Source organism: Sus scrofa, chromosome 7 (assembly GCF_000003025.6).
Source record: "Sus scrofa isolate TJ Tabasco breed Duroc chromosome 7, Sscrofa11.1, whole genome shotgun sequence".
Classification (NCBI taxonomy): domain Eukaryota; kingdom Metazoa; phylum Chordata; class Mammalia; order Artiodactyla; family Suidae; genus Sus; species Sus scrofa.
This window is the reverse complement of record NC_010449.5, coordinates 30514203-31645228: the sequence shown is the minus strand read 5'-3', so window position 1 is coordinate 31645228 and position 1131026 is coordinate 30514203. Positions and strand designations below refer to the sequence as shown.

General features: G+C 47.2%; 20 protein-coding genes, 5 long non-coding RNA genes and 4 pseudogenes across 107 annotated transcripts; 11 read left to right on the top strand and 18 right to left on the bottom strand.

The window, feature by feature from the left end:
• LHFPL5 (lipoma HMGIC fusion partner-like 5) lies at nucleotides 2960-21179 on the bottom strand. Of its 6 annotated transcripts, none has more exons than XR_002345685.1 (5): nucleotides 20169-20611; nucleotides 12700-12936; nucleotides 6764-6969; nucleotides 6628-6654; nucleotides 4293-4888 (listed from the first exon to the last, which is right to left on the bottom strand). XR_002345685.1 is itself a non-coding variant. In XM_001927246.5 (4 exons), the coding sequence occupies exons 1-3, from the start codon at nucleotides 20578-20580 to the stop codon at nucleotides 6644-6646; spliced, it is 660 nt and encodes a 219-aa protein (XP_001927281.3). In that variant the 5' UTR covers nucleotides 20581-21179; the 3' UTR covers nucleotides 2960-4888; nucleotides 6628-6643. The 6 variants fall into 6 exon arrangements, 2 of the variants coding, with proteins under 2 accessions (XP_001927281.3, XP_020954292.1); XR_002345683.1 differs by having other exon boundaries at nucleotides 6768-6969; XR_002345684.1 differs by having other exon boundaries at nucleotides 2960-6654; nucleotides 6768-6969.
• Nucleotides 24097-26309, top strand: CLPS (colipase). The gene is made up of 3 exons (NM_214203.1): nucleotides 24097-24223; nucleotides 25351-25473; nucleotides 26063-26309. Exons 1-3 carry the CDS (start codon nucleotides 24140-24142, stop codon nucleotides 26192-26194), a joined length of 339 nt encoding a protein of 112 aa, NP_999368.1. The 5' UTR covers nucleotides 24097-24139; the 3' UTR covers nucleotides 26195-26309.
• CLPSL1 (colipase like 1) lies at nucleotides 27822-33006 on the bottom strand. Its single transcript, XM_021100033.1, is given in 4 exon segments — nucleotides 27822-27851; nucleotides 29197-29264; nucleotides 29267-29431; nucleotides 32559-33006. Coding segments are annotated over 4 exon segments (501 nt in total). The 5' UTR covers nucleotides 32797-33006.
• On the bottom strand, nucleotides 37298-39867 carry CLPSL2 (colipase like 2). Its single transcript, XM_005665918.3, has 3 exons — nucleotides 39711-39867; nucleotides 38892-39014; nucleotides 37298-37492 (listed from the first exon to the last, which is right to left on the bottom strand). Exons 1-3 carry the CDS (start codon nucleotides 39792-39794, stop codon nucleotides 37397-37399), a joined length of 303 nt encoding a protein of 100 aa, XP_005665975.1. The 5' UTR covers nucleotides 39795-39867; the 3' UTR covers nucleotides 37298-37396.
• On the bottom strand, nucleotides 43439-61685 carry ARMC12 (armadillo repeat containing 12). Its single transcript, XM_021098632.1, has 7 exons — nucleotides 60583-61685; nucleotides 54111-54360; nucleotides 52812-52957; nucleotides 52464-52598; nucleotides 45386-45559; nucleotides 45175-45246; nucleotides 43439-43785 (listed from the first exon to the last, which is right to left on the bottom strand). Exons 1-7 carry the CDS (start codon nucleotides 60715-60717, stop codon nucleotides 43456-43458), a joined length of 1242 nt encoding a protein of 413 aa, XP_020954291.1. The 5' UTR covers nucleotides 60718-61685; the 3' UTR covers nucleotides 43439-43455.
• LOC100521322 lies at nucleotides 54324-71478 on the top strand. The gene is made up of 3 exons (XR_001297829.2): nucleotides 54324-60051; nucleotides 69648-69778; nucleotides 70462-71478. It is a non-coding gene; the product is annotated as an uncharacterized LOC100521322 (long non-coding RNA).
• On the top strand, nucleotides 94525-203465 carry FKBP5 (FK506 binding protein 5). Of its 13 annotated transcripts, none has more exons than XM_013977828.2 (13): nucleotides 94546-94728; nucleotides 100635-100739; nucleotides 119368-119398; nucleotides 134312-134437; nucleotides 145715-145859; nucleotides 160989-161131; nucleotides 162053-162167; nucleotides 181855-182011; nucleotides 187430-187520; nucleotides 189977-190060; nucleotides 195953-196138; nucleotides 199857-200096; nucleotides 200859-203464. In XM_013977828.2, the coding sequence occupies exons 4-13, from the start codon at nucleotides 134333-134335 to the stop codon at nucleotides 200964-200966; spliced, it is 1374 nt and encodes a 457-aa protein (XP_013833282.2). In that variant the 5' UTR covers nucleotides 94546-94728; nucleotides 100635-100739; nucleotides 119368-119398; nucleotides 134312-134332; the 3' UTR covers nucleotides 200967-203464.
• On the bottom strand, nucleotides 138790-140450 carry LOC110261509 (annotated as a pseudogene).
• LOC110261510 lies at nucleotides 170106-181906 on the bottom strand. Its single transcript, XR_002345681.1, has 3 exons — nucleotides 181790-181906; nucleotides 177218-177275; nucleotides 170106-170295 (listed from the first exon to the last, which is right to left on the bottom strand). It is a non-coding gene; the product is annotated as an uncharacterized LOC110261510 (long non-coding RNA).
• Nucleotides 247979-261244, bottom strand: LOC110261508. Of its 2 annotated transcripts, XR_002345680.1 has the most exons (4): nucleotides 260525-261244; nucleotides 259244-259326; nucleotides 248489-248599; nucleotides 247979-248018 (listed from the first exon to the last, which is right to left on the bottom strand). It is a non-coding gene; the product is annotated as an uncharacterized LOC110261508 (long non-coding RNA). The 2 variants fall into 2 exon arrangements; XR_002345679.1 differs by lacking the exon at nucleotides 247979-248018 and having other exon boundaries at nucleotides 248042-248599.
• On the top strand, nucleotides 265281-282559 carry TULP1 (tubby like protein 1). Its single transcript, XM_021098631.1, has 13 exons — nucleotides 265281-266795; nucleotides 267115-267258; nucleotides 267918-268061; nucleotides 269737-269838; nucleotides 269916-270035; nucleotides 270947-271071; nucleotides 274587-274592; nucleotides 274694-274864; nucleotides 275042-275154; nucleotides 276937-277048; nucleotides 277123-277221; nucleotides 280500-280671; nucleotides 282222-282559. Exons 1-13 carry the CDS (start codon nucleotides 266330-266332, stop codon nucleotides 282353-282355), a joined length of 1908 nt encoding a protein of 635 aa, XP_020954290.1. The 5' UTR covers nucleotides 265281-266329; the 3' UTR covers nucleotides 282356-282559.
• TEAD3 (TEA domain transcription factor 3) lies at nucleotides 293777-307339 on the top strand. The gene is given in 13 exon segments (NM_001037966.1): nucleotides 293777-293978; nucleotides 295906-295970; nucleotides 301652-301714; nucleotides 302773-302784; nucleotides 304135-304272; nucleotides 304387-304436; nucleotides 305165-305226; nucleotides 306117-306250; nucleotides 306368-306400; nucleotides 306403-306540; nucleotides 306635-306775; nucleotides 306883-307035; nucleotides 307226-307339. Coding segments are annotated over 13 exon segments (1305 nt in total).
• Nucleotides 300422-301027, bottom strand: LOC110261507 (annotated as a pseudogene).
• Nucleotides 314605-317466, bottom strand: RPL10A (ribosomal protein L10a). 2 transcript variants are annotated; one of them, NM_001097477.2, is made up of 6 exons: nucleotides 317401-317466; nucleotides 316966-317040; nucleotides 316802-316882; nucleotides 316300-316448; nucleotides 315072-315244; nucleotides 314605-314810 (listed from the first exon to the last, which is right to left on the bottom strand). In NM_001097477.2, exons 1-6 carry the CDS (start codon nucleotides 317403-317405, stop codon nucleotides 314640-314642), a joined length of 654 nt encoding a protein of 217 aa, NP_001090946.2. In that variant the 5' UTR covers nucleotides 317406-317466; the 3' UTR covers nucleotides 314605-314639. The 2 variants fall into 2 exon arrangements, with proteins under 2 accessions (NP_001090946.2, XP_020953511.1); XM_021097852.1 differs by having other exon boundaries at nucleotides 314608-314810; nucleotides 316966-317037; nucleotides 317401-317433.
• LOC110261706 lies at nucleotides 335131-339755 on the bottom strand. Its single transcript, XR_002346170.1, has 3 exons — nucleotides 339651-339755; nucleotides 335460-335592; nucleotides 335131-335223 (listed from the first exon to the last, which is right to left on the bottom strand). It is a non-coding gene; the product is annotated as an uncharacterized LOC110261706 (long non-coding RNA).
• PPARD (peroxisome proliferator activated receptor delta) lies at nucleotides 350008-422696 on the bottom strand. 4 transcript variants are annotated; one of them, XM_005665910.3, is made up of 9 exons: nucleotides 422558-422696; nucleotides 418879-418962; nucleotides 388228-388299; nucleotides 363390-363620; nucleotides 355373-355527; nucleotides 354480-354618; nucleotides 353116-353318; nucleotides 352525-352975; nucleotides 350008-351998 (listed from the first exon to the last, which is right to left on the bottom strand). In XM_005665910.3, exons 4-9 carry the CDS (start codon nucleotides 363517-363519, stop codon nucleotides 351751-351753), a joined length of 1326 nt encoding a protein of 441 aa, XP_005665967.1. In that variant the 5' UTR covers nucleotides 363520-363620; nucleotides 388228-388299; nucleotides 418879-418962; nucleotides 422558-422696; the 3' UTR covers nucleotides 350008-351750.
• Nucleotides 428793-453441, bottom strand: DEF6 (DEF6, guanine nucleotide exchange factor). The gene is made up of 11 exons (XM_001929239.6): nucleotides 451077-453441; nucleotides 440798-440938; nucleotides 440012-440197; nucleotides 438141-438377; nucleotides 437908-438054; nucleotides 433431-433539; nucleotides 432950-433248; nucleotides 431450-431616; nucleotides 431140-431338; nucleotides 429597-429687; nucleotides 428793-429395 (listed from the first exon to the last, which is right to left on the bottom strand). Exons 1-11 carry the CDS (start codon nucleotides 451170-451172, stop codon nucleotides 429172-429174), a joined length of 1896 nt encoding a protein of 631 aa, XP_001929274.1. The 5' UTR covers nucleotides 451173-453441; the 3' UTR covers nucleotides 428793-429171.
• Nucleotides 452908-484099, bottom strand: ZNF76 (zinc finger protein 76). 3 transcript variants are annotated; one of them, XM_021098618.1, is made up of 15 exons: nucleotides 483769-483876; nucleotides 473139-473208; nucleotides 465297-465463; nucleotides 462438-462518; nucleotides 462248-462325; nucleotides 460862-461061; nucleotides 458716-458832; nucleotides 458332-458407; nucleotides 457561-457686; nucleotides 457303-457482; nucleotides 456280-456513; nucleotides 456023-456186; nucleotides 455222-455386; nucleotides 454583-454696; nucleotides 452910-453759 (listed from the first exon to the last, which is right to left on the bottom strand). In XM_021098618.1, exons 3-15 carry the CDS (start codon nucleotides 465367-465369, stop codon nucleotides 453655-453657), a joined length of 1713 nt encoding a protein of 570 aa, XP_020954277.1. In that variant the 5' UTR covers nucleotides 465370-465463; nucleotides 473139-473208; nucleotides 483769-483876; the 3' UTR covers nucleotides 452910-453654. The 3 variants fall into 3 exon arrangements, with proteins under 3 accessions (XP_020954275.1, XP_020954277.1, XP_020954276.1); XM_021098616.1 differs by lacking the exon at nucleotides 473139-473208 and having other exon boundaries at nucleotides 452908-453759; nucleotides 483769-484057; XM_021098617.1 differs by lacking the exons at nucleotides 473139-473208; nucleotides 483769-483876 and adding an exon at nucleotides 483883-484099.
• On the top strand, nucleotides 484147-637769 carry TCP11 (t-complex 11). Of its 39 annotated transcripts, XM_021098622.1 has the most exons (13): nucleotides 484147-484302; nucleotides 484450-484543; nucleotides 498993-499094; nucleotides 530495-530615; nucleotides 611878-612015; nucleotides 615078-615174; nucleotides 624615-624735; nucleotides 631960-632180; nucleotides 633431-633567; nucleotides 633813-634030; nucleotides 634129-634310; nucleotides 634902-635068; nucleotides 636000-637769. In XM_021098622.1, exons 5-13 carry the CDS (start codon nucleotides 611892-611894, stop codon nucleotides 636230-636232), a joined length of 1500 nt encoding a protein of 499 aa, XP_020954281.1. In that variant the 5' UTR covers nucleotides 484147-484302; nucleotides 484450-484543; nucleotides 498993-499094; nucleotides 530495-530615; nucleotides 611878-611891; the 3' UTR covers nucleotides 636233-637769. The 39 variants fall into 39 exon arrangements, 11 of the variants coding, with proteins under 11 accessions (XP_020954281.1, XP_020954282.1, XP_020954283.1 ...); XM_021098623.1 differs by lacking the exon at nucleotides 498993-499094; XM_021098624.1 differs by lacking the exon at nucleotides 484450-484543 and having other exon boundaries at nucleotides 484148-484302.
• SCUBE3 (signal peptide, CUB domain and EGF like domain containing 3) lies at nucleotides 492134-531633 on the bottom strand. Of its 3 annotated transcripts, XM_013977806.2 has the most exons (23): nucleotides 530864-531633; nucleotides 516176-516298; nucleotides 515079-515204; nucleotides 512102-512236; nucleotides 511056-511181; nucleotides 510751-510867; nucleotides 508615-508662; nucleotides 506200-506316; nucleotides 504385-504507; nucleotides 503768-503884; nucleotides 503148-503270; nucleotides 502747-502863; nucleotides 502506-502610; nucleotides 502095-502211; nucleotides 501603-501761; nucleotides 501157-501372; nucleotides 500663-500824; nucleotides 500288-500455; nucleotides 499630-499791; nucleotides 499035-499232; nucleotides 498417-498569; nucleotides 498224-498303; nucleotides 492134-496168 (listed from the first exon to the last, which is right to left on the bottom strand). In XM_013977806.2, exons 1-23 carry the CDS (start codon nucleotides 530946-530948, stop codon nucleotides 496019-496021), a joined length of 3027 nt encoding a protein of 1008 aa, XP_013833260.2. In that variant the 5' UTR covers nucleotides 530949-531633; the 3' UTR covers nucleotides 492134-496018. The 3 variants fall into 3 exon arrangements, with proteins under 3 accessions (XP_013833260.2, XP_020954274.1, XP_020954273.1); XM_021098615.1 differs by lacking the exon at nucleotides 500663-500824; XM_021098614.1 differs by lacking the exon at nucleotides 508615-508662.
• On the bottom strand, nucleotides 649860-832304 carry ANKS1A (ankyrin repeat and sterile alpha motif domain containing 1A). Of its 13 annotated transcripts, none has more exon segments than NM_001246264.2 (25): nucleotides 649860-652027; nucleotides 653354-653451; nucleotides 654246-654416; nucleotides 655849-655986; nucleotides 656494-656580; nucleotides 656725-656796; nucleotides 657025-657150; nucleotides 658176-658340; nucleotides 659182-659289; nucleotides 659367-659519; nucleotides 660238-660336; nucleotides 675447-675553; nucleotides 680845-680911; nucleotides 715878-716467; nucleotides 732875-732992; nucleotides 739145-739237; nucleotides 742596-742792; nucleotides 744819-744920; nucleotides 745016-745117; nucleotides 745405-745480; nucleotides 746218-746514; nucleotides 753277-753339; nucleotides 755180-755336; nucleotides 757395-757475; nucleotides 831948-832138. In NM_001246264.2, coding segments are annotated over 25 exon segments (3462 nt in total). In that variant the 3' UTR covers nucleotides 649860-652023.
• TAF11 (TATA-box binding protein associated factor 11) lies at nucleotides 833458-845237 on the top strand. Of its 2 annotated transcripts, NM_001184894.1 has the most exons (5): nucleotides 833461-833730; nucleotides 838869-839017; nucleotides 841999-842086; nucleotides 842445-842541; nucleotides 844403-845237. In NM_001184894.1, exons 1-5 carry the CDS (start codon nucleotides 833560-833562, stop codon nucleotides 844531-844533), a joined length of 636 nt encoding a protein of 211 aa, NP_001171823.1. In that variant the 5' UTR covers nucleotides 833461-833559; the 3' UTR covers nucleotides 844534-845237. The 2 variants fall into 2 exon arrangements, with proteins under 2 accessions (XP_005656280.1, NP_001171823.1); XM_005656223.3 differs by lacking the exon at nucleotides 842445-842541 and having other exon boundaries at nucleotides 833458-833730; nucleotides 844403-844459.
• UHRF1BP1 (UHRF1 binding protein 1) lies at nucleotides 845271-913763 on the bottom strand. Its single transcript, XM_021098612.1, is given in 21 exon segments — nucleotides 845271-850709; nucleotides 850836-850944; nucleotides 851376-851638; nucleotides 854911-855061; nucleotides 855145-855299; nucleotides 857185-857381; nucleotides 859271-859574; nucleotides 859577-860726; nucleotides 860940-861133; nucleotides 861386-861527; nucleotides 861930-862069; nucleotides 862483-862653; nucleotides 863757-863843; nucleotides 870101-870299; nucleotides 870961-871131; nucleotides 871564-871704; nucleotides 871992-872181; nucleotides 880176-880267; nucleotides 881454-881492; nucleotides 881594-881756; nucleotides 913477-913763. Coding segments are annotated over 21 exon segments (4341 nt in total). The 5' UTR covers nucleotides 913521-913763; the 3' UTR covers nucleotides 845271-850470.
• LOC100153663 lies at nucleotides 897985-898681 on the bottom strand (annotated as a pseudogene).
• SNRPC (small nuclear ribonucleoprotein polypeptide C) lies at nucleotides 921749-936986 on the bottom strand. 2 transcript variants are annotated; one of them, XM_005656224.3, is made up of 7 exons: nucleotides 936843-936986; nucleotides 936454-936496; nucleotides 931142-931250; nucleotides 926949-927038; nucleotides 924877-924981; nucleotides 922523-922579; nucleotides 921749-922098 (listed from the first exon to the last, which is right to left on the bottom strand). In XM_005656224.3, exons 1-7 carry the CDS (start codon nucleotides 936848-936850, stop codon nucleotides 921974-921976), a joined length of 537 nt encoding a protein of 178 aa, XP_005656281.1. In that variant the 5' UTR covers nucleotides 936851-936986; the 3' UTR covers nucleotides 921749-921973. The 2 variants fall into 2 exon arrangements, with proteins under 2 accessions (XP_005656281.1, NP_001177132.1); NM_001190203.1 differs by lacking the exon at nucleotides 922523-922579 and having other exon boundaries at nucleotides 936843-936893.
• On the top strand, nucleotides 937119-939550 carry LOC106507687. 2 transcript variants are annotated; one of them, XR_002345651.1, is made up of 3 exons: nucleotides 937119-937188; nucleotides 938065-938164; nucleotides 939359-939550. It is a non-coding gene; the product is annotated as an uncharacterized LOC106507687 (long non-coding RNA). The 2 variants fall into 2 exon arrangements; XR_001303864.2 differs by having other exon boundaries at nucleotides 937119-937199.
• Nucleotides 972557-973022, top strand: LOC100517224 (annotated as a pseudogene). Its single transcript, XR_130739.4, has one exon. The product of XR_130739.4 is annotated as a 40S ribosomal protein S25 pseudogene (transcript).
• Nucleotides 978114-1083485, top strand: C7H6orf106 (chromosome 7 open reading frame, human C6orf106). The gene is given in 6 exon segments (NM_001243026.1): nucleotides 978114-978324; nucleotides 978327-978429; nucleotides 1018077-1018231; nucleotides 1025431-1025628; nucleotides 1062839-1062942; nucleotides 1080341-1083485. Coding segments are annotated over 6 exon segments (648 nt in total). The 5' UTR covers nucleotides 978114-978272; the 3' UTR covers nucleotides 1080377-1083485.
• On the top strand, nucleotides 1107134-1129304 carry SPDEF (SAM pointed domain containing ets transcription factor). Of its 3 annotated transcripts, XM_021097998.1 has the most exons (7): nucleotides 1108789-1109586; nucleotides 1109932-1110477; nucleotides 1121013-1121477; nucleotides 1123495-1123692; nucleotides 1126401-1126448; nucleotides 1126568-1126714; nucleotides 1128672-1129304. In XM_021097998.1, exons 3-7 carry the CDS (start codon nucleotides 1121042-1121044, stop codon nucleotides 1128848-1128850), a joined length of 1008 nt encoding a protein of 335 aa, XP_020953657.1. In that variant the 5' UTR covers nucleotides 1108789-1109586; nucleotides 1109932-1110477; nucleotides 1121013-1121041; the 3' UTR covers nucleotides 1128851-1129304. The 3 variants fall into 3 exon arrangements, with proteins under 3 accessions (XP_005665952.1, XP_020953657.1, NP_001177183.1); XM_005665895.3 differs by having other exon boundaries at nucleotides 1107134-1110477; NM_001190254.1 differs by lacking the exons at nucleotides 1108789-1109586; nucleotides 1109932-1110477 and having other exon boundaries at nucleotides 1121042-1121477.

The following is a 1131026-nucleotide window of genomic DNA, read 5'->3' as shown; positions in this document are numbered from 1 at the left end:
ATTCAGTCAGGTTGTGTTATGTATTTAAAGTGTTTTTGTCATTTTTCCATCACATAGTTTTCCAGTTTTTAATTTACCTTTTATTTTTTATTTGTGGTATTTTTAATGTTACTCATAGAAAGTCCTTCCCTACCCCATAATTACATAAACTGTTTTAGTTATTTCAATTGAGCCATGCTTAAAGTGGAGGTAGTGAGTTCCTGCTGTGGTGCAGGGGGTTAAGGATCTGGCATTGCTATAGCTGTGTAGGTCACAGCTAAAGCTCAGATTCTCCCCTTGGCGTGGGAACCTTCCTATGCTTCCAAGTGCAGCCAAAAACAAAACAAAACAAAAAAACATAGGTAATGTGTTCATATTGTAGTGTAGACCAGAATGTAACCTGTTTGAAAAACAGCCCAAAAAAGTTGAATTGGAGGGATTTCCCCTTGTGGCTCATCAGAAAGGAATCCAGCTAGTATCTGTGAGGACGCAGGTTCAACCCCTGGCCTTGCTCAGTGGGTTAACGATCCGGCATTGCTGTGAGCTGTATAGGTCTCAGGCGCAACTCAGATCTGGCGTTGCTGTGGCTGTGGTGTAGGCGCTAAAAAACAAAAAAGAAAAAACAGTCATCAAACGAGTGTGTTCACCAGATTGATGAGTCTAGGCAGAAGCCTTGTGTTAAAGTATAGACCTAGAACTCAGAGTTTTGGAACACTTAGGATCTAAGGGAGCTTGTAGCTATCTCAACCATCAAACAGGTGGAATTATATACAGCCCTTAGTGTCCACAGGGAAAACCACTGCATTGTTCCAGAGGAGGCCCATACTATAAATTCATTATTGCTCATTCTTTTGAAGCCTGTATTCAATTTGGCCTTATAAGGAAAGCAATTTGCTCTTAGACTCAAAAAATTAATTTATTGATAACAGAATCTGAACTTCTGTTTATTCCAAAAATAAACATGCATGCTGTTGGTGTAGCCAAAAAAAAATGATGCCTTTGGAGTTAGCAAGGCATTGATAACTTAAAGTTAGAATTTAGTAACTAGCTGAATGATATCCATTTGTATTTTTTTTGCTTTTATTATTAAGATTTTAATTTTTTTCCATTGTAAGTTATTGTACAAATACTAATCCATACCAAGTCCTTGTAATATCAGAAGTATCTCATTTTAAAAAATGAGAAATTTGAGATCATGTCGTGTTTAGAAGTCTTAACTAAGTAAGTTTACATTAGTGCCTAATGGTTACTAACTGCACCATTCCTTGTTAAAGTGATGAGGGTTTTTAATACAGATGATCGATCTGATTTTGTATCCTCCCAAGCTTCCATTTTGTATCATCATCTCTTTTGTTCTTAATTCAGATCTACTTTTTGCCCATTTTAAGACTTGCCCTCCAACTGGCAGAACTGGACGATGTTACAGAAGTACATCAGCGGCCTGCAGTTTCAGCTGTGTTCTTAGCAATTGTGCCCTTAAAACACTGCATTGGTTGCTTTGGATTGACTAAATATAGAGGTAAGTATGGTCAGTGTTGGAGATGAGTGGACCCTACTACAAATCGTTGAGGTTAGAAGACAAAAGTGGGAAGTTCCCATCGTGGCTCAGTGGTTAACGAATCCGACTAGGAACCATGAGGTTGCAGGTTCCATCCCTGGCCTTGCTCAGTGGGTTGAGGATCTGGCGTTTCTGTGGGCTGTGGTTAGGTTGCAGACACGGCTTGGATCCCGAGTTGCAGTGGCTGTGGTGTAGGCCAGCGGCTGCAGCTCAAATTAGACCCCTAGTTTGGGAACCTCCACATGCCACTGGAGCAGCCCTAGAAATGACAAGACAAAAAAAAAAAAAAAAAAAGTGGGATAGGGCCCTTCCTCTTCAGTTTAATTTGTTAAAAATAAATGTACCCATCAGTATATAAGGTTATTAGATTCTTACCTTTGTTCCAAGAAAGTGTTCTGGTAAATACCTATCTCCGCAGGAAATTAATTAGGAAATAACTATGAAAAACCATTTTAAAGGACCCCAGTGATTCCCCCTTCCTGATGTTTTTCACACACTTGTGCAATTCCCTCACCTTGAATGTGGGCTGGACATGGTGATGGTTCTAACAGATGAAGGCAAAAGTGATAAGATGTCACCTAGTTTTGGTTACAGGACAGCCAGGGCTTCTATCTGTGCACCTTCTCTTGCTCTGTCTTAGAGCCTTGCTTTGAGTAGGCAAGCTGCCATGTAAATAGCCCTTTGGAGAGGCCCTCAGCCAGCAAGGAACTTGGGCCTTCAACAGCCTGTGAGAATTTTGAGTCCTACTGACTTCACTGAGCTTGAAGCAGATCCAACACTTTTATTGCAGCCTTGTGAGAAACCTTGAGGTGGACACACTTGGTTGAGTGTTGGTGATTCCTAACCTATAGAAACTAAAATGTTTTAAGCCACTGAGTCCTGGGGTAACTTGTTATGCAGCAGCAGGGATGTAAGATAGTGAAAGCATTTAGGAAGGACGTCTTTCTGGCTCACATTTCAAGTATAAATGACAAGGCCTTCCTCTTGACCTGCTCAGGGCTAGTCTTTGGTAAACCTTGGGCATCACAACCATCCCTATGCCCCAGTCCAAGGCAGAGGAAGGGTTACATCAGCTTGGTTAGAGTACTGATTTGATTTTCAGTATACTTTCAAGGATGAAATTTGAGGTGCCTGTAAGAATTTAAAAGCCACTTGAAAAGAGCTGATGAGCAGTTACTAAGTATTAACCAAAATCATTACTGGAGAGGTTGAATTCTGAGTTTCCTTGAAGATAAAGCAAAAGGTGAAATGCTGAATCGTATGACTCAGATTTGCAGATCTTCCCCAGTACTGGTCATTAGTAAACATCCACTCCTGCCTCAGACAACTGTTGGTGAGAGCAAGTTGTAAGCTATTGGCAGATGCACCTTGAGCCCCACCAGCCCCCGAAGCTTCCACAGACCACCAGGATTGCCATATTTTGAAGGTAGGGAGACTTTTAGAAGTTTTTATTTTGCCTTTTATAAAAAGTAAGATTATAAGAAATAACAAATCTAGCTAGAAAAGTTACTAAGCTACAGAATTAGCCAAATTCTGTCATACGCTAAGCTTGCATAAAGTAGGTGCCTGACTCTGAAATAATCTTATTAGCACAAGAAAATATGAATGTGATCATTCTTAAATCCCATTCTAATAGTTCCCATCACCAACAACTGGGACGATGCTGGATACTCATTCATAGCTCATCTGAACTGAAGAAGAAATACCACTGACAGGTTGTCAGTGCATTGAGTAAAAAGCAAACCCTGCAGCCCAGAATAAAAGGTTACTTGTCCAGGTCACTGCTCTTTGGTCAAGCAATGACAAGATCCATGACAGTTTTTTTTCAGCATTTACCCCTTTCCACCTGTGAGAACAGCATGCACATTTTCCCTTTGCTGGGAAAACAGATAAAGACTGGAAAAAAAACATTGTTATTCCAGGATCAGTCACTCCATATAATCATCAAAACCCTGTTTCTATGTACCATCCTTCAGTCAGGGAACCCTAAAGCATCAGTCTTTGTCTTGGCATCTGTAGCAGTGAGGTTATTACCTGATCTGAGTTCCCCTTTGGAGGCTGGTGAAAGATTCACCATTTAATGTACCAGATCCAAAGGTGTTGTTTACTGTTACTATAACAAATTACTTGGCCACAGGTAACATTTCTGAAGCTGTTAGCATTTTGATTGGGTCAGTGTGGGCACTACAAAGAAATGTGATTGTTAGTTCCAAAGGAGAAAAAGTCAATTTAGTCTCATAACTTTTTAGGTCCTAAAGTCACCCAATCTTCTAAGACTTTCTGATGAATTCAGGTTCCAGTGGCCTCTCCATTCTTTATGCACCTCTGAGCATCAATAAGAAAAAAAAGAAAGAAGCAGCAAAGTGAGTTGCCATTTTGGCTCAGCAGGTTAAGAACCCGACATAGTGTCCCTGATGCAGGTTTGCTCAGTGGGTTAAAGGTCCAGCATTCTCGGCGTTCCCATCGTGGTGCAGTGGTTAACGAATCCGACTAGGAACCATGAGGTTGCGGGTTCGATCCCTGGCCTTGCTCAGTGGGTTAGGGACCCAGTGTTGCCGTGAACTGTGGTGTAGGTTGCGATGCGGCTCAGATCCCATGTTGCTGTGGCTCTGGCATAGGTCTGTGGCTACAGCTCTGATTAGACCCCTGGCCTGGGAACCTCCATATACCGAGGGAGCAGCCCTAGAAAAGGCAAAAAGACCGGGAAAAACAAAAAACAAAAAAAAAAAAAGATCCACCATTCTCACAAGCTGTAGCTTAGGTCACAGATGCGGCTCAGATCCAGTGTTGCTGTGGCTGTGGTGTAGGCTGGCAGCTGCAGCTCCAAATCAACCCCAGCCTAAGAACTTCCGTATGCTGCAGATGCAGCCTAAAAAGAGAACCAAAAAAATGTTTAAAAAAAAAAAATGCAGCAAAAGATCTCTTGAACCTGAACCTGAAATGATCAGTGTGTGTATGGCCACCTCTTCTTGGGGCTGGATAGCAGTTTCTGGTGCCTTCAAATGAGTATCCTAAGTGAATTAGGCACAGGGTCCTCACCTGGGAGGCCCCACGACTCAACTCATTGTCCCATTTTATCGAGAGGGTAAAGCAGTTGGCTGGTGTGAAGGGACAGGGAGAGAATTACACACATGTCTCTGAAGGTCTTGGATGTAGTCATTGCAGTTCTGCTTGACTGGGTTTTCTGGATAGGATGAGAGAGGTCTTGTCTCAAGAGATGGTCAGGTTCTATCCTGTGATGAAAGTCTTCAGGACCTCAGGCTTAGAGCAGCAGACACAAGGCAACTTGGAACAAGTTTTTATTTCTGAAGGATTTGATTCCCATTTTCCTTTGTCAGGGAAGTAGATGAACTGTGGTATTAAGGGGGGAAAAAAAGGTGGCAAGATTATAGAATTGGACATTTTTTTAAGCCAATAAAAACACAAAACTTGCCCACATGCATGCTCACATTTTAATTCATTTCTACCTCAGACATGCAAACTTCCTCATTAGTGTACGAGATAGTTTCAGTGTCTCTCAAAAACTCATAAATGTCTTTTAAGATATAAATAAAATGTAGTGCAAGAAAAAGTAAAAAGCAGACAGCTGTAGTTACCTTTGGTTCAGTAATTCCACTCCAGAATTTATCAACAGAAGCAAAGTTATCTATGAGAGGAGTCCTAAATGGCTAACTACAGTCTGATTCAGCAATGAAATGGTACAACAGTGCTGTGGAGTTTGGCTTTGAAAGACTTTAATAATGAACCTTGCAGAAACATAAGAACATGTCTTTGCTAGTTTGCTACTCGAAGTGTAACCCCTATCCAGCAGGCCATCACTAGGGAGCTGGTTAAAAATGGCAGTGTTTGGTCCCACTTCAAATGAATCAGTCTGAATTTTAACCCCCCAGCTGACTTACCCATATTAATGTTTGAGAACCATCTAATAAATGTGGAGGAGGCAGTGCTAACTTATAATTATTCAAAAAGTATGTCGAAGTTCCCTTCTGGCTCAGCAGGTTAAGGATCCAGCATTGCCACTGCTCTAACTCTGATTATAGCTGTGGCATGGGTTCCATCCCTAAGTCTACATGGTCAAGTGTTGAAAGATTCTTAGCAAAAATTAAAATAGTTTAAATGGAGTGTAAATTGAGATAATCACTTCTACTCACACAAAGTGCCTGACCTGATATAAATCCTCAATAAATGGCAGCTGTTGGGGAGGTGATACTATTGTGAGCTAGTCCTTCTCATGCTCTTCTTTCCTCCTTTCCTCCTTCCCTTCCTCCCTTGTTCTTTATTTATTTGGCCATGCCTTCAGCGTGCAGAAGTTCCTGGGCCAGGGATCAAACCTGTGCCACAACAGCAACAACGCTTAACCCACTGAGCCACCAAGGAACCCCTCTTATATTTTATGGCTGTCATCCTCATGGACACCATGTCGGGTTCTTATCCCTCTGAGCCACAACAGGAACTCCCCTCTTTCTTTGTAAATGCTTTCCTTCATGTTCTTGTTAAATCATATTTTGGGAACTTAAAAGACAATAAAGAAATTAATATGTTGTGTTTCCTTTTTAACCAGACATTAAAACTGACTAAATCATGTTTTGCTTTTTTGCTTTGGCTGTCAGGAAGCAAGGAGCTAAATTTAATGCTCAATACACTAATTCTATTAGCCTAGCTTTCTGGAATATTTGTTTTCCTCTCTATGACTTTTATTTTCTATCATATTAGGTTTTCTAGTATGTTTCTTACAAATCACTTAAAATTCATTCTGAAAATAAGGTTCCAAATTACAATAATGACTTCTACAGTCTCTTCTTGTTTGCCAAGCTCCACAAAAAAGATGAGTTTATGAAACTACCTGCCTATTTTAAATTATTTCTTCTCTCCCTTTGCTTTTTGCACTTCTCCAGACACAAGTAAAACTAAAAGGCTCCTGTTTGCCCCTCAGTGAAGGTCTCAGATGCCAGCTAGCTGCTGCCCCCATCCCCATACCCCCAACCCTTCTCTCCCCAGGTCCTACAGCCCAGCCCCCTGAGTCATTCCACCTGCCACCTGATGATTCAAAAAGGAAACAGAGGCCACAGCCCTTCCAAAGAATTACTCACCAACACTCCAGCTGCTTCAGACTTCCTCTGCAATGATAAAGAACAGTATTTGTTTAACAACCAAGCCTTCTTTTCAGGTTTAATTCCCTAACACTATTCCCTCTCCAAACTAGTTCAATCCATTCCTCTTACTCACTCACAAGAAAGCTTTCACTTCTTGTTCACAATGTTTATCCCAGCTTGTGATTCCATATTGCATGAGCACCTCCCTTTTCAGCCTTAAGGTCCAAATGCAGGCTTTCCTTCTTCACTGAACACCCTGGGCCTAAAAGTATCGGTAGGCAACTGGAGCACAAGAGCTACTATTGGCTGAGCAGATGGATGATACAAAGAGTGTAGGTACTGGAAAGACAAGGTGGAGAGAATGAACAGGTATTCATCACCTACAATATGCAGGCATTGTTAGTGCTTTATGTACACTAGCTGATCCTCAGCACAATATTTTTTTATTGAGGTGTAATTCATTAACATAAAATTTACTTATTTAAAAATGTTCAACTCAGTGGTTTCTAGTATGTTCACTAAGTTGTGCAACCATCACCTGCTACCTAATTCTAGAACTTGTTCATCACCCCAAAACAAACCCTATGATCTTTAGTGATCACTCCCAATCCGCCCCTCTTCCCAGCCCCAGGGAACTACTAAAATCTACTCTGCGTCTCTATGGATTTGCCTATTCTGAACACTTTATATAAAAGGGATCTTTTATATGGTCTTTTGTGTAATAAGGAGGAACAATAATGAATGCTGATGCTACTTTGTCCACATGCTCATCAGCACTCATTATGGTTCATCTTTTTTATTACAGCCATCCTTGTATCTCATTGCGATTTTAATTTGCATTTTCCTAATGACCAATAATATTGAGTACCTTTTTATGTGGCCATTTGTATATCTTCTTTGAAGAAAAGTCTATTCAAATCCTTTGCCCGTTTAAAAGATTGGGTTATTTTAATTATTGTTGTTTAATTGTAGGAGTCTTTTTTTTTTTTTTTTTTTTTTTTTTTTTTAGCCCACGGCATGTGGAAGTTCCCAGACTAGGGATTGAAACAGAGCTGCAGCTGTTGGCCTACACCACAGCCACAGCAACACGGGTGTGAGCCACATCTGTGACCTACACCACAGCTCACAGCAATGCCAGATGCTTAACCCACTGAGCAGGGCCAGGGACCGAACCTGTGTCCTCATGGGTAGGAGTCAGGTTCTTAATCCACTGAGCCACAGCGGGAAGTCCTGGTTTTCACTTTTAACCACCTAACTTAAGTGTATAAATCTCTCGTCTCACCTCTAGAGACAGGCGACATGTTTCCAATTGCTTCCCTGCACAGAAGTGGGCCCCAGGCTGAGCCAGCAAAGACCTGAGCCTCTCTGCTACCACCTTTCTGGACACCTGTGGGTGGGTCTCCCTTCTGGGCTGCAGGTTCCTCTTCCGGGAAGGGTCCACGGTCATAGGTGAAAAGGGACTTTGGCTGTTCCAGTTCTGGTCCGGGGATGATATGAAGGCAATTGTGGGGAAGGAGCCAGGAGAGGTCTCTTGGGTGCAAGAGGCCCCTCATAATGGCCACCTGCTGGGAGCAGGCATCTGGGGAGTCCCAAGGATGTGAGACAGGGTTTGACCTCAGACTATGCACTGAAAAACCTATTAAGACTGGGAAGAGCTGAAAAAGCAGAAGGAGAAAGGGAGGTCAAGGGGATTCAGGTAGAGGAGGCTTCCTGAAGGGCCTCCCTGGGCCTGGGGGGTCAGCCACAAGTGACCTTTATGACTCAGGGGCAGGATGGATATACAGAGAATCCCAAGGCTACCCTAACCCAAGGGAGCTCAGGTTCCCACCATCCGTCCTCCAGGAGCTGTCACATCTGTCCCCTCACCTGCCTTTCTCCTCCTTCCCCAACAAGCCTTCCCTTCGCCTCCCCTGCTATCCCCCTCCACCAAGCAAATGCCCAAGACCCCACCTCAGCAGTTCCTGCTGTGGCACAGTGAGGTAAGAACACAACATAGTATCCATGAGGATGTGATTCAATCCCTGGCCTCACTCAGTGGGTTAAGGATCCATCATGCCAGGTTCACAAGGATGGTTCAACATATGGAAATCCATCAACATTTGACACCACATGATCATCTCAATAGATACAGAAAAAGCATTTGACAAAGTCCAACATCCATTCATGATAAAAACTCTTACCAAAGTGGATGTAGAGGGAACATACCTTAACATAATAAAAGCCATTTACGACAAACCCACAGCCCATATAATACTCAATGGAGAAAATCTGAAAGCCTTCCCACTAAAATCTGGAACAAGACAAGGTTGCCCACTCTCACTGCTGTTATTCAACATAGTATTGGAAGTCCTAGCCACAGCAATCAGACAAACAAAAGAAAGAAAAAGTATCCAGAGGAGTTCCCGTCGTGACGCAGTGGTTAACTAATCCAACTAGGAACCATGAGGTTGCAGGTTCGGTCCCTGCCCTTGCTCAGTGGGTTGACGATCTGGCGTTGCTGTGAGCTGTGGTGTAGGTTGCAGACGCGGCTCGGATCCCGCGCTGCTGTGGCTCTGGCGTAGGCTGGTGGCTACAGCTCTACAGCTCCGATTCGACCCCTAGCCTGGGAACCTCCATATGCCTAGGGAGCGGCCCAAAGAAATAGCAAAAAGACAAAAAAAAGAAAAAAGAAAAAAAGAAAGAAAAAGTATCCAGAGGTAAAAATGTCACTGAGTGCAGATGGCATGATACTATATATAGGAAACCCTAAGGACTCAACCCAAAAACTACTTGAACTGATCAACAAATTCAGCAAAGTAGCAGGATATAAGATTAACATTCAGAAATCAGTTGCATTTCTGTATACTAACAATGAAATATTAGAAAAGGAATACAAAAGTACAATAGCTTTTAAAATTGCACCCCCAAAAAATCAAATACCTGGGAATAGACCTGACCACGGAGGTGAAAGACTTAGATGCTGAGAACTATAAAATATTAATCAAGAAAATTAAAGAGGATTCAAAGAAATGGAAAGATATTCCATGCTCCTTGGTTGGAAAAATTAATATTGTAAAAATGGCCATACCACCCAAAGTAATCTACAGATTCAATGTAATCCCTATCAAATTATCCATGATATTTTTCACAAAACTAGAACAAACAATCCAAAATTTTATATGGAACCATAAAAGACCCAGATTTGCCAAAGCAATCCTGAGGAACAAAAACCAAGCAGGAGGCATAATTCTCCTAGACTTCAGGCAATATTACAAAGCTATAGTAATCAAGACAGTGTTGTACTGGTACAATAAACAGACATACAGACCAATGGAACAGAATAGAGAGCCCAGAAATAAACCCAGACACCTACGGTCAATTAATCATCAACAATGGAGGCACGAATATAAAATGGGAAAAAAAGAGTCTTTTCAGCAAGTAGTGCTGGGAAAACTGGACAGTCTCATGTAAATCAGTGACACTGGAACACACCTTCATACCATGCATAAAAATAAACTCAAAATGGCTTAAAAGCTTAAATGTAAGGAATTCCTGTCATGGTGCAGTGGAAATGAATCCAACTAGGAACCAAGAGGTTGTGGGTTTGATCCCTGGCCCCGCTCAGTGAGTTAAGGATCCGGCATTGCCATGAGCTGTGGTACAGGCCACAGATGCGGCTCGAGTCTGGCATTGCTGTGGCTGTGGCATTGGCCGGCAGCAACAGCTCCAATTAGACCCCTAGCCTGGGAACCTCCATATGCCGTTGGTGTGGCCCTAAAGGACAAAAAAACAAACAAACAAAAAAAGATTTAAATGTCAGACAAGACACCATCAAACTCCTGGAAGAGAACATAGGCAAAACATTCTCTGATGTCAACCTTACAAATGTTTTCTCAGGTCAGTCTCCCAAAGCAACTGAAATAAAAGCAAAAATAAACCAATGGGACCTAATCAAACTGACAAGCTTTTGCACAGAAAAGGAAACCATAAAAAAAAAAAAAAAAAAAAAAAGACAACTTACAGAATGGGAGAAAATAGTTTCAGATGATGCAACTGACAAGGGCTTAATCTCTAAAATATACAAACAACTTACGCAACTCAACAGCAAAAAAGCCAACAACTCAACTGAAAAAATGGGCAAAAGACCTGAACAGAAATTTCTCCAAAGAAGATATACAAGTGACCAACAAGCACATGAAAAAATGCTCAACATCATTGATTATTAGAGAAATGCAAATCAAAACTACTATGAGATACTACCTCACACCAGTCAGAATGGCCATCATTAATAAGTCCACAAGTAACAAATGCTGGAGGGGGTGTGGAGAAAAGGGAACCCTCCTGCACTGTTGGGAATGTAAACTGGTACAACTACTATGGAAAACAATATGGAGGTCCCTCAGAAAACTAAATATACAACTTACCCTATGACCCAGCAATCCCACTCTTGGGCATATATCTGGACAGAACTTTCCTTGAAAAAGACATGCACGTGTTCACTGCAGCACTACTCACAATAACCAAGACATGGAAACAGCCTAAATGTCCACTGACAGATGATTGGATTAAGATGTGGCATATATACAGAATGGAATACTATTTAGCCATAAAAAAGAATGAAACAATGCCATTTGCAGCAACATGGATGAAACTAGAGACTCTCATACTAAGTGAAATAAGTCAGAAAGAGAAAGACAAATACCATATGATATCACTTATATCTGGAATCTAATATATGGCACAACTGAACCTTTCCACAGAAAAGAAAAGAAAATGGGAGTTCCCGTCGTGGCGCAGTGGTTAACGAATCCGACTAGGAACCATGAGGTTGCGGGTTCGGTCCCTGCCCTTGCTCAGTGAGTTAACGATCTGGCGTTGCCGTGAGCTGTGGTGTAGGTTGCAGACGCGGCTCGGATCCTGCGTTGCTGTGCCTCTGGCGTAGGCCGGTGGCTACAGCTCCGATTCGACCCCTAGCCTGGGAACCTCCATATGCCGCGGGAGCGGCCCAAGAAATAGCAACAACAAGAACAACAACAACTAAAGACAAAAAGACAAAAAAAAAAAAAAAAAAAAAAAAAAGAAAGAAAAGAAAATGGACATAGAGAATAGACTTGTGGTTGCCGAGGGGGAGGGGGAGGGAGTGGGATGGATTGGAAATTTGGGGTTAATAGATGCAAATTATGCCTTTGGAATGGATAGGCAATGAGACCCTGCTGTATAGCACTGGGAACTATATCTAGTCACTTATGATGGAGCATGATAATGTGAGAAAAAGAATGTACATATGTACGTGTGACTGGGTCACTTTGCTCTACATTAGAAAGCTGACAGAACACTGTAAACCAGCTATAATGGAAAAAATAAAAGATCATTATAAAATGCAGGAAAAAATTAATTTTAAAAAAAAAGGATCCAGCGTTGCCTTAAGCTGTGGTGTAGGTCATAGACTCGGCTTGGCTCCAGCCTTGCCGTGGCTGTGGTGTAGGCCAGTGGTTACAGCTCTGATTTCACCCCTAGTCTGAGAACTTCCATGTACTGTGGGTACGGCCTTAAAAAAGATAAAAAATAGGAGTTCCCGTCGTGGTGCAGTGGTTAACGAATCCGACTAGGAACCATGAGGTTGCGGGTTCGGTCCCTGCCCTTGCTCAGTGGGTTAACGATCCGGTGTTGCTGTGAGCTGTGGTGTAGGTTGCAGACGCGGCTCGGATCCCTCGCTGCTGTGGCTCTGGCGTAGGCCAGTGGCTACAGCTCCGATTCGACCCCTGGCCTGGGAACCTCCATATGCCACAGGAGCGGCCCAAGAAATGGCAAAAAGACAAAAAAAAAAAAGATAAAAAATAAAAAGGGACCCCTACATCAGTGCTGCCCCCTTTGGGAGGGCATGTCTAGCTCCCCAGGCCGAACCAGGACTCCCAGAGACAGAGGACACCCTTCTATCATGGACATCCTCCACCACATAGGTGTCATCACCTGATCAAATGCCAGCCTGCAACCGTCCTTAGGCTTCTGGGACAAGGGCTGTGTCTGATTGGAATCCGTGTCCCCACACCCCCAAACCTCAGGCAACCTCCCTGGGAGAAAGAGAGGTACCTTTTCCGTCGGCTTTGTAGTCGTCAGGCAGCAGCTTGTCCTGCCGGTAGCCCAGCACAAAGGCCAGGAAGGAGAGGATGAGGGCGTCTCCAATGCTGAGGATGGCCAGCATGAAGGCCCAGCGGATGGTGCAGTGGCCCAGGGTGTATTTGCCCGTCTGCTCCCCACACATGCGTCGCACCTCACTTGAGTCCCAGCCGTCTGGGTAGACCAGGCAGCCGATCATCAGGCCTGTGGCTGAGGGGGCAGGAGCAGGGCAGACGCGTCAGGCTGGGGGTGCTCAGCCTGCTATCTCCCACCTGGCTCTGCTGTCACCTCGACATCTCCCTTCTTCCTGCGTTAACAGCCTTGAGAGACACGGGGGGCAGTGCCTGAGCCTTTTTGGAACAAAAGGGAGAAAGCTGAGACCCCAAGAGCTAAAGCGACTTGCCCCTGGGAGCCAGTGGTCAGGGGCAGAGGCTGGGTTTTGCCATAGCATGAGGTGCTTCTACCAAGCCCTCAGCCAGGCCCTTTGGACTGGACATGGCACTGCCTACCCTGGCTTCAGAGTCCTCGGAGAACTCATCATTCCTGAGATGTACATTTGTTCCTACTCCAACATCTCTGAAATAAGTGTAGTAACGAAGCTTTAGGCCATAATTTAATTAGAGGTATTTTTTTTTTTTTTTCACAGCACATAGAATAAGGGCGTGTCCAGAGTTCCCATGGTGGCTCAGCTGGTTAAGAACCTGACACAATGTCCATGAGGATGTGGGTTACAGGTCTGACATTGCCACAAACTGTGGTAAGGGCACAGATGCAGCCCAGATCCTGCATTGCTGTGTCTGTGGTGTAGGCCGGCAGCTGCGGTTCTGATTCAACCCCCAGCCCAGGAACTTCTATATGCCACAGGCATGGCCCTAAAAAGGAAAAAAGAACGGTGTGTCCTACAAATCAGGTATCTTAGATTCAATGAATACCGGAAGTTTTCCAGCCCCATCTCTGGCTGATTCCTTCGTGAACCTTCCATTCAAGCAAACAGGCCTCCACAGCCTTACCCACTGTGGCACAGTGCAGTTGTCCACACTTCCCTGAATGTGTTTAAAATGCTGATTCCCGAGTCAGGGTCGGGCTCAGGAAACCCTGCCTTTATTTATTTTTTATTTTTTATTTTATTTTTTTGTCTTTTCTAGGGCCGTACCTGCGGCCTATGGAGGTTCCCAGGCTAGGGGTCTAATCAGAGCTGTAGCCTCCGGCCTACACCACAGCCATAGCCATGCAGCATCTGAGCCGCGTCTGCAACCTATACCACAGCTCACAGCAACACCGGATCCTTAACCCACTGAGTGAGGCCGGGGATTGAACTGGAAATCTCATGGTTCCTAGTCAGATTCGTTAACCACTGCGCCACAACAGGAACTCCAGGAAAGCCTGTCTTTAAAAGCACTCTTTTAGGAGTCCCCTTCGTGGCTCAGTTAACAAACCTGACTGGGAACCATAAGGATGCAGGTTCGATCCCTGGCCTCGCTCCATGGGTTAAGGAACCGGTGTTGCCATGAGCTGTGGTATAGGTCAGACATGGGTTGGATTCTGAGTGCTGTGGCTATGGCGTCGGCTGGTGGCTTTAGCTTCCATCTGACCCCTGGCCCGGGAACTTCCACATGCCTCAGATATGGCCCTAAAGAAAAAAAAAAAAAAAAACTCTTTCGGGTAATTTTCTCTACAGGAAAAACTGGTAAACACTAGAGCAGGCTGCCTAGATCTCAAGCCTGGCTCTTTGCTAACTAACTGTGTGCTTTGGAGCAAACTACTTAAGCTTTTTTTTTTTTTTTACCTTAGTTTCCTCATCTGTAAAATGGGGAAATAATTATGTTTGGATTGCAATGAGGTTCAAATGAGTTAGTATTTGTTTTTGTTTTTGTTTTGTTTTTTTAGGGCCACACCTGCACCATGTAGAAGTTCCCGGGCTAGGGGTCAAGTCAGAGCTGCAGCTGCCAGCTTGCACCACAGCTCATGGTAACACCAGATCAGAGCCACATCTGTGACCTGCACCACAGTTTACAGCAATGCCAGATCTTTAACCAAACTGAGCGAGGCCAGGAATCGAACCCGAATCCTCACAGACATTGTGTCAGGTCCTAACCTGCTGAGCCACAATAGGAACCTCCAAATGAGTTACTATTGGAAAAGTGCCTGACGTATTTGGCATTTCCTGAGTGCTGGCTGTCATCCCACACTGTGCTTTTACTGATTTAGTATTTACAGCCCAAAACGTCATCTTCCCCACCTTCCATTCTCTGCTCCCATACCCTCCCACCAAACTTCCACCCCACCTTAGCTGCCTGGACAGGTACCTACTCCTGGGGTGTGACTGGGGCAACCCCAAGGACAACCGCCAGGCAGGCAGGGGGCGCCTTCCCTTTATTTGTGCCGCTTTCCCATCCCTCGTTCTCCTTTCACAGGCATGGAGGCTCTTCAGCTCCCAGGCTGTGCCCTATGCAGGAGACCCATGGAGAAGCACCTCGCTGGATACAAAGTCACTGACTGGGGCTCAGCTCATTCTTGCAAGAAAGGTCAGCAGATCAAACAAAAGCACAGCAAAGTGTAAATGTCGGGGTCCCACCTCCCCACCTAAGTGTTATCAATCCTCTTTTGTTTTTTTCTAGGAGGAGCACATTTACATACTTCCCTTCCAGACCACATTTTCTCTCAATCTTGACAACAGTTCTGTTAAGGAGACTGTGTATTAAAATCCCATTCTACAGAATAGGAAACCGAGGACTCAGAGAACCCAAGTGAACTGCCCAGTCATTTAGCTGTGGCAGGGCCAAGACCTGCACTCACAGCTCCTGACTTTCCCGACTTCAACGTTATTTCCCCCAAGATCGCAGACTGACGTCTCTCCAAGGAGCTGAAGGTATTTAGTGGTGACATGTCAGACGTAAGGACAAGTGGGAAGATGCTTGTGGGGGGAGGGGCCTTCCCCACGTGCTGTGTGGCAAGTCCTCTGCTGCCTGGCCTGGTTCCCTTCTTCTATGGCACCTCCCTGCGGGGCTTCAAGAAAGAGCCCCCCGGCCTCTGACGTGCAAACAGGTTGTTACTGTGGGTGCCACAGCCCTCTGTGAGCACCCTACCCACCCACCTGTGCACAGTGGGGGTCCACCCCATTGTGGTGTCTAAGCAAAGGCCACATGGTATTCTCAGGCAAGTTCACCTAACCGTTTCTGACTTCCATTCTCTCATCTGGAAAATAAGGATAATAATACCTGACTCATCACACTGTCATGAGGATTAAGTGTGATCACATATAGAAAATGCTTACTGCAGTATCTGGTACATTGTAAGCGGCCAATTAATATTAGCTGTTGCTATTATTATTGGCACTGAAGATAGATGGATGTGGGTGTCATTAGAGCCGTTCACCAATACTCCAGGTACATAACAGGATTATACTTCCTTGCCCCCTCCCTTGAAGTTAGGCAAGGTCATAAAAATTCCTTCAGCCAATAAAATGTGAGCGGAAATGCCGTGTGCTTTTCCAGATCAGAGCATTTAACCGCTGATGGAGACTTTCCAGAGCTCTCTTTCCCTCTGCAATGACAGCCAGATGACAGCTGATGCTCCATCAGTCTGGGGTCCAGAAAATAGTGAGAGGAGAGACCTGCGCTGATCTCCAGTGAGCCATGATCAAGAAATAAACTTTTGGGAGTTTCCGTCATGGCACAGTGGTTAACAAATCCGACTAGGAACCATGAGGTTGCAGGTTCCATCCCTGGCCTCGCTCAGTGGGTTAAGGATCTGCTGCTGTGAACTGTGGTGTAGGTCACAGACACGGCTCGGGTCTGGCGTTGCTGTGGCTCTGGTTCAGGCCGGCAGCTACAGCTCTGATTAGACCCCTAGCCTGGGAACCTCCTTGTGTCATGGGTGCAGCCCTAGAAAAGACAGGAAAAAAAAAAGAAAAAAAAAAAAAAGAAAAGAAAAAAACTTTTGTTTTAAGCCACTAAGATTCGGGACTTGTTACTGTGGCATCATCCCATCCATCCTGGCTGATAAAGTTGTTTGGTGTTTTTCACATTGACTGAGCACCTACCATGTGTCAGGCACTGTGTGATCCATCCTCCCAAGAATCCTGTGACACGGGTACTGTTGCTACCTTCCACGGATGATATTACCAAGACTATGTGAGACAAACAACCTGCCCTACTTGGGTTTCTAGGAGCTGGGACCTCATTCAGCCCCCACCTGGCATCCAGAAGCTCATTTTTTTTTTTTTTTTTTTTTTTTGTCTTTTTGCTATTTCTTTGGGCCGCTCCAGCGGCATATGGAGGTTCCCAGGCTAGGGGTCGAATCGGAGCTGTAGCCCCTGGCCTACGCCAGAGCCACAGCAATGCAGGATCCGAGCCGCGTCTGCAACCTACACCACAGCTCACGGCAACGCCACATCATTAACCCACTGAGCAAGGGCAGGGACCGAACCTGCAACCTCATGGTTCCTAGTCGGATTCGTTAACCACTGTGCCACAACGGGAACTCCCCAGAAGCTCAATTAACATTGTTAACTAAAACCCCACGCTGCCCCAGCCATCAGTCCTCTTTCTCTTCTCCTGCACCCTTCCCTGGTCCCAGGCTTCTTGGCAAGGTTAAGCTAACTGGTTTAAGACCCTTTGAGTGGATTTATCTCCCAAGTGCTGTTGGAGGGGCACACTTCCTCCTTCTGCCCCTTCCTTTGGCTCATCTTTCTGTCCCCAGTACCCAAGGATGGAACATGACACCACCTTTGCTCACTCCCAACATAAATGTTTCATAGGATGGCACCTGGCCACCTCTTCTGTCCATGTGTTTAGCTCCATGACCCAGACAGCATCTGACTCAAATGGCCTGGTGACCCCTCCCCCACCCAGGCCCTCCCAGTACCGCCTGTTCAGCAAATGGCACATGTTGCAGGAGGTCGGAGGAGTGGAAGGGTGTAGAGAATGAGGGAGGAAGGGTTATGTTTCCAGTATCCCATAACTCTGATATGTAGGGCCAGTAACAGGCCTGCCAGGGTCCATTCTACTCCTTTTTATAACAAAACTGCTAAATCTTCATTCCCCCTTCTTTTTTTCCCCACTGCCACCAAGACTTGCCTCACTGCCCCCAGACTCTCCCTCATCCTATGAAGAGACCACAGGCTTCCCTGGTGGCTCATTGGGTTAAAAATCCTGCATTGTCACTGCTGTGGTTTGGGTTCGATCCCTGGCCTGGGAACTTCCGCATGCCCTGGGGGCAGCCCAATAAATAAATAAGTAAATGAAAGAGACTACAGAAAGAGGGAGATGGCTGGGGGTGGGAGTGGGGAGGCAACTCTGGAGCCAGGTGAGTAGCCTGAGTATAAGATTTGGAGTCAAAGGTTCTGTCTCTCCCTACCTGTGTGCTAAAAGACAAGTTACGCACTAGGAGCCTTATCTATAAAATGGGAGGAAAACATACCTTCCTGGGTCATGGTGATGAGGCCTCTCTAGATGCATGTGAAAGAATTTTACAAATCTTTATATTTCTGGGAATGTCCGCCTTAATTAAATTGTCTCTGGAATACATCTAGTTCTTGGGACCCACTATCTTAATTCTCCTGCTTACTAGGTTGCCAGTTGACCTGCTACAGCCTTGGCCAGGTCTTATCTTCTCCCTCAGCCCTAGATTCCTCATCTAGAGTTGGAGGGGGGCAGCACTACAGCTCTCTGGGGTCCCTTTCAACTTTGACTGTCCTCTTTTTTGGCCGAGCCCACAACCCGCAGAAGTTCCCAAGCCAGGGATCAAACCTGAGCCACAGCAAGGACCAGACCCGCAAAAGTGACAATGCCAGATCCTTAACCACTAGGCCACCGAGGACCTCCTCAACTCTGATAGTCTTGAGTATGGGATTCTGATCCCTGTTCCCTTCTCTCTGTTAAGGATAATACTGCTTCGCTCTCGCTCTCGCTCTCTCTCTCTCTCTCTCTCTTTTTTTTTTTTTTTTTTTTTTTGGTCTTTTTGTCTTTTTGCTATTTCTTGGGCCGCTCTCTCGGCATATGGAGGTTCCCAGGCTAGGGGTCTTATAGGAGCTGTAGCCACCGCCCTACGCCAGAGCCACAGCAACACGGGATCCGAGCCGCGTCTGCGACCTACACCATAGCTCACAGCAACGCTGGATCGTTAACCCACTGAGCAAGGGCAGGGACCGAACCCGCAACCTCATGGTTCCTAGTTGGATTTGTTAACCACTGCGCCACGACGGGAACTCCTTTTTTTTTTTTTTTTTTAATCTTTTTGGGGCTGTGCCTGTGCCATATGGAGGTTCCCAGGCTAAAGGTCAAATTGGAGCTGTAGTTGCCAGCCTACACCACAGCCACAGCAACACCAGATCTGAACCACAACCTACACCACAGCTCATGGCAATGCTGGATCCTTAACCCACTGAGTGAGGCCAGAGAATCAAACCTGCCTCCTCATGGATGCTAGTCAGATTCGTTTCTGCTGAGCCATGAAGGGAACTCCAGTACTGCTTCTCATTGTAACCAATGATATCAAGATGATTTTACTCTAGTTTTCAGTCCCCAACAAGGCTCCTGGACATCTCCATAGTAAGGACAGTCTGTGTGTGGTCCTCCGGATGGGAAGGGACCAAGGGCTGCAGGACAGGTTCTTAGGCATCCCTTCCTGGGCTCTAGAGGAGAGCAGGACCGGCTGGCCCAAGGACCCAGAGGCCTGCCTGAAGCCAGAAGCAGGAAAAAGGGGCCGGGAAGGCCTTGCCTCTGAGCACCACAAGTAGCCACCTACCCTACATAGTTTTAAAATACCCCAGTCTCCTCCCCTCATCACAAAATGTCACTTCCACAAAATTTCTCTGCCTTGTGTGCTCATGCTTGCTACATCAAGTATGGAACCCTATAATTAGGGAATGGAGAACTTCACTTTACCAAAAGTGAGTTGCTCCTGGACAAGTCACTTCAACTCTTTGGACCTCAGTTCCTCATTTACAAGATGAGAGGGTGGAACGATTTTTTTTTTTTTTTTTTTTTTTTTTGGTCTTGTTAGGTCTGCACCCGTAGCATATGGAGGTTTCCAGGCTAGGGGGTCAAACTGGAGCTACAACTGCTAGCCAATGCCACAGCCACAGCAACACTGGATCTACGTGTCTGCGACCTACACCACAGCTCATGACAACGCTGGATCCTTAATCCACTGAGCAAGGCCAGGAATCAAACCCATGTCCTCATGGATGCTAGTTGGGTTCATTAACTGCTGAGCCATGACAGGAACTCCGAGAGGGTGGAACAATTTGATCTCTGAGGTCTTTTTGGTCTCAGCCATCTCGAGATTCTCAATTCCTCAGAAGAATCTGCAGAGCATTGTGTACAGCTGAGCCAAAGGGGAACACCTGAGTAGAAGACAGAGCCTCCACAGAGGGTGGGATTGTACAGCTGCCCTTGTGGTCTGGGGTGGGCCCCCGCCCTCCCACTACCCCTGCTCACCAGCAGCCAGCTGCATCCATGCACAGATCTTGTAGACAGTGGCGGTGTTGCAGACAAAGAACAGGCTAAAGCAGATGATGGAGCCAATGATGAGGAACATGGCTAAGGCCACAAAGAACATGGCGGTCTTGAAGGCTCTAGAGGGGATGGAGGAGAAGTCCAGTGGCCCACCCTTGCAGATGAGCTCCGATGACAGCACGTTGCCTACGCAGTAGGAGAAAAGGCCGAAGTAGCCTGCCTGGGGTGTGTTGACGCTGTCACCGATCCAGTAGGGCTGGATGAAGAGTGCCATGACCAGCACGGAGAAGCAGATGGTGAGCGTGCCCCACATCACGCCCACGGCCCTCGCGTTCCTCACGTAGTTGGTGTGGTAGATCTTGGCTGCCTCCTGTGCGGGCAGCAACTTCACCATGGTGAAGGCACTGGGTCCTGGGCTGGGAATTTGTGGACTAGAAGTGGCTTTACAGACTGATGGAGGAGGCCCAGAAATGGGTCACCTCTCAGCCAGGTTTGGGGAGGAGTCTGAGGTCAGGGCACAGGTGAGGCTTCCCCCCTCCCCCGCCCAAGGCAGAGGAAAGAGAATTAATAGGACAGGGAAAGATGACCTTGCCTTCTTCAGGGGAAGCTTGTCCAGGTGCCTGTGTCCGCTCTGCTCTAGCCACGCTGTCTCCCTTCTGCCTCTGCTCAAACCTTCCAGGGTCTCGGCCTGCTGGCGCCGCCCGGCCCCTCCCCCACTTGCAGCTCAGAGCATCAGAGAGCTCCGCCCCCTTCTCTGGGCCCGGCTCCTCCTCCCTCCCTCCGAGAGCACTGCTTTCAGCACCGTGGCCAGCGCCCCGGGATGCCCGGACACAGGCGTGTGCAGAGCGGCCGACCCGCCCGCTGCACATCCGCGCCACGGGGAATCAGAACACCCTTCACCCTCCCGAGCGGGAATGACAAAAATTGGAAGGGTGGAGCTGCAGCTGTCACCTTCCTCTCGCTCCACTTCCTGCCGCAAAACCGCTTCTTGAGAGCAGTCCCTGTCCCACCCCACCCTTCTCTGGCTCCCTACTTATCCTGCCAACCTCCAATTCCCCAGAGGCCCGCAAAGCCTTCTGGATCACTGGTTCCTTGCCCCTATTACTGAATCGACAATTACTAAGAGCCTTCTAGATACTTAGTCCTATGTTGGAGGCTATCTTCCCTAAGCAAGGACCACAGAGTAAAACCGACAGGGCTCCTGCCCTCAAGAACAGAGATATTTACATATACGTAAATATACATTTGCAATGCAAATGATAGTATGGTAATAGAAGCAACTACAAAGTACAGTAAAGAATGTTCCTTATAAGCCTTCTCAGACCTTAGTATATGCTTTTTATTCAATTCAAATGTCTTTCTCCTCTTGTTTATATTTTGTTGAATATTTGTCCCCTCATCTCCAAAGTATCTATACGTTTCTTGAATTTATAGGTAAATACATGATTAGTGTACATATATAGAAAAATTCAAGATTTTTACATAAACAGTTCCCGGTGGCTCAGCAGATTAAGGATCTGGTGTTGTCACTGCTGTGGCTTGGGTCCCTGCTGTGGTGCGTGTTTGACCCCTGGCCTGGGAACTTCTGCATGCAAGGGGTGTGAGCAAAAAAAAAAAAAAAAAAAAAAGATAAAATTAAATTTTTTAAAAAGAAAATTACATAAAATAATGGGAGTTCCCATCGTGACTCAGCGGTAAATAACCTGACTTGTTTCCATGAGGACTCGGGTTTGATCCCCGGCCTCGCTCAGTGGGTTATAGGTCTGGCTTGCCATGAGCTGTGGTGTAGGTTGCAGAGTGGCTTGGATCCTCCACTGGTGTGGCTGTGGGGTGGGCTGGCAGCTGTAGCTCCAATTCGACCCCTGGCCTGTGAACTTCCATATGCCACAGGTGCAGACTTAAAAAGGGAAAAAAAAAGAAAGAGCTCCTCCAGTTCCAGTTCCCTCCACGCCTCATAGTCTTCAGTGGTGAGAAGGGAACCATAATTGCCCTCCGTGTACTGGGGCTCTGCTCACAGGAGTCCTGGGGCCAGGGGTGGGGGGGGAGGAGTAGCTAGGGCAAGGATGAACTCACAGGGCAAAGTGGGGTTTTTTCTTTCCTTTTTTTTTTTTTTTTTTTTTGCCATGCCCATGGCATGCAGAAGTTCCTAGGCCAGGGATCAGACCTGAGCCAAAGCAGTGACACCTTAGCTGCTAGGCCACCAGGGAACTCCAAAAAGTGGTTTCAAAAAGTGAGGACAGTGTTCCTTTAATCAATGGCATTTCCATGTCTCTGGAATTGGGTGGGTTCCTCTCATTTCAAGGGTCTCCTAGCTGCTTCCTCCAGCTGTTCCCATATACACCACCCTCCAGTGGTACAAGAGGGTGGTTACTCGGGCTGAGGTCATGTGCAAGGCACATCCATGGGATTGCCATGCATTGTCTTATTCAATCCTGACCTTCGTCCTCCTTGGATAGATGAGGAAGAAGGCTCAGGAAGCTCGCCAGTTTAAATAACCTGTCCAGTGTTGTGGAGCTAATTATGACGAGTTCAGAAGACAGGTTCAATGTCTGGATGAAGCCAGAAGTCTGGGGCCTTCACAGTGGGGGCCTCTTTCACCTCCTGGGATTGGGGGCGGGGGTGCTTGGTTGCAGCAATCAGTCCCTTAGGGAAAGCTGCTCTGGCCCGCACCTGAGCACACTCCGGCAGCTGTGCCCTTCCCAGCCGTCAGCCCTGTGCCATCAGCGGTTCAGGAGACCTGCTATTCTCAGCCAGGACTGATAACTGTTCCTGCTCACACATGACCTTGGGTAGGGGACTGAGGGAGTGGAAGCCTTAACTAAAGCAGTGAGTGTTTAATGCTGGACTTGCAGATATTAAGTGAAGTGGAAAGAAAATGGGAGAGGATGGCTGGAGAAGCACCTCCTAAGGGCCCCTAAATCACCCCAGCAGGTGTCCCCCTGTTGGGAGGCTTCGAGGATGGTATGTCGGGCAGGAGAACCACATTCCCTGGTCAGGGGCCCAGGGACCTGGGCCTGCCCTAAACTCCCCAAGAGGGCCTGGAAGATTGAGGTGTCGGGAGGCTGGGATCACTCCTCACCTGCACCTGATACTGCCAGATACCTGGGTTTGGGTGAGGTCAAAAGAGGGCCCAGGAGTTCCTGTTATGGCTCAAGGGTTAAGAACCCGACATAGTCTCCATGAGGATACGGATTTGATCCCTGGCCTCACTCAGGGGGTTAAAGATCTGGCTTTGCTACAAACTGTGGCATAGGTCACAGACGCCGCTCAGATCTGGCATTACTACAGCTGAACATAGGCCTGCAGCTCCCATTTGACCCCTAGCTTGGGAACTTCCATATGCTGCAGGTACAGCCTTGATAAGAAAAAAAAAAGAGGGCCCAGACTGGGGTGAAAAAAGAGCGGCACCTAGGAGGCAAAATTTAAGGAGGTGCTCATACCCTAGGTGTCTCCCTTGCCTCACCCTGGAAGCTCAGGGTGCTTATATGTACTGCAATACATATAACAGCAGCTCACATGTACTGCTCACGTGTGCCAAGCCCTGTTCTAGGCCACATATGTTATGTGTATAACATATGAATTCACTAAACCCTTGCAACTCTTTTATCAGTTGACAGATAAGGTGACAGACTCAGAACAGATAACTCGCCCAGCTAATAACTTGTACAGGTAAAAGAGTCCCTGAGTCCCCACTCAACCATGCTGTGTCACCCCACCCCCAACACACACATAAGACACCAGGTGCCAGGTGGCACCCAGCTACCTTATCAGGACCCCACCCCCAGCAGAGTGGCCACAGCTGGGCCTCTGCTCACGGCAGGCCCTGTGGGGAATGGGAAGGTGGGTGGGTCATATGTGGTCCCTTTTATAGCCCCACTACCCCCTCTGGGTCTGTCTTTTGCCACCTGACCTGACCTTCCAGCTGCTACTTACACCAGCTGTGCTCATTCATCATGGAGAAGGTCCTTGCCCTTCTGCTCGTGACCCTCACGGTAGCCTATGCGGTTCCAGACCCCCGCGGAATCATTATCAACCTGGTAAGAGGGTCTTCAGGGGAGAAGTCCTCTGAACCCCCAGGTGGGGACTTTTTTTAAGCTTGGCGCTTGACCTCTGCGTGGCTCAAGTTGTCCCTAGCCCTAACCTGGGGCTGCCTGAGGGCTGGGAGGTGAGGCGCCCCTTCCCCAGAGACCCCAGAGAAGGCAGCACGGCGCATGCTCAGAGAAGTGCATCAACCTGGCTGAAGGAACTTGATAAAAATCCAGAGCCTTGGGCTCCCGCCCGGGAGACTCTAACTCAGGAGGTCCAATAGTTTAGAAAAAGCTTCCCAGTGGTTCTGGCTTCTGACCTAGAGTAGTTTCTTCTCTGTGTGCCAGACACAGTCCTAAATGCCTCAGGAAAACTTAAATATTCAGTCCTCATAAGAACCACATGAGATAGGTACTATTATTATCAGCCCTGTTTGCAACTGGAAAACTGAAATAGAGAAAGGTTAAGTCAGCTGCCTGAGGTCACACAGTGCGAAGTCTTGGGCAGGGGCAGGCGCCCTACCATCAGCTCCAGAGCCAAGCTCCCAGCACTGGCCCACACTGCCTCTCCACCAAGGGCAAAACAGGGAAGGCCCTTTGGGTTAACAACTCTGTTCAGAGGTTCTTAACTCAGGGCCACACATGGGCTTGGAGGGTCCAGGATCCTCTGAGACTATGTGTAAGAGTCTGGGGTGGGGAGGCGTTTTCCAGGGAGGTGGTCCCCAACTTTCTCAGGGTCCTCGAAGGATTGGGGGACCCAGAAAGGTTTGGAGACCTTGCTTGGGGGTTTTGGAGACCCTGAATGGGTGACCATTCCAGGTGAGAACAATTAGGCACAGGGTGGGGCAGTGACTTGCCAAGGGTCACCCCGGCAGTTGGTGGTGCAGCCAGGACTAGAACCCAGGTATCCTGTCCCCAACCCAGGCTGCCTCTCTGGCTCTGCACTGCCAGCTTCTCACATGGTGGGGGGTGAGGGGTGGGCAGAGAGGCCGCCTGCTCCAAGGTTAGATTCTTTCACAGCGCCCCTCCACCAGGGAAGGCCGGGCCAGCAAAAGTAGGTGGTGAGGTGGGGGTCTGGGTGGAGAAGGGACCAAGGGGAGGGCGGGGGTGTCTGGGTTAACTGGCTGCCCCCCTCGCAGGATGAGGGCGAGCTCTGCCTGAACAGTGCCCAGTGCAAGAGCAACTGCTGCCAGCATGACACAATCCTGAGCCTGTCCCGCTGCGCACTCAAGGCCAGAGAGAACAGCGAGTGTTCTGCCTTCGTGAGTGCCAGTGGCGGGGGCGGGGAGAGGGCTGTGAGAAGGAGAAAGAAGGTCAGCTCAGAGGGGATGGGCCCTCAAGGCTTGGGGGTGGGATCAAGGAGAGTTAGTCTGGATGTTGAATGTTTTTGTTTCTTTTTCTGGCCACGCCTGCAGCATGCAGAAGTTCCCTAGGCAGAGATCAAACCCACGCCATAGCAGCGACCCAAGCCACAGCAGTGACAATGCCAGGTCCTTAACATGCTGAGCCACCAGGGAACTCCTGGATGCTGAATGTTGAGTTGATGAAGAGAGGGAGGTCAACAGGCTTCAAAGCCCTTTCCCATCCAATCCCCTCTCTGACAGCTGACCAGTGAGCTGTGTGGGGCAGTGATGTGTCAGCTCTGTCTCATGGATGGGTAAATAGAGGCTCCCCAGAGAGATCAAGTTAATAAGAGCAAGGAGGCACAGAGTGGAGACCAGAACCCACCATGCCCCTGGGGAGACAGTCAGGAGACAAGCCATCTGAAAAGACAGAGCAGTCAGACAGGGGCAAGTGACACCCAAAGTAGCCCCTATGACCTGTGGCTCCACTGGCTCCATGTCTCTGCAGACGCTCTATGGGGTTTACTACAAGTGTCCCTGTGAACGGGGCCTGACCTGTGAGGGGGACAAGAGTCTCGTGGGCTCCATCACCAACACCAACTTTGGTATCTGCCATGATGTTGGACGCTCCAGTGACTGAGAACACACACCAGCTGGAGCACCGAGGGACGCCCCTCCTTCCACCACTACTCCCTGGCTGGCACCTCCGTCTTCTCATTGGGTTCTTGGCAATTAAAGCCCCTCTTGCAAACCTTCCCTAGGCTCCTGGATGTTCTTGCCCAGTCAGCCCCTTCCTTGATGTTTCAGCAAGTTTTGCCCCATCAGGGCAGGCGTCAATCAGGTCCGAAAAGGAGGAAAGGATCGGGGGCCAGGCAGGAAGAGGCGCCGGGCTGGAGACAAGGTTGTGACACGGACCCCGCCAGGCTGGGAACCTCTCTGGGATGCCCTTCTAGCCCCGCCACGTTCTCAGGCATACAGGCAAGCACTTATTTACACACACACACACACCCCTCTTGTCAGGAGTTGCCATGGCCCGTATTTTTTGCCCTGCATCAAAACGTAGTCCCCTGTCCTGAGCTCACCTCTCTTCCGGGCCAAACTCTCAGATGTGACACATCCGTGTGTTAAGGGGTCAGACCACTAACAGTCGGGGGCTTATTCTGTGCTAGCAAATCCTCACAATGACCTTGGGAAGGAGAATTCGTTGTCTCTATAGATAAAAGGAACTGAAGTTCAGAGAGGTTAAGTAATTCACCCAAGGTCATGTAATTAGAAAAAAATGGCCACTAAATCATCCAACTCCATCCCTTACCCTTTCTATGATTCACTGGTCTTTCCCAATCATTCATTCTCAGACAAATGGGTGGAATTATAAGGAATCTAGTTTGGGATTCATATTAAAATGTTATACCTTCTGGAACCAAAAAGCCTGGGTTTCCTTAGAGTCCTGAGCACCTGGTCACTGAGAAATGCAAGTGCAGGTTCACTGACCTCTTGGTGGACATGCAGGGAGGAGAGTCACATAAATGGGGAGGGGGGCAGTGAACTAAATGAAATTGAGATGCTCTCCCAGCCCCAGGATCCTGTATGTAGTTCTGGGATAATGAACCCTTCGAGAAGCCATTAGGTTTATGAGTTAAGACTGGATTCAGCTGTAAGTAATTGAAAAATCCAAGTAATTATGGCTTAAACAAAGGGGGCAGATATTTCTTGGGCATGAAGAAGCCTAGAGGTAGAAGTGCTGGCATTTGTTTGGGTGCTGGCAGGTCGCAGTTCTCTTCACATCCCCCAGGCTGGCTAATGCCTTCACAGCAGCTCCTAACATCACATCCTCTCACCATTTTCTTTTTTTCCATTTTTTTTTAAGGCCACACCTGTGGCATATGGAAGTTCCCAAGCTAGGGGTCAAAGTCTAAGTTAGGAAGCCTGGAGTAGAGGCTGGGTGGGGTACTGGGTGAGGGCAGAGTGCTTCTCCAGGTGCACCTTCTTTTTTTTTTTTTTTTAAATTGCATATATATTTATTTTTAATTATGGAGACAACGTGATTTATCAAACCTACCAGAAAAGTGGCTATAAATTCTTTCATTCTTTTTTTTTTTTTCTGTCTCTCTCTTTTTTTTTTTTTTTTTTTTAATTTTCCCACTGTACAGCAAGGGGGTCAGGTTATCCTTACATGTATACATTACAATTACAGTCAGGTGCACCTTCTTAATCTTGCCCTCACACCTCAAGGCTGAGCGCGCCATGTCACCATGGCTACCGCAGGGTCACCTGACCACCTTCAGCTGCAAGGGAGGCTGGGAAAGCAAGTATTGGGCAAAGGGAATGGATCACCAAGACTGGCTTAGACTAGTTATGACCCCTCTCCAGGGCTGGGCACATGACCGCCCAAACAATACTGGGATTCTATTAGCAAGGAAGGGGGCCACGGCTACCAGCAGAGAAAGCTCTTATTTCAATGATGATGTATCATCCTTCCCTTCTTGGCCCTCCCCTCTTGGGGGGCTCTGGGGCCAGGGGCAGGAACACACAACTCTGGTAGTCATGGGAGTGAGCAGAGAACTGGGTGGGGAGGCAAGGAAGAGAGAGCATTAAAAGACAGTTTTCTTAGTTGCCCTCCTTTTTTCAATTTTCTTACAATGGCTGTAGACGATTTTAAACAATTTCTAATTCTTCCGAAAAACACAAGTCAGGTCCAGCTGGCAGGGACACTTGTTATAGAGGCTGAGGAACATCTGGGAAAGGTGAGACTTTGGCCTCGACCTTGGGGACGGCTCTGCCCTCTGCCCTGAGGGGCACCCCCCACTTTCACCACACCCCCAGCTCTGGGGCCGATCTCCACACACAGCAGAAGAGCCTGCGCACAAAGACCTTCTCACCCAGCTACTCCGAGTCTGTCTCTGGTCACCTCCTCCAGGCTGGCCCCTACGGTTGCTCAGTGCCCTCCTAACTCCATCCCTGGCATCACTTTTCCCCTGTTAAACCATCTGCCAAATCTCTTTTGTTTTGGCAGAGACCCGGGGTATGTGGAAGTTCCCGGGCCAGGTATCAAACCCTCGCCACAGCAGTAACCAGAGCCACAGCAGTGACAATGCCAGGTCCTTAACCCACAGAGCCACTGGGGAACTGCCCCACCTGCCAATTGAAAGTGGATGAACATTGACAGGGGGCCACCATCTCCTCAAATCCTTTCATGGGTAAATCAATCCCCTCTCCTGAACAGTCAGATCAGCAGTTGCTTCATCCCAAACCTCCCCCCCAGGAGCATGTGGGGCCACAGCAGACCTTCTGGAGCTTGGGATGAGGGTGGTCTGAGGCAGAGGTGGAGGCAGGTTAGGGCCAGACCCATTTACAGTGCTACTTGTGGGGTTTGCTGAGGTGACCCCTGAAGAACAGAACCCATATTAGAAAGAGAAGCATCGCCACACCCCATGCCTGCCCTCCAGCCAGGATTCCAAGCCCCTGGGATGAAGACTTGCCTCGGGTCTGTCCACCCACTAACCCAGCAGAGAATTCCAGGGTCATTGCTGCCCACCTACCCTTCCTTCCTTCCCTTGGGCTCTGTGTCCGCCCTGGTTCCACCTTCCATGAGCCGCCCCCCCCATCGCCCACGCACCCCCCGCCCCCTGCACCAACACCCACATGCGTGTGGCACGCTCTGCCCTCCGACTCCTTTAGGGTGCAGTGGGACTCGCAGCTCTCCACCGACCCGTGCAGCGGCCTCTCTTGCACGTCCTGCTTCGCATGCAAATCTCCCCAGTGTTCTGCGGGGAGCCGGCCCGGCCCGGCCTGGCTGGTTCCACTGCGGCCTGTTGCCTTCCCCTCCCCCAGGGTGCCCTCACTAGCGCCCCCTCCCGCCAGGCTGGGAACACGGCGCCTGCAGGACCAGCTTTGTGCCCAGAGGAGAACGAACAGTTTTTGACGGCTTGCCCTTAGGGTCCTCAAAATAGGTTACTTTCTGGGACACACGAGGGTGAGCGAGACCTTTCCATCTGCCACTGCACAATCTCCTGCCAACTCCTACTCACCTTCAGCTGAGCTCGATTGTCACCTACGCGCCCCACCCCCAAACACATACACACACATCAATCAAGGATTCCCCAGTGCTGGAGGCACATCATCTACCACCTACCGTCCTTCTGTCAATTTCGGCAATCTTTTTTTTTTTTTTTGCTTTTTTTAGGGCCGACCCTCCCAGGCTAGGGGTCGGATTCGGGGCTACAGCTGCCAGCTTATGCCACACCCAGGGCAAGGCAAGATTCAAGCCGTGACTGCAACCTACACCCCAGCTCACGGCAACGTCTGATCTTTAACCGGCTTAGCGAGGCCGAGGCCGGGGATTGAACCTGCATCCTTAAGGATCTTAGTAGGGTTCGTTACTGCTGAGCCATGCAGGGAACTCCCTCAGTAGTCTTCCAACAAGCAAATACTGAATACCTACTGTGTTCAAGCCCTGGGAAAACAGATGGGAATAGAACCAGCAGAAATGCCTGCCCTTCTGGAGCTGACATTCCAGACAGCCCTCTAATAGAACTTTCTACAGTGATGAAAATGGGCCTCTTCTGTAAGGTCCTGTTCAATAATCACTAGCCACCTGTGGCCATTGAGCACCTGAAATGTGGTTGGCTTGACCTGGGAGCTGAATTTTAAATGTTGTTTAATTTTAATTTCAATAACCGCACATGAAAAGTGATCACATGACTGGACAAGCACAGCTTGAGGGAAGACATAATAAACTCATAAGCAAAATACAGAGGTGTCTAGGACAAAATGTTGAGCAAAAGAAGGCAGATATAGATGATTCCATTATATGACATTCAAAAACAAGCCTTCTAGGGTGCTGGAAATGCTCTGTATTTTTCCTTTTTTTTTTTTTTTTTTTGGCCATGCCTGTGGCAAGGACAAGTTCTGGGGTCAGGGGTTGAACCTGTGGTGATGACATCAGATCCTTTAGCTGCTAAGCCACAGGGAATTCCCAGTGCTCTGTATCCTGATTTGGGTGATGGTTTGAGGGTGTTTGCATAAAACTAAAACTAACTGATTTTAATGTATAAAATCAAGATCAGACATTTTATTCTATAATATATTTATGTTGGGTTTTATTAATAATTATGATTTAGATCTTATATGTATAATCCTATTTATTATGTATGATCAAGAGTAAAGCAGAGTTTCCATCGTGAAACTCAGCAGTTAGCGAACCTGACTAGCATCCATGAGGACGTGGGTTCGATCCCTGGTCTTGCTCAGTGGGTTAAGGATCTGGTGTTGCCGTGAGCTGTGGTGTAGGTTGCAGACTTGGCTCGGAGCCCGCTTTGCTGTGGCTGTGGTGTAGGCCAACAGCCGTAGCTCTGATTGGAGCCCTAGCCTGGGAAACTCCATATGCCGCAGGTGTGGCCCTAAAAGACAAAAAGAAAAAGAAAAAAAGAAAGCAGCAGAGGAGGACTAGATTGACAGGAGCCTCTTCCTGGTCTCCTTGATTCTTCTACTCTTGCCAGGAGCCATTCAGCCCACTCTACCCGCTGCAGTTCCACCTCCCCACCAGCTCCCATCTGTTCTCCCCAAAACAGCCAGAAGATATTTTTTTTGGCCACACCTGTGCCTGTGGACGTTCCCAGGCCAGTGATGGAAGCCTCACCACAGCAGTGACTGGAACCATTGCAGTGACCATTGTGAAAAACCACTGAACCTCCAGGGAACTCCTAGAGGACTTTTTTTTAAAGGTAAATCCCACATTATTATTGCCCTGCTTTAAATCCTCTCAGGACTTCCCAGGGCATCTAGATCTGGAGAGTCTATAGGACCTGCATGCCCTTTTCATTGCAGGACTGCCCGCCTGTCACTAGATCCCTTGCTGTCCCACCATCACTCCCATCACCACATGCCCTGCAGCCACCACTGGGGCCCCTCTGCCCAGCACACCCTGCTCCGGAAGCTCTGCCTGGCTGCCTCCTTCTCTGGCCTGCGGCTGCAGCCTTCCTACACATCCAGCCAGAACAGTCCCATCCCCTGGCTTTCCCATGTGCACAACACATGTGACTCTAAAATGTTTGTCTTTTTTTTTTAAGAGCCACAGCCACAGCCACAGCATATGGAGGTTCCCAGGGTCAGGGTCGAATTGGAGCCTTGGCCTATGCCACCGTCTCGGCAATGCCAGATCCGAGGCGCATCCTCGACCTACGCCACAGCTTGTGGCAACACCGGATCCTTCAACTTTTAGGGGACTCCTAAAATTATCTCCTTTATTCAGCTTTTAAAATTTTCTATCTCCCCCTCAACTCCAGAGGGCAGGGCTTTTCCTCTCTTGTTCACGGCTGCATTTCTTGGCCCATGGGTGTTGAATGCGGAATTACTGAATGATGGAGGCTGTTGTAATACTCGGTTCCTTTGATCTCTCTGACCTCATCTCCCTTCATTTCCATCCTCTCACACTGCTATGCCTTGAATATGCCGGGCAAGATCCCTCCTCTAGACTTTGCCCTGGCCGTTCCCTCCACATGAACTGCTCTTTCCGCTGCCTGCCTGGCTGCCTTTAGGAAAGACCTCACTCCCTTCAGGGCTCTGCTTAAAATTTCACATGGTTAGTCAGGTCTTCGCGGAGTATCTTCTCACACGGCTAGTCCCAAAGCCCCTTCCTTATTTTCTTTGTCCTGAGGTGCTGATCACCGGGAAGATATGAATATTTCCACTTATCTGCCTCCTGTGATAGAATGTCAGCTCTACCAGGGCACGGATTTGTGTGTCTTGTTCATAACCCTGTCTCGAGCCCATAGAAAGATAATTTATGGATAGTAGGTGCTCAATAAAATGTGTGGCATTGCAGAATGACTGTCTGTCTCTCTTACCAGATGTGAGTCTGGGGCAGGAGTGTCATGTCCTTTTGCTTCTGCAGGGCCTGCACCTGGCAGCACCCAGGCACAGCTGCCATGACATGAATGAGCCTTCTTTGTCCCCCCAGACATCCTCCATCCAACGCTCCCCACTGCCCCCCACTTCCAGCTTTCACCCACACGAACCTCTGTACCCTCCCAGCTTCTCCAACAGCATCTTAGGATGGTAGCAGACAGTGTGCTCTAGGTTCCTTATCAAACTTTTCATATCTCCCTGGAAAAATGAGCCCCCAGTGAGAAGGAAGAAAAAAGAGAGAAGGAAGAGGAGGACCAGAAGCTGCAGCTGCGGCATCATGGACCAGAGGTGAGGGCAGTGTTTCTCAGGTCCAGCTAAATACCTGGTCTCTGCCATGTGACTGAAGCCTAGAGGGTAGGTAGTGAGCTGTGAATGCCCAGCCCTGGGGTTGATGGGGAGAGGCTGGCAGCGCCAGTTCCCAGACCAAAGGGACAGAGGAACAAGCAATAGAGACAAAGCAGAAGTTTCGGGAATTCCTGTTGTGGCTCAGCGGGTTAAGAACCTAACTAGTATCCATGAGAACGTGGGTTCGATCTCTGGCCTCGCTCAGTGGGTCAGGGATCCTGAGTTGCTGTGGCTGTGGCTGTGGCGTAGGCCAGCAGATGTAGCTTCGATTTGACACTTAGCCTGGGATCGTCCATATGCCTCGAGTGCGGCCCTAAAAAGACAAAAAAAAAAAAGGAAGAAGTTTCCCAAGAACGACTGCTGCTTCCTGGACCCTTTGCTCTGCTCTTCTTGCTGCCAGCAGAAGAGCTAGTGAATTCTGGCACCAGTGAGATCTGGGTTCAGTCCCAGCTCTGCTGCCTACTGGCTGTGTGATTGTTGGGCAGACTTAACTGCTTTGAGCCTCAGTTTCTCCATCTGCAAAATGGAGCATAATAATAGTACCTCAAGGGATGAATCAATGCTTAAATTAAGTAGTGGGTATTTTGCTAGGCATAGAGTGGGTACCCAGTAAATACAGTGGAAGGATTTCAAAAGTCTCTCTCATCCAATCCCAGGATACATTTATTGTTAAACAGCACTGTGAATATTTGTTTCTCAGATGAGGCAACTAAGGCCCAGAGAAGTTGCCAAAGCTCCCCCAGGTCACAAAGCTATCAAGGAATGGAAGATTAGACTCTGGTTTTCATTGTTTCACTCCCTTCCTCCAGACACTTTCAATTAGAATCTCAGGAACTCCCTCTCTTGAGAAAATGCAGTACATCTGAACACCTTTCTGTTGGCCTTCTTGGCGGGCACAAGAGTGACAAGGCCAAGGACGCCTGAGTGGGTTGTGGTGGTGGATAATCAGAACAAAGTGACTATGTCTTGACAGTGGGAACAGGTGATAATGCTGAGGGCAGAGCTGCAAGAGACGGCTTTACGTGCATTGATCACAGTGAGCCAGGAGCTGCTGTGGGAACACACTGTCCAGGAATTACAGAGGCTCAATACAACAAAAGTGGATTTCTTGCTCATACCAAGATGGCTGTGAATCAGGACACTCTCCTGGGCCATGTCCTCCACACGGTCACCTAGCAATCCAGGCATCTTCCCCCCAGCCATGGCAGGGGAAGAGAACTGGAGGATTGCAGGTTTTCTGGGTGCCTCACGGAAGGTGAAATCAACTCCCACCCAGTATTGGTCTGGATGTTGGAACCTGATGATGCCGCATACACCAAGACGACATGGAAAGGTTTATTACTTGAATAATTGGAATTTCTGGGGACAGCAGGGCAGGTGCAAGGAGGTATGAGCGGCAAGGATGAAGGGGCAGGTGGCTTTGACTTTACTGCAGCTACAAGGTGGGGGCCGGGATAAGGGTTCCCTTGAGCAGGCTGGGCTTGAGCAGGTGGTTTGCCCTTGCCACCAGCACCAAGGGAGGGATGGGGTGCTTTTCTCATTGGCTGACCTAGATGTGGGACAAAAGGGGACTGGAGCCTTGAAAGATGTCATTGGCCAATCATCAAAACTGGAGGGAGTTCCCTTGTGGCTCAACAGGTTAAGAATCCAGCATTGTCACTGCTGTGGTGTGGGTTCAATCCCTGGCAAGGGAACTCCGCATGCCCCAGGCCCAGACAAAAAGAAAAAAAAAAAGAAAAAACCTGGAGTCTTCCTACCTGAAACCTTAAAATCCCTAGAAGAAAACACAGACAAATATTGCACTTGTTTTAGCAGTATTTTTCTGGATGCGACTCCCAAGACAAGGGAAACAAAAGCAAAAATAAACAAATGGGACCACATTGGCTAAAAAGCATCTGCCCAGCAAAGGAAACCATCGACAAAATGAAAAAACAACTTACCGAGTGGAAGAGGATATCTGCAAATGAAATATCCAATAAGGGGTTAATATCCAAAATGTGTAACGAATTCATACAAATCTGTGCGAGAGGATGGAAGGAGGTGGACATTCTCCCCCAGCAGAGCCTCCATCCAGCCTCCTTCGGCTATGGTGAGAGAGAAAGCAGCTACCTCGTTTAAGTCATCATTAGAGTAGGTTTTGCTTCTGCAGCTGTAAAGCTGTTTCCTAAAGAAGTGAGATGGTTTGGATTTGGAAATGAGGTAGGAGGTAGATGGGCCCCTGGGCTGAGAACAGCTGGGACTTACGAGGCTGAGTAAACTGGGCCTTGCGTTTCTTTGATATGTCAAGGAGAAAGTTAATTGCAGGAGCTCTGCTGGGGTAGAAAGATGACCACTTCGGTCACTCCTGGGGAGAAGGAGACCCCCCCAACTACACACCTGCAGAAAGATTTCTAGGGGTCAAAAAGGGAGGGGAGGCCAGGCCATAATAAGTCCTGATACTGTCCTACAACCCTCTGCTCTGGAATCCATCTTTGCCCAGAGATGCACATACGTACTGGGGCGGCTGTAAGAAATAAGTCAGGTGTAAGAAATAGGTCAGGTGAGGAGTTCCCATTGTGGTGCAGCGGAAAGAATCCGACTAGGAACCATGAGGTTGTGGGTTCGATCCCTGGCCTGGCTCAGTGGGTTAAGAATCCGGCGTTGTTGTGACCTGTGGTGTAGGTCACAGACGCAGCTCCCATCCCAAGTTGCTTTGGCTGTGGCTAGGCTGGCAGCTACAGCTGTGATTCGACCCCTAGCCTGGGAACCTCCATGTGCTGCAGGTGTGACCCTAAAAAGACAAGAGAACAAAAAAAAGAAAAAAAACTGGCCAAAGGAAAACAAAGACCCAGAAGAAATGTGCTCTATAAGTGATTTAACTCACCTCTCTGGGACGCTGGCACCTGCACTCCTCTTTGGGGTGTGTGTTACTTCTTTGCTTCTGACTTAAATAAATAAGCTACTGTGTGTGCTCTCCCACATGTTGTATGTGTCTCTTTGTACCTGTTTTTCCAGTCTTTGCCTCCTTGAAACATTCTTGCTTTCAACAGGGGGGCAAGAATCAGGGCTATTGTGCTTCTAGCCTATAGCTGGTCTAGTGGCTGGGATTCCTGGTTTTCATGCAGGCTGCCTAGATTCACTTCCTGAGCAGAGAATTAAGATCTCTGACTGCTGTCTCTCTGAGATCAGTCTTCTTTATTTTTTTTTTGGCCTCAGTGCCGTATTTGTAAAATAGGAGTAATTATAGTACCTACTATAACTTTGTTGTGACAATAAGCTGAGTTAATACAGATAAGAAAGTGTTTTTCACAGTGTCTGGAACATAATAAGTGCTCAATAAATCTTAGCTGTTATTATTAGGTGACACCTGGAACTCTTGCAGCTACTGGGAAGGAATCCAGCCTGAGGGCTGTGGAGCTCCTGGATTCAGCCAGACCTGAGGCTTGCCTGCTCCTGGACTTCTAGTTCTGACTGCCAATGAATTCCCTCAGCATCTAGACCAGTTTTGGTTGGATTTGGGGATACCTGCAGCAGAAAAAATCCTCAGTGATACCCAAGGTGTGATTTTGGGCAAATCGTGGTGCTCCCTGAGCCTGTTTCTTTATTTCTTTTCTTTCTTTTTTTGTCTTTTTGCCATTTTTGGGGCCGCTCCCGTAGCATATGGAGGTTCCCAGGCTAGGGGTCGAATCAGAGCTGTTGCTGCCAGCCTACATCTCAGTCACAGCAATGCAGGATGCTTAACCCACTGAGCGAGGCCAGGGATCGAACCCACAACCTCATGGTTCCTAGTCGGATACGTTAACCACTGAGCCATGACGGGAACTCCTTCTTTTCTTTCTTTTTTGCCCTCCCCGAGGCATGTGGAGTTCCTGGGTCAGGGATCAGATCCAAGCCACAGTTGAGACCTAAGCCACAGCTGCAGTAACGCCAGATCCTTAACCCACTGTGCTAGAACCTGGGTCCCAATGCCCCCAAGAGGCCGCCAATCCCATTACGCCACAGTGGGAACTCATTTTTTTTTTTTTTAGCTTCAGTTTCTTTATCCATAAAACACAGCTGATCAAATCTGAGAGAGTGGAGCTTTCCATGCAGCAGGTCCCTTTCCCACCACAAGCATGGAAGTTTTGCCTTTTATGCTTCACCCACGTTCTCATGGACACTGTCTCAAGGACCTCCACCCTTTTGCTCCCCTTGGAAAGCATTCAGAGGCCCCCTCTGAGTCCCTCCCACTGCACACCTGTCCAGGGCGCCCCCACCTCTCCAGGCACATTCTTCCACCCGCCCCTCCCCCACAGCCCTCCACTCCAAGACTTGGCCCAGCCTGGACCCAGCCTCCTCTCACCCCCATCTCACCTCCACTCCCTTCCTGCTGTTCTGCCCTGAGGCCCTGGGGGTCCAGACAGGGCCAAGCCCCGTGGGCAGCTCCGTCCTGCCTCCAGGCTCCCCTTTCAGCTGCCTCCAGACTGGAAGAAGCCCTGTCAAGTTCCCGCTCCCAGGAAATGCAGACGGAGGCCAGAGCCAGGAAGTGACTTTAATGCCCTTTGAGCAAGAGAGGGTCCCCCAAGGCCTCTGGCTCCGAGGGGCTGGGGTGGTGACCAGCCTGCAGCCTCCTCTAAATCAAACGGCACTGGCGGTTACAGTCTGGGTCCTTGTGGAAGCAAGTCAGGCCTCCTTGGCAGGGACAGACAATGTTGATGGCGCCCTTGGTCTGCGGGAAATGGGTAAGAGTTGAGAGTCACCAAGATGCAGGGAAGAAGGGGGTTTAAACTTCTTAGGGAGCAGGAGCAAGAGCACAACGATGAATGAGGCTCATTCCACAATGATGGGATGAGCCGGAGAGCTGTTCGGCTTGACAGCTAATGTGACCTTAGGCCAGCGTCTTTGTCTCAGTTTCCGTATATGTCAAATGTGGATAATAATAGTAACCCCGTCAGTTATGGCGAGGATTAAACAAAATCAAGTAGATCAAATGCTCATAATGAAAAGCCCCTCTGGCCACATCAGCCGCAGAGTTCGGCCACAGGAGGGGCCTGGCTGGTTCCCTGGGCCTTGGCAGCTCCCCAGACAGGGACACGGAGGCTGCCCATCCTCCCAGGAAGGCCTGGGCCCCGGGCCAGAGGTGAAAAGGCAAGAAAGAACAAGCAAGAACTCACGCGGACTGTGTGTTCTGCTCCCTATCTTTTCACCAGCTAATAACGACCATGCTCCCCTGCACGCATTCCTCCCAACAGCTCAGGCGGTGGGTACTTTAGCCCCATTCGACAGATGAGGAAGCTGAGGCTCAGAGAGCAGAAGTGGTCGAAGACAGGGGGTCGAAAAGCCAGAGTTTAAACTCGGGTCCAGTCCCCAAACTGTGGTCCTGCCACCGCAGCGCCATGCTCCTCTCAAGAAATTAGGTCCTCAAGAAATTAGGTCCTTGCGCCTGGGAGGCGAGGGGGTCTGGGAGGTCTTTTCCTGCCTGCTTTGCTGCAGTGACATGTTAAGACATATTCATTCAACAAACATTTGTTGAGCAACTACCATGGGCAGGGAGTAGGGGGTTCAAAGGTGAAGATGCCACAGTCCTGTCCTTGCAGAGCTCTGACCAGTGGTGGAGGCAGCCAAGGGGCAGGGCAAGTCAGGGGGACACAAGCTCTGCTGAGGGTATGAACCAAGGGTGTGGGATCGCTGAGGAGAGAAAGAAGGCTTCCCAGAGGAGGTGGCTAGACTTGTATTGCAGGACAAGTAGGAGTTTGTCTGGTGGAGAAGGGGACAAAGAGCAGGTGCAGTCATGTGGGGTTGTTTTGGTTTGGTTTTTTTTAGGGCTGCAGGTGTGGCATATGGAAGTTTCCAGGCTAGGGGGTCAAATTGGAGCTGCAGCTGCCGGCCTACACCACAGCCACAGCAACACAGGATCCGAGATCTAAGCCGCATTTGCGACCCACACCACAGCTCACGGCAACACCAGAACCTTAACCCACTGAGCGAGGCCAGGGATCGAACCCAGATCCTCACAGATACTAGTTAGGTTCTTAACCCGCCGAGCCACAGCGGGAACTCCTCGTGTGGGTTTTCATAACCGTCCCCACCCTACAAGCCAGAAGAGGCTGCCCCACCCAGAGTCTCACCTGGGGCAAGCACGTCATTGTCATTCTGGCCCTAGGGGCACAGAAGGCACCACCGAGGTCCAAGTTGATGAGACAGCAGTCACTGTAGCATTCAGAGTGGTGGGAGCACCTAGCCCCATTCGGCTGTGAGGACGAGCCCTAAGTCACCAGCCCTCTGGTGGTGGGGGGGGGGTTGGGGGAGGGCCCCTGACATTGCCAAAGCCCCAGGGGTCCAGAAAGAGAAGCCCTGAGATGGTCACTGGCATTTTCCACCCCCAGCAGCACTCAGAGGAGCAAGGGAGAGGAAGGGTGGGGGTTTAGAACTTTTCCCTCTGCCTCTCCTTTCCTGGGGGCGCCCCTCACCTCTGCGGGTCCTAGAGGGTGACCCGTGTTGGGGAAGCAAACACTCCAGATTGCAAGTTAATGGGGGGGTGTGGAGAGAGGATGGGGGGGGGTGGAAAGAAAGACGGGGAAGGAAAGAGTCATTGTGCCCAAAAAGGCAGGGAGAGGGGGACACAAGGGCAGGTAGGTAAGGTGTGGCTCCCCCCACCCCACCCCACCCCAGGAGGAGGGCTCTGGGTGGGGGTAGGGAGGGGATAGTGATGGTTATAGGGCCAATTTCTTTCACCTCCAGAGCCACCAGGGAGGTGAAGCAGGCTTTCAAGTTCTTTGGGGAACACATCAAGCTTCCAGAAAAATAAGCCCCAATTTTGGGGGGATTTCCCCCACCCCACCCCAGCCCCTACTTCTCTCTCCAAACCCAACTGGCCCCTTCTGGCTAGACTATGATGCCATCACCCTCTGCTAGAGTGGAAGATTCAAAAAGCTCTCTTGGCTCACCTTTGTAAAGCCTTTTTTAAACTGTGGGAATGAACCCCAGCAGGGGAGCAGGACACCGATGAGAAGCGCAAGGGCTGTGGCCATGGGCTTGGGTGGCTGAGGTCCCAGGAAAGGCTCTGCAAGGCGGGGATAAACCCCTTCACTGCCATGTGACCTGCCGCCCCATTCCCCGCCCTCGGCTGGGGGTGGAGGGTGAGCAAGTTTATGGTCACAGGCTGCCCTGGGGTGGTGGCAGATCAAAAGCAGCAGAAACCCTGTGGAGCCCTCAAGAGGCTCCCAGGATGGAAGGAAAGGCACCCTTTGAGAGCCTGTCTCAAGCTTGCACAGGCCAGATGATGGATTTTAGGGGCCCTACAGGCTTCCATACGTATTATCGACTGAAAAAAAAAATGCACCACGTGAGAGTTGTGAGTTAAGTTTTACTGGGGACAAAATGAGGGCTATAGTGGCGGGGGGGGGGGCAGGGAGGTGCTGGGGACAACATTTCAGAGCTCTGAGGAACTGTTCCAAAGAGGCAGTGGGGAAATCAGCATATCTGTGATTTAGTTAAGGGGGAGGTGCATGCAATCACGCACACATTTTGCAGAAGGTTGCTGCTCAGTCACAAGGAGCAGACATCACCGTGAAGGATTTTAGTGCTTTTCTAGTTACGAGATGCAGCAAGGATTGGGCTCATAATCTTCTCCTGAAAATATCTACCTGAAGACCTGTTTGCCGATTTTCCCAGAGCACAACGTGCTCCTATTTTCTTTCTTTTTTTGGCTGCCCCGCTGCATATGGAGTTCTTTTATCCCACTGTGCTGGGTGGGGATTGCACCTGGGTCCTGGAGCTGCAGTGACACCCCTGATCCTGTTGTGCTACAGCAGGAACTCCGGAGGACTGAGTGAATCATTCTCCAGAGAGAATCATCCGAGTGAGAAAGGCAAAAGCGGCAGTGCCTTTTCTGACCTAACATCAGAAGGCATACAGTATCACTTCCATCACATTCTATTTGTTAGAAGGGATTCACTCTAGGAGAAGCCAACTGCTATGTCCGGAGGATGCTCAAGCATCTCTGTGGAGATGCCCACATGCAGGGAAACTCAGGCTTCTGGCCAACTGCCAGCACCAATGTGCCAGCCACATAAGTGAGCCGTCTTGGACATCATCCTCCAGCCCCGGTCAAGTCGTGGCTGACTGCAACCTTGGCCAATGCAGCTTGACTGAAAGCATAGCTTGAATGAACCTAGGATAACAATGCTTATTGATGTTTTAAATTGCGAAGAGGAAGAGTTCCCATTGTGGTTCAGCAGCTTAAGAACCTGACATAGTCTCCTTGAGGATTCAGGTTCAATCTTGGTCTCGCTCAATGCGTTAAGTATCGGGCTCTGCCGCAGCTGCAGCTCCAATTCAACCCCTAGCCTGGGAACTTCCATATGCTGCAGGTGGGGCCGTAAAAAGAAAAAAAAAAGCTCAGAAGCATTAGGCCTGCTAGTGGCAGGCAGGATGAACAAATTGTGAAGGGCTTTTTAAATGCAAAGCTAATTCATGAGGTGCTATCATATAAAAAAGGGCTCCACAGTGGGTTAAGGATCCAGCGTTGCCATGAGCTGTGGTGTGGGTCGCAGACACGGCTCGGATCTGGCGTTGCTGTGGCTGTGGCATAGGCCGGCAGCTCCAGCTCCAGTTGAACCCTGGCCTGGGAACCTCCATACGTGGCAGGTGTAGCCCTAAAGAGACAAAAGACAATAAAAGGGGGGGCCTCCAGTGACCATATCTTCAAGGACAAAATTCAATCTGCTTTATTTTTTTGGCCATGTTCACAGCTGTGGTGCAGGCCTGCAGCTGCAGCTCCGATTAGACCCCTAGCCTGGGAACCTCCATATGGTGCAGGTACAGCTGTAAAAAGAAAAACAAAATGACAGAAATGTTCTGTTTTATCTACAAAACAGAAAGAGACTCAGACATGGAAAACAGACTTGTGGTTGCCAAGGGGGAGGGAGAGGGATGGACTAGGAATGTGGGGTTAGTGGATGCAAACTATTGCATTTAGAATGGATAAGCAATGAGGTCCTACTGTACAGCACAGGGAACTATATCCAGTCTCTTGTGATAGAACATGATGGAGGATAATATCAGAAAAAGAATGCATATATATATATGTACGTATGTCTGGGTCACTTTGCTGAACAGCAGAAATTGACACAATATGGTACATCAACTACATATATTTTTTTAAGTTTAAAAAGAGTCATAGGAGTTCCTGTTGTGGCTTAGTGGTTAATGAACCCAGCTAGTATCCATGAAGGCTCGAGAGTTCGATCCCTGGCCTTGCTCAGTGGGTTAAGCATCTGGCTTTACCTTGAGCTGTGGTATAGGTCACCGATGAGGCTCGGATCCTGAGTTGCTGCGGCTGTGGTGTGGGCCAGCGGCTACAGCTCCGATTCAGCCCCTAGCCTGGCAACCTCTATATGCTGCAGGTGCAACCCTAAGAGAACAAAAGCCAAAAAAAAAAAAGTCCTAGAGTGGGGGGTCAGTGTAGCAACGGAAATGGGAGAATTGGGCAGATGTGGGATGTTGGAAATGGCTGGTTGGTGGTGGTAGGGAGAAGTTAAGGTGATCCTCAGGACCTAGCAGGTGACATAGGAGCGTGGGGAGCTGGCTGAGGGGTGGGTAGGATGATGACGGCTTTTGACAAGTCCCACTGGGGTGACTGTGGCATATCCAAGTAGCAGGAAGGAATAGTCTGTCCCGAACTCAGACGAGAGCTGGTGACTCATACCTGCTCACTGTCCACACAGCAGGGACAAAACAAGCTTGGGGAAACAGTGGCACCAATGGCCCATCCTGATCATCAAGCCTCCACCCACCACCCACCCACTCAGCTGATGAGGTCCTGGGTCAGGAATACAGTGGGGACAAAGAGTCCAAAACTGGCCCCTGAAATCCAAAAGCATTGAGGTCTTTCTCAACTGCCACAGCTTCTGGCTTAGAACCCATGGTCCACTCCCAGGGGGCTCCAGCCAAGGAATAAGACAAAGAGCCCCGTGAAATTAGGAAGTCCTAATCCTATTTCTGCCCCACACCAGTCATGTGACTGTGGGCAAGTCACTTTTCCTGCTCCTTCACCCCCCGCCCAGCTGACCTGCCAGGAGCATGTAGTGAAAAAAACATAACTTTGGTCATTTTTTTTTTCCTTTTCCCGGTTAGGTTACACCTGCATCATATGAAAGTTCCCAAGCCAGGGATTGAATCCATGCGGCCTCTGTGACCTACGCAGCTGCGGCATCTCCAGATCCTTAACCCACAGTGCCAGGCTGGGGACTGAACCCAAAACACCATGGAGACAAGCTGGATCATTAACCCACTGTGCCACAGCGGGAACTCCTACCATGGTCATTTTTAAGCCCCTAGGATTTGGAGGTGGTAGTTACTGTGGCGGAGCTCAGCGCAGCGCTGATTACTCATTGATCCTGAGCCATTGGTGCTTCTGTCTCCTGCTGAGCATCTCTGCCTCAGTCCCCAAACCTGCCTTCTGCCTGGAAGCACTGGCTCCATGCTCAGATTTGAAAAGCAGCAAGCGAAGAAGGGAGCCTGTCCCCTAAACAGGGAAATGAGGGTGTGTTTGGGGAGATATCTGGGGAGATATACTCCTGCTTCACCCTGCTCTGGGATGGATGAAATCTACACCCAGCCCTGAAAGGCCCCAGACAGCCTCTGCCCTTCAAGCTCCTCTCCCATAGTCAGCGACGGGCTCTCATGACTTTATTCCCCAGGATTAAAGCAGGAATGACTGGGCGGACAGGAGGGCCGGACCCCCACATCCTGGGGGCACTGCAGGCTGACTATGACCTTGCAGGCCTGGATCTGCACGTCCTCCTCAGGGTGGATGACCAGGGCGAGCAGCCGGTCTGCCAGTCGTGAATCATCCCCAAAGAGAGCTTCATGCACAGACTGTTGGTTGTAATGCCACTTCACGGCGCGGTAGTGGGGTGAACTCCGGCCCTCACTCAGCCGCTCTGCAAACACCAACACCTCGAACAGCAGACTCCCAGGCTGGGTGGACTGGAACAGGTTCAGGAAGTTGGAGTGCACCTGTGACGGGGATGAAGAGAGGATGGGAACGAAACCCAAGGCAAGTCCTAAAGTTAGTCTTCCACCTTCCTATTGCCTCAGCTCGCCAACACGCCTAAGTTCCAGATTGAACCATACAGGGATTTTTTTTTCTTCTCATTTTCCTTTCATTATCATTCTCTAACATCACTTCATTGTGGTCCTAAACCCTGAGCGATAGATCATAATACTGACGCGGGAAATTGGTTGAGACATACTTTACAGTTGAGCCTGTGGTGAACTTTTAGATTCTGTGTCCTTGAGCAGAATGTGCATTTACTGGTTGTAGTGTGTTCTGGCTACGTCTAATGGCTCAAGTTTGTGTGATTCGAAGCAAGTATAACCTTAGGAGTTTTAGGTGTTTATCTATTAGTTGCTGAAAGAATAGTTAAACTCTCCCAGATCTTCCACCGTGGTGATAGATGTGTCCACTTTTCCTTATAATTATTCAGCTATGAAAAAGAAGGAAATCCTGCCAATTACAACAATATGGGTGGACCCTGAGGACATTACGCTAAGTGAGATAAACCAGACCAAGACAAATATTGCGTCATTATCACTTATATGTGGTACTTCAAAAAAAAGTCAAACTCTTAGAGTAGAAAAGCAGTTGCCAGGGGCTGGTGGGGGGGGGGGTGTCAGGGATATAGGGGGAGGTTAGGAAAAGGGGACATACTTTACCCTAAAAGATGAATGAGGTCTGAGGATCTAACGAAAAGCATGGTGACTATAGTTGATAGCACTGATTATATAATTGAAATTTGCTAACAGAGCAGAACTTAGCTGTTCTCACCAAAGATAAATAAACACGCGAGGTGATGTGTGTGTTAATGAACCAGTGATGGGAATCCTTTCACAGTGTTTACCAGCTCGCCATGACGTACGTTTTAAACACCTTACAGATTCATCTATCAATTATACCTCAATAAAACTGAAAAAAAAGAGACACGACTTCCTTATCATTCTATCGAGTTTTGCCATATATATTTTGAGATTATGTTATTATGTTCCTATAAGTTTAGGGTTGCTTTAGCCTTCCAAACTATTAATTTTTACGCAGTGACCCTGTCTATTCCTAATAATTGTTTTGGTTATAAATAATTTTTCTCTAATACTAAAATGCCTACATTAAGTTCTGTTTTGTCACCCATGCTCCTGACTCTGAGTTCAGAAAGCCCCTTGAAGGAGAATCTGATTCTGTTGGGAGGACAGAAGAGGCCATAGTTCGCAGTGTATCTAGTGCAAAGGCAGAAAGAGGAACAAAATAATCTTGTCAGGGCTGTTTGCTAAGTTTGTCTGAAGAATCCATGATGCTTCCTTTCCTGACATCTGAGCTAGCATCCGACTGCCTGTCTTCAGTTCCTTTCTCACCTGGCAGTTGAGAATATCATAGAGAAGGTCATTCTTCTGTGCTAGGTTGCTCAGCAATCGTACGGCTTGCACCTGAATAAAGGAAAGAGTCGAGCATGAGAAGGCAGGTGAGTCTGGGCCTGAGCGGGCAAGACACAAGTCTCGGCTCCTCTCTCCGCTGCTGTGCCAGGGCTGGTCAGGAGGGCAGGGCCTGGGCCCTGTCCTCAGGCACCTGTGCCAGGATATAGTCCGACTGCAGGATCTCCATCAAGGCGGGCATCACGCGTCGCAGCTGTGGATGCACGAAGTCAGGCAGTGGGAGGTTGTTGAGGAGTCTGAGGCCGGAGATGTGCAGCTCTGAGTCCCAGATGGTGGAGATCAGTTCCAGCACCTTGATGGAATGTTCCTAGGGAGGGAGAGGGGGTTTCTACTTTTGCATGGCAATCCTCCACATTATCCCAGGAGTTCCCATTGTGGCTCAGTGGGTTAAGGTTGCCAGTTCGATCCCTGGCCTCGCTCAGTGGGTTAAGGATCTGGCGTTGCTGTGAGCTGTGGTGTAGGTCGCAGACGCGGCTCAGATCTGGGGTTGCTGTGGCTCTGGCGTAGGCAATGCCAGATTAGACCCCTAGCCTGGCAACCTCCATATGCCACGGATGCAGCCCTAAAAAGACAAAAGACAAAAGCAAAACAAACAAACAAAACTTTATCCCAGCCTCTCCCTTCCCTCTTCACTGCCCCCACCCATGACAACTCAGCCGAACCCTCTCACTTTAATTCAGTGTTACTTGACCTAGCTGACCACGCCCACCTCCTTGAAATTCACTTGGCTCCTCTGTCACAGACTTTCCTGGTTCTTCTGCCCAAACTCCTCTGTCTTCATCATTTCCATGCTGATACTGTGTTAAGGACTCACCCGCAGTGTTAAAGACTATCCATATGCTAATGCCTTCCAAGTTCCTATCTCTAGCCCAGAACTCTCCCTAAAGGGTTTGGCACCACTCAGGTGCCAATTCCACTTCTCTCCCGGAAAGCTTTCTAAACCTCCGAGTTAACACATCCCCACTCATCCTCACTCATTCCACCACTTTTCCTGTCTCAGCTGTTGGTTGCCGCCTTCCTGCCTTCCTTGACTCCCTTCTTGCTCGCACACCCTTTTCCAATCCTTCGAAAATCTACCAACAATCAAGCCACTTCTCACCCACCCCTTCCTACCACCCTGTTCCAGGCCCACCAGCTCTCCACTCCCCCACCCCGGATTTCTGCAATAACCTCCCCCTCCCCCCTTCCATCCTCACCCCCCTGCATCTATTTTCAGAACAGTAGACATGTTAGACCTGTCACACCTCTGCTCTGGAGCTCCTAGTTTGCTCAGGGTAAAAGCTAAAGCCCTTAGAGCGGCTTACAGGGTCTGATATGATCTGCTCCCCTCCCCCCTTATTTATTTGACCTCGTCTCTTCTGTCCTTTGCTCCCACGGTCTCCATCACCGTGGCCTCTTAGCTGGTCCCTTGAACATGCCGGGTACACACCTATCTTGAGGCCTTTGCACAGGGTGTTCCCTCTACTTAGGAGGCTCTCCCTCCAGGTCACTCTCTCACCTCCTTCAAGACTCGGTCTTGGTGTCACCTTCTCATCGAGGCCTTCCCCTAGCGCCCTCCCATCCCTGCCTTCCTTATCCCCAGCCTTTCTCTTCCCCCCAGCACTTGTCACATGTAACATGTTTCTTGTTTGCAAACCTTTCATTTTCAAATAATTATAAATGCATGGGAAGTTGCAATAACAGTACAGAGAGGTCCCATGTGCCCTCCACCCAGTATCCTTCAATGGTTGCGTATTACATACCTATGATACAAGATCAAAACTAGGAAAAGGTATGAATACGATGTGCATGTAGCGTGCTGTGTCATTTTTCCATCAGCATCACCACAGAGCTTCCTTGTGAGACTCCCTTACTGGTCCCACTTACCCTGCCCACCAAAACCAGCCCGAAGCAGGGGCAACTGCTAATCTGTCTTCCATCTCTCTAATTTTGTCCCTTTTGAGAATGTTGTATAAATGGAATCCTACTTTGCAAACTTCTGAAATTGATTTTTTCCCTCGGTGTGATGCCCTTGGGTTCTATCCAGGTTGTTGTATCAATAGTTCCTTCCCTTTTATTGCTGAGTCATGTTTCATGGTGTGGATTACTGATAGGGAAACCATCAGCACAAGACAGGCTTGCTTCATTTAGTGGAGCCTTGAGAATTGCCTCAGGTCGTTGGGTGGGGGATGGGAGGAGGCCTGCATTCAGATTCAGACCAAGGGTGAGAGTTTGAGGACCGCCTTCTGCTGATTTGAATACACGCCTCACCGGATACCAAAGGAGGAGCTTCTACTTCCAGAAAGGAAGAGGCGGGCTTTTCCAACCCTCACGCCCCTTGGATGATAAAACTGTAGCCCATTGGATCCTCAGGGCGGAGCTTCCGTGCCAGCCCGCTAGCACCTCTCACTAGCGTCCTCTCCTAATGAATCTGTTTCTTCCCTATCACGTTGTCTCTCACTGAATTCCTTCTGCGCAGAGACACGAAGAACCTGAACCTCAGTGAGTCCAGTCACCGGGTGAGTTATTCTCATTTAAAGACTTGGGTTTAAGTCACAATCTGGATTTAGGCTGGGTTCAAGTCCTGGCACGTGGGTTCGAACCCTAATCTGGGTTTTGGCCAGATTTGAGTGCTGGCACGTGCGTTCAAGTCCCAGTCTGTGTTCTGGCTAGGTTCAGGCCGTTAGTACTGTCAGTTTCATTACCACGGTCTGTTTAATCATGTAGCTATCGAGAGACATTTTGGTGGCTTCCAGTTTTTGCTATGAAGCTGCTATGAACAATCATGTACAGGTTTTTGTACCGATGTAAGTTTTTATTTCTCCAGGATAAATGCTCATGAGTGCAGCTGCTGGTTTGTATGGTAAATGTAGAGTTATTTTAAAAGGGAAACTGCTGGAATTCCCATTGTGGCACAGTGGTTAATGAATCCGACTAGGAACCATGAGGTTGCGAGTTCGATCCCTGGCCTCGCTCAGTGGGTTAAGGATCTGGCGTTGCTGTAGCATGGCTACAGCTGCGATTAGACCCCTAGACTGGGAACCTTCATATGCCATGGGAGCGGTCCAAGAAATGGGAAAAAAAAAATTAAATAAATAAAAATAAAAAGGAAACTGCTAAGCTATTTTCTAGAGTGGCCACTGTGCCACTTTACATTCCTGCCAGCAACATACGACATCCAGTTTCTCTACATCTTCACCAGCATTTGGTATTGTCACTAATTTTAAGTCATCTAATAGGTGTATAGTAATAGCTCATTGTGGTCTTAAATTTGCATTTCTGTAAGTGGCTAGTGACGTTAAACATGTTTTCATGGGCTTATTTGTAGTTTGTATATTTGCAGGTCTTGGGCTCATTTCCTAATTTTTTTTTAACTTTTGAGTTTTGAGATCTCTTTAGATAATCTAGAGGAGTCCTTTGTCAGATATGTGGTTTGCAGTTCTTCCAAACTGCAGCTTGTCTTTTTATCCTCTTAACAGGGTCTTTCACAAAGCAAATATGTAAAATTTTTGATTAAGTCTAATTTATCAATTTTTTTCTTCTGTAGATTGTGCTTTTGGTGTCCTTTCTATGACTTTTTTTTTTTTTTTTTTTGGCCAAGCCCATGGCATGTGGAAGTTCCCAGGCCAGGGAGTGAATCTGAACCACTGCAGTGACAACACCAGTGAGCCACCAGGGAACTTCCTTGATGAACTCTTTATCAGGCCCTAGGTCCCAGAGATTTCCTCCTTTGAAACTGCAACTCTACCCCCGTGCCAGCCTTCTTTACACGCTTTGTTTTTCTCCATAGCACTCGCCTGGTGAAACACACTGTACATTTCACTCATGTGTATTGCCTGCCTCGCCCTGATAGAAAATAAGTCTCACTGGAAAAGGGATCTTTCCCATTCTGTTCACTGCTCTATCTCCAGTGCTGAACACAAACTGTTCAAGATCCATTTGTTGAATAAAGGGACCTTGGCTTCTGAGATGTGAGACGCGTGGGCCTTATTGCCAGAGGCAGGTACCTTTACAAACTGTACTTTTGTGAGCCACGTATGAAGGAAACAAGAATCCCGGAGTGGGGGGCAGGGCATTCCCCTCAGTCCCCTGCTTCTCCCTGCCCCCACCCCTCGCTGTCTCCTGCGACAGGTAGGAGTCAGCAAATCTGGGGTGGGGTCTCAGGCAGAGAGAACAGCAGGTACAAGGGCCGGAGAGGGCAAGACCATGAAACATGGAGTGGAAATGGCTGGGGTTGGGGCAAGGAAGTGGAGCTGATCCTGCGATTTCTTTTTTGGCCATGGTGTGCACGCGGGGCTTGAGGTGGGATCCCAGTTCCCAGACCAGGGGTTGAACTCAGGCCACGGCTGTGAAAGCACCAAGTCCTAACCACGAGACCACCAGGGATCTCTATGATCAAGCACTCTCTGATGAGAGTCCTGACGAAGACCTAGCAGGGGACTGATGGGATCCTATCCCTCTCAAGAGGGTGGTCTGACACAGGGAGAGGGCGAGCTCCATTTTGGACATGCTGAGTTAGAGGGCCATCTAGGTGCAGCAGCTGGCCAAAGGTCTGGAGGTCAAGGGAGCCCCCAGGCTACGGATAGAGACACAGGAGAGCACATCTAGGTGGAAGCTGAGGCCAGGGAGTGGCTGCTTTCATCCAGAGCGAAGACAATGGGGTCTGGTCCTCATGACACAGACCCTGGGGAAAGGGAACAGTGGTGCCCAGGGCACCTGCAACAGCATCTTTGGTGGGGGTGGGCGGTGGGCTTGTGAAAAACCACAGCCTCCCTGTTGAACTGGACTCTCTGGGTGTAATGCTTTTATTTATTTATCTATTATTATTATTATTACTATTATTATTATTATTATTTGCTTTTTAGGGCTGCACCCACAGCATATGGAGGTTCCCAGGCTAGGGGTCTAATCAGCTACAACTGCTGGCCTACATACACCACAGCCACAGCAACACCAGATCCGAACAGCACCTGCGACCTACACCCCGGGCTCATGGCAACACTGGATTCTTTTTTTTTTTTTTTTGTCTTTTGTCTTTTGTTGTTGTTGTTGTTGCTATTTCTTGGGCTGCTCCCGTGGCATATGGAGGTTCCCAGGCTAGGGGTCAAATCGGAGCTGTAGCCACCAGCCTACGCCAGAGCCACAGCAACGCGGGATCCGAGCCACGTCTGCAACCTACACCACAGCTCACGGCAACGCCAGATCCTTAACCCACTGAGCAAGGGCAGGGACCGAACCCGCAACGTCATGGTTCCTAGTCGGATTCATTAACCACTGCGCCACGACGGGAACTCCCGGATTCTTAACCCAATGAGCAAGGCCAGGGATTGAACCTGCAACCTCATGTTTCCTAGTTGGATTTGTTTCTGCCGCACCACATCGGGAACTCCTTAATGCCTTTATTTTTAATCGGCTTTCCAGGCAATTCTGATCTGCTTGAGAATCACAGCCTGAGAGCAACTGACAGAGCTGAGGGCTGAAGTAGAGGCAGCTGGCAAGTGGAGATCTAGACACTTTTTTCCCCAAACAAGGGTTTATTTTTCTTTTGTTTGTTTGTTTTTAATGGCTGCGCCTGAGGCGTATGGAAGTTCCTGGGCTAGGGGTGGAATTGGCCTACTCCATAGCCTCAGGAACTCGGGATCTGAGCCACATGATGCTGGATCCTTAACCCAATGGGCGAGGCCAGGGACTGAACCTGCATCCTCATGGACACTATGTTGGGATCTTAACCTGCTGAGCCACAGTGTGAACTCGTGGTGCCAAAAATTTAAAGTGTGAAAATACCAATACCAAGTGTTGGGGAGGAAACGATACTCCAGAAACACTCATGCAGGATGGGTGGAGGGCGTAAACTGATACAGCCCTTCTTGAAAAGGTGGGTATGCCTTTCACCCAGCCATTCCCCTCCATACCCTAGAGAAAGCCCCTCGTGTCCATAAGAGACATGTGTATAAGAATGTTCACGGCATAGTGTGGAAACAACTAAATGCCTACCCATGGGCAATTGGATAGATACAACGGCAGGGTATTCATGAACTAGAATAGCATGAGGAGGTGGAAAAGAAGGAAACAACAGTCCACAGCAATAAGGATGAATGTTTCAATGTTGGAGGGAAAACGCAAACCATAAAATATAAACCTCTTACTTTCAGAACCATAAAGCCTAAACCTTCCAACTGCATTTTACCTATTCGCTTATTTTTTTTCAGCTGTACCCGTGGCATGCAAAAATTCCCAGGCCAGGGACCCAGCCCACACCACAGCAGTAACCAGAACCACAGCAGTGATAATATCAGATCCTTAACCCCCTGAGCCACCAGGGAACTCCAAGCCCCTTTCCATTACCCCTGAGTTTAAGCTAAAGAGGCAACTCTAGACCAACCCCCTGGATTCCTTCTGCATGAGGCCAGAAAGACCAGGCCGTGCTTAGAGGGTTGGAACTTTCAGCAGCACACCTGACCTCTGGGGAGAAGGGAGGGGCTAGAGATTGAGTTCAATCACCAATGGTCAATGATTAATCAATTAGGCCTACTTAAGGAAACTTCCATAAATACCCCTACATGACAGGGTTTGGAGAACACACTGAAGTGCCAGGAAGGTGGTGGGTCTGGAGAAGGCAGGGAGGCCCTTGGTCTATACTTTGCCCTATGCATCTCTTCCATTCGGCTTCTCCTCAGCCTTCTCTCTCGTGGTAACTGGTAAGTGTGAGTAAGGTTTTCTCCTGAGTCCTCTGCCTTGTCCTAGTGAATTATCAAGCCTTGTCCTTGCAGGGAGGAGGCCCACGAACCTCCAAATTTACGGCTGGTCATTCAGAAGTCCTAGGACTTGCAAGTGGCATCTGCAGTGGGAGACAGCCTTCTGGGACTGAGCCCCAACCTGTGGGATCTGTACTAGCTCCAAGTAGACAGCGTCATGATTGAACTGAATTATAGGCCATCCAACTGCTGTCAAGAGTGTTGGCTGGGGTCAGAAGGAACCCCAGGGCTTTCTGCTGTTTGGGGGCTCAGAGATAGCTGCTGGTGACTAGTTCAGCTTCACCCTGAGATTCAAAGTCTTTGATGACCCTGGGATCACCATTTTCCCACGTATTTCCAAGGCAAAACACAAGTATGGGTTGTAAACTCAGACCCAAACCAACTTCAGGAACATGCCCATTCACTCACTGCCCACGAAAGGACCCATGGATGATGGGCATCCCATGGGCTCTGCCCACCACTGATCACTGGGCTCACCTGGATTTTGAGCCTGAATTTTCTGATGCCAGAGAAAGCTTTAAGCGTGTTCAGAGCTTGGATTTTGACACTGTTGTCCTTGTCATCCAGCATGGAGCCCACCAATGCAATGTCCTCATTAGTACAGGCTGAGGCCTAGCGTGTGCCAGGAGAGAGGGGAGAGGCAGGAGAAGCGGGTGTCCTGGTCCCGTGCCCTCCCCCCACCCATGTCACCAAGACCCCTCAACACAACCCCTCCCACCATCAACCAGAGAGACAGTGCCAGGACCCAGTCTGGCTAGTCAAGGGGACAGGGGGACACCCGGGGCCAGGCCAGCTCAGAGAAACCTCCTGCTTCCTCTCCCTCACCTCGGACTCCAGCAAGTACACACAGCGCGTGATACTGTGCAGGATCATGCTCTTGGCGTACTCATCCTGTTTGCACTCCAAAGAGGTGAGGAGCCTCCGGAGCTCACCTGAGTCCCGCCCGTGCCGCTCTCGCTCGATTGCCAGGCCTAGACAGCCACCGGAGCCCAGTTCAGGCTGTGGACTCACAACTGATGAAAGAATGGGGTTGGGAAGCAGGGGAGAGGGCCCCGGGGAACAAGGCAGCCTTGCCTTTTCTGAAGAGAAGCCTTCTTGCCCAAGGCAGGACCACTGCGTACAGTTGAACAGGGTGTGTACTGCACAAGGGCACCACATCTAAGGCTGTACTGTTCATATCGTAAACAAAAAAAAATTTGTTTACTAGAACAACTTTCTGGCATATGGCAATAATATGTCATGGTCACCCATATATGGCAGTGTTACTCTAGCAGATGGCAATAAAAAGTCTTACAGAAGGAATTCATTTCTTTTTTTTTTTTTTTTTTTTTTTTGTCTTTTTGCCATTTCTTGGGCCGCTCCCACGGCATATGGAGGTTCCCAGGCTAGGGGTCGAATTGGAGCCATAGCTGCCAGCCTATGCCAGAGCCACAGCCACGCAGGATCCGCGCCGCTGCAACCTACACCACAGCTCAAGGCAACACCAGATCCTTAGCCCACTGAGCAAGGCCACAGATTGAACCTACAACCACACGGTTCCCAGTCGGATTCGTTAACCACTGAGCCACGACGGGAATTCCAGAAGGGATTCATTTCTCTACTTTGCCCCAAGTTGTCATATGGGCTAGTGGAAGCACTGGGCATGTAGGTCCCTCAATTTTCCTGTGTGAAGAGCCACAGGTGCCAAGTTTCCAAGCAGTAGCATCCTGGGTTCTAGGGGGAATGTAGAATTTAGAAACCTGCCAGGGAGTTCCTGCTGTGGCACAATGGGATGGGTGGCATCTTGGAAGTACTGGGACAAAGGTTCGATCCCCAGCCTGGCACAGTGCTACAGCTGTAGCTTAGGTCAGAGGCTGTGGCTTGGATCTGATCACTGACCTGGGAACTCCATATGCCCCAGGGCAGCCAAAAAAGAAAAGAAATCTGCCAGATGACTTGCTTGAGTGCCATCCTCTATCCAGGGCCCTGAGCCAGCATCCCTAGGGTGGGTCTGGGGAAGATGGAGAAGGGAAAGAGGAGAGAGAGAGGGACTTGGAGGAGCCACCTTTGGGCCCTCCTACACCGGAGGCTTGGGGAGTAGGTACCCCCTGAGCAGAGCCCTCTCCCCAGGTCGGGGACACTTACGGGCTATGCAGATAGGCGAGGCACTGCAGAGGGGTGGTTTACACCTTATGCCGGCCCGGATGGCCTTGTAGAGCAGGTAGATGGCCCCGGCGCCCGTGGCCAGGCTCACTACACCTTTGCGGATGTCCATTTGCCTCAGGCGCTGGAGGATGCTCATGCCGGGTGGGAGCGGGCCCGAGGCACCTGGCAAAGACCTTCCAGAACCGGAACTCCAGCGGGGCCAGGAACCAAGGGGTACCAGAATCAGAACCTGGGCAACAAAGGAAACTGGGGAGATGGTGGGATGGAGGGAGGTGGCCGGAAAACAGGGAAGCCAGGGAGCTTTGGAGGCTGTAAAAAACAAAGCTCAAGACTCCAGGGGAATGAAAGGTCTGGGGGGAGGGGAGCCAGGTTGGTGGGGCCCCTGGGCGGCTCCAGAGGCCCCTTTCCTCCATTAGATGGCAGCAGAGGCCCGATTTCTGGGTTGGGCCTCTGGAAGTTGTTGGGGGGGGCGGTGTGCCCACTGGCAGCCCTCTTCCCTGGCCCCTTCCTTTGATCTTTTCATCACAGACCCACTTCTGGGCCTTGGGGTATTTCTGCAGGGAGGGTCCCCCTTCCAACGGAGGATGAAAAGGATGCGAGTGCCTTCAAAGTTTTGCAGTCTTGAGATAAATCCGTCCTCTTCCAGCATCTGCCTGCTCCCCTCTAGTGACCATCTACCTGTTGACCAAATGCGCTTCAGGGCAGTTGCCTTTGCATCTGCAACATCCAGCACAGAGTCCCGCACTTAGCAGATGCTCAAGTTATGACGTCTGTCATTCTTTGAGGACTTGAGGATAGAATGTCAGAGAATGTGGATACAGGGGCTCGGGACCCATTTAACCGTGAGACACTGGAAGAGGAGGGGACTGTCCTTGCCTGGGTCTCAGTTTCTGCATTTGTAACCTGAGGGGATCCAGATTTAGCTTTCTAAAACTCCAGGATTAAAATTGGGGTAGATCTGGGGTTCCTGTTGTGGTACAACGGGATTGGTGGTGTCTTGGGAGTGCTGGGATGCAGGTTCGATCACTGGCCCAGCATGGTGGGTTAAGGATCTGGCGTTGCCACAGTTGTGGCTTAGGTCATGACTGCGGCTCGGATCTGATCCCTGGCCTGGGAACTCCCTATGTCGTGGGGTGGCCTAAAAAGAAAACAAAATTGGGGTAATCAGTGCCATTAAACCATGAGGTCAAGATCTGGGATTACCATCCCCACCCCACTCCCAACAACATACACACAGGGGGGGTTGAGGTTTGAAAACGCTACTTCCCTGGAGGATAAGAATGAAACTTCGGAGGACTCAGTCTTCCCCACTAGGATGGAGGAGACGAGACCAGACCCTTCCTCTTGCCTCTTCCCCCAACTGCCTCCCATGTCCCCACACCCTCTGGCTTCACCTTCTGGTACAGAACAGAGAGAAGCCAGGCCAGGCTCAGGCACAGAGCCAGCAGTGAGTGTGGCTGCACCAGAATAGCGCTTCACCTGCCTGGCTTTGAGCTCCTGCTGGAAGGCTCTGGGCCCCGGGCTACTTGGGCTTGAAGGGAGTGGGGCAATAGGGAGCAGTATTCGCAAGGATGCTGCAGCCAGCCAGGTCTGGCCACTCAGAGCCTTTGTCCATCTCACCCCAGGCTGCAGGTAACACTCCCAGGGGGCCTTTCACTTTCTTCTATCCTCAGCACCCCCTCAAGTGTCATTCCTAGCACTCTATCCAGCCCCCAGGTGGATTACGCTCAGGCCATTGAAGATGGCTGCTCTCTTGCTCTTTGTACATGCCCTGACCAACCAACCAGTCCTTGTTTCACCTGCACCCTATTCACATGAATGTGTTTGCCTCCTGCCCCAGCTAGTGATTAATCTAATCCCTAGGCCAGGAGTTCCCTTGTGGTGCATCAGGTTAAGGACCCAGTAGTTACGACAGTGGCTTGTCGGGTCACTACTGTGGTTCAATTCCTGGTTGGGGAACTTCCACATGCTGCAGGGACAGCTCCCCCGCCTCCCCAAAAAAATCCCTAGGCCAGAACGGCTCTACCTGCAAGTTTATTAAAGGCAAACATCTGCCCTCGTGATGGTTGTTAATCTGAGGGGCTGTGAGGGACATGCCTCAGCTGCTGGTTTCCGTGGTAACTGATGAGCCAACCTGATGTCAGTTGCCCCTGTAAATGGTGGCCTCCTTACCACGGCCTGCCTGCCTGCCATAAATGGTGGGGTGTTGCTCCAGGGCCTTTTGCTTAAGTTCCCCTGTCCCATAAACCATGATGTCTCTGTTGCTGTCTCCAGACTCTTCCGTCTCAAGGCTGGGCAACCGCAAGGCTATTAGGAGTGCTGAGTGCAGCCCAACAATTGGCAAGCCAGCCAGGAGGCCAAAGAAACTCCAAAGAGGTCAGAAAGTAAGGATGGGGAACAGAAGGTTGCAGGGTTGACCCTGAGGTGGCCGTCCACTAGCATGTGGGCCCTGTGGCAGCTGACTACCATGAGAGATGTCTTTCTCTTCCATTACACTGATTCTCTTCCACTCTTATCCTCAGAGTCTCCTTCCAGTTTATAAGTAGCAGCCCTAGGAGTTCCTGTCGTGGCTCAGTGGTTAAAGAACCCGACTAAGCATCCATGAGGACTCAGGTTCGATCCCTGGCCTCGATCAGTGGGTTAAGGATCCAGCATTGCTGTGGGCTGTGGCATAGGCCAGTGGCTACAGCTCTGATTGGACCCCTAGCCTGAGAACCTCCATATGCTGTGGGTGCGGCCCTAAAAAGCAAAAAACTAAAAAATAAAAAAATAAAAGTAGCAGCCCTATTCTTGTGGCTCATCTAACTGCACAAGGATGGCCGGTGAATACAGACAAAAACACAAGGACCTAGATTATCTACAAAAGACAAGCACACCCCTAACTTCTCACCCCAAACAAGTATAGACACAGGTTTTAGGGGATATTAATGCAAGTACAGGTTTGCCAACTGGATGTGGCCAGTTAACTGGAAGGGTTTGAATGGGGCGTATGGCAACAACAAAATAAGAGCAATGCTGGGCTTCTGGTCCCAGCTATGGAAGGGGGCAGGGCAACGATATATAGCATGATGAACAACAGCTATATGCAGTCCAAAATGTGTTACAATAGACGGAAGATATTACTACCCAAGTCACCTAACAATGCAACAAGAAAACAACAAAAAAAAAACACCCCACTATTTGAGGCCTAGAACAGCAGTGTGTGACATAAAGGAATCCAGTTGACCAGCCATGAAGTTCAAAAATGGGCCGATAAAAATGGCACACACACTGGCATTTCCACCCGCCTTATGACCCCACTGCTGCTGGGCTAATGGAAAGAATGAATGGGCTACTTAACAACTGAGATGGAAAGCTGCTCTCTCAACATGTGGACCAGTGGCAAACTCAAGCCCTACGAACTATAACAACATCCCAGGAGCAACTGTCCCAGTGCCTAGGCCATGTTAACCCAGAGGCAATTAGTCAACACAATCCAAGATCAACTGTTACCACCGAAGGACCATTGCCAACTCTTATAGATCCGGACAACAGTCTTCTTTTTTTCAGGGCCACACCCACAGCATATGCAAGTTACCAGGCTAGGGGTCGAATTGGAGCTGCAGCTGCCAGCCTATGCCACAGCCACAACAACGCAGGATCTGAGCCGCGTCTGTGACCTACACCACAGCTCACGGCAACGCTGGATCCTTAACCCACTGAGCAAGGCCAGGGATCGAACCCACAACCTCATGGTTCCTCATCGGATTCGTTTCTGCTGTGCCACGGCAGGAACTCCCAGGACAATAACTCCTGCCCTCACCACAGGATTTACGCCTAGGGAACACATTATAAAACAGCCTTGGGACTGGCAGGTAAGTCCCAGGTGGTTCAAGGAACAGGATTGGAAAGGGATTTACAGACTTCACCTGTTTTATACCTGCCTCACCTGAGGACTACTAAAGTAATTAACCCAGCTCCCAACTGAAGAAAGGCATCATTACATTAACCCTGTGTCTGTTGTGCCACCATGAATGTCTCTGTTGCCGTCCCTGGGCTCTTTCTTCCATCTCAAGGTTGGGCAACTACAAGGCTTACAGGCCACGGACTCCCTGCAGCAAAGGATGCCAGAACCCCCCGAGGCCTCCCTACTGCCCCACAATCACCTATCCAGCTCTAGGAACTTCAGGTAGGAGATGGCTGCCTGATGGGACTATTTTAGATTCTGAGGCCACCACGGTAGATCTAAGGATGGGTCCTTCAGCCCAAAGTTCCTGTCCTTCTCTAAGCGGGGACCTGGCATGACTGGCCTCACCAGTCTGCCAGTCCGTGGAGTTGATCCTGCAACCCTCCCACTCTAAGCAAATGCAGTATTTACTGCTCTTTAAAGATCTCCCAAGAAGGAGAGTTCTTTCTTGGCTCTAACCTGACTCCTTCCTGCTACACCTAAGCCCATTTCTTTTGGTTCTGCCCTCAAATGATTCTGAAGGATCAGAAGCAGAGGAATCACCAGTATGACATTTTTGCTAGTCCACAGCACGATGATAAAAAAAAAAAAAAAAAAAAAAGTACTGTGTATTTGTTGGGGGGAAAATCAATGACTGTCCTTGCTTGGGATTAACGGCTTCTGATTCAGACGATGTCTGTTTTATTTTGAGGAGAATTAGCATGTGCTTGCTTTTGTGAAATGATGGTGGTAAAAATGATAATGGACATTCTTAGGGAGCCATAAATTAAGGCTGCAACTCTTTGTAAGAACTTGGTTTTTGTTTTTGTTTTGTCAAATCCAAACCTTCGAAATATTGGCTAGAGAGAAGTCTGAGATTCCATATACATACAGTGAACCCCAAGTTTTTACCTGTCCTCCCCAAGACAAAAGGACACAGGCTGCCCTACACACACCTCTCTGCCACGTGTACCAGGTTTCTAGCTTTTAGGCTGATGTTCCTATCATGTTAGGTGAAGGTTTATTTAGTGAATGAGAGTGTGGGTTCAACCCAGACTGCCAGGGTTCAAAACCAGCTCAGCCACTGACTTACCTCTGTGCCTCATTTTCCCTACCTGTAAAATAGGAATAATAACCACCTACTTCTTGGAGTTGAGAGGTTAAGTGCTTGGAACAGTGCCCAGCACACACAGCTCACCCAATGTGACTGTTATAACTACTATTTCAAGCAGGTTTCCCCTGGGCAAAAATGTTGGGTGTGGGAAGGCAGTGGGCACAGATGGTGGGGCTCTGTGAGCCCCTAAAGGTACATTATTCAGCCCCTTCCATTCAATCACTACCCCTGCCACCCTGGCTAATTAATCTCAACTCCTGTAGCCCATTTAATTGCTTCGAAAAAGTCTGGAACCCTCTTTGAAACCCCCCCCCCCCCCCGGCACACACATCAAATACCTACACCAGGAGCCCATTCCCCTGAGCTGCTTTATTCCTCCTGTGAAAGCCTAAGACCATCTCCTCAATCTATCAGGACTCTGATAATGGGCGTTTCAGTCTAGTTAGAGTAGCTAACCGTGCAAGCAGGCTACCACGGAGTGTGACCCCGGAGGGGCCCCGCGCCTGCGGGCACTAGAAACTAAGGGAAAATTAGCCTACTCTCTACTCCAAGGAAAAAAGCCCGCTGGAGTACGATGGGCTTGGATTTGGGCGAACTCCATAATCTGAGTCTCAGCTTCCTCCTCCGGAAAACGGGTCTATTAATACCTGCCTACCACCCGGAAGTGCGCGGTCCAAACTTAGTGAGAGAATGTGCGCTGTGACTCTCGGTGACCAGGGGACGCTGCACACGTGCGAGCCGCCCCAGCAGAAAGCCAGAAAGCGGAGAGATGAAAGTCTGGCGGGGCAGCCGGTGCCTGACGTGGATCCCACACGCTCCGAGACAGTGTCTTCCTCAGCTCGTGCTTACCCCGGGCCAGGGCCAAATTCGGGAGCCTCTCGGTAGGTAGCTCGTTACTCCGGTGAAAGGGTGGGGACCGGGAGAAACGCTGCGTAAGCCCGGGGAGTGAAGGAGGCGACGCCCCCACAAGCGGAGGACCTAGTGCTGGGCGGAGGCCGCGGCTTTCCCCGCCCCGGGCCTCCCCCCATCTTGCCCTCCCTCCCCGGACTAACCACCCCCCCCCCCCGCGCATCCGGCAGCGGGCACAGGATGTTCTTTCGCTCCGGTCCCCCCCCCCCGCCCCCGCTCTCACTTTCCCTTCGCTCCCATCCCCCACTCCCGCCGCGTCGGGCGCCGGCACCTTGTTTAACTCCTTCTCCCCCGCGCTCCGCGGCGCGGGGCGCGCCCAGGGGTCCCACCCTTCCCGCCCACACCTCCGACGCGGAGCACGCCTGAGGGCTGCCGGGGAAGAAACGGGCCTGGGCTGGGCGCTGGGCCTCAGTTCTTGGGATCCACTGGCCCATCTTGGATGAAGGGGTGAAGAGGGATCCTGGGGACTGAGGTCGTCTTTCTTCGGACCCCCGCCAGCTCACCGGTGCCGGGCGGACTGGAGGGGTTGGGTGCCGGCATCGGGTAATCTGGGTGCCCAAGGCAGGCGGCCAGGGAGCGGAGTTAGCTCCAAGTCCGGCGTGGGGCAGCACCATGGAGGACTCCAACCTCAGCCTCATCCGAGTTTGGCTTCATCCGAGGTTGGGATAAGAAGGGGCCTAGGTCTCCGGGAGAGGATGGCAAGAGGTCACGCCCCTTGCATATACGTCACTTGTTTCCAAGACAACCAGGGGCGGGGAAGAGGGCTAGGGAAGGAGGCTGCTGGAGACACTGGGACCCGGGTGGGGGTGGGAAGGCGGCGTGGGCAGCTTTTTCATTCTTTGCTTCTTCACTCGCTGGTGCTCTGAGAAACTGAAGGAAGGGCAGGTTCTGTTCGTTTCTTCACTCGACAGACTTTCCCTGAATTTAACTACGCTTGGCGCCATGTGTAGGCACTGGGTTTCGGCGGCGTTGGATCTGAACCCTGCCCTCACCGGTTATTGTGAGTTAGGGTAGGGTGGCCTTGCGTCCCGGGTTACGTCTGTGAAACCAGTGTAATTGTTAACAGTGTCCCGTTACTGGCTTGGAAGCATCCCAGTACGGAGGGAAAGGTAGTCAAAGAAGCTTGTCCCCCAATTCAAGGACGGCTCCCACATGGCAGAGAAGACGAACTACTGTCTGCTCATTATGCAATGGACACTTCGTAGTCTCTGTAATCTTTGCCCCTCATTCTGCAAGGAAAGTAGCTCTAGCATCTTTTACAGATGAAGAAACTGGCTCAGAAAGGTTAAGACACTCACCCAAGGCCAAACAGCTAAGTATTGGAGCCAGGATCCAGACCCAAATCTCTGTGGCTTCCAAAATCCAAGTGCCCTATCTCAGGCTGCCCTCTCGAAATAAATAGATGATGTTAAATAAATAAATAAATAACACGGTCCCTGCCATGAAGAAGCTTCTAATCTTTGGAGTTGAAAAGACTACAGGATATTAAGAAGCAATAAAATATAGATAAGACTGAAGGCAGCTCATAAGGCGCAGAGGGAAGTTGATGACAAAATGATCAAAGTGGGGTGGAGATTATCAGAGCCTTTAAGCTGGGTTATGAGGTGGTGATGGGGCCAGGAGCACTGGGGTGTGTGTGTGTGTGATGCGGTGCCAAGAAAGAGCACAATCAGGGGGCATCAATGAGGGGCCCAGAGCTAGGCAGGCTGGAATCTCCGATGGCAAGGTCCCTCTGCAAACCCAAAGCCACTGGTTGTACGCCCTCTCTATTCTGCCTTCCACCCTCCTTGATGGATTGTCTGTTTCTTGCTGGCGCAAAGGCTCCCGGCAGGCAGCTACACTCATTCTCCTCTGCACTCAAGGTCTTTGCAGTTGGTATTTGGCACAACCCCGGAGGTTAATTTGGATGTCTGCTTCTCTCTTCACCACCCCTCTCGGAAGATTCTGGGAACTTAAAAAAAACTGTGGCTCCTCAAAACAACAGGGCCTGCGTGAACATCGAGAAGCCAATAAGCTTAATAGGAATGGGGAGCCCAAGCCAGGAGGATGAGAAAGGGGTGCACCCGAATGGTGTGCTCACGTGAGCAACGTTCGCTGCCCTCCTCCTACACACCAGGTCCTGTGCGGGACTCTGTAGTCTGCGTACCTCATGAATGAGTCTGGGTCCCTTCATAGGGAACATATGAGTTAGCAGTGGATGTACCCAGTGTGCTTGGCTGAAGAGTCTGCAGTTGATAACATACACAATAAACAGTGTTTGAGAAAGATTATTCCAGCAGGGTGTGTAGGAGGAAGGAAGAACCTGGGTCAGAAAGGATAGTGTGGCAGCAACTGTGGAAATTTGGGCCAAAGATGGCATCTGTGAGGTTGGTGAGGAAAGTAACAATGTATCTTGCAATAAAAGCAAGAAAAGGAAGAATCTGGTAATAGGTCAGACCTAGGATAGTGAAGGAGGGAAAAGAGTTATGAATGAATCCGCCTTCATGGGGAGTTTGGGGAGGGGGAGGGTCACGGTGGGAAAGGGGGGAGGAGCTGGTATGAGGGATTTGAAGGTGAGGTTAGTCACTTCCAGGCCATGTGAGGGCAGGTGTCCTGTAGGCGACTGGCCTTGGACAGAAGGAAGTCCTAAAGGGCAGTGGGCTGCCTTGTGAGAGTGACCCTCTTACTGTGGGTGTGCAAACAGCTTCAGAACCATCACTGCCCTGGGATAGATACGGTGGCCAGATGTTACACACCAGGTAGAAGGCTGGTGTCGGCGACAGTGAATGTACCTCCTCACTAAGGGATTTGGTGAACGTTGGCTGGGTGAGCACGTGTGTGGGAAGTATGCCTGTATATGTGGGAAGACGGTTGGCACCCACCTCCTCAACTTTGGCTCCAGAGGGTGCCAGAGATGCCCGGGAGGGGGGCTGAGGCCCAAGTGAGGCACTTCAGCAGCCTGGGATCCTTCCCCCAGCCCCACCTTGGAAGGCCCTGGAGCCCAGGGCTGTGTTGACTGCCAGGGCCTTTCCTGCCTGCCCTGGCACACTCCCAGCACAGCGTGTCCCCTGGGGCACCTTGCAGACACTCCAGGAGGCTGGGGCATGGGACAGGTCCCCACCCCCTAGGAAGAGTCCTGCTCTGGACTGACATCTGAGCTCCCCGTCCTGGGACTGTCATCCATCCACACCAGACCACAGGGGACAGCAGACCCAGAGGAGGAAGGAGAAGCTTTGTGGCTGGGTGGCAGAATTCGTAGGTCTTTGTTGTGGCTTTGGGTGGGAGGGTGGGTAAGGCAGAAAAGCAGGGTCTCAGGCTTCAAAGCACCTCCCCACCTGCCTCTCCTTCCCTCTGAGGAAATCTTCAGGGGCCTAGTGGTTTTGAGGGGAGGGGACAGGAAGAGACTTTGAACTCTGGGTCAGCTGGGAGCAGAGATGGGGAAGATCTTGCTCTAAATCCCATTTCTCCCAACATCTTCCTCTGCTCCCCACTGCCCTAAAACAAATTTCTGCCTCCACCCAAGAGTTACATCCCCCACACCCAGACCTGCAGGGACCTCCCAGAGTGGTGGGGGGGATGGGACAGCATGGACCCGGCAGCTGCATGGCAGGCCACACCTGCAGGTGGGTTGGGGAGCGTGACCCTCCCACGTGGGCAGAGCCTGCTCCACTCTGGCGGGGCGCTCCGAGCCACGTTCATGGAAGGGCGAGAAGGCAGAGGGATGCGCAAAGCGGCCACGTGGAGGTCCCGAGCGACACACTGGGCGGGAGCTGGGGAGCGGGGCCCGTGTGCTCGCCCCTCCCGCTCGAGGGAGCCTCAGAGAGTCGGGTCGTCGCTGACCGCAGGCTGCAAGAGCGGTTGATCTGGTGAGCGAGCACACCCACTTACCCAGCTGCTGAGTCAGGCTGTTCTCGCTCCCCGCTCGCCCGCCCGCTCGGGACATTGTGTTCCAGCGCGCTGGCACCGGGCCCAGGCGCTCACACCAGCCTCCTCGCCCTGTTTGTGCTCGCGGCTTGCGCTCGGCGCGCAGCCTCCCCGTCGCCGCCGCAGCCTCCGAACGCGTTCTTGGGTCTGGCCAGGCGCGGCCCAGGGACGGCCGGTGCTGGGGCCTGGTGCATAACCCCGGGGACGTGCAGCCCGGCCGGGCTGGCTCCCACAGCCCTGCCGGGTCACCGGCCTTAGCGCGCCCAGACCTGTCCATCCCCCACACGAGCCCTGGTTTGGAACCCCGGCGAGTCAGGGGCCCAGAGCAGCACAGTTGCGAAGGGGTAGGGGCAGGTGTGGGAGCTCCATGCAAGAGAAGGAGCCGTCCAGGCTGCAGCCAGCGCCCCACGAGCGCTGCATCTAGCAGTCTGGAGCCGAAGACCCGGGATGCAGTCACGTGATAACGGAAGCCCACTGGAGGGGGCCGATTCCAGCCATCTCCCAAAGGAGGCTCCCTGTTTCTCCAACCCCTTCCCTGATCAATCTTTTCTTCACACAAACCTGGAGACTCCAGGGATTCCCAGGCCCCGGCCAACCAAGCCCAGCCCTTTTGGACAGCTCTTTTGGATAGCGGGAACCCCCTGGCAGGAGGCCAGGAGGAGGAAGGGCCTGGACGCTGGAGGGTGGGAGTGGGCGGCAGGGTGGAGGAAGACAACCCCCAGCCGAAGCCTGATCACCTCCCTCTGTCCAACCCATCTGCACATTTATTCAGGGCCAGGTTTTGTTTGTTGTTTGTTTGTAGGGCTGCACCCACAGCATATGGAAGTTCCCAGGCTAGGGGTAGAATCGATCAGAGCTGTAGCGTCAGGCCTATGCCAAGACCTGGCAGGATCAGAGCTGTGTCTGAGACCTACACCACAGCTCAGGCCAATGCAGGATCCTTTAACCCACTGAGCGAGGTCAGGGATGGATCCCGTGTCTTCATGGATGCTAGTCGGTTTCCTTACCGCTGAGCCACAACTGGAACTCCAGGGCCACATTTTCTCACTTGCCCTTCTGCACAAAGACATCACTGAGCCCAGGTCTTGAAGATTCCACTGTCTCTAAACCAAGGAGGGGGACAAGGGACTTCCAAACTGAGCAACAGAAGCGTATGGAAGGCTCTGTTAGGGCCTGCAGAGCATGTCATTAAAAAAAGTTTACAATACAATTCCTAAAGTCCTTCTATCTCCCTCCTTCCAACCGCCCAGGTTTAGCGTGCCATCTCCCATGCTGGTCCATGACTGCCCATCTTTCGAGCTCCAGCTCATAAAGCCTGCCTGGAATGATGCCAGCCAAATCTGATTCCTCCCCTGAAAGCCCAGCACGCTCAGTCTGTACCTTTCTCACGGCGCAGCGTGTGGCCCGTCTCATATTCTAGCGATCTGTTTACTAATCCTGTTCTTCTAACCAGATTAGAAAGTCCTTGAGGCAGAAACAAAGTTTGTTTCTTTGCGGCCTCCCCCCATGGCTTGAGCTCATCCCCCACAGGCCCAGCTTGGCACTGGGAGTGGATGTTCAATAAATGTTGGGTTTATTTCCTGCCCTTGGGCACTTTGCAGACCAGTTGAAGAGACAAACATGTGGCATGCGAGGTTAAATAGTAACCCAAGCCGGCAGGTGGTGAGTACCAAACGTGTAAGAGCTATAGGGACTGGGTGGGGAGGGGGTGGTGATATGGGAGAAAGATCCCAGGAGGTTCTAGGCCTGAGCTGTGTGTGTAAAGGAAAGAGAAGGCGTGGAGGTGACTCAGTCTAGTTGACATCACCGCAAACTGGCCTCCGTGCTAACTAGGCACGTCACAGGCACTATCTCTGATATTTAAGGAGGAGGGTAAGTTTGGGAGGAGTGGAGGGAACCGTACCCAAGTCAGACCTGCCCAGAGCTAACCAGAGCGTAGACGCAGCCTTGGATCTGGGCTCCCCACCCTCACTCCTGGGCACGGCCTGTTCCCTGGCCTGCCACTCCTGCGTACTACACCCAGGAGAGCTGCCCAGCGCTGCCCGGCTCTGGATGCACTCTGGTCCCACCCTGGTGAACAACTGGCTGTGTGACCTTGGGCAAGGCACTTCCTTCCCTGCACCTCCCGTTTCATCTCTGCCTCCACGGCAGCACTGATAGGCTGTGACTCTGTGAGTCCGTGTCCAAAGGATGCCTGCCACCTCCCCTGATGTCACCTGGGCCCCTGTGACGCTCCGCTCCCCCAGCCCCTCCCCCACTCATTGCTCCCTCCTGGGCTGGAGCTGCCTAGAGGAACACTGGGTACAGAGTGTGAGCGGGATAGTAGGTTTCCTGTGGTTGCAAAAGGAACAGCGGGACTTTCCCTGCTGTGGGAGAAGTGGGGGAGGAGCAGGCAGGGCCAACCTCGAAGGAGCCTCTGCCTGCTTCCCTCCCCTCAGTGCTCTCAGCTCTGAAAAAGACTGGTACAGTTTGTTACGCTGGGGCCGGAATGTACCGTGTGTTTCATATGGCCTCTGTCCAGTCCTACACTGGCTGCTTTATATTTATACTTCCTTCTTCAGCCGTGGCATCCTGCTGTCAGTCACCCCTGCTCTCTTGTGCCCCCCTCCCACCTGGGCCTCTCACCCACCACAGGTCAGTCCTTGGGTTCGAAACTCTTTGGGAGAGGTGAGGGTGGGGTGCAGAGAGAGCCCCAGAGGAGAGAAGTTGGACTCCAGAAGAGTGAAGGCTCCAGTCCCCCTTCTCTCTCCCATTCGCCAGCCAGAAACAGCCTCCAAGGCCATGGATGCTCCAAGTTGGGTTTGAAGGTTCTCTGGCCCTTTGACATGGGACCCCCTACTCCTCGCCACCCTTGTTTCCTGAGCACAGTATTCTTGAGCCCCACTCGACGAGTAAGCTGAAGGCTCTGTTTCAATTGCCCCTCCACCCCCAAAGCTTGGCAAACCTGTTAATCCACGATCCGCCCCCACAGACACAGAGAACAAGGCAGCTGTGGGAGCTGGGGAGGGAGATCCCCCCCCCCACATGTTCTAGTAGAAGGTGCAAAATGAAATTTGACCCTTAGTGACATCATGATTTTTGAGTTGTGACCAGTTTAATCCCAAAATTAATCCCAAAGTGGCTTTGATATTCAGAGATCAATACATTTCTGACCTGGCCTTCTTCCCCCAGGAGCACGTGATATTATTATGCTCAATAACAGCTAGTATCGATTGCCTCCTAGGACCAAGCCCTGGGCTCAGGGCTTCATGTGCATGAGCTCACTGACTCTTCCCGGCGACTCTAGGAGATGTTGTTAGCCCCCTTGCCAGTTAAGAAAACTGAGGCTCAGAGAAGTGACAGAGCCAGGCTTGGCATTTAGGTCTGTCTGACAGGAAAGCCAATACCTCTAAATGTGATTTAGATCATGCACCTAAATCACACACCCTCCATCTGTCAAGCCTCAGCGTCTCGTCCCTTCTTCCCTTCAAATGACTCTGGACCTCTGCCTCCTTAGAGCCCAGGCATGCCTTGAGGTCTAATATGACAGCTAGAAAACCATGTTCAGCCCATTTAACAGGCTGCAATGTGGAGGCCCCCGAGGCCACTTCTGCAGAGGGGAGGCCCAGTGGCTGTGAGCAGCCTCACCTGTCTCTTGGCCGGCAGGTATGCCTGTTGCTGCTCTCTCTCACCTGGGAATAAACTTTGCCATAGTGTACCCCTCTGGCACTGAACCTGGGCTCCAGGGCTCTGAACTCAGGTCTCTCTGTGGCACCTGGAAGCGGGGTGGCATGGCCTCTCTTAGGACCTATTCACAGTAGGGCTCTGGGAGAAATCACCACCACTATGTCAGTGCATGGACGGCCAGGGCGTATACATTTCACCTGTGTGAACTCACTTGGTGTGATTGTCATGTGCCTCTAAAGTAAGGAGAATAGCGCCCACTCTCCTGATGGGAAAACTGAGGCAAGAGCCACTAAGTGGCTCATCCAAGGGGAAGAAACTAGATTGGTGACTGTGATATGCAGGGTGCTTGGTTTCATCACACAGGGCCTCTCCTGAGCTAAGAGAGGAAAGAGTTTCCCAAGATGTCCCCAAAGCTGGTGACATGTGCCCTTTCATCCAGCCCTGTCACCCTGGGAAGGGCTGCAGCATGGCACTGCCCATACCACCCTTATCTACCCCCAGGCGCTGAAGCAAGGCACCAGACATCCTGTAGTTGGTCTGCCTGGCTGGCCTCTGGCTTCCTGTCCTCTGCGGCTCTCACGGGCACATTTTGTCCCCTCTGAGCCCAGTTCTTTCTTCCTCTTTTATCCTTGCTTCTCTCTTTTTCTCTCCTTGTTCACTGAGGGCCCTGCTTGTATACCTCCATCTATCCATGTTAGCTTTTTACCTTTGCTTTTTGTGTGTCCGTTCTCCTGGGAGGTTTCCTAAGGTCCCCTCTGCTTCTGCCCGCGGACACCGTCTTGTTTTCAGGGAATCATCTTCCATCCCTGCCCCCACCCCTACTCCCCACCTCACCCCCAACTTCTACTGGTGCCAGGTGGCTCCCGTTCACGTGTTCCGTGTGCACTTAATGGGTGCCTGCTGTGTGTCCCAGGAATTGTGTTAATACCTGGAAATCCAAAGTCCAAAAGCTGGGCTGAAGCATCGATTAAGTACCTACTGTGTGCATGAGCTGCTGTGCTTCTCAAAAAGTCGTCGTTCAAGAAAGCTTCCAAAGCTGGTCATTGTCCTCAAGAGACTGCTGGGCTACTTGGGAAGATGCACAAACACAGATCATGACAATGTCCTGGGAAGTTAGGGACTGGGTGTGGCTGGAGGGCTCAGGGGGGGCTCTTCCAAGGCCAGTCTTCGCATCTGAGAGGAGCTGGCCAGGCAGAGCAAGGCTGCAGAGCATGCCAGGCGGAAGGAACTGTGTATAAAGGCACAGAGGCGTGAAGCAGCCCTGGGTTCTCTGGTGGGCACTTTGAGTTATTTGGTCTGGCCTGGACTTGCAGTGCAGGTTGGGGAACCTCAGTAGATGTGGCCAGAGGCAGGCAGGCCCCGATGGTACAGAACCTCATGTTCCAGCAAAAGAGTTGACCTTTATCCTGGAGCAGCCAGAAATCCAAGCAGCCTGATGGCTCCCTACAGCCTAGGAGCCCTGGGGGCGGGGGCTGGGCCAGGCCCAAAACATTCTCTCGAGTCCCCATTAACCCACATTTATTGCCCTTTGGCTCAGCAAGGCCTGAGGGAGAGTCAGACACTTAAATATAATGCTGTTTCCAAAGCATAAGCATTCATTCATTCATAAATGCTTAGCAAGCTCTGATGTTCGCCAGGTGCTGCTCTGAGCACCAGGGATGGGTCATTGAACCTCACAGAGGTTCCAGCTCTCAAGAAACTACATCCTTGGCCATTGGGGAGAGAGGGTGGGCCAGGCCATAAACAAACAAACAAAACAAATAAAAAAGATAATTTCAGATTGTGCTAAGTGCAAAGAAAAATAAAACAGTGATGCAACTGCAAGAGATGGGATGGGCTGAGTAGTCAGTGAAGGCTGCCCTAAGGACATTTATGTTTGAGCTGAGACCTTGTTGACAAGAACAAACCCATGTGTGAACATCTGAGGACCTTGGCTTCTAGGCATAGGGAAAAACAGGTGTAAAGGCCCTGAGGCAGGACAAATCTTGGTGTTTTTCAGGTTTAGAAAAAATGCTGGAGAAGTCGCTGGCGGCCTAGTACGTTAAGGATCTGGTGGTGTCACTGCTGTGGCTTGGGTTGCTGCTATGGTGCTGGTTCAATCCCTGGCCCTGGAATTTCTGCATGCTACAGGTGTGGCCCCCAAAATGCTGGGTTCGAATTCATTATTCCCCAGCACTTCTATGCGAGGATTATTGTACCCATTTTGCAGAGGTGGAAACTGAGGCTCAGAATGGTTAAGTTCCTTGGCCCGTATCATAACTAGTAGTACAACTTTGGGCCCTAAGTCCGCTGCTCTTTTTCCTACCAAAGTATCCTATACAGCAAGCCTGTGTCCTAAATTATTTAGGAAGGTCCAGTTTTTCCAAAATTGTATCATTGCTCTCTGGCCATTCAGCCTGGACCTGGACGTTCTCTGTGTCCCAGATCATGACTCCAAGCCCTGTCTCTGTCGTATTCACAGTGGCATCCCAGGATGAGTATTTCATCACCATAAGCCTCAGTTTCATCATCTGTAAACAGGGAGAATAATAATTCCAGTGTCATGGGCTTGCTGAGAGTATTCAATGAGGTAATCCGTGGAGGGTCAGTACAGTGCCTGGAACGGGGCACACATGCAGCAGCCCATGGTGGTTCTGCTGCAGCTGCAGAGTGGTCCTGCCACCAGGTGAGGCCTCTGAGGCTTGAGGCAGGCAGGGGAGCTGTGGGAGAAGAGAGCAGGAGTGTGAGGCCAGGAGGGCCCCTTCCCTTCACGCAGCCGCTGGCTCCTCGTGCTGGGATCCCACACTGACACGTCTTGTACTTCCCGTTTCCAGGGAAATTCCTTGCCACCGGACCGCACCCGCCCTTGAGGACCTCCCCGATGTCTTTGGGCAGAGAGGAAGCCAGACGGAGCTGGGGACTGTGAAGTGACAATCCTCAGCCCTGTGTGTGCCGGGAGCCCCCCGAGGGCTGCAGAGGAAGCCTGGTGTGGGCTTGCTGGGGACAGAGCTCTTCTCAGAGGAGGCGGGGACCCGTGGAGTACGTGACTCCTGCCCTTCCAGCCTGCACGCTCCAGTTAGCAGGACAGGGACCCCTCCCCACCCATCCCCAATCTTCACAGGCTTCCTGCTCTGCCGGGAGGCCCTGTCACCACGCTCACACGTGCGCGCGCGCACACACACACACACACACACACACACACACACACACACACACTCACCCTTCCCTCCTAGGCACCCCTGAGAGGACCAGCTGCAGCTGGGGGTGGGGGTAGGGAGAGTGCTGCCAGGGTGCTCAGATCCAGCCTCTTTCTCCCACCGCTGCCTCCCCCCCAGCTGCTGAGCAGCTTCTAGGTTTAAAGCAAAACACCATGATTCCCGTCCTCTTCCTGCTGCTCTGCCGGCACAGTGCACAGGGGTTATTTTTAGCAGGGATGCAGGGAAGGCACATTGGTCCTGGACTTTCACTGGGGACATCTCGACCCCAGGCTAGACACGGCCTGGGGAGGCCGGCGCGGAAAACCCCCCTCCCAGAAAGGGGAAACGGGTGTGTTTTCTGTTCCTTCAAATCACCAGAACAGGAGTTGCAGAGTCAAGCTTGAGGTTACACTGATGGGAAGTTCTAGGCTCCAAAGTTCACAGGCTACCCTCTTCCCTGGTCTCTGTGTCCCCGTAAATCTGGGGAGCAGGAGGTGCCTGGAGTCGTGAGGCGCAGTGCGTGGGTATTGGGGTCCAAGGAGAGCTGATCGTTGACAGCCCTGTGGACCACACGCAGGCACCAGGCATTCTGGGTGGTATTTATGCCAGTACTTGCTTTATAATTCATTAAACTGACCGTGTCTGTTCTGTGTACTTCTGTGAATGTGTCTTTTATGCTGGCGGTGCTTTATTAAGGTATAATCTACGTACAGTAAAATGAATACATCTTAACTGTACAACGTGATGGATTTTGACAAATACACATACCCGTGTAGCCATCACCTAGATAAAAGCTTTGAATGTTTTTGGCACCCCTACATTCCCTCCTGCCCCCTCCCAGTCAGTCCACACTCCAGAAGTGACCAAGATCTGATTTCTTTTCCTGTCTTTTTTTTTTTTTTTTTTTTTTTTTTGCTTTTTAGGGCCATGCCCACGGCATACAGAAGTTCCCAAGCTAGCAGTTGAATCAGAGCTGCAGATGCCAGCCTACACCACAGCCACAGCAATGCCAGATCCAAGCTGCATCTGCAACCTGTGTCGCAGCTTGTGGCAAGGTCCGACCCTTAATCCGCTGAGCAAGCCCAGGGGTCAAATCCACATCGTCATGGATATTAGTTGGGTTCATAACCCGCTGAGCCACAATGGGAACTCCGCAAAATCTGATTTCTATCACCCATAGATTAGTTTTACACATGCATGCACATGTGTGTGTGTGTGTGTATTACAAAGTTAAAAAGAAATACAGCTGCTATCATAGAAGAAGGAAATGGGCAATAAAAAATTTAACGTGAAACAGAGCCTCAAAAAAAGAAGGATAATTGGAATTTGAAAAACCACCAGGGGGCTTGAGATCCTTCTCTGCAGGGAGCAGGGAGAGGCAGCGAGTGGGGAGGGGCCTCCCTGGGTGCCTCCTGAGTCCTGCTGACCCCACGTGCTGCTGGAGATCCAGGCCCTTCCTCCAGCCCCCTCACCTCAGCAGTTTCCAGCAAGGCCAAGGCTACAAGGAGGGGCACTCTGAAGAGCATCAGCCCAGAGACAGGGAGAAGCCAGGGCCTCTGTGCAGTTAGGTTATTCATCTCTCCTGCCTTCCCTTTCATGCTCTTTATGATTCTGGGCCTCCTTCACCCTAAGTCCTGCCTGGGGAGGGGAGAGACTGAGGCTGTCAGAGGAGGTGGAAGAAAAAGAGTTACAGAGTCCATCATTCCTTCTCTCCCTCATTTACAAATACTTATTTGGGGAGTTCCTGCTGTGGCTCAGCAGTAATGAACCCAACTAGAATCCATGAGGATGCAAGTTCAATCCCTGGCCTCACCGAGTGGGTTAAGGATCTGGCATTGCTGTGAGCTGTGGCGTAGGACACAGATGCAGCTTGGATCCTGCCTTGCTGTGGCTGTGGTATAGGCCGGCAGCTGCAGCTCTGATTCCACCCCTAGCCTGGGAACCTCCATATGTCGTGGGTGTAGCCCTAAAAAAATAGCAAACCCCATTTATTTGGGAGTTCCCTGGTGGCTCAGCCGGTTAATGATCCGGCATTGTCAATGCTCTGGCTCTGGTGGCTCTGGTTACTGCTATGGTCTGGGTTCAGTCCCTGGCCTGAGAACTTCTGCATGTCATGGCTGCAGCCAAAAAATAAAATAAGTAAAAGTTAACAACAACAACAACACTTATTTGGGAATTCCCTGGTGGCCTAATGGTTAAGGATCCAGTGTTGTCACTGCAGCAGCTCGGGTTGCTGCTGTGGTGCGAGTTCAGTCCCTAGCCTGGGAACTTCTATGTACCACAGGCACTGCCAAAATTAATTTGTTAATTAATAAAGAACACTTAATTGAACACCTACAGCGTGCTGTAGCTTCTGCTAGTGCTGGGGATAGGCGATGACGACTATAAATTTTAGCTCACTAGGGAGTCAAAGGTGAGGCAAGGCCTTATACCCCCTACATAATGGAGAGGCTCAGAGAGGTAAGGTGATTTGTTCAGTATCACACAGCTAGCTGCTGGCAGAGGGAGGCAGGGAGCGGGGACCCTTGCCTCAGCTTCCCTGGCTGGGGATGCGAAAGAAAGGAAGCCAAACCAGGCAGACTCGCCCACTGTCTCCTCGCAGGCTCTCTGGAGCAGCAGAAAGAGTGCTGACCTGGAAGTGGCTGGGTCCCAGAAGCACTTCCTTTTTCTGGGCCTCGGTTGAGAGGGAGGCAGCTGGAAGTTTCCTTTAGCTCTAACTCTCAGACCAACCGGGCCTTTTCCCGCCTCAGGTTTTCTCTTACTGGGGGCCCCCTTTCCCTCCTGCTTCCTTCCTCCGACAGCCTCCCTAATTCCAACGCTGCCCCTGAGGCCTCCATGGTCTCTGGGGGATCTGTTGAATGATGTCCCCTCGGTCTCCGCCACCAGAATAGAGGCTCCCTGACTTTGCACCCGTCCCATTCTAGGGCAGGGCCCCCCACGGGAGAGGTATCTGTTTTGTCAGCCACACTGGAGGAGTTGAAGTGAATTTTTGCTCCCATCCCACATTTGCCTCTGCCTCCTCTCAACCTGCAGAGTAAGAGCTCATCCTTCCTCAGGGCCGCCCAGAGATCAGGCCTTCCTGTTGGGCAGGCCAGCCAACCTGGGCATCAAAAGCTGGCCGCCTGGGGAGTTCCTGTTGTGGCTCAGCAGAAATGAATCTGACTAGTATCCATGAGGACACAGGTTCGATCCCTGGCCCCACCCAGTGGATAAAGGATCCGTCATTGCTGTGAACTGTGGTGTAGGCCAGTGGCTACAGCTCCAATTTGACCCCTAGTCTGGGAACCTCCATATGCCGTGGGTGTGGCCCTCAAAAGACCAAAAAAAAAAAAAAAAAGGTGGCTGCCCTGGGAGGTGAGCCCAGGAAGGATGAGAAGGACAGGCAGGCTCTCAGCCAGAATGCCGGCCGCCCCGCCTCACCTGTCCCAGCCTCATTCACAAACCCCTGGGCAGAAATCTTCTCGAACAGTAAACACAGGGCAGCTGCTCCCACAGCCACACCCAAACACGCCCACCCGCCTGCCCACAAACAGACCAGCAACTTTGTGAACACGCACCCCGCCTTCCTCCCCTGCCCCTCCCTCAGGCAGGCACTGCACACACAAACACGCTCGTTACAGGACTACACGTGGGCACACATAGGCAACACACACACATGGACACGAGTACATACACATGGGTGCTTCGTGGGCAGCAGTTGTGCCCTCATGCACCTGGGGGGCACACTTACACCCATGCATGCAGGCACGCCTGATTGCACACAAGGGTACACCTCAATACACACTCTTCACCGTCAGCTCTCAGGTCACACTTGGAATGAGGAGAGGGCTCTGTTGTTGGGGTCTCCCTGCCTCTGGATTTATATCAACCTGGAGTCTTGTCTTCTTGTTTGTTTGTTTTGGCCGTGCCTGAGGCATGCAGAAATTCCTGGACCTGGGTTTGAAACCACAGGACAGCAGCAACCTGAGCCACAGTGGTGACAATGCTGGATCCTTAACCCACTGAGCTGCAAGAGAACTCCTGGCCTTTCATCTTAATTTTCCCTACTGATGGCCCAATGGAAGGCAGAGAACGCCCCAGGAGCTTCGGGCTCCCTCCAAGGCTGCACCTGTTTGTATGTGTGTGTTGGGGGGGAACTGACAGGAATGGGGGCAGGGCAGAGGGTGGTGAGGGGACAAGGAGTCATTGTTTATGGGGCCAGTAAATGTGAGGGTGTTCTTTTGGCTTTCACTGTCATCTTCTTCATGCCAGTCCATCCTTTCTTGGGCCTCAGGCACTGTAGGGGGGTAGCAAGGCTTTGAAGAGGGCTCAGTCCCAAGGTTGATATGGCTACTCTGGGGCTGACAGCCGGGTCCTAAGTAGGCTGGCCTCCTCAAATGGAGCAGGTGGGGGCTTCTCTTGGACTCATCCAGGGCAGCACAGCAGTGATCCAGAGAAAGGGAGGTTTTGTTTTGTTTTTGCTTTTTTAAGGGCCGAACCTGCAGCATATGGAGGTTCCCAGGCTGGGGGTCAAATCAGAGCTACAGCTGCCAGCCACAGCCACAGCCACACCAGATCCCAGCTTCGTCTGCAACCTACACCACAGCTCACGGCAATGCCAGATCCCCCACCCTCTGAGTGAGGCCAGGGATCGAACCCACCACCTCTTGGTTACTAGTTGGATTCATTTCCACTGTGCCAACGGGAACTCCCAGAGAAAAGGAGGTGGAATATGCTTGTGTTTGTGACATAGTTACTTGATCAAATGTTGGGCGGGGAGTGAGCTTGGATTCCATTAAACTCAATTTAGCTGCAGTCACTGAACACAGAGTATGTGCCTGGCGTGGTGTTGGGTGGGTGGGGAGGGTGAGGGGGCGGATACAGAAATGAGTAAGACACAGTAACTGTCTTCTAAGAGAGCGCGCGCGCACACAGCATGGTGAGTGGGGGCCCAGGAAATACCACACAGGCAGAACAACCCCTGGGAGTAGAACTTAAACACAATGTGTGCTCCACGCTGAAGCCATCACCTCTGCCCACCCATCCCCAGAGCATCGCAGACACCACCATTGCCCAATCCTCCTGCCATATTTCTTATTTTGATTCACTAAGGCTGCATAGTGGCCCAGGGCAGCACCTTGGCTCTGCCCTCTCCCACTGCATCCAATCAGCCCCTCATCCCCTGGGTTTTCTGTTCCCATCTCTCCCATCCACTCTCTCCGTTCAGGGCTCGCTGCCTAGGCATCGCTCACCACCTCCCTCCTGGACTTCTAGTGGGGGATGGGTCCCACCTCCAGGCCTACACCATCCTCCATACGGCCGCCCAAGCCATCTGCCTCCCACACACAGGTGCTCTGTGACTTCAAGCCCTTCGCTGGCCCGCCTCGCCACCAGAACAAAAGCCAAGATGCCTGACGTGGCATAGCTGTGCCCCTGTGCAAAGCACACGGCACCCCAGCACTTTGCAGCCTGCCCCCAACTGCACACTAGGTCCTGGCCTCTAGGTTCCCCCAGTGGGCTGTGCAACTGTACACCTCTGAGCCTCTGTATGTGCCGTTCCTGTTGCCTGGAATCCCCAGCCCCTCCTTGACCTAGCGAGCACTTTCTCACCTGTCCAGACTGAGGAGCTCCTTCTTAGTCTCTATGAGAAAGCATTCTAGGATTTCCCTGGAGGCTCATCAGGTTAAGGACCCAGCATTGTCACTGCTGTGCTTGGGTCACTGCTGCGGTGTGGGTTTGATCCTAGGAACTTCCATAAGCTATAGGCATGGCCAAAAAACAAAAAAAAACAAAAAACACGTTTTATAAGAGGGCTGGCAAAATGATTTAAAAGTCACTTGTCAGGAGTTCCCATTGTGTCTCAGCAGGTTATGAACCTGATTAGTATCCATGAGGATGCGGGTTTGATCTCTGTCCTCTTTCAGTGGATTAAGGAGCCAGTGTTGCCATGAGCTGTGGTGTAGGCTGGCAGCTGCAGCTCCGATTTGACCTCTCGTGTGGAAACTTCCATATGCCATGGGTGCGGCCCTAAAAGGAAAAAAAAAATTACGTATCTATATTTTACAGATATATGCAAAGGCTCATTTAACCCTCATAACAACCTTGATAGGTGCTGTCATTATCATCTCCAGTTTTATAGATGGGAAAATTGATACACAGATTTTTTTCTTTCTTTCTAGAGCCACAACTGCGACATACAGAAGTCCCAGGTCAAATTGGAGCTGCAGCTGCTGGCCTGCCCACAGCCACAGCCACGTGGGATCCAAGCTGCATCTGCAACCGACGCAGCAGCTTGTGGCAACACAGGATCCTTAGCCCACTGAGTGAAGTCAGGGATCGAAACCACATCCTCATGGATACTAGTCAGGTTCTTAATCTGCTGAGCCACAACGGGAACTCTGAATTTAAGTGATTTATTTACCTAACATGACATGCCTAATAAGTGCTGGAGTGGAACTGACACACAGCCAGTGAGCTGCAGAGCCTACGCAGTTAAACCCTACACTTCACTGCCTCGCTCACATTTGTATTTGCCAACTTATGTAGCTTTTGAGTGATCGTAGTCAGTTAATGTCTGATGAATGAATGAATGAGTGACTCATTAACATTGAATGGAATGAAGACGCAGGGTAGGGCTTGTCTTCACTGATAAGATGAAGCTAAAGCTATTTTATTCTTGTAGAACAGAGACTACTTTAAAGAAAATAGGTTTTGGGAGTTCCTGTCGTGGCTCAGCAGAAATGAATCTGACTTGTATCCAGGAGGACTCAGGTTCGATCCCTGGCCCCACTCAGCAGGTTAAGGATCCGGCATTGCCACGAGCTGTGGTGGAGGTTGCAGACGAGTAAGATCTCATACATCAGGTTTTCACCTTATCTTCTTGCTTTTCATATAAAATTGACATGGGTCTCCAAGCCTAAATTTTTTTTGTTTTTCAGGTCAGTGAGAAGCAATGTCCTCAGGACCCTCTGATGACCTAATTACTGTGACCTGCTGGCCGCAGAGAGACAGACCCACCAAGAAGTGACGGAATGCAAAGGGAATTGTGGCTGATACTAAAAGAACATCCCTTCTCATCGCCCAGACGTGGGACAGAGTTTTCCCCACCAAGGATGTCAGTGGGGGCTTTCTAGAAAGGTGAGCTTTGGGCTGAGTCTTCAAAGATTGTGATAATTGGAGAGAAGGGGGAAGGGGAGGGAAGTCCAGGGGGTGTTTGGACCCCAGGTTTTGGTGGTAGGAAGGGCAGGGCCGGAAGACCGGAAAGAGAGGCAGAATGTGATGAAAGGTGAGACTAGGCCGGTGATAACCACACAGTAGAGCGGCAGGTGTGAAATTGCCTTCACTTCCACCCTGGGTGGCTGTACAGTTTTGGACAAGGGGCAGATTTAAAATTTTTCTGCTATCCTATGTGCAAACCGAGCATTTAAGTCCTGGGGAAAAAGCTCAAAGGAGCATCCCGAGGTCAAGAGAGATTGCTGCTGCTCCCATCTGACATACTTGGCCTGCTCCCCAACCAGCCAGCAGCTCCAGGCCCTCTCTGCTCACTTCTGAAAGGTGGTGTGGCGGAGTTCCCATTGTGGCTCAGTGGGTTAAGGGCCTGACTAGTATCCATGAGGATGTGGGTTGGATCCCTGGCCTCTCTCAGTGAGGTAAGTATCCAGTGTTGCCACAAGCTGTGATATAAGTCATAGATGTGGCTCGGATCTGGCATGGCTGTGGCTGTGGTATAGGCTCCAGCTGTAGCTCCGATTCAATAGAACTTCCATATACCACGGTGCGGCCCTAAAAAAAAAGAAAGAAAGAAAAGAGGAATGAAAAGTGGTGTGGCCTGGAGGGTAAACCATGACTCTGCTGCTTGCTGGCTTGGAAGGTCATTTAACCTCTCTGGGCCACCATCTCCTTAGGTTGGTGTTGAAGCACTTAAATCAACTGGAATATTGGAAGCATCCAGCTCCCAACAAGCACCTGGTAGACCTCAGCTAATATGGTCCTTGTAGCCAGAGGTCTTCATAATGAAGCAGAATCTCACTGGGCTGTCCTTCTTCCAGGCCCCAGGATCAGGCCTTTGCTGCCACGTCTTTCCAGTCTCAGGGTCCTCGTCACCCACCAGATGCCCCGAGTTGGTCCCTCCCCCGTTTTTCCCCAGCCCACTTAAGCCCACTGTGCTGAGACACTGGCTTCTTGGAATAAGATTAATGTTGCTTTGTGCCCACAGGGCCTGGACAGGAAAGCAAAGCTGGGAAGAAACCTGAGAAAATACCTTCTGGGAGTGCACAGGGCACATGGCCAATTTCAGTTCCAGGGTCAGCCAGGTTCTAGACATCAGAGCTAAGTCCCCCGAGAGTAGGCACTGGTGCCTTGGCGTCTCCCAGGGTGATGGCCACCTCCCAGCCCTGCAGGTAGCCAGGCTTGGGAAATACCTGCTGCTTCTTGGCTGGGTGAGAGCGGCATCCAGCTGTGAGATGACAACCCAAAGATCCTGAGAACCAGGCTGGGATGAGATACAAATCTGGCTCCTCAGTGCACAGGGGTAGGTGGAGAGGGGATTAGTTCACAGAACAGAGCCTGGGGCCCTTTTCCAGTGCCAGGTCCACAGAGGACTCCTTAGCAAACCCTGAGGGCCTGACAATTCTCTAAACTATCAGGGTCACCTTCCCCTTGTCCTGCTCTTCTTACCCACTTCTGGGCCTTCTTTCTCCTACCGCCCACCCCCCGTCCTGTAAATCTTTCTCTTAAATCCCTGAAAGCAGAGTTTCTCTTTTATTACCTTTTTTTTTTTCCCCCAAAAACAGTTTGATAATGATGTGCCTTGGTGAAGTTTCACTTGGGTTGGGGTTCATTCATCACCTTTGGACAATTTTATTTATTTTTATTTATTTATTGCCTTTTGGGGAGGGTCTTTTTAGGGCCACACTCTCATCATACGGAAGTTCCCAGGCTAGGGGTGGAACACCACAGCTACAGCAATGCAGAATCCTTAACCCACTGAGCAAGGTCAGGGATCGAACCTGTGTCCTCATGGACACTAGTCAGGTTCATTACCATTGAAGCACGACAGGAACTCCGCTATTACTTATTCTAAAGGGTTTCAGTATCCTTCTATCCCAACAACTGTGTCTCAGAGATGACCTGCTGGGACCACCTGGGAGTCTGTGACCAGTGCCCCATGCGAAGAAGAATCTCCCGGAAGCCTGGGAGTCTGTGTTTTGAACAAGTTCCTGGCTCAGTCTTAGAACCACTGAAGGGAGACCACTCTGTGGGGACCATCATGCTCCAACTGCAGGTTCTGGGTGTCACTCCTGTCTGTGTCCCCAGTCCCTGCAAGGCCTGGTGGTTGAATGGAACACTCAGCTGCAAGGGTTTCTCTTCATTCACTGAGTCAGTGAGACTGGTGCCATCTCCCTTCCCAGGCTCCTGAAGCCTGGTGCTGAAAGGATGACACTTGGCCCCGTGAATTTCAAGCACCAGCCGGCAGAGGAAAGTGATTCTCTGGGGGCTGGAAGGACACCCAACCCCACCAAGGTGGCCCCCAAGGAAAGCACTCCTGCTGACTTAACCACATGGGACCGCTGTTCTCTGTGACATCGAGAAAAGCCTTTCTGTATGGAGGGTTGAGGTGATGGAGTCAGCCTCACAAGTTAGAAATTCTGTGAGTTCCCCTTGTGGTGGAGCGGAAATGAACCCGACTAGTATCCATAAGGACGAGGGTTTGGACCCTGGCCTGGTTCAGTGGGTTAAGGATCCGGCGTTGCCGTGAGCTGTGGTGTGGGTCGCAGACGCAGCTCAGGTCCCACGTTGCTGTGAGACTTCTATATGCCGTGGGTGTGGTCCTAAAAAGACCAAAAAAAAGTTAGGAAAAAAAAGTTCGAAAAAAGTTAGAAATTCTGGGTCACAGGCTTAATTCACTGTGGGGTTAGGAGTAGAGGGAAGAAACCAAGTGAGCAGGTTCGCAGCGATTATTTGCAAGCTGCCTCCTAGAAAATACACAGAGAAGCAGACAGAGGATGTAGCAGACTAGCAAATAGGCACACACGTCAAGAGTGTTTTCCATCAACCTCACCGAGGCATCATTTACATAACAATACAACACATCAAGTGTACGGTTTGACGAGTTTTGACAAATGTGTTTGCCTGTGGAATCTCTGTCACTACACAGATCATTTCCTTCACGCTAAAAGCTTCCTTGTTCCCTTGAGCAGTCAATCCCCATCTGGCCTCATCCGCCCCTAATCTGCTTTCTGTCACTTTGGATTAAATTGGTACTTCCTAGAATTTCAAATACATGGAATCACACAGCATGCACTCTTTTGCATCTGGCTTCTTGGGCTCAGCTTCATGATTTTGAGATTTGCCCAGGTTTTTGCCTCTACTGGTTGTTTGTCCCCTTTGATGGCTGTATTCTATTCCATCACAGGGCTGTAACTCTATGGGTTTATCCCCCTTCTCTTGCTGATAGAGATTATTGTTGGTGGGAGTTTGAGGCTATTATGAAAAATTTGCTATAAAGACTATCATATAACTCTTTCTGTGAACACGAGGTTTTGTTTCCCTTGGGAGCAGAATTGCTGAGTTATATGGTGAGTGTATGTTTAACTTCGAGAGAAGCTGCCAAACCGTATTCCAAAGTGGCTGTGAGTCCCCACCAGGAAATGATGAGCGTGCCAGTTGTTCCACAGCTTTGCAGCTCTTGGTATTATTGGTCTTTGTAATCTGAGCAGTTCTGGTTAGGTGTGCGGTGGTCTCTCATTGAAGCACACACATGGCCAGCTCACCAACCTCTTCTGGAGCCACGCCCACTTCCCCCACCCCCCACCCCCACACGGCTCCCGAGCCGCTCTGACCATCTTTCTGTTTCTCCCCATGTTCTGGGCTTCTTTCCTGGAATTCTCATCCTCTCACAATTTCCATAACTGGTTCCTTCTCATGATTCTCATGATTCAGTTCTCAGCACAAGTGTCACCTCCTCAGAGGTCTTCTCTCACCACCTTATTAGTGTCCTCAATGCTTTGTATCATATTCTTCTGCAGCAGTGAGTCCCATCTGAAAGAATCTTGTTTTGTCTACTTGTTAACCCTCTGGCCCATAAGAACCTCAGCTCCAGGACTGAAGGCATTTTGTCTCTTTTGTTTACCTAAAACAGTGCCCAAGAGATCGTAGGTGTTCAATATACACAGTTGAATAGATTTGGAGTCCAAAGTGGATGTTCGGTACATTGGTCTTTGAGGTCCTGAGTGTGGTCCTGGTATGTACATCAACAAAGAAAAAAGATTTAAAGCATAAATTATTTTTATTGCCTGGAGCAATTTGATTTTGCATATGAATATGCTTAGAAACCTAAAAATATAGAAAAGTAGAAAGAGGAGGAAAATCAGGGTGTTCGCATCATGGCACAGTGGAAACAAATCCGACTAGTAGCCATGAGGATGTGGGTTTCATCCCTGGCCTCGCTCAGTGCATTAAGGATCTGGCATTGCCATGAGCCGTGGTATGGGTGGCACATGCGGTTTGAATCCGTGTTGCTGTGGCTGTGGTGTAGGCTGGCAGCTGCAGCTCATATTTGACCACTAGCCTGGGAACTTCCATATGCTGCAGGTGGAAACTCAAAAGCAAAACAAACAAAAACAAAAAACCCAGAGTTCTTCCAAATAATTGTGTTTTTAAAATGTACATCACTTAAAATTATTAACTAGGTTAAAATTTTTATTTTTAATTTTTATTTATTTATTTATTTATTTATTTTTGTCCTTTTTTTTTTTTTTTTTTTCCTTTTCTAGGGCTGCTCCTGCTGCATATGGAGGTTCCCAAGCTAGGGATCGAATCAGAGCTATAGCCAGGGGCCTATACCAGAGCCACAGCAACGCGGGATCCGAGCCAGGTCTATTACCTACACCACAGTTCACGGCAACCCCAGATCCTTAACCCTCTGAGCAAGGCCAGGGTCCGAACCTGCCACCTCATGGTTCCTAGTCAGATTAGTTAACCACTGCACCACGACAAGAACTCCTAAAATTTTGATTTTTTAAAGTTAATATTAACTTAAATAGTATTTCAACATGGAAAAAAAATTCAAACAGTATATTCTCCTGGAAAAGGCTACTCATATACAGACATGGCTATATCTACCTATCTGAATTTTTATCCAAAATAGTACCATACTATATACATTACTTTGCAATGTACTTTTTTTTCTTTTTTTTTGGCTGTGCCCATGGCCTTTGGAAATTCCCAGGTCAGGCCAGGCCAGGGATCGAACCCAGGCCACAGCAGCAACACAAACTGCTGCAGCGACAACACCAGATGGGTAACGTATTGAGCCACAAGGGAACTCCTCCTGGTCTTCTATGCCAACCCGATCATGGGCCTTCTACCTCATGATCCAATATGGCTGTCTGACCTCCAGACATTACATCTGCATCTAGCAGAAAAGGTTAAAAAAAAAAAACACAGAGAGAGAAAGATAGACTTCCTCCCATTAAGAACACTCCCTATGACCTATCCACTCTGCTCCCATTAGTCAGAACACAGGGACACACTTAACTTCAAAGGTGGCTGGGAAACATATTCTTTGTTCTAGGTAGCCATGTACCCAGTTCAAAAATCAGAGGAGATGAGGAGAATGAATATTGAGAGATGACTAACAATCTCTGCTATGGTATACATAGATTTGCCTCATTTTAAAAAATGAAGAATTTCTTCTTTTTTTTACTTTTCTTTTTTTCTTATTTTTAGGGCCACACACACCCTTGGCGTTTGGAAGTTCTCAGGCTAGGGGTCTAATCGGAGCTACAGCTGCTGGCCTACACCACAGCCACATCAATGCCAGATCTGAATTTTGCCTGTGACCTACAACACAGCTCACCACAGCACCAGATCCTTAACTCAGTGAGCAAGGCCAGGGATCAAACCTGCATCCTCCTGTATGCTAGTCAGGTTCGTTACCACTGAGCCACAATGGGAACTCTCCCAAAATGAAAAAATTTTAAGCCAACTATCCTGTGAAAAGTGGGAGCCACCTGCCAGGCCTCCTGTTCTGCACTTCCAAATTGAAGTCTCCCTTGGGTATATGATTGTAAGAACGAGGTCATGTGTCTATGATCTAGCTGCAAGGGAGGCTGGGAATTTGAGTCCTGACTTCTAGGTTGAGAGGCAGAATTCATTATAGGGCGATCTCCCCAAAATACAGAAAAGCTATTTAGGATTTGAACCATTCCTTTTATCAAAGACAACTATATATATTAGACAAATTTTTTTTTTGGTCTTTTTGTCTTTTTAGGGTCGTACCCATGGCATATGGAGGATCCCAGGCTAGGGGTCTAACCGGAGCTGTAGCTGCCAGCCTGTGCCAGAGCCACAGCAATGCCAGATCCAAGCCGCGTCTGTGACCTACACCACAGCTCACAGCAACGCTGGATCCTTAACCCACTGAGAGAGGCCAGGGACTGAACCCACAACCTCATGGTTCCCAGTCAGATTCGTTTCTGCTGCGCCACGACGGCATCTCCTCGACAAATATTTTTGAATCTTAGAAGCATCAAAAACCTTACAAAGTAGTTAGGAATCACTGGACCAAGATTCCATGAAAAGATAAGAATTTAGGGAGTTCCTGCTGTGGCCAAGTGGGTTAATGATCCAGCTTATCTCTGTGGAGGCGCTGGTTTAATCCCTCCGGCCTGCTGCAGCTGTGGCTTCGGTCTCAGGGCCAGCTTGGATTTGATCACTGGCCTGGGAACTTCCCTATACCTGGGGTGTGGTGGGAGAAGAAAAAAAAAAAAAAAAGATAGGAATCTAGAGACAATAGAGTTACCAGATAAAATATAGGACTCCCAATTAAATCTGAATTTCAAATAAACAAATTATTTTTTAGCATTGTCCATGCAATATTTAGGTCATAGTGATACTAAAAAAAAAATTTGTCATGTATTTAAAATTCAAATTTAACTTGATGTCCTGTATTTTATTTGTTAATTTATGGCAACCCTAACAGGGAGGTGAGTCTAGAACTTTTGGGGCTGGTTTTCCCAAGGGCCTTTGCTCATCTGAGTCATTAGAGAGGCTGAGCTGCGCTATTGAAGGCTTCTTAGGGCTAGGGGTACCAATGTTGGGGACCCTGATGAACCACCCTGGTGGTAGGCCACTTCTTTGATGAGCCCCAGTGAGCCATGGCTGTGGGTATCCATGTCCTGTGTCTTGATTCTGGACTGGCCCTGTGATCCTTTTTGACCAATTGAATGTGGTGGAACTTATGTTGAGTGCCAGGCCTGGTTCAAGCCTGAACAAGGCAGCTTCCACATTTTGGCTTTGCGGGAAGCCACAGCAGGTTCATTGGGTTAAAATCCAGTGTTGTCACTGCTGTGATTTGGGTTTGATCCTTGGCCCAGGAACTTCCATAAGCCATGGGTATGGCCAAAAAAAGAAGTAGGACCTAACCAAGGAATTGGTGACCTGTGCCCAACTGGACTGCAGAGTTGCCACAGACCGTAGGCTGCTATGTGTCTGCCATTTTCTCCTTTTTGAATGGAAGGATCTATTGAGATTTCCCTTTCTCTGTCTCCCCATCATTTCCTGTGGGGAGCCGATAACTTATCTCTGTGATTCAAAAGTTGTCAGATTCAGAGGAGCAGAGGCTGAGAAAACTCATCCATACCTGGACATAGTTTAGATGATGAAATGATGGACTTAGAGCTCAATCCTGGTGCAGGAATGGGGTGAGATGGGAGGGGTTTCTTAAGGGGTGGTGAATGTACTTTGCATGTGGGAGGAGGTATATCACTTGGCGACAGATCATGATGGGTTATTACGTTGGAGGCCCCCCATGAACCACCTGTCTCAGTATTCACTGTATTATTCGTTCCCGCCCCTTGAGGCTGAACTGGCCTGTGACCTGCTTTAACCAAGAGAACATGGTGGAAATAACACCATCAGTTTAAGACCTGAACATTAAGAAGGCCTGGCAGCTTCCACATTTGCCCTTTGGAAGAAGCCAGCCACCATGGTTAGAAACCCAATTATGCAACCCTGTGGTTTTAATATATTCACAGATCTGTGCAATTATCACTGCAGTCAACTTTAGAACGTTTTCATCACCTCAAAAAGAAACCCTGTACCCTTTACCTATTGTCTTCTGATCTTTTCTTCCCCTGTGCTCCCAGTTGGGAGCAATCGCTCATCTGTTTCCTAGATGCTGTCTTTCCTGTTCTGAACATTTCATATGAATGGAATCATATAGTATGCAGTCTTTTGCGACTGGCTTCTTTCCTCAGCATCATGTTTTCAAGGTTCATCCATGTTGTAACATTTAACTGTACTTCATTCTTTTTTTATGGCCAAATAATGTTCCATTGTGTGGCTATACCACATTTTGTTTATCTGCCCATCAGTAAATGGACATTTGGGTTGTTTTCACCTTTTGGCTATTATGAATAATGCTGATGTACATCCTGGCGTACAAGTATCTGTTTCAGTTCTTGTTTTCAATCTTTCTTTCTTTCTTTCTTTTTTTTTTTTTTTGCTTTTTAGGGCTGTACCCACGACACATGGAAGTTCCCAAGTTAGGAGTCACATCAGAGCTGCAGCTTCCAGCCTACACCACAGCCACAGCAACTCGGGACCCCATCTGGGTCTGCAATCTACACCACAGCTCACGGCAATGCCGGACACTTAACCCACTGAGTGGGGCCAGGGGTCAAACCTGCATCCTCATGGATACCAGTTAGGTTCATAACCCACTGAGCCACAACGGGAACCACTCAGTTCTTCTGAGTATATACTTGGGAGTGGAATTGCTGGGTCATATGATAATTCTTTGCTTAACATTTTAGGAAGTGCCAAACTACTTTCCACAGAGGTCATACTATTTTACATTCCCTCCAGCTGTGCACAATGGTTTAAATTTCTCCACATACTTACCAACACTAGAACCCTTGGAGTTCTCTTCATGGCTCAGCAGTTAACAAAACGGAATAGAATCCATGAGGATGTGGTTTCAATCCTTGGCCTCGCTCAGTGGGTTAGGGAACAGGCGTTGCTGTGAGCTGTGATGTAGGTTGCAGATTTGGGGTGCTATGGCTGTGGTATAGGCTGGTAGCTGCAGCTCTGATGCAACCCCAAGCCTGGGAACATCCTTAAGCCTAGGGTGCGGCCCTAAACAAACAAACAAACATGAGTACCCTTGTGGAAAATCAGTTGATTACAGATATATGGGTTTACTTCTGGACTCTCAATTCTATTTCATTGATCTAATATATTTCATTGTCAAGGATACATCTATCCTTGTGCCAGTACCAAGTGTTGACTCTTTTTTTTTTTTTTTTTCTTTTTAGGGCCACATCTTTGGCATATGGAAGTTCCCAGGCTCGGGGTCAAATAGGAACTGCAGCTGCCGGCCTACACCACAACCAGCCATGTCTCGACCTACACCACAGCTCTCGGCAGCACAGAATCCTTAACCCACTGAGTGGGGCCAGGGATTGAACATGCATCCTCATGGATACTAGTTGGATTCATTTCCACTGAGCCATGACAGGAACTCCTACTACTATTGCTTTGTAGTAAGTTTTGAAATCAGGAAATGTGAGTCTTCCTACTTTGTTTTTCTTTTTAAATATTGTTTTGGCTATTCCGAGTCCCTTGCAATTCCATACGATTTTTTTTTTTCTTTTCATGGCCTCCTCCATATGAATTTTAGAACCAGCTTGCCAAATTTTTTTTCTTTTTGTCTTTTCTAGGGCTGCTCCTGCGGCATATGGAGGTTCCCAGGCTAGGGGTCCAGTGGAGCTGTAGCCACCAGCCTACACCAGAGCCACAGCAACGCAGGATCTGAGCAGCATCTGCAACCTACACCACAGCTCATGGCAATGCCAGATCCTTAACCCATTGAGGGAGGCCAGGGATCGAACCCACAACCTCATGGTTAATAGTCGGATTTGTTAACCTCTGAGCCACGACGGGAACTCCTTGCTTGCCAATTTCTATAAAGAAGTCAGCTGGGACTCTGATGGGATTGAATTGAATTTATAGATCAATTTGGGGAGTATTGCCATCTTAATAACGTTAAGCCTGTGGATGCATAAGCTGTTTTTCCAGTTATCTAGGTCTTTAACTTCTTTCAACAACATTTTATAGTTTTCATAGTGTAAGTTTGGCACTGTTTTTGTTAAATTTATTCCTAGTATTTTATTTTTTTTGATGCTATTATAAATTGATTTTTTTACATTAATTTTGTTTTAGATTGTTCAGTTGCTATTTGTATTTCGGGTTCTTCATTGTTGTTGTTGTTTGGTTGGTTTATTTTGGTCACACTCTAGCCAGGGGTCAAACCCACACAACACAGCAGTGACCTGAGCCACAGCAGTGACAGTGCTGAATCCTTAACTTCTAGGCCACCAGGGAACTCCTGCAGTTTATTGCTGATCATGTATCCTGCAAACTTGCTGAATTCGTTCATTAGTTCTAATAAATTTTTGGTAGATTCCTTAGCTTAGTTTATAAACAAGATCCCATCATCTGTGAACAGAGATAGTTTCACTTTTTCCTTTCCAATCTGGATGCCTGTGTGTGTGTGTGTGTGTGTGTGTGTGTGTGCACGCGCGCATACGCACGCGCGTGCATACATGGCATATGTCTTTTATTGAAGTATAATTGATTTCTAGAAATATATTAGTTTTAGGCATACAACACACTGATTCAATATTTTTATTGATTATACTCCCTTTAAAATTATTACGAAATGATATCTATATTTTCCTGTGCTGTGAAATATATCCTTGTTGCTTACCTATTTTATATAGTCATTTGTAACTCTTTTTTTTTTTTTTTTGTCTTTTTGCCATTTTTTTGGGCCGCTCCCACGGCATATGGAGGTTCCCAGGCTAGGGGTCTAATCAGAGCTGTAGCCCCCGGCCTACGCCAGAGCCACAGCAATGCAGGATCCGAGCCGTGTCTGCAACCTACACCATAGCTCACGGCAACGCCGGATCATTAACCCACTGAGCAAGGGCAGGGACTGAACCCGCAACCTCATGGTTCCTAGTCGGATTCGTTATCCACTGCGCCACGACGGGAACTCCCATTTGTAACTCTTAATCCTAGACCCCTGTCTTGCCCTTCTTCCTTCCCTCCCCTAAGGGTTAACCACTAGTTTGTTCTCTGTATCTGTGAATCTGTTTCTGTGTGTGTGTTGTTTTGTTTTGTTTTTGTTGGCCGTATCTGCAACATGTGGAATTTCCCCTGCCAGGGATCGAACCTGGGCCACAGCAGTGATAACACAGAACCTTAACCCAATGAGCCACAAGGGAACTTCTGTGAGTCTGTTTCTGTTTTGTTGCATACATTTGCTTGTTTTATTTTTAGATTCCGTGATTGTCTCTAGGTCCATCTATGGTGTTATAAATGGTAGAATTTCAGTCTTTTCATGGCTGGGTAATATCCCATTTTATATATATGGCACATTTTCTTTATTCATCTGGAGACTTGGGTTGATGGACATTTAGGTTGCTTCTGTATCTTGGCTGCTATGAACATTGGGAGGCATGTATCTTTTTGGATTCGTGTCTCCATATTCTTCAGATATATACCCAGGAGTGGAACTGCTGGATCATACAGTAGTTCTATTTTTAGTGTTTTGAGGAACCACCATACTGTTTTCCATAGTGGCTGCACCATGGATACTTTTTCATTTCTATATCTTAACTAACTGCCCTCGTTAGGACCTGCAGCACAATATTAAATAGAAGTGGCGAGAGTGGATATCCTTGTCTTGTTCTTTATCTTGTTTCCTGGGGAAAGTATTCGGTCTCTCATCATTAGGTATGATATTAGTTGTGGGTTTTTGGTAGATGCCCTTTATCAGGTTGCGGATGCCTGCCTATCTTTATAAGTAAAGTTTTATTGTTAATAGCCAGGCCATTTATTTATGCATGGTCTGTGGCTGTTTTGTACTATAATGACAGAGTTGAGTTGTTATGACAGAGACCATATGGCCTGCAAACTTAAAATATTTACCATCTGGACTTTTATGAAAAAGTCTGCTGACATCTGCTTCAAACAGCTAAATTTTGGGAGTTCCCATCGTGGCTCAGTGGAAACAAATCTGACTAGGAACTATGAGGGTTTGGGTTCGATCGCTGGCCTCACTCAGTGGGTTAAGGATCCGGCGTTGCCATGAGCTGTGGTGTAAGTCACAGATGAGGCTCAGATCTGGTGTTGCTGTGGCTGTGGTGTAGGCCAGCAGCTGTAGCTCCAATTGATTAGACCCCTAGCCTGGGAACCTCCACATGCTGCAGGTATGGCCCTAAAAAGACAAAAGACAGGAAGAGTTCCCATCATGGCTCAGTGGAAATGAATCCGACTAGGAACTGTGAGGTTTGATCCCCGGCCTTGCTCAGTGGGTTAAGGATATCATAGTCCTTTTTGAACAACTGATGTGATCTGGCATTGCTGTGAGCTGTGGTGTAGGTCACAGACTTGGCTCGGATCCCGAGTTGCTGTGGCTCTGGCGTAGGCTGGTGGCTACAGCTCTGATTCAACCTTAGCCTGGGAACCTCCATATGCCACGGGAGTGGCCCTAGAAGTGGCAAAAAGACAAAAAAATAAACAAACAAACAAAAAAAAATTGCTAAATTTTGGGACAGTTTTCTATGAAACAATATATAACCCCGGCCTGGCACAGTGGGTTAAAAAATCCCTGATTCCCCCCCCAACCCCCCTCCCCCATCTTCAACCAGGACCTCAAAGACCTACATTGAATAAGGGGGAACCATAAGTAAACACTCCCACAAACTCTAGTCTAGCTTCAAGTCATTAGAGAGGCTTGGAAAATCAGAAGCCCTGATGGGTTAAGGGGATCCTAGCTTGCTACTGTCCCAGGATGCCTCCGGAAACAAATACCTTCCTTTCTAGAGGAAGATATTATCGTTGCTTCAAATGATTTTTCAAATACAATGTCCAAAACATAACCAGGTATACGAGGAGATAAAACAGCATGAGGAAGAACAAGGAAAGAAAAATGAAGCTTGAAAATTATAGCAGGGCACTAAGAGATATAAGAAGTGACAAAGAAGATCTGAAAAAGAAGTAAATAGAAATTTACATGCAACTGAAAAAAAAAAGGCACCAAATTTAAGAACTCACTGGATGGGTTTAAGAGAATTTTTTAAAAAGCTGAAGAGAGAATTAGTGAAGTGAAAGAGTCAGAAGAAAATTTTAGAACAAAGTATGGAAGGACAAAGGATAGAAAATTCAGGAGTTCTTGCAGTGGCACAGTGAGTTAAGAATCCAACTGCAGCATCTCAGGGCACTGCAGAGGCACAGGTTTGATCCCTGGCCTGGCACAGCAGGTTAAGAATCCGGCATTGCTACAACTGTGGTATAGGTTGCAGCTGTGGCTTGGATTTGATCCCTGGCCCAGGGAACTTCTATATGCCATGGGTGCGGTTGAAAAAGAAAAAAAGATAGAAAATACAGAAGAAGTGGATGTAGCAAGAAGGTCTAAAATGTATTTCAACTGGGGGCACAGAAGGAAAGAGGAAAAGGTACAGAAACAGTATTTAAACATACAACGGCTGAGAGTTTTTCAAAATGGATGAAAAACTATTTAAAAGGTGATAGCCTGCAACAGAACAAATGGTGGGGGGAAAAATGTAATTGTAATGTATACATGTAAGGATAACCTGACCCCCTTGCTGTACAGTGGGAAAATAAAAAAAATATAAAAAAAAATAAAAAAATAAAAGGTGATAGCCGTGAAACGACAGATATCCATTCCAGCAAGTGTCCTGACTCTTAAAATCCTTCATGCACAAATTTGCCTTTAAAAGGATTCTGAAACTAACTAAAGGTAGCTCTCTGGGGATAAAATAGGACTCAGGTGGGCTGATTCAAGTACAAACTCTGCACCTCCTAGCTGTGCCACCTGGAGAAGATTGCCAACTTCAGTTTTCTCACCTGATAGATGGGACCTACTCCTACTTCCCAGTGCAGGAGTGTCCGTTGTGGCTCAGTCATAATGAACTTGACTAGTATCCATGAGGATTCTGGTTTAATCCCTGGCCTTATTTGGTGGGTTAAGGATCTGGTGTTGCTGTGTCTGTGGTGTAGGCTGGAGGCTGTAGCTCCGATTGGACCCCTAGGCTAGGAACTTCCATATGCCGCAGGTGTAGCCCTAAAAGACCAAAAAAAAAAAAAAAAAAAAAAAGGTGATACAATGCATGTGGCCAAACCAAGTGAATGCCAAGTGCTTTTATTTATTTATTTATTTATTTATTTTTTTGTCTTTTGTCTTTTTGTTGTTGTTGTTGTTGTTGCTATTTCTTGGGCCGCTCCCGCGGCATATGGAGATTCCCAGGCTAGGGGTTGAATCGGAGCTGTAGCCACCGGCCTACGCCAGAGCCACAGCAACGCGGGATCCGAGCCGCGTATGCAACCTACACCACAGCTCACGGCAACGCCAGATCGTTAACCCACTGAGCAAGGGCAGGGACCGAACCCGCAACCTCATGGTTCCTAGTCGGATTCGTTAACCACTGCGCCACGACGGGAACTCCCCAAGTGCTTTTAAATGAGATACAGTTTGAGCAGTAGCACCAGCATTTTCCCAGGGTCATTAACAGTGACAGATAGGACTGGCAAGTAATTCGCAAGTCCCATGCCAAAATGAAAACGTGGGGCCCCTTGTTTAAAAAAAAAAAAAAAAACAACTAAGAATTTGAAGACAGTGATAGCAGAGCATGAATCCAAGCACAGGTCACAAGCCCATGAGGCCAGCCTTGGTGACAGGCCTTGCAAAGAACTGTTTTGTATGTGAGGAGAGGGTGGCTCATCCCACACCCAGGTGTCTGCAGCCATAGCCCATGTTATCTTTGAATTCTGAAGGGCAGCAATGTTTAGGGAAATTGCAAGCACTTGTGTTTCCAAATGCTGAGGAGGGCAAGTGCAGTGACCGAAGTGGTTTTCTGAGAGAGTGGGTGGGGCCAGCCAGACTGCCACTGCAACTGTGGAACTGACTGTTCCCCACAGACGCCTAGAAAAAAAAAAAAAAAGCCTGCAGCTGTATCTACAGGGCCTGTTGTTGTTTGCTGCGGTGTGTTACAACACTGCCTGGCAGCCTCCCGGGTCTTTCTGTCTTCCTTCTGGAAGAGCCTGGTCCCAGAGCATGTGACATGGCCACACAGCCCCGATTTGCCCACACTGCTCCTTGCTGTTCCCTCAGTTACTAGGCTTTTCCAGCTTTGCATTTTTTTGCTCCTGAGATTCCTCCCCCAGCCCCACCTCACCCCTACTCTGTCCTGGAAGTTCCTTTCCTTCCTCTTGCACATCCTCTGTCTGGCAAGCACCACTTTTAATACTCAGTTCTAGCCTCATCTCTTCAAGGAGGCTTCCCTGACTCTCCCAGGAAGAGCTGATTCCCCACTAATTGGAGTCCTCCACTGACCTATGCATAGCCATTCCCTCTGCAGACATCTGTCACTGTCTCTGTTACATGAGGAGCACTGACATGCAGTGTGGATGTCACTATCTCTTAAGCTGAAGTCCTTAAGGTCTGGGACAAGATCCTCTCACCTTTGTGCTCCGTACATAGCGCAAGGATGAATACTGTCTGTTAAAGAGCATAATGGGTGCTTAATCAACGCTGTATGCAGAGTAGTTTTAATCACCTTTGTCTTGGCTAATTACTGCACAAATAAACTGTTTCATTGACTCTCCCTGGCATCTGGTAAAAAGAGAGTTCCTAGGCACGGAGACAGGGCCCTTGCCCTTGAGGAGGTTTCAGTGTTGGCTCTCCTGGTCATTTCTGCAGGCACCACCTCTGGAAGGCAGAAATGCTCATTTGTAGAAGCAGCTCTTCATAAATACCTAAATGACCGAGGTGATAGAGTATAGTGAGCAGATGTGGAACTAGAAGCTGTGGCTTTTAATCTGGCTAGATGTTAGGTTGCCATATGTAATTCTTAAGTTCCAGAGCTACGGGACTAGGTTTCTGTTTCCTCAAAAACGAGGGGTATTGAGCGCGATACTCCCTAAGGTCCAGGTGCAGCTAGTTCCGACCCTCACCTGAATCCCCAGATCGCTATCTCGCTGGAGGGCCCAGAGCCCCTGCTGAAGCCGAGTTTGCTCAGTAGGCCTACCCTTTGGCAGGGGGCAGAGACCACGAACATCTTCTAAGGCCCTCTGCTGTCTCAATCCACTGGGATCTCATATTGGAAAGGTAGAAAGCCGCGGGGAAAGCATAATCTTCGCAATGACTGCAAGTCCAGAGAAAAGTGCTATGTGCGACGGTTCTCCGGGTGGGATTTTCCCACTTCTGAGAGACAACTTTGAGTTCCTGGTGGTGTTTCCTGGGGCTAACCTGGCTTGCTTACCTGACACAAACAGCCTGGCCTGCCCCTCTCCATCCACGGGGCAGGTTGGGTGGGCAGGAAGGGGGACAGAGTTTTCAGGGAGAGACCCCGTTGTTAAGTCAACAAGCTTATTTAGGCATTAATTTCCCTGGAGGCAAGGAACGGTGTGAGGGGGTGTGGGTCAGTTTCCTTCATCCCTTGCCTCCAGCCCCCACAAAGGGCAAGGGCCAGACACGTGGGCTGGCGTGGAGAGGCGGAGGTTACACCAAGGCGGAGGTGCAAATGGACGGGGGCGGGGCCTTATTTGCATGGACAGCGCGAGGCCGCCAATCCGAACAGGCAGAGCGACAGCCCGCGCGCCTTTTGGGGGCGGACTGACGGCCCCGGGGCCCTATGGAAGGCGGGTCCTACGGCCGGCGGGGGCGGGACGGCGCCGGGCGCTGCCCGGGGGATTCGGGCCGGTTCGCAGGCGCTGCCAGTCTCTGGAGGCGGCGGCGTCCGGCGCGCGGGCGGCCTGCTGGGCGGGCTGAGGGGACAGCTGCGTGCGGGTGAGGCGGGGAGAGACAGAGCAGTAGAGCAACCCCGGCGACAGGTACCGGCGCCATGGCCGCAAGGATGGGGCGGGTGGTCGTGGAGCTCCGGGAGCCGAATTCCTCCTTTGCGGTCCCGCCGCCTTCCCGCTCCGCCTCCCCGCCTCCTCATGCGGCTCCCCAGTCCGGGAACGGCGCGTCGGGGAGAGAGGGGCCGGGGAAGCCTCGAGGCGGACGCGCCGGAGGTCCCCAGCCCGCCGCGGGGCTCCTTTGCGTCCCGCCAGGCCGCGGGGCCGGGGTTCCCTCCTGGAGGCGCGGAGCCGGGCGGCCGCGAGAGCCGCTCCCCGCCCCCGCCGCGCTCCCCCTCGCGGAGGCGAGGCCGGTGGCGCCCGCTGGTCCTCACCCGGCTTTTGTTTCCCGCCCGGGGTGACAGGTCCCGGGCTCCGGCTCGTCCGAGGCCCGGCGCCGGTGACTGCGGCCGGCCGGAGCAGGCGGCGGGACTGGCGGGAGGGCCGGGCGGCGCGTGAGCAGTAGCCGCCGCGGGCGGGAGAGAAACTTCGCCTTCCGGGCCCGGGCGGCGGGAGAAGTGGAGCTGGGGTGAGCCGAGCGTCGGGACGCCGCGGGCACGATGGAGCCTCGCTCACCTGGCGGGGCCCGCGCAGGGCGAGGATAACGGAGCGTCCGGCCGCCGCGGTCCTGGCTTTCGGTTTGCGCTCCCCGGGCGGTGGGTGTGGATGTGTGTTCGCCGCCTTCACCTGCAGACCCGGGACTGGTGACTGGAACAGCATTCCCGCTCTCGGCCGCGCTTAGAGGGTGCCAGGGCCGCTCAGTTTGAACAGGTGATTATTTTAGTGCCAGGTGAAGGCCATTGAGGAGTTTTAGGGCTCCGTATTCAATTCACTCCGGGGCGTTAGAACGCATCTACCCTTAATGACTTCTAAAAAGGGGTGCTGGTTGCAGTAGAGGAGTCAAACTAGTTCAATTTTTTAAAAACTGGGCGGGGGCCGGGAGAGCGAAGGCGAAGTTTCTCTCCCGCCGGGAGAGAACCTGCTTCACACGGACGGGCGGGGAGGAACGTCGTAGTCTCAGTTTGAAAATGGGCTTCTGCAGCGGTGGCGAAAGCATGGTAAGGTACAAGTTGTAAATGGAGAATGCAGAACTCTAGATATCCCTCTGTGTGGTTCAGGACAGCGTGTACAGCCTTTGGCCGCCATTCAGTAAATTCTGCATGAAGCAGTTTGAGCTCGTGGTTTTGGATTTACTTTACAGGAGTGGAATAAGGCTGAGCATTGAATGGGAGCTTTCTTTGCTTTTCTGAGGGCACACAGGAGTGTTTATGTTCATTGTCTTCCCATTTTGTTAGATTGCGGACCAGGGCAAAGTTAAGGCATATTTTGGTTGAGTGTTTTTAATTGTCTCTGGGAATTCTCCTTCCCCCACCGTTCCACCCCTGCCCCTCAGAAGAGGTCTCCAGAGAATTAGAGTAACTTTTCCTCTTGGGCGTTTGAGTCCAAATTCAAAGATGGATGTGAAAACTTATTCTTGTGGGACGTTTTTGTTTGTCATACTTAACATTTTCTGTTTCTGCCTCTCCCATCTGACCTCTGCTTAACACTCTGCAGTTATGGCCCTGACCAATTTAGGGCACCTATAGGGAAAAAAAAGTTTTAAAATAATATGTAGTAATTACTTAAAAATATGTTATGAAGGTTACTAATGACGTATTGGATAAACAGTTGATTTAGATTTTCTTTGCTAATATGTCTTTTTGATGTCTGTGCTAGGTATGGTTTATACTTAGATGTAAGTTTAACTTAGTGATAAAGTTATACTTCTGATTTAGTATGCTACTTTATTAGTGTTTCGTTGAATAGTAATTTTAGTTATTTAGATAATTAGTGACACCTTTTAAAGGTGAACTCTAACCAATAAGCTAATTGTGACTATTGGGGATTAAAAAAAAAAGCAAAACAAAGTGGTCTTTATAAAATGTTTTATTTCTTTAGAACAACAGGCTTATATGCTGAGAGGTCCTTGTCTTTCAAACATTTAACAAAACAAGTATGTTTCTGAATCTTTAATTTTTTAGGGATGGGAATTTGGGGTGAATTTCTTTTTTAAAACAATTTTAATCAGTTCAACGTGACTATTTTAAAATATTAGATTAGACAACTAATGAAATCTTCAATTTTCTGTTTTTTCTTGGATTGAATAGGTTGTTTAGTTTCCTCAAGGCTTCTTAGCTTAGAACGAATCGGTCTAGGAAAGGAAGACCATCCTTGTATATATAGGTGTAGAAGTAATTTCTATTGAAAGCTGAGTTGCCTTTTTGATGCTTAGTGAAGGTTGAATGGTTGAACAGTGACTTGTCCAGAGTGGATTTGATTCTATATAAATAGACTTGAAGACTTTTATGAGACCCGGGCTCTCATGGTTCTGAGCGATTTATGTAATTAATTGTTCTTTAAAGTGTATGGGAATATTAGTTTAACTACTGTGTGTAATTAGTTATAAAATCTTTGTCCTGTGATGATGCTTAAATATACCACATATCATAAAGCTACATTTCATAGTTTCATTTACACAAAAGCATATTTTGGGAACTTTAACTATAAAAGTGACTTTTAATTAAAAGATTGCTTTCAGATTCAGTTTTTACACACTTTAATTGCTGATTTTTGTCCCCTTTAACTTTGTTTACTTTAACTTGTGGTAGACCATATCATAAAATTATCAGCCACATTACAGTTTCAAATTTAAGCATAAGTTGAATTATCGCATCTACACAGTTTACATTGGGAATGTTTTTGTCATTAACCCTCAGGTGTGGCTCCCTTTGAGTTTGAGGCTGGGAAAATATTTTTTAACGAGTAAAGCCACAAAAAAACCGGAACACATTAAACCAACTAAACTTGAGGATAAATCTCACAATTCAGATATTAATACTGTTTTATTTAACAGTAATATGCTTGCTGTATCTCTCATTAATAGTCTCTGTAGGCCTTTAATGTAATTTTTCACAATTCCTAATAAAAGCCTATAGTTACATAATTTGGCACACTAAATTTGTAATTATTTTATGCTGAACAGTTACATGTTCTATACATTTTATAATTCTGAAACTATTTGAACTTTTAACCTAGCTGATTAGAAATTAGATTTTTTTCATTTTACATTCTGAATTTTTTTTTTACAGTGTTTTTTAACTACTGAAATTATGTCCCCAAAAGTGTAAGGGACATTAAATGTACATTCATCAGAGATTAGGCGGCCATTGGTAGGTACATCACATGATTATTGACTTAAAAGCAATAGCCACTGAAGTGCGATTTTTTTTTTTTTTTTTTTTTTTTTTGCGACTAAGATGTTTGTTTATTGTGTAAAAGACAGGTCTGCCAAATGAGACAGGTTAAAATAATTTATAGTAGGGCCTTGTGTATATGTAGCTAACAAGTTAGTAAGGATATTTCAGTAGTATTTGAGACACTAAAATTCAAGTACTCGAAGTAATTTATATCTCATAATTTGTCATGATGAGACTTGACCTGATTCAGCTGAAACTCAAACATATGACTATAATTCTTAACCCTCCCACCCAAGAAAGACTTAACCTACTATAATCTCTAGGTGATAGAATTATAGGTAATTTTTATTCTTTATAGTCTTATTTTTTCAAAGTGCTTTATAATGATTATACTTTACTTTTACAGTTAGAAAAGATAAAAGTTGTAATTTAACCTAAGTAGAAACTATTTCCATCTACTTGGTAGAAACATCTTTTTTTCCGAATAAACTGCTGATCTGCTAATTAGCAATCAATTTTAGCTGTTCATTAAAGCTGGTTCCTTAAGGAGTTCCACCTGGCAATGCTTTAACTGCCTGGCTCAAATGGTTGCATGCTTTCATCTGTGAGAGCCTTAAGAATGTCCCTCAATTTTCCAAATTTGGGGTATGAAAAACACAGGGGAGAAAAAGTAAAAATCATCCATAATCAGTTGAGAAAAGTAAAACAACAACAAAAAACAAATAAGACTATTATTCTTAAATGGGGCATGTTCATTTTATGCTTGTTTTGTATTCTGATCTTTTGGAAAACATCTGGTTAATGAGAGTGTAGGACCACCAGAGGGAGTATGGGGTCTACCCATTTGGGATACCTCTTTTCCTAGGAAGAAAAACATTTTAAAAAATAAGAACAAAATTTTAGTTCTCTAAAACAATCAGACAAAAGATAGTGAAAGTGAGGGATTGTAGTTGTTTGGAGCTGCTGTCGTTTTTGTAACATTTAGTTAATCAGTTGTTTTTTTTTTTCTTTTTAGAAAAGTACAATTATCAGAAAAATGAAAATTTTCAGAATGAAATAATGAGTTTATAAGTAAACGATTACATATCTGAGAGTTGGGAATATCCAAATGCTAAGAATGTTTTTTTAAGATTAAAAATGTTGTACATCCGAATTGTATGGTTTTGAAAATGCTCATTTGGGGGAAGGAGGAATAAAAGATGGAGAAAGATCGAAGACTAAAAGAGGGTATTTTTTCTTTTGTAGTTGCAAACCCTTCCTAAAGCAGGCGATGGTAGATTTCTGGAACCATTTGCAGTGTTCAGCCTCAGTCTTGGCAGTTTATAGGTGATGTTCAATGGGAGCCATTTCTAGCCCCCTGAAAACAATCATCTGATTATCAAAAATAGGGCTGGGAATTTCAAATTGATTTCATCAGAAATCAGATTTGTGTATATATTTCTCAATGTTCCTATCTCTGGAAATTAAAGATCCTCTTCTACTCTTTGCTGAAAATTACACATGGAATTTGAAGGTCATACTGCCTCTGTTACAGGCTTAACACTGCAGTAAGTTGCTTTTTTTTTTTTTTTTTTTTTGCTTTTTAGGGCCGCACTTGCGGCACATGGAAGTTCCTAGGCTGGGGTCAAATCCTAGCTACAGCTGCTGGCCTAGGCCACAGCCACAGCAACGCCAGATCCTTAACCCACTGAGCAAGGCCAGGGATTGAACCCGCAACCTCATGGTTCCTAGTTAGATTCGTTTCCGCTGTGCCACAAGGGAAACTCCAGTAAGTTATTTTTTGGAATGGAGAAAACATCCTCATCTTTTTCGAAATATGCAGTATTCTAAATGAGAATGAAATGATCTTCACCCATGTTAAATACTAACTAGTGGAACTACTTCCATGTTTAACTCTTTACAAAAATAAGACAATAAAACAAAATCTTGTAATCTTAACACATATTTTGGATTTTACCGGTAGCAGAAAAATTATTATATGGTGGATGGTAACGTTTAATGTTTTAAAATTCAAGTTTGTTATGAAAAGAAGGTACTTCATCGAAGCAGAACAGGGTAACTTACATGGAGAGGAATTTGTTTCTCTTTTGAATTGTTCTTAGTAATACTTAGAAAAATTGAAATGCTGTCTTAAATTATTTTCACTGAACTTTATAAGTTCTTTTAAAATTTCTTTGTTGGTTCTAGGTGGACTTCTCAGAATCTATTTGTGTACACCCCCCCCACATATTTGCACATACACATAAACATACACACAAATCTTGCTGCACCAAGAGGAATAAAATACGCATCCACAAAAAGATTGATAAAAATGTTCATAGGTGCTTTTTCACAATAGTAATGAACTAATGATTCATACCATGACGTAGATAAGTCTCAGAAATATTATTCAGAGCAAGGGAAGCCAATACACATTATGTATTACATCTTACATAATGTATCATAACATGCCACTTATTAAATATACAAGAATGGGCAAAACTTAAGATATGGTGATAGAAATCAGGACAGTGATTTCTGGGTAAGGGCTGTGGTTGACTGGAAAGGAGCAAAAGGGAACTTTTTCAGGATGATGGGAATATTCTATAGCTTGATTTGGGTGATGGAATTAAAGTGTACACTTTTGGGGTAACTCATAATTTTCGTATTATTTTTAACTTACAGAGCATCTGCAGTACTAGAACGAGGAACTTCAGGATTCACCGATTGTTGGTGTAAACGTTTGTTCAGATCCACTGAGCTGAATACTTAAGATCTGTGCATTTTATGGTATGTAACTTTTACTTTCATAAAGAAAAAAGCTATAAAAATTGGTTGAAGATGAGAATGATCTTGTTAGCTGCAAAAAGTGAAATACCTCCAATTGAAATTAAGCAGCGCTTTTATACTGGTATAGAAAAAGAGAATCACTGATAGTCTCTTGTCTCTACACTTACATGTATATGTATGCTGCTGCTCCCTGAAGTTTCATGACAACATATTTCTGTTAGAAGAAACAGAAGCCTTTGAAAGTGATTCAGAGCAGAACTGCCAGCAAGGAAACTGTGTTTTGTTGTCCTGTGTAAGTTAGCTAGGGCATAAGACTGGTGCCTAGTGATAGCTTCCTGGGAATTGAAGGTAATGGTAGTCCCTGTTAGGGGAGTTGCAAACCTGTAGTGTGCTAGGTTTTGCGCAGACGTGTACAGTCTTTCCTGTCTTGGAACTCACAAAGAAAGGCAAACAGATCTGGTTGTCATTTTTGGGTAGTATTTATAGTAGGGAGGACAGATTGGTGCTGTAAACTATATAAATTAATCTTTTTTTTTTTTTTTTTTTTTTTTTGTCTTTTTGTTGTTGTTGTTGTTGCTATTTCTTGGGCCGCTCCCACGGCATATGGAGGTTCCCAGGCTAGGGGTTGAATCGGAGCTGTAGCCACCGGCCTACACCAGAGCCACAGCAACGCGGGATCCGAGCCGCGTCTGCGACCTACACCACAACTCACGGCAACGCCGGATCGTTAACCCACTGAGCAAGGGGCAGGGACCGAACCTGCAACCTCATGGTTCCTAGTCGGATTCGTTAACCACTGCGCCACGACGGGAACTCCTATAAATTAATCTTGATCATAGGTTAGTGGTAAATCTAAGTGATGAATTTGGTGTTCTCTGTTAGTTTTAGTTTTGCCATAGAGTCATTTGATTTAAATTAAACCTGTTTAAATCATAGCTTAAATTATGTCATCTGTTTAGGAGTTCCCGTCATGGCTCAGCAGATTAAGAACCTGACTAGTATACATAAGGATGCAGTTTCCATCCCTGGCCTTGCTCAGTGGGTTAAGGATCTGGCATTGCCCTGAGCTGTGGCGTAGGTTGCAGGTATGGCTTGGAACCCACATTGCTGTGGCTGTGGCGTAGGCTGGCAGCTGCAGTTCCTATTCGACCCCTAGCCTGGGAACTTCCGTATGCCGCAGATGCGACCCTAAAAAGACAAAAAAACAAACATGTTATTTGTTTAAAACATTCAACTCTTTTTTTTATTAAACCTTATATAATCTGAAATAATTAATAGGTATTTTTAATCAGTTTTTTTTAATCTGCATAAGAAATTTGGTTATTTACTAGAGTGGAAGATGTTTTGAAGTAACAGGACTAACAGGTTCAACAAATTAATTGGTAATAACTGGGGATAAACATGATGCTTTTACTAACCAAAACTGTACATTTATATTGTTTATATACTTCTCTATAACAGAAATAAGTTATTTGAAGAGAAAAATGACAAGTGTCCAGCTCAGCCAACAAGGATAAAAGGACTAAATTTCTCCATTTAATGAACATATTCATGTTCTTCTGAAATGGCAGGGCCCTTTCTCCCTTTCATATACCCTAAATTTCATTGGTCTCTTGAGCATGAGTAAAACATTATTCGAAGCTTTTGTCTGCCAGAATTTTGAGTCGTCAAGCCTTAACTGCAAATAGAATTTTTAAAATACCTATATGTAGCCTTTAAAAACCTTTTATTATGAAAGTTTGAAACAGACATAGAACTGGAGAGAACAGTATAGTGAACCTCAATATAGCTATTCTCTAGGTTTTTTTTTTTTTCCTGCTCAGCTCATGGCAACACCGGATCCTTAACCCACTGAGCGAGGCCAGGGATCGAACCTCAAACCTCACAGTTCCTAGTCGGATGCATTTCTACTGAACCACAATGGGAATTCCCTCCATATTTTTTAATGTACACATTTTGGTTAATGTGTCTTTAAAACTGTTAAATTCTCACAGATATTGTAAATTAGTAGTATTAGTACAAAATGACTCTTTTTTTCTCAGGTTTTTTTCAAAAGTTTTGTTGTCAGTAGAGAAACCTGAAAAGCAGTGTGTTTTAGCTCAGAGACTTAACTTTAGATAGTTGGTACTTATGAAACTATTTTTATCCTTAGTTCTTTTCTGTCAATTTATAGGCTGGAAAAGAATGATTAATTTTTAGCTTTTCATTTCTAATAAATGTCCAAATATTCTAATCTATAGAATACTGTTCACCCTGAAAGTTAGTTTATCTTCAAGGTATAGTAGCTGAGGAATGCTGTTGTCTAAATGTTTTCCTGTTAGCTTCTCTTTCTCTAAAAACTCAATCACTGCTGTGCTTTTTCAGGCCCCACATCTCTTATCTTCTATCTAAACTTGAGGCCTTTCAGTAACTGATGCTCAAAATTTCAGCCTAGGTCTTGAAACTAAATATGTTTAAATACCGTCTCTTTAGAAACTGCACCCCAATACCCCCTCTCTCCACCCCCAGTCAAAATGCTTCTCTTCCTGACTTTTCTCTTTACCTGTTTGTGACACCATTATTCTTGTTGGTCATTTCTCATTCTTCTTTTACTTCTTAAGCTCAGTGAGCCACTAAACCACTTTGTTTCTAAATTTATAATTCTTTTTATCTTTTTGTCCTTTTTGTTTCCACTCCAGTTGTCCTAATTTGGGTAACATGTTAAAGCGGAAAGTTATACCAGGGTTATAATGAACTTCATAAATAATCAAGGTATGTTCTAAAGTAAAGTAAGGCATTTTTCTTCCCTCTGGAAAAAATCTTATAAACAAACAGTTTTTAAGGCCTAGGCAATCATTATATTTAAACCAAGGTTGATATAGATGATTTCCAAATCATTCAGCTCAAATAATTGGTGCATGGTGGCCCACAGGGCCCACAGTTTATTAGGAGGTATAAGCAGTAGACTTTCTTGGACCACAAAAATGGCCCAGGATGAGTTCCTTCCAGCCCAGAATATCTGTAAGTGCTTTGCAGTGAGGGAAATACTGAGTGTATATAACACATTTTAAAGACTTCTTTTGTTTTTATGGTAAAAATAAAGATCTATGGGTTTACCTGAAATCTCTCCTGTTCCTTGTGGTGTATTTCCTGGCCAAGATAGTTCTCATCAAAAGGCCATTATGCCAAAAGGGACATGACACACTCTTTCATCACTTTCCCTTCTCTTTATAGGCTCCTAGAATTCATGTTTGTCAGAAAGGAGCCTTAAGGTAGTTGGGAGGATATAAAATGGACATGGGAAAATAAGTGACATCCGTTCTTCTTCCCACTAGGAGTTGCCCAGCATCCAGTGGTCTTGCGCCTAAGTCCTTTCCAGATGGATTGTAGCTTATCAACTTGGGTTGCTTTTATTCAGCTTATGGAGATCTTTCTTCTCTCTGCTCTTCTGGGGAATGTTTGAATTTCCTCCTGGTAGAAACCAAGACCCAATTTAAGATTACTGACTATGGAGATAAGAGAATGAAATTCTGTATTTTATATGATCCAGGGTCTCTGATTATTTTGTGGGAAGTAGAAATAACATGGAGATTCTGAGATGCTTTTGTAGAAATTAATTTAATGGTTATTAAGAGTGGAAAGTACGTTGCTGTGGCTCTGGCGTAGGCCAGCGGCTACAGCTCCGATTAGACCCCTAGCCTGGGAACCTCCATATGCCACGGAAGTGACCCCAAAAAAATAGCAAAAAGACAAAAAATAAAATAAAAAATAAAGCACCTGAAAGGAGTTCCCGTCGTGGCGCAGCGGTTAACGAATCCGACTAGGAACCATGAGGTTGCAGGTTCGGTCCCTGCCCCTGCTCAGTGGGTTAACGATCCGGCGTTGCCGTGAGCTGTGGTGTAGGTTGCAGACGTGGCTCGGATCCCGCGTTGCTGTGGCTCTGGTGTAGGCCAGCGGCTACAGCTCCGATTAGACCCCTAGCCTGGGAACCTCCATATGCCACGGAAGTGGCCCCCCAAAAAATAGCAAAAAGACAAAAAATAAAATAAAAAATAAAGAGTGGAAAGTGGAGGAGAGCAGAAAATAACACCATTTCTAGGAAGCCTGATATGGTAAGGAGTAGACATTGGCACGAGATTCAGGAGCGTTGCTGCTAAAGCTACGTGATCTTGGGCAAGTTAAAGTCACTTAACCTTTCTGAGCTTTAATTATAAAATGAATGGGTTGGATCAGATAGTGTTTTAAAGTCTTTTGACAGCTCTGAAATTCTAAAATGAGTTCCCCCCCCCAAGGGAAAAAAAACCTAATTTATATCCTGTTCTTCCTAGTTAATGATTTTTTTTTTTTCAGAGATTGTTTCACGTAGATACTTTTCTGTTTCCATTAGAAGTTAGGAAATACATAATTAAAGGACTTAGCATTCATAAAGTGACTTAGATTTTAGTATTTTCATTTATCTGCATCTCTCCACTGGACTTACTCTGGCCTCTTAGATTCACCTTCTGTTTGTATCCACTCTCCTACCTTTCTTGCTTTTTCTCATCTCCTTTACACTGTGACTTTCATGCCCCTCTTTTTACTGCTTCTCCTTGCTGCTGTTTTTTTCTAGCTGTCCATTCCCCATATTTCATTATGGACATTGAATCTCAGCTATCACTAAGTTACATTTAGACGTACTAATAGTGCTAGAATTAACGGGACCCTTCTGTTCTATAATACAGAATCTGGAGAGATGAGTCCTAGAGTAGAGGTGAGCCTGAAGGGAAAAGGAATGGTGTGGTTTCCAAGGATTATTTTGATTTAGAATATAAGTGAAAAATCTGTCTTAAGTTTTATGGATGGCGGCTCTGCCAGTGATATCAAAGCTTGGTCTTAGTGTCTTGAGGGCAGCAGCTCTGCCTCTAATTCTGAATCCTTGGTGTCTACCAAGGGCCGCAGAGTAAGTGAAAGCGGAATTGAGTTGTTTTTAGGACTAAATCTTTCTTCAAGGTGTTCTGTGGTAAGATGGAGATAAGAGTCTACTGACCCTTAAGTAAGACTGTCACCACCACTTTGTGATGTGGGATAAGATAGGCCACTTCTCTCTGAGCTTCAGTTTTCTGCATCTAAAATACTTTATCTATAATACTGCAGGCAGTATTAATATCTACCTAAAGGTCATGAGGATTAAATGAGACAAGAAGGTGCTTAGCCAAGAGCCTGGTATATGCCTTCAATAAATAATGAATGCTATTATAGTGTTATTAATAAGCACTTTTGTGTTCCAGATGTTAAGTTCTGTTAGGTTCTCAGTAGTGTTACAGAATAAATAAGACAAGATCCTGCTCTTAGGATAGAATACGTACATGAAGATAAATAAGCAACTAGGTCCTGGGGTAAGTGACAGATGAATGGTTTATTTAAGGTCTAAGAGCCAGGAATAATTCCTAAGCAGATGAGAACTTCGGGAAGGTGACAGAACTCAAGGTGAGCGTTGTAGGACTAGTTAGCAAGTTAAGAGGACAAAGTCTTTGAAACAGACTGCCTGTGTTGGAATCCTGGCTGCTACTGTGTAATTTTAAGCAAGTTACTTAACCTCCTTCCTAGGGTTGTTGAGAGAATTGGAGCTCATACAAGTCAAACCCTTTGAACGGTGCCTCAGACATGATCAGAGCATGATAAATTGTTACTGTAAATTGAGGGAAGGGAGAATGCATTTCAGATTGAACATTGAGTGACAGTCGTAGGTTTGTTTGAAATGATGAAACCAAATTGACTAAAGGGAATAACCTATTGGAAAGTAGTGGGTGATAATGTTGGGACAGAATTATGAATGATTATGGGAGTATGGCATCTTTACCATACGTATTGGGGGAACTTGGGAGGATTTCTTGGGTTATTTGTGAAGCCCCTTCAAATAATATATAGGATTTTGTTTCTTGCATATAGACAGCATGTCTAAGTCAGCATCTCTGGCATTTCTCACTATCTTTCCAGATTTCAATATACCTGAAACTACTATTCATACTAATTTTGACAACAAAGCTCTTGAGCCTCTATTTTGAACCATTATGCCTCTTTAATTTGTCCACTTCTTTTTGTAAACATGCATTTTGATCTTTCTCTTGTTCCTTGCATATTCTCATTGTTCACATAATCCTTACTGGTTTTCTCCAAAGTCGAATGGGTTTCTGCTACTGTTTTCCTCTCTGTCCTCAGATATCCTGATCTGGATCCTAACTCACCAAAATCATAAAGTAGAAAGGGCCAGGGAGAGGGAGAAAGGTAGGGAAGTATCCTCTCATCCAGGGATCTTTTACAGATGAGGATGTTGAGATCAGAGGAAGTGAAGTCCTGAGCTCAAGATCCACAGCTCATTAATTAGCAGGCCTGTACCTTTCAGGGCTAAACAAGAGCTATTTTTTATTGTCATCCTAGTGTGATTCTCAACTGTCTGGGTGGGAATTACAGTAGTATTACCAATAATCTTTCTACTAATAGCTGTTAAACACCAAGGTAAGAAATAATTTTACTACCAGAAAAAATGTGATAATAGTTCACTCTATTCTTAATGAGAAGCCTATGATTACATTATTGGACAAGCATTCCTATTCTTAGTATTTAAAACCAAGGCTACAAAATCTGCTTTAAGAAGAAAAGGATTTTAGAATTCCCTTTGTGGTGCAGCAGAAGTGAATCCTACTAGTACCCATGAGGATGTGGGTTCGATCCCTGGCCTTGCTCAGTGCGTTAAAGGAGCTGGTGTAGCCGGGAGCTGTGGTGTAGGTCACAGACGTGGCTCGGCTGCCACATTGCTGTGGTGTAGGCTGGCAGCTGTAGCTCTGATTTTACCCCTAACCTGGACACTGCCATGTGCCACAGGTGCGGCCCTAAAAAAGAAGAAAAGGATTTCAGAGTTCCTGGTGGCCCAGTGGGTTAAGGACCTGGTGTTGTTACTGCTGTGGTTTGGGTCATTGCTGTGGCACAGGTTCAACCTCTAGCCTGGGTACCTACACATGCTGCGGGTGTGGAAGAAAAAAAAAAGTTTCTTTAATTTTTAGAGCTGTTAATTGCAAATATAATAGTGCTGTAAAATATGCATTCTCAGAAAAAGTAGACTTTTTGTTTGTATCATGGTGGAACACAGGTTCTTTTACAGACTGATTGATAGAAAAGTAAGATTAGCACAAAAACTTGGGAACTCTTGTACTACCTCAGCATAGCTCCCAACCCTGTACTTCTACTGTTACAGTAGTCTCTAAGTTGACATCTTTGGTCTCTCACATTTTACCATATGCAACACATAATGGTGAAAAACTTATTTAAGCGGTATTTTCCTACCTAGATGCAATGTGATAGAATATCTTTTTATGGGAAGTTCCTGTTGTGGTTCAGTGGTTAATGAATCTGACTAGGAACCATGAGGTTGCGGGTTCGATCCCTGGCCTCGCTCAGTGGGTTAAGGAACTGGCGTTGCTGTGAGCTGTGGTGTAGGTTGCAGATGCGGCTCGGATGCCTCATTGCTGTGGCTTGGTGTAGGCCAGCCGCTACAGCTCTGATTAGACCCCTAGCCTGGGAACTTCCATGTGCCGCACCTGTGGCCCTAGAAAAGACAAAAACAAACCAAACAAAAAACTTTTATGAAGCTCTAAGCTTAGTGTCTGGATTCTCCTGTTGCTCAATAAGTACTCCCTTCTCTCTTTACAGAGCATGTAGTTTTTTCTCGTGTATAAAGAATATTAGGTCCTAATCTCTAAGTCACTGTCACACCACTTTTAACTTTAGCAAGATGCTCTCCGTGCATTTTGAAAATTTGTGTGATGTACAAATACTTTTTAGCCACTTTAAGCATAAATTTTACCATATAGTTATTTCGCAACTGGTAATCTTTTCATGTTCTATATTCTTTCCCATGATTAAAGAAAGAAAAAGTGGCACGGGTTACACAGAGATGCTCCAGACCTCAGTGCTCATCATGTCGAATCCCTTCAAAGAGAATAGGCTTCTCACTAGATTCATTTTTACTGGAATACTGATTTTTCTTTATCATTTTCAAACATTGTGAAGTTGAATTGTATAATATACAGATGTTTATACAAAAGAATTTTTCCATGTCCTCGGTGCTTTGTGTAAGATGACTGATTTGTATTTCCCATGGTTTGGTTTCTTTTTCCTGTCTTCATTTTTCTGAAGGGAGAAGGGGGGTTTTTCTCTTATAATCTCCGACTTGTCTTGTATTTGGATGATTAATCTTTATAACAAATTTTAACTTCTGTTTATGCTATTTGGAGGGAAGAGAAATACTTCAAAAATAGATTTTGGATTTTTTTTTTTTGAGGGCTGAATGTGTGTGTGTGTAGGTTTCTCTTAACCCCTTTCTTTAAATAATACATAGAATTTTGTTTCTGTTTTTAAAATGTTTTCTTATGTTGAACTGTTTTATTATTTGAAAGAAATGTTAATATATATTTGAGTGGTTACTGGCCTTTCCTTCTAAATTTATATAGTAATAGTACTAGATAAATTATATATGATCATATACTATATATAATATATTTTACATAAATAACATTTAGTATATCTTAATACTGTATACTATAGTATCTAATAATGTATAAATTATAGTAATTTATTAGTAATACTTTTTCTGTTAACTTCATCATGTTAAGTTTTTTGTAATTCAACTTTGGGTATAAGCTTTGCAATTCTCATGTTGAGAAATAAAGGAATAATTGGTTTTCATAACTTTTATGTAAATTATTTGGCTATATTGCTTCTTCCATTTATTATCTTGTTTTTTTTATTTGTGGCTTCTAAAAGTGGAGAGCCTTAATATTATGTCATGTGTTCTTATGGACTGCAGCGTTTGTTACCCAATGTGTTCATTTCTCTTTTCCAGTTTTTTTTTTTTTTTTGTCTTTTTGCTATTTCTTTGGGCTGCTCCAGCGGCATATGGAGGTTCCCAGGCTAGGGGTCGAATCGGAGCTGTAGCCACCAGCCTACGCCAGAGCCACAGCAACGCAGGATCCAATCCGCGTCTGCAACCTACACCACAGCTCACGGCAACGCCGGATCGTTAACCCACTGAACAAGGGCAGGGACTGAACCGGCAACCTCATGGTTCCTAGTCGGATTCGTTAACCACTGCGCCACGACGGGAACTCCTCTTTTCCAGTTTTAATATGACCGTTTAGTTCTTTTGGTATATTTTTGTTTAGCATTTGGCTAGATTTGTCAATTTGGTGTGTAATTTCTTTTCATCATCTTAATTGTTTTTGTTCATTTTGTTAATATCTTTTATCTACATTTAAAAAAAAACTTTTCGGTATTAGAGTATAATGAGTAGTTTTCTCTGTGTCTGTAGTTTCTAAACAAGTGTGACTTAGTTTCCCTCTTTTTAAAAGTTTCCTGGACTTTAAATATTTTTATAGTTATTGTCTATTTTGCATCCTAAATACTGATAATACTATGAGATTTTAGTTTACTTTATGTAAGTGTACTACATTAAAAAAATTTTTATGACAGCTATCTAGCTTTGGTGGGCCAATTTTGTTAGTAAATCAAAAATAGACAATTGCTAATCCTCCTAGTCTAGTGTCCCAAATTTAGTAATTCATTTTGATCTTCGTGTCATTTTATTATTCTTTTCATTTTAAAACCTGCCAGTGGCTTTTCTAAAAGTGAGTTATGAATTGTGTGAAATAGTTAACTTTAAAGGGGGAAATAAAGATACATTTTAGGACCTACATTTTATAATCAATTGGATTAACAGATTACTTGGTGCTGTGAAGAACTTTTAAATTTCTTTATAATCTATATTAATCTATTCATTGAAAAGATTGGAGTTTATAATTAGAAAAAGCAAGAACCATTAAAAACAAAGTCAGAAATCAAGCATAGGTCATTTGAGAAATAATGAGCAGGTTGAGAGGGTGGAAAGAAGTCTTTACACCAATAATCTGAGGCAAGATATTTTCTCTATTTGAACATTAAATTTAGCTCTGAGCTTCCTGGCAAGCAAAGGAAAAAAGGAAACAGGATGAATTTCATAGTTAATGTCTGATAAAGAAACCTTATCAGGTTTTCATGATGGAAACTTTTTCTAAGTTATGAAAGGAGATTGTTAGGTGAATTCTTATATAAGGAATGTAATTTATATTTCCATTTTGTAACTTGATTAATTCCTGCTATTGCTATTTTAGCTGCCGTATATCATTTATATGCACTGTAGTTATATTTGGTCATATTAAGTTCACATGCACTGTTGTCAAAAGTGGAAATACCATGGCTAGGGTGTGTTTATGTATTGCCTCTAGAATTGTAGCCATTGACGAACAGGAAACCGAAAGCTAAAAGTTCAGGAAATGTATTGTATTTAGACTGTGGAAAAAATGTATATGATACTTAACTACTGAAATTCATGGCTGTTTGAAGACTGAAAAATTTATGTATGCGTTTAGTTAGAGAATAATACTATGGGTTCTTTTAACAATGCTGTCAGATGCTTAAATATGATAATAAATACAGTATGCACATTGTGTGCCAGGAAAATTGTGCAATGCTGGAAAAAAATGCAGCGGATTATTATATGTGTTCAGCTATACTCTCAAGAAATAGAACAGCTGGCACATCAGTTGAATTTTTCAAGGATGTCTTATTTTTAGAGAATTACAGAGTTTTGGTTTTAGTTTTAGTTCCAGGGAAGGAGAGGTCCCTGTTTTACAAGATAGTTCATTTCACCCTTAGGAAGTCTAATGGTTAAGTTTTATTTTCTTATATTGCATTGAACTTTGTTTCCCTGTAATTTATTAATGTACCTCCTGTAGTTTTTGTAGTTTTGAAAAGAACGTGGTTAACTGATCAAAATTATTTAAAAAGTTAACTATATCTCAGATGTTTGGGTTTTGCTTTTTTTTTTTTTTTTTTTTTTGTATGTTTTAGGTATCATGGCAGTTTAGGTGCCTCATGAAATGCTACCTCTAGGAGTCTTTCTTTTTGAAGTTATTTAAAAGAGGACATGCGATTAACATATATGCTGTGTGACCTTATTTTATTGCTGTTTCTGTACTTAGCTGTTCTAACAGGATGTAGTTTATGTGGATTCAACATTCCTATTCTTTGAGACAGCATGAAGTTATAATAGCTTCTGAAGTGGGAATTTTCTCATATTGTATTTTTGTTTCTGTTCTCCTTCAGCAAAAGAGGTCAGTTATGACTATTTCACTGCCAGTTTTGTGATTTGCAGTTAGAGTCACAAAATATTCAGGGGCCACCTTAAATGAGAATTCCATTTATTACAGAGTTCTTTTAGGAAATTAGCTGTATTTTATGTCAGCAATTATAATCATTTTAATAGTCTCATTGAAATTAGCCTCCTTTTAGGATTGACTGGGGCTTGGATCTGTTAGGGTCATGTGTACCTTTGAGTTGGGGGTGCCAGGGGGACAGGAAGCGCCCACCTGCAGAGACTGGGAACTGGGCTCACTGCAGCGGGTGAGGAGCCCTGGTTCCAGTGGAAAGCCCCAGCATGCTGTTTGCAGCCGAAGGAAGAATGGGCCCTGGGCTGACCATAAAGGGCCTCCTGTAAAGGGATCAGGCATTGGACTTCAGTCAGTGGCCTATCTAGTTGCAACAGAGGGTTCTTTTCAAGGATAACTTTTACTTCTTACTGTGTCGCACATTATTATAGAATTTAGTAAATATATATAAATCAATGAAGAAATTAAAATTTCCTGTATTTTTTCTTTTGAATTTTCTTAGCACTTTTCCTTTAAATTTCATTAAACATCTAAGTTACTTTTTAAATTTTATTTGAAATAGTGCTTGTTGAACTTTCCACACATTGTGCTTCTAATAACTTTAAAAATCCATTCTGAAGGAAATATGAATTAACATTTAAAAGCCTTTGTTTTTGTTTATTATAATTATTCTCTTAATTTGTATCTATTTTAAGGAAAACCATAGACCCAGTAGCCATAATGAGAACACAGACTTGGAAGTCAGAGTGGTTCTTACCCGGGAAACAGGAAAAATGGAGCAGGGACTAGGTCTTCCTTGTTCACCATTGTGTCGGTATCATCAGGCACAATTCCTGACACATAGTAAGTGTTCCATAAATAGTGTTGAATGAGTGGATGAGTTTCTCATTAAGCGCTTTAAGTAGCTCCTATTTCCTGCACCCTGCATAATCAGAATCAATTATATTCATCCAAAGATGAGCCTTTGGTGTGCTCAGCCTTTTTTTTTTTTTTAATGAAAATTGAATAAACTGATTATTTTTTAAAAAATACATATGTATATGTACATGTACATCCCTTGTTTCTTTCCTGAATCCCATTCTCCGGAATTAGCTACTATTAATGGTTGGAATGTTTTTTTCTAGATATTTTCTTGCCTTTACACATGTGTATGCATTTTCTTTATACAAATAGAATAGTAACTTACACTGTTTTGTAATTTTCTCCCTCTTCATGACATTCTTAAACATCTTTCCGTATCACTTCATATACAACTTCTTCATTCTTAGTTGCTGCATAATATTCCATTGTGGAGCCATGTAATAATAGTTGATTATGGAAGTTTGAATTGTGCCCCCCCCCCTTTTTTTTTTGTCTTTTGTCTTTTTTGTTGTTGTTGCTATTTCTTGGGCCGCTCCCGCGGCATATGGAGGTTCCCAGGCTAGGGGTCCAATCGGAGCTGTAGCCACCAGCCTACGCCAGAGCCACAGCAACGCGGGATCCGAGCCGTGTCTGCGACCTACACCACAGCTCACGGCAACGCCGGATCGTTAACCCACTGAGCAAGGGCAGGGACCGAACCCGCAACCTCATGGTTCCTAGTCGGATTTGTTAACCACTGCGCCACGACGGGAACTCCCCCCCCCCTTTTTTTTTTTTTTTTTACTGTTACAACAGTGTTGTGTTTAATATCCTTCCACATGTAATTTTGCTTGCTTCTATGAGAATATCTATAGGTAATTCCCTTGGAAGTGTTCTTGCTAGGCTAAATGATGTTAGTGATATTAATGATATTATAATCTTTTTATAGAGACTAGAAAATTCATCCTTAAAAATAGTGTACTACTTTTCACTCTAAGGATATGAGATATTATTTCCTGATACATACTTTTATTTTGTGGATTAGAAGGGTTCAGCTTTTGAAAAATGAATCCTTCTTATGGATTCGAGCTGTTCAGAGATGATTAAAAGTCATAGACCCCATTGCCTGATGTAAGTGCTTGAAGTCAAGTGGAAGATGGTGGGCTGTGCTCTCTACAGGCCCATAGTGTGCATTGCACTGATCCAGATGTGGAAGATCAGGATACTAGTTTTGTAGGGTTTTGTCTCCTTTAGGATGTTTAGGATAAACATTTACAAGTGACACTCTGAGGGAGTAGAAGGCTCTGAGTGCTGGTTTGAGAAGTCTGGTTTTATTGTGCTGGCGAACTATATAAGTCCTTGAACTGGGGCCTGTACTATAAGAGAGATTTACTGGCGGTATGTCCAGAATGAATAGGAGTGAGTGGGGAGGCTGGAAGTGGACAGGTCAGCTGGAGAGCTGTGGTGGCTCAGGAAGAAAAGGAAGAAAACCCAGATAGTGAGTGAAGTACCTAGGGAATTAGGACATAAGATAGTAGGAAACAAGTGAATTGTTGTCAGGTCCTGTTGATTAAATGGAGAAAAAATGATAAAGTTGTAAACCTAGGAGGATAGCCAGATAATACAGGTAAGTAAAGAGAGAAGGGCCCTGTTTTGAAAAGTTTGATTTTCTTTAAAAAATGCAGGGATCTAAATGAGTCCTGAAATATCTATAGTCAGACAGTTAGGGAGAGGGAAACATAACTACATCTAGAAGTTATTTCAATAGAGGTAATAATTAAAGAGTGGATGAGTTCTGGTATGAAAGAGGCAAAACTGTTGATTGAAAACTACATTTTGAGAAGAGGTACTTGCAATAACAGGAGATGGGGTGAAAGAGAGTAATCAAGGAAAGGAGTAAATAATCTGAGGAGTAGGAAAAGAACCAGGAGAAACATTCCAGGGATCTCACCTTCCTTCTTTTTCTCTGCATATGATGCTGTATTTACTGGATGTTTTCCAGGCAGCTACCATGTTCTTCCTTTGGTAGTAACACCTCAGAAAATTCTGGTGTGTGTTGTATTATATTTTGGCTGTCCCACAGCATATGGAGCTCCCGGGTCAGGGATCAGATCTGAGCTGTAGCCAAGAACTAAGCCACAGCTGCAGCAACGCCAGATCCTTAACCCACTGTGCTGGGCTGGGGATCGAACCTGCGTCCCAGGGTTCCCAAGACGCCGCCGCTGATCCCGTTGCACCACAGCGGGAGCTCTTCTGATGTGTATTTTAAAGATGGAGTTAGTTTTCTCCTTGAAGTTGACTATTATACTTGAAAAAAAGGTATTAGAAAAGTAGTTTTGGTGTCATATGCTGTTTTATAAAATCTTTTCATCTTGTTTTAGTATCTGTGGGTCTAAAATAAGAAAAAGTACAGCATATTGTTGAATAGGTAAAAGTCCAGATAGCTTGTCTGTTTTAATTGATCATTTAAAAAATGTTCCCTGGCTTTTGAAACTTGGCTAATAACAAAAGATAAGAATGTATATCTTTTTAGAACACTGTGTGAATTTAGAGCAAGCTGTCTTAATGCTTGTCAGGATGGAGCCTATTCAGAGGAGATAATCTAGGTTCAAAGTCAGGGACCTGTGTCTTTGCTAGAGAGTCTGTGCAGCGGTTAGAGAGCAGGCTCAGGAGTCTTTCTGCCTAGTTCACTAGCGTTATTATTCCTCTTAACTTCACCACCTGGAAATGGGAATAACAGTTCCTATGGCAGGGCTATTGAGAGGATCCATCTGGGAACGTAACATTCTAGTAAATAGAGACAGGAAATTTACAAACCAATACATGTGCCAGGTGGTAAGTGTAGGGAAAAAGTAGGATTGATTGCTGTTCTTTCTTGCTCTTCATATTGGGTAATAGGGAAGGCCTCTGATAAGAAAGTGTTTGAACAGAAATCTGACGGAAGCAAGGGAACAAACTGTGGCTTTCTGGGGCAAGAGTTCCAGGCAGAGGGAACAGCAAGTGCAGAAGCCCTGAGCAGGGGCATGTTGAGAGTCCAGCAGGAAGGCCAGAGCCACAGAAGCAGAGTTAGTGAGGGGGAGCAGTGACCAGCCTATGGGGTTTTAAGCATAAGAAGGACTGGGCTTTATTCTGTGTGAGATGAGAAGCTGTTGGAGTATTGCCAGAGTAAAAAGAATTTAAGCCAATCTGATTGTCACTTCTTTTCTTAAAAATGCTTCAGTTCTCTATTTCCTTTGGCATAAAGTTCCAATGCTTTGTTCGGGCACACAAGGTCCTTCCCAGTCAGGCCTCTGCCTATTTATTTAGCATCATCTGCCTCCTTCCCACATGTACCCTTCACTTTAGCCAAATTGGATTATGTGCAGTTCCCAGCATGGATCATGATGATTTGTGTCTTCGTGTTTTTCTGCACACTGTTTGTCCTGGGAGAAACTCCTTTTCAGCTCACCAGGTCATTGGCTCTGTTTTAGAGGGTCCTCTTTGTGCTCCCAGAGCACCCTGTACCTTGCTCCCTCACCATTCCCTCCCTGAGCTACTTTGTGTTCAAGCCACACAGTCTTGGAATGGGCTGTGTTCTTGTACTGGCCTTGATTTTTCTCTTGCTACGCCCTTGCCAGTTATGCCCATCCTTCAAGAGCCAGCTCAAACACTGCCATCTTTGCTTTATAAACCTTTATAATCTGCTGTCTTTCTCCTACCCTCATACATATTTTATAGCTCTCTTATACTTAATCATAGTTATCTTGAATCAAAATGAATTGAATCAAAAAAATTCTTTGTTTGACCTCACACAAAGTCCTTGGCCTTACTCATTTTCAGTTTCCATTGTAGCCCCCAAAATAGGCTCTTGCACTGATTTCACATTCACTATTCATGGTACGCAGGATTTACATCAGAATTAGAAAACTATTGGGTCTCTTGCTGCTAAGGACCAGAAGCAGCAGAAATGAACAATTAAAGTGATACCTGGAGTTCCCGTCGTGGCGCAGTGGTTAACGAATCCGACTAGGAACCATGAGGTTGCGGGTTCGGTCCCTGCCCTTGCTCAGTGGGTTGACGATCCGGCGTTGCCGTGAGCTGTGGTGTAGGTTGCAGACGTGGCTTGGATCCCGAGTTGCTGTGGCTCTGGCGTAGGCCGGTGGCTACAGCTCCGATTCAACCCCTAGCCTGGGAACCTCCATATGCCGCGGGAGCGGCCCAAGAAATAGCAACAACAACAACAACAACAAAAAAAAAAATAAAGTGATACCTATTAAATTAATAAAAAAGTTTATTATAAAATAATGAAGATAGCATGATTATTCTGGTTTTCTCACATATTTACTACTAGTGCCAAAAATTAGTGCGCCCCTTTTGAAATGTAGTTTGGGAGTTCTTGTCATGGCACAGCAGAAACGAATCCGACTACGAACCATGGGGATGCAGGTTCGATCCCTGGCCTTGCTCAGTGGGTTAAGGATCTGGCGTTGCCATGAGCTGTGGTGTAGGTTGCAGACGTGGCTCAGATCCTGTGTTGCTGTGACTGTGGTGTAGTCTAGCAGTTATAGCTCCAATTGGACCCCCTAGCCTGAGACCCTCCATATGCTGTGGGTGTGGCCCTAAAAAGCAAAAAAAAAAAAAAAAAAAAGTAGTTTGGCAGACACATAAATATCCAGTTTTTGAGCTGTTATCATTTCTGTAAGTCATCCTAAGAAGATAATACAAATTCGAATGACAATTATAATAGTTCCCTCAGCTACTTATGTAGAAAGTTTATTATGTGACAGATACCATGCAAGCCCTTTACATGCATTACTTAATTATCAGAATCCCAAGAGGTACGAATACCATTAATGTCATATATGCAGAAGTTGAGACACATAAGAAGTTAACTGACTTGGCCAAGATCATACAACTGCTATCTTGTCAAGCCAGGATTTTTAGTAACAGAATTCATACCCCTAATTATATGATAATGATAAAAGTCTAGGCACAAAACTGTTCACAGCAGTGTTTATATAGAATAGATAAGTTGGAAGCAATGTATATCATGAATTATGGTCCCATCCAGTCAATAGAATAATCTTTGTAACTCTATTGAAATGAAATTCACTTAGCATAATGTTCACCCTCTTTAAAGTGTATAAGTCAGTGGTTTCCAGTATATTCAGAGTTGTACAACTGTTACCATTATCCTGCTTCAGAACACGGTTGTCCTGCTTCAGAACACTTTATCACCCCCCAAAAAAACTCATACCCATTAGCATTCACTCCCTACTTCTATTACCCTAAAGAATCACCAGTGTATTTTCTGTCTCTATAGATTTTTTTTTTTTAAACCACATCTGTGGCATGTGGAATTCCTGGGCCAGGGATTGAACCTGAGGCATGGCAGTGACAATGCTGGATCCTTAATCCACTGAGTCACACGGGAACTCCTATCTATAGATTTGCCTGTAATGGACATGTCACGTAAGTGTTGTCATATACCAAATATGGCTTTTGTGTCTGGCTTTCATTTAGCATGATGTTTCAGGGTTCCATGTTGTAGCATGTTATCAGTGCCTCACTGCTTTTCAATACTGAATAATATTCCATTGTATGGGTATACTACATTTTGCTTATCTATCCAGTAATTAATGGACATCTGGGTTGTTTCTACTCTTTGGCTCTTATGAGTAATGCTGTTATGAACATTCATGTACAAGTTTTTTTTTTTTTTTTCCTTTTTAGGACCCACACCTGTGACATATGGAGCTTCCCAGGCTAGCGGTCTAATCGGAGCTACAGCTGCCAGCCTACACCACAGCCTCAGCAATGCCGGATCCTTAACCCAATGAGTGAGGCTGGGGATTGAACCTGCAACCTCATGGTTCCTAGTTGGATTCGTTTCTGCTGAGCCACGATGGGAACTCCTTCATGTACAGGCTTTTATGTGAACATGTTTTCCTTGTTGATCAAATGATAATTGTTCAACTTTTAGAGGAACTGCCAGACTGTTTTCCAAAGCAGGTACAACATTTTACATTTGCACTAGCAATGCTTGAAGGTTCACTTGCTCAGCATCTTTGTCAATAGTTTTTATTACTTGTCTCTTTGCTAATAGCCATCCTGGTGAGTATGAAGTGGTATTTTACTGTGGCTTCAACTTGCCTTTCCCTAATGGCTAATGATGTTGAGCATCTTTTCGTGTGCTTATTGGCCATTCGTAAATCTTATTTGGACAAATATCTGTTTGAATCCATTGGCCTCCCCCTCCCTATTTTTTTTTGGCCACGCTTGCAGTATACAGAAGTTCCTGGGCCAGGGATCAAACCTGTGCCACAACAGTGACAGTGCCAGATCCTTAGACCACCAGGAAATATTTGCCCTTGCCCCTATTTAAACTGGGTTATTTTCTATTATTGAGTTAAAGGAGTTCTTAAAATATTCTAGATACAATCACATTATTAGATATATGATTTGTACAATTTCTCTCCCAGCCTATTGTGTTGTGTTTTCACTTTCTTGATGGTGTCCTTTGCAGCACAAAAGTTTTTAATTTTCATGAAATCTAAATCTAATTATCTTTTTTTTATTGCTTGTGCTTTCAGTTTCACATGAGAAAATATTGCCTAATTCAAGGTCAGTGAAGATTTATCTCTCTGTTTTCTTCTAAGAGTTTGATAGTTTTAGCTCTTACACTGAGGTTTTTGGCCCATTTTCAGTTACTTTTTTGTATATGGTGTGAGGTAGGGTGTCCAACTTTGTAATCTTTTGCATGTGGCAATCCAGTTGTCACACAACAGCATTTGTTGAAAGTGAATTGGCCACTGAATTGTCTTGGCACCTTTGTGGAGTATCAATTGACTATAAATGTAAGTTTATTTCTCAGCTCTCAGTTCTATTTCATTGATTTCATGTGTCTGTCCTTATCTGAGTACCACACAGTGTCCATTACTGTCACTTTGTAATAGGTTTTGGAACCAAGACCTGTGAGTCCTCCCAACTGTGTTCTTTTCTTGGCTATTTTACTCAGTTTTAATATAATAGCCCAAGGCTTTTTTTTTTTTTTTTTTAAGGACTCCTAAATTATAGTATTGGGATTATGTTGAATTTTTTTCTGTTTTCTTTATTTCTCAAACTTTGTGTAGTATATAACTATTTACAATTTTAAAAATTTAAGTTTTGGCTAATAGAGTAACTAAAGAGGCAACTCAAGCGTTCATTTCATGGTCCAGCAGTAATGAACCCAACTAGTATCCATGAAGACATGGGTTTGATCCCTGTCCTCAGTGGATTAAGGATCTGGTGTTGCCAGGAGCTGTGGTGTAGGTCACATATGCGGCTCCAATCTGGCGGTGTTGCTGTGGCGTAGGCCACCAGCTGCAGCTCCTATTTGACCCCTAGCCTGGGAGTGTCCACATGTCGTGACTGCGGCCCTAAAAAAAAGGCCAAAAAAAAAAAAAAAAGACAACTCAGCACTGTAGATATAAACCAGTTATCTCACTTTCCAGGAAGGATGTATGAAGGTGAAGAGCTGGGACATAAGGTTATGGTTAGAATGAGCCAGTCTCAGATTTAACACTCAGCTCCATGAATTCTGTCTTCAGTCAGTTTCTTTTGTTTCTTCTTTTTCTTTTCATTCTCCGTTAGAAGCCCCCCTCACACCCTATCTAATAAGACTTTCCTTAGAACCTGTAGGTGAAAATTTGGGCATCTGCCTAATTTGTATAATTGCCATTGATAAATGGTGATTGAGTAGCATGAGGGCAAGGAGCTAGATAATGTAGTCTGAGCTACAGAAGTCACTTTGATAGAGAGCTTCTGAGAGGGGGAAAAGCCATCCAAGCAGAGTCGGTCACTGCCTTCTCTGCCCTTGTGTTCTGTGAGTTTCTTTGCATCTGTATGTGGTGTTTTCTTATCAGATTGTATGCGGAGGGCAGAGATCTGCAGGTAGTGCTAGGGCTCATTAAAAGTTTAAACAGGGAGTTCCCGTCGTGGCGCAGTGGTTAATGAATCTGACTAGGAACCATGAGGTTGCAGGTTCGGTCCCTGGCCTTGCCCAATGGGTTGGGGACCCGGCATTGCCGTGAGCTGTGGTGTAGGTTGCATACTCGGCTTGGATCCCGCGTTGCTGTGGCTCTGGCGTAGGCCGGTGGCTACAGCTCTGATTGGACCCCTGGCCTGGGAACCTCCATATGCTGCAGGAGCGGCCCTAGAGAAGGCAAAAAGACCAAAAAATAAATAAATAAAAGTTTAAATAGGCACAGAGACACAGCCATGTGACTCTTGACAGACTGCTGTTCCTACATTGTTTGTAAATGCCTCTGCAGAGCGTGCATGCTCTAAATAGTTTAGGCGCTTTCTTTCCAGTTGAAGCACTGTTAAAATCTCAGTATATTGAAATGCTTTATAGGTTTTGCATATGATAGGTATCCATTTTGAGGTTTATTCCAAAATCTGTAAAAGCAAGATTTATAGATCTGCTAAAGATGAGTAATTCCAGTGTCAACCACAAGCCAACTTTTTGTAGTATTAATGACTCTCAAGTATTAAGATGATTTCCACTGTAATTTTTAGTTGAATTAAAAGAAGGGGAAAATTTTTTTTAACTCAGATTTTTAAAAATTGTGGTATATTAATGGATTTAGAAATGTAAAATCATAATTTTTCCATTCTTGTAAGGTTTAAACTTATCGTTGTCTTACATAAAGAAAAAAAACAAGATACCACAGCCATTCAGATTTCCAAAATACACACAAAACCATAGTTTTGACTGCTGTTTTAAAATCAAGTATCTGCCATTTTAGCAGAGAGATGTGTTACCGTCATTTATAGGCTTTGACTTTTGTATTGTCGTGGACAAACTATATCCTTCAAATTTCAGACTGTCAAAATTAGTTCTAAATAATGTTTAGTTTATAAGATACTTCCTCACCACTTGAATCTCCATTCATACTACTTGTGTCCTTTTACTGCATGTCTCCCTTCTTCTGGCTTAAAAATATACTTGTGGGCTTGTGCTTCTGGCCAAGATGGAATAACCAAGATTGGATTTACTCTCTTGGCTGTAATCACATAACAAACAAACAAAAACCTCAAAAAAATATATGAAGTTTTAAACACTGAATAACTGGCAGCACAGGACAGTGATTCCCAAGAAAGCAGAAACAAACAGATGAGCCCTACAATCATCCTGGCTTCCTGCCTGGAGAGTATCCAGGCTGTAGCGTAGGGGCAGGGCCCAGGCAGAGCCCAGCAGTCTCCCTGAGCTGAGCAGACAGAGCTCGAGTCCAGGGAGGCTACGGTTTGGAGAATAGAGAGCTGCATGAGAAGGGGACTCCAGAGGCGTACAAGGAGTCCTCCTTAGGTTTTCAGATGAGTACTGACTAGCACATGTGTTGTGTGGAAACTGCCTGAAGCCAAAAACTGCCTAAAAGGATTAGAAGGAACATTCCCAGATTTTTGAAGAATGGTTTGTGAAGTTTTCTTGTGACGCAGCAGGTTAAGGATCGGGTGTTATCACTGCTGTGGCATGGGTTTGATCCCTGCCCTGGGGATTTTTGTATGCCACAGGCACAACAGAAAGAAAGAGTAGTTTATGTTCCCACCAACCAGAGAGGAAAAAACCTCATAACTCACAGGACATTGGGTAGAGTACTCAGAGGGGTATTGTCCCAGCAATGGTGCAATTGTATCCCCTAAACTATAGACCACACTGATTCCTTCTAACAAAGCTTAAAAATAGGGTTCAAAAGGATAAAACTGTTTCTAGGTAATTCAGCAGCATCCCAGAAGCTAATAGGTATAGTTATACAAAAATATCTAGCACTCTGTCATCAAAAAGATGACAAATAACAAGTGCGGGTGAGGCTCTGAAGAAAAGGGAACCCATGGGCACTGTTGGTGGGAAGGGAAGTTGGTACAGTCACTATAGAAACAGTATGGAGAGTCTTCGAAAAATTAAAAATAGAACTGTTGTATGATCCAGCAGTTCCACTCCTGGGTGTTGATCCAAAGAAAACAAAAACACTAATTAAAAACAATATATGTACCAATATGTTTATTCCAGCATTATTTACAATAGCCAAGATATGGGAGCAACCTAGTTAACCATCAGTAGATGAATGGATAAGGAAAATGGTGGTATTTTTATACAATGGAATATTAGCCATAAAAAAAGATTGAAACCTTTCCATTTGTGACGATTTGCTTATTGTGCTAAGCGAAATAAGAGAAAGATAACTACTATATCATTTCACTTACATGTGGAATCTAAAACAAAACAAATGAACAGACATAACAAAACAGAAATAGAATTACAGATACAGAGAACAAACTGGTGGTTGCCAGGGAGGAGAAGAGGGGGGAGGAAAGAAATAGATGAGAGAGAGTGAGATACAAACCTCCAGTTGCAAAAAAGAATTGAGTCAATGGTGTGACGTACAGTGTGGGGAATATAGTCAGTAACTATGAAATATCTTTGTTTGGTGACCTGTCCTAACTAGACTTAGAGAAATGTTGTATCCATATTTTGTTTAACAGGAACTAACATAAGAGTTGTAGGTCAACTATACTTCAGAAACAAACCAATAGACTCATAGAAAAAGAGACCAGATTTATGGTTATCAGAGGTGGAGGGCCAGGTGGGGGGAGTTGGATGAAGAGAGTCAAAAGGTATAAACTCCCAGGAGTTCCTGTTGTGGCTCAGCGGTTAGCAAACCCGACTAGCATCCATGAGGAACAGGTTCGATCCCTGGCCTCGCTGAGTAGGTTAAGGATCCCGTGTTGCTGTGAGCTGTGGTGTAGGTCTTAGACGTGGCTTGGAGGCTTGGATCAGTGTGGCTGCAGCATAGGCCGGCAGCTACAGCTCCGATTGGACCCTTAGCCCGGGGACCTCCATATGCCACAGGTGTGGCCCTAAAAAAACAAAAAGACAAAAAAAAAAAAAAAAGATATAAACTCCCAGTTATAAATAAGTACTAGGGCTGTAATGTACAACATGATAAATATAATTAACACTGCTGTATGTTATATAGGAAAGTTATTGAGAGAGTAAATTCTAAGCGTTCTCATCACAAGGAAGATTTTTTTTTTCCGATTCCTTTAATTTTGTGTCTGTACGAGATGGTGGGTGTTCACTAAACTTACCGTGATGATCATCTCATGAGGTAACTCAGATCATTATGCTACACACCTTAAGCTTATACAGTGTTGTACATCAGTTACATCTCAATAAAACTGGAGGAAAAACAATATCTAGCACTCACAAAGGTCAAATTCATATTTGGCTTCTAGTCAGAAACATCGGACTTACAGTGACACAGTCCATGAGGAGGAAAATTAAAAAATAGTCCCAGAAATGACACAGATGATAGAATTGGTTAGACAAAAGTATTAAAACAGTTATGACTATATTCTGTATGTTCAAGGAAGTAGAGGAAAGATTAAGAATGTTAAATGCAGTTATAAAATATATTTAAAAGACCCAAATTGAACGTATAGAGGTGAAACCTACGTGTGAGTACGTGGGATTTACTGCAAATTAGACAGTTCAGGAGAAAAGATTAGTAAACTTGAAGCCATAGCAGTACAAACACCCCAAAATAAAACTCAGGAAATAAAGATTAGAAAAAAATGAATAGAGCATCAGTGAGCTGTGAGACAACTCTAGGTGGTCTAACATACATATAATTGTAGTTGGGGGGGGTTCAGAAAAAATTTTTTGAAGAAATAATGGTCAGAATTTACCAAATTTGACAAAAACTATAGACGTAAGGGTTTTCTCCTCCCAAAAGGGAACACAAAACAGGACAAAGAGAGGTGGCAAATAGAAAACAAATAGCAAGATGTAAGATTTACATCATACTATATAAATTGTTACATTGATATAAATCATCTAAATGATCTAGTTAAAAGAGGGAGCTTAATAGATTTGGTAAAAAAGCAGGACTCAACTGCATGTTGCCTATAAGAAACGTCTGATACATAGTAAGATACAAATAGGTTAAAAGTAAAAGATTGGAAAGGGAGATTCCATGCTAATGCTAATCCGGAAAGTTGAAATAACTATATTAATTTCAGACAAACTAGATTTTAGAAATAAAGAGGGCTGGAGTTCCATTGTGGCGCAGTGGTTAGCAAATCCGACTAGGAACCATGAGGTTGCAGGTTTGATCCCTGCCCTTGCTGTGGCTCTGGTGTAGGCCGGCAGCTACAACTCCGATTCGACCCCTAGCCTGGGAACCTCCATATGCCACGAGAGCGGCCCAAGAAATGGCAAAAAGACTAAAAAAAAAAGAGGGTAATTTCATACAGTAGAGTGGTCAGTTTATCAAGTTGAATTTAATAATTCTAAAAACACACCTAATTACAGAACCTCAAAATACATGAATCAGAAATTGATAGAACTGAAATGAAAAATCCATAATTATAGCTGGAGATTTCACTCCCTTACCACTCAATATCTGATAGAACAAGTAGACAAAAAATTAGTGATGATTTAAACAACATTATCGACCAGTTGACCTAATTGACATTTATATGACATTCTACCTGGTACAGCAGAACATACATTTTGTTCAGTTGCACACAGGGCATTTACTAATGTAGATCACATTTTGTTCCATAAAGCAATATCAATAAATTTTAAATTAAGTCATAAAAAGTACAAAAAAGACAAAAATAAAAAAATTAAGACGGGAGTTCTCATCGTGGCTCAGTGGTTCACGAACCTGACTAGCATCCATGATGATGTGGGTTCGGTCCCTGGCCTCGCTCAGGGGGTTAAGGATCCGGCGTTGTTGGGAGCTGTGGTATAGGTCACAGACATGGCTCAGAGCCCACATGGCTGTGGCGTAGGCCAGAGGCTACAGCTCCAGTTGGACCCCTAGCCTGGGAACCTCCATAAGCCGTGGGTGCAGCCCTAAAAAGACAAAAAAGACGAAAAAAAAAATTCACAAAAAGTATGTCATCTAGGAGTTCCCATCATGGCTCAGTGGTTAACGAATCCGACTAGGAACCATAAGGTTGTGGGTTGGATCCCTGGCCTTGCTCAGTGGGTTAAGGATCTGGCGTTGCCGTGAGCTGTGGTGTAGGTCGCAGACGTGGCTCAGATCTGGTGTTGCTGGAGCTGTGGAGTAGGCTGACAGCTGTAGCTCAGATTAGACCCTTAGCCTGGGAACCTCCATTTTCCATGGGTGCTGCCCTAGAAAAGGCAGGAAAAAAAAAAAGCTTGTCCCCTAACCAAAAAGGAATTAAATTTAAAATCATAACAAAGATATCTGGAAAACCCCTAAATATTAGGAACATATTTTTAAGAAACTCATGGGTCAAAGGAAGACAAAGATAAATTTAGAAAATATTTTGTACTGAATCAAAACACAACATAGTTTGTGGGATGGAGATAATGTAATGTTTAGGGGAAATTCAGTAAATGCCTATATTAGGGAAAAAGTAAGGTTGCAAATCACTGTCCTCAGCTTCTACCTTAAGAAACTAGAAAAAAAGAAGAGAAAATTAAGTAAACAGAAGAAATGAGTTAAAAGCCAAAAACAGTGAAACAGAAAGACAGTAGAGAAAGTCAGTGAAATCAAAAGCTGACTCTTTGAGAAGAGCGATAAAACTCATAAACCTCTACCCTGTTGGATCAGAAAAAAGAGACAAGTTATCAATATCTGGAATGAAAGGGTCAGCAAAACTATACTGCAGATAGTATAGTTTTTTTTTTTTTTTTTTTTTTTTTTTTTTGTCTTTTTGCTGTTTCTTTCGGCTGCTCCCACGGCATATGGAGGTTCCCAGGCTAGGGGTCGAATCAGAGCTGTAGCCACTGGCCTCCACCACAGCCACAGCAACACGGGATCCGAGCCGCATCTGAAACCTACACCACAGCTCACGGCAATGCCAGATCCTTAACCCACTGAGCAAGGGCAGGGATCGAACCCGCAACCTCATGGTTCCTAGTTGGATTCATTAACCACTGTGCCACGACGGGAACTCCTAGTTTTTAAAAGGATAAGTAAAAGAACAATATGATTTACTTCATATCAGTACATTAGACACTTAGATGAAATGGGCAAATTCCTTGAAAGATGCAAAATACCAAAGTCCACTCAAGAAATGAATAGCATGAATAATCTTATATCTATTAAATTCAGTTCTCACAAAGACTTTGAGCCCAGATGACTTCTGCCCTCCAGAACTTTAAGATAATAAGTGTATATAGTTTAAGCCATCAAGTTGGTGATATTGTTTTGGCAGCTGTAGAAAACTAATACAGTACCTAAGGGGATAAACCTCAGAATTAATGCTGGTTACTGTTGTGACATGGGTTTGACCCCTGGCCCAGGAACTTCCACATGCTACGAGTTCAGCCAAAAAAATGAAAAAGAATAGGACACATTCTGTGCCTATGTAGGGTCTACAGACCTTTTGCCATATGTTAACCTCTGCCTGTTCTTAGAAATCATCAGCAGGCTTGGAATCAAACTGGTCCTAAAGAACCATCTCAGGTTAATAATCTATCACTGTAGCATAGGTATAAATTTTTCTATCAAAATGTGAGTAGAGGCTCACTCCTACTGTATTTACCCTTACCAGAGTGTAAGTTCTATGGAGTTAGAAATTATTTATCTGTACTACAAGACCTAGTAATCAGAAGGGAGGCGGGAATGTTAAAAGTTTGAGAACCACCATTTTACTTTCTTAGTAGTAACTGTAGCTATACTTCTATCTTAATTACCTTGTAGAATCTGATAACTCAGTGGTATAGACTGTCACCCAGACTTCTCTCCAGAGGGCAGGCCTCGTCTTTGACGCCTTCTGGATATCTCACAAGCACCCCTGGTTAACCAGGTTTGCTTCCTTTATGGAGAGGCACTCCAGAATGTTTGAATTAAATTGGACAGAAAGAATAAAAAGTCCTGTTGAGTGCAACCATGAAGTCTTTTCATCTTTTTCTCCTGAACTAAAAAAAAAATCATGGAAGTAATATATGCTTAGTGTTAAAGTATTCAAGTGATACAGAATTTTAAAAGTGAAAATTCCTTCTTATCCTCCCAAATCTTATTCTCCAGAGGTCACAGTGTTTTAATAAATAAATTTGCCTATTCTAAGTACCTCATATAAGAAGAATTGTATAATAGTTGTCCTTTGGTATCTTGCTTAGCTCACCTGGCATAACGTTTTCAAGGTCATCCATATATGAGAATTTCCTATTATAGATGAATAATAATCTATATTATATAATACATATATGCACACAATATATGCTGAAGAATATTATGTAGTAATACATACCATACCATACCATATTTTGTTTATGGACACTTGGATTTCTTGCCACTCTTTGGCTTTGTGAGGACTACTGCATTTGAGTCTCTGCGTTTACTTCTTTTAGGTACATCCCTGGGAGTGGAATAGCTGAATCATACGGTAATTCTATGTTGAGTATTTTAAAGGACCATCAGACTTTTCCATAGAGGACCACCAGCAATGCATGAGGGGTCCAGTTTCTCTACATCTTCACCAACACTTGTCATTTTTCCTTTTTTGGTGATAGCCATTCTCATGGGTATGAAGTGGTACGTCATTGTGACTGATTTGCATTCACCTTAGGAATGATCATGTTGAACACCTTTTCATGTGCTTATTGGCTATTTGCGTATCTTCTTGTAGGTCTCTCTTAAAAGAGGAAGGTAGATGAGCATATATATGAGTACTGTTGGTCATCTTCCCACTCCCCCCACCTCCCCAGTGTGGAGGAAGCAGATTAACTGGGAGAAAGTAGGTGAATAAATATAGCATGCAATTTCATATAGACATGTAGTCTGTATATGTGATCTTGTTTCTTCTGCATGCATCTTTATCTCTCTTTTGTACATATGTTGTCTACAGTTAGATAACTCCTCCTGAAACTCCTGTGTTATTGGACTTGAATGTTTGAGAGGGGCCTGGGGCTGAAAGTAAACGAGGACTTTCCAGTTCATCCTTACATGAATATTTTCACAATTAAGATACGCTTATACTGCATTCATTTACAACCCTGATGTAGACCTACTTCCTTGTGTTCTCTGTCTGTCTTTTGTGTTTTAGTTTTAGGAGGCTGAAAGCCTTTATGGCGCAGACATCTATAGTACTTAGAGAGGCTGCTGCTGCTGTAATTTTCTGTACTTCTAACAAAGGAGCCAGTTCCTATATTCTTTTTTGTCGTCTTTCTGAAAACTCTTCTGTTTAAATCTGTGATACAAGATCTCTGTTTTAACAAAGAGAACAGTGAGTAATATACATAGTTAATTAGGGAATAAAGCTTTACAATAATTTTTCATTTGGGGGAATATGACAATTTAGTTATGTCGACTGAAGTTTTCAGTACCCTGTTGGTGACATTTGAAGCCTAATCTCATTTTTCTCTCGTGTCTCAGGTGTTTGCCGGCTAGCACTTTGGAGAGTGCACGCTTGTCTGGCATGTCCATAACAGAACGAACTGTGTGTTCCCTCTCAGAGGCACTAGGCAGCAGTTTCCCCCTTTGGACAGTTCAGAACAGTGAGCTTTATCATAGATTAATGTCCATAGCTACATAGTGATTTTAAATTCAAAATAAACCTGGGGTAGGGGAAAGAAGAAAATACTCTCTTATGAAAAAGTGAAAACTTTCTCAGTGTGTCTTAATACGTCTTTAGGAATTATCTGTTCTTATGGCCTTTTTTCATGTAACACTAGATCAGGGACGAAGTTTTTTCTTAATTTATTTGTATTATTTGCTTATAAAAATTATACCCCCAAATGGCATAACTGGAATTAAGAGGAAATAATTGGAAGGCTCAGTTTTTTTCTTCATTCTTCCTGATTTATCTGCCTTTAAAAATTCAACAGAGTTTTAGTGTTGTTTTTATCTTTGTGTTTTGATTTTTCTTGCTACTCGTTTTCACATGGACTGGATACTACACAGAGTCATTCTGCGATTGCAGAGATTATGTGTATCTTTACAAGTGTTAGAACCAAAAGTGAGGAACAGATTCCTTCATTAAGTGAGATTTATTAAGCTTGCAAATTATTAAGCTTGTTACAGGTTCCCTATTTATTTGAATTTTAGGGCAAGGGTTAGAACCAAAAGAAATTTTTTTTTTTTTTTTTTGTCTTTTTGCTATTTCTTGGGCCGCTCCAGTGGCATATGGAGGTTCCCAGGCTAGGGGTCGAATCGGAGCTGTAGCCACTGGCCTACGCCAGAGCCACAGCAACGCGGGATCCGAGCTGCGTCTGAAACCTACACCACAGCTCACGGCAACGCCGGATCGTTAACCCACTGAGCAGGGGCAAGGACCGAACCCGCAACCCCATGGCTCCCAGTCGGATTCGTTAACCACTGCGCCACGACGGGAACTCCAGAAAATGTTTTTTGATTGGTAATATTTTCATTTAAAAGTTTAGCTGACCCCCAAATGATGAACATTCTAAAGAAAGGCATTGTCTTTGGATCTGTTCTAGTCATGCTTTCTGAATGCCTTATTTTTAGCTTTTTGTGATATTTGTGCTCATGCATGCCATCTCTCAGATGATCTGAAAGTGGCACACGTCACTGCACCTCACCCCTAAGCACTTGAGTGTGTGTCTCCTCTAAGAAGGAGGGTATTATCCTATACAAAACCGCAATAGTCGGTCATACTCCAGAAAGCTAACATTATGATAGTAAGGTAATGTGTGATCTGTTTTTCTAAATTTTTTGAATTCTCCCCAAAATGTTCTTTTTCTTGTCACCGTAATCCAGGATCCAGCCAAGGATCACACACTGCATTTGGTTGTTGTGTCCTTTTAGTCTTTTTAAAATGAGAACAGGCCCCTATACTTTTAAAAAAATTTTTTTGTGTTTCATAACAATATTGTGAGTTTAGGCCAGTTGTCTTTTGTCCATGAGTAGTTTCAGGTTAAACATTTTTGGTAGAAATACATGTATGCTTCTCATTACATTCTGTGAAGAGGCACAATGGCATTAACAGTCTGTGTTAAGATAGAGGATACAGAGTTTGGTCATAATGCAGATGACTGTGCTGGGGGAGGTTTGTCAGATCCCTCCATTGGAAAGCCCCTTATCCTTTTTAAATAACTAATCTGTAGGTTTCATGCTTTGAGACCGTGTGGCTATCCTGTTCCCTAATAACCTTTCACTTGATGTTTTTATTGATTGATTTAATCCAGTTACCGCAGAGGTTTACTGATGGATATCGATGTATGTGCAGAGCCCCAGGAAATTTTTTTTTGTATATATATTTTTCCAGGGATATAGTCCATGGTCTCCAAAATATTTAAAAGATCTTCCCCCCCCCCCAGTTTTTTTAGGTGCCGTTTTCAAGTTTCCATGCATCAGGGAAGTCTCTTGTAAGTGCTAGGTTGCTAGAATCTGGGAACCAACCCTGCCCATCTAGTTTTCCTAATTATCTTGCCCAGCATCACATACAACAACTAGGTACTTAATTTTTGTTGTTATTTGTTTGAGAACACTTTGTTCTGGCCTTTCCCTTATCCTGAGCCAAGCATTTGGATCTTTTGTGTTTGGCATAAACTGTTCTAAAAAATAAAGCCAAGGGGCTTAGCCCTTGGTTTTTGTGTTCTCATTGAAGATTTTTTTGGGCACAGCAAAATTTGATTTGTATCTTTGTTGACAGTGAAGTGAATTTAGGTCAGTTGGAAATGAGTTAAAACAGTATCAACTATATTTAGTTTTCTAAGTATCAGTTGTATCAGTATAAGATTTTTTCACAAATGTGAAATAGCTCTTTTTAACTGAGTAGGCAAGAAGGTCCCATAGGTGACTTAGGGAGCCTTAGTCCATTATTAGCATAATATTATTTTCCCTGCTCAACCAGGGAGAGCAGCATGGAATTCATCATGGCAGCAGCCAATGACCTGTGTTTTGTTTTGTTTGTGCATCAGCCTGTTGTTACTTGTGTGAAAGTGTCTGTCATTTAGGTGACTGACAGTAATTATAAGAGCTGACATTGAAATAGTATACTTGGGAGTTCCTGTAGTGGCTCAGCGGAAACAAATCTGACTAGTATCCATGAGGACTCAGGTTCGATCCCTGGCCTCACTCAGTGGGTTCAGGATCCGGTGTTGCTGTGAGCTGTGGTGTAGGTCACAGATGCAGCTCCGATTAGACCCCTAGCCTGGGAATCTCAATATGCTACAGGTGCGGCCCTAAAAAAAAAAGACCAAAAAAGGAAAGAAATAGTATACTTTACCGCACATGTTATACCGTTTCATCCAGAAGATCACTCTATGAAAGCAGATATGACAAAAAAAAAAAAAAAAAAGGAGTTCCCGTCATAGCTCAGTGGTTAATGAATCCGACTAGGAACCATGAGGTTGTGGGTTCGATCCCTGGCCTTGCTCAGTGGGTTAAGGAACTGGTGTTGCCGTGAGGTGTGGTGTAGGTTGCAGGTGTGGCTTGGATCCTGCGTTGTTGTGGCTGTGGCGCAGGCTGGCAGCTATGGCTCCAATTCAACCCCTAGCCTGGGAACCTCCATATGCTGCGGGAGCAGCCCAAGAAATGGCAAAAAGACAAAAAAAAAAAAAAAAAAAAAAAAGAGAAGGTATTATTTTTATTAGGGAAAAAAACCTAGAGAAGTTAAACAACATCCATTGCTGTGGCTATAGCTCCAATTTAACCCGTAGCCTGGGAACCTCCATATGCTGCAGGTACAGCCCTAAAAAAATACCCCCTCCCCCAAAAAAGTAAGCAACATCAAACAGCTTACAAAGATCTCCACATTCCATGAGCTTCCTGTCTTAAGAATATGCAAGGTAGAGGTGGATTCCCTGGTGGTCTAGAGGTTGAGGATTTGGTGTTGTTACTGCTATGGTATAGGTTTGACCTCTGGGCCAGGAACTTCTGCATGACATGGGCGTGGCTAAATGAAAAAAAGGGTAGAGGTGTTCTAAGAAATCTAAATATGGACAAAGCATGGCTCTGCTCTCAAGGATCCTTTAAATCCAACAAGTGTGTCTTATGAATGTATTATAGACAACAGATGCAGGGGTATGCTAAGGAAGTGCAGAAAAGGACAGGTGACTGCAGAAGATTGAGGTTGGTATCAGGGAGGGAGCGTTTGAGTGGGAAGAAAAGGGAAGAAGAAGAGTGAACAAAAGCTTGGAAATAGATGCTAGTTGGGTTTGTTACTGCTGAGCCACGAAGGAACTCCCCAAAAGCATGGAAATGGGAAAGCATGGGGGTTGTTACGGGAGAATTGGTCTGGTTTGGCTAGAGTATGAGCTGCATGAAGAAAGTAGTTCATCCCCCCCCTCCCCCCCGCTTTTTTTGGTCTCTTTGCCTTTTCTAGGGCCGCTCCTGCGGCATGTGGAGGTTCCCAGGCTGGGGGTCTAATCGGAGCTGTGACCGCTGGCCTACACCGCAGCCACAGCAACATGGGTGTGAGCCACATCTGTGACCTACACCACAGCTCATGGCAACACCAGATCCTTAACCCACTGAGAAGGCCAGGGATTGAATCTGCCACCTCATGGTTCCTAGTCGGATTCATTGACCACTGAGCCACGACGGGAAATCCTTTTTTGGCTTTTTGAGGCCACACCTGAGGCATATGGAGGTTCCCAGGCTAGGAGGCAATTCAGAGCTGCAGCTCTGGCCTACACCACAGCCACAGCAGCAGCAATGCCAGATCCGAGCCACGTCTGTGACCTACACCACAGCTAATGGTAGTGCTGAGTTCTTTACTCACTGTGCGGAGCCAGGGATTGAACCTGCTTCTTTGTGAATACTAGTCAGATTTGTTTCTGCTGAGCCATAACAGGAACTCCTAGAAAGTAGTGCAAGATGGATATGAAAAGTTGGTTGGGATCTTGTTGTGGAGGGTCTTGAAAGCCATGGTAAGGAACAACCTCATTCTATAGGAAATTTGAGCAGGAAGTGAAAAATGTAGCTTCATAAAAGACCCAATAGTAATGATGGTAAATGTTTATATTTTAGTTATATCTCCATGCTAGTCTCTTAACATTTATCTCATTAATGCCTCACAGTAACTTTATGAACAAAATATGTCTCTTGCACGGATGTGAAACTGAGGCTCAGTGGGATTAAGTGTGCAAATGTCGAACAGATATCACTGGAGCTAGGACTTAGTCTGGGCTCTGTCATTTTCTATGGCCTGTGCTATTTACCACTGCGATGTACTGTCACTTCTTTTATCAGATCACCTGTTAAGTTCTTAATTCTCTGGTAAGAATATGACTTTTCAGAGCTCTGCAAGGACTGGTTCTCAACGTGTAGTCACGCTAAGGAATATAATCACCACCAAACCTGACTTGTGCTGCTCTCTAATCATCCCAAAGCTGGATGGGAAATTGAAGAGTTGGATGGTGTTTGATTTACATGCTTCATGACATCAATACATGCTCGTAGCAGATGTTTTTATTTTCATTTTCATTGTTTAACCTTACCAGCCCCAAAATCTCGGGTCAGGTAATGCTCAGTTCCTAGGGGCATTTTAAGATGCATGAAGAAGTGACATTTTTCCTAGCTGAAATATGTTTCTTCTCAGCAGGTTTTCTACTTGGAAGAGACCATGACTACTGATGAAGGTGCCAAGAACAATGGAGAAAGCCCAGCAGCAGCTGTTGCTGAACAGGGAGAGGATATTACCTCCAAAAAAGATAGAGGAGTTTTAAAGGTGAGGCCTCAAGGATGAATGACATGTAGGGAAATTTGCTATCTGGAAAGATTGTTAATAAAAATCTTTTTTTGCTTTTGCATTTTTGACTGGAGGTGGATGATGTTTATTGAGGCTTACTAAGTGCCAAACACTACAGCTAAATTCTCATTTCATCTTCATAACTTGAGGTTTATTTTAAATCCTGGATTATAGATGGTAAAACTGAAGGCCAGCTAGGTAAATTAACTTGCCCCAAATCACTTATCTAGGAAATGCCCATCTGTGGTTCAGGCCCAAGTTAGAGCTGACTCCAAAAGGCTGTCTCTCTCCCTTTTCTCAGTGTGTAAATGAGTTATTATTTTAATATAATACTTAAGTATGTGAAAGCTAGCTGATAACAGCTTGACTTCTTTTTTTTTTCTTTTTGGCCACCCCGAGCGATATGAAGTTCCCAGGCCAGGGATCAGATCTGAGCCACAGTTGCGACCTGTGCTGCAACTGCAGCAGTGCTGGATCCTTTAACTTACTCTGCCTGGCTAGGGATTGAACCTGCATCCTTGTGCTGCAGAGACTTTGCTGATATCATTGTGCCACACAAGAACTCTGACAACTTGCTTTTTTTTTTTTTATTGTTTTTTAAAATTAATTTAAAAAATTTTTATTAAAGTATGGTTGATTCAAAAGACTTTTTTTTTTTTTTTTTTTTTTTTTGATTGTGCTCATGACATGTGGAGGTTCCCAGGCTAGGGATGAATCCATGCCACAGCAGTGACAACACTGGAGCCTTAAAGCTCTGCTGTACCACAGGAGAACTCTTCTCGAAAGGCTTTATTTATTTATTTATTTAATTACTCAAATGATTTATCACATCTGTAGTTGTATAAAATCCAATTTTATAGCATTTCCATCCCACAACCCAAGCACATCCCTCCACCCCTCAAACTATATCCTCTGGAGACCATAAATTTCTCAATGTTTGTGAGTCAGCATCTGTTCTGCAAAGTTCAGTCTGTCCTTTTTTTAGATTCCACATGTCAGTGAAAGCATTTGATGTTGGTGTCTCATTGTATGGCTGACTTCACTTAGCATGATAATTTCTAGGTCCATCCATGTTGCTAAAAATGCTGGTATTTCATTCCTTTTAATGGCTGAGTAATATTCCATAGTGTATATGTACCACATCTTGATCCACTCCTCTGTTGATGGACATTTAGGTTGTTTCCATGTCTTGGCTATTGCAAATAGTGCTGCAATGAACATCGGAGTACATGTGTTTTTTTGAGTCATGGTTTTCTCTGGATAGATGCCCAGGAGTGGGATTGCTAGATCAAATGGTAGTTCTTTTTAGTTTTCTGAGGAATCTGCATACTGTTTTCCACAGTGGTTACACCAGTTTTCAAAAGGCTTTTTTAAAATAAAAACAAAAGCTAACTTTCAGAGTTCAAAGGATTTTGTTTTTTATGTACAGTGTTCCTGGGTGCAGCAAAGATTTTTTTTGAGGTTTCATCAGAGAATATATTTCATTTTTGAATTAGCTTTCCTTGTTAAAAACACTTTTTTCACTCTAATTATTTTCACACACGAGTTTTTTGTATCGCACAGTGGTCTATTGAGATGATCAGAGAACTTTTTTTTTTTTTTTTTTTTTTTAGGGCCACACCTGCAGCAAATGGAAGTTCCCAGGCTAGCAGTTGAATCACAGCTGCAGCTGCTGGCCTATACCACAGCCACAGCAATGCAGGATCCCAGCCATGTCTTCAACCTACACCACAGCTCAAGGCAACACCAGATCCTTGTCCTGCTGAGTAAGGCCAGGGATCGAAACTGCATCCTCATGGATACTAGTAGGATTTGTTACCCCTGAGCTACAACAGGAACTCCCACAGGGCACTTTTTGATTCTTCCTTTTATATATAGAAGATATATATGTGTGTTTTATTCCATATAAGCAAGAGAGGTTAAGGGGCTTCAGTCATATTAAGTTGTCTTTCTCATACACTGTTGTTGTATATACATTCAAGTTTTGTATCATTAATTTTTTCTCTTTTGCTGAAAAGATTCTCTTACACATTCTAAATATTACCACTCAGCTGAGTTTTAATATCTCCTTGTGTTATCAGTAGCAAATGAGAATTTTTAGTTTGTTTTGGCTAATCTTGCTTGTGTGAAAGCTTTTTTTCTGTGCCCGAATATACATGTTTTACTCTTAGGTTGCATTATGGCAGGCCAAATTTTGAAGACTTGCACCTGTAGAATAAGGACTTTATGCTATAGATGTATACATCGTGGTATCTTCATTCAGAGGGCTTCTCAGCCTTGTAGCTATAGGACTTTTCATCTCAGACTCCAGGATGCCTCTTGGGACAGTGGAAATTCTAGGGGCTGTTCTCAGCACCTCCTTGCTTCTCTTCTCTTATCTTTTCAGAGCACTGGTACAGAGAACACAGGCCCCCAACTTGCCTCAGGCCCTGCTTTGTTCCAGGGAGTAAATCTAATAAAATTTTTAGGCTTGTAAGAAACATTTTGAGACCATAAGCTCTTTAAATCTTATTATTTATCGCTGTCTAGAGCCTCAGGTTTCACCATTGGGCTTTTAGTTAAGATTAAATAGGTCTATTAACTGTGTGACCTAGGGCAATTTAGTAACCCAACTGTGATGAAGTGTCCTCATTTGTAAAATTAGAGTAATGATACTGGCTACCTCGTAGTTACTGAGATTACATGAAGTATTTAGCATGTGCCATGCCTATAGTATTCTCTTATTAACTGTTTTTTTACGACACACTTAAATTATTATTCAATGCAGTATAAAACAATATGCATAGATCTGGTACATAGTTTTTTAGTTTTTAACCTTAGGGAAAAAGATAATGAGGAAAAGATTTATAAATCTTGGAGTTCCTGTTGTGGCGCAGTGGAAATGAATCCGACTAAGAACAGTAAGGATGTGGATGCAATTCCTGGCCCCCCTCAGTGGGTTAAGGATCCAGCGTTGCCATGAGCTGTGGTGTAGGTTGCAGATGCAGCTTGGACCTGGCGTTGCTGTGGCTGCAGTGTAGGCCGGCAGCTGTAGCTCTGATTAGATCCCTAGCCCGGGAACCTCCATATGCTGCAGGTGTGGCCCTAAAAAGCAAAAAAAACAAAAACAAAAAAAAACCCAAAGATTTACAAACCTCATTTATTTTTTTGGCCTTGCCCATGGCATATGAAGTTCCCAGGCCAGGGGTCAAACCCGAGTCATAGCAGTGACAACATGAGATCCTTACCTGTTGAGCTACCAGGGAACTCCTCTATCCCTGTTATCGAAGTTGCAGCTGACATCAGCAATCCCTTCTGTGAACAGCCATCAATTCTGACCGCAACTTGAATTATACCTAGAACTTGGAATTTACCAAGATGAGGTCTGGATGCTCTTTTAAAAATGCACAATTTTGGAGTTCCTGTCATAGCCTGGTGCTTAACAAATCCAACTAGGAACCATGAGGTTGTGGGTTCGATCCCTGGCCTTGCTCAGTGGGTTAAGGATCTGGCGTTGCCGTGAGCTGTGGTGTAGGTTGCAGACGCGGCTCGGATCCCACGTTGCTGTGGCTGTGGCATAGGCCAGAGGCTACAGCTCTGATTAGACCCCTAGCCTGGGAACCTCCATATGCCGAGGGAGCAGCTCTAGAAAAGGCAAAAAGACACACACACACACAAAAAAAATGCACAATTTTACCATAAACCACTATGGCTTCTACGAAATTGGAGACACTTTTATTTATTTATTTTTGCTTTTAGGGCTGCACCTGTGGCACATGGAGGTTCCCAGGCTAGGGTTCAAATCAGAGCTGTAGCTGCTGGCCTACCCCACAGCCACAGCAATACAGGATCCAAGCCTTGTCTGCGACCTAACCTACGCTATAGCTCACAGCAACGCCAGATTCCCGACCCACTGAGTGAGGCCAGGGATTGAACCCGCATCCTTATGGATACTAGTTGGATTCATTTCCACTATGCCACAGCAAACTCCCGGGAGACACTTTTAAATGAGAAACTCCTGCTTCCATAAGATAAGGAAACAATACTCTTTCCATAGTCATCAAGTATAAAAAAACCCTTCACAGTCTGATTTACCTTTGACAAAGGTAAAATGATTCACTGCTACATTCCATGGATTATTTTGGTACTCAGTAGTTCTTAACACAAAATAAATTCTGAACTCTTAACTGGGTTTTGCAAAGCAAGACCCCAGGACAAAAATGTGTTGAACTGGCACAAGTCCATAATCTAAAGAAAAGGAATTGAATGTAAGATGTTTACCAACTTTATTCTTTCTGATTTTACGGTAGCCTCAGGTATTGAGCCCTCATTGGTTTCTTGTGTCTGTCCTTTATGAACATAACTCAGTCTCTATTTTAATACTCTTCAGGGTCATTTTTTGCTGAGTATTTCATTGAGCAACATATAAGATCGTCTTATTCAACTACAGCCATTTGTTCTTCCCAAGATTTCATTTCATTATGATAATGAATTTATCACCTAAAGTTGAATATGTACTTGCAAGTTGAATATGTACTTGCAAGTTGAATATGTACTTGCTTCTGAGAACTAGAGAGATTTTTCCAGTTTTCGCTTACAGTTTTCAGCTTTACCTGTGATGTACCTTAGCTTCTTGAAAGCATTCACCTGTAAAAATGTTAGAAACTGAGCAGGGTCTTTTTGGTTTTCCAAACATTGTTCACTCTCTCTTTTTTTTTTTTTTTTTTAATTAATGTTTCCTTTTTTTAAATGCTTCTGCATGATTTCTTTTTCCAAAGATACCATTTGACTTGGAGTGAGTTGTGCTCAGATTCTGTTTATCTCTTTGTATGCCTGCCAGTCTGCCCTATAAGCATGTTCATTTCACATATCTTTTTCTCTGAATCAAGCAGTTCCTTCCATAGCTCAGCAATTTAAAAAATTGAATGTATGAAGTCACAGGCGTCTTTGGATAACCATTCAAGTTGGATGAAAACCATCTTAGTACACACACAAAACTGAAGGGAGAGTGCAGTTAACTTCCATAACCGGCACAGAGGTCCACTCCTGACTTTTCCAGGGTACTCAGCACACCCCACACACCCCAGAGAAGAGCTATTGCACCCCCAGACAAAGCACTGACCATGGGCCCATCTTGTACAGTGCCCTGGCACATTAGAGCAACCCCCACAAGGACGACTTGAACCTGCGAGCAACCCTCAAGGGTTTGCTATCATGTCTGCCACTTGAAAGGCCCTATTTTTTTTTGTATTAACTATGAGATATATATGTGTATATGTATATTTTAAAAGACCAAGACAGATATGGGAAGTCAGAAACCAGCCCAGGAAGGTAAAATTTTGTCGAGTTTACATTTTTAAAATGAATTGAGATGAGATTGTATCCTTAAGACAATGCCAGATTTATGCACTAAATTCATCTTGTTGGGGAAATCTGATGTGATACCACAGCATCACTTGCAGATGTGAACAGCTCTCTGACTCCTTGGTGGTCATTTATTCCATATGCCCAGCTGCTGGCTTATAGTCCTAGAAATGCAGATTCCCTCTGTGGGGCTCAGGCTCCCAAAGATTGCACACAGTTCACGAACATGAGCACTTTTAGAATAACATGCGATTTCTTTTACATTTATTTTTCTCAAACTTCTTTTTCCCCCTTTGAGTTCTAAAAGGGCAGCTATGAGTTTGTTTGTTTAAATAGCTTGGTTTAACTTTTTAAACTGTATTTTTCCCAGCTTCATCGAGATATAATTAAGTTTAAGGTATGCAATGTGATGATATATTTTTAAATAATTACCATCGTAGGGTTGGCTGTTAACCCCTTCATCACTTCAGATAATTATTATTTATTTTTCATGGTGAGAACAGTTAAGATCTGTCCTCTTAGCAACTCTCAAGTATATAATGTAGTGTCATTAATTACAGTCACCATGCTGTGCATATTAGATCCTGAGAATTTATTCATCCTAAAACCTGAAGTTTGTACCTTTGACCAACATCTCCCCATTTTCCCCCATCCTCTAAGCCTCTGGCAGCCATCCTTCTCTCTGTTTCTGTGAGTTGAGCTTTTTTTAGATTCCACATCTAAAAAAGTTCACACAGTTTGTCTTTCTTTGACTGATTTATTTCATTTAGCCCTCAGTGCCCTCAAAGTACATCCAGGTTGTCACAAATGCTATGATTTCCTTCTTTCTCGTGGCTGAATATTTTTCCATTTTATATGTACACCACATCTTTATCCATTCATCCATCATTGGACACTTAGGTTGCTCCCATGGTTTGGCTGTTGGGAATAGTGCTGCAATGAACACAGGAATGCATATATCTTCTTGAGAGGGTGATTTCATTTCCTTTAGATTTATACCCAGAAGTGGGATTGCTGGATCAGATGGTAGTTTTAAGTTTTTTGAGGAAATTTCACACTGTTTTCCGTGATGGCTGTTTAATACTGGGACAAGGGCTTCTTTTTCTCCACATGCTCACCAACAGTTATTTCTTGACTTTTTTTTTTTTAGGAATGCCATTTTTATCTATCTATTTATTTATTTTAGGGCTCCACCCATGCAGGAAGTTCCTAGGCTAGGGGTCGAATTGGAGTTACAGCTGTTGGCCTACACCACAGCCATGGCAGTGTCGATCCAGGCTGGGTCTTTGACCTACACCACAGCTCATGGCAACACCAGATCCTTAACCCACTGAGCGAAACCAGGGCTTGAACCTGAATCCTCATGGATACTAGTTGGGTTCTTTACACTAAGCCATAGCAGGAACTCCTTTCTTGACTTTCTGATATTAGCCATCCTGACCCATGTGCGATGATATCTCATTGTGATTTGGGTTTGCATTTCCAGTATGATTAGTCATGTGGAGTATCTTTTCATATACCTGTTTGGCCAATTGTATGTCTCTTTTGGAAAAATATCTATTCATTTTTTGTGCCCCCCCCCCTTCTGTCTTTTGTCTTTTTCAGGCTGTACCCGTGGCATATGGAGGTTCCCAGGCTAGGGGTCTAATCTGAGCTGTAGCTGCCGGCCTTCACCACAGCCAGAGCAACAATAGATCCAAGCCTCGTCTGTGACCTACACCACAGCTCATGGCCACATCGGATCCTTAACCCCCAAGTGAGGTCAGGGATCAAACCCACAACCTCATGGTTCCTAGTCAGATTCGTTTCCACTGCACCATGACGGGAACTCCTTCTATGCCCATTTTCAATTGGTTTTTTTAAAATATAGAATTGTATGAGTTCCTTGTATATTTTGGCTGTCAGATACATGGTTTGCAGATATTTTCTCCTATTCCATAGGTTGACTTTTCATTTTGGTGATTGTCTCTTTTGCTGTGCAGAAGCTTTTTTAGTTTGATGTCCCACTTACTCATTTTTGCTTTTGTTGCTTATACTTTTGGTATCATATCCCAAAAATTGTTGCCAAGATCAATGTCAAAGAGCTTTTCCCCCTTGTTTTCTTCTAAATGGTTCATAGTTTCAGATCTTATATTTTAAGTCTAATCTATTTTGAGTTAATTTTTGTGGTGGTGTAAGATGGGGTCCAATTTTGTTGTTCTGCATAGGATTACCCAATTTCCCTGCACTGTTTATTGAAGAGTTTATCTATTCCTCATTAAGTATTCTGGTTGGCTCCCTTGTCAAATATTAGTTGACTGTCTATGCTAGGGTTTATTTCTCGGTTCTCAAATTCTATTCCATTGGTCTGTGTGCCTGTTTTTATAGCAGGACCATTTATAGTTTTGATTACTTTAGCTTTGTAATATAGTTCGAAATAAGGAAATGGGATGCCTCCAGCTTTGTTCTTTCTTAGCATTGCTTTGGCTATTTGGGGTCTTTGATAGGTTCACATGAATTTTAGCATTTTTTCCTATTTCTATGGAAAATACCATGAGAAATTTTGATATGGCTTGCATTGAATCTATAGATCTCTTTCGTAGTTTAGATGTTTTAACATTTTTAATTCTTTTGATCCATGAACATAGGATATCTTTCCATGTGTATTTGTGTCTTCTGCAGTTTCTTTCATCAGAATTTTATAGTTTGCAGGTGTACAGATCTTCACCTTCTTGGTTAAATTAGTTCCCAACTTATTTTCTAGTTTTTGATGCTATTATAAATTGGACTTTCTTAAATTGAGATGTAATTGATAATATTATATTAGTTTCAGATGTACAGCATAATGATTTGACATTTGTATATATTGTGAAGTGATGACTACAATTAGAATCTATATATAATCTATGTCACCATATATAGTTTAACATTTTTTGTGTGATGAGAACTTTTTAGATCTCTTAGCAACTTTGAAATATGCAATACAGTATTAACTGTTGCACCATCTGTACATTATATCCATGAATTAGTTATTTTATAACTGGAGGTTTGCACTTTTTGACTCTCTTTACTGGTTTCTTCCCCCCTCCCCTCAGATTCCTACTTCTGGCAACTACCGGTCTGTTTCTGTTTTCTGTTTCTATGAATTTAGTTGTTTTTTCTTTTCTTTCTTTTTCTTAGATTCCATGTATGAGTTTATATAGTATTTGACCTATTTTGCTTAACATAATGCTCTCAGGGTCCATCCATGTTGTGACAAATGGCAAGATTTTGTTCTTTTTTCAGGCTGAATTATATTCCATTGTGTACACACACACACGCACACATAAAATATGTACAGATATACATATATTTTCTTTATCCATTCATGTGTTGATAAACAGAGGTGGTTTCCATCTTGGCTGTTGTAAATAATGCTGCAGTGAACATGGGGGTACATATATCTTTTTGAGTTAGTGTTTTCATTTCTTTTGGATAAATACCCAGAGGTGGAATTACTGGATCGTATGTTACTTCTACTGTTAATTTCTTTTCTTTTTTTTTTTCTTGTCTTTTTAGGGCCGCACCTGAGGCATATGGAGGTTCCCAGGCTAGGGGTCAAATCAGAGGTATAGCTGCTGGCCTACACCACAGCAGTGCCAGATCCCAGCCGAGTCTGCGACCTACACCGCAGCTCACGGCAACACTAGTTCCTTAACGCAGTGAGCAAGGCCAAGGATCGAATCTGCGTCCTCATGGTTACTAGTCAGATTCATTTCCGTTGAACCACAGCAGGAACTCCCTTCTACCATTAATCTTTTGAAGAACCCTCCATACTGTTTTCCATAGTGGCTGTGCCAGTTCACATTCCCACCAACAGTGTGCAAGGGTTCCCTTTTCTCTGCATCCTCACCAGCACTGGTTACTTCTTGACTTTTTTTTTTTTTTTTTTTTTAGGTCTGTACCCACAGCATGTGGAAGTTCCCAAGCTAGGCATCTAATCAAGAGCCTCAGCCGCCGGCCTACACCACAGCCACAGCCACATGGAATTGAGCAGTGTCTTCAATGTATACCACAGCTTACGGCAACACCGGATCCTTAGCCCACTGAGTGAGGTCAGGGATTGAACCCACATCCTCATGGATGCTATTCAGGTTCTTAACCTGCTGAGCCACAATGGGAACTCCACTTCTTGACTTTTTGATAATAGCCATCTCCACACATGTGAGGTGGTACCTCATTGTGGTCTTGGTTTGCATTTCCAGGACTGTGTTTTTATTTTTCGTATATTTGGTTGTCAGTGTAGAAATGCAACAGGTTTCTTTATGTTGATTTTGTAATCCTGCAAGTTTACTGAATTCATTGATCAGTTCAAAAAACTTTTTTGACAGTTGCAGTAATATATATTTTTTTCTTTAGAATTTCTGGGCTTTTGAACTAAGAAAATTGTAGAATCCAAGTTCACGGTGTTTATATGCTGATATGAGGGTGGGGCAAGGAAGACGCATCTGAAAAAAATTTAGAAGCAAAGAATTGAATTCTTTAGTTAAAAAATCAGACTTCCTCAAAAAAGATGTTTATTGGACATTAGCTACCACACTCTGTTATCTAACAAAAATGATTAATTTGGCATAAGTGATTGACAGAGTAAATTACACCACACATGCCTGGATTTGATTTTCTTTTCCCAGAACTAACCCACTGCATTAGTGACTTGCTCTGCCAAGAACAAAATAAATATACTGGATTTTATGATAGTTAAATATTTTTCAACTTGGCACGTTTTCATTTCCTTTACTAGAAAACCAGTTATTTAGTATCATATCGGTACTCTGCAGTGATACTATTTTTTTTACACATTGAATATTCTTCAAATAGTAGGAAGTAAAACCTGTTATATCAGGAAATTGGGCTTTTTGAAATTAAACCAAACTAGTGGAATCTAGTCAAAAGCTAATGTTTTTAGCAAAGGAGAGAAATAAAAATCTCAGCTTTGAAATTTTGCTTCAGACTTTTTTTTTTTTTTTTTTTTAAGCTTTTTAGAACTGCGGGGACAGTACATGGAAGTTCCCAAGCTAGGGGTGGAATCAGAGCTATGGCTGCCATTCTACACCACAGCCAAAGCAATGCCAGATCTGAGCTGAGTCTGGGACCTGCACCACAGCTCACAGCAACATGAGCCTTAAATGGCCTTAACCTACTGAGTGAGGCCAGGGATGGAACTCACATCCTCATGAGTACTTGTTGGGTTCTTTACTGCTAAGCCACAATGGGAACTCCTAGACTTCTTTCGTGAATGTTTTTGGAAGTCCATTAATGTCTTTCGTCTAATTCATTTTGTACATGGGCTTGCTCTGTGTTTTGAGAGATTTTTGTGTCAAAGCATGAGGCATTATACCAACGAAACAGGAGCTATTGGTTAATTATTTTGAGAGAATAGGGCGATTAGCAGGAAAATCAAATATAGCATTAAAGATTTCGAGTGGATGGAGTTCCCGTTGTGGCCCAGTGGTTAACGAATCCGACTAGGAACCATGAGGTTGCGGGTTTGATCCCTGGCCTTGCTCAGTGGGTTAAGGATACGGTGTTGCTGTGAGCTGTGGTGTCGGTTGCAGATACGGCTTGGGTCCTGTGTTGCTGTGGCTCTGGCCTAGGCCAGTGGCTACAGCTCCGATTCAACCCCTAGCCTGGGAACCTCCATATGCTGTGGGAAGTGGCCATAGAAAAGACAAAAAGACCAAAAAAAAAAAAAAAAAAAAGATTTAGAGTGGCATAGGACACTTTTCTAACAGTGAGGATTAGTGAGAGACCAGGGAGGGAAGCGTTTATTTAGAAAGGACGGATAATTGTTTGCAAAGCTGCCTGAGTGATGTGGGATGGACTGTGTGACCTTTTTATTCTCCGATAAGAAGTAAAATGTTTCACCTCCGTTTTCTTGACATTTGTTTTTTCTAGATTGTCAAACGAGTGGGGAATAGTGAGGAAACACCAATGATTGGAGACAAAGTTTATGTCCATTATAAAGGAAAATTGTCAAATGGAAAGAAGTTTGATTCCAGTCATGACAGGAATGAACCGTTTGTCTTTAGTCTTGGCAAAGGTAAGAGGGTATTTTTTTTGGTTATATTTTGCTTAGATTTATTGCTGTTTATATAGGAGCTAGTGGAGCCTATCCTTGGCAAAAGTAAAGATATTTTAGGGCACTAGTTCTCAAAATGTTGTCCATGGATCCCTGAGGGTCCCTGATATCCTACTAGGGGGTCCATAATGTTAAAATTATTTTCATAATAATAGTAAGTTTTTTTTTTTTTTTTTTTAACTGTGTTGACACTTGGACTGATAGTACCAACCTATAGTGGTGAAAAATTGCTGGTGCCTTAGCACAAATCTAGGCAATGGCACCAAACTATACCAGTAGTGGTATATTCTTTATTGCCCTCACTCACTGTTTAAATAAATTAAAAAAAAAAAAAAAAAGGCAAGTTTCACTTAAGAATGTCCTTGTTTTAAAAAATTTTTAATTAGGAGTTCCCATCGTGGCGCAGTGGCTAACGAATCCAACTAGGAACCATGAGGTTTCGGGTTTGGTCCCTGCCCTTGCTCAGTGGGTTAACGATCCGGCATTTCCGTGAGCTGTGGTGTAGGTTGCAGACGCAGCTCGGATCCTGCGTTGCTGTGGCTCTGGCGTTGGCCAGAGACTACAGCTCGGATTCGACCCCTAGCCTGGGAACCTCCATATGCCGCGGGAGCGGTCCAAGAAATAGCAAAAAGACAAAAAAAAAATTTTTTTTTAATTAAAAATTTTATTAAATTTTAGTCTTTGAGTTTCACATTGTTTTGATATTTTGCGACATAAGGGAAGGCACATGTAAGACACTTCTGCCTACCCCAGTCATGTCATTACAAGGAAAAGCACTTGTGCACTTGCTATAGTTGAAAGCTGGACTAGCTGCAGTTTTTTCTTGAAGCACCATTCATTTTAAGGGCAAGCTATGATTATTCACTTGATTATTCCATATATGGCAGAAATTTTCTTGCACATGAAGTGAGCCTATCCCTTCAAGGGAAACAACTGACAATATTTGTTACCACTAAGTTTTCAAGTGAAAATTACAATTGTGCAAAATTTGTATCTGCTACTCAGAGCATGACAGCTTTCCAAAATTTAAAAGACTTAATATCAGTGAGTATTAATGAATGTGGTTTTTAAATATTACAAGATGAAATGTGTTAACATTTGGAAGACTGTGCGACTCGGTGAACAATATTTTCCCAGTGACCAATGCTCAATGTTACAAAATTATGCATGAGTAAAAGACTCATTTTTACACTTGCAAATTATGAAACAGTGCCACTCTTCTCATTGATTTTTTTTGGCTTTGGGAAATATAGTTATTTTCCATAAAATACATTAATATATGAGGTTATTGTTATTTTTAAATGAATTGGTAAATATTTAAAAATTTTAAACATGGTAAATACTAATACGTATAAAAACAAAAGCTCCTTAGAGTCTTCAACTTTTCAGATGTTAAGGGGGCCTAAGGGAACAAAAGTTGAGCATCGCTGTTTTCAGTTCTTAAATGTGATTTTTTTTTTTTTTTTTTTTTTGGCTATTTCTTTGGGGCTGCTCCCACCGCATATGGAGGTTCCCAGGCTAGGGGTCTAATCGGAGCTGTAGCCACCGGCCTACGCCAGAGCCACAGCAACGCGTGATCCGAGCCGCATCTGCAACCTACACCACAGTTCACGGCAACGCCGGATTGTTAACCCACTGAGCAAGGGCAGGGATTGATCCCTCAACCTCATTGTTCCTAGTCGGATTCGTTAACCACTGCGCCACGACGGAACTCCTTAAATGTGATTTTTTAAAACACGTATGCTTCTAAATGTCTTGAGTTAATTTATTATTCTTATTTTTTTTTTAATCTTGGAAGAAAAATAATAGCCCACACATCAGGTTGAACTTTGGTGGACCTTATGGCTTGTTGGAAGTTAGTGGCTGAATTATAATGTCTTTTTATTTGTATCTGTCACAGACATAACAAACTTCTAGTTTGTTCCCAGATCAAGTGTAGGAGAAAAGGGGCAATGCCCCCATTCACCACTGTAGCTCAGTGTTGACCATAGTTCCTTTCTTTTTCTGACTCTACCCCTTCGTTGAGTTGCTAACTAAGCATGAATCTGGGAAAGGAAGCAGCAAGTCCCTAAGTCACTGCCCCTGTGCCTCCCTGGTACTTAGAGGCAGGCATATGTCAGGGTGAATTCCACTTTCCGTGCAGCCGTATCCTCTCTCCAAGCTCTGGTGCTGGCTCTGCCACTGCTCCCTTCTCCTTTGGGTCCACAATGAGCTCATGGCTCACTTGAGAGAGATTAATCTTGTATTCAATAAAATAGCAATCAAAATCAAGGACAGATTTTTTTCTTTTCACATAGCAGATACTGATGATGGTTAAATTAAAATTTTCTGTTCATTTCTCTCAATGTAGGGGATGAGAGCTTCCAGGGCCACCAGCATGGCTGTGGCATCATTATTTAACTTAGATGACCTCAGAGTAAATGGCCTCATCTGACCTCTTTGTTCCCACTGCTGCCCCCCCTCCCCCCTCTTGTGCTCTACCCTTTGGATTTCTGTCTTGGAAGAGTTGGTAGGTTTAAGATAAGAGGTCTTCTCCCAACAGTTATCTTTACAAGGAGACCTAAGAATTGCTGAGAACTTAATAGCCACCTTCTTTACCCAAATTTTCTTAGGAAAACACACTATGGTGAAAGGGTGAAAGAGTCTTTCATGTTTCCTAGACTTTTGAGCAGAGAGAAGAGGCAGCTTTCAGTTGATGGGGACCTATGTATGGCACCTGTCTAGAGATAGCCTGGTCTCATGGCAGAGTGTCCAGTGTGGTGCGGGGAGCCAGGCCATCTCCTGTGTTCTTTCCTGTGGTATGTTATCACGAGAGAGCTACCTGGATCCCTGCCCTTATTAAAGAGAAGTGTCTGTAGAAGAACTTTAAGATTGATCCTAAGACTCCATTCTTGTATATTCTGTAAAGAGAACAGGAACAAAAACTGTAAAAAACTAAATAACAGAACCTTTAGAAGCCCTCTTAAGATAATAATTAGAAATACGAGACTAGAAAGGAGTTCCCTGATGATCTGGTGGTTGGGACTCCATGCTCTCACGTCGGCGGCTCGGGCTTGGTCCCTGGTCTGGGGACTAGGATCACACATTAGCCCACTGCATGCTACTCCCCCCCTACCCCCAAAAAAGAGACTAAAGCAGTATACCTCTGGTAAAACTACTGTAAATATAGTGTGTTCAGTTGCCTATAAAACAAACATTGGTTAGGCAGTTTATAGTTTTATTCTTATATGTTATGGCAGTAGCTACTTCATCATAATGAAGAAAAATTATATAAATAGATGTAGCATGAATATTGTATGTAAACTCTCTTGGTACTATACCTCTCCCAAGGGAACAAATAGAAATACTTCAATGGAAGGTCACACTAATTTTGGAATTCTCTTGTCTTCTATTGTGACTTAAGTATTTAAAATAGAATTGAAAGTTCCTTGGTGGCTCAGTAGGTTAAGGATCTGACATTGTCACTGCTGTGACTCTGGTTACAGCTGTGGCACGAGTTTGATCCCTGGTCTGGGAACTTTCTCATACCGTGGCACAGCCAAAAAAAATCTAAGAGCTTATCTGTAAAAATTGCATTAAAAATTACACATACCATATTATAAATTTGAGGTGTATCTACACATTGTATGTGTGTCTGTGGCTCTTTTTGTATCATCTTCTAAACTCTGTACTTCATTTCCCTCAAATATGAAGCAATAATAATAGTAGCATATACTGTTGTATGTTGAGGATTAATTAAGATATTATACGACATTGCTTAACACTCAGCCTAATAACATAAGAAGCCCTCAAATGCTTTATAACTGTTGTTGTTACACAATCGGGATTATTGGCTGGCTTTGCAGTGGAGTGGCAAGGAGCAGTTTCAGTCCTGACTCCTTCTGTTTACCTTGCCTGCATATAGACCTTTTGAAACAATGCTTAACCATATTTTTTAGCCCTAGGAAGTCTGGAAAAACAAACTGAATCAATCTAAGGTGACTGGTTATTACCACTACAGAGGATGTTACAAAAATTAGCATGAAGAGATGATGGTTTCCCTCATTGGATTTTCTTAAACTAAATCTTTACTGCATGTTCTGAATTCCTATAACTGTGTCCATAATTCATCTTAAAAGAAGCTGAAATATGAATGACTCACGGAGTTCCCATCATGACTCAGTGGTTAACGAATCCGACTACGAACCATGGGGATGCAGGTTCGATCCCTGGCCTTGCTCAGTGGGTTAAGGATCCGGCGTTGCCACGAGCTGTGGTATAGGTCGCAGACATGGCTCGGATCCTGTGTTGCTGTGGCGTAGGCCAGCAGCTACAGCTCCGATTAGACTCCTGACCTGGGAATCTCCATGTGCCGCATGGTTGCGGCCCTAGAAAAGACCAAAAAAAAAAGAATGATTCAGTATTTCCAAGTATATGTCCATAATAAGGGTTCTCTTCTCTTCCTCCAGCATCCCTGAAATTGGAAAGGAATAGATGTGAGGGCTGAAAGAATTATATCTACCTTTGTTCTTAGTGGTAAATCCAAGAACGCTAAAGCTTCACCCCTTCCCCACCTACCTCTGTAAAGGTCTGGCAATTTCTGATTAAAGGCTACTGCAGTGCAATTGTTTTCGATGTTCTTGGTATGTGACTAATGTGGTTGGAAATTATGAAGATAAAAATCCTCTCTCTTACATTCTTCCCCCAGATTTGAGAAGTAAGAAACTAACCCAATCATTTTGGATTTTTCGCATACCTATACTTTTCTCTTACCATTGAGATTAAACCATAATGAAGTCACAGTCAGCAGTCTGCCTTTAACATTAATCTAACCTTGTTAGGTGCATGATGACGCATGATTATTAATAAAAACACCTTTTAACTTAGACATTAACATATCAGTAAAAGGGAAAACGTGTATTTTGAGTGGTAATAGCTATTACTTTTTAAGTACTTGCAGTGCCAGGGTAAGGGCCTTATACACATTATCTCATTTAATTCTCACACCAATCCTATTTTTATTTTTTAGATTCTTTGTGTAATTTATTTAGTATAGTTTAGGTGGCAATATTAACATTTGTTTCTAAAACTCTTTGAGTCTTTTTTTGAGGGTTCAGCTTTTAAGGGTACAGTTCGGTGGTAATAGTTGTGTAACCACCACCCTGAGACCTTTTCTTATGTCCTTTTGTCACTTCCTGGACTTTGGGCCATGCAGTCGCTAATACGGTTTCTGTTACTGTAGTTCGGCCTTTTCCAGAACTTCATGTAAATGCAGCTGTATGTCATCTTTTGTATTTGACTTCTGTTACTTAGCATAATGATTTTGAGATTCATGCAGGTTGAATTGCCAAGTAGCATTTTACAGTATGAAAACACCACAGTTTCTTCATCCATTCGAACAATTGGACATTAGGGTTGTTTACAATTTGGGGCTATTATGAATAATGTAATAAACAGTCATTTACATACCTATCTTTGTGTGGGTTGGTTAGATAGATTTATTTGGGGATAAAGACCTGGGAGTAGACTTGTTGGCTATGGTGGACATAGTTTAACTTGGTCAGGTACTGCCATATGCCATACTGTTTTTTTTCAAAGTGGCTGTACCATTTTGCATTCTCACCAGCAGAGCTTGACAGTTTGTTTTTCACATCCTTGTCAACCATTAGTATTATCAGTCTTTTTTTGTTTTGTTCTTTTTTTGTTTGTTTTTGCTTATTTTTTTTTTTTAGGGCCGCACCCACAGCATATGGAGGTTCCCAGGCTGGGGCTCCAATCGGAGCTATAGCTTCCAGCCTACTCCATACTCACAGCAACGCCAGATCCGAGCTGCGTCTGTGACCTACACCACGGCTCTTTAAGCAATGCCAGATCCTTAACCCACTGAGCGAGGACAGGAATTGAACCCGCAACCTCATGGTTCCTAGTCAGATTTGTTTCTGTTGTACCATGACGGGAACTTCTGTATGTTTTCTTTTACGAAATATCTATTTAAATCTTTTGTCTGTTTTAAAAAATCACTTTATCTTTTTATTGAGCATATATTCAACAAGACAGGCACTTAATCAGATATGTCTTTTTTTTTTTTTTTTTTTTTTTTTTTTTGTCTTTTTGTCTTGTTGTTGTTGTTGTTGTTGCTGCTATTTCTTGGGCCGCTCCTGCGGCATATGGAGGTTCCCAGGCTAGGGGTCGAATCGGAGCTGTAGCCACCGGCCTACGCCAGAGCCACAGCAACGCGGGATCCGAGCTGCGTCTGCAACCTACACCACAGCTCATGGCAACGCCGGATCCTTAACCCACTGAGCAAGGCCAGGGACCGAACCCGCAACCTCATGGTTCCTAGTCGGATTCGTTAACCACTGCGCCACGACGGGAACTCCAGATATGTCTTTTTTAAGTATGTTCTTCCAGTCTATAGCTTGCCTTTTCATTTTCTTAGTCTTTCAAAGAACAAATTTTTTTTTTTTTTTTTTTTTTTGTCTTTTAAGGGCTGCCCCTATGGCACATGGAGGTTCCCAGGCTAGGGGTCTAATTGGAGCTACAGCTGCCGGCCTACGCCAGAGCCACATCAAATCCAAGCTGCCTCTGCGACCTACGCCACAGCTCACGGCAACACCAGATCTCGTAACCTTCTGAGCGAGGTCAGGGATCGAACCCACAGCCTCATGGTTCCTAGTCAGATTCGTTCCTACTGCGCCACCATGGGAACTCCAAAAGAACAAAAATGTTTAATTTTGATAAAGTCTACTTTATCAATTTTCTAAATGTTTTAGGTTCCTACTGTAACCATCTTGGTTTGGTTTTTTGTTGAGGAAGCTAAGGTATAGAAATAAGTGGCAGAGTCAGGATTCAAAGCCAGGCAGTCTCTTTCAGATTATATTAAGTCTTAAGGCTTAAACTAGCTCAGAAAGTAGGTACAGAAACAAAGTAGGTTCAGCAGAATTTACTGAGTGCCTGTTGTACACCAGACATTTCTCTTACAGAAATAATATAGTTAGGTTTATCAAAAACAAAGTTGTTGCTGTTATATGCTTGGTATTGAGATCCTGATTCCTATTTTTAAAGATTTATTTTTATTTGAAGTATATTTTTTTCATGTACTTTAAGCTGTGACATTTTACAACTAGTGAAATACTCTTACTAGTAGTGGTTAACCATGCAGCCAACTTCCTGTGGGTTGTCTGTGGTTTAGCCATGTGCTCCCTTTAAATTTCTGTTGGTACTCCTGCTCCCACATAAATATATTTTTAACATCTAATTAGCCTTTTTTAAAAATATGCAGTTTAAGAGCATTCAGGATTTGGAAGGAAGGCTTTTATGCCGAAATATTTAAATTTTCTAGCCCTCCCCAAAAGTGTGAGCCAGAACAACAGCAAACTTTTAAGAAAGTACTTTCTTTGGCTTTACCTGGTCCTTCCAGCAGAGGAAGAATGCTTCCAATTTCATTGCATTGCTGAGTGATTATTAAAAAGAGAAGCTGATTTAGGCAGGGGTAAGAGTAGACTGGAAGAAGCAAAGAAATTTCTGATTCCATTTAAATTAGATATTATAGCATGGATCATGTTCTTTTACTGAGAATAATATTGCAGTGTTAAGTTCTTTAGGAAATTTAAAAAAAAAAAAAATCAAAACATGACCCCTGCCTTCGGGTATCCAGCAGTTGAGCCTGGCAGAACTGGTCATTAAGGCTGTCCCAGGACAGGTTATTTTTTCTCCCTGTTTTTGAAATTATAAGCCATGAGGATGGGGAGAGATCAGCTTGTGATCCATTTTCTTGGTATTAAATAGAGAAATGGGCAAAAATAGACTGTAACTTAAGACATATGAACACTTTAAAAGAATCTCATAATAATTTGTTGAATTCATAATCAGATAGGGAGTAGGGATGATTATCAGAGCCCTTTTGGTCTTTTGTCTTTTTGTTGTTGTTGTTGCTATTTCTTGGGCCGCTCCCGCGGCATATGGAGGTTCCCAGGCTAGGGGTCTAGTCGGAGCTGTAGTCTCCGGCCTACGCCAGGGCCACAGCAACGCGGGATCCGAGCCACGTCTGCAACCTACACCACAGCTCACGGCAACGCCGGATTGTTAACCCACTGAGCAAGGGCAGGGACCGAACCCGCAACCTCATGGTTCCTAGTCGGATTCGTTAACCACTGCGCCACGACGGGAACTCCTCAGAGCCCTTTTATAAGACATTTAAAAGTAAGACCAGGAGTTCCCATTGTGGCTCAGCGGTTAAATGAACCCAACTAGTACCCATGAGGACAGGAGTTTGATCCCTGGCCTTGCTCAGTGGGTTAAGGATCCGGCATTGCTATGGCTGTGGTGTAGGCCTGCAGCTGTGGCTCTGATTGGACCCCTAGCCTGGGAACCTACATATGCAGCAGGTGCAGCCCTAAAAAGACAAAAAAAAAAAAAAAAATCCACAAAAAATAAAAATAAGACCAATTAGGAGTTCCCTGGTGGCATAGCAAGTTAAGGATCCAGCATTGTCACTCTGCTATGGCTTGGGTCACTGCTGAGACATGAGTTCGACCCCTGGCCCCTGAAGTTCCACATGTTGCAGGTGTTTCCAAGACAAATATACCAAATAAAATTTATAAGAGGAAAATATATACAGGAAAAACTTTGCTTTCTCTAGTATAAAAAGAAAGACAATGTCAGTATTCTCAGTGATTTCAAATGCAAACATACATCTAAAAGTTGTATAGTAAATTTTTATCAAGGATGCCAGGACCATTCATTAGGGAAAGGACAGTCTTTTCAACCACTGATGCTGGGAATACTGGATATTCAAGTGCAAAATAATGAAGTTAGACCTTTACTTTACATCATATACAAAAATTAGCTCAAAATGGATCAAAGACCTAAATATTAGAAGACCTAAAACTGTTTTCTTAGAAGGAAACTTAGAAAGCTTCATAACATTAGATTTGACAGTGATTTCTTGGATAAGACACCAAAAGCACAGGCAACAAAAGCAAAAAAATGCCTATTACCTAAATTGGACTATATCAAAATTAAAAACTTATGCATCAAAGGATATCATAACAGAGTGAAAAGGCATCCTATAGACTGGGAGGGAAATATTTACAAATCATATATCTGACAGGGTTAATATCCAGAATATATATAATGAAGCCTATAATCCAACAACAAAAAACCCCTCAAAAACCTGATGATAATTGGACAACCAAATAAATAATACACTGAATATATATAAAGAACTCCTATAATCCAACAACAAAATACTCAACCTGATTATAATTGGACAATAAATAAAAATAGACATTTCCCCAAAGAAAATGTATAAATGGCCCACGAGCATATAAAAAGATACTCTACATCACTAAATCACTAGGGAAATACAATCAAAACCACGATGAGATAGCACTCTGTACCCATCAGATACTATTAAAAAAACAAACAGAAAACTACAAGTTTTAGCAAGGTGGTGGAGAAATTAAAACCAACTGCAGACTGAAGCTCTTCATTCTGCTTTAGATACACTGAATGATACCACTGGTGTCCAGTTCTTTGGTCCTTATCACTGCCCTCCAGCCACAGACCACTAAGAACACAAGTGGACAGGTTGGGTTTACTACTCATAGGGAGGATGAGTGCACACCATGGGAAACTGGGGGTGTCTCAGGGTGGGTGTTCAAAGGACTTTATGAGTTTGGGCTTGTGTTATGTGATTGGGGGAAGAAGGATTTGCTCTGGATTGGATATTGCTGGGATGCAGGTGGTTCTTTGGGTATCTCAGTAAATCTTATCCAAGAGGAGGACTGACTCTATACCTGCAGAGAAGCAGCAGTCACTCATGTCACCAGGAGAGGGGGATGTTTGGTACTTTGTAGGTTGCAAAGGGACCTTTTTTTTGTTCATGCTCAGACATTTTTTTTTATTATTCTGCTAGTTTATTTATTTATTTTTGTCCTTTTAGGGCCGCACCCATATGGAGGTTCTCAGGCTAGGGGTCCAGTTGGAGCTGTAGCTACCAGCCTACGCCAGAGCCACAGCAACGCGCAGGATCCGAGCCACGTCAGACGACATTTTGAAGTGTTCTTGTTTTGTCTCACTTTTTCATGGTCTCAGAGTGACCTTGTCTGGTAGTGATGTTTTGTGAGATGGTTATATCTGACAGGGGAATATTCAGGTCTAGCTGTGTGCCCTGGACCAGCTTCAGAATCACCAAGGCCCAGCTGTAAGTGTCAGGCAGTTTCCAGACATTAGGGCCTGCTTTTTTCTTCCTCAGACTCTTACTAAGAATCAGTCTAAACTTGTTGATATCCATTGTTCCTTTTGTAAATTTTTTTTTTTTTTGGTCTTTTTTTGCTATTTCTTGGGCCGCTCCCGCGGCATATGGAGGTTCCCAGGCTAGGGGTCGAATCAGAGCTGTAGCCACTGGCCAACGCCAGAGCCACAGCAACGCGGGATCCGAGCCGCGTCTGCAACCTACACCACAGCTCACGGCAACGCCAGATCGTTAACCCACTGAACAAGGGCAGGGACCGAACCCACAACCTCATGGTTCCTAGTCGGATTCATTAACCACTGCGCCACGACAGGAACTCCCCTTTTGTAATTATTTAATTTCATTAGGTAGTACATAAAACACTGAAATTAGTATGATAAGAAAGGGGAATTATTTCTGTGAAAATTAGGTTGAACATCTTTGGAAAGACATTATTAAGGTGAATTTTTAAAAGCATTTTTAAATGGCTATTGAATTAGGGGTAGGTAAAAGAAAGATGAAATAAAAATACATTTTCCAGAAGGATCCTTCATACCGATTGCTTTATAAATGTCTCTTCTGGTTCTTACTCTGCTTAAGAAATCCGCATTGTAAATGGCAAATGATGTACATAAGTGTGATTTATATAGTAAAGATGATACAGAACTCTTATTACTTGTCACACACAGAGACACAGCCTTGACCTTCTAATACAAGGTTAGTGAATTAACATAATTTGATATGTTCTAAGTAAAAAATTTGAGGTCATGTATATGGTTTTTTTGGTTTTTTTGAAATGATTCCTCACTTAAAGCAACATTTGAAATTAACTTGCAACTATAGTCCTGAATGTATCAGGTTTTTACTATGCAAAAAATTTTACATAAAGATTTAGGTGTAGAGTTACTCATTGCAACTTTATAATAGTAAAAAAAAATACAATCTAAATGTTTATTAATGGGAGTAATAAAATTATGGTATATTCAAAGGATGAAATAGCATATAGCTGTTAGTCATGTTTTCAGATATTATCTTTTAAGAAGAAAAATGCTTATATAATGTGAAATGTGAAGAGTAGGGCTACAAAACCAAATGGCTGACCAGAATTTAAAATGTATCTATACATTTTAAGAATGTATAGATAATTTTTTTTTCTTTTAGAGCCGTACTCGCGGCATATGGAGGTTCCCAAGCTAGGAGCCTGATCAGAGCTACAGCTGCCAGCCTACACCACAGCCATAGCAACAACACAGGATCCAAGCCATGTCTGTGACCTTACACCACAGCTCAGGGCTGTGGATCCTTAACCCACTGAGCAAAGTCAGGGATCAAACCAGAGTCCTCTTGGATACCAGTTGGGTTAATTACCACTGAGCCACGACGGGAACTCTAGAAAATTTAATATATGTAAACAGTGTACATACACAATTGGAAGGAAATGAACCAGGAAAATGGCAGTTTACCCCAGATGCTGAAATTTCAAAAATTTTAAAACTGTATCCTCTATGCTTTTATATACTTCCCAAGTGTTCTATAATGAGTATGTATTATTTTTTTTAAATCAAGGGAGAATGCTTTTTAAGAAAAGAGCTCCAAGATTGGCAATTTTAGAAACATACTTGTGTTCATATCAGCCTGGCTCTTTACTCAGTGTGTTTCATCAGTATCTGAAGCTTAGTATAAGAGAAGCTTTAATGTTCCTGAATGAGAAGAAAACAAAGCCATGAGCATAATTATTTAGCTTGGGGCTCCTGTGGATTTAATAGGCTGATACCTCCAGCTTCTAAGGCCTAGCGTAGATGATATCTCTAAATTAAGCTTTTGCTGATTGTTCCATCCCCCACCGGAAGGCAAAAGCTCCTATTTCTACTCTATTTTAGTATTCACTACACTTTAAAAAAACAGTGCAAGTACCTTTCTGCTCCACTAGCAGTACTGCATTGCATGTTTCTTGGAAGGAAAAAGGGAACAGCAACCTTTGTATTTTTGGTTCCTAGGCAGACCTTTGCTCCTCAGTAATTGGCCAAATGTCTTGAACAGATGTACAGTAGTTCCTCCATGGTATAAAGATTTCCTGGAAGAATACATATGGTAATTGTCTTAAAATGTCGGAGTTGAGAGTTAAAAAAAAAAAAAAAAGTTCTCGATGACTCAAACTAAAGCCGTAGCCGTCTTTCAAGAGCATCCTTGACAATAAAGCATCCTATCAACAGCAGACTTTAAATTTCTTCTGATGATTCTAGACTGTTTTCACGTTGAACCATGTGTGGGCATATAAATTGACATCGTCCTTTTGGAAGGGCAGTTGGCCAATATCAAATTGAAAGTACTCATCATGGTTGCACTTCCAGGAAATTACCCTCCAAATATTCGGGCACAAAATAGGCAGAAATCCTTCTTAGAGTACTGTTGCTGATATGACTCTCAGTAGTAGAGTGACTGGAATAGTATGAAGCCACTGAGAATGAGGTAGGTGTGTATTTATGATGATGACTGTTCTTTATTAAATACATATTACATGCCAGGCACTTGACATATTTTATCTAACAATTATAACAACTGTGTGGCAGGTACTATTATTATCTACATTTTGCAGACAAGGAGAATTTGTACAAGGTCATACAAATAATACGGAACAGACCTGGTATACTTTTATTTATTTTTTTTTTCCAGACCTGGTATTCTAACTTAGGCAGTCTGAAGTTAAAGCAGGCTGCACTTCTAACCCCAAAAATATATAGCCTCCTTTCTGCTGATAAAGATGTATTTATATCTCTATCTTTATTTATAAATAAATTATAAACATTATATTTTTTCAGTTTAGAATTCCATTCTTTTTTTTTTTTTTTTTTTGGTCTTTTTAGGGCCTCACCCAGCCATATGGAAGTTCCCAGGCTAGGGGTCAGATTGGAGCTGCAGTTGCCAGCCTACACCACAGCCACAGCAACACAGGATCCAAGCCATGTCTGCGACCTACACCACAGCTCACAGCAACACCAGATCCTTAACCCACTTGAATGAGGCCAGGGATTGAACCTGCGTCCTCATGAATACTAGTCGGGTTCTTTACCACTGAGCCACAACAGGAATTCCCCCAGTTCTTTTTTTAAGTTTCACTGAAGTGTAGTTGACCTACAGTGCTATAATTTCTGCTGTTCAGCACAGTGATTCAGCTACAAACATACATTTGTTTATGTATTTATAATATATATAGTGGAAATATGTATGTTATATATAATGAAAAAACAGTTCAGAACTGAATGTATAGTATGCTGTCATTTGTGTTACAAATTTTTTTTAAAAGCACACAGTGGAAGGCTAGAAAAGAAGCATAACAGTGGCTCCTTGTAAGAAGGGAATGGATGACCTTTTATATTTCAATTATATCTTTCTCTTTTCTGTGTGTTTTAATAATAAGCATGTATACCTTATATATACTTTTAACTAAAATAAATGTATCTGATATTTTGAAAAGTTGTGATGCTTAAAACTAGGCTAAAGTCATGAGTCACAAATGCTTTGTCCACCCCTACTTATGGTCCTTATAAGGATCCCCTTATTGTAATCCCTTCCTCTAATCCTACCATCAGCTCTCAATTCAAGATAACAGCTTTCTTCAAAATTCACTCCCTTTGCAGTTTATTGCTTACCTGATCTCACTTTGAATACTTCAGTTTTTTATTGACATAGCACTTCAAATTTGTATATTATTCCTTAAAATTATGTACATCTTCTGTTGTTTCCCAAAGGATTTGAGACTGCTTATTGTTAAGATACAATTATAGAGGTTACCATAGTTCTGAATTGAGCAGTAAAGTTAACTTTTAAGAGTTTCTCAGCAGATTATAAACCTGACTAGTATCCAGGAGGATTCGGGTTCGATTCCTGGCCTTGCTCAGTGGGTTAAGGATCCAGTGTTGGCTGTGAATTGTGGTGTAGTCGGCAGATGTGGCTTGGATCTGGCATGGCTGTGGCATAGGCCTGCAGCTACAGCTCTGGCTCCAGTTTGACCCCTAGCCTGTGAACTTCCATATGCCACAGGTGCGGCCCTGAAAAGAAAAAGAAAAAAATTGTTAATTTTAGTTTTCTGGAAGTAGGCAAAAAAAAAAGAAAGAAATTCTTCTGTAGTTCTTGTGATCTGACAAAAGAGGACACATGTTTTGGAGGTTTTTTTTGTTTGTAGAAATACAAAACTCACTTTTTTTTTTACTCTAAATTTTGAGAAGAAATCTGTTTCATGGGCCTTTTTATGATACAGTTTATACTTTTCTGGTTGTTTCTTGTTTGTTATTTTTTGTCTACCCAACAAAATTATAAGCTTCCTTAGGACAAATTCCATTTTCCATACTATTTTTGTCCCATTTCTGCCTAGAAAACACGCTTATTATTATGGTTGAAATTATAAATTAAGCAACAACTGAAGCCCAGCCACATTTTAAAGATTATGTTACTGCCACTTTTCAAAGACTTAATCTTGAACAGTTTAGAAATTAATACCAAAAAGAATGGATGTGTGTATATGTATAGCTAAATTGCTTTGTCATACAGCAGAAATTATCACATTGTAAATCACCTATACGTCAATAAAACTTTAAAAACTTGTTTTGGAAACAAGTCTCTTTAAAAAAAAAAATTCAAAAGAGAAAGTAACACTACTTTTGTCCTTTTCAGCAGAGAATCTTCTCCAGTAGCCCTGAGGAAAAAAAATCACAATTTATTTCTTAGTGTGTAGCTCTTGCTGAGTTCTTTTGTAGCCCCTGCTTCCTAGCTGAGTAGTATGTAACGTATGGAATTATTGCAACTTGTGTTCCATGACAGTTACTTTTTTAAAAAATATGACTTAGAGGGTTTCAACCCCTTTTCTTTTGTCTTAGGCCAGGTTATCAAGGCATGGGATATCGGGGTGGCTACCATGAAGAAAGGAGAGATCTGCCATTTACTGTGCAAACCAGAATATGCATACGGCTCGGCTGGCAGTCTCCCCAAAATTCCCTCGAATGCAACTCTCTTTTTTGAGGCAAGTATGTGTGTGATGTTGCCTTGTTAGCATCTGCTCTGCTATAGTGCTGGCTCCAAAGCAGCAGGCAGTGGAACGAGGAGCTAAGTTTGCTGTTGAGGATCAGATCCAACTTATTTATTTTGGAGCTTGGCTTCTTGAATTGTTTCCCGCAAACCCAAGGGGTGTGTGCCAGTGCTTTCTTAGAAACGTGTCTCTGGCACAAAATGGTCATATCCAAATAAACAAAAGACACCAGGCTCAGAAATAAAGGTTGTGGTCCATAGTGTGACAGAAGACGGGATGGAAATGTGGGAAATAAACATTACAATACACCTAAACCAAGTGGGAAGGCTGTTTTCACGTTACAGTGGTTATAAATGTCACAGATCTCACTTCCTCACTAGGAAGCAGTAAGTCGAGATAAGATGTTACTCATCCTGTGTCGAATAACTCATATTTGGCCAAACTTAGTTTAAAAATCAAGAGGGAAATGCCTGAAAATTCTAACTAGGTAAAATACACCTTTGGTTGGTTGTAGTCCTGATTCATAAGATTTATTCTTACATTTTAAGAAGGGAATTCCATGAATCTGGGGTGGAAAAGTGGTGGCCTCTAGAGTCAGACACAATAGTTCTGGGCCAGCACTGTGTCACTCTGGCTTTCTGCCACAAGGCAGTTTTCCTAGTACTTCCTGTCTGTCTTTGCACTGCAGCCCCACAGGATGTAGTCCTAGACATTATCATTACATGAAGGTTCTTTCCAGGTATTGAAAACTGCAGTGTTCTTTTTTCCTACTTTTCCAATAACTAAGATGCACAGATAAATATAAAAACAGTTTTATTTTATAAAATGAAAAGAGAATTAGTCACCCTTGCCTTTAAGTGTGTTAAATTAGCTTTGTCCCATCAGTTCTCAGCCAGGTCCCTTTTTCCTTTCTAGATTGAGCTCCTTGATTTCAAAGGAGAGGATTTATTTGAAGATGGAGGCATTATCCGAAGAATCAAACGGAAAGGAGAAGGGTACTCAAATCCCAACGAAGGAGCGACCGTAGAAAGTAAGTCTTACTGCGAGAGGGAACTAATTGGTCCTTAAAAGTTGGGTTACATTTATGTGGGTGAAATGGAGGTTTCTTTTATAAAAATCTGTTTATAGAAATAAATATATTGAATATGTATCTCAAAAAGAATTTTAGAATCCAACATTTATTTAATAGTGACTCATTTAATATTCATTCAACCTGTATGTGCCAAGTACTGTACCAGCCTCTACAAACTCAAAAAAAATGAGTAAAAAGTAATCTCATCCATCAAGGAGTTCTTAGTCTATGGACTCTTTGATGTGTCAACTACTGTATTAGTTGCCTTACACATCAGTTCTGTTTAAGGTATGAGTAATTATCCCCAGGTGAGAAAAGTGAGTTCATAGAAGTTATGTAAATTGCCCGAGGTTGCAGAGTTATTAACTAGAGCCTAGATTTTAAGGCCTTTCCGGACTCTCAGACCCATTTCACTGGCTGTCATCAAGAGAAAAAACAGTATTGTAGTTTGATCGTAATTGTGTAAGAGTGTTTATTCTCTTTTGTGTCAGGAGATGTGGGTTTATTGAGTGACCTGTAGCTGTTCCATCTTTCTCACTTACTAAGTTGGGGGTCAGGATGCTGTTACGGACTGGGATAGCTGATCACCGTTTCCCCTGCCATGGTGCCCACTTTGTACCACTGTGTGCACTACTTGTCACTGGTCCTGTAATCAGCACATACCCATCCCCAGTGTGCAGTGAGTGCTGTCATCAGCAGCGCCCATTCCCCAGTGTGCAGTGAGTACTGGGGGACTGGAATCTTCCCCTTCTTGTTTCCAGCATCACTGGCAGTGCCTTACACACATTCGACGTTCAGTAGATGCTTTCTGCATGGATGAATGAATGTTTGAAAAATGCCATTTATTGCGCTGAAGTTCTTCAAAAAAGAGACTGAAAAAACATGTAGAAATACTTCGATTTAAGAAAAAAAATCAAGTCACTAAACAAGGATGGTGACATGAACTATTATTAAAGACCTAACAAAGAGTTCTTTTTTTTTTTTTAATTTTTTTAATTTTTTATTTTATGGCTGCACCTGCGGCATATGGAAGCTCCAGGGCCAGAGAGTGAACAGGCTGCAGCTGTGACCTACATTGTAGCTGCAGCAATGTCCAATCCTTTAACCCACTGTGCAGGGGAGAAAATCTGTACTTCTGCAGCCACCTGAGCCACTGCAGTGGGATTCTTAACCCACTGCACCACAACAGGAACTCCCTAAGAGTTCATTTTTAAAACATAAACTAGGTAGTTTGATTTTATCTTTAATGTTGTGTATTGAACCACAACAGTATTTTACATTCTACTTTGAACCCATATTTCATTTCCACAAGTCTGGCAGATTAGTTCAAATTTAATTTTTGTAATTGAAAACAAGTTATAGTATTACTTTTCTTTTGCAGTTACAGTGTTTAGATAGTTGTCATTCATGATAAGTTTTAGAATAAATGAAGGGATTTCCACCATGACTCAGCAGAAACAAATCTGACTAGTATCCATGAGAATGCAGGTTCGATCCCTGGCTTCACTCAGTGGGTTAAAGATCCGGCGTTGCTGTGAGCTGTGGTGTAGGTTGCAGAAGCGGCTCAGATCTGGTGTTGCTGTGGCTATAGCTCCGATTCAAACCCTAGCCTGAGAACCTCCACATGCCTCGGGTGCAGCCCTAAAAAAAGACAAAAAAATAAATAAAATAGAATAAATGAAGAGCTCAGATGTATAATGTTGGAGAAATACCTAGACCAGGAGTTGGCAGATAAGTTCCAGCTTTGGCTGACTTTTAGCTAGACCTTTCCTCTCTGTCTTTAGCTTCTTTCCTGTGCAGTGACACAGGGGTAGAGTTCTTGATTTCTAAGGTCCTACTAGCCCTAAAAATTCCATGAGAGCATTCTAAATGTTTATGAACATAATAGGAATGATAGAAAATTCTCCTCAGTATATTAGCAAGCACTTAAAAATCTTATCTATAACATCTATTTTTAAATTTCTATTATGAAAATTTTCAAACATATGCAAAAGTAGGGTTTTTTCCCCTATGCTACAGAAACTTCCAAGATTCGATAATTTATGTATATTTATATATTTTTATATGTATTTATTCTTTTTGTCTTTTTGCTTTTTCTAGGGCCGCTCCTGAGGTATATGGAGGTTCCCAGGCCAGGGGTCCAATCAGAGTTGTAGCCTCCAGCCTATGCCAGAGCCACAGCAACATAGGATCTAAGCCACGTCTGCGACCTACACCACAGCTCATGGCAATGCCAGATCCCCAACCCACTGAGCGAGGGCAGGGATTGAACTCGCAACCTCATGGTTCCTAGTCGGATTCATTAACCACTGAGCCACAACGGAACTCCATGTGTATATATTTTAAAATTGGAAGTTTTTGTCAATTAAAAGGAAAAACTTTTCCCAGTTATAAGGCAATACCATAAAACTACCGCTGTAGACTGTAGAGTTAACTTTGGAGCAGATTAGGAGTGTCCGCTGTGGTGCATTGGAAACAAATCCGACTAGGAACCATGAGGTTGTAGGTTCAATCCCTGGCCTCACTCAGTGGCTTAAGGATCCGGCGTTGCCGTGAGCTGTGGTGTAGTTCGCAGAAGTGACTCGGATCCGGTGTTGCTATGGCTATGGTGTAGGCCGGCAGCAACAGCTCTGATTAGACCCCAGCCTGGGAACCTCCATATGCCATGGGTGCGGCGCTAAAAAAAAGACAAAAAACAAACACACGAAAAAAACTTTGGAGCAGGTTAAATTAAATTAACTCAAGTCTTGCTTTTGGTAGTATTTTCAGCAGGAGTCATTTTTTTTTTAACTTTTCATTTCGATTTTTTTTGTTTGTTTGTTTGGTTTTTAGAGCCGCTCTTGTGGCTTATGGAATTTCCCAGGCTAGGGGTCCAATCGGAGCTACAGCTGCCTGCATATAGGCACAGCAATGCCAAATCCGAGCTGAGTCTGCAACCTACACCCCAGCTAACGGCAACACTGGATCCTCGGCCAGGGATCAAACCCACATCCTCCTGGATACTAGTTGGATTCGTTTCCACTGCACCAGAACAGTAACTCCTTGAGATAATTTTTGACTTACAGAACAGTTGCGAAACTAGTACAGAGAATTTCCTTATGTGCTTCACGGAGCTTCCCCTAATGCTGGCAGCTTGCATAACCACAGTACTTTTATCAAAATCAGGAAATTCGCGTTGATTCAATGCTATTTATTAACCATTCCACAGATCTTATTTGAATTTCATCAGCTGCCTCGTTGAGGCTCCTTTTCTGGTGCCCCATCAAATCCGGGTCCAACATTGTTTAAGTTGTCACGTCCCCTTAGTCTCCTCCAATCTGTGACAGTTTATCAGTCTCTCTCAGTGTTTTTCATGACTTTAGTGCTTATGAAGGTAACTGGCCAATTATTGTAGAATACCCCTCCATTTGGGCTTGTCTAATGTTTTCCCTGATTAGATTTGAGGCTATGCGTATTTGGAAAAATACCACCTAAGTCATGTTGTGCCCTTCGCAGTTCGTCATTATCAGGGGCTACATGATGTTGATGTCTCATTACCGGTGCTGTTCACTGGGGCCACTTGGTTAAGGTGAAGTCTGCCGTGTTTCTCCGTTGTAATTACCAAGTGTCTCATTGGAAGGGCGTGCTAGGAGACCATGCACATACCTTCTTTTACATCACACCTTTACACACTAATTTTAGCATCCATGAATGATTTTTGTATGCAATGATTATTACTGTGCAGTTGCTTAATGGTGGTTTTTCTGTTTCCACTGTTCCTTCCACTTTTTTTTTTTTTTTTTTGTCTTTTTGCCTTTTCTAGGTCCGCTCCCACAGCATATGGAGGTTCCCAGGCTAGGGGTCTAATCGGAGCTGTAGCCGCTGGCCTATGCCAGAGCCACAGCAACGCAGGATCCGAGCCACGTCTGTGACCTACACCACATCTCGTGGCAACGCTGGATCCTTAACCCACTGAGCAAGACCAGGGATTGAACCTTTGCCCTCATGGATACTAGTCGGATTTGTAACCCACTGTGTTACTTCCCTGTGTATTTATTCAGTTGTTTATTCATATCAGTATTGAGCCATAGAAATTATTCTGTAGCTTATTATTCATTACTGTTCTTATTTATTTTGTTGCTCAGATTGTCCTAGATTCGGACTTTGGAAGCTCCTTCAGCTAGTTGCATCCTTTCAACATTGTTTCTTGAGCATTTTATTTTTTTATTTTTGGCCATGCCCATGGCATGTGTAAATTCCTGGGCCAGGGATTGAACCTGTGCCACAGCAGTGACTTGAACTACAGTAGTGACAATGCTGGATCCTTAACCTGCTGCTCCACAAGGCAACTCCAGCACTTTCTTAGTTTTGGCACCACAAGGTGTTCTAGGCTCATTTTGTAATTTCCCTACCTCGGGTCTGCAATCAACCATTTCTCCAAGGAGCTCTGATTCCTTTTCCTGGAGGATGGCTTTTAGAACCAAGATCGGGTTTCTAGGCACCCTCATGCTATGGAATGTTACTGCTTCTAGGACCTCTTAACAGAGCTAGGAAATACACGTATCTCAACATGCACATATAAACCTATATTCTGTATCAGTCTGTGTATATATATTAAAAACTATGAAAACATAGCGACACTTTCAGTCCATCACAGATTTGTTTTAGCCTTCTCTCTTTGCTTCTTCTGCCAGTGAGAAACTTGGCTCTCATTATCCATAATATATTGTTTTCTTTGCTCAATCATTGAAATTGCTTTCTTCTGCCAGTGAGAAACTTGGCTCTCATTATCCATAATATTTGTTTTCTTTGCTCAATCATAGTATGTACAGAAAGTAGTTTCAGAATTGCTAACCCATACCCCTGTAAAAAGCAAATTTTCTAAGTAGGGAATATTTGGGTATGTTCTTTTCGTTATTAGGCTGTAGCATACACGGAAAATGCTGTTTTCCAACTTAGATTAGTTCTTTTATCCTCATTCCTATCAGTGTGATTTTATTACTCATTTGTGATGCAGTTGCTTCATTTGTTATGTTTACCCTCCATTTGGGGTCCCATCCCACACTTTGGTTGATTTTAATTTTTTGTTTTGGGGGTACATGAAACATTACCATGATCATAAACTAGGCAAAAAGAGTCAGAAATGTTTCCCCCTCATCCCTACTAACTTGTTCCCATTTCCTCATTATTTCTACGCTGTTCCTTCCTACCACCTTTAGGTAATTAGTCTCTTATTGGTTCCTGGTTTATTCTTGTATTTTTTTGTAGAAAGGAACAGATACATGTGTTTTTTTCTTATATTCTCCTTTTTTCATGAAGGATAACATACTATGAAGTGGAATTTTAATGTATTTGAATAATCCTTGATAGAATTTTTTCTTTTTTTGTCTTTTTGCCATTTTCTAGGGCTGCTCCCGCAGCATGTGGAGGTTCCCAGGCTAGGGGTCTAATCAGAGCCAAATCTGCCGGCCTACACCAGAGCCACAGCAACGCAGGATCCAAGCCACATCTGCGACCTACACCACAGCTCATGGCAATGCCGGATCCTCAGCCCACTGAGCAAGGCCAGGGATCGAACCCACAACCTCATGGTTCCTAGTCGGATTCGTTAACCACTGCTCCACGACGGGAACTCCAATCCTTCATAGAATTTTATTTTTTTCTGTTCCTAATATATTAAGAAAGGGCAGTGACTAATTTTTTGTCTCTCATCTTGTTAGATTGTACTTTCCTGGAAAATTTTAGAGTAAATGGGTTTTTACTTTTTCTCCCAAAAGCCCTTTTAGGTTTTCTGGAACACGTCAGTTTTATAAAAATGTATCGTATTGTTACATATCAAGGTTAAGGTGTCCTGCTTTCCCTCTTTGAAACCAGTTCGCTGTGTATGGGAGGAGGACGAAACGTTGACTTAAAAGTGGTCCCTGTCAGAAGCTAAGATCACCTTGTTCTTTTTGAAATTTTCTGTCTTTACCGGTTTGCTGTTTTTGTGGCATCATCTGTACGCTTTGATTCAAAATAGGTAGAAATCTTAGAACTAAAGCCACTTCTACAGCGCAGGAGAACTATAGACAGTGATCTTCCACTGTACTGTGTCATTATGGATACACAGGAGCGACCAAGTTTCTGTCACTTCTGCCATTTCTGTCAAAAGTGAGTAGGCGGGGAGGGGCACACAGGCTTTGGAAGTAACAGACGTGGGTTTCGAATATTGGAATCACTACTTGATATTTTTATGACCTTAGACAAATCACTTAATAACCTTGGGCATCTGGTTTTTTCATCTGTAAAACAGCAATAATAATCTTTTACCCCACAGAATATTGTGATAGTTAAGTGCAGAAAGGTGCCTCGTCCATGGTAGACACTTCATTTCTTTTTTCTACCTTCTATGTTATGTTTATATTGTTTGTTTTGCTTCCTATAAGTAGGTTTAAGGAGATAAATCCTTGAGTTCTTTTTCTCTTATATTCTACATCCCGTCTATCAGCAAATCCTTTCAGTTCTACCAGGGTTGACCCAGAACCCATGACCAGTTTGTCTTTAATAATAACAGTCTTCAAAATAATTTTATATCTTCTTAATAGCTGTTTTACCTAAACCGTATTTCTCCAGGATTTTTTTAAATTTATTTTTTATTGTTATTTCCCCCAACACACTTTTTTTTTCCCACTGTACAGCATGGGGACCCAGTTACATATACATGTATACATAATTTTTTCTCCCATTGTCGTGCTGCATTGTAAGTATCTAGACATAGTTCTCAGTGCTACACAGCAGGATCTCATTGTTATCCATTCCAAGAGCAATAGTTTGCCTCCATTAACCTCAAGCTCCCAATCCCTCCCACTCTCTCCCCCTTCCCCCAAGCAACCACAAGTCTATTCTCCAAGTCCATGACTTTCTTTTCTGTGGAAAGGTTCATTTGTGCTGTATATTAGATACCAGATACAAGTGATATCATATGGTATTTGTCTTTCTCTTTCTGACTTATTTCACTAAGGATGAGAGTCTCTAGTTCCATCCATGTTGCTGCAAATGGCATTATTTTCTTTTTTATGGCTGAGTAGTATTCCATTGTGTATATATACCACATCTTAATCTAATCATCTGTTAATGGACATTTGGGTTTTTTCCATGTCTTGGCTGTTGTGAATAGAGCTGCAATGAACATGTGGGTGCATGTGTCTTTTTCAAGGAAAGTTTTGTCCAAATATATGCCCAGGAGTGGGATTGCTGGATCATATGGTAGTTCTATGTATAGATTTCTAAGGTACCTCCATACTGTTCTCCATAGTGGCTGTACCAGCTTACATTCTCACCAACAGTGCAAGGGTTCCTTCTCCACCCCCCTCCAGCACTTGTTATTTGTGGACTTATTAATGATGGCCATTTTGACTGGTATGAGGTGGTATCATGGTAGTTTTGATTTGCATTTCTCTAATAATCAGGGATGTTGAGCATTTTTTCATGTGCTTGTTGGTCAAATATATATCTTCCTTGGAGAAATGTGTATTCAGGTCTTTTGCCCATTTTTCTATTGGTTTGTTGGCTTTTTTGCTGTTGAGTTGTGTAAGTTGCTTGTATATTCTAGAGATTAAGCCCTTGTCAGTTGCATCATTTGAAACTATTTTCTCCCATTCTGTAAGTTGTCTTTTTGGTTTCTTTTGCTGTGCAAAAGCTTGTCAGTTTGATTAGGTCCCATTGGTTTATTTTTGCTTTTATTTCTATTGCTTTGGGAGACTGACCTGAGAAAATATTCATAAGGTTGATGTCAGAGGATGTTTTGCCTATGTTCTCTTCCAGGAGTTTGATGGTGTCTTATCTTACATTTAAGTCTTTAAGCCATTTTGAGTTTATTTTTGTGCATGGTGTGAGGGTGTGTTCTAGTTTCACTGATTTGCATGCAGCTGTCCAGGTTTCCCAGCAATTCTTGCTGAATAGACTTTTTCCCATTTTATGTTCTGGGCTCCTTTGTCAAAGATTAATTGACCATAGGTGTCAGGTCCCCAGGATTTTTGTTGATTTGTTTTTGAAGAACAAAGTTATGGACAGAATCAAAAGGCTTTTATTGAATTGTGATCTTTTGCTTCCTTTTAATAATTTGTTTCTGTGTGGAAGAAAGAATTTACATTAGTTTGACAGAATTTATTCTTTCTCAAAGTTATTGTGATTTTTACTCCGTCAGGCTCCTGATGCTTGCAAATCAATTTTTAGATTCTGTTCCACTGTGCTTTTCGATGTCAATTAAGATGACTGTCTTGTAATTTATGTTCAGTGTTGTTCTTTTTCCATTAAAAAAAGTCACTGTGTTCTAAGGGACTCTTTTTTTTTTTTTTTTTTTTTTTTTGGTCTTTTTGCCATTTTTTGGGCCGCTCCCGCAGCATATGGAGGTTCCCAGGCTAGGGGTCTAATCGGACCTGTAGCTGCCTGCCTACGCCAGAGGCGCAGCAACGCAGGATCCGAGCCGCATCTGCGACCTACACCACAGCTCACGGCAACGCTGGATCCTTAACCCACTGAGCAAGGGCAGGGATCGAACCCGCAACCTCATGGTTCCTAGTCAGATTCGTTAACCACTGTGCCACGACAGGAACTCCCTAAGGGACTCTTAATTGACATTATCATGATGACTGGTACTTTAGTCACCATACTTTAGTTCAATTGCCAGCAGTAGCCACTATGTTGTTACTTTTAAGCTTTGCTTTCTTAGGAAATCCAATCTGACTGACAAAGGCTCTGAATAGCCACCAGCTCCTCTTCTCCCAGCTCCACATCTCTGTCTCTGATTTGTTATCTTACGAACTTAGAGCAGGCACATCAAAATGCTAGCTCTGTGCCACTCCCCTGCCTCTTGCCTCGTGGTGCTTTTCCACCACATTTGAAAGCAAACAATCAGCAGTATTTTCTTTTCTTTTTTCTTTTTTTTTTTTTTTTTTTTGGTCTTTTTCCCTTTTCTAGGGCCACTCCCTCTGCATATTCCCAGGCTAGGGGTCTGATTGGAGCTATTGCTGCTGGCCTACTCCACAGCCACAGCAACGCGGGATCCTTAACCCACTGAGCAAGGCCAGGGATCGAACCTGCTACCTCATGGTTCCTAGTCGGATTCGTTAACCACTGAGCTGCGATGGGAACTCCTCAGCAGTATTTTCAAATGTGAAAATTTCAACAGTGATCTGCGGGGATTTGAGTTGGAGTACCTTCCCTCTCACCTCCTTTTCCTCTCCAAACCCCAATGAAATGAGAGCTGAGAGGAGGGGTGGAAAATGATTTGAAAAAAGTGGAAGAAATCCCTATTAGTGGTGGAAAATAGGAAGAATACAAGAAGTGGGTCAGAGACCATGAAGAATTTCTGGAGTATGTAAAGTAGAGAAAATTGGACTGATGGAAACTAGACTCAGGAGTCCCAGCCCGTGACAGGTGTGGAGAAGACCTCTGCGGAGGTACACACTGTTCTTCCCCACACGCTCTCGGGCAGAACTCCAAGCTCTGTCAGCTGGTGCAGAGCAGGCTATGGGGCAATCATCAGGGTTGTTATAAAACAGTATGGAACAGCTGGCCAGTAAACCTCTAGTGTCCTTGTTCTCAACTTTGGCTGAATATATAATTACCTGGGGAGCTTTTAAAATCCTGATGCCCAGGTCTCAGCCCGGACCAGTGAAGTACGAATCTCAGAGGATGGAACTCCAGGCACAAGTATGTTTTTTAAACCTCCCCAGGTGACTGTAGTTTGCAGCCAAGGATTGAGAATTACTACTCGAAGGCGTGACTGTGGCTTTTGCTCCCAGGCTAAAGCCAGTAAGGCCAAGATTTCTAAAATAAAATAGGGATCTGCCTCAGAAGCCTCCACGTGTTAGGACTTGGACTACAGAATGAGAACATAATGTATCTTTGAACTTTGAAAACAGATTAAAAGGGGGAAAAGTGAAAGCAGCTCACACAACAGTAGATATGCTGAAATGTTTTGCTCCTGGAGTGAAACTTTTTCCTACATCACCAGTGGAAAAAGGTGTCCCCAGCCTTCCTGTGCACACATGCTCAGCTCTCGATAACTTCTCAATATATGTTTTTGTGGAATCTTTACCCCGAGATCTCCACAGTCATCCCATCCTTTTGGGAAAAGCCAACCATGGAAAAACTGCTTAGAAAAACTGTCAGGTAACTCAAATCATCTGATCTTTCTGAGTCTGTCATTTACAGTATGATCAAAACAATATAGAATCATCAGCAAATACCATGAAACAGAAGCACTGAGGTGGTCTAAGAAAAAATAGAGGAGAACTTTGAAACTAATTGCTGTCTTCAGATATTTACTAGGATGTTAAACTCATAAATCAAAAAACCAGGAGTTCTCTGGTGGCTCAGCGGGTTAAGGGTCCAGCATTGTCACTGCTGTGGTGCGGGTTTGATCCCTGGCCCGGGAATTTCTACATGCTATGGGCACCGCCAAAAAACAAACAAACCAGCTTCTCTGAAAAAGGAAAGAGAAGAGGTTAAGAAAGTCTCTAGAAATCAAGAATATGATTATCAAAATTGGGACTCAGAAGAAGGGCTGAAAGGCATAATGGACAGTGACAATCCCAGAATCCTGAATTAGTGATGTGAAAGATAGTCAAGAATATCTCATAACATAGAGCAACAAAAATCAGAGAGATGAAAAGTGAAAGAAAAATTAAAGGAATTTCCCCTCGTGGCGCAGTGGTTAGCAAACCTGACTAGTATCCATGAGGACATGGGTTCAATCCCTGGCCTCGCTTCAGTGGGTTAAGGATCCAGTGTTGCTATGAGCTGTGGTGTAGGTAGCAAACACAGCTCGGATCCTGAGTTGCTGTGGTGTAGGCCAGCAGCTGTACCTCCGATTAGACCCCTAGCCTGGGAACCTCCTTATGCCGTGGATACAGCCCTGAAAAGACAAAAAAGAAAGAAAAATTAGAAAACTGGGATTATAAATCAAGGATAGCAGTATGTATCTAACCAAATGTGTAATAGAAGAAAATTTGCTGAAATAGTAGAAGAATCTTAACATTGAAAGGGCCAGGAGTTCCCGTTGTGGTGCAGTGGTTAACGAATCCGACTAGGAGCCATGAGGTTGTGGGTTCGATCCCTGCCCTTGCTCAGTGGGTTAAGGATCCAGCATTGCCGTGAGCTGTGGTGTAGGTTGCAGACGCGGCTTGCATCCCACATTGCTGTGGCTGTGGTATAGGCTGGCGGCTACATCTCCGATTAGACCCCTAGCCTGGGAACTTCCATGTGCCATGGGAGTGGCCCTGGAAAAGGCAAAAAAAAAACAAAAACAAAAAAAGATTGAAAGGGCCAGTTGATAGTGGCATACAGGAGTAAGGAGTGCTTTTTCACTTAGATACATCCTGGTGAAATTTCCCTTCCTTCCCTCCTTCTTTCCCTCCTTCCTTCCTTCCTTCCCTCCTTCTTTCCCTCCTTCCTTCCTCCCTCCCTCCTTCCCTTCCTTCCAATTGAAATATAATTGACTTAAAATGTTATAGTAGTTTCAGGTATACAACCTGGTAATTCAGTCTTTTTATACGTTATGAAGTAAGTATTGTTACCATCTGGCAGCATACAAAGTTGTTACAGCATTACTGACTATATTCCTCATGCTGTATGTTACATCCCTTGACTTATTTTCTTTTTTTTAATTCAGTGATTTTTTTTTTTTTATGTTTATAGTTGTACAAGCATCATCACAGCCTAATTTTGGAACATTTCCATCCCAAACCCCTAGTTTACCCTTCCCTCCGCCCAACCTGTCCCCTTTGGTAACCATAGTTTTTCAAAGTCTGTAAGTCCGTTTCTGTTCTGCAGATAAGTTCTGTTGTATCCTTTTTTCAGATTCCACATATTATATGATATTTGTCCTTCACTGGCTAACTTCACTTAGTGTAATTTCTAGGTCCATCATGTTGCTGCAAATGCCATTATTTAATTCTTTTTTTGTGGCTGAGTAATATTCCATTGTGTGTATATATATGTATCACATGACTTAATTATTTTCTAGCAAACTTGGTACCTTTTATCTCCCTAATCTATTTCACTCATTCCCCCTGTCCCTGTCCCCTCTGGCAATCCTCTGTTTATTTCTGTATCTGTAACTTTCCTTCTGTTTTGTTATATCTGTTCATTTGTTTTGTTTTTTAGATTTCACATGTAAGTGAAATCATACAATATTTGTCTTTCTCTGTCTGACTTATTTCACTTAGCTTAATACCCTCTAAGTCAATCCATGTTGTCACAAATAGCAAGATTTCAATCTTATTATGATTGAGTAATATTCCATTGTATTTCTGGTGAAATTTCTTAATTCCATAACTTAAAATTTTGAACTCTTCCAAGAAGAAGCAAACTATACACAAAGAAATGAGAATCAGAATGACCTCAGACTTATTTGTGACAGTAAACACTAAAGACATGCACTGAGTATTGTCTATGAGTGTTTTTTTTTGTTTTCTTTTTCTGTTTTTTTTTTTTTTTTTTTTTTTTTTTTTTTTTTTTTTTGTCTTTTTGCCATTTCTTGGGCTGCTCCTGCGGCAAAAGGAGGTTCCCAGGCTAGGGGTCTAATCGGACCTGTAGCTGCCAGCCTATGCCAGAGCCACAGCAACACAGGATCCGAGCCACGTCTGCGACCTACACCACAGCTCACAGCAACGCCGGATCCTTAACCCACTGAGCAAGGGCAGGGATCGAACCCGCAACCTCATGGTTCCTAGTCAGATTCGCTAACCACTGTGCCACGACGGGAACTCCAGTCTATGAGTGTTTTGAACCTGGAATTCTGTACTCAGCCAAATTATCATTTAAGTATCAGAAAAAAAAAGTAACTGTTTAGAATATGCAGACTTGTGCCCTTTTTGAAAAAAAAAAAAAGCAGAACTATAGGATGTACTAAAACATCCCGAAAGATAAAGCCAAGAAGTGAAGACTTGAGGCATAAGAAACATTACTGGGCGTAAAATTAATTTCCAGGAGTTCCCGTCGTGGCACATTGGAAATGAATCTGATTAGGAACATGAGGTTGCGGGTTCGACCCCTGGTGTCGCTCAGTGGATTAAGGATCTGGCATTGCCATGAGCTGTGGTGTAGGTCACAGGTGCTGCTCGGATCTGGCATTGCTGTGGCTCTGGCGTAGGCTGGCAGCTACCGCTCCAATTCAACCCATATCCCAGGAACCTCCACATTTTGGGGGTGCAGCCCTTAAATGATGAAAGACAAAAAAATAAAGTAAAATTAATTTCCATAATGTGACAGTGAAGTTGGACCCCTGAAATGGTAGAACTATAGTGTTAAAAATACTAGTTTGAAGGAAAAAAAGAATACTAGTTTAACTAGTATGGAACTAGATCCCAGGTCATTTTAACAAAATGTGGTGGAGACGGAATATGAGGAGGGGAAGCAAATTTTCTGAAAGGATTTTCTTTTTTTTTTTTTTTTTTTTTGTCTTTTGTTGTTGTTGTTGTTGTTGCTATTTCTTGGGCCGCTCCCGCGGCATATGGAGGTTCCCAGGCTAGGGGTTGAATCGGAGCTGTAGCCACTGGCCTACGCCAGAGCCACAGCAACGCGGGATCCGAGCCGCGTCTGCAACCTACACCACAGCTCACGGCAACGTGAAAGGATTTTCTTATTCAAGGGGGGATAATGCTGCTTAGTTAACATTGATAAATATGAATATGTATAAATATATATATTTATCATTTGTTACTAAAAATTCAGCCAGTGGACCATTTATTTTAGAATAGTATTAAAAAACAAGAGTTCCGTATCAGTGAAGAATTTAAATAGCTCTTGGAATTTATTAAAAAGAGGAGTACTGATATATTCAAAAAGGAAAATTCCTATAAATGAATGAAAATTACTACCATTTTCCTTAATGCCCTATTTTCAGATTAATCATTAAATAAATATTTACTTTCTGGCCCTGAACCATGTGTTGGGCACTGTGAGGTACAAAAGAAACAGAAGATGTTGCTTCTGCTCGCTTTGAGTTTTATTCATACTTTGACGGCTCTCTCTGTGGAGCCATGAAGTGGTTTCTCATACCAAGTTCTAAAACATGCTTAATGTGGTATAATTTACCACTAATTGCAGGAAAATAATTGTAGCTAACATTCACTGAGTTCATCTCTGTAGCCACACGTAACACAGTGCTTTCACATAGTAGCCACCCTGACACAGAAATGAATGCCTGCCAAGTGCTAGGCTAAAAGCTTTAATTAATTCAGTACCTAATTCAATCCTCTCAATAGTTATGAGTTAGGCTAAAGTTAGTTACTCCCCCTATTCTGTATATGAAGAAACTGAGCTTCAGATAATTTAAAAGACCTTGCCCAAAGCCACAATTGTTTAGTGACAGAAGGGACTGGAATCCAGGTCTGACTGCAGTGCTATCCTGCTGCAGAGTGTGAGGGTTTGTGTTGGTGTAGTCTATTGTCCTGTGTATGCTTCCTGTCTAGACTAAGATACACAATCGTTTGCATCAGGGCTACTCTGCTCAAGTAGCCAAGTTCACGCCTGCTCTCAGTCGGCAACCATCATCCCTCGGCACCGTAAGCAGCCCTGCCGTGGCATCTGTTCATCAGAGTACAAAATGCAGAGGCGGACAGTCGCGGGGAGGGAGTGGGGGGGCGGGAATTGACCTCTGTGGCTGAGGGGAACAGTTTCTCTTCTAATCAGTGATTAATATGCCTCTTCTGACTTTAGAAATCCACCTCTGCCTCTTCATTTGCCTTTTCTAGGGGTCGGTAGGATCCCACTCACTGTCTCTTGGATGCTCCGCTCTGTTAGATAGCAGATGCAGGCAGAGAGACTCTCCCTTGGCATATGAATCAGGCAGCAGAGAAAACCGTTGCCGAGTAGGAGTAACCTGTCACAACCTGGTTTTCTCTGTTAAATGGCCAGTCTTGTCCAGTAGTAATGCCATTACAACATTCCCATTCAGATCCCCATGACCCAGTAATTGTTTTGGAAATGAGTGCAAAGCTATCAGACTACTATAATTAGAAAAGAGAAAAACAGACACTTACCAGAGTAACGTCTTTAGGCTGGAGCATTTACAGCAATTTTTTTTCTCAGTTTTGCTTCCTAAAATACACATTATACAGTTTTTTGGTTCCTGCATTCCAGTTTTGTTTTGTTTTTTTTTTTTCCCTTACTGCAGTGCACTCCCCCCCCCATCTTAATCGGAGTACAAATTGCTGTCAGCACATCGAGTTCATGTGCCAGCCACATTCAGAACAGGGTGTTCTGTGCTCTTCAAAACAAAATTGCTCTAGGGCAGTAAGAGAACAATAAGTCAGAGCTCCAGTTTAAGTGATGTTTTGCAGCAGCCTGGGTTCACTTGATGTGGTTACTCTCGGATTGCGCAGCAAAACTGGGGTAATTTGGTTTGGTTTGACTCGGTGGGGTTTGGAGGACCTCCTCCCTTTAAGTTATGTAGACTTTAAGTCAAGAGAAAATGTCCCTTTTTAACTTGTATGTTTCTTTCTGTCCCCAAAAAGCCTTAAGTAGAAGCATCCTGTATGTACTTTTATTCTCTTCGGGCACGTCATAGATCAGTTACTTCCCGTAAATCATGCTGGTTGGAATTAGCAACAGACCTCCTGAGCCCTAGAGGCCGAGCTCCCAGTGAGTCATGATGGTTATTGTTAAATATTTATTAAGTGAGTATTTGCACTAAGAGATACAAGGTCAAAAGCAACCACAGGTCTTCCACAGCCAGAGCTGCCACAGTTTTCTTTTGTGGCAACTGTTGAGACAGTTTTTTTTAAAAAGCTAGGTCTACAGGAGCTGGGCGTGTCTGCATCTGTCACCATGATGGGGGCCTGCTGTCGCAGTGGCAGTAGCAGGCATTTCTGTAGCCCCAAGGTGGGGTGTGAGTTCTTGTCAGCAGTCTTGTAGAACTTGTCACACCAGTGTTCCAAGTTTAGAAATTGGAGCCACAGCCGCTGCTGCTTGTAGGGAGATGTAAAGAATCGATGGACTGTCCACACCCTGAGCTGTGGTACCTCCTCTTGCTCGGATAATGTCAGTATTGACAGGGGGCGGTTTACATGTATAGACGGCTGTGCACCTATGTGCACATACATCTCATTACATCAATTTAAGATTTTATGGTACTGTAGGTGGTGCTTGTCCAGGTCCAGCTTAAAAGAGTTAGATTTAGTAGAAAAAAATTAAAAGATTTGTTCCTATGTAAGGTAGTAAGTATAGCCTTATTGCATGTATTTACCTTCTAGGTGGCCACAAACATTGGTTCTGTCATTTATTGTCTCTTAGACCAGCTACAGTGAACCTTTTTGCTTTGTTAATTATGACTCCATTATAATTTGGGAACTTTTTTTTTTTTTTTTTTTTTTTGCTCATGTGCTTGCCTCACTTATCTTTCCCAACATGTTTATTAGTAGCCAACCTGTTCTTTCTCTAATATGAAGGGTTATCACATGTAAAGAGAACTTGTGAAATTATTTATGTAATCTTAATATCAAGTACATGCATCGAGCTGAAAGCCAGCCTAGGAAACTGACACACAAGCAGGAATCCTTTGCAGAGTCTCTGGATTTCCTGTTTTGAAAACACACTCAAACTTGATCAACCAAAAACCACAACGAATGTACTGATAGTTTCCTCCCCCACTAAATGTACTCTCCTTCAGGGAGGAAAATGCTTCTAACAATAAACCTCACATAAAAAGATCTGTCATCTAAGTTGTGAGCTACTAGGATAATAAATCTCAATACTTGCAATATTTTACAATGTGTGGGCTGAAATTCACTTTGCTCAGCAAATCTTTTTTCATGAAAAGTGTCATCATGTTAATCTAAATTAAATTCCCTGGGCAGATTTTAAAATATATGAGAACACAAACTTTTCATAACTCACAAAATTCTTCAGAAACATGAGCATTTACTCTAGTAAAAATATCTTAAGCCTTGGATTCCCTCAGAACCTCTCTAGCATGTATTTGAAAATAATAAAGTTGAATTTTTTTTTTTTTTTTTGTCTTTTTAGGGCTGTACCCGCGCCATATGGAGGTTCCCAGGCCAGGGGTCTAATCGGAGCTGTAGCCGTCAGCCTATGCCACAGCCACAGCAATGCCAGATCTGAGCCGCGTCTGCAAGCTACACCACAGCTCACGGCAACGCCAGATCCTTAACCCACTGAGCGAGGCCAGGGTTTGAACCCTCAACCTCATGGTTCCTAGTCGGATTCATTTCCACTGTGCCACGATGGGAACTCCAGAAAATAATAAAGTTAAATTTATTTTGAAACTAATTTCCAATCAAAGGAACTCTCATTGTGCTGTGAGCTCCGTTGTGTTTTATCTAGAACATTCCCAAAGTGAATGAAATAGGGTCATCTGCATTCGTGAGCATGGTCCCTGAACAAAATTCCTGTGTGTTGGCTCCACCCTGACAGTCAGCCTAGCCCTTGGCCTGCTCAGAGCGTTTGACTCGAGAGTCAGGCCTGCTCTAGTTTGGCCCAAGCATCTTAGACTCCATCCTGGGTCTGCAGTGGGAACAATGGGATGCTATCAATTGTGATTTAGAAAAGGGTAGAGAGCTTCAAAGCATAAACGACCATGGGACATTTTGGCCCCTGGTGTCTGTGCCACTGCTGTTTACTCTTCAGGGTTTCTCTCCTTTCCCAGGCTTGGGCTAGAGGTAACGCGATCAAATGATTAACTGCAGGAATCAGCTTTGAAGCTGGTTTCTGGCCTATGTCAAGAGTTGTATCACTGGGTCATAGAGAATCATCGAATCTTAGACCTTCAAAGGACGTTTGAGATCAAGTATTTCAAAAGTAGAGTAAGTTGGAATTGAATTTGTATTTAGAAAATAATTGTCTCATGGAACAAGTGTTACAGAACAAGTAGGTTTGTTTTTGGTTTTTTTTTTTTTGCCTCTAAAACAAGTTATTAATCTAAAGTAGACCAACCAGTCCTAGAAAAGAAGCATTTTAGGAATTTGTTACATTTGAATCAAAGCCATTATATTAGAGAAGTGGGAATAAAGAATTTTCCTATGAAAGATAAATTATTATATTGCTTGTTGACTGTTCTGTTGTCATACAAGCCACCCATGTTTCTACCTGAGTCAAAGGCCTAAATGGAAAGGAATGAATATCCTTAACATTAAAGGTAGTTTGAAAGTTTCAGAGAGTGGTTTATGCCACAAGAAAAGGGCATAATATGTGTCTTTCCTATTTGGTCTTAACGTAAAAGCCCCTCATGTAATACGAAACCAGCCTGGGAATGAGCCGAGTGGGTGTGAGTGGAGTGGGAAGTAGGCCCTGAGAAACTGACTTCTTTGCTTAACGTCTCAAGAGTTGATGGGTGAGTTACAGCAGACTCTTGACTCCTTCACATTTTACATGTATTACCCCACTGAGTGATCACAGTGTGTTAGTTATTGATGATGTTGCCTTTGGGTTTTCTGTTTTTATTCAAACATATTTGTGAATGAAATTAAAAAAAAAAAAAGCTTCTGTATTCAGTTAACCCTTGAATATCACTGGGGATATAGCCATTTGGTTTTTTTCTTTCCTTTTTTTTTTTGGCGGGGGGTGCTGCCTTGCAGCATATGGCATTCCTAGGCCAGGGATCAGATCTGAGCCAAAGTTATGACCTATGCCACAGCTGTGGCAATGCCAGATCTTTAACCCACTGTGCTGGGCCAGGGATCAATCCAGCATCTTGGTGCTGCAGCGATGCTGCTGACCTCGTTGTGCCACAGCAGGAACTCCATTGTTCAGGTGTTTTTCAACCAAAGCATCTGAGTCCAAGATGCCATTATAAATGTTTAATACGGAGTTCCCGTCGTGGCGCAGTGGTTAACGAATCCGACTAGGAACCATGAGGTTGCGGGTTCGGTCCCTGCCCTTGCTCAGTGGGTTAACGATCCGGCGTTGCTGTGAGCTGTGGTGTAGGTTGCAGACGCGGCTCGGATCCTGCGTTGCTGTGGCTCTGGCATAGGCCGGTGGCTACAGCTCCGATTCAACCCCTAGCCTGGGAACCTCCATATGCCGCGGGAGCGGCCCAAGAAATAGCAACAACAACAAAAGACAAAAAAAAAAAAAAAAAAAATGTTTAATACATGATACTACCTGTTGCATCATCTAGCATTTCTTTTCTTTATTTTTACAGCTGCACCTGAGGCATATGGATGTTCCCAGGCTAGAAGTCAAATCGGACCCACAGCTGCAGGCCTGTGCCTCAGCTTGTGGCAATGCTGCATCTTTAACCCCCTGAGCGAGGCCAGGGATCAAACCCACATCCTCACGTGTCAGATTCCTAACCTGCTATGTTAGATTCCTAACCCGCTGAGCCGCATCAGGAACTCCCCATAATCTAGTATTTCTTGTTTTTGAGTTATAGTGGAGGAAACCTCTGTGCTATAGTAGATTTAAGTTAAACCTGTGTTTCCACTTTCTTGTCCTCTAAACTATCTTGATTGATAGTTATCAGTAATTATAAATTTAAACTTAAAACAGAAAAAGATATGATTGCTCCTAAATTTCCAGTCTAGGTGGACTAAGCTTTGACAGGACATTCCACGCACATCTCTAGATAAAATTAGGCAGGAGAAATAGTCACTCACCGCCTCCCTGAATTAGCCAGCCCCGAGGAGCTGCTCTGTTGACTGTCCCATCTCCTCTCTCTTAGTCCACCTGGAAGGCCGCTGTGGTGGAAGGGTGTTTGATTGCAGAGACGTGGGGTTCATCGTTGGAGAAGGAGAAGACCATGACATTCCAATTGGAATTGATAAAGCCCTGGAGAAGATGCAGCGTGAGGAACAGTGTATTTTATACCTTGGACCACGGTAAGCAGCATACCGTTTCCGTGTGTGGTGAAGTCATCCGAAGAACTGGGATACACTTGCTTTCTCAGTTGGCATTCTGCTGTTTTCAGCGAAGTTAATGCCAGCAGTGGAAATAATTAATTAAATCAGGCTACAGTTAGTCATGGAGTGAATTAATGGACCTGATAATATTGCAGACGTTTGTAAGCCCGTTCACTTGATTGATGTGTTCATGACAGGACTGACAGGTTGTGCTTTTGTTTTGCTGGTCATAGCGCCAGGACAGGATGCTATTGGCCCTTCTCGTGTGACTCCCTTGCCCCTCTCCCCTTTTCCCTAAGTTAGGCAGGAGGCAGTGAAACGTGGGGGCTGCAAGCAGAGGACGCATTTGGATGATTTATTGCCAGTTGAATCTGTGCCACCTGTTCTTATACAGAGTCCCTGAAAAAAGAGTGTTCTTCCTGGATCTAAAGGCAGCGGAGATGACTCATTTTTGCCTAAATTTTTCCCATCATAAGGATATCCATTAGCACTTCCAAGCTTAGAACTATCAGACACTAACAGTCTCTCTTGTGAAAACATGTTTGGTATTATTTTTAGATCTAAAATTATACCATGAATCCAACCCTTCTATCTTGAGAAATGGACCCTTGAGAGAAACCAGGGTGTTTTGATTCTGTTTTCGTGAAAGTGCATCTGCTTATCTTGTGCCTCCTCCCCCTCTGGTTCCTCGGGTTTCAGTCAGTAGGATTTTGAGTTACTGAGAATCTCGATGGCTTGCACTTACCAATAGATGAGGTTGTGCCTTTTGTACAATCTCTTGCCTTTGTGTCACCCCGGGAGTAACCCAGTAGCATTATTTACCTTTGCCCTAACGCCCTAGCCATAGTCCTCTTTCTCAAGTGATGTTTTACTGTTTTTTTGGTTGCAGTGTGCAGTGGCTTGATGTGGGGCCTCAGTTCCCAGACCAGGGATCAAACCCAGGCCTAAGTGGTGAAAGTGCTGAGTTCTAATCTGTAGACCGCCAGGGAACTCCCTCAAGTGATGTTTAAGTCATGCCACAGCCTGTGTGAAAATCTTCAGAAAATGCTCTGCACCTCGAACCCGATAGAGCCTCACTGAGCCACTTTTTATTTAATACCTTCTTTTTCTCGGTCCTGCTCCTTTTCCACTAATGTATTCCCGCCTCGGTGTCTTTTATTTACATCTGCTCTGCATTTGTAGTTCACTCTTAGGTGAATCAGTTTCTTTATTCCTGTAGGGAACTTTTTAAACCAGGTATTGCATAGAGAAGACCATCTCCTCCATAGCTAAGTAATACCCAGTTATTTTTAATCCATCCTTCCAAAACTACAGTAGCTCTAACCTCATAGAAAGAGAGTGGTATTTATGTCTATGTGTTTTCAGGTTTTTGTTTTTGTTTTTTTGTGTGTGTGGTCTTTTTGCCTTTTCTAGGGCTGCTCCCGCAGCACATGGAGGTTCCCAGGCTAAGGGTCTAATTGGAGCTGTAGCCACCGGCCTGTGCCACAGCCACAGCAACACAGGATCCGAGCCATGTCTGCGACCTACACCACGCCTCACGGCAATGCCGGATCCTCAACCCACTGAGCAAGGCCAGGGATCGAACCCACAACCTCATGGTTCCTAGTCAGATTCTTTAACCACTGAGCCACACGGGAACTGCTGTTTTCAGGTTTAAGTTCCTTGAGGATAAGCTCTGTGTACATTGTGAGCATATGAGAATGTGAGTATGAGAATCCATTCATTACATTGTAGCCTAGCTGACAAGCCAGTTGTGAGAACAGATGTCTCAAGTTTAATGGCAAAGAGAAACAGGAATTTCCCTACATTTACTAATGCAAATAGTTCCTTGCAGATTTATTTAAGTTGTTTGTTGTATGATTAGTGGTTTAACCACCCCCCATGCAACTTAACTGGCTGTGTGCACTTGACTCTCCTAAGCCTCAGTTTCCCTTTCTGTAAAATGGGGATAATGGTACCTGCCTCACAAAGTTATGGAGGACTACGAGGTGATGTGTGCAAAGAACATAGCAAATGCCTGACCCAACCAAACCCTCAGTGTACTAGCTATTATCGGTGTGTCCTTCTCTTCCATTTTAGCCTCACACCCCAAGAAAAAGGAAACCCTGTTTTAACGTATGGTAGATTTTTCAGATCTATTGAGACATAAAAGTAGTCGATAAGTTTTCGTAAATTTCTAGGTGTAAAAGTTTTTTCATGTTTTATGGAAATAATACAGCATTGTTAGAAAGGAACATGTTATTTTGTCTTCAGGATGTGCCTTAGTGTGTTGAGGAGTTACAGGATAGGTGCAGAGTCTGCACAGGAGACCGTCCAGCCCTGCACTGTGGGAAAGGACCCGTGTGTCTAGCCAATCCCCACGTACCAGGCATGTTGTAAGTGTGTGCAGTGCATTTGCTTGTCCACCAGATCCCCACTTAGAGACACATTGCATCTGAGTGTTGATGTAAATACAGCTATTGCAGATGTATATTCTGTGATACTCTTAGTATCATCTGTATTTCATTCCCCAAAAGATTCCCAGGACATAGAACTTCTGTGCAGTTCTGATAGACTCCTTGGCAGGATGTTTTCATAATAAGAAATTCGTAAAACACTACCCAAGAACCCATTTTTTTCTCTTCTCATGAGGACAGTGTCTTTTATATTGTTTTAAATACTGTGACTGATTGATCCTTTTCATTTTAGGTAAAGTAAGGCTAGTTTTAACTTTTTTCCTTTTTCTTCCTTTCCTTATCTTCTGTCCTGCACCAACCCCACACATAAACACAGGCTGCTGAGAGCCTCGGGATCTAATTATGAGCCAGTGTGAGTCAAAAATGGAAGAGTTTTCTGGGGACACACAGAGCCTGAATTTAAATCCGGGCTCTACCACTGCCTCTGTGTGTGACTCTCAGGAAGCACTTCTCTCCGCCTCAGTTTTTTCATTTGTAAAAAGGGAACAGTTGATAAGAACTTAGGATACCAGTGCTTCTTATATGCTCATAATGGCTTAATGCTCATTAATAGTCATTATTTGTATCTCTGCCCTCTGCAGGCAGCGGTTAATTTAAGAACATCAGTACTGGATTCCTTCTGTTACTGTAGTCCAGCTTGTCCAGTTTGGTCCTGGACAGTACTGCTGTTCCAGCTTTCCATCAGATGAATTTGTGTGCCCAGGGCCCTTCCTTGCCCCGCCTCACCTAGCGTAAGGCAGACAACGTTCTGTGTAATGGGAAGGCAGGGGAGATGCTCCCAGAGTAGTTCAGTGTGAGCTCACACTCCCCGGGATTACGTGTTGCACATACATCTTCACAGAATCCCTTCATTTGAACCCAGGAGAGATTGTAGAAACGGTATCTTTCTTTAGTCATCTTTAATCCCATTAACTTTAACTAGCGCAGTTTGGTGCCTCCCTCAATCCACACCACCGCACTGAGCCCCCAGCCATGGGACCCCTATTTATAAATAGCTCTAAGGCAGCTTTTCTCATCCTCAGCCCTGTGGACATTTGGGGCCGGGTATTTCTTGGTTGTGGGACCTGCCCTGTGCATTGGAGGTTGTTTGGTAGTGTCCCTGGTTTCTACTGACTAGGTGTCAAAGCCTCCTAGTTGTGACAAACCCCAAATCTCTAGACATTGCCAGATGTCCCTGATAGGGATAGGGGTTCAAATCATCCTGCTGAGAGTGTCAGGTCATCTGCTGGGTTTGTACCTGTGTAGCACAAGCCTCCAAATATAACATGCTGTCAGTAAACACATGCTCAGGAAGGACTCACCTGCCTACCTGATTCCCGGCAGTTAGGGAATGTTCTTCATTTATCAGCTGGCAGAAACAAAGTAGGACATATATTGGTCTAAGAGCTCAAAGTAGGACACTAGTCACCGCTTCCCACAATTGCCCACTGATAATTTCGTCCTCTTTTATTTCTTTGCTGAAATACCCTTTGCCCTGCTGTTAAACCAACCACACCCCATTCCTACCAGCTCTCGCAGGGTCTCTGTGCCTCTCTGGCTCCAGCTTCCCTCTTCCTGTAGAACAGTGGAGGTATGCGAATAAGCACTTTCTTCCTGAAAAATTCAGGCAGGGAGTAAAGAAGTGGTACAAGTAGCAAGGGGTGGGTGTTTCCACTCCATTCCTTTTGCCCCAGAGAAAAACTGAAGGTGTTGACACATCAGCCTGGTCTTGGCATCTTTGAGTCCATAGCCTGAGAATTTGGCTTTACTGAGTTTTCTGCAGTCCCATTCCATATACTAAAGAGTAGTTTGCTTGAACATAAGCAGAATATGTTCCAGTGAACGTTTCCCTGGTGTGCTGGGCATCCTCTGTGCGGGGAAAGCACCAAACCAGATGGACAGGGCTCCACCAGCGTTTCCCTCGAGCAGCTCCCTCCAACGCCTTGGATTTGTTATTAAAGATCTTAAATGGTCCAAAAAACAAATGTCTACATTCCCCAGTAATTTTCTTCAGTAAGTTTGGGCTAAGAGGTGTAGTGTTTTACAGTGTCAGAGCCAGCAAGCTATGGAACAGAGTACAGGTTGCTTCTCTTGATGAAGCTGTTCTTCTTTATGTATTTGTTTTCTCCAGTGTGCTTTCTAAAATGCCTTGAAGAGATACTGTGAGAATGTGTATTCTTCCTGAGGTGTGAGCCTTTACCCCTCCCCCCTTTATCTGACGGGACGAGGACAGCACCTGAAAGTTAGAAGCTTATTAAAACACACCTCTACCAGGAGTTCCCATTGTGGCTCAATGGTAATAAATTTGACTAGTATCCATGAGGACACAGGTTTGATCCCTGGCCTTGCTCAGTGGGTTAAGGATCTGGTGTGGCTGTGAGCTATGGTATAGGTCACAGATGCGGCTCAGATCCCGTGTTGCTGTGGCTGTAGTGTAGGCCAGCTCCTACAGCTCCGATTCAACCCCTAGCCTGGGAACTTCCATATGCCATGGGTGTGGCCCTAAAAAGACAAAAACAAAACAAACAAACAAAAAAAACCCTCTACCAAACAGCACTGAACAATTATAGTACCCGTCTTCTCTGGTCTCCAGATAAAGCTTCAGGAAACGTCCTTATAGTCAGATAATGGGTGTTTTATAAAAGAATTAGGTAAAAAATCAAGCAGAGAAAAAGGCAGTGACTTGAAATCGCATTAGGTGAGCTGTCCCAGGGAGCACAGGTGCTGCACTGCGCATGAATGTGAAGAAGAAAACTAAATGTAGCCTGGTTTCTTAAAAAAGCTGCAGCAGGGATACTTGGCACTGTGTCTTCTGATCAACATCTGGTTCGTCTTCATGGTCGCTGATGTGTGTAGTGTGCAGATGATAGCTCTATGCTAATGTGATGCCTCAGAATACCGAAGGAAGTGCCTGGAAATACACCAATTCTTTAAAGTTTTATTTTTTTACTCTCCATTTCAGATATGGTTTTGGAGAGGCAGGGAAGCCTAAATTTGGCATTGAACCTAATGCTGAGCTTATATATGAAGTTACACTTAAGAGCTTCGAAAAGGTGAGAAAATAACAACTTCTCTGAAATCATGGCAGATTTCTTCTCCATCCACTTCCAATAAAATAGTATTTTTTGTTACCAGGTGGTGTAGATTGATGGTATTTGTTTGTACATTGCTTTTCATGACCAAGTTCGTCTCCTGTCTCTGCGGTGGCTGCTAGAGCACAGGACAGCTGATACAGCACAGCTGATACACAACCAAGGAGCTCAGTGTTCTTACTTTGTTCCTATGTGTCAGCTTTTTTTTTTTTTTTTATTAACTTTTTTGGGTAGAATCCAAGACTTGTTCCCTTATTTGTTCCTAGACGTGTTCTTTTTGTACTTTTTTTCCTGGGTTGAAGACAAAAAGGTTCACATTCTGCCAAGCAGCTCCTTGGGGGAGTGGGGTGCAGTTTTCCAGGGCTGGACGGTTCGTACCCTTCACTGTGGCTCCAAGTCATTGTCCAAAATGCAAGGTTTCGTGGGCCACCAGGTTCCGACAAGGGACACAAGGAACAAACCTGCTAACCTTAGACCTTTTCTTTTCATACCTGTCCAAGTAGAGAAAAGAGAGCGCTTGCCTCGGGTTCCAGAAACGGCACGCCTCCTTGAGCATATTTCCATCTCCGACCTGCCTCTGGAGGCTTCGCAGCAGCTTCACTGGCCAGACACACAGCATGTGCCTGAGTAGGTGTGCTGTCACGCCCAGCCACGTCCCCTGCACCACCACGCCCCCCTTCCATGAGAGCCACAGGAACTGCATCTCATAGGCCTTTTTCATCCCCACGGTGCTACCTCCAGGTTCTATACTCTCGGCTTTGGACTGGAAATGTGACCGTTTATATGTCCTAGACTCAGGAGGGAAATCGCTGCCCTGTAGGCCTCTGACTGAGGGCTGAGAAAGTCAGGGGGGAACTGCTTTGGGACCTTCCCTGACGGTGAGGTCCCTAATCAACATGTGCTCTTGTCACAACCATTGCTTACTGTCAGGCAGCATCTTCTGAAACCCTGCTGGCTCAGCACTGATCCTCCAGAGCCGCCTTCATAGCACAAAGTCATGTTTACTTTTAAAGAGAGAGAAAATAATCTTCAGCATATGGTTATATAGACCTTTGGCTTTATTTCCACTTTAATAGTGTAACTCCCCCCCACCCTCCGCCCTCCTGTCACTGTGTTCTCCACAGTGGCCTGCGCTGGGTCACGGCCCCGGGCCTGTCCACGCAGCACTGCTCAGTGTGTTTGAAACCACCTAAAAGTGTGCGATGTTGGAGGCAACGTGATTTAATTTGCTGCCTTGTAATGTTAAGAATAGATTTATACGCAGTTCCCTAGTGGCTCAATGGGTTAAGGATCCCGCATTGTCACTGCTGTGGCTCAGGTTGCTGCTGTGGCGTGGGTTCAGTCCCTGGCCCAGGAACTTACACATACAGTAAGCATGGCCAGAAAGAAAGAAAAAAAGAATGGGTTTACACTCCATCACTCCATGAAGACTGAGCCCAATAAAAAAATGCAAAGGGCCCTTATTACTGGGTTTTTAAATAATAGAGCTAAATTGTCAGAAATCAACATAGGGTTGCCAGAAATACCAGTAACTTTCTTTATTCACTTTAAAGGGGTGTGGGGTTGGTGACACCAGGAATGTATCACTGTCTTGTGAATAGAGGATTTTATAGTTACCCACTCGAGGGAGCATCACGATTCCTAGGCAGTAAATAGCACCGACTGAGCCATTGTCATTTTCCCTGAAGGACCCCTCATTGTTCTCTTGACTCTTTATGATCCAGCTGGCCATAATGAAAGTGCAGTTGTTCCTGGATTCATGTCTCTAAGGGTGGAGAGTAATGAAACACACAGTACAAATTAGCAGATGATCATGAACTCATTTGTTTCCATCTTTGCATCCGCTTTGCCCTCCAATTATGTTTGGCCTGAAATTCCCCACGTATACACGTCTGCAAGTTGCTAGAGTTGGAGGCTTTAGTACTCTGGTTGTTTTCAAGCGGAGAGACAACTACATGACCTGGAATTTTTTTAATTGTGTATGAATCTGCAACTGTGACTTGACTACAGTAGTGTTCCCATTTTAGAGTTGAAAAACTGAGGCTTGAGAGAAACAACATGCCTAAATTATGATAGCAGTTTAGTGGCAAAGTTTGCAGGAGGGAAATAAGTGACCCCAGCTTTCACATGTGGCCTCACCTTGAAATTCTAGACATTCTTCGAGAGTTCACATTCCTCACGGTGTGACTACCTGTGCCTCCCTCTTGAGCAACGCGGGTTGAGCTACAGCTTTGTCATCATGGAAGATGACCCCTAGCCTGGCATCACATTGTCAAGGGCACACAGTTTTAAAAGTCAGTGTGTTTCGAGGTGTGGGTATCCTCTAAGAATGGCTCCTCTGTTGTTTGTTCTTATGGACATCAGCTGATAGCTTTTTCCTCTGTGCATCTAACCATTGTCACAAATTTATACAACAGGCCAAAGAATCCTGGGAGATGGACACCAAAGAAAAATTGGAGCAGGCTGCCATTGTCAAAGAGAAGGGGACTGTGTACTTCAAGGTGTGTGAGTCTCAGCACGGTCCTTTCCCTCTACGAATTTGCTCAAGTACCAGTGAATTGTGCTGATGTTCCCTATTCTGCATCCTGCCAACACCCTCCTGGATAAGAATAAGCCTGAACGTTTATAAGTCTGTCATTTTTAGTATAAGAAATGGTGAGACAGAATGAATTAATATGACAAAAAGAATACAGATGCCTCTTACACATTCTGCTCTCGATTGTAACCCTCCGTAAGGGCAGACCAGGTCTGGCTGGCCACCCCCGCCCCCACCACTGTGTCACTCAGGGCCTAGGGCATCTGGCTTGGTACATAGTGGGAACGAAACAAAGACTGAATAGAATAATTGTTAGCAAGTAAAAGAATTCAAAGGGGTAAATTTCATATCATTTTCCTTTCTACTGTGTTGGAGAAGTCACTTAGGCACAGGATGAAAGAAAAGAGATTGTGCGCAGGTTTCAGAGAGACCTGACAAGAGGAGAGTATTAATTGCTTCTAACAGCCAAGGGGATCCCTGCCACACTCGCTTTTGTGAGGAATCTTCAGAAATTCCTGAATGATATTTGTCATGTATTGATTCTTGAAAAACTTTTCTTCTAATCCAGGAATGTGTTATTTCCTCACTTAGATTTTAAACCCTGAGATTTTTTTGAAAGAAAAGAAAAATAGCACCTTGTTCTTCTCTAATCAGAGTGCTCTACCCGTTGTTCCTTCCCCAAATACATACCTTCTCCTCCTCGAGCACCAAGGGCTTGGTGCAGGAGAGAGAGAGAGATTGGGAGTTTTGTCCAGGGTTCTTTTTTTTTTTTTTTTGTCTTGCCACTACAATCCATGAACCAAAAAAATTTAGATGATGTTTTCGATGGTCCAAAGCATTATTGTACTTCAGCAAGTGTTTATGGAGAAGCTGCTATAAGACATATCCTTGCGTTGACAGCCTCGTCTGGAGGGAGGGGAGGCAGCGTTACCCAACATGAAACAACCAGAGAATTATATAAGCCTGTATCATCGATACCATTGTTTTCTCAACTGTGAGAGGAGCCCCATTGTTGGGTCATGAAGTCAACTTAGTGGAAGTGTATTACATTATGTAGTTAGGACAAATTTTGTTTCATAAAACTTTTGTTCAGTTGTGTGTTGAGTGGATACTAGATCATAATTTAAAACATTTCTTACTGTGGGTATAAATAATATATAATTATTTATGTAGAACTATTGTATGTACTAAGATAATGTTTGCATCACCAGAAAGCATTGAGATAGGGTGGGATGAGCTCTGAATTGGGAAAACTGGACTCTATGGCCACAAATGACTTAAAGTCAGTAGAGATCCAAAGAGGTTATTTTTTTTCATGTAAAAAGTGAGGAAATTAAATTATATGATTCCCAGGTTTCTTTCCAGCTCTAAAATTCTGTGCATTTCTAAATTCTAGAGAGCAAGCTTGGAAGGCAGCCATGCTCACCATTATACCACCAGTGTGCATTTGAGAACACGTTTGATTTTCTTTAAATTCTACTTAACTTGGTTGCTATAACTGCTCAGGATTCCAAATGAGCTGTTTGTAGACCCAAATATATAATACACTAGAATAAAATTTTCTGTAAAATCCCTTAAGACAATATGAACTATATGTAGTCTTTAAATATTTTTTTTACATTTCCCAAAATTGCTAAATAGAATATTAACACTTGGAGGTGGGGGATTGAGGCTTTTGGAATTTGACTAGAATTAAATCAACTTGGTCTAATGAAACAATTTAGCTGTTTAGAAGCTCTGATTGGTTGCTGATAACTCTGAACTTTGGGGAACACTAATGATAATGAAATAATGTTGCAAAGCCATGACCTAAAGCTATCCTGAATAGATACAGAGAGATGGCCGGAATTGGTGATTAGCAGCAAAAAGAAGGGCTCAAGTTGCTATACAATTACTTAACTTTGTTGCTTCTTAGCATCACAGCTGCAGTAGTGATTTGTGTATTTCATAATATGAACCCTCTTACAATGACTGATCTTCGGATAAAATCTGGATCAGCAGTCACACATATGGAACATATTATTTTTAACATGCAATTTGATAGACAACATCTTCCAAAACATTAGTCTATTGGGGGAAAATTAATGAAAGGTTCAAAACCACTGACCTAAGATTTTTCTCCCAGAATGTCTCTGAACATTTTGTACTACTCAAAACTTCCCTGGAGGCACCTTCATAATGATAGGTAAAAGATCCCATCTTCAGAAATGGTTGGTAGATAGGTTCCCATACCCATTCCCTTTTCAGAAGGTTTCTATCTGCTACACTGCCTTCCCGGGCCTGGGCTCTGCAGGGTGTTGCACAGGGCGCAGTGTGCACACGCAGAGTCCGGCTCTCTGTGAGCACAGAACTGGGGCACATCTCACGGCCGTCGCACGCTGGAGCTCCACCTTCATTACCTGTCAGTTTGGTTTACACCTAAGTGGGTAAATCTCTCCCCTTAGTGGGGTAGAACTGTAATAAGCTTTTAAATGGGAATGATTTTGGTGTTTAGAAACTCCCATCAACCTCTGAACACTAAAGAGAAGAAAGGTAGGCAAGGACTCTCTTCCTTTCACTCTGAAAATAACTATCAAGCACATTTAATAGCAATGACGTCCTGCCGGGACTGTGCAGGTCAGGCAGGCAGTGTTCTTCCAGGCCGAGAGCATTAATTCTCACACCTGGGCAGTGTTTCTCTTTTCCGACTTGGAGGCAGTGGTCAGAAGGCTGAGGACACCTTGGTGCTATGGGGCTCTTACGCCCCCTTGTGCTCCTTGGGGAGAAGCATTTCTAAAGCAAGCAAGTTCCGTATCTTGCAACCCACAGAACCCTTTGTAGACAAACCAGGCTTTGCTATGTTTTGAACAATCACTGCCAAACCCAGAAACCAGTGCTATGATGTAGAGACAAGTCATCCATGATGTGAGGATTTTAGGTTAAAGAAAAACCCTCAATCTCCCCCCTTTCCTCTTTCCTTCATTCTTTTAGGGCAGGATTTCTCGGCCTGAGCACAACTAACATTTGGGGCTGTATACTTCTGTTTGCTGGGAGGCTGTCCTGTGTGGTGTAGGATACCTAGCAGATTCCTGGCCCTGACCACTGGATGCCAGAAACCCACACACCCTCTCCACTTGTGACAGCTAAAAACATCTCTGAGCACTGCCTAATGTCCCTGGGGGGCAAAGTCACCCTGGTTGAGAACTCCTGTCTTTAGTATGTCAGAAGCAGAAATAGCACAAAAACTTTTGCTTTAGACATTGAGATATAAATAAAATTATGTATGCCATACATGAAAGAGCATTAAAATGCTCTAGAGGGAGTTCCTGTCGTGACAGCATTAACAAACCTGACTAGTATCCGTGAGGATACGGGTTCAATCCCTGGCCTTGCTCAGTGGGTTGCTCTCAGTGTTGCGGTGAGCTGTGATGTAGGTTGCAGACAAGGCCAGGTCCTGATTGCTGTGGCTGTGGCATAGACTGGCAGCTGCAGCTGCAGTTTGACCCCTAGCCTGGGAACATCCATATGCCACAGGTGTGGCTCTTTTAAAAAATGCTTTATAAATGTAAAGGAACATTTGTGTATTATGAAGTCTTCTTACTTTGGGAGTTTTTGTAAGAAACCATAGCATTCTACCATTCTGATATCAGAACCTACTGAAGTTTTAACACCTGGGGCCTTATCCTCCCTGGCACTTCTTTTCTTTCCCTGTGACAATATATTAGATAATCAGAAAGGAAATTGGTACGTGGAAGATGGAGGAGAGGGAAAGAGGAAGCAAGACATAACAGGGAAGTGCCTGACCTGAGTGGAATGACCCCTTTCTCATTTCCACCCGCACCTCCATTTTGCTCCCAGTGACTGAAAAACTTTTGACTCACTCCATAGTTATAGTCCTTTGACCTTAATGTTTACTCAGCAGACCTTCCTTAAGAGCCACCTTGTGTTAAACCCTGGGTATTCCAAAAGGGGTCGGACATGGTTTCTGTCCTCAAAGAGCTCACAGTCCAGCAAGAGAAAAGAGAGTGACAGAAAATGCCTCACCCTGACCCGGGGGAGCTGTGTTCTTGAGCAGTGGCCTCAGGCTGTGACGGACCGTAAGTGCAGACGGACTGAAAAGTGGTTCGAGAGGAGTTCCCGTAGTTCCCATCGTGGCACAGGGGTTAACAAATCCAACTAGGAACCGTGAGGTTTTGGGTTCAATCCCTGGCGTTGCCGTGACCTGTAGTGTAGGTCGCAGATGCGGCTCAGATCCCGCTTTGCTGTGGCTCTGGCGTCGGCTAGGGGCTACAGCTCCGATTGGACCCCTAGCCTGGGAACCTCCATATGCCACGGGTGCATAGAAAAGGCAAAAAAAAAAAAAAGGTGTGAGAGCAGCACCCCCTCAGTAGAACCCACACCTGGAATTTGGGGGTTTGCCTTCTCCTGGCCAGTGATGTGTGTGCTACCCTCTCATGACGCTGGTCAGCAGTGAGCGCAGCCCCCAGTCGGTCCTAAGACCAGGAGGGCAGACGTTCTCAGCACAGGATTCCTTACGTGGGGGAGTCAACACTTCTGGTAAAGTAGTCTTTGTGGTAAACGATGAGGATCTGCCCAGGCTTAAGGTGGGCCCGGCTAAGCTGTGCTGTGCAGTCTGTTCAGCGAGTAAATGCATTGTCAGTGCACCGTGGTGGTGCTGGGGGTGACCCCACTGTCAGCTGGGTCTGTACGGTCAGACCCAGGCCCTGCCCCAAAAGGGACATCGAGGCTTCCTTCTCCAGCTAGAGTCCTTCATAACAACATTCTCGTAGATCTGCTCCGCTTTTTCTCTTCTCAGTCATTGGGTGAGTTCTGTGTGTGCTGGGAGCATGTGCTCTGCCTTGACTGGTAACCCTGGTGAAGGGATCGTAACATGCTCGTCGGGCAGACACTGGATTTGGGTCTGGATGCAGTTCTGCCAGCTTATAGCCGCCTCCTACCGAGGAGACCCCTCACCTGTACCCCCGTCTTATTTGTGTGTTTAAGTGGCTCTCACTCCTTACATCCATCCTAAAATGGCAGTAAACACATTGTCATTTCTTGTATAGCACGTATATATAATTCACATGGATTAACTACACAGTTGTTAGTCACAATCATTAGAATTCTAATTAGGCGAGAGCTAAAATGTGACTCAGATTTTTCTCATGGAGTTGGCTGACTGACACCTATGTGGTTTATGTCTGCTGTATGTGGGACTGCTGCTCTTCATCTGTGCGTTTTCCCGTCGTCTGTAGATGAGCGGTTAGCAGACCACAGCCTGTTTTCGGGAGTGAGGCTCTACTGGGACGCAGCCACACCCACTTATTTATCAGCTGTCTATTGCTGCTTTTGTGCTACCAAGGACAGAGTTGCAACAGAGATTGTTTAGCCTGCGAGGCGTAAAATATTATCTGCTCCTTTACAGGAAGAGGTTGCCAACCTTGGGTTTCAGTAACTGCGATTTGCTGGGTTTGGGACTAGCATTTGCTCTAGGACATGATGTCTGCTGTGCAGCGCCGACCATCAGGAGAAAGGGGAAAAGTAACTTCCCTTTCCAGTAAGCTAGTGACACAGCCTAGACTCACCAGCCTCTTGGAAATCCGATGAATATTAGCACCAAAGAATGTGACCCCAAAGCCTGCTGACAGAACGGCCCCTCTGGGAGGGTGAGGCGGGCAGTTGGGGAGGAGAGCACTGCAGGGCCGGGCCTGAGCCCCGCCCGAATCACCGGCCTTCAGAAACAAGGGGAGGGGCCCGGAGGACCGAGAACCCACGGGTCCTCAGGTGGGACCAGGTGGTCATTTCTCAGGGAGGGCTGGGCTTACCCTTCCTTTGAGCCCGCACAGCACATAATTCCTAGCTTTTGTTTATCTCGTAGGGAGGCAAGTACATGCAGGCCGTCATTCAGTATGGGAAGATAGTGTCCTGGCTAGAGATGGAGTACGGCTTGTCAGAAAAGGAGTCTAAAGCTTCAGAATCCTTTCTCCTCGCCGCCTTCCTGAACCTGGCCATGTGCTACCTGAAGCTGCGAGAATACACCAAAGCCGTGGAGTGCTGTGACAAGGTAAAGTGACTGCGTGGGGAGAGATGCCAGGTGGTCTTGCCTCATGCATGGTCGGCTTCTGCTTGCTCTTCCTCGTCTCCCAGGTTTGGGATTTTTGTTTTGCTTTGTTTTGTTGGGGACTATTTGTTTCTCAGTAAGAATTGGGAAATTCCGAGTTCCCATCATGGCTGGGTGGTTAACGAATCTGACTAGCATCCATGAGGATGCAGGTTCGATTCCTGGCCTGCAGGGGGTGGATTAAGGATCTGGCGTTGTCCTGAGCTGTGGTGTAGGTCGCAGTCGCGGCTGGGATCTGGCATTACTGTGGCTGTGGTGTAGGCTGGCAGCTCCAGCTCCAATTCGACCCCTAGCCTGGGAGCCTCCATATGCCATGGTTGTGGCCCTAAAAAGCAAAAAAAAAAAAAAAAAAAAAAAAAAGAATTAGGAAACTCAGAAATTCATCATACCTTACTGATGCCTAGATTACTTATAATAATAATACACTATGAACAAAAGTTTTGATAAAATTAAACAATTTTATCTATGACCTTAAGTCTCCAGCATTTGGTACCAGATCGGATATATAACTCCACAGGTTCAATTTAATAAGGACAGATTAAACTTAAGCCTTTTAGGACTTTGACTGCTCGTGCAGGAATATGTACAAGTCCCTTTTTATTGTAATCATATTTATTCACTGACTAAGAGCACACATACCTACCTTGAAAGACCCACAAAGCGTCCGCCTCCCTTATTACTCTTATGTTGTTAACACTGTTAAGGGCACCTCAGTTCTGAAAGACCAGAACTTTACTGTCACCTGTACCTTTCTGTTGTTTTTATGTAGAGCTGGTGCTACTGTGGTAGAATGAACAGTGTATGTTATACTATGAGTAAAATCTAATAACTGCATAATTATTTTTGAGTTTGAAGATTTTGAGTTTTGGAGTTCCCGCTGTGGCACAGTGGGATCAGCGCCAGAACACAGTTTAGATCCCTGGCTGGGCAGAGTGGGTTAAAGAATCCAGTGCATAGGTCACAACTGAGGCTCGGATCTGATCCCTGGCCTGGGAACTCCATATGCTGAGGGGTGGCCAAAAAATATTTTTAGTTTTGTGGATTAACATGTTCCCTGCAATGTTACACTAAATTTCTGCCTGAGGAAAAAAAAACACTATATTTTTAAAAACTTTGTGCCTTATTATGGAAGCATAGTAAAAAGTCATTCAAAATTCAGACATTGGAGTTCCCGTCGTGGCGCAGTGGTTAACGAATCCGACTAGGAACCATGAGGTCGCGGGTTCGGTCCCTGCCCTTGCTCAGTGGGTTAATGATCTGGCATTGCCGTGAGCTGTGATGTAGGTTGCAGACGCGGCTCAGATCCCGCATTGCTGTGGCTCTGGTGTAGGCCGGCAGCTACAGCTCCGATTTGACCCCTAGCCTGGGAACCTCCATATGCCGCGGGAGTGGCCCAAGAAATAACTAAAAAGACAAAAAACAAAAACAAAAAACATTCAGACATTATAGGAGTTCCCATCATGGTGCAGTGGTTAACAAATCTGACTAGGAACCATGAGGATGCGGGTTCGATCCCTGGCCTTGCTCAGTGGGTTAAGGATCTGGCATTGCCGTGAGCTGTAGTGTAGGTTGCAGACTCGGCTCGGATCCCGTGTTGCTGTGGCTCTGGTGTAGGCCAGTGCCTACAGCTCTGATTAGACCCCTTGCCTGGGAACCTCCATATGCCGTGGGAAGCGGCCCTAGAAAAGGCAAAAAAAAAAACAAAATTCAGACATTATAGAAACCTAAGAAACAGACATTATTTATACAATTCCCCTTGAGCCTCTCTCCCAAAACCAGTCTTTCATTTCAAACACATTCCTTTTTTCTCCATAGAGTGACATATATGTGTTTTTTTAATGACAATATATAGATTTATAGCTTTATAAAATGATGTCTTTCTGTATCAGTTCATCATACAATACTTCATTCTTTTTGAGGTCTATATAGTAGCCTATGTATGAATCTATCATTGTTTATTTAACCAATCCCTTTTGGTAGATTTCCAGGTTTGTGATATTACAAATTACATAGCATCTCTTTGCATATGTGTGGGATAATTTCTCTGGGACAAAATTCCTAGAAAAATGGATATACTGAGTCAAAAGACATTATTATTTTGGAGTTCCCATTGTGGCTCAGCAGGTTACAAACCCGACTAGTATCCATAAGGATGCAGGTTTGATCCCTGACCCTGCTCACTGGGGTAAGGATCCAGCATTGTAATGAACCGTGGTGTAGGTCAGAGAGACAGCCCAGATCCAGTGTTGGTGTGGCTGTGATGTAGGCCTGCAGCTGCAGCTCTGATTTGACCACTAGCCTGGAACGTCCATGTGCTGCAGGTGCAGCCCTAAAAAGACAAACATAAATAATTTTTAGTACTTTATTTATTATTGAATATTATCAGTGGTTTATTTTCTCAGTATTGGCAACAAATTCATCTCATTTTTGTTCTTTATTACTGCTGAAGTTGCACATCTTTTCATTATTTTCATTATTTTAGCCATTTGTATTTCTTTTGAGAATTGCCTCTTCACATCCTTCTAGCAGAAAGATGATTTGTCTGCTTTCTATCGACTGAGGTAGTCTGCACGGTATCACTGTTAACCTCTTGGCTGAGAGCAGGGACCCTGTTTGTCTTTGGTGATGGTATCTTTTTCTGAAAAGAAAATTTTGATATTTATGCAAGTCTGTCACTTTCCTCCTGGATTGAAACGATTTCCCCACTCTAAGATGATAAAAACAGCCCTGTTCAGTACTTAACAAAACCTGCTCCAACTAGGTATGCTTTGTCAGCACCATGCTCTAACCAACTTGAGCTAACCAGCTACCCAGTCAACTAGGTTTTCTTTTTTAAAAATAATGGTAAATAACCCTATTACATTTTTCTGGGGGGTTTTTTTGCATGTAAAAATAGTCGGTCTAGAATTTGTTTTTGTGTTTATGAGGTAAGAACTGAACTCTTTATTTTCTACATCAATAGTCACTGGACCCTGTTTATCCTGGAGTTAATCCTTTCTCTACCTGATTTACATTCCCATCTTTGTGATTATTAAATCTTTTTATACATGTACACGAGTCTGTTTCTGAATGCTGTGTTGTGTTCCACTGACCTGTTTGTGCATGGAGTTCTAACCACTTTTTTTTAATGGCCACACCTATGGCATGTGGAAGTTCCCAAGCCAGGGATTGAATCCAAGCTGTGGCTGTGACAACACCAGATCCTTTAACCCACTGTGCCAGGCCAGGGAGCAAACTCACACCTCCGCGGCAACCTGAACCTCTGCAGTCAGTTTCTTAACCCACTGCACTGCACCACAGCGGGAACTCCTATCCACTGTTTTCATTTCAGTAGTTTAATAGTGTACCTTTTTCTCTGGTAGGTCTAGCCCTCTCATTGTTTTTGTTTTTCCAAAATTTTCTCAGCCATACTTAGGCATTTAGTTCTTCCAGTGAACTTCAAAATGAACTTCTCAAAAGCCCCCTTCCCAAGTCCCCTTAGGCTCTTTATAGAAATTGCATTAAATACAGAAATTAATTTGGATATTTGATCAGTAGTATATAATTACCTTGAGCCAGATCTTTGCAGTATGCCTTTTCTAGCTCCCTTGGCCAGAGACCTTTCTCTAAATTCCCACAAGGTATGTGCATCCTTTCTAAAACTTAGACCATCTGTCCCTAGGCCCTTGGACTGGACAGTGCCAATGAGAAGGGCTTGTACAGGAGGGGTGAAGCCCAGCTGCTCATGAACGAGTTTGAGTCAGCCAGGGGCGACTTTGAGAAGGTGTTGGAAGTAAATCCACAGAATAAGGCCGCGAGGCTGCAGATCTCCATGTGCCAGAAAAAGGCTAAGGAGCACAACGAGCGGGATCGCAGGATATATGCCAACATGTTCAAGAAGTTTGCAGAGCAGGATGCAAAGGTATGTGCAGAACCCACTTGCCTTCAGATAGATCAAGAACTGGCCTTGCCCCTTTGGCTTGTGTTCTAAGAAGGGTAACGCCTAGGACCCAGACACAGGAAGATGTCCTGACAGGCACAAGAATAGGGAAAATGCTTTCAGATCTTCCTGAGGCTGGTTTGGATCCAGAAGTAGAGTAGGGCTGTTCCACTGTATTCTTCTCACCAAAGGTACGTGGTTTTGAGGCCCAGGTAACTCTCTTGTCCATCTAAGAGATGAGGGAAATCATCCATTCCCTGAAAATGGACTAAAGCTTTACTTTTTAAAGATCAAACACATCAGGGTTGGGGGTTTTGTGTTTTTGTTTGTTTACAGATAACACTTGGCTTGTTGAGACTTCTGACTTTCCCAGGAAAGGGGCACTGGTGGGGAAGCTCCCCCGCTTTACTTTTGAGGTTCAGGAGTCAACCTCGCAGATGTAATAGGAGCTCCACAGCAAAGGTGTTTTCTGGTCCTGTGCTCACCAACCACTCAGACCCCTTTGTCACATGCACTTGACTGTTAACCAGCTGTCCCTGTGGCAAGCTAGTCATTTTAACCAAATAAAAGTAAAAGCTCCCCTCTGACAACTGGCAGCGGAGCAGTGACTGACCCAGGCAGGCAACCTGAAGTCCCAGTGACACCCTCCTGTTCTAGACCCGACAGGGTGGAGGAGCCAGGAAGTAATGGGATCTTCCATTGCTTTGTTTCTCTAACCCTCTTGATTTCTAATTTCTCCCTCAGGAAGAGGCCAGTAAAGCAATGAGCAAGAAGTCTTTAGAAGGGGTCACCAATGAAAAAGAAACAGAGAGTCAGTCCATGGAAGAGGAGAAAGCTGAAGGCCATGTATGACGCCGCGCCCGGGGGAAGAGTCCTAAGTGAACTCAGCCCCTCCTCCACGGGCTTGCACCCAACTCAGGACTGAACAGTGTTTAATGTAAGTTTGTTATAGTCTATGTGATTCTGGAAGCAAATGGCACAACCAGTAGCTTCCCCCCAAACCACCACCCTGCTGCTGCCCAGAGCTCTCACGGAGGGGGTGGCGTGGGACCACTCCAGGCGGGACAGAGCAGCCCTGTTGCTGTGGAGAGACTGAGCCAACAGTTTAAGTCCAGCTCATTTCAGTTGATGTCAACTCGCAACATCCAGTTCAGGGGCCCTTGGGATAATCCTGACAACTCGGGGCTGTCGGTTAGATTTTACATTTGATTGAACCGTAATAGCACTGCAGACACCTAGAAATAATTGCTTACGGAGTTTCTTCTTGCCCTCAGTTGGGCAGTAGAGGGGTGGGACGAGGTTTTGTTTTTCAGATGACCGAAGTGCTATGAATGCAAGCTGCTGCATTTTTAAACAACAGAACGCACTGCGGAGGGGCCAGGAACCCCCTCAGGTCCACAGCAGCATCACTTGAAAGCCAGAACCTCAGAGGCCACCCACTCCCTGACTTAGCCACCTCCCAAATCCCTCCTTAGTAAAGCAGCCTCCTGCGAGAGCGGGTTTCTGCCACGCCCAGCCTGTCCCCAGAGGAAGATTCTGTCATTCCTCAAACACTCTTCACTGATAATTAGGAGAGGGAGTTTCTGGATTAGCTTTCCCTGTTTTGGATGAAGAGAGGCTGAAATGAGAACAATCAGAATTGTGCTTTTTCTTCCCCCCTCTATTCCTTTTAGGAAATAATGTTGAATCCAGTGCTGCCTGATTGCATTGCTACCATTCAGTTTCTTGTTTCCGTTCTAACCCTTGCTATCAAGAATTTAAGACTTGTTCTTATATTACCTTTGACCTGGAGTGAATTTATTTACATATTTTTCAGGATCCTTGCAGCTTTTTTTGTTGTCTTTTTTAAATTGCTGTCTCATAAACACATGTATACCGATTTATGGAAGTTTATTTACACTCCTCTATCATGCAAAAGTATTTTTTGACTTTTTACTACTAAGTAGCTTAATTTTTAAAAACGAAATCTATAGGGTTGAAAAAATGCCGTTGCTCTCTGCATTAAGAGTTTCTCTTGTGAGTCTGATGTGCAGCAGCTTTCTTCTGTGCTGATGATGGCTGCTTTGTTCTGGTGTGAGCTGTGAAGAGTTGAAAACAGCTTCCCATGCAGGTACATCTAGCCTAAAACCTCCAGTACGTGGGCACTGAATTGGGGCAAGTCTTAAATATGTGCATGTAGTTGAGTTTTAGTCCTTACGGGTAGGCACGATTAGGCCTAGCTTTCTAGTCCCACAGCCTAAGAAATAAGAAACACTCATGGGAATGCATTTAGCAATCCAAGAAAACATTTGCTTCAACCTGGAACATCTCACTTTTTTAAATCCTAAAGAACACTGGCAATTATATTTTAGGTTAGTTTTTATTTTTCAGGTGGTTTTAACAAAATGCTTTCATTGATGGGTTAGGACCCACATTAAAACCTAAAAATAAAAAAAACCAGTTTTTGTCTCCATGGAACAAATGGAATTAAATTTAATGATAACTAAAGTCCTTTTTTAATTTCTCATTTAAATTTCTTATTTACATGTTTGTTTTTTCATGAGGTATTTCTTTTAAAAGCCCCAATCTTGCCTAGGAAATATAAAAGCAAAAGTTGATTTTGCTTATTTGCTTAAGTGTTTAGTGTTTGTAGCTCTTTTAATTAGAGCATGACTCCAGTGAGGCTAAGATTGAAATTAGATCCTTGGAGTTCCCTTTGTGGCTCAGTGGTCAATGAACCCAACTAGCATCCATGAGGACATGGATTCTATCCCTGGCCTGGCTCAGGGGGTTAAGGATCCAGTGTTGCCATGAGCTGTGGTGTAGGTCACAGACACAGCTTGGATCCTGTGCTGCTGTGGCTGTGGTGTAGGCCAGTGGCTGCAGCTCCGATTAGACCCCTAACCTGGCAACTTCCATATGCTGTGGGTACAGCTCTAAAAAGCAAAAAAAAAAAAGGGAGAAAGAAAGAAATTAGATCTTAAAAGGCCAGTTAGAGTTTGCAGGTTACAAGCAAAAAAAAACTATTCCAAAAATTAGATTATCTTAGCCCACTGTCTCCCAAGGGTAGGTCATGGGTCACAGGAACCGGCAAGAAAGAGTGGGAAGGAGAGAGGGGAAGGGTGGGCAAGTGCTTCTGAGCAAATAATTACGAGGTGCCCATCACCACTCGCGAAAAAGAAATTCACTTATATCAAATTCGGTAATCCTAAACAATTTGTCTAGAAATCAACAGATATCATTGAACCATCTCTTAGACTGCATTTGGAATGGTGAGGCAGAATATGATGAATTCAAAACAAATTTTTTTTAAAGAAAATTATTCAGATGCACTTTTTTGGTGTTCCTTAAATAAATTCAGAAAAATGTGTTTCCCATTGTTTTCTGTTTTGCTTAAATAGTCTTCAAGAAAGGTTGTTTTGGTTGGAAAACTATGGTGGGGACCAAGTTGAACAGAAAGGATAAAGGCTGAGGAGAACACAGGAGTTCAGATCATGGCTCAGTGGAAATGAATCTTACTAGCATCCATGAGGACGTGGGTCAGATCCCTGGCCTCGATCAGTGGGTTAAGGATCTGGCGTTGCTGTGAGCTGTGGTGTAGGTCACAGACATGGCTTGGACCCTGAGTTGCTGTGGTGTAGGCCAACGGCTACAGCTCTAATTCAATCCCTAGAGGGGGAACCTCCATGTGGGTGGGTGTAGCCCTGAAAAGACCAAAAAAAAAAAGTGAACAGAGCCTAAGGGACCAGTGGGACACCATCAAGTAGACCAACATACGTATCATCAGAGTCCAGAAGAAAGGCAGAGAGAATATTAGAAGACATAATGGCTGGAAAGTTCCTAAGTTTGGTGAAACATACAAATGTAAACATGCATAAAGCTCCACAAATTCCAAGTAAGATTAATTCAAAGAGACCCACACCATGACACATCATAATCATACTTTCAAAAAAACAAAGTCAAAAAGCAAATATTGAAAGCAGCAAGAGAAAGCAAATCCTCACAAATCAATAAGATTATCTGCAGTTTTGTGAGATAATTTGGAGTCCCACCAGCACACAGGCTCCAGTCCCAGGTCCTGCAGCAAGCCAGTCCAGGACCTGGCCCCACTTACCAGCCCACCCACAGTAGTCAGCCTCAACACAACAGAAGGGTCAGTGGAGCTCATATAAAGGACACCCTTAGACCGCATAGGTTTGGCATCCAGAGGGCAGGGTACTATTGTGTCCCAATGAGGACATCTACCTAAGGCCACTTCTCTAAGACTGGTAACTATAACCAACCTATCTAATACCAAAAAAAAAAAAAAAAAAAACCACAGAGAATTAGGCAAAATGAGGCAACAAAGGAATGTGCTTCAAATGCAGAAACAAGAAAAAATCCAGAAGTACAACTAAGAAGTTCCCATTGTGGCTCTCAGCAGGTTAAGAACCTGACATATTGTCCATGAGGATGTAGGTTCAGTCCCTGGCCTCACTCAGTGGGTTAGGGATCCAGCATTGCTGCAAGCTGTGGCACAGGTCACAGAAGAAAGAGGAGGAAAAGAAACGAGTAGCAACAGTGGTTCCCCGTTGTGGTGCAGTGGTTAACAAATCCGACTAGGAACCATGAGGTTGCGGGTTCTATCCCTGGCCTTGCTCAGTGGGTTAAGGATCCGGCATTGCTGAGAGCTGTGGTGTAGGCTGCAGACGTGGCTCAGATCCCTCGTTGCTGTGGCTGTGGTATAGGCCGGCATCTACAGCTCTGATTAAACCCCTAGCCTGGGAACCTCCATATGCCGTGGGAAGCAGCCATAGAAAAGGCAAAAAGACAAAAAAAAAAAAAGTAGCAACAGTAAGGAAAAACAAATAATTACATACAAAAGAACTCCTCATAAGACTGTTAGCTGAGTTTTCAACAGAAACTGCAGGCCAGAGGAGAATGGCATGATATATTCAAAGTGAGGAAAGAAAAATTCTACAACCAAGAATACACAGGAGCGCCTGCTGTGGGGCAGTGGGTTAGGAATCTGACTATGAAGGAGAAATTGAAGGGAAGACAATAATAGTAGAAGACATTAACACCCCACTCATATCAATTGACGGATCCTCTAGACAGAAAATAAGGCAACAGAGATCCTAAATGACACAATCAAAAAGTTAGACTTAATCGACATTTTCAGGATATTACATCCAAAAAATCAGAATATACACTCTTTTCAAGTGCATATGGAGCATTCTCAAGAATTGACCACATACTGGGGCACAAAAACTAACCTCAATAAATTTGAGTATAGAATTTATTTCAAGTATTTTCTCTGACCACAATGGCATAAAACTAGAAATCAACCACAGGAAAGGAAATGAGAAAACACTGACTACATGGAGACTAAACAACATGCTACTAAAATAACCAGTGGGTTAACAAGGAAATCAAAAAAGGAAATTAAAAAGTATCTTGAGACAATGAAAACACAACCATTCAAAATCTATGGGATGCCTCAAAAGCAGTTTTAGAGGGAAGTTCATAGTGATACAGGCCTTCCTAAAAAAGAAAAATCTTGGAGTTCCCATCATGGCCCAGCGGAAGCGAATCCAACTAGGCACCATGAGGTTGTGGGTTCAATCCCTGGTCTCACACAGTGGGTTAAGGATCCGGCATTGCCGTGAGCTGTGGTGTAGGTTGCAGACGTGGCTTGGATCAGGCATTGCTGTGGCTCTGGTGTAGGCTGGTGGCAACAGCTCCAATTAGACCCCTAGCCTGGGAACCTCCACATGCCGAGGGTGAGGCCCTAAAAACACACACACAAAAAAAAAAAGGAAAAAGAAAAATCTCAAATCAACAATTTAACCTACCACCTAAAAGAATTAGAAAAAGAAAAAAAAAAAAAAAAAACCTAAAATCACCAGAAGGAAGGAAAACAAAAATCAGAGAGGAAATCAATAAAAAAGAGATTCAAAAAACAATAGAAAAAAAATCAGTAAAACTTAAGAGCTGGTTCTTTGAAAGGATAAGCAAAATTGACAAACCTCTGGCCAGACTCACCAAGAGGACAGAAAGAACTCAAATAAATGAAAAAAGAGAATGCCCAATAAATAACTGCAGAAATAAAAAAACTATAGGAGAATACTATGAATAATTATATGCCAACAAATTTGACAAACTAGAAGAAATGGACAACTTTCTAGAGACGTACAGCCCACCAAAACTGAATCAAAAAGAAATAGATCAATTGAACAGACTGATTACTAGAAATGAATATGTAATAAAAACCCTCCCTATAAATAAAAGTCCAGGAGCAGATAGCTTCACAGTCGAATTCTACCAAACATACAAAGAACTTATACCCATCCTTCTTAAATTTTTCCAGAAGATTGAAGAACACTCTCAAAGACAGTTTATGAAGCCATCATCACCCTAATACCAAAACCAGACCAAAGATACTACCAAGAAAGAAAATTACAGGCCAATATTTTTGATGAATATAGATGCAAAAATTCTCAAAATTCTAGCCAACCACATCCAACAACATATAAAAAAGATCATACAACACGAGCTAGTGGGATTCATCCCAGGTTCACAAGGATGGTTCAACATAACGCAAATCAATCAACATCATACACCACATTAACAAAAGAAAAGTAAAAAACCACATGGTCATCTCAATAGATGCAAAAAAAGCATTTGACAAAATCCAACATTCATTCATGATGAAAACTCTTTCCAAAGTGGGTATAGAGGAAACATACCTTACCATAATAAGCCATTTATGACAAACCCACAGCAAATATAACTCAACAGAGAAAAGCTGAAAGCCTTCCCAATAAAATCTGGAACAAGACAAGGATGCACTCTCACCACTTTTATGCAACATAATATTGGAAGTCCTAGCCACAGCAATCAGACAAAAGAAATAAAAAGTATCCAAATTGGAAGAGAAGAGGTAAAAATTGTTCACTCTATGCAGATGACATACTATATAGAGAAAACCCTAAGGACTCCACACAAAAACTATTTAACCAATGAATTCAGCAAAGTAGCAGCATATAAGATTAGCATTCAGAAATCAGTTGCATTTCTGTATACTAACAATGAAATATTAGAAAATGAATGTAAAAATACATTACCTTTTAAAGTCGCACCCCAAAATATTAAATACCTAGGAATAAATGCAATTGAGGAGGTGAAAGAAATACACTGAGAACTATAAAACATTAATCAAGGAAGAAAAATGTGAGAAAAAGGAGTTCCCGTCGTGGTGCAGTGGTTAACGAATCTGACTAGGAACCATGAGGTTGCAGGTTTGGTCCCTGCGCTTGCTCAGTGGGTTAACAATCCAGCATCCGGCGTTGCCGTGAGCTGTGGTGTAGGTTGCAGACGCGGCTCAGATCCCGCGTTGCTGTGGCTCTGGCGTAGGCCGGTGGCTACAGCTCCGATTCGACCCCTAGCCTGGGAACCTCCATATGCCGCAGGAGCGGCCCAAGAAATAGCAACAACAACAACAACAAAAAGACAAAAAGACAAAAAAAAAAAAAGAAAAGAAAAGAAAAATGTGAGAAAAAGAATGTATATATGTATGTGTGACTGGGTCACATTCCCATAAAGTAGAAAATTGACAGAACACTGTAAACCAGCTATAATGGAAAAAAAATTTTTTCAATTAATGAAGGAAATTAAAGAGGATTCAAAGAAATGGAATGATATTCCATGCTCTTGGATTGGAAGAATATCATTAAAATGGCCATACTACACAAAACAGTCTACAGATTCAATGCAATCCCTATCAATTATCCATGACATTTTTCACAGAACTAGAACAAAGAATCCAAAAATTTATATGGAACCATAAAGACCCAGAATCACCAAAGCAATCCTGAGCAAAAAAACCAAGCAGGAGGCATCTCTCCCAGGCTTCAGACAATATTACAAAGCTACAGTAATCAAGACAGTGTGGTACTGGTGCAAAAACAGACACACAAACCAATGGAATAGAATACCAAACCCAGAAGTAATTGATTTCTCTGATTGTTGATGTCAGAGAATGCTGACATCAAATGTTTCCTTAGGTCAGTCTCCCAAGGCAACAGAAATAAAAATAAACCAAGAGACCCAATCAAACTGACAAGCTTTTGCACAGCAAAGGAAACCATTTAAAAAAAAAAAAAAAAAAAAGACAACCTATGGAATGGGAGAAAATAGTTTCAAATGAGGCAACTGACAAGGGCTTAATCTCTAAAATATACAAACAACTTATACAACAGCAAAAAAACCAACAACAAATAGACATTTTTCCAAAGAAGATATACAGATGGCCAGTAGGCACACGAAAAAACGCTCAACATCACTGATTATTAGAGAAATGAAAATCAGAACTACTATGAGGTACCACCTCACACCTGTCAGAATGGCCGTCAATAAGTCCACAAGTAACAAATGCTGGAGGGGGTGTGGAGAAAAGGGAACCCTCCTACACTGTTGGTGGGAATGTGCATTGGTACCAACCACTATGGAAAACAGTATGGAGGTGCCTCAGAAAACTAAATATAGAACCACTATATGATCCAGCAATCACACTCCTGGGCATCTATCCAGATGTCGCTTTCCTTGAAAAAGATCTGTGCACTCGTATGTTCACTGTGTCACTGTTCACAATAGCCAAGACGTGGAAACAACCTAAATGTCCACTGACAGGTGAATGGATGAAGACGACGTGGTACATTTACACAGTGAAATTCTACTCGGCCATAAAAAAGAACAAAGTAATGCCTTTTGCAGCAACAGGGATGGAACTAGAGACTCCCATACTAAGTGAAGTAAGTCAGAAAGAGAAAGACAAATACCATGTGATATCACTTATATCTGGAATCTAATATACGGCACAAGTGAACATATCTACAGGAAAGAAATAACCTCATGGGCATGGAGAACAGACTTGTGGTTGCCGAGGGGGAGGGGGAGGGAGTGGGATGGACTGGAGTTGGGTTAGTAGATGCAAACTATTGCATTTGGAGTGGATAAGCAATGAGCTCCTGCTGCGTAGCACATAGGGAACTGTATCAAATCACTTGTGATGGAACATGATGGAGAACAATGTGAGAAAAAGAATATATATACATGCATGACTGGGTCTCTTTGCTGTATAGCAGAAACTGGCAGAACATTGAAAATCAAGTATAATTTTTAAAAAATTTTTAAAATCTGACTGTGGCAGCTTGGGTCACTGTGGGGGTGCAAGTGATTCCCCAGCCCAGTGTGGTGAATTAAAGAATCTGGAGTTGCTGCACCTGTGGTGTAGGTTACAGCTGTAGCTCAATCCCTGGCCTGGGAAATTCCATATGTCACAGGTATGGCCAGAAAGAAGGAAAGAAAGATACTCTACACAGCAAAGCTAACATTCAGATTTGAAGGAGTTTTACAGACAAATGAAAACTAAAAGAGTCAAACACCACAAATCCAGCTTTGCAAGATTTTTTTTTTTTTTTTTTTTTTGGTCTTTTTGCCATTTCTTGGGCCGCTCCCTCAGCATATGGAGGTTCCCAGGCTAGGGGTTGAATTGGAGCCATAGCTGCCAGCCTACGCCAGAGCCACAGCAATGTGGGATCCGAACCACATCTGCAACCTACACCATAGCTCACAGCAACGCCAGATCCTTAACCCACAGAGCAAGGCCAGGGATCAAACCTGCAACCTCATGGTTCCTAGTCAGATTCATTAACCACTGAGCCACGATGGGAACTCCAACTTTACAAGAAATATTAAAGATACTTCTCTCTTTCTCTCTTTTTTAAATAGGCTGCACCTGTGGCATGCAGAACTTCCTGGGCCAGGGATCAAACCTGCGCCACAGCAGTGACAACACCAGATCCTTAACCACTTCATCACCAGGGAACTCCCTAAAGGGACTTCTCTAAATGGAAAGAACTAGAGAGAAAATGAAATGAGAATATGAAAACATGAGAGAAAAAAACTCACTGGTAAAGGCAAATATATAATAAAGGTAGTAGATCATCTACTTATAAAACTAGTAGGAAGGTTGAAAAACAAAGTAGAAATCTATATCCACAATAAACACTTAAGGGATACGCAAAACAAAAATGTAAAATATGATGTCAAAAACATTAAATGGGTGGGCAATAAAAATGCAGAGTTGTTAGAATGTGTTTGATCAATAGTAGATACATACATACACACAAAAAGAGTGTATACTACTAAGCACAGTAGTAAAGATAGTCATCAAATCACAAGGGAATAGAGCAAAAGAAGAGAGAAACAAAAAACTACAAAAACAATCCAAAACAAAATGGCAATAAGTACATGCCTACCAATAATTATTTATGTAGGAGATCCCGTCGTGGCTCAGCAAAAGTGAATCTGACTAGCATCCATGAGGATGCAGGTTCAATCCCTGGCCTGTCTCAGTGGGTTAAGGATCCGGTGTTGCTATGAGCTGTAGTGTAGGTTGTAGGTGCAGCTTGGATCTGCTGTTGCTGTGGCTGTGGTATAGGCCAGCGGCTAAAGCTCCAACTTGACCCCAGCCTGGGAATCTCCATATGCCACGGGTGCAACCCTAAAAAGACAAAAAAAATTATTGATGTAAATGGATTAAACATTCCAATCAAAAGATATAGAATGGCTCAATGGATTAAAAAAAAAAAAAAAGACCTGTACAAGAGACTCGTTCCAGGTCTAAAGATACACACAGACTAAAGGGGGGAGGATGGAAAAAAGTATAACATGCAAATAGAAATGAAAAAGCAGCTGGAGTAATAATAGTTATAATAGACAAGACAGGCTGTAAAACGAAGACTGCATCAAGAGGCAAAGAAGGACAGCACATGATGATAAAAAGATCAACACAATAAGATCTAACAATTGTAAATATACATGCACCCAGCACAGGCACACCTACATACAGAAATAATAACAACAAACACAAAGAAACTGACAGTAATAGTAGGCACTCTAACACTCCACTTACCTCAAAAGACAGATCAGATACACACACACACACACACACACACACACACACACACACACACACACAAACATTCCATCTAAAAGCAGCAGAATGGGAGTTTCTGTTGTGGTGCAGTGGAAACAAATCTTACTAGGAACCATGAGGTTGAGGGTTCAACCCCTGGCCTCGCTCAGTGGGTTAGGGATCCAGCATTGCTGTGAGCTGTGGTGTAGGTTGCAGACACAGCTCGGATCCCGTTGCTGAGGCTCTGGCGTAGGCTGGCAGCAATAGCTCCAATTGGACCCTTAGCCTGGGAACCTCCATATGCTGCAGGTGCGGCTCTTATAAAGACAAAAGACAAAAAATAAAAATAAAAGCAGCAGAATGCACATTCAAGTGCACACTGAACATTGTCCAGGATTGATCGTATGTGAGGCCACAAAACAAGTCTCAATAAATTTTTTTGCTTTTCTTTTTTAAGGGCCACACCTGTGGCATATAGAAGTTCCCAGGCTAGGGGTCAAATCGGAGGTGCAGCTGCCAGCCTACACCACAGCCACAGCAATGCAGGATCTGAGACACATCTACAACCTACACCACACACAGCTCACAGCAATGCTTGATCCTTAACCCACTGAGCGAGGCCAGGGATAGAACCTGCATGCTCATGGATACTAGTCAATTTAGTAACCCACTGAGCCACAATGGAAATTCCAATGTCAATAAATTTAAAAGGACTAGAATCATATCAAACACCTTTTCCAACCACAATGCTAAGAAACTAAAAGTCAACTACAAGAAAAAAACTGAAAAAAACAAAAACTCATGGAGGTTAAACAATATGCTACTAAACAACCAATTGGTCACTGAAGTAACCAAAGAAGACATCAAAATGCACCTGAAAACAAATAGAAAGTGGAAACACAATAAATAATCTAAAAATCTATGGGATGCAGCAAAAGCACTTCTAAGAGGAAACTTTACAACAATAAAAGCCCACCTTAAGAAATAAGAAAAATCTCATACAACCTAACCTTACATCTAATGGAACTAGAAAAAAAAATTACAAAATTAGTAAAAGTAATAAAGATCAGAGCAGAAATGAATGAAATAGATATTAAAAAAAGAAAAAAGACCAATAAAAAAAGCTGGTTGTTTGAAAAGATAAAATTGATAAACCAGATTCATGAAGAAAAAAAGAGAGCACGGAGTTCCCATCATGGCACAGTGGAAATGAATCCGATTAGGAACCATGAGGTTGCTAGTATATTCAAGGTGCTCACATTGAAAATAGTCAACTCAGAGTTCCTGCTGTGGGCTCAGTGGTTAACGAATCCGACTAGGAACTGTAAGCCTGTGGGTTCAATCCCTGGCCTTGCTCAGTGGGTTAAGGGACTGGCATTACTGTGAGTTGTAGTGTAGGTTGCAGATGCGGCTTGGATCTGGTGTTGCTGTGACTCTGGCATAGGCCAGTGGCTACAGCTGCAATTAGACCCCTAGCCTGGGAACCTCCAAATGCGACGGGTGCGGCCCTAAAAAGACCAAAAAAAAAAAAAAAAAAAAAAAAAGTCAAAGTCCTCTATCCAGCAAAACTGCCTTTCTTTTTTTTAAGTCCTCTTTAGTTAGTCTGTTTTTCAGTCTTTCCCTCTTACAGTGTGGTCTCTTCTCTCTGCAGGAAAACCCCTTGTTTCTTGGCAGATCAGCTTTCTCTGCTCCCCACTGTTCACAGGATATTTATTTATTTTGTCTTTTTGCTATTTCTTTGGGCCACTCCCGCGGCATATGGAGGTTCCCAGGCTAGGGGTCCAATCAGAGCTGTAGCCACCGGCCTACACCAGAGCCACAGCAACGTGGGATCCAAGCCGCGTCTGCAACCTACACCACAGCTCACGGTAATGACGGATCGTTAACCCACTGAGCAAGGGCAGGGACCGAACCCGCAACCTCATGGTTCCTAGTCGGATTCGTTAACCACTGCGCCACGACGAGAACTCCTCATTTTTCTTTTCTTCTTTTTTTTCTTTTTAGTGCTGCACCCACGTCATGTGGAAACTTTCCAGGCTAGGGGTTGAATCAGAGCTATAGCTGCTGACCTACACCACAGCCACAGCAACATGGGATCTGAGCCGCATCTGTGACCTATACCACAGCTCACAGCAACGCCAAATCCTTAACCCACTGAGCAAGGCAAGGAATTGAACCTGTGTCCTCAGGGATATTAGTCAGGTTCTTTAACCACTGGGCCATGACGGGAACTCCAAAACTGCCTTTCAAAAGTGGGGGAGAAATTAAGATATTCCCAGATAGATAAAAGCTGAAGGAGTGTGTGGAGTTCCTGTCGTGGCTCAGTGGTTAACGAATCCAACTAGTAACCATGAGGTTGGGGATTCGATCCCTGGCCTTGCTCAGTGGGTTAAGGATCTGGCATTGCAATGAGCTGTGGTGTAGTTTGCAGACATGGCTCGGATCCCGCGTGGCTGTGGCTCTGGTGTAGGCGGGCAGCAACAGCCCCAATTCGACCCCTAGCCTGGGAACCTCCATATGCCTCTGATGTGGCCCTAGAAAAGGCAGAAAGACAAAAAAAAAAAAAAAGGCTGAAGGAGTTTTTTACCACAAAGACTTATTCTGGAAGAAATGCTCAAGGGAGACCTCCAAGGTGAAATGAAAGGACTCTTGAAAGTACTCAAAGCCATTTGGAGGAATAAAGATATCAATAAAGGTAAATACATGGGTAATAATAAAAGCTAGTATTATAAAAATGATTTATAACTGTACTTTTTGTTTTCTACATGATTTAAGAAAACTAATTACATCTAAAGAAAAAACAATTATTAGTGTAAGTGCTTGGTCTGCGGTAACGAACCCAACTAGGCTCCCTGAGGACGCAGATTTGATCTCTGGCCTCACTCAGTGGGTTAAGGATCCAGTCTTGCTGTGGTATAGGCTGGCACCTGCAGTGCAGTTCCAATTCGACCCCTAGCCTGGGAATTTCCACATGCTGTAAGTGCACCCCTAAAAAGACAAAAACCAACCAAATAAATAAATAAATGGTTGTTAACAAAAAAGTGTCTGTATTACTGAAACTTTGGTTTGTAACTTCAAATCTTGTTTTGTTCTCTGCATAATTTAGGAGAGTAATTTAAAAGAATGATTACTTATGTACTGGCCACACAAGGTATAAAGATGTAATTTTATGACACTGACAACCGAAATGGTTGGAGATGGAGCTATAAAGGAGCAGTTTTTATATCTTCTGAACCTACTATAAATACAAATTAGATTATTATAATTTTATATTAAATGTAATCTCTACAGTAGCTGAAAAAATTGCTATAGATTTTTGCACAGCAAAGGAAATCCTAAACAAAATGAAAAGACAACCCACAGAATGGGAGAAAATCTTTGCAAATGAATTGACTGACAAGGGATTAATCTCCAAAATTTATAAACACCTCCTACTGCTCAATACCAAAAAAAAAAACAACTCCATCAAAAAATGTGCAGAAGATCTAAACAGACAATTCTCCAAAGAAGACATATGGATGGCCAAGAAACATATGAAAAGATGTTCAGTGTCACTCATTATTAGAGAAATGCAAATCAAAACCACGATGAGGTACCACCTTACACCAGCCAGAATGGCCATCATCCAAAAGTCTACAAACAATAAGTGCTAGAGAGGGTGTGGAGAAAAAGAAACCCTAGTACACTGTTGGTAGGATTGTAAATTGGTGCAACCACTGTGCAAAGCAGTATGGAGATTCCTCAGAAAACTAAAAAATAGCCATTTGATCCAGCAATCCCACTCCTGGGCATGTATTCAGAGAAATCCATGACTCAAAAAGACACATGTACTCCGATGTTCATTGCAGCACTCTTTGCAATAGCCAAGACATGGAAACAACCTAAATGTCCATCGACAGAGGAGTGGATCCAGAAGATGTGGTACGTATACACAATGGAATATTACTCAGCCTTTAAAAGGAACAAACCACTGCATTTTTAGCAACATGGATGGACCTAGAAATTATCATGCTAAGTGAAGTCAGCCATACAATGAGACACCAATATCAAATGCTTTCACTGACATGTGGAATCTGAAAGAAGGACAGAATGAACTTCTTTACAGAATAGATACTAACTCACGGACTTTGAAAAACTTATGATTTCCAAAGGGGACAGTTTGGGGGGTGGGGGGATGCACTGGGGCTGTGAGATGGAAATCGTACAAAATTGGACTGTGATCATTGTACAACTATAAATGTAATAAATTCATTGAGTAATAAAAAAATTGCTATAGAATATACAAAGAAGGAAATAGAAAGGAATTTAAACATTTCACTAAAAAAATCAACTAAACACAAATGAAGGCAGGAAAGCAGCAAATGAGGGATAAAAAAAGCTAGAGTATATAGAAAACAAGCATCATAACGATAGAAGTCTCTCCACATCAGTAAATACTTTGAATGTAAATGGATTACACTCTCCATTCAAAAGACAGAAATTGGCAGAATGGATGAAAACACATGATCCAAGTACATGCTGCCTACAAGAAACTACTTGAGATTTGAAACACAAACAGGAATTCCCGTCATGGCACAGTGGTTAACGAAACCTATGTTTCCACTAGGAAACATGAGGTTGCGGGTTCGATCCCTGGCCTCGCTCAGTGGGTTAAGGATCCTGCCATGAGCTGTGCTGTAGGTTTCAGACGAGGCTCAGATCCCGTGTTCCTGTGGCTCTGGCGTAGGCTAGCGGCTACAGCTTCGATTAGACCCCTAGCCTGGGAGCCTCCATATGACGAAGGAGCGGTCCAAGAAAAGGCAAAAAGACAAAAAAAAAAAAAGAAAAGAAGAAATACACTAGGTTGAAAGTGAAAAGATAAAAAAATATATATTCCACACAAACTGCAAATTGTAAGCAAAAAAGGCCAAGAGGGGCTGTAGTAATATGAAACAAAACAGACTTTTTAAAATTGTATTTTATGATTTTTATTTTTTCTATTACAGTTGATGTAGTGTTCTGTCAATTTCTACTGTACAGCAAAATGACCCAGCTATGTATGTGTGTGCATATATATATATATATATATATATATATATAGAATATGTATACTGTTTTTCTCACATTATCCTCCATCATGTTCCATCACAAGTGATTTGATACAGTTCCCTATGTGCTACGCAGCAGGAGCTCATTGCTTATCCACTCCAAATGCAATAGTTTGCATCTACTAACCCAACTCCAATCCATCCCACTCCCTCCCCCTCCCCCTTGGCAACCACAAGTCTGTTCTCCATGCCCATGAGGTTATTTCTTTCCTGTAGATATGTTCACTTGTGCCGTATATTAGATTCCAGATATAAGTGATATCACATGGTATTTGTCTTTCTCTTTCTGACTTACTTCACTTAGTATGGGAGTCTCTAGTTCCATCCCTGTTGCTGCAAAAGGCATTACTTTGTTCTTTTTTATGGCCGAGTAGAATTTCACTGTGTAAATGTACCACGTCGTCTTCATCCATTCACCTGTCAGTGGACATTTAGGTTGTTTCCACGTCTTGGCTATTGTGAACAGTGACACAGTGAACATACGAGTGCACAGATCTTTTTCAAGGAAAGCGACATCTGGATAGATGCCCAGGAGTGTGATTGCTGGATCATATAGTGGTTCTATATTTAGTTTTCTGAGGCACCTCCATACTGTTTTCCATAGTGGTTGGTACCAATGCACATTCCCACCAACAGTGTAGGAGGGTTCCCTTTTCTCCACACCCCCTCCAGCATTTGTTACTTGTGGACTTATTGACGGCCATTCTGACAGGTGTGAGGTGGTACCTCATAGTAGTTCTGATTTTCATTTCTCTAATAATCAGTGATGTTGAGCGTTTTTTCGTGTGCCTACTGGCCATCTGTATATCTTCTTTGGAAAAATGTCTATTTGTTGTTGGTTTTTTTGCTGTTGTATAAGTTGTTTGTATATTTTAGAGATTAAGCCCTTGTCAGTTGCCTCATTTGAAACTATTTTCTCCCATTCCATAGGTTGTCTTTTTTTTTTTTTTTTAATGGTTTCCTTTGCTGTGCAAAAGCTTGTCGGTTTGATTAGGATCCTTGGTTTATTTTTGTTTTTATTTCTGTTGCCCTGGGAGACTGACCTAAGGAAACATTTGTATGGTTGATGTCAGAGAATGTTTTGCCTATTAAATCAAAAAAGGTTACAAAATACAGACAGACATTATATAGTAATAAAAGTTTCAATACAGCAAGAAGATTTAATAATTACAACATGTAAGCACCTAACAACTGACCATTAAATTTCTGAAGCAGAAATGGACAGAAGTGAAGGCAGAAATCAGTATTTCTACAACAACTGTTGGCAACATCAATACCCCACTTGCAAGAACTGAATAGAACAACTAGGCAGAAGATAATTCCGGAAATAGAATACTTAAAGCAATAAAGCAGATCTAAGGGACGAAACAGAACACCACCCAACAACAGGATGTACATTCTTCTCAAGTGCACATAGGATATTTTCCAAGGTAGACCATGTGTTAGGTCACAAATTATGTCTCAATAGATTTTAAGAGATAAATGTTGGAGTTTCTGCTGTGGCATAACATGAATGGCAGTGTCTCTGCAGTGCCAGGATGCAGGTTCCATCCCCAGCCGGGATCAGTGGGTTAAAGGATCCAGTGTTGCCACAGCTGTGGTGCAGGTCGCCACTGTAGCTAGGATCTGATCCCTGGCTGAGGAACTCCATATGCCACAGGGTGGCCAAGAAAGATAAAAAAGAGAGAGAGATACAGGTCTTATAAATTATCTTCTCTGATCACAATAAGTTGGTTAGAAATTAATAAGAAAACCAGAAAGTTCACAAAATTGTGGAAATTAATACACTTCGCAAAACAAAACAAAACAAAAAAACTGGGATGAGGAGTTCCCTGGGGGCCTAGCAGTTAAGGGTCCAGCAATTGTCATTGCTATGGCTTGGATCACTGTTGAGATGCAGGTTTGATCCCTGGCCCAGGAACATCCACATGCCATGGGTGTAGCCAAAAAAAAAAAAAAACCCAAGGATCGAAAAAGAAATCACAAGACACGTTAGAAATATTTAGAGATAAATAAAAATGAAAACACAACATACCAAATCTTATGAGACACAGAAAAAGTAGTACTAAGGGGGCATTTTTAGCTATAAAAATTAACACTAAAAGGAGTTCCTGTTGTGGCACAGTGGAAACGAATCCAACTAGGAACCATGAGGTTGCAGGTTTGATCCCTGGCCTTGCTCAGTGGGTTAAGGATCCGGCATTGACGTGAGCTGTGGTGTAGGTCGCAGATGCTGCTCGGGTCTGGTGTTGCTGCAGCTGTAGTGTAGGCTGGCAGCTGTAGCTCTGATTGGACCCCCAGCCTGGGAACCTCCATATGCTATTGGTGCGGCCCTAAAAAGACAAAAAATAAAATAAACACACACTTAAAAACAAGAAAGATCACAAATCAAAAACCGAAATTTACAATTTTTTTTCTTTTTCACAGGTGCACCTGCAGCATATGGAGGTTCCTAGAGTTGGGGAGCTGCAGCTGCATATCCATGCCACAGCCATGGCAACACCAGAATGGAGTCACATCTTCAACCTACACTGCAGCTTGTGGCAATGCCAGATCCTTAACCCACTGAGTGAGGCCAGGAATAGAACCCACAGCCTCATGGACAAGTTCTTAACCTGCTGAGCCACAATGAGAATGCCCCTAAATTTATGAATTTAAACTAAAAAAAGAACTAAACCCAAAACCAGCAGAAGAAAGAAAATGATAAAGAGCAGATACAAATAAAATGGAGACTAGAAAAATACAGAAAATCAATGACATCAAATGTTAGTTTTTAAAAAAAAATATTAAGAAATTAACAAAACTTTAGCTAGGTGGACTGAAAAAGGGAGAGAAGACTCCAGTTATTAAAATCAGAAATTAAAGTGGAACATTACTACCAATTCTATAGAAATAGGAGACCACTATGAATGATCACATGCCAACAAGTTGGGCAACCGAGAAGAAATGGATACATTTCTAGAAACACACAATCTACCAAGACTGAATCAGAAGAATTAGAAAATTTGAGCAGATCCATTACTAGTAAGGAGATTGAATCCGGAATCAAAAACCTTTCCATGAAGAGAAGCCCAGGAGCCAATGCTTCACTGGTAAATTCTATCAAATCTTTAAAGACGAGTTAACACCAATCCTTCTCAAACACTTCCAGAAAAATCTAAGAGGTGGGAATACTCCCGAACTCATTGTCAAAGAAGACAAGCATACCTGCCCTCACCACTCTTATTCAACATAGTACTGCAAGTCCCATCCAGAGCAATTAGCCAAGAAAAATAAGTAAAAGGCATCAGAATCAAAAATGAAGAGAAAACATTGGCTTTATTTGTAGATAACATTTTATATACAGAAAATGCTGAAGACACTACCAAAAAACGGTTAGAACTAAGAAACAATGTCAATAAAATTACAAGATATAAGATTAACATTAAGCAATCAGCTTTTTTTTTTTTTTTTTTTTTTTGTCTTTTTAGGGCCTCACCCGTGGCACATGGAGATTCCCAGGTTAGGGGTCTAATCAGAGCTGTAAGCTGCCGGCCTACACCACAGCCACAGTAACATTAAGAAATCAGTAGTGGTCGGGAGGTTCCCATCATGACTCAAGGGAAACCAATCTTACTAGTATCCATGAGGATGCAGGTTCAATCCCCAGCCTCGCTTAATTGTCGTGTAGGTCACAGACGTGGCTCAGATCCCACATTGCTGTGGCTGTGGTATAGGCCGGCAGCTGTAGCTCCGATTTAATCCCTTGCCTGGAAATTTCCATATGCCGCAGGTGTGGCCAAAAAAAAAAAAAAGAAAAAGAAATCAGTAGTGTTTCTACACACTAACAATGAATTATCTGAAAAAGAAATTAATAATCCCATTTATAATAGCATCAAAAACAATAAATACTTAGGAATAAATTTAACCAAGTAAATGAAAAATCTCTACACTAAAAACTATAAGCCACTGATAAAAGAAATCGAAGAAGGAAGTTCCCATTGTAGCACAGCAGAAATGAATCTAACTAGTATCCATGAGGGTAAGAGTTCGATCCCTGGCCTCGCACAGTGGGTCAGGGATCCAGCGTTGCTGTGGCTGTGGTGCAGGCCAGCATCTGTAGCTCTGATTCAACCCCTAGCCTTGGAACCTCCATATGCTAAATATGTGCGGCCCTAAAAAGACCAAAAAAGAGAGAAGGAATGAAGGAAAGAAGGAAAGAAAGAAGGAAGGAAGGAAGGAAGAAAGAAAGAGAAAGAAAAGAAAGAAAAAGAAAGAAAAAGAAAAAAAGAAAAAAGAAAGAAAAAAAGATTGAAGAAGGTACAAATAAATGGAAAGGCAGGGCTCGAGATGAGTGGTGGAGTAGAAGGACTTGAGCTCACCTGCTCCCACAAAAACACCAAAATCACAACTAACGCTGAACAACTATGGACAAAAGAAAAATACCTGAAACCTACCAAAAAAGATATTCTACATCCAAAGACAAAGTCACAACGAGATGATAGGAGGGGCTCATTGACAACACAAGTAAATCCCATACCCTCCAGGTGGGTGACCCACAAACTGGAAAATAGAGGCTCTCCCACAAGAGTGAGAGTTCCCTTTTTTTTTTTTTTTTTTTTTTTTTGGTCTTCTTAGGGCCACTCCCACGGCATATGGAGGTTCCCAGGCTAGGGGACCAATCGGAGCTGTAGACACTGGCCTATGCCACAGCCACAGCAATATCAGATCCAAGCAGCATCTGCAACCTACATCACAGTCATGGCAACAATGGATCCTTAACCCATTGAGCAAGGCCAGGGATCGAACCCTGGTCTTCATGGATGCTAGTCGGGTTCGTTAACCACTGAGCCACAACAGGAACTCCAAGAGTGAGAGTTCTGAGCCCCATATCAGGCTCCCCAATCTGGGCATCTGGAATCAGCAAAAAGAGCCCCCAGAACATTTGGCTTTCAAGGACAGCAGGTTGATCACAGGAAATGCACAGGACTAGGGGCAAAAGAAACTCCATTCATGGAAGGCACACACAAGGTCCTGTGTCCACTGACAAACAAATGGATAAAGATGTAGTATATTAATACAATAGAATACTAGTCAGCCATAAAAAAGGATGGAATAATGCCATTTGCAGCAACATGGATGGAATTAGAGATTATACTAAGTGAGGTAAGTCAGAAAGATAAATAGTATATAGTATTTATATGCGGAATCTACGAGGAATCAACGAGGTCACAGGGAATTATGTTCAGTATCCTGTGATAAACCATACTGGGAAAGAATTTTTTTTTTGTCTTTTTAGAACATTTAGAACTTTCATATGCTTTTTTTCACAGCATGTGAAAGTTCCCAGTCTAGGGGTAGACTCAGAGCTACAGCCACCAGCCTACACCACTGCCACAGCAACTCGGGATCCGAGCCACATCTGCAACCTACACCACAGCTCATGGCCATGCCAGATCCTTAACCCTGAGCAAGGCCAGGGATGGTCCCTGTGTCCTCATGGATGCTAGTCAGATTTGTTTCTGCAGAGCCATGATGGGAACACCCAGAAAAGAGTATTTTTTAAAAGCATAGGAGTTTTCACTGTTGCACAGCAAGTTAAGGATCCGACATTGTCTCTGCAGCAATGCAGTTTCAATCCCCAGCCTGGCACAGTATTTAAGGATCTGGCATTAACCCAGCTGCAGTGCAGGTTGCAGCTGCAACTTGGATTCAATCTGGCCCAGGAACTTCCATATGTCATTGGCATGTGGAAAAAGAAAAAGAAATGTATCTGTATGTATAACTGAATCACTTTGCTGTTGGGAAGAAATTAATGCAACATTGTAAATGTTTGTACACTTTATACACAATGTTGTATACTTCAACTTGAAAAACCACAATGAGGAGTTCCCATAGTGGCTTAGCAGTTAAAGAACCAAACTAGTATCCATGAGGATACAGGTTCAGTCCCTGGCCTCACACAGTGGGTTGGGGATCTGGCCTTGAGCCATGGTGTACGTTGCAGATGCAGCCTGGATCCCGTGTTGCTGTAGCTGTTGGTGGCATGACCAATTGGTATGGCCCTATGGAAAAACATATGGCGATCAGCCAAAGAATTAAAAATAGAAATACCATAAGGTTCAGCAATAGTACTTCTGGGAATATATCCAAATGAAATGAAAATGCTGCATCAAAGGAGATCTGCACCCCTATGTTCAGTACAGCATCATTTGTAAGGGCCGAGACACGTATACAACCTAAGTGTTCGCCAGCAGCTGAAGAGGTAAAGAAGTAGTGGTATTTACACAACGGAATATTATTCAGCCATAAAAAGGAAGAAAATCTTGCCATTTGCAACAACATGGATAGAACTTGAGGGCATTATGCTAAGTGAAATAAGTCAGTCTGAGCAAGACAAATACTGAAATAGAGTATAATCTCGCCTATATGTGGAAAATTAAAAAAAAAAAAAAAAAAAAAAAAAACAGAGTTTCCGTCGTGGCGCAGTGGAAACAAATCTGACTAGGAACCATGTGGTTGCAGGTTCGATCCCTGGCCTTGCTCAGTGGGTTAAGGATCCAGCCTTGCCATGAGCTGTGGCATAGGTCGCAGATAAGGCTCCAATCTGGTGTTGCTATGGCTGTGGCGTAGGCTGGCGGCAACAGCTCCAATTAGACTCCTAGCCTGGCAACCTCCATGTGCCGCAGGTGTGGCCCTAAAAAACAAAAAGACAAAAAGAAAAAAAAAAAGAAAAAGAAAAAGAAAAACTCATAGGGAAAAAAGGTCAGATTTCTGGAGGTTGGGGGTTGGGAAATAAGATAAAAGTGGTGCAATGGTACAAACTTCCAGTTATAAGATAAATCAGCACTGGGGATGGGATGTACAACTTTTTTTTGGTCTCATTAGGGCCGCACCCACAGCATATGAAGTTCCCAGGCTAGAGGTCGAATCAGAGCTACAGCTGCAGGCTTACAACCACGGCCACAGCAAAGCTGGGCTCTGAGCCGCATCTGGAATCTACACCACAGCTCAAGGCAACACCAGGTCCTTAATCCACTAAACAAGGCGAGGGATCAAACTCACATCCTCATGGATACTAGTCAGGTTTATTACTGCTGAGCCACGATGGGAACTCCGTAATGTATAACCTGATGGCTGTAGTTAACACTGTTGAATGACATGTGTGATATGTGTGCTTTTCCTCTTTTTTAACATCTCTATGAGATGATAGATGTTAACTAAACTTATTGTAGGAAGTCATTTCGCAAGATGCGACAGTCAGGTCGTTACCCCATACACTTGAAACTTAGGCAGTGCTGTACGTTTATTACATTTCAGTAAAACAGAGAAAAAAGGAAAAAGTGAGAAAAAGAAAAAAAGACACTATACACAGAGTAAACAGGCATACATAGAATGGGAGAAGATATTTGTCAATCGTATGTCTGATAAGGGATTAATATCCAGAATAGAGAGAGAACTAAAACATAGCAAGGAAACCATCAATTCAAAACTGGGCAAAGAACTTGGAATAAACATTTCTACATAAATGAGAGACAGCCAAGAAACACAAAAAAAATGCTAAACATCACTAATAAGAGTTAAATGCAAACCAAAACCTGTTATTTTGGGGGTTTTTTGATGATGGCCATTCTGCCAGGTGTGAGGTGAAAGCTCACTGTGGTCTTGATTAGCGTTTCCCTGGTGATGAGTGATGCTGAGCATCTTTTCATGTGCTTGTTGACCTTTTGTGTCTCATCACTGGAGAAATGTCCAGTCAAGTTCTTTCCTATTTTTTGTTCTAGCTATTTGGGGGTTTGTTGTTAAGTAATAACAGCTTGTATTTATTTTACTCATATTATACCGTAGAAACTATGCTCAGGACCAAACTAAGACAGGCGTTCCCTAGCAGGCCAACAATTTGATGTCATTTTATTTTTCGTCTTTTTAGAGCTGCACCCATGGCATATGGAGGTTCCCAGGATAGGGGTCAAATCTGAGCTGCAGCTGCCGGCCTATACCACAGCCTGGGCAACACCAGATCCAAGCCACATCTGCAACCTACACCACAGCTTGCAGCAAGACTGGATCCTTAATCCACTGAGTGAGGCCAGGGATCAACCCATATCCTCACAGACACTATGTCAGGTTCTTAACCTGCTGAACCACACTGCGAACTCCTAATTTCCCTGTTTTTAAAACATTATTATTGGGAGTTCCTTGTGTGGCTCAGCGAGTTACAAACCCAACTAGTATCCATGAGGATGCAGGTTCAATACCTGGCCACATTCAGTGGGTTAAAGATCTGGCATTGCCAGGAGCTGCGGTGTAGGTCGCAGATGCAGCTCGGATCCCGTGTTGCTGTGTCTGTGATGTAGGCTGGCAACTGCAACTCTGATTTAACCTCTAGCCCAGGAATTTCCATGTGCCATGGGTGCAGCCCTAAAAATGCAAAAAGTAAATAAATAATTTAAAATAAAATAAAATAAAAATAAAACATTATTCACAATAGTCAAGACATGGAAACACCCTGTGTCCACTGATGAATGAACAAGATGCAGCAAATATATATTTGGTATATATATGGAATATCATTCAGCCACAAGAAAGAAAGATATTCTGCCATTTGAGACAATATAGATGGAACTTGAAGGCATTATCCCAAATGAAATAAATCAGACAGAGGAAAACAAATATTGTATAATATTACTCACACATGGAATCTAAAAAAGCCAGGATTTCCCATCGTGGCATAGCGGAAACAAATCCGACTAGGAACCATGAGGTTGCAGGTTTGATCCCTGGCCTTGCTCAATGGGCTAAGGATCTGGCGTTGCCATGAGCTGTGGTGTAGGCCAGTGGCTACAGCTCCAATTAGACCCCTAGCCTGGGAACCTCCATATGCCGAGGGTGAGGCCCTAAAAAGACAAAAAAAAAAAAAAAAAAAAAAGGCAAATCCGTAGAAATGCAGTGGTGGTTACCAGGAGGTGGGGGTGGGGCAAAAAAGAGAGATGCTATTGAAGGATACAGACTTACAACTAGAAGAGAAGTAAGTTCTGGAAATCTAACACACAGCATAATGATTATAGTCGACAATACTGTATTATAACTTCAAAGTTGCTAAGAGCCTCGATCTTAAATGTCCTCACCACAAAAAAGAATAATTACATGACAAGAAAGGTATCAGCAAAAAAAAAAAAAAAAAAAAAAAAAAAGAAAGAAAGAAAGAAAGAAAGGTATCAGCCAACTCTGACATTGACAGTGGCAATTATATTTACACTATATAAATGTATCAAATCAACATGTTATATACCTTAAACTTACACAGTATTGTAAGTCAACTATATCTCAATTTTTTTTTTTTTTGTCTTTTTGCTTTTTCTAGGGCCGCTCCCATGGCATATGGAGGTTCCCAACCTAGGGGTTAATCGGAGTTCTGGCTGCCGGCCTACGTCAGAGCCACAGCAACGCAGGATCTGAGCAATGCTGGATCCTTAACCCACTGAGCAAGGCCAGGGATTGAACCCGCAACCTCATGGTTCCTAGTCGGATTCGTTAACCATTGCTCCATGACGGAACTCCCTATATCTCAATTTAAAAATATATATATGTAGAAACAGATTCACTAATTCACTTCAACTGGCCCATTTCAGCAAAAAGATCTGGGTTTGCTTCTTTTTCTTTGTTTTTAGAAAATCTTCCCAACTTTTCTGAGACCCTTGTTCTCTCTTCAGCTTTTGTCTCTGATCTTCCAAACCAGATAACTTCTTGGGAGGGACATTCGAGGGCTTGAGTTTGACAATGAAATGAATCACTCCTTCCTGGTAAACAGCATTGAGCCAAGCATTACTCAGCCTCGCAGTTTCAGCCAAGTGTCCTGCCAACTTTCAGTTGACAGAGACTCCATCCACACAAGTGTTGGAAAACACTCACAAGATAGGTGGATGCAGGCAAGCAAAGCTTTCCATCTCCCCCTGGGGGTGTAGGTCAGTTTGCATTTCAACAATTATATAAGGAGATATCTGCAGAGACCTGAGTTGCCTGACACACACTTTTGATTTACCAAAGTGATTTTTAATTAGGAAATATTCGTAAGATACAGAGAAGTATTGAAAACAATGACGCCCATGCAGCTGCCACCAAGCGTAAATAGATGGTGGCATTTTTCATTTTTTAAAAATAAAACGTTGAGGAGTTCCCGTCGTGGCGCAGTGGTTAACGAATCTGACTAGGAACCATGAGGTCGCGGGTTCGGTCCCTGCCCTTGCTCAGTGGGTTAATGATCCGGCGTTGTCGTGAGCTGTGGTGTAGGTTGCAGACGCGGCTCGGATCCCGCGTTGCTGTGGCTCTGGTGTAGGCCGGTGGCTACAGCTCCGATTCAACCCCTAGCCTGGGAATCTCCATATGCCGCGGGAGCGGCCCAAGAAATAGCAACAACAACAACAACAACAACAACAAAAAAGACAAAAGACAAAAAATAAAAATAAAAATAAAAAAAAAATAAAACGTTGAGATACAACTGAAGTTCCATATCTTTTCTCAGACCCTCCCACCCCAGAGGTACTTATTTTCCTGCAGTTAGTGCATGTCATTCCTATGATGGATTTTGGTTTTACTGTTCGCTTATCTGCACTCAATCTAGGCTATTGCTTTGGGTGTTTTTGCTGTTGTTGCTGTTGTTTTTCTTTTAGGACCACACATGTGGCATATGGAAGTTCCCAGGCTAGGGGTCGAATCGGAGCTGCAGCTGCCAGGCTTAGCCATAGCCACGCCAGATCCTTAATCCACTGAGTGGGGTCAGGGATCAAATACACATCCTCATGGACACTAGTCAGATTCTTCCCAGTGAGCCACAACAGGAACTCCTGTTTTGAGTGTTTGTAAGTTTTCACATAAAATGACAGCTATGTGGCCATTTGTCAGTCTTTGCCTGCTTAGTGGCCGAGGCCTCTTCTCAGGAGGAGGACGAGTCCTTCTGCCGTGAGAGCCAAAAGGCCAGTGGGCTGCCCTGCCAGCCAGGAGCAGGCTTGTGACTGAGCGAGGCTCTGTAGCCAGCCCTGGCAGTGATGGCAGTGCTGACCAAAGGGCCTGGGGCTCCATTAGAGAGATACCCACAGTTTGGTCCTGGACCTTGGTTCTTTGGCTCTCCTGGTGATTCTAGGAACTACCGTTACTCTCCCAATGAATCATTTTCTGCTTAAGTTAGAAGCATTTTCTTTACTTACAATTCAGAACCTGGCTGTGAACCCAAAAGTTAGGACTCCTACCTCCAAATACTGGGTATGACTGCCAACCGCTGCTTCTGATCACCAAGACGCAGACGCAGAGGTGGGCAGCCTTTGTTGTTTCATCCCCGCCCCCCTATTGTGGCAAGCCCCTCCATCTCTGGCTCAGGTGATTTTCAGGGGGATTTAAAGGGCCAGTGCATGTCCCACCCCACTTTGCTGTTATTACTCATTCTCCTATCAAGAAGACGGATATTAAAGACTAAGACATTCAAAACCAAGTGCATCTAGGGGAAAATTATAAAGTGATCATACACGCCCAGGGAAAGGCTCATAAAAGACCTGAGAGGACAGTAAGTTTACACCTCGGATGGACCCTCAACACAGAGACAGCCTATAGCATTTAAAACATTAAATAGGGGAGTTCCCTGGTGGCCCAGCAATTAAGGATCTGGCATTGTCACTGCTGTGGCTCAGGTCACTGCTGTGACGTGGGATTGATCCCTGGCACAGGAATGTCCACGTGCTGCAGGGGCAGCCAATGAGAAAGAAATGGAAAACAACCTAACCAAATAAATATATAAATAACAAAAAATGGCAAAACTAGGAGAAGGGAGAAAATATGATTTGTCTTAATATAGTTAATACCATATTCTTAGATTGAAATGGCCAGAGTTCAACAAAAAAAAATCACAAGGCATACAAAGAAACAGGTACGCATGGCCCATTCAAAGGAAAAAATAATTCAACAGAATTTTTCCCTGAGAAGACTTCATGGCAGATATACTACCAAAAATTTAAAACAATTGTCTTAAATACGCTCAAAGAACTAAAGAAAGATATGAAGAAAGTCAGGAAAAGGACGTGAGAACAAAATGCAACTATCAAGAGAGGGTTTTTTTGGGGGGGGAGGGGTTGGTTGTCTTTCTAGGGCTGCATCCTCAGCCTATGGAAGTTCCCAAGCTAGGGGTCAAATTAGAGCTATAGCTGCCGGCCTATACCACAGACATAGCAATGCAGGATTGGAGCTGAGCCTGCAACCTACGCCACAGCTCACTGCAATACCAGATTCTTAACCCACTGAGTGAGGCCAAGGATCGGACCCTCATCCTCATGGATACTAGTCAGGTTCGTTACCACTGAGCCACAATGGGAACTCCAAGATTTTATTTTAATCTAAAGAGAAACCAAAAAGAAATTCTGGGAGTTCCCATCATGGCTCAGTGGTTAATGAATCCAACTAGGAACCATGAGGATGCGGGTTGGATCCCTGGCCTTGCTCAGTGGGTTAAGGATCCGGCGTTGCCATGAGCTGTGGTGTAGGTCGCAGACTTGGCTTGGATCCTGCATTGCTGTGGCTCTGGCGTAGGCCAGCGGCTACAGCTCCGATTCTACCCCTAGCCTGGGAACCTCCATATACCACGGGTGCGGCCCTGGAAAAAACCAAAAAAAAAAAAATCTGGATCTGAAAAGCACAATAACTGAAATGAAAAAATCCACTAGACAGGAGTTCCTGCTGTTGCTCAGTGGGTTATGATCTGGACTAGTATCCATGAGGATGTGGGTTTGATCCCTGGCCCCATTAGTGGGTTAAGGATCTGATGTTACCATGAGCTGTGGCATAGGTCTCAGATGTGGCTCAGATGTGGTGTTGCTGTGGCTGTGGTGTAGCCCAGCAGCTACAGCTTTAATTTGACCTCTAGTCCAGGAACTTACACCTGACACAGGTACATCCTTAAAAAGATTAAAAAAAAAAAAAATCCACCAGACAGATTCAAAGGCAGATTTGAGCAGGCAGAAGAAAGAATCAGGGAACCTTAACATAGAACAGTGAAAATTATTGAGATTGAAGAACAGAAAGAAAAAAAAAGATTGAAAAAAAGTAAACAGAGCCTAGAGGACCTGGGGGACATCATCAGGTGCACCAACACACACATCAGGAGGGACCGAAAGAGAGAAAGGGGCAGAGAGATTATTTGAATATTGGCGAAAAGCTTCCCAAGTTTGATGTAAGACATGAATATGAACATTCAAAAAACTCAGTGAACTCCAAGTTAGACTGACTCAGAGATCCACACCAAGACGGTTTCTAAATTACATTTTCAAAAGCCTAAGACAGTTCCCTTGTGGCAGAGCAGGATAAGGATCCAGCCTGAGCAGTGGCTCAGGTCACTGCTGTGGTGCAGATGCAATCCCTGGCCCAGGAACTTTCATATGCTGCAGGTGCAGGGGGAAAAATAAATAAATAAATAAGGCCTAAGAGAGCAAATCTTGAAAGTAGCAAGAAAAAAGTCAGCAATCACATACAAGGGCTTCTCAGCAGGATGAAGAGCAGATTTCTCAACAGAACGTTAGAGGCCAGAAGACAGTAGGTTGGCCTATTTAGTGCTAAATGGAAAAAAACTCAACCAAGATTCCTATTTCCAGCCAAATTATCCTTCAAAATCAAGGAAAAAACAAGACATTCCCAGGTAAACAAAAGTTGATTGACTTTGTAACCCGTAGACCTGCCCGGCAAGAAATGACCAGAGTTCTCCAAGGTAAAAACCAAAGGACTAGAAAGTGCCCTGAAGCAACACAGAGGTACAAAGATCTCAGTAAGAGTAAATGCATGGGCAATTGTAAAAACTAGTATTCATACGACAATGATTTTTAGTAAGTTTACAAATAACAAGTGCTAGAGAGGGTGTGGAGAAAAGGTACCCTCCTACACTATTGGTGGGAATGTAAATTGGTACAACCACTGTGGAAAACAGTATAGAGGTACCTCAGGAAACTAAATATAGAACTACCATATGATCCAGCAATCCCACTCTGGGATATATATATGGACAAAACTTTCATTGAAAAGGATACATGTACCCCTATGTTCATTGCCGCACTATTCTCAATAGCCAAGACATGGAAACAACCTAAGTGTCCATTGACAGATGAATGGATTCAGAAGATGTGCTGCATTTACACAGTGAAATTCTACTCAGCCATAAAAAGAACAAGATAATGCCATTTGCAGTAACATGGACGCAACTAGAGATTCTCATACTAAGTAAAGTAAGATTCTCATACTAAGTAAAGTTAAGATTCTCATACTAAGTAAAGTAAGGGGAAGACAAATACCATGTGATATCACTTATATCTGGAATCGAATATATGACACAAATGAACCTATCTACAGAAAATAAACAAACTCATGGACATAGAGAACAGACTTGTGGTTGCCAAGGGGGGGAGAGAGAGTGGGATGGACTGGGAATTTGTGGTTAGTGGATGCAACTCTAGCATTTGGAGTGGATAAGCAGTGAGGTCCTGCACAGGGAACGATATCTAATTTCTTGTGATGGAACATGATGGAGGATAATGTGAGAAAAAGAATGTACAGATATGTATACCTGGGTCACTTTGCTGTACAGCAGAAATTGACAGAACATTATAAATCAACTACAATTTTAAAAATTTTAAACTAGAACAATGAGTTTTAACTATACTTGGTTTTCTACATTCTACAAGACAGTAATACATTTTAAAAAATCATTACTGTAGAACAGGATAGAAAGCCGAGAATTAAACCCACGCCACCTACAGCCAACTAATCTATGACAAAGGAGGCAAGAATATACAATGGAGAAAGGACAGCTTGTTCAATTAGTGGTGCTGGGAAAACTGGACAGCCACATGGAAAAGAATGAAATTAGAACACTCCCTAACACCATACACAAAATAAACTCCAAATGGATTAAAGACCTAGATATAAGACCAGACACTATCAAACTCTTAGAGGAAAACATAAGCCAAACACTCTCTGACATAAACAACAGCAACGTCTTCTCAGATCCACCTCTTAAGAGTATTGACAATAAAAACACAAATAAACAAATGGGACCTAATCAAACTTAAAAGTTTCTGCACAGCAAAGGAAACCCTAAACAAAATGAAAAGACAACCCACAGAATGGGAGAAAATCTTTGCAAATGAATCGACTGACAAGGGATTCATCTCCAAAATTTATAAACAACTTCTGCAGCTCCATACCAAAAAAACAAACAACCCCATCCAAAAATGGGTAGAGGATCTAAACAGACAATTCTCCAAAGAAGACATACAGATGGCCGAGAAACACATGAAAAGATGTTCAGCGTCACTCATTATTAGAGAAATGCAAATCAAAACCACGATGAGGTGCCACCTTACACCAGCCAGAATGGCCATCATCCGAAAGTCTACAAACAATAAATGCTAGAGAGGGTGTGGAGAAAAAGGAACCCTAGTACACTGTTGGTGGGATTGTAAATTGGTGCAACCACTGTGGAAAGCAGTATGGAGATTAACATAGAACTACCATTTGATCCAGCAATCCCACTCCTGGGCATCTATCCAGAGAAAACCACGACTCGCAAAGACACATGTACTCCAATGTTCATTGCAGCACTATTTGCAATAGCCAAGACATGGAAACAACCTAAATGTCCATTGACAGAGGAGTGGATCCAGAAGATGTGGTACATATACACTATGGAATATTACTCAGCCATCAAAAAGAATGAAATACCAGCATTTTTAGCAACATGGATGGACCTAGAAACTACCATGCTAAGTGAAGTCAGCCATACAATGAGACACCAACATCAAATGCTTTTACTGACATGTGGAATCTGGAAAAAGGACAGACAGAACTTTGTAGAACAAATGCTGACTCACAGACATTGAAAAACTTATGGTCTCTGGAGGAGACAGTTTGGGGGTGGGGGAATGTGCTTGGGCTGTGGGATGGAAATCCTGTGAAATCAGATTGTTATGATCATTATACAACTACAGATGTGATAAATTCATTTGAGTAGTAAAAAAAAAAAAAAGAAAAATCATTAGTGTAAAAGTATTGTCATAACTTTGGCTTGTATCTCTAAATCTTATCTCCTACACATTTTAAGAAACTAATGGGAGTTCCTATCGTGGCGCAGTGGAAACAAATCCAACTTGTATCCATGAGGATATGGGTTCAATCCCTGGCCTGGCTCAATGGATCGGGGATCCAGTGTTGCTGTGAGCTGTGGTGTAGGTTGTAGACGCGGCTCAGATCCCCAGTTGTTGTGGTTGTGGTTGTGGCGCAGGCCAGCTTCTGTAGTTCTGATTCAACACCTAGCCTGGGAACTTCCATATGCCCCAGGTGTGGCCCTAAGAAGGGAAAAAAAAGGAAGAAGAAAGAAACTAATGTATTTAAAAGAATGACTAGTTTGGAGTTCCCATCGTGGCACAGCGATTAATGAATCCGACTAGGAACCATGAGGTTGCGAGTTCGATCCCTGGCCTTGCTCAGTGGGTTGAGGATCCGGTGTTGCTGTGAGCTGTAGTGTAGGTTGCAGATGGGGCTTGGATCCCGCATTGCTGTGCCTGTGGCATAGGCTGGTAGCTACAGCTCCAATTAGACCCCTAGCCTGGGAACCTCCATATGCTGTGGGAGCGGTCCTAGAAAAGACAAAAAAAAAAATTTAAAAGAATGACTAGTTTATGATTTTTGTTTACATGATATAAAAAGATGTAATTTTGTGACATCATCAATCAAGAACAGTGGGGACAGAGTTGTAAAGGAACAGAGTTTTGTATGTTATTGAAATTAAGCTGCTATAAATTCACATAGAATATTATAACTTTAGGAGTTTCCCTCATGGCTCAGTGAAAATGAATCTGACCAGTATTCATGAGGATGCAAGTTCTATCCCTGGCCTCGCTCAGTAGGTTAAGGATCCAGAGTTGCCATGAGCTGTGGTGTAGGTCACAGACGGGGCTCAGATCCCGCATTGCTTGGCTGTGGTGCAGACCAGCAGCTATGGCTCCTATTCAACCCCTAGCCTGAGAACTTCCATATGCCAAAGATGTGGCTCTAAAAAGATCAAAAAACAGAAAGAAAAAAAAAACCATTAACACTGAAAAACACTTTTTAGAAAACTGTTATCACAAAGTAGGTGAAAAATCCGATGAGATAGTTTATCTTCAATTTTAAAAGAATGACTCTTCCATGAAACCAGAAAGATATATGAGAACTGAACACAAAGGAAGCAAAATGTGAGCTGGCAAAACCCAGGAAACAAGTGAAAGAAAGAAAATTAAAGCAGCACAGAAGAGAAGATGAAATTGAAAGTATTATGGAGAAAACAGAGGCTGAGAAACACAGAAGGGAGTTTGCAAGACCGGACTTTGAAGAATGAGTGAAGAGAAATGGAAATATTTAAACAGGCTTAAAGGAAATGACACACATGGCAAATTGGCAAGAGAGCCAATATATACGTGACTGGCGTCCCTAAGGAAGCAAACTCACAGACAGACTTAAAACCAGAATCCTGACGCTGCTCCTGGCAATGCGGAAACACACAGACGTCTGGAAAGGCCGGGTCCCAGTAAAAGGGGATACAGATGGTCAATGCTTCCAATGCTGGGAAAGTGACCGCGCTTCAAAGATAATCCTTTGACTCAACAGGCAAACAGATCACATCATCTATCGGAAGAACGTGGCTGGGGAGTTCCCGTTGGGGCAGAGCGGAAACGAATCTGACTAGCAACCATGAGGTGGCGGGTTCAATCCCTGGCCTCACTCAGTGGGTTAAGGATCCAGCGTTGCTGTGAGCTGTGGTGTAGGCAGGCAGCTGGAGCTCTGATTCAACCCCTACCCTGGGAAGCTCCATATGCCATGGGTACGGCTCTAAAAAGCAAAAAAAAAAAAAAGAACGTGGCTGGGTTCACGTGTCCCCACGCCTGTGGCCAGCAAGGCTTCAAAATACAGGAAGAAGCAAACTTTACCCAAGACGTTTATACTCGGCCCAGTTTGGGACAAGCAGAGTTCCAGGAACAGTGTTCCCAGAAGCCAGCCCTTCCTGAGGAAAAGGCTTGAAGGTGAAGTTCAGCCATCCGAGAGGAAGAGTCAGGACGGAAGGTCCGGGGGACCAGATCTCCCAGGCGACCCTGCCGAGGACTCCTGCCTCAGTGTCCACTGGTCCATTTAACACCCCGAGTAGATCATTTTAACATTCCCTCCCTATTAACAAAATTACTTTCAATTAATAATGATGTTCTAGTCAGTAATAATCATTTGAAAACCAAAGAATCAACCATTAAAGAGAATAACTTCAAATTTTTAAAATATTCAATCAAGGAAAATATTTTATGTATGAAAATATGCACTGACCAAAATACACACACACACACACACCCCTTATGGTTTACACTCAATTTTGCTTTTTTGTTTTCTTTTTACAGCTGCACCTGTGGCATGTGGAAGTTCCCAGGCTAGGGGTCAATCGAAGGTACAGCTGCCGGCCTGCACCACAGCCACAGCCACGCCAGATCTGAGCCTCGTCTACTACCTACGCCACAACTTTCAGCAATGCTGGATCCTTAACCCACTTAGCGAAGCCAGGGGGCGAACCTGCATCCTCACAGACCCTATGTCAGGTTCTTAACCTGTGGTGCCACAATGGGAACTCATCAGTGTTGCCATTTCAAATTTTAAATACAAAATAAAAACTTCAACTGATTATATAGACTGACAGAATCGAAATGTGCAGTTCTGTTTCACAATTTTTACAACCACTGTGCCATCATTTTTTATTTCATATTCATTAATTGAATGCAGGAATATGCAGTGCAGCTGGGCTAGAGACACTAAATACACCTGAAATGAGCTTCAAGGATTTCAAACCTCTAGGGACTGACTTTCCTAATGAATCGACATTTATGTGTGTGTATTGGGTCAGGGGAGGTTTCCAAATGAGCTTCCATGTAGACAACGAAGGGTAAATAGTAAAATATTTTAATTTGAAATACCCAGTTTTTATTGAAATTCAACAATGACTAAAGTCACTGTAACAGAAGATGTGGGGGGAGGGTGTCATTTTACCACTGATATCATTTAGGATTGTCAGTGCAAGGTTTTGCAATGAAAAGCAGGCCAGTATTCCGTTTTATCACCATTTTAATAATTCTCAGAGTTCTCATTGGGGCCTAACAGGTTAGGAACTCAACATAGTGTCTGTGAGGATGTGGGTTTGATACCTGGCCTCACTTAGTGGGTTAAGGATCTGGTATTGCCACAAGCTGCGTCACAAGTCACAGATGCAACTCGGATCTGGCATTGCTGTGGCTGGGGCATAGGCTGGCAGCTACAGCTCTGATTCGACTCCTAGCCTGGAACTTCCATATGCTGTGGGTGCGGCCTTAAAAAAATGAAATTCTCTACATCTGTCATCTCCTCGATTTCACATTTTGCAACCTTGCTATGATCAAAGAAAGAAGTTACAGGTAGAGGAGTAAACGTGGGTAGTCATTACACAGGGAAAACAGTCCCTTTTATAGATTCGAGCTAGACCACCTCAATCGCACAAGGTCAGATTACAATGATGAAGGTCCACAGACTGTGCACTCCCCCACCTCCCGTCCAGCACTGAAATCCCCCCAATCCCCCTCCAGCCTCCTGCTCTTGGTACTCACTGCTCTGGATCCGCAGCCAGGAGGCAGACAGGGAAGGTGGGAGAGTACCCACGCTTGAAGGTACCCCCCTCTGGGTTGGGTACAGACAGACACACCTGAGATGGAGAAAGGCATCCCGCTGGCTGTTCCTAAGGTCCCAGAAGCAACAGAGCCCAGAAGACCCAGCAGAAGTGACAAGGTGCTGCCAGTAAAGGCAGGAGACCTCAAGTGGACCAGCCAGAAGGGACTCCACGTGTTAGAAGAGGCCAGCAGTTCTCCTCCGAGCTGAAGGACATCAGCGCTTCAGAATTTGGCCAAGAAACAAGACAGAAGAGCTCCCCGCCCTGACCGGCCAAAGAGAGTGCAGCTGTGTGTGATCTAGAACCCCTGTTTCCGTGCAGCACCTGGGGAGCCTTACCAGGAACTGGGGCACTTGCCGTTTTCTTCCAGGGAAATTTCCTTTCCATCAGGAGTAGAAGAGATCTAGTGACTGAAAAACCAGCTCTGCAGAAAGCATTTTCAGATGATTTATTAGTAGTAGTAGTATTTTTTTAGGGCCACACCCACGGCATATGGAGGTTCCCAGGCTAGGGGTCCAATCGGAGTTGTAGCCCCCTGTCTACGCCAAAGCCACAGCAACGCCGAATCCGAGCCGCACCTGCAACTTATACCACAGCTCACGGCAACACCGGATCCTTAGCCCACTGAGCGAGGCCAGGGATCAAACCTAAAACCTCATGGTTCCTAGTCGGATCCGTTTCTGCTGCGCCACGATGGGAACTCCAGAAATCATTTTTTTGAAATCATAAAATAGGTTAATTCAAAATGTCTGTTTATGACCCGAAGAGCAAAGCAGCTAATGATGTTTTGTAGAAAGGCGAACTCACCTGAGGAGGTGGCTGGGCTTTACAATGCACTCTTGTAGAAGGCTTGAGGATCTGGACCAAATGCAGGGGGGAATCTGCCTGTTTGGGGGCAGGACTGGGCTTGAGGGGAAGGTGGAGGAGAGAAGGGAGGACAGAATGTAAAGGCGACATGGGAAGCTTGTAACAAGGAATTTGGTAAAACTTAAAAAGGAAGAGAAAAGCCCTTAAAGAAACAAAACCAATTAGAGAGAAGATGACGACTGAATCCCATCAAATTCTAGAGAAGAAAAAATACAGGATTTAAGAAGAGCCTGGAGCCGTTACTACAGGAAGCAGTAAGATGTGCGAGCAGAATCCCAAGCCGCCTAGGACTCCAGAATACCTCGTTCAAGAGCTCCCCCAACTGGCCATACAGTGCATCACAAGGGAGTTTTAAAACTCCGGACTCTGGACCCCACTTCCAGAGATCCTCACTTAACAGGTCTCAGGTGTGGCTCCGCAGGTGATTCTAGTGGGCAGCTGGGATTGACAACCAGAAGCTCCGACTTCAAAAAGAGAAAGAAATTCAAGTTTTGGATAACTGTATTACACAGCTGACAATGATAGGATGACAATACCATCAACTTGGAAAAGGCAAAATTCTGGTTAAAAAATACTGGCAGTAGAGTTCCCGTTGTGGCTCAGCAGTTTAAGGAATAGGACTAGTATCCATGAGGATGGGGGTTCAATCCCTGGCCCCACTCAGTAGGTTAATAAGGATTGGTGCAGCTTGAATCAGGTGTTGCTGTGACTGTGGCATAGACCTTAGGAATTTCCATATGCTGCAGGTGTGGCCATATAAAAAAAAAAAAATACTGTACTTGAGCTGGAAAAACTCAAATGTTCATCAGCAGGAGAATGGATAACAAAAGTGTGATCTATCCACACACTAGGGTACCACTCAGTGATTTAAAAAAAAAAGGAACGGGAGTTCCCATCGTGGCACAGTGGTTAACGAATCTGACTAGGAACCATGAGGTTGCAGGTTCGGTCCCTGCGCTTGTTCAGTGGGTTGACGATCCAGCGTTGCCGTGAGCTGTGGTGGAGGTTGCAGACACGGCTGGGATCCCACGTTGCTGTGGCTCTGGCATAGGCCGGCGGCTACAGCTCCGATTGGACCTCTAGCCTGGGAACCTCCATATGCCGCAGGAGCGGCCCAAGAAATAGCAAAAAGACAAAAAATAAAAAATAAAAAAAAAAAGGAACGATCCTCTACAGGCACCAAGGATCATCTCAAAACCTGTTCTGAGTGAGAAAAAAATTAGACACAAAAGGGCACATTCTTTTTTCTTTTTCTTTTTACCTGCAGCATATGGAAGTTCCTGGGCCAGGGGTCAAATTGGAGCTGCAGCTGAGGCCTATACCACAGCCAGAGCAACACCAGATCCCAGCCACATCTGCAACCTATAGCAGCTTGCAGCAAAGCTGGATCCTTAACCCACTGAGGGAGGCCAGGGATGGAACCCTCGTGCTCACTGAGACATTGTGTCCTTAATCGTCGTGTCCACAACAGAAATTCCATGAGAACACATTCCCTTTGGTTCTGATTATGTGAAGTCCAAGAACAGGCAAATTTAGTCTGTGATGAGAGAAATCAGAACAGCCTCTGGGGAGCAGAGGTGGGAGTTGACCAGAAAAAGCCACAAGATGGCATGCTAACTTATTTTGAGGAGAGGCTACAGGTACACACAACTATCCAAGTTCATCCAACTTGTCTCTTAATATCACAGTATTTTTATGTGTAAATTATATTCATTTTTTGGCATAGGTTTTTAACAACCTATGTATGGCATGTTCCTGGGCCAAGGATCAAACCTGTGCCACAGCAGTGACCTGAGCTGCTGCAGTGACAACACTGGCTCCTTAACACACTGAGCCACTCAGGGAACTCCCAAGAGACCATTTCTAATCAAACTGAGGGATGAGGTGTAAGCTGGACAAGAACTGCATTCTGTCGCAGAGATGATGGAAGAGAAATGCAGAATTTTGCAGCAGAGAACAGAGACCCCTAAGTACTGCATCATCAGAGAAGGGAGCCTGGAAGGAGAAGCTGGCTTGAGAAAGAATGAATGGGAGAAAGGCACAAGCTCTTAGCTGCAGAGGAAGTAAAAACACTTCTATGCAGATAATTCAAGAGCAGGAAGGCAAATTACAGGAAGGAGAGAGATCAGTCTGATAAAACATAGATTGCTCGTCATGATCAGAAAGTTCATGAGTTCCCATTGTGGCTCAGAGGGTTAAGAAGCCAACTAGTATCCATGAAGAAGCAGGTTCAATCCCTGGCCTCAATCGGTGGGTTAAGGATCTGGCATTTCTGTGGGCTGTGGTGTAGGTTGCAGACATGGCTCAGATCTGGAGTTGCTGGGCTGGGGTGTAGGCTGGCAGCTACATTGTAGCTGATTCGACCCCTAGCCTGGGAACTTCCATATGCTGCATGTGTGGCCCTAAAAAGAAAAGATGGAAACAACCCAAATGTCCATCAACAGATGATTGGATTAAGAAGATGTGGTATATATACACAATGGAATGCTACTCAGCCATAAAAAAGAACAAAATAATGTCATTTGCAGCAACATGGATGAAACTAGAGACTCTCATACTTAGTGAAGTTAAGTCAGAAAGAGAAAGACAAATACCATGTGATATCACTTATATCTGGAATCTAATATACAGCCAAATGATCCTCAGAAAAGAAAATCATAGACTTGTGGTTGAAGAGGAGGAGAGGGAGGGAGAGGGAGTGGGGTGGATTGGGAGCTTGGGGTTAATAGATGCAGACTATTGCCTTTGGAATGGATTAGCAATGAGATCCTGCTGTGCAGCACTGGGAACTATGTCTAGTCATTTATGATGGAGCATGATAGTGGGAGAAAAAAGAATGTATACATGTATGTGTAACTGGGTCACCATGCTGTACAATAAAAAAAAATACTGTATTGGGGAAATAAAAAGAAAGAAAGAAAAGACCAGAAAAAACAATTCCATTCTTAAAAAGGATAAATTACTTAGAAGTAAATTTAACAAAAGAAGTGGAAGACTTGTTGCTGAAAACTACAAAGCATCATTGAAAGACATTAAAGACCAGGAGTTCCCATCATGGCGCAGTGGTTAACAAATCCGACTAGGAACCATGAGGTTGCGGGTTCGGTCCCTGCCCTTGTTCAGTGGGTTAACAATCCGGCGTTGCCATGAGCTGTGGTGTAGATTGCAGATGCAGCTCAGATCCCGCGTTGCTGTGGCTCTGGCGTAGGCCGGAGGCTACATCTCCAATTCGACCCCTAGCCTGGGAACCTCCATATGCCGCGGGAGGGGCCCAAAGAAATAGCAAAAAGACAAAAAAAAAAAAAAAGAAAGACATTAAAGACCTAAATACATGGAGGACCACCCTGTGTTCATGGATTGGAAGACTTGTTAAGATGTCAGTACTCCCCAATTTCATCTACAGTTCAATGAAATTCCTATCAACATGTTAACTGCCTTTTTTTTTTTTTTGTGGAAATGGACAAATCAATCCTAAAATTCATATGGAATTGCAAGGGACTCTGAATAGCCAAAACAATTACAAAAAAGAACAAAGTTGGAGGACCCATCATTCTGCTTTCAAAACTTATTACAAAGCTGTAGTAATCAAGACTGTATGTTACTAACACAAGGATAGGTATAAAGTAAAACTGAGAGCCCAGAGTTAAACCCATGCATTTACCATCACTTGATCTTTGACAAGGGTGCCAAGAGCATTCACTGAGGAAAAAATAGTATTTTCAACAGAAGGTGCTGGTTCAACCGGATATTCACATGCAAAAGAATGAAGTTGGACTTTTACCTCACATCATACATAAAAATCAACTCAAAATGGATCAGAGACCTAACCATGAGAGCTAAAACTATAAAACTAGTGGGGAAAAACTCAGGGTTAAGTCTCTATGACCTTGGATTAAGCAAGTATCACATTTATATCCATAGAATCTCAATACCTCTGGAAGATAACAAGAACCCACCAATGACAGTGACTGCATCCAAGGAAGGAAGCTGGAGAGCCGGGGAGTGGAAAGAGGGAGAGTTGCTTTCAAAAGTACATACTTTTATTTGTCTTTTTAGGGCTGAATCCACGGCACATGAAATTCCCAAGCTAGAGGTCAAATTGGAGCTATAGCTGCCAGCCTACACCACAGCCACAGCCACATCAGATCCAAGCGACATCTACGACCTACACTGCAGCTCATGGCAATGCTGGATTGTTAACCCACTGAGCAGGGCCAGGGAGGAACCCACACCCTCATGGCTATTAATCAGGTCCTTTAGCACTGAGCCACAGTGAGAACTCCTACCCATGGGTTTATTTTTGTCTTTATTGTCATTATTCTAGGAGGTGGATCAAATAAGATGTTGCTGTGATCTATGTCAAAGAGCATTCTGCCTATATTTTCCTCTAGGAGTTTTATAGTATCTAGCCTTATGTTTAGGTCTTTAATCCATTTTGAGTTTATTTTTGTGTGTAGTGTTAGGGAGTGTTCTAATTTCATTATTTTACATGCAGCGTCCAGTTTTCCCAGCACCACTAATTGAAGAGACTATCTTTCCTCCACTGTATGTTCTTGCCACCTTTGTCATAGATTAGTTGACCATAGGTGCTTGGATATATTTCTGGGCTTTTATCCTGATATATAATTGTGTTTGTGTGCCAGTACCATGCTATTGTTGCTATTGCTGTTGTCTTTTTATGGCTGTGCCTGTGCCATATGGAAGTACCCAGACTAAGGGTTGAATTGGAGCTACAGCTGCTGGCCTACACCACAGGCACGGCAACACAGGATCTGAGCCATGTCTATGACCTACAGTGCAGCTCACAGCAATGCCGGATCCTTAACCCACTGAGGGCAGGGATTGAACCCATGTCCTCATGGATACTAGTCAGATTTGTTACTGCTGAACCACAATGGGAACTCCAGTACCATACTGTTTTGATGACTATAGCTTTGTATTATAGCCTGAAATCGTGGAGCCTGATTCCTCCAGTTCTGTTTTTTCTTTTCAATATTGCTTTGCTATTTGAGGTCTTTTGTGTTTCCATACAAATTTTTAAGTATTTTGTTCTAGTTGTGTAAAGAATGTCTTTGGTAATTTGATAGGGATTGCATTGAATCTGTAGATTGCCTTAGGTAGTATAGTCATTTTGACTATATTGATTCTTTCAATCCAAGAGCATGGTATAGCTTTCCATCTATCTGTGTCATCTTTGATTTCTACCATATAAGCCAGCAATCCCACTCCTGGGCACATATCCAGACAAAACTTTCATTGAAAAAGACACATGCAGAGTTCCACTGTGGCACAGCAGAAACAAATCTGACTGCTACCCATGAGGATACAGATTCCATCGATCCCTGGCCTCGTCAGTGGGTCAGGGATCCAGCATTGCTATGAGCTGTGGTGTAGGTCACAGATACAGGTTGGATCCTGCACTGCTGTGGCTGTGGCTGTGACCAGCAGCTGTAGCTCCAGTTCAGCCCCTAGCCTGGGAATGTTCACATGCTGCAGATGCAGCCCTAAAGAGCACAAAAAAAAAAAGAGAGAGAGAGAGAGAGACACACACACATACACAAATGATCTATCTACAAAACAGAAGCGGATCATGGACATGGGAGAGCAGACTTGTGTTTGCCAGCAGGAGTGGGGAGAGGGAGGCTGATGTGGAGTTTGGGGTTGGTAGATACAGATACAGATGTTATATTTAGAATGGATGGGTGATGAGGTCCTGCTGTACAGCACAAGGAACTGTGTCCAGTCTCTTGGATTAGAACATGATGGAAAATGAAAAAAGGAAAAAAAAAAAAAGAAGAATGTGTGTGTATGGGTAGCCAGGTTACTTTGCTGTATAGCAGAAATTGAAGGAACAATCTATATTCTAACATACAGAATCAACTATGCTTTAATTAAAATTTTTTAAATAAAATTAAATTTAAAAAAAAGTTCCCAGAGTTCCCACCGTGGCGCAGTGGTTAACGAATCCGACTAGGAACCATGAGGTTGCGGGTTCGATCCTTGGCCTTGCTCACTGGTGTTGCCGTGAGCTGTGGTGTAGGTCACAGATGTGGCTCAGATCCCACGCTGCTGTGGCTGTGGTGTAGGCCGGCAACTACAGCTCCAATTAGATCCCTAGCCTGGGAACCTCCATATGCCATGGGAGCAGCCCTAGAAAAGGCAAAAAGACAAAAAAAAAAAAGTTCCCTCTGTGGTGCAACAAGACCAGCAGCATCTCTGCAGCGCCAAGATGCAGTTTCAATCCCAGGCCCCACAGAGATGGTTAAAGGATCCAGCATTGGTGCAGCTGCAGCATAGATCACTGGCGCCTGTGGCTCAGATGGAATCCTGGCCTGGGGAATTCCATATGCCTCAGGGCAGCCAAAAAAGAAAGAAAGAAAGCCATCGGCGAAACACAAGGTATGCCCCAGGCCATTAAGTGAAAGAATGAGGCCTGCATCCAGCTTGAGTCCAGCAAGATAATGATCCTTAGAACTAAAGACAGGAATGTATGGGAAGGGTGACATTCCAAAGTAAAGACCCTCGTACTAAAACCTAAGATGATTTAACATATTTTAGCATATGTTACCACCCTTCTGCTGACCAGAATAAGGGCCACAGAGACCTAGTTTGAACTTCTAAGGGTCAAACCACTCTCCTTCCTGCTGCATGTGGAGGAGGAGCTGGTGATGAAAGTCTACGCAAAGACTAAGGAAGAAGGTGGTCTTCTCCCCTCCCCACTTTCCTTTGACCGTAAGAATGTAGCCCACCTAATCCTCAGGGCAGAGCCCCCTCCCTCGCCTGCCCGCTTGGATCCTTCGCAAGCATCCTATATTAATAAATCCACTTCTTGCCCGTCACTTTGTCTCTTGCTGAATTCCTTCTGGGCTGAATCACAAAGAATCTGAGCACCAGTAAGTCCTGGGAGCAGGTGAGTGATCCTAATTAAAGGACCATGGGTTCAGGAGTTCCTGTCATGGCTCAGTGGTAATGAACCTGACTAGTTTCCATGAGGATGCAGGTTCAATCCCTGGTCTCGCTCAGTGGGTTAAGGATCCGCATTGCTGTGAGCTGTGGTGTAGGTCACAGACATGGCTCGGATCCTGTGTGGCTTAGACCAGCAGCTTTAGCTCCCATTGAACCCCTAGTCTGGGAACCTCCTATATGCTTCGGGTGCAGCCTGAAAAAAGCAAAAGACTGTGGGTTCAAATCCCAATCTGAAGTGTACAGTTTCACAAGGACAAAAGACCAAATATTATGACAAAAGATACTCCCATTGTTCTTGTGTTAAAGAAATTACCAGGGTCTTAGGAGCTCTGTGGCAGAAATAAGAGGGAGCCCAAATACATATTCTTACAAGTTACACTCCTCTAGCCCTGCCCTGAAATCGGCAGTGCGCTCTAGGCCAAATAAGTGAATCTGTTGCAGAAACAGAGACCCCTTCCAGGACCTGAGAGTGGGCTCCTGTCTAACACTCAGACGTGAGCTGTCCGAGGAGACATATGTGCTGATGAAGCAAGAGGCTTTATGGTCAAGGGGCACCCGGGCAGAGGTGAGGGAGCCCAGGAGCACTCTTCTGCCACATGGCTCATAGTCTCCGCTTTTATGGGAATGAGTTGGTTTCCGGGTTGTCTCTGGCCAATCATCTTGCTCAGTCTGTACTTGATCTACCCAGGGACCTTCTTGGTGGTGCGCACGCCTCTCAGCCAAGATGGATTCCAGCGCCAAGGATCCTGGGAGGTTGGTTGCTCCCAAATCCTCCTGGTCAGGCTTCAGGGCAGCGTCAGGCTCCTTATCAGGGCCTCCTGCTATGAGACAACTCATGCCAGCAGCTATTGCCTTGTTTGGCCAAGGTGGGCAGTTTTGGTCAATGATCTCCTAACAAATCTAGCGCCCTAGAATGTTGTAATGAGGACAGCTGCTACAACAAACAGACCCCAAAATATGCGAGGCTCATACACAATGGAAAAGTCACCACTGTGTTGTGTGTCATGTAACAGGACTGAGCAGCCAAATAGCCTTCTATGCAGTCTGTCAGGTACCCAAGCTACTGGAAGAAATTGAGGCCCCGTGGTTATGCATAGTATAACTGCAGAACCAGCTCAAACGGGCCCTACTCTTTCTCTAACAAAATACTGAGCTGCTTTTCAGAGACAAGAGAACAAAACTGCAAGTCATGCTTCAAGTGAAGCACAGGCAGAGGAGAAAAGTTTGACCTCAATTAACCTGGAACCAGTTTCTCCCTCTCACAGAACCAAAGTGACTGGAACCTGAACTCTGGAACCTTTTAGAAGCCACGGGTCATTGTCTAGGAAGATCTGGTGCTGAAACCACTTTTCCACACCTCCCTGCAAATGGCCAAGTTCCACAGCCCTCCAAAAAACCTACCCCGTCACACCTCCCCGGACCAACCCTCCTCCTCTAAGTCATCAAAGTTTGACCAAGCCCCAGCTTGGAGAGGCAGACCGGAGCTTTGCCCCCGTCTGCTAGCTTGGCCGCCCGGCCATAAAGCCTTTTCTCTCTGCAGACGACCATCGCCTCTGTGTTTGGTCTTTCTTCTGCAGAAGACAAAAAGCCTACTTGCTTGCTGACAGTAGCAGAGCAGGGGGCCAGAATATAAGCAGCCTGCTGTTTGGCCTAGAACCCAGTTTCTGAGCCACACTGAGCCCAAACACCAAGCTGCTTAGGTCTGTTTTAGTTTTATAGTTGGGTTTTTTTTTTTGTTTTGGTTTGGTTTGGTTTGGTTTTTTCGGTCTTTTGTCTTTTTAGAGCCACGCCCACTGCATATGGAAGTTCAGGCTAGAGATCCATTCTGAGCTAAAGCTGCCAGCCTATACCACGGCCACAGCCACACAGGATCCGAGCCACGTCTGTGACCTACACCACAGCTCACGGCAACGCCAGATCCTCAACCCACTAAGTGAGGCCAGGGATCGAACCCACATCCTCATGGATCCTAGTAGGGTTCGTTAACCACTGAGCCACAACAGGAACTCCTCATAGGTTTCTTATATCTTGACCCAGCATCATAAGGAACATTTTTATCAAATCAAGTACAGTGCTGGGAAAAAAATAAAGAACAGTGCTGAGGCTAGTTTAGTGTTGCTGAATTCTTTCAGCTTTTGCTTATCTGTGAAGGTTTTGATTTCTCCTTCAAATCTGAATGAGAGCCTTGCTGGGTAGAGTAATTTTTGCTGGAGGTTTTTTCCTTTTATCACATGAAGTATATCATGCCACTCCCTTCTGGCCTGCAGAGTTTCTGCTGAAAAATCTGCCAATAACCTTATTGGGGTTCCCTTGTATGTTACTTGTTTCTTTTCCCTAGCTGCTTTCAAGATGTTCCCTTTGTCTTTAATTTTGGTCAGTTTGATTAGTATGTGTCTCGGGGTGTTCCTCCTTGGGTTTATTTTATATGGTACTCGTTGTGCTTCCTGGATTTGAGTGAGTGGTTCCTTTCCCATTGTAGGGAAGTTTTCGGCTATTATCTCTTGGAATATTTGTTCTGTCCCCTTCTCTCTCTCTTCTCCTTCTGGCACCCTTGTAATATGGATGTTGCTGCGTTTAACATTGTCCCAGAGTTCTCTGAGACTCTCTTCATTTGTTTTCAATCTTTTGTCTCTTTTCTGTTCTGAATCCGTAATTTCCACTAATCTGTCCTCCACCTCACTTATTCCTTCTTCTGCCTCCTGTGTTCTGCTGTTGGTTGATTCTAGTGAATTTTTTATTTCAGTTATTGTATTTTGCATCTCTTCTTGTTTAAGTTTTATATCTTGTATCTCTTTGGTCAGGGTTTCCTGTAAGTTATCCCTCTTTGCCTCCAGTTTATTCCCAATGTCTTGCATCATCTTCAGCATCAACAGCCTAAGATCTTTTTCCTGGAGACTAAGAATCTCCTCATCGCTTAGCTGTTTTTCTGGGTTTTTTCCTTTCTCCCTCATCTGAGTTATAGTTCTCTGTCTTTTCATTTTGATAGGTTTTTGGGGTGGTTTCCTTTTTACAGATACAAGAGTTGTAGCCTCTCTTACCTCTGGTGTCTGCCCCCCTTGTGGCTGAGAGAATTCAGCAACACTAAACTAGCCTTACAACAAATACTAAAGGAACTTCTCTAGGCAGAAAAGAAAAGACAGCAACAGGAAAAAAAAAATTCCACAAATGACAAGGCTCACCAGTAAGGTATATATACAGTAAAGATATGAAATCATCCATGTACGATTATACCACCAAAATCAGAAATCATGAGAAGAGGTGGGTACAAATGCAGGACACTGGAGATGAACTTGCAATTAAGAGAACAACTTAAAACAATCTCATATACATATAGACTCATATCAAAACTTCAGAATAACTGCAAACCAAAAATCTACAATTAATACACAAACAAGGAATCTCTGGAGAAGAAATATATCTCATAGTAAATAAGTGCATAATCTACCATGAAGGGGGTCATTTGACATCATTCTTGGAATGCTGAAGTCTTCTTACATCTGATTCTGATTTCCTCTCCATCAAAGAATTTATGATAATTATAATGAAATAATACAAGTGTACAATTAAATAATATAGGTCTACAATTGTACTATTAATAACCATTTCTCTCCATGGTACAATGTAAAGTCTATAATGTCTTGTTTATCACATTACCTAGAATGGTGTAATGCCTTTATTGAAGAATCAATGAGATGTAACAAATTGTGAGGACATATTTATATAGTTACACTGTTTTTTAACCAGCTTATGCATTTTATATTTTACTTATTTTCAGAGGGTGTATTATTTTTGTTATGCTTACCAGTTAAGTTATTGTTTTTATTATGCTATATAAAATATTTAATGGTATATATGGCTTTCTTCTTTATAAATTTTAGTTGTATAATACACTCAATTTTAATATAATGCTAATTGTTAAAGAAAAATTGAAATGTAATAGATAATACTAAATAGTAAAGATGAAAGCCATACAAAATGGGATAAAATATAGAATAAATTTCCTATTTGTCTCAGCATATTTTCCATTCCACTTCTCCAGAGGGAGACACTTAATCTGTTTCTTAAGATCTATGATATAATAATATGTTTGAATGTAATTGCGTTTAAATATATGTATTTTATTTTGTAAAAAAAAATTAAAGAATAGGCATTCTTCCTAAACCATGCAAACCAATCACTAAAAAAAAAAAAAAAAAAAAGAACAGTGCTGAGGAGTTCCTGTGGCTCTAGCAGGTTAAGGATCCAGCATTGTCACTGCAGCAGCTCAGGTTGCTGCTGTGGCATGGGTTTGATCCCTGCCTGGCAACTTTCACATGTCATGGGCAAGGCTAAAACAAAACAAAACAAAAAAACAGTGCTGAGTATGTTAACTTGGTATATAGAATATTTTAAATGAGGGTAAAATTGAATGAATGGTTGAATGAAAAATGACTGCTATAATGTGACTTCAGTTCTTTCCCTCTCATTTTACATTTACTTAGAGCTCTCTTTTACTATAAGCCACCTCAAATCTTTTCAGGTAGTAGATAGGTTTTTATACGCAATAAATCAGAGCATTGAAAATAAGGGCCCTGGAGTTCCCTGGTGGCCTAGTAGTTAAGGACTTGGCATTGTCACCACTATGACTCAGGTTACTGCTCAGTCTCGGGTTTGATCCCTAGCCCAGGAATTTTTGCATGCCATGGGTGAGGCAAAAGAAAAGAAAAGCAAAGAAAAGGGGGGAGGGGAGGAGAAGGGGGAGGGAAGGAAAGAAGGAAGGAAGGGAAAATAATGGACCCAAAATAGAAAGGACACTGACCTGTCTAGTTAAGCCACAGGGAGGCGACACCAGAACTACTTTTCTTAGGAAAGTCACCTCCCACGTCAGTTTAATCCAATCCAAGATTCATGCATTCGTTTCCTGTGGCTGCTGTAACAAATTATCACAAATTTACCAGCTTAAAACAACAGAAGCGTACTCCCTTACAGTTCTGGAGGCCCTGGAGGAGAATCTGTTCCATGTGGCTTTCAGCTGCATCACTCCAATCTTACCGGCCAGCACTTAAAATCTCCCTTTGATCCATCTTCACATCACCTTTGTCTTTATCAAATCTTCTTTGCATCCCTCTTATAAGAATATTATGGGAGTTCCGTCGTGGCTCAGTGGTTAACAAATCTGACTAGGAACCATGAGGTTGCGGGTTTGATCCCTGGCCTCACTCAGTGGGTTGGGGATCCGGCTGTTGCTGTGAGCTGTGGTGTAGGTCATAGATGCGGCTTGGATCCCAAGTTGCTGTGGCTCTGGCGTGGGCCGGTGGCTATAGCTCCGATTAGACCCCTCGCCTGGGAACCTCCATATGCTGTGGGTGTGGCCCTAGAAAAGACGGAAAAAAAAAAAAAAGAATATTACGTGCGAGCACTCAGAGACCATCTGGATAATCCACGTTAATCACTCCACCTCGGAGTTACCCTCGTGGTGCAGTGGTTAATGAATCCGACTAGGAACCATGGGGTTTCGGGTTTGGTCCCTGCCCTTGCTCAGTGGGTTAACGATCCGGCATTTCCGTGAGCTGTGGTGTAGGTTGCAGACGCGGCTCGGATCCCGCGTTGCTGTGGCTCTGGCGTAGGCCAGTGGCTACAGCTCCGATTGGACCTCTAGCCTGGGAACCTCCATATGCCGCGGGAGCAGCCCAAAGAAATAGCAAAGGCAAAAAAAAAAAAAAAAAGTGGGCAGAGGCGCTGAAAAGGCAGTTTTCCAAAGAGGACATAACGACGGCCAACAGGTACATGAAAAGATGCTTGACATCACTCATCAGGGACAAGCACATCAAAACCACAATAAGCTATCACCTCCCACCTGTCAAAATGGCCATCATCAAAAAGATCCAACCTAACAAGTGGAGGACGTGGAGAAAAGGGAATTCCTCTGCACTGCTGGTGGGAATGTAAAGTGGTGCGGCCACAAAAAATTAAAAATAGAACTACGATATGAGACAGCAATTCCATGCCTGCGTATTTTTCCAAAGAAAACAAAACCACCTGTTCAAAAAGGTACATGCAGGAGTTCCTGTCATGGCTCAGCAGGTTAAGAATCTAACTAGTATCTATGAGGATGCAGGTCCAATCCCTGGCCTCGCTCAGTGGGTTAAGGATCCGGCCTTGCCACAGACTGCAGCATAGCTCACAGATGTGGCTCAGATCTGGCAATGCTGTGGCCATGGTGTAGGCCAGTAGCTATAGCTCCAATTTGACTTCTAGCCTGGGAACTTCCATATGCCAAGGGTGTGGTCATAAAAAAAAGAAAAAAAAAAAAGACACATGCAACATGCGTCCTATGTTTGTTACAGTACTATTTACAGTAGCCAAGATAGGGGAGAAACCTAAGTGCCCATCAATATCAATAGATGAATGGATAAAGATGTGGTATATATGTATGTGTGTGTATGTATACATACATATATATATATGCATAATGGAATATTACTCAGCCATAAAAAAGAACGAAACCTTGCCATTTGCAACAACATGGATGGACCTAGAGGGCATCATGCTAAGTGAAATAAGTCTAAAAAACAAAACAAACAAACATAACAGAAACAGAGTCATAGATTCAGAGAACAAATAGGTGGTAGCCAAAGGCGGTGTGGTAGGGAATGAGTGAAATAGGTAAAGGGAATTAAGAGGTACAAACTTCCAGCTCCAAAGTAAAGGAGTCACGGGGCTGAAATGTACAGTGTGGGGAATACAGTCGATAATTATGTAACACCTTTGTATGGCGACAGGTGGGGAGCATTCTGTAATGCATAGACATACTGAATCACTATGTTGTACACCAGGAACTCATACAGTGTCACTCAATTATACTTCAAAAAAAATTATGACGGGGCGTTCCTTTGTGGCACAGCAGGTTAAGTATCCGACATTGTCACCGCAGCAGCTTGGGTTCAATCCCGGCCTCAGAAACTTCTACCTGCCTCAGGTGTGCCCAAAACAAACAAATAATATATATATATATATATGATTGGAGTGGAAGGGCAGTGAATTAGGTGCTAAACCCTAAACACTTCAAGGATTCAGGAGTAACCAGGGGTGGGTGGATATCTGCAGCAACAGTTCCACTACACAGCAGGAGATTTAGAGCTGGGGTGGGGGAAGAGGGAAGAGTCTGGAAGCACAGCAAGGAGATCACCGACCCCACCCCCTGCCCAGGGGCAGGAGGAGGGATCGACAGAAGACAGTCACCATTTGAGCTAGGGGTAGGGAAAGCAGTGTCCCCAGGGAGATCCAGTTTTCCAGAAGAGCTAGAAGGTGAAGGAACTGTCCACAGAAGACAAATCCTAGGGCCCTGCCCAGGCCTGTGTTTGGAGGGGCTCGGTGGAGGGTTTTAGCATCAGGGGGTGGGAGACAGGATGGGAGAAGCAGAAGTGGGGCCAGATGGGGATTAGATGCAGGGAGACGGCTGACCAGGGACCATAAACAGGGATAAAGGGTGTAATGAGATTAGTCCTGGCCTCTGCAGCAGAACCTGGTGGGGCTAAGGGGCTGGTGAGGCTGTCAGGGAGAAGAGCAGAGTGCAGAGAAATGTATTAAACATACAATGCAGAAACAATCCTGCATTGGGGGGAGGTATCTTGCCAGCTGCTTATAGTAAACATTTCAAATCTGACCAAAGACGTGGGGGAGATGGACTTTTCCAGAACTCTGACTCCTACCAAGAATGGTCAAGAAAATGAACAATTCGGTGAAAAAGAAGAGAGCACAACAACAGATCCCAATACAGATTTGATTTCACATATAACAATAGTGGAGGAGTTCCCTGGTGGCTCAGTGGGTTAAGTATCTGGCATTGTCACTTCTGTGGCTCAGGTTCAATCCCTGGCCGAGGAACTTCCACAGGCCACAGTTACAGGAAAAAACAAGCAAACAATGGTAAAATTTCAATTCAGTGAGGAAAGAATGGTACTTTATGTAATAAATGATGCTGGATCAACTGGAATCCCACCAGGAAGAAAATGAGATAGAACCCTTACCTCTCGCCATAATCAAATAAAAAATAAATTTCCAATGGTTTAAATGCATATATGAAAACAATATTCAGATTAAATAAAATATATATTCCCAAAAATATTTTAAACCAGACCAGAAAGCCAGAAACTACAGGAAAAAAAGGGAGACACACTTAATTACAAAGAAAAAAAAAAACTGTGACTCGTTCAAGGCAAAAGATACCTCAGCCAAGATCAAAGGGAATTAATAGAATAAGAAATCGTTTGAAATTCATGTGCGAGATAAGTTAACATCTATATTGTACAAAGAGCCCCTACTACAAACTGACAAGAAAAAGACAATCCACTAGAAAAAAAGGAAAAAGAGAAAGCTCATGGAAGAGCATGCCAAGCATCTAATAAGCATATGACAAGATGCTGAGTCTCACTGGTTGTCAGGAAAATGTAAATTAAGGTAATAGGGTGCTAACACTTGCTACACTTAGATCAACCAAAAAAGAAAAACACAAACGATACCTGATGTCCGTGGGAATATGGGAGAAAGGCGTCTACTCTCATTCATTCCTGATGAAAATGTGTTGTATTACAGCCTTTTATGGAAAATAATCTGGAAATATCGATTGAAACTGAAACATACACACCCTTTAACCTAGCAATTCACACCTGGGTGTCAACCCACTTAAAAATAAAAGCAATAAAAGCAAGAGCATACAAGGCCGGATATGTGCCATAAAGAACATTTATGGTCGAACTAACGGTGAAAACAAAACAAGACAAAGCTGAAAAACAGAGGGAAAGCAGTAAGTGAATGAATGGTGGGGCATCCACGCTATGGGATATTACAGCCGTTGAAAAGGATGAATTAGGAGTTTCTGTTGTGATGCAGTGGGAACAAATCTGACTAGGAACCATGAGGATGCAGGTTCGATCCCTGGCCTTGCTCAGTGGGTTAAGGATCCAGCGTTGCCGTGAACTGTGGTGTAGGTCCCAGATGAGGCTCAGATCTGGCGTTGCTGTGGCTCTGGCGAAGGCTGTCAGCTGTAGCTCTGATTCTACCTCTAGTCTGGGAACCTCCATATGCTGCAGATGTGGCCCTAAAAAGAAAAAATAAGGATGAATTAATCACTTTAAATGGAATATAACCCATAAAAATTCTGAATCACTGTTTTACAACTAAAACTAATCTAATGCTATAAATCAACTATATCTCAATTTTAAGAAAGGATGAATTAGAACTATGCTAATTGGTGTGAAGAATTAAGTTAAATAAGCAAGTAAAAGAGATGTGGGAATTCCCATTGCGGCTCAGCAGGTTAAGAACTTGACTAGTATCCACAAGGAGGCAGGTTCGATCCCTGGCCTCACTCAGTGGGTTAAGAGTCTGGTGTTGCCATGAGCTGTGGTGTAGGTCGCAGACACAGCTCAGATCTGGCATTGCTGTGGTCTAAGCCAGCAGCTGTAGCTCCGATTCAACCCCTAGCCTGGAAACTTCCACCTACCACAGGTGTGGCCCTAAAAAGACCAAAAAAAAAAAAAAAAAAAAAAAGTGTATATAACATGGTCATATTTTTATATTTGAATAGTGACAAGATAATCCTATTTTCAGCTCCAGTTTCAGTGATTTTGGGGGGTTTTTTGGGTTTTTTTGTCTTTTGTCCTTTTCAGGACCACATCTGTGGTATATGGAGGTTCCCAGGCTAAGGGTCTAATCAGAGCTGTAGCTGCCGGCCTACACCAGAGCCACAGCAACACGGGATCTGAGCCATGTCTTCGGCCTACACCACAGCTCATGGTAATGCCAGATCCTTAACCCACTGATCAAGGCCTGGGATCGAACCTGCAACCTCATGGTTCCTAGTCAGATTCATTTCCATTGCACCACGACGGGAACTCCCAGTTTCGGTGTTTTTACATGTGATTCTATCAATAAGTAGCGAGTCTGGAAGGACATGTACCAGAGTGTAAACACTGGTTTTCTGGGGAAAGAAAATGAAAAGAAGCAAGCAAGTTAAAAATGTGTAAGCAGGAGTTCCCATCGTGGCTCAGTGGTTAGCAAATCCAACTAGCAACCATGAAGTTGCGGGTTCGATCCCTGGCCTCACTCAGTGGGTTAAGGATCCTGCCGTGAGCTGTAATGTAGGTCGCAGACTCGGCTCAGATCCCGCATTGCTGTGGCTCTGGCGTAGGTCAGCGGCTACAGGTCCGATTAGACCCCTAGCCGTGGGTGTGGCCCTAGAAAAGGCAAAAAGACAAAAAAGAAAAAGAAAAAAGTGTGAGCAGTGGAGTTCCCTTCGTGGCTCAGTGGAAATGAATCTATGAGAACGCAGGTTCAAGCCCTGACCTTGCTCAGTGGGTTAAGGAGCCAGAGTTGCTGTGAACTGTGGTGTAGGTCAAAGACACGGCTCAGATCTGGCGTTGCTGTGGCTGTGGTGTAGGCTGGAAGCTGTAGCTCTGATTTGACCCTTGGTCTGGAAACCTCCATATGCCACCAGTGCAGCCCTCAAAAGACAAAAAAAAAAAAAAAAAAAGTGTAAGCAGTGATGTGATGGGCACCCAGCAAGAAAGCAGATAAAGGGAGGGAGTGCCAAGATCTTCAAATGCCACAGAGAAGGCAGGTAAGACAAAGACTGAAACTGTCACCAAAATTTAGTGACAGGGATGTCTACATGCTTTGAGTAGAGCAGTTTTAGTAACACACAGGCATCTGAAGCTACCTGGCAGAGTGCAGGGGAGCATAAATGGGCTAAGAGAAGAGCCCGTCTGGTAGATGCACGGGTGGGTAAGGATGGTTTGAATACGATGTCAACATGAAACCATGTGAAGGGCTACATGGTTTTTCAAATTTACGTATGCATAGGCAAGCATAAAAAGTTGAAATCAGGAGTTCCCGTTGTGGCTCAGCAGTTATCGAACCTGACTAATATCGATGAGGATGCAGTTTCAATCCCTGGCCTTGCTCAGGTTAAGGATCCGGCGTTGCCATGAGCTGTGGTGTAGGTCAGAGACGCAGCTCAGATCTGGCGTTGCTGTGGCTGTGGTATAGGCGGGAGCTACAGCTCCAATCTGACCCCTAGCCTGGGAACCTCCGTATGCCCCAGGTATGGCCCTAAAAGGACAAAAAAAAAAATTTTTTTTTTTTTAAATCAACGAGTTCCCACTGTGCCCAGCAGGTTAAGAACCTGACATAGTGTCCATGAGGATTCGGGTTCGATCCCTGGCCTTGTTCAGTGTGTTAAGGATCTGGCGTTGCCACAAGCTGCAGTGTAGGTTGCAGATGTGGCTCAGATCTGGCATGGCTGTGGCTGTGGTATAGGCCGGCAGCTGCAGCTCTGATTCGACCCCAAGCCTGGGAACTTACATATGCCAAGGCAGCAGCAGCAGCCCAAAGAAATAGCAAAAAGACAAAAAAAAAAAAAAAAGAAAGAAAGAATAATAAGGAGTTCCTGTCGTAGCTCAGTGGTTAACGAACTCAACTAATATTCTCGAGGACTCAGATTCGATCCCTGGCCTTGCTCAGTGGGTTAAGGATCCAGCGTTGTTGTGAGCTGTGATGTAGGTCGCAGACATGGCTCAGATCCTGCTTTGCTGTGGCTTCAGTGTAGGCTGGTGGCTACAGCTCCACTGGACTCCTAGCCTGGGAACCTCCATATGCTATGGGTGCAGCCCTAAAAAAGACAAAAGACCAAAAAAAAAAAAAAAAAAAAGGAATAATAAAGAGTTTCCTTGTGGCTTAGTGGGTTAAAGACCTGGCTTGTTGCTGCTGTGGCGTGGGTTCCATCACTGGCCTGAGAAGTTCGGCATGCCACAGGCTCAGCCAAAAAGGAAAAAAAAAGAGACTGATAAATAATTGCATTTGTACAACACTCTAAAACAGGCAAGATGATACCACTGTGTTTAGGAAAGCCTACTCAGGCTGAAAATGATCAAGGGAAGCCATGACTTGACTGCACAGAAGTCAGGGCGGTGGTTCCATGAAGAGGAGGAAGGGATGGGGCTTTGAGACTCTAACAGTGTTCTATTTCCTGATCTTATAAGGTTATATGGGAGCTGACTTTGTAATAATACAATAACTTGTACATTTATGTTGTATGCTTTTTTCCTCTGTGTTCACATAAAGATTTTTTTTTTTTTTTTGGAGTTCCAGTCGTGGCTCAGCAGAAACGAATCTGACTAGCATCCATGAGGACGAAGGTTCAATCCCTGGCCTTGCTCAGTGGGTTAAGGATCTGGTGTTGCCATGAGCTGTGGTGTAGGTCGCAGATGCGGCTCACATCTGGCGTTGCTGTGGATGTGGCGTAGGCCAGCAGCTATAGCTCCAATTTGATCCCTAGCCTGAGAACCTCCATATGCCCTGGTTGTGGTCCTAAGAAGATTTTTAAAAGGGGGGGTGAGGGTGGGGTTTTTTAGGGCCACACCCAAGGCATATGGAGGTTCCCAGGCTAGGGGTCAAATCAGAGCTACAGCTGCCGGCCACAGCCATAGCAATGCCAGATCTGAGCCACATCTGTGACCTATACCACCACTTATAGCAATGCCAGATCCTTAACTCACTGAGCGAGGCCAGGGTTCGAACCTGAGTCCTCATGGATGCTAGTCAGATTCGTTTCCGCTGAGCTACAATGGAAACTCCTCACATAAAGATTTTAAGGAGTTCCCTAGTGGCCTAGCAGTTAAGGATCCAGCACTGTCACTGCTGTGGCTCGGGTTGGATCTCTGGCCCAGGAACTTCTTTCTGCCTGATATGGACGTGGCCAAAAAGAAAAAAGATTTTAGGGAAAATAACATCCTGTGTATTCTGATGAGCAACCACATAAGTCTCCCCTCATCTAGAGCCTCAGAGAAGCAGAAGTGTCATAGCCGTGTCTGTTTCGGGTAACAGAATCCAACCTTGACTCGAGGATCTCATATCCACTCACAGTTTCAGGAATGGCTGGCTCCAGACACTCCAACAAGATTATTAGGAACCTCCCCCCTTTGTTCAGCTTTTCACTATTCTGCAGGCTCTCGACCCCAGGACAGTCCCTGACAAGTCCAGGCTATGTCCTGCCAGGTGAGCCGCATGAGCAGAAAGAAAAGGTCCCCTTTTTCAGAGTCTCAGCCACAGTGCTGCACTGACTCTCCTTGGACTGGCCAGGGTCACATCCTGCCCTGACCAGTTGCTGTAGCCAAGGGTCTGAAATATGATCGCCCAGAGGTGAGCCTCACCCGAATCATATTCTCCATATGGGGGGAAATTAATTTTCATCCAAGGAAAAGGTAGGTGTCATTACCAACAGAAAAGGGAAGAGATGCTTAAGCGGAACAGTGGGCATCAAGGGGCCAGAAGCCCCAGGGAGGTCCGAGGAGAGATGTGGTGCAACAAAGCGGGCACGGGGTCAGGGGAAGGGACTGTCACTAGAAAGTGGGATGTCTGAACTGTCATTGCAGAGGTGGAGCAGTTTCTGGTGATGACAGGGTCTGAGGTGTGGCCTTGGCGGTGGGTGGCAGGGCTGTCAAGGAGCCAAGACACCAGGGTGCTGGAGGCACCAGAGCCCATGCCCAAGTCCCCATTAGCAAGGGTGGAACCCTAATAAAATGTGGTCACACGTGATCACTCTCAGAAGGGTATCTAACAGGAGACACAACCCAACAGCAAAGTAATTAACAAGAAATTTCATTCTTTAGTCACAGCTCTCAAGGGACTGAGAGGAAATCATATACACAGTTCACAGCCACACTAATTAAAATCCCCTTTCCTGGAACCCTCCTACACTGCTGGTGGGGATTAAACTGGTACAACCACTATGGAAAAACAGTACAGAGATTCCTCAGAAAACTAAAAATAGAACTACCAGCAATCTCCCTCCTGGGCATCTATCCAGACAAAACTGTAATTCAAAAAGATACATGCAGGAGTTCCCATCGTGGCGCAGTGGTTAACGAATCCGACTAGGAACCATGAGGTTGCAGGGTCGATCCCTGGCCTTGCTCAGTGGGTTAAGGATCCGGCGTTGCCGTGAGCTGTGGTGTAGGTTGCAGACGCGGCTCGGATCCCGAGTTGCTGTGGCTCTGGTGTAGGCCGGTGGCTAAAGCTCCGATTAGACCCCTAGCCTGGGAACCTCCATATGCCGCAGGAAGCAGCCCTAGAAAAGGCAGAAAGACCAAAAAAAAAAAAGATACATGCAGGGAGCTCCCATTGTGGCCCAACAGAAACGAATCTGACTAGTATCCATGAGGATGTGGGTTCAATCTCTGACCTTTCTCAGTGGGTTAAGGATCCAGTGTTGCCCTGAGCTGTGGTATAGGCTGGCAGCTGTAGCTCCAATTCAACCCCTAGCCTGGGAACTTCTATGTGCTGCAGGTGCGGCCCTAAAAAGCAAAAAAAAAGCATGCAGGAGTTCCCGCTGTGGCGCAATGAGATTGGCAGTGTCTTAGGAGTGCTGGAACTCAGGTTCAAACCTTGGCCTGGCCCAGTGGGTTAATGATCTGGTGTTACCACAGCTTCAGCTTAGGTCTCAACTGTGGCCCAGATCTGATCCCTGGACCATATGCTACCGGGCAGCCCACAAAAAAAAAAAAAAAGATACATGCACCCATGTGTTCCTAGCAGCACTGTTCACAACAGCCAAGACAAGGAAACAACCTAAATGTCCATCAACAGATGAATGGATTAAGAAGATGTGGGGCGTTCCCGTCGTGGCGCAGTGGTTAACGAATCCGACTAGGAACCATGAGGTTGCAGGGTCGATCCCTGGCCTTGCTCAGTGGGTTAAGGATCCGGCGTTGCCGTGAGCTGTGGTGTAGGTTGCAGACGCGGCTCGGATCCCGCGTTGCTGTGGCTCTGGCGTAGGCCGGTGGCTGCAGCTCCGATTGGACCCCTAGCCTGGGAACCTCCATATGCCGCGGGAGCGGCCCAAGAAATAGCAACAACAACAACAAAAAAAACAAAAGACAAAAAAAAAAAAAAAAAAAAAAGAAGATGTGGTACTTTTGTTAACCTCACAAGTTCCCAAGCCCCTTTCCCTGAGAGATTGGTATTCAGTGCCTGACCTGAGGCCCAGGAATTTGGAATGTTCAAAAGAGCCCCAGGTGAGTTTTGGAGTTCCCATCAGGGCGCAGCAGAAACTAATCTGACTAGGAACCATGAGGTTGCGGGTTCAATCCCTGGCCTTGCTCAGTGGGTTAAGGATCCTGCATTGCCATGAGCTGTGGTGTAGGTTGCAGACGCAGCTCAGATCCTGCGTTGCTGTGGTGTAGGCTGGCAGCTGTAGCTCCAATTTGACCCCTGGTCTGGGAACTTCCATATGCTGCAGGTATGGCCCTAAAATGAAAAAAAAAAAAAAAAGAGAGAGAGCGAGAGAGAGAGCCTCAGGTGATTTTTATCCCCAAACAGATTTAGGAATCTCAGGGCCTGAGGATGTCCAAAGGACCTTGCAGCTGAGACCTATGAGGCTAATCTGAGACTCTGAAATTCCTAGTTGCCAGTTACCAAAACCACCTTACTTTCCTAAAGGAGGGTAATGGTAACCACCACAGAGCTGTTTCATTAAGTAAACGGAAGTGAAAGAAAATAAGGCTTTAGCATTTACCTAATAACATCTTTGTGTTATTCCCAGTCATCCTCTGCTTCAGCTTGGCTGGTCCTCTGGGGAGCATGTATTCCTACCGCCACCTGGTGGTGAGATTAAGTCAGTGCATGCACATAGCCATTTCCCTTTTCTGAGCCCTACCCTGCCCCAACTCCCGCCCAAACCTTTCCATCTCAGGCTCACCCTATTCAGAAGCCTCAAGTCCCTCCGTGAGAGTGGAAGATCAAGTTGGGAGGGCCTGGGTTCTGAGGGTCTCAGCAGCCCCAAGAATCCATTCCACAGCCTCAATCCAGTATGGTGAGTCACTGGCATCCATCTGCCACCCTGGCTGGTCCTGCCCAGGCCTGACCCTGCATGAGGCCTGGTCTGCCCTGGCCTCTCCTTAGCAGTAAGGATGGAGCTGAATGCCAGCTCTGTGCCAGGGGCCCTACAGACATCATCTCGTTCGGCTCTCACACAAAGTAGAAGGTCTTACACCTTTTCCATAGATGAGAAAATTGAGGCTCAGAGAAGTTAAGTGACTGGCACAAAATCACACAGCTTGCAATGGCAGAGCCAGGTCTCAACTGCACGTGGATCTTAAACCACAGCTATTTCCACTAAGATACAAGGTGTCTAAGCTAATGATTTCCCCACCTTGGCTGGACACCGAATTCACCTGGGGAGCCTTAACTACAAATGCCTGGGCTCCAGGGCAGAGATTCTGGTTAATTGGTCTAAAATGCAGCTTGAGCACTGCGGTTTTGTGAAGCTCCCCTAAGTATTCTCGTGGGCAGCCAGTAGGAACCACTGCTCTGAACCCACACATTCTGTTTTCTGTTTAAGGCTCTGCTCTCTGCTCTGAGAGTAACATCAGACTTCTCATAAGCGAACTGAGCCCAGATATTCTGCTCCCCCGGGACTCGAGGTGCAATAGAGGGCCAGAGTGCCATGGGACAGTCTCCAGCCTGGAGCAGGAGACCTGGAGAGTGGAGGGTGTGCTCCCTGGCCCATTCTGGAGCGAGGCCTGTGGATGTGAAACCCCCAGTTCTGCTGCGTCCTGGCTGTGTGGCCTTGGGCAAATGACTTCACTTTTCTGTGAAGTTGCCTCCTATGGAAAACGTATGAAAGTAGCATCAACCGCGTAAAATGGCTGTGAGCCTTAAACGAGCTAATACAGAAAAAACACTTGGAACAATGCCCGGAAGCCAGCAAGCTCCCAGTAAATGTTACAACCACTGGTGCTGCTATTACTGTTATTATTCCTGACTCTGACAATAGCTTGCCATGTAGACTACTCACCATTCTTTCCGGAGTAGCAGAAACCTTCTTTTCCTTTTTAGACCTGCTAGTCTATAGCAGCAAATACAGAGAGCTCCGCCCACAGGCAGGCACATGACTCGAGGTGGCCAATCAGAGTACCGCATCCTCTTGGCCGGAAGCCCTTCAGTCCAGGGGAAAGCAAGGGACCCAGGTGGAGCCAGGCAGGCCCCCACTTGAGGGACTTGATGAGGTCAGGGAATCATCAAAGGTTATCTTTCCCTCTAACGCAGAGGAAAGCAGAGAGGGTGAGAGACAAGAATGCCTTTCAGGCTCCTGGGTACCACCATGCCTGAGGTGGCAATGTATCTAGCTGGCCAGTTCAGGAAGTAATCTGTTCCTTTTTGAACTTATGATAGTTTTCATTTTACTGCTGTCACCTGTCATCAGCAGAGTCCTACTTGGCTTTAGATTGAGTTCATAGTCCCGGCTCACCGCCAGGGATTCAGCCGAGATGATGTCCAGGAAGTGGCTTCTTAAGTGGAGGTTGGATCCTGGAGGCAACTCTCAAATCACATTAATTGCCCATAAATGAAAATCATACACAGAAAAATTGCCCTTGACAATCCCTCAGAGATTGAGAGGACTAGAGAAATATAATAAACAGTGCAGAGTGTTTTTCTGGACCTATAAGTGTCATTACACATTTTTTTTTTTTCTGCTTTTTAGGGCCACACCTTTGGCATATGGAAGTTCCCAGGCTAGGGGTTGAATAGGAGCTACAGAGGCTGGCCTATGCCACACAGAGCAGCGCCAGATCCAAGTCGCATCTGTGACCAACACCACAGCTCAAGGCAATGCCAGATCCCCAACCTACTGAGCAAGGCCAGGGATCGAACTCACATCCTCATCGATACTAGTCGGCTTGGTTTCCATGGTGTGGCAATGGGAACTCCCCATTACACAATTTTCAAAGGCTTCTTAGCACCCACCCATGCATATGAGCATTAAACGTCATCTTCAGTAGGACCCAAACATAACTTCCCAGTTGTAAAAATTAGCATTAGTTTTAATTACAAGTAAAAGAAAATCTCCATGTTGCAGTGACCTCAGCAAGACGGGTTTGTTTTCTTTTTTTTTTTTCCCCTCCGTCTCACTCTCAAATCAAGGCTTCTAGCTACTTACTCCACAGTCACAGCTCATATTCCTGAGGTTACTCATGGTCCAAGATGGCTGCTAGAGCTCCAGCCATTAGGTCCTCTTGCCAGTCAGTGGGAAGAAAAAAGTAACCAAGAAGCGTGCACCTCTTCTGTAAAAGGACCCTTCCCGATAGCCAGAATTTGGCTATGTGGCTGCAAGGAAAGCTGGGAAATGTCTTTTTGTGTGTGTCCATATGCTCAGCTACAAATCAGGGACTTTATTATTAAGAAATAAGACATATTAGAAGACAAGCAGGTGCTTTCAGAGCATTATCTCTCCCCCTAAGAAGGACCTCAGTTTTGAATCTTATATCATCAGACTATACTATTCTTTGGAGTTCCCATTGTAGTTCAGCAAGCTAAGAACCTGACATAGTGTTTGTGAGGATGTGGGTTCAATCCCTGGCCTCGCTCAGTGGGTTAAGGATCTGCATTGCTGTGGCTTTGGCATAAGCCTGCGGCTGCAGCTCTGATTCAACCCCTGGCCTGGGGAATTCCACATGCCTTGGGTTCGGCCCTCAAAAGACAAAAAAGAAAAAAAGTAACTAATTCAACTTTTTAATTAAAATTATTTTTTGGAGTTCCCACTGTGACACAGTGGGTTGAGACTCTGACTACAGCAGTTCAGGTTGTTGTGGAGGCATGGGTTCTGTCCCTGGCCAGGGAACTTCCATGTGCTGCAGGTGCAGCCATAAAAAATAAAATAAAATGAAATAAATTTTTTAAATAAATAAAATTATTTCTCATGTAGTTTTGAAGAGTGACTTTTCTTCTAACATATTCAAAATTATGTGTTAAAATTTAAGGAGTTCCTGCTGTGGCACAGTGGAATCAGTGGCCTCTCTGGAGCTGGGACACAATTTCCATCCTGGCCAGCACAGTGGGTTAAGGATCTGGTGTTGCCACAGCTGCATAGGTCACAACTGTGGCTTGGATCTGATCCCTAGCCTGGGAACGCCATATGCCTCGGGAAGGCCAAAAAAAGAAAGAAAAAAAAATGTAAAGGCAAATATAGTTAACACTTATTAAATATCCAAATTTTAAACAAATGGCTTGAGAAATTTTCTTTTTTTTTTTTTTTATTTTATTTTCCCACTGTACAACAAGGGGGTCAGGTTATCCTTACATGTATACATTACAATTACAGTTTTTCCCCCACCATTTCTTCTGTTGCAACATGAGTATCTAGACATAGTTCTCAATTGAGAAATTTTCTGTTTTAATTTTTTGTCTTTTTAGAGCTGCACCCAAGGCATATGGAAGTTCCCAGGCTAGGGGTGGAATTAGAGCTGCCATTGCCACAGCCACAGCAACACCAGATCCGAGCCACATCTTCTACCTACACCGCAGCTTGTGGCAACACTGGATGCTTAACCCACTAAGCAAGGCCAGGAATGGAACACTCATCCTCATGGATACTAGTTGGGTTCTTAACCCGATGAGCCACCAGGGAACCCCTGGGGCTTCTTTTATCCATCTTATACTATTTTTAGAAAAACTAAACTGTTCTCAAAATAGCATCCAATATCCCACGAGTTGCCCACAAGTTTTGCTTCACGAGTTATGTCCACACCTACTTATGCACAAGTTTAAGTCATGTCAATTCTTCAATATTGTAAAGCTGCCATGTTCAACTGTTATGAAGACAGTACTGATTCATGAGAACCTTCAGAATATGAAAAAAAAGCAAGTAAAGAGAGTTCCCACTGTAGTGCAGTGGGTTAAGAATCCAGCATTGCTGCAGCTGTGACATAAACAGCAGCTTTGGCTCAGACTTGATCCCTGGCCCAGGAACTTCCATATGTAGCTGACAAAGGGGGAAAAAAGCAAGTAAACGGACATTTTGTGGAGTTCCCTGGTGACCTGTAGGTTAGAGGCCTGTCATTGTCTCTGCTCAGGTTCAATCCTTGATCTGGGAACTTCACGTGCCGCAGGCACGGCCAAAAAAAAAAGCTTCTGGAGTTCCCGTTGTGGCACAGAGGAAACGAATCCGACTAGGAACAATAAGGTTTCGGGTTCGATCGCTGGCCTCGCTCAGTGGGTTAAGGATCTGGTGTTGTCGTGAGCTGTGCTGTAAGTCGCAGATGAGGCTTGGATCTGGCGTTGCTGTGGCTGTGGTGTAGGCTGGCGGCAACAGCGCTGATTAGACCCCTAGCCTGGGAACCTCCATATGCCTTGGGTGTGGCCCTAAAAAGACATGCTTCTGCTGCTTAAATCTGCGCCCCAGTCCGAAGCAGCATTCATCTCTGATGTTGGCCGAAGCCCCACCCACACCTCTCCCAAATTCCAGTGCAGAGACTTTTGATTTTCTGAACAGTGGGCAAGAGATGTGGAGACCTGTCCCTGGGGCCTGAGCAGGGTTAGAACTCAGATGCTGCGTTTACAGCCTGCTGAGACCCAGGCGCCCTGCGGTTCTTGGCGAGGATTTTTTTGGGGTTGATGATTCTCGGGAACCCTCTGAAGGGCACTTCTTAGGCCACATTTGTCCTGGCTGATGAGGGCTGTACTGCCCCATGGTGCCCAGTTCTTTGGCTGTAACTTTTATCTGGAACATTCTCTTTCCTGGGCTTGTAAATCCCTTCAGACATCGGTTAAAATGGCTCTTTCAGACAGATCTGTCCGTCCTCTCCATCCGGACTGGCCCTCCTCTATTCTCATGGAAGCCGGTTCTTTTCCTTCTTGGCATTTATTACAGTTAATAATAATGAGATCATCCTAACTAATTTGTATTGATGGCTTTCCCATCTGTCTTCCTCGCACGACCGGAAGCTCCATGAGGGCAGGGATCACGTCTTACACCATATAACCGGTTCCGTTTGACGCAAAGTCGTGCCTAGGAAATACTTGTTGACTGACTCTCAGCCGTGAGTTTCCTCACCTTTAATATCAGGGTGTTAAGGTCTGCCTCATAAATATTATTGTAAAGGTGGAGTGAGAATGGGAACAAGAGTCTGACACACAGTAGGTGGTCAATAAATGCTGTTATGGTTATTACACATTCAGAGGCAGATGAGGGTAAGGAATCCTGGAGGTGGGGACTTGAGGGCTATTTAGAGTTGGGTGGGTTTTTGGTTTTGTTTTGCTTTTTATATGGCGGCATATAGAAGTTCCCAGGCTAGGGGTCGAATTGGAGCTGCAGCTGCTAGCCTACACCACAGCCACAGCAACGCCAGATCTGAGCCAGGTCTGTGACCTACACCACAACTCACAGCAATGCCCTATCTAACCCACTACGTGAGGCCAGGGATCAAACCCACGTCCTCATGGATGCTAGTCGGGTTCATTACCTCTGAGCTGCAAGGGGAAGTTCCTAGAGTTGGGTGGGTTTCATGGAGTAGGGAGGGCATTCTGGGAGGGAAGAGCTTGAGCGAAGTCCTAGAGGAGAGAAAATATCAAGGCAGCAAGGAAACCTATGTGGCTGGATGGAGGGCAGGGTTTGGGACAGCCCCGTAGTTAGAAAGTCAGATTGGTAAATAAATAAATAAATTTAATTAATTAAAAAAAAAAGAAGTTCCTTTGAGGCTTGATGGTTTAAGGATCTGACGTCACTGCTGTGGCACGTGTTTGATCCCTGGCCTGGGAACTTCCACATGCTTCAGGTACAGCCAACAAATAAAAAAAAAGATTAATTAAAAAAGAAAGGCAGATTGGAGCCAGACCAGGAAGCATCTTGAATGTCATCCCAGCATACTTAAACTTGATCCTGAGGCAGTTGGGACCCAGTGACAATTTTTGAGCAAAGGTGTCAACTGGAAAAATGAGTTTTGTTTTTTGTTTGTTTGTTCGCTGCAGCTGCAGCAATGCCAGATCCTTTAACCCACCATGCCGGCCAGGACTCAAACCTGTGTCCTGGCACTGCAAAGACGCCAATCCTTATCCCGCTATGCCACATTGGGAACTCACAGGCATATTTCTTTATAAAGTATTCATACATGTGAATTTCCTTTACATGGTGCAGCAGGTTAAGAATCTGGTGTTGTCACTGCAGTGGCTTGGATCATTTCTGTGGTGAGTGAGGGTTAGATCCTGGCCCAGCAACTTCCATGGGCTGCCTGTGCAACCAAAAAAATGAAAAGAGTTGTTAAAAATAAAAAAAAGAGATAAATACAGGATCTGACCTCATATTTTCTTCCCACGCCCTATTTACCACCAACAAAATACAAACCAGCATCTTTCACCCAAAGCTCAGGGTGTCGGGGACTGGGCACAGCCATGCCACCCTTGGGCTGCTGGGGATCTGAGAACCAGAGAGTTCAGCCTCTTCCCTCCCAGGGGGTTGGTTCTGGGCAGAAGCACCTCCCGCAGTGCTGCCACCATCTTGAGCCAGCCGGAGGTGGGGGGGTGGATGAGCCTGGATTATCTGTGGAAGTGGGGGGCAGGGAGGCTCTAGGGCTGCAGGGTGGCCAGAGAGAGTTCGGGGAGGTGAAGGCGCCATGCCACTGCAGGATGACACCCTCCGAGAGGTGTGGGCTTCTGACAGGTCTGGAAGCCCCCACATCATCCTACCTGAACCCTGGGGGATCCAGATGGAGGGTTTGGGGAGGGGAAGGAAACAAGGGGGCGGCAGACAGACTGATTCCTTTGTGACCCTCAGTGGGCCCGAGGAGGAAGGCCGGAGCCCGGAGGTCCAGCAGCACACCAAGCCGGTATGTCACCCCCTCTTGGGAAGCAGGTGGAGGGAGCCCCCAACTGTAAACCCAGGCAGGACAGGGGGTCTGGGAGTGGGGCGGTTCCGTCAGCACCCACTGAGGGTTGCGGCTTCCCTGGAGGTTTTTGTTTTGCTTTGTTTTGTTTTTGCAGGGAAGGGGGGGGCATAGGGTGTCGGGGGAGGAACTGGGGCTCTGGGACACTGGAGGTGGCCATGATGCATGGGAGGGGGTCATTGTTCCTCACAATTGTTCCAGGCAAGAAGGGGCCTGGCTCCCCTCGGGATAAGCCGAGGTTATTTCTGGCGGCTCAAGAGATTAGAGGGGGCTGGGCAGCCCTCGGAGCCCCCCTTTCTGTCCTCTCCCTCCTCTTGACGCCAACCCCGCAGAGACAGAAGTTGAGGAAGAAGAAGACCGAGGCCCCAGAGTCCCCCGGGCCCACAGGATCCAAGCCCCGGAGATCTGGAGGCGGGCGAGGGGCCGAGCCGCGGGGCCCCCAGGGTGAGGGTCGGGAGAGGAAAGGACCCAAGAGCGGGTGACGGTGTCCCTGAGTCCGGGAACCTTCCCTTGGGGTCAGGAGTGGGGTGGGGGGCTGGAGAAACTGGATGGGGGCGGGGTTGAGCTGGGGGGTGCAGGGACTGGAGGGAGGAATGAAAGCCGGGGGAGGGGTGTCCAAGGTGGAAACAGAGCCCAGGAGAGCCCCCAGGAGGAGGAGCCGAGAGCGAGTGGGGCGCCGTCGGAAGAGGAGGCGGCCTCCCTCCTGATCGGGCGGCGCATCTCGGCTCAGCCGGACGGAGGGGGCGGCCGCGGCCTCCCGCCGAGCCCCGGGCGCCGCGGACGGACTACACCAAGTTCCTCAGGGACCCCGAGGCCAAGAAGCGCGACCCCCGCGACACCTTCCTGGTAGCCCGCTTCCCAGACGCCGAGGAAGGTGAGAGAGGCCGGAGCGACTAAAGGGACGGCTGGCGGGGCCGGGGGAGGGGCCGGGCAGGAGCAGCAGGCGAAGAGGCGGAAAACTCTGGCCCTGAGTCTGAGCTAGAAAAACCCTTATGCTCCTGCTCTTGCTCCCATTTTCCGGATGAGGAAACCGAGGCACAGAGTAAGAGTTTTTTGCTTTAAGCTACAGAGAGGGGCCAGAGGTAGGTCAGACGGGGTCTGGCTGAAGGTCAGAAACAGTCAGACAAGGACAGGGCAGCAGGGAGTGGGAGACACAGCGCAGGTGTCTCATTCCGGGGGGATAGTGAAGGATGCCAGGAGAGGCGGGGAGGAGCTGAGGGTCCCTGAGAGAGAGGGAGGACCCGCAGAGAAGGGCGTTTTCCCGGAACAGGATTGCCAGGCCCCCAGCTTCTTCCCCCCCCCCCCCCGGCCAACTCCAGCTCCCTCTCCTGACTTGTAGATTTTGGAAAACTTTGGGGTCACCGCCTTTTTTGGGGAAGGTGCTGAAACGCCATTCTTCCTCTTGTTTCTGTTCCAGAAGGGGAGCCTCCTACCCATGGCCTCCTTCACCACCTCCCAGCAAGCTGGAGAGACGGGTCTCCCCAGATCACAGGGGCCACCCCAGCCCCCATTATGAGGAGTTTCTACCTACAGGGGATGAGGAGGAAGAGGAGGACCTTGAAGAGGAAGAGGAAGAGGAAAAGAAAGAGAAACTCCATCTGCCTTCCAAGAAGCCCCCCAAAGAGAAGGCTTCCACGGACATTAAGGAGAAGAAGGCCAAGGCCCAGGGTTCAAAGGGTAGGTGTTGAGGGCACAGAGGGGACAAAGAGACACATACAACTAGCCTTGCCCCTGAGAGGCCTGGGGTCTCATGGATACACAGGAGTTGAGACATCAAAAAGCTAACCTGGGAGTTTCCATCGTGGCTCAGCGGAAATGAATCTGACTAGCATCCCTGAGGATACAGGTTTCTTTCCTGGCTTTATACTCAGTGGCTTAAGGATCTGATGTTGCCATGAGCTGTGGTATAGATTACAGACATGGCTTGGATCTGGCATTGCTGTGGCTGTGGTGTAGGCCAGCAGCTGCAGCTCCAATTCGACTCCTAGCCTGGGAACTTCCATACGCCACAGGTGTGGCCTTAAAAAGACAAAAAAAACAAAACAAAACAAAACAAAACAAAAACAAAACTTGTCTGGACCCAAGAGTTTTTCCCTGTGGTGGTTTCTTCCCTCCAACAGTCTTTGTTTGTTTCGTTTTGTTTTGTCTTTTTAGGGCCGTGCCCGCGGCATGTGGAGGTTCCCAGGCTAGGGGTCCAATCGGAGCTGTAGCCAGCGGCCTACACCACAGCCACAGTAGCACTAGATCTGACCTATGTCTGCAACTTACACCACAGCTCACGGCAACACCAGATCCTTAACCCACTGAGCAAGGCCAGGGATTGAACCCGAAACCTCATGGTTCTTAGTCGGGTTCGTTAACCACTGAGCCATGATGGGAACTCCTGATTTTTTTTTTTTTTCCTAGTTTGTTTTTAACTCAATAGGAATTGCTGTTATAATTTTTACAAACATATCAAAGTGATTCAGGTAAAAATCAATCAATGGTAAAAGCTGTGATGTCTCCCTGGCTGGGGTACCTTGCCCTCTGGGGACACATAGCTAAATGTGGACATGTAGCTAGGACCTTGGGGCCTCTCAGGAGGGAGAGAGCATGGTCTGTAGCACTGAGCAGAGGAGGTTTTCTGGGGGAGATGGGGTGGGAGCTGGAATTCAGAGGCTCAGTTACAAGACCTAGCATACATGAATTCATTCATTCATAAATAACTACTTATTAAGTTGCTGGTGTTCCTCCAGCCCTTATTGGACTCAGGGTTAAAAACAAGATGAGCACAAACCATTACATTTAGAATGGATAAGCAGTGAGGTCCTGCTGTATAGCCCAGGGAACTCTATACAATCCCTTGTGATAGAACATGATGGAAGATAATATGAGAAAAAGAGTGGATAGGAGTTCCCGTCGTGGCTCAGCGGTTAACGAACCTGACTAGCATCCGTGAGGGTGCAGGTTTGATCCCTGGCCTCCCTCAGTGGGTTAAGGATCCGGTGTTGCCATGAGCTGTGGTGTAGGTGGCAGACGTGGCTCAGATCTTGCGTTGCTGTGGCTCTGGCATAGGCCAGTGGCTACAGCTCTGATTGGACCCCTAGCCTGGGAACCTCCATGTGCCGTGGGTGTGGCCCTAAAAAAAAAAAAAGAAAGAAAGAAAAAGAGTGTGTATGTTTATCTATGACGGGTCACTTTGCTGTACAGCAGAAGTTGACAGAACATTGTAAATCAACTATAATACAATGATTTAAAGACAAAACCAAACCAAGATGAGCAAAAGGTGCTCTGGGCCTCCCTGGGGACTGAAAGGACAATGAGTGGATTGGAAGGTGGCTCTTCTCTGTCTAACCCTGACCTCCATTTCCAGGGGACCTGGAAAGCCCTGTCCCCCCACTGAAACCTCTGCGCATTAAGAAGAAGGACGTGCCAGCGGGGGAAGGGACCAAGATGAGAAAGACGAGGAAGAAAGGTAAGCTCGGACTGTGGAGGAACAAGGGCCTCTGAGTGTGGTGGGGGTTTGTGACCCCTTCATATCCACACACACAGGGGCCGGGGAGGCTGACAAGGACCACGCAGTGAGCCCGACCAGAGCAACGAGGAAGACGCCAGCAGCCATGTTTCTGGTTGGGGGCGCTGGCCCAGCGGAGAAACCTCGCAAGAAGAAAGGTGGGTGGCAGGGGCCTCAGGTGCCGTGACATCCAGAGGCAGTTGTGGGTGTGGGGAGCAGGGGTGCAGCATGAGATAAGGAGCACGGGTTCTGAAGTCAGAAGACTTGGGGGCACCTTGACCTCCACTTTAATATCCGTGTGGCCTTGGGCAGCTAAAAGCACTTTTTTTATTTTTAAAATTTTTTTGTCTTTTGGGGGCCACACCCGCAGCATATGGAAGTTGCCAGGCTAGGGGCCAAATCAGAGCCATAGCTGCCAGCCTATGCCACAGCAACAGCAATGCCAGGTTCTTAACCCACTGAGCAGGGCCAGGGATCAAACTCCTGTCCTCATGGATACTAGTTGGGTTCGTTACAACTGAGCTACAATGGGAACTCCTAAGGGCACTTTCTGAAGCTACTACTTTCTTTAAAAAAAAAAATTATTTAAATTTTATTAGAGTACAGTTTACTTATAATGTATTAGTTTCAGGTGTACAGCAAAGTAAGTCGGTTATATATAATATATAAATGATTTACTTATATCGGATATATATCTATATCTATCTATATCTATATCTCCATTCATTTTTCCCATACGGGTTATTACAGAATACTGAGTAGATTTCCCTGTGCGGTTCAGCAGGTCCTTGTCAGTTATCTGTTCTATACGTAGTAGTGTGTATATGCCAATCCCAGTCCCCCCAGCTTATCCCTCTCCCTGTCATGGTTTCCCCTTTTGTAACCATAAATTTGATTTCAAAATGTGTGTTTGTTTCATGAGTAAGTGCTTTTGTCTCATTTTTTTTATCGTTATTACTTTCTGATCACAGTAACAGGGGGTTGCTCTCTTGTGGTTGTGAGAAGATTCCGAGTGAGGCTTCGTGCACTCCGCCAGGGTAAGGGGTTAACAGGCTTGCTCCTCCTCCAGGCCCAGGCCTTGCCAAAGGCTCGGAGGAGGAGAGGAAGGAGGAAGAGGATGAAGAGGAAGAGGCGGCGGCTGTGATGACCAAGAACAGCAATCAGAAGGGCAAAGCAAAAGGAAAAGGCAAAAAGGTTGGAGCCTAGAGGGGAGAGGGCGAGGCCCCTTCAGGCAGGGCCTGGGTCTGGGGGCCTGGAGTGCGAAACTTCTTGGGCTGGGGCTGTGGGGCCACTTGGGGCTAGAATCTTGGCTCCTTCTCTGGTGACAGGATGTGAGGAAAAGAGGACCGTCCTTGTGGGAACAGAAGAGGCACTTATGGGGTCACCAGGTGGGGACTGGCCACCTGGGGGGTCTTCTGTCATCTGCTCTGAGCCCTCTCCCCACAGCCTAACCATCAGACACAGCCCGAGGTGCTCTTGTGGTCCCCACTCAAAGAGACACATTTTCTTTCTTTCTTTCTTTTGGCACACCCATAATGTGCAGAAGTTCCCAGCCAGGAATCGAATCCGCACCACAGCAGTGACCCCACAGCAGTGACAATGCCAGATCCTTAACTCTGTGAGCCACCAGGGAACTCCAAGACACACATTTTCTACCAGGGAAGTAGAACACAGGCAGACAGACACCTGTGCACACACCCTCGAGTACACTGACAGCCAGATAAAGGAGTTTTTAAAATATTTCCACCCTGCTGCTCTGAGATTCTCCTCAGAGTGCTTTCTGCTCTCCCACCCAGGACCTCCCAACCTTCAAGCAATTAAACTCTCCAGCAACCACAGAGTCAACACTGGCCATGAAGGCCCTCCAGGGCCCTCCTCAAGACCTACTGGTGTCCATTCTGTCTGGGCATTCTCCATGGGCAGAACGTGTCGTTAAACATTTTGAATATTTTCCCTACTCACAAACAGGTCGCAAGTACCAACATGTGCAGGCTGGAGAAATCAGGAGAGAGAGGTCCAACTGGAGAGAGAAAGTGATGAAAATCTTTGAGAAACATGTTTCCGCAAGTGGAAAGATCACCCTAAGGGCAGGGCCGGGGTCTTAGCTTTGTGGGTTTATCCCTTTGTACAGGAGCAGTCAGGGCTTGGGGGACTGATTCACAGTAGCCATGGTCACCAGATACTGATGTATAAACTGAAAGGCCAGTGTATTAACTCCTAGGAGGACTGTAAGGGCAGTACAGCCTTCAATACAGTAAGTAGGCCCTTGACATTCACCACCATAGAAATGTTTCTGTGAGTTCTGGCTTTCTCCATACCACATTCCAAACATAGTCCTGAGTTTCCCAAGCTTCTTCTGAGCAGCCTAAGGTGAAGAGATGCCCACTTACCCAGAGGCAAAAGGCTCTCTTCCCAATACCAGCCTCACCCAACACACAAAACTGCCCTCAGCAAAAATGGGCAACCACAGCACATCAGGGTTTCTTAGTGGTTCCCAGATAGTGTTTAATCCTCAAGGTGGCAGTTCCTTCTCTCTCCTGCTGGGAAAGTTGGGGTTAGAGTCTTGGTTCCCCCTCTTGTGAGGGACAGAACATGAGGGCAAAGGGCACTAGGTTTGTGAGAACAGAAAGTGCAACAGTAGGGTCACCAGGCCACCCTAGGGCCTAATGCAACCAAATAGTTATTAAGAGTTTTTCAGTGAGCAAAACGGGCTTATTTATTCATTCATTGTATTGACTGTGTATTGCACTATAACAAACCAGCCCAAAACTTCGTGTCTGAAGACAACAATTTATTTTCTTAATTTCTTTTCAGAAATCTAAGAGTGGCTTAGCGAGGATAGTTCTGGTTCAGGGTCTCCCATGAGTTTTCAGTCAGGATGTCAGCTGGGGCTGTGGTCATTCTGAAAGCTTAACTGGATATGGAAGATCCATTTCTAAAATGGTTCACTGCCATGATTGTTGGCTAGAGGCCTCTCCACAGGGCTGCTTGAGTGTCCTTATGACATGGCAACCAACTTGCCCCAGAACCCAAGAGTGGCTAAGAGATATAGAGCATGGCAGAAGCCATAATATCTCTATGACTTAGCCTTTGAAGTAACCGCCTATCCGCTTATCCCTTCTGCCATATCCTATTGGTCACAAAACCCAACCCTGACGTGATAGGGGGGAACTACACAATGGCATAAGTTCCAGGAAATAGGGGTCTTTGGGGACCACCTTGGAGGTTGGTTACTACATTCTTTGAGTATTTACCATCAGCTATGATAATAGTAGTAGCTAACACTTCTGCAACACCAGATGCATCCTATACCTTCAGCCTTACCTCGGTTCACCCCCTGAGAGCTTCCATGATGGAAGGTCTTTCTAAAAGCTTGGGGTCAAAAAGGAAATTGGGCAGCCTTAGGAGCTGCGTGAACCTGGGCAAGTTATTTAACCTCTCTGAGTCTCAGTTTCTTTTTTTTCTTTTTCTTTTTCTTTTTCTTTTTCAGGCCGCACTTGCGGCACATGAAAGTTCCCAGGCTAGGGAACACAGCCCCAGCCACAGCCACGCCAGATCTGAGCTGAGTCTGCAACCTACACCACAGCTAATGGCAATGCAGGATCCCCAATCCACTGAGCGAGGCCAGGGATCGAACCTGCATCCTCATGGATGCTAGTTGGATTCGTTTCTGCAGCACCACAATGGGAACTCCCATGAGCCTCAGTTTCTTCACCTGTAAAGTAAGACACCTACCTCAATAGTTATAGATAAGAGGATTGAGTTAATATTTGGAAAGTGCTTAGAACATTGGCACACTGGGAGACTTCACATGAGCATCTGTTAAATATATAAATTAAGCAAGGTCTGTCCCAAGTATCCACCCCCACCCACATACTTCTCAGATGAAAAAATGCTGAGTTTTCAGCTATTAAGGATCCGGTTGTCACTGCTGTAGTGTGAGTTTGATCCCTGGCCCAGGAACTTCTGAATGTCACGGGCACAATCTTTTTTTGAGTCACAGTATGCTTAAAACTTAACAAACGTGGAGTTCCCGCTGTGGTGCAACAGGATCGGTGGCCTCTTGAGAGCACTGCGAGGCTGATCCCCCGCCAGACACAGTGGGGTAAGGATCCAGCACTGCCACAGCTGAGGCTTTAGTCTTAGGTCAAGACTAAGGCTGGGATCTGGTTCCTGGACCGGGAACCACATAGCCGCTGGACGGCCAAAAACAAAAAACAAACAAAAAAACTTAACAGGAGTTCCCGTCGTGGCGCAGTGGTTAACGAATCCGACTAGGAACCATGAGGTTGCGGGTTCGGTCCCTGCCCTTGCTCAGTGGGTTAACGATCTGGTGTTGCCGTGAGCTGTGGTGTAGGTCGCAGATGCGGCTCGGATCCCGCGTTGCTGTGGCTCTGGCGTAGGCTGGTATCACAGCTCCGATTAGACCCCTAGCTGGGAACCTCCATATGCCTCAGGAGCAGCCCAACAAATGGCAAAAGACAAAAAAAAACAAAAAAACTTATCAAACATGACAGGCAGTTAGTTAGTGGTGGAACCAGGATTTGAACCCAGGTTGTCTGGCTCCAGAACCTGGGCTCTTAACCACAAGCTAAACAAAATAGTAAAAAAGCACGGAGCTCGCCAGGGTCTTCTAACGTGGCCTTGGGGGCTGCTGGCTGGGGGCAGGCCGGCTGCACCCTAGCTGGCCACTGTTCTCTCCCCAACAGAAAGCGGTGAGTGGGCCTGCCGGCCTGGGGACCTGCTGGCCTGGGGACCTGCTGAGGGCGGGGGGACCTAGTACCCTGGGGCTGATACACCCCCTGTGCCGACCCAGAAGGAGGAGAGGGCCCCATCCCCACCCGTGGAAGTGGACGACCCCCAGGAGTTCGTGCTTCGGCCAGCCCCCCAGGGCCGCACGGTGCGCTGCAGGCTGACCCGGGACAAGAAGGGCATGGATCGGGGCCTGTATCCTTCCTACTTCCTGCACCTGGACACGGAGAAGAAGGTGGGTGAGAGAGAGGTACGGGGCGGGGGTGGGGGGGGGACGACCCAGGCTGAGGGAGGGTCTGGAGCGAAAATGGGGGCGGGGCCCGCGGGGCAAACGGCCCTCCCCCCCCCCCCAAAACCCGCGCCCTCGCCCTCACCGCAGCTGCCGGTTCCTCCCCGCTCTTCTTCTCCCCAGGTGTTCCTTTTGGCCGGCAGGAAACGGAAACGGAGCAAGACAGCCAATTACCTCATCTCCAGTGACCCTACCAATCTGTCCCGAGCCGGGGAGACTTTCATCGGGAAGCTGAGGTGGGGCTGGGAAGCTCAGGGCAGCGACAGGGCTGTGGCCAGTCCCCTCTGTCCTCCTCTACCTGGCAGAGCGCCCACCACATCAGACATTCTGGAACTGTCCCCTGGCCCAGGGCCTCTCACACTTAGACATGCATAGATCACGTGTTACAGTGCTTCAGTGGGTCTGGGCTGGGATCGAGACTCTATTTCTTTCTTCTTTTTATGGCCACACCTGCGGCATATGGAAGTTCCCGGGCTAGGGGTCAAATCAGAGCTGCAGCCCCTGGCCTAAGCCTCAGCCGTAGCCACACCAGATCCAAGCCACATCTGGGAACTGCACCACAGCTTGTGGCAATGCCAGATCCTTAACCCACTGAGCGAGGCCAGGGATCAAACCCTTATCCTCACAGACACTGTGTTGTGTTTGTAACCTGCTGAGCCACAATGGGAACTAAGAGATTCTGCATTCCTAGGAAGCACCCAGGGGAGTTCCTTGGTGGCTCAGTGATTAAGGATCCAGTGTTGTCACTTGTTGTGGCTCAGGTCACTGCTGTGCGCTGGTTTGATCCCTGGCCCCAGAACTTCTGCATGCCAAGGGCATGGCCAAAAAAAAAAAAAAAGAAGAAGCACCTGAGTGATGTCCACACTGCTGGTCCACGGACCTCACTTGGAGGAGGGCATTAAGTCCATGGACAGGGATTATGCCTGTCTCATTCACGGTAGAATTCCTAGCACCTAGCACATCATAGCTCCTCAATAAATATTTACTAAGCAAATGAATGAACAAATATTTAGCACCTACCCTGTGCTATGTCTCCTTATATAGCTCATGTAATTCTCACCACAAATTTGAGAAGTGAGGGGAAAATAAATCCCTGAGTCAGGGCTTATTTCTTTAATCTACATATTTAAAAAACACAAAAAGCCTACCTATGTGTCAGGCATAGTTCTAAAGAAACTTAGAATTCCCTGGTGCCCTAGTGGTTAAGTATCTGGCTTTGTCATTGCTGTAGTGTGAATTTGATCCCTGGCCCAGGAACTTCGGCAAGGCCAAAAAAACAAGTAACTTCTGGGAGTTCCCATCATGGCTCAGCAGAAACAAATCTGACTAGCATCCACGAGGACACAGGTTTGATCCCTGGCCTCACTCAGTGGGTTAAGGGTCTGGCTCGCTGTGAGCTGTGGTATAGGTTGCAGACATGGCTTGGATCTGGCATTGCTGTGGCTGTGGTGTAGGCTGGCAGCTACAGCTCTGATTCAGCCCCTAGCCTGGGAACCTCCGAGTGTGGCCCTAAAAAGCAAAAACAAACAAACAAACAGACCAAGTAACATCTAAATACGAATCCATTCAATCCTCTTATCAACCAAAAGAGGTAAATGCTGTTATTGTGCCTATTTTACAGATGGGGAAGTTGAAGCTAAGGGTTTCAGTAACTTGCCTGGGGTCACACAGCTAGTAAGAGATGAAGCTGAGATTTAAAGCTGCCCAGTCTCCTAGATCCAGCTTTTAAAAAGACCCCATGGGGGGTGTTCCCTCCTGACTCAGAAAGGTCAGGGTCTTGGGCTTGTCACTGCTGCTGCTCAGGGGGCTGCTGTGGAGCAGGTTCAATCCTGGGAACTTCCACATTAAAACAAAACAAAACAAAACAAAACAAAACAAAAGCCTCATGGGGGAAGTCAGGACAGAAAGACATAAATTGCTCTGGGTCCTAAGACACAACAGGAAGCTTTCAGAGCTGCTTGGCTGTGAGGGTCTGGGTGCAGGGGTGTGCAGTCCCCTCAGCCCCTCCCTGCTTGCAGGTCCAACCTCCTGGGGAACCGCTTTACCGTCTTTGACAACGGGAAGAACCCCCACCGTGGCGGCAGCGTCGATGTGGGGAGCCTGCGGCAGGAGCTGGCAGCTGTGATCTACGTGAGAACCCCACTGTCCCCCGGGGCAGGCCCCTCCTCTGGCAGGGGCTGGCCTGACCAGCCTCTCCCATCCAGGAAACCAACGTGCTGGGCTTCCGAGGTCCCCGGCGTATGACGGTCATCATTCCTGGCATGAACTCGGACAACGAGAGGGTCCCTATCCGGCCCCGCAATGTGAGCCCCCCACCTCCCTGATGGCCCTGCTTCCTGCGTGACCGGCTTATGAACCACCCCCTGGGAAGCTGGGGTGCGGGGGTTCGTTCAGCCTGCCCGGTACCCAACCCACTGAGCGCATCACCCCACCACCAATTCATCCTGGCAAACTTGTGGGATGAATTCTGGGTTTTTGTCACTGAATTCATGGAAACAAGCACAATAAGGGTTTTTTGTTTTTTTTTTTTTCAGTTTACATCAAATCATTCATTCATATATTCATTCAACATACACATACTGATTGTAGTGTGTTGTAGTATCAGTCTCAGCATCTGGAGACATTAGTGGACAAAACAAAGATCTGCCCTCATGAAGCCGGCTTTCCAGTGGAGGGAGACAGACAGGAGACAATAATTGTGATAAATAAGTAAATTGTGTAGTTTTTTTTATTTGTATATTTTTTAATGGCCGCACCCATGGCATAAGAAGTTCCATTGAATCCGAGCTGTACACCAGATCCTTTAACACATTGCAGGGGCTGTGGAATCGAACCCTCACTTCCACAGTGACCCAAACCACTGCAGTCTGGTTCTTTTTTTGTTTGTTTGTCTTTTAGGGCCATACCCTTGGCATATGGAGGTTCCCAGGCTAGGGGTCGAATCCAAGCCATATCTGTGACCTACACCACAGCTGGCGACAAGCCAGACCCTTAACCCACTGAGCGACGCCAGGGATCAAACCTACGTCCTCATGGATACTAGTCAGGTTTGTTTCCGCTGAGCCTTGACAGGAACTTCTGCAGTCTGTTTCTTAACCCTCTGCACCACAGTGGAAACTCATTGTGTAGCATGTTAGAAGGTGATAAGTGCTGTGGGAAAAAAAGAATAAGTTCAAAGAGGGAAGGGAGATGAGGGGTGTGTGTGTGTAGGTTTCAATATAAAATACAGTGATCAGGGAGTTCCCATCATGGCTCAGCGGAAACAAATCTGACTGGCATCCATGAGGACACAGTATTGATTCCTGGCCTTACTCAGTGGGCTAAGGGTCTGGCTCGCTGTGAGCTGTGGTGTAGGTTGCAGACACGGCTTGGATCTGGTGTTGCTGTGGCTGTGGTGTAGGCCAGCAGCTACAGCTCCCATTCAATCCCTAGCCCGGGAACTTCCATATGCCTCGGGTTCAGCCCTAAAAAGACAAAAAAACAAAAAACAAACCACAAACTGGAGTTCCTGTCATGGCTCAGTGGTTAACGAATCTGACTAAGAACCATGAGGTTGCAGGTTCGATCCCTGGCCTCGCTCAGTGGGTTAAGGACCCAGCGTTGCCATGAGCTGTGGTGTAGGTCGCAGACACGGTTCGGATCTGGCATTGCTGTGGCTCTGGTGTAGGCTGGTGGCTACAGCTCCGATTAGACCCCTAGGCTGGGTACAGCTGGCTACAGCTCTGATTAGACCTCCGTATGCCTCGGGTGCAGCCCTAGAAAAAACAGAAAGACAAAAACAAAACAAAACAAAAAAACAGTGGTCAGAGTGTGGGCCTCACTGAGAAGATGAAATTTGAAGGTGAGGAGCAAGCCTGCAAATATCTAGGAAAAGATCAGGAGGAAGAGCCAGTGCAAAGGCCCTGAGGCAGGAGAGTGCCTGGTGGGTTTGAGGAACAGCAGGGTGGCCAGTATGGCTGGAGGGAGATGAGGTCAGGGAGGTGAGAGTGAAGGGCAGATGAACCTGTATAACTGGTTTTTACTCAGAGAAACAGGAAGCCTTAGCAGGGTTTTGAGCAGAGAAGTGACACGATTTGACTTCTGTTTTGAAAAGCAAAGGTTGTTTGGTGTGTGTGTGTGTGTGAGGGGGATGAGATGGAGGGTAAGGTGGAGGGGTGACCTGGAGAGAGGTGGCTTCCTCAGCGTGTCAGCCCCCTCTGCTCCTTAGCACTCCGAGTAGGATGAGCCCGGGATTTCGCAGACAGATGACTTGCATGTCCCACACTCACAGTGATGTCACTTTACTCATTTACAATGAAAAGGAATACTCCTGTCAGCTGATCACACATCTTTCCTGGCTGGAAAGTCACACTGTAATCAGAGGGCCTGGCCAACCCATGGGGCATGAGCCCTGGAAGACTCCAGGCTTTAGGAGCCTGTGTTGCTCCCTCCATCCTGAAATACACAAATCCTCCAGAAGCAGTGCCTTCCACATGTGTTTGGGATTGGTGAGAACCTCCCGGTACGCCTTTGGGTATCTCTTCATCATTCCTACAGCTCACTCATTCTACAATCACTTATTAAAGGCAGGCACTTGAAGCTCCAAAATCAACACCACAGTTACCATCAAGACAATATCTGCTATGAATTGGGCATTTACTCTGTGCCAGGAACTGATCGAAATAACACTTTATATTTATTTGATTTTTATTAATTACTTGATCCTCAGCACCCTGCTGTGAAGGATACCAAGGCACAGTCATTAATGAAATACTTGTGCCTGCTGTTAGGGTATTTGAGTCTGTCTGTAACAGTGCAGTGGGACAACTGATGAGAGCGAGGTGTTATGGAAGCTCAGACGTCTACATCAGACATGGGGGCAGAGAGGCTTCTTGGAGGACATGATCTTGAGTGGACTCACTCCAAGCCTTGAACATGAACAGGTGACAAAGAAACTCAGGAAAGAAATTTCTCAAGAGCACCATCATACAGACACTGCTCCTTCCTTCCAGAAACTTTTCCAGGACATGCTTTTTTTTTTTTTTCGGGGGAGGGGGACATCTTTTTAGGGCTACGCCCACGGCATATGAAGGTTCCCAGGCTTATGGAGGTTCCCAGCCTATGCCACAGCCACACTAGATCCAAGCCATGTCTGCGACCTACACCACAGCTCACGGCAAAGCCAGATCCTTAACCCACTGAGCGAGGCCAGGGATCAAACCCGCGTCCTCATGGATACTAGTCGGGTTTGTTACTGCTGAGCCACGATCGGAACTCCTGGTCATTCTTTTAATAGGAGCCATCATGTGGCTGTTCCTAAGACCCTTGGGTAGAACTGACTGTGGGCCAGATGCTACTTTCCACTTTCCAGCCCTTCACTTTGGTATCCCACAGCAAAGGCCATTCTCTCAGATGTACACCTGCCCCCAGGACACCACAGAGACCACACATGCACTCAAGGATACCCTGCACAGTTGTCGATATCCAGACTGCACACACACAAGGGCATGCACAGGTCCCCAGGCCCCCACCTTATTGTCCCGATACCTAAGCCACCCCCTAACTGTCCTCTCCCTAACACCGCCCCATCCTGGCACCCCAGGCCAGTGATGGGCTGCTGGTGCGCTGGCAGAACAAGACACTGGAGAGCCTCATCGAGCTACACAACAAGCCTCCCATCTGGAATGAAGACACTGGCTCCTACACCCTCAACTTCCAAGGTCGAGTCACCCAGGCCTCGGTCAAGAATTTCCAGATTGTCCACGCAGATGACCGTGAGTATCTGAGGCCCCAAGTCAGACTGTTCCCCATCACCTCCAGGACCCCAACCCTCACTCAAGCCTTCCCACCCTCACCTCCCTCTCTCTCTCACACATACCTACATACACACTGGAGGAGCTGTCCTCTATCCCTGCAGCCAGAATATCCGGGAGGGTCATGCTTTCTGTGGGGACATTGACACTATGCTCCCAGGAGGATCATAGTCCAGCAAGTGTTTAGGACTCAGCTTTCCAGGCCCTCATTCTAGCATTGACCAGAGCCTGGAGTACATACTGAGGCAAGGCTGTGTGAAGGGCCAGTTGCACTGCTGGAGTTTAAAGACCAGACAGCCCAGTCCTTATGTGGTCGAAGAAGATGCCGAGGCTCAGAGAGGGCAGGCCTTTACCCAAAGTCTTTCAGCAACTCCGCGCAGTTACGCTCGCCCTCAAAATTTATTTGCTAAGCCTTTAAACAGTGCTTTCATTGGGCCATGCACTGTTCTCAGGACTTCACAGATACTGAATCATTAAATCTTTTCAACAATCCTGTAAGGAAGGTATTATTATTATTGCCTTTATTTGGCAGATGGGAAAACTGAGGCAGAGAGGTTGTACATACAGCTTGTAAGAGGTAGAGCTGGGATGAGGACCCAGGCAGCCCCCACTCCTAACCCCATCAAGACGGTTGCCTTCTAGGAGTAGGAAACATGCATCAGGCATTTCTGAGTGCCTTCTCTACGGTCCTCTCTCCAGTGAGGTCAAATGCCTGCCCTCATCGGAAGAGTTAGGGAGACAAGATGTACGGAGAACACAACTGAATAAAAATGTCCCCTGTTACAAGCCTGGGGTGAAGGTCCTTGCTAGGATGAAGATGTTTGGATATGAAAAGCTATATCCAGGAACTCTCTAGATTCCCAGGATTGGCTAACACTGAGCTAGTCTCCCCTGCCCCCACTCCATCCTAGGGATGTGCCCCCAGTGTCATCTGTCCAGGGGCCTTGGAAAACTGCTCTCCAGATCACATTTCTGGTGGAGCCTGGTCTGCCCAGAGGTTGGGGTATTTTTAGCAACATCCTGTCCCTATGGATGCTGGGGGAGGTGTTGGAATTGAGGCTGGGAACCTGGGCCTCATCCTGGCCATGAAGGATGAGGCTGGTGGTCTAAGACAGGACTTGGGGTAGGGGTAGGAAGAGGAAGGAACAGGGAGAAGACAAGAGAGGTTGGAAAGGAAGGATTCTGGGCTTGAGGAAGTTTGACCGGTTCTTATAAGTGGTTCCCACAAGTGTGAGCAGGTCATATGCATAGCCCTGGGCAGCAGAAGGTAAGGCAGGGTCCACGCCCTCAGGGGCTTACAGTGGTAAAGCTGCAGGCAGGCGGGGCTTGTTGGGCGAGATAAAGTGGGGAATGGCATAAAGTGGGGAATGGCGGGTGAATAACAGAAGGTGGCTAAAGACTGAGGCCCCAATGCAAGGGAGGGGGACTTCCCTCTAAGCGAGGACTACTGTCTGCCTGGACGGAGATCCCAGAAGGTCTCGGGCCACCCCCACCCCTGTCTGTGTCTACAGCCGACTACATCGTGCTGCAGTTTGGTCGCGTGGCCGAGGACGCCTTCACCCTAGACTACCGGTACCCGCTGTGCGCCCTGCAGGCCTTCGCCATTGCCCTCTCCAGTTTCGACGGGAAGCTGGCCTGCGAGTGACCCTAGCGCCCGCCAGCGTTGGGGAAGGGATTCAGTGGAGGCTTGCTGGGTCCTTTCACCAGAGCCTCCGCTGAAGACTCCTCCCTTGTCCGGGGCTGACCCCTCACTGTCTCCGGGTGACCTCCATCCACTGCCCAGCCTGGCAGAGGCTGAGGCAGGGGAGGAGCTCAGACGGCAGGTCGGACGGAGATGAAGAACATCTGGAGTTGGAGCCGCACATCTGGTCGCGGAGCTAGCCTGCGCCGTTTCACCAACACCACCCCCGCCCCGCGCCCCAGTCACTTCCTGTCCAGGAGCAGTAGTCAGTGTTGTCTTAACCCCCTCTGGGACCGTACTAGGGCTCCCAGGAGCTGGGGCGGGCTCGGAGGAGGAGGGGGCGGTGATGGGGGACGAAGACCGGGTACCTACATCCCCAATAAAGCCGCGTCCTAGGCCAAGAGGCGCAGTGCTTCTTCAGCGCGTGCGGAGAACGAGGCGGCGGGAGGGGTCCGTCGCTGGAGAGGTCCGGAGGGCTGGCTGGAGGCCTCCCTTCCCCACCTCCCCAGCCCCGCTCGGGCCCAGGCCCCCGGCGCTGCCGCGTCCCCTCCCACACGCCCGTCGCGGGTCCTACCGAAACTCGGCGGGCTCGCGGTGTCGAGACGCCCCCCGAGAGGGCCCCGGGGAGCCAGGCCGAGAGGGAGGGCCCCGGAGGCCCGGGAAGAGGGGGAAAGGGAGAAATTCGAGAAACAAGCCTCTCGGGGAGAACCAGACAAACCGGGTTCGGGCAGGGCAGGCGCAGCCTCCAGGGCGGGGCCCCGTCAGGGGCCCCGGGAGTTGGGGGGCGGGCCCACGGGCGGGAGAGGGCACTCTGCCTCGACTGCTCGGGACTCGGATGGGGGTAGGGAACCCCGAGGCCCGTGCGCCCCGGCTCTGCCGGGCTGCTAGTGACGCGGCACCCGAGCCCCGGCACCGACGGGAGTCCTGCCCCCGAGGCGGGAGCTCCGCCCTCGGCCCCGCCCAGGCCGGAGCCCCAAAGTCCAGAGGGGGACTGCGGAGTGGAGTAGGGCCCAGCGTGCAAGGCACATTGGAAGCTCTGCTCCAGCGGGTGAGGAGAGGGGTGCCCAGGCGCGGGGAGGCCGGGAGCCGCCCAGGGTCCCGAAACCTCGGGGTGGGCAGCAACTAGCGCCGGTTGGGGGCGGCCGCACGAGGCCCCGCCCCCCCAGGCCGGTGCCCGCCCCCCTGTGGGCCCCGCCTCCTCCTTCCCCGCAGCCCCCACCCCCCGCCCCGGCTCCTCAACACAAACTTTCCGTCCCGCTCGCTCCCTCCTCCGCGCCCGGCGCCTCCCGCTCCAGCCCGGCTCATTCCGCACATTCCGGCCAGCCCCCTCCCCACGACCCCCCTTCCCCGGCCCCCCTCTCCGCTCCCTCGGGCCCGGCGGAGCCGCCCGGCCGGAGCGCCCCCGCGAGATCGGACCAGGTAAGCCGGGCGGACGCCGGGAGGAGGCCGTGCTGGGAGAGGTGGTTTGGTTGGTTGGTTCTGGACTGGGGGGGGGCACTCTAGGGGGGCTGGTTCCCAAGCTATTGTCCAGCCTGAGCTGGAGCCCCGGATCTGGGTGCCGGGAAGTTTAGAGGGAAGGAGGGGGGGAGCTCTCCGGGAAGCCCCGCCCACTCCTCCCACCCCCCCCGCGACCCGGACGAGTTGATCCGGGGAGGTCGGGGAGCCGGGATCTTGGCCCCAGTGCCATCGCCTATCCCAACGTCTGCTTTTGGGGTGTTAAGTTCGTGGTCTTGGGGCCCCTACGATTTGGGGAGCCTGTCACCGGGGAGCTCACACCCGCAGCGCCCAGTCCCCGGCCCCGCCGCCCTTTGGACTCCGGCTCGCGCTCTCTCGGAGCCCGCCCGGCTCCAGCTCCACACAGGCCTCGGGCCCAGCCTCCCGGCGCTCAGGCCGGCCCCTGCGCGGGGTGCCCGCAGCCGCGCGGGATTGTGGAGGGTGCCCCGCAGCAAAACTGCTCTCCTGGGCGTGCGCCCCCTGAGAGGCCTGGGTTTAAGATCCCTCCAGTTCTGCTGCCTGTATCGGGGTGGAGGTTCGGAGTTCCAGCCCTGAGGTCTGTGAGCCTGGCTCCAAAGGGGGCTGGATTTCGGGCCTTCTCTTCACCACACTTCCTGAGAGCCCTTGCTTAGGCTTTAGAGGGTTTGAAGGCGGCCTGTCCCCTCTAACCCTGCCCCCCACCCCCACCATTGTCTGTCATGCCCTTTACTCCTGCCGGAGGAGGGAAGGCCACAAGTGCCTGACTGCATCTGGTTTCCAGCCCAGCCAGGCCCTGGGGCAGTGTCATTGAGACCCCACTGTGCCACTTTTCCAGGAGAGGGGGCCCTGATCCAGGGCTGAGAGATTCATTCTGGACCAGGGAGAATGAGGCCTTGGGGAAGGGCTTCTCAGGAGGCGCCCCCCTCCTCTGTGCCTTCCCCCTCTCCAGGTGGAGGCTGAGCCAGGTCAGGCCTGGACTTGTAGCCCAGGAGAGCAGGGGGGTAGGAGCTGGACACAACCCGGAGGGGCTGATCCACAAGGCTCTGGCCTCCGGCAGCCTGATTATGTGTACACATATTCCACCCCAGTGCAGGGGGCCAGGATGCCTCCTTGGCCAGAAGGTGGCTGGGGGCAGCCTGGGGCAAGGAAGGAAATCTAATGTCACCACAAGTTGGAGATTTGGGGGAATTAGGTCTTCCTGCCTTCCAGATTCTTGTATTTCCTTTTCCAAGACCTTACCCCCAGGAGTGCGGCCACAGGAAGGTTCTGTGGTCCTTCTGGATCCCTGCTCACCCTGTGGGCAGGCAATGGACAGATGTATTATTTTCTAGGACTAGGCTGTAGAGCAACGGTGACTTCAGGGACTCTGGATGCCCCTTCCTCAGAGAGACGCCTTGATCCAATGGGAGTCTCAACCTCTTGGGCCTCCCCCCACCCCACCCCCCAACAGTAATTAATGCTAATTATCGTATTTGGACTGGGGAATGGCTGTGTAGGATAATCAGTGATTGGCAGGACAGAGATGTGTATGTGTGGGTCCTGGGCCCTACTCCCACCCTCACCCTCGGGTTTGCAGATTCTGGTACATTCTGCCAACTGGGGAAATATTAAAATGAGAAGGAGACGTCTTAACAGAAGAGGTCAAGAAATTAAGAGATCTGGCTCCAGCTGGGCCTTTTGGGGGGTGGGGGGGCACAGTAAGCAGTGGCCAGCTTACTGTGACTGAACCCAGCCTCAGCGGTGAAAGCGCCAGAGCCCTAACCACCCTCCTCCAGCTGGGCCTTTAACAAGTCGTGTGTCGTCCTGATAGGCCTCAGTTTCCCTGCTTGGAATCAGTGACTTCTCAGGTCCCCTTTCTCTGAGATTCTCCTGGAGTTTCTGACTCTAGCCAGTTAGCCTTCCCTCTCCCTCCCATTATGGAGCCTGGGCCTGGCGGGGTCTGGAGAGGGAAATGGTTGACTGACCCAGTGGTCTAAGGAAGAAGGTCAGGGCTCATCAGGGGGTGACTGAGGGGTAGCTAAGCCAGGTGGCAGTGGCTGGAAGGGGCGCAGGCAGCATGCGGCCGGGGACAGGGAAGCCAGCACGCACTTCGGAAGTGGCGGTGGGGTCTTGTTCAGAGGCCACCCGGATGGCCATCACCCGCCTTCCAGACCCTGCTAGGGGCTTAGGTAGAAGTTCTCAGTCCTGCCCCCCAGGGTGGGCTCACCAGGAGTACAGTGAGGGAGGGAGCTGGTGGTGCCAGGCCCCATGGAGCCAAGAGGACTCTAAATGCTGCAGCCTTCTGCGGAGGTAGCCAGAGGGGGCTGTAGAAGTGGTGGGGTCCGAAGGGTGGCCTTGAGGACCCGGGTCTCCACAGACCTCTGGGGCAGCCCTGGGGCCATGGTCAGAGCTGGGGTAGAGGCCAGCAGCTCTCACTCAGCCCAGTCCCCATGGCCTCTCCCTCCCCTCCCTCCTGGTGTTGGGCCAGCCCAGGGTTGTGTGCAGGAGAGGTACCGGCCCCCCACCCACCACCCCCGCTTCCCCTGGAGGACCCTGGAGGGGAGAGGGCTCTGCCTGCCCGCCCAGGGTCCCACAGGAGGGGGGGCAGAGAATCCCATCCCTCTGCGGGTCCCAAAGCCTCAGCCCCTGAGGTTTCCTAGAGTGCTGATTGCTTCCTGTGTTCCCTGCCAGGCCCGAAAGGACAGGAAGTGATAGAGGGAAATGAGAGTGCAACTGTGCGTGACGCTGGATGTGTGTGAGAGGGAAGCCGAGTGGGACAGTGTGCAGGTGACACCGAGCGTGGGGTGGATGCGCGCAAGTGAGGGAACTGAGTGAAGGCAGTTCGTGTGTGTGGCTGCACGGGAGAGAAACTGTATGCGACATTGTGACTTTGTGACGTTCGTGTGAGAGAAGCTATGACTTTCTCAGTGGGTAACTGACACTGCAGGTACCGCAGAGTAACTGACTGATGTGCTTAGTGTGTGTGTGAGAGGCTGTACCGGTGACCCCTGTGTGTGTGTGTGTGTGTGTGTGTGTGTGTGCGCGTGCGTGTGTGTTCCTGAAAGAAGACCTGCCTGACTAGTGGCGAGAGCACACACCCGTGTCTGACACTGGGTGGGATTCTGACACTCCACGTGTGTGAGAGACGCTGCGATTGTGTGGTGCTGCGTGTGTCAAAAGCAGAAATGAGTGACATGTTTCTGTGGTGTGCCTATCTACAATGCTGTGTGTGTGTGTGTGTGTGTGTGTGTGTGAACAGCAAATGAGATGACTTTGGAGAGACTCTGATGGTCTGTGTGTGTGACTATATCTATGACAGACACCATGTATAAGAACAGTTGTGACAATGTGGTGTGCGTGTAAGGGGGAGGCCACTGTGACACGGTGGACTACCCAGTGCTACATGTGTGTTGAGAAGCCGCAGTGACAGCTGAGTGTGAAATCAGGCGTGGGGGTGAGACCGAGCTCTAGAAAGAAACTCCGTGGGGTGTGACTGAGACTGACTCTGTGGGAGGTCACGTCTGAGGTTGTTTGGGACAGTGGGACAGTGTGGGTGACATCCTTCAGGGCTACGGCAAACATGGTGTGGGATACCACATGTGAGAGTTTGGGGGCCTGTGACCCCCAGCGCACGTGGCGTCTACGTGGAGAACCAGGAAAAGGAAACCATTAAAGACAAAAGGGAATGTACTTCATGCTGCTGAGTTGTGCTCTTAAAAATGGTTGAAGTGGGAGTTCCCGTCGTGGTGCAGTGGTTAACGAATCTGACTAGGAACCATGAGGTTGCGGGTTCGGTCCCTGCCCTTGCTCAGTGGGTTAACGATCCGGCGTTGCCGTGAGCTGTGGTGTAGGTTGCAGACGCGGCTCGGATCCCGCATTGCTGTGGCTCTGACGTAGGCCGGTGGCCACAGCTCCGATTCGACCCCTAGCCTGGGAACCTCCATATGCCGCGGGAGCGGCCCAAGAAATAACAACAACAAAAAGACAAAAGGCAAAAAAAAAAAAAAAAAAATGGTTGAAGTGGTATATTTTTTATTAGGTATATTTTATCACAATAAAAAGCTTTTTTGTTTGGGTTTTTTTGTTTGTTTGTGTGTTTTTGAGTTCCCATTGTGGTTCAGCAGGAACGAACCTGACTAGTATCCATGAGGATGCGGGTTCGATTCCTGCTCTCGCTCAGTGGGTTAAGGATCTGGCGTTGCCGTGAGCTGTGGTGTGGGTCACAGATGTGGTTCGGATCCCACGTTCCTGTGGCTGTGGTGTAGGCCGGCAGCTGTAGCTCCAATTCAACCCCAAAACTTGGAACTTCTTTTGTCGCAACTGCAACCCTAAAAAAGAAAAAAAAAGAAAAAAAAAACCCAAACAAAAAAACACACCATTTTTTAAAAAAGTAACGAGAGATGCAGGTAACCCTGAATGTGCAGGACGGTGGCTATGAAGAGAATTGTGTGTGGGAGAGATCGAGCTGAGGGGCCAGAGGAGAGCCTGTGTGTTTACAGACCACATTGACATTGGGAGACTTTTGAGGGGGGAACTGACTGAGTGACCAGTGGCAGCTCAGTGGGTGACCCAGAGTCCAAGGGGCCAGAGTGCAGGCAGGTTGAGGCAGGGCCCTCCGACGGCGCGTTCACTGAGACCTGTGAAACCCAGTTTCCCAAGTTACCCATTGGCTGCATCCCCGTCCCCTCCAGCCTGGAGTGGGACAAGGTGAGCTGACAGGATAGAGTCGGGGTGCAGGGAGGTCTGGGAACTGGGCCCTTTCTCTCTGCAGGAGGTTCCCTGGCTCTGAGTCTCTTCCCTCCCTCGGACCCTGATGGGGGGTGGAGGCGGTGACAATGAAGAAGAGCTTAGGGGAAGGGGGCCTGGGGGCTACGCCAGCCCCCTCTGCTCCACCAGAAGCCTGTGCCCCAGTCGTGGATGTGGAGAGACGTGGTCCGCAAATTGGAAGCACATTAATAAGCTGAGGAGGGGGAGCCCCCCTCCACCCCCTCCTAGGGGGCCCTGCAAATTGCTTCCTCCTGTAAAAATCTTGACCCTGCTCCAGGGAGGAGGGTACTCCCTCCCCAGCCTGGCAGGGTGTGGCCGCTTGGCAGGGTCCCCCAGGGGTCCTCGGGCTGGGCTGGCGGGGAGGGGGAGGCAGACACCATCTTCAGCCCACCCGCCTCACTCTCCAGTCCCAAGCAGAGCGACCAAAGCACAAGCACTGCTACTTCTAGGGTGGGAGCCTCTGGCAGCTGGAGAACAGCTGGCCTGCTGGGGGTGGGGGGAGGGAAAGAGGGGGCGGGGAGGCTCCCTTGGCCCTCCTCTGCTGCCTGCCCCATCCTCAACCCCCTGGCTGGTCAGCTTGGCCCAGGTTTGGGGTCAGGGCACTGGGGATAAAACTGCTGGGAGTTCCCGTTGTGGCTCAGCGGAAATTAATCTGACTGGTAACCAGAGGACTCAGGTTCGATCCCTGGTGTTGCTCAGTGGGCTAAGGATCCGGCTTTGAGCTGAGATCTAGGTCACAGATGTGGCTCAGATCTGGCATTGCTGTGGCTGTGGTGTAGGCCGGCTACAGCTTGGATTTGACCCCTAGCCTGGGAACTTCCATATGCCGCGGGTGCGGCCCTAAAAAGACCAAAAAAAAAAAGAAAGAAAGAAAGAAAAAAAAAAGGCTGCTTTTACTCTAATCTTCCCATATTTTGAGTGGTCAACTGCTGGCTGCTGGGCCCGGCATGGTTCCTGGGCTCAGTTTGTCCTCTCGGTGGGGCTGGGGAGGCAGGTCACCGACCTGCCTGGACTTGCCTTGTCTGCACCCCCACCAGGCAGATGTGTTGGGGGAGCCCAAATGTCAAGTCTGTGCCTCCACCCACTTGAAAGGAGAGAGGGCTGGGTGGTCTGGGGGCTGCGGCCCTCGGGGGAGGGGGCTGAGGGCCTCCGCAGAGCCCCAGCCCCGGCCTCCCCGGAGCAGTCCAGCCAGTTATTCCAGCAGCTTTGGCCCCAGGGTGGGGAGTGGGCAGCAAGATGCCCTTATCTCCCTCAGGGCCCCCAAGCCTGCTCACCCAGCCTCCTAGCTCCCACCCTGCCACCACCCACAGGCACCTTCTGACCTCGGAAGGGCCAGGAGAAGGGAAGCTGGTGTGGCTGGTCAGATTGAGGCTAAAGGCAGAGGGAGACCACGGGAGGCCTGCAGGGTGTGGGAGGTCCTCAGAGAGGAGGGGGCAGCTGATGGGACAGGAGTGGGGATGAGCTGGACACAGCCCTGCCCTGGCTTGGCCCAGCCTGGCACTGGCTCCCCTAGTGGCTCCCTCCCTCTAGGTCTGCCCTGGCCTCTGGGTCTTTTTTGTCCTTGGTGCATGCATTCTCTCTCTCTCTCTCTCTCTCTCTGTCACTCTATCTCTCTGTCTCTGTCTTTGTCTCTCTCTGCCCCATCCCCACCTCTCAGGGTTTCCCGCCCTCGCTGCCTGACTGTGTCTGAGTTTATTGGTCTTTCCCCTTCCTGCCCCTTTGCCCCCTTCGGCTCTGTGTCTCTGTCTCCATCTTGGTCTCTGCTGGTCATGGTCCCTCTCTCCCCCCTCCCCCCAGTGTCTGTGGATCCCACTCTCTGCAGCACTCTACCTGTCTGTCTGTCTCTCTGGATTTCTGTCTGTCTCTCCCTCTAGGTCTTCCTCCAAGATTCCCTCTTTAGTTAGGTCTCTTTTTGGTCTTGCTGTTTCCTTGTCCATCTTGGTCTCTTTAACCACCTCCAGACTCCCCCACACGGTGTCCCTGGTCCCCTCCCATCTGTTTCAAGCTCCACCCTCTTTGCCCCTTGGTCTTCCTCCTGCGAGGTGGCCCAGCCCAGCAAGGCAGAGGTCCTAGACACCTGGACCAGCTGCAGGGCTGCCACCTGTCCCAGCCCCTCTCTGGAAAAGAGCAGACAAGACCTACTCTGGTCTGGGGACTGGGCTGCCCTCTCAGCCCAGGAAGCCCCTCCACCAGCCTGAGTCCCGCAGTTGCCTCCGTCCAGCCCCGCAGCTGTCTTGAGGAGCGAGTAGCCTCCCTCCTCCCCCCAGGCTGGGTCCCAGTGTTTAGGGTCTTAGGAGAGGAGGAGGCACTCTGCCCCTGTCCTGATCCCGTAACAGTAACTGTGGGCAGGCCAGAGCAGCCAGTCCAGACTCCTGGCACTGAGCCCCGCCTGAGTGATGCGGTGGGACCGAGACCCCAGCTCAGCCCCCGGCCTGGCACAGCTGCCCACCTGCCCAGGGGCGTGCCTCAGCCTGGGGGTGCAATGTTCTCTTTGGGATGTCAGCCTGGACACCCACACAGATTACCTGCACACGTGTGCTCCCGTGCATGGCTGTGTGGGGTGGGGGTCACCTGCAGGCCCCTGTGCTGGTGCCTCTGCCCCCAGGGGCGTTCCTAGAAAGTGAGTTCTGCATGTGCCTGTGGGCCAGCGGAAGGGCCGGTGGTCCTGCCTCTCTCCTTGACTCGTCCTTGCGGCCGCCCCCTGGGCTCCCCTCCCCCTCACCAGCTGCCAGCAGTCCCGGCCAGGGGCCGCCGCCCCGCCCCCCCAGTCTGTCCCAGCTCCCGGGCCCTGCTGTGTTCGCCATATTTGGCCACAGTGCTCCTGCGGGGGGCGGGGCGGGGCTGACATCACCCTGAGAAGGGGGGGCCCACTGCCTGGACGAGGGGAGGCGGGCAGAGACAAGGGGGAGGCAGGAAAGTTGCTTTGCAAAGCCTGGGGCTGCCAGGGCCCCCCATGTGCTGGGCCCCTGCTGCTCCGAGGGAGGCCTCAGGAAAGGGTCTGGGGGGGCATGGGTTGAGGACTCTTGGGAGGTGTCTTAGCTCATCATAATCCCCCTTCTGCCTCCGCTCTGACTTGAGGGGAGGCCCTGCCTCCCAACTACCTCAATGTGGGAGCCGCTGGGTCCCCCGCTTTTATTGCAAGGACTTGGCCTCAGGGCGGGGAGGGGACAGAGATGGAGACACAGCGTCCTGGGGTGAAGAGAGGAGGGCGGCCCTCTAACTGCGCTGGGGCAGAGCTCCCTCTCTCCCTGGCTGTCCTCTGGTGTGGCGGTCTTGGAGCTCTCGCAGAAAGGGCTGCAGCAGTGTGGAGGTCCTGGAAGTTGCTCCAGCTGCCTGGGCTGGGGGGGACCCCCGGGTCTGAACCCTCCTAGGCAGAGTAGGGTGGTTGCCATGACACAGCTGGGCCTCCTTTCCCTCTGCAGGTGGTGGGCTTATCACCTTGTTTAAGAGATTGAAGCTAGGAGTTCCCTCGTGTCTCAGTGGGTTAAGGATCTGGCATTGTCACGGCTGTGGCTCTGGTTTACAGCTTTGGCGTGGGTTCAATCCCTGGCCTAGGAACTTCCACATGCTACTGGTGCAGCCCCCCAAAAAATTTCTCTTCGGAGACTGAAGCTAGATTGTCCAGGTTCACAAGCCGGCTCTAGAACTTATTAGCTGCATGTCCTTGGGCAAGTTGCCTAACCTCTCTGTTTCTTGCTTTCCTCATTTGTAAAAGTGGGAATAATAATAGGATCTACCTCATAGGTTATTGTGAAGATTAAATGAGTCAATGTGTGTAAAGTCCCAGAATGGTGCCTGCCAGGTGGCAGGTGCTGTCATTCCTAATAATGTTAGGTCTAAACTCTACATCCTTCTGACATTCGGGCCCTCCCCGTCCCAGGCCACTTAGCAATCCCCTTCAAGCCCTCCAAATCAAATAGGTGGCCCCCAGAGGGAGAATCCCCACCCCATTTGGCATGACCTGGAATTTATATCTGAAGGGAAAGAATTCCCTTCCCCTGCTTACCAGGGGGTCCCCCACTCTCCACTCTGCCCCCCCCTTTCCCTGCAGTCCAGAGCCAAGTCCCAGGATCTAGCCATCTGGGGCTCTACAGCTCTTAGGACCCTGATACACACTGAGCATGCAGTTCTGAAGTCAAAGGGGGTTGGTGGGGGGTGAGCCTCAGGGCTGTGTATGTTGGGGGGACAGACTGGGTGTGGCCTCAACTAATAACCCTTTCTGGCGTGCACAGGGAGCTCAGAGTTTACAGAGCCATGGCCCATCTACGATGTGGGCCAGGGCAGGGGCGGGCGTGTGGGTGGTTTATGGGCTGCTGTGGGGCCAGGATGTGCGGGAACAGGAAGTGGGATGGAGGAGCGGGTGGAGTTGAGCAAGGCTGTTGGCCAGGCACCATCCCTGCTGCTCCTTTACCAGCCAGCCTCTCTTCTCCACTTTTAGGTTCCTTGGCAGAGGTCTTGTGAGTTACCTTTCGGGGAAGACAAAACTGTACCCTTCCTGCGTCTGGTACTCTGCTCATCCCACAGTGGGTACTTGGCCACGGTTGCATTGACGCTGGGGGCACCATGAAGGGTGGGGTCCCTGGTTAGGGATCCTGATGACAAGGAGGAGGAGCTAGCTGGCACAGCGAGAGCCAAGGAGCCCCTCTGAGAGCTATAGAAACGCTGCGCCCTGCCCCTCATGGTCCTCCTCTTTGCTCATCATGGTACCTTTGGCAGCTGCATAGCCTATGAGCCTCGGTTTTCTGCATCTGAGTAATGGGCATCACTCCTTGTCCTCCCTGCCTTAGTTTGAGGGTTGAATGAATATGAAGGTTCAAAGGCACTGTTAGCGTTGTTTTTGATCCACACCAGTCCTTTGTCTTGAGTGCTCTGGGCCAGGCATTATGGTTGGTGTTTTGTCATGGTCACATTTAATTTTAACCCTCATAACCTCAAGGGAGACCCTTTGCTTTCCAGAGGCTCAGGAAGGTTTAGTACCTCATCCAAGGTCACACAGCCCTGACTAAACATATCCTCCCGCTGCCTCCACCCCAGCCTGGAGCGCCTGCCCCTGGGCTGGGAGATTGCTGTGGTCTGGGAGGACCCTGGCCCTAATCCCTCTGCATCTGCCCCCCAGGCTCAGGCTGCCCAGTGGGCTCAGGCCCGGAGCCCAGAGCAACCAGCACAATAGCGTCCAACAGCTGGAATGCCAGCAGCAGCCCCGGGGAGGCCCGGGAGGATGGGCCCGAGGGCCTGGACAAGGGGCTGGACAACGACGCGGAGGGCGTGTGGAGCCCGGACATCGAGCAGAGCTTCCAGGAGGCCCTGGCCATCTACCCACCCTGCGGCCGCCGCAAGATCATCCTGTCGGACGAGGGCAAGATGTACGGTGCGTGCGGGGAGGCCCGGGGACCCTGGGCTGGCCGCGGGGAGGCCGCCTGGCCCGCCCCGGCCCCTCCTCCTGCTCTCTGCCCCCTCGCCGGACCGGTTTGGCGAAGTCCCGAGAGGCCGCCCTCCCTCCAGCCGTCCGCGGGCGGGCGAGTCTGGGCGTGTGAGCCTGCGTGTCTGGATCCTCCTCATAAACAGGCCAGGCCTGCCCCCTCCGCCAGAGCGCAGCCCACACGCGACACCCCCGTCTGCTCCTCCTCTCCTCGCCCCTGCCGGCCGGGAGGTTTCAGGGTGACTCAGTGGGCCCGCGAAACTGGGTCAGTCCAGTGTGTCCCGGGCTGGGCCCTGGGAGAGGGCCCCTCTCAGGAGGACGCGGGGGAGCCCCAGGGGTGGGAGTCCCCGCGTGGAGCAGGGTGTCCCACTGGCGAGTCCCCTGCAGCGTGTGGGCGGGAGGGAGGGGCTGCAGGATGGCGGGAGGCCTGCACCCACCCTGGGAAGATGGCGAGGGATACTCCCTCGCTCCTCTCACCCTCTCCCACATCTCCTGCTCTGCTGGCCCCTTGCTTTGCCACCTTGCTCACCTCCTGCCTCCAGAAGGGAGTGGCCCCCTCTGGTCCTGCCCAGAGAGGGCTCTCCCAGGGCTGCATTTTTGGGATAACTCAACCCTTCTGGGCCTGGCTTCTTGCCAGCTCCCTGCAACCCTCCCTGACGGCCTATGGCTGAGTGGGGCCGGCCCTCAGCCGGTCCCCTCCCAGCACCGTGGCGGGTGCAGGAAGGAGAACAGCTGGGCTGCCCCATGTCCCTTGCGCCATCCACTGTGCCACGGCCACCCCTAGCACCGGAGCCCCACTCCTGTCCCAGGGTGCCTTCCAGAGGGTGGGGGCCGCCTGCTACTTCCCAGATGGCTGGGGCAGCCCCACTGGAGTATTTTTAGACAGGGCGAAGGGGTGGGGTGGAGGGGGGCGGGCAGGAAGGGAGGGGCAGTGGGGCTGGTTCTGTCATGGAAGAGGAATTTGGAGAATGTGGTCATTCTGGGGAGGCTGTGGGGTTGGGGGGGCAGGGGGCCCAAATTTGGGGGTGAGAGGTGTACACCGTGAGGATGCCGACATGTGCTGCACCACCTGTCCCAAGCACCCACCTTTGTGGGCCAAGGTCCCCAGACGCTGGCCAGCCTCTGAACCTCAGAGGGTCCGTGCTGCTGAGCAGAGCCCCCCACCCCAAGGCTGACAGGCTGGGCTATCCCTCACAGGGCGGGAGAGACACTGGTAACCAGTGACATGGGGGTGACAGGCTCAAGGACACAGTGGCCCACTCACTGACACATCTTGACCCAGCCCTTCAGTGTAGGAGGCGTGTTGGAGATCATCTGGTCCTTCCTGCCCGTTTCACCAGAGAAGGGAAGGGACTTGTCCAGGGGTCAGGGACAGCTAGGACAGGAACCCAGGCCAGAGCTCTTGTAGACACAAGATGTGAGCCGAGACGCCCCCCTCCCGGGCAGGCCTCGATCACACATGCAGACTCTTACACTCAGAGGTTTGGAGCTGGTGACAGCAAAGGAGGAACTGCTGGGGGCTGGGAGCGAGGGGCCCAGCTGTCCTGCTGCCTTTAGGCCACACCTGCCCCTGTCCGTCTGGCGGAGAAACCTGTCAGGCCGCCTGACATTGTTGCACCCTCCCTCCTCCTGCCTGGCTGCCCCTCCCCCAGTGGGCAGCCCCCCCAGGTCCTGGGTGGTGGGGGGAACCCTGGGACTTCCCTTCACCCGCCCTGCTTGTGCCCCTTGGGGGCCTGGAGTGAAGAGAGTGGGGAGGGGACAGAAGAGCCGTGTGTGAAGGGGGAAGAGCCTGGTATGGTTTCTAGCTGGTGGGGGGTCTCTGGCCACCAGCTCCCCCCTTTGCCCACTCCCCATCTTTTCTCTCACCCCAATCTAGGTCGCAATGAGTTGATCGCACGCTATATTAAATTGAGGACAGGAAAGACCAGGACAAGAAAACAGGTAAGAGATGATTCATGCTGTGTCCCCCCTGCCCTCACAGGCTCTCCTCTGCCTCCTTCGGGCCCTTGCTGGCCCAGGTAACCCATGGCCCTGCCCACCTCCTCCAAGCAGCCCCCTTGCCCGGCCCGCTCCCCTCTTCTCCCAGGTGACTTCACACTCCCCCAAGCTGCCCAGTCACTCTCCCCACCACTTAGAGAAAGGGTCCCTGTCCTCCCTGACGGCGCCCCACACACCCAAGCCTTTGGTTCAGGGGCCACAGATAAGCCCCACGGGGCAGCTGTGGCAGCTGCATGGTCACTGCCCTGAGTGGCTCACTGACTGGTCAGGGAGACAGATGGACAGATGGGTGAGTGCAGGGCAGGGCAGCAAGGCTGAGATGGGGGTGTGTGCTATCAGACCAGCATCCAACCCAGACCAGGCAGGGAAAGGAAGGAGGGAGGGCTGGGAGGGCTTCCTGGAGGAGATAACACTCAAGATGCATTTTTAAAAAGGAATGGGGGGGGACTAGAATCCATGAGGATGTGGGTTCGATCCCTGGCCTCGTTCAGTGGGTTAAGGGTCCAACGTTGCCGTGAGCTGTGGTGTAGGTTGCAAACGAGGCTCGGATCCTGCCTTGCTGTGGCTGTGGCATAGGTTGGCAGCTGTAGCTCTGATTTGATCCCTAGCCTGGGAATCTCCATATGCCCCTGGTGTGGCCTTAAAAATACAAAAAAGGGAAAAAAAAAAAAAGAAGAAAAGAAGGAATAGGGGGAGGCACAGCAGGTTGAGACACTGTAGCTTGGAACACTGCTGTGGCTCAGGTTCAATCCCTGTCCCAGGAACCTCTGCATGCCATGGGCTCAGAAAAACAAAAGGAAGAAGAGAATTTCCCATTGTGGCTCAGTGGGTTAAGAACCTGACATGGTGTCCATGAGGATGAATGTTCGATCCCTGACCTCGGTCAGTGGGTTAAGGATCAGGCATACATGGCTGCAAACTCGTGGATGCAACTTGGATCTGGAGTGGCTGTGGCTGTGGCATAGGCCGGAGGCTGTGGCTCTGATTTGACTCCTAGCCTGGGAACCTCCATATGCCACAGGTGCTGCCCTTAAAAAAAAAAAAAAAAAAGAAGGAGAAGGAGGAGGAGTAGGATTGGAGTTCCCTGGTGACCTTGTGGTTAAGGATCTTGCATTGTCACTGATGTGGCTCCAGTTTGATCCCTGGCCCAGGAAACAGATGTAGCCAGGCAGGAAAAAGGAGAGGATTTACTTTATTAATTTCTTTAATCCTCATAGCAGGAGTTCCTGTCATGGCTTAGTGGTAACAGACCCGATTAGGATCCATGAGGAAGCGGGTTCGATCCCCGGCCTTGCTCAGTGGGTTAAGGATCCGTCATTGCTGTGGATGTGGTGTAGACCGGCAGCTGTAGCTTGGATTCGGCCCTTAGCCTGGGAACTTCTATCCGCCGCTGGTACAGGCCTAAAAAGACCAAAAAAAAACCACTTCCTCATAGCAACCTTACAAAATAGGCACAGTAATTATCTCCATTTTACAGATGAGGAAACCGAGGCACAGGGAAGTTAAAAACTTCCTAAGGTCACTCTGCTGGGTGGGGGATGCAGGATTCAGCCCACTGGGCAGGAACGAGCCTTCAGTTAGCCATGTGGAGTGTGGAGGGAGGGTGGGGAAAGCTGAGGCCGCTGAAAGATTTGGCCGGAGGCCTGAGGGACAGGTTTCCCCGGGGGCGGCTGGGGGCCAGGGAAGGGAATAGACCAGGGAGTGGCTGTCAAGGAATGTTGGCCCTGCAGCACCCCAGGCAAAGGATTAGAGTGAGCTAGGCCGAGGCAGGGACAGATCAGTGGTGGTGGCCTGGGCAGGGCAGTGGTGAGGGTAGCTGTGGTGAGGACGGGAGAGACTGGTGCTTTGAGAGATGATTGGGTGGCTTCCAGTCCAGGGGGAGAAGCTGAAGGGAGCCCGGGGGTTGCCTAGGAGAGAGACGGGCTGGACACCGGTACCTGGAGGATGCAGAGGGCCGCTCTGGCCCTCAGCACCCTAAACCTCCCTGTCTGAGTGAGATTTGGGCCCTGCAACCTCCCCCTGCCCCCCGAAGCCCCCACTGTGCTTATGACAAGCCTGACCCATCCCACTCCACTGTCTCAAAGGGCAGTTCTGGGTCCACCCACCCTGGTGTGGGAGCAGAAACACTCCCTCATTGATCAGCTTACTTTTTTTGCTTTTTAGGGCCGAACCCTCGGCATATGGAAGTTCCCAGGTTAGGGGTCAAATCAGAGCTGTAGTCACCAGCCTATGCCCCAGCCACAGCAGCACTTGATCTGACCTGTGTCTTCAACCTATACCATGGCTCTCGGCAACGCCGGATCCTTAACCCACTGAGTGAGGCCAGGGATTGAACCCGCAACCTCATGGTTCCTAGTTGGATTCGTTTCCCCTGCACCACCTCAGGAACTCCTGTTCAGGCCTTTCTTAACCACTCTCCCTGCGCCCTCTCATGTTCTATAGCGTGTATCCATTTAGCAAATGATTGACATACCACTGTGTTCTAGGCACAGGGGATTCAGCAGGGAACCAGACAGGCTGGGGCCGCAGAAGGAATACTGACTCGTTAGCCCTGTTCCTTGGCTGTTCAGTTAGATAATATGTACAGCAGAGCAAGCACTGTGCAAGAATTTGCCTTCACTCTTGCTATTATTACTACTGTCATTGTAAACGGAAGACCCCCCTAGGCACAGGGGAAGGATGCTCTCTCCATGCGTCCTGCTTCACCCAGAAGATGTGTTCACAGGATCCTGTTTGTCAGAGGGGGAGGGGACCAAGGAATCTTTAAGTGAGGCCCAGAGAGGGAAGCAGAGCCTCATAATTCTGGGTCAGCATCATACCTGCTCCTGGTCAGCTATCCCCAGAATGCTGGTAGTACGATGATATTTTACAAACCAGCTGTCAGCAAACTCAGGTTTTTAAAAACCTTTGGCCTTGGAGTCCTGTTATGGTTCAGCGGGTTCGACTAGTATCCACGAGGATGGGGGTTCAATCCCCAGCCTCACTCAGTGGGTTAAGGATCTGGCGTTGCCATGAGCTGTGGTGTAGGTTGCAGATGCGGCTTGGATCTGGCGTGGCTGTGTCCATGGTGTAGGCCTGAAGCTGCAGCTCCAATTTGACACCTAGCCTGGGAGCTTCCGTATGCCATGTGTGCGGCCCTAAACAAACAAACAAACAAAACCCTCTGGCCCTTTGTCATTTTGCAAGGACATTACTCCTCTAACTTAGATTTTTGTCAGTGGCATGTGGAAGTTACTGGGCCAAGGATCGAACCCACACCATAGCAGCGGCCTGATCTTTAACCTGTTGTGCCACAAGAGAACTCCATTTAACTTTATTCTTTATTAGAACTCTGACGTCTGGAGTTCCCTGGTGGCCTAGTGGTTAATGATTCAGCATTGTCACTGCTGTGGCTCAGTAGGTGCTGTGGTTCATCCCTGGCCCAGGAAAGCCTGCTTGCCGTGGGCATGGCCAGAGGGAACTGTGATGTCTAATATCTCCTTAAAGGGGGACCCTGCTCTGGTTGTGAGGATGAGGCATGTCTTTACATGTCATGCAAAAAGCAGCCAGCTGACTTGCAATGTTTTTTTGGCAGTTTGAATTTTACCCCCTTTTTTTCCCCATTTTTAAAAGTTTTATTGAAGTGTAGTTGATTTACAATGTTGTGATAATTTCTGCTGTACAACAACTTTTGGTTTTAAAAAAATGCAGTTTGGGGTTTTTTAAACGGCCACATGCAGCAATGCATAGCAAATACAATGCCTCCATATTGAAAACACAGCTAAATATTACATTAGGATTAAGTCCCATGTGACTTTCAGCTGTCACAGATTTGACTGTTTGGAAAAAGTCCTCTGGGTTAAGGGGCTATTAGCAGTGGCCAAGTGGGCTCTGGAGTCAGGCCACCTGGGTTTAGCTCTATGACCTTGGATAAGTTGCTTAACCTCTCTGTACATCATCTGTAATTTTTTCTTTTTTCTTTTTTTGGTTGCACCCACGGCATGTGGGAATTCCAGGGCCAGGAACTGAATCTGAGCCACAGCTGTGACAAGGCCGGATTCTTAACTCACTAAGCGAGGCCAGGGATTGCATCCTAAGGGAAACTATGTTGGGTTCTTAACCCGATGAGCCACATGGAAACTCTGTTTTTTGTTTTTTGTTTTTGGGTTTTTTTTTTTTATCTTTTTAGGGCTGCATCCTTGACATATGGAGGTTCCCAGGCTAGGGGTCCAATCAGAGCTGTAGCCACCGGCCTACACCACAGCCACGGCCACTTGGGATCCGAGCCACGTCTGTGACCTACACCACAGCTCATGGCAATGCCGGATCCTTAACCCACTGAGTGAGGCCAGGGATCAAACCTGCATCCTCATGGATGCTAGTTGGGTTCGTTAACCGCTGAGCCACTTAGGGAACTCCCTGGGTTTTTTTTTTTTTAAACAAATTTTTTAAAGAAAATTTAACCATTAATTTTTAAAAATTTATTGGGTATTACTTTTCAATTAGAATATGAAAGGACACAACTTAGAATAGATTTACAAGGAGATCCTGCTGAATAGCATTGAGAACTTTGTCTAGAGACTCATGTTGCAACAGAAGAAAGGGTGGGGGAAAAAATATAATTGTAATGTATACATGTAAGGATAACCTGACCCCCTTGCTGTACAGTGGGAAAATAAAAAAAAAAAAAAAAAAGAATATGAAAGGATTCAAGGGTGCTGGACAAAGGTCACAGTCAGGAACGCAGAGTGCAGCCTCCACACAGGGCCTCTTCAGTGGCACTGGCATGGCTCCTCATATTTGAACTCCTTATAGGAACAGTAGTTGAAAAGCACATAAGCTGCCAGCACCACAGAAAGCCCGGCGACACGCCCTTTCTTTACGTCAGTAGTAATGTCTTGAAATGCTCCAACAATGCCTTTAGGGGTGAGAGGGGTGAGATGCCACATCAGTATCCAGCTTGGCAACTCCCCCGTTTTGACATCCAGGAGCTTATCCTTCGGTGCTACAACCAATGCCATCTTGGATTCCCGGGTCTCTCTTCCTCCAGTGTAGGTGGACCCCTGCACCAGGGCACATAGCTTGGCCAGCAGAGCTTGGGCTAAATTTTAGCCCTCACTGAGCCAGGTACTCTTATGCGGTGAACATCTTGTGCAACCGTACATTGTGGTCCACTGTAGGCTCTTGATCAAGACAAGGCCAAGGAGTTCCTGTTGTGGCTCACCGGGTTAAGAACCGGACATATTATCCTTGAGAATTCGGATTCAATCCCTGACCTCACTCAGTGGGTTAAGGATCTGGCGTTGCCACAAGCTGCAGTTCAAGGATGCTGTGTTGCTGTGTAGCTCCGGTGTGGCCGTGGCTGTGGCGTAGGCCGGCAGCTGCCGCTCCAATTCAAGCCCCAGTCCGGGAATTTCCATATTCCTCAGCTATGGCCCTAAAAAACAAAACAAAAAAAGGCCTTGGCCAAGAAGAGAGCAGAGTTGCAGTGCTAAGGGGTGTCTGCCCACAGGGGCCCCACAGTACCCCCACTCTCATTCGGTCCCAGCGATGAGGGCTAGGATGCTCCTTGCCCGTGGCCACTCCAGGCTGTGCCTCCTCACTGTCTGTGTTTTCCTCTCTGGCCGGGCGCGGGGCGGCCCCAGGTGTCCAGCCACATACAGGTTCTAGCTCGGAAGAAGGTGCGCGAGTACCAGGTTGGCATCAAGGTACGTAGGGCGCCTGACGGGGCCACCAGCCCTTCCTCGGCTCCTCACTCCCGGCGCCTCCACTGCTGGCTGCACGGCGCAGGCTCTGCCTTGGCTGGCTCTCCAGCCCTCTGTGCCTCTTCTCTGGCTGAAGCTCTGTTCTTGCCTCTTCTGCTCTTTCTGCTCCTTTTCTTTCTTTCTCTCTCTCTCTCTACAGGTCTCTAGCCACTTACAGGTTCTAGCCAGGCGGAAATCTCGGGAGATTCAATCCAAGCTGAAGGTATGGGGTCCCCTGCCACTTGGCCTGGCCCTGCCCAGGCCTGAGGCTGCTCTCTGACCCCAGCCTGGGGCAGGAAAGGGGCTGAGGAGCTATGGCTATGGGGGGTGGCGGTTGTAGGTTGGGGGTTTGTCTCAGAAATACAAGCAGCAGAAACAGCCCAGAGGTTCTTCAGGCTACTCAGGGTCACAGCCCCTGGAGACTAAGCAGGAGCCCAAGGGGACAGCCAGCCTGCCAGTGAGGGAGAGGAAGCCCACCTGGGGGCCACTAAGGCCCACCTCTCCTCCGTTTTCTTTTTCTCCTTCCTCCTAATTGCTGCTTGCTCATTGCATGGGGTCTTCAGGTGGACAGGGAGGGAGGAGCTGCTGGTGGCGGGGGCGGGTACTGGCCGGAGGGGCTGTTATGGCAAGTCGCAATCCTGGCTGCTCTGCGGCTGAGGATCTCAGAGCCTGGGGTACCTGGCCCCACACCAGGTTGGGGTCCCTGTAGGCTGCATTTTCGTCTCCCAGCCACAGCTGCCCAGCAGACTGGGCTCCCACCCCGGCCCCCACGCCTGTAGCACAGCTCCGGCGGACATGGACAGACCCAAGGGCCCCGCCCCTCCACCCTCATCCTACCCTTTCTGAACACTGCCAGCTGGCACACCCTCCCTCTGGGTGCCAGTGGGTCTGGGGGAGGGTCCGAAGCTGCCTCTGAACTTACCTGGGCTCCCCAGGAACTGAGGGAAGTGGAAAGGTCATGCCCCCCACCCTCATGGCCCTCCTTTGTGTCTCTTCTAATCCATCCTCTTTCTCTTCCACAGGCCATGAACTTGGTAAGTAGCACTGCCCCTCCTGAGGGGGGCAGGGGGTGGGGGGCAGTGGAGGGGCACCTAATACAGGATTTTCAAATTATAAACTGTGAAATCAATGTAATAGGCTTGCAAACAGCTTCTTCTTTTTTAAATGGCCACACCTGCTGCATATGGCAGTTTCAGGCTCAGGAGCAAATTGGAGCTGTGGCTGAGACCTTACACCACAGCCATAGCAACTTGAGATCCAAGCTGCATCCGTGACTCACACCATAACTTGCTGCAATGCCAGATCCTTTTTTTTTTTTTTTTTTTTGTCTTTTGTCTTTTTAGGGCTGCACCTGTGGCATATGGAGGGTCCCAGGCTAGGGATCTAATCGGAGCTGGCCTACACCACAGCCACAGCAACTCAGGATCCAAGCTGCATCTTTGCCCTACACCGCATCTCCTGGCAACGCCGGATAGCTGACCCACTGCGTAAGGCCAGGGGATTGAACCTGAAACCTCATGGCTCCTAGTAGGATTTGTTTTCTGTTGTGCCACAATGGGAATCCATAATGCCAGATCCTTAACCCACTTTCAGGGGCCAGGGATTGAACCCCATCCTTATGGATACTAGTCGTGTTCTTAACCCACTGAGCCACAATGGGAATTCCCCAAACAGCGTTTTTTAAGAAATGGCTTATAGTGGTTCTCAGCCTTTAGCATGCGTCAGAGTCATCTGGAGAGCTTATGAAGCCAGATTTCCTGGCCTTGTCCTCAGAATTTCAGATTCAGTAGGTCTAGGCTGGGGCCTGAGAATTTGATTTCCAACAAGCTTCCAGGTGCTGTTGGTCCAGACCATGCTTTGAAAACCACCGATGAAATAGAAAATATGAGAATGTGTGACACACAAAATAAGGGGGAATATTTTGGTATATACTGGGTTATGGAATAAAATTTTATTTTACTTTTTATTTATTTATTTTGTCTTTTTGCCTTTTCTTGAGCCGCTCCCGCGGCATGTGGAAGTTCCCAGGCTAGGGGTCTAATCGGAGCTGTAGCCACCGGCCTATGTCAGAGCCACACCAACGTGGGATCTGAGCCGCGTCTGCGACCTACACCACAGCTCACGGCAGCCGGATCCTTAACCCACTGAGCAAGGGCAGGGACCGAACCTGCAACCTCATGGTTCCTTGTCGGATTCCTTAACCACTGCGCCACGACGGGAACTCCTGGAATAAAATTTTAAAATACGATTTCTTACTATGGATTGTGGTCAGAGGAGTGATGTCCCCCTAGGAGCAGGGCCTGGGAGGACGCCCCCCAGGCCAGGCTTCGTCCTGTCTCTGGCCCGGCCTGGCCTGGGCCTCATATGGCTCCTCCCCTCCCCAGGACCAGGTCTCCAAGGACAAAGCCCTCCAGAGCATGGCGTCCATGTCCTCGGCCCAGATTGTCTCCGCCAGCGTCCTACAGAACAAGTTCAGCCCACCCTCCCCTCTGCCCCAGGCCGTCTTCTCCACTTCCTCACGGGTACGGGGGTCCTGGGAAGTGGGGCTGTGGTGAGGGAGTGCCTTCAGCGCCGGCCAGGCTGGGGGTGGGAGTCCTGCATACTGAAGGGCCCTGAGCTTTGTCGCATCTCTGCAGTTCTGGAGCAGCCCCCCTCTCCTGGGACAGCAGCCTGGACCCTCTCAGGAGTGAGTATGGTGGCATGTCCTTCCCACACCCCCTTCTTCCCCTCTCCGGGGCAGCCATGCCGGACTTTCCCTCCCACTTGGGTTTCAGCAACAGCTAAGCAAGGTCCTAGTTCAAAACTAGAGGGTTGGAGTTAAGAGAGCTAAGGTGCCAGGAGTGCCCTGGTGGTCTAGGGGTTAGGAATTGGTGCTCTCACCCCTGCACCCTGGGTTCAATTCCTGGTCTAGGAACTGAGATCCCACATCAGGCCACTTTATGCCACAGCCAGAAAGAGAGAGGGGGAGAGAGAGAGGGAGGGAGAGGTGGGGGAGAGAGGGAGCTAATGCATCTGTCTGTTCATTCATGCGTTTGTTCATTCATGAACCACTTGTCATCTTTCCTTCAGTTAATTTTCACTCAGTTAATCTCTGAGTCAGTCTCTCAGTCAACAAGTCAGGGAAAGTACGCTTGGCTCCTTCAACTCTAAGATGACTTTATTCCTAAGACTCTTGCCCTCAGTTTAATAAACTGCTCAGTTTAATAAACTGTGGGGTTTGAAACGCTGCATTAAATGTGCACATCAGTTGTAAGATGCAGCAGGACTTCGTAAAAGTTAAAATGTGAAGAAAACAAAAATCTTGAGCCTCTGCAGAAAGACCTGATGGCTCCCTGTTGGGGTCCCAGATGAGACACATGTGACTGGGCTGTGGGCAAGTGGGTGACTCTGACTAGCCTGTGCTCCTGTCTGCAGCATCAAGCCCTTTGCACAGCCAGCCTACCCTGTCCAGCCACCCCTGCCGCCAACACTCAGCAGTAAGTTCCCCACACGAGGCAGCCATCACCCCCTCCCTACCTTGGCACCTGCACCTCTGCTCAGAAGACCTGGGGCCCAACTGTGTGTGTGTGTGTGTGTGCTGGGAAGAAGTGTGTGGTACCCTTAGGGAAGTGGGACAAGCCAGGAATAATCCCTCCTTACCTTTTACTATGTTAGTTCTAGAACTCTGCTACAAGTACACACCACCAAAGGTGTTACATTGATATATGTGCGTGTGCATGTGTTTATAATATATCACAAATATAATATATACATAAAGTGCATTCTAAGGAAATGCACCAAAATCTTCAGTTTTACTTTCTCTAGGTGTTGGGATTCTGGGTAATTTTTTTTAATTTTTGTCTTTTTGTCTTTCTTAGGGCCGCACTGGTGGCATATGGAGGTTCCCAGGCTATGGGTCCAATCGGAGATGTAGCCCCCAGTCTATGCCACAGTCACAGCAATGTGGGATCTGGGCCGAGTCTGCGACCTACACCACAGCTCATGGCAACGCCGGATCCTTAACCCACTGAGCGAGGCCAGGGATCGAACCCGCGTCCTCATGGATGCTAGTCGGGTTTGTTAACCACTGAGCCACGACAGGAACTCCGAGATTCTGGGTAATTTTTATTTTTCCTTTTTTGTCTGTATTTTCTGTTTGGACACACTAATAGTGACATAAGGAAAAATCCACTGATGTCCACTCCCAGGGCCACCACACACAGGGGTGCAGGTTGTGCACTGCACAGACACCTGGCAGGAGGGTCAAAATCCAGCCCGCATTCCTGTCCTCAAGGGGCGCCGTTTTTCCAACTCGCCCAGAAGCTCTGCAGGCCCGGGGAGGGGGCGCAGCTCTGTGTGTAAGCGCGCACCCGCCTCGTCCTCCCAGGTTACGAGCCCCTGGCCCCGCTCCCCTCAGCTGCTGCCTCCGCGCCCGTGTGGCAGGACCGCACCATCGCCTCCTCCAGGCTGCGGCTCCTCGAGTATTCCGCCTTCATGGAGGTGCAGCGAGACCCCGACACGGTAACGTGCGGATTGGGGGCGGGGGGTGCCGTGCGCGCGGCGGAAGTCCCCCTGCAGTGCCCGGACCCGCCCCTCGCGCGCGCGCTCGCCTGACCCTGTCCTGGGCCCTCCCCACAGTACAGCAAACACCTGTTTGTGCACATCGGCCAGACAACCCCGCCTTCTCGGACCCGCCCCTGGAGGCGGTGGATGTGCGTCAGATCTACGACAAATTCCCCGAGAAGAAGGGTGGCCTGAAGGAGCTCTACGAGAAGGGGCCCCCTAATGCCTTCTTCCTCGTCAAGTTCTGGGTGAGCTGACTCCCCCCACCCCCAAGTGTGCAGCCCGGCCCGCCCCACGGACCCCTCCCCGCGGCCGGCCCCTCATGCCCCGCTCCTCCTCCAGGCGGACCTCAACAGCACCATCCAGGAGGGCCCTGGAGCCTTCTACGGGGTCAGCTCCCAGTACAGCTCGGCCGAGAGCATGACCATCAGCGTCTCCACCAAGGTGTGCTCCTTCGGCAAGCAGGTGGTGGAGAAGGTGGAGGTGAGTGGGGGCCCTCGAGCGGCTGGGGGGAGCCCGGAGTGCCTGGGGGGGGTCGGGGGGCCGGGAGCGGCCCGGCCGAGTGACGCCCTCCCCTCGGCTCCCCGCAGACCGAGTACGCCAGGCTGGAGAACGGGCGCTTCGTGTACCGCATCCACCGCTCGCCCATGTGCGAGTACATGATCAACTTCATCCACAAGCTGAAGCACCTGCCCGAGAAGTACATGATGAACAGCGTCCTGGAGAACTTCACCATCCTGCAGGTGTGGGGACAGCGGGCCTATGGGGGTCACGGGGGTTGCGGGAGGTCCCCAGGCAGGGGGCCCTCCAAGTGGGGGTGGCCAGACCCATTCCTCGGATGAGGAGACTGAGCCCCAGAAAGGAAAAGGGTCCGTTCAGCCCCCACGCCCTGCGGCCCCTGGCCTGACCTCACAGCCTCTACCCGACCCGCAGGTGGTCACCAGCCGGGACTCCCAGGAGACCCTGCTAGTCATTGCTTTCGTCTTCGAAGTCTCCACCAGCGAGCATGGAGCCCAGCACCACGTCTACAAGCTCGTCAAAGACTAGGGCGCCCTCTGCGCCCCCCACAAATCCGGGACGAGCATCTTTTCCACACGCCTGCCTGGCCCCCCACCCAGGGGTCCAGGATCGAGGACTCGTCGGCCTGCCAGGCCTCAGGCCCAGGACCCAGGAGGCCTCCCCACCCACCCTGCACACACTCCCTGCCACTGTTCTGCGCTTTCACTGAGGGAGAAGAGGAGGGCCCAGCCGTGGGGCAGCCTGGCCAAGACGTCGTCACTGGCTCTGCCCAGCCTCCAAAGAACAGGGGGACACCTTTGGGCTCAGGCCATGGGCCCCTCAGGGGGCTCTGAGGGCAGAATGGAGATGAGGGAGCCGCCGTGCAGAGGCCCCTCAAGGAGAGGGTCAAGCTGAGGTCAGGTTGAGAAGAGAGAGGGGCCCACACTCTCTGCGCCCGCCGTGTGCCAGGCCCGGTGCAGGCCCCACGTGCCGATTGCCACCCTCAGACCCCGCGGGGCCAGCGTGGGGCTCCGTCCGAGTCTCAGCGGAGGGGCCTGGGGGGCAGGGGGGCAGAGTTGGAGTCCCCGCCTGGGCCCACCTGTCTCCGGAGCCCAGGTTCACACTACCCTCCAGGAGAGGGGGTGGGAGGGAGGGTCTGCACTGAGGGGCTGGGGGCCTGAACAGACCACCACCTCCCAGAGCCCCTGCAGCTGGCAGTCCAGCCAGGGGCTTCAGGAGTCCCGTGTGGGGACCTCTAAGCGGCCGACCCCATCCCCAGTCCCCAGCCACAGGCAGCCTCCTGCCGGGGTCGGGCTCCCAGGGATAGGCCCAGGCTCAGAAACAGGCTGGAGGGTCAGATGGGAAGATAGAGCCCCAGCCCCTGGGCAGAGCAGCGGCACGGGGACAAGGGGTGGCAGAAGCTTTGGCATTTTCTCTTGCTAAGACTTGTGTCTGGCGGACACCGGCCCCTTCTGTTTCCCCACCTCAGTCTCTGGCCTGGAGCCCAGCCCCCCGCCCGGTTCTGGGACTAAAGATTCATCTTTGCCCTGCTGCCCCCCCACCAGGCCCCTCCAGCCTTGTCCTCCAGCCGCCCCAGGGTATTTATGAATTTCCCATGAAGTACTGTGTCCCTTCCCTTCCTCGCCCTTCCGCCCTTGAGCTTCCTGAAGGTCCTCACGGTTTGCATATCGCTCAGGCCACCTCCAGACCCAAACTAGGTTTTATAATGTATATTATATATTTTTTGTGTATTTTTTAAATCCAGCTGTGATGGGTTATATCATAAATGTGGCGCAAGGTTGGGGCAGGGGCTCTTGAGGCCCAGCTCCTGCTCAAAAAAAAAAAAAAAGAAAAAAAATTAAAGTTATTTGTTTGTGGGTTAGTTCTGTGAGCAGTTGTGTAACAGACCTCTGGGTTGGGACAGCTTTGGGGCCCCCCTCCTGGATCAGGGCCTGGTGTGTCACACACACACACACACCCCTGTCCCCTGAGCACTACCCACACTCAAAACAGATATGATTCAAGGGTCCTGTGAAAACTTTGCCAACTCCAACCTTTCTCCCACCCCTCCTGTCAGGTGGCAGCGCTGGCCTGAGTGCCTTAATGCTGCGTTGTCTCTTTAAGGGACATGACTTGCCCCAGGTGACTTCAGTACGGAAGTGAGTCCCCTGTTAAGTCTCCATAGCCCACAGTGGCTGTTACTGGTCCTCACTGCCTTCTCCTCACTCTACATATGAAGAAAGAGCCTCAAAGAGGTAAGTGCTGGAGTTCCTGCTGTGGCACAGTGGGTTAAGAAGCAGACTGCAGCGGCTCGGTCTCTGTGGAGGCACTGGCTTGATCCCCAACTGGGTGCAGGGCATTAAGGATCAGGCATTGCTGCAACCATGGCTCAGATTCCATCCTGGAAACTCGCGTGAGCCGAGGGTGCGGCCATTAAAAATAAATAGTTCCCCTTGTGGCTCGGTGGTAACAAACCCGGCTGGTATCCATGAGGACATGGGTTTGATCCCTGGCCTCGTTCAGGATCTGGTGTTGCCATGAGTTGTGGTGTAGGTTGCAGATGTGACTTGGATCTGGCGTTGCTGTGACTGGTGTAGGCTGACAGCTATAGCTCTGATTCGACTCCTAGCCTGGGAACCTCCATATGCCACTAGTGTGGTCTTAAAAAAAAATTGTGGAGTTTCCGTCATGGCTCAGTGGTTAACAAACCCGACTAGTATCCATGAGGATGTGGGTTTGATTCCTGGCCTTGTTCAGGGGGTTAAGGATCCAGCCGGCGTTGCCGTGAGCTGTGGTGTGGGTCGCAGATGCAGTTTGGATCCCGCGTGGCTGTGGCTGTGATGTAGGCCGGCAGCTACAGCTCCAATTCGACCCCTCGCCTGGGAACCTCCATATGCTGTGGGGGCAGCCCTAAAACAAACAAAACAACTGTGAGTGCTGTCCTAAGTGGGTGGCTACTAGCGGGGAAAGCTAGACTCCAACCTGCTTCTGTCTGCCTGGGCAAACCTCTCCCCTCTGAGCCAGCCTGTGCTCACAGAGGGATCGCAGAGTTGGGGGTGGGTTGTGAGAGTGGTATCTTCTGTGAACTTTTGTTGTTTACCAGAAATTCAAATTTAACTGGGCATCCTGTATTTTCATTTGCTAAATTTGACAACCCTATTCTAGAATCTAGAGACTTCTAGATCATTCTGGCCCACCCCAATCTACAATTTTGCAGATGGGGAACCAGCCTGAGGTTAAATGCTCTTCTCACTCAGCTGTCAGTGGCGAACACCAGGCTTTGGACCTGATTTTCCTGATTTCAAGTGCAGGCACCTGTCATTCTATTAAGTAATCAGGTGCCCTTTGGTCTCGGTCCGCAGTATTGGAGGGACCCCAGACTGTCATTTGCAGGATGGGGAAGGCAACTGGAGCCCCAGCCAGAGGAGAAAGAATCCTGGTTTATGAAGGACCCATCACGTGCTAGGCCTAGGGCTGGATGTAAAATCCAATCTCTGCAAATAGGTGATTCCGCCTACCCGGCACTTGAATCATCATCACGTGGGTTGTTGCCTTCATCATCCTGGAGTCAACAGCCCTCAGGTAATTTCTCTTAGGATAACGAGGTCTTTCACCCAGAAAACAAGTGAAACATGGCTGTCCTTGTTGTTCGCCTCCCCCTCCACCCCGACACACAGCAGATACAGAGGCGGGCGATAACTATACAGTTTGAGGTCCCAAAGTAGGGAAGGAACTAGGATAAACAGAGGGGTCTTGTGAGCGCAAAGCCTAGAGCTTTCTCCTGGAAGTTGCCCTCCCTGCTCAGGATTCGGTAGCTCTCTTTCCTCCGCCTGTCTGTTTCTCCCCTCTGATGTCCCCAGGGAAGAGTGCCGTCATTCTGCCAGTTCTGAGGCCTGAGCACTGTCCTGGGGTTTTCATGGGGCCACTTTATTTCCTTGGGGTTCCCCAGGTATCTGAGCCCTCCATTCTAACTCAGGTGCACACTAAGCTTTAGGCTACTCATCCTAGAGGCTGGGGTTTGATTAAAATAGCTCAATCCTGGAGTTCTCTTGTGGTGCAGAGGGTTAAGGATCCCGTCTTGTCACCGCTGTGGTGAGGGTTCTATCCTGGGCCCTAGAACTTCCATTTGACACAGGCAAGGCCAAAAACAAAACAAAACAAAATCGAAAATAAAATAGCTCAACCCTCATATAATCCAATCAGTCTGCTATCACCATGTTCTCTTTTTCCCGGTTCTGCCTCCTTCCACTCCTCCCTCTTCTAGTGCTGTGGCCTCTAGAGGGCAGGCCAGCAGGAGGCGCCGAGCCTGTGTTGGTTTAATAGAGTTGGTTTTTTGGTTTTTAAGGACTCTTACCCCAGTATGCAAGGCTTAATAGATTTATAAAGTGGCATGGGTTTGATTTCAATTCAGGCAATGCAAACCAAAAATCCAGAAATCCCAAGTATTTCTGAAACATACCCATAGCATTTTTGAAACTTTTTTTTCAATGACCACACCCATTGCGTATGGAAGTTCCCAGACCAGGGATTGACTGTGATCTTCAGCTGCCACCTATGCCACAGCTGTGGCAACGCAGCATCCTTTAACCCACTGTGCCAGGTAGGGGATGGAACCCATGTTGCTGCTGCAGTCAGGTCCTTATCCCACAGCACCACAGAGGGAACTCCCTCAGAATTTTTTTTTTGGGGGGGAGGCCACACCGCTGCATATGGAGGTTCCAGGCTAGGGGTTGAATGCCAGATCCAAGCTGTGTCTGTGACCTGTACCACAGCTTTTTTTTTTTTTTTTTTTTTTTTTTGCTTTTTAGAGCCACACCCGCAGCATGTGGAGGCTCCCAGGCTAGGGGTCTAATCCGAGCTGTAGCCGCTGGCCTACGCCACAGCTACAGCAACACAGGATCCAAGCCGGGTCTGCGACCTACACCATAGCTCACAGCCATGCCGGATCCTTAACCCACTGAGCAAGGCCAGGGATTGGATCCTTAACCCACTGAGCAAGGCCAGGGATTGAACCTGCAACCTCATGCTTCCTAATCAGATTCATTAACCACAGAGCCACGATGGGAACTCCTCCCTCGGATATTTTTAAGAATTTCAATCCTTGGCTCTTTTCAAACAGGTGACTGATTCTTTAGGCAACTTGTCCTCCCCATTCAGCACCACTGATCGCATGGCTCCATTCAATCCATCCAATCTGTCTGAAAGTACCTGTGTACCAGACCTGGCACACCCATGTATGTGCTGATACCTATAACCCTCGTATTGAGTGCCTAGCACTGTGCAAAGCACATCATGCTTTTAGGTAGTACTTCTGAGTTTTCTGAAGTTATAGACTGGCTCACCAGGCTCTCATGGGTCCTAAACAGCGAAGCTAGGGTTCAAACTCAGGGAATGGGGGTCCTCAGCCCACAGGCGATCACATGGCTGGTCTTCCTACACAGTATGTACCTGGTCACGAGAAACCTACTCTGTGAAAACTTTGCTCCACTACGTTGTTCAGGAAATAGCACCAGTGCGGTGCAAACAACTGCCTCTGGCTCTTGGAACCCCTTGCTTCTATCTCATGGGCTTGTGTTCCTTGCAGCTCTCAGGATTGGCTGCAGAGGTGCTGCTAGGACCCACCTCAGCATGCACCAGAGACCTGTTTGGTCTTTGCCTGATGGATCTCACGTCTTTTCTCTGGCAGTACTCAGCTTTCTTAAGAATGTCAAAAATGTTCAGACTTGTGAACTGTCTTTTTTGGTATTATATCCCTCTAGTCATCAAATCAGTTTTCTTAAGTGGTGCCTGTGGCATGTGGAATTTCCCGGGCCAAGTATCGAACCCACACCTCAGCAGTGACAATGCTAGATCCTTAACCCACTGGGTCACGGGGAACCCCAGCCTTTTTTCTTTATAAAGATCTCAGATCACTTAATTCCTGGTTGAACATGGTTGATATTTCCCATTCTTCGTGGGAATACAATTTTCTTTCAATAAAATTGGGTCCTAACTAGTTTTTGTGTCTCAATTTTTCTTTACTTTTTAGGGCCACACCCTTGGCACAGGAGGTTCTTGGGCTAGGGGTCAAATTGGAGCCACAGCCACACCTGATCCTTAACCCACTGAACAAGGACCAGGATCAAACCTGCATCTTCACGGACACTAGTTGGGTTGTTAACCAGAGCCACAATGGGAACACCACGTGTCTAATTTTATAGTCAGCTTGTCCCCTCCTTACCAGTTGAGAACATAGTTCAACAAGCCCAGGTTACTTTTGTCTTTTAGGGCTGCACCCATGGCACACGGAGGCTCCCAGGATAGGGATTCATTTGCAACATACCACACCTCAGGGCAAAGCCAGATCCTTTAACACAAGAGTAAGGCCAGAATGGAACCCAAATCCTCAGATATTAGTTGGTTTCTGCAGTTACTAACCTGAAGGCTAAAATAAAGTTCCTGGGCCGGGATCAAACCTATACTACAGCTACTGCAGTGATACCAGATCCTTAACCCTTTCTACCAGAAGAGAATTCCAAGATGACATTCTTTTGGTGAATACCTTGTACTCTTGACCATTCAAGTACAGATAAAGCTCCTTTTGGGAAGGTTCAGCAACTTCACGCTAGGGATTAGCCTTTCAGCTCTGATTATTTTGTCTTTTTACCTTAACTAGGGCCACTCCCATGGCATATGAACGTTCCAAGCCATGTCTGTGACCTAAACCACAGCTCACAGCAACACCAGATCTTTAACCCAATGAACAAGGCCAGGGATTGAACCTGCAACCTCATGGTTCCTAGTTGGATTTGTTAACCACTGAACCATGACAGTAACTCCTGGTTCTTATTTTTACCAAAGTTAACTGAAGCAGATTTAAGTCGAAGGTTAAAATCACAGGTATTTCCCACCATACCAACACTGCACTGGAGCTGCAACCTAAGTTCTCAGGCCATAGAAGGAGGAGCCTGGAAGTTTCTATAGCTGGGGTTCCACCCATTTGCTCTACTCCCTAGAATGCATCTACAGGGCCCAGAGATCACAGTATCATCAGACCTTCACATCATAACTCATAAATCACTACTCCTAACTTCCAAAAGGGTAGTCAATTTGGGGTCAAGGAAGTTCCCACTGTGGGTCAGTGCTAACAAGCCTGACTAGTATCCAAGAAGATGTGGGTTCAATCAATGGGTTAAGGATCCAGGGTTGGCACAAGCTGTGGTGTAGGTTGCAGACAGAGCTCAGGTCCTGCGTTGCTGTGGCCTAGGCCAGCACCTGTAGCTCTAGGGATAGATTCTACCCCTATCCAGGCGACTTCCATGTGCCACCGGTGCAGCTCTAAAAAGAAAAAAAGGGGGGGTGGGGGTGTCAGGCAAGCAAATACTAAACCAACCTCTCAGGGTAGTGGACCACTCCAATCAGAAGATTTTAGGAAGCCAACTCCAAGGCCAGTAAAACACAACAGCATTTCTAACACTCCTTGGGCTCTTTACAGACCAAGACACAAAATAAATTACAGGGATCAAAAAAAACAAACCCCTCCAAACAAAGACTCCAAGAAAGGCTGGCATACAGGGAAGCAGATTAACCATGCTGCCAAGGGCCAGAGTCAAGGTCCTCAAAGTTTCCATCTCCCTTTCTACTAGAAGAAACTGGCAGCAAGAGTACAAGCTGGTGTCCCGGCCCTGGTCTGCTCCTCTCCAAGTTACTGGAAAAGCTTCATCCTGATTAACCATCCTCTAAGTGTCCAAAAGATCCCTGCCTTGTATGCAGTAACCACCCCATCACTGGGTCAGCTCACAAAGCACACCCCTCTCTGCAGCCACAGGAGACACTGATAATACTAGCATATAGTTTATTGAGTTGATCCTTAGTATAGGCGCTGGGGCTTGCCCATGGTGCTCTTAATGTACAAAGCCCGGACGTTCTGCCAATTTTTCTTGAGCAATGACACCAGGAAGTTGACAGCTAAGTGGATGTTGTACACAAGCTCATCATCTGTCATCTTCACGTGGCCAACAGCCACTGCCAGACACAGCACCTGTGAGGAGGTCAAATCAGGTTGGTGACTTGACTGAGTCTAGTATGGACAGCAAGCCCACCTACAAGCCAGATGTCCTGCCCCCCGCCCCCCAACTCCAGTGAAAACCAGAGCATCTGAAAAGCTGCAATCCTGTTAAGTGACTCACAAGCCCCAAGTATCCACAGAAGCTCAAACCAGGGCTCCCACTTAGACAAGAGGGTAAACTTCAAGGCCTTGCCAACATCACCACTGCTTATGCAACCAACCAGACCCCCTCACCTTCTTCATCTGGAACTTGATCGTGGACTTCACTTCATCAACTTTGGCCACCATGTTCTCATTGTGGGTCAGCAAGGAAGGGAATTTGCCAGCCTTATTCAGGCCAGGGCCCAGGATTCGTGGAATCTGCTTGATTAGAGATTCTGAAGCCAAAAAGGCATCATACTTCTTGGCTGGTAAAGACAAGAATCCATGGGATGCTTATTAGGACCTGGCCCCTGAAGACCCACCTCCAACAGGGCTGTGAACCAACCACAGAAGCAGCCTCTATCCAGTACTCTACCTCTTCTATTAAGTGTATCTCTACCTTCAGGACTTTTTACTGGCTCCAATCACATGAAACCCAATAGCAGAAGCCCAGGGTGACACAATCCAGGGTGCAATGGTAAATGGTCACTCCAGTTAAGACTGCCTGGCTTCAAATCCTGCCTTCCTAACTTTCTAGCTACAAACAAGAAGGGAGTGTCTCAATCTGTAAAACGCTCAAATCACAGAACAAAGATTAACCTGTCACCTTGCTTAAGAACCACTCCCTGGCCTGCTTCCCTTAAAAATAAAAATTAAGCAGAGCTTCCTTGCCTGCCCGCTTGCATCTTACAAGTGTCCTATCTTAATAAATCCATTTCTTGCGTTAAAAAAAAAAAATTAAAAAAGGGGGGGGGAGTTCCCGTTGTGGTGCAGTGGTTAATGAATCCGACTAGGAACCATGAGGTTTCGGGTTCGGTCCCTGCCCTCGCTCAGTGGGTCAAGGATCCAGCATTGCTGTGAGCTGTGGTGTAGGCTGCAGAGGCAGCTCGGATCCCGCATTGCTGTGGCTGTGGTGTAGGCCGGCGGCTACAGCTCTGATTAGACCCCTAGCCTGGGAACCTCTATGTGCTGTGGGAAGCAGCCCTACTAAAGGCAAAAAGACAAAAAAAAAAAAAAAAAATTCAGGGCTGTGGCAGGGGGTCAAGAAGCAAAATGCAGCGGCTCAAATTAAATCCCCGGCCCAGAAACTTCCATATACCATCGGTGTGACCATCAAAATGAACAGTAAACTGCCAAAAACAAGATAAGAAAAAATCACATTAGCCAACCACAGCACATCCTTTCTGTCACTGTATCTTTATGACTTTACTCCAGCACTTTGAAATCTAAGTGGCAGAAAGACCACTCATAACAAACCGCTCCCACGAGAACTGCCCCCACCCCAACACTTATACAAAAAATCACACGAGGAACCGCTCACCCAGCTTCTTGACCAGTTTCTTATTCTTGTTGAGTTTCTTCAGTGCCTCGATGTCCATGTGCGGGATATCCACAGCCTTGGCCTCATCACAATGCTGCTGGTCTCCCAGGACACACACGGAGAACTTGGGGCGGGGAGTAGACTTAAGCCTGCGTTAGGGGGACAGAACAGGTCATGCGCAGCCCGGGGTCCCACGTGCAGGTGAAGGGGTCTGGGACCGCCACAGCACTGAGCCTTACCCAGAGCGTCCACATTCACCAGCAGCTAGTCTGGCTTCTCAAACTAGCCGGCGGGTTCGGCCAAAGCCTCCCCACGCCTCCCCTCTTCTTTTAAGACCCAGGGTGGGGGTCCGTCCAGCCACGCCTGCCCGGAGCAGGGGGTCTGAACTACCCACGCACTTCAGGGCCGCACGTGCCCCGCCGCCTCGGGCTCAACAGGAGCCTGAAGGGAGGAGCCGGGCACGGGGACACTGAGGGCTGGGTGGGGTCAGAACGGTGCCAACCTGACGGTGCCCGAGAAGCGTTTGTCCTTCTGTGGGTCATAGTTCTTCAGGCTGATCTGAAGCTCCACCGTCTCCAAAAACCTTAGAGAGCGAACAAAGTTAGCCGGGGGCCGCGGCTCCCCGGCCCAGCCCAGCCCGCCCTGCCCGCGGAGGCCCGCGCTTACTTCCGGCGCTTGCGCTGGTTCCCGTGCAGGACCTCCCGCACCGCCTCGTACAGGGTGTCGCGAGAGACTTTGCTGCTGCAAGAGATAAACAAGACGAGCGCTCAGGACCCGAGAGCCATGACCACTGCCTCCGGGGGTCAGAAGCCTCATGTTTAGAGACGCGAGGAAGGTCCACGACCGACTCCTGGGGACTCCGGCCACCAAAGGGGGGCGATGTGGACCCAAGAAGCAGATGCAAACCTCGCCGAAGTGGCACCCGACTTAGGCGACCAAGCTTGGCGCGCTAAGTCGAACGCCAGGCCTGAAGGCCGAAACCTGACAACAAACGCCCTTCAGCGAAGCAAGGAGCAAGGACCTCCGATTTCGCTGTGTCTCCCTTCCCACAGGGTCACCCGGCAGAGCGGATGAGTGCGGATAGCATGGAGTAACTCTCACCTCATGGTGCCTGGCGCAGCGATAACCGGAAAAGAAAGTGACTAGCTCGCGCATGCGCTCAAATAGGACCTTGTTCTCGCGAGAGATGCTTTGTTCCCGCGGCTTCCCACCGGAGCCCTCCCTCAATCTCCCGGAGCGCCGCTGTCTGCGGCCGCACGAGGGCGCCGCTGCTGCGTGTTGCAAGGCTAGGTCTGCGAGAGGACAATCATGAGCCGCGGTGGTCCAGGGCGCACCTGAGAATGCTCCCTTTCACAGCAGCTGCTGCCAGGCCCTTAGGAAAGAGGCTAGGTCCGGGGCTGGAAGTACAGCAGTCACACTGCCGGGCACCGCACCCTGATGGCCGCTAAGAAGATGCAGCTCCTCCTGCATGTTTATCACACAAACGTGCGCCTGGTTCCACCTGCCCTCCGCATCTGCTTCTCTTCTCAAAAACAGGCTTTACTCCTGACCTCTCTCCTTCATCATCTTGCTCTAACGGGGCTCACGGTTCTGAGGAAGTTGTGAGAAAGAGTTCTGTTCCTGGACCCTCTGAGCCTGCCATGGAAAGAGCGGGAAAGGTTTTGTAATGAAATTTTTTACCTGATAGTTGATTCAATGATATCTATAGGTTAAGCGTTTACTATGAACAGCTAAGTGCTGTGGGAAAATATAGCTTAGCTTAGTACAGACATGCCCACAGTACTGTACACCCTTTCTGCCTCTTCTCTGTCCAACAGGCCCCCCATCCTCTCCGTTCACAGTAACCTCAAGAGCCCTTCAGATGCCTCCTCACATGCCATCTGCCCCGAAGACTTCCCAACTCCAGGCTGAGTGACTCGCACCCTCAAGCCCCCCTTTCCCAGGGCGGGATGCACAGCCCCACCTACTCAACCAACAGCTCTGACAGGGCTGGGATGGGTGGTACCACACATGATCCGGCCCACAGAAGGTGAATGAACTTCAAACTCAACCGCCTTCCCTTCATAGAGCATTTCACCAGGGAAAAAAGGTGCCCCCTGTCACTGGGCGTGGGGGCTCGGGGGGGGGTGTATGTTGATTGTCAACAAATGTCCAGAGATGATAGGAAAGCAGGCACTGCTTCGAATAACACATAATTGAACTTCCTGCTTTTTATTAAATACCACTGATAAATTACTTTTCAAGTCAGAAACAAGAACACAGAGGATCATAACATACACTTGGGCACAAGAGATTTGTGCTGAGCACATAGGTCCCCCAGGGCTCCTGGAGCATCATCCATCCACTTTGGGTCTGCTTTGACCCTACTGAGACCTAAGGCCTTTGCCCCCCCCCCTTCTTTTTTGGCCATGCCTGCAGCATGCAGAAGTTCCTGAGTCAGGGACTGAACCTGCGCCACAGTTACAGCCTGTGCTACAGCTGCAGCAGCACTGGATCCTTAACCCCATGCGCCACAAGGGAACTTCCCTATTGAGGCCTGTCTTAAAAGTTTCTGTCCCACAGCCTGAGGTAGAAGTGATGGGGAGGGAGCCCAGGGTCGGCAGCCCTTGGTAATACAGCTCAGCCAGCCCCAGCCCCATCCTGTTGGCTGGGAGACCCAGGCAGCCGCTCTGCAGCCGGGAACAGGGAGGCAGCTGATCCCTGGGCTGGCCAGGCAAGGGGTCAGGATGAGGTGCTGAGGGCAGAAGTGTCCTTCAGGAGCCCCAGGAGGGTGGTCTCTGGTGGACCGTCAGGGAGCCAGATGCCTCAGGGCGGCCAGCAGGGACTTCCTCAGGAAAGTGGTGTTGAGCTCTAGGGCTGTGGCCAGGCCTAGCCTCTGGGGCTCAGTGATCTGGAGAGAAGGAAGAATCGCATCAGGACTCCAGCAGCCGATCCCTTCCCTCCCCTCTGCCCCTGGGCTCTTTTTCTAGAAGAGAGGAATCCAGGACGCGGGGCAGCAGGAGATGACCCCTGAGCAATCTAACCTCCTTATCCCACCATGGTTAAGCAAGGTCTTTGGATTCAGGGAGACCTGGGCTCAGATTCTAACTGCACAGCGTGCTGTGTCAGCCACACTAACAACTGACAATTATTAGGTGCCTACCATGTGGCAGCACTTTATATGCACGACTTCATATAATCTTCACACACACCCCATTTTACAGATGAGGAAACTGAGGTTCGGAGACACTCCCCTGCCACATTTCTTCTGGGCCATTCTTTTGCTTCCCTGACCTGTTGCTACAACCTCCTGACCTGTCTCTGCCCTGTATCTTCACTCTCCAATTCCCCCTCCTTCAAAGGCCAGAGGTTCCTTATAGAAAGCAAATCTGATCAAGTCACTCCAGCTGAAGGCCCTGGGATAACTTCTGATGCCTCCCACTGAAGGAGGTCCTTCTTCCAGGATCTACACAGGGTCTCCAGAGGATCCAGAAGCCTGCTGAAATTGTGCATAACATGTGCATACTTTCATTTTTCTGGGAGATATATATATATGTATAGCTTTCACCAAATCATCAAATAGACCTGTGACTCCTGAGAAAAGGGGAAAGAGCCAAGTGAATACCTGACTTTCAAGATAAAGTCCAAGCCCCTCACCATAACCTACAGGGCCCTCCAGTAGATGCTACTGCTACTGGCAATGTGACCTAGAGCAAGTTGGGTTTTTTTTTTTTTTTTTTTTGGTCTTTTTAGGGCTGTACTCATGGCATATGGAAGTTCCCAGGCTAGAGGTTAATCAGAGCCACAGCAACACCAGATCCGAGCCAAGTCTGCGACCTACACCATAGCTCATGGCAACGCTGGGTCCTTAACCCACTGAGCGAGGCCAGGGATCGAACCCACATCCTCATAGATACTAGTCAGGTTCATTACCACTGAGCCACAGTGGGAACTCTTGATCTGGGGCAAGTTACTTTAACCTGCATCTCAATTTCCTCATCTATAAAACGGAGCTAATAGTAGTATCTTCTCATAGGGCTAACACGTGGCCTAAACTAGTGAGTTAAAGGGCCCAGAACAACACCTGGAACAGAGCAGGGGCTGTGCCAGTATCAGCTCTCTAACCTCGTCCCCGACACCATCCACTCTAGGGTGTTTAGGCCGCAGCTACAATGAACTACTGCAGATCCCCTCGGATGTTCAGTGCTCACACGCTTTCTTCTGCCTGGAGTGCCCGCTCCTCCATCTCAGCCCGACCACCACTCACCCACTCAGTCAGGAAGCCTGTCCCTGCTCCCAACCACAAACAAGGTTCAGTTGGAGCCTCTTGCTCTGTCCTCAAATGCCCTGTGCCTTTCACCTGCCTCCTACAAGATGCTACAATCATCTGTTTATCAGCTCTCTTCCCTCTCACTAGCCCGGTGCTGGGGAGGGTCAGGTCAAGCACAGGAACTAGGTTAGGGTCACTGCGGATTCCCAAATGCCCGACAGCATCTGGCCCACAGAAGTGTTGGCCGGATGAACGAACTCCCGAGCAGTCTCACTCCCCAGTCCTGGGCTTGAACGTGCGGTGTCCCTGGCTAACACTCAGGGTTTTCTCTCTGGCAATCATCTGTACACCCTCGAGGCAGGCTCAGGGCAGCAGGACCCTCCCCTGCAGCCCTATTGGGACTCACGTGGGCCTGGTACTTGGTCAACACCGTCAGTGTGAGCTTGGCATAGGCGATGGACGTGGTGGCCGCTGGCCCCTCTTTACAGAGCTTCTCCATCAACACTCTAAACTTCTCAGAGGGTATCTCCACCTGCACACATCAGGAGATGGGACAGCAACACAAGAAGGGCCCCGGATTCAATTCCCAACTCCACCACTTCCCAACCGGGTGACCCTGGGCAGGGCATGAAACTGAATTGAGCCTCAGTTTCCACATCTATAAAATGGGGTGAGTAATATCTAACTCTGAAGACTGTGAAAATGAGACAATGCACAAAAGCCTGTCACGCAGGTTTCAGAAAATGGTGCTATTGGGGCACAGGTTCAGATGAGGACCAAGGGGCGGCCAGGGACTCCTAGCCTGGCTTAGAGGTTGAAGATATAAAGGAGTGAGAGGTCCCAAGAGGTACCGCCAGCATCCTAACAGTCACTCTTCATTGTAATAATTTAACAAACACTGATTATGCATCAGGTAACATTCTGAGCACTTTACATCAATCACACCAGTTCAACCTCACCCCAGTTTTATGGGGTAGGTACCATCATCACTCCTTTTACAGATGAGGAAACTGAGGCATAATAAGGTTAAGTCAATTACCTAAGTTATAACAAATGAGGCAGTTTTAGTTACTGATATATGGAAAAACTGCCAAAATACACTATTAGATGAAAAAAGTACAGAGTACTGCGCTTGGTGTGCTACCATGTATGTGAAAAATTAGAGAAAAGTAAATTTAAATATGTGTCCTTGTATATATAAAGAATTTCTGGGTGGGTTCCCCTGCAACCAGTAACAGTGATTAGCCCTGGGGAGGGGAATGTGGGTGGCTGGGGGGGAATTTTTTCACTCTATCCTTTTAAGCTTTCAAAATTGTGACCATATGGATCTATTACCTATTCAAAAATAAATGTATACAAACACACACATATTAACAAGTCCCTCCCCAAGGCCACACAGCTAGGAGGAGGCAACTGCACAGTCAGCTCTCTGCTAGCAGCCTTTCTTTCAGTCCTCAGGGCCCTTCTGCCGTCCCGCTTGCTCTCTATCACTGAAGGGTCAGGAACCCGGGAGCCCCCGTCCACAGCCCTGCAGTGCTTCTTGTCCACTCTCCCCCAAGGCAGCCTGCCCACCTGCCGCTCCAAGAGTGACTGCAGCACCAGGAAAGTCTCCTCCTTCCAGGGCAGCTCCAGGAGCCGTCTGCAAAGCACAGGCCCCAGTGAGAAAGGCTCAGCCTCCCACCCAATACAGGGCACGGCCAGGATCCTCAGCCAACAGAGGAAGAGGTTGGAGCCCCCTGAGGTTGGCAGCCACCTAGTGGCCCCTGCTGCAGTTAGAGTTCGTACTCAGTGCTGGGAAGGCCACAGTCCACGACCACCAAGAGCCGACAGTGACGGTTGTGGCAGTGAACTGGACAAAGTTCCCCCCCAAAATAATCAGGAGTTGAGAATGCATCCTGAGTATGGAAGGTGAGGGTAACCCCGGGAAGATGCTGATGAAGATGGGTGAGATGACACACGCGGCTTCCCGAAGAGCCCAGCCCACAGTGTGGTCCATGCCAGCTGCACTTCCTGCCTCAGCTTGTTTGGAAAGGCAGCGTATCACATGGAAACAGTGTGGCTTCTTGGGTGCACAGACTTGGGTTTGATTCCAGGCTTTTTCACTTGCTGGCTGTGTGACCTTTGGCCACTTCCTCAACCTCTCTGAGCTTCAGTTTTTCCACCTCTCTCTCTCTCTTTTTTTTTTGTCTTTTTAGGGCCATACCCCCCGCATATGGAGGTACCCAGGCTAGGGGTCTAATTGGAGCTGCAGCTGCCAGCCTATGCCACAGCCACAGCAATGTGGGATCCGAGCCACGTCTGCAACCTACACCACAGCTCACGGCAATGCCGGATCATTAACCCACTGAGCAAGAGCAGGGACCGAACCCGCAACCTCATGGTTTCTAGTCGGATTCGTTAACCACTGTGCCACGACGGGAACTCTGACACCTCATTTTTAATACCCAAATTAACGCCAATTTAATAACAAGTTTTTTTTGGACCTACCCGTGGCACAGAATGAAAGTTCCCAGGCCAGGGATCAAATCTGAGCCACAGCTGCAACCTACACCACAGCTATGGCAACAGAGGATCCTTAACCCACTGTATTGTGCCAGGGATTTTTTTTGTTTGTTTTTTGGCCCTTTTGTCTTTCAGGGCCACACCCGCGGCATATGGAGGTTCCCAGGCTAGGGGTGCCATCAGAACTGTAGCTACCAGCCTTCGCCACAGCCACAGCAACATGGGATCCGAGCTGCACCTGCGACCTACACCACAGCTCACAACAATGCCAGATTCTTAACTCACTGAGAGAGGCCAGCCAGGGATCCAACCTGCATCCTCTTGGATGCTAGTTGGTTCGCTAACTGCTGAGCCACGACGGGAACTCCTGTACCAGGGATTGAACCTGCACCTCCACAGCAACCCAAGCCGATGAAGTCAGATCATTAACCCACTGCATCACAGTGGGAAAACTCTTAATAACAATTTTTGAGCACTTTGGGTGCCACATACTGTGCTGAGGCTTTTTATATGCGTTATCATATTTATTTATTTATTTTGGTCTTTGTCTTTTCTAGGGCTGTACCCACAGCATATGGAGGTTCCCAGACTAGGGGTCAAACTGGAGCTACAGCTGCCGGCCTACACCACAGCCACAGCAATGCGGGATCCATAACCCACTGAGCGAGGCCAGGGATCGAACCCACAACCTCATGGTTCCTAGTCAGATTTGCTAACCCCTGAGCCACGACAGGAACTCCCGCGTTATCATATCTAATATCTAGAAAAATCCTACAGAGAACTACAGAGTTCAAATGCAGAGACAGAGGCTCAGAGAGGAGTTCCTGTCGTGGCTTAGTGGTTAACAAACCCAACTAGGATCCATGAGTACATGGGTTCAATCCCTGGCCTTGCTCAGTGGGTTAAGGATCCAGTGTTGCCGTGAGCTGTGGTGTAGGTGGCAGACGCGGCTTGGATCCCGAATTGCTGTGGCTGTGGTGTAGGCCAGTAGCTGTAGCTCCGATTCGACCTCTGGCCTGGGAACCTCCATGTGCCACAGGTGCAGCCCTAAAAAAGACAAAAAAAAAAAAAAAAAGAACAGGAATTCCCATCGTGGCTCAGTGGTTAACCACTTGACTGGCATCCATGAGGACGAAGGTTCGATCCCTGGCCTTGCTCAATGGGTTAAGGATCTGGCGTTGCCGTGAGCTGTGGTGTAGGTCACAGACTCGGCTTGGATCCCGCGTTACTCTGGCTGTGATGTAGGCCAGCAGCTACAGCTCTGATTGGACCCCTAACCTGGAAACCTCCACATGCTGCGGGTATGGCCCTAAAATGAGTGAAAGACAAAAAAAAGAAAAAGACCAGAGGCTCAGAGAGATGAAATAACCTGTTTAAACTCACACGTTTAAATCAAAAGCAAGGTTAAGATTTGCAACCAGGTCTGTCTAACCGCAGAGCCAGTCCTTTGAGCCACTGTGCCACATTCCGACTATGCCGAGAACTCAGGAGCATGCACACCAGCCTCTCTTCTGCATTCCAGGGGCACCTGGCATGGACAGCTGGAACCCTGGGCTTGGGAAGGTACACAGGATGGCAGTGTCCAGGGGCCGAGGTGGGGAGGCTCAGGACAGTGAGGGGGGCCTCAGCTGTGCCACTGCCTGTATTTTGGGCACCAGGCCTGGTGCCAGCCAGCTCCAGCTCCAGAGTGCCAAGAGCAGGCTTGGCTGGGGGCAGAGGTGCGGGTGGGGGCAGTCCGGGGCCTGTACACTCACCCCAGCATTAGAACCTGCATGTCTGGTTCCAGGGCCTTGTCCTTCATAAGGCAACACAGTAACTCTCTTTGAGCTGGACCTGGGGAGGGGACAGCAGAGGGGAGAAGTCTGGGGGGAATGGCAGGAAATGATGGGGCTAGCAGGGAACAAAAGATGCCTGGCTCATACGGGACATCATCAGGGAAGCAACGTATCGTGTTGAACACCCAACTGCTGCCAGGGCCACCCTGGGGTGAAGGGTGCTGGGAACAGAGAGGGCACAGCCACCAGACCTGGAGGCCCGTTCCAGAGTTACCTGTTTTGGGGGCTTGAAGCACAGGTCCAAGGAGGGCTGTGCAGACGGCATAACTATACTTGGCACAGAAGGAGGTCAGGGCAGTTATGAGCAGGCGGGAGGCCGAGGAAGTCAGGGAGAGAATCTGCAGCCGGTGGAGAGGAAAATATTAATTTCTTCTTCCCTCCAATAAGTGGTGATCAGCCACAGATTTCAGATGTTCACACATTACAGAGGAAACAAAAAAAAGTCCTCTTATCTAGACTCACATGCATCTACCCACTGGAAAGGTCACATCCCTCCCCCAGCTTCCAAATCCCTGATCCCTTTGGCTTCGGAAGGATCTGGGGCCCAGGGGGAGGAGTGCCACATGGGCAGTGGCCTAAGGGGTCCATGCCCTGCCCTTGTCCCAGGCTCTGGAGACAGTTGCCTGCAAGGCTGGGAACCCCCTCTCCCAGCCTTCCGAGGCCTCAGATGTGCTTGGTCATGGTCCCTGGCCCTCCTAGTGCACCCAGGGCACCTACGCGTCCGAGGAAGAGGCTCCGGGTCAGCACAGTAGCACTGCCGAGGCTGAGATCTGGGGACAGGGCCAGCAGCCAGGTGCAAAGCTGCAGGAGACCTGTGTCTGAGAGCTGCGGGAGCTGCAGCCGGGCGCACAGCAGGTCCACCTGCCAGAAAGGAGGGAGGCACTGGGACACCCCGTCTCTGCTGGGCTTTCTCAAGCCAACTGGGAGGCAGAAGCAGTGGGTCAGGGACACTCTGGGGAAAGGACACTATGGGGCAGGGACACTCTGGGACAAGGACACTCTGGGGCAGGGACACTCTAAGGAAAGGACACTCTGGGGCAGGGATACTCTGGGGAAAGGTCACTCCAGGGAAAGGACACTCTGGGAAAAGGACACTCCGGGGCAGGTAAGGCTGGAGAGCTGCCCTAGGGGGAGGATCCAGGGGTGAAAGAAACTGCTCAGGGTGACCCCTGTGCCTGAGAGACCCCAAATCCAATCCCCCCAATTCCCACATGAGGCAGGGAAACACTAGCTTCAGTGGGAAAAGCATGGTGAGAGGAGCTGTGTCCTGAGGGCCAGGCAGGGTGGGGCCTCACCTGGCCGGGACTGCATTCATGGAGAAGCTGCAGCTCAACGGGTGGAACGCCTTCCAACCCCTCCAACCCCTGGAAGGCAAACCCCATGTCAGGCCTTGCTGAGCCCTCAGTGACGAGTCACAGAGGCCACCCCTCCACTTGGCAGAGTGGGTGGCTGAGGGCGCCCGAAGGTGCTACCGGAGGAGAGGAACTTACTGGAGTTAGCAACGTACTTGGGCCAAGAAAAGCCTTTGCAGTGACAGTCGCCAGACCCTCACCCCCCAACCCAAACAGCCTGCACCTCACTGCACCGGGGTTCCCCTGGGCATGGCTGAGGACCAGGCAGAAGTGGGTAGAAGGGCTGTGGGGAGCAGGGCAGGGCCAGTCACCTTCCCAAGGGTCTTGAGCAGCTGCTGCAGCCTGGGAACCTGGTCCTGTGGAGGAGAGCCCCGTCACTGCCAAGTCCCCACTGTGCGGCGTGGCCCATGCCCAGCCCCGTTCAATCTCTGACAAGGCCCCAGGTCAGTGGCAGTGGGTGAGCAAAGATGATTCAAGAGAGCCAGAACAGGAAGCCTAAACCTTGAAAAGAACTTAAGAACTCAAACCAGTATCTGTATACATGAGTCACTTTGCTGTACACCTGAAACTAATACAACATTGTAAATCAATTATACTCTGACAAAATTTTTAAAAAAGAGTTCCCACTGTGGCTCCTCAGGTTAAGAACCTGACTAGTATCCATGAGGATGTGGGTTTGATCCCTGGCCTCACTCAGTGAGTTAAGGATCTGGCACTGCTGTGAGCTGCAGTGTAGGTCACAGACACAGCTCAGATCTGGTGTTGTTGCGGCTGTGGTGTAGGCCAGCAGCTGCAGCTCCTATTCAACCCCTAGCCTGGGAACCTCCATGTGCCATGGGTGCGGCCCTAAAAAGAAAAACCTCAAACCAGACAAGACCCATGTAAATCCAACTGTACAGACTTATCTTCTCTGCATCATCCTAATGGGGGCAGACCCAGGCTTTGGGCTAGGAGGACAGGCTGGGTGCTGGCGCAATTCACCCCAAAGAATGGGGTGGCAGGGGTAGCTCCAGAGCCTTTCCTCTGCCCTGATACCCTTTAAACCTCACATACTTTATGTATTTATTTTGGCTGCACCCATGGCATACTGAAGTTCCCAGGCCAGGGATCAAACCTGTGCCCCAGCAGCGACCTGAGCTGCTACAGAGACAACGCCAGACCCTTAACCCGCTGAGCCACTCTTAAAAGAACTCCCCAAACCTGACATTATCCATCGGTTCACAGGTTCTCACCAGTAACAAACCCCGCCCCTACCAGGTCTGTGGTGCAAAAGTTCTACCTCTGCTCCAGGGACTCCGGTCAGCCCAGGTGAGCAAGTGTCCCCATCGGCTTTCGCCCTGCATAGACCCCCCCCACTCCTGAGGAATCACTCGAAACCAGCCTCCGCGCCCTAGTACCTGGACAGCTCTGGGCAACTCCAGACTCCCAGGCAAGCCTTCAGCTCCCTCTGGACTCTGAGCAGCTTCAGGGGGCTCAGCCCCCACCACAGGCTGGTGCTTCATGGGCAGCGCACCTCCTCCATCGGCCAGGGAGTCCAAAGATCCCTGCTCAGGTCTCTTTTCCTCATGACCTTCTTCCTCCTCCGAACACCGGAACCTTTTGGGGGCCCTCTCCCCCTCAGGATGGGCAGGCTCCTCCTCCGGCTCCTTTCTGCGTTTTCCAGGCCGCTGGGAGTCCTTGGCCTCCTCCTTCTCTTCCTCTTTGGGATCTGAAGCTCGGAGCAACTTCACCTTCCTGCCCCCTTGGCCCAGCTGCCTACACAGACCTCGGAGTTGCTTCTGGCACCTTTTAGACAGTGGGGACGCTCCCTCCAAGGAGGCTCCAACGCCCAGGTCCCTTCGTAGAAATTCCCCGAGGACCTGGAGCCAGGGATCAGGGTCAGGGCTCGGATCCTGCCCTGCAGTCTGCAGCACAGAGAGGAGACTGTGTTTGGGCAGCGAAGGCCAAACTGCCATCAGCAAGGACATGAGGTTCCTCCGGCATAAGGGGGGCAATCGCAGCAGCAGTGGTTTCCTGGGAGCAGAGGGAGAACAAGCAGCAAAGAGAATCTTGCTGAAAGGAACATGGGGCAGACTGGGTGGAGCTGGAGGCTAGACGGCACTGGACAGGGGGTGGCTGGGTGGCGGGGTGGCTGGAAGGCAGCACCTGCGAGTCAGTGGATGGAGGGGACAGCATGGAAATCCATCAACCAGTGTTCACTGAGCATCTATTACATGACACGAGGCCCTGCTCTTTGACAGCTATTTCAGCGAAAAATTCACACTGGGGAGTTCCCGCTGTGGCACAATGGGATTGATGATGTCCCTGGAGCGCTAGGACGCAGGTTTGATCCCCGGCCTGGTGCAGTAGGTTAAGGATCCAGTGTTGTTGGAGCTGCAGTGTAGGTTGCAACTGTGGCTTGGATCTGATCCCTGGCCCAGGAACTCCATATGCAGTAGAATGGCCAACAAAGGGGAAAAAAAATTCCTTGGCATTCGCATTGTGGCTCAGTGGGTTAAGGATCTGGCATTGCTATGAGCTGTGATGTAGGTTGAAGACGTGGCTCAGACCCGGCGTTGCTGTGGCTGTGGTGTAGGCTGGCAGGTGCAGCTCCGACTTGATCCCTAGACTGGGAGCTTCCATATGCCATGGGTGCAGCCTCCCCCCCCCCAAAAAAAAGAGGAAAAAAAAAAAAAAAACATGTTGGAAATTACACTATAACAGATCCATATTTTTGCATGTAAGAAAGAAAAACAAAAAGTCCTTTCCCAAACTTTATGTAAAAAGAATACTCCGGACTGCTGAGCAGGGCTTAGTTTGCAGCCCTGTCTTCTCCTGGGCAATCCCCTGGAACTCACAAGGTCACATCTGTTCAGTTCTGATGTTCCTTTCACTAAACTGAGTTCCTGAGCGGCAGAGACAGTGTCTTTCCTCTTCTGTGCCCCAGTTCCAGCACCCAGAGTAGCACCAGCCCAAACCAGGCATCTGGTGCACATTTATTAAATGAATTAAAGCTCTGAGAATAAATGTTCAGAGATTAGCAAGACTGCTGTGGACAGAGCAATGCAGCCATCTATAATGTTGCAAAGGCACAAATCCAGATGCTATGTGACCTGAGGCTTGTTGGAATGGCAAACAGGTCATGCGTGCATCTAGGCCACCACCCATCACCTCTCTATATATTTTACAGGGCTGTTTGTCATCACACACAGAGGCACTTGGGATATGTGAGAAAGGAAAGAAATCTTTTTTTCAGCCTCTTTTCTCAGGGCTCCCATACCTGGGGCCAGGGAGCCATGCTGCCCTGCACTCTGCTATCAGGTCTCAGCTCTGGGGTCTGGGGAAAGGGAGGCAGATGACAGTGCCAAGCCACAGCAGTGACAATGCCAGATCTGCCACCCCACCAAGGAACTCCTGCTCCCCTTTTATAGATGAGGAAACTGAGGCATAAAGAGGTTAGGTCAACCTATAAACAAATGAGGCAGAATTTTAGGTACAAAATATACTATTAGATGAAAACAAAGTACAGAGCACTGAGCTTTGTGTTACCATCTATGTAAAAATTCAGCAGGGGAAAGTAAATTTAAACATATGTCCTGGAGTTCCCTTGTGGTGTGGTGAGTTAAGGATCCAGTGTTGTCACTGCAGCGGCTTGGGTTGCTGCTGTGGCGTGGGTTCCATCCCTGGCCCAGGAACTTCCACATGACTCAGGCCAAAAAAAATGTTCTAAGTTCTCCTGACCATTCTCTTGAAAGAAATTCAAAATGATGGAATGTGGGAAGAAAATATTAAAACTTTTATTTCTATTTATCTAAAAAATAATAAATTAAGTATTACAAATATTTAATACATGGATTGGTCCTGCATATTCCAGTGTCCAGCTCAATTCTTAGGGAGGGTATGGGAAAGCGGCCTGATCTTCAGCCCCTAGAGGCTGAAGGTGGCACCTGACCCCCCCCTTACTTTCTGTGAATCTATGGATGCTATGTTGGTTTTTTTTTCCTTTTTTGCCCCTCCACCCTTAGCATATGGAGTCCATAACTAGGGGTCAGATCCCTGCTGCAGCTGCTGCAACCTACCCTACAGGCCAGATTCCTTAACTCACTGTGCGGGCCAGAGATTGAACCTGCCTGGCATTGCAGAAAACCATCCCGTTGTGCCACATTGGGAACTCCTGCTTTTTTTTTTTTTTTTTTTTTGTCTTTTTAGGGCTGCACTTGTGGCATATGGAGGTTCCCAGGCTAGGGTCGAATTGGAGCTGGAGCCACAGCCAGAGCAAGGCCAGATCCAAGCCTTGTCTGCAACCTGCACTGCAGCTCGAGGCAACACCAGATCTTTAACCCACTGAGGGAGGCCAGAGATCGAATCTATGTCCTCGTGGATGCTAGTCAGATTTGTTTTCCACTGAGCCAGGACGGGAACTCCCATATTGTTTTTTAACAAAACAAATCTTCACCAATTGGACACATGGCTTATAAGATGCCTGAAAAAGAAACTGACTACCAATAATGGAAGTACAACCTAATAAAAAAATGGCAGAGTGACACTTCTGCTCCTAGTGGGAATTCTTAGCTACTTAAGGGAGGAATGTTCAAAGTCACCCAAAACACTAGAAATGATCAAGATCATCCTTAAGGTAAGTGATCTTGCCCTACAATGTATATTATGTGTTAAAAATTAATATAAAACCACCACGATTAGATGTTTATTCTGTTTATTAACACGTTTTAAATTTCTATTTTGGCTCAGCACTAGAACCACACTAGTATCCATGAGGTCATGGGTTCCAATCACTGGCCCCTTTCAGTGGACCCAGCGTTGCTGTGAGCTGTGGTCTAAGTCCCATACTCAGCTCGATCCACTATTGCTGTGGCTGTGGTTTAGGCTGGCAGCTACAGCTCCAATTCAACCTCCAGCCTGGGAACTTCCATATGCTCCCGTACCCTAAAAAGACAGAAAATAAAGCTCTATTTCGGTACACTTGACAATGTACATATTTTAACACCCGTGTACACGTTATACATAACGAGTATACCTATACTGTGGGTACAGGATCATGGAAGTGTGCGATCAAAATCAACTGGAGTTCACAGACATCATTATTCATCTACACTCAACCGAGGGCATGTGTCTTCCGTCTAGGTATGTGGCACTGCACCCAGCAGGTGCTCAGTAAAGGTCTGACGGATGCCCCTCCTCACAGGGGGCGCGCCGTGGGGAAGTAATTAATCTCCCAGCGCCTCAGTCTTCTCTTCTAGAGAAGAGGGGTGGCGTTAGCCCCTGCCTCTCACGGCGGTAGAGAACGAAGGCGGCGCCCCGCGCTGCGCCAGCTGCCGCCGCAACCAGTAAGGCAGGAGGAAGGTGGGCGGACGACTTACAGCTCCAGGCGACAGTCCGGGCCCTCCACGACGGGCTCCTCCCGGCAGAGCGCCTCGAGCACGCCGCCCCAGCAGAAGGGGTCCCTGCCGCGGCCGCCCAGGTCCGCAGCACCCCCAGACCGCGCCGCGCCCCGTCGGGCCCCGCCTGCAGCGCCTGCAATAGGAGGCGGGAGGGGGCCTCCAGCTGCGCCCAGGGCGCCGGCTCCGCGCCCTCTGCCTGAGCAGGCGCCGCCTCGGGGGCCGCCATACCCCGGGCCAGGGAGCCGTGCCGCTCTGCGCCCTGGTTTCGGGCCTCAGCTCCGGGGTCTGGGGAAAGGGACGCAGACGCAGGGACAGCCCGCGAAATTAGCACCTTCTGAACAGGAAAGGAGAGGAAAGGGCAGCTGGGGCGGGGCATGAGGGCCGGCCAGGAAGGGGCGGGGCCAGGAACGCTCCTGGCCGGGAGGAGGGACTGAGTAGAGGGGCGGGGCGAAGTGCGTAGCGGCTCACGGGGCGGGGGCTAGAATGGGGCGTGGTCACAAATAGGCCTGCGGCCGGAGTTAAGCCAGGGAAAGTGGGGTGGGCGGGGCTTGATGGAGGGGCGGGTCCTGGGCTGCAACCTTAAACCGCCTCCTCCACTGCTCACTGAAGTTAAGTGCTTGAGGGAGGGAGGGGTGTGAGTGTGCAGAATAGGTATCAGGGATCCTTTGAACTTGAGGATCCAAGCATTTGATTTTAGCTGATGTCCACGATGCTTGTAGATCATGAGCTCTGCAGTAGGATTTGATCATAATTTACCACCCCACCATATAGTCACCTCTTCCATAGCTCATCATCTGCCATCATTCGCGTTTCAGTCCTCTCTAAAAATCGTTGATGTATAAATATACCTGAGAATGGAGTCTCAGTGAAACCTAACCATAGGTGTATGGCCATAGATCTTACTGTGAACTTCCTCCCCAAGACCAAGAAGAGGCCTTGCTCTGGTTGTTTGTAAGAAACCAAGAGTACCTCCACTTCCCGGGGTTTCAGTTTAAGGAAATCTGGAGGAGGCAGGCTCCCAGCAAAGGGAAGGATCATAGTAGAGGACAGGAATAAAGGGAGGGGAGAGAAGCCCCACATCACCACATAAACCCTACTTTGGGTGCCAGCTTGTACTTATCCTCCCAGCTTCTGCTACCACTTACACCTCCACTCTTTCAATAAATCTTTACTGAGCACCTAGGACTGGGGCTACAAGGAACAAAATAAAGACCCTTGCCAGAATTCCCTGGTGGCTCAGGGGGTAAAGATACAGCATTGTCACTGCTGTAGTACAGGTTCAATCCCTGGCCCCAGAACTTCCATATGCTGCAGGAACGTCCCCCCAAAAAAAGACAGTTGCCCTCATTACCTCATTGTTGCTGATACTCAAGAGAGGAGAGACAGACAACAAAATAAGTAAACAATAGAATGTTTGTGGGACGTGCTTTCAAGAAACATACCGCAGATGGAGTTCCCGTCATGGCGCAGTGGTTAACGAATCCGACTAGGAACCATGAGGTTGCGGGTTTGGTCCTGCTTGCTCAGTGGTTAAGATCAGCGTTGCGTGAGCTGTGGGTAGGTTGCAGACGTGGCTCGGATCCTGCGTTGCTGTGGCTCTGGCGTAGGCGGTGGCTACAGCTCCGATTCGACCCTAGCCTGGAACTCCATATGCGTGGAGGCCAAGAAATAGCAAAAAGACAAAAAAAAAAAAAAAAAAAAAAAAAAAAAAAAAAAAAAGAAACATACCGCAGAGAAGGAGACAGAATGAGGTAGTTTTAAATAGGTTGTCGGAGTTCCCGTCATGGCTCGGTGGTTAACGAATCTGACTAGGAACCATGAGGTTGTGGTTTCCATCCCTGGCCCCACTCAGTGGGTTAAGCTTCTGGTGTTGCCATGAGCTGTGGTATGGGTTGCAGACACGCCTTGGATCCCGTGTTGCTGTGGCTGTGGCTCAGGCCAGCTGCTGCAGCTCCAATTGGACCCATAGCCTAGGAACCTCCATATGCCATGGGTGCGTCCCTAGAAAAGACAAAAAGACCAAATAAATAAATAAATAAATAGGTTGTCAGGCAAGAGGAACCTGAAGCAGATAAGGGAGCGGGCCAGGGAGAGGTCTATGAGGAGAGCATCTCAGGCAGAGGGAACAGCAAATGCGAAGACTCTGGGCAGAAGCACGCCTGGAGCAGAATGGACTTGCTGGGCAGTCATAGAAGATGAGATCAGAGAGTTAACCAGGTCAGATCCTGTGAGGCCTTGAGGTCACAGAGAGGAATTTGCCTTTCACCCTGAATAGAATAGAAAAATAAGCCATAGGCATATTTCGAGCTGGATCTGATATCCATTAGAGCCAAAATTGTTATTTTTTCCAAAATGACTTCAAGGGAGCTAATGGAAAAGACTAAGGAGTCTTTCTTAGATAGTACCTGCTTTGCAAAGGCCAAAATAGCAGGAAAGAAGTTTCTTCCAGGCACCACTATCTCAAGTTACCAGTTCTAAGTTCATAGGAGATGTTTTTGTTTTTGTTTTGTTTTTTCTAGGGCCGCACCCGCAGCATATGGAGGTTCCCAGGCTAGGGGTCTAATCGGAGCTGTAGACACCGGCCTACGCCACAGCAACACGGGATCTGAGCCACGTCTGCAACCTACACCACAGCTCACGGCAACACCGGACCCTTAACCCACTGAGCAAGGCCAGGGATCGAACCCGCAACCTCATGGTTCCTAGTCGGATTCATTAACCACTGAGCCACGATGGGAACTCCTGTTTTTGGTTTTCAGATGATCAAATGCTGGTCTTCAAATGATGTTGGGGGTGGGGGGAGGGGTAGGGAGGAGAAGCCCTGACAAGTAGTGGGCAAGGCCACTAAACAGTCTTCAATGTCCTGCCCATCCTCAACTACCAGCTTTACCCTGTGGTGGCTCTGGTTCCTACCCACCAAGGTCTGCATTCTAGCCAACAGGAAAGAGAATAGGGAGCAAAGTTCTAAGAACTTCAAGAACCCTGGAGACCCTCTCCTAGGATCCCTGATATTAGTACTTTTAGAATACCTACGATGTTATTTCCCCTTTCCTTTCTCTTTCTCTTATGAGCATAAAGTGAAGTTTTCCAAAGTCTCGGTGATGGGTGATATTGCATCAGATTAAGTACAGAAGTAACCCTTGGTTGCAATGGGGGCGCAGGTGTGCCTGGGCTATAAGTAGACACTCTTCAGACACCAGCAGTGATGGCGTAGGTTGCATTTTATTGGCTTTCTTTCCGAATCCTTCTACAAAAGAGCCAAGTTTAAAACCAAGTCCCTGGCCAAGGGGGTGAGAACCTTTCCTCTTTCTCCAGAGCCCAATGACTCCCCATCTTCCCCAACTGTGTCACTGCTTCGGTTCATGGGGGTGGAGGGCTTGCTACTTTCATCCCCACCACGCCCCCAAAGGGAAAAGACCTACCACCAAGCAACCCCTGCCCCTCACCCCATCCCCCCCACATTGATCCTGGTTACGAGAGGCAGTGGTAAGAACTGTGGGATCCGGTAGGAGGTCTGAACCCCAGAAGGCCACAGTCAGGGCACAGTTCATGAAGAACACTTCCTCCTCTGGCTTGGTGACCCCTAGGAATGCTGTTGTGACCACCATCTGGGGGTAGAAGAGAAATCAGTGAAAGCCCATCAGCTTCAACCCCAGTTGTTCCCAGGTACAAGGAAATCATAAGGTTCGGCAGGTTGTACATAGTACAAAAGCACCACATCTAAGCAGGTACCATTCATGTCATAGACATCACACGTGGCTTTTACATTTATCACAGACATTGATCATAAGCCACGACCGGCATCCTCCCCCACCCCATATGCCAGCTGTTAGCACTTACTCACAGAGGCCAGCTGCATACTCAGGCCAGGGAGGATCTGAGGTGGGGGCCCTGTCTGGGAGCTGGTGCAGGTAAATGCAGTCAGACCTGAAGGGGCAGCAGCCATTCCCCCGCCTGAAGAACGGCATCGGATCTAGCTATGAAGGTTCACAAAGAGAGAAGACCATCACTTCAAGCCCAGTTGCCCCAGGAATAAGGGGCACTCAAGACTGACATGTAAGATTGGGTGGATTGTACACCGCACAAAGGCACCACATCCTCTGCTCCACTGGCATCATAGACAAGTGTAGATGTTATGTTTGTTACAACTATTTCCCAGCAGATGGCAGTAAAGTTAAGGGGTACCTTTCTCTTAATTTCTGAGACATTTCTTTTTGGGCCAGCAATGACTCTGGGAATCTCCTTTCCTTTCTTTCTTTCTTTTTTTTTTTTTTTTTTAAAGGTCTGCAGGTGTGACATATGGAAACTCCCAGGCTAGGGGTTGAATCAGAACTACAGCCACCAGCCTACTGAGCAGGGCCAGGGATCGGACCTGCAACCTCATGGATACTAGTCAGGTTTGCTTCCACTGAGCCACAACGGGAACTCCCTCTTTTTTTTTTTTTTTTTTTTTTTTTTGAGCTAAGTTTCCATACTGCTATCTAGCAGATAACCCTTCAATGCGTCTCTGTAACAAGTCAGACCAATGCCCTGTTCTGAGGGGTGGTCTTATAATTTGGTAATTGCTAGTTAATGAAATTAAGAAGTTTCCCACTTCAGGAGTTCCTGTTGTAGTTCAGCGGAAACAAATCCCAATAGGAACCATGAGGCTGTGGGTTCAATCCCTGGCCTTGCTCAGTGGGTTAAGGATCTGGCATTGCCTTGAGCTGTGGTGTAGGTTGTAGATGTGGCTCGGATCTGGTGTTGCTGTGGCTGTGGCCGGCAGCTGCAGCTCTGATTAGACCCCTAGCCTGGGAACCTCCATATGCCATGGGTGTGGCCTTAAAAAGACAAAAAAAAAAAAAGTTTCCCACTTCTGAGATTTCAAATTTCACTCTGCGAAAGGGCAGATACAGGAAGGGTTTGTGGGCAACCTATGATCCGCTTAAACAGGAACAGCTTTTTGTTGCCCAGAAAGACAGATGAGAGGGAGAAAAAGATAATGCGCATATTTATAGCCTTTTCACTGCATCATCCACTCTCTGCTTGACTCCAATACAGTTCAGTCTCTCCCACTTCCTGCAGTTGCAGCGTGAATGCAGGATCCCACTGACCGCCAAACTGGAAGCCTGGGAATCCCTCTAAATGGCTGTGATCTGAGACAGGCACTTGCCATCTGCCTCTGCACAGACTGAATCATGAGCCACTGCAGCTGCTGACCCTCAACACCCCCGGAAAGGAGCTTAGGCTGGAGATCAGGGGTGCGGCTCTCTGTGCTCTGGGAAAATGGGCAGAACAGTCTTCAGAGAGATATTTTCAGGAGATTGTATGAGCTATTTCTTTCATAGTAGAATTTTTCAGGATTTTATGAGACTAGTTCTTGCATCTCCTCATAGCTAGAAAAGCACTAAAATCCTTCATGGTGGCGTCTGCTCCTTGGGACTAGCAGTAACCTTCACGAGACCGGCAGCAACCTTCTGTAAAACATGTGTTGGTGGCATGTACCTGTCTCTCCAATAGTGACTTCCGAGCCAGCAACCTTCTGTAAAACGTGTGTTGGTGGCATGTATCTCCCCTGTCATCAAAATCACAGATATAGTGACCTTCCCCCTCTACTTCTCTGGAGCAGTTCCTCAGAGCCATTTGAAATGCTGCCTCCTGGGCTATAGTCCTCATTTTGTCCCCAATAAAACTTAACTCTCAACTATTAGATTGTACATATGTATTTAGGTTAGCATGGCTGTCCCTTCCTCTTCCTCCTTCTACCACTTGATCATCAGGAACCCTTCCATCCAGCCTACAAAACCTTGCACTCAACCTGTCCAAATTCTCCATCAATCTCCCTGACCCAGCTCTCACGTGACAGGACCAGTTCTGTGGCCACCTATGCTGGAAACATTAATCATCTCTTTTTTTTTTTTGCTTTTTAGGGCCGCACCTGCAGCATATGGAGGTTCCCAGGCTAGGGGTCCAATCGGAGCTACAGCTGCTGGCCTACACACAGCCATGGCAATGCAGGATCCAAGCTGCATCTGCAACCTACACCACAGCTCACGGCAATGCCAGATCCTTAACCCACTGAGCGAGGCCAGGGATCGAACCCGCAACCTTATGGTTCCTAGTCGGATTCGTTTCCACTGCATCACAATGGGAACTCCCAACATTAATCATCTTAAATTTGTCTTTCAGGAGTTGCCCTCCTGGCTCAGAGGAAGCAAATCTGACTAGTATCCATGAGGAGGTGGGTTTGATAACTGGCCTCGGTCAGTGGGTTAACGATCTGGCATTGCTGTGAGCTCGGTGTAGGTCACAGATGCAACTCGGATCCTGACTGACTGTGGCTGTGGCGTAGGCCAGTGGTTTCAGTTCCAACTGGACTCTTAGCCTTGGAACCTCCATATGCTGTGCGTGCGGCCCTAAAAAGACAAAAAAAAAAAAATTTGCCTTTCAACCTTACGGCCAACTGCCTACCCAGGTCTGGCCCTTCTTCCTCTCAGGTCATTCTATTACACACTAGGTATCAGACTGCCTGGGTTCAAACTCCACTTCATCGCTTATTCCCCATCCACCATGCGTCAGTTTCTCCTTCTGCAGTGTAAGAATAGTAAGGGTCCCTACTTTACGGAATTTGTGACCTGCAGAGTCTGTCATACATAATAAACCTTTCATGACGTTGTCTCCCATCATACTGGCACTTGGGTGCTCCCCTCCCCTTGATGACTTCTAAAGACTCCCAAGACATGCAGCTGCAGGATCTCCCCACTTTGACCTCTCTGCCCGGAGTGCTTCCTTTTTTCTCCTTTGAGGAGCCCTTATTCCTCCTCCAACACCCAGCTCAAACACTTCCCCCTCTGTGAGACTCACCCAAGTTTTTTGTTTGTTTGTTTTTTGTTTTTTTTCCAGCTGCACCTGCAGCATACAGAAGTTCCCCAGCCAGGGATCGAATCTGAGCTGCAGCCGCAGCAATGCCAGATCCTTAATCCACTGCACTGGGTCGGGGATTGAAACTGCACCACCGCAGAGACAATGCCAGATCTTTAACCTGCTGCACCACAGTGGGAACTCCTTGAGTTTTGTTTTCAGTAACTTTGTTGAGGCAACTATTAACAATTCACAGGGAAAATCCAGGTGTCCTCCCAACAATGGGGAATGTCTCCCAGATAGAGATGAGACCTTTTTATCCTACCTTTATCCAACCATACTGTGCATATGTCAAGTGTAATAAACCTTTGCAGGAGTTCTCCAGTGTTGTCACTGCTGCGGTGTGGGTTTGATCCTTGGCCTGGGAACTTCCACATGCTCCATCTGTGGCTAAAATTTTTTTTAAGTAAAAAAAATAAAATAAACCCTTTGGAAAGGCAGAATATAAGCACTTGGAATTGTAGATAATTCCAAATTTGGAGTAAAAGCTTACCTTCTCCAAGCAATTAAAACCTACTCAACTTTCCTGCTTCTCCAAGTGGCTGCCTATCAGTCTCCTCAGAGACTGAATGTTTTCAAAGATCAGTTAAGGGAGTTCCCATTGTGGATCAGTGGTTAAGAACCCTACTAGTATTCATGAGGACAAGGGTTCCATCCCAGGCCTCGCCCAGTGGGTTAAGGATCTGGCTTTGCTGGGGCTGTGGTGTAGGCCGACAGCTGCAGCTCTGATTCAACCCCTAGCCTGGGAACCTCCATACGCCGCAGGTGTGGCCCTAAAAAAAAAAAAAAAAAAAAGATCATTTAAGCAAACAACAGGTATTCATACTTATTCGCTTTCCTGCCTAAAAAATAAATCAGAAATAAAAGCCAAGCAGGGCTTCCCATCGTGCCGAAAGCTTCCCTGCATGTGTCCTGAGCCAGGCTAGGAGAGAAACTTGGCCTTGACTTTCTCAGTCACTCAATATTATTTGCTGGGCTTTGTGAAACCAAGGGAACAGCTCACACCCTCACCTGCCATCTCTATCACTCTGCACTTCCAGGATGGGGGGATCCCAGGCTGTGAACCACAGCTGACCAGGAATGCATCACAGGCTATCTTTCCTAACCCGAGTCCTGTTCCCCCTGCCAGGCTCACCTGGTCTGAGCCTTGAAGTTCCTGATGAGTTGCTCCTTCTCAGGCCCCTCGCTCACCCAGAACTTGCAGGGGATGAGGTAGCTGGAATGAACATGGCACTGGGGACAGGTCCTGCGGGGTAGGGGTGGGGTGGGAGGTGGGAGAAGAGGAGTCACAAGCCCATTGGCCTGCCTCCAAGCCCACACCTCTCTGGGGCCTTTTCCTCCCTCCCTGCGGGCAGGGACACTGACTTGATGACCTCCACAGGGAGTCCCTTCGGTTCTTCTGCCAGGTCCGCAGGCAGCCCAGGCAGCGGGCGTGACTGCAGTTGGGCAGGATGCGGAAGATCCGCTCAGCCTCGGGCTTGTCCCATACCTTGTCCATGCAGATGCCACACATGGTGTCATGACTGTCCTGCTCCCTCTGCAGCCATGGGCTGGGTCAGAGACACTCACCCCAACACACACACACTGCCACCCGACAGCCCTCCTCCCGCAGCTCTGGGCATCCCAGAGGTCCAGCATGGCATCCTCCACATCTTCCCCTCCACTCCCTGCTCCATCTCAAGGTCCAGGCTCTGAAGTGGGGTGGGGAGCTCCCGGAGAGGGACTGACTGAAGCTGAGACTTCTGGAAGTAGCTATGATCACTGTCGGCAGCTGCTGGGGAATACTGGGTCCGTTCATTCATTTAATCATTCACAGGATATCCACTGAGTGTCTGCTGCATGCAAGGCCCTGTGGGCGCATAAAGTTCTGCCCCCCCGTAGCTCAGACTCTAGTCAGAATTATGTCTCTAACACAACTATTTAGACCATTGCCATTCAACACGACACAGCCACCTGCCATGTGAGCACCTGAAATGCAGCGAGTCTGAAGGAAGATGTGTTAAGTGTAAAATGAGATTTTGAAGCTTAGTACCAAAAAGACTCTAAAATGTTTCACTGATTTTTTATATTGATTACATATTGAAATGATAGTATTAGATATGTAATTTTCAATATATTGAGTTCAATAAGATAAATCTTTGTTAAGTTTTTTACTTTTTTTTTTCATGTGGCTACTAGAGAAATTTTTTTGGCCACACGCATGGCATGTGGAAGTTTCTGGGCCGGGGACGGAACCCCGGTCACAGCAGCGAGCCAAGTCACCATGGTGACAATGCCAGATCCTTAACCCACTGCACCACAAGATAACGCCTCTGTGAATTTTTTTTTCTTTTTCTTTTTTTTTTCAAGGCTACGGGTCAAATCAGAGCTGCAGCCCACAGCCTACAGCAATGCAGGATCCAAGCCACATCTGCAACCTATGCCACAGCTTGTGGCAATGCTGGATCTTTAACCCACTAAGTGAGGCCAGGGATTGAACCCATATCCTCATGGATACTAGTTGGGTTCTTGACCTGCTGAGCCACAATGGGAACTCCCCTCCAAGAAGTTTTAATTGCATAAATGAATTGTAAAATGGCGTGACCACTTTGGAAAACAGTTTGGTGGTTCCTCAAAATATTAAGCGTAAGGTTAATATAGGATCCAGCAATTCCACTCCTAGGAATATACCCAAGAGAAATGAAAATCTAGATCTGCACAAAAACTTGTACATAAATGCTCATAACAACATTATTCATAATAGCTAAAAATCAAAAACAACCCAAGTGTCCATCAACTGGTAAAAGAATAAAACAAAATGTGGTAAACATCCATACAATGAGATACTTTCTGTCCATAAAAGGGAATGAAGTACTTACAGATTCTATAACATGGATGAACCTAGAAAATATTATACTAAGAAGCCAGACACAAAAAGGCCATATATCGTTGACTCCATTTACATGAAACGTCCAGAATAGGCAAATCCATAGAAGCAGAAAATAGATTGATGGTTGCCTGTGGTCGCGAGGGGTTATGGGTGGAGAGGCTCTTCTAAAATTAAATAGCACTAGAGTTGCCTGGTGTCTTAGTGGGTTAAGGATCCAGCATTTTCACTGCTATGGCTTGAGTTTAATACCTGGCCTGAGAACTTCTGCATGCCACAAGAGCAGCCAAAAAAAAAAAAAGTTGAAATAAAATTTAAAAATAAATAAAAATAAGAGTTCTCTTGTGATGCAGCAGGTTAAAGATCTGATGCTGTCACTGCTATGGCTTGGGCTGCTGCTGTGGTGCCGGTTCAATCCCTGGCCTGGGTGATTCTATAGGAGTGGCCATAAATAAATTAAAAAATAAGTTTAAAAATTAAATAGTGCTGGAGTAGCACAGTGGGTTAAGTAAGCATTGTTACCAGAGTGGCTTGGGTTGCTGCTGTGCCGCAGGTTTGGTCCATGGCCTGAGAACTTCCACATGCTGTGGATACCACCAAAAACAAACAAAAAAACAAAATCCCAGAAAACAAATAAATGGTGCTAATCATGTTTGTACAACTCTAAATACACTGTATTACATTGAATTGTACACTTTTATTTTTTTTTTTTTATTTTTAATTTTTATTTATTTTTTGGCTATTTCTTGGGCCGCTCCCTCGGCATATGGAGGTTCCCAGGCTAGGGGTCGAATCGGAGATGCAGCCACAGGCCTACGCCAGAGCCACAGCAACCTGGGATCCGAGCCGCGTCTGCAATCTACACCACAGCTCACAGCAACGCCGGATCGTTAACCCACTGAGCAAGGGCAGGGATCGAACCCGCAACCTCATGGTTCCTAGTCAGATTCATTAACCACTGCACCACGACGGGAACTCCTGAATTGTACACTTTTAAATTGGAGAATGTTGTGGTGTGGGAATTACATCTTCTCAACTGGTTACAATAAAGCTGTTACCAAAAGTACATGTGACATATTTCTGTTGGACAGCATTGAATTTGAGCAATAATTTAAAAAATAACTGCTAAGGTTTAGTGTTTACTCTGTGCCAAGTACTGGGCTAAGCACATCAAAGGTATGAACGCATCACACCCTCACAGGACTCTGTGAGGCGGATATTGTTGCCAGTGCCCTGTTGCAGATGAGGCAATTGAGGTCCAGGGAGGTTAAGTGACTTGGTTCAAGGTCAAACAGTTCCTAAGTGGCCAAGGCAGCATTTGAAAGTAGGTGATTTGACTCCACAGGCACCCTGGTGTCCTACTTCTAGAACACACAGAGTTAGAGCTGGAGGAAAACTCCCCTCTGGCTGGGAGTCTTCAGGATCCAGAGGCGTGGAAAGAAATACAGACAGAGTGGAAACCCTGGTCCCAGATCCCACTTGCGCCCACCTGCAGTGCCCTTGATGACTCACATGACGGCGCTGGGGACTTCCAGGAACGGCCACCAACTTCCTCAGCCTTGGTGAACAACTCCTCCAGGCCAGGCTCCTTGCCCAGGTAGGCCCCGGCCCAGCCCCATCCCACAGCCACCGTGGGCAGGTAGGTGGGCTCGGAGCCCCTGTGGGTCAGCCCCAGCCGGGGGCCTGGCGGGGTGACATGTGGCTGCGAATGGTGGCTGCCCCACTCGAGGTGGCGGGGGTGCGGCAGGTGCTGATAGCTGGAAGGTTAAAGAGGCAGGAAGGTTCCCCCCAGGGCCGGAAGCCAGCTCAGTCTAGAACTTGGAGCCCAGGCGGGAGAGGACGGGAAGAAGCACGCTGGCTCGGGGAAGCCAGCGGAGGCTCCAGGAAGACGCATGCGCAGTACAGGTGACCCTCCTGGGCCCCCACCCCTCCCCATGCGAGAAGAAGAGGTGCTTACCTGCGCAGAGCTCCATGGGAGCCGAAGCCCCATTGAAAGTATCTGCACACTTGGGACACCTTCCAGTCTTGAGCCAAGCCGCAGCTTGGGACCCGGTGACAGCCCCCTCCGTCAAAGCTCCTAAGAGATGGTCTGAATCAGACCCAGCCCCATTTCAGTTCCAGGCTGTGCGACATGAGGACACAGGCTCCAGACTTGGTCCTGTGCTCAACTCCTGGCCCCCCCTGGGTAGCCCTGGGTGGGGAACTCCGCTTCCCTAAAGCTTGGTTTCCTCACCCACAAAAGTGAGGAAAAGAATGCCTCCTGTTACCTGAGGGCCGTTGTGAGGGTTTTGTAAGAGTTGGTACAATGCACACTGTGGGGGCTCAGTAAGTCACACCTAACACGTTTCTACTATTCCTTTCTCCAACCACGGGTTCTCATGGGTTCTGGAATCAGAAATTCTGGGTTCAGGAGTTCTCTGGAGGCCCAGTAGGTTAAGGACTCATGTCACTGCTGTGATGTGGGTTTGATCCCTGGCACTGCCCAAAAAATAATTCTGGATTCAGATTCTGGCAGCGGGGCCAGCTCTACTGAGAAGCTAATTGAGAAGCTCCTGCTGGAAGTCTGAGGGCAAGTTCTTGGGGACAGAGAGCTTTGAACACATCCCTCAAAATCTTGCCTGAAGTGCCAGCCTTGGAGGAGAAAGATTCCGAAATGGTGAAAAGCATTTGATTTAGTGATGTGATTTATCCAAAAACATCTTTTAAAAAAAAAATACCTCCTGAGAGGGAGTTCCCTTCATGGCGCAGTGGTTAACGAATCCGACTAGGAACCATGAGGTTGCGGGTTTGGTCCCTGCCCTTGCTCAGTGGGTTAATGATCTGGCATTGCCGTGAGCTGTGGTGTAGGTGACAGACGCGGCTCGGATCCCAGGTTGCTGTGGCTCTGGCGTAGGCCTGTGGCTACAGCTCTGATTCAACCCCTATCCTGGGAACCTCCATATGTTGCGGGAGCGGCCCAAAGAAATAGCAAAAAGACAAAAAAAAAAAAAAAAAAAAAATCTCCTGAGAGAGGTCCCTGGTTATCAGGTTAAAGATCGGGTTTTGTCACTGCTAAAGCTTGGTTGCTGCTGTGATACAGATTCGATCCCTGGCTTGGGAACTTCCACATGCCTTAGGTGTGGCCCCTCTGAAAAAAATCTTTCTCACCTTTTTTTTTTTCATCTTTTTCAGGGCTGCACCTGTAACATATGGAGGTTCCCAGGCTAGGGGTCTAATTGGAGCTGTAGCTGCTGGCCTACACCAGAGCCACAGCAACGTGGGATTCAAGCCACATCTGCGACCTACACCACAGCTCACAGCAATGCTGGATCCCTAACCCACTGAGCGAGGCCAGGGATCAAACTTGCAACCTTGTGGTTCCTAGTCGGGTTTGTTAACCACTGAGCCACAAAGGGAACTCCAAAAAATCTCTTTTGGAATTAAGAGTAATGTAAAGTGCTTTATTTTAAAATGAGACGATGTAGAGTACTTTGGAAATTTAACCTTTGCAACCATTGATTTTATGATGAAAACCATTAGATAACTTGAAGTGTGGAGGGGATACATGTTTACTTTGCATTTCTTTTAAGTTTATAGGGGATGCCTGGCCTGGTTTGTTTCTGTGCCCAATTATAACGTGGGGAGTTGAGAGGAAGAAGCCGGGGTGGGGTAGGGATCAGATTGGTGGCAACAGCCAAAGTTAAGGAGGATGGAGGGTAGGGTGAGGGGTGGAGGGGGAAGGTGGAAATGAGAGGAAGGGGTGGGTAAGCTGAGAGGAGGAACCTCTTATCTCCTAGGGGAAAAGCCAGTAACCCTCAGAGGAAGGGATTGTAGGCCTCCTGTCCCCAGTCCCCAGAGCTCTGCTTTCCCTAAAGACCACCAGTGAGACCAGCCTCAAGGTTTGCCTGGAGAGCCCACCACACTAGCTTTTTCACAAGCTGAGGGGTCCAGCAACAGAGCCCTCCCAAGCACAGCCAGAGGGGCTCTTAGTCCATCAGAAGAGCCATGACAAAAGGGCTAGAAGCTTCGTGATCAAATTGATTTGAGAAACTCTTCCTTCTATATTTTTGTAGAGTCACGTTGTATGTTGCTAATTGTACCTGAACACATTAAAGGCCCTGATAAGTCCTGCCAAGGAAACTATTTGATTTAACAGGGCATTGCTTCAACTTGTTTTTGTTATTGGCTTTTGTTTTGTTATATGGCTCCACCGATACTGCCTCAACATAGCAATAAAACACATTTTGTTCCAGGAACTGTCAAATTAATCATTTAATCTTCAAAACAAGCCTTAAAAGCCAGGAGTCTTTTTTTTTTTTTTTTTTTTTTTTTTTTTTTTTTTGCTGTTGTTTTCAAAATCCGAGGCTCAGAGAGATTAAGTAACTGGCCTGGGACTCGGACAAGAGCTAGGACCATAACCCAGGAGTCCTCACTCAGCCCAGTACTTCTCTAGTTAACTAAGGTTGACTTGGCAGGGGTGAGGGCTGCTGGTTTTGGGGAATTTCTTTCTTTCTTTCTTTTTTTTTTTTTTTTTTTTTTTTGTTTTGTTTTTTAGGGCCACACCCTAGGGGTCGAATCAGAGCTACAGCTGCTGGCCTCTACCACAGCCACAGCCACACCGGATCCTCGACCCTCCCACTGAGCAAGGCCAGGGGTCGAACCAGCGTCCTCGTAGATCTCAGTGAGGTTCATTACTGCCAAGCCACGACAGGAACTCCTGAATTTGGGGAATTTCTTAAGCCAGCATTGGAGGCCAAGTGATGTGGACAGGACAGCCCAAGGTCATCTAGGCCTGGGGACAGAGCAAAAGCAGCTTGGTGGCTGGGGGACCGGAGCAGTGGACCTCTGAGCAGTGAGCCTGGGGAATCAGGACTGAACTGCTGGGTGAGATCCGGGGTGGGGGTGCAGGGGAGCAGGATGACTGAGGAGGGTGGGGTGGGCATGGCAAGTGGGGGGCTGCCAAATGAGCTCCCTGACCAGGATTTTTAAAACCTGTGGGCCCAAGCTGAGTCTTCCTGAGCTTTGGGTGAGAACAGGAACAACCAAAAGCCCCCTTAAAATATGTCTTTTCTTTTTTTTTTTGACTTCCTCTTACAGTGGGGCTTCCTTTCTTCCCAGCCTGGGAATATCACTTTGCACTGAGACCCTAAAATCTACAATTATCCCTCCTTTACCCAAACCTCAGTTCTCTCTGGAGAACTGATCTCTTCTAGCCGTTGGCAAAGTGAACCTGTGCTAAGGCATGAGCATCTGCTGGAAGGCCTCGTGAGCCAGCACACCCAGAAGAATGAGTCTCTAAGGCTGTAACATTCACCCTGAAGTGTTTCCACACAAGCACTGAGGAGCACCTGGCACCAGGGTACGAAGGTAACCGGGAGGCCAGATCTCACGGCAGGGAGCCATTTGGTGTTTCAGTGGAAGAGAATAAAAGGCAAGGGAACCGTGCCTTAATGGGTCAGACCCTGAGCTAACCCTGACTCAGGCCGTGCAGATCTGGTATGTCTCAGTGTCTGCTTTTTTTTGGTTTGTCTTTTGCTTTTTAGGGATGCACCTGAGGCATATGGAAGTTCTGAGGCTAAGGGGTGAATCAGAACTACAGCTGCTGGCCTACACCACAGCCACAGCAACATGGGATCTGAGCCATATCTGAGACCTACATACACCATAGCTCATGGCAATGCTGGATCCTTAACCCCCGAGGCGAGGCCAGGGATTGAACCTGCACCCTCGTGGATACTAGTTGGATGTGTTTCCGCTGCGGAAACGGGAACTCCTTAGTCTCTGCCTTTGGACTATGAGTGGGTGAGAGCTAATCTCTAGACCCTCCCAGCGTTGGGGTGGGAGCTAGGAAGTCCCTTCTCCCACCTGATACACCCCCACATTCTTAGAGACCATGTTTTCAATGGCCCCGTTGAACCCCCCCAAAATTTTCCCCCACTTCCCCTGTGTTCTCCCAAAACCCAGACCCGTACCTGCATGGCTGCTGGGAGCCGGGGCTGCTCTCCCCACTGTGGCCGCTGCCATCCGTCCCAGCAGGGTCCATCCCAGCTGTGGCCCCTAATGAGCATCAGGCAGGGCTTCCCTGGTGCTCCTTTATCCCTCCCTCTCTGCGCAGGGCCAGAGGGAGGAGGGGCTGCGCAGCCAGGTCCACCCTTCCTGTGGCCCCAGGCGGGAAGGATGGAGGCAGGACGGCTGGAAGACTCTCGTAGGTGGGAGGCTGGAGCTGCCCAGTCCAGGCTGCAGGACCTGGGTGGGGTTGGGTACCAAGGCCTTCAGGGATCCCTGGATGAATCCTGGAGGAAACTGGGGCATGGCTTAAGGACTCGAAGGGCCTTAGCAAGGGCCACCATAAGGGGTGGCCAGGAGGGGGCTTGCCTGAGGCTCTGTCTGATGGGGAACTCCACTGGAGGGTAGCACAATCAGAGCCTCTCTTGGGCGGTACAAATGGCTGGTGGGTTCATAGCCTGCATGGCGGAGACCAGTGGGCTGGGCTCGTTGATGACGGGGAGTTAAGGGAAGAGGACCACCAGCTCGAAGAGCCCTTTCAGCTCTGACCATTCCTAAAACCCCCTCACTTCCTCTCTTACTCCTCCACAGCGCTGGACCGCAATACCCCACTTAAATGAAAGGAGAGGAGTTCTTTTGTGGTGCGGTGGGTTAAGGATCCAGCATTCTTACTGCAGTGGTCCTGGTTGCTGCTGTGGTGCAGGTTTGATTCCTGGCCTAGGAACTTCCACATACTGTGGGTGTGGCCAAAGAAAAAAAAAGTTAAGGGAGAGACTTTTATTTAATGTATTTAAAATGTATATTATATTATTTTTTTAGCCACCCCTGTGGCATGTGGAAGTTCTCAGGCCAGGAATCGAATCCTCGCCACAGCAGTAACCAGAGCTACAGCAGTGACAATGCTGGATTCTCAACCCACTGAGCCATAGGAAACTCCAAAGAGAGATTTTTAAATTGAATTTAAACAACTTTCTATCAGGAAATTGAGATGCTAGTTTGGGAAACCAATAGTCTTGGGCATCTCTGTTATTTCTTTAACTTTTGCTGGATCAAAATTATCTAAAAACAGTTTTTATAGGTGCTGCTAATCTGCCCTCTGTGAAGGCTATGCCTGATTTTACTCCCACCAACAGTACGGCAGTGACTGTTTGTGGACACCTTTGCCGACCTAGTATAGTCACACTTGTTGGTGTTTGATTTGTTATGTAGAACAACAGTATCTCGTAGTTTTGATTTATATTTCTGTATGAGATTAAACGTCTTTCCATGTGTTTTAGCAGCATTTCTTTTCCTGGTCATATCCTTTGCCCATTTTTCCTTTCATGTTATTGACCTTTACTCATTGATTCGTAGGTGCTGTTTATATATTAAGGGGATTAGCCTTTGTGTTATTGTCACATATATTTATTGTTTTTTTTGTCTTTTGTCTTTTTAGGGCCGCACCCGTGGCATATGGAGGTTCCCAGACTAGGGGTCTAATCGGAGCTGTAGCCGCCAGCCCACGCCAGAGCCACAGCAATGCCAGATCCGAGGCGCATCTGTGAACCACACCACAGCTCACAGCAATGCTGGCTCCTTAACCCACTGAGCAAGGCCAGGGATCGAACCCACAACCTCATTGTTCCTAGTCAGATTCATTTCTGCGGTGCAACAATGGGAACACCTGTCATGCACATTTAAACATGGTTGATCAAAATTTTTTTCTCCATATTCCACCAACCCCCCTGCCATGGAAGAAATTTTTTAAATGTGTATATAGTAAGAGCTATTATCTTTTTATTGTATAGACTAAGTTTTGTGTATACTGCAGGAAACTTAGAAACTTTTGTGTGTTTGATAGACTTTTGAAAGGTCTCTCCATTTCAAGATTATATACAATTATCCCCATATTTCCTCTAGGTTTTTTTTTTTTTTTTTAGGGCTGCACCCACGGCATATGGAAGTTCCTAGGCCAGAGGTCGATTGGAGCTGCAGCTGCTGGCCAACACCACAGCTCATGGCAACAGTGCATCCTTAACCCACTGAGTGAGGCCAGGGATTGAACCCGCGTCCTCACGGATATTAGTTTTGTTACTGCTGAGCCGGGACGGGAACTTCTGGTCTAAATTTCTTATTCATTTGTCCTGGGCTTCTGTGAAGATGGCACCATGGGGAGTAAATCAGGAAACTCAGGTGTCAGCGACGGAGAGGAAGGCCCTGATGTCCTGTTGGGGTAACCCTGACAGCGAGTGACAGGCTTCAGCTCTGCAAGTCCTACGTGCATCTCAGGGCCCAGGGGGAGCTGCCTCCTCCAGACCCTCTGAGACCTTCCCAGACCACCTTATGCCAAGCCTGGTCTGTGCCACGGTACCACACAGCCCTCCAGAGGGTGGGTATCCTTCCCCCCTCCCACCCTAACGCTCCCCGCAGGGCGGGACAGCATCTGCTTGGTCCTCCACAGCTCCTACCGAGGGGGGTGCAGAGCAGGCAGAGGCGGCGGGGAGATGCGCAGCCCCCATGAGCCAGAACCGACCCTCCTGGCCAGCACCCCATGGTCTGACGAGCCTCACCAAGTCTCCCCTCTGAGCACTGGCTGCGGAAGGCGGGGGGCGTCCCATCAGCCCCCGAGGACAAACACTGTGAAGAACTGAGTTAGCCTAAATCAACTCTTAAATATTTAATTCCCATTTATTTAAAGTTCTGTCAGTCTGTGTACACTATTTATATTAAAAACAGGAAGCTGCTCCTAGCAAAAATATACATTTCAGTTTTGGAGATTGTTCAGACACTGAGAAGAGCTGTAGCCTCAGTACCAGACCGGGAGGGGGGGGCAAGGATGGGAAGTGGTGTGTGGCCGGGAGGGGACAATCCTGCCAGCACAGAGTACCCCCGGGAAGGAAGACCAGACAGGACCCAGGAACCTGGGCGCTAACCCCAGGTCTTCCGCCACCTTCTCAGAGACCCTAGCCAGCCCCTGGGCGCTCCAGGTCAGCTTCCTCCCTGGAAAAGTGCCCTGTCCTCCCGCTCAGACGGGGCCCCAGCTGTGCTTCAGCCCCTGCTGAGGTGAGTGCTGTCACTGGGGAGGGGGCCGGGGTGGGGCCAGGAGTGCGACTGGGCCTGGCAGGGTCCCTGGTCACCAGAAGCGGTGCAGGGAGAGCTCCAGGTGCCTGGCTGGGCCAATCACAAGGAAAGGGGAGGGCAGCAGAGCTGCTGGAACAAATGGGTGTCACAAGTGAGCGGGATCAGTTCATCCTGGGTACCTCCCCTGCGAGCAGTGCTGGGCTGGGGCAGCAGGGCTCCCCGCCCGCCCGGGGAGTCAGGGGCACAGCTCTGTGGTCCACCTGCCTCAGGAGGGAGGCCGAGGTTGTGGAACCTGCAGGTAAAGTGATTTCAGTGCTCGTGCTGCGTGTGCTGGAGGCGCTCCAGGGAGTGTGCGCTTCAGCTGGGCTGGAGCCAGTGTCGCCCGGCTGGAGAAAGAAGGGCGTGGCTGAGGCCAAGCCGGGGTGCTGCGGAGGTGGGAGGTGCGATGCTGACACAGCGTGGGCAGGGCTCAGTGGCTGCTGCAGAGGCTGGAGAGAGTGGGGTGCTGAGGGAGGACCCACCCAAGGCCTGGGGTCAGAATCAAGTCTGCTGCCCACTGCCTTCCCTACCAACTGCTCCCTTGAGGCATGCTCCTCTTCAATGGGGGTGTGGGCGCCCCCACCTGGAGGGAATCCCACCTCCATCCAGGCTGGGGGCATCCGCCAGCAGCCAGCACAGTGGCACTGGCCTGGAAGACTGGTGCAAAGAAAAACAAAAGAGGGGTGGGCGTCTGTGGGGCTGAGGCATGCTGCAGGAGCGGGGTCCGCTCAGCCATGGGGTGCCAGCCTCAGCCTCGGGTGGGCGGCCTCCCCCAGGGACCCTGTGGCTAGGGCTGCTCGGCACTCAGCCCAGGCCCTGCGTGGCTTCCCCAGTAAGCCAGGCCCGGAGAGCTTAGTGTTTCTTTGGATGGCCTGCGTGTCCTTTGAAGACTGGAGAAGGCGATGGTTGGTGCAGAGGGCAGGCCCTGCCCCCTCCTGCTCCGGGGCCGGGGAGCAGGGGACAAAGCAGCGGTCTTGTTTTGGTGCTGGTGAAATAACACAAACTGTCTCACAGGAAGAGAAAGATGGACAGACAGGATGGGGAGAGAGAAAGCGAGGCTGAGAGAGGAAGGAAAAGAAAGAGCAAAGAGATGAGAGAGAGGGGAGCTGAGGAGGGAGAGGAGGCAGGGCTATAAGGAGTGGGAGGCCGTGCGTCTGGCTGAGCCTGTGACCTGCTGCTCGGCTGAGGGCTCGGGCTGGTCAACGGAAACGTCCCGCAGGCAGTGTCTGTCCCCGCGCCGTCCACCTGCTCCGGGAGGCCTGTTGGGAGGCCCAAGGCGCACCCCTCAGTACATGTCCTTGTAGATCTCCTGGAGCAGGGGGTGCAGCGAGGTCTCGGTCTCGGTCTTCTTGATCCGCTGCATCATCTGGGCGTGCTCGGTGACCAGCTGCCGCAGGTCTGCCATCTTCTGCAGCAGCTTGGGGAAGAGGTACTGGGCGTCGGGGTGGTTGGCCTGCAGGTGGAACTCGAGGGCCCGCAGGATGGTGTCCTGGATGGCCTCCACCTGTGACACGTTCATGAGGCCTGGCCGGTCTGTGGGGACACAGGGCAGAGGTGTGGGAGCAGCAGGCATACCCGGGCTCTCAGGAGGACAGGGGACCTTGGCCACGTGGGTGACTTGGCCCACCGGGACAGATGTAAGCCCGGTGCTGTCAGCCCCACTGAGTGTCCTAGTCCCTGCCTCCCCCACCCCCCGGCCCAGACCCTGAGTAGGCAGTATAGCAGCGTGTTAAGAGACTCACTGCCTGGACTCAAATCCCTTCTCTACCATGACTAGCTATGAGGATAGAGCATGTCACTCAGCCTCTCTGGACCTGTTTCCTCATCTGCAAAATGGGGATAAGAGAAGCACCTGTCACACAGAGTTACTGTGAGGATGAGAGATACACTCTAGGAAAAGGAGCCAGAACAGAGCCTGGCGTGGAGGAAGCTCTATGCCACTGTCGACATGCTGACGTCCCCATGTTGTCAGAGCTTGGGCTCGGCACCCTGCAGGGAGGGCCCAACCGCCAGGAGGGCTGAGTGTGCGGGGCCACCCTACGGCCCCACCCTCTCTTACCTCCACACAGAATGATGGCTGCGATGAAGAGAGCCAGGTCACTATCATCGAGTTCCAGGGCATTGAACTTGACAGCGAACTCAAACTTGGGCTCAATGATGTCACTGAAGGGCTTTCGGATGCTGCGCAGGAACTCGCGGGTGACAAAACCAGTGCCGTTGGCCACCAGCAGCCCATCCTTATTGACGATGGAGGCCAGCATGGCGAAGATGGCCTCGTGCACGCCGTACTTGAGAAGGGTCACCTGGTCGTTGAGGAAGAGGTGGTCGAAGCTGGGGATGCTCTTGGCGAACTCGGTCAGCTCGCGCACCGTCTCCACCGTGGTGCACTGGCAGCGGTAGAAGACGTGCACGCTGATCTCCTTGTAGGGCGGCAGGCCATTCACCAGCTGCTTCCACACCAGGCCCTTCTCGGCCTGCCACAACGTCTCGATGTCGTGGATCACAAAGGGCTGAAAACCAGGCCCCGTTAGAGGCCAGGCCTCGGGGACCCCTGCCCGTGTGTCCCCCCTCCCCCCGCCTGTACCACAAAGTGAGGGGAGGGAGGAGGCAGGCAGCAGCGGGGACAGCCGGGCTGCGCAGGGACACTCACCGCTGTGTGGCTGGCCTTGCCGGTGAGGATGGCGCGGGCCTTCTTTTTGGTCATGTTGAAGTTTTTCAGGTAGGCGCTGTAGAGGTGCTTGGAGAAGGCCTTCAGGTCAGCCACCTGCGGGTTGTGCTGACTCCCCTCGTTTGCCGTCAGCCCAGCCACCAGCTTCCTTTTCTCTGCCTCGGGCATCCGGCCAAAGCGAATGGCTGCATAGGGAAGGGGGACAGTCATGGAGGAGCCCGGGCAGTGGCAGCACCTCTAAGGTACACGAGCAAAGACAGAGATGTGTTTTTTTCTTGGTCCTTTTTAGGCCCACACCTGCGGCACATTGCGGTTCCCAGGCTAGGGGTCGAATTGGAGTTCTAGCCGTTGGTCTACACCACAGCTCACGGCAACGCCGGATCGTTAACCCACTGAGCAAGGGCAGGGACCGAACCTGCATCCCCATGGATGCTAGTCAGGTTCATAACCTGCTGAGCCATATAGGAACTCCCCAGAGATGCATTTTTTTTTTTTTTTTTGTCTTTTTGAGGCCATACTCATGGCATATGGAGATTCCCAGGCTAGGGGTCTAATCAGAGCTATAGCCACTGGCCTACGCCAGAGCCACAGCAATGCGGGATCCGAGCTGTGTCTGCGACCTACACCGCAGCTCAGGGCAATGCTGGATCCTTAACTGACTGAGTGAGGCCAAGGACTGAACCCAAGTTCTCATGGATGCTAGTAGGGTTCGTTAACCCCTGAGCCATGATGGGAACTCCCAGAGATGCATATTTTGAGCATGGGGCCCTCAGAAGCTCTAGAACTAGCAAGGGGGATGCTGGGGAACCCTCTAGAACATAGGTTCCAGGAGGCTGGGCTCACAGTGCTGGGCACATGGGACCCTAACTCATGGTGTGACTGAGTCCCTCTGGTTGGGAGGGGGGCAGCGAGGCAGGAAGACCGTCTCTGGTGTCAAAGGCCTGCGCCTGAGCTCCATCGTGGCAGCTTGTTGGCTGTGTGACTTCAGGCAGGCTACCTCACTTTTTTCATGAGAGAGATGGGGTTAATACTTAAATCTTACTAGGCTGTCGGAATTAAACACAACTACTCCCCTGGGGAGCATTCAGAAATCCTAGTAACCAGCAGGGTCTGCAGCTGGCTTCTCTCAGAGGAGAAGTGAGAAGAGTTCAGTCAACCCTGAGGTCTGGGGAGGGGCTAACCCAGTGGCGCTGCAAATCAGGAAAAGCTTGGCAAGGCCAGTGGCCGACCTGCGTGCCCACGGTGTCGGGCACTGCTCTGAGGGCACTCCCTTCTGTCTCTGGGCTCCCGGAACCTGGCCCCGTGATGCCCGTGCCAGCTGCCCATGCGCCACCCGGCCGGCTCACCGTTGTGAGACATGCCCAGCGCCAGGCATTTCTGGAAGCGGCAGTACTGGCACTTGTTGCGGTTCTTCTTCTGGATCTTGCAGATCCGCTCACACTTCTCGTACTCCAGCTTCATGCGGATTGTCCGGCGGAAGAAGCCCTGTGGGACAGCGGATGAGGGAGGGTGAGAAAAGCCACGAAGAAGGGAGAAAGATGGTTCCTGCGCTGCCCGTGGGGCCGTGCTGGGGGCTCGACTGTGCATCAGGATGGAGCAATTCCTCAACTTGGAAGTGATGGGGGGAAGTACTTTGGGAAGGGAGAGGGAGAAGGAAAGTGAACAACTCTAAACCTTCTGAAATAATTAAAATATGATGCCATATTGATTTCAAGTGCGTTTTTGTTGGTTTGGTAACATAAAATTATATTGTGGCTAAGCTGGTTTATTCATAAATGTGGTTCTGCATCTTTCCTGGAGAGTCATTTAATAAAATAAGACGTGAAATTTTGATGGGGGTGCAGTAAGGAGGAAGAACCTACAAGCACCACTGGAAAAAGAAATACAACGTTTCCTTTTTTATCGGAGCGCCCCCTGGGGCCTTAAGGCACAGGAAACCCTGACCACAGGGCTCAAGCCCAAGACCCTCATCCTGTCCTGCCTGTCTTCTCGTGTCCAGTCCCCAGGGGGCGCCAGCAGCCCAGAGAGCCCACGTGAGAGGCTGGGTCAGCACCACGAATGGCGGGCAGGACCCAGAGCTAAGCCTGGAAGGCGCGCAAGGGCCTGGCTGCCTCCCAAGTAGGAATTCCGCCATGGGTACAGTCAGGGCCTCGCCCCGCAGCAGGGAAAGCCTTTCTGGCAGGTCTATTCAGCACGTGACCACAGCCCCGCCAGGCAGCCACCCCTCCACTGCCCGTACCTTGCACCCCTCGCAAGCGTGGACTCCGTAGTGGAAGCCTGATGCCTTGTCCCCGCACACCCGGCACTCCATGCTGAGGCCACCGCACGAGGCCCCGTCGCAGCCCATCTGCAGCTGGTCCAGCAGCGCGGGTGGAGAGCAGCTCTGGGAGAGATCTGCAGACACAGCAGGGGCAGCGGGTCACAGTCGGCCAGGCCGGGGGGGGGGGGGGGGGAGGTGGCTGGAGCCCCCAGGGCCACACAGACCTCAGGAAGAGCCGGCCTTGCCAAATCACAGCCTTGGCTCAGTCACCTAAGATCTACGTGGCCTTTCCGAGAATCAGCCTCTTTATCTAGAACACGGGCTTAATGACAGGAGGTGAGCAGTGGCCACAGCTTTGCCCCAGCCCTGACGCCCAGCAGGTGTTCCCGAAATGCCTCACTAGATAGTGTATCTGTGTAGTCAGAGCCTCCCCGCCTGCACCCACCCTCAGCGGGAGGGTGGGGGGTGGCTGTGTTTGGGGAGGGGGAGCAGAGGGAAGAAGCCTGAAGATTCTCTTTGGATCGTCCTCAGGAGGCGGCTCTCCTGGCTGAAGAGGCTCCACTGTGTGGGCTACAGGGGACCATGCATGGTGTGTTTTGTGGAGGCCACAGAGTGCAGGCCTTGGCAGGGCCCACCCCTCCTTCCCCAGAAACTGGATTCCCAGGAGTGACAGCAGGAAAGCCTCCAGCAGGACCCCTCCAGGCCGTGGGGAGGGGAGCACAGCAGCTGCTCCCCTCTTGGGCAGGGGAGGGCGACAAGAGTCCCTGGCCTGTCCCAGAGCCTTAGCCCCCAAACTTGGGTCATTCCAATGGTGTGACGGTGCCCCCCTTTCTGCTCCTTCCACCTCCTGGGCACGTGCTGTGGGGAGCCAGAAGCCTGGGAGCACAAAGCCTTCGTACTGGCTCAGTGTTGGGTGCCCCCCACCAAAAGGTAAGGGCCACAGGGCGGAACCCTGTCCACCAGGGCGCTGCTGCTGGGTACAGAGCAGCCACCCAGCGACTCCTCAAGCTGCCTGGGTGATGGGACCTCAGCACCAAGTGGTGGAGGGCCCGCCGCTCCTGGAAGCGGTGTCACAGGAGCGACAGAGCTCCCGCTACCAGACGCTGGGAGAGCGACCTAACACATCAAAACCTCTGCAGAGAGCTGAGCAGGTGCTAGGTAGGGGGTAGGGAGGGTTTCCGGCACCTCCTCCCTGATGTGTGCAGTCTGTGTGCATGTTCGCCTTCTGGCACTTCTTGAAAGCAGTGTTGTTTTTGTGGTTTGCACGTCTGCCTCCTCTGCTAGACTCTATGCACATTTCCTCTGGATCTCAATCCTCCATCGAGCCATGTCCATAGTGACCAGTCACTTCCTGGTGGCCCTTCCTTGTCACCCTCGGGGCCCTGAGGCCTGGCATATGTCTGGTCACCAGGTTGCTGTTGGCCCTGCCCCCCTCTTTCATTCAGTGGACACCTGATGGGCACCTGCTGCATGCAGGGCAGCAGTCAGACCCTGCCCTCAACTGGCCCAAGAAGGAAAGAGGTGGGGGGAAAGCAGAACACAAGGCGGCGAGGGGCAGGGCTGGCCGGGGGCAGGCGGTGCAGGGCGGGATTGCGAGGGAGCCATCACTGGGTGTGAGGCTGTCAGGCAAGGTGACTGCTCCCCTCCCTGGCTCAAAGGTCAGGGCTTTAGGTGACTCCCAGGCTGGCTTCCAGGTCCTCAGAAGCAGCAGGAAGAGGGGTGAGAATGTGACACGGGAGCTGTGGTTCTGCAGTTCCCAAGCTGTGTCCCACAAAGGCAGCGATCATGCCTCTTCTTCTGGCTGTTTGTTCCCCTTCCCGCAGCTTCACAGAAACCCAAGCCTGGGGTGGGGTCCTTTGCTCATGAGGCCTGGAGAGCCCCAAACAAGACCTGGGCTGCACTGGCCCCTGCTCAGGGGTGTCAGGACCACCGGGAAGCCTGGGAGAAGCCAAGGTACCCAAGCCCCATGGACTACCGAGGTGGTCAGAGCTCTGGATTGTAAGGAGAGACCAAGAGGGGTGCCCCAGAGGGGCCCTGGTCAGGGGGCTGCAAAGTGGACTGGGGGAAACAGGCCCAGGGCTGTTAGGGGCACCGGGGGAGGGGGGTGATTGGAAAACAGGTACAGGCTGGCAAACCTGACAGCAGTCAGGAAGGTCTGGCAGCTCAGAGTAATGGGACAAGGACACACCCTTTTTTGTTTTTTTAGGGCCACATCTGTGGCATGTGGAAGTTCCCAGTCTAGGGGTCCAATCGGAGCTACAGCTGCCGGCCTACACCACAGCCACAGCAATGAGGGATCAGAGCTGCATGTGTGACTGCAGCTCATGGTAACATCGGATCCTTAACCCATGGATCAAGGCTAGGGATCAAACCTGCAACCTCATGGTTCCTAGTTGGGTTCGTTAACTGCTAAGCCACAATGGGAACTCCTGCCTATCTGAGGGGAACAGGAGAAGAACACAAGTAACTGACACTTGAGGCAGGAAGAGGCAGGGAGATGAGGGGATGGGTGGGCAGTGTGCGTGCAGCCTCCGGGGTGGGGGTGGTGTGGGGATTTGTGTTTACTGTGGTACCCCCATCACTTGGGGGTGAATTTTCCAAAAATAAAGGTTCTGTTTCTTCCTGGTTGACCCCCTGGCTTAAGGGCTTATTCTCCAATCACAATCATATCCTACCTGAAGTAATGATGACAGAATGTTCTTCTTCTTCTTTTTTTTTTTTCCTTTTGTCTTTTTTTTAGGGCTACACCTGGGGCATACGGAGATTCCCAGGCTAGGGGTCTAATCAGAGCTATAGCCTCCAGCCTACACCAGAGCCACAGCAGCAAGGGATCCGAGCCGTGTCTGAAACTCACACCACAGCTCACGGCAATGCCAGATTCTTAACCCACTGAGCGAGGCCAGGGATCGAACCTACAACCTCATGGTTCCTAGTCGGATCCGTCTCCACTGCACCATGATGGGAATTCCCCAGAAAGTTCTTCTGAAGGTCGACCTCCCCATGACCTCCCAGAGGGAGTCCAGGCTTCCAAGAGGCCCCTCCCTGCCACATTGGGAATCTCTGCCTTGGTGACCCTCAGGCATGCTGGTGGAAGAGAGCTGGGCTTGCCTTTGAGGGCTGTCAGCCTGCGCAGCTCCTCTCACCCAGCCCAAACCGCCTCTGCTCTCTGGAGATGCCCCGCTCACTTAATGGACGTCATCTGGGCCCGATCCCGCCCCTGAACTTAGACCCTGGCCACACGCAGCCTGGCTGACCTCCCGAACACCACCTGAGGGCTTGCACTGACGGTACTGGGAGGGCAGGGGAATGAGCCAGCGTTTATCAGGCCTCTATTCTTCTGGCCACGCCCATGGCATGTGGAAGTTCCGGGTTCAGGGATCGAACCCACGCCATAGCAGCGATCTGAGCCACAACAATGACAATTCATATCCTTAACCACTAGGCCACCAGGGAACTCCCATCTTAGTATCTTTATGCTTGTTAATATCATTGCAAATAGCCTTGGAAGCCAGTAACTGCCACCTTTTTTTTGTTTTGTTTTGTTTTGGCCATGCCCACGGCACATGGAAATTTCTGGGCCAGGAATCGAACCCAGACCACAACAGTGACCCAAGGCACTGCAGTGACAATGCCAGATCCCTAACCTGCTGCACCACAAGGGAACTCCATAACTGCCCACCATTTCAAGATGAGGAACTGAGGCTGGGGTTTAACACATGGTGGGACCTGGATTTGAGCCTAAATCCGATTTCCCTGCAAAGGCTATGTGTTTGAACCAATATCACTTTTCTTCCTTAGTGCACGGCCAGGCCCTCCACTGCGTGCTTTCCACTGTTAGCCTCACATGGCCCACAAACAATCCTTCAATCCTTCTCACGCCTGTTTTACAGGTGAGGAAACAGGCTCGGAAGGTTAGTAACATGCTGACGGTGGCTCCCGTGGCACCTATGGTGCCCAGTCTTTGGTCATACAGCTGTCTACACGCTACCCTGAAGGCATTTTTCAGCTGTGATGAACACTGAAGTCATTACTCTCCACAATGTGAGGAAGCCCCAGCCAATCAGCTGAGGATCTTGAGGGAGGAAGACCAAGGCCTCCGCAAGGAAGCCAAAGCTCTGCTCCAGACGAACTCAGCTACTCCCCCAAGGGTCCCGTCTCCAGCCCACTGGCCTGCCCGCAGGCTTCTGAGTTGCCAGCCCTCACAGAGACATAAGGCGGTTCCTTAAAATAAATGTCTCTCTACACACACACACACACACACACACAAACACACACCCCATCAGTTCTGTTTCCCTAGAGAACCCTGACTAACACAGGGGCAGATGAGAATTATAACCCAGAACCACCCAGCCCTTGGGGCTGAGCTCTTAACCGCTTCCCGAGTGTTCATTACCACTGATCAATAGTTTGTGATTACGATAAAGGACGAGACACACGTCACTGCCGAGGATAACATCAGGCCGTTAATTTGCATGTTTGGACTCAGCATAAACACGAGCCCTGTCGCCCCAGGAATGAAGTCTCAGCTGCATCACCTTCGATCACAAGTTCAGCAAACAGACACTATTGACCTTCTTCACGTAAGTCCCTGACGTGTGGTCGAGAGTCCCCGCCCATCTGTCTCTATCTCTGGAGGCATGCTGCTGTCATAGCTGCGAGGGTGGCAGGGGAACAGCCCCATCTATTGACTTTGCTGGCAGAGCCCCACGGCCAGCAGCTTCCGAAGTCAGGGCCAATTCCCTGGGCTGTGGGCCGGGTCACCAAGCAGCCTCCTTATCTCTCTTGTCCTGCTGGCCTGGACTGCGAGCTCCTTGGAGCAGGTGCTCAGCCTTGCCCCGCACTGAGTGGCCAGTCCCTGCCCGGACACCCACCAAGCATGTGCTGAGTGAGAGGTGCCACCAGGGCCAGGAGGAAGACCCTTTAATCTACCTCAGCCCTGTGCTAAGACCCTGACCTCTTTCCTGGGTGGGACTGGGATGTCTGTCTGAAGCAGGGGTGGGCTGTGAGCACTGGCTCTAGCAGGGGACCCCGGTGTGGGAGTTTCCGGGTGGCTGAGCATGTCCAGGGAGGCCTGTCCCTGGCGGGGGGGGGGGGGGCGCGGGGGGGGGTGCTTGGCAGGTGCTGAGCTTGCTACAGAGACACACGGAGTCCATACAGAACCTCTGGAGGGTCAGAAGGGCAGCAGACCATATAGCCATCCTGCTGTTTTGGGGTTTGAGACTGGGCCCCATCCTCCTGCATCACTGAGGGGACTCTAGGGGCTGAAGTCACAGACTCCAGGGAAGGGGCAGGGAACCAGCAGGTGCCAAACACCTATGGTATGTGAAACGTCCTCACCTGGCTGGCCCTAGAGGTGGGCATATCTCGGGTTCTTGCCCTTGGGCGTGATCCCCAACACAAGAAGCTCTGTCTCCAGGGCCCCTGCAACTTTTTTTTTTTTTTTTTAAAGAAAATAACAGTAACTAATTTACCTCAAGCAATGCATCTTCTTTTAAAATTATGTGAAGAGTGCAGGCTTGTTGAGAAAAGCGCATGAGGGCCGCACACAGCGCCTGACTGGTGCTGCCCCCGTGATCCTGTCCCTCTGAGCAGCCCCAGTCCTGCGCAGGTAGGTACTCCCCACGATAGCTACAGATTTTTAAAAAGCTGTCAGGAACTTATTTCTCTGTGCGTACATGCACACTTACCTTGTCCTTTTTTTTTGTCTTTCTAGGGCCACATTCGGGGCATATGGAGGTTCCAAGGCTAGGGATCAAATAGGAGCTACAGCTGCCTGCCTACACCACAGCCACAGCCACTTGGGATCCACGGTGCATCTGTGACCTACACCACGGCTCACGGCAACGCCGGATCCTTAACCCACTGAGTGAGGCCAGGGATTGAACCCGTGTCCCCATGGATACTAGTCGGACTCGTCTCCACTGTACCACAACAGGAACTCCTCTACCTTGTCCTTTTTAATGACCACTCTGCCACAGTTCACAGGACCAAATCCCCACAGATGGGTACTTTCCAATTCTCTGCTATCGTGAGCAGTGCTGCCGTAAATGAGTGTGGAAACTGCTGTGCACGCTGAGTGAGTATTTACACTGGATGCCTTCCTAAATGAGGAACTGCACACTCAAGTCGTGGCCGCCCTGGCCAAGCTGCCCTTCCCCTTCGGGGGGGTGGAGGGCCATAGCCTCTTCCTCCGGCCAACACGGTCCTCTCCGCCAATCCGATAGGCTGGCGACACCTCATCTAAAGCTTCCCTCCTTGACTGTTGAGCAGATGGAAAAATGTTTCATGTTTTCTGGACATTTTTATGTGTCCTACCGTGAACTGCCTGCTTCTATTTTTCTGCTGGGTGGCTTGGCTTGCAGGATTTATGGGACCTGTTCTATAGTACGACTTTCACAGGGAGTGTGGTAAACAGCCCTCTCTCTGTTTCCAGTCTCTCTGCTGTCAATTCATGGATCTGCTGCTAAGCGGAACCTGGTCAACACCGCATCATGCACAGCACTGCGAGGCCTCAGCCATCTCCTGCCCCCGCTAAACCCACCAATAACGCGCCCCAGGAGCCTGGACCATACCTGCCTCACTCTACCCGTGCACCAGGCACCATGGTCTGGTCTGCATGTGAACAGCACAGCACGTGGGATCCGGTCCCCAAAGCGGGTGTGCGGGGGGCTGCAGGACAGGACGTCACACTGCAGGTAACTTCTGCGTGTCCAGGCCCAGATGTGGGGACAGTGGGGGCCAGGGCAGGTACTGAGGCCATAACACCGCGGCCCTCTCTCCCTTTCCCTGTCCCATGGGTCCTTGGTGACACTTCTTCCCATTCTCAGCCGCCAGTGTCTTCCCTCTGCGTCCTAAGCCTCCTCGCCCGCCTCCAGTTCAGGACAGCATGTGCTGTTAACACTGGGCGATGGCTGCCGGTCAGCCACTCCTCCCTCCCAAGAAAGGCGGGGTCAGAAAGGCCATCCCAGCCACCAGTCAAGTGACAGGGAGGTCGTTACTCTAGAGGGTGGGGGACACTTGCTCTTGGGCCCTGAAATTACACCAAGCCTACCCCACCAGGGGCCCCGAAGAGGAAGAACCTCTGCAAAATCCCAGGACTTGGCTTTGCAGGTTCAAAGCGGCGCGGTTCAAGGATTCGGGCTGTCCGTCTCCTTCCCCCACACAGACGGGGCCTGCTTCTCTGCCCTGGATGACCGCCTGTGGTCAGCATCTCCTTCAGCTGACCAGAAGCACGATCAGGATGCCCCTCCTGGCAGTACAGCCTCTAGTGGCCCTGGTGCCCTCCAAGGAAGGGGCAGGGATCAGCTGAAGGGCACTCGGGTGGAGGGAGCAGGGAGAAGCTGGGGAGGGGAGGCAGGCAGCAGGGGAAGTCAGGGGCTGAGACGTGGCATCTGGGTGCCCTTGAAGGTGGATGTAACATGATGACAAAGATGAAGACGACGACAGAACAGGACAAGGTGCCAAAGAAGTACGTGCTGCTGCTGTCAGCAGATAAAGGGGAGCCAACAAGTAAGAGAAGAGAAGCTGGAAACTGTCTACCCCAAAGTGTAATTAATCAGTCCTTCCCACTAACCGATTCGCATTCATGCCTAATCACAGTGCAGCCTGATGATGTGTGAGAGGAGGACCCATCGCCTGAGTTGTGTGTGAGTTGTGTGATCCGATTGACCACAATGATCACAGGGACAGCCGATCTTTCTGGCAGGTCGCTGATGCAGATTTGTCCTGGATCCCTTGTGGCAGCGGCAGTAGAACAATAATGACGACGACAACGTGCATCTCACACAAGTGCACTGCATATCCCCGATCCCCCGGCTGTTTTACAGGAAGGAGGGGGGCACCTTGCTCAAGACCCTGCAGCTGATGAGCGATAGAGTGACCCCGGGCTGTCTGGCCCAGTCCTTCACCACCTTGCCACTCTGACCCACAATGATGCTGCGACCCGGGCCAGGCTCCCGCCTCCGCCCCCCACCCCTGCCCGTGGTGCCCCTCGCACCTGTACAGCTGCTGGAGGGAAGCGAGTGCTCTGGTCCCCCATTGAGCTCTGGGCCTCCTTCGGCCTCTGCCACTTCCTTTTTCTTCTCCTCTTCCCGGACCTCAGGGGCTTCCTCCGGCGGCTGCTCCATGGCTGACTTCCCCTCGGCGCCACGCCTGCAGGCCCGGTCATAGCTCTGGCATCATCTGGGTCTGAGTGCAGATGGACCTCTACAGGGCAGTTCCTGTCAACCTGGACAAGGGGGAGACAGGCGGTGTAGAGGATGAGAGGGTGACGGGAGGGGACACGGTCCAGGGCTACCATCTGGGGGACAGCGTGGCAGGAGGCCTTTTCTGTGCCTGCAGTGCCGTCCCACGGTCTCCATGCCTTGCATCCGTCCCCGCCCCTCTGCCCTTTGCCCACTTGGCACTTGGTTTGGGGGGTATGGAGCCGTCTCTGTTCGCAAGGCGGGGGGTCAGAGCTCGGTGTCACCTTGCCCTGTGTCCTGTTCTCTGAGCCTCCAAGAGCCACAGGAGGAGCCACAGGAGAATGATTTGAAGGGCTTTGCCCAGCTCTCTGGGACCTTCCCGCTGGAGACGCTGATATGCATCACACCTCCCAAGGCCTGTGCTATAACCACCAGCACTCAGGCCAAGAGCCACTGCTCTCCTAAGCCCCTGGCCACGGAGAGAGAGGGTCCCCCCTTCCTGTGTCTGTGTGTGGAGGAAGCGCACAAGTGCTGCTAGGCCAGGCTCACAGCAGCCAGCAGATCTGCAGCTGGACCCTCAACGGCAGAGCATCAGGCAAGGGGGCGGCACTCTGTCCTGGAATCTTCCCTGGGGGGTCAGTGGGTGGCGAACCCAAGTCTACATCATCCAGGAGGTGGCAGTTCCAACCTGGAGCCATAGCTGCGACCTACGCCTCAGCCACAGCAACAGCAACTCGGGATCTGTGACCTATGTCTCAGCTTGTGGCAGCATGTTGGATCCTGAACTCACTGAGCAGGGCCAGGGATCAAACCTGAATCCTCATGGATACTAGTTGAGTTCTTAACCCACTGAACCACAACAAGAACTCCAGGAGTTTTAAAAAATATAGAAAAAATAAAAAATATAGATGTCTGGCTCATCCCCAGAGTCTCATTTGATTGACTGGGGAGCATCTTGGCCATCAGGATATTTATTTATTTATTTTTATGGCCACATCCACAGCATATGGAAGTTCCCAGGTCAGGGATTGAATCTGAGCCACAGCTGCAGCAATGCTGGATGCCCTGGGCTGGGGATTGAACCTGTACCTCTGCAATGATGGAAGACGCTGCAGTGGGATTCTTTTTTTTTTTGTCTTTTTTGTTGTTGTTGTTGTTGCTATTTCTTGGGCCGCTCCCGCGGCATATGGAGGTTCCCAGGCTAGGGGTCCAATCGGAGCTGTAGCCATTGGCCTACACCAGAGCCACAGCAACGCGGGATCCGAGCCGCGTCTGCAACCTACACCACAGCTCACGGCAACGCCGGATTGTTAACTCACTGAGCAAGGGCAGGGACCGAACCCGCAACCTCATGGTTCCTAGTCGGATTCGTTAACCACTGCGCCACGACGGGAACTCCTGCAGTGGGATTCTTAACCTACTGTGCCACAGCAGGAACTCCGGGATTTTAATTTTTATTTAATTTAATTAATTTATTTATTTGTCTTTTTGCCATTTCTAGGGCCGCTCCTGTGGCATATGGAAGTTCCCAGGAGAGGGGTCTAATCAGAGCTGTAGCCACCGGCCTATGCCAGAGCCACAGCAACGAGGGATCCGAGCCGCGTCTGCAACCTACACCACAGCTCACGGCAATGCCGGATCCTTAACCCACTGAGCGAGGCCAGGGATCGAACCCGCAACCTCATGGTTCCTAGTTGGATTCGTTAACCACTGAACCACAACGGGAACTCCGGGGATTTTTATTTTTAATGCCCCTGGTGACTATAATACATAGCCAAGCCTGAGAACCAGTGTGCCAAGCGAAGCAACTTCCAGCTGACAGTACATCTTTTAAAAAATTCATTCCCATTTCGTTCCTTTCCATCAGACCTTCCTCTTCTCTTGTTTGGACTGACACAATGACAATTCCTAAAGGCAGTTTGGAAAGTGCCTAGATTCTAAGTTGTGGGGGACATCTGTGTGACAGAAGAGGAAGAACAACTCCGCCTTTTATATATGAGGTACCTGACAAAATATTTCCTCACCCTTTCCTGCAGGCCCTCTAGTCCTGAGTGACTCTGGGAGACGCGACAGAGGGAGGGGTAGGAGCTGACTGGTCTCCCGCATGGCAGGCTCTGCCAGTCCTCCTGAGCCCCCTGGGCAGGTGAGGAGAGGGACACACAGCTCAGGCCCGCCAGGCCCACCGGGCGTCCCAGAGAACACGCAAGAGGCTTCGGGGGCGGGAGACCACAGGGTTCTGACATGACGGGGTCTGTGTGCGCTGGGCCACCTGATACACCTGACACTCCTGTGCCGCAGCTCCCCTCCCACATGCCTGCTGGTGGAATGTTCTTTCACCATGACCAAAGGAACTGTTCTCAGATTCTGGGCTGCCTCATGAAATCAGATGTGATTCTGGGCATTGGCTAGAGTTTGGGATTTGGACTGCTCTGATTCCGGCATGCACACACGTGTGGTATGTATGCCCACACACACAGGCCTGCCATGCACGCGGCCGTGTTCCGATACCCCCTCTTGCCGCTTCCAGGCGCTAGAGTCGGGGGCAGGGCACGACGCCAACCATTTCCCATCGGGCAGTGGACTGCATGGCGGGAGGTGGTCAGGAGCTCAACCCAGGGACCCTGAGCTCTAGAGACACCTGGTCTGGGGCCTGAAGCCTTCCCATGAAGGTGCTTTGTGAGCTTTAAAGCACTGGAGGGGTCAGTAGATGAAAACCCTTGCATTTGGAGCAGATGGGCAATGGGATCCTGCTGTATAGCACAGGAAACTATATCTAATCACTTGTGATGGAACAGGATGGAGGACAATATGAGAAAAAGAAGGTACACGTATGTACGAGTGAGTCGCTTTGCTGTACAACAGAAATTGACAGAACACTGTAAATCAATCATAAAAAAAAAAAAAAAGAGTTCCCGTCGTGGCACAGTGGTTAACGAATCCGACTGGGAACCATGAGGTTGCGGGTTCGATCCCTGCCCTTGCTCAGTGGGTTAACGATCCGGCGTTGCCGTGAGCTGTGGTGTGGGTCGCAGACGTGGCTCGGATCCCGCGTTGCTGTGGCTCTGGCGTAGGCTGGCAGCTACGGCTCCGATTGGACCCCTAGCCTGGGAACCTCCATATGCCGCGGGAGCGGCCCAAGAAATGGCAAAAAGACAAAAAAAAAAAAAAAAAAAAAAAAGAGTGCTGGAAGATGTTCAAGCCTCAAAAGAAAAGGATACGTGTAGCGGGCTTCCCCGAGCGCAGCTGCAGACTGTACGCTCTGAGTGGGGCCATCAGCCAAGGTGTGTTCTGTTAGGCCTCTCCCTGCACCAGGGTCCAAGCTGTGTTACAGCTCCAAGCCTTGGGCTCACCGCCTCCATCACAATGGTGCCAGCTTCCAAGCCTCCAAGGGCTTACTGTTCACCAAGCTGCATATATACTGACACATCTCATCCTCACAACAGCCCTAAAGTCAGGTACTACTATTATCTCCATTTAACTGATGGGGAAACTGTGGCGCAGAGAGGGAAAATAACTGACTCAAGGTCACACAGTAACTGGCTCAAGGTCACATAGTAACACAGGGGTAGGATTTGAGTCCAGGTTGGCTCAAGTCTCAATTGCTGTGCTGTGTGCCTTGAGTTCGGTGCTGGGTAAGACCGAATCAGAAGCTGGTGTGTCCCTTCCCTGCTAGATCAGGAAGCTGCTCTTAGCCTCTGTCTGGAGCCATCACTCCTGAATCCTTTGTCCAGCTGCCAAGAACTGCTTCTGTCGGCAACACCCCGGTTAAAGCCCTTCTGGATACAACCTGCCAAATGCCAAAGGCAGCCACAGGCCCTGGTCCCTGGCTCCCTCTACCAGCCTCATCCTACTTGCTCCATTATACAGCATCAATGCCTTGAGCTGGCCTCAGCCTGGAATGCCTGCCACTAGCTAAGGCCTACTGTCCTTGGAGACCTGCCTATACCTCCTCCCTCAGGAAGCTCTCCTTGGCGAGCCCCCGTCTGCTCCTTCCTACTACAGCCCTGATCCAGGCCCTCCAGAGCTGTGATTACCGCGCAAAACTGCAACGTCTGTCAGCTGCTCTGTTCTCACCACGTTACCAGTTTCCCAGCAATGTCCTCTATCCATCTTGCTGAGGCAGGTCCCTGGCATCTGGCACAGTGCCTGGCATTTAATGGGTGCTCAATATATGCTTGCAGACTGAATAAATGAACTAAAAGCATTCACCTCAGTCACAGTATCCAGTTGTAACATTTGCCACTGTGTCGGTTATTGCTGCCCTTGAAACAAGTGCCCCACCGAAGTTTATGCCACAGGCTTCTGTGTCAGGCCTGGGTTCAAACCCTGGCTTTGCAACCCCCTCTCTGTGACCCAAGGGAGACGTAAGCTCTAAAGCCGGGATGCTACCACCCAACCTGAGCGGCTGGCATGAGGATGAATCCACCACGCGGAGAATACTCAATAGCGCTGGCTTGTCTCCGGGGATGACACGGCAAGTGACAGGCCAGGTCTGAATGTGTGCTGGCCTACTGGAATTCCAGGTACCCAATAAACCCAGAATTTCCCAATTCCCTGCCTCACAATCAACTGTGAGAGGAGATCCGACGGCGCCCCACCCTGGGCACATGCTCCTTTGGGAGAGAGGGGCCCGAACCCTTCTCCACTCCGGCCCTCCCACCCCCACCCTTTGGCGACCCAGCTGCTGCATCTCCCCCCTCCCCCATGCGTCAGGCTGTCCCGCGCTCTGCCCCTCAGCCCTGATCCCAGCAGAGACCGCTCCCTCCTCCTCACTCTGACCCCTGGGCGTCCTCGGCAGCCCTAAGGGTGGCTTCTTCTTGTATTTTTGCTTCGCTCCACTCCACCAGGCTGAGGGGCTGACTCTGGGTGGAATTGGAAGAACTCCAGAACTGGCGGGGGGGCTCACTTTCTCTGGTGCCTGCACTCTCTGAACAGAACCAGCTCCCAGGCCACTCCTCAGGCTTGGCCTCAGGTGACCTGCTGAGGCGAAACCCATTCCAAGGCTGCACAGGCCTCTCATGTACCCTGAGGGGAGTGAGTGGAGTGACTGGGACTGGCGAATGAGGAGCAGAGCACCGTGGAGCTGCTGGTCTGGAAGGCCAGGGCACTGGTCAGAGCCGGGTTAATGACTGATGGGGAGGCTGGGTTACAGCGCTGTCTCTGATAGAGGCGATGCCCACATCTGAAGCCTTCGCAGACAGCAGGACGTCAAAACGGTGCACGGCACACAGACACCAGCCCGAGAGACAGGGCCCAAATCATCGGTGGTGCGCTCTTCTGAGGGGCGGAGTTGGAGCTGATTCTTACTTCCTTTTTTTTTTCTTTTTAGGACCGCACCTGAGCATATGCAAGTTCCCAGGCTAGGGGTCAAATTGGAGCTACAGCTGTGGGCCTACACCACAGCCACAGCAATGCCGGATCCTTAACTCACTGAGCGAGGCCAGAGATCAAACCTGTATCCATGAGGATGCGGGTTCAATCCCTGGCCTCGCTCAGTGGGTTAAGGATCCAGCATTGGCGTGAGCTGTGGTGTAGGTCGCAGGCGTGGCTTGGATCTGGCATTGCTGTGGCTGTGGTGTGGGCCGGCAGCAACAGCTCTGATTAGACCCCTAGCCTGGGAACCTCCATATGCCGAGGGTTCAGCCCTAAAAGGACAAAAGACAAAAACAAAAAACAAAACAAAACTCTACGATGAGTATGGGACACTTTCATGATGGGGTAAGAGAGGGAGATATGTTAGAAAGTGGTTTTTGTGTATGTGTTTTTTGTTTTTGTTGTTTGGGCCACACCCTCGACATATGGAGGTTCCCAGGCTAGGGGTCAAATCAAGCTGTAGCCACTGCCTATGCCAGAGCTACAGCAACGCGGGATCCAAGCCGAGTCTGTGACCTACACCACAGCTCATGGCAACGCTGGATCCTTAACCCACTGAGCGAGGCCAGGGACTGAACTGGCAACCTCTTGGTTCCTAGTCAGATTTGTTTCCGCTGCGACACAACAGCAACTCCTGTTAGAAAAAGTCTTGAACAAAAAAACCTGAATGATATGCTGAAAGATACACTGCGGTAAGACGGGCCCACCCAGAAGAAACCCAGACCCTGCCCACTGGGCGCCGGGAGAGGCTTCTGAGCTAAGGACGGCTGTGCCGGGGGCAGAGGGCCCCAGTGGGGGACCTTTCCAGAACCTTCTCACCCCAGGACCTCAGGTGCCTGCCTGCTGATGCTGCTGGCTGCCTTTACCCGCTTGGTTAACCACCACTTGCTGAGTACCCACATGTATGTGCCCAACACAACCCTGCCATGAGTGATGCCCAGGCCCTGAGGGACAAACACCGCGCACGGTGGCCCCATGTGGGTGGTCAGGAGGGGTTCCGGAGGCTGGCCTTTGACGGAGAGGCAGACTGGGGAGGTGACAGTGTGATTGGGGAACAGAGATGTGAAAAGGCCCCAGGGAGGCGGCAAGACGCACAGACCCTCTGAGGAGTGGCAGGAAGGCCGAGTGGCTGGAGAGCTCCTGGGGCCCTGAAGGGCAGGTTGCGGATGGGGGTGGGTATCTGAGGGCAGCAGAGCTGAGTGGGGTCAACAAGAGCACGGGCAGGGTCAGAGCAGCATTTAGAGCCCCTATGACCACTGTGGAGGACGAACTGGAAGTGACATCAGCTGAGCCCAGGTCACTTGGGACAGGAAGATCCAGGCTGGGCTGAGGGATGAGGCCCTTCCACAGAGGCGAGGGCTCTCCCGCCGCCCCCGTGCCCTCATTGAGCGAGACGTCAGGCTGGGATCAGGCCTCTCCAAGGCCCCTTTCTGCTCTGACCTGCCTTGGCTCCACCTCCCAGAGCTGTTCTGGTCTGGTGATCCCCGGCTGTGACACACATACATGTCTGGGGAGCAGATGCGGCACTTGGCACTGCTTGGCGGGAGGCCAACTCACGTAACAGCCATCACGTTCCTGGGCCTGACAATTGCATCCAGGCCCCCGAACTTCTGACCCCCGGCTCTCCCCACCAGCACACCAGCCTGCGCGTCAGTGGCGCTGCTTCGGTGTCTGTGGTCACAGGCTGTGGACTGGACCCCACCGCCCACACACTTTCCTTTTTAAACAACCAAGACGCGGACATCGGCCAGCCCTTTAAAGTTCCCAAAGTGCCTTCATATACATGCACTCCTGTCAGCACGCTCCTGTCAGCACGGAGCTGGGGATCTTTAGGGCGTTCACATTCCAGTCCGGAGGAAGGTGAGACTTGTACCTGCGACCACCACACAAAGAGAGGAAGGGAGGAGCGGGCTGAGTCCTCAAGAGGAGGAAGTGGCCTCTTGCTGGAGGCCTCAGGGAAGGGTCCAGGCCGAGGAGAGCTGGGTCATCCAGAAATGATCTTAAAAGTAAACTATGCTCATCAGAGAAAACACTTAAGGGTCCAGAGAAGAAAATAAAATCCAGGCGTTGGCAGATGAGTTTTGTTTACCCAGACTGAGGGGTAGGTGTTCTAGGGAGGGGAAAAGCAGGACCCCAGGCCCGGGAGAGTGGAGCAGGGTGGTAGGGACCAGAAAAGGCTGGGAGCCTTCACTCACCCGACAGTCCTGCTTCTCGCTTCCCTTCCTGAAGCCCTGCAATGCGAAATAGTCTCCCTTTGCTGGGGAGCGGACCCTCTGCCCGCCCGACTAACTGCAACTCCTGGTCCTGTCTGACCTCCGGTCTCCAAGTGTCAGCCGGCACCTTCCTCCTCCCCAAAGCCATCTCCTCCAGGTACTCTTATCACAGCTCTGTCACTGGACGGCTTTCCCGGCCCTCCTCCTCCGTTTATCACGCCCTCCCCCTCTGTGTAGGTCCAGAAACCCCTAGGAAGGGCTAAGTGCTGGAAGGGTGACACTTGACACTTTTGATCTCAGGAGCACATCTGCCTTTTCACTATTCTCCTAAGTCAATGAGGGTCAAAGGGTCACGGCCTCTAGTAACCTCTGCGTGAGGCAATTCAACAAACCAGAGCAGCTGTCCAGGCCCTTCGGAAATCCAGAGCCTGGCCCGAAGTGGGATACAGGAGAGAGAGCGCTAGGGCTCTGTCTTTATTGTGTATGTTCCTCTGGGCAACCTGCTCACCTCTGTGTGGCTCAGTGTCCCCATCTGTAAGATGGAACTAATATCTGCATGCTTGCCCTAACAGAAGCAGCCAGGCTCAGATGAGACTTTTTTTTTGGCTGTGCCTGTGGCGTGTGAAAGCTCCTGGGGCAGGGATCAAACCCACACCACAGCAGTGCCCCCAATCCACTGCAGGATCCTTAACCTGCTGTGCCTTAACCTGCTGAGTTCTCCAGATGAGACATGATGTATGAAAAACATTTGTATTATAAAACTTACATGCTAAAATGTTAATGATGACTATCCCTTAGGGGTAATTTTTATTTCTTCTCTTAGTGCTCATATAATTTTTCTAAGTTTTCTATAATGAATATGTGTTGTTTTTAATACCCAAAATAAAACAAAACAGGTTTAAAAAGTATGACACAAACATGAGACACTATTTCAGAGAGTAGCAAGGTAAAGCAGGAAACGCTGAAGAAGCCCATCTCATGGTGCAGCATTCCGGCCAGTGCCTATCATGGAATTCCCTGCCAATCCTGCAGGCGGCACATGTGGTGCCGCGGCAGCACGGGAGGGACACATGGCTGGGAGGAAACAGCGAGTGGTCCAACTGCACTTCTGCCTCACATCCGTTTTATCTGATTGCAGCCCAGAGCTGACACACACCTGCCCAACAGCCCAGATAACTGTGAGGGGAAACCAGTCAGGGATGGGAAGGAGGGGAGGAGGGGGGGAGGAGGGGAGGAGGGGAGGGGGCAAGAGGGAAGGGGAAGGGTGAAAGGAGGGGGAGGAAGGAGGAGGAGGGGGATGATGGGGAGAGGAAAAGCTTTTACTAGGTCGTAGTTGTAATTGTTTTGAAAATAAGCATGAATGTCTCTGGTGACGAAGCTGAGAAGAGCCAGGAGACCCCTTCAAAAACATCTTGTCTGCCCAACACAAGCCCTGGGTCTCACTTGAGTGAAACCAGCTCAGGAACTAGGGGCCAGGACTGAGAGCAGGGAGCTGCAGCTGCTGGCCACAGCCACAGCAACATGGGATCCGAGCCGTGTCTGCGACCTACACCACAGCTCACAGCAACGTTGGATCCTTAACCCACTGAGTGAGGCCAGGGACCGAACCTGTCTTCATGGGTACTAGTTAGGTTCGTTACCGCTGAGCCATGACGGGAACTCCCTCCCTTTTCAAGTGTGCACTTGTTTGGCTGCTTTCTAAGGTCTCAGATAAGGGCCTCGCTAACAAATATTTGGAAAACATTAAGTCTGCCAAAGAGGAAAGGGAGAACCAGAGGTGAGGGAGTGACAGGACAAAAAAACAAGAGTATTCAAACTTCAGGGGGCCGAGAAGGGACTTTTTAAACATCAAAGCACCTTGAAAATCAGATGGGCCCATGCCCTCACCTTCCAATTCTCATATTGTTCTGACAGCAGCTTCTGGCATTTACACCTGCATGACAGCCTGCAAGGGCTCTCAGTGAGAAATCGGGTCAAAATCCTGGAACCCCTCCCTAAGGACTCAGGAGCCAGAAGGAGGGGTGTGTGGGCGAGACGGAGAAACACTGGGATTGGGTGACTTAGTAATGACACTGGGGAATTTGTTCAGAGAACGAAGGCTCCACTTGTCATGTCATGTCAGGCTCGCAGGGAGGAGCACAGCCTCCTCCAGCAGGACAGAGGGGCCCCTCAAAAGCATCAGGTAAAGCACTGCTGCAGTTCCCCAGAGCTACTAGCACAGGACGTGGGGGTCCTCCCTCCAGGGCCCCCTCTGCCCTGGGGGGAGGCCTGGAACCCAGGGAAGAACTTCCCAGAATTCCCCTCAGGTCCTACCCGGCTCTTTGCCAGGCCGCTTTGGCCCTGGTCCTGAATCCAGGCTCTTCCCTGGAGGCCCGTGGGGATGAACAATGCAGGGAGAAGCAGCTGGAACTCGGGAAGCCGGCTCTCCTGGACTCTCAGCTCTGCGGCAACAGGAAAACATGGCCTTGACAAACCGTATCCGGATTGAGCTGGAGCCACTGTTTTCCTCAAAACAACTGCTCTGGGGAGGACACCGTGCAAGTAGGAGGACAGACACTACTCACCGGGGCTCAGTGCCATTTGTGTGGGGCACAGCCGCCAACTAGGAAGATGACAGGCTGGGGTCGAGTGGTCCTGGGGATCCTGGAGCCGCCACCAGGCCCTCCTCTCTGACTGCCTCCTCCAGAACCTCCACCCAAATCCTGGGGCGACCAGAATAAGTGTCTCCCCACCCACTGCGACCTGCCTGGCAAGGCTCTGCACACCTTTCCCCCACAGTACTTCCTGTCCCCCTCCCCCAGGAGCCCAGGCAGGCTGGGGCAACGTCTTCCTCCATCCATCTGGACCACCCTTGGGATTCCCAGGCCCACTGGGTGATCCTGGGCACTGACCCTAACATGGGCCAAGGCCAAGGCCACGAAGCTTGCATTTCTCTGTCTGGGCAGGGTGGAAGGGGCTGGATGGGCACCAGCAGCTCCCCTCTGTGACACCCACAGGAAAGCCATTTATTCCAAGAGTGGCCAAGGAGCACCCAGCAGCCAGCTCACTGGCTTGCCTGAAGTGCCTGCCTCCCTAGGGAACAATCTGCACCCCAGATCCTACAAGCACTGGCGTTCTCTTGCTTCCGAGCACTAGCGCCTGGTGCCACCCTAACAGTGACCAGTCACCTCAGAGGAGGCCGGCTGGCGTGAGGGCAAGGGCAGGGCTTTGGCCCCACCAGAACTGGGTTTGAATCTTAGCTCTGCCATTCACTAGCAGCGTGGCCTTGGGCAAATTGCTTCATCTCCCTGAGCGACTATTTCCTTATTTGTATAATCACTCAGCCCAGAGAGATAACCCGTCTGTAGTCAGGGGGAGGGATGGCTGCAGAGCTAGGTCCCAAATCCTGGCTCCCTGGCTCCCAGGGCTTTTTTGACTACACCAAGATATTTCTCAAGAGCAGGTACAACTGAAAGAGGGAGAATCTCTTTTCCGAAATGGCTGCCAGTTACTTCAAAAGACAGTGAAAAGTTCCAGGCAAAGTTCTCTGCCTTAAAACACAGTAGGAGTTCCCATAGTGGTACAGAGGAAACAGATCCGACTAGGAACCATGAGGTTGTGGGTTTGATCCCTGGCCTTGTTCAATGGGTTAAGGATCTGGCATTGCTGTGGCTGTGGTGTAGGCCAGAGGCTACAGCTCTGATTAGACCCCTATCCTGGGAACCTCCACATGCCATGGATGCCCTAAAAAGACAAAATTGTTAGAGCTCATCAATGAATTCGGCAAAGTCACAGGATACAAAATTAATACACAGAAATCGATGGCATTTCTATATACTAACAATGAAAGATCAGAAAGAGAAATTAGGGAAGCAATCCTGTTTACCATCACATCCAAAAGAATAAAATACCTAGGTAGAATAAACCTACCTAAAGAGACAAAAGACCTGTACTCTGAAAACTATAAGACACTGATGAAAGAAATCAAAGATGACACAAATAGGTGGAAAGACATACCATGCTCTTGGACTGGAAGAGTCAATATTATCAAAATGACTATACCACCCAAGGCAATCTACAGATTCAATGCAATCCCTATCAAATTACCAAGGACATTTTTCACAGAACTTGAACAAAATATTTTAAAGTTGGTTTGGAAGCACAGAAGACCCAGAATAGCCAAAGACATCCTGAAAAAGAAAAAGGGAGCTGGAGGAATCAGGCTCCCTGACATCTGACTATACTACAAAGCAACAGTCATCAAAACTGTATGGTACTGGCACAAAGACAGAACTATAGATCAGTGGAACAGGATAGAAAGCCCAGAATTAAACCCACACACCTATAGCCAACTAATCTATGACAAAGGAGGCAAGAATATACAATGGAGAAAAGACAGCTTGTTCAGTAAGTGGTGCTGGGAAAACTGGACAGCCACATGGAAAAGAATGAAATTAGAACACTTCCTAACACCATACACAAAAATCAACTCAAAATGGATTAAAGACCTAGATATAAGATCAGACACTATCAAACTCTTAGAGGAAAACATAGGCCAAACACTCTCTGACATAAACCACAGCAACATCTTCTCAGATCCACCTCTTACAGTCATGACAGTAAAAACAAAAAGAAACAACATGGGAGTTAATTAAACTTAAAAGTTTCTGCACAGCAAAGGAAACCCTAAACAAAATGAAAAGACAACCCACAGAATGGGAGAAAATCTTTGCAAATGAATCGACTGACAAGGGATTCATCTCCAAAATTTATAAACACCTCCTACTGCTCATACCAAAAAAACAAACAACCCCATCCAAAAATGGGCAGAAGATCTAAACAGACAATTTTCCAAAGATGACATACAGATGGCCAAAAAACACATGAAAAAATGTTCAACATCACTCATTATTACAGAAGTGCCAGTCAAAACCACGATGAGGTACCACCTTACACCAGCCAGAATGGCCATCATCAAAACGTCTACAAATAATAAGTGCTAGAGAGGGTGTGGAGAAAAAGGAACCCTATCACACTGCTGGGGGGATTGTAAATTGGTGCAACCACTGTGGAAAACAGTATGGAGATTCCTCAGAAAACTAAAAATAGAACTAGCATTTGACCCAGTAATCCCACTCCTGGGCATCTATCCAGAGAAAACCATGACTCAAAAGGATATGTGTACTCCAGTGTTCATTGCAGCACTCCATACAATAGCCAAGACATGGAAACAACCTAAATGTCCATTGACAGAGGAATGGATCAAGGAGATATGGTACATACACACAATGGAATATTACTCAGCCATTAAAAGGAATGAAATACTGGCATTTTTAGCAACATGGATGGACCTAGAAATTGTCATGCTAAGTGAAGTCAGTCAATGAGATACCAACATCAAATGCTATCAATGACATGTGCAATCTGAAAAAAGAACACAATGAACTTCTTTGCAGAACAGATACTCACAGACTTTGGAAAACTTATGGTTTCCAAAGGAGCCAGTTTGGGGGTGGGGGGATGTGCTGGGGGTGTGGGATGGAAATCCTATAATATTGGATTGTGATGATCATCGTACAACTAAAATATAAGTGCAATAAATTCATTGAGTAATTTAAAAAAAGAGAAAATTTCAGTTAGGAAAAAAAATTTCATTTTAAGAATAATTTTAAGTATTCAATATTTGTGGTACTAGCCTTAAATAACAAAATAATTTTTATTTGGTGTTAATTTTGTGTTAATCTTTTCTTCCTTTGACATTTTCTATTATCAAATATATCAGAGATCATTTTTACATGTTAATAAAAATACATAATCTTGTCACGATATATTATTCCTACTAATAATAAACCATGCATTTCCTAGTATATATTTTTATTTTCTTTTACACTAAAATCTCTGAAATGTTTATCTCAGAAAAATAATTCAGTTGATTATGGTCCATCACTCTTATTTAAAAACTCATAAATAAAGTCTTATGCAAGATAGTAATTTAGGATTTGGTGACTGCCCAAGAAATTCTATTCCTTGTTCCTGAATCCTGAAAGGTAGCAACTTCTGGGAACTGGGAAGCAGTAGTCTTGACCCCTTCCCAGGCAGCCTATGCTATTACGCCCGTGGAGCCCTCCCACCCGCCTCCAGCCAGGGCCCCAGTCAAGTGAAAAATTGTTTATGGGACAGATTTAGAGACTAAGGACAATAGTCCTCCAGGGGAAATGCCCCAAGGAGCGAGGCTGAGGCTGCCCTTGAAGAGGGCGAGGGTACCAACAGCTGCATGATGGAGGCCATGCAAGGCGGGGAGACTTTGGAGGAAGAGATCTTTCCAACCAGGAGGAGCAGGATGGACTGTGAAGCAGGTGTCATGGCCCTGGTTCAGCTGAACCAGAAGGCTGGGAAGGGCACTTGAGGGAGGGCCAGGGTGAGCCGGGCAGGGTGGCTGAATGCAGAGCACATCTGGGCTTGGCAAGCTGTCCCTTTCGTGGGGGCGTCCAGTCCCCTGAGGGACAGAAAGTGCCTGGACACGGTCAGCCCTAGTTACTGAGGTCAGCCTTACGTCAGGGGCATGGGGAGGGCAGAATCAGAGCTGAGAGAGACAGAGGCTCACTGGGGGGCTTCTAAAACAACACAGTGAGAGGTCCCCACTGAGATCTCTCTCTTATCCCCTCCAAACTCTACACTTGTGCATCCCAACCTCTCTAGCACACCATGCTTGCCCTGCCTCTGGGCTTGGGCACAGGCTGTTCCTTCCTCCTGGGTCATCTCACCCCCTTAACACCTCCTTGTTCTTCAAGCCTCAGCTTCTGTCACTTCCTCAGCTAAGCCTCCTGCATGGTGCTCCTAGTCTCTGGATTTCTCCAAGCAGAGCCTTTTTCATACTTTTCCTGCTACTGCGTTTTGCTTATTTATTTAATCTGGGATGCACATGTATTTATTTTCTGGCTTGCTTTCTAAGAGGGGGAGAACATGCCCCAAGTCTGCAGCTCCATGAAGCCTGACACATCCTCCACAAGACCATCGCCGGCTCACGAGAGCGAACATCTCCAACACCCAGAGGCCCTGCGTGCCCCTTCCCAGTTAATAATGCCCCCAAGTAAGAAGTAACCATTATTCCTTTTTTTTTTTTTTAAAGCTGCACCTACAGTACGTGGAAGTTCCTGGGCCATGGATTGCACCCTAGTTGCAGGTGCGACCTGTGCCATAGCTGTGGCAACACTGGCTCCTTGACCCACTGTGCTGCACAGGAACATGCAGTAACCACTATTCTCACCTATGTCACCATCAGTTAGTCATGCCCATTGTGCGCCCAGCATCTCCTGGCTAGAGTGTGAGAGCCCATGAAAGGCAGGGACCTGCTGCCCTCTGGACCCCAAAGTGGTGGGCACAGAGCAGGCGTTTAACTGTCTGCTGACTGTCTGATTGATCAGACCAGGCTGGTGGTGGAAGGAAGAGTGTCCAGGGGCTCTGAACCTCTGCCATGTTTGTGTCTCTGGGCCTCTGCCTCTGCTGCTGTCCTGCCGGAAATGCCCTCCTTTTTTCAGTGGTCTCCTCCTACACCCCCTCTCTTGAAAAGACTTGGTTCACGTTTGATCCTCTCTCAGGAAGCTGTCCCCAGGGCCTCTGCCGCCCACCACAGTCACCCCAGAGATGCTGCTTCATATGCCCTTTCTAGGGAGACTGAGATGCGTGTACCTCGCAATCCTATTCCCCACGCAACCCGAGTCTCTCAAAGGAGAAACCCTGTTCTACTCGTTTTTTTCTAAAATTTCATTTTACTCTTTTTTTTTTGCTGTACCCACGGCATGTGGAAATTCCCAGGCCAGGGACTGAACCAGAGCCACAGCAGTAACCCCAGCTGCTGCAGTGACAATGCCAGATCCTAAACCTGCTGAGCCACAAACGAACTCCAGACCCTGTTTCACTCTTCATTAAGCGAGCGCCAACCCCTCTCACCTCCTCACTGTTCAGAGTATCCTAACCCGCAAAGAAATCCTTCTGGGCTATCTTCCCCACAGAGCTAGGAGAAAGGCACCAGAAAACAGCTGTAAAGATGTTTTATGAGCCAGAGTTCACTTGACAAATCTAAGGTATTTTAATGTCTAGTTACATGAATGTTTACTGGAAAATTATTGGTCAAACTATACATACATCATCTGAACAACAACAACAACAGAAAAAGCTTTAAAAAAAAGAATGCAGTGGATCTCATGTGATGATAGGAAAAGAAAGATCCCAAGATATACTTAAGTAAAAAAAAAAAAAGAAAAAGAAAAAAAGCAAAAGCTGGGTGTCAAAACAATTCAGGGTGCTCCCGTGTGCCAGAGGAGACAGCAGGGGAGAGGACCAATGCCCGTACATCGCGAATGCGCCTAAGAAACACTGATCATCCTGCCTTCACCCCAGCGCAGCGGCTGGAGGTGCTACATCCAGTCAGTCTCTTTCAGTCACAGAACTTTCTCATCTGTTATTTTTATGTTAATAAACCTTTTAAAATAAAAATAAGCTACAATGAATTAAGCTCATCCTTAAGGGTAAAAAGAGGGTAGCCTGATGACCCCCAGAAGCCAGGCAGACACCACATGAGGCCTGGAGGCAGAATTTCAGGCCAAGTGAAATCTGGAGATGAAAACAGCCAATAAGCTCACCCAGAGCCACCCCTGGGGCCCTGCAATGAGCAGCAACTGATGAAATTTCACCTTCTGTTTGGCAGCCAAAAGCTGGGAGCATAGGGCCAAAGGGGAGCGGAGGTCCAGGCCACAGGCGGACTTCTCCCGCCTCCTGACATATACGCAAACCCAAGTTTGGGAGGAGGCGGGACTAGGGTCTCCAGGCGGCTGCTAGTCTTCCCGTTAGGAGCTCCACACAGCACAAGGCAGGGTTTCCTGGGGGCAGAAACAAGCATGTGCTGCACATGGGGGAGGAAGACTGCAGCAGCCTGAATCTCTCATTTCCAGGGCAGCCCATTCTGAAGTCTCACCCTTGACCCTGAGGAGTCACGGGACCTTCAGTGTCACTCAACAAACTCCAGCAGTCATGTTGAGAACGAGGCAGATTCCACTATCGCCCTTCTGCTTAATGCTGGGGTGGTCACTGGGTTGGGGTCTCAATCTTTTTTTTTTTTGCTTTTTAGGGCCATACCCATAGCATCTGCAAGTTCCCAGGCTAGGGGTCAAATGCAAGCTGCAGTTGCCAGCCTACGCCACAGCCACAGCAACGATAGATCCAAGCTGCCATGTCTGTGACCTACACCACAGCTCACAGCAATGCCGGATCCTTAACCCACTAATCTAGGCCAGGGATCGAACCTGAGACCTCATGGATACTAGTCAGGTTCGTTTCTGCTGAGCCACAGTGGGAATTCCTGGGGTCTCAGTCTTGAAGCTGGACTCCTTTTTTCCCCTTTCTCTTTTGGCTGCTTTGTGGTGAATGGAGTTCCTGGGCCAGGGATCAGATCTGAGGCACAGTTGTGACCTGTGCCACAGTGGCCGCAATGCAGGATCCTTTTTTTTTTTTTTTTGTCTTTTTGCCATTTCTTGGGCTGCTCCCTCGGCATATGGAGGTTCCCAGGCTAGGGGTCGAATCGGAGCTGTAGCCACTGGCCTACGCCAGAGCCACAGCAACACGGGATCCTAGCCGTGTCTGCGACCTACACCACAGCTCACGGCAACGCTGGATGGTTAACCCACTGAGCAAGGGCAGGGATCGAACCCACCACAACCTCATGGTTCCTAGTCGGATTCGTTAACCACTGCGCCATGAAGGGAACTCCCAGGATCCTTTAACCCACTGTGCCGGGCTGGGGATTGAACCTGCGTCCCAGCGCTCCAGGGACACCACTGATCCTGTTGTGTCACAGCAGGAACTCTGAAGCTAGATTCCTTGCAGCTATGCCCTCATCCCCCACTGTCCCCCCAAGATCCAAATAATCCAAGTAGCAAATGGACCAACTACCATCATCCCAGTGGCAAACACCTCCCTGACGCCCTCTCATTTCTCAGCTAAACTACTCCAACAGTCTCTAAGGGGCCCCTGCTGCCACTCTGTTCCCCTCCCCAGTCTGTACCCAGACTCATCTTTCTAGATCACAAATATGGTCACAAGTACTTCCCTGTTTATGAAACCTCAAAAGCTCCTTGCTACCCTACAACAGGCCCAAACTTCTGGTCACGGCCCTTCTTGCCCCAGGCTCTGCCTTGCTCCCCCGCCTTCTTCCTCACCTTTCCCCTGGGTCAAAGGCACCTGCTCCCACACACAGCCCCAGGCCTTGGCTATGTCCTTCCGGCCCGTCCCCTTGCTCACCTGCCCAGGCCCACGGTATCTTTGAGGAAGCCCCTCCTCTAGGAAGCCAGCCCTCCCTGGGCTTAGCTTCAGCGTCTCAGCCACGAAATGAGGCCATAGCCCCTGCCTGACGGGCTGGTGAGAGGACATGACAATGAACGTGCCTGGCAAGCTGTCAGGTATGATACAGACACAAAGTACTAGACGGCGGCCAGTGAGAAGCTGCCTTCGACTCTCAGCGGCTTCCCACCTTCTCGTGTCCACCCATCTCTAAGAGGCCCTTTGCCACTCTGGTCCTGCCTCTGTCACACACAGCGCGGGGGCACTGCCCCCACCTTGGGGAAGCCCCCTCCTCCAGGGCTCCACACTCTGCTGCTCCCTCTTACTTCCCCCGCCCTGAAGCCTCTCCTGTACACTCCTCCCAGCGTCTGCCTGTGGCCGGCTTCCCTGTTCACCGCCCAAACCACCCACGGGTGCTTTCACATTCTCACTGCATCTTCCATCTCTGGCCTGGACTTCTCTCCTACTGACTGTCTCAGCACCCCACAGAGGCCTTCCCCCAGGGCTCATGATACATCCAAGACGCAATCGGTGATCTTTGTGCCAGGCCTCAGGCATCCCTGACCCTTGTGGCCGGCAGAGTGCCTGGCAGGTGGCACGTGCTCAGTTCGTGTTTGCAGAGCTGATCACCGTGTGCCTCTTTCCGCTCCTGTCACCTTCCACCTGCAACTCCTCCAAGGCTCCTTGCCAGTGGGACACCACCCTGAGTCGCACAGGCTGAAAAGCCAGCACCACCGGTCTTTCCTCACGACCGGCTTTTCACCATCCACTGTGCACTTCCCCTGTGGCCGCTGCTGTCCTGGCTCAGGCCCTGCCGGCCCCTCACTAGACCTGCCTCCGGATACTCCCTTGCTCCAGGCCAGCCTCCCTACTCCTGCTGGTGACATTCTAAGCCCAGACATGATCTCTCACAGCCCTGCCTGCAAATCTCTGCAGCTCTCTGTGCCGAAAGCATAAAATTCCGTTCCTTGGATGTGGCAGCCAAGGCCTCCCGCCTTCTGGCCCCAACCTCCGTGGTAAAGCAGCCTGAATAACTGACATGTACCACGTGCCTCCTAATCCCCCTGATGATCAGGACTACAATTTGATAGAGGAGGAAACCAAGGACAGGAGGGTTAGGTAACTTATTCACGGTCATAGTCCAAGCTCTAGGGAGTGTACTGCGTCAGAACCAACAACCCTGTAATCCTCCAGTCTGCCCTCAAAGAGTAAATATTTAAGGAAGGGTTATGCCTTAAAAAAAAAATCTTGGGGGAGTTCCTCAAGATTTTTGTGGCTCAGTGGTTAATGAACCCAACTAGCATCCACGAGGATGCAGCTTCGGTCGATCCCTGGCCTTGCTCAGTGGGTTAAGGATCCGGCACTGCCGTGAGCTGTGGTGTAGGTCGCAGATACGGCCCGGATCCCGTGTTGCTGTGGCGTGAGCCAGCAGCTACTGCTCCGATTCCATCCCTAGCCTGGGAACCTCCACAGGCCATGGATATAGGCCTAAAAAGACAAAAGGAAAAAAAAAAAATTTGGCAGCAAACTTCCCTCAGGGAACTGAGTGAGAGGTGAAGAGGAAAGAGGGTAAGAGGTGTTCCTGAAATCGAAAGCAGACACTGTGGGCCCTATAAGTTATCCCTAAAATTCCCTTTTAGTTCCAAGAACTAAACGGTAATTAAACATTTAAGGAAATTTTATAGTAAATAGGAGCTATATTTTCTTTCTTTCTTTCTTCCTTCCTTCCTTCCTTCCTTCCTTCCTTCCCTCCCTCCCTCCCTCCCTTCTTTCTTTCTTTCTTTCTTTCTTTGCCACACGCTTGGCAGGCAGAAGTTCCTGGGTCAGGGATCGAACCTGTGCCATATGGCAGCGACCTGAGCTATAGCAGTGACCATACTGGATTCTTAACCTGCTGCCCCACTAGAGAACTCCTGTATTTTCTTTTTTTTGTTTTTTTTTTTTGTCTTTTGTCTTTTTGTTGTTGTTGTTGTTGTTGCTATTTCTTGGGCCGCTCCCGCGGCATATGGAGGTTCCCAGGCTAGGGGTCCAATCGGAGCTGTAGCCACCGGCCTACACCAGAGCCACAGCAACGCTGGATCCGAGCCGCGTCTGCAACCTACACCACAGCTCACGGCAACGCCGGATCCTTAACCCACTGAGCAAGGGCAGGGACCGAACCCGCAACCTCATGGTTCCTAGTCGGATTCGTTAACCACTGCGCCACGACGGGAACTCCTGTATTTTCTTTATATACAATTAGCTATGGCATCCTGAGATTCCTGATTAATCACTGTCCATAAGTCACTCAAACCTGTTTTACAGGACCTATTTTAAGGGAGAAGGATTTACTGCTCTAAGTTTCATTTTATGACAAGCTGCCAGGGACAGCACAGTGTAGCTGATGCCAGGGGCCGCCCAATGACGACCCCATCCCTGGAGTAGCACCTGCTGGCAGCGCCAAGGCACGTCCAGGAACAGGATGCACTCCTGCCATTGGCCTCCAGCTGCCTGCCGGTCTGGAACCTGGCTCTTCAAACAGGTGGCTCCCAGCCCAGAGGCTCCCACGGAGCGGCCAACCGCTGCCACTTCTTCAGGCTCTGGGGGCTGCGCTGGGGTCAGAACAAAGGAACACAAAGTGCCCCAAGGACAAGGATGATGATGATGATGATGACGTCAAAAGGGCGAGAGCAGAGGGGAGGGCACAGAAGACCTGAACAACAGAGAAGAGCCTGGTACGAAAAGCCCCAGGGGTAGCCCTGGTGCCCACGGGCTGTGGGTGAGGTGTGCTTCCTCCATTTTACCCCTCTTATCCTCACTCTGCACGGTACTTGTTCACTTAACTAAGTCTCCCCTCTGGAATGAGGACTCCTTGGCTGGTCCTAATAACTAGCAGACAGTAGGTGCTAAATTAATGCTCAGTGAGTAGTGGCAGATCTTGCCAACTGTTTATGCAATATCTACTTTCCTCTTTCCCCTTAGTTACAGAATCCCAATTTTATTTCAGGTGGCAGTGTGTCAGCTAAAAGGCATTTCGGCTTCCCTCGCAGCTGATGGAGGCCAGGGAGGGGAAGCAGGAGCCAGTAGGTGGGACTCCCAGCAAAGCCCCTTGAGAGGGAGACAGACAGCTAGCTCATGTCTTTTTTACTCTCCCTCAACTTCTTCCTGGAAACCTGACACGATGGCTGGAGTTCCAGCAGTCATCTTGGACCATGACGCAACCCTGGGGCTGGAAGCCATGCACTCAGAATGGAAAGCAGAGGGACTATACCTAGACTGTCTCCCCCAGATTTCTTTTAAAGACCTAACAGGGAATAAACTTCTAGTGGTTTAAGCCACTGCTATTTCTGGTCTCTGCTTACTAGCTGCCAAATGTACTTCCTAATGAATTCATGAATAAACCAGTTAAACTTGGTTTTCTTTTTTTCTTTGCTTTTTAGGGCTGTACCTGCAGCATATGGAGGTTCCCAGGTTACGGGTCCATTCGGAGCTACAGCTACTGGCCTATACCACAGCCACAGCAATGCCAGATCCGAGCTGAGTCTGCAACCCACACCACATCTCACGGCAATGCCGGATCCTTAACCCACTGAGCGGTGCCAGGGACTGAACCCGCAACCTAATGGTTCCTAGTTGGATTTGTTTTCGCTGTGCCACAATGGGAACTCCTAAACTTGGTTTTCTTAAATGACTCATTGCTGACTTGCAGTTCAAAGGCCAGTCACCACCTCTAACCTCTGGTCCTTGTCATATAATGATAACTTTCCATTAATTATGGACATCAGGAAGATAGAAGCAACACAAGGAAGAGGTAGGACAAGGTGGAAAAGCAAGAGGATGAAGGTGATGAGGGATGGCAGCAGGAGGGGAAGCAGGAAAATGCGGGGCAGAGAAGAGGGGATGTTGGGAGAAGGCAGGGTAGGAAGAGAGGACAAAGGGTGCCTGAGCAAAGGCGGGGCGGTGAGGGGCAGGTGGAGGCCATGTAGAGATGGGTGGGGAAAGAAGGGAAAGGGGATGGAGTCGAGGTGTCCTCTGGCAGCAGCCACCATCTAGAGAGCACTCGCTGTGGACCAGACCCAGTGCCCAGCACTCTGTGCCATTCTCTCTAAGCCTCATCCTCCTGAGCTAAGTATGACCGTGCCCACTTTACAAATGAAGTATCTGTGGTTCTCACATAGTAAATAACTTTCCCTGAGTCACTGAAAATGGTAGAGGCAGAAGACTTTCTTGAAGTAGCCTTAAAAGAGAGGGAAGGGGGGACAGCATCCTTTCCTCTCTCTTTCTCTGTCCTGCTGCCTGAGATGGGGGTGTGATAGCTGAATCCATGGCAGCCATTTTGGACAATGGGAATCAGAGACCCTAATGATAAAGCAGGGAATGGAAGGAGCGTGTGGCCTTTATGACCTATTAGAGCTTCCAAAACTACCTAAGAGTACAGATCACCTCGGCCACTTGGAGTCCCCATCCAGAAACCCATCCATAACTGCCTAAGATCTCAATTTGCTCTACTTTCCTTGAGTTTTCAGTAGCAGAGCCAAGACCCACTCCTGGAGAGCCTGACTCGGCAATCACTTTGAGATGCACTCTCCTAGAAAAATGGAGTCAGACTAGAAAAGGCAAAGAAATGACCCGAGAGTCCACAAGAAAAATCCGGATACCAAAACCCAGCAAGTGAACTGCCCCTGGGAAAGTCTGGAGATCAGCAAGTGACACTGTAGAGTTAACTTGTCATTATTCAAAGAAACAGAAGAAAGGAGTCCTTCAAGACGCATCCAGGGCCATTCTCAGAAACAGAAAAAGTGTCCGAGGAATCTCAGACCAGTCTATAATGGTGCCAGCAAATCATCCAAGAAAAAATAAACTGATGCTCAAACCTCAGAAAGAGAAGAGCTCCTTTTGAGCAATGGCATCAGGCTGTCGAAGGGGCAGCTGTGCACACAGCAGCATCACACGAAACGACCGTCTTACACAGCTGGCTATAGCTTCCTGAGAGCAGGCCCTCCTCGCTGAGGAGGGGACAGTGTCATTATTATTCTGGTACCTTTGGCGGCGGCAGCCAGCACAGTAGTGAACACCCAGAGTCGCCAAGAGAGAACTACAGGGAATCCTGCGTGTTGGCCCAAGCTCTCTGCCAAACCCTGGCCCCGCGCCTACCTCTTAGGTGAAGTGAATCCTGAAATCCTCGCCAAGGGGCCAGGGAGTCAGGGCTGTCATTGTGGATGCCCCCATTAGACTCCTGCCTGGCAGACACCCTCTGGGGATCTTCTAGGATCACCTTCCCTTCTCTTCTGAGATGATTCCCGTGAGAATCCCAAGAGTCCAGAGAGTTCAGGCAAAGCTGAGGAGGGGTGGTACAGGCCCTGTTTAGCTCTGCACAGGCCTGTCCAATCCATCCTTTTTTGCTGCTGAAATCCCAGTAGAGCAGAAACCTTGACGGGCTGGTTGGCTGGGCAGTCGCGGGCGTGGGTGACACTTAACTCTACATGCTGGCTACTGAACTCTCACACCCTCGTCTCCTTTAAGGCCCTTGATACACGGAACCAGCCACTTCTAAAGCAACTGTCCCTTCAGAAGTGCAGCCTTTTTCTGGAGTTCCCGTCGTGGCGCAGTGGTTAACGAATCCGACTAGGAACCATGAGGTTGCGGGTTCAGTCCCTGCCCTTGCTCAGTGGGTTAAGGATCCGGCGTTGCCGTGAGATGTGGTGTAGGTTGCAGACGCGACTCGGATCCCGTGTTGGTGTGGCTCTGGTGTAGGCCGATGTCTACAGCTCCGACTGGACCCCTAGCCTGGGAATCTCCATATGCCGCGGGAGCGGCCCAAGAAATAGCAAAAAGACAAAAAACAAAAAACAACAAAAAAAAAGAAGTGCAGCCTTTTTCTAAAATTACAGGTTCTCAGGGTCCACCAGGGATTATCACCAGTTCCTATTCCTCTGCCTGGCACTCAGAGAAGCCGAGTTTGGGGATGCAAGGTGGGGCATGCATTCTTAAGGCTGGCAACCACTTTAATTTGCACGATTTTGTGGCTTTTTCTGGCCGCTGGCTTGCGTTATGTCTCTGGCACCCTCAGCTAGACTGGGAATTGCTACCTTGTGTCCCAGCCACACTGCCATCAACTTAGCACAAAACATGCCAAAACACCAAACTTTCCTGCTCTTTCTCCCTATATCTATGTCTCGTACCACCCCCACCCCCCTGCCTCTACGCAGGCAGAGAAATTCAATGCAGCTCAACTCAACAGGCCACACTCAACAGCCGCTGGGTGACAGGGAGAATGCCAGGAGCTTCAAGCACCAAGAAAAATAAGGCCCTATTCTCAAGGAACTCGGCATCTGGGAAGGACAGGTGACACGCAGACCAGCAGTGACCTGCAGAGTGATAACTGCCAGAGCAAGAGACCTGAGCATGCAAAGGGCAAAAGCCACTCTGCTGAGAGGCTCAAGGAAGGCAGGTAGTCAAGGGGCAACAGGCACCTCCTGGGAGGGACAAGCATGGTCCTGGGAGTGTGGCCGACTGGAGGCAGCAGCCACAGAGGGAGCTCGCAGGGATGAGGTTTACTATGCATCACATGCTGCCATTTCACAGGTAAGAAAACAGGCACAGAGGGAATAAGCATCTTGTCCAAAAGCACAAGTTATGAAAGCATAAAGATAGGTTCCAAATCAAACAGCTGGACACTAAAATCCCGAGTTTTTAAACATTATAGGACATGGTGTGCAAACAAACAGTTCAATCGGCTGGAGCGTAAAGTTTATAAGCTAAGTTTACTTACTCAGGGGAGGAAGCCAGGGGCTGTATCACAAAGGGCTTCATACACTCTGCTAGGGATTTGGACTTGAACTTTCTGCAACAGAGTGGAGCAAATTCATGTAAAAGAGCTTCCCCTTCCCACCAAAGTCAAAGTCAAAGAAATACGAGATAAAACAAATGATCCTCAGACATACAGCCAGACGTGAAAGAAAAATACCCCAAGTGCCAGAAATGACAAGAAAATCTGAAACACGAACAGTGGATGGAACCGACACCAGAATGACCTGTGTACTTTCAAACCTACATATGAAGTGGTTTCAACGTCTGGCTATGGCTTTGAGGCCGGATATCAAGATGAGAGCCTCGAAGGGCTACCCAGTCCGGGAAAGCAATGAGGAGCCGGCCATTTCTCCAAGGCTCTGTGGAAGGGGAAAGGTCACCCACAATAAACTAAACTACTAGGGAGCCCCACCCATGGATCTGAATCTGATTTTATGCTAAGAGACTGGCGAAGGAGGCCCCAAACCTGAGCCAGGACCCTTAGCCCTCTGGCCCCACCAGAAGCAAACTGCTCTTAGGGATATGTTCACAGCCCAGGAAACAAAAGTTGCCCATAAGTCTCTTCCTGAAGATGAGCTCCCAACTCAAAGTTACAAACCACACAGGGAAATAAATCACCAAGAGGGACAATCATCAGACAGAGAGCTGCTGCGGTGACAACGCTGGATCATAAACCTGCTGCACCACAGGAGAACGCGCCCCCCCAATTTTTTTTAATGTGAGTGTTTGGATAGAAGTAGCACATCAAATCTGGAAATCAAGAAAATGAAAAACAAATCCATGCTTACACAATGGTTCTAAACGAAAGTAAAAGAGATAGAGAAATGCATTAACTAAATATAAGTAAAAAGAACACAGATGTTCACTCTATTTTCATGTTTTTTCCTAGTAAAAAAGGAGGGGAAAGAAAAGAGAATGTAGGAGTAAGAACAGAAATTAGATGTATAATTTTCAAATCAGTAAAGAGATTAAAGAAAATCTAATTGATCAATCTAATGGAAGGTGGGAAAGTAGAAAAAAAGGCAAAAAAGGAATGTGGAAAGTGCTAAAAAATATGGTATTTATGGCAAATCTCAAAAATGTAAATAAACTAAATCATTTAGGAGAGATTTTCAGATTTGATTTAATATTTTAAATCCAGTCACATTCCATTTATAAAAGAAACTCCTAAAACATGATGATACAGCAAGGTTAAAAATAAGAGACAAATAACAATTACAAGCTGGGGTAGTACTAGTGCCATCAGACTTTAAGACAAAAAGCATGAGAGAGATGAAGGAGGAAGAACTGATAAGAATAAGATCTGGTAATCCCTGGAGTTCCCGTCGTGGCGCAGTGGTTAACGAATCCAACTAGGAACCATGAGGTTGCGGGTTCGATTGCTGGCCTTGCTCAGTGGGTTGGGGATCTGACGTTGCCGTGGGCTGTGGTGAGGGTTGCAGACGCAGCTCAGATCTGGCACTGCTGTGGCTCTGGCGCAGGCCGGCGGCTACAGCTCTGATTCGACCCCTAGCCTGGGAACCTCCATATGCCATGGGAGCAGCCCTAGAAAAGGCAAAAAGACAAAAAAGAAAAAAAAAAAAAAAGAATAAGATCTGGTGACTGATCTTAAGTGCCTGAGAAGAAGAGGGACGTGGAGGGCAACTGTCAGGTAGCTGGGGGTTGGGGACGCGCCCATTAAGGTGGGGACTGTAGGAAGAACAGGCCTGGTGACAACTACAAGGGGTCAGTTTGGAGCATGTTGAGATTCAGGAGCTCTGGAGACCCCAGATGGAGGTGTCCGAAAAGTAGTTACAGATACAGTCACAAGGTCAATGGGTTATTTGGTTGTTTTTTTTTGGGGGGGGGTTGTTTGTTGCTTTTTAGGGCCACACCTGCAGCATGTGGAAGTTACCAGGCTGGGGGGGTGAATCAGAGCTGTAGCTGCTAACCCACACCATAGCCATAGCACCTCAAAATCTGAGCCACATCTGCAACCTAAACCACAGCTCACGGCAATGCCAGATCCTTAACTAGGAATTGAACTGTGAGGCCAGAGACTGAACATGCATCCTCATAGATCCTGGCCGGATTCGTTACCACTGAGCCACAACAGAACTCCTCAATGGGTTATTTTAGAGTTTTACAGAAAAGAATTGCTTTTTTTTTTTTCACCAGGCCCAAGGTATTTGTAAGTTCCTGGGCCAGGGATTAAACCCAAGCCACAACAGTGACCTGAGCCATAGCAGTGACAGCAGACCCCTAATCGCTAGGCCACCAGGGAACTCCTCCAGAGAATTTTCTTCCCCCCAGAGGAGAATCTTAACAACACTCAGTACTAAAGAATGTATATAATTCTGAGAATTCTCTTGTGGCTCAGTGGGTTAAGGATCCAGCGATGTCACTGCAGTGGCATGGGTTTGATCCCTGGTCCGGGAAACTTGCATGCTGCTGGTGCAGAACCTCCCCCACCCTCCACCTCCCCAAAAGAATGTACACAATTCCTGTTTCTTTCTAAACAAAAAAAAAAAAAAAATCTAAAAAGCAACCAAATCCCAAGCCCCAGCCTCAGGACTTATCATGATCTTGGCAGTAAATCCATGTTTCCCATCCGTGCCTGGCCTGTCCAAGCTCTGCTCCTGCTGGGTGGTGAGAGAGGCAGTGACTCCAAGAGCTGTCGGGCCTCAGCTTCTGGGGCCTGGTCGTCCTGTATACAGGGCGGAAGGTTTCTTAGAAGAAAGAACCCTGTATCTGTGCAGCCACAGGAGAAACAGACTCAACAGAAGCAGGGGTCAGAGACCAGAGGGTTTGCTACCAGTGTGTTGACAACTCCCACCAGTAGCATCCCAAGGTGTAATTCAAATAATCAGTAGTTACCCAGTGCCCAGTCCTGCTCTCAGGAAGTGCATGATGGAGTAAACGGTAATCACGATACAGAAAAACTGTGAGGAGGTCCCTGGTGGCTCAGTGGGTTAAGGATCTGGCATTGTCACTGTGGCAAGGATTCCATCCCTGGCCCGGGAACTTCCACATGCCACAGGTGCAGACCAAAAGAAAAGAATTAAATAAAAGTAGGTTCTAATGAAAAAAAAGAAAAGAAAAAGTGACAAGCCCCACAGGGAAATACCAAGAGCTCTGGGGCTGGAAGAACAGGAAGTTTCAGGGGAGACTTGTGAGTTCATAGACGAGGCAATACTGGAAATGTTCTTTCTCCATGTCCCCTTGTTACCTAATTCCACAGCAACTCAGGGCTTCAGTGTGCTCTCCACAGTGGAAGCTGGTCATTTCTAACAGTATTTACTAAGTGCTTACAAAGAGCCAGGCACCTGCTGAGTATTTTTTTTTTTCTTTTGTTGTTGTTGTTGTTGTTGCTATTTCTTGGGCCGCTCCCGCGGCATATGGAGGTTCCCAGGCTAGGGGTCTAATCGGAGCTGTAGCCACCGGCCTACGCCAGAGCCACAGCAACGCAGGATCCGAGCCGCATCTGCAACCTACACCACAGCTCACGGCAACGCCGGATCGTTAACCCACTGAGCAAGGGCAGGGACCGAACCCGCAACCTCATGGTTCCTAGTCGGATTCATTAACCACTGCGCCACAACGGGAACTCCCTGCTGAGTATTTTATGAGCCTTACTTAATTCTCCCAATGACCCTGCTAGATATGCACCATTGTTATTCCCATTCTATGGACGGGGAAACTGAGGCTCAGAAAGGCAAAGAAAACTCCTCCAAGGTCACTGAGGTATGGCCACCGTGCCTGAATTTGAACCCAGATTGACTCCAGAGTCCACACCTCTAACTGCCCTGCCACACCCCTTCTTTTATGGACGTGTTCTATTTACCCGCCTAGACCACTGACTCTGTGATCATTGTCACAGCCACACCACAGCCAGCACTGAGAACAGCAGAGAGATGAGGGAGCTGTGGCAGGAGAGAGAGAGGGGGGCTGGAATTGAGGCAGAGCTCCTAGGCTCGTCCAAGCGTGGGAGGCTGCACAAAGCTGAGTGAATCGCCTAATTACAAAGCAAACAGTGCCAGGCACAGTGCTGCATGCAGCGTAATCTAATCCTCAAAATGACCAGGATGTTCGCGACCCTTTTGGGCAGCCACTGTCCAACCCACTAAAAACACTGAAATCAGAACACTGGGGACAAACGCCAAGAGAATGGGAGGGGCCCCTGTGGATGGCAGAGGAGAGAGGGGCTGAAGCTGTCCCAGGGCTCTGCAAACAGGAAATGACATGTCACGAACAGAAACGGAGACCCTGGAAGAGGGGAGAAGGTGAGTTCTGCCTTCAAAGCAGAGTGCCCCAGCGGCAGTTGGACGCGTGCACCTGGCGTTGGCAGAAAAGGATCCAGGGCCAGAAGTTCAGCATCTATATCCTCAAATGGGAAAGGTCACAACCACAGGAAGAGCCAAGTTCCTACGTCAGGGGACAGGGTGAGAGAAGCAGAGAAAGAGCAGAAGCCCTGACACACTCAGCCTCAGGCAGGGGAAAGAGGAAGAGGAACCAGGGCAGCAAAGGCGCAGTGGGCGGGGGAAGTCAGCTCTCAGGGGCAGGGCCCGTCTCCTGCTGCTGCATCTTCCCCAGAGTCCCAAGGCAGGCACTTGGTAACCCCGTTAGTAAAAATAAAACACTGAACAAACACGTGAGAGCCCAAACAGGAGAGATTTCTGAGATGCAGGGAGAGAGGGCAAGGCACATGCAGCGCTGGCATCTCGAGTTACAGGAGGCACGTCTCCTGGGGGTGGGGTGGGGGGGGTGAGCGGAGAAGGCCTGGAGCAAATTCCAAGGGCACGCGATGCGAAACCCACGAGAGATAAATAAAAAGATAACCAGTCAGCAGCTGCTGGAGACTGTGAACTTCTAGCGCCTTAATCGATTCCACACAGGGACACGGCTCTCTGCTACGCACAGGGTGGCAAGCACTGCTTTGGCCACCCAGCTGTCCCTTCAGATGCCAGGTGTATACTCCGCACACGGATCCAAAAAAACAAGCAGACACCGCAGCTCGTCTTAGGAGAAAATAACTGCTGTGAGACCGCAAGCCACAGGCTGCCGCCGTGAACTAGGGGGACCTGCCCCGCGTCCCTGGCTGTTCTTGGGGTGGCTCTTTATCGTGGGCAGGCTCTCCTGGGCAGGAACCGTGTGCACAGAATCGGGGACTGTGGCCAGGGGTAACTTAGGCAGCGCTTACCAGCCGGGTGGGTGTCTACCGCCTCCAGAGGGGCGGGCCCAGCCGACTGCGTCAGGCCTCCTGGAGGCATTTCCTCACTTCTGCCTTTGAAGACACTCAACTTCCACAGTGACATCTCTCCTGATGACTTCAGAAGGCACATCAATCACCATCTGGAACCCACATCTTCTTACACACACCTGACTAACCCCACCTGACTCACTCCCCAACACCTCTGCACACCACAGGCAAAGTGGGCAGAGGACACCACGTGGGCTCACAAAGGGCTTCAGGAAATGATGCCACACCACGGAGCCACAGTGAGGACCGAGGAGGTCAGAGCTCCCAGAAGCCACCGGCTCACCCCAAAGGCAGGACTCTGGTGACCCAAGGAAAGGGGCACATAAGCCTTGGCTCCAAGCTCACTGGCTCACAGATGGGAGACTGCTGTGTTTCAAAAGATCACAGCAGAGTTCTCATGTGGCTCAGTGGGTTGAGAATATGGCATTGTCACTGCTGTCGTCTGGGTTGCTGCTGTGCCATGGGTTCAACCCTTACATGCCGTGGGCATGGCCAAAAAAAAAAAAAAAAAAGGGAAAAAAAAAAATCACAGAGTTTCTTTTATAAATGAACTCCGATTCAAGGGGACAGGGAATCAGGCACTCTCATATCCAGCAGAGGGAGGGTAAATTAGTGTGGTTGTCTAGAGTTTGGCAAAATCTATCAATATCTTTACTCTTTGATTCATTCAAAATTATACACATACACACTCTTTTCAAATCGAACACCTACCAAGTGCCAGGAACCATGCCGGGTGGTGGGATAGTTCTTGTCAAGGCAGACGAGGTGACTGCCCTCAAAGAGCTTCTGTTCCAGTCAGGGATTCAGACAATGAACCAATCAATTAACAGACAAGATGCTTTTGGAGCGCAGGAAGCAAGAGATATAACAGCAAAAGATGAGAACTAACCTAAATGTCCCATCAGCAGGAAGGACAGCTGAATAAGCTCTGATACATTCATAAGATGGAGGGAACACTGTTCTGCTTAGAAGTCCATCCTGAAAACTATATTCAAATTGCTGGTGATCGGAGTGTTTCAAAACAGCATCACAATTGTGTTCAGTAAAAGAAGCCAATCACGAAAGACCACATATTGTATGGCCCCATTTATATGAAATGTCCTGACAGGCAAATCTGTGGAAACTGAAAGTAGATGAGGGGTAGCCGAGGGCGCAGGGGGCGGGGGTGGGACTAGTGAATACTAAGGAGATGATGAAAAGGAATCTAAAACTAGACTATGGTAAAGGTTACATAACTCTGAGAATATACTAAAAACCATCAAATTGTACATTTTATTTATTTTATCTATTTGCTTTTTAAGGCTGCACCTGCAGCATGTGGAAGTTCCAGGCTAGGGGTTGAATGGGAGCCACAGCTGCTGGCCTTCACCACAGCCACAGCAATGCCAGATCCAAGCCGCATCTGCAACCTACACCACAGCTCACAGCAATGCTGGATCCTTAACCCACTGAGTGAGGCCAGGGATCGAACCTGCATCCTCATGGATAACTATTCAGGTTCGTTTCTGCTACGCCACAATGGGAACTCCAAATTGTACATTTTAAACAGGTGAACTTTATGGTATCTGAATTATACTCCAACAGAGCTGCTAAACAACAGTATCACAACATGACTTAAATTTGGTTTTCAAAAAGAGGGTGTGTGGGGAGTTCCCTGGTAGCACAGTGGGTTAGGGACCCAGCATGGTCACTGCAGTGGCTTGGGTCGCTGCTGTGGTACGGGTTCAAGCCCTGACCCAGGAACCTCTTCCAGAAAGAAAAAAAAAAAAAAAAAGAGGGTGTGAGAAGGGGTGTATTATGAGACAGAGAGAGAGACATGAAAGAATAGCCATAAAAAAATTTAACTGTGGTGATTCTCTGGGGAAGGTTCTAGGTAATTTTTATTTTCTTCTATATTTCCCTACATTTTCCAAATATTTTAAAACATAGACATTAGTTTATTTAACTGACAAAAGAAATCAGCCTGGGTTTTCAAACCAAACTTTAAAGCAGGTCCAAGGCACAGAACCGGAAAGGTCCAACTGTGGTGCTAACTTGGATGTATCTAGGGTTGTCATAATCTTTGCAACAAAGAGAAGCAGGGAGTTAAGCAAAGGATTGTATATTCCAGATAAATGAGACCAAGTAGGCCCTGGTTAAGAAGGGTCTGTTGAGGAGTTCCCGTGATGGCTCAGTGGTTAACGAATCCAACTAGGAACCATGAGGTTGCGTGTTCGATCCCTGGCCTTACTCAATGGGTTAAGGATCCAGCGTTGCCGTGAGCTGTGATGTAGGTCGAAGACGTGGCTCGGATCCCTCGTTGCTGTGGCTCTGGCATAGGCCGGCGGCTACAGCTCTGATGAGGCCACTAGCCCGGGAACCTCCATATGCCACGGGAGCAGCCCTAGAAAAGGCAAAAAGACCAAAAAAAATAAATAGATAAATAAATAAGAAGGGTCTGTTGACTACTGGCAGAGCTGGCTCCCTTCGGCAAACACTTTAAAAGAAAACCAGCAGTCACCACAAAGCTCAGAAACTATTCAAAGAAAGCAAAAGAGCATCATTTGAGCAGATACAGTCAGAAACCTGGAGGCTGTCAGAAGTCACTTCCTGGTTGTGAAGTGTGAGGCCCTCACAACAATCGTCCTCAGGTCCCGTGGGAACTCTGATCAGTGACTTCAAAAGCACCTTTCTGAGAAGTCGTGGTTCCCCAACCAGGCTGGCCCTTTAAGTCATTGGGGAGCTTTAAAATGCAGAGTCCTGGACTTTATTCCTGTAAATTCTAATTCCAGAGGCCTGAGACAAGGCCCAGGAAACGACAGTTTTTCCAAAACTCCCTGGTGAATCTGCCAGCTGAGCCCTGCCTGGAAATCACTAGACTAGACACCATCTGGGACAACTGGCAACGGCACCAGCCTGCACATCTGGCTGCAACAGTGCTGAGATCCAAGAAGGCCAGCGCTGTGGACCAAAAGGCTACTAAGTGCAGAAAGGGAAACTCCATGGGAAAATTCCAGTTCAAAATCAGTGCTGAAAAGCCTGGTGGACAGCCAGCAGAGCCCAAGGACAAAGCCAAGGGACCCTGGGAAGGTTCTCTCAGGTACATTGATCTTTGGATGCTAACCTGTGAAAAAGGTGACGACTCCAAGTTTGACTCTGGGAAGCCAAAATAAAATGTAGTTCCCTCCAACAACACAAGTGAGCCAGCAAGCTGTGCAGGCCCCTAGGATTCAGAAGCAGAAGGAATGCAGTGTGGAGAGGCAGAAAGAGCCCCGGGGCTGAGTCACTCCAGTCTGGGTTCAAATCCCTGCCTTCCATCACTGGCTGTCAGTGGGCTAAAGATGGTTACGCCCGATACTCTTCCTTCCTTGAACCTGGGCTGCCGCAGGGGCTATTTTGACCAGCAGAATGTGGCAGAGGCCCCAGTCAGACTGCTGCGGGAACACGTAAACCCCATGCTCAAACAAACAACCTCCTCACAGAAGCCTCTGACCAAGAAGCTCCCACTCTGGAGCCCCTTTTTGGCCAAGGGCACATCTTCATATACAAAGTCTGGGAACGGTTTATGATGCCCTATAATTGGGAGGGACCCTGCCCACAGGTACCCAGTGTTCCAGGATGAATCACCTGCCCCCACCACACGTGTCCCCTCCGGCCTCTCTTCGCCCTATTACAGAGTCATCTTTGTCCTGGCCACCGAGGTTCAAAAATCACCCTCTCAGACTCCTCCGTCTCCTTTCAGTATCCAGGGGAAGACCAAGACCTCCACAGTCATCCATCCTGCCTTTCCACTCCCCCCACAGCCATCCAAAGGCACAGTCCTCAAGGCCAGTGCCGCTCTTCTACTTGCTGTGAGCCGCATTCGAGTTTCTTAACCCCTCTGAAGTTTCCTCAGCTGCAAACAACATATAGCAATAATACCTTCTTGTGGTCGTTTCGAAGATACAAGAAAATACGGCCAAAGCACACAGTACAGAGAAGGTGCTCAACATGTAGGAACTGGACTGCAGGCCTTTTCACCTGGGTGACTAAAGCTCTCTCCTAACCTAAGTCTCTGCCTGTGAACCCTTTGGTAAAATCCTAGCACATTAACTCTGCTAGATAACAGCTATCACGTTATTCTCCTGCTCAAAGGCCTTCTGGAGCTCCCATGTTCTCTCATCAACCCAACTTCCCAGCCAGGCATGTAAGATTAGCTACCATAAGGGCCCCACCCTGCCCACGGCCTGCTCCAAGCCAATCCCAGCTGCACCACAACTTGCTATGGGAGGCGGCCTTCTAAAATGACTCACAAAGGAGTTGCCGTCCTGGCTCAGTGGAAACAAATCCAACTAGTATCCATGAGGACGCAGGTTTGATCCCTGGCCTTGCTCAGTGGGTTAAGGATTTAGTGTTGCCATGAGCTGTGGTGTAGGTCGCAGACATGGTTCAGATCTGGCGTTGCTGTGGCTGTGGTATAGGCCAGCAGCTGCAGCTCTGATTTGACCCTTAGCCTGGGAACCTCCATATGCCCCAGGTGCAGCCCTAAAAAGCAAAAAAATAAAATAAAATGACTCACAAAAATACCTGCCTCCTGGTACCCAGGCCCTTGTGTCACTGCCTCCTGACCCACAAACACTGCAAGGTCATACATGTCATTTTAAGGCACTAAGTTTTGGGGTCACCTGTCATGAAGCAATAGATCACTAATTTTTTTTTTTTTTAAGCAGAGGAGTCAATTTATTTTTCTCATTCAATGAGGCATCTGCGGCGGGGAGGTAGTGAAGACTCAGTAGCTCTAGGCTGCCATCAGGCCCAGCCTCCTCCTCTATCTCCCCTCCACATCCCCTGAGGATGTGTGGATGCCCTTGAGGTCACAAAGTGGCTGCTCCACCCTGGCCTGGGGCCCCCTTTCGGGCCAGGGAGCAGGCAGTCCAATGGGCTCCCAGAAGCCTCAGTCTCTCAGGAAATTTCCCAGTATGCCCCATAGCAATCTCTGCCCCACCTCATTGGTGGGAACTGTGTCAGTGACTCCTGCAGGGGGCGGGGACTGTATGTTTTCCCATCTCATTGGCCAGAGCTGAGATCACTAGTACCTTGATTTCCCCAATCACATCTGAGCGGCTGCTCTCTCATTCACACTTGCCCTTCCTACAATATCTCTGCCTGTTCCAAGTCCGTCCAGCCTGCAGGGCCCAGCCCACATGACAAATGCTCACCCAGAACCCTTCATAAGACTCCTTCACCAGCCTCCTCTGGAAGCCTTCCCTTCCTCCCCCATGTTCTCCACACATATCACTGCATCTGTCGCACTGTATCATCATCAATTGGCTTGTTTATCTGTGTGCAAAATGATCCATGTCAAGGTTATTCATTGCAGCGAAATACTGGAAGCCACCTGCACACGTGATCATTAAATAAGGGGGTGGCACACCCAAACAGGAGAGGACGGGGCAGTGAAAAAGAATAAGGGACCTCCTCATGTGCTGGTACACAAAGATGGACAAGACACACCAGTGACGCAAGGGGCAGACCAGTGGGTATAGCAGATGGCCATCTGCCTGGCAAGTAGGAAGGTAATAATGGAAAATATACAGGTGCATCTCCTAAATGAGATGGCTGAGAGGGCTGCCTCCAGGGGGGCTGGGCCACTGAGAGACGGAGAAGAAAGGGGAACACTTCAATTGTGTAGCACATCAAGAACTAGCAATTTGGAGTTTCCATTGTGGCTCAGCGGGTTACAAACCTGACTAGTATCTATGAGGATGAGGGCTGGGTCCCTGGCCTCGCTCAGTGGGTTAAGGATCCAGCAATGACATCAGCTGTGGTGTAGGTCGCAGATGCAGCTTGGATCCTGTGTAGCTGTGGCTGTGGCATAGAGGGGCAGCTGCAGCTCCAATTTGACTCCTAGCCTGGGAACTTCCATATGCCACAGGTGTGGCCCTAAAAAGAAAAAAAAAAAAAAAAAAAAAAAAAAAAAAAAAAAGAATTAGCAATTAAAAAATAAGAAACTCTGAAAGATGAAAGCTCTCCTCCTAAGATCGGGAACAAGGCAAGGATGTCCACTTTCACCACTTCTATTCAATTCTGCACTGGAGAGTCTACCCAGAGCAATTAGGTGAGAAAAAGAAAAGTGATCCAGATTGGAAAGGAAGAAAACTGTCTCTACTGGCAGATGCCATCATCTTATATATAGAAAATCCTGAGAAATCTACTTAAAAAAAAAAAAAGCATACAAGATCAATATATAAAAATTAATTTCCACAACTAGCAATGAAGCAGTAAGTCTGAAAGTCTAAAGTCTATCTAGTAAGAGTCCTAGAAGTAGAAGAGAGACACTGAAGGAAAATAAATTGCAGAAAATTTCCTGGAGATTCCAAAAGACTTGTCTTTGACTAATGACGGCTCTGCAGAAATCAAGAAGACAAATATATAGATACACCCTGCTGATATGTCTGAACTCCAAGAACAAAGAAAATTCTTACATCGTTCAGAGAGGGGAAAAAAACAGATTACTTATAAAGGATTTCAAACCCAACTAACTTAATTATTCATATTGAAACATGGAGCAGTCTTCAAAATTCTGATTCTATACTCAACCAAGCTATCGATCAAGAGGGAGGCATGGAGACACTGTATGCTGCTGGCAGGAATGTAAAATGGTGTGCCACAATGGTAAACAGTGTGGTAGTTCCTTAAAAAACTAAAAATAGAGGAGTTCCTGTCATGGCTCAGTGGTTAACGAATCCAACTGGGAACCATGAGGTTTTGGGTTCGATCCCTGACCTCGCTCAGTGGGTTAAGGATCTGGCGTTGCTGTGAGCTATGGTGTAGGTCGCAGACTCGGCTTGGATCCCATGTTGCTGTGGCTCTGGTGTAGGCTGGGGGATACAGCTGCAATTAGACCCCTAGCCCAGGAACCTCCATATGCCATGGGTGCAGCCCCAGAAAAGGCAAAAAGACAAACAAACAAAAAAAGAAGCCAGACACCAAAGGTACATAATATATGATTCCATTTATATGAAATGTCAAAAATAGGGAAATTCATAGAGAAGGATAGTAGATCAATGATTACCAGAAGTGGGTGGTATCAGGATGACGGTGGGTGGTATTGGGACCCACAACTAACAGGTATAGGGTTATTTTGAGGGTTGATGGAAATGTTATAGAATTAGATAGTGGAAACATAGTAAATATACCAAAAACCACTTAAGTGTATATGAATTTTACGTGAAGTGCATCTCAATTTTAAAAAGCTGGAGTTCCCACTGTGGCCCAACGGGATCAGGAGCATCTTGGGAGCACTGGGACACAGGTTCAATCCCCAGCCCAGCACAGTAGGTTAAGGATCTGGCATTGCTGCAGCTGTGGCTTAGGTCAAAACTGCAGCTTGGATCTGATGCCTGGCCCAGGAACTCCATGTGCCACAATGCGGCCAAAAAAAGAAAAAGAAAAAGAGAGGGAGAGAGAAAAACTGGTCATCCTGCCTCGTGGCTCAGTGATTCAGAATCTTGTCTGTCCGCGCCCCGTGCCCTGCAAGGCTGCCTGTCCTCCCCTGCACATCCGTGAGCACTGGCGCTCTGGCTGCTCACCACCCCCCCACCGCCCCGCTTCCCAACTTCTGCCTCACTGCACCCACGCCTTTCCTGGCGGCTCTCCACCACCCACTCAGACCTACTCTAGACTGTCCAGAGGTCAAGACACCAGCCCCCAGAGTCACCCCAGAGGAGCTGCCCAATGACCAGGACTGCGGTTACTAGCGTGTGTCAGCTGAGGGATAGGGTTTCACACAGGAGCTTAATCACAGCTCTGCAGTGGAGGAAGGGAGAGGAGCAGTTCAGGCTCTGAGGGCACGGGCAGGAAGCTACCCTGCCCTGCAGCCCAGCGGGTGTCTGCCAGGTCTCACCAGGGCTGGGACCCACAGGAAAACAAGTATGATCCAGTCAGGTCCACAGGAACGCGCAGCTCAAGGAAATCATCCTGTTTAGCGTGAATTCCCAGCTCCACCCTATGTGCAGACCAGAGAGGCCCAGAAAAAAGGCTGAGGGGCCAAGTCCCCCTCGCCCTCAGGGCTCAGAGAGGCTTCTCCTCACCTGCTGTCAGAGGCCCCATTTACGGGGTAAGAAGTAATGGGGAGGCGAGCCCATTCCTCCGGGAACAGCCCGGCTGCCTTTCCCCCCAGCTCGCAGCTGCTGTTCCAGCATGGAATCTGAGCAGGCCATTCTGAGGATGCTGGGCACACCCTCCCCAGGCCTGACTTCATGCCAGATCCCCCCCCGCCCCGCCTGCTGCCCAGGTAGGTGCTGCAGAGCAGCCGCTGGCATAATGTGTCACAGGGCACGGTGGCCGGGTGTGCCAGGCCTGCCAAACCACCTGGCCTGGGCACTGCCGTGGGGAGAGCAAAGGTTCATGCAAAGAGCAGAGCCTGGGTGGAGGAGGGTGTCTCATCAAGACATAGTTCCTTCTCCCCCATTTCTGGCCCATGTCCGGGCCCCTTATATCATCTCCAGGCCTGCTCCTGGCCATCTCGCTTGCTGTCTCGGCAAGAAGTCCCCACAGCCACCTGCTACTTGCCCCCAACATCCAGTTTCTTCTCACTGCTTCAAGACCCAGCCCCCCTCCCTGTCACTCTTCCCAAGACCCCACCCCCAGCCCAAGCACGACCCTTCCCATCCCTATTCTCTTATGTTTTCTGAGTTCCTGAGAAGTTCTCCCTAAAAGCTATGGGGAAAAAACCCTTTAGACTGGAGGCAGTATCATTTTCCAGGTTTGTAGGGAAGGAAAAAAAAGACAGAGGGTGGGTGGGGATAAACGTGGATGGGGAGAGGCAGAGCTCACCTCATGCACCACTCTGGCCTTACCCTTTAAGCAACTACACCAATGAACACCTAAATGGCTCTTCCCAAATGCCTCCCTTTGGGCAAATGCCTTTCTCTGCTCACTCACAAAGGGCAAGGAAGGTCAGGGAGCCAAAAGAGAGACACAACGAATCTACTGGCAAAATGGAAAGGGGAAGTCACAACGCTGAATGTTAAACAATACACCATTTTTAAAAAAAAAGAATAGGTATATACAGTCATAGTAAAATATCAAAGAACACTGACCCTGGCTGGTGAGAGATCGGTGCCCAGTTTTGTCACCAAAAAATAATTGATAGATGAATGAAACACAGACCAAAATTTATATCAATCATTTGTGAATGGTGTGATTATGCATGACTTTTATTATTTATTTATTTATTTATTTATGGAAGTGTAGCTGATTTGCAGTATTACAGGTATAGGGCATAGTGACTCTTTTTTTTGCAGCTTATATGCCATTATAATTTATTATAAGATAATGGCCAGAACTTCCTGTGCTTATCTGTTTTACACATAGTAGTTTGTATCTCTTAATCCCATACCCCTAATTCATCACTGCCCCTTTCCTGCTCCACTTTGGCAACCACAAATCTGTTTTCTAATCTGTGAGTCTGCTTCTGTTTTGCACACACATTCATTTGTATTATCTTTTAGATTCCACATATAAATGATGTCACACAGTGTTTGTCTTTGTCTGACTTATTCCACAAAGCATGATATGCTCTAGGTCCATCCACACTGCTGCAAATGGCAAAATTTCATTCTTTTTATGGTTAAGTAATATCCCAGTGTGTGTGTGTGTGTGTGTGTGTGTGTGTGTGCGCGTGCACGTGTGCGCGCACACACACACACTATTCTTCTTAATCTATTTGTCACTGATGGGCACCTGGGTTGCTTCCATGTCCTGGCTGTTGTAAATAGTGCTGCCATGAACACTGAGGTGCATGTATCTTTTTGAATTAGTGTTTTCATTTTTTCTGGATATAAGCCCAGGAGTGGAACTGCTAGATCATACAGTAGTCTATTTTTACTTCTGTGGTGGTTTTCTGTGTTTAGTTTTGTTTTTGGGGGGCTCCACAGCGTATGGATCAGGGATCAGATCCAAGCCACAGTTGCAACCTATGCTGCAATTGAGGCAACACCAGATACTTAACCCACTGTGCCAGGCCACGGATTGAACCTGCATCCCAGCGCTGCAGAGTTTCCGCTGATCCCATTGCGCCACAGCGGGAACCCCTATTTTTAGTTTTTTGAAGAACCTACACACTGTTTTCCACAGTGGATGCAACAATTTACACTCCCACCAGCAATGTACTAGGGTTCCTTTTTCTCCACAGCCTCGCCAACACTTGTTATTTGTGGACTTTTTGACGACAGCCATTCTGATGGTTGTGAGGTGATACCTTGATTTGTATTTCTCTAATAATTAGCAATACTGAGCATCTTTTCACGGATGTCTTCCTTCGAAAAATGTCTACTCAGGTCTTCTGCCCATTTTTTTTGGCCATGCCTGAGGCATGTGGAAGTTCCTGGGCAGGGATTGAACCCGTGTCAAGGCAGAGACCTGAGCCACAGCAGTTACAATGCTGGATCCTTAACCTGCTGAGCCACAAGGGAACACCTTTCCGTTTTTTGTTCAGGGTTTTTTTTTGGTTTTTGTTTTGATATTGAGTTATATGAACTGTTTGAATATTAACATTTATCAGTCATACCATTTGCAAATATTTTCATCCTGTCAATGGTTTCTTTTGCTGTGCAATAGTTATAGGTTTAATTAGGACCTATTTATTTTTGTTTTTATTTCTTCTGCCTTAGGAGACTAATTAAAAAAAAAATATTGCTACGATTGTTGTTAAGAGTATCCTGCCTACAGTCTCTCTTTTTTTCTTGTGTTTTTTTAGGGCCGCGGGCGGTTCCCAGGCTAGGGGTGTAATCAGAGCTACAGCTGCCAGCCTATGCCAGAGCCACCGCAACACCAGATCCGAGCCGAGTCTGCAACCCACACCACAGCTCACGGCAACACCAGATCCTTAACCCACTGAGCGAGGTCAGGGACTGAATCCACAACCTCATGGTTCCTAGTCGGATTCATTTCTGCTGCGCCACGACGGGAACTCCCTACATTCTCTTCTAGGAGTTTTGTGTTTTCAGTTCTTACATTTAGGTCTTTAAACCATTTTGAGTTTATTTTCGTATATGGTATGAGTGATGACTGTCTATCACTGTCTTACATGTGTTGTCCAGTTTTCCCAGCACCACTTGCTGAAGAGACTGTCTCTTAGCCATTGAATGTTTTTGCCTCCTTGTCACAGATTAATTGACCAAAGGTGCATGGTGTATGACTTTTCTTCTCAATTCCTATCTATATTTTCTAATGGTCTATAATGAATAACCATTATTTACATAATTAAAAAATTAAAAAATAAATTCTGGAGTTCCCGTCGCGGTGCAGTGGTTAACGAATCCGACTAGGAACCATGAGGTTGCGGGTTCGGTCCCTGCCCTTGCTCAGTGGGTTGACAATCCGGCATTACTGTGAGCTGTGGTGTGGGTCACAGATGCGGCTCAGATCCCGCGTTGCTGTGGCTCTGGCGTAGGCCAGTGGCTACAGCTCCGATTGGACCCCTAGCCTGAGAACCTCCATGTACCACGGGAGCGGCCCAAGAAATAGGAAATAGACAAAAAAATAAATAAATAAAATAAAAAATAAAAAAATAAAAATAAATTCTGGCCATTGGTAGCATCTGATTAATTCCAAAGCCCCCAAATACAAATTAGGGTTAGGGTTAGAAAAGACAAAGGTATCTTTTCTGAACAGCTTGCCACCAGCAAGCCCTCCACTAACACTCCAGGCCCAATCAGCCAGAACCACCTGCGGTGTCTGCATCTGTGGGACCCAGGCCCCAGCCCCTCCCTCCAGAGCTCACACCCAAAAGCCAGAGCCTCAGAAAGGTACAAAAGCAAGAACAGGGCTGGGGGCTACTGACACCTTCAGGCTGGACAATTCCTCACCTCACCTGGCTGCCTCTTCCAGGGCCCAGGCAGGGGCTGGTGGGTGAACTGCAGGCAGCTGCCACACATTTATCCTGCGAGGTCCCGCAGGCAACCACAGGCTGCAGTCAACACCTGCTCCAGCCAGTGCTCAGAGGCCAAGAGGAGGACAAACAGTCCAAGTTCTGTTGAGTCCAACCAACGTTTACTGACATCCAGCTAGGGTGCCGGGTGCTGAGGGGCCAGAGGTATGCTAACAAGAAACCATCGACACTCAACAAGCGTCTCTTCTGTGCCTTTATGTGTAATTTTATGAGCAGTTTTAATCCTCACGTCTCCCTGAGGGGTAGGGTCTATAAGGAAGCCTTCAAAGGACAGTGACTCGCCCAAGGCCACCAGTGGAGCCAGAACTTAGTCTCGCACAGCCTGGCTCTTAACCAGGTACCCCATTGTCTCTCAGAAACAGCCAGTGAGCTGTGCCACAGGTGACTTCCTGTTCTGCTCCAGGGGAAAGCACCCTCCCTTCTGAGAAGCCAAAGCAATGAGTGTGGCGGCCCCTCTGCCCAGGACCCCTGTGCCTACAGCTGGGCGGAGGAGAGGCCATCAGGGCAGGCCAGGGGCACAGCCCCCAGGGCCCAGCTGAGGCCACCACCGAGACCCACCTATGCCCGCCTCTTCGGATTCCCAATACCTTCCCTGCACCCCAACCCCAGCCTCCAGCCAGGCAGTGGGAACAGAAATAAATACAGCTCTCTAAAAATAAACCAGGGATGGCAAGGCACAAGAAAGGAGAAAAATGTAATGCCACTGCTGGATTGAGCCCAGTAAGTCCTGCTGGTCTAGGAAGGGCCCATGGCGCTGAGCAGGACAGGCGCCAAGCGCCCCAAATCCCCTTCCGCTTCTGCACACAGCCTACACGTGTGTACTTGTGCCCATCTGCACACGCCTGCAAAGCCCAGGTTAAGGTGACATGAGCAGAGAGAGCAGAGTCACCAGGTTCTTCTCAGTTGCCCCACTGGGGGTCTAGTAAGGCTTCCTTCCTGCACCTCTGGCTTGGCTCCAAAGGGCTCAAACCTCAGCTCCATCATTTGTCAGCTGTGTGGCTCGAGTGAGTTGATCAACTGCTCTGATCCTACACTTTCTCACCTGTTAGATGGGAATACAGATACCTACAGCTTGCAGGCTGCTGGGAGGGCGAGCCGGCTCATCCACGGTACAATGCCTGGCCCAAGGGAGAATCTGAACAAAGGCAATCCCTTCCTCCCTTTGCTCCGTATGGGCACGTGGGAGCATCTTCCGGCTCTCCTCTCCTCTCCCCTGGTGAACACCACAAGTGGGCTGATTAATCACATGGCGCGGTGGCTGTTTTTGGCTCCTGCAAGTCCCTCTCACCCTACGTGCCCGGCCCACTAGCTGGCTCATTATTTCAGACGGTTCCAGGGGGCTTGCTCACTGCCTTGGAGCGGATCCAGAGAGGAGCTAAGCACAGCCATTCTCAGGGCTTCCTCTGCCCACTGACCTGGAAGGAGACTCTGCAGGGGACCCCAAAGCCTGCCAATGCTTTGCTTCTGTTCAGTGACCAACGAGAGACTCCGCTGTGCTCGAAAGCAGGGAGTGTTCTCTGAAGCTGATAACAGTCTGGCCAGTCCAGCAGGTCCTTTCCAAACTGGGAGCATTAGATCTGGCCAGTCACCCTTCGATGGGGAGGCCCTGCTGTGTGGTGATCAAAGACACCAGCTTCAAGCACCTGGGTTCAAGTCTCAGCTCTGCCAAGTGGTATACTAACTGTGCAGCTCTAGGCGACTTTCCTAGTCAGTCTGAGCCTCTGCATTCTCATCTGCAGAAGGGGTACAGTGATTTCTTACCTCTCAGAGTTGTGTGGATTAAACAAGGTGATGCATATAAAGAAGTAGCACAGTGGATTCAACACGAGAGACAGATTTTACTCAGCTACCGGGTACCTACTGACTTCTGCAGGAGTTGGAAAGGGGATTTAGACGCAGGTTAGCCCGGCTCTTGAAGAAGTCACAGTCCAATATCAGAGGCTAGCACATGGGCAGTAACTCTACCATAACATACCGCGGCAGGTGCCAAGGCAGTAAGGTGAGTAAGAGCCTTACTAGACCCCCAGGGGAAGAAGTGGGGAGAAGGAGGCAACTAAGAAAAACTGCCAAATCCCCAAATCTCAGTTGTCTCCCCTGAGCCCCACCCAAAGGGTGGGGCAACAACTAGGAAGTGGATCCTGGAGGAAGCTGTCAGCTTCAGCATCCTTCTGTGATGGTCTGACTGTTCCCCATGAAATGACTTCCTGGGCAGGGCTCTGGTGCAGGCCAGTGCCAAGGCCACTCTGTGGGGCCATGCAGGCTGGCCATCCAGTCACCCTTCCATCCAACAAGTGCCTGGTGAGCATCTCTGCCCATCAAGGAGTTGGTTTCTGGGGAGATCTTTTTTTTTAATTTATTTTTTATTGAAGTATAGTTGATTTATAATGTGTTAATTTATGCTGGACAGCAAAGTGACTCAGTTATACACATATATAATTCTATTTTATATTCTCTTCTATTGTGGCTTACCCCAGGATTCTGAATATAGTTCCCTGTGCTCTACAGCAGGACACTATTGTTTATCCATTCTAAATATAATGGTTTGCATCTACTAACCCCAAACTCCCAATCTTTCCCTCTCTCACTCCCTCCCCCTTGGCAACCCCAAGTCTGTTCTCTATGTCTGTGAATCTGTTTCAGTTTTGTAGATAGGTTCATTTGTGCCATATTTCAGATTTGGAGAGAAGGTCTTTGATGGTGGCTAATGAACACCCATCAGGACGGGACGTGACCGTGCAAGGCAGGCTGCTCCCCTGTGACTCAACAAGCTCTGTGACTCACAGAGAACAGAGGATGGATGGACTGGTTCTGTCTCATGATGGAAGCAGAAAGGATGGCAGCATTCAGGCTGCAGTCCAGAGAGGAAGCAGCGTGTGGGCAGAAGCCCTGTGGGTGCTGGCACTAGCTCATGAGAGGCACTCTCCGGTTACCCACAGGGTGCCCAGGGTGGGGGTAAAAAAGTGAACTGAAAACACATGGCCCTGGTAGTGCAGGAGATGATGAGGCTACTCTAGGCTTGCCGGAGACAGAGGCAAGCCTCAGCCTGAGTGCAGATAAGCCTACTGGGTCAGGCAATGGGCTAGAAAACAGACAAAATGTATTTCTTTTGCTCTTTCTTCTTTTTTTTTGCTGCAACTGCAGCATGTGGAAGTTCCCAGGCCAGGGATCCAACCTGCACCACAACAGTGACAATGCTGGATCCTTAATCTGCTGTACCACAAGAGAACGCCAATAAAATATATTTCAAAAAAGTGATATACTGCAAGGATTATGAAATGCAAGTTGGAAGTAGGTACTATAAACACAGCGGGGTATTAAGATGCCAAAAGGAAAAGTCATAGGTGTCGCACACTGTAGTAGAATATAAACAGGGCTGGATTAATATAATTTTGATTAGATGCAGTCTGCAGTTTGGGAACTTACTTATCTAATGATTTTCACCTGGGCGACAAAAATTATGATCGGTCAATTTGTTTACTACAGAAGATTTTTCATGTTTCGATGACAGTCAATTTGGTGCCATTATTTAAAGCAAGTTCTGGTCAGAGTCACCTAGGATTAACCATGAAATTGGGAACACAGGCACGGCAGATTTAATCCGCAGAGACCGTCTGTGCCGGCCCCTGGATGACATCGAAGCTGACAAAATGTCCCTCTGGAAAGTTGCCAGAGCACCAGAACTGCTATGGGGTCACTATCCATCGAGCTTCCTTGAACCTTTGAAACCTGATTCTTAGAAATCCAAGCAATATCGCAAAGCCTCGAGGAGGCAGCATCCTGAGGTGTGGAGCGGCCACTCCGGCGAGTGGGAGGACCCGTGTGGCTCAGCGACGTGGGGCAGCTCACGTGCTCCGTCCTCTTGCTCCTGCAGCCCCAGCCACCTGGCGGAGCAATGGGGGAGGCAGGCCGTGGTGCAGCTCCTGGCAGCGAGGGGCAGGGAGACCAGGACGCTGCCAAGAAAGCATTTTAGGTGGGCAGCTGTGGAGGCCTCGTGGGGCAGAGGAGGAGGGTGAGGGAAGAAGTGAGGACCCCCAGACACCACACCAGAACTACCTGCTGAGAAAAGCCAACCTGCCTTGCTAGGCGCAAAGCTCCAGGCCCACAGTGACAGTGGAACTGCTTTTGCTATTCAGAAAAAGGCTGCTTTTCCCCCTCCTCTAACACTTTAAGCTGACTGTGTTTACCCACTGCTATTCCACAGGAATGATGTGACAAATACCCTACAGAGGAGAACTGAGGAACAGAGACACCAAGACAGAGAAGCGGCGAGAGGACGGAGGGCGGGCGGGCCACGGGAGGAGATTGTATAGTACTTCAGGGTCAGGGGCCATCTGACCCCTAATCTCGTCTCTGAGCTCATCTTCTACTCCCTTCCTCCCTCACTCCCCCAGCCACCTGACCCCTGACTCTTCCTCTAACACATCAGCCACGTGCCGGACCCAGGGCCTTTGCACTTGCTTTCTATCTGCCTGACAGATTCTTCCCACACATGGCTCACCTTCCTCTTTCAGCTCAAATATTACCTTCTCAGCGAGGCCTACCTTAAGCCCTCTTTGAAACTGCCATGACATCTTCCTACTTATTATTTTTCTTTTTTTGGCTTTTTTAGGGCCGCACCCACAGCATATGGAAGTTCCCAGGCCAGGGGTCAAATCGGAGCTACAGCTGCTGGCCTACATCACAACCACAGCAACAGCGGTATCCAGGCCACATCTGTGACCCACACCACAGCTTATGGCAACACCGGATCCCTGACCCACTTAGCGAGGCCAGGGATCGAACTCACATCCTCACGGATTCTAGTCGGATTTGTTTCCACTCCTACTTCATTTTTCAATATAGCATTTCTCACCATGGGACATGCTATTTACTTAATTCTGGCTCCTTCCCCTTTCCCCACAATTATTAAGAGAGCAGGAAATGTGTTTATCTGTTTTGCTCACTCCTTCATCCCCAATGCCTAGAAGAGAACCTGGCACATAGGCGGCACCCAGAAAACACCACTGCCTGACTGGAAGGAGGGGAGTGGTGGGAAGATGGACCTGGAGCATCAAGTACTCCTGATCTGAGAGAAGGTGTGGGAGGAGTTCCAAAAGCGAGGATCGGATGGCGTCTGAGGCCTTCTCTTCTGCTCCCAAGAACCCCTAAGAGGTTCCCGCAGGGAACGCACTGTCTCCAATATTAGTCTGGAAAAAGGAAGGACAGGCTTAGACTTTCAACTGCCATGAAAGGGATGCTCTAAGGCTGCCTTAAAATAAAAACGAGGATCAGCTACGCCACCACCTGTGCTTGGAGGCGGATGAACCCTGTAGTCGTTTCCTGTTGCTGCTGTAACAAACTACCACAAACTCCCTGGCTTAAAAGATTTATTCTCTTAGAATTCTGAAGGTCAAAGATCCAAAATTAGTTTCACTGGATGAAAATCAAGGTGCTGGCTGGGCCGCACGTCCTCCTATGGGCCCGGGGGAGCGCGTTTCCTCGCCTTTTCCAGCTTACAGAGCAGCTTGCCTTCCGCGGCCTCTCCCTCCATCTGCAGAGCCAGCAGGGTAGCAGCCTGCTGCAGGGACCACACTGCCCTCTCTCCTGCCTCATCTCCCATTGCCTCCTCGTCAAGGGATACTGTGATCACACCGAGCGCCTACTAGGATAATCCAGGAGAATCCCCACCTCAAGATCCTTAACTTCATCACATCGGCAAAGTCCATTTTGCCATATAAGGCAGGAGCCGGAGAGCCCAGGGGCTCTGGCCTGGATATCTTTGGGGGCCATCACCCAGCCCACCAGCACAGAAGACGGGGCTACAAGAGTTTGGAGGAAACACAGTTCAGACCTGGTCGACATGAGAGAAGAGCCGGACTGGGAGTCCTGGCAAGGCCCTGGTTCCTTCTTCTGTGGCTGCATGCCATTAGCTAGGGAGCAGGGGATTATTTTCATGCCACTGAGCCTTCTGGCCCTTGGAGGGCCTCCTTAGAAGAGAAGGGTAGTTTTGTCTTCTCCAACCTCAAGTTCCCAATGGACTGCTCAGAATGCACTCAGAGTTCCCTTGTGACACAGCGGGTTAAGGTTCCAGCACTGTCACTGCAGCAGCTCAGGAGGCTGCTGTGACATGGGTTTGATCTCTGGTCCAGGAGTTCCCACATGCTGCAGGTGCAGCCAAAAATAAAAAGAAGAGGAATGCATTTGGGACGCACATGCTGAGGATCGACGGGGGAAGCCAGCGGGATCTCAGGACTGTCCTAAAGGCGTTTTCAGGAGGGGAAGAGATGGTCTGGGCTAGAGGAACGAGCTCAGCATCCAGAACAGCAGGTGAGCTTTCCCCCATGAGACTTGCCTGGGGAGGAGGGTTCTGAGAGACCACTGGGGTCTGGGGAGAAGAGCTGCAGCGACCCCAGTGTCAGATCAGCTGCTGACGTCTGACACCAGGACGGCCAGGTGACAGTCCACGTGCTGCAGGATACCAATGCTGCCCTCCATGGCACCTCTGGGAGCTACAGCCAGGTGGCTTCTGCCCAGGCACCAAAAGACTTGGAGAAGCAAAGCAGGAGAGACACAAGCACTCTCAGAGACGGCTTTACTCTTAGGCCACGGGCCCTCTGCTGTGCACACATCATGCGGCTTCTCAGAACAATGTGAACGATTTCACTCCTCCCCAAAGCCCTCCAGGGCCCAGTGTGGTGACTGAGGAAGATAAATTCCCACTGTGAGAACTGCATGCTCATCTTACTGGTTTTACTGACACACTGGTTCACCAGTGGACCCAAATGGCTAGAAATATCTATTGGAAAATGACAGAGCTGTGGTTCTTAACCAGGGGTGGTTCTGCCCCAGAGAGGACGTGTGGCAATGTCTGGAGACATCCTAGGTTTTCTCACTGGGGGTGGGGGGGGGATGCTATTGGCATCTGGCGGGTAGAAGCCGGGCACAGTGCTCAGTGCCCTATCACACACACAGAGCCCACACATGTTACCGAGCCCAAGATGCCTGCAGCACGGGGCTGAGCCCTGTGCGAGAGGAAATGCAACAGGAGGGGACGAAAGTAATGTGAGGCTCACAAACAAGGGCTGAGGGAGGCAATGGAGAGAAACGGAGGAAAAGCGCACCCGGCTTGCTCATTTCACAGGTCCTGGCAAGTTCAAGGACAGCCTGTTTGTGAGCAGAGTGGGTCTGCAGACTGGTGTGTCCGCAGGGTGGCCTACCTGGCTCCTGCCACCCAGGCCGGGAGCGCCAAGTTGGCCTGTGCCTCCACTGGAGCAGGAGCCAATCTTGCCTCTGAGGTCACGATTCTGGATGAGGGACGTGCCAAAAGCAGGGATAAGGATCGAAGTTATAGCAGATTACCAATGAAAGCAACGAAAATCTTTAGGTGTCTAGGTACTGTTAGTATAATAACACAGAAATGCACGTAAACGTGAAGTCGCTGTCCCATAACACCTGGGAGCCTCTCCCTTCAGTATCCACCTCCGGAGAGCCCTCCTTCAAAGCTGTGTCACCATCAGCTGTGGATCACTTGGTACCCATCTCAGGAGAGTCACTGAGATGACGACAAGGCCAGGGAGAGGCGAGGCTTGGGAGATGGGACTTGAAAAGGGCACAGCACCACGCAGAACACGGGGACCCGCCCGACACCAGGTAAGACTCCCCTCCCAAATCCCGGCACCACCGCCCGTGAGTCAGGGCAGAAACCAGCTCAGGAAGGATGTTCCCGGACTCGTCACCCCAGAACCCGGCCCAGACAGACCAGCACCAACCAGCTCGTTAATCAAGTCATGACCCCACTGGCTGGGAGCTCGGAGTCATGCCCCGTCTGCCCAACACCACACGCTCCCCTGGCATCTTCACAGACAGATCGACGGAGGCAAAGCAGGGGCCCGGAGGGCTAAGCCTGGGGAGCCAGGGCCCCAGGGACCAAGGAAGGCGCCAGCTCCCTGCCCGCTCTGGAACCCACATGGCCTCTGCTCGCAGACGGAGCAGCAGCTCCTCTGGCTCATCCTTCTCATCCTCCTCCAAACTCTCTGCCGTTTCCCCCCCTGCAACCCCATTCTTCCCCTCTTTATCCCTCTACGAAGCATTCTCTACCTTGTCCCCCTTTCTTCTCACTCTTCTCGCACTTCTTCACCGTCTGTGATACTGAAACTGAAATGTATCTGAAACACCGTCAGTGGTGTTACACGGTATTTTTGTTTGTCTGTTTCTGGCCATGCCCGTGGCATGTGGAAGTTCCTGGATCAGGGACTGAACCCGCCCCACAGCAATGATCTCAGTCAGATCTTTAATGGCTGTGCCACAAGGGAACTCCTCAGTGGTGTAACATGAAGCTTTATCTTTCCTGCTTTTTATCTGATAAATTATGATTAAGTTTTTTGTTCATTTTTTGTGTGTGTCTTTTTAGGGCCATACCTGTGGCATATAGAGGTTCCCAGGCTAGAGGGTGAATAAGAGCTGCAGCTGCTGGCCTATGCCACAGCCACAGCAACACAGGATCCGAGCCACATCTGTGACCTACACCACAGTTTGTGGCAACATTGGATCCCTAAACCACTGAGCTAGGCTAGGGATCAAACCCATATCCTCACAGATACTAGTTGGGTTATTAACCCACTGAGCCACATTGGGAACATGATTAACTTTTTAATGTCTTGACAATAAAACCTAAATTAGGAGTTCCTGTCGTGGCTCAGTGGTTAATGAACCCAACTAGCATCCATGAGGATGCAGGTTCAATCCCTAGCCTCGCTCGGTAGGTTAAGGATCTGGCGTTGCCATGAGCTGTGGTGTAGGTTGCAGACACGGCCTGAATCCCTCGTTGCTGTGGCTGTGGTGTAGGCCAGCGGCTACAGCTCTGATCTGACCCCTAGCCTGGGAACCTCCATAACCTTCCGGTGCAGCCCTAAAAAGACAAAAAAAGAAAAAGAAAAAACTAAATAAAGCTGCCTTCTAACATCTGTAAGCCCTTGTAATGTCTGGTGTATCAGCATCCCTAAGTGGGGGGTGTGTGTGTGTGTGTGTGTGTGTGTGTGTGTGTGTGTGTGTGTGTGTGTGTGTGTGTGTGTGTGTGTTACTCCACCCATGCTCTGGGTACTTAATCTGTGTGGCTGAGAGTTCGAAATCAATCATTTTAGGAGTTCCCATTGTGGCGCAGCAGAAACAAATCCAACTAGGAACCATGAGGTTGTGGGTTTGATCCCTGGCCTCGCTCAGTGGGCTAAGGATCTGGCGTTAAACAGATCTGGCGTTTAAAAATAAAAGGGGGGGGAGTCATTTTAACAACAACCAGAGGAACTCAGTTTCTATATGAGGAAGAATTTCCTTACACTTAGTCCACTGCAGTAATCTCTGACTTAACCTCTTCACCTCCATTCTCTCCCCATTCATCCACCTTTTTGCAGCATTAGCATAATCACTCCTTGCTCTAAAACTGTCAATGGCTACCTACTGCCCAAAGAACAGAGGTTCACCTGCCATTTCAATGGCCTCTATCAATTAGGAATTTCCAGAGTTCCCTTTGTGGTGCAGCGGAAACAAATCCGACTAGGAACCATGAGGTTGCAGGTTCGATCCTTGGCCTCGCTCAATGGGTTAGGGATCTGGCATTGCTGTGGCTGTAGCGTAGGCTGGCAGCTGTGGCTCTGACTGGACCCCTGGACTGGGAACCACCATGTGCTGCAGGGGCGGCCCTAAAAAAAAAAGCAAAAAAAAAAAAAAAAAAACCTAGGAATTTCCTAACAGTGGTTTCCAGGAATGGAAATAGTCAGAAAATGCACCTTTGTCCTGGAAGTATCCACATAAAGGACAGGCTACCTCACATAAGAGATGCTAAAAAGAAGTATTCGCTGGTCTCCAAGGAGGCCTCTCTCCCTCCCAATGAACCATCTGACCCGGTGTTCACACCCTCTGAAGTCCTCCCCCTGGATCTGGACTGGTCCTGTGACCTAGAAAACACAGAGGAAGTGACACCGTGTGACTTCCCCAGCTAGATCATCAGAAACTTTGCTGTTTACGCCTGGATCTCTCACACACTCGCTCTGGGGGGTATGTCTGCTCAGAACAGCTGCCATGCCGTGAGAGGCACAAGGCACAGAGACAGGCCACACGCAGGCACACCAGTCAACAGCCATCACGGAGCGCAGCCGCATGAGTGGGCCAGTGCGGACGCCCAGCCCAGCCCTCGGATGACTCCTGCCTGGCCTCCACCTGCCTGCAGCAAACTGAGACCCCAGGAAAGAGCAGCCCCACTGCGCCCAGTCATCCTGCAGAACCGTGACAGACAATCAAATACCAATTTCACTTAAGACTGTCCTAGATAAGCCAATTAAAAACTAACTGTATTTGGAGTTCCCGTCATGGCGTGTCGGAGGTGAATCCAACTAGGAACCATGAGGTTTCGGGTTCAATCCCTGGCCTCGCTCAGTGGGTAGGCCGGCAGCAACAGCTCCAATTAGACCCCTAGCCTGGGAACCTCCATGTGCTGCGGGTGTGGCCTGAGAAAGACAAAATGATGAAAAAAAAAAAAAACTGTATTAAATCACGACCCTTGATAACTTTTTGTCTTTTAAATCCTTTTAAATATTCTACATAACAAAATAGAAGCTACATGACTGCTTCAAGAAAAAGCAATTGTGCCAGTGTTTCAGTTGTAAGCTAAACAGCCACTTTTCTCATGAAACATCATTTTTACTTGAAAGGAAAGAATAACAGACAAATTATCATTATTTAGACTTGGGTTTTCGACAGACTTTTTCTTGAAAATGAATGAAGAAAGAGTGCCGTTATGAAGAAGAAAACCTGACAGCATGTTACCAAAGATAAAAAGCAAGCTTTTGAAAGAAAATTCAAATTATGGAAAACGTGTACCCACTCTGGTGAGCTTCCCAGCTTCCCAATGCTTGAGGGCTTTTTCGATGAGATCAGAGGTCTTAATATGATTTACTAATATTGAAAATGAAATGTGTTAAGATCTGTATAACTAAGTGAACCAGCATTTCCCAAAGCAAAAGATCCAGCCAAAGTGCAAGATGGGCCAATGGATTTTAATGTCACCAAGAATGAAGAGTTTGTTGATAAGGTGTCAGAGTCTACATCCGACCGACCTTTAAGAACCTTCCACTTATTCAGTCTGGGTAGAGTATCAAAGAAGAATATCCACAATTACCTGTAAAAGCTATTAAAATACCCCCCTCTTTCTCAATTATGCATCTGAGTGAGGCCACATTTCCTTCATGTCCTTTAAGTAAAACAACATACTTTGAGAGACTGAACAGAGACAGTCATGAGAATCCAGCTCTCTTCTACTAAACCAAACGTTAGCAAAAACGTAAAGCGATGTCACTCCTCTCAACTTTTTGATTTTGGAAAATAGCTATTTTTCATCAAAAATGTCGTTTATGACAAATGTAACAGATTTAGTATTATTATAGTGAATGAATTTATAAATTAGTAATTTTTAAAAACTGCCTCAGTTTTAACTTCTAACATGGTAAACCAAGGTGGTTCTTGGGGTCCTTGACAATTTTTAAGAGTGTAAAGGGGTCTTGAGGTCAAAAAATTTGAGAATCGGAGTTCCCATCGTGACTCAGTGGTTAACGAATCCAACTAGGAACCATGAGGTGGCGGGTTCGATCCCTGGCCTTGCTCAGTGGGTTAAGGATCGGGCATTGCCGTGAGCTGTGGTTAGGTCACAGATGTGGCCTGGATCTGGTGTTGCTGTGGCTCTGGCGTAGGCTGGCAGCTACAGCTCCGATTGGACCCCTAGCCTGGGAACCTCCATATGCCACGGGAGCGGCCCAAGAAACGGCAAAAAGACAAAAAAAAAAAAAAAAAGTTTGAGAATCACTTTACCGTATTCTAAAGTTGACTTCAAAATAAACCAGTTTTCTTTCAAGGCCCAATCAGACACTCAGCTTCTTCGGGGACAAAGCCAATCCTCAGTGATGACCTGCTCCTCCGAATGAATATCCTTGGTCAGCACCATGTTTTTAGGACCCACTGACTCACTAATATTTAAGAAAGCTTTTTTTTGTGTGTGTCTTCTCTCACCAACTAGGTTCCATTCACTTGGGCCACAGGGACAGGCAAGGACCACATGTGGAACCATCTGTCACAGTACCTGGCCCAATGAAGTGCCTCAGATGGGAAAGACTAAGGTGACAACACCAGTTTTTGAGATTAAAAAAAAAAAAAAAAAAAAAAAAAAGCTGACGAAGTTATAGGCTCACCTTTGCCAGTGGAAACTACCAAAGAAAACTTCTAGCTGGGACTGGGAGCTCGAAACCAAGGGGTGCCCTAGACGGCTGACCCCTGACACGGACAACAGCTGCCACCGTTCATGGCTAGCTGCAGTGAAACAAGCGACAAAGCACGTCAGGTCAACCCAGCAGCTCTCCCTGCTTAGGGGAACTGTGCATCTCCTCTCCTCTCGGGGAACCTCCAGCCTCCCAAACCTGCTTCTTCCCCTCACATGGCCTTCAGAGGAAGGACTTGGGATGGCCTGGGGAACAGGAGGGGCCTCTGCCCGAGGTCTTCCTGCAAGACCCACAAACAGCCCGACCCCCACAGGCAGACAGACACAGGGGCTCAGCACCCTGTTTGGCAACAGGAAAACCCTCAGGGTGTTTAAGGCGGAGAAAGGGAAGTGAAGCTCGTAAACAGCTACTGGAACCACTGAACTTGAGAGATTAAAACAAACCAGACAGGAGCCCCCTGTTTCCCCCACCCTGGCCCACAGCCTGGCTTCCCAGACAGTTGGGACAATGAACGTCCAATTCCCCTGAGCTCCCGTCCTGAGAGTCTATAAAACCTGCCAGGTGTCTGAGAACAAACCGGGAAACAGCAATGGAACCGCGAGCACTGTTGTGACTCTGGTGAGGACCCGCTACCTCAGCGGAGACGGAGGAACAGCGCCATGTTCATGCCCAGCTCTCGTTCATATGTGTCAGCAAACCACCGACCCACGAGACGGGCAGAATCTGATTTTTTACTATCATCCTTTTCTAAGTGCTTAGGAATGTACCTGGCCTACAGCAGGCGCTCAGAAATCTTTGTTGCATAAATGAGATGATGGACACCATCTTTGTGGCCTGGCACTCACACAGGCGGAGAAGGAAGTCTGTACATGTATTTACTCAACAAGTATTTATTGAGCATCTCCTCTGTGCCAGGTACTGCCCTATACACAACGGGAAACAACACGACAGGAAACAAAATAAGTCCCCACCCTTGAGGAGTTTGTTTCAGTAAAAACCAGTAAAGGTGAAAATCTCAGCGCCACTCCCCCAAATCACGTAGGCCACAGACACTCAATAATTATTTAAGAAGTGCCCACTCTGTGCGAGTGTTGAGTACAAGTGCTAAGATAGGCCCCTGGGATCTGGGACTCAGCCCTAGTGAAATTATTTTATCTTCTAGGCAAGAATCCTAAACCTGGGATGGGTCTGCCAGTTGTCAGAGGCCCTGGGCAGGATTACCTCTTTGGTGCATCTGTCCTCATCTGTCGGTGAACAGCAGCCACTGTGTGAGTACCACGTGCATACCCAAAACACCACGCGACGCTGCAGGATAGAAAGAAACCCAACAGCTTTAGCTGAGAGGTGCTAGGGGTCAGAAAAGCAGCTCTGATATGCTGTCATTAAACATGAGGGTTCCAAGAGGGCTCCTAAGGCAGCTGGTTCCTCCTCTGTCCCTCACCCCCCGCCCCCCAAGATGCTGTGATTCTGAGCCTGAGTCAGCAGATTTTTCTCAATCCTGGAAGTAGTCTGCTCACTTCCAAGTAAGCAGACACTGCCTTTGCTGATCCTACTGGGGTGGGGCGGAAGGAGCTGGCGAGGTGAGGAAGAAGCTGGGGCCCAACAAGCCCCAGGCGTGGCAGCTCATAAATGGAGACGCCCTGATTCATGCTTGATTCCTTGACCAAAGCCCGGTGGAGACAGAACTGAAGTCACACCCCAGTCACCAGCCTCTGAGCTCAGAAGGCCAAGAATCACATGCCAGGAAGAAGATCCACATATCCGAAACCTGATGCCAGAGGCCGCTTCCTCCCTGCCAGGCCCAAGCAAGTGCAGCTCTCCTGACAGGGCAGCATGCCACTGCTCCAGGGGCTCCTTTCTCGGGACCCAAAGGCACAGAAAGAGGGCCCCAGAGTTTAGCTTCCCAGCCCGCAGGTCACAGCTAGGAGGTGAGCCTTGGTGACAGAACGGAGTTGAAGCGTTTCCAAGCAACAGGTCCAGCCCCTCCTGAGAGGCCGCCCCACCCCAGGACGTGCCAGGAGTCGCAGGCCCTGAGGACAGCTTGCACAACAGCCAGGACAGCTGCATTCTATCCAAAGAGGCTTACTAGCTTCCCAGGCCAGCATCCAACAGGGGCCGTCCTCGCCCCAGGCCCTGGGGGACGGGGTCTGAGGAACCACAGGTAGGGCTGGCAGGCTGAGTGAGGGCAATTCTTCCCCCATGGGGTGATCTATCTCACAGCAAAGGAGGAGGAAAGCAGTGGTGGAGAGGCAAGGAGAAAGGCAGCCAAACAAAAGAGCAGTTCATTAAACTAAGGAGGTGACGGGCTACACCACCTACAAGGTTAGGTCGGGGGTCTGTCTGTTCACACCTTTGAAAAAGAGAGGCAGGCTGACCCCAGCCAGCTCTGCACAGGTCACCGAATGGTAATCGATAATGATGACGACCCACACAGGTGACGACCAGGTGGACAAACTGCAAGAAGCTATCCAGCCAGGGCTGCTGGTGCCCAAGCTGCTCCCCAAGGACCAGGCCTGACTGCCTCTCAAGCCCTTCTCACCTGCCACCTCGGGGGAGGGCTCTACCCAGGGGTCCCAGACAGAGCAGCAAACTGCCCAAAAGAGTCAGGTAAGTAAAGTCCCAAGGAGCCAAAGGCTGGACAACATTACCACCAAACACACAAGCCCGACTTCATCAGAATGACTCATTAAAGCCCCAGAGGGATGTTTTCCATTGGAACGGGGGAACCCTTTTGGTCCATTCTGCCCAAATCCCCCCCCCCAAGTGCTGCTGAGCAGAGGACCCCAAGGGTCAGTGCAGAGGGGGCTGGCTCAGCCATCCACGAGCCCCTTCCTTTCACAGAAAAGGGTCTGCACACAAGAGGATTCCAAAACTTTCAAGTCTGGCCTGGCCAGTTCAGTTGGCTCTCGACCACAGCTCCTGAAGGCTGCCAATTCTGAGTCCAGTTCTGGCTCAAAGACACAGAGCATGATCCTCAAAAGAGGAGACCTAGAAACCCAGAGCCGGGGAAACAACCGGCCTTCACTTGCAAACGTGAGAGTGGGTCATGCTTTCCGAATCCTCCAAGATCAGGACTGGGCAGAAACAGAGCACACGTTATTTCCTGAAGATCTCTCCAGGGGACCAACATCAAATAAAGGAGTTCAAGCTTTCGGCCCCCCAAGAAGGTTAAACATCCAGATGCACCACGAAGGTGGTGGGTTTTTCTAGCCCCAGAGAGGACCATCTCTGTGACTGGAGGCAACTCAAATTCCTGACATGTCCAACTAATGCAGCCCCACAACCTGCCCAGACAGATATTGACCTGACACCCTATGCTACGCCTGGGCAAAGGGAACACAACTTTAGTGGCAGTCTCCTGCTTGGAGTGACAGGCTATCAAGCTCCCAAGGAAAAACGGAGGGAGGAGAACCTTCAAGAGCACCTGCTCAGGGACTGACATTAGAAGCCCCGACACATTCAGTGGGTAAGAGATGGGCAAGAAGGAAAAGTCAGCAGGTAGTCTGAACCACCAACAATAAAAGGGACAAATAGCTGCCAGCCCCAGGGCCATCAGGCTGGCAATCTATTTCAAAACTCAAACAGGAAAAAAAAAAAAAAAAAATGTTCTGGAGCCAGTACAGAGGAAAAAGGTTGAAGACCACAGGCATTCTCTGGGGCATAGCTTCTGGAGACTTCTTTTAGCTCTTGGGATGGGGTACAGGGTGGAGGGTGGGAGTGAGGGCAGAGACAGGCTGGGGTATCATGACTTAAATGTATACAGTACATCCAGAGTGTAAAGCCACAAAGCCCTGCTTCCTGGAAGGGGAAAAGGGTTGGATAAGGCCTCCAGCTACCCCTGGCACAGGTCCAATTCAGCGGCCAGTCTCTCCTCAAGGGTTCCTGGAAGTCAACAGACCCATAAAGGGGAAGTACTAGAGCTGAGATTAGAAGAATGGTCTACAAATTGGACATGATCCTTGATGCAACGCCCCAGTAAATTCTCCCACACAGACATACCTGCTATTTACCGCTGACATTCAGTCTCTTACTTCAATCGCGGGCTGAACACCCCCGCCCCCAAACCATGACTCTCTCAACTGCAGGTCAAAGGAAAGCAAAGTTGTATTTGGAACTAATGCTTCTCCCAGAAGCAGAGGCAAAGAACTGGGAGGGAAGGGAGACGGGTGTCAGGAATGCAGGGGACAGGGCTAACTGGAAGGAAATCAGAGAATGAAGCAAAAACAGGGCCTCTGGGGGCAACCTGGGTAGGAGGGGCGTAGGTTGACTGGGATTGCAGACACCGGCTGAAAAAGCCTAATACCGCGAAGAAGACGACGGGGAGCTTAACACCAGGTAAGGAAAGGATAAGGATGGGAAAAGAGAGCAGACTGAGAGAGCAAGGATGGGACGACAAAGGCAGGATAACGAGGGGTCAGAGATGATCTCCGAGGACACCCTGGGTAGAGAGGGCGACTGATTTGGGTACCAGGTAAGGGATGAAGGAAGAGCCTGGAGGCAAGGGTGGGGAGTGGGAGAGGACCTCCAACCTGAGACCCAGCTCTCAGAACACAGAAGTGGGAGGAGACGGAGTAAGAGGCCCAAAGAGGGGACACAGAGTGCGGGGTGCGGGGGGGAGGACTGGGGGGAGGCCCGCGGTTCAGGCTTAAACAGGGATGGGCGTCCAAAGCCTGGGGGCACCGGGTCAGCAGAGCGGGGCGCCTGCAGAGCAACTAACGACCGTGGACCGGCGGGGGGCCGGAGGCAACAGGAAGCAGCTGTAGCTGGGTCCAAGGACCCCTGCGGCTCCCCTACCCCACAGCCCGCCGGGCCTTGCGCTCCAGCCCCGTTGCCCGCCTCAGCTCAGGCCTGCTGCTTCCCTCCGCTGCTTGCCTATCCACTTCCCCGGATCCAGACTGACCTGACTTGGCTGCCCCCCGCGCCACCGCCACCGTCCGGCAGGCTCCGCAGGGTCCTCCGGCCCCTGCCAAAACTTTTCCCATTAATCCCAGCTCCGCGGCGGCCGTGGCGTCACACGCTGCGCGGTCCAGCCCCGCCCCCGCCAGTCGACGTCATCGCGCAGCTCGTCCCCTCCCCTTTCCCCACGCCCCCTTCCGTCCGGACCGCGGCCAATTACCGAGCTTCTGGAGACTCCCCTGAATCACCACTCCGCCCACCGCACGCTGCCCTGGGTCCGCTTAGAGCGCCCTCTGGTGCGAGCCAGTGGCGCGGCTGCTGGGGGAGGAGCCGGGGAGGAAGCTCCAAGGCTAGTAAAACAGGTGTGGCAAATATCACAAAAGGGAATTTAAAGCTGGAAGGGAATTTAGAGATTATCTCGTACCATCTCCTCATCCTTCCAGTGAAGAAACAATCCCAGAGAAGCTACGTGACTTGCAGTGAGAAGCAATGCTGAGGCTAGAACCTGGATATCCAAATTGGGTATCCAGATTCTCCTGGAGGAAACTGTGCTGCCTATAATTTTCACAAAAGGGCTTCGCTCCCTCATGAGGCTTCTGCAACTAGAAATGTATGGTTCTGGACTTCTTACCTGTCTTCCTATTTATTTAATATGCTTGCTCGCCTAAATGGGGAACATCCTCCATACTGTTGTAGAAAATTATGTCCTCGATTTGGCGGGGTGGGGTGGCAGGTACAGCATGCGAAGTTCCCAGGCTGTGGATCAAATCGGAGATGCCGGGATCGAATTCACATCCTCCTGGATACTAGTCGTGTTCGTTTCCACTTAGCCACAAGGGAGACTCGCTATTCTTGCTTCTTAACGATGGTCTTTTGTTTTGGTTTGGTTTTGGGGAAGGGTTTTTTTGGTTGCACCTGCAGCATGCAACCCGGCCAGGGATGGAACCCAATCCACAGCAAGTGACCCAGGCTGCTGCAGTGACAACACCGGATCCCTAACCCACCGCTCCGCAAAGGAATGCCTGCTTCTTTTTTTTCTTCTCTACTTTTTGAAATGAATGTACACTACTTTTGTCATTCAGATGTTAACCTCCTTGCCTTTGATATTGAAGTAATGGTTTGTAGAAGCCAAAGCCTTCCCTAAGATTTCTGCAAATTTCTGGCAGCTTTCAATTCTAAATCTCTCTGTCTCCGGGGCTCCAGCTTCTGCCAGGCTGTTGCAGTCACACGGTTCAGAAATGTCCAAATGAAACTTAGCCCTTCCCGAGAACTGCCCACACCTCTTCCCACACAAAACATTCATGGGTAGAGAGTTTAGGATGCCCCCAGCCCTGGGGCATAGTCATATGATGCACTGCAAAGTTTATTTTTATTTGTTTGTTTTTTGTTTTTTAGGGCCACACCTGCGGCATATGGAAGTTCTTAGGTGAGGGGTCAAATCAGAGCTACAGCTGCTGGCCTGCGCCACAGCAATGCTGGATCCTTAACCCACTGAACAAGGCCAGGGATTGAACCTGCATCCTCTTGGATCCTAGTCGGGCTTGTTAACCGCTGAGCCATGAAGGGAACTCCTGCAAACAGTTTAAACTCACACTCCTGACATTCTTTTAAAGTTCTTTCTGTACCCTCCTTTGAGGTTTTATGACTGGCTCTTTACCCCTTAGGGCCTGGCCTTTTCCCAAATTATTACCTCTTCTCCCTGCCCCATCCTTCTCTCCTCTATCCCATCCTCTCTGGAGAAAAAAAACCCAAATTCTTCCAGCTTCCCATTCAGGAAGAGGCATTCTAACCATTTATCTTTTTTTTTTTTTTTTTTTCCTCTTTGGCTGCCCTGAGGCATATGGAGTTCCCAGGTCAGGGATTAGATCCAAGCCACAGCTGCAACCTACATGCAGCTATGACAACACTGGATTTTTTTTTTTTTTTTTTTTTTTTTAGGGCTGTACCCATGGCTAATGGAAATTCCCAGGCAAGGAGTCGAATCGGAGCTGGCAACACCAGATCCTTAACCCACTGAGCAAGGCCAGGGATCAAACCTGTGTCCTTGTGGATAGTAGTCAGGTTACTGCTGAGCCATGATGGGAACTCCAACACTGGATCCTTTTAACCCACTGTGCTGGGCTGGATATTGAACCTGCATCCTGGCACTGCAGAGATGCCACCAATCCTTTTGTACCACAGAGAGAACTCCCTAACCATATATGTTCATCTATCTTCATCGCTAGGGTTCCTGTCAACACTCATGCCCTGAAGATCTCACTTTCTTCCTCTAAAGTCTTATTTCCCCTAATAAAGACAGTTACTTCCCTTCAAGAAATTCTAGGAGCACCATTAAATGCATTAATGCATTTTTTTTTTTTTTTGGTCTTTTTGCTATTTCTTGGGCCGCTCCCGAGGCATATGGAGGTTCCCAGGCTAGGGGTCCAATCGGAGCCGTGGCCACCGGCCTACACCAGAGCCACAGCAACGCAGGATCCGAGCCGCGTCTGCAACCTACACCACAGCTCACCGCAACGCCGGATCATTAACCCACTGAGCAAGGGCAGGGACCGAACCCGAAACCACATGGTTCCTAGTTGGATTCGTTAACCACTGCGCCACGACGGGAACTCCCATTAATGCATTTTTTAACCTCATTTCATTTTCATGTTAAAAAGAGCTATCTATCTGGAGTTCCCGTCGTGATGCAGTGGTTAATGAATCCGACTAGGAACCATGAGGTTGCAAGTTTGATCCCTGGCCTTGCTCAGTGGGTTAAGGATCCCGCATTGCCGTGAGCTGTGGTGTAGGTCGAAGACATGGCTCGGATCCTGCATTGCTGTGTCTCTGGCGTAGGCCAGTGGCTACAGCTCTGATTAGACCCCTAGCCTGGGAACTTCCACATGCCGTGGGAGCGGCCCTCAAAAGACCCCCCCCCCAAAAAAAAGAAGAGCTATCTATCTATCCTTCTTTTTTACTTAAATCGGCTTCTGTTATTTGAGTCAAAAACAGGCTGCTACAGCTTTCCCAAATCTTCATTTTGACTAGCTTTGCCCACAGGCACAGCTCATAAGGGCAAAATTTTGTCCCTGCCAAGCCCCTGCACCCCTTCTAGACCAGCCAGAGAACTCAGCTACCAAAACCTGCTCGATGCCCAATTACAATGTAACTGAAAGATAACTTACAGCATGGAACAGATCTGCTCTGCATTAAGTTCCATCTCATCCACAGCCATTGCGAGAGCCAGCCAGCAGGTGGAAGCCTCTGTAACCTCTTGAAATTGGCTTCCGACTTCCCTTCCTCCCTCATCTCACCCATGGCAAAGGCCAGAGAGGCAAATTTCAGCTGGCACCTCTTTGGCCTTGGCAGGCATTGGGCTTTAGGAAGAGGCTGGTATATCCTGGCAACTGTTTGCAACAGGCCTCTTACATTCCAGCCAGTTGCCCCACCTCCCAAACCCATAGGGGGGTCACCTGGGGCCAGTGGCTGCACTTTCTGCTGGCCCCCAGAGTTTATGGGTGTCTCTGAGGGCAGCAGAGATTGGCCATCCTTTCCTTAGTCCAGGATGCTGGTAAGGACAAAGGAGTCCTTTTCTAACCCTGGATTTAAATGACTACATAATATCTTCTCCTGCCCTCTATTAATGTCCCTTAGGACTGATAGCTTCTCATGCCAGTCCCAATGTGGGTTTGGATTCACTATCTCACACCTCCTGTGTCCCACTGTAGACTGTTCAAAATCCTGGGATGGACCCCATTTACAGATGGGGAAACTGAGGCTTAGGGATTGGCCTAAACACCACCTGCCTTCTAACAATGTCTCTAATCAGGCTTCATTCTGCCTTTCTAGCCAGGGGTCCTTCACAGTTAGTACAATCTTCAAAAATTTTGCCCCTCTAGCCCTAAAAGAATATGTACATTTTTAAGGTGATATCTAATATTCCTCTTCATTAGTTTAAAACGTAATAGTTGAAGAGGATGGATATAATTTCTATTTTATAAACATTTACATCTTAATATTAAACTACTATATTACCCTTTTAAATATATTGAATAAGACTCATATCCCATAGTGATTTGATGCTTACCATCAGCGGTCTTAAAAAATACATAAACAGGAGTTCCCGTCGTGGTGCAGTGGTTAAAGAATCCGACTAGGAACCATGAGGTCGTGGGTTCGGTTCCTGGCCTCGCTCAGTGGGTTAAGGATCTGGCGTTGCCCTGAGCTGTGGTGTAGGTCACAAATGTGGCTCGGATCCCGCGTTGCTGTGGCTTTGGCGTAGGCTGGTGGTTACAGCTCTGATTAGACCCCTAGCCTGGAAACCTCCATATGCTGCGGAAGCAGCCCCAGAAAAGGCAAAAAGTCAAAAAAAAAAAAAAAAACCATAAACAAATAGATAAACAGCAAGACTTGCTGTGTAGCACAGGAAACTATATTTAATATGTTATAATAACCTATAGTGGAAAAGAATCTGGAAAGGGATATATATATATAACTAAATCACTTTGCTGTACACCTGAAACTAACACAACATTGTATATTAACTATTAACCATTCTTCAATTTAAAAAATGATGTTTGGGAGTTCCCACTGTGGTGCAGAGGAAATAAATCCGACTAGGAACCATGAGGTTGTAGGTTCGATCCCTGGCCTCGCTCAGTGGGTTAAGGATCCGGCATTGCCATGAGCTGTGGTATAGGTCACAGATGTGGCTCCAATTAGACCCCTAGCCTGGGAATGTCTATATGTTTCAGGTGTGGCCCTAAAAAGGAAAAAAAAAAAAACGTTAATCTCACCTGAGAACACCCTACAACAAAAGCCAGAAAATACATGAGAAAAAAAAGATTAAAAAAATTTTTTTTTCTTTTCGGTTTTTTGTCTTTTGTTTTTTAGGGCTGCACCTGCGGCATATGGAGGTTTCCAGGCTAGGGGTCTAATTGGAGCTGTTGCTGCCAGCCTACGCCAGAACCACAGCAACGCCAGATCCAAGCCACGTTTGCAACCTACACCATTGCCATGGCAAAGGCCTTTGTATCCTCCACCTGTATGCTCACTTTTGACTCCTTTGCTATCTTGCCCCACATCTAATCAATCTCCACATTGGATTTCCTTGATCACTCTCAAATCCACCCCTTGGGGCCTTATCACATGAGCACCGCCTTACGCTGGCTCTAGTCATCTCCTAGCTGGACTAGAGCAGTAACCATGTCTCTTTGGTAACCCTTCTCCCCACAGCTGCCTGAATAGGTTTCTGTGGGGGGCTTTTTAGGGCTGTCCTGTAGCACATGGAAGTTCCCATTCTAGGGGTCAAATTGGAGCTGCAGCTGCTGGCCTACACTACAGCCACAGCAACGTGGGATCCTTAACCCACTGAGCAAGGCCAGGGATCAAACCTGCAACCTCCTGGTTCCTAGTCAGATTCATTTCCACTGTGCCACAAGGGGAACTCCAAAAAAAAAAAAAAAAAAAAAAAAAGATGTTAAGGCATTCCAGTCATGGTTTATCGGTAACGAACCTGAGTGAGCAGTGCTCATGTGACAAGGCCCCAAGGGGTGGATTTGAGAGTGATCAAGGAAATCCAATTTGGAGATTGATTAGATGTGGGGCGAGATGGAAAAGGAGTCAAAGGTGAGCATACAGGTGGAGGATACAAAGGCTGTCACCATGGCAATAGCCATGGGGACAGAGATGGAGGGATAGATGAGGGTGCGGAAGGAATGAAAATCTACTGGATCTAATGATGGGTTTTGCATGAAGGGATGAGAGGGAGTGAGCAAGTCATCCTAGATTCCCAGATCTCTGTTTAGATAACAAGGCGAGTCAGACAACATAGGAATAGAAGCAAGTGTGAAAGGCTTTGGGCAATTACCGGACTTCTCTGAGTCTCAATTTCCCCACATGTAAAATAAGAAGAATGATATCCACCTCTTGGCGATGCCACAAGAATTAAATAACCTGGGAAAGTGCAGGGCATAGAACAAACTCTCAATAAACACTTTGGGGTGATAGCAATAACTGTGCTTGCTTACCGGCCAAGCACTTACCCTTCATAACAACACTATCAGGTGGGTACCATTATTATCCCTATTTTACCAACATGGGCACTGAAGCACAGAGAGATGAAGAAGCTTGACCAAAGTCACCCAGTCGGGTACCTGGCAGAGTGTACTTTCCTAGCCACTGCTTTACACCTTACTCCCTCTGGGACCTACAACTGGACTTGAGGGAGGAAGAGAGAAAAAGGTAGGAGAGACGGAGAGTAGACCTGATCAATCATTTATTCCAAGACTAATTTTTATTTGGAAATGCGCCTCCAAAACTTGGTGGCAGTATGGGGACAGATGGCCCCTGGCTTGCTTGTTTACTCTCTTTCCCAGCCCAGGGTATAGGATCCTTGGGGTTAAGGCACAGGTTCAAGTTCTCGAGGGTCAACACCTCCGACAGACTCAGTGGTCTGGGGCCTGGGGCTGGTGCAAAAAAAATGAACCAAGTTCTACTCTGGACTGTTTCTCGGTCAGAGGCCCTGGGCCCTTGGTACCAGGACTGCGGCTCCTTCTGCAGCGGCTGGTGTCACCCACAGGCCAGCTGTGGCCAGGTCCTGGTAGGCACGAAGATGGGGGCCAAAGAGGCTAGCAGAGGTTAGTTTTCTGGTGCTGGGTCCCGTTTATCTTCCTGAGGGGTGGAAGCTGCGATGGGAGCCTCTTCTCCGCCATTGAGGGACTTCTGCTGCTCACTGCTGCTGGGTGAGGGGGTCCTGTTGTCACGGGACCCCCAGCGAGTCAGGCGCTTTAGGGAGGAGTCTCGGCGGGCAAGTAGAGGGTGCTGGAAGCCTGTGAAGGAGCTGCTGGTGGTGGGACGCTTGTCTGGCAGAGAAAAGGCAGGTCTCAGTAAGGAGCAAGGTGCATGCAAAGGGGAGAAGTTGAGGGACCCTGCCTCAGCCCTTGTAGGGGAGGAGAACCCCCTGGCTTCGGTTCTGTGCTGACTCTGTGGGCCTGAAGTATTCCTTCCTCCCTCCCCTCCCCCTCCCCGCTCCAGGGAAACTGCCGGGGCCTAACCCTTCTCACCTCCAGGTTCAATTGGATGCATGAGCCGGTTCATCTGGACATTCCAGTGTTTCACATTGGTACTGGCCTGGCGCAACTTGCGCTGGGCAGCCTATGAGGGCAGAACCAGTGGGGAGTGGGTCAGAGCCACTATCCAAGACAAGGCATCTTAACCTTCTCAGGTTCACTAGTCCCTTAGAGGCTGACAAATAATTTCTGGGGAAATTATTTCCCCAGAAAAACTCATGTATGTTCATAAAGAGTTATGTATATGAACAGAGTTGGTATCCAATTTCAGGGGACTAGGGGTTCCCATCGTGGCTCAGTGGTTAATGAACCCGACTAGTATCTATGAGGATTAGGGTTCGATCCCTGGACCCAGTCAGTGGGTTAAGAATCTGGCGTTGCCATGAGCTGTGGTGTAGGTCACAGACATGGCTCAGATCTGGCATTGCTGTGGCTGTGGTATAGGCCAGGAGCCTCAGTTCCGATTCAACCCCTAGCCTGGGATCCTACATATGCCATGGGTGAGGCCCTAAAAAGACAGAAATGACAAGAAAAAATTTCATGGGATTCATAGACCTTCAAAGGGTCAAAAATAATCATAATTTCCACTTAGGTTTTTCTTTCTTCCTTTTTTTTGGCTGTGACTGCAACATGCAGAAGATCCCCGGCCAGGAATCAAGCCCGGGCCACTGCAGCAACCTGAGCCATAGCAGTGATAATGCCAGGTCCTTAACCCACTGCACCACCAGGGAACTTCATAGTTTCCACTTATTAAGCAGCTAGGATGTGCTAATATCTATTTACCTATTTATTTATTTTTGCTTTTTAGGGCTGCTTCTGCAGCATATGGAAGTTCCCAGGCTAAGGGTCCAATCAGAGCTGCAGCTGCTGGCCACAGCCACAGCCATAGCCATATCTGAGTCAAGTCTAACAGACAGATTCAAAAGAAGTTAAGTGACTTGCTCAGGGACACACATGGAGCTCTAAAACACTGCATCACACCACCTCTCCAGGACCTAATGCAAAAACCTCTGCTCCGGTGCAGCCATTAGGTCGGGGGTGGGGGGGAATCACAGAGGAACTTTCCCTTTTATGATACTTATGTCTGTGTTTGAATTTTCTACAATGACCATGTATGCCAACGAAGCAAAATAAAATAATCAATATTAGTAAAAACACAACATGAAAAGTTAAAAAAAAGTCTGCTATGGAGATGTGAACTCCGAAGAGTAGAGCCAAAGTACAGGGATAGTAAAGCAGGGGCTGGGAGAGCAGGAGATTTTTCCCAGATTAAGAACAATGATTAAAAACAGCAGCTAATGTTTCTTCAGTGCTTACTACCTACAAATACCACGTCTTGTCACATTTATTCTTCATAATAAGGCTATTACCAATCCCCTTTCCTGGATGATGGCCTTGGTACTAGAGAAGTTAGGTAATTTGTCAGAGGTCACACAGCCAGGCAATGAGAGAGCCGTGGTTTGAGGGAAGGTTCCAGAGCCTGTGTGCTAAGGTGCTCACCTGTGTCCCTGCCTCTCACTCCACCCCAGGGCCTCACCTCCACGTCCTCGTCGGCCCTCTGCCGGTTCTGCCGCACCTCCTCCAGCTGTTGCTGCGCCTGCTGCAGGGAGCGGCTCTGCAGCTCCATCTCCTGCTGCAGCTCCTGCTTCTCCTGCTGCGCCTGCTCGATGTAGCGCTCCTGTTCCTCCTTCAGCTGCAGCAGCTGCTTCAGCTTCTCCTCCTCCTCCTCCAGCAGTCTGCCGGGCATGCACTGCGTCACCTCCACAGCCAAGGCACCTCTCAGGTGCTCAGCAGGAGGGCGGGTGAGGGAGTCGGGAGGGGAGCCAGAAGGGGTCCCTCAGGCCTACCTGGTCTGGGCTAGGCGCACGGCCTCCTCGTCCCGCCGGGCCTTCACCTCCAGGTGCAGGGCCTCCTGCAGCCTCTGCTGCATCTCCTCCAGCTCCTGGATGCGCTGCTGCTGCCGGGCAGCCTCCTCCTTCTTCAGCTCCATCTCAGCCTGCATGGAGGCCCGGGCCTGTTGGAGGATGTGGAGCCAGGTCAATGGGGGTGTTGGGGAGGAAGGTGGCAGGTATGCTGCCCTTTCCCCAGGGCTTTGCTGGACCAGCCCAACTAGATATCTCCGGGTGAGGCCCGGGGTTGTAGGGGGGGGGGTTCCTTCACATCAGGGTTTCCTGATCTGATCCCCTTCAGCAAGCCTGACTAGGTCAGATAATGATCAGTGAACAGATGGAACAGATGCTACATGGTGGAAAGGGTATCTAGTCATCTCCTTTTAGCACCAGCGTGAATAGTTATTATCACACATTACAGTATGTTTTATAATTATAATTAGGCTAGTGCTAGGAAGGGAGTAACTGTAATTATAATTGTTATGACAATTATAACTCATAGTGTTTCCTTAGTTGGTCCCCCCCATACCTCTGTAAGCCAGGTTCTATTGTCATCCACACGTCCCAGGTAACTGAAGCACAGAAACGCTAACTTGCCTGAGATCACAGGGTTCCTAAGAGGCAGGGCTCAACTGAATGCGTGTCTCTGACTCCAGATTTAGATCTCTTAAATCCTAAATCTGCCTCTATACTCCTGGTTTGTCTTGGCATTCATCACCCCTTCCTCTCATCCTGCGTTCCCCAAACTGGTTTCATTAAAAACTCAGATCAGGAATTCCCATTGTGGCTCAGTGGTTAACGAATCCGACTAAGAACCATGAGGTTGCGGGTTTGATCCTTGCTCAGTGGGTTAAGGCTCCGGCGTTGCCGTGAGCTGTGATGTAGATTGCAGATGCGGCTCGGATCCCGTGTTGCTGTGGCTCTGGTGAAGGCCGGCAGCCACAACTCTGATTAGACCCCTAACCTGGGAATCTCCATATGCCGCGGGTGCAGCCCTAAAAAGAAAAAAAAAAAGAAAACAAAGAGAGAGGAAAAAAAAGTTCAGATCAAGTCTAGTCCAGTTTAGGTCCAAACTTATACCCAGTCGCCTGATCCTGTCCAGGCAGCGCCTCTATTGAAGCCCCACCCCCAGCCACGGTCTTCGAACCCCGCCCGGCTCTGCACCCAGCACTCAGCTCCAGCCCTCGGGAGTCTCAGGCCCCAGCCCCGCCCCAATCCATCTCTCCTCGCAAGCCCTTCCTCGGCCAGGTTCCTTATCCTGTCCCACCCCTGGCACAGTCCCTGTCCCATACCCATCTTTCAAGCTCACTGACTCTGTCCCCCATCTTTCAATCCCCGCTGATTCTGTCCCTCATTCTGTATCCTGCCTCCACAAGCATCCCTCGTCGTGGCTCCGCCCCCAGGCGGGGTCTCACCAGGTCCATCAGCCCACCGCCTCCGCCCCGGGTGCGGCCGCACCTGCTCCGCCTCGCGCAATTGGCCCTCGAGCGCCTGCTGCAGCTCGCGGTGCTGGCTGCGGCGCCGCTCCTCCTCCTCCTGCAGCAGGCGCTCTGCCTGCCGCTGCGCCTCCTGCAGCAGCTCCAGCTCCTGCAGCTTCCGCTCCTTCTCCTCCTGTAGCTGCTGCAGCCGCAGCATCTCCTCCTCCTTGGCTGCCCGGCGCCGCTCCCGCTGCTCCCGCTGCTCGCGCCGCTTCTGCTTCAGGTCCTTGTGCAGCGACGTCTTCCCCTCTGCCTGCAGCCGAATCGCCATCTGGATGGCTGCAGAGGAAGCGAGAGGGGACCAGCTAGGGGCAGAGAGGCCTCGAGGTGGCCCCCTGCCAGGAGAGGGCTTTGGAGTCCCGCCTCGCGCTGGGCAAAGTGCTATCATCCCCCCCACACCCCTTTTCACAGATGAGACGACCGAGGCCCGGTCAGATTCAGGCCAACCGGCGAGCACCCACCAGCCGTCCACTCCTGGCGTTGGCGAGTGTCTGAAGCACTCATCTCGTACGTGCGGGAGGCCGTCTTCACGCAGAACATGCAGCGCTTCCCCTCTCGGTCGGGCAGCACCTGGGAGAGGGCAGGAGGCTCCAGACAGGCTGGCGTCACTGGGTTCAGGCCACAGCCGCCCCAGGGGGGCTCCAGCTCCAGCCCCTGCCCCTCCTGGCTGAGCCCCAGGGGAACCCCTCCCCCTCCGCCAGGAGCCTGCGTGGCCTGCTTGGGAGGTCGGGTATAGGGATGCTTGTGTCCCCACAACTTGGCTCTTTGAAGGTAGGACCGGTTTCCTCCTGCATGGAGCCTAGCACCTAGTGGCCTCCCAGTGTTCATGCAGATCACTGTCAAACATCTCCAGTGACAGTCACTACTGAGACCATCCATTTTCGCATGGCCCTGCCTGGCAAGAAAGTTCTCCATTCATTCATTCCACAGATAATTTTATCAAATCTCCTGAATGCCACTCATTGCTCTGGGCATTTGGGATACTGAGATGTGCCCAACAAACCAAATCCCTGCCTTCCCTAAGCTCACATTCTAGTGGAAAACAACAGCTACCCCATATTGAGCTTCATGGGTACTAGGGTCTGTACCAGGCAGTTTATGAAAGTGCCAATTTCTCACCAACACTTATTATTTTACATTTAAAACATTTGTTAGGTCCACTTTACAGAGAAAGAAACTGAGGCTCTAAGAGTCCAAGAACTTGCCCAATGCACACCGCCTGTTAGTGGTGGAACTGGATTTCTGCCTAAATCTGAGCTCTTTCCACAGTGACAGCTGTTTCCTTATGTGATAAAAATGGACAGGGCCTAGAAAGGCTATAATAATGTTTCAAATGTAAAACAATAAGTGTTGGTGAGAAATTGGAACTTTCATACAATGTTGGTGAGAATGTAAGATGGTATAGGCACTATGGAAAACTGTTTGGCTGTTCCTCCGAAAGGTAAACACAGAATTACCATGTGAGAGAGTTCCCCTTGTGGCTCAGTGGGTTATGAACCCAACTAGTATCCATGAGGATACGGGTTCAATCCCCAGCCTCGATCAGTGGGTTAAGGATCTGGTATTGCTGTGGCGTAGGCCAGCAGCTGCAGCTCCTGTTCAACCCTTAGCCTGGGAACTTCCATATAACACAGGTGTGGCCCTAAAATAAAAGGAAAAGAAAAAAAAATTACTATGTGATCCAGCAAGTCTACCCCTAGGTATGTACCTAGAGAAAAGAAAATACATATCCACCCAGAAACTCGCACCTGATGTCCATAATGGCATTATTCGCAATAGCAAAAAGATCGAAACTACCAAATATCCATGAATGGATGAGTAGAAAAACAAGATGTAGTATATCCTTACAGTGGAATATTATTCAGCCATAAAAAGGAATGAAGTCCTGGAGTTCCCGTTGTGGCACAGCAGAAATGAATATGAGTGGTAACCATGAGGTTGCAAGTTCAAACCCCGACCTTGCTCAGTGGGTTAAGGATCTGGCATTGCCATGAGCTGTAGTGTAGGGCTCAGATCCCATGTCGCTGTGGCTGTGGCCGGCCGGCAGCTGTGGTTCCGATTCAACCCCTAGCCTGGGAACTTCCATATGCCACAGTTGTGGCTCTAAAAAGCAAAAAAAAAAAAAAAAAAAAAAAAAAAGGAATGAAGTCCTGATTCATGCCACAACATGCTTGAAAATGTTATGCCAAGTGAAAGAAGCCAGGCACAAAAGGACAAATATTATATTATATTATTCCCTTATATGAGGCACCTGGAATAGGCAAGTTCATGGAGGCAGAAAAGCAGAATAGAGGTTATAGAGGCACTGAAAGGGAGGAAGGATGAGTTATCACTTAATAGGTGCAGAGTTTCTGTTTGACATGATAAAAAAAAAAAAGCTTTGGAAATAGATAACTGTGATGGTTACATGTGAATGTACTTAATACTACTGAATTGTAAAATGGTTAAAAAGGCAAATTACATTGTGAAGTATATGTTTATGTATTTTACTACTTTTTTTTTTTTTTTTGCTTTTTAGGCTGCACCTGCGGCATATGGGGGTTCCCAGGCTAGGGGGCGAGTAGGAACTATACCCACCAGCCTATGCCACAGCCATGGCAAGGCAGGATCTGAGCTGCGTCTTCCACCTACACCACAGCTGACAGCAACGCCAGATCCTTAACTCACTGAGCGAGGCCAGGAATTGAACCTGCATCCTCATGGATGCTAGTCAGATTTGTTAACTGCTGAGCCACGACGGGAACTCCTAATTGTTGTTTCACACCTCTAAGATAATGGGCAGGGCCCAGGGAGGAAAAGGTGTGGGAAGGAAGGAAGAATAGGGAGGTATAGAGTTGCCAAAGGGAATGGAATTTGGGTGAAGGAGAAAGATGTTTCGAGAGGATTTTTAGAAAAGTTTTGCTGGGTAATATGAGCCCTAAGCCATCTATCTCCTCTGAAATCTGGAGCAAAATCCACATTATTCACCCATGATTTTAGTATTTGATCTGTAGTTTTGGGTTTTTTTTTTTAAAGTACTGACATATGGAATCTAAAAACGAAAAACAAAACAAATGAACAGGAGTTCCTGTTGTGGCTCAGCGGTAAGGAACCCAATTAGTATCCATGAGGATGTGGGTTGATTCCTGGTCTTGCTCAGTGGGTTAAGGATCCAGCATTGCCGTGAGCTGTGGTGTAGGTTGCAGATGTGGCTCGGATCTGGTGTTCCTGTGGCTGTGGTGTAGGCCAGCAGCTGTAGGTCTGATTTGACCCCTAGCCTGGGAAACTCCATATGCCGTGGGTGTAAGCCCTAAACAGAAAAATAAATAAATAAAATTTTTAAAAATGAACAAAGCTAACAAAACATAAACAGAATTATAGATTCAGAGAATAAATAGGTGTTTGCCAGAGAGTAGGGTGGCAGGAGTGGAAAGGAAAATTGACAGAGATTCAGAGGTATGAACTTTCAGTTGCAAAAGGAGTGAGTCATGGGTATAAAATGTATAGCGTGAGGAATATAGTTAGTAATTATGATGACACAATTATCTTTGCATGGTGACATCTCATAACTAGACCTATCATGGTGATCAGGTTGAAATATATAGAAGTATTGAATCTCTATGTTGTGTAACAGGAACTAATGTAGTTATAGGTCAATTATACTTCAAAAACAAAACAAATCCGTAGAAAAACAGATCAGATTTGCAGTTGCCAAGGTGAGGGGGTGGGAGAAGGGGAACTGGATGAAGGCAGTCAAAAGGCACAGGCTTCCAGACATAAGCTAAGCAGGTACTAGGGTGCGATGTACATGATAAACATAGCACTGCTCTATGTTATATGTGAAAGTTCCTGAGAGAGTAAATCTTAAGATTACTCATCACAGGGAAAAAAATGTTCTATTTAATTTTGTACCTATATGAGAAAATGGATGTTCACTAAACTTGTACTAATCACTTTATGATGTAAGTCAAATCACTGTGCTGTACACCTTCAGCTTATAAGGGCTCTATATCAACTATATCTCAATAACGCTGGAGGAAAAAAAATAAAGTGTGTTACTTTTCCAAAAGAAAAAAAAAAAAAAGAGTGCTGACATGGCTAAGAATGGCTCTGAGGACTCAGATAGGCAATTGACCTTTGAACAATGCAGGGGCTAGGGGTGCCTCTGGCCAGGCAAAAATCCACATATCACTTTTGTTTTTTCTGCTTTTTAGGGCAGCAGCCGGGGCATATGAAAGTTCCCAGGCTAGGGGTCTAATCAAAGCCACAGCAACTCGGGATCCGAGCCTCATCTGTGACTTACACCACAGCTCATGAAAATGCTGGATCCCTGACCCACTGAGAGAGGCCAGGGATCCAACCCACGCCCTCATGGATGCTAGCTGAATTCGTTTCCACTGCGCCACAACGGGAACGCCCATGTATCACTTTAGTTAGCCCTCAATACCCCAGTTCTAGATGCAGATTCAACCAACTGCACACGGTGCAGTGCTCTTGTATGTGTTTATTGCAAAAAATCCATGTGTAAGTGGACTCATGAAGTTCCAGCCCCTGTTGTTTAAGGGTCAACTGGATTGAGGTTATACTCATCTAAGCAGAAATTTGTCACTGTGGGAATTTCCGTCGTAGCTCAGTGGAAACAAATCTGACTAGTATCCATGAGGACGCAGGTTTGATCCCTGGCCTCACTCAATGGGTTAAGGATCTGGCGTTGCTGTGGCTGTGGCTGTAGCCAGCAGCTGTAGCTCCAATTCAACTCCTATCCCGGGAAACTCCATATGCCACAGGCGCTGCCCTAAAAGACCAAAAAAAAAAAAAAAAAGAAAGAAAAGAAAAGAAAAGAAATTTGTCACTGTGGCTCTTCCCACCTGCCCTCCCCCTCACCCCCGTGCCTTCACACTACACAGGAAACCCTCTGGGCCTTGAGATGTGCTCCGCCAGTTCACCTGTCCCCCTCACCTCCACGCAGCATTGCGCATCCAGTGGGATGGTACCCCTTTTCTCCTTGCAATCTTCACTCCCAAAATAGCAGAGGCAGCTGGGCTGCAGCTGGAACCAGCGTTCTGCCCAGTTCCTCCGCAGGTGTCCTCGCTTCCACAGGTAGCCCTGCCAGCCAGAGCAAAGTCAGAGGCATGCCTGGCCCCCCTTCGCCCCTCCCTGGGGTCCTCCCCTTGTTCCCAGCTTGGCCTGACCTGCTTCAGGACGTCTTGGATGAGCTCCTGGTAGACCTCGTGGATGGCCATGCTGAGGGTGTCCCGCCCCACGCCTCGCAGACAGCGGCCCGAGTTGAAAAGCTCCAGGAACTGCCAGACGCTGAGCCCGCCGGAGCTCTGGGCTGCCTGGGCCTCCTGGGCCAGCAGCTCCTCCAGCTCCCCCAAGCCCACCTCCAAGCTCATGCTGCTGAGCACCTTCTTCAGCAGGTATTCCACCTGGAGGGTGAGGGAAGGCCTGGTGGCTGCCGCAGGCAGTGTTGCCGGTGCCAACACCAGGGGGCGCTCCAACACCAACATCAGGCTCCCAGGGCCTGGGCAGAGGTGACCAGGGACCAGGTTGAGGGAGGGGGTCAGAGGACAAAACACTGGTGGACACCTGGGTAGAGATTTGGGAGGGGGTCCTGGAACCCCACATTCAATTCAGGCATCCCCTCTCCTCCCTCAGCCCCACTCCTTCCTGCCTTGAATGAAGGGCAGGGTGAGGTGGGAGCTGAGGGCTGGGGGGCCAGGCAGAGGCAGCAAAGCATAGAAAATGTCAGAGGGGTTACAAGGGCCCCCTCATCCAACACCCTCACTTTGTAGATGGCAAAACTGAGGCTCAAAGGAGGAAGTGACTCGTTCTGAATCACACAGCAAGTTGGTAGCAGCCAGAACTCAATTCAAATCCACATCCCATTTGAGTCCTGATTCCAAGCCCCAAGCCCCAACCCTGGGGATCCTTCCCCTCCAGGAGGGCAAGGGGATTGGGGCTGGGAGTAAGCAGGGCAGGGACAGGAAACCTGTTACAGAGGAACAGGAAGTGGTGGTTGGGGTACATCCTGCTGCAGTATGTTCACACTGCATGTTGATCACAGCAGCAAGCAGCTCTCCGGCCTCCGAGAGGCCACCTCGCCCTGCCTGCCGTGGGTCTGACAAAGGTGTCCACCAGGTGTCTCAACAGATAGATACACGTCCCTCTACTGCCCCAGCAGCTTCAAGGAAACTCTCTCCAGGATTTTCACTCTGGGGGCTGCCACGTCTTGGCTGGGAGTTGCGGGGAGGGGGGGGGGGCACCCTTTGTTCTTTCCACAGACAGAAGCGAGGACATGAATCTGAGTGCAGTTAGGCCAGGACTTTGTGTGAACACAGCAGCCCCCTGGCCAGTGTACCCTGCTCTAAAGACCTAAATTTGCCCTGGTATCTTCACAGCTCCCAAGAGGGCTTAAGGGTCAGGAAAAGGCTTTTCAGGATGGGGGCAGGGGGGCGGGGGGTGAACAGAGGGAGGATGCAGGTCTACTGGAAAAGCAGCACCTGCCCTGGCTTCACCCATGAGGTGAGGAGGTAGAAGCTGGATTTGAGGCCTCTACTCCCAGGGTGCCCTCTCTGGGGCCCTGCGGTGAGTCTGTTGGGGCGCACTCCCCCCCCAGATTGGGGAAGATAGGAAGAGACGAGCTGAACCAGGGCCAGACCTGGTTGCTCCCTTGGAAAAACTGGAGCGATGTCCCCGGAAGGTCTCCATTCCCCTAACAGAGCACCCTCTCAGGCTGCCACAGTGCCTGAGGTCCTAAGTGTTTTCGTTTTGAAACGGCCAGTAATGCATCAGGCACTGACACCTCGGTGTAGACAGAATTTGCAGCCCGCTTTCCTACTGTGAGGGAAACTGGTTTTGGACCTCCTGGGAGAAGGTGGAATTGCTCGGCTGTGGGGCAGTGCTAAGCGTCTGGGGACAGCTGGGTGTGGACAGGTGCGAGCGCGGGGAGATAACAAAGAAAGGGGATGTGGGAAAGTGCCGAGGCAATTTGGCCTCCTTCATGGTTTTGCTGAGGCCTGGCCCCCAGTGATAAAGTGCCTGAGGTTGCCATCGCCCTCACCTCATCAGGAACCATGATCAGAGGGTACTTGTCCTCAGACAGGAAGTTGAAGAGACACCAGAGGCGGAAGGCATCCTGGTTGGAGAGCATGCTGTTCCCGTTGCTGTCTACCTGGTAGTTCTTCTTGGCCGTCAGGGTCCAGCACAGCTCATCAAAGTGCTCCTTAACGAAAGCCCCCTCCTCCACCTGCCACCAGACCCACATGTCAGCTGAGAAGGCTGCCCGGTCCCTGCTCTGCCACTAACCTGGCTCCAGCTGGCTTCTTAGGGTCGTCTAATCCCTGCTCCCAACCCTGACGAGTCGGGGCTCGAAATTGAGGAATCCCTGAGCTGATTATCAGGTAACTAGCTGGTTCCAATCACGCTACTGCCTCCCCCCATCCACATCCATCCAAGTCCCCGGCCAACAGAGAAACTGGCCCCTCAGCCCAGGGGAGAGAGAAGAGGAAGCCCAGAGGGGAGTGGATAGTCAAGAAGAGCCTGAGATGACAGTGACAGCTGAGAGGAGTTGGGGGATGGACAGCTGGGAGGACTGTGTCAGGTACAGGCAGAAGCCCAGCAGGGAGGGGGTGAAGGTCATGGGAAAGGTGGTGGCTAAGACAGAGATGAGACTGAGAGCCAGTTAGGAGGGGCAAGTGGCTGGCACGTGAAGGAAGGGGGTGGGACCGCAGGGATGGGCAGAGGGGACAAAAATGGGGGTTTGCAGGGGGAGGAGTTGGGGTGGCGGTGTATTGGTGTGCTGGCCAGGTTGGGAAGCAGGGAGAGCAGAGAGCTTTGAGGGCCCCACCTTGTCCAGGATGTACTTGTTGAGGTAGGGCATGTATCCTTGGCTGGACACAGGGCCATCGTCATCATCTCGGAAGTGCTCCTCCAGGGCCACGGGGTCGTGAGGGATGTGCAGGACTGTGTACAGGTTGTGGGACAGCACCTGAGACAGAGTGGCAGTTTGTCTTCCTGGACCCCAACCAAAACTGGGCCCAAGGGCTGTTCCCACCTTCCCGCTTGTCCCCTTCCATCCTGGCTAAGGCTTCTGCACATGGTATTCAGTTCAATCATAACTAAAATTCATCTGTAAAAATTATATGTGTGTGTTTATATACACCCAGGAGAATGTTATTCAGTCATAAAAAAAAAATTGAATGAAATCTTGTCATTTGCAACAACATGGGCATACCTTGAGGGCGTTACGCTAAGTGAAGTAAGTCCAACAGAGAAAGAAATACTGTACAATCTTGCTTATATGTGGATTTTTTTTTTCCTGCTTTTTTAGGGCTGCACCTGAGGCATATAGAGGTTCCCAGACTAGGGGTTGAATTGGAGCTGTAGCCACCGGCCTAAGCCACAGCCACAGCAATGTGGGATCTGAGCTGCGTCTGTGGCCTATACCACAGCTCATGGCAACGCCAGATCCTTAACCACTGACCAAGGCCAGGGATTGAACCCGCATTCTCACAGATACTAATTAGATTCTTAACCAGCTGAGCCACAACTGGAACTCCTACGTGGATTTTTTAAAATAGGGGGAAAAGAGGAGTTCACAGATACAGAGAACAGATGAGTGGTTTGAGGGGTATGGGGTGGGGAGTGAATGGGTGAAGGTGGTCAAAAAGTACAAACTCTGGGAGTTCTCTGATGGCCTAGTGGGTTGAGGCTCCTGCGTTCTCACCGCTGTGGCTCTGGTTGCTGCTATGCGGCGTAGGTTCAATCCCTGGCCCCGGAATTCCCATATAGTGCCTGTGTGGCTAAAAAAGAAAAAAAAAACCCAAAAACCAAAAAAAACCCCAAAAAACAAGAGAGAACCTGAAATAAATAAGTCATGGGGGAGTTCTTGTGTGGTGCAGTGGGTTAAGGATCCAGCATTTTCACTGGAGCAGCTCAGGTCACTGCTGTGGCTCGGGTTCAATCCCTGGCCTGCAAACTGTTGCATGTTGTGGGTGAGCCCCCCCACACACCAAAAAAAAAGAAGAATAAAAATTAAAAAAAGGAATTATGGTTCCGTCTGCTCTGCCCACAATTCCCACGGGCAACCAGGAGCCCAAAGGCACATTTGTTCCAGCGCAGCCTCCCATTCGCTCCCGCAGTGTGGGGACCCCGGGCATCCACATGCGCCCTCATGGACATTGCTTCCAATCTTTGCAGGGACAAGGTGAAGGCCAGTGAAACGGGACAATACCTGCCCTGCAGAGGGGCTGCGAGAGAAGGGTGAGATGAGTGTGCCAGAGTTAGGTCTGCACAGAGCAAATGTAAATTCTCTTCTTGTGTACAAAGTGCAATGTTTACCCAATTAACAAGATGCAAAAGACGGACACTACCAAGGACTGAGGAGGCTGTGGAGAAACGGAGGCTCAACATGCTATAGCTGAAGTGTGAAATGGGTCTTTCTGGAGGGCAAGTCTCTATCAAACATAAAATTGAGTTTGACTCCCATTTTTTTTGTTTGTTTATTTATTTCTTTTTAGGGCTGCACCCTCGGCATATGAAGATTCCCAGGCTAGGGGTCTAATTGGAGCTGCAGCTGCCGGCCTACACCACAGCCACAGCAACGCCAGATCTGAGCCTCGTCTGCGATCTACACCACAGCTCAAGGCAACGCCAGATCCCTAACCCACTGAGCAAGGCCAGGGATCGAACCTGCACCCTCAAGGTTCCTAGTCGGGTTCACTAACCACTGAGCCACAAAGGGAACTCTCACCTCCACCATTTTTAATCATTCAACCTGCAGTCACTCAAGGAAACAGGATTACCTGGACAAGAAAGCTCACTGAGACGTTGTTTAGAACAAAAGGAGCTGGATGGAGGTAGCCTGAGGCTCCTTCAACTGGGGACAGGTACACTGTGTCATCGACCCGTGGGTGGTTGAAAAATTTTACTTCTGCCTCATGTGTGCTCATGGGTAAGTGGTTTAACTTCCCTGAGACCTTAGTCTCCTCCTCTGTGAGGAAAATAAAGGGCCTGCTCCACAGGGAGTTGTGGAATGAAGAGCTTACGCACGTGGCCCATAGTGCAATCATATAAACTGCTTAATAACACTTGTAAGCTATTTATTTTTTTTGGCCACACCTGTGGCATGAGGAAGTTCCTGGGCCAGGGATGGAACCTGCACCATAGCAGTGATCTGAGCCACAGCAGTGACAACACTGGGTCCTTAACTGCTAGGCCACCAGGGAACTCCAGTTGTGAGCTATTTTTATTACTATATTTGTATGAACAGACATGGAAAGATATACATACTATACTGGCAGATTTTAAAAAAGCATGCTGTAGAATGAAATATTTGTAAGATATTATGTGTGCAGAGATTATATTGAACGGTATTAAACTGCTATTTTAGTAGGTCAAAACAATCAAATGTCAGCAATTTCATATAGTTCAAGCTAATATGCTTATTTGTACATAGACAAAATCTAGAAGACTCAGCAAACTGTTAAGCTATTATCCTACCACCCACCCACCCCTGGGGGGGGGAAGGAACTTTCACCTTTTTTTTTTTTGCCTTTTTAGGGCTATACCCGCATATGGAAGTTCACATGCTAGGGGTCAAATTGGAGCAGTAGCTGCAGCAAAGTGGGATCCGAGCTGTGTCTGTGACCTACACCAAAGCCACTACACCACAGCAACAGCCACAGCAACACAGGATCCTTAACCCACTGAGCAAGACCAGGGATCAGACCCACATCCTCATGGATACTAACTAGTTCCACAGCAGGAACTCGAACTTTCACCTTCTTTAACACTATTTTTGTCTTTGAACTTTTTATATCAGTGAAACATGTTTTATAATAAATTTCAACTTCTTTAAAATTATATTCTTCTGCACCAGAAGCATACAATATTTTCATGGCAAGAATTTTCAGCTACAGAGATGAAAAACAAAGGGTGCCATTAAGCACTGTTATTAGTGTACCATGCTATTACACTGTTCTGTAATAACATTCTTTTGCTGTTCCCTGTTTGTGTGAGCATTTCTGGGTGTTCCCTAATCCTTGAGGGCAACGAGGACTCTAACTTCCACCCTACCACAGAGCTGGGTCCAATGTGCCCCACATGCTAAGCGTTTTTGACTAACTCAAGTCTAACTTAAATGCTTCCAGGGTTTCCTGACATTCTCAGTGTAAAATCTTAAGTCCTTCCAGAGACTTTGCTCTGCACCTTCTTGACCTCATCCCTCTTGCTCACTTCTCTCCAGCCATTCTGGCCCCCTTCACATTCCTCAAAAGGGCAGGGCACACTTGCTAAGGCCTCAGGGCCTTTGCATTTGCTATTCCTTCAGTCTCCTCCCTTTGATCTTTATTTAGATGTCACCTTCTCAGGAAGGGCTTCTCTGACGACCTTATTTAAATCTTTAAATCCCATCCCCTCTACCCTCCCCACTCTCTACCCTCACTTCTGCTTTATTTTCCTCCCTGTCCTGTATCTTCTTCCATCACATCATGCATGTTTTCTTATTTTGCTTATATTTTTTTTCCTGCTTTTTAGGGCTGCAACCACGGCATATGGAGGTTCCCATGCTAGAGCTCCAATTGGAGCTGTATCTGCTGGCCTACCCCTCAGCCACAGCAAAGATCAGAGCCGAGTCTGCAACCTACACCACAGCTCATGGCAACGCTGGATCCTTAACCCACTGATCGAGGCCAGGGGTCGAACCTGCAGCCTCATGGTTCCTAGTCGGATTCGATTCTGCTGCGCCATGATGGGAACTCCTATTTTGCTTATTATCATCTGTGTTCCCTGACTAGAATGTCAGCATCATAAAGGTGAGGATTTTTATGCTTTATTTACTGCTGTATCACTGTGTCGGGCATTTAATGGATACTCAATAAATATCTGTGGAATGAACTTAACTCTTCAAGGGAGAAGTAGGAGAAAATACGAAAGTCAGAAGGACATGGGCTGAACCTTTTTGAGCACATTAAGCTCATTGGGCCCCAGTTTTCATCTCTCTAAAAATGGAGTTCGAGGACCTAATGTACAAGTCCCCTCCGGCCCAGCAGCACCAGTTACTCGAACCGTTCCTCTCCTGGGTTTGTTGGCCATGCTCTCTTTGAAGACCTTCCTCACCTGTGCCTTTTGTCCGTGGAACCTGAGGAGCCCAGGGCAGAGGCTCTGACCCCTGTGGGCCATCGGGCGGCAGGACAAAGGGGAATTAAAGGCGCCGGACACTTGGGGCGCAGAACCTCTCCAGAGAGCTCCGCGGACCTGACTGCCAGGCTTCCTGTGCCCCGGGCAGCGAGGGCGTGGCCAGAGGAGGGTCTGCGGGGGTGGAAGCCAGCCTGCGCAGGAGCTCACCTGCTGATTTCTATCAACCCTTAGCCCTGGAGGCTGGGACTCATCACCATCCTTTTACAGATGAGGAAACCAAGGCTCAGGAGAGGGCAGGGGTCTCCTTCCTTATGGTCTGCCTCCACCGCCTGCTCCAGAGGCTGTGCTGCACTGGCTCAGGTTAAGCATCAGAATCACCTGGGAAGCGGGTTGAAACTGAAATGTGCTGAGGCCCACCCAGAACTACTGACTCAGAGTTTCCAGGGGTGGGGCCCAGGTGTCTGCGTTTTCACAAGCTTCCACTGGGTTCCCCCAGAGAGGACTCTCAGTCTCCCCCACCCACCCAGGCAGCCTCTGACCTCTGGCTGGGCAGCCACAGAGAGGCTTCATTTGTTCACCCTTTTCTCTGGAGGCAGGTGGTAAAGTAGTTCTCCTTGGGGGCTTGGGAGTTCCCTAAAAACTCAGTAGTGGAGATGGGTGCCTGTGATAGGGACGGAGCAGGAGAGCTACACAGGTAGTTGTAGAAGTCCCAGTAGGGGACCACAGACAGAGGGGGAAACATAGGGAACTTTGGGAGCCCACTGTAAGTTAATCCTCACCCAGGAAAGCCATCAGAACATTAGGGAATTGAGCAGGCTTGTTTAACTATAAAACCATAAATAAAAGCATGAAATAGGCCTCAGGGCATTAAGTGAAAGATAAAATGAGGCCTGCATTCAAGTTCAGCAAGATAATGATCCTTGAGGCCAAGGATAAGAATTTAAGGGAAAAATAGCATTACAAAGTAGGAGACCCTCATTATTTGGAAACCTGAGATGATTCAACGTATTTTAGCAGATGGTACCACCCTTCTGCTGATTTGAATAAGCGCCATGACAGTCCTAGTTTGACCTCATGGGATCAAATACTCTCTTACTCTATACAAAGGAGGAGCTAGTGATAGAAGCCTGCCTGAAGAACAAGGATGAAGGCAGTTTTCCCCCCTCCCCACCTTCCTTGGATGATAAAACTGTAGCCCACCTAATCCTCGGGGCAGAGCCTCCTTGCCTGCCCGCTTGCATCTCTCACAAGCATCCTATCTTAATAAATCTACTTCTTGCGCATCACTTTGTCTTTAGCTGAATTCCTTCTGGGCTGAGACACAAAGAACCTGAGCCTCAGTGAGTTCAGACACTAGGTGAGTGATTCCAATTAAAACAATGTGGGTTCAAGTCCTAATCTGGGTTTTGGCTGGGTTTGAGTGCCAGCACGTGGGTTCAACTTCCAATCTGGGCTCTGGCTGGGTTCTAGTCAGAGGTGTTTTTGGTTTCACCAGGACCGTGGTTCTGCAGTTCTCAGACTTCAGGAGTAGATGCAGATACAGAGTTTGGGAATCCCTAAAAGTGGGAAGCACTGGCTGCAGAGAGGGTGGCTAAGCTCTCCCTCCTAGATGGCCCGACATCTCTAAATGCAGCTAGGTGCTAAGTGACTCTTTTATTTTTATTATTATTGTCTTTTTTTGTCTTTTTAGGGCCGCACCTGTGGCATATGGAGGTTCCCAGGCTAGGGGTTGAATCAGAGCTGTAGCCACCGGCCTACACCTCAGCCACAGCAACGACAGATCTGAGCCGAGTCTGCGACCTACACCACAGCTCACGGCAATGCTGGATCCTTAACCCACTGAGCAAAGTCAGGGATTGAACGTGCAACCTCATGGTTCCTAGTCGGATTCATTTCCACTGCGCCATGACGGAAACTCCTTTTTTTTTTTTTTTTAAGTGACGACTCTTTTAAATTATATAGATCTTTTTTTTTTTGCAAAGTATGACATTTATTTATTTATTTATTTGTCTTTTTGCTATTTCTTGGGCCGCTCCCGCGGCATATGGAGGTTCCCAGGCTAGGGTTCGAATCGGAGCTGTAGCCACCGGCCTACACCAGAGCCACAGCAACGCTGGATCCGAGCCGCGTCTGCAACCTACACCACAGCTCACGGCAACGCCGGATCGTTAACCCACTGAGCAAGGGCAGGGATCGAACCTGCAACCTCATGGTTCCTAGTTGGATTCGTTAACCACTGCGCCACGACGGGAACTCCGATAAAACTTATTTTCATTGGCTAACTGGATAGCTTGGTAATCCCCAGTTCAGCCCTCGGGCTTTACAGATGAGAAACCAGAGGTTCAGAGTTGGGCAGTGACTTGCATAAGGTCACCCTGTGGAGAAGAAACAGCGGTCTAAGCCTATCCAGCTCTGAGTCAAATGCTCTGCACAGCACTGGATCATCCTTCTCCACATTCTACTTTTTGTTTGTTGTTTTTTCGGCCGTACCCTTAGCATGTGAAAATTTCTAGGCCAGGGACTAAAGTGAACCACAGCAGTGACAATGCCAGGTCTCTAAGCTGCCAATCCACCAGGGAACTCCATCCTCTACATTCGAGACTAAGGAGGCCAGCAGCAGGTAGGAGTCAGAGTAAAGCTGAGGAGCCTAGTTATCAGAGTCCTGGGCTGGAGCTGCTATTAACCTCTCCTCCACCAAGGAGAAGGTTGCTGTTCTTCTCCAGAAGGGGCAGTGCCCAAAGCTCAGAGACCCTCAGTGGGTGGGCAAGAGAAACTGGGAGCCCCAGTTAGAGGTTTAGGAACTTGGGAGACCTTAAACAGGCCAGAAGGGAAGGCCCGGGTTGCCCTCTCTGCCTTCTTGGCTCCTGCCAGTCAGGGGCAATGTGGGCCTCCTAAGGCCCTCATTAATACATGCAGCTCCAACCACATGCCCAATCTCAGCCCCCCAGGCCTGGTGGTTGGGGAGTGAGGAAGCCCCGCTCTCAGCTGATCACCCAGGAGGCCTAAAACCAAAGCTGCTCCCAGAGGGAAGAAGGTGTGGCCCTTAGGAAACCCATCATCCCCCAGGCTCCCCTCCTGGCAGCCCTCTGTGGGGATAGGTACGTACTCCTAGAGGCAGTTCTAGGGACCCTGCAAAAATGCACAGTCCTGGAGATCCCCTGTGGTGCAGTGGGTTAAGGACCTGACGTTGTCACTGCAGTGGCTCTGGTTTGATTCCCTGGCCAGGAAATCCTGGGAAGATGTTCTGCTGGAGATGTGGCCAAAAGACAACAAGAAAACCAACTCACAGTCCTCGACTTCTGAGAAATTCTGTGTTCAACCTACACCCATTGTGGGCAGAAGCGCCATCCTCCACTCCTACTCATCTACTTGTGTTTTTCTCAACCCACCTGGTCAAAGGCTAGTGGACTTTCTACAAGAATTCAGAGGAGTTCCCGTTGTGGCTCAGTGGTTAATGAACCCGACTAGCAACCATGAGGTTGCAGGTTCGATCCCTGGCCTCACTCAGTGCGTTAAGGATCCTGCCGTGAGCTGTAGTGTAGGTCGCAGACTCGGCTCAGATCCTGCATTGCTGTGGCTCTGGCGTAGGTCAGCGGCTACAGCTCCAATTAGACCCCTAGCCTGGGAACCTCCATATGCCATGGGAGCGGCCCAAGAAATGGCAAAAAGACAAAAAAAAAAAAAAAAAAGGATTCAGAGAAGAAAAACTCATCTGATCTCTCCCCCAAGCCTTCTCTTGTTCAGAGAAAACAATCCTGACCCCTTGGGTGCCTCTCAGAGGACTTGCTGTTCTTCCTCCTCCTCCGGCCTCATTACATTACAGTTCTGCCAGGACAGCAGCCCTTCTACCAGCCCCACAGGGGAGAAGAGGGACCAGCTTGCACTACGCTGGTGCAGGTCTCCTGTCTCTTCCCAGCTGAGGATGCCGCGGCCAGGGACAGTTTTAGTGAGGACAGGCTGGCCCCTACCCCCAAGATCTTCTCCCTTTCCACCAAGTCTTTTAGGGGAGGGAGGGTGCTGCTGGCTCTCATCTGCTTCTCCCTCTGCCTTCTGACCACTTCTCTATTGCTCTTGCTTTTCCGGCAACCCCACCCCCAACACTATCACTACTTCCTCCCATTCCAGTCTCTACCACTAGAGGTTTGAGGGAAAATTGCCTTCCTTATTCTTCTCTCCTATGACATGGGCCCTGCCATTTCTGCCCCCGCCTCGTCCAAGACTCCCACTGCTAGCTCAGATTCCCAGAGCAAACAAGTATTCTGATGAGTGGGTTGAAATCTACACTGATCCTGTGTGACCACAGAGCCTACTGGCAGTGGGCTCAGTTTGAGCTGTGATGTGGTACAAAGACAGCGGATGGTTCAAGTGTGCAAGCTTCTCGTGTAACCGTCCTTGCAAATACTCAACCTGTGGGGGTGGGGAACAGGCATCTGCCCAGTTAGAGGCCAAGACAGGCACTCAAACTAGGAAGCCTTTCTGCCTGATGGGACCAGGAAAGGGGAACCACCTGAGTGCTGTATGTTCCGTATATGAGGGGCCGCAGGTAAAGGAGCTGCAGAAAATGAACCTTGGAGGCAACAATCCGTGGAGGTTGGGATTGTTCCTGAAGGATATTCAAGGGGCAGAGTGGAAGGTGGATGTAGGGCATGGCGTTTCTGCAAGGATGGATTTAGGATGATCTGTTTTTCTTCTATTTGTACTGAAGACCTCACTAGATTACATCACGTGCAATAAAAGGATTTAAGTAGAACGTAGGGAAGAACCTGCTTGTTGGGAGATCCTCCCAGACGATCTAAGGTGGTAGTGGACCCTCCACTTGGGGGAGCCAAGGTCATTTATTGGATGCTCACACGTCTGGCTAAGGGGACTGTGGGATAGGATCAGTCCGGGACAGCCAAGTTCATCATGTCTGAGTTCCGAAAAGCAGGGGGTTGGAATGGGGCTGGGGTACAACGTCTGTCCTGTTCCATTCATCTCTCAGGTTTCCAGGGGCCTCCCAGTGGTGAGTTAGAATGGAGGTTTCCTTGAAACTGCACTCCTCCTGGGGGAGGGGGGAGGGTGGTACAGGGAAGACACCAGGCATCTGTGGCCCAGCCACACTCAATAAATACTTGTAGTGAATGAATGAACCCCTGAGGCAGGTCCCAGAGAGCTGAGGCCTGCCCTGCTTCTGTCTCCACGTCCCGGGCTCCCAGGGCCGAGGACCTTGTTTCTTCCCCACTAACTAGGGTGAAGATAGAACTAACCCAGGACTGGAACAAGGATGGAGAGAAACTTTTCAGCCTCCCAGGAATTATCTAAGACCAGGTAATGAACTTCAAGGGCAACCAAGGATGAGGTTCTTCCTGGGCTCAGAGTGTACCCTTTCCTTCCCTACGTGAGGTCTCAAGACCTAAGGGAAGAGGGTGTGCGGGGGTGAGGGTGATGGGGAGCTGAGCGGCAGTACCACGGGTCTTCAGTCCTGTCCCTGCCCAGCGCTATCCCGCCTGGGAGGCAGGGTCCAGAGGAGCTGCTCTCCAGCCATGGGCGGTGAGACTCAACCCTCTCTCTCAGCTGGAGAGGAAGTGACTGACAAGTACTAGCTACTGTCTCTCTTCGATGCCAGGAGGAAGAAGCAGGAAGGAGCAGGGTGCGTGCCTGAGCTTGACTCTGGGGAGACGTGTGCTCATCACACGGAGTCTGGGATGCAGTTTGGCCTGTGGCCCTCAGGATCCCATAATGCCACCTCTACACCCCCGCTCCCGACAGCTGGGGGCCAGGGCCCTGGGTGATGGCTCTGCACACACCTCTCTGGGGCCTCAGGACGGTGGGCAGCAGCACCCACCAGGCCATGAGGCCCCACTTACCCAGTTCGGGCCGCCACCCCTCCTGGGCCTCTGGGTAGCTGGGCACCCCTGGGAGGAGCTGAGGCCACGCCTAGCCCCCCGGCGGCGGGGGCTGGGATGAGACCGTCTGCCCGCCTCCCCTGCGCCCCGCGCTCCCCTCACCTTGAGCTGAGACTTGGAGACCTTGCCGCTCTTCTCCACGTCCAGCGCGGTGAAAGCGTACCAGATGGACTTGAGCAGCTCCTTGCGCAGGGCCATGGCTGAGGCGCCTGCCCGGCCCAGGGGCGGCTCTGACACTGAGATCCGGTTTCAGGAAATGCAAACGGCTGCAAAGACCGCAGAAGGGCCGAGGCGCGGAGCGAGAGCTCCACCTGCCTGCTCCTTCAGGCTCCCCACGCTGGCGGGACTGGCCTGTTGCTCTGGCGGCTCAAAGCAGCCCCACTCCGGGATCCGGAACCGGGGAAAGCCCTGGAGAGCTAGAGGCCCGGTTCTACTCAGCCTGGTGCCCTGGGTGAGGCCCTTTAGGAGTCTCTCAGCCCCAGAGCCTTCTGCATCCTGCTGGGCTCCCAGAGGCAGCTTGCGGAGGGAAAAGTGGGCCTATTGTGGCTATGGGGTCAAACATCCTGCAGCACGTCCACGCTCACAGGTGGGACACTTTGGATAAGTACCTCCACCTCCCTGAGCAGTTTCTCTGGCAAAGCAGAAGTGCTCACCTGGGAGAGCTGTAAAGAGGTGCGGAGCGGATGTAAAGCAGAGAAGGCGCTGGAGACAGCACTTCTTTTAGGGGCACTAACGTTACTGTGGTGTTGGGGCCTCTTGGGTGGCATCAAACAGGCAACAACACAAACCTGAGGCGGGAACCAGGCTGGGGCACCTCCAGGTCAGGACATGGCCTGGATTCACCACCTCCCCACCCTCTGGGCTTTGGTGCTAATTGGCACCAGAGCAATGTCCACGCTGGGGCCCCTGGCCCAGATCTGGAGATTCTGAACTCACAGGGGTGAGCCCAGCCTCAGGAGGGCTGGGAGTCAGAGTGCTCCACACCGGGGCTCCCATTTCCTGAGGTCCAGCACCTGGAAGGGCTGGGGCCTCCTCCTGCCCGGATGCTGAGAGAACCTGCTCAGGGACCTGGGATACCACTCCCTGGGGACATAGCTTAGGCCCTCTGCTCCCAAGAAGCTGGTGGCAAAAGTAAAAGGGAGATTGCTGGGCACCCTAGGAGAGGAGGCCTGCACTGGGGGAGGGGGCCGATCTCCTGGGTGGCAGTATGAATACGGGCACATCCCCCACAGGGAAGGGAGGAGATGAGGCATCTCCAACTCCTGCAATGTTCTCAGGCAGGAGGGGGTCCAGCTGTCAGGTACCTTTCCCTGCCTCCTCTCCTTCCCACCAGGGGCCACTCTGGTCCTACCACATACTCTTCAGGGCACTCTGACCGTGGCTTGGGAATTCCATAGCATGGCCCCAGACACCTCGGTGCCTGGGCACCCCAGACCTGGGTACCAAAGCCAGAACTTCAGCACCAGGGCAGCAGAGGCCTCAGAGACCCTGGGTACTGTGGCACAGGTACCCTCACCCCAACCTCGTGGAGCTGCTTTGCCTGGAGCAGTGGCTTGTGTGCTGCATATGGAGGGGTGGCTGGGTCTGGAGGGGCTCTGACAATATAACACAAGCTAAGGAGGAAAAGAGAGTTCCTCCAGGCCAAACATCCTGAGGCCTAAGATGCAACCAGGATGCAGAAGCAGTGTCACACTGGTCCTGTTTGGCCCTCTGAAGCCCACTTGCTCAGCTGGAGGCAGGAAACCTCTGGCAGCAACTCAGGGCTTAGGTTACAGCAGGGCTTCCTGCCCCCAGTGCTCCTGGTGGGAGAATCCCACTGTCTGGCACTGAGACTGAGTGAGGTCTGTGCCTGGGATACAGGGCCAAGAGCCTGATTTGACCAGCCCTCCAAAAGGGCCCAAAGCTAAAAGGAGGGAGGAGGGAGGGACCCAGATGGAAACTTGGAACTTTTATTAAATACTCATTCACCCATTTGCCACCACCATCCAGAGCAGGAAAAAAAAAATTATCAAAATGGAATAAAAAAAAAAAAAAACAAATCATACCCAATCCCCAGTATGTACAAGGTCACTCCCTGCCTCTCCCACAGAGGTTGGCGAGTAGCTGGGGGTAGGGGGCTGCGCACCTTTTTTCCAGCCACAGGCCCCTGAGCATTTCTGACTGCAGTGGCAGGAAGTCCCTGCTGCCAAGTGGCCAGGCTCTTGGCTGGCCTCCAGAGAGGAGGTTATTGCTGGGAGAGGCAGGGCTGGGCCTGCTCTGCCCCTACTGGGCTGAAGAGCTGTTGTACCCTCTCCCCTGGTGGCCAGTGACCAGTCAGAGTGGAGGACTAGTCCCAAGAGCAGCCCCAATCGCCACCCGAGAAGGAGTGGACTGAAGGCAGGAAGTGTGTTTTCTAGAGAGAGGAGAGGGTGCCCAGCTGATTTGGGGGGGCGCCCAGTGCAGCCTGGTGATCAAGCTTGTCCTCCTTACTCCTGAGGATGACGTATGCCCCCGATTCCAGCTGCCTGGCCCTCCTCTTGGGCAGGGCGCCTGTACCCTTCAGGCTGTTTTCCTGCTGCCTTCTTGCCCTAGAGACCGACATGGCACCTTCCACGCATCAGCCACAGCCTGGGCCTTGGAGGCAAGGATGCCTGTGTGGCACGGTACCACTAGCATGGTGTGGGACGCAGCCTTCTTGGGCTCAGCAGCCGCTCTCTGACTCTGTGGGCTCCAGGGTCACAGCCCCCTGCTGCATGGCAGCGGTGGCCACGCTGATGGCCTCCTCTAAGGTCTGCTGCTCCTCCAGCTGTGGAAAAGAGGGTGGAGAAAGAGGCAAGAGTGAGACCCTCCCCCTAGACTCCAGTGGTAGGAGATGTGGCTACTTTTCGAATCTCCTCCACCCACCCTGTGCCACCCACCTAAGTCCTGAGTAGAGTCCAAGGCACAGGGGTTCCCTGATGGAACCCTGTAAGGCTAGGTGTGGCGAGGGGGGCCGCGCAAGAGTCCCAGGTCAGAAAGGGAAGCTTGCTCACTGAAGGGGAAGGACTAGATGGAAAGGACCTTAGTAATCACCTACTTCAGCCTTTTTATTTTCCAGATGAATAAACAGGGACATGAAGAAATTAAGAGCTTAGACCACCAGGTACTCGATCATCTGAGTTATCCTGAAGGTCAGAAGGGGCTTCATCTCCCTGCCCTAGTCAAGAAAGGGCCCGAGACAGGCGCATGGATGTAGGCAGAAAGGGATTTGTCATCTGAAATTGGCTCTTTTTGGGCCAAATGCTGTCCTCTTCAAGCGCTCTACCTAGTTCCCCTTTCCTTCTTGTTCCTCTCTCTCTCTCTCTTTTTTTTTTTTTTTTTGCTTTTTAGGGCCACAGCCATGGCACATGGAAGTTCCCAGGCTAGGGGTCGAATTGGAGCTACAGCTGTTGGCCTGTGCCTCAGCCACAGCGACGCAGGACCTGAACTGCATCTGTGACCTACACCACAACTCACAGCAAAGCCAGATCCTTAACACATTCAGCAAGGTCAGGGATCGAACCGTGTCCTCATGGATACTAGTCGGGTTCCTTACAGCTGAGCCACATTGGGAACTCCTCTTGTTCCTTTCTCTGGCCACAGTGTCCTACCTGCACTGCAATGTGAGTTCCGTTGGCTGTGGCCAACAGCGCCACCTGTTGATGATGAAGGGATGCTACACTTGAGTCCTCAGCAACCACAGTCCCAGAGGTAATGATTGTGACCTGAAATAAAGAATGAGGTTGTCCAACCCACCTACATTACTCTCCCAAACCTGGAACCCCTCCAAGAACGGTGGCTAGGAGAAACCCAGAAGGAAATGGATAAAACCATTATGGCTCAGATTAATTAACTCGGGGCTCAGAGCTAAATGGGGTTGTATTTTTCTTTAACTTACAGCCAACTTACTTTAGGAACTTCAAACCAAAGGACAGAGCTGCAAAAGACCCCAGAGATAATTTAATCCCCTCGTTTGAAAATGGACTAAAGTCTGTGAAAAAGTAACTTGCCTGTGGCAGCAAAGCAAATAAGGGGTAGATCGAGATTTAGAAACTGTCTCTTGATTCCCAGTGCAATGCTTTCAACAGGAGAGCTGCTGATGACCCAAAGGAGCTGTAGGAAGACCCTTTATGTGTGGGGATCTTGGTCCTCATAAGCAGCCTGGCCTAATTTAGCCTGCACCTTATGGCCCGTCCCACAGAAAGGAAGGACAAGAGAACAAGAAACCCAAGCAAACCGCCTGGTCATACGGGCTGCGTCTGGGTGCCATCGGCGCTGACCATGGTGACTGTATGTGTGCCAGATGTGGTAAGGTCATCATCATGACTGGGGATGGTGAGGGTGGTGCTGCCGTGCTGGGTCACCATACTGATGGCACTCCCCAGGGCCTGCAGGTCTTCTGGGGACAGGCTGACCTGCCAACAGGAAGGAAGAAGATGAGCGGGTTGTCTGAAAGCCCCTAGGCAGGTGTCTCTGCTCTCCCAGACCAGGCTGGCTAGTTGGTAAGCTAGAAGATTAGCTTCCTGTCACAGGGTGAAGAGGGTCAGGACAAGCAAGACAGGCCCTGGGTGGCAACGAGAGGCACCCTGAAAGAGTTCTGCTGACCACTCCCATTCACCGCCACTTTGCCTTGGGGGCTCTGTTCCATGCAATTCCGGCTCTCCACTTAATTTCACCCTTGTTTCACCCTGGACAGTGAGGGTGCTGACAAGGGTCAGGTTATACTGCTGGCTGGAAACCCCAGGCTTCCGGACCCCACACCATGTTCTGGCCCCTACGCCAACGTGCCTCTCTTAAGGACATCCAAGTGTCTCAATCAGATGAACAAGGCCTGTCGGCCTTCAGTTCGAGAGAGAAATGCCTAACTGTGCTCCAGAAGTCCCAGAGACTGAGCTGGAAGCAGGAGGAGGAAGAGGGGCTGTGGAAGATTTGGTACCCTGGGCCTCAGCTCTCTGAGATCCATGAGAAACTGGGTGGAGGTAGGGCTGCCCAGAGAGGATGGAGAGGATACCAGCCACAGTGGCCTGCCTGCCCCATCCCAGGGCCTGTACCTGCTGGGCGCCATCCTGAGTGATCAGAGCCACGCGGGGGGCCCCGTCCTCCTCAGTCACCATAGCCACTTGGGCTGGGGTGTCATCATCCTCTTCTTTCACCTCTGACAGGTAAGCAATTCGGGGTCGCTTGGGTGGCGGGCTCTCCTCGGCTGCAGAGGCGGCTGGCAGAAGAGAGCCCAGGCTGATACCTGCCACCCGGTGGTCTTGGGGAGGCCCGGCTCACCCCCATCTCACCTCCTGCCCATGCCCCTCACCCTCGAGCTGCTGTTGCTCATAAAGGGCCTGCTCGCTCTCCTCCGTGGCCTCCAGCTCGCCGTGGGCGCTGCGCTTGTGCATGGCCAGGGTGGAGGTCTGCCTGTAGGTCTTGCCACAGGTGCTGCAGGTGTAGGGCTTGCAGTGTGTGTGCACCACGTGGTGCTTATATAGGCTTGAGTACTCGGTGAAGCGCTTTCCGCAGCCTGGCACCGTGCAAACGTATGGCTTCTCCCCTGGGGACACTGGGCTGTGAGGGGGGTAGGAACTGGGGCTGGCAAGGGGGAAACTAAGGGGACAGGAGTGGGGGCAGGGTTGGTGAAGGGAGATCCGGGACGCTGAATGGACAGAGTAGGGGAAGGTGGCTGGTAGAAGACAGGGGATGTGAGTGTGGAACCACTGGGCCCAGAGACAAGGTGGAGAGAAAAGGGGCGATGGGGCAAGGCTGAGGCTAGTGCAGGGGCTGTGGGGGGGGGGGGCTTGTAAGGTTGAGGGTTGTGAACAGAAGAGGTGGGAGATAGAGAGGGATGACTGATGTATCAGGTACATGGAGAGTGAGGGGACACAGGCATCTGAGGGATGACGCAGAAGGCTGGGCAGGGACGTGACACTGGGGAGGGTGAGGGTACACAGGAATCACATAGACAGTGGATGAGGTGAGGAGCTGAAGATGACATTTCACTCTGCCTTGTTCCCCTCGTGTCTGACCCTGGCCTCTTTCCAGGAGCTCAGCTGCGGAGGCAGAACTTAGATGGGGGTAGAGAGGTGGCAGGGAGCTGAGGGCTGGCAATGCCTGTCAGACTGCACCTAACTGGAACCCGAGGAGCCACTCACTGCAAGTGGAAGGACGGTTCTGGGAATGTGGCCGGAACCGCAGAGCCCTGTGCCCCGCCTGCAGACCAGCCTGAGGGACCAGGAGAGAAGGGCTCTGGGCTGGGCGTCCTGAACACATCTCGGGTCAGAAGCCTGTGGGAGAGGGAGCTGGGGCCTCAGAGGGGGCGGTCCTCGCATGCCAGCTGGCCCACCTGTATGGATGCGCACGTGATTCTTGTAGTTGGTGGCGCTGGTGAAGCCTCGGCCGCAGTGGGGCTCGGGGCAGGTGTAGGGCCGCTCGCCCGTGTGGGTGCGCACATGTACCTTGCGGATGTTAGACGTGGTGAAGGAGCGGCCACAGCCCTCGAAGGGGCACCGGAACGGGCGTTCGCCTGCGGAGACGGCCCAAGTGAGGGCAGCTCAGGGAGAGGGCCCGCCGGGGTGCGGCGGGGCGGGGAGGCCTGGCCTACCGGTGTGGGTCCGGACATGCTTCTGCAGGTCCCCTGAGGTCTTGAAGGCCTTGCTGCACAACTCCTCCGGGCACTTGTATGGCTTCTCACCAGTGTGGGTGCGAACGTGGCTCTTCAACCCGTACCCTGTCCGAGTGGGGGGAAGGGTGAGAAGAGCACTGCAGGGCCTTATCTACCACCGCCTCATTTTCCTAATTCAGGGGCTCTCCATCAACCCACCCCCACCCCCACCCCCCCGCATGTGCAAGTTCCCGGGCCAGGGATCAAATGTGCGCCACAGCAGTAACGACGCCAGATCCCTCACCTGCTGAGCCCCACAGGAACTCCAGAGGCTCTCCAGGTGGGCTCTGCGAGGCTCTGGACCTCCTCTGGCACAAGAAGACTGTGTCCGCCCCTCCCCTTCCCGTCCCTGGGCAGCTAAGAGGGGCTGGAGAGGCCCACTCTGTTCTTTCCTCGCCAGGGGCAGCTGCTACTATTCCAGAACCAGTGTAAGAGGGAACCTACGGCTAAAGGTCCTTGATTCAGAGGGAAAATGCAGCCCAGAGAGAGACAAAGGCCCACCCAGCACCCCCAGCTGGTCTCTGCCATCCCCCAGGCTCCGGCGCCTCCTACTTTCCCGGCAGGGAATGTGCCTGCAGTCAGAGCGCTGGGTCAGCAGTTTCTCTGGGAAGGTAGCCTGAGGCTCTGTTCCCTGGAGGGAGAAAAGCTAATCTAGACCCCTCTGCCCTCAACTGGAAGCAGTCCACTCTGGTCTCCATCCAGGTAGGTTACCTGTGGCAAAGGCCTTTCCGCAGCTGGGGAAATCACACCTGTACGGACGGTCCCCCGTATGTGCTCTCTCATGCACCTGTGCGCACAAGCAAGCACGTAACTGAGAGGCACAAGGGTATGAATGGGCCCAGGGTGTCAGCATGGGCCCCCTCCTTTATTTTGCTTCCTCTTCAGCTGAGGTGCCACTTCCAGAGAGCCTTCCCTGATTCTCCTCCCTCCTGCACTCTCCAGGTGAGTCCTAGCCCCCTGCACAGACATTTCTCCTTTCTTGCAGGAGGCGGTGAGCACCATGAGGTCAGGGACCAGTTCCAGTCAAAGCAGGAAGGCAGCTCTGCAGGCTGCTGGGGAAGCTGGCAATCTGAAAGCTCTCTGTGGCAACCTTACCTTTAAGTGATGAGCGGTGGTATAGAGACGACCGCAGCCCTTGTAGCCACAGCGGAATGCTCTGTCCCCGACTTGCTGTCCTTTGCCGTTATGGGGAGCCTGGCTGTCATGCAGAACCTGAGGAAAGAAACCTTGGGGTCCCTATATATATTCTTAATGAAGGAAAGGAAGAGGTGGGGCACAGGGCCCAGATGGCAGCATAAGACCCAGTAAACAGGGTTAAACCTGCCAGGGGAGAAGTGCACCCTGGGTGACAGATTCAGGGTGACAGGAACAGACACTGGGGCATACTGCAGAAGAAACGGGGCTGGTGTGTGGAGTTACCACCCATCTCTAGTAGAAGGAGAGATGACTAAATGTCACAGGGCCCATGACAGCGCTGGGACAAAGGGTATCTCCTACATGGTGAGGTGAGGGGGCCACACTCATGCTGGGCTGAAAGCAGCAACCCCCAGCCGAAGAGGCTGCAACTCTGGACACGTTCCCCCTCTGATGGGAGGAGACCTGTTCTTCCCTGCAGGGAAACCTGTGTTTGGAAGGTGCGGGGACAAGGGGCTTGCTGTGGGGATGAGCTCACCTGGCTTCACCAGAAGGTGGGTGACCACAACCGACAAACTGTAGACGTACCCATGGCAGGGGCCCAGGAGTCCCACCCAAAGCCTCAGCTCTAAGCACGGCACTGAGATGACAGACAAGTCCTTCCTGCCCACCTTTCCTGGGCACACTGCTGGGACCACCCATTTCACACCAGCCCCTGGCCACATGGCACCCTTACTGTCCTTACGCTTTTCTGGGCACAGTCCTGCTGGGACGGTCCCTTAGTCTTTGTTTCTGGGACTTTGTGGCCTTCCCGGGAGCTCCTGAAACAGAACTCTGGAAGTCGTTGTGAGTAGGAGACAAAGAAGGGAGGCCAAACCCATGGCAATGTCTGTCCAGTCAGCTCCAGGTCAAGGGTCAAGCAGCTGACAAAGTTTCATGGCCACTTAAGCAGCTGGTGGATGGCAGGAGAGATCACAAGTGGCCACGTCTGCTCGGGCTAACCCACTCAGGTGTTCAGACTTCACCCCCATGTCTCAGTGGCTCTTGAAGTAACCAAGGGAAATCAAGGAACAGCAGGGCTGGAAGCAACCTCCGAGCTCATCTGGTCCCAACTCATCTCTCATCTCATTGTATGAGACAGGAACCAGCTGAGGCCCAGGTGGGAGTGACTAACCTGAGTTCTAAGAAGAGGAAGAGCCAGCACAGATCTCGGGGCTCATGATTTAAGCTCAGCTGTCTTTCCAGCAGCAGAAAGCCTCAAATTAGGCTTCTAAAATACGCCTGAGGAAAATGGGGGTGGGGGTGGGGGAGATACGGGCATAACCCAGAGCGGCCGACTACAAAGTTTTGTGCTTCAATTTGCAAAGACACGAGGATTTCCTCTTCTCCTCTCTGATACAGACCCAGCAGTTTTATTAGAAAGACAACTCCCCCCAACCTCTGGGTAAAGCGAGAGCTCCAGGAAGCCCCGCCACATCCACCAAAGCTCTGCAGTTCACTCTGGGGAGGGAGCTCACAGACCTCTGCCCCGGTTCCCCCACGGGCAGGAGCACAGCTCCAGCAGAGCACGCTCAGACTGCCTGATGTGTGGAAAGCCAAGATCCTTTTCCTTTGCAGCTGAGCTACTGTGCAGGCCTTGTGTTCCAAGAATCCCAGCTGCTCTATTACATCTGCTCTTGTCACTGCCCACTGAGGTTATTTTCCCAAATGGCTTAATGAGTCGTAGAGAAGAAATAAATACAAGATCATCTGACCTCAGCGGACTGGAAAAATAATAAAAGTCACTGGCAAGGGCCTTCTCAGACAGTACAGCCAAAGTGAAACTGGGTCTAAATTCCCACCGTATGACCATCACTGTTTCTCACAGCTGCCTTCCCTCTGCAGCGACGGCATTAACAAGGGTGAGTGCAGACAGCTGTCAGCAGCCCTGCCAGGCTGCGATGCTTCCCCTACACAGTGACGTGTAAGAGGAGTCGGGGGAGCCAGGGAGGGGCAAAGGGAGCAGCCCAGGCCAGGTCCAAGCACAGCCCAGGCCTGTCCTCTAGAGAGGTGGCAGGTCCGGCAGGGCCAACAGAACTGACAGGCAGCATGAGGCTCTGTGGCTCACCTTGCTGGCATACTGCTCCAGGGCCACCACTGTGTCCGCACTGAAGCCCTCGTCATCCTCTGCGGCCAGGTCCTCTAAGCCCACCTCTGTCTGCACGGCCAGGATGGTGCTGTCTGTCGGCATAGCCACGGGGTGGTGGATGTAGGCAGTGGAGCCATCTTCCAGCTGGACAGCCTCCAGGGCACTTGGGTCACAGCCCTCTGCAGGGAACACGCAGTCAGTCCAGGCGCTGTGCAAGGGCAAGAGACGCGGCTGGGACCTGGGCTTTACGCTAAGGAGAGGCACGTCTACCAGGGAGGGTTTCAGCATCGGGTTCCTTCTGGTCCCTCACCTTGGTGGGTCACTCTGGCTGGCCCTCTTGCTGGGGCTGCCTTTCCTAAGGATGAGGTCTCTACGGAGTTCTGACTGCGAACTCACAAGCTTCTCGTGGGGACCATCTTCATCATCTTGGCCTAGGTGACCACAACAACCTCCTAACTGGTGGCCCCTCATGCCTCTAGCTCCCTCCAGGCAGCAGGGCAGCCAAAGGGATCTTTGCAGGATGTAAATGTGATCATGTGACCTGATGCCCTCAACAGCTCAACCACGTCCCATTGGTCTCAGGATAAATCCAAAACCCCTACCCTGAAGCCCCAGTGATCTGGCCCCACCTCCCTCTATTTGGCTTCATCTCACCCACGGTGCCCACAAGCCGTTCTCAAGCTCCATTCTCTCTCCTCTCCACGTCCACTCATCTCTGGGCCATGCTTACTATTCCTTCTGATGGAGTACTGAGCCCTCCCTGCCATCCTCTTCCCTGAGCTAAGCCCACTCCACCCTTCAGCTCAGCTCAAGCGTCATTTCCTCGGAGAAGCCCTCCCTAAGCCTGAGCCCACCTTCCAGGATCAGTTCATCCTGACAATTCACTCCCAGCCTATATCCCCCACGCGCTCTGAGAGCATGGCGGGGGCAGGGGCAGAGGTCTGTCCTCTCTGCTCTCACTCTGTTCCACACCTAGTCTGATGCCTGGCTCTCAGTGACGGCTCAAGAAACTACTTGGAGAAGGAATAAATCTTCCATTATTTTTCAGTACCTTAAAAGCCTCACCCTTAAAAAAAGTTCAATTTTTAGTCCTGGTCTTGATGTCATCAGGTCCTATTTAAAGCCCTAGGACTCTGTGGCTGTGCCAGAGCCAAAGCTGCCTTCGAGGCCCACGTGACTACCCCAAGGCCCCACCTCCTGTGGTTCACACCAGGGAAGGCAGACAAGACTGTGGATCTGGGTGGGCGTGGGGATCAGAGCTCCCATGCTCTGCCCCAACCCTCAGGTGCACACACGACTCCAAGCCCAGCCTCTGCCAGCTCTGCCTCCCTTCCTCCCCACCTGTGATCATCACTGGGACCCCACCTCTGGGTGTGCGGTGTATGTAGGCCATGCTACCATCTTCCAGCTGCACGGCTTGTCCATCCTCGAAGGAAAGAGGTTCTGTAATGAGAACAAGGCCTGCCTTTCTCTGGAGCTCGGTGTCAGGCAAGGGTCCTTCCGTGGGGACTGCCGGCCTCCCTCCTGAGGCAGGTGTGTCCTGAGAGGCCCTCACCTTTCTGCACTGTCACTTGGTGAATGTATGCGGTGGTCCCATCCTCGAGCTGGATCACTTGCCCTTCAAGAAGCTTCTCTCCTGTGGAGGTAGAAATGGAGAGAAGCAGGCCAAGCCCAGAAGATAGACACCTGCCCGTCTTAGCAGAGGCCTGTCTGAGGCACAGTCTGCATGGCTAAGCACAGGGGACACTCTCCACATTCCCTTGTCCCCTGCCTCCCAGACTTGGGTCTCAGAGGGGCTGGGAGTAGAGACAGCCTGCTGTGATGGGGGGAGGGGGGCTGTGACCCCCAGCTCCAGTAGACCCCCTTCCTGTCACTTACAGGAGGAGCAACTTCATCTATGCTTCTACCCAGGCATGGCTAAGCAGGGACTTCGAAACCAGCACTAAGTTGCTGAGACTGAGCTAAATGGGGAACAAAGGATGCCCGGGAGTCTGGAAAGGCTCCAATGGATCAAAATTCAGATATGACTCAAACGAACTAAATCAAAATACATTCCCTTGCCTCCCTCTGTGGCACTATGCCAAGACCCAGACCCTCTGACAAGGTGGTATGTCTTAGAGGTTAAAAGCAATTGGCTCTGGGAGTTCCCTGGTGGCTCAGCTGGTTAAGGAGCCTGCATTGCCACTGCTGTGGCTCTAGTTACTGTTGTGGCGTGGATTTCAACCTAGAATTTCCTCCAAGAAGCAGACAACAATGGGGAGAGGCAGGTGAGGAGAATGGCTGACCGACAGGGCCCTCGCGCCCTGCTACAGAGGTGACCGTATATTCTGGTCTGCCTGGAACAGTCCCAGGGCCTTTACACAGAGCACGCTCTTCCACTCTCAAAAGTGTCGGCTTTGAACAACACATTTTATGCTCACCCTAATTACAGATAAGCCTCATAAAATTTTAGGGCTTCCAGCTGGCTAAGCTGGGCCCATCAGAGCTGCCTGCCGACAAAGATGAAAGTGCCCTGATCAAGAGCTTTGGAGAAGCTCACCGGCAAGTGAGCTGCCTTTCAGCACAACGCTCGTCTGGTTCCTGAAGGCCAGCTCTACTCTCAGAAGTGTGAAGTCTGTTGTGTGTAAGCACACACTACAGCACCATGGAGGAGACAGAGAAGAGAGGCAAGAAGAATGACAAGAGGAGATATAATCAGGGAGAAGGGGGGAGGCAGAGATACAGACATAAGAAGGAAAGATGTAAGAAAGCATGTGGCCTTCTCAAGCCAAGTGTGGACACTTTTTTTTGGGGGGGGTCTTTTTAGGGCTGCACCCATGGCATATGGAGGTTCCCAGGTTAGGGGTCAAACTGGAGCTGTAGCTGCCAGCCTATGCCACAGCCATAGCCATGTGGGATCCAAACTGTACCGGTGACCTACACCACAGCTCATGGCAATGCCAGATCCTTAACCCACTGAGCAAGGCCAGGGATTGAACCTGCGTCCTCATGGATGCTAGTTGGGTTCATTAACCACTGAGCCACTATGGGACTCCAGGACACATTTTTTTGACCATGGCTGCAGCATACAGAAGTTCCCAGACCAGGGACTGAACCTGCACCATAGCTGCCACTGGAGCCACAGCAGTGACAATGTTGGATCTTTAGGCTGCTGAGCCACCCAGGGAACTTCACCACTTGTTTTTTATTCATTCATTCATTCATTCATTCAACCATTAATTCATAACATGGGAAATAACTGGGTTCCCAGAGTAAGCACAGCCTTATCTATTTCTTACGTTCTTCCATCCCACTGAGATGCAGCAAAGTGGCAAGAACTATGATGGGAAGTCTGCAAACAGAGGGCTTCAGGCTTCAAAAGTGTTCTAGAGAAGCTCCATTCTCAAGAAAATAAAGCCAGCCAGACCCACACATCATTATATGGAAAGAGCTTATTGATGCGATGATGGGGTCTCTTTGTCGTCATCAGGAAGCAGACAATTAAAATGATATCAACAAACAATTTATCTGTAAGTGTGGGACCTGAAAAATATTTTGACACTGTGTTGAAATGAAGGAGGGTAATGTTGCAATGACAGTGCTGTCATATGGAGGCGGCACTCACAGAGTCCAGAAAGGCAAAATAAGGAGTAGGAATGAGGCAGTGTTTGGCCGGTGCTGTCCAAGAAAGATGCACATGCCATCTGGCACGGCTGGGAGCGCTGGTGAGAAAGGAGGAGCTGCGTCCTGGCCAGAAGCTTCAATAAGCTCTGTGCTCACTCCATGCCCTCCTTGACTTTAAGCTCCTTGAGAAGCTGAATTTCAGATAAACAATGAATTTTTTTCTTTGTACTTTTTTTTTTTACTGTTTTTAATATTTAATCCCACGTTTATACATGTCTTTTTCATGCAGTATTAGGGAAATATTATACTACAAAATTATTTGTTGCTTACCTGTACTTAAAATTTAACTGTATGCCCTAAATTTTTACTTTTGGTAACCCCAGCGGGGCCTAAGGCATGAGATCCATGCTTGGGTGCCCCCTCTGAACCTTGAAGAGAGTGGCAGGAGCTCAGAAGGTAGTCTGGATGCTTAAACTTGCTTGAGTTAAAGCGAACTGCTTCTAGAAAGCACTGAGGAACCGGATAGGGAGCATGTGAAAAGCAGGAAGTCACAATCAGCACTATGTACATCCATTCCAGAAATTTTTATGAACTACTCGCCACATGCAGGAAATCAGCCTTTCAGAGGTTTTGGCCCCCAGCGCCAGGTGAATCTGATTGTCTAGCTTGCCTAAGTGGCACTTTAAAGAGTTCCCTTTTCATCAATCACCTCGAGAGATGCTCATGCAGAGCAAATTGTGGCAGGAGGGCAGGGTGGTGGTGAGACCTTTGGAAGGGGACAGGGTGGGGTGCTGAGGTCCCTGAGCAATACCTTTGACAGCTTGCTGGACGTAGGCCATCGTCCCGTCACTGAGGGTCACCGTCTGCAGCCCCAAGCTCTCCATGGCAAACGCCTACTCGTGCGCTGAGACATGAAGCTGGCTTCCTCCCAGCGCCAAGAGCCGCAGCCGAGGTCAGAGTCCCTTTTGCGTCACAAACCTGAGAAAATGAATGGTGTTATATTACGAGCTGCACAGCTTCCTCCTGTCAAAAGGACACACAGGGAAAGAGTGAAGGAGGCCAGCCAAGAAGAAAAAGAGGTGAGTTCTGCAAAGCAGAGTTCAAAATATACATACTTAAGAATTCTAAAGGTTAGTGTACAAGCATGCCAGCCAAACTGGTTGCAAAGTAAGATTTTATTAATCAAAATCCACTTTTAAATTCACTTCCCTTAGAAGGGAGCCCTGTTGGAGGCAGGGGCCCCAGTGAACCCTACTGTGGCTGGCTCTCCGTGACCACGCTGACATCTCTCCTGCGCTCAGAACCATCCATTCACCAGCCTTGTAACCACCTCACAGGCATCACAAATAGAACAAGTCCCTGACGGAACTCACAATGTTCCCTCCCCAAGAACTATCCCACTCCCAGCATCTCCACGCCGGGGGTGGCATCTTCAGCCACCCAGAATCAGTGGGTCATCCTTGCTGCTTCTTTTTCCATCACAAGTCTAGGTACACCCCCATCTTACACCATGCACAAAAATCACCTCAAAATGGATTAAAGACCTGAATGTAAGACCTGAAACCATAAAACTCCTAGAAGAAAACATAGGAGGTAGCTCTCTGACATCAGTCTTGGTGATGATTTTTTGGATTTGCCACTAAAAGCAAAGGAAACAAAAGCAAAATTAAATAAGCAGGACTACATCAAGCTAAAAAGCTTCTGTGTAGCAAAAGAAACCATTGACAAATGAAAAGCAACCTACTAAATAGGAGAAAATATTTGCAAATTATATGACTTTGAGGGGCTAATTTCCAAAATATACAAAGACCTCATAGGATTCAACAGCAAAAAAGCAAATAATCCAATTAAAAGATGGGCAGAAGATCTGAACAGACATTTTTCCAAAGAAGAGATACAGATGGCCAAGAGGTATATGAAAAGGTGCTCAACATCCCTAATCATCAGCAAAATGTAAATCAAAATCACAATGAGGTATCACCTCACACCTGTCAGAATGGCTATTACCAAAAAGACAAGAAAAACAAAGTGACAGCAAGGATGTGGAAAAAAGGGAACCTCTGCGTGCTATTGGGAGGAGTGTGAAGTGATGTAGTCACTATGGAAAATAGCATGAGGTTCCTCAAAAAATTAACAACAGAACTACCATATCATCCAGCAATTCCACTACTGGGTATTTATCCAAAGAAAACAAAAACATTAATTTGAAAAGATATATGCACCTCCATGTTCACTGCAGCATTATTTACAATACCCAGGACATGGAAGCAATCTAAGTGTCCACTGATAGGTGAGTGGATAAAGAAGTTCTGAGACAGAAAGACAGACATACACACAACTCGTATTCAGCCATAAAAAAAGAATGAAATCTTGCCATTTCAACACCATGGATGTGCCTTGAGGACATTATGCCAAGTGAAAAATCAAGAAAAAACAAATACACATGATCTCACTTATATGTGGAATCTAAGGAAAAAAAAATTCTCATAGATTTATAGATACAAAGAACAGACTGGTGATTGCCAGAGACAGGGGTTGTGGGTAGGTGAGATGAGTAAAGGGAGTGAAAAGGTATGAACTCCCAGTTATAAACGAAGTCCTGGGGATGTAACATACAGCATGGCAGCTGCAGTTAATAACACTGTACAGCACATTTGAAAGTTGCTAAAAGTGTAAGTGTTAAAAGCTTTTATCACAAGAAAAAAAATTGCAACTGCTTAAAGGGCTAGATGTTAACTAGACTTACTGTGAAGATCATTTTATAATATATATAAATATTGAATCATTATGTTATACACCTGAAACGAGTATAATGTTGGACGTCACTTATACCTCAATTTAAAAAATTAAAGGAGTTCTGGAGTTCCTGCTGTGGCATAGTGGGTTAAGAACCCAACTGCAGGAGTTCCCATTGTGGCTCAGCAGGTTAAGAATTCTACTGCAGTGGCTTGGGCCACTGCAGAGGCTGGGGTTTGATCCCTGGTCCTGGAACTTCTGCATGCCATGGACAAAAAAATTAAAAAATAAAAAAAAGTCTAGGTACCTGATTTCATGTACCACCTTTCACCTCGAGTACTCTAAGCATCTCCTAACATATGTCTTCAAATAAGTTTCTGCCCATTTCCTATTCATTTTGCAATGTTGTGTCAGAGTGTCTTAAAAAAAAATGTTCATACCTAAATCTACCACTTCCTTGATCGAAACACTTCAGTGGCTTCCTATCATCCTAATGCAAGGCTGGGCCCCTTCTAAATCCCTGCAGCTCTGTACTACCTCTTCCCGACACTCGTGATCCTAGAGTCACCTACTTCAGTACTTGCCACTACCTCTGTTACACGCTGCCTACACAAGACTCGGGGCTCCAGCCTGGTTTCTGCCTCACAGTGGTTCTCTCTACCACCCCTTGGGCAGTGACATACCACATCCTGGTGCAGGAGGGTGGCACTTGCTCTGCACCTGCCAGGGGAGGAGGCAGACTGGATCTTGAGAGGCGCCCTTGTGAAGCCTCTGCTCAAGCTTCAGGGGTTAAGATTCCCTTTGCCACCTATCCTTGAAGGCTCCTGGACTTGGAGTCTGGACTGCCTACCTGATTCTCTCCACCTGCCAGCTGCTCTTCTCAATCAGCAGTGCCCAAACGGTTTTCACATTAGGGAGCCCAGAGAGAAGAATATTTGTATGGCACACTTTTTAGCTGTGCCTGTGGCATGCGGAGGTTCCCAGGCCAGGGATCAAACCAGCACCACAGCAGTGACCTGAGCTCTATAGTGACAACTCCAGATCCTTAACCCACTGAACCACCAGGGAACTCCTGTATATCACACTTTGGAAGCTGCTGCTTGAAGCCAAGAGCAACCAGCTGGGGTTTTGGCAGCAGGAAGGGCTGAGTGGATCAGTACCTTGATGTAACTACAGCCCATCTGTGACAGGCTGGTTGGGATGCTCTAGCCCAGACTTGGCATCGCCACTAGAATTCTTCATTCATTCTGTCCATAAACATTTACTGAATGGGCTAAGCTCTGGGGAATGCCAGTTCTACTTCCAGTAACAGTGAACACTGCTGGGGAGATAACCAGATACTAAGCCTTTACATATGGTAACTGGTTTAATCCTCACAACAGTCCTATAATGAAATACTATTGTTGTCCTCATTTTACAGCTGAGGGGATTGAAGTCTGAGACATTAATTTGCTCAAGACCATACGCTGAGTGGTAGAAGAGGATGTGATTCGAGGCCACCCGGTTCCTGAGTGTGCTCTTAAGAAGTCTACTCTGCTTCCTAAAGCAGAGGTTTTGTGTTTTTTTTTTTTTTTTTTTTTTTAAAGGCAGAGGATTTTAGTTGGCAGTTTATGAACCCTGAAGCCACCCGATAATGCTTTTCTGGTGTGTAAGCTTGTATATTTCTGAAGAGGGGAGAGTTCATGATGTCAGCTGCGCCTTACAGGGATTAAAGAAGGTAAAGAACCACTGGTCTAGGCGGCAATTCCAACATCTGACTCACTTCCCAGGTCTACTAGGATCCTGGCGGTGACCCCACTGCTGCCCAGAGTCCTGATAACCCCCACGTGGTCCCTGTCTCAAGAAGGCTTCAGTCCTGACCTCTCCTGGTCTGCTCCAGCATCTTGGACTTTCATTCTCATAATCAGGGAGAGAAGTTCTTTTTGTAACCAGTTTTCATATTAGCAGTGTTGTGTCAGAAATAAGAATGTGCCTGAGAGACCTAGGTCTGAAAACAAAGCAGACTGTAGGCTGAAAAGGGATTACAAAATGGCCTCAGATCTTCACAGCTGGGCCCTGTGGCTGATGAAGCAATGGCTGGTTTAATTTAGCGCATCTGTTATTCTAGTGATTTTCTGAGGAAAATCCTGTCATGGTTAAGGACATAGGCTCTTGTGTTGACAGCCTGGGTTCTAATCCAAACTACCTCTTTGGACAAGCAACTGAACCTCTCTGAACCTAAAAAAAAAAAAAAAAAAGAAGATAATAGCATTCTTCTTAACAGGTTGCTTTAGGATTAAATTAGGTCACATACGTAAGCATTCAGCACAGTGATGGCACATACAAAGTACTCTAGAAATATTGGCGCTAAGAAGGGGATGGAAGAGGAACCTAAAGATACGCTGTGGAAGCAATGCATATTTCCAAAACATAGCCAAGAGTACTGGCAACAGCCCAGGACCAGAAGTCTGCAGAAAAGCTTCGAACCCTGATTCCCTTTTTTTTTCTCCTTTTTATGGCCACACCTGTTGCGTCATGGGTCTAATCGGAACTGCAGCTGCCGGCCTACACCACAGCCACAGCAATGCCAGATCCGAGCTGCACCTGCAACCTACATTGCAGCTTGTGGCAATGTCGGATCCTTAACCCATTGAGCGAGGCCAGGGATCGAACCCAAATCCTCATGGATACTATGTCGGTTTCTTAACCCGCTGAGCCACAACAGGAACTCCTAACCCCGACTCTACCTCCTGTGACTGCCACTTAATCTGCAAAATAAAATCTTGGCCCAAATAACCCTAAAGCCCTTTCCATTGCTCATGCTAACTACATTTATCAAATATATAGCCCTTAATATGTTGCAGCTGCTGTTCAAAGCACTTTACGTATATCAACTTTTGATCTTAAAAGAAACCCCATGAGAAGTAGGTACACTAGCCCCATTTTACAGATGAGGTGACTGAGGCTTAGAGGGGGGCGTAACCTGCTAGAGTTCCCACAGCGTGTTAGTGCTGAGGTCAGGATCAAATCCAGGCTGGCTGGCCCAAGAGTCCACACCTCTCAATGTCTAGTGCGTTTCTTCCTTTTGCTAATCCACCGTGACACAACCTTAGCTGTCAAAACAGCTGGTTGTTTAACTTTCATCTTACCCACTGTAACTTAAACCCTGTTCTTCGTGACCTGACCACATGGAAATAGGGAATAGCTGGTAGCCACATTTCCCAAAATAACGCCTTTTAGACTCAAAGAAAACAAATCTCCACTCTTTTACATGCTCTCATGTCCAGGCTAAATATCCAGTTTTCCTCCTTAAGCCTCATAATATAAACCTTAAAAACAGTCCCCTCTCACTCTCTAACCTTTTCTGATCTCTGAAGCCGCCTTCCAGCAGAGCCTGGTACCAGGCACATATAAGTGTCTGACTGCCTTTTTTCTCCCTTTCTTTTGTTAAATGATGGTTACTCTGAATCCTCCTGTGCCAGTACTAAACTAACAACAGTGACAATGGCAGAGCCAAAGAGAGGCCTGTCACTGTCAGGATGGCTGGGTCTGAGCAGATCCCACCTGTACTTGACAGTTCAGATTCTTAACTCCTGGGGCCGTCTGACGAAGGGCAAGGTGGAGCAGGGGCATAAGGTTTAAAGCCCCCTAAGGGCCTGAGCTGGGTATACAGGAGAGACAGTATGGGGGAAAGGGTGGGGGAAGAAGAGCCACGACAAGGGGCAGGGGTGAAAAGGGAGCATTCCTGGCACTCCTGGAATTAGCCCTGAGCCCACTTCCTGTCTGCAGCATTTTAAAATGAACTTTGGAGTTCCCATCATGGCTCAGCGGTAACAAACCCAACTAGTATCCACGAAGACCCAGGTTCAATCCCTGGTCTCTCTCAGTGGGTTAATGGATCCGGCGTTGCCATAGCTACAGTGTAGGTCGCAGATGCAGCTTGGATCCCGGGTGGCTGTGGTTGTGGCTGGTAGCTGTAGCTCTGATTGGACCCCTAGCCTGGGAACTTCCATATGCTGTGGGTGTGGTCCTAAAAAAAAAAAAAAAAAAAGAAAAGAAAAACAAATAAAATAAATGAACTTCATCTACTGTTGGCTCTGATGCAGGAAATACTCTATGGCTTCATAATATAAAACCATGTTTCCTACGTAAACATAAATTATAACTATCAGCGAGATACCACCTAGAAAAACTGATACATCAGATCTTTAGGTCTCTCCAGTTCAGCTGATCTACAACCAAGCTAGGCTTTGCTTTGACTACAGGCACCTGTTCGCTATTCTATCATTTCTGCTAACCCGAAACCAACTCCCTGGACATTTGGAACAAGGCTTTCTGTACAGTACCTCAGCCAGTTCAGAGGGCAACTGTATTGAGAAGCCAACCAAAAAAAAAAAGAAAAAAAAAAGAAAAAGAAAAAACAAAACAGAAGAATGTTCAACTTTGGGGAAAAAAACTGTGACTTAACTTTCAATTATTTCCTCATTTGGAAATATAAAAAACTTCTCAGAGGGGACAAAGCTACATTAAGTTGGGAAGGATGAAGGCTGAGGGAGTCAAGTGGCAAACAAATTAGAACCAGATTTAGAAAAGCTGTAGTAAAATATTCAGTATTTGTTATTATAGAAAAAGACCTCAATGCATACAAAAACCCCTGGTGAAACTGGCTTGGTTCTGTGGGTTTCCAAACACTAAAGAGAAAACAGGAAATTAGTAACAGAAACACATTTAAAACATCAGCTAAACATCTCTTTCCAAAAGGCACACTGATGTTAAAAGCCCAAAGTACTTTTTAGTATCGTTCTTATTTGGCTACTACAATTTTACAAGTTTGAATTAGTCACAGAAAAGGGAGTAATTAGGCAAAGTGGATTATTTTTGCTTCCAAAACGGCAGTGAAAATGTAGACTCCTTTATACAAAACAGCATTCATTTAAACTAAAACAGATAACTTAAAAAACTAATTTTCAGCCAAATGTTTAAGTGAATTTTAACACCTTAGTTTATAAGCACCCAACATAGCAATCCATGGATGGATTTCAAACCCACCTTTAGTCCATGGAAAGAAAAGTCCAGAATAAAGGTAATTTGGAAGGTTACCCTAAGGATATCACTTTATGTCAATAAGCAAATTAACACAGAAATGATGGGATTACCTCTCAATTGTTTCTGGAATTCAGCTGGGGTCAATGCTGGGCTTTTAGAAGGACTATTTGAAAAAGAAACATTCCACCAGCATCAGGAGAGACTGGATCATCAGTTATTTAGAAACACATTATTTAAAACAATGCCCTGAGTCAAAAAGGTCAAATTTATATTAGCAGTTTAGCAAAATGGAATGATATCCAGATCTCAACCAGAAAGAGAAGGTAGTTTTGGACTTTTGAAACATCAAGTCAAAAGAAAAGTTGCCTTAAAAAAACTCTCAACATTAGGGAAAAATATTAAAGAAATAAAACCCAAGACATAATATTAAAAACACATGTAACTCAACCATACACTTAAAAATGGTTAGGATGGTAAATTTTATGATGTGTATTTCACCACAATGAAAAAAACTGGGTGGCAAAAAAAACACCCCCAAACCAAAAAAACACATGCAGACACTTACAAACCTCCGTGAACAATATCAAATTCCCACTGGACAAATAAGGGTATAATATGAGTTCACATAAGCAAAAACCACTAATATTAAATGAACAACACACAAAAAGTTCACTCTTATTAGTAATTAGGAACAAGAAAGAATCATGGTGATATTATACTTAGAGAATTAACAAAAATCAAAACAAAAGTATTTACATCCAGCAGACAATGAGATATCACTACACTCTAATTACGACAGCCAAAATCCAAAACAGTGGCAACAAAATGCTGGTGGGAATGTAAAATGGCATAGCAAAGTGGCACTCTGGAAGACAGCTTCATAGTTTCTTACCACAAGATCCAGCAACCACACCCCCAGGTATTCACCCAAATGGGCTGAAAGCTTGTGTCCACAGAAAAACCTGCATGTGGATGTTTACAGCAGCTTAATTCATAACTGCCCCAGACTGGAAGCAACCAAGAGGTCTTTCAATAAACAAACTGTGGTACATTCATACTATGAAATATTATTCAATGATAAAAAGAACTATTAAGTCACAGAAAGACATGGAGGAACTTTGAATGTATCTTGCTAAGTGAAAGAAGCCAACCTGAAAAGGCTAAATACAGTATGGTTCCGACAATATAACATTCTGAAAAAGAAAACGTAAAACAATAGAGACTGGAAAGATCAGTGGTTGCCAATGGTGCAGGGAAGGGAGGAGGGGTGAACAGGTGGAGCACAGGCCATTAAAAAAATATTTTTTTTGGCTGCACTTGCAGCACGTGGAGTTCCTGGGCCAGCAACTGAAGCCCCACCACAGCAGTGACAGCACAGGATCCTTGACCTGCTGAGCCACCAGGGAATTCCCATATGGCATTTTTCGGGCAGTGAAACTATTCTGCATAAGTCTATAATGATGGATACCTGACATTATACATTTGTCAAAACCCACAGAATGTACAACACAAAGAGTGAACCGGAATGTAAACTACAGACTTTAGTTAATAATAACACCTCAACATTGGTTCATCAATTGTAGTAAATACACCACACCAATGTAAGATGTTAACGGGGAAACTGGGAACTAGGGGGTGGTGGGTGGAGAAGAAGGGAGTATATGGGAACTCTCTGTAATTTCTGTTCAGTTTTTCTGTAAACCTCAAGAAATAAAGTCTACTATAAAAAAAAAAAAAAAAAATCCAACCATTCATGTTGGCAAGGCCAGGAAAGGCATGTATTGCTGATGGCATGATGGGGGGCCCTCAGCTTCTCCAGAGAACAATCCATCACCGTTTAAACCCACCAGGTTAACCTTTCCACCAGCAAAGGTTCAGGATCTGAGATCTAGTAATCCCACCTTCATAATTCATCCTGTGAAAAGAATGGACATAAAACAAGAGCTTCTTGCACAGGATGCTTATTTAAATGTTTTAGACAAGAACCATAAGACCCCCTGGATTAGCAGAGGTTTGACAAATCAACACTAACTGAAAAAAGACTCATACAGTTCCAACTCCTAAGCACCAAAGGATAAGAGGGTAGAAGAGGCCAAAACGAAATAGTTGTGCTAAAAGTAGGGGGTATAACCTTAAAAAACTAGAGTCACTGAAATGAAAAGACAGCAGCACTAATCTGAGAGGTAGTTCTACTGTGACCACTAAAACCATCTGCTTGGGTGCCAGCTCCCTGCTTTGGGGGGTTTTCCTTTACTTCCCCCACAGCTTCCCTATAACCTGCTCCTCACTCCTGGGTCCTGCAAGGCAGATTATCTATTCTTCCTCTAATTCATGCCAGTCTAAGTATTGAGGTAGGCAGCTTCTTTCTCTAGGACTTTTCTTCCCCTCTTTTCCTATAATCCCCCATAACTACCAGTGGTCTAGTTACCTCTTTTTCAGGTGTGTGTGTGTATTTTTCTTTTTAGGGCCACACCCGCAGCATACGGAAGTTCCCAGGCTAGGGGCTGAATCAGAGTTGCAGCTGCTGGCCTACACCACAATCACAGCAACACAGGGATCAGAGCCGTGTCTGCAACCTACACCACAGTTCAGGGCAAAACCAGATCCCCTACCCACTGAGCCAGGCTCAGGGTAGAATCTGCATCCTCATGAATACTAGTCAGATTCATTGCTGCTGCAGCACTACAGGAACTCCAGGCACATATTTATTTTTAATTGTGGTATTCTTCAAACTGAGCTATGTTGTGCTTTGTGTGTCTTGTGGAATAGTGTGTCATGGTGGGGCCCCGGATTCATGATCCTATGCTGAACTTAGGTGGTCTGTATATTCTTAACTCAAAGAATGCCCATGAGGCTGTGGAGAAACAGGCACAGTCTTGTATCATTGGTGGGAGTATACACTGGTACAAGCTCTATGTAGGGCAATTTGGCAGTTATCAATCAAAATTACAAATGTACATACCATCTGACCCAGCAACCTCAAGTCTAGTCTACAGGTACATGTGAGAAAAGTGGCACACGCTCAAGGTTATTCTTGGCATCTCTACATGTAGTGATAGCAAAAAATTCTAAACAGCATAAATGTCTATCCATATAGAACTTTCGTACTATGCAGATATAAATAAATGAAAATGTCCCTTATATACTGACATGAAAAGATTTCCAGAATATATTGAATTCAAATTTTGAGGTATAAAACAGTGCCTTTTATATGCTGCCACTGTCATAAAAAAATCTGTGGGCAGAGAGTGAAGGTTGCCTGCGGAAGGATCATGGAGTGACTGGGAACAGTGACAGAAGGGTGACTTCGCACAGTGACGGAAGGGTGACTTCTCACTGTATATCTTTTACACTTACAAAAAAAAATTTAAGCCTTATCAATGTGTACCTATGTAAAATAAATAAAAATACATGAATAAAAGAAGTCTTTTTTTTTTTTTTTGGCTTTTTAGGGCCGCATCCAAGGCATATGAAAATTCCCAGCCCAGGGGTAGAATCAGAACTGTAGCCACCAGCCTACACCACAGCTACAGCCACGCTAGATCTGAGCCGCATCTGCGACCTACACCACTGCTCATGACAATACTGGATCCCCGACCCACTGAGTGAGGCCAGGGATCCAACCCTTCTCCTCAAGGATACTAGTCAGATTCGTTTCTGATGCACCACAACAGGAACTCCAGAAGAAAGTCTAAAAGCAAGCTTTGTACTCCTTTTGTTGGCTGGAGGGATATCTACGATTCTCCACCAAAAGGGTATTGCTAGTCCAGGGCTGACAGAATAGATTCCCTATTATGAGGCTGCACTAACATAACATCTAAAAACTTAGCTTTCCATGGAGTTCTTGTGTGGCTCAACGGGTTAAGGATCTGGCTTTGTCACTGCTGATCCCTAGTCCAAAAACTTCTGCATGCCATGGGCATTCTGTTAAGTGAAAGATGCTGATGATATATCTACTCTATAAATTAATTTTGTGAGTGAACTGTTCATTGAGATGGGCTATTGCTTAGCTGCTCAGAGTCTCTTTACAATACAAACATCAACATCTAAATGACACAAGGATGAGATGGCTGTGCTTCAGATGCAGTGAAGGGATTACTCTGCCAGGTGTTTTCGTCCGACTCTTTGGGGTGAAAATAACAAACTCCTACTTTCTCTTAAATTGCTTATAGTTTAAGCTCCTGGAGAGCATGCATTTCATCTTAATTAGCACTTCACAAAAAATGTGCCCACAGATACTAAATGAATAATCCTGCTAGGTCACATAGCTGACTGAGCTCTTTAGCTCAAACGTGAATCCTAAATCAGCTCCACTTATTGTGAATTAGATCTAATCGAAACTGCTGAGGCCAGACTGGAAACCCTTCATCTGCTACACAAGCATAAGCTTCCTAAGAGGCATTCCCAGCAGCAGAGTAAATGCTGAAAGAGAGAACAGGAGGAAGGAACCGAGTCCACCACCCCAACCCTTCCGCCAGCCCAGCGAGGATGACCGCTTTCCTCACCTGGGTTACCATCTAGCCTCATTTCTGACATCCACATGCACTTTCCTCCCCGGCCAACACCACACCAGACTGGCAGACTCCAGCCCACTCCCGTGCTCTGGGCAGTGAAGCCACAGCAGGCAGCTGGCTGCTGGTGTTCTGTGAAGGCACAGATGTGTCTCTCCATACACGGCAGGCACCCATGGCTTCAGCAAAGGAAGGAAGGACTTACCACCAACAGCATTGTGCTGTGAGGCACAGCCATCTCCCACATACGCAACAGGTACAGATATGTTATCTCACTTGCTCTAAGCACAACTTTCCCCACTCTCACAATGGGAGGGGCTGAGAAGACTGCTCCTTTCTGGTCTAAAGCAGTCATTCTGCAGATAAAGATACAGAGGCCACAGCTACCAGAGGAGTCTCCAAGGGTCACATGGCTACCTGGTGGCAGAGGTGGGTGTCACAGCTGAGCTGCCAGTGTCCCTCCCACCCTACTCCTTGTCTCTTGCCCAGTAACACTGCTCTCTCAGTTCCCAGGAAAGCAGACATTTACTAATAAGTCTAACAGACTTGTACACCCAACCACTAACTCAACATCACAAGTGAATTCCTGATCTCCCCTTCTTACAACCTGTCCTTCTTCCAGGCTCCCCCATTTCAGTAAATGGGAACTCCACCCTTTAACTTCTCAGGCCAAAAATGGGGGAGCCATCCTCACCTTCTTTCATGTGCCACACCCAACCCACCAGCAAATCCTGTTGGCTCATCTTTCAGAACATATCCAGAAATCAAACACTTCAAGCTCACTGCTTTACTTTGGTTGGGTCCAAGCCATCAATTTCTCTTGCTTCGACTATTGCAGTAGTTTCCTAATCAGTTTCCTTCCACTCTTGGCCCCTACAACTTATTCTCAACACAGCAGCCAGAATAATCCTTCATGTCAGTTATGTGCCTAGAACCCTCCAATGGCTCCCATTTCATCACAGTTCATAGAAAATCCAGGGGCCTGAAAGTCAGCCTAATACTATCTATCACCAATCCACTGCCACCCCCACATCTCTTGCTACGTTTCCCCCTCAGGCTGCTTCTGCCACGCCGGCTGGTGTCCTCATGTTTGCTGAATATATGAGGCATACTCCTGCCTCAGGCCCTTTGCACTTGCTGCTCCCTCTGACTGGAATACACTTCCCTCAGATAAATGCTTGGCTCACCCCTTAACTTCCTTCAGGTTTTTACTCAAACGTCTTTTCGGTGAGACCTTCCTTGACCACTCTACTTAAAATTTAATACCCTGATTCCTGGTACTCTTTTTTTTTTTTTTTTTTTTTTTTTTTTTTTTTTTTTTTAGGGCTGAACCTGAGGCATATGGAAGTTTCCAGTCTTGGGGTTGAATTGGAACTACAGCTGCCGGCCTACACCACAGCTATAGCAATGCTGGACCCACTGGAGCAAGGCCAGGGATAGAACCTGCATCCTCATGGATACTAGCTGGGTTGGTAATCTGCTGAGCTACAACAGGAACTCCTTCCAGGCACTCTTTATCTTGTCTGCTTAATTTTCTCAATATATATTTTACCTGTTTCTACCTTAGCCACTCCCCAACAGGTAGGAACTTTATTTACTGGAACTTTATTTACTACTCTATCCTCAGGTACTAAAAAAGCACCCGGCCTTTAGCAGATATTCACCAAACATTTGTGGAATGCATGAATGAACATCCATACCTTTAGACTCCCAGTACCCTGAAGGGTTTATTTAGGCCAGAAGGAGAAGACCCTAGTTGGAACTCTAATCTCTCCCTTATTCCCTCACTGCCTCTCCTTTTTCTCAGGCCCAATTCAGCCCTTTACCACAAGAAACCACACATGGGCTGGGAAGCAGGGCAGGCCCAGGGCAACAGGTGCTTGTTTCCAGGATGGTACAATTCTGCAGGGTATTAATTTTTGTATTTAGTATCCTGATATTTCACAAACAGAAGAGGTCAAAAATAGGTTAGGACTAAACATACTACTTAACCTAGACAACAGTACTCGGTACCAGCAGCTCATTTGCTTTGAGATGTTTTCCAAGAACAGTGCTTAATTCGTACTTGTTCACCTAGCTGTCTTTTTTTTTTTTTTTTGGCTGCACCTGTGGCATGTGGAAGTTCCCAGGCCAAGGGTCGAATGTGCACCACAGCAGTGACAACACTGGATCCTTAACCCACTGAGCCACCAGGGAAGTCCCACTCCTCAAATGTTTTATTATGGATTTCAAACATACACAAAAGTAGAAAGACTAGTATGATGAACTCCGCAAACTCATTAGCCAACTTCAACAATTACCAATATTTTGCCAATTTGGTTTCTTCTATTTTTTTGTCTCTGCAACCCCTACTAAGTATTTCATTTAGCTCTTTTCTTGAGAACTGGGCTACATGGCAGGTTCTGGCCTTGTAATCACTGTATTCCAGTAACTATGTCAACCAATCTCTCTAGTCTTAACAGAAATACAGTAAAAAGCAGCACTCACACCCATTCCCCCACCCGGGAAATTGACTAAAAAAGGAAGTGTTCAAATTCCAGACTGTTTAAATCAAGGGACTTGCCCACTGTCATATCTGGAGGGATCTGGGGAGAAGAGTTGTGGCTACAAAACAGACATAGACACAAGCTGTTTTTCCTTGTTAACTGATGTAGAATTTCTTTTTTTTTTTTTTAGGGCCACACCTGTGGCATATGGAAGTTCCTAGGCTACAGGTCCAATTGGAGCTGCAGCTGCCGGCCTACACCACAGCTCATCGCAACACTGGATCCCTGACTCACTGAGTGAGGCCAGGGATTGAACCTGCATCCTCATGGATACTAGTCAGGTTCATTTCCGCTGCACCACAACGGGAACTCCCTGATGCAGAATTTCTGAATGAGTTCATTCAATCCAGTATTTATTGACTACCTGCTAAAGGTCTAAGATGACAGAAGAAAATCCAGCCTCTGTTCTTAAGGAAATCACAGTGGGGGTGGAGGGTGGCTGCTGGATGAGAGAGTATACAAATAACGAAGATCCAAGGCAAAGTACATTCTGCAGAGTAAGAAAGATTAAAAAAACCTAAGGCAAAAAGCTCCTTTAAAAAAATCAACCCACGCAAAAAGACCAAAAAAAAAAAGGAGTGCCCGTCGTGGCTCAGTGGTTAATGAATCCAACTAGGAACCATGAGGTTGCAGGTTCGATCCCTGGCCTTGCTCAGTGGGTTAAGGATTCAGCGTTGCCGTGAGCTGTGGTGTAGGTCACAGATGTGGCTCGAATCCTGAGTTGCTGTGGCTCTGGCGTAGGTCAGTGGCTGCAGCTCCAACTGGACCCCTAGCTTGGGAACCTCCGCATGCTTCGGGAGTGGCCCTAGAAAAGGCAAAAAGACCAAAAAAAAAAAAAAAAAAAAAAAAAATCAACCCACGGAGTTCCCGTCATAGCTCAGTGGTTAATGAATCTGACTAGAAACCATGAGGATGAGGGTTCGATCCCTGGCCTCACTCAGTGGGTTAAGGATCTGGCATTGCCGTGAGCTGTGGTGTAGGTCACAGATGTGGCTTGGATCTGGCGTTGCTGTGGCTCTGGCATAGGCCAGCAGCTATAGTTCTGATTAGATCTGTAGCCCGGGAAGCTCCACATGCCACGGGTGTGGCCCTAGAAAAGGGAGAAAGACCCAAAAAAAAAAAAAAAAAACCCACCAAATTAAAAATAAATAAATCAACCCACAGCATTTGTAGACCCCAAGATTTATCCCTTTAATTTTGCTCTCTGCTGAATTTATTGCTATACAGCCAAGAAGCATATTACAGGAGACGTGACTATTTGGTGACCCACAGAATAACTTTTGGAAGAGGATCTTTAATGTCACATTTTGCTACTCACCATCCAGTCTTCTGGTGGGAGAGGATTGGAAAGTCCTCCCAGGGCTTGGAAAACAAGGAGACTAGTTCCATCTGACACTCAAAGCATTCTACCCTGATAGCATATGCAGCAAGCAGCTTCATAAACAGGACAGAATAATGGAATGTGTCAAGGAGACAGGGTTAGAATGATGCAGAACGACTTCCAAGGTCTCTCTTTACTCCTTAAAGGACTGTGATCTTGGTGATCTATTATCAGAGGTTCCCAGAGAAGGCTGTAGTTCTCTAGACACATCAATGAAGTTTGCTGGCCACTGCTGAATGTGAAGGAAGGAGACCTAAGAGTGTCAGGGTCATTCATGTGGCCCTGGAGTTAGATGCACAGCAGAGTGGACAAAGGGGTAGAGTTGGGATGAGAGTAAGGTTTATGTCATAATTGATGTTACCAAGATTGGTGAGGTGAGGATGCATGGGAGAAAAATAAGAGTAAGGCAGGAAATAGGCACTGTGAGGAGGGACCCTTAGGGACACAAGAAGAAGGATAAGGTGAAAGATGATTCTGGTTTGAAAAGATCACAGATGAAAATGAGAAAGATGCCATCAGATTCAGGAATCTAAAAGGCAGGATTTCACAAGACTTTTTTTTTTTTTTTTTTTTTTTTTTTTTGCTTTTTAGGGCCACACCCACAGCATATGGAAGTTTCCAGGCTAGAGGTCAAATCAGAGGCGCAGCTGCCAACCTACACCACAACTCAGGACAACACCAGATCCTTAACCCACTGAGTGGAGGCCAGGGATTGAATCCACATCCTCATGGATACTAGTCAGGTCGGTATTCTGCTAAGCCAAAACAGGAAATCCCAGGATCTCACAAGATACTGAACAGGGTGTGAAGAGGAGGGATCTCAGAATGGGAGGATGCAAAGGTTATGAAAGATGGGTCCATGTCGGGATGGAAGGGATCATTTCACTGAAGCTGGGTGAAGAGGTCACTAGATGAAGGGCTAACTTAGATGAAGGTTTTGGGTAACAGGATGAGGCAGAGGGTGGTGGAGGGAAGGCAGCTGGAACACTAAGAGGTTGAAAAGAGAAAGAGATCATCTACTGGAGAGAGGATTTTTGAATATATGAGTTCCTGGAGGTAAGGAATGAGATTTGGGATAGAGTGCTAGTGAGGTAGGAGACACCTTAGGGTCAGTGAGAGTTCTGAGGACTCATAGGGCGAGAGGATGTTTGGACAAACCATAAAGAGAGGTATTAGGTTGTAGGGGTCTCAGAGCACAAGGGCTCAAAAGCCATGAACAGTGGGTTGAGGAAGTCACCAAGCCATAGGACAAAGGTTAACAGAAACGTTGGAGGTCATGGAATGTGTTGATGTTGGGCTTAGGAATTATCAGAAAATAAGGAACAAGGGGCTGAGGGTGGCCTGGAAAACTAAGCAGGTTTAGGGGCAAGATAAGCAATAGATTAAATAGGTTTTGAAAACTGTAGGTTCCAAGCCCAGCTCTGCTACTCATCTGTGGGAGTTTTAGGTTCTTCAACTGTTTAAAACCAAACCAAAACATACAAAGAATGGGAAATGGTGGTAGATCTAATAAGAATCACCTCTTGGGGTGGTTGAAGGGCAAACTTAATTTACACATACAAAGCCTGGCACACAGTAGGTGCTCACCAATAAGTGCCAATCATTTTTAAGGCGATGTTGGGGTAAAGAACCACAGAAGTGAGGAGTCCACAGCACAGATAAGAGGGTGGGGATTCCAAGAGCTCAGGGGAATACAGATAATGCAAGGTGTGGCCCTTTGCTCATTATCTGTTGATAGCACCCAGGACAGAGTAAGACCAATAGGAGCTTCTCAGCTTCCAATAAAGGGCTCCGGTGGGCTATGCATGGTGCCAAGTGCTTTGAGTGCATTGCCTCAGGCACTAGTATCCTCCACTAATAAAGGTGAAGACTGAGGCTAAATGGTGTGCCTAAGGTGTCACAGCTGAAGGGCCAGAGTCACACCAGAACCCAGGTCTCTTACCACATCATTGTCCCAGGCTGATGCGGCTTTGCAAACACATTAACTGATGAGGCCCAAACAAGGGAAACAGGTATGGACTCTTAAGGGGGTCATGAGAGTGAAGGAAAAAGGTTTAAGAAACAAACAAGTGGACCCTGGGGTGAGGTCCGAACAGCAAACTTCTAGGGAGGAGTACAAAAATGATTGCAAACAAGTATTATCTTGACTGAGAATTGCAGAATTCCACAGCTGGAAGCAAACTGAGATCATTTAACCCAAACTTATAATACAGATTAGAAACTGAGGTCCGGACCAAGGAAAGGATTCTCCCAGCTTCCCAAAGCAAAATTGTGGCTGAACTAGGACTTGAATTTGGAACCACACCCTCAATACAGATTCTCTGATGCCTCCAACTATGTCTACTTCATATTCATCGTGTCTTCCTGGGCACCGGTGGGTGCCAGGGCACTTGTAAGTCATGTACTGATTGACATCGGGGGGCTGGAGGTGCAGAGAGGGATGTGAGCGGAGGTGATTTGAGGATGAAGGGGGAACATGGAATGAGGATCACGAGTTAATAGGAAAAGAAAAGAAGGGATTATCAGATATCGAGGGTTATGTGGAAGTGACTGGGTGGGAAACTATTTTAGTAAGTAGGGCTTAAGAGCTACCAGGAAAGGTTTGAGGGGAGTCACCAAGTTTGTGAGGGAACACAGGGTAGACTGGAGGGATTGCCATACCAGTGAGGGCACTGAGAAGGTTTGGGGGTCACCACGGAGGGATGTGGGGATCTCGTGAGTCACTGGGTTGGGTCCCTGGGCAGTACTGGGGAAATTCCGGGGTTGGAAGTGAAGACTACCTGGCGAGGTCTTAGGGTCAGTGGGTGGGGTGTGCGGTCACAGAGGTGGAGGCGGGAGCTGCCGCGGGGTGGGCTTGGGAGTCAAGGGGGAGGAGTCGCAGGGCGGACGGAATGGAGGGGCACGGAGGGGGGCCGGGGGCCGGGACCCGGGGTGGGGGAGGGGTCAGGCCGCCATCAGGCCGCCGGGCCACGGGCCAGGGCCGGAGGAGGGTGGGCACGGCGGGCTCGGGACATTCCCGGGGCCCTGCGCCCGCCCGGCCTCCCACCTGGGCACAGTGGACCCACTCTTCCCGCAGCCACCAACCTGACAGCCCCCGAGGGTGACTCCGCCGACAGACCGCCATGCACCGGGCCCCGCCACCAGCGCCGGCCCCGCAACCCGCCTGCGCCATAGCCCGCCCGCCCGCGCGCAGCTTGCCTCCTGCGATATCCAGGTTCCAGGGCCGCCGCACTTTCCTCTCCTCTCGGCGCGCCTCTACTGGGCCCCGGAACCCGTATAGAAAATACAGGGCACGCTCCACCCCGAACCCCCAGTCGCCGCGGCCGCCGTCCTACTTATCCCGGTTCCCGGGCCGCGGGTGCCCGGGCGGCTGGGCTCTGAACGGTGCCCCTCAGAGCCCCGCCCCGCCCCCCAGCCGGGGTGACGCACCGCCCGCAAGGCCGAGCGCCCGGGGAGGGCGTGATGACGTCACGACGCCCCGGTCAGGGCCTGGGCGCGGCTCGCGAGCCGGGTCGTCTCTATAGCGATGAGGAGCTGCCAGCTGTCCTGCGGAGGCACTCGGTCCACCTGAAGCCTGAGACGGGAGCGGGGAGGAGCCCGAGGCCGCGGGGCCAGAAGGTGCGCTTCTGGAGCCAGGGAGGGCCGGAGGGGCAGATGGTGAGGGAAGCCGTTCCCGCGGGTCCCGCTGCCGGCCCCGGGGCTCCGAGCCCCCCGGCTTCCTCCTGCGCCTTAGGGTCCTGGCGCTTTGCTGCGCGCCCTCCGCAGGCACCGCCTACGACCTTCGAGCCACCCTCCGAAGAAAGCCACCGCAGGTGTTACTAGCTCCTGGTTGAAAAGGACGACGTCGAGGAGCCGTCAGGTACTGGCCTCTTAAGGGAGGGCGCCCTGACGGTCCTCTTTGGTTCTCTCACCCTCATTCCCCGTCAGCCCCACCCCCAGCCTCAAAACCTGCTACTCCCCCTTGTCGGCTCGTCTCGGGGTGAACCGGACCAACCCCTTTGTGATGGGGGAATTTTCAGACACCCAAGGGAAAAGTGAAAAGGAGTAATTAAAATGTTGGTTAAAAATTAGAAGTAAATAAAAAGCGGAGCTAGATGAGGAACTGGTAGTTTGCTTCTTAGGAGAGGAACTGGGTGCCTGGAGGAATGAGGTGAGAAACCTTCCTTTTAGACTTGACGTCCTTTCTTTTGTCGCTGCTCTCCCCCCCCGCCAATTTTTTTTAACTTAAAAATTTTTTTTAGGAGTTCTTGTCGTGGCGCAGCGGAAAAGAATCCGACTAGGAACCATGAGGTTGCAGGTTCGATCCCTGGCCTTGCTCAGTGGGTTAAGGATCTGGTTTTGTATTGAGCGGTGGTGTAGGTCACAGACGCGGCTGGGGTCTGGTGTTGCTGTGGTGTTGGCCGGCAGCTGTAGCTCTGATTTGATCCCTAGCCTGGGAGCCTCCACATGCTGCGGGTGCGGCCCTCAAAAGAAAAAAAAAGAAAAAAAATTTTAAAGCATTCCGATGTTACTTACTGTGCAGCACAGGGAACTGTGTACAGTCTCTTGGGTTAGAACCTGATGAAAGATAGTATGAAAAAATGTGTGTATATATATCTATGACTGGGTCGTTTAGGTGTACAGTGGAAATTGAAGGAACATAGTAAATCAACTATGCTTTAATAAAAAAATTTAAAAAAGGAAATGTGGGATTTAAACCCAGATCTATGAGAATAATAATAATAATAATAATAATAAAAGACAGTAGTTTGATAAACTAGAAACATTTACAAAGCAGTGTGTTTGGCATCTGTGGTAGCTAAAGATGCCATTGGAGGCATTGGGGGTTCGTCTTTTCCCCCATCTTACCTTAGCTACAAGAGCCTTCCCGTCTTATTTGTCTTGGCACAACAATTCCAGAGGTGGACCTGGAGCTACGGTGCTTATCAGGTTCTCAGTTTAGAGGGGCAGTGAGTGACAATTGATGGCCACTTCTTATGGTTAATAAATAATCCTTTCTGTACCTTTTGGTATAGAAATAACATGATCTTTAAGGTGTCTTCTTTCTGTTCTTTTTTGGTGGAAATTTGACAAGTTATTTTACGTAGATAAGAGAGAGAAAACCTAGTAGCTTGTCGTGCAACATAAACTTCTGGTTAGACAACAAGCAGGGAATAGAACTCAGGTTGTACTAGGTAGTCCCCCCACTCCCATCTTTTTCCATAATTAAAAAAAATGCCTCTTTCCTTTCTCACATTCCTTGCAGTTCCTAATCTGACTGGCTAATCACCTCTCCCATTGCACATCAAAAACTCTGGAAAGGGAGTTCCTGCTTTGGCACAGCAGGTTAAGGATCCAGCGTTGCCTCTGCAGGGGCTCAGGTCGCTGCTGAGGCACTGTTGGATCTCCCCCCCCCCCCCCCCCCCCCGCCCCGTGCAGTGGGTTAAGGATCTGGCATTGCTGCAGCTGTGGTGTCGGTCTCAGCTGCAGCTTGGATTTGATTCCTGGCTGGGGAACAAAATAAGAACAAAACCAAAACAAAACTCTGGGAAACCAGTGTCTGAGTTTGAAGTATTAAGACTCCAATGGTGGGTAATTTCAGGTGCTCAGGAGAACTGGGGAGGAAGACATTTTGGCTTTTTTTGTCTTTTGTTGTTGTTGTTGCTATTTCTTGGGCCACTCCCTCGGCATATGGAGGTTCCCAGGCTAGGGGTTGAATCGGAGCTGTAGCCACCGGCCTACGCCAGAACCACAGCAACGCAGGATCCGAGCCGCGTCTGCAACCTACACCACAGCTCACGGCAACGCTGGATCGTTAACCCACTGAGCAAGGGCAGGGACCGAACCCGCAACCTCATGGTTCCTAGTCGGATTCGTTAGCCACTGCACCACAACGGGAACTCCCCAGGAAGACATTTTGGAGTGGAGGATTGAAGATCATTTCTAGCTGATTCTGTTCTGCCTTTGAGCCCCATCCCGACAATATACCATATAGGCTAGTGGCCTTTAGACATTTTAAAAAATTGACTCCATAAAAGAATTTTAAAGTATGTATCTCCTTGTTCATTTCTAAGTTGATATCTAAATTTTCCATCATAAATTTAAATACTTGTAGAGGATATAATTTCTGACTTACTGTAAATTATGACATTTAAACTAAAACCATTATATTGTTCTTAAATGTATCTAGTAGACTCCAAATACCCTAAATATTTGATATCTACCAACATCCACTTAAAAATATATAAACCAGCTCTTTTTTTTTTTTTTTTTGGCAGTGGCATGCAGTGCCTTGATGTGGGATCTCATTCCCAGACTAGGATTGAACCCAGGCCACAGGAGTGAAAGTGCCAAATCCTAATCACTAGACTTCCAAGAACTCCCCCAACTCTTCTTTAACAGAAATCTTATGTGGTTCCCTTTGTTCCTTTTTTGTTTTTTTTGTCTTTTCTAGGGCCACACTTGCGGCATATGGAGGTTCCCAGGCTAGGGGTTCATTTGGAGCTGTAGCCACCCACCTATGCCAGAGCCACAGTAACCCTCGGGATCTGAGCCGCGTCTGTGACCTACAGCACAGCACACGGCAGGATCCTTAACCCACTGAGCGAGGCCAGGGATCGAACCCGAAAACTCATGGTTCCTAGTTGGATTCGTTAACCACTGAGCCATGACGGGAACTCCCATGTTCTTGAAGTCCTCATTCCATTCACTTCCCCTTGAGAACTTTGTCCTAACTAGTATATTTATATGCTTTGAAGTCTTTTATTGATTATGATCACCTTCTTTGCAACAAAATTGAGTATTTAAATTTATTGCTTGTGACCATAGTCTTTGTTAAAAAGTTTTTTCTGGATCAAATTGTCATTGCAGTTATTACTAATAACAATTTATTAAGCAATTTAAATATATTACACTTTTTTTTTTTTTTTTTTTTTTTTGCTATTTCTTGGGCCGCTCCCGCAGCATATGGAGGTTCCCAGGCTAGGGGTCAAATCGGAGCTGCAGCCACCGGCCTACGCCAGAGCCACAGCAACGCGGGATCCAAGCCGCATCTGCAACCTACACCACAGCTCACGCCGGATCATTAACCACTGAGCAAGGGCAGGGACCGAACCCGCAACCTCATGGTTCCTAGTCGGATTCGTTAACCACTGCGCCACGGCCACGACGGGAACTCCTATATTACACATTTTTATAACTTGTGAAACCTAAAAAGTACAATTGAAGATGCATCTCTTAATGAGAAACATGGTTTCTCCTCAATTAGTTTAGGTATTTGTGGACTAATGCTAAGTGGTAGAAGGAGATAAGGTGCAACATCAATTCTCTGCCTGTTTTTTATTTTTATAGATATGAGTGTTGAGAAACCTTGCATTGGGAAAGGAAGAAATTTGTTGAAATGATATCTCTCAAATCTTTGAACTACTTCTAAATTATATGCCAACAATCAGAAAGTGTCCTATCACCAAATACTGGTAGCAAGTACTAGCAAATACAGTCCTCCATTAATTTTGTTAAATGCAAAGAATTGGAAATCACTGATCTTGCAAAGGGATTTGTTAGTCACTTGAGTATCAGTTTCAGTCTTATAAAAATGATTATTATCTGTTGCCTTTTCATTCAGAGGCATCTAGTTAAGCACATACTAATTTTCACACTCCTTTGCCAACACATTTTTTTTGGATAAAATTTTTCTGTCATTACAAGTTTTCAGTATCTTTTTTGTTAAAATATTGAAGTGTAGGAGTTCCCGTCGTGGCGCAGTGGTTAACAAATCCGACTAGGAACCATGAGCTTGCGGGTTCGGTCCCTGCCCTTGCTCAGTGGGTTAACGATCCAGTGTTGCCGTGAGCTGTGGTGTAGGTTGCAGATGCGGCTTGGATCCCACGTTGCTGTGGCTCTGGCGTAGGCCGGTGGCTACAGCTCCGATTCGACCCCTAGCCTGGGAACCTCCATATGCCGAGGGAGCGGCCCAAGAAATGGCAAAAAGACAAAAAAAAAAAAAAAAAAATTGAAGTGTAGATTCACTTTCTTATGGAAAACACTTGTCATTTGTGGAATTAGCAAAGCCAGTCTTCATTTCAAATCAGACTTACTTTCTGTCAGGCAAAGTCTGATTTTATTCTTCAATTCAAATAAATATATTAATATTCATTTTAAAGAGTATTACAAAAACCACTGGGAAATAAATTACTGTGGCTTATTAAATATATTATTAAAAATCTGTCATGATTAAAATTATGTAGATCTAATATTAATATTATAAAAATTGTAAGAATAAGATGGGACCATTTCTCATTGTATGATTTGGAATAATGTCATGTAATGTATAGCTAAATTCATTAGTTAATTTATTAAGTGAAAAGTAGGATAGAAGGTATGTTATTCCCTAGGCAAGTACAGGTATTTGTTTGTATTGAACTTTCCTGTTTGGCCTTTAGGAACAATTAAATAAGAATTGTGCAGGAGTTCCTTTGTGGTGCAGGTTAAGGATCGGCATTGTCATTGTAGCAGCTTGGGTTGCTGCTGTGGCACGGGTTCGACCCCTGGCCCAGGAATTTCCACATGCCACGGTGTGGTCCAAAAAAAAAAAAAAAAAAAAAAATGGTTTGAGCAGTGAATAATTTCATTTTTTGCTAGCAGGGGGTAGGAAATAGGAAACATAAGCTGGAATAAGAGGACTGATTATAGTGGGAATATTTTGTCATGAAGGGAAAAAACAACCCCTTTCTCCTACTCCCCAGATTTTTACACTCTGGGCCATGCATCAAAATTCAGTGTAGGTGAGAGATATGGTTTTTTATCCTCTTTTGACTACCCCACTTCATATGGCATTCCTGGGCCAAGGATCAGATCCACCATATGTGTAGAAACACTTGATCCTTTTTCCCTTCTTGCCAGCCTGGGGATTGAGCCTATGTCCTGGTGTTAGAAATCCTTTTGTGCCACAGCAGGAACTCCTGCTTTTCTTTTGTAAAGTAGGAAAAGGACTATGGTGAAAGAGGAGTGGAGTGGAGAGGACATGAATATCCTGGCTGGCTCGCAAACAGATTAGTTTTAGGGAAGATTTCTTATGGAAGTTGAGGATCTGGAAATTTAGTCCCTTAAAACTCTCCTCAGATTGATCTCATTGCCCAGGTACCACTTGGAAAGTCTTCACATACCTTTGGGAAGAATTCCTTGGAAAAAATCCCTCACATAACCCAATTTAAAGACTGCTTGATGAAGACAGATCCATAATCCACTGGCCCTGACTATATGTTATTCTGGGACATAATTGCAAGTGTCCTAGAAAGGAGGAGGAAGAATTGGTGTTTTTGGAATAGAAAAGGGTTAAGCAAGAAGTCAGAAGATGGCCCCAAGTTGGTATATGGTTCTCAGCTTTGCAGTTCTAGAAATAATGATTCTTGTCAGTCCACACGAAGGGATTCATGTTTTGTCACACTGAGTCAAACTCACGGGAAATTAATGTATGAAACAGAGTGCCAGTGAATTAATTTATACTCACGATCACCAAGTAGACAAGGTTCTCTCTCTTGCTGGAAAATCTGTGTGGAAAGGTCAGTTGTAATCAGTCTTTTTTTGTTTTTGTTTTTGTTTGTTTTTAGGGCTGAACACGTAGCATATGGAAGTTCTCAAGCTAGGAATCGAATTGAAGCTACAGCTGCTGGCCTACACCACAGCTCACAGGGACTGAGGCCAGGGATTGAACCCACATTCTCATGGATACTAGTTGGGTTTAGTACCACTGAGCCACAACGGGAACTCCCTGCAATCAGTCTTAAAGGAGGAGTGTGGTTCTTGTGCATGGTTGTTACCAAGCTATGATAGCCTGATGCATGTTGCCTGGCACAAAACAGGAGCTCGGCAATTGTGGAATAGAATGCACTCATCTTCTTTAAAGATACCAAAGGGTAAGTTCAGGATTCTGATAGGCCGACCCAAAATGTTTTTTAATAGGTAGATTTTTCCTTGTTCCTCTTAAATGGCTATATGATGTAGCTATTAAATCTAATACATTTTCGGAGTTCCTGTCGTGGCTCAGTGGTTAACGAATCAGATTAGGAACCATGAGGTTGCGGGTTTGATCCCTGGCCTTGCTCAGTGGGTTAAAGATCCGGCGTTGCTCTGAGCTGTGGTGTAGGTTGCAGACGCGGCTCGGATCTGGTGTTGCTGTGGCTGTGGTATAGGCTGGTGGCTACAGCTCCAATTAGACCCCTAGCCTGGGAACCTCCATATGCCACAGGAGCAGCCCTAGAAATGGCAAAAAAAAAAGACAAAAAAAAAAAAATCTAATACATTTTCATGTCAGGGAAGTATATAATTGCAACAATTTTTATCCTCTCTGAGTCTAGAAAGTGAGACTGTTCCTCTATGAGAGATTAGAGATTGCTTTCCTGAAACCTGTATAGTATGGTAGCAGTGGCTGAATTATCTGTATTTCAGAATTGTCTTTGGTGGCCAGGCATATACTGCATAAAAAGAACAACTGTGGTGACTCTCAGTGCTGGTACTTTGCTAGAGATGGGACATCTTAGCTAGGGAGGTATCTGAACCATCTGTGGCCTGGCTAAATTTTGGGGATTGTACTTTGATGAGGAACAGTATCCCTAATTTCCTCCACTCCCTAGACCCCCTTTAGGGGATAATTCTTGATACTGCTTTAAAAAATAGACAAGACTTTTCAAATTCTAAAGTCATTATGAAGCCAGAAAACTAAATACAGATATGATCCAGCAAGCTTAGTTTCGGGCATAAAAACAAAACTTTCATTCAAAAAGATACATGCACCCCTATGTTCACAGCAGCACTATTCCCAATAGCCAAGCCATGGAAACAACCTAGATGTCCATCAACAGATGAATGGATTAAGATGTGGTACATATACACAATGGAATACTACTCAGCCATAAAAAGAAAAGAATAATGCCATTTGCAGTAACGTGGATGGAACTAAAGATTCTCATACTAAGTGAAGTTAAAAGAGAAAGACAAATACCATATGATATCACTTATATGTGGAATCCAAAATATGGCACAAATGAACCTATCTACAGAACAGAAATAAACTCATGGATATGGAGAGCAAACTTGTGGTTGCCAAGGAGGAGGGGGAGGGAGTGGGATGGACTGGGAGTTTGGGGTTAGTTGATGCAAACTAATACGTTTAGAATGGATAAGCAATGAGGTCCTGCTGTATAGCACAGGGAACTATATTCAATCACTTGTGATAGAACACGATGGGAGATAATATGAGAAAAAGAATGTATACATATGTGTGACTGGGTCACTTTGCTGTATAGCAGAAATTGACAACATTGTAAATCAACTATAATAAAAAATTTAAAAAAGTAGACAAGCCTTTTCAAATTCTAGTCATTAGGAAGCCAGGAGACACTGTTTCCTCAAAGCTTTTTTCCAGCTCTAGGATAAGCTATTGAGACAGAAGGAAAGATGCCAGGCTGAGGAATTTGATTTAGTATTTTAATAATAATAATAAAAAAAGACAATACAAAATCCAAACATTTCTTTTTACAAGCTCAGATACATCTTTTTCCCCCAAGTGCAAAATACTCTATGAACTGCATCATTTACTGTTTATTGTCATGTAGGAGATGCTTACTATATCAGCATCAGTGGAAGGTAGGTATAAATACAATATTTTGAGATTTCTTCTGCATTAAAAAAAAAGCCTCCCACATGGTAATGATTATTCTCTGAAACTTAAATTCAACTCTCACAGAAGAATTTTCAGTTTATCCAAACTGTTATAATCTGTGTTGTCTAGATAAGCTGATGATAGAACTGGGGGTTCTAATCCTTCTAATCATATAGTTTTGTAAAGGGCTCCTAGTCCAAATAATGGCCCAAGGACAGGTGTGCTGCCTTTGAGACAAGTCAAATTTAAAGATATCTTTGTGTTATTTGCTTTCACTTTACAGTGCTTAAGAAAGAAGCCAAGCAGGTTAGCATTATTTTCTGCTTACGATGGTCAGTTTTACTTTGTTTCCCTTCCCCTAGTTTGAGCCTGTTATATTGAGGTTAAGCAGCAAGTACAGAAGTTCTGTAACGTCTTTTGACATTGTGAGATATGGCTTCCTAATCTACTCCAGAGTCACCTCAAACATGCATATGGAGAATACTTCTTGGGTATGAAAACTTTCATTAGGGCTAAAGACCAGCACTGTTACTGAACTTTCAGCAATCAATCTGAACTCCCACCACCTCAAACTAATACAGTCCTGGGGAGGTCAGGGCAGCCATAGCTCAATGTCAGCCTCTGGGAATTTGTAGGTCTAGAGCAGGGCAGTTCAAATCTAGGCTCTGGTCAGTTTTCTCCTGACTCTGTTCCCTAAGGTTTAGGGAACAGGCTGGGTATAGTAATGCAGAAAGATGGAAGCAGAGCCGTGAGAAGAGATTGCTGTGTTGCTGAAGATATAAGTCCCTCTCTGATACGTATCACTTGGTGCTTGGAGCCCTTTCCGAGACTCAGATGAGGGTAGGTTTTGTACTAAGATGAATGAGGCCTCACAGTACAGTGATCCTATAAATACCTGATCCTGCAGAGAGGCCTTGGATAGTCATGAAGGATTCTCATTTACACCATCTCTCCACTTCCCTACACTAGTAAAAACCTCTTTTTTGGTCTGACCTGTTAAGGCCTAGAGAGCCCCTGCATGTCCACTAACACCTGATTTGATGCCCCAGGGCTGGCTTCCTCTGAAGGTTCGGGAACAACTTCGACTTAGTTCTTAACTCCCAACTTGGTCATTAGGGTGTCTTCACCTGCTCTCCAAAGATGTCTTGACATTGGTTAAGAAGCTTGGTGGTCTGAACTTTCCATTCTGTGGAAATCATTTGCAAGTCCCAGGAACCATGGAATAAATGATTAGAGAAAGTGTTTATGTGTATGTATAGGGTGACAGGAAAGGAAGAGAGCAGGAAGCCAGGTACAAATTGGGAAGCACTCTGACTGGCTTTCTAAGAGAGATGCAAAATAGTAGGAGAGAGGAATCAGAAAGTTATTGTACCTTCTGGTGGAGAATGAGGATGGTCAGAGTTGATTAAGGCAGTTTTCATGGCTTTTCCTGGGAGGTGTGGATATTTTTGTTAAATGACCATTTCCCTGCTTGGAAGCAGCCTTCTTGGATCTCTACAGCAGAGCCATCCTTGACCCAGAGAGACAAAGGCAGCCAGACACTCTGCCCTCAAGGGCCATGGTGTTGCCTGACAGATATCAGGGGGTCTAGCTGTGTAGTTGGTTACCTACTGCCTAAGGCTATTTTGGTTGATAAATGCTACTAATTGGGGGGTGTCAGGCTCCTTTATTTGGTGCTGAGCCTCCTTGGGGAGCAATAGCCTGAGACAGTCATTAGAATTGAGCCCTAGGAGTCAACTGTTAGCATTTGATTGAAAAAGACTACAGGTTTAGGGGAACTAGAAGGAGCAAATGGGAAATAGTTTTATAGGCAGCAGTGGATTGAAGGTGGAATATGTGCAGGATCTGGACTTGGGCATGGACTTGGTTCCTCTTCCTTTGGAAAAGCAGTAGTTGAGGAAGCTAGGCTTGAAGTCAGCTCCGAGAGGAAATGGCAAACAGTAGGGGGTAGGCAGAGTGGCCAAGTTCAGGCAGACAGCTTCATGCCTGGGTAACTGTCCTATTCTTGGCTCCCAAAGCCTTGTCTCTGGCCGCAGGGCCCTGAGTCAGCCTATCCCCCAGGGGTTTGTCCTGGTCCTCTTCCATGTGCACATCAGGGGAAAACAGGATGAAAGCAGGGAAAAGATGGAGGTTTTTCCTACTTGGGGTGGAGAATCACTAACCAATTTCATTGGCCTCTACAGTCTTGAGGTCCTTGCCGAATCCATAGAGGCATAGGGATGGTGGGATTGGCTTAACAAACACAAGTCCTCCCCTTCCTGCTCCATCATGTCCCCAGAATTACTGTCCTACACATCAGGTGCCTCTGGTAGGGGAGTAGAGACAGATCAGATGCTCCAGCACTTAAGGCTCATGAGATTCAAAACCTTTTTTCTTCCACTCCAAACATACAGTCTTCTCTCTTGGGCAGCTATAAATAGGGTTGTTCTAATAGAGGAAAAAGAAACAAAAACAAAAAACAAAACCAGAAAACAAAAACCCCTCCCTCTAGTCAACATAGAAAGACTCAAAATGATTGCACTTATAGATGTGGACAGGGTGGGCAGAAGGCTTGCCAAGTGCACACACTCCTCTTGCTGCCCACGGCCTGGGGCCAGAGGTAGGTGGCTCTAGGCTGGCTACAGGGTGGGGTCCTCTTTGGTGGAGCCCACAAGCCATCTGGGCTACAAGGGAAGGACAGGTCTGGTGGCAAGGCCCAGGCTGGCTTTTGGTCAGCAGCCATGTTTCCTTAAGGACAAAACTTAGCTTGGGGAGTAGGCTCCCCAGGGAAGCACTCCAGAGGGAGTGAGGGAATGGCTGGGCCAGGGAAGACAAGTAAGAAAAAGGATTAGTGTCTGAGGGTGGCTTCCAATTGTTCTGTAGTCTAGTCCTTTAGAGGACACATTTTCCTTTTTTTTTTTTTTTTTGGCGATGCTTTGAAACCTGGTTTCTGTCCTGCAGAGATAAAGTCTTTCTCTTGGGGAGCAACAGTAGCATATTCAACATGGTAATTCCTGATGCTCTTCTTCATTCAGCCAGTGTCCGCTAGCCCAGTGGTATGGGCCTTTTGTAATCCCTCATGAATTGGACCCCAGGAAGACATAGGTGAAGAAGGAGAGGAGCTGTATAGATAGGACGGCTGGCTGTGTGGGCAGTCCAGGACTCAACCCATGTGCCCCAGAGGACCAGTGCTGGCATTAAGCCTGTAAGTCAAAGGCTTCTTTGGCAGAACCCTGGGCTGTTAGATTATCCCTGGGAGGCACAGCCAGGGGACATTTTGGCTCCTGACTGGCAAGGTACAACCCTGTAACAGCAGAAGCCCCTCCGCCCCCTCCCCATTCCCCACTAGACCCACTTTCTTTATGGGCCTTTAGCACCCTTCCAAGCTGATAAGGCCAGGGATGTGAGCTGGTACAATGGACAGTGTGGCTGGGGAGGGGAGCGGATACTGTTCCTTCACCCCTTGGGGGAATAGAGCCAGCACTGAATGGCTTTTCCAGGGAGCATGTAGGAAAAGGGAAAGTAAAGAGAGAGAAAGAGCAAGGCAGAAAAAGAAAGGCAGGGAAGCTAGAGGAACAGAAAGGGAGAGTGCTTTGTCTATATAGTGATTTTTTTTTCTCCAAAAAGAGATCGGAGAGAGTCCCTCCTCTGAGGGGCTGCTGGCTCTGGGCTAAAGAGTTGGGGAGCTTCAAAACCTGGGTCTTGGGCCTACAGGCACTATTTGTAGGGCCTCAGGAAGCTGGAAACTTTGGAGCGGAGCAGCTTAATGAAGGATTTTGGCAGCATCTCCTTGTGCTTCTCTGTGTACTTGAAGTAGTTCTGGGGGTGGGCCAGCACCTCGAAGAAGGCCTTAATGAGCTTCTTGTCCTGCAGAGGATGGCAGGGGGCAGGGGCAGGGTCAGCGTTGGTGGTGGGAAAGAGGACCGCCAGCCTCCACTCAGCAGCATCCCCTCTTGATGTCTAAGAGGCATACCCAGCAGTGAACTCTGGATCCCCATCCCACCACCTGTTGCTCCTTTAGAATTCTGCAGCTCAGTGGCAGCTCCATCTTTCCACTGCTCGGTCCCAGACCCTGGAGGCATCCTTGACTCCTCTCTCTTGTTCACAAACACAGCAAATCCTAGTGATTCTACCTTTCAAATAAATCCAGGGTCCCACCACTTCTCAACATCTCCACAGCTACCACCATGTCCAAGCCACCAGCATCTCTCACTTGGCCATGGCCTCCTAATGGTCTCCGTGCTTTTCCCTACCTTCATCCTTCTACAGACTGTTCTCCCTCACAGCAGCCAGAATGACTTTTTTGGTTTTTAATTAAATCATGTCCTTTTTGTATTCAGAATACTTCTCTGGTTTCTTTTATGCCTCAGGAAAGCTGAATCCCTTGCAGGGCCCATAGGCTAAATGTGCCCTCTCTCCTCTATGCCCTCTTGACTCTTCCTTACTCTGCTGAGCCACACTGGCCTCGAGGGTCTTGAACATGCTGCACTGCTTCCATGCTCTTAAGCTTGGAGTGCTCCTCTCCTGTTCATCCAAGGAGTGGCCCTTTACCTCATTCAGGTCCCTTCTCCTCAGAGGCCTTTCCTGATCACCCTGTCTGAAACAGCAACATGATGTGTAGAGAGCCTACTGGGCACCAAGCACTGTGCATTAGGACTCAGATCATCTGGCTTCTAGGCTAGTGTTCTTTCCATTGCAGCAGCGGATGTTTAAAACAAGAGGTGGAGCTTCCAGCCTCTCATCCCCACTTTAATCAAAATAGTGCCTCTACTGTATATACTGGAGTTGCACAGCACACTTGAAATAAGGATTCAGATGCTCCGAAAATTTCTGAAAAGCATTGATGAAATTACATTTTTGTAGTCTGCAAGTTCGAGGAGATTTTTGTCATTGTGTCTCATGTTGATAATAATACAAAAATTATTTTATCATAAAGATTACTTTTTTCTTTTGCATTGATAATTCATGAAGAATACCACTGTGACTAGGACTGTAGTTTCTTCAGTAAGATTTTCTCAAACTGGGATCCACAGACCTGGATATCTAGACCATTCTTCAATGTTGGAAACATTTCTTTTCCTTTATTTTTTACTTATTTATTTTTTTTTGGCCACATCTGCGATATATGGAAGTTCCTGGGCCAGGGATGGAATCTGAGCCACAACTGCAACCTACACCACAGCCGCAGCAATGGTGAATCCTTGCTGCGCCACAGTTGGAACTCCATCTTTTCCTTTAAAAGAGGTCTATACTGAATTAACTCTAGCTCTGCTTGATCTGCTGTTTTTCTGTGGGAATGGGAAAGGGAGTAAGGGAAGGCAGCCACTTAATGCAGAAGCATCTTCCTAAACCTCATTTTCCGTATATTTCTTGGTGGAAGAGGTAGAGGACATTTTCTCTCTTCATCTTCTCTGAGGGTGTAACATAGTATAGTTATACCATAGTCAGATGGGCTTGGGCTCAGATCCCAGCTTTACCACTGGGCAAACTCTCTAATTCTCTGCGCCTCAAGTTTTCTCACCCATAAAGTGGGAATGATGAAAATACCTACTTCGTAGAGCCATTGGGTTCATCAGATACGAGTATTCACTTAAGTATATTATTGCCTGCACATTGTTACATGCTCATTAAATGTTGGCTGTGATGGGAGTTCCTGCTGTGGCTCGGTGGTAATGAACCCAACTAGTATCCATGAGGTTGCAGGTTCGATCCCTGGCCTCACTCAGTGGGTTAAGGATCTGGTGTTGCCGTGGACTGTGATGTAGGTCGCAGACATGGCTCTGATCTGGCTTTGCTGTAGCTGTGGTGTAGGCTGGTGGCTACAGCTCCAATTTGACCCCTAGCCTAGGAACTTCCATATGCTGCGGGTGTGGCCCTAAAAAGACCAGAAAAAAAAATCATTGTTGTTAAGTGTTCACTCGCCTTTAAAATCTCCTGGTGGTTTTCAGATGCATAGAGCCGGCCGTCTCGTACAATGTCTTCTACCAGCTGCTCATAGTCCTCTGCAGAGTCAACCAAGGGGAGGGGTTTAGGGGTGGAAACTTCCTGTTCCCTCCCAAGATTCATGGCCCTCTCCTTTCTCACCCACCTCCCTGGTTCTCCTGCCCTTGCTCACCATCATAGGTAACATAGGGGATCTGGAAGCCACGGGCACTGTTGGCCTCACTTGTCTTGAAGTTGATCCAGAGCTTCCTTGAGCGTGCTGTGAAGGCAATGGGGCGCTCGTAGGTCTGGCAGGTTTCATAGGTGGTGATGGAGGATGGGGAGGCTGGGAAGGCAAGCAGCAGGTCAGGAGGGGAGCAGGGCAAGCTTCCCAAGTCCTCCTAGAATGAGGAATCGGGCTGACAGAGGCCCTACCTCATGTTTGAAGCTCCTCTAACCTCCCACTGCCTCCAACACACAAATATTCTCCCTCACTGCCCTGGGCTTGTTCTGCAATTCCTCGTTGACATCCAGGCACTCACACAGTGTAAGAAATTTTAAATTTAAATGAATGGAACAGTACGAATACTAGAATAGGAAATTGACACATGTACCACGACTGGAATTCTCCTCCCAGTGCTGGCTTTCTTAACTGCTCTCCATGGAAGACAGAGCAGTCATTGCTGTTTTCCTTTGCTAGTTTTTGTCCTCTCAAGGCCCCCCTCATCAATGCCCTAATTCCAGTTTTCTCTCCCTCTCTCCCAACCAGATTTGGACTGCCCTTCCCTGGCCCAGCTCTGCAGCTACCCACAGTTCTTTCTCATGACGAGGACATCCCCACACTCGTCCTCAGACGGCAGGAAGATCTCGGGTACCACGATAAGAATCTTGCGCTTGGGTGGGGGGTTGATGTTCCAGACACATTCCACGCCGGCTGGGTAGTTGCCTGGGTAGTTTGGGGACTCGATATAGCCAGTGAACTCACCCAGCTCCCCACCACACTGGCGATCTGCAGCCAAGTCCCAGTGGACAGAGCAAAAAAGAGAAGAGAAGTCAGTGGGGAAACAGGCTGGGGAATTGAAGAGCTCTGAAGTGGAAATCAGACACATGTAGGCAGCCTCCTTCCTAGTGCATCACCTGTTCTCCAAGTTCTGGGTCTACCTTCCTTCCTGCCCACTAGGCACCTTCTTATCTCGCTTCACTTGTCTCTGCCTCCCCATAACCTGTCTTCAAGGAGAGGCCCAGCCCCGCAACTGGTCTTGAGATCAAGTGGGCTGGGGAGAGATGAAGGGGGAACTGTGCTGCCCATCCACTCCCCAGCCCCACCCCCTGTTGGTTTACTACCCCACCCATGCCCAGGCCCCAGGTCTCTCTGCCCCTTGCCCACAGCTTGGCCTGCCACCTACTCTTGCACTGGGCTACACTGGTGGAGCCATCAAAGTCAGTGCTTGTGTTTCCTGGACAGCGGGTGCAGAAGTTCTGACGGAAGTCAGGCTGATAGGAGCCCACAGCACAGCGGATACAGCGGTGGATGCTGGTGTTGTAGTAGTGCCCAGGCGAGCACTGGACTGCAGGCAGGGGGAAAGGTCGGAGTTAAGATGGCAGGCGCCTGGGAGTTGTGGGGCAGGACCCATTCATCAGGGAGAAAGAGCGTGGAAGATATCAAAGTTCCTTCCAGAGTCCCAGTCCTCCCTAGTCATGCCAGCATTTAAGCCCAGGGGAAAACGGACTTGACAGAGTGGTTGGCTACAGTGCCAAGCCTTTTCTTTCAGGCACTGAGCATAGTCCCAAACCTGTACAGACACTCATTTGTAGTATTGAGGGGAATGTGACACCAGTCCCTCAGAGCAGAGGGCTAAGTGGAACTGTTACTTATTCCCTAGTTCCCAGGCTTGGGACTGTGGAGGATCAGGATGGGTCCTGTGAGCAGGGTGGTGTGCTTGGTCATGCAGCTGGGCCTTTCCCACTTGGGGGAAGAATGTGGGACACGGTCTTTGGTCTACTCTGCAGATTTGAGAGGTTTTTTTGGAAGTAGTTGGGGTTAAGGGTGAAAAGCTCACTCACCTTTGGTGTCACAGTCTTGGAAGGAGACGGCCCCCTCATGCTTGGTGGTGAGGCCCCCGCCACATGGGAAGCACAGGGTCCGTCCTGCTTCAGGTTGGTAGGTGCCACGTGGGCATGGCTGGCAGGGCTTGAACCCATCTACAGAGTGTTGGCCAGGTGAGCACTGACCTGCAATGAACCAAGGGCCCAACTCTGATGGGGATGGTCCTGGTCATCCCCTTGGGGTCACCCAGTCTCAGGGGACAGAGGGACACACAAATAAGATGTTGACTAGGAGACTGGCCTGGAGCCTGGGCCTGCCCTTGGGAAATCCCATGCCCATGGGCGTCCCAGTGCCCACCCTACCCCACTCTGTATTGTTTGTTCCCCTGGCACCTGCACATGTGGTGATGTTGGTGGCTCCAAGAGGCCCGTGGGCATCACTCCCAGGGCAAAGGTCGCAGGAGAGCTGCCCTTCTCTCTCCTGGAAGGTGCCCGCTGGGCATGGCACACACTGCTCCGTCTGGCCGTGGTAATACGTTCCCTGCGGGCAGCTGACTGAGGGAGAGTCGGCCGCGCTAGCCACCCACCCCCCACCTGTTTCCCACCACCCAGGTCTGGGATTTCCCTTCCCTCTCCCCCAGGTTCAAGGAATAGACAGAATCCTGCTTGGGAGGATCAGGGCCAAAGCCATGTTCAGGAAGGCTGATAGACCCACATGATGTCCCTCCAGATTTCAGCCTAGGACAAGGGAGGGGGGAGTGGATGATGGGCAGGAGGGTCTTGGCTGCCTCACAATTTGAGAGATGCAACTGAGGCATCAAATGGGCCAAACCCAAGCTGGGCCTTCCCTCCTCTCCCGCTCCCCCTTTCCCAGCAAGCTCCCTTACCACACTTGGCCCCAGAGCGGTGCTGCCCGGGCCTGCAGGCCTCCACTGGTTCGGCTCGTTCCCCAGCTACCGGGCCTGGCTTGTGGGCCAGCTCATAATCAAGGCCAGCTAGGCGCAGTAGGAAGCGGTCCTGGTTAATCGATTTCCTGAGCATCTTCAGGGACCCTTTCAGCCGCCGTTCCATCCGCTGTCGGAGGCAGGGCAGCCCACAACCAGCTGGTGGTGGACGGTGGTATGAGTCAGAGAAAGAAGGAAAAGAAAGTGTGGCTGTGAGCAGGAGGGCAAGGGAGCAAAGCTAGGAGCTAGGAGGGGTGTGGCAAGAGGGACCGGCTCCTGGTCTTGGCATCAGGGTCTGCCCCTTCCCTCCCTTTGCTGCTGAGACCTACTGTTTCCCCATCTCTGCCCACCCCTCTCCACCCTCTTCCCAATAGGAAGCCCAGTCCCACCTGTGCTCTCTTCAGCTCTGACTTCTGCCTCCAGTTCCAGGGTGAGCCGAGTGACTTCCTTTCCTGGAGGGGTCCGGGCCCGCCGGCCCTTGCCCTTCCGAGAGGAGTCACACTTGAGGTGGATGAAGGTGACCTGGCAGTCAGAGCAGGGGGCACCACCTGGGGGAGAGGCCTTGTCAACCTCAGGCGGCCCCTGGAGACAGGGATTGTTCTCACTCCCTGCTCACACTTTCCTACCTCAGCTCAGATGGATCTCACCAGATCCCTGACTATAACCATCTCAGTCCTCTTCTAGTCTAGGATACAAATTAGTTGTTAGGGGCACATCCTAGAACTTCCTTGGACCCTGCACCTATAACTGCTTCTTCCCCTGCTCTGTCCAGAATTCAGGATGCCAGTGGGTTTTTGGAGCTCTTACCAAGCAGAGGAGCTAAGGGGTGGGAAGGGTTTGGTGGCCAGATAGCCCATTGCAGTAGGGTCCCCAGTCCAGACCTGGCACCAGGATCCTGCTGGCCTCCTCCGTTTTGCCCTTGTTTCGCAGGTGCAAACGGCACTTGGCGTCTTTGATCTTGAAGGAAGCCCGCTGTTTAACTGTCAGCACTGCAGCCTCTAGAGGGATGGTAGGAGCTCAGCACAGCCGGGGGGCCTTTGGGGGTGGGAGCTGCTATAGAGGATGCTGGAAGGCTGGGTAGTAAGCCAGGGGCTTGGCTGGAGGAGGGGGATTACAAAAGCCAAGGGCATGAGCTGTTAAAGGCAGAGGGAGCAAGGCTGCAGGGCTAGAGAATTACAGGGCACAGAAGGGGATCCAGGAAAAAGTATGGCCAGGAGGATTAATAAAGAGGAGAAATAGGGGTTAATAAGCAAGAGAGTAGCATGGAACAAGGCCTCTGGGCCGGTGCTCACCAAGGCAGTGGTTGGAGTTTGTGCTGTTCCCGGCGTGGCCAGCTCGGGCTGGTGCAGCCCTGGGGCTGGGGATGCCACAGCTCACGGTGAAGCCATTCTCAGACTCTGAGAGAACGGGGCTGTCACAGCTCTGACCTGCCCCCTGCCCCCCACTGGTTGGAGGAATCCAAGGGGAGTAGAGGAGCTGCCTAAACAGCCAGACTTCCTCCCTGCCAGCCCTCCAGCAACCTCCTCTATGTACCTGGCAAAAACCGGGCCCGGGAAGGGCAGGTCAGGGCACAGGTGTCCTTCTTCCCAGACCGGTTGCAGCTGAGCGTGGCTCTGGAGGCAACAGGACTACTCTGACATTTCACTGGCTCTAGGAAGGGGAGAGAAGCCTGAGGAGAGGGTCTTCCTCTCCCACCCTCTCCATCAGCTGAGTAGTTTGGAGGAAGAGAATTAGCTACATGTAGAACTGTAGTTGTAAACAGAGACTGGGGAAGGAATTATTTACCAGGAATTTCATGTCTCAGATGGCTACTTTCTCCATCCCCTACTGCCTCACACTTTCCTCAGCCAGAACTCCACGCTTTCCAGGACCCCAATTACCCTCCTACCCTGAAACTGCAGATCCAGCTTCAGCCAGCAGAGGGTGCTGCCCACCTGCGCAATCCTTCCCATTCCAGTGCAGCCGGCCCTGGCCTGGGCAGGTACACTGGTAGCTGCCAGGAGTGTTGATGCAGCCAAAGCGGCAGCCTCCCCGGTTGATGCTGCACTCATCCACATCTGGGGGAAGGAGCAGGGAGACACAGACAGACAGTGGTGGGGGAGGAGTAGGAGCCAGGGAGTGGGCAGTGAGTGAGGATTTTGGGTTAGAGTTCCAGGCACCCTAAGATAATCCCTTGCCTGAGAAGAGCTCAAACCTAAGACTTCCTTCTCTCATCTGTGTACCCAGTAAAAAGAACGACCGAGAACAGCCAAACTGACAAGCTTTTTCAAGCCTTCCACTCCTACCTACCAGTGGGGCTGTAATTTGGGAGCTCAGGATGGGAGTCAAGGGGCAGTGACGGGGACAGGAGGTAGAAATTTTGGAAACAGGATGCTATTCCCTGATACCCAGTCCCTTAGTTGTCTTAATTTCTTCAGTTTCATCATGCTGGATGTAGATATGGCCCTTGCACCTGGGGACTGCCTACAGCCACGAGCCAACTCAGGGATTGTTCAGTTGAAATGTGAGGCGGTGAGAGGGGCTGGGTGGCAAGGATCCAAATGTGCTGGCTTACCTCCACAGTGGGTGACACCATAGAGTAGGTAGCCATGATGGCAGAGGCACTGGAAGCTTCCCGGCGTGTTGACACATATGTGGTCACAGGTTCGATCAAACGAACACTCGTCTATATCTGGAAGAGCAAGGTTTTGAGCCACTGAATCTGACTTGGGGCACTTGATCCTCTGACTCCTTGCTCAGGTGAAGGGCCCAAGTGAGGGACTTTGGTGCTATCCCTTAAATTGAAAGAGTTCCTACCTCTGGCCCAGCCCAAAAATCAGCAATTCAGTAGTGCCTTCCCACCTCCTAACCCCCCCTCCCCTTGGAGTCTTTGGAGTCAGATCTGGTGCCTATGGATCAAGGCCACCTGTGTGCTTAGGCTGGTCAGATCCTGCCAAGGATATGAACTGGGGTAAAGTCCACCCCACATTCCTTGTCAGGCCATGTGCCCCAGGGCAGAGCTGGTTCACCAGGAGGAAGGAGCACATTGGCTAATTCACTACACAACACCGCCTATGGAGACTCTCCACAGTGTCTCTTGAGTTTCTCAGATCCTGGCCCTCTGGCCTCCTTGAAGCTCTCCTACCTCAAGAAACTCTCCAAAGGCCTTGCCCTTGGCCCAAGTCTGCTCACCCTGGCAGTTCCTCTCATTGATGAGAAGCTTATAGCCCTTCTTGCAGCTGCATTCAAAGCTGCCCACCGTGTTGCGGCAAATGTGGTCACAGCCACCGTTGTTCAGGCGGCACTCGTCTATGTCTGGGGACACAGGACAAAGGGGAGAGAATCAAAGGTCATGTTGGAGGCTGGGGATGATAAGGAGACAAGATCCCTCCCCTCCTGCCAGAGACATGGAAGATCAAGGACAGCCCTGGGCCTGCCTCTTCCAACTCCTTCTCTCTCCCAGCTCTCTTTTCTCCTTTGCTCATGTTATCTGTGCCCATTAGTGACACCTCTCCCAGGACTGACTCCTCTTGGAAGGGGAAAGATGGGAACCAGTGTCAGGCTCTCAGGGAATTGCTGAGAAGTCTGGGCATTTGACCTGCAGGACTAGTCTATGGCCCTCACTCTGCCATTGATGGCCCTTCGCAGAAAGGCTGGTGGTCAGGATCTATCCTTTTACTGTCCCCTACCCCTGCCTGCCAAAATAGCCCTGGGGGTGGGGAGTGGCCAAGGTGGAGATTCAGAGGGGCAGCAGGGCTTCGGGCTTCTGAGAGGAGGGGCTGGAAGAGAGGCCAGGCAGGGAGGACCTTCAGGAGAGCCAGTGAGGCTGGGCAGCCAATGGGGGAGGGGTGGGGCCAGGCAGGGGGCTGGACCGGGAGAGGTCTGGAGAGTCTCAGGCCTGAGGCAGCTTTCAGCACTAGGAAGGGAAGAGGGGGGTGGGTGAGCAGCTTCCTTCCCGAGGTCAAGTTCCCCAAGCTGGTGGCAGACAGGACCCAGGCTACTCACCCCTACTTGGGGGAGGGGGAAGGGAGGGCAGCCTTTCACTTCACTCTTAGCAGACCTGTCAGCAGTCCTTCCTAGGAGCAAACCTCTCAACTCTGGCTGTCTGACCTGCTGCCCCCAAACCCATCCCCAGCCTCTCTGCCAGCTATTGGGCCAGAAGTCACAAAGAGCAAGCCCAGGCCTTCCTACAGTCCCCATTCCTCATTACCAGGGGACACAGACCTGATGAATTGTTATTTTCTGTATGGCTACTCTTCCTTTTTTCTCTCTCTGATCCACCTTTCCCCTAGATCTGGCTAATTAAAAGGAGGGGAAAATAGAATGGACAGTGTGGGAAATTATACTATAAAAAAAGCTGAGACAAAGTGTTTACCATTTGCCAGGCACTGTTCTAAGTACTTTACATACGGTTTATATATAACTCATTTAATCCTTACAACACTCCTATGAGGCAAGCACCTCTACTATGGTGAAACTGAGGCACAGAGACACTAAGTAACTAGCCAGGATCACAGAGCTAGTAAGAGGCAGAGCTGGAATCTGAACCCAGGGAGCCGGGCTCCAGCATCAGTGTTCCCAACTGCTACCCTATTCTCCCATTGACCAGGACAGCTTTTCCACTGGGGAGGTCTGGGAGTGTGGGGAAAGAAGGTTGTGGAGCACACCTGTGACCTTGTGCATCCAGAGGGCTCAAATATCCTTTAGATGCAGGGACAAATGTGAATGGCATGGTCATTAACCAAGAGGGTTAGGGACCCATAGGGGGATAGGAATGAGAGTAAGGAAAACAAAGTGGGCTAAGGGCATGGGCACTAAGGGACTGGCTGGACTTTTGCGCCCTTTGAACTGAGATGGGAAAAGTGGGCAGGAGACCAGCCTTAGTCACAGCCTTAGTTCTTCATAATCATGACAGCTTCAGGGTGAGGAGGTCCCATAATAGATACTCTATCTTAGGTCCCAATCTCAGCCCCTTACCTTTAGCTCCTGTTCTCTGAAAACACTTACCTTTGCAGGTTTTCCTGTCTGGCTGCAGCATGAAGCCCACGGGGCAGCTGCAGTGGACACCCGTCGCTGCATCGTGGCACTTACTGTCACAGCCCCCATTGTTGACAGCGCAGGTCTCTGTTTAGGAGGGAGGTGGGGGATAGTAACCTGGTTATGGGCCTGGAGGAGTCCTAAACTTGAGGGTGGAGGAGAGTACAGAGGCCCAAGGGGAGGCCTCAGCTGCCTCCCTGTTCTTTAGAAAGAGCATTAAGCGGAGGCTCCCAGCCCCCTCCTCCCATCACTCCCAGCCCCCATCCCCTCACAAGTGCAGCCAAGCAGTCCACTTCCCTGCCCCCTACTTGATTGAAACAAGGTGGACAGCAGTGAGGCAGGTACAAGCCAGAGCTGTCAGGCAGGAATGTGCTGAGGGGTGGAGGAGGTGGAGAGGGGAGGGCCCAGGGAGGGATGGAAGCTAAGTAAGGGTGGTTCTCGCCGGCAGGGAACAAGAGGGACAACAGAGTGTCCTCCTCTTCCCAGTGACTATCTCTTTGGGGGATGGGGGCTCATGGTGGGAAAATCTTAGGAAGAGTAGGCCTGGCGATTCCTAAGAAAGCTGAGAGATGGCCATCAATTCATCTCCCCTTCCTTGCTGCTCAGCTGTCTTAAGAAAGATCCCAGTTCCAGGACTGACTGCTCATCCTCAGAGGAGCGGCTTATACTCCTCTGTCACTTCCCAGCCCCTTCCCTGCTACCTCCAGCTCCTCCAGAGCCCTTCTAGATCGGAGGGAGATAAGCTGGCTGTTCTGCTGTTTTCGTCTCCTAGTGGGGAGATGCTGTCTAGGGGAGGGGAGGGGGCAAAGGGAGAAGAATCCTGAGGGGCAGGAAGAGCATAAAAAGGAAAGTCAGAGAGTTAGAGAACCTCGGAGCTGAGTCTCTTCTATTGCCCCCTCTTGACTGGTAAGTTTTCCCTTTGCTGGAAGTCAGAGTTGGGGGAGTATGGATGGTCACCCTGTTTTCTGAACTCCGAGTGGGAGAAACAGAGGTTTAAATGCAGGTCAGGAGAGTCAGATGAGCCCAGGGAAAAAACTGGAACAGTGCTGGGCCCTGACACGGGGACTGTGAGGGGGCCTGGAACTCTCCCACTAGAGACAAAATCCTGAGGCCTCTGCTAGGGAAGAGACGAGAGTGGTTGTCAGAATTGGGGGAACTTGGTGGGAAAGGCACTGGGAAGAGAGTGCTACCGTCTTCTTGAGTCTCTGACTCCTAACACTCAGACCCAACCCTGGTCACCGAGGAGACAGCAAAGCAAAGGCTCCAGAAGAAGCCCATCTTTGCCTTAGGGTCCCTGCTCATGCCTTGGCCGCTCAAATGCCAAGGTCCCGGAGCAGCCACAGGAGCATTTCCTATGAGCCACTCCCACCTTAGTCTCTCCTGAGGTTCCTGAGGCCAGGTGAGGAAGCTTCAGGTTCCAGGCCCCACCATCCCCTCAAGAGTGCCCTTAGTATAAGAAGAGGTCCCCTAAGCCCTGGGGTGAGGGGAGGGGAAAGGAGATCCTGCACCAGGTCTAGTTGACTTGGAGGGATCCAGGACGGGGAGCAGTGGAGCTGGCACGGTGACCATGCCAGCTTGGATCAGAAAGCCGAGCATGGCTGCCTGCCCCTTCAGGGCAGTGCTCTCCAGTGTGGCCTCTCTGACTGCCTTTGCTCTTCAGGTCGTACATTAAAATCACAGTTTAATCTGTGCTTATTCTGTGTCAGGCACTTAGTAGGTGCTCTACTGTACTTTCTCCATCACTGGAGCAATACTAAGGGAAGGCTCTTGTTCTCCCTATTTTACGGAAGAGTAAACTGAGGATCAGAGAGGAAAGTAGACTGCTTAAAGTGCCACAGTTAGTGGGTGGCAGAGCCAGGATTCAAACTCAGGTCTGTCTGAACTCAAAGTCACCTTCTTAACTGTTACAGTGGGATAGAATGGTAAGTGATGCTGAGACTGAAGAACCCAAGAAAGATACCCCAAGGAGGGGATGGCATCCAACCCTACCCCACCCCGTCTCAGGTGGCACAGTGGGCACAGAGGGTAGATGGAGCTGGCCGGGTCTTTAGCTGTGCAGAAGGCAGAGAAAGGGAGGGGGCAGATGGTTGGAAAGGGGTGAGGTGTTAGAAGGTAGGTGAGGAAGAAGGTGGTACGAAGGAGCAGGAGAAGGAAGAGAGAAGGAGAGTGACAGGGTCAGAGAAAGAGAAAATCAACATGAAGGCTCCTGGGCCAGTTCATGGGGACTCAGGCTTCCTGTCACTCAGTGGGCCCAGCCAGCACCCAGGCTGCCAGGGGAGCCCCATTAGGCTGGGCCCAATGGGCATGCAGTTAGTGGAGCCCCAGCAGGTTAGCCCTTCCCCTAGCAAGCCAGTGAGAGCGAGCGGAGGGAGCAGATATATTTACCATTAGAAACGGCCTGAGGGGGGATGTGCTGCTCTAGCCGCCTTTCCCCTGTTTGACATCGTAAAAAAGCTGTTTAGATGCTAGACAGGAGCTACTGTGGCCCTCAGTGCCCCAGGCCCCTCCCACCCTCCTCCACCCTCCAGGCCCAAACCTTGGCCCCAAGTGATGAGCCCAGAGACTCCTACGCTTCATTCCCTAGCCTTGTCCTGCCCGGGACCCTCAAGCCAGGCTCCCACCAATTGACTGAAGGGAAACTGCATCTCAGAGAGGGGCAGTCATGGGCCCAGGACTACACAGCGTTCCCACGGCAGAGCCGGGATCCAAGCACAAGTCTTACTAGCTGCCAAATCCCAAGTCCCTTTGTGCTAACTGTACTGCCCTCTCAGTCTCCCCACTAGATGGAAATGTCCTGATGGCCCAAACAATGTTTCCTCCTACCAGGGCTGGGGAGAAAAATGAGATACAGATCAAGGTAAAATAAGTTCTCTTGGAGAAGAGGGAGAGGAACTTGGAAAGAACATAGCTGTGCACCTTAGAACAGCTTCGTTTGCTCTCCTCTGCCTCACTTGGCCGTGGCCCAGAAGGTGGAATGGGTCTTGCATTAGAGAAGAGCTCAAGCTTAATAGGAATATTTTCAAAAGCAGCCGTGTCCAGGACTATCTAAACAGAAGGACACCTGAGAGGGACCCAGCCTCACATCCTTGGGCTCCAGCTCTGTCCTGATACATGCAGCTTTTTGCTGGGGACAGCATGCAGGTTCTTCCAGGAGTCTCTAAGGATGTGTGAGTATTACAGGGGATGGTGGGAGTTTTGGAAAGCAGAAGAATTAGATTTATGAGGAAAAAAATGAACTGGAACAAACCAGCCTGGAGAAGGCAACACGAAGACCTGAAAATGGTCCAAGGTTATGGAGAGTTAGTTCAGAGGGAAACACGTAGCAGGAGAGATTTTAATTAAGGAACTTTAGAACTGTGTGTACAAGTCTCTGGAGCAGGCACTGAGAGAGACTTCTAAGAACATCATCTGCTCCCCAGTTCTTGCGTCTGGGGGAGGGGCAGTGCTCTCGACAGAGACGGGGTGGGATTCTGGAGTGAGATGGGATAGAGCCTGGTTCTTAAGCTGAATGTCTTGTCTCTGATAAACACACAATGTGACTGTGTTCACACCTTCCCATCCCCAGCATGCTGCAGCCCATGAGATGAAGGGCCATTCATAAATACCCGTGCCCACGGGACAAGCTTGCCCCTGCTGGCTTGGGACACAGCTCTTCCCCTGCCCAAACTCCACCCTTTCATTTCCCACTTTCCCCAGGGGACACTCTGTCCCCATCATCTTTCTCAGCACTCCGAGCACATGGTAATTGGCCTTCACCAACCAAACCTAAAGACAGAGAGTTGGGAATTAAGGAGTTGAACTCATCTACGGTACCTGAAGAGAGGTGAGGTAAGGTGTAGGAATTCAGGCAAAGGGGGCCAGATGTTAGGAAGGCCCCAGACCAGGGTGAGAGGGATGGGAGGGTGGAGTGGGGAGGAAGTGAGAGGGCTCCACTGGAATGTTGAGGAAAGCGAAGGAAGTGGGGGGCTCGGGTCAGAGGGCTGGAAAGGGGATCTACAGGAGGAGAGTAAGGAGAGAGAGAAGGACACCTGTAGTCAGGAAACCCCACTTGTCAGTGCAAGGCTGGTTGTGGCAGGAACGAGCACCCTGTCCCACCCTCGGTTCCACAGTGGGGATAGTGGGCTGTGACAGCTCCCATCTTACCACACCCGACACCCAGGACCTCTGGTCAGGATTAATCCGCAGCATTACCCCAGCCTTCTCCCCCTCCTCAGCTACACTCTGCTAATTATTCCCAATTGGCACCTTTATCCTGGACAAAGAGGATGGTGAGGCTCCCAGGGGTGGGGCAGTGGAACCATCAGGGAGGGGAGGGCAGGGAAGGAGGAAGGTCAGGTGAGCCCTTCGGTCCCTCAGAGCTGTCCCTTACTAGACCTGGCTTTGTCTGGAACTTCACCTCACCGTCACTCCGCGCTTAGCATGTGGGCCCCATGTGTCCCCACCTTCCCTGGGTCCCAAGGGCCCCACCCCCACTCCCACCCCCATCACAGGTGGACTGAGTTCTCCACTGGCCTCACCCACCGATGCACGTCTTCCCGTCGGTATGGAGCACAAACTTGACATGGCAGCCGCACCGGGGACCCTGCTCTGTGTCATCGCATGTGTGCTGGCAGCCACCATTACCATAGTTGCACGTCACTGTGCAGAGAGGGCAGGAGGCTGTCAGCTGACTTCTCCCTGGGTACCACTGTTCTCCGTAAAGCGGAAACATCCTCTAACCTGGCTGCCTCTCCCGTGTCCCTCTTCTTCCCACCTTTTGCTGCTGAGGCCCCTCCCCCTCCCCTCTGCCTCCCCTCCTCTCCCGCTGCCAACCCCAATCCACTCACATTTACAGTCCCGCTGGTTCTTGGTGAGCTCGAAGCCGGGGCGGCATTCACAGGCAATACCCCCTTTGGGTGTCTCCCGGCAGATGTGAGCGCAGCCGTGGTTCTTGTTCATGCAGTTCATTCCTTCTAAAAGGGAAGAGGAGGAAGGGCGCATGAATGTCTTGTGCTCCTGGACGCGTAGATGAAGAGAAACTAGAAATAGTTGAGGCCTAGGAACTGGGAGAAGTTCCCTGAGGTTACAACACGGAGGAGGCTGACTCCCCCTCACAGGCCCCCTGTCCTGTGCACACTGCTCGGTGCTAGTGAGCAGGGGTCAGCACTAGTCTGAATGATGGATAGGTGTTGCTACCCAGCCCCCCAACCCTGTGCAATTACCCTCTCCTTCAGCCAACAAATAGTGCCATATAGTTACCCAGCACTGTGCTGACACTGGGTGGATTTAGGAAAGATCCAGAAAAATAAGACATGATCTCTTTCCTCAAAGAGCTGATAGTCAAACTGGGAAGAAGACAAATAACATTAATAATGTGAGTGAGGAGTAATTGGTAAAGATAATTACTACATGATTTATTCATAAATATTTACTAAGCTCCTATTACAAGCAGAGCAGTATATGAGTTTCTGGGGATACAAATTTGAATCAGATGTAATCCTTGCCCTCAGGGATGTCACAGTCGGTGGAGGTGGGAGGGTGACAGTGGAGTCACAGACAGACAACACATACCGCACTATTCCTGCCTGATCCTCCCAACCCAGTTCAAGGAATAAGGCACATCAGGCCCTCAGATGGTGGCAGCTTAGAGCTCGTCCCTCTGGGTCTGGACCCAGAGGATGTCCCCATGGTAGCCTCCCCACTGACCCCCAACCCCAAATGAATTCTCTGCCATAGAGGATTTGTCCATGGAACACTTCAGATGTGAATGGGTTGAGGGACAAGAGAAGGGAGAGCTAGCAGAGGATGAGACCTGGGGTACTGAGGGAAAGCTGAGGAGATGGATGGAGGAGCTGGGAGTGCAGGGCTGGGCCCTCCCTGGTCATAGGCTGACCTTCTGGCCGCTGGATACAGGTGTGCTGGTTGTCGCTGAGGAAGAAGCCTTCCCGGCAGTGGCACTCATAGCTGCCCATCATGTTGACACAGCTCTGCTGACAGCCGCCGTTGCCCTCAGCACACTCGTCCACATCTGTGCAGGATAGGTGGTTGGCAAGCCAGGGGTGCAGGCCAGGGTCCGAGTATACCCTTGAACTTCTGCACCAAGGGCTGAAAGCAGCGCACACACACATACCCGTCCCTCCCACCCCCGAATCCAATACCCAGCTAAAAGCCAGGCAGTTCTCACCCATTCATCAGCTAATATTCCACTGATGGCAAAGAGGCCCCCCTCAGAGGGCAGAGGTGGTGAGCTATGCAGGTGGGGAGGGGACATTTGGACATGGCTCGCTTAGGTGGAGACATGGCTCCCTTTCCTGCACCTGTTGAAACTGGGTCTGAAGGTAGAGGAGATCAGGAAAGGAGTCGGACCAAGAGGAACAGAGGTGAAGACAAGGATGGGGATTGGCAGGGAGAGGACTGTGGGCAGCTGGTTGTGACAAGCAGCCAGGGAGTCAGGGCTCTGTGCAGGGAAAGCTTTGGCCACGGTGCTGAGGTTGGAGGGGCAGGGTGGGGAAAGGTGGTGAAACTCAACTCACTGCGGGGCAGGGACCATGTCTGTGGACAGGCCATGGCCCCATTCTTCCTCCCCTCCCCTCCCCCTGTGCCTGGGCTCACTGCCATATTCCATAGACTTTCTCCTATTTTGGTTTAACAAAACAAAGTCTAGAAGCTTGGCAGGGAGGGATGGGGTGAGAGCTGCCAGGCTACACCCTAATTACCACCCCAAATCACCACCCCTGGGTCCCAGAGCCAAGCTCATCTGGGGCTCCCACTTTGAAGCCTTGACTCTGACACCATCGGAGACCATCTCTGTGCTACCCTCTCAAGAAAGGCATCAGGGAGATTGGTCCCCAAGTGGACCAGTCTGGCTCGAAAGGAACCTGACTCCTAATGGCTCCATCTGTCTTCTGCCCCTCCTATCTGCTAAGCCCTGAAACCGCCCTGACCCTTCTGGTCCAGACCTAGCAGGCTCCTGCTGGAGAGGCATCTACTGGAAAAGCCAAGGAGATATACTTACTTTTGCCTTGTTCTGTCCCACCTACACCTGACTTCTTGTCCCTGGCTTCCTGCTCTTACCCCACCCTATATCCCACCTTCTATTTGTTCCCTTCTGTTCCAACCTTGAGATTTTGCTACTGTAGCCAAATTCTTTCTTCCAGTTCTCAATGGGGAAACTGAGGCCTAGGGCATGGATGACTTACTCAGTTTCCCTAAAAGCCAAGGGTTAAGACTTTGAATTCTGACCCTAGGGTTAGGGTTAAGGTTAGATAGATATTTGCTCTCCCCAACCCCTTCCATACCTACTCATTCTCTTATCCCTTGGTTGGTTCTTTCCAAAATTACTTAACGGAGACACTAGACTTAGTGAGAAATGGGGGCCTGGAAAGTTCAAAGGCAACCACAGAACTTAGGAGCTGATGTATGTAGTCCCTTAAGGCAACTCACTGTCCTGGTCCAAGTGTCACAGCTTTTCTTTCCAAAGGAGTTCCCAAAGAGGGCTTTGCAGATGACTGTGCAGGCAAAAAGTGAGGTTTTTCCCTGATAGCTCCAGTAGTAGGAAGTTGGCCAGGGCCAGGGGAAGGGCCCAGCAGGTATCAGGGTTTGGAGGCCTGAGCTGGGAGCAGAAACCTATGAGCCTGGTCCAGGGATGGAATGTGATTGGGCTCAGAGGCAGCGTTAGAGTAAGAAGGTGCTCCTACCTGGAGGTCCTAGGCCAGTGGGACCTCCAATAATTCATCTGTCTGGTCAGGTGCGGGGTTGGGGAGCAGCCTAGCTCGCTTTTCTGGGCATCCTCTTTCTTCCCTTCCTTTCCTGGTATTCTGTCTTTCCAGTCTCCTATTTCTGTTTTGGCATCAAAGAGAAAGAATTTGGGATTCTTTCCCCGGGTTCCCATCTCAAATCCTTCTCTGCTGTGGGCTTCAGTTTTTCCACTTGGGGAAGAATCTGACATGGTCCTGGTAATGTTCCAAAAGGACAGAAACCACAGCTGAGGTTAGTTCCCCAGAGAGTCTCCTATCTCTGGTACAGCTCCTGGGACAAAGATCAGGTCAGATGAGGCCTCCGAAGTGAGGAGAGGGTGAGCCTGGAAGACTGCAGGAAAAGCTGGGAAAAAGCCGCCTTTCAGGGCCAGAGGCTTCTCTGCATCATCACCATCACTATCAACGACATTTCTCCCGTTCGATGAGCACTTTCTATGAACTAAGGATGGTACAGGGCTCTTTATACATGTTCTTGCATGATAGGTCTCACATTAGAGGATCCAGCAGCCCTCTAATGGGATACTGCCATCCCACTAGCTAGTATGCAGCAGAGCTGGGGTCTGTCTGGAGTCCAATCACCTTTCCACCACGCTCCCCACCCCCATGACTAAGCCCACTATTGTCATCTCCTGGCCCTGTCCTGAGAACACTTTCTAGTGGCATCTCCTCAATGTTTTTCATCTGGCAGAAGGATTACTTCATTCTCAGCATCTGGTCTCAAACAGGAGGCTGACTTTGTGTTCTGTTTTGTGGGAATCAGCTCTTCTATTTTTTTGTCTTTTGTCCTTTTATGGCCACACCTGCAGCATGTGGAGGTTCCCAGGCTAGGGATCTAATTGGAGCTACAGCTGTCTGCCTACACCACAGCCATAGCAACGCCAGATCCGAGCCACGTCTATGACCTACACCACAGCTCACAGCAACGCTGGGTCCTTAACCCACTGACGGAGGCCAGGGATCAAACCTAGTCGGATGTGTTTCTGCTGTGCCACAGTGGGAACTCTGGAATCAGCTTTTTGATCACTTTCTACTCCTTGCCCGGGAATGGAAAATGCTGAAAACACCGCTTTCCCCACAAGCCATGCCCAGCCCACATCCCTTCACCCTGCTCACCCAGACAGTTGTGGCCATCATGCGCCAGGTGGAATCCATCATAGCAGGTGCATCGGTAATTGCCAGGGATGTTGACACAGTCATGCACACAGCCTGCATTATCCTCCCGTTCACACTCATCCACATCTGTGGGCAAACAGGAGTGAGGCAGCTGGACCCACCTGTATGCCTTCCACTGTCCACCCCGGGCTCAGGTTATGGTGTTTTTTTAAAAAATACATAACCTCTGTGTGTGTGTCTGTTTTCATGGTTACTTTCATAACCTGCAAACTATTTTGCATTTTGCTATTTTCATCTAAACTTAAGCATAAAAGTTTTTCCATGTTTCCATCCAGTCTTTCCAGTGATCATGTACATGGTTGCCGAATATCCCATAATGTTGTATATTATAACTTATTAATCCCTTTTATCTCTTGTTAGAGTCCTTCCATTTATTTTTCTATCATAAGTGATTCATCAAATAACGTCTTTTCCTGTATATTGTTTCTTTGAATTTCCTTTGAACAAGTCCCTTAACATAAAATCCCTAGGTTAAAGGGTATAAGTAACTTCAAGATTCTTGCTAGGTATGACAAAAATCACTGAAAAAAAATCACTTCAGTTTCTAATGTCACCAGGAATGACTGACTGTACCTTGTCCATTGAAGTCTTCACCAACACCGAAGCTCATAAATTTAAAATAATGTCTCAAGACTAATTTGCATTACTTTAATTATGAGGAGATATGTTGTTTACAGTATGAATTCCCCCTAGGGTAAACGGTCTGGTCTCATTCTTTTGGGGCATGGTGTAAGGGGTCTAAAGACCCTTTCAGTATCACAGAACCTCAGGTCTTAGTCCCGTGATTCTGATCCCCTGGCCAGTCAGGCTGTATGGCTGTGAGCTCTTCCTACCAGGGCCGTAGTGGCATATATGGTGTCTCTGTGCACATGAGAAAAGGGCACCCTCTCTGGGAAGAAACAGCTTTACCCCAGCCCCCTCCCCATGCCAGCAGCGAGTTCAAGCCTTAGTGTGACGCTCAGTGTGAGGTAAGAGCAGCGGCGCTGGTTTCCTCTCTCTGGCAGGTCCCTCTTTGGCACCGGCCCTCCCAGCCTCACCTTTGCAGTGTTTACCATCCCCTGTGTAGCCAGACTTGCAGATGCACTTATATGACCGTGGGGTGTTCTGACAGATGGCGTCGATGTGGCAGTTGTCAGTCCCCTCCACACACTCGTCCACATCTGGCAGGGGCAGAAGGGGCATATGAGACCCTGTCTTGGTACCTCCCAAGGGGGTGTCTTGAAGGTGGTTCCCCAGGGCGAAACCCCCTCTCTTCTAAAACAGACAGTGACCCCTCCAAGCAGGTGCCCTCCCATACCCCTCTGATTTTAGAGTGGGCTGACCCTGTAATTTCAGGAATTCAGAAAGAAGCCCCCCCCACTCCCCTCAAAAATACTTAATCCACAGTGACAGCTAAAATTCCATCATTTGAAACATTCCTCTTTGATTTAAAAACAAACAAAAACCCCTTAGACTGGGTAGCACACTTAACTTGATTAGAAACATTCAACCTGGGGTGAGTTAGTTTACCTTTCTAAGGAGCAGGCTTAGAGGGAAGGGGAAGAGAAAGGCATGGGGACAGTGGCCTCTGGGAAAGTGGCAGCATCCAGCAAGTATTGGTAATTAAAGGAGGAAGAAAGGGAGACGGGGCTTCTGAGGAATCTTCACCTGCCTCACGACTCTGCTTGAGACCAGGCCTGCTCCCACTTGCCCACCATGGCGCCAAGAATCTTGAAAGGAAAGAAGTTCCATCCTGGAAGATCTGCCCAGGCCACTGTGCTGTCAACAGCCGAGGGACTAGGAGCCAGCAGGGGCTAGCACCAGCAGCCTGGAGCCTGATAAGCACTGCCCTTCCAGCTCTCCAGCTGGCTGGCCCAGGCCATCCATCTTGCCACCCTACGTGCCTTCATCCAACCCTGGCTGCTCTACTCTCTCTTGGGCCAGGTTCTGACATGAGAGGCTACTCACAGGGCCATGCTGAAGAAGAGGCCACCCAAGATCTAGCAGAAAGGAGAATGTTCAGGAAGGACATAGTTAAGAGAATCGCTTATTGTCTTGGGCAAAAGACTCCAGCTTTGAGGGCAATGCTGTGGTGCCCATAAAGCTGAACTGAAACAGGTAAATGTTTCAGTCGAAAATGCTTTAGAAGGTATTATTTGTGAAAGGTACTATACTGAGGGCTGCAGAGGCTCAGAGGTGACTCAGCCAAAAGGAGAGAAAAAAGTAACATGAAGCAAGATGTGTCTGAGGGCCACAATGACATTAGAGACAAGGAAAGGGGGTCCTCGACCCCAGCTGCACATCAGTCAGCTCCCCTAGGAGATGCCCAAGCACCACTCGCAGAAATTCTGGTCAACTGGTTGCGGCTGAAGCCTGATCATCGATATTTTGCTAAAGCTACCCCGGTGAGTCTAATATGCAGCCAGGCTTGAGAATCTCCATTAAAGGGAGGATCAGAGGAGGAAGAGACTACTTCTGGCCATGAACTGGGAAACCCAGAATAATGTAGCAAACTGCAAGGAAAAGGAATGAGATTTGAAGTCAAGGTTGTAACTTCCAAGTGTGACCAGTGGACTGCAGAAGTGCTTGGCTTTTGTTAAAATGCAGATTCTCAGGCCTAATTGCCAACCCATTGAATCCAAATCATTCAGGTGCTTGATACATTTTTTTAATGAATGAATAAATACACCTGTAATTGCTCCAGTTTACAGCTTATGAGTTCTAGCTTGAAAAAGTTATCTGTTTTCTTTTTCAAGTACTTTGGGGGCAGGATTGAGGCCTCCAGGGGCTGAGAACCGAAATTTGCAAGCATGCCTCCAAACACCTACCTCAAATCTTCTGGCCTTCTATTTGGCTCTGCACCCTACCCTCCTACTCTCTTTGACCCCTCTGCAGCAGTCCACCATGCCATCTAACTGCTGTCTCCAGTGCTACAGTTAACTACGTCTAACTGCTGTAATGCACACTGACTCCCCACCTCGCTCAGGCCCTGCAGTCACGGGGTCTGCCTGCTGGCCCACCCTGGGAAGTCACCCAAGTGAATGGACGGAGAAGAGGGGGAACAGAAAACCAATTCATGAGACGGAGCAAGAGGGACGTCTGTAGATAGTAAGAGGCTGCATGGAGACCCAGTTTTTCTAAATGTTGAAGAGAAAGCAGTACTAAGAAACGTTCTGTCATAGAAAGAGCCTGAGCTCTGGAATCAGTCAGTCCCAGATTCAAATCCAGTCCCACTGTTCTCTAGGGAGGCTTTTCTGACTCTCATTTCTTCATCTTTAAAATTGTGCTATACTGCTCTATAGCACAGGGAACTGTATCTAGTCACTTGTGATGGAACATGATGGAGAATATTGTGAGAAAAAGAATGTATATATATGTATGATTGGATCACTTTGCTGTACAGTAGAAAATTGACAGAACACTGTAAACCAACTATAATGGAAAAAGTAAAAATCATTAAAAAATAAGATGTGGATGATAAAACTTTCTCATGAAAGTCTGTGAACAGTTAAATTGTATAAAGTACCTCATAAAGTATCTAGTAAATAGGAGGTTCCTAATGTATGGAAAGTTGAGATAGTAAGGATTCAATCACTGGGGTCAGACAACAGATGTTCTAAGACTGCTGTTTCTGTAGCCAAGGAGTTCCCTTGTGGCATGGCAGGTTAGGGATCTGGCATTGTCACTGCAATGGCTCTGGCTACTGCTGTGGTTCAGGTTCAGTCGCTGGCCTGGGAACTTCCACATGCCATTGGCACAGCCAAAAAAAAAAAAAAAAGAAAAAAGGAAACACCAAATATGGTAGCCATTAGGTTCTGTGGCTATTTAAATTTAAGATTATTTTAGGAGTTCCTGTCGTGGCTCAGTGGTTAACGAGTCCGACTGGGAACCATGAGGTTGCAGGTTTGATCCCTGGCCTTGCTCAGCGGGTTAAGGATCTGGCGTTGCCATGAGCTGTGGAGTAGGTTGCAGACATGGCTTGGATCCCGCATTGCTGTGGCTGTGGTATAGGCTGGCGGCTACAGCTCCGATTAGACCCCTAGCCTAGGAACCTCCATATGCCGTGGGTACAGCCCTAGAAAAGGCAAAAAGGCATAAATAAATAAATAAAATAAAATTATTTTAAAATGCAGTTCCTCAGTAGCCATATGTGGCTAATGGCTACCCTAGTGGGCAGCACAGATATGGAACATTTCCAACATCACAGGAAGTTCTGTTAGACAGCTCTGCTCTACGACTTCTGAATAAGGGGTGCCCTGGGCCTGGGTGGACCCCAAAAAATGCCTGGGTGGGATTCATGTTTGAGTTTTGGAGGCCCGATAAGTGTTAAGACCATTAGCAGGGGAAAGAGGAAATTTCACATGTGTTTAAATGCGTGAAGAGAGACACAGCACTCCAAGGTCCAAGTGCTTATTCTCTGTACCCATGTTACACATGCCCCCCCACCCCATGAGAGAAATATCTTTTTTTTTGTCTTTTTGCCATTTCTTGGGCCGCTCCCGTGGCATATGGAGGTTTCCAGGCTAGGGGTCCAATCGGAGCTGTAGCTGCAAGCCTACGCCAGAGCCACAGCAGCATGGGATCCGAGCCACGTCTGCAACCTACACCACAGCTCACGACAATGCCAGATTGTTAACCCACTGAGCAAGGCCAGGGATTGAACCCTCAACCTCATGGTTCCTAGTCAGATTCGTTAACCACTGTGCCACAAGGGGAACTCCCGAGAAATATCTTTTAACAACGAATTCCAATTGTTGAATGGAACCCAAAGTTTTACATGTTCTTGTTTTATACACTTTTGTTGGGTTCTCTGGTGGAGCAGGGACTGGATGATCAGCCCCTTCCCTGTGGTGACCCTTGTGAGTCTCAGCAGCAGGGACAGAGCACCAGGCAATCCCAGTGACAAGTCATCATCCTGTTGCTCCTGCTCTGGGCCCTCTCCCCTCCTGTCTCTCCACCCTTCCCCAGCCCCAGCAGGGCAGTTGGAAGCTCGTTGGGAAGCTCCTTCTCTAGGGCCATCACAGAGGTTCTTGCCTGTCTCTGCATCAGCTACCTGAGCTCCCAGTCTTCCCTGTGCCTCCAGTTCAGTGCTCACCAGTACTGGAATGGATCCTGCCACCGACTGCAGCAAACCCAGGCTTCCCAGCAGTGCCCTCACACTTCAGGCAGTTGGGCTCCTCCAGCCCTCCTACCCCCTCCCTACCTCCCTGCACACAGTGTGTATTTCTTTCCAACACCCAACCATTCCACCCCTCTCCACGCAACCACATCTCATTCTGCACATTCGAGACGAGGTCTTTTCTTTTTTCTTGTAGCTACACTGTTCCTGGCTTCTCAAATCTGGCTCAAAAGTTGTCCTCCTGAAAGCTCCTCCTGGCAGCCCTATTCCTGCTGAGTCCGGGATCCCAGGGGACTCAGATTGCCTTAGCTCACTTGCAGCCATGGCTGAGTTGCTCCGCTGATGCTTTAAGCCATTTTGGGTGGCATGTTCTGCTTTCCTCACTTGGCTGGTCACTCACTGAGCAAGGGACCCTTCAGCTATTTGGATGGAATCTTTTGAAGCAGAACAAGCCTAAAACAGAGCTCTGAAATTGGACCCCAAACTATATCCGGTGTCTCCTCTTGCCAGTTTGTTCTCTCAGAGCTCCCTCCCACCACACCTGCCCACCCACAATTTGTCCAAGCAGGATTCCCTTCAACACCCAAGGGCACAGTCTCATCTTATTTTGTTCTCTAAGGGTGCAGGTGTTTACTAGCTGGCTGGCAAAACAGTGGATGCTGCTGGGCATATGCATTGGTTTAGACCAGTGGCTGCACACGGATTCCTCAGGGACTTTTTTTTTTTTTTTTTTTGTCTTTTTGTCTTTTGTCTTTTGTTGTTGTTGTTGTTGTTGTTGCTATTTCTTGGGCCACTCCCTCGGCATATGGAGGTTCCCAGGCCAAGGGTCAAATCGGAGCTGTAGCCACCGGCCTACGCCAGAGCCACAGCAACGCGGGATCCGAGCCGCGTCTGCAACCTACACCACAGCTCATGGCAACTCCGGATCGTTAACCCACTGAGCAAGGGCAGGGACCGAACCCGCAACCTCATGGTTCCTAGTCGGATTTGTTAACCACTGCGCCATGACAGGAACTCCTTTTTTTTTTTTTTTTTTTTTGTCTTTTTGTCTTTTCTAGGGCCGCTTCCCATGGCATATGGAGGTTCCCAGGCTAGGGGTCTAATTGGAGCTGTAGACGCTGGCTTATGCCAGAGCCACAGCAACACAGGATCTGAGCTGCGTCTGCAGCCTACACCACAGCTCACTGCAACGCCGAATCCCTAACCCACTGAGCAAGGCCAGGGATCAAACCCACAACCTCATGGTTCCCAGTCAGATTCATTAACCACTGTGCCATGACAGGAACTTCTCCTCAGGGACCTTTAAAAAATGTGAATGTCAAGAGTTCTCTTGTGGTTCATCGGGTTAAGGATCTCGCATTGTCACTGCAGCAGCTCAGGTCACTGCTGTGGTGCAGGTTCGCTTCCTGACCTGGGAAAATAGGCACGGCCAAAAAAAGTGAATGTCTAGGCTCTCTCTCAGACCAGCTGCATGCGGATCTTCAGGTCTGTCTGCCTTTCCCAACTCAGGTAACATGCTAGACCATCTGCTGAATCAGGGAAGAGACCAAGGGCAACAGCATGACAGAGTGTTTGAGAAAGGGGCTCTGGAGTGATACCAGCTAAGTTCAGATGCCAGCTGCACTCATGTCTGTGTGGTCCTAGGCCAGCCTCTGAGCTTACAGCTCCTTCCTCTGTCCATGGGGCAATGATAACTGCACCTCCTCGTGGGGCTGCCACGAGCATCACTTATCAAATACTGAGCACTGCAGTGCAGGCATAGAGTTAAGGGCTCATTAAAGGTTCACCACTTCATTCCTCCTTTCTAGCTTTCTCCCCAGGATCCTTTCTGAACCCCTCTCCCCTTGCCTCTTCTTCTCAAGGCCTGGTGTGAGGAAGTGCTGCGTCAGGGGAGCAGGTGATGACAGTACAGGGAATTTGGGGGAGCCATATCCTCACAGGTGCCTGTGCCACTGCCCGCTCTGCCCATGCTGGGAACAGCCCTAGGAGGAGGGTGAAGTGGATCAGGGGCCATTGGGAAAGCTGCACTGCCCTCCACGATCCTTTATGAGGGCTGTCCTCTTGTGCCCTTACCCCTACCCCAGGCACTGGGTGGAATCAAAAGCTGAATTCGGGGAGAGTGGTGGCAGCAGAGATACCACTGATGAGCCAAGACCTCCCTGCCTCTCTCTCCTGGCATGAATGCACAGGTCTGTAACGGCAGCAGCTTTTCCCAGCACCATCTGACATTTCTTCTGGATTTGCTTCAGCACCTAGCCGAGCACTCCATAAATTCTGCTAAGGGTGGGGAGGGGGAGGGAGGGATGGGGCAGGGGATAGGAGGGTTAGAGCACAGACTAGAAAAGGTGGATTATTACAACACAGACAGTCCTAAGATTCCCTCCTGAGGAGGGGAAAGTAAGTACACCCCAAAAGGGAAGCTGGGGGACTCCCAAGGAAACACTTCATATACTTCAGCATCTCACACAGGTCTGGCACTGGAATAACACGTGGAAATGAGCAAGAACGCAGGCTGCAGATAAGCAAACGCCCATAGGTCAAGTCTACCCCACCTTTATATGAACATGGTAGTTACCTTTCTCCTCAGAGGGGGTGGGTGTAGGTGTGGGCAGATCTGCTGGGCCCAGTGAGAAGGCTGAAAGCTTGCCTGGTGTCCTAGTGCAGCCACATGGTTTGGCATCTTCTTGTCCTATTGCAGTTAGCACAGGATGTTTGCTGTATGTACCTCATTCCTCTATTTTCCGCCCCTGAAATGCCTTCAAACCTAACCCATCACTGGGGACCCAGGTGAGGTGCCATTGCTGGGAAGCTCCCTTTGCTGCACCTTCTCTTTCTCTTAACTCCGAAGGCTTTTACTGTCAGGCCCTCACACCCCCTGACCAACCACTATCTTGTGATGCCTCACGTGCTACCTTATACCATTATTTAACTTTTGGTTTCTGTGTACTATATTCCTTACTGAAGCTGGGAGCTCCCTGAGATCATGGCTTCTGAATCTTTGAAGCAAGTACAGGAGCTAGAATAGAGTTGAGCATATTCATACAACCATTCAGCAAACCGTTATTGAGCATTTGCAACAGGCCAAGCACTGTGCTAGGTGCTGGGCTTTCAACAGTGAACAAGATAAACTAATACACTGCAGGCATTTAGTGAATGTTTGCTAATCAGGTGTGTGGCTGGCTAGATGGATGGGTTGGTGGATAAGTGGATGAGGTCCCTATTGTATCATCTCTCTGTTCTGTTACTGCAGAGAAAAAGTGTTTTTTTTTTTTTTTTTTTTTTTTTTTTCTTTCTTTTTTGGCCATGCTGTGTAGTGGCTTGATGTGGGATCTCAGTTCCCAGACCAGGGATTGAACCTGAGCTGCTCCAGTAAAAGTGCCGAGTACTAACCACTAGACCACCAGGGACCTCCAAAAAGCTCGCTTCTTTACTCTCCTGTAATCCCACAACTGATCTGGAGGGAAGGCAGTCCCAAGAAATTTAGTCTTTTGGGTTTTTTTTTTCCCCTGGCCCTGCCCACAGCACATGGAAGTTCCTGGGCCAGGAATTGGACGCACACAACAGCAATGACAACGCTGAATCCTTAACCCGCTGGCCACCTGGGAACTCCAAAATATTTAGTCTTTTTTTTTTCTTTTTCTTTTTTTTTTTTTTAGGGCCACACCTGCAGCCTATGGAAGTTCCCAGGGTAGGGGTTTAATCGGAGCTGTAGCTTCCGGCCTACACCACAGCCACAGCAATGCCAGATCTGAGCCTCATCTGTGACCTCCACCATAGCTCACAGCTCAAGAGAAGGAAATATACTCACTGAAGGCATCTACTTGGTCATGCTGGGGCCAGAAGAGACTGGGGCCAACAAATCTAGGACCAGATTCCCAGGTATTCTTACGGAATCCACAGGGTCCCAGGGTTTTCAGGTGTTCTCTGGGACTGCTCGGGCATCTCTTCAGAGCATCCCCATCAGACACATGTCCCCAGCCTCAGTGCTAACTAACACCTGATGACAGGGTGCCAGGGGCCACCTGAGACCAGCATTCTATGGCTGCTCCTGGTTGGTTCCTTTACCCCTTCTTCCTCATTGCCTCCCACATCCAGGTAACCTCCAGAGAAGAACCGGCCCAGGTTTTGGCCATGACACCCCAACCTGCAGCACGTGCCCCTGCATGTACCTGCACATCTGCTCTACCTCTAGATCAACTAGGGAAACTGGTGGAGCCTGGCATCCCAGTCAGTCTCAGGCTGACTTCCCAGTTTGGAACTGGGCTTTGACCTCAGCTGGAACCTGGGCCCATCCTCACCCTGGACAAAGCCTAGGTGGGGGTGAGGAGGCTTGTAGAGAGTCCAGGAAACCACACAGATGACCCTAAGGAGAAGAGACAGAGCACTTTCTTGTTAAAAAAGTATGCTTCCCTCTTATGCCAGCTTAGCCTGCTCAACAGAAGAGCCAGGACGAGCAGTTGGTGCTTAGTGGCTACAGAAATGCAGGGCTGAACCTGACAGCCTCCTTATTTATCCCCTAATCCAGCTTCTTGCTCATTTGAATGTACCCCTAAGTGGACAAGGATTTTCTCCCTTTCAGTGTGGACTGACCCAACAACCCTGAGTCAGAGGTCTCTGGAGAACAGGCAGGGCGGAGGATGGTGGAAGTAGGGGGGAAAGAACAGAACACTGGAGAGGGAGAGGCAGCAGTGGGCAGGGGCACAGGTCTGATTATAGTCTTATCTCTCCACACTGATGGAAAAATAACAAGATAAACAGTGATGATGTCAGATGACAGATAATTCCACTAAGTATGCACAGTTATTTCACGTAGGTCATTTCATGTGGTCCTCGAACTGGAGAGGTGAGGAGCAAGCCCAGAGCCTGTATCTGGGAAAAGAAAACGGCTAGTGTGGAGCCTGGACCGAGGTTTTCTGCCTCAAGGTCTGATGAGCTCTCACCATACACTGTCCCTCTAACCTGTGAGGGAGGAGTCTGTGCCTTAGCTGTCACTGTGCCTCCCCCACCCCCACTCAGCACCTAGCCCAGCATGAAGCAAACATCTAACACATAACCATGGAATGGCCTAGAACTGACATTCGGATGGTCCTGGTAGCGGGTCAGCAGGAGGCACACGGATGCTCTGAGGCCTTGGGCAGGGGCCCTGCAGTGGCCAGGAGGGCAGGGCTGCGCATGGGCCGGGAGGAGGGCGGCTGCACTGTGCTGGGAGCAGACAGAGCAGCAGTGAGGAAGGGGCGGGAGTGAGCAGTGGGCAGGTGTCTCCTGCCCTTGGATTCACTACGCTGGGCCAAGCAGCTGGTTAGAAACAAAAACAAACACCAGGGATACAGGTTCCTGCTGTTAACAGCTTCAAACCGCCAGAGGAAAACTCCAAATAAATATAATTAGAAACTTGTAAAAACGTCCTCTCTGTAAACCTGCTCCCCAGGGTCTACCCTTTAAGCGCCCCCCCCTTCTCCCGCTCCCCCCCCCCCCATGCTCGCATATCCTGACACTCCACCCTCACCCAGGATTCCTCACTCTGGGTCTTCTCTCCAGCTCAGCAGCTCCCACCCAGCTCTGTCTTCAGCTTGTTACCATCAGGGACCTGATGCAGACAGGCCCTGGCCTGGGGCTCTGAAATGCAAACCCAGCGGCTCTCTGGGGCTGTGGTTACAGCCACAGGAGCACCGTGGGGCACAGCACCCTACTTAAGAGTCATCATTCCACCTGAAGGGCCAAATTGCAAAGTCCAATGGCAGCTGTGGAACAGTGCTTTGCTCTGACAAGGGGAGCTGTCTAGGTTGGAGCAGAATAGAGAGAGCTAGACTTGGAAGTGAGAATATATGGTGTGGGACCTGAACTGGGGCCCTGGGGCCTTGCCCAGAACCCAAACATTTCAGCTCTTCTTCCTAGTGTTGTTGGATACATACCCATTCACACACTTGTTCGGCAGGGGCTGTTTCCAGGGGGAGCGCCCCCACTTAAGGACACAGTAAGAACTACAGATATGTGCCCACATCACTGGGTGGGGAAAGGAAGAGTAGCCACATGATGTAGCCCTGGGCAGGGGACAGTGAAGCAGACCCAGGGAGGAAAGGGCCTAAGATTCCGGCCAGAGCTTGGGGAGGAGTGGGGCTTGCTATTCCACCTTCAGCAGGAAGGATTTCTAAGAGATGCTTAATCTCAGAGCTGAAAGGGATCCTATGGTTATGTGTCCATTTTATGAGTGAGAAAGAGAATTTCACTTATTTCCTCGGAGGCCCCAATCCTCAGGCTCTGCATTTACCTAAACCCACTGGTACCTGTCACACTCCCCACCCCAAGCCATCTGGGGCTGGCAGTTTGTAGCATGTAAAGAACACAGGGGCCAGTCTGGCAACAGAGGGGCCAAAAGGGGCAAGAGGAGGGTCTGTGTTCCCCATCAGGCCAGGCGACTAGCTCTTCTACCGCTCGAACATCCCTGGGTGGGCAGCGGTGTCACTTTCCCTGCAAGGACCAGCAGCCCCTCTGTTTCCATACTCCTGTCTAACAGCTGAGCCTGAAGAAGCTGTCCCCAGGTCTGGGCCTCTTGCGGGCACTGCCAGCCTCAGAGTAGCTCCGCAGTTTCCAGCCCTGACAGGGACTCTTTCTTGTTGGCGGTCATGTGCTAAGGGTACAGGACGTCAAAAGAGGCCCACACCCTGACACACGGGGACCAGAGCTGGGGGCAGGGACTGGGTTAATTCAGGCAGCAAGCTCCTTTACTTCCACCTCCTCAAGAGGGTCTGAAGCCATCCACCCCCTCCCCTCCAACTCAGCTGACTTCTTTACTTCTCCAATGAAAACAAAATGCACATGGCCGGCTTCCTTCTTCCTCTCACCGGAGCACTGCATTCACGCACGCGTGCGCGCGCGCGCGCACACACACACACACACCCTGAGTCATGCACATGCACGCTCACACGCCCCAGTGAGTGCACACCACGCATTCCCAGACTCACACCCAGGGCCAGCTCCTTTTACAACAGGTCCCAGTCACTCACATCTCAAACCGGTTCTCAAGTTCTCGGATTCCTCAAGGTTTCAGGAAACAATCTCATTTCGGGGTTGCTGAAACCTTTTTTTTCTCTCTGCCTGCAGTTATTCTGGCCTCAGTGTCTTCTCATCTCCTCTCTCTCGCTCCTGCCTGCAGAGACTCAGGAGATGAGGGGGAAGAAGAGGAGACCTCCCCTGGCCCAGGCTTTTCCCAGCCCCCCAGGGGACAGGTCACTGAGAGAAGAGAGGTCAAAGGGATTCCTGAGGAATTTCTAAGCTGTCCACCCCCCTTCTCCACCCTCTAGGAAAAATGAAGGGGGGGGGGTCAGGCTTAAAGGGAACTGACTGAAGATCATGCTGGCAAGAATGGGGACTGGCCCTGCCCCTCTCTCCCCAGAGTGACCTGGATGCGGCACGGGCAGTAGCCGCCTGCCCACGGGGCCACCCTCACCCGCTGACTCGGTTATGGTTTTCATTTCATATTTTGGAGGGAGGGGCTAGGAGGAACAGTCCCCTCACTGTAAGGGCTGGCCACAGGAGCCCAGGGAAGCGGGGAGGAGAGGAAACAGCCACATTAAAGAGGAAGAGAGCGGTGGGGGGAGAAAGAGACACACATACACCCAGACAGAGACCCGGAGAGACGCACAGAGACAGAGAGACACTGTTTGCCACCAGATGAAGGCTCTCAGTCCCAGGGATGGCGTTACTAGGAAACTCTAAATACACGACTTTATCAAAATTCTGTCCCTAATGAGGAGAGAAAACAACCAGGTAAACTAAACGGCTAGGCTGGCTCTCTCTGCCCGCCCTGGGGACAAGTTTTCCCCAGGAGGCCAGGAGACCTTTTCATTCAGCTGTAACCTGAGCCCTATGCAAGGATTAGGTCTTTTTAACCACTGCTGCACACCCCCCCCCCAAAAGCAAAGCAAATTAATGCTTTTAAGTTAACAATTATCCTGGTTATCCAGTCTGTCTACTTTAAAATACACAGACAGGCACTTGAAAAACACTCAAAACCATGTACCCTATTCTCACTGTTTCCCAGGCACACAAGCTCACCCACCCACGTATCCACACACAGTTCTCAAAGACACCTAAACATCCCTATACATGCTTAACGACTCAGTCACAACAGACAGACACCCAGCTATGTCACCTGTGGGTGAGCGTGGTAAACCACACACACGCACGCACGCACGCACACACACAAACACACACGCACACACACACACATTCACCTGCATACTCAGGGCTCCTCTCCTTGTCCCTGCCCTCTCCATTCCATACCACTTTGGTTTTCCCTGGTAAATCTCTGGAGAAAAGACACAGAGACACAGATATATCCCCAGAGGTGCAGGAAATCTTGGCAACATACTTGCCAAGGGTATTTGTATCTTAAAGACCTGCTAGAGCATCGTTTAAAAGCATGTGGCATTCAGAGCACACCTTCAGGCACTGGTGATAAGTTTGGGAGCAAGGGCCATCCACAGCACTGTCTATGGGTAAGGCTGCTCTGCCTGCTCAGAAGTTGTCCTTCCTGCAACATTGGCCTGCGGATTTGGGACCAGAGACATTCTTCTAACCCAGTAGGCTTATTATTAGGCAATCTCTGGCAGACCAGTTTGATAAATTTCCCGGCTAGTAGGGTTAAAAGTAGCTGAAGTGACAGGCTTGGAATCTATGCACACCTAGACTCAGGGATCAAGAAGGAAGGAAGATGCACAGCTAACTGCAGCCCAGTCAGAGCAAGTGTGGCTTGAATGTGAGATAAGCAGTGGGCAAAACTATAGCCTCTAAGTTCCCTGAGGGCAGGGCCTCCACTCTGGCTGCATTTCCCACAGCGCCAGCAGGATAAAGTGAAAGAGGGAGCCTGAAGTACCTTGGAGAGATTCTGAGTCCTTCTGTCCCTGAAGGACAAGTTAATCTCCCAGGCTTGAAAGCCTGGGCTTGATAGCCTGGGCTTGATGGCACCTGTCCCTTCTAGAAGTCTCCATCTGCCCCACGACCCCCCCAATACTGCTTGCTCCCCCTTTTGCCCCCAGTCTCACTAGGCCACTACAGACACTGGCTCCAACTTGAAAGAGGTCCTTATCTTGTCTCTAGATTACTGCATGAAATCTGTTCCTTCCTTCAGACTAAACTCCCTAGCTAATTCCATGTTATGAGTAAGTCAGCATGCACTACAAAAGCCAGCTTTGTTTATGAAAACACAAGCAAATCCAGCGGGGAGAGGGGCTGCTCACAGACTGGGGGTGGCAGTGGTAGTGGGCTGTCTGGAACCAAGACTAGAGAAGAGGTACTTTGGAGTTGGCAGGGGTGGGAGTGGGGTCCGGTATTTGACAGCCAAGGGTCTCTAGTGTTTGGGTCTGTTAAAGCACAGGCTGGAGGAGAAAGAGAGTAGTTGAAGAAGGAGTGCTGGGGGAGAAGAGGATGGCACTGATATGGCACCTTCCATCCAGGACACAGAGCAACTTAAGAGTCAAGTGCTCAGGCTCCAGGACACAGCGACCTGACTGCTAGAGACTCTGGCTTCCCCAACTCTCAAGTTCAACATTCCCTTCTGGCCCAGCCACCTCCACACCCCAACCTGGCTTCAAGGAGCCCCTACGACAATAGGCAGAATCATATTCTCCAGGGCAAAGCTTTACCAGGAGGAATTTTCTTTTTGTCCATATAAATCTCTTCCTGGGTGAGGACTCAATGCGGGAAGGGTGCAGCAGGAGGTCAAGGGGGAGGGGAGGCTGACCCCAGGAGAATTGTAGCCCACCAGCCTGGTGTCTGCCAGCACAGCCTTGGGACTGGCCAGGCAATGAGCCTGGGGTCAGGGAAGGGGGCGGGAGGGCCTCCCTGTCTCTCTCTAATTCCTGGAGGGATCTGTCAGGCTCCCCAGCCTGGAATTTTACTTTGTTATTTCAATGCAATTCTGACCTGGATTTAAATGGAATTGGAAACCAGAGGCCTTTAATAAATAAATATTATGATAAGAAATGAAAGCCATGAAAGAGGAAAGAGATTTCCCCCCAAAGAGGCAGAAATGCGACATTCTTGCCCAGGGCCAGAGTCGCAGTTTTCTTCTCTCCTTCAGCCCCTACCATCCAGGGAGAGACAAGTTGGTTTTTTGGTTTTCCATAAAAGATCCTATTTTTAACATTTTTTCTACCGATAAGACAACAACTTCGAAATTTCTGTCTAACTTTGAGGAGGACTGGGGACGAGGGGAAGAAATAATATGGCATGGCTGGAAAAGTTTTCATTCTTTCAGTCTCTCCAGGCCAGACCTGAAGTTTCTGGCAGTGTTTGAAAGCAGAGAAGATCCTACTTCTGGAGGACGAGAAGTCTTTCGAAGATGCTGCTGTGGCAGTGCAGTCGGGCAGAATTCTGAGGTGCGTGGTCACTTTTGACCCCCAACTTCTCACTCATCCGTGCCGCCCCGGCTTCTCCAGCCTTTCGCCTGGGGGCCCGGGGCGCAGCGCCCCGAAGTCAGGTCCCAGCCAAGGAGTGCGGGTGCCCGGTGCCCGGTCCTGACAGCCGCACGCTTCCCGGCACCTGCCCTGTCCCTCGGGAAAGGCGCCCCCGCCCTCGGGCCCTGCAGCCCCGGCAGCCCCGCGCCCGCGCGCCCCTCCTTCCTTACCTTGCACGGCTTTGCTGTGCTGGGCGGCGCGGGCGTGGACCAGCAGGACGAGCAGGCAGAGCCCGGGCACGCGCCCCGAGCCCATGGCTGGAGCTACGGGCGGCCGGGCGGCCGGGGCTGGTCTCGCAGACCCGGGAGGGCGGAAGCGGGCCGGGCCCCCGCGCGCCGGAGGGGGGAGGGGTGGGGGCGCCCCGCCGGGGCCGGGCCGGGGGCTGCGGGCGCTGGTCCCGGACCGCGGCGCCCTCGGCGGGAGGCTCGCGATGCTGCCGGCTTCTCCCGGCCCGACGCCGGGGAGAGCGAGGCGGCGACCGCGACGAGGCTGGGGACGCTCCGCGCCGCTGTCGGAGGGCGGCCCCCGCCCTCTCCAAGCCCGGCTCGGCGAGCGGCGGCGGCGGGGCTGCTCCGTACAATCCCCCCGAAGTCCCAGCTTCGCCGGGAGAGAGCTGCAGCCGGAGAGCGCGCCGAGCCCGAGCGAGGGACCTGAGAAAGGGGAGGGGAAACGCAGCGCCAGAAACACGCCCTTTCTGCTGCTCTTTCTTCCTCTCTCGCTCTTTCTCCGTCTCTCAGGCTCCGTCTCTTTTTCTTCGCCTTTCTCCTCCTCCTCCTCTTTCTCCTCCTCTCCTCGCTCCTTTTCGTTTTCTTCCTCCTCCCCCTCCTCCTGCTCCACCACCTCCTTTTTCGTGCCCTTTTTTCTTTCAAATGGGGCCTCGGCGCGGCGGCCGCTCCCCCTGCGCGCCCGGGCGCGGCAGCCCCCTCCCCAGGCTGCCGGGCCGCTGCCTGCAGGAATTTACAATCCGGCGCTGGGGGAGCGGGCCCGGTCTCCATGGAAACGGCTTCCCCGGGAGCAGGGAGGTCAGGCGCAGACCTCGCACAATCAATGGATCAATGCAAGCCCCGCTCCGCTCCAGACCAAACAGCACCGGGCTCTGGCTGGTCCGCTCTCCCAGCGTAGAGAGCGGGGAGCTTGGGTGCGCCCCCACGCTCGCACGCGAGGAGAGCTGTGCGACGCAGGTTTGCACGCACACCTTCAAGAGCAGACAAAGAACGTGAAGGGTGTCGGGGAGGTTAGGGCGGACCGGATTGCATGGGCACTCAGGCGTGCCCCCTGTCCCAGCCGGACACGCAGGACACCGCCAAACAGGACTTCGAAAAACAGAGTGGTACCGACAGCGACAGCGGGTCGAGTCACGCCCCCCCCAACTCTTCCCACACCCGCAAGACTCAATCCCCATCCTAGTGCTGAGTCCACTTTAATTGAGGACCAGGAAGAAAGTAGTCTTCCCCCAGCTGAAAGTGCCAGGTCCAGGGCAGACTCCTTTGCAGTTAAGGCCTCGGAGGTGGCGCCTCAGTATACCCTACCCCGTAGAGACCAGGGCTCCGGTGTAAAACACTCTCCTTTGCTGGGCACAGGGGCAAAAGCTAACCCGCAGAAATCTGTCTATGTGTGTAGGTAAACACAGGACTCAAAGACAGGCACGACATTCTCCTCCAAACCTGCCCTCCCACCTTCAAGATGTGGTCCCGACCAGAACATTCTTAAACTTTCATCCTTCCAACTCGAAGAAGCGGAAAAGGAAAGATAAACGGTATTTTTAAAAATAGGGGAAAGTGTGCCAGAGGAGCAGTGTCCCTGAACCATGCACAGCATGGCCGACACCTCCTGATGCTTTCACCAACTCTGCATCTTCTCTCCTTCCATCTGAGGGGAAAGAGGAAGGACCTCCTGAAAGGTGGTGAGAGCCATCTTGGAGTATGAGGCTTTGCTCAGCCTCAGACTGTCCTGCCCCAGGCAGGTACTTACAATTCAGAGCTAGTTTTCTGTAGGGAGAAGACCTTTGGGGTCCAGACTAACCTCACAGAGCCCTCAGGGTACCCAGGAGGAAGGGACAATGACCAGCATCCCCCTGAAAATAACTCAGTTCTTAGGCCCATCGATGCTGGCAGCCCACATTAGCTGGGGTGACAGGTGGGCTTTGTCAGAGGATTCCTTAACCCCCAGGAGAAACCCTGAGACTTTCCTTCCCTGGAGACTGACTGGAAAAGGAGGAGGCTGCAAACAGACTCAGGCATTTGAGGTGCTTGTCCTGCCTCTGTCCTGGGATGAAGATTACCTTTGGGCAAATCACAGCTCAGTGGGCCTCAGTGACCTCATCTAGAAAACAAGAGGGTGGATTAGCTCAGTGGTAGGAAGAAGAGTGCCCTTGGGAAGGCTGGGGGAGGAGGCCTGGAGAACCCCTGCTTGGCATGAGAATTGACGGTTGGAATGGGAGCACATAGGTCCTGGGAATGGTGTGTAGGCCACGAAAGGTTGGATTTGATGATCTCTGAGGTCCCTTCCAGCCCTGTCACTCTAGGACTCCCTCCTTCCTTCATTCCATTGGCAAACCCCTCCCCTTGAAGCAGCTTTGCCTGCTGCCACCAATTACGTGTAGGGCTGGAGAACAAGTGCAAACTTGCCATCTTCTTTGCCCCAAACAGGAGTGTGGTTTAAAAAAAAAAAAGAAGAAGAAGAAAGAAAAGGAATTGGAGGATGCCAGATGGTGCCTGATCTACATGGGGGCACAGAGAGCTGATTAGCCCCCCCAAGGCAGGGAAGGGCGATGGCATGGCGCCTTGCTCTGCCTCTGCCTTGCTTTGGACACTGGTGGGCGCTCCAGTGGGCCCCTAGGGAGGCGGGGCTCCAGCCTGCCTTTACACCACAGATGAGGTGGGCATAGAGGATTCTGTATGGCAGATTAGTAGGTCATCTCAGATCTCCTCTCCAGCTCAGCATGATTTCCTGGGCCTGGGAGTATGGATATTACCCTGGCCTGCGGGGAGGGAGAGGAGGTGGCCCCACTTTAGCCTCCATATCTCTTGCGTCTTGGTGTCTTTTATTCAAGTTTCCTTCAGAGCAGAAACAGGTCTTATATCCGTAGGGTACTGTGAATTGGGGTGCTCTGCCCTGTCTACTTCTGCAGGGACTCACAACTGGATAGCTACTTAGGAAGATAACAAGGCAGGAATAGAGAGATGTCTTTTGCAAGTGCTACTACCAAAGCAGCAGTGCAGGCTGGACCCTCCCTGGCAGGGGCAGAATGTCCCCGGCGTCCCCGGCTTCTCTGGGCTTCCCACACTCACTCTCAGGCTGCACTTTGCTTTGGGGCTTTACTTTTTTTTCAGGAATACCTCTGTCATGCGTTTCACTCTAATTTCTCCTGCAAATGTCTAGGGAGAGGATGGGGCTGGCGGGCCCAGAGCCAATACCTCTCGATTCTGATCCTGCTTCCAAGGACACCTCTGCCAGGGCTCTGCCACATTCAGGGACTCCTCCTCCCCTGCCAAGTCTCCTCCCATGAGCTTTTGGTTTTCTTTCTGCCCCTCAGCTTCCCCATCTGTAAATGAGTCCAGGGCCTCTATCTTGACAGGCAACATAGTCTAACAGAGAACAAGTGCACATGGAAACTAGGCTACCCCAAGGTCAATGTCCCGCCAAATATCTATTTTGACTGAGTTATTTCATTTCTCTGAGCCTCAGCTTCCTCATCTAGAAAGTGGGTATGTCCACACAACCTCCCAAGTGAGGCATCATCTCTCTTTAACTACACTGGCTCTAGAGGAAATAAACCTGCAGTTCAGATCTCAGCTGTGACTCAGGTAGGTTACTCAATCTCGGTGAGCTTCAGTTTTTTCTTCTGACAAAAGGAGTAAAAACACCCATCTCATAGGGTTATGGTGTTAATTAAATGAGATCATGAATGGAAAACCCCTGGCATATAGGCGTTCCATAGGTGGTGGCTCTTTGTTGGTATTTCCACTACTTCTCAAAAGGAACAAAGGCCTCAAGTGTCTTTAGGAAAGGTGTCTTAGTGCCTGGGGACAACCAGTCTTGTCCCAGGCCAGACTTTGACACAGCGAAGTGTGATGCAGCCAGCTGGGGGTGAGCCTCACCACCCTCCCATAGGTGAGAAAGTTCCCAAAATGCCAAGCATTCCAGCACACTGCCCTCATCAGCACACTGCCCTCATCAGCAGCACATTGGAATTGGAAAGTTGGAAGGACACTTACCTGCCAGGTAGAGTAGCTCCAGAATCCCCCTTTCCCTACCGCTTTGTACCTCTTTCCTGCCTCAAAAAGGCACAGACACTCTAGGGCACAAATCAGAGCTCACTGCTACCACTCACTCAGTGCTTTTCTATGTGCCAGGCCTATCCGGCAAGAATTGTTATCTTCATTTTGTTGATGGAAAAGTGAGGCTAAAGTCACTTTTCCCAGATGACTGAATAAGAAGGGACAGAGCGGAGTTCCCCTTGTGGCTCAGCGGTAATGAGCCCGCCTAGTATCCATGAGGATGGGGATCCCTGGCCTCGCTCAGTGGGATGAGGATCTGACATTGCCATGAGCTGTGGTGTAGGTTGCAGATGAAGCTCGGATCTGGTGTTGCTGTGGCTATGGCATAGGCCAGCAGCTGCAGCTCTGTTTCAGTTCCATATGCTGCAGCTGAGGCCCAGAAAGAAAGAAAGAGAGAGAGAGAGGAAGAAAGGAAGGAAGGAAGGAGAAAGAAAAGCAGAAAGTAAAAAAAAGAAAGAAAAAAAAAGAAGGAACAGAGCCAGGGCTTGGGGCCTAGGCTTGGCTCTGAAATACGTACCCTTCTCTGTTCTCTCTTCAGTCTCTGAAAACAGAGAGACCTAACACATTCTTGTTACTGTGACAGTTTAATCACTTGGGGCAGACCAGGCCCAGTGGTGTGAGGGTCATAGACCAGCCCCTTCACATTCAAGACGTTGGAGGGCAGTGCGCTTGCTCTGGAGGGTCACAGAGGAGTAGAATTTCAGGGGACTTAACCATCACCTTTGTCTGATGACGAGAGGTCACAGGGCTGCCCTGAGTCACACATGGTATTTCAGAGGCAAAGCTAGAAGCAGAACTGGGGCTCCCCTGACTTCTGACTCCCAGATCAGTGCGCCCTGGCCTGTACCCTCTGAGCTGCCAGTCCCCCCACTTCCAGTTTTCGCTTTTCCTTTTCCTGATGATGTGATCCATCAAGGAATCCTGTCAAGTGGTGTATGGTACGTCTATCCTCCATTCAATGCCCGCGGTCCTCTGCCCTCTAGAGTGTGCAAAGGAAATAGAAAATGTGGTGCCTGATCAAAGATGTGTTTCAGCACCAGGGCAGGATACAAGACCCCTTCGCATCACAAGGCCAATCCCCCTAAGGCCCTGGGTCTTACCAGGAAGGCAAGATTTGTATGTGCAAAGTAATATCTGAATGCAATGTCAAGCAATCAGACAGAGCACCAGGGCAAGTCAGAGGACACCAGAGTCAATTAGCCAGGAAGGCTGGAAGACATTAGGGGGAATTTGAGGAGACTCTTGGTGACGCTTAAACAGAAAGAGATGGATAAGATAGAAGGATAAACAAAAATCAGTACTTAGCAAATATATAGAGAAAAGGGAACAGTCACAACAAAAACAATTAAAAAAAAATAGAAGAAGGGGGGGGTTGTATTAGGTCAGTGGACAGGTTGACCCTGGTCAGTCCTTGTTTCTCACCTGCCCAGGATGGCAGGCGCCATTTGGCCATGGAAACAGAAGATTGGAAGAAACGTTCTCTCAAAGTCTGTTCCAGCCTTGGGATTCTAGGAGTAACTTGTTCCAAGGCATTTGGTCTTGTCTTTATGGTCCACTAGCAGGCCTGCCAGGACCTGGTGGGGGAGGGGGTGGCCTGGTCCGAGCCGCCCGCCCCTGTTCCAGCCCCTCCACTTGCTCAGCCTCCTTGGCCCCTCATCCCAGTGTCCTCCAAGCCCTTCCTCCCTGCCCACCCCCACACCTGAGTCAATTTGCCACCTGCTTCCTCTCCACCTGCTCCCTGGCTGCTTCCATGAAGGAAACAAAGGTCTCCACCCTGCCAGTTGGCATCAACATTGATGTGTGGTTCCAGACTTCTCCACATCACACGGCCAGTCTCCAGACTTTCCTGAGCCTTTGTCCTGTCTCCTTCTGCACAGCTGCCTTTCCCAGCTCTGGATTCCCCTCTGCCATCCTCAGCCCCCTTGCTTCTCCATTCAGCTCTCGACTTCTGTTTCACTGAAAAGCCAACAGTGATCTGGCATGAACTTCCTGTCTCCTGTGCCCGCTCCCTCCACTCCTGGGAGAGGTCCCTCCTTTGGACCAAGGCCAATCCCACATCCATGTGCCCTACAGGGAACTGGTGCTGTCAGTTATCCTCTCCTTCTCCTCCTGTAGACACAGTAGAAGCCTCAGCATCCCACAGCAGTAGCAGACTCCCCTGGACCCTGCTGCCTCCTGTCCTTTCAGTCTCCTGGACTTCTTGGCGGATTACTTCCGCTCTCTGTCTCCACTGCTTCTGTCACCACTCACCCTTGTGCTGTCTGGCCCAGCCCCCTCTAACACCCCTCTTCCGGGTCTCTACTGACTTCCACATCTGGGGCTGCTGGCCAACTCTATCTGGCCTGACCTCTCTGCATCATCAGAAGCTCTAAACGTTTTCCTTTCCCATCTTGGAGTCCTGCCTTTTCCCCAAAACCCTGCCAGCCACTCTCCCTTCCACTGGCCTCTTAAATGCTTAGAGCTTGGCTCTTTTCACTTTTCACATTATGTGGCCTCCCCTGGGACTCTAACCCGGGACAGCAAGGGTGGAGGAAAGAATATCGGCTCTGTGGTCACATGATTCTAACTTGAAACACCAGCTCCAACAATGGGTGAGTTTGAGCACATTTCTTCACCTCTCTGAGCTTCAACTTCCTCATCTAGGATAAAATTCTGACCTTGCAGGTTGTTGGAGAGCTACTGATAAGTCATGTGGAAGGTCCAGTACAAAGGAGGGGGCAGTTCATCCCACCTTGTGGGGCATTATGGTTCCAGTTGCCACCAGTGTGCCGATGACTCCCGAATCTCTCTTTCTAGCCCCATTTTCCTTTGAAGTCTAATTCTATGGGTCCGATTTTTCACATCTATGTCTCTGGCTCCCTCCTCTCTCTTCTAACTTGTCCTAAATTTTTACGTACTTGTAGATATTTCCACTGGTATTTTTCAAGATCTTAAGCTGAATCGAACCCCAGCTAAACTCACTGTTCCTCTCAACCCTCTCCCCTTTCCTGTCCTTCTGGTCTCTATCCTAGGGTTAACGGCCCCATAACCCACTCAGCAGCCCCAGCTGGATGTCTCAGAGTCTGAAAAGACTCTCTCCTCCTCCGCCATCCAACATGTCACTAGATCCTGAGGGTGAAACTTGTGAAACCTCCCTCAGTTCCAAGCTTCCCCTTGACCCCCGTTGCTGCGGCCTTGGTTCAGGCGTTCAGTGTGTCTCCCATGGACAGAGTTAAGTTTCAACCCCTCCCATGACATATGTTGTCTTCTCTACCAGTCCCAAACCCTCCTCTCCAGTGACATTTCATATTTCTCTTCTGATCTCACCCAGGCCACCAGGCCTGGCACATGCCATGTTCCTGCCAGCTGGCAAGCCACTACCACCTTCAAGATCCAGCTTAAATGTACCTTGTCTATGAAGTCTTCCTACTGCACCAGCAGGCTTGGAGCTCAGTGGTCCTTGAAACCTACCCCTGCGATGGCCTGGCCATCTGTACTGTACTGGTCTCTTTCGCTTGTCAGACATTTGAGGGTAAGACCCCAATTTGGTCACCACTGCATCCCCGGTCCTAAGCATATGCATGATGCATAGTTGTGCTCAATCAGTGTTTGCTGAATGAATGAAAGAGTGAAGGAATGGTGAGTTCATGGGAATCCCAAGGAGAGGCAGAGCATCCCTGACCTTCCTCCCTGCCTCCCATCAGCCTGAGAATGCTTGGGGTTGCCTGAAAGACTGGTGGCAGCAGAGGGGTTAGATGACTGGAGGGGCAATGTGGAAACCAGCGGCAGTGTGGAGATGCCAAGCTGAAGACAGACCCCACAGATGCAGGGGACCTAGGACAGGATTCTTTTGGCCAGGGACTCAGATTCTGGAAGACAAAGAATCAGAACTGGAACCTTCCAAGCCAGAGCCCAAGATCTCCCCCAGGGTTTGGAGAGCGGGATGATGGCAATCTGGATAAAGCAGCAGTAAGCAAGAGATGGGAGAGAAGCAGTCATCCGAGGCCGGGGACCAAGGTGGCTGAGGTGAGGTCCACAGGCAGATTCTCCATCTGAACTTTGGGGAGGCAGAACCCTCATCATCACTACCCCTTCATCAGAGATCTTTCATACTGGTGCTTCCCATCATTAAAGGATAACTCCTTTGAGCTAAACTTGTGTTCCTTGGGTCCCAAATTCAAATATCTCTGTGAGAGAAGGTGGCAGGATTAATCTTTTGTCATTTAAAACTTTAGTTATGAGTTAGGACATTCCCTTCATGGCTCAGCAGTTAACAAACCCAACTAGGATCCATGAGGTTTCAGGTTCAATCCCTGGCCTTGCTCAGTGGGTTAAGGATCCAGCATTGCCATGGGCTGTGGTGTAGGTCACAGACGTGGCTCGGATCCCGTGTTGCTGTGGCTGTGGCATAGGCCAGCAGCTACAGCTCCCATTCATCCCTTAGCCTGGGAATTTCCATGTGCTGCAGGTGCGGCCCTAAAAAGCAAAAAAAAAAAAAAAAAAAAAAAAAAGAAAAAGAAAAAGAAAACCCAAAACTTTGATTATTAGCTGAAGCCTTAACAACGATGTGGCAAAGGAGGGGCTCTAGGGACACTCAGTCAGCTTTCTAACTCTGCTGAGAGCTGGTTCAGCTTTGCTCCTCCTGTCCTGCTTCCTTATGGCTCTCCTTCCCCAGGTCCCCATTGGGGTCCCTCCCCAGAAGAAAAGATGGAAAGATAGAAGACCTCTCCATCCCAAACTGTAATTCCTCTGGCATCTGGGTTAAAGAAAGGATGGGTGAAGGTTTGGGGAGCAAGTTCAAGGTACTCATGAACCGATTCATAAAGCGAATTGCTGTAAAATAAAACTCAGTTCCCTCCATAGCTTCTGTTGTATTTTTCAAGAAGGGCCTGTATGGGACGGAGAATCCTTTTAGAAGAAGCTGAAAACCTGTAGCTAGGAAAAGGTGGGAAAGTTTGCCAGCTATGTGCTTAGGCTGAGTGTTGATACCCTTGCAAAAGCTGGCCTCTTTTATTTGGCTCTGCCTCCTTCATTCCACCACTTCTCCGTCTTAGGTGGAGCACTGTCTAGGCATCATGCTGAACTGACTTGGCGAAGCTATGGGGCATCACAGGCCTGCCTGGTGTCTCGTTCTGCAGGAGCTGCAGTGCACTGGAGGAGAACAAGCCCTGACCCCGACTCAGGCCCAAGGGACAGCCAGGAACTCAATCTGGTCCTCTCTTGCCCTCACTGGCCCCTCTACACCCCAGTCCAGTCCTGCTGGGATTGATTGAGGACTTAGGTTGCCCCTGCTTGGGGGACTCAAGCTGTAATGCTACCCTTTACCAGTAGGTGCCGCCATCTAACGTACCATTCTCCAGTTCCACAAGGAATCCAGTGCTTCAAGCAAATTTGCAAATGAAATTATTGTAAATGAGATATTCCTATATCGATGAAATTAAGATGTGGAATTAATTGTATGTATGTTTCTGTATAACCATATATTCTATTTTTAATGAGTTTGACATTCATCATGCACTTACTACGTGCCAGGATCTTAAAGGGTATGGGAATTCAAAGATGCCGGGGTTTCTCTCTCTCTCTCTCTCTCTCTTTTTTTTTTTGTCTTTTTGCCTTTTCTAGGGCCACTCACGTGGCATATGGAGGTTCCCAAGCTAGGGGTCTAATCGGAGCTGTAGCTGCCGGACTGCACCACAGCCACAGCAACACCAGATCCAAGCTGCATCTGTGACCTACACCACAGCTCAGGGCAACACTGGATCCTTAACCCACTGAGCAAGGCTAGGGATCAAACCTGCAACCTCTTGGTTCCTAGTCGGATTCATTAACCACTGCGCCATGATGGGGACTCCGCCAGGGTTTCTCTTTTTAAGTTTATAATTAGGTAAGAGAAAAATTTGCATCTAAATAATTATAATATAAGGCAGAATATGGTAAATGCCAAAATTTAATGGGGGCGCTGGAGTAAAATTCTCACAAAGATGTAAAAAAGACATTAATTCCAGCTGGAAGCTTGGAGACTCAGAGGAGGAAAGGGTTTAAAGACGACCTCAAAGAATATATAGAATTCACAAACATGGAGTTGGGTGAAGAAGGTGAGGGCTTTCCAGGCAGTGGAAATGAGGTGAGCAAGGGCTTGGAGCGGGGAGTGTCCACTGGGAATGAATAATGTAGGTCCGCCAGAGACAAGGATTGAAGGGGGCGGGGAGGGAGATCTGTAAGGTGGGATGGGCCAGACGATGAAGAGCCTATTCCCACCTTATGCCAAGGGGTTGACCTTGTTGCAGAGGCACTGGGAACCTACAGGACTTTGAAGCAAGGCAGCGGCAAAGCTGGCTCATGTCATGAATTGGCTTTCCATACTCTGGACTTGATGGACTTTGCCAGATTTCTTCAATGTTTATCGAATTGATTTCATTGTGGATGCAGGAAGAGAACCAAGAGATGAAAGGGAGAAGAGACATAAAAAGAAGTGAAAGGGAGGAAGTTCCCGTTGTGGCTCAGTGGTAACAAGGCCAACTAGTATCCATGAAGATGTGGGTTTGATCCCTGACCTCACTCAGTGGGTTAAGGATCCGGCATTGCCATGAGCTGTGGCGTAGGTTGCAGACGCAGCTCAGATCATGCCTTGCTGTGGCTGTGGTGTAGGCCAGCAGCTGTAGCTCTGATTTGACCCCTAGCTTGGGAACTTCCATATGCCGCACCTGTGGCCCTAAAAAAAAGAAAAAGAAAAAAAGGTGAAAGGGAGGGAAATAATGAACAGAAGGAAGAGAAAGATGGAGGAGAGGGAGCGAGAGGAGGCAGCAGAGGAGGAGGCAAGGCAGACCTGGTACTTGGGGGAGGCTCTGCTCTGAGGCTGTGCTCAGGGAGTTGTTGGGGCTTTTCTAGGCCAGTGGCCTCTGGCTCCAGGCCCTGGCCGACCACAGAGGACAATGTGAGGCAGGCTTGTTTGGTGATGTGTTTTCTGCTGGCCCTGTTTGTTTGTTTTCTGTTTTTCTGGCAGTGGACACGTCTGGGGTAGAGAAAAAGGAGGAGGTCAGGGGTGTGGCTGACATTGACAGTGGTCCCCAGGTCAGGGAGAGGCGGGTGGGATCCTTTAGTGGGGGCTTGTGGGCATTGGAGGTGGACTTTTGGTGTCCCTGCAAGGGGCCTCTAGGTGGGCGCCCAGAGCCAGGTGACCTGCTCAAGCCGAGATGGTTGGCCCCGAGCTCTTTGCCTGTCTTTCCCTGCCCCGATGGGGCAGGAAAGAATTAGTCCTTGAGGCCTGGGCTCCTTGCCTGTGTAGCCAGGATGTCGTGCTGGGCTGGGGAGCCTGTGTGGGTAGCAAGAACTTGGCACAGGGGTGGGGCCGAGATGGGGGGGGGTCCACTTGAGCTAGCCTGCTCCCAAGCCCTGACGATGAGCCTGGCTTGCTCCCTCCTGTCCCACAGTGCTCGGAAGCCAACCTAATGAGCACTATTAAAGTTAATGAAACGCAGCAATTCCTCCCTTTGCTCAGTTACAACTCTTTATGAGATTGCTCCCTTTTGCGGAGGAGAGTCATTTGAGCTGCCAGGGCTTGGCCTTTGTCCCGCTAATTTTTATTGGCCCATTAACGGGATCAGAGGCCGTGGGCTGACCAGGAATATCTGGTATGGGGTCCCAACAAGCCCCATTGGGTCCAGTCTCAGGTGGCCTTTTGATTCCAAATTAGCCTAAAAGCCCCTGTTTCCCTTCCACTGTCTGTTTCTTCCCCTACCTCCAAACCCAGTTTTCTCTGCAGGTACAGCCAGGAGATGGGACGATTTCTAAAGTTAGGAGATGCCTTTCCATCCCCCTTAGAGTGTGTCCAAACCCACTGACAGAGTAGGTCCCTTAGTAAGAACTCCAGTTGGCTTAAGGGCTTTACTCCTCATTAAGATGGAAACATACTGAACCTAGTTAGTCATTCACATGTTGGTGTGAATTAGTCCATAGGGTCATAGACAGGCTTCCAGAGGATCTGGGAATCTCCTGTATGATACACAAGCCTTTATCCCCAGTGTTCATTTTTTTGGAGAGAGGTTTTCTATGGCTTTCTTCAAAGTTTTCATGACACTCTTGCCCCCCCTCACACAAGGTAAAAAAAAAACCTCTGTAGAGATGGAAGGAGGATGGTTTGTAACCTGGGCGCAGAAGACAAACTCTTCTACCCATACCATCCGCCTGGCCAGCCCCACTCCTGAGGACGAACTAGTCCCCTCCTCCTTTGGAGAGATTTTCACAGCCTACCCATTGTCACCAGGGCTCAAGCATGCCTTTCCTAAATCTTAAACTAACCTCAAGTTGAGGGGTAGGGGCAAGAAGAGAGCCCTTTAACTCTGTGTTGGTTTACCTGGCAGGGCTGCAAATGATAGGTTCTCATGCTGCTGTAAATACTCATAAACTCACTGTAAGTGCTGGGCATCACATGACCCGGGTGCCCAGATCCTCTGCCGCCCCGTCCTAGCCTGGCACTCAGGAGGTCAGGGAGGAGGAGGATGCTGAGCTGGCAGCAGCTGTCATGACAAGGTCATAGCTATGGCTATGGGGGAAGAGGGCATGTTTGGAGCTGGTCTCTTTCATCCCTGTGTGGCTGTGGCTGTGGCGTAGGCCAGCAGCTGCATCTCTGATTCAACCCCTAGCCTGGAAACTTCCATATGCTGCAGATGCGGCCCTGAAAAAGCAAAAAAAAAAAAAAAAAAAAAAAAAAAGTATAAATCAAATCATGTCTCTCTCTGGTTAAAATCCTGCAATGCCTTCCCATTTCTCTGAGGATGCAATCCAGCTGCTTGGCATGGCCTTCAAGGCCCTGCATGGGCTGCCTTGCCTCCTGCTCCAGCCCATCCTGCCCTTTAGCCAAGTAAAACATTATTTCATTTACTCAAGACTTTTTATTGGAGTTCCCTTGTGGCACAGCAGATTAAGGATCTGGCATTGTCACTGCTATAGCCCAGGTCACTGCTGTGGTGTGAGTTCAGTCCCTGGCCCAGGAACTTTTATGTGCCACAGGCACAGCCAAATAAAGAAACATATATACATATATATACGTGTGTATTTATACATATATATAGTGGAGTGAAAGAAAAGCCAAAATTTCTCCTTTTATTCTTAATTTATAAATTAATCTGCAAAAGGAAGCCCCAATAAAAATTGCATAACCCAGTCTTAAGAATCAGGCAATATTTACCCATATACTTCCATTTTATATACTTTTTGTTTCTATTAAAATACTATCCTTACATAAAAATTAGACTTGACTTTTGTTTTTTTCTTTGACCCATGAAACTTTTTCATGCGCCTAGCTAAACCAAGCTATTTCTTGGACAGAACAGAAGATTGAGCAGATCAGCAAATTGGGGATATGTTTCAGAAGCCTTTTCATACACACTTACGACAGCTCATAAATATCTGACTTACCCAATACTTTTCTTTTGCTTTTCCTCTCTCCCCATCTAGAATGTCAACTCCACAAGAGCAGGGACATTGTCTGGCTCGTTCACTGTTGTTTCCTCGTTATTCCCCTGGTGGCTGCCACCCGGCTGGTCCTGAATAATGATCTGTGGAATGAATAAATGAGGGTGGCAGGAGTTCCGAGAGGGAGAGGGACTCTTCTGGAAAGTCAGGGGAAGGTTTCTTGGGCACAATGAGGCTTGAAGCTTGTTGTGTGGGAAGAGTGGTGGGTAGGAGGGAAAAATGTATCCTGGGACAGGGCTTAGGGGATGGAAGAAGCAAAAGCCCAAAGAAGGGCCAGTGGCCAGCGTGTATTGCAACTGACCCCAGGGATGTGTAGGCAGCAGAAACTTCTCAATGGCAAAAGGACAAATGTGGTGTGAATATGGTTTTTGGTTCACGTGGATCCAGGGCTGAAGTGCTTGAGTCCCTTGATGAGGAAGAGGGGAGAGAAGTCATCCAAGTTGGAGCCTAGGGAGACTGGGGACAAATCAAGGGGGATTATTTTTTTCCTTTTAGGGCCACACCTGTGGCACACGGAAGTTCCCAGGCTAGGGGCTGAGTGGCCTACACCACAGCCACAGCAACACCAGATCCAAGCTGCGTCTGTGACCTATGCTGCAGCTTCCAGGAACACCGGATCCTTAACCCACTGAGCAAAGTCAGGGATCAAACCTGCATCCTCAGGGAGACTAGTTGGGCTCTTAACCCGCTGAGCCACAACAGAAACTCCACCAGGGGGGATTTCAACTGCTAAGCCTGGACGTGGCTCAGTCTGTGAAAAGTAATGATTATTCCTTTCGTGGTAGCTAATGTTAATGACTCTCACTGCCCTGACCCCTCTGACCCTTGGAATCAGATCTGGCTCAAGGGAAGTCAAGGGATGGAGTAGACCAGTGAGTCTAGACCAGTGCAGAGAACCCTGAGGCTCAAATGGGAGAGGCCCGGGGCCTGGTTCCTTCTTCCCTCCCTCTCTTGATGTGTGGCCTTGCTCAAGGCATTGGACTGCAATGGACCTCCGTGTCCTTTTGGAAAACAGAGTTAACAATACCTGCCGCGTTCAGAGGAAAAATGAGGTCATGTTTATGCAGCGCCGTGAGCTCACTGGAGACAATGGGTGTATTCTTCTTAACAGCAACAATAATAATCATTACTGTAAATCTAACCAGTAAATATATCTCCTCAAAGCTGGAGTTGGGCCCCTCAGTAGGATAGCAATTAAAGTTAAAAAAAAAAAAATCTCCAGATGGGGGAATTTTCTGGCCCCATTTTGATCTTTGGGGTTTGCAGAATTGATATCGTTGTGGGAGGGAGAGAGGCCTATAACAATCATTCATCTCAATTCCGTTCCATTGTCCTTATTGTATCTCTCTTGTCCTTGAGTTATCCCCAGTGGGTGTTGAAACTTCCTTTTTTTTTTTTTTTTTTTTTTTTTGGCCTCCCCACGGCATATGGAGTTCCCAGGCTAGGGATCAGATTCAAGCTGTAGTTGAGACCTAAGTCGCAGCTACAGCAACGCTGGATCCTTAACCTGCTGTGCCAGGCTAGGGCTTGAAGCTCCATCCCAGCACTCCCAAGACTCTGACCACCCCCTTATCCCACAGCAGGAACTCCTAAGTGTTGTGACTTCTCACCCCTCTTCAGTCCCTTATGCCCCCATCTCCACAGACACCCAGTGTTTCTAGTCACTCAGAGATGTAGTCATTTGGCTATTAGAGATCCGGAGCATTTGGGCATTGGCCACAAACTAGCCTGCAAGGTGGGTGGCCTGTCTCAAGCCTCATTTCCACCCATCCCACTAAATAGGCTGATGATTCCCAAACTGAGCTGTGTATTCAAAGCCTTGAGGGTGCAGCCCATGGATGCTCAGGTGATTCTCATGCAGCCAGCCAGCACCTGTCTGAATTTTGGAAGCACTGGCTTAATGATGTATTAGTTGAAATGGGTCTACAAGGAGCAAAGTGATGCTTGTTCAAAAAGGCCTGGGCCAAGCTGCAAAGACCCTTTCCCCTGCCCCAATCCGCGAAAATGACAGAAAACTATGGGAAAACAAAAGGGAAAAACAAAAGGGAACTCCTAGCATATCAGAAACACCGGATACCAGAAAGATTAAGAACAAATAGCATCAAAGCTATAAAGAAATAAAACTGGAGGAAATTGGAGTTCCCATTGTGGCTCAGTGGGTTAAGAACCCGACTAGTATCCATGAGGATGCAGGTTTGATTCCCGGCCTGACTCATTAGGTTAAGGATCCAGCGTTGCCACAATCTGTAGTGTAGGTTGGAGACAAGGCTTGGTTCTGGCATTTCTGTGGCTGTGGTGTCGGCTTGCGTCTGCAGCTCCAAATCAATTCCTAGCCTGGGAACCTCCATGTGCCATGGGCGCGGCCCTAAAAAGCAAAAACAAAACAAAACAAAACAAAACTGGAGTAAATCATAGCTAATATACATGAAAGAGAAGACCACTGTGGAGGGAAGAATGGTTTGGGGTTTGAGGGGCTCTAAACCTGAGACAACAGATTCAAAATAACCAACGGAAGTCCCGGAAGTGTTCCTTGCTGCTTCCTGACGTGTGTTCAGTAGTTGGCAGCAGAGGATTTATCCCAAGGTGCCAGGTCTAAGGAGGTCCAGCAATACCCCAAGTAGCTACAGACAGTCTAAAGGGAAATGGGGAGTCCTCACCCTGAAGAAAAGCTGCTAGCAGGCCATTGCTCTCTCTCCCATCCTCAACAGCCAGAGTCACGGCTATAGTGAACACAAAACTGATATGTAGTTATTCTCAAACACAAACATAAGCAGAACATCAAAAAATCACAGCAGATTAAGGACAAATAAAACTGTGGTACAGAGCAACTCTAAGCTAATGCTGCCCAATAGAACTTTCTGTGATGGTAGAAGTGTTCTGTATTTGAGCTGTCCAATACGTAGCCACACACTACATGCGGCTAGAGACTATGTGAAATGCGGCTGCTGCAACTGAGAACTGAAATTTTAATTAAATTAAATTTAAATTTAAATAGCAAGCAGCTACTGTACTGGGTAGCATAGCTCTGAAGTTAACGTATAGAACAGTTAATACCCAAAGAAGTAGAAATAATAGGAGTTCCCACTGTAGCTCAGTGAGTTAAGAACACAATATTGCCTCCTTGAGGATGTGGGTTCGAGCCCTGGCCTGGCTCAGTGGGTTAAGGATATGGTGTTGCTGTAAGCTGTGGCATAGGTCACAGATGCAGCTCAGCTCCTGTGTTGCCATGGTTATGGCATAGGCTCCAGCTATGGCTCTGATTTTACCCCTGGCCTGGGAACTTCCATATGCCGTGGGTGCAATGTAAAAAGAAAAAAAAAAAAAAAGATAAGAAAAGAAAAAGAAATAGAGATAATAGAACAAAAAACCCCAACAAAACTACTTTAGTTGAAGAATAATTATTATCTTCAAGAGATGAAAATTAATAATAAATGTATTTTAAAAATCAACTAGATTTTGGTCTTTTTTTTTTTTTTTTTTTGCCTTTTCTAGGGCCGCTTCCGCGGCATATGGAGGTTCCCAGGCTAGGGGTCTAATTGGAGCTGTAGCCACCGGCCTACACCACAGCCACAGCAACGCGGGATCCGAGCCGCATCTGCAATCTACACTGCAGCTCACGGCAATGCCGGATCCTTTAACCCACTGATCAAGGCCAGGGACCGAACCTGCAACCTCATGAAATCAACTAGATTTTTAAAAATGATAGTTAGAATTTAAAAACAAAAAAACTAGAAATTTAAAAACAATAGTTAGAATTTGAAATTTGGTAAATGATCTGAGATGAATTTAATGATCTGGTTTTAGGAAGACTGAGCTGAAGAAGTCTCCTTAAACACAGTGAAAAGGATAGAATGATGAAATTCTGAGAGAAAAAGGTAAGAGACGTCTGTCTATAAAATGTCAGAATAGAAGAGAGAAAATGATTAAAGAACTAATAAGAGAAAATTTTCCAGTTGTTGAAAGAAATTAATCATTAGATTGAATCTTTTCAGGAAAAAAAGACCCACAACAAGACACATTGTGGGTCTTTTCTTCCTGTAAAAAAGGATCTAGAAGCTTCCAGAGAGAAAAAGCAGGTCACCAACAAAATAACATTAAATTAGCATTACACTGAATGTTAAAAGACAATAGGACACTATCTCCAAAGTTCTAAAGGGAAATGAAGAATTCAAGTGGGAGGGATAACGTAAGACATTTTTTTGTTTTACAGAGAGAAAGTTTGCCACCCTCATATTCTTTGAAGAATTCCTAGGGGAGGTGCTTCCTTTAAAGAAATGGTGAACTCAAGGAAGAGGAAGACGTGGGATTCTGAAACGGTGGTGAACAAAGACACTAGCAAAACTTGTAGTGAAGTCTGTATTATTGAGGCCTAATGTAAACATTTCAAATACAACAATTTGAAACCGTCATCTGCCCAGATGATCTCAGTCTGGGAATTGGCGCCCCAGGGAGGAAGAGGCATGTTAAAGTGTGTTAATGAGGAAAAAATTTCCTGATTAGCTCTAGACATTGACAGAGAATCATGACGTAAAGAATATAGGATTCAAATTCAGAGAATAAGCAAAGAAGATGGAGAATTGGAAAATCAACTTCCAAATCACTAGAATGAACTAAAATTAGGGGTGGGGGGAGGGGGAGCAAAAATTTAATCTAACAAAAAGCAGGAAAAAAGATTTTTAAAAGAAAGCAAGGTAAAGAGGAAACATAAAATAAGTCTAAAAATTATTCATGATACATGAAAAAAGAGACAATTTTACTTATTTAGACTTAAATCTAAAAATATCATTCATAATACATGAAAAAAGAGACAATTCTATTAAAGGGCAAAATCTGGCTATATGCTGTTTACACAGATGTATTTGAAACCAAGTAGCAAAACATTTTGAATATGAACAGATGGGAGAAATATACCAAGCAAATGATAACAAAAATAAAGCAGGTATATTAGCGTTAGACAGTATATTATTCAAAGCAGAAAGCACTAAAAACAAAACAAACAAAAAAAAACCGGAGTTCCCGTCGTAGCGCAGTGGTTAACGAATCCGACTAGGAACCATGAGGTTGCGGGTTCGGTCCCTGCCCTTGCTCAGTGGGTTAACGATCCGGCGTTGCCGTGAGCTGTGGTGTAGGTTGCAGACGCGGCTGGGATCCCGCGTTGCTGTGGCTCTGGCGTAGGCCGGTGGCTACAGCTCCGATTCAACCCCTAGCCTGGGAACCTCCATATGCCGCGGGAGCGGCCCAAGAAATAGCAACAACAACAAAAAAGACAAAAAAAAAAAAAAAAAAATCCAAAAAAAAAAAAAAACCACACACACACACACACACATACATGCAAAACCCCAAGGAGATATACTGGAAAAAGTTATAGTCTTACAAAAAATATATACTTTTTATGATTCCTTTTTTTTTTTTTTGTCTTTTTGTTTTTTTCATGGCCCCACCCAGGGCATATGCAGGTTCCCAGGCTAGGGGTGGAATCCGAGCTGTGGCCGCCAGCCTACACCACAGCCAGAACAACTTGGGATCCGAGCCTCGTCTTCAACTTACACCACAGCTCACCAAAACGCTGGATCCCCAACCCACTGAGTGAGGCCAGGAATCGAACCCACGTCCTCTTGGATATGAGTTGGGTTCGTTAACTGTTGAGCCACGATGGAAACTCCATACTTTCTCTGATTCTTAACGTCAACTTTTAAAATATATGAAGCAAACACTAGTAGAAATCAAGGAGAAAGGAACAAATCTATGGTCATGGATGAAAGCTCAAAAAGTCAAGCAGAAAAAAGTCATAATGACGTTCCCGTTGTGGCTCAGTGGTTAACAAACCCGACTAGTATCCATGAGGACGAGGGTTCAATCCTGGGCCCCACTCAGTGGGTTAAGGATCCAGTGCTGCTGTGAGCTGTGGTGTAGGTCACAGACGTGGCTCGGATCCCGTGTCTCTGTGGCTGTGGTGTAGGCTGGCAGCTACAGCTCCAATTCAACTCCTAGCCTGAGAAACTCCATGTGCCGCCAGTGCGGCCCTAGAAAGACAAAAAAAGAAAAAGAAAAAGAAAGAAGTCGTAATGAGAATAATAGAGGATTTGAGTGACACAGTTAACAAGCTTTAACTAATATATGTTATACTTACAAACCGAGAACACTTTTTTGGGGTTTGTTTTTGGCTGCACCTATGGCATACAAAAGTTCCTGGGCCAGGATTCAAACCTGTGCCACAGAGCCATGGCAGTGACAATGATGGACCCTTAACCCCCTGAGCCAGAGGGAACTCCAGAATACTCTTTTTTTTTTTTTTTTTTTTTTTTTTGCTTTTCAGGGCCGCACTCATGTCAGCTGGACGTTCCCAGGCTAGCGGTTGAATTGGAGGATCTGAGCCATGTCTGGACATACATCTGACAATGCCAGATCCCCAACCCACTGAGGCCAGGAATCAAACCCACATCCTCACAGATACTAGTTGGATTCATTTCTGCTGAGCCACAATGGGAACTCCCAAAACACTTAAAAAAAAAAAAATACATTTTTAGTAACCACATGCCACCTGCGCTGAAACTCCAGGCCCCTCCACTTTGTACCAGCCACTTTCTCTGTGCACAATACAGAAAAAAGGCAATTAACATTAAAATGATCGGGTGGGATGAGGTGGGACCTCAGAGCTACTTGGAAATGTAAATTCATTCACTGGGAATTCCTTGGAACGCAAAGCCTGGCTTATTTCTGTTGCAGCCCATCCAGATGTGAGCCTATCCAGATGTGGAAGTCCACATCTTTGTGATCCTACATCCCAGAGAGGGATCTCTGGTCCTGAGAGTAGCATCTAAATAACCTCAGCCTGGTATTCAAAGTCCTCCAGGATGAACCCTGTTTTCCTCTCTCACCTCCTCTTCTCCAGCATGCAAGAGCCACAAACTCGGAAGGCTCACCCCTCAATGAATGCGCCTTGGTCCTGGTTCCTGGGCTCATGTCCCATCACTTAATTGTCCTACCTGTGTACATCTCACCCCTTCAGCCTGACTGTATTCTCCAGCCAACTGTGGCTCAAGCCAAAGATGTGGTAAATAAAGGTTATCTTGTTTTTTTCATTTTTCTGGGATCAGCAGGTAATTTGGACTCACTCTACCCCAGTGAAAGAGCAGTGGAAATTTATGTTATTATATTTGTCTTTAAGGAAACAGCAACAAAGGAAGGTTAAGGTGTTTGTCCATGGTAGTACACTGGCAAAGTTGGAATGAGTAGGTGCCGTCTCATGATCCGGTTCCTAATTGTTGCTGTTTTTTCTTTCTCTTTGACATCTTCTTTATTTAACAGAAGTTTGTAATGTGCTTTCCATGAGTCAGGCATTCTTTCTTTTAAAGAAGTAGGGAGTTTCTGTGTGGCTTAGCAGTAATGAACCTGACTTGTGTCTATGAGGATGTGGATTCAATCCCTGGCCTTGCTCAGTGGGTTAAGGATCCCACGTTCCTGTGGCTGTGGTGTAGGCCGGCAGCTGCAGCCTCAATTTGACCTCTAGCCTGAGAACTTTCATGTGCTGCTGGTGCGACCCTTAAAAAAAAAAAAAGATACAGTTGATTTACAATATATTTCAGCCGCGTAGCAAAGTGACTCAGTTATACATATTCTTTTTCCCGTTATGGCTTATCACAGAATTTTTTTTTTTTTTTTTTTTTTTTTTTTTTTTTTTTTTTTTTTTGCCACAGCATGCAGTGGCTTGACATGGAATCTCAGTTCTCAGACCAGGGATCAAACCCAGGCCACAGCAGTGAAAGCACTGAGTCCTAACAGCTAGGCCACTAGGGAACTCCCTCTCACAGGCTATTGAATATAGTTCCCTGTGCTATATAGTCGGACCTTGTTGTTTATTCCTTCCACATTTAATAGTTTGCATCACTCACCCCAAACTCCCAGTCTCCTCAAGTCTGTCCTCTATGTCTGGGAGCCATTTCTGTTTCGTAGCCACTGGCATTCTTTAATAAATTTTCACTCAGTTGATTCTCAGCACAGTCCTAGGAGTTAGGTACTGCTGTTTTCATCCACATTGTGTAAGTGAGGCACAGAGCGATGAAGTAACTTGTGTGAGGACACAGTCTTAGTATGTATGCTATTCCTAACCACTGTCCTATACTGCCTCTCATCCTCAGATGTGACTGGCCTTTTTCCTCCATGTCAAAAACACATCAGGAGTTCCCATCGTGGCGCAGTGGCTAACGAATCCGACTAGGAACCATGAGGTTGTGGGTTCAATCCCTGGCCTTACTCAGTGGGTTAAGGATCCAGCGTTGCCGTGAGCTGTGGTGTAGGTCACAGATGCGGCTCGGATCCCACGCTGCTGTGGCTATGGTGTAGGCCGGCAGCTGCAGCTCCGATTAGACCCCTAGCCTGGGAACCTCCACACACTACGAGTGCAGCCCTAGAAAAGGCAAAAAGACCAAAAAAAAAAAAAAAAAAAATCAGATAATGCCTAATCTCCCCACACTGTGATCCATAGAGGTCCTACTCTATTAAACACTGAACCAGTCCCCAAAGAGGGTACAGATAAAGAATGTGGAGTTCACGCTGTGGCTCAGTGGTAATGAACCTGACTGGTATCCATGAGGATGACCAGTGCAGGAAACTGCAAGGATGCTCTTTGCGCCCCAAGAGGGCCCTGATGAGGGAGGTGGAGGCAGTGCTAGCAGTTGGCTGTCACCCTTGCATTAGTGGTTAGAAGGGCTTTGGAGTCTGGGTTGACTGGGGTTTGATTCCCAGCTCTGCCCCTCACTTAGCTGTGTGATTTCAGGCAGGTTCCATGCTCTCTTTCAATCTCAGTTGGTTTCTCTATAAAACCTGCCAATATGATCTGCATCTAAGGTAGTTCAAGGCTCAGCAAGATAATGCACAGAAACCATCTAGGATCTAGGAGCCCTAGTAAATGGTCATTCTTTTTCTTATTGTGGGTACTGAATCTTTTCTGGGTTGGTCTCCAATTATTATTGGCCCATTTTTCCTTCCTCCCTCCCTTCCTTTCTTCCTTCCTTCCTTTCCACACCTGCAGCATATGTAAGTTCCTGGCTAGGGGTCAAATCAGAGCTGTAGCAGCCAGCCTACACCACAGCAACCCTGGATCTGAGCTGCATCTTTGACCTACGCCACATGTTGTGGCAATGACACATCCTGAACCCACTGAGCAAGGCCAGGGAATGAACCCTCGTCCTCATGGACACTATGTCAGGTTCTTAACCCACTGAGCCACAAGGGGAATTCCTACCGGCCAGTTTCAAATGAGCCATTGCGCTCAGGTAGGCCTTCGTGGAGGCGACCACCACTGCCCCCACCCCTCTTCCCGCCCGTACCTTCTGTAGCTCCCAGGTTCCACACTGGCTCTCATCCTGTCCCACCCCCACCCCCACAGCCCCCCCTGCACATACGCTCTCCCTTACTTTGTTTTTTTTTTTTCTTTTTAATTTATTTCTTCTTTAAATTCTTTTTTAAACTTCTGGGCGCTCTCACTTTGTTTTTCAAGTCAGTATTTTTCTCTGGGAGTTCCTGTTGTGGCTCAGTGGTAATGAACCTGACTAGGATCCATGAGGATGCAAGTTCCATCCCTGGCCCCGCTCAGTGGGTTGAGGATCCAGCAATGCCATGAGCTGTGGTGAAGGTCGCAGACACTGCTTGGATCTGGCATTGCTGTGGTTGTGGCTGGCAGCTGTAGCTCCGATTTGACCCTAGCCTGGGAACTTCCGTATGCCCCGAGTGCAGCCCTAAGAAGACAACAACAACAACAGTATTGTTCTCTGGCTGTTCCTTGTGATCCCAGACACATGCCCGAACAGATCTGCCTCCACGGGGGTCAGTGAGCCTTTGAGGGCCAGTCACTTGATTTGACAGCAGTGGGCAGGGGCAGCTCTGGGCTGGGTGGACGCTCATTCCAGGGTAGCATCTTCATTCCTGGCCACACTAGATGGGTTTCCATGCCTGGTGTCCCAGGGCCTGAAATTCCTGCCACCAGAGAGGCATTCCTTTGTGACTATTCTTACTCTCAGGACATTCCTCTGTGAAAATGCAGGTAATTCCTGGGAGGAGATCACCTGTGTCCAGGTTCTTATCTGGAGTCACAGCCTCTGAAGTCTTAACCTACCAATGGTCAACAAATTCCTGGGCTGTGACAGTCCCAAATGAGATCCTGACAATGATTTCAACAATGTGAAAAGAAACACATAAGCAAGGGATTATTCTTAGTCCATGTGAAAAGGTGTTAGCAGTTATCCTCTCCATCTTATTGCAAATGGCTTTTGCAATGAGTGCCAAAGGAGTGAATCGTTAAGGGTGGAATTACGAACTACAAAATAAGTTTTAAGATATTTAAGGTGCCAGGGGCAGGTGTTTTCCCTCTCAAAGCCCACTGCCCAGGTGATCATTAACTCAGCCAAGTGGCCAGCTCTAGCCCCTGGAGTCTTGGAGGGAAGAAGCAGCTGTTGGTGCGACTGAATCATTGGTTCTAAAGCTTAGAACCAGGAAGAGTCTTGGGAGATGCAGATTGCAGATGAGGAAATAGAGGCCTAGGGAGAGAAATTTGCTCATGCATCTAAACTGGGGCAGCCTAGGACTCCCTATTGTGGCTCAGTGGATTAAGAACCTGACTAGTTTCTATGAGGATGCAGGTTCAATCCCTGGCCTCACTCAGTGGGTTAAGGATCTGACATTGCCACGAGTAAGGCGTAGGTCGAAGACGCAGCTCAAATCCTGTGTTGCTAGGGCTTGTGGTGTAGACCGGCAGCTGTACCTTTGATCTGATCCCTAGTCTGGAAACTTCCATATGCCCTTAAAAAAATAAAAATAAACTGGGGCAGCCTGAGTAGAAAAGTAAGCAGGGGCTAAAATATCTCCAGGGGTGGGAGTGGGGGCCTGGAGGGGTCAGAAGGCATAGGGAACCAAAGCCAGGTGAAGGACACTGCCCTCTAGACAGTGCTGGACCCTCTCAGGGCTTTCCCTGTGCCCATGCAGCACAGACAGATAGACAGCCCACTCAGCCCCTCACCCCACCGCTCTTCCCATGTGGAGCACAACCTTCCTTGCCTGGGGCCCCTCTGCCAAGGGGAGGCCTCCCATCCCGGCCCTTGGCCCAGGAGAGAAAGTCCGAGACAATGCCACTAAACTGAAAACATTTTTGTCTTTCTCCACAGAACAATGGCCATTAATAGCCATGGAACTGGAGCAGAAATGGAACATGAACCCCAGGGGCCTGGGAAGCCTGGAGAGTTTAGGGGGATGGGATAGCCTCTTCCCACCACTTCCTCCCATCAGCCACCTGCATCGCTTTGAGGCACTTTCAGTGGCAGGTGACTTTTCCGTTTGGGACACTGCTTGACCCCCACCCCTCAGGCTCTCATGGGGCTTTGGGGGGCCGCCCAGGCCACCCTCCCTCCCAGCCCAACAGTGTCCTGGACACACCGCACACCAGGAAGATGGGGACCTGCCACCAGGGGACAGCCTAAAGCAGCCCCCAGCACCCTGCATTGGGTAACCCCGGTTCCCTGTGAAACCCTGAAGCCCCCTGCTGGGAGTGGGCAAGGCTGGGTGGGGGGTGACCTGGAGGCCGCTGACCGTCCCCAGCTCCCTCACTGCGGAACCCCCAGCCTGGGCTCTTTTGAGGCAATGGTCCCCGCGGAGAGCGGGATGACGCATTTTTCTGCTCCCACAAGCCGCTGTTGGTGGGGCCGCCCCATCGGGGAGCAACTGAAACCTCATCCCACCCAGCACGGCTTTTGTCTGCACCACATATTTGTCTTATTTGGAAGATTTTTGTGGGTTTTCCCGTCTTTCTCCAGCGCTCACTGCCCCGAGGGGGTCGGAGGCCGTGGTGGGGCTGAGGGAAGACGATCTTGGGCCACCGGGCCTGGTGGTCTTCGGCACCCTGGGAGGTGGGGGGAAGGGTCGTGCCCCCCTGCACCCTCTGCACCCTGAGTGGGTGTCCTGGACCCGCCACGCACCCTTCCCTGTGGGACATGCCCCTCCCCTGGTCCTTCCCAGGCCAGTTTCCTCTCCGCCTCCTCGGTTCCCACTCCAGGATCCCTTTTCACTTCTTCAGGGTCCCTTCCTCCAGCCACTTGGCACCTTGTCATTTCCTACCTCCTGGCCACGGCCATACCTTTCCTCCCCCTTGGGGCTCCCCCTCCGCCTGGAGAATTCTGGAGTATCTCTCAGGGCCCGTGGCCACCTCACTTCCTCCTTGGTGCCCCCCTGGACTGCTCTGCCCCTTGGCAGGCTCTCCCGCCTCTGACCCCAAAAGCGTGTTTTGTAACTGTTGGGTGACTTCAGCGCCCCCTGCTACTAGACCTTCTGACCAGCAGCGTGGAAGACAGAGGCCCCGGCTTCCTTTCTTTGGTTCCTCCCCCAAGACGCTCATAGAAAACGATTGCTCGGTTAATATCTGTTTGTGGCTTTTCAAGGGCTGGCCCTGGACATAATTAGAGAATCTCAGTGACAGAAGAGATCAAATCTGATGACCCACTCAGCTTGAATTCCTGCTTGAAGGTATCTGGCTTCAACTCACAAGCCTCTGGTGACAGAGGTCTCACTTCTTCCTCGTGCCACTCATTCCCTCTCCTGAGAGCTCTGCCCGTAAGAAAGTTCTTTCTCGGGAGTTCCCATCATGGCTCAGCGGTAATGAACCCAACTAGTATCCATGAGGACCCAGGATCAATCCCTGGCCTTGCTCGGTGGGTCTGGGATCTGTTGTTGCCATGAGCTGTGGTGTAGCTTGCAGACCTAGCTCCGATCTGGCGTGGCTGTGGCTGTGGCTGGCAGCTACAGCTCTGATTCGATCCCTGGCCTGGGAACCTCCATATGCTGTGAGTTCGGCACTAAAAAGCAAAAAAAGAAAAGAAAAAAGAAAGTTATTTCTCTTATTGAGCTAATAGCTGCCACTTCCTGGCTTGCCCTGTCCCCCTCCCAGCTGGACCATGTAAAACTACCCCTTCCTCACTGTTTGAAGGCAACAATCTCCTGCCTCGGCAGCCTTTTCTTTTGCGGGGGAAACACCTTTTGTCTTGACCTCTGGTTCCCCTATGCTCTGATGACCATGGACTTCACCCCAAACCCTTGCTGAATTCTCCTGACAAGATTTCCCCTCTTCCTGGATCAAAACAGATGTCATAAGCTTTCAGATGGGGCTTGCCTCCGTGTGGTAGTTTGAAAAGTCCTAAAGGAAAGAGCCTCCTTCCTCACTAGATTTAAACAGAAAGGGAATCAGAGGGAGTTCCCACTGTGGCTCAGTGAATTAAGAATACAGCGTTGTCTTTGCAGCAGCATGGGTTCAATCCCCAGCCCGAGAACTTCCATATGCTGCAAGTGCAGCCAGAAAAAAAAAAAAAGGCCGGAGGAGGGGAGAAGGAATCAGAGGACACCGAGCATCTAGCAGCTGCATTTTTTTTTTTTTTTTTTATGGCCACACCTGCAGCATATGGAGGTTCCCAAGCTAGGGGTCAAATCAGAACTACACCACAGACACAGCAACACAGGATGCAAGCTGCGTCTGCCAACTACACCACAACTCATGGCAACGCTGGATCCTTAACCCATTGAGCAAGGCCAGGGATCGAACCCACGTCTTCGTGGATACTAGTCAGGTTCGTAATGCTGAGCCACAATGGGAACTCCACGAGCAGCTTCTTTGTCTATGTCCCTGTTTCTCGGAGCAGCTCTACCCGCTCCTGATGTGGTAGCCAGCAAATCTGACTGCAGATTCTACATTAGTGAAGGACTGGCTTTCCACAGCGTCTCTTAGGTCATGTACGTGTGTTTTAATACAGGTATTTTGGAGGGAATACCAACTATTTTTAACCAAAGGTGACTCATTGTGGCATTTCAGGCTGGTGAGACATCTTGGGACCAGCGACTCAGGTGGTGCCCGGCCGGCCTCTCCCCTGAGCCTCTGTGGTGATGGAGAGCCTTCAGGCCCAAGTAGATTTGCAGGAGGACCAGGCACTTCCCAGGGGTTTCCCCCTCCAGCTCCCAGTCCGCATAACCTGCACCAGCTATGGTCCTTATGCTTTGCTGCCCTATATAGTTCACTGTCTTTCGTAAGTATCTGTGTCTTGTTGCAAATAAGGACTCCTTGAGGAAAATGACAGGGATCTTGAAGTATTCTTATCAATGTTCAGTACCTTGATCATGGTGACGTTTACAAAATTATATGCATTTATTGAAACTCATCAAACCGTATACTTAAAACGGTGGCATTTTGTTGTTTGTGAATTACCCCTGAATGAAGGTGGCTTTTAAACATTGTTTTCAAGTCCCCTAAGAGTCTAGAGTGGCGGTCAGCTCACACCTGAATCCATGTGCATTTGTGGATGGATTTATTTACTCAGTTAAGCTGTACCTAGAGCTATAGCCAAGGGCCACCTTAGCTTATATATCCAACCCCTGGCTTGGTATGGCTCCTCAAGCGACGTGGATGAAGTGACCCTCTGCCTTCTCTGATCTTGCCTCCAACTCGGTCCTTCTATCCAGTGGCTCAGGCCCAAATCGAGGAGACGAACTTAATTCCAGTCACCTTGCAGGACTGCTTTAATATGACCATTGCCATCAGTAGCATTGCTAGATGGCCGTCCCTTGTACCCCCAGGTTCCTCGTACTCCAGGTCCCTCACCAGTCTTGCCAGTTGCTCACATTGAGAGGGTAAGACTCCTCCCTGAACCCTTGAATGGGGGGCACTATTACCCAAGGCTAATTCACGGGACCATGGCTGTTGCTCTGAGCTTCTCAGCCACCCTCTTCCAGAAGCCACGTGGAAGCGTCCTGCCTCATGGGCCGAGGTTCTAGTCATCTCACCCGAGTTGTGGCTTAAGGTGTCTTGCCCTTGGATGCGGGGCCCTGTTCTGCCCAAGTGCCTGAATTCTTTGTCTTGTCCTGAGCTCCTGAGTGTGTCCTGAGATGGTGGCTGACTGTGGGTCACAGTTTGGGGTGATTTCTCTTTGCCTCTTTATGGTTTCTAGTTTCTCTCATGATTCCTGCAGGAGTGAGTCTGTCTTGCCTACCAGACCACAAGCTCGCTGAGGGCAGGGTCTGCATCCTACCTCCTCACTGGCCTCAACCCCTCACTGTGTGCCTGGCACATACGTGGTGTTCAATAAATATTTATGGCCTTGGAGTTCCCATTGCGACTCAGTTTAAGAACCGGACATTGTCTCTGTAAGGATGTAGATTCAATCCATGGCCTCGCTCAGTGGGTTAAGAATCTGGCGTTGCTGTGAGCTGCAGCGTAGGTTGCAGATGTGGCTCGGATCGAGGGTTGCTGTGGCTGTAGCTGTGGCTGTGGTTTTGGTGTAGCCCAGCGGCTGCAGTGCCAATTGACCCCCTAGCATGGGAACGTCCATATGTTGCAGGTGCAGCCATAAAAAGAAAAAAAAAAGAAGAAAAAATCATGGACTGATTAATGAGTTCAATTTAATAAAAACTGTAGGGACGATGTTGTGCACCCATCGAACAGCAGCAGGTGCTGCTGAGGAGGCTCGGATGGGGAGGCCTCTGTGGGGCGTGACTCGATCCAGCCAATCTGGAGAGCTCTTTCACAACATCTCTTCAAGTGGAAACCACCCTCCGATGTCTTTATTCTTAGAAACGGTTTCTTGGAGTTCCCGTCGTGGCGCAGTGGTTAACGAATCCGACTAGGAACCATGAGGTTGCGGGTTCGGTCCCTGCCCTTGCTCAGTGGGTTAACGATCCGGCGTTGCCGTGAGCTGTGGTGTAGGTCACAGACGCGGCTCGGATCCCGCGTTGCTGTGGCTCTGGCGTAGGCCGGTGGCTACAGCTCTGATTCAACCCCTAGCCTGGGAACCTCCATATGCCGCGGGAGCGGCCCAAGAAATAGCACAAGACAAAAAGACAAAAAAAAAAAAAAAAAAAAAGAAACGGTTTCTTGCAAGTGATTAAGAGTGTTCATGGCAGTGCCATAAATAATCACAAAAAACTAGAGGTGACCTTTATGTCCATCCACAGTGGACGGGGTGGGAGTCACACAGTGGACTTGGCCCAGAATCAGTCACAGCTTCACTCATCGATGTGGATGACTCAAACACGAAGTAGATCAAAAAAGAAAACTGCAAATGGGCATGGTCAGTATCTATCTGTCTATGTATTTATTTATGGCTTTTTTTATTTGACCCATAGCGTCTGGAGGTTCCCAGGCTAGGGGTCAAATTGGAGCTGCAGCCATTGTACACCACAGCCACAGCAACGCCACAACTGAGCCACATCTGCAACCTACAGCACAGCTCACTGCAATGCAGGATCCTTAACCCACTGAGCGAGACCAGGGATCAAACCTGCATCTTCATGGATCCTAGTCAGATTTGTTTCCACTGTGCCATGATGGGAACTCCCAGGATCCGTACATTTAAGTGGACACCATTTATATGGCCTTTAAATAAATGTAAAACCATACTATATATTGCTAGTTATATACACTAGGCCTCAGGACAGGCTGAGGAGAGACTCAGGGCCCAGTTCCTCGGCAAAGGGTTTATGTAATCTGTGCAGTAAGAGAGAGAATGACAAACATCAGATTCAGGAGAGTGGGCACCTTGGTGTGGGAGGGTAGAGAGCTGTACTTGAGTCAGGTACGCAAGGGCTTTTGCCAGCACTGGCAAGTGATATTTTCCAGGTTGGGTGGTGGTGGGTACCTGGTGCTTGTGATGTGATGCTTTATTCTGTGGTTGTCATCACTGTTGTTCACCAGACATTTGTGGCCCCTTCCCTTGTAAGCACATACTAAGATTGCACTTATTGTGGTTGGGAAGGACCCCGTGACCAGTTCTGGCCAATGACTTGTGAGCTAGACCATTAAACAGCCCTTTTGAGACCCTCCAGATTTCTCTGTTGTGTCTGACAACGTTGGCAATGTTGGCTGTTCCTTCACCATGGACTCCTGAGTGACTTCAGTCAGTAGAGCCCTCTGCTCATCTTTGAAGCAGAAAGCAGAAGCGAGAGGTAGCAAGTAGCAGAAGCAGAAATGCATTGACCCCTGAGACTCTGGGGTCGTTTGTTACTACAACATCCTCTAGACTCTTCTGACTGATGCATACCTTTTAATGTGCTCAAATATTTCAACTAAAAAATAAAAAGGCATGGAGGGAAAACATCCATGCCTTTTGGGCAAGTGCCAAAAAAATGTGTTTTGAATACATAACTCTCTTTTTCCTCCCTTTTTTGGCCACACCTGTGGCATACATAAATTCCTGGGCCAAGGATTGAATCCGAGCCACATCTGCAACATACACCACACAAGAATGGATCTTTAACCCACTGCCCTGGGCCGGGGATCTAACCTGCAATGCCACAGACACAAGCTGGATCATTAACCCACTGTACCACAGTGGCAACTAGAAAGTGCCAAAATTTGGCAAGAGAAGAGCATGGAGAGAAGAAGGCCTGCAAGTCTACATTTCCATGGCTGCTTCTAAAAGGGAGGAAGGAGGAAAAAGAAAAAAAAAACCTTTCCTAACACCCTTTTGCCTCTTGAGGGGTGGCAGTGGACAAGCTCCGCCATGAGTCAGGGAGGCTTCAGGCTGGAGCACTCCTGGCAGTTTACACCTTCCTTAGAAACCCATTTAGCACCACTGGGCTTTCCCTTGGCTGGGCCTCAGCTTCAGGAAACCAGTCCAGCCGTGGGCATTAGACGCCTGCAGGGCAGACTTGGCCTGGCACGTTCTCCAGGCTTCCGAGTCCCCCCCTCCCCTAAGCTGCGGGAACATCAGCCAGAGCAGATAGATGAGATCAGAACAGACAGGATATGAGGGACTTCTTGCTGTAGGTGCCTGGCAAGACCGGAAGCCTGGGTTCCCAGGAGCTTGGGGCTGGCCGGCAACTCCGTCATCCAGTCTGGAAACCACTGACACTCAAACCTGAGCCTCCTGCCTCCTCTCCTCCGGAGGAAGTGCTCCTGGATTACCTTGACTGGAGGGGAGGGGAGAGGGAGCTGCAGGTAATACCTGGATTTCGATGGTGCTTTTCTTCCTAAAGCTTCAAAAGATTCCCCTTCTCTGATCTCCTGTGGCCTCCTCCCAAAACAGGGCAAGGAGACGAGGAGTCTCTCATTTCTCAGTCCAGGTGGGGACATGGGGGCCCAGAGAGGGTAAGTGAATGGTCTGCGGTCACAGAGCAGGACAAGGATATGATTCTGGTGGGTGAGGGTGTCTGTCTCCAGTCCCCGTATTTCCCGCTCTGGCCCTAGGCCCATCCTACTGGGCTGGCTGGTCTCTCTCTGTGGGCAGCTGCCTCCGTGCTCTCACGCTGCCCTTGCAGAGGGGGGAGCTGGTCCTGAGGGCCCCACAGGCCTGTCCTGTGGCCTGAGTACTGAGGAGGAGGAGGATCGGGGAGATGCCAACGTCAGCCCCCCTCCCACAGCGCAGTGACGCCAGATTGGCCCTGAGCCCTGCGGTCCCACCCCTGGGAGGTCAGGCCAGGGAGACTGCCAGAACCCAAGGGCTAAAGCAGGTCCAGATAACGCAACTGGGGCAGCCTCTGTGGGTGGAAATGACATTTCTTGGCTTTAAATAGCTCCATCTCCAGAGCCCCGGAGCCTCAGCAGGGCTATTAATTCCTGGACTCCCGGGGCTGCTCTGCCCTGTCATTCTGTTTGCACAAGTTGTGTAAGATCTCAGGCATTTTTCCTGCCACCCGTCTCCCCGACCTCCCTTCAGTTTCCCTGCACGATTTCAACAAGGGGTTAGTTTATTTCTGGTAGCGGGCCTGGGTTTCCAGCTGACCGCATACATAGTTTGTCCTTCTTACAAGTGACATGGCTCAAGTCAACAGCAAACGCTTGAGGGTTTTCTTTGTAACCTGGTGTCTCCATAATGAAAGGTAATGTGTACACGTGTGAAAGGCGAAAATAGAGGCCATATCTACACATGTCCACATGGGTATATCAAGTGATTTCAACAGTCGTTTGATTGTTCAACCAATATGTTTATCCCCCAGATATTTGTTTGAGTGCTTACTGTGTGTCAGGCACTGTGCTAGTTCTGGGTGCACAGGGTAAACAAGAGTCCTAACTGATAAAACCGCTGTTATCAGCTCCAGGCCCGCCACTAGCGGTGTCTCCTGCCTGGCTGGGCATCCCAGCCACTAGCTCCATGTGTCTCTAAATCTGGCTCATTGTTAGCAAACTTCCAGCTGCGAATGATGATGAGGAAAAGACAGGCAGGTACAGAAGGTACTCAGCATAGAAAACTGACAGGTCGGGAGTTCCCCTTGTGGCTCAGCATTAACGAATCCAATTAGGATCCATAAGGAAGCCAGTTTGATCCCTGGCCTCTCTCAGTGGGTTAAGGATCTGGCATTGCCACAAGCTGTGGTGTAGGCTGCAGACAAGGTTCGGATCCTGCGCTGCTATGGCTGTGGTATAGGCTGGCAGCTGTAGCTCTGATTTGCCCCTAGCCTAGGAACTTCCATATGCCACAGGTATGGCCCTAAAAAGCAAAAGGAAAGAAAACAAACAAAAACTTCAGAAAATTGACAGGTCAGAGTGACTGACTGGTTGGAGATATAGGGATCGATGGAAATTCCGAGGTATTCTGTAATTTTTTTTTTTTTTTTTTTTTTTTTTTTGGCTGGGCCCCTGGCATTTGGAAGTTCCTGGGCCAGGGATTGAACCCACGCCACAGTAGTGACCTGAGCCACTGAAGTGACAACACTGGATCTTTACCCACTGAACCACTAGGGAACTCCCAGTATTGAGTAAATTTTTAGGACGGGGAGAACTGGAGCATGGCAAAGACAGCTGCATGGACTTGGGAAGGGCCATTTGCCTCAGTTAGGAATTGCGTTTGATCACAGATACAAGACCATTCACAGTGGCTTAAGCCTGGGGGTTTCTTCTCTCACATAAAAGTCCACAGTCCTCAGGCTGGTACAGCAGGTCCAGTTGCTAGGATCCTTCTATCTTTCTGCTCTGACATTCTCATATCCTTCTCATGGCCCAAAATAGCTACTGGAGTTCCACTCATTCCATCTGAATTCCAGAAAGAGAGAAAGAAGAAGAACAGAAAGAACAAAAGGTTATATGCCCTCCACACTTTTAGGGAACCTACCTAGAAATCTCATCACCCTCTTCTTGCCTCTCATAAACTGAAACTTAGTCACATGGCTACACCAAGCTTCAGGGGAGATGTGGAAATGTAATTTTTTAGCAGGGCATGTGGCCCAGGGCTCTGTTATTCGTGAAGAAGGGAGGGGCTGACTCTGGGGGCACTTAGCAGTTTTCGCTATGGCATTCAATAAATGCGTGTTGACTTGAACTGAGTTGGGAGGAAAGATGAGGAATTGTGTTGGGGGCATGAAGAGTCTGCAGTGAAGATGAAACAGATGTGAAGGGAGGGTTGACCAGTTCTCTAGTCAGTAGCAGCCAGAGAAGAAAACTGTGGCTCTGCTGAAAGCCCATAGCTGAGTTTAGGTCAAGAATATAGCGTGCAGAGTTCCCACTGTGGCACAATGGGATTGGCAGTGTCTTGGGTCACAGGTTTGACCCCTGGCCTAGCACAGTGGGTTAAGGGTCCAGCGTTGCTGCAGCTTTGCCTTAGGTTGCAACTGCTGCAGCTTAGGTTCCATCTGATCCCTGGCCCTGGAACTCCATATGCTGTGGGACAGCCAAAAAAAAGAATACAGCAAGGGGTGGGGTGAGGGGGAAAGAAGAAAGAGCAGCTTGCAAAAAAACAAAAAAATAAAAAAAACACAAAAAAACACAGCCCATCATTCATCCGTTACCACTCTGTGATTTCATCCAGGCTCACCTGGCCTCCCGGTCAGTCTGCAGGATCTTTAAGGGCACAGGCTGCAGCTCCTACCTGGGGGCAGCTTCAGAGGGCACCTGTTCAACCCAGTAACATTCTGTTAACCTGAGCTTATAGTCTCCTCTTCTGAAAGCTCATAGTTGGTATGACAAATGAGGGAACTCTCTAGTAACTAGGCCATTCCATCAACCCTAGCACCTCCTTCTCCAGCTGCTCCAGGCAAATGAGAATTTCTGTGTGCCCAGGTTGAGCATTTCAAGGACACCCACGGGGAGGACCCTCCATCTGCTTCTCCTCACCCAGATGCACCCTGCTCAGGGCTGGCTGACATTCAGACCCCATGTGGGGAATTCTGGAGCTGAAGAGTAAGGGGCTGCCCTGTGGAGAGGGAGCAGGGGCGTGGGAGGGGCTTCTCCTCTGCTATGTAAACCCTCAAGAGATTTTTCCCAAGGATGATTTAGATCCCTGGTTCTCAACCCTGGGCAATTTTGCCCCACAGGGGACATTTGGCCAGGTCTGAGAACATTTTTGATTGTTATTACTAGGGTAGTAGGATGTCCTATTGACATTTAGTGGGTAAAGGCCGCAGATACGGCTAAACATCCTACAAAGCACAAGACAGCTGCCACAACAAAGAGGTATTCTCTCCAAAATGTGAATAGTGACGAGGTTGCAAAACCCTGGTTTATGTGAATCTGATTACTGGGCCCACAGGAAACTTAAATAATCCCCATTTCACCCAGACCCATGCAATGTGGATCAACATTCAAGCTAACCCTAGGCCTCTGAAAGGTCTACTTAACCACCAGAGGAGAGACTAAATCCATGCTTATCGTGATTGAAGACCCTTTGTTGACCACCTGCTATGCCCCAGGTTCTTTACATAAATAACTGCCAAGCCTTTCAACAATTATAAAAAGTTGGTAGAGCATCATTGTTATCCCTGTTTCACAGTTTAGATAACTGAAGCTCAGGGGGGGTTAATTGACTTAATACCACAAAGCTGGTAAGTGACCCCCAAAGCCCAATCACTTGGCATTCCCCACATGCCTCTCATATTTGGTACAGTCTTTTTACTACCTATATAGCTTATAGTCTCCTCTTCTGAAAGCTCATAGTTGGTATGACAAATGAGGGAACTCTCTAGTAACTAGGCCATTCCATCAACCCTAGCACCTCCTTCTCCAGCCATTCTGGGCAAATGGGAATTTCTATGCTTAAAGCATATAAAGTTGTACCAGGAAGAGGCAGTTCTTGGAAAAGCAAAGCCAAGGGGCTGCCAAGCATTTGAAAATATGCTCATGTTCACCAACGAGTCAGACAAGTAAAGGAGAGGTACCTTGGGATGGTCCCGGGCAACTGGTCACCAAACACTGTGCCACATGCTACTGCTGGGTGTGGGAGAAAGAGCCTCCTCATTTATTGTTGGTGAGGATGGGGAGGTGGCAGACCTTTTGCAAAAGGAGTTTGCAATATCTTCTAAAATTAAAGCCAGGGATGCTTCCACCCAGCAGTCTCACTTCTGGGCACGTGTAGATTTGTAACAAGAGTTTTTATCCTGCTGTCACTCACAGCAGCAAAAAGCTGGAAACACAGTGGATGACTGTCAGAGGAGGTCATCTGCCAAATTAATAAAGATGAATTTTCTTGTGTGTAAATAATATATATATTTTTCTTTTTTAGGGCCACACCTAAAGTTCTGGGCTGGGGGTCAAATCAGAGCTGCAGCTGCTGGCCTATATCACACACACAGCAATGCCAGATCCGAGCTGCATTTAACCTAGGCTGCAGCTGGCTGCAGCACTGCATCCTTAACCCACTGATTGAGGCCAGGGATCGAACCCACAGCTTCATGGATGCTAGTAGGGTCTCAACCCATGAGCCACAACAGGAACTCCAATAATAATAATCTTTAAAAGACTGCTCATGGAGTTCCCTGGGGGCCTAGTGGGTTAAGGATCCTGCTATTATTTATCACTGCTGTGGCTGAGGTCACTGCCATGGGGCCGCTCCCATCTCTGGCCTGGGAACGTCCACATGCCATGGGCATGGCCAAAAAGACAAAACAAACAAAAAACTGTTGTACAACCAAAACAGTTCCTATGATCCAGAAAAATGTCTAACAAGATCTCATTTACATGCGTTTGTGTATATGTAAATATATAGAGAGATATTTGCATGTGCTTATATGAACACGGAGAAAAATGTAGGGGGAGGTTCATTCCAGGTTCTTAACATGGGTTTCCTGGGGGTGGGGATGCTGCTAGGGTGGGGACCAACGAAGAGTCAAGAAAAAAAGGAAAAGAAAAAATGATTCCGAGATTACGTGTGAGATGACCAAATGTATACGCTCCTGCAACGTTTATAAAAGTATAGGTGCGTATTTGTTTAAATTAAATGTAAGAAATTTTCATTCTTAAACGGACCGAGCTGGGGAGGAGGCAGCTGGCATGGGCTGCGGAGCTCGCCGCGGTCCCCAGGGCAGGCGGCCTGGCGGAGGCTGCGCTCGGGCGGGCGGGGAGTCGCGGCGCCGGCGGGCGCGGGGCAGCTGCACCTCGTCAGGGGCGCGGAATCCCTCACCTGGGGGCGGGCAAACGCCGCCGCCGCGAGACCGCGCGGGGATTTTCCGTGGGGGCGGAGGCTCCTGAAAGGCGCCTTGTCGGCGGGGCGGCGAGGCGCGGGGACCGCGGGCACGGCGAGGCCTGGGGGTGGGGGGACCCTGGTTGGTGCCCGCGGGCCGCAGGGCGCCCATTCTCCTGAAGCCCAGCGCGAGGCCGGAAGCGTGGAGGTGAGTGTGACCTGCAAGGGGGCTGGGAGCTCAGGCCCAGCTCGCCGCAATAGTTGTGCTTCATTTTATGTATTTAATTTTCTTTTAGCCGTGCCCCAGACGTGCGGAAGTACCCGGGCCAGAGATCGAACCTGCGCCACAGCAGTGACAACACCCTATCCTGAATCCTAGGCCACCAGAGAACCTCAGTGCTTCATTTTAGAGACCAGGAGGGGCTTGGACCCGCCAGGTGTCTCTCCTCCCCATCTCCGGGCCTCACACCTTGCCTGGCACATTACAAACACCTTTTGCATGGGGAATGACAGGGCCTTCAGCGGGCCCTGTTAGGGAAGCCACTGCCCCTGACTCCCGGCTGCACAGCTCTATGCTACCTCCAGGACGGGGCAGCATTCCAGTGCCATCAGCATCCCACGGGATGGGCTTGGTCATTTTGCTTCTCTCAGCAGGCATCCTGCTCCTCCCTGCCCCCACCCACCCCAGGGCTGCCCTGAGGACAAGTCTGACCAACACACAGTAGGTGTCTTTCACCAAAATTTACCGTGGCTGGGCAGAGAAAGAAGACATTTGATTAGATTTAGTGAAAATCTAATTAAGTTGTAGCTATTCTGTTGTCTTTACCAAGAGTGGAACTTAGAAATGTAGCCTGAGGAGTGCCCATTGTGGCACAGTGGTTAATGAATCCGACTAGGAACCGTGAGGTTGCGGGTTCGATTCCTGGCCTTGCTCAGTGGGTTAAGGATCCAGCATTGCCCTGAGTTGTGGTGTAGGTCGCAGACGTGGCTCAGATCCCACACTGCTGTGACTCTGGCATAGGCCGGGGCCTACAGCTCCGATTAGACCCCTAGCCTGGGAACCTCCATATGCCTCAGGAAGCAACCCTAGGAAAGGAAAAAAAAAAAAAAAAAAAGAAAGAAAGAAATGTAGCCTGAGCTCTGAGCCTGGTAGCAGGAGGGCTGAGGTGTGACAAAACATGTAGCTTTAAAGAAAAGGAAACTAGAGCATAAAGTTTAAGGGTTGAGTCAAGGGGCCAAGAAGCCTCTCCTGTTTCCTTGCCCTGGGCTGTTTGCCAAGAGAAAGGAAAATGCTTCAGAAAGCCCAAGTCGGTGTTTTGTGGGTCCAAGGGAAAGATTTTCTACCTGAAACTAAAGCAAGAAGTAAGTAGGCTGCAAACCAAAATCTTCTAACTTCCTCTGTGACCAAAGAATTGCAAGAGAGAAGTGGGGGTGGGGGTGGGGAGGAATGGAAAGAACAACAGATGCAGCATCAAGGCCTGGGTTTAAGCCATGGTCTCAGCCGCTTAGATTAGCCGCTTGGCCTTGGGAAAGTTCCTTGACTTCTCTTAACCTCAGTTTCTTCATCTCTAGCCTAATAGTAATAATAATACTCCATTTCATTCATATGACAATCCACTAATGGATGGTTGAGTACCTATCTCAATTCCCTATATACAGCAGGTCCTCAGCTGAAGGCAGTGGGTCAAGAAGATATCTGCATGGCCAAGTTCATTGCAGAATTATTCATATCAGCCTAAGGTGGAAACAACCCAAATGTCCATCAGTAGAGGAATAGATAAACAAAATGTGATATATCCATACAATGGAATGTTATTCAGCCACGAAAAGGAGTGAAGTTCTGATCTGTGTTACAACACAGAGGAACCCTGAAAACATTATGCACAAATAGAAAGGAACCAGGCACCAAAGGACAAATATTGTATAATTCCACTTATATGAGGTACTTAGACTAGGCAAATTCCTAGAGAAAGAGTAGAACAGAAGTTACCAGGGGCTGAGGGGAGGGGAATTGGGGAGTTATTGCTTAATGGGTACAGATTTTATGTTTGGGATGATGAAAACATTTTGGAAATAGTGGTGATGGTTGCACAATAGTGTGACAGTAATTAATGCCAGTGAATTATGCACTTAAAAATAGTTAAAATGGGAGTTCCTGTCTTGGCGCAGCAGAAACGAATCCGACTAGGAACCATGAGGTTGCCGGTTTGATCCCTCGCCTCACTCAGTGGGTTAAGGATCCAGCATTGCTGTGAGCTGTGGTGTAGGTTGCAAATGAGGCTCAGATCTGGTGTTGCTGTGGTTCTGGCATAGGCTGGCAGCAACAGCTCCAATTAGACCCCTAACGTGGGAACCTCCATATGCCGCAGGTGCGGTCCTAAAAGACAAAAGACAAAAAAAAAAAAAGAAAGTTAAAATGGCAAATGTCATATATATTTTACCATGACAGTCTATTTTTAAAAAGGGGGTGGGGGAGTTCCCTTCGTGGCTCAGTGGTTAACAAACCTGACTAGGATCCATGAGGAGGTAGGTTCGATCCCTGGCCTTGCCCAGTGGGTTAAGGATCCCGCGTTGCCATGAGTGTGATGTAGGTTGCAGAAGCAGCTCTGATCCCGTGTTGCTGTGGCTATGGCTGTGGCCAGCACCTGTAGCTCCGATTCGACCCCTAGCCTGAGAACTTCCATATGCCAAGGGTATGGCTCTAAAAAGCAAAAAAAAAAAAAAAAAAAAAGGGGGGGTGGTGGTGGTGGGATGGGGCGGGGTGGGGAGGAAACCTGATTGTGAAAAGCACTGTTGTGATAGCTGCCAGCTGGACACAGCCCGAATGCCCATCTACAGTAAAATGGGTAAAGTGTTGTCTGTTCAAGTAGCAGAATGCTTGGCAGTTTTGAGAATAAGCAGCCGATATAGGTGGATCTGGCAGATGTGATGTTGAGTGACAGAAGCCACACCCCAAAGAGAAGGTCCTGTGTGATTCCATTTATGCAAAGTTCAAGAACAGGCAAAATCAATCTAGGAGTCTAGAGGTCAGGTTAGGGTACCCTTGGGGAGTAAGTGTTGGAAGGGAACACAAGGGGGCTTCTGGGAGCGGGCAGTGTTCTTGTTAACTGATCTAGGCACTGTCACCTGGATGTGCTTCCTTCAGGAAAATTCTCCAAGCTGTTTTACACTTATCATGTATGTCCTTTTCTGTATATATGTTTACTTCAACAAGGCATTAAAAGTTCTTATTTGTGTCTTGAATGGGAACGGCGAACTAGAAAGTCGAGCTACAGAAGCCTAATTTATACACTTAATCTGTGCCAAGCCAGACTACAAAATCAATTTATAATTCTCTATGCTGCTTGCAATTTGTCCTGCTCCCACCACCCCCACCCCCAGGCTGCCATGAGCTGTAACTAATTAGTTTTGAAATCTAAATAGCCAACTTCCCATGGCTCACACTGCCAGGACCCTGGAGGGGAATGGAGTACACCCCAGCACTAAAAGAGGCCCTGATCCCCAAGCTCACAGCCTCTGGAGCAGAATCCACCATCACCTTGGGCTCACAGGAGGATAGTAGGCATTCATAAAATGCTTGTGGATGGACGGTGTCCTAAAAATTCTGCAAGCGTGTCCCCGAGATCCCACTGCCCCCAACATCAGAGAAGGGCTGTCTGTAGCCCCTTGGGGAGCTGCCTGCAAGGACTGAGGGCCTGGGGATCTAGAGAAGAGGTTTCCTCTTCCTCCGACATCAGGAGTCCGCCTCCCTACTGGACGCAGTAGGGAGAGCTGATGCAAAATGCTTGACTTGGCCTTGGCCGACCCCAGGTGACTCCTGACACCAAGCAGCCTGGCAACAGGGGCCTGGGGGAGGGGATAATTTATATTTTTGCTTGGTGACAAATGGCTAAATAATAGATCTGGCTGGGGTTTCGGTTTCTCCCCCAGCAGCTTGACCGATGTGTTGGCCTGTTGACTCAATCGGCGTTATTTTGGCCCTGTGGGGACCCAGAACTCGGTTTGTGCTCGGGGAGGCCTTCCCCTCTCTCTTGGGTGTTTGGGCTTCCCCCAGTGTCGTGTTTGTTTGCCTTCCTGTCTGGGGCCCTGAGGGTTGAAGAAGGCGGAGGCGTGGGCCTTTGCCAGACTCCAAGTTTTTACGTGGCCTGGGGCACAGACTCCTGTTTGCATGGCTGGTGAAGCAGCAGCATCTCCGTCCTCTTTGGCCCGGCAAATGTGGTCCTTCCTCTCCCTCCAGCCCTATCTGCCTTTCTCCCTGCAGCCACTCTTAGTATTAATGACAGTGGTAGAGCAATGTAATTCCTTACGTGCAAATAGTGCTTTATGGTTTGTGAAGCCCTTTCAGGGCATCATGTCATTTGACCCTCCCACAGCCCTCTGTTTGGGGCTGAGGCTCAGGGAGGTTTGGGGACTTACCCAAGGTTATGGACTCATGAAAGTCAGAGCAGGTCTTTGGATTTTTGGTCCTGTCTTCTGTCCTCTGACCCAAGATGCCCTCTTGCCTTTGGAGACTGGGGAAGAGGCTGCCACCCTACATCTATTCCCCTTTCTTCCTTAGCAATAGAACCTCAGTTTTACTCAAGGTAGCATTGTTCCCAGGCAAAAGAAAGATTCCTAGCCTAACTTGCAGCTGTGGTTTGTAACCAGGCGCTTCAGGAAAACTTAAAGAGGGGGCATGGACCCTTTTTACCTTATCTCACTATCTGGAATTCAGAGATAATGGCTGGAACTCAGCAGCCATTCTGGACAATGAGGTAACCTTGAGGATAAAAGCCATGTACTAAGATAGTAAGTCAGAAATACAGAAGGGTCCTGAGTCTCAGATGACCAGAGAACTACTATGCCAGCCAAGACTTCCTAAACCAAGACCTCTTTTACACGAGAGAGAAATAAACTTCTATTTTGTTTAAGTCATTGCTATATGGTTCTCTGTTTGCAGCCAAGTTGAATTGCTCCTGATTCAGGAGCCTCATTTCCAGTAAGACACCACCTCTCCTGCACCCCTTCCTGCTGACTGAGCATGTGGAAGGCTCTCTTCTAGTGGTTCTCAGCTCTCCTTGTTGTATATTCTGGGCCTGGGTCATGAGAACTAGCCCCTGTACATTTCTGGGTCCCTTGAACCTGAGGAGAGTTCTAGAGAATGACCACATATATTTCCTTCTGTTAGTTCTCATAGCCCAGTGACACTACTGATGGGGGGAGAACACATGAAAACTCCAAGCCCTCAGCCATTTGCATAGGCTGGATTCTTCTGAGGGTTAGTTTACAAACACTTCCAACTACTCTTCATCCTCCGTATTGCAGAGGGTGGGCCAGAGGGTTTATCATTTGGGCCCTGCTCCTCATCTGCCCCACCCCCAAAGCAGAGAAAGTAGAGTCCCGGTGTTCATGATCCCTGCCTCCTGAATCCCTACCAGTAAAACGTTTGAAGCACATGCACCCCTGACAGTTGCATGTCTTTTGGCTAAAGAATTACAGACCTCCTCCTGTTGGTCTGGCCATGTGGAACTGTGAGGAACTGATGTACCTTGACTGATCGGGGGCTGGGCTCAGCCTTGTGCATCAGGTCACAGATGTCTTTAAGGGCTGGGCTCTCTCTAGCTTTCAGAAGTGCCTCTATCGGTTATTGTGTTGGCTTTTGTTCTCAAGTCCATCCCTTCAAGGGTATGTGTTAAAATCGTATCTGCCTTCTCAGTAAGAAAATGGGCAGGGGCAGTGCCAGCCTGCCATGCTCTGGCACTGTCGCTTTCTGAGAAGCAAAATGTCTTTTCCAGAAACCTCTGGTGAACGTGTCTTTCTGCCTTATTAGCCAGCCCTGGGTCACATGGCTTCACTGGTCACAGGAGTCTGGGAAGTTATCAGGTAACAAGGGGAAACAGAGGTGAGAATGGAATGGCTGTTGGGTGGCACCTCATAGGGTCTGCAATGCACGTTTACCACTGGGCCAGTGTGTTGGTTACATGATAAAAGCTGCATTAAAAATAGGATTTTTTTTTTTTTTTTTTTTTTTTTTTTTGTGCACCCGCACATGGAAGTTCCCAGGCTAGGGATTGAATCCGAGCCACAGCTGCAACCTGTGCAATAGCTGTGACAACACTGGATCCTTTAACCCACTGTGCTGGGCCGGGGACCAAACCCTTGGCTCCACAGTGACCTGAGCTGCTACAGTCAGGTTCTTAACCCACTGTGAGAAATCCCTCAGTACCTTTTAAGAAACAGTAAATATTGGAGTTCCCATCATGGCGCAGTGGTTAACGAATCCGACTAGGAACCATGAGGTTGCGGGTTCAGTCCCTGCCCTTGCTCAGTGGGTTAATGATCCGGCGTTGCCGTGAGCTGTGGTGTAGGTTGCAGACGCGGCTCGGATCCTGCGTTGCTGTAGCTCTGGCGTAGGCCGGTGGCTACAGCTCCGATTCGACCCCTAGCCTGGGAACCTCCATATGCTGCAGGTGTGGCCCTAGAAAAAGGCAAAAAGACAAAAAAGAAAAAAAAAAAGAAACAGTAAATATTAGATAAGACATTTCCCTTCAATAACAGCTCCCCACGTCTGAGCAAGAGATGGGGTGGGGAGAGTTAAAGTATTGAAAGTATGGAAAGCAATGGCAGTTCCCCAAAGAACATTTTAATAATGCCCATTATTCAAGTGTCCAGGTGTTTTTCATTTCTGTAGCAACCAAAGCCACATGCTGAGGATTCCTGCTGGGGCTAGAGCACAGGACCGGAGGCCGACCAACATTTGCCTGCTGTAAGCCCCTGATCCTGCGATTCTGCTCTCTTGGCCTTAGTTTCCTCAGCTGGAACCTGGAAGGTTGGGCTAGAAGGTGTTAAGCCTGTCCCTTCCTCTTCTGTTTAGGGCATCCCTGTTGTCAGAGTCACGTGACGCCTCTTTGCCTAGTCTCACCGTCCCGCTCCCCTCCCCAAGCCCCTTGGACTATGGCCCGCCTTCCCTTTCTCCGACCTGCTTACTCACCGGTTCCCCTGCCCTCTGGTAACTCTGCCCTTTGGAAAGTGCTCCCATCCCAGCATCCTATGGGAGGCAGCATGAAGGTCTGGTCTCTGCTGGAGATTCGGCCTGGGATTTCAGATGCTCCCCCACTCCCCAAACAGATTCAGAGCCCTTTCAGTATGCAAGGACATGTCCTAGGGCTTCATATGTTTTATCGCACATAACACTAGGAGCTTGCTACTCTTATTATCATCATTACCATCACCATTACCACTTTTAAAATGAAGAGAATGGGGCACAGAGAGGTTAAGTACCTTGCCCAAGGTCACACAGCTGATAGGGGGCAGAGCTGCATGTTTGCCCAGGCATTCTGGCTCTAGAGCCTTGCTCTTAACCACTATGGTAGACGGTATTAATTTCTCTGTCTCTGTGACTTTGGGTGCGTTCTTTTGTTATTTCTGTAAATGCAGAACCATTGGAGAGCACATTGCAGACATCATGCCACTTCACCTTAAATACTTCAGCGTCTCTACCAGGTGTTTCTCTATAACCTCAGCACCCAGGATATTTGACACCGACACAAACTATCATCTAATACCATGTTTATTTTCAAATATCCCTCTCTCAAAAATATCCTTCGTAGCTTTTTTTTCAATATAGAGTCCAATCAATGACCACACATTTAGTTATAATATTTTAAAAACTTTTGGGAGTTCCTGCCGTGGCTCAGCGGAAACAAATCTGACTAGGATCCAAAGAGGATGCATGTTCAATCCCTGGCCTCACTCAGTGGGTTAAAGATCCGGCATTGCCATGAGCTGTGGTGTAGGTTGTGCCACTGTGGCTGTGGTGTAGGCTGGTGACTACAGCTCCAATTTGACCCCTAGCCTGGGAACTTCCATATGCCTTGGGTGCGGCCCTAAAAAGTAAAAAAAAAAAAAAAAGAGGGTTTTTAGTACATTCATAAAGTTGTGCAACTATTACTACTTTCTAATTCTAGAAAATTTTCATCGTCCCCAAAGAGACCCTGTACCCATTAGCAGTCACTCCCCACTTGCCTGTAGCAACCACTAATCTGTTTTCCATTGCTGTGGGTTTATATATTCTAGATGTTTCATATAAATGGAATCATATAGTCTGTGGCCTTTTGTGTCTTGCTTCTTTCACTTAGCATCAAAGTTTCAAGATTCACCCATGTCAAAGCATGGATTCATTCATTTTTAAAGGCTGAATAATATTCCATTGCACAGACATACCACATTTTGTTTATCCATTCATCTGTTGATGGACCCTTGGGTTGCTTCCACTTGTTGTCTATTATGAACAGTGTTGGGGTCCAGGCTGCTATTTTGCAGAATGTCCCTCCGTTCAGATTGTCTGATTGTTTTCCTCGTAGTTTCAGGTTCACTGCATCTATTTTCATAGCCTAAGAAATGGCTTTCTCTTTCTGCTGAGCCCAGTGATGGCCAGCGTCTCTGCCCAGCTACGTCGCCGGCAGGTGGAACAGCCTATTGGAGGCAGAGCTCCCTGCCTCCCCAACAAAGCAGTGCTGTGCTTATTGCCACTGCCCACAGTCCCTGCTGCTGCCTTCCCTGCCCTGTGGGCACAGAACCTCAGAGCTATTTCAAGCCCTTTCGTGGTAGACCTGGCCTGGGAAAGTCTGAGGTCCTGGCTGCTGGACACAAGTGCCTTCCTTAGAGGCATGAAGGTCATTCCCTGGGCTTGGCTTCTTTGGTCTGGTGGCCCAGCCCCTTGCTTCTGGTTCCCACCGACCCCCAGCAGTCACCCCCCGGCAACTGGCATGAGGGAACAGAATACACCTCACTGGGATGGGCTTCCTGTTGACAAATGCCGGCTTGTGGCATCGGGTGTGGTTAAGGCTCAAAAGAGCATCTCTCTAAAAATGGGCCCTTTCTGCTCAATGGATTTGGAGCACGTGTGTCTTTGAGTCATTGCTGTTTCCTTCATCCTGGCAAAAATGACCTTTCTTTCCCTGCTGGTTTCCTCTGCGCAGCCCCCGGAGTCCCACAGCTATGAGAACCTGGCGTTCTTCCTTCCTGGACCTCTTCCCCCCGTAACAGCTCAACCTCCCTGGCAAAATCCACAGAGATGCTGGGCCGCTGCTCCATAGCTGTTTGTTTTCTTGTTTAGAGCAGAATGAGGCAGGGCTTTTGAGTCACTTTCTGACTCGCTGTGTGGCTTTGAACAAGCCACTGGACCACTCTGTGCTCCTGTTTTCCCAGTGGGAAATGAGAGAACGGATGATGTCATTCTTTGCAGCATTTCTCCACAGACTGGGGTTTGTTTAGGGGTGAGACAATGGAGCAAGTGACAGAGATGGGGTGAACCTCCTTCCTTGGAGGTGCAGACATTGAACAATAGGTCAGATCCCCATTTGGCCATCCTGGCAGATAAAGAGGTGGCTGTGGAAAGAGCATGAGCTTGAGGGCCAGACTCTCTCATGGCCAAGATGTATCTCTCTGTTTTTTACTAGCTGTGTGGCCTCAGGCAAGTTAATCTCTCAGACCCTCCCTATAATATAGCTCCTATAATATAAAGGTAGCTTTTCCAGGGTTGATGAAGAGATCAAAGGGGGGTGATTCTGTAAAGTGCTAAGGACAGTTTCTAGAAGGTTGTAGAAGTCCAATAAACCATTGATTTTGAGAAAGTACAGTCACCTAAGATAGCAGTGGGCTAGTTTCTTGGGCTCTATCCAAATCCTTTCTCCTCTCTTTTGGCCAGTTTCTCATGCTGAGGTTTAAGCCAGGTAATTTAGTGTCTTTGGATGGATGCTGTACTGTGGGGTTGGCCCTGGAGATGAAGGTCCCTTATCTCTCACCCTCCTTTTTGCTCAGCCCAGTTTTCACCTCTTTGGAAAACAACCCATCAGAAACGGGTTGCAAAAGGTCCCAAGTTATCTCAAGGAACACTTCTGGAGGGGGAATTGCTGCAGGGCGGGCTGTGAACCCCACCTGTGGGGCCGAGACTCCCTGGGAGGTTTGTGGGTTCCAGCCTCCCTGGTGGCCTGGCTCGGGTGGGCCACCCAGGGGGTGAGATTTCAGGACTGCCCAGCCACAGCTCCTCCCCATCTTGTGGGCTAATTCTTGATAGTCCTCGAAGCCCATTGATTTAAAGCTTTGATCCCTGCTGGAGAGAGATCCACCTGGGAAAAGATAGCACTTAATCCTTCTCAATCATGTAGCCCTCAGTGTGTGTGACTAGAGCAGAAATTGCTGGTTGTCTGCCTGTATCTCGTTGCTCAGTCAGAGCAGTTTTTCAGCCTCTATTAAACGCTTGGGGCTGGAGTTCCCACTGTGGCACAATGGGATCCGTGGTGTTTTGGGAGCGCTGGAATACAGGTTCAATCCCTGGCCTGGCACAGTGGGTTAAGGATCTGGCATTGCCGCAGCTGTGGCTCTGGTTGCAAGTGTGTCTTGGATCTGACACCTGGCCCAGAAACTCCATATGCCGTGGGGTGGCCAAAAAAAAAAACAAAAAAAAAAAACCAAAAACCAAAAAAACAAGCAACACTTGGGGCTGGATGATTCTTTCTTGCGGGGGGGCTGTTCTGTTCCTTGTAAGATGTTTAGCAGCATCCCTGGCCTCCAGACCAGGGATGTCAAGTGTTGCCAAGTGTTCCTGGGGGTGGGGGCAAAATTTCCCCCATTGAGAGCTCCTGAGTTAGAGACTACATTTCCCAGCCTCCCTTGCAGCTAGGTGTGGCCACGTAATGAACTGCTAGCCAATGGCACGTGACTTAGACGGCAGAAGCGTTCCATGACAGCTGCCAGTTTTCCTTAAGGGAGACAGTGGGCCCTCTGCGTTCTTTCTCCCCTTCCTGCTGGCTGGAATGGGAACATAGCATCCGGAGCTGTGAGATGGAAGCTGTTGGTCCAGGTGGCAGAGCAGCTACACAGAGGGAGCCTGGGTGTCCAGCCTGAGAGCTGCCATGTCCACCCTGCAGCTTATGCTTAAGCTACTGTGTGAGAGAGAAGCTACCTTCTGTCTCGTCAGAGCTGCTGTCATTTTGGCCTTTGTCACGGCAGCTGAACTGTATCCTAATGAATATAATGCAACAAACCATCACCTCCTTTCCTGACTGCAGGGTGTGCAGGGGAAGTGAGGAGAACGTGAGGGCATGAATAAGGAATGGATGACTAAACTGCCTCTGTGGAACCCCTTCCAAGTTCTAGGCACTGTGCCAGGGGTTTTCATGAACACTGCTTTATACTTAGGTAGTTCTCTGGCTAACTCTGCAGGAAAGGCACTAATATCCCTGTGTTTCTAGAAGAGGAGGCCGAGGCTCGGAGAAGTTGAGTGACTTGTCCAGATCACACAGTCAGCCTGGTGTCCAGGATTCAGCTCTGGGCATGAACTACTGCCCCCGCACCCACACCATGCTGCTCCTTTGATTGAGAAACTGTGCAAACTCGAGGCTCCGGTAAGGATACCACTGTCTTCAGGTTAACCTGTCACACAGAACCCTGCTCCTGTCTCCACCCCAACCCTGTATCTACTCCCCACACACTCCATGTTCGGCTTTGCTTGTCTCCAAGTGATCTCCAGACTTGCCTGCTCTTTCCTGCCTCTGTACCTTTGCTCAGGCAGCCCCTGTGGGCTGGGATGCCTTTAAGATCCTTCCAAATCCCCACCTCCTAAGTCTGCTGGCTCAGAGCCCTTCAGCAGGACTCCACTCAGACATTGCCTCCTCCAGGAAGCCTTCCCTGGCTATACCCTTCTTAGTCAGATGGGTCCCTCTCCTGTGTGCTCCCCCTAACCTGTTCCACCTCTGTTGGCACCTCCTGGTTGATCAAGGTGTAGTGTCTACGCAAAGGGCTCCTCGGGGCAGGACTCCCCTTTGTCTCTGCACAGAGCAGATGCTGAAACGTGGTGCTTATTCAGGGATGGGGGCGCAAGAGAGGAAGCTGCAGCAGGAGAGACACCATGCCTTTGTGTGTCCACAGTGGAAATTAGCTGCCAGTTACTGTGAGGAGTCTCACAGGGGAAATGAACTGGATTTGCTCCTCAAAGAGCTGAGACCCTGAGGGGAAGCTGAGAAGTTAAATAGGAAAACTACAAAACGACGAACCTGGGACACTGCGATTGTGGGTTGTCTACGGGGGGTTCTGCCAAGGCCCCCTGCAGACTCTGAGCTCTCTCTACCCCCTTGGCTCATAGAAACACCAGCTCATTCTAATAGGATCTGAGCTGGACATGAGGAGGAAAGACTGGCTTCCTGAGAGCTGTGCTGAGATTCCAAGGCTGCAAAGATACTGGATCTCCCTGCCTCCCTGCCCGCCTCACCCGGGTGGCAGGAACCACCCTTATGTTCTGTTCTGGGGGACCAGTAGCATTTGGGGCTGAGGGAGCCCTTCTCCAGGCTTCGGCTCCTGAGAACCTCCCCAGAGACCAGAGCGGGGTGGGGGTGGGGGGCATGTAGGGCAGGATCCCCTCCTCAGATGCTGTGAGAGCTCGGGGACACCCAGACCCCTCAGAACATGTAGTCAGGACCCCCCTTGTGGGGGCCACTCATCAGCCCAGAGTTCCCAAGGGGTGCCCCACAGCCTCCAGTCGATGTGTTTGGAAGTCTGGGCAAGAAACCCAGCTGCAAGTCCACCTTTTGCCAGAATAGCTTTCCTCCCTGACCCCCAACCTCCCTGGTGAGGGAAGAGGGGGGAGCTGGCCTCATAGGCTGAATCACCCCTGAGGGTGGGTGGGAATGACAGGTGTCCTGGTGATGGTGGGGGTGATGGCGCTGATGACAACAGCCAGCTCTACTGAGTACCTGCGGGCGCTGTTTTAATCACTTGTCTGATCCTCACAACCACCTCATGAGATCGGGGGTCTCGGGGTGTTGTCCTATTCATTATCCAAGTGATCTGCAAGCCATTTCCCAGGGCAGTTTGCTCCTGGGGGACACCCGCCCTGTGTGGCCTCAGGCGGGTCACTTCACCCGTTAGCAAGACACCAGCCCCAACAAGACCAGCGCTGTGAGACCGACAGTGGGATGTGCTTTGAAGAGGTTGCGGGTGTTAACCAGGCTTAGCTGTTTCTCCTCTTATCCTCAGCCGGCCGCCTGCGTGCCCCAGACATGGGGCCTGGCTCCTGCATGTCTCTCTGGTCCTCTAGGCTTCTCTCTTTTTCCTCACTGACCACCCACTGTTTTGCACGGCCTGGCCAATGTGGATAAGGGTCCCAGTGCTGGTTCTGCTCTCCTCAGCTGTGTGGCCTCAGGCAAGTCCCTTCTCCTTGCTGAGCCTCAGTTTCTTCATCTGTCCAACAAGGAAGGCAGACTGAACTACTCGCTGACCTCCTCACATCCTGTGATCAAAGGCCAGTGGGAGGGCGGGAGGCCCCAGGCAGGGAAGCTCAGGCCCAGCTCAGCTTCACAATTTAATGGCTTTGCCTAAAGGAGGCCCCGGTTGTGGAGGCTGCTTTATCAAAATGTGTTCCAGCTCACTTCGATTACACTTCACTCCACTGAACTTCAAAAGGGGCATAAGGGCACCTCTGCAGACAAAGCCGGTGGGACGTCAACAGGGCCAGTCAGGCTGGAAGAGGTCACGTCATTGGGCAGTGGGGCAGGATTTTATGGACCCTTGATGGCAGAAAGAAAAAGGAGGCAGGCTGGGGGCTCACGTGGTTGTGCCTTCGTGGTTTTCACATGGTTCTCGTCTTCCTCTGGTCTCTAAATGTCAGGTCCCAAAAGTCCTGAGGGGTCCTGAGGGGCCAGAAGGACAGGCAGCCTCTAATAGAATGAAATGTAATCTGAGAAGGTGCAAGCCCCAGGCTTGGAGGGAGGAAACAAAGCACATTTGTGAGAGTGACAGCTTCTGGGTGAAACGTGTTAGCAGCTTTGAGTGTGAAAAAGAGACCTGGGTATTAGTCGTGATAAAAGTTAGGTGTGTGATGTGACTTCCAGGGAAACTAAAGCCTTGGTGCTGCATTTGGAGAAGTACAGTGTGAGGTCGAAGAAAAGCAAGAATGTTGTTACCATTTCTAAGTGCTTCCTGCGCTAGGAAGCTATGTGGATTATCTATATGTATTATCTCATTCGATCCTCACATACCATCATGCGCTCCCTATATTTCCAGTGAGCAAACTGAAGTTCAGAGAGGTTAAGTGATTTGCCCAAGGTCACACAGCAGATAAAAGGCAGATGTGGCCTTCAGCCTTGGGTCTCTGCACCTACTTTGCTACCAAAACAACATCACATGAGGAACAATCCAAAGAGCAGTGGCTGTTGAGTCTTCAATTAGTTTAAGGATGTGTGGGAGGAGGGTTGAGACTTGCCCTGCATTGGGTCCTTGGGAGGAACTAAGACTGAAGTTCACCGTGAAGTGTGAGCAGAGACCATCTGCCACTCAGTGCAAGGAAGACATTTCTAGAAGCCAGCTCTCTGAAGACAGCAGGCAACCCCAGGGGTAGTCATGTCTTTGACATTGTGGGTGTTTATGCACAGGGCAGGCAGCAAGCAAGGGGATTTAGCAGGCCATTGAGTGGCAGCCCCTACTCCTAACCCTGAGATTTGGGCAGAGTTGAGGGCTGAGGGACTGGGTCAAGCAGGCACATTTTTTTTTTCTTTTTAAGGTTGAATCTTTGGTGTATGGAAGTTCCCAGGCTAAGGGTCAAATCGGAGCTACAGTTGCCGGCCTACACCACGGACACAGCAACGTGGGATCTGAGCTGTGTCTGCAGCCTATGCCACAGCTTGCAGCAACACCAGATCCTTAACCCACTGAGTGAGGCCAGGGATTGAACCCACATCCTCATGGGTCCTAGTCGGGTTCTTAACATGCTGAGCCACAACAGGAACTCCATACAGACATATCCTGGTCTCTGGTGTCACCCTTACTGGAGGTACCTGGAGGCCCTTGGCTGAGAATGAACCTGAGTTGGAGGAACACTGGTCCTTTGACCTCACCTTTTGGCTCTGTGCCCTTGGGCAAGTCACTTGACTTCTCTGGACCTTGATTTCTTCACTAGGAAAAACAAGCTTGGTTTGGATCGGCTCTGTGGTCCCAATCAGGTGTTACAGTGGACTCGATAGGACACACCCTGCCTGTGTCTCTGATGTCAGGGTGGGAGGGCAGCAGGCTGTGGCGGCCCCAGGGCAGCCTTCTGAGGAGGGGGTCCTCTCTGGGGGGTGGGCTGAAGTGGTCCTGGCTTGAGGGTCAGGACTTGGGAGTGAGGCTGGAGGCTCCAACCTAAAGCTGGGTCCTGCGTTTTTATTGCAGAGGAGGCAGGAGAAACGCACTTGGCAGACAAAACAAACACACCAAGGTGGGTTGTGGGTGAAGATGTGTTTTGTCTGCTGAGCTCGTCCCATCATCAGACAGGCTGGGGGAGGCCCCTGGGTGAGAGAGAGGAGGGGCGCCCTTTGGGGAGCTGTCTGTGCTTTGCAGGAAACGCCCCGTCGGCCTTTGTTATTGTGGATGGGGTGGAACTCCCCCAGGGTCTGCTTTTTGAATGGAGAAAAACCTGGGTTCAAATCCCAGTGCTGCCGCTCGCTAGCCAGATGATTTGGGGGCAGTTCACTTAACCCGGGATGTCTGCATAGGATTTATTATTCAAACGGGGGCAATTCTGAGAATGGAGGGGAAAGCTAGGATTAATTATGCTGGTTCAACAGCGTAAACCAAGACAATCCGGAGAAAAAAAGGGACAGAGGTCACCCTGCCTAGCTTCTCCAAGCCCGTTTCCACACAGAGAGAAAGGACGCTGTGATAGAACGTGGCGTGGCCGTGCCGAAGCTGCAGTGAATGGACACAGCATTGAGGGCAGGCTCAGGAAGAGAAGGCGCCACTCTGCCCTTTCCTTCCCACCTTCCCCATGTCCAAAAAGGGCTCTGAAACGGGGCTAACTGGGGTCCCAGAGAAGCCGTGCCAGGGCCTCCTTCGAATCTGTGTGTACTTTCCTGGAGGGCCTGTGCCCAAAGCCAGCTAGGACCTGGGCCTCCCTTTGGGATCTGTTTGCCTTTTCATAAACACAGACACAGGGTTTTTCTTGGCTAGGCCCCTCTGCTCACAGCTCAGGGATTGTACCTTGAAGCATTCGCTCCCAAGTGACTCGAATCAGGGTCTACCAGGAAGTTTGTTTTCCAAGGCTTTAGTCAACATGTGGGTGTGGAAACACCAACCAACTTCACTGTAGAGTCAACTCCTTTTTAAATAGGGACTTTCACATTAGTCAGACTTTTCAAAACAACATAATGTTTAAACAAAATTCCATTTCCACCTTTCCATCACCAGGAGCAGTTGCTGAAGCTATTTCTGTTCCAACCAGAGGCTTCCCCAACCCACGTCTTAGCTGGTTCCCTTACGATGTCAGAGCCTGGGCTATGATGTCACTTGCTGGGGCATGGGTCATTCTCTTTTCTTTTTTTAAAATTTTATCATTATCTTTTAATAGTTATTTCCCCAATACAATTTTTTTTCTCCTGTATAGCATGGTGACCCAGTTACATATACGTGTACACATTCTATTTTCGCACATTATCATACTCCATCATAAGTGACTAGACATAGTTCCCAGTGCTACACAGCAGGATCTCATTGCTAATCCATTCTAAAGGCAATAGTTTGTGTCTGTTAACCCCAAGCTCCCCAGCCACCCCACTCCCTCCCCCTCCCCCTTGGCAACCACAAGTCTATTCTGCCAGTCCATGATTTTCTTTTCTGTGGAAAGGTTCATTTGTGCCTTATATTATATTCCAGATATAAGTGATATCATATGTTATTGGTCTTTCTCTTTCTGACTTACTTCACTCAGTACGAGAGTCTCTAGTTCCATCCATGTTGCTGCAAATGGCATTATTTCATTCTTTTTTATGGCTGAGTAGTATTCCATTGTATATATATACACAACATCTTCCTAATCCAATCATCTGTTGATGGACACTTGGGTTGTTTCAATGTCTTGGCTATTGTGAATAGAGCTGCAATGAACATGCGGGTGCATGTGTCTTTTTTAAGGAAAGTTTTGTCTGGATATATGCCCAAGAGTGGGATTGCTGGGTCATATGGTAGTTCTATGTATAGATTTCTAAGGTACCTCCATACTGATCTCCATGGTGGTTGTACCAGCTTACATTCTCACCAACAGTGCAGGATGGTTCCCTTTTCTCTACACCCGCTCCAGCATTTGTTATTTGTGGACTTATTAATGATGGCCATTCTGACTGGTGTGAGGTGGTATCTCGTGGTAGTTTTGATTTGCATTTCTCTAATATTCAGTGATGTTGAGCATTTTTTCATGTGCTTGTTGGCCATCTGCACATCTTCCTTGGATAAATGTCTATTCAGGTCTTTTGCCCATTTTTTAATTGGGTTATTGGCTTTTTTGCTGTTGAGTTGTATAAGTTGCTTATATATTCTAGAGATTAAGCCCTTGTCCGTTGCATCATTTGAAACTATTTTCTCCCATTCTGTAACTTGTCTTTTTGTTTTCTTTTTGGTTTCCTTTGCTGTGCAAATCTTGTCAGTTTGATTAGGTCCTCCCATTGTTTATTTTTGCTTTTATATCTATTGCTTTGGGAGACTGACCTGTGAGCATATTTGCAAGGTTGATGTCAGAGGATATTTTGCCTATGTTCTCTTCCAGGAGTTAGATGGTGTCTGGTCTTATATTTAAGTTTTTAAGCCATTTTGAGTTTATTTTTGTGCATGGTGTGAGGGTGTGTTCTAGTTTCACTGATTTGCATGCAGCTGTCCAGGTTTCCCAGCAATGCTTGCTGAAAAGACTGTTTTTTTCAGCACGGGTCATTCTCACATGGCCCTCGCTGTCCTCTTCTGGCCCCTCACATACATTCAAAGGACTGCTTGGGCCCAAGTCTTATTTTGCTTCTTCTTCTTCTTCTTCTTCTTCTTTTTTTTTTTTTTTTAGGGCCACACTTGCGGCATATGGAAGTTCCCAAGTTAGGGGTCAGATTAGAGCTACAGCCTCAGCAACACCAGATCTGAGCCATATCTGCAACCTACGCTACAGCTTGTGTCAATGCTGGATCCCTAACCCACTGAGCGAGGCCAGGGATTAAACTCACATCCTCATGGATACTGGTCCAGTTCTTAAGCTGCTGAGCCACAATAGGAACTCCCTGATTTGGCTTCATTCTGATTCTTTGGTTTGTTGATTGCCTGGAAAAGCAGCAATGCAACCTATACCTTCCAAGATACCCCTCCCCCTTTAAGCTTGGGTGCAATCCCAGGAGTTCCCATATTTCGGCATTCGAAGCTCAGAGCTCAGACTGCCTCTGAGGTCCCAGGATTTGGCATGAAATGCTTTTTGACAGAGTCTCATGGGCCCCACATGTGGTCACCCCGAGCAGGCTCAGCTTTACACCTTCCTGAAACCTGCAGGTTGGCTAGGTGCTCACACACCTGGCATCTTCCCCTGGCTCCGGGCCCCCACGGGTGTCTGCTCTGATTCCTTCCTTCCTGCCTCCTACCTTCCCAGGGCCTGTCCTGTGTCACGTCCCCACGGCACTCTCTTCGCTTGTTTGGCAAGTAAGACAAAGACAGAGAGCTCCTTGGCCTGCGTACTTCTGATGTGCTCAACTGCCCAACACTGCCCAGTGGGCAACACGGTATTTCACTTCCTGAGCAATGACCGGTCCAGCTGGTGCCAGAACGTGGGCCTTGCACACTCTATCAAGTAACCCCCCTGTGCCTCCGTGTTGTCACTTGTAGAATGAGGATGACAGCAGTGGCTCCTCCCAGCTTTGACTGGTGTGAGCGTTCAGGGAGTTCATGAGAAGAAAGTGCCCAGAGCCCATCTGACATTTAACAAGTGCTTAGTTGCTGTTGGCCGTTTTTACCATAAATCCTCACCACAACCCTGTGACATGGGGACTCTTGACTATGCCCAGTGGCAGACAAGGAACTGAGATTTGCAAAGATTAAGTAACTTGCCCAAGCCGGGTACTAGAATGACAGGCAGTAAGCATGCTTTGAGAAGGTGGAGGCCCTTCTCTCTGTGACATGAGACTCTGGGTAAAATCCCAACTCAGTTGCTTTTGCATATATTTATAGACACCCCCTGCACCAGGCCCCGTGCCAGGAGCCAGGGGGCCAGCGGGGAGCTCCACCCAGTTTTCAGCCCGGCCCTGCGAGCCAGCTCTGGGCTGGGCACGGTTAATCTCCAGCCAGCCCCTCTGGCTTCACCTGGCTCGTTAAAACCAGACACGTTCCGCGTTCACTTAGCATCTGCAGACAGCGTCTTTCATCTTCAAAGGCTTCCCAAAGCACCAACCAATTAATCCTTACAACACCCTCATCTCGTCGACAAATATTTATCCTCACTTCATACCCAGGAAAACTAAGGCGCAGAGAGGAGAACAGGCTGGGAGGGAGGAGGAAGAGCGAGTGGCTGAGCTCGGCAGAGAATTCCGAGCCCCAGACCCTGCTGGCGGCCTCGTCCGTCTGGAGGCTGCAGGAAAATTCTTCCCGTAATACCTTTTTTTTTTTTTTTTTAATGGAAGCAAACCCTTTTGCAAGTTCAGAAGTAGATTTCTTTAATAGTAACCTGCAGGAAATACATTAAAAACACATTCTATCAGTTACAAATCTTAATGTCACCAGCCAAGGATGAGGGAATTAATGCCGGGCCCAAAAATACATATAGTCAGCAACGCCGGGGCAAGGGCCGAGACGATTTATAGAGTGCGAGGTCTGGACGTCTGGAGCAGGCCGGCTGAGCTCAGCGGTGAAATTGAAACAGGGCTGTTTTCAGATGGGGTGGAGTGGGGGGGGAGGCTGCCGAGGGCAGCTTTGATTCAATCACTGTTCCCCATTTCTTCTCAATGTAAAGAAGAAAAAAAAGCTATTTTAAATGCTATAAAGGCCAGGTCCTGATCTGTCATGAGAAAACTGCTTTCATTAACATAAGCTCCTGTTAAGGGCACTTTAAAAGAATCAACACCCCCCTCCAGTAAGTACCCCCCCTCCTCAGAACAGTCCCTACTCTGATCATTTCTCTTGTCTACCTGGGTCAAACAAAGGGGAAATCCACGCAATGGTTCAGCTGGAGAATCTGTGTGACAAAGACAAAAATGTGTGTATAATTAATATGGTTTCCCTTCCATTAGCAGCAGATATATTTTTTAAATCTTTATATTGTAAAATAAAATACAGTTATTGAAAACCACACCAAAGAAAGGAGTAGCTTAGTAAACTGCGGTAAGGGAAGCAGTGCAGGTCTTTATTAAAATTGTTTTAATTTTTGGACTCAGAGCTCCATTTTGCCAAACTTGAACCTAACATAGTCTTGGAAAAGTTTTGAATCCCAGGGGTATAATGTGCTCATTTTAGCCCTTTTTTCTTTCTTTTTTGGCCGCCCTGAGGCATATGGAGTTCCCAGGCCAGGGATCAGATTGAGCTGCAATTGCGACCTATACCACGATTGTGGCAACTCAGGATCCTTAATCCACGCAGGGCTGGGATTCAAACCTGTGTTGCAGCACTGCAGAGACAACACAGATCCCATTGCAGCACGGCGGGAGCTCCAGATGCGCTAATTTTAGAAAGGAAAGTGACCTAAAGAACTAACTCAACTGTTAGTTGAGGGCTGCCAGGTCCACAGCCATGAGCTCACTGCTCAGAGAGAGACGGTATTAAAATGGGTGCGGGGTGGGGGTGGGGGGCTCCCTGGGGGTGGGGGGCTCCCCAGTGTGGGTGCAGCAGAATCGGCTGCTTCTCTGCAGCAACAGGAGGTAGGTTCGATCCCTGGCTCTGCACAGTAGGTTAAACAATCTTGCGTTGCTGCAGCTGTGGCTCGGATCTGATCCCTGGCCGGGGAACTCCATATGCCGCAGGGTAGCCAAAAATGAAGAAAGAAATAAAGTAGGCATGAGGAGCAAAATCCACAGCAGAGATGGTTCCAGCGTATCCCCACCCCTCGTCTCTCTTGTTGGAAACCACACAGCATCCTCTGTGCAGCTGGGCTGGTGGCTGGGTGAGTCTCTGTGCCCTTGTCTCCTGGAGGAAAAGATGAGACGGCCTTACATCTCACCTCCTCCCTTTGCAGGGGAGGAGACTGAGGCCCCGGGCCTGATCTGAGCAGAGCCAGGAACGAGAGCCAGTTGGTACGGCTCCCTGTCCAGTGCTCCTCTGCCACACTGCTGTGCCTCTCTTTCCATGACATGCCAGGTTGGCTCTACAGCTTCTCGTCAGGAGCTGGTAACCAGCACTCTCTAACCAGCCCAAGTACCCAGTAGGATGATTGACCATCCCAGTTTGCTGGAGGTTGGGGGTGTGGTTCCTGAGACACAAGGCTTTCAGTGCTAAACCTGGGACAGCCCCAAGCACAATGGGACGAGCTGGTCACCCATGGCCTGTGTCCATGTAACTGACACCCAATCATCCTGATTGGTTAGTGGGCACTCAACATAGGGGTGCAGATGAAAGCTTAGCGAGGAGGGTGGGCTTTCTTATGCCAACTAAGTTGACTTGGAGCACAATTACCCAAATTATGAAGATTTTTTAACGTCACCAAAGGACACGTAGGGGTTTGTCCTACATTGTAACAACTAACACTTTGAGCATGCTTTGTGACTTTAATGCACTGTCACATCCCACATCTTAATTATTTGGGCCCTTAAGGCAAGGGTGTCTGATGAAAATCATTTTTATGAAGTAGGGGACTGAGGCCCAAAGCTGGCCCAGTGACCCAGGCCTGTGCACCTTGCTGTGCACGGGGAGCTCCAGAAGGCCCCCGTCCTTAACTCTTGGCCGGTGCTCTTCACCATTCCTTTCCGGTCAGGAACCCCGGCAGGAGGCAGATCTTGGATTCTCTCTTAATCCTTGGGAAGCCTGAAGCCAAAAACTGGGGGTTTCTAAATTCAATTCCAAGGACCTTGGATTAACACCAAAATAATTCCCTTCCTGGAGGCTTGCTGTTAGAAAAGAAGCTTCAAGGGGCCAAAGAATGATCTTGGTTGGCTCCAGCAAGGCTATTTGTTTACCTTTACTGTCCACAATCTAAAAGCCGAGTCCTTCTGAGACAGCAGTAAGGCTCTCTGTCCTCTGATGCCACTCAGACAGCCCCCAGGCCCGGACCCTGCTTTCCACCTGCGCTGGGACTCTGCACTTCTGAAGCGAGAGTTGGCGGGGAAGCTCTTAGCTTAGCTGAGCCTTGCTTTCCAAGGCTTTCTTCTCTCTGGGGTTTTAACTGCTTTCTCTGGCCTCAGGGGCTCCCTTGGAAGTTAATAAAACTTAGGACATCAAAGGGCTTTTCAACAACGACCTTATTAAAACCCCCCACCACTTGGGCAGCAGGTAAGCCCTATTAACCCCATTTTGCAGATGGGGAAACTGAGGTTGATGGGTTTGCCTCTGGCTACTGAGGAAATGAATGTCCCAGCTGGCGGCAGGACTGGGCAGTTTGTTCCGATCACCCAGGGGTGGTTGTTTCGGGGGAAATTCCGCTCTTCGAAGCACCTTGATTCTTAAAGAATTCTTTTTCCTTCCAGAAATGGATTCCTGGCTAGCTGCATAGAGGATGAGGAATTGCTGCAAAGCTGGCTTGTCAGAGAGCAGCGGCTCCTGCCTTCAGCCAGGAGGGAGCCATAAAAATAGATGAAAGCTAGGAGTTCAGTTCAGTCATTTAGGAGACAATTTGGGCCTTTCAGAAATTAATGTTATTTAAAGATGCAGATTCATCCACCCCAGGGGCCTCCAGGGAGTGCTTCCCGAACCTTCTGGTTCAATCAGCTCATTTTCTTTCGCCTAATCCTCCTGGCTCTGTGTGTGTATGTGCAGCGAAGGTTCCTGGGGAACTCGCAGCATAAATAAAGAGCAAAGACCTTTCTCTTTCACCAGCCACCTCTCCTCTTTTCCAAACAGCATTAAATTCCTAATCCTGTTTATTCTTAGTGGGGGCAGAAAACTCATGTTCCAGCAGACAATGAGGAGATCTGTGGAGGCCTCCGCCCAGGGTTCCTGTCCTCCCTGTCTGGGTCCCTCCGAGATGGTTGGGGTGTCTTTACCCGGGTCTCTGAGGGGATCCGCAGAACCTGGCGGTGTTTGGGAGTAAATTCGCCCAGGCCTGCCGAAAGAAGAATTACCCCACGCCCCAAAGTGGGGTGTGTGTGTGTGTGTCTGGTTAAAGCTCTCCATGAACCACAGGGAAGATTTCAAAGGCTCAGGTAAGTGTTTTCAAAAGCAGGGTTTCCGTGAAGTCCCAACTGTGTAAGTCCCCACAAGATGCTGTTCAAGTCCAATTATAATCCACAAAGGCAGGATGCTGTGTTTACATAAATAATTACCAGATTTCGGATAGCCAGACGTGTTGCAGCACACAGAAGGCAAGCCCATAAATTACATTTGGGGAATTAAGGGTCAGATTGATCTTATCTCTCCAAATCCGGCCAGATTCCGGCAAGCTAAAGACACATCCGGTTGACTGAGCCTTGGGAGGCCTGGGCCCCAGAAACCAGTGATCCTGAGGTGGCGCTACCCGCCCCCGCCCCCCACTCCTCCCTTTCTGCTTCTCTCTGCTCCAGTTTGCTGGCTGGATCTGAGAGCTAGGGGGTGGCAGGAAGAACTGTCCCGACTTGCTCTTTGCCCAACCTGCAAGGAAGGCAGGCAGGAGAGGGGTGTGGGTAAGGCGAGTCTATCCCTTTCCTCCTGGACCACACAGGATCTCGGTCCTGAAACAATAGCTGTGATGTAGGAGTAGGGATGGGAGACATCAAAGTGAAGAGAGGAAGAGAACAGGGCTTCCGCTGGAAATTTCCCTCCTGCACAGGCCAGACCCCTGTGTTTTCGTGCAGTCTGCAGAAATGCACTCAGCACCTACTGCATCCCCAGCTCACTGCAGGGGTCGGGGGTCCTGGCTCTGGAGCCACAGTGCAGAACCTGAATCCTGGCTCTGCTGGCCACCCTGGGCAAGTGAACTAAACCTCCTGGCCTCATCTTCCTTCTTTGGAAAGCGGGATAATGATGGCACCACTCCTTAAGAGTGAGGTGAGGATTAAGTCATTCATAAAGAGCTCTTAGAACAATGCTTGGTGCATAGTATGTAGGTTACTGCTATTATTATTATTATGACTGTGTATGGGCCTCTGTTCTGAGGGTGGTTACAAGCCGGTTGAGACAGAATTCCCACATAAACACGAAGGGTATGACAAGGCAGTTGGGTTGATTTGATACCAAGTGAATGGAAAAGACAAGTTCTAGGGAGCAGTCAGAAGGGCGAGGTGGCTGTGACAGGAGAAGTCTTCACAGAGGAAGGAAGGCTTGAGCTGGGCTTGAAGGGTGTGCAAGTTTTGGCTGGGCCACAGAAGGGCGAAACAGATGTGGGGAGAGCTCAAGGCGGGGGGCTAGAGCCCCAGGAAGCCACAGGAATTAAGCTGGAAGTCAGAGTGTTATGAAAGTCTGATGCTTCCAAGAGTCCAAGCCAAACCTCTTCAGTTAAGATTTCCAAATCCAAATGTCAGCCTTCTTATAGAGAAAGAAATATTGGTTTGGGTTAACTTCATCTGACAAAACCATGTTACAAAGTGGGGCAACAGAGTACATTGTGAAGCAGTTAGAACCGGTATGGATAAATAGGCCTCAGTTTATAAAAGGAAGGGATCGGCGTATTGATAGAGACTTTTCTTTTCTTTTCGGCTGTGCCCATGGCATGTAGAAGTTCCTGGACCAGGGATTGAACCTGTACCACAGCAGCAAACCAAGCCACTGGAGTGACAATGCTGGATCCTTAACCCACTGCACCACAAGGGAACTCTGAAAGAGATGTTATGGAAATAAAATAGTAGGATGTATTCTACCCCAAAAGTGTTCTGTTCATTCAGTCATTCTTTAGATACCGAGTGTTCACTATGTGTCAGGCATTCAGGGAGAGTCAGGTAGTGACCATAAATATGGTTTCTGCTACAGATGAATTGATCTCGTATTTGTGATTTTCTCTGAGTTAGAAAACAATTTAAAATAAATGAATAAAAGCAGGTACACGTGAAGCCAGCATTTCAAAAAACATTTCTATATAGTGTGTTTCTAAAAAATGTTTAATCTGCCTCTGTCCAATTTCATAAGTGAATTTGGTCTTCATTTGAGTAAGGATTATACTAATTTATTATTGAACATTTAAAAAACTAATCCAATCACTGACCATTGAATTTATGAAAACCTTTTGCTTGGATATGCTACTTATAAAGATGAATGAATTCTAGAAGCATTCAGTGAATGAACCAACCACGTGCCCAACACTTTTCTACCTACAACATAGGAGAAGAAAGAATTTGAAGGGAAAGAAGGACTTTCACCTCCAGCCAAAGAGCAACAGGGACTGGATATACTCTCTATGAAACAACCAAAGAGACAAACAAACAGATAAAATGTATGGAACAGTGGTTTTCAAACCATTTCAGGCAGTGAAGGACAGTTACTGGGAGATGAAGTACGATTGCCCAAACTTTCTGCCTTATGAGGGTTGCCAGGCTGCTGCAATGGGGAGAGGAAACCCAGGGAGGGCTCAGCCAGTTTAGCTCTTAGGACTGAGCTAAAAGTCTGAGGAGACCAAGGTGGCCAGAATTTGCAGGACAGAGTCCCGAGGGTGAGAGAATGGCACAGATATGTATAGATCTGCAGAAATTCTCCCTCCAGGATGCAGTGTGATTGACCCATGAGTGTGAGGAAACTATCCACAGCTGGGGAAAGAAGCATCTGAAAAGAGTAGAGAAAATGCTAGGTGTTCACACAGAGCTGGAGAAACAGTGTCCATTACCACCAGCCAGACTAGAAAACTTCATAAGTCATGGGGTACTGGGAAGAATACTCAAAGGGGTATTGCCTCAGTAATGGGGGATAATTAGCCCTACATTAAACATGGCTCTGGTTCTACTTAACAATTCTTAAAAGACCAAAAGAATCAAACTATGTCCACATAATCTAACCAGCTCTTATAACAAAGCTCAAGAGTATTTATAGAAATACAAAAATATCCAGCACCCACAAGTTAAAATGCACAAGGTCTGGCATGTAAACAAAGATTATCAGACGTGTAGAATGTGACCTATAATGAGGAGAAAAAACTCAAAATTGACCCAGAACTAACATAGATGTTATAATTCCAGCCAAGGAGGTTAAACCAGCTATTATAACTGTATACCACTTGTTCAAAAACATATATGTTATAAAAAAGATGTACCCCAACTTTTAGAGATGAAAATTAAATGCACAAGATAAAAATCACACTAAGATTAGTATCAGATCAAACATCACAGAAGAAAATTTTAGTGAACAGGAAGACATAACAAAAGAAACTATTCAAAATTAAACATATAGAAAAAGTTTAAAAACTGAAAAGAGCATCTGTGCACTATGGGACAATTCAAGCAGCTTAATATACATAATTGGGGTTCCTGAGAAAGGCTGGAGGACAGAAAATTTACTTGAAGAAACAGTGACCAAAAATTTAAAAATTTAATGAAAACTGTAGACACACAGATCCAAGAACTCAATGAGCCCCAAGTACAAGAAACCTAAAGAGAACAACACCAATGCACAGGATCCAAATGCTCAAAGCCTCTGATAAAAAGGACATCTTAAAAGCAGCCAGAGAAAAATAACCACATTATTTACAGAAAAACAAATACAAGGATAGGTACAGATTTCTCATAGGAAACTGAAAGTAAGAAGACAGTGGAGCAAAATATTTCAAATCCTGAAAGAAAAAAACAAAAACAAAAACAAACCCTCTCAATCTAAATGCTATACCCAGTAAAGAATCTTCTAAAATGAAAGTACAGTACAGATCTTTTCAGACATTCAAAAGCTGAACGAATTCATTACCAGCAGAAAGAAGTATACTATAAAGGGAGTTCCCACCATGGCTCAGTGGTTAACGAACCCGACTAGTATCCATGAGGACTCAGGTTTGATCCCTGGCCTCGATCAGTGGGTTAAGGATCCAGCATTGCCATGAGCTGTGGTGTAGGTCACAGAGGCTGCTCGGATCCCTCGTTGATGTGGCTGTGGCTGTGGCCGGCAGCTACAGCTCCGATTGGACCCCTAGCCTGGGAACCTCCATATGCTGAGGGTGCAGCTCTAAAAAGACAAAAAAAAAGAAGAAGAAGAAGTATATTACAAGAAATTTTTTTTTTTTTTGTCTTTTTGTTGTTGTTGCTATTTCTTGGGCCGCTCCCACGGCATATGGAGGTTCCCAGGCTAGGGGTTGAATCGGAGCTGTAGCCACCGTCCTATGCCAGAGCCACAGCAACGCGGGATCCGAGCCGCGTCTGCAATCTACACCACAGCTCACGGCAACGCCGGATCGTTAACCCACTGAGCAAGGGCAGGGACTGAACCCGCAACCTCATGGTTCCTAGTCGGATTCGTTAACCACTGCGCCACGACGGGAACTCCACAAGAAATATTAAAGGCACTCCTTCAGGCAAAAAGATGATACCAGATAGAAACATGGATCTACCCAAAGGAATGAAGAGCACGGAAAAGGTTAACTACCAAGGTAAATACGTAGGTTGTTTTTTTTTTTTTAACCATATGTATCTCTTTCAAAGATAACTTTAAACAAAAAAAAAATTGTGTATTGTGTGGTTTATTATATATGTGTAAGTAAAAAGTCTGACAATGCTTAAAGGCCAGAAGGAGCGAAATGGGCATATTCTATATAGTAAGGTTCTTCTGCGGTATGTAAAGGGGTATGATATCAATTAAACGTAGACTGTGTTAAGATATATGCCATAAACCTTAAAGCAACCACTAAAATAACAAAGAATTATAACCCCTAAGCCAACAAAGGAAGTAAAATGGAATCATAAAAGACACTCAATCCAGAAGAACACAGAGGAGTTCCCTGGTGACTCAGTGGGTTAAGGATTCATCATTTGCACTGTTCTGTGGCTCTGGTTACTGCTGTGGAGTGGGTTCCACCCCTGGCCCCAGAACTTCCACATGCCATGGGTGTGGTCAAACAAAAGCAAAAAAACAAAAAACCACGAAAGAACACAGAAAAAGAGAAAAAAAAAAAAAAAGAAACAAAAGAGAAATGGAACAAATGTAAAACAAATAGCAAAATGATAGACTTAGACTTAACCATATCAATAATCACATTAAGACTAAATGGTCCATACCGTATGGTTTCACTTACATGAGGTAAATAGAGCAGCCAAATTCATAGAAACAGAAAGTAAAATGATAGTTGCCCGGGAGGGGAAAATTAGAAGTTATTGTTTATGGGTATAGAGTTTCAGTTTTGCAAGATGAAAAAGTCCTGGGGATTGTTTGCAAAACAATATGAATAGACTTAACACTACTAAACCATATGCTTCAAATGGTTAAGATAGCAATTTTTATGTAATGTATATTTTATCACAATTAAAGGCAAACCACGCCAAACCAAAGAAAGAAAATTCACGTATTTCTTTGAGGCAAGAAAAAAGTAGATGGTCTACCTGCTGTAATTAAAAGGCAGAGATTGTTAGACTGGATAAAAAAAGCAAGACCAAATTAGATGGTGCTTATAAGAAATACCTTTTAAATATAAAGACACAAATCTGTGAGCAAGCAAAAGAATGGTAAAGATATACCATGCTAACACTAGTCATGAGAAAGGTGGACCTGGCTGTGAGGTACCTCATGATGACCGTACCTGACAACACCGCATTGTATATTTGAAAGTTGCTAAGAGGGTAGATCTTAAAAGTTAGCATCACCAAGAAAGAAAATTTGCAACTATGTATGGTGATGGATGTTAACTAGACTTATTGTGGTGATCATTTTGCAATATATACAAATATCAAATCAATATGGTGTATACACGAAGCGAATGTTTTATGTCAACTATATCTCAAAAAAGATGTCTAAAACTTAGAAAGATGTCCATGATATATTATTCGTTTAAAAACCATTGTCAAACAAACAGAAGACACGTGTAGTGTCTATATTAACATCAGACAAAGTAAATTTCAGAGCAACGAATGTTGCCAGGTAGAAAGAAAATCATTTGATAATCATAAAGTGAGTGATTCATCAGGATGACTTAATTCTAAAAATGTACGCACCTAATAACAGGGTTTCAAACTATGTGATGCAAAAGTTGATAGAATTGCAAGGAGGAATAGACCAGTTATAAGAGATTTTGATGCTCTCTCTTAATAATTAATATACAAGTATGTAGAAAATAAGGGTATAAAAGACAAACACCATCAATCAACTTGATCCAATTGACATTTACAGAACACTCCATCCAACAACAGAAGAATGTACATTCTTTTTAACCGCACATGGAATGTTTACCAAAATAGGCCAGATTCTGGACTATAAAATGTCTCAATAAATTTTAAAAGATTCAAGTCATAAAAAATATGTCCTTTCATCACAATGGAATTAAATTAGAAGTCAGTAACAAAAAGAGTCTTGGAAAACATCCAAGTGTTTGGAAACTAGATAACACACTTCTAAATAATTCATGGGTCAAATAAAAAATACAAAAGGGAAACTGGAATGTATTTTTAATGGAATGAAAATGAAAACTCAGTGTATCAAAATTTGTGGGCTGCTGGAGTTCCCCCTGTGGCACAAGAGGATTGGCAGCATACTCTGCAGGACCAGGATGCAGGTTCGCTCCCTGGCCCTGGCACAGTGGGTTAAAAGATCCTGAGTTTCTGCAGCTTTGGCGTAGGTCTCAACTGTGACTAGGATCTGATCCCTGGCCCGGGAACTCCATATGCAGCCAAAAAAGAAAAAAAACAAAAAAACAAAATCAAACCATGGGCTACTACTAAATTAACACTTAAAAGGTCTCCAATCAATAATTTTCAGTGTCCATCTTAAGGAACTAGAAAACAAAGAGCAAACAGGCATCCATACTGGCCAGGGAGAAGTAAAACTCCCTTTATTCAAGACAATATGACAGCAAAAGCATGATCCATAAAGAAATACTGATGGGAGTTCCCTTGCAATGCAGCAGGTTAAGGATCTGATATTGTCACTACTATGGCTCTGGTCAGTGCTGTGGTGTGGGTTTGATCCCCGGCTCAGGAGCTTCCACATGCCATGGGTGCAGCAGAAAAAAAAAAAAAAAAAGGGAAAGAAAATCTGATAAACAAGACTTAAGGAAAATGAAAAATTTCTGCTCTATGAAAGACATTATTAGGAGAATGAAAAGTGACAGCCTGGGAGTTCCCGTCGTGGCTCAGTGGTTAATGAATCTGACTGGGAACCATGAGGTTGTGGGTTTGATCCCTGGCCTGGTTCAGTGGGTTAAAGATCTGGCATTGCCATGAGCTGTGGTGTATGTTGCAGATGTGGCTCAGATCCTGGGTTGGCGTGGCTATGGTGTAGGCCGGTAGCTACGGCTCTGATTCAACCCCTAGCCTGGGAACCTCCATATGCTGCTGGTTCGGCCTTAAAAAGACAAAAAAACCAAAAAAAAAAAAAGACTGGGAGAAAAATATTTGCAAAGCATATAACCAATTAAAGAGTTATATGCTTTAATTGGTTATTAAAGCATAATAACCTGGTGGTCTAGGCACTTTAGGACTTGGTGCTTTCACTGCTGAGCTGAGGCCCCCAGGATCCCACATTAAGCCAATACACAGCATAGCCAAAAAAAAAAGGTTGTACTTGGAATATGTAAAGAACTCTTACAACTCAACAATAAGAGCAGTAACATGGTTGGACCTACAGATTATCATACTAAGTAAGTCAGAGAAAGATAAATATCATATATGTGGAATCTAATAAAAATGATACAAAAGAACTTATTTATAGGAGTTCTCATCGTGGCTCAGGGGAAACAAATCTGAATAGTACTTGTGAGGATGCGAGTTTGATCCCTCGCCTTGCTCAGTGCGTTAAGGATCCGGCATTGCTGTAAGCTGTGGTGTAGGTTGCAGACACGGCTGGGATCCTGGCAGTGACAGCTCTATTCAACCCCAAGCCTGGCAACTTCAATATGCCACACATTCGGCCCTAAAAATACAAAAAAAAAAACCCTTATTTATGGAATAGAAACAAACTTACAGATTTCAAAATCAAACTTATGGTTGCCAAAGGGAAAACGTGGCAGGCGGGGGCGGGGGGATAAATTAGGGGGATGGGACTGGAATATACATTCTACTATGTATAGAACAGATAACAGGCAAAGACCTGCTGTATAACACAGGGAAATCTACTCAATATTCTGTAATACCCTCATGGGAAAAAAGAATACATATATATAGAGAGAGACACAGAGAGAGAGAGAGATTAGATAGACAGATAAACAGACAAAATTGATGAACTTAGCTGTACACCTGAAATTAATACATCATTGTAAGTCAACTACATGCCAATAAAATTTTTTAAAAATAGGAAAATAATTCAAGACAAGATATTTGAACAGACTCTTTACCAAAGGAAGCATCTGGATGATAAATAAGCACAAGAAAAGATGCTCACCATTATTAGCCATCAAGGAGATACAAATTAAGAACACAGTGAGAAACCACTACACCATTACCAGAATCTCTTAAAAAGAAAAAAGATGACAATACCAAATGTTGCTAAGTATGCGGAAAAATTTAAACTTTTGTACACTGCTGGTGGAAATATAAAATGAGACAGTTACTTTGGAGAAATGATTGGCAATTTCTTATAAAATTAAACATATTTACCATATAATCCATCAATTCCACACCTAGGTATTTACCCAAGAGAAATAAAAACATCCACAAAAAGACATACTAGAATATTTATAGAAGCTTTGTTCATAAAGTCAAAAGCTAGAAATAACGCAAATATTCATCAATAGATAAATGGATAAACAAACTGGTATATTCATAGAACAGACCAATACTCTGCAATAAAAAGGAAAAAAAAAACTACTGATAAATGCCGCAAAAATGGATTAATCATACTAGCCTTATGCTTACCCAAAGAAGTCAGACAGAAAAGACTACTGTTATGGACTGTTGTGTCCCCAGATTCATATGTTGAAGCCCTAACCAATGTGATTTTATTTGGAGGCAGGACCCTTAAAGAGGTAATTAAGGTTATATGATCATAGGGGTGGTGGGGCCCTAATCCAATAGGGCTGGTGTCCTTATTTAAAAAAAAGAGAGAGAGAGAGAGACACCAGGGATATGCCCACACAGAGAAAGGCCCTGTGGGGGATACAGAGAGAAGCAGGTCAGGAGTTCCCACTGTGGCTCAACTGTAACGAACCTGACTAGTATCTATGAGGAGACGAGGGTTCTATCTCTGGCCTCACTCAATGGGTTAAGGATCCTGTGTTGCTGTGAGGTCGTTGTGTGTAGGTTGCAGACACAGCTCGGATCCCACATTGCTGTGGCTGTGGTATAGGCCGGCAGCTGCAGCTCCAGTTCAACCCCTAGCCTGGCAACTTCCATATACTGTGGGTGCAGCCCTAAAAAGACAAAAAAAAAAAAAAAAAAGTTATCTGCATGTCAAAGCAAGAGGGCTTAGGAGAAACCAAACCAGACACCTTGATCTTGGTCTTGCCGCCTCTAGAACTGTGAGAAAATAATTTCTATTGTGGAGTTCCCTGGTTGCCTAGTGATTAAGGACTTGGAATTGTCACTGCTGTGGCTCAGGTTACAGCTGTGACTGGGGATCATCCCTGGCCCTGGAACTTCCACATGCCTCAGGCACCCCCTGCCCCCCCCCAAAAAAAAGAAGAAAAGAAAAGAATTCCTGTTGTTTAAGTCTCCTAGTCTGTGGTATTTTATGGCAGCCCTAGATGACTAATACAACTATATATTGTATAACTCCATTTATACGAAGTTTGAAAAGAGGCAAACTAATCTATAGTGACAAAAAGCAGAACTTGGTGGCAGGGCTTAGGACAAGGAAATAGGTATTAACTGCAGATGGCACAAGGAAATTTTGGGTGTGAGAGATGTATTCTGTTTGTGGTGGTGGTTACCTGGTATATATATTTGTCAAAACGCATCAAAATATATGCTTAAAACTGGTGACTTTTATTCATGGAAATTAAATATCAATAAAGTTGATTTTAAAAGAAACAAAATAACAAAATATGTAAAAAGCATAGACAAGAATTCTTGAATGCGATGTAAGGGAGTTATGAAATCTACCAATGCTTTATGGCTTTCATTTTGCAATTTTGTCCTCAGCAAAGGAACCTGGGTAGTTTCAGCCCTATATCCACACACGGGTGCAGATGAAGTGCTTCATGTGAAAGGCCCATAGAGCTATAAACATATAGTTCCTTTCATCTGTTCAGGAGAAACAGCCAATATTAAAACATTAACCAACTATTACATTCAAAGGTTTTTTTTGGGGGGGCCGTACCCCAGGCCTATGGAAGTTCCTAGGCTGGAGTTGAATTGGAGCTGCTGCTGCCGGGCCTACACCACAGCCACAGCAACACCAGATCCGAGCCCCCTCTGCAACCTACACCCTAGCTCACCACAGTGCTAGATCCCTAACTCACTGAGTGGGGCCAGGGATGGAACCCACATCCTCATGGATCTTTTTTTTCGTTTTTCTAGGGCCACACCTGCGGCATAAGGAGGTTCCCAGGCTAGGGGTTGCAGCCGCCAGCCTACACCAGAGCCACAGCAATGCAGAATCCGAGCAGCGTCTGCGACCTACATCACAGCTTAAGGCAACGCTGGACCCTTAACCCACTGAGCAAGGCCAGGGATCCTCATCCTCATGGATGCTAGTTGGGTTCGTTAACCACTGAGCCAAGACGTGAGCTCCATGCGTCCTCATGGATACTAATTGGGTTGTTACTGCTGAGCCACAAGGGGAACTCCTCAAAGATATTTTGCACTTAAATTTTTTTTTTTTTCTTTTTTGGACCCCCTGCCCCCTTGGCATTTGGACTTCCCCGGCCAGGGATCAGATCTCAGCAGGCAGTTTTGACCTACACTGTAGCTGGACAGCTATAATGGTGGATCCTTAATCCACTCTGCGGGGGCAGGATCAAACCTGTGTCCCAGGGCTCCAGATATGTCACTGATCCCCTTTGCACCACAATGGGAAGCCCTGTACTTAAATTCTTAATATAAACATTATTATTAACTGAGTCCTCATTTCTGTCATCAAAGGATGATGACGTTTTAGTAGCCTGGAGGCTTGCCCTTCCTGGTGTCTAGTTCTCCAACTTGAACTTGGCTTTGGGCGTGGCATCAAAGCCCCTCTGGGATGCTTGCCTTACAGAGACTGAAGATCCTTGCTGTGGGCACTAGAGGGTGTCGGCCCTAATGAGAGGGATAACAACCTTTTCAATAAAGCAACTCTGGCTTCTCTCACTATAGAGTAAAAACGGGAGAAGACTTGGATTTGATATTTCAAAGGTGTTTGCCAGCTATACTAGCCCTGAGTCTATGATATTAAGGTTCATGCTCTCTCACTCTCTCATTCAACTATATCATGAGTTCTCTTACCGTGCTTAATTCTATAGTAAGGGCTTGGGACACAGCAGTGAAAGAGACACATAGTTTGTGCGTTCATGCTGCCTGAATTCCAGTGGGAGCTGGGAGCTGCAAGCATCTCAAGTCAAAAGGGCTTAACTGATAAAGAATGTATTGGCTGGATGCTTGGGAATCTTAGGCAAGGGTTTCAGGGATTCCCCAAGACTCTCTCCACAGTGAGGCTGGTGGTCTTCAGGGACAGTTCCTGGCCTCCTACCTAGGAAGATAAAGTCAAAATCCAGGAGTGAGACTCTCCCTCCTCGAGGGGAGTATGATGAAATAGACTGATGGAGAACATGGCCTGATGCCTCTAGCACACCTCTCCTGGTGCCTCATTTGCCTGACTTGCGTCACGTGCTCTCTTTGAACCAATCACCATAATGGAGGTGGGGTTTCCCCTTAGACCAATCAGGCTTCTCCATGGAACTGGGTCCGGTAGGAAGGAGCTGGGAGTGCCTTCTCAAGGACCAGAAATTAGAGGTATCCTGTTATTCTAGTTGGGTGGTACTAATTCGAATATTCACTTAGTAAATTTCAACATTGGTTCAAGGCATCTGATAACTCTTTAGCAGCTTCTGGAAGCACTGACTTCCAATACCGGTTTCAACTATAAGCGAATTCAAGGGATTCTACAAAACATAACAGAAATGTTCAGAGATTTCACTGCATGATTGTGGAGGGGCAGTCAGGTAAGATTGCTTGGAGGAGGAGGAGGCAACTTTAGAGCTGTCGCTGAAAGCACACAGCTTGGCTTTGAGTTCCTTTGAGTTCACAGCTTCTTTGAGTAAGCTCTGAGAGTTACTCGCTGGGTACGAACCTTAACTCTTGTAGCCTCAGTTTCCTTTCCTGTAAAATCGGCACTGTTACACCTTTGTAGGATTTGTGAGGGGACTAAATGAGAATATATGTGATGTATCTATGCTTAGTAGGGTGCCTGGCATGTGGTGAATACTCAAGATAATTGCTTACATGTGCATAGCCAGTTTAATTAATTGACAGTGCTACTAGGTACACCTGGGTAGTCCTCAGTTTGTTTCTGACCCACATCTTCATCTTCCCAGAATCTGCTTTTAGGTCACAGCTGATCAAGAATAGGAGTACCATTTCCAGGTACTTTCAAGGTTCTGTCCTCCTTCAGCACTGCTTTTCTTGATCTGGCAAAAAAAAGACTGGTCCAGGAGTTCCTGTCTTGGCTCAGTGGTTAATGAATCCAACTAGGAACCATGAGTTTTGGGTTTGATCCCTGGTCTCGCTCAATGGGTTAAGGATCCAGCTTGCCGTGAGTTGGGGTGTAGGTCTCAGACGCAGCTCGGATCCCACGTTGCTGTGGCTCTGGCGTAGGTCGGTGGCTACAGCTCTGATTAGACCCCTTGCCTGGGAACCTCCATTTGCCACAGGTGCGGCCCTAGAAAAAGACTGGTCCAGGGCTCTGAGGTCTGATTCCCCAAGTTCAAGTCCCTGTCTTACTACTTATTCACAGTGTGACCCTGGGCAGGATACTTAAGGTCTCCTCCTCTGTAAAGTGGGTGTGAAAACAACATCTTTGCTCTAGGGTTGTTGTGGGAATGATAGCTACATATCTATGTGTAGGGCTCCCCGAGGGCCTGCCACATGGTAAGCACTTGATATGTGTTATCTGGTTATTATTATTATTTCCCCATCTATCAACCATAACTCCTAACACCATTTTTTTTTATTCTTGTTTTTAATTTATTTTTAATTTTTTCTTTTTGGTTGCCCTGTGGCATATGGAGTTCCTGGGCCAGGGATCAGATCTAAGCCACAGTTGCTACCTGTGCTGCAGCTACTGCAATGCCACATCCTTTAATGCACTGTGCTGGGCCAAGGATCAAAACTGTGTCCTGGTGCTGCAGAGACACCACTGATCCCTTTGTGCCACAGCAGAAACTCCTCCTGACACCATTCTTGTTATCAGTAAGTCTCAGTCTCTCTCCTCACTCTGGCTGCTTATTTCCACCTGTCTTTGAATATTTTTTCACAGAGATCCAACCAAAACTTCATTCGCAACCTGTCCTAAAATACACCCATCCACTCTCCCCTTCCCCCCAAAGTCCTCCTCCACCTCTCTGAAGCCATTATTTCCATTAATATCAGCACCCATGGGAAACAAAAACTTTATTTCCTGTTTCAAGCATTCCAGAAATCAGAATGCCTTGCTTCTCTTGCACTTCTCACTAATTCTCATAGTTGTGGGCAACGGGCGCTTCCACTCAGCTTAGAGAAATGAGGCGGGAGCTGTGAAGTGACTTTACCCAGGGCCACCAGCACATGGGCAGAAGAAGGAACTCAGGCTTGCTGCTTTTGAGGGGATTCCCTTTCCACTGGACCGCAGTTCCCTGTTCTCTGTGCCGTGGGATCACTTCACCCCATTGACTTCAGGAGCCCCGGCAGGCCCACAGTCCCAGGCTTGGGGAGGTGAGGCTGGGGGTCCCTATATAGTTCTTGCAGTAATTAAAAATCAGATTTCAGGAGTTCCCGTCGTGGCGCAGTGGTTAACGAATCCGACTAGGAACCATGAGGTTGTGGGTTCGGTCCCTGCCCTTGCTCAGTGGGTTAATGATCCGGCGTTGCCGTGAGCTGTGGTGTAGGTTGCAGACGCGGCTCGGATCCAGCGTTGCTGTGGCTCTGGCGTAGGCCGGTGGCTACAGCTCCGATTCGACCCCTAGCCTGGGAACCTCTATATGCCGTGGGAACGGCCTAAGACATAGAAAAAAAAAAAAAGACCAAAAAAAAAAAATCAGATTTCAGAAACAAAGTCTCCTGTTATTGTGAGTTATGCCCTGGGGAAGGGGGATGGGCAGAGGAGACTAGGTCCTTTGAGACTTTCCAAGCATCGCGAGCTAAGTAAAACCCAAACTGAAGCATCTGAGTCATTCTCAGTGAGACTCTGTGGGCCACAGATGGGTACAAGAGACGTCAACTATGCAGGGGTTATGGGTGGTTTAGCCAGTGTTTTTCAGCATCTGAAATGCTATAGCAGGGAATTTGAGGGTGTCCGAGGGAGCCCTCTGGGTCCCTTCTCAAATTCCCATCTCTCTCAGCCCCGACAGCTCTCTGATACCAACTGTGTCACTGCAGGGCCCTGAACATGGGCCACAGACAGGCTCACGCAGGCTTCAGACACCCAAACAGCCATCTAGTTCATCATGTTCTACTTCCTCAGATTCTGAAGTCAGAAAATTCTTGCCATTCCTGAGCTTGTCACAGAGACTCAGACCCAGTGACCTCCTTTTGTTCCCTCGGGGGGCTGCAGCCCCTCTGCAAGTTTAAACCATTCCAATGAGCTTGGGCTTCATCGCAGAGATGCTGTCAATGGAGGAATGGGGAGGGGGCGGCCACGCTGGGAAGAGCCCACAGGGTGGAAGGAGGATGGCGCGACGTCCCCATTCCCCTGTGGCGCCATGGGAAGGGAAAAGCCCCAAAATAAAACTGGACTGCAAAGCTGTTCTTTGCAGGGAACTATATCCAATCACTTGTGATAGAACATGATAGAAGATAATATGAGAAAAAGTGTATATATATATATGTATAATGGGTCACTTTGCCATACAGCAGACATTGACAGAACATTGTAAATCAACTATAATAATTTGTTTTTAATTAACCTCAAAAGGACCTCAAGTGCAAGAAAAAAAAAAAAGAATGTGTATATATATATGTATGACTGGGTCACTTTGCTATACAGCAGACATTGACAGAACATTGTAAATCAACTACCCTTTAATTTTAAAAAATTAGAAGAAAAAAAGCTGTTCTCTGTCTAGAGAGACAAAGTAGAATAGAGGTTACCATGAGCTGAGGGAGGGGGTGTTGAAGGAGAGAAGAGCGAGTTACTGTTTCAAGGGTACGGAGGTTTTGCTGGGGATGATGAAAGTTTTGGGGTATAGATGATGGTGAAGGTTACTCAACATTGAGGATTTAATTTATTTGATGCCACCCAATTGTACACTCAACAGATGGTTAAAATGATAAATATTATGCTATGCATTCTACCACAATAAAAACGACAATAACTTTTCCAAAAAACCCTGTTCTCTGCCTTTCTTTTGAAACTGACTTCAAATAGACTGGTCCTCGCATCTGCAGCTGGATTCTTTGTCAGGAGAGCATTATACTTTAGTTTAGGCTGGTGGTTCTAGAGAATTGTGGATGACAGGAATGATCGAAACTGACTTATTTCTCAAGTGTTTGAGATTCCTTCATCCCTGTCCAATAACGTCTCTTCAGGAAAGGCTTGTCTTTGTCCAAGTCAGAAAAATAAAAGGCCCATCTAAAGTGGGCCCCTGGTTTAAGAAAATCTCTTATGTAAAATCTCAGATTTGGAGAACAACTTGGTAGCTGATGATTTGCCTTTACAAAAGGCTGATTCGCTTAACAAAAGAGTCTTACTCAAAGGTTCCTTTAAGAAGAGGGCCCCGTGGTACATTTAATGATATTATTAGATTAAAAAAAATCACCCCGATCATTCAAGGACACTGCGCTGTAAATATGTGAATGCATTGTATTGTGTTGTAAGACTGGAAATAAAGAAGTCAGGACTCTTTGACAAATGGACCGTTTTGGCCCAAAGTAACACAAGTGGGAAGCAGGATGAGGGTTCTTGGCCTAAGGTCCTGGCGGCTCTAGGGGGAGACTTTGGGAGTTTGTGATTTACTTAAGACCAGCTAAGCCCAAGGCCTGCCATGTGTCCCTTTTGAGAACTTAGGGTCAAAGCTCTACGTCTGCTCCCATCGACCCCCGTCACCTGCCCTGATCATAAAGCACCCTCAGACGTGAGCTCAACTGTGTCCTGCGATGGCAGAAAAATATATCTGCTGCCAGAAAGTGGATTCTCTCGGCTGATGAAGACCGATCCTTATTTATGTCTGCATAGGTACATTCTGGGGCCCATAAAGGTTTAATTGTCCCTCTACCTAGTTTTTAAAAAAAAACCCACAAAGAGGCTGCCAGCTTTCCCCAGAGTTTAAAACCAACTGAATGCGGTTCTGTGGAAACTGCTTTAAGTGTGTAACTCGCGCCGTGTCCTAGGGCACAAGGCGCGATTGTTTGGGGGGGAGTCGAAAGATGCAGCTCTTAGGAGGACTTTTAAAGTCAGTTTTTGTGGCTTTGGGCTGCTGCTGACCCTGGCTCTTGCTAGAGAAAGAGAGAGAGGGAGAGGGCCCCTCCCTCACCAGACTGCTGCCTCTGCAAGTTACTCCCAGGGTGCCACTGCCCCCTGCTGCCACTGCCCCCTGCTGCCACCTCCCGGTTCAGGGGGACCCCTGTTGTCACAGGACCCTAAACATCCTCTCCTTTCTCTCAGATGGTGTCTTTACTGGTTTAAGAGACTCACAGGAAATCAAAGACAGAGGAGAGACAGAAAAAGAGGAAACAGGTCTGCAAGAAAAAAGCAGAAAGACAGTGGTAACCCAAACTGGGCCCAGAGACACACTGCCTGTCCCCCAACACTGCCTGCCCTCCCTGCAACACTGCTGCCTCCCCCGTTTGGGCCCACTTGTTCATTCGACAGTTGCCTACAGGCCGTCTACAATGTGAATGAAGTGCATATTTTTTCTCTCCGGAAGCTTCCAGCCTCCTGGTGGAGCTAGACATTCAGTCGAGGCTGATCACGCCTACAGACGTGTAATGCAAACGGCGCTGAGTCCACGAAGAAAACGTGCCCAGTGTGAGGGACAACTAGCGACAGGCCAGGGGAGGTTCTCAGAGGAGGTTAGGCCTTGTAAGCTAGACCTGAAGAGGGAGAAGAAGTCCGAGAGGCCATCAGAGGTCTGAGAAGAGCCCTGGAGGGAAGGGCCCGCATGTGCAAAGGCCTGCACATAGGCAGCGGCCGCGAGGCCACGTAGGTGGTCCAGGCTGCAGCGGCATCGTCTTTGCCTTCTCTCGCAGCACCTTTCCCCAAAAAGATCTGTGATGGTTTCCGAGTCCATCACACCTCCCTCTGAGCTTCCAGGGCCGTCCAGCCTGGCCCCAGGTTACCCCAAGCCTTCTCACTCTCCTCTTGGGTTCTGTGAAGAAAACACATTTGTCGAAAGAGTAAAGCAAATAGTTTTGACATGTGGTTCTGTACCATAACGGAGGCTATAATGAAGTCGGTCCCAGTTTACACGAGTCCAAATGTTTCCATTTAAATGTCCCAACCTGTATTTACGGTCCCTGCCGCTGCAGCTGACTGTTTATCTACTCTCCTTGCGGCCTTGGCCTCGATTTAACTTCATCTCTTACTTTTTCCATTCCGGGGCCTGTCATTTACATTTTTCTTTAGGAAATGTAAATATTTATTTACAGTATTAGCTTTTACTCTTGCTCAGCTCTATGTCTTATGGAGTAAACAGACTGCGATATGGGTTCTAATCCTGAATGTTCTGTTAATGGGTGGTGACCTTGGCTGAGTCATTTAACCTCACTGAGCCTAAGATGCTTCTTTGTAAAATGAGGTGTTCATTTGTGCCATTTTATCTTTGTTAGCAGATCCATAGTCAAGACTCCTCTTTTTGGGGGACCTCATCCACCGCAGGCAGAAATTCCTAGCCAGGGTTCACACCTGTGCCACAGCTGTAACCAGAGCCACAGCAGTAGCAATGCCAGATCCTTAACATACTGAGCCACCAGGGAACTCCCCAGGATTCCTCTTAAATTCTGTGGCTCTCTACCTCTTACAGCCAGCCACCTGGGAGTTTCTCCTACCTCCTTCTCTATTTCCACCCCTCTTTCAGAATGTCTCTGTGCTGGGATCGACCTGAGTATAATTTGCTTTTGGGGGGTAGCATACCCAGGATGGTATTTAACAATGAGAATAGATCATACTGTTGGGTCTGGGTTAAAATGCCCATGTGGGGAAGTGGCTGAGAAGTAGGGAAATCCTAGCTGCAGGCCTGAAATTCCCTTAGACTGCTTCTCAGCCTGGGGTGTGCACACTCTTGGGGTACAGAGATGTACCAACAAGGACACCAAGTCCTTCCTCCTGGAGCAAGAATTCTACTCAAAGATATGATGAGAGCAAAGAGACGTCAGTTTTAAAACAAACATATGACATCTTAGTTTAAAAGGAGCACTGGGGTGGACAACTTTGGGCAAACTGCGATGTGAAAGGAAACAGGGTTTGAGGTCTGTCCTTGAGTTGCTGGAGAAATACTTGCCTTGTGGGTCTTTTGAAATATGTGCACTTTAATAGGGCAAAGGTGTTAAGTTACTCAGGAGGGGTACCCCCCCCCCGAGAATGAACTTATGTGGAAAATCCAGTTTCACCCATTAGGAGAGTTGAAAGAGGGGTCCTGAGGTTGAGGGGGAGCCACACCAAACAAGAGACCCATTTCTAAAGACCAAATCAGTTACACAGTCTTGCTTAGCAGTCTGGCTCACAGCTGGGTTTGAACGGATCCAAACATCTGGGAGCTCTCTCCCCCTTTCTCTGACCTCCAGTAGCAATTCTTCTGTGTACTCCATTCTGGGACTTACTGTACCATTAAATGTTGGTTGTATTTTCTTGTTTATACAGCTTCTCAGCCGGAGGTGGTGTGAATTAAAGAGGTGCTATGAATTAAAGAAATACATATGAGGAAGAGTCAAGACCTTGCTTGCTCTGTGACTTTTGGAAATTCCCTGAAATCTCTCTGACCCCCATTTTGCTCATCTATTAAATGGTCCAGTCTAACACCTGCCTTGCCTACTGAAAGGCAGGGTTGTGTGCCGAGCATATGGATTTGCAGTGTAAAAGCATTTTGTAGATCATTAAACAAAAACCAGTTATTATTAACTAAGACCCCAAAGGGACGGAGAGTTTATCTCTCACAGCATCTTTCTATTCCCCTCAACGTTTAATTTTTGCCTAGTTGGTTGTGATAACTACTAAAGATAAGATCATGAAATGCTGTCCCCACACTGACCCTGAGAAAACTCTTTCCCTCCTTCCCTCATCCTCTCCCCCTCTTCTGGCCTCAGTCCCCTCCATGTGCCCCCACACTGTGATTTTTTCCCCACTGTCCCTTTCAGAACATTGGGGTAAGAAGAGGCTGCTTAAAGCAGCTGTATACTGTATACGAAGGAACTGGTGGAGTAATTTCAGGTGTCACCAGGGAGTTTTATGGCAATGCCATTTTTGTGGGGACACAAACTGGTGTTGTTCTGGAAACTTTCCCCAGAAACAATAGTGTTCAAACAGAATTCTGGATTTTTTTTAAAAGAGAAATCAACAACCCAGCCTAAATATCTCCCTAGGTGATAACAAAGAATCATATTTTCATAGAACTCTTTGCTGAAGTTATATTCCTCCCCGCCCGACTCCTTCTGGCTTTGGGGTATAGGCCAACCTGCTTCACAGTTGACACCCCTGAGGAAAATACCAGGAAAAGGTGATGAGGAAGAAGCGTACAGGTTTAGTATGTATTGGTTTGAGATAGTCCCTGGCTAAACAGTAACTTTGTGAGGCCGTTCCCCTCATATCTGCCTGAACCTCAGAGTGGAGTGGATTTTCTTAAGCAGAAATGTTCTTGGACTTGTTCACAATTTTCCCCTTCAAAATACAGGAGTTGTGCAAGAAAAATCCACATTCCACACTAACAAGGCAAGGATTATAATGAGAACGTGGTTTCTCACAGGCAATCTTTCATCTTTTGTTTTATTTATTTATTTTCTAAGTAAGCTTTTGTGGTGAGAAATCAGAGTAATAAAGAAGGATGAGAGAATGCGGAGTGGAAACTTCTTTTCATTTTTTCCCTCCAAAGTGCAGGGATTGGGGAGGAGAGAGGGTCACTCCAGGTCCTCACATTAGTCCAGGGGCAAAAGCATAGACCAGGAACCAAGAAGGGCCTGTAACCCAGGGCCTGGAGCTCAGGGATCTGGAGTCACGGAGGAACCTCAGGCCAGGAATTCAATGGGACGAGGCCCCACTGCCTCCCCACACCTGCTCTGATCAGCACCTGGCCTGTGTTCTCAGTCGCCACACCTGCAGAATGGGAGCAGCGTCCTCCTCTCACAACCCGCCTGGGCGTGGTTTTGTGTTTCTCTGGTTTAGGAACAGGCAGAAGAGAAACAAAACCTAACGCTCCTTCCTTTCCTAAGTAATTCTAAGGCGATCTCTTTTGTAGGGAGCGGGAGATGCCAAGCAGGGACGGCCCCAAGACCGGGTAACCAGTTCCCTGGGCGGGCAGGGGGCTTCGAGCGCTGGAGGACTGGGTGGTCAGCAAGGGCCGGCACGTGCCCGGCCCCGTTGCCCGGAGACCCGGCGCAGGTTTGTCTTCAAATCCCGGACTCTCCCACCCAGCGGCCCCGGCGCAGCGGCGGGGGTGCGCGCGGGGTCGGCGCCCTGGCCACCGCGCCTCCGCCCCGCCCCGCCCGGCCGCCGCCCCCCCGCCGCCCCGCCGCGGTGGTACGGCCCGAGCCCCGGGGTGCGTAGCTGCCGGCGGGCTCCAGAGAGTCTGCGGGTCGCCGGGTAGGAGGTGAGAGGCCGGGAGCCGCATCGCCGTGGGCTCCCCCTGCTGCCGGAGCTGGGCGGCCCTAGGACGGGCATTTCGGGCGAGGAGGCTTCCCCTCTGGCCTCAGTCTCCTGGTTGCTGGGCCAGCGCTCGACCTGTGGTTGCCCATCCTCCCTCCTCCACGCGTCCCTTGAGAAACTCTGAAGCTGCCCACCCTCCTCTTGGTTGGTCCAGGTCGGGCCCCAGAACCCAGCTCGGGAGTTGGAGAGCCCCCTTCCCCACCATCCACAGTGTCCCATTTCTCCCCGACCCAGATTCCACCAGCAAGATGCCGGACGTGGAGGAAAAGGTGCCCCTGAAGGACCCTGGCAATGCAGAGAGTGGGCCCTGTAAGCCAGAAACCTCAGGACGGACCCCGGACGACAGGAGTAGCCCCAAGGACCACCCTTCCCGTAGGTGCAGCCCTGCCACCGTAGTGGGCGTCAGATGGGAAGGAGCCCGCGGCCCCTCACTGCTCTCTCCACCTCTCTTGGTTTACCCTTCTCCTTATCTCCCCCCCCCCGCCCCCCACAACTATCTCCAATTTCAGACTTCCTACTGACCAGAAGAAAGAAGTGGCCCAAAAGTGATTGCTTAAACCTGACAAGACTTGAGGCTGAGTCAGCTCAGAGACACTTTTGTTTTTGTTTGTTTGTTGTTTTTTAGGGCCACAGCATATGGAAGTTCCCAGGCCAGGGGTCAAATCAGAGCTGCCAGCCACAGCCAGGCCAGATCCCAGCCGCATCTGCAACCTACTCCAGCAGCTCACCGCAGCGCGGGATCCTTAACCCACATCCTCATGGGTACTAGTTGGATTCGACCCTCGGCAAATGGAGGTTCCCAGGCTAGGGGTCAAATCGGAGTTACAGCTGCCGGCCTAGGCCACAGCAGCAGGGGATCCGAGCTGCGTCTGTGACATACACCACAGACCACAGCTCACCGCAACGCGGGATTCTTAACCCACTAAGTGAGGCCAGGGATCCAAGGGCAACCTCATGGTTCCTAGTCGGATTCGTTTCCGCTGCGCCAGGACGGGAACTTCACCTTTGTATTCTTTTACTTTGAATTTGTGGGTGGAACATGGCAGATACTTGGGGTAGATTTTAAAGCCCGGAAATGATCCCAAACAAGCACTGTGTTCTCTCCGTAGGTGGTTGACTGTGTTAGTGATACTGCTCTGGCCTTCTATTCTCGCTCTGTACTATGGTTGATGTTCTTTTATGTTCATGTTGGAGCACAGTCTCACTGGATTCATCCTGCCTTTCTCCTGTAAAAATCTCTAGATAGTTTAAACAGTCAGCAGTCGGAAGGTCTGCCACCACGCAACAGCCTGAGTTAAATTCCTGAAGATTGAAATGGGAAAAATTAGCTGGAGACCCTGCTCGTATTACGTTCAATCGCATTTCTTTCTCTTGTAGCCACAAGGGGTCGCTGCTGGTTAACGAAAAGCAGCAAATTGGGTACTTTGGAATCCTGATTTGAAATAGGTACCTATTCAGTAGTTATGAACCTGATGTGGTGGGGTGAACGTGATTTTTTTTGGGGGGGGGAACAACTTAGGTTCTTGAGGTTATTTAAGTGAATCCACAGGTAAGACAACTCTTAACCTGAATAAGCAAAATTCTCTTAAAATTTTTTTGAAATTTTATATATTTCAAATTGTTTAAGTTACCAAATTACCTTGAAAATTTCTTTGTCCTTGGGGTCTGGGTTTTAAAAATCTAGTTTATTTTACTGTTTTACTGTTTTCTCTTTGAGCCCTCCCAATTCCCGAATGTTCCGGCTGTGGGAGGTTCAGAGTGCTGTGGTGCTTTCAAGCAACTCAGCAGTCTTGTCAGAGCAGGCTGTGAGCTTTGATTTGTTGTAGTTGGAAAGTGTTTCTGTGTATAGTATTTCCCTCAGTCCTTCAATAAGCTGCTAGAAGCAGCTGAAGCTCCCTTTGAAGATCTTCTCTTAGTTCTGATTTTGTGTTAGTGAATTAGCGGTAAGTCTGTTTACATATTTGAACTCTGCCATTTTGGTTGAAACTGAAGACTTCAGAGAGTCTATGAAAATAAAGGGAACTTCCTGTGCACCTGAGGTTCTGCTCACCTGTATGTTTACCAAGCAGAGACTCGGTTGGTGGCTTTTTAGTAAACTTTACAATCACCTTTTACCCTTATAACTTCAAACCTGTTGAAAAGTAAGAAAATAATACAATGAATGCCCACATGGTTACCTTTCTGCCATATTTTTTCCTCTCATGTTATATATATGTGTTTTTTCTTTCTTGAAGTTACAGAGTCATGACTTTAAATGTTTCATGTATCTTCTAAGAACAAAGACATTCTCTTATGAAAACATTTTTTGCGATAATTTCACTCAGCTTCAGCAATGATCAACCCGTGGCCAATCTTAGTTCATTTATCCCCCCCCCCCACATCTTGGAGCCAGATGCTTTTCTGTGAAAAAATTATGAGGCTTCATTGAAAGAGGGTGAGAGAATGTGGTTTATTGTGTGCATTAATATATACCAGGTAATCATTATAACTACCATGGATGCCTATTACGTGAGGCTGCTGTCAGCTAGGTCTGCACTAAGAACTTAGAACAGTGGTTCCCAAAGGCTAATGCTAGTTGGTGACCAAATTCTTAGCCATATTTAGTGAAATGAAATAAAGATATTGTATTGAGTTTTTCCTAAAGCCAAATTGGCTCAATTTTAAGGACTGTATTCCCTTTCTGCTTTTTTTTTTTTTTTTTTTTTTTTTTTTTTTTGAGGTTAAGCTATCCTTTTTCTTTTATGAAATGATGGTTTTGGTAATGTTTTGTCTTTTAATTTGCTTATTTCATACTGTCCATACTTAACACGACAAAAGTCGGCAAGTTGTTGTCAGCTGCTCAAAATCTTTGGGGACATTTACTAGTTTGTGAAATCCTAAATTCTGGAAACTGCTGCTTTCAAAGACCAAGTGGTGTTGATGCCATTCAGTACCCTGTGTAGAGAATTTAACTTCTGTCAGAGGCAGGAAGAAGAAAGTGGAATCAGACTACCCTGAGAGAAACATTTATTTTTGCAAATCACAAATAATAAGAGTAAGAAGTAAAAATAATAAAGCAGCAATGAAATAACTTGTGGTTTGCAAAAATAAAGGCAAATATAGGCAAATAAATGCAAACAAAGCCTTTTGTTTTTTATAACTTCTTTCCTCCCTTATCCCCACCTGGGCTGCTCTGAGAGGCTCTGTCACAGATGGAGCCTGGAGTTCAGAAAACATGAACTCCTGGAGGGGTTGAATGAGTTTGTGTAAGATCAGTTTGATGAATCTAAGTTTGGAGCCGACTCAGTAGAGCGGATCGCTGAATAAAATAGAAATGCAGACTTGTGTGAGTTCGCTGAGGTCCACCATACGTTCTTTATTTTTCAGTTGAGGTATAGCTGACCTGGAACGTTGTATTAGTTTCAGGTGTACACCATCCGCTCTTTCTGTCACAGGTCTGATAGATAAAGTTAATGATGTTTCCCAGCTGAGCGAGAAGATTGGGATGAACCGTGATTTCCACACAGAAGAGAAGGTTTTACCTCCAAGCAGGTACAGGCTCTTCTCATTTTCCCATTCGATGTATCCTGGTGTAGGTATTAAGCACTAATGGCTCCCAATCAGACTTGAAGTTTTTTTTTTTTTTTTTTAAATGGCTGCATCTGCGATATATGGAAGTTCCCAGGCTAAGGGCTGAATTGGAGCTGCAGCTGCCACAGCAATGCAGGATCTGAGCCACATCTGCAACCTACGCCTCAGTTGGTGGCAACGCCAGATCCTTAACCTGCTGAGCAAGGCCAGGGATTGAACCCACATCCTCAGAGACAACGTCAAGGTCCTTAACCCACCAAGCCACAACGGGAACTCCCATTTTTATTTGATAATACAATCAGTATTTGAATATAAGCCCTAAGAGATCTTAACAACTTACACAGAAGAGTAAAAAGTTATTAGTATCAAAGGAGGGTCAAGAAGCAAATGTTATTGATCCAGTGAATAAACCCAAGCAATTGTCGTGATGTTGCTTTGGGACCCTAGTTAGTAATAAGTTAGGGTGGATTTCAGATCTTCTCTGATAGACATGGAGGAATTAGCCTGTAGTAGCTATCTATTGCTGCATAACAAATTACCTCAAAATTCACCGGTTAGGAGTTCCCGTTGTGGCTCAGTGGTTAATGAATCCAACTAGGAACCATGAGGTTGCGAGTTCGATCCCTGGCCTTGCTCAGTGGGTTAGGGATCCAGCGTTGCTGTGAGCTGTGGTGTAGGTTGCAGACACGGCTCAGCTCTGGCATTGCTGTGACTGTGGTGTAGGCCGGTGGCTACAGCTCCGATTCGATCCCTAGCCTGGGAACGTCCATGTGTTGAGGGAGCGGCCCAAGAAATGCCAAAAAGACAAAACCAAACTCACCCATTAAAACAGTGTTCATCATCCACAGTTTCTGTGGGTCAGGGATATGGGTGTGGTGACTGGGTGCCTCTGGCTCAGGGTCTCTCATGAGTCAACTTGTTGACTATTGACCTGAGCCTTCCCCCCACCCCATCCCGTGTCTGTGCTGCCTGGGCCTCTCCATAGGGCAGCTCACAGAGAAAGTAAGTGTGGGACAGCAAACAAGACACAAACCAGTCTTTTTGTTACCTAATCTCAGGAGTGACATCCCTGGCCTCTGCTGTATTTTGTTTGCTAGAAAGGAATCCACAAACCCAGGCCCCACTGGGTATAGGATTGCACCAAGGTGTGAATACCAGGGAGAGTAGATCTTTGGACTCAGTTTATCCACTGCCTGCCGCATTGCTCCTATCTTACCAGTTACTCTTTTTTGTGATTACAGATTAAAGAGTCACAGATATAGATTAATTTTCTCATAGTGGTATTTTCACACACACACCCCTTGCCCATAAACCTGCTTAATTTATGAATCAGGATTAGAACCCGGTTGATAAATAATGCTTCCCTGCCCTAATCAAGCCTTATTTTTTATTCTTTGTTATTTTGACATTGCAATAAATAAGAACCATTCACTAGGTATGACTTGCTGGTTTACTTTAATTCAGTGGATAAATTCAGTGTCATATTATTTGATTTTAAAGCAGTTCTAATTTGCCACCAGTGAACAGCTCTGTGGTGGCAGCTTGTGATTAGTCAATTTCCTTGAATGCTTTTGTCATATGTCGGTTTTGGAGGGTCTGTTGCTCGCTCAGCTGTCCTGAGTTGCTGTCCCGGGTTTCGTGCTCTGCTCTTGCTGACCCATGTCCAGGCCAAGCACAGCTTCTCTGGGAACAGATTTTCACCAAGACCCAGGTCTTCTAGCAACTCTCTCACTGCTGAGATATGCTTTTTGTGGCAGGAGAGGAGAAAAACATATGGGAGAAATGAAGCAGGAGAAAGCGTAATATTCAGAGCTGGGTTTTCAAGTAAGGTAATACAACATTTACACAAGGAAAAAGGTTGGAATAGAATTCGAGGTCACTTCTTATTGGCAGTTGGCTTTACTTGGGGCTCATGGGATGACATTAATTACTACTGTAGATCCCTAAGGGAAATTCCATGTTTAGCCATTTATTCATCAGGCATTTATTAGGTCCTAATTCTGTGGCAGGCAGAATGCTGAGTTCTAGCTGCAGTTATAAATATGTAAGGCACTGCCTTTGTTGTCAGGAAGCTTTGGGAGGAGGGACAGTTGGGTAACAAAGTGACCGCTAAGTTGACTCAGCTGGTGTATAGAGTTTAATGAAAGTTCTCAGCTGCCTAAGGACCAGAGAAGGTGTGCCTGGGATGACCTGAGTCTTAACAGGTGGTCCCGCTGGGAAAGAGCCAGTGGAGGAAACGCTGGAGGACAGAGTGGTGGTTGAACGTGGGGTGCCATCTGCTGGGTGTGGTTGTGCAGAAGGTGTTAGGAGGTGGGAGGTGATAAGTGGGCAGGGAAGGGGGCTGCTCTTGGGAAGGGTCACTTAGGCCATTCATGCTGCTGCTGACAGGAAGCCCCTAAAAGACTGCAGGTGAGCATGACCTGATCAGAACTTTGTCTTGGAAAAACCATTGCTTTTAGCATGAAGGTGTGACAAACCAATTAAAAAAGGGACAAGACTGAAGGCAGAGGGAGCAGTTAATGGCCTATTAGAATAGTCCAGGAGTTCCCATCCAACTAGGAACCATGAGGTTGCGGGTTCGATCCCTGCCCTTGCTCAGTGAGTTAAGGATCCGGTGTTGCCGTGAGCTGTGGTGTAGGTTGCAGACGCGGCTCGGATCCCATGTTGCTGTGGCTGTGGTGAAAGCTGGCAGCTGTAGCTCCGATTGGACCCCTAGCCTGGGAACCACCATGTGCCTCAGATGCGGCCCTAGAAAAGACAAAAAAAAAAAAAAAAAAAAAAAGTCCAGGTAGGAGATGCTGGTAGGAGGGGATGGGTTCCAGAGACATTTAAAAAACTACATTTATGGAACTTGGAAGATGGATGGGATAAATAGGATGAGGAGAGAAGCTTTAAGAACAATTCCAGGAGTTCCCGTCGTGGCGCAGCAGTTAACGAATCCGACTAGGAACCGTGAAGTTGCAGGTTCGGTCCCTGCCCTTGCTCAGTGGGTTAAGGATCCAGCATTACCGTGAGCTGTGGTGTAGGTCACAGACATGGCTCGGATCCCGCATTACTGTGGCTCTGGTGTAGGCCGGTGGCTACAGCTCCGATTCGACCCCTAGCCTGGGAACCTCCATATGCTGCGGGAGCGGCCCAAGAAATAGCAAAAAAAGATTAAAAAAAAAAAAAAAAAGAACAATTCCAGTGCTCAATAAACCATTAGCTTATAGTTACCTCTGATGATTGAGACTGGTGTGTTAGAGGAATTTTGATTTTTCTTTGATTCATCTTTATGTTGCTTGTTTTTTGTTCTGCACGAATCATGTGCTACTCCTGTATTTTTGGGGGAGGGGATGTTTAATTCAAGAAAACCAATGACTATTTGGCAATGACTAGGTACAGCCTCAGAATTTTCAAGTGGCTTTTTTTTTTTTTCTTTTGATGGTTGCACTTGTAGCATATGGAAGATCCTGGGCTGGGGGTTAAATCAGAGCTGCAGCTGCCAGCCTACACCACAGCAACACCAGATCTGAGCCAAGTCTCCAAACTTCACCACAGCTCGCAGCAATGCTGGATCCTTAACCCACTGCACGAGGCCAGGGAGCGAACCTGCATCCTCATGGACACTAGTCAGGTTTTTAACCAGCAGTGCCACAATGAGAACTCTTCAGATGGTTCTTTTTCTTCTTACTAGTCTAACTGTATAGGTCAGAGAAAAATAATTTGAATAACATTCAGAAGAAAGTTAATTCCTTTAAAAATTAATAGACAACTTTAACACAGTTCACTTTTACAGAAAAGTGATGGAAAATCGAGTTCTCACATTCCCCCTCTTTCCCGGCATGCAGTTTCCTGTGTTATTTATGTCCTGTATCAGTGTGGGATATTTGTTACAATTGACAGTCCAGTATTAGTACATTATTATTAACTCAGGTTTACACTGGGGTTCACTTTTTGTGTTGCCTTATCTGTGGGTTTGGAAAAATGTATAATGACATGAATTCACCATTTCCGTATCACACGGAGTAATTTCACTGCCCTGAAAATGCCCTGTGTTCTTCCTATTCATCCTTCCCTCGCCCTCCCACATCCCCGAACCTTTGGCACCACGCATCTTTTGACTGTCTCCATAGGTTTTTAGAATTTCTCATAGTTGGAATCATTGACTATGTAGCCTTTTCAGACTGGCTTCTTGCGTTTAGCAAAATATGCCTTTACGTTTCCTCTGTGTCTTTTGGGGGCTTGATAGTGCATTTCTTTTCTTTTCTTTTTTTTTTCATTTATAATGATTTTTATTTTTTCCATTGTAGCTGGTTTACAGTGCGTTTCTTTTTAGTGTTGAATAATATTCCATTGTCTGGATATACCACAGTTTATTTATCCATCACTTACAGAACGACATCTGGGTTGCTTCCAAGCTTTGGCAATTATGCATAAAGCTGTTATAAATGCCTATGGGCCAGTTTCTATGTAGATGGAAGGTTTCTACTCATTTGAGTAAATATCAAGGAGCAAGATTATTGGATTATATGGAAAGAATACATTTAGTTTTGTGAGAAACTGTCTTCCTGGGTAGTTGTACCATTTTGCATTCCTACCAGCAATGAGTGAACATTCCTGTTGCTCCTCATCCTTGTCAGCATTCGGGATTGTCGGTATTTTGGATTTTGACCATTTCAATAGGTGTGTAGTAGTATCTCGTTGTTATTTTTTTTTTTACAAGTGGCTGCACCTGTGGCATGTGGAAATTCCCAGGCTAGGGGTCGAGCCACAGCCACTGTAGAAGCAATGCCGAGTAGTTATGTTGTGAGCCACATGGGGAGTCCTCTCATTGTTATTTTAATTTACAAATCTCTAATGAGAAGTGAGGTTGAGCATCTTTTCATATGTTTATTTGTCATCTGTGTATCTACTTTGGTGAGATGTCTATTCAGACCTTTTTCTGTTTCATTGTTGTTGGTTTTTTTTGCTTTTTAGGGCCACACCAGAGCATATGGAGGTTCCCAGACTAGGGGTACAATTGGACCTACAGCTGTCGGCCTACTCCACAGCCCCAGCAATGCAGGATCCGAGCCATGTCTGTGGCCTACACAAAAGCTCACTGGATCCTTAACCCAATGAACGAGGCCAGGGATTGAACCCACATCCTCATGAATATTAGTCAGGCTTATTACTGCTGAACCACAAAAAGAACTTCCAGGCCTTTTTCTGTTTTAAAATCGGATTTTTTTTTTTTACTGTTGACTTGTAAGAGTTCATTGTCTATATTGGGTACTAGTTCTTTATCAGGTAAGTGTTTTGCAAAGATCATAGCTTGTTTATTCTCTTAACAGTGTCTCTGACAGCAGTTTTTAATTTTAATGAAGTCCAATTTATCAGTTTTTTTCTCTCATAGATCTTGTTTTTGGTGGTGAATCTAAAAGGTCATTGCTAAACCCAGGGTCACCTAGATTTCTCCTGTTATCTTCTAGAAGTTGTAGAGTTCTATGTTTTACATTTGGGTCTATGATCTACTTGTGGAAGGTATAAGGTCTGAATCCAGATTCTTTTTTTTGCCTATGGATGTCCAGGTGTTTCAGTACCATTTGCTGAAAAGACTGTCCTTTCTAGTTGAGTTGCCTTTGCTTTTGCTGTTTTTTTAAGGGGAGAAAAAGACCTATTTTCTGATTTCCAGACCTATTTTCTGATTTCCATGACTCTGTGACATGATAATGCCACAGAGATTGGAAATATAGGAGGAACAGGTTTGGAGGGGGAAGATAGTGAATTGAATGTTATTTAAAAACTTTTTTACATTTTTCATTTTTAAAATTTTCGTTGATTTACAATGTTATGTCAATTTCTGCTGTACAGCAAAGTGACCCAGTTACACATATAAATATATTCCCTTTTTTTTTTTTTTTCTTTTTAGGGCCACACCCATGGCATATGGAGGTTCCCAGGCTAGGGGCCTAATTGGAGCTATAGCTGTCAGCCTATGCCACAGTTCATGGCAACGCCAGATCCTTTACCCACTGAGCTTGGCCAGGGATCGAACCTGCAACCTCACGGTTGCTAGTCGGATTTGTTTCCACTGCGCCACAACAGGAACTCCTATTCCCTTTCTTATATTATCTTCCATCATGGTCTATCCCAAGAGACTGGATATAGTTCCCTGTGCTATATAGCAGGATCTCATTGCTTAGCCATTCCAAAGGCAATAGTTTGCATCTACTAACCCCAAACTCCGAGTCCATCCTCCTCCTCCTTCTCTCCCCCTTGGCAACCACATGTCTGTTCTCCATGTCTGAGTCTGTTTTTGTTTTGTAGATAGGTTCATTTGTGCCATATTTTAGATCCTACTGTAAGTGGTGTCATGCGGTATCATATTGTCTTTCTCTTTCTGACTGACTTCACTTAGTATGAGAATTTCTAATTGCATCCATGTCGTTGCAAATGGCATTAATTTTTTTTTTGTCTTTTTGCCTTTTCTAGGGCCGCTCCCGTGGCACATGGAAGTTCCCAGGCTAGAGGTCCAATTGGAGCTGCAGTCGCCGGCCACAGCCACAGCCACAGCAATGACAGATCCGAGCAGATCCTTAACCCACTGAGGAAGGCCAGGGATCGAACCTGCAACCTCATGGTTCCTAGTTGGATTCGTTAACCACTGAGCCACAATGGGAACTCCTAATTTGTTCTTTTTATGGCTGAGTAGTATTCCATTCCACAGCTTCTTAATCCATTCATCTGTCAATAGATTTTTTTTTTTTTTGTCTTTTTTTGCTATTTCTTGGGCCGCTCCGCGGCATATGGAGGTTCCCAGGCTAGGGGTTGAATTGGAGCTGTAGCCTCCAGCCTATGCCAGAGCCACAGCAACACGGGATCCGAGCCGTGTCTGCGACCTACACCACAGCTCACGGCAGCACCGGACTGTTAACCCACTGAGCAAGGGCAGGGACCAAACCCGCAACCTCATGGTTCCTAGTCGGATTCATTAACCACTGCGCCATGATGGGAACTCCCATCAATAGATTTTTTAGGTTGTTCCCATGTCTTGGCTATTGTGAATAGTGCTGGTATGAAGATATGGGTGCATGTATCTTTTTGAATGAAAGTTTTGTCTGGATAGATGCCCAGGAGTGGGATTGCTGGGTCATATGGTAGTTCTATATTTAGCTTTCTGAGGAACTTCCATACCATTTTCCATGGTGGCTGTACCAATTTATATTCCCATCAACAGTGTAGGAGGGTTCCCTTTTCTCCACACCCTCTCTAGCATTTGTTATTTGTAGACTTATAAATGGTGGCCATTCTGACTGGTGTGAGGTGGTTCCTCATTATAGTTTTGATTTGTATTTCTCTAATAATTAGTGACGTTGAGTATATTTTCATGTATCTGTTGGCCATCCATATGTATTCTGTGGAAAAATGTCTGTTTAGGTCTTCTGCCCATTTTTCTATTGGGTTGTTTTTTGTTGAGTTTGATGAGTTGTTTGTATATTTTGGAGATTAACCCCTTGTCGGTTGCATCATTTGCAACTATTTTCTCCCATTCTGTAGGTTGTCTTTTCATCCTTTTTATGGTTTCCTTTGCTGTGCAAAACCTTATAAGTTTGATTAGGTCCTGTTGGTTTATTTTTGTTTTTATTTCTATTGCCTTGGGAGACTAACCTAAGAAAACATTTGTACGGTTATCAGAAAATGTTTGCCTGTGTTCTCGTCTAGGAGTTTAGTTGTGTATTGTCTTATGTTTTAAGTCTCTGAGCCATTTTGAGTTTATTTTTGGGCATGGCATGAGGGTGTGTTCCAGTTTAATTGATTTACATGCAGCTGTCCAGTTTTCCCAGCACCACTTGCTGAAGAGACTGTCTTTTTCCCATTTTATATTCTTGCCTCCTTTGTTGAAGATTAATTGACTGTGTGCATCTGGGTTTATTTCTGGGCTCTTTGTTGTGTTCCGTTGGTCTGTATGTCTGTTTTTGCGCCAGTACCTCACTGTCTTGATTACTATAGCTTTGTTATATTGTCTGAAGTCTAGAAGAGTTATGCCTCCTGCTTTGTTTTAATTTTTCCTCATGATTACTTTGGCAATTTTGGATCTTTTATGGTTTCATATAAATTTTTAGATTATTCTAGTTCTGTGAAAAAGATCAATGGTAATTTGATAGGGATCATATGAAATCTGTAGATTGTTTTGGGTAGTATGGCCATTTTAACTATATTAATTCTTCCAATCCAGGAGCATTGGATGTCTTTCCATTTCTTTGACTTCTCTTTAATTTTCTTGATTTTTTTTTTTTTTTTACAGTTTTTAGCATATAAGTCTTTCATCTCCTTGGTCAGGCTATTTCTAGGTCTTGATTTTTTTTGAGTGCAATTTTATTATTTTTTTGTCTTTTTTTTTTTTTTTTTTTTTTTGCTATTTCTTGGGCTGCTTCCATGGCATATGGAGGTTCCCAGGCTAGGGGTTGAATCGGAGCTGTAGCCACCGGCCTACACCAGAGCCACAGCAACGCGGGATCCAAGCCGCATCTGCAACCTACACCACAGCTCACGGCAACGCCGGATCGTTAACCCACTGAGCAAGGGCAGGGACCGAACCTGCAACCTCATGGTTCCTAGTCGGATTCGTTAACCACTGCACCACGAAGGGAACTCCTTGAGTGCAATTTTAAAAGGTATTGTTAAAAATATGGAATGCTTCATGAATTTGTGTGTCGTCCTTGTGCAGAGGCCATGCTAATCTTCTCTGTATCATTCCAGTTTTAGTACATGTGCTACTGAAGTGAGCACTGAATTCAATTTTAGACCTGCAGATTTGGAAGTATCTGTAGATATACAGGTGTTATCAGAGAAGGAAAATCCTTTTCTAGATTTTAGGTTTATAAGAAAATGATAAGATGGAGTTCCTGCTGTGGTGCAGTGGGTTAATGATCCAGCTTGTCTCCGTGGCGTTGCTGGTTTGTCCCTGGCCTGGTGCAATGGGTTAGAGATCTGGTGTTGCCACAGCCATGGCTCAGATTTGATCCCTGGCCCAGGAACTTCCACATGCTATAAATGCAACTGAAAAAGGAAAAAAAGAAAAAAGAAAAAAGAAAATGAAAGACCATTTAGTTCATTGCTAGATGCATATATAAAGAGACACTGAGTCACATCTTTTCTAGGCTAAATGCAGAATCAGTGCTGAAGCTCAGCGTGGCCTCTATTTGGGGAAGGAGGACTCCTGAGAGGAGGGTGCAAAGAGCCCACCTGAAAGGTTGTGCTGGTGCCCTTGACAGCCAAATCGAGTTCAGCTTATTCAGCTCGCCAGAGTTCCCGGCCTTTCCCTGTCAGTGTAATGGTCTTTTGTCATATCAGACATTGTTTGGGGCTTAGGAGACAATGACCTTATAGCAATTTTTGAGTAGAAAAAGTAATTTGTTCATTTAACTCTCTTACAGTCTGGAAGGCAAGGTCAAGGAGACAATGCACAATGCCTTTTGGGATCATCTTAAAGAGCAACTCTTAGCTACTCCCCCAGACTTCAGCTGTGCTCTTGAACTTCTAAAAGAAATTAAGGAGGTGAGTGACCTCCCCTTTGGAGGTGTAAAGTTTCCAGATATATCCCTTGCTCATTGCAATGTCAGTGACTAGCAAATCCTAACTGAACATGGCCCATAAATGAGAATCTAATCAGTAGACAGAAATCACACAGTAATTTTTTTTTTTGTCTTTTTGTGTTTTTAGGGCTGCACCTGTGGCATATGGAGGTTCCCAGGCTAGGGGTCTAATCGGAGCTGTAGCTGCTGGCCTACACCAAAGCCACAGCAGTGTAGGATCCGAGCCGTGTTTGTGACCTACACCACAGCTCACAGCAACACTGGATCCTTAACCCAGTGAGCGAGGCCAGGGATCCAACCCGTGTCCTCATGGATACTAAAGGTTCATGACTGAGCCATGACAAGAACTCCTCCAACCTGGCCCTGAAAAAGCAAACAGCATGGAGAGGGCCACATGGTAAGGAAATGCAGGTGGCCCCTAGGACCTGAGGGCAGCATCCAATCAACAGCCAATAAGAAGCTGGGGCCTTCAGGTACACAGCTGTAAGAGAGTGAACTCTGTCAGCAGTTTGCATGAGCTTAGAAACAGATTCTTCCCCAGTCAAGTTTCCAAATAGAATGTAGCCTAGCCAGCACCCTGACTGCAACCTGAAAGGAAGATCTGATTAAACTTTGTGGACTCCTGACCCACAGAAACTGTGAGATAGCAAGTGTATATGCTGTTTTAAGTCTGTAATGTTTATGGTAACTTGTTATGCAGCACAGAAAACTAATATGCCATCTAACATATCCCGCAATGTTCATGGTAGCTCTGTTCACAATAACCAGGACGTGGAAGCACCCTAAACGTCCTTTGACAGATGAATGGATAAAGAAGATATGGTACATATACAGAGTGGAATATTACTCAGTCATAAAAAAGAGTGAAATAATGCCACTTGCAGTAACATGGATGTAACTGGAGATTATCATACTAAATGAATTAAGTTTGAAAGAGACAAATACCATATGATACCACTTATATGTGGAATCTAAAAAATATGGTCCACATGAACTTATTTACAAAACAGACTCACAGACATAAGAAGCAAATTTATAGTTACCAAAGGGGAAAGTTATGGGGATGGATAAATTAGGAGTTTGGAATTAGCAGATACAAACTACTATATATAACATAACAAGGTCAGATACAAACTACTATATATAACATAACAAGGTCTCACTGTATAGCACAGGGAACTATATTCAATGTCCTGCAATAAACCATAATGTAAAAGAATATGAAATAATATATATCTGTGTGTTTGTATGTGCATAAATAACTGCGTCACTTTGCTGTACAGCAGAAACTACCATACCATTATAAATAAACTATACCTCAAGTTAAAAAGTGCCATCTACAGATGAAGTTTAAAATTGTGCCATCAGAAAATTGCTCTCGTGGCTCAGCGGCTAATGAACCCAACTAGAATCCATGAGGTTGTGGGTTCGATCCCTGCCCTCACTCGGTGGGTTCAGGAGCCAGCGTTGCTGTGAGCTGTGGTGTAGGTCACAGACTCAGCTCGGACCTGGTCTTGCTGTGGCCATGGTGTAGGCTGGCGGCTACAGCTCCGATTTGACCCCTAGCCTCGGGAACCTCCATATGCCTCAGGTGAAAGCCTTAAAAGGACCAAAAAAAAAAAAAAAAAAAAAAAAAAAGTGCCATCTGGTAAAGGCAAATTATTGAAAGGACTTACTTCACTTTCTCAGAAGAGAGAAGGATGGATTTGGAGAGGATTTGAGAGGCGGTAAGTTGATAAATGTCACATTCTGTTCCTTTGGCTCCTCAGCTTCCTTCCATGTGGACCTTTCTACACCATTCGAATTCCAGAAAAGAGATCTGTTTTGACCTGAGAAGACATAGCTATCTGTCTTAGAAGTTTTCATCCTCACTCTGAGTTGGGGAACTCCCAGCAGTTGTGCACTCCTTGCCGTCTGCTGTGTTCCTACAGTTCAGTCCTCGTCCCACCGGATGTCCTGCTAGCGACGGGCTAAAGTGTACAGTCAGCTTCCAACAATCCAGCTACAAAGTAATGTTGGGATGGAGAGAGACGAGGATGGTTAGCTTATGCTAACAAACCTGTGCTTATAATAAGCAAAGAGAACATGTGTGGTCTTTGGTCATGAGGCTAGAGGTGATATCCTGTCTTCCTGTTCCTTCCATATTTCCCTTGTCCTCAGCCACTGGGGCTGCGTATCTGACGGAGCGACCCAAACTCTCGCTGCCTGAGTCTGAGTCCTCATGCGTTTTGCTTTTGTTGTTGGTGTGCTGTGGTTTTCCACTGACCTTTAATATTGGGTGTAGAAGTAGCAAGAGGCCCAGAATCTTCTGGGTTCCAGACACAGCCTTCTTCCCTGCTGTGGAGCAGCACCCATTTCTTCTTGGTGCTCAGGGGCAACCACTCTAGTCAGTAGAGGAGCTCTTTTTATTTTGGCCTTGCCCACAGCATGTGGAAGGTCCCAGACTGGGGATTGAACCCATGCCACAGCAGAGGCAATGCTGGATCCTTAACCCACTAGGCCACCTGGGAACTCTGAGGAACTCCTTTTTGACCTTGTTGGTTCAGTGGTATAAGGAGCCCAGAATGGCCAGGGGCAGTGTCGTCTTCTGATCTGTTGGAACCAATGTAAGCATTCTTCCCAAATCAGCAGGGCCCGGAGTTGGCAGGATGGGAACTAAAAATTCTGCATGTAGGTTCCTAGGTATAATAGTGAGAGGAACCAGTTCTGCTTCTGCCCCTTGATTCCTGGGACCATGCATTCTGGCTTTAGGGTACAGCACTGTACAATGGTTGAATCAAAGCATATGCTTCCTCTGTGGGTGCTCTGAGTGCCGTAGCAGCGTCTTCAGTAAGCCAGTCCACTTTTCGTTCCGACCAGTTGACTCTCCACAAGGGGGATGTGGGCATGGACCCACCACTGCACTTTCTTGCCTGTAAGATGAGTTCCTTGATCAGATGCAGGGCCAGGGGGCGTGCTAGGGCATTCTGTGAAATTCTGCGAGAACATGGATGTTGGTGCCGACAGAAGCAGTGCAGACAGGGAAGACCCTGCCTCCCCCAAATGGAAGAGGTCCAAAGAAGTCATCTGCCCAGGGGGTGGCTGATGCCCCCGGGGGGAAGGGTGCCTCATGATGGACCTAGTTGTTTGTGTTCTTTAGGGTTTTTTTTGTTTTGTTTTGTTTTTACTATAGTAAACAACATTTTTACCATTTTAATAATTTTAAGTGCTAAATTAGTGGCATTGAGTACTTTGACACTGCTGTGCAGCCATCACCCTGGCCATTTCCAGGATGTTTTCATCTCCCCAAACAGAAACTCTACTCATTAAACAATAACTCCTCATATCACTCTCCCCCCAGTGCCCGCTAACCTCAGCTTCTTTACCTTCTGTCTCTGAACTTGACTATTCTGGGTGCGTCACAGACGTGGACTCCCACAGCATCTGTCCTCTTCCATATGACACATTTCCCTTAGCATAAGTTTTCAAGGCGCATCTGCGCTGCAGTGGGGAGCGGAGCTCCATTCCTTTTCTGCTGAATCATCGTCCCTTGGATGGATAGACCACTTTTGTTTATCTCTTCATTTGTTGGTGGACATTTGGTTTGTTTTCACATTTTTGCTTTTTTGGGTTGTGCTGCTCTTCATTCTTCATGTGTAAGTCTTTGAACTTCTCTTTCCCTGTCTTTTGAATACATACCCAGGAGTGGAACTTGTGATTCATACGATAATTCTATGTTTAATTTATTGAGAAACCACTAAACGGTTTTCCTCAGTGGTTTACCATTTTACAGTCCTCCAGAAATGTATGACAGTCCGGATTTCTGCATATTTTCACTTATTTTTCAACATTTTCCCTTTTTAAAAAAAGTTATAGGAGTTCCTGTTGTGGCTCAGTGGTAATGAACCCAACCATCATCCATGAGGACGTGAGTTTGATCCCTGGCCTTGCTCAGTGGGTTAAGGATCTGGCATTGCTGTGGCTGTGGGATAGGCCAGCATCTATAGCTCCGATTTGACCCCTCGCCTGGGAACTTCCCTGTGCTGCGGGTGCGGCTCTAAAAATCAGGAAAAAAAAAAGTTATAGACGTCATCCCTTGGTGCAGCCATGAATGGAGTGGTGTCTTGCTGTGGTTTTGATTTGCCTTCCCTGGCAGCTGATGGTGTTGAGTATCTTCACGTGCTCAATGCCCTCTCAGTGTCGTCTTTGGAGGGAGATTTACTCAAGTCCTTTGCCCATTTTTTTTTTCTTTTTTTGTCTTTTTAGGGTCATACCTGTGGCATTTGGAGGTTTCCAGGCTAGGGGTCCAGTCGAAGCTGTAGCTGCTGGCCTACGCCACAGCTCATGGCAACGCCGAATCCTTAACGCACTGAACGAGGCCGGGGACCAAACCCATGTCCTCATGGGTACGAGTTGGATTCATTACCACTGAGCTGCTTCAGAAAGTCCCTTAAAATTATGCTGTCTTTTGTGTTGAGTGGTAAAAGTTCCTTAAACATTCTGGCACCTGACCTGTGTCAGATAAATGATTTGCAGATATTTTCTCCCATTCTGTGGGTGGTCTTTTCACTTTTTTTGATACTTGCCCTTGAAGCACAAAGTCTTTGTTTTTTGTTTTGGCCACACCTGTGGTATGCAGAAGTTCCCAGGCCAGGGATTGAACCCACGCCACAGCAGTGACAATGCTGGATCCTTAACCACTAGGCCACCAGGGAACTCCCAAAAGTTTTATTTATTTTTTGCTTTTCAGGGTCGCACCCAAGTGGTTCCCAGGCTAGGGGTGGAATCAGAGCTACAGCTGCCAGCCTACACCACAGCCACAGCAGCAGCAACGTTGGATCCAAGCCGCATCTGCAGCCTACCCACAGCTCATGACAACCCACTGAGCGAGGCCAGGGATTGAACGCACATCCTCATGGGTACTAGTCAGATTTGTTTCCACTCAGTCATGATGGGAACTCATAAAAGTTTGATTTGAATGAGGCCCAATTTATCTACCCTGTTTATCTACCCAATTTATCTAGCCTGTGGTGGTTTCTGCTCTTGGTGTCCTGTCTTGCCAAATCCAAGATTATGAAGATAAGCCCCCTATTTTCTTCTAATAATTTTAAGAAGTTTCACTCTTATGTTTAAGTCTTTGACCCAGTTTGAGTTAATTTTTCATTTGGTGTAATGTTCATTGTTTTGCATGTGGCTATCCCGTTTTCCCAGTACCTTTTGTTGAAAAGACTGTCCTTTTCCCATTGAATGCTCTTGGCATTGTTTTGAAAAAAATCATTTGACCATATATTCAGATTTTATTTCTGGGTGGGTTTTTTTGTTTTGTTTTTTGTTTGTTTGTTTTTTGGTCTTTTTGTCTTTTCTAGGGCCACACCCGTGGCATATGGAGGTTCCTAGGCTAGGGGTCAAATCAGAGCTACAGCTGCCAGCCTACACCAGAGCCACAGCAGATCCGAGCTGCATCTATGACCTACATGGAAGCTTGCAGTAATGCCAGATCTTTAACCCACTGAGTGAAGCCAGGGATCAAATCCACATCCTCATGGATACTAGGTTCTGAACCTGCTGAGCCGCAGCAGGAAGTCCCTCTGTGGACACTTGAGGTACATGGAATCTGGTGGGCAGAAGGCCTAAATGGGAGGGTGGCTCGTATAGCAGCCTGAGGTGCTGCAGACCCCAGCCTTACTTGGGTCCACTTGAAGTTGGCAGCCTTGTAAATGACTCTGAATGAGTGTCCCAGTGCTGCTTGTTGCCTTGAAAACCCTGAGGCCTGTGCGCATTGTGCCTTTTCTTGCGATGGGTGGTCTGAAGTCCAGCAACTTTCACCTCGGAGGGGAGAGCTTGACAGGCTCAGGCCACTAAGACGCCAGCAGCTTCACAGAGGTAATGGGCTGCTCAGTTTTTGGAGGGATTATCTGCTGTCCTCGAGTTTGCATGTTTGTCTAAGGCATCCAAGTACTTGCTACTTCCCGCTCATCAGATCCAATGGGCATGTGGCCATGTGAACTCAAACCTCCCTTGTGGTACAAATTTTGCATCCATCAAGGTCCAGTCAGGCAGAAGAAACCACACAGTGATTTGAACAGAGAGAAGCCGCAGTGAGGCATGAGCTTGCTGAAGAAGCACACCAGAGCCAGCAAGGAAGACCTCTTCCCCTTGCAGCGACTCTGTAGCGTCCCCTACAGACAGAACTTGGTATTGCGTGGGCCAGCAAAGGGCACATATTGAAAGGGCGCATCTCCACTTTCATGAGTAGGCACTGGTGGGTGGATTTGGAACTGAGAAGCTCCTAGTTGATCCCTGGCAGAGTTTGTCATCAAAATGGATGGTATGGAGCAACATTTACTTAAGATGAAGCTAAATTGTTGGGATCTTGCTGTGGAGAACGTGGTACTCATTCCATTCAGTGAAACCTCCCCGTCCCCCCCCACTACCGTGTTCTCTGCGCTACAGAAGCACAGAGATGAGCCAGAGAGGCTCTGTCCACAGGGAACCTGTATTTTGGATTCATAGGAGCTCTTAACAGTTTCTCTGTCTCCTTCATTCTTGCCCTTTTTTTTTTTTTTTTTTTTTTTGGTCTTTTTTTCCATTTTTGGGTCGCTCCCGCGACATATGGAGGTTCCCAGGTCAGGGGTCCAATCAGAGCCTACACCAGAGCCACAGCAACGTGGGGATCCGAGCCACGTCTGCGACCTACACCACAGCTCCTGGCAATGCCGGATCCTTAACCCACTGAGCAAGGCCAGGGATCAAACCCGCAACCTCATGGTTCCTAGTCGGATTCATTAACCACTGCGCCACGATGGGAACTCCCATCCTTGCCTTTTGAAGTACAGTCATCTCAACAGGGCCTGCTTTGGTCAAAGGCGAGTACCCATGATGGTATTACGACCATGCGATGGTAGGCAGTATACGTTTGTTATAGCTGGCAGTTCTTCTTACTGTGCTCCTGGAGTTTATTCATCTCTTTATCTCATTCTGCGTAGGAAATGATACAGTCTTGCTGTCATCGATCCCCTAAAGCCTTGAACTGTCATTGGCGCCTGAACAAAGATAAATAATATCCTGTAGGAAACCTAGGTACCTGACTACTTGGTCCTCAGAAGACACAGGCTGGGATGTCTTTGGCAGAAGGGCTTGTCCATTAGGGAGAGTCTGTGGCTCTGAACCCGATACAGCTCCTTCCCTGACTTTCTTTCCTGGGCAGATCCTGCTGTCACTGCTCTTACCACGCCAGAACCGCCTAAGGAGTGAGATCGAAGAAGCCCTGGACGTGAACCTCCTCGGGCGGGCAGCAGAGCAGGGCGCCCTGAACGTCCCTCATGTCTCTAAGTACATCCTCAACACGATGACTCTGCTGTGTGCACCCGTTCGAGATGAAGCCGTCCAGAAACTGGAGACCATCTCAGACCCTGTCCGGTTACTGAGGTTTGAACCTGACTACTGTTTCTTTTTTTTAAAAAATTTATTCTTTGGTGTTTTTTTTTTTTTTTTTTTTTTTTTTCCCTTTTTGGCTGCACCCACGGCATATGGAAGTTCCTGGGCCAGGGACTGAATCTGAGCCCCAGATACGGCAACGCCGGATCCTTAACCCATGGTACCAGAGTGGGAATTCCTGGTGCTTATCTTTTTTTTTGTAAATGTATTATTGAAGTCTTGTTGATTCCCAATGCTGTGACTGCTGTCCTTGAAACCTGCCCCAGGCCCTGGGCCGGGCACGGCTGGGATGGCACTGGATCCCAGCCTCCGTCTTAGCCGGCTCTTCCCTACTGAAGGCCTGACTGGCTCCCCTTTTCTCTGGCGTGTTAGCTTTTCTTTTCCAAAGGTGGCCTTAGATTGACTGGGCCCCTGGACACCCTTCTACCATAAATCACTGGAGCGTGGAATCCTTTCTTCCAAGGAATTCAAGCATTCCTTTCCCAGGCTTTCTCATCACAGTTCACACAAGACGAGGGGACCATATGATGCAAGGTTATCTTTTTTTTTTTTTTTTCCAGAGCTATAGAGACCAAGACCCAGAAAGTTAAAAAAAGCAATGTCAAAAATGGCATCAGAAGTGACATCCCCTCTAAACACACTTCCCAGAGATTTGTTGGTGGGCTGATGTGTTTCCTTCCACCAACAACCTTTTTTTTTTTTTTTTTTTTTTTTTTTTTTTTTTTTTTTGTCTTTTTGCTATTTCTTTGGGCTGCTTCCGCAGCATATGGAGGTTCCCAGGCTAGGGGTCTAATCGGAGCTGTAGCCGCCAGCCTACGCCACAGCCACAGCAACGTGGGATCTGAGCCGCATCTGCAACCTACACCACAGCTCATGGCAACGCCGGATCCTTAACCCACTGAGCAAGGGCAAGGACCGAACCCACAACCTCATAGTTCGTAGTCGGATTCGTTAACCACTGTGCCACGACGGGAACTCCACCGACAACCTTTTTTAAGTGATGCAGAATGGCTGTCGTGGCAAGGGATGAAGGCTTTCATACCCAGAGCCCTCTCTGTTCTGGTGCTGCCACTCCCTCACTCTGGGCCTTGGGTCCTGGGCCACAGTGCCATCTTTTGCAAATTGAGGAGGCAGGACCAAGTTTGTTTTAAAGCCCCTCCTAACTCCCAATACTGTGGCTGAGTGGCACCTGTGTAGGTCCCCCTCTCGCAGAGGGCACATCCTACCTCCTCCCGGGTCAGGGGGATCTTCCAGGTTCTGGGCCTGATGAAGATGGACATGGTCAACTACACGATCCAGAGCCTCCAGCCGCAGCTGCAGGAACACAACATCCAGTGTGAACGAGCTAGATTTCAGGAGCTCCTCAACAAGCAGCCGAGTATGTATTGAACTTGAGGGCAGGCGTGGGAAATAGGACTTGGGGGTCTGACTTTTCGGATGCAAGGGAGTCCTCTGCCTCTTCTAAGGAACAGGGGCTTCTCCCGCAGGTAAGACGGCAGAAGGGACCGTGATCTAAGCCCCCTAAGCACTTTTCTATCCAGGAGGAGGATGCCTTGACCCTTAGTCTCAGAGCCTCAGGGTTGTAGATGCTGAAGAAGCGTCCACACCCCCTTCCTGTCCCAGGCCTACTGGACCACACCACCCGATGGCTGACCCAAGCGGCCACAGACCTCGCCACGCCGCCTCCCCCCTGCCCGGACACTCCTGACTCCTCGAGCGCGACCTGCCTGCCTGCAGGTGAGGCAGCCATCAGCCCAGAGCCCCTCAGCCCCAAGATGGTCCTGTCGCAGGGCTTCCTGAACCTCCTGCTCTGGGACGGTGAGGATGAAGCATTCCCTGAGGTAGGACTGGCCGGGGGGCGGAGGGGCACTGCCTCGCCGTTGGCTTGCAGGACCCGCCTGGAGCCCCTCCTCTCCTGACGGCCCGCCCGCCTCCCCAGACCCTGCGGACGGACAGAGCCCGGCTGCAGGAGCTGGAGGCCCAGCTGCACCGGCTGACCGTCCTGGCCTCCGTCTTGCTGGTGGCCAACAGTTTCTCCGGCAGCGTCCTGTTTGGCTCGCCGCAGTTTGTGGACAAGCTGAAACGAACGACCAAAGTCCTGTTGGAGGAGTTTGGCTCCAGGTGAGCTGCACTGGCCTTTCACATGTTAGGGGGTGACAGGTGGCAGGAGGAGACGGCAGGAAATGAGCGCCTTGGGGCTTTTAACAAAGAAAACACAGCTTTCTTCCGAGAGGGCAGCGTGGAGGATAGTTGACCTAAAATGATCCATTATCTTTGCTGCGGACGAGAGGCCATCTAGTCGATGGACTGGGCTGACACACCGGGAGTCGGCCAGTCAGTCAGCAGCACAGACTGAGTATCACTGAGGGCAGGGGTCACCCCGGAGGAGAAACAGGCGTCAGAAGGCCAAGTTTTTCATTGTAATTGGTGAGAAGAGGGCACATGATCATGGAAAATGTCCAAGAACGTCCCCAAACCCCTGTATTTATGTCCGTGAATTCCATGGCGCGAGAGAGTGCTGAGTGGGAAGACGCCCTTGTTCAGAGTCGATCCCGGGTCCATTTCGTGTTCTGAGAAGAAACATGGTGTCACGCGGAGAGAGTGGTCTGGACGTGGAGGGTGACCATGAGGACAGCGAGCCCACCCCTCGGGCTCTGCTCCCAGGGCCTGGGCTCCCGTCCTGGGCCCTGCTTACTCTCCTCCACCATCTAGGCCTGAAGAGGAGGCCATGCTGACGGTGAGTGAACAGGTGACTCAGGAAATCCACCAGAGCCTCAAGAACATGGGCCTTGCCCCTCTGAGCAGCGACAACACAGCGTCTCTGATAGGACAGCTCCAGAACATCGCCAAGAAGGAGAACTGTGTCCGCAGCGTCATTGGTGAGCGGCCGTGGGGTGGGGAGGAGGAGGGGCGAGGCCAAGCCTGACCCTGGACGTCAGTCCCTGAACCATTTAGCAGTAAAAGGCATAGTGATTGGGCAAGTCATCGTGTAGGCTTTGGTTTTTGCAAAATGTCGGGTTGAAAACATACCCCTTTTATTTTATTTTATTTTATTTTATTTTTGTCTTTCTAGGGCTGCACCCATGGCATATGGAGGTTCCCAGGCTAGGGGTCCAATCAGAGCTGTAGCAACTGGCCTACGCCACAGCCGCAGCAACACCAGATCCAAGCTACGTCTGTGACCTATACCACAGCTCATGGCAACGGCAGATCCTTAACCCACTGATCAAGGCCAGGGATTGAACCTGTGTCCTCATGGGTGCTAGTCAGATTTGTTCCTGCTGAGCCACAATGGGAGTTCCCCCCAACTCCTTTTAGTTTAAAGACAGACTCTGGTTCTAAGGAAGATTTGTGCCCAGGAATTCTTAAGTCATCCCTGGCCTTCTAGGTTGTTGTCAGCTGCGGTTCAGGACTTATGACACACACCCCCACCAACAAGAAACTCTAGAATTAGGCTGGAGCACAGGTTCCCAAAGCAGGGACTTCCCTTGTCCCATGTTGGAAGGGAGGCCATGAACTTGACCTTGCTCTTAACCTCAGCCATCTGAAGGGTCAGTCTAAGATCCTCCTATTATATCAAATACAAGGATCTGAGTCTTGGACACTTAGGTAATCTTTTGAATAGGCATGGACTAGCCCAAAAGTTTTTGGTGTTTGCTTTGTCCTTGCGAACTAGGTAGCAGCCCCCTCCCCGCACAAAACAAACTTCCTTACCTCTAGGTGAGTGGGTGGGTCAGCGAATAGCTGTGTTAACTTGGAGCTTGGGTGAGGAGAGCCTTCTGGCTTTTCACTGTCTTTTCCTGCTCACAGATCAGCGGATCCACCTGTTCCTCAAATGCTGTTTGATTCTTGGTGTGCAGCGGTCTCTGCTAGACCTCCCTGGAGGCCTCACCCTCATTGAAGCAGAACTGGCAGAACTGGGCCAGAAGTTTGCCAACCTAACACAACACAATCAGCAGGTGTTTGGCCCCTACTACACGGAGATCCTAAAAACCCTCATCCCCCCAGCCCAGGTGCTGGAGACGGAAATGGAATCTCTCTAATGGCACCGGCTCCAAGCCCTGGCCCCTGGGACCCAGGAGAGAAGCCCATTGTTCTCCTGGGGTGACAGCATCAGTGGCTAGTAGAGCAGCAAGCCCTCTCCCCTTCTGTAGCCAGCACACCACACTGTAGTGACCACGCGTGTAAATACCAGCTGGCCCAGACGCGTTCACTAATAAACAATTGAACTGCAATCAAACCTCCGCTCTTGCTGCACGGCAGCCGCAGCCAGGCCCTGTGTCCTCAGCCCCCAGCTAGCTGGCAGCCAGCAGGCCCCAGTGTTTCCTCCACTGGCTAGGTGTTCCCTTCAACGCGCAGAGCTGAGGAGCCAAGATACGCAGGTACTCACGCCGTTTTCTCTAAGGGGAAAGCATTTCTCCCAGGGTTCTGTGGAATTATCCAAAACGTGAGTAGAAGGGTGTCTCTGGAAGTTAGAACTTTGTTCTTACTCAGCTCAGGATTGGGTGTGATTGAAAAAGTTATTAGAAACCTCATTTCCAGGACCCCATTCCCCAGAGGTTTCAAACGATGCAACAAGAGGTGGTGGTAAGGCCCTCAACTCGCTCTCCTGCTCAAGGGTTCTGAGGCAGGTGCCAGCTGGGGCCAGGTGAAGCTGCCCGTTGGCTGCTGGCTGGCACCTGCAGGCTGGCATTGGTGGGATGTCCCTCTCTCCCTCAGGGATCCAGCGGACAGGTGGGGCAGTGCCGGGCTTGGCGCCTGCTCACCCTTGGTCCTGTTTTCCCGCTGAGTGAGCCTCCTGTCCTCTCGTCGCCTGGCTTCTCCTCCCCACCGCCCCCACCCCGTTCTTGCTGACAGAGGTGACTGGGCATTCCCTCCCCCTCCCCAGTTTCCCTGGGGCAGGGGGGCTGGCGGTTGCGGTCGTGAAGCTCAGGAATGAGAGCTGACACAGGAGGCTGGGCTTGGCTCCCGGGAGTGGAGAGGCCCAGCCCCTCGGCCTCAGGCTGACGGCAGTGGCCTGACCTGGTCGAAACGCTGGAGATGAGGAGGTGTCCCAATCAGATTTGGTCTTCTTGGTAAGGGATCAGAGAGCAAGGGGAAATTCACTTGTGTGCCCTCACTGTCCCCCTCAAGGTCGGGTGAAGAGAAACGATGTCCCCACCACTCGAGGAGATGGTGGGCGCGGAGTCAGGGACCTTCGCCCAGGAAGAGCAGGGGGGCTCGAGGTCCCCTAGCCCAGGGCTTTCTCCCCATTGACCTCCTTTTAGAGGGACGAGCCAGACCGGTGACAGGGCCAGGCCAGCGTGTGACCTTCACCGTGACCGGGAAAGCTGGAGGCCTGGATTGTTCGGTCTCTGATCTTGTAGCCGGACAGCCTCAGAAAGGGTTTAATCAACAGTGAGGCTTGCCTAGATGGAGTCTCTGGTTTGCAACTATTTTTCCCAAAGTCCACATTTTGGAAGCTTTATTATCTTAAGGGAAAGTGCTGTGAAGGGCTTCCCACGAAGAGGACCGCCTGGTGGGGGCAGAGTTGGGGCTGATGGGGAACTTCGCATTGTAATTAAAATCTGGAATGACCAATGTCTTAGCAGGTTTTTTTTTTTTTTGTTTTTTTTTTTTTTTTGTCATTTTAGGACTGCACTTGCAGCTTATGGAGTTTCCCAGGCTAGGAGTCTAACCGGAGCTGTAGCCCCTGGCCTACACCACAGTTGCAGCCACATGGGATCTGAGCTGTGTCTGCAACCTACACCACAGCTCACAGCAACGCTGGATCCCTGACCCACTGATTAAGGCCAGGGGTCGAACCCGCGTCCTCATGGATGTTAGATTCGTTTCTGCTGAGCCACAACAGGAACTCCCCAGTTTCTTAGCGGTTTTGAGTTGATTTTCCTGTGCTTCCACATGGAAGGCAGGTATCTGGAGCCAAACGAGGAAAGAGCTCCGTCCAGTCCTGCCCGCTGCCCGCCGTATGAGGCTGTGCTCATTCGCTTGTGGTAAAATACACACAATGTAGGAATGACCACTGGTGGCACTTTGTGTGTCCACAGTGCGGTCCAACCATCTCCACGGGAGGAAACCCGAGCCTGCCGAGTAGTCACTGCCCATTCTCTGCTCACCAGCCCCTGGCAGCCACTCATCTGCTTTGTGTCAGAGGGTTTTCTGACTCTAGGTAAGTGGAAGCGTGTAACATCAGGCCTTTTGTGACAGGCTTCTTTCACTTGTGCGGTTTTTAAGATTCATCATGTCGTGACCTGTGCCAGAATGTCATTCCTCTTTATGACTGAGTCACATCCCGTTGAGCTGAGGGACCACCTGTTGTCTCTCCCGCCAGCGGTTCATAGACACTTGGGTTTTCCCCACCTTTGGGCTTTTGTGAACAGTGCTGTTATGGATGTTTAGGTACGAGTTTTTGTTTGAACTCTTGCTTCCACTGTTTTTGTGTATATGCCCATCTATCCAGGAGTGGAATTGGTGGGTCACCTGGTAATTCTATTTAGAAACTACTAACTGGTTTTCCGTAGTGGCTGCACCATTTCATATTCCTGCCAGCCATACGTGAGCCTTCTGAGTTCTCCATATTTTCACCAATACTTGTTGTCTTTTTCTCCCCCCCGCCCCCTGTTCTTTTTCTTTTTCTTTTTTTAAATTATAGGCATCTTAGTGGTGTGAAGTGGGATTGCATTCTGGTTTTGACTTGCATTTCCCTAATGGCTCGTGATGTTGAACATCTTTTCTTACAGTTAATGGGCATTTATATATCTTCTTTGGAGAAATGTCCATTTTAGTCCTTTGGCCATTTTTGAATTGGGTTGTTTTATTGTTGAGTTATAAGAATTTATGTATTTACGTATTTTGGATACTAGACTCTTGTCAGAGACATAATTTGCAAATATTTTCTTCCATTTCTTCCAAAAAATAGCACTGTGGGTAGTCTTTTCACTTTCTTGTGTCCTTTGCACAAAAGTTTTAACTTTGATGAAGTCCAGTTTATCAGGTATTCTTTTTGTGAATGATGCTTTGGATGTCAAGTCTAAGAACTCTTTAAGATTTTTCTCCTTTTTTTTTTGCTAAAGGTTTTATAGTTTTATGTTTTAAGTCTGTGATCCATTTCAAGTTAATTTTTGTGTAAGATATGAGACTTAGGTTAAAAAGTCCGCCTTTCCTCCATTGAATGGTTTTGTACCTTTGTTAAAAAATCCATGCATGGGAGTTCCTCTTGTGGCTCAGAGGTTAACGAATCCAACTAGGAACCATGAGGTTGTGTGTTCCATCCCTGGCCTTGCTCAGTGGGTTAAGGATCCGGCGTTGCTGTTAGCTGTGGTGTAGGTTGCAGATTCGTGTTGGATCCCGAGTTGCTGTTGCTGTGGCGCAGGCTAGCAGCTGCAGCTCCGATTGGATCCATAGCCTGGGAACCTCCATATGCTGTGGGTACAGCCCTAGAAAAGACAAAAAAAAAAAAAAAAAAAATTCATGCATGGGTCTCTCTCTCTGGACTCTTTGTTCTGTTCCATTGATCTGTGTTTTTCTCTCTGCCATACCACAGTGTTGATTGCTATGGCTACATAATGTCTCAAAAATTGAGTAGCCTGATTCCTTCCAGTTTCTTCTTCTTTTTTCAAAGTTATTTTAGCTGTTCTAGTTCCTTTGCCGTCTATACACTAATCTTGTCTATATCTACAAAAAATCATGCTGGGATTTTGATAGGTATTATGTTACACCTATGTATCAATTTGGGGAGAATTGACATCTTTATTCTGTTGAATATTTTAATCCATGAATATTCTCTCTCTCCAGTTATTTAAATCTTGAGTTCTTTTATCAGCATTGTGTCATTTTCATCATATAAATCCTGAACATGTGTTATTAGATTACACCTAAGAATTTCATTTTTTTGACTAATTGAAAAGTGATGTTTTATTTTTATTATTTTAAAATTTTATCTATTTTTGGACAAAGTAGAAAAGCATAACTTTATTGCTTTACAGGTAAAGGGGGCCACAGCTGGCTAATGCCCTCAAAACTGTGTGTCTTTGGTGTTTTATTAATTTTTTTATGGCCACACTTGCGGCATTTAGAAGTTCCTGGGCCGGGGATTGAATCTAAGCCACGGCGGCAACACCAGATCCTTTAAACCACTGTGCTGGGCTGGGGATTGAACCCATACTTCTTCAGTGATCTGAGCCACTTCAGTTGGATTCTTAACCCACTATGCCACAGCAGGAGCTCAAGTGTTTTATTTATTTTACTTATTTTTTAAATCATTATTTCCCCAATACAGTTTTTTTCCACTGTACAGCATGGTGTACACATACATGTACACAGTCTATTCTCGCACATCATCCTGCTCCATCCTAAGTGACTAGACATAGTTCCCAGTGCTACAGTGTTTTATTTTTAATTGTGGTATTGACATGTGCATTTCTAGTATATGGAAATACAGTTGATTTTTTTATGTTTACTTCGTATTGTGTTATCTTGCTTAATCAATTATTTTAATAACTTTTTTTTAGGTTCCTTGGAATTTTCTACATAGCCAATCATGTGAATTGGAAATAGGGACAGTTTTATTTCGTCCTTTCTGCTATGAATGCTTTTTATTTCCTTTCTTGCCTTATTGCACTGGCAAGAATTCCAAACATTTTTTTGCTTCTGTTTTTCGTCTTTTTTTTTTTTTTTTTTTAGGGCTACACCCATGGCATATGGAAGTTTCTAGGCTAGGGGTTGAATCGGAGCTGCAGTCTATGACCCATGCCACAGCTGCAGCAATGCTGGATCCGAGCCTCATCTGTGACCTACACCATAGCTCATGGCAACACCGGATCCTTAACCCACTAAGCAAGGGCAGGGATCAAACCCGTGTCCTCATGGATACTAGTTGGGTTCGTTACCACTGAGCCATGACAGGAACTCCTCCAAGCATCTTCAGGCTGACGATATTGGAATCCTTTCCTGTTCTCAGTCTTAGGGGGCAAACATTGTCTTTCATCATTAAATACAATGCATAGATTTTTATAGATGCTCTTTATCAAGTTGAAGAAGTTCCCCTCTGTATTAGTTTCCTCTGGCTACTATAACAAAATATGACAAATTTAGTGCCCTGAGACAATGCACAGTTATTATCTTATAATTCTGAATGTGAGAAGTCTACAGTGTGTGTTAAGGGGTAAAATTAAGGTGTAGAGACAGCTGCATGAGGCTTGAGGTGTGTATTAGTTTCCTATGGCTGCTGAAACAGGTTACCACAAACTGAGTGGCTTAACAAAAGTGGAAGTATGCTCTCTGACAGTTCAGGGCTGGAAATCAGAGATCAGTTCATGGGGCTGAAGTCTGAGTGTCGGCAGAGCGATATTCCCTCTGGAGCTTCTAGGGGCTGCTGGTATTCCTTTTCCTGTGGCTGCATCACTCTAGTCTCTCCTGCGTGGTCACCTGAAGGTCTCATGGTCATCTTCTGGGTGTGTCCGATCTCCCTCTGTCTCCCTAAGGGCCCGCTCACATAATCCAGGATCATCTTCCCCACTTTAAGATCGTTAACTTAATCACATAGGAAAAAGCCCTTTTTTCTTAAAAGGTAATTGTTGTGGGCTGAATGGTGTCTCTCTCACTCCCCCCAAATTCACATGTCCTAACCCCTCAAGCTGTGACCTCTCCAGGGTCATAGATGTATTTGGTTAAGGTGAGGCTATCTTGGAGTTGTGGGGGCCCCCAATGCAGTCTGCCTGGTGTCCTTATGAAAAGGCATGTGTCATGTGGAGAGACAGGCGCATGTAGAAGTACAGCCCTGTGCTTGAGGCCACCAGCAGCTGGAAGCGAGGCAGGGGACAGATTCTCCCTCACAGTCCTCAGAAGCTGATACCTTGAGTTCAGACTCCTCAACTTCAGAGAGATGTGTTATTTGTTCAAGCCCCCTGATTTGTGGTGCTTTGTGACGGCAGCCCTGGAAACTAATACAGTAACATCTACCGGTTCAAGTAATTAGTACCTAATATCTTTGGGTGGCCATTATTCAGTCTACTGCAAAGGAAGAGTCTGTTTCCTTGACTTCTCCAGCTTCCAGAGACTACACATTCCTTGGCACGTGGTCCCTTCCTCTCTCCATCTACTAAGCACGTCACTAAGCCTTTCCTTCCACCGTATCTCCTCTCTCAGACCCTCCATCCTCCCTTTTTAAAAGTAACCCTTGTGATTCCATTGGGCGCTTCTAGATAGTCCCAGGATCATCTCCCCATCTTGATTTTAATTCATTTGTAAAGTATCTTTTGCCATGTAAGGTAACAAATTCACAGGTTCTAGTGATAAATTAGGATGTGGACATCTTTTTTTTTTTTTGTTTTTTTGCCTTTTCTAGGGCCGCTCCCGTGGCGTATGGAGGTTCCCAGGCTAGGGGTCCCAGCCCTGTGGTCTAGTCGGAGCTGTAGCCGCAGGCCTACTCCACAGCCACAGCAACTCGGGATGAACCCGCACAACCTCATGGTTCCTAGTCGGATTCATTAACCACTGTGCCACGACGGGAACTCCAGGATGTGGACATCTTTAGGGATCTATTATTTGTCCTCTGTTTCCATTTTTCTGGGAGTTTAAAACTTTTAAAAAGTCACAAATGGGGGATCCCACTGTGGCGCAACAGGACCGATGGTGTCTTTGCAGCGGCAGGGACAACGGGTTTGATCTCTGGCCCGGTGCAGTGGGTTAAGGATCCAGTGTTGCCGCAGCTGTGGCATAGGTTGCAGTTCTGGCTTGGATTCGACCCCTGGCCCAGGAATGCCATGTGCCCCAGGGCAGCCAAAAAACAAAAAGGACGAAAGAAAAAAAAAGTGTTATTTTGTCAAATATTTTTGTCAAATGTTTTTCTGCATCAGTTGATAAGATAATGTGATTTTTCTTCTTTAGTTGGATTACATTGATCTTCAGGCCAGCCTTGGACCCCTGGGATGAACTTCCCTTGGTTATGATATATAATAACTCTCTTTATATCTACTGGAATTTTATTGGCTGATATTTTGCTGTGGATTCTTTTTTTTTTTTTTTTTTTGTCTTTTTAGGGCCGCACCTGTGGCATATGGAAGTTCCCAGGCTAGGAGTCAAATCAGAGCTACAGCTGCCGGCCTACACCACAGCCACAGCAACGCTGGATCTGAGCCATGTCCTCGACCTACACCACAGCTCATGGCTACAACGGATCCTTAACCCACTGAGCAAGGCCAGGGATCAAACCTGCAACCTCATGGTTCCTAGTCGGATTCGTTTCCACTGCGCCACGACGGGAACTCCTGCTGTGGATTTTTTATGCTTACATTCATGAGGGATATTGGTCTATAGTTTTCTCATTTGGGATTTCCTTGATCTTGGCATCAGGGTGATATTAGCTCATAGAATGAATGAATGAGGAAGGATTCCTGCTCTTCTGTTTTCCGAGTCAGATTGTGTAGAATTGGTGTTAATTCTTCTTTAAACATTTGGTAGAATTCTTCAGTGAAGCCATCTTGGCTTAGATTTTTTTTTTTTTAATTATGGATTCAGTTTTTGTAGTGCTCCTCAAATGATTTCATGTTGAGGGAGCTGTCTTAGTGTTTATAGTGGTTGAGGAACTGATCTATGTAGTTTGAGCTGTTAAATTTATGTGTTTAGAGTTGCGCATAGTATTCTGTTTTCATGTTTTTGATGTCTGCAGAGTCTATGGCAATAGCCAGTTTCATCCCTGAAACATCTGGTAATGTTTTTTTTTTTTTTTTTTTTCTTTGTTGGTTTAGCTACAGGTTTGTCATTTCATAAAACAAGCTCTTTGTTTCATTGATGTTTCCTATTTTTAATTTTCATTTACATTTATTTCTGCTTTTGTCTTTATTATTTCCTTTCTTCTTTTTGCTTTGGGTTTATTTTGCTCTTTCTTTGAGGCCTTTGAGGGTAGAAGCATAGATGATTGATTTAAGAGTTTTCCTCTTTTTCAGGGTGTGCATTTACTGCTACGAATTTCCTTCTCAGCGCTACATCACCTTGTCTCACTAATTTTAACGTGTCGTATTTCCATTTTCATGCAGTTTAACGTTCGTTTGGATTTCCCTTGAGATTTATTTCTCTTTAACTCATGAATTATTTAGAAGTGTGTGATTTCCAGGTGTTTCAGAGAATTTTCTATTATCTCTGTTACTGATTCTATTTGATGGAAGAACACACGGCGTTAATTCTTCTGAATTAGTTGAGGTTTATTTATGGCCCAGGATATACGATCTATCTTGGTATATGTTCCATGGGCGCTTGAAAAAAACGTTCACGGCGCTGTTGCCGGCGGAGTGTTATTTCCCTGTGGTGGGATCCTGTTGGGTGACGCTCTTGAGCTCTGTGTCCTTGCTGAGTTTCTCTCCAGTTTTCTCCTGCTTGTAGATGGAGTCTCTGACTGAGTTGAAGTCTCCCCTCTGCTGGTTGTTTGAGGCTGCTCGGGCTGCCGTAACGATAGACCAGAGACGTTTATGTCCCGCAGTTCTGGAAGCTCAGCCAGGGTCCAGCAGGGTCATTTTCTGGTGAGGACCCTCTTCCTGACCTGCTGGGTTTTCACGTGGCCTTTCCTAGGCGCCCATGTCTGGCGAGCTCTCTCTACGCCTCCTCTTGTAAGGCCAGCAATACCCACCTTTATGACCCAGTTTAACTTTAATCATCTCCTAAGCTCCCTGTCTCCAAATGCAGTCTAATTGGGAGTTAGGACTTCCACCTACGAATTTTGGAGGGAACACGATCCAGTCCATGGCATTTGCGGATTTGTCTACTTCCCTTTTCAGGTCAGCTTCTGCTTCACATATTTTGCAGCTCTGTTGTTTGGCGCGTACACATTTAGGATTATGTCGTTGTTGTCGTCTTTTTTTTTTTTTTTTTTTTTTTTTTTGCCTTTTCAGGCTGCACCTGTGGCATATGGAGGTTCCCAGGCTAGGGGTCAAATCAGAGCTACCGTTGTATCCACACAACAAGTACAGCAACATGGGATCCGAGCCGCATCTTCGACCTATACCACAGCTCACGGCAATGCTGGATCCTTAACCCACTGAGCAAGGCCAGGGATCGAACCCGCAACCTCATGGAGAGTAGCTGGGTTTGTTACCACTGAGCCACAATGGGAATTCCTGAGATGTCTTGGTGCATTGATCTTTTATCACTATGTAGTACATAGTACCCTCTTCTCTCTTATAATTTTCTTTGTTCTGAAGTCTATTTTATAGGATATTAATATAGCCATTCCCTTTCTTTTAATGTTTGCATTATATATCTTTTTCCAACTTGTTATTTTCGACTTGCTTATATTATTGTTATTTGAGGTGGGTTTCTTATAGACAGGATATAGTTAGTTTGCATTTGTTAATATACTCCTCTAATCTGTCTTTTAATTGATGTTTTTAGACCATTTAAATTTAATATAATTAAGATATATTAGGGGAGTTGTGGCTCAGTGGAAATGAACCTGACTAGTATCCATGAGGAGGCAGGTTCAATCCCTGGCCTTGCTCAGTGGGTTAAAGATCTGGCGTTGTCATGAGCTGTGGTGTAGATCACAGACGCGGCTTGGATCCTGCATTGCTGTGGCTGTGGTGTAGGCCAGCAGCTGCAGCTCTGTTTTGACACTTAGCCTGGGAATGTCCATATGCTGTGAGTGCAGCCCCAAAAAAGCAAAAAAAAAAAAAAAAAAAAAGTATATTAGGACTTAAGGCCTCCATTTTATTTTTGTTTTCTAGTTGATTATCATTTTTCTATTCTTTTGCCTATTCCTGGTGAATTACTTGAAAACATTTAAAAGTTCTACTTTTATTTATCTTACAGTGTTTTTATATCCTTGAATAATTGTTTGCTCTAGGTATTGCATATACATGTAAAGTTGTCACAGTCTATTGCTGTCATCGTTTGCTGTTCAAGTTAAGTATAGAAACCTATCTTGTTTAACATCCCCTAACCCTCCTTGTTTCAAAGGTCATTATTTTAGGAGTTCCCTGGTAGCTCAGTGGGTTAGAGGTCTGGCATTTTCATTCTGTGACTTAGGTTCAATCCCTGACCCTAGAACTTCTACATTGTCTTGGGCTTGGTCAAAAAAAAAAAAATATATATATATATATGTATATATAAATACACACACACACACAGATTTTTTAAACTATTTCCTCTAGGGAGTTCCCATCGTGGCTCAGTGGTTAATGAATCCGACTAGGAACCATGAGGTTGCGGGTTTGATCCCTGGCCTCACTCAGTGGGTCGAGGATCCGGCGTTGCCATGAGCTGTGGTGTAGGTTGCAGACGAGGCTTGGATCTGACATTGCTGTGGCTGTGGCGTAGGCCGGCGGCTGCAGCTCTGATTCAACCCCTAGCCTAGGAGCTTCCATGTGCCGTACCTTCGGCCCTAGAAAGGAAAATAAGAAGGAAGGAAGATAATCCTCTACATGCATTTAGAACATTAAACTGTTAGAATTTTGCTTCAACCATCAAACAGTATTTAGGAAACTCAGTGGGTGAAGGAAAGTCCATGGTATTTATTTAAACTTTTGCTTAATGCTTGTTCATAGTTCCTAATGTTCCAAGGTTCATTTTTCCTTTCTAGATGCAAACTGTCACCATTGCTTTGGGGTAGGTCTGCTGGTGACCAAGTCCCTTGGCTCTCCTTCATCTGAGAATGTCTTGATTGTTCATCGTTCATCTTCCCTGAAGAAGGGCTTTGCAGGGTGCGCAGGTCTTCTCTTTCAGCGCCGGGGAATAATCACTGCGTCCTTTCTGGTCTCTACAGTTCTGGAAATCCGATGTCATGCAAATCACTTTTCCCCTCTAGGTAAGATGCCATTTCTCTCACTGCTTTTGGGGATTCTTCCTTTGTCTTTCACTTTCAGAAACTTAATTATGACGGTATCTTGGCATGGATTTCTTTCAGTTTATCTGGTGTGGAGTGTGCTTAGCTTCTTGATTCCATAGCTTTATCTCTTGCCAAATTTGAGAAGGTTTCAGCCATGGAGCACTTTTGCAGCCCCATCCTCCTGGGACTCTGCTGACATTCATGTTTGATCTTTCGTTACAGCCCCAGAGGTCCCCGAGTTGCTTTTCATTGTTTTTCCAATCCATTTTCTTTGCTCTGTTGTTTCCAATTGGGTCATTTCTGTTGTTCTCTCCTCTGGTTTATGGATGCTTCTCTTTCTTGTTCACTCTGCTCTCGAGCCCATCCACTGAGATTGTTGCTTTGGTTATTGTATTTGTCACGAGTAGCCACGCTGCTGCTGCTGGGCGATGGCCAATTTCCCACTAGGCCTCCTCTGACGCCACGGCAGTGGGTGTTGGGGCACCTGGCCGCCTGGGGAGGCGGACGTCTGGGCGCCCCCTCTGGCCTCTGCTGGCCCGTGAAGGGCGGGGCCGGGGTGTTTCTCTGTGAATTTCGGCTGGAGCAGAGCAGTTTGCGTCTCAGAGCTTCCCGTCTCGCTGGCTGCCTGTTCCTGCTCTGGTCCTCTGGCTGGAGAGGGCAGGCTTTTGTTTGCGATCTGTCTGTGCCACTGGTGTTCCTGCCTGGGGTTTTAATTGTACTTGCCAGAAGAATAGGGTAAATTCAGTCTACTTCATCTTCTTGGCAGTTCGTTTCCTTTTGATAGCCATTGTCATGTTGTCTTTTGTTACATGTGGTATAAACATTATTTTCAATTGTGTTTTTTAATGGTGCATTTTGCTTTGCAGAAATGTTTGATTTTGAAATAGTTGAATATATTAACCCTTAAAAAAGTGGACCCAGAGTTATGTAACATTGTTTGGAAAGCCCTTTCTTGTACAAAGATGATGAGGGGAAAAAAAAGTTTCTCATTTTCTTCTCGCTTTGTTGGGGTTTCTTTTTGTTTCTTTTTTCTAAACATTTAAATATGTGAACCATCTGGAATTTATTTTGGCATTAATAGGAATAGAAATCTCCCTGTGCTGTTCCCAACACCCCATGGCTACCAGCTTGTCCCAGCTTCATTTACTGGATAGTAACTATTTTACGGTGTGAGGGAAATTCTTTAATTTGGTACACGCCTGTTGATAACAGTGTTTCTAAGAGCTGAGTCCTGAGAAAAGAAAAGCAGCCAGAGTTCTAGAGGCTGCTCTGAGCCTCAGGTGGAGCGGTCAGGCCTCTGTCCGTGTGGTGCAGGCTGGTGTGGATTTGTGGTCCCAGCCCGTCCCGTCCAGGCCTGGGGGGCCCGAGGCACTCTGGGTGTCAGAAGCCAGGGATGCCGAGGCTGATGAGAGGGGGCCGGAATGAGAGAGAATGAATGAGAGATGAGAGAGAGTTAGTTGGGCCACCCTGGAAGCGCTGAGCGGGGTGCTCTGCCCCCAGGGGCTGTGTCCCAGCCTGCAGTCCAACGTCTGTGAAGGGGGCACTGTGAGGCCGTCCAGGAGCATGACAGAACTGGGCCCTGCTGTGGGGGGGAGCAGGGTGACAAGAGACCCCTTCTGGGCCTCGTCATCTCCTCCAGAGAAGCTGCGGCTTCTGCCTCCAAGCCGAGCCCGGTGTGTGCACACCCAGCGGAGGGCGGGCGGTGCGGTTCTGTTGAGTGAGTCCCATCCGGCCCTGCTGTGAGGTCCTGTCCCCTTCTGTCCAACTCTGGCTGTCAGGGCAGCACTGCCGGGGCTCTGTGTCCCCCTACGGCAGCCCCAGGGCAGTCCTGGCGTCGGCGGGGTGACTCTAATTACGACCAAGCCCTTTCACTGTAAGGTTTCTTCTGCTCAGAAGTCAGTGCCAGAGCCAGGGAGCAGAGGGGTGTGTGGTGACGACCCCTGGTCTAGAGCCGGGCGGGGGCCTCTGCGTCCCCGTGGTGGTACCGTCTGGCCTCAGGAGCCCTCACAGCAGAAGCTTGGGTTTTGCTTCTCTTTCTGCTGTTATCTGCCTAAGAAAACCTTGTCCCTGTTCTGGGCCTTGTTTTCTCCATAAAAGCAGTCAGGTATTGGGGGAGATCAGTGCTTTCCTGTAAAGCCCTTTGGCAAATGGAATATTTCATGGAAATTCACGAGTAAGGGTGTTTGGTGCTTGGCTGCTCAGGCTGAAGCAGGCAAGGGCCAGGCCGGGGAGGACATCGTGACCCCCCCCCCCCGCCCCCAGCAGGATGGTTTCTAAGGTCCCCTCCAGCTGGCCCCTGGGTGGGGCTTTGACCTTCGCTATGGACAATGCCAGAAAGGGGTGAGGCTGCGGGGATGGTGGCCGGTAAAGCCACCAGCAGGGTTCGGCACCCAGGCCCTCACCAGTGAAGGGGTTAGGAGTGTTGCTGGTACCTTTCCGACCCGCCTCCTGGACGGCAACCAGGCACCACCCCTTCCTTCCTTCGTGCCCCGCTGCAGCATGGCTTTGGGCCCGGAGCTGGTTGTGCTAAAACAGCCTCCACAATCAAACCGAGTTCCTGAAGGGAGACTGTGCTTCTGCAGCTCCGATCCCCACATGCCTTGGGCGGCGACGTTCTCTGCGTGAGACCAGGCCAGGCCGCGGCCCTGCTGCTGCTCAGACCCGTTGTTGCTAAGGAGCGGAGGGAGCTGCGGGCCTGGCACCGAGCAGGACTGGCGCTGCCTGGCCTTCCCGCGCAAGCCTGCCCACCTGAGCGGCTCTCCCACGCCTCCCGGTCCTGGGGCCAGCGCTGACCCACCTGCGCTCCCCCTGGAAAGACATCCAGAAACCTTCCAATTCAGATTCCACAAAGTGAGGCTGGTTTCATGTCGCTTCTCATTTATTAATTCAGTATGTTCTAAGTTGTACAGTTACGAAAATAACAAAACCAAAGCTGAAAGCCCAGGAATATTTACACTCTCGTGTAGTGAGGTCAGTCTATCTTGTTGCACAGGTCGGTCATGTTTGGTACCACAGGAGGTTTGTAATTCAGACAAAGACAGATGAACAGTTCTATGTACAGCAAAATAAAAGGGGAGTCATTCAAGTATCAAAATACAGAGACAAAGATTAAATAACATTTTATTACAACCCAGTCCCAGTGCCACACCGTTAGCAACGACACTTTGTGAACTGCGTCTGACACTCCCTCCGCAGGCCCGGCCCTGTCACCCAGGCCGAGGGCAGAGCAGCAAGCTCCCCGTCTGCTCAGCCCCAGGCAGGCTGCTCAGGGCGGCTGCGGGCAGAAGCCGGGCTTCGCTGGAAGCCTGTCCTTGACGTTATAATATTTCTCTCTAGGGAAGGGCGAGTACCTGTCCTGGAGGGTTCAAAAGAAAGAGCCATCAAGTCCTCTCCTTTCTTGACTGTTGAGAAATAAACCAATCTCAAAGCAAACCCAGAGCCAGAGCAGATTAGCCACGGCTTTGGCTTTGGCTTTCCGATACGAAAACACCCTGAATAAATAAAGAAGCTACAGCAGCCTCGGGGTAGGAGACAGCTGCCTACGACCTAAGAATGAGAAGACAGGTGAGGAACTCATCGTAGTGTCTAGTTTTCCTTGCAGACCCACCGCCCACCCAGCGAGAGAGGCTGACCTGGGGGGGAGCAGCCTTCCCTGGGGGGCGGGGGTGCAGCACTGCAGCGGCAGCCCCTGCCCACCCTGCCAGGTTCCTCGTACAGCCTGGAGGGAAGAGGGCTGAACCCTGCACAGTGAGGCCGCCGCGCCCTGGAAGCAGCCAGACATGACATCAGACTTCCAGGTGGGAAGGCCCTTGTTTAGTACCGAGAGGGGCAGGGTGCCTCCCGGGGCCTGCGGGGTGGACGGCTCGGCAGAGAGGAAGCCACGGGGCCAGCCTCGGGCCAGCAAGGCAATCCCTGCAGGTCACATGCCCGCGCTGGGGGAGAGAAGTGCTGCAGGTCCCGGGCCCAGACCGAGTTGTGCGGCAGAGCAGGGTCTGCTCGGGGTCCGAGGGGGGACGGCTCCTCTCCGGAAGGAGCTGGAGGAGCAGGTGCCCTGGCTCCAGTGCATGGGAGCAAGGAGCCCCCAGTCCACCACCTCCAGGAGGAACCCTCCACCAAAGCCACTAGGCGGAGCGGCCAGCAGAGCGCACGTGGCAGTGTGCCCAGCACTCAACAGCGTGCCCTGAGGGCCGCATGGGGTGAACCAAACCTCTGCACGTGGAGCCAGGGAGGAGCCCAGCGGCTGAAAGGACAACAGTCAAAGCAACAACTCGGAGAATCAAAGCTGAGTCCTAATCACAAGCCCTGATGGCAGGTGGCAGTCTCAGCTGCCCTACCTGTTAATGCCCCAGACAAAGCTGCTGCTTCTCCTGTCTGCCTCCACTCCATCTCAGGCCACCAAAGAGCCTGGGGGCCAAGCAGCCCCAGGCAGAGCTCTGAGCACCCCTGGTCTGGTGCCTCTTGGCTGTGTTCTCACTGCAGAGCCGTGTGCAGTCTGGCCGGGGATGAGAGGCCGTGCAGGTCATGAGGCGCAGCCTCTAACTTGGTTGGGTCTGAAAAGCTGATTCTAACCCCCTCAGTTGTTCCCCCGCCTTCCCTTCAGAGCTGCCGGCCCAGGCAGAGGCCCCAGCCTGAGGACAGGGGGCTGGCCAGGCTGGCCTCAGGTCTGCTATCCTTTGGCCATTGTCTAAAGATGGGCAGTTTAACCTAGAGGTTTGAGCCAAGTGTTAAAAGTTTACATTATAAAAAGGATTCTGTTAAAAAATGTTTTCTGGACAAGTCACTTCTTGGCCCTCAAGAGTCCCAGTCTCATCTGCTAGAGGCCTGGAGCACTTCTCCACAACCAGGGCAGGGCTCCCTCTGCGAGGCCTGGCGGTGGCAGGTTCTGGCCACGCGGCCAGAGGAGGTCCTGCAGGCAGAGGCGGGCCTGGGTCTTCAAAGCTGCAGGTGAGACGGTGGCGGTGGCGGGGGAGCCTGTGCTCCCCGAGTCTGTGTCTGCAGGACAGTTGGTTCCTCAGTGGCTCAGCTTGGCAGAAGCAAACACAACGGGGGGAGGAAAGGGTTAACCAAAGGGACCGCACGAGGCCGAGGAAACGGAAAGGAAACACAGAAGCAGAACAGAAGGTCCCTCATGGCCTCCCCCAAGCCCCCTGTGTGGCTCAGCGCATCTGCTGGGGAAGCACAGGGACAGGCGGAAGGCCCCACCCTGGCTTGTCAACTTGGGCTTCACCGCTCAGGGACTGCTATGACGTGCTGGCTGTCCTGTGCACCACAACGCAGGGCCTGAGCTGGCCGCCCCCGCCAGGGACGGTGGCGCCTCCTCCACGCTCAGCTCCACGCCCCCCCCCCACCAATGAACTGCTCTGAGGTGATCGACAAGCCTCCCTTGGCAGAGGATGGAGGCTGAGGGAGGCGGATCGGGAAGGGACCGGAGGCCAGCTGACTGTCTCTGATCCCCGCCCTGTGGACAAGGGTCGGGAGTCCCCTGGAGGACAAGGGACGTTGCTGGCCCAGGTGCCCGTTCTGTGAGGGCAGAAGGGGCACCCTGTGCGCAGGCACCAGCCTCCCCCTTGCTGGGCCCGAAGGAAGGCCTTCCTCTTCCGTGAGCCAGACTCCAGAGGCTGCCTGCGACTCACCAGCGGAGACACGAGGAGCCATGCCAGTCGTGACAGAGGGATACCTGTCAGGCCCAAGCACCTGCTGAGGGAGCAGCCTGGGGTGTTCAGGTGCTCAAAGCCCCAGGCTGTGAGGTCGGGCGTGTGCCCCGGGCCTGGCGCAGACTGTGGACCCTCCCAGAAAGCAGTCTGACCCTGGTCAAGCCACATGGCTGAGCGCAGGGCTCCGGGGGAGGCCAGCACCTTAGAGCAGGAGGGGCAGGGCTGCAGCAGCTGCGAGCCGAGTGCAGGGGGGGCTCTGGGCCCAGGTGGTCACAGTGGTTGGTTGTGTCGGGAAGGTGCAGGCAGGTAGCTCTCGGCAATGACCCCGCCGGGGCTCGGCCCAGAAGACGGGAAAGGAGGGCCCGATCCGAGGGAGCGGCTGCTGCTCGACACTGCCCGCCCCCCCGCCAGGGTCCACAGCGCCCGCCCTCTGAGCCCTCCTGACGCCCACCTCAAAGGCACCTCCCCCCCCCCCCCGCAAGCTTTCCTGGCCCAGGGGGGAATCACAGTGTCCATGGTGTTAGGTGTGAGCTGAGTGTGCAGTGTCTACAGCTGCTGCCGGAAGGAGAGGTCCCCGCGGGGACGCCTGGCGCCAGCAGCGGGAAGGAGAGTTGAGAACAGCAGAGAGACTGGACGGCAAGGCACGTGGGACTAGTGGAGACGGGGCGGGTGCTTAGAAGATAGTGGTCTCATACTTGGTGCTGAGGCTCCGCTTAGGGTCTGGCTTGGGGTCCACCACCCAGGAGACGCTGGCGTGGGACTGGGCATCCGCGTCCATGTCGGGTGGGTCCAGCTGCCGAGGAAGAGGGGGGAGCGTCAGGGAGGGAGCGCTGCCCTGGGCCTGGCGCCCCCTCCCCGGGCTGTGCTGGCATCCGTTTCCTGTGAGGGGCAGCCCGGCTCTTCTCGGCCAAAGGGCCAACTCCCCAGGTGGGGTGGCCCCAGGGCCACCCTCCCTGGAGCATCATGGGAAGGCCACCTCTGGCCTCTCCGGGGCAACTTCTTCTCGGCACTGCTCAGTTCAGGGAGCCTGCCCTGCCTGAGCATCGTGCTCTGAGCCCCAGAGCTGCGCACCGAGGCAGAAAGGGGGTAAAGGGTCTGAAGTCTCTAAACCCCGGTCCCTCCTGTGGGACCGCAGAGCCCGCCCTGGGCAAGGCCCCAGCGTCACCCCGATTGCTGGCGAGAGGAGGACACACAGGTGGGAAACACAGGGCAAAAGCACAGACAGGGATGGCGGAGGGCAGCTCCAGAAGGACGGTCACACAGGTCGGGGGCACCAGAGAGAGCTCTCAGTCACGCCGGGGAGACCGACACACAGACAGCAGGGGTGCAAAGACCTTGACTCCAGGACTAACAGACGGCAGCGGTAGGTAGGGACGGTGGGTGGTGCAGGTGTGACAGTGACAACAGCGACTGTCGGGGGGCGGCGGCACCTGGGGTGCAGAGCAAAGCAGACACAGACACAAGGCACGTCACGGGCTCGCCTGGGGGCCGCGATCTGCAGCCCTGCAGGGCGAGGGCACGAAGCCAGGGCGGCGGCTGCCCGCCGTCTGCAGGGGAGGAGGCCCCCCACCCGCCGGCCCCACGTACTGCTGACTTCCTGGTGCCGACCCGGGGCTTGGGCACCGGTTTGGAAGATTTTGTCTCGATCATCTCAGTGCCAGAAGCCCCCACTGGCCTGGACTTCTGGGCCTGCAGGGCCAGCTGATAGGCCACCTCGAACGCCTGTCCCAGCGTCAGGATGATCTCATAGGTCAGGTTCTGGGAGGAAAGAGAGCTTGACGTGAGGGACGGGCCGGCAGGGCTGCTCTGGCCTCACGCCCTGGGCACAGGTGACGGGAGAGCCGTCCATCCGCTGGACACTTGCTTTGAGAGTGGAAGCTGGTCCCGAGGCAACTGATACGTTAGGGAAAAGTCTGAACAAAACCCGTGTCTTGTGTTTCCTCAGCATGATCTCCCTGGAAACACCAGCCAAATGTGACCACCACCCAGCGACCGCGGTCACCTGGGAACAGGTGAGAAAACGTGCCACCCGCCCTGGTAGCTCCACCTGCCACGGGCCCACCGCCCGATGGTAATGATGAGGCGGCAGCCCTTCTGAGGGCCACTGGCTCTGGCCCCTCTGCCCATGCGGCCCCTCCCTCTCCCACCTCGTGCACGGGGGCTCCCTGGGCCGGAGTGGCCCATGCACTGTGCTGGTTACGTATTCCTTAACCATGTGACAGGAATCAAATGTGCCCGTGCTTTTACTAGGTTTCCAAGGGTCGTGCCCTGGCCTCAGCATCCCAGGAGTGCTGGCGGCTCCCATGTGGTTTCACAGAGTGTGGTGACCTCAAGGACAACGTGCAACCTGCGTTTTGGGAGAACTGACTGATGTGGGAAGGGTGAGTTCTGGCTGCATTTGCTTACTTCATCTTCCACACAACTGCGTGAAGCCGGTTACGTCCTGTCTCCCTTGTGTGGGTGAGGGGCTGGGAGGTGAAGTTTCTAAGCTAACACAGCTTCTGAGGGGACAGGGCCAGGAGGCTGGGGCCAGGCCCAGATGGGCACTGAGGTCCCAGAGCCGGGGGACAGGGAAGCAGCCTCTCTCCCAGGGGCAGCACGTGTGATGGGTCTCCTCGGCCCCAAGGTGCCAGAGCCCAGTGGGGAGGAAAATGCCCCAACCCCAAGAGGGAGGTAGAGGGCTTTTCAGGGAGATGCCCAGCTGGAGGGCTGCCAGCCGGCCCAGGGAGATGAAGGCCTTGGCTGTGTTGGGACACACAGCCAGCTAGAAGCAGGAAAACCGCTTTCTCTAGAACCCTGGACAAGCCACTGTCCTGGCTGAGCTTTAGTCTCAGTATCATACAAAGCGGGTGGGGCTGGATTTCATTCTTTTTGTTTTTTTTTTTAGGGCCACACCTGCGCATATGGCGGTTCCCAGGCTAGAGGGTCGAACTGGAGTTGCATCTGTGACCTATACCACAGCTTACAGCAACACCAGATCCTTAACCCACTGAGGAAGGCCAGGGACCGAACCTGTGTCCTCATAGATGCTAGTCAGATTCGCTTCCACTGAGCCACAACGGGGACTCCTGGATGTTCATTCTTGAACCAAACATCTGCTAAGTGCCAGCCAGGCATGAGGACAGCACTGCACTGCGGCTGTCCTGGCTCAAGAACCCTCCAGCTGTGCCCCGCCATGAGGTCCACCTACCACATCCACGGTGCTGAAGACATGGCAATAGTGGTGGCTGGTCTGCAGGTCCTTGGTGATGTAGGCAAAGGTACAGAGGTCCTCCGGGTCCTGGGCCGCACAGGAAATGTTCCGGATCTCGTGCTCTGCGATGACATTCTGGGGGAAAGCAGGCTCTGGAATTCTCCGACTCCCCGAAGGCACGCCCAGCCCCTTCACTGTCACCACCTTTTTGTCCCAGCTGAGGGCCTTAGCCAAATGAGCCACTTCCTCATCTCATCTCTTTTGGGTGGGGGTGGGGGTATCTAACCTTGTCTGATTTAGGTTTGGGGTCACCACCCTTGACCGGACAACTGAGCAAAATGTTCACATCCAACCACCGCTCTCCAGCCCCTTCTGCCCTCGGCGGCGGTGGGGCGGCGGGGGGGGGGCAAGCTCAGAGCCTGGGAGCCTCCTTTGCTTACTAAGCGCATCACAGAGCCTTAAAAGCCAGTGGAGCCCACGCTGAGGAAGATAAGCCGTCACTCGGGCAGGGTCCCAAAAGCAAGATTTATGAGTGCGTGAGAGACAAGCAGCTGGGCTGGGGACACTAGGGAGGACACCCAGCTGGTGGGGTGAGGGATGGGGACGGGACGGCCCTCGCAGCAGTGCCTATGGGAAGCACACCTTGTTGGAGGCATCGATGAACTTGACCCCTTTGTACGTGATGGACAGGATGATGGTGGGGACCTTCTTCATGTGCTCCGTGGATTTCTGCAGGAAACGAGGGGAGGCCCATGGGTGCCCCTGCCGGGGGCTAAGCCCCAGCCTCCCAGCCTTCCATACTGGGGCAGGGCCCTCACATGCTGCCTTGCGCCCTGGCCGGGCCCCACTAAACCACCCCACGCCATAACCTACCCGCATCTTGGCACAGGCGTCTTGCGTGGATTCCGTCCCTCGCAGATCTTTGATCAACATGGACCCCAGGTACTGAGGGAGCGAGCAGTGGCTGAGAAGTCCTGTGTGATTACACAGGGGCCACCCAGCCAACCTGGGCCCGCGGTCAGGTGGTTCCCTCCCTCCATCCTGGCCAGGAGGCCCCCTTCCCCCAGCTGCCGGGAGCGGCTGAGGAGATGGGAACAGCAGCTGCGGGCACTGGGCCTGGGCAGCGGGGCACACACAGCAGACTGGCCAGGCTGGGAGGGCAGAGCTACTCACGTTGGCTTCATAACCGCAGGACTCAAAGATGAGTTTCTCCGGCTGGTGTTGCCAACTCTGCACAGGGGCGTACGGGGCGGCCAGGCTGGGGGGCCGCAGGGTCAGCTTGGCCTCTCGATGCTCTTCCTGCAGAACACGAGGGGTCATGGGTCAGCTCTCAGGAGCCCGAGGGCTGGTGACACGCAGGACGTTCAGAAGCTCTGGGGCAGAGGCCCATCTATGCCAGAGAAAAGCTGGCTCGGTGGGGAGGGCTCTGTGGTGTCTGAATCTGGATCTGATCCTGGTGGGGGGGCGTCGGGGAGTAGCCACGGCCAGGTTGCACTTGAGGGGGTCCTCATATGGCAGAAGCTGGGGTGTGTGGGGGGGCGAGGCCACTGCGGGCCAGGTGTGAGATGATGGGTCCGGAACTAGGGCGCTGGTGGAAGGAATGGGGAGGAGGGAAAAATCAGGAGATGCTTCTGACCGTTCCTTACAATATGCAAGACCTCTCGATATAGAGCAGCTACAAGTGCTGGACAACGTGTCAAATTCACAGTCATACTTGCAAAAAGAGAGGGGAATTTCCAGAGGCCAGAACGGAGAGAGAGAGTCCTGAGAGGAAAGGAGCCAGGCTATGCCTCACCCAAGGGGGTGAGGGGCACCCCCAGTCTGTATCTAATGGACCAGGATGGGGACGAGAGAGACAAAGCCTGCATGAGGCCAGGAGGGAGGATGGGAAGTGCTGAAAAGAGGTGGGAGCCCGAAGGCAGTGCCCCGAGCAGCAGGGGCTGTGGCTGCAGAGAAGACAGGCAGGAGATATGGGGGCTGTGGGGCAGCAGGAGGGAGCTGAGGAGGGGGAGAAGGTCCAGCTGGGGACCAGGCTGGGAAGGGGCCAGAGGGGGAGAGGCTGGTGGCCTGCGGGGCTGGGCGAAGCGGCTGTGGTCAAAGAGGAGAGGGTGTGGGGCTGCACTTCTGAGGTGGGGACCCAGGGGAGGCCTCAGCAGCAACAGCTGCAGGGGGTCATGGAGCCGCTGCCGGGACACAGGCCGTGGGGGGCGGGGAGGAGGCCGGGTCCCCCGCCCTGACGCCAGCGCAGCAGTGTGGGGCCCAGGGCCAGCGGGGGTGTCCGGGAGCCCCTTCCCGCTGAGACGAAGCCGGGGACCTTTGCCCACCTGGATCCGGAAGCGTTCCGCCCGAGCGGGCACTGCAGGCTCGTGGAGGCTGTCATGCCGCCTCCTGCCTGTGTCCCCAGGGGGCAGCAGCAGGTCAGCCGACCTCACGGTGCAGGAGTCGTTCTGGCTCAGGGGCGAGGATGTCTGCGAGAGCAGGTCTTGGCACTGCGGGGAGAGAGCCGGGGAGAGGCAGTCAGTGCGGGGGCCGCACAGGGGAGCCTGGGGGAGATGCGGCGGCCTCTGCAGCCCGAAGCCCTGACACCGGGTCCTGAAGGGTGAGCACACCCCGTGGGGCCTGGGCCTCAGCCAAGAGGGCCGACTGGAGACCTGGGAAGCGCTCTCCAGCTACCAAAGTGACTCAGAGTATGAAGCAGGTTCTTTGGCTTCCACGTCTGTGTCTCAGAACCAGCGGGGCCAGTAACGTCTGCTCTGAGGCTGCTCTAAGGGCCTGGAGGCCAGGCACATCCCTGCCCACTGGCAGCACCATGGGCTCCCCGTCTAACCCCTTTCAGTCAGAGGTGACCTGGCTTGAGCAACAAAGCATCTGTGAGGTTTTGAAAATCACAAGGATTTCTCTTCAGAAGACTTGGGGTGGGGTCGAGGGGGGGGTGTCCTGTGTTCCAGGCTTTGTCTCTGGCCCAAGGGGGTCTCCTCCCAGCTCCGCCTGCCCCCTGTCCCGGGCACAGCTGAATGTGACACTCAGACGTGGCCCTAGCCGTCTGGGATTCAGGTATTTGTTTTCCTGCTTTTCCCAACATTTGACTTGCTAATATTTACACTTTGTTACAGGCCATCTCGAGCTTCTCCAGGCTGATGGGAAGCATGTGATCAATAACCACCTCTGCCCACCGCCCCTGCGCCCCGGTTCCTCTCTCAACCTGGGCCGAAGGACAGACTTGGCCCCAACACAGTGAGGCGGGATGGCTGTCTGAAGAAGCCCTGGGAGAAGCTCCTAGGCTCCTAATACCACAAAGCACACACACCCCTTTCCACCTGCCCGACTCACCCTCAGCTGGGAGAACCGTGGGGGCTTCTGGGGCGGCTCCTCATAGGGCCTGTCTGCCAGGGAGGCGATGATCCGCTTGCGATGGCCAAGCAGGTGGACCTTGAGGACCTGGGCAAGGGGAGGGGAGGGGTTAGGGCCACTGGGCCCCCAGCCCCGTGGGCTGGGCCGGGGTGAGCGGTACTCACGTTGACAAGCTCGAGCTCCCAGAGGTTCTTCACAGTGTCGATGGAGCTGTAGCCACTGGCCAGGAAGGAGTGGACATAGTCCTGCAGCCCCAGGGAGTCCAGCCAGGAGGGCACTGAGGGGGGGCTGCTCCCATCATAGCCCAGAGCCTTCACCTGTGGGGTGAGGAGAAGAGGCAGGACTGACGACTCTCCCTGAGGGGATAAGCACCCTGGGGACCAGGGAGACGCACCCTGCAGGGGCCAGAGCAGAGGCTGAGGCGGGGGTAGGTGTGGGGCCTGAACACCCTGAGCCCTTCCCCTCACACAGTCCTCTCTCCCTCCCTCTCTTGGCTCTGGTCTCGCCTCCACCTCCACCCCACGCTGGGAAGGCGCCCCAGCAGGTAGGCCAGGCGGGGGGAGGGTGTGAAGGAGGCCTCACTGAGCTCTGACAAGAGGAAGGCACGGGGCACTCGGGGCAGCAGAGCTGAGCAGAGGCACAGGGCCACCAACCACAGCTCCCCCAGGAACCACGGCCTCCTCTGCTGCCCCGGGGGCCCCTGGCCTCCTAGGGAGGGCCTGGCTGGGGCTCGGTGCAGGTGACAGGCCAAGCCTGTGGGCACCAGGCTCTGTGCTGGGCAGAGGCCTGAAGCTGGTTCCTGAGGCAGATGAGGTCCTTACTGTCCCCAGTACTCTGTTGGCTCTCTGTGACCTCAGGACTTGGCAGAGAAGTGAATAGGACCCTGTGCTCCCCACTGGGGCCCCCAGGGTGAGGGGGAGACACCCCACGGTGATCTGCACGCCCAGAGCCATGCCCCTTCTCTGCTCTGGGCCCAGGGGGCCTTGGGGAGGTGGCCCTAGCAAAGGCTGTGGGTGCAGAACTATGGGTGGTTACCTTGGGCAGGGACCGTGCAGCCTGCAGCAGCTTCCGCCGGTGCTGGGGGTCAGTGATGCCAATTTCCCGCAGGTCTTGCTCTTCCATCACGTTAGACCCCTGGGAGCAGAAAGGAGAATGTGAGGGCCTCCTGCCTGAGGACCCGGGCAAGCAGGACATTCATCCGCCCAGGCCGCCACCCCTCCTCCAGAGGTTCCCCGGTGGGCTGGGTGTGTCTTCCTGGGGAGCAGGTTCCATGACCACCCACAGTGGAGGACAGGAGGCCGAGTCCCCAGACTCCTCGCAGACGTGGTTGTGTGATTAAGGCTGTAAGAGCCTCCTTAGGCGGGCACCCAGGAACCTGCCTCGCTCCAAGGTGGAGTCTCAGAGTAGGAACCTGCCCAGGAGTGGAGGGCGAGCCAGGGCTGAGCCCGCGTGGGCAGCAAGCATGGCGGTGATGGTGAGGATGGCTGGTGTCTGCCGCCTACTCGCTGCGTGACAGTCTCGAGACCTTTCCTGGGCACTGTCCCACTTGCTGCCCACATCCATGTGTGTTGGGTTCATCGGAATTACACATCAGGAGACTGAGGCACAGGGGGTCAGACACTGACACAGATCTGACTCCGAAGCCCTAGCGCGATGTCTTTCATTACTCACAGTGGTCTCATGAGATGGGTTTTCTGGATTGTGATGCACAAAGTCAGGGGTTCTGCCCTGTCCCTCAGCCACAGTGCCCCCCACCAAGGGCACCTGTTACCACTTCCCTGGATGTCCTGGCCAGAACCTGGCTGGGCACCTACACACATGTGCACACTTCATTTTCACACAAACATGATTCTAGTACACACTTCAACACCTTCATTTTACTTAGTCTGTATAGCAGAAGGTTGCGCATCAGTGTGTGACCTCTCTCCTTTTAAAGCTGCATAACCATCTGAGTTATGGACGTGCTGTAAATGATTAAGCCAGGTCCCTGTTCAAGGATGACTGTTTCCAGTGTCTGCTTTTACAAAGAATGCTGCACGAATCCCCCTGTATATGTATTCTTCTAGGGCAGCTATCAAGACAGACTGCTGCCAAACCAATTCTCCAGAAAGAACAGAGCTGGCAATATCACACTCCCTGACTTCAGATGATTCTACAAAAGCTACAGTAGTCGGAACAGTATGGGGAGCTCCCTAGTGGCTCAGGGGGTTAAGGATCAGTACTGTCACTGCAGCGGCTTCGGTTGCTAATGTGGGGCGGGTTTGGTCCCTGGCCCGGGAACTGCCACATGCCACCAGTAGGGCCAAAAAAGAAAAGAAAAAAAAAAGAAAAAGAAAAAAAAGATAAGACTAAGTGTTGGCAGGGATGTGGAGAAAAAGGAATTCTCACTCACTGTTGGTGGGAATGTAAACTGATGCACTGACGAATAAATGATATGATGTGTGTGTGTGTGTGTGTGGAATATCAGCCCTAAAAACAAATGAAATCTTGACATGTGTGACAAAGTAGATGGGGGTCTAGAGGGCATTATGCTAAGTGAAATAGCCAAAGACAAATACCACATAATCTCACTTATACGTGGAATCTAAAAAACAAAATGAATAAGCAAAGCGAAATGAAGACAGACTCATAATACAGAGAACAAACAGGTGGTTGCCAGTTGGTTGAGGAGAGAAATAGGTGAAGGGGATTAAGAGGAACAGGCCTCCAGTTACAAAATAAATAAGCCATGGGGGTGTAATACTCAGTAGAAGGAATAGGTCAATAAAATTGTAGTAATTTTGTATGGGGACAGGCAGCTACTTATCTTGGTGATCATTTCAAAACGTATGCAGGAGTCCCAGTTGTGGCTCAGGGGTAATGAAGCCAACTAGTATCTATGAAGATGCGGGTCTGATCCCTGGTCTCGCTCGGTGGGTTAAGGATCTGGTGTTGCCGTGAGCTGTGGTCCATGTTGCAGACACAGCTCAGATCCCTGTGTTGCTGTGGCTGTGCTGTAGGCCGGCAGCTACAGCTCCAATTCGACCCCTAGCCTGGGAACTTCCACATGCGGTGGTGCAGCCCTAAAAAGAAAAAAAAAAAAACCCATAATGTATGCAAACATCAAATCACTACGTAGTATACCAGAAACTAATGTAATATTGCATGTCAACTATATTTCAACTTAAAAATAATATTTTTCAAAAAAGGATAAAAAAAGAGTTTGGAGAAGTGTGTGTGTGTTAGAAGTCTGACAGGTGTTTGCACTCCTGTGGCGCAGCACTGTGCAGGAATGGCTTCTCATGGCACATTTCTCATCGCAAGAGCATCCCAATCAGAGGTGAGCTGGAGCAGCTTGTCACGAGCACTGCTGCCCTCTTCCCTGTTCTGCATGCGCTGCACTTGCTGAACCATGTCATCACGGGGGAAGCTCAGGAAGCAGAGGCCCAGAGAGCATCCGTAACTTGTGGAGGCAGGTTCAGCCTGGCGCTCAGGTCCACGTCAGCTCCAGGCCAGGTGAGGGGAGCCGCCACAGCTCCTTTGCCAGGAATTGCCTACTTTTTACCCTTTGTGTGTTTAATTATGGAGCTGTGGGTCTCTTCTGTACGTGATGTCTAGGAATTCTTCATAGGGTAAGGAAATTAACCCTTTATCTGCAAAGAGTCAGGCATTCATCTTTCCTGTCAGTCTCTTGATTGTGCTGTTGATTGTGCTGTGTTGTTGTGCTGGCCCTATTCATATAAAACCCACATACCTGTACCTGGTCCTGATCCCCAGACCACCAGGGAACTCCTACCTGCCTGTACCTGGTCCTGACCACCAGGCCACCAGGGAACTCCCCACTTGCCTGGTACCTGAATGCACAGTTCTCTCAGGCTTAGAAAGCTCTCCCCTCCCCATGATTTTAAAAACAATTCTTCCAATTTTCTTCCCGTAACTTTATAGTTTCATTTTTTTTACCATAAAATTTTGATCTGGAATTTATTTTGATATTAGATTTAAGGGTCAGGATCCGCTTAATATTTTTCCTAGGCAGCAGGTTTTTCTGGCACCTGCAGCACAAGGAAGTTCCCAGGCCAGGGTTTAAATCTGAGTCACAGCTGTGACCTATGCCACAGCTTCGGCAACACTCCATCCTTACCCCACTGTGCTGGTCTGGGGATCAAACCCTTGCCACCACCACAGACAATGCTGGATCCTTAACCTGCTGTGCCACAGTGGGAACTCCTCTATTTCCTTTTTCTTTTTTTTTTTCAGGACCCCACCTGCAGCATATGGAAGTTCTCAGGCTAGGGGTTGACTAGGAGCTGCAGCTGCTGGCCTACGCCACTGCTGGCAGCAATGCTGAATCCTTAACCCACTGAGTGAGGTCAGGGATCAAACCCACATCCTCATGGATACTAGTTGGTTTTGTAACCTGCTGAGCCACAATGGGAACCCGCCGCTCTTCTATTTCTTGAATGAGCTATCTTTTCCCCATCAATTTGAAATGACCTTCAATGTATCCTCAATTTCTATGTTCCCGGGGCTTTTTCTGGACTTTTTATTCTACTGAGGTGGTTTTACTTATGCCCACTTTACAGATGGATAAGTTAAGAAACAAGGCTGGCTCATGCAGACCATGACCTGGTGACCTCACCTCTGTACCCAAGCTGTAGTGACTGCTGGTACAGAAGCACCCCCAGAGCCTGTGCATTGTGACAAAAACTTTGCCCCACGGAAGACAAGCCACAAACTCAAGACAGTTCAGGTGAAGACAGCTCTGAAGCCAGTTGGACACTCTGTCCATGCTGCAGAGCGCGCCCCTCTGCTGGCACATTAGGGAGGCCTGGGTGCCACTCCAGAGACGACCAGTTTCCAAGTCACCCCTGAGTCTGGGAGTCACCAAGTTCCTGCAGTGGCTCTGGGCAAATCTAGGGTGTGCCGACGGGGAAAAGCAGCAGAGGGGGTTGCCTGCTCGTACTTCCTATTTCATGATGACACCTCAGCAGGACTGACCTGGACCAAACCGTGACCCTCCAAGAGGGTGGCCTTGCAGTGAGGGCCTCAACTCCTACTGCAACCCCGAAATCTACCCAGATGCCTTCACAAGGCTCCAGGGTGACCACGGGAAAACCAGATCCACTGCAGACAAGCCTTTACGATAGACCCTCAGGCAAGAGAACTGGGGCTGCACACAGCTCTGAGAAGAGGCACACGGAAACGAAACCAAAACAAAGGACAGAAAGTCAGAGCCAAGAGCTGGCAGAGCACATCCTGGACGCAGCAGGGCCCTCCTGAGTTCTTGAACTTGCCACGTCTACATTCTGCGGGATTGGCCTGCGGGGTGACGAGAAGGTGCTTCAAATCCCCAAAGACAAGAACCGTTCTGGAAGTTACTGCACCCTCCTGACCGAGGGAGAAAGGGACCACTGCTCCCCGCGGAGGTGTGGGGGAAAGGGACTTGCCAGCTCATTTACCTTCTACCTGCCAGGCCCTGCTCGGAGGCCTCAGTGAGTTCACAGGGAGATAATGAAGCAGAACAGCCCACTGGCCTGAGCATTTCAGAGAACAGAGATTTTCTGGATTTTAATGGAAGTTCCTAAGTCTCAGCTAAATCTGAAACAGAACGAACTGACACTTGGCATAGTTGCGTTTTGTCCCTGAGGGAGAGGCAAGAGAGCGGGGGCTTCTGGCCGCAGAGGTGGACCCTGTGCTGTCCAGCCTTGGCTCCTCATGACCACCTAGCGGGAGTCTGTGATGACCAGGTCACAGCTGGGGGGGGCGGGTCGGGGGCAGGACGTCTGCCTTTGGGGCCACAGCCTGCTTTCTAGATGCCAGGGGGTGAGCACAGCAAGCAGTGGCCCTCAGGTCCCCAGCTCTGGGAGAAAAAAGTGCTCCCAGAACAGCCCTGCTGGGCTTCAGGGGGGAGGTGACCCAAAGGTGCCTGTGGGGCCTGTGCTGGGGCTTCATGTTTGTCACCTGGAGAAGTTCCGCCAGCAAACCTTTGAGAATGGCCCAAAGACACCGAGGCTCAGAGAGCTAAGATGACCCAAGATCACAGAGCCGTGATTGACAAAGAGACTGTGAAGCCTCCAATTCACCAGCTCCAAACTCATGCTCCAGACTCTCTACTAGGGTAGGTGGGGTGTGCTGAGGACAAAGCAGGCGGCAGGCTGAGAATCAGTGCAGGGAGGCGGCTGCGGGGCTGGAAGCGCAGCCCCTGCCGAGTGGGGCTGCCCTGCCTCCTGCAGAAGCAACCAGGCACTCACCTTTTCACCTTCGGGGAAGTGGGCAGCGCCGAGACCCCTAGAGATAGTGGGTGGGGGTGGGGGGCTCTCAAAGGCCTCAGTGAGGGAGAAGCAGGTCAAGACTGGGGCTGGGCCCTGTGCCAAGGGTACCGCATCTGGGGGCTGGGAGCATGCTGACCGGGGAGCGGCCCGCTGGCCAGGGTGAATCTGCACCGTCACGACCGGTGTATGTGTCCTCAATAAGGCACAAATGAGAAGCAGTGCCAATCGCGGCAGCCGTCCTTGGCCTTACTTTCCATCAACCAATTCACCAGAATGCTCTCTCCTCCCTGCCAGCATCTGCGCAGAAGGTGGTGCCCTGAATGGTGGCTCAGGGGCACCCAGTGGCATCTGAGGCCCCAGATCCCTGGCCAAGGCTCCATGGGTGTAGGGACATAGGGACAGAGGGATGTAGGGACAGAGGGAAGAGAGGGGCCTGCAGCCAGGGCCTGGCCTGGGGTGGGGGAGGGCACTGGAGAGCAGGGAGCCTGTGGCTGGAGGGACAGGGTAGGCTCTGATTCTAGAGGTGGACCCGGGGCTCTGATTATCCTCCGTCTTCTAGACCACAGGGTGTCAAGAGAGGAAAAGGTCCTTTTCCATCTTAAAAGGCATCTTATTCGTTAACTGGCTGGGCAGGTCTTCTGTCAACAAACAGTGGAAAAGGCCTCAGAAGGAGAACATGTGGGGGTCCTGGCCCATGGGTGGAGACCCCGTTCAACCAAAGGCAAGGCAGGTTGGGGTGCCAAGGCTGTTAAAGGCCAGAACCTGTGTCTGTCTCATTCACAACTCTGCCTCCCGTACTCACGCCTGGCGTGTTGGGTGTGATTAATAAAAATCTGTTTACTCACCAAGAAAACTTCCCATTGGAGGGAACACCACTGACATAGAGAAAAAGCAGAAACCTTTTAAGTGACTTCACTTCGCATGCTCCTGACGTCACGATTTTGGACTTCAGGTCCTCTGTGAAGGCCAGGGTGTGGGAGAGGATGGGTAGGGGCGGGGAGCCCCATCTCTCACTGCACAGGGCCACACATGGCCAAGGAAGGGTGCCGGCTCCCAGTTGGCCCCGGGGGAGGTGAGGGCTCCTGTCCAAACCCATCGCTGAGACCTGAGGCCAAGGGACATTTCGGCCCCTCCTCGGGGAAGACTAGGCCTCGGCCTGGAGATGCTGGGCGGTCCCCGGCACCAGGTCTGGGTGTTCTTTTGCAGGGGACCTGATTCTTTGGCAGACTGTTGAGGGCAGCTAGGCTCCTCCAGGGCTGGCCAAACCCGCCCTCCTCCCACCAGCTGGGCATCTGGGCTCTTCAGGCAGTAGTGTGATAAGTCCTGGACTGGGCCCTGCAGGAGCCCTTGCAGGAACAATCCAGAGCAGAAGGGGAGGCAGGAGGCAAGGCCCACGGGTGGCCTGGAGGAGCTCAGGCTGCCTGCAGACAGCAGTGAGCACCCACTGGAGAGTGTGCAGTTGTGTATTCATGACAGACACGAGGAGGTGTGTGCACGCGGTGTGTCAGCAGGCCCCAGGGGATGCGGGGCCTCTCAGGGACCCAGCAGCTCATCTGTTAAGGAGGTTTTGCATTTAGCAGCTCAGCCAGGCCCCCCAAATCAACATAGTAATGGGTGTGGCAACCATCAGCTTGCTCATCCCCCATCTCCCAGCCCTACCTCTGATTTGAGAAAGCTACTCTTAAGATCTTAATCTGCATTTTCTAGACTGAGAACCCCACTCCCACCCCAAGGCCCAGAAAAGGACAGGGAGGTGGCAAGAAGAGGGAGGGGCCACAGGGAGAAGTCCCAGGGCCAGGCCTTTCCCTGAAGGCTAAGTCAGCCCAGGACAATAGCTGTCTCATTCTTTCAGCCTTAGTGTTTTTTTAATGATTACTGGCAGGAGAAATGACCAAGTGACTTCTGAGAGGAGAGACCATGATGAGTGTGGAGATAAGGCTGGAGGGAGCGGCCTGTGGAGGTTGGAGACCCCCTCCTGAGGAGCATCCAGTCTCGTGCTGCTCTGCCCAGGGGTCACCTTCCCATCAGAACACAGGCCGTTGTGGAGGTCAGATTCTGCAGGGGCTTCACTGGCTATAGTGGGGCCAGGGGGACGGCCCAGATGTCTTCCTCTGGCCTGCTTGTTCACAGGCTGACACACTGCGTGCACACACCTCCCGTGACACTTAACCTCTGTCATGAGCACACAATGACTGCACGCTCTCCAGGGCATGGCCATCCCATGATTTCACCCACCACTGGACGTCTGGCTCTTTCATGGCAGGCAGTTTTTTTGGCTGGCCCCAGAACATGGTACTGGCCACAGCGACTGAGCTGTCTTGGGCACGGTCATCTGGGGTGCGGGTCTCTGAACACCGAACAGGACCCAGGCTGGGTGGTCGTGACGACAGGTGCATGCTGGCCAGCAGGCTGGGAGAGGGGTGAGCTCAGGGTCTTCCTCTCCTGGCCTGCAGCTGCAGCCTCCAGGGAGCTGGGGGAGCGAGGGGCTGGCCCACGAGAGCAGGAAGGACCCTTAGGAGAGGGAGCAGGACTCGAGGAGGGGCAGGGCTCTGCTGTTCACTGCTGTGGCCTAAAAATCTTGATAAAGATAGAAAATGGAGGTCCTGCTCCCTGAAGCATCACACATGTGCTCAGCCGGCTGGGCGCTGTGCGTGTGTCAGCGACTACGTGAGGCCGCTGTGCTACAAAGGGGCAGGAACTGGGGTCAAAGCCCTTATGAAGCCAGAACCTTGTAAAGAGGAACAAAGCCACCTGCCTGTCTGGGTTAATCATGAATCCACGTGCAGAGTGCTGGCTACTCCTCGATGGCTCCTCCTGTGTCATCTGCTCACTGCTGCCAGGTCCAGCTGATCCCTGCCTCCACAAGACTCAGTCACAGAAGTTCCCAACTGACCCCTTCCCTGTAAAAAGCTCACCATAGAGTTCCCTTTTGGCATACTAGGTTAAGGACCTGGCACTGTCACTGCAGTGGCTCAGGTTCGATCCCTAGTCTGTTAACTTCCACTAGCTGCAGGGGCAGCTAAAAAAATAAACAATCTTTTAAAAGAGTTCAGCCGCCTCAGCCACAGGAACTGCTCAGCCCTGACCCACAGCCCCTGCTCCACTAACGACCCCCACCCCCACCTCAGCTCGCCTTGTCCTCAGCCCGAGACAGACCACGATGGTGACAGAGAGCGGCTAGGGCCAAGATGATGGGGACAAAGCACAAATGCTCCCAGCCCCTAGTCCCTGAAGCCGGACGCCCTGTCCCCCGTCAGTCTCTCAGGAAGGGCTGTCGAGGGCGGCTCTCCTCCCAGGTTCAACCTCGCAATCGCAATCGGAGGACAAAGCCCATCTCCGCTGCTTGCGTCCACTGCAGACAACGCCACCTTCCCCCCACACATTCTCACACACGCCCGTGGCCGGTCTCAATAATCGCTGTTGTGTGTCACCGCAGTTAACACTGTGCCCCCTTCGGAGCTGTGTCAGGAAGCGAGCAGTTACACGGGGTCCCATGGGCAGGGGTGGGTGGGGAGGCCCTGGAGGAAACCCGGGTCTCCTGACTCCCAGCCTCTGTGCAGGTACGCAGAACCCTGTGTTTTCTCCTGAGCTTTTCTCCACCCAGTTGCCTTGACCGTGCCCTCAGCCAGTGCCCTTGGCCCTGGAGCTTCCCTGAGGGCAGAGGGCGGGAACGCCTGCCGCTGCCCTGCTGTGGTGGCAGCTGCAGGTCCAGAAGGGCCTTGGGCCCCCAAACCAGTGCCGAGAGGTTACCAGGGTCTGAGCCCTGCCGGCTCCTTTTCTGGCCATTTGTACAACACATGGTGCCCCACACACGGCAGGCGGATGGGACAGTCTGCCTAATGGGATGGGCACCCGGATGCCGCGCTGGCCTAGCTCACTGGCTCCGACCGACCGCAGGGGACACACTGAGCATGCGGCCCAGACACAGCACCTTTCTGGGAAAGGGAGGTGTGGGACTAGAGTGGGGGGCGAGGGTACCCCTCAGGGCCCAGGAGGCCCTGCTCCAGTCACAGCTCAGATGTCTACTTGAGGAGCAGGCTTGAGCAAATGACTTAATCCGAGCGTCAGTGTGGTGTCCCAGGGGACCACAGATGGGCAGGGGTGCCCGTGGACACAAGTTCTCACTGACGTACGGTGAGGCGGGGGTCTGTACTGTGACAGGGACACTTGGGGCCACTGCTCTGCCCGCGCTTTCTGCACACGGACATGGAAGCGACCAACCAAACACACACGGACATGCTGAGATGCCAGACAAGCCCTGCCGCTGCCCACACAGGTATCAGCAACCAGAGGCTCCAGAATGGGATGTGTTCACCATGCGATGCCATCCTCAGGGGCAGTTAGTGAAATCAGCGGGTATGAAAACAGTCCTCAAACTCCCTTCCCCTGTGACAGGACCGGAGAAGCCAGAGCAGAGGGGGACACACAGAGCTGGATCCTGAACAATCTCAGTCCTGTCACTTGGAAGAACTCTGGGGAGGCAGGAGAGTGGAAAGGGGCGCAAGGAGGGCCTGGCTCTCATCCGGAGGTACAAGGGCCCAGCAGAGATGAGGTGACACCATCCAGCACTGGGACAAGAGAGAAGCTTAAGTTCTTTAGTGACCAGAGAATCTTGTCAGTCCAGGAGGCAGGACCCGCCCCTGTCTAAGGCATGCCTTTCAAAGCCTTAGCTCCCCACCCTCTGGGCCCTGCTGCACAGGACACCCCGGGAGCACGGACAGCTCCAGGAGCACTCTGAGGAGGGAGCTGAGGGCAGGGGGGCGACCTGACTATAGCACTGGTGGTGAGCCCTTGAGGACGGGAGGGAAGGAGGCAAAGGCAGGGTGAGGGGGCGGCAAGCTGAGGGCACAGCCCCGCTGCTTCTGGGCTGAGGAGTGAGATGAGCCCGGAGGACGGGAGCAGAGGCGGAAGCTCCGGGGTCTGGGGACCTGGCTGCAAAGCTGCCCGGAAGCCAATGAAGAAGGACCGCCTCATCATTGTCATTGTCGAGCTTATGCCTTCAGCTCTCATGGGGCTCGTTCCTTGTCACCTGCCAGCTCATCCCATGTGTGGGACCTGCCATCTCTCTCCAGCACGTGGGACAAGCTGGCACATTCTCAGAAAAGCGCCAGGGAAACAGGAGCCTGCCTGAGCTTGTGGAGGGGTACATTGTGGGAGGAGCACATCCCCCAAGAGGTGACGGGCTAGTCTCCACTTCCAGCCTCTCCTGAGCCTGCTGCCAGACCCGGCTCCACTGTCTGTTCGTCCATCCACCCAGGCACTCTCAACCCCACCCAGCTCTCCAAGCACCTTGATGCCAAGGACTCTCGGCCTGGTGAGGGCACAACCACAGGACCCCCCCAGCCCCACCACCACCCAGGGCTCAGAGATCTTGGGGCTCCTCCAGAGCTGGGCTTTCGAGGCCCCTCAGAGTCAGGCCAGCCTCCCTGCCCATCAGGATGGTGTTGGCCTCTCCCTGGAGTCTCTCCAACTCCCACAGCCTCTACAAAACCCCAGGACAGCAAGTGGAACCAAGGGTTCAGAGCTGGACAGATCTGGGCGAGCATCCCGGCTCTGCCACTTACTGGCAGCGCCTCCACCCTCTGGGCCCGGGCGGCCCCATCTGTGACTTGACTGACAACACCCGCAGGCTGGCCGCCAGCTTAGGGCCCGGCAGGCAGAAACCTCAGTGTGCAGGGCCTCCTCCCTGCAGTGCTTACAAGCCTCGCACAGCACTTATCGCTTGGCTGGTCTGCTGTTACCACTGCTTTACGTGCTCCATTCCCCCAGCTGGGCCATCAGGTTCCTCAGGACACCTCCGTTATTTGCTTTACTGATTTCAGATCTATTCATTGCAGGCAATGCAGAAAATCTATCTCACCCCCAAAAGAAAATAAAGCCACCCATAATCCCCCTGAGATAACCACGAAAACCTTTGGACTTACTTCCTTGCACCTTTAGATGTTTTCTTTCTTTCTTTCCTTTTTTAAAAAAGAAAACCCTTTGTCTATGATCCAGGATGCAGTTTTTTCCCCCTATTGCATTTATCTTTTTATTTTGTCTTTTGTCTTTTCAGGGCCACACCCATGGCATATTGGAGGTTCCCAGGCTAGGAGTCTAAGCAGAGCTGTAGCCGCCCGGCCTACGCTGGAGTCACAGCAATACCAGATCCAAGCCGAGACTGCCAGCTACACCACAGCTCACGGCAATGCCGGATCCTTAACCACTGAGGGAGGCCAGGGATCGAACCCACAACTTCATGGTTCCTAGTTGGATTCATTTCTGCTGTGCCACGATGGGAACTCCTAGATGTTTTCTTTTTTGAAAATTAAGACCAGGTTGGAGTTCCCGTCGTGGCGCAGTGGTTAATGAATCTGACTAGGAACCATGAGGTTGCAGGTTTGATCCCTGGCCTTGCTCAGTGGGTTAAGGATCTGGCGTTGCCATGAGCTGTGGTGTAGGTTGCAGACGCAGCTCGGACCCCACGATGCTGTGGCTCTAGCGTAGGCTGGCAGCCACAGCTCCCATTAGACCCCCTAGCCTGGGAATCTCCATGTGCCGTGGGAGTGGCCCAGGAAATGGCAAAAAGACAAAAAAAAAAAAAAAAAAAAAAAAAAAAATTAAGACCATGTAGCATTTGCATTTTTTGTGTCTCAGTTTCACTCAAGACTCCAAGACGAGCGTTTCTGCACAGTCTTCTGACGTGCACATCACGACACCTCTGCACAGGGAGGTCAGACTAAGTCCCCAGAGGCGAAGACCTGCACTGGCCTGAGCTGCAAACCTGCCAACCACCAATTACCTTCCTTCCACGCTGATTAAATGCATTTCCTCCCTTCGCCTAAGAAAGCCCATTTCCTGTGGATGAGATTTGTGGTGGAAAAAATGTAACTGGCTATGATGCCTGGGCCAGTGTGGCGGGACGGCCGGCAGGCGTGTGAGCGTGTGAGCCGGCTTCCCCACCCCTGGCTCCCAGGGTCTGGGGTCAACCCCATTAGCCTTGGGGGCACCTGGCCGCCCCCACTGCCCTGCCCCTGACCCCTGCAAATCAAAGCCCTTTCTGCCTGCAGGCAAGAGGGTGTGAATAAAGGTCAAGTTGCAATGCTTGCTGGTCCAGCTCAGTCTTCATAGCAGAGGAGGAAGAGCCAAGAGCGTGATGAGCTTAGATAGACAGGACCCAGGGGGGTATGGCAGAAGTCCTCAATTTTCTAAAGGACTTAGGTGTGTTCTGTGTGGGCCCCAAAGGTAAACCTGAAGCAAGGGGCAGAAGCCGCCAGGAAAACAGATTTTGGTTCAGTATAAAAGCATGCTCTAAATCAGCGCAGGCAACACAGAGAGCGAATGGGCTCTGCCTTTGTAAGGTGGCGAAGGCCCTGGCACAGGGAAAGCATAATGGAGTAGATCATCTGGAAGGGACTCGGGCACAGAGGGGATGACGACGGCACGGTGCTAAAGCCCCCCATCCCACAATGTCCTCTACTCCTCGCACAATAACCTGTGGGACCTGGTCACAGGGAGAGTCCATAGCAGCCCTCAGCTTCCAATGTTCCGACTCTATCTGGAGCCTGGCTGGCTTCCTGGGAACCACTTGGGCATCTTGCAGAAGAATCTCTGGGGTATTTCAGAACGAAGACAAATGTTTATAGCCTATTGAAAAGCAAGCCACACAGAGCTAATACCACAGCTAATGTGATGTAAGCTATGCCATATGCAATGAGGGAATGTTTCTAAACAAAAATGCTCCCTTCTTGTGTGTCTTCTTCCTCTTTTTTCTGGTTGCTAAAACTTAATTAGCCTTGCAGCCCATCTGGCAACATGCAATTCCCCAGAATACTGTGCTTGGCTACTCAGACCACTAGAGGCACCAGAAGTGACACGCTGAGCTGAGCTGCAGTCTAGCACCCCTTCCTGTACTGACTTCACCTGCCAGCTGCCCCTCCAGACCTGAGAGAAGAACGGCTTGCTCCCAGGACAGCAGGAGGGGGCCTGGGAGCACTGAGCTGCTGGCTTCCCTAGATGAGCGCCCTTCCCAAATAGGAACGATCTAGCAGAGGCCCTGCATCTTGCATGGATGCTCAGCCCAGGGTCAGGATCCCCAGACGCCCACCCAGCTACTTTCTAGCTGGAGCACAGGGAGCAGCAGCAAAGTGGTTTTGAAGGAGTTCAGGAACTGGGTACCTTACGCCTCCCCAGACGAGAAGGAGGAGGGGTGGGATGTTACGAACTCGGCCTCTGAGATACCTAAGTACAGGGAGGGGACAATCTGTGACAGCCACAGCCACCCTCCCTTGCCCGCCTGGCCAGTCAGAGCAAGGGCTGTGCTCGGAGAGCGAAGGGCCTTAACACCCAGCGCCAAGGGCCAGCTGTCCCCACTCCCTGGCTGGACCCCTACCTCTGTTTTGGGTTGTTAGCCTTCCCCAAGGAATGGGGTGTGTCAGGTACTATGTTATAAGAACCATAACTATATTCAGTTCAACTTTTATTTTTTTGTCTTTTTTGTCTTTTCTAGGGCTGCACCCGAGGCATATGGAGGTTCCCAGGCTAGGAGTCTAATTGGAGCTGCAGCCGCCGACCTACACCACAGCTCACGCCAATGCCAGATCCTTAACCCACTGAGCAAGAGGGATCGAACCCACAACCTCATGGTTCCTAGTCAGATTTGTTAACCACTGAGCCACAACGGGAACTCCAGTTCAACTTTTAAAAAAAAGCTGAGAACTAACTGGCCCTAAGCTGATGGGGATAGGGGTGGGGCGAGGTAAGCCATCCCAATCAGGGTCCCTCCCAGGCAGTCTGCTCTCAGGAGGCACATAGTGCCACCCAGCGAGGGCAGGGGGAGCTCCGGGCTGACAGACCACCACCCCAGTGGAGGGAGCTGGGCGGTTAGCGATGAGCTTCAGAGTCAAGGCAACCAACGGAGCTGTGAGGGGCAAAGAGGAGCCTCAAAGGGACAAGACGTGCAGGGGGGTGACTTCAAGTATGTAACTGGTTCTACCCCCACGCCCCTCAGCCACAAGCGGGAAAGAGGCTGTGCATCACGGTGGTCAGAGCGTAATCCCTGGACCCAGAGGGCTGGGCCAAGTTGCTGCTCTGCCAATTACCAACGAGCGAGCGTGAGCAGGACCCTTAACCGCTCTGTGTCTGGAAAACAGAGGTGATGTCATACATGTCTCAGGGCTGCTGGGAAGAGGCCATGAGCTAGTAACACACGCAAACCACTTACACGGCTTCTTGCACACAGAGCACTAACAAGAAGTGTCAGCTCTCCTCGTCACTCCAGTGCTAAACTCCTGCCCTGGGGCTGCCCGGGCTGCCTCCGAGGGGAGCTGGGGTCTGGCCCATGAGGACGTCGCAGGAAGGGGTCCAGGACAGGGATGGGCACGGGCACCCTGCCCTGAGCTACTTTCTGAACCGACAGAGGGAGCCCTGGATCTGGAGAAAACATACCACGAGTTTTCTTTACTTTTTTTTCTGTTTTGCAAGAAGAGTAAAAACTACACCTGAGAAAAGCAACCAATCCTGCACACCACCAGCTCAGCTTCTCCTCTGGGCACCTCTGAGCTGTAGGCACGTGAGGCAGCGCTGCCACAGCCCCAACCCAGACCCCGCCCGGGCAGAGGCCTGTCTGCCCCAGACAAGCTTATGCTTCAGTGACAACAGGCTCAATGACAGCAAAGTTCTGGGGAACCGAGGGAACTTCTGGTATCCAGCGTCGATGGGCTGGAGAGTCACCATAGGGACCTGGCTGTCCTGTCTACCTAAACTCCTGGTGTCTGACCCAGAGTAAGACACCTGAGGTCTGAGAGGGAGACGGGACGGGGCAAAGGTCAGCGGTAGGGATACTCTTTCCAAAAAGTGCTCCCTCCAGGCTTCCTTCTTGAGCAGAGTTCGAGGGATGGAGAAGAGCAAGTAGGCCCAGGACCTCAGCCCCCTCTGCCCCTGGAGGCAGGTCTCCATCCTGTTTCCAACTCTGCCAGGGGCTCTGGGAGCCCCAGGGAGCCCGCCGGCACTTACCAGGAAGCGGACATCGTCAAAGCCATTCAGGAGCAGCTTGCTCTCATACTGCTGCAGCCCCACCGCCTCCAGCCACTCCCCGACGCTCTGCTCCAGCGGCCGCGAACCTGACGAGAGAGGAATCGGCAGACGCTTGAAAAGGGAAAAACCATTAAGGCGGTAGCAGCGGCACTCAGACGACGACAGATGGCACTGCCACATCATAGTCATTACCATAAAGCAGCCAAACTATGTACAGATGCCCGAGGGCGGAGGCCCCTCGGCCCCTCCTCTGAGGCCAGGCCAAGGGCACACGGGGACCCCAGCGGCCGCCGCCCACACGCTCCCCCCCTGGTCCGGGTCCAAGCCGCTCCTGCGGCACATGCACGATTTCTGCCCCCAGGTCGGGAGGGGCGGGAGCCGACCCCCAATGATCTCTGGTCTCCGGCCTGCGCTTCGTCAGCCTTCTCGGAGGTATTTCAGCAAGTAGGTTCCCACGGCACCAGGAGGGGCCGGGGAGCTCCTGTCCTCCACAGCAGCCTGTCCGGGACAGTGGGCGAGGGACAGGTCCTGCGACCTTGCAGCACAGCCTGGTCAGGAGCGAGCGCGTCTTCATGCAGCTGAGGGACACGGGCAGGCAGCGAGGCTTCGGGAGGGAAGCAGCGGCGGCTGTTCACGGGGACCCAGCACATGCAACACAAGCAGCATGGAACCCGGCGGGGGCAGAAAAGAGACTTTTACTTGTTTTCCCCCAGCAGTCCCGGAATAAGCAAACCATGGCCACCAGCCCTTTGTGCTCAGAGGCTCAAGGCGTCGAGGGCTGGCTGGGAGCATGGGCCGAGGCCGAGAGCCGGCCCACAGCTAGACTCTGGCCGCCGGGGAGCAGGGCGTCTCCGAGGTCAGGCTGCCTTCCTGGGCCGGGCTGCTCCGCAGGGGCTGGGCGTTCATCTTCCTCTTGCAATCTGGCTGTTGCGGTGACTCGCCTGCCTGCTCAGGTGGAAAGCAGGCGGGCAGATCCAGTTCTTGGCTAAAGAAGACACAACCCAGCCAGGCAGAAGAGAGAGAAAGGAAGCGGTCCTGGGTCCGCTGAGCTGTGGTGGCTGAAGTCTATTCACATCCTGCACTGTTCTCTCCGTGGCTGAGTGATGAAGGCAGCGACTGTCTTCCACGGTCTCCAGATCTGGACGTGCTCCCGGAGGATGAGCAGGGGAGGGAGGACACTGATCTGTGATGCTCCTCAGGTAGGACAGGGGAGTGTGCGCTGGGGGGGGGAGGCAGGGAGAAGTTCAGCCCTTCCGGGCAGACCTTGGACGTTCTGAGCTGAACGTCTCAACCCCGCCTCCTTTCTCAGGTTCTCGTGAGCAAGTACAGGTAAAAGAAGGAAAAAGGAGGAAAAGAGATGCGAGGAAGGAAAAAGAAGAATCAACTACAAAAACATCACCTCCAGAGAACTCCTGACACGGTGAAAGTCATTCTGCTGTTCCTGGCACTTTCTGCCCTCCGGACAGACCAAGGCCAAGTGGCTTCATTGTCTAGGAGACCCAGTGACCCACTGTCCCAGGCTTCCCCCTCTTCTGTCCTTTGCAGAGCGGACAGTGGCCACGGCCCCGGGCGGCCTCCCAACGCAGGCTGCAGCAGCACTCCAAGATGCCGAGGCTGGGGGATACTTGAGCTCCGCTGCCCTTGAGCGGGGCATCTGCTCCAGGAACCTAAGCAGCAGGCTCTTGTGCGCCCCTAAAGTCAAGTGTCCCCCGGCTGCTGATTCATTCCTGCTCGTAATCCCCCAGCTGGGCAGCTGTGGTCCCGCCTGCTGCCGGTGGATGTGCGCGCGTCCAGAACCGCAGCAGAATGCTTTGTCTCAAGGCTCCTGGGCTCCACGCTGCCTGCTGCCGGCTCCACAGTCCTTGCTCACTCCCATAACGTCTGGCCCTCCCCCTCCCCCGCCACCTCCTCCCTTCCACGCTCAGGAAAATACATCAGTGATCGGACATCGCAGCAGAAGCTGCTGCTGCTGCTGCCACCAAGGGAGGAGACGGCAGAAGCAGCATCGGAGCACAATGACAGATTTTCCAATATCTGATCTGGCCAATACACATGCGTACAAAAGGTAGAGACAGCAAAACTTTACCTCCAGCTCAAGGGGTGGGAACCAGCTTATCAGGGAGAAGAGGGAAGGAATGGTCCTAGAGTTTTAGCTGATAGGTTTTTTTTTTTTTTTTTTGGCCACACCCGTGGCATGTGGAAGTTCCCAGGCCAGGGATCGAACCCATGCCACAGCAGTGAACCAAGCCTCGGCAGTGACAACACCATATCCTTAGCTCCCTGCAGCACAAGAGAATTCCACTGGCTGACAACTTCTAGGACAGCCAGAGAGGGGCCAGAGGAGTGACCCTATCCTGAGGGTACAGCCTCACAGGTTAAGAGCCCTCCTCCACCAGAACCACTTCAGGAATGACTGTGCCTCTCTGCCAGGAAGATAAGCCACTGGGTATCACAAAAACAGGCGACAAAATAAGGACATTACAGCGATAGTCCTCAAGCGAGCATACCCAACAACTTGGGAAGTAACTTCTCTCCAGGCCTGTCAGAGCCCAGGGGAGAGGTGCTAGGCCCACAGCAGGCCAGTCACAATCTGGGGATGGGATGAGGAGGGGAGGCACCAAGGACACAGGGACACCAGGACCAAACCCACGGTATAGCTGTGGAGACAAAAAAGGCGACAGGCACAGAGACACACACCCAGGGACCGCACGTCATCCTCTAAACAACCTGCATCCCAACGGGCTGCTGCAGGGAAGGCCCTGGCAAAGGAGGGGCTCCATGTGCAGGGCCTGCCCTCAACAGCTGGTCAACAGCAACCAGCTGGCCTTAGCAAGAGCCAGGCATGCTCTTCAGCTAGTGGCACAGAACGGACCTTTGGTGAGGGCAGCTGAGAGGCCCGGCCCGGGGAGGCTCGTCCTCCCCGGATCCCTGACAGTGGACGGCTGTAAAACGTGCCTGTCAGCGGCTCGGCAGCTGGCTCCAGCGCCAGCTGCTCGGGACCCATGGCCCAAAATAGGAGTGAGAGTCAAGTGCCATCCTGGTGTCGGGACACGATTCTCTGCAAAACCAGTCACACCAGGCAATCCCAGGCTTAGCTAAGGGCTGCCCACTGGCAGGCCTGCTTCTTTGCCCAGGATGGCAACCTGAGCCCAGGTCTCTTCTCCTAGATCCAGAAACCCAAGGACAACTTGAACTCTGATCCTGCTCATTCAAAATAAGCCAGAAATCTGCTCTGGCCTGAGCTGAAGGCCGGTGCTCCCCGAGGTCCTGGGGCGAGCCCCCTCCCCACCCATCAGCCAGAAGCCAGAGTTCACAGGCAGGCCTGAGCCCGCGCTCTCCATGTTTCTCCGCCTGGCAGCCGTGCAGACACAGCGGGCTGGGACCCTGCACGGGTGGACTCGCCCTCCACTCAGGGAGCACCCTTGTGTGCATGCCTTCAACTCTCCAAAGCTGTGGTCTGGAGGATGATTCAACCTGATCAAATGAACCGGTGTGTTGGGATCCAGCAACCCAAGGGGTAGCCGGACCAACTCTCTTGCTGTTCACATTAGCTTGTGGGGGGCAAGAACTGGAGGGTGCGGCCCAGAGGGCGAGGAAAGGGCTCGGTGTCACCAACTCCAAGGGGAAGAGTGTTTTCCAGAAATGCTGCCCCATCCCCTGATGTAGCAAAGCCGAGAGGGAACGGCCCACTTCTGCCTCAGTCTCCCTAGCACATGCAAGTGATGCAGGCCCCTCGGTGCACAGGGTACAGAGAAGCAGGAAGCAGCCTCATGGGAACTGACTGCATCAGCCCCAGTCCTGCTGCCCTTAAAGCACAGCTATGATTATAGCAACAGTGTTGGTCTTGGTCCTGAACATGTGTCCTCAACCAACACTTGCTCTCAGTAAAGCCTGCAAACCATGGCAGAGGGTCAGCTCACTGGACAGCATTCAGGCAAGTGCTGGAGACAGAGCCACAAATTCTTAGCAGAAGAGCCATCTCTGCAGACTCCCAGGCATGATCCAAGACTACAGACTAGCAAAAATGGGCCAGGCCCACCCAGGCCCTGTGCTAGAATCCAGGGAAACAGGGAGCAGGAGAGAGGGTGCTCCAAGAACCCAGTGGGAAAGGGTGGTGGGAGACAGGTGAGCGGGGGTAGAGGCCCCTCCTCCACAGGTTCTTGAGGTGAGGAGGTTATCATTTCACAGGCAAAAACAAGCAAAGCCACAATTTACTGAGTACCTCTTTAGCTCCAGCTTTTATATATACTACTTATTCCCAACAAACGTACAGAGAATTACTATTATCCAAATGTGGTAGACAGGAAACTGGGGGCTGGTGGTGACGGGGGCATGCTAAGTGACTCACCCTGGACACAAATGTATCTAGAATCAGGATTTGAACCCGGGGCTGAGGCTCCACAGCCCAGGCTCTCCCCAGCAACTTTCTCCCCGATGTGAACACCTGCTGGCCATCAGACTTCCTGCCAGGGCCAGAGGCCGTGGAGGAATGAGAGGTGTCCCTCAGGACTAACAGGCCAATGCCAGAGGGAGCTGCCCACCTGAGTGGACAAGGAACCCACCCGTTCAGCACAGAGAGGAAGGCGAGGGGTTGGGCTCCTGAGCCGCTTCCAGCCCAGGTGCCCAGGTGGCAGTTCTGTCTCCAGATGCTTGGGGAAGGGGTGTGACAGGTGCTCTGGGAGGCACCTTCAAGAATGTCACCTCACCTGAGCAAGTAACACAACCATAATTCTACTACCAAAGAGAAGAGCTCAGGTAAGCCTCCCTAGTTCCGTTTCCAGCGAAGGAAACAGAGGCGGCCACCATCACCTTCAGGATTTAAAATGCAAAGAGTGCCCCAAGTAACAGTGGCCTGGAGTGTCAACGATGAGTGCCTTGGTGAATGGAAAAGTGGAAAAGCAGACACAGGGAGGCAAGAGCAGAGCCAACCCTTCAGGGCGGGGCAGGCCAACAGTCTGAGGCCACCGGTCCCACTTAGCGCTCTGCCACCAACACGGCTTATGCAAATGAGCCACATTCTCGGGACGAGGTGGTGCCAGAGCTGCCTGGAAGCTGGGGAGACCACAAGGGGCAGCACTCCGAATTTAGCCGAGGAAGCCCACTCATGAAAACAATTATGAGTAAGTGACAGCTGTTACTTTAAAAAAACACCAAACTTCTTAATAGCCTAAAATTCAATTTGTACACTTTGCTCTCCACTATATAAAAGGAATCATGGCTCCTACAATAACAGCCCGATCGGCTCTCTGGATATAAGAGTCTGAACTGTAAGAAATAAGAGTCTGACCTCTTTCACCCCCGAACGTCTTCCGTGTCAGAGAAAAGCCTGGGCTGTGAGGAAGGGGGCGCAAGGGCTGCGTCCCTCTTGGTACAATACCTGAGATCTTCCGCTGTTCCTGAGAAAAGTCGATCCCTTCTCCGATAGAGCTCATGATTTTCTCGATCTGCAGTGGAAGAAAGGAACAAAAAGGAGAGGCTGTCAGGCTGGAGACAGACACTGCCAGCTCACCGCCAGAGCTCGGGGTCAGGCCTCCGGGTCTCTTCCAAACAATTCCAAGGTCCGGAACCAACCTGCAAGGTTTCAGAGCCAGTTGCTGCTCAGATCAAGAAAGGCTCTTCTCTGGCCATGGCCCAGCTCGGTCTAAATACACGCTCGGGAGGGAACGAGCAGGTAACAATCGGGGCTCAGCTGCTGGAAATGCCTAAAAGCTTCCCTTCCAAGGCCATTTATACATCCCTCCCCCCACCCTCCAGCTCTGCCAGACCCAGCAGAGACTGGGCAGAGGGTGCAAGACGGGCTAGGGCTGGCACACTCCACTGCTCATGCTAGAATCTAAATTCCATGAGGGCAGCAGCTCTGCTCTATGCACCACCCCAAGTACCCAGGACAGTGCCTGGCAACTCGTAAGCATTCAACAGATACCTGCTACTGGTGTGACCGCCAGCTCTGAGGTTTGGGGACAATTTCTAGAGCTGAAACCAGCAGAGCACCTGAACAGACACAGAAGTGCACAGAGCATCTTCTGCTCCCTGGAGGCCAGCAGTCCGGGATGCAGCTCTGCCTTCAGGAGAGAAGTGGTGTGGACGCTTTTCTTCCCTCTGGACCACAGCAGAGAGCTGGTTTCAGCATCCAAACGTCTCCAGCACTGCCCCCTGCATGGACCACCTGTCCCAGCCATCTGGCTCTGGTTACCCCGAGCCAGATCCAAGCCCCCCACTCCAGGAAATCTGGCCAGGGGCAAGACCAGGCACTGAGGAGGAGACTACCCACCCCTTTTGGGTTGCTTATTCATGGCTCTTTTGCCAAAGAAAGGGAAAGGGCACCTTTTGTACCAGGACTTGGAGGCTTTTTCCTCTAAGTGCAAGTAAAGAGCCTGGGTCTAATGATCAGAAAACAGCAACTCCAGCCAGCCTCGAGCTGGCAGACAAAGGCGGCACATTTGACACCCAGCAGAACAACACAGGGCGAGCCCCTCCCTCCTTGGCAGCCAGGAGCACAGGGCCAAGTCTCCCTCCAGCCACAGTGATACTGCCGGCTCAGGCGTCACCTGATTGCTTGCGGGCGCACACTGCCAAGCCCGTCCCTGAGCTCAGTGAAAGCAAAGGAAACAACACGTCTGACTGTGGGGTGAATGGGGGGTGTGCCTCTACTTGCTGGCCTGGCAGTGCAGGGCCGGCATCAGTGAAAGCAAAGGAAACAACACGTCTGACTGTGGGGTGAATGGGGGGTGTGCCTCTACTTGCTGGCCTGGCAGTGCAGGGGCCGGCATCAGAAGTAGGGAGCACCCCAACAGGTCTGCAGAATCCCCTGGAGAAAATGCCTCCTACCCAGAGCATCCCTTTCTTCCACCCTGCCCGTGTCCAGAGCCACCCATGCAGCCTGGTGCGCCAAGGGGACAACCCACCAACAAGTGAGTACGTCCCCTCCCAGTGCCCAGTGCATAAAGATGGGGCTGGAGCTGGCTTCCTGTGAAGGGCTGTGCAGGTTTAAAGTATAGCATATAGGGAGTTCCCTCGTGGCCTAGTGGTTAAGGACTTGGTGTTGTCACTACTGTGGTACCGGTTTGATCCCTGGCCCAGGAATGGCTGTCTACCCTTAATGAGAATCTCCCCCTGACAAAAAAGAGTATGACACACATAAGTACCTGGCCAAAGACCTGGATCACAGTAGATGCTCAATAAAAGGTCAGTTTGCTTCCAACTTCCCTGTCCTCCACAGTGCTCTGACCAGCCTAATGCACCTTGTTTTTAAAGTTTTAAAACGTATTTCTACCTTTTTTTTTTTTTTTTCTTTTTGCCATTTCTTGGGCCGCTCCTGCGGCATATGGAGGTTCCCAGGCTAGGGGTTGAATCGGAGCTATAGCCGCTGGCCTACACCACAGCCACAGCAATACAAGATCCAAGCTGCATCTGCGACCTATACCACAGCTCACGGCAACGCCGGATCCTTAACCCACTGAGCGAGGCCAGGGATCGAACCCGCAACCTCATGGTTCCTAGTCGGATTTGTTAACCACTGAGCCACGATGGGAACTCCCTAAAACATATTTCTACTTAAATTTATTTTTTGACAAGGAATACATCCACATGATTCAAAATTCAAAAGATACAAAATGTTATCCAGAGAGAAATCTCCTTCCTACCTGTCTCCCAGCTGCCTCTGGAGGCAACAGGATAACCAGTTTTGCAAGTATCCTTCTGGACCTATTCTATTTACAAGTAAGCAAATATATGAACATATTCTGCCCCCTCAGACTGAGAGGCATTCCAGGTACGCTGTTCTGCATCTTTGTTTTTCCATTTAATGATATATCTTGGAGTTCTTTTCACAGTTCATAAAGAACATTTTTTTTTAAAGGATGAGGTATAATCATCCATTGTAAAGCTATAAGATAATTTATCTAACCAGTCCTTGGTTACCTGTGGAGTTTCCAGTATTTTCTCATTATTTTTTGGCTGTGCCCATAGCATGTCTAAATTCCTGGGCCAGGGACTGAACCTATAGCACAGCAGCGACAGTGCTGGTTCCTTAAGCACTAGGCCACCAGGGAACTCCCCTATTTTTTTTTTTTTTTTTGCTTTTTAGTGCTGCGCCGGTGGCATATGGAAGTTCCCAGGCTAAGGGTTGAATTGGAGCTGCAGCCCCCAGCCCATGCCACAGCGATGCCAGATCTGAGCCATATCTGCAACCTATGCTGCATCTTGTGGCAATGCCAGATTCTTAAGCCACTGAGCAAGACCGGGGATTGAACCTTCATCCTCATGGATATTAGCTGGGTTCTTAACCCACTGAGCCATGACGGGAACTCTCTAGTTATTTCTTGAGAGTTCTTCCAGACACAGAATCCTGAGTTAGCAGCAGAGTCATATAATACCCAACTCATGTCCAATTTTGCTAAAGACCTTCCCGAGATGGGCACTTGCTATAACTCTCCCAGTCAGTTCTCCCAACTGCAGAAAGCACAGTTTTAACATTTGTCTTTTTACAGATTTAAACTTTTTTTCTAACTTCATCTCCTCTTCCACAGGGAAGGCTTAGGGATGTGTGAAGACAGCTCTTACCTTCCAAACTACTCCCCACCCCCCAGGCCGCGAGGCCCAGCCTGGCATTAAATGACACACCAGTTACTACATTCGGATTACAGAAGCCTGAGGCTGGGCGAGGAGCAGGGACTCAACAGATACCTGCTAATGTGCCTTCTTTTTCCTTTTCTACATTTATTGGAGAAAAGCAGAGGTGAGGAAACTTTTTCTTAGCTGGGGGGTTGGGCCCTTATCCCTGGAATGGATCTACCAGCCCTGGGACCCCTCCTCCAAGCCAAAGAGGGTCAGGGTGGGAGAAGCACCAGTGACTCCAGGAGGGATGGACTCGGCAGGTTTTACCTGCCATTCTCCCCTGGGCCTGGCTCATGGAAGCAGCAACTGATGACTGACAGACAGAGCAGTTTTCATTACTTAGAGCCAGCAAGGAGAAAACCACGCAGTGTCAGGACAGGTAGAGCTGAAATGAGGGTGACTCCAAGGTGTCCTTTTTTTTTTTTTGGTCTTTTTGCCATTTCTTGGGCCGCTCCCGCAGCATATGGAGGTTCCCAGGCTAGGGGTCTAATCAGAGCAGTAGCCGCCTGCCTACACCACAGCCACAGCAACTCGGGATCCGAGCCGTGTCTGCAACCTACACCACAGCTCATGGCAACGCCAGATCCTTAACCCACTAAGCAAGGCCAGGGATTGAACCCGCAACCTCATGGTTCCTAGTCAGATTCTTTAACCATTGAGCCACCAAGGGAACTCCTCCAAGGTGTCTTTTGAAATAAATGTCAAGTCACCTACATTGTGTATTTCATTATCATCGGAATCAGCTAACACTCAAAGCCCTGGCTGGCCTGTCCAATCACGATCTCCTGGCTGCCCAATTCAGGAAATTTCCCTAAAGGGCCCTTTGAAGTTACTGTGAGCAGAGGTGGACACACTGCTGGTTCTCTGGGGGGTTTGTTCCTGCTTGCCCTTAGGGTCACCCTCAGGCCAACTACAAAGGTCCAGGAAAAATCCAGCTTCCCCAGCCCCCTGGGGGGGGGGGGGCTCCCACAGGCCAGCTGGGAAATGCTCAGAACTACGTCATCCAAACTCGAAAGTTACAGTCTGTTTCTCTATGAACTGCGGCACTTAAGTCCAGCTGAGAAGGTTCTAGTTTATAGAGGAACTGAGAGCTCTTGAACAGCTTGCAACCCAGGACCCCTTCGGGCCTTGGTGCAAGCGCCGGGCTAGCAGGGACGTGGAGGTGAAGAGGGCAGAGACTGGCAGGGCCTGGGCTGTGGACACTGGAGGGGGAGTGGGGGGTGGGGGAGTGGAGCCATCTTCTCTCCCTGCCACCCTGCCCCAGGCCCAGAGCCAGCAAAGGCGAAATATGGTCGTTTCAGTCTAGACAAAGGAGGGGTCACAGAGCAGACACCATTCTGATCTGTGCACTTGGCCTGAGTTAAAAAACCACCGGATCAGGCTGCGTTCCCAGAAACACTGTGCATCTCAGGGGACGTCAGGGGACGAGGCAGGGGGGAAGGGAACAGTTCCACACTCTCTTCTTTGTCTATTGTTTAGGATCCGTGACAGTTTTGGAGAGAGACGGGGGATGGCCATGCTTTAATACTGCACTGCACAGGAACTCTGAAGAGAGCTTGTATCTGTGTTTGGTAAAATAAGGTCTGAAAGTTATCACCATTATTCAAAAAATGCTTGGAAATATTCCATTTGCAGTGAATATTCAGAATTATTCCATTCAGATTTTTTTCCCTCCGGGGTTGTATAAAATGTGTCCCTCATGGTTGAAACAAAACCCAAAAGCAAACATTAGAGATACTGCTCTGAGGCCCCCTCACACCTGCTTTTTCAGAACATGGGGTCCTGGCTGTGGCAACCGGAAGTGACGCTCCACTCCTGTCCCCATCCCCGGCCGCCAGGAGCAGCTCAGATTACACTAGTCTTCTCAATGGACACTGGAGGAAGGGCAGGAGGGAGAAGACAGCTTCTGGGGGAAGAAAACACTTCCCTGGGTTTTGCTGGGTCTCCAGTGCACCTTGGGCCTGTACCACCAAGGCTGGAGTCACCGTGTCCCTGCTCCCTCTCCGTCCCCAACACTCAATACTAATTGGCCCAGAAACACACTGTCACTTCCCGATTAGCTGTCTCAGGAGCACTACAGAACCAATAAAGGTAAGGACCCTGTTTTATACTGTTTTACTCCTTCTTTCATTCATTATTTATCTTTCTGTGCACCCCTGGCATATGAAGTTCCCAGGCCAGGCACTGAATCTGAATTGCAGCTGCCACTTATACCACAGCTGTGGCAATGCCAGCTCCTTAACTCACTGGGCTGGGCCAGGGATCGAACCCGTGCTGCTGCACAGACAACATGGGATCCTTCGCCTGCACAGCAGGAACTCTTCCTACTATTTCTTTTAGATGTCACATGGTGCCTTGCACAGAGTTGGCATGTGGAAGGGCCCGGTGACAAACAAGTTGCCATTTGTTAAGTGCCCAAGGCCAGGCTAGTCACCTCACTGATACAGTAAGAGGGGAGAAGCAGCCCACACTTCCACACTCCAGTTTGGGTTCTCTCTCCCTCGTTTTTATCTTTCCACTCTCTGGGCTCGTGGCATAGCAACCCCACACCCACAACTACCAGCTGGCCCTTTCTCTCCACAACCCTGTAGAGCCTCAACTCACTGCCAAGCACATGTATTATCCCATTTTTCAAATGAGGACCCTGAAGCTCTATTGCTGATGGCACAGCGGTCACCTGGGTGCTGAGCCCACTCTCTGGAGAACTGGAGCTTCCTGCTACGAGGGGCCAGGAGCCCAGGCTTGGACAGTGCTCCCCATTCCTAGGGGCACAGGGCTGAGCCTCCAAGCCTATGTCATCAGGCGACCAATGACACTGGAGTCGGCTCCTGCTGACAGCCGTGCTCCAGGGCCCAGAAACCACATAGGAATTCCTCAGCACCTCTGTCTTCTGCCCTAGCAGCAGGCAGCCTCTCCTCCGCCTAGAGTGAGCTCTGATTCTCCACATTTGAAGAGGGGTCACTGACTGGGGCTGAGTGATTCCCCCCTCTCGCCCAGGCTGAACTGCACAAGGCCTCGGGAAAGACAAAGATGGATCGGAGTAAATTATTTGTCCTGATTTTCTAACCTTGTCAACTGCTTTTAGGAGAGGGAGGCAGGACAGGGTGGGGAGGGGAGAAGACAGCAGGGAATAAATAAACAAATGCCAGTGGGCTCAGGGCTGTCTCTCCCGAGGCAGTCGTGGCAGCGCCACTAAAAATGAGTAACTTCTTGGAGGTCCCTTCAAGGCTCAGTGGTTAATAAACCCGACTAGGATCCATGAGGATGCAGGTTCGATCCCTGGCCTCGCTCAGTGGGTTAAGGATCCGGCATTGCCATAAGCTGTGGTGTAGGTTACAGAAGCAGCTTGATTCCTGTGTTGCTGTGGCTGTGGTGTAGGCCAGGGGCTACAGCTCCTATTAGACCCCTAGCCTGGAAACCTCCATATGCCCTGGATACGGCCCCAAAAAGCAAAAAATAAATAAAATAAATAAAATAACCATCCTTATAAAAAATTGAGTAGCTTCTTTTCCAGAGAGCAGACCGTCAGTCTCCGCTCAATCTGTGTCATGGCTGCAGGGTGACCCAGATTGTTACCATATTTATTGTACCCCCGTCGAATCCCCATTAAGTCACCAACGCCTTCCTTCTCATTCCCTCTTCTCCTACGAGACTGAGAGACCACAGAGCTGTTTTTTTGAAAGTCACTTTCTGTCTGACACAGTCGCAAATAAAAGCCTGCGGTGTGCTTGGCCCAGGCTGGACAGGCGGACCCCGCCCGACACCTGCTTCCCCAGCCCAGTCAGTCTAAGTCTCTAGCTCCCCTCTCCTCCCCACTGGTATCGTCCCCACACCTTTCAGGTGGCGGACACCAGCCTCACTCCCCAAAGAAGTGCACACCCCATGACGACCTTTCCCGGACCTGCTGCTCAGGCCCCAGACCTGCCACTTGGCAGAAAGGGGAGTCCTACAAGCACACAGGTCTTGCCAAGTGGCCTCCTGGTACTAGAACAGCGATACCATGCGAACACTCCTTAACTAAAAGCCCCAAGAAACTGCTGAAAGAGGAAACGAAGTTGGGAGACCCAGATTCCCATTAACTTTATTATTGCTGCCACACAACTCTGCGTTATGCTCCGGGTACTGGCTTTAATAAGTGGGACAGGAGTTCCCGTCGTGGAGCAGTGGTTAACGAATCCGACTAGGAACCATGAGGTTGCGGGTTCGGTCCCTGCCCTTGCTCAGTGGGTTAACGATCTGGCATTGCCGTGAGCTGTGGTGTAGGTTGCAGACGCGGCTCGGATCCCATGTTGCTGTGGCTCTGGTGTAGGCCGGTGGCTACAGCTCCGATTCGACCCCTAGCCTGGGAACCTCCATATGCCGTGGGAGCGGCCCAAGAAATAGCTAAAAAAAAAAAAAAAAAAAAAAAAAAAAAAAAAAAAGATGGGACAAAAATCTAAAAGATTAATGAGGATGATGTATTTGGGTTCCAGTCCCATCTACGCAGTCTACTCTCCATCCAGGAGCAGGCTGATCTGGGGGAGGAGCGAGGAACGAGGCACTGGCTAACCTGGCTCTGGCCCTTCCGGTTTTCCTTTCACTACCAACAGCTTCCTAACCTTCCCAACCTAACCTTCCTTTTTGGTCCTCTTCTTCCATAATCTGAATTTCATCACAGTGCCCTGCACTGTTAGTCTGGCTGTGAATTAAAGTAGCCCAAAGAGGAGTTCCCGTCATGGCTCAGTGGTTAATGAATCTGAATAGGAACCATGAGGTTGCAGGTTCAATCCCTGGCCTTGCTCAGTGGGTTAAGGATCTGGCGTTGTCGTGAGCTGTGGTGTAGGTCACAGACGTGGCTCGGATCCCGCGTTGCTGTGGCTCTGGCATAGGCCAGTGGCTACAGCTCCGATTCGACCCCTAGCCTGGGAACCTCCATATGCTGCGGGAGCAGCCTTAGGAAAAAAAAAAAAAAAAAAAAAGTAGCCCAAAGAGGAGTTCCCTAGTTGCTTAGTGGGTTAAGGACCTGGCATCATCACTGCTGTGGTACAGGTTCAATCCCTAGCCCAGGAACTTCCACATGCTGAGAATATGGCAAGGAAGGAAAGGAGGGAGGGAGGAGCATAAAGAAAACACCCTAAGCGCCCACTCAGAACTGATTTCCTCTGCCGGGCAGTCAATGAAAGAAAAGAGTCCTCTATCCCTCAGCTCCTCAGATTCTCCAGGGGAACACCTGACTTATAGCAGCCGGGGAGTCAACTGTAGGATCTGGAGCACCAAATTATATATACTGAACACAAATACACCACCAGGGCCCCTCATATGACCAGACTCTTGCAGTCTGCCACTCCTAACTTCCTCTGAATTTGTGAAGTAGGAAGAAGTTGGAAAGAAGCAGCTGACAGAGTCCTCAAAATTCATCTTAGGAGTTCCCATTGTGGCGCAGCAGAAATGAACCTGACTAGTATCCATGAGGATGCAGGTTGGATCCCTGGCCCCTCTCAGCAGGTTAAGGATCCGGCGTTGCCCTAAGCTGTGGTGTAGGTCACAGACAAGGCTCAGATCCCTGTGTTGCTGCGGCTGTGGTGTAGGCCGGCAGCTGTAGCTCAGACTCAACCCCTAGCCTGGGAACCTCCATATGCCACACCTGTGGCCCTAAAAAGTGGGGGGGAGGGAATTTAAAGCACTAGTTAAAATCTTTCAGGTGAGCCTTACACGAAGGATAAGGCTCTTACTGCACCGATTCCATTTATATAAAGTTCGAGAACAGGAGGAACCAATCCACAGTATTGGGAAAATGTCCGAAGTGTGGCTGCTGAATGGGGAGAGGCGGCTGACTGGGAAGAGACATGGGGGAGCTTGCTGAGGTCGTCAATGGGAATGGCTGTATCTTGGGAGAAACTTGGGTCACATAAATGTATGTATTTATTAAAACTCAGGGAATGGTAGACTCAAGATTAATGTTTCATTTGTATAAATTTCATACCCTCCCACGCCCAAAATAACTCTACATGAATACTGAACTCCTATTAACGACGCAGATGGTAACATGTTTAGGGATGAAATGCACTGATGTCTGTAAATTGTTCTGAAACGCATCAAAATGGAACGTGCATTGAAGGGGACTGAGAGATGGGTGGGTATGAGGTAAAGCAGGTACAGCAAAATCTACGTGGAGAATCCAGGCTCGGGTGGTGGGTGCACAGGCATCCACTCACTATTCAAGTCTCTTTCAGGTTTTTTGTATGTTAGACATTTTTCAGAATAAAATACTGGGACAAAAGTCTCTTTCAGGATCTTTCAGAGAATAATAAATTGTAAGATCAACACAGGTTTGAGTTTCCTCATTGGTACTGATCTCTGCTCAAGATGCTAATAAGCAGAGACAGGCCCAATGGGCAAGCAAAACAAAGCCAGAAATGTGGGGACGTGGACTCATTATTCCCGTCACGGCTTTCAGGGTTAAAGGTGCTCAGCGCCTCCTCTCTGTGTGGTGGCTTTTCTCCTTTCTGGAACCCAGGCTAACCCCAGTCTCCACAGTCAATCATCTGTGTTTCCAGGGATAACAGGCCCTGGGAAACGGGCTCCTACTAATCAGATGCAAAAGACACTGCTCCTCCATCTGTGAGTTACGTTAGCGTCGTAAGCAGCACGTCAGAATTCTTGGCTAGGAGGACACCTTTGTGTCCTCTGTAGCCGGAAATCAGTTAAAATGAGATCAAATCCACCCTCAGAGTTCTGCTGCCCTTCTTGTACTTTGGATCAACACTGCTAACACTCAAGCCTTCCAGGGGGGCTAGGTGCTAGGGCCAGGTCCTCTCAGTGGGGTTACTCTGCACTGAGCACCAGCTGACTGCCCTCCCAGAGACTCAGTTTATCCTCACAACCAGCTGGGGGTCTTCCCACTTTATTTATTTATTTGTTGGCTGCACCTGCAGTATGCAGAAGTTCCCAGGCCAGGGATCGAACCCGAGCCACAGCACTGACAGTGCCAGATCCTTAACCTAATGAGCCACCAGAACTCCTTTTTTTTTTTTTTTTTTTTTTTTCCTTTTTCCCACTTTAAAGAAGAGGAAACCAGGGAGTTCCCATTGTGGTGCAGCAGAAACGAATCTGACTGAATCCATGAGGATTCAGGTTCAATCCCTGGCCTGGCTCAGTGGGTTGGGGATCTGGTGTTGCCATGAGCTGTGGTATAGGTTGTAGATGTGGCTCGGATGCTGCACTGCTGTGGTTGTGATGCAGGCTGGCAGCTCCGATTTGACCCCTAGCCTGGAACTTCCATATGCCACAGGCGTGGCCCTAAAAAGCAAAAATAAAAATAAAAAAAACAAAATAAACAAGAGGAAACCAAACCTCAGATAAAATTTAACTTAATATGCTCACAAGACTAGAAATATGTGACCACTGCCTGATTATCCTTCATGGGATCCAGCTTATTTAGGGCCCAACTTCTACTCAGTAAAGCTCACAGTACAATTTCAAATATGTGGGACTGAGAACAGTGGGAAGGCAGGTACAGTGACGGAAAGAACAAGGACTTTGGGATAAGAAACTTGAGTCCAAAATTCACTTCATTAGCTGTGGAACTTGGACAAGTCATTTTCTTCCTTCCTTTTCTTTCTTTCTTTCTCTCTTTCTTCCTTCCTTTCTTTCTCCTTCCTTCCTTTCTTTCTTCCTTATACAGCCATACCTGCAGCATATGGAAGTTTCCAGGCTAGGGGTCAAATAGGAGCTGCTGCTGCTGCCTACACCACAGGCACAGCAACGCCAGATCGGAGCCACATCTGTGACCTACACCACAGCTCAAGGCAACGCCGGATCCTTAACCTGAACCAGGCCAGGGATTGAACCCCAGCCCTCATGGACATTATGCTAGGTTTTTAACATAATGAGCCACAATGGGAACTTCACCTTGGACAAATCATTTAATATCTCTTTCAATTTCCCTTTCTAGAAAGTGTGAAAAACCTCCTCAGTCAGGTGATCACTGTCACAGGTAAATGATTGGACTTCTCTTCTCTCAGCCTTATTTCTTCAAAGGCAAAGTGGCAGCATCAAGCCGGGGCTGCTGGGAAGACCCAAGGCAGGCAGGGCCGAGAGCATCTGGGCGCAATGTCTGGTCGCAGACAGAGCTCTGATGAGGAGATGATTTATGAGGACAGGAGTGAGAGCAAGCGCTGCACTGCCCGAACCACACAGGCTTCCCTAGATGACATCACCCTGGCAGTGGATGAGGCTCTTGCTGCTGTAAGCACAGACGTGAGATGTGCCCCTGTCCCAGGGAGATCTTGGTCCCTGCCATGTCCCAGGGCCAGAAGTACTCAGGTGCCTTCTTTCTTTTTTTTTGGCTGTGGAAGTTCTGAGGCAGGGATCGAACCTACACCACTGCAGTAACAACACTGGATCCTTAACCTGTTGAGCCACCAGGGAACTCAAGCGCCTTCTTAAATTAAATCCTTGGACAAAAACAGGGTTGAGCCTAAAAGTCATTTAGTTTTCACTCTGTAACCTGCTTGACCCGATGTACGCCTTCCTGACACTGAGAAACATCTGCAGTCTTTGTAAAACCAGAGATGCCAGCCAAGAGTCCACAGTCTTACTCATGATTCACATTCATCTGGTTCCAAAGTAAACAGAAGTCTACCTAAAAAACAAGTTAATCAAAACCCAGGTTCCTTTTTGTGTTTTTTTTTTTTGTTTTTTGGTTTTTTTTTTTAAAGGACAGAGGAGAGGGAGAGGGCTTCCTTCCGGCAGAGAATGTTTGGAACATGCTGTGTGAACAATAGCTGGCTTCCTGGACACTCGGCTGGAGGCTGCTCCTCCATTCAGGACAAAACGTTTCATGTGAGGGAGGTGACGCTGCTATGAGGCAGCTTCGGGGCAAGAAGGTGGAGGCTGATGCCAAAGGGAGGACAGGGGAGAGGTGAGGTCTAGAGGCCGAGGTGCAACGCCACCCCCCACGCCACAGAGAAGGCGGGGAGGCAGGTAGAGCAAGTGGAGGTCGGCGGGATAAGCGCCTACACTGCACGGCTGTTAAGGGCTTCTACATAACCGACTGACTGCTTAGGTAACCGCGAGTCATCTCTACCCTCTGCAAGCTAAACCAACACACGCCCGTGCCCACAGCAAAGGACTCGCTCATGCACACCTGTGGGTCTCCTGCTTCCACCCACTCAAGGGTCTGCTTACCAAGAGTCAGGTGGCATCCCTTCCAAAGCTGTTTAAGATGATTGTATTTGTTTTTTTTTGTTTGGTTGGTTTTTTTTTGCCTTTTCTAGGGCTGCTCCTGTGGCATATGGACGTTCCCAGGCTAGGGGTCTAATCAGAGCTGTAGCCTCGGGCCTACGCCACAGCCAGATCTGAGCCACGTCTGAGACCTACACCACAGCTCCCGGCAACGCAAGATCCTTAACCCACTGAGCAAGGCCAGGGATCGAACCCTCGACCTCACGGTTCCTCGTTGGATTTGTTAACCACTGAGCCACGACAGGAACTCCCTAAGACGGTTATATTTGTTGATAAAAATAAGAAATTAAACACTACACAAATGAAACAAATACTAAAAGCTGTTGCTATGACAACCAAGCAGCTGCTTCAAAGAAACTCAACAATGGGATCGTTTTTTAAAATGGGCTCTAGAATTAGTGCTGTGGGAGAAATAAACTTGCAAAAAATCCCAAAAGTCTTCTGTACTCAGACTGCTTCACAAGTGACTGAATTCTTGCTTTACATTTAAGAAACTAAAGCTACGCGTTTACGTCAACCATGTATTACCGGGAGTTACCCTGGGAGTCAATGGGTTAGGATTTGGTGCTTTCCACCACTGTGGCCTCGGCTCAATCTCCTGGCCTGGGAACTGAGATCCCACATCAAGCCACTGCACACTGAGGCCAAAAACACCGCCCCCCAACAAACCAAATCAACGATGTATTACAGATGTGATTCAGAGGACAGAGAACTCCAAATTAGTAGGTTGACTCGGAAAGAAAATGCCTCAGCTCCACAAAGACTAGCTTGCACATCTATGCACTTGGGGTTCAATTTAAATGTTCGTATTCTTTTTAAAAAATGACTTCCTCCTTTAACAGAGTTTTGTGATTAACCAAATAACCCCCATCACAACTGGCTGAGAAGAAAGCCTTCTGGGGGGCCGGCAGCAGTGTCCGAAGAGCTCTAGCCTCTGGTATCTGCAGCGGCTGTGCACGTAAGAATCCTCCAACCGCTGTCCTTATCAAGTAAGTCTAAACTCCCCCAGCACAGAACCCCCTCTGGCCACTTTCTCTGAAAAAGCCTCTCCACTGCAGGCTGGGGAACAATCCCAGGTGACCCCCCAGCCCTTCCTTCTTCCTCACTGCAGTTCCTGTCTGAACAAAGCATTATGCCTGCACTGATCACCACTGCTACAGTCCAGGGCCAGCCGGCCTGGGCTGTGTGATCTCCCAGGTTACAGAGCAAAGTCAAGGGCACTCATTCTACTAACTCAGAGGCTACCTCACACAAGTCCAACTTCCAGCTGCCCCTCACCGCATACAGCAGGCGGTGAACGGGAACGGCCCTCCGCCCACGCAGCTCTCCGGCTGGGAGCAGAGACAGAAGGTCACTTTCACTAAGACCCTTCCGCTCCACCTGGTCCCCTTTACCTTTCCTGGCAGACCAGGTGGCAGGGAGGCAAAGCAACTAGAGTGCGCCACATCAACGTGTTCTGAAGCTCAAGGGCATCCAAGGGCATCCTAAACAAAAAGCCTGCTGGTAGGAACTAGTCTTTGCCCTGCCCCAACCCCGATCCCAACAGGCAGTGCAAAAATTACAGCAATGGCATCCTTTCAGTCCCAAATCTAACCTGGGAGATAAGACACGGAAGTGCTCCACTGAAGGGGGTATGGGCAGGATAATTACTTTCTGGGTGGAAAGCAGAGCTCAGGGTGCGGACAATGGCAAACTTGAGATGCCTGACCCCCGGCTGGAGGCCTGACGTGGGGCCTATTGCCCAGCCCACCGCTCCCACCAACCCACCCTCCTGCTGTTCCCCAGACCCCATGCCTGAGCCTGGCAGGGCAGGTCTCTGCCTCCTCAGCAGCCTCCGCATCTTCATCCTCCAACCCCTTCCAGGTCCAGCTCAAGTCACCCATGCTCTTCCACACCCTGTGGGGTCTAATCTAAAAAGTATCCAGAGTCAGCACAAGGACAAGGTTTTATCTTTGGTTTGTAACTTGGGAAAACACACCAACCTACCTGCACCTTGTCTGCAAACAGGGCTGACGGTGCCTGCTTTGCATCAGGCATAGTGTGGGGATTAAATGAGGTTGCAGAGGGAGGCAGTGGGCACCCAGCACATGTTCAATCAGCTCTGGAGCACAGCCAGCGCCCTGTGTGGATTGACTGCATCTGAGGGTTCCGGTTTTTGTTTTTTGGTCTTTCTGCCATTTCTTGGGCCGCTCCTGCGGCCTATGGAGGTTCCCAGGCTAGGGGTCGAATCGGAGCCGTAGCCGCCGGCCTAAGCCAGAGCCAGAGCAACGCAGGATCCGAGCCGCGTCTGCAACCTACACCACAGCTCAAGGCAACCCCTTAACCCACTGAGCAAGGCCCGGGATCGAACCTGCAACCTCATGGTTCCTAGTCAGATTCGCTAACCACTGAGCCATGATGGGAACTCCTGAGGGTTCTCTTTTAGGATCCCTATGGCAGAGGCAGCCTGGCTGTTCTGTATAAGGCAAACGTGTTCACGGAAATGTGCTCTGAGGCTGGTTCCAAGCCCTTTGACACAAGCCTGCCATACCTCTTCCGCTTCTGTATTTCCCACTGGTGCTCCCAGCAGGTACTGAGCTTAGTCAATACCGGGGTGGGGGGGAGAGCTTTTAAAGTGGTTACACCTGAAGCAATTCTTAGGGAGGCACAGGTTCAGGACCAGCATCTTTCTTCAATCAGAAATTTTTCCCGAGGAGGAAATGAGAGGGGGAAAGTGTGGCATCTCTCCTATAATCCCGCCAACTGCATCCTCACTCGTCACTGCTAAGCTCCTGAAAACATCCTCTTCTCGTATATAGCCTGGTGCTGGCCTCAACCACAAGGAAGTGTGTTTTTTTCCCTCTTTAAAAAAAAAAGAAAGAAAAAAAATAAACGAAATGTTTCTTAAATTCCAAAGAGTATACATTATAATAGTGTAATTTCAACAGCAATAACAAGTGACCCATTTGCATGCTCACCACCAGGTTCAGGAAACAGAACACAGCCTTTCCTGCATCTCTGCCCCGCCTCCCTGCTGGACCAAACGATGTCACCCTCTTGCTTTTCTGCAGTTGACCCTTCATGTCAGTCCTCCTGAGCCACATAGGTTCCTGTCTCTCTTTCTTGGCCCGACAGGAGCATGACTTGCTGTCCAATGTTCTGGGACCAAAGCTTAGGGGCAGGGGCTCCCTTTGGCTGGTGAGGAAGTGGGAGGCCACAGAAAGGCCCTGGTAAAGGGAGAGCAACAAGCCCTTGCTTCTCATGAGGCTGGTAGGGCGAGGTCACGTGCCTCTGGGGACTCCTGAGAAAACTCGCTCCCTATATGGGCAGCAGCAGGAGACGGCTGTGGGCTAGCAGCGTGTTAACGTACACAAGCACACTGCAGAGGCAGAACGATCCCAGGCTTTTCAAAACAGTCTCAGCGAGGACTGCCCTCCCTGGGAAAGCCCTGGGGACCCGCACTCTTGGGCCTGTTGGCAGGGCGTCTGGCAAGCTGCAGTTACAGAGCACATGAACTTTCTCAGGAGGCACACCAAGAAAAGCTGCACACAGGGAGAGGCAAGGCAGAAAAGTGGGCAGACCTTGGCACCAGGAGATCCCTGGGCCACCCCCCCTGCAAGGACCATCTCAGCCTTGGCCTGCACCCATATTCCAGAGTGACCACGGCCCACCATTCCAACTGTTTGGCACGCATTTACCACTGCCAAGAACTCTTCTCCAGGGCCCATGGGTGTGTGCCTCGGAGGGAGGGCCCTTTGGAAAATAAGTGGGAGCTACAGCCTCAAAACAATTTTAAGAGGGAAAGGTCAATCAGAGAAGCAAAGGAAGGAGTTCCCTGGTGGTCTAGTGGTTAGGACTCAGAGCTTTCACTGCTGTGGCCCAGGTTTGATCCCTGGTCTGGGAACTGGGATCCCATGTCAAGCTGCTGCTGCACACCATGGTCATCCCCCCCCAAAAAAATTACAGAGTCTATTTTTTTAAAAAAAGAAAGAAGCCAGGAGTTCTTATTGTGTCTCAGCAGGTTAAGAACCCAATTAGCATCCATGAGGATGCAAGTTCAATCCTTGGCTTCACTAAGTAGGTTAAGGATCCAGTGTTGCCACAAGCTGTTGCAGATGTGGCTTGGATCTGGCATTGTTGTGGCTGTGGTGCAGGCCAGCAGCTGCAGCTTTGATTTGAATCAACCCCTAGCCTGGGAGCCTCCACATGCTGCACCTGTGCCCTCCCCCCAAAAAAAGCCAAGAAAAGAGTGAGTTTATTCTTTTTTTTTTTTTTTTTTTTTTTTTTAATTTTAGGGCTACAGGTGTGGCATATGGAAGTTCCCAGGCCAGGGGTCGAATCAGAGCTGCAGCTGCTGGCCTACATCTCAGCCACAGCTATGCCTGATACTTAACCCACTGATTGAGGCCAGGGATCCAACCTGCAACCTCATGGATATTAGTCAGGTTCATGTCTGCTGAGCCACAGTGAAAACTCCGAGCTTATTCCTGTTTGAGTAAGACCCAGGACAATTATTTTTAATATTTCTTCTAACTTCATAACAAACTCTATTGTTGGCTATTTCTGCCAGCTTCTGTTTCCCAGTTTTGTTTGATATGCAATAACAATTTAAAAGGGGGCTGTGTGCTTATTTCAGATACAGCAAAACTGAGACAGTTTCAACTGTGTCCCCTCCTCACACAGTTCTGGGTTAGAGGACGGGGGTGGGGGTACAGTGGGAGGAAGGCAGCCTGAACAGGAGCTCCAGTCCCTGAGGGAGAGGTTCCTCAGGGTGATGGGGAGGCTTGCTGATGCTCTCAAGAGCCCACAAAGGGTCAAGGGTCCAGGATGGGCTCCTCCGCCCCACTGTTAACCTCATCTTTGTTTTTTTGGACACAGCTGTGGCATGTGCAAGCTCCCGAGACAGGGATTGAACCCAGGCCATAGCAATGACAATCCCGGATCCAGAGAACCTCGTCTTTTAAGATTCCACCTGTTACAGAATCAAATGCTTGAAAAACAAATGGACTGAGAGAGAGAGAAGACAGTTCAGACGAGGGAGCACAGTACTCAACGGCAACCATGATCGACAAGAGATTTGTTTTTCTCAAGTATCTCTGAGCTCAGGCTGTGCGTGTGTGCGTGTGTGTACATGTGTGTGTGTGTCTGCCTGCTTGTATACACATGCATCAGAATCTCAAATATGCTCCTACATGGTTGAAAATAAACAGGACGGCTCCAGTCAAAACTGTGAAAGACGAAACCTCTAACCTCCCCTTTTTCTCTTTATACTTTGCTCCCGGCTGGTTCCGGGATCGGCAGACTGGGTCCTCGGGCTCTCACCACTGCATGGATGGAAACGGAGGACGGGAAGGCGAGGGCTGCCCGAGGCAGGAAGCCACAGCCTCAGGCAGCAGGGCCCTGAGAGAGTATCCAGACGAAGCCGTTTTGCAGTTAAGGAAACAGGCACCGAGGCGTGGAGTAACGTAAGCAAGGCAATGACAGACGCAACACAGGGGCTGCCCCTTGCTCCCTGCCCCCTGCAGTTGGGGAAATGGCAGAATACGACGGAGCAGCCCTCGGGGAAGACACTCAAGCCTCCAGAGGGCTGAACCCTGACGGAAAAAGATCTGAGGCAAAAATGTGCCTTGTCACCCCTGGTTCTCTACCTCCTGGGGCACTTGCCTCTTTTCGGAAAACGGTTTCTGTGCAGAACACTGCGCTGTCCCACTTCAACAGGGGTCGCAGGGTGGTGGCTCTAAACCAGCAGATGTATAGGTTCCCCCTCACTGGGATAATGGGAATGTCACAGGATGCCTTTTCATCATGACAAACAAGGACTTTAAAAAATCAGTGTGATGGGGAATACCCTGGTGGCTCAGGGGGTTAAGGATCGGGCATGGTCACTGCCGCGGCAACGGGTTCAATCCCTAGCCAGGAACTTCCGCATACTGCGGGTGTGGCCAAAAACAAAAACAAAAAAAACTCAAAAAAAAAAAACACGATGCAAGTATGAGGGAGATCTTTGTGATGAGAGAACAATTCTGCATCTGGATTGTGGTGATGGTTGCAGGAACCTACATACGATAAAACCACACAGAATCACCCCCCCACACACTCACAACTGGTGGACTGAGAACAGGGTCTGTGGATCATACCAACAGCCACTTCTTGGTTCCGATACCATGCGGGAGTTACGTAACGCGTTACACCACTGGCAGAAACTCAGTGACCAAATAAAGGACCTCTCTACTACTTCTGCAAACTCCCTATGAGTCTGTAATTATTTCAAAATAAAAAAAATGAATAAAGACAAAAAATTTGCCATGACAACTCTGCTCTTTGTTTTATAAAAGGACAACTGAAATACAAAGGGAGGGTGGACATGATTAAAGGCGGTTGGCAACCAAACACCATCGGCACCACTGAGACACTCTTCAGTCAAAACTGGGTTGAGACTATCTGAGTAAGAACACAAAATGCTGGTTCCCTCCATCCTTATGGGCCTGGCTAGAAACTCAGTGTGTCACCAGAGCCACCCGGAAGGAGGCCTGGAGAGACTGGAGCACAAAGGTGGGGCAGGACAGGGTGCTATTTGGGGCTGGGGTAAGGGCAGGTAGGTGAGGGATCGAACCTGCAACCTCGTGGTTCCTTGTCGGATTCGTTTCCACTGTGCCACAATAGGATGTCCACTACAGCCATTTCTATGAACTGCTTTTCATTTGCCTAATTACTACCAGCGCAATAATAATCGCAGATAGGATTCTGTCGTGGCATGTTAACGATGACTAGAACATGAGGCAGTTCGTCCTGCCTTCAGTTAATGATGCGTGCTGACTGTGGTATTAGACGCTATCCTGGTGCTGGCTACAGTGTACAGCTCATTAGACTACTGGAATCATATGCAGCAAAAAAAAAAAAAAAAAAAAAAAAAAAAATAATCGCAGATATATTAAATGTGTCATAAAACTTGCATTAATTTGGTTACTAGTGTTACGCATCCCCACACTTAGTTCTCGTGTGCTTATAACCACGTGCCCCATTGCATAGTTCACTTGCAACTGGAGAAAACACGCCTGAGACCTACTCTTAAAAGGAGAAGCTGTCAGGGAGTTCCCTTCATGGCTCAGTGGTTAATGGACCCGACTAGTATCCATGAGGACGTAGGTTCGATCCCTGGCCTCACTCAGTGGGTTAAGGATCCAGTGTTGCCATGACCTGTGGTGTAGGTCACAGATGTGGCTCAGATCCCGTGTTGCTGTGGCTGTGGTGTAGATCGGCAGCTATAACTCCAATTAGACCCCTAGCCTGGGAACTGCCATATGCTGCAGTTGCAGCCCTTAAAAAAAAAAAAAAAAAAAGCAGAGCTGTCAAATTTTGGCAACCCAGTGGAATCAATCACCTGGGGAGCAGGCTACAGCCTTGGTTGCCGGGTTCCCGGAAGAGGGTGTCAGAGGAGAGGAGAATTCACATTCTAGCAAGTTCCCAGGCGAAGCGGATGCTCCTCTGCAATCACACTTTGAGACCGCTGCTTTAAAGGGCCATAATGAGGGAAAGAACCAACTACAAGGTCGAACTTTCTAGTTGGCATTTGCAACCGGAAAGGCTGACAGTCTGTCAGGAAAACAGGCGGCATTTTCTAGCACTCTAGATCAGTCGCTGAACCAAAATCAGATTTAGTATGCTGACAGTTTAAGCCAAAAAACGTAAAATTAACTCTGTTAATCAAATGAGTCTCAGGAGATTGAGGTTTGCTCCTTTGTTCAACCAGGAGCCAAAGACATCGCTAGGCAACAGAGGTTTGGGCACTGCCAAAAGTCTCGTGAGACTCTGTAGGTCGCATCCCCCACGGGCCTCGGTTTACTAACCTGTAAAGGAGACAATGCATATTTAGGGAAACTTCTAGCGCTGACATTTTACAATGAATCAAAGCAGTTATTGTGGCTCGAAGCAAAAATATTCTTCCTGGCTGTGGCAGTGTGATGAGAAATGTGGATAAGATCCTGGCTGTTCCAACAGGCTGACTGTGACAAGACAGGTGAAGCCCTGGCAGCAGTCCTGGCCCTGGTCAGTCCAATTTGAGTCAACGAATTGCCCCAATTAGAGGTGCTGCCAAGGTAGGTCAGTTCTATGCCCAAGAGCAACCCCAAAATGTAAAAGCACCCAGCACGAGATCCATGCTCATAACTGGTTCTCCCCTGATACATTATGACGTTTAATCACTCCAACTGCTGAAGGGAAAACTGGAGCTGCTCGCTAGAATTAAGGATGCTATGATAACCTCCTCAGCTGGGGTTTTAAATGAGCCTCGTGCTAACAGCTTGCCTGCTCTGAATGCAAAGCAGGATGCAAGTGGAAAAGGCGGGGCAGCCACCTGTGAAGGGCGGCTGCTGATGGCATGGCTCTATGTTTCTGAGAGGTCTGGCTTCTCAACCAACCTCCTGACGTGTCCCAGGCAACACACTGACCTTCCAGATTCCACGGGGAACCTGCGGGAAACGCTGTTTTACTCTCTCTTACAGATAGCGAGATGGACACCCAGAGATGACCACAGTTTGCTCAAAATCACCAGTAAGTCAGCTGGGGAACGGAGGACACCAGTTAGGCTGATTCCTGGCCAACCCAGGTTGGCAACAGCCAATCAGCATGTGGTGAGGCATGAGGGGGAACAAACTCAGTTAAAACATCTACCCTCAGACCCACGTGACAATGTGGCATTAAGGTGAAACAGGTGGAAAGAGTCCGGTGATGCTAGGGCCAAGGAGGGGCAGCATGGAGCTGGGGCACATTTACCCTCTGCCAAGCCAGGCCAAGGAAAAAGGCAATTCTTTTATATATAAACAATAACATTTTCGTCTCACGTGAGATACTAATGAAAACATTTTTGATGAACGCACACATAAAACTTAAGTAAAAACACTGAAGCACATTTTAAAGACAAGCCCCAGCCCCTCCTTCCAATCAGACCGTTGCCTGGACCCCTCCCTATCCAGGATTCAGGAGCCGAGGGTGTCCTGCACAGAAGCCACCCCACCCCTCAAGAGAAGGAACTATGTCCTCTACTTCCATCCCCTGCCCTCAGGTCCCAGCACAGGGCCTGACACAGAGCTGGCACCTAATAAATACCTGCTGATAAAGCGGGTGGTCTCCACCAGCCCGGACAGCCACCTGCACTGCGCCTGAGACCAGGGCTCCAGGGAGGCCAGCCAGCGCCTTTCCGCCTGGTACTCGTGGCGAAACGGTTCCTAAGTCAACCTACTCCACCTCCTCACAGGGTAATGGGTCCCCTAGGCTTACTACCGCCCGTGTACAGTGAGCTGCTTCCTCGATTGCTTCTACTACACCACCTCTGAGTGTCTGCAGCAGGGTTTATCTCATTAGGCTCTAGCATTCAGGAGCAAGGCTGTGCTTAGCCTACTTAGTCCTGCTGTGATTTCACAGCTGTCAATCATACTTCCCTTCGCCCATGGAGCCCTCACCTTTTAGGATGAGATTGCCTCTAACCACGCTCGCCTCAGATTTATGAAGTGGCATTTCCTTTGGTAGCTCAAAACTGAGAAGACATAGACACAATTACTAGAAGACTGGGCACCTAATGCAATGACACTGGCCCAAGTCATGCTAAGAATACAAAGACTTGGAAATGTGTTTAATACAAGTAGGAAGCGTTGTCTAAATGAAATCGAGTGAAGGGCACAGCCACCAACTTTGGTATACAATGCTTCCCAAAGGCAGCATTTCCCACAGGCCGGGTTGAGACCCAGTAAATGTCTGCTTTGCGGAATGACTGGCCAAAGGAACTGCGGGTGTTACCACCACTGGTGACTTCAAATAGAACACTTAGTGGAGCTCCGTCCCAGGAACGGGGCCTGGACAGGCTGTGACATCCAGCCTGCTCAGGTCCGTCAGTGAAGGCAAAACCCCTTCCAGGGCACTGAGAGCCACATCTTTGCATGGGCCCGGCATACTCAAAGGTCTGGGAGATTTCTACATCAAAATCTTTGTCAGCAGTGAAACAAACTCATCCATCACTAAGCTCTGGCCATAGACACTGGCAATTCTCAAATGGTTGCCCAGGATGGGAAAAAAAAAAAAAAAAAGCCGAATTTAATTGAACCTTCAGGAGGAATTTAGCACAGAGGAACAGCTTTATCTGAACTGGAGCATAGCCAGACCTCTGGGTTAATACCCCAACAGGGAGATTCATCAAGGACCTTAACTGTGGATCAGCAGCAATATTTCTGATTTTTTAAAAAATGGACTTTGGAAATTTTCCTTTTTATTCAAATCAATTCTGCCAGCACCATATATGTCAGAGATGCTAATTTTTCAGCTCTATCAGGTAAGTGCCTATAAAGCCTGTAAATGGTTTTAAGCACATGGATCCAGCTGAGGATTCGTTTCATTACACATACACTCTGCTGCTGCAAGTCCCGCAGACCTCCAGGGGCAGACGGCGCTACCTGGGTGGGAGCGGATGTGTTAACCGAAATACAGGGGATCAGTTTGGTTCTTTTTCTCCTCGCAGTCTAATCTGAAAAACTGGGGGCCAAGAACTGGCCAAACCCATTTCTGTTTTTGACTTAAATACATGATACTTGAAAGTGGAAAGAGCTATAATACCCGCTGTGACATTTGTGCAAGGGGGCTTTTATTTCTGACTTTCCTTATAAATGTTAACTATTTTACTCATGAGGGGAAGTGGCAGGCAGTAAGCAGAGTTGGCTTAAAACTTATTTGGCATTTAAATGTAAAACTCAACACCCCCATCTCCAAATTAGAATGTTTTAGTAAAACATTTTCGACTTAAAAAAAATGAAGGGGGGGCTCATCTATCAAATTAAGTGAGAAATCCATAAAACACTGGTCATAAACCGCTCCTGAAATCCATAAATTTCTATGCTCCCATCTGGAAGCAAATTATTCTGCATATTCTCTAGAATCCCTTAGTTGTGGTATAAAAGGGCAATTCTTATTACTAGAGAATGAAAAAGAAACTAAAATTCAAGATTTATGGGTGAACTGGAGACAGACGTAATTATTCCATCTCCCTCAGGAAGAAAAAGAAAGATAACCAAGCTCGGTCCTCAGCCACCCAAACCTTGAGCCCTCTGTGTGACCGCGCCAGCGCCACTCGAAGGCCTCGACATTCCGGCATCCTTCCGAGGTCCTGAATCACTGACACATTTCTGAGCGTCCCTTTTGGGCTGGGACGCCTGTGGGGGTCGTAAAAATGCACTGTGATGACTATCCTTGAAACATCTTTAATCTGGTTAGGGAGGCAGGCGGTGCAGCAAAACCCAGTACCAACAGTGCCCTGAAGTGCAAATCCGTGCCTGGGGAGAGACGGCCTCTGCGCCTGTGCTGTCTCAGGCCGCTGCCCTCCTGGCCCTGAACTGGCCCCGCTCCTCACCGCCGCCGGCGGGCGCCTCCCTACCTCTCAAGCCACTTTATTCTTTTTCTTCAAGTGTACTTATCTGGTTTGTGACAATGTTTTTTCTTCCTCTTTTTCTTTTTTGGCTACCCTACAGCATATGGAGTTCCCAGGGCCAGGGATCAGATTTGAGACACAGCTGGGACCTATGCAGCAGTGACACCGAATCCCTAACCCACTGTGTCGGGCCGAGGTGCAAACCTGCATCCCAGTGCTCTGGAGACGCTGCCTATCTCATTGCGCCACAGCTGGAACTCCTTTGGTACCTTTTTTTTCTTTTCAGGCTGCACCTGCGGCACATGGAATCAGAGCTGTAGCTGCCGGCCTACGCCACAGCAAATTGGGATCTGAGCCACATCTGCGACCCATACCACAGCTCACAGCAATGCTAATCTTTAACCCACTGAGCAAGGCCAGGGATCAAACCAGCGTCCTCATGAATACCAATCAGGTTCTTAACCTGAAGAGCTGCAGCAGGTGCTCCCTCCTTCAGTACTTTTAAATATCAGCCACATGCATGTATTATAACTCAAAGAAAAAAAAAATTCCCAGGATATAAGAATTTCGTTTCCAGAGTTGGCTTTGTAGACTCCTACCCACAGTTGGCTATGGAGGTTGAGACAAACATCCCCTCCAAAGGCACAGAGACAGCTCAAGGCCTCGGGTTTGCCCCCAACCCCCACCCCCTCTACCACAACACTCCGAGTTCCCTGGCATTCTCTCCTGTCCACAAGCCAGCACAGAGGGCTTGGCCTTCCCCTGATGATAAACCTCCCAGGCTCGTCCACCTTCTGCATGTCAGTGAGGGAAGCTATGTGCCCAACGGCAAAATGCAGGACAGCATACGCCCCGCTGCATCCCAGGAACAAGGCACTCACAGGGGGATGGGGAGGTTCAGCTGAAAATCACTAGCTCCAGAACATTTACACAAACCACGCCATTTCAACTGAGTTTACAACAGCTTCCTGACTGTTTAAATCAGGGCAGGCAAGAACAGACTGCCAGACAAATTGTCATTTGGAGGCCCCTAGTGAGCTTAGGCAGTTTTCCACCTGTCCACATAGATAAACAGGCCGCTGTGAGTAATGGACAGGTGGGCCCTGTGGCGCCGGAGCCTGGGCCATTAGCCCTGCGAGCAAGACAGAGCAGGACGTCTGGAAGAGAGAGCTCAGTGCTGCGGCAGGGGTCTTGAGGCCACAGGCTTTCCTCTTACCCACTGGCTACTCAGCTGGGAGCATCAGAAAGAAGCATCTCTGCAAAGAAAGCAGGACAAGGGAAAGTAAAGGAACCCCAGGCAATGAGGGAAGTGTCCGTGAAAACACAGAGCTGAGAGATAGGAGATGACACTTTTTTTTTTTTTCCTGGCTGCACCCATGGCACACAGAAATTCCTGGGCCAGGGACTGAAATCGTATCACAGCAGTGACAAGGCTGGATCCTTAACAGCTAGGCCACCCGGGGACACTGGATCCTTAAAGCTAGGCCACCACTCACATCTTTGAGGGTTCTAGCACAACACTGGCATCCAAAAAAGAGCTCTGCGTGGTTGAGGGTCGCAGACGCCAAAGGAAGCCCAAGCAAAGTCCAAGTCAATTGCTTTCCAAGGGTCTCACATACGAAAAAGCCTGTCCCTCGCTAGCTGGCCAGGTAATTACTCAGCTGCCACTCTGGCCACACAGCACATCTCTGAACAAAATAAACTTCTCTGGGGCTTATTCATTTCAAGGAGGAAAAAACACAGAAACATAGTTGCCTTGTGAGAACGTAATGAAGCCAGCCTGCTTTGCTGCACCCCATGGGAGTCCATGGGAGCCAGAGGTGGTGAGGGCTAAAGCAGCGGCAGCAGGTCAGCTGGGCAGCTTTACCAGGAAGGAGAAGATCAGAGGCATCAAATCACTTGGCATCTCAACCTGAACCAGACTGAGGCCTGCATGCATTACCCACATACTAGCCAGGCAACCACACCCCTGGGCACGGTGAACCCCTAGGCAGACACGCCAGATGTAAGTAACATACCTGCCACCCAAAGTCCATAATGTCTGAGGCCAGCAGCATTTCACACACTAACTGAATGTCATTAACTGGAGGGGACCTGTGGTCTTGGCTCCCAAGAAGTAGCACTGAAGGTTGATTAGGCCACCCACCCTAAGATGCCTTTCAGGGCATCAGCAAGCTCCCCTCTGAGTTCCAAACCCACGCTCAAGTGTCCTGACTCCTTGAACACCCTGCAGCTGTCCTCCTCTCACAAGATCTGTTTTCAGCTTGCAGGCCATTTTCTGGTCTAAATAATTTTGAATTCCCTTCCTTTTGCCTTATAATCCTGGTTTTTAGATTTTATTTTTGCTTTGAGCCTGTGAGGCACCCACGGAAATGTATTTCTTAAGACAATGGCCTAGAACCCAACCCCCCTGCAGAACCCACCAGGATTATGATAAGGACAATGATCAACTTTGAGAAATTCTTAGAAATTCAGATTTCATTCTAGTTCAATAGCTAAAAAAAATGTGTGTATGTATAGAGGCATGTGTATACATGTACACAAGTATGTAGGTGTGTACATACCTAGGCAGGTACGTATAAAAAGTCATCTGACACAGCTTAACAGAAAAAATCAAGGGGAAAAATGAGATGAGAAAAGCAGGTGGCAATAGTGGCGAAAGAGAAAGGAAGTTTAAAGTCAGGTAAGAAGGTATATTTGTAAGATAAAGCAAGTGTAGAATGGAATTTTTTTATTGGCGCAATGTCGTGTTGGTGTCATGTGAACAACAAAGCATTCAGTCATACACACATCTGTCTACATGAATACCCATCTCTCTGTCTACAGGCAGAGACGGGAATTTTAAATTTCTCTCACAGGAGAAGTAACTGCATACAAACAGAGGACGCTCAGGCGCTCTCTCAAGCTCTGCCAGTACCTGCCTGGCTCCCTTTCTCTCCTCTGAGGGGTCTCCCCAGGCTGTCCCCACAACTGTGGTCCCAGGCCTCACCCTGCCCTATCCCTCTTCTCAGCTTTATTTTTCTCATTAACCCTCTTACCAGCAACTAGCACACTACCCATCTGACTTACTGTATTCTTTTGGGTCTCTTTCCTCGCTAGCCTTCTAGAAAGTTCCAGGAGGCAGGGGATTTTGTCTGTTTTGTTCACTGCTCAACCCCAGTGCTTAGAACAGTGCCTGGAACATAGCAGGTACGCAACAAATTAGTTGAATGAATGAATACTGAAAATAAAAATATACCTCAGTTTTATATTATTCCCAATTATGTGACAATACCTCTACTTGCTTCTCAAATATAAGTATTAAACTAACATAAAATTAAAAACTATTTCCTAAATTATATAAAATCACTTAGTCTGTATCCTACTGATGCCCTTACTAGGGAAAAAAAAAAAAAAAGAGATACAAAACCTGAACCAAAGTATATAAAGGATGTCCCAGAAAGTGTTTCCTTCTTTGATTCTCAGCATTTATATGCACTGGAATAAAAAAGCAAAGTGTAATAAAACAAAAAAGAGGAAAAAAGAAATTCTCATCTTGCTAGGCATTTTACACAGAGCACAAAGGCCCTACATGGTGCCTGATGGCACAGCTAGAAAGGACCAGGTAGTCTGTGAAAGGACCAGGGACAGATACTATGGGTGGTGGCATGTGGTGGGGGGCTAACACCACGAGCAGTAAAATGTTCTGTAGAATATACCAGTGGGTACACCCCAGCAAAAACAGTAAAAAGAACAGAAAAATCCTGGTGGAGAAGGCTAAGAATGAAAGGCCTCTCCTGGAGTTCCCATTGTGGCACAGCGGAAATGAATCTGACTAGGAACCATGAGGTTGCAGGTTCAATCCCTGGCCTTGCTCAGTGGGTTAAGGATCCAGCATTGCCGTGAGCTGTGGTGTAGATCGCAGACGCGGCTTGGATCCCGTGTTGCTGTGGCTCTGGCGTAGGCCGGCAGCTACAGCTCTGATTAGACACATAGCCTGGAACCTCTGCATGTCACAAGTACAGCCCTAAAAAGCAAAAAAAAAAAAACAAACAAAAAAAACCCAAAAACCACAAAAAACAAACAAAAAACCAAAAAAACCCACAAACAAACAAACAAAAAAGCTTCTCCTAGTGCCTCAGTGGGTTAAGGAACTGGCATCGTCACTGTGGTGGTGCAAGTTCTATCCAGGGCTCAGAAGCTTCCACACGCCAAGGGCTCGGCCAGAAAAAGAGAAAGAAAAGTCTTGATGCCACCAGTAAAAATAGGAATGAAGAGGAAATAGACATGAGAAAAGGAGGACGAAGGTAAAAAGAAAGAGCGTGGATGAAACGGGGAGAAAGAGCAGAGAGGACATAAAAGAGATGAAAATAAAAAAGCATGATAAGTAAAAAGACAGGAAAAGCAGCAATGAGAAGCACAGAAAAGGAGTTCCCGTGGTGGCGCAGTGGTTAACGAATCCGACTAGGAACCATGAGGTTGCGGGTTCGATCCCTGCCCTTGCTCAGTGGGTTAACGATCCGGCGTTGCCGTGAGCTGTGGTGTAGGTTGCAGACGCGGCTCGGATCATGGCGCAGTGGAAATGAATTGACTAGGAACTGTGAGGTTGTGGGTTTGATCCCTGGCCTCACTCATTGGGTTGGGGATCCGGCGTTGCTGTGAACTGTGGTGTAGGTCACAGATGTGGCTCTGATCTGGCGTGGCTGTGGCTGTGGCGTAGACCGGTGGCTACAGTTCCAATTAGACCCCTAGCCTGGGAACCTCCATATGCCTCAGGTGCGTCCCTAAAAAGCAAAACAACAACAACAACAACAAAAGAGACCAGGAGAGAGGGCAGGGGGTCAGGGTGGGACTGAACACACAATCTTCCTCACTAGCCAACTGCAGGGCCAGCTTATTCACCACACTGTGCTGTTCCTTCCCTTAGCACCCAGGCCATGGAAATGCCTGTAGATATGTATATTTTTTAATTGAGGCTAAAAAAATCACTTGGGGGAGTTCCCGTAGTGGCGCAGTGGTTAACGAATCCGATTAGGAACCATGAGGTTGCGGGTTCGGTCCCTGGCCTTGCTCAGTGGGTTAACGATCTGGCGTTGCCGTGAGCTGTGGTGTAGGTCGCAGACGTGGCTGGATCTGCGTTGCTGTGGCTCTGGCATAGGCCGGTGGCTACAGCTCCGATTCAACCCCTAGCCTGGGAACCTCCATATGCCGCGGGAGCGGCCCAAGAAATAGCAAAAAAACCAAAAAAAAAAAAAAAAAAAAAAAAAAAATCACTTGGATTTACCAGCTACAAAGGCCAAAATTGTTCATGCAGGACTGTCTATAAAAGAAACATGAAAAGCAAAGCAGGAGTTCCCGTCGTGGCACAGTGGTTAACGAATCTGACTAGGAATCATGAGGTTGCGGGTTCGGTTCCTGGCCTTGCTCAGTGGGTTGACAATCCGGTGTTGCTGTGGCTCTGACGTAGGGCTCCAATTCGACCCCTAGCCTGGGAACCTCCATATGCTGTGGGAGCGGCCCAAGAAATGGCAGAAAGATAAAAAAACAAAAAACAAAAAAAAAGCAAAGCCAAGCCAAAACATCCTCAGTATTAACTAGACTCTCACTTAAATTTAGAGGTTCTAGGAGAAATCCTGTATATACCCAGAAGCAATGTCAACAGACACTCCAGGCTCCAATCTGCTCCAGAGTGTCACATTCTTTGGGGAGGGGGGGTGTTGCTCAGCAAAAATGACTACACAGCCTGCCTGTTTACATGGCAAAGAACAAGGCGTAAGGCAGAGCTGATGTAGAAAGTTTAGCCATCTTCCATAGAAACTCATGCCCAAATCTCTCTGTTTTACATTTAAGACATTCTTCTTGCACACTCAACCCTCAAGGGTTAAAAGCAACTAAAACCTCTGTGGAATTGAACCAATCAGTGTTTCTCTTGATGACATCATGCCTCCAACTGGACAGCTTGCTGGAAAGGGCGAGGTGTCTGGGACCTGGCCTGGAAGGGGGCCCTCCTGGCTGCGGCCACTTCACGGCTCAAGGAGGGAGGGATTCAAGGGCCAAGGGTCCTCTCAGCTACTATCTCAGACGAAACCAGGACATTCCCCAAATCCCTGACCAGAAATGATTTGTGCTTTGTACAAAATGCAGACAAGCCATGTCCCTGCTCTTCATCCATTTCTCACTAGTTTAATATTTATGAAAGTTGATTATGAAACACAAATTTATCGCTTAAGCCTTCAGCCAAATTCTAAAGGACTCAAATGTTCATGCTAAGCAGACAAGAGCCTTCTGCGGTTTTCTCTTTCCTAAGCTTCAATCTCATTCAAAGGCAGGTGCATGAGAGACCTATCTGACTTTTTATATGTTCACACCACAATCTGACCTGGAGCTTATTTTTGTTCTTCTTGTGTGTTTACTTCAGACGTGAGCTGTCGCTGTACGTGTCCCTGGGGGTGCACTGCGCAGGACAGAGACGGGCAATATGGGTAGGAGGTTACTACCCTAGAGTTGGAAGTGGGAGAAGCTTCAAGGTAACTGATGAATTTTCCTGCTTCCCAGCACCCTGCATATCCATGCCTTCTGGTTCATCTGCAAATGAAGATTAATTCACAATTCCATGCGAGAGCCATGTGCACTGCTCCAGCACACAGCCATCTACGCTTGCTTAGAGTGGAGAGAAACCGTGCTGGGCATGTCTGGATCACTCAGGGTCCCTGCAGGAGAAGAATGGCATATTCGAACTGGGGAACTGAAGGAGCTTCATAAACAGATTATTTATACAGGTTTGGGTAGGGGACAGAGAGAGTAACCGGGATAGGATCTGGTCAGAGCCAGAGCCCCAGGCCCAGAATACAGAGAGAACAGCTATTGGAAAGGGTCTCTCACAGGCCAGGTGGTCTTCAGTGGAGGGACACAGCCAAGTCAAGATTTCCTTGGCCTGGTGATGCAGTCCACACAGGTCAGCCTCCTGGGACACAGAGGTAGGGAGAGAGGGTAGGGCACATGGAAAACTGGAAAACGCCCTACACAGGGTATAACAATGCCCCCCACGCCCCCGTTTTTTTTTAGGGCTATACCTGAGGCATATGGAAGTTCTCAGGCTACGGGTTGAACTGGAGCTGCAGCTGCCGGCCTACACCACAGCCACAGCAACATGGGATCCTTAAACCACTGAGCAAGGCCAGGGGTCAAACCTGCATTCTCATGGATACTAGTCGGGTTTGTAACCTGCTGAGTCACAACAGGAACTCCCTAACAGTTGAGGAATCGTTTAAAGAACCACAAACAAACTTTATGATACAATCAGGGAACAGAATACTAGGCTTCTTAGGCAAATCCTGCAGGACATCATTTATATGTGGAATATAAAATACGATACAAATCAAGTTATCCGTAAAACAAAAACAGACTCAGAGACATAGAGAACAAACTTGTGTTTGCCAAGGGGGTGAGGAGGGGGGAGGACTGGGAGTTTGGGGTTAGCAGGTGCAAACTAGTATATGGTGAATGGATAAACAACATGGTCCTACCGGACAGCACAGGGAGCGCTCCTCAATACCCTGGGGTAAACCATGATGGAAAAGAATATGAAAAAGAATATACACATAGGTATAACCAAGGCACTTTGCTGAACAGCAGAAATTAACATATTGTAAATCAACTTCAATAAAATTTTAATTAAAAAAAACTATACCTTTTAGAATGAGGATCTGACTCTAGATCTTACTGACAATGCTGCAGTGAGATGTCCATAATATGCAGCAATTAGGTAAGAAAAGCAAATTATAAATCAGTCAATGTACTAGTCAAATTTAGACCCCAAATTGGAGTTGTAGCTGCCGGCCTACACCACAGCCACAGCAATGCGGGATCCAAGCCGCATCTGCAACCTACACCGTAGCTCACGGCAACAGCGAATCCTTAACCCACTGAGCAAGGCCAGGGATCGAACCCGCAACCTCATGGTTCCTAGTCGCATTCGTTAACCACTGAGCCACGATGGGAAATCCTGGAACACTTTTAATTTAAAAGCAAACTCCATTCCTTCCTTGTTGCCACAAGTATAGCAGAAAATAGGGAGACCGGAGTGTCACTAGCAGATATTGTCTTAGAGGGTCTCCCTAACCAGGCCACCTTGTCCAGGTTACTCAACAAGGGCCACAGGAACCCGCCGTGAGGAGCAGGCTGAGTTTGGAGAAAGGGAGTTGTGCCCCATCAGCTGTGCGCGGTCCCCAGCTATATCCAGAGTCAGCCCAACACCCACGCCATCAAGTCCGTAGCCAGTGCCGGCGGTGACGGAGAGGAGTTCGTCGGAACGATAAACAGTATCGAGGGCTGCGGAGTGCCCTCTAACCTCTATTCTCTCAGGGAGCTGGCCAGAAAGGCTCATTAATTTCTCAAAGAACAATGGGGGGTGCCTGCCCTACTTTCCGGGCTCTGGGGGCTTTTCCATCCCGGGTGGGGCAGAGGGCTTGGGCTCTACTGCTTCCCGCTGCCCTGCCATGGACCGTCCCCTCAGTGCTGCCCTTTTAAGTTCTGAAGACACTCTGGGGCCCAACTTTCTCTCCAAAGCTCTAGGCACGATAATAATATTAATACCGACATATTAGGTATTACACAGGTTAGGAACCACGCTGGGCACTTGAACATGTATCTAATTGGTACAAACACAGCTTTGTCTGCCAGTTTCACAAACAAGTAGGACAACGCCGAGGCTCCCCGGGCCATCTGCGGATGACGGTGGACCCAGTGGACTCTGTGCTCCTTCCCCGAGCAGCCTGGCCCACTCACACACAGCTCCACCTGTGCTGGGGTCACAGCCGCCCAGGTCCCTGGAGCCTTCCTCTTCCTTCCAGGCCCCAAGGTCAAGAGCTGAGCTAGGCCCAAGCTCCTTCACTATAGGCCCGTCTACATCCTGGGGATCTTTGGAGGACAAAGGGAAAAAATGGTCAAGCACAAGACAGAGGCAAAGCAGCCTTCAGGCACAGGGCAGGGGCGGGGGTGGGGGCGGGGAGCGGCTACTAAGACCCTGCTTTAGGGAAATCTGCTCAACCTTGTGTTTAGGGCCCACCAGTGGGGGAAACTCTTCAGCGAGAGATATCCACAAAACCTAGTACATATGACTCAGAAACAATGCTGAAGGATTACACCTAAAGGGCTCCGTTAATGTTTACTATGCAAGCAAAGATTGATCCTCTGAATTCTTTCCAGTAAGACCTCAATTGCCTTTAGCTTTTTCAAATTTAAACTAAAACAGTGCTTCTGGCAGTCAGCCACAGGACAGCCTGGCCCAGGACACCTAGACCTCCAACAGTCCTGGGTTCACTGTAGCCACCGGCAATCTCTACCCGCAAAGGAAGTCTCGGCCTGTGAACCTCCTCTCACTAAGATGCCAAGAGACCACTGACGAACCAGCCCAACTTCGACCAAGCAGGGCTGTGCCTTGGTGATTTCATGTTTCCTTTGCAGGAGGACATGGTGGAGCCCACACCGTAGCGTGGCAATGCAGCATGACGCCCTACCGACCTCCTGGGGTACAGGATGGGCTCAGGACAGAGCCATTCATTAGACTGGGAAGGCTATCCTCTATCCAGCCCATTTGAAGGATTCTGACACACTGTGTTGACCGCAAATCAAAGACTCACTTCTCAGCCTCAGTTCAAGATCCTCTCACTGTCTGGTCCAATCTCACTTTCTGCCTGGATTTCTTATTCTCTTAAACACCACACTCTATAGAAACCAATGATCTAAACTCTCCCTGCTCCATGCCTTTGCTCATGCTGTTCTCTTCACCTCAATGCCCTTTCTGCACCCCAGCAGCTTCAATCCGGTTCTCTAATTCAATGTCTCTGTGACCTTTCCCGAAACCCCGCTCCACCCTCTCAGACCCCAGGTCTCTGCCCACCCAACCCCGCTGAGAGTCTTCTCTATTGACCCCCTCTGCCATGTGAGAGAGGACTGTGTTTATCTTACACTTAAGCTGCCTTATCCTACGCTTGGCTATAAGTTAGTACAACTCTGTATTGAAAAACAGGTGGAGCTCACCTTCCTACAAACACCCACCATGCTCTCCCAGGGCCCAGGAGCTCTGAGTGCAAAGCAACCTTCCTTAAGCAGCCTACCATCTGGCAGAGGCTTGCCAACCTAAACAGTGAAAACCTTCTATTGTACAGGATTTTCCTGTCCCTGTCCCTGGCCAAACAGAGTCCTGAGCCTCATCTTATCTGGAGATGAGTGCTTTAGGAATTGCCCCCATCCTATTCCCACTGGGAATGGGATTAGCTTTGGTTTATGTAACTTTGCAGCTGCGACCTGAATGAGCAGGGCAGGGCACTTAGCCTGGGATTGTTCAAATGGATATGTCAGCTGCGGTGGTCCCCTCCTCTCTGAGAGCTAAATTCATCTCTTGCAAACGTTCTAGGGAGACAGTCCAATTCAAAGTCAGCCTTCTCCTGGCCAGAAGCCTGCAAGGGTAGTCCTGTAACATTCCTCGGGTGTTTACCAATCTGTGAGAGACACATTCTTCTGCTCGTGTCACAGGTCACTGAAAAAACATTCGGACACATATATCTAACTATTCTCTAACAATGGTTATGAAAGGAACCTGGACCTCAGACTCCAAACGTTTTCTCCTCACTCATCTCTCTGTCCTGACTGCCCAGCCCCTGCCCTGCCAAGCTGGATGTGGGATGGGCAGGACGCTTCTGCCAGGAGAACATGCAATCTTCCGGGGAAACACAGCAAGAGGAATCATGGAGCAGCGGGAAACAACACTCTCCCTCTGATCCCCTTTCAGCAGCTTCTCCCAAGGCCCTCCCCTAGCCTGCCCAGCTCTCCTCTTCCTCCTGCAGGCCCTCAGGAGGTGTTCCAGCTTTCCCGAAGCATCTTCAGCATGAGCCCGGCTCCCACAGTGGGCTGACGGGATCCAAATATTTCCAAGCAGCATGTCATTCCTAGGAAGTGCCCCTCCCTGGGCCCTGCTCTGCTGGGGCCCCCACCCTACAGATTAACCAAGAGTGGACCTGTCTTCCGCCAGCCAGGCAGGAAGAGCCCCTGCCATGGATCCCTGGGGCCTGCCCCCCTCACGGCCGTCAGAAACACTCTGGTCTCCATGAGGAGGAGCCAGGAGACCCTGGCCCACGTCTTGGTCCCAGGAGTGGGCGCACAGCAGAGCCCGGGGGGCTTGGCCTGTCCCGTGGTCTTACCTCATCCCACTCCGAGGCAAAGGAAGGCGACTTCTCCAGCCTCTTCTTGCCGATGCTGCAGTTGGATAAGGACTCGCTCCGGCTCCCCATCGTCGCGTCCTCTGTGGGTGAGCAGGTCAGCAGATCAGAGTCAGACTTGGACAAGCTGCGGCTGAGTTTGAGCTCCGCTTTGGGTCTGCTGGTGGGAGGGGCTCGGCTTCTGGCCCCGCTCCGGTCTCCTTCTTCCTCGGCACCGCCAGGGCGCGTTGATGCCGTGCGAGGCAGAGTTTCGGGATGTGTCTGGCGGTGGGTGGTGGGCAGACTCGTGGGGTAGCCCGCTCTCTTGCTCTGGTCCAGCACACGGGCCGGGGAGGCCCCGGCAGCAGGCACGCCCGTCTCCTCCAGCTGCATGCTGGCCCCGGGGCAGGCGCCCTGTGCGGGGGACCCTTCTGAATGGCTCTGGCCAGGGGCTGAGAGCAGCTGGAAAGGGTCCTGCCCCACCTCGCACACGGGGGAGGAGCCGTGGAGGAGACCTGAGAACTGCTCAGGGACCTGCCCGTCCTGGCCCTCCGCAGAGTCCTGGCTCCGGCTGCCGCTGCTCCGCCTGCGGTCTTGGAGTGGACGGAGAGACAGAGAAACACAAAATTAAACGTGGCAAAAATCAACAAAGTTCCAACGCAGCGAGCGTACAGCTGGCCGAGCAGAGGAATTCAGAGGCAGAGGGAAAAGAGAGGCTGGACAGGCTGGGGAGAGGCAGGGGGAGAGAAGAGGACAGAGGAAGGAAGAAAACAGTTTCATATTGTTCTTAATGTCCAATTTGTGCCCAAAGTCAGAGATTTATGAAATTCCAAACACTGGCCTGATAAACGCTAACTGGCAGCGCTCTCGCTGTTAGATTTCTGTTAACGTTAAGGACTAGACCTTGCTATAAAAGGCGAGAAGAGGTGCTAACTGCATCCTCCACAAGTGAGGGGAGAGAGAGTGAGTTCAAAGCGAGAGAGAGAAAGTGAGAGAGGGAGGGGGCGGGAGGGCGCCAGCCAGCAAGCACGAGGCGCGAGACTCACTCCTGGAACATCTGATACATTTCCATGAAGGCCAAGTGGTATTTAGAGCCGCCCGCCCGCCCTCCCTTCCTCTGGCAAGCGGCACCAGAGAGAAAAAAAATGGAAGTCATGGTCCACAACCTGCGCTTCTGGAATTCCTTAACCCAATGTGCAAAACAAAACAGAGAGAAACAACTGCTTCCTTCCTCAGACGGGGGCGATTCCAAGTTCCACGCCTCATCCTTCCTTCCTCAGGGAGCACAGGCTTCTCTCTCTTTTTTTTTTTTTGGAGAATGTGCACATCTCACTCCTTTCAAAGCCTCCCAGCTGCTCCTATTTGTTTAAGTTTAACTTTAGTTGATCCACTGAAATCAAAATGGTCTGATCTGTCAGTGCCAAGAGACACGTGCAGTTCTCTCAGGCCATCCTCATCTCCCAGCTACCACTGTCCCCTCATCCAAGGTATCAAACGCCTCTGCCCTGAACAAGCATAAATAACTGACCAAATCAGAGTCCAACATCAGTATCACCCCGGGACACCCAAGGGCTCGCTGTGCATTGACTCCCAGACCCACTAGAGATTTAAACCCACGTCAGCAGGCTAGGTAACAACCCTGCATCCAGCACGAGCACACACTCCAACAAGACTAATAATCAACTGTACTTTCTCTGAAAGTGGAATCTCTGGGATATGCACCAGATGATTCCTCAATCTGCCTAAAGTGCCCCAAACTGTTCATGAGATCAGAGAATCTTGGAACCCAAAGGGTCAAGTTCAACTATTTTTGCAAATGAGAAATCTCAGGCCCTCAGTGGTCTGTCTGAGGTGGGGCAGTGGGGGTGGAGAAGGCATTAACCCAGGCGTCTGGACACCTGGCTCTGGTCCTGGCTGTGCTGCTCTTGCTGTGTGGCCTTGGCAGTGATCTCAAACTTTGCTGGGCTTCACTATCTAAAATAAGGAGGTTGGCTGCGTGGTCCTTAAAAACTCCTTTTATGATCTGCTAGCGATGAGAATCCAAGTCTCCACCACCCCGGGCTGGCTCCCTTCCCTTTGGCGGTGCTAGAGAGCCCTGCCTGGGGGCCTCTCCCAGACTCCCTCTCACCAGGTGGCTGCAGCCCCCAGGACCCTTCTTGGAGTTCAATTCTGCCACTGAACAGGCAACCAGGCGGAGTGGGGCGGGGGCGGCATCCAAGCACAATGCTGGTGTCCCAAGACCATGTCGAAAGGACCCCAAGCACAAGCTTTCCACTGAGCTTGTCACCTGAGGTCTCAGCAGGGATGTGGCTCCATGCTGCCCACCCTCTTGGAAGGACCGGTTCAGTCTCCACAGCTCAGCTCTTGGCAAGTGTGCAGAGGCTGCAGAGGGGGTAGCCAGCTAGCTCCGCTTCACGGCTCCGATGGCTTATCCACAGGAACCTAGGAGGATGAACTTTGGCATCTCCTTCCGCTACACTTGACTGCTTGAGGACTTTCACACCCCAAACTCGAAAACCCTGCACCCCAAAGGCCCAGTTCAGAGCAGTGAACAAGCACTGAACAGCCTGAATCACATCTCTAGGGAAGAAGTGATGCGTGCAAGAGAGTTCCACACAGCTTAACTCAGGCCCCAGGAAGCCCCAACCTCAGGGCTCTGAAGACCACAGAAGACAGCTGACAGCCTGAGCAGAGCTGCCTTGTGCTGCTGCTCAGTGGGTCCACGTGACTGTCTAGGGGTGGGTCAGGCCAACAGGGCTTGCTAGGAGAAGCTGATGGGGAGTGTCAGCTGACGTGCAAAATTTGCCACCTCTAGGACTATATCCTTTTTTTTCTTGGCTGCACCCGCAGCATGTGAAAGTTCCCTGGCCAGGGATTGAACCCTCGCCACAGCAGTGACCTGAGCTACTGCAGTGACAACACTGGATCCTTAACCCACTGAGCCACATGGCAACTTCCCTCTAGGGCTATGTTCTAATGGCCAACTTCCTACAGATTCTGGCCCACAGGGCCTTGTCCTCTGACTGCATTTGAACACAAAAGAGGACTTTGGTAACAAGAATACAGGCTTCTATTCCTTGGCATCAGCTTCTTAACAATTTTTTTTGAGGAGATGGGAGTCCAACAACAGAAACGAATCTGACTAGCATCCTTGAGGACCCAGTTTGATCCCTGGCCTTGCTCAGTGGGTTAAGCATCCAGCACTGCTGTGAGCTGTGGTATAGGTTGCAGAGGCAGCTCAGATCCCGAGTTGCTATGGCTGTGGCACAGGCTGGCAGCTGTAGTTCAGATTCGACCCCTAGCATGAGAACCTTCATATGCTGCTGGTTCGGCCCTAAAAAGACAAAAGAAAAAAAGAAAAACACCACAGTCCAGAACTGCGAGCCCGCCGGGCTCACACTGCCTGGGTGGACCTCAGAACCCAGGCCACAGGGAATGTTCTGACTGTTGCTGTGGGAGCCAACAAAGAAGGCCCTGTCTACCAGCCACGCACTCAATGAAGAAAGAGAGACAGATGCCAGGAGCTCAATACCAGACAGATGCTGGAGGAAGGAAGTGGGCAGAAAGAAGGAGTGGAAACTTGCGGAAGGAGGAAATATGTGAAGGGCAAGAATTTCTGAGGGTCATAATCCCATTAGAGAAACCACGAGTGGGAAAAGATCTACTCAATGGTCCTTTTCTTCTGTAAAGTTGGGATAACACTAGGTCTCTAAGGGATAAGGTGTTAACAATACAACACACTGATCAAAAGCTGGATCTTGAGCAAATTACTTAACCTCCCTGGGCCTGGTATTCTCTTCCATAATTTCAGGATTTTGTTTTGTTTGTTTTTTTAGGACAGCACCAGCAGCATATGGAGGTTCCCAGGCTAGGGGTCGAATCGGAGCTGCAGCTGCTGGCCTATGCCAGAGTCACAGCAACGCAGGATCCGAGCTGTGTCTGCGACCTACACCACAGCTCACAGCCACGCCGGATCCTTAACCCACTGAGCGATGCCAGGGATTGAACCTGTATCCTCACTGGATGCTAGTCAGATTCGTTTCTGCTGAGTCACAACAGGAACTCCAAATTTCAGGATCTTGATAATACTTATTTCACCACGGATTGTTATGAGGATTAAATGATCTGTGTAGAGCACTTAGAACCATGCCTGGCACATGCCAGCTCTCAATAGATGTTAACACTTGTAATTATCCTCCACACAGGATCCATCACAACTTTTTCTTCCCTTTTCTGGCCACATCCACAGCATGCAGAAATTCTGGGATCAGGAAGCAAACTCAAGCCACAGCAGTGCCAATGCTGGATCCTTCACCGCTGAGCCGCCAGGGAACTCCTACAACTTATTTTGCTCACAGATGAGACCAATTACTCCTCTGCTCCTCACAGGTTTGTCACAGGATCATCAATGATAATGTACAAGACAAGTGCCAACATCCATTGCCTTCATCATCCTTACAACTCTCAGTAGCAGGAGGGGACAGAAGGGGATCCAGTGAGGCAGGCCCCAGAACTGTCACTGTGACCACCCATCCCATCAATAAGCATGTCCAAAGTGCCTGTCTTCAGGAGGCACCAGAGACAGAGAGACAAAGACACTGGACCTGCTCCAAGAGCTTGCCAACATCTAGAGAAATTACTAGACTCCAAGGCAAAGATAGATACGTGCTTTAAGAAAAGTATAAGCCACAAGCACAGTGAGCAGAAAGGGGAGTATGATGGAACCAGGAGGTTTCTCAGAAGAGGTGGATTTTGAGCTAGGCATGGATAGGACGAAAGACCTTGACAGGCTTAAAGCGAAGTGGAAACACACTAGCAAAATCAGAGACATGAACCCTGTGCCCAGGGACTGGTGGGCTGGCAGGCTCGCAGAAGAGAACCCTCGGGCCCGCGGCCTTCCTTCAACTGAGTCCATGTGCCCCCACCTTGGAGGAGGGAGCCATGGGCTGCCTAGCCCCCTCCCACACTTCCCTTAGCCGCCTCACAACCTGCCCTTCGGAGGGGAACAGAGGGACAGGACGCAGGAGGCTGTCCCAACTCTCCGCGAGGCCAGGCACCCCCTGGGCGGCAGCAGCACACGGCGGCATGCTCACCTCCAGTCCCTTCCTGTTTGGTTCATTCTGGGTGGTGATCTTCCTTTCACCCTGTGAGCGCTGCAGCAAGGGGTCTTCTGTGCTGCATTTTAATCGCTCTGATGATTCAAGGTATCTCAGGTATCTCAGGGGCTTTGAGTAATAACATTTGAACATCTGCACATTTTCAGTCACCTCTGCCCATTTAAATTAGGGCTGAAAACTGTGGCTTGAGTGAGGACGTGCCAAGTGAGACCAACGGTCAGACCCAGAGGAGAAGGCTGGGGTACTGTTTCCCAGACTGTCCTGCTTTCTTTGTTCCCTTAGGACTGGAACCTTCCAGCTGTTTAGTCACTGTGGTGAGCATCACAAACCAGGTGTCCAGGAAACTTGTAAGCCCACGGCTGCTCTGGAGTCACCACGCTTTCCGTGGAAAAGACGTGATAGGTGAGCTGTGCAGGCGCTGGTTGGGAACAGTGATCTGACACGACTGACAGGCCGAGGGTCCCTGCTGGCCGGCAGCAACCAGAGAATCAGAACAAGAGCTGGACCAGGATTCAAGAGGCCCAGCCCTGTGACCTTTCCTCTCTGGGGCTCCTCGAAAAACTGAGCGGCTGGGACGCACTCTCTAGGGCTTTGAGACTTAGTACGGTTTGAACCTGTGATTAGACCCTCGGTTCCTTTCCAGCTCTGTGACGTTCAAGCATGAGCAGCAGCAGGGCTGCGGGGGAAATGGTTTAACCTCGTGGTTAAACAGCCTTTGGATTCAGCCACGCTGTGGCTTAAGGGCCAGCTCTAATGCCTAACTTTTTCTTCCCTGTCTATTAAACAGGGATAAAAATAGCCTCTACTCGGAAGATCTGTCTTGAAATACTCAATGACCTAAGCAGTGTAAATGAACTCAGCACGTGGCTGGCCCATAAGAAGCACTCAGTTAATGGAAGCTGCCATCATTACCATCATATTTCACTTACGACCAATTTCAAACTGCTCTTCAAGCTAACACTGCACACACAGTCTGGTTTCCTTTCTCCTGACTCTACAAGGGAGACTGGTTTTTCTAAGTAGCCCTGTAAACCAGGGAGACTAAAACACAACTGTCAGAGGAGGCCCAGTCATCTTGCAAGTAGGCTCTGGGTGATGCGTAACAGCACCATGGAGAAGCCTGAGGTCAGGACCCTCCTCCAGCCACAGCAGCACCCAGGGGTACAGCCAGCTTGGGGACTCAGGACTGCTCTACCTTGACTTGGTCCTGATTATCTCACATCTCCTGTCTTTCCTTAAACTCCCCCTGAAGAGTCTGGTGTGGACCTCTGGCCACCCAGACCCCTGATGCAGTGGTACCAGCTCTGCATGGATCAGTTTCCAACCGGCCATGATACATAACCGGGCCTGATTTAACAGCACACTTGCCATCTCTGTTTGCCTTGATCTTCTGCCAGTTCCTACACTGGGTATTCAAAACCATTTGCTTTCTCTTCTCCAGTTGCTGGAATGTTGAGCCCTGTTGAACACCCAAGAAACAACTGACTCCTCTACCAATTTATTGAACTCAGCTGTCTTCCAATAGCTGCAAAGTATTCGGTACTTTTACTCTGCGCCAGACACTGTGCTGAGCATATTCTTTAACATGCACAGTAATGGTGGGGGAAGGATCTGCATTTCTACTTTACCTGTAGGAACTTAAAGAGGTTCAATGACTTCCTCAAAGCCACCAGCCAAAAGTGGTAGAGTAGGAATTCAAACGCGAGCCTGACTACTGGGCTCAGCCACTCTTTGATGTACCGCTTGCTTTTATTTACCTCTTGAAAACTACAATATCACCGTAAGAGCAACTCCTCATCTCTTCCACGCTTTTCACATTGTCATCTTGCTCATGTGCTTACACTCTTAAAGAGGTTCCCACGCTAGGGGTCCAATTGGAGCCACGGCTGCTGGCCACAGCCACAGCCATGCCAGATCCGAGCCACGTCTGCAACCTACACCACAGCTCACAGCAATGCTGGATCCTCAACCCACTGAGCGAGCCCAGGGATCGAACCCACAACCTCATGGTCGCTAGTTGGATTTGTTTCTGTTGCGACACGACGGGAACTCCATATGCTTATACTCTTGAAGGAAAATTTTTTTGAGAAGATTTAGCTCGAACTTCTTTAATATTCTCAACATTATGTCAAAACTGGGGGATAATCTCCCCTCTTCCCACTTGTCTCAGAGAAATACCTCCCCATCCAGGAGCACCAAGGGCCTTCTAACTCTCCAGTTCTCTTTAGCCTTTGACACTGTTTACCAATTATCCCCCGTGCACCCTCTCCCTCCTCCCTGGTCACAGGATTTTTTTTTTTTTTTTCCTTTTCTAGGGTGGCACCCACACATATGGAGGTTCCCATGCTAGGGGTCTAATCAGAGCTGTAGCCGCTGGTCCACGCCAGAGCCACAGCAACCCACTGAACAAGGCCAGGGATTGAACCTGCAACCTCATGGTTCCTAGTCGGATTCATTAACCACTGAGCCATGACGGAACTCCAACCCCGAGATTTTTAAAATTTAAAAACAAAATTGTGGCCACACCCACAGTATAGAGAAATTCCCTGGCCAGGGATCAAACCTGCATGTGCCAGGCTGTAACCAGAGCCATCTGATGACAACGCTGGATCCTTAATTCCATGTAAATTCTAATCTTGACTTCTTCAATCTCTCTAGTCCTTCCCTCAGCAACCGATTCTCTCTTATGTAAACCATCACCTCAATGGGGATGCTTTATGAACCTGTATTTCTAGGCATTACATCTCTCTTGAACGTCAGACGCACATTTCGAAGTGTTTGTGGAATATCTCTATCTGGATATGCTGGTACCTGAAGCACCTCAAACTTAACATACTCAAAACCAAACTTAACACAGTTCCTCAAATGCGTCCCTCCCTTGATCTCGTTTCTGTTCGCTGCATAGTATTTCCCCAATAACCAGACTCAAGACCTTTTACTCCTCAGTACCCTCTCCTCCTCAGTCACCCATATTTGGCTGTAAGATCCTGTTGATGCTCCCTCTTCAATCCCTCTTGCTGTCCAGATCCTTTCTATCTCGTCCCCTAGTTCGGGCCCTATTGCCTTCAAGAGATTCTTTGAAGTTTCTTGACTTCAGGGTATTCCTGACTCGAGTCTCCCAACTGCAATCCCTGACTGAAAATATTCAGAAAAAAAATTCCAGAAAGTTCCAAAAAGCAAAACTTGAATTTGCCATGTGTCAGCAACTACTTACGTAGCATTTGCAGTGTATTAGGTATTATAAGTAATCTAGAGATGATTTAAAGTATCTGGGAGGACATGGGCAGGTTATATACAAAATCTATGCTGCTTTATATAAGGGGCTTGAGCATCTATGGACTTTGGTATCTGTGGGGGAGGGTATCCTAGAACCAATCCCCCGAGAATCCCGAGGGATGACTGTACTTAAAGTGGGGCTTCTAATCTGCCACCTCATTCAAAAACTTTCAACAATACTTTACTGTCTTGGGAATAAAGACTGACATCTGAGATCCAATATTCTGAGACCAGTTCTTTGTTCCAGCCAAACTGGATTATTTACCGTTCTCCACACATGCTCTCTATCGTCTCCCATCATCTGTTATTTATGCCCCTCCCTCTGCCTGGTGCCCTCTTCTTCCTCCTTATTTCTGCTCATCAAGTAGAATTCTCTATTTTGGGGTTCAGCTCAAATGCACTTCCTCCATAAAGCCATCTCTGATCTCTCACACTGACGTAATTTAACCCTCTTTTGAACTCCAAAATTACTTTCATATCACTTTATATGCATTTAACACATTCTGTCTTTTTATGATTATTTTACATGTCTTATGTATACATGTACATAAGTGGCTGTTGATACATTTGGTGGAAGAAAATATAGATGCATAGTTCACAGAGCTTGGATTTGATCCATAATGGAAATAAAAATGAACTATTCCAACTCAGAAATATAAATTGACAAGAGCAAGCCAGTTACTTGGCTTCCGGCAGGAGCTCCTCTGTCGCAAGGGGTGAGAGAAGAGCAAGATGCTGAAGATGGAGCTTAACTGTTCCACTCTCTCATTTACATGTCTTGCTTTGGGAAAAGCACTCAAATTGACTCCTAGGCATCTGCATGGAAAGCTAGCAGGGACTTCCAGGGAAAGATGGTGGGCTGTATACAGGCACTTACTGAAACTTTCTTCCTGAAGTCTTACTAAACTAACATAACAGTGAGACTTCTACTAAAAGGTGTGCAGATGAAAGCACACCTGAGAAAACTCAATCCCAAGCTGGCAAAGGGCAAGGCCAAAACTCACACTGCGGAATCCCCCAAAGGCCCCGAGATTGGCAGCACTTGGGCGGTGGGAGTAGAGGGAGAAGCCAAAGTACCATTTCCCCCCATCCCTGAAGAATAAGGTCTTCATACTCAAACTTCACACAGACCTAAATGCATGGCTCTCGGGAACACTGACTTGACGGCATCTTAAACCTCAGAAGTACAGCTGTGAGTCCACACAGGTCCCTGTCTTCCCATCACTGTCCTAAGCTGAGTAGCCACTTCACCAGGACCTAAGCACCACAGTGGATGCTGCAGGAAAGCACCTTAGAAAACAGTGACTCCTAGAGCCCCTGGCTACTTTCCTAATTGTTACCAATCCTGGGAAGTTGCCCTCTGTTTCTCTGAGCAGTAGCATGTTCTACTCTTGCAGGACTCTTCGCCCAACGTCCAGCGGGCAAAGAGTTAAACACTAAAGAGAAACGTGATTGTGCTCCATGAACCACTGCTTTGTTATGCTAGTCCTGCACAAAGATTTCAGAAGATTTTTTTCTACATTTGAAACAAGGGAAATACCAGAGGAATACCTAGTTGGATAAAACACCATAAAACCATCTGGGCCTGGTGCTTTTGGGAGGATGGGCTTTCTAGTTGTTAGTTTTTGTCATTTCTACAGACACAACTGGCATTTATGGGTGGGAAAACCCTTCACTGTGAGGGTTTGTCCTTCCTGGTGCAAGACGCTTGGCATTCCTGGGCACCAGGCACTAAATACCAGTGCTAACCCCTCTTCAACTAGTCACTGTGATGGACCAATGACTCACCAGACAGTTCATCCCCAGAGGACAGTAGTAACTCCAACCAAATAAAGTTTATTCCTATATCTTCTTTCTATTAATTTAAAAAAAATCTCTAAATTGTGGTTTCATATATATATATTTCTTATATTATTCCTACATGTTATGTTTCCCTTTTCTTTCTTTCTTTTTTTTTTTTTTTTTTTTTTTTTTTTTGCTTTTTAGGCCCACATCCACAGCATATGGAAGTTCCCAGGCTAGGGATAGAATCGGAGCTGCAGCTGCCGGCCCACACCACAGCTCACAGCAACACCGGATCCTTAACTCACTGAGCAAGGCCAGGATCGAACCCACATCCTCACGGATCCTAGTTGTGTTCATTAACTGCTAAGCCATGAAGGGAACTTCCTACCATTAATTTCTAAGTAGGAAAATAGAAAGAAAAAAAGATAGGCAATTCATAGTCTAAATATAAAATACTATTCAGTAAGATGCTCAGTTTCACTAGATGAGACAAATGTCCATTTCAAAAGTCACTTTTTTTGCTTACCATGGTGAAAAACATTAAAAGATGAGAGCATTCTGTGTTGACGAAGGTGTGGGATGAGAGCATGCTCACGCACCACTACGAAGGGCCCTGTGGCTCTACCGATTTAAATCTAGACATGTACCTACACTTTGACCTGCTAATTCTACTTTCTGTCAATGTCTTTTAATTTTTCTGTTGGTTTGTTTATTTATTTGGCTGCACCCACAGCATACAGAAGTTCCCAGGCCAGGGATCGAACCAGTGCCACTGCATCGACCAGAGTCATTGCAGTGACAATGCTGGAACCTTAACCTGCTGAGTCACAAGGGAATTCCTGTCAATGTCTTTTCTGGAAATACTCTTTTTTTTTTTTTTTTTTTTTTTTTAGCTTTTTAGGGCTGCACCCGTGGCACATGGAGGTTCCCAGGCTAGGGGTCAAATCAGAGCTGCAGCCACTGGCCTATGCCACAGCCACAGCAATGCAAGATCTGAGCCACGTCTGCAACCTACACCACAGCTCACGGCAAAGCCAGATCCTTAAGCCACTGAGCAAGGTCAGGGATCAAACCCGCATCCTCATGGATCCTAGTGGGGTTCGTTAACCACTGAGTCACAAGCGGAACTCCGAGAAAGACTCATATGCATGTAAGAATGTGTTTCTGGAAGGACCACAGTAGCATTAATTTATAACAGAAAAATAATATTGAAGGCTAGAATAGAAAAATGAGTCATGGGAGGAGCTCCCAGAGTGGCTCAGCAGAAACAAATCTGACTAGCATCCATGAGGATGCAGGTTCAATCCCTGCCCCTGCTAGGTGAGTTAAGAATCTGGCACTGCTGTGAGCTGTGGTGTAAATCACAGATGCAGCCCGGATCTGGTGTTTCTGTGGTATAGGCTGGCAGCTACAGCTCCGATTCGACCACAAATGAAAAAGAATGCAGAATATATTTAGAACAGTGGCAAAATTGTATTTATGATCTATAAACAAGGTAGACTGAAAAAAAAAAGTTTGCAAAAAAGTTTATAAAATGTGATCCTATTTTAGGCTAAAAACAAAACAATTTAACATGGTCGCCTTTATATAAAGACAGCCAATGGCCTGAAGCATAAATATGATTCTATTTTAGACTAAAAACAAACAACAATCTCACATGGTCATTTTTTTAGCTGCATCCACAGCATGTGGAAGTTCCCAGGTCAGGGATCGAACCCTTGCTACAGTGTCACTGAGCCGCTGCAGTGACAAGGATGGCTCCTTAACCTGCTGAACCACAAGGGAACTCCTCACATGGTCATTTTTATATACAGACAGCCAACAGCCTGACTCATACAACACACTTTCAAACCATGGCCACTTCTGACAGCTGTGAGTAGCAGAGAGGTGAGAAGAAGCTGTGCATTTTATTTGTATTCGCTTTTGCATTGTTTGAAAATTTTCTTTCCCGTGAGCTAAAGTAAATGTAATTTTAGAATGTAATTTAAAAAAAAACTCCTTTCCCACCCTTCACATTGTAGTTTCTTGAATTATAAAGGAGGAGCTGAAAGCTCTGGAAGTCTCCTTAACATGGCCTTTTTGAAAACTGATGAATTCATTCATAAAAGCTGCCTAAGATAATGACACCAGTGAAAAGCAGGCGAAAGTTAATACGTACTAATGCACAACATCATCCGCTGACTTGCCTCACTCTGAGCCATCCTAGCAGCCACTTCTTCCAGGCTACTGGGAAACTGGCAAAGCCCATTTTCATATTTAATGTCTCAACTCTTTTGTCTGAAAGCTCTCTGAGTGATCCAAGCAGCTAGCCTGGAGGCAGGCACGCCTCACATGCTGAGGTTCAATTAAATCGGCTTCCTGTACCACCCACTCTCAACAGTGAGTCCAAATGGAGAGCTGAAAGAAACCAAGGCAAAGAAGGACTAGATGTGAGGTCAAAAGTCCTCCTTTGGGGTTCTCTCCTTAACCTGGAGATTTCTTTTTCTTTTTCGTTTTTAATTTTTTTGGCTGTACCCATGGCAAGCAGAAGTTTCTGGGCCAGGGACTGAATCCAAGTTGCAGTCATAACCAAAGCCACAGCAGTGACAACACTGAATCCTTAGCCTGCTGAGCCACCAGGGAACTCCTCAACCTGGAGATTCCTTAACCTGAGGATAGAAAATTCCTATCAAGGGCACATGGTCCCATTTATGAAGTTCATCTGACTTCTCCCTTTCCTTTCAAAGGCTGAACCAGGTGTGGTTCCAGATCAAGCCTCTGAAGAGAAAGAATGAGAGTTCCCCCTCCATGAGGCTAAAGAACCACTAAGAACCTCACTAAGAACCACTTTCGAACAGAGCATTAAATTAACTGAGAACTTGTTCTTTAAGGTCTAATTTCAGTATGATTTATTATTAAACAACCAGAGAAGCCATCGGTGCTCTACTGCACTCTTTCTAAAGGTTTTAATTTAAAAACCTGCCAAATGTTACTGGAAGACTCAATACAGTTAAGATATCAATTCTTCCCAAACCGATTCAACACAATTCCATGAAAAATCACAGCAGGACTTTTTTTAGAGCCACATCCATGACACATGGAAGTTCCCAAGCTAGAGGTCGAATCACAGCCACAGCCACAGCTATGTGGGATCCAAGCCTTGTCTCTTCTGTGACCTACACCACAGCTCACAGCAACGCCAGCTCCCCGTGCTGATTAAGGCCAGGGATTGAACCAGCATCCTCATGGATACTAGGCAGATTAGTTTCTACTGTGCCATAATGGGAACCTCCCAACAGGACTTTTTTGTAGAAATCAACAAGCTGATTCTAAAATTTTGCATGGAAAGATAAAAAGAACTAGGATATCTAAAACAATTCTCAAAAAGAATAACAAAGTGGCAAAGACAATTCCATGGAGAAAGGACAGTCTTTTCAACATGCAGTACTGAAACAGCTGGACATTCTCTGCAGAAAAATGGATCTTTACCCATGCTGCACACCATAAACAAAAATTAACTCAAAATGAATCACAGACATAAATGTATACCTAAAGCTATAAAATTTCTAGAAGAAAATATAGGAAAAAAAATTGTGACTTTATCCATTAAAAAGGTGGGGGGGGGTAAACTGAACTTTATCAAAATTAAGAAACTCTGCTCTTCAAAAGACACTGTTAAGGGAATAAAAAGACAAATCACAGGCTAGGAAAAAATTATATATCTGATGAATATCTTACATCCAAAATACGTAAAGAACCCTTACATCTCAATAGTAAGAAAGAACAATTTTTTTTAATGAGTAAAAGATGTAAAGGGACATTTTATTAGATATAAGATGGCAAAGAATCACATTAATAGATGCCCAACATCATCAGTCATTGGAAAATGCAAATTAAATCCAGAATGAAACATTACTACACATCTACTAGAATGGCTAAAATTTTTAAAAACTGATAATATTGAGAGCTGGAGAACATATATAGATAGCAATTTTAACTGATGGAAAAGCAAAATGGTAGCACCATTCTGAAGAATGGTTTGGTAGTTTCTTATGAAGTATATATTTACATAGGATCCAGCACGCTTGTTTCTAGTGTAACCCAAGAGAAATGAAACCTATGTTCACAAAAAACCTGCATGCAAATGTTTACAGTAGCTTTATTTGTAATTGCCAAAAACTGTAAATGGCCCAAATGGCCCTCAACTAGTGAATGGATAAACTGTGGTACATCCATACAATGGAACACTACTCAGAAGCAAAAAGGAACAAATTACTGATACGTCCAACAACACAGATGAGTCTTTTTTTTTTTTTTTTTTTTTTGTCTTTTTGCCTTTTCTAGGGCCTCTCCCGCGCCATATGTAGGTTCCCAGGCTAGGGGTCGAATCAGAGCTGTAGCTGCCAGTCTACGCCAGAGCCACAGCAACACAGGATCTGAGCCGCGTCTGTGACCTACACCACAGCTCTTGGCAATGCCGGATCCTTAACCCACTGAGCGAGGCCAGGGATCAAACCCGCAACCTCGTGGTTCCTAGTCAGATTCGTTAACCACAGCGCCACAATGGGAACTCCTACATAGATAAGTCTTGAATTATGCTAAGTGAAAGGAGTCAGACTCAAAATGGTATTGGAATATTGTGATTTATAGGAAATATATATATTTTGCCATTAGAATGACCAAAATATATTTTCAGATGTATTTGGTCTTCATTCACAGTTCCTGGCTCAAAGCTCCCAAAACCCGTGGAACTTTCTGATTGATAAGATGTTAATGAGGGTGACTTTAGGATCCTACCTCGTGGTGGGGGCTGGGTAGAACCAGTCATGTGATTAGGGTGCTGGAAATTTTGGTCCCATTACCCTGATTTCCCACGGGAAGGGAAAGGGGGTCTGAGGTTGAATCAAGGCCACTGGCAGATAATTTAGTCAGTCATGACCGTGCAATGAAGCCTCCATAAAAACCAAAGAAGACAGCTTATTGGTCCTTTTATTTCTAAGAACTTCCACACTGGGGAAACCAGAACACTACTGCAGGCCACCGTGTCAGGCCCCATATCTCTTCATGTGGCTGTTGATTTGTACGCTTTACTATCCTTTTATAATGAACTGGTCATCTAGTGAGTAATTGTGTCCTCCTGAGCCCTGTGAGGCATTCAGGCAACTTAATGAACCTGAGGCGGGAATTGTGTGAACCTCGGATTCACAGCTGGTCAGTCACATGTACGAGCAACAATCTGGAGGTGCCACTGGCATCCTGAGTTGGAGGGGGTCACTGCACCTCCAATGTGTAGCTGGTCTGAAACACAGGTGTTAACCTGGGTGTGCGCCTGGCATCTAAAGTGGAGGGTGCCCTTGTGGGCTGGAGCCCTTTGCCTGCTCTATCTGATTCTCTCTCCAGGTAGATTGGGTCAGAATTAAGGGTCAGAATCCTCAGACACCCCAAAGAGGTCAGAGAATTGCTTGTAGGTGTGAATCCTACACACACACACACACACACACACAGAGGCGCTGGGTCTAGGAACCTTTTTCTGGTACGTACTGTACGATTCCATTTATACGACATTCTGGAAAAGGCAAAATTACTGGGACAGACATTAGCGCAGTGGCTGCCTGGGTAAGGGAGGGGACTGACAGCAAAGGGACGAGGAGGCCTTTGGTGGGATGAAGCTGTTGTGTGTCTTGCTTGGGGTGGCAGTCATATGACTGTATTTGCCAAAACTCACACAACTGTGCACAAAAAGGGTGAATTTTACTGTTTCTAAATCATAACTTTTTTTAAAAAAAGCTCTATATGAAAACCGTTAAAACAAACCAAAACAAACAACTGCTATGAAAATCACCATAGAGTTTCTGCATTTAAGGAGGAGAGACCTTCCACGCAGGACCCTTAAAATAAGGTCTGCAAGGTCACACACCGCACACGGTCTCTCAGCCCCGACCCTGACAGGTGACAGGCCGTGCAAAGGGCGCTTTCAAAGGCACCAACGTGTCCCGCTTTCTTACCTGATCCACGGGTGGTGGGGGGACAGGAGGAGGCACTAGGGACACTACCTTGCAAGCTACAGCAAGCTGGGACGGGCTGGGTGGTCCTTCAAGTTGCACAGGGCATTTTCTCCGCCCCTCTTGCTCCCTTAGGAGACTAGAGATTCAAGATTCGAGGTCTGGGTGCTGGGCTGAGATGGCAGCTGTGCTTCCCCATGACCCTGGATTAGTGCTTCCCCATGACCCTGGATTAGTGCTTCCCCATGACCCTGGATTAGTTATCCCAAACGCTCCAGCGGGGCACACTTACCTCTGCCGCGACTGCGTTTATGTCGCCTGGCTGAATCTCATCCTGCAGCCCTCAGCCTCACGGAGGAAATGGAATCTCGCAGAGGCCATGAAAGTAGGCCAAGGCGACAGCACTCCAGTTACCGGCTGGCAGCCAATCACAGCCCTCCCTCGGAGCGGCTCCCTCTGAGGTCAGGACTCAAAGCGGAGTCTGTGCCATCAGCCTCAACCCAGGGGGACTGACTTGTTGGGCTTGTTTTTCCACTGTATTAACTTGAGGGTTTGTGATCTGACACCTCAACTCAATCTCTGCCACCCTCTGGAGCCCTCCCCTCCCTTGGTTCTCACCTAGTTTGACCCCACCTTTCCTTGCTTCACATGCAGGAAGGTGACAAGCCTACTCCAGCCCAAGGTACGGAAAATGAAAGGCCACAGCACACCCATGGCCCAGACCATGCTGAGATCCAACCTCCCCATCCCAGGACATACCATCTCCTTCCTTCCACCCAGGACTGCACTCATCAAGGGTCCCTCCAGCGTTGTTTCTGCCAGAGCAGGTGTGGGGCTATACCTTTCGTTTTTCCGTCCATGGACACCGGTTTCTTTGTTTCCGCCGTCAGCAGCAGCTCGTAAGGATGCTCCTCGTCCCCAGCTGCGCTCCCCGGAGTCCAGGGTCTCCTGGCCAACACCTACGAGAGAAGAACAGCACAGACGTCCTCATGCAGGTGGCTAACGCCAGGACAGGGAGGTCAAAACAACCTGATCGCCCGATGGTGAGAGGAAGAGAGGAGGCGTAGGGAAGGGAACTAACCCAGGGCTGCGGGGAAGCGCAAAAGTCTTCCTAGCTCTGCACCCGGACCTCACATCTCAATGGCCTCTGATTAGAACACTCCCCCCCGCCCGTCTGCCCTCATTTCATCCTTCAAAACACTGTAAATAAACTCCAAGATCCTTCCCTTCTTTCCCCTCCCACCTCCAGTGTTCCACACAATCCCTTTTCTGTGGACAACGTTTCCCAAGTGGCTTTTGGCCACAGTGCATCATAAAGGCCTTTCCCCATGTTTCTTTCCTAATATGTGCATATAGCACCTCAAGGCTGGAATCCTTCCCAACTTCTCAAGATGGAGTCGAGATGGCTTCTTACTGACCCTAGAACAAAGAGCTCTGAACAAAGAGCTCTGAAGTCCTGCTCTATGTTTAAGAGCCTTGCTCCATGGGCCCTGGGCTTTAAGACAAGGATTTACCTCAAGGCAGCTTCCTGCCTCCCCTAGGAGAATACAATTTTAGGTGAATTCCACCTATCTGTTCTCAAGAGTCACGTGGAACTTGCGGCACGAATGTCAGCGGAGTGAGAGCAGCTCTGGGCCTGAGAACTCCCTAATCTGGGCAGTCAAGTATCTCCGATGAAACAACTGACCAGGAGTTCCCATCATGGCTTAGCGGTTAACGAACCCAACTAGCATCCAAGAGGACGTGGGTTTGATCCCTGACCTCGCTCAGTGGGTTAAGGATCCAGTGTTGCCCTAAGCTATGGTGTAGGTCGCAGATGCGGCTTGGATCCTGAGTTGCTGTGGCTCTGGTGTAGGCTGGCGGCTACAGTTCCGACTGGACCCCTAGCCTGGGAACCTCCATATGCCTCAGGTGCAGCCCTAAAAAAAGACAAAATAAAGAAACAGAAACAACTGACCAGAGGTGGCCCTACACCTGCTGTGTCAGAGGGGGCGCAGTAGCCATAGCCACTTACAATACCGAGGAGCCAAGCGTCTTGAACCAGGGCAGGAACCACGAGTCCAGGCCAGGAACCTCAGTTAGTGCCACCATCACACTGAGAGCAACAGTGGAGATATTTGCTCTAGACATTTCTGGCTCCTCTGCCTTAAGGATCCAATGTGTTTCACAGACAAATTAAGAATTATCACATGTTGGCTCTTAGAACAAACCAAAGCACACAATCTCTTCCTGAGCATTTTGGCTGGAACAAGTAATATATTGTGAACGAGGGGTGAGAGGGAATTCACAAGCCCTGCTAACCAACCGTGGTACCCTGCCCGTGACTCTTTAGCACACAGAAACTTCCTCCTTCACTGACCCGTCCACCAGCTCACTGGAAACCAGTCAGGTTTGTGATGCATCAGGGTCCTGCTCCTGCGAGGCACAGCTCAGTGTTCCAGCCCAATGAGACCCCGCGGACGCTAGCTCGCTAGCCGCCTCAGACTGAATGAGAGACTGCAGCTCTGGGGTGTCAGGAAGGCTGCCACTCCAAGGACAGTCTCTAGGAAATTCTGCTCAGCACAGCAGGAACCTCCACTTACCGAAAGCCACCTGGAAGCTAAAAGCTATTTCATTACAACAGTCTTTTGCCTGTATTACTTATTCCTTTGTCTCTTCATAGGAGCACAATTAAGAGAACAAAGAGGGGCCATTAACAGTTCTTATGGTGTTAACTTTATGCCATAGGCTTTACAGACAGGAATTTGTCTTCTACAAGTTTACACACCCAGAGCTATCACTAAGGCAGAGCCCTGGAAATCCCATTCTGTGGGGCTCTGCACACAGCCGGAGCCGCCGCACAGCCCCAGGCGTGCTTCTCCGAGAAGGATGTGACAGCCTGGATCTGGGCCTACAACATCTTCTCTTCTCAGGCGGGACAGGGCTGATGACTTCCAGTTGGAAAATCAGACCCACTGGACTTGCAGTCACTTGAGACCCACTGGACCCACATTCACTCGGGTCTCGGGAACGCCTGGCTCCTGTGCCTGACAACTGGAAGCAGAGAACTGGCAAATGCCAGAGCTGGAAGGGACCCATTACAGCACAGCTAGAGAGCACCTGGTTCCAGCCCTTTCATTCTGCAGATGGCAAAACCTGGTCCCCAGGCTCTAGAGACTTGCCCTGGGTTACACTGAGGGCTCCTGGCAGGGCCTGGGCCATCACACACCCATTCCCCCGACCCTGGACCAAGTGGGCCTCATTTTTTTCAGGCAAGTGTGGTTTATCCATCCAGTCTGGAACCCTTTCCTCCTGCAGCTGTCTGATGTCTAATGTGAGCTGTATGAGCCCCCTGTTCATACCTGGACAGCATGTAGGGGGATCTTTTCCTCTTGGTCCTGGTCTCTGCCAGCTGTGGTTTTAAAATCTTACAATAAAGCAATAAACTGCTTTCCTTCTAGTCTTCTGAGCTCCTGCTCAAGAAGCCCTATGTCACAGTGACTACGACAATAACTGATTTTCAACAGAAAGGATTCCGCTCTTTACTCAATTACTCCTTAACCTTTTTTTCTCCCTTCTTCAGGGCTTGCAATAAATCAAAACCAAAAAACCCATATTCTATGCTATATGGAAAGTGAAACTTTTGCTTCAGAGAAAAGCTACTACCAGTCACAACCTAACTGTGACCAACAGAATGGCTAGTCAGAGTGTGGGCAGGTTTCCGGGGAGAGACAGCCCAGCAGCTGCCACTTCCCTCAAACACTCAGCACATCTGAGCACAGAGAAGACCCCGAGGGTCTGGTGTAACTGGCAGCCCATCTGGTGGGGCAAAGAGCTCGTGTGTGTGCACGTGTGCACGTGTGTGTGTGTGTGTGTGTGTAGGTTTAATTTTTCTAAGCCACTTCATGAGTGGGTCACTACTCTGAGCGGCCCTCCTGCAGCCAGGCATATGCAGCGTCCCTCAAAAGCTTCCATGGGTCAGGAGTTCCCATTGTGGCTCAGTGGTAATGAACCCAACTAGTGTCCATGAGACGTGGGTTCGACCCCTGGCCTTGTCCAGTGGGTCAAGGATCTGGTGTTGCCGTGAGCTGTGGTGTAGGTCACAGATGCAGCTTGAATCTGGCGTTGCTGTGGCTGTGTTGTAGGCCTGGCATCTTCCATAGGCCAAAGATGTGGCCCTAAAAAGACAAAAAAAAAAAAAAGCTTCCATGGGTCATCTGACAAGCCTCAGGAACAGGAAACAAACACTGGGGCAGATCATGCACCAAATACAAAAGCCTAAACCTGGATGAAGCCAGTGCCTCCTAGGACATGAGGTTTAGGGTAGTAAAGATTTGAGAGCAGAAGAAATGAATATGGTGAAGACTACAGCCCCTTCCCCCCACAAGTCCACTTTTGGAGAAGACCTATCCATTCAGACCACAGCAAACAATCCGTCTCAATCATTAAAAGGATGGTAACCCAGACGTATCAGCTCTATATTCATGTACTGAGAACCATCCTCGAGAAGCAAAGCCAAGGTTCTCTGGGCCTTCCAAATACTGACTCACCCGATCAGAATTCTAGGCTATTTGGAATCAAGTCCTAAAGACACATCTCCCAAGTTATAGAGTCTCCCATGAAGGAGAATAATATGAAGACTTCTCCACGACTGCTCTACCACCACCACCACCTCTACTACTACTACCACCATCTCTACCTCTACTACTATTACCACCACCACCTCTACTACTACTACCACCACTACCACCACCACCTCTGCCACCACCACGACCTCTATTACTACTACCACCACCACCTCTACTTCTACTACTACCACTACCACTTCTTTTTTGGGGGCGGGGGGTGGTGGCTGCGCCCATAGCATATGAAAGTTCCTGGGCTAGGGATCGAACCCCATGCCACAGTAGCAACCTGAGCCACTGCAGTGACAATGCCACATCCTTAACCCGCTAAACCACCAGGGAACTCCATCCCTCTACTTCTTAACACGGTATTAGGGCCAAATCGTACGCTCTAGAAAGTTCTAGGAGAATAGAAAGTCCTGGCTAGCTACTATTTCTTGAAGAGCCTTGCTCGTATCCTTGGGCATCAAAAATTTTAACCCAAGTTCTTGTTAAAGAGGTGGCATAACGCATTTAAAGAGATCCAGCCCCAACTGAATAAGCTCCGTAATACTAGGTTTTTCCTTGTAAAAAGGGAGAAATAGAGCAAACCTCTATATAAAAACATATAGGGGAGTTCCCGTCGTGGCGCAGAGGTTAACGAACCCGACTAGGAACCATGAGGTTGTGGGTTCGATCCCGGGCCTTGCTCAGTGGGTTAAGGGGTTGCCTTGAGCTGTGGTGTAGGTTGTAGATGTGGCTCAGATCCCGCGTTGCTGTGGCTCTGACGTAGGCCGGTCGCTACAGCTCCCATTCGACCCCTAGCCTGGGAACCTCCATATGCCGTGGGAGTGGCTCAAGAAAAAGCAAAAAGACAAAAACAAACAAACAAACAAAACATGTAGGGATTTACTGCATGCACTTGTATCCGACAGCAATGTATTAGTATCCCGGAGCCTGAAATTCTAGAGACCTCTTGGTTGAGACATGATAGCTGTATTTTGTAATTAAGGAATAGAAAGAAATAAGGACAGAATTTGTACCTGGCATAGAAATCATCCTCTCTCTCCAACATTGACTTTGACATTTTTAAAAGGGCTTCCTTGTATCTGCACATTTTGTTAAACTATGTCATTCTTCTGGTTGCATGTATTTACATTAAAGAATCTGTTGCAATGTATACATGTAAGGATAACCTGACCCCCTTGCTGTACAGTGGGGAAAAAAAAAAAAAAAAATTAAAAAAAAAAAAAAAGAATCTGTCTCACTGGATGGCCCATGGCCTACTGTGAAAAGCTTAACTCTGACGTTTACAGATAAAGTGATGAGACTTAATTTACTAGTCTGTGTTAGCTGATTTTTAAAAATTTAAGTATAGTTAATTTACAACGTTGTGTTTCAAGTATACAACTAAGTGATCCAGTTTTATACACAAAACATACACACAGGTATGTTCTTTTTTCTTTTCTTTTTCTTTTTATAGCCACACGTGTGGCACATGTAACTTCCTGGGCTTGGGGCCAAATTGGAGCTGCAGCTGCAGGCCTACACCACAGCCACAGCAATGCCAGACTGCAGCCACATCTGATATCTGTACCAGAGCTTGTGCCCACCCCAGATCCTTAACCCACTGAGGGAGGCCAGGGATCAAACTGGCGTCTTCATCAAACCTGCTGAGCCACAATGGGAACTCCCTCTATAAACATGTTCTCTGAATGCTAGGAAGTATTAATGCTGTATTTGAAGAGTAAAATTAAGGAAAATATAGTTTTCTTCATATACCTAAAGTGAGAAGGTTGAACTACTTGCCCCGTGATAACATTTTTTTTTCTAAAAGGTGCACTATTCTTTTCAAACAGCCTCCTCTGAGTCTTCTGCCCAAATGACCCCTATCTCTCCTCTCGCTGCATCTTCATGACACTGTCCTGGTTTGTCCTGGTGCAGATTCTTTATGTGAAAGGAAGAGAGAAAATATAAAAGCGGGAAAAAGACGTTTGGGGCAGATGCCTCAAAGCTTGCTCATCTGACCCAGTCTGCAGAACAGCAACTAGGGGATATGTGGTACTTTGTGTCGGAAGACAGCACAGGTACAGAAGCCACAAGTAGACTGTTTCTCATGAAGCCATGAGAAAAATGTCATGTTTTACTTTCCATGTGGCAAAGGAGATCAGTAACTGGCCTGCCTGCTAGAGAGCCCTAGGAAAATTCCTTGCTTAGTACTTCTTTTTTTTTTTTTTCCTGGCCGCACCCTCGGCATGCAGAACTTCCTGGGTCAGGGATCAAACCTACACCACAGCAGTGGCAACACCAGATCCTTAACCTACTGAGCCACCAGGGAACTCCCCCTGCTTACTACTTTTGAGTGAGGGTGAAAGGTTTTGTATAGATTACCGATATCCCTGTTACAAATTTACTGATCCAAAGAGGTGATACGAAGATGGGAAAGCAAAGTCTTCTTTAAGCACATGCTTGATGTACTTTCCAAAAAATCATATTTCAGTGATGGGAATAAACCCTCAACCCTCTACCTCAGAAGCTGTCAAGGGAAAATACTTCTTATCTATGCGGTCTTCCTCCTCTTCATCGGGTGGCGGTTTTGCTGGAGGCGGTGGACGTTCCCTCTGGAGAAGAGCAAAAACAAGCATTTGACTACCTCTTTTTTTTGAGAATCTAACTTTTTGGTTTACTCTTATCTTAAATTTTGGAAATAAAAATGAATGAGGTAAAGAATTCCCCTGAGAGATGAAACTCAAGGTTTCGAATCCCCCAACAGGCTGAGCACTCTGCACACACACACAATTCAATTAGCTCTTTGTTTTTTGATGGTTCTAGTGGAGATTATAAACACCTGTCCTATCCTTGACCACACTGAGAAACAGCACTGAAAACACACAACTGCCCCAGCAGAAAATGTCCTTAATACCGCTACATACACTGTAGTGTAGGAAAACCAGGGGTTCAACTTCCAGTTCGGTCTAAAAGATGAAACAGTCAGTGTAAAGAATCGACTTGTCACAGAGCTCTAACAAACCCAAGGTTTTAAGGAAGCGATGAGGAGAGCAATCAAGGACAAAAACACCAACTCCTGCTCAAGCTTTAATGCTATTCCTATTTACTAGCAAGTGGAGGATGACACTTAGCCCTGGTCACCTCCTTTACCGACTACCATTCACCTATGGAAACCAGATTTCCTCTCAGCCCCTCTGAAAAGGGAATTATTTGCCAGTTGTCTGCCTTAGCAGGAGCTAGCAAGCTTTTTCCTAAAGGGCTATACAGTAAATATTTTAAGCTTTGTCGTCAATTTTGCCACTGGAGCACAAAAGCAGCCACAGAAAAAATGTAAATGAGTGGGTGTGGCTGTGTCCCAAATACCAACTTTATTCACAAAAACAGGCCTGAGTTCACCCGCCCCCGCCCCAGAACAAGAAACTCCCTGAAGAAGGGATTATCTAGATCCTGGGGAGAGAGCTGCAGGAACTGGGGAAAGGAAGCTGCCAAGAGTTTTGCCCTTGGCCCTGCAGTAGTTTAGCATCATTTATACCGCAAGGTCTTATTCCAGCCTGACAGTCCCTGCGGGGAAGGGAGTGTGCGCCCAAAACAGGAGTTGGCCTGCGGGCTCACTCCCAGGCTCGCAGGGTAGTTCACGCAGCTGCTACAACAAGAGTATTTTTAAAGGCAGGGAAAGGAAGCTGAATTATGGGAGAGCCTCAGAGAGAGCTGCAGGGGAGGACGCGGCTCGTGTCTTAGAGGCTGCCAGGGTTCGTTAGCGTTTAGTGTCCCTAATCTCAGCTAAAACGCGCTTCACTGCTTGGTATCATATCGTGATAAATGGTCATTCCCAAAGGCCCTGCAGCCAGATGGAGGCCCAATGGCAACAACTCCCAGCTTGTACGGTCAGGCCACACAAAGCTCTGTAGGTCAGATTTCCCACCAAGTCCACTTTCTGCCTCCTCTTTGCTCCAGAAGTATAGGAACAAGCCGTGGCCCCAGTGCCACCTTGTAAAGAAGGGAACGGCAAAGGGCACAGGCCCATGCATAACCTCACCAGTTATCCAACCATGGGACAAAAGTAGCCGCGGAAAAACAAAATGAAACAGAACAACAACAAAAATGACACATCCTTAAAGCCTTCCCAAGGCTAAAGGAGCTTAGAAAGAACAATATGGGAGCCTTCTGTGGAAGAGGTTGTCCCCAGGGGCACTGGAAGGAAAGAGAGGCAAGGGTCTTTTTTTTCTACCGTGAAAACTTTGGCCCAGGGGCCTGGAGCTACAAAGCTGATTTATACATACCATCCACTGTGTTTATAAGACACAGAACGGTCCCTGGGCCACCGTAAATTACCAAGGGCCAGGAAGGTAGCAAGGTCACAAGACACAGGTAAAAACTGCAAAGCATGCACCCCAAGATGCATCCATTTCTACTTAGCAGGACTGGACGAGGCTAGATTCCTAGAGTGGGATGAACAAAGAGACGGTAAATCAGTGGCTAAGCCCCACAGGGACTTGGTCATTCAAAGCTCACTGCAGTAACCTTGTGTTCCTCTTGCAAAGCCTCCAGCTCCCTCTAATGGGCATCACCTGTAAGTGCCACTGAAAGCAAAGCTTTCGTTCAAAGATTGGAGTTGCCTAGTTCACTAGTACCTAACAGTGGAAGAAGCAGAAAAACAACAAACTAGAAGCACTATGGGATTGGAGGCCAGCACATGCATTCACTTTCACCACTGACCAGGAATTTCATCACAGTCCTTGCTAACACCTACTCTGGGGGAATGCTACGAGACTGGCAGGCCTTTCCAAAATCCATACTGAAATGCTGGGATTATTTCAGGGCAGGGCAAGGAGCCTAACAAAAAAGAACACCAAATGCATCAGGCCATTCCCAGGGCACGAATGAAAAGCCCAAGGACCACCTAGCAGCCAAAGGGTCATCAAAATGGTCATAAGCCAGATTCACACCAAAAGGGAATGGCCAGCCTTTCCAACAGGAAGAAGTAATATACGCCTGAAAATGTGCCTCCAGGTGGGCTGGCACTGCACTGCGATCCTGTTAGAGCAATGACCTGTTTATTTAAAGTGCAATGCTCCAAACCTCAAGTCACTGAGTCTGGCACTGCAGGAAGGGCCATGGGACCAATGACTAGGCTTAGGCTCACAGTAAAACCAGGGTATAAAGTAGGGGTGAGGAGTCTGAAAAATCATGCACAGGGCTAGAAGCAAGTACCAGCAAAAGCAGCCCTCAGATGGGAAGGCTGACCTTTAGAAGAAAGATTCAGGCTTTTCCTCATCTTACTATTTCAATGGCTGGAAGGGTTAACTGGGAAAAATAAGAACGTCACATACCAATACGTATGGTATCTGATTAAGCCTTGCTGCAACCCTGCATGTGGACACAGAATCTGTCCACATCTAAATGGATCCTCCTTTGAGGACAAATGCAAGGTGAACATGTACTCAGGGCAGAAGGAACTTGGTGAGCTCTTTCACTGAGGGAACCGCTCTCCAGAAAGGGGCAAACAATACACAGCAAAGACCTCAAAGACAGAAGCAGCCCTGAGGCTAAAGAGTAATAAATGCTCTCATTTGCTCTAAGGCCAAAAAAGTAACAAAGATGCAAACAGTTAACACTGACATTGGAAAAATGAAAATTCTTGGAGTTCTCTGGTGGCCTAGCAGTTAAGGATTCAGTGTTGTCACTGCTGTGGCATGAGTTTAATCCCTGGCCTAGGAACTTTCACATGTGGGGGCAGTCAAAAAAAAAAAAAAAGACATTGGAAAAATTAAAATCCCACCTCCCCGTGATCTGCATAGTTCAACCACACAAAGCGAGACGGATCAGGGTAGAGCCCCCAGGACAACACTGGGGGAGCAGGACACAGGCCTGGGAAAAGCAGCTGCCACTGGAGCTCACACATCCTCTCCCAGCTCCCCACAAGGGCGCAGGCTGACAATACAACCCTGGAGTGGGGGCCCGGCTACGTACAGGCCTCACTCCAGCAGCTTTCACTCCGGCTGCCTCGGCCTCCCTGTTCACTGAGTCCCGGTCAGACGAGCGCCCGCTGGCCATGCTGTCCAACGAATGGCAGGAGGCAGCGTTATACAGCGCCTCGTAGGGACCCTCCTCTTCCGTGTTCATGTCAAAGTCGATGATCAGTTCAGTCACTGCCTTCTCCACGTCACCTGCAGAGGGTCAGAGGCCAGAGGGTCAGTGAGAGGAGGGCAGGGTCTCCGATTTCCTGCCACAGCAATAACCCAAAGCCCCTTCGGCAACCTGAACTAGGCTGACATTAACACAGAGCAGGAAACTAAACAATGGCTTTCTCCACGGACAGGGATAAATACAGACTTGCATCCGCCCTTCATATCCTGAGAACTGAACAGATTTTTCTCTAATTCAATATGGAAAACCTATGACATCCATGAAGAACATCTCCCAAGACCGTTATAAAGTCTCAAACACTTTAATACCATGACAGCATGAACTTAAACCATGAAATGTAGCAAAGTAAAGCTAAAATTTCAGTAATCCCCTAAGTTCTTAATAACAGCCTCCACGTGCTCCAGCAAAATAGAGGATGGTGAAGCCTTTCTGAGGTGGAGGTGCTGTGCAGCTGTCCGACTCACTCGCTAGGTAACTAGGAACCTCAGGGCGCCCAGGATCCAAATTTGTGACTTTGCAAAGTAACCAACTATTATAGACCAGGGACCTCTGGGTCACTTGCAAATAGTCAAAACTCTAACTGTAGGAGTTCCCTGGTGGCACGGTAGGTTAAGGATCTGGTCTTGTAACTGATGTGCTACAGGTTTGATCCCCAACCTGGGAACTTCCACATGCTGCGGGCAAGGCTAAACACAAAAGCAAAAACAAAAACTCTTAACTACAAAATCCTTGAAAGCTAAGAGCTTAGTGAATTACTAATCCCATTACTAGATTATCAGGTCAAGAAAAAAAGTGTGACCAGGGGAGGGTGAAAGGACCCCATAGTAGCTGGGAACCCCTTAACCCTTATATCTCCCTAGTCCTCTAAGGAATCCCTGCCCTTTTGTAGTATCTGGATTTGCTCTGTTTCTCTGGCCTTCCTCAATGTGACCTGGGTCTGGGGGAGGTGTCAGTGTTCCTTCTCATCCATCATACCTAGGACCTAAAAGGCCACTCCACCAATCTGAAAGGGGGATTCTGGCTAATGATGAAGAGGCTGGACTGCCCAAGCTAGCACACAGACCACATCTGCTGGATAAATGATATATTACTGAAATCTGCCACATATACTACGAACCAGATGACACTCATTAAATATTTACTCTGGGTCAACTATACTCAAGGCACTAAAGTGTGTATTAGGAAAGAAAAAAAAAAAAGGGAGTTCCTGTTGTGGCTCAGCGGTAATGAACCCAACCAGTATTCATGAGGACTCGGGTTTGATCCCGGGCCCCACTCAGTGGATTAAGGATCCGGCATTGCCGTGAGCTGTGGTGTAGGTCGCAGCCATGGTGTTGCTGTGGCTGTGGTGTAGGCCAACGGCTGTAGCTCCAATTAGACCCCTAGCCTGGGAACCTCTATATGCAGTGGGTGCGGCCCTAAAAAGACAAAAGACAAAGGGAGGGGGGCGTTCCCAGGTGGTCTAGTGGTTAGGATTCGGCACTTTCCCTCTAAGCCCTGGCCAAAAAAATAAAATAAAATAAAAGTAGAGAATAAAATAAAGTAAGAAAGAAAAGATCCACAGTCAAGGATGCCAAATAAAACTTCATATAGTAGTTGGAAAAAAATGAATTTGGCTATGAATTAAGTACTCCCAGTCCCCGGAGGACTTTATGCTCAGGGTAAAAGGGACTTTATTCCCCCACTTAATCTTTAAATTAAGATTTTCCATTCTAGGAGTTCCTGTCGTGGCGCAGTGGTTAACGAATCTGACTAGGAACCATGAGGTTGTGGGTTTGATCCCTGGCCCTGCTCAGTGGGTTAAGGATCCAGCATTGCCGTGAGCTGTGGTGTAGATCACAGATGCAGCTCAGATCCTGCATTGCTGTGGCTCTGGCATAGGCTGGTGGCTACAGCTCCGATTCGACCCCTAGCCTGGGAACCTCCATATGCCACGGGAGCAGCCCTAGAAAAGGCAAAAAGACCAAAAAAAAAAATTTCCATTCTATGGAGAAATGTTCAACTCTTTTTGGGCTGAGCCCCTGTGCTGGCAAAGAGCTGACTTACCCTGAGACTTCTGGGATGTGGAGTCCACACTGGAGACAGGAGGTGGCTGCAGTGTGGGGGTTTTATCTACCTCTTTCACGCTTCTTTTTCCAGTCATGTGATCTGCATGGAAAGACAAAATGAGCTGCACCAAATGCAAATGCCATGGTTCGGCCAGCATGTCCCCTGGTCGCCCAGGCAGGGAGATGGGCTGATACCTTCAATAAGCGCTGCTATCTGCTGGCTCTTCTGAGAAGGCAGCTCCCTGACAGTGTCCAGGGCAGTCAGGCCGCGGTTGTCTTTTATGTTGACGTCAATTCCTAGAAAGGCACACAGATGGACCACAGGGTGATCACTTTCGAGCGGGCCTCAAACGGGGTCACAAACTCCAGGACACCTAATGCTCCCAGCAGCACAACCAACATTTCCATCCAAAGCCGTCTTATCCAGCTATTCAAGAACAACCCATACATTTGCAATCAACCAGTGGAGACAGACACATAGTGGGTTCAAACACAGCCAGCAAAAATCCCCCTCTGGGGATCCTAGGGGGAAACAATCCCAACCCTGGCATGCTGTGTAGACAAGAGCGCTGCCGACCTCTCACCTGCAGCCAGCAGGATTTGCACCACATCGGTCTTGCCAAACAAAGCAGCCTCATGCAAAGCACTGCCTTTCTCCGTCTGGAAAGCAAACGAGAGCGCACAGCGGGATGTCATCAGAAGAGCGACCCAGGTTTGGCGTGGCTTCACACGACAAACGGGACATAGACAAGAAGGGACAGGAAACTAAAATACACCACACAAAATCCTCTGTCATTATCTTTTCCACTTTTCTTGTCTGGATTCCAGAACCACAAGCATGGCCTGTGCTTGGTCAGGGGTGTTTGATATGCCACTGCATGGTTACTCTTGGTGGCCACCCATGGGTGATACTCCTCCAATCGCCACCCTCCTGGGTGGAAGGAATGTGATGAGAAGAAAAGTACAAGGGGGTGAAAACACCTTAACTTCAAATGTTCCTGGTGGCTGCAAAGCCCAGGGAATGGCAACTCCTCTGAGTGGGTAAAGCCACCAACAGGGGGAGTGCTCAGTCCCCTGCTGGCAACATCAGCTTGGCGGGACATCGGAGGTGATGTGGTGGCAGTGGAAACACACGGAGAGGAAGATAATGAGTTTCCTAACATCAAGAGAGAGCCCATGAGCGTGTCTTTCGGGGTGAAGGACCACGTATCACCCCTGAAAAAAAACCAAAAATAACAGACTCACTTGAGAAGTTTCTTTGTAAGCTTCACGTTACAATGAGTGAGCAAATGGCAGCATCTGGCATGATGCTAAGGAGGAACACAGCCTGGCAGCCTGCACATGTGCCTTTTCCAAAATGACTAGCCCCCTGCGCCTGGTGGTATGCCCGGCCCTACCTGATAGTTGCTGTCCATGCCAGCGTCCAGGAGGACCTGGACCACAGCCCGGTGGCCATTCCTCGCCGCCAAGTGCAGCGGGGTGTGCTTCTTGGTGTTGCAGCTCAGGAGGTTGGGGTGCGCATTGAGGAGCATCTTCACCACGTCCAGCCTCCCGTAGAGCGCCGCCAGGTCCAGCGGGGTCTCGAACTTGTTGTTGCGCATGGTAGGGTCGGTGAGCTCCTCGAGGAGGACCTTCACCACCTCCGTGTGGCCATACTGCGCCGCGCAATGTAGGGCTGTCTCGTTGTCATTGTTCTAAAGGGCCAACAGGCGGATGGCATCAGAAAGGTGACTGGCAGACTGGCACAGGATGAGGACAATCAAGTGTAAAACCACTGAAATGTAAATGTGAAAAATGGCAGCGACACGAGGGACTGACAGAACGAAGTCAGAATTCAGACGTGCTCTCCCGCAGACAAGGCTGACGGCTCAATCACCTTGTCTCGCCCTGGTACTGCAAGCGGTGGGGGGGGGGGGGGGGCGGCCCACATCGTCAGCACCTGCAGACCCCTCGGTGCCTTGAAGCAGCAAGGAGCTTGGGCCAGGGAGCGCAGCAGGCCTCGGGCCAAAGCCTGGGCATGGGTGGGGGCCCAGAGCATCACTGCCATGGATCCACGTTCAGCTTCAACTGGTTTTACAATTTCTATTCAGCCAACCCTGTGGTTCTGATTTGGGATCTGTCGACAGACAATCCTTGGCTTCACACACAAGCTTTTTTGAAAGAGTTGGTCCCCTGCATAGCTTTTTGCATGCAAATCAATCAGCCAACAATGAAAGTAACAGAGCAGAGCACCAAAAAGTCACCCTCGACACATAAGCCAACAGCCATTTCCAGAGGACAGAGGCATGTGAGCTCAGTCACAGGGGAACACAGGCCCCTGACGCCGCCCTGAGCCAATACAGGAGCCTGAGCCCAGCACTCGTGCATGATCTACGGCTATGCAGGGAGGTGCTGCTTAGGGAAGAAAGATCCGATCTGACACCAAATGTTTCGTGTGAGAGGTGCAGAATATTGAAAATTGTAACACTGCCCTTAATTTAAATGCTCAAACCCATGGTCGTCTAATGCCAATTTTGTTTTAAACCAAAGGTAGAACCTGAGATGAAACAGAAGTTTGTGCTTTATCAACCATCAGAAAAAAATGTTAATCATTCCAGTTACGCTCTTTCCCTTCCTGCTGACAATGTACGACTAGAGCAGGAATAAAGGAATTCCCATGGCCTCTCCTTTCACAGAGGCACTAATGAAAAGAATCATTCTCCCACGAGATTTTGAGATTCCTGAATTTATCAAGGAGGGTCCTGCCACTTTGGAGAAACCAGCTTCTGAGGGCGTGTGTCCTTCAAATCAATATTGTGCACCTTTCAGTGGTCAAAAGGTAAAAAGTAAATGTTCCTACAATTGCTTTAATTCTGTTACTGATATTGAAAGTAACAGACTAGGTTACCCGGACATGCATGCAATTCCATCTGCTTTTGATCTGGCATTTGACTGCATCATTTTCTCCAGCTACACCAAGTGTATCAGAAAGGTCCAGAGCTACTGGGAGCAAGGCCCCAAAAGGCCAGACTGAGAGCAAAGAATATTTTTTAAATGAAACAAGGACAGAAAGGGTGGTAGTAGGAGCCACAGGCCAGGACAGATGCACACAGAGAAACAGAGGAAGCAGCAGCCCTGAGCTCAAACAGCTCCACAAGAGCAGCTGCCTGGAAGGTGCAGACAGACTTCCGGGCCACAGAACACAGCCAGGTGCCCACGGCCGCCTGCGATGCAACTGGGTCCAGGGGACCAATCCCATGTCATTCTGAAAGTCTGGAGGGAAGGAGGAACGCCTGGCAAGAAGTAGACCCTCAGGGCTCCCCTTTGCCAAACAAACCCTTCAGGCCACCCATGTGCTCATTTCTTCTTAAGCTATGGCATAAGAAAAACTTAGAGCTGTCACTTCACTTCCTCATGAAAAGACAAGACAGCTACAGCCATGAAAACTCCTAGGAGCTTCCTGTAGAGGGACCCTGGGGCAGAGCTGCCACCCAAAGAAGTTTAAGAGGATTTTCAGGGTTTTAACATCTCAAGATTAGCATGACAGCAAGGGCCATGAGAGTCAGCTTATTCTCATTAAAACCCCGGCCCAGAGGAACTCCCTGACTCTGAAGCACATACTGCTGCCTCCTCTACATCCAAGCTGTCTCCCCACAACCAGAATAATCTGTTGAAAATATGTCATTAGGGCCTGAAGAGCTGTAAAACTCTAAACTATCCAGCAGGGGAAAAAGCATCTTCTCTGGGTTTTTGTCAGAACTAAAGCAGCCACCACAGAGCTGCCTTGCTAAAGGCGTGGCGGTGACCACCACCCGGCAAACCGCCTCTCTGTGTGAAAAATGGCCTAACCACATCTCAGCCATTTCTATTCACGGGGTAGGAAGTCGCTTTTTTATGTTTCAGTCTTGCCAGACATGTCTGGTAACTATAATCTTCCTGAGTTCACGTCTGCGGCGACTACACCTCCCGACTACGGAGCGTGGGCCTTCGCAACACGCTCCTACTACTGTCCAAAGTCTTTGCACAAATTCTCCATTCCTGCCCATCTTGAGATTCCCTTTCAGTTCTTCCTTGCTAGGTCAATACTTCTAAGGAAGAAAGGATCACTGCAACCTTCACATCTGGAGACCCACTCAATGTATAAACCCATTACTTATGCATTTTACACACACACACACAGCAGAAACCCATCTAGACGCATTTCCATGGCCTTTCTCCTCTGGGAACTATTCAAAACCATTACCTCCCAGTGCCTGGATTAGAGCCTAACTGCACTCTTGTCTACTGTTGGCAGACATCTAAGTTAGGGACAGCGGGGCTGTAGCTCTCTGCAGCAACCGTGTATAGGCTCTAGAAATACATCCAAATTGGAACAGACAAAGTGGATCTACTGAGATTTAGAAGATACAGGAAAAGCATAAGACCCAAGTCCATCATGTGGACGAAGAGTCAGACTTACTCTGTAAAGCTCTGAAGGCAGAACTCTGGCCAATAGATGCAAGGTTTGGGAAAACAGATGTCAACCAAGAATAAAACCAAAAATCAGTGGAATCCAGAAAGGCTGCCAAGCAGTAATTCTGTTTGTTACTAGGAGAAACAGACAGACAAAGGAAATACGGGGTAGGTGGCTCGCTTTTTAGGTGAGAAAAGAGGACTCCTGCTCTAGTGCAAAGTTAGCTTAGTGGTTCTTTCTTTTTTCTCCCCCCGCACCCCTCCCCCGGCCCTGGCTCTGAGGCCAGCAGAAATTCTTGGGCCAGGGGACACTTAACAACAAGGGAATTCCAGGAAAACTATTATTAAAAAGGTTACCAATCTAGCAGACACCAACTTAACCAAGCAATCATTCATCATCATTATCATCAAGAATGAAACAAACTGGAGTTCCTGTTGTGGCTCAGCAGGTCAAGAATCCGACCAATATCATGAGGACAAGGGTTCAATCCCTGGCTTCACTCAGTGAGTTAAGGATTGCCGTGAGCTGTGGTGTAGGTCGAGGATGAGGCTTGGATCTGGCGTTGCTGTGGCTGTGGTGTAGGCCGGCAGCTGCAGCTCCAATTTGACCCCTAGCCTGGGAAGCTCCATATGCCGCAGGTGCAGCCCTAAAAAAGCAAAAGAGAATGAAAGGAGCCGACATCACGAGCCCTGTGATGTGATGCACTAAAAAGGAGGGACAGAACATCGCTCTTGGAACTCTCTGGTGGCCTGGCAGTTAGGTGATGAAGGATTCTGTGTTGTCATATACATATACACATGAGAGAACATGTGCTCACGGAAAGGAGTGGTGTGAGTACACGCAGTGTGACAGGACGTTAGCAGCTGGTGAATCAAGAAGTGTTCACTGTATTATCCTTGCAACTTTTTGTAAGCTGGAAATTTTTTCATGATAAAAAGTGTTATAAAAGTTTGCTGGGTGATGCTGACACAACAAGTTGATCAGCATGTGGAGACAGCTGGTCTAGATAACTTCTAGGTCTCCTCCAGCTCTACAACTGCGGATTATTTTTAAGTGTATGGAAAACAGTCCTATGAAACTAAACTGACCAGTGCTCATTCTATGATAATCAAACCAAGTTAAAATTGTTTTAAAAGAAGGTAAGCGAACAATGTTAATAGTTCCACCTTACATTTGGACTAGTTTATGCCGACTTGCTGAAACAGGAGAGGCTTCATATGTTAAAGAGGAAGATAAAGGCTCATGAAAACTCTCTCTGCTCCCAGGAAAAGCACCTGCAACTTCTTAATTTCTCCAGGTGCCTGATGGGACTTAACACCAAAATGTACTTTAGCAAAAACAATTCTTAGATACACCAGGTCAATAAAGACCCACTGAGTAAAGATGAAGCCTAGGGAGGTTAGCATCAAATCAGCTCAAGAAGAATTTGCACTCGTAGCACAACCCCAACAGCTTTATTCCTTAATGGAGTTTACATCATTTGGCCTTTGAGGCGGTGGTGGGTGGGGTGGAGGCAAAGGGTGGTACAGTTGGCCTGCAAACCCACAAGTTCTGCATCCACAGAGTCAACCAATCATGGACCAAAAACATTCAGGGGGAAAAAATCTAGGAAGTTTCAAAAAGCAAAACTTGAATTTGTAAATAGTGGCAACTGTTTACATAGCATTTGCATTGTGTTAGGAATTATTATAAATAACCTAGAGATGATTTGAGGTATAAGGGAGGATGTAAGTAGGTTTACGCAAACACTGTGCCGTTTTATACAAGAGATTTGGGCCTGGTATCCAAGGGGATCCTAGAACCAATACCGTTGTAAATACTGAGGGAAGGCTGTATTTCTAAAAAGAGAAGTACATTCTTATTCCTTTAGACTCAATTTCTTTTATGTGTGCAAAATCAAGGGATAGGAAAATGTGCTTTTAAGAACCAAAGTCTTACCCTTTAATCAGAGCTTTAGAAGCTAACCAAACCAACCACCAAATGGGAAAACAATCGCTTCAAGGAGTCTCCCCCCAAAACAAAACCCCAAAGAGGCTGATGGAGAAATGTTATATTAAGCTTCACCACTAGTAACAAATAACAAACTCCCAAGTGCCCTTTCAGAAATACCACATGGTATATACCTTTAAAAATCAGGACCTCAAGTATTACTAGTAATCAGGTCTTTTTAGTTCATATCCATGATCTCATTTGAACTCCAAAACCATCCGGCAGAGTAGCTGGTATACCCCACTTTACCACGGAGGAAAGACATTCAGGGAAACTGAGGAACTTGTTCAAGTCAACGCCAGTAAGTGGCGGCAGAGAATTCAAACTTGGGTCTGATGTGAAAGACCTTGACCTGTGAGGGTTTTCCATTCTGCCACACTACTTCCAAGAAAAACAGCTGGAGTAACTTCCCATTTTGAAGATTAGAAAACAGAACTGAAAGACTGGGCCAAAACAAAAGCTAACACGCTCCATCACCACAGGTCAAACTGCTTCTCCACCATCAGGGCCCAAGAGCTGAAGGATACCCCGCCCCCGCAGAGCCTGCCGAGGTCCAGCTCATGGGAAGCACATGTGATAAATCAGTATTTCTCAAAGGAAAACATGAAATATCTGCTTTGCACTTGGAAACTGACAGAAGGCCCTTAAATTTCCCTTCCCAGCGGCTGCTATATGCAGAGCAAGTGAAAGGTAGCTGACGTGAATAATGCTGTGACTCAAACAAACTCTAGGTTGGTGCCAAAAAGCAAAGCTTATCCGAATGACAACTCGAGTCAAAAACAGCAGGTGGGAGAGCAGAGGAGAGAGGTTGACGTCATGGCCCCACCTGCAAGCTCTGCCTCGGGTCCAGGCCCAAGGCCAGCAGGCTGGGTGTTTGTCATCAGGCCCACCAGTCTGCTACCTGGCCCAGCCTCACTGGGAGGGAGAGTCAAAGCCAGACCCCCTGCTGGGTCCTATTTCTGAGCCCTTCCAAAGGCCAAGAGCGACCACACATAGAGAGAAGCTAAAGGCTGCAAAGAAGGGGCTCAGGCTTGAAAGCCCAAGGAAATGAGAGGGGAGCTGCACCAGCAGCTTTTAAGAGGAAAATGGGGCTTTCCCTGGTGGCCTAGTGGTTAAGGATTCTGTTGTCACTGCTGTGGCTCAAGTCACTGCTGTAGCTCGGGTTCAATCCGGGCCCAGGAACTTCTGCATGCCAAGAGCGTGGCCCAAAAAACAAAATAAAGTAAAATGGAGTTACAGATGCCCCTCTTCCCACACTTCCACCACAAGCTACTGAAAATCAGATTCCACTTCAAAGAAGTATGGAAAGCAAATTTTAAAAAATGTTTTAATCTAGGAAGTAGAATTTAATCATTTCTTGCTTATTAAAAAGTAAGCTAATCGTGATATCTTTTACCTGCATTTTTTCGTTTTTTCCTTTTTCCTCTTTTTTTTTTTTTTGCTTTTTAGGGCCGCACCACAGCATATGGAGGTTGCCAAGCTAGGGGTCCAATCAGAGCTGTAGCTACCGGCCTACACCACAGCCACAGCAACTCGGGATCCGAGCGGCATCTAGGACCCACATCTGCGACCTACACCACAGCTCACAGCAATGCCAGATCCTTAACCACTGAGCGAGGCCAGGGATCGAATCCACAACCTCATGGTTCCTAGTCAGATTTGTTTCCTCTGCGCCACGCCGGGAACTCCCAAATTTTTCTTTTTTGAATTTAAATGATTTTAAAAATCATGATAGCAAATTATGCCTTGAATATGGTCCCTATTTCCCCATTTCTGCCACTTCTAAGCTTTTCAGGCATTAAAGGAAATGTGCCCAACCTTTCCAGAACTGGTGTGGGTTTTAAAAACAAAAACAAAACCACTGAAGCTGCATTTTCCCATTCCCAGGCAAGCCAAAAGCAGATGGGCTGAAGCAGAAAACAGTCAGGATGACAAAGAGGAGCCTGAGTGGCTGAGAGTAGAAGCCAGAGAGGACCAAAGAGCAAGTGCGGCTTGGAGAAATGATGCAGAGAAATCCTGGCAGCAAAGTACACACCTTGGCATTGAGATAAGTGTCAAAGGGGCCGTACTTTTTGAGTTCTTTGATCTCAAGAGCATTCTATAAAAAGGAGAGGAAAAGAAAATGTGATGATAAAATGGATGGAATATATCAAAGCAATGCACAGCCCCGAGGGGCCCAACACTAGAACGCTCGGATCTGCCCTCTGGGGTGCCTCAAAAGAAGTTAAAGAGGAAGACAACCTCCAGGGCACAGCGCCATCACCCCCTCCTAATTCCAGCATCCACGTGGGACAACATGAATGGCTTCTAGTCAATCAACGTGGTACTTGTAACTACTGCCTCCATAGGTTCCTCAAGCTCTGCAGCCCTTGTGTTCAGCCCCTGCCCGCCGCCCCCCGCCCCTGCCAGCCAGACACTCAAAGCACTGGGCTGGGGTCCCCCCTACCACAGGTACCCCAGGCGAGAGGTGGCTGTGAGCAGAACAAGCTGGCATACTCAAGTGGCTCAAAACGCCAAGCAGCTGTGCTCCAAGGCAAAAGTGAGCAAAGACAGGCTTAGAAATGGTGGCTGAAAATTTCATAAATGAGAAGGATTTTAATGGATGTCTAGATTTTTCAACACTGCAGAATATTAGTTAAAAGCAAACTTCCTTATACATTTCCTCCAGATAAGAGAAATTACCATCACTTAGCCAGGAGGAGTCAAATTGCATTTAGATTTTAAAGAGACAATTTTTATGCCTAATGTTATAAAACAAACATCCTCGCTGATGATCTTAAATGTCGGTTGCTCGCCTATCCGGGAAATACAGCCTGAAAGGGGAAGGGAAGCTGATTAACAGCTACACACACACAACCTCCCAATTAGAGGTTTGGGGAGAGCGCTGCTGTGGTTTCCTCCCAACTCACAGCCAAGCTGCCCTTTTCTTGAATCAAAATCACGTTCTTAACAGCTCTCTGAGAATGTGCCCAGTCTTGTCAGATGGACCGGCAAGAACAGTTCCCTATTTTTGGAGGAATAACCCTGATCTAATCCTACAGGCAATTTAACAATCTCCTCTGAGTGAAGTCAACAGGAAAACAGTCCCAAGCTTGTCGAGAAAGGGAAGCATCCCTCCCTTCAAGCAGCTAAGAAACGTTATCTGCTTCAGCTCAGAGCAGGGATGGCTTATCACACAGGGAGAGCCCAGCTCCTTTCAAATGGACCTCATCTCAGATGCAAACTACAGGGACTTGTGTTATAAAACACAAGGGAGGCTTGTCTTAGAACTTACATAATTCAAATAGAACTTTTCCCAAGGAAAAAAACATAAAGGAGAGGAGGTACAGTCTCATTGTACCTGAATCTATGGCCACCGGACAGCGTTTTTGCTCAAAAGCAGCCTTTTATTTTTTAAGAATTCTCTCTGCTTTGTCAGAGCAAGGTCAGCCTAAAATGGACACAAGAGGACGCCACGGAAATGATCTTCACTCAGTGGAATCACCCTTGACCTCCACTCCTGTGTCTTTGTGGGGTCACTTTTCAGCACTAGCACGAGGACTTCACTTCTGCGATTCCTGATGTACATAAACAAGAAGAGCACAGTTCAGAGAGGGCTGGCTGACCCACACTGGTACCTCTGCTCTCCAGCTAAGGCTGTACTGCCACGCCGATGCCATCAGCCAGACAGCTGGAAACAAATTCTGGGCAATTTTGCAGGACTTGCATTATTTCAAAGTCTGCACATGAGGTGAGTGTTGGGAATGTTATTACAGTACTCTGCCAGATGTGCATGACACAAACACACATAAAAGGTGCCTTCTGTGGTGTGAGGGTTCCCTGACGCTAGAAGGTGGGGTGCTGGGGAGAGGGAAGGCCTGCTCAAGCAGCTGCTTCCCTGAGATCTGGGCTGCAGTCTGGCTGCAGCTACATGGAAGAAAGCTTCCCTTCCTTCCAACCTGTTCATTGACTTTGGTGTGTGACGGCCCTTGATGGATGAGCAGCCGCACTATCTGGGCATCTCCTTTCCAGGCTGCCAAGTGCAGAGGGTAACAGCCTTTACAGTCAGCCACGTTGGTCAGCGCATCATTCCGCAGAAGAACCTCGACCACATCCCTAGGAAAGCAAAAATGAATCATGAGTTTGCAGAATTCAAAAGTCTTTCCTACAAAGAGCTCTTTACACCTATAGAGCAGGAGGCCCTCCACCTGAGCTCATCACCCAGTCTTTCTCTTTTATTCCATGAGCTGTTGAGAGAAGAATGAGCCACCTTGAGCCACATCACACTGACTCATCACCTCCCAGGCTCCATCACCTCTAGGCTTTCTAGATAGTTCATCTATTTTCCATTACTTTGAAAACATCTGCCTCCCTTGTCTAAACCTTTCAAGGTTTCCTTGTTTGTTATGTTGAAACAGCATTTAGGGATCGAATTTACATAAAAGAAGTCATGCAAAACAAATATCATCCAGAGCACTTAGTGATGTGGGAGCTGGAAGTGATGTGCTCTGACGGGCAGAGCAGGATGCAAGTTGTTGCAAACATGAGCCAGACACATATGGTATCATTTGATGCATCCAGAAAGAAGGGCTTTCTTCTTGGTGACACCACTAATTAAGCAGACACAAATGTATAATTATCCCCACACACATGAGGTCAAAGAAAATCCCCACCGTAAATAAAAACAGCAGCTGAAGGTGAACCTGGCTAACAAGCTACAGTCACTCAAGTCTGAGATTCACTTTAATTCAGGTTACCCTACTATTTAAGGGGAACTCTTTACAGATTTTCTGTTAGCTTTGTCTACAGAAAAACTCGTTCGATGTATCTCAACAGAGTTTAACGCAGAAGGAAACAGCCTTCTTTCCTGCGCACCAGAGTCATCGGGTTGGGCCAAATTTCACACCAGGGGTACAGAGTACCACCAGGTGGCAGGGCCCTGCTCCCAGCTCAGAAAAATCTAAATGGTCCCAATAATCTTTCCTCACATCAGCTAAGCTTCTACTGCTTATCTCCTTTAGTGCTATGCTTCAAACTCTCCTGAAAACCCTCTCTTCTGCTACACTCTGGCTTCCAGTCTTCCTGGCAAATCTACCCATTATGCTCCACCACTGCGCCTGCTCCTGCTCTAAGCCATGGCATATTCTTCCTCACTTGCAGGGTAGTGCCCTCTGTGGGCTGCCTGATCATTTGAAATTGTGCCTTCTCTCAAACCCCGGCCCAAGTGCACCTTCTCCAGAAAACTTTCCACACAAATCCCACCCAATTGCTAAACTCTCTATACTTAAGAGAACTAAATAGGCCATGTTATTTATGTATTTTTCCCCTTAAAAACGGTGCTTTTGTCTACAAGACTACTTTTTCTTTTCTTTTTCAGCCATACCCACAGCATACGGAAATTCTTGGGCCAGGGACTGAATCCAAGCCACAGCTTCAACCTATACTGCAGCTCTGGGACACCAGACCCTCTAATCCACTGCGCTGGGCCAGGGATCAAACCTGCACCTCCACAGCGATCCAAGCATTTGCAGTCGGATTCTTAACCCACTGCACCACAGCAGGAACTCCTGCAAGGCTAGTTTTATGAGGAAAAAGTGACAAGTAGAAAGACAAAGCAAGTAAATACTACTTAACGGAAGGAAAGTTTCTTATGACCCCTCCATTTATTTTCAGTTTATAAAGGGGCTGGTTACCTAATAAACTATCCAGCCCCTTTATAAGCTGGCTACCCTAAACCTGAGATTCATATTCAGATCACTGTATCGTACTGCCCCATTTCAGAGGGGAAAAGAATAAGCAGAAGAAAAGGCAAAGCATGATTTCTGGTTCAAGGTTTTTTAGGGGAGGGGGTGGGAAAGGACACTTGTTTGTTTATAGCTATGCCCATGCTACTCAGAAGCTCCTGGGCCAGGGATCGAACCTGTACCACAGCTGTAACTGGAGCTGCAGCAGTGACAACACCAGATCCTTAACCACTAGGTCACCAGGGCACTTCAGGAAAGATGTTTAAATGATACACTAAAGAGAGATTCACGAATTCCAGGTGGACTAAATTTAGGTCGTCTCTGTTCTTTAGCACCCCTGCTTAGGACACCTTTACAGGAAGCACAGGAGACAAGCCAAGGCCTGGATTCTGGAGCGGGCAGGGCAGGAACATGGCATGTTCATACTTACTTATGGCCATTCAGAGCAGCATGATGCAGAGGTGTATACCCAGTGCTGTCCACACAGTTCACATTGGGCCCTCGCCAGATGCTATGGGGGGAAAAAAAAGACTGAAGTCACAAACCAAACCTGGAGACAGCTAGCTGCTTGGAAAAGAAGTCTGTGCAGTGTTTACCCCAGCTGGTTCCTTCCATATGACTTCTGATGAAGGACAGCAATTATTTACTACAGAAATGCACGGCACGGAGGGTACACAATGCTTCGCTGAACAAGGAGTCAAGGGTCAAGACAACAGTGCCGTCCTTTCAGAGCTTGTTTTCCTGAACCCTTCTCCTCACTGGTGACTTCACTATTCACTCGGTCTGGAGCTCACACCTCTGAATACTCCCAGGATTAGAAGAACAGCTCTTGGAAAGGTCGTCAAAAACATCACTGAACCAAACCACTCAGCCAGTTAGAGGTAACTGGTGACAGAAGGCTTGAGAGGAACCTAAGTATAGCCTGGGTATATAATTAGGATGATTCAGCCACAGGGACCAAGAGAAAGAACCCACATTCATAAAAGCACCAGGATACATGTGTTAAGATGCAAGAGACAATTTTGTCTTTCCTTTGTGAATATGACTTACTGGTAATAAAAAGAATAACAAAGGAATCTACAATTTGGGTGCCTTATTTGTATCAGAAATACCATACTAAGAAGGTTGGAATATCATCTCATTTAATCCTCAGAGCCTTAATTCTGACCTTACTACATTGGCCAGAACTTCTAAAATACCACTAAGTGGCAGAGAGCAGCCCTGTTTTGGTCCTTGTTTCTGCTGAGAAAGCCTCCAATGCTGGCAGTTGGTTTGAGGTAGACACTCTCGACCATGTAAAGGAATTATCTCATTTTTTTCCCCTTTTAAAATGTATTAGAAATACTGTTTAAGTACATTTTTACATCTATGGATAAAACCATAGTTTTTTCCACACTGAACCTACTAAAATTTTATCAATGCCTTTCTTAATATTGAGCCATCCTTTCACATCTGAAATAAATCTCATTTGGCCATTATCTGTTAAGGCCAGTCAGTGAATTCTACTTGAGAGTATTTTACTTAGGATTTTCACATCTGCATTCATAAGTGAAGCTGAGTGCAAGTTTTTGCTTTCTGTGCTATTGTTATTGGGTGATATCAGTGTTATGTTTAAGACAGATCACCTGGGCAGCTACCTACCTATTTGTATATTCAGGAATCACTGTCACAGCACTGAAATTATAAAGAACCACCAGCAAAACCATCTGGGCCCAGAGCCTTTATACTTAGATGTTGGAAGTAGTGTTTTTAATAACAATAAAATTCTGAAAATAGCCCAAAAGTTCACCAATAGAGAATTTATAATGATAACTAAGGTATAAATACATAGAATATTATATACTATTTATATTGCTATGTAATAAGACAGAGTAGAGATTATAATATAATGCTAAAGAGAAAAAAAATTAAAAATATTGTAAAGAAAAAAATTTATGAGAGACATTTTTCAGGATAGCAGATTGAGTGCACATGTTTACTCATCTCCTGTCTAAAGTTCTATGAAGTAAAACAATTCCTGCCTTTTTTACACCACAGACAGTTGACAGAAAATAGATTCAGCCCAAGAAACTATGAAAAAATGTCATCAAGTTACTGGCAACTTTGAGCAATTCCTCGAAGGCAGAAATCAGACAAGGGCAGATCTACAGAAACACAACCTAGAAGGATGCAAATTAAAATAATCATATACTGCTTTTCACCTATCAGAGTGACAAAAATGAAAATAAGGACATTAAAAAGCGCTGGTAAAGATCAAGGAAGCAAGCGCTCTTAAATACCACTGGTATGAGTTTAGATTGGTGAAATCCTCTGGGAGGACAATTTGGCAGCATCCACCAAAACAAGAAACAGGCCTTCACTTTGAGCCAGCATTTCCACTTCCGGGCAACTGCCCAACAGAAGCACTCGTACATATGCACAAAGACATGTGCTTGTACAGGACTGCTTCACTATAAGAGTAAAAACTAAAAACTTAATGTATACCAATAGGTGGGCAGTTAAATATCAGGAATACCCAGGTTATTTGTTCACTGTCCATTAAGGAAGATGGTGACAAGGTCAGGAATTCGAGGCCCTTCCTGGTATCCCCATCCTCCACCAAGCCTGGGTTCCTATAGCACCTTCCAAACAAAGAGCTAAAAGCAGTTAGGTCTCTTTGTCACACCTGTACTTCATTTCCTAAACCAAAAAGCAGAGACCTGTGTGTGACAATGAACAGAATGACGGAAAGTGAAACAGATGTGGGAGTTCCCTTGTGGCACACTGGGTGAGGGATCCAGCATGGTCACTGCTACGACTTGGGTCACTGCTGTGGCACAGGTTCAATCCCTGGCCCGGGGACATCCACATGCTGCAGGTGAAGCCAAAAAAAAAAGAAAGAAAAAAGTGAAACAGATCTGGAAAGGTATGAAAACCGGATCTCCTGGATTTTTTTTGTAGGGGGGAGCCACACCCACAGCATGCGAAATTCCAGGACCAGGGATCAAACCCAAGCCACAGCAGTGACAATGCCAGATCCTTAACCCACTTGGCCAACAGGGAACTCCTAGATTTATTTTCAATTGCTCCACAAGGCCAAAAAACCATCATTCTATTATAAAATAGGTAACGTTAAAATCCAAAAACAAATTATTTGCCCCAAATTACAAGCCAATTCTGTGGCAGATCCCAAACTCCCATTTATGATGCTCTTGGCATTTGGCCAAACACAGACTTTGTGATCTAACCGGATGACAGGATGATGTGAATATGCAGTCACACAAGGCTATACAGGACCACAAGACGACTGGACTAAACCAATGGGAGTTGGGAAAGAAAAAACACCCAAACAGGTAAAAGCAGTGGAGTTGGGAGCACAGGTATGTCAGTTCGGGTGCTCCAGCAGCACTACCTCAATCCAGGTCCCCAGGGAATCTTAACACTAAGGTGTAGGAATTCTTCTGTGGTGGCAGGAACTTCCACATGCTGTGGCAGCAGCCAAAACACAAAACAAAACAAAACTAAGGTTTAAGCTGCCCTTGCTTTTAACAAAAAGGCAGGCAAGCCTCCATCATTTTCTAACTTGTACCTCCACATCTCCGGTTTAGAGGTTTTGACATTTGGATATCTCATAGCAGCCCTAAAACTACCCCAAAACCATTGGAAAAGACAAGGTAGAACGATAAAGACTTTTGCTGCATAAAGCTGCAACATTTCCAGCTGGAGAGGCCCTTCCCCCTCCTCTTCCTCTAACTGGCATTTCTTCTCAATGCCCTTCTAGAAGTTTAGGGATGGGCAGTATATTAAATAAAATCTAAATGAAAATGGAGAACTGCAATCCTTCTGCATGGACTTTTAGCTTCAGAAAGGATGGTAGTGACCTTCCCTCCACTCAAGTTTCTTCCTTTCTGGCAGCCCAAGGAAAGTACTATTTACCATCCTGGTCTTCCTCGCTATCACAGCTGCCCTATTAGCTTCATCTACAGCACCACATAACAAAGGGCTGCTCACCGATGGAAAAAAGAACACAGCACACAGGAGAACCAGGGGGAAAAAATCAAAAGAAAACAAAAGCTGGTCCAGGAGATTCCTAAACAAAGTCTAACCTACAGAGATTGTGCAGAAATGCAAGAGTTGCCTTGACCCGCAGAACAACCCTCAGACTAATCTTTTTTTTTTTTTTTTTGGTCTTTTTTTTTTTTTTTTTTTTTTTGTCTTTTTGCCATTTCTCAGGCTGCTCCCGCGGCATATGGAGGTTCCCAGGCTAGGGATCTAATTGGAGCTGTAGCCACCTGCCTACACCAGAGCCACAGCAACGGGGGATCTGAGCCATGTCTGCAACCCACACCACAGCTCATGGCAACACTGGAACGTTAACCCACTGAGCAAGGCCAGGGATCAAACCCGCAATCTCATGGTTCCTAGTCGGATTCATTAACCACTGAGCCACAACGGGAACTCCCCTCAGACTAATCTTAATGGTCCCTAAATTCAAAACTTGCCTCTGCCACTTGCCAGTTATGTGACCTTGGTCAAGTCACTTAATCCTTCAAATATTTCTGCCTTTGGACATTCCGCTGTGATGGGCTCCCCAGGACTCAAATGGCTCAGGGAAACTGGAACTAAACTGGCTTGAGCTGGTTTAATTGCACTAGGGTTAAGAGGCTGAAGACATGGCACAGCAACCCAGCCACAGGGACGTGGTCTTGGAGCACAGCAAACCTTGCCTCCCATGCCTCCGAAGCACCTATGAGACAGCGCCAGGCAGTGACAAGTGCCGTAAAGGAGCAAAGCAAGCAGATAAAGCAAAGAAGGGATAAAACATGACAGGGGTAACGTTTCAAATAAGGTCCGCAAGACCTCTTCTAAGAAAGTGCCCTTTGAGAAGCAACTTGAATAAAGTGAAGAAATAACCAGTGTGGGTGTGAGAGAGCATCAGTGCAAAAGCCCTGGGAGGGAAGATGCTGGCCGAACAGCTGGGGCACCACCTGCAGGGCTGGGGCTTACAAAGGACGTGGAGGCGAGCTCAGTCCACCATCGGCCACAGGGCGCCTACTGTGCTCTGGGCTGGATGTCAGCGGTACAAAACAGAGAAAGATGCAAAGTCCATACTGAAGGAAAGGCGGAGCACTTTTGAATCAAGAGGAAGAGGCACAGACTCTAAAGTCCAAACCAGGGTGATCAACAGTCAGTCCCTAAAAGGGCATCAGGGCTCCTCCTGCAATTTTTTTTTTTTTTTTTTGGTCTTTTTTAGGGCCACACCCAGGGCATATGGAGGTTCCCAGGCTAGGGCTCAAATCAGAGCTACAGCTACCGGCCTACACCACAGCCTCAGCAACACGGGATCCGAGCCACATCTACAACCTATACCGAAGCTCACGGCAACACTGGATCCTTAACCCACTGAGCAAGGCCAGGGATCAAACCTGCATCCTCATGGATGCTAGTCAGATTTGTTTCAGCTGAACCACGACAGGAACTTCCTGCAAGTACTTTTTTGAAAAATTTTCACAGTCTCTTCATTTCTCTTTAATACTTAATGGTATGCTTTATTCAGTTGTAACATGATTTCAAGAGTAGAAGTAAGAAATATTACTGATCGACTTCAGGGTGTAAAAAACATCACTATTAAAGATGGCTAGGTGAGGCTTTTTTAAATGCAAATAATCTTTTTAAGTTTTTAAGTTTCTAGTTCATCAAACTGTGCTTAATGACAGGAACACCAAGTACTCTGGAGTGTCTGGAGCCTGACCGTCAATGTGTGGATGGAGAGGCAGGCAGAGCCCCATCATGAAGGGTCCTGGGAAAGTTCTGAGCAGGGAATGATCAGATGTATGTTTGGAAAAATCCTTCTGTTGACAGCTGGGAGGTGGAAATCTAGGCAGTGAATTTATTATTCACTATACCGTTATGACGGCCTGAAATATTTCAGAATTTGAAAAAAAAATCATTATGCTGAGCATTTGTGTAGATGATCGACTGGAAAAAATGAGCAACTAGATCCAGGGAGACCAGTTCGAAGCCAGCAAGTCAAGCATGAAGTGAGGACCTGAATGAGGCCCGTGGTAAGGAGGACCAAAGCAGGATCGATTCAACAGGATCTGGTGCTAAATGGGGAGAAGGGTAGGTGAGAATAATTCAGTGGACAGAGAGAGTAAACTGAGGAGGAAAAACAGTGCTGCTGTGTTTGTGACCGTGGTAGTGAGGAGCAGGGAAGGAGCGGGGGAGGCAGGTGGTGTTTTGGTTTGGATTAGCCGAGCTGGGCTGAATGTGGACACCCACCTGTGTCCAGTCAGCAGGTACATATGAGGGTCTGGAACCCCATGGTTACCCGGTCAGTTTAAAATGACAATGCTCACAGAGAACTATATTCAATGTCCTATGATAAGCGATAATGGAAAAGAATATTTTAAAAAGAATGTGTACACACACACACACAACTGAATCACTCGCTGTACAGCAGAAATTAACACATTGTAAATCAACTATACTTCAATAAAAATAAAATAATAAAATGACAATGCTCAAATGTTTACATGCACATATGTGACCCTTGTCTGACCCTTGCAAACACATTATGCAGTAGGAAAGCACATGTTGTTATCTCCACCTCACAGGTAAGAAAACTGAAGTTCCAATGACTTACTGATTGTCATACAGTTAATTAATGTAGAACTGAAACAAAAATGCATGTCTGACTTCTAATGCATGTTCCTTCTAGTTTCTTCAGGCTCTTGACCTGGGCTGTTGAGAAAAAACAGCTTGGAGCTCTGTGGGTCTCCTCCTCCATTAGTTCTCAGACGTCAAAGACCCTCAGAGCACCAAGTCACTGACTCTGTGAAGAGGGAGCAATGGCAATGAACTTGAGGGGGAAGAGATGTTCTGGGCAGCTCTCCATTAATTCTTCATTAAATCATTCAGGTCTAAACAGGAGTTTGTCTCATCAGCCTTCTTCCGCCAAAGGTCTTCAGTGTTTTCCCCTTTTGGTTGGTTATCCCTGCAGAGGCGGATCTGTCGCTGAACCTCAGGAAGGCCTGGCCATTTTCCAACACAATGAAACACTGTCCAAAGCCAGCCTAATTTTAAAAAGACTTCATCTTACTCAAATGGATTTGACACATCCTTACTAAAATGCTTTCTACATACCTAACCGTTGAGGGTAAAAGGAGAAAGAACATGGAGCCAAGGAGACCTTTCCCATTGTCAGATCTTTGCAGAAAGACAAAACTTACGGACGTGAAACAACCATATAGGAAAGCCCCAAGACCATGCCAAAGGAATTCTGGCTAACTGGGAAAACTGAACATACATTTTTAAATTTCTGCTCACTCCTGAAACCCATTAAAGTGAGAGTGAAAACAAACAAAAAAGGATAGGAGACAGATAACTGTGACCACAAAATGCCAACATTTTTTGGAAGACGAGAAGTAGGTAAGTTAGTAATGCTGGAAAAGTGAATCCTTGCAGCTGGAGAAGGGGACGCCAACTCACACAGGCACCCTGGGAAGGCTCCAGGACTAGAGGTACCTGATGGCACAGGAGACAGGGATGAGGAGGGGCAGAAACCAAGGACTTGGTACAAACTCTGTATGAGGCGGTGACAGACCACATCCAGGGCAGCCAGCAGACGCTTGCCCTGTGCCCAGGCCGGGGAAGGTGGAAAGAACTGAACCTGGTGGGCTCTAAACCCGCGGACATCAGGAAGGGCAGAAGCCAGGAAGAGGCTCTGTGCTGAAAACAAAGGCTCTAAGAGGAAGTCAACATCCTGAAGGATGAGATCCCAGACCTGCTCACCCAGTTGGCTCCCAAAATGCTGAGAGCCCTGCCCTCCATCCTCAAACAGAAGGTTGGAAGGTTCTTTCCCGTAGAAACCGACTGACTCCACAGGTAGGTTCAACAGATGCTAACTTCGGGGGATTCCTCACAAAGCAGGTAGGGTCCCCCCCAAGCCCCCCAGGGTGTACCATCCTTGACAGGTTCCTCTCACCTCTGTACAGACCATCCCATCGGCTTTTTAGTGTCTCTTTCTTTAGTAAAAATGACAACCAAGGATCAGCATACATTTGAGGGAAGCATTCAACATGGAGAGAGAAAGCACAAAACAAACAGAATAAAGGGAGAAAAAGCAAAAGAAATAACCAAATAAACCTCAACCAAGAACAAAAAAAACCTATTATCACACAAATACAGGATTAGAAAAAATTGGATCAGTGCACAGATTACAGAAATTTTTAAAAATTTATAGAATAAATAAAAATATAAAGAGCTAGATGATAAAGCTGAGTAAATCTGTCAGAAAGTGGAACCAAAAAAGAAATGGGAAATTTGAAAGAAAGGATAAGAAAATGAGAGGACCAAGAGTTCCAGAGAAAAGGAGAAAATTATCAAAGAAATAACTTAAGAAATGTTCTTAGAACTGAAAATATGCACTGCCAGTTCAAAGAGTCCATCCTGTACTTAACACAAAAAATACTTTTTAACAAGACCCAACCTCAGGGCACACTGAAATTTCAGAATACCTACAATAAAAAAACAATTTCCAGAAAGAAAAAACAGTCTGCATACAAGGGACTGAGAGGCATCAGAATTTTCAATAATTTCAAGATTTTCAAAAAGTCTTAACGGCTTTTGTCTTTGGAAGCCCTAAGACAAAGGAACATTGCTTTCAAAATCTGAAGGTGAAATGATTTCCAATCTAAAATTCTGTAGCAGATAAATGATCAGTCAAGTATAAAAAGAGAATAATGATATTTTTAGACATGCAGAGTCTTAAATTCTACCTCCCACACGCCCTTTCATCAGGAAGTGACTGGAGGATGTTCTCTACCAAATAAATGAGCAACTCAAGAAAGAGGAAGACAGGCATCCAGGAAACAGGACAAAAAAAGGCAAAGAGAATCAGCATGCAGCAAGCCTCAAGAACACCCACCCATCGCTGGGGGACACAGGGCTTTGACATCTGTGGGAGAAAATGAAATGGACAAGATCAACTAATGCCTTGGCATGGCACATGGAAAAGAATATTTAGAGATTTAAAAATTATGGTTGTAATTGGGGAATTAAAAGTGAGCTGGGAGTTCCCTTGTGGCTCAATGGGTTAAGGATCTGGCATTGTCACTGTTGTGGCGAGGATTCAATCCCTGGTCCAGGAACTTCCACATGCCGCGGATGCAGCCAAAAGGGAAAAAAAAAAAAAAAAAAAGAGTGAGCTGGACATAAGAAACTCAGAAAACCAGCAAGAGAGGCAGTACAAGAAAAAAAAAAAGACTGTCATATGCTAATTAGTTCAGCAGGTGAATACTAACATAATAATAATAAAAACAAAAACATCAGATACTGAAGTAACTAAAAATTGTGACATATCTGAAGGGTGAAGGGGGGAAGCAGTGAACTAAAAGAGTACAAGAAAGCTACACCCTCCTCTTTCATGACAAAGACTGAAAAAGGATGTCTAACATTTTAAATAGCAATACTCAGAAACACTGAGGAAACACCTGAGGAGAGCGAAGAGCTGGAAGTGGCTGTTATCCCAGAGAAGAACTCAGGGCTGCAGAAACTGCCCCCTGGTAAGGACCATGCAGAAACGATTTGACACCACACGTCAGGCTGGACAAGCCCTTGTCCACTAGGACATGTATGGTTCTTGTCACCTTGGCTTTGGTGGCCCTGTGTTTTTTTGTGTTTCAAATATGTGTGAAAGACCGTGACTTTGAAAGGTTCACTCCCTCATGAGAGAGGAACACAGAAGAAGGCAATGCCCCATTTTACTTTCACGGGTGACACAACTCACACAATGAACCTGGAAGGATGGCCTCCTTGTGCCACAATGCCAGCAAGGAGCTCTCCCCTCTCCTGCCAAGGACAGCTGTCTTCTGCTTCTAGTCGGGAAGCTGCACTAATGCGTGTACGCACACCTACACATACCCACACCCGCCCACTCGCAAAACCTTGTACCTTCACTCTAATACCTGCTATTTTCAAGCACCACTACCCTGGGCAAAGCTAGCGCTGCCTCCCCAGCGATGCTGTCACAGGAGTGGGCATGAGGACGGTGGCAGGAGGGCCAGGGACACGACAACCTGCAAAGTACACAGCCGTGAAGCGAGCACGGCTTTGGGAGTGCTCTGCTGTTACTGCGATGTGTTCACGCCGACTAACGACTAACGACTAACGTCTAAACCGGCCTCTTCCGAGCTGTATTTCCTTCCTGGTTTATGCGGATACTCTGCGGGCCTCATCTTCTACTTGAACCAGTTTACTTCAGCCTGGCTTCTCAACACTGAAGCACACCCTGCTTCTGTCCCACACCTCCGAAAACGGCGCCCCAGTGTTGAACTGTGTGAAAATGGTCTCTGGAGTTAAAATTCTGATTCCTGTCACACTGCAGGCTCCATGACAGCAGGGACCGTGCCCGTCTTGTGCCATCTTCCCTAAGAGCAGGCCCCCCATGCGGGGCACAGTAAGCGCTCAGATATTTTCGGGGGGGGGGGGATGGGACGGGAAAGGCCCTGTGCCATCCTAATACCTGACGAGAAGAGCGAGCAAGCCCTAGAGAACCCCAGGGGCTCAGAAACAAAACATGATGTGCAGTGCCCCGTGACAGAGCTGGGGACGAGCCGAGGGAACACAGGGGAAAGCGCGCATGAACGGCACCCCACGGGCAAGAGAAAGGCACGAAAGGGCTTGGCAAACAGGGACGAGTGTGTGATCACCTTGGCCATCACCCTGCAGCCAAGGTCGTCTATTTTTTTTTTTTTTTTTTTGCTTTTTAGGGCCATGCCCATGGCACATTGAAGTTCCCAGACTAGGGGTCCAATCAGAGCTGTAGCCACCGGCCACAGCCACAGCCACAGCCACGCCAGATCCTTAACCCAGTGAGTGAGGAGGGATCGAACTTACCTCCTCATGGATACTAGTCGGATTTGTTACCGCTGAGCCACACAGGGAACTCCAAGGTGGTCTTCTAAAAACACACACTGCCTAGTTTTCCGCATGCCTTCTACAGAGTTCTCTTTCCTAGAGACCACGCTCCCTCTGGCCTCCTCCCCGGCACCCCATTCAGTCTGGCCTCTCACCTCCTCTTTAGTGGTAAGCAAAGCTCTCCTCCTCAGGGAACCCTTTCCTTTTCTTCCCAGGCCAGGCAGGAGTCTCTATGAGCTACTTGGAGAGCTCCTTGTACATGGCCTTGGTTACATGATCTCAGTTCAGAGCCCTACATTGGTTATTATTTGATTGTCTTTCTCACTAGACCACAAGCAACTTCCAGGCAGATCCAAATATGTGATGTTTACCACCGTGCCCTCACTGTCAACAAAGTACTGCACGTGGCACGTGCTGAGAGCTCTGCAAGAGAAAGAAACGGACACCTAAAGGCATGAGGAGCCTTTACCATAGATTACTTTTTTAGGTTATAGAAACTGTAAGAACTCAAATATCCTCTGTCCAGTTACTTCCTGAGTAAAAAATAGTGCACAAATTCTTCTAAATATATGTACTGATCATACTACTTTAAGGTAACATGTTACTTAGAAAGAAAAAGCAATGTTTCTTGCATTGTTTAGTGAGCATGTGTGTGCCTGCCTGCACATACAGGCTTTTTTCTTTTCTTTTCTCTTTTGGCCACCCTGAGGCATATGGAGTTCCCCCATCAGGGATGAGATTTGAGCCGCAGCCATGGCAAGGCCAGACCCTTTAATACACTGCACCAGTCTGAGGACTGTACCTGTGTCCTGGTGCTGTAGAGACGCTGCCAATCCTACTGCACCACAGCAGAAACTCCCAGAAAAGCTTTTAAGAATAATTAGCTCCCTGGCTAGTCAAAGTCCAGAGCCTAAACTGAGCTGAGTAGGAAGGTGACATGCCTTAATCAGTCACACGTGGGGGCAAAGACAACTCCACCTTAGGAAAACCATAAACCCTGGCTTAAATCTGCTGTCCCAGCACAATTATTCACAGTATTCTGGCACGGACAATAAATTGTACGGTCACTTACTTCATCCAGACCGAGACTCCTTTCTTGGAATTCTGAGTCTAAAAGGCTTGGAAATATTAAACATTAAAGCCAATAGTCAATGTTTACTATGAGCCAAGTATACTTCAAGTGCATTTAATAACTATTTACTTCTCACCAGAGCCCCATAAAGGAACCTAGGAAATTGACAAGAATGGAGGTGCATAATTGCCCAGAGTCACGGAGCTGGAATGAGTGACAACTGGGTTTAACTCTCAAATCTTAACACTGTGCCATATGTATATACAACTTCTTGAAACCACTCTCTCCTGGCTAGTTTTTCTCATTCCTAAATAAGATGAATTCCCCACAGCTCACATACATTAATTTCTGCCCTGCTTCACATTCCTCGCTCCTCATTCATCCTGTCTTGCTCTTTTTCTTTCTCTCCAGGTCATAGGAAACCCAGAGGGTGCAAAGAGAAAAGCACTATATTCTAGGTAGGAAGCGGGTCCCGGAGGGAAATGAACAGAGGTAGTTAACTGAAGACTCCCATTAGCATTTCCAGAAATCCAATGAGCTGACAAACTTGGTTACTTAAGGTTAAACTAGGGAAAGCATCAGCTTTATAATGAAAGCTACAAGCTGACTGAATTCATTTAATCGCAAGGTATTTAAGATGATTATTTTGTTGTTTTGAGCAAACTGAAATGATAAATTTCTACTATAGAAAGTAATAACGCAAAAGTGATGTACCTCGCAAATGGACTTTATTATCAGATTCTACATATGCCATGTAGGTCCTACATAACACCACATATTATTTCCTAAATGTCCCAAGCACCACACACACACACACAAACAGTATTCTGAGTGTGGCTAATTTGTAAGCTAAATGTCAAAGATCTCAATTTTTTTTGGTTACACATGCAACTTACCCGTGTGAGTGAATCATGGACTTGACTCACGGTATTAGCTACGAAATCTCCAGGACATCATCTAAACTTTATATAAAATGGAGATCTCGGAGTTCCCGTCGTGGTGCAGTGGTTAACGAATCTGACTAGGAACCATGAGATTGCGGGTTCGATCCCTGGCCTTGCTCAGTGGGTTGGGGATCCGGCGTTGCCGTGAGCTGTGGTGTAGGTCGCAGATGAGGCTCGGATCCCGCGTTGCTGTGGCTCTGGCGTAGGCCGGTGGCTACAGCTCTGATTGGACCCCTAGCCTGGGAACCTCCATATGCCGCAAGAGCAGCCCAAGAAATGGCAAAAAGACAAAAAAAAAAAAAAAAAAAAAATGGAGATCTCATTGGCCATAACCCTACCCTGAGAGGGTTGTTTCAGGGGAAGAAAAGGGATAACATGTGACAAAAATTGTAAACTAGAATCTAAAATATGAGGGCTTGGCATCAATATCAAAAGTGAGGCAAGACATTCTAAAGAATGAGACCAGTATATAGGTGCTGACATGGAAAAACATGTAAGATGTATGAAGCGGGAAACATACCTGCATGACAGTATGTAGAGTGTGATCTCATTTCTCTAAGAACAGTGTATTTTTCTAAGCCTGTATTAACAAATGGAAGGCTATATACCAAACCACTAAGACTGACTGGTTCTAGGGGCGTGCGCAAGCGCACACACACACACAAAGACAGTACTTGAGCAACTTGAGTCAGGCTCCTCTGAACATTCCTTTCAACTAGGCTTTGACTTTGGTCCCATCCAATCTTTGACCTGCTCAGACCAGTTTAGGCAAGAATCCTGTTAAGTAAGTTCACCAAGAGTTCTCCCACACTCAACATCTGATCAAGTTCCTCATCCCCACCTTGGACGTTTAAGTCCTTGACTTGCCTTTCGCAAGAATCCCCCTACCCTTGAAGTCTCCTCTTGGGTCATTTTCCACCCCTCTCTGCTCCTTGGCCACACCCCACCCTCATCCTTGCTGTGGCTGAAGATGAGCCCGATCTCTCTCCCCTACTACAATACTCCGACTGCAGTGGTCTTAAAGCTTCCTTACTGTTTGTTTTTCCGGTCGTGCCCAAGGCACATGGAAGGGCCTGGGCCAGGGGTTGAACCCATACCATAGCTGTGACCCGAGCCACTGCAGTGACAATGCTGGATCCTTAACCTGCTACCAGGGAACTCCTTCCCTTACTGTTTTAAACAACTGTCAAAACAATTTTTTTTTAACAACACAGTCACTTTTTTTTCTTTTTTAAGTAAAAACAAATCTATTCCAAAGAGATGGGCTTCCAGTTACAAGAGAATTCTTTTAAGAAGGGGTTATGGAGAAAATTTATTTCTAGGTTTGGCCTCTTTAAAAATAAATAAATAAATAAATAATTTCCATGGTCTTTTATTTTTCCAGCCTCTGGAGGATGAAAATCAATTATTCTCATTTGCTTGTGAATGGAGCTCTCAATTACAGAGGCTACGGACAAGCTTGCCCAAATGACTGCAGTACCAGTCCCCAGGAGAGGAGACCAAATAGGTCAGTGATTTCAAAGGCTCGTGTATTTTAGAAGACATTACAGGAATTGTACACAATGATTGTGTACTGCTACTTTAAGTGATGGTGAGATTAGAGGAGGTGAATGAGTCACCTGGAGGTTACCAAATCCAGTCAATTTGTCCCTTCTGCTTCATTCCCAAAGTCACTGCCTTATGCCTGAAATAACCTCCAAAATGATCTTGACTGCCTTAAGTCTCTTCCTCCATGGACAAAATCAGTGTTTCTACTATTAACTTTCTTAAATGTGTATCCAATCATGTTTTTCTCCAAACAAGCTTTTGCTGCTCTCTCACACCTACAGGAAAAATGTCTCAGCTTGCCATGTAATACGGATCTTCCCAAGCTGTTACTTTTGGCCTCACCAAATCCCACACCCCAATGCACCCTCTGGGTGCCAAGTATACACAGCCTCACTGTTTCTGCTTTTCTCTGTTTCACCTCATCTTAATCTCTGCAAAATCTCAAATACCCTTCTAATCCCCCCACTTTCTAGGCTGCATAGACTTTATCCGCAGTTCTTCTTTACAGACTTCTATTTAAAATATTTGCAGGAGTCTGTTCCTGCTTTGGTGCAATGGGATCGGCAGTGCCTTGGGAGTGCTGAGACACAGGTTTGATCCCCAGCCCAACACAGTGGGTTAAGGATCCGGCACTGCCGCAGCTGTGGCTTAGTTTACAACTACGGCTTGGATCTGATCCCTGAACTGAGAACTCCATATGCTTCAGGTGGCCAAAAAAGAATAAATAAAGAAATAAAACATTTATAGGAGTTTCCGTATGGTGCAGTGGGTTAAGATCCAGCATTGTCACTTGCAGTGACTTGAGTCTCTGTTGTGGCATGGGTTCAATCCCTAGCCCAGGAACTTGTGCATGCCTCAGGCACAGTCAAAAAAAAAAAAAAAAGTTTTTTTTCCCCCCTCTCTCTCATTCTCAAAAAGAAAAAAAGAAACAAACAAACAAACAAAAGAGCCTTGAACATACAGCCCAGAAGACAGATAAATACTGATTGTTAAGGCTTGGAATCATTTGCTCAGGGGTAAGTCTGTAAACGCTGGTGTGAGGGACAGTCTGGTACTTCGAGGTCAGGTGAAAGGAGGAGTGAGGTTTGGTCTATGAGTCTGCAAAGGAAGGGGACTGAAGCGCAGCAGGTAACGCCCCGCCCGGGGATAAGCCCTGGCCTGCCAGCATCGAGTCCACGGCGGAGACCGCTCATTCAAGTGCCACCATTTACTCAGAACCACGAAAGCTAGGAGATAAATAACCACCCCCTTCCCAGAAGCATTTTATTAGTAACCTCCTCTCTGCTTTAGTTCTGTGTAGCCAAGGTGACTTCTCCAAGCAGATTACTTCCTTCCAAACAATCACATACTCTTCTTAAAAGAAGCATGGCAATTATTTCTAAACATATATACTTAACAAGTTACATTGATTTTTGCTCCCTTAAGCTTTTCTGCTTAAGCTCATTTTTAAAAGTTATTTCTCCACAATTTAGTAAGCACTGCAGCCACTCAGTTGCAACTTCCGTTAGTGCGAATAGCTGAATAAGGCATATTACTTGGAAAAAAAAAAGGGTTTTTTTTAGGTCTTCTTAGGGCTACACCTACGGCATCTGGAGGTTCCCAGGCTAGGGGTTAAATCAGAGCTGCAGCTGCTGGCCTACACCACAGCCACAGCAATGCCAGATCTGAGCAGCATTTGCAACCTACACCACAGCTCAGGGCAACGCTGGATCCTTAACCCACTGAGCGGGGCCAGGGATCGAACCTGCGTCCTCATGGATGCTGGTCAGATTCATTTCCACTGAGCCACGACCAGAACTCCTACTTTGGAAAAATTTTTAAAAAAACAACAAACAAAACCAACCACAAACAACAGAAAGCTGGCTTTAACTAAGTCCAGGTTTTCTCACTTTCTTTGTCTCTATCTGTAGTGTGTTTAAATTTCGTTTAATCCCAGAGCCTGTCTCAGTGATTCTATTGAGATCTGTATTTAATCAGCCTCCCAAATCCACTCTATCTGCCAAATTCCTTTTCTAGCTTTCCCAAAAGGCACCCAGTATCCTTTCCCTGGAGTCAATCCGAATATAAGCACACACTTTGGATGACTAAGAACCTTGGCAAACACCTGGCCAAAATGTAAGGCCATGCTTTGTTGCTTAGCATGCTCAGCATCTATCAACTAAGGAAGAAGAGCCTTGATTAGGGAGTTTTATAAGGATAACGGTTTCCCAAACTGGAGCACGTTCCCACAAACAGCTTTTTGCTTCTCAAATTTTAAATGCAAAAGCCAAGAGGCAGCCATTTACAACAAACAAACCTCCATATGGGAAGAAATACAGCTTCATACATCAAAGAACAAAAGGAAAGCCCATCACCTCCTGATGGCCTAGAGTATGAAGAAGTCCAGAAAGTCTTAATGAGTCTAATAGATGTGTCTTTTAGTACAAGAGCTACAACAGAGTCTCCTATGAACTAAGTATCATACTGGATACCTAATATGTATTACCTCTGTTTTTCATACTAAATAATTAAATGAGAACTTGCATTTTATAAACTTTAACATGCTCAGAGAGATGAAACTAGAGAGGTAACACCACTTCCCAAGGACACAGGCAACATGAGGAGCCACATGCTCCTCACTTTCTGTCAGACCCTTAAATCTACATTACTCTAGTTACCAACTACTAGTCTGATAGATTTAAATAACTATTGGTTCATTTAACCATTCTATTTATCATGAAAGCCTTAAAAGTTTATGGACTCTGGAGTTCCCGTCGTAGCGCAGTGGTTAACGAATCCAACTAGGAACCATGAGGTTTCGGGTTCAATCCCTGGCCTTGCTCAGTGGGTTAAGGATCCGCGTTGCCGTGAGCTGTGGTGTAGGTCGCAGACGTGGCTCGAATCCCACATTGCTGTGGCTGTGGTGAAGGCTGGCAACTACAGCTCCGATTAGACCTGGGAACCTCCATGTGCTGCGGGAGCGGTCCCAGAAAAGGCAAAAAAAAAAAAATAGAAGCACATGATGTGTGGAACACACAATGTATAAATAACAAAGCCTGGTGAGTAAAATTGTTTATAGATTTTCATACTTTAAAAAAGAAGTATTAGGAGTTCCTGTCACTCAGTGGTTAACGAATCCAACTAGGAACCATGAGGTTGCGGGTTCAATCCCTGGCCTTCCTCAGTGGGTTAAGGATCGGGCATTGCCGTGAGCTGTGGTGTAGGTTGCAGATGCAGCTTGGATCCCACGTTGCTGTGGCTCTGGCGTAGGCCAGAGGCTACAGCTCCAATTTGACCCCTAGCCTGGGAACCTCCATATGCCATGGGAGCGGCCCAAGAAATAGCAAAAAGACAAAAAAAAAAAAAAAAAAGTTTATGGACTCTAAAAAGTTCTAACAACATCTCTCTGTTGAATCCTAAGATGTAGGCCTTTGTGCACACATACTGCTTAATTACTTAACAAAAATTTATAGACTGGCACGAAGCCAAGCTCTAAAGTGTAATATGAACTAAAAATACTACAGTCCAAGCTGGTTCTTTGGAAAGATAAATACAACTGACAAATGTCTAGTTGAGCCAACCAAGAAAGAAAAAGAGAAGACACAAAAATGAAAGAGAGGCCATCACTACTAATCTCATGGGCTTTAAAAGGATAGTATTATAAAAACACTATGACCACAGATTTGGTAAACTACATGAAATGAACTAATTCCTACCAAAATTCACACAAACAGAAATAGAATATCTGAATGATCCCATATCTATTAAAGAAAGTGAATCAATAATTAATATCCTTACAAAACATAAAGCACCTTGCCCAAAAGGTCATATGGTGAATTCTATCAATTATTGAAAAAATAATACCAGATTCTCCACAATCTAGTCCAGAATACAGTGGGGACACATCTTAACTCATCCTATGAGGCTAGAATTACCCCAACACCAAAGCCACACAGACGTTAAAAGAAAGGAAAATGACAAACCAATATCTCTTATCCAACATTTGAAAATCAATTAATGTAATCCATCATGTCAACAGGATAAAGAAGAAAAAATCATAGGATCGTAGCAACATATGCAGAAAAAGCATTTGACAAAATCCAACACCCATTCATGATAAAGATTCTCAGAAAAGTAGGAATGGAAAGGAACTTCCTCAACTTGATAAAGAACATCTATAAACTTACAGCTAACATCACACTTAATGGTGAAAAACTAGATAGTCCCCCTGACCCCGCATCCAAGATGAGAAACCAGACAAAGATGTCCCTTCTCAATTCCTATATAACATGACAGTCCTAGCTAAAGCCATAAAAAAAGAGAATTAAAGGTATTCAGATTGGGAACAAAGAAATAAAACTGTTCACAAATAATATGGTTTTCTATATAGAAAATCCCAAAGAATCAACAACAACCAAAAAAGCCCTCCTGGGCCTAAACAATTATAGCAGGATTACAGGATACAAGGTTACTATATAAAAGTTAACTGTTTTCCCATAAACTAGCAATGAACAGTCAGAATTTGAAATTTAAAACATACCATTTACATTAATTAGCACCAAAAAATGAAATACTTCAGTATAAATCTAACAAAACATGAAAAAGACCTATGTGAGAAAAATTACACAACACTGATAAAAGCAAACAAAGATTTAAATAAAAGAAGAGGGATTCCATGTTCGTAAATAGAAGACTCCATATTATTAAGATATCAGTTCTTACCACTTTGATTTACAGATTCCACACAATCCCAATCCACATCCCAGCAAGTTATTTTGCGGATAACAACAAAATGATTCTAACGTTTACATGGGAAAGCAAATGACCCAGAGTAGCCAAGACAGCTTTGAAGAAGAACCAAGTTGGAGGACTGACACCTCTGGACCTCAAGATTAACTAAAAGTCCAATGGAAGAGAATAGAAGCCCAGAAATAAACCAACATAAATACACTCAACCGATCTTTGACAAAAGAGCAAAGGTAATTTAATGGGGAAAGGACAGGCTTTTCAAAAAATGGGGCTACAACTGGATATCACATGCAAAAAAATGAATCTGGACATAAACTTTATACCTTTCGCAAAAATTAATTTAAAATGGATCATACAGCTAAACGTTAAATGCAACTGAAGAAGACAAATAAATGCAGAGATATCCCATGCTCACTGATTGGAAGAATTGATATTGTTAAAATGTCCATAGTGGAGTTCCTGTCATGGCTCAGCGGTTAACACAACTAGCATCCATTAGGATGTGGGTTCAATCCCTGACCTCACTCAGTGGGTTAAGGATTTGGCATTGCTGTGAGCTGTGGTGTATGTCACAGACAAGACTTGGATCCTACATTGCTGTGCTCTAGTGTAGGTTGGTGGCTACAGCTCCAATTGAATCCCTAGCCTGGGAACCTCCATATGCTGCAGGTGCATCCCTAAAAAGACAAAAAGACCAAAAGAAAATGTCCATAGTACCCAAAGCAATCTACACATTCAATGTAATCTGTATTAAAATTCCAATGGCATTTTTCAAAAGAATAGAACAAACAATCTTAAAATTTGTATGTAACAACAGAAGTCCCAGAATAGCCAAAGCAGTCTTAAGAAAGAAGAACAAAGCTGGAGGCAACACAGTTCCTGATTTCAAGCTATATTTCAAAGCTATAGTAATCAAAACAGTAAGGTATTGGCATAAAAATGACTCACAGATCAACGGAACAGGAAAGAGAGCCAAAAATAAAGCCACAAATATGGTCAATTAATTTACAACACAGGAATCAAGACTATACAATGGGGAAAGGCCAATCTCTTCAATAAATGGTGTTGAGAAAACTAGACAGACACATACAAAAGAATGAAATGAGACTACTATCTTATAAACTATATACAAAAATTAACTCAAAATGCATTAAATACTTGAATTATAAGACTTGAAACCATAAACTTCCTAGAAGAAAACACAGGGGTTAGCTCCTTGACATTGGTCTTGATGACGATTTTTTGGATCTGACACCAAAAGCAAAGACAACAAAAGCAAAAACAAGTGGGACTACAGCAAATTAAAAAGCTTCTGGGGAGTTCCCAGTGTGGTGCAGTGGAAACAAATCCGACTAGTATCCAAGAGGATGCAGGTTCGATCCCTGGCCTTGCTCAGTGGGTTAGGGATCCTGCATTGCACCGCAGATGCAGCTCAGATCCTGCATTGCTGTGGCTGTGGCATAGGCTGGCCCCTGCAGCTCCGATTCAGCCTCTAGCTTGGGAACTTTCATATGCCATGGATGCAGTCCTAAAAAGCAAAACAACAACAACAACAAAAAACTTCTGCACAGCAAAGGAAACCATCAATAAAACAAACAGGCAACCTACTGAATGGGAGAAAATATCTGCAGAGCATATATCTGATAAGGGGCTAATATCCAAAATACAAGAGAATGCATACAACTCAATTGCAAAAAAAAAAAAAAAAAAAAAAAAAAAACCCACAAACAAACAAACAAATAAAAAAACCCCACAATCCAATTTTTAAAATGAACAGAAGAAATGAATAGTCATTTTTCCAAAGAAGACATACAGATGGCCAACAGACACATGGGAAGATGTTCAACATCACTAATCATCAGGGAAATGCAAATCAAAACCACAATAAGATATCGCCTCACATCTGTCAGAACAGTTATTAACAAAAAGAAATATCGGAGTTCCCGTCATGGCGCAGTGGTTAACGAATCCGACTAGGAACCATGAGGTTGCGGGTTCGATCCCTAGCCTTGCTCAGTGGGTTAATGATCCAGCGTTGCCGTGAGCTGTGGTGGAGGTTGCAGATGCGGCTCGGATCCCGCGTTGCTGTGGCTCTGGCGTAGGCCGGTGGCTACAGCTCCGATTCACCCCTAGCCTGGGAACCTCCATATGCCGCGGGTGCGGCCCAAGAAATAGCAACAACAACAAAAAGACAAAAAAGACAAAAAAAAAAAAAAAAGAAAAAGAAAAAAAAAGAAATATCAAGTGTTGGTGAAGATGTGGAGAAAAGGGAACGCTTGTGCACTGTTGGTGGGACTGTAAATTGGTGCAGGCACCATGGAAAACAGTGCAGAGGTTCCTCAAAACTTACTGTGGCAATCATTACACCATGTGTGTGAGCACTGAATTATTATTCGTACACATAAAACTAATATAATGTTATGTGTCAAGTATACCTCAATTCAAAAACAAAGAAAACAACTCAATTTTAAAACAGGCAAAAGATCCAAACAGACACCTTACCAAAGAAGATATACAGATAGCAAAGCAGCATAGGAAAAGTTGTTCATCATATATCATGAGGAAAATACAAATTAAAACAACAATGAAATATAAATATGAACCTATTAGAATGGCTAAAATCCAAAACACACCACTAGAAGTTCCCGTCGTGGCTCAGCAGTAACAAACCTGACTAGTACCCATGAGGACTTGGGTTCAATCCCTGGCCTCGCTCAGTGGGTTTAGGATCTGGCGTTGCTGTGGCTGTGGCGTAGATTGGCCACTGTAGCTCCAATTCAACCCCTAATCTGGGAACTTTCATATGCTGAGGGTGCAGCACTAAAAACAAACAAAAAAACAAAAAACATACCGCCAAATGCCAGCAAGCATGTGGAGGAACAAGACTCACTGCTGGTGGGAGTGCAAAATGAAAGCAGCCACTTTGGAATCTTGCAGTAGGCCATGTGATCCAGTAATTGTGCTCCTATGCATTTACTCATACGGGCTGAAAATTTATGTCCTCACAAAAGCCTGCACAAAGATGTCTACAGTAGCTTTATTCATAATTGCCAAAACTTGGAAACAACCAAGACGATCTTCAATAAGTGAATGGATAAACTGTGGTATATCCAGACAACGGAATATCATTCAGTCATAAAAGGAAATGAGCTAACAAGGCAAAGAAGTTATGGAGGAACCTTCAATGAATATTCGTAAGTAAAAGAAGCAATCTGAGAAAGCTACGTACTGTACAGTTCCAACTACACATATTTTATTAAAGGCAAAACCAAAGAGACAGTAAAAAGATCAGTGGTTGTCAGGAGTTCAAGGGCTGTGGAGGAAGGATGACTAGATGAAACACCGGGCATCTTCCGGTCAGTGAAACTGAGTGTTACTGTAATGGTGGATACATAACATTACATATTTGTCAAAACCCACAGAATGGGGTACAATGTACAATACAGAGTGAGCCCTCACAGACTCTAGTTAACAGTAACATATTATCACTGGTTCATCAATTACAACAGATGTACAGCACAGTCAAGATGTTAGAATAACACATACAAAACGTTAATCACAGGGAAACTCGGGGGAGGGAGTGAGAGAGAAAAGGAACATACAGGAACTCTCTGCACTTTCCAAGACATTTTTCTATCAACCTAAAATTTATCTAAAAAAATGAAGTCTATTAAAATATCCCATACTCCCTAGGACTCAACACTAATGCCAGAAATAACAATGTACAATGTATAATCCAAAACATGGGAAGAAAAAGTCAATACCAGAATGGAAAGAGGCATGACAAGGGTGGCACAATTTAAATACAAATCAGGATCCTAGCTTCCCATCCTCTGCCCACAGGCTTCGAACCTCAACTCAATCAGTCTAAGGAGAGTGGATGCAATTGCACAAAATCAAAATACTATGGAACATAAACTGTAGAGATCACCCACGCACTCGCTCTTCAGATTGGGAGCGTGAAATCTAAAGGCATAAACGCCTGTCTTAGCTCCTGGAGGCCAATAATCTCATCCCTGTAAAGCTACTCGCCTCCAATCTAGACCATAACCACGAGAGAGTATTTGAGCTATGGCCACTTTCAACGTCTGTTCATAGCCAATCTCCAATTATTCTGTAATGTGCTGCTAAGCCAAAAGTTGTCCTAGAGAGAGCTGATGAAGTAGAGAAAAATTTCTCTTGGAATCTAGTTCCTCAAAAAAACAAGAGATGGCCAAGGTGTGGCCTAGTGCTCAGAAGACATAAAAATATTTTAACTGGAGGATGGCATGAGAAATTGCACCTGACTGCCAAGCTACTCCCAAAGGACTATGAAAGGAAATAAAATATGATGAACTCCAAAAACTTAAAGGCAACCACAGCGCATAAAACCCCTTTGTATGTAGAATCCTCAAGGTCACAACCAGGACAACGTTACTCAGAAACTAATACTTGATTAATCTCTTATTTCTAACAATCACACCTACACTGAGGACAGCTCATGGAGGTGCCGGATCTCAAGGCAATTCCCTGAGACTCTGAGCCACTCCCAGCACAGGCTGACCACATCCCTCTCAGGTTTCCTGGCCCAGGTAAACTCCGCTGCTTCGTGACATCTCTGAACTGTCTTTAAAGAATGAGCAGCTAAGTTGCTCCCTGGTGGTCTAGTGGCTAGGATTCAGTGCTCTCCCTGCTGCAGCCTGGGTTTAATCCCTGGTCTAGGAACTGAGATCCCCACAGTATGCAGCAGCCAAACTAAAAAAAAAAAAAAAAAACCAAGAATGAGCAGCTGTCCATTTCAAAGAATGACTAAAGTTACACCAGGAATGTCAGGAGTATTGAATAGCAGGGAATCTGATGTAGCCATTAACAGATTAAAGAAGAAAGCCAAATGTCTCTTTCATTAAATATAAAATATCTGATGATTCAATGCTCATTCACAATAAAAAAAACTCTTTCAAATTAACTAATGTCAATAATATAATAAATGGGAAAAAAACAAGTTGCAGATTATATACCACCATTTAAACAAAAATGGAATTTGTATAAGTATGGTAAAAAAAAATCTGAAAAAAATATAAATAAAACTGCTAGAGGGATTGAAGGGAGGAAGAGACACCATGGATTTTTATAATATTTGACTTTTTCCATTGTACAATTTATTAGTCTAACCATTTTTAAATGATATTTTTGTTTTAGAAAAGTTAGTCTCAACAGCACTCCTAATCATGGCCCATTTAATTTATATCAAACATACAGAAAAGACCAATTACTAAGAATCATCAGAAAAAATTATTTCTCCATTTACATAGGCTGGTGCAAATTAAATCACCTCTCATTTCCATTTTTCCTCCAAATTCTCATCCTCATCTTGTGTGTCACATGCAGATCCCCATGTGTGCCTCAATGATAAAGGTCATACCAAGTACACTGCCCTGAACACTGCACATTAATTAAATTCATTCTTCAAAAGAAACGACGTGAAACAGCACATTCCAGGCTTCTTGGATCCCTCTTCAGGTCAGTGAACTACACCGGTCAACTCAGAGGGCTCAGCAAGGTTCAGAATGTGTAATTAATCTTTTCACTATCTTTCAAATTTATGGGTGGTTGTTTTCCAGAACAGAGAGTGCAAAACACTCTGTTCTTAAAACCACGTAGCTGCTTATCTTATGACCATTCTTAGCTCAAAAGACAAGTGAAAAGTGCCTGAGAAGTGGAGTCTGCGTTTGAGAGCATCAGTGGCCGCCTAACCAGGACCCACATGACTGACAGGCATCACACTGCACCACTGCACTTCCTGACATGCCTGCTCAAGTGGCCTCAGCCACTGCCCACAAGGGCTCGGAGCTGCAGTCCTATTTCTTAGATGAGCAAGATGTGAAAAGGCCCCAGAAACAGAAAATGCTCCTGACGCTTCAAGCCCTCGGTGCCTCATTTTTGCACTATCATCTACTCTTCTAAGTAAACTGGGGAAACCACTAACAAATACCATGTGAATAAATGAAAAGCATTCAGCATATTCCTAAATACTTTTTACTTCTGATTACTTGAAAGCACATAGTAGAAGGCAACTAAATACTTCATAGTGCATATCATATCGCTAAGACAAACTGAATAATTCTCCCCTCTACTTTGGCTGTACCCTTGGCATGAGGAAGTTCCAGGGCCCGGGATCGAACCCGCAGCACAGAAGTGAACCCAGGCACAGTATTGACAATGCCAGATCCTTAACCCACTGAACCACAGGGGAACTTCAAATTAGACTAATTCTTTTTTTTTTTTTTTTTTTTTTTGGTCTTTTTGCCCTTTCTAGGGCCGCTTCCCATGGCATACGGAGGTTCCCAGGCTAGGGGTCTAATTGGAGCTACAGCCACTGGCCTACACCAGAGCCACAGCAACACGGGATCCAAGCCACATCTGCGACCTACACCACAACTCACAGCAATGCTGGATCCTTAACCCACTGAGCAAGGCCAGGGATCGAACCCACAACCTCATGGTTCCTAGTTGGATTCGTTAACCACTGCACCACGACAGGAACTCCAAATTAGACTAATTCTTGATAAAAATACTTGTCAAAAGCATAGTGCAACCTACATATCTGCTGAATCAATAAGACTTGACAAAAAAAAAAGTGGCTCAGTGGCAGCTGTAGCTCCGATTTGACCCCTAGCCTGGGAACTTCCATATGCTGTGGGTACAGCCTTAAAAAGCAAAAAAAGTGGTATTTCTATCTCCATCTGACTGTGTGAATTTCACTATGTTTCCAATTGTTTCAGAAACAACTAAGGAGAGGTATTCTTTTTTTCTTTTTTCTTTTTAGGGCCATACCCGAGGCACATGGAAGTTCCCAGGATTGAATCGGAGCTGCCTCCAGCTTACACCATAGCCACAGCCACTTGGGATTTGAGCCGTGTCTACAGCCTACACTGCAGCTCACAGAAATGCCAGATCCTTAACCCACTGAGTGAGGCTAGGGATCAAACCCGAATCCTCATGGATGTTAGTCGGGTTTGTTACCACTGAACCACGATAGAAACTCCAAGGAGAGGTATTCTTTAATTGGCTCATAAAAGCTGCCTCTGAAAGAACCTAAAATCAGTGCTCTAAACACTAATATAATCTACAATGAAATGTTTTTAGAACAAAAATTCCTAATTCTTGGGAGTTCCCTTGTGGTGCACTGAGGGAGGGATCCGGCATTGTCACTGCAACAGCTTGGGTCACTGCTGTAGCATGGGTTCAGTCTCTAGCCCAAAAACTTTCACATGCTGCAGGCGGGCTCCCCTCTCCTCAAATTCATAATTCTTAACAGAACCATTTTATAATACTGTAACTACTTATGAGGTGAGTTTCAAAAACACACTCGCTTGTCAGGCTCTTTAAAACTAGGAGAGAAAAACCAAAATACAACAGCAATGTAGGAGCAACTAGAGAACCCCAAAAGTCAGAAAACAAAACTATGTAAAAACTACTATTCAAATGTGACAAATATCTGAGCACTGAGGGGCAGAGGTCTGTGCATGAGACAGAGGGACACTGACTCGGACCTTCACAGAAGGGAGAGGACGGCTCTGGGGGAAGACAACGGACACCCACCGCTGCCCCTAACTCTGAAGAAGCCTAGTAAGATTTTTTGTTTTTAAGGCTCAGTTGAATAGGCCTAAAAGGATTGTCCCCAATCTGCTTGATGCTTGAAATTCTTCTAAGAAAAAGAAAAGCCTTTTAAATTGCAATTAGAAATAAATGGCTTAAAATGTGCTTTAAAATGGCTGAGAAGTAATGCATTTGCTACAACTACATTTTATCTAATTATGAGTAAATGACAGCAGAGCCTTCCTAGCTGAGACGGAGGGAAGAAGAAGGGAACACAAGGTCAATAGGTGCCTTAAGTGGGAGAGAGGCCACTGCAGAGGGAGGCGTAGGTTGGGGTGGGAAAGAAGGATGTAGAACCATTATTCAAAATGATGATGTACTAGAAAATTCAATGCCAAAGGAAAGTGCCTATGATGCATACTGGACCAAGTCATAGAAGAGTAAAAGCTTGCAGCCAACTTAGTTGAGGCCCTAGGACTTTGTCCTATTAAGTTTCCCCACCATGGACACCATAAAAACCGTTGTCAGATTAATTTTCCTGAAGCTGGAGTCTGATCATTACTCGTCCACTCCAAAACTTTCAGGAGCATCCCTCATCCTCCAAAACGAGGTCAAAATGATTCAGTGAAAGACTGATGACGTGTGTTCCAGACGCAACTTATTTTTCCCAATCTTATTTACTTCTTTATACCCCTTGCTTCAGCATAATTTAACTTTTCTCCAAAAAATGCAGTTTCTTCCACTTCAATGCTTTCCTCATGGCCCCTCACCCCAGACTGCACGCCTCAGTTCTCCTCCTTCAAAGACGACAGCCTCCGCCACAGCTTCTGTGGTCCTCCACCCACAGAATAAGGCCTATCCATGCGTCAGGCACCCTGCTGAGGCTGTACCTAAAATTATGTTTCAATCTTTACAACTACCCCGTGAAATAGGTACTCATTGTCCCTAAATAGCAGAAGAAGAAACCGAATCTTAGAGAAATAAAATATTCAGGTGCACCCTTAGTGATGGCAGATACATTCCGAGCCTCCAGTGGGTGCCTGAAACGGCGGATAGTAATGACCTCAATATTCTATGTTTTTTCCTATACACACATACCTGTGATAGAGATTAATTTATAAATTAGGCACAATAATAGCCCAACTGCCAGCATCACTACTCTTGCACTTTGGGGCCATTATTAAACAAAACAGGGGTGACTTAAACCCAAGCAGTGTGATACAGCAATAGTCGATCTGACAACCCAGACAGCTTCTGAGTGACCACCAAGCAGGCAGTGTACAAGGCGTGAACAGGCTGGATGCAGTCAGGATGGAGCAAGATGGGGCAAGATTTTATCACATTTCTCAGAACAGTGTATACTTTAAAACTTAAGAATTCTTTACTTCTAGAATTTTCCACTCAATATTTTTGGACAGCAGTTGACTATAAGTAACTGAAATCACAGAAAGCTTAACCACAGATAAGGGGCAGGGGGGGGTTATGTAACTTGCCCAAGCACCTACAATAATAAGCGCTAAATCAGGATGTGAATTCAGGCAATCTGACTTCAGAGCCCAAAGCTACATTCATTGTGCCTTTCAGTACCACGTACCAGAAGGACCCTCTTCTCTCCTCCCAGCTTTCATTGTACTTTGTTTACATTAGTTAATAATAGACTAAAAAGTGGTATGTATGTATCCAGAGGGATGTACACACGTCTGTCTGCAGTATGTGAGTATATGTGTCTCTCTAGACTCTAAGGTTCTTGGGATCAAGGCCCTCGCATCCATTTTTGGATACCAAACGCCTGGTAGGTATTGGATACCACACACAGGTAGGTACTAGATAAAATGTTTGATGAATAAATGAAGCTATGTTATCAGTCCTATGCTTTGTTTTTCAAATGAGTAGTTTCTTACCAAAGTTTGGCTCCCAAGGGATTCACTTACCTCAATGTCAGAGGGATATTTTCACATTAACTGACAGCCGTGAGGCCATCAGTCCTACACAAGCTGGGGACGGAGTGAATGAATAGTAAAGGAACTAAACATCCTTTGGAGCTCCTGCCTCTGGTAAAATGTATCAGAGACTTGCCATAGGGATCGGAAGGCCCAGGTTGGTGTGAAATTATGGTAGCGCTGTGACCATCAGGGGAGGCAACGCAGTCTGGGCACTGGGACAGGTCATCTGGCAATGGGAGCAAAGGAACGATTGAAGGGGGATGTGAATTGTTTTCCACCTCGCTCTGGAAAGAATATAGAGAACCGGATGTCAGGCTAATGACCTCAATATTATATACTGAGGCATCAACAGCTGGAGGCCCTTCACCAGCCTCCCAAGGAAAGACCTGGGTGGTGCCATCTGCTGCAGAGGCAACAGGGGCTCTTCAGAAGAAAGGCATCAGACACTCCAGAAGCTCCACCCTGGCCTGAATTCCCCCATGGAGAGAAGGGTTCCCGATGTGATGTGTATCCCTCAATGCACACTACAGAGAAGGGGTGCAGAGCACTCTAAAGTAAGCCTCTGAGGCCCCCTGACCAGTTGCTAGGCCCATGCTAATCCCATCACCACTTCATCAGGGGAAGGTATTTTGGTTTATTTATTTATTTATTTGCTTTTTATTCTTAGGGCTGCACCCAAGGCATATGGAAGTGCCCAGGCTGGGGGCGAATCAGAGCTACAGCTGCTGGCCTACACCATAGCCACAGCTACACAGGATCTTATCCACATCTGCAACCTACACCACAGCTCACGGCAATGCCAGATCCCCAACCCATTGAGTAAGGCCAGGGGTCAAACCTGCATCCTCATGGATACTAGTCAGATTCATTTCTGCTGTACCACAACAGAAACTCCAGAGGAGGATATTTTAAATAAATAACTTGCAGAGATATTTAGGAAGTATCAAGCTTTTAATATTGAAATTTAACCCTGTGGTGCTTTTAACAATATATATTAATTTAAAATGTTTACAGGAGAGGGGATTGGGAAGGGATGGGTTGGGAGGTTGGAGTTGGCGATATAAGCTATACTAATACTGGAGGGGATTAAACAACAAGGTCCTACTGTACAGCACAGGGAACTATACCCATATGTCCTATGATAAACCATAATGGAAAAGAATATTTTTTAAAAGAGTGCATATATATATATATATATAGTTTTATACATATGTATATATAACTGAATCACTATTGTACAGCAGAAATTAACACATAAATCAACTATACTTCAATTTTTAAAAAAAGATTTAAAAATAAAATGTTTACACCTGTGAATTTGCTTCAGGATTTGCTTTAAAGATAGGAGACAACTAAAGCTACAGGAAAAAGGAGCCCCAAATTAAGCAGTTCCCCTTCTCATATTCGAGTACAAATGACAAAGTCCAACAATGTCAGCGAGTCCTGGCTCTACCTCTATTCCCAGTAGTCTCACTTCTGATTCAGAAGACAGGGCATTAAAATATATAAACCAGCCCAGCTCTGCACAGAGAAGCATGAAAACAGAGTTATGTCCAAAGGACAGAAACCAAAGATTTTCTATTAGAGTGAATGCAAATGGCTCACATGGCTGGTCTTCTAAGAAGGGAAATAACAGATAAAAGAAGAAACCTGAGAGGCCTGATGTTTGAAATACCTAGAAACTGTGATTCACAGCAGTCCTATAAAATCCAGTGGGAAGGAAGAAGAGGGGAGAAGGCTGAAGAAGCGGGGTGTGGAGAGGGGAGGAATAAGATTGTTTTAGCCAAGATGAGGGCGGTTTTTTTCATTAAGAGCCTTGGCCAAAAGAAACAGGTTTCACATGTGTAGGAGCAAGAGAAGTTTGGTTCAGAGCCAAGCTGTCATGAAGCCCAGTTTCCAGCACTTACTAAGAGGCCAAGTTGCAAGGATGTTTGTTCTGGCATGGGGTCCGGGGGAGGGGATGTGGGGAAGCCCTTAAGACATATGCAAATGCAAATGAGAAAATGGACAATAACTAGACAAGGCTCTTGAGTCAGGCCAAAATAATTTACAGCTAACCAAGCTCTAGGCAAGCTCCTAGACTTCAGTGAATAAAAAAACCAATTCCACCCAGTGTTATAGGTATCCTGGGAGCTAAAATGAGGGCTTCCTCTCATCAGCTCTCTGGAGAAACGCTTCAATTTGTATGGAGAGTAAAAGAAGAATCTAAGCTTTCAACTCTCCAACATACATGGTTAGATAGACAGGTAGGTTCTTCAATTCTTTTCTCTTTCTACAGTCGGCCCCCTGAAAACCATGGTATACTAGTCTACGGCTACAATTTTTAAAATAATAGTCAAAAAATATCAGCTACTGACTGCCTTAAACACACACACACACAATATGCTCAAATGAAAATAATATTTAATTACGTTAATTTCCATCTAATTCATTAGTATTTCTGAAAGGCATCACCCCTGAAAACTCTTTTGGAAGACGTCAGTCAAATGCTGGTATGATATCAAAGGAAGGGTCTGAAGGAGGGGCAGCTGCTTCAGAACACTGATGCTGTTTTCCCGCGTATAAATCCACAACAGTCTTCTTCCCATCACTCTGTGCATGACCCCTCTGCCACCTTGCATTTAAAATCTTTTTAAGCTTCCATTTTTAATAGCTGACTTCAAAAAAATCCGCTTAACCAATGACCTTCAGACTATAAAAGCAGTGATGGAATGATCAGTGACATAAATTAAAATTCCAGACTGCCAAACAAACTTTCAGAGAGGAGCCACTCTTTTAACTCAAAAATAAAAAAGACAAATAGCCCAATTCAAATATGGCCAAAGGATTTAGAAAGATATCTCTCCAAAAAAGATAAAAAATGGCTAATAAGTAGCATGAAAAGTTACTCAATAACATTAGCCATGAGAACAAAGCAAATGAAAAATCACTTTATACCCAGTAGGATGGCTAAGATAAAACAGACAGATAACAAGTGTAAGCAAGAATGTGGACAAACTGGTGTCCTTGTTCTCTAATGGTGGGACTGCAAAATGGTTCAGCCATGGAAAACAATTTGGCAGGTCCTCAAAAAATTAAATATAGAGTCATCATATAACTCAGCAGTTCACTCCAAGAGAAATGAAGGCATATGTCCATACAAAAACTTGTACATAAGTGCTCAAAGTAGCATTGTTCATAATAATCAAAACAATCTAAATTTTCATCTACTGAGGAAGGAATGAATAAAATGAGGCATACCATACAATGGAATATTACTTGGCAGTAAAAAAAAGAATGAAGTACTGATAGTTGCTACAATACAGATGAACCTTGAAAACATTAGGCTAAATAAAAGAATCCAGTCACAAAAGGCCATATATTATATGATTCTATTTATGTGGAATGTCCATAACAGGAAAAGCCATACAGACAGAAATGAGCTACCTGGGGGCGATTGAAGAGAAATGAGAAATTCTAATGTGTATGGGGTTTTTTTGGTGGGGGTGGGGGCGGTGAAGAAAATGATTCTCTGGTATAGTGTAAACTACTAAACTGTACACTCTAAATAGGTGAATTTTACAGCTTGTGAAATACATATCAAAAAAAAAAAAAAAGAACCTACTATTTGGTAGTTATGACCAGGTTAAGAACAAGAATAACACACACTATGGTACAGAAATGCCTGCCTATCTTGTCTGTTATATAAGCAATGCTAGGAATCAGAAGCTTTGGAGCTCAAAGGGATCTGAGAAAGCATGCAGACAAATTGCCTCAAATTCCCTTATTACATGTGGAACGAGCTATAGTCAGAGTGGGGAGATGACTCTGTCTAAGGCAGATTTGAGGCTAGAACTGAAGTCAAGGCCCTACCCCATGCCAGACCCTACAGTCTCTCTCTGTACTTCAGAATTTCCCAGAACTACCCCCAAGGTCTTCCAACTGGAGTCCTCAGCTTCTAAGAGCCCCCCTCCAAAGGCTATCAGTTGTTCTAAGGTAACTCTCTCTTGTCTTTGTAATATATGTCCATCAAATTCTGAATACGGAAAAAGCCAGTCACACATATTAATCTTTTATTATTTGTGCTTCTCATTCAATCCTGGCCATTAGCTCTTTGGAAGTGTCCATAACAGAAAGAGGTGTTATTTACTGAGCCACCTGAGTGTGGATTATGCATGATTAAAGCGGACACATCTGGATGAAGGAAAGAGGGTTTGGCAAAGTGGCTTCACTCCTTGCCTCGGACTGACTGGAAGAAAAGGTACAACAGTTCTCTCCTCTAACCATCGTGAGTCACTCAGGGGTTTTTTGTTTGTTTTGGCAGTGCCCGCAGCACGAGAAAGTTCCTGGGCCAGGGATCAAATATGCGCCATAGCAACAACCAGAGCCACAGCAGTGGCAATGCCAGATCCTTAACCTATTAAGTTTAGGATCCTGGGAAACCATCATATCAGATGTGGAAAACAACGTCCTGTGCTAGAAACTACACACTGATAGGTGTGAAAAGAAGACCAAAACCTTTCATTCAGTTAAAATTCATCTTCTGGGAGTTCCCGTCGTGGCGCAGTGGTTAATGAATCCGACTAGGAACCATGAGGTTGCGGGTTCGATCCCTGCCCTTGCTCAGTGGGTTAAGGATTCAGCGTTGCCGTGAGCTGTGGTGTAGGTTGCAGATGCGGCTCGGATCCCGCGTTGCTGTGGCTCTGGCGTAGGCCGGTGGCTACAGCTCCGATTCGACCCCTAGCCTGGGAACCTCCATATGCCGTGGGAGCGGCCCAAGAAATAGCAAAAAAAAAAAAAAAAAAAAAAATTCATCTTCTGGAATCCATCATGATGGAGGAGAGAGGGAGAGAACTATCAATGAGAGGTAACTAAAAAGAAAAATACCATTCATGAATTTTAAGAAGTCATATAGCAGGAATGCGGAGATCAAGCGAGAACTGCAGGAGAAATATAGGATAAGTGAGACCAAGCAGTTTTAGGGGTTTGGGTATTACAACTAAAAGCAATGGTTAACTATGATCTTAAAAACAAAAAGAGAAAAATATTTCAAAAAGGTGAAGAAACAAGCAAAGCAGCAAATGGCTAAGTATGCCAATGACAATGATGAAAATCAAAACTGCCCTACCAGGACAGGTCCCCACACGCTAAGGCCAGCCAAGTCACTTGTCCACGTGTACATACACTTAATTATGCTCAAGAAAAATAGGACCCTTCCCCAGACAGACAGCAGCTACACAAGAAAATCAAGCGTGGGCGAGATATATTTACTCATCTATTTATTATAATATTTATTATAACATTATCAAGTACCTACCATAAAAGGTTTTTTTTGCTTATTGAATCAAAAGTACACGAAATCTAACTGAAGAGGCCTAAATGAGCCTACTACCATACCAAAAAATAGTACTGGTTAAAAACGAGTGTTAAGGACTTCCCTGGTGACTCAGTGGGTTAAGGATCTGGCGTTGTCACTGCTGCAGCTCTGGTTACTGCTGTGGCAGGGGTTCAGTCCCTGGCCCAGGAACTTCCAAATGCCGAGAGTGAGGCCAAAAACAAACAAACAAACAAACAAACAAAAACACCAGGAAACAAAAACCCAGGTATTGATAAATGTACTGAAATTCTACTAGTACTAATAGTATTGAGTGTTTACTATATTCCAGATATTATTTTAAGAGCTTTACTGCAAAGCCTGTATGGAGGTAGGAATTATTATCATCATTTTACAGAAGGGGGTTTAATAACTAGCCCCAAACCCCAAAGCTACTAAATTCTAGGCACTTTACACAATCACTTCATGACCACTCTTATATTCATTACACACATTTAGAAACTGAGGCTCGAGAGGTTAAGTAACTTGCCCAAGGTTACACAGCAAATAAGTAGGTACAGCCAGTGTTCAGATCAGGTCTATAGGACTCAAAAAAAACCTGTTTCCTCTTATGTTACCATGTGACATTCCTAAAACAGATTCTTGAGTAGAACTAAAAAGAACAGAAAACGCCACCTTCAAACTGGTGGCTCCAACAAATAGGAGAGAGGCTGCGAAACAACATGATTAAGGGCCCCAGAGTCAGCCTGCCGAGACTCAAATCGCAGCCACAGTACTAGATGTGCGACTCTGGGCAAGTTGCTGAGCCGCACTATGCCTCAGTTTCCCCACCTGGGAAATAGGATCACAACTGTACCCCTTCATAGGGGGTAGGGGTGGGGGCTAGTAGGGAGAAAGAAAGAAAGAAAAAAGACCACTCAAAAAAAAAAAAAAAAAAAGAGAAAATCTGAAACAAAGCAAACACGGATAAGGGCCTAGGCACAATCCACTCTGCTGTGATGAAGCTTTGGGGCTAAAACCGTGGCAGAGGAGAAGCCAGGGCTCCTCCTTATCGCAGCACTGCAGCTGCCCTGTGACAGCGCGCTGCTGACAGGGTGATTCCAAGCATGAAAATCTGAGGCCTTTCAGAGGACTCAGAGACGCTGGGGGCTCTAAAAAGCTACTCTCTTCAAGCACTGGGTTTCTCCCTCTGCAATCTCAGAAGCAGTTGCGTCACCAGCAGTGCCTGAACAAGGGGGCTGAAGCTTTACAGGGATTTGAAACGGCAGAAGCAGGTGCTCAGTGAGGGAAGGGAAGACGGGCCCTCAGCCTCCTTCAAAGTTCAGAGGTTCCCTATGGAAACAGTGTGGACCCCAAACACCACCTAATACTGAGAAGTCCGTGGCTCAAGAGGGTCTGGAAGAAGTGGGGTGAAGCCTAGCAGGAGCCTCTCAGGAGGGCCAAGTCTGGGCCCCAAATAGGGGGATTCCGGGGACTGGACGCTCAGTGAGTGACTGGGGAACATGCCAGCTTGGCCTCCTACTCCAGAGTTCAAACTGCAGCCCAAAGGAAGCCACCCAGTTTGGGGGACCTGGCTGCTCTCGGGGCTCCTCTTGGATGTAAGGGGTAACTACTTTCTTGCTTGTCACGAAACCTTCCCCTTCTCTCCATGCTCCTCTCTCTGAAGACTTTTTCGCACAGACACTCATTCAGGACTGAAGGCTCAGGTCACCCTGCACTTGCCGCCCATGTCTCCATCAGTCATCAAGCCCTATGTCACAGCACTACTGCCACACCACCCATGCCTGCCCCTACTCCTGTCCCCACGGCCATCACTCAGGCCCGACCAACTCGGTGAACTGTCAGAGCAGCTCCCTGGTGGGCCTTCCAACCCCTGGCGCTCTCCTCTCTCCAACCCACGCTGCAAGTCGCCAGTTGACTCATCTGCTGGAATTTTAGGGTTTTTTTTTCTCTTTTTACAACTGCACCTGCAGCATATGAAAGTTCCCGCGACAGGGGTCAAATCAGAGCTTCAGCTTATGCCAACGGAAGCTTAACCCACTGAGCAAGGCCAGGGATCAAACCTGCATCCCCACAGGGACAACGTTGGGTCCTTAACCCACTGAGCCACAACAGGAACTCCTGGAGTTTTAGTTCTTATGTCACTCCACAGCTGTGTCATTTCCTAATGACCTAAACAGCTCCTGGTGCCCTCTCCAAAAGCAACCTTTAGATCCATGTGAGAACTCGTGAATCTCTCCTACCTCCCACACCCAAATCACGTACCTGTTCTAATTTCCCACAACCCCAAGCAGTTTCCTTACAGATTCGAGAACACATCAAGTCCCCTACTGTTTCTACATCATTATGCACACTTCCCTCTGCCTGACTCAAGGCCGCCAAGGAAGCCCCTCTGACCCCACCTCCCTGGCTGGCTCTCTCGAGTGCCCATACCCCACACCTCGTCATTTGGAGTATCCCCACCACCTCTGCCGACTGCTGACTGTGCCAGGCACCACTCCCAGGGTTCTACCCTCATTTAATCCTGCCAACAACCTGACAGAATTGTTCTCATTTCACAAATGGACAAAGCAAGGCACGGAGAGGGGACATGGTCCAGGGCTCATGTTGGCACATACTCACTAGCGGGAGCCATGCCTACGTCCCCACAGCCCATGCTCCAAGCTGCCCACCTGCTCATACCCCATAACTGATGGGAGGAGACAAGGTCAAGCCCTCAGTCGGGGACTGGTTCTGGTTCCCAGCAGTACCTGAAAGGGGAGCGATCCTCCTCCCGGCAGGCTGGGGGTGTGTGGGCCGGAGTGCCCTCTAAGCTAGCCCCTGGCCAGCAGGAGCGGCCCAGTACACAGGCCACGGCAAGCTCCAAGATCTTGCCTGCACGCTCTGCACCTCGGGCTACATCTCTGGGCTCCGGAATTCTCCAGTGAGAAACACTGGTTTTAAGGAATTCACATTAAGTTACGTGATGCAAATTAAAAGGGGTCACAAAACAAAAGAAACTCTATGAATAGGCTCTGATCCTGTGTTGCTGTGGCTGTGGCACAGGCCAGCGGCTACAGCTCTGATTCGACCCCTAGCCTGGGAACCTCCATATGCCGCGGATGCGGCCCTTTAAAAAAAAAAAGGAGTTCCCGTCATGGTGCAGTGGTTAACGAATCCGACTAGGAACCATGAGGTTGCGGGTTCGGTCCCTGCCCTTGCTCAGTAGGTTAACGATCCGGTGTTGCCATGAGCTGTGGTGTAGGTTGCAGACGTGGCTCGGATCCCGCACTGCTGTGGCTCTGGCGTAGGCTGGCAGCTACAGCTCCGATTAGACCCCTAGCCTGGGAACCTCCATATGCCGCGGGAGCGGCCCAAGAAATGGCAAAAAGACAAAAAAAAAAACAAAAACAAAAACAAAAAACTATGAATAACATGATGATGCCTCGTTAGAGAAAGGGTCTTTGGCTTCATCAGCACCCCCAACCCCCATTCAACAAGTCCATGGACAGAGATCATTTCTCTCTAATGTCATTAACCCGAGGAATGGCTCTAAGATGTTGGGATCACTGTACTTCCAGAGGACTCTAGAAGGTTCTAAGACTGACTTTTTCCCTTAAACACATCCAGTCAAAGGCATGGATGGTCAAGGGAGGCCATGGGTGGTCCTCAAAGAAGCTTCCCAATTACCACAGTTAAGTTCCCCATGCTGCCACCACCCAGGGAACAAGGATTTGCCTTGGAAAGCCCAAGACCTGGGTCCTCTGCAGGGTAGCACACCGGTGACCAGGAACGTCCAAGCTTTCTTTACCATCAGAAGACACAAACCATACCCTATAAACTACACAAATACAACCTGAGTCACAGTTCCTCATATTAGCCTGGGGCGCGTTAATTCAGTCATCCCTCAGCAGTCACAGGGGATTGGTTCTGAGACCCTCTCAGATGTCAAAATCCACAGATGCTCAAGTCCCTTATATAAAATGGTGTCATGATGCCTATAACCTACCCACATCCTCCTGTAGACTTTAAATCATCTCTAGATTACTTATAATACCTAATACAATGTAAATGTCATGTAAATAGTTGTAAATACAATGTAAACAAGCTGCAGCAGTGACAACACCAGATCTTTAACCTGCTGCACCACAGGGGAACACCTTAGAATTTCTTTCTCCAAATATTTTCAATCTGCAGTTAGTTAAATCCGCAGATGCGGAACCAGCAGATAGAGTCTGTGCATATAATAAGAGCTGAGCCTTTTTACAGCCTCCTCTGGTTTTACTTCCCAATTCTAATCCACTCCTGATGAAAATCCCACAAGACTCTCTAAAGAAGGGCTTCTCACCTTTAGCATGACTGACATCTGGGGCCAAATAATTCTTGGTTGTGGGAGGCTGTCTGGTGCCTTGTATGATGTCTACAGCATCTCTGGTCTGATGCCTGTAGCACCACTCCTTGCCCCCACGCTGTGACAACAGCCATCGCCAAGTTCTGGGGGAGGGAGGATCACCCCTGGTTGATAATCACTGCTCTAAAGAACCTGAAGAAAGCTCCCTTTGATCTGAATCCCAGAGAGCACCCCCACCCACCCAGTTTCAAACTGAAATTACTCTTCCCCTGGTTTCCTAAACGCCCAACACTGCTCCCCAGGATTCTACTGACAAAATCATCCTGAATGAAGAGTCTCAACTCTTGGCAAGAAAGTTCTTCCTCCATGTCTGTCACTTAAGCCTTCCTCATGGCTTCTCTAGAAAGGTTGTAAGGTCCTACTCAGTCACCCTTCTGTCACAGAGTGTGTGATGGCCTTTGCCCCCAGGCCCAATTACTTGTTCCTTATCTGGTCACAGACAGGGGCGACCCAGACTCTTTCTCAATACCCTTAATGTCACTTGTCATAGAGGAATTCCGGAAACCTATCCCATGTACAGAAACTAGAGGGAGAAAAATTGTACTGAAAGAAGGTTGGTGAAAGACCCAAACAAATGGTTCCATTAATAATCATTCACAGTTGACAGGAAAGAAATCAAGAGTCTGTTAAGACAGTCAAGGCTTCTGAGAAAAAGAAAAGGATAATGTGAAACTATAAAACTAATACAGACCAGAAAGGACCAAGATTTAAAGGCCCCGTGTAAATACATGTAAGAGAGAAATATGAGAACACCTAAAAGCCCAACTGAAATAAACACTGGAGTTCCCAATGTGGTGCAGTGGATTAAGGATCTGGCTAATCTCTGTGGAGGTACTGGTTCGATCCCTGGCCCGGTGCAGTGGATTAAGCATTTAGCATTGCTGTAGCTGTGCCACAGGTCGCAGCTCTGGCTCAGATTTGATCCTGGCCTGGGAACTTCCATATGCCGAAAGTGCAGCCAAAAAAGAAAAAAAAAGGAAACTTAATAGTAACTGCTGAGTTGCCAATTCAAAAATTAGTTCTCAACAACAAAGAGGCATAATTAGGCAGGAAAAACAAAAATGATACTAGAGGCAATGAGACCTCTAAGATCAGGTAATATTAATAAATGTACTAACAGATTCGTACGCCTTTGTCTCTCTAATCATTTTGTCTCCTCCTCCACCTCCTCAATCATTTCAGACAGATTGGAAATGGCAGGGACCACCTATTTGTAAATCCAAAAGTCACTGTGCCAATAGCTGCCAAACCACATACGGAAATAACAGTGCTGAGAAATACGAGAAATACAAGACTCAACAAATTACTCCCAAAGAATGTCTCCTTTGAAAAGGGTTAAAGGCTGAGACAAACAGGAAACTGCCCTTGTAGAAGCTTTTCTGGAAGGCAACTATGCTCACCACTGTAGAAGCTTTCTTTCTGTAGGAGAAAATGTATACACATCTCAACAATCTTATGAGGACTACAGTGAGTACTGAGGGCACAGGTCTCCACGACCTATAACTAATAACAAGAAATCTGAAGCGAGAGTAAAGTGTACCTAAAAGTCAAACCCTGACGGATTTTTATCAGACTTTATAGACCTGGCTGAATGGTTCATATTAACACCCATAAATACAAGAGAAAAGAAAAACACACATACCAAAACCCCCTCTATTCAATGCCAAGTGCAAACAGGTCCTGGGAGGCTGGGAGACTGAGCCAACATTCCCAGTGCATTCACTGTCCACAGAGCTGACTTTTTAAAAAACTTCGAGACGTCTGAAGCCCCTGACTCTGCAAAAAGGACTTGGATCATCCAAAACAAAAACAGAACTTGGCATCCTTCAAACAGGTGGCAGGAGGGGCCCAACACTGGGCACAACATAGGTGCTTAATAAGGATCAAAGAGCTGATCCATCTTCCTCTCCATCTGAATTCAGGAATCCTTTCTGGGGGGGTCTCAGAGGAAAAAGGCACCTCTTGGACTCCCTCTCTCCTGTAATCTGTCCTCTCCATCATACTCATGATGTAGCTTGGCAGACTCAGTTTCAAACTATACAACTTAGTAACATTCTGAATTTGGCAAGTGCTTTAAATCGTTTCCTCATCTGGAAAAGAGGTGTTTACTCCCTACCTCCCAGGGTTGCTGTGTGAATTACATAAGACACAATAGGAAATGTGCTTCCCCCAGTACCTGGCACACAGGAAGTATTCAATAGGTGCCATTAACATGATCCCAGCATCTTCAATTGCTCCCTTCCCACCAGGTTCCTCCATTGCCTTCAGACACCGTCAGAACACCGGAAAAAGGCTTCACTGGGTCCCTGTGCCCCTGAAAGCCATCCTAATCAATTCTTCCTGTCCTGGTCAAACTCTGCAGTCAGTGATGTGCACACAACAGCCTCCCTACCCATTGGCTGCAGGAAACCATCAGCTCAAGGAAATCATCAGCTTTTCACCACTTTAATGGAAAAGCAACTCACACAATCCCTGAATCCAATCTCTTTTCATTTTCCATGATCTCTGAAGCACTCAACAGCTGATCAAACTCTCCCTCAAATTTCCTCTCTCCTTGATCACTGAGTCATGGCCTTGCCAGCCTTCCCCAGCTCCTGCTGGTCCCTCCCCTTGGTCCAGGGGTGGACACGCTGGGACTCAGCACTCTGTACTCTCCTGTCCTGCACAGGCTTGCCCTCAGGGGATGCAGGCACCTCACAGTCACACCTCGCCATCTTCCATCAGGATGAACCCCAGGGTTACAGTGAGACCGTGAGGGAGCCTAGGAGGAGTTGTGACTGCATGTGAAGGAAATCCGCCAGGACAGATCTGATCTCTGCGAATCTGCTGTCAGCAAAGCCAGGAGTGCTGATCAAGGCGGGAAGGCGATGTTTGTGACCAAAATAATGTGTGAAAACAACAGCTTGAATTGGTAGGTTTACAGAATGTCTAAATTTCTCAGGACATCCCCAGCCCTGCCAAGGATAACATGGTGGTTACAAAGGTGGGTGCTGGAACCACACTGAATCCTGACTCATCCACTAACTAGCTCTCTGACCTTGGTCAGGTTACTTAGTTTTCTCATCTGTAAAATGGGGATAACGGTACCTATTCACATGGCTTTGTGAGGATTCGATGTAAAGCACCAGCACAGTGTTTAGAATCTAGTAAGTGCACGAGAATATTTAGCTAATGTTGCCACCTTACTTCATGTTCAGTCTTCGTCTAAAAAGATGCTGGGATCATGTCAATGAGGATGTCCCATCACAGCCAAGGGGGAAGAACCCACGGAAACAGAGTAAGGAACAATGCTTTGAATTATCTGCTTATAACAACCCAGAGGAGGGTATCAATTTATTCAGTCTCCCCCAAACCCTCTAATGTCCTTAACATTTGTTTCCCCAAAAGGCCCTGGCTCTTGAACCAGCCAGCAGCTGCTGACAACTCTGAGCTGCAGGCTGGGCTAGACAGCCTCTCCTCCAAAAAGGACTTCAAGATTCTGTGGCTCAGGTTGCTGTGAACTCCAAACCTCTGTTGCTTTAATAAATCATTACCTATACCACCTTCTGATCAGAAAGCTTCAAGTTACACTTTTTTTGGATATAATTCATCGCACATATGCTTACATTAGGAAAAAAAAATGTAACAGGAGTTTCCTGGTGGCTCAGCAGTTTAAGGATCTGGTGTTGTCACTGCTGTGGCTCAGGTTTGATCTCTGGCCAAGGAACTTCCACATGCTGTGGATGTGGCCAAAAAAAAAAAAAAAAAAAAAATTTTTTTTTTTTTAAATTTCTATAGGACTTAGAATCAGCAACAGAGTCTCTCTCCTATCTCCTGTTTCTTCACAGAGTTCTTACAGAATTTCAGAGCGGGAGGGAGCCTTTGATATTTTTGAAGCTGAGGCTTTCAAGCAGCTACATTTGGAAACTGAATCCTCAGCTTGGGTGAGGGGCTGCCAACAAACCAGAAGAGGAGGAGAACCCTGTGCTGCCATGAGAGTCCACCAGGCCTACTGCGCTGGAAACAGCTCAGCCGTGGGTGCCAATGAAGCACAGGGAGCGTGCTGCTCCTAGGCTGGGTTTTTGCTTTTGCTTTTGTTTTTGTTTTAGCCAAGGCCAGAGCATATGGACGTTCCAGGGCCAGGGATCCAACCCGAGCCACAGCAGAGACAACACTGGATCCTTAACCCACTGAGCCACCGGGGAACTCCTTGGCTGTTTTTTTTAACATGCAAATAGAAAATTAAAATGTAATAATATTACAAAAGGCTGGTACTCTAATGATTCTTATAGTAAAAAGCAGACATTGTATTATTCTGATGCTTCAGCTTATCTCCCTACTTGTAAGGCCAACTCTAGCACCAATAAACCTTAGTTTCCAAGCCCATTTGTGTTTTGTTGTTTAAAAGAACAATTTCAGGGAGTTCCCTGATGGCTCAGCAGATTAAGGATCCAGCACTGTCACTGCAGCAGCTCGGGTCACTGTTGTGGCATAGGTTCAATCCCTAGCCTGGGAACTTCCTCACGCCGTGGGCACTGCCAAAAAAAATAGAATAAAATAAAATAAAATAAACAACTATAATCTGAAGAGAAGAACCTACGCTCTGAGGAATGGTTTTAACAGAGAGGAAGCCTTTCACGGACTGTCCTTTGGATTCACTGCGGTTTTGTGCACCACCAGGTCCAGGTGGACTAAAGGGCAAGATTCGTTCTATTTTTAACTTCTGGACAAACCAAGAAACGAAGCTATAAAAAGATATTTCTCTGCTCTCTCCTCCCCAGTGTTCCCAAGTTGTTGTTTTTATCCATAATCCTTATCTGCCTGCATGAGTCTCATTGTTTTGTGCTAGTAAAATATTACAGTTGCACAATATAAGATCGTATCCAACTCAGCATCTTCCCCATGGAAAGAACCAATCCCTTTAATGATCACTTCTGAAGTCTAATTATACAGCTCCCCAGAGAAGAGGCGTAAGGCTGCAGGCAGAGGACCAGCCAACAAGTCCCCGGCAAGGCAGGGAGCACAGGACAAAAATATTACGTGCCATGAAGCCAGACTGGCCCAGGTTTAGAGTCAGACCCTGACACCTGCTAAGCTGGATGACGCTGAGCATGTTACACAATTCTAGCCTGTGGGTCTATTCACCACCAACCTCGGAGCCAGGGTGAACTCCATCAGAATGTATCTAAGGGCTGCTGTAACACCTGCCACAAGGAGGCTGAGTGCCTTTTTTCATCCACAAATCATGATGATCTTTAAAAACTGTCCTAGTGAGGGCAAAGGAAAACACCTCTTGGCTCATGACAAAACAGGCAAGCAGAACTTTCATCAAAAAACCAACAGCAACTTACTAAGGACTCTTTAAAAAGGGGGGGTGGGGGAGAAGAAACACCTACCTTAACAGCCCAGAGTGGGCAGAGGAAGGAAACAATGTCTGCCAGGCAACAGGGACACAACTGTGGCCAGGAGAGAGAACTTAACTACCTTCAAGGGGCTTGCAGTTAGGAGTGAGGAGAAATAGCAAATGGGAATTACTACACAGCATGATAAATGCAACCTCAGGACCCGCAGAACAGGCTCTGGGAGCACACAGAAAAGGCCCCCATACACAGAATCAAAAGCCAGCCTGCAGGAAGTTACAAAACACAAGGAGAATAAGAGCTAACTAGCACTTGCTGAGAAGCTACTCTGTGCTAGGAATATGCTAAGTGCACTTGTGGATCACATCCTGTAATGTTCAGAACACCACCGCAAAAGAGCCACTATTATTACTGCCATTGTTTTCAGCTGCGTCCACGGCATGAGGAAGTTCCCAGGCCAAGATTTGAACCCACTCCACAACAGTAACCAGAGCCACAGCAGTAACACCACCAGATCCTTAACCTGCTGAGTCACCAGGGAACTCCCTGCTGCCATTTTAGAGATGAAACAAAGAAGTTATTAAGAAACATCCCCAGGGATGTACCACTAACAAGCAGATGGGCTGGGATTTGAACCCACCTAGCCTGACCCCTGAGTCTGGGTACTCAACGTCCACACCTACTGCCTTTGCTAAGATGAGGCCAGAATCCATCCAAAGTTGGAGCGTAGGAAGTTCTGTAGCCACAGAGGCATGAGGTACAACTCCAGGTGCAAGTCGGCATAGGGCCCAGGTTCAAAGGAACTGCACATGGGCACTTCACATTTGTTAAGTGATGCTGAAGCCTCCAGTGCAAAGCTAACGCTGGTGAGCAATAAGGAAAGAGGAACAAGCCAGACTGCAAAGCCTCAAAAACACATTAAGAAGTTTGGACTCAAGTGAAACCACACAACTCAGATCAGGACTAGAACCCACAGGCTGGTACTCTATCCCAGCCAAAACTTAGACTTGACACCCGGAGTTCCTGTCATGGCTCAGCGGAAATGAATCCGACCAGGAAACATGAGGTTGCGGTTCGATCCCGGGCCTCACTCAGTGGGTTAAGGATCCGGCGTTGCCACAAGCTATGGTGTAGGTCGTGGACGCAGCTCCGATCTGGTGTTGCTATGGCTGTGGTGTAGGCCAGCAGCTACAGCTCTGATTCAACGCCTAGCCTGGGATCTTCCATGTGCAGCAGGTCTGGCCCTAAAAAGCAAAAAAAAAAAAAAAAAAAAAAAAATTCACACACCTGGTCTCAGGACTTACTGAGGTTCAGTTTCTTTAATGACTCAGTGCAGAAAGCAATCAATGAGAGGCGAAGTGGTGGGTAAGAAGTAAGGTTTATTGAAAAAGAGTGTGGGCAATCTCAGAAGGTGAAACATGGAGCAGGGAGTTGCTACGGGCTGGGTAATTTCATAGGCTAATGAGTGGGTGGACTGTTCCAACTGTTTCAGGGAAGGGGCGAGGATTTCAGGAACTGGGCCACCACCCACTTTTTGGCCTTTTATGGTTGGCCCAGACCGGTTATGGTGCCTGTGGGCATGTCCTTTAGCTGCTAAGGCGTTAACAGCGAGGAGCCTATAATGAGGTTCAAGGTCCACTGGAAGTCGGATCATCCGCCCTCTTGGTCCTGGTTGGCTGTCATTTCATAAAGGTTGTATCCTGCCCCCTTCCCTCCAGTTTCACAAGGACAAGCCAGGACCTTGAAAAGGTGCTCTGAGCCAATATTCAATTTCCTCTTAGAAATAACAGTCTCCTGGGGACACCTTCCCAAAGGACTAACTTCCAACTTTTTGCATAAAGAACTAGAAACATTACAGTTCACCAGTCATAACTTAAACTCATTCAGGATCAAGTACTATAAAAAGTTCAAAATGTAAACAGTAACTTGTCATATTCATATTCAACATGTTATAATTACATGGTGTTCTGTTAAAAAAATTTTTTTTCATGCTTGCAGTCATTTCCTTCAACAAATCAGAAGGCCACAGAGTACCTTTAATTAAACTATAAAATTCAGGAAACAGATTTAGGAGCCATCTTTAAGGAGACCTTGAGACCATGTGCTAATAAATGTGACGGCTTTTTGCAGAACTGACCCTGATCCAAAAACACCTTCTGCTGCCCTCTTTTCCCCACTGAGATGGTCCACGGAGAAAGCACAGGGGCCGCAGCAGGATGAGTTTGCTGGTGGCCACTTTATTGGCCCCGAAGCTTCACCAGTCGCAAAGCTCTCAGTGAACAAGCACACACCCCATGCCCGGTGCTGTTCAAAACATGTTATCCTCACACAGACTCTCCGAGGTACAAAGGTATGATTGTTCTTCTCATTGTGGAAGTAAGAGAGCCGAGGCACAGGGAGTTTACGTAAAGTACTGCTAAGCAGAAAGCTGTCGTGTGAACCCAGGCTAACTGGCTCCAAAACCTACAGGGCCTGCCCATGACCCTCCGACCTTCAAAGGGCATCACCAACCCCAATCCACATGTGCAAAGAACTCAACACCTTTGGATTCTCAACTGGAGGGTGTTCCACACCCACAAATTCTCAAGGCTTTGATTTCAGTGACGGCTAAACTCAAGTCTCTGGAAGGAACAAGTGGGGCTGGTTCTCAGGACAGAGAAGAGAGGGTGGAATGAGAAAGGACAAATATTTCTGGAGTGAGCCTGAGGCAGCAAAACTGAGGGGAAAATATGTGCTACCAGGTTCGGGGAGGGCAGTTGATAACAAGAGATAGCTTCTTCCTCTCTTCAGAGAGTTCTGGAAGCTGCTTATCTGCTCCCATCCACAGCTCCACCCTCATCAACTGCTGTGACCCTGGCCAGAGCAGAAACACCTGGAATTTCCTAAGCAGGGCAGCCAGGGTGGGGGCTGGGGCCCAGCTGGGCCAGGGGCCTCTGGCCTCAGGCTGGGAGATGAAGGTGAGCAAGGAGGGAGGCCCAGCAGCCCGCAGCGGGTTCTCTAGGTCTGCTCCCCTCTACCCAGCCGGAGGAAAGCAGAGACCCTTCCTCAAAAAAGATCCTTTCCCACAAAACACCAACAGATTTGTGTGTGAATTAAAAAGACACAGAGTGAGACAGGGCAGACTGCCACCTCATTTGCACGTCAGTGTGAATTCTCTTACAAAAACTGACTTTCTTACATCAGCCTGCATCTAGCTACACAGTGGTTATAGGAAAGCTGAGCAGTAATGCGGAACATGTGGGGCAGGGCGGCGGGCAGGGGAGCCTGGCTGGACGTGAAAAGAAGAGGTCACAAATCTGAAAAGGGGAGTTCCCGTCGTGGTGCAGTGGTTAATGAATCTAACTAGGTTGCAGGTTCGATCCCTGGCCTTGCTCAGTGGGTTAAGGATCTGGCGTTGCCATGAGCTATGGTGTAGGTCGCAGACACGGCTTGCATCCCACGTGGCTGTGGCTGTGGCATAGGCCGGCGGCTACAGCTCCAATTAGACCCCTAGCCTGGGAACCTCCATATGCCGCGGGAGTGGCCCTAGAAAAGGAAAAAAAAAAAAAAAAAATCTGAAACCCACTACTGACAGCTCAGTCATGGAGACGGAGTGAAACCTGCCTCTGGGCTCAGCCACTCCTTCATCAGCAGCTCTGTCCCTCGTGAGGGGTGGAGGGAGAGCTGGGGGCAGGTGGCTGGGGCAGGTCCCTGAACCCCCTTCTCTCTCTCCTCCTTGCTGCTCCTCTGCAGGGAGAGCTTTCATGGTGGACCAAACAAAGGAATTGCAGAAGTGCTTTATGCTGTCCTCTCCTTCCCTAAAAAGATAGATACCCATTAAAAGAACCTGCATCTCTACTTGGAAAAGGGAGAGCCCCCCTGGGTTGTTACCATCTGACCCTGTTACTTCACATAACGCAGGGCAGCTGGTGGGTGCACCCTGATGCACCAGCAGTGAAGTGGCTGCTGCCTTAGCAAACAAGGAGCAGTGTCTGTTCACAGCGTGTGCTCAATAAAAGGCAAGTCACGGGGGAAGAGGGAGGACACTAGATAACTTCAGAACATTTCCCCAAACACTATGGTCCAATAATGGGGAATTTTTGGCCTTTATTTTTATGTAATCCATCCCAGCTGAACCACAGAGCCCTGAACAGATGAGATTTGGAACATGCTGAAACATTTTATTTTTAAGTTAGACGGGGGCAGAGCAGATTTCATAGTCAGAAGGAAGATTTACAAGAGACCAAATGAGGAAAAATTTCCTTAAAATAAAGCATCTGGCAAACCTGGAGATTCCGTTTTTATTTGTTGATGAAAATTTCTTGGACCTGGGTCCCTCTCTGAATCATTCTTCCTAAAAGAGAGGCTTTGATGGAAAGCATATTCTGTCTGACTTCTCTTCCCTAAGAGGCTCCATTGAGAACACAGAGGAAGCAGCAGTCTCAATGCAAAGCTATTGCAGTCTCACACTAATTAACACTCCCACTGCGACTCAGCAATATGTGCTGATAAGTGTACTGTAGCTGAGACGCTGGGCTCATCCTTTCCTAAATCTCCACCTCCAGATTTTCCTCTGTGCTCTTAACAAGTAAGATGCTCTAGTAGCCCAGGTCCTTCAAGGGCTCTACGCTGGCGACAAGGAAAACAGCTCTGACCTGGAACCAAGTACTTCCTCTGAGAAGCTGGGAATAGAGGGAACCAGCTCTGCCGCAGGCTAGGAGTGGACCCCAAATGAAACAGAGCGGCTCAGAGACCAGGGCTTCAAGAACATGCCAGCCTAGCACAGAACCAAGACACGGCCAGCCTTTCCTTTCACTTCATTATCACACTGCATCAGTCAAGCTGAAGGAAGAAGGAAACCCTCTGAAGGAAATACTGGAAATATAAAACCCCAAACTCCACTTAATTGATAGGAAACACCCCACCCAGTAGTTCCCATTCTGGCTCTCCAGGAGTTCCCATTCTGGCTCAGTGGAAATGAATCTGACTAGGAACCATGAGGTTTCGGGTTCGACCTCTGGCCTTGCTCAGTGGCTTAAGGATCCAGCATTACTGTGAGCTGTGGTGTAGGCTGGCAGCTACAGCTCTGATTTGACCCCTAACCTGGGAACCTCCATGTGCCGCGGGTACGGCCCTAAAAAGACAGAAAAAAAAACCAAAAAAACCCCAAAACCTTACTCAAACCTAAAGCTCCATGATGCTGACAGATATGGATCTATGCTCATAGGAAGTGTGAGTGCCTCCAGTACTAAGGGGACTCCTCAAGTGTCTGAGAATCCACTAAGCTCAGAGCAGGGACACACATGAGCAAAACCACAGGCACGGCCTTTACCCTCAGGGAACTTACATTCCGGTGGGCGAGACAGACTTCACTGAGCCCAGGAAAAATGTCCTTAAAGAGGTGGCTAGTGTTTCCCACTATAAACAGATGATGAGACTCCCAAATTCCCTTTTAGAATAAAATATCACCCCACCTCATAGCTGGGAAAAAAATGAGATACATGACACAACGTGCCCAAGACCCCACAACTTTCAACCTCAGTATATATAGCGAGACCTCAGGTCCACACCCTTGAGCCATGCCGGGTCTCCGCGGCCCTCTTCCTGCAGCCTCCAGAGCCCTCAGGGAGGCCACCAGAGAATTAAGGCCATGGCAGGTCCTGCCTGGCACTCAGAGCCCTCAGACAGTCTGTGTTCAGTGAACACTGCTCGGAGAGCCATGGCGCAATATTTTGATACTTTCTCACTTCACTCAGCAGGGAAATTTTCCTTCTTAAGTTCTCCAGAAATGGAAAAGTCACTAACACGGGGAGCCCAAAGGCCTTTTCCACAGAAAACCTTAAAACGGCTACTGGGCCTTGGAGGATTTCTAGGTGCCAAGACAATGGGCCGGCACATGATTTGAACTCTCTGTGGCTCCTGTCCTGGCAACTCAACACTGGCTAAGAGGATTTTTAAAACCATCTCCTCCTCAACCTTAGAAAACTCTTACCCTCTCTCAAACCAATGTAAAAACACACCGAACAGCATCTTCCTTACAAATACTGTCAAAATCAAATGACGATGATTAAATCATTCTAGGCCCTTTAGGGTGATTTACTAAGTGATAAATAAGTTTGTTGAGCAAACTGAGCCCTTAACTGATACAGTGTAAATTCTGATGTTTTTAATTACCAAGTTGTCATAAAGAAGCACAGTCCCAGAATCACTTGAATGAATATTTTGAGTGTGTGTATAAACTTTTGGGGGACGATGCCATCCTTCCTGACTAGCTTTCGCTTCCCTAACTAGAGAGGAGTTGGAGGTCATGAGACCAAGCCTTCAGCTCAGCCGCTACTTCAATATATGTCCTTAAACACGTCTGTTCATCTCTCCCTGACTACTTATTTGTATTGTGGGCACATGAATCGTCTTTCTCCATTTTATAGGGGTGGTGAGGCCAAAGGAGATGACAGATGCAAATGCGAAACGTATGATTTAATGTCGGGACATTTGACCATCTCTCTGTACCTGGCTCCTGGCACAGGGCCTACAGCAGAGCAGAAACTCAGCCAATGTTTGAAGAAAGAACAAAGTTCACCTCTGCAGAAGCTGAGAACATTCATCGTGTACAGGAAAGGAAACTTAAGGTTAGGGAACCAAATGGTGGGTCAGCTTAACCACAATAAAAAAAGGCAGTACAGGAGTTCCCGTCGTGGTGCAGTGGTTAACGAATCTGACTAGGAACCATGAGATCGCGGGTTCGATCCCTGACCTTGCTCAGCGGGTTAACGATCCGGTGTTGCTGTGAGCTGTGGTATGGGTTGCAGACACGGCTCGGATCCCGCATTGCTGTGGCTCTGGTGTAGGCCGGGGGCTGCAGCTCCAATTTGACCCCTAGCCTGGGAACTTCCATATGCCGCGGGAGCGGCCCAAAGAAATAGCAAAGAAAAAAAAGAAAAAAAAAAAAGACAAAAAAAAAAAAGAAAGAAAAAGGCAGTACACACTCAGCCAGTGGGACCACAATAAAAGGTTCTGCATCTTATCACCAAAACAGAACCACCCATCACCTTATGCCCCACAGAGACATAAGGGCAGGTCAGAAACGTCACTCAAAACCAGTTCTGGGAGTTCCCGTTGTGGCTCAGCAGGTTAAGAATCTGACTAGTATCCATGAAGATGTGGGTTCAATCCCTGGCCTCCCTCAGTGGGTTAAGGATCCCACGTTGCTGTGGCTGTGGCATGGGCTGGCAGCTGCAGGTCCAATTTGACCCCTAGCCTGGGAACTTCCATATGTAGCAGGTGCAGTCCTAAAGAAAAAAAAAAATTTTTGCGGTCATTTCAGTCTCTATTCTTAAACAAAATGTACTGCCAAGTTCCCTAGGTGGTGAAGGGGACTCTCTCTCCCAGCCTGGGGTGAACTCTGTGAAGACCCCAGACTCCCAGGATACCTGGGATTGGGGAGAAGCCACAGGAGCTACTCTGAGGTCAAGATCAGGTCAGGAGAGAAAACAGGGCTGAGGACCACCCTCTCCCTCCAAAGGGCTCTGTGCTTTATGTTTAAACACAGGGGAAGCAGAGCATGCCAGCGAGGAGGATCAGACCCATGAGGTATCAATGGAAAATGCTGACATTGATGCTAATTATAAATGCTGGAGAACTGACAAATTAATAAACAAAAAACTGTGAAAATTTGATTTGGCCATGTAAAAATTAATACTAATTATAGTCACTTATATGAACTGCTTACCTAATTACCATGCAGCACAATAATGATCATGCACATCAAGAAAGGTGTCAAATGAGCATATGAATGTTTGATTTCATCACAACACTCAACTGAGGTCACACTTGGTCGGTCCACTTTCATAAACTGTTGCACACCGAGCATACGCTTGTTTACCCACAACTTAAGTGCCAAATTGAACGTCCCTTGGTGACAAGAACTGGCATTGTGTAAAAAGCATCACCACTCTCTGGGCATAACCTGAAAACTGGAACAGCAGAAACTATGCGGTAGCTCAGAGCACCACATGGAGATTCCAGGGGCAAGAGATATATCTTGCATTTTATTATCTATGACTCTGTAGCCAAACTGCCCTTTCCCTGCCATTCATCTAATGAGGATTCTCTGTCCCACAGGCCACCATCCTTCACTCTAAACTGTCAAGGATTTATAGTAACAGGAAATTTGGAGTTGGGGCTGGCAGATGACTAGATTTTGGCTGACTGGGGAGAAAAGTTTCCTTTCAGCATAAAGGGTGTGGTCTGGGTTTCTTGATGACCATTCAGGGTTAGGACGCCAGATGCTGCCAGCCCAGGAAGCTATTTTTTGCCTTTTCTAGAAGTTTCTAGCCCTAGGTACATGGTTCTTAAGCTCCACAAGGACACATTCTCAGAGCAAAAGACCAGGACCATGAGTGAGGAAGTGCCAGGCGCCTAGATAACAGCCCTGAGGGTTAAGTACCTCCCTCACTGCTCTCCAGTGCTTGTCCAAGGAGGTTATTTCAGTATATCACAGGCCAAAGCAAAGACAGGGTTTGATTTCAACTTTACAAAAACCTTACAATCAAACCCATACACCAAGAAGTGCCGGTTTGGCTTTCCATACACATCACGGGAAACAACCATCCTGAAAGAAGAAAGAAGCCTTTCCATGTCACCAGGCCCCTGTAGCGGGAAGGCCCGCGGGTCTTCTCTGTGGGGATACCCACCTGGAGGTTTAGGTTTTGCCACAGCAAAGAAAGAAAGGTTAAAACAAACCAAAAGACTGATTTATCTGCCTGATTTAAAACAAAACAAAACAAAACAAAAAAACTGCCTTTGCACACCAAATTAGTGGGGCTGTTCTAAAGCCAACACTCCCCTTCTGCTGAAGATGCAAAAAAGTATTTCCTTTCAGCTACAACTTAGAAAAATCCAGTCCTTCCAAAAATTCCACTCTCTCACTTTACATTGTCAAATCCTATTTAGTCATAAGACAGAGAACCTCTTGCTTATAAATCAGCCACCAAGTCCTATTCACTGCACCCCCTGAATGTCTTTCCCATCCGGCCTTCTTGCCACACCCACTGTACTAGCCCTAATCATTCTACACTGCAAGTCAGTTTCCAAAATGTAAAGTGACCAGGTCCTTCACGTGGACATGCTGGTCTGGCCCCACCTCCCTCCTTCACACTAGACAATCACCTGCAGTCTCTGTTTTTTTTTGAAGGGGGCCATATCCAAGGCATGAAGAAGTTCCCAGGCCAAGGATGAAACCTGTGCCAAGATCCTTAACCTGCTGAGCCACCAGGGAACCCCTCACCTGCAGTTTTCTGACTGTGCCTGCTCCCCTCTTTGCACGCACTGCACACTCTCTCTTCAGCGCCCATGAGCCCTCACGTTGCCCTCCTTTGCCTGTATATATACAATTCATATTCTCTCAGGCTCAGACATCACTGCTTCAAAGAGAAACATTTCCCCCCACTGGAGTGCCCCCACATCACCTGTCCTTCCGTGACCCTCCAGCATCCCTGTGTTTCTCAGCACTCATCACACCCCTCACTAGTCTCTCTCATCAGAGCAGGAGGGGAGTTCCCATCGCAGCTCAGCGGTTAACAAATCTGACTAGCATTCACGAGGACGCAGGTTTGATCCCTGGCCTTGCTCAGTGGGTTAACGATCCGGCGTTGCTGTGAGCTATGGTGTAGGTCACAGACACGGTTTGGATCCTGCATTGCTGTGGCCGAAACGCAGGCCAGCAGCTGTAGCTCTGATTTGACCCCTAGCCTGGGAACCTCCACACGTTGCCCTAAAAAGCAAAAAAAAAAAAAAAAAAAAAAAATCAGGGGGCTGGGATGGAGACTTCCTCTCTCCAGCTCTGCTCATTTACCCAAGGTCTGGTACTCATTCAATGAAGAAACAAACACCATCTTTGGTTCCAAAATAGCACAACTTCTTCTACAGGAGAGTTATACATGGAACTACTGGGGGTGGGGGGGGAACTAAAGACCTAAGGAGACTTTTCATGAATGATGGTAATTATTATGGTAAATATCAGGTGAAGGCAAAGAGCATGGTCCAACTGGAAAAACACAGCAGTCAGCGAGCAATGGGATTGCATTTAGGTAAGTAAAATAAGCCTAGGTCTGTGGTTTTATGGGGAAATTTACTTAAGTCTGAGTATGTGTCGAGTGTAGTATTTGGCACTTTTAGACCCATCCCTGCTCCTACCCCACCGTACCACATGGGCCTGGGTGTATGTATGGTGGATAAAAATATTTCCAGGCAAAAATGTATAATGATAAAGGTCAAGGAGGGCTTTTTGGGGCTGGGAAGTGATGAGAGCCTTCTGGAGTGTTGGAAATGTTCTGTCTTGATCTTGGTGATGACTACACAAATGCATACATAGGTAAAAATACATTGCTCTGTCTGTACACTTAATATCCATGCATTCACTGTATGTAAATTATATTTCAATACTCTTTTAACAAAGAAAAGAAGTACACTGTCCCTATGATAGAAGACAACCCCAAAAATGAGGCCTGAAGTCAAAGCATGTTTGCACCCTGAAAGCTCTTGGTCCCAAATCCCAGTGATTCTTAACCCTGGGGCTACAGTGTTATTATAAAGGGTCAGCAAATTCATTTGTACACCAGGCATTGGCAGCAAGCAGGATAAATGTCACACACATGCATCATAATGTCTCAAAGGTACAGAGAAGCTACCATACTTAATAAAACACATTTATTTCAGAGTGTTACTAACTTCAGAGTCACTCTGTTATGCCATAGTTTCTCAATCAACAAGTCCTCAAAGTAAACCACAGCCCTGTTGGGACTAAAACCATCTTTTGAAGTGTTATCTCTCGGCTCTCTCTAGCTCTATCTTCTCTCAGGCCTAGAGATAAAATCTAAACTTGATCCAGCCGGCAGCCAGGCTGCCACCTGCCCACTCTATCAGCCTCCCCTTCATGACTCCAAACGTGCCTCCATGCCCCTGGACAGCCTTATTCACCGCTCGGCAAACAGGGCTTTCCTACTGCAGCTCCTCTAGTTTTGTTTCCAGCTGGTTCCTTTCCTCCTCCACACCATCTCCTATCTGAACCTTTGGCATTCCTCAAGGGCAGAGCTCAAGCCCACCTCCTAGGGGTATGTGGGGTGGGGCAGGGGTCTCCAGACCACCATTTTCTCTCCTTCCCACCTCCGTCAGCCCAGACTGTTTACATCCATGGCTAAAAGGGGGATAGACTTTCTTTGTATAAATATTAATATCAGCAGCTGGCATTACTACACTCCAGCCACCATTCTAAGTATTTACATGCATTATCTCATTGAACCTTGGCTCACTCTTGTCATATGGCAGCTACTTTTATTACAGATGAGGAAACTAAGGCAGAAAAATTAAGAAACTTGTGTACTACCTCTCAACTGGCAAGATCCAAACCCAGAGAACTTGACTCCAGACACTATCTGATTTGATGCTTGGCTGTTTAATTTTGAATAATTTTAGGCTTACAGAAGAGCTGCAAAGACAGTAAAGAGTTCCTGCGTACCTCTCACCCAGCTTCCCCTTACGTTATCATCTTACCTAACCGTGGCACGTTGATCAAAACTTAAGAAATTAACACTGGTGCAGTACTCTTACCTAAACCACAGACTATTCAGATTTTTACACTTGTGTCCTTTTCCTGGTCCACTTGATATTTAATAGGGGTAATTCCTTAGTCTCCAGTCTGAAACAGTTTCTCATTCTTGTCTTTCACAGCCCTGTGATGCTGAAAGAATACTAGTCAGATAATCTTGTTGAATATTCTTCATTCTGAGTCTGTTTTCACATGATTACACAGAGGTGATGGATTTAGGGGAAAGAACACAAGAGGTGAAGGCCCTTCTCATCATATCCCATCAGGCATAAGTGATATCACATGACTGATAATGTTGACCTTGACCTCTTGGATAAGGCAAGTACGTGGGTCAAGTTCTTCCACTGTAAAGTTACTGTTTCCCCTTTTCATTGTTTATTATTTGGAAGCCAGTCTCTAAGTCCAGCCCACACGCAAGAGGAGGAAAATAAAACTCCATTCCCTGGAGAGAAGAGTCTTGAAGAATATGCGGACATGCGTTGAAACCACCACAGGAATTAATAAACTTTTTCAGAAGACGCTTCAAGACACGCAAATACTCTTGTTTCCTCTTAAACTTTCACCCACTAATTTTACCCTTCATTGGTAGATCCTGCCTGCAGCAGTTCTTACTGTGGTGTGCTAACGGCGATTTTCTATTCCTCTCATTCCTTCTACATGTCTTAAATGCAGTTCTTCAGAAATGAAGAGCTCTCTCTTCTCTCCATTTATTTATTCAATCATTTATATCATTAACTCACAGATGTATCTTTCATTTTTTGGCATTTAATCCATTATCTTTTCCTCCCACTTCCTCATCTAATAATGGACTTTTTTAAAATTAAAATACAGTTGATTTAGAATAATGCATTAAGATCTGCTCTACAGCAATGTGACACAGATATACACACACACGCATTCTTTTCCATATTTTTTTTTTTTTTTTTTTTTTGGGCTGTGCCCTCGGCATGAAGTTCCCAGGTCAGGGACTGAACCTGGGACACAGCGTGACTGGAGCCACAACAATGACAAGGCCAAGTCCTTTACCCACTGAGCCACCAAGGAATCCCAACACTGCTAGACAATGGCTGACGTGATCCCAGACCCAGAGGGAGGCCATGCCCCTCTGGAGAGGTGGAGAGCTCTCTGAAGGAGGCAGGCAGGCTCCTGGCGACAGTGTTTCCTAGGCACTGATTTTCTATCTAACCCATGTCCTCTTCCCTTCAGAGTCCAAGCACACAGAGAATGAATAAAGGATAAAACTGAGAATGCTACGTAGTTTCCACACAGACCTAGACCAACTCTGCAGACAAGAACTTAAAAGTCTAGTTTAAAGATTAAAAGGCTAGATTCAAAATCAGTGACGGAGGGAAAGGCAAGATTTAGATTTTGCTCCATTCAAACCCGAATGGCCACACAAACTCAAAGACCAATCCTAAACTATTAGTATAAAGACTAAGTGGGCAATGAGAAACAAATTAAACAACACTAAAACAAATGCGAATCACAATCAGAACAATATTGAAAAGCAGTAGACTGGAGTTCCCGTTGTGGCACAGTGGTTAACGAATCTGACTAGGAACCATGAGGTTGCAGGTTCCATCCCTGGCCTTGCTCAGTGGGTTAAGGGGTTGCCTTGAGCTGTGGTGTAGGTCGCAGACACGACTTGGATCCTGCGTTGTTGTGGCTGTGGTGTAGGCCAGCAGCTACAGCTCTGATTCGACCCCTAGCCTGGGAACCTCCATATGCTGCAGGAGTGGCCCTAGAAAAGGCAAAAAAGACCAAAAAAAAAAAAAAAAAAAAAAAAAAAGCAGAGCTTAAATGTATATATATGTACATCCATAACTGGGGCACTTTGCTGTTCAGCAGAAATTGACAGAAGATTGTAAATCAACTACAATAAAAAAAAACTGGAGTTCCCGTCGTGGCACAGTGGTTAACGAATCCGACTAGGAACCATGAGGTTGTGGGTTTGATCCCTGCCCTTGCTCAGTGGGTTAACGATCCGGCGTTGCTGTGAGCTGCGGTGTAGGTTGCAGACACGGCTCGGATCCCGCGTTGCTGTGGCTCTGGCGTAGGCCGGTGGCTACAGCTCCGATTCAACCCCTAGCCTGGGAACCTCCATATGCCGCGGGAGCGGCCCAAGAAATAGCAACAATAACAACAACAACAACAAAAAGACAAAAGACAAAAAAAAAACAAAAAAAACTTTTCTTTCTTTCTTTTTTTTTTTAAAGCAGTAGGTTAAGCCTATAGATGTCAAATTTTTACAAGTCCCAGTACCTGGTAATGAGGAAACCTGATGCCAGCCAGATTCATCACATGGTAACTCCAGAGACATCATCATTTCACCAAAAGTCAGATAGTACCTTGAGCAACAGGAAGCATTTTTAAAAAATACACACACACACACACACACACACACACGGCGATAATAATGGTTATTATATCATATTTACATTTTTTTCAGATATATAGTTTTCTAAAGAGTAATAGAGAGAGAGGGAAACAAATGATGGTAACTAAAGATAATGAGTCTAAGATCATGATGGTTATAAAAAAAAGACAGGTCTATCAGTTTGGCTGAAAAAACTTAAGTAAAAGTACTGGATCCTGATTTAATATCCTCTTTAAGAAAGAAAAACTGCTTAAAGTGAGACATTAAGCCCTCAACCATTTTCTTAAACCCATGAAAGTCGGCTCTGGGTCTGCTGAAGATGGTGAAAAGGCTGCTACTAAGTGACGAGCAAGAAAACTGTTCTCCAGCGAGGTCTTAAACATATAATTATGGAGATTAGCAGAAGATTAAAATGTAACAAATCTGGAATCTCTGCCAACAACAGAGGTATTTTCATTTGTAGATAGAAAGTAATAGAGCTATTCTATTATTGCTAAGCATATAGGACCCATAGGTGTTTTCAGCTAAAATACTGTCTTTTCCTTCTACAACCTCGAGACTCAGACAACTTCTTTGCAGCCATGATCTACGGCCACATAAAACAGACCCCACAGGCCTTGCGAGTGAAAAACCTGTATCACAGGATTGTGAGGATTAAAGCACCAAAGATTATGGAAGGAACATTTCCTATCCCATAATCCCAGCTTCGAGCTAGTATCAACAATCATTTGAACCAGCCAGATAACACTCTCTGAAAATCATTTTATGGACAATCTAATTATTGTTTGGGAATATGAGACCTGGTCATAAACCACCAATGAGGTAGGGGAAGGGGAGAGAACTGTAAAAAAAGAAAAAAGCAGAATGAGCAGAAGGGTTAGAAATAATTTCATATATATATATATACAAGCCTCTGGTCTCTTGCCAATTGTTTAGATTTACTTCCCTTACACACACTCTGGCCTCAGTGGTATGTCTGGTAGTCAAGTGTCCAAAAGAAATCTTTATCACTTTAAAATCTTGGGGGGTGGGGAGAGAAGGCCTGAATTTTCTCAGGTGAAATTCATGACCATATTAACCTACTTAAGCAGAAGATGAGACTTTCTAGAAGTGTGAAAAAAGCAATATAGGAGGCTCCTTCCTCTTCATGAGCTGCAGGGCTGCCCTGATATCAATTAAACTAATTTATTATTTGGTGTAAGGTTGTTGCTGGGTTTTGTTTTGTTTTGATTTTTAGGGCCACACCTGCAGCACACAGAAGTTCCCAGGCTAGGGGTCGAACTGGAGCTGCAGCTGCCGGCCTATACCACAGCCACAGCAATGCAAGGATCCAAGCTGCATCAGCGACCTACACCATAGCTCATGGCAACGCTGGATACATAACACTCTGAGCCAGGCCAGGGATCCATCCCGCATCCTCATGGATACCAGTCAGGTTCATTACTGCTTCACCACAATGGGAACTCCCTATTTGGAGTAAGTTTAAAGACAATCCCCTCATCTAACTTTCCTATATTCCAAAGAAATTGCCAATGATGTAAAAAATAAGCCTCTAATTTTATGGAGTCCAAGTGTTCCAAAGGGATGTTATGTTACATTCTTAATACAAGGAAGAATCCCCCAGTTGCATAAAAGCGAAGGCTAAGGCCTCAGGAGCCAGTTTGCCTGGGCAGGGACCCAAGTCCTGGCACTTACCTGCTTACTACCTTGGGCAAGTTACGTAATGTTTCTGTGCCTGTTTCCTCATCAGTAAAATGGAAATACTACTAGTGCCTTCCCCAAAGTGTTGTTATGAGGACAAAATGAGTTAACATTTATAAAGTGCTTAAGAACTGAGTATGACACAAAGTGTTATAGAAGCAGCTACTGAAGTTCTCTTGTAGCTCAGCAGATTAAAGATCCAGCACTGTCACTGAAGAGGCTTGAGTCACTGCTGTGGTATAGGTTTGAACCTGGCCCACAAACTTCCACATGCCTCAGGCATGGCAAAAAAAAAAAGAAAAAAGAAAAAAAAATCAGCTATTAAGTTAAATAAGTAAATCCTTAATTAATCTTTTTGGTAAAATTTTACCTCAGCATAGAGTAAGTGATGGTTTGAATCTTATCCAAAGACACTGAGTTCTCCAAGGGATCACACGCAGGGCTTTACAAGCAACAGTTTTGGGGTCAGAGATTTCCTGGCTGTGCCTCCTCCACGCGGCCCTGAGCTGGTCACTTTAACCTCTCCCCAAACCTCTGCCCCGTCATCTGTAAAATGGGGATAATACCAAGTATCTAGAGGGTAGGCTGTGAAGATAGATTGAGGAAATACAGATATAAGGTAAAAGCTCTTGGCACAAAGTATTAAGTGCTCAAGAAGCAAAGCTACCCTGCCCCCCACAACGTGTCCACACCCACCTACCATCTATGGTGACAGCTCAGCACTGCTGTGAATTAAACTGTGAGTTAAATATATCAGATACTGCACTAAGGGCTGGGCTTTCATCGACATTTTGTCAGGGCTGTAGGGGAGCCTGGAGAAGCAAGAATCAGCGGCTGGACCCAACTAGGATCCCGAATCAGGATCCCGGCGAGTCAGGCTGGGTCTGACGAAGAGTAGGGAACATGACACCAGGAGTCACAAACAAGTCAGGAGCAGGTTCCTCTCCAGGCCCAGCAAAGAGCTACAGATCTAAAAACAAACACCAGAAAGTCTAAGAATCTTCCAGGTAAACAGGCCTGAAATGATCTGTTTTGAAAGCTTTCCCAACCACTTCTCAGAAACAAGTCTCAACCGTTATTCAAAAGGAAAAATAACTTGAGAAATTGATCATTTTGAAAGGAAGCTGAAAAGAAAATCACCACAAATGCTTATTCAGGTGAAAGGAAAACAAGTCAACACATTGGTTCAGTCAGACAAAGGGGGCCGGGGTACAGGCAGAAAACTCCTTTTCTAAAAAAAAAATAATAATATTCCTATATTTGAAAAGTTACAAATGAGTATGGTTAAATTGATATCAGTAGTATTTTGTGGTATTTTAACATAAATGTATTTATTTATTTTTTCCCCAGAAACTCCCTTTAGGAAGAATCCTCCTGGAGTTCCCTGGTGGCCTAGCAGGTTAAGGATCTGGTATTGTCACTGCTGTGGTGAAGATTCAATCCCTAGTCGCAGAACTTCTGCATGCTATGGGTGCAGCCAAAAAAAAAATAAAAAGAAGGGAGTTCCTGCCATGGCGCAGCAGAAACAAATCCGACTAGGAACCATGAGGCTGCAGGTTCGACCCTGGCCTCACTCAGTGGGTTAAGGATCCAGCGTTGCTGTGAGCTGTGGTGTAGGCCAGTAGCTGTAGCTCCAATTTGACCCTTAGCCTGGGAACCTCCATATGCCACAAATGCGGCCCTAAAAAGCAAAAATAATAATAAGGATCCTCCTAAGATTAAAGTACCACCTCCAAATAAGCTAGTGTGTATTTTCTTTTTTGTTTCCTTTTCTTTTTTATGGCCACACCTACGGCATATGGAAGTTTCCATACCAGGGACTAAATCCAAGCCACAGCTGCAACCTTCGCCACAGCTGTGGCAATGCCAGAAGCTTTAACCCATTGCTCTGGGCTGGGGACTGAATTCTCGCCTCCACAGCAACCTGAGTCGCTAGCTTGTATTTTCTAAGTATCTGATGCCTCGAGTAACAGCACCACTGTTTCTACCTTTCCACAGGTAAGAAGAGAGAATTTCCAATTTTTTTTCTAATTGAGAAAATTAAAATCCCTGGGATTTTAAGCTTTTGCTATGACTGAAAAGAACTGTAATGAGATTTGACTGTACATACACAAAGCTGAAAGTCACCCAATGAATAAAAGGATGAACAGACAACAATAAAAAAATGCTACTTTCTTAATCCTAGTAAGGACAAGCACTTAATAATGCCCCCAAATTAATGTTACCAATCCAATATTACTGAGTGCCCAATAAGTGCTGACTGCTGGTCCTAGGATTAGTGGACTATACATCTGGAGGTGCTTTTCCAGTCCCAGTAGAGGAAAAGACTGTTCTCCATACAGCACATCTAGTCATCGCGGGCCAGAATAAGTGACAAATGACAGACCCCGTCACATAGAGGCAGAGCCATGGTGTCAGTCTGGCAAGAATTAAGCACCATCTGACCCAAGAACATTAACTCCTTGGCATTACGAAAAGCTGAAGTGTTTTAAGACAACTTTTCCTTTCTCAGTAAATGAAATCCAAAGTACTTCTTCTCCTATTTTTATTTTTCATCTTAACTAGTGACAGTGCTCTTTAAAGAACCTGAGAGTCTAACATGAAAGTGCTGTGATGTCAGTATGATGGAACCAGATGCTGTTATTACCTAACAGAGGCCAATCTCTCTCTCAAGTAGAACCCTGACTGTCCCAACGAGTGTCCAAAAGAGAAACAAGTAAGTGGTTTCATGTGCTGCTTCGATCACTTTTAAATGGATTCTACAGATATCGCAATTGTATGGCTGGTCAATGGGGGAATCTGAGCCAAAGAAGGACTCTGACCCAGACCTCCCACCCCAACTCCAAACACCTAAAAATGATGGATAAAATATAGCAAAAGAAATGCTTTCATGTATAGATGAGCTCCAAACTAAGAGAAGAAAATAGAGAGATGGCAGAACAGGAACTCAAAATCAGACCAGGGAGTGGGAGCTCTGAATGCAGTAACTCAGAAATCGATGATAAAGAGACAAAGACCTATGCTTAGCACACATAATCAAAAACAATTCAACTGACTCAGCAATACTTATATAAAATATGTGACACCACAGAGTTCCCATCATGGCGCAGAGGAAACGAATCCAACTAGGAACCATGAGGTTGCAGGTTCAATCCCTGACCTTGCTCAGTGGGTTAAGGATCCGGCGTTGCCGTGAGCTGTGGTGTAGGTCACAGATGCAGCTCGGATCTAACATTGCTGTGGCTCTGGCATAGGTTGGCATCGACAGCTCCGATTAGACCCCTAGCCTGGGAATCTCCATATGCCGAAAGTACAGCCATAAAAAAACAAAAAAAAGACAAAAAAAAAAAAAAAAAAGTGACACCACATATATACAATGGAATACTACTCACCATAAAAAAGAACAAAATAATGTCATCTGCAGCAACATGGATGCAACTAGAGGTTCTCACACTAAGTGAAGTTAAGTCAGAACAATAAAGACAAATACCATATGATATCACTTGTAGAACAGGGCACAGAAGGGAGTTCCCGTTATGGCCCAGTGGAAAGGAATCTGACTAGTATCCAAGAGCATGGAGGTTCGATCCCTGGCCTCGCTCAGTGGGTCAGAGATCCAGCGTTGCTGTGAACTATGGTGTAGGTTGCAGATGAGGCTCCAGTTCCATGTTGCTGTGACTGTGGTGCAGGCCAGCAGCTGTAGTTCCAATTCAAACCCTAGCCTGGGGACCTCCATATGCCTTGGGTGTGGCCCTGAAAAGCGAAAATAAATAAATAAAATGAAATAAAATAGGGCAAATGTGTTCCCGTTGTGGCTCAGTGGTAACAAACCTGACTAGTATTCATGAGGTGGTGGGTTCAATACCTGGTTTCACTCAGTGGGTTAAGGAATCCAGTATTGCCACGAGCTATGGTGTAGGTTGCAGACACTGTTTGGATCCTGCATGGCTGTGGTATAGGTCAGGAGCTGCAGCTCTGACTCAACCCTTGGCCTGGGGACTTCCATGTGCTGCAGGTGCAGCCCTTAAAAAAATTTTTTTTAAAAAGCCTAAATAAATAAATAAAATAGGGCACAGATGATCCCATCTATAAAACAGAAACAGATCATGGTCATGGAGAGCAGACTTGTGGTTGCCAGGGGAGGAAGTGGGATGGACAGGGAGTTGGGGTTGGTAGATGCAAACTATTACATTTAGAATGGATAGGCAATGAGGTCCTGCTGTACAGCACAGGGAACTATACGCAATCTCCTGGAGCAGAATATAATGGAAGACAGTATGACAAAAATCACACACACACACACACACACACACACACAACACGTGCGCGCGCGCACGAATGACTGGGTCACTACGCTGTGCAGCAGAAATTGACACAACACTGTAAATCAACCACACTCTAATAAAAAAAAAGCGACACCACGAAACATATTCAGAGTAACATATGCGACTGAATAACAACTCAGCTTGACACATCTAGATTCTTATCTAGAGCAACCCCACAAAGCCAGTGGGAAAACACCATTTTATATGGGTCTTCCATAATCACAATCTAAAGAAATCTGGTTACTCAAGTCCCTAGAATATCTTATTTAAGGCTTTCTAACCTATAAAGCCTTGAATGGCCAGTAGAAAACTTAAATAAATACATAAATAAAAAAGGTTAGAAGCCAGCTGGGATAAACCATACTGTGCAAGATGAGAAGGCCTGATGTGCCAGGCATTGACAGATATGACCAGATGAACCAGCCCAAACTGGGGGACTCGGAGTAAAAACAGCACTCAATTAAACTACATGCAATACCACTTCATTACAAAACAATTCAACTGCTTTACCTAATAAAGTAAAACTCTCAAAGTCTAAATGCCTCACATTTTGAAGCACGCCTATGTTTAAATGAATGAATTCATAATGATTATTCACAAGAAACTCAATGGACACCTCTGAGACTACTAAGAAATGAACTTGATCTGAAAACTGGTGAGTAAGGGGAAAGAAGCATGCATTTGGTCATCTTTCCTGCACAAACTGTACCTCAGGGTAACCAAGTAGTTGATAGCATGAGGTTTCTCTATAAAGGTTCTCTCTAAAAAGTATTCCAGTTAATAAATGAAGGAGGAAAAAGAGAAATGAAAATATCACCATTTTGCAAACTCAGTAAATCATGGGTCTCGCCTATGATTGTATTCCGATGGCTGCTGACATCAATGACTGAATAGAGGGACATATACCACATCCCTGGGAAGAAATGCTGCCAGAAAATGTGAACTTGTATCAGCCCAAGTCTCCAGATCTGGCTTCCAGCTCACAGGAAATACAGGAGACAGATGAACAGGCCGAATGACACCTCGGAGATGCAAGTGGCAAAATCCAGACTGTGGGAAATGGGGCAAATGACCTTTTTTCTTCAACAAATAAACTGGAATGAAAAAAATGATAAAAGAGTTCTCTGGTGGCTCCATGAGTTAAAGATCAACGCTGGGGCTCAGGCTGCTCTGGCACGGGCTTGATCCCTGGCCCAGGAACTTCCATATGCTGCAGGCAATGCCAAAAAAGAAAAGAAAAAATGACAGAGGTGAAACCCACAGCTTTAAAAAGATTTATCAAGAGACATATCAAGCTAATGAAATGTATGGGCCTTGTTTGAAAACAGATTTGAACAAACCAACTGCAAAATATAACAAAATATTTTAGACCATGTGGAAAATTTGAACTTTTACTAAACAGTTGACGGTTTTAAGGAACTGCCATTTTTAGGTGTGACAATGGTATTTTGAATATTTTTTAAAGAGTCTTTATCTTTTAGAGATACATACTGAAATAATATGACATTTAGGTTTTCTTCAAAATAATGAGTTGGGGGAGGGCTGATAAAAAGAAACAAAATTGGCCATCAGCTGCTACATGTTTTATGGGCACTTGAGGTATGTGAGGATTCATTTTTAATCTCTCTACTTCAGTATGCTTGAAATTTCCCATAATAAAAAGCTAGAACAACAAAAGGCAAAAACAAAATGGTTTTTGTCTCATTTTGCCTGGAGCATACTGCTCCACACATTTGTATTATTAATGGCCCTCTTCTACACATTTTGCCTCTGAAGAGGGACCCAAGAGGCCCCAAAGTGACTATGAAAAATCCTGTGCCGGCACAAAGGCAACTTTCTAAATATAAGTAGCATTTAGCAGCCATAGATCAGTACATTACTTTCTAATCAGAAGGACCTAGGAGATATAAGGGACCCTAGAATTATTATGAGTCCTTGAATTCAATTGCGTGTATGTGATTTTTGCAATGGCTGAATACTCAAATTACATCTTCTGTCCTACTGAGTATATGAAATATTATAAGCATAAGCATGTACAAAAGCTTAGCTACAAGGATGTACATCACAGTGCTGTTTCAATAGAACAAAACTAAAAGCAAACACATGTCTAATGGCAGGGAAGGGATTAAATAAATTACAGTTCATACACGCTATGGAATAACACCCATTTAAAATGAGGCTGAGGAAAACAGAAAATGATAGGGAAATGTTCACAATATAGCCAATGGAATTTGAGACAAAGTTTGTATAGAACAATGTTATCTCTGTTTGAAAAAAAATTTTTTTTGCATAAAAAAAGACCAAAGTATGAACACCAAATTACAACAGTTCATTTTTTTAGGTGGTGGAACTATGAATGATTTTCTTTTCTCCTTTGTGCTTTTATATATCTGGCAATTTTTCTTTTATAAAGGCAGAGGTCCAAAATCCCTTACCTACAATTCAGAAACTCCGAAAATTCTAAAATACATTTTTGAATGTTAGCAGCAAACTCATTTAGTTACAAATCTGATGTGGAGCTGCTTCATATTTATCCTACTTAGTGTGACAATAGGTTTCACTACAAAAATATGTTTCAGAGTGCTGTCCCAGCTCCCAGTACAGGCTCAGTACCACCATCCAACAACCTCCAAATTCTGGATTCTAACCCCAAAATTTCAGACAAGAGGTTGTGAACCTGTATCAGTATGTAACTGTCATCACTACCATTTTTAGATTTTTAAAAATGGACTTCATATTTGAAAATGTTGGGAGCTTCTTCTATCAATTACTACACATTTTTATTTTTATCATAAATTTTTAGGAGTTCCTGTTGTGGCTCAGTGGTTAACGAATCTGACTAGAAACCATGAGTTGTGTGTTCCATCCCTGGCCTTGCTCAGTGGGTTAAGAATCTGGTGTTGCCGTGAGCTGTGGTGTAGGTCCCAGATGAGGCTCGGATCCCATGTTGCTGTGGCTGTGGCGCAGGCCTGTGGCTACAGCTCAGATTTGACCTCTAGACTGGGAACCTCCATATGCCGCAGGAGCGGCCCAAGAAAATGGCAAAAAAAGACAAACATAAATAAATAAATTTTTAAATAGGAACATCAATTTGAAAAAATATCCTTTGAGTTCCCATCGTGGTGCAGTGGTTAATGAATCCAACTAGGAACCGTGAGGTTTCGAGTTCAATCCCTGGCCTTGCTCAGTGGGTTAAGGATCCGGCGTTGCCATGAGCTGAGGTGTAGGTCTCAGACGTGGCTTGGATCCTAAGTTGCTGTGGCTGTGGTGTAGGCCAGCGGCTACAGCTCCAATTGAACCCCTAGACTGGGAACCTCCATATGCCACGGAAGCGGCCCTAGAAAAAGAAAAAAGACAAAAAATAAAAATAAAAAAATGTCCTTAACAAACAGGGTTATCATGCCAGATTCATCAAAGGTGGCCAGCACTGGGCTCCCAACAGATGACTGTAGCAGCCCAGGTTTACCACGCTGCTGACCCGTGCTAAGCATTATGTACATATCTTAGCTCATGGGATGCTGCTTCAGGAGGCAGGGACTGTCCCAGGCCACATATGAAGCAGCAGATGTTCAGAGAGGTTATGTAATTTGCCTAGGTCACAAAACAGAGTTAGGTGAGAGCCTAACCCCTAGCCACCATGTTAAACTCTCACCAGTTAAGTAAGTCAGAGGGCAGTTCAGCTTCCTGGATCACCTCCACCACTTTTACAGGGTTTTTTCCTTTTTCTTTTTTTTGCTTTTTAGGACCAGCCTACACCACAGCCACAGCAACCAGGATCCAAGCCACACCTGCAACCTACACCACGGCTCACAGCAACACCAGATCCTTTAACCCACTGAGCGGGGCCAGGGAGTAAACCTGCATCCTCATGGATACTAGTCGGGTTCATTACCCATCGAGCCGCAATGGGAATTCCTCCATCATTTTTAATAGTGGTAATAACATCTCAAGTAAAGCAAAGACAACTGGCTTGTTTTAAAAACTCTTTTTTGATTTGTAAACTAAACAAACTTGATCTACAAATTACTGAGAAAGGATAAATATGAAGCCAGACCATATAATTTCTAGCATTACTACCATCCACTCTAACCACACCAAAGTTATTTGAAGATGTTCTATGAGTGTAACAATATAATTTTCTATACCACACACGCACACAAAAATCTCCCAGTAATTTCTTGGAAATCAGTGTGGGGAACATTTTGTGAGAGCTCTCCAGAAGAGACCCAGTTCCCACCCATAGGAGAGCCCGACATTTCTAAGAACAAACCCTCCACTGTCTACTTTTGGGGTTTTCTTGGTATCTCCGGGCTATAAAACCCAGTCATTTACTTTCCCTACTGAAGACTAGGGCAGAAATAGCCCTGACTTCCTTTTGTAAACCAAAATTCACAGCTGTTTGTTTGAAGTGAACAAACCAAGGCAAGTGGGGTCAGGATTGGGGCAGGGGGGAGAACCTTCTGGAGGGATTTTTCTGGCCAAGGATGCCACTTTCACTGGGACCATACCCTCTTAGGACAAGTGAACATGCTGAAGCTGACATGATACAAATCAAACTCTTCACAAGATTGTTTCATTGTTTCTTGTCTCAAATTTTGAAATGAAGACAGTAAAAACTTCAATGATATAATTCAGAAAAAGGGAGATCTGACTTACCAAACTTCTGTTATTTATCTTTTATTACAAGTAGATGCCTTAACACAGTTTAAGATTAGATGTTCAAACATAAAGTAACCTCACAGCAGTCATTTCCAGGCACGCTACCTTTTCTGTTTTGTAGTTTAACAGGGGCCACGTTCCGCTTTAGAGAAAGCAAAAATGTACAGCAATTTCAAAGTAAAGAGCTGGCATCCCAATGAAATCATGCCTAAAGAAGTACTTCAGTAAGTTATTTTAAAACCACTTTGAATAAATTAAGGAAGTTTAGCGGAAGATGCAGAAAACTGCTATCCTAGTAAATAGCTGGGTTTTGGCTTCCTTGTTTTGTTTTTGCATTCTCTTAGAAGAGTGGGAACCCAGCTCAGACAAATTCATGAATTCCTGCTTCGAAGCCCTCCCAGTCTATAATCCTTTCATGGCCAGTGTTGCCCTCTTCCTTAGGATGTTAAAATCCTCTTGCTCAAAATAAGCACATTCAAAAGAAATCTGGCACAGTAGGAGGGCAAAAGTAAAAGGGTGGGCATAAGAAAAAGCTGTCAGGTCAGTATAATTTCCAAGCAACAGATCCATTTGGGGGAGGGGTGAATAAAAGGGCCATTTCAATAGAATGGTTAATCACTCTTTTTTATTTTCTGACATTTAGGGGGAACCTGTTACTGTCCCCCAAATAGGATTCATTTTTCAAAACTTTCTTCATTCCTCATTTCAGAAGATTTTCATATCTTTAGGAAACTCATGACTGTTTTTGGAGAGTCACCTCCCAGCCCACCGTAAAGTAAAATCTGTAACAAATTTATTGTTACTGTCTATAAATTTTCAGGTTTCTCCAGCAAGCCTCCTGGGTTTCTTTTCTTCTTGACTCTTCTCACGCTTAAGAAATTAGGTATGGAGCTTTCCTAGACTATGACACAGTTTACTCAGTTGCAGCCTCTGGTCGGCTTTCTCTGTGCTCCCAAACCGTCAGGAGGGCGTTTCGCTTTACATCATTCACATACGCCCATCTTCACGAACATCAGCATCTGGCTCATAATCCACTTTATAGTTTTAGGCTAATATGTGATGTTCTCTCTTAAAATTTCCTTTCCTCAGAACTTTTTGCCCCTTCGCTGATAGAATTCACTTTTAATCAAAATCTTACTGCATTCTTTTTTTTTTTTTTCCTTTGTCTTTTTAGGGCCACACCTGCTGTATATGGAAGTTCCCAGGCTAGGAGTCGAATTGAAGCTGCAGCTGCCAGCCTGCACCACAGCCATTGCCACACCAGATCCCAGCCGGGTCTGCAATCTACACCATAGCTCAGGGCAACACTGGATCCTTAACTCACTGAGCAGGTCCAGTGATCTAACTTGCATCCTCATGGATACTGATTGGGTTCATTACCACTGAGCCACAATGGGAATTCCCAAATCTTACTGTATTCTTATAGAGAATTTGCTGTCCTGAAAATCAATAGTTTCACTATAACCATAAACATGTCAAACTCTCCATTACATGAGAATTTGAGTGCCTACTATGTGCCCAGGGCTGAAAAATACCATGAGATTAAAAAAAAAAAAAGTTTAATACAGTGCCTGTCTCAAGCTACTGACTAAAGGCCACATGTCTATTCAACAGTCAAAAAAAATGTGACAAAGATTATATAAAATAAAATCCATGCTATTCAGAAGTTCGCCTTGTGTTGAGCAGTTAACGAACCCGACTAGGATCCATGAGGACTCGGGTTCCGTTCCTGGCCTCGTTCAGTGGGTTAAGGATCCAGCGTTGCTTTGAGCTGTGGTGTAGGTTGCAGATGAGGCTCGGATCTGACATTGCTGTGGCTGTGGTGTAGGCTGGCAGCTACAGCTCTGATTCAACCCCTAGCCTGGGAACCTCTGTATGCCGAGGGTGCAGCCCTAAAACAGACAAAAAGACCAAAAAAAAAAAAAAGAAAGAAAGAAAGAAAGAAAAAAAAATCCATGCTATTCAGAACCTTTGGAAGGCTAGGCATTTTAGATTACTATGCTTTCTAGGTAATCTACTGCTTGTCCTTTGAAGTAACAAAAATTACGTTTGAGTCATTTTGGAAAGAATACTAAAATGTTTTTTCGACTTATATTAAAAAGCTATAATGGGAGTTCCCATTGTGGCGCAGTGGTTAACGAATCCGACTAGGAACCATGAGGTTGCGGGTTCAGTCCCTGCCCTTGCTCAGTGGGTTGATGATTTGGCGTTGCCATGAGCTGTGGTGTAGGTTGCAGATGCGGCTCGGATCCCGAGTTGCTGTGGCTCTGGCGTAGGCCGCCGGCTACAGCTCCAATTGGACCCCTAGCCTGGGAACCTCCATGTGCCACGGGAAGCGGCCCAAGAAATAGCAAAAGGACAAAAAAAAAAAAAGCTATAATGAACATAATTTAACCTTTACTCAATTGGCTAAGAGTCACAATAAACCGATATTACAGAGCTGAGCTACAGTACAATGATGCTTGGGGCCCAATCAGGTGTATAGAGCTATATACATCTGTGTTAACAGTCTCAAATTACTGGGCATGGGAAAAATTATGCTAGACTTCCATTGCTTTTTCTGTCTCTTATTTTGTCGATCTGTCTCTGTCACACAGACATATCATACTACTATAAACACTATAAGGGAACAGACCTTGTTTGGGAGAGGGAATAATTTTCATAGAGCAGCTACCATGTACCAGGTCTGAGAGAAACTCTGCAAATGCGTCTAACAATTGGCCTAGTACAAAGCAGATGATGGGTAAACATTTGGTGAATGAATGACATTAGTGTACCTGCCTCAGCAGGGCCTCTCCCTTACTTACCATTTCTAATCTGCCGTGGCTTGGAAAACAGATACCCAAGAGTGAAAGAACACCATTTAAAATGTGTTTGGGAGTTCCCGTCGTGGCTCAGCAGTAAAGAACTTGACTAGTATCCATGAGGACGTGGGTTTGATCCCTGGCCCCACTCAGTGGGTTAAGGATCCACCATTGCAGTAAGCTGTGGTGTAGGTCACAGATGTGGCTCGGATCTGGTGTTGCTGTGGCTGTGGCATAGGCTGTCAGCTACAGCTCCAATTCAACCCCTAGCCTAGGAACTTCCACATGCCGTAGGTGCAACCCTAAAAAAGGCCAAAAAAAAAAAAAAAATTGTCTGGCATGCTACCTTGCACATAAGCAGGCACAGCATGGTAAAACTGTTCATGCTCAGCTGAAATGAGGAAGCCTAACAGTGGGCACCTACAATGTGCCAGAAATTGTGGTAAGTTCCTTCCACACATTATATAAGACAATATCTGTAAGGCAGATGATATTACCCCCATTTCACAGATGCAAAAACTGAGGCACAAAGTGGCTGAGTAGTTTGTAGAAAGTCAAGTAGCTGGTCAGTGGTGGCAGCAGGATGTGAATCCAGGCAGCCTGACTATAGAAAAATGATTGTAAGCATAATACCACACTGCCTCTGAATAAATTACAGTAAATAAGTGGAGATCAGAAGGACAGAAGTTCATAATCTAAGTCTTCTTTGCTGACTTTCTTTCTGATTCTCAGCTATGTTCTCAATTGGTGATGGTTACTATATGCAAAGCAACACTTTGTGAAAGTCTGTGTCGATGAGCAACTGTACACTGCAGATAATGGGCTCCAGAGAAGTAGAAGCCTGCGGGATCCATGCGTATTAGGGTCATTAGGGAGGGCTTTAAGAAGTTAAGACCTAAGCCCAAGCAATATAAGAGAAAAGGGATGGGTGAGAGAGGAGGCATTGTGCAGTCTAAGAATAAGCGCGCGCACACACACACACACAAAAAGAATAAGCACAAAGTCTTTGTGGAATGGAGGAGGGAGGTTTTAAACAAATGAGTAGACAAACACACGTGGTCTGGAACACTTACATCCACTGCAGCTGTAAGCTCCTATTCCCATCTGCTTTACTTGGTCACTTAAAACAGCTGGACAAACGTAGGCTGCAATTGGCAATACTAGTTGGGTGGGATGTGGCAGCTAATGTAAAGGCCAAATCTGAAGCTATGATCCCACAGCTCTTATTAAACAACCCAGGGTCCTTGAGGTGGGGAGTGTGGGTACAAGAAACCTACCCTTTACTATTTCTAAACCTAAAAAGGGAGGACATGCTGACCTGGGGATTATCTAAATGTACGGTCTCATTTTCTCTGAAACCTTTGACTAGGTTGAACCAAAGTCACCTCTAATTAATGACACACCTAGTGTAACTAGGGCCTGCAGATCCTCCCTGCCCCTGGGAGTCACGGGAGTGAGGGGTCAGGGAAGCTCTAAGGCCATCTGCCATCTCTACAACAGATACCGGAGCAAGTCAGGAGTCAGCTCTCTCCCACAAGGGAGCGAAGATGCCAGCCATACTTATAACCGCGACTGGACATACTAGCGTGAGGCCCAAAGTGAAAACACAAAAAGCAAAGATTTTCTAGTCTTGATTAACTACAGGGCAGCTAAATCCTCAGCAGAAGTTCAACAATCTCTGAGCAGGAGCACTGACAGTAACTTGACCTGTACCTGAAGGCAGGAGCGATGGGAAAGTTTCTCACATCAGCAGGACGTACTGGGGGTTAACGTGGGCAAACTGCCAAATGCTACAGCATTCAACTCATTAGAGACAGGCACCACCTTCCTCTCTTCTCTCAGACATCAGAAGAGCAGAAATATCAAAGAAACCCAGGTAAGATTCAAAACCCAATTTATGCATTCAAAGTACATGTACTAAACATCGTGTCAGGCTCCGCTATAGGAACAGGGAATATAAACATAAAGACCAAGTCGTTCTGAAAGGTGCAAAGATCCTCATCCGTTATTATTTTCTTTTCTCACACTCAACCACTTACGGCTCCAGGCAGTGACCCACTAGCACCAAATAAGTCTCCTTTCCCACCTCAGTGCACCTGATCATGGTGTGCCCACCTGGAGTTCCCTCACAGTACTTCACCTATTCAAGTCCTCACATCCTTCAAAGTCAGCTGGTGCCCTCCCCCCGCCCCTTTCCTAGAAGCCCTGATCTCCATTTCACCCCAAAGTGACTTCTCACTTCTCTGAACTAGTAACAGAGTCCCACCATCAGTTATGTAGAAATGTATCACTAATTTATTCATTCAACAAATCCTGAGTACTAACTATGTGACAGCATTGTTCTAGGGGCTGGGAAAACTGTAGCAAATGGTACTGGGTTTTGTCTCCCCAGAAGAACTCCCTGGGAGTGAGTTCCCATTGTGGCTCAGGGGCTTACAAACTTTACTAGTACCCATGAGGATGCAGGTTTGATTCCCTAGCCTCCCTCAGTGGGTTAAGGATCTGGCGTTGCTGTAAACTGTGGTATAGTTCACAGATGCAGCTCAGATCCCATGTTGCTGTGGCTGTGGTGTAGGCCGGCAGCTGCAGCTCTGGTTCCACCCCTAACCTAGGAATTTCCATATGACGCACCTGCGGCCCCAATAAAGCAAAAAAAAGAAAGAAAGAAAGAAAAGAAAGAAAAAGAAAAGAAAAGAAGAAAGAAAATGAACTCCCTGGGAGAGTTCTCCTCTTAAACTGCTTTTTAAAATCTTCCTGTGTAGACCTGGGTTTGCACTCAGTGCTTAATACCTAACAATTTATTTGAGCCTTGGGCTTCTTTGGTCCAAGCTCACTCAAATTGAAGTTACATAAACTAATGTGGAACAAAAGCAAACCAAGCCATTTCTAAATGAACTTCCACTTCTTAGAAACCTCAAAAGAACAAGGAAGGAAAAGAAAACAGGCTATGAAAGTGCTGCTGAAACAACACATTTTACTCACAGTGACAAGGCACCTCCAATCCCCCCTTCAAGATGCACAAAAGTGACCTTTTTTTTCTCTCAATCCTTACAGCTCCAGATTCAAGTGTTTAACAACAGTCCTTGGAAAAGTTTAAAGCACCCCTCAGTTTCCTAAACAAGTTTTCCTAAACCTTTATTTTTTGATGAATAGACCCCTTGATGAACACTACATATGCCACTTAACAGACTAATCCAATGAGGTTCGCTACATGGAACCAGACTTTAAACTCCAAGCACAAAGGGGGCTGAAAGAAAAACATTTTGAACCTGATAAACCCAAAGACAATTTTAATATAAACGACAAAAGCCACGTCCTGCAGAGCCTGGTGGAAGATTCCAAGTTCCCAAAAGAAGGGAATCAAGAGAATTTCCTCCAGGGGAACCGCGAGATTCTGCAAGGCGTGGGAGTTTCTGCAGGAGATGAGGGAGATTTAAAACACATTTTTTTTTTTCCTCTAAAGTGGCTTGTGAGATACAACAGCTGGCACCCGCCAGCGGGCGAGGGTGCAGCCGGGCTGTGCCATGCGGCGGAGGCTGCCACCTGGGCACTCCCACCATTCTTCGCAGCTGGGTCAGGAGGCGAGATGAGAGGAACCCGAAGCCGCGCGGACCCGCACCGGTGCCCCCTGCCCCTTGGGCCGCCTGCCCTCGCCCTGGGGCAACCCGCAAACCCACCCCGCTAGGGTCTCTGGAGCCCCGATCTCTCTGGAGACCCAGGAGACGGGCGGGGGAAAGGGGATCTCCAGGCGGCTGCCGGGTATCGGAGCGTTACTCACCTGAGCAGACTGGACAGAGGATGGCTCGAGGAGCTTAGACCGCCGCCGCCGCTGCTGCCGCCCCCGGAGCTGCCGCCACCGCCGCCGCCACCCCCGAAGCCTGAGGAGAGCCGCTTCCCGGACAGCAGCTTCTCCACGGCCGGGAGGTGCCCGGTGCGGGCGGCCTCCAGCAGCTCCTGCTCTTTCCCCATCCCCAGGGCCGCCGCCCCCCGGACCTCCTCCCCGGGGCCGCCGCGGAGCCTGCTCTGGCTCCCAAACTTTCCGTCTCCGGGCAACGCACCCCCCAAACCGGCCGGGGACACCACCCCCTCCCCCCGCCTTTTCCCCCAGGAGCGCGTCACTTCCGGGATCCGGCGTCACGCGTCACCGCGCCCCTGCGCCCCGCCCCTTTGCCCACCTAGCTGGGCGGGGCTCGGAGGGCGGACACAGGTGGCTGGGGTCTGCGCCAAGTGGCCTTGGTTGAGCCGAGATTGTCCTCTCTGGGCGAGAGGAGGGTGTCGTGTGGTCACCTGCTGTACAAGTGGGAAGCTACAGATTCGCTCCACCTGTGCGCGCCTCCCGACGTGTTCTTCTTCCTCAAAGGTTTTGGGAGCTCGCAGGATAGGAAATACGGTAATTCATCCAGGCAATGTAGAAACAAAGAGAGAAATATGGCAACGCGCATCTACATTTCCAAGTCCATTCATTCAGCACGCATAAATTAAATACGTAATAGATGTGGGAACCTAGTAATACAGAGGTGAATAAAATGCCCCCTTCCGTACTTCAATGAGGGAAGAGAGGGAACTTTTAAAACAAAAATATCCCCACTTAATGCTCCCAACTCTGAAACGGTTCGTTAAAGCTAAACATTCAAAGGGAAGGCTTCTCTCCCAGTAGGATGTTTCCTCTTTCGATGACATTAACCAAGCTGATATTAAAGTCAAATGTGTGAAACCGACCCCGACCTTGAGTACTGGGGAATTGGAAAAATCATTCAACTGGGTAGAGATTATGTCTTTTGTTTCTGGTACTAGCATTGTTCCTGGCTCGAAGTAGGCGCTCAATCGTTGTGGAGTGAATAAGGAATTGGATAAATTCGGTTCAAGCTATAGGACTTTTCTTTTTTTTTTACGTTTTTGAGGAACAAAAGAGAAATGCTGGCAATTCAATGTAAACACAGGACCGCCGTCTCTGTCCAATTGTACTGCCTGAGTTTACCCGGTAGCCACAGGGAGTACAACGGAATTGAGTTTCCTCCCGTCCCCAAGATTTCTTCTGAGGAAAGAGAATGAAGGACAAGAGTTAACTGACATTGCGTTTTTAGAAAGACGGAAAGGAAAAAGACGCCCTTCAGTAAAAAGCGCAGCTGTCCTTTACAAATACTGGTTTCCCAGGGTGGAAAATACACAAACTGAGTTCAGTACCCTCAATTTTCCCTCTCCCCACCGCCACCAAATCAAAACGGAGCCCTGATGTCCTCTACACGCGCCTGTAAATGACCCCTCTAAGGAGCGGTGTGGGTGACGTCATCGCAACGCGACGACAGGAAGTGAGCTCCTGGGCTGCTGTGCTGCGCGGGGTCCCGAGCTCCTAAGCCCTCGATGTCCTTTCCCCTCTCCTTCTGACCGCGATGGATAATGCTTGCGAGTCGCCCGCGGAAAAAAGTGGAGAAACAGGGGAGGCAGATGAGATGGCTGCTGCTCCCGGGGCTCCCGGGGTTACGGACACGGACGGAATCCCGGAGGAAACGGATGGAGACGGAGATGGGGACTTGAAAGAAACCGCGGCTGAAGAAGGCGAGGTAGGGAGAGATGTGTCCATGAGGCCGGAGTTGTGTCAGTGGCTTCTCGACAGGCTTCCTGGTTGGTCCCAAGCTAGGATAGTCGAACTCACCCTGACTCTTTAGCTGTGCAGTCGCGGGGTTGCGGGGAGAGAGAAGACAAAAATCTTAGTACCGCTTAGGTTCTAAGGACCGAATACTGGATCAGCGTTTTTAATCCCTGCCCTTAGACATTTAAGCTTTTTCCCCACCACCAAGTTCCTGACCCAGCGGCCGGAAGTTCCCGGGCCAGGGATCGAACTGTCCCAGTGACAATCGCGGGATCCTTAACCTGCTGAGCCACCAGGGAACTCCTAAAGGAATTTCAAATAGCCTCTTGGTCTTCCTGGTGATGAAAATGGGGTTCATGCCACACTGAGACTTAAGACGAGAGCTAGAGCCCAGGCTTCCTAGAACCCTTTTCACCACAATATAGTTTCTTTAAGGTATTGCTTAAGCATAGTTATCATTATAGGTTACAAAGTTGTTAAAGGGAACTTGGAGGTAGTTACTACTTTAGTCACGTTGTTACCCGCTTGGGACATTTAACTCCTACCAGTGACCTTGGTGCTAATCTCCAAGGGTCACTGTGGCATAAACACACCAAATCTATCAATTGGGCCACCCAAGAGTTCAGCAGTGTTGCTTCCTGAGCATCAAAGGACCAGAATCTCAGTGTTCTCCGGGTTTCATTTCTAAAGATGAATCTTGAGGTCATAGAGCTAGAATTCCTGGATGAAGTTGTGTGAGATCATGGGTTAAATGAAAACAGCCTTTCAGGGCATGAAGTTGCATCAAAATATATAAAGTTGAGAACTTTTAGAAAAACATGGAGGAGTTCCCGTCGTGGCGCAGTGGTTAACGAATCCGACTGGGAACCATGAGGTTGCGGGTTCGGTCCCTGCCCTTACTCAGTGGGTTAACGATCCGGCGTTGCCGTGAGCTGTGGTGTAGGTTGCAGATGCGGCTCGGATCTTGAGTTGCTGTGGCTCTGGCGTAGGCCGGCAGCTACAGCTCCGATTCGACCCCTAGCCTGGGAACCTCCATATGCCGCAGGAGCGGCCCAAGAAATAGCAAAAAGACAAAAAAAAAAAAAAAAAAAAAAAAAAAGAAAGAAAGAAAAATATGGAGTTCCTTGGTGACACAGTGGTTAAGGATCTGGTGTTGTCACTGTAGCAGCTCCGGTCACAGCTGTGGCACATAATCAATCCCTGGCACAGGAACTTTCACATGCCATGGTTTGGCCAAAAGGGGGAAAATTTTAAATAAGTGGAAATGATATCAAAGACAGAATTTGAGTAATAATTAGCTTAGGACAGTAAAGAGCTCACTGAATACAGAAATTTACACCCAGCAGAAGATTAAAAAAAAAAAAATTTTCATGCTTCTGAAACACTTTTAAAAATTCATCATATACCATACCACAAAGAGAAGCATAATTATTTTTTTTTTTTTTGTCTTTTATCTTTTTAGGGCCACACCCGCAGCATATGGAAGTTCCCAGGCTAGGGGTTGAATCAGAGCTGCAGCTGCCAGCCTACACCACAGCCATAGCAACACGGGACCCTTAACACACTGGGTGAGAACAGGGATTGAACACACATCCTCATGGATACTAGTCAGGTTCGTTAACCACTGAGCCATGGCAGGAACTCCAGAAGCATAAATTCTTAAAAGTAGAAATCATAACAGGCCATATCCTGTTAGTACAATGCAATAAACCTGAAATTAACAATGCAAACTTCTCCCACCCCCATCCTGCCAAAAAACTAACACCTGAACACTTTAAACTATTTCTTAAAAGCCAGTGGATTAAAGAAATTAACAAAGAGAATACCACATCAAATCCTATGGGATTTTACCAAAACTTTATTTAAAGTTTAGTCCATAGCCTTACATATTTTAACTAGCAAACGAGAGATATTGAAAATAAGCACCTAACTCAAGAAACCATAAAGAGAACAAGATAAATCAGAAGGATGTAGCAGCAGGCAGATATTAATGAATAGTTCTTAAAAAAACAAACACTAAAATTAAGACCTGATTATTTGAGGGAGTTCCCATGTAGCTCAGCAGTAATGAAGCCAACTAGGATCTGGGAGGATGAGGGTTTGACGCCTTACCTCACTGAATGGGTTAAGGATCCACCGTTGCTATGAGCAGTGGTCTAGGTTGCAGACTGCACCATCGGATTTAGCTTTGCTGTGGCTGTGGTGTCGGCTGGCAGCTATAGCTCCAATTAGATCGCTAGTTTGGGAACTTCCAGATGCCACAGGTGTGGCCCTAAAAAAGACAACAACGAAAAAGACCTGATTGTTGAAATATAAAAGTACAACATTATGAAATAAGAAAGGGCTGTATGGACTGATATGGAGATATTTAAGCTTTAAGAAAACTGAATGTTAAAGTTTAGACCAAGTAATTTTGAAAATTTAAGAAAAATAGCCCATTTTTAAGAATATTGGAGTTCCTGTTGTGGCTCAGCGGTAACAAATCCAACTAGTATCCATGAGATGTGGGTTCGATCCCTGGCCCTGTTCAGTTGGTTGAGGATCTGGCATTGCCGTGAGCTGTGGTGTGGGTTTCAGATTCGGCTCAGATCTAGTGTTGTTGTGGCTGTGGTGTATGGTCGGCAGCTGCAGTTCTGATTTGACCCCTAGCCTGAAAACTTCCACATGGTTCGAGTATGGCCCTAAAAAGCAAAAAAAAAAAAAAAAAGAATATAAACCACCAAAATTGATGCACAAAGAGGTTAGAACATTTGTATAAATCAGTAACTAGAGAAGAAATTGAAAAGGTTATTAAAGATTTACTACCTTCATTCACTCTCATCTACTTCTCGTATTCCTGTATGAGTTGAATTGTGAGTTCCTCTGTAAGGAAAATAGAAGTTAAATCCCATTAATGAGGTTTTTTTGTATCCTTAGATTCTCTATTAAGTTGGAGAGGATGAAGTATGGATTTTGATTTTGTTGTTTTATTAAACACATTAAACATCTAGTATGAGTAAAACAATGTTAAATGCTTATGTGGGTAAAGAATGGCCATCATTAAAAAGTGTACAAATAACAAATGCTGAAAAAGTGTGAAGAAAAGGGAACCCTTCTACACTGTTGGTGGGAATGTAAATTGATGCAGTCACTATGGAAAACAGTATGGAGATTGCTCAAAAAATGAATAATAGAGTTGCCATATAATCCAGCAGTCCCACTCTGGGGAATATATCCAGACAAAACCATAATTTGAAAAGATATATGCACTGGTATGTTCATAGCAGGACCATATACAATAGCCAAGACATGGGAAAAAACCTAAATGTCCATCAACAGATAAATGGATAAAGAAGATGTGGGATGTATATACAATGGAATATTACTCAACCATAAAAAAGAATGAAATCATGCCATTTGCAGCAACATGGATGGACCAAGAGATTATCATACTAAGTGAAGAAAGAGAAAGACAAATACCATATGATATCACTTACATGTGGAACATATTATCAAATAGAAACAGACTCAAAGATACAGAGAACAGGCTTATGGTTGCTAAGGGGAAGCGGGGTCAGGGAGGGAAGGATTAGTAGTCTGGGATTAGCAGATGCAAACTATTATATGTAAAATGGATAAACAACAGGGTCCCACTGTATAGCACGGGGAACTATTTGATATCCTGTGATAAGCCATAATGAGAAAAATATGGAAAAGCATATATTATATATATATATGTATAGCTGAGTCACTTTGCTGTACAGCAGAAATTAACACAACATTGTAAACAACTATGTTTCAGTAAAATTTTTTAGATGCAAACTATTGCATTTAGAATGAATAAGTAATGAGTTTTTAATTTTTTTTGGTCTCTTTAGGGCCGCACCCCTGGCATACGGAGTTTCCCAGGCTAGGGGTTGAATTGGACCTATAGCCACAGCAACACAGAATCTGAACCGCCTCTGTGACCTACACCTCAGCTCACAGCCACACTGGATCCTTAACCCACCAAGTGAGGCCAGGGATCAAACCTGCGTCCTCATGGATGCTAGTCAGATTCGTTTCCACTGAGCCACCATGGGAACTCCAAAATTGTTTTAATTTTTAATGTTTATATGAGGAGAGATAAATAGACAAAACTGTCTTCAAGGGAGTTCCTGTTGTGGCGCAGCAGAAACAAATCTGACTAGGAACCATGAGGTTGCAGGTTCAATCCCTGGCCTCACTCAGTGGGTTGGGGATCTGGCATTGCCTGAGCTGTGGTGTAGGTCACAGACTCGGCTCGGATCTGGCATGGCTGTGGCTATGGTGTAGGCCAGCAGGTACAGCTCCAATTGGACCCCTAGCCTGGGAACCTCCATATGCCATGGGTGTGGCCCTAAAAAGAAAAAAAAAAAAGAAAAAACCATCTTCAAAAGTTCTGTCGGAGTTCCCTTGTGGCACAGTGGGTTAAGGATCTGATGTTGTCATGGCAGAGGCCCAGGTCGCTACTGTGATGTGGGTTTGATCCCTGGCCTAGAGAACTTCCATATGCTGTGGGTGCAGCCAGGAAAAAAAAAGTTCTCACAGTCTAGTAAAGGGAACTTAGTATTTGCATGATACAGAAGAATTGAGAGATAGCAAAGAGCACTACATGTGGGAGAAGCGCACTTAAAAGTTCCTAATTCAAAGAAACACTGCTTTGATGAGAAGGTGCCTCCTTTTTAATATTCTTTCCACATGGAATCATCATCAGTAAAGAGATCTATAGATTTAGAGGAAGAAGAGCTGGCCAGATTTCAAGCACTTTTCTGATATGCCCTCTAAAGAATGAGGTTAGAAGAGTAGATTCAGGGGGAGAGTGATTTTTCATGATCCTTGGCATTTCATTGCCCTTGTAAACAGACACTAGAACTATGATCATAGCTAACCTGGAAAACTGGATTATTTGGGTTTTCTTTCCACAGCTGGTCTATAAACTCCTTTAGGAGTGATAGTGTATCTTATACTTAATGGTACAACCAATACCTGGAACCAAAAAACTACGGAAATAAATGCTTTCGTTGTGTTGTACTGAGAATGATGTCTTCTTACCTTACCCAAATCTGGAAAGTAGGCCAAATATATAAAGGGTTTCTTTTGTCTTCTTAGCTCAAGAGTCAGGATATCTCAGATTTAACAGCAGTTGAAAGAGAAGACTCATCGTTACTTGCTCCTGCAGCCAAAAAATTGAAAATAGATACCAAAGAAAAGAAAGAGAAGAAGCAGAAAGTGGATGAAGATGAAATTCAAAAGATGCAGTAAGTCACTTTCTGATCTTTCCCCTTTCCAGACTCTAACTTAACTACACAAAATTAATACATTTTCCTTGGCCCTAAATTTTTTTTATTTTTTAAACTCAAAAGAAAATAAATCAATTAATACATTACGTTATATTATAGAAAATATGTAAGTAAAAAGAAAAATATCACCTTACCACCAAAATAAACACTGTTAATATTTTGGCGTAAATTTTCCAAGATATTTTCTTATAAAGAAAAAAATATATAATTAAAAATTTCGAAGATGTTAAATACTGTTTGTAACCTGTATTGACATTATATGTGGTAGATGTTTTCCATGTCAATAGTTATACTTCTAGGTCATAATTTTTTTTTTGCTTTTTAGGGCCACACCCGAGGCACATGGAGATTCCCAGGCTAGGGGTCCAATCGGAGCTACAGCTGCCGGCCTACACCGCAGCCACAGCAACCCAGGATCTGAGCCACGTTTGAGACCTATGCCACAGCTCATGGCAACACCAGAGCAAGGCCAGGGATCGAACCCGAAATGTCATGGTTCCTAGTCGGATTCATTTCCACTGCGCCACAAGGGGAACTCCTAGGTCATAATTTTCTTAAAAATGGAAATAGCTGGAGTTCCCGTCGTGGCGCAGTGGTTAACAAATCCGACTAGGAACCATGAGGTTGCGGGTTTGGTCCCTGCCCTTGCTCAGTGGGTTAACGATCCGGCGTTGCCGTGAGCTGTGGTGTAGGTTGCAGACACGGCTCGGATCCAGCGTTGCTGTGGCTCTGGCGTAGGCCGGTGGCCACGGCTCCGATTAGACCCCTGGTCTTGGAACCTCCATATGCCGTGGGAGCGGCCCAAGAAATAGCAACAACAACAACAACAAAAAGACAAAAAAGACAAAAAAAAAAAAAAAAAAAAAAAAAAAGTGGAAATAGCTTATTATGTTTTCTGCTTGTAAAAAAGTAGTATGGGTTCATTGCAAATAATTCAGGAAATAAAGAAAAATTGATTACCTATAATCCTACCAACTAGAGTTTACCCAGAGTATATATCTAGGTATCTACATTTTCGGATATATTTTTTCAGTATTTGATATATATAGCTAATTGTTTTCATGTCAGTAAATATGCCCATAAATCATCTTTTTTTTTCCATTTTTGGCCGCCCTGCACCATATGAATTCCCAGACCAGGGAGCAGATCCAAGTCACAGTCTTGACCTGAGCCACAGCTGTAGCAATGCTGAATCTTTAACCCACTGTGCTTGGCTGGGGATCAAACCCTGTCCAGGCTCTCCCAAGAGCCTCCAATCCCATTGCACCACAGCAGGAATTCCCATAAATCGTCATTTTTAATGGCCACGTTGTATTCCTTTATGTGGATGAACTATAATTTAACAAAAACCCTTTAGTTGTTTTCTTTTGTTTGGCTTTCTTTTGCCAGCATGGTGATGAACTTCTTTGAGCACATCTTTGCATACTTGTCCATTTACTTCCTAAAATAAACTCCTAAAAGTATAATTGGTAGCTTAAATAGTATAAACACTTTCAAAGAATTTTCATTCCCATAGTTCTAGATTTTCTCCAAAAAGGTCATTCCATCTCACACTCTACCAGCATGTATGAGTTTGTGTCCTCGATTCTCAGTAATACCCTTTTTATTTATTTATTTATTTGTTTGTTTGTTTGTTTATTTTTTTGGGGGGTCTTTTTGCTATTTCTTGGGCCGCTCCTGCGGCATATGGAGGTTCCCAGGCTAGGGGTCCAATCGGAGCCGCAGCCACCGGCCTACGCCAGAACCACAGCAACGCGGGATCCGAGCCGAGTCTGCAACCTACACCACAGCTCACGGCAACGCCGGATCGTTAACCCACCGAGCAAGGGCAGGGACCGAACCTCATGGTTCCTAGTCGGATTTGTTAACCACTGCGCCACGACGGGAACTCCCTTTTTATTTATTTTTATTTAGTTAGTTAGTTAGTCTTTTCTAGGGCCACACCATTGCATATGGAGGTTCCCAGGCTAGGGCTCTAATTGGAGCTGTAGCCGCCGGCCTATGCCACAGCCACAGCAACTCGGAATCTGAGCTGCATCTCCAACCCTCACCACAGCTCATGGCAATGCCAGATCCTTAACCCACTAAATGAGGCCAGGGATTGAACCCACAACCTCATGGTTCCCAGTCAGATTCATTAACCACTGAACCACAACAGGAACTCCATACCCTTCTTGTTAATACTTCTATCTAGTTTACAAAAAATGTTAGTCTTGTTTAGTTCATCATTTTAATTTCTTTACTCAGTACTGAAGGTTAATTTTTTCCTATTCAGCTGTATATTAAGAGCTAATTTTTTTTTACTGTATATTAAGAGCATTCACCCTTTTCCATATATCTTATAAATTTCTCTCAGTCTGTTAATGTTGCAAATTATTGGTTTGAATATAAATTTATATATTAAATTTTTACCATTAATGTGAAGCGTAATGAGGTGGCATGATGGGAAGAGCACGTAATGCTGAAAATATAATCTAAGTAGTGTAATTCAGTGACCCAACGTTGTTTTTGTTCTGGTGGAGTAAGAAAGGGACTTGTGTTTCACTTATTGTCAAATTCCTTAAGAGTAGAGCTAATGTCTCTACCTAATATTTTCATAAGCAGTAAGCCTGATACTATTGACCCCTTGAAAAATTCGTTTTCTAAATATCTGAAGAGGAGTTCCCCTTTTGGCTCAGCGGGTTAAGAACCTGAGTAGTATCTATGAGGATGTGGGTTTTATCCCTGGCCTCGCTCAGTTAGTTAAGGATCCAGCATTGCTGTGGCTGTGGTGTAGGCTGGCAGCTGCAGGTCCAATTTGACCCCTAGTGTAGGAACTTCCTTATGCCACTGGTGCAGCCCAAAAAAGAATATCTGAGACTAGCTTTTATTGACATAATAATATGTATCTTAAGCATTCATTCTTATAACCAAACTTAATTACCTGAATCTTTGTCTAGAATCCTGGTTTCTTCTTTTTCTGAGGAGCAGCTGAACCGTTATGAGATGTACCGCCGGTCAGCCTTCCCCAAGGCAGCCATTAAAAGGGTAAGGGTGGACTGCGTACTGCACTTCACTTCCATCAGCTGTGAGAACTGAACTAGACTCGAGAGCTATGCTCATTGGCATTTTAAAGGGAGGTGTTAAGCAAAATGGTGGAACATTTGGGCAGGAAAATAAAAATAACATGCCCCTCAATAACCTGGACAGTAGTGGTTTTGTGTTCTAGGGATAGTGTCTCAACAAATAGAACAGGCCATTATCCACCTGAATCCTTGTTTTTTTAATCTCCATTTCAGCATCCAGCCTTTAGTGAACTCTTTTTCAGTGCAGCGCTCTTATGGGCACTATGTTCCAAAGCCAGTCCCTGACTACCTTAACCGCTGATCTTTGTTCTTCTTTCAAGCTGATCCAGTCTATCACTGGCACCTCTGTGTCTCAGAATGTTGTTATTGCAATGTCTGGTATTTCCAAAGTTTTCGTCGGGGAGGTCGTAGAAGAAGGTGAGTGGTAGTAATCTAAATACTGGATTGAACCTGTGGTCATCTCCTGTCCAAGACTGTCTATACGGGGCGGGGGGGGGACGGACTTATTAAGGCACCAGTGGTAGTTTCCATTTATATTAGAAGTTTCCATTACATTAGGGGGAGCTTTGTGTTCAGGAGAGTGTGAACATGATCCCTTGAAAGTTTCAATCTTGGGAGGCCTGGAAACACCTAGGACATATCCCTTCCTGATTCCTGTCCTCAGCCTAGGGTGACAGAAGCAGACTTTGTATTTTTCTCAAATGGATTTTGCTCATTTCTAAAGCTGCCATAATTAGATTCAAAAAAAAAAAAAGAATCACTAGGGAGTTCCTGCTTTGACATGGTGGGTTAAGAATCTGACTGAAGGAGTTCCCGTCGTGGCGCAGTGGTTAACGAATCCGACTAGGAACCATGAGGTTGCAGGTTCGGTCCCTGGCCTTGCTCAGTGGGTTAACGATCCGGCGTTGCCGTGAGCTGTGGTGTAGGTTGCAGACGCGGCTCGGATCCCGCGTTGCTGTGGCTCTGGCGTAGGCCGCCGGCTACAGCTCCAATTGGACCCCTAGCCTGGGAACCTCCATATGCCGCGGGAGCGGCGCAAGAAATAGCAACAACAATAACAACAACAACAAAAAGACAAAAAAAAAAAAAAGAATCTGACTGAAGCATCTTGGGTCACTGCAGATACGCAAATTTAATCCCTGGCCTGAGACAATGGTTTAAAGGACCCAGCATTGCCACAGTTGTGGCACAGGTCACAGCTGTAACTCATATTCAGTCCCTGGCCTGGAAACTTCCAAATGCTGCAGCTGCAGCCACTTAAAGCAAAAACAAAAAGCAGTCACTGGGGCTGACCAGTGTGGTATGGTGAGTAGTTGTCACTGATGCAATGACCCCTGGGAACTGTCCTCTTCCCTGGCTGCTGCCCATGCTCATCTCTTGCTGGTGAAAAGTTTATTTTTTTAAGAAGATATGTTTTAGACTGTTGCCTATAATAAAGCCTGATATGGGATATTATGCTAAAGCTAACATGATATATTTTAGAACATTCTCTTCAGAAGGGAAAATGGGGAGTTCCTGTCATGGCTCAGTGGGTTAAGAACCCGACTAGTATCCATGAGAATGTGGGTTCAATCCCTGGCCTCACTCAGTAGGTTAAAGACTCGGCATTGCCATAGGCTGTGGTGTAGGTCGCAGATTCGGCTCGGATCCAGATTTTTTTTGTTTTGTTTTGTTTTTTAACCTTTTCTAGGGCCGCTCTTGTGGCATATGGAGGTTCCCAGGCTAGGGGTCTAATCAGAGCTGTAGCCGCTGACCTACCCCACAACTCATGGCAACGCCATAGCCTTAACCCACTGAGCAAGGCCAGGGATCGAACCTGCCACCTCATGGTTCCTCGTCGGATTCTGCGCCACAATGGGAACTCCTCGTATCCAGCTTTGCTGTGGTTGTGGCATAGGCTGGCATCTGCAGCTCCAGCTCTGATTTGACCCCCTGGGAACTTCCATATGCCACAGATGTGGCCCTAAAAAGACAAACAAACAAATAAATAAATAAATAAATAAATAAATAAATAAATAAATAAAAGAAGGGAAAATGTCTTGGTTTATTTCTTTAGCAAGCCTAAGAAGAGTTAATGAGGTCTCAGTGAGTTAAGATCTGGCCTTGTCACTGCAGCAGCTCTGGTTGCTGCAGTGGTACAGGTTCAGTCCCTGGCCCGGGAACTTTCACATGCTGCGGGTGTGGCCAAAAAAAAGAGTTAATGAGAATTAGACTCAAAAGAATTGTGATTAGGAAGCTCGTGTGTAATAATGACACTTTCTCCTTGACCTCTGTTTAGCACTGGATGTGTGTGAGAAGTGGGGAGAAATGCCACCACTACAACCGAAACATATGAGGGAGGCTGTTCGAAGGTTAAAGTCGAAGGGGCAGATTCCCAACTCAAAGCACAAAAAAATCATCTTCTTTTAGACTGAAATCTAGAAAGACCTATTACTGACGGAAGAAGTGCTGGTTCCAGGCTTCGTATTGCATGAGACTTTCTGCACTGGTGCTTTAGTATCTCAGTCCTCCAAGGATTCCATGATGTTTTAATGTCTTTCTCAAACTCTGATATTCATTACACCTAGAAGAAGGCATGCAGCCTGTTGCCTTGACTTGGGACCCCTGAGGGCCGTTGAAGGCATCCAGCTCTTACTGGCTAGTTTGAAGAAGGGTACATGGGCCTTAAGCATCTTCTGGATGAGGGTGCTGTTTTCAGAAAGAAAACCTTTCCAAAACGGTTGGATGGTTTCACATTGAAGCCTGAAGCTGCAATGACTTAGGTTTTTCTTACATCTGGTTTTAAGTAAATGAAGCAACCGGAAACCCTGGACTTGTGATTCTACCATGAAGGATGTGGTGAGAGCACAAGTAATGGTTTGGTTTAAGATTCTTCTGTGAATTTTGGCGAGTGGTCATTAAACTGTTTTCCTCCTTGCTTGTGTGTATGTTCATTTTCTGTCTAGCTGGTTGGAATGGGGAGGAGTTCATTGTCCTTTTATGGAATCAAAACAAGGCTTGGCTTGGCTTTCTTTGTGTGTGAAAATTTGAGCCCTCCAGATTTCCTACTAGAACCATTAAAATGTTATCTCATAAAAGAATACTCAAAGTACTTAATGTAAAAGCCTATATGTTTTAATTCCTATAAAGAGATATACCAGAACCAATACTGTTTAATAAGTTTAATTTGCTTTTTTTCAGATGGTTCACAGAACCAGTACACTCAAGGTTTGATTAGATATTGCAACATTAAAATTTCCCAGTACTGACCAGTATTCTAGTTCATCAGATACATTCTTATTGTTTTCCTCAAATAGAGGGGAATGGAGTGACCTTTTATTGACAGTGATTAGCAGTAGTAAGGCTACTGTACTATAATTGGCAATCCCCAAGAATTTTTTCCTCTCTATCATTCAGTGTCATAGGGAGAGGGGTTTTGAGGCTGTTCTCTTTTGCAGCTTTCCTGAGCATGTCTTAGTAAAGATTCCAATTCTGTTTAGCACCCTGAATGGGGGAAACAGCTTGGACACATAGAGTTGAGCAAATCTGGGTTTTAGTATTTACATTAAAACTCATGGCTTTAAACATGTACTTAGCCAATGGAGAAGACACTTCAGTGGTGCATTCCACAAAGAAATAAGACTGTAAGACTCAGGCTAAATCACAACCAAAAGGTAAAAGGGGCGGCGGGGGGTGGGGGGGACCAGCTATTCTCTCAGTTCTAATAGGAAACTTTTTAACTGGTTATAGGAACTATACCTATTGTAATTTGAGATACTGGATACTGAAATTTAGAAATAATTAGGAAGAAAGTTCACATCCCAAGTCTAGACACTGAGCAAAGCCTTATAGTTGAAGGCTCTAAGAGTGCTTCCCCTTGTACCTGTTGTAAGAGAAGGAGCTACTAGCCATACCTCCCCGGAGGTGAGTGGGAATAATCCTATTCTAGCGAAGGAGGGGAAAGCTACTGGGGAAGGCTGCTGTCCCTGGAAGGATGGTACATCCACACCAGAGTCTTGAAACATGATGACTATGGTAAACCACAAGGCAATGACCCAGCTTTTACAGTCCTCAAATACCCAGATGTCATCCTGCAAGTTTGTGCAGCAATGCTGCTTCTGTAGTTTTGTGATATTATAACTGACTCTAGAAGTTTATCCACGTATTAAATAAGGGAGAGAAAAACCAAACCCTTACTTTAAAGTTTTGGAATGGAAAGTTCCCGTATCACTATGTTCAAACTAGCTTCTTTCCACTACCCCTTGAACTAGCCTGAGGGGAAACTAATGTAAAAGGACCAAATGGAAGCATTTAAGTTATGGGGTGAGGGGTGGTTTACTGCTTGTACACTCCAGACGCAGAACCATTCCTTCCAGAACCATGACAAAGGTTGAGGCCCATGGCAAAATGAGGGTCAGGCTAAATATAAAGCAAAAAGCAGCCATCATGAGAACAGAACCCATTCATCTTAAGTCTAATAAATGAGGTTAATAACTCCAGTGGGTTGAAAACAGAATTTGAGATTGAAAACCACCCCTGCAGCTCAGCTAAGGGAGATTTCACCAGTCCATGTGCGCTGACACGCATCTTCGGTGCATCCATGTAAACAGGAAATCTGGACAATCAGATGATACGTACTTGTAAATGCTTCACAGCCGAAGTAGTGATGTGCGGTGCCCGAAGTTTTTGAGGGATAGTGGTGCTATCACACCAGACATTTTCTTGAGGTATTGTTATTTCTTGTTCACAGAGTCTTAGAGCTCCAAGGCAGGAATCGGAAGCAGTCCAAAGGAGATGACACTATTTTTTTCCCTCCATCTTTCTCCTTTATATTTATCCTAGGGACTACCAACCAGGTGACATTTCATTATGAAAAAGTCTTCCTTTCCCCAATGACCAGGAGTATGAAGTTATACAAGATGATTTTTACTAAAATTCCATGGGACAATGACTCCTACCACATTTCCTGACAAAGGACTTCAAGACACAATGGCCAAAGCTGTCACATAAGGGAACTCAAATTCTAGGGCTCTATTCATCCCATGGACAAGCGTTCCAGAGGACCCAGAAATCTGACAGAGCTCTGGTCAATGGTCACTAACGGGCTGGCCTGAGTGCCAGCCAGGTTTGTTTCTGCTGCCCCACACCAAGCACAGGCTTAAAGCGAAGGTATACCAAGGAACCCTTTGCACGGAGGGGTGTGATGGGTAGGAGAGGAGGGGAAGGGAGAGAACCAGAATGTGATTTTAGAGGTTCCCGTTGTGGCTCAGCAGTAACGAACCCAACTAGTATCCGTGAGGATGTGGGTTTGTTCCCTGGCCTCACTCAATGGGTTAAGGGTCCAGTGTTGCTGTGAGCGGTTGTATAGGTCGCAGACGTGGCTTGGATCTGGCGTTACTGTGGCTGTGGTGCAGGCCCACAGCTGCAGCTCTGATTCGACCCTTAGCCTGGGAACTTCCTCATGTCTTGCATGTGGCCCTAAAGAGACAAAAAAAAAAAAAAAAAAAAAAAAAAATTGGACCAATTCAGTTGAAACTAAGGCTGAATGAGTCTATCTTCTAGCTACCAGCTTCCCCGTGCACCCACCAAGAACATTAGAAACGCCATACCTGAGAAGACCGTGATCTTTTTGTTCACTATTCTGCCTTTGGAAGAAGCATGAAGGGGGAGTTTGTGGAGGGAAGCAGGCAGCTTCTCTGCCTGGGTATCACCAAACAGCCCTAGCTTTGGAAAGCCGTCATACAAGGATTCCTCTTAACCCTGTACCTATATAGACTCCATCAGCACCACTTCCTGCCAACGAGCTTCGAAGTTTCTGATTTGCTACAAGAAGTGCTTTCTTTTACCCAAGGCTACCAGGTAGTCCTAGAGCTCATATGCTGTCCCTGCTCTTGAGTGAATATTTTGACCTGACACTACCCTCAGCTTTCATCTTTCCAGAAAAGGGGCCAACAGTTTAAAGATGTGTCCTCACGTGGAATTATCTCCACTCAATGATAACTTCCTGGACCTCTCCTCCCTTCACCATATACTTTGTAAAAAAGGTCATGAGAGGCCCACAGATCATTAAAGACATTATCATGGTCTTGCCTGAGGCACTGTTTTCCACCGCACTGGTCCCTGTGCTCTTCCTGATGAAGCAGCACACGGACCCTTCCTCACTCTCGGCAATGCTTAGGTTTCTTTCCTGAGTCCTCGCAGAGCTCACTGGTTGCCGATTCTCCCACAAGTGCATCACCTCACACTCACCTGTCACTTTCCTGAGTATTCACAGCGCAGTTTGTGAATCTCCTGTGATTTCACTTTTCTTTCTTTCTTTCTTTTTTAAATCTCTTCTGGTTTATTTTTCAATGCCTGGAAGTAGTGACATTTGATTTGCATAGTAATATCCTACTTTCAGGTTATTTATAAAGTTCTTAAATAAGGTTAAACCAAGTATCAACCTCTAGGAAATTACCCTGTTAATATCCTCTCTAGAAAGATGTTTATTCTTAAGTCTCTAAGTTGTTTCCTAAGCCTGACAGAATATTTCCCATAATCTCATAGTAATTAGTGTTTTTAAAAGTTGCCTCAGTGAAGAACGATGACAAAAATTCTTTAAGTCTGAGCAAATTAGATCTTATTCCTTCTTGAATGCATGTTTCTTTTTATCCTCAAAAAACTAGAACATACAAGTCAGGTGTGATTTCCCATAAAGGAAAGAAACCATTTTATCTTTCCTCTAACAGGTCGTGTGTGATTAAGGCTTTAGTGACACTACTTTACCATCTTGCCAACACAAGGTGAGTCAGCTGATGAGCTTCTGTCCAATTAACACAGCTTGGAGCATATCGCAGAGCAGTAAGAATGAAGACAGAGTGCTGGGAAAGAATTAAGTAGGAAGGAAAAAGGGGGAAAATACCTCTTTTATCAGGCAGGGGCAAAAACGTAGCTGGGTTGAAGGGTTTGTTTTGTTTTGTTTGACTTGAGTCAAAATAACACGATTTTAAAGAGCCACAGTGATAGAGAGGGATGAGAGGCAACAGGCCGAGATGTTTATGTTACAGTTTAAAACATATTTTCAGCTCCCAAACCACCAAGTGCTAAGGACAATGCTGGTAGAAACTCATAGCGCTGGGGAAGCAGATGTGCCAGGGAGCCCAGGGAGATGGGAAATGAACTCTGGGGTGCAGCTGTGGAAGACAGAGAGGACTCGGCAGGAACGGGGGGCCCAGCACCAAGCTCCCTGTGGACCCCATCACATCATGCCTCCAGCCTAACTCAGAGTGAATATTTTCTCCTTGACCGAGATTACAAACAGGCTGTGTTACCGACGATGGGAAGGATGATACAAGTGAGCCGCTACTGCTGTTTACTTCCTACCGCAGCATCGCAAGGATGAAGGTATCACAGAAAGGAAGCTTGACCCTGGAAAATCTGATTGTAATTCAGCCAAGACTGTATGAGCTTGGTTTCCTTTCCAAAAAAGGCAGAATCCATGTCTCACTTACTCTCGTCCCTCCCCTGGCTCCCACCCTGCTGGCTATTTCCTGTTCCGTTCTACCACCATGGCCGCAGCTCAGGCCAAGGACTTCTCAGTCCACTACAGGAGGCTCTGGGACACAGCATCTTTGGTGGCTTGGTGGGTGACTGGGGAGATGGCTACTCTGCCCTGTTTGTACAGGTTGTGGAGGAAGCAAATGTCTCTGCCATGGAACCAGGCGGTGAAATGACCCTACAGTGTTGAGAAGATGCCACCCAGTGCACAGAGGGCCAAAAGGCTTTATACAGGCAAGACGTGATGCTTGAGCCACACACAAAGCTGCCCCCAACTTCCGGGAAGGTGGTCATGCTTCACCCTGCCTCCCACACAAGTCAGCACAGCTGTAGAGAGGACACCGCCAAAAGCGGTGAGCCTCCTCTGCCGACCTGACCTGTCCAACACTGGTCGGCGCCTGTCGCGGGTGGTGCGACTGCTGGTGATCTCCTCCTCTCTCCGCAGCACAGATGGCTGAGCCTCTGCTGTCAGAGCTCAAAGAGGGGGTTATATTTCCTAATCTCCTGAAGAAGTTTTTCTTTATCCTGGTTGGCCTGAGCCAATGCTTGTTTAGTTTCTATAAGTTCCTTTTGTAGGGTAGGCAGTTCTTTCACCTGAGAAACAGTAAGTAATTCACAGTTAATGAATAAGGTAACACACTCGCAAAAACACCTAATAAGGGAATGAGGGGGAAGAATTCAAGCAGGACAACCCAAATGTTTTGGCCAATGATCAAGAGAACCTGACCAGATCTTTTCTAGGAGCCTAATCCCCTCTTCAGGGCTCAGTGGTTACAGGGATGGCAACAGATGAAAGATGTGGTTAGCACGCATTTGCATCCAGCTCCTGATTTACTTCCTCAGTTCAGCACTTCTAGAAGCTGCTGCCAGGTGACCAGAGCCCACCACCCAGCTGTACATGGCACAGGCAACATTTTCAGCCCTCTGGGTGATTACAGCCCCTAAGGGGTCATGGGAAAGGTACGGCTCAGCTAGGTCCTCCCCTGCGGGCACCAGAAACACCTGTTCTTTGGGGGGCTGCCTCTTCTCGCTTTTCAGAACTTCAGCTGATGGTCTGTCCTGAGCAGCAGCTAGAAAAAAAGTAAAGGTTCTAAATCACAAACTGCTGGCAACATGCAGACAATTCCTAGTTGTCACCTCTTCCCTTACAGGGGAAAAAAGGCAGAGGAGCCAGGAGGCTGTCAAGCCCAACTCACCACCGATGTGGAACACACCATCATCACTGCGCTTCAGCACGACATGCTCCATGGCCAGAGTGATGGGGACAGGGCCTGGAGATGTCGGATAGATGGGGGGGATATCATCCTGCACAAAAGAGGGAGACCACGTGATGTCCTGAACCGGCTCAGAGCAACTGAGGTAACAAGCCAGCTTCCCCGTGGAGTTGAAGCACTTTTATGTCACTGTGTACCCATGCATCCTTGCAGGGTGTGCGAGGCACAACTGAGCCTCTCCCACTCTGGAGACGGTGAAACTGAGGCTCTGACAACCTAATGTGCTTGCACAGTCATGCTGCATGCCACAGGTTAGGCTAGAGATAAGGCCACCTCACTGAACCCAGGAATTTTGCCAGTAACACATATTTGTGTACTATACTAAAACCGACAAGGAAGGCTAACATGCATTGCCTCACTGGATCCTCATGTTTTACATTGACAAGAAAAGAAGTTAACAGCTGTCACTGCCAGAATCCCTTGCCTGACAAAGTCTAGGGTAAAACCCGAAGTTCCTCTCACCTTTAGAGTAATCCTGGAGTTCAGGAGCTCAATCTTCATGGGAACTACCACTGGGGTCTCCTCGTCCTCCAAGAAAGGCCCCAGGCCATTGAGCACCGAAGTGAGCAGCTCAAGGTCACAGCCACGGAGCAAGAAATGCAGGAAGCCATTCTGTGCAGCCAGCAGAGAATGAACAGCTGCACCAGGGCCCACCTCAAAGCGAAGGCCCACAGCTGGCCTGATGTGGTCAGTCTTCAAAGTTGAGGATTCTTGACAGCTTGTGCCTTTGACAAGAAAGGCAGGAAGAAAACATTAATTAATTACCAGCCAGTGATTGTTGTAAGCACTTTATATATCCTTAATATGCATAACAATCCTATGCCAGAAGTATTATTATCATCCCCATCTTAATGATGAAAGAACTAAGGCACAGAGAATAATCTGACTAACTTGTAAGTAACAAGGATACCATGCAGGAGTTCCTGTTGTGGCGCAGCGGAAACAAATCTGACTAGGAACCATGAGGTTGCAGGTTTGACCCCTGGCCTTGCTCAGTGGGTTAAGGATCTGGTGTTGCAGTGAGCTGTGGTGTAGATCGCAGATGCAGCTTGGATCTGGTGTTGCTGTGGCTCTAGTGTAGGTCATCGGCTACAGCTCTGATTAGAACCCTAACCTGGGAACCTCCATTTGCCACAGGTGTGGCCCTAAAAAGACAAAAAAAGTGGGGGGGGATTTGCATATAGGCAGCCTGACTGCAGATTGTGGGCTTGGCTAATTTGCTATAATGCCTCTCATGGCAGAAGGGAAATTAAGGACCAATAAAAAGCAGGCCTTGCCATGAATCTGAGGCATTGGGCTAATGGCCAAGGGAAAGCTCTTAAAACAGAGGACCCTCGGAGTTCCCACTGTGGTGCAGTAGGTTAAGAATGCAACTGCAGGGAGTACCCATTGTGGCACAGGGGAAACAATTCGGCTAGGATCCATGAGGATGCAAGTTAGATCCCTGGCCTCACTCAGTGGGTCGGGGATCTGGAGTTGCTGTGAGCTACAGTGTAGGTTGCAGATGTAGCTCAGATCCTGTGTTGCTGTGGCTGTTGTGTAAGTCAGCAGCTGCAGCTCCAATTCGACCCCTAGCCTGGGAACTTCCATATGCCATGGTTGCGGCAAAGGGAAAAAAAAAAACCCAACTGTATCGACTTGGGCCGATATGGAAGCATGGGTTCAATCCTCTGCCTGGTGTAGTGGATTAAAGGATCCAACATCACTGCAGCTGTGGCACAAGCCACCGTTGCGCTCAGATTCAATCCCTGGCCCTGGAACTTCCATATGCTATGGTGCAGCCATAAAATTCAATAACGAAAACATAGAGGACCCTCAACTCTTCTCCATTTGAATGTCCCTTCCCTCCTCCAAGTCTTTGTCTTCTCATGTCTGACAAAGCCAAGCAGGAACTATGATAATTTCCTGAAAGCTGTATAAAGAACAATCTCAGGTGTAGTAGCCAAGGATATGGAACAACTTAATATCTCTATATAACTGCAAATTGGTGCACTATTTTGGAAAACCAGTTGGCATTATCTAGTAGAGTTAAAGCCATACCTGCACTAATGACCTAGAAATTATATTCCCAGGAATATAAACCTGGAGAAACTCTGCAGCATACATATCAAAGACATGCACAAGGAAGGGCATGTCAAGACAACCCTATTTGAAATAGCTAAAAACAAGACAAAACTGGAAACAGCCCAATGTCTGTTCAGAACAGATTGAAGAAGTAAATAGAGTAATGGGTTCAAGGGATATTTGGGGAGTGATGGTGATGGTTGCAGAACTCTGTAAGCTTACTAATATTTATCAAACTGTATGCTTACAATGAGTGAATTTCATCGTATACAAATTATACCTCAAGCAGTTTTTTGTTTGTTTGTTTGTTTTTAGGGCTGCACCCGTGGCATATGGAGGTTCCCTGGCTAAGGTTCAGATTGGAGCTGTAGCCACTGGTCTACACTACAGCCACAGCAACGCAGGATCTGAACCGAATCTGTGACCTACACCACAGCTCACAGCAATGTCAAATCCTTAACCCACTGAGCAAGGCCAGGGGTCAAACCTGTGTCCTCAGGGATGCTAGTCAGATTTTTTCCCCTGAGCCACAGTGGGAAGTCCTCAAGCAATTTTTTAAAAAGCAAAAACTGGTATATTTCTACAAAAGACTATTATAAAGTAGTGAAATGAATGAATTATAACTAACTCAACAACCTAGAGGAATATCATAATACTTGAAAGAAGCTAACAGAAAAGAATACAAACTATAATTCCATTTAGAAAAACCTGAAGGAGTTCCCGTCATGGCTCAGTGGTTAACGAATCCGACTAGGAACCATGAGGTTGTGGGTTCGATCCCTGCCCTTGCTCAGTGGGTTAAGGATCCGGCGTTGCCATGAGCTGTGGTGTAGGCTGCAGACGCAGCTCGGATCTGGCGCTGTTGCTGTGGCTCTGGCGTAGGCCGGCAGCTGTAGCTCCGATTAGACCCCTAGCCTGGGAACCTCCATATGCCGCAGGTGTGGCCCTAGAAAAAGGCAGAAATTCCCAAAAAAAAAGAAAAGAAAAGAAAAACCTGGAAACCTGCAAAGCTAACTAATACATTGATACAAACACCTGCAAAGAATTGTAAAGTAAAACAAGAGAATGATAAATACAAAATAGTGATTCCCTCTGAAAGATGAGAGGCAAGAGAGGGAGAGGGGATAAGGGGACTTCAAAGTTAGTCTTGCTGTTCTATTTATTAAACTAGGCAATGGGAACAATGAGTTCTTTGTATCGCTAATATTTTACACTATGTATATATAAATAATAAGTATTCTTTAGTATCTACTCACTTTTTTTTTTTTTTTTGCTTTTTAGGTACGTTCCCACAGCATATGGAAGTTCCTGGGTTAGAGGTCGAATTGGGAGCTGTAGCTGCCAGCCTACACCACAGCCACAGCAACGCCAGATCCAAGCCAAGTCTTCGACCTACACCACAGCTCACGGCAACGCCAGATCCTCAACCCACTGAACAAGGCCAGGGATCGAACCCGCAACCTCATGGTTCCTAGTTGGATTCGTTAACCACTGAGCCACAACAGGAACTCCTCTACTCAATATTTTTTTAAAATATTGTTTAAAACAAAGCATAAGCCCAGATTTTCCCCTGTTATCTTTTAGAGTATAAATGATAATTCATATCAAAGGACCTAACCAGAAGTTCCCTGATCAGAAACAGCTTGTTGTTGGCAGCCTCACAAACAAACAAGTGAACACTGTCCTCATGCATAAGCTTCGTGAGCACCTGGGAAGTGAAGATGGAGAACAGCCTGCTGAATGCAAAGCCCCAGAAAGAGCTCCGGGAGGCCCCTTGCAAGAATCAGGCTTCATCAGAATTCTTCCTCCCCCAATGGCTGCTGGAAAGAAGGCCCAGGGTAGCTGCCCTTGGAGCACAGCGCCAGGAGCAAATTAAGCTATGGCTGCCTCAGAACAATCCCACCAGCTCTCTTGGAATGGGCACCATCCTCACCCGGGCACTGTCCATGCAGGAACTGCCAGAGTCCCACGGTGCCCAGCTGCTGGAGGGTCAGCTCCTCTGCCTGCAGGGCCACGGTCAGGTCCTCACCACGTAGTTCAATCCCCAAAGACACCGCATTCACCTTCAGGACCAGAACTGAGACCTGTAAAAGCAGACTCTCTCAGTGGAGTCCCAGGCTTCCAGCTTAGAGCCTACCCTCCACAGAGAAGAAAGCAGAACCCTGACCAGGTGAAGATTGAGGTCCTCCCCACTGGGTGAGACAGAACTGTTGGCCTCTGGTGACGCCTGGCCATAACTATCCACAACAGGGCTCCCTTGAACACCAGCACTGTCTATGACATTTGGCAGAGATCCTGATGGAAGAGATTCTGGACCAGACTCTGCATAAAAAGATAACAGAAGAAAGTTAAAAAGTTCTATTCAAGTCCAATCTCTAAAAACAGTGACAACTGTAAAGGCAAAACAAAACATTTATGAGACAACTGGAAATTGAATACTAACTAGATATTTAATGAATTAGGGAATTATTGTTAATTTTTAAAAGTATGATAATGGTATTTGGTCACATTTTTAAAAAAGTGTGTAAATGGAGGCAACTCAAGTGTCTATGGACAGGCGAATGGTTAAACAAAATGTGGTAGAAACATACAGTAAATATTAGCCTTACAAAGGAAGGAAATTCTAACACATACATGCAACATAAATGAACCTCAAGGACATGAAGTGAAATGAGTCAGTCCCAAAAGGACATACACTGTCTGATTCCATTTACACGAGGTACCCAGAGGGACAGGAAGTAGAATGGTGGTCGCCAGGGGCTGGGAGAAGAGGGAATGAGGAGTTACGGTTTAATGGGTAGAGGGTTTCAGTTTTGCAAGAGTTCTGGAAACAGATAGTGGTGATGGTTGCACAGTGATCTGAAGATATGTAATGCCACTAATGTTTAGCTTAAAAATAGTCAAGATAGTAAATTTTATGCTATGTATATTTGACCATAATTTTTAAAAATGTTTAATATTTAACAAATTCTGTATATTCTAGAGATGCATATTTATGGATAAAATGACATGGTTGGGATTTTCTTCACATTAATATGAGAGTCAGGAAAGTGAGCAGAAGAACACATGAAACAAGATTGCCATGAGTCCTTACCTATTAACCGAATCTAAGTAATGGGTATATGAAGGTTCATTATTTTATTCTGTCTTTTTTAAAATATTTGGATTTTTCCATAAAATATTAATAACACAACAAACATCCAGCTTAATAAATAGTGCTTTCTTTTTTTTATTTTATTTTCATGTAGGTTTTTTTTTTCACAGCCACACCTGCAACACATGGAAGTTCCCAGGCTAGGGGTAGAATCAGAACTGCAGCTGCCAACCTATAGCATAGCCACAGCAACACCAGATCCAAGCCGAGTCTGTGACTTACAACACAGATCACAACGCCGGATCCTTAACCCACTGAGCAAGGCCAGGGATTGAACCCACAACCTCATGGTTCCCAGTTGGATTCGTTTTTGCTGCAACATGATGGGAACTCCCATTTAGATATTCTTAAGGGATGATTTTAAAAGTCCTCATTTCAGTAAGCTGAAGGAACCAGTGTAACTCCTGGCAGTGATTAATCTAATTACCAAAAGTTACTTGTTTATCATAGACAAAAAGCTCCTAGTTAATTTTCCAACAATAAAATACATAGTTAGACAAAAAACAGACAACAAACTCAACAAGCCACTGACACCAGCCGCAGAGTTAGTCCTACTGCTAGGGCTACAAGCTGTAAGACTAGTGCTCTCTTCTTTGATCTGAGTCTTGTTCTGTGGTAAAGGTCAAGTACTAATCAATAACCTAGAAGATGTGGGGATAAAGTCAGAGCTACAAATCCACTAAAATTTCTTTCTCATTTTGGTTTTGTTTAAGAAAATGTCTAGGGAGTTCCCGTTGTGGCTCAGGAGGTTAAGAACCTGACTAGTCTCCATGAGGATGAAGGTTTGATCCCTGGCCTTGCCCGGTGGCTTAAGGATCCAGCATTGCCACAAGCTGTTGCAAGGTCACAGATGCAGCTCAGATCTGGCATTGCTGTGGCTGTGGCGCAGGCTGGAAGCTGCAGTTCTGATTCAACCCCTGGCCTGGGAACGTAAGGCCCTAAAAAGGAAAAAAAAAGGTCTATCTCTGCTCCTTCTGACCCTGATGGTCTGAATACAGCAGCAGGAAGAACCCTCTCTGAGCTCTACAACTCTGCCGGCCTGCTTCCACCTACCAGACTCTAAGAGCATCACAAAGCTCTCACTGCCATCACTGTCCACAGAAATCCGGTCTTCAGGGCCACTGTTATCCAATGAAACACCATCAAATGACTGCTGAGATACTGTCCTCTTCATGGAGAAAAATCGGAGTCGGGCTGCACCTCCACTTACTGGGGCTGCCACCCCCTCATCTATCTTGGCCACGGGCTCCCTGTTTAAAAAACAGAAACAAAAACCACAAATGAGGCTTAGGAGTCATGCTGTTCCATTCCCTTGCAATACCATTCTTTTCAGCCCAGTTACTGTATCCATAAACTTTGATGTCAACTATTACCTGCTATAAGTCACACTATATTTCAACTGCTAGCGGTTCCGAATCCTCATATTCCAGTCTCTCAAATTGCACAAGCAGTTCTCCCATATCAACATTAAATGTGATGGTTATTCAGGGTCCTCCCATAAACAGAAGAGACCAACTATCTAGAGCCCTGGTACCCAAGGCCAGCCATGTTCATTTCTCAAGTATTTGCTGAATAATCTCTGCGAACAAGGCACCATACAAAGCATAGGGCAAGGTGGGGAGTGAATAAAGTGATGAATAAGACATTCCCTGTCTGCAAAGAATTTATATTCTATCAGGAAAGAGGAGACATACATAAATAACATTACATGGGAATAAGTCACACATACAAACCAAAGGCTGGGCGATACAAAGAAGGGAAAGGATGAAGAGAAGGGATCAAGAATGGCTCTGTGGAACGAGGCGATGTTTGAGGTGGTCCTTGGACTGTGAAAGAGGGAAGAGGACCTTCCATGGGGAAGACACAAATGAGCAAAGGCACAGAGCCGGAAAATAAAAAGTGCCTCTGGAGACCAGTGAGCAGCTCAACTCAGCTGGAGCATAAGTTTTGCTGGGGGAGAGCAACGGAAGGTAGAGAGGAAGTTTCTTTAAAAAAACCTTTAAAAGACCCTTTAGGAGCCTGTTGTGGCTCAGTGGTTTAAGAACCCAACTAGTATCCAAGAGGATGCAGGTTAGATCCCTGGTCTCACCCAGTGGGTTAAGGATCCAGCATTGCTGAGAGCAGTGGTGGAGGTCACAGATGTAGTTCTGATCTGGTGTTGCTGTGGCTGTGGTGTAGGCTGGCAGCTACAGCTCTGACTCGACCCCTAGCCTGGGAACTTCCATATGCTGCAGATATAGCCCTAAAAAGCAAAAAATAGGAGCTCCTGTCATGGCTCAGTAGCTAGTAGACCCGAATAACATCCATGCGGGTTCAATCCCTGGCCCTGTTAAAGATCTGGCGTCACTGCTATGGCTTGAGTTTGATCCCTGGCTGGAAATTTTACATGCTGTGGGCACAGCCAAATAAATAAATAAAAATGATTTGTTGAATGAAGGATGGAATTCTTCCTTCTCTGTTACTCTGGCAGATACTGAAAAGGTGCACTAGAAAGGGCAAGTCCAAAGCCCCAGCTTGTCTATTTACAAGATACAGGATCCAAGGCTCATCCTCTCTGAAGCCTCAGTTTCCTCAGTTATAAATAGGATACGAACATCAGAAGCTACCTCACCAGGCTGCCATGGGAGTCAAATCAAACAAAATATTACATGAGAGCCCACTGAAAAGAATAAAATATCACACAGGTGCCAGGTATTATTATTCTGATAGAGCCTCTCTGTATCAATAACAGCGAATCAGTAAAAGAGAAAACAACTTGATGCCAAGAAGCAATAAATGTTGACTTGAAAACTGTCCAAGAGAAGGCCAAGCTATATGGTGATATGCGAAAACCCATGGGATTTTGTATTATTTTATCGCAATCTCTGGCTCTCCCCTTACCACCAAATCAGATGTAATCATGAAAATAAAGTCTCTCCAATTGGCATATTTTTATCCCCTAAGAGCCTGAAAGTCCCTCCGCTGCCCCACAGGCAACTCTGAAAACTAAAGGCTTTGCCACATTCACCAGGCTGCTCTATACCCGCCCCTGGACTATGTGGTGCTCCCCAGTCTCCAAGCGCACACGGCAGGAGACCTTGAGCCCCCGGGCCAGAGCGGGGAGGAAGAGGTGATGGGAAGGAGGCAGAGAACCACTCACTTGGCTGGAGGCAGAGACAGCATCCTGTGCACAGTGGAGGTCATTCGGTCGCGGCCCAGACTAAAGGCATCCTTTGTCAGGGACACGGCTTCCTTGGTGAGGTCCATGGTGGCATGCAGCGCCTCCTTGGTGGCATCCTTGGTTATGTGAATAGCACTGGACAGTTCCCCCTCGATGTTCTTCAAGGGGATGAGCTCACTCTGTCCATTCACAGCAGTGTCCCTGCCACCTGGGGGCTTCAGCGGAGCTGGGGAGCTAGGCATTTGGGTTCTGCTCAGTTTCTTGGCCTCTAAGGAATCGACGCCTCATGGCCCTTCCCTGCCTCCTGCTGTGCAAGAGCACCTGAGTCTTGCATTTCTCCACTGCTATGGAGAGGCAGTGGCCTATCCTGGGATGCATCCGGATTATCCACGCCACTATCCTCCAGAACCTTCTCAGGGCTTGCTGGGCTCTGTTCGGAGGAGGCGTCAGACTTCGGCTCCCTATCCTCCGAAGGAGACAGCTCCGAATCTATGAGGCTGGTAGTGTCTGAACCCTCGGAGTCAGCTTCCACGGTCCCAGGGGCAGGATGCATGAGCAGAGCCACCTCGGCACTGGGGAAGAGGACCCCAATGCAAGCTGTCTGGTCCTGCAGGGGAGACCCAGTCATAGCCTCTGTATCCTTAGTCAGCTGCTCCTGCAGACCCTGTAGCACCTCTTTCAACCGGAGGAGAGCCAAGTACTGGTAGTGATCAAGCCGCACACGCACGTGTGCCGGGGAGTGTACAAGCACATGCACGTCCGCTGTATCCTCCAGCTCTGGCAGAGGCCCTTTGTTGTCCACACCAGTGTCGCCTTCTTTCAGAATCTCCATGACTTCCGTAAGGCCTGAGAGGCTTTTCAAATCATGCTCGGTCTTTGACCTCTGATGGGACCCGGTGTCAGGGGCAAAGGCCTCAGAATGGACAGGACTGCCAAAGCTGGCTGATGGTTTCAGCCTCCCTTCTGTGGCCAGAAGGAGCTTCCGTGCCTGGGCTTGCTGCCAGCGGAGGGGTAGGCAGGCCCAAATGGACAAGGGGAAAGGGGCCACAAAATTCAAGGTATGGCCTTTGAAGTTCTCTGTTCCCTCAAAGTCCAAGGAGATCTGGGTGAAGTAGACGGACCAGAGATCCTGGGAGGCCTTGAGCCTCTGGGGAGGGAGGGTACTAGACTGAGGGAGGTGGGAATCCACTTGGAAAGCATGATGCAAAAAAAGCATGTGCAGAAGGCTAAAGCCGCCTGGAACCTTGGGAAACTGAACATAATTGGAATGAAAGAACTCAGCAGCAGCAAAACCCCGGAAAAGACTCTGGAGGTCTGGACAGCTACAGTGTGGGGCATGACGTGTATTGGTGGCAGTCATGCCTGAGGCAGAGAAGACAAGGGCCTGGGGACGATGCAACCCAGCCTGCTCTCTCTTCTCCAGCGGGAAGCTTACCTTCAGAGAGACAATGAAATGAAACTCAATTCAGAATGGCCATCTGAGCAACTCCACCACCCACCATTAACACACACCTGAAAGACCCTCTGGGCTGTAAAACTGTTTTCCTTCACTTCTATCAAACGGCCAGGATAGACCCCTGGATTATAGCCAATGCAGAAATGCAGCTGTGGCTGCCAACAGGGAACAAAAATCCCGCCCTCTCCCCACCTTCAACCAGAAGGCATCCAGTCGAATGTCCACGTGTTCATCCTTCTGGCTTGGATCTTCCAGTTTGTAGATAGCTTTGAACTGCTCCAAGCTGTGGTATAAATCCAGGCAGAAGAGGTTTCCCCAGAGCAAGCTGACAGGATCCACCGTAAATGTCAGACCGTTTAACTGAATGTAGAGGTTGGGACAGGGAACTGGAAAGCAGGGAAGAAAAGAACTGCCATGTATGAAGCAGCAGCTCTGCTCTTATTTACCAGCTAACGTTCAGTTTATTATCAAAAGAGCAAAGGTACATTTTTACACAGGGCAGAGTTTTCAACAAAGATGTGCTAAACTACCTCAAACATCTAAAACTCCTAACATGAGAATATAAGCAGAGGCCCCATGGCTGACAAGTGTGAAGAGTATGCGCCTGACCATAAGAAATGCCCAGAGCAGATGCTCACCTGGAAGCTCCTGATTATCTGGGAAGTAGTACTCCGTGAACTCAATGTGGACGGCCGAGACCTGAGTGGGCAGGTTGTGAAGCTTCCGACTGCAGGAGAGAAGGGTAGATGGCTTCTTACTTGGCTGTCCAGCGGTAGAAACCTATGCAACCACAGATGGCTGTTAGCGTCTGTATAGCACCCAGAATACAATTCCTCAATCTCCTCTGAGGTAGGAGGCCAAAGCCTCCACGTTCTTCCCAAGTCTGTCACGGGAGCACAGCGCTTTTCACTGTTATTCCAGGCACTCCCACCCCTGGCCCGCACTGCCGATGAGGTCGCCTGTTCAGTGAAAGCTTTGCAGTGGGGTAGCGGGAGGAAAGTGGGGGATCCCCAGTCCTGACCTCAGCAGCCACGCACAGCAAGAAACAGGCCCTGGTGTGAAATCCACCCGGAAGGGAAGGCAACAGCCCCTGAATTCCTTAACCTTGGTCCCACTGGCTGCCCTTCCAATGAGTGGCTCCACCCGGTTCCAACCCTGCCCCCCGTGCCCTGCGCTCCTCACCTGGTGGATGTCCAAGTCATCCACGCGGATAACCAAGCAGCTGGAACGCAAGCGATTCCATGCGGGGGGCCGAAAGACAGCCTGTCGGCCCTGAGAGGGGCTTCTCTCAAGGGGGATCTTTCGAGGACTGGAGAGAGAATCTATGTAAAAATAAGAAGGTGGGAGAAGGAATCAGATACATTCAACTCTCATTATTAAGAGAATTCGGAGAGTAAAACCCCTAAGTTCATTAACGCTTTATGTAGGAAAGAAAGCTTAACCCTGGCAAGGCCCTGGAGGGAACTAAAAAACCGTAGTCTCCTTAAGACCAAGACAACATGCCACTGAACAGAGGTGATTAACAACCTCTCTTCAACAGCGCAGCTATCCTTGGAGACAAAAGGACGCTGTAAACAACAAAGTCACGGATGCCTCTTCATGGGATAAAGTTGGAATACTGAGCTGGGCCTAAGTTGGGATAAGCAGCCAGTTCAGTGCTTTATCATCACTGGATATTCAAAGGTCAATGTCAAGAGGCTAAGCAATGGGAGTCCTTCAGCTCCTCATAACCCACCTGCTTTCCTCCGGAAAGGAGAGTCTACCCCCAGGTGCCAGGGTGGTTTCAGACCTGTCTCCTCATGCCACTTCTCCACTTTACTCTGAAATTCCATCACCAGCTTCTGGGCCCACTGGCCTCGGGTCTCCATGGCCTCACAGTGACGTACCCAATGTTTGCAGTTATCACCTGTGCCATAAAACAAAGCGATTCCCACTAAGGTCATGATCCAATGTCACAATTTTTCTTTTCCATTGGTATAATTTTCCATAGTTCAGAATCTGGGAGTCCCCGTCATGGCTTAATGGAAATGAATCTGACTAGTATCCATGAGGACACAGGTTCAATCCCTGGTCTCACTCAGTGCGTTAAAGATCTGGCATTGCCATGAGCTGTGGTGTAGGTCGCAGACATGGCTCAGATCTGGCATTGCTGTGGCAGTGGCGTAGGCCAGTGGCTACAGCTCCGATTCAACCCCTAGCCTAGGAACCTCCATATGCCACAAGTGTGGCCCTAAAAAGACAAAAAAAAAAACAAAAACAAAAAAAAAAACAAAACAGAATCTGATCCCTCCCCCCCAATCCAAAATTCTCTGGGATAAGTAAAAATTAGTGAGCGGGAGTTCCCGTCGTGGCGCAGTGGTTAACGAATCCGACTAGGAACCATGAGGTTGCGGGTTCGGTCCCTGGCCTTGCTCAGTGGGTTAACGATCCGGCGTTGCCGTGAGCTGTGGTGTAGGTTGCAGACGCGGCTCGGATCCCGCGTTGCTGTGGCTCTGGCGTAGGCCGGTGGCTGCAGCTCCGATTCAACCCCTAGCCTGGGAACCTCCATATGCCGCGGGAGCGGCCCAAGAAATAGCAACAACAGCAACAACAAAAGACAAAAAGACAAAAAAAAAAAAAAAAAAATTAGTGAGAGCACTCAAGTTCTTCTGGATTCTATATGCGCTTTTTCTCTAAGGCTCCCTGCAGGCCAGATACGAACTGCTGCCATCTTTGACTATGGACTATTGGAGAGGCCCTAAAACTAGTGGAAGTAAGAGGCAGAGCACAGGATCAAAAGCAACATCTCTCCGCACTGTCTCCCCTCATACATCTACTCATCAATGACAGACAGTCATCAGTAGTAGACTCTGCAAATTTCTAGAAGATGTCCTCTTGAAAAAGACAACACCTCTCTGAGCATGTGCTGCAATCCCTGGCACCCTCCTGCTGGACAGTCAGCATGAACCCAGGCATCTGCCCTCAACTCCGAGGCTAGGCTAAAACTGCTCCCATTCAGAATTCTCCTACCTGCTGAGTGGAAGGGGTAATAGTCAAATGCCATCTTGCGGAAAGTAAGCTGCATTGCACCACCCATGAGTCTGTTTGCAGAGACACCTATAAAAGAAAATTAAAGATGAAAAGCAGCAGAAAGCACGAAGGGGTCTAAATACCACTGGAAGCACTTAAAAGTCCTCCTAAGGGTCAGCTCCAAAGTCTGGCTGATACACAAGTACAGCTCAAAGGCCATGATATCAGGTGATCTGCAAGGCTGAGGCCCTGTTCTTTTGAATTGCAATGGACGTTCTCTAAAAGATTTAAAAGAAGAAGCATATTCCATTGTCTCTGTAAGTGGCTGCCAACTTTCAGAAAGACGAAAGGCAAAAAATGCAAAACTCATGGAGTTCCCATCGTGGCTCAGCAGAAACGAATCTGACTAGCATCCATGAGGGCAAAGGTTCGATCCCTGAACTCTCTCGGTGGGTTGAGTATCCAGCATTGCCGTGAGCTGTGGTGTAGGTTGCAGACGAGACTGGGATCCTGCATTGCTGTGTCTGCGGTGTAGGCTGGCAGCTACAGCTCTGATTGGACCCCTAGCCTGGGAACCTCCATATGCCGTGGGAGCGGCCCAAAAAATGGCAAAAAGACAAAAAAAAAAAAAAAAAAGAATTGTAAGAACATGGCCTATTTCTTCTGCATAGATGTGCTGCCTGGCCCACCCTGTTCTGCGCTTCCATCCTACTCCAGATGATGGGGAACACATCATCCTCAGCTGTAGGCTGGTACACCCACAACCAGGAGGGTCATTTCTATCCAATCCAGACATCACCACCCCAAGTTCTGGACTAATCAAAGACACACCTGCACCAATGTTCCTGATTCTCAACTCTTTTTTCATAATTACCACCTCTTAGGAATCTGTTCAGATTTTTTTTCCCAATTGGCTCCTTTCTATGAAATTTAATACCACAGATATACTATGTATCTCATGTACTATATGTCTGTTGTGCTTTGTACACAAAAAAGAATAAAAATAAAGCTTTTTCCTCTTATTAAATGCAAAGTTAAGAAATACTAAGTAGGAGAGTTCCCGTTGTGGCTCAGCAGGTTAAGAACGTGACTAGAATCCATGAGGATGTGGGTTTGATCCCTGGTCCTACTCAGTGGGTTAAGGATCCAGCGTTGTTGCAAGCTGTCACAGATGCAGCTCGGATTCCATCCCTGGCCTGGGAACTTCCATATGCCATGGGTGTGGCCAAAAAAAACAAAAATAAAAATAAGTAATTCTTTTAAAAGTTAAATTAAAAAATTTAAAGCTGGAATTCCCATTGTGGCTTAGCAGTAACGGACCCAACTAGTATCTATGAGGATTCGGGTTTGATCCCTGGCCTCTCTTAGTGGGTTAAGAATCTGGCATTGCCATGAGCTGTGGTGTATTGCAGATGTGGCTTGGATCCTGCTTTGCTATGGCTGTGGTATAGGCCAGCAGCTGCAGCTCCAATTTGACCCTTACTTTGGGAACCTCCATATGCCTCAGGTACAGCTCTAAAAAAGAAGAAAAAAAAAAAAAAAGCTATTAATACTACTTAACTTTATAACTATATTTGCTGAGTAACTTTTTTTTTGGCCTTTTTTTTTTTAGGGCTGCACCTGCAGTATATGGAAGTTTCCAGGCTAGGGATCAAAACAGAGCTACAGCTGCCGGCCTACACTACAGCAACACAGGATCTCAGCCGTGTCTGTGACCTACACCGCAGCTCACCACTCATGGCAACTCCAGATCCTTAACCCACTGAATGAGGCCAGGGATCAAACCATCCTCAAGGATACTAGTCAGTCTTGTTACCGCTGAGCCACAATGCTAACTTCCTGAGTAACTTTTAATGTAATTTATTTCTTAGATAAATTATGATGTACAGATTCACATGCAATTTAGCAATTTATATAAATACATAATAGTGATGTAATCAAATTTTTAATTAAAAAAATTTTTTTTGTCTTTTTAAGGCCACCCCTGCGGCATATGGAGGTTCCCAGGCTAGGGGTCAAATTTGAGCTGCAGCCACCAGCCTACATCATAGCCACAGCAACGTGGGATCCACGCTGCATCTGCAACCTATATACCACAGCTCACAGCAACACTGGGTCCTTAACTCACTGAGGGAGGTCACGGAACGAACCCACATCCTTATGGATACTAGTTGGGTTCATTACCACTGAGCCACAATGGAAACACCCGTGTATACCTGAGATTTTTTTCACCCCCACCCCTCACTGAAGAACCAGTTTTCACTGTTCAGAATAGGCAAGCATCAAGACAGAAAGATCAGTGGTTAGGTAGAGCTGTGAAGTGGGCAGTGACAGCTAAAAGATACAGAGTTTCTTTCAGGGATGCCAAAAATGTTCTAAACTTAAATCGTGGTGATGATCACACAGCCCTATGAATATACTTTAAAACACTGAACTGTATATTCTAAACGGATGAATTGTATGGTATGTGAATTATATCTCAATAAATATATATCTCTTTAAAAGAGCACCTGCTGTGCTCTTTACCTGCTGTGGGGTGATATGCATTACCTAGGCTACCAGAGGGAGAGGGATTCACAGCCATGCTCCCTCCATTGGATTTATTTGGAACTAAAAGAACAGTAAACCACACAGACTGAGCATAATAAAATAAGGTATAAAACTGAAATCAAAAGTAATTATCAATTACCAATATATTTAATTATAAACACATAACCATACATGACACATAAATGGTAAATGGTATACATAAATGACTAGTTAAAATTCTCCAGTGAGCAGGTGAGAAGAGAAGAGCTTAGCCTTAAGAGAGGTAAAGAAAGTTTTGCTCACAGCCCTTATCCAGAGGGAAAACAGTTAAAAAGAGGTAGATTGGGAGATTCTGTCATGGCTCAGTGGTTAACAAACACAGCTAGGATCCATGAGGTTTCAGGTTCAATCCCTGGCCTCGCTCAGTGGGTTAAGAATCCAGCATTACTGTTAGCTGTGGTGTAGGTCACAGACATGGCTCGGATCCCACATTGCTGTGGCTGTGGTGTAGGCCGGCAGCTGTAGCTCTGATTTGACCCACAGCCTAGGAAACTTCCATATGCGTGGGTGCAGCCCTAAAAAGCAAAAAGAAAAAGATGCAGATGACACTCTTTACCCCATCAACCACCAACCTCCTCCTGGAAGCCTGAAGGGCAAGCTGCTCCAGTTTGATTTTAAGGGACACTGCTGCCCCATCTCAAGCCAAGCTGTCCCCAGTGACCTGCCATGTCTCTAATAACTTCACCTCCAGTACCAGGGGATAGATGGGTGTGTTAGGGGCCCCAACATCCAGGCTATGATGTCCCTAAGTGATAAAGCAGAGAGATGTAGCCTTCAAGGAGTCTCTAGAACAGCACTGTCCAAAAGAACACCTTCTATGGTCCATAGACTATAATGAGTGCTTGAAGTGTGGCTGGCGCAAATGAGGAAATGAATCTTTAATTTTATTTAACTTTGATTTTAATTCAAATAGGCACATTGGCTACTGGCTTCCATATTAGAAGAGAGTTCTAGAGCAACACTAGCCAATAGAAATATAATGTGAGCCACATAAGAAATTTAAAATTTTCTTATAGTACTTAAAAAACATTTTTTTTCAAAAAGTGAAAATAATTTTAATACTATGTATTATTTAAACCAATATGCCCCAAATATCACTTCAACATGTAATCAATATGCAAATAACCATCAAGGTATTCTACTCTTTTTTTGGACTAAATCTTAAAAATCCCATGTGAATGTTATACTTGTCCCCCAACTCCAGAGAATCTTAGCACCCTTCCATAAACGCCTGTTCTTCCTTCCTCTTTCTTCCCAAATCCAAGCCACAAGAACTCTGTGTTCCCTGCCCCTTCACAGAGTCCTATACCATCCCTGGGTATGTAGGCTGGGAGTTATCCCCCACCTAAAAGCATCTCTTCCAAAACTTCCCTAAACTCCACCAAGTAGATTAACTTAGCTTAATAAACAAATGGGGGCTTCAGGGGAGGCTAGTCCTTCACATCTTGGTGTAGATTATAGGACCCTGCCACACAAACAGAACAGTGATATGTAGCCCTCAACAAGCAAAAGGATGGGAGTTCCCTGGTGGCCCAGCTGGTTAAGGATCTGGCACTGTTATTACTATGGTGCAGGTTCAACCCCTGGCCCCAGAACTTCCACATGCCTCAGTCAGTGGGTTAAGGATCCAGTGTTACCATGAGCTGTGGTATAGGTCGCAGACATGACTTGGATCCTGTTGCTGTGGCTGTGGCATAGGCTGGCAGCTGCAGCTCCAATCAGACTCCTAGCCTAGGAACTTCTGTATGCCACACCTCCATGTGTGGGGCATTAAAAAAAAAAAAAATTAAAAAAAAAAGAATCTGATCATATTGGCTCGAGTGGCTGAGGAGGTGCGGGTTCAATCTCCAGTCTGGCACAGTGGACTAAAGGATCTGCACTACTGAGGCTGTGGTGTAAGTCACAGCTGCAGCTCATATTCAACTCCTGCCTTGGTAACTTTCATATGCCATGGGTATGGCTCTTAAAAAGAAAAAAAAAATTTCTGAAAGGATTAAAAACAAAACTAAACCCCCAAGGTCTTTATAGTAACACTTGGAAGAAACAACCAAACAAAATAATAATAATTTTAGCAAAGAATTTCCAAAACTAGTACGTGGCAAACCAGTGAGTAACTAATCTCCTGCGAAGGCAAAAGCAATCTTTCTGCTGTTACTGCTCCTTCCAGCTGTTCCATGTTGAGAGCAGAGAGGGGCTGAAGTTACTTCAAGACCAAAGTATAGCAAACCAAGAGAGACAGTCAGGTTTGGTGCCCCAGCAAGAAGAGGCAGTAGGTTTCCCCAAGGAAAAGGAATTGATGGCTACTCCTAGGTAACCATACGAGTTACCACGTGGCTCAGAGGGTTAAGGATCCAGTGTTGTCATTGCAGTGGCTCAGGTCACTGCTGTGGTGCAGGTTTGATCCCCAGCCTGGGACCTTCCGCTTGCCACAGGCGTGAGAAACAGAACCTTCGGAGAGGATAAGGGAACAAGAGCACAATCTACCACATGACAGCATCTAAAACCAAGAGCAGGTAGCAAAGGGGAGTAGAGGGGGGACAAAGTATTGAAGGAACCAGCATCAGAGAAATAATAACACCTAAGAAGTTGCCTATGACTAAGGTTCTCCAAATTCAGTCTATTATTTCATTTGAGCCTGATAACAACCTGTGAGGTAAATGAGTAAGATGTGATTTTTTTCGGTCTTTTTTTTTTTTTTTTTTTTTAAGGGCCGCACCAGCAGCATATGGAGGTTCCCAGGCTAGGGGTTGAATCGAAGCTGTAACTGCCAACCTACGCCACAGCCACAGCACTGTGACATCCAAGCTGCATCTGTGACCTACACCACAGCTCATGGCAACGCCGGATCCTTAATCCACTGAGCGAGTCCAGGGATCGAACCCGAGTCCTCGTGGATACTAGTCAGGTTCATTAACCACTAAGCCACAACAGGAACTCCAAGTAAGATACGATTTAACTCAAGTTCACAAATGAAGAAACTCGGGGAGATGAAGTGATTTCCCTAAGGCTCATGAAGGAAAGAAATGAGTCACTTTTTCATTCTGAATAAATGTATATGTGTATGTAATACCTGTTGCTCCATGGATGAAAAAATATGACAAAAACACAGCATAGGGAGTTTCCACTGTGGTGCAGTGGGTTAAGAATCTGACTGCAGAGGCTCAGGTTGCTGGGGAGGTGGGGTTTTGATCCCTGGCCTGGAGCCATGGGTTAAAGGATCTGGTGCTGCTGCAGCTGTGGTAGAGGTCGCAGCTGTGGCTCAGACTCAATCCCTGCCCCAGGAGTTTCCAGATGCTATGGGTGTGGCCATTTAAAACAAACAAACAAACAAACAAACAGCATGACTTTCATGCTTGGGAAGAAAACATTTACACATGACTATTGATCAAAGATCTGAAAATTCCAAGGTTTCCTATAGTTGAATTTACTTTCCTGAAAGCTTAGTCCAGTGGTTACCATTGCCCAAAGGACTCAGGGGAGGGAAAAAAAAGTATGCATTGCTTGGGCTCTAGCCCTCACAATTCCAATTTAGTGGGTCTGGGAAGAAGCCTGGCAGCTGTAGCTTACTAAGTATCACAGGTGGTTCTGCTGTAGCTTAAAAGAGCACTAGCTGACAGAACTGCCAGAGGAGCACTGAGGCCCAAGGAAGCCAAAGTAGTCCAAAGAGTCTTGAAAAGAGCCTTCCATCCCCAGGCTTTGCCCAGAGCTGAAGGCACTGGTGGACCACCCCGCCCAGGCTCAGGCCTCATGGATACCTGGCTCTCGGGACTGGCTGTCATCACAAATGTGCAGGTCCAGGCGGGAGACGAGCAGATGGTAGGAGGACTCTTTCACATCAAATTTCTCAAAGTACTGGCTGAGGCAGCTGCTACTGCTGCTGCTGCTGCTGCTCCCCTGGCTGCCAGCAAACGCCGGGGCCCAGGACTGCTGGGCACTGGGAGCGGGTGGGGTGATCTACATGCAACAGAGAGAAAAACAAGAAGTCCAGGCCCACAGAGCCTCCTTGCTGGCCTTCTTGAAGCTTTAGTTCAGCCTGAAGAAAACCACAAACTGACAAGATGCCCCTTCATAACTGTTGACCTGGTAGCTCACTTAGGTCTGTCCCACACCGCAAAAAACCCAGTTATAATCAGTCTAATAACTGTAGGAGCACTGTTCTGAGATTAGAATTGCCTTCTAAGCCCTCAGCCCCCAAGACTTAGCTGAGAGATGCTAAAACACCTCCTCCAGAAAGTCTTCCCTAAATGCCCTCATTCAGTCCAGGGAGTTGGATGCCTCTTTGTGCTCTCAGGGCACAGGGTTTACTTCTATTAGAGCACTTATCACATCATATTGTAATAACTTGTTTATGGTCCCCATTTTAGGACAGAGAGAATTCCGAGGACAGGAACAAGAGGCTTTCCAGTGGCTAGCACCGTATACCTAAAACACTAGAGGTACCCAATGAATAGAATAAGTAAGTCAGATGCACGAGCAAAGCCTGTGCGCATCCAGAAGTGAATGACAAATTCCCCCAAATAAACCTAGTAAAGTCTAGACTCTACTGATGCAGGTATGAATTAGGTTCAGCCTCCCATCTCTCATCCCCACCAAGGGTAACTGTTTTGCCTCTAACCTGTGCAGGTTCAGGGGCCAGGCTCTTTCTCTGCTGGGCTGACTTCTCCATGGCCTCACTCAGTGACTCTGCATATTTCATCATAGCCTTGAGCTGTGAGTCAGTCAGCACCCAGAGCAGGTCATCCAACAGGAACATCAGCTTGGAGGCTATCACATTGCAATCTTTGGTCTGAAGGGGCCACAAAGAACACAGGGTTCCACGGCTGGTACCACTCCAACTCCTCACAGTGACTACTGCCCAACCAATTTCAAAGATGGCTCTTCAATCCCCAATTCATGAAAGTATCAAGCACTTTGGAGAGTCAATTTCTTATAAAACTGCTAAAGCTTTCTGTGAGAGACAGGAAGCAGCAATCATCAATTGTCGGCTGGCTATGTCTCTCTACATGTGGGTAAAAACGGTGGTTTCCAAAATCATAATGTCAGGGAGGTGGGAGTGTTCTCCCATCAGTGGATACAGTGCAACATTGAATTGCAGGCCCTCCCCTTTCAAATGTCATTCTAGGGGCCAAGAACATTCAGGAAGGAAGAAACACCCACTCCCAGGCTGTCCAGGAGAATCACAGATGGAAGTTTTCATGAGGTCAGGGAACACACTCACTCTTCTCTTAAGGGCTATTTGGATCCTGCCTTGGTTGGTAATAAGCCTCAGTGGAGTGGTGACTGGGTCCTGATCACCATTGTCTGTAGCATCTGCCTCAATTCGAAGTGTTTGCCAAGTGATCTCCTTAAATGTTAAAACCTAGGAGAGAGAGTAAAATCCCTTAATTCTGCGGATGAAATTAATTAAGAGGAAGGAAGTCCAAGAGAAAGAGAATAGCAAGGCAGAGACCCAGCATTCTCAGCTGGGACCGTCCCCGCAGAAGGCAGTGGATCAGAGATCCGTAACTGAGGAGAGGATGCAGCAGTAACCCTGGGGTTCCCAGGGATTCTCCGTGTGAGGAGATCCCCAAAGCAGAAACAATATCCTCTAAGAATCAGTCCTACTGTGAATTCCCCCTCCTCCCTGCCAGCAATGCAGGCTGTCACCTCTCCTCGACGGGGGTCAGTGATGCGGGTGAGGCGGAGGTCACTCTGCTGCCAGTTGGGGTTGACACTATAGCCCTGGAGCTGCCACAACTCAAAAGAAGCGTGGAAGGCCTTGGAGTGAATCTTGATGGTGATGGAATTGACGATGATGAACATCCCCTCCACCACCTTCTCGGCAAAGCCATACTCACTACAGCAAACGAGGGAGACCAATGTTCAGAGTCATACGAGACTTCATGCATACTCTTTATACTGGAAGACATCAGACAAGATTCTTTTTTTTTTTAATTTTTTTTTCCTTTTTAAGGGCCGCAGCATATGGAAATTCCCAGGCTAGGGGTCGAATCAGAGATACAGCTGCTGGCCTATACTACAGCCATAGCAATGCAGAATCCAAGCCAAGTCTGCAACCTACACCACAGCTGAGTGAGGCCAGAGATCGAACCCACATCTTCATGGATACTAGTCAGATTTGTTTCCATTGAGCTGCAATGGGAACTCCAGACAAGACTCTTAACGATGCCTGTTTGTTTGTTTTTTTTTTCTGTCTTTTTGTCTTTTCTAGGGCCACACCCGAGGCATATGGAGGATCCCAGGCTAGGGGTCCAGTCAGAGCTACAGCTGCTGGCCTACGCCAGAGCCACAGCAACGCCAGATCCAAGCCTCATCTGTGACCTACACCACAGCTCATGGCAATACCGGATTCTTAACCCACTGAGCAAGGCCAGGGATCAAACCCGAAACCTCATGTTTCCTAGTTGGATTTGTTTCCTTTGAACCATGACGGGAACTCCCAATGATGCCTGTTTTTGGGTGCTAGAACTATGGGTGATCTTCAAAAATTTCTCTCCTCCCATTGTTGCTTTGTTAAATTTTTTACATATCAAAAAATTTTTATGGAGTTCCCATTGTGGCTCAGTGGCAATGAACCCAACTAGTATTCATGAGGATGTGGGTTCTACCCTGGCCTCACTCAGTGGGTTAAGGATCCAGTATAGCCTTGAGCTGTAGGTTGCAGATGTGGCTTGGATCCTGTGTTGCTGTGGCTGTGGTGTAGGCTGGCAGCTGTAGCTGTGATTTGACCCCTAGCCTGGGAACGTCCATATGCCACAAATGAGGCCCTGAAAAGCAAAAAGCAAAAGAAAAAAAAATGACAATACAGTACTCTTTTTTGGTCATGCCTGTGGCATGCAAAAGTTCCTGGCCAGGGATCGAGCCCATGCCGCAGCAGTGGCAACACCAAATCCTTAACCCTCTGAAACAGCAGGGAACTCCTGGGATTGTTTACATATATATATATATATATATATATGTGTGTGTGTGTGTGTGTGTGTGTGTGTGTATTTATATATACATATATATTTCTGTGTATATATATATATATTTGTATATATAAATAAAGAATGGATAAAAGAAAAGAGTTGACCTGGAAACAGTATCCCTCCTGTTAGAAAGAATAAATTGAAAAATCTTTTCACAATCCTGAAATAAATATTTGAATATTGTCTGTGAGGAGAGAGGTAACTACAGAAACACTAGGTTTCTGTAATACCTTCAAAGACAGAACGTACTCTGTAAAAGTAGTGAAAAGAGGAAAGAAGTCCGGCTAGGTGAGCATGAGGTTTAATACTGTGACATCTGATCAAAAACAGTCCCATAGAGATTCAAATACACCCCAAAGAGCAAAGCTGAACTTCCCGGTGAGAAGTCAGGAACCTCTCAGGCAGGGAGAGGAACAAAGGCCATCCATCCTTAAAGTCCTTCAGGACATGGAAAACACAGATGCTCTTGACATACAGGGGAAACGGTTCTCATTAAAAGAGATAACAAGAAGGTCTGAGAATTACAAACTGAAATATTTATACATATATATATATTTCCAATTTATATCATAAAGGGCTAATATCTCTGATGTATAAAGAGTTTTTAAAAATGAGAAGAAAAATACCAAAAGATCAATAAAAATGGGACAAAACAGGGACAACTCGCAGAAAAATAAAAGCAAATAGATTTTAAACATAAAATGATGTTCAACTCCCTTATATATCAAAACTACACTGAGAAATATCTGATTTATGACAAAGGTGATAGTGCAGTAGGGAAAAGACTGTTTTTTCAATAATGGTGCATGGTCAGCTTGAGGCTATCCATAGAGAGAAAAAAATAATATTGACTTTTATCTTACAACAAACAAACAAACAAAAAACCAGTTTCAAGACTGACTGTAAATCTAAATGAGAAAGGTTCAATAATAAAGCTAAGACAATAAAGTTAGAAGAAAACACAGGAGAATATCTTCATCCCTTAAAATAGGAAAAAAGGAGTTTCCATCTTGGTGCAGTGGAAACGAATCCAACTAGGAACCATGAGGTTGCAGGTTCGATCCCTGGCTTCACTCAGTGGATTAAGAATCCGGCAGCTGTGAGCTGTGGTGTAGGTCGCAGACAAGCTCTGATCTGGCGTCACTGTGGCTATGGTGCAGGCTGGCAGCTGTAGCTCCAATTAGACCCCTAGCCTGGGAACCTCCATATGCCACGGGTACAGCCCTAAAAAGCAAAATAAAATAAAATGGGGAAAGAACCCTTAAATAAGACACAAAAACTGGCTAACCATAAAGGGAAAATTAAATATATAGAACTATGTTAGAATTAATAATTTCTGGTCAACAAAAAAAAATAACATTAGCAGTGATAGTGAACCCACGTAGCAGGAGAAGATATTTGTAATACATGTATATAACCAAGGACTCGTTCCTGAATATATAAAGAACTTCTAGAAATTAATGAGAAAAAGACAAATAACCCAAAAGATAAATGGGCAAAATACTTCAATGTTTTTTGAGAGAGGGTATTTGAAATTCTAATAAACCAATCACCAAAAAATGCAAATTAAAGAGTTTCCTGGGGCACAGCAGGTTAAGGTTCCAGCATTGTCACTGCTGTAGCTTGAGGTACTGCTGTGGCATGAGTTCGATCCCTGGCCCAGGAACTTCTGCATGCTGCAGGTGCAGCCTAAAGAAAAGAAAAGTTACAAAATAAAAGTATAATGTAGAGTTCCTGCTGTGGTTCAACAGTAACAAACGCAAATAATATCCATGAAGATGCAGGTTTGATCCCTGGCCTTGTTCAATGGGTTAAGGAGTGGGATGGGTTGGGAATCTGGGGTTAATAGATGCAAACTATTGCATTTGGAATGCATAAGCAATAAGATCCTGCTGTATAGCACTGGAAACTACATCTGGTCACTTATGATGGAGCATGGGGGAAGATAATGTTAGAAAAAGAATATATATATATGTATGTGTGGCTGGGTCATTTTGCTGTACAGTAGAAAACTGACAGAACACTGTAAACCTACTATAATGGAAAAAATAAAAATCATTTGGAAAAAGAGAAATATAGGAGTTCCCGTCGTGGCGCAGTGGTTAACGAATCTGACTAGGAACCATGAGGCTGCAGGTTCTATGCCTGGCCTTGCTCAGTGGGTTAAGGATCCTGTGTTGCTGTGAGCTGTGGTGTAGGTCGCAGACATGGCTCGATCTGGCGTTATTGTGGCTCTGGTATAGGCCAGTGGCTACAGCTCCGATTAGATCCCTAGCCTGGGAACCTCCATATGCCAAGGGAAGTGGCCCTAGGAAAGGTAAAAAGACCAAAAAAAAAAAAAAGAGAGAGAGGGAGAGAAATATTTCTCTAAGGTGCTGGACATTGTTGAGGAGTCCATACTAAAGCTGTTTCTTGGAGTCCCCATCGTGGCTCAGCAGTTAATAAAGCCGACTAGGATCCATGAGGATGTGGGTTCAATTCCTGCCCTCACTCAGTGGGTTAAGGATCTGGTGATATATTAGTGTATATACTAAAAACCAGTGAATTGCATACCTCAAAAGGATGATTTCTAAGCATGCGTTTTTTAAAATACGCTGGAAAAATACTAAGTGACTTATGTACAAGGTAATGTATTGCTACACTATTTGCAAGAGCAATAAATCTGTAATCAATTTAAATATCTGTCAAGAGAGAACTGGACATAAACTATGATGCCTCCACAAAATATACTGAGTATTTTACAGGTCAAAAGGAATAAGAAACATCTCTCTATATACTTCTATTAAGTGATCTCCAAGATATACTTTTCAAAGACAAAAGCAATATGAAAAGTGTTTAGGGTACACTTTTCTTTCTTTTATGTAAGAAAGAAAGTGGGGACAAAATAAATATACATATAACATACCTTGTCTTATAGTTTTAACTCTGGAACTATGTAATTTAACATAGTTAAAAAATAAATTTACAACAATTTAAAAATTAAAACCACACTGATATAAAACTCCTACGAGTTCTCATTGTGGCTCAGTGACTTAAGAACCTGCCTAGTGGGGAGTTCATGTCATGGCTCAGGGGTTAATGAACCCGACCAGTATCCATGAGGACTTGGGTTTGATCCCTGGCCTCGCTCAGTGGGTTAAGAAGAATCTGGTGTTGCCATGAGCTGTGGTGTAGGTCGCAGACGTGGCTTGGATCCCGAGTTGCTGTGGCTGTGGTGTAGGCCAGCAGCTGCAGCTTGATTCGACCCCAGCCTGGGAATCTCCATATGCTGCGGGTTCTGCCCTTAAAAAAAAAAAGAATAAGGGTTCGATCCCTGGCCTCCTTCAGTGGGGTTATGGATCCAATGTTGCTGCAAGCTGTGGTATAAGTCACAGATGCAGCTCGGATCCAGCATTGCTGTGGTTGTCGTGTAGGCTGGCAGCTGTGGCTCCAATTTGACCCCTAGCCTGGAAACTTCAATATGCCACAGGTGCAGCCCTAACGAGACAAAAATCAAACAAAAACCAAAAAACTTCCTAGAAGATAGCGTAAGAGAAAACCTAGATAACCCTGGGTATAGAGATTACATTTAAGATATAACACCAAAAGCACAATTCATGAAAGAAATAATAGATACACCAGACTTCATTAAAATTAAAAATCTGTGAGAGTTCTCATTGTGGCATAGCAGAAACGAATCTGACTAGGAACCATGAGGATGCGGGTTTAATCCCTGGCCTTGCTCAGTGGGTTAAGGATCTGGTGTTGCCGTGAGCTATGGTATAGGTTGAAGATGAAGCTCAGATCCCAAGTGGCTGTGGCTATGGCATAGGCCAGCAGCTGTAGCTCCGATTCGACCTTTAGCTTGAGAACTTCCATATCCGTGGGTGAGGCCATATAAAGCAATAAATAAATATATAAATAAATAAACAACTCAAAAAAAATTTTAAATGGACAAAAGACCTTAATAGATAATTTACCAAAGATGATATACAGATGGCAAATAAGTATATGTCTTACAAGCTCTACATCATCACATGTCATCAGGGAAATGCAAATTAGAAGTTATAGTACAATAAGATTGTACTATACCCCTATTAAAATGGCAAAAATCCACATCCCTGACAACATTTAATGCTGACAAGGATGTGGAGCAGCAGTAATTCTCTTTCATTGCTGGTAGGAAAGTAAAATGGTACAGCCACTCTGGGAGACAGTTTAGTGGTTTCATCAAAAAGCAAACATGCTCCTACCATGTGATGCAGCACTCATGCTCCTTTGTAGTTTCCCAAAGGAATTGAAAACTATGTCCACAAGAAAACCTACACGTGGATACTTATAGCAGCTTTAACCATAACTACCAAAATTTGGAAGCAACCAAGCTGCCATAACAGGTGAATGGATAAATTGTGGTACATCCAGACAATGGAATATTATTCAGCACTAAAAAAGAAATGAGCTATAGAGTTATAAAAGAGATGGAAGAACCTTAAATGCATATTACTCAGTGAAAGAAAACAGTTTAAAAAGATGGAATTATACTGTATGATTCTAACTTGTATGACATTCTGGAAAAGGAAAAGCATATGTTCTTGTTCTTTTTATGGGAGAATGACATTTAGAAACCATTGGGTCGAAGTTCCTGTCGTGGCTCAGTGGTTAACGAATCTGATTAGCAACCATGAGGACGTGGGTTCAATTCCTGGCCTCACTCAGTGGGTTAAGGATCTGGCATTGCCATGAGCTGTGGTGCTAGGTCGCAGACGTGGCTTGGATCTGGCATTGCTATAGGCTCGCAGCTGCAGCTCCCATTAGACCTCTAGCCTGGGAACCTCCATATGCCACTAGTGGGGGCCTAAAAATAAAAAAAGGAAGGAAGGAAGAAAGAGAAAGAAAGAAAGAAAGAAAGAAAAGAACCCCAAAGGACCAGTGGTCGCCAGGGTTTGGAGTGGGGAAAAAGATAAATAAGCAGAGCAGAAGGGATTTTTAGGGCAGTGAAAATACACTGTATGAGGAAGTTCCCTTGTGGCGAGTGGGTTAAGTATCCAGAGCTACTGCAGCTATGGCTCAGGTCGCAACTATGGCACCAGTTTGATCCTGGCTGGGGAATTTCCACATGCCATGGGCACAGCCAAAATAAATAAATAAGTAAAACTCAGTGTATGATAAGATCCTGGTGAATATATGTCACTATACATTTGTCCAAACCTAAAGAATGTACCACGAAGAGTGAACCTTAATGTAAACTATGGACTCTGTGTGATTACGAGGTATCAGTGTAGGTTCATCTACTGTAACAAATGTCCCACGCTGGTGGGGGTGTCAGTAATGGGGGAGGCTGTGCATGTGTGAGGGCAGGGGGTATGTGGGAAATCTCTGTGCCTTCCTCTAACACAACTGTTTAAACTTAAAACTGCTCTTTAAAAATATGTTTTGGAGTTCCCATCGTGGCTCAGCGGTTAACGAATCCGACTAGGAACCATGAGGTTGCGGGTTCGATCCCTAGCCTTGCTCAGTGGGTTAAGGATCCGGCGTTGCTGTGAGCTGTGGTGTAGGTTGCAGACGCAGCTCAGATCCCGCATTGCTGTGGCAGTGGTGTAGGCCGGTAGCTACAACTCCAATTTGGGGGTCTAAAATTGACTGATTTATAATTTGCTTTTCTTACCTAATTGCTGCACATTGTGGACATCTCACTGAAGCATTGTCAGTAAGATCTAGAGTCAGATCCTCATTCTAAAAGGTATAGTTTTTTTAATTAAAATTTTATATTGAAGTAAAGTTGATTTACAATATGTTAATTTCTGCTGTTCAGCAAAGTGTCTCGGTTATACCTATGTGTATATTCTTTTTCATATTCTTTTCCATCATGGTTTACCCCAGGGTATTGAGGAGTGCTCCCTGTGCTGTCCAGTAGGACCATGTTGTTTATCCATTCACCATATACTAGTTTGCACCTGCTAACCCCAAACTCCCAGTCCTCCCCTCCTCCTCACCCCCTTGGCAAACACAAATTTGTTCTCTATGTCTCTGAGTCTGTTTTTGTTTTACGGATAACTTGATTTGTATCGTATTTTATATTCCACATATAAATGACGTCCTGCAGGATTTGCCTAAGAAGCCTAGTATTCTGTTCCCTGTTTCCAGTGGGTTAAGGATCCGGCATTGCCGTGAGCTATGGTGTAGGTTGCAGACTTGGCTTGGATCCCGTGTTGCTGTGGCTCTGGCATAGGCTGGTGGCTATAGCTCCAATTAGACCCCTAGCCTGGGAACCTCCATATGCCGTGGGATCAGCCCAAGAAATGGCAAAAAGAACCCCCCCCAAAAAAAAAAAAAAATATATATATATATATATATATATATATATATGTTTTAAGGGGTTCCCATTATGGCAGTAACAAATCTAACTATTATCCATGAAGGATGCGGGTTTGATTCTCGACCCCGCTCAGTGGGTTAAGGATCTAGCATTGCTGGGAGCTGCAGTGTATGTCAAAGACCTGGCTTAGATTCAGCATTCTTGTGGCTGTGGCATAGGCCGGCAGCTGCAGCTCCAATTAAACCCCTAGCCCAGGAATTTCCATATGCCATAGGTGCAGCCCTAAAAAGAAAAAGAAGTTTTACTTTTTGGAGTTCCTGTCGTGGCTCAGTGGTAACAAACCCAGCTAGTATCCATGAGAATGCAGGTTCGATCCCTGGCCTACCTCAGTGGGCTAAGGATCTGGCGTTGCTGTAGTGTAGGCCAGCAGCTACAGCTCTGATTTGACCCCTAGCCTGGAAACTTCCATATGCTGTGAGTGTGGCTCTAAAAAGACCAAAAAAAAAAGTTTTTGTTTTTTAACTAAAAGGGGATCTGGACCAGTTAATATGACCCAAGGCAACTAACCTCTGTCCTGAAGCAAGGGCGATAGGAGACTGCCCATTGGGGTGCCGAGGTTCCTCACATGTCTTCATCTCCACTTCTACCTTGTCCAGACACTGAAACAAAAGCCATGGAGAGTTAATAAGCATCTGCACAAAAACCCACACAGCACAGACTGTATCCTATCCATCTCTGTGCTCCAATACCTAGGAAAGTGCTGTGCCCACAGTGGAAAGACAGTAACTGTTTTTGTGGGGTTTTTTTGTCTTTTCAGGGTTGCACTAGTGGCATATGGAGGTTCCCCAGGCTGGGGGCTGAATGGGAGCTGTAGCTGCTGGCCTACACCACAGCCACAGCAACTCGGGATCCAAGCCTTGTCTGTGACCTACACCACAGCTCACGGCAACGCCAGATCCTTAACCCACTCAGTGAGGCCAGGGATCAAACCTGAGTCCTCTTGGATACTAGTCGGGTTCATTACTGCTGATCCACACCGGGGAACTACAGATAATAACTGTTGAGTGAATGAATGAACGAACTGAATTGCAAAAGAGAGGCCTCATCTTCCCCCCTTCCATTTCCATTAGCAGCAGAACCCCTTGACATGCATGGGATTAGCTCATAGCAGAAAATGAAAACAAACCAAGTTACAGAGAGGTAACTATTCCTGGGGACTCCAGTGTTTGGGATAAAGACATGTATCAGGAGTTCCTTTCATGGCCTCGCTCAGTGGGTTAAGGATCTGGCGTTGCCGTGAGCTGTGCTTTAGGTTGCAGATGCGGCTCAGATCCTGAATTGCTGTGGCTGTAGTGTAGGCCGGCAGCTGCAGCTCCAATTCAACCCCTAGCTTGGGAACTTCCATATGCCACACGTTCTGCCCTCAAAAGCAAAAAAAAAAAAAAGGTCATGTATCATTTAGTTCCTAAAGGGCTTTCAGCAGATAATCACCCAACAGTCCACATGACCAAAACTGCTAATCTTTCCTCTGTCACGAATCCAAAACAAATGTAAAGGTAGAACCTGGGCAGCAAAACTTGTTACAAAAAGCAAAAATCAAAACAAAACAAAACCAACTCAGACATCATAGTCTTGTGTCTCAGTGCTAATTGCTACACTGCACAGTAGTTCCAGGAAAAAGCCCAGACAACAGTCACTCTGTCTCCGAGAGCAGCTCGCCCGCCTGACAGAAGCACCCAAACTCCCAAAAGGGACGGCCTACAGGACTCCTCCCCGTCTTAGGTCTTTTAAAACCTCGCCCTGGCTATCCCCACTGGATTACTTGAAATCAAGAAAGGCCATTACCAAGCAAATTGGGTGTGTCTTCAACTTTGTCCATTGGATCTGCAAGAGGAAAGCAAAGACTCAGGGTTGTGGGAGCCACCCCTCAGGAAGGTGGGCCCACTGGCCAAGGAGAGCAACAGCAGCCTGACCCGCTTTCTCACCCGGATGGAGGCCCTGTTGCAGTAGACCCGAGTGATGGCTAACCAGGTGGGAAGCTCCAGCACATTCTGGAGAACCTCTTCATCCAGCTCCAGGTTGGTCAGCTGACCCTCCCCTTTCAGGGTGCTCAAGTTAATTTTGTCCGGGGAAAGATTCTTGGTGAACCTGAAAGAGTGATGATAAGAAGCTATTATTTCCATGGAAATCTGTAAGTGGGCATTATAACCAACAACACTTCTCGATTTGGAGAAAAGAGAAAATTGAGGAACAAATGTGCTCTAGTGACCACACAGCCTCTACGCCATGTAAAATGTCAGGTGAAACATATGCTGTCATGACTGTCATCTTTCTGCTAAAGAACCTACAATGGGGATTCTGGAAAGATGGTTATAGCAGTAGCAACACAGCCTTTAGTATTTCTGAATCCCCACATAAAAACAGCATCTACAGGAGTTCCCATTGTGGCTCAGTGGGTTAAGGATTCAGCATTGCTGTAAGATGAGGCTTGGATCCCTTGTTGCTGTAGCTGTGGTGTAGGCTGGCAGCCATAGTTTCTATTCAATCCCTAACCTGGGAACTTCCATATGCTGCAGGTGCAGCCCTATTAAGAAAAAGAAAAAAAAAAAAAACCTAGCAACTAGAAAGCAACTTAAAAACCCATGGATAACATTTAAAACAAAACTAGGAGTTCTTGTTGTGGTACAGTGGGTTAAGGATCCAGCGTTTTCACAGCTGTGGCTTGGATTCGATCCCTGGCCGGGAACTTCGGTATGCCGAAGGTGCAGCCATAAAATTAAAAAACAAAAAACTAGATGATAGAGAGTCTTTATAAAATCCCTATATACAAGCAGGAAGGGGAAAAAAGTATCAACAGCCAAAAGACATGAGTGCCATAAGCAGCTGTGCAGATCAACACAGAGGAAAACAACAGAGCATCTGACCAGAGAACAGAAGAATCCTAAGATAACCAAGTACTCAATGAAAAGCAATGTTGGCCAACAGAGAATAGCAACCAAAACTGGAGGGGGTCTTATCCACTGCAAAGGGCCCAAAGGGGCTGACACAGTCTAACTCTATTAACTCACAGAACTAACCAAGGCTCCTTCCTAGGACAGGGTGCCCACACTGAGAAGAAATTGCTGGAAGAGGAATCCAAACTGAGCGAAACAGAAATGTAGAAGAGAGTTGGAGTTCCTGTTGTGGTGCAGCCGAAACAAATCCGACTAGTAACCATGAAGTTGAGGATTCGATCCCTGACCTCACTCAGTGGGCTAAGGATCTGGCATTGCCATGAGCTGTAGTGTACGTCGCCGATGCGGCTCGGATCTGGCATTGCTGTGGCTGGCAGCTGTAGCTCCAGCCCCTAGCCTGGGAAGTTCCATATGCCACATGTGCGGCACCAAAAAGAAAAAAAGAAAAAGAGAGTTCCCTGGTAGCTCAGTGGGTTAAGGATCTGGCTTTGTCACTGCTTTGGCATGAGTTGCTGCTGTGGCGGGGGTCTGATCCCTGGCTCAGGAACTTTCGCATACTACAGGTGCAGCCAAAAAAGAAAAAGGAGAAGAAGAAATGAAGAAAAGAGATGGTGCAAATAAAAGTGGGTCAAGGAATGGTAACAGACCAGGACATCTCAGAAAGTAGGCCACTGTATTTTTTTACTACTACTTGAAACAACAGTTGAGAGGGCTCTACAAGGTTAGAATATAAAACAGTAACAGGCTGATTACAGGCTTGTTACGTAGGGTAAAGTGAAGCCCCAGACCTTTACACATACCTTTACTGATGTGATAAAAGAACACACAACCCCCAATAACATTGCCAAAGGGACTGAACCTGAATCTCATTGTGCTACTGAGTCCAGTTGCTAATGTGCAGGAAACACAGAAAACAGAGGAAAACCGAACTGCACCTTATGTATGCAATCAGCAAAATCCAGATCATGGGAAACTATACAGGTCAAGTGGCTTGGACATAAACAATTCACACAGGCTCCAGTCTTCTCACTATTACACACTCATTGTCTCCAGCTGGTTCCCATGCTCTTGCCACTCATGCCCTTTCCTGGAACATCCTCATAATGATTTGCCATTCAAGGCACAACTCACTCACTAAGGCTTTCTTTCCCTAACTGCTGCAGCTCACATTAAACTCTCACCTCCTACATCCCTGGAATCTGCACACACACCTAAGTCATAATCAGAGAGGGTCTTAGGATGTTCTCAATGTCTTAGGATGTTCCCCTGCGCACTAGATGTTAAGCTAACTTTGAGGTCAGGGGCTTGGTCGTAGCTATTCCTCCTGATCAAAATAATTACCTGACAGATGCTGGGCCTATGTACGTCTTAGGTAACTGCCCTGCTGACCGACTACTCCCAGCTCCCTTTCTGCATCTTTTCAGCTGGATCAAGGCTGGTTCCTCGTAGTATAACCCTCTCCCCTGTTTGACAAATTGTCTAGATGAATCTCATCCCTGTAATTTCTCCCTGTTGTTGCCTCTCATAATCTATTTTCTACCCCAGTAATGAATTCTATTTGTCCATTCAGCCATAACTATACTTAACCCTTACATATATTAGATGCTAATAGTTAACTTCAGGGGCACATGTTGCTGACCAACGTTTTTTCCCACATATATCCTTTCCTTTCACTTCTGATTTTCCCTGGGGCATAAGATCACGGTGCAAGGGTTTCATCTTTACTATTTTCTCCCACAGTGCCTAATATGATGCCTAATGTGCCTAATATGTGAAAGGTTCTGTACCTTTTTTCTTTTTCTTTTTTTTTTTTTTTTTTGCTTTTTAGTGCTACACCTGCAGCATATGGAAGTTCCCAGGATAGGGGTCAAATTGGAGCTACAGCTGCCAGCCTACACAACAGCCACAGCAACACAGGATCCGAGCCTGAATCTTGGACCTACACCACAGCTCACAGCCACACCAGATCCCCGACTCATTGAGCGAGGCCAGGGATTGAACCCACATCCTCATGGATACTAGTCGGATTCATTTCTGCTGTGCCACAATGGGAACTCCCTGTAACAATTTTTTAAATGATGGTAAAAAAATTTTTTTTAGAAATTTATGAAATACAGGAGTTCTCATCGTGGCACAGTGGTTAACAAATCCGACTAGGAACCATGAGGTTTCAGGTTCGATCCCTGGCCTTGCTCAGTGGGTTAAGGATCCGGCGTTGCTGTGAGCTGTGGCGTAGGTTGCAGATGAGGCTCGGATCCCATGTTGCTGTGGCTCTGGTGTAGGCCAGCGGCTATAGCTGTGATTCGACCCCTCACCTGGGAACCTCCATATGGCGTGGGATCGGCCCTAGAAAAGGCAAAAAGACAAAAAAAAAAAAAAAAGTAATTTATAAAATACAAAACAGTACTATATGATATTGAGAGATAGGTAGGAAAACGCTGGCATGATAACAACAAATTCAGGACAGTGCATATCTGTGGAACGAGGGGTGTGGTCCATAGGAAGTTTCCCCGGTATGGACAATGCTTATTTCTCACATTGAGGGGTGACTGTATGGCTATTCATTATATTACTCGCTAAGCCCTTTTTGTTTTTTTTTTTTTTTTTTTTTTTTTTTTTGTCTCTTTAGGGCCACACCCATGGCATATGGAAATTCCCAGGCTAGGGGTTGAATAGGAGCTGTAGCTGCCAGCCTATACCACAGCCACAGCAACGTGGGATCTGAGCCACATTTTCAACCTAACCACAGCTCACAGCAATGCCAGATCCTTAACTGACTGAGCGAGACCAGGGAGCAAACCTGTATCCTCATGGATACTAGTTGGGTTTGTTAACCACTGAGCCAAGACGGGAACTCCAATATAATAGTTTTGAGGACTATATGTCACCTCTCCTCCAAACAAATCTGATAAGACCCCACCTCCCTACCCCCATTGAGAGTCATGCTAGCAGTGAGCCACAGTCAGAGATGGGAATAAGGAGCCCCTCGATATGCAAGAGCAGGAAGAAAGGGTGAGAATCATTAGATAAGCTAGTTTTCCTTATGATAAAAACCTATTTTCAAGAAAAGAAAGTGATAGGGACTTTTTTCAAGTATGTTGCTCTCTGGAGAAAAAGGAACATATTTCAAATAAAATGAAACAGTCAAAAGTAAGTTATACCACTTAACTAACACTGACATTCTCAGAGTGACCATACTACATAGGTACCATATATATAATTCCTATATTGTGTTCCATGCAAAATCTAACTCTATTTACAGCTCCATATAAAATAAATGTCATTTTTCAAGCCTTGAAAAAATAAAAAAGTATAAGACTGTTACATTTCATCCTAACCGTGCCAGTATTTAGGAGGATGTGTCTCAAACTGGTCCTTGGATCACAAAGGAGGACTCACTTTGGTGTGTCTATTTTAACATGCGGATTACTGGGCCAGACCCCAGGTAATGCTGACTCACAGTGGGGAGGGGGAAGGAATCTACATGTTTAACATACTCCAGGTGATTCTTCTTTTCTCTAAAGTTGGAGAAAGGTTTAATTGGAGGTTTCGGTTAACAAGTTAAGATGATTCAAGGAATGGAAAATGAAAGTCTGTAGACGGAAAAGAAATGCATAAACTCATTCTTCAAGAACAAAGTTTTCAACTTCTAGTCTTATTATAGCTTGGTGGTTAAGAGCACAGGCTTCAGAGTTAGACATGAGCTCAAAACCTGGCTCTCTCCCTTACTAATGTTGTGACTACGCAAACTGTTCAACCAAGTTTACGGGGCCATCGGGATTAAAGAGCTAACATACATTAAATACTTGGCACATATTAAGTGCTCAATGATTAGTAATCATCATTATTTCTAGATTGCATTGCTCTCTCCCTTTAGAAAAGGCTTAAATCATTATCTTTAAATGGTGCTCCCTTGTGGGCTTTGAATCCAGCTTTGTCGCTGCGGCAGCTTAGGTCACTTCTGTAGCGCCAGTAGGATCCCTAGCCAAGGAACTTCCACATGCAGCAGGTGCAGCCGAAAAACAAAAACAAAAACTTGTTATCTTTAAAAAAAAAAAAGTTTAGGAGGCTTAGATTATTATTCTAGGACTCAGGTTGTCTTCAAGAGAGACCCCTCAGATCTACCTTTCTACCTCAATGCATCATCCTCTGTTCCTACTATGCCTTTTTTTCTGGCCAGGCCTCAGCATGTGGAAGTTCCTGGGCCAGTGATCAAACCTGTGCCACAGCAGATGACAATGCCAAATCCTTAACCACTAGGCCACAGGGAACTCCCCACTATGCCTATTTCTTTCTTTCCTTTCTTCCCTCCTTCCTTCCTTTCTTTCGGCTATGCCTGACGCATGTGGAAGCCCCTTGGCTAGGGATCGAATCCACACCACAGCAGTGACCCCAGCTGCTATACTGACAACACGGGATCCTTAACCTGCCATGCCACAAGGGAATTCCCCCCACTATGCCTATGTCTATTCTTTCCACCTGAGTATCTAGAAACTGAAAACTGAACAAAGTTAAAATGGGATTAATGTGGAGTCCCCATAATGGGACAGCAAGAATGAATCCAACTAGGAACCATGAGGTTGCCAGTTTGATCCCTGGCCTCGCTCAGTGGGTTAAGGATCTGGTGTTGCCGTGAGCTGTAGTGTAGGTCACAGATGTGGCTCAGATCTGATGTTGATATGGCATAGACCAGCAGGTGCAGCTCCAATTCAACCCTTGCCTGGGAACCTCCATATGCTGTGGGTTTGGCCCTAAAAAACAAACTAACATAAAAAAAAACAAAAAACACTGAATTGGTGTTCCCCAGAAAGGCTTCCCATTATATCTCACTCTGGCTCCAGGAACAGATTTTCACCCCTTGTCCCTCTAATACTAATGGGTCACTAGAGAACAACCACAGACAGGGAACGAAATTATAAGTAAAGCTAGTCAAAGTCCAACTTGTAAAGGCAGGTCAACCATCTGAAAACAACAGGGCTATAGTTTGTTACTAGCAGAGTCTATGGCATTTGCAGCCATGTCATCTGGCAAATGACAACACTGACTTCTTCAGGACAGTTCTGTGGAGAGAATTCTGTGCCCCACTTTATCCTGACAGTAACCAGGTAGCCTTATGTTTCTGATGGTCATGGAAATGACTGCAAGGGTGTGAACACCAGCCAGCCAGGACTGGGACTAACCTCAGTAGGGACCGCTCAGCAGCCTGCTGGCACACTGCCCCTGTCAACTGCACTAACAGAGGAACAATCAGAAAAGCACAAAACCCAGAAGGACCTGTCTTCCTACCTCAAAGTTGATAAGGCCCCAGATGGTAAGTAATCATTCGTATTTTCAGGTAGTACACAGAAGAATAACAAGTGGGAAGGTAAACTTCATTTTATGATACAATTTTAACTTATAAGAGTAGAGAATCTCTATACAGAGATTACTTGCTTCAACCTCTATCTACTCATACAATCCCTCTTCCCTGTTGTCCCAGACATTGTTAATCTGCCTGGACATACAGGAATGATGATTTAACATCTTTTTCTAGGCCACCGCTGAAAATGGAGCTTCAAATAATTGTATGTCCTTTTACCCTATAGGCTAGGCTGTATCGATGTCCTTTGGTGAAATAAGAAAGTGTCATTTGAAAACATAATTAATTTGGTACACCACACATGGGGATAAACCTCATTCTCTGACTTAAGACTAGCAGAAAACCAAGCTACTAATGTTAATGATAACATTTTATTTTGTACCAGGAATTGAACCAAGGAAGTTAAACATATTATCTCAATTAGCCTTCATAATACCTCATATGAAGTATGCATCACTACCCCCCTTTTATTTCGTATTATTATTTTTTAAATAATGCTGAATTTGATCCCTGGCCTCACTCAGAGGGTTAAGGATCCTGCATTGCTGTGACCTGTGGTGTAGACTGCACATGCAGCTTGGATCTGGCATTGCTATGGCTGTAGTGTAGGCCGGGATCTGCAGCCCAGGAACTACCATATGCCTCCAGTGTGGCCGTAAAAAGAAAAAAAAAGTTGTGTTCCTCCCCAATACACCTGGAACAGAATGAATTTATAAGCAATTTCAGAAATGGTTGGATGAAAAATGTATCTATATGTATAACTGAGTCATTTTGCACAGCAGAAATTGGTACAACACTGTCAATCAAGTATACTTTTTTTTTTGGGGGGGGGGAGCTGCACCCTCGGCATATGGAGATTCCCAGGCTAGGGGTCAAATTGGAGCTACAGCTGCCAGCCTACACCACAGGCACAGCAACGCCAGATCTGAGCTGCATCTGTGACCTACACCACAGCTCATGGCAATGCTGCTTCCTTAACCCACTGAGCAAGGCCACGGATTGAACCTGCAACCTAATGGTTCCTAGTCAGGTTCATTTCCGCTGCACCACGATGGGAACACCTACTTTTTTATTTAAAATAAGGAATAAAATAAAAAGAAATGGTTGGAGGACATCCTTCCCCTTTTTACAACCTACTATAGACTGCTTAACCTGTATAAGAAGAATAAATCAAAATCTGGGGGTAGGAGTTCCTGTCATGGCTCAGTGGTTAACGAATCCAACTAGGAACCATGAGGTTGCGGGTTTGATCCCTGGACTCGCTCAGTGGGTTAAGGATCCGGCACTGCTGTGAGCTGTGGTGTAGGTTGCAGGTGCAGCTCTGATCCAGTGTTGCTGTGGCTGTGGCATAAGCTGGCGGCTACAGCTCCAATGGGATCCCTAGCCTGGGAAACTTCATATGCCATTGGTGCAGCCCTAAGAGGACAAAAAAAAAAAAAAAAAAATCTGGGGGCAGATGGAGTTCTCTGGTGGCACAACGGGTTAAGGATCTGGTGTTGTCACTGTAGTGGCTTTAGTCCCTGCTATGGCATGGGTTTGCTCTCTGGTCTGGGAACTTCCACAAGCCGCAGGTACAGCCAAAACGAGGAGGGGGTGGGGTAAGAGTTACAGTTTAACTCCATCAAAAACCTTTCTGGAGTTCCCGTCGTGGCGCAGTGGTTAACGAATCCAACTAGGAACGATGAGGTTGCGGGTTTGGTCCCTGCCCTTGCTCAGTGGGTTAAGGATCCGGCGTTGCCATGAGCTGTGGTGTAGGTTGCAGACTCGGCTTGGATCCCGCGTTGCTGTGGCTCTGGCATAGGCCCGTGGCTATAGCTCCGATTGGACCTCTAGCCTGGGAACCTCCATATGCTGCGGAAGTGGCCCAAGAAATAGCAAAAAGACAAAAAAAAAATAACAAAAAAAAACCCTTTCTGCATTTCACCAATCCAATCAGACTAATAAAATCTTTCTTAAGTATGCCCAGAGCTAATCTACCACCATTCCAGCACTAACGCCCAGTCTTTACCAAGAACCCTGACAAGAGATCACAGAGGTCACTGCCATCAGCTCTAAGATCAAATATGCAAGTAAGTAATTCACAAGAACTGAACAGCACTAAACGGCCAAGAGTGCTCTAATTATTCTCTAAGGGCTGCTGATGGTACAGGCAGATCTTCTGGGCCACCATGGACTGTTCTCCCACAGCAGTAATAATAATATAATGTACATTTGCTTTTTCATTTATCAATTTACTTTTAGGAGTCAACAAAAAAAATGGATAAGCTAGTTAGTTAGTTAGTTGTTTTTTAGGGCCATACCCGCAGCATATGGAAGTTCCCAGGCTAGGGGTCAAATCAGAGCTGCAGCCACAGGCCTATGCTATAGACACAGCAACGCAGGATCCGAGTTGCGTCTGTGACCTGCACCACAGCTCACAGCAATGCTGGATCCTTAACCCACTGAGAGGGGCTAGGAATTGAACCTGCATCCCCATGTATACTAGTTGGATTCATTAATGCTGAGTCACAACGGGAACTCCATGATATAACCTTTTTAGCTTCTCAGAAATGCAGTATGAATTCTAAGAATTCTTCAACGTGTTTTTGTCTGTATTTATCATAATAACAAAGACTAGGTTAAAACATGATCCCTGGGGCCAGTTGTTGTGGGGGAGGTTTATGGAGGTTTGCTTAACCAAGGAAACCACTGTGATCTGAGATCTAATCTGAAAGCACCCAACAATTCCTGGCACGAATTTCATTCGGTATTTGTGCTCCTAATTGAGGATGATATCACTGAATCCAAGGGTGGCTGAAAAGGCTAATGGCAACCTGCTATTTATTCCACTTCAAGAATGTGGGAAAACATTTTCTAGCCATCTGTTACTGTTACTGAGCATAGAAGCTAAGATGCAACCAAGTTGGAAAAACAGATTTTGATCGGGTTTCACTTCTACCAGAGGATTGCAATCTGCCAGAGACAACAGAGAAAGGCTCTCAGACATCTTTGTGAAAATGTAGCACAATGTTGGGGAGTGAGAATTCTAGATGTGCAGATTCATAGACTTTCAGAGCTAGAAGGGATCTTAAATAATCACTCAGTCCAAATCTGTAATTTGCAAATGGCCAAAGTTAAATGACTTGCACGAGAGTCAGAGTAAAGCTCGAACTAATTCAATGGCAGAAATGGGGCTTAACCCAGCTTTCATTATACTCGCTCACTACCCTGCACCCTGTAATTCAGTACCTTTATTGTGAATAACAGAATCAATAAATTGTAATAATCAGCCTGCTTCAAACCCCACAGAAACTGAACCCACATAGAAGAAGTAAATGTCTGCAAATACACTTTGCTCCCTTCACTGTTGTTGTTTTTTTTTTTTTTTTTCCTGCTAAGGGGATCACAGCCCAGGCCTTGGCTTCTAAGCTTCCTACCCAAGTCTGCATCAGAGTATTTTCACTGACCAGCCACACCACAGACTTCTAGTAAATCCTTTAAGCAAAGATGTAACCCAATGCTGAAGTAACTGATTTAGACCCAAGACCCCAAAATTATCTCAACAAAACACCTCAAGCATTAAAGTAGCTAACATTATTCCATCCTGATAACCTTCTGGAATATGCCATTCAGTCTTAGAGGTTTGCTATTTGGTTTTGCTCTCAAAACTTCTGCATGATTTGAGATCCCACTGTGGCTCAGTGGTTAATGAACCCAACTAGTATCCATGAGGATGTGGGTTCGATCTTTGGGTTGAGGATCTGGCATCGCCATGAGCTGCGGTGTAGTTTGCAGATGCAGCTCAGATCCCACATTGCTGTGGCTGTGGTGTAGGCCAGCCACTAGAGCCCCAATTCGACCCTTAGCCTGGGAACCTCCCTATGCAACAGTGCGGCCCTAAAAAGACAAAACCCAAAAAACTTTTGCATGATCAGATACCTGACTCTGTCTAGATGTTTGTTGTTCACAATATTGGGTTTAACTTTTTTTGTGTGAAGTGTAATTATATAGAGTGACTTATTTCTGAACTCTCTATTTTCTTCCACCGATTCATTTACCCTTATGCCAATACCCCACTCTATTACTAAAGCCTTGTTTTATTTTATTTTTTCTTTTTATGGCTGCACCCTTTGGCAAATGGAAGTTTCCAGGTCAGGGACTGAATCCAAGCTGCAGGTGCAACTCAATCCACAGCTGTGGCAATGTGCATCCTTTAACACACTGCACTGGGGATCGAATCCACACCTCCAAAGTGACCCCAGCCACCACAGTCGGATTCTTTTATTTTTTTCCTCCTTTTTTTTGTATTTTTTTAAACGATAGTTCATTTACAGTGTTGTCCCAATTTCTGCTGTACACATATATTCATTCTTTTTCTATCATCCTCCATCATGTTCTATCTCAAGAGATTGACACAGTTCCCTGTGCTATAGAGAAGGACCCCATTGTTTATCCATTCTAAATGGAATAGTTTGCATCTACTAACCCTAAACTCCCAGTCCATCCCACTCCCTCCTCCCTCCCCCTTGGCAACCACAAGTCTGTTCTCCATGTCTGAGTCTGTTTCTGTTCTATAGATAGGTTCATTTGTGCCATATTTTAGATTTCATATATCAGTGATATCATATGATATTTGCCTCTTTTCAGACTTTCTTCATTTAGTATGAGAATAACTAGTTGCATCCATGTTGCTGCAAATGGCATTATTTCATTCACTTTTATGGCTGAGTAGTATTCCATTGTGTATACGCACCACATCTTAATCCATTCATCTGCCAATAGGCATTTAGATTGTTTCCACATCTTGGCTATCATGAATAGTGCTGACATCAACATATGAGTGTGTGTATCTTTCTGAATTACAGTTTTGTCCAAATATATGCCCAAGAACGGGATTGCTGGATCATGTGGTAGTTCTATAGTTTTTTGAGGTACCTCCATACTGTTTTCCATAGTGGTTGTACCAATTTACATTCCCACCAACGGTAGGAGGCTTCCCTTTTCTCCACACCCTCTCCAGCATTTTTCATTTGTAAACTTATTAATGATAGCCTCTCTGACCAGTGTAAGGAGGTCCCTTATTGTAGTTTTGGTTTGCATTTCTGTAATAATTAGTGATGTTGAACATTTTTCATGTGCCACTGGCCACCCGTATATCTTCTGCCCATTTTTTGAATGGGTTGTTTTTGTTGTCATTGTTGAGTTGTATGAGTTGTGTATTTTGGAGAAAAGCCCCTGTTGGTTGCAATGTTTGCGACTATTTTCTCCCATTCCGTAGACTGTCTTTTTGCTTTTTTTATGGTTTTCTTTGCTGTGCCGAAGCTTGTAAGCTTGATTAGGTCCCATTTATTTATTTTTGTTTTTATTTCTATTGCTTTGGGAGACTGACCTAAAAAAAACATTTGTACTGGGCCGGGGGCGGGAGGGAAAAATAGTAAACATTTATACAGTTCATGTCAAAGAATGTTTCACTTATGTTCTCTTCTAGGAGTTTTATGGTGTCTTGTCTCATGTTTAAGTTTTTAAGCCATTTTGAGTTTACTTTTGTGCCTGGTGTGAGGGTGTGCAGTCAGATTCTTAACCCACAGCACCATGGCAGGAACTCATTTTATTTATTTATTTATTTATTTATTTATTTATTTATTGTTATATTTTTAGGGCCACACCTGTGGTGTATGGAAATTCCCAGGCTAGAGGTCAAATTGGAGCTGTAGCTGCCGGCCTACACCACAGCCACAGCAAGACTGGATCTGAGCCACATCTGCAACCTACACCACAGCTCACAGCAATGCCAGATCCTAACCCACTGAGCAAGGCCAGGGATCAAAACTGTGTCCTCATGGATACTAGTCAGATTCATTTCTGCTGAGCCATGACAGGAACTCCCATTTCCATATAAAAGTTTTAATTAACCTACCAATTTCTTTAGGAAAAAATAGTAAAGCACCTGCTGAAATTCTGAACGGGATTGCATTGACTCTATAGCTCAATTTAGGGAGACCTGAGATAACAGAAATGAGTCAGCTTATCCTTGAACATGGTACACATTCTAAGTATGGCGTATTTATTTAGGTCTTCTTTCACCTCTCCCAGCAATGTTTTATAATTTTCAGTGTATCTCTTTTCTTTATTTCTGTATACTTAATGTTTTGACACTATTGTAAAGGATATTTTTAAATCTTTTTCTAGTTATTTGTTGCTAGAATATAAGTGATATTTTTACATTGACTTTGTATCCTGCACCCTTACTAAACTCAGTTATTAGCTCTAGAAGTTGTTTTGTAGATTCCTTAGGATTTTCTTTTTCTTTTTCTTTTTTTTCTTTTTAGGGTCACACGTGTGGCATATGGAAGATCCCAGGCTAGGGGTCAAACTGAAATTACAGCTGCCAGCCTACACCACAGCCATAGCAATGCTTGATCTGAGCTGCATCTTGGACCTACAGCACAACTCATGGAAACGCCCAATCCTTAATCCACAGAGCAGGGCTAGGGATCGAACCCACATCCTCATGGATACTAGTCAGATTCATTTCTGCTTTGCCACAATGGGAACCCCAGGATTTTCTATGAAAATAATTATACCAACTGTGAATAGAGACAGTCTTACTTCTTCATTTCCAATCTTGTGACAACTGATATTTATATATTGATCTTGTATCCTGCAACCTGGCAGAACTCACTTTTTTTTTTTTTTTTTTTTTTTTTTTTTTTTGCTTTTTAGGGCCACACCATTGGCATATGGAGGTTCCCAGCTAAGGGTCGAACCAGAGCTATAGCTGCTGGCCTATACTATAGCCACAGCAACACCAGATCCCTGACCCACTGAGAGAGGCCAGGGATCAAACCCACATCCTCATGGATACTAGTCAGATTTGTTTCCATTGCACCAAATGGGAATTCCCTAAACTCACTTATTAGTTCTAATAAAAAAATTTTTTTAAAGTCATAAGATTTTCTGCATGGACGTTCACATTATCTGCAATATCCTTGTCAGGTTTTGTGGGTTTTTTTTTTTTTTTGTCTTTTTGTCTTTTCTATGGCCGCACCCGCGGCCTATAGAGGTTCCCAGGCTAGGGTGTCTAATCGGAGCTATAGCTGACAGCTTACACCACAGCCACAGCAACACCAGATCCAAGCCAAGTCTGTGACCTATACCACAGTTCACGGCAACACCAGATCCTTAACCCACTGAGCAAGGCCAGGGATTGAACCCGCAACCTCATGGTTCCTAGTTGGATTAATTTCCTCTGCACCACTACAGGAACTCCCTTTAATATCTTTTTAACATCAGTAAGATCTATCCATGTCCCCTGTTTTATCCATGATAGTATTTTTTTTTGGGGGGGGTGCACTGCATGTGCAGCATTTGGAAGTTCCCAAGCTAGGGGTTGAATCCGAGTTACTGCTGCCAGCCACAGCCATAGCCACAGCCGCACCAGATCTGACTGGTGTCTGCAACCTATACCACAGCTCATGGCAATGCCAGATCCTTAACCCACTGAGCTGGGCCAGGGATTGAATCTACATCCTCATGGGTGCTAGTCGGGGTTGTTTCTGCTGAGCCACAATGGGAACACCCCATGATAGTATTTACATTTTCTCTTTTTTTCTTGATCTTGCTAAAATTCATTTTTGATCTTTTTTAAAAAAAAATTTTGACTTTATTTATTTTCTGTATTGTTTGTCCTGTTTTCAATCTTACTGACTTCTACCCATATCTTTATTTTTCCCTTTTTCTATTTACTTATTTTCTCATTTTTTTCTAGTTTTTTAAGTTGGAGACTTTGATCACGATTTAAAAGTTTTTTCCAGTACAAACACAGTTACAAATTTCTCAATACCCATATTATTTGTTGTATCCCACAAGTTTTGATATAATTTTCATTGTCAACCAGCTAGAAATAACCTTGTAAATCAACTATACTTCAATGAAACTTAAAAAATACTAGCTGGAAATATTTTCTTTCTTGGTCTTTTCTTATGTCTCTTATGCTGTACCCACGGCATATGGAAGTTTCCAGGCTAAGGGTCAAATCGGAGCTGCAGCTGCCACTCTACACCACAGGTCATGGCAATGCCAGATCCTTAACCCACTGAGTGAGGCCAGGGATCAAACCCATATCCACATGGATACTAGTCAGGTTTGTTACTGCTTAGCCACAACCGTAACTCCTGGAAATATTTTCTAATTTCTTTATGATGTCTTCTTTGGCCATGAGTTTAGAAATTATTTTAAATATCCCAAATGGTGGGAGCTTTTCTTTTTTTTTTTAAGGGTTTTTTGTTTAATACATCTGAAAAATATGCAAATACAAAGAATTCAGACATAAGAAAAGCACTGGTTCAATACTAATGAAATTTACAAGAATTAGGATTTGGGGAAGGTGGGGAAGGTTACCTAGCATTTTTACAAACTGGAAACTGCAACCAAAATAAACTGATAAAATCCCTATTAACACTTATGAAGAGTCTGCATATGATTCTCCCCAGGATTTTTATTAAGCTAGAGAGACTCGACTGGCTGCCCTAGGGTTCCTCACATGCAAAACAGAAATGGGGGGATTCCCCTGACTGGTCCCCATGTTGTTAAATGTTCTCCCCACCCCCATCCCACCCCCAGCTTCTTAATGAAGCAGGTCTCTCTCCATCCTCCTAACTTGGAAGAGGATGTGAATCATCCATAGACATCTGTCTTCTAGCACCACCCCTCGGATTTCCTCTATATACCAGGTCTTCAGCTGTGTTCTAGGAAGACCACATCACACAATATTCAGCTGCACGTCTATGCTCAGCATATTAAGACAATGACTGACGGGGGGAAAAATGTTTTTTAATTACATACTCAATCCATTTGGTGTATTTCAAAAGGTGCAATACTTTGCTTCATTTATCAGTGAAAGAAGTTAGAAATTAACTTCAAAAAAATAGGGAATGGCAAATGAATTTCTTTGAAAGTCACAGGCACATATAATGCATCCTAGAAAAAAGGAGGGGTAAGACAGGTTCCACCCCACTTTCATAAGTATCATCAAATACTGGACCTACTTAAGGGTGGAGAGAAAAGGCAGCTTTCAAAAAGGAGTATATTATTAAATGAGGCATTTACTATATGCCTTCCTAAGAGCACCAGGTGGGTAACATGTTTTCTAAACTAGATCTAGGAAGTGGAATGTGGAGTCAACCTATCCTCTTCCCCTTAAGGAAGGGCTGTCCAATGGTTAATGAATTTAAAAAACATGGCTAAATAAGAACTCGCCCCCACACCACCCCATCTAAAAAACAGACCATAAATGCGCGTGGGGTGGGGGAGGACCCTAGATATCCCAGATTACTCTCCAGAGTGGAACCCAGGAAGAGCTTCAACCATCACAAGCATGCCTTGCTTTTAAACAAACAAACAGGAGTTCCCGTCGTGGCGCAGTGGTTAACGAATCCGACTAGGAACCATGAGGTTGCGGGTTCGGTCCCTGCCCTTGTTCAGTCGGGTTAACGATCCGGCGTTGCTGTGAGCTGCGGTGTAGGTTGCAGACGCGGCTCGGATCCCGCGTTGCTGTGGCTCTGGTGTAGGCCGGTGGCTACAGCTCCGATTCAACCCCTAGCCTGGGAATCTCCATATGCCGCGGGAGCGGCCCAAGAAATAGCAACAACAACAACAACAACAAAGAGAGACAAAAGACAAAACAAACAAACAAACAAAAATAATTTCTTTGAAACGACAAAACAAAAACTAGTACTAATTACTTTTCTGACAATACACAACTACTCAAAATTAACTAGTACTGAGAGGGGAAGGAGGCCGTGCCTACAGGCCTTGTCTCACGCGAGTGCATGTAGGTAGGTGCAGGGTATTTGTCATTATTGCAAAAACAAATTTTGATTTTTATTTATTTTATTTTTTTTTTTTTTGCTTTTTAGGGCCACACCTGCGGTACGTGGAAATTCCCAGGCTTGGGGTCGAATCGGAGCTACAGCTGCCAGCCTACAGCAATGTGGATCCGAGCTGCGTCTGCGACCTACACCACAGCTCACGGCAACACCGGATCCCTGACCCACTGAGCGAGGCCAGGGATTGAACTCGCATCTTCATGGTTCCTAGTTGGGTTCGTTAACCGCTGAGTCACAAAGGGAACTCCCAAATTTTAATTTTTAGTCTTTAGTTTGATTTAAACATTGTTTTCAGTATGATGCCAACACCAGTTGTGCAGAAAGGGCTCTGGAGAGACGTTCATAGCAGCACACACCTGCAGCTCTTCTTCGGTTCTAGAGGCTCCAGGGCAGCCAATTTGCTGTGTCGAATACATTCTTTAGGCCTTTCTGTGCAAGTGCAGAACACTCCACATACTTGACAGCCTTCAGGTTATGGGCCAGTTTTCAGCAGTCTCTGGAGTGGAAGGCCTCTGTTTATTCTGGGCAAGGAGAGGGGTCATCTCTGAGATCAATTTGGGTCCCAATAAGCAAGAAAGGAGTCTTTGGACAGTGGTGAGTTATCTCCGGCACCCACTTTTCTTTCACATTTTCAAACAAGGATAGAGAGACCACTGAAAAACAGACTAGAAATACATCTGTTTGTGGATAACTCAGCAGTCGTAATCTGTCATAATCCTCTTGCCCTACAGTATCAAAAAGTCCAAGAGTGTATGGCTCTTCACCAATCATAACTGTGACTGCAGAGTTGTCCAAAACAGTTGGTACAGATGGAAATCTGTTTGTTGTGTAGGATATCAGGAGACATGTTTTACCAACGGCACTATCGCCCACAACACACTTAATTGTCTACATTGCTGGAACAGTTCTGTATCCACTTTACATATTTCAAATTTGATGATGACCTCAGCTCCTCCGCTGGGTGTTGGCAGCACTCGCAGGGTCTCCTCAGCTGCCCAGCTTTTCTAGTTACGTTACCGCCCAGATTTTCTAGTTACGTTATTGTTATTGACTTCTAATTTAGTTCCACTGTGGTCAGGGAATATACTACATAAGACTTCAACATTTTGAAATTTACTGAGACATATTTTACACATATGGTCTATTTTGGTGAAGAATTTATGTACTTAAATGTGTATCCTGCAGTTGTTATGTGTAGTATTCTGTAAATGTCAATTAGGCATGGTGGTGCATGTTATTCATATCTTCTACATCTTTACTAATTATTTTTCAGGTTGTTCTATCAACTACTGAGGGAGGATTAGAAATATCCAACTATGATTTTGAATTTGCCCTTTTCTCATTTCATTTTATAATGATTTTAATTTTTTCCATTACACTGTTTACAGTGTTTTATCATTCCAAGGGCAATAGTTTGCATCTATTAACCCCAGATTCTCAGTCTACCCCACTCCCTTCCCCCCTCCCTTGGCAACCACAGTCTGTTCTCCAAGTCCATGATTTTTCTTTTCTGTGGAAAGGTTCATTTGTGCTGTAAATCAGATTCCAGATATAAGTGATATCATACAGTATTTGTCTTTTTCTGACTTACTTCACTTAGTGTGAGAGTCTATAGCTCCATCCGTGTTGCTGCAAATGGCATTATTGTGTTCTTTTTATGGCTGAGTAGTAGTCCATTATGTATATGTACCAAAACTTCTTAATCCATTCATCTGTTGATGGTAATTTAGGTTGTTTCCATGTCTTGGCTATTGTGAATAATGCTGCAGTGAACATATGGGTGCATGTGTCTTTTTCAAGGAAAGTTTTGTCTGGGTATATGCCCAGGAGTGGGATTGCTGGATCATATGGTAGTTCTATATTTAGTTTTCTGAGGTACCTCCATCCTGTTTTCCATAGTGGTTGTACCAGCTTACATTCCTGCCAACAGTGTAGGAGAGTTCCCGTTTCTCCACACCCTCTCCAGCATTTGTTTTGTTGACTTATTAATGATGTCCATTCTGACTGGTGTGAGGTGGTACCTCATAGTAGTTTTGATTTGCATTTCTCTAATAATCAGTGATGATGCGCATTTTTCACATGCTTGTTGGCCATCTGTAATATCTTCTTTGGAGAAATGTCTATTCAGATCTTTTGCCCATTTTTTCATTTGCTGTTGAGTTGTATAAGTTGTTTGTATATTTTAGAGATTAAGCCCTCGTCAGTTGCACCATTCAAAACTATTTTCTGCCATTCTGTAAGCTGTGTTTTTGGTTTCCTTTGCTGTGCGAAAGTACCCTTTTCTCATTTTATTTTATTTATTTATTGCTTTTTAGGGCCATACCCACAGCATATGGAGGTTCCCAGGCTAGGGGTCTAATCAGAGCTACAACTGCTGGCCTACACCACAGCCATAGCAACGCCAGATCTGAGCCACATCTTCAACCTACACCACAGCTCACGGCAATGCTGGATCCTTAACCCACTGAGCAAGGCCAGGGATTGAAACTGCAACCTCATGGTTCCTAGTCATATTCACTTCTGCTACGCCACAAAGGGAACTCCCCCTTTTCTCATTTTAATTGTCTGTTTTTATTTCATTTATATTGAAGCTCTCTCAGGTTGATGCACATTTATCATTATTTGTTTTTCTGATGAAGTTACTTTTACTATGAAATGTTTCTTTTTATCTCTAGTAGTAATCTTTGTCTTGAGGTCTATTTTGTCTGAAAATATAGCCATTCCAGCTTTCTTGTGCTTACTGTTCACATGATGTACCTTTTTATCATTTCTACTTTTTTTTTCTTTTTATGGTTATACCTGTAGCATATGGAAGTTCCCAGGCCAGGGGTCAAATTGGAGCTGTAACTGTGGCCTACACTGCAGCCTGAAGCTATACCAGATCCTTAACCCACTGAGCAAAACCAGGGACCTGCTCCACAGCAGTGACCTAAGCAGTTGCAGTGAAAATGCCAATCCTGGAGTTTCCATTGAGGCTCAGTGGTAACAAGCCCGACTAGTATCCACAAGGATGTGGATTTGATCCTTGGCCTAGCTCAGTGGGTTAAGGATCCAGTGTTGACATGAGCTGTAATGGAGGTCACAGACATGGCTCAGATCTGGTGTTGCTATGGCTGTGGTGTAGGTCAGCAGCTACAGCTCCAATTCGACCCCTATGCCAAAGGTATGGCCCTAAAAAGCAAAAAAAAAAAAAAAGCCAACATTTAACCTGCTGTGCCCCAAGGGAACTTCTCCTACTGCTTTTTTTTTTTTTTTTTAATTTAGTTAGCCATTATTTCTTCTAATTTTTTTTTTTTCTGTCTTGTCCTTTTAGGGCTGCACCAACAGCATATGGAGGTTCCCAGGCTAGGGGTCAAATGTGAACTACAGCTGCTGGTCTGCACCACAGCCACAGCAACACAGGATCCAAGCCGTGTCTGAAACCTACACCATAGCTGAAGGTAACGCCGGATCCTTAACCCACCAAGCAAGGCCAGGGATCGAACCTGCAACCTTATGGTTCCTAGTCAGATTTGTTTCCGCTGTGCCATGCCAGGAACTCCTCTTCTAATGTTTTTTAATGCCTTGTTTTAGTTATCAGTAGACAACAAATCACTCCAAACCTAGTACCATAAAGCAATAAGCATTTTACTAAGCCCACAGATTCTATGCATTAGAAATCCATTTGAGAGACAACTGCAGTTGCTTTTCTATGATTCATGATATCTGGGGCCTCACCTAGGAAGATATGAATGGCCAGGAGTTGGGATCACCTGGACGCCGCTTCATTCACATGGATGGGCCCTGAGCTGGAATGTCCCAAGGGTTGGGCTCAGTCAGGGCTGTTGACTGGACACCTACATGTGGTTGCTCCATGTAGCCTGGATGTCACTTTTACTCCCATTCTGTTGGTTACAAGTAAGCCACTAAGGCCAAGAGAAACACATGTAGGATGATACTGTTTCAGCCATCTTTAGAAAGTACAGTCTGCAAGATAAGACATCTCCTTTCCTTCTAGAACTCCAATTACACTTTTTTTTTTTTTTTTCCTTTTGGCTATGGCCAGGGCATATGGAAATTCCTGACCCAGGAACTGAACCTCCACCAGAGCAGTGACCCAAGCCACAGCAATAACAATGCCAGATCCTTCACCCACTGAGCCACAGGAAACTCCAATTATACATATTTTAATATTGTCCCATAGTCACTGAGGCTCTGTTTTTGTTTCTCAACCTTTTCTGTTCTTCAGAATAGATTATCAGAATAGATAATTATTATTGTTCTGTTTTCAAGTTCATGGACACTTTCTTTAGACATTTCCGATCTGCTGCTGAGCAAATCCAATAAATTTCTCATTTCAGATATTGTACTTCTAAGTTATAGATTTTACATTTGGTTCTTTTTATACTCTCCATTTCTCTGCTAAGATTCTCCATTTGTTCATTTATTACTGCCAAGTTTGCTGTAAAATCCTTGTCTGATAATTCCAACATCTGAGTCATCTTGGGGTCATTTCTATTGACTGCTATTCTCTGGACAATGAGTCACATTTCCTTTATCACACATCTAGTCATTTATTATTGCATACTGGACATTATTGAGATTCTGGATTCTGTCAATCTTCCTCTGAAGAATTTTGTTCAGTTGGGCAATTAACTTGGCTAGTTTCATACTCCAAACTCTGTTTTCCCTGTAGGGGACAGAGCTGAATCTTAGCTCTTTTCTTTTAGCTTTCAACCACTGTCTTTTCCAGGCCCTGTGGAGACTTCTCCCATACACATGAGGGATTTGAGCACAGTTTAAAAGCAGATTTAGGGCACCCCTTCTGTCCTTCCTTCTGAGATTTATCTCCTCATTTTCCAGTCCCTCTTAGAGCCCTTAGCTCTATCCTGACTCCCCCAGCTTGGAAGACTGCAGACTTTTGCTTAAGTGTTAACCATCACCCACCATGCAAACTGGGGAGTATCCTCAGGCAAAATGCCATATAAATGAGAATTCAACCCAGCGCAGTTTTCATCTTTCAAGTTCCCTGTCAGTTAATGCCTTGATTTGGTCACTTTCCAAAGTCTTCAAGTAGTTGTTTTTTACATATTGCTCAGAACTCATAATTGTTATATGAGGGAGGGTAAGGCCAATATAAGATACTCCTATATTATTAGAACTAGAAACCCTTTCTACTATCACTATGCTTTCCCCAGGAGGCAATTATGATGTGAGTCATCAAAAATACCTATGACCAGATGTGAGCAAATGCACCCTCTCAGAGAGGGCAATAAAGGATAATGGGTAAGTCATGTTCTTTCCGTTGGTATAGCACTTACTATAAAATTTCAAAGCAATATAAAAAGGTATAAAAGAGGGAGTTCCCGTCGTGGCTCAGTGGTTAACGAATTCAACTAGGAACCAAAAGGTTGCAGGTTCGATCCCTGGCCTTGCTCAGAGGGTTAAGGATCCGGCGTTGCTGTGAGCTGTGGTGTAGGTCACAGATACGGCTCAGATCCCATGTTGCTGTGTCTCTGGTGTAGGCCGGCAGCTACAGCTCCGATTTGACCCTTAGCCTGGGAACCTCCGTATGCTGTGGGAGCGGCCCAAGAAATGGCAAAAAGACAAAAAAAAAAAAAAGGTATAAAAGAGAAAATGACAGTTTTACTATATAAAGTAATTATACATCAAGATAGACAGGTGTATAAAATAAAATATTCCATATATTCTAAAACTTGCTTTTTTCTTCAATGAATAATGTATCTTGGGAATTTTATACTGTCAAATTTTTAATGCTTTTTAGTAATTGGATAGTTATCTACAAACAATACCTTTGTATAAATGTACTATAATTTATTTAATAAAGTCTCCACTGATTTCTCTTTTACATCAATTTCATTAAATAGCCTTGTAGGTTTTTCTCACTTTTTGACTCCTTCTCTAGGATGAATTCATAGAAATGAAGCTGCGTATTTTACACTTTGACAGATATTGCCAAATTTCCCTTCATAGACCTAATACTGATTCATGCTCTCAACAAGTATAACCAATTGTACAAATTTTTCCATACTCATGGTAGCTTTGTCATTTGAAATACTCTCATTTACCCTACTCCCCATCCCAATATGAGGCCACCCAATATTCTGGAAATTCTGGAGAAGTTTTCCTTCCTTAATTCTCAACAACAGTCCTGATGAACATTCTAATTCCCTCCTCTAAGCCTGGCACCTTGCTAAACCCTACACTGTTTAGCTGAAACCATAATGCCCTGTCTGGTTTGAGCCAGTCTTGTTCTAGAATTGAACACGTGTAATTTGGCCTACTAGCAAGGGTCCAAAGGGCTCAGTGGTTAACGAACCTGACTAGGATCCACAAGGATGCGAGTTCGATCCCTGGCCTCACTCAGTGGGTTAAGGATCCAGCATTGCCGTGAGCTGTGGTGTAGCTCACAGACTCAGTTTGGATCCTGAGTTGCTGTGGCTGTGGTGCAGTCTGGGAACATCCGTATGCCATAGGTGCAACCTTAAAAAGCAAAAAAAAAAAAAACCAACAAAAAAAGTTAGTAGGTTCAAGCCACATAAAGTAGTTGTGGAAGACACAAAGAAGAGTGCACAATAAAGCACGGGTCTCTAACCCTATGAACAGCACTATGAGCTAGGACTATGTCATTTAGATCTTTGTCTAACACAAAGTCCAGGATAAGCATGCTCAGTGAATGCTTATTGACAATAATAAGAAACAAATCAATGATAATTGCCAAATAAGGGGAACTAAGGGGTATATCCAACAATCCATCCACATTCTTTCTCCCACTGCAAAGCAACTATATAATGTGTCTGATTATCCAATCATGTTAAACCAAGTTTAAGAGTGTCATCTGAAAACACAGAAATAAATACATCTGTGCAGCTGAGGTAGAAGGCATACCACACCCTTCCCATTCACAACAATCAGAAAGTAGAGGTTTTTTAAAGGGAGAGAGAAAGAGAGATTAGGATATTCTAAAAGCTCTATCTAAAAAATTTTATAACAAAAAATAATATCAGGAAAAATAAAGAAGATATTTCTGAGAAAATTATTTTTTAAATAATGGCTAATATTTCATAATTGTTTACTCTATTCCAGGCACTGTCTTAAGTACTTTCTTATATATTTTTATTTAATTTATCTCAATGACCACATGATATAAAAGACAACTATTGCCTCCAAATTACGGATGAGGAAACCTAAGCATAGAAAGACAGGATAACTTGCCCAAGGTCACAGAGCTAGTGAACTAGGATTCAAGATTAGGCAGTCTGGCTCAAGAACTTGCAGTCTTTCCTATACTAAACCATCTCTCTGACTTTTAACAAAGGTAGAAAAGTTTGGAGAAGCTCCAGTTGCTTCAGACCCAGGTCAATGGCAACAGAGAACAAGCTAAGCCCTATCCAGATGCCTTGGCATAGTACTCAAGCCTCTGTGACCCAGCCCCTATCCTTCCAGTATCATTTCCAGCTGGGTTCCACCCTTCAACCCCACATTCCAGGATGCAGAACCAGAGGCACTCTCCTAAATACACTTGCTACTCCTCAACCCAGAACTACTGCTCATGCAGCAACTTATGCCTGGCATCACCTTTCTGCCCTTGACTGTCTGTGCCCCCTGGCGCCACAGATACTTCTGAATACTTGACTGAGTTTATTGTTTACAGGTCTGTTTGTCTCTATAGACAGTCAAGTCCTTGAACAGGAATCTTGTCTCATTTGTCTTTGAGTTCCTGGTGCTTGGCATACAATGCAGATGGTCAATAAAAGTTTCTGGAAAGAATTAATGAATAAATGGTCTCAGAAACAGAGTCCTCAAAGACAGCCTGGAGCTAGCTGAGGGGAAGGTGAGACCAAGAATGGCTGAGACACCACCTGTAAACCTTCCTCAAAGAGGACGAGGAACCTCTCCTATGGGCTCAGAGGTCTAAGAAGCCACAGTTCAACCCCACCTGAAAGGAAGGGAGGCAGCAAGAGCTCTGCTGAGGTTCAGCAAAAGGACATCCCACAATACACTGCCAGGCCTCTAACTTCATGTCAACCTTTGCTGAGACATTTCCTTAAACGAAATGAGTTCCCGGACACTGCAGCCCCTTCTTTCACACAGATTTAAAAAAAAAAAAGAAAGAAGAGAGAGAGAGAGATGGGAAAGGGGCGGAAGGCAGAGAGAAAAGCGAGAAAGAAAATTTATGTTAGAAAAGGGAAACGCATATTTTCAGATCTGCCTGGAAACGTGTTACACCAGATGGCAGAAGGAAGTCAGCTTGAATGAACTTAGCCCATCCCTATCTGGATTTTCTACATATCAGAACACCCCAGCTCTCAAATGGCTCATACATACCACAAACTGCCACTCAGACCCCTGCCCCATCCTCAGTGCTGCTGCAACAGAAACTATTTTTGGAAAATAAAAAACAATTTCAGAGCTTCCAGAATATCTGCAGATTCAGAAGCTACGCAAGAGTAGCTTAGGAGAGCTGACCCTACAGGACATATTACGAACCAGAGTTGGTCTAATTAGAGCAGCACTCCTGCCTCAGAATATGCTCTCTCTTCTTCCCCTTGACTTAGCTGAAATTATATATACCCTAAAGGATTGGGAATTTGGTAAGAAGGTAAGGAGAGCAGAGCACACAGGCCTGGAGGTAGGGAGGAATGGTAGCAGAGCACTGAGAAGCGTGACAAGAGGGCCTTAAGAGGTGAGAGAGAGGCATAAAGGAGAGAAGAGAGTGTGCCAAGAGCAACCTTCAGCTGCTTCAGATTTGAGTCTAAGTCAGTGGTCCTCAACCCTAAGAGACTCAACCTGATGAGTGGCACTGCCAAGAGTGACAATATTTCCAAAACAATGTTCCAAACAGTCGCCCCTCCTCTGACCCCTCACCTTGTGGTAGCTGCAGTCCTGGAATAATCACTGTAGTTTTTTTGTTTTGTTTTGTTTCTTTTTTCACCATCTCTAGGGCCACTCCCGCAGCACATGGAGGTTCCCAGGCTAGGGGTCCAATCGGAGCTATAGCCACCGGCCTACGCCAGAGCCACAGCAATGCCAGATCCAAGCCACGTCTGTGACCTACACCACAGCTCACGGCAATGCCGGATCCTTAACCCACTGAGCAAGTCCAGGGATCGAACCTGCAACCTCATCGTTCCTAGTCGGATTCGTTAAGGACCGAGCCACGACGGGAACTCCATAATCACTGTAGTTTAAAGCTGTGCAGTAGTCTGTGTTTACATGTTAAGTAGACTTATATAATCTAAACAGGTAATTCACCTCTGTAAACATCTAACACACGTTCAGAAGTCAAAAAAGGACAAAGGACAATGATCAGAGCTGAGCCTGCAACCTACACCACAGCCCATGGCAACGCCAGATCCTTAACCCACTGAGCGAGGCCGGGGATGGAACCTGCATCCTCATAGATACTAGTTGGATTCACTTCCACTGCACCACAATAGGAACTCCAAAAGGATGTTTATATATGTATAACTGGGTCACATTGCTGTACATAAGAAATTGGCAGAACACTGTAAATCAATTATAATTAAAAAATTAAAAAAAAAATTTTAGAAGCTCCTGTCATGGCTCAGCAGAAACGAATCTGACTAGTATCCATGACGATGTAGGTTCAATCCCTGGCCTTGCTCAGTGGTTAAGGATCCAGTGTTGCTGTGAGCTGTGGTATAGGTTGCAGATGTGGCTCAGATCTGGCGTTGCTGTGGCTGTGGCGTAGGCCAGTGGCTACAGCTCCGATTCAACCCTAGCCTGGGAACCTCCATATGCCATGGGTGTGACCCTAAAAAGCCTAATAATAATAATAATAATAATTTTTAAAAAGAATAAAGACCAGGAATAAAAAACAAAAACTATGAAATCTGAATTTTAGTTTCTTTAGTAAAGATTAAAAAGTTATGCCAATGGGGTACTAAGCTTACAGAATAGAATGAAATTATTTAATATCCAAGGTAGTCTGAAGATAAAATGTTTAACAAAAACCTGAATGCCTAAAGAACAGCCCCACTAGAGTTCCCTGGTGGCCCAGCAGTTAAAGGCTCTAACATTGTCATTGCTGTGGCACGGGTTCAACCCCAGGCCTGGGAACATCTACTGGCTGTGGATACAACCAAAAAAAAAAAGAACAGCCCCTCCTTTTTATTTAAGGTACATGATTGTTATTTTGACAGGGAGCAAAGCTTCACATCCATTCCAAGTGAGAAATGTTATGGGTTAATGGTTACAACTTACCCGAATCAAATTGGACCCGCCCAATTTGAATATTTATTCAAAAGATCTTATGTTTTCAAGGTTCTGACATTTCCATGTGAGTAAAATTTACCAATATATCTGAATTTGAAAATTAGACAGAGGCACAAATAAATTGGCCATCTGGTTTACCACAGATGAAGTAAAGAGATTGTCAAAATATATCCACCAGAAAAGCTAAAATGAAAAAGAGGAAAAATACCAGGTATTGGCAAAGATGTAGGGCAACCAGAACTTCTGGTAAAAGTGCAATTGGTACAGCCACTTTGGAAAACTGTTTGGTAATATCTATTAAAATTTAACATACAGGAGTTCTCCTATGGTGGGTTAAGGATCCAGCATTGTCACTGAAATGGCCTGCATTGCTGCTGTGGCACAGGTTCGACACCTGGCCTGGTAACTTTCACATGCTGTGGGCATGACCGAAAAAAATTTAACATAGACATATAGAAATCCCACTCAAGTATATCCCCAAGAAATACGTGTTCATTTTTTCACTGAAGGATATGTATTAGAATGTTCCTAGTGGCACTATTTATAAGCATAGTATAAGCATAACTAGGAACCTATCCAAAGGTCCATTAACGGTGAAATGTAGAAATAAATTTAGGTCTATTCACATAATAGAATACTATACAGCAATTAAAAAGGAAAATCTACAAATTGATACAAGAGAGATTAACTTCACAAAAGTAAGAAAATCTACAAATTGATACAAGAGAGATTAACTTCACAAAAATAATGTTGACGTCAGACAGGACAGTATACACTCTATGATCCCATTTGTATAAAGTACATAAAAAAGACAAAACTAATCTACACTGTTAGAAAACAGTGGCTACGCTTTGGTGGAGATAATAATGGAAGATGAAACAAGGGGGCTTCTTGGTGCTGTTTCTTCATGTGGGTGCTGGTGACAAGAGTATGTTCAGTTTGAAATACTCAATAGATTAGAAGTATTATAGCAGTAGGGTGATTAAAGAGTGCACCTCTAGAATGACAGTGACTGTGTTTGAATCTCAGTTCTATCACTTATTAGTTATGGTTTGGGGCAAGTTATTTAACCTCTCTGCGCCTTTTTTTTTCTCCCCTACCCATGGCATATGGAAGTTCCCAGGCCAGGGATTAGATCTGAGCTACAGCTGCAACCTATACCACAGCTATGGCAATGCTGGATCCTTAACCAACTGCACCACAGCAGGAACTCCTCCATTTCTTCATCTATAAAATGGGCCTAATATGTCTGAGATTAGTCTGAGAATTAAATCATCATAAGACTTGGAAACTACTTATTCACACAGTTGGCTATTATTAAATATCTGCTAAGTAAATAAAAGTACTTATCCTGAAACAACACTACAAGAAGAGGAGGGAAACAAAGACATCCATGATTTCACTATTACTAGAAAATGCACAGAATAATTATTTGGTGATAATAAGTAAAGTCTAGTATAAAGGTGGCTGACCTGGAAGCTGAGACTAGGCCTACAAACCTTCACCTAAACAGACCCCTGGGCAAGCGGTCAGCCTCTCTGAGCCTGCAGCTCCCCGCTGTCCACCATCTGGCTGGCTCAGACAGTTCCTTCAGGCTGATGAGTAATAATGAGTAGAGGAGGCACTGATCAGAAACTAAGAGTGTTGAGTTCACAGTCAGGCTCTCTTATTCTCCAGAAGGACTCTGAAAACTTCTATACCTCTGAGTTTCACCTAATGCTTATATTTTTAAAAATATCTACCATGTCTATCAGCCATGTCTCTGTCACTCTGGGTCACATTTCCAGTAGCCACTAAGAGTAAATAATTAAGACTTCTGATGCGTTTCTACAAGAGCCATTTGGCTGAGGTGTTTTCATCCACACCATGGTAGTGTCCCTAGCTTCTCTGGCCATGTTATAATAGCTACTTTTTATTAAACCCTACTTCCATGCCAGACACTATAGTAATACTTTATCCCCAATTCTCAAAAAAGTCTGCCAGGTATGTATTATTCTTCCTTATTCTCATCTTTTATGGATAAGAAAACAGGTTCAGAAAGGCTGCTCTGTTCATCAGGGGGCAGCTGGAAGGTGAATCTAGCCTGTCCAGCTCCAGAAAAAATGCTCCTTCCCTGAGCCATAGTCCCTTGACTTTACAATCAATCACATTTCTTCTTACTTGTACAACAAGAAGACATGAGCTAAGGCGATCTAAAACAAGAATAATCCAATTCTGTGAAAAATCCATTTTGGATATTTTTAAGTGATTACTTTTGTTTCTGAGTAAAGGTCTCCTCCTGGGTCTGTTTAAATGAACACTGTACATTGAAGCTATTTGTATTACACAGCTGCCATCCAAAGCATAGGATAAAGCCCTTCAAAGACATTTATACTTCTTCCCTGCTAAATCTCCAGTGCCCAGATCAGCACCTGGCCTGGAGTAGACATGTAACAAAAATGTCTTGAATACATCCTCCTTAAATCCTTTACCAAATACTCTACCAATAAGCAGGATGCATTCCAACAAGATACTTTACTATCTGAAACTTCATGACCAAAATTAAATGTAATATGCAAGTCACTGGGATATTCTTCCTGTGGTAGGATACTCCTCCAGGTCAAGTGGCACTGCCATCATCAGCAAGAAGTAATTATTAAACACCTACAAATATTACTTAACATAGTAACCCAGTATACGTTCTCTCTTTCCCCAGCAGGTTTGGCAAGCCACAGAAGCTACAGTTCCTCTCCAGGCAGGCCAGCCTCTGTAGGTGTAGTAGAGACCAAACAGTGACACAAATGTCACAAGCAGGATCAGGCAGCTTTTCCAAGTTAGACCACCAGAAAGGTCTCAGGAGTTTGATCATTCCCCCAATGAGACCCACGTCCTAGCACCTTTTCCTTAAGCCTTGAAACTGCAGCCCTGAATAACCTTCTTCTCCTCCTCCTCAGTCAACCACACAACCCTGAGGAAATAAGAAATTTCTGCCAATGTCCGATATACCTATTCTCACTTCATCTAAAAGAGATACTTTATTTACTAAGGATCACTGAATGTGTCAGCACATACTATTAAAATTTCTTTTTTAAAACTCCATCTTCATAGAGAATACACAAAATATGTGTGTCCTACAGAGGAAAGTATACCAGAATTAGGAAGTCAAGTTCTATTTCTCTACTTTAAGGTCCACTGCAACTTGGGCAAGTCACTTTTCCTCAGTCATAAAATGAGGGGTTGAACTAGTCAGGGGTTATTCACCTAATTCCAGGATGCCTTATGGGGTTAAGGCATGTGCTTTAGGAGTTCTCAACTCTCCCCATCCAGGGAACTTATATGAAAAATTACCTGTTTGCATATGTGAATTTTTCTGGAGAAGTCTATGGCTTATATCAAATTGTCACACAAGTTGTGGCCCAAAAAATAACCATAGCTCATGTTTTATTGAGAACTTACTGTGTCCTAGACCCTTCTATATCAACGCATGTAAGTCTCACAATAACCCTTTGAGTTAGATACTATTATTATTCCCATTTTACAGTTGAAGAAAGTAAACCAGAAAGAGCCCTAGCTCTTAAACACAGCACTATTTTAGGTGAGATCATCTCTAAACCCTAAAATTCTCTGATTCTATGCTTTTTCAAAATAGTTCATTAGTGGTTTTCTTTTAGCTAAATTTTCTCTCTCATTTCACAATCATTAGCCCTACACTTAAGTCTTTACACAGACCAGCCAAACTCATGGAACACTCAAATGTCAGCTGAAAAAGAATATATTAGGGAATTAACCCAAGTAACGGGTCCAAAGGCACTTTCTAGTTCCAGCTTCCAATGTGCTTTTACTTTCAAAAGATGTATCTGAATCTAAATACTAATTAAATTCTAAAATCAAAGTAACAATAAATTAGCCAGATTGTCAGCCAGAAAAGGCAAAGGGGTGGTAGCAACAGTGTTTCACACCACTAACCAAGGCAATGAGAAGAGGAGGAAAGATACATTAGTGCAAGGCCTGGGGTCCCATATTGACTGACTTCTCCCCCAACTTCCACCTCCAGAAAACCACTGACCCCCTAAAGCCAAGGCTGGGATCAGTCTCCACTTGGGAGACAAAGACTGTCTAAAGGTATCAAGGCATCACCAAGCCCTGCCTGGAATAAGGAGTTGAAAAGGAAGTGAAAGGCTAGCTTCCAGTTCTTGTGGACACCAGTTCTTGACAACCCAGAATCCTAACACAGGGGGCAGTGGTCACCCAGATTCAAATGAACTCTTTGGCCCACCACCTGGTTCCAGACCAAATGACTTGAAGGACATAACATTGCTTAGTAAGTGACTACAAAGCAGAAGTGAACACCGTTAGTTCTTTCCACAGGCCATCAAAACACCTCCACATCTTAAAGGGAAGGTTGTTGAAACTTCATGCCGAGCTCTTATGACCTTTCTCCATTTAGTCTGTGATAAGGAGAAGAGAAGCAAAGGAGGGAGAAAGGAGATCAGAGGCTCGGCCCAGGGTGCAAGAACTAGACCTTTTTTTTGTCTTTTCTAGGGCTGCACCCACGGCATATGAAGGTTCCCAGGTTAGGGGTCAAATCGGAGCTATAGCTGCCAAGCCTATGCCAGAGCCACAGCAACGCAGGATCCGAGCTGCGTCTGCAACCTACACCACAGCTCACGGCAACGCCGGATCCTTAACCCACTGAGCAAGGCCAGGGATCGAACCCGCAACCTCATGGTTCCTAGTCAGATTCGTTAACCACTGAGCCACGACGGGAACTCCAACTAGCCTTTTTTCAAGGGTGATGCAACAGGGTCAGCCAGACGATGAAGAGGAGGAGCTGGGAGCTTCTGGGAAGGAGAAACCAGTGCCCGGGTTGGAAATCTGGGCGGAAGAATGGGTCATGCAAGACTGGATGACAGGGTCATCTAGACGGGGCCGGAATGAAGGGTCTAATCCGCAGCAGAAGGAGGAAGAGGAAGGTGGGGAGGGGATAGTGGGCGGGTAAAGAGGCGGGCGGAGAGCCCGGAGGGAGGGACAGCGGGTCCTTAGCGCAGAGGAGACCACACGGGGTGGGCAGGGAAGGGTGGAAAGGTGGGGGCCACGGAGTGACGGGCAGAGGGCCCGGGGGACAGACATGCAAGGGGACGGGGTGACCTGGTGGGCAGTGTGGGACCTGAGGGCGCGAGCAGCCGGTCAGGGCACTCTGGGCGTCGGCAGGGACCGGGGTTGCTAAGACGAGGAGGAGAGCCTGGGCTCCCGTGCACAGGCAGGGGCGCCGGGTCCCCGAGGGCCCAGGGCGAGGGAACAGCAGAGCGGTGACAACGGTCGGAGCCACCGGAGTGGGGAGGAGACTGTCCGGCTCGAGTTGAGGCGGGGATGGCCGCGGAGTCCCGGCCCGGAGCACGGCGCAGGGGGGGAGGGTCCAAGGGGGCGAGGAAGGGCCCGGGACCACTGGGGGCCGGCGCTGGCGCTCTCACCGGGACAGGTGCTTCAGGATCTGCTTCTTAATGAGCCCGGCCATGCCGGAGCCGCGGCCCGCGTGGAAGGCAGGCGGGCAGCTGCGGCCTCCTCAGCGACGGAGAAGAGGCGGCCCCTCACCTCGCCGCGGTGCGGGGACCGGATGCCGCCGCCACAGCCGCCGCCATGGCGCTCTCCCGCCCCTGCCCGGGCGTCCGGAGCTCCGCCACGATCCCACCCACCCGCGCGGCGACGCGGAGTTCGCGCGCCGCCCGCCCGGCTCGCGATCGCGGCGGCCTGGGGCGCGCGCTCTGAGAAGGGATGGCGCGGCGGCGGGAGCGCGCGCGGCGAGGGGCGGGCTCCCCGCTCTCCCTCAGCCGGCATCGAGCGCCGCCCGCCTGACTCGCGGCGGGCCGGGGACGAGCCCTGATGGAGGGGCGCGCGCGGCGGCGGGTGCGCGCGCGGGCGGGCGGGCACCCAGCTCTCCCTCAGCCTGTGGTCGGCCTCTCAGTGGTGGGAGATCCGAGAGCTTCGCCTCTGAGCTTCGGGAGGTATACACCCCGGCAGTAGTCAGGAAGTCTCAGGGAAAGGCGGCGTGTAGTGTTTTCAGGAACTTGCTAGCTAATTGCATACCTCCTGGCCCCTTCTCATTCATTTCCCTCACACGTTCACTCATTTGCTGAGCACAAGCTCACCGCGCTCCGGGATGACGCTGGAGTGAAAAGTAGAATCGGGGCGCTCTGCTGCCTGTGTTAAGGGGTGAGAGCGGGCACCCCGTCATCCTCTCTGCACCCCTTAGCCTCTACCTGGTTAACCAGTGGGTACTCATTTTATTTGGCACGGGGGTGCACTGCAGAGACAGCACAAAGGGAGACTAGTTTTATTTTTTTTTAATTTTATGGCCGCACAGGCGGCATATGGAAGTTCCCGGGCCAGGGATTGAATCCCGGCTGGAGCTGCCATCTACCGGGCCGCTGCCAGAACAAGGAACACTTTTGGGGAGGGAGGGCTTTTTTAGGGCCGCACCTGCGGCACAAGGAAGTTCCCAGGCTAGGGATCGAATCAGAGGTCCAGCTGTGGACCTATACCACAGCCACAGCAACGCAGGATCCTTAACCCACTGAGCGGGGCCAGGGATCCAACCCGCACGGACACTATATCAGGTTCTTTTCCGCTGAGCCACGAAGGAACTCCAGAACAAGGAATCCTTTAACCCACCTCCCGGTGCTGGGGATTGAACCCACACCTCCGCGGTGATCCCAAACCGCTTCAGGTGGATTCCCAACCCACTGCATCACAGCTGGAACTGAGAGACAGAACAAAGGACTTTAGGGATTAACTTGGTTTTACAAATAAGGAAACTGAGGCTTAGGGAAATAGTTGAAAGAGCTTATTCAAGGTAACAGCTCAAGACTAGAACCCAAGTATTCTTACTCTCAGCCCCATGCTACTTCCACTCTATTTAGTCCATACACTTTAAAAAGTTAACCCAGGAATTTCCTGGTGGCCTAGCGGTTGGGGATCTGGCACTGTCACTGCTGTGGTGTGGGTTCAATTCCTTGCCAGGGAAATTCCTCATGTGGTGGGCCCAGCCAGAAAGAAAAAAAAAAAAAAAAAAAAAGGCCTAACCCATATGCCAGGGACACCTGTAGATTCTGGCAAAGGTGGGAGGGTGGCAGTTTTCTAGACTTAAACCTTTAAGCAAAAACCTGAGCAAAATACTCTCCAAGAGAGGATTATAAGTAATTTGGCAGTCAGTTAATTTTAAATTTATTCACTTGTGAATAGGTAATACAAGAACCTAACTCAAAAATTAAGTCTCCTCCCTCCCCTGTCTTCAGCCATCAATTCCCCTCCCCTAACAGATACGATTCCAGAGATAGTCTAAACATGGTGACATGGTGAGCCATGTAAATGTTAGTTTTGTTTTGCTGTTTAGGGCCACACCTGCAACACATGGAGGTTCCCAGGCTAGGGGCTGAATCTGAGGTACAGCTGCCGGCCTATGCCACAGCAATGCAAGATCCAAGCTGCTTCTGCAACCTACACCACAGTTCATGGCAATGTCGGAATCCTCAACCCAGAGAGAAGCCAGCTCTCGGACCCACAACCTCATGGTTACCTCATGAATCCTCATGGAAACCTCGGATTCGTTTCTGTGGCACCACAACAAGAACTCCAATGTTAAATTTTTCTAAATAAATAATTAACAGACAATGCATTCATGTGCCTATCTCTTAGTCATGGCAAGTTCAACTTTCCCCTTAAGTCCCCAAATTACCTTTTAATTTACTTACTAATTTTTAGGGTCTCAGGTATGGCATATGGAAGTTTCCAGGCTTGAGTCGAATCAGAGCTGCAGCTGCCAACCTACACCACAACTCACAGCAACATCAGATTGTTAACACACTCAGTGAGACCTGGGATCGAACCTGCATCCTCATGGGTACTAGTCAGGTTCATTTCTGCTGAGGCAGGACAGGAACTCCCCCATTGGCGTTACTTGATTGTCACAGCTTCTTCAGCTCCAAGTCTGGTACACAGGAGGCAAAAAGAAAACCTGGAGAGCGTAATATGTCGTTCCGTTCCCCAGGTCCCAAGTTCCCCAGCAAGTCTGCCTTCTCTCCACCTTTCAGGGTTTCTTATGCTTTTTAGTCATATATAATGTCCAGGGTTTCAGATGTAAGAAAAGAGAAATGACATCAATTCCTTCCTTCTGGAAGCAGAACTCAGTACGTTTTTAAAAACCTTTTATTTCAAAGTAATTATAGACTCACAGGAAGTTAAGATAACACAGAGAAGCCCAAGTACCCTTCACCAGCTTTCCAGCAACGGTTACATCTTACGTAACTATGGTACATTGTAAAACCCAAGAAACCGATACTGGCATGTGTGTGCCCAAGAGCGTATGTTTGTGTCTCTTTAATCAGGAATGTAGACTTGAGTAACTACTACCACGACACAGAGACAGGACTATTCCACCACCACAAAGATCTCCTTCATGCTCCCCCTTTATAGTCACTCCCTGCTCCCCCACCACCCCCAACACCCTTGCTAACCCTTGGCAACTACCAATTTGGTCATCTCAATAATGTCATTTATATAGGGAATCATGCAGTAGGTGACCTTTTCAGAATGGCTTTTTTCACTCAGCATACTGCCCTTGAGATCCATCCAAATTGCTGAATCAATAGTTCATTCTTTTTTTTTTTTTATTGCTGACACGGTCCACAATCCATATGTGCTTTAAACACCTAGGTGATCAATTTCAGACCCAGTATCTTCCCTCATCTGCTTGGTAGGATGGCCACATATCTAAATTCATGACTAAAGATACATTTGTACATACTCTGCTTTGTACAAATGAAAGAGGACATACATAATGCCCAAAGAAAGATTATGCAAACTAGGAAAGACAGTTCATAAAAAACTCAAAAGCACGAGGGTTGAGTAGCAAAGAGATAAAACTGCTGTCTATAGTTTTCTTGAGTAGTGTCTAGTTTGTGGTAGCTATGACTTCAAAACAACTTGACTTATAACAAAGTGCACATACTTAAGGTGTACAGGAATTCCCTCATGGCTCAGCAGGTTAAGGATCCAGTGTTGTCACTGCAGAGGATCAAGTCACTGCTGTGGCATGGGTTCGATCCCTGGCCTGGGAACTTCCATATGCCACAGGCACAGCCAAAAAATAAAGTGTACAGTTTTTAGTTTTGACATGTATACACATCTGTGAAGACATCACATCAAGATAATAAAATATCTGCCATGCTCAACAGCACTAGCTGTTTGGAGCAACACTGGCCTTGCTGCTCTAATAGAATAAGTAGACTCCCACTTCAAGGTCCCTGTACTTACTGGAAAGCTTGAGCCCTAGACATTTGCCTAACTTCCCCCAACAACTATTCACTGTCTTTCCCACAGAGTCATCTCTGATCTGGCACTCCCTATGCCACTTAACCTGCTTTATTTTTCTTTATGGCATGTACCACCTAACATTGGTATTTTTGTTTATTGTCTGTCATCCCCTTTAGAATGTAAGCTCCACAGGGAGTTCCCTGTGGCATAGTGGGTTAAGGACCTGGTGCTGTCACTGCAATGGCTTAGATCGCTGATGTGGTGTGGGTTCTATCCCCAGGAACTTCCATATGCTGAGGGCTTGGACAAAAGAAAAAAAAAAGAGAGAGAATGTAAGCTCCCTAGGAGAAGGAAGGACTTTGTTTTACAATCATGTTCCCATCACTCAGAACAGTGTCCAAATGCAGAGCAATGTTAGAGGGGCAGACCTGAGGCAGGCTAGCAGGACAAGTTCATCAATTATTACTCTCCTCCTAGAGCACCTTTTATCAGTTAGGTAGGTTCAGCTGCATATGACAGAAAACTCAAGATAACAGATGGCTTCCATAAAAAAGATGTTTACTTCTCCTTCACATACAAGTCTAAGGTAGGCAGTACATGGTACCTCTCCAGTCACTAGGGACCTATGTTCTTTCTATCTTGCCAACATCATCTTTAGTTGCCAATTCATGGTTCAAGAGGTTGCCTGCATTTCAAACAAACATCATATCCACATTCCTGACAACAGAAAAAAGGGCAGAAAAAAGGCATGTTCTCTCCTGCCACATGGCCTCACCTAGCTACAGCTATGGGAAATGTGCTATAAAAATTACACAGGCTATTATTAAGGATGGTAAAAGATACTGGGGTGGGCAATCAGTAATGTCTAATCACTACTCCAGGCTCTTCCTTTTGTCCTCTTTACAAGCTTCTACCTACCAGCAGAGGCCCAAGAGATAAAAGGCATGAAGAGGGGGAAAATATAGCAATTGAGTATAAAGGTAAAATTCTTTATCCTACCTTTTACTTCTTTAGTCTTTCAACAAGTACTAGGATGTGATGTTTAGGCAACAAAGAGCAGGGGTAGATGAGGAAACTTGTTTCTTGGGGTCACTGTGAAAGCTAACTACTTACAAACAGGAGTTCCTGGTGGCCTAGAGTTTAAGGATCCAACTTTGTCACTGCTGTAGCTCAGGTCACCACTATGGTGTGGGTTTGATTCCTAGCCTGGAACCTTCATATGCTGCAGGCTCGGCCAAAAAAAAATAGTAAGTACTTACAAAGGACTCTGAGACTTTGGCCTCTGTTGAGGTTAACGAATCTGACTAGGAACCATGAAGTGGTGGGTTTGACCTCCGGCCTCGCTTAGTGGGTTAAGGACCCAGCGTTGCCGTGAGCTGTGGTGTAGGTCACAGACACAGTTCGGATCCCGAGTGACATGGCTCTGGCAGAGGCAGGCGGCTACAGCTCCGATTAGACCCCTAGCCTGGGAATTGCCATATGTCACGGGTGTGGCCCTAGAAAAGACGGGAAAAAAAAAAAAAAAAAAAAAGGTTTTCATGTAAAACAATATACCAGGCAAGCCTTCAGAACACACTGCCAGAGAAACCTAAGGTAGGCCAGGCTTTTTTTCTTCTGTTCACCAAATAAAAGATATCATCTGACTGAAGCTATATAATTGGGACAAACACTTAATCACTACTGGACTTGTTCCATACAAGATGACCAAATTATCCTGTGGCTCAATGCAAGGATCCCATTTCTCATGCAGCCTGGAATCAAGGGGACTGGCATTCTGACAAACCATTAAAGCCAGGCAGTAGACATGATGACAGCTTAGACTTTAACTACCCTCCCGATGGCCCTGGATCTGTTCACAGAAAAGGAAATACGTTATTCCACACTGACACTAACTTCTTCATTTCTTGATGTCTATTAGTATTCTGGTTTGCACCTATAAAAATTCTCACGTTACAGCAGACTATTTCATTTCAATTTGTCTTTTTAGGGCTATACCCCCAGCACATGGAGGTTCCCAGGCTAGAGGTCAAATCATGGCTGTACTATTGGCTTATGCCACAGCAACACCAGATCCGAGATGCATCTGTGACCTACACCACATCTCACAGCAACAGAGTCTCCAACCCACCGAGCGAGGCCAGGGATCAAACCTGTGGCCTCATGGATGCTAGTCAGATTCACTTCCGCTGAGCCACGACGGGAACTCCTTGACTCATATTTTAGAATTAAAACCAGGTGTCTAGGAGTTCCTGTCGTGGTGCAGGGTTAACGAATCCGACTAAGAACCATGAGGTTGCGGGTTCGATCCCTGGACTTGCTCAGTGGGTTAACGATCCGGCGTTGCCGTGAGCTGTGGTGTAGGTTGCAGACGCGGCTCAGATCCCGCATTGCTGTGGCTCTGGCGTAGGCTGGCAGCTACAGCTCCAATTGGACCCCTAGCCTGGGAACCTCCATATGCCGTGGGAGCGGCCCAAGAAATGGCAAAAAGACAAAACAAACAAACAAACAAACAGATGTCTAAAGGCATAAATCAACAGCAGTAAATAGGTTCATCTTCTTCACAGCCTCTTACAAAGGAAGTGTCTTCTAATCTTTCACTGTAATAGTTTGCCCTAGAAGGAGTTAAGAAACAAAATAAAAAGAACTTATTTATTCCCACTTTTGATCACCTTAGCTAAATATGTTAAACTTTTAAGTTATCATGTGGTTTTTCTGAAACTATATAAAACAATTTCTTCAGCTAGAAATGTTTCTAGAGTGGATTTTTCAACCTTAAGAACATACTGTGGAAAAAGCTTCCCTTTAGGAAAATCTGGGTTATTGCCAAGTATCTGAGGCTATTTTAAAAACTTAGATAGGTATATCTGTGGGCTTTATGTACACACAGGCTCTTTGCCCCACGCCTGACAGAGTTGTCCAAACCAGAAACCTGCTGAGTCACATGTAAACTCAACTGGCAGTATCCCCTAACAAACACTTAAGTCTGAAGAAGATTTTAAAAACAAATCTGAGCTATAAAAGTCAGACATATAAACTACCAATTTCTGAGACTCAAGACCTTCTTTAAAAATGTGACAATAAACAACTAAGAAGCAACAAGCAATCCTGGCAAAAAGTTCAGACTAGGAAATTGACTCAGCTCTACAGAGGCTGAATATAAAGATCATCTCACTGTAAGGAACTCTTATTTCTAACCTGTTTACAAAAGGACAGCAGCAAAAAACACAGTGTTAGGTGAACAAACCAAGGTGCAGAATAATGTGCATCCCCATCAGTACAGAACTTCCTTCTTCTGGAATATGCCACTTTGTGGATCCATCATACTTGATAAATCAGCCCTCTGTCATGGACATGTATGTGACTTCCAGTCTTTTGCTGCAGTGCATAATCTTGTACACATGTCACTCTGTACATGTACCAGTCTATCTGGAGGATAAATTCCTAGATGTGGAAATGCTAAGTCAGGGGATATAGAAATCCTGTAATTCTGAAAGATAACTGCCACATCCTCCCCGGAGGTTCTAACAATTTTCACTCCCACTTGCAGTGTGAAATAGGAGTTTAGTTTTTATACTGAACTGAATATGAACAGTGTCAATAGCTTATTATAGATGGCTCCCTGAAAATACCTCTGTTTTATAGCGTGGTAATATAACAAATGACGTTCTAAAGATACTTTCTGCACCATGGAAATCTGTGTAATTTTTCTATTACTAACAGAAAATTTTCTAACTATTTAAAGTCCAAGAAAAAGAGGAGCTGAGAGAAAGGAGAAGTTGGGGTTAAAGCAATTCTTGCTATTCTTAGCTGACATGCACTTACTGTGAAGGCTTTTTCCCTACTTCAGCATAAAAGACTTCAAAATTTCCACTTACTACACAATGTATTTATTATTCATGTGAAAATTAACCATGTGCTATTTATTACTTTAATCAACAAAAGCTCTACAAGGAGTTCCCATCGTGGCTAAGTGGTTAACGAACCTAACTAGTATCCATTGAGAATGTGGGTTCAATCCCTGGCCTTGCTCAATGGGTTAAGGATCCAGCGTTGCCATGAGCTGTGGTGTAGGTCGCAGATGCAGCTCAGATCCCATGTTGCTGTGGTCATGTTGGAGGTCAGCAGCTATAGCTCCGATTAGACCCCCTAGCCTGGGAACCTCCATGGGCTGCTGGTACGGCCCTAAAAAGACAAGCCAAAAAAAAAAAAAAAAAAAAAAAAAGCTCTACAAATGTTAGGTTTACCGAAGTCTTTGCACAAGAGAACTTTACTAAATAAAGAAAAGGTACCCAAAGGGACCCACCCTACAGCTAAGGGAAAAGAATGCCACGCAGAGGGCATGCTGAGGAGAGAATGAGTTAGAGAAACACAACTGGGATGCCTCATCTTCTTTATAATACAAAAAGAACACAGAAGGGAGAAAAAAGGAACACGTTTTTAACTAAAAGAGTTGACAATTTTATTTTCACATTTCACAATACAAATGAAAATTGCTTTTTGTCCCACTACTCCCCTCCAAAACTACTCTCTCTTTGATAGGAAGGGGGAGGAGTCTTCCTTGTCATGCTGTTGGAAAACACCCAGAGTCACAGCACCATGATCTCCTGGTGAAGCAGAACAAGTAACATAAAACTGATATAAAGAGGCTCCCCAATCTCCTTATCTGTCTGGCCGAGTCATTCCTGGCCGAGTGGGCACCATCATGGGGCGGGCGGGAGGTCTCATCATTGGGGGCCCAGGCATCATTGGCATGTGGCCTCCCATAGGCGGCCTCATTCCAGGAGCTGCAGGCAAAACAAAGAAAAGGAAAAAAAACAGTCAGAAAATACTACAAATGAGAGCTTGATGGGACTTCTATTAAAGACAAAAAAAAGTAGCCCCCCCTGCAAAATGCTGGAAAAAAGACATACTTGACAGAAGAAATGCAACGAATTCATCACATTTGTAAATTACTTAGACATTCTCAAACAAAAAAACAAAAAGGTCAACACAAGAACCGTATGGGAATCATGATCTAATGATAGTAAGGGGGAAACTATTAATAGACTGCTTTCCAGAAATCACCAGGGACTAGTTCCCTAAATTGACCTTTTTCTCACTCAGGGAAATTCACAACTATGTCACATGTTACTCAGTCAGCTCTTTTAATCAGTTCTATCCACCAGGAGCTATTTCATGAATGTACACAGGCACAGAGGACAATCTTACCACTAAGCGTTTGTTCGGAGTTGTAGGAAAGGTGAGCAGGAGGCCCATGCTGAGAACCTGTTAGTAACCATACTTAGCTCAAGTCAAGAAAAATAATAGGCAATAATGTGATTCATAACAATTAGCACACACACACACAAATCTGATTTTTCTAATGCATTTCAGAAACTATTAATAATTTTTTTTGAAAGTTCCATCAATATACCAGTCAAATAAATGAGCCAGGGAAGGGAGGGCAAGCAGACAGGTGGGGGCTGGGGAGGAATACAGGAAGCTTCGTGGGACAGGTGACATTCTACTTCCTCAGCTGGGTGGTGGGTTCACGGTATTAATTATATTATTATGCCTTATAATTTTCATGTTACGTATCTTCTTTGTAAATATCAAATTTTACCTAATTATTTTTCAACTAAGTAATTTTTATTAAAGGCCTGCACTAAATGGTTCAAGAGAAAACTGTTGAAAGTTGAATATAGCCTTATCACAAAAAGTAAACACAAGTATATGCAAAGACACAAAATCCAACAGGTACAGTTTTTTGTTTTTTTTTTTGGTCTTTTTGTCTTTTAGGGCCACACCTGTGGCATATGGAGGTTCCCAGGCCAGGGGTTGAATCGGAGCTGTAGCCACCGGCCTACGCCAGAGCCACAGCAACTCAGGATCTGAGCCATGTCTGTGACCTACACCACAGCTCAAGGCAACACCGGATCCTTAACCCACTGAGTGAGGCCAGGAATCGAATCCAAGTCCTCATGGATGCTAGTCAGGTTCGTTAAGCACTGAGCCATAATGGAGACTCCCAGAATTTTTCAAGATAAATTTCAACAGAAACAGAAAATACTAAACTTCTAAATAACTTATTTTAAAAAAATCCCTCCATAACATCACTTGTATTCAGCATTTCTTAGAAGAAACTGATCTAGACCAAAGATTGAAAACGAGGCACCTGAAAACTCGTTTGCTTTGTACTCCATTATGTATTAAATTTTAGTTGTCAACACTGGCTACTAATGTCTTATTACTGATAAGTAATTCTAGATTCTTTTTTTGTTTTATTTTAGAAATGTTCAAACACACACCAGCATAGGAAAAAGAATATAATGAACATCCATGTACCCATCATCCAGCTTCAACAAATACCCACCCATGGCCAACCTCATTTATCTTGTCCCCATTCACTCTTATCCCTGCCCACCCCCCAACTTCTCAATTGTTTTAATGCAAATACCATAATTTTATTATTTTATTCCAGCTAAAAACAACAACAAAATACTCAGGAGAACTGGCAATACCCAGTCTGCATTTTCAAACCTCAACCACAGGCTGATGCTGAGCTCTCGAAGCCTCCTTTAGATGGGTCATGCATTCCCAGCTCATATCCTTAATTCCTCTAGGAATTTGAATTTGTGACCCCAATTTAAGAATGTAAAAGACATCTAAATCACTCTGATTGTGCTTTCGGTTCACAAGCCAGTTAAGGCAGGAGGACGACCTCTCTACATCCCTGTAATACGATACCCACAGAGAACATCCTGAATCCTTCTGGCTAGGAAGCTACTCTAATACCTTTGTAGAAAAAGAACTGTTACTATGAAAACTAAGCTGATACTAAGACTCAGGCAAATCATTCCTCACAAGTTCTCACAAATTTGGTAGGTAAGACAATCATCAACAATTGCAACTAAATTTCCTCATACCCTTTAGTGAAACTAAAGTTGGTAAAGAAGCATCATGGGTATGGCTTATTGCTTAATACAAGAAACATATGCTGCTCTAATCAGTAGGCTCATTCTCAAAGCAAAGGCCCTGACCAGGTATCAGAAAAATCTGCAAATTAATGTACATTTATGTATATGTTAAAATTCTGAGGTAGAAGTTTTTTTTTTCCTCCTTGTTGAATAAAAAGACTAACTACCAAGCCTAAAGCCTTTTTCTTATATACTAATTTGGCCTAGTTAAACTGCAGGATTAAATAAACCATAAGGGGTAGCTCTGCTCCAAATCAAAACTGAGAAGATTAGCAGCATAAAGATCAATCTATTCTTCCCTTTATTCTGAGTGGAACAAGCTCTTCCACCCTTCTCTTATCATAAATGGCCAAAAGTCAAAAGTCAGGAGGGGCCAGCAAGCAGGAGGTGGGGGCAGAAGGAAAAAAGAGTCTTAGCTTGCTTTTAGTATCCAGGGTCTTTGGAAACCATCTAATTACACTAATAAACCTTCTTTTTTTATCATTATAGATTCACCAAATGTTGTTTGTTTCAATAACACATTTAGACAGCTAATTAAGAATTCCATTTAAATGGAGAACTAGGACACAATGGAGCATCCTAGAAGGAAAAGAGGTTCAAACTTACCAGGTCCCACGGGCATCATCCCAGGAGGAGGGGGGCCCATCATTGGCATCATGGGAGGGCCCCCCATGTGGGGTGCTGGCATCATACCAGGACGAGGAGGACCCGCTAAAAGAAAAAATGGGGCCTGAGATTGAGATATGCTTGCATAACAACATTTTCTCTTATTAATGAAACAGGGCCTCAAGGTCTGGCCCAAATTCTGTAACCGTTCTGTAACTGCTCATAGTTTCTTTTATAGCAGTAGATCCACAAAAATCGAATGCTACAAAACTTTATTTACATTATGACTAAAAAAAAACAAGAACAATCCTGCTTAGACAGAAGTGGAAGACAAAGACAAGTTCCCTTGGTTAAAAAATTCCAGCAGTTTTAGGAGTTCCCGTCATAGCACAGCAGAAAAGAATCCCACTAGGACCCATGAGGTTGCAGGTTCGATCCCTGGCCTCGCTCAGGGGGTTAAGGATTGGGCGTTGCCATTGGTGTGGGTCGCAGACGTGGCTCGGATCTGGCGTTGCTGTGCTGTGGTGTAGGCCGGCAGCTGTAGCTCTGATTAGACCCCTAGCCTGGGAACCTGTGGGTGCAGCCCTAAAAAGACAAAAAAATTCCAGCAGTTTTGGAGTTCCCTGGTGACACAGCACATTAAGGATCCGATGTTGTCACTGTTGCGGTGCAGGTTTAATCCCTAACCCAGGAACTTCTGTATGCTGCAGGTGCAGTCAAAAAAAAAAAAGAAAGAAAGAAAGAAAACAAACAAAAACCTAGGTTTCCCCCCTCACAACTTTTTAGGGCCACACTCGCAGCATAAGGAAGTTACCAGGTTAGGGGTTGAATTGGAGTTGCAGCTGCCAGCCTATGCCACAGCCACAGGAACAGCAACGTAGGACCCAAGCCTCGTCTGCGACCTACTCCACAGCTCACAGCAACGCCAGATCCTTAACCCACTGAGCGAGGCCAGGATCAAACCTGCATCCTTACGGATCCTAGTCAGGTTCGTTACCGACGAGCCACAATGGGAACTCCCACAAAAAGCTAGGTTTCAGAGAGTTTTGGAAATATGAAAATGTACATGCAGAGACATTCCTTACAGTATCATTTACAATAGCAACAATCTGGAAAGACTTAAATATCCAACAATAAATATGGTAACATTAATCATAATACATTCATACCACCGACTATTCTACTTAAAATGGAGCTGACTGCCAGCCAATCAGGACAGAGTAGGAGAGAGCAATGACTAAAGCTGCTATTAGTTGAGGCCTGACCAGTTCCCAGGACGGCAGGATTCCATGAAGGGTTTGGTGGGTTACTAGCAGTCTACCTGCATCAGTGTTCGACTATATTATACACAGACTACTACTTTTTTTTCTGACCTTGCCCACGGCATGTGGAAGTTCCTGAGCCAGGGAATCAACCTCATACCACAGCAGTGACAATGCCAAATCCTTAACCTGGGAACCTTAACCTGCTTGCCACAGAGAATTCCAACAGGCTACTTCTCTATGTTTATAGCCACAATTATTTACAGGACTACATTTTAGGTCTGAGTTCAATTTCAATCTGAACCCTCCCAGGAGGGCCAAAGAACTTGGCCCGGTTACTCAATCTCTTCTTGTCTGTCATGCAGAAACAGCAAATATTCCCAGGGAGTTGAGGCCTTTGATCCATTCCTCTTTTAACTATCAATTTTTGTCTTTCACGAGGTATTTGTATTAGGGTTAGATGGGTTAGAAGATAAAGACTGAGGAATTTATCAGCTACTCAGTCCTCCAGTATTGTACTCAAAGCAGTAAATAATTTAGTGGACTCAGCAATACCTCTTTGTACATCGGCTCATCTAAACCCAGGTACATTCTGAGTTTTCCACTGAATCTCGGATTAACCTGAGATGCCACAAATATAATATCCTAGTAAAATGCAATCAGGAGGTAACTCTAAAGATGTTTCAGAAATTATACCACTAAAGCTGTTTCATATTCCGACGTATTCATTTAATGAGCACTTGAAAGCCAACAAAACAAAGCACCACCTGCCCAGTTACATGCCTCAAGATCAAAACTTCATAAACTTACGGAGACTGGGAGGAGGTGGGATCATTGCCCCCGCAGGAGGAGGAGCAGAGAATGGAGTAGGAGGTATCTTTCCTTGCTGAAATGCAGCGGCTTTGAAGAGATTGAGAAAAAAATAACACACAGTGAATAAGAATTCAACAACCGATTTATTTACTTATTTATTTATCCACTTATTGTCTTGGGGTGGAGGGGAACACACCGGAGGTATATGGAAGTTCCCAGGCTAGGGGTTGAGGGTTGAATCAGAACTGTAACCGCTGGCCTACGCCACAGCCACAGCCATACCAGATCCAAGCCACAATTGTGGCCTACACCACAGCTCACAGCAATGCCAGATCCTTAATGCACTGAGCAAGGCCAGGGATCGAACCTATATCCTTACGGATACTGGTCAGATTTGTTTCCACTGAGCCATGACGGGAACTCCCAACAACCCACTTGCTGATGAAAATAACCACTTTCTTTCAAACCTTTAATGGTCCCATTATTTTACTCTAAAAAGCATCAATCTAAGATTACTACAACATGGCCTCTAAAGTTTTCAAATCAACTTCAGGTATTCACCAGCTAAAAGTGTAATTAATTGCCCTACTGATTTGGGCTTAAAAACCTTTTTATTTAGTCAGCATTTCTATGGATGAATTAACCATGAGAGACTGGAGTGAAAATCTTCCACTTATAAATGTTTTACCCAAGACAAGCAGTCATCTTTAATCTGTAGATGTAATTATACTCTGTATAATAACAAACAATCTGTAATCATACTCAATTCAAGCTGCTCATAGTTTTGTTTGAAAATACATATGATACCTGCCCAGAGGCTGGGCTTTGTAAAATGTCAATCCTTCTTACATATGCTTTCCTGCGTCAAAACAATATACCACTTTGGTTTAACAGTTTTGAAGACAATGCACTGAGTGAAGAGATGTGAAAGAAATAAAGATTTCAAAGCAAGAGCCTGCCCTGAAGAAATCTATAATCTTAAAAAATGTCCAATAGGAGGAAGGGACAGTAGGTGCCATGTCCAGCCTCGAAGATGGCAAGAAGAAGCCCCTGAAGCAGCCCAAGAAACAGGCCAAGGAGGTGGATGAGGAAGATGAGGCATTCAAGCAGGAACAGAAGAAACTCAGAGTTAAAAGCAAAGGCCGCAGGGAAAGGCCCCTTGGCCACAGGTGGAATTAAGAAATTTTGCAAAAAGTATAAACTATTTGTTCTGCCTGAGGCAATGATGTCCATTCCTGTTTAAACATCTGGATTCCCTGTTGTAACGTCTTTTGCCACCTATAGCTAGAATGAAGTGATGTCTTGAACCTATTGTACATTTAAGAATAAACTTTTGTTAAAAAATTAATTAATTAAAATTGCCCAATAAAATTACCTTTTTTCTTTCAGATAGTATGAGGTACAAATGAAAACAAAAGAAACTGAAGATCATTTATATTCGGTTTGGGAAGGGAATCATCATAAATACACTAAAATATATATTCATGAACTTTATTCCTGAATCTGTTAGCCCTTCCCAATTCAGTGCAGCCTGTAGCCCAGGTACTTCCCAATTCTACCCCACCCCCACTAGTGATAATTCACCAGGGCCAGACCCCAAAACTGACCTAGGGTGGAGATTTATGTCTCCAAATAGAATCTGTGTTCTCTAAGGGATCATATCCCTTAGAGGGGATATGGGTTTTCCAATCAAAAGGCACCTTGAACACCCTGTGTAAGGCAGCCTGCAAAGACTGAAGCAGGAGTGGTGAAGCCCCTGGCTCAGGGGCAGACTCGTCCAACGGTGCTCCCCAGGAGGTTATGTTCCTAAGGGCTCGCTTCCTCTCCTCTGACTTCCATCAAAAATGTTTATTCATCCTAAATTATTCTGGGTACAAAAAATAGCAAACATAATGCTAAACTTTAATGCAAAAAGTTTCTACCATATTTTCAAATAAAGGGAAAAGTGATTACATTATATTCTTCCCAGACAAAATGGAACAATGTCTGAGATTTGCTCCCTAATAATCCAGGGGGGGAAAGGGAGTAGAGGAGGCTATTTGCTGGCTCCCAACAAGGGTGATTTTGTCCCCTTGGGGATGCCAAGCAATGCTTGGAGGTATTTTCAGTCACAGCTGGAAGTCACTATTAGCATCTGGTGGGTAATAGGTTGCTGCTGAACATCCTACATAGGACAGCCCCCCAGTAAAGAATTAGCCAGACATAAATATCAACAGTGCTAAGTCTGAGAACCTTGGTATAAATGAAACAAGACTATTACAGTTGAGTGATGGGGCAGAGCATATCATGAGGTGGTGGTGACCATGGGAGGTTTGGTTAAAGTTGTCTGTTGTGCTTAAGTGCTGGAGAGGGTGTGGAGAAAAAGGAACCCTAGTACACTGTTGGTGGGATTGTAAATTGGTGCAACCACTGTGGAAAACAGTATGGAGATTCCTCAGAAAGCTAAAAACAGAACTACCATTTGATCCAGCAATCCCACTCCTGGGCATCTATCCAGAGAAAACCATGACTCGCAAAGACACATGTACTCCGATGTTCACTGCAGCAATATTTACAATAGCCAAGACATGGAAACAACCTAAATGTCCATCGACAAAGGAGTGGATCAAGAAGAGGTGGTACATATACAAGATGGAATATTACTCAGCTATTAAAAGGAACAAAATATCGGCATTTTTAGCAACATGGATGGACCTAGAAATTATCATGCCAAGTGAAGTCAGTCAGACAATGAGACACCAACATCAAATGCTTTCACTGACATGTGGAATCTGAAAAAAGGACAGAATGAACTTCTTTGCAGAATAGATACTGACTCACAGACTGAAAAACTTATGGTTTCCAAAGGAGACAGTTTGGGGGGTGGGGGGATGTGCTGGGGTTGTGGTATGGAAATCCTATAAAATTGGATTGTGATGATCATTGTACAACTATAAATGTAATAAATTCATTGAGTAATAAAAAAAAATTTTTTAATTAAAAAAACTAGCAGGATTTTCTATTAATCTAAGTCTGCACTGTACTAGTGTTACAGGTTTCAAGTCCCCTTGAAGGAGATTAAACCCCAAAGCCTCTGGCCATACCTCACTGTAATGCCCCTTCCCCACCTTAACCAGCCTGGGCTGCTCACTCCCTGCTAGAGAAGGAATGTCGCCCATTCCTCACCACCTCTACATAACCTGTTCCCCATGCAAATAAGGCATCCTGACCAAGCCAATCAGCAAAACAAATTGGGTCTCAACTCAGGTCCGCATCACGGGGTATAAAGACTACTGCAGAGTTGGGCCCTCGTTTTTAACCCAAGTGCACATGAGTCTTCTCTCTCCCTCCCTGAAAATGTACTTTTACTTTAATAAATTTCTAAAATGTTCGCCATTCCAATGCTTTGCTATGGCGAGACAGGGACCAAGGAAACTGTGACTGTATCACCAGGATTGGAGAGAAGCCTGCACCTAAATTTATCATTGCGAAATTAAACAAAATTATAAACTAAGAAAAAAATAAAATAAAGTTGTCTATTGTGCTTAAAATTTTCTGTGATTGCTCTGCCCCCCCCTCCCTGGCCAACTTTTTTGGCTGAGCCTGAGGCATGCGGAAGTTCACAGGCCAGGGATTGCACCTGCACCACATCAGCAACTTGGGCTGATGCAGTGACAACACCAGATACTTAACCTGCTGTACCAAAGGGGAATTCCCTGTTTTGCCTTTTTTTTTTTTTTTTTTTTTAAAAAAAAAAGCACTACCATCAAAACCATACTTGCCTGCCAGCTCTTAGTACGATGATTAGAAAAGACCATCTTTCAAATACACCAGGATAATCTAACATAGAAATGCAACATCTCCTTCTGGCAGTGCCTTGAACCCAATAATGTTCCTAACTAATGATTCTAATTAAACAAACAAAAGAAGTGGTATGTTCAGCAGGGGTCCAAAACATGCCCAGAATATTCAGTCATATCAGTTACTTCCTTTCTGATCAGTTATCTTTGATACCTGATTGCTCTAACCTCAATAATTAATATTAATGTGTTTCCATATCCCTGGGAAACCAATGACCTTCCACTTCTTGCATTCAACTCATCAGAATGCTCCTATTTATTATTCAGAATCCACTGCTTCTGTGAAAAACAACAGAGAGACAGAAAGAATGGGACCATTCTACCACATCAGAACAATAGACCGAAACATACTTGTTTTGTCAATCAGGCTCTGAGCCTGCTCTTCCATCCATTTCTGATAGTAGTCTTTCACATTCTCTTTGTGCTTCCTACCACTGCAGTGTGTCTTTCTCACAGATGGCTGTAAAACAAAAATATCAGTCAGAGAAACAAATATCCAAAACCAGGAATTTTTTTAAAGCCTTACCTTTACATAGCCTTTAGCCCCTTTAGCTGGTGGCTAAAGCATCACTTGAAAACATGATCCAGCAGTGTACTGTGGTCATTTATCTACTGTATTTATTATCTGAACATGGGCCAGCCACCTGATCTTGTAGAGAAAAAGTACTAGAACACAACCACGTTCATTTGTTTTTGTATACTCTACGTCTTCTCTGTACAACAGCAGAGTTGAGCAATTACAACAAAGACCGTATGATCCATAAACCTAAAATAATTAGTCTGGCATTTGAAAAAAAAGTCTGCAACCCGCTGATCTAGAACACAGTGCCATTTTAATGTCCTTTCACAGGTTATTCTACAGCAAAACAATATAACTTACATATATTTAAATAACTGTTCGTAGAAATATACTCTTTTAAAGGACCCTGGGTCTAGAATATAGACTGGCAGCAACCTGAGCCACAGCAGTGGCAATGCCAGATACTTAACCCACTGAACCACCAGGGAACTCCCATTTGGTCATTCTTTAACAGCTTTATTGAGATAAAAATGACATAGATGTTTGTATAACATTGTGAATGTACTTAATGGCACTGTACTGTACACTTAATGGCAAAATTTATGTTATTAATATTTTGCCACAAAAATTAATTTAAAAAAACCTTTCTTAACAATAACAAAAAAGACATGTGATAGAAATTCCCACTGTGGCTCTATGGTAATGAACCCAAGCAGTATCCATGAGGACACGGGTTTGATCCCTGGCCTTGCTTAGTGGGTTAAGGATCTGGTGTTGCAGTGAGCTATGGTGTGGGTTGGCAGCTATAGCTCCGATTCTACCCCTAGCCTGGGAACTCCCATGTGCCTCGGGTAAGGCCCTAAAAAGAACAAAAAAAAAAAAAAAAAAAAAAATTGAAACCAACTATAATGCAAAAAATAAAAATCATTTTAAAAAAATGAAATAGGAGTTCCCGTTGTGGCTCAGTGGTTAACGAATCTGACTAGGAACCATGAGGTTTCGGGTTCGGTCCCTGCCCTTGCTCAGTGGGTTAACGATCCGGTGTTGCCATGAGCTGTGGTATAGGTTGCAGACGCGGCTCGGATCCAGCGTTGCTGTGGCTCTGCGTAGGCCGGTGGCTACAGCTCCGATTCAACCCCTGGCCTGGGAACCTCCATGTGCCGCGGAAGCGGCCCAAGAGATAGCAAAAAAACAAAAAAAAAAAAAAAAAAAAAAAAAAAAAAAAAAAAAAAAAAAAAGAAATGGCAAAAATAAAAAATAAATAAATTAATTAATTAATTAAAAATTAAAAAATGAAAGAAACTTAAAAAAATATGATAAACACTGCACACTTAATCTTTTGTGGGTTGTTTTGGGGGGGGGGGGCTGAGTCCACAGCATGAGGAAGTTCGCTTGCCTAGGATCGAACCTGAGCCACAGTAGCAACTTGAGCCACTGCAGTGACACCATATCCCCAACCTGCTGCGCAAGAAAACGTTAACTTTCTTCTTTCTTTTTTTTTGCTTTTTAGAGCCACACGAGTGGCATATGGAAGTTCCCAGGCTAGGGGTCGAATCGGAGCTATAATTGCTAGTCTATGCCACAGCCACATCTGTGACCTACACCATAGCTCATAGAAATGCTGGATCCTCAACCCACTGAGCGAGGCCGGGATCAAACCCGAATCCTCATGGATACTAGTCTGGGATCGTTACCTCTGAGCCACAATGGGAACGCTCTAACCTTTTTTTAAGTTAACATTTATTTAGCTCTTATGCGTGCTAGACACCATGCTACGTAATTTACAATCAGTAAATTTAAGGTGCGTGGTACAGTGGAATACTAGTCAGAAAGAACAAATCACTGATACATGCTATACAGACAAAACTCAAAAATGTGCTGAGTAAAAGACACCAGACACACATACAGAGTATATAAGATTCCATTCATGTAAAGTTTAAAACCAGTAATAATGACCTCAAGTAATAAAAACCGTATCAGGAGTTCCCCCGTGGCGCAGTGGTTAACAAATCCGACTAGGAACCATGAGGTTGCGGGTTCGATCCCTGGCCTAGCTCAGTGGGTTAACGATCTGGTGTTGCCGTGAGCTGTGGTGTAGGTTGCAGACACGGTTGGATCTGCGTGGCTATGGCTCTGGTGTAGGCCGGTGGCTACAGCTCCGATTTGACCCCTAGCCTGGGAACCTCCATATGCCGCAGGAGTGGCCCAGGAAATAGCAAAAAGACCAAAAAAACAAAACAAAACAAAAACCCGATCAGTTGGAGCTGGGAGTGCAGGGGACTGACTGCAAAAAAGAGACAGGAACTTTCTAAAGTGATAGAAATGTTCTACATCTTGATGTATGCATCAAGTTGTAATTATCTGACAAATCATCAAACTATACTGTGTTCATCTAGTTGAGTATAAATTATAACCTAACAAAAGTACTGAAGAAAACCACAAGATTATTACCTTCTAATTATGCTTAAAGACTTGTCCAAAAACAGCAAACCAAGGCCTAGAATCCAGATCTCACTCAGATGCATCTCAGGTCTGCCTACCCATCTCCTACCTCTCTTCACATCATTGCTTCAGTGGTAGCAGATATGACCAGTCATGTGAGCAGAAATTGTCTTTTCATGGTCTACATTTCAAAATACTGTCCCCTGTCTCCCAAACCACTGCTTACACTATATAACAACGATGCCTTCAGTGAAATAACAGAATTATGCCTAAGAACAAGAAAAGTTCCAAAGTTAGAGCAATGAATGTTTTATACATTTCAAAGTCCACCACAGAGACCGCTTCAAACACCTCGGAAACTTCCTAGTTTCACAAGATACCACACTAGAACATTATTACAAGATTTCCTGATGTTTCTCACAAAGCAGTATTTGTTTTAAAGAGATCCTTTTCCATACTCTGAATTCTAGTACTAGCAACAGTGAATGTATGATAACACAGCACTGGAAAAGGATAGAAAGGTATAGCCCCCACATTAACAATTTCAGAAAATTAGGGGCTAGAGGGGGTTAGGGACATAAAACCAAAACAAAACAAAAAGACAGGCAAGCTACTACTAATACCAACTTACTGGAGGCATCTCCTCCAGGACAATCTTTATTCTTTTTACATTTTTATTTATTTATTTATTTATATCTTTTTGTCTTTTTTGCCTTTTCTAGGGCCGCTCCCACAACACATGGAGGTTCCCAGGCTAGGCTGAATCGGAGCTGTAGCCACCGGCCTACACCAGAGCCACAGCCATGCAGGATCCGAGCCATGTCTGCAACCTACACCACAGCTCACGGCAACACCAGATTGTTAACCCACTGAGCTAGGCCAGGGACCGAACCCGCAACCTCATGGTTCCTAGTCGGATTCGTTAACCACTGTGCCATGTGGGAATTCCAATCTTTAATAATATCTAGAACCATTACTTCTTTCAGAAAAACCACCTTACTTACATGTTCCACAAATCTATTAATGCTGAACTACATCTGACCATGTGTTACAAAGAATTCCCAACGATGGGAGTTCCCTTTGTGGCGCAGCTGTGACTAGGATGCAGACAAGGCTCAGATCCTATGTTGCTGAGGCACAGACCGGCAGCTATAGCTCTGATTCATGCCCTTTCGTTTATTTTTGCTGTACCCCAAGCATGTAAAGTTCCCAGGCCAGGGATCAAACCTGCCCCACAGCAGTGACAATGTGGATCCTTAAACAGCTGTGCCACAAGGGAACTCCTTGTTACCATTACTTTTAAATGAATTAGCGTATTTTAAGTTTTAATTTCAAATACATCAAATTTTGTAGCTATAACCCACTCCTTTAAAAAATACAATCCAGTAATTTTTAATAGCATAAAAGGGCTGTGAAACAGACTTGACAGTGCTGGCATGGAAGCTCTGGAGCTAGAATGTCTAGGCAAATCCAGTCAGTTATCGATACTGCCTCATTTTCCCCCTTGGTAAAATGGAAAATACTAACATTATAGGATTATCATGAGCATTAACCAAATTGATACATGTAAAATATCTGGAACACTGTCTGACACAATAAATATTCAATTTTAGTTGCTACTATTATTTGTTAAGCAGTTTTAATCCAATGAAAGTACTCACTTTCAAATTTAGGCATTTCTTTCCAATTTAATTGATTAAACATTTGAGAACCTTGACATAATCAAGTATTTGAAATTTAGGACATTTTCCTAGAATTTTTACTTGTCATATAAATTTTTTTCACCTTTAAATTTGCTAGGAGTTCCCGTCATGGCTCAGTGGTTAACAGACCCAACTAGTAACCATGAGGATGCCGGTTCCATCCCTGGTCTCACTCAGTGGATTAAAGATCCAGTGTTGGCGTGAGCTGTGGTGTAGGTCGCTCAGATCCCGAGTTGCTATGGCTGTGGCATAGGGCAGCAGCTACAGCTCCTACTTACCCCTAGCCTGGGAACCTCCGTATGCCACGGATGTGGCCCTAGATACACAAAAGACAAAATAAATAAATAAATAAAAACTTATTAAAGCTTTATTGTTCTGGGTCTTCACTGAAAACACTGACTCCTGGAAAATTAATAACTCTGAATTATAAAAGAGTTACAGGAAGAGTGGAAAAACAAACACCCCAAAGTATTTTCTCCAATCAAAATAAAAAGCACGAATTACAAAAATTTTTTTAAATCTAATTTATCGGAATCCCCTTTGTGGTGCAGTGGAAATGAACTCGACTAGTATCCATGAGGATGCAGGTTCAATCCCTGGCTTCACTCAATGGGTCAGGGATCTGGCACTGACATGAGCTGTGGTGTAGGTCGAAGATGAGGCTCCCAGGAGGCTTGTTTATTATTTATTTATTTAAGCCAACTCGAGGTATATAAAGTGCCCCAGCCAGGGACAGATCCAAGCCGCATTTTCGACCTAAGCTGCAGCTTCGGCAACGCCAGCTCCTTAACCCACTGGGCTGGGCAGTGGATCAAACCTACATCCCAGAGCTCCCAAGACGCCCTATTATTTTTTTAATTCCACATATAAGTGCTAACACAGTGTATTTGTCTTTCTCTGATTTATTTCAATAAGCATAATACTCTCTGGGTCCATCCACGCTGTTGCTAATGGCAAACATATCTGGTTCTCTGAAAGTTAACAAAAACGCTACTTACAGAGTCATGGGTGAGGTATGTATCGCAGTAGTCACAATAAAACCTGGAAAGAGGAGAAAGGTAGGAAAAAGAAAAGACGACAACCAGTTAATAAAGGCCTGTTCACTAAGGTTCTGTTCGTGTAGGTAAAATATAAAGTAAAAGACCTATTTAAAATTCGAAGACATCAAACAAAACGTCCTGACACAAACCAAGCTTTTTGGTTGCCTTAGGCAGCGCCGACCTCCGCTCTCAAAAAGGGCTATCTAGCGCTCCCGGTCTGATGCCCTCCTCCAGACCCCCTCGTTCCCCCAGGGGCCCCAGGAGCCAGAACCCGCTCTTCGCTTCCCGGGAGGGCCACGTTTAGCGACTGTGAACGCGAACACCCCCAGATTCAGGGGCCCACTCACTTGGGCATGATGCTCTTCAGGCCGTTGGCTATTCCGTTCCGCGCCGCCCGGAAGTGACGCACACAGTAGGCGCCCGCGCGAGAGAATCGATGAGTCAAAAGCGACTGCAAAAAATCCCTCCCGTCCTCCAATCCAAACGCCCGCGTGGGCGTCACCTGCGTCAGCGTGAAGCTAGGGGCGGGGTTTGTCCTACCTATCCTTAACTTTCCGGAAGGCGGGAGGGGGGGCGGTACTAAGTAGCTCCCTGAGGCTCAAGCCACGCCCATGTCCCCTAGAGTGTTGATACTCCCGGAAACATGTTTTTCATCCTTTCGAGTCATCTAATGATTGCCTGCTATACAATAAAGTCAGTATGAGGTGGGTTAGATGTAGCCAAATGCAATGGCGGGAGGGATGAAGCATGGAAGAGGGGCATTTGGCTTTAAATAAGACAGAAAACTTGCTGAGAAAGTGACAACTGAGAAATAACAGGTTTCTTAAAGCAAGAAAGCCTGGTACAAGTCGTTTTACATACGTGTCAGTAACCCTAGAGGTGATAGAATCCCAAGTTTGAGGTCCCTTCCCTGCTTTCGAGTGCATGAATTATTTAGTCTTTCTGAACCTCAATTTCCTCTTCTGAAAAATACGAATAATTCTCACCGGTGAGGCCCTGTTGGTGACCACTGAAACTGCTGAACTTTGCAGTAAACCAATTTGGTGCACGTGCAAAAAGCACAACCACTAAGAGATAGTTTTATTATTACCTGCACCTGACTTTTGCTCATTAACCTACATCACCTTCCCTAATAAAAGTCATGAGGGTGTTCCCATAGTGGCTGAGTGGTTAACTAATCCGACTAGAAACCATGAGGTTGCGTGTTGGATCCCTGGTCTCCTTCAGTGGGTTAAGAATCCGGCGCTGCAGTGAGCTGTGGTGTAGACCGCAGACGCAGCTCGGATCCCGCGTTGCTGTGGCTCTGGCGTAGGTGGGCGGCTACAGCTCTGATTAGACCCCTAGCCTAGGAGCCTCCATATGCCGCAAGTGCTGCTCTAGAAGACAAAAAAAAAAAGAGGAAATAATGTTGGGAACTAGGGGGGAGGACTCTTGCTTCTTTTGCTCCATATTCAAATAATAATTATAAATAGTATAATGATATAATAATAATTAATAAAAATGAATAATAAATATTTGAATATTTACTATCTCTTGGGTGCTTTGTCAAATGGAAAAAAAAATGGAAAGGACATCCTAAAATTTAAGAGTTATGCTTTTCTTGGCGGACAAAACTGAGGACTTAAGCCTGGAAGACAGCCTCTCAGCTCTGAGGAACTGCTCTGAAGAGGTAAGGGAGGAGCCAGAAAATACAGATTTACAACGAAAACCAGATTGTCAGAACATCAAAAGATTATTGTTAGCTAGAGAAAGCCAGACATCTCAATGAGTTTATCACTTTTCTATTTAGGGGAAGAGGCAAGAGTCTGGGCTCAAGGAAATCATTACTACCTAAAGCCAGTATCATGCTTTTCTCCATCCTGAATCCCCTCAAGGTGCACAGTTGGAGATAGCTGTAGTAGCTGCTGGCTTGATGGCCTCAATTATTTTCCACATTTTTCATTCACACTTTAAATGCATTAATTAATTTAATCTATTTAACAATGCTTTTATTCATATTTCAGATGAGGAAACTGAGCTCCAACAAGGTTAAATGTACCACAAAAATTAACTTCACAATGAAGTTATCAGGCTTTCACCATCCTAATACAGTGGTAAATCTTACCGTTATTAATGTAGGACAATTATTTTTGTGTGTCTCCTGCTAGGAGGCTAACATTAAGTAGACATCATCAACTATGATGTATTCTTACCAAAAATGTTTGATTTGGATCTAATAAAATATATACAATAAGCAAGAGGATCAAGCTAAAGGAAAGCAAAAAGCAGCAAACAGATTCTTGTTCTGTTCTGTGGGACATTCTTCAGAACAACTGCCTTCTTTCCTTCAAATCAAAATGTCATTCTGGGAGTTCCCGTCGTGGCGCAGTGGTTAACGAATCCGACTAGGAACCATGAGGTTGCGGATTTGGTTCCTGCCCTTGCTCAGTGGGTTAAGGATCCGGCGTTGCCGTGAGCTGTGGTGTAGGTTGCAGACGCGGCTCGGATCCCGCGTTGCTGTGGCTCTGGCGTAGGCCGGTGGCTACAGCTCCGATTCAACCCCTAGCCTGGGAACCTCCGTATGCTGCGGGAGCGGCCCAAGAAATAGCAACAACAACAAAGACAAAAAAAAAGAAAAAAAAAAGTCATTCTGTATTAAAATATTTTTAAGAGACATGACGTTCAGATGTAGTGTACGGTCCAGGGTTAGTTCTTAGTTTGGACAAACCAGCTATAAAGAACATTTGGGAAAATTGGGCCTTAATGTGCCAGTGCTAGAAACCCACATTTGTGCAAACAGCCTGAGTTGATTTCTTCTTAAGGGGAACGATTCATGAATTATGTTTTGATTTTTTTTCCTATTTTCTCTCTGTCCTGATCCTAGGCCTGTTTTGCCCTCACATCCATTCCTCGCCTTTCTCCTGCTCCTTTCAGCATGGCAGAGGAGGGGGACTCCATACAGGAAAGATGCATGTCCTTCACTCCTGTGCTGGGAGGCCTCCGTACTGAGTTGCTGGGCTCCATTAATGTGAGGCACTTCTAGAGATTGGAGGGATTGAAGAAACAGCCAAGGTATCCCCACTCCTGCCCCACCCCCAAACCAGAGTATCCATCCCCACCCCCACCCCACCTCCAACTTCTAGCAGCTGATCCAAGCCTTTGGTCTCTGGTAACACCATGTCCTTCTGCCTGTCCACTGTAAAGGTGGCAATAACTTCTTGCTATTGCTCTTCTCTCGGCTACTTCATTGTTCTGTTTTACTTTTTATCCCGGCCAATATCTACATAAACCAATTCTTTGAAGTAAATTCCCTGTATTAAATACTTCGAAAGATCTCTTTTCTAGGACTCAGAAGATGTTCAAACTGGTTCCTCCTAGTTCCTCCTAGTTCCAATGGGGATCTCCCCGCATCTTGCCTACAGCCCTCTTATCATGTAAAGCAGTGCTTTTCACACTTTCCCTCTGAGTGTCACAGGCTATGAGAGCTCATTTGTTGCCTTCATTCCCCTATATCCACAGTGAAAATTCCAAGCTAGCTTGAAATGCCCTTGAACTCTTGTGTATTAACCTAAAAACGTATAATGTTTCCAATCTACTTTATTATACATCCATGTTTTTCAATTTTTTAAGGTATTTTACACTTAAAATGAATTTTATTTAATTTTGAATAGGTGATAATACATGATGTTCCCTAGGCACACCCCCTCACCAGTTTCTTGCATGTCTTTCTAAAGATAGACTATGCATATGCAAACATAAACATATGTTTCCTGGTTCTATTTTAAATGCATAGTATTACCGTAACTTCAGTCAGTGGGTTTAGGATCCAGCATTGCTTCAAGCTGCAGTGTAAGTCACAGGTGTGGCTTGGAACCAGCATTACTTTGGCTGTGGTATAGGCCGGCAGCCGAAGCTCAGATTTGACCCCTAGCTCTGCAACTTCCATATACTGCAGGTATGGCCCTAAAAATTAATAAATAAATAATTTCCTGTCTTTTGCTATTACAATGATGCTGCAGTATCTAGTTATATGGCCTATTTGCAAGTATATTTGTGGGATACATTTCTAGAACTGGAATCACTGGGTTAAAGAGCTTTGCATGTATAAGTCTGAAAGGTACTCTGAAGTTGCCCTCCATTGTAGTTGTATTTAGTTAACAATTATGAATTTAATCATAGTTTAATAAGTTGAAATCATTTGATTTATCTTAAACTAATTCTCATATTTGGTTCATTCAAGTCCTCTTTGAGTTCATTCATAAACCAAGCTTATTGCTCAGAGTGAAATTAGGATTAATGCTAGGTAAGTATGATTTTAGGTTATTTGTTTGGGATACTCAGCATAGAGGTAGGAAGAGGACAATTTCTAGATTAAACAGGAGGAATGGGATGGCTACTAGGAAAAATTTTATGGAAAAAGGTAGGCAGGGTGATCCTATGGAATCAAATCTACATTCATAGGGGCTTGGTTTTTCTGTATAAATATGTAATTGAGGGGGTATTCAGTCTGATAAGTTAAGAAGTCATTGTTTTGTAACTTTAACTTCTCTTATGAATAAAGTTCAGCTTTTTTTTATGATTTTTATTTTTTCCTTTATAGATGATTTCTTTCTGTCAATTTTCTACTGTAGAGCATGGTGACCCAGTTACACATACATGTATAATTCTTTTTTTCTCACATTATCATGCTTCATCGTAAGTGACCAGACCTAGTTCCCAGTGCTACACAGTAGGATCTCATTGCTAATCTTCTTCTTTTTTTTTCAATGGCCACATCCTGTATATGGAAGTTCCCAGGCCGCAGATTAAATATCAGCCTTAGCAGCAACCTACACACCTTCTCAGCAGTGAAGGGAGCCAGGTTCTTTATATATATATACATAGTGAGAGAGAGAGAGAGATTTACAATGTTTTGTCAGTATCTGGTGTATAGCAGAGTGATCCAGTTATATATACATTCTTTTTCTCACATTATCCTCCATCATCTTCCATCACTAAGTGATCAGATATAGTTCCTCGTGCTATACAGCACGATCTCATTGCTTGTCCACTCCAAATGCAATAGCTTGCATCTACTAACTCCAAACTTTCAGTCCATTCCACTCCCTCCCCCCTCCTTGGCAACCACAAGTTTGTTCTCAATGTCTGTTTCTGTTCTGTGGATAGGTTCATTTGTGCCATATATGCCGCTAGATTCCAGATATGTGATATCATATGTCTTTCTCCTTCTGACTTAACTTCACTTAGTATGAGAGTCTCTAGTTCCATCCCTGTTGCTGCAATGGCATTGTTTTGTTCTCTTTTATGTCTGAGTAGTATTCCATTGTGTCTATACCAAATCTTTTTTTTTTTTTTTTTTTTGTCTGTTTGCCTTTTCTAGGGCCACTCCTGCGGCATATGGAGGTTCCCAGGCTAGGGGTCTAATTGGAGCTGTAGCTGCCAACCTATAGCAACTCGGGATCCAAGCCACATCTGCAAACTAGACCACAGCTCACGGCAACGCCAAATCCTTAACCCACTGAGCAAGGCCAGGGATCAAACCTGAAACCTCATGGTTCCTATTCGGATTCGTTAACCACTGCACCACCAAGGGAACTCCTATACCAAATCTTCTTAATCCATCCCTCTGTTGATGGACATTTAGATTGTTTCCATGTCTTGGCTATTGTGAATAGTGTTGCAGTGAACATAGGGGTGCATGTATCTCTTTCAATGAAAGCTTTGTCTGGATAGATGCCCAGGAGCGGGATTGCTGGGTCATATGTTAGTTCTATATTTAATTTTCCAAGGTACCTCCGTAGTAGTTGTACCAATTTACATTCCCAACAGTGTAGGCGGGTTCCCTTTTCTCCACACCCTCTCTAGCATTTATTATCTGTAGATTTACTAATCATGGTCATTCTGACAGGTGTGAGGTAGTACCTCAATGTAGTTTTTTTTGTTTTGTTTTTGTTTTTGTTTTTTAAGGTCTGCACTGGTGGCATATGGAGGTTCCCAGGCTAGGGGTCCAAACCGAGCTACAGCTGCTGGCCTACACCACAGCCACAGCAACACTGGATCACTGAGCGAGGCCAGGGATGGAACCTGCATCCTCATGGATCCTAGTTCGTTAACCACTGAGCCGCAATGAGAACTCCTCGATGTAGTTTTGATTTGCATTTCTCTAATAGTGAGTGATGTTGAGCATTTTTTCACATGCCTGTTGGCCATCCTTATGTCTTCTCTGGAGAAATGTCTATATACGTTTTCTGCCCATTTTTCAATTGGGTTGTTTGTTTTTTTTTTTTGCTGTTGAGTTGTATGCATCGTTTGTACATTTTGGAGATTGAGCCCTTGTTGGTTGCATCGTTTGCAACTATTTTCTCCCATTTGTAGGTTGTTTTTTATTTGTCTTTTTATGGTTTCCAGGAGCCATGTTCTTAACCAACTGCACCACAGAAGGAACTGCCAAGTTGAGCAATTTTTTTTTTTTTTAATGTTTAAGAGCCTTAAAGAGTCTATGGAGCCTTCTATTTAGACTACCTTTTCACGTCCTTTGCCTATTTGTTATATCATTAGTCTCGTCTTTGTCCTTGGATTTGTAGAGAACTCTTTATATATTAAGGAAATGAGCAAATATGTTTCCACATGTTGTTTGTCTTTGGCTTTATCTGGGGTGATTTTTATATGAAAATATTTAAATATATGTTTCAGTCAAATAGTAATCTGTTCTAGAGTTTCTGGATTTTATGTTAAGATTTTCCTCTAAGATTTATTTTTTTAATCCTCATATTTTTCTATTTTTTATTATTTAAATATAATTGATTTACAGTGTTGTGCTACTCTCAGCTGTATAGCACAGTGATTGGGTTTCTCGGGAGTTTTTTTTGTCTTTTTTTTTTAGGGCCTCACCCGCAGCATATGGAGGGTCCCAGGCTAGGGGTCTAATCCGAGCTGTAGCCGCCGGCCTATACCACAGCCACAGCGACACCAGATATGAGCCCCGTCTTCGACCTACACCACAGCTCATGGCAACACCAGATCTGTAACCCACTGAGTGAGGCCAGGGATCAAACCGCAACCTCATTGTTCCTAGTCGGATTCATTTCCATTGCACCACGATGGGAACTCCTGATTGGGTTTTATATGTATGTAAGTATGTTATTTTTCAGATTATTTTTCCTTATAAGTTATTACAAAATACTGAGTGTAGTTCCCAGTGCTATATTCACAGGGATGCTCAGCATAAGGGTAAGAGGAGGACAATTTCTAGATCCTTGCTGTTTATTTTTTTTCTTTTCATTCTTTTCTTTTTTTTTTTTTTTGTTTTTTGGCTGCACCCATGGCATGCAGAAGGTCTCAGGCCAGAGATCAAATCTAAGCTACAGCTGCAACCTATGCCACAGCTGTGGTGATAATGGATCCTTAACCTTCTTAGCCACAGGGAACTCCTGTTTTATATACAGTAGTTTGTATATATCAATCCCATTATCCTAGTTTATCCATCCCCCACCCTGCCCTTTTGGTAGCCATAAGTTTGTTTTTATGTCCTTGGATCTATTTCTGTTTTTTAAATAAATTCATTTCAATCTTTTTTTTTCTTTTTTTAGATTTCACGAATAAGTGATATCATATATTTGTCTTTGCCTGGCTTACGTCACTTAGTATGCTAATCTCTTCAATCCATCCATGTTGCTACAAATGACATTATTTCATTCTTTTGGAGTTCCTGTTGTAGTTCAGTGGATTAAGAACCTAACTACAATACATGAGGAGGCGGTTCATTCCCTGGCCTTGCTCAGTAGGTTAAGGATCTGATGTTGTGACAAGCTGTGGCATAGGTCAGAGATGTGGCCCAGAACTGGTGTTACTGTGGCTGTGGCATCTGCTGCAGGTGCAGCCCTAAAAAAGAAAAAAATTTTTTCTCTTTTATGGCTGAGTAATATTCCATTGCTTATATCTACCACATCATCTTCATCCATCCCTCTGTTGATGGACATTTAGGTTGCTTCCATGTCTTGGCTATGGTAAATAGTGCTGCAGTGAACATTGGGGTGTATGTATCTTTTCAAATTTTAGTTTGCTCTGGATATATACCCAAGAGTATGACTGCTGGATCACATGGTAACTCTATTATTAAACTCTGTTATTAGGTTTTTAAGGAAACTCCATACTCTTCTCCATAGTGGCTGTAACCAATTAACATTCCCACCAACAGTGTAGGAGGATTCCTTTTTCTCCATATCCTCTCCAGCATTTATTATTTGTAGATTTTTCTTTTCTTTTTCAGCCACACCCACAGCATATACAAATCCCTGTGCCAGGGACTGAATATGAGCCAGGACTTCGACCTATGCCACAGCTGCCGCAACACCAGATCATTAACCCAGTGCACTGGGCCACCTCCTCCACAGAGACAAGCCAGATTATTAACCCATTGTGCGACAGCGGGAACTTCTTATTTGTGGAATTTTTGATAATAGCCATTGTGATCAGAGTAAGGAAGTATTTCATTGTGCTTTTGATTTTCCTTTCTGTAATAATTAGTGATGTTGAGCGTTTTTTCATATGCCTTTCGGCCATCTATATGTTTTCTTTGGAGAAATGATCTGCCTTTTTTTTTTTTTTTTTGTCTTTTGTCTTTTTAGGGCCACACCTGAGGCATATGGAAGTTCCCAGGCTAGGGGTCTAATTGGAGCTGTTGCTGCTGGCCTATGCCAGAGCCACAGCAATGCCAGATCCATGCTGCGTCTGCAACTTACACCACAGCTCACGGCAATGCCATATCCTTAACCCACTGAGTGAGGCCAGGGATCAAACCTGCAACCTTATGGTTCCTAGTCAGATTTGTTTCCACTGCGCCACAATGGGAACTACTGCCCGTTTTTGTTTTTTCTTTATTGAGGGTTTGTTTAATTTTTTCTTTTTTTCCTAAGGCTGCACCTGCTGCACATGGAAGTTCCTGGGCCAAGGATAGAATCCAAGCTGCAGCTGCAACATGCACCACATTTCCTGCCACAGCAGGAGCTCCAACTCCCAGGAACAGGGGGGTTGTTGCTGTTACTGAGTTTGGCAAGTTGTCTGTATATTTTGAAAATCAATCCTTTGTCGGTTGCATCATTTGCAAATATTTTATTCCATTTTGCAGGTTGTCTTTTTGTTTATGATTTTCTTTGCTGTGCAAAAGTTTTTTCTAATTCTTTAATTACATCATTTTTGTCATGTTTATATCTTTTATCTATCCAGAATTTGTTTTAAAGTGTGGAGCATTCTTGTTGTGGCTCAGTGGGCTGGGAACACAGTGTTGTCTCTATGAGGCTGCAGCTTCATACCTGGCCTTGCTCAGTGGATTAAGGATCTGGGATTTCTGGAAACTGCAGCAAAGGTCTCAGATGCCGCTTGGATCTGACATTGCTGTGGCTATGGCATAGGCCAGCAGCTGCAGCTCTGATTCATCCTCTGGCCTGGGAACTTCCATATGCCACAGGTGTAGCTGTAAAAAATATAATAATAATAATAAATATGATAAATAAATAAATAAAATGTGGAATTGGGATCTAATCTAATTTTTCTTTTCATAAACAGTAATCCAGTTATCCCCCCAACACCAGTTATTGAGTAATCCATCATTTTTCCTTCTAATTTTTTTGTTTCCTTCTAATTTGAAATGCTACTATTTTTCTCTTTTTTCTTTTTGGCTAGGCCCACAGTATGTGGAAATTCCCAGGCCAGGAACTGAACCTGAGCCACAGCAGTGACAATGCAGGATCCTTAATGTGCTATATACCACAGGAAACTCTCTGAAATGCTACTTGTATCATTTCCTCTATAAATTCTGTTTCATTTGTGTGCTTTTGGTTTGTTCCATTGGTTTGTCTATTAATATGCCTCTACCAACTCTTTTATTTGTTGCAGCTCATATCTTATCTATGATTATTTTATTTTTTATTTTTAAATGATTTTTATTTTTTCCATCATAGTTAGTTTACAGTGTTCTGTTAATTTTCTACTGTACAGCAAAGTAACCCAATCACACATACATATATACATTCTTTTTCTCACATTATCATGCTCCATCATAAGTGACTAGATATAGTTCCCAGTGCTATACAGCAGGATCTCATGCTAATCCATTCCAAAGACAATAGTTTGCATCTATTAACCTGAGATTCCCAGTCCATCCCACTCCCTCTCACACCCCCTTGGCAACCACAAGTCTGTTCTCCAAATCCATGATTTTCTTTTCTGTGGAAAGGTGCATTTGTGCCATACATTAGATTCATATGGTATTTGTCTTTCTCTTTCTGACTTACTTCACTTAGTATGAGAGTCTATAGCTCCATCCGTGTTGCTGCAGATGGCATTATTTTGTTCTTTTTTATGGCCAAGTAATATTCCATTGTGTCTATATACCACATCTAATCCATTCATTTGTTGATGGACATTTAGGTTGTTTCCATGACTTGGCTATTGTGAATAGTGCTGCAGTGAACATACGGGTGCATATGTCTTTTTCAAGGAAATTTTTGTTCAGATATATGCCCAAGGGTGGGATTGCTAGATAATTATTTTAATATAAAAATATTTTTTGGAGTTTCTGCTGTGGCTCAGTGGTAACGAGTCCTACTAGTATCCATGAGGATGTGGGTTCAATCCCTGGCCTCACTCAGTGGGTTAAGGATCCAGCATTGCCATGAGTTGTGGTATAGGTCACAGATGCAACTTGGATGTGGTGTGGCTGTGGCTGTGGTGTAGGCCAGGAGCTGCAGCTCCAATTTGACCCCTAGCCTGGGAACTTTCATATGCTGTGGATGTGGCCCTAAAAAAAATTTTTTTTTAATTATCCAGTTAAATAACCTACTTAACTTTATCCTTTCCTAAAAAAAATTCCAGCAGGAGTTCCCGTCGTGGCGCAGTGGTTAACGAATCTGACTAGGAACCATGAGGTTGCGGGTTCGGTCCCTGCCCTTGCTCAGTGGGTTAACGATCCGGCGTTGCCGTGAGCTGTGGTGTAGGTTGCAGATGCGGCTCGGATCCCGCGTTGCTGTGGCTCTGGCGTAGGCTGGTGGCTACAGCTCCGATTGGACCCCTAGCCTGGGAACCTCCATATGCCGTGGGAGCGGCCCAAGAAATAGCAACAACAACAACAACAACAAAAAGACAAAAGACCAAAAAAAAAAAAAAAATTCCAGCAGTGGCAAATGTGTTATATTTGTCATGTAGTTTGGCATTATCTTCTGGTTCACTGTTGTATATCCACGTAGGGTAAAGTTGCCAGCTAAATATATGATGTCCAATCAAATTTTAATTTCAGATAAACAATATTTATTTATTTATTTATTTGTCTTTTTAGGGCTGTACTCACTGTGTATGGAAGACCCCAGGCTAGGGGTTAAATCGAAGCTGCAGCCGCTGGCCTACACCACAGCCACAACAACACCAGATCTGAGCTGCATCTGTGACCTACATCACAGCTCATGGCAACGTAGAATCCTTAACCCACAGAGCAAGGCCAGGGATAGAACCCACGTCCTCATGGATTCTAGTTGGGTTGGTTACAGCTGAGCCATGATGGGAACTCCAACAATTAAAATTTTTAGTAGTTTGTCTCAGGAGTTCCCTTGTAGAGGTTGGAACAGAGAAAGTCTTATTGCAGGGCCAACCAAAGAGACAGGTGGCTAACGCCCCCCAAAAAGCCCAAACTCTCTGAACCAAAATTGTAAAGCATTTCTAAAAGCCAGGTGAGGGAGGAAGGTCACAGGTATGGGATCAGCTTGTGCGTAATTCTCTTATTGGCTGATGGCGAGATAATAAGGGTGGTGTCACAGGTTGACATTATCAATCCTTAGCCCCCAGGAGGCCCAGGGATACGTCCTCATGGACATCAGGTAGTTAACATCTTGCCATCTCCTTGAAGAGGCCTTGAAGCCCAACACAGAGGAGCAAGATCTTTTATTGAACCTCTTTATTAATTTAAGGCTATTGGGCCAATAGTTCGTGGTACCAAGAGGAAGCTGGGTCAGGCACCAGGCACCAAGGCAGAAAAACGGGTTTGGTGGAGTGGTTTTGAGTAGCTCCTTATTAAGAAATGTCATTACTCACTCTTGGAATGTTTTCTCTTCGACAAATAGGATATTTTCCCTGTGAGCCCATTTTATTAGCATGGGAAGCTTTCAGTCTGACTCTGGGGGTGCCAGGCTAGAAAGCCAGGAATAGAAACATAAGTGATCCTTTGTGGCTTCACTCCAGCAGGACCTGGTTGAGAATCACACACACACGCACACACACACATGCACACATGCACACACAGCATTCTGCTGCCCCAGGGCTTGTTGTTTTTACTAACTTGGCTTTCACTGGAGAAAGGGGAAGCTAATATTTACTAAGTGCCGAGTCTGTCATCACTAACAGTGTGCTTTCATTTTATTATCTGTGAGGATTTGATTTCAAGGGGTTTTTGGTAATAAGGTAACTGGTAACCCAAAGAGGTGATATTATCTGAACAAAACACCTACTTAAAACATGGCAGGGAGTTTCTGTTGTGATGCAGCAGAAACAAATCCAGCTAGTATCCATGAGAATGTGGGTTCCATCCTTGGCCTTGCTCAGTGGGTTGGGGATCCGGTGTTGCTATGAGCTGTGGTATAGGTCGCAGATTTGGCTCAGATCCTGAGCTGCAGTAGCTGTGATGTAGGCCGGCAGTTGTAGCTCCAATTCGACCCCTAGCCTGGGAACTTCTGTATGCCACGTGTGTCCCCCCCACCCCCCAAAAAGAGAGGATTTGAATCCAGATAGTCAGAGTCCAATACTTATGCTCTTTCCATTGAATATACTGCCTGAATTTTGAAGAGACCTTCAAAATCTCAGCCTAAGTGTAAACCCCTCCTGGTAACTCCCTTACTGCAATAGATGAACCTGATTTATTCAGGTAAGAACTTCAAACCACCAGCTGGGTGGCCTTCCACATGAAAGGGACAGCACTGCTAAAAGGCAGATCTTATTGGGTATAATTTATATTTCAGTAAACCTGATACTGAAAAAGGTGTTAGGGGAGTCCCTGGTGGTGCTGCAAGTTAAAGAAACAGTGTTGTCACTGCTGTAACTCTGGTCTGGTCACCACTGTGGCAAGGGTTTAATCCCTGGCCCTGAAACTTCCTCATGCTGCAGGTGTGGCCAAAAAATTAATAAATAGGAGTTCCTGTTGTGGCACAGCAGAAACACATCTGACTAGGAACCATGAGGTTTCAGGTTCGATCCCTGGTCTCGCTCAATGGGTTAAGGATCCGGCGTTGCCCTGAGCTGTGGTGTAGGTCGAAGACGTGGCTTGGATCTGGTGTTGCTGTGGCTGTGGTGTAGGCCAGCAGCTACAGCTCCAATTAGACCCTAGCTGGGAACCTAGGGTGCAGCCCTAATAAAGCAAAATAAATAAATAAAATAGAAAGATGTTGCATATAATATATTAAAAAATTCCTACAAAAACAATGGAGATATATGTATACACACACACACACACACACACATATATATATATATTTACACCCTTTCACTCAGCATAGGAATTTATCCTAGAGTTATAGCTGCAAGTGTGCCAAATAAGGTAGATACAAGGTTTTTCACTGAAGCAGTGTTTGAAAGAAAGAACAAAAATCTGAAAAGTCAAATGCCCATCAACAAAGTTTTGGTTAAATAAATTGTAGGATATCATAGTAGAATACTGTGCAGCTGTAGAAAAGAATAGATATCTTTGTGTGATATGGAAAGAAGTGATAAAGAAAACTCTCTAAGACATATTATTGATTGAAAAAAAGCAAGATGCAGAACAGTGTATATAGTAGACACCATTTATATAAAAAAGGAGGGAGGTACTATGTATTTGTATTTTCTTGTAAATGCATTAAAAGATCTCTTAAAGGAAGAATTCCCTCCTCACTCAGTGAGCTAGGGATCTGGCGTTGTCACTGCTTTGGCTCTGGTTACAACTATGGCGAGGGTTCAGTCCTTGGTCCAGGAACTTCCACATGCCACAGGTGTACCCCAAATTTTTTTTTTAATTCTCTTAGGAGTTCCTGCTGTAGTGCAGTGGGTTAAGAATCTGACTGCAACAGCTTTGGTTCAATCCCCAACCCAGCACAATGAGTTGAGGATACAGAATTTCCTCGGTGTGGCTTAGGTCACAATTGTGGCTTGGATTCAATCCATGGCCCAGGAAATTCCATACTCTGTGGGTGTAGCAAAAACAAAACAAAACAAAACAAAAAAACTTAAGTGCTTTTTTTTTTTTTGTCTTTTTGCCTTTTCTAGGGCCACTCACACGGCATATGGAGGTTCCCAGGCTAGGGGTCTAATTGGAGCTGTAGCTTCCAGCCTATGCCACAGCCACAGCAACGCCAGATCCAAGCTGCATCTGTGACCTACACCACAGCTCATGGCAATGCCGGATCCTTAACCCACTGAGCAAGGCCAGGGATGGCACTTGCAGCCTCATGGTTCTTAGTCAGATTCGTTAACCACTGCACCATGATGGGAACTCCCTTTTTATGCTTTTTTTTAGGGCCACACCCATGGCATATGAAAGTTCCCAGGCTAGAGGTTGAATCTAAGTTGCAGCTGCCCCCCTACACCACAGCCACAGCAACACCAGATCCAAGCCTTGTCTGTGACCTACACCACAGCTCACAGCAACCCCAGATTCTTAACCTACTGAGTGAGGCCAGGTATCAAACCTGAGTCCTCATGAATACTAGCCAGGTTTGTTACCGCTGAGCCACAATGGGAACTCCTGCATTTTTAAAATTAAGTATGATTGTTTAAAAAAAAAAAAAGTAAAGAAAAGAAAAACCATGTGGTGGGAGAACCACACTACTTGTCCTGGCTGCACTGTGGGACCATCTCCCAGAACCACACCTCATAAACTGCCTTGTTCAGCAGGCAAAGTCTTCATTTGAAGTGACTCAAAAAACATGCAGCCTCCCGAACTGGCTCACCCATAGCCTCATTCCCTAAAATCCTTTCTGTTGTGGGAAGGGGTGGGGCTGCTTAGACTGCAGGTGATTCAGCCTGGTTGACTCAAACCTGGGCTCCACTGACTGCATGTAAGATTTGTTCCACTTGAAAAAAGAGCTTTTGGTTCTGAGATTTCAGTCCTAAGAACTCTTCCTTTTTCTTACCTTCTGGATGTCTTTTAAAATCCTTCATCTGCTCCCCAGAGACGTCTGTTTGGCAACTGGCTTTCTGAATTTAAAGCAGAAAAATGTATTCATTTGCTTCCAGCACTAATTGAAAGTTCTTGGGATTCACAACCTAGAGATAGGCAGATTTCTTTGGACACAGAAAACAATAGCCATTTATTTAAAAATTGGATAAATCAGGAGTCCTCTTGTGGCTCAGCAGGTTAAGGATCTGACATTGTCACTGCAGTGGCACAGGTTCGATCCCTGGCCTAGGAAATTCTGCATGCTGTAGATGTGGCCAAAAAAAGATTAAAAAGTTGGATAAATCAGACTTCATCAGAATTTAAAACGTCTGCTTCTGATAAGACATAGTAAGAAACGAATAAGAAAGCCATAGACTCACACTTATATTCATTACAGGATGATTCACAATAGCCTAGAGGTAAAAGGAAAATAAATGTCTATCAGTGGATGAGTTGATAAAATGCATATATACATGGAATATTATTCAGTGTTAATAAAGAAGAAAATACTGTCATATGCTCTAATATCGACGAACCTTGAGAACATTATGCTAAGTGAAATAAGCCAGTCACAAAAAGACAGAGAGTATATGATTCTACTTATATGGGGTATCTAAAGTAGTCAAACTCTTAGAAACAGAAAGCAGAATGGTGATTGCCTGGGGCTTGGGAGATGGGGTGGCCTGGGGTGGGGAAGGGTTCAACGAATATAGACTTTTTATTTTGAAAAATGAAAAAGTTCTAGAGACTGGTCGCATAATTGCATGTAGCTAATTCTATTGTACTGTACACTTTAAAATCATTAAGATGGTTAAAAAAAGGAAAGCTGTAGACTAAGAGAATATGATCATAAAACATTTATTTCACCAATGACTTGTATCGAGAATATATTTAGGCACAACATTGTTAATCAAATTTTTAAAAAATCTTATAGAAACTGTATATGATGGGAGTTCCCATCGTGGTGCAGTGGTTAACAAATCTGACTAGGAACCAGGAGGTTTTGGGTTCAATCCCTAACCTTGATCAGTGGGTTGAGGATCCGGCATTGCTGTGAGCTGTGGTGTAGGTTGCAGATGCGGCTCGGATCTTGAGTTGCTGTGGCTCTGGCGTAGGCCGGTGGCTTGGGCTCCAATTAGACCCCTTGCCTGGGAACCTCCACATGTCATGGGAGCGGCCTTAGAAAAGGCAAAAAGACCAAAGGAAAAAAAAAAAAAAGAAAGAAAGAAACTGTATGATGGACTAGAAAGGATAAAGATTTGGATTAGAACACACTACTCTATATAAAATAGATAAACAACAAGGATCTACTGTATAGCAGAGGGAAATATATTCAATATCTTCTTAGAACCTATAACGGAAAAGAATCTGAAAAGGAGTATATATGTATAATTGAATCACTTTGATGTATACCTGAAACACTGTAAACCAACTGTACTTCAATAAAAAAAGAAAAAAGGAAAAAAAAGAATATGTATAAGAAGTTCCTATGTGGCACAGTGAGTTAAGGATCCAGTGTTGCCTCAGATGTGGCACAGTTTGCAGCTCCGGCAAGGGTTTGATCCCCACTGCCAGGGAAGTTCCACACGTTAAGGGTGAGGCAAAAAAAAAAAAAAAAGGATCCGGTGTTGCCACAGCTGTGGCTTAGGTTGTAGATGTGCCTTAGATTCCATCCCTTGGCCAGAAACTCTCATGTGCCACAGGTGTGGCCAAAAATGAAAAAAGAGGGGGGGGGGAGGAGAATAATTATTAGGGATAACTGAGACAAGGATATAAGAAAAAATTTCATTTTGATTTTAAGTTCGGTAGGATAGATTCCTAACCATAGGCAGGAAAATAGGTTTGATAATAAAACTTATTTGCATTTAGATGATACTTTTCCAAATCATGTCATAGCTGTTATCTTATTTGATCCTTGCAATAATCTTATGGGATTGGAAGGGCAGATATTTTTATTCCACTGGACAAATGAAAAACTGAGTCATTTAAGTGACTCACCTAAGATCCCACGAGGTTAGAGGCAGAGTTGAAGATTAGAAACTCTCTCCAGGAGTTCCCGTAGTGGCTCAGTGGAAATGAATCTGACTAGGAAACATGAGGTTGCAGGTTCAGTCCCTGGCCTTGCTCAGTGGGTTAAGGATCTGGCGTTGCTGTGAGCTGTGGTGGAGGTCGCTGACACAGCTCAGATCTGGTGTTGCTGTGACTGTGGCATAGGCCAGAGGCTAAAAAAAGAACCTCTCTCCAGATCCTCCTGGGCTAGTTGTTAAAGAAATAGTTAAGACTAGCTGAAGTCAGACAGACCTGTACAAAAGTCCTGGCTACAATTCACCTAGCTGTTTTACTCAGCGTAGGTAGGTTATACAGTAGTGACAAATACCCCCTGAAATGTCACCGGCTTAGCACAACCAAGGTTTATTGGTTGTTCCCATTGCAGTGTAAGGTAGGCCGGTCAGTCCTATGACACCCTCTCCTCCAAGCAGTTACTCAGGGCTCTAGGCTCTATCCTTGAGAGGGGGCAGTAGGTGGAGAGGATTCTTGGCTTCTAGCTTGCAATTAAGAAAGAGAAAAAGGAAATTTGAGAGGACTGTTTTAAACCTGGAAATGGGATGGATCACACCTACATTTTATTGACCAGCATTCAGTCACATGGTCCCATTTAAATGCATAGAGATCTGGGAAATGCAGTCTTTCCATGTGGTCAAGAGGAAAGTAAAATGGGTCAGTGAGGAGTTTCCTGGTGGCTCAGCATTTTAAGGATCCAGCATTGTCACTGCAAGAGCTTGGCTCACTCCTATGGTTTGATCCCTGGCCTGGGAACTTCCTCATTCCATGGGCACAACCAAAAAACAAAAAACAAAAAAAAACCAAGGAGTTCCTGTCGTGGCGCAGCAGAAATGAATCTGACTAGGAACCATGAGGTTGCAGGTTTGATTCCTGGCCTCGCTCAGTGGGTTAAGGATCCAGCGTTGTCGTGACCTGTGGTGTAGGTCACAGACACGGCTCAGATCTGGCATTACTGTGGCTTTGGCGTAGGCCAGCAGCTACAGGTCCAATAAGACCCCTAGCCTAGGAACCTCTATATGCCGCTGGTGTGGCCCTAAAAGGACAAAAGACAAAAAAAGAAAAAAGAAACAGATTCAGGGAGCACCCACCTTTATCTCTGCCACATTAACAATGTAAACTTGAACAATTTATTTAAATTCCTTCCAGGTTTTCTCATTCATCAAATGGAGACAATAATACCACATAGGGTTATTGTATTAAATGAAGCACATGATGTACATGAGATGTGTAGCATAGTGCCTGGCACATAATAAACCTTAAATGCTTATTATTAATATTCCATTAACTTCTCATAGTCCTAGTTCTCTTATAGTCCTAATTCTATCAGTTCCTTGACTAGTAGTAGGAATTATTCATGCCAAACCTTTCTGGGTTCTGCCCATTTGTCCCTTGCTCTCTGCTCACAGTGTAACATAGATTTGTTTCATCAAAAAAAAGATCAAGACCTTGGAGCAGGGCCCAGAAGGCAGGATGTAACATGAAGAGCAATGGGTTACAAGTGTCATTTTGTGAAATATTCCTCAGTATAGAGGCCTGGGCAGTGCAGGAGCCCCTGAACCCCCAGCAGTTGCTGAAGCTGCCTCGCTCCCTTTTTTTTTTCTTTCTTTTTTTTTCTTTTTAAGGCCACACCTACAGCATATGGAATTTCCCAGGTTGAATTGGAACTACAGCTGCCAGCCTATGCCACAACCACAGCAACACCAGATCCAAGCCACATCTACAACCTACACCACAGCTCACGGCAACACCAGATCCTTAACCCACTGAGCAAGGCCAGGGATCAAACCCGTGTCCTCATGGATACTAGTCAGATTTGTTTCTGCTGTGCCACAAGGGGAACTTCTCTCCTTTTTCTTAAGGACAGGTGTTGGCAGACTCCCAACAAAGCTGGCTAAGAAGTCTGTTCTCTACTCTGGAATCTAGAGGGCGAAGGAGGAGTGGTGTCCCGGGGAGGATGGATGCAACAGCTGTTCAGGGCCCACAGCTTGGCCCATGCTCAATGCCACAGTAGTTCAAGGTGGCCCAACTAAGGCCTGTCCAAAGAGGCCCGGCTAGGGACATTCTGGGCCTCCTGGTGACTTGAAAACAGAACACTGAGATCTATGAACAGGGTGGACTCCACAAAAGAGTCTTCTATGACCATTTCTCCTGCTCAATAGAAGCATTCCTTTCAGACTGGAAATGGGCACCTGGGGCCAGAATTTGGGGCCGCCCCTTGCCTTGGTCTTATTCCATTTCCTGCAAACAACCAAAACATGATTTGTCCCACCAGCACAGAGGGTGGTTTAATCTTCCAGTGTGTGAGCAGAGTTGAGAAGTTTAGCAAATTTGGTAAACAATGTAATTCATGCTGGTAGAACAAAATTAATCTTCTTTTAGGAGTTCCCGTCGTGGCGCAGTGGTTAACGAATCCGACTAGGAACCATGAGGTTTCGGGTTCGGTCCCTGCCCTTGCTCAGTGGGTTAAGGATCCGGCGTTGCTGTGAGCTGTAGTGTAGGTCACAGACGCGGCTCGGATCCCGCGTTGCTGTGGCTCTGGCGTAGGCCGGTGGCTACAGCTCTGATTCGACCCCTAGCCTGGGAACCTCCATATGCTGCAGGAGCGGCCCAAAGAAATAGCAAAAAGACAAAAAAAAAAAAATTAATCTTCTTTTAGATTAGTAGATGCCCAAGTTCTCTTGGGTTTTACAAACTAACAGATCTGGCACACAGTAAAGTAAAAACTCAAGATTCCAGATCAAAATTTGAATGCACTTGAAACAGATTGTAACTTTTACTAAAGTCTTTAATCAAACATGCAACTTTTCTTTTTAGGGCTACACCCAGGGTATATGGACGTTCCCAGGCCATGGGTCAAATAAGAGCTACAGCAGCCGGCCTGCAGCACAGCCACAGCAACTGGGGTTCTGAGCCACGTCTGCAACCTACACCATAGCTCACAGCAACACCAGATCCTTAACCCACTGAGTGAAGCCAGGGATCAAACCTGTGTCCTCAGGGATACTAGTCAGATATGTTTCTGATGAGCCACAACAGGAACTCCAAACATGCAACTTCTGATCATTCTGATCATTCTTGTGAGAAGTCCTCCTGGCACTCCTGATGGCTACTTGTAAGCCTTGGTCTTCTTCGTGACTCAAGTCAACGTGAGTGGGTTCAGAGCTCTTCTTTTCCCCATGTAAGACCAAAGTCCAATCAGCCTCACCTCCAGGATCAATGTTAGGCTCTGTTTAGCTGTGCTGTTTGCTGGCTATGTCCTGGACTCTGGACCTTACCCAACTCAATTCAGGGTCCTGCTCCATTTCCCCATCACAGTAGTTATCTCTGTGACTTGACTCTTTTTTTTAATTCCTCCATTAATTTATTGCATTTATAGTTGTGCTATGACTTGACTATTTTCTACTGGTATCGGCCAGATCCAGGGAGTCCTGTTTTCTTACCATTTACCACTGGTGCCTTTTCCTAGCACTCTTTCTACTTCAATTGTGTGACTATTTGGAGAGGTTTGATGGGTATGGAGGCCAAAGGTCTCCACAAGTCACCTCTTGGTGCTGCCACTACCACCCATGTCCAGACAGGAAAGTAGATGTGTGGCGAAATTTTGAAATCAAAGATTGTGGCAGTTTGCAGGTACCACTAGCAAGCACTTTCAGAAGGGTCAAGAAGTGACACAGCAGAAGGGAGACTAAAATGAAAACTTGAAAAGAATAAAAAAGAAAGAATTGGCCAGAAGCAAACCTACATGTAAGGGCTCTTAGTCCCTCTCTGCTGGTGAAGAGGAGGATGGTTCATGAAACCCTACTGGTTAAAAGGTTTTTCTGGCAGCAGAAAGCATCCTGGGGCCGTGAGTCGGGTGACCACCTGCACTTCTAAACTCCCGGTGACTGAACCCTGTGAAAATTGCTTTCCTTTTACAGTGAGTCTCCTGGTCTGTAGACTAGGATCTGTGACTCAGTCCACCTTACAGGTTGTTGTAAGGCTCAGATAAAATAATGACGTGAGAGGGAGTTCTCTCTGCAGCACAGTGGGTTAGTGATCTGGCTTGTCTCTGTGGAGGCACTGGTTTGATCCCCCGGCAGCTTAGTGGGGTAAGGATCTGGCATTGTTGCAGCTGTGGCATAGGGCACAGTTGTGGCTTGGATTCAATCCCTGGCCCCAGGAATTTCCACATGCCCTGGGTGCAGCCAAAAAGGAAAAAGATAATAATAAAATAATGATGTGAGAGTGTAGTGAGGGTTTGGTTTGCTTCTGATTGTAATTTTCTGTTTACCTAAAAGTTTCCCGGCTTCTTGGAATTCCCTCCAGAAATTTTAGGGAAACTGACAGTCATTTCGAATGTAACTTGTTTTGTAAACTCCCCTTCTCCTTCCCAGATACATCTAGGCAAACCACCCTGAGGAAAAATATAGCAGACACATTTCCAGGTAACACCTTAATTTTTCATAAGTGCTTCAGCTCAGAGCAGGAATGACACGTGGGATAGTTCCTGAGAAGGAAGGGAGGACCACTTGGAGGTTCAGCAATCTGCAGCAGATGAGGTGGAGAGCAAACATATTTGCACCCCAATTTTGCAGAGGGAAAAACCAGGCAGAGCAGGACCATCTTTCAACAATTTTGTTATATGTGCCAATTCCTATCCAAAGGGTTAGAATCACTTGCTTTTCTCTCTGTGCTATGTGTATATATTTGTAAATGTATGTGTATAAATTCTACTTAATCCAGCCCCTTAATTGAAAAAATACACATGCCTAGAAAGAGTTGGAATCTGAGTTGACTGGGGGATTTTAGTGCTATTTCAGCCCCTTGTGCCCTCTGAGAAATAAAATATGAAGGGACAAGGAAAAGATTGAACATCCTCAGTAGAAAAGCTCATAATTGTCCTTCTCTACTGGGGAGGAAGCCTGGACATTTTGTATGGGTTGTTTTTGCAAGCTCTTAGTATTTACCATCCAAACACTAAACAAATGGCTTTTTCTAATGCTACTCTGACACCTTTTTTTTTTTTTTTTTTGTCTTTATTGTCGTTTGTTGTTGTTGTTGTTGTTGCTATTTCTTGGGCCGCTCCCGCGGCATATGGAGGTTCCCAGGCTAGGGGTCGAATCAGAGCTGTAGCCACCGGCCTACGCCAGAGCCACAGCAACGCGGGATCCGAGCCGCGTCTGCAACCTACACCACAGCTCATGGCAACGCCGGATCCTTAACCCACTGAGCAAGGGCAGGGACCGAACCCGAAACCTCATGGTTCCTAGTCGGATTCGTTAACCACTGCGCCACGACGGGAACTCCTTTTTTGGTCTTTTTGTCTTTTACAGGGCTGCATCGCAGCATATGGAGGTTCCCAGGCTAGGAGTCTAATTGGAGCTGCAGCCACTGGCCTACACTATAGCCACAGCAACTCAGAATCTGAACCTTGTCTGTGACCTACACCACAGCTCACAGCAACACCGGCTCCCCAAGCTAGGTGTTGCTTGGCTTGTTGACAAGGCCAGGGATCGAACCTGCAACCTCATGGTTCCTAGTCCGATTGGTTAACCACTGATCCACAATGGGAACTCCACTACTCTGACACTTTTCTTTTTCTTTTTTTTTTTTGTCTTTGTTGTTGTTGTTGTTGCTATTTCTTGGGCCGCTCCCATGGCATATGGAGGTTCCCAGGCTAGGGGTTGAATTGGAGCTGTAGCCACCAGCCTACACCAGAGCCACAGCAACGCGGGATCCGAGCCGCGTCTGCAACCTACACCACAGCTCACGGCAACGCCGGATCGTTAACCCACTGAGCAAGGGCAGGGACCTAACCTGCAACCTCATGGTTCCTAGTCGGATTCGTTAACCACTGCGCCACAACGGGAACTCCCTACTCTGACACTTTTTAAGAAAACTCAAAAATTTTTAAAGTGTAACTATGTACAGCAAAGTGTGAAAATCTTAAGCTTGATGAATTTTTACCTGCATCCGCACCTGTGTAACTCCTGGTTGGTACCTGGGACATTTCCAGCCCCCGAGAAGGCTTTCTATGCATCCATGTATAGTTAAGAGTCATTGTCCCTTCCTCCCCATCTGCCCAGATAATCAACATTCCAACCAACCTTTATCAGCAGAGATTAGTTTTGCCAATTTTTTTTTTTTTTTTTTTTTTGGCTTCATCTGTGTCACGCCAGGGATGGAGCACTCACCACTGCAGTAACCAGAGCCACTGCAGTGACAACGTGGGATTCTTAACCTGCTGAGCCATGCAGGAATTCCAGCTTTGCCAGTCTTACAAATGAAGTCAGACGGAATGTGCTCTCTTTCATGTAATCTTTCAACATTTTGTCTGTGTGGTTTATCCATGTTGTTGCATAAAGCAGGAGTTCATATTTGTATTTACTATTCCATTGCGTAGACAGTTCCATTCCATATTCCACTGCGTAGACAGTTCGCTGGCATTGCATTGTTTTTGGTGATTATGATGAACACTGCTGTGGACATTCTATTTTTTTTTTAACTGAAGTTTGTTGATTTACAGTGTTATGTTGATTTCTGCTGCACAGCAAAGTGATATTCTTTTTTTTTTTTTTTTTTTTTTTGGTCTTTTTGCCTTTTCTAGGGCCACTCCCTCGGCATATAGAGGTTCCCAGGCTAGGGGTTGAATCGGAGCTGTAGCCACCGGCCTACACCACAGCCACAGCAACACGGGATCCGAGCCATGTCTGCAACCTACAGCACAGCTCACAGCAACGCCGGATTGTTAACCCACTGAGCAAGGCCAGGGACTGAACCCGCAACCTCATGGTTCCTAGTTGGATTCGTTAACCACTGAGCCACGACGGGAACTCCAGTGATATTCTTTTTTAAACATTCTTTTCCATTATGGTTTATCATAGGATATTGAATATAGTTTCCAGTAGGACTTCATTATTTATCCATTCTCCACGCGATTGCTAACGTTTGCTAACTCCAAGGTCCCATTCCATCCCTCCTCCACCCCCTCCCCGAAACTTGGCAACCACAAGTGGGATGGTACTATACTTATTTTTTTAATTAGCCATTTTAAACTTACATTTTATGTAAACGTCAATTTCTCTTGATTGAGACTCCTTTGAGAAATCTACTATAATGTTAGAATTTTAGACTCAGGTCTGCTCCTAGCTCCATGGTTGTAGGAACGTCACTCCGAGCCTCTCCATCCTGGAATTCTGAATGTCTGAGGAGTCACCCATACCAGGGACTGTTGCCATGTGTCTTTTCCTTCACTGGTGTTTTGACTGACTCACTCGTAATCCAGATGACCTCCTAGGTCAGAGTAAACAGAAACCCTTGGGGAACTGAGTGGCAAAGTAATCACGTCCTTGAAGCAGAGTGAGTGCAGGGGGAGGATGTCACAGCTCTACTTAAAATCAGCTGCAGTTGTGTGACCCTATGGGACTTCCCTTGAGAGGAGCTAAGAAATGAAACTTCGTGGGGTTTTTTTTGTTTGTTTGTTTTTATCAGAAGAGAGGTGGTTTAGAGAGTTAAGGACTTTAAGGGGGAAAATCACTGCTATGTTTAACTCTCAAACACTGGGGAGAAACAACCACAAATTTAAAAAAGGCACCATGAAAGGGAAAACAAAAAGCATTGCAAAAATCTTTTACTAAGAGCAGCTCAGAAAAAATACTCTCAGATGAGTTCCACTCGTAAATATCTTCTTGAATTACTGGGTGACAGTTAAAGATCTGATTTAGAAAGTGAGGGTCAGAAATCTGAATTTTGGTTGGGTCTTATGTGTTTGCCACATCACCGTGGACCAATCATCTCTCTGAGGCTGTGCCTCCATCTTCAAAATGAGGAAATGATCGTATCTCATTCGCTTGTGGAGATGATTAGGAGAGATAAGTAGCTTGAAGCAAGCCAGTCTTAGCCCGTGGTAAGTGCTTCATTTTTCCCTTTTGCAGTGTAAAAAAATCAAGATAAAATTTACATTGCCGCTGTGGTGCAGTCTGCAGCTGCAGATCGGATTCGATCCCCGGCCTGAGAACTTCCATACACCATGGGTGTGACCAAAGAAGAAAAAAAAATTCACATTGCCTAAATAGTTCATCATTTGAAAGTGTACAATTCTTGGAGTTCCCGTCGTGGCGCAGTGGTTAACGAATCCGACTAGGAACCATGAGGTTGCGGGTTCGGTCCCTGCCCTTGCTCAGTGGGTTAACGATCCGGCGTTGCCGTGAGCTGTGGTGTAGGTCGCAGACGCGGCTCGGATCCTGTGTTGCGGTGGCTCTGGCGTAGGCCTGTGGCTACAGCTCCGATTCGACCCCTAGCCTGGGAACCTCCATATGCCGCGGGAGCGGCCCAAGAAATAGCAACAACAACAACAACAACAACAAAAAGACAAAAGACGAAAGACCAAAAAAAAAAAAAAAAATTGTTGAAAGTGTACAATTCAGGAGTTCTTGTTGTGGCTCAGCGGGTTGAGAATCCGACTGGTGTCCATGAGGATGCGGGTTTGATCCCTGGCCTTGCCCAGTGGATTAAAGGATCTGGCATTGCTTCGAACTGTGGGGTAGGTCACAGATGCCACTTGGATTCTGCCTTACTGTCACTGTGGTGTAGGCTGGCAGCTGCAGCTCCGATTCAACCCCTAGCCTAGGAACTTCCATGTGCTGGGGGTGTGGCCCTAAAAAGAAAAAGAAAATGTTTAGGTGACTTTTCTCCTAAAGCTTTCTGCTTGATTAAGTTTTCTTCACCATGAGACCTGCCACCACTAGTCCAAGATGTCAATTTCCTCAAACCTTTGAGCCGTTCTGTGCCTGGATGTGGAACTTGGAGACAGAGCTGGGGAGGATCTTTGGAGGAGGCTGACAGCCATCACTCACAGCTCCAGCCATCCACAATGGCCTCTGACCTTCCCCAAAGGTTAGTGGAGGCACTCAACAAATCTGGAGACAGATACCACATTTGATTTCTAGCTAGCCTTAAGATTTTTCTTGTGTAATATGGAGAGAAGCTTGGAGTCATTTTTTAAAAAAAGTTCATTGGAGTTTAGCTGACATAACGTGTGTTACTTTCAAGTGTACAGCAATGTGAATTGGTTATATACATACACATATACATTATTTTTCAGATTCTATTCCCATCTAGGTTATTATTGAGTATTGGGTAAATTCTCCTATGCTGTAGAGCAGGTCCTTGTTAATCAGCTATTTTATATGCAATAGTGTGTATGTATTAATCCCAATCTCCTAGTTTATCCTTCCTCCCTTGGAGTCCTTTGTTGGGGGGGGCCACACTCTGGCCGTGCAGAAGTTCCTGGGTCACAGATTGAACTTGTGCCACAGATGTAAAAAGAGCCACAGCAGCGACAATGTCAGATCCTTAACCCCCTGAGCCACAAGGGAACTCCTGGGGTCATTTTTAAAATTTCATTTATGTGGATTATGACTCATTCAGGAATTTGTCTGTTCAATCATCCTGATCAAATGCAGATAATAATTTAGCCATAATCAAAACTCTTGTGATTCTCAGCTCAGAGTCTAAGTGAAATGCCCTCTTCACTCACAGAATAGAACTAATTATTCTGCTTTGCATTGCCTTCTGGAGAATTTCTTGAAGACTTGAGGCCTCAAAGAGTCTTCTAAGAGTTTACTGTTTGATTTATCCTCCTCATCCCAGGTCAGAGCTAACTTGGTCTTTACTGTAGTATTGGTACCATGTGGTGATGGTGGATGGTCTCGAAGTCTGGGCAGGGCTCGCTGGCTTTTGCCACATGGTCTGGTGGGAAATTAAGTATTTCCTCCCACTAAGAAAAGAAGGTTAGGAAAGATTGCTAACCTAGCTTTTTACTCACCTGTGTGATACTAGAGGATTTTACCTCCTTGCTTGGCCCTGCCTCCTTTTTATTAAAAAAAAAATTTTTTTTTGGCCACACCCATGGCTTGCAGAAGTTCCAGAGCCAGGGTCTGAACCCGAACCACAGCAGCGCCCCTAGCCATAGCAGTGATAATGCCAGATCCTTAACCTGCTGAGCCACCAGGGAATTCCAATTTTTTTTAAATTTTGAATTTTTTTTTCCTTTTTCTTTTTGGCCATACCTACAGCATATGAAAGTTCCTTGACAAGGATTGAATCTGAGCTGCAGCTGCAATCTAGCCACAGCTGTGGCAACACCAGATCCTTAACCCACTGCTCCACAGAAGGAACTCCAAAAATTTTGAGTTATTTCAGGAGGCAGTAAGGTAGGGTTGTTAAGCAATGAGACTCTCAAACCAGACTGCCTTCAAATTCCAGGATCATCACTTAGCAGATATGTGATATGGGGCAAGTTTCTAGTCTCTGTACCTTAGTTTTCTTATCTGTAAAATGAGACTAATCATAGTAATTAATTATAGAGTTGTTGAAATGATTAAATTAGTTAATGCAGGTAAAAAATCTGATGATACCTATGACATAGTAAGCACTACATAAATGTTTCCTGCTTATATTCATAGATACATATATGTATAAAGAATAACATAACAAACATCCAAGTCCTTACATATAAATCCTAACTACACCCCGTATTTGCTTTAGACATTTTTTTTTTTTGTCTTTTGTCTTTATAGGGCCACACCCGCAGCATATGAGGTTCCCAGGCTAGGGGTCTAATTGGAGCTGTAGCCATCTGGCCACAGCACAGCAACGCCAGATCTGAGCAGAGTCTGTGACCTACACCACAGCTCACGGCAACGCTGGATCCTTAACCCACTGAGCAAGGCCAGGGACCGAACCCTCAACCTCATGGTTCCTAGTTGGATTCGTTTCCACTGAGCCACAATGGGAACTCCATGCTTTAGACATTTTTAAAGAAATAAAATGTTACAGAAACAATTACACACACACATTCAGGTGTCCCTCCCTCATTATTTTCTCCTCTTTTTCTTTCTTGAGCTAACCATTATCCTGAATTTATTACTTACTGTTTTTTAAAGTTGATATACATGAATCCATAAAAATTATATGCTATTGTTTCAGATGTTTTAAAATCTTGTAAAAATGGTATCATACTGGAGTTCCTACCATGCTACAGAGGGTTAAAGAATCTCACTGCAGTGGCTCTGGTCGCTGTGGAGGTGTGGGTAAGATCCCCAGCATGATGCAGAGGGTTAAGGATCCAGCATTGCCGCAGCTGTGGCATAGTTCAAATTCAAACCCTGGCCCGGGAAACTTCCAGATGCTGTGAGTGCTGCCATTAAAATAAAAAGTATCGGGGAGTTCCTGTCGTGGCTCAGTGGTTTATGAATCAGACTAAGAACCATGAAGTTGCAGATTCCATCCCTGGCCTTGCTCAGTGGGTTAAGGATCCAGCATTGCCATGAGCTGTGGTGTAGGTTGCAGACGCGGCTCGGATCCCGAGTTGCTGTGGCTGTGGTGTAGGCTGGAGGCTATGGCTCCGATTCGACCCCTAGCCTAGGAACCTCCATATACTGTGAGAGCGGCCCAAGAAATGGCAAAAAGACAAAAATAAATGAATCAATTAATTAATTAAATAAGTAAAATAAAATTAAAAGTATTGGAGTTCCCATCATGGCTCAGCTGTAACGAACTTGACTATTATCCATGAGGACTCGGGTTTGATTCCTGGCTTCACTCAGTATGTTAGGGATCAGCATTGCTGTGAGCTGTGGTGTAGGTCACAGATTTAGCTGGGATCCTGCATTGCTGTGGCTGTGGTGTAGGCCATCAGCTACAGCTCCAATTCAGCCCCTGGCCTGGGAACTTCCATATGTGCAGGTGTGGCCCTAAAAAGACAAAACACACACACACACACACACACACAAAATTAACATATTATATGAATCTTTCTGCCACTCCTTTTCCATTCAGCCTTGTGGATTTGAGATTTGCCCAGGGTGCTATGTATAGCTAGATCAGTTAATTCAATTGCTCAGAGGTTTGATTTCATGACTCTATCACAATTGATTTATCCATTTTCCCATTGATGGACATTGCAATTGCTTCTGATGTTTTACTCTCAAAAGCACTGTTGCAATGATGTGTCTCCTTGCCATACATGTGAGATTTTTCTAGGACACATACCTAGAAATGGACTGGCTGGAATATAGAGAAAACCACCTGATCACCCTTCCTTACACATAGCCAAGTTGTGCCTGTGCCAAGTGGTTGTCCTGATTTTCACTTTCCCAAAGAGAAGGATCAGGCTTCTGGCTCCATACACTCAGCAATACTCCTGAAGCTCCTCAGTTTCTTCATCTATCAAAAGGAAAACCCTATCATTCTATGCATACAACAGGCTTTCTACCAATAAAGGGACGTTCGTGTAAAATGTTAACCCACTATATGTTGGGTTAACACAAGTGATCACATGCTAAGTGCTTTATTTACCTTCTCTCTCTTAGGTCTCCTCCTGACTATAGGAGAGAGGTGCTAGAGGCTCAGATTTATTTATGTATTTATTTTCTTTTTGGCTGTGCCCATGGCAGGCAGAAGTTCCTGGGCCAGCGATTGAACCTGTGCCACAGCAATGATCATAGCAGTGCCAACACCGGATCCTTAACTGGCTGCACCACCAGGGAACTTCCTAGAGTACCAGATTTAAAAGGCACACTTAATTTGAATTTGGCTGCTTGCACATAGCTGGTAGGTGACAGGGCTGGGATTTGAACTCAAGTCCTCAGACATTGGGTCCCCTGTGATTGTCCCAATGCTGAGCCGCGAGCACATTCTTTAAGGAATAGCATTAAATCAACTTTTTTTTTTTTTTTTTTTTTTTGTCTTTTTGCTATTTCTTGGGCCGCTCCCGCAGCATATGGAGGTTCCCAGGCTAGGGGTCGAATTGGAGCTGTAGCCACCGGCCTACACCAGAGCCACAGCAACTCAAGATCCGAGCCGTGTCTGCAACCTGTACCACAGCTCACGGCAATGCTGGATCGTCAACCCAGTGAGCAAGGGCAGGGACTGAACCCGCAACCTCAAGGTTCCTAGTCGGATTCGTTAACCACTGCGCCACAACGTGAATTCCCTAAATCAACTTTTGGTTGTGGTGTTGTTTTTGGCAGAAGGCCTTCTGATAATGAGCAATCTGAGAGCTAATATGGCTGGATTAAAAAAAAAAGAAAATTGGGGTGGTGTTCCTTAGTGGCTCAGCAAGTTAAGGATCCATCGATGTTACTCCTATGGCTCTGGTTATTGCTATGTCGAGGGTTAGATTGCTGACCCAGAAACTTCTGCATGCTGCAGGCAAGACCAAAAACAAATTTGTATTAAGTGGTACATATGAATCACAGAAGACTTTCATGTAAATTTTTGTTTTCTTTCTTTCAGGCCACACCTGCAGCCAGAAATTCCCAGGCTAGGGGTCAAATCAGAACTGTAGCTGAGGCCTATTCCACAGCCACAGCCATGGCAGATCCAAGCCGTGTCTGCAGCCTACACCACAGCTCACAGCAATGCCCAATCTTTCACCCACTGAGTGGGGCCAGGGATCAAACCCACATTCTCATAGATACTATCGGCTTCTTAACCTGCTGAGCCATAACAACTCCTCATGTAAATTTTAATGTAAAGAATCATGTAAAATTTTCATGTAAACTGAGGGGAAAAATGTCACCCACATTCCCATGACTACACTTTATACAATATTGTATAAAAACTGTTGTGGTTTTTTTTTTTTTTTCTTTCTTTTTTTTCTTTTTCTTTTTTGGCTGTCCCATGGCATGCGGAGTTCCTGGGCCAGGGATCAGATCCAAGCCACAGCTGTGACCTACACTGCAGCTGTGGCAATGCCGGATCCTTTAACCCACTCTGCCAGACCAGGAATTAACCTGTGTCCTGGTGCTCCAGAGACACCACCAATTCCCATTGTGCCACAGTGGGAACTCGGTCACTGTTGTTTTTTTAAGGAGGGTTTGTAGCTACCTTAGAGCTTGAAGTCATGGCAACATAGTGGATGAGAATTTACCCAAACGAGCCATTTCTAAATGCCAGACATTCATGCTAAGTGTCAATTCCTGTCTCTTTTTTAAATTGAAATGTGAAGTTCCTGCTGTGACTCAGGGGTTTAAGAACCTGACTAGTATCCATGAAGATGTGGATTTGATCCCTGGCCTCAATTAGTGGGTTAAGGATCTGGCGTTTCCTAAAGCTTCAAGGTAGGTGGCAGATGTGGCTTGGATCCCAGCGTTGCTGTGGCTGTTACAGACTCCAGTTGGATCCCTAGCCTGGGAACTTCAATATGCTGCAGGTGCAGCCCTAAAAAGAATAAATAAGTAAATTGAAATGCAATTCCAATACCATAAAATTCACACTTTTCTTTAATTTTTTTTTTTTTTTTTTATGGCTGCACCCACAGCACATGGAAGTTCCTGGGCCAGGGATTGAATCTGAGCCATAGCTGGGACCTCCAGCTATTGCAATTCCAGATCCTTTAACCCACTGCACTGGGCCAGGGATAGAACTTGCACATCTACAGCAACCCAAGCTACTGCAGTCGGATTTTTTTTTTTTTTTTTTTTTTTTTTTTTGTCTTTTTGCCTTTTCTAGGGCCACTCCTGGGGCATATGGAGGTTCCCAGGCTAGGGGTCAAATTGGAGCCACAGTCGCCGCCCTACACCAGAGCCACAGCAACACGGGATCCGAGCCGCGTCTGCAACCCACACCACAGCTCACGGCCACGCCAGATCCTCAACCCTCTGAGCAAGGCCAGGGACCAAACCCGCAAACTCATGGTTCCCAGTCAGATTCGTTAACTACTACGCCACGACGGGAACTCCTGCAGTCGGATTCTTAACACACTAAGCCGCAGTGGGAACTCCACAATTCAATTTTTTTTTTTGAAAAAATTATTTATTTATTTACTTATTTATTTTTGTCTTTTAGGGCTGCACCTGTGGCATATGGAAGTTCCCAGGCTAGGGGTTAAATCGGAGCTGTAGCTGCCGTCCTACACCATAGCCACAGCAGGGTTGAGTGAGTCCAGGTGTCAGACCTGCATCCTCATGGGTACCAGTTGGGTTCGTTACCACTGAGCCACAATGAGAACTCCCAAAATTCAATCTTTTAAAGTGTACAGTTCTGGAGTTTCCACTGTGGCTCAACAGGATCAACAGTGTCTTGGGATCATTGGGACGCAGGTTCAATTCCTGACCAACATAGTGTGTTAAGGATGCGGCATTACCCCAGCTGCAGCTTAAGTTGAAACTGTGGCTGGGATCTGATGGTTGGCCAACGAACTCCATATGCATCAGGGGGTGGGGCAAAAAGAAAAAGGAAGAGGAGGTCCCGTTGTGGTGAGTGGAAAGGAATCTGACTAGGAACCATGAGGTTGCGGGTTGGATCCCTGGCCTTGCTCAGTGGGTTAAGGATCCTGTATTGCCATGAGCTGTGGTGTAGGTCACAGATGCGGCTTGGATCCTGTGTTGCTGTGGCTCTGGCGTAGGCCAGCAGCTACAGCTCCGATTAGACCCTTAGCCTGGGAACCTCCATATGCCACAGGTGTGGCCCTAGAAAAGAAAAAAAAAAAAAAAAAAGGTTTTCATGTAAAACAATATACCTAAAAAGACAAAAAACAAGAGAAGAAAAAAAAAAGAAATTGACACAATATTATAAATCAACTATACTTTAATTAAAAATGTGTGTGTGTATATATATATATATATATATATATATATATATATATATATATATATAATAAAACACATAGACTTGAGAATTTCCTGAGTATGAACCTTATTACTTTTTGGTCATGAAAAGTCTAAAAAGTAATACTTTTTGGTCATGAAAAGTCTCTCTCTTTCTTACCACCCCCTACTCACATTTCTGTAGAAAAAAAACAGATATTTTGGTTTGGAAAGGCTTTTATTACAGGCTGCTGAATCAGTTAAAGACAAATATTTTGATTTATAGAGATTCTTCTCTAAGGCTTTCAGTTTTTATTTGTCCTGTTCTCTTTATCAAGCAGCCACCTCTGACTTTCCTAATCAGTTGAGCATCTGAAAGTTTTCTGAGGTGGCCTTTAAAGTGGTCTCAGAGGCTCTGTGGTGGGAAGAGGCAGACTGAAGGCAAACGAGGCAGTCAGATTCTATAGCACCCCGAAGCCCTGAAATTGTTCTCACCCAGAGTCACTCTCTGTATTTAAAATCCAAACTAGGTTTTCCAGCATTTGCCCTTTCCAGGAATTTCTTTCCTATGCTCAGCTTCAAGAAACAGCTCTTATTTTTCTCCTTGAGCTTCTATTTTTGTTTTCTCTTTTTCAGGACACATCTGTGGCATATGGAAGTTCCTAGGCTAGGGGTAGAATCAGAGCTACAGCTGCCAGCCTACACCACAGCCATGGCAATGCCAGATCCTTAAACCACTGGGCAAGGTCAGGGATGGAACCTGCATCCTCATGGATGCTAGTTGGGCTCGTTACAAGTGAGCCACGATGGGAACCTCCTTTCTTGTTTCTTTTTAGTGCTGCACCCACAGCCAATGGAAATTCCCAGGCCAGGAGTCGAATTGGAGCTGTAGCTGCCAGTCTAATGCACACCAGATCTGAGTGGCATCCTTGACCTATTCCACAGCTTGTGGATCATTTACCCCACCGAGTGAGGCCAGGGATTGAACCCACATCCTCATGGATACTAGTCACATTCTTAACTCTCGGAGCCACAACAGACACTCTTCAACATAATATTTTTAAGGTTCGGAGTTCCTGATGTGGCTCAGTGGAAACAAATCCGACTAGGAACCATGAGGTTTCGGGTTCAATCCCTGGCCTCACTCAGTGGGTTAAAGATCCAGTGTTGCCGTGAGCTGTGGTGTAGATTGAAGACAAGGCTCAGATCTCACAATGCTGTGGCTGTGGTGTAGGCTGGCAACTGTTAACTCCAATTAGATCCCTAGCCTGGGAACCTCCATGTGCCGCGGGTGCGGCCCTAAAAAAAAAAAAAAATTTTCAAGGTTCATCCACATTGTTGTATGTATCAGGAGTTATTCCTTTTGGTTGCTGTATGGTATTCCATTGTATAGATATACCACAATTTGTTTATCCATTTTCCTGTTGGTGAATATCCATCTAGGTTGTTTACATTATTTGAATAAATAAAGCTGCCCTGAACATTCATGTACAAATATTTGTATAGACATATGCTTTCTCTCTTTTTCTCTTTCTTTCTCCCTTCCTCCTTCCCTCCCTCCACTCCACCCCTTCTTTCTTTCCTTCTCCCTTCCTTTCTTTCTTTCTTTCTTTTTCCTCTTGGCTATGGCAGAGGCCTGTGGAGGTTCCCTGGCCAGGAATCTAACCCACACCATAGCAGCAACCCAAGCCACTGTAGTGACAATGCCTGATCCTTAACCCTCTGAGCCTTGGGGGAACTTCTATTTTCATTTCTTTTGGATAAATACACAGGAATGAAATGGTTAAGTTTTATGGCAAGTACATGCATAACTTAAAAAAAAAATGGGGCAGGTGTTCCCATTGTGGCACTGTGGGTTAAGAATTTGGCATTGCTGCAGCTGAGGCATAGGTCACACTTGCAACTTGGATTGGATCCCTGGCCTGGGAGCTTCTATATGCCATGGGTGCAGCCTTAGGGAAAAAAAAATGGAGCAGTTAAAAAGAAAATCTCATTTTTAGTTGTCAGGTCCATGTCCCATGTCAGTAATTCCAGTTTTTGTTTCTGTGGTTTAATTGGAAAGAGCACTACTTTAAGAGTCACAAGTTTGGGGCTTGGATGGAGCAGTGTAGTTTCCAGACCTGGATTTGGAAAAAGGTAGTCAGTCATTCAGCTTCTGAGCTTCAGTTCTCCAATGTTTAAATTGGGGTTAATAATTTCCATAACAATAAAAAATTGGAAGTATTCTCAGAGTCCATCAACAGGAGATTGGTCAAGGAAAATACATTCCTAAGCTAGAATACTATGTAGCTATTAAAAATGATGTAAAATTATATTTATTGAGAGTGTCCTCATTGGCTCAGTAGGCTAAGGATCTCATGTTGTCACTGCAGTGGCTTGGGTCGCTGCTGTGGCATGGATTTGATTCCTAGCCTGGGGACTTCTGTATGCCATGGGAATGGCAAAAAAATAAATAAATAAACTTCTTGGAACTGAAAGAAATTTAGATTAAAGCTCAGGGTTTCTCTCTTAGCTTTGGGCTTAAATCCTGGCTTTCTTGGACACATTATTTAGTTTTACTTTCCAAAATAAAAAAAAAATAGTTTTACTTTCCAGTTCCTTACCTGCAAAATGATAATAATATTGATCTCCTTTTGTCATGAGGATTGAATGAGTCAAAGTACCAAAGTGAGTGACACGTGGCACATTGCAGGCGTTCATTATGTATTTGTTCTCCTTTCCGCCTTTTCTTTCTTACCTCTGCCCGGGTTGCAGACAACAACATGCTTTGACATTGTGACGCAGCTGGAGATAGAGTGAAAAGAATGATCATAATGAACAAGAGGAGTTGTGATTTTTTTTTTTTACGTAAGGGAGCAGTAAGGAGTTGGTGTGCTCCTAGAAGATGTTTTGGCTCTGGTAAACTAAAGGGGCCAAGAAAAGAATTAAAAATGAAGAAAGAATGGACTACTTCTAGATGTATCTAGGTCAAGGGACTGAGGGATGTGAGATAAGAGAGGTTTTCTTTTGCATTGTCCCATTCATCATAGTAGGAAAAAAAGAGACCAAGGGCATCGGATGCTCTGTCCAGAAGGAAAAATTGTACAAAAGGTTCATGCCTTCTGTTTTTGTATCTCTTGAGTAATAGAATAATAGGGTGGAGGAACTGGAAAAACCCCAAATGTGGGGGATCTGGCCCTTTCCCATCATGCTCCGGGTGGGTGTTGAAAGTAGAGGTACCATTCACTGCAGAATGCTCCCCTTTTCTGTCCGACATCTTAGCAAGGAGGCACTTCTGGCAGCTGCTTTCCCAGCTTCGCGATGCTGCCCAAGGATGACAAGAAGAAGAAAGATGCCAGAAAGTCGGCCAAGAAAGACAAAGACCCAGTAAACAAATCTGGGGGCAAGGCCAAAAAGAAGAAGTTGTCCAAAGGCAAAGTTCGGGACAAGCTCAATAACCTAGTCTTGTTTGACAAAGTGACATATGACAAACTCTGTAAAGAAGTTCCCAACTATAAGGTTATAACTCCAGCTATTGTCTCTGAGAGACTGGAGATTCATGGTTCTCTGGCCAGGGCAGCCCTTCAGGAGTTCCTGAGCAAAGGACTTATTAAACTGGTTTCAAAGCACAGAGCTCAAATAATTTACATCTGAAATAGCAAGGGTGGAGATGCCCCAGCTGCTGGAGAAGATGCTTAAACAGGCCCTACCAACTGTACACTGTATATTTTGAAAAATAAAACTTTAATTAAAAAAAAAAAGAGGAGTTCCCGTCGTGGTGCAGTGGTTAACGAATCCGACTAGGAACCATGAGGTTGCGGGTTCGGTCCCTGCCCTTGCTCAGAGGGTTAACGATCCGGCGTTGCCATGAGCTGTGATGTAGGTTGCAGACGCGGCTCGGATCCCGAGTTGCTGCGGCTCTGGCGTAGGCCGGTGGCTACAGCTCCGATTCAACCCCTAGCCTGGGAACCTCCATATGCCGCGGGAGCGGCCCAAGAAATAGCAACAACAACAACAACAAAAGACAAGAGACAAAAGACAAAAAAAAAAAAAAAAAAAAAAGAAAGGAAGAATGTTCCCTTGAGCATACTCACAGAAATGCAGACCAAAACTGCAATGAGATATCATCTCACACCCTTTGGATGACTATTATCAAAAAACAAAATAACCAGTATTAGCAAGGATGTGGAGAAACTGGAACACCTGTGCACTGTTGGTGGGCTTGAAGACAGGGCAAGTGTTATAGAAAACAGCATGGGACATTCTTTTTCTTTTCTTCTTTCTTTCTTTCCTTTTTTTTTTTTTTTTTTTTTTTTTGTCTTTTGTCTTTTTAGGGCTGCACCTGTGGCATATGGAGGTTCCCAGGCTAGGAGTCCAATCGGAGCTGTAGCCACCAGCCACAACCACAGCAACACCAGATCCAAGCTGCATCTGCAACCTACATCACAGCTCATGGCAACGCCGGATCCTTAACCCACTGAGCAAGGCCAAGGATCGAACCTGCAACTTCATGGTTCCTAGTTGGATTCATTAACCATTGAGCCACAATGGGAACTCCAAAAAGCACCTTTTTATTTACCCTCAACCTACTTCTATTTTAAGAGTTTGTGGAAGAACAGCTTAAGACCATTCAGTGGTTGTTCCTCCCCATTCAATGGCCTGAGCAGCAGAGCTGCAGACCAGTCTTCAGTGGCGGGCTGAGCACTCAGTCTCCAGTAGGTGTTGAGGGTGCACAGAGGGCACCTGCACCCCTGCAGACCAGTCTGCCACCTCAGGTTGAGTAGCAGTGAACTTAGGAGTTAGAGCAGTTCTTTCACCTGGAAATTTCTCCTTGGTCACACAGTCACACAGCCTTCTCTGCTGCTGCCTTCTCTTTCTTTCCTTTCTTCCTTCCTTCCTTCCTCCCTCCCTTCTTTCCTTCTCTCCTTCCTTCCTTTTTTCTTTTTTCTTTTCTTTTTAAGGCCACATCTGTGGCACATGGAAGTTCCCAGGCTAGGGGGCGAATTGGAGCTGCAGCCACCAGCCTCCACCACAGCCACAGCAATGCCAGATCTGAGCCTCATCTGCTACCTACACCATAGCTTGTGGCAACTCTGGATCCTTAACCCACTGAGCAAGGCCAGGGATCAAACCCAAATCCTCGTGGACTCTATATCAGGTTCTTACACCTCTGAGCCACAATGGGAACTCCTGCTCTTCCTTTTCAATCTCTTCAGGCGCTCTGTAGAAGTAGAGATCAGGCATGACTTCCCACAGGTGTTCATGGGAGATGGTTGCACACATACACAGAACTTTCTGGGCGAGCATCCACCACATCAAGACCCACAAGTGAGCTCCCTTGTTGTTGCCCAGGATGGCAATATCCACATAACACAAAGGAGAGTCTGTTACACCGAGCAATGGCCGGTAGGTTAATGTTAAGAGGCCTCTGTGAGAGGCTGGTGGGATTGGCAAACACCAAAGCTGCAGGGCCATCAGGGCAAAACCATAGGTGGTGTTATCTAACCCCTCAGATGCAAGCGGAAATTCACATTGCTGCAAATTTCACATTTCTGGGAATACCTGCTTTCCTCTGTTTCCTATTCCACTCCCACAAAAGAATCATTCCATGGGGGGGTGGAGGGACCTGGTTCTTGCTTTATATCTAGGGTGCCTTGGTCAGTGTATACAATGATTAGGGATGGGACAGTTTATTATTGTGTATGACTGTCCCAAGAATTGTAGATGATTAACATCCCTGGTCCTCAGGGAATCAATGGCCAGGGTACCACCCTCAAGCTCATGAGAGCCAAAAATATCCCCACAGAGTTTCAGAATTCACTTGAGGAGTAGTTACACTTCTCTGAGATAACTCCTATTATGAACAGAGGTTCTGAGCTATTTGGGTTTCTCATCTGCAAGGATTTTTTTTTTTTTTGGCCGTGGCATGGGGAAGTTCCCAGGCCAGGGATCGAACCCGCACCACAGCAGTGACCTGAGACACAGCAGTCACAATACAATGCTGGGTTCTTAACTGCTAGGCCACCAGGGAACTCCTGCAAGAATCCTTTTGCATTATGTGCGTTGTTCATGTGTGAGCTAAGACCCTAGCACTGCATGGGGTTGGCCAAGAGTTTTTAGTTTCCTTGGAGTCAGCATTGTAATAGAGTAGTCAGGTTCCAATAACATTTTCTTCTTTTAGATCCTTGGTCAACATAGCTTTAATCCACGAATGCTGCAAGTTAAAACACTTCCTAGAAAGTGTATAGTCTAACATCAAATCAGCTCTTGGGTCTATATTTTGATTTACTTTGTATACAAGGCCAAATTGAACTCAAAGTATAAAAAGAATTGTAGCAGGATATAGCAGGTGGAGTCCTAGACTGGGAGTTTGGAGACCCCTTACTAGCTGTGTGATTTGGGGTTAATCAAGTCTGTCTCTTGGTTCCTTTATCTGTAAAATGGGGGTGGGATTAGATTAGACAGTCTCATGTCCTTTCAGCTCTAATACAGGGATTTTTATAATCTTTCTGTATTCTCATTACATCATCCATAAGATTGGGACCATATGTGCTCACCTCTGAGGGAGACTAAATTTTCTGTAGTATTAGTGAAATAGGCCAACATTATGGCCAACCAAAAATTAGGCTCTGGCAATGATATAGATATTAGAGGCCCAAGAACAGTTTCTTATAAAATGTTTATAACTACTGTTGAGTATGAGTTTTTAAGTATTATTACTGTACGCTGTTAAAGGTGTCTCCCATAAAATATTCCATTGGAGGAAAAAATAAATAGAGAAGGGGTAGTTCCTTATTAAGAAAGAAGGCAGATATTTCTTTTCTTTTTCTTTTTTGCTTTTTAGGGCTACACCTGTGTCATACAGAGGTTCCCAGGCTAGGGGTCTAATTGGAGCTACAGCTGCTGGCCTACGCCACAGCAACGTGGGATCTGAGCCACATCCTCGACCTATACCATAGCTCACGGCAACACTGGATCCTTAACCCACTGAGTAGGGCCAGGGAACGAACCCACAACCTCATGGTTCCTACTTGGATTCATTTCCGCTGTGCCACAATGGGAACTCCCTATTTCATATTTTAATAAAGGCCCAGTAAGGGAAGTAAGGTAGAAGAGGGACCAGGAGATGTAATCCCTGCCTGCTTGTATCAGTAACCCCACAGTCATCTCGTCAGGCTTATGGCCACAACACTAGTTACCATTTCTTGAATGGCTCTTACGGAGCAGGCAGAGTACTGAGCTTATATACTGTTACCTCATTTAATCCTCACAACAATCCTATCTGGGCAAGCACTGTGATTACCAATAACTAGCAGAAGGAGAATTTGATTCACAAATGGGTGTGACCCCAGAACCTAGGCTTTTAAAGCCATAGTTTTAGTTTCATCTGGTAGTGGGAAAGAAGGAGGTAGAATGTTTTCCTTTTCCCAAATCTCAAAGCACCCAGGATACTACTGGTCACTTATTCTAGTTGTCTGCTTGTTGAAATTATGTTAAACACATTATATTAGGACTGAGAAATGGGTTCTAGTTTTGCTGCTCTGCATTTTTGAACAAGATATAGAAACCTTCTGGATGTTCTTTTCCATATCTGTAAGACAGAACTACTTGAAGGCAGGCGACCTTTTTCTTTAAAATTTATTTTATTATTTTCATTTTTTCGTTATAGTTGGTTTACAGTGTTTTGTCCATTTTCTACTGTACAGCAAAGAGACCATTTTAAAATTATCTCTTCCCTCTTTGGATGTAGCAGACTGCTGGTCAAATCAGGTGTTTAAAAGCTCATGCTGAAAGAGGAATGAAAGGGGGTAGACAAGATAGTCTGTGTTTCCTTTCTCATTTTTTGAGCTTAACAAGGGGCCCTGACCAGGCAGGTGTACTATATGTTCACTGACACTTTGCTCTCTACAACTGAACAAGGCATGTCAAATTCTTGTGACTTAATTTTTTTTTGCTTTTCAGGATCACACATGCAGCATAGGAAGTTCCCAGGCTAGGGGTGGAATTAGAGATGCAGCTGCTGGCCTGCACCACAGCTCATGCAACGCTAGATCCTTAATCCACTGAGCAGGGCCAGGGACGGACCGCTCATCCTCATGGGATACTAGTTGGATTCCTTACCGCTGGAACTCCTTGTGACTTAACTTTTAAGAGAGAGTTGGCCCTGATGGAGCCGGTAGAAGATTATGCACAATGTTCACCTGGACCTGTGATTGACGTTTGTATCCAGGCCTCCTTTTCTTTCTGGAGACTACCGTTGCATACATAACAGAAACAGCATGGGTAAACTAGCAATCATCCCCGGGGGTGGCCAGGAACCAAGGACTTATGGCATCTTCCTTCTGGGAAAGCCGCTCTAGAAACTTAGGCAAACAAGTCTTTCGGCTGGGAGGGATGGGTTCTCTGTGCACTTCAGTACTTGACCTTGCCCTGGTCTCCGTTTCTCATTTCCTCACGCGCAAAATGCTGGAGTTGTAGACGAAGATGCCTGAGCTTTTCCCCCAACCGCTGGGTTTAACTCCTCCCCTTGAGGGTTGAGGCGGGGCGAGAAAAATGTCAGGTCCTCAGTCACCTCCCCGCGTCGCCTGGCCAACCCTTTCCTCCTTCCCACCGCCCGCCCCCTCGCTCCACCGCGGTGAGGTCACGCGGGGGACGTCACGGGGTTGTGACGCCACTGAGGGGCAGGCCTTCTGGAAAGGAAGGGGCGGGGCCTAAGCCGGCGACGCTTGCGCAGTGGGCGCGACGCGGGAGGAGGCGGAGGTGGTGGAGAAGCGAGAGGCGGCGGCGGCGGAGGCGGCGGCGCTGGGGGGGGTGGGAGGGGGGGGAGCGCGCGAGCGAGTGAGTGGCTGAGTGAGTTTACCCCTATGAGGCGGTGAGAGGCCCGGGGCCTACCTCAGAGGAGCGGGGTCGCGGCGCCAGCTAGCAGCGGGCCCCCTCCTGGTCCCCGGGCCCGGCGGCGCGGCGGCGGTTCGCTTGTGAGGAGGCGGGGAAGTGAGTGTCCGGCCCCAGCCATGGAGGGCATGGACGTGGACCTGGACCCCGAGCTGATGCAGAAGTTCAGCTGCTGGGCACCACCGACAAGGACGTGCTCATCTCCGAGTTCCAGCGGTTGCTCGGTTTCCAGCTCAACCCGGCCGGCTGCGCCTTCTTCCTGGACATGACCAACTGGTGAGCCGGCCCCGCCGCGCGAGTCCTAGCAGCGGCCTCGGGGCCCCGAGGGGAAGGGAAGGGACACCCGAGCTCGGCAGCAGGGCGGGCCGGGCGGGCACTGAGGGGCACCCTCTTCCGGGGGCGGGGAGGGCGTGTGGGGAGTCCTATGGGCCTGCGAGAATTCGGGGACTGAGCAGGGCTAGAGGGGGACATACGAGGAGAGTTGGGGGCTATGGAGGGCAGGAGAGGCGGAAGGGAGACGGGAGAGTGTGTGTGTGGGGAGGGGTTTCCTGAGGTTCTTCGGAGCATTAGCAGCCGATGAACGTTGGAAGAGGGGCAGAGACTTGAGTATCGAGGCGTGGGGTAAATCTGGGAGGAAGAGGGCTGTGCTGTTGGCTAAGAGTAAAAAGCACACAAAACCTAAAGATAGGGAGTGGAAAAAAGCTTGGGGTGTGGACTTAGGGGCTGAGGAGGACAGGGATGAGGGGAAACTCCGGGAGAGAATTAGGTGCTGTGGAAGAACCTGGGCACGGGTGAGACTTGGAGTTAGGATTTGATAAGAATAGATCGTGTGTGTGTGTCCACTGGAGGACAGATAGGGAAAAGGGAAGAACTTCATGGGGCAGGACAGGTGAATACGGCTTAAAAAAAAAAAAAAAAAAGACTTTCCAAAGAGTTGTGCCAGGATAGAGTGGGATCTACTAGTGGAGAAATGGAGCGCTAGACCCGGAGCAGGGTCTGGGAAAAAACTTAGGAAAGTGAAGGAGAGTTTATCTTGGGGGAGGGAACTTTCTGAGGGGATTGGAGCCCTGGGCTCCAGAATGCGGGGAAAGGAGAGGGGCTTGTCCAGAGGGTCTTAAGGGGAAGACAGCTGGGTTTTTAAATGTTTGGGAAGATGGAGAACTTAGGCTGGAAACCAAGTATTTTTGGCTTGGAGACTTCTTGTAGAAGACTGAATTGGGACAGAAGACCATGATAACTTAGACTAAAGAAGTGTTTACTGGCTTTGGATGGTAGCACTTGCTATTTTTCAAGTAAGGCTTCCCTTTGTGTACCGAGGAGGAGTTGTTGAATTCATTCAGAGTGCGTGATAAAGTGGAGAATATTAACTTCCTTTGAAAGTATTTCAGGTGAAACAACTCATCTTTCTTTGGTCAGAAAGCCATGAGATAAGTGCCCTTTGCTCTCTGTGTTGGGCATTCTGTCCCTGGCATGTGGAATCTTGTTTCTCTTGGCATCACTTATATAGCCAGTTTCACCTTTATTCCCTGTCCACTGCTTCAGGCAGTGTCAGAAAAGGAGGTCCCGTGAGCCTGGTCTTTATCCCATTCCTGGTCGAGCCCTGTCCTAAATGATGCGCATCTTACTAATGGGAGCCTTGTGGCTGTGATGGCTCCAAAGGTGATGTGTGAATTTTTTTCTGTGCAGCATCATTGATAGGTCCTGTTCTGTCTTTAAAGTTGATTGTTATAGTAAGAGTAGGATTGAGTTTCTAGATGTTTAGAAAACTCTTTGAATGTAGGAGGTAGTCTTTATAATTAAAGAAGCATTTGTGATCCCCTCTTTTATCTTTTATGTCTGGAATGATCTCAGATAGGTACTACAGCCTACAGTAGTTTTCTGAACACGAGCCTGTGTTTAATAAAGAGTGACAGAGGTTATTGAAAACACTGGAAAGAGACATTACGCTGGTGAAATTTAGAAGTAAAGCAATGTGTTGAGGAGGCATGTACCCGTGCCTGCCTGTTTCCCACTCTTGGTTTTTTTTCTTCCTTGTTTACACTAGTTTAGCATAGGAAACTTGGCGTATTGCTGCTGCCAGTTTAGTAGGGGAGGATCAGTATTTCTCCCCGCCTTTTTGAGTTGTACCATTTAAATCCTGCTTTAATAAGTTTTTAGTTTTTTAGAGTCAGTATTTATCAGTACAATTATTATGGCTACAGAACCAGTGTAATGAATTTTATATGCTTGAGGTGTGTGTGTTTAACATCTAAGATTGTTTTTAAGTGTTGTGAAAGGTGAGGCCCAGTGTGGATAAGAAAAAAAATTATGGTTGCCTTATAAAAATTTTATTTGAATTGTATATAAAAATTATTAAGCTTAGTGACATGGAGTAGCATGTGTTCTGATGAAATGTTATCTCTGTAGAAAACAAGGTGAAATATATTTCTGAGCAGAGCAGTGAACCATTGAAAAATGTATTCTGGTTTTAAAGCAGTTAGAAGTCAGTAATTTCTTAGGGATCCAGGCAATTAAGTGATAGCTGCTTTAAGCCAAATTACCTTATTTTTGGACTGTGGAAGTCATGTTTTTAGTTTTCTTTAATTATAAAATGAAAAATTTGTGAATTGAAGGAAGTAAGGCTTGATATTTTTTTCTTTCTAATGAAAACAGCTCTGTAATCCATGATTGTATTTTTTTTTTTTAATTTTTTTTGTCTTTTTTGTCTTTTGTTGTTGTTGTTGCTATTTCTTGGTCCGCTCCCGCGGCATATGGAGGTTCCCAGGCCAGGGGTTGAATCGGAGCTGTAGCCACCGGCCTACGCCAGAGCCACAGCAACGCGGGATCCGAGCCACATCTGCGACCTACACTACAGCTCACGGCAACGCCGGATCGTTAACCCACTGAGCAAGGGCAGGGACCTAACCTGCAACCTCATGGTTCCTCATGGTTCCTAGTCGGATTTGTTAACCACTGCGCCACGACGGGAACTCCCCATGATTGTATTTTGATTCCTATGTTGATCTGGCTAAATTTATCTTATTAGATTTTTGTTTTAAACAAATATTCATCATAATTAATGAAATTGAGTTAAAGTAAAATGCATGCACATTTGGTCAGAATATATGTGTGCTAAATAAATAGAGCCTAGAAATGTATTGTTTTTAAATGTCGTTTAATGTCTGGCTTTTTAAGCTGTTGAGATAGTCCCAATACAGACTGGCAAAATAATTCACAAATTGCTGTGGTTAACCTGTTGAATTTGAGATGATTAACCTTCCTGAGACTTCACAAAGAGTCCGCTTTTGGATTGTAATAAATAACCACCATTCTCTTATCTAGTGACTGTTAAAAAAATGTGGTAAAGTAAAAATGATTATTTTAAAATGAAGGCCATGAATCTTCTTCTTTTTTTTTTTTTTTTTTTTTTTTTGTCTTTTTGCCATTTCTTGGGCCACTCCTGTGGCATATGGAGGTTCCCAGGTAGGGGTCCAATCGGAGCTGTAGCCACTGGCCTACACCAGAGCCACAGCAACGTGGGATCCGAGCCGCGTCTGACCTACACCACAGCTCACAACGGCTGACACCACAGCTCACGGCAACGCCGGTCGTTAACCCACTGAGCAAGGGCAGGGACCGAACCCGCAACCTCATGGTTCCTAGTCGGATTCGTTAACCACTGTGCCACGACGGGAACTCCCATGAATCTTCTAAAATGAAACCCAAGTCAGAAAGACTATGCCTTTGTTTTCAAAAGTAAGAATTTATTTTCTTTTGTTGGTAACAAACAACTTTTTAAGAAACTTTTGGAAATTGACTAAATTCAATGTTTCTGCCTACCTACCTGCTAAACATAGATTTTTTTTTTTTAAGTGGTAGGTTGGATGTGCACTGTGTAAATATTTCTATTTGTTTAATTTAGAACCCAGTATTGTTTCAGTGTAAGCATTTTTTTGTACTGTTTATACCTGAGCTGGCAGCTCTGCTGCTGGAGATTGGTGGAATTGCCTGTTAATTAAAGGTAGTCAATTTCAGTTGCTGAGTACATAAAGTGAATAAATGGTGTGCTGAAAGAACCCGATATCTGAAGCCAAAGTGAAATGACTTGTAGATTGGTATAACTTACCTATTGGTGGAATGTCTTGCAGAAACACTATTGAGCTGTGAGTAGAGAACTTGGAATTCTAAAGCTGGAAGCTGATTTAAGATTATCTAGTTAATTTCAGTTTTTCCTGCAAAATTGCATATAACCCTTCCAAGATAGCTTATTCTTGCATCCCTGAGGGGAGATGTGCATGATACCTTCTCAGTAGTGTTTAGTTACCTTTTTAGTTAGAATTATGTCAAAACTAAATCTTTCTTATTGTAATTTAAGCTTTTTTCATTTGCTTGATAGAGAATATCTAGTAAACAGTTTCCTTAAGTCAGAAAGCTTCTGTTAATACAAGTTATTAAAAATTTTCAACCATATATAAGTTAAACATATTACATTTAATGGTTTCTCATCCTTTAATGTGGTCTGATAGATTTATAATTTTTGCCGGGGAAACCAACAGAATTGAGAGGAAGGCTTAATTGTGGCGAAATACACATAACATAAAATTTCCCATTTTAAAATCAATTTCAAGTGTACAGTTCAGTGTTACATAAGATTTTATATACATTTGTGGCCCTCAAAGCCATTTGTATCTTATATTTTCAAAGTGAGTTATTCTTTAGCATTTATGACAAGAGGTAACTAACACTTCTAGATCTTTAGAGGACGTTAATGTAGGAGTTATTTCTCATTATAAGTATATCATCTTTGACCAGCGTTTAGACAGTCTTGGCTATTCCTCTTCCTCCTACTCATTAGGCTAGTGCTTTGCAGTTTTGGTGTTGCAACATCCTAGGTTGCCTCCAGGTATATTCAGGAAGCAGAGTGTATTTTTTGGAACACTACACGCACCCGTCATGGACGAACAGATGTTTTCTAGAAAAATAACTCAGGAAAAGCATTTGTGTAAAATAATGTCCTGTTGATTTTCTCAGCATTGTCAGAGGTACCCTTCTGGATGAAATGAAGGCATAACCACTCTTCAGTGAAGTGAACTCAGAATCCATTGATCTGTTGTGAAAATCAGTTGTACCTCTTGTCTGATCTCACAGTGCCTCCCCTGCCTGATCTTAATCCATTTCTCATTCACCTGTGTGCTAAATGAGTTTCTGATCCACTCTGTTTATATGTATGATCTAGGAAAAGTCCCTTTGTGACAGATATTAATACTGGTTTCCTTTAAAAATGTGTGCCAAGCAGCAGTTTTAGAAAGAGAGTAGGAAGAGTTGCATAACAGTGATAGAGTGTTGTGCACGCTGTTGCGTTTAAGAAGGTTGGTAGTTCTTGCTTTGACAGTCTTCTTTCCCACTTTTTTGGTGTTTTTGTTTGTTTTTATTTTTTGACTGACACACAGGTTTGGACTCTGGGTATAATATAAAATACTTTACAAATAGAGCATCCAGATTCACTTTAATTTTAAAAAGAACACAGTGAAAAGCACATTGTTGTCCTGTAGGAAATCTTTTTACTGTTTTATCACTGTGGTACTTGCATTTCTGATCCTATATCAAGTCAGAACTAATCTCCATTATAGCTAGGGTGGGTGGAGGTGTTTCTTTCCCACCTCTTGTCTTCTCTCCCTCCACTAAGTTTGCCTAGCTCCTAACAGCAAAAACTCAACCACACAGTATTTAAACAAGTGTATTTTGGGTAGACCTCTGGCAGATAGTGTAATGCAAGAGCAGAAGACAGCCTCTTATCATAGTTTGCCCTCTAATAGGAAAGGAACCCACCTGAAACTATGAGAGAAAAAATTTTTGGATAATAGGGAAGAAACATTAGTATGTTAATGCTGAATTAACTTAGTAAAATTTCAGAACAGGTAGAAAAGGACTTAAAGAGAAGTAGTGATTGACAAATATTGTGCGCTTGGTATGGCAGGTTGCTTTTTTAGAAGGCTTGAAATGATTGGGGTTCTGAATTGATGGAAAAGTAGAGTAACGTAGATCGAGGATATTTCCTGAGTGAAATTAGGAAGGAGCTAGTGGAGCAGAGCTGACTGGAAGATTGATGTGGCAGGAATGTGGTTAATGGGATCAAAAGTGACAAGAGATGGAACTAATTTTTATTTTTGCTTTGAAATATTACTGATTTTTTAAAAATTGTGAAGCTGACATAACCTGCATTTAGTGTATTCACAATGTTTTACAACTACTACCTCTACCAAAACATTGTCATTGCTCCAGGAGGAAACCCTGCACCCATCAAGAAGTTGCTCCCCATACCCTTCTCTCCCCAGACCCTGGCAACCACCAGTGTGAACTCTTTCTCTATGGTTATACCTGTTCTGCGTATTTCATATAAATGGAATCAAAATATTTTTTCTTTTGTTACCGGCTTCTTTCAAGCTTCATCTGTGTTGTATAGCATGTATCAGTACGTCATTCCTTTTAATGACTGTGTGACATTCCAGTGTATATTATACAAGTTTGTCTGTTCGTTTGTAGGTGGACTTTTGAGCCATTTCCACCTTTCAGCTATTGAAAATAGTGCTGTTATGAACATGTATTTAGGGTACTTGTTTGAGTACCTGTTTTTCAGTTCATTTGTTTTTTATATACCTAGCATTTGACTTGCTGGTAATTCTATGTTTAACTTTTTGAGGAGCCATCAACCTGCTTCCACAGTGGCTAAATCATTTGTATTCCCTTAGCAATATATGACGGTTTGTTCCAGTTTTTCTACAAGCTTTCCAACACTTGAATTTTCCTTTTTTAACTTATAGTGGGTATGAAGTCATGCCTTACTGTGAGATTGATTTGTATTTTTCTAATTACTAATGAATGTCTTTTCATATGTTTCTTGGCCATTTGTGTATCTTTGGAGAAATGACTGTTCAGGTCCTTTGCTGGTTTTTTAACTGGATTGTTTGTCTTTTTGTTGTGCTGTGACCCAGTCCACTGCATTGACAATGCCAGATCCTTAACCCACTGAGCCATGCGGGAGCTCCCTCAGTTCTAATATTTAGGTCACTCATCCATTTTGGGATGATTTTTGCATAAGGTTGAGGTAGGAGTCTGTGTTTAATCTATAGAGCTTAATTTTGTTACTATTATATGATACAGTACATTGACTCTGCCTTAAATATATCCTTTACTGGTATTAATATATATACCTTACTTTCTTCAGCTGTTACTAAAAATTGGGCCAGAAAATGTGCAAGGTTTTCTGATGGGAGAACAAACTTATGCATGTTCTCTGGCATCTGAAACTAAGTGTATGTTCAAAAGGTCAATCCCCACTCTCCTACTCCCAATCCTTCAGCTTTTCTTTCTGACTTTTCCATGTTCTGTCAATAGCTCCAGTGATCTTCCAGACATAAGACTCAAACTGAGCTATTTACAGTGCCCTCTCTTTCCTGGATACCCCAGGTCATTTGCCAGGCCCATCATTTCCATTCTGCAGTGCACCTCCCAACTGTATTTTTTCCATTCCCTGTGCCATCACCTTAGTTTATAGATTATGTTACCACTTTAACAGGGTAAGTAACATAGGAATAGTCTCCAAATTGGTTTTTTTCATCAGGCTGTTTTCCTTCTAGTTTGTTTTGTGGACATTCCACCACTAGGTCAAGCTTTCTGAATCACAGCTTTGATCAGGGCCCTTCTTTTCTCAGAAACCTTTGTGCCTTGTGGTCCAGATAAAGAGCAGAGAGCTTTAGCTTCAGCTTGACAATTCCTCCAAAGATTGATCCAGTATCTGCCCCATTCAAGCTGGCTGACTGCTCATTTCCCACACATGCTTTTGCTTTCCCAATTTTTAATTTTTTTCCTCTACTTAGAATGCTGTCCTTTCCTCTCTTTATACCTCATGAAATCCTATTTTTTTTAATTTGTTTTTTTTTTTTTAATTGGGACCCTAATTCTTTGTAGTACTGTCTTCTCTGAACTCCACTCTTAACTTTTTAATAACATTTATCATGTATGGTAACACACTCTGGAGAGGAAGGTGTCCTGTTGTAGTCTTTGTTTCTTCCTAAGCATCTGACACAATGCTTTGTACATAGTATGTGCCTAGTATTTGTTGAGGTAATGCATGAATGTAAATGGGACTAAAGATTTCATTTTTATGGAAGTCTTAAAAGTCTAAGTCTAGTGCTGTTAGAAGAAACAAGTTCTATAAACTAAGCTTCTTTTCAGGCTTTTTTTTTTTTCTTTTTTTTTTTTTTATGTCTTTTTAGGCCCCCACCTGTGGCATACGGAAGTTCCCAGGCTAGGGATGGAATCAGAGCTGTAGCTGCTGGCCTATGCCACAGCCACAGCAATGCGTCTGTGACATACACTACAACTCACGGCAACGCCCAGATCCTTAACCCACTGAGCTAAGCCAGGGATTGAACCTGCATCCTTGTAGATACTAGTTGGCTTCATTACCACTGCACCCCCATGGGAACTCCCATGTCTTTTTTGTTTGTAGGTTTAATTTGAGAATTGAGATTTAAATGTTGCACATAGTTCTATTCATGACATGAAAGCAAATTAAAATTTGTACCAATAAGAATATTATATCTAGGAATTCTTTTGTGGCCTAGTGATTAAGGATCTGGTGTTGTCACTGCTGTGGCTCGGGTTCGATAACTTCTGCATACTTCAGGTGAGGTCAGAAAAAAAAAAAAAAAAGGAATATATCTGAAAGTAATTTGAGCCCTCTGCAGATTGGCCGCTTGTACTAAATATCAGTTTATGAGAGTATTTATTCACAAAAATTAAGTGATATTTATTTAATTATTTAGATGTGAATGGAGAAAAATATTTTATAAACTCTCTAAAGTTCTCCTGGATTTTTGTCAGTGTGTCTTGTTGAGGAAAACTTTAAAAAATAACATAAGCACACAGGAGTTCAGATAGTTTAGAAGGGTCTAAGCAGGCATTGAAACGGAAATGCCTAAAGATACCAGGTAGGGGACATGAACAATTGAAGTATGTGTCAGCTGGAAAGCACTTGCCTTTTAAAGAGGATGTCTGATAACTTGCCTTAAGTCAGATGTTGCCACGCTGGAATGGGGGCCCAATGTTCTTAGATTTTTTTTCCTTTTTTTTTTTTAAAGAGAAGCCAGAAATTCAGATTTATATGGGAAATTTCCTGATTTTCAAATGTCGGCAACTATTTCAGATATTTTAAAAATACTGCATGGGCCAAATAAAGCCCATCTGTAGGTGGGATGTGGTCCTTGGACTGCTAATTTGCAACCTTTGGCTGAAAGTGAAAAGCAAAAATCTCCTCTCCTTTCTAGATAGTATTTCTTCTGTACCTTTTAGAAAAATTTATTTTATTTTATTTATTTATTTTTTCGTCTTTTCCTAGGGCTGCACCTGCGGCATATGGAGGTTCCCAGGCTAGGGGTTGAATTGGAGCTGTAGCCGCCAGCCTACATCAGAGCCACAGCAACTCGGGATCCGAGCTGAGTCTGCGACTTACACCACAGCTCATGGCAACGCCGGATCCTCAACCCACTGAGCAAGGCCAGGGATCGAACCCGAACCTCATGGTTCCTAGTCGGATTCGTTAACTGCTGAGCCACGACAGGAACTCCTGGAACTCCTAGAAAATTTTTATGTCTACAGAGTTTTGTACATATGCACACATATATGTAGGTAATTGTTTATGTGTGTATATGTGTATATAGATATATAAAAATTAAGTGGATGTAAAAATTTTAGTAGTATTGCTATTTGAATAATTGTTTTTCCTATCCAGAGTCGTGGGTACCATAACTCATGTACCTCCTTTGCTTCAGTGGGAACTGGATTAGTTGTCAAGGTACTTGGATAGGCTAATCAAATAGATATGGTTGGGTTTTTTGTTTTGTTTTTTGTTTTTCCTTTTTTGGCCACACCCACAGCATATGGAAGTTTCTGGGCCAAGGACTGAATCCGAGCGGGAAGCTGTGACCTATGCCACAGTTGCAGTAACCCTCAGTTCTTAACCCACTGTACTGGGCTGGAGATTGAACTAGCACCTCCACAGAGGCAAGCCAGATCATTATTAACCTACTGCACCACAGTGGGGATGCCAGTATGTTTGTAAGATTGACAGTGCAGCGGTGAAACTAATATAGTATAAATCAACTGTACTTCAATTAAAACTAAACACACGTAACAACCCCCCAAAAAACACCATGCAGTGGTGAATTTGATCTCCTCAAATACAGCAGCATTCTTTCACTGGTTTAAGTAACAAACTCTCATCCCGTAATTACATATAACTATTAAAACTAGTAGTGAGCTTATCTGAATTTACTTATGAGGTATTGTCAGAGAACATATTTTATAAGTTGAACTTTTTAGGAACCCAAAACATGAGACTGAAACTCACTGAAGAGGTTTAACCCTTATTAAATCACCTTGTACAGATGACACTAATACATTTTTCACTTGTTGGAAAGGTTTGATTTTGTAAGTGATTTTCTAATGATTTGCCAAAGTTAACATATGTCTTAGGGTGTGTAGCAGCTTATTTCAAATATGGAACTCTGCCTCACTGAATTTACTATGTATTGGGTTTTAAAAGACTCACTTTTAAAAATGAACAAGAGTTCCTGTCGTGGCGCGCAGTGGTTGACGAATCTGACTAGGAACCATGAGGTTGCGGGTTCAGTCCCTGCCCTTGCTCAGTGGGTTGGTGATCCGGCGTTGCCGTGAGCTGTGGTGTGGGTTGCAGATGTGGCTCGGATCCCGTGTTGCTGTGGCTCTGGTGTAGGCCGGTGGCTACAGCTCCGATTGGACCCCTAGCCTGGGAACCTCCATATGCTGCGGGAGCGGCCCAAGAAATAGCAAAAAGACAAAAAATAAATAAATAAATAAAATAAAATAAAATAAAAATGAACAGTTTTGGGAGTTCCTGTCATGGCTCAGCGGAAATGAATCTGGCTGGGAACCATGAGGTTGCAGGTTTGATCCTTGGCCTCACTCAGTGGGTTAGGGATCTGTCATTGCTGTGAGCTGTGGTGTAGGTTGCAGACGCGGCTCAGATCTGGTGTTGCTGTGGCTGTGGTGTAGGCCAGTGGCTACAGCTCTGATTCGACCCCTTAGCCTGGGAACTTCCATGAGCTGAGGGCTTGGCTCTTAAAAAAAAAAAAAAGAAAGTTCAGTTTTCTTAAAATGTTTGAGCCTCGGGCCTGTAAAGTGTTTCCAGGAGTTTGAACTTGAAGTATTGTGCTTGAAGTCAGTAATTCATAGCCTATTTGGAGCAACAACCTACTAATGATTGATTGAATGACAAACATGATGTGCTTCTAAAATGCCTTTTGGTCAGCATTTATTTTCTAAAGAAAATTTTGCTTTTTAATTAAAAAAGATAACTTTGATAACACACTTTGAGGAGTGGAAATCATTAGCTGAGGGGTAGGCTTTGCATACGGCTGTAACTGGGAACTACTACTGCTTTGAAAATATTTTAATAAAATAACAGTTATGACAAATAGTTTTATTATGACATAAATCTTATTGCACAAATAAAGTACTAAAAAGCAAAAAGGAAAAAATAAGACATACGAGACTCAGAAATAAACAATTTTAATCTTTTGATCTATATCCTAATACTGTGTCAGTATATGTGTGTGTATGTGTATACACTTGTATTTGCTTTACAAAAATGGAGTATTTACTGTATTCCGGGTATTGTTTTAAATGATTAAGTGTATTATTATTTTTTAAAATCTCTATTTGTTTATTTTGGCTGTGCCTGTAGCATATAGAAGTTCCTGGGTCAGGGACCAAACCCATGCCACAGCAGTGACCCAAGCTGCTGAAGTGACAATGCCATATCCTTAGCCTACTGTGCTAAGAGAACTCCTTAAGTGATCGAGTTTATAATTTATGTTCACAATAATTCTAGGAAATACATACTGTTATCCTCACTTTACAGAAAAGGAATAGAGGCTCAGTGAGGTTAAGTAACTTACCTAAAGTTATGTGGGTAATAAACGGTAGAAATAGAATTCAAATGTAAGCAGCCTGTGCTTCTTATTGCTATGTTTTACACACGATATGGTTTTCTAGGATTGCTGTAACAAATTACTACAAACTGGGTGGCTTAAAACAGATGTCTTCTCTTACAGTTCTGGAGGCTAGACGTCTGAATTCAGGGCATTGGCAGGGCCACATTCCCTCTGAAAGTTCTTAGGGAAGAATCCTTCTTTATTCTTCTCATGGCTCCCAGCTTCTCTCTGTCTCTCTTTCTTTCTTTCTCTCATTCTCTCTTTCTTTTTTTTGCTTTTTAGGGCTGCACTTGGCAGCATATGGAGATTCCCAGGCTAGGAGTCTAATTGGAGCTATAGCTGCAGGCCTGCACCACAGCCACAGCAACATCAGATCCAAGCCTTGTCTGCAGCCTACGCCACAGTTCACGGCAATGCCTGATGGTTAACCCACTGAGCAAGGCCAGGGATGGAATCCGAAACCTCATGGTTCCTAGTCGGATTTGTTTCTGCTGCGCCACAATAGAAACTCCAGCTCCCAGAATTTCTTTGTGTTCCTTGGCATGGGGTTGCATCACTCAGGTTGCTGTCTCCGTAGTCACATGACTTCTGTGTGTGTGTTTTTGTCTGTCTCCATCTCCAGATCTCCCCCTACTTAGAATGATACCAGCCAGTTGGATTTAGGGCCTAACCTAATCTAGTATGACATCATTTTAACTAATTATGTTTGCAAAGACTCTCTTTCCAAATAAGATCATGGTTCTGAGGTTCTGGGTAGACATGAATTCAGGGGGATACTCTTCAAACAGTATACACACTATCTGTAATCTGTTTTAATTTAAAATTCTCTTATGACTATTTCTCTATTCTCTTTTCTCTTTTTGCCACTCCTCGGCATATGGAATCCCCAAGCCAGGGATCATGTCTGAGCCACAGTTGCAACCTAGGCCAGAGCTGTCACAGTGCTGGATCCTTCACCCATTTGTCCCAGTGGACCCAAGATACTGCCGATCTGTTGCGCCAGAGCAGGAACTCCTCTATTTCTCTATTCTTAATAAATATGATTTTACACTTCTATTTTAAAGGCTTCACAGTATTCCTTTACATGGATGTAGAATAAATTAATTGCTTTTTGCTGAATATCAAGGTTTTCAATTTTTTGTCAGTACGAAGTGAGTATTGAATATCCTTGTCACTAAATCTTTGCTTGCATCCTTAATTATAATTTCCTTAGAATTTATTCATAGAATTAGGTTGCTGGGCTAAAGATGAATATGGTTTTAATGCTCTTAATACTTAATTGCCAAATTTTCTCCCTCATAAAAGCCAGACTAATTTCTATTTCTGCTACAACTGTATGAGTGAATATTTCTTTAATGCTTCATCAATGAACCTTATTATAATAAATTTTTTTTAACTTTGGTAGGTAAAAAAATGTGATCTTGTTTTAATTTGCATTTTATGATTTCTAGTGATTACTTTTCTTCTTCTTCTTCTTTTTTTTTTTTTTTTGTCTTTTTGTCTTTTTAGGGCCGCACCTGTGGCATATGGAGGTTACCAGGCTAGGGGTCTAATCAGAGCTGTAGCCACTGGCCTACGCCAGAGCCACAGCAACGCCAGATCTGAGCCGGGTCTGTGACCCCTCACCACAGCTCACAGCAATGCCAAATCCTTAACCCACTGAGCGAGGTCGGATTCTTTTCTGCTGCGCCATGATGGGAACTCCTTTAATGATTACTTTTGTGTGCCAAATCTCTGATATATCTTTAATGAATTGACTGAATGTGACCTTTATCCATTTTTTTTTTTTCAATAGGAAAGTTTGCCTTTTGGACAATAGAACTATTTTTTCCCACTGATTATAAACATAATAATATTGAATATAAAAAAAACAAGCAGGAGTTCCTGTAGTGGCTCAGCAGGTTGAAAACTCAACAAAGTGCAGGTTTGATCCCTGGCCTTGCCCAGTGGGTTAAGGATCCGGTGGTGCCGCAAACTGCAGTGTAGGTCACAGATATGGCTTGGGTCTGGTATCACCATGGCTGTGGGTAGGCTGGCAGCTTCAGCTCTGATTAGACCCCCTAGCCCTGGAACTTCCGTATGCTACAGGTATGGCCGTAAAAAGAAAACGAAAAAAAAAAACAAAAAAAAAAACACCAACAATAGCAAATTCAGAAATGTCAAAGGAAGACAACACAGGCGCTTGTAATGCTACTCAAAGCTAATCACTGCTGTCAGTTTGTGTTTATACATGTGCATATATAGATCCTCATATGTATATTATATATTTTAAGTTAAAATGCAGTTATATAGTACTTAATGCTTTATAGCCTGCTTAATGCTTATCACTAAACATTAAGGATATTTTTCCATGTCTGTTTTTCATGGCTGTTAATATTCTATTTCTTGAGTGTTCTCTAACTTAAACAGCCTTTTATTATTTGTTTTTCACTATTATAAATATCTGTTAACTTGCCTAATTATTTCCTCCTTTCTTCCTTAATTTTCAAAAAGATTGTGGTGTATAACCCATATATTTACTTAGGACAAATTCTTAGAAGTGGGATTGCCACGTCGAAGATATGCCCTTTTGAAGGTTCTTGATAAGCATTGCCAGGTTGCCTCCATGAAGGGTGTACCAATTGATAATCTTACAGTTAGGCAATAGAAAGTCTGCTGAGAATTAGAATTTTTAATTTTTGTAGGGTATATTTATCTGATAGATAAAAGGCATTAATTGTGAAGTCTTAAGTTTTATGTGTGTTGGCTCCTTTTTTTCTAGACTTAACATTTTTATTTTGAAAAGTGTAATAAACCGTGTGTACCCATCATTTTAACAATTATTAATGTTTTGCCTCTTTTTCATCTACTAGAAAACAGGATTTTAAAGCAAATTCCAGCTATGTGGTGACTCTGTTGAGTTGTAATTAAATAAAATTCACCCATTTTAAGTGTGCAATTCAATGAGTTTTATAAATTTATAGCTTTGTATAGTCATCATCATGATACAATTTTAGGACATTTCTATCATTCAGGTAAGATTTATGCCAATTTGTAGTAAGTCCCCAATCTTACCCAGCCCCAGGCAACCACCATTCTGTTTTGCCCATGTTTTTCCAGTTTCCTATTCGTGTTTTAACTTCTTAAAATTTTATTTGGATATATAATCATAAAAATAATAAATGTTTCTTGTGATAAGTTTAGGTAGTACATAAATCCCTGTATTTCCTCTCTTATCCCACTCTACAGAAGTGGCCATTATTCTGTTCTTTTAAAGATATATATTTTTTTAATGTTTTAATGGTTTTTATTTTTTCCATTATAGTTGGATTCAAAGATATTTTGACCTTTGTAGGCATGTATTTGATCAGGATGGTCACAGAGTATTTATGTATGCTGATGAGAAGTTATTGTTATACTTTCCTCCATTCTCCATGCATCCCATCTCCTGGAGTGCCTGTTGTGGCTCAGTGGATTAAGGATCCAGCTTTGCCATGAGCTGTGGTGTAGGTTGCAGACATGGCTCAGATCCTACATTGCTGTGGCTGCGGTGTAGGCCAGCAGCTGTAGCTCTGATATGATCCCTCGCCTGGGAACTTCCATATGCCTTGGGTGCAGCCCTAAAATAAATAAGTAAGTAAATAAAAGTCTCTCAATCCCTTCTCCTAACCATTTCTGTGAAAAAGAACTGTCTTCTGTATGGATAGCTAAGTCATGAATGTCTTCCTTGATAGGTATCTTTAGGTTTTCAGTGCTAGGCCTTGTTGTGAAATTTTCACCTCCACAGTGCTTTAAAACAAACTTTGGTATTTTTTTCTTTTTTTGTTTCTCTTTTTAGGGCTGAGCCTGTGGCACATGCAAGTTCCCCTGCTAGGGGTCAAGTTGGAGCTGCAGCTGCCAACCTACACCACAGCCACAGCAAGCCAAATCTGCAACCTACACAGCATCTAGTGGCAATGTGGAATCCTTAACCCACTGAGCAAGGCCCGGGATCAAACCCGAGTCATCATGGATACTAATAGGGTTTGTAACCTGCTGAGCCACAAAAGAACTCCCTGATATGTTGTTCAGCATGGACTTTAGGCCAAGCCATTTCAGATCCATCATCCACCTTAGTTGTCAAGATTTTTTTTTTTAATTTTTATTTATTTATTTATTTTTTGTCTTTTTTGCCATTTCTTGGGCCGCTCCCATGGCATATGGAGGTTCCCAGGCTAGGGGTAGAATCGGAGCTGTAGCTACCTGCCTACGCCGGAGCCACAGCAACTCGGGATCCGAGCCACGTCTACAACCTACACCACAGCTCATGGCAACGCCAGATCCTTAACCCACTGAGCAAGGCCAGGGATCGAACCCGCGACCTCATGGTTCCTAGTCGGATTCGTTAACCACTGCGCCACGAAGGGAACTCCAAGATTTTTTTTTTTAAATGGGAGAGCTTGGTATGTAGGTCTTATGTATAGAGTCTTATCCTCCTCCTTATACTTTAAAATGCATGCACAAATGGAATCATACTATGCATACTGTTTGTAAATTAGCCTGTTTCACTTCACAATATGGACATCATGTTTCTTTTTTTTTTTTTTTTTTTTTTAATGAACGCATGGTGTTCTGTTGTGGCTGACCATATTTTATTTAAACACTTCCTTGTTGATGGACAGTTTCTAGTTATTTGTTTTTAGAAAGCTGCTTTGGTGTAGATATCTTTATACAAAGTGTAGATACAGTCTTTGAAGTGGAATTGCTGGGGCCGGGTGTATGGGCAATTTAAATTTTAATAGGTAGTATCAAATTCACTTCAAAAGTTGTACCAATTTTCATTTTTACTATCAGTTACAAGATTGCCTATTCTACAACTCTCTTAGCAAGGGAAGAATGATCTTTGTCTTTATATTGTTGCTGATCTGATAGGTTAAATATATATTCATTTAAATTTGTATTGCTCTAATTATGAGTGAGGTAGAATATCTTTCCTTATCTTTTTTGGCCATGTGATTTGATTTGAAATGTCAGCAAATCCTTTCTTAATTTGTCATGTATCAAATGCTTATGTATGTTTTTGGGCTTGGTTTTTGTATTTCTTCCTTTTTTGTATTAGTATGTATCTCCAGTTTTCTAAGGTCGAATAAGAGGTTTAATGTTCACTTAAAAATTTTTTGTTTTTGTTTTTGTTTTTTTTGCTTTTTAGGGCTGCACCTGCAGCATATGGAAATTCCCAGGCTAGGGGGCAAGTTGGGGCTGCAACTGCTGGCCTACATCACAGCCACAGCAATGCTGGATCCTTAACCCACTGAATGAAGCTAGAGATTGAACCTCATCCTCATGGATACTAGTCTGGTTTGTAACCTGCTGAGCCACAATGGGAACTCCCGGAAAAGTATTTTTAAAAGGAAGTACAGGAGTTCTGTCGTGGTGCAGTGGTTAACGAATCCGACTAGGAACCATGAGGTTGCGGGTTCGGTCCCTGCCCTTGCTCAGTGGGTTAACGATCCGGCGTTGCCGTGAGCTGTGGTGGAGGTTGCAGACGCGGCTGGATCCCGCGGTGCTGTGGCTCTGGCGTAGGCCGGTGGCTACAGCTCCGATTCAACCCCTAGCCTGGGAACCTCCATATGCCGAGGGAGCGGCCCAAGAAATAGCAAAAAGACAAAAAAAAAAAAAAAAAAAAAGGAAGTACATTTTATTATAATATAATTTTCATTTAATCCAAATATAAATGCACATGGTTTAAAGGGTAAGGTGGGGAGTTCCCGTTGTGGCACAGTGGTTAAGGAGTCTGACTGGGAGCCATGGGGTTTCGGGTTTGGTCCCTGGCCTGGCTCAGTGGGTTGGGGATCTGGCGTTGCCGTGAGCTGTGGTGTAGGTCACAGATACAACTTGGATCCGTGCTGCTATGGCTCTGATGTAGGCTGGCGGCCACAGCTCCAATTAGACCCCTAGCCTGGGAACCTTCATATGCTGCTGGTGCAGCCCTCAAAAGACAAAAAAATAATAATAATTAAAAAAAAAAAAGGGTAAGGTAGTTATACAGGCTTGTTAAAAGGGATTCTAGACTCCTTTTTTCTTATTTCATTCCCCAAAGGCAGTTTTTTTTTCTTTTAGGGATTTTTGGGCTTTTCCCTCTCTGTTGACTTTTTTTCTGTTTTGACCATTGTCTCTTGACTACCCACAGGGAGATGAGGATGTTACTCTGAGAGAGTCAATGCGGTGGTGAAGAGCAAAGTTCAAAGCCCCTGCTCTTTACTCTGTAACTTTTGGCAAGTTACTCTCTCGGTGCCTTGATTTCTTTATATATAAGGAAAATCCCAGCTTTTATTTGAGCATTGGATAAATAAATAGATGTAAAGATGTAGAACTGTACCCAGCACATGGTAACTTTTAGTTACATTCACCCTATCTTTCATGCTCCCATTTTATTTGTAATTTGATTAAATTAGGTTTCAGTGTTTATGTTTAAACTATTAAAATCTTTGACACTTGAGCCATTAGTTTACTTGTATTCCTTTTCCTTTTCTGCACAGTCTTTTGCACCCCCACCAGAGAATAATTGTCTTAAGTTTTTTGGTTTGCTCAGTCTCATAGATGTTGTAAAAGCTTTATTACTTAAGTTTCAGGTATACAGCATTATAGTTCAACATCTGTGTACAACATCTGTATATAATATCTGTATATAGGATAGACAGAAAATTTTGTTTTGTTTTTTTCTGTATAAGGATCAGATTTTTAAAAAAATTATCCTCAAACTCCTTTGCCAACTATACATCTTTTCTCAGTAGGTTTAGACACTTTAGCTATTCTATCAGTTTTTTGTTGTTGTTGTTTTTTTGTCTTTTGTCTTTTGTTGTTGTTGTTGTTGCTATTTCTTGGGCCGCTCCCTCGGCATATGGAGATTCCCAGGCTAGGGGTTGAATCGGAGCTGTAGCCACCGGCCTACGCCAGAGCCACAGCACCGCGGGATCCCAGCCGCGTCTGCAACCTCCACCACAGCTCATGGCAACGCCGGATCGTTAACCCACTGAGCAAGGGCAGGGACCGAACCAGCAACCTCATGGTTCCTAGTCGGATTCGTTAACCACTGCGCCACGACGGGAACTCCCTGTTCTATCAGTTTTATATTTTCGAAGACGTCTCTTCCCGAGTGTTTGACCAACTATGATTAGACTGGTTGAACTCTAGGTCTGCTGCTCAGATGCCCTGGGGATTTCTTTCATGCTCCCCCTGCTTTGTTGGAACCCCTATTTCCTGGACCCCATTTTTAAAAATTTCCTAAGAATACAGAGGAGATAAAGTTTGAGACCTTCATATCCCATAACTATATTTTACTCTCATGTTTAGTTGGTCACCCAGGTTTAGCTACCTAACTAAGATTGGAAATATTTTTTTTCAAAACTTCGAAGGCACTGTTCCTTTGTCTTCTTTTTTTCCAGTGGAAATGTTGAAATGTGATACTATTCTGATTCTTTGTTCTTTGAGTGAATTCTATTTTTTACCTTTCTGGAAGCTTTGGTAACTTTACTATGTGCCCAGTGTCCTGAAATTTGATGGTGATGCATTCCAGCATGTGTTTCCTTAGGTTGAGCTTAGCTTTGGGAACCCTTTTAGTTGGAAACTGTCTTCTTATTCTTGGAATATTTCCTATTTTTTTTTCTTCCAGTTTAAGATATAATTGACATACAGCACTATGTCAGTTATATCCCTAGTGCTTATTTATCTTATATCTGGGAGTTTGTACCTTCTGATGACCTTCATCCAATTCCCCCCCTGCCTCTGGTAACCACAAATCTGATGTCTCTTTCAGTGAGTTTGTTTTTGAAGTATAGTTGACCTAGAATATTATGTTTGTTCCTGTTACCAACATAGTGATTTGGCATTTCTGTACATATCAAAATGATCACCACAGTAAGTCTAAGTCTAGTTATGATTTGTCACCATACAAAGATATTACATAGTTACTGATTGTATTCCTCACACTGCACATTTCATGGCTGTGACTCATTTATTTTGCAGCTGAAAGTTTGTACTTCTTAATCTCCCTCACCTATTTCTTTCCTTCTCCTCCCCTCTCCCCTCTGTTTTGTTGTGTTGGCTCATTTGTTTTGTTTTTTATTTTTTATTTAAGTTTTTTTTTTTTTGGTGGGGGGCAGTGCTGTGCCTATGGCATGTGGAAGATCCCTGGCTAGGGATCTGACCCACACCACAGCAGTGACAGCATTGGATCCTTAACCCGCTAGGCCACAGGGCAACCCCTGTTTTGTTTTTTAGATCTTGGAAATTTTCTTGAATTAATTCTTTGACTTCCTCTTCTTCCTATTGTCTCTTCTCTTTTCTTAGATCTCCTATTTTTTAGAAATGGTCTGGTCCTCTATTTTGCCTTTTTTTCGTTTTTCACCTTTTGACAAAATTTTTGCTTGGTTTATGAGATTTCCTCCGTGTTGTTTTCTTTAAGTTGCCTTTTCTGTTTGCTTTAGTTTTTTTTCTTTCATATTAGATACTTTACCTTAAATACTTGTTGGTTCTTAGTTATCTACTCTTACTTTTAAGAGTAGGACACTAAAAGTGTATTGCAAGTTAAGGGCCTGACAGCTCCACCCATTTCCTCCAGGGTGGGGCAGTCATCAGGCTGTGCAGTGTTTAGACTATATTAGGGGGTCTGAGGTCTAACTCTTCGGTTTAGGCAAATGCATAGCTCCTCCTGTTTTTATCCATGTCTTCGCCTTCATTTGTGGGGGACCTGGTGCTCTTAATTTCTCTTAATTTCTGAACCTTTTGGGGGTTCCTTTTTTTTTTTTTTTTTTTTTTGTCTTTTTGCTATTTCTTGGGCCGCTCCTGCGGCATATGGAGGTTCCCAGGCTAGGGGTCTAATCGGAGCTGTAGCTCCCGGCCTACGCCAGAGCCACAGCAATGCGGGATCCGAGCCGCGTCTGCAACCTACACCACAGCTCACGGCAACGTCGGATCGTTAACCCACTGAGCAAGGGCAGGGATCGAACCCGCAACCTCATGGTTCCTAGTCGGATTCGTTAACCACTGCGCCACGACGGGAACTCCAGGGGGTTCCTCATTTTAAGTTGGGTTGCATCTCTACTTGTCCCCATTGCTGGCTGAGGAAGAGTCATCTTTCTTAGGGGTGGGCTGTCACTTACCACTTGTCTCTTTGCTTTCTGGCCACCCAGATGTTACCTCCTCATTTTGTCCTTGTGAATTTATAACTCCCCCCACTTGTCTTCTAGTTCATCAGGCAGCTATAGCAAGAATATCATTGTGTGACTTATAAACAATAGAGTTTTATTCCTTACAGATCTGGAGGCAGGGAAGTCCCAAGATCAAGATGTCAGCAGATTTGACGTCTGATGAGGGTCTGATTCCTGGTTTATAGATGAATGATTTTTAATAAGTTTACAGAACTGAGCAACCATCACTAATATTTTCATCATTCCAATAAGATTTCTTTTGCCTGTTTTTAAAACAATTGTTTAAATCTTTTATTTTTTTTTATTAAAGTATAGTTGGTTTACAAGGTTATATTAGTTTCAGGTGTAAGCAAAATGATTCAGTTATAAATTATATATATCTGTTCTTTTTCAGATTCTTTTCCCATATAGGTTATTATGGAACATTGAGTAGAGTTCCCTGTACTATACAGTAAGTCCTTGTTGGTTATTATTTTATTTTATAAAAAAATTAAAAAAAAAAAAGACCAAAAAAGCAAATTTTTTTTAAGGAGTTCCCATCATGGCTCAGTGGTTAATGAATCCGACTAGGAACCATGAGGTTTTGGGTTCGATCCCTGCCCTTGCTCAGTGGGTTAATGATCCGGTGTTGCCATGAGCCATGGTGTGGGTCGCAGATGCGGCTCAGATCCCTAGTTTCTGTGGCTGTGGTGAAGACCGGGAGCTACAGCTCCGATTAGACCCCTAGCCTAGGAACCTCCATATGCTGTGGGTGTGGCCCTAGAAAAGACAAAAAGACCCCCCCCCCCAATTTTTTTTTTTTTGGTGTTTAAATTTTTTTGGCTGTGCCTGTGGCATGCAGAAGTTCCTGGGGCAGGGATTGAATCCACTTCACTGCAGCGACCCAAGCCACAGCATTGACAACGCAGGATCCTTAACCCACTGCACCACCAGGGAACTTCCTCTTCTGCCTGTTTATAGTTAATCCCCATTGCTATCCTTAGCCTTAGGCGGCCATTAATCTTTTATCTGTTTCTAAATAGTTGTCATTTCTTTGCTTTTTATTTCAATGGAATCATTATAAGTGATCTTTTCTATCTGGCTTCTTTTACTTAGCATAATGTTTATGAGGTTTATCCATGTTTTATCATCTGTTAGTATTTTGCTCATTTTTATTGCTGAGTAATTTTCCATTGTATGGATATATCACATTTTGCTTATCCATTCACCAGTGATGGACATTTGGATTTTTTCTGCTTTTTGGCTATTGTGAATAAAACTGTTGTGAGCAGTTTTATTTCTTCTGGGTTGATACCTAGGAATTGATTGCTAATTTTATGTTGTAAAGTTACATTTAATTTTTTAAGAAGCTACCAAACTCTTTTCCAAAGTTACTACCATTTTACATTCCCACCACAGTTTATGAGCGTGCTCTCTATGAACTTTATACCCCCTTTTTTTTTTTCTGAACCATTTGAGATAAACTGCAGACATCATGACATTTCACCCTTTAGTCCTTCAGCAGATAACTCCTAAGAACAAGGACATCTTCTTACCTATCTGCAATATTATTGTCCCTTCCAAGGAATTTATCGTGGAAATCCAATATACAGTTCCTACCTAGATTTTCCTATTTGTTCTCTAAATGCTCTTTATAAGTTTTTTAAAAAATCCAGAATCTTCTCAAACATCTCGCATTACATTTGATTGTCATATCTTTAATCTAGAACAGTCCCTCACTTTTGTCATTTGCATGTTTTATGATCTTGACTTTTTTCTTTTTTCTTTTTTTTTTTGTCTTTTTGCTATTTTTTGGGCTGCTCCCACGGCATATGGAGGTTCCCAGGCTAGGGATCCAATCGGAGCTGTAGCCACTGGCCTCCACCACAGCGATGGCAACGCTGGATCCTTAACCCACCAAGCAAGGCTAGGGATTGAACCCGCAACCTCATGGTTCCTAGTCGGATTCGTTAACCACTGCACCACGACGGGAACTCCGACCTTGACATTTTTAAGAGTCCAAACCAGTTTTCCTCTAGAGTGTCTCATACAGTTGACTAGTCTCTTTCCTTATAGTTAGTCAAATTAAATGTTGTTGTTAGAAATAATAATATAGATGATTCTGTGTCATCTACTGCTAGTTTGTCCCTTTATTATGGTAAATTTGAATATTTAGTGAAGATGGTATCTACCTATTATTCTCTTTTGTAATTAATAAGTAATCTATGAGAGACTGTGAGTATCCTTTTCCCCAGAACTCTTTCTCCTGTTGTATTTTCCGTTGATGATCCTTGCTTGAATTGTTCATTGCCTGGTGGTTGCAAAAAAATAATTTTCTAATTCTGTATTTCTTTCTATATTTGTTAGTTGGCAGTGTCTTGTAAAGATATTGCTAATTTTTAAATGGAATTTATCAGAGTCTTGAAGGATTTATGGTGAATGAAACAGATTTTGTTTTTCTTAGTAGTGGGGTGCTAAATATATTTACATTACCCTCAGCCACAGAGGATCCAAAGAAAAGGTACAAGAGAGAGAGATCTCAACCTTTTTAAAGCTTGAAATGTATAAACTCTTGCACTGCGTTTGCATTATTTGGGGATGTTTGCTGCTTTTCTTTCTTTGAGAGACCACTCTTTTTTTTTAGGAAGAATCAGAAAAACCTGTAGAAACATTTCCCCCCAGCTTCTTAGTATTTTTTGTAAACCAAATTAGGTAATTTTTTCCCCATGTTTCTTTGGATGGTTTTGTAATTTTTTTTTTTTTTTTTTTTTGGTAGTAATTTAACTGGTGGTACTTATGCAGTGTCATGTAAAGTGGCTATTTTAAAAATCCTTTTCTTCTGTAATGTATAAGAAATGCCCTGGTTGAATGAGCTGTCCAAACCTGACTGCCCAGCTGTGAAAACATGAACAGAATATTTGAGACTGACTGTAACTGTCGTAGGCCTTTTTTAGGCGATATTCTTTACATGTCGTCTTCCTTGTTTGTTCTCAGTGATTAGTTGCTACTAAAAATGGCACCAATTTCTAACATTTTTATGTTGTCATTTAGATTAGTTTGTAAAAGAAAAAAAAAGGCCTGATCCTCTCAAGTTTGTGAGCTGTGATAAAATCTACCTTTATCCTAGTCTTTCTCCATGTTCCAACCAGTTTAATTTAGCCTTTCAGTCTAAGTATGTAGTTTTTTAAGGTCCCTATCTCATATGTACTAGAGAACAGCCAAATATAGCCACAGAGTATTTGGAGATGGGTTGGCTGCAGGATGAGCAGAGTAGGCACTAATGCCATGTGACATTATTTAGTTGTGATGATAACATTGCATTGACTTTGTTCATCATATTACATAGAACTTGGCCAAGATTTATTTACCTTTTTGTTCTTAGAGACGAGAATAAAATTATGTAGGGTCTTAGGCATGTACCCTAGTTTCCAATTCCTAGGGCAGATATGCTGAGGCTTACTTTTTAAACATTTCTTTTGGCTGTGCCTATGGCATATAAAAGTTCCCAGGCCAGGGATTGAACTTGAGCCACAGCAGTGACAACTTAACAGTGATCCTTGGAATTCTTGCTGTGGTGCAGCAGGATCAGCTGTGTCTTAGGATTGCTGGGCCGCAGGTTGAATTCCTGGCCTGGCACTGTGGGTTAAAGATCCTGAGTTGCTGCAGCTGTGGCTTAGGTCACAACCGCAACTCAGATCTGATCCCTGGTCAGGGAACTCCGTATGCTACAGGGTAGCCAAAAAAGAAAAAACAAAACAAAACCCCAAACAAAACAGTGATCCTTAACTTCTAGGCCACAAGGGAACTCCTGAGGCTTACTTTTGTTTTATCTCCAAAGATGGTATGGTCATCATGGTTCCCTAAGGGAGATGAAACTGAAGATGCTTTGAAGCTGGCCCCTTGAGTGCACCGTCAGGAAGTCCTTAGGCAAGATGTATTAGATAGGTGTGGAGTATTTTTTTTCAAAGCTGTGTAAAAGATGTGAGATTTTTTTTCAAAGCCCCTGAGTTTTTTTTTTTTTTTCCTTCTCTGTGCACAGAAACAACAGATAGATTAGAGACTTGAATGTTGGTTTACAATTTAGCGTTTTGGCACTTTCTCCTTTTTTAAAAATGAAAAGAATAAAAGTTCCTAGCGTTTTTTAGAAAGTAGCCCTCTGACTAGGCTGTAGGATAAGACACATTTTGACCATTGCTGGCTTATTCTAAGTTCCTTGTGAGGTGAACACACTTTTGAAAAACATAATTATAGATTTACTTGATCATTTTGTAACTGTTACTTTAAATTATGTCCCAAAGAAAGGTTTATGAACAACAGTAAACCACAAATGTTTTGTTTATGAGGATAGTTTTGTCTGAATCACATTTTCTGTTTGTCATTCTGGGACTTTTGGGGTATCAAACATTTTCATGTCTACTCTGGGTATGTCTACTCTGTTCTAGTAGCTTCAGAAATTTTGGTTAGCACTGAGCCTAGCAATTGTTTATCTTTTCAGGAAGTATCCATGACAGTTAAATGGGTGGGGTGGGGATGGGGGGAGAAGGGGCAAGAAAAACAGGAATTACTTCTAAATATGCATCTTTAATGGATAATTGAATTCCTGAGAGCAAAGTTCTTTTGAAGGACAATGACTCAGCAGAAAATAGTACCTTTTTATTTGTAACGTTTCTTTAGTCTGCTTTTATAGTCATAGTTTTTTTTTCCTTGTATGATGAATATTTTCAAACATATAGCAAAGTAGAAAGACTAATATAATAGCCATTGTATTTGTTTTTTGCTCTTGTTAATAAATTACAACAAACTTACTGGTTTTAAAAAACACCAATTTATGATTTTATAGTTATGGAGTTCAGAAGTCCAAAAAGAGTTTCAGAGGACTAAAATTAAGATGTAGTATCAGGGCTGTGTTCTTGCTGGAGAATTAGTTTCTTTGCCTTTTCCCACTTCCAGGGACCACATAGATTCTTAGGCTTATGGCCTCATTTCTCCATCTTCAAAGCCAGCAGGTCATGTGAGTCCTTCTCACACTGTTCTCTCTCTGGTTCCATCTTCCAGTTCCCTCTTCCACTCTTAAGAAAGTGATTACATTGCATTCAGCTGGATAATCTAGGCTAATGTTCTCTCTCCAGGTTACCTGATTAGCAACCATAAATCCCCTTGCCATCAACATAACATATATGCACATCACGGAGGTATGGACATAATTGAGGTGATGAAAATGTTCTGAAAAATGGTTTTACAGTTCATTCATAACTTTACTAAAAATCATTGATTTGTGCAGTTGAAATCGGTGGATTTTATGCTGCCTAAGTCATACTCGAATAAAGTTGTTTTTCTAGCCTTTAGATGTTCTCCTTTGCTTTTAGGAGTAAGTCCAAAGTTCTTCTTAAAAAATTTTTTTTAAAGTTTTATTGAAGTATAGTTAATGTTGTGATAATTTCTGCCGCACAACAAAGTGACCCAGGCATACATATACACACATCCATTCTCTCTGATTCTTTTCCTACATAGATTATCACAGAATACTGGGTAGAGTTCTCTGTGCTATACAGCAGGTCCCTGTTGGCCAGTCGTTCCATATAGCTCAGTGTGTATACGCTAATTTGTCTTTTCTAGGGCCGCACCCTCGGCATATGGAGGTTCCCAGGATAGGGGTCCAGTCGGAGCTGTAGCCGTCGGCCTATGTCAGAGCCACAGCAACATGGGATCTGAGCCACATCTGTGACCTACACCACAGCTCATGGCAACGCCGGATCCTTAACCCAGTGAGCAAGGCCAGGGATAGAACCTGCCACCTCATGGTTCCTAGTCAAATTTGTTAACCACTGAGCCACAATGGGAACTCCCCAAGTTCTTAATGAAGTGTATTGGTCTCGTCCTAATTAAATTTTTAAAAATTGCGGCAAAATAGACATAACGTAGAATTTACCACCTTAACCATTTTTATATGTACAATTCAGTAGTGTTAAACATATCGTGCAGTTGGTCTCCAGAAAGCTTTCATTTTGCAAAACTGAAACTCTTTACCATTAAACAAAAAAACATTCATTTCCCCTTTCCCTTAGCCTGTCAGTTGTTATTCTCCTTTCTGTTTCTATGAATTTGACTACTCTAGATTCCCCGTATAAGTGAATAATATAGTATTTGACTTTCCATGACAGCTTATGTCTCTTAGCATAATGTCCTCAAAGTTCATCCGTGTGTCACATGTGGCAGTTTTTCGTTTTTAAGGCTCAGTAATTGTATGTATATACTACATTTTGTTTAATCCATTCATCCGTTGATGGACACTTGGGTTGCTTCCATCTTTTGGGTGTTGTAAATAATGCTAGTTTTATCCTGCAATTGCAGCCACTCAGTCATATCATCAGGCCCCATTTCTAGTTCTCTTGCTATACCCATCACATCTGCAGTTACGTCCTCTAGGGAAGAAGACCTGAACCCTCCAAGTCATCCACGAGGATGAGGGTTGCAATCAGCTCCTTCCAAACCCCTGTAAATATTCATCTTTTGACCTCCTCCCACAAATCACCAATGTCCCTAATGGCATCCAGAACGGTGAGTCCTTTCCACAGGGTTTTCAAGGGACTGCCCATATCTACCAGAGAATCACTGTCTGTGGCAGCTATAGCCTCACAGATTGTATTTCTTGGAAGCCGAAGGCGTCCCCCCAGTGGCACAGTGGGTTAAGGATCCGGTGTTGCCACTGCAGTGGCTCGGGCCCCCACCGTGGCACAGGTTCGATCCCTGGCCCTGGAACTTCTGCATGCCATGAGTTTGGCCAAAAAAAAAAAAAAAAAAAAAAGACTTGGAAGTTGAAATGACTCCTTGACCCATGGCTGCAGAATGGGTGTTGTGCTGGCAGGCTTGAAAACCACATGAATCTCAGTGTTTGTGTCCAGCAGAGCTCTTGGGTGACCAGGAACATCATCGGCAGTCTCAGCAGTGGGCTTGAAATATTCGCAGACCATGTGGCAAAAAACAGATGTACGGTCCTCCAGGCTTTGTTGTTCCATGTACAGAGCGCAGGCAGGGTAGAGATTTAGCAAAGCTCTTAAAGGCCCCGGGGTTTACAGAGTGGGAAATGAGTACTGGCTTCAACGTACAGCCACCAGTTACATTAGCCCTAACAAAAACTCTGTCCTCTGAAGCCAGACACAGAAAGTCCTAGACGACATCTTCTTGAGACCAATATAAAGCTCTTCCATCTACACTGAAAATCGATTGTTAGTACAGCCACCTTCGTGAATCTTCTTACCCACATCATCTGGAAAACTTGCTGCAGCTTCTGCTTCAGCACGTGCCGCTTCACCTGGCACTTTTATGTTATGGAGATGGCTTCTCTCCTTAAACTTCAAGAACCACCTCTGCTAGCTTTAACCTCTCTTTCTGCAGCTTCCTCACCTCTCAGCCTTGTTCACAGAGTTGAAGAAGAAGGCCTTGCTCTGGATTAGGCTCTGGCTTTAGGGAATGTTGTGGCTGTTTGATCTTCTGTCCAGACCACTCAAACCTTCTCCACACCAACAGTATGGCTGTTTTACTCTCTCATCATCTGTGTGTTCACTGGAGTAGCACTTTTCATTTCCTTTAAGAACTTTTCCTTTGCTTTCACAGCTTGGCATGTTGACATGCCTTCCTCAATAAGCTTAATCATTTCTAGCTCAAAAGCTAGAAAAATGTGGGAGATGTGTGACTTTCCTTTCACTTGAACATTTAGAGGCCATTGCAGGGTTACCAACTGACCTAATTTCAATATTGTTGTGTCACAGGGAATAGGAAGGCCTAAGGAGAGGGAGAAAGATGGGGGAATGACTGGTTGGTAGAGTGGTCAGAAAACACACAGCACTTATCAATTAAGTTCATAGTTGTTTTGTTTTGTTTGCTTTTTAGGTCCACCCTTGCCGCATATGGAAGTTCCCAGGCTAGGGGTCAAATTGGAGCTGCAGCTCTCAGCCTGCGCCACAGCAGCACAGGGTCTGAACCATGTCTGTGACCTACACCACAGCTCACGGCAAAACCGGACCCTGACACACTGATTGAGGCCAGGGATCGAATCTGCATCCTCATGGATACTATAGGATTTGTTTCTGCTGAGCCACGACAGGGACTCCTAAGTTCATGGTCTTTATGGGTACAGTTCATGGCATTCCAAAACAGTTACAATAGAAACATCATATATCACTGATCATAGATCACTCTAACAAATATAATAATAACAAAACATTTGAAATGTGAGAATTAACAAAATTGTGACGCAGAGACACAGAATGAATGCTGATGGAAAAATGGTACTGATAGACTTGCTAAGCTGCAGGTTTGCTACAAATTTTCAGTTTTTTGTTGTTTTACCCGGGGCTCTACCCCCAATGGGCTTATGGAATTTCCCAGGTCAGGGATTGAATCTCAGCTGCAGCTGGGACTGTGCCACTGTTGGGGCAGTGGCACTTCCTTAACTCACTGCACTGGGCTTGAGATCGAGCCCACAGCTCACCAGCAACCCTAGCTGCTACAGAGAAAATGCCAGATCCTTAATCCCCTGTGCCACAGCGGGAAATCCCAAACTTTCATTTTGTTTAAAAAGAAAACAAAAAGCAGCTATCTGTAAAGTGCAATAAAGTGTAGCACAATAAAATGAGATATGTTTATAGTCCCATTATAAAATTGTGAGGGCTGGAGTTCCTGTCGTGGTTCGGTGGAAATTAATCCAACTGTTATTCATGAGGTTTCGGGTTCAATACCTGACCTCGATCAGTGGGTTAAGGATCCGGCGTTGCCATGAGCTGTGTTGTAGTTTGCAAATGCGGTTCAGATCCTGCATTGCTGTGGCTGTGGTGTAGGCCAGCAGCTGCAGCTCCCATTTGACCCCTAACCTGGAAACTTCCATATACCATGGGTGCGGCCCTAAAAAGACAAAGAAAAAAAAAATTGTGAGGGATAAATGTGATAAAAAGAAAGGAAAAATACAGTTGCTCACGGGTTAGGGGTGCCAACCCTCCATGCTTTTGAAAATCCCTGTATAACTTATATTTGGTCCTATATCAGCAATTCCAAATCCATGGATTCATCCAGTCTTGGATCATGTAGTATTTACTGTTGAGTAAATCTCAATATAATGGACCTGCATAATTCTTTTTTTTTTTTTTTTCTTTTTCTTTTTGCTTTTTAGGGCCACACCCACGGCATATGGAAGTTCCCAGGCTGGGGGTCGACTCGGCTTGGAGCTACAGCTGCCAGCTTAACGCCACAGCCACAGCAGCACAGGATCCAATCCTGGACTGCGACCCACACCACAGCTCACCACAACGTCGATCCCCAACCAACTGAGTGAGACCAGGGATGGAACCTGCAACCTCATGGTTCCTAGTCAGATTCGTTTTCCTCTGCGCCGTGACGGGAACTCCTGACCTGCATAATTCAACTCATGTCCAAGGGTCATGTATTTTGCTCACTAATGTATTCCATTCAGCAGATATTTATTAAGTACTTGCTATATGCCAGGCACTGTTCTCAGCCTGAGGGATACAGGCATAAAGAATCAGAGAGAGAATATGTTATCTTCTGTAGTGCACATGCAAGTGCACAGCAAGCTTATGGTCATCTGTTAACTCACTTCACTGGCAGAGAACTGAAGGCTTGGGCCCGGCTTCCCCGAGAAAGATTCCTCGAGTCTGCTTTTCTCCATGACCATACTTGAGAGGAGACAGGATGTGGGACCAGCGTTGGAGATAGTTCATTTATGAGGGCTTTGCTGCTTTAGCTTTCCTCTTGCAATAAAATGCTACTTTTTGGAGCCAGGGCTTGACTAGGGGTAAAAAAATTATAGCCTCCTGATGATAGAACTCCTTTCAAACTTAAGTTCACTGCTTATCCATTTCATATTTGAACCTTACCTTTGATAAATTATCAATTCCAGTAGTATTAATTAGGTCTTAGTCTCCAAGATTGTTAAAGCAAATTGCTAACACTGGCCCTTAGCTCTGCTTATCATTCCAGGTTAAAGGTCTCTACTCAGGGCATGGATGGGTAATTCTGGATTGAGAGCTTTCTCAAATCTTCTGTGGAATGTCAGCCCCCAAATTTCCCCTCTTCTCAGCTACGTTGCTTTCAGATATGCTTTATAATGAGAAGCAGATAGCAGTTGCAGGGGGAGAGCCCTGGGGCTATCTACTTTGTATATGTCGGATTTCACAGTTTCTTAGTTACATAGAAAATTTATTTGCTGAAATTCAGCAATTTTTTTCTTTTTTTCTTTTTTGGCTGAGCCTGTGGCATGTAGAAGTTCCCAGGCCTGGAATCGAACCCACTGGAATCGAACCCACACCGCAGCAGCCACCCAACTGCTGCAGAGACAACACCAGATCCTTAACCTGCTGCACCACAAGAGAACTCCTCAGTAGTCTTTATTTGACTACTAGAGGTTTCAGATCTCAGGCTTTAGCCAGAAAGTTGTATTCTGTCTTTTTTCTGGAAGGCCAGATTGGATTGGGTTGTGTTTTAACAGATTGGATTGTCTTGCAGATTTTCACTGAAGTTTGCAGTCTTCTGGTTTTCTTTTATTGTCCAGGCTCCATCTAGCTTTGGAGTGCATATGGAGTGTAACCAATTACTTTGCTACATACAAGGCCTACTGCCTTGCTCAGCCAAGCTAGAGGGGAGCCCAGTTCTTTCTACTTCACCTTGACTTTGATATATATACATTGTGGGTTTAACTTTTGAAATACTTTCAGTCTTGTGTCATTTAGGACTTTATTGGAGGTGAACCAGAGCGCTGTCTTAAGTGAGCTTGAATAAAAATGAGAATGAATGAGGATACAGGAGTATCTTAGAACCTAAGCTAGTAGTTCATTTGGGTTTCAGAAGCAGCCAGAACCATGGACTTGAATGATGTCAGGCCTCTCTTTTTCTGGCTGATTGTGTTTGTGGTGTTCTCGCAACTCTCATACGTCTTGTGCCTTTTGCACATTCTCTCCCTCTATCTGAAATCTTCCTTCACCCCCTTTCTCTAGGTGGTTAACTAGTTCATTGGGTATAGTTTTGATGCTACCTAGTTGATGAAGCTTTTCCTGAATTCCTGAGTTTGAGTAAGGTATTTTCTGTAGTTTTTGTGGTCCTTGGTTGTGTTTCTTCTCTGACATTTACCACATTGAATTGTGATAACTTGTTTCCAAATCTTTCTTAATAGACTTTGGTGTTCCTTGGTAATAAAGACTTATCTTTACATTTGTAGTACCCAGAGCCATGAACAAGTGAAAAATAAATATAAAAGAAGTATATGTACTTATCAATTGGCAGATAGGGAAAAAGGTTTTGTGCTTATAATTAGGTCGACTGATTCTTACATAAATGTTGTTGGTTCCTTCAGTCCTAGAAACTGTGTTTGGTGGGAATGGAAATATCTTTTAGGGTGATCCAAGAAAAAGTGTACCATACTTGAGTTATGGTGAGGTGCAGTGCATGTCTCAGCTTGTTTTCCCATTCAGTTTCCCATGTCGGAGCTTTGCTATTTATTGTACTTTCCATGGAAGTGTCACCAAAGGCTAGCTAGGACTGCATATACATAGGGCAAAAATCCCACTCACACCCAAGAGTCTGTCCAGCTCTTTTTTTTCTCTTAAAAACGTTTGACTGGAGTTCTCTTGTGGCTCAGTGGGTTAAAGGTCCAGTGTTGTCACTGCAGCAGCTTGCGTTGGGGTGGTGTAGGTTCGAACTTTTGTATACTGTGGGCATGGCCAAAAAAAAATTTTTTTTTTTTGTCTTTTGCCATTTGTTGGGCCGCTCCTGCGGCATATGGAGGTTCCCAGGCTAGGGGTCTAATCGGAGCTGTTGACACCAGCCTACGCCAGAGCCACAGCAACGCGGGATCCGAGCCGCATCTGCGACCTACACCACAGCTCACGGCAACGCTGGATCGTTAACCCACTGAGCAAGGGCAGGGATCGAACCCGCAACCTCATGGTTCCTAGTCGGCTTCGTTAACCACTGCGCCACTACGGGAACTCCCAAAAAATTTTTTTTCATCTTTTTTTAACATGTGGTGCTGTTACAGTTGGATAACCACAGGCAAAAGAATGAAGTTGGACCCCCTACCTCACTCGTGTACAAAAATTAACTGAAAATGGATCCATGACCCAGATAAAAGCTAAAACAATAAAACTATTTGAAGAAACAGGGATATATCTTCATTACCTTAGATTTGGCTGTGATTCTTAGATTTGACATCAAAGTCACAAGCAGCAAAATAAAGACTAGATAAATTAAACTTCAACAAAATTAGAAACTTGTGTGCGTCGTCGAAAGCCATTATCAAGAAAGTAAAAGGACAGGCAACATAGTTGAAGAAAATATTTCTTGGGAGTTCTTTGGTGGTCTAGTGGTTAAGATTTGGCACTTTCACTGCTGCGGCCCAGGTTCACTCCCTGGTCTGGGGACTGAGATCCCACATCAACCCATTGCATCTATCAAATAAGGGCCTAGTATCCAGAATATGTAAAGAACTCTTACAACTGAACAACAGGAAAACAAGCAACCCTAGTAAAAAATAAATGAACAAGGGATATTAATAGACATATCTCCAAAGAGGATGTACAATAGCCAACAAGTATATGAAAACTTCCATATGCCAAGGGTTCAGGCCTAAAAAGCAAAAAGAAAAAAAAAAGAGCAAAGAACACACATGCCCATACAGACACTTGTATGTGAATGTTTATAGCAACATTACTCATAATAGTCAAAAGATGATAGAAACAACTGAAATGCCTATCAGCAGATGAATGGATAGACAAAATTTGGTAGGTACATATAATGGTATATTATTTAGCCATAAAAAGGAATGAAATACTGATCATCATGCTGCTATTTGGGATGCATCTCAAAAATATTATGCTAAGTGGAAGAAGGCAGAGATAGAAGTTTGCAGATTATATGATTCCTTTTATGTAAGTTACCCAAAACAGGCAAATTCATAGAGACAGAAAGCAGATTTGTGGTTGCCAGCAGCTGTGGGGGGAGGAGGAAGAACAAGGAGTGATTCTGTTTATAGGGTGTTCTCAACGGGTATGAGATGACTTAAGAGTTTTGAAAGTAGAGGTGGTGGTTGCACGATGTTGTGAATGCAGTAAATATCACTGAATTGTATATATTAAGTATGTAGTTAATTGTTGTGTGAATTTCACCTCAATTTTTTTTAGAAAGGAAAAATAGTTTGATCATGATCATTAGCCAAAGGGACTCAGAAATTAAACTCTGCAATGCTAGTGTCGAGTTGCTGTATCCTCAGCATCTGCCCCCCTCTGCCCCCTTTTAAACAATAGGCCAGTTGTGTTTTCTCAGATGTCAAGAATGCCCAATGTAAGATGGCTTTGAGATTCCCTAATTTAGTAGTTCAACTACATCATCAAGGACACAGCAGTTATTTCCCTCTTTCTGATCTATCATCCTCAGCATATCAGTTTCATCCTCATTAGGTCGTCTGAGTGTTCCCTAGGTGGCTGTTTTTTTTTTTTTTTTTTTTTTTTTTTTAATCTTGCAGTGGTGGGAAAAAAAGATACCTTTTCTTTCTGTTTTTTTTTTTTTTTTTCCTTTACCTTTGTTTTATAAACTTTTCTTTTTTTCCATACCCATAGCATGCAGAAGTTCCTGGGCCAGGGATTGAACCCCTGCATTGTTGGTGGGAATGTAAGTTGGTGTAGCCACTATGGAAAACAGTAAAGAAATTTCTTTAAAAAACTGAAAATAGGGCGTTCCTGTTGTGGTACAGCAGAAATGAATCCAACCAGTATCCATGAAGATGTGGTTTTGACCCTAGGCCTCGCTCAGTGGGTTGGGGATCCGGCATTGCTGTGAGCTGTGTTGTAGGTCAAAGATGCAGCTCAGATCCTATGTGGCTGTGGCTGTGGCTGTGGTGTAGGCCAGCCAATTCAACCCCTAGCCTGAGAACTTCAGTATGCCACCAGTGAGGCCCTAAAAAAACCCAAAAAACAAAAAAACAAAAAAAAAAAAAACCATTCGACCCAGCACTCCCACTCTTGGGCATATATCCAAAGAAAACTTTAATTCGAAAAGATACATGCACCCCAGTGTTCATGGCAGTGCTATTTACAATAGCCAGGACATGGAAGCAACCTAAATGTCTATTGACAGAGGAATGGATAAAGAAGATGTGGTACTATACACAATGGAATATTACTCAGCCATAAAAAGAATGAAGTAATGCTATTTGCAGCAACATGGATGGACCTAGAGAGTATCATACTAAGTGAAGTAAGACAGAGAAAGACAAATATCATATGATACCACTTTTATGTGGAATCTAAAATATACAAACAAACTTATTTACAAAACAGAAATAGACTCTCAGACATAGAAGACAAACTTAGAGTTACCAAAGAGGAAAAGGGGTCGGGGAGAGAGAGATTAGGAGTTTGGGATTAGCAGATCCAAACTACTGTATGTGAAATAGCTAGCAATAAGTTCCTACTGTATAGCACAGGGAACTGTATTCAGTATAAACCCAAATCACTTTGCTGTGCACTAGAAACTAGCATGATATGTAAATCAACTGTGCTTCACTTAAAAAATAAAAAATGAATAAAGTTTTACCATTTTAACTTACTACAATTCTGTAGTATAAAGGATATTCACAGTGTTATGTAACCATCACCATCATCCATCTTTGCTTGTGCCCTTTTTTCCCCTGTTACACTACCTCCCTTTGTTCTTCAGGACACTTAACCATTTGAAATCAGAGAAAAACTTTTCTTGAGCAAAAACACTGAAGGAACTGAGACGTTTAACCTTTCAGGCTGGGCCTCATGCTGAGTTAGTGCCTTCCCTTTCCCATCTCCTCAGCCAGCTCTGTTTCATGCAGTTTCTTATTGGCTAGTAATAATAGTTGCATATGTTGTTTTGAACAGAATACAGTGCTATCATGTCTGCTTGTTCTTACATTGAATTGGAGCTGTTTAGTCTATTCTTGCTGTTCCTTGGCCCAGTGAGTTAGTGATCTAGATGGTCCAGGTGCCAAGGAACTTATACCCACATTTTAAGTTGTGTACCTTCCTGATAGATTAGAGCACCACTGGGCTAATGTCCACTCTCCACCTTTTACTTGTAAAATGAATATGCTTTGTCATCCTTCACTCCTGCTTCCTGCCAGGAATCCAGTTCACTACTTTCAGTTTCACTTCGTGCTTTAACAAATATTTCCTAATCTGTGGCTAAATTTCCTATATAATAGAGGTACAAGTAAGCAGGTTTTTTGGCTTGACTGTGGGATGAAGGCTGATTTGAGGAGGGAGATGAATCTGCCTAAGTAGGGTAGCTGGACTTTTCCACTTGTTAGTATTTCTACTGCGCTCGTCTCTGAGTCCTGTCTGATATGAGGTGGAGCCAAGTGGCGAAATATGACACAGGCTGAGGATAAGAATTGGCAGTTGTCCTGAGCGCACAAATAGTTTCTTCCCTCTCAAGCATATTTTACAGCCAAGTGAACAGAAAACAATTCAGGCTGTTTGCCTGGGACCTTCGGCAGAAAAATTATCTTTATAAAATGTGGACACTTAGTTTTTATGAAAAGCTTTCAGAAGAACAAAGTGCAAACTAGGCTTATTTTTCTCTCCCTCATTTTATCTTTGATCTCTAAGTATAAGGCTGATTCCAGATGTACTCCTAAGCCTATTTGTGGGTGGTAGGGTCTGGGCCTCCCCAAGTTTGACCAGTCACATATTCTTCACTTTGGATCACAGTCAGCTAGATAAGGAAATTTCTAGAAGAGTCTAAAGTCCAAGTGTTCCTATTGAATGGTCAAGTAAACAGGCACAGTTTGGACCCTGGCCCAGCTCTGCGCTGTGTAAATTTTATCTAGCACACACGGGCCGGCAGCTGGTAGTGGTATAATTCCAGGCAGTACTGATTAATACTACAGGCCACCCTTGCATGAGCCTTGACCTGAGGTAGCTGCTCTAAATATAGCCTTCCTTTCTGGCAGCTGCAAACACCTGGAGGAGCAGACAGGCCCCCAGCAGAAAAGTATTTGCTGTTAATAGCATGTCTCTTCAACAGTTGTGTACTGTCAGAACTTATTTCATGCTATGTTTGTGCATAATTAAAAGCAACCCGCTGAATCCATTGGCTTATGGTTGGGTTATGTTTGGAAAAGGCTATTTTTGCGTGGTTAAACTGTGGGGTCTGGGAATGATGTCACTGGTTTGAGGAAGACCATAATAAGAGAAGCAGTTACCGTAATTTCTTTGATCTCTAATGAACATAGCTTACTTAAACCCTTTAGTGGCCTTTGGTTTCTGGCACTGATGAACCATGCTGTCAGTCATGTGATTCTGTTCAATTAGAAACTCTGATTTGTGTGCTTGGAGTTCCTTCGTAAGGGGGCTTATAAGCATGTAAGTAATTAAAAAGAAAATTTACAAAATGGTACTTCCGAAAAGAAACTACAAATGACTTGTAAACATATAAAATACATTTAACTTCTCATAAAAAGAGAAAACTTTCTCTCGAGAAAACCATTTTAAGACCTCACTGAGATCTTATTTTTTACCTATCAGATTGACAAAAATCCAAAACGTTGGAGAAAAACTGTTGATGAGCCAGTGGGGAAATAGAAACTGTAGTACATTCTTTTTTTTTTTTTGTCTTTTTGTCTTTTTGTCTTTTTGCCTTTTCTAGGGCCGCTCCTGAGGCATATGGAGGGTCCCAGGCTAGGGGTCAAATCGGAGCTGTAGCTCCAAGCCTTCACCACAGCCACAGAAACACGGGATCTGAGCCAAGCCTGCGACCTACACCACAGCTCACGGCAACGCCAGATCCTTAACCCACTGAGCAAGGGCAGGGATCGAACCCGCAACCTCATGGTTCCTAGTCGGATTTGTTAACCACTGCGCCAGGACAGGAACTCCTGTAATACATTCTTGATGGGAGCATTCCTTAAGTATATAACTCTTTTATTTGAGGGAAGTTTAGATAAAGCCACAAATATATGCCTTTTGACTCAGCAGTACCACTTTTAGGAATTTATCCTATAGGGATGCACTTATATATAAAACTATGTGGCTTAAGCTTATGCTTGGAAGAATTAAAGATTAGAAACAAACTCAAAGTGGACTGGTTACATAAATAATGGTGTGTTTATAGTGGATACGGCTATAAAAAAGCAGTTAGGATACTCCTTTTGTACTGACTTAGAAATGTCCTCATGATACAGTATTAAAAGAATAAAGAAAAGGGTAGTGTATAATATGCTACCAATTGTGTAAGAATGGTGAAAATAAGAATGTAATTTGCTTGTATGTGCATAAGGAAGTTTTGGAAGGATATTTAAGAAATGTGTGTGTGTGTGTGTGTAGGAAAGAAGAGAGAAGATGAGTATTTTCTATTGTAAGAAACTTTTTAAACCATGCACATGTATTGCTTTTTAAAAAAATTAAATAATTAGGGAGTTCCCTTCGTGGCGCAGTGGTTAACGAATCTGACTAGGAACCATGAGGTTGCAGGTTCGATCCCTGGCCTTGCTCAGTGGGTTAAAGGATCTGGCGTTGCCTTGAGCTGTGGTGTAGGCTGCAGACATGGCTTGGATCCTACGTTGCTGTGGCTCTGGTGTAGGCCGGTGGCTACAGCTTCCGATTCGACCTCTAGCCTGGGAACCTCCACGTGCCGTGGGAGCGGCCCTAGATAAAGCAAAAACAAAACAAAACAAAAAAAACAAAAAAACAAAAAACAAAACAAAACGAAAATTAAATAATTAGAATGTTTAATTGTTTTAATTAAAATCTTTTATTTTAAAAAATTCAAAAATTCTTAAAATTTTATTTTATTTTTAAAATTTTTATTTAATTAATTTTCTTATTTTTGCTGCAGCACGTGGAAGTTCCCAGGCCAGGGATCATACCCAAGCCACAGCAGTGGCAACATCGAATCCTTAACTGCTAGGCCACCAGGGAACTCCCTAGAATTTTTTTTTTTTTTTTGGCTTTTTAGGGCCACGGGTGTGGCATATGGAAGTTCCCAGGCTAGGGGTCAAATTGAAGCTGCAGCTGACAGTTAAAGCTACAGAAACACAGGATCCGAGCTGTCTCTGCAAGCTATACCACAGCCCTTGGCAACACCAGATCCTTAACCCATTGAGTGAGGCCAGGGATCAAACCAGCATACTCATGGATACTAATTGGGTTCATTACTGCTGAGCTACCATGGGAACTCATGGTGGGTTTTTTTTGTTTGTTTGTTTTTTGTTTTTAATGGAGCTTGTTGGAGTTCCTGCTCTGGCACAATGGGTTAAAGATCTGATGTTGTCTCTGCAGCAGCTCGGGTTCCTCTGGAGGCAGAGATTCGATTCCTGGCCTGGGAGCTGTGGGTGCAGCTGAAAAAAAAAGGGGGAGTTTCTTTGAATTTTTGTCACAGTTACAGAGGGACTCTCTTTTACTTGAGTTCGTTGTCCACACTTGCTGTTCTTGTGCGTAAGAGGGAGATTTCCTCATGCTGCTGCTGATGGTAGTAGTAATGTCTGTTACTTTCCATGAGGGTACCTTGGGAAGAAAGTGGTACACCAGTTTGTTGGTCCTGGTGTTTTTCCTGTTATTCCTCAGCCAGAATCAGTGACTCTGAAGATTATGTAATGGGAGCCATGTCTGCACCTTCTGTGTATAGGTTCTATAACACACCTTAAGAAACACGTTTTTTCCCTTTGTTTGACAATTAGGATAAATATCCTCTGGAGAGGACTTAAGTTTTTGCCTTTTCTCTTTATTTATAGGAACCTGCAAGCAGCAATTGGCGCCTATTATGACTTTGAGAGCCCAAACATCAGTGTGCCCTCTATGTCCTTTGTTGAAGATGTCACCATAGGAGAAGGAGAGTCAATACCTCCTGACACTCAGTTTATAAAAACATGGCGGATCCAAAATTCTGGTAAATGTGTAATGAACAATCTTCCTTGTTCAATTTTCTTTTTCTTAGTAGTTAAAAGAAATAAGGAAATGTTTGAGCTTAAATTACGTGCTTGTGCAACTGAGTTTTTCCTTACACATGATGTAGCATTTTCTTGTACTGGTATAATGACCCAAGCATCATTGAAAAGATTTGCTAGATTAGGAAAAGTTTAGTCTTGATGACATTTAAACACAATATTCTTTTAATACCAGGAACTGGGCCTGTGTGGGGGCGATATTGTCTCCACCTGTGCAGTTTTACTCCATCATTTTACTTCTGCTCTAATTAATCCTCTAGTTATTTCCAGCAGGCTAGAGGAGTACATCCTTGAATGGAAAAAGGTAATTAGAGCTGTGAGCATCTGCTCTTTTGAAAGCTCATTTCTTTATAACCACAGAGATTATTCTATTTGAAATTTTCATTGAGCCATCTACCCGAGATCTTAACCCCACTTTGGAAAATAGGGTAAGAAGTGTAGGGATTTACCCAGAATGGAAAAGATGGAAAGATTAAGCAATTGCTTTTTTATTTTTATTTTTTAACTTTTTAAATTTTTTTAGCTTTTTAGGGCCACACCCACGGCATATGGAGGTTCCCAAACTCGGGGTCTACTCAGAGCTGTAGCTGCCAGCCTACACCATAGTCACAGCAACGTGGGATCCAAACCTCATCTGTGCCCAATACCACAGCACATGGCAATGCCAGATCCCCAACCCACTGAGCAAGACCAGAGATCAAACCCGCAACCTCATGGATCCTAGTCGGGTTCATTAACTGCTGAGCCATGAAGGGAACTCCAGAAATTGCTTTTTTTAAAAAGCACTGATTTGGTGTACTTTAAGAAAAATATAACATAGTTTAATCATAGTTCTTTGAAAACAGTATATGAATATCTATCTGGTAATTGTTATTACTTTTTACTTGTTAAATTATTTTCTAATGACTTGTTAAATTTGAATGCGTTTAGTATTTCTTATCCCATCCAATAACAGTTTATGCTGTCTAGGTGAAAATGCTTTAACTCTATTTTTAATGAGGACTTATAAAGAAATTCTAAGAGATGGAAAACTAGGCAAAAGCCTTATCTAGCTAAAAATTTGAGTGTGGGAGAACCTTGTCTAGCAAGGTAATTTGATGTGAGATGATATAAAACTCTGGGCAGAGTTCTCTTGTGGTTCAGCGGGTTAAGGATCAAGTGTCGTCACTGTGGGCGGTTCTGGTCACTGCTGTGGCGCAGTTTCGATCCCTAGCCTGGGAACTTCTAAATGCCTTGGATGTGGCCAAAAAAGAAGAAAAAGTTTTTAAAAACCCAAAAAACTCTGGAGACTCAAGCCTGTAAGAATGACCTTTTATTGGACCCTGTAGACTTTGCAGCTCTTTATATTTCAGTTCTTTTATGATGGGGAGAGGCTGGCTAAGCTAGTTAGCCATTTGTATAATAATTAATGTACCAAATTGTTATTCTCAGGTTTTCTGGCTTATTTAGTAGTAACTTTACCTTGGATGAAGGTTTGGTGTGGCCCTGAGCAAATGCATGTTATCCGGATTGCCTCCCAGTGTAGTAGATGACTGGGGACATCAAAAATTTTCATTAGCTTCTTTGACTTTTTGACTTTTTGGTTATAACAGTGTGGTGCATTGTTAGTTTAAGAGGCACATGGCAATATGGGAAAATAGACATGTTTTCTATTTTTCTTGAAATTATTGTTCAAAGTTTAATTATCTTTTCTCTGCCTAATTTCTTTCTCACCTTTCTTAATGTTGCTTGCTTTTAAAAATGTTAAAATAATATCTTTAGGTCACCTTTTATTCATCATGTTTCCTAATTGATTACTAAAGAGCTTTTGAAATGCAGACATGAATTTTTAAAATGAGTAACATTTGTTTAGGAAGTATAACTTATTAAAAGTTGTATCTATTTAAAGAAAATAATCCAAGACCTTGTTTACTTAATAGTGAAAACATTGGAAAATGATCTGGCTTTCCATGAGTTCTTTCTAGCATTTTTATTTATTTATTTATTTATTTATTTATTTATTGCTTTTTATGGCTGCACCTGCAGCATATAGAAATTCCCAGGCTAGGGGTCGAATCAGAGCTACAGCTGCCAGCCTACCCCACAGCCACAGCAACACCAGATCCGAACCACATCTTCAGTCTATACCACAGCTCATGGAAACGCTGGATCCTTAATCCACTGAGCGAGGTCAGGGATCAAATCCAAATCCTCATGGATCTTGGTCAGTTTCATTTCTGCTGTGTGAGCCACAATGAGAACTCCTTTATATTGTTTTAAATATTGAAAGTTTGTTAGAGTACTATTGAAATGTTTTAAATACCATCTTGTTGCAGAATAACCATTTTATATTTTGGAAAGCCTCTTGATATATCTACTCACTCATTAGACACTTGGTTAATGAGAGATTGGATGGGATGGATATAAACTGGCTAGAATGTCAAATCAGAAGCCCAAAGAGGCTGCCTTTCACTTTGACTTGGAGAAAATCTGTTTTGGTGGGGCTGGCTCTTTTTCTTCATGCTTTTGCATAGTAACTCCAGTTTAAAAGTGTCTCTTGAGTCTGCAGCCTTTCTTCCCGTAAAAGGACATTTTTGTTTCTTTATATCTCTTGAAAAGTTGGGCAACAGTTGCTAGAGATCTACCTTTCAAGGTACTTTGAACTTTTTTATTCTCTGGAAATTGTTCCACCAGTTGTAAAATAGTTTTGCATCTGTAAACTAAATACTTTCTCTTTAATTAAGAAGAAACTGGCCTCTCATAACTAAGTGACAGGTATGTTGTTGGGGGGGCAGGGAGGGAAGGCACGCATGTGCACAGGTTCTTGGGCGTCATCCTAATCTGGCCTGCGTTCTTTCTGGAAGTAGAGTAGTAACACAGAAGTAGGTTGGGCCTTAGCTCTTTCTCCTCTGGCTTACTCTTATTCGGAACTTCCCTACGAGATGATAAGTGCTCACTGAAAGAGTTTCAGACATAATTTTCATGGTGCCTCTTTGCTGTTACGTTTTAAGCATACCAGGCATTCAGGTTTATAGCTGCTGAGATTGATAGGAACATATAACTGTCCCAGCACCTTCCCCAAAGAAGATAAATGTCACATAGTATTTAAAATCAAACACCTAATGTTGTCTAAGTTCTCAGATTCATTCACACAGTAGAAAAATAGAAGTGAAACATTTAATGACATTGATGCAGAATTCCAGAATCCAAACTTTTGGCACTGTAAGTTTTAGGAATTTGGCAAACTTGAGCAGGAAACCTTACAGTTGGAGTTTAAAATGAAAATTTGAAACTGTCCCTCTGAAGATGAAAAGTAGACAATTCTCTTCACCAGCATTTACAGCTTCTCAGTTATTACAGCCATGCTCTGCTGTCTAGCTGTGGTGAATGTGAAATTAAGCATATTATGACATCTGGTGTTTCTCTAATTTTAATGAAGTAGTTATGATTGTCATATGAGAGAGTGGCTTCAGAGTCATCTTTGTTTTCTGAACTACTTAGAAGTGAATAAATATAAAACAAGAGTTGGGGAGGGGGGAATCTTGAGAAAGAGCAACGATTCTCTTCATTTTTCATTTGACTCCTTAAAAGTTTCTACCTTTGTCTTTAGTATGACTGTAGAGAAGATATTCTGCTTCATTAATTCAACAGATTTTATTATGTTCCAGTCATTTTAACAGGTACAGGAGGAAAATGGCAGTAAGGTCAATGAAGGTCCCTGTTTTGCTTGTAACTTAATTTGAAATGCAGTCTCCAGACATAAAGGGGTTAAAAAGAGAAGGGATCTCCATTGAGGTTTGTCTTGCGTATTGCTCTTTGGATGTTCCTTACAGACTCCAAACTATATTTGTAATCGCTTATACCTAGAAAGCCCCAGGCTTTCTGGAACTGATGAACTTTTATTTTGTTTTTGCCCTGCTCTCTATCTTCTCAGAATTGCCATGTGATAGTTTTTTTTTTTTTTTCTGTCTTGATTCGCTTTGCCTTTTTTTTTTTTTAATAAAATTATATTCTGTGATAACTGGAGAATCACAGCTTTAGTCATATGTGTGCTTGTGGTAGTTGACTTTGAAAATCATAAAACACAGATTAGTCTTTCTTTTCTTCTGGATTTATCTATCCCCCATTAAGCCAATTTGTCGCAGACTTAATTGGAAGCCCCGTTGTGTCATACTTCTAATCCATGTTTTCCCAGTTTGCTTGTCAGTATTTCCCTTCCTTCTATATCAAAAATCAGTATCAGGCAGAGCCTCCTTGCCTGCCCGCTTGTATCTCTCACAAGCACCGTATCTTTTTTTTTTTTTTTTTTTTTGCTATTTCTTGGGCTGCTCCAGCGGCATATGGAGGTTCCCAGGCTAGGGGTTGAATCGGAGCTGTAGCCACAGGCCTACGCCAGAGCCACAGCAACGCGGGATCCGAGCCACGTCTGCAACCTATACCACACACAGCTCACGGCAACGCCGGGTCGTTAACCCACTGAGCAAGGGCAGGGACCAAACCCGCAACCTCATGGTTCATAGTCGGATTCGTTAACCACTGCGCCACGACGGGAACTCCAAGCACCGTATCTTAATAAATCTATTTCTTGCCTATCAAAAAAAAAATATCAGTGACCTTTCAGAGTTACCTGACCTGACAATTGGGACTGTAAGAACTATTCATCATTGTGAACTGTTGGTAACTCTCAGAAGGAAGATGATTGGTTCCTCTTTTTATGTATTTATTTGTTTTATTGAAGTATACCTAATTTACAAGGCTGTGATAATATCTGCTGTACAACAGAGAGACCCAGTCATACCTATACACAGATTCATTCTCTCTCTCCGTAGATTATCACAGAATACTGGCTAGAGTTCTCTGTGTGCTATACAGCAGGTCCCCATTGGCCAATCATTCCACATACCTCAGTGTGCACATGCCAATCCCAAACCCCCAGTCCATCCCTCCCACCCCCCCACCTCTGGTTCCTCATTTTATAGCAGATTAGAACTTTAGAATTGATGGTGCATAACTCTACCAATTTTTCCTTCATGAGACTCTCCAGGTATCATGTCAGTAGGGTTTGATGTACTAAAAAGATCAGGAGTATAGTTGCGAAATTATTAATCATTTAATGTTTTACCAACTAACTCAGTCTCCTGGGAATATTAGCCTCTTTTGCATATTTGGGTGATCCAACTGTCTTAACTGCTTGTGGTTGTCTGCTCAGGACAGCCACGTATTTCCCACACCCAGACAGTCTCAATTTTCCTTGTTTTGTTAAAGGTTCAAAAACAGACACATCCTTGAGTTTTCATATAAGTAGACATTGTCTTGTTACAGATATGTGTGTGTGTATCTTTTAAAGAATAATTGTGAATTCAGCCATATAACAGTTCAGTTTTTCCTCTTGGATCTTGGTCTCATTAAAGAGACCGACATTTTCCAAGGTGCTTCATTCTCACGTCAGCTGCTACTATTCTTGATCTAGGACAAATATGCTTTTGCCAGACCATAGGCCCCAGAAATGAAAAGCAGAATTTGCATGTATTGCCAGTGTATCATCCACAACCTTTTTACTAGCAGCAGTTGCCCTTTATAGCGTTAACTTAAGAGGGTACTTTGCTGGCAGGTTTTTTTGTTTTTTGTGGGTTTTTTGAAGAGGGCCTGACAAAAATAGTGACCATAGTGATATTTGCTTCATCTGCTACCCCTGCAATCCAAGAGGCACGAAACTTCATCCTGGGCCTGAGATCTCAGCAGTAGAGTGTTAGTTTCTTTTCTCTCCGGTTCTCTTTTCAGTTGTAAGCCGTCAAGTACATCAGAACCAGAGTTCCTGTTGTGGCTTAGCAGGTTATGAACCCGACTAGTATCCATGAGGATGTGGGTTCAGTTCTTGGCCTTGCTCAGTGGGTTAAGGATCTGGTGATGCCGTGAGCTGTGGTATAGGTCGCAGATGGCTTAGATCCCGTGTTGCAGAGTAGCTGCAGCTCCAGTTCTACCCTTAACCTGGGAACTTCCATATGCTGCAGTTGCTGCCCTAAAAAGCAAAAAAAAAAAAAAGAGTATATCAAAACTGACTTGGCAATTTGAGAGCAAGGTACCGAGGCATCCTAGAGTACTCTTAGGAGATGAGTTTCAAGCATGCTGTCTGGCTTTCCATAGTGATTTATTTTTATAGTGAATGTATTTTTCTCAAAAAAAGACATGTAGAGGTTTCTGTCTACAGTAGAAGGGAGTATATTGGAGAGACTTCACAGGAAAGCTCATATCGGGTCACTGTGGGGCTACCTGTGATCAGAAGTCAATATATAGATTTCTCATTTGAGTTCATTTGTATGGAAAAGGTGCACAGGGGTGGGAACCAGGTAAAACCTTTGCTACTTGCCAAGGAGGGAAAGACATTCTGCCAAAGCAATTTCTCTGTCTTCTTTGATGATCCTATTCTTTGTGCAAGCACCTCTGGCTGTGTCATCACCCCTGAGACCATGGGTCATGTTGTTATCAGGGGAGTTCATACCCTTGTTCATGGTTTTCCCATTACTGTTTGAATCTGAAAATGAAACTTTCACTTGACTCCTCTTTTATATGCCTAGTCTCTTGAGCCTCCATCTTTTCATAGTTAGGGACTCCAAAAAAAAAGTAGGGGACAACAGAAGGTCAGGGACAAAGCAGTTTTAAAATGGAAGTAATACAGAAATTACTCCTCATGTGTTTCATCCTCTTGCCTCAATGGAAAAAACTGGGGATAGCTGGCCATATTTTTACTTTGCCAGCTTTTTAGTTCAAGTGCAAATGGGCATATGTATTAACTTCTTAGTGGAAGAAGCAGTCTTCCACATTTGGGCCTGTGCCTCATTTCTATGGCTTTTTTCAGATATCATTCTTAGGTTCTGCAGACTCAGTGTGACGTGTGATCGTCCCCAGGGTCACCCAGAATGCATCTGCAAGAAGAGCTGCCTTGTTTTTGCTGTGTGTGCCTTCTCTTAGGGATAGATTGTTGGTCAGACTTGTGGACTCTGAGTCTTTCTGATCAGTGAGAGATGATCTATAGCTCAAGGAGACGTAAATAGGTTTAGGTGTGAGAGACACAGAAAGAGGCCTCTTCTACAGTTTTGTGATGAACTGCACCCAGCATAGGACCAATGATTGCCTAACATTTTTTTCTTTTGCTTGAACTCAGGGGCAGAGGCCTGGCCTCCAGGGGTTTGTCTTAAATATGTCGGGGGAGACCAATTTGGACATGTGAACATGGTGATGGTGAGATCGCTAGAGCCCCAAGAGATTGCAGATGTCAGCGTCCAGATGTGCAGCCCCAGCAGAGCAGGAATGTATCAGGGACAGTGGCGGATGTGCACTGCTACAGGACTCTACTATGGAGGTGAGTATGTCCTTGTGCAGCCCAGGGTGAAGGAATTAAGGTAACATCTTACAGCCTCCCTGGCATTGCCCACAGAGCCTGTCAAATTACATAGCAGAGTGTGGTCTCTTTTAAACAGTGACCCCCTGCAGGTAAATGACATGAATTTAATGATTCTCTAATTGGTTCAGTCTAGCACTCTCCTTTGTACACTAGGAATTTAGTTAAAACTTAGCAAAGTATTTAAGATTCATCTTGAATTATAAACAATGATTTAGTAGTGCTGCTGTTTTTATTTTCATAATCTAGTAGATGCTGTAAGAATACTGAAGGCAGTCCTTGTTCTCATAGTCTCTATACCCAAATTGTATTAAAAAAAAGATAATGCACAAAATATGCACAGTTCTCTCTACTTGATGACCTGCCCAGGATAAACCTCTCACTCCTCTTTATTGAACAGAGTGCACTCATTGTCTCTTCTTCCCATTTATTTTTATTCTTCAACCCAATCAGTCCTTTACCCACTCAGTGAAGTGTTCATCAGCAATCACCCAGGTTCTAAATCCAAAAGCCATTTTCCAGTCTTCATAGTAACTGACCTTCAGTCATTTGGCAAAAAACTCTAAATGTTTTCAAAATGTATACCTTCTCAAACTCACATGAGTCCTCTCTTGTTTCTCCTCTTCCTCCTCTGAATGTTCTTTCTCTGTCTAGTCTCAGCTTTGCCCTGGGACTGTAGGCGTACCTTGGTTTATTGCTATTCACTTTATTATGCTGCACAGATAATTTGCTTTTTACACATTGAAGACTTGTCACAACCTTTTGTTGAGCAAGTTTGTCGGCTCCATTTTTCCAATAGTGTTTGCTAACTTTGTGTCTCGGTGTCACATTTTGTTAATTCTCAGAATGTTTTGAGCTTTTCATTATTTTTATCCTCATGGTGACCTGTGATCAATAATGTCTGTATTGTAATTGTTTTGGGGGTGCCACAAATTGTAACCATATAAGGCTTCAAACTTAATCCATAAATACGGTGTGTGTTCTGACTACTCTACAACTAGCCATTCCCTTATCTCTCTCCCTCTCCTTGAGCCTCCCTATTCTCTGAGACACAACAATATTGAAATTAGGTAACCCTGCAATGGCCTCTAAGTGTTCAAGAGTGTTGAAGAGAAAGAAAGGAAAAGGCATACATCTCTCAAAAGCTAGAAGTAATTAAGCTTATTGAGGAAGGCATGTCAAGAGACAAAACAGGCCAAAAACCTCTTGGACCAAACAGTTAGCCAAGTTGTGAAAGCAAAGGAAAAGTTCTTAAAGGAAATGAAAAGTGCTACTCCAGTGAACACACAGATGATGAGAGAGTAAAACAGCCATACTGTTGGTGTGGAGAAGGTTTGAGTGGTCTGGACAGAAGATCAAACAGCCACAACATTCCCTAAAGCCAGAGCCTAATCCAGAGCAAGGCCTTCTTCTTCAACTCTGTGAACAAGGCTGAGAGGTGAGGAAGCTGCAGAAAGAGAGGTTAAAGCTAGCAGAGGTGGTTCTTGAAGTTTAAGGAGAGAAGCCATCTCCATAACATAAAAGTGCCAGGTGAAGCGGCACGTGCTGAAGCAGAAGCTGCAGCAAGTTTTCCAGATGATGTGGGTAAGAAGATTCACGAAGGTGGCTGTACTAACAATCGATTTTCAGTGTAGATGGAAGAGCTTTATATTGGTCTCAAGAAGATGTCGTCTAGGACTTTCTGTGTCTGGCTTCAGAGGACAGAGTTTTTGTTAGGGCTAATGTAACTGGTGGCTGTACGTTGAAGCCAGTACTCATTTCCCACTCTGTAAACCCCGGGGCCTTTAAGAGCTTTGCTAAATCTCTACCCTGCCTGCGCTCTGTACATGGAACAACAAAGCCTGGAGGACCGTACATCTGTTTTTTGCCACATGGTCTGCGAATATTTCAAGCCCACTGCTGAGACTGCCGATGATGTTCCTGGTCACCCAAGAGCTCTGCTGGACACAAACACTGAGATTCATGTGGTTTTCAAGCCTGCCAGCACAACACCCATTCTGCAGCCATGGGTCAAGGAGTCATTTCAACTTCCAAGTCTTTTTTTTTTTTTTTTTTTTTTTTTTTGGCCAAACTCATGGCATGCAGAAGTTCCAGGGCCAGGGATCGAACCTGTGCCACGGTGGGGGCCCGAGCCACTGCAGTGGCAACACCGGATCCTTAACCCACTGTGCCACCGGGGGGACGCCTTCGACTTCCAAGAAATACAATCTGTGAGGCTATAGCTGCCACAGACAGTGATTCTCTGGTAGATATGGGCAGTCCCTTGAAAACCCTGTGGAAAGGACTCACCGTTCTGGATGCCATTAGGGACATTGGTGATTTGTGGGAGGAGGTCAAAAGATGAATATTTACAGGGGTTTGGAAGGAGCTGATTGCAACCCTCATCCTCGCGGATGACTTGGAGGGTTCAGGTCTTCTTCCCTAGAGGACGTAACTGCAGATGTGATGGGTATAGCAAGAGAACTAGAAATGGGGCCTGATGATATGACTGAGTGGCTGCAATTGCAGGATAAAACTCGAAGCTGAGGATTACTTCTTATGGATGAGCAAAGACAGTGGCCTCTTGAGATGGGAGCTACTCCTGGGGAAGATGCTGTGAAGATTGTTGCAGTGACAGCAAAGGACTCAGAATATGATATCAGCTGATAAAGCAGTGGCAGGGTTGAAGTGGACTGACTCCTCATTTTTAAAGAAGTTCTACTGTGGGCAGAACGCCATCAAACAGCCCTGCATGCCATAGGGAAATCATTGTGAGAGGAAGAGTCACTCAGTGCAGCCAACTTCACCGTTGTCTTCCTTTAATAAGAAAAGTACCCCAGCCTCCACCCCCAGCCTTTCAGCACCCACCAGGCTGATCAGTCAACAGCCATCAACATTGTGGCAAGACCCTCCACCAGTAAAGAGATTACAGCTTGCCAAAGGCTCAGATGATGGTTAGCATTTTTTAGGAGTAAAGTAGTTTTAAATTAATGTGTGTATATTGTTTAGTCAGACATGATGCTAGTGCACACTTAATAGACTACAGTATAACTTTTATATGCACTGGTAAACCAAAATACATGGAATGTGCTTTATGGCCATATTCACTGTGTTGCATGGTTCTGGAACCAAACCTGCAGTATCTTCAGTGTTGCCTGTACTAGATTCTGATCTGGGCCCTGATCATGCTAAGTGACCTCATCCACCCACATGGCTTCAGCTGTCACCAGTACAACATACATGGCAGTGCTCAAATTCACATTTGTAGGTACAGACTCTTTGGATTCTCAAACTGTCTATTAAGTGCTTCTGGACAGAACTTCTGGATATTCTGTAGATTTTAGTATTTTAACATCTCCTAGGCAAAACTTATATTCTTATTGGCACCCCATTGAGATGATCAGGCCAGGAACTTGAGTCATCTTTTGTTCTGTCTTATCATCCTTAATCATAGACCAATTCCTCTTGGTTTTTCTGGAGATCCAGAGAAAAATAAAAGTATTTCCTGTCCTCAGGGAGCTCTTCGCTGGACTCCTGACCAGTGGGACCTTTGAAGTTATCTCAGGGGGTCCTGGAATTAATTTTCTCATGTATGTTTGTGCAGTCAGTGGAAACTTAAAATATTTTGCTGCCTTAAAAGTTTTTAAAGCTCGAAAGCATATCTCATAATGTCATCCTGTGTAACATCATTCTTTACCTTAAAACCTTTGTGCCATCTGTAATAAAGACAATCTCCTTGACTTAGGACTTAATGCTCCGCAGTCTGGTCTGGCCTCATTTTCACTTTCATCCTCAGTCACTCATGTACTCCCCGAAGCCAGTCCCCAAAGACACCACATGATTTCCCTTCTTCATGCCCTTGCTCGTGTTGTTCCCATTGCCTGAAATACCTTTTTTCTTTACAACACTCCCCTGCTCACCCTTAGGATCCTGGTGAAGTCACCTTTCCTCCTTCCCTCCCCCACCCTTTTCTCTCCTCACTACCCCAAGGAAATGCCTCCTCCCTTTTCATTTATGTTGTGTGGCAGCTAGTTATTATACTTATCACATTGTTTTAGGTGTTTATTTACTTATCCTTTTCTCCTACTGGACAGTGAACTCTTTATTGAATAACAAATCAGCATCATGTAACAATGTATCAGAATGCAGAGAGATAATTTGTCCCTTCTTTTCTGGATGGACTCTGTTTTCAAGCCACCTCTCCTGCAAATCCTATTTGCACAGTTGGAAATAGTTTCTCCTGCTGCTGAGCTCCGTTGCATTATCTCTTTCCCTCTTACTCCTTTGCCTCTCTTTGGCACTTCCTTCTATTCAGTTAATTTGACACATACCTAATAATGACCTTTAAAACTTAAAATGATGTGGAAGTTCCTGTTGTGGGTCAGCTGTAACAAACCTAACTAGTGTCTGTGAGGATACAGGTTCGATCCCTGACCTCAGTGGGTTAAGGATCTGGCATTGCCTTGAGGCGTGGTCTAGGTAGCAGATGAGGCTCGGATCTGGCATTGCTATGGCTATGGTGTAGGCGGGCAGCTGCAACTCTGATTCGACCCCTAGCCCGGGAACCTCCATATGCCATGGGTGGGGCCCTAAAAAGAAAAAAACAAAAACAAAAAACTTACAATGATTCTTGTCTCATTTATCTTTATTAACTCTTGAGAAAGCTGAGCCCAGTGCTGAGTGGAAAGTGCCTATTCATTAAATTTTTTAAATGAACATCAGTGTTTTTAAGGGAGGAGGAACACCAACGTCCATGACTTTGAAAGAAATTTTTTCTTTGATTCAGATATATTGCTTCTTAGTATTCTCCCATGTTTGAGGGGTCTGTGTGTGTGTGTATGTTTTATTTTTACAGATACACTTAGAGCATATGGAAGTTCCCAGGCTAGTGGTTGAATCAGAGTTGCAGCTGAGGCCACAGCCACACCCGATCTGAGCTCTGTCTGTGAACTGTGCCATGGCTTATGGCAGTGCAGGATCCTTAAACCACTGAGCGAGGCCAGGGGTCAAACCTGAATCCTCACAGAGATTATGTCAGGTTCTTTACCCACTGAGCCGCAATGGGAACACCCTGTGTGTATTTTAATGTTAAATTAAAAATAAGTACTCTGTTTGGGACATTAAAATTTATGCTTGTAACATCCTTCTCAAGTTCTATAAGTAGGTAGAGTATAAGTATACTGGCTCTGAAGGCAAAAGCCTTTCTTTTTTCTTTTTTTTTGGGGGGGGGGGAGCCCACTGTGCCCCTGGCATGTGGAAGTTCCTGGGCCAGGGATCGAACCCATGCCACAGCAGTAACCAGAGCCACAGCACTGACATTGTCGGGTCCTTAATCCACAATGTGGATTAAGGATCATAGTCTGTGAAATATAATACCTTCAAGGGACCTAAATAATTCATCTCATTTCCGTGGTTTTCAAGCCTTTTTCCTAATCAGTGGAATCCTTTCCTTGATAAAAAAGTGTAGATGAATATTTCCTCCAAAAAAAAAGAGAAAAGGTAAAAATGAAACTGGCTTTATTGAATTCAGAGCCTCTATGACCTTTGTTTCCCTGCTTCCTGTCTGAGATGCCTTCCAAGGCTCTGTGGAGTATAGCTTGCAAATCCTTCATCCACTCTAATAAAAGATTTAATTCTGTTTACAAGCTACTGAATTTCATTGAATTCAGTTTACGGTGCATTATAAAACACTACATGGGAAGTTCCCATCGTGGCGCAGCAGAAATGAATCCAACTAGGAACCATGAGGTTGTGGGTTTGATCCCTGGCCTCGCTTGGTGGGTTAAGGATCCGGCTTTGCTGTGAACTGTGGTGTAGGTCACAGACGTGGCTCGGATCTGGCATTGCTGTGACTCTGGTGCAGGTCGTCAGCTGTAGCTCGGATTAGACCCCTATCCTGGGAACTTCCATATGCTGTGGGCACAGCCCTAAAAAAAAAAAAAAAAAAAAAAAAAAGGCGAAAAAGAAACCCAAACCACCTCATGATGCCAGAACTGTTAAATGACTGGCAGAAAGTGATTATGATATATGTAAAGCCACAACGGTATATGTGTGAAAAACAGTGAGCTGCCAGGTTAACCTTGGCGAGACTGGCTCTTTCAATTTTTCTGCTCACTCTTAGCTCGCTAGCTCATTGAGTGTAGTGTAGCGGTAAGAATTTGAAATGTAGGACTACATTACCTGGGCATGGACTAGGACAAATTAGAAAACTTCTCTATCCCTGTCTTTCTGTTTTAACAGCAAAGCTTGTTTTTGTTTTGTTTGGTTTTGGGTTGGGTGGTCTCTTCTTTAGTCTTTAGATGGGCTTTTCTGGAAAGAATCCATTCTCCTTAGTTTTACAGTAATACTAATGTTGTTTGAGCTCATTTCTCTTTCTCAAAAGGAATTTTTGCTATCTGCTCAAGAATTTACAAACTAGGTCTTCTTCCCTCATTTTAGATGGGTTACACTCTAGTTTCTTGACAGGAATGTGCTATTGATGTATTGTGTGGACGGTGCTTCATTATGTGGGGGATTTTTATAAGACCCTTGGCCCTATCTGACTTGTAGCTTCCTGTGTTCATCTTTACAGCCACCCCTTCTCTCCCACCACATGTATTTCTAACTCCCTTGGTTGAGTATATGATTCTTGGCAGATTTTTTTTCAAGCCCAAACATTTTATCGTCTTTCAGCAGACTTTTGCTTTTTAGATAAAAGCAACCTGTTACCCAATACCTATTGTATGTCAGGCATTGTACAGGGCTTTGTCATACAAATAAGCTTATGAAGGAAGTGTTAACTACATTTTATGGATGGGGAAACTGGAAATCAGAGATAATTACTGATTTGTCTAAGTTTCAGTAAAAGTTATAAATTAGCTAAAAATTATGTTTCTAAATTAACAAAAGTAATTTTATGATCTTTGTCACTGGCCACTACTATATGGATTCACAGGGAAACTGGCTCCAGGGTGTTGGTAGTTGGCAGGGTTTAGGGAGACTGAGGTACATGGTTCCCAAGTCCTCTCCTTTTCCGCAGTGAAGGTGGGGTTGAGCTTGGCAAGTTGAGTAAATCAATGTTCCCCAAGGAGTGCCTGCTTGCTAGGAGATACTCGGTTCCTGTAGGACACTTGACTCTTACAAGGAGTAAGCAGCATGAGGGATTGTCTGTCCTATTTTATCCCTGGTACAAACAGCAACATCCCTCCCATCTTCCTCTTTCAAAGTTCCATGGGAAAGATATACCCTGCACTGCAATGGTTCCTTCTAATGCAGGGGGTTGAGTTGTGAGGCGAGCTAAGGTCACATGGTACTCCGGTTATCACGTACTGCTGTGGGTTTCTTCCACTTGAAATAGCTATTCTTTTTTTTATTTTTGTCTTTTTGCTATTTCTCAGACGGCTCCCACGGCATATGGAGGTTCCCAGGCTAGGGGTCGAATCAGAGCTGTAGCCACCGGCCTACGCCGAGCCACATCTGCAACCTATACCACAGCTCACGGCAACACCGGATCATTAACCCACTGAACAAGGGCAGGGACCGAACCCGCAACCTCATGGTTCCTAGTCGGATTTGTTAACCACTGCGCCAGGATGGGAACTCCTGAAATAGCTATTCTTTTTCTTCTTTTTACTACCACACCTACAGCATATGGAAGTTCCGGGGGGGGGGGGGTCAAAGAGGAGCTGCAGCTACAGGCCTACGCCACAGCCATGGCAACACCAAATCTGAGCTGCATCTGCGACCTACACTGTAGCTTGCAGCAATGCTGGATCCTTAACCTGCTGAGTGAGTCCAGGGATCGAACCCAAATCCTCACAGAGACTTGGGTCCTTTTTTTTTTTTTTTTTTATCTTTTTGCCATTTCTTGGGCCGCTCCCTTGGCATATGGAGGTTCCCAGACTAAGGGTCCAATCGGAGCTGTAGCTGCCAGCCTATGCCAGAGCCACAGTAACACCAGATCCGAGCTGCTTCTGCAACCTACACCACCGCTCACAGTAATGCCGGATCCTTAACCTACTGAGCAAGGCCAGGGATCGAACCTGCAACCTCATGGTTCCTAGTCGGATTCGGTAACCACTGAGCTGCAATGGGAATTCTGAGACTTGGGTTCTTAACTCACTGAGCCACACTAGGAACTCTAAAATAGCTATTCTTACTAGGGGGAGGATGGGGATGGGTGCATCCATAGCATGTGGACATTCCTGTGTCAGAAATAGAACCTGTGACACAGCAGTGACCCAAGCCACTATAGTGACAGCACCAGATCCTTAACCCGCTGCACCACAAGGGAACTCCAAAATAGGTGCTCTTGTTAAATGCTTCACGTAGGTCCTTAGGGGCATTTCATTTGTAGATGAACTACTTACACATTATTCATTTAGTTTTCTCAGAGGTTAGCCTTATTAGGCTCCCAAAACATAATATATAATATAGTCCCACAGGTTATGGAACTTAATGTGTGCTTTATGTAAACCACACTGTTTATTTCTTAAAACTTTTGTAAAGTCTTTTTCCAGCTTCTCCGGTTTATAGAATGTCCTCCTTAAGCAGGTAATGTGGGTTGCTCTTCCTCCTTCTTTTCCAGTGTTTTAACTGATCATGTTATAAAAGAACTTCTGGTTTTATACAGCCTTACTCTAAGAGCCTCTACGCAGATGTTTTCTCTTTAGATGCTGTTCTCTTTGACATTTCTACCACTTCTCTTGCCCTTTTGCCCTTTGACCCCAGCTTTTATGTAGCACCTTTTACATAACACTCAAAAAGACTGTTTCATTTGCTTCCACAAGGTCCTCAATAAGATGCTCTTTCAGTTCTGTTCTCTGTAACCCTCTAGTATCAGAAATAGGAGTTTTTTTAAAAAAGCCATCCCTGCTGGCTCAGTGGATTAAGGATCCAGCACTTGTCACTGCTGTCGCTCAGTTTGATTCCTGCCTGGGAACTTCCGCATGCTGGGGGTACAGCCAAGAGAATAAAAAGAAAAAAGAAAAGAAATATGAGCCCTTGAAAATAACAGATTTCTTTTTTGATAAAAGAAATGCTAGCCTAAACTGATTGTGATTTGTATGGGAAATGTTTTTAGAAGGGACATTCAGTATGTAAATGAGATCTGAAATCCTTAAGTATCTTTTTTTTTGCTATTTCTTGGGCCGCTCCCGCGGCATATGGAGGTTCCCAGGCTAGGGGTCCAATCGGAGCTGTAGCCACCAGCCTATGCCAGAGCCACAGCAGTGGGGGAGCTGAGCTGCGTCTGCAACCTACACCACAGCTCACAGCAATGCCAGATCGTTAACCCACTGAGCAAGGCCAGGGACCGAACCCGCAACCTCATGGTTCCTAGTTGGATTTGTTAACCACTGTGCCACGACGGGAACTCCTGAAATCCTTAAGTATCTTTACATTGTAAGTTCTGTATTAAGTTTAAAAGGTTTAAAAGCTTTTTCAGAGTCAGAGAAGGAAGCCTGCTATTGGTTGTACTGGCACCAAGTGGTCGTGATTGTTTGGTGGTCGTGTCCTGACTTCCACAGGAGTCAGAGGCAATGTGAAGTGACTCTGCTGTTCAGATTAATCTCTAAAATGCAAATATGTGGGTCCTGAACCTCTCTGGAGCATGGACATCAAGAGAGCAGATCAAACAGTGATCTGTCTTTAAAGTGTAGTAGGGAGTTTCCATTGTGGCTCAGCAGGTTAAGAATCCGACTAGTATCCATGAGGGTGCGGATTTGATCCCTGGCCTTCTCAGTGGGTTGAGGATCCAGCATTGCCACAAGCTGCAGCAAAGGTTGCAGATACGGCTCGGCTCTGGTGTTGCTGTCGCTGAGGTGTAGGTCAGCAGCCACAGCTCGGATTTGACCCCTAGCCTGGGAATTTCCATGTGCTGCAGTTGAGGCTCTAAAAAGCAAAAAAACAAAAAGTAGTAGATAAAATATTTGCATGTCCAGGTATGAAGCATCAGCTCTTTTAACTACTTAGAAATTCACCTGTGGGTAGTTTTAATGTGAACTGTTAGTGCTGACAGGTCCAGTAACTCCACGGGGGTGGGGGGGACGACGACTATATAACTACTGAAAAATACGTGGCTATTTTTTTATATATATAATAGAATGGTGGTTAGTGTCTGAAATAATTGTTATATAGGACTTCTAAGCTTTATCTGATATCCTGATTTGTATTTATTATTATTTTTTTTCCAGTTTTTTTGTCTTTTTAGGGCTGCACCCATGGTACATGGAAGTTCCCCAGAGAATGGTTGAATTGGAGCTATAGCTGCCAGCCTACGCCACAGCCACAGCAATGCAGGATCCTTGACACACTGAGCAAGGACAGGGATCAAACCTGCATCCTCATGGATACTAGTCGGGTTTGTTAACCGCTAAGCCACGATGGGAACTCCTTATTTATCATTATTTTTCAATTTTTTAAAAAAAAATTTAGAGTGTAGTCGATTTACAGTGTTGTGCTAGTTTCTGCTGTACATCAAAGAGACCCAGTCATATGTATACATACACATACACACATTCCCAGATATCCTAATTTTTATGATGCGCTTTATTATTGCTCCAAATGTAGCTGTTATTTTATTTTTGTAAACCTCCAATCAGCCTTGTAGTTAAAGATGGGAATCTTTGAAGAGTGTATCTCTTACTGAAAAGCAGACTGTATTCTGTTCCTCTAATGTTGCTTTGACACTAGCCACATGATGCTCTAATGAATTTTTCCTTGGAATGGCAAAGATATTTAACATTTAGAAATTAGTTCATTCTGTAATCTTTATCTTGAGGAAAAAATCCCTCGTTTAAAAAGCTCTCAGTATTTCTCCTTTTAGCCTTATTTATTTATTTATTTACTTATTTATTTATGTCTTTCAAGGCCGCACCTGCAGCATATGGAGGTTCCCAGGCTAGGGGTCCAATCAGAGCTGTGGCTGCTGGCCTGGACCACAGCCACAGCAACACGGTATCCAAGCCTCCTCTGCAGCCTACACCACAGCTCACGGCAACGCTGGATCCTTGACCCACTGAGCGAGGCCAGGGATCAAACCTGCGTCCTCATAGGTGCTACTTGGGTTTGTTAACCACTGAGCCATGACGGGAACTCCTCTCCTTTTAGCTTTAAAGAGCGAGTGTTTTCCTTTCTTTACAAAGAGTGTCAGTGTTGGACATTTGGCTCTAGGTAGGAATGCTCTAAGCCTGTTAACCTCTGGAGTTTCCTTTTAGTGATCAGTGTCCTTCCAGTTTCCTCTTATGATTTCTAAGAGTTTTGCTTGTACTTTGTTTTGAGATGGACTTGAAAGTAATTGAGTTCTAGAGTGGGTCAGGCTTTGGCAGAGTAGCCACTTCAAAGTCATTTTTTTCTTTTTAGTTTTACAGTTGTGTTTTATATTGATAAATCAGAAGTGATGAGGAAAGCAGATCTTATTTCTGACCCAAGTCATACTTGAAGACTTTAAAGAACATTTAAAAATACATGTTATTTAATTCAGTGTGGCCAAAATATTATCATTCCAACATGTGATTGTAACTACATTTCAAGTAACTACATGTGGTTAGTGGCCTGCAGCTCTGTAAACTCTGGTATATTGTACCAATTTTTTTCTCTAACAAATTATATAGAATTGGTGGTGGTCTTCCTCTAAAGAATTTACCAGTGGTACCACCTCACATTAGTTGGAATGGCCATAATTAAAAAGTCTACAGGTAACAAATGCTGGAGAGGATGTGGAGAAAGGGAACCTTCCTACACTGTTGGTAGAATGTAAATTGGTACAATTGCTATGGAAAACACTATGGAGGTTCCTCAGAAAACTAAAAATAGAACTACTATATGATCCAGCAATCCTACTCCTAGGCATATGCCTTGACAAAGGTATAATTCAAAAAGATAACATATACCCCTGTGTTCATAGCAACATGATTCACAATAGCCAAGACATGAAAACAGCCTAAATGCCCATCAATAGATGAATGGATTAAGAAGATGTGGTACATATATACAACAGAATACTAAAAAGAATGAAATCCATTAAAAAGAATGAAATAATGCAGTTTGCAGCATCATGGATGCAACTAGAGATTCTCATACTAAGAGAAGTAAGTCAGAAAGAGGAAGACAAATACCATATAATATCACCTATATCTGGAATCTAATATATGGCACAAATGTACCTATCTGCAAGACAAAAATGGACATTGAGAACAGACTTGTGGTTGCCAAGGAGGGGGCAGGGAGTGGGATGGACTGAGAGTTTGGGGTTGGTAGATGCAAACTATTTCATTTAGAATGATAAGCAGTGAAGTCCTGCACAGCACAGGGAACTATATCCAATCACTTGTGATAGAACATGATAGAAGATAATACGGGAGAAAGAATGTATGTATATATGAACACGTATGACTGGGTCACTTTATGTACAGCAGAAATTGGCAACGTTATAAATCAACTATACTTTGATAAAAAAAATTTTTTTAAAAACATCATGGAAGGTAGTATGAGAAACAGAATGTATACATATGTATGACTGAGTTGCTATTCTGTACATCAGAAATTGACACAACACTGTAAATCAACTGTACTCTAATAAAAATTTAAAAAAAAATAGATGACATAGAAAATATAGAAAGTAGGAGTTCCCGTCGCGGCGCAGTGGTTAACGAATCCGACTAGGAACCATGAGGTTGTGGGTTCGGTCCCTGCCCTTGCTCAGTGGGTTAACGATCCGGCGTTGCCATGAGCTGTAGTGTAGGTTGCAGACTCAGCTCGGATCCCGCGTTGCTGTGGCTCTGGCGTAGGCCAGTGGCTACAGCTCCGATTGGACCCCTAGCCTGGGAACCTCCATATGCCGCGGGAGCGGCCCAAAGAAATAGCAAAAAGATCAAAAAAAAAAAAAAAAGAAAATATAGAAAGTATCAAAAAATATTCTGGAATACAGATATATACACTTAGTGTATTTATCCAAATATTAAAAGCAAAAAAAATTGTTTTTCAGATTTAGTATTCTGCTACATATAGTTATGTAATACTTTTTTCCTACTCACTAATACTTTAGAATCTTTCTCCCATCATTACTTTCAGAAACACACTTTTCAGTAGTGCTTACTATTCCACTGGGTTACTGTTAACCAAAATATTGTAGACCCATTCTTTCTTTTTCAAATTAAGATAAAATTCACATAAATTAACCATTTAAAGTGTACAGTTCATTGGCATTTAATACATTCACAGAATTGTACAACCATTATCTATTTAGTTTTAACACATTCTTAGCAGACCAGAAGGAAATTCCACACCATTAAGGAGTCATTCCCCCTTTGTAAAGCCCCCGGCAACAACTCATCTACTTTTTGTCTCTGTGGGTTGGTAATTCTTTTTATGTGTTGGGGCAAAGTATATAAATAGTGATAAAATAATAAAATGTATTAGACATTCATCTGAAAAACAGAATCTGGGCTGCTTACTAAGAATGAACAAATCGGAGTTCTTGCCGTGGCACAATGAGTTAAGAATCTAACTGCAGCAGCCCAGGTCACTGCAGAGATGGGGTTTGCTCCCTGGCGTAGTGGGTTAAGGGCACCAGGATCCACCGTTGTCACAGCTACAGCTCTGATTCAGTCCCTGGTGTGGGGAACTTCCATATGCCATGGGAACAAACCAACCAACCAAAATTTATTTGGTTCATATATAGTTAAATTCTTAAATATTCTTTTTTATTAAAGAAGGAAAGTAGCATTATGAACCTTGAAGTCGTATCTTCTGGATTTGACTTCTGGATCTTTAGTGCATCATAATTGTGGCCTTTAGGAAATTATTTTATCTTTCAGTGACTCAGTTTCTTCACCTATAAAATAAGGAAAACAAAACTTACCTCATAGGGTTTTGAAGGAATTTGAAGAGTAAATGTATGTAAAAGCTTTTAGAATAGCCCCTGGCATGGGAGGCAATGAATAGGTGTTAAATGCTTATTATTCTTAAAAGATCCGACTAGATGAAGTTTCACTAGTCATGGCTCAGTGGAAACGAATCTGACTAGCAACCATGAGGATGCAGGTTCGATCCCTGGCCTCGCTCAATGGGTTAAGTATCCAGTGTTGCCATGAGCTGTCGTGTAGGTCACAGACTTGGCTCGGATCGGGCGTTGCTGTGGCTGTGAGGTAGGCTGGCAGCTACAGCTCTGATCGACCCCTAGCTTGGGAACCTCCATATGTCACAGGTGCAGCCCTAATAAGACCAAAAAAAAAAAAAAAAAAAAAGATCTGACTAGATTGTGAAGCCTTATGCAGTAATCCCTCCTCGTCTGTTAGTTTTCTTATAAGAACTCTCTTAGTAAGGTCCTTTAAGGTTTTTCCATCTCAGCTATCCCAATGATCTGTTTATTTAGAGTCTTGCTGGCTTTTTCAGGGTGGATTTGAAGATCCCAGGTCATTAAACGAGAAAGGTATTAAAAAAAAAAAAAACTTTTGTGGAGGACCCAAGGCAGAAGAATGTGCAGCTTAATGTGCACTGAAAATTATACAGAGAATTAAAATTCACCAGAGCAGAACCACAAGCAGAAATCTCTGTGAGAACCAGCACTGGGGTATAAAAACCAGAAGTATAATTGATAAACTGCTGAAGGTTCAGTGTGGACATGCCTGAGAAATAAAGACTCTAGGAGTGTCCCCACAGTTTTTTGGTTAGTTTTACCTCAAGAATCTCTATCAGTTTTTCCCAGTGAATATTGCAGGGGAAAAAAATCCCCTAATGCTTCTGGTAGGAGGAGGGGGAAAGTAACTGTTTTGAAATTACCAGAATATTCTGTTTTTCTTAAGGCCTGCCCTCAGGAGAAATTGTTTTATCAGACCCTAACCTGCTATGGTTTATCAGAGCTTGAATGACCTAGGGGAAGGGAATGGCCAGCTCCAGGCCCCTTAGTTTCCTGTCCCCATGAATGGGGAAGAAAACTGAGAAGCGCTAATGAAGTTCATGGTCCAGGGACACAGGCTCACCAAAAGACTGAGACCTAATCATAGGACTGCAGAATGCTTTCCCCACCCCCACACATTAACTGAAAGGCTTTTTTCTGTAGTTCCTTTTACACAGTATATCATCTACAACTTTCACCGGAAAAGGAAAGGGCAAAAAACACAGTTTGAAGACACTGAACAGGCATCAAAACCAAAGTCAGGCATGACAAGAGTATTAGAATGATCAGGGAGTTCCCTTTGTGGCACAGTGGTTAACGAATCTGACTAGGAACCATGAGGTTGCAGGTTCAGGTTCGATCCCTGGCCTTGCTCAGTGGGTTAAGGATCCGGTGTTGCTGTGAGCTGCGGTGTAGGTTGCAGACGTGGCTCGGATCCCACGTTGTTGTGGCTCTCGTTTAGGCCGGCGGCTACAGCTCCGATTCGACCCCTAGCCTGGGAACCTCCATATGGCGTGGGATCGGCCCTAGAAAAGGCAAAAAGACAAAAAAAAAAAAAAAAAAGAATATTCAGACCATGAGTTTTTAAAATCTACAAATAACCTGCTAAGGGCTTTAATGGGAAAAGTATACAACATGCAAGAACAGATGGGTCATGCAAGCAGAAAGGTAGAAATTCTAAGAACACAAAAACATGCTGGAGATCAAAAATTGTAACAGAAATGAAGAATCCCTTTAATGGTCTCATTAGTAGACTGGCACAGATGGGGAAAAAAATTCTGAGCTTGAAGATACTTCAGGAGAAACTTTTAAAACTGAAAAACAAAGAAGATTGGAAAAAAAGTGAAACAGAATATCCGAGAACTGTGGGACAACTACAGAAGATGTAACACACACGTAATTGGAATACCAGAAAGAGAAGAACGAAACAGCAGAAATACTTGAAGCAATAATGATTGAGAATTTTCCTAATTTAACATCACACACCAAACCACAGATGTAGGAAGCTGAGTGAACGCAACACCAGGGAGGATAAAATACCCCTAAAACACATAAAACAAGGTCATATTCATAAGGCAGAAAATCAGAGATAAAGAAGAAATTCTTGAAATTAGAGGAGAAAAACAGTTTACATAGAAGAACAAAGAGAAAATTTATATACGACTTCTCAGAAATGACACAGGCAGGAAGAAAGTGAAGTGAAATATTTAAAATGTTGGGGAAAAAAAAAATCCCTCCCAACCTAGGATTCTGTACTCTGCAGATTTATCCTTAAAAAGTTGAGGAGAGGAGTTCCCGTCGTGGCGCAGTGGTTAACGAATCCGAATAGGAACCAAGAGGTTGCGGGTTCGGTCCCTGCCCTTGCTCAGTGGGTTAACGATCCGGCGTTGCCGTGAGCTGTGGTGTAGGTTGCAGACGCGGCTCGGATCCCGCGTTGCTGTGGCTCTGGCGTAGGCCGGTGGCTACAGCTCCGATTCAACCCCTAGCCTGGGAACCTCCATATGCCGTGGAGCGGCCCAAGAAATAGCAACAACAACAACAACAGACAAAAAGACAAAAGACAAAAAAAAAAAAAAAAAAAGTTGAGGAGAAATAGACAAAATTAAGAGAATCTGTTACCAGTAGTCCTCCCATGCACTAAATATAAAGTTTTCCAGAGAGAAGGAAAACTGTAGGTCACATACTCTGATCTGTACAAAGAAAGAAAACACAGTGGAGAATGAATGAGTAAAGGTAGAATAAAAACTTTTATTTTTCTTACTCTTAACAATTTGTTCAAAATAACAATAGCAACAGTGTGATCAATTATGTATGCTTGTGTTCAATCATATGTGCTTGTGTGTGTAGATCTCTATGTGTATACCTGTATTTGTGCATATGAATAAATGAAATGATTGACAGCAATGATATAAGGACAGGAGGAAGAAATTAGGAATATTTTGCTTTTATACAATACTTGGACTACCCATGAAGTGGTAGAGTGGCATTTGTGATTTCACCCGAATCAGTTATAAATATGCATTGCAAACTGATAACCTCTTTTTAAAAAAAGTGTAATTGATACGCCATGAAAGGAGAGAAAATGGAATCATGTAAAATGCTCAACTAAAACCTAAAAGGCAGAAAAATAATAGAAGACAAAAATAGGAACAAAGAGCAAGGGCAGCAAATAGAAAACAGCAACAGATATGGTAGTTACCAATCCAACTATATCAATAACCACTTTCAAACCTCTCTGGTCTAAATAAACAAATTAAGAAATTGTCAGAATGGATCACAAAACAAGACCTAACTATATGTTATTTTCTGACTCAGCTCACCCATTGTGGCTCAGCAGGTTAAGAACCTGACATCTTCTCTGTGAGGATGTGGATTCAATCCCTGGCCTTGCTCAGTGGATTAAGGATCTAGCGTTGCTGCAAGCTGTGGCCTAGGTTGAAGATGCGGCTTGGATCCAGTATTGCCTTGGCTGTGGTATAGACCACAGCTGCAGCTCCAATTCCGAACCCTGGCCTGGGAACTTCCATATGCCGCTTGTGCAACCATAAAAATTAAAAAAAAAAAGAAGAAGAAACTTACTTCTAATATTAAAGATACATGATGTTAAGGGTAAAGGGGAAGAGAAAGATACACCATGCTAACTAACACTAATACAAAAAAAGCAGGAGTACCTATATTCAGTCAGAGCAGATTTCAGACCAGAGAAAATTGTCAGGGATAAGGATATTATGTAATGATAAGGGGTTAGCATGCCAAGAAGACATTACAGTCCTTAATGTGTATGCACCTAACAACACAGTACCAAACTATATGAGGCAAAATTAATAGAACCACAAGGAGAAATAGATGCATCCACTATTAAAATTGGAGACTTCAAGACTCTTTTATCAGAAATGGACAGATCCAGCAGAAAACCATTAAGGACACGGTTGAACCCAACAACATCATCAGTCTGCTGGATATAATTGACATCTGCAGACTACTCATCCAGCAGCAGCAGAGTACACATTCTTCTGAAGTTGTCATAACATTCACCAAGGTCAGCCACATTTTGGGCCATAAAACGCCTTAACAAATTTAAGAGAATAGCAATTATACAGTATATCCTCTCAGACCACAAATGAATTAAACTAGAAAGCAATGGCAGAGAGATTGTGGGAAAATCCCCACACTTCTAACTAAAGGATCAAAGAAGAAATCCCCAGAAATTTTAAAATACTTTGAACAGTTCCTGCTGTGGAACAGTGGGTTAAGAATCCAACTGCGGTGGCTCAGGTTGCTGCGGAGGTGCAAGTTTGATCCCCAACCCAGTGCAGTGAGTTAGAGGATCTGGTGTTGCCAAGCTGCAACTCAGATTCAGTCCCTGGTCCAGGAACTTGCATATGCTGTGGAGGCAGCTTTAAAAAAACAAAACTTTGAACTAAATGAAAATGAAAATAACACCTATCAGGACTGTGAAATGCAGCAAGAGCATTGCATACAGAGAAATTTATTGCATTGAATACATATATTATAAAATAAATAAGATTTAAAATTTATAAGCTTATACTTTAGGAAACTAGAAAAAGAGGAGCAAATGAAATTCAAAGCAGAAGAAAATAGAAATTAGAACATAAATCAATGAAATTGCAAACAAAATCAATAGAGAAAATCAAAAAAACCAAAAACTTTTTTTTTTTTTTTAAAGAGTGATTGAATCAATAAGCCTCTGGCCAGGCTAACAGGAAAAAAAGGAGAAAACGCAAATTACTAAAATCAGAAATGAAAGAGGAAAGATCACTACAGATCCCATGGACATTAAAGGATAATAAAACAATATTATGAGCGTCTCATGTTGGTAACAAACAGATGCAGTGCGCACAGAGTTGATAACCTAGGTGTATTGAACCAATTCCTTGAAAGGTGCAATCTGTCAAGGCTCACACAAGGAAGAAATAAAAAATTTGTATAGGCTTATATCAAATAAATTGAACCAACAATTAATAATCTTAAAAAGGATAAAACACCAGGCTCATCTGGGTTTACTGGTGAATTCTACCATTTAAGAAAGAAATTTACCAGTTCTCTAGTCTCTTCCAGAAGATTAAAGTAGAAAAATACTTCCTGATGCATACTGTGAGGTGTTACCCTAATGCCAAAATCAGAAAGACAGTGCAAGAAAATGAAATCATGAACGTAGATGCAGAAATCCTCAACAAAATATTAGCAAGTCAAATACAACAATGTATAGAGAGAAATACACATGCTATGACCATTGAGATTTATCCTAGATATGCAAGACTGGTTTAACATTCAAAAATCACAATATAATCCATCACATCAATAGGCTAAGAAGAAAATCCACATGTTCATATCAGTAGATACAGAAAAACCATTTGTCAAAACCCAACAGCTATTCATGATTAAAATTCCAGCAAACTACAATAGAGGAGGGGTGTCTTTCTCTGCTTGATAAGAATATTTACAAAAAGTCATCAGCTAATATCATACTTAACAGTGAGAATTTAGACCTTTTCTGCTAAAATCAGAAATGAAGCAAGGGGAGTTCCCATCATGGCTCAGTGGTTAACGAATCTGACTAGGAACCATGAGGTTGCAGGTTCAGGTTTGATCCCTGGCATTGCTCAGTGGGCTAAGGATCCAGCGTTGCTCTGAGCTGTGGTGTCAGTCGCAGACATGGCTCGGATATGGTGTTGCTGTGGCTGTGGCCATGGCCGGTGACTACAGCTGCTATTAGACCCTTAGCTGGGAACCTCCATATGCCATGAGAGTGGCCCTGGAAGAGGCAAAAAAGACAAAAAAAAAGAAAAAAGAAATGAAGCAAGGGAAAGTACACTGCTTTTCATCATCATGGCGGAAGTCCTAGCTAGTGCAGTAAGACAATTAAAGGAAATAAAAAGTATTCAGATTGGGAAGGACGAAATAAAACTTTTTTGGGCAGCTGGCAATATTTGAAAGAATGAACAACAACAAAAAATCCTGTAACTAAACTCAGCTGTAACAAGGTTGCAGGATACAAGATTGATAGATTGTAGATTGCCGTGTCTGCAACCTACACCACAGCTCACGGCAACGCCAGATCATTAACCCACTGAGCAAGGGCAGGGACCGAACCCGCAACCTCATGGTTCCTAGTCGGATTCGTTAACCACTGCGCCACGACGGGAACTCCCTATTTTTTATTTTTATTTTTATTTTTTTTGTCTTTTTTTGCTATTTCTTGGGCCGCTGCCGAGGCATATGGAGGTTCCCAGGCTAGGGGTCGAATCAGAGCTGTAGCCACCAGCCTACGCTGCCGGGGCCAGCTCAGCAGGATGGGGCTGAAGAACGGGTGCTGTGGAACTTAAGGAAAAATAGTTAACATAAAGCAAGACACAGAGACATTTATCTTAAGTAGAGGTGGGAGCCGGGACTCAAGGTCTCAGGGACCGAGAGCCCTGCCTCAAGAATCCACACTGCTTTTATTGTGCTCTTTAGATGAGATCAAGTGAGGAGTGGCTATGGGTGGATGATACAGGGTTTATTTACTATTATATAAGTTCTTTTACTATTTAAAAAGCCACTTAGGTGGTAAAGGGTTAAGCTCTTACTCTGACCTCTAGGCACATAACAGTTCTTAAAGTTCTTAAGCTTAAGTCCTCATGCCTTTAGGTCTTTGTTCTTAAGCTTAAGTCATTTACCAGCACTGTGACTGTTTTTCCAAGAAGGAAGATGGGATAAAATAAGACAAGAAGATGGGATAAAGTAAAGAAGGACAAGATGGAGTTTTCAAGGAAACCTGTCTTGCGACACTACGCCAGAGCCACAGCAACACGGGATCCGAGCCTGAGTCTGCAACCTACACCACAGCTCACGGCATCGCCGGATCGTTAACCCACTGAGCAAGGGCAGGGACCGAACCCGCAACCTCATGGTTCCTAGTCGGATTCGTTAACCACTGAGCCACAACGGGAACTCCCAGGTGATGAATTCTTAAATGCAGCACCGAAGGGGTATGATCTATGAATAAAAGAATTGATAAGCTAGAGTTCATTAAAATTAAAAACTTCTGCTCTGTGAAAGACAGTGTCAAGAGAATGAGAAGACAAGCCAGAGACTGGGAGGAAATATTTATAAAAGACTTACCTGGGGCATTTCCATCTTGGTGCAGTGGAAACAAATCCTACAAGGAACCATGAAATTGCCGGTTCAATCCCTGGTCTCCAGCTCAGTGGGTTAAGGATCTGGTGTTGCTGTGAGCTGTGGTGTAGGTTGAAGATGTGGCTCGGATCCCGAGTTGCTGTGGTGTAGGCTGGCAGCTGTAGCTCCGATTGGACCCCTAGCCTAGGAACCTCCATATGCTGTGGGTACGGCCCTAAAAAGCAAAAAAGAAAAGAAAAGAAAAGAAGAAAAAGACTCATATGGGAGTTCCCGTCGTGGCTCAGTGGTTAACGAATCCGACTAGGAACCATGAGGTTGCGGGTTCGGTCCCTGCCCTTGCTCAGTGAGTTAACGATCCGGCGTTGCTGTGAGCTGTGGTGTAGGTTGCAGACGCGGCTCGGATCCCACGTTGCTGTGGCTCTGGCGTAGGCCGGTGGCTACAGCTCTGATTCGACTCCTAGCCTGGGAACCTCCATATGCTGCGGGAGCGGCCCAAGAAATAGCAACAACAACAAAAAGACAAAAAAAAAAAAAAAAAAAGACTCATATGATAAAGGACTATTATCCAAAATATGCAAAAATCTCTTAAAACCCAATAGTAAGAAAGCAACTCAATTAAAAAAACAGGCAAAAGAGTTGAACTGACATCTCGCCATAGAAAATAAGCATATAAAAAAAGTTCAACATCATATGTCATTTAAATCACCACCATTCACCTGTTAGAATGGCTAAAATCTGGAATACTGATAATGCCAAATACTAGCAATGGTATGAAACAACAGAAATTCTCATTTATTGCTGATGGGAATGCAAAATGGTACAACCACTTTATTGGATAATGTGGCAGTGTCTTACAGAGTTGGAGTTCCCGTCATGGCTCAGTGGTTAACAAATCCAAGTAGGAACCATGAGGTTTCGGGTTCGATCCCTGGCCTCGCTCAGTGGGTTCAGGATCCGGCATTGCCATGAGCTGTGGCATAGGCTGGCAGCTGTAACTCCAATTCGACCCCTAGCCTGGGAGCCTCCATGTGCCGCGTGAGCAGCCCTAGAAAAGGCAAAAAGACAAAAAAAAAAAAAAAGAAAAGAAAAAAAAAGCTAAAATATTCTTACAATGTTTATAGCAGTTTTATTTATAATTGCCAAAACTTGAAAGTAAACAAAATGTCTTTCAGTAGGTGAATGGATAAACATTGCTACATCTAGACAGTGGAATACTATCCAGCACTAAAAAGAAACAAACTTTCAGTTCCCAAAAAGATGGAGGAACCTTAAGTGCATATTACTAAATAAAAGAAACCAATTCAAACTGCTAAGTACTGTATGATTCTGACTATAGAACATGCTGGAAAAGGCATAACTCTGGCAGCAGGGACTAGGGGAGGAAAGGATGAATAGGCAGAGCACAGGATTTTTAGGGCAGTGAAACTATTCTGTATGATGTTATAGTGGTGGAAAGATATCTATACATTTAGCAAAACCCATAGAATGTACAACACTAAGAGTGAACCCTAATGTAAACTGTAGCTCTTGAGTGACAGTGATCTGTGTAGGTCTATCAGTTGTAGCGAAAAACACCACTTTGCTGTGGGATGTTGATAGTTAAGGAGACTGCATATATGTGGAGGCAGAGGGTGTATGTAATCTTCTCAGTTTTGCTGTGAACCTACATCTACTTCTAAAAATAAAGTCTTAAGAAAATAATAAAAGTTCTTTTCAATAATAAATAATAAACGTTAGAAAGTAATAACTTCCTAGGTCAAATGGTATGTGAAAGAGCATTCCCAGATATGCAGTGTTTTAACTAAATAGATTCATATGGGTGACAGGGTATCACATTTCCAGATTGCAGTAATTAAGCATAAACTCTAGCTGAGCATGGCTGTGCGGTTGGCATGAGTTGAGGGTTCTGAGTGTAAAAGAGTGGGAGATGGACTGAGGGTGATGGTGCTCCGAGGAATGTTTACATCCACAGGAGAGATGAGTAGCAGGCTGTCCTGGCCCAGACCAAAAGGTGCATTGCTCTGTACCTCAGTTGTGATAAGGGGTAAGGGTGATTCCCTCTTTCTAGGACTGAGACCTCCAAATGAGTGAGTCCTGGGATCCCCTGTGTGTGGACGTTGCTACTTCAGTCTCGGGGTGAACAGTCATTTATTTCCTCACAGCTCTGTGCCCATATTCAAGCTAGGAAAATATTTCAGCCTGTTAAGGGCCTGCAGTGGAAATGAAGAGGAAGAGGTGCTTAGGAAGATTGGGTAAGATCAAAGAGATGAAGAAGAAAGCGAAAGGAGAATGAAGAATCTTGTCTGACTCTGACTTGACAGTGAATGCGTTGTCTGTAATGTGGTTCTTTTTAGAGATAATGTTGGGGGTGGATGAGTATTACTGTTTTCTTTATTTTGCTAGTTCTCACTTTGGTCCCGCTAGGATGATGATGTTGACTAGGAGAAATTTCCCTGAAGCCAGAAACAAAGCCCATCCTCTTTTAGGAGGAGGGGGGAGAGCAGAGTTGATTCAGTGCATTAACAGAGCTCTCTAGGACAGAAGAGGATAACTAATTAGCATCGGTAATGCTGTTTTACCCTTTTTGGCCATAATTATGTTAAAGATGGGATTTGGGCTTCTAAAAAAAGTCAAATGGGGCTGATGTCTTGTTATTATGCTTTTTAGTATTCAGAGAAACATAGTAACTCTGTAGAAAGGTATCAGGGTCTTAAGTTAAACATCACCTATGGAGCTTGTATACCAAGAGGAACATACCTTTTCTTTTCCTCTTTTTTTTTTTTTTTTTTTTTTTTTTTTGGTCTTTTTCTAGGGCCACACCCACAGCATGTAGAGGTTCCCAGGATAGGGGTCTAATCAGAACTGTAGCCACCCACCTACGTGAGAGCCACAGCAATGCCAGATCTGAGCCACATCTGCGACCTACATCACAGATCACGGCAACGCCGGATCCTTAACCCACTGAGCAAGGCCAGGGATCGAATCTGCAACTTCATGGTTCCTAGTTGGATTTGTTAACCACTGAGCCATGACGGGAACTCCTTAGTGGAACTATTTAAGATTGAATTAAGGAATTCAGTTGCTAGTCTAAAATTTGACTTTCTGGTTGTTGAACAAGTACTTATTTGGAAATACTTCTGTTTAAATATTCTATTTTAAATTACCCTTTCATAAAAAATACTGCAGATACAGAAGTTCCTGCTCTGGTGCAGTGGGCTAAAAAATCAGACTGCAATGGCTTGGGTTGCTGTGGAGCCACGGGTTTTCCATCCCTGGCCTGGAGCAGTGGGCTAAAGGATCTGGCATTTACAGTTGCATAGGTTGCAGCTGCAGCTTGGATTCAGTCCCTGGCCCAGGAACTTCCTTATGCCACAGCTGGGACCATTTAAAAAAAAAAAAAAAAAAAAAAAAAGCAAAAGTTATGGGTATCGAGAAGCATCAAGGGTGTCCCAGTCAGATTGGTTGATATATTCAGCAGAAGTAGTGAAGGAATAAGAAAACCAGCCATTTCCCTACTTACTTGCATGTAAAATGGACGATATTTAAATGTTAAGGCTTTTTATCCAATGTTATATTTAAGTGCCTTTCAAAATTAATGGCAAAATGATTGTTAAAATGCTGTTACATATGTTTGGCTCTTAATGCGCTATAGATTTGATTCCCTGCATTACCTTTAAACATAATTATACTTTGAGGTTTAAATCAGTAATTTAAGTTGCTTAAATGTACTTTCATGCTGTATTAACTTTCTGCAATTTGTGCTATCACCCACTCAGTTATGCTTTATTAGTAGGATGTAAAAGTGTAAATTATTACAATGTTAGTATTTCCATCTTTTCTGCCAGGAATAGTTGTCTCCATAAGTATATCTCATTGTTATGAATAATGCTGCTATGAAAACAGGTATACAGATACCTCTTTGAGACCCTACTTTTAGTTCTTTTGGGTATATACCTACAAGTAGGATTGCTAGATCATATGGCCAATTCTATTTTTAATTTTTGGAGGACATGCCATACTGTTTTCCATAGTGGCTGTTATCATTTTACCCTCTCACCAACAGTGTACAGGGTTCCAGTTTCTCCACATCCTTGCCCACACTTCTTGTTTTCTGTTTTTTGACAGTAGCTATCCTAATGAGTGTGAGGTAGTGTCTCATTCTGGTTTTGATTTGTAGTTCTCTAACGAATGATGTTGAGCAACTTTACCTATGTTTTTAGGTCCTTCAGTTTGTTCAAGTCCTTTGCCCATTTCCCCCCTTAGCATGAATACTTTTGTAACTGAGGGGGGAAAAAACACTTGTTTTAAGATGAATCTATTGAGAAGATAATAGTAAATTTTAAAAGGAGATTTCTATAGTCAGTTGACTATTCCATTCACATTAAAACACTCAATTGAGGGAGTTCCCGTCGTGGCGCAGTGGTTAACGAATCCGACTAGGAACCATGAGGTTGCGGGTTCAGTCCCTGCCCTTGCTCAGTGGGTTAACGATCCGGCGTTGCCGTGAACTGTGGTGTAGGTTGCAGACGCAGCTCGGATCCAGCATTGCTGTGGCTCTGGCGTAGGCCGGTGGCTACAGCTCCAATTGGACCCCTAGCCTGGGAACCTCCATATGCCGTGGGAGCGGCCCTAGAAATAGCAACAACAACAAAAGATAAAAAAAAAATAAAAAAAACAAACAAACACTCAATTGAAAGGTTTTTTGTTTGTTTGTTTTTTAATTTACAAAGAGCTAACATTGTTTCTGCGCTAAGGTCGATGTCCTGATGACCCATTCAAGGAAGTTCACTTGGTCCAACTTAATGAAGCCTGTATCCTTTGTGTACTGCTGGGAACACAGGTGGTACATATTGAGGCTGTATTTCAGACCGTACAAGTTTGAGCAGACTCAGCAAGAGCAAGAACTCTGGCCTAATTTTCTTAGGTGGCTTCAGTAAATCTGCTGGTGGCTTGTCTTGCTTTCTTGGATGCAGTGAAGCAAAGGCCTTTTGCCCATTTTAAAATTAGGTTATTTTATTTTGTAGGAGTTCTTTATATATTCTGGGTATTTGCATTATCAGATCTATGATTTGCAAATATTTTCTCTCTTCCATGGCTTTGCCCTTATACCCTGTTGATTATGTCCTTTGATGGATTGAAGTTGTAATTTTGATGTAATCCAATTTATCTTTTTTCTTTGGTTCCTTGTGCTTTTGGTGTAATATCTAAGAAATCATTTCCAAATCCAGTGCCATGAAGCTTTCCTTCTGTTTTCTTCTAGGAGTTTTAGTTCTTATGTTTAGGGTTTTGATCCATTTTGAGTTGATTTTTGTATACAGTATAAAGTAAGCATCCAAAGTCATTATTTGCATGTGGATATCCAATTTTCCCAACACCATTTGTTGAAAACACTGTCCTTTCCCCATTGAATGGTCTTGGTATTATTGTTGAAAATCATTTGATGTTAAATGTGAGGGTTTATTTTTGAGTTCTCCATTCTATTCTGTGGTTTACATGTCTTATCTCTCTGCCATTACCACACAATTTTGATTACTGTAGCTTTGTAGTAAGTTTTGAAATCAGGAAGCGTGAGACCTCCAACTTTGTTCTTTTTCAAAGTTAGTCGGCTCTTAGTGATGCTGAAATCAATTGAAGGGTTCAGGTTGTGATAGCCGGATTCCTCCAAAGGTCCTCCCCTTCAGCCAACATTTTGCCTAATGGTTTTGTTCATTGATTGTTGCCTGAATCATTTCAATTAGGGATTATGAAGTGGCATTTTTTTCCCCACACATATTAGCTGGAGTAGATCCAGGGGAGGAAACTTTTCTTCATCACAATGGCTTATTTTTCCTGAAATTCATTTTTACAGATAAGGCTAGATTAAGCGCCTTTACCTTTAATTGCCAATTTTTTAGAGTAAGGGTTTGGTGCTCATTAAAGATTATATGATCTTTTTGTAGGTATCATAAACTCTTAGGTTTTATATATGAAAACTGTTTTACTGTCATTGTTAAGAGTCTTCCAGCTACAGTTAGAAATAGCCAATGATCAGACATTACTCAGCATTGACTCTAACTTCCAACAGGGCATCACAACTTTTTTTTTAAATGTCATTTACAATGCTAAGTACTTCTGCATAAATAATTTTCTATTTGTTGAGCACCTACCTGTGCCAGTTGCCATCCTAGAAAATGTATTTTTATTTCCAATCCTTACTCTTACCCCCTTTTGACCTAATGTTTTTTGTTTCTCTTGAGTATGTAAAACATTTCTGTGATCCTAAGTCTAATTTTGGAATGATATATTTAGTTAAGTCTCCCTTCCATTCTGTCCCCTTCAGCTAGTCCCTTTGTCCTCGTATAGGTTTTCATTTTATTTATTCATTTATAGATTATCCACTCAGTGTTAAGTTTTGTTTTGCAAACACCAGCAAAGATATATAATTATGTCCCTTTTCTTTTCTTTCTTTTTTTTTTTTTTTTTTTGTCTTTTTGCCTTTTCTAGGGCCATTCCTGCGGCATATGGAGATTCCCAGGCTAGGGGTTTAATCAGAGCTGTAGCTGCCGGCCTACGCCAGAGCCACAGCAACGTGGGATCCAAGCCGCTTCTGCAACCTACACCACAGCTCATGGCAACGCCAGATCTTTAACCCACTGGGCAAGGCCGGGGATCGAACCCGCAACCTCATGGTTTCTAGTCAGATTCGTTAATCACTGTGCCACGACGGGAACTCCAGTATTGTCCCTTTTCTTATAAAGAAGTGTCATAACTATAGATATTGATCTGCGTCTTACTTTTTTTCACTTCATAATATGTTCTAGAAGTAAGTCACTGTAGAAATCCTCATTCCTTTTTATGGCGGTAGAGTATTCCCTCAGGTAGATATGTTATTTTTCTAGTCAGTCCGCTTTGATGGAAATTTGAGTTATTTAAAAACTTCATGCTGTTACATATAATTTAATATTATTAGTTTTCCTCCTCTGGCGTCTTCCCCATTTTTCTACTCTCTTTCATAGCAAAACTCCTTGGAAAATTTAGTGTCAGTAATGGCTGTTTTCACCTCCTGATTTCTTTGTCTCAGGAATTCTTTCCATTCAGGCTTCTGTCCCTATCATTCCACTAAAACTGCTTTTTTCAAAGTCACCAGTGACCTGTATGATGCTACATCCAGTGTTCTCCGTTCTCAACTTCCTTGATTTATTAGTTGTGCTGGCTCCAATTGATGACTCTGTTCTCCTGAAACACTTTTGTCACTAAGCTTCCAGCACACTCTGTACTCCTGGTTTTCCTTTATTTTGGGGGCTGCTCCTTCTCTTTCTTTTTTCTGACCTCCTTATCATTGAATGACTAGACCCCTCCTTCCTCATGTTATCAGCTGAAGGCTGGGCCCAGCTATCAGCTGATTACAAAAGGCGAAGCCTGGGAGGAAGGGGTGGAGTCTCTGCCTCTAGGAATGAGGCTGAGGGGAGAGTACGGCTTTTAGATTCAGAGGTCACCTGAAACAAGCCTGTAGTCTGACAAAACCAGATTTATGGCCCTACGTGGTAAGGAAAGGCCCCACAGGGGACCATCAAAGTGCCAGACAGGGAGAGGGAAGAAGGAGGCGGCATTGTGTTGGGTTCTGCCGAAGGATCCAGAGGAGGCTCTTGAGATATGGGATCTGTTTTGGACTGGGTGCTGTTTCCGAGACAGGATTAGAAGGGAAGATTAGTTAGGGCTTAGGCCCTGGGGAAGGGCAGTGTATCGTTGGATATCCACAGTAATAGATGGCTATAGTGAAGCTGGTCTGGGGGCCAAAGAGAGGATCAGTATATATTGTAAAGCTGCTGTATGACCTTAGGATAAATAATGTTTCCTCTTATCTTTGCACCTGCCTTTCTCTGTGTCTGTCCTCTCAGCCCAGTTAACGGCAATTTTGGTCCCTCCCTCCCCTCCCCCCAATCTGAGCCGATTTTCATCTTTTGTCTCAGACATAATTTCACTCTTTCAGTTTCATGACACTGATTTTACTGGGTTTGGGAAGTAGAGATCATTATTTCCCAAGAGTTGAAGTAAATAAATAAGTGATTAAATGATTGCTGTTACTCCCCCACACCCCAGGTTAAAGCCAAAACTCATGGTATTAAATAGGACCTGATTTGGAAAAATTTCGAAGTAAGAATAGTCTCTTTGTTGCTGCCATTGCTGCTTTTCTTTCTGAGCCCTCTTGCTGTTAGGGGCACTGGGGACCAACCCCTCACTGTCTCAACTCATCCAGGCTTCCAGGTTCTTTCCTAGGCTTCTCTTCTCCCCATATGAACCTCTGCCTATTGGTTCATCTGATAATGGGATTAAGATAGCTTAATATGTTCCTTTAGAGGCATTTGCCTTTCAAAAGGAAATTCCTGAGAGGAATATGAAATTAAGGAATAAGTTTTTATTTATTTGTTTAGTCTTTTTAGGGCTGCACTCACGGCATATGGAGGTTCCCAGGCTAAGGGTCCAGTTGGAGCTTTAGCCTCCAACTTACACCAGAGCCACAGCAACATGCAAACTGAGCCACGTCTGCGACCTACACCACAGCTCACAGCAACGCCAGATCCTTAACCCACTGAGCGAGGCCAGGGATCAAACCCTTGTCCTCATGGATGCTAGTTGGTTCGTTAACAGCTGAGCCACAATGGGAACTCCCTAAGGAATAAGTGTTTAATGCACACTGTGGCAAGATAGGGTGGGGAGTGAGAATGGGTAGGGGAGCAGAGGTGAGTAGAGGCAGTCTTTCAGCAGTTACTCTGCTGAAGATAGGGCCTGGGCCTCAGATGTCAGGAGTTGTCCTCTGAGGAGCTGATGAACTGGAACATGGTTCTACCATTTTCCCCCTTGGATGCTGAGGTAGGTCGTATGTTGATAGATAGTGAAAGTATCAGAGTGTCTGGCCTGTGTCTTGGGAGCAAGGCATGTGCTGAGTAAACACTATGGAGATACAGACTGGAAGTTGGCACTTTGAAGAAACCTGCTCCTAGTGCTGACCTCTGCACCAGCTACTGGGGGGCGTGTTCAGTCCACTGGACTACCAGCACTCAGACTCTCCTTTCAAGCCTCTCCCCCTAAAGCTCGGCACATACCCAGCCTTCCTACTGCGGAGATGAAATGTGAGCCTGTAGCTTGTAGCTCCACAGCTGACTAGTGCCTGTTTACCTCTACAGACCCAAGTTGTTTATCAATCCTTAGGGCAAATGTGAGGTTTCTGTTATGCTTTGAAGATGAGTTGAGTTTTAGGAAGGATTTAAATCCGCAGCCTCCAGATCTATAAGTGGCCTCCATGGAAATCTTCAGTGTACATGCAGACTGAAGCCAGCTTGTATCTCCTGGTACCATCTCACAGCTCTTGGGGAGTGAGCCCAAGGCAGTTGTTCTAGAGATCAGAGACCTGTAAGATTTCAGTCTCAGCCACAGTTTGAACTACTTTGAGGTGTCCTTGTAAACTGGATCTTTAAAAGTACAATTTTCTAATACTAATTTCTTCCAGGCTTTACTTTGGAACAATTTTAAGTTTTACAGTAAAGTTTCAGAGATGATACAGAATTCTCACATACGCTGTTTCCCCCATTGTTATCACCTTCCATAATCATGGCACCCTTGCTAGAATGAAGACATCGGCATAGGTAGATTCTATTATCTCAACCCCTAATTTTACTTAGATTTCTTCAGTTTTCTACTCATGATTTTTTCTCTTCCAGAAACCAGATTACACTTAGTTGTTGTGTGTCTCAATCTCTTCTGGTCTGTGACAGTTTCTCAGTCTTCCCATGTTTTTCACAACCCTGGATAGGTTTGAGGAATAGTGGCAAGTATCCTATATAAAGTATCCTTTATAATGTCCCCCCAGTGCCCTTTTCTCATGTTTTCCACATGATGAGACTGATGTTATGGGTTTGGGGAAGAATACTACGAAAGTGAAACGCCCTGCTGAGGGTTTTTTAATATTTGCATAACATCACTGATGGTGTTAACCTTGGTCTCTAGGTTAAGTTGTTTGCCACTTTCTCCAATATAAAGTTACTCCTTTTCTCTTTCCCCTCATCACTAAATTTAGCCCACCCTCAAGGTGGGTTGGAGGATGTCTACAGGTAAACTCCACCTTTCCAACTCTAAGAAGGGGGAGTATCTCTATATATCATTCGAAATTCTTCTGTAAGGAAGTTTGTCTCTTCTCCCCCATTTATTTGTGTAACTATGGGCCCATGTTTATTTATTTTATATTTGGAGTTACAGTCGAGGACTGCATTTATTTTGTTGCCTAGATTGCTCCAGCTCTAGAGGGAGCTCTTTAGTGGCTCCTGTATCCCTCTTACACACCCTTATCTTCTGGTGTTTAAGTACTTACCTCTGGTACTACAAGACAATCCGTGCTTTCCATATATTCTTCCATGCCCCAGCCCCGGAATCAGCTATTTCTCCAAGAAGCCCTTGTTCTTTTTATTGGAGAATGACATTTAGAAACCATTGGGTTGGAGTTCCCGTCATGGCTCGGTGGTTAACAAATCTGACTTTTTTTCTTGCTTTTTGGTAATACCCTTCTTGGATAATGAAAAACCTTGCAGCCAGCATTCATTTATTTGTTCAACCCAGTATAAGTGTACCTGCATTGTAAATACATTATAACCAATATCCCCATAAGAAATAAATTTGCCACTTCAAATATTGTCCTGATTTTTAACAATTCTGTTTTAGTGGACAAGCCATAGGTGTTTGTTTATGTTTATTATGGCGTGATTTGACTTGTGATGCTAGATGCTTGCAAATATTTTTAACATTCTTACCAAAATCTGGTATGTCTTTGTATGTCAGCGTGATTCATTAAGATTATAGACTTGAGAGCTGATTCTTGGGGCAGAGCCTCCTTGCCTCCCTGTTTGCATTTCTCACAAAAGTCCTATGTTGATAAATGTATTTCTTGCCTATTAAAAAAAAAAATTATAGACTTGGGCTCCAAGTAAAATACTTTCTTTTTACTTTACACTTTTGATAGTCTAAACTTAAAAAATGAAAGGTTATGTTCTCTCTTTAGTAATTTATTACACATTTTTACAAAAGGACGTTTGTGGGTTGTTTTTTTATTTGTTTGTTTTTTTGTTTTTTGTCTTTTTAGGGCCACGCCTGTGGCATATGGAGGTTCCCAGGCTAGGGTGGAATCCGAACTGTACCCCTGTCCTACACCACAACCACAGCCACAGCCATGCCAGATCCAAGCCGTGTCTGCAAGCTATACCACGGCTCATGGCAATACTGGATCCTTAACCCACTGAGTGAGGCCAGAAATTGAACCTGCACCCTCATGGATACTAGACAGATTCATTTCCGCTGAGTCACGACAGAAACTCTGGAAGTTTATACTTATTAAAGATTTTCTCATATGTAAAAGGGACAAGTTGAATGAAATAATATTTACAGTAGATTGTAGCTCCAAAGTTCTGGCTCAGGTGCTTTTTAAAAATCACCTTAAGCAAGACATCCTAAAATCATTTTCTCCATTTGCTTACTAATCTCTGACTATTTAGGCTTGACACTTGGTTTTACGTTCTTGGCTACTTTTCTAAGACATCCTTTTGGGCCATTCTTATTATCAGTGCCAAAGATCTAAGTCTGTAGGTAAAGATATTATGGCCTGGGAGATGGGACTGGCTTAACTGTAGCTATAGCTCCCTGGGCACTTGGCTTCCCAGGCTCCTGTTGGGAAGAAATAAGTGTGGATTTGAAGAGCTATGTTAAGAGCTGGGAGTTCTTGGTCATCATCATGGTCAGCTTCTAACTTGAAGTTGATCTTGGGCCCATCACTTCACTTCTACCTCCAGCCCTCAGATCCTTCATCTAGAAAGTGAAGCAGTTCTATTAGATGACTCCTAAGACTCCTTTCAGCTGTGATTTTATTATCAGAGGTACTAGAATATCTAGTGGGCAGTTTTTTGGTTTGGGGGGTGTTTTGGCCATGTCCATGGCATGTGAAAATTCCTGGGCCAGGGATCAACTTTGCACCATAGCAGCAATCTGAACCACTGCAGTGGCAATGCCTGATCCTTAACCCACTGTGCTACAAGGGAGCTCCATAGCTTGCAGTTTTAATCTCAGTTATCAAGGTGTTCTGATGAGAATTGGAAATGGTCAACCTTTTTTGTTTGTTTTTTTAAAAGGGGGAGACAGAATTTCCATTGTAGCTCAGCAGGTTAAGAACCCAACCAATATCCATGAGGACGCAGATTTGATCCCTGGCCTTGCTCAGTGGATTAAAGGATCCAGCGTTGCCATGAGCTGTGGTGTAAGTCACAGAGATGGCCCTCATCTCGCGTTGCTGTGGCTGTGGCATAGGCTGGCAACTGCAGCTCCAGTTCATACCCTAGCCTGGGAACTTCCATATGCCTTAGGTGCGACCCTAAAAAGCAAGCCAAAAAAAACCCCAAAAAATAAGAAACCAGGAGTTCCTATCATGGCACAGTGGTTAACGAATCCGACTAGGAACCATGAGGTTGTGGGTTTGATCCCTGGCCATGCTCAGTGGGTTAAGTATCCAGCGTTGTTGTGACCTGTGGTGTAGGTTGCAGACATGGCTCGGATCCCACATTGCTGTGGCTCTGGCGTAGACCAGTGGCTACAGCTCCAATTCGACCTCTAGCCTGGGAACCTCCATATGCCGCGGCAGCGGCCCTAGAAAAGGCAAAAAGAAAAAAAAAAAAAAAAAAAGAAGAAGAAGAAGAAACCAGGGACTTCCTGCTCTGGTACAGTAGGTTAAGGATCTGGCGTTGCTGCTTCTGCAGCACAGATTCAGTCCCTGGTCTGGGTGCAGCCATAAAAACAACAACAACAAAAAAGAACCCCACACATGCTATGTGTAGGATGTACACACTCTGAAATGTGAGGTCTATAGTTGTCTAGAGGGCTCAGATCATACCATGTAGAAGCATGTTGTGCTGTTCATAATAACCCATCATGGTAATAACTTTGGAGGATCAGAACTGGAGTGTTTATTTTTGGTGTTTATAAATCAGTGGCTTAAGTGACCTTCCTTTTACAGCTGCTATGTAGAATTTGTAAACAGTACAGAAAAATAGCCAAGGTGGAGAGAGTGCGGTGGCTTAAGTATGATAAGGCCCAGGGAGGAAGTGTCATTAGTTTCACACACTGATAAGTGTATCTGGAGTGAATGCCATCCCTCTGATTCCTGCTAGTGCTTCTAGTGGCTTTAGCCTCCTCTTCACAAGACTTGTAAAGAGTTGCTCCTTATACACGTGAACAGTAGATGTCACTGCATCTCCACGTACTAGGGTTTTGTCTCATAGCTTTTTGGGTACAACCAAATTCTTAATACATCTAACCACTAATCTTAAATCGAGTATTTATGGTTACCTGACACTTAAGGTCCCCTTCCTTAGATGCAGAATCCAAACTGGAAATCGAGAACAAACACAGCCCAAGAGGGTTTTACTCAGTTTTTCCTTCACTATCTTTTTAAGTGTATTTGTTCTAGGCTTATATATTGTCTATACATTAGTCCCCCACTTATCTGCAGGGGGTATATTCCAGGACCCCTGCTGCGTAGGCCTCAAACCGCAGACAGAACCGAACCCTATATATACCCTGTTTTTTCCTGTGCATACCTACCTATGATAAGCCTAATTTATAAGTTAGGTGCAGTAAGAGATTAGTGACAGTAACTAATAATACAGTTGAGCAGTTATAACAATATACTGTAATAAAAGTTATGTGGATATGGTCTCTCTCTCAAAATATCTTACTGTCCAAATTTAACGCCGTTTCCTTCTTAACTAAGCTTTTACCACTCACTGTAGCTCTAGTGTTTACAGTTCGAAGTGTGACAGCAAAACTAGAACAAGTTTCTTTTTTCTTCTTCACAATTTTATGGATAGAAGATTTGTTACTGGAGGAGTTCTCATCGTGGCTCAGTGGTTAATGAAACTGACTTGTATCCCTGAGGATGTGGGTTCGATCCCTGGCCTTGCTCAGGGGGTTAAGGCCCCAGCATTGCCATGAGCTGTGGTGTGGGTTGAAGACTCGGTTTGGATCCCACGTTGCTGTGGCTGTGACATAGGCCGGCAGCCATAGCTCCAAGTCGACTCCTAGCCTGGGAACCTCCATATGCTGTGGGTGTGGCCCTAAAAAGCAAAAAAAGAAGATTTGTTACTGGAGTTCCCACTGTGGTGTAAGGGATCGTTGATATCTCTGAAAGCACCAGAATTCAGGTTCAATCCCCAGCCCTGCACAGTGAGTTAAAGGATCTGGTATTGCCGCAGCTTCAGCATAGGTGGCTCTGATCTGATCCCTGGCTCAGAAACTCCATATGCCTCAGGGTGGCCAAAAAGACAAAACCGAAAGAAGATTTGTTACTGTAGGTCTTAGCAACCTTAGCATATGATTTTTTTCTTTAGTTGAGAACTTTCACCTTTTCACTGAAGCACTTTGTGGCTTCTCTTTGGCATATCTGAAATGCCAGCATCACTACTCTTGTGCTTTGGGGCCATTATTAAGTGAAATGAGGGTGACTTAAATAAAAGCTCTGCCATACCAGATTGTCAGTCTGATAACCCAGATGGCTAGGAAGCGACTGACGGCAGGTAGCATATACAGAGAGGATATGGTGGACAGAGGGATAAGTCATACCCCATTCGGGGCGAAGCAGGACAGCAAAACATGTCGTCACACTGCTCAGAACAGTGCACAGTGTAAAACTTCTGAATTGTTTACTTTTGGCACTTGCCATGTGCTAGTTTGGGCCACTGTTGACAGGGACAACTTAAGCCATGCAGAGTGAATTGCAGACGGTGGGGACCACTGCACAGCTAACCAGGGAGATTCTATCTTTTCCTGTTTTTTTAGGAACTTGGACAGTTTTTTGTATTTGTTTTCAGCACAGTTCACACTTAAAAGCTTCTTTGCCTTTCTGTAACTTGCTTTTTGAAACATTCCAACAGGAAAGTAGATGCCACTGTTCTCTGAGTTGAGTTGATGAACATCAAAGGAAACTGCCGCTTTCTCTCTTCATTTCTTTGTGAACCCTTTGCTTTGGCAGTTGAGGAAATAACTGAATTATGTCCAGAAGTGCTTTGGTGCCCTTGTATTTGGTGCACTTTTAAGGCAGATCTCTTAATGGTTTCGGAGTACATGGTGGAGTTTGTTTGTCTGACAGAAAGACAAAGTTGGTGTAAGTTGGATTATTTCAGAAAGTCTCAGGAATACTAAATTTTGGTGTCGTTTGAACATATATATGGTGAAAATAGCCAGGGTGATATCTGTTCTAATATATCTAGTGCTGGTTTACATCTGTGTCCTGGTGTAATTATTTGTTTGTTTTTTTTTTTGTTTTTTGTCTTTTGTCTTTTTTTGTCTTTTGTTGTTGTTGTTGCTATTTCTTGGGCTGCTCCCGCGGCATATGAAGGTTCCCAGGCTAGGGGTTGAATCGGAGCTGTAGCCACCGGCCTACGCCAGAGGCACAGCAATGCGGGATCCGAGCCGCGTCTGCAACCTACACCATAGCTCACGGCAACGCCGGATCCTTAAGCCACTGAGCAAGGGCAGGGACCGAACCCGCAACCTCATGGTTCCTAGTCGGATTCGTTAACCACTGCGCCACGACGGGAACTCCGGTGTAATTATTAATAGCTCCCTCTCTTACTCTCAGTTGTCCTGGTTTTGACAACATATGGTCACTCTAAATTGCCCCAAATGGGGGAGGGAATGGTTGATAATGGGCAGTTCTCATAATTATAAGCATTTTTTTGACTCAAGAATTATGCCTGCCATGAGTTTTCCGAGTTAAACACATGTAAAATAAAGTAAAAACCACAAAGTGCTTATAATTCTGGGGAAATAGCTTTTGGATTTCTGTATATTGATCATTGTTCTGTGGAGTAGTGATTTCCAGCTATGGTTATGCATCAGAATCTACTGTAACATGCTTAGAAATAGTTTCTTGGGCCTCACCACAGACTTCTACTCAATTTGTACCAGAGTTGGAACTTAATATTACCAAAAATGTGTACCCCTGCAGTACAAATGTACTGAATTACTTTGTCAGTAAGCTTCTGAACTAGCCTATTGAGGAACATGTCTTTCTGTGGTTCAGGTGGTGTTCGGGATTCTCTTTGGTGGCTGCTTTGAGCCTTGAGGGTGTACCTGGCATTGACTTAAGTTGTCTTTTTGTTTCAGATGTCATCTGGGTCATTCTCAGTGTGGAGGTGGGTGGACTTTTAGGAGTAACGCAGCAGCTGTCATCTTTTGAAACGGAGTTCAACACACAGCCACATCGCAAGGTAGAAGGAAACTTCAACCCGTTTGCCTCTCCCCAAAAGAACCGACAATCAGATGAAAACAACTTAAAAGACCCTGGGGGTTCCGGGTTCGACTCGATCAGCAAAAACACATGGGCTCCTGCTCCTGACCAAACCGAGCAAGATGAGAATAGACTCTCACAGAACTCTGTAAATCTGTCCCCCAGCAGTCACGCAAACAACTTATCAGTAGTGACTTACAGTAAGGTAGGTGCCCTCGGAGAAGAGGAGAAGGGGTAGGTGGTGGGCCTTGGGATTTGTGATACCCCTTCATGGCAAACCTAGAAGCCTCGAATGTTCTTTAAGACTGCTTAGCTCTGCCAATGCAACAGCACAAAAACCTACCCCTTCTCCCCTCCCCCCCTCCCTCTCTCCATGTTCTGTGGATATAACTTCATCCACGTTTATAATTTACTACTGTCTCTCTGCTCTGGTTTGGGTGTTGAAAGAACAAAGTTTTTTACCTTTAGCATTTAAAATAAAAAAAGGAAAAGAAAGTCAAAATATCACCAGCCATCCTCACTTAGTAAATGTATACTGTGTAGAGCACAGCCCACCTTTGGAACTTGTTCCTTTGTTTTTTTGGTTTAGGATGGGGTATTTTTCCTGAGGAAAAAGATAAGCTCAATTATTCATCCTAAATGTTGTTGGGCTTCTCTTCATTTACCTTGTTTGCATGTCTTTCCAGTCTCTCATGGCCCATCTACCTTCTACCTCCTGACCCACAACCCAGAGTGGCCCGAGTCATATTTTGACTTTCCATTCATGAGGAATCAGTGAGAAAATTGTTTATTAGGTTAACCATGATTTTAAGTATTCTGATTGTTCAAGACAGTCTTCTAGAAGTTTGATTTCTTGGTTTATTTCTCTCTGCTGGCTGACTAAAGAGCACCTTCCATACTCTGCTGAGGTGATGCTGGCTCCGGGTCGTTGGTGTGGTTGGTTGAATAAAGCCTTGGTGCCGAGCTAATGTCGTAGGTGATTTGTGTGGCAGGGCCTGTGAATGTTCTCTGGTTAACATGGTGGTGTATTAGGCCCAGTGTCCCACCTGTGTAATCATATAGCTGTTAGGTCTCTCCTTGCTTTGTGTTGGCATTCACCATCAAAATTTTAAAAATAGCATTGATGTTTATTTGAGAGACAACTTGCTCTATTATAAGAATGGCATTTTTCTGACCAGTGCTTTATATGTGGTCTAGATCAAGAGGCAAATAAGAAAAGAAACCTGATGATCTTTATTCTCTTTCTCCACATGGTCTGGTAAGAGGGACCTCATTGACAAGGAGTGTAACAAAGAATTATTTATTGGTTTGATGGTCATTATAAAGGATAGTATGAGGTCATGTTAGTCATACAGGATATAAGTAGGTAAATTGGCAAGGCAATAAGTTGCTCGTATTTGAGGAAAGACTTCACGTCTTAATACTCTCATAAAAGGTTTCCCTTTAAGTTCCCATTGGTCCATATTTCTCTTCCTTAATTTTTACCCCCCAGGGTATGACTATTGAGATGGTACAGAGTCTAGGCTAAGCATGCCCTGTTAGAATGAGAACTTTGAGGCAATTGAGTGTGATGGGAAGGTGAGAGAGTTGGAGGAGGCAAAACCGGTTGCTCCACTGCTTTCTCACCGAAGCCCCTTCACTCAGCCGTGACCTCCCTGCTCCCTTTAGTCTCAGGAGAGGCCTGGTGCTTCCTGGCCAGAGCACTGCGTTCATCTTCCTGAGTTGTGAACCTGTTAGTTGTTTTCATCTTCTTTAGGGCTGTAGGGACTGTTGCCTTTTAACTCTGTCACTGCCCTGGCCTGGGGTGGGGGTAGGAGGTTGTCAGAGTGGATCACCTACCAGCATCCTACCATGCTGCTGTTTTGGAGGGCTTGGGCTATGGTGACGCTGTTGAGATATTTCTTGAAGTTGACAAACTCATAGTGTTACCTAATTTTTTCGCAAGCACTGTAGGACCATTTAGAAGTAGCATTTGCAAGAACCACAGAGAAAAGGTACTCACTGGAGATGATATACAAGACAGTTGGCTGTAGTGCACCGAGAATGTGGCACTTGAACCCACAGAAACTGGAGCCTCCTTTTTATCTTAAGTTAAGCCAAATCTTACTCAGAAAGCAGTTACGTGAATACTAGCAAGTCCTCTGAAAGCATTTCTGTCTAAAGTTGAGTCAGCTGCACCTCTTAGGGCTCCTTAGAAATGGCGTAGGATATAGGCAGTTACCAGTAAGTGTTTGTTAACACTTCTGTGCACTGTTTAGAGCAGGGTCTACTGCTGAGTAAGGACACGTAAAGAATAAAAGTTTTCCCTACTAGCCAGCAGCTAACAGTACAGTATGGGGCTGAGACATGCATGCAGTTCAGTCAGTATGAAGCATGCATTTGGTGAATAGAACACAGCACAGTCAGAATGTGTAATTTGTGTGCATGGCTGCAGGTTAGAGTTAAAGAAGCAGAGATAAAGTAGAGATGGAGTTCTGGTTGTGGCTCATTGGGTTAAGAACCCACCTAGTATCCATGAGGACATGGGTTTGATCCCTGGCCTCACTCAGTGGACTAAGGATCTGGCGTTGCCTTGAGCTGCAGTGTAGGTCACAGATACGGCTCGGATCTGGTGTTGCTGTGGCTGTGGTGTAGGCTGGCAGCTGCAGCTCTGATTTGACCCCTAGCCTGGGAACTTTCATATGCTGCAGGTGCGACCATAAAAAGGAGAAAAAAAAAAAATAGAGATGGAGTTGATGGAAAGGGCTTTTCAGAGAATGTACAGACTTGGAAAGACAGGAAGGATGATGGTAGGAGGACAGTTGAAGTGCTAAGGGATGTGTGGTCCAGAGATAATGGTTGATGGTCAATGGGAGATATGTTCCATTGGTTACAATGTGTTCATTTCGATAAAATAATTAAAAATCACTTTAAAAAAAATTGGGCCTATAGTTAAATGGATATCATAAAGCAGAGATGATACATAGTTCTAAATATTTGTGGTTGGCTTGAGAATAGACATTTATTTTTAAAGATAGAGGAGTTCCTTTCACAGCTCAGCAGTTAACAAACCCAACTAGGATCCATGTGGGTTTGATCCCTGGCCTCACTCAGTGGGTTAAGGATCTGGCATTGCTGTGGCATAGTCTGGAAGCTGTTAGCTACCGTTCAACCCCTAGTCTGGGAACTTCCATATGCCGCAGGTACAGCACTAAAAAAAACAGACATTTGAAGGAGTATATTTGACAAAGTGACAAGATCAAGTATATACTAAAGTTATTTTTTAGCTATTCCTATGCGTGTGCAAGGTATGCCTCCAAGTACTTTACATGTATCATCTCAAATTTTGAGAAGAAAACAAAAGCTGGAGTTCCTGTCGTGACTCAGTGGTGAACGAATCCAACTAGGAACCATGAGGTTGCGGGTTCGATCCCTGACCTTGCTCAGTGGGTTAAGAATCCGGCGTTGCCGTGAGCTGTGGTGTAGGCCAGCAGCTACAGCTCCAATTGGGCCCCTAGCCTGGGAACCTCCATATGCCAAGGGAACAGCCCTAGAAAAGACAAAAAAAAAAAGAAAAAGAAAAAAGAAAACAAAAGCTCCAACAGGCCCAAGTAACTTGCCCCAGTATCACACACCTAGCAAGAGACGGAGCTGTGATTCAAATCTAGGTGCCACATTACTAAAGGTTTTAGTAGATGAACCTGAACTCTCCTTAGATCTTCCCGTTAGGCTGGAGGCTGTGTTGAGCAAAAACATTAACTGAGTTGATAACCAATATCACCAAGGTGTGAAAGAAGCAGAGTTAAGATTAGTGGCTTTAATGTAAACTAGGATTGCCTGAGGCATCTTCTTTTTAAAGAGATCCCCTGTTTGTTGAGTCTTTAAAGTAGTGATTTCTTGGAATTCTGCCATGGTGCAACAGGATTAGCGGCGTCTTGGGAGCACTAAGATGAAGGTTTGATCCCTGGCCTGGCACAGTGGGTTAAGGATCTGGCTTTGCAGCAGCTGTGGCTTAGATCACAACTGCAGCTTGGAACTGATCCCTGGCCCAGGAATTCCATATGCCGCAGGAGCAGCCAAAAAAGAAAAAACAAAAAAGTAGTGACTTACTTTTTCTAGTTGATGAAAATAAAAACTATTTTTAAACTCTTGGGGTGCACCAACCATGTGGTGTTAATAATAAATAGCCCCCTTTTTATTTATAAGTGACTGGAAAAGATGTGAGACCCTTGGGACTCTAGAGTTGGGGCAGGTGTCTTCACTTCTCCCCAGGTGCCATCTTTATTGGATGGGTAGGAGTTGACAACAGACTTGATTTACTCTCAAGAAATTCCTTTATATGTGGAATCTGAAAAAAGGATACAGTGAATTTCTTTGCCAAACAGAAACTGACTCACAGACTTTGAAAAACTTAGGTTACCAAAGGAGACCGGTTGTGGTGCAGAGGGATAGACTGGGGGTTTGGGATGGAAATGTTGTAAAATTAGGATGTGATGATGGTTGTACAACTATAAATACAATAAAATTCACTGAGTTAAAAAAATAATAATAAAATGAAGAAATTCCCTGCCTGCCATTAAGCCTGGGAAAGAACACAGTGCTCCTGGAAGCCGATGACAACAGTTTTAGGAGGTAGGCACAGTTTCCTGCTGCCTCCATAATTACAGTTGAACTCACTAAGGTTGGTAGGATGAAATGAAAAGATTGCTTCATGCACCTGCTTTATGAGGGCTGTGTGGATGTCAACATAATGGAACTAGGAACTGGTCAGTGCCAGGAACTGAACACCCCTGCAGCCCTTCCCCAGCTAGCCTTGAATAACCATATGTTCTCTGGACTCTGCTCTGTGCAGAGAGGGGTTGGGGAGGGGGGAGGAATCTCTAGGTGGGAACACCTGTCCTAGCTCGATCCCACAGCCCAGAGACCCTGGTCCCTCCTGTGTGAGAGCTGTCAGAGGGAGTCAGAAAGGTGAATAGGTGTAAGATGACCTGCTGCAAAGATTCATAAATCTGACTCTCTGCTTTTGTTCAATATTGGCTGGCCTCATTGTGAGCTGAGTTGTGGCTGACCTGTCCCAGTTGGATAGTCAGATCAAGTATTGGTGAAGGTTAGGTGCTGTTCTCATGAATTCTTTTTAGGTGATTAGCTCAGGAGCCTCTGAGGAGGACAGTCAGAGTAGGCTAGGGGCTGATTCTGTTGACTCGGGGCTGTAACTCTGACTCCTCTCTGGAGGCCAGGATAGCTTCTCTTTGGACAGTGTTAGAGTCGCAAAAAAGAATCTATAGAGGTGAGGAAGGAGAAAATAAGACCTATTGAAATTAGATACTTCTATTTCTTAGTTGCCAGTAATTTTTAAAGTTTCTAAATGTTTTCTAAGAAAGCCTTACAGAGGAATAAGACACCAGCCAAATGGTCTGATTCAGGACAGCTGGGAATAAGAGTGTGGCTGGACAAAACCAAGGGCTGTTCTTTAGGAGAGCCCAGTTGCTTTGCTTCCCTTTTCTAAAGAGTAATGGTTTACACTGGGGCAGTGGGGAAAAATCCCAAATTCGTTTTATTTTGTTACTTGGACTATGCCTCTTATTTTATGTTTTTTTTTTTTTTTTTTTTTTTTTTAATGTTTGGAGCTGGTGTTTGTCATCTACTCCTCCTTTAAACTGATTACCGTCTGAGCCACTGTTATTACTTCCGCCAAGTGCTGGTTCGGAAGAAGAAACGTGTTATTATCTTTGGGGGAGGTTCATCGTGCTCTTTCAGCGTCAGCCACTGCCGAGTGCCATCTGCCCTGCCTGCCCACATTTCCACCTGCTCTTCTTCCTCTCCCTCCCTCCACCTCTCTCTCTCTCTCATCATCACCCTTTAGTACATTTTGGATCCAGGGCTACAGAAGCCAGTCTGCTTTTATTATATCAGAAACCATTTCTCTTTTAACCAGCTGCTGTCTGTGCTGACAGGGCATGGAAGAGTTCATTTCTCTTTGGGTGAGGGTTTAGAAACATAGTAGAGGTTACCAGGGGAGTTTGGGGAAAGCCAGTCTTTTTACTACATGGGCCTCAGGATGTAATGGCTTGTGGACCTTATTATCTCCTTTGAAGTCGCCGATCAGATTAATATAATGAGAAGGGGTGAGTTCAGTGGAATGGGGCCCAGTTCAGAGGGCACTGAATTTAAATTTGACCCAAAGGCAGGTGGTTGGTGTCTTTAGCTGGGCTAATGGCAACAGAGGGCAATATAACCCTCCCACTGCCATGAAGCCTGAGTCTTAATTCTCAGGTGCAGACACTTTCTCTGAAAGATTTAGAGATGGCTCGGAGAGAAGCTGGAAGGAAAACTGTTACTTTATATTTTACCCAGCTTGTGTTCTCCTCTGGCAAAGGACAGGTAGCAAAGGCACACTCTTCCCAGGTTGGGGCCCGTGAGAGTGCAGTAATCAGAGCTGTAAAGCTGCCATTCATTGAGCACTTAATATGTGCCAGGCAGGCACTGTGCTGAGGACTTTTTAACTTAATTTTTATTGTTAAAATTATCAGTGGGAGTTCCGTTGCGACTTAGCGGTAATGAACCCAGCTAGTATTCATGAGGATGCATGTTGGATCCCTGGCCCTGCTCAGTGGGTTAAGGATCCAGCATTGCTGTGAGCTGTGGTGTAGGTCGAAGACAGCAGCTCGGATCCCACTTTGCTGTGGCTGTGAAGTAGGCTGGCAGCTACAGCCCCAATTCGACCCCTAGCCTGGGAGATTCCACATGGCACAGGTGTGGCTGTAAAAAGACAAAATAGATACATAGATATAGGTATTTATCAATGTACATATTTTAAGGAGCCCAGGAGTTCTACAAAGTCTATTACAAAAAACACCAGTCACCTCCTGGCCTCCCAGCCCCTAGTATTTGTTCCCCAGAGTCCGAGGCAGCAGTTTGACTTGCCTTACTTCATTTCGACCCCACAATTGTACCACCATACAGGTACTGTTGTTACCCTATTTACAGTTGGTGAGACTTGAGGTTTACAGGTTCCATGACCTGCCCGTGCTGGGTCATGCTGCTAAAAAGTGATAAAACCGGGATATAAACAAAACCAGTTGTTTTTGACCCCTGAGACTGCTTTCCTAACAATCCAATACATTGCTTTTCAGTGACAAATAGTATTCAAGTGCACATTTTTATCAGTTGAGCTAACAGCTGTAGGCCTGATAGAGTATGCTTTCTATAGAATAGTGCAGCATTTCAAATGAGGATCCAGCCAATAATTGGCCAGCTATTATATGACTTCTCCACTGCTAAAACCCCTTTCTCCACGAGCTGCTATGGAAGCTACAGAAATCAGCCTTTCTCTGTAGCCTCCATTGAAGGGAAAAGATTGCCTAGAACCTCAGTGGTCACTTGGGTTTAGATTTTTGTTGATACTGAAATTTCCATTAATTCACTTTTTGTGACAGCAAAGCCTATATACCTCTTGAAGTCACAAAACCCATCTATATTCCTTGATTGTGGCCAAAAGACAACAGTCTCTGGAGTTTCATTTTTTTGGAATGAATTTAAAACCTCCCTTTGGACATAGTTAGTGTTTAAAAACTAGAGCATACTTAGGGGCTCTCTTACTCCCTTTAAAGTCAGATTTCTTTTCTGCAAAGGTTCCTGAAGAGAGAGTATTGTATAGTCAATACCAGCACTGAGGTGGGAGTTCACCTGGCCTGTTCAAGGACCAGAGTGAGGCAGGGACAGGGGTGGAAACCAGACCATGGAAGGCCTTATGAGCCCTTGTAAGGCTTTGGGGCTTTTGCGCCGAGGGATAGAGGGAACCATTAAAGGATTTTGAGCTGAGGGGTGATGTGGTCTGACTTAATGCCGTAAAAGGATCAATCACTCTGTCTCTCACGTGGAGAGTACGAGGCAAGGATAGAAGCAGGGGACCAGTAGGGAAGTCAGTGAGTGCAGTCATCTAGGTGAAGAGATGAGTGTTGTGGACCGAGTGGTCTGAGGCTGGATCTGGTCTGTTAGCTAGAGCTACTGGTGTGCTCATGGGTTGGCAGAGGGGAATAAGCGGGAATAAGTGATGACACCAAGGTTTTTGGTCTGAGCACCTAAAAGGATAGGGTTGCCATCCATGGAGAGGGGAAAGGCTGTGGTGGAGGTGGAGAGAGATCAGGAGTTCCATTTGGATATGTTAGAGATTTCTGTAAACATCCAAATGGACTATTGTATATCCAAATTGCGTATAGAGTTTAGGAGAGAGCTGTGGATGGTGATGTAAATTTGGGAGTCATGCCATATGGATGAGATCTAATGCTATGAGACTGGCTGCAATTCACTACGTGATAGAGCAGGGTTTTCTCAGCCAACAGACTAAGACTGTTGACATTTTAGGCCAGATAAGCCTTTTTGCGGGGGGGGGGGGTGCAGATCTTATGTATTTTGAGGTGTTTAGCAACATCCTTAGCTTTTACCCCCTAGATGCCAAAAGTACCTTCCTAACCCCTTGTGTAGCAGCCAAAAACATCTTCAAACATGCCCATACGCCCCCTGGGGCAGGGGCAGAATTGCCCTCCTTGCAGACCCACTGGTGTAGATAGAGACAAGGTCCAGAGACTGAGCCTAACACAGTCCGTCTATAACACATAAACAAACCGCCTCATGTTATCCAAAGCACCTTTACTACATTTATTCTTATTTTTAATTCACAACTCTTGTGATTTTTTTGTAGTTATACTCTTCACTTGACAAACAATAAGGAGGTTGTAAGTGACTTGCTCACATTCACATAGTAAATTAGGGGTGGGCCATGGGCTGGAACCCAGGAAACCCAATTTGAGTCTTGTGTTCTAGACCACATTATGCCAAGGCTTCTGGCAGAAGCAAAGTTTGTTTGCTGTTCTCTGAAGGTAGTTTATACACTTAGTGTCAGGTTGTAGAGACCTTCTTGTTCATCTTCAGGAGCTACAGAAGAATTTGTGGCCAAGGAGGAAGCAGAGCCTGACAACTGAGGAACCTGCCCCCGTTCGCTGGCAGATTAGCACATTCTGTACCAGAAGGGGTTTGCCAAGAGACTCTGGTTTAATGATATTAAGATGATTCTCTTTTGAAAACCCAGAGGAACCAGTAACGTCCTCCCAGCCTAGCTGGTGTTTGCATTGGCATGGGTCATGTGTGCATTTAAAAATAAATTAAGCAAACACTGTGAGCCTTAGAAAATGTCTTTTGTTGTTTGTAACATTACTATCTGACTGAGAATAAAAAGAATTTCCAGGAACTCTCCCTTTTGTACCTCAGCAGCTTCAAAGCTGAACATTCAGCTTCGTTTTCTTTGTTTTGGAGCTCTAAGCATTGTTTTGGACTGATTTGATGCTGGGCAGTCTTATAGTTGAAACAGAGCTAGTGTTCCCAAGATAGCCAGCATATTTTTTTTTAGTCGTAAGGGCTATTCTTTTCCCTATTCTCTGAACATAGCATTTTTAATTTCTGATGAAAGTTCTCAAAGTGAGACAAGTGAAATTATAGGTTCAAACAAGTAAGTATAACTCAGAAGTGTGAGAATTTGCATCCTGGTGGAGATGCTCAGGTTTCAAATGACTCATTCTCCGCTGAGTCTGCCCCATAACTGTATTCTAGCAGGACCAGGTACAGGACGTAAGATTAAGAACTGCTATATGTTGGGGGAAACGGGCTTCCTTAAAGCTCTACTGAAAGTGAGGCCCTTTTCAAAGCTGGGACGTTCACCTGCAAAAGCTAAAGAGTCTTGGGCTTTTGGCTGTGATTCCACCACCCATAGGCAGGTTGAAAGTGTTTTAACAGAAAGAGCTTTGATCTATTTAGTCACTAAGGGAGCCCTCCTAGGTTGCTCACCCTTGCTAATCCTTATCTTCAAAGAATTTATTGTCTGATTTCGTAGATGTGACTAGTTCATAGGAGAGAATGAGAGACATTGAGGATGGAGTATATTGAGTTGCAGTTGATTTTTAGGAGCTCCTGAGTTTGGAAGAAAGCAGTGAGGTTGGGAACAGCCAGGAAAGTGTTACTGTGGTGAATGATAGATTCAAACTGAATTGCAGGGAAGAGGAACCACATGCAGGAAGGCCCAGAGGCGTTGACAGGCAGGGTATATTCATGGGACACTGGCCAGCATGGCTGTGGTGAGTGAGGTGTACTTAAAGAGGGTGGGGTGAATTTTGGAGGAAGACCTTTGAAAACCAAGCAAAGGAGAGGTCATGTTTAATGTGAAAGGGAACAGAGTGCCAGCAACGCTTTTGAGCAGGGGCAGGGCAAGATGAAACCAAATATGGCTGAAAGAGAGAGAGTTGATTCTCCCTCAATCAACCAGCCATTGCGGGGGTTGGGCACAGGGATGTGGAGGGTGATGCTGTGAATTAATTATAAGAGAGATTGGGGTGGGGGACAGTAGCATGTAAGGAAAATGTACAAAGGCTCGAATGGGAATTCTCAGAGGAAGTGGGACCAGCAGCCTCCCTGGCTGCTCAGCAGGACCACCATAGTATAACACTGAGGGCCCCATGGCTAGGGACCTGGATACGCTTTCTCTCCTTTTAAGTGTTTTCCCCAGTGAGACTCTTACCACATCTTTCTTCCTTTCTAGGAATCTCCTCTACCCTAGATGGCCATGAGGGAGCTCTGTCCGCCAGCATCCCACCTGGATTCTAACACTTGCTTGCTCTTACATGAGACCTTAGGGGCTAGAATTTCAAATAGTGAATAGCTTTTTCTGAAGTCTTTACTGAAAGGCGAAGTCATTCTCAGCCAATATCCTTCATCTCCTTGTAAAACTTTAAATAATGTGTTTTAAATCACAATTATGTTTGAGTTTTATTCTTCATGGTGATTTTCTTGATTTGTCAGGGGGTAGGGGAAGGCTCTGGGAGTTGCCTTTGGCCATGGGGAGCGTTGTACATGAGAGGATGAATGGTGGGAGGATGGAGGATGTGTGGAGGGAGGACGGAAAGAAGGAAGCTGGAGGGAGGAAGAATGAGGGATGCGTGGCAAAGGGTTGGATGGGCGGGTGGGGGGGATGGACAGGTAGATGAGACGGTCCCCAGAAGGACTGTAGAAATTGGTTAAGAGCAACAGAAAAACTGTTATAAAGGTAAGTATAAAAAATGCTTTTACACTGTGATGATCATTGTACAACTATAAAAATATAAAATTCATTGAGTTTTTAAAAAAATGCTTTTACAGGGCTTAAAAAAAAAAAAAAACCTATTCATCATGCTTATAACTGAGCCATGCTTTTAATAAGCACAGCTTTGGCACAGGCAGAAGGCTATAAACTGAGTCTCCCCGATGAACAGCCTGCATGCATAAAAGTACATTTATTTTATTTTCTTTGGCTGGTTCTCATGCTTGTCTTTAGCCAGTGTATCAAATACATCTCTGAAATTCTGAGGACTGTCAAATGAAAGTGGCTTAAACACCATTGTTAAAGCATCTGCAGAAGTTCCTGTCATGCTGCTATGGCCCTGCCATTCCACCAGCAAACCTCCTTTAGGGTCTGCATCCATCAAGGGAAGTTTCCTGCTTTGAGTGCTCCTGAGAGAAGTCCTCATTGCCCTGCCTACTCCTTCCTCCAATACAGATTTTATTTATAATTAATGAGAAATTCATGGTTTGATCAGAGCTTGGTCAGCTTCTGGCCCTTGCCAGGCATGCCAGCCCTAAGAGCAGGGCCTTATCACACGTTTGCAGTACAGGATCAGGACAGAACCGAGTCCTCGACCCTGTATTCTTCTGTGTTTACATTCAGTGCACATGGACACAGGAGGAGCACTAGGTGGGCGAAGCACTGACCAAAAGGGCCCAGGAAATGGGAAGGAGGAGGAGGGCCCAGGGGGTGTTATCTGATGCTGCCATCAGCACTCACTGGGAGGGCCTGTTGTTTCACAGCCCTGCAGCAAATGCTCCTCCTTTTTATTAACCTTTTTATTTATTTAAGTCAAATCACAAGTGAAAGCAAAATAAAGACAGGTATGTAAAAGTGTCCATGTGGTGCTTTATCTAAACAACAACTTTCATATTAAAAAAGGTAACCCAAAAAGTCCTCATAAGATAGCCTTGTTTCAGGAGGAATTTTAGCTGCCTTTTTTTTTTTTTCCCCTGGAAGATTAAACAGAGATGGCTCACCAGTGTGCAGGTCATTCATTCATTTCACCGATATTTGAGTCTTTTTTTTTTTTAACTTGAGTCTTACCATGTGTACAAGGCACAAATAACTGGCAGAAACAGATTCCACTGTCATAGAAGGGCCACTTTCTCCTCTAATAGGGCTGTATTCCCTGCTGTCAAACATTGATGATTAAACTTTTAGAAATATTCTAAGGGAGACAGACCTAATTTCCTATTTTTTCTTTTTGGAAAACTTATTTTTATTTCTGTATAATTGTTGAGAAGAACTTCAAGATATTTTAGGTACCCACTCGTGTCAGATCGCTGGCTGGGAGTAACTTTGCTGTTCCACAGGGGCAACTGTAAACTATTGTGAAAAACAAATAGTAGTTATTTTCAGCTTTGCTTTCAGCACAGGACCACAAGTATTGCATTGTCCTTTCAGGAGATTGTGATGAATGAAACTGGGCTTGTCTTTTATGTTTGTAAGTGTTCTGTTTTTAAAATACTTTAGAAAATTAGGCAAATCATGGCTCACAGTAGTTGCTCCATCGCAGAAGTGCAGTTCAAGACCTGGACCAACCACTGTAATCATTTGTGCTGGCATGAGGCCGAGGTCTCTTCCCAGACACCTATGAGTGGGGAGGCCCCTCTGTCTTAGCTGCCAAAGATGGGGCTCCTGAGCTCTTAAGAGCCCTCGCCTGCCCGGTAGCCAAGACGAATTTAGTTCCCAGGGTTCACAGCCATGATGGAGTTCATTGAAAAGCTTAGGGAAGACTGAGGCAAACCAGCAACACCTCAACCCCTGTGGCCTAAAGGCTTTCCTTCAATAGGAACACTTCCTTGTCCTCCAGGAGACAAGAAATGTAGTCTACTCCCAAGAAATGTAGTCTTTGAAAACTCACTTTATGCAAGTTGAGTAGGCCCTGGGGAACTGGTCTTGAGACTCTCGGATTCTGGGTTCGATGATTCATGCTCTAGTAGTATTAGTATTAGCGGCCTAGCTGCTCATCCCTATGTGGTGAGAGTGAATCGCCACAGAGAAGAGGAACTCACTGAGTTTCAGGAGTTCCCTGGTGGCCTAGCAGCATTGTCACTGCTGCAGCTCAAGTCATAGGCTGTAGTGCAGGTTCACCGTAGCCCGGGAACTTCCACATGCTGGGGGCACAGCACCGCCACCCACCCCCCAAAAGGAGCATGAGCCTAGAGAGAGCAGGCCTGGTGTGGATGGCACCGTGTGGATTCCTGTGGCATTAGTCACTTAGAACCACCCTTTCTCCTTTGGTAATCAGGCTTGGCGCCTTAATTTTTGCTTGTCACAGTTTAATTCGGGGCTCGTAGTACCATCTGTTGCATCTTTATTAGTAGTACAACTGTTACAGTGGAGATGGTGCTGCCAGGTTCATTGAAATATTGGTATTTGCTATTGCTATGGGTGAAAGTTGAAGAGTTGCTAAGGTCCTAGAAGAGAGAGGATGTTACCAGTATTGCTAAGCCCTACATTTAGGCCAGGACTGGAGATGTTAGCCACCACAACCTGTTACACCAGGTCTTGGAACTCTAGTGGAACCTGAACTATGGGTGGGCCTCTCGTTTTGGAATATACCTCCATCCCACTCTTAGGAAGGCACTCCCCACTTGGCCTCCTGCTGTAGGACACCCTGGACAAGCTGTTCTTGGAGTCTCCGCCAGGCTTTTCCTATGTAGCTGGAGTTGCATTGCCTGTGTTCTGTGATCCACTGGTGACACCTCTAACCTTGCGTGTGGAGAGTCTTGATGGTAAGGTAGTTTTGAAATAGGTTGGCTCACTCTGGCTTCCTTAAAGTGGTGGTAGTTAATTTGAAGGGAAGGAAAATAGAGCTTGTTCCTCAAGCCACCTTTCTGTACCAATTAAAATCAACAGCCCCAATGTGCCATTCTCTGGATGAAAAGGAATTAGGTAACATTTTCTTTCCAAAAGACACAGCAGTAAATAGCTAAATAAATGGTAAAACAGTAAATACCACACTGAATTGGTCTGAGGGCCAGGACGTTCATTTCAGGTGCAAGTCTGAAAATGCCCATGTCTGTATTCCTCTCTCTGCCAATTGCAAAGGACTCGTTAAATTTATCTGTAAAATGGGAATGTACAACAGATCCTTGGCAAAGTCATGAATCCCTTCTCTGGGATTCCAGACCAGTCAGTCAGAAGACTAGTGCTTGCTGTATAAAGGCACATATGAAGTATGTGGAGCTTTGGTCTGAAAAGCAGTTAAATTTAGGGTAAAGGGGCAAATATTTTATAGAAGACAAATGCTGTTTGTTTTTCTGCGTATGTATTTTGCTGCACAAAGACCTTTGAGCATTGTATGGGTTCTAAGTCCTAGGGAATCTAATCCTTTATTTCTTCCCTTGGATTTTTCCAGGTGAAAGAATGCTGTTGGGAAATACTGAGAGCAGCTTGCTTTGCGCTTCTTTAATTCCACCTCTAGTGTGTGAGAGACCCTCTGACCAGGCCCCACAAAATAGAGTCTGAGAGCCTTTTGCTGCTCCAGCCCACACTTGGTTGAGTGGGTCGGTGCTTAAACTACTGAGATGGTGACAGCCATAGCTTTCTGGCTGGAGGCATGGTTGAGGCTGGGGGCTGGCAGACATATGGCATTTTAATCACTACTGCTCTGCCTACCAGCTCTGTGCCCTGGATCAGGTTCCTTCACCTCTCTGAGCTTGGATCATACTTGTCTCAGTTTATCTTTGTGAGAATTAAAGGGAACATGTTGAAGTGCTCCAGCACCACGTGGCACACAGCTGATGCCCTATAAATGTTAGCCTGCCTGTCATCCATATTCACCTCTTCAGGGCTTTTGTGTTCAGTGATACCACCAAGCACCTAGGGACATGCTTCTGGTCTTTTGAGGCTCGGGGGCGGGGCGGGGGGGCAGGGGACAAATGCAATTTCAGTGCTTTCCACTGAGAAAACTAGAAACTTTACTCTCATGTTCCCTGTTCTTGGCAGCTTTGACTTCTGGCCTAAATAAGCCTGACCAAAGGGAATTTTTTTCTTAGAATACTGTTTTTTAGCCTCCTTAGCTATGTACTTTGTGTCAACTCCTAGAACCTTAAATCTGGAAAAATTTAAAGAGCAATCCAAGGTCCTGTAAGGGAAAGGGCCCTTACTCCAAGTTGCTTGGCAAGCTAGTGCAGAGCCGGGAGCAGAACCCAGATCTCTTTCTCCTGGTTCTGCAGGACCCAAACCCCACTGCATTGGAAACGGAAGCCTCGTGCATTTCTAGCGAATTACCTCCAGAGAGCCCAGCCCTTCCTGGGGCCTGGGGGGCTAGGACCAGATAGATGGCGCTTGTGTCCCCAGGCCTAAGCTGCTGTTTAAAACCTTGGTGACTTTGAGGGGTCTGACACTCCATGTAGAGTCTGAGAAATACCTGTCCTCTTTCAGTTATTAATTCAGCAGTACTTAGTGGGTACCTACCAAGGGATAGGTGCCATGTTAAATGCCAGGGAGATGACAGCAAACAAAACAAAGTCATACTGAAAAAGGATTCTTTATTATTAGTAGTAGTAGTATTGGTATTATTAAAGTGTAGTTGATTTACAATGTTCTGTCAGTTTCTGGGTCACTGGTCAATGACAGTGACCCAGTCATTATATATATACATTCTTTGAACAGGAATTCTAATCTTTGGCAACCCTACAGCCAAGCACTTACATTTCTTTTCAAAGAAATATGTTTGTTTGTTTGTTTGTTTTTTGTTTGTTTGTTTTTGTCTTTTCTAGGGCCACTCCCATGGCATATGGAGGTTCCCAGGCTAGGGGTCTAATCAGAGCTATAGCCACCGGCCCACACCAGAGCCACAGCAACGCAGGATCTGAGCCGCGTCGGCAACCTACACAACAGTTCACGGCAACGCCAGATCCTTAACCCACTGAGCAAGGCCAGGGATTGAACCCACAACCTCATGGTTCTTAGTCGGATTCGTTAACCACTGAGCCACGAAGGGAACTCCAAAGAAATATGTCATTTTAAAAGATAACCAAACACTGGCTGCTCACATCTTATCAAGCTAATGGAAAATGTCATCTCAGTCATCCCTGTGCCTTGTTACCCCAATTGTGTCTAGATTCAAGGGTCTCCCCGCCACCCACCTTGACCACGCCAGCAGCATGCAGAAATGCCCGGGCCAGGGATTAAACCTGTTGCCACAGTAGTGACAACACTGGACCTTTAACCCACTGAACCATCCAGGAACTTCCTAGATTCGGGATTCTTAACAGAGTCATCAAGCATTGGGAAACCCCTCTGGTCATAATCATGGTCACAGCTGTACTTCCATACCTGCTTTCCACCCCAGTTTGGTCTAAGGGCCCTGATGCTTCTAGGCCAGCTAGGGGTGTAGGAACAGTTGCCAGTTACCTTTATTCTCCCAGGCCTTGGCATCAACTGAGACTTTTCAAGGGAACGTACTCCGAGGGGGATGTGAATGTGGAGGACATCCTCCAGTGAGTCCATGCAGCTGCTTCTGGTGTTGGCACATCTTGGTGCCTCATTCTTCACATAAGAGAAAAGTGAGACTATGGTGCCTTCTCCACCGAAGCCAAAGGCAAGAAAATGCCTTTGGGAATTTGGAATCAACCTTACCGTGTGACAGTGTGGAGAGAACAAACATCCGACTTGGTTTGAATCTTGGCTCTGTCTTTTGCTACCCATGTGACTTTGCACAAATTTCTTAACCTCTGCAGTCAGATGGGCAGCAGTCAGATGGGTGTAGTAATACTCACCTGGCTTTCGAGGTGAGGGTTAGAGACAGTGTGCAAGGCCCCTGCTACCATGCCTGTATTAGGTGCCCAGGGGACATTGCCGTTTCTGCTGCAGTGTTTTTGTGTTGATGTTTCATCAGCCAGCAGTAGCCTCTACCTGAGGTTAAGGTGCAGAAAGTGGTGTCCAAGGATCTTGAGCAGAGAGATTAATAAGACATTGTCAAGAGGGAAAGAAGGCTTTGTGACCTCAGTGGGAAAAAGTTGGCACCAATTGATCTAGAAGTTGAAAGGTGAAGAGTCTTTCCACCAGCCTCCCCCTTCTTGGATGGCGTGATTGAGGGAGAACACTGAGCAGCTTGCAGTGTGCTGGCATTTGGCCTCCTGAGGCTTTACATGGCAGGGACAACCTGCAGGCCTTGGAGCTTGTGCCTTGGAGCTTCCTTCTGGCTCACTGGGAACCACAGATTCTTTTACTCGGTTTGCTTGTCAAATTGTACCTGTTCTGTGTACCATCACTGACTGTGTTCACTCTCTTCCAGGGGCTCCACGGGCCTTACCCCTTCGGCCAGTCTTAAACGGGTATCAGCAAGAAGAAAAATTAACAAAAGACAGAAGGCTTGACTTTGGGGGGGAAGAGCAAGGGGTTCCTCTGGATTGCAGACCACATCGCATGGACCCCTGGCTCTGACCCCCATCCTGGAAGAAGAGGAAGAAGCAGAACAGACTAGTTTTGAGTAAACTCAGTATGCATGTGTGGATGCTGAACCCAGGAATGGTGTTGAGGCTACCAAGAAGAAATCCATGCAGCCACTTTGGGTTTTGTTTATTAGGTGTCAGTCTCTAACAAGTGGTTAGGTCACTCGGGAAGGAAAAAAAGTTTTAAATGGGGGAAAAAAAAGCCATCTTTTTAAGCAAAAATTATTTTGCCTACAGACAGGTTGTAGTTTTGAGCACATGTTAATTTTTTCCCCTCTTTCCCCACCTTTATTTTTTTAGATAAGGAATAACATACTCTTTATAGAATAGCTGCTTGCTCTGGAAGCAATTCAGGTTAAAAGCTGGCGGGGCATGTTTGGGGACTCTGCGGGTCAGTGCCATTGGAGGACATCTGCCGTCCCACAGGACTCCACAAGTCTCTGACCCCATTTGTTTTTAATGGCATCAGCCAATGAATTATCACCCTTTTCCTCTTCTTTTCTCTTTAATCTTCTGTTGATTTACACCTTTGGCATTTGTATTCGTCAGCCCTGTGGCTCGTTACCATCAGAACCTCCCTGAAGACCAAACTTCCCTGTGTGGCCTGCAGAGGAAGCCGTTAGGACAGCTCTCGGGTGACGTGGGAGTTTCTGGGGCCGAGAGGTGTCCTTCTCCACACTCTTGTAACAGTTCAAATTGCTCTCCTCCCATGTTTCTCTTGGCAGAGAGAAATGCCATCGTGCTTACTGCTGTCTTGGATTCTTTGTCTCCCCATTCACTGGGAAGAGAGCCTCCGTGCTGCATGTATGCGTGTGTGCGTACACACGGGTGTTGATGCAGCTCACCAGCAAATGTGCAGCAAGCGAGTGTAAAGATGTCCATGCTTCCCTATTGTCACACAGCTCCCTTCCCTGTGTTTCCTTCCACTTGTCCTTTGTGGTGTTAGTGGAGGCTGAGCTGTTAAAGTGTGAAAATGGAGCCCCAGATGGGGAACTTGCCATGGGGAAGGGCCACAGTTAGCAACTCTGTGATCTTGGAGGCCATGTTTTGATGGAAATGAAAGGACTCCTGCCCTGAGCAGGAGGTGTAGTTGTTGGGAGGTGGGGGCAAGGAGCAGCCCAGCCAGAGCACAAGCTGATTGGCTGGCTGCGCACTTGGACAGGTTGCCCCCTCTGGGATCCTGTGGATTCTGAGCAGGTGAGATGTGGGTTTCTCCATGGGAAGCTAAAACCAGGCTAGAACAGCTGTCTGCCAAAGATATGAGATTATGCAAAGTCCCTCTTCTCACCCCCTCCTTCTCTGAGTCTTGGTTGGTTTAATAGCCAGGGATATGGTGCAGGGTCCCTGCCTGTTTCCAGCCCACCCCCGAGCCCTGGGGGTATGAGACAAGCAGGGAGACCAGGTCCGCAAGCGGCTGCAAGGGGTCATATAGCCTGGGTGTGGGTGAGGGTCTGCCTGCCTGTGTCTGGGTGTCTGAGTTCCAAAAGTGTGTTGTTTGTTCCTCCTCATCCTCTTCTGAGACTGTGGTTTTTATTTTTTAAGCTTGATTGTGAGAGAAAAGCTTGTACGAAATTCCCCATTTGCCTCCCCACCTCCCCAGAAATAAAAGGGGAGTAAACATTGGTCCTGGGGAGGGTGCAGCCAGCCTGCTGAGAGGGCAGTGCTCTCCAGAGCACCTACTTTCTATGCACACGAAGAGCACCCCATCCCCAGCAGAGCAGACAGGGGTCCCTGCCAGTGCCCAGGCCACCACAGGCCCAAGCCAAGGGCTCACCATGGCTTTTTGTTTGAGGGCCCTATAAGGCCCAGACTGCTGCCACTGTTGGTGCCAACCTCCTGGGACACCCGCCATCCTGGAGCCCCCACATGCCCAGCTGTTCTCCTCACTTGATAGCCCTCAAAGCATCACATCTTCAGCTGCCCCAGCAGGAGCACGGGAGGCTTTACAGTATCTGGTTTCCTGACCTGCCTCACACTAGGTGTCCCTGCTGCCTTCCCCAGGAGGGGCTGTCTGCCCTTGTTCAGTGGCCTCCTAGGTCACTGTCAGTGGGTCTGGCCCTGCCAGGGGGTCCCACTCCTCCTCTTGCTTTTAGGCAACCTCACCCCCAAGTGACTGTCCCAAGCACGTTGGTTTCCCTCCCAAGAGCAAACTGTCTCTGTGCATGTCCTTGGGCAGGTAAGCTCCTTGCAGAGGCCAGAGCAATCGCAAGCCGTAGGGCAGGGGCAGGAGAAGTGCATAGCTCCCTCGGACCTGGAGGCTGTTGGTACCACTCACGCTGCCTTGTCTTACAGGTTTAGGGTCTGTGGAGCTCCCGGAGCCCCCCCTCTGCCTCCAGGCAGGAAGGACCACCAGGGTCTGACCCCCGCAAGGTGAGGCAGGCACCATCCTTAAGGACCTGAGCCCAGCAGGGGAGGCAGAGGGGCTCAGGCTTGGAAAGAACCTATCTTGTGCATGGAGTGAGGTGTGTGTGGACGTGTGTGCACGCGTGCATGCTTTTTTTCTTTTTGCCATGGGGACAGTTGAATTTGAGGCATTTTTCTATGAGAAACAGCCGCCTCTTCCCCCCCAGCAAGGACTGGCTGTATCAGAGGCATGTCCAACCTGGAGAGAGCCTCACCAAGATAGCTGGTGTGGCCTGAGGGCAGCCAGGGTAGGAAGTGGGCATAAAAATAACCAGCTCCCCAAATTCAGTGTGAGCCCCAGCAGGAGAGGGTGGTGGGGTTGCCAGGGCCCAGAAGTACAAGCTGATTCACCCACACTCCCACCCCACCCCTTGCCTTTCGTTTCCTTGGGTGAATGCTGGAGCTGCCTCCTCTACCTGGGCAGTGGTGGTGTAGCAGGCTGGGTGGTGTTTGGTGGGGCGTGTAGCAGGCTGGGTGGTGTTTGGTGGGGCGTCATGGTGCCTGGGAGAAAATGGAGATGAGGAGGTTTTTCCTTACTGTATAAATGAATATTTGTATGATTAAATTAACACACCAAAAAATCCACCCCTATTTTCATGTGTGTCGGTGAGTTTTTTGCTCCCTGAAGCCCCTGCATACCTGCTTGGCCCCAGAGTGGCTCCATCCGGTGTACTTTGTGATCTCTGGTCTCTCCTTTTAGCATGTGGAAAACTGAGGTCCTGAGGTTCATTACATGTTTGGGCACTAAGTCCTGGGGTTACAATTAGGTCTGCCCTTCCTGCTTTGCAGTGACCAGAGGTGAAGCTGCTTCCAGTGGCACTGCTCTGTCCCCAGCACGTAAGCTCTCCTGGCCAGGTTAGTACTGAGCAGCCAGCAGGCGTTGTTGGGGTGTTGTCTGTGTGTCAGGCATATTGCACAGGTACAGGAGTAGCACAGGAAGCAGAGCCCCATGGCCATCTTCCTTCTGGGGGGTCAGGCAAGGCCGGGTTGGGGAGTCCTCAGTCCCAGCGGGTCCCCTGGCACCCTGGACTCAGAAGAAGTGATGCGTCTTTGCCTATGTGTTTCCCCTATCGGTCCTGGCGGATTATGGATTAGAACTCTTTTTGCAGACTGGTCTGGGAGCCTGCAGGCCAGATAGGGACCACACTCCAGGCAATTGGCAACCAAAGTTGGAACCTGCCCCCATGTACTTACATGAGACAAGGCCTGTGATCTTGGCTGGGAGGTGGCGAAGCGGGGTACACAGGAGTCAGTAACATAAAAGAAATTTAATTGACCAATATGACGGCAAATGGTGGGTTTGCTGGATCCATCCCTTCATATCTGAAGCACTCTTAGCAACTCAGGACTCAAGTTTGTCCTCAGTCACAGCATCACCCTTTCTGTGTTGAAGGGAAAGTGAGATCAGAGGAGGAAAGGAATTCCTTAAGTCTTAACAGGCCTGGACCCATGGCATCGGCTCCCAAATGCTGGTATTATTTTCCCTTAATTGCAGACCCTCCGAACTGGGCCTTCACCCTGGCTGGCAAATCTGTGTATTCTCAGTGCTGGTGGCCCTGGCAGGGAGCCCAGAGATCTAGGGGCCGGGAATGGGAGGAAGAGGATTCCCAGCCATCTCCCTCGCTGAGGCAGCCTGTGGCCACAGATCGCGTGAGAAAAGGGGAGGCACTGCAGAAGAACTGGTCTCTGCCCAAAGGCCTCTGTGTAGCCTGACACAAGGCCCAGGGCGAGAGGCCCAAAGAGACGCCCAGAGACCCCTGGGGTGAGCACCCTTGCCTCCACGCCTGAAACCGTGACAGTGCACCTGCAACCTGCTTCCTTCCAGGTGCCCATGGCTGTTTGTTTTCTGCAGAAGAGGTCCCCCACCCTGTCACCTGGGTCTTCTGGCAGCTCAGACCCACTCCCAGGCCTTCCCCAACACCCCCGCTGTTGGACAGTTATTTGCTTGGCAGAATCTGTTTGTCTTTGGGGCTGTAACCTCTCAAGAAGTCACCAGGCCCTGGGAGAAAGGAGCAGATTTGATGGTAGTTCCTGGCCTGAGCCATTCCCACGGGGGCTAGGTGACAGGGAGGGGGCTGTCAGCGGAGCTGTTGTCTAGGGGTGGGGAGGCAGTTGCAGTGGTCCGGCCCCAGCCCTCCAGGCAGAGCAAACAGGTCCTCTCAAGCCACCTCCCTGCTCCAGCTCAGGTTGTCCTAGGTGCCACCCACCCTGTTCTTGAGAAGGCCTCTCCCTCACCTGCTGGCATGACCCTGCCACTTTCCCAGCCACCACCTGCTGTCCAGCTCTGTCTGGTGGCCAAGAGAACAGGCACCAAGGGCACTCATGGTGGCCCTTTATTTTGAAGCCAGGAGTGGAGCAGGCAAGACTGCTTGAAAGGGGAAGGGGTGTGAGTTTGGGAGCCAGGGTGTCCAGAGAGCAGTTCTCACAGACTAGCGTGACCGATCAATGGGGCTCAGATGCCTCCTCTGATGAAGTGGAGATGTACTGGTTTAGAAAGCAGAGTTTAGGTGGAACTCACAGATGTTTAAAAATAATCCTTTTTAGCTCTCAGTCCTGAGATGCTGTGATCTGGGGCAGTGCTTCCCAAACTTGAATGTGTTGAAACGCATGTTCTGATTTAGTAGATCCTGGGAAAGAGGGCAGGATTCTGGGTTTCTAACAAGCTCCCAAGTGAGTGGATGCTGCTGGTCCACAGACCACGCTTTGCATGGGGACAGTAGGGGGTGGTCCACAGGGGTCAGCCCCCACCCCGTCTATGCGGTCTGTGAGACTGAGCAGGGCTGCGTTGGCCAGGCCCACCAGAATCTGAGGGAGCCCATGTCATTTAGAATAGTAATGTTCAAAATTTGAGCCTTGGTTCCCTAGCATTTCCCAGGGTTTATCCCAGGCTGTGATTTCTGACTTAAATAGTACTTCTAGCATGCTGCTTTTGCCTCACGAATGTCTGAGTGTCTGCTATGATTATGGTAACATTGGCTGGCCATCCCCTGTTAAACTGTTTATGGGAATGACCTCATTTGATCCTCACAGCCATCCAGATGAAGCAGTTGAGAGCAGGCCGGGCTGGTGCTCAGTTTTAACAGTGACCGTGAGGGCCCACGACTCTCATAGAAATGGAAGTGCAGGTTGGGGTACGGAGTAAGCAACCTGAACTTTGTCCAGGGGTGTCTGGGGGTGTCTCTGGGGAGGTGACACTTCAGTTGAGACCTGAAGGACAGGTGGGAAGAGGATGGAGGAGACGGCTAGTGAGAAGATGGGAGAGAGGGTGGTGAACTTGAGACACTGAAAGGATGTCGGTGCCTCTGAAGAATATTCTGGTTGGTCCTGTTTCTGTGTCTGGAGGGGAAGGGGTGTGGGAATGTGGCCCAGCCCAGTCCAGGAGCACTGCTGCCCTTGCCCCCCGAGTGCATGTACTCTTCTTCCACTTAGTGGATGTTGCTGATAGGTGCTGAAGCCACAGCAGTGACCCAGAGAGACAAAGACCCGACCCCACGGAGCTGACATTGAGGTCAGGGTAGATAGGTGGCTAACAAGGGCACAATGTGCAGGAGATGGGAGGTGGCGTGGAGAGAAAAAAAGCACAGGAGGCTAGGGGGAGCCAGGGAGGGTTGCTGTATTCCACAGGGCAGTCTGAGAATGCCCTGTGGACAATATCTGGGGTAAGAACAGGGGAGGCAGAGAGAACAGCAAGTGCAAAGGCCCTGAGGTGGGGACGTGGCTGCTGCAGAGGGAGCAAGAAGAGGAGTAGGAGGTGAGGTCAGAGGGGTCAGGTCCTTCAGCCTTGAGGTGACTGAAATGGCCTTCTTGGCTTTCACTCTGGGTGCAGTAGCAGCCACTGAAGGGCTATCAGCACAGTCAGGGAAGGACGCACCTGATATCCTTTGAGAGACCCCTCTGGCTCCTGTGTTGAGAATAAACTGGAGGGAGACAAGGGCAGAAGCGGTGTGGGGTGGGGGGAGTTCTGCATTTCCTGGGTGGCATCAGTGGAGCTGTTGAGAAGTGATTAGATCCTCAAAACATTTTGGAAGTTAAGCCAGCAGTATTTGCTAGAGTCAAGTGTGAGGACAGAGACAACTCCTGAAATTGGGACCGGAATAGCCAGTCTTCTTACTGGATGGGAGAGTCCCCTGAGAGGGGCACGAGGAGAGGCTCGGGGTGGAAATCAGGCAGGAGTTTAGGACCCAGTCAGTGCGAGATGCTGTTTAGGCATCCACGGGAGGTGCCAGCTGTTAGGGGGCTACCCAAATCTGCAGCTCGGTGGGGAGTCCTTAGCCAGTAGAGGGAATTTTAAATTTTTACTTTCTTTTTGCTTTTTAGGACCACCCCCTCAGCATATGGAGGTTCCCAGGCTAGGGTTGAATCGGAGCACCAGCTGCCAACCTACACCACAGCCCCAGCAGTGCAGGATCTAGCCAGTAGATAGAATTTAAAGTCTGAGCACTAGATGAGATCAAAGGAGTGCCAGAGGGTTTGACCTCATGTGTCACACACTGTCTCAAAGTCTGCTCGCTGCCCCAACTCCCTCTGTGATGATCTCCCACCAAGAAGACCCTGTTCAGACGTAGAGCGCTGATGGCTGCAGTTGACCTCTCTCCGGTCCTGGCAATCCCTGTCCTGTCCCTGGACCCTATGTCCCAGCTCTCTCCATTAGTCACTCCTGCAAGTGGTTATAGAATAGATACTCCCAGGGTGGCCCTTCCCAGGAACTAGGTGGTGGGTCTGGAGGAGTGAAGCCAGAGCCCTGGGACCTTAGTCGCTGTGATCCTGTCCTCCCAAGTACAGTGAGGGCCCCGGAAACAAGTTCTAGGAATTCCTCCTGCTGGGCTGTGGGGAAAGGAGAGGTCTCGGGGTGGGGGTGCTGAGAGGAGAGGCCCTATGGGGTCCCCCGCCCTGGTCAGCAGCTAAGACCCAAAGATCCCTGAAAGGATGAGCCATCACTGCTTGAAGCCTCTGAGCAGCCAAGGCCCTGCACACAGAAGGCAGTGGGTCATTGAGGGCTGTGAGGGGCATCTTCTCCAGGCAGGTGGCCCTGAGCTGCACTTGGGGGCCGTGGGTGGCCCTTTGGGGGTGCTGGGAGTGTGGCCACCTCAAGGATGGTGCAGGTGGGCCCATGGCCAGCAGAGGGCACCACGTGGTCCAGGCCTATCAGAAAGGGCAGGGCACTACCCTGGCCTGGCTCCTCCGCCAGCATACTTTGCAGATCCCCAGTCCTCCAAGGCTAGTGGTGCCTCTGCTCTCCACTCAGAGGAGGCAAGCTTGGTTTGAAGCTGGGCTCTGCTGCTTATGTTTAAGCCCTCAGAACTTCAGTGGCCCAATCTGTAAATGAGGACAGTTCTTTTTTCCAGAGGTTTCATGAGAATTAAAACCCTTCGTAAAAGTTTAGCATCATATTCCTAGCACATGGTTAAGTGTCCAGTATGTGGTGATCAGTGTTGCATCTTTGTGACCTGCCAGATGTGGGAAGGTTGGACTCCTGAGCACAGGGGAGCAGAGTCCAAGAACTTGGAAGCCAGCCTAGGAGCTGCTCCCTGGGCCACAGCCCTTATTTCCAGCAAATCCTTGCACTGTGAGTATTTCTGGGTCTGGGATGGGAGTTGGAATGCAGGAAAGGACCATTCCAGAGGAGAGCCTGGCTTCCTCGAAGAGAAGACTCTCAGGGAGAAGGCCACCCTCAGCAGCTTGGAATAGACTTACCGATATGTGCTGTTGAGTGAAGAGATGAACAGACGTGTAGGAGAGACCAGGGGAGAGAGAGACCGCCCGGAGCTGGACTGGCCTGAATTCTGGAGGTGGACACTGCCCAGCCCAGTCCCCAGACAGTGGCGGGGGGGGGGGGCCCTCCTCGAGAGGGGTGGAAGGGTCATGGGCCTGCTGGAGGTTGAGAATGACAGCCCAGAAATCTGTGCCTGGGAACTGGTTTGGCCAGTGTGGTTTCCCACTTCCGAGGGTGGAGCCCTGGGATGGACACGTTTGCTTCCAGATGCGTGCAAGGACCCGTATCAGTACCAGAGCCAGGGCTGCGGGCCAGGCCACGGGAGGCACCGAGGTGCATTTGCATCCCATCCTCGTGGCATTTGCTGGAGTCTGGTGGCACCCGCATCCTCTCAGTGCTCCTCCCCTTGCCTTCACATGTACCTCTTTCTTCCCACACATCCTGGCTTCCTGATGGCTGTGCACATGAGGGTGTAGGATGGGGCTTGGGGACGCCCTCAGAAAGCTGGTGGGTTTGGGGCAGTTGTTAGCAAGATGGGTCAGGAGGGCTGTCTGTGTGTGCTGAGCCCCTGCCAGGCCCCCCCAGTGCAGGTCATCCAGGACTAATGAAGACCCTGTCCCTGACGGGGGACAGGACTAGGAGATGGGAAGAGTGGGCACTGGCGGGAGATTGGGTAGCCAAGCCTCCTGCAAGTGGGGCCCATGCGGTGTCTGAGAGAGCCAGGCCTCTCCTCCTCTCCGTTCAGAGCACCCCCAGACATGAGACCAGACGGGACACTGCCTTCTCCAGAGTCCCACAGCCAGGCTCTCCAGGACACCTGAGCTGGCGGGGAGAGCTGAGGTCCCCCATGGAGAGAAAAATCAGTGGTTGGGAAACAGGAAATGACTCCAGCTGGCTCTGATCACCAAGCCAATCCCCAAGCCAGACAGCCAGGCTAGGGGCATCCAGTGGGCAATCACAGAGGATGTGTTTGGGCCCCAGGGGAGGTAGCCTTGGCTCTGGGGACTCGTTTGCATGGAGTGAAGAGGGATTTGCATCGTTGAGAAGTTACAGCTGTGGGAAGGGAATGGGCGCTGGGAACTGTTAGCCAGGCCATCCAGTTCCTATCTTCCTCTGGATGGGGGGGTATTGGGGAGCAGGCCCTGTGCCAGCCAGTCCCCACCTCACCTGGTGTCAGGAGCACAGCTGAGTCCCGGTGCCCTTGGCTTAGCATTCAGGCTCTGTACAGAGCCTCCCACAGAGCTGTGCAGGCACGCACACATGCAGCACGTGATCCAACACATGCATGAAGCCTGTGCACCTCTCACACAACCTGTGCATCCACGTCTGACACATGTGCCCACTCACGACATTAGTTCCTACACAGACACATCACCACACCCTTGGGGTCACAGACTCTCAGACTCTCACACTAGCACATGTCCACAGAAAGTTCACACCCACACCCATTTCACACATTCATACTTAACATAGTTGATATTTTTTACTAGTTTTCCCTACAAGACAAACAGTTGAAATTCTTTCTATTCTGTCTTCACAACAACCTTCTGAAGTCCTGTTTCCCCTGGTTTTGGTTATGTATTTTACATACAGTGAAGAACACAGAACCTAGGAGTTCAGCGTGCTGAACTCTTAAGCACGCATTGCATAACCATCATCCGCATCACGATCTAGAACGTGTCCAGTGCCCCAGCAGGTCCCATCGTGCCTTCCCAATCAGTAGATACACAAGAGGCGCCAACATTCTGTTAAGGTAAGTGCCAGTTGGCGTTCCCATTGTTGCTCAAGGGATTAAGAACCCAACACAGTGTCTGTGAGGATGCAGGTTCGATCCCTGGCCTCACTCAGCGTGTTGAGGATCCCACGTGGCCGTGAGAAGTGTAGGTCGCAGATGGGGATTGGATCCCACGTTGCTGTGGCAGTGGTGTGAGCCGACAGCTACAGCTCCAATTTGACCCCTAACCCAGGAATTTCCATGTGCCATAGGTGTGGCCCTAAAAAGGGAAAAGAAAAAGTGCCATCATGTCTATTTAAGAGGTGAGAAAACTGAGGCTCGAGCCCATGGTCACATACTGAGAGATGGCCAGACCGGGAGCTCTGACTCCAGGCTCCTCACTACACAGACACACATTCTTATACACGTGCTTGCTTTCGCATGAACAGAGGGCCATGATCACAGAAGGGGTGGAAGCCCTACTTTGTTCTCTCCAAGAGGAGAGCAACAGAGACAATTTAAGCTTTGTTTTCCATCTGCCCTTAAAGGGCATGACTTGGCTCATGAAAAATCAGTGAACTCTGTGAGCACAAGGGCTGCAGCTCCTGCTCTGGAGCACAGTGTATCCATGGGGCAGGGGACACATCTGAGGACACTTGAGCCGTAGAAGCAGCCATCAGGCATTTTCTTCGTGCCCTCCATCAGCAGAAGCACACTTGGCAAAGCTTGACATTCATTCACTCATTCTGTTAATAAATATGTAATGGGCGCTTACCTACCTTGTGCCCAGCCGTGTCCCAGGTGCTGAGGATGCAGCAGGGAAGCAGACACAAAATATCCCTGCAGCATGGAGCTGACGTACAGTGACATAGCTGGCATTTGGGTAATAAGGGAGAATCAGAGAGGAAGAGGGGGTGCAAGCTTTAAATAGAAAGTCAGGAAGGTGGTGTTTGAGGCAGGATGTCAAGAGCGGCCGAGGGTGCGGTCATTGTGGGTATCTGGGAGAGCTCTCCACGCAAGGAAAACAGCCAAAACCGAGCAGAAAGTTGGCACCCATTGTGTTTAGATGCCAATTGTGAGTTATATGAAATGCAGATGTTGGCCACCCCCCCCCCCCCGCCCCTTAGTGCTGTGTGACTTTGGTGGAGCCACCCTTCTTCTCTGGGCTCTGTCTCTTCAGCCACGTGACATGAGGCTTAGATAATGAGCAGCCCTGTCCACCTGAGCACTCTGCCCTCAAGGACCTGCTCTAACCAAGTGAGGGGCATCTGTGGTCACCCAAGTTCTGGTCCCAGGGCCTGGCAGAGTTTTCCAGAGAAGCCTCTGGCCCAGTCACCCTCACTCCAGGGTGGGCCACAGCCTCAGTCCAGGGCCTTGACTGCTAGATGCATTTGCCAGGGGTGGCAGTAGGGGAGGCCCTGGTGGAGTTCCTGGGTGTTAGAACATTTTCAATTGGGGATATATGTATTTGGGAGAATGGGTGGTATCACTGGAGATTTGTATGTGCCTAGCTGTCATATGTTTATCTACAAGTTTATTGTTGAGGGCGACACTCCCAGGCCTGGGGACCCCCTGGCCTTCTCCCAGGGTTGGCTTCACTTCTAGGCCCTGTTCCCTTTCTCTTCAACCCCTTAGCTTCTCAAAGGCCTTCTTAAGGGAAATGGTCACCCAAGACCATCGAGACACAGAAGGAGATGGCAAAGAGGGAGATTATTGACGGACCCTCTTGAGTCATTTAGGAATTGCAGTCAGCATAGTTCTGAAAGACAATGGCTTAAACAAGATACTTTCCTCTCCTTAAATGTAAAGTCTGACGGTAATTACAGTGCTGACTTCCATCCTCAAGGCCTCCTCATGGTCACAGTGTATCCACTACAGCTCCAGCCACCACATCCCAGTTCCAAGAGAAAGGAGGTGAGTTTGAATCAGCCCTTTTTTAAAGGAGCTGCCCTGGAATCCCTACCCCAACAAAATAATTTGTACCCATTAGCCAGACTTGGTTAACTGTTCCTTCTGTCTCCAAGGAATCCTGGCATGATTTCATCCCAGACAATTGGGATTCCAGTTATCGCAAGGGGAGAATGAATATTAGGGAGACAACAGGCACTCTCTTCCCCATGTATGCCCTGCTTTCTTCCATCTCTGTGCCCCAAAAAAACTCATGCTGTTCCCTCCACCTGTGAAGCCCTCTACCCTCCCCCCATTCATGTCTTCTCTTAAGGAACCCAAAGCACACTTTCCAAGCTATTGGGGTTATCATAACAGAAACCCCGCAGGGTGACTCAAGTGAAAGGGGAGGGTGGAGTTAAATCGTAAGAACACAGAACACCAGCCTATGGTGTCCATCACAGGGAGGGCAAGGCCTCCCTACCCCTCTGCTCAGTGGGGATCAGAGCTGGAAACACAGTCGTGGACAAGCCAGGCCAGCTCCTGCCTCCGAGGGACTGACATTCTGGTGAGAAGAGACAGTCATCGTACAGACCAAAGCCAGAAGATCGTTTCAGTCTGTACTAAGTACCAAGGAGATAAATCAGGGAGAGGCCACAGATGGAGATGAACCCGGTGGTCAGGGAGCACCGGGCACACGGTCGGCTCTCCCCAGTGTGCGTGGAGCGTAGCCTCATGTAGACCCTGGAGGGGGAGGGGTCGGAGCCCCGCTCCAGGCGGAACACCCAGAGCAGGTTCAGGTGCTCGGGCGGGGCATGAGCCCAGGGGCTGGCCAAGCCTGCCCCCCAATCTCAGGGGAGTCGGGGGTGGGGATCTGTGTCAGTGCTGAAGCTGTTGAGGAAAGCTGCTGGATCCAGGCCCTAGTGAAGGCGAAGGGTCCAGGACTGGGTCCCCATGGGCACCAGAGAGTGGGCCTCTCTAGCCCACCCAGAAGTGTGGTCGAATGGACTCTGAGAGGCCACACAAAGGAGGCAGGGCCTCCTCTTGCCCCAGACCCTCACGGCCCAGACAGACCTTCCTGGCAACGCCTGGGCCTGGAGGGGCGCCAGCCCTACTACCCCCAGGCAGCCATGTGAGAAAAGGGACTTTCAGCACTGGGGGCACAGACTCTGTGCCCTGAGCACCCTTCTCTGGGGAGTGGCCTTGGGTCCTGGCAAGGAAGGAGAATCGGGGGGCTCCCCAAGGCGTCCCTTCCTGCAAGTCCTGCTTCCCCAAACCAGGTCTTTCACTGTGACATCTCCTAGGCCCTTGGGAAGAGCAAGTAAAACCCTCACCAAGGAGCTAAGGCCTGATACTGTGTCAGGGGGCTGTTACGGAGTAGCAATACCTTCCATGTAGACATGATGCCCTTTCTCACATAGGGGCTCCCTGGAGCCTCCACGGACCCTCTGCAGTGTATGGTCTGCCCTTGTACCTGACCCATGACAAGCTGAGGCTCAGAGAGGTGAACTTGCTCAGATTCCCTGAGGGAAAGGAGCAATGCCAAGGGGAGGGGGCCAGAACTGGATCCTGTGGCCGCTGTGAGCACTGTGGGGTCATCAATTGTAAACGGGAGTTCCTGTGGGGCTCAGTGGATTAAGAACCTGATGAGTATCCATGAGGATGCAGGTTCAATCCCTGGCCTTGCTCAGTGGGTTAAGGATCCAGCACAGGTGCAGTCCAGATCCTGCATTGCTGTGGCTGTGGCGTAGGCCGGCAGCTACAGCTCCGGTTCAACCCCTAGCCTGGGAACCTCCATATGCCGCAGGTGTGGCCCTAAAAAGACAAAAAAGACACATACACACACACACACAACCAAAAAAAAAAAAAAACGTGGTTTGGAATTAGCATATGTGCACAGGTATATGGGATGACTGGCCAACTGTGACCTGCTGTACAGCACAGAAAATTCTACCCAGTATTCAGTGATCGTCTATGTGAGAGAGAATAGATGGGTGTATATGTATGACCGGGTCCCTTTGTTGTACAGCAGAAATTACCACAGCCTTGTACATTAACTGTCCTTCAATAAAACAAAAAAAGCACACCTCACACCCGTCCCGGACTGCTGTCCTCATGTCCCTCCCGTCCTCATTGTTCACTACCCCAGCTCTTTCTCCCACGCATTGGCCCGGGTGTATGTCATCCCCATCTTACAGGCACCTGACACTAGAGGTGGAGCCCCTTGCCCTGAGCCAGGCCCTCTGGTTCCAGGCCTGCCCTTGGTGCCCAGCACTGAGAGGCAGGGAGATGGGTCACTCATACCTGGCCTGCTGTCACTCTGATCTCTGGGCCTCAGTGTCCCCTCCCATGAAATGAGGCTAGTTCGTGCCTCACAGGGTCTTGGTCAGACTGTGCTTGGCTCATGCCCACCTGAGGCCCCCGCCCTTCTCTCGTGGCCAAGCGACAGCTGGGGGGCAGCTCCACACTGTGCCCCTTCCCCGCCCTGACCCTGTGCCAGCTAGGCCCGCCCACACCTCATCTTCCAGATGGCACCATAAAGCCATCCCTGACTCTGGGCCGCCCGGGAACAAACAACCCCTCCCGAGCCCTCCCAGGAGGCTACACCCCACTGGAGCCCTCATGCCTGGCCTTGTGCCTGGTGCCAGGGGTGCAGGGCCAGTGCTGTGATCTGTCCTTTCTGGGCCTGGGGAGGGAGCTGAGGCCAGGGTAACTGAGAGAATAGGCTTGGGTCACCTGGGAACCCCCCTTTCTCTCCTCGCCCCCCCTTCTCTGCTCTTCCTCCCCCTTCTCAGTCTGCTATGGGAACTTGGACAAGTCACTGAAGCTCCCTAAGCTCTAGTTTCTCCATCTGTGAAGTGGCCACCTTGCTGGGCTGGCTGTGGAGGCTGAAGGATGCTTCAGGAGCCTTAGGGGAAGGGTAGCCTCCTGGTCTCTCACCCACTACCCCTTCTGTGGAGGAGGGATAGGCCTTCCCCAGGTGGCAGGGACGCAGAGCCTGGAGAGCTGAGGTCCCAGGCCAGGCAAGCAGGCCCACGGCCCCTCCTTCTGGCCCCCCAGGAACGCCTCCCTTCAGCTTGCCCCCCCCTTCTCAGAAGGCCCTGCTGGACAGAGCTCAGGCCTCAGATTTCCCAACTGTGTGATGGGAGGGGCAGGGTTGGCGTGGGGGTAAGGAGGTGGGCTGGGTAAAGACTGGTACCTACAGGGTGGCTTGATCAAATACCTCTACCAGGAGACCGGCCTCGACCCTGATCCACCCCTTCCAACACCTTCGTCACCAAGACTTTGCTCTGCTCTGTCTGGCACAGAAAGCTTCTGTCCTGGAGTTCCCGTTGTGGCGCAGTGGTTAATGAATCCGACTAGGAACCATGAAGTTGCAGGTTCGATCCCTGCCCTTGCTCAGTGGGTTAAGGATCCGGCATTGCCATGAGCTGTGGTGTAGGTTGCAGACGCAGCTCGGATCCAGCATTGCTGTGGCTCTGGCGTAGGCTGGCAGCTGTGGCTCCTATTGGACCCCTAGCCTGGGAACCTCCATATGCCGCGGGAGCGGCCCAAGAAATGGCAAAAAGACAAAAAAGAAAAAAAAGCTTCTGTCCTGCGCAGCTCAGTTCCTAACTACAGACTGCCTGTCTGCTGTTGTTCTCCTTTGTTTCCTGTGTGTTGGGCTCTCAGGCCAAGGAGCCAGGGTTCAAGCCTCATCCTGTACTTGCTGTGTTACCTGGGAGGTGATGTAGCCTCTCCTTGGCCTCAGTTTCCTTATCTGTAAGTTGGAATTGACAGTAGAGTGCCCACCTCAGAGGGCCACTGTGCAGCTGAAACATTAAGACATGTAACATGCCAGGAGCCGCGAAGGTCTGTGCCTGGTCTCATGGTCTCTCTCCTTGTCCACCTTGTCCCAGGGGGCTCACGGCGACGGGCACCAGCCCCTGTGTGCAGAAAGGCTGAGCCATGGGTAGGTAGCCCCAGGTGGTGTTGGAGTACCTGTCTTGGCACCTCCCTCCAGGTGTGGTAGCTGGAAGTCAGCCCAGTGGTGGACTCCACTGGGCCAGGTGGCTGCCCACCCTGGGAGGGGAGGCAGGGACCTGAGATTTGGGCTTCTCCTTCTGCCCGCCCACCTACTCTCTGTGGCACCTTTGTTGCCCGCTTACCTTCCCTGGGTGTTAGCTTCTTCATCTGTAAATGGGAAATGAGGAGTTCCCATCATGGTGCAGCGGAAACAAATCTGACTAGGAACCATGAGGTTGAGGGTTCAATCCCTGCCCTCGCTCAGTGGGTTAAGGATCTGGCACTGCCATAAGCTGCGGTGTAGGTCACAGACACAGCTTAGATCTGGCCTGGCTGTGGTGTAGGCCAGCGCTACAGCTCTGATTCAACCCCTAGCCTGGGAACCTCTATATGCCATGGATGCGGCCCTGAGACAAAAGACAGAAAAAAAAAAAAAGGAAATGAGAGCTTCCTCACAAGGGTGTGTGGAGATGAAACAAGACAAGGTGTGCAAAGGAAAGCAGCCCAGTGAGGGGGGGTCCTGCCCCACAGAGGCGGGGCTTGTGAGCATGTGCTAGGAGGGCCCACAGGGACCTAGTGACAGGCATGATCCAACCTCAGCTTTCAGAAGACCAGGCTGAGGCCAGAGAAGGAAAGGAACTGTGGAGGTTGCATAGCAAGTCAGAGGCAGAGCTGGGGTTGGAGCAAGTCCTGAGCCCCCTGGCCCAGGCCCTCAGCCTCCCCACCTTTAGGGGTACAGAAAGGGTCTCCAACCTCAGCTCCTACTGGCCCCCAAACTTCCTACCCACTCCTGCTCAGATGCGCTAGGATAGGAATTCCTGTTGTGGCTCAGCATGCTAAGAACCCCACTAGTATCCATGAGGTTGTGGGTTCGATCCCTGGCCTTGCTCATTGGGTTAAGGATCCGGCATTGCCATGAACTGTGGCGTAGGTCACAGATGTGGCTCAGACCTGGCGTTACTGTGGCTGTGGCGAAGGCCAGCAGCTACAGCTCCAATGGGACTCCTAGCCTGGGAAACTCTGCAGCCCTAAAAAGAAAAAAAGAAAAAAAAAAAACATATATATATATAGAACCCTGCAGAGGAAAGCCTTGAGGACCCAGCAGGTGATCACCCCCATACACAGTACTTGCCACCCTGCATGTGTCTGTGAGGCTGATCCTCGCCTCAACCCAAGAGATTGGCATTGAGGCCCAGGGAGGTCACGTGAGTTGTCTGTCCCCCACCCACTCAGGTATGTGCTTCACATGTGAGAGACCAGGCACAGGGCTGCCTCAGAATGTGTTCCCTCCCTTCCACACGCCTCCCCAAGTCCTAGGGGGTCCCTCAAGGCCGGACTCCCGGCCACCTCTGCATCAATGCCATCCCAGCCTCCTAACCCCCTCCTGCCCCAGAGTCCCTCCTGCCACACCAGGCAGCTGGCCCCGTCTCCCGGGGCACACAGCTGTTGCTGAAGAAGAGGCGGTGAGTGTGTGAGGTGGGGGGAGAGCCAGGGCAGAGGGTGAGGGTTTGAGTGACACCCGAGATACAGGGCAGGTCTGCTTCCTGTAGCAGCTGCCAACTGCGTCCCAGACTGGGCGCGGGGATCCTGGCTTCCCCGACGTGACGCAGAAGCAGCGTCAGATGGCAGAAGGGGACAAGGGTCATCAATTGGGGGTAGGGCAGCTCCTGGGGGCCACCAAGCTGCTGAGCCCAGCGGCAAGATGTCCACTAAGGTGGAGGGAGGGGCTGGACTGAACATCCTTCCTGGGACTGGCAGGCTTTGCATCCTGGTTGTTGCCTGCTAGATGTATGTCCCTGGACAAGTTAAATACCCTCTCTGGGCCTCAGTTTTCTCATCTGCAAATAGAAGTATGATACCTTCTCCTTAGGGTTATCATGAGAATTTAATAACATGTAGAAATGGCATCTGTTCACAGTGCCTGTACCATGGAAAGGGTTCAACAATATTATTGAATGTATTAGTAAAGGCACAGAGACCATAAGAGACTGAATTGCCCCACAGCAGACAGAGCCCAATAGGGACCAAGACTCTCACTTAGTAACTAGAGCAAGAGGCCGTAAAGCATGAGGTTGTGCATGAGGCCCTGGAGCCAGGCTGACTGCACTACCAGATCTGCTCTGCAGCTCACAGGCTGTGTGACCCTGGACAACTTCCTTAACCTGTCTGTCCCTCAGTTTCTCCATCTATAAAATAAGGATTGTAATAGTGCACCTGTCTCATAGGGTTGTTGGAAGGATTTAAGGAGTTCATTTGTGTAAAATGCATGGAAGAGTGCCTTGTACCAGAAAACACTGCATAAGCTCAGCAGTGATAGCGCTGTGTGACCTTGAGCAAGCCCCTTCCCTCTCTAGGCCTCTTGAAGCTTCATCCCTGGAAAACGAATCCTTAGACTAGTTGAGCTGGAGGCTCCTTCCTTCCGGCCCAGAGATCCATAGTTCCAGGGAGCGGAGGCGAGCTTCCCAGAAACTTCCTCCTGTTTTTACAGTCCTCACACACCTCTCACCCCTCCTCAGCCTGTTCTCCCCCCCGCCCTTCCCCGCCTCCAGTATGGCAGCCAAGGAAGAGGGGCCGCCTTGGTGGTGAGAGGGAAGGCGGTCACAGGGTGGGGACGGTGGGGTGGATGGGGGGTGATGCATCATCTCTGGTGCTCCTGCTGCCCACTGGTGCCCCAAGGATGGGCAGCTGACCATCAGGAGGGAGGACCCCCCCCCCCCCAGAGAAGCCCCTTCCTGGGCTTAGCAGAGCAGGCAGGCCTCATCCAAGAATGAAGACAGCAGAGTCTTCGGGAATCCAGCCCTGACAGCTGCGTAACCTCAGGCAGACCCCTTTTTCTCTCTGAGCCTGTCTGAGAATGGGATAGACAATATCTTGGCCCCTCTTGGACCTGGTGACACAAAGGTCATAACACAGGGATTAGAGCTCAAGGCACCCCTAGGGGCCTGACGTGGGTGGTCCGCCTTGCCCGCCTCTCCCGCAGCCCTTCGCACCTGGCAAGACTTGAGTCACCTCAGGGAGGGTGCCTCTGACTAGAGCCCCAGGGTGGAGTGGGAGCAGCTGGGAACCCCAGACCAGGAAGCAAATCCTATTCTCCGTCACCCTCCCCTGACCCTCCTTCTTCCCACACCTGCAGCCATTGTTGTCCAAGAAAATCAGGCCTTGCACGGGAACCAGGAGGAAGGAACCTGGCCCTGCACACTCCCCACGCCCTCTGCCCTCCCCGGGGACATTCCCAGGCCTACCTCAGCCCCAGTCCCCATTTCCTTCCTGATGCCCCCAGCCCCAACAAATTCCATCCATCCATCCCTTTATACCATGCATAGCTATTTGCCAGGCACATACTGGATGCCAAGCAAATGAGACAAAGCTTCTGTCGCTATGGCCTCCCGGCCCAGGGCAGGAGACAGACAAGAAGGACTGTTCGATAAGGTGGGATACATGCTGATCCCAGGGTCCTGACACGGGCAGGATCGGGGAAGGCATCGTGGGGGAGATGAGGCCCAGGCTGGATTAGGTTCAAGGGCATGTAGAGAAGTCTGGAAGCAAGGGCTACTGTCAGCCCCACGAGGGCCACACCTGTTTTGTTCACTGTCGTGTCCCTAGTGTCTAGAACAGCGTGACATACAACAGATGCTCAGGAGATACTGGAATGAGCCAATGTTTGGAGACAGCTTCCAGCAGCTCCAAGACCTAAAGCAGCACCTGTGGTTGTAAGCCGAAGTGGGCAAACGGGGGCGGGACCGCACGGAGCCTCCTGGGCCCCACAGACCCTGTGCGCTGGGTCCGAGGGCAGTGGGGAGCCAGGGGGCCTGTAAGCAGCCGAGTGACGGCTGCCTCCCTCTTCGTTCCCTTCCCCTGGCTCTGATTCTGTGCCACACATGGCCCAGTGCAGCTGCCTTTTCCCTCTTCCACCAAGTCTATATCTCTTGGTTTGTGGAAATAAGCACATATTAAGCACCCACTGCATGCCAGATGTTTTGCTGGGCGCTGGAGTTGAGTTGGATGATCCTGCCCACACATTCCCTATAATCCAAGACAGGGAATCTTGCTCTGAGATCGTGGTGGGGGGGTGGTTACAGGGATGGGGCGTGGTCTGTGAGCCCCTGGAACTGCATGTGCATTCTGAGGGGAGAGGCCCATGGTTTTCAACAGGTTCTCAAAAGTGACCAGCTCCCTCCCCTATGCATAAGGAAGGAAGTTGCTTCCCCAGCATTGGATCTCAGAAAATTCAGGCCCCAGGACCTCCCACTGTTAGTCTAAGCCTGACTCTGCCCTGGACCCCAAACCCACCCAAACCTATGTCGGGATCTGGCCATTCCTGGCAGCCAGCACTTCCTGCCTGGTACTGTGGCTGCCCGGCAGAGCTGTCCCGCCCACAGTCCCAGCCCCTGGACAGCTTCAGCTCTATCAGCTTAGGGTGGTTCTGGGAACTCTGTGGCTGCCACTGTATCTGGGAAGTCACAGTGGGGGAGGGGGCAGGACTCAGGGTCAGGGCTCTGGACAATAGGGTCTGAGGGTCAGAGCCATACAACCAAAGGCCACAGAGGTTCCCTGAGGGTGGCAGCTGGCCAGGGGCATCTTTCAACACTAGTCCCACCTGCCAGTCCGCCCCTCTGCCTCCAGCTCCCAGAAATGTTCTGTATTTTTTTTTGCTTTTCATACCCTTTTTAGCATCTTCATTCATTCATTCACTTATTTGCTTCTTTCACTTATCCTTGGGCACCACCTAGAAGGAGGATTGGAGAGTGGACAGCAGCACCAGGCTCTTGTGTCACTGGGAACAGCACTGGTGAGGGGTGGACTGAGGTGGGCAGGGAGCACAGGGCCAGGCAGACTGCTCCCTATGGTCCCCAGACACCAGAGCTGGGGAAGACAGGCCCTTCAGGGAGTTGGGGGCTGAGCCCTTGGCTGTAATCCCCTCAGCTGAGCTACAGAACATAGCGGGGGAGGGGTCATGTGGGGACAACATCTTCCAGGGCCCTGGAGCCCAAAACAGGAAGTCAGCTGGCAGAATGTCCCCAGTGAGTCTCCAGCATCATTCAGTGCAGAGGATGCCCTGAACCCTCATTTGTGCCTCAATCTCCTCATCTGTAAAATGGGGACAAGTTGGAGCTAAAGTTTAGGAGGATTAATGTGAGAAATAAGTGAGTTAATACATGTAACACATTGCTGGTAATAATGTTGATTCTGGGTTGGCAGCAAGTTCACTGTGTTCATTATATGATTAAAAATTGAAGAAAAAAAAAAGGAGGGGGAGTTCCCATTGTGGCTCAGCCATTTAAGAACTGATTGGTACCCATCAATGAGGATGCGGGTTCAATCCCTGGCCTCGCTCAGTGGGTTTAGGATCCGGCATTGCCATGAGCTGTGGTATAGGTCGAAGACAAGGCTCAGATCCCGAGTTGCTCTGGTATAGACCGGCAGATGTAGCTCCAATTAGACCCCTAGCCTGGGAACTTTCATGCACCTTTTTTAGCGGCCCTAAAAAAGTAAAAATAAAAATGAGGGAGTTCCCGTCGTGGCGCAGTGGTTAACGAATCCGACTAGGAACCATGAGGTTGCGGGTTCGGTCCCTGCCCTTGCTCAGTGGGTTAACGATCCGGCGTTGCCGTGAGCTGTGGTGTAGGTTGCAGACGCAGCTCGGATCCCGCGTTGCTGGGGCTCTGGCGTAGGCCGGTGGCTACAGCTCCGATTCGACCCCTAGCCTGGGAACCTCCATATGCCGTGGGAGCGGCCCAAGAAATAGCAACAACAACAACAACAACAAAAAGACAAAAAGACTAAAAAAATAAAAAATAAAAATGAGAGGGCCATGTATGAACCCAGGGTGAGTGTGAATGAATCATGGTTAATCCAATTAACAAGGGTCCTTAAGAAAGCCTCTAACCTGCTCCACAGAGGTGGAGTGCTCCCTAAACTCTGGCCACAACCTAGATGAGAGAGACAGAGGTCCCCCTACAGGGAGGAAGCATCCACTGTCATCAGGGCCTGGCTATGTGCCTGGCACTTGCACTTTCTCTCATTTGCTCCTTACAACATGTCTTTGAAGAAGGAATCCGTTTTCTTCTTTTCCAGAGAAGAGAAACAGAGCCTGAGAGAGGCAGGGACTTGCCCAGGGTTACACAGCGAGAATGCAACAGACCTGGGATGTGAACTAGGTTTCCACACTCACTGTTCTTTCCCAGCAGGCCTCAGGTGCTCCAGCTCAACAGAAGCAGTGTTACTCATGCTGTGTAACCTTGGGAGATTCACTGCCCACTCTGAGCCTCTCTGAGTACAAAGGGATCTTGGCAGACTTGATCTCCCTCCTCCTCCGGGCTGGCTCTGCCCTGGGTCTTTGCCTCCCTTAGAGGGAGAGAGTTAGAATCAGCTCACCTTGGGTGGGCTTGCCTGACCCCTCACCCGCCTCACACACACTGAAAATTGTGCAACACTTCCTGTCCTCTCCCTGCTGCATTGCTGCCCCATTGAGCAGTCATCATTTTCTGACACAGTTGGGTTTTTGTTTTGTTTCATTTTGTTTTGCTTTTTTTAGGGCCACACCCATGACATATGGAAGTTTCCAGGCTTGAGGTTGAACCAGAGCTACAGCTGCCAGCGTACGCCACAGCCACAGCAACACCAGATCCGAGCCACGTCTGCAACCTACACCACAGCTCACGGTTCCTGGCAACCCCAGATCCTTAACCCACTGAACAAGGCCAGGGATGGAAACTGTGTCCCCATGGATGCTAGTCAGATTCGTTAACCGCTGAGCCACGACGGGAACTCCACCTTCTGACACACTTTTATCCGACTTATTTGTGTTTATTTACTGTCTCCTCAGCTGCAGAGTGTCAGCTCCCCGGGGAGTGAGGTTGGCCCATCCCTTCACTGCCAGGCCCAGAGCCTGGCCTGGCGGGTAGCAGGTGCTCAATAAACATTTGCTGAGGGTGTGACAGGGGAGCCTGCGTGTGTAGCAGGCTGAGGAGCGGAGGGGGACTGGGCCCACCTCCAGCACCCAGTGGGAGAGGGGCTGAGAAGGGTCAGCACCAGGGTGTGGGGCGTGGGTGCTGTAGGCTGGGGGCAGGGGGTGGTGTCCCGGGCCGAGAAGCAGAGCTCCTGGGCCTGGGGGGTGCCCACCGGGCAGGGACGGGGCGGCCTGAGGCTGTGTATGCCAAGGCCCCCTGCCCACGCACATGTCCCCCTCAGGTCCCCTCTGGCGGGGCCAGCTGAGCGGGCGGAAGGCAGCCTCCCGCGGTGGCAGTGGCGGCGGGGACCGAGGGCGAGTCGCCCTCCCTCTGAAAGCGCGCTCCCCTGATAAGGTGGGTAAATTTCAAAGGGGCGAGTGGGGAAGGGGTGGGCAGGACGCTGATAGCGGATCGGGGCGCCGCCAGCCTCCCCCACGCCCCCCGGCCCGCGGCCCAGCCCCCGGGCAGCCTGCGAGCAAAACAGGTCCGATTGTGCTCTTATCTGGGCCTGCGGTTTGGAAAGCGCCGCTGCCCCGCGCTAATGGGGGAAAGGGACGCGGCCCCTCCGCCTCCGCCCCCGCCACGCGGCCGGGAAGGGCCAGGGGGCTGCAGGGCCGGGCCGGCCTGGCTGGGGCTCCTGGCCCCGCGCCTCGCCGCGCGGCCGGGCCAGCTGCCACCTTCTTCGTGCCTCAGTTTCCTCCGTGAGGTTCAAACAGTGCAGGCGCTGCCTCAAAGGGCTGTTGGCGCAACAGAATGAGTCAAGGCCGGGGAGGCAGCTGGCCTGGCACCTGGCTCACAGCAAGGCCTGGGAGATGCGAGCCAAGGCTTCCAGGCCGCTGTCTGGCCTCATCTCTCCATTCCCCTCCTTACTGTCTGCTCCAGCCGCCCGGGGCACCCGCCCACCTCAGGGCCTTTGCTCAAGCTTTGCTTCTATCTGGAATGCTTACAGTAACTCTGGGCTCAACCTTCATGTTTTCGCTCAGATCCTACCTTCTCAAGGAGGTCAGCCCTGCCACCTGTTTAATGCTGCGCCCCACGCCCCACCCAGCCCTCCTGATGTCATGTTTTTTCCTGGCCCTCCGTCATCTTCCAGTGTACTGTATAATTTACTCATTTATTACTCTGCCTGTTGTCTTTCTCCTCTAGAATAAACCAACCAAAGTTCACTGCTGTATCCCAGGGAACCATGCCTGGCCCCCAGTAGGCCTTCAGCACATGCCTGTGGAGTGAATGGATTCAGAGGGCAGAGATCAGGCCAGGGTCAAAGTTGTATCTTGGAACAGCAGCCTGCTCTACCATCGTGGAGGCCTGGAGGGGTAGAGAGGATGCTGCGGGGGCGGGGGTACACTGTCAGACCCCCGCATTCACATAGGCCTGCAGGGTTCCCCAGGCTTGGAGCCCATCTCTGGCAGGAGCCCTGGGTGGCTCAGTCCACAGGGAAGCTCTGGGCAGCCTGAAATGCTGGGTCCGGGGGTAGAATGCGGCCTCCTCATGGCACCCAAGTGTGAATCAGCGAAGGGGGTAGATGGGTGAGGGTGAGGCTGTAGGCAAGGTTGTGTGTATGTGGGGGCAGGGTGCTACAGCCAGGCCTGGGACACAGGAAAGACTGGCCCATCTGCTCAGCCACCACTGGGGGGAGTGTCTGGGGAGAAGGAGGAGCCATTGGTGAGGAAGCCCAGGGCACCGGTCAGTTCTTCCCAGAATGCAGAGGGTCATGCCTACGGGGAGGGTTCATGACACCAATAAACCCCAGACAGCTAGCCTTGGGGAAGATGCTGGAGGTCATCTGTGCCCTCTGAGGCCACCATGCCATGAACTCGTCCAGGACAGATTGTGCCTGGCCACCCTGCCCCCAGTGCCCATACAGGGACTGGCACAGAGTAGGTGCTCAATGAATGCCTACTGGTCTGAGCACAGCATCATGCCTCAGCCCAGGGAGCCCTACATGTTCCGGGTGATGGAAATGCCTGGGTACAAGGGCCTGAGGACACAGCCCCACCCCCGGGCTATTCCTGCTCTCCTTGTCCACCATCCAGCTGCAGCACAGTGTCCCAGTGAGAGGACTGCAGATCCAGCCCGACTCCTGCCTCCGCCACTTTCTAGCCTTGACCTCGCAGCCTCTGTTCTGCATAAGAAGGTCAACAGACGTGTCAGATGCAGGACTTCTGGGCTTAGATGAGGTAGTGCACCCCCCGACACACACCTCAGAAGTATGATTGGGATCTGGACTCATATTCCTGCCCCACTGTGTGCCTGTGTGTCCTTAAGTCAGTTCCCTAAACTCTCTGGTCTCAAGGGCTTCCTCTGGACCATGAGGGTTGAGCTGTCTCTGAATCTCACAAAGCAGACTTCCTGCCCATCCTGCCCCATGGGCCCACCAGCCCCAGACTCTTCAGCAAGGGACCGACCCCTTTCCCAAGCTGTTCCCACCTTCTCTTAGCTGGAGCCTGGGGTGGGCCAGGGCCTGATGTCACCCCTGCAGGGGGAGGATGAGAACCAACTGGCAGCCCTGTCTCTCTGTGGCTGACATGGGTCCCAGCCTTGTCCTGCCATCACCTCCAGGCTACAGCTCCTAGGAGGGTGAGACCCAAGTGAGAGGAAGGGATGCTGGGAGATGGGGGCAGAAAGAAAGCTGGGGAGTTCCCTTTGTGGCTCAGTGGTTAACGAACCCGACTAGGATCCATGAGGATGTGGATTCGATCCCTGGCCTCACTCAGTGTTGATTAAGGATCTGGCATTGCCCTGAGCTGTGGTGTAGGTCTCGGACACAGCTTGGATCCCTTGTTGCTGTGGCTGTGGCTGTGGCATAGGCCGGCAGTGACAGCTCCGATTCAACCCCTAGCCCGAGGTCTTCCATATGCCTTGGGTGCTGCCCTGAAAAGCAAAAAAAAGTGAAAGAAAGCTGGAAGGCAGCAGTCTGACTGACTGACCAACAGACGAAGACGGACCACCTTTCCAAAGTTCATCTAGTTTGGAGATCTCTTGTGGCACAGTGGGTTAGGGATCCAGCAGCGTCACTGCAGTGGCTCAGGTTGCTGCCATGGCATGGGTTCAGTCCCTGGCGTGGGAACATCTGCCTGCTGTCAGTGGGAGAAAAAGAAAAAGAAAAAAAACACTGGGGAATGATTGGTGCACAAAGAATCGGGACAGCCTGGAGAGGACTGGGAAAGATTTCTGGAGGAGAAGCCTCTCGAGATGGGGTTCAAAGGATAAGGATCCTTTCCATTGAAGTAGAAGATCCTTGACTCCATTTAAACAACAGAAAAAGACTTTTCTGCTTCGCAGGTGTTCCTGGAACGATGGCTCTGCCGGCTGCCTCCTCTGGCTGTGGCAGCACACATTCCCTGGAGAGGGGGGGACAGGTCCCAGTGTGTGCTCTCAAGTCTCAGAAACCCCAGTGGCCAGAGAGAATGTGTTATCTCAGTAGGTCGGAGAAAATGCCAGGGTGCAGTGGGCGGTGAGTTGGATCCCCAGTCTGGAGCGGGTAGATATGGAGAAGGCTTTGTCTGTAACAGACGGGTGGGGTCTGGATGAGGGAGAACAGGAGCCAGAGGAGGCTTGAAGAGGAGACCAGCCTTGGGGAGCGGTGGGCAGGAGGCAGGGGGTCTATTAGACCCAGTGACCTGTGCCAGGGACCCGGGCCTTGACCCCAAAGAGACACGGCGGGTAGTAAGAGGGTCCTGTCAGGCACGAGGTGATCAAGGAAACTACATATTGGAGTTTCTGTCTCCTTGCAGCTGTGACTTTGGGCAAAATATTTCAAACTTTTGGGTCTCAGGTTATTTGCCTGGAAAATGGGCACAGTAATATCTACCTGGGGAGTTCCCATAGTAGCTCAGCGGAAATGAATCTGACTAGTATCCATGAGGATGCAGGTTCGATCCCTGGCCTCACTCAGTCGGTTAAGGATCCAGCGTTGCTGTGAGCTGTGGTGTAGGCTGGCAGCTACAGCTCAGATTTGACCCTAGCCTGGGAACCTCCATATGCTGTGGGTGCAGCCCTAAAAAGCAAAAAAAAAAAAATCTACCTGGCAGGGTTATGTGGGGAGTAAGATGACGTGGCATGGGGTTAGCGGTCTCCGAGGCCCTGGAACAGGGTGTCTATGTTTGCAGAGCACTTTCACCACATTATCTCACCCCTCACACAGCTCTGGCAGGTGGGGAGGGGGTCCCACATGTTCCCAGCCAAAGTCACAAAGCCGGAGGGCGGAGAACTGGGATGTGTATTTGGATCAAATCCTGAGCTGGTGAAATCACACCATATGCTCGATGGATCAAGGTGCTGTGGTGGGGGTGGGGGGAGTGTCACCCAGTCTCCAAACCAGCCCTCTCTTCCCCTGGGGCCCACCGGAGTTGCCCCAGGTGGGCACCAAAACTGCCTTGAGCTCACCACTGACATCTACCCCAAGCAGCCTCTTAGCATCTTAGCCCATGTGAGCCACAGCTGAGCAGATGGGGAGTCCTCTCCTTGCTACCTCTTGGAGCTTTATTTCCTTACTCCAGGCCTGGGTGGGTAGAATCACTGTCCACACTCAGCACAGTTTAGCCTGTTCCACAGATTCAGGCTCACCTATTCTTGGGGACACCTATGAAGTGCTCTTTTGGGCCCAAAGTTGTACCAGCATTCAAGGGGCAGCCTTCCCAAGGTCAAGATTTTCTGTGTAATGAGCAGGCCCTTTCCCAATGCCACCCAGCCTTGAAATATCCTCTCTGGCTGCAACAGTATTCTACTTCATCTATCTACCCATCTTCTGGTCTATTTCAGATAGAATTAGGCTTGGCTTTGAATAATAAAGACCCCACTTAACAAAAGCCAAAGGTCTGTTTCTCTCATAAAATCCTGAGGCAGAGAGTCCAAAGCCAGTATGGAGGTTTTATGCAGTCCTCAGAGACCTATGCACTTTCCAGCTCACTGCTCCACTGTCTTGTCCTCATAATCCAAAATTGCAGCCGAAAATCCAGCCATCACAGCTGCATCCCAGGCAGTAAGATTGAGGAAGGATAAAGAAGAAGGAGGCAAATGATATATGCTAGTTTACTTTTTTTTTGGCCATACCTGCAGCATATAGAAGTTCTCAGGCCAGGGATAGAACCCACACAACAGCAGCGACCCGAGCTACCCCAGTGACAATGTCAGATCCTTAACCCCTGCTGTGCCACAAGAGAACTCCACTGGTAGTTTACTTTTGAAAAAGATTCCCAGAAAATGGCACATCTATTTGGTCACATAGCCACGTCTAACCGCAAGGGAGCCTGGAATAGTCTTAATTCCAGGTAGCCAGTTCCCAGGTAGAAATCAGGAACTTGTTTGCTGAGGAAAAAAAGAGAATGGACAGTGGAAGTAACTATCTCTGACACCCCATCCATTCAATAAGCATTTATTGGATACTCCTTGCACTTACCTACAATACTTGTGTATTTTTTAAAAGAATTTATTCTAGTTGATTTACAATGTTCTGCCAATTTCTGCTGTACAGCAAGGTGACCCAGTTATACATATACATACATTCTTCTTGTCATATTATCTTCCATCGTGGTCTATCACAAGTGACTGGATATAGTTCCCTGTGCTGTACAGCAGGACCTCATAGCTTATCCATTCTAAATGCAGTCGTTTGCACCTACTAACCCCAAACTCCCCGTCCATCCCACTCTTTATGTACTTTTAATATGACTAATACTTTTCCATCTCATGAGCAATGAGCAGTGCCTGGCATATAGTGAGTGCTTAGTGGCCATTATTATTACTGCATCGAAGTGCTGATGAAACACAAGCTTCTGTGAGAGCAGAGGGGCGTCTCTCCTGGGAGGGCAGGAGCCTTTCTTTTTATTGATCCCGAAGGCCTTGGATGGTCAGCTGCAGCATGTTACAACCATGCATTACCTCCCACCTCTATCCCATCCTACCTCGACCTTCTCTGGGGAACTGCTCACAGCTCATCCTTACCAAGGTGCCAGTGACAACAGTTGAGCACAAGGCTCCCCAGGGTGAAAAATGCAACTGTGTGTTAGAGAATTTGGGCATGAAATTTGGGCATCTTCCTGAAGCCCTAGAATACTCGTGCTGTAGACAGTCTGGAAATTACTTCTAAAATGAGAAAATAACCATTAACAGTACCTAAAACACCTCTGTGTGAAAGAATGGAGGTAGCAGGTGCTCAGTGCCCATCCATGGGGATCCAGAGGAGGGAGGAGCCAGTCCCTGCCCTCTGGGGCCATCCCTCAGGCCACCGGGCTGGATGAGGAGAAGCTGAGGGCTCGGCTAGGTGGCCTCAGGTGGACTCATGAAGGTGGAAGAGCCTCAGCGTGGGTGCCTCCTGCCTCCACCTTTCAGAAAGAGCAAGCTGCTGCTGGCTGACCACCACTCTAGGCCTGGAAATCACGTGACCAGTCCTTCCTGAGCACCCCCGGATGACAGGTCTGTGCCTGGCCCTGTGGGGTTCAGAGAGCATGGGGTGGGGGGCCTGTGAGCCTCAGGTCCCTTTTCCCAGGGTTCTGAGAAAACTTCATCCCTGACCTGGGGAACCAGGCAGAACCTCCTCCAGGAAGCCCTCTCTGACTTCCCTTGCTGGTGCCCCCACCTCAGTGGTCTCCCACAGTCCTCTGTTGGGCTTTTTCCAATGCTACCCACTCATCTGCCACACCCTTGGCTGATCCCTCTGGATCCCTGTGTCTTTGCACCTAAGATGAGCTCAGCAGCTATGCATCAACTAATGAATGAGCGATGAGTGAATGAGTGAGTGAGTGAGTTCCCTGTCTGCAGGGTGTGGATCCCCAGCGAGAGAAGGGGAGGCCTGCAAGGGTTAACCAGGAGCCCGCCTGTGGTCTGAGGTAAGCAGGGAGGGTATTTGTTCAGGTAAATAAGGAAGGATTACTTATAATGGGAAATCAGGCCCCAGCCAACTCTTCATCTCGCACTGCCGCCTTCCTCCCAGCACATTCCTGTACTCTGCCTGGTTCACACTGCGCCAGAGACCCAGCCCCCTGAGCCCACCTTGGCCTCCCTCGTAAGCCCCTCTGGCTGGGTCTTGCCGCCGTGCCAGCAGGTGGCCCTGGGCTGGGGGCAGGGGGGCTCCCTATACGGGGCACGCAGCCCTGAGACCTCAGAGAGCTACCCCTAGAGGGTGGCCAGGCCCCCGGCGGCCCCCCCAAGTGCCACCTCTGCCCCCCGCCCTGCTGGCTCCTGGTACCACTGGCCCCCCAGATGCCTGGCTGAGACCCAGCGGTGGCCCAAGTTGCCCACGCCTCTTCCTGGCCCCCAAGGTTGGCACTGCAGCAGACAACTCCTTGGGCACCAGGCAGCTAACAGGTAAGTCTGGCTGCCATGGGGGCTTTCCCCTGCCAGCTCCGGGGAAGTGGCTGGTTGAGGGTGCTTTCGAGGCCGGAACTGGTCCCTCGGGCATCAGTGTCCCCGATCTGGATCCTTCACCCTCAGAAGCTCCTGAGCCCTCTGCATGCTGCCTAGTCTCCTGCCTGGGCTGACCCCGGAGCCTGGGCGAGCTCCCTGGCCTGGAGAGCCCTGGGGTGCCCCCAGATCTGTGATACCCCAGCCTCTCCAGCCTGAGGGAGGCAGCTGTGCAGGTGTGGAGTCTCGGCCCCTGAGACCCGGCCAGTTCTGCTTGGCTAACGAAACACAAGCAGCCTTTCGGCTGCTGCCAGCTGCAGCTGCTCTGCCCGGGGAAGGGTCTCCCAAGTTAGCAGGAGTTTGGGGGAGCCTGGAGACTCAGGGCCAGGGCCACGGTCCAGGAAAGCCCAGGGCTGGGCAGGGCAGTGGTGCGCGCAAGAACTGGGGATCTGGGAAGCTTCAGAGTAAGCCACCGGGGTGCCTGGGGACCAGGAAGTGCAGGGCCTGTGGGCCGCGTCTGGACCCAGGAGAAAAGCCATGGGGGGCAGGGGTATAGGTGGGCTTGAAGGTGCTTGTTTCTGGGATTCGCAAGAGGTCTCCTGTGGGGGGAGATGGAAGTGGGTGGTGGGGAGACAGTGTGGAAAGCTGAAGGGCCTGGATGGCTGGGGCCCCCCTGAAGCCAGACAAGGTGTGTGCATGCGCGCCTGTACAGGTTGGAGAGGGCTCAGCACACTGAGCTATAGCCCTGGGTCCCCCTCACTGCCCCCTGCCAGCTGGGCGCCCCCAGCAGCCACACCTCCAGTGACTTGTCCCCTGGGTGATGATCATGGCCCTTCTGCTCCTCCTCAATAAGGACTTGGCCTCATTTCCTGCCCCCACCTCCCCCGTGAACAGCTTCAAGGCAACCCCCAGTAAAGCAGCATCCTCCTGGCTCCAGCTGCTCTGCTGAGTAACAAGGCAAACAGGTGTCCCGGCCACCCCAGGCCCAAGGTGGTGGGCAGGAGACTCCCCACCAGACAGGTGGGCCCCATGGCTGGTTCTGCTCACTCCCTGCCCTCCTGCGAGTGGGGCCGGAGCCAGGCGCTCTCAGCTCAGGGCCTCCCCACCCTAAACTCACAGACTCCTCTGAGTGCCAGAGCTCCGGAAGGGTTAGGGGTGTGGAGGGGGTGGTCTCTTGCAGGGTGGGGACCACTGCCCCCCCCCCGCCCCCGTGAAATTCCTCCGTGCCAGGCACTATCGGGGGCCTAGAGCTGCAAACGCAATCCCTGCCAGGCTAGGGTAGTGCGTGTTGCTGACTATGAGGCGCTTAAGCAGATGTGATGGCGTTGGGTGGTCACAAGGACCCTCTGAATTAGACAGAACTTCAGGTCAATCAAGCCTGAGGGGACAGGGTGCTCAGTCAATGTTCAGAAACTGTGATGCAGGCAGTAAGTACAGGAACCAGGAGAAGGCCCTTTTTGCCAGAATTCGCTGCAGTTATAAAGTTAAAACCCTGAAACCTTTCGAGCACACTTCTGTGCTGAACGGCTTGGTGCTGCTTGAGTGTAACTTGGGGATGAGGCCCTCTGGTGGAGGGCAGAGAAGGGTGGGTTAGAACCCACACTGTGTGACCTTAGACGAGTCATTTTTCCTCCCGACACTTGCAGCTCCTTGTCTGTGAAATGAGAAGGTTAGACGAGGTGGCCTCCCCTGTGAAAGGAGGCTTCGTGGAAGAGGCAACCTGAAGCGGGGTTTTGAAGGCTGCGTAGGAGCTGGTTGGAGACAAGCTGGCTGGCTGGATGTGTGGGCTTTGCGAGACTGACCTTGTCTCCTAGGCTGAGGTCAAGGGGAGGTGGAGGGGCTCTGGTCTGCTCCTCCTAGAGGCCAGGGAGGGATACTGAAGCCGGCAGAGAGCAGGATGACCTCAGGGCAAGGTCCAGGCCTCTCCCACCACCACTTTAACTCTCCCCCAGATGCCACCCTTTGTCTGCGCCCCTCCCTCCACCGTCACCACCTGCTTCTTCCTTTGTTCCCCTCACTCCTCACCCTGTTACCTTTCCCTCCTCTCTTCTCCAGCCCCGTCCCCTCTCCTGCTCCCAGGTGAGGCCTTCACGCATGCGCATGCTCGGCCCTTGATAATTCACAGAGTTTCTGTCCACCCTCCCCCTCCACAACGCCTTCGAGATGTGCTCTTTTTTTTTTTTTTGCTTTTATTTTTTAATGAATTTTATTACATTTGTAGTTGTACAGTGATCATCACAACCCAATTTTATAGCATTTCCGTCCCAAGCCCGAGCGTATCCCCCATCCCCCAACCAGTCTCATTTGGAAACCCGAAAGTGTTTCGAAGTAAGACACACTCTTGATGGCCCATTTGATCGATGGGACAGTTGAGTCTCTTGCCCAAGTGCTCAAGCTGGAGAGCAGGGAGTTGGGCTCCAAATGGCATGGGACCCTCCCCTGACCCCACCCCCACCCGCCTCCATTCCACGCCCCACCCTGCGCCCCCAGCCAAGAGAGTAACCTGTCAGGTGGAACGACTCTTCCCAAAGCAAACTTTGCACAAGCCGAGTTGCCCTGGGCTCTTCCTGACATTTAATGCCAGACTCCTTCCCCTGCCTCGTTTGCATGTTCCCAGCCCAGGAGGTGCCCCCTGCCAGATTCTCATCTCCCACCTCTCAGGGACCTCCAAACTAGGGTCCCCCCTCCCTCCAGGTCACTCCTCCTGGGCCAAGAACCTGAGTGTGACTCTGCCGAGGCCTGAGGACCAGAGCCCACCTAGGGCCAAAGAAAGGGGTGATGAGGTCTCTCTGGGCACTGCCAGCATCGAAGGGACCCTTCTGTTCCCCTCCAGCTCTGGGGGCCAGGAGGGGGGTCTGGGGTGACTGCCTGGGTTAGGGTCCCAGCGCCCAGGACTGGTGACAGGGGCGGGGCCCGGGCCTCTGCTCTTGGGCAGCAGGTTGGCGCGAGGGCTGTGGCATCCTCTCTTCCTGCCTCTGACTTCCATGCTCCGCCCGCCTGGGCTCGTGGGCTGAAGGGCGTCTCTGCTGTCACTCCACGGTCCCCATAACCATCTCCAGTCTTCAGATGGTTTTGGAAGCAATTTCTGTTCTTAGCCTCTTAGGCCAGTTCATTCTGGACTTGCATCATTTTCTGTCATGTGGGAGTGCCTTCACTCTGTCCCAACATCCTCTCACCAAGCTCCGAAGTGGGCTCCCTGGTCCTAGGATTGGGGCTTACGGCGCATTTTCGCCCTTGGCCCCCTCAAATTTTACAGATTCCTCATGTGGTATTTACAGAGCACCTCTGCCTCTGTCGTGCTGAGCTGGGCCTGGAGGGGCCACAGGGACACGTCGGAATGGAAGCGAGGGTGACCCGTGTGTGCACACCCCTCTTGCAAGGTGGTAGTCCTCTCATAGCGCTGTCCCGCCTTATCACCCCAGACCCCAGCGACACGGTGACTTGATGCATCCCCGCTTCACAGATGAGGAGACTGAGGCCAAGAGGAGACCAACGTGCCGCAGGCAGAAGCCGGGTGAAGTCCCTGTGTTCTCACACCATCAGGAACCCAGCTGCCCAGGGGGCAGGGCTGTGGGGGACAAGCTGCCCGCGAAACCTTGCAGCCCCAACATGTGGCGAGTGCTGGAGGGGTGTGGGGAAGAGAGAAGGGGCTACGGCCCTGCCCTTCCAGGAGGGCGTCGGGGGGGTTGGAGGAGACTGAGCTAGAGGGAGGAGGGGTGGACCCCCATGTGACGTGGTCAAAGGTGGAACATGCAGGTGGCCAGAACATGGAGGTCCCGGTAGAGCCAAGGGGCTTAATTGGGGTGTTGAGAAACGAAATATATTTACACACTGTGCGTGCTCAATAATGAAAAAGTGATCTGCAGTTTCTGGAAAACCCTGAAATCCAGGCAGGATTTGCACTTGATATGGCAGGAAATTGGGGTTCTAGCCCAACCCCCTCATCACTCAGCAGGGTTCTCCTGGGCTGGGTGCTGGGCTGACTGGGGGACATGGAGAGGATGCTGCTGGGGTGGGAGCTGGGCCTAACGAGCAGTTGTAAGGTGAGGGGCGGCCTGACCCTGCTCACTCGGTCAGGATTGTGGACCCACGTGGGGCAAGAAGGAGACCCAGCCACACCCCCTTCTGCTGCCAAAAATGTCAGCCCTGAATTATGTCTGCTTAGAAGGGGAGCCCTGGAGTTCCTGCTGTAGCTCAGCAGTAATGAACCTGACTAGTATCTATGAGGACATGGGTTCGATCCCTGGCCTCACTCAGTGGGTTAAGGATCCTACGTTGCTGTGGCTGTGGTGTAGGCTGGCGGCTGTACCTCTGATTCAATCCCTAGCTTGGGAACCTCCATATGCCATAGGTGCAGCTCTAAAAAAAAGGAAAAGAAAAAAGAAAAAAATAGGGGGGAGGCCCTGGTGTCCACCTCTGTCTCTCCACCATCCTCCTTCCGAGTCAGGCTAAAGGCAAGATGGAGGTCATGAGGTCATTAAATCCAGACAGTGTCTGGGACTGACCTGCTGCGGGGACAGAGGGGGACTGAGGCCCAGAGGGGACCAGGGCCTTACACATGCTGGGAACAGGGCCAGACATGAAACCACATCTCCAGATGCCGAGGCCAATCACCCCTTTGGAGCAAATTCAAATACAGGGGTGAGTGTGGGGCTGAGGTGAGACCCTGTACCTCCCAGCTGCAGGCATCCATGCCACCCCCAACGCAACCCTGATGCCACCTCTGTGGGGCTGGAGTTTTCTGGGGCTGGGCCAGCAGGTGGACTGAGCGAGTCAGCAGGGTTGACCCTAGAGGTCAGAAGGTGCTGAGTCATAGGCACCATCTGGAAAGGGGCAGAGCTCAGCCTGGCATTGCAATCCCTGCCTGGCACCCTGGACGTGTGCCCCGAGGTAGCCACCCCCCAAACCGGTCATGTGGGAGTCATTCTGGCTGCCCCCAGAGAGAGCGGGCAAACCCAAGCAGTTTACTAAGCTGGCCTTCACCTTGTCCCTGGAAGGACTGGGAGCGATGTCCGTGAGGCGGCATGTGGATGCCCGGGGTCCCCACACTGCGGGAGCAAATGGGAGACGGCGCTGGGACAAACGTGCCTTCGGGGTCCTGGCTGCCTGTGGAAACTGTGGGCAGAGCAGACAGGACCATGATTCCATGCTGTTCCCTGACTCCAGCGATTCCTGGCCCCCTGGCCTTGCCCCCAACTCCCTACTCCAAGTCTCCGCATGCACCATAGCTTCTGGGCCCATGGGCTGGCTCCCAAGGTGAAATTTTGCTCCTGCAAAAGCGAGGTCAGTGGCCTGGACGGGTCTGGGATCTGAGGAGGTGGGAAACCCAAGGTCAAGGGGAAAGCTGCTGCCCCTGCTCTCATGCGGAGCCCAGGGTAGGACAGGCCTCCATTCTCTCTGCCCGTGGAGACCCAGGGACCATGGGTGCTTGAAGACGCCACAGTGGGAGCTTGAGAGGGGGCCAGAGCCCCCCAGGGGCGGCCAGCCTGGGGCCCCTTCCTGGACAGGAGGGCGGTCTATCCAGTGGGAGAGGCCAGCACTCCGGGCAGTCAGGAGGAGCCCTGCTATTTCTCTTGGATCCAGCTAGTTTGAAGAGTGGGTGCAAAGGACAAGGGACTGGGGTTTTCCTGGGAGGGCAGGGGCTGTCTGAGGAGAAGGAGGAGCTGGGGGAGGAGCACAAGCTGAAAAGGGAGTGTCTAGGGGGACAGGGAGTGTGGGGCCAGAGGCAGGGGGGCGTCAGGGAATCCAGACAGCCCCCCGGGCAGGTCCTGGGCCCTGGCCTGGGCAGGCCCGGCTTCTCTCCAAGGTGCTGACTGGCTGACTGGAGGTTGGGGGAGCAGGCCTGTGTGGCCCCTGCCTGTTCTGCACGGCTCCTGGCCAGGCCCTGGTCACACCCCTGAAGCTCCCCTGTTTCAGATCCGTTGATGGGGGCCTAGAGGTTTGGAGGGAGAGGAGGGAGGGGCAGACGGCCGTAGGGAAGCTGGAGGAGGACCAGGGGAAGCGGGGCCGACTCTGGGCTGAACAGGAGGCTCCATCACATCCTTGGCCCCCACTCCCCCAGCGCCCCTCTCCTCCCAGGGCCTGCAGGGGGGCCTGGCTCTGGGCGGACTAAGGCTGTCTCTCAGGACTGAGGTACGTGGACACAAGTACCCCATCCACAATCCTCCTGGGGGTAAGATCTGCGCCCGGATTAGGCAGGTTGTGGGAGACAGCCTCCAACCCCATCACCGCCTGGGGCCTCCCTGAAGACCTACTGGCCACCCCATTTCCCTGAGGCTGTGGTTTCAGGAGCTCTCAGTGTGTCTTTTGCATATGGGGGTGAGAGGGAAAACCCAGAAGCGGGGAGCCGCAGGAGCACATTCCTGGTCCCGAGGGGCAGGGAAGGGCCGCTGTAAATCTCTAACTTTGGGTCCTTCTCTCTCTCTCTCTGCCTTCCTGGGAGTATGCGAGGTGCTTAGAGCAGCAGCCCCAAGCGGCTAATTCCTCTGGCAGCTCTCCTGTGAATCCAGCCCCGTCTCTGGGCCTTGGCCTCCACCAGCTGTTACCAAATTTCTTTGTCCGGAGTCTGAACCAGTGCCTCTGGGGCAGGAGGTAGCCAGGACGCGCTGAGCCTTAATCCAGACACGTGGCTTAATCCAGAAAAGATCAGCTCGAGGTTTGGGAGCTGGAGGCATCGCTCTGGAGACGGACAGCCCCTCGGGCGCGCCACAGAGGCTGATGGGACGGGCCTGGACCTGGCTTGTCCCAGGACCCTAGGCCTATGGTGCAGTAGTCCTGGCTCTCCTGTGTAAATATGGGGACATCCCTGCTACTCTCTGAGCCTCATTTTCCCAGGCACACATGTCCCCAATGGGTGGACAACCCCCCATGGATGTAATCATGGCACAGATGGGGAGCCCTGGAAAGTCAGGGGAGGAAGGTGGTGAGAGGGCTCCCTGGAGGAGGAGGGCTTTGGGCTGAACTGCCATGAGAAGGAAGGGGCATCTGGGGCAGGGGGACAACAAAAGAGAAAACATGGAAAGAATGTTGTTCTCATTAGAGCTGGCTATGTGGTCACACACTGATCTCAGGTTCTGGTTCAAACTCGGCCCCTAACCAGTGAGTAGGTCTGTTTCGTGCCCTGGGCTTCATTGTTCCCATATACGGAACAGTCACACAGTAGGCGGTTCTCTCCAGACCTGATTATCCAGCTCAGAGGTGGGCACCAGCCTTTGGGATCAGGCACGGCAGCCGCTGGGGAGCCATGGGAGGTTCTGGAACACAGGGGTGCCTTATGAAAGGATTTTGGAGAGAAATGAGCCTGATGGCGAGATGGAGTGAGCCGCCAGGGAAAAACAACTTGGAGGATCAAGCTGCCCAATCAGGAGGCGGGCAGGACCCTGGGGAGATGGGACTGACAGAGCAGGAGCCCCAGAGGGAATGCGGCACCGTGAGCAGAGCCCACACGCGGCCAGCTGGGGACCTCAGGCAAGCTGACCAGCCGCTCTGAACCTGAGTGTCCACATCTATAAAACGAGATTCTCCAGTGCCCATCACGCGGGCTATGGGTAGTGCAGGGCTAAGGGCACGAATGCTCCGGGCAGAGCAGGGGCTCACCGTGTGTTCTCTTCCTCTAGCCCTAGAGCCTTATGGAGGTGCCAGAGCTGCAGGCTGGGACACCAGCCCCCTGGCTCCCTTGGCCAGTGAACCAAGAGCCCCCAGACGGGGCTGCCGGGTCCGAGCCTTCCGCACCACCTCCCTCCCACCTGTGGGCAGTCAGCTCCTTCCTCCTGCCGTGTGGTTAATCATTAACTTCCTTTTCACCAGGGTGTTGGAGTTGGGACCAAGCCTTGGTTGAGAGTGGGTTCCTTGGCATTTAGGAGCAAGGTGACAGGGAGCTGGAATGTGGGGGGGGGGGGATTCTCTGCCAGGGGAGGATCCCGGGGCTGAGAGGCAGAAGCCCTGGATCCCAGTCATTCCATGCTCCGCATCATAACTTCCCCACCACGGTGTAGGGATAAGGCCCCAGCTGCCTCTCGGGGAGGGGTGGAGGCAAGGGCTCCAAAGCTCACTTGACAAACAGGGCTGTGTCGTGGCATTTGCCCGGCCTGGCAAATGCGGCTACAGTCCCGCCACTTCATTCTCAGTGACCCCTCAGTACACTGTGCCCCGAAACACGGCAGCTGCTTCCCATCCTACCTGGGGCTGGGGCCGAGCAGACAGGAGGGCCACAAGGGAAGCAAGAGCTCCGGCTTCTTGGAAAAGCTTCCATCTCCCTGGCACACGGCCCGAGGTGTTGGCAGAGACTGTCCTAACGTGGCAGGCCGAGCAGCCCTGGGGACGTGGGTGGGGCGGGAGGCAGGCAGGGGGTGATGAGGGAGGGGTGGGGCCACCTAGGGGGTAGGGTGTGGGCACAGGCTGGAGTCGGGACCCGGGGGCAGAGCGGGCTGCTGGCTCTGCCTGGGTAAATAACGTGGGCTCACAGCACACACGTGTGTTTGCACAGAAGGACTTGAAAAGATTCCAGGCCTGCCCTCTGTCCCCCGCAACCCTGGCCCCCCCACCCCTGCCCACCCCACCCTGACCTTTCCTTCCTTGTCACTTAAAGGAGCCCTTGAAAGGGAGGCTTGAGATGAAAGGGAACACCCTCCTCTTTCTCACTGGCATTCTCTCTGCCACGAGAAACTGCAGAGTGGCTGTGTCAAGTTGGGAAGATTGGGCACTGTACAAGAGAGGGGACAAGGCAGAGCTGAAATTCCTCTTGGGCTCCATTCACCAAGCCATGCTATCCAGAGGGAAAGGGGCATCGTTTTCCGAGTTGTACGAAGTTGCACTAATTGCAACCCTAGAGAAGCCAGAACCTTCCAAATGGGGTTCTCCCTCTGCCCTGCCTGCAGGAGCAAAGGACGCGGCACGTTGAGGCTGAGCAGGTCAGTCTCACAGGATGACTGGAGAAGGGCCGGGGAGCCCCGCCCCCAGCGTCCCGGCCCAGTAAATTCTACCATCTACCCATCCTTCCATCAAAGCTGGCCCCTCTTCCCGCAGAGGTCTTCCAAGGAGTGATTCTCAAACTTGAACATACATCAAAATCATCCAAAAGGCCTGTGGAAACGCATTGCTGGGCCTCCCTCCCCTCACTGCCCCCCGGCTTCTGATTCAGTAGATCTGAGGTGGGCCTGAGAACTCAAGCTCCTCACAAGCTTAGGTGCTGATGCTGCTGGTCTGGGTGCCATGTTTTGAGAACACTTTAAATTATAAACACCCTGGAGAAAGGACACACGTTAACTCGCCCTTCACGGGTTTATCTGCTCTTTCCTCCTTTCTGAATGGTCCCTATATTTTGAGGAGCGTATGTTTGTTGTTAATCTTCCACCTCTGTCGTGATTTCCTCTTGAGCCTTGAGCCCACAGATCATGGAAATCTCTGTGACCCCCGTGCTTGGTCCCTGCCTCACCTGAACCCCATACCCCTGCCATGAGGCTCGGGGGAAAGAGTTGGGGGGACAGAGCAGGGGACCAATGGGGAGGAAGTCCTCTGCTTCCTCCTGTTGAGCCAAATGGTGCCCCTTGGGAGGGCTTTGGGGGGGCGGGAAGGCGTGGAGTCTGTCTTGCTGGAGGCCTCATTTGTCCCCCAGGGCCTGGGCCTTCTCACCACCCCCTGCAGCTGTGGGGAAAGCTGGCCTGTAGGTCTGCAGGTGGGCACCTGGCACCTCCAGGGCCTCAAGAATTCCTCCAGGGCAGAGGGGAGAGGAGAGGGCCCCCAGAGCTGGGAGGGGCCGGGGGCTGCAGCTTTCAGGGGAGGAGGGAGCAGGCTGGTACCGGGAACCCAGGCCTGAGTGGGGACGGAGCTGAGCGCACAGTGACCACCTCAGCAGCCTTAGGTGGGGATTTATTCACTCCCCGCAGTGGCCCTGCGGGAGAGAGGGGAGGGGGTTGACCCTGCACAGCCCTTAATTGCTCCTCACCGGGCTGGTGAGGTGATGCTGCCCCTCCTCCCTTCCCTGCCCCTTCAAGGGCAGAACAAAGAGATTTAGGTGAGCTTGAGAGCTCACCTTCCTTCTGAGGAAGGAGTGGCCTTGGCAGGGCTGTGGACTGAGACCTGGATGTGGACCTGCCCAGGGACAAAGGCCCGGACTTTCAAGACTTCTTGTCCAGGCCTCAGTTTGCTCATCTGCTGAATGGCACGAATCACGCCTTCGGCTCTGAGGACTGGCTGAGGTCGAGAACCTCAGAAGATTGTCTCACACCCTCCGCCTGAGGACAGATTTCCTGCTCGCGGCCAGCCCGGCTTCCTCGGGGCCTGGGAGCTGTCCATTTGCCCCCACTCCCGCCTCGCTGTCTTTCCCAGCCCAGCTGCCCAGCCCTGGCCCGGCTGGCTGCCCAGTGATCCGGAAGCCCCAGGTCTCTCCCCGGCCCAGCCGCTGCCCACTGGGCTCCTCATCTCTGTAACCAGCTTAGCGGCCCCCATGGGGATGGGGAAGCAGCCAGAACCTGAGCCTCCTTCCCTCTTTATTTCTGTAGACGCAGCCGCCAGCCCGCACAGCAGCAGCATGGGCAGCGCCAGCCCAGGCCTGAGCAGTGGGCCCCCCAGCCGCCTCCTGCTGCCCCCTGACGCCGTGTTGCGGACTGGCCCGGAGAAGGGGGCGGCGGGGCCGGCGGGGCCGGAGAGACGGGACTGGAGCCCCAGCCCCCCTGCCACCCCCGAGCAGGGCCTGTCCGCCTTCTACCTCTCCTACTTCGACATGCTGTACCCTGAGGACGGCGGCTGGGCGGCCAAGGGCCCTGGGGCCAGCACTCGGGAGGAGCCGCCTGACGAGCCCGAGCAGTGCCCAGTCATCGACAGCCAGGCCCCAGGGGGCAGCCTGGACTTGGCACCCAGCGGGCTGACCCTGGAGGAGCACTCACTGGAGCAGGTGCAGTCCATGGTGGTGGGTGAGGTGCTCAAGGACATCGAGACGGCCTGCAAGCTGCTCAACATCACGGCGGGTGAGTGCCCCGGGGCCGCCTCGCTGGGCGGGGGCACCAGCCTGCTGAGGTCCCTGGGGGGCGGGGTCACCGCCTGGAGCACTGGGGTCACCCCGGCGGTGCTGGTGCCTGTCCCTTATGGTCAGCCCCGAATGCAAGGCATTCCGTGCTCCCCTGCTTGGGAGGTGAAGTGAATTCAAGCGCTTCACCGCCTGCACTCGCCCCTCGCTTACTCAGCCTCAGCCCCTCCTGCCTCCCTGTCATCCCCACAACACTACCTCAGGGCCTTTGCACCTGCTGGTCCCTCAGCCCGGAACACCCTCCCCACAAAAGTCCACTTGGCTCGCCCCTCACCTCCTTCAGGTCTGGTCTCAAATGGCACCACCTCGGAGTTCCCTGGTGGCCTAGGGCTCCGGTTAAAGATCCAGTGTTTTCATGGCTGTAGCTCAGGCCGGATTCCTGCCCTGGGAACTTCCACATGCTGCAGGCGTGGCCAAAAAAAAAAAAATGGCCCATCTCAATGAGGCCTTTCCCGTCCCCTCTAAATTGCTGGACACACCCTCACCTCCTATTCCTCCAACCTGCTTTATTTCTCTCATAATTTGTGCTGTCTTATATGCCGCATATTTATCTTGCTGACTATCTGGCTCCCCCACCGGAATGGACATGTCCTGAGGGCAGGGGTTTCCAGTTGTTTTGTTCACCCCTGCACCCCCAGTTCCTAGAATGGTACCGTGTTCATAGTAGGTGTTCAGTGAACCCGAACATCTCCTGCCAGGCTCTGCTCTAGCACTGGGGAACTGACCGTGAACACAGCACAATGGCCCTTCATTCATGAAGCTGACATTACGGTGACCAAACAGCTCATAAATACCTAGGTTAATGTGGCACTGGTCCAGTGGGGATGAGAGCTCCAGGGAGGAGGGGACATCAGGAGGCCAGGCACAGATGTGTCTGCCAGGGCCTGAAGGCTATGGAGCCAGTGCTGCTGGTTGGTGGGCTGCTGGGTCTCTCCAACCTGACCCATCTCCTCGGTCTCTGGACGCTGGCATTTGCGCGCCCCCCACAGGAAGGGTCTCCAGACATTGCTCAGGCCCAGCTCCTCCTCCTCAGAGTCATCCGGCCCCCCAGCCCCCCCAGCTCCCAGCTGGTGTCCCTCCCAGGCAGCTCCTGCCACGGCCCCTCCTCCAGTTGCCCCGTGCCCATGGCTTTCCCACAGTGCCTCCATCCCGCACCAGGTCTGGGAGGGCACAGCCCTCAGAACAATAGGGACAGAAACAAATTGCTTTGACCCTGGGGAAGAAAATGGGTTTATTAAGGCGAGCAGCCCAGGCTGCAGGTCACCCAGCTGGGGCCCCAGTTTAGGCCATAGTGCTTGGGTGAAGGCCCCATTGTATCTGTGCTGCCAGCCAGGCCCCCACCCACCCGCATGCAGAGTGGCTCCCCAGGGAGGCTCTAGGACCTAGCCCATGACGCCCCTCCGGGCCTCTGCCCTGCAACTTCCCTGGGCCCTGGCCCTCATCCATTCATGCACGTGCACGGGCCAGCTCCCAGGACCAAGCCCCTGTTAGGAATGACACAAGGGATGGGACTCTATGTATCTCGTTTCCTCAACTGTAATACACAGTAGGGGGGACGGGCAGTTGAGGTACTTCCTGGTCGGGTTTTTTCTCTGAGGGGTTTTGGGAAGGAGAAAATCTGGGTGTTTCTGGTTTACTGTTACTGTCCCTTCCAGGGCTGGGGCTCCCCAAAACCCTTTGGAGGGATTGGAGGGGTCTGGGAGGACCTAAAATCCAGGTGAGATGGGGTGCAGAGGCCCTGGGCTCCCCTGCCCTGAGCCATGCTTGCTTTTAGGGCCGTGGCTCCTTCCTCTCTTCTTATCCACCCTCCAGAGCCCCAAGGCCTGGCCTGGCCCCATCCCAGGAGCGATGTTCCTGGGGCCACTGGTTCCCATGGGTGCTCCATCTCAGCAGAGTGGGCCATGTCAGGGCAGTGCCCTCAAGCAGCCTCCAGGGCTGAAGGAGTGTCTCTTGACCAGACCCTGTGGACTGGAGCCCCAGCAACGTGCAGAAGTGGCTCCTGTGGACGGAGCACCAGTACCGGCTGCCCCCCGTGGGCAAGGCCTTCCAGGAGCTGGGGGGCAAGGAGCTGTGTGCCATGTCGGAGGAACAGTTCCGCCAGCGCTCGCCCCTGGGCGGAGATGTGCTGCACGCCCACCTGGACATCTGGAAATCAGGTGGGACACGGCGTGGGGGGGTGCAGCCTCTCCCAGCTGCAAGCCAGGGACACCCAGAGGAACAGTTAGGCCTGGACGCCTGCCCTGAGGTTACTCTCCCTGGGGAAGCAGCCCCTTGTCACCATCTGGGTTCTGTTCTGAATCCCAGCCCTGGTTCCCACCCCCAGATCCGGGGTGAACTCACCAGTCAGGCCCACTCCCTACCCAGGTCAAGGCCATAGATCTTGGACAGAGCACATGGGAAGCTAAAAGCTAGAAGTTAGGCCGTGAGGACACAGGACATCAGAGCTGATGGAACTGTGGATACTCTAAAGTCCTTCTTCTTTGTCTTTTTCACAATTTTGCATTTGTTTCATGTTGTTTTTCATTAAAGAATTAATGAGGTGTGTTGGAGTTCCCGTCGTGGTGCAGTGGTTAACGAATCCGACTAGGAACCATGAGGTTGCGGGTTCGATCCCTAGCTTTGCTCAGTGGGTTAAGAATCCGGCATTGCCGTGAGCTGTGGTGGAGGTTGCAGACGCTGCTCGGATCCCAGCAGCTCTGGCATAGGCCGGTGGCTACAGCTCCGATTGGACCCCTAGCCTGGGAACCTCCATATGCCGCCAGAAGTGGCCCTAGAAATGGCAAAAAGACAAAAAAAAAAAAAAAAAAAAAAAAAAAAGAATTAATGAGGTGTGTAGTTCCCGTTGTGGTGCAGTGGTTAACGAATCCAACTAGGAACCATGAGGTTGCGGGTTCGATCCCTAGCTATGCTCAGTGGGTTAACGATCCGGCATTGCTGTGAGCTGTGGTGTAGGTTGCAGACGCTGCTCGGATCCCACGTTGCTGTGGCTCTGGCATAGGCCGGTGGCTACAGCTCCAATTGGACCCCTAGCCTGGGAACCTCCATATGCCGCCAGAAGCGGCCCTAGAAATGGCAAAAAGACAAAAAAAAAAAGAATTAATGAGGTGTGGAGTTCCCGTTGTGGTGCATCAGAAACAAATCCAGGAGTTCCCGTCATGGCGCAGTGGTTAACGAATCCGACTAGGAACCATGAGCTTGCGGGTTCGGTCCCTCCCCTTGCTCAGTGGGTTAACGATCCGGCATTGCCGTGAGCTGTGGTGTAGGTTGCAGATGCGGCTCGGATCCTGCGTTTCTGTGGCTCTGGTGTAGGCCGGTGGCTACAGCTCCGATTCAACCCCTAGCCTGGGAACCTCCATATGCCGCGGGAGCGGCCCAAGAAATAGCTAAAAAACAAAATAAAACAAAACAAAGAAAGAAAGAAACTTTGCCAAAAATTAAAAAAATAAAAAATAAATTAAAAAAAAGAAGAGCAAGGGGGCGTTCCCTGGTGGCTCTGCAGGCTAAGGATCTGGCATTGTCACTGCTGGCCCTTGGATCACTGCTGTGGCACGGGTTTGATCTCTGGCTCGGGAACTTCTGCATGTCACGGGCACAGCCAAAAAAAAAAAAAAAAAAAAAGCCCACAGTGAAAACCAGTAGAGTTTACCCTGAGGAGTCAGTTCCCTCCCACTGGCCCTGCCCTCCAGTCCCCTCCCCAGGGGCAGCCACTGATGCCAGTTTCTCGGGTAACTTTTTTTTTTTTTTTTTTTTGTCTTTTGTCTTTTTGTCTGTTGTTGTTGTTGTTGTTGCTATTTCTTGGGCCGCTCCTGTGGCATATGGAGGTTCCCAGGCTAGGGGTTGAATCGGAGCTGTAGCCACCGGCCTACACCAGAGCCACAGCAACGCAGGATCCGAGCCGCGTCTGCAACCTACACCACAGCTCACGGCAACGCCGGATCATTAACCCACTGAGCATAGCTAGGGATCGAACCCGCAACCTCATGGTTCCTAGTCGGATTCGTCAACCACTGCGCCACGACGGGAACTCCTCGGGTAACTTTTGCCAAGGGAAGCCTGTGCACATACATACAGGCAAGTGTGTGACTTCTGCCCTCTTTCCCACGAATAGTACCAGAGCATCACACTGTCCTGTACTTAACGGTGTATCTTGGATCTTGTCCCCTATCCGTGTCTGTACACCTGGCCCGGCTTTGATGGCTGCATGCCAGCCCTTCACCTTTCCGTCCTCTCCATCTCATCTGGGGCCCGGCAAGCCTTGCACAGAGCCACGCGCTCTGGGGCTGTCAGTCCTTACTCCTTGATTCAAGGCCCCTGTCTCTCAGGGCCCTTGCGGGGACAGGTTCTGCTCTCATGACCCAGGCAGAGACCAGGGTCCTGTCCCAGCCCAGGCCTCTGGGGACTGGCAAGAGCTGGGGACAGGGCCAGGCTGAGAGCTGGGTGGCCACGTGGGCAGAAGCTGACTGCCTCCGACTGCCCGTGTGTGTGACGGGGAGGGGCCACGTGGCAAGCGGCAAGGGGTGGAGGGGCTCAGGGAGTGTTGGGATTATGCTGGGCACTGTGCATCCTTGCAAACCTGTGAGGGGGTGTCCTGGCCTCATTTTACAGGCGGCAAAGGGAGCAAAGCAAGGCTCGACTTCCACTCTCCTCTCTGAACATGCGGGGTTGCATGCGGGGCTCTGAGGCCCTCCCAGCTCTAAAATCCTCGATTTCCTTCTGGGTAGCAGCTCTGTAAATAGCTTGTCTTCCTAGACTGGAGGGAGAGGGACCCACAGGGCAGCTTATGTGGTCACACCATTCCAGCCAGACACCTCCTCCTTCCTTGGGGGTCTCTCTGGGTCCCCAGCTTCCTCTCCTTGTCCCACAGCGGCCTGGATGAAAGAGAGGGCGTCCCCAGGAGCCATTCACTACTGCGGTGAGCAGGGCAGACAGGGAGGCGGCCAGGGCTTGGGGCTTCAGGGTCTGGGGGTGAGGAGGGGTGGCCGCCATGAAGGGGGGGGCCCCCACTCACCGCCACCCTCCCTGGCTGCCCAGCCTCAACCAGCGAGGAGAGCTGGGCCGACAGCGAGGTGGATTCATCCTGCTCCGGGCAGCCCATTCACCTGTGGCAGTTCCTGAAGGAGCTACTGCTGAAGCCCCACAGCTACGGCCGCTTCATCAGGTGGCTCAACAAGGAGAAAGGTGAGCGGGGCCAGGGGCAGCGGGGGGAGGAGGCTGGGGGGCCAAGGGCCTGCCAGGTGCTGGGCACAGGAGGGTTGGGGGCTGGCTGGGGGAGGGGGGCAGCCCCCGCCTTTGCCCTGAATGCCACATACATACCTCATGGACCAGCCCAGGGTCTGTGTGCCACCTGCCTCCACTTCCATCCCCTGGCCAGGCTCTGCCTGTTGAGGGTCCCCAGCGGCACCCAGTGCTTGGGGGGACATAGCAGAGGCTTAAAACTCTGAGAACCAGACACAGTCTCTACCCTCAAAACTTTAGAGCTCCGCTGCCGAGACCAGTGGTGTCCAGTGAGAAACACAGCGCAAGACCCATAGGCCATATTAGCTTTTCGACAGCCACAATTTAAAAAAAAATTAGTAGGTGAATTTAATTTTAATAATACTTCTATTTAATATTATAAATTCTTATGATTTGAACATATAATCAACATAAAAATTGTTAATGAGATATTTTACTAAATCTTCAAAATCTAGTATAGAGTCTACACTTATAGCGCATCTCAATTAGGACGGGCCAGGAGTTCCCTGGTGGCACACTGGATTAAGGACCTGGCATTGTCACTACTGTGGCTCCGGTCACTGCTACGGCTAGGGTTTAATCCCTGGCCCTGGGGAACTTCTGCATGCCACCATCGCAGCCAAAAGCAAAAATTAGGACTGGCCCCATTTCAAGGGCTCAAGAGCCACCTGTGTCCAGCTGTTAGCCCCGTGGAAGGCACAGGCTGAATGGAGTGTGGATGTATGCTTTGGAAAAGGCTCAGAGCCAAGAAACCTGGGTTCTAGGCCCCATCCTGCCATTAGCAGCTGTGGGTGCCTGGGGCCCAGGCTTCCTAGTTGTGAAATGGACTAGATTTATTCATCTAACAAACCTTTGCTGAGCACCTCCTCTGGTCCCACACTTGCTCAGTGGACCCTTACAGGGAGTTAGAGCATCCGCAGGGTGCGGGGAGGACTGAGCACGCACAGTCTTGTAGGAGAACCAGCAGTGAAATGAGCTGGTGTGCAAAGCGCGTCAGGGCTATGCTCCGGGCCCAGGAGGAGTGACTCTGGGCTGATCGCAGAGCAGGAGAAGGGGGTGGCAGGGGTGAAGAAATTCCTGCACAAGGTCCGATGAGTCTGGGTGTACGTTTGAGACCAAGAGCAAGCTGATTTGCTAGGGAAATGGAGGGAAGGGAGATGGGGAGGCCTGGGTGGTCTGGGAGACCTGCCTGGAGTGGGAGAGTCGACCCGGGCTTTGCCAGGTAGTTTAGAATGAGAACTGGGGGTATTAATGAGGAATCATTTATCCTAAAGGGTACATACACCCTTCGGGCTCTGCTCTAAGCACTTTCTGTAACCACTCAACCACGTGGTAGTCCCTGCAGCCTCCCGACAGGAAAAAGGGGTCTCAGACAGCTTCTAAAGGTAGAAAATGGCAGAGTCAGGCAGGATTCCAACCCAGGCGGGCCTGGCTCCAAATCCACTCTCTTTCCACCGTCTCCTACAAACTAATCCTGCCAGAAAGCTCTGTGAGGGCTGACGGGTCTGAGACTAGCAGAGAGCTCTTTCAGGAAGTGCCAGGGTGAAGGTGGGGGCGGGGATGGCCTTGCCACAGGAGCTGTGTCTGCAGCCCGGAGCCCCTCAGGGCTTCTGTGTAGTATGTGCAAACCCCATGCTTAGGAGTAGAGGCTGGCGAGGGCCCCAAGTAATGCACCAATGTAGGCAGGCTCCCCCTGCACCTAGGGATTTGTGGGTCTATAGCTGGATTTGCCCACGTTTCTGGGAACCCTCACAAGTGGGGAGAAGGTCTGGTGGCCGCCAGGTGATGCTGGCCCCCTGGCTCTCCGAGAGATGGAGCTGCTGGTCTTGGTCTTCCTCCCACCTGCTGCCCGCCTTGCACCGCTGGCTCTCACTGGCCCCCTGCCTACCCACCCTCCCAGGCATCTTCAAAATTGAGGACTCGGCGCAGGTGGCCCGGCTGTGGGGCATCCGCAAGAACCGTCCTGCCATGAACTACGACAAGCTGAGCCGCTCCATCCGCCAGTATTATAGGAAAGGCATCATCCGGAAGCCGGACATCTCCCAGCGCCTGGTCTACCAGTTTGTGCAGCCCATCTGAGGCTGCCGTCGGGCCCGGGCCCACACTCGCCCTTGCCAGGGCCCCCTCCTGCCTGCCCTGCCTTGGCCAGACCCTGAGCTGGGGGACAGGGCAATTCACTGGCATCTGGAGTTCAGAGTCAGAGTGGGATGGTCCCCTGCACCCAGGGGGGCAAGTGAGCTTTCTGGGGCCTGAGGGACCCCAGGTGTGGGTGCTCCTGTGCAGTCCCCTGGAAGACAGAGGGGACCAGGGCTGTCCTCGGTGTTCATGGTTCCCCAAGGAAGACCCTCCCTCCACCCCAGTCTCTGACCCAGAATTTCCAGAGCAGAGCCAACAGAATGGCGGTGACTTAGCCAAGTGCTCTTGGCCACCCATTCTGCCCCGTGCCTGGCATGGTGCTGGCGGACGTCTGCACCCCTGAGTTGGAAAGCCAGGGGCACTCTGGGAACGGATAATAAAGATACTAGAGAACTGACGTGGCCCTGGTGTCCTGCAGTGAGCAAGTGGCACAGCCTGGAGGCCGTCACTGCTCAAAGTCATTGTGGTCACAGGGGCCTGGGGTGGTCCAGGGAGGCTTCCTGGGGGAGGTGGTGTTGCGCTGAGCCTAAAAGGAAAGGGCTGGGTGGATGGTAGAAGCTATGAGAGAGAGGTGGCGAGGCCTCAAGGCCAACGAGGGGCTGGAATGGCCCTCACCCCCCCGACCCGTGTGGACTGAAAGGGTGGGGGAGGGGCTGGGGCTGCAGATGGTCAGTGGTAGGACTGAGCGATGGTGGCCTCTTTCCCACCTCATTCCCTGCTGTAGGGGGTGCTGACCCTCCCGAGAGGGGGCCCAGAGCCCTTGTCCCGCTTGGCCGACCAAGGGGGCCCTGGGAGGGGGCAGCAGAGGGTTTCAGCCCTCCTTGTGGGGCACTGGCTCTTGCAGCAAACAGAGTGGAAACTTGGCTTCCTTGGCTTCCAGCTTGGCTTTGCTGGCACTTTCTCTTGCAAGAAGCCACAGGCCTCATCAGTGCCCCCTGCTGGTAGGCTTGGTCCTACCGCTGAGTCCTGAGAGTGAGGGGCTAGGGTGAGCGTGAGAGGGCTGGGGGGATGGAACCCACCACCCACTCTCCTGGGCAAAGCAACTCTGCTTCCTCACACACATTCGTTCATCTGGCTCGTGTGTCCTGAGGCCGACTAGGGGCCAGGTGCTGCCACTGCTTTGTCGTGAACCTTCCCGACGAAACACGAGGTAGGGGTTACCCTCCACTTTCCTGTCTTGCAAATGATGAAACAGACTCAGAGCAGCTAAGTGATCTGCTCGCAGTCACACAGCCAATCAGTGGCAGAACCAGGAGCTGAACTCACAGGGACAGGACTCTCAGCTCCTCCGTGCCTCCTGCTCCGTCAGCATCCTTAGCCTCTCTCACATTTCACTTCTGGTGACGGGCTTCCAGGAGACAGGACAGGGAGCCAGCCAGTGCCACCCGACCACTAAGGGTTAAACGCTGCCCTGTACTGCACCTTCTGCCCTCAGCAATTTTATTGTCTCAAGAAGAAAGTTTACTCCTGGCAGTGAGCAAACAGCACGTTGGCATCTGTCAGCTGGGATTGCAAGGGGAGGAGGAGGGGGCCCTGCCCCAGGCCGGTGCCTCGCCGGGCCCCTGCTGTCTGCCCACCCCCAGGGAGGGGGCAGACTGGGACCCTAGCCAGAACCCAGCTCGGCTCTGCTGAACTGGTTTGGTCTGCAGCCTGCCCACCCTGCGCCCAGCCAAGTCCCTGGAGCCACCTGTTTGCAGGTCCCCAGCTGGGCCTGGAGCTGGAGGGAGGAGGGTGGGATTAGGGGCTAAGAGTGGGGAGCTGGAGCCACTCCAGAAAGGGGAGCTGCGGGGGTTGGGTGGGGTGGCTCCCTGCTGTGTGGCGCTGCCACGAGGCCCAGAAGCCCACACCCATCCAGTGACACCTCGTGTGCTGGCAGCAAACTCCGGATTGCTCTTCCTCATCCACACACCTGCCGTCAGAACCCCCTCTGCCCTAGGTTCTCCCTGACCTTTTTCAGGGGACCCGCCTCCAGGGCTCCTAATGACTGCAGAGAACAGCCTGTTCAAGTCAGACAAGGAGACTCTGTCTTCATTTAGAACTGTTTGGCTCTGACCAGGGGACTGTCCCCAAAGGTGGATCTGGGGGATGGAGGACACAGAGGAGAGAAGAGAGTCAATCC

Bases quoted from the DNA above. Each gene is read 5' to 3' on its own strand.
- LHFPL5 (XM_021098633.1), bottom strand. From the start codon at position 20,580: ATGGTGAAGTTGCTGCCCGCACAGGAGGCAGCCAAGATCTACCACACC. The intron at 12,937-20,168 runs GTGAGCAGGGGT...CTGCCCCCTCAG, and splicing joins ATGGATGCAGCTGGCTGCTG to CCACAGGCCTGATGATCGGC. The intron at 6,970-12,699 runs GTACCTCTCTTT...TTGTCTTTCCAG, and splicing joins CTACAAAGCCGACGGAAAAG to TACCTACACTCTTTGTATCA.
- CLPS (NM_214203.1), top strand. From the start codon at position 24,140: ATGGAGAAGGTCCTTGCCCTTCTGCTCGTGACCCTCACGGTAGCCTAT. The intron at 24,224-25,350 runs GTAAGAGGGTCT...CCCCCCTCGCAG, and splicing joins GCGGAATCATTATCAACCTG to GATGAGGGCGAGCTCTGCCT. The intron at 25,474-26,062 runs GTGAGTGCCAGT...ATGTCTCTGCAG, and splicing joins ACAGCGAGTGTTCTGCCTTC to ACGCTCTATGGGGTTTACTA.
- CLPSL2 (XM_005665918.3), bottom strand. From the start codon at position 39,794: ATGGCCACAGCCCTTGCGCTTCTCATCGGTGTCCTGCTCCCCTGCTGG. The intron at 39,015-39,710 runs GTGAGCCAAGAG...TCGTCCTCACAG, and splicing joins TTAAAAAAGGCTTTACAAAG to CCGAATGGGGCTAGGTGCTC. The intron at 37,493-38,891 runs GTGAGACTCTGG...CATTTCCCGCAG, and splicing joins CAATGACGTGCTTGCCCCAG to ACCAAGGGCGCCATCAACAT.
- ARMC12 (XM_021098632.1), bottom strand. From the start codon at position 60,717: ATGAGGCTGAGGTTGGAGTCCTCCATGGTGCTGCCCCACGCCGGACTT. The intron at 54,361-60,582 runs GTGAGCTGGCGG...TTTGTTGCCCAG, and splicing joins CTCCAGTCCGCCCGGCACCG to GTTCTGATTCTGGTACCCCT. The intron at 52,958-54,110 runs GTAAGTGTCCCC...GTGGCTGTCTAG, and splicing joins CTCGCCTATCTGCATAGCCC to GCCTGGCAATCGAGCGAGAG.
- FKBP5 (XM_021098051.1), top strand. The intron at 134,438-145,714 runs GTGAGGCCTCAA...TGTTTTTTCTAG, and splicing joins AAGATAGAGGAGTTTTAAAG to ATTGTCAAACGAGTGGGGAA. The intron at 196,139-199,856 runs GTAAAGTGACTG...ATCTGTCCCTAG, and splicing joins CCGTGGAGTGCTGTGACAAG to GCCCTTGGACTGGACAGTGC.
- TULP1 (XM_021098631.1), top strand. From the start codon at position 266,330: ATGTCACCCCCTCTTGGGAAGCAGGTGGAGGGAGCCCCCAACTGTAAA. The intron at 266,796-267,114 runs GCGGGCGAGGGG...ATCTCGGCTCAG, and splicing joins CAAGCCCCGGAGATCTGGAG to CCGGACGGAGGGGGCGGCCG. The intron at 267,259-267,917 runs GTGAGAGAGGCC...TTCTACCTACAG, and splicing joins CTTCCCAGACGCCGAGGAAG to GGGATGAGGAGGAAGAGGAG.
- RPL10A (NM_001097477.2), bottom strand. The intron at 316,883-316,965 runs GTAAGCGCGGGC...TCGCTCTCTAAG, and splicing joins AACCAGCGCAAGCGCCGGAA to GTTTTTGGAGACGGTGGAGC. The intron at 314,811-315,071 runs GTGAGGGGGTCT...ACCTCCTCACAG, and splicing joins TCAAGTTCCAGATGAAGAAG to GTGCTGTGTCTGGCAGTGGC.
- PPARD (XM_005665910.3), bottom strand. From the start codon at position 363,519: ATGGAGCAGCCGCCGGAGGAAGCCCCTGAGGTCCGGGAAGAGGAGAAG. The intron at 352,976-353,115 runs GTGAGTGTCCCT...CCTGGTTTTCAG, and splicing joins GCAAGGCCAGCCACACAGCG to CCCTTTGTGATCCACGACAT. The intron at 351,999-352,524 runs GTAAGAGAGGGT...GTGTCCCCACAG, and splicing joins AGCCATCATTCTGTGTGGAG to ACCGGCCAGGCCTCATGAAC.
- DEF6 (XM_001929239.6), bottom strand. From the start codon at position 451,172: ATGGCCCTGCGCAAGGAGCTGCTCAAGTCCATCTGGTACGCTTTCACC. The intron at 438,378-440,011 runs GTGAGGGCGATG...CTCACCCTCCAG, and splicing joins TGATCATGGTTCCTGATGAG to GTGGAATACCTGCTGAAGAA. The intron at 433,540-437,907 runs GTGAGGGGGACA...GCCCTCTCCCAG, and splicing joins ATGCGCAATGCTGCGTGGAG to GTGCTGCCCGACCGAGAGGG.
- ZNF76 (XM_021098617.1), bottom strand. From the start codon at position 465,369: ATGGAGAGCTTGGGGCTGCAGACGGTGACCCTCAGTGACGGGACGATG. The intron at 457,687-458,331 runs GTAACCTACCTG...CCACTCGGACAG, and splicing joins CGGAAAGGCCTTTGCCACAG to GGTACGGGTTGAAGAGCCAC. The intron at 457,483-457,560 runs GTAGGCCAGGCC...CCGTCTCCGCAG, and splicing joins GCATGTCCGGACCCACACCG to GCGAACGCCCGTTCCGGTGC.
- SCUBE3 (XM_013977806.2), bottom strand. From the start codon at position 530,948: ATGGGCTCGGGGCGCGTGCCCGGGCTCTGCCTGCTCGTCCTGCTGGTC. The intron at 515,205-516,175 runs GTGAGGCTGGGA...GTTTGCCCACAG, and splicing joins GGATGGTAAACACTGCAAAG to ATGTGGATGAGTGTGAACGG. The intron at 512,237-515,078 runs GTGAGCAGGGTG...TATCCTGCACAG, and splicing joins TGATGGCCACAACTGTCTGG to ATGTGGACGAGTGTGCTGAG.
- TCP11 (XM_021098623.1), top strand. From the start codon at position 611,892: ATGCCGGACGTGGAGGAAAAGGTGCCCCTGAAGGACCCTGGCAATGCA. The intron at 612,016-615,077 runs GTAGGTGCAGCC...TTTCTGTCACAG, and splicing joins CCCCAAGGACCACCCTTCCC to GTCTGATAGATAAAGTTAAT. The intron at 632,181-633,430 runs GTTTGAACCTGA...CTCCCGGGTCAG, and splicing joins GACCCTGTCCGGTTACTGAG to GGGGATCTTCCAGGTTCTGG.
- ANKS1A (XM_021098214.1), bottom strand. From the start codon at position 832,138: ATGGGGAAAGAGCAGGAGCTGCTGGAGGCCGCCCGCACCGGGCACCTC. The intron at 745,481-746,217 runs GTAGGGCCGGGC...TTTGCTTTCCAG, and splicing joins GCATGGACAGCAACTATCAG to ACGGAGAAAGGCAGTGCTTT. The intron at 660,337-675,446 runs GTAAGTGCCGGC...TTCTGCTCCCAG, and splicing joins TTGACGATGTCCGCTTCCTG to GGGTCTAACGTGATGGAAGA.
- TAF11 (NM_001184894.1), top strand. From the start codon at position 833,560: ATGGATAATGCTTGCGAGTCGCCCGCGGAAAAAAGTGGAGAAACAGGG. The intron at 833,731-838,868 runs GTAGGGAGAGAT...TTGTCTTCTTAG, and splicing joins CCGCGGCTGAAGAAGGCGAG to CTCAAGAGTCAGGATATCTC. The intron at 842,087-842,444 runs GTAAGGGTGGAC...TCTTCTTTCAAG, and splicing joins CCAAGGCAGCCATTAAAAGG to CTGATCCAGTCTATCACTGG.
- SNRPC (XM_005656224.3), bottom strand. The intron at 931,251-936,453 runs GTAAGTAGCGTT...TTTGTTTTACAG, and splicing joins CATACCTCACCCATGACTCT to CCATCTGTGAGAAAGACACA. The intron at 922,099-922,522 runs GTAAGATTGTCC...TTTTGCCTGCAG, and splicing joins CTCCGAACAAACGCTTAGTG to CTCCTGGAATGAGGCCGCCT.
- SPDEF (XM_005665895.3), top strand. From the start codon at position 1,121,042: ATGGGCAGCGCCAGCCCAGGCCTGAGCAGTGGGCCCCCCAGCCGCCTC. The intron at 1,121,478-1,123,494 runs GTGAGTGCCCCG...TCTCTTGACCAG, and splicing joins GCTGCTCAACATCACGGCGG to ACCCTGTGGACTGGAGCCCC. The intron at 1,126,715-1,128,671 runs GTGAGCGGGGCC...CCACCCTCCCAG, and splicing joins GTGGCTCAACAAGGAGAAAG to GCATCTTCAAAATTGAGGAC.